The sequence below is a fragment of the Ursus americanus genome, chromosome X (assembly GCF_024610735.1).
Source record: "Ursus americanus isolate L20-20 chromosome X, mUrsAme1.1.p, whole genome shotgun sequence".
Lineage (NCBI taxonomy): Eukaryota > Metazoa > Chordata > Mammalia > Carnivora > Ursidae > Ursus > Ursus americanus.
The window spans coordinates 51,218,521-52,371,953 of NC_142164.1; the positions used below are offsets into that span (position 1 = coordinate 51,218,521).

Genomic DNA, 1,153,433 nt, shown 5'->3' on the forward strand with positions numbered 1-1,153,433 from the left:
GCCCCACATCAGGCTCCTCCACTGTGAGCCTGCTTCTTCCTCTCCCACTCCCCCTGCTTGTGTTCCCTCTCTCGCTGGCTGTCTCTATCTCTGTCGAATAAATAAATAAAATCTTTAAAAAAAAAAGAAAGAAAGAAAATAACTGGTACATAGCACCACCCCTAATTCAAAATTTCTGCTTTTCTATTTCAGCGTCTATCATGGAGTTATTTGCTTGCTTGGTGGAGAAAGTAAGAGACAGTTAATTATTAGTAATGTTTTCCCTAGTTGAATAATCTAAAATAAATTATTGAAACATTTGGCAAAGTTCTTAAATGAGTTTGCATATTATTGATTTGCTTTATCCTAATACTTTAATAGCACATACACAATTACTATTCAAAGTATGGTGAATTATAATTATACTTCACAGATGTTCAGGAAAAATTAACAACTGTAGTGATTTGGGGTTGAGTTGCCATGCAGAAATTCTAATCCCTTTGATTCTTTTCTTTTAAAAATAAATATTTAGTTTAGTATTTAGATGCCCAAATGCTTAGGCAACGCTAAATCTTGCCTAAATCCCAACTAAATAAATAGGATAGACAGACTTATTAAAATTAGACTGTAAATATGTAGAAAATGTAACATGTCAGAACACCATTTAATTAATTTCTACTGAATGACTATAGCAGTACTTCTTATACAGCAATGTACATATGAATCGACTGGATCTTACTAAATTGCAGATTCTGTTTCAGTCTGGGGTGGGGCCTGGGATTTTGCATTTCTAACAAATTCTTGAGTATGCTACTGATCCTGACAACTCTGACAATGGACTAGAAAGCAATATTAAGTGTTGTGAAGACAAATGTATGCCATCATACAAGCATCTGGACAAGAAGTGTGCAATCATCCATATACTCCCTAGTTTTCTCATCATACATAACATGCAGGTGGGCTTGCTTCCAAGTGGATTGGATGTTTTGGTTTCATGCATTTCCTCTAGGAAAATAATGAAATTCAATCTCAAAACCAAAATGCATGAACCAAGCCTTCTCAAGAGGAGATGCAGGTCTAGAAAACGGTGGTAGCTTTGGAACTCAAGGGTTCTGGGTTAGAATTTTGGTTCTAGTTACTACCCAGTGGCCTTGGGCTAGCCACATATGTTTTCTGAATAGCTGATTTTTATCCCTAAAGAAGAGATAATAATAGCAGCTGAGTACTTTAAGTTTCCAGATACAGATCTAAGTATTTTAAATGTATTACCTCATTTCATCTTTATTTTTTTAATAATAATATTTTTATTATATTATGTTAGTCACCATGCTGTACATCTCTAGTTTCTGATGTAAAGTTCCATGATTCATTACTTGCATATAACACCCAGTGCACCATGCAATACATGCCCTCCTTAATACCTATCACCAGCCTATCCCATTCCCCCACCCCCCTCCCCTCTGAAGCCCTCAGTTTGTTTCCCAGAGTCCATAGTCTCTCATGTTTCATTCCCCCTTCTGTTTACCCCCCTTTCTTTTCATCTTTATAACTGTATGATATATGTACTATTATAATCTTCATTTCATAGAGTAGGAAATTAAAGATGGGAAGTGAAAGTAAAATGCTCAAAATCACAATGCTAGTATATAGTATAAGTGGCATTCAAAGTCTAGCAGTTTAACTCCACATCCCACTCTTAACCACTATGCCATGTTGCCATTACAGGGCTACTGTCAGCATCAAAGCTAATTAAGAAACAGAGGTAGTCAGGTGGAGCAGATGGACATCAAAAGATCTCCTTTAGAAGCTAAGAAGCATAGTAGAAGGACCCTAGGCTTGCTTGGTTCCTGGAGCACAACTAGATAACTATCAAATTATTTTGAATACCCAAGAAATTGACCTGAGGACTGGTAGAACAAACTGCACAACTAGAGGGAGAGAAGAGGTCACATAGAGGAATGTAGGAAGTGGGGAGACATGGTTTGGGGGAGAAATGGATTGTGGAGACAACTGAGGGGAAAAGCCCTGGTCATGGAGAAAGACAAGAGACAGAGGAGTGCACAAGTAAACACACAAAGACAACTAAAGTCATTGGCTGGGGAAATGACAGGGGCTGATTTTTGTGAGTTTTTGCAACCAGCGGGGCTCAAATACTGGAATTTTAGAAGTCCCTTGGCTTGGCTGGGATGGAGACCTAGGGTCGCTGCCTTATTCCTGTAGAGGAGGCAGGCATGCAACTCTGGGGCAGTCTGCACAATCTGTGGATCACCAAAGGTGCACAGTAGGAGATTTCTCATACTTTTTGGAGCCCATCTGTAAGAGATGGCATTGCCTCTCTAGGGACAAAAGAATCATTTCCCTCCCTGGAATGGAGGCACCTGCTGAGGGCAGCTAACCCAGATAGTGGCTGTTTAGATTGATTTGGCCCAAACCCTACACCTCTGCTTTCTGGCACACCTGTCCTTCTAGGTCAAACATGCATCAGTCCCATTTAAGCAAGACCTTTTCCCAGAGGACCAGCGTAGGTTCCCACCACATGAGGTCCCTGGAGTTTGGAATTTGTAAAAGTCAGCAGGCATGGATGGGATAGACCCCAAGGTGTGCTGCACTGCTGTAGGCAGGCAAGTGACACAGAGACAGACAGTGTGAAATCAGCAATCTGAAAAACACCTGGAACACATGAGGAAAAATTATTCCCTCCTCTAAATGTGCTTCCCTGAGAGCAGCAAACACGGTCTCCCCTCTCAGGACAAAAGGTACCATTTCCTTCCCCTACTCTTCAGCATAAACCAACTTCAGTAAACAGCACAATCCCAACATTGGGAGACTAACCTGTTTACACCAAGTCCCATGCCCCTGTGCTCTGCTGGTTCTGCTATTCTTGGAAAAGTGTGCCTAAAGACTAGTGCAATGGGCCCCTTCACCAGAAGACCAGCACAAACCTCTACACACACCATGTCCACTGAACATAGAGTTCTGCAAAGCTTTAGTTCTAGCGGAAATAGCATCAGGTCTCTTTTAACAATCCAACCAGGCCACACATAGTTTAAATTCACCACACTCTGGCCAAGGTCCAAATACTGCCCACTGCAGGGAAGGAAAATCTCTGCAGATTAGTGCCCTGAAGGACAGAGCAGCCAAAACATAGCAGCAGAGTACACTCAGCACACCCTAGAGACACTTCCTGAGGGCCAGGCCCTGGTTATATGATCCCTTCTTCATAAAACCACTACTCTCAGAAGCAAGAAACATAACAGGCTTTTCTAATACACAGAAGATAGAGACCTAGACAAAATGCCAAGATGGAGGAATTCATCCCAAAAGAAAGAAGGAGAAAAGGTCATGGCCAGCTATCTAATCAAAACAGATATAAGTAATATGACTGATGAAATCAAAGGATACTAGCTGGGCTTGAGAAAAGCGTGGAAGACACCAGGAAGATCCTCATAGCAGAGATGAAAGAGCTAAACAAACAGGCCAAAATGAAAAAATGCAAAAACTAACATTCAAAACCAAGTGGATATAGCAACCACAAGGATGGAAGAAGCAGAGGAACAAATAAGTGATATAGAAAATAGAATCGTGGAAAATACTGAAGCTGAACAAAAGAGAGAAAGAAAAATTGGGGATCATGAGAGTGGATTTAGGGAACTCAGTGACTCCATCAAATGTAGTAACATTCATGTCATACGAGTCCCAGAAGAACAAGAGAGACAAAAGGGGGTAGAAGGTTTATTTAAGAAAATTATAGATAAAAACTTGCATAATCTGGGGAAGGAAACAGACATCAAATCCAGGAGGATATAGAACTCCCAACAAAATCAATAAAAGAAGACCAACAAAAGACATATTATAGTTAAATCTTCAAAATATAGTGATAAAGAAAAAAAAATCCTAAAACCAGCAAGACAAAAGAAGTCCCTAACTTACAAAGGAAGGCCAGTAAGGGTAGCAGCAGATCTTTCCACAAAAACTTGGCTGCCCAGAAGAGAGTGGCATGATATGTATGAAGTGCTGGATGGGAAAAATCAACAGCCAAGAATACTCTATCCAGTATGCTCTCATTCAGAAGAGAGGAGAGATAAAGAGTTTCCCAGACAAACAAAAACTGAAGGAGCTTGTGACCACTAAACCAGCCCTGCAAGAAATAGTAAAGGGGACTCTTTGAGTGCTAAAGAAAGACCAAAATAACAAAGACTAGAAAGGAACAGATAAAATTTCCAAAAACGAGGACAAACCAAGAAATAAAATGACACTAAGTACATATCTATCAATAACTACTCTGAATGTAAATGGACTAAATGTTCCAATCAAAAGACAAGGGTGTCAGAATGGATTAAAAAAAGGAAAAAAGCAACACCCATCTAAATGCTGCCTAGAAGAGACTCATTTTAGACCTAAAGACACCTGCCGATTGAAAGTGAGGAGATGGAGAAATAAATACCATGCAAATGGATGTCAAAAGAAAGCCAGAGTAGCTAGCAATACTTCTATTAGACAAAGTAGACCTTATTATTTTTAATTTTTTTAAATGATTTTTTATTATATTATGTTAGTCACCATACAGTACATCCCTGGTTTCTGATGTAAGGCTCGATGATTCATTAGTTGCATATAACACCCAGTGCACCATGCAATACAAGCCCTCCTTACTACCCATCACCAGTCTATCCCATTCCCCCACCCTCCTCCCCTCTGAGGCCCTCAGTTTGTTTCTCATAGTCCATATTCTCTCATGTTTCATTTCCCCTTCTGATTACCCTCCCTTTCTTTTTCCCTTTCTTCCCCTACTGATCATTCTAGTTCTTATGTTCCATAGATGAGAGAAATCATATGATAGTTGTCTTTCTCTGCTTGACTTATTTCACTTAGCATTATCTCTTCCAGTGCCGTCCATGTTGCAGCAAATGTTGAGAACTCATTCGTTCTGATAGCTGAGTAATATTCCATTGTATATATGGACCACAACTTCTTAATCCAGTCATCTGTTGAAGGGCATCTCGGGTCCTTCCACGATTTAGCTATTGTGGACATTGCTGCTATGAACACTGGGGTGCATATGGCCCTTCTCTTCACTACGTCTGTATCTTTGGGGTAAATATCCAGTAGTGCAATGGCTGGATCATAGGGTAGCTCAATTTTTAACTTTTTAAGGGACCTCCACACTGTTTTCCAGAGTGGCTGTACCAACTTGCATTCCCACCAACAATGTAGGAGGGATCCCCTTTCTCCACATCCTCTCCAACAATTGTTGTTTCTTGCCTTGTCTATTTTTGCCATTCTAACTGGTGTAAGGTGGTATCTCAGTGTGGTTTTGATTTGAATTTCCTTGATGGCTAACAATTTTGAACATTTTTTCATGTGTCTGTTAGCCATTTGTATGTCTTCATTGGAAAAGAGTCTGTTCATATCTTCTGCCCATTTTTTGATTTGTTTATTTGTTTCTCGTGTATTGAGTTTGAGAAGTTCTTTGTAGATCTTGGATACCAGTCCTTTATCTGTAGTGTCATTTGCAAATATATTCTCCCATTCCGTGGGCTGCCTCTTACTTTTTTTGACTGTTTCCTTGGTTGTGCAGAAACTTTTAATCTTGATGAAGTCCCATAAATTCATTTTATCTTTTGTTTCTCTTGCCTTTGGGGATGTATCATGAAAAAGTTTGCTTTGGCCGATGTCGTAGAGGTTGCTGCCTATGTTCTCCTCTAGAATTTTGATGGATTCCTGCCTCACATCGAGGTCTTTCATCCATTTGGAGTTTATTTTTCTGTATGGTGTGAGATAGTGGTCAAGTTTCATTCTTTTGCATGTAGCTGTCCAATTTTCCCAGCACCATTTATTGAAGAGACTGTCTTTTTCCCACCGGATGTTTTTTCCTGCTTTATCAAATATTAGTTGCCCAAAGAGCCAAGGGTCCATTTCTGGGTTCTCTATTCTGTTCCATTGGTCTATGTGTCTGTTTTTGTGCCAGTGCCATGCTGTCTTTGTGATCACAGCTTTGTAGTACAGCTCAAAATCCGGCATTGTGATGCCCCCAGCTTTGTTTTTCCTTTTCAACAGTTCCTTGGAGATTCGGGGCCTTTTCTGTTTCCATACAAATTTAAGGACTATTTGTTCCAGTTCTTTGAAAAATGTCCTCGGTATTTTGATCGGGATAGCATTGAAAGTGTAGATTGCTCTGGGTAGCATGGACATTTTAACTATGTTAATTCTTCTGATCCATGAGCATGGAATATTTTTCCATCTTTTTATGTCTTCCTCAATGTCTTTCAAGAGTGATTTATAGTTTCTAGAATATAGGTCCTTTATGTCTCTGGTTAAGTTAATTCCAAGGTAACGTATGGTTTTTGGTGCTATTGTAAATGGGATGAATTCCCTAATTTCTATTTCTTCGGTCTCGTTATTCATGTATAGAAATGCAACTGATTTCTGAGCATTGATTTTGTATCCCGCCACGTTACTGAATTGCTCTATAACTTCTAATAGTTTGGGAGTGGCTTCTTTTGGGTTTTCCATATAGAGTATTATGTCATCTGCGAAGAGAGACATTTTGACTTCTTCTTTGCTGATTTGGATACCTTTTATCCCTTTTTGTCATCTGATTGCTGTTGCAAGGACTTCTAGTACTATGTTGAATAGTAGTGGCGAGAGTGGGCATCTTGTGTTCCTGATCTTAAGGGAAAGGCTTCCAGCTTTTCCCCATTGAGAATAATATTTGCAGTAGGCTTTTCATAGATGGCTTTTATGAGATTGAGAAATGTACCCTCTATTCCTACACTCTGAAGGGTTTTAATCAGGAAAGGATGCTGTATTTTGTCAAATGCTTGACAAAGTAGACTTTAAAACAAAGACTGTAACAAGAAATGAAGAAGGGTACAATATCATAATAAAGGGGACTATCCAACAAGAAGATCTAACAATTATAAATATTTATGCCCCCAATTTGGGAGCACCCAAATACATAAACAACTAATAACAAACATAAACGCATTGATAAAAACACGGTAATAGTACTTACATCAATGGATAGGTCATCTAAGCAGAAAATCAACAAGGAAACGATGGCTTAAATGATGCACTGGACCAGAGGGACTTAACAGATATATTCAGAGTATTTCATCCTAAAGCAGCAGAATACACATTCTTTTCAAGTGTGTATTGGACATTCTCCAGAATATATCACATACATTAATAAAAGAAAGGATAAGAATCATATGATCCTTTCAGTAGATGAAGAAAAAAGGTTTGACAAAGTAAAACATCCATTCATTATAAAAACCCTCAACAAAGTAGGGATAGATGGAACATATCTCAACATATGCAAGAGCATATATGAAAAACCCACAGCTAATATAATCCTCAATGTGGAAAAACTAAGAGCTTTTCCCCTACAGTCAGGAAAAAGACAGAGATGTACACTCTTGTGACTGTTGTTTAACATAGTACTGAAATCTTATCCTCAGCAATCACACAACAAAAAGAAATAAAAAGCATCCAATTGGCAAGGAAGAGGTCAAACTTGCACTCTTTGCAGAAGCCATGTTAGTCTACGTCAGTCAGTCAGAGAAAGACAACTACCATATGATTTCACTCATATGTGGAATTTAAGAAACAAAACAGATGAGCATAGGGGGAAAAAACAAGAGAGTCAAACCAGAAAACAAACTCTTAACGGTAAAGAGCAAACAGCTGGTTACTGGAGGGGAGATGTGCTGGGGGATGGGTTAAGCAGGTGGTGCGTTAAAGAGGGCACTAGTAGTGATGAGCACAGGGTGTTGTATGTAAGTGATGAGTCAGTAAATTCTACACTCTAAATTAATATATACTGTATGTTAACCAACTATAATTTAAATTTTAAAAAATTGAAGGATAAAAGGTTCCTTTTGTAACTTATAAAACTGATAGTGAAGACTATGGCCTCTATGAGAGGAAAAGTATGGTTCTTAGCACTGAACCCCTAATTCATCAGACTCATATATCCACGTAACAAGCAGCCATGGAACATCTAGGCCTTGCACCGAGGGGCTTGGCCTTACTGCAAAATAGATGCAGACAGAACCCAAAGAGTATAGGTGAGGTAATCACTGAACTATACACATACTCTGTTCCTTCTCCAATGTAGTTCCCTTCACATGGAAGAAAGCAAAAGGGGTAGAGAATAAATGTTCTTGCCCAACATCAAGATTCTGTCTTTAATCTCTAGCTAAAAATTACATAAATGACAATTATTACACATCTATCTTATTATTTGAAAATCTCAAATCGGACTTGCTACACTCCTTTCTGCCACCAATCAGTCAGTTCATTAATCATGAACAATCAAGAGAGATAACTGATCCTTGACAATCAATCCAATACAAAATGTTAGCAGGAAAAGAAACTTGTCTAATATTATATATAATAAAATAATCTGCTCAATTTTAAAATTGAGAAAGGAAGATCTAATAGTAAAATCTTTTGCATTTAGGGACTATTACAAGCAGCATTTGATATCATTAATTAACATTCCTACAACAGATTTCTAAGCTTTTATAAATACTCTGAATTTGAGGGGAAAAATCTTGTTAAGAGAATCATATAAATATTTTCCAATTAGAAAATAATAAAAATATATGAATTGATAAATAGAAATATCAGAACAATATGAAGAAACCAAGAAAGTATAAGCTAACATAATACTAAATTGTATGTTTTATAAATCAAGTTCATTTACATATTGGTTGCCATACCTTGGACCTTATTGTTCAGGGCTGCCTCACTGAAAATGAACCTACCAACATTGCTTTGGGTGTTTTTATTTCCTTATTCCTACTATAGTTGTTCTTTGAGCTTATCTAGCTCTCTGGTCCCTTCATCCTTTCGTTTTTCCTCAAGCCATCAGCCGCCTTCCAATCTCACTTTCCTCCCTATTTAACTCTGACCCTATGATCCATCTCTTTACTCTCATATTAGCATCCTCTGCTCCCTTGTTTCTGTGTATTTGCACTGATACTGACCTTCAAATTCCAAAACCTGGATCAATCCAATCTAATAACTCCCTCAATCCTACCTTAGGTCACTGAGATTGGCTCTCTCACCATAAATATTAATACTGGTACAACTACAAATTTATGGATTCCAACCACAGTTGAGTTCTCAGCAAAGCAGGTTAATTTGTTCAAGTGTCCCTGGGAAGATCCTTCTTCCATTCCCCACATGATCTATTATTTGCAGTTCTCTTTTCATTTCAGAGAAGAATAGAAATCATCACAATTCTCTATTCATTTCAGAAAATAGATGTCTTCAACAAAAACTACTACAATTTCCTGTTTCTGACCTGCAAACTTATCTGTTCCTATGTATAACCTTATTTCTATTGGTTCAGTCTTTTTCTTTCCAAGATGAATGTTTCTGCCCATGCTCTGGGTTTTATTCTTTCTTGTCTCCTCTGAAATCTTGCTTTAACTACTTTTTTTCATTTACTGTATTTTCAATCTATCCTCTATTTTCTGGCTGGTTAGCTTTGGCCTATAAATATTTTAAAGTCTCTGTACACCAAAAATATTAAGCGCTTGACCCTTCTATGCCCTTTTCTAGTTACTAGTTCCTCTCCACTTTCCTTAACTATTAATCTTAAAAGGTGATATATATATATATATATATATATATATATATATATATATATATACTGACAATTTACATTTCTTCACCTTTCATTTGGTTTACAAATGCTAGTCTAGCTTTTGTACCCACTACTACATCAAATCTGCACCATCCATTTCCAATATATCAGTCAGGACCCCAGCAGGAAAGAGATGGCATCTTAAAATTTGATAATTTAATGATAATGCAATTAAGCGATTATTTATAAAGATGTGGGCTGGGTGCAAGGAGACAACTGTGCTAGAAACAGTGGGATCACTTTACTGCCCTTCAGCCTAAAGGAGCAAGAGAAGGAAGCAGCTCCTAAAACCTGGAAATGGAGAAGACTGTCTAGAGGTAGATACTGGGTAGAAGCTGTGACTTTCCATCATTTTTCTGTCATGGAAAAATCTAGTATATGAGGACTACAGGGAGGAAGTAAGGTGAATAAATATCCAAACCTCACTCTCTTACTTCCTTCAGATCTCCTGCAACCACTCCCTAATATTTGAACCTAAATCAAAGTCCATTAATGAGGTTCATACACATCAATTTCCCAGGCACAGATTAGAGTGCAGTGGAGAAGGGTGAATCGTGGCTCCAGAGAGGTCTACAGAAGATATTTAGCACATCCATGTTCCCAGATCCAATGACCACCTTATAATTCTTATTTTAAAACTGCAACATTTGGGGCGCCTGGGTGGCTCAGTCGTTAAGCGTCTGCCTTTGGCTCAGGGCGTGATCCCGAAGTTCTGGGATCGAGCCCCACGTCAGGCTCTTCTGCTGGGAGCCTGCTTCTTCCTCTCCCATTCCCCCTGCTTGTGTTCCCTCTCTCGCTGGCTGTCTCTATCTCTGTCAAATAAATAAATAAAATATTAAAAAAAAAAACTGCAACATTTGACACTGTGGTTTTCTCTGACCATTTTAAAATTCTCCCTTCCAACGATTTATGCATTTTCGTCCTTTAATATCTCTGACCTCCCTGATTGTTTTTTGGTATTTTTGTCACCTTCTCTTCCTTTCCCTTCCTACCTCTTACCTATGGGTGTATTCCAGGATTTTGCCTTCAGCCTACTTGTCTAAAAATGTGGTCCTTAGTTTGGTTCCAGTCACATCTAATATTTCAACCTGTGTGCTGACAAATCCCAAATCTATTTCTCTAGGCCATAATTTTTTCCAGAGCAACAAACTATTTTTAATTTTCAATTGTCTAATTTTAATTTTCAATTTTCAACAATTTTCGATTCTTCATTGGACATTGTTTTCCAGATGTCCCACAAATAACTCCATTTCAACATGTCCAAAATATAACTTTCATGTTTACCCAAGTAAAGCTATTCCTTTACAAACCTACTCCTCTTCCTGTGTTCCCTACTTCAGTCAATGAAAACAATTATTCCACTATCTGTTCAAGCCAGAAATCTGGATGATATCCTTGTCAGTTCCATCTCTCTTACCCCACATATCTAAGCAATTCTTAAGTCATTTCGGCACTATCAGTTTTAAAAATTCATATCTATTTTCTCATCTCTATCATATTGCTACTCTCTTACATTAAGTCCTTATTTCTCCCCTGGACTATTGCTGCAGTATTCTGATTTTCTTGACTTCAAAGGTCAGTCTCTATGTAGTGTGCTACAGAATTATCCTTTAAGAAAGTAAATATATTCATGAGATTCTCCTTTGAGAGAAAAATGGACAAGGCCTTTTCTGATTTGGCCTATCAATACGACCGTATCACCATTCTCTATGCAGATGTTCAATAAATATTTGTGTAATAAATATATAATCAGTATCATTCAGTTACTTATAATTGTTACCATGTGTAGAGGTACTACTAGGTGTTAGACACTGTGCAAAATGCAAGGCGTGAGGCTTATTTCACTTAAACCTTATGACGATTCTGCGATCCACGCATTGTTTGCCTTCTTTTACAGATGAGGAAATGCAGCTCAATAAAATTATGCACCTAGAATAACAAGGCTGGGAATTGACAAAGGTTGCAGTTTAATCCAGAGCTGTCTGAACCCAAGGCTTATATATCTGGCAGTATACACAGGGCTTTAGACCCAGAGCTTTGGAGTCAAATTACCTAAATTTTGTTGTCTGTTTAGAAACTTACTGATAGTTATGATGATTTAAAGAAACTATGTTGAACCCTTTCAAAAGTGCCTGCCACTTCATTAGTATGCCAAAAATATTACCACTATTGTTACATACTAGGCTTTAAGGCTTTCTGGGACCTGAAAGAGTTAATTGATTTCTAAAGCATCTACATTGACTGTTTTTTTTCCCCTCACCTTCAATGGCTTTTCTGTAGGAAACTTGAACAAAAAATGGTGCTGATCTTCTATTCTGTATGGATAGATGATTTTGTGGTTTGTCCCGCATAACTGACCACCCAGAACTGCATGTACACAGGCAGGCTAAGGAATATTGTTTGTGAGCCTTGTGCTGTGTGAATAACCTTGGGAGTCTCTTTGTCTGAAATATATTATCTGGCCTCCAGATCAGAACTGGCCCTTCTGTTCTGGACACAAGAGCTACAAATCTTGTCTCATATTGCCTCCTGCTCCAGGCTGGGCTGTCCCCCAGAAGAGAATCCAGGAGGGGAGGAGGGCACATATAGCCCAGGCTCCTTGAAAATATAGAAACATGATAACATGGAACTGCAGCTCTCTCCAAACTGCACATCGATGAACAAATGTTTAATTTGAAACCTTGCTATTTGGCCCTTATGGGGATGGTCAGTGGGAAGTCTCACCTGAGGGGAGGACGCTCCCCCCAGGCCTCTCAATTGGGACTCCAGCCTGGCTCTCCCCACGGGGCTTCCCCAGCTGATGAGGTCTGATGTTGTAAGTACTCGCCCAATTTGATGTAACTTTGCTTTATTCTCATTTATTGCCTACTATTACCTTCATCTATGGGTAGATTCCTTTCCTCTTCTGTTTCTGTTAGGATTCTGTAATAATAATAGTTTTCTTTCCTTTTTGAAACCAAAATACAACTGTTGTGAATCTTTTGTTCAGAAGATCCTCATTCTGCGTACATGGCAGGTTTTGCCTGAAAAGCGACTGCAGTGTAGTCTCATTAGGAATTCAAGACCACATTCGCCTGCAGCCTCACAGTGAGAATTCATCTTTTTGAGCAATCACTTTGCAAAACAACTCGAAAGCCTCAAGTCCAGGCATAGTTACTCATTTTGTAGGTTATGGGGGAAACTGTTGCAAATTTTGTCTATTTGTTTATCTTTGAAGGAAAGGTAAAGGAACCAAGCTGCCTTTATGAATGTTTGGAGAAAAGTATTACACATCAATATTAAATCAGTTTGTGGATGGTCTTGGCTTTATGCTAAACACACACACACACACACACACACACACACACACACACACATACCTCCTTTCTCCTAGCCCGCTTTCTGCATTTACAGCATGAATGAATCATCCAGCATCACAATAAAGAAACAACAGTAGCCTGTGTCCCTTCTGTCACTGCCAGCAGTCCTCAACCCCAGTGCTCTCTGGCCCTGCCACCTGATGAGGGGGCAGCTCATTTCAATGACCCTGGCATTTGCTTTATACTGCAAGTGCATTTTCCTTTTCAACGTCTTGTTCCAGAGCCTCCTGAAAAACAGCACACTTCAGTTGGTACTGATGAAATAAATTAACCATTCATACTCCTCCTTCTCTCTCTCTTTTCTGTTTTTGTTTTCGTTGTTTGTTTGTTTGTTTGTTTGTTTGTTTGTTTGTTTTGGCTTAAGAATTAAAACAGTCCTCTTTTCCCTAACAGTTTTTCACTAAAATCTACTCTAGACATAACTCATTTTTTAGATATTATTATTCCCTTTTATCCCTCTTTATTCTCTGTAAGCTCACATAAAACAGTTAAAACAGTTAGTTCAAAAACATTTCTTGCTCCCTTCCATTGTGCCAGACACTACACTGGGCACTGAGCATTCAGAAAGGAATTAGATCTACTTCTTGCCCTAAAGGAGCTTACACTTCAGGAAAACCAATTGCTGTCTCTTAGGTAGCTTAATACCATGGGGTCAGTGAAATTGGTCATCTTGAAGTCATTTAGAGATAGGTGCACCCAGAAGAACACATTATCAAAATGCTTTACTTATAATACAGGAGATGAGCATCAACCCAGTGCAATAATATAAAGTTTCATAAATTGAATCAGTGTCATTATAATAAGATAAGCTAGAAATAGTCAAGGTTTTTGTTTGTTAGATCTTTCTTTCTTTCTTTCTTTCTTTCTTTCTTTCTTTCTTTCTTTCTTTCTTTCTTTTTTGAATAAACAGTCAATTTTATCAGGCTCAGACCAGGAGTCCATGGGTCTTGAGGACTTCTGTACTTCTCAATTTTCTTCACATTCTTTTTGGACTGTTTCCATAGCCTCATGAGCTGCTTTTTCTTCTAGTAATGGCTCTTGGCCTTCTCTTTCCTCTTCTCCTCCAGAGTGGCTATTACTGCCTGGTGCTTCCAGGCAACCTCATGAGCCAGGTGGCACAGATAAGCAAACTTTTCTGTAGGTTTCAGACACACAACCTTGAGGGCAGCAGGAACCACTATCCACTTTTTATTGTCATAGAGTGGCAGTATCCCAGCAAACACCTTGAGGTGGTTCAGGGCAGCCTGGATTTTCTTGGTCTTGTGGGGCAGCATGCTTCCCACTGTCTGCCAAAAGATGTGGCTGGATGCTTTGAAGTTTAAACAATTCTTATTCCATGCCAGTGTAATGGTTTCACTTATCTCAAAGAAGAGCGTGAAAGAGCATGATGTGCTAATACATATTGTGGTGTCCACCAGACAATTTTGACCCAACTCAGTGTTTAACCATTAGAAAGTCCATCCTTCTCCTATGATGAGAATGTGTTCCTTTTCCTACACACACACACACACACACACATCTTTATGTTATAGGTGGTTCAGAGTGATTCGCAGGTGAATGAGTGAGATGGAGGTTGGATGGAGGTGCATGGGTACTCTACTCTTGCCCCATTCCTCATAGAATTCAAAGCAGATATTTTTGTTTTAATATAGCTAGTTAGTATGACTATGAGCCAAAGCAAAAGTCACTAGGTCATCAGGAAAATAAATTGAACAACCTCTACAACTGGCTCTGGATAAAAATATAAATTATGTCATACTGACTTTTTTTTTAAAGATTTTATTTATTTATTTGACAGAGACAGCCAGCGAGAGAGGGAACACAGGCAGGGGGAGTGGGAGAGGAAGAAGCAGGCTCCCAGCGGAGGAGCCTAATGTGGGGCTCGATCCCAGAGCGCCGGGATCACGCCTTGAGCCGAATGCAGACGCTTAACGACTGAGCCACCCAGGCACCCCCATACTGACTTTTGACACAGCCTATCTTGTCATTTTTTTTTGAAAGAAGGGTAGGAAAATTTTATTTTATATATCTTATTAGCCATACTGCCTGATTTTCAATAACCTTTTATGCCTTAATTTTTAAGTTTTTATTTAAAGTCCATGTAGTTAACATATAGTATAATATTAGTTTCAGGTGTACAATATAGTGATTCAACATGTACATACATTCCCTGGTGCTCATCACAAGTGCTCTCCTTAATCCCTATCACCTATTGAACCCATCCACCACCCACCTCTTACCTTTTAAAATATTTGTTAGACTTTTTATTTCTCTTTTCTTTTGGCTATCAAGTGCCTTCCTCCTACACTTACTGCTCTTCTATTCCAGAAAAAGAAAGCATCATATATACTAATGATTATCAATAAAGAAGTACTATATATCAAGTACTCTGAGTATTCTCCAAGAAATAATTGGATTTCCAAAGAAGACTTTTGAGAGGGTATAATGTTTAACCTGGTGTTTTTCATACCATATCATCAGTTGGCCATTTTCTCCTTAAGTTAGTCCTGTAATCTTATTAGCTCTGGGTTCTGACCAACACTTGTTTAGGAAGAAAATCTCTGGGCTGCTGGAGTACAAAGCACTTACTGGATCCTAGTGAGCTAGGCTCAACTAGGATACAAATGAGTTGGTGGATACAAGTCTCCCTTTCCTTACTACTGCTTCATAGAAGCACACCATATATATGATGGTCATGCAGAATAAGGACCTGGCCACATCAGAGGAGTCTGAAACACAGACTCTGCCTTTCATCCCATTACATTTGGGAGCGACCATATCAAAACTAAAAGATCTATTGACATATAACTTACTGGAATTCAAACTTGCAAGTTTTTTATTGAAATCTATAATAATAAATATATGTTATATCTCGAATCATTAAATACAAACACACATTCACACAAACTTAGAGTTCCACAAAGGAATACTTACCATTATTGGGGCACTTGGGTGGCTCAGTGGTTAAGCGTCTGCCTTCGGCTCAGGACGTGATCCCAGGGTCCTGGAATTGAGCCCCGCATCGGGCTCCTCTGGTGGGAGCCTGCTTCTTCCTCACCCGCTCCCCCTGCTTGTGTTCCCTCTCTCACTGGCTGTCTCTCTCTCTGTCAAATAAATAAATGAAATCTTTAAAAAAAAAGGGATACTTACCATTATTACTTGAGATATACACCTATATTTTATATTTTTTAAATGTTATTTAAAAATAAAAAAAGATCTACTAAATTGATTTATAATCTACTCATAACCTCAACCCACATTTGTAAGAAACACTGATATTACTGATACAAGTTAATTTCATTCCACCCAAGAACTACAAGTTTCCTTGCTCTCTTTCTTACTGGGTCATGAAGCCTGCAGTGGACCTGCTCATTGCTTACCAAATATCCTGACTAGAAACTGGAGGTGCCTCCTTGATTACCTGACTTATTACTAGGTAATGAGAGGAATAAAAGTCTCTTAATTACAAGGCTAATTGTCACAGACCTATTCCACTGCACATTCTTTAGCATTATAAGGACTATGATTCTAATTTTTTTAAACAAATTATTTCAGATAGCAAGAGAATAGATACTTCAAAGTTGTTTTTTTTTTAGTTTTTGAGGCATAACTTTTATAAAATTAAATTGCCCTTTTTAAGTATACAGTTCGATGAGTTTTGATAAATGCATATAGTCAATGATGTAATCAACATCCTACTCAAATTATAGACTATTTCCATCATTCCAGAAAGTTCCCTTATGCTCCATTGTAGTAAATTCACTCTATGAATGCCCAGACCATGGAAACTATGGTCTGTTTTTTGTCCCTATAATTTTGCCTTTTTTAGAATCTCATATAAATGGAATCATACAGTATGCAGTCTTTTGTGTCTGGTTTTTGTCACTTAGCTTAATACTTTTAAGATTCGTTTGTGTTACTGCATGTTACCACTGACATTGTATGGACGTAACTCAGCTTTTTATCCATTATTCATTTCCTATCGATGGACGCTAGGCTGCTTCCATTATGTTGATATTATTAATAATGTTGTTATGGATATTCACATAAGGTCTCAATATGGACATGTGTTTCTTCTTCTCTTGTGCAATTACCTAGAAGTACAATGTCTGGATCATATGATAAGCATATGCTTAACAATTTAAGAAGCTACCAAAGTGTTTATCAGGGTGGACGTACCATTTCTCATTCCCACTAGTAATGAATGAGAATTCTAAGTTTCTAGGTTTCCTTCACTGTGCAAAGCTATTTATTTATTTATTTAGTCCCAATAGTTTAATTTTGCTTTTGTTTTCCTTGCCAAGTGGATGTATCTAGAAAAGTGTTTCTACAGATGATGTCAAAGAGATTACTGTATGTCTTTTCTTCTAGAGTTTTAGGGTTTCAGGTCTTATATTTAGGTCTTTAATTCACTTTGAGTTTTTTTTTTCTATATGGTGTAAGAAAGTGATCCAGTTTCATTCTTTTGCATTTAGCTGTTCAAATTTCCCGACACCATTTATTGAAAAAACTCTCTTTCCCATTGTATATTCTTGCCTACTTTGTCATAGACTCATTGACCATATAACTGTGGGTTTGTTTCTGGGCTCTCTATTCTGTTCCATTGACTTCTGTGTCTATTTTTGTGCCAGGACCATACTGTTTTGATTATTACAGCTTTGTAGTATATCTTGAAATCTGTGATTGTGTTACCTTCAGCTTTGTTCTTTTCCAAGATTACTTTCCCTATTGGGGTCTTTTGTGGTTCCATACAAATTTTGGCATTATTTGTTCTAGTTCTGAGAAAACTGTTACTGGTATTTTAATAGAGAAAGCAGTGACTCTGTAGATTGCTTTGAGTAGTATGGACATTTTACCGATATTGGTTTTCCTAATGAATGATCATGGAATATCTTTCCATTTGTTTGTGTCATCTTCAATTTCTTTCATCAGTGTTTTATAAATTTTGGATTTCAGATCCATCACCTCTTTGGTTATTTATTCCTAGGTATTATATTATTTTTTGTGCAATTGGAAATGGGGTTGGTTTCTTAATTTCTCTTTCTGCTCCTTCATTATTAGTGAACATAAATACATGTTTCTGTACATTGATTTTGTATCATGACAAAATCATGAATTCATTTATCGGTTCTAGTAGTTCAGTGGAATCCTTAGGGTTTGTTATATATAGTACCATGATATCTGCAAATTGTGAAACTTGTCTCATTGCTGTGGCTAGCACCCCCAGTACTATGTTGAAAAAAGTGATGATACTGGACATCTCTGTCTTCTTCTCATCTTAGAGGAAAGGCTCTCAGTTTTTCACCATTGAATATGATGTTAGCTGTGATTTTTTCATATATGGCCTTTATTATGTTGAGGTGTGTTCCCTCTAAACCTAATTTGTTGAGAGTTTTTATCATGAATGGATGTTGCGCTTTGTCAAAAGTTTTTAATGCATCTATTGAAATGGTCATATTGGCTTTATCCTTTCTCTTGTTAATGAGATATGTCACATTGACTTGCTAATATTAAACCACCCTTGCATCCCTGGAATATATCCCACTTGACTGAATGATTTTTGTAATGTATTGTTGGATTCAGTTTGCTAATATTTTGTTGAGGATTTTTCCATCTATGTTCATCAGAGATATTGCCTTGTAGTTCTCTTTTTTTTTCTTCTTTCTTCTTTTTTTTGTAGTGTCTTTATCTGGTTTGGGTAGCAGGGTAATGCTGGCTGGCTTTGTAGAATCAATTTGAAAACTTTCCTTCCTCTTCTATCTTTTGGACTATTTTGAGAACAGGTATTCACTTCTCTTTAAATGTTTGGTAGAATTCATCCGTGAAGCCATCTGGCCCTGGACTTTCATTTTTTGGGAGTTTTTGATTACTGATTTGATTTTGTTGCTAGTAATTATTCTGGGCAAACTATCGATATCTTCCTGAATCAGTTTTGGAGTGTCATATGTTTCTAGGAATTTATCCATTTCTTCTATGTTGTCAATTTTTTGGCATATAATTATCCCTAATATTCTATTATACCCCTTTGTATTTATGTGGTGTTGATTGTTATTTCTCCTCTTTCATTTCTGGTTTTATTTATTTGAGTCCTTTTTGATTACTTTTTTTTATGAGTCTGACTAAGGGTTATAAATTTGTTTGATGTTTTCTTTTCAAAGAACCAGCTGCTGGTTTCATTGATCTGTTATATTGTCTTTTTAGTCTCTATTTCATTTATTTCTGTTCTCATCTTTATTATTTCCCTTCTTCTGTTGGATTAAGTCTTCATTTGTTGTTCTTTTTCCAGCTCCTTTAGGTGTAAGGTTAGGGTGTTTATTTGAGATTTTTTCTTGCTTCTTGAAGTAGGCCTGTATGGCTATAATCTTTCCTCTTAGAACAGCTTTTTCTGCATTGCCAGGATTTTGTACCATTTTATTTCCATTTTCATTTGTCTCCATTTTTAAAAAAATTCCTTTTTGATTTCCTCATTGACCTACTCACTGTTTAGTAGCATGTTATTTAACCTCCGTATATTTGCGTTTTTTCCAGATACTTTCTTGTGATTGATTTCTGGTTTTATACTGTTGTGGTCTGAAAAGATGCATGATATCATTTCATTTTTTTTAAATTTGTTGAGACTTGTTTTGTGGCCTAACATGTGGTTCATTCTGGAGAATATTCCATGTGCACTTAAAAAAAAATTCATTCTGCTGTTTCAAGTGGAATGTTCTGAATATATCTGTTAGATCTCTGGTCCAATGTGTCATTAAAAGCCATTGTTTCCTTCTTGATTTTGTGTCTGGATGATCTATCCATTGATGTAAGTGGGTGTTAGAACTTCCTACTATTTTTGTATTATTAATAGTTTCTTCCTTTAAGTTATTTTAATAGTTGCTTTATGTATTTGGGTACTCCCATGATGGGTGCATAAATATTTACAATTGTTATATCTTCATGTTGGACTGTTCCCTTTATCACTATGTAGTGTCTTCTTTGTCCCTTATTACAATCTCTGTTTTAAAGTCTATTTTGTCAGATGTAACTATTGCTACCTCCACTTTACTTTGGCTTTCATTTGCATGGTAAATTTTTTTTTTAATCCCTTCACTTTCAATCTGAGGGTCTCTTTAGGTCTGAAGTGAGTCTATTGTAAGCAGCATATAGATGGGTCCTGCTGTTTTATCCATTCAGTCACCCTCTGTGTTTTGATTGGAGCACATTTACATTGAAAGTGTAATGAACACATTTACATAGAAAGTGATTATTGATAAGTATGTACTTATTGCCATTTCGTTACTTGTTTTATTTCTTTATTTTTAAAATTCTTCTCTTCCTTCTCTTCCCCTTTTCCCTTGAGGTTTGATGGCTTTATTTAGTGATGCACTTGGGTTCTGTTTTATTCATTTTTTTGTGGATATATTACAGGTTTTTGATTTGTGGTTACCATTAGGTTTATATATAACATTCTATGCAATAGCAGTCTTTATTAGGTTGTTGGTCACTTAAGTTTGAACCCATTCTAAAAGCAATAAATTTTTACTCCTCTCCCCATGTTTTATGTATATGATGTCATGCTTTACATCCTTTTATTTTGTGAATACTTTGATGTTTATAGATATAATTGATTTTATTGTGCTTTTATTTCTTGCTGGTTTTAAACGTGATTATTACTTGTATTGTATTTGGTGTACCTGTGAATTTTTTTTCCCCTTCCTAATTGTTTTTACTACTGATTAGGGCCTTTTCTCTCAATTCAAGGAATTCCCTTTAACATTTCTTCTAAGGCTGATTTAGTGGTGATGAGTCCTTTAAATTTCATTGGTCTGGGAAACTCTCTCTCTCCTATTCTGACTGATAGCCTTGCTGGATAAAGGACTCTTGGCTGTAGTTTGTTTGTTTGTTTGTTTGTTTGTTTTTTCCCTTTGAGCACTTTTAATATATCATGCCACTTCCTCTGTCTTGCAAAGTTTCTGCTGAAAAAACAGCTGTTAACTTTATGGGGTTTCCCTTGTGTAACTTTTTCTTTTCTTGCTTTTAAAATTCTCTCTTTATCGCTGTTTTTTGCCACTTAAGTTATTATGTATCTTTCCGTGGACCTCCTTGATTTGATTTTGTTGGGGGCTCTCTGCCTTCCAGATCTGGGTACCTGTCTCCTACCCTAGATTAGGGAAGTTTTTAGCTATTATTTCTTCAAATAAATTTTCTGCCCACCTTTCTCTCTCTTTTCCTTCTGGGATCCCTAAAATGTGAATATTATTATGCTCAAAGATGTTGCTGTTCTGCTTGGTTGCTTTTCATTACCCTGTCTTCCACACTGCTGATCCATTCTTCTGCTTCCTCTAGTCTACTATTTATTCCCTCTAGTGTATTTTTAATTTCAGTTATTTTGGTCTTCATTTCTGATTGGTTCTTTTTAAAAATTTTCTATATCTTTGTTGAATGTCTCACTGAGATCCTCCACTCTTTTCTCAAGTCCAGTAAATATCTTCATGATCATTATTTGAAATTATCTATCAGGTATATTTTTATTGTTTAGCCTCTTTGCTATGATTTTGTCCTGTTCTTTTATTTGAAACATATTCCTCTGTCTCCTCATTTTGTCTAAATCTCTGTGTTTATTTCTATGTATTCAGAAAGTCAGCTATTTTTCTTGCTCTTAAAGTAGTGGCCTTGTGAAGAGGAGGTCCTGTGGCGCTTTGTAGTATAATGCTTCCTGTTCATCACAACCTGGTGCTTCAAGAGTGTCTCCTATGTGTGTTATGTGCACCTTATGGTTGTGGCTGAGCCGTATTTGCTTCTAGACCAGTTGGCTAAAATGGTCCTCTTTGACTTTTGTGGGCAGAGTTTGGTCCCTGTGCTGTTAAAGGGCCATTCTGGGCCTCCTTGGTCTTATAGTTGGGTCAGACTAGATGCCTGTCCTCAGCCCATTTGCTGGGGCTGTGGTTGCACCATATTACAGGGTGCTTTCCCTGCATTGTCCCCTGAGAGGTTTTCATTGGTGGTCAGGGACTACATTCAGAGCAGATGTCTGCCCCCAGTCTATCTGTTGTAGTTGCAGTGACCCCAAACTACAGGACACTCTCCTTGTGCTGTCCCCTATCATATTTTTTGTTGGTGGGCAGGACTGGCAGCCAGAGCAGATGTCTGCCTCCAGCCCCATGCTTGGATGTAGTGGAACTGTTATGTGTGGTTATCTTCCCCTCCTTGTAGGGCAGGAGTCTCTTTGGAGTGGTGCTTGTCACTATTGGGGCCGCTTGCAGAATAAAATGTGCCAGGAACCACTTTGGTGGGATTCTTGCCAAGTGGGGCAGATAAGATGGGGCAGTCCACAAGAAAATGCAGGGCTAGGGTGTGCAGTGCTATCACCACTAGCTTACAAGTGGCTGCTTGCAAGACGAAGCTTGGCTGGAGCTGCTTTGGAGAGAGTCCTGGGCAGGTTGGATGGGGCAAGTCCACAGGAGAACATTGGGATGGGGCACACAGTGTTAGCAAGTTCTGTTGAGAGTGTTCCTGGTGGTTCCCACAGGTTTCTGGCTATCTAGTCTGAAGGGGGAATGGAATGGCACCAGCCAGCTTTTTTGTTCTTGGAGAAGTCTCTTGAAGATTCCTACCATTTTCATATACATTCTTAGATTAGTAAATAAATCTTTTGTATACCACAGGAAATTATCAAACTGCTGCTTCTATGCTGTATCTTGGTGGGGTTGTTTTTTAATGCTGGCTCCTTAAGAGCAAAGACTGTTTCCAGTTATCTTCCAGCTCTCCCATAGCTGAGACATTGATTTTTAAAGTTCTCAGTGTTAAGCCCCACAGAATGTAAAAACTCACTACGGTAAGCCCCTCTGGTTTTCAAAGCCAAATGTCACGAGAACTCGTGTTTCCAGTGCACATCCCCCTGTCTGGGGTGCATGTGTGGGGTCTATTCCTTTCCCTTCTCTGTATTTGTGGAGTCCCTCCCATTTGTGATTAGCCTCACTGGTTAGTTTGGTTCTAGACTGGGACTCTGCACTTCCTACCATTTTTGGTGTGGCCTCCTCTCTACAATTAACTGTGAAAAGTCTGTTCTGCTAGTGTTCCATTCATTTTCTGGGTTAGTGACACTCATGCGGCTATTATCTAGGTGTATCCATGGAATTAGGTGATCTTAGGATCCTCCTACTTGGCCATCTTCCCAGGTTCCATTAATCCCTTTATAATTGCAGCCTGGTTGGCTTTTCTACAAAGACTTATATAAGTCTGTGGAAGTATCCACACAGTTCAGCACATATTTGTGCCCTTTTGATACTGGCAATGGGCCTGTGTAATGTTTTCCAACAAGAAACAGTATGTATGTAGTCTGCCCAATATGTCCTAAGGTATGGTGTAATGGCCATTGCCTGAGGTGGCATTGTAGGCAGTCCTTGTCAGTGTTTGTAGATTGGAGTAGTTTATTTTATTTTATTTTTTATTATTTTTATTTTTTCAAAGATTTATTTATTTATTTTAGATGGGGGAGGGGCAGAATGAGGGAGAGAGAGAATCCCAAGCAGACTTCCCACTGAGCATGGAGACTGACATGGGGCTCGACATGACCTGAGCCGAAATCAAGAGTTGGATGCTTAACTGACTGAGCCACCCAGGCGCCCTTGTTTTTAATTTTTTTATATCAGACTATTTCAAAGGGTGATGTCATCTTTTTATTATTTCCCAAGTAGTTTTGGGACCTTGGTGTCCTGATTTACAGTGGACCCAAATTGCTACATAGGACAAGCACAGCAGAAGGGCTCATGCCTGGGCTAGAGATCCTGCCTCATGATTGCCTGGTATATGGATGTGAAGTTGAGCAGACACATGCCAGAATCAGATGCTTACATCTTTTAGTGCATACTTCCCAAATATCTTTCCATAGTTCCACTCCCCACAGGGGTCTACTTAATATAGCCAAGCATTCTTTGTGCCATTGGAACAGCCACGTTGTTAACCCTTTCTTTTTTTTTTTTTTTTTAAAGATTTTATTTATTTACTTGACAGAGATAGAGACAGCCAGTGAGAGAGGGAACACAAGCAGGGGGAGTGGGAGAGGAAGAAGCAGGCTCATAGCGGAAGAGCCTGATGTGGGGCTCGATCCCATAACGCCGGGATCACGCCCTGAGCTGAAGGCAGACGCCCAACCGCTGTGCCACCCAGGCGCCCCCGTTGTTAACCCTTTCTATACTGCCCAGCTGTCAATGGCCAAATCAATGAGCATGGGTTCTTGCATCAACAAAATGCATACTGCTCTTAGTTCTGCCTACTCAAACCAAAGTTTGGATAGCAGAGGAATGCCAAATAGGTGGTTTTCCTTGCAACTGCCATCAGTGTACCATGCTTCTGCTAGAGGTTAGACTACCCCTTTCTTTACTTGGGGGAGGGAGGCATAATGTTGGCAACTTCTGGAAGTTAGGCTGGGTCAACATAGGTGGCTTGCCCCAGTAATGAGTGTAGTTCATGAAATAGTAGGCTGATACTGTAACTGGTCCTTTGCTGTAGGTAAGCATGCCATCTGTATAAGGTGCTTACCTGGGCACAGGCTCTCTTTGCTTGCTGAATATGTCCTTAATCCATCCGCCAACCAGTAGAGTTGTTCATATCATCACAGGCAGGTCAGCAGTCAGTCTTTCCATCTGTTGCAGTGCAAGATATGTAGCGAATGGTTGTTTCTCGATTGGACTATACCTGGCTTCCATTCTCTTCCATAATTGAAACCAGAGTCCTAATGAGATTTGTTTCCAGTTATGTCATTACCACAACACCCAGCCAAACCCTTCTCAATATGAACTTATATTTAATTCACAACTTCCATCTGGCATTAATACCCCCAGGGCCTGTACTTGTTTTACTACCATTTTTACCTTTTAAAAAGCTTCTTGTTGGTTAGCACCCCGATCCCATTGGCTTCTCTTTTTTAGTCAAGGCATATAAAGATCTTAATATCTGTGCTAGAAGGAGAATAAAAGGTCTCCAATAACCCAATAAACAAACAAAAGCCTGTAATCCCTTTACCATTTCAGGGATTGGGAAAGCCTTGTATTTTAGCAATGACTGTCTCCGGCATTATTTTTGTTTTACCTGACTAGATGATGTCCTGGAACTTTACTGATTGACCCAAAGCTTGGATCTTGCCGGTGTTTACCTCCCATCCTTCTGTCTTTAAGTAGGCCTGACTGTAAAGACATGGCTGCTTGAGACAGGGAGGATAAATCATCACGGGTTAACATAACATCATTTATATAATGGTAAAGCACCATTTCCTCTGGCAATACCCATTTTTTTAAATCTCTGGCTACCATTCTGTGACAAATTGTGGGGTTATGGACATACCCTTAGGGCAATGCCTGGAAGGTCCATTGTCTCCCATTCCATATGAAGGCAAATTGGTCTTTGGATTCAAGTCCTAATGGAATGCTAAAAAAGGCATTAGATAGGCGCAGTACATAATGATATGTCTTAATGGATGTCCTGATTTTTTCTAACAATAAGGCTATATTAAGCACCCCTGGGGCATTATTATATTATATTATATTATTATTATTATAGGAAAATAATTCTTTCTCTGGGTCTCCAAAATGCTGGGTGTAAATAATATGTTTCATCCCAAATTCACATTATAATTTCTTGTAGTTCTTCCATAGAGATTCAGGATAATAGAGGGAGGGAGGGAACATCCCCTTTGTTAGGCCAAGTTATCTTAACGTTAGGATTTATCCAGTCAATCAAATGAGCTGAGCACCTGAGATTCTTGCCCATGCCTGTGGCACATAATCTCAGCTTCAAGGCAGATTGAGTAGTGACTGAAGCCATTTATAACATCCCAAACCCATATATCATAATACCATTTCTCCCAGTATTCCATAGTAGCAACACCCAAGCTGTCACCACCTCTCAGCCCCCCTGCCCAAAACGGCTAGCCAGCTCCACCAATTCAGTGACAGAACATTCCCTCATAGTCATCTTCTGAACAGAGGGAACTTCCTCTTGGCCATCTCTAAGCTCCCAAGTGGCCTTGGCCTTTGAATCAAAGGGTGTGCCTGCAAATCATTTTCCTCCTATGTGATAATGTCCTCCTCATCAGAGGAGTTATTATTCCAGGGATCCTATGCCTCAGGGACCCAACTGTCCTATGATAATAGTTTTCACTTCAATGTGAAGCAATTCACACCCATGCATCCCTGCTATCCGACATGACACAATTTCCAAGCTTTCCTCCCTCATCTGTTCCAATTCTCTCCTTACTCATAATTCCCTTTCCATGGTGTCTCATAATGCTTAGATCAATGGCCAAGCTATTGCCATAATAGCATGTTCACTTTCCCTTTTCCATTTCCCCCCACCTTTTTGGATCGGATATCTAACAAACCCTTGGGTGTTTTCAGGGTATCCCCTTAATCATGCAGTGGTCCAAAATGCTCAAAGGACCTGGCCAAATCTCCCCACATAGTGGTGGCTAGCCAGTTTGGGAATTCCCCCATGGGCAACAGGCTTTCCCCCAGCATGCCCAATAGGCTTTCACCTGTATGGACAATAGGTTTTCCTTCAGCACAGCCCCCTTACCTTTGCTTGTTTCATTTTTGGTCTCCTGGCAGGCTCACCAACTGTTAGAAGGTGGAGGAGAGTTAATAATGTACCCTCTAGACTGAGAAGGCACTTTAAGACTGAAAAATGAAGCAAGTCACTCCCATACCATTTACACAGTTTTATTCAGGATACGCTACCAACAGGATGGATCTGGCAGCAAGACAGATGATCCAGGAGGTACACAGCCATTCTCTGCCAAGTCTGGACCTTAAACCCAGCTTTTATGGAGGGAGGGGCATGATGGTGTGGTCACAGGGTAGTTACCTAAAGTGGTGCCATCTGTGCACCAGAGGATGTCTAGTAGTTATATAAAGGGGAGCTTTCCATGTGCTAGTCATCTCTACTAGTTATCTGAAGTGGGGCTTTTTAGGGATTAGAACAAGGCTTCGTGCATTCCAGTCAAGGCATACATTAACCTCCATGGGGCCTGGAACACATATCCCTAAAGGAGGTCATTGCACAGGCATGAACAAGAAGGAGGGCCAAAGATGGAGTCAGTGTTGTCAGCACTCCTACAATGAGTATATAAAACAAACTTAGAGAAATCTGGAGTCCAACAGAATAAATAACTTATGCGTGCATGTGCATGAGTGCATGCATTGTGTGTGTGTGTGTGTGTGTGTGTGTGTGTGTAGACAATTGAGAACAAGAAAAGAAGAAAAGTTAAATAAAAACCCACAGGTTTATGTTAAGAAAAAATGGTCTAAAGAGCAGTATGTTGGAAGGGGGATTCAAGGAACAAAGCTTGGATTGAATAATCCATTAACTCCCCTATTATTATCAAGGTAAAAGGTAATATTTTTTTAATGTTTTTTAATTCTATTATGTTAGTCACCATACAGTACATCCCTGGTTTTTGATGTAAAGTTCAATGATTCATTAGTTGCATATAACACCCAGTGCACCATGCAATACGTGCCCTCCCCACCACCCATCACCAGCCTATCCTATTCCCCCTCCCCTCCCCTCTGAAACCCTCAGTTTGTTTCTCAGAGCCCACAGTCTCTCATGCTTCATTCCTCCTTCTGATTACCCCCCCTTTCTTTATCCCTTTCTTCCGCTACCGATCTTCCTAGTTCTTATGTTCCATAGATGAGAGAAATCGTATAATTGTCTTTCTCTGCTTGACTTATTTCATTTAGCATTATCTCCTCCAGTGCCGTCCATGTTGCAGCAAATGTTGAGAACTTGTTCTTTCTTTCTTTTTTTTTTAAAGATTTTATTTATTTATTTATTCGACAAAGATAGAGACAGCCAGCGAGAGAGGAAACACAAGCAGGGGGAGTGGGAGAGGAAGAAGCAGGCTCATAGCGGAGGAGCCTGATGTGGGGCTCAATCCCATAATGCCGGGATCACACCCTGAGCCGAAGGCAGATGCTTAACCGCTGTGCCACCCAGGCGCCCCATGAGAACTTGTTCTTTCTGATAGCTGAGTGATATTCCATTGTATATATGGACCACAACTTCTTAATCCAGTCATCTCTTGAAGGGCATCTCGGTTCCTTCCACAATTTAGCTATTGTGGACAAAGCTGCTATGAACATTGGGGTGCATATGGCCCTTCTCTTCACTACGTCTGTATCTTTGGGGTAAGTACCTAGTAGTGCAATGGCTGGATCATAGGGTAGCTCAATTTTTAACTTTTTTTTTAAGATTTTATTTATTTATTCGACAGGATAGAGACAGCCAGTGAGAGAGGGAACACAAGCATGGGGAGTGGGAGAGGAAGAAGCAGGCTTATAGCGGAAGAGCCTGATGTGGGGCTGATCCTATAACGCCGGGATCATGCCCTGAGCCGAAGGCAGATGCTTAACTGCTGTGCCACCCAGGCACCCCCAATTTTTAACTTTTTAAGGGACTGTTTTCCAGAGTGGTTGTACCAGCTTGCATTCCCACCAACAATGTAGGAGGGATCCTATCAAGGTAAAAGGTAATATTTAAGTAAAGGTTTGTGGAGGAAAAATCATTAAGAAGGCCCCTCTTACTTTATCTAGATGTAAATGTGAGGTATTCCAACATATAGAAGTTAAATCCAGGAGAAAACCACAATACAGTGGGAGAGGGAGTAAACACTCGGAACTTCTTATCCAAAAGAAGAAATAAAATTTTAAAGAATGTCTTCTAACTTTTCACCCTTGCTTCAGAAATTATGAAATAGGCTCAGATAGAAAAATAATTTGCAAAAGACAACAGTGAGATAACTGGGATTCTCCAAGGCTGACATAGTGGCTTTGGTTGAATCAATGGTATAAAGGAGATAGTCCTAGTTATTGGATTATAGTTCATGCAAGACATTTGCCATTCTATTCTCATTGTAAAAGAAAACTGCCACTGTTTCTAATGAGTGTTTTAAGAACATCTCTGGTATTGTGTTCTTAGGTAATAATGTTCGTTGATATGACAAAGAAGCACTAGTGCACTGGTTAAGAGCCCATTTCCTGGAGACAGGTGATCTAGATTTGAATCCTGGTTCCAAACCATCTGTGAATACCTGAGCAATTAACTAAACCTCTCTCTGCCTCAGTGTCCTGATCTGTAGAATGAGAAGGTTAATAATAGTACCTGAATCACTAGGTTATTATGAGTATTAAGTATAAAAACTTAGAATTGTATCTAGCACACAGTAAGCACTATGCTAGTTATTATTAACTACTGCAGCCAGCAACAACAAGCAGGAAGTTAAATCTGATTATGTGTCTTTAGGGCAGAGGCTGTTGCTAAAGCAGACTTACCTGGCATGTAGGGGACAATGTACAGTCAGCAGGACCTATCCTCCACCTCAGTAATGACCTTTTGGAGCTTTGTAGGTAACTTAAACAAAGACAAAGACTCTTGGCAAACAGAATGTTGCAATATTTTCCTGATTTCATAGTGTCTTCAGTGCCATAGACTGTGAGGCAAAGTCCTAGTTTAAGTCTGACTAATAGAAAGAAGTTGCTATGGCCAATGTCAAAGAAGCACTGCCTGTGTTCTTCTCTAGGGTTTTTATGGTTTCAGGTCTCACGTTTAGATCTTTAATCTATTTTGAATTTATATTTTGTGTATGGTGTAAGAAAGTGGTTCAGTTTCATTCTTTTTCATGTTGCTGTCCCGTTTTCCCAACACCATTTGTTGAAGACACTGTCTCCCCTCCGCCCCATTGGATATTCTTTTCTACACTGTTGAAGATTAATTGACCATATAGTTGTGGGTTCATTTCTGGGTTTTCTATTCTGTTTCATTGATATATTTGATTTTTATGCCAGTACCATTCTGTCTTGATCACTACAGCTTTGTAATATAACCTGAAGTCCAGAATTGTGATGCCTCCAGTTTTGCTTTTCTTTTTCAGGATTTCTTTGGCTATTCAGGGTCTTTTGAGGTTCCATACAAATTTTAAGATTGCTTGTTCTAGGTCTGTGAAAAATGCTGGTGGTATTTTGATAGGAATTGCATTAAATGTGTAGATTGCTTTGGGTAGTACAAACATTTTAACAATATTTGTTCTTCCAATCCATAAGCATGGGATATGTTTCCATTTCTTTGTGTCCTCTTCAATTTCTTTCATCAGTGTTTTATAGTTTTCAGAGTATTGGTCTTTCACATCTTTGATTAGGTTTATTCCTAGGTACATTATGCTTTTTTGGTGTAATTGTAAAGGGGATTAATTCTTTAATTTCTCTTTCTGATACTTCATTATTGGTGTGGAGAAGTGCAACATATTTCTGTGCACTGATTTTTTATCCTACATATTTACTGAATTGGTGTATCATTTCTAGCATTTTTTGTGGATTTTTAATGGATTTTCTATATAGAGTACCATGTCATCTGCAAACAGTGAAAGTTTTGCTTCTTCCTTCCTAATTTGGATGACTTTTATTTCTTTTTGGTGTGTTATTGTTGTGGCTAGGACTTCCAGTACTATGTAAAATAACAGTAATGAGAGTGGACATCCCTGTCTTGTTCCTGACCTTACAGGAAAAACTCTCAGTTTTTCACCACTGAGGATAATATTACCTGCAGGTTTTCCATATATAGTCTTTATTATGTTGAGTTATGTTCCATCTGTCCCTACTTTGTTAAGGGTTTTTAACAACAATGGATTTTGTACTTTGTCAAATGTTTTTCTGCATCTATTGAAGGGATCATATGGTTCCTATCCTTTCCTTTATTAATGTGGTATATCACATTGATTTATTTGCAAATATCGAACCACCCTTTCAACCAAGGAATAAATCCCACTTGATAATTGTAAATGATTCTTTTAATGTACTGTTAGATTTGGTTTGCTAGTATTTTATTGAGAATTTTTACATCGATGTTCCTCAGGGATATTGGCCTGTACTTCTCTTTTTTAGTGGAGTCTTTATCTGCTTTTGGTTTCTGGATAATTATGGTCCCATAGAATGAATTTGGAAGTTTTCTTTCTTTTCCACTGTTTGGAATTATTTGAGAAGAATAGGCCTTAACTCTTCTTTAAATGTTTGGTAAAATTCATCTATGATGCCATCTGACCCTAGACAATTTTTTTTTCTGGTTATCAGTCTGTTCAAGTTTTAGATTTTTTCCTCTTTCAGTTTTGGTAGTTTATATGTTTCTAGGATTCATCCATTTCTTCCAGGCTATCCAATTTGTTGTCATATAGTTTTTAATGCTACTGTAATTGTTTGTATTTCTGTGGTGTTGGTGGTTGTTTCTCCTCTCTCATTTGTTATTTTATTTTAACGGGTTCTGTCTCTTTTCTTTTTGTTAAGTCCGGTCGGGGTTTATCAATTTTATTAATTTTCTCAAAGAATGAGCTCCTGGTGTTGTTGATCTGTTCTATTGTTACATAGGTTTTGATAGAATTTATTTCTGCTCTAATCTTTCTTATTGCCTTCTTTCTACTGGCTTTAGGCTTCATTTATTATTCTTTCTGTAGCTCCTTTACATGTAACATTAGGTTGTTTATTTGAGATTTTTCTTGCTAGTTACGAGGCCTATATTGTTATGCATTTCCCTTTTAAGATCCCTTTTGCTGCATCCCAAATGTTTTGGACCATTGTGATTTCATTCTCATTTGTTTCCATGTATTTTTCATTTCTTCTTTGATTTCCTGGGTGATCATTCATTGTTTAGTAGCATATTGTTTAACCTCTATGTATTTGTGGTCTTTCCAATTTTTTTTTTAATTTGTGGTTGACTTCAAGTTTTCTAGCACTGTGGTCTGAAAATATGCATGGTATGATCTCAGTCTTTTTGTATTTGTTGAGACCTGATTTGTGACCCAGTGTATGATCTATTCTGGAGACTGTACCATGTGCACATAAAAAGAATGTGTATACTGCTGCTTTAGGGTGGAATGTTTTGAGTATATTTGTTAAGTATATCTGGTCCACTGTGTCATTCAAAGCCATATTTCCCTGTTGATTTTCTGTATAGATCATCTGTTCGTTGCTATAAGTGGGGTGTTAAAGTAGCCCACTATTATTGTATTATTGTCAATGAGTTCCTTCATGTTTGTTATTAATTGTTTTATAGATTTGGGTGCTCCCATGATAGGTGCATAAATATTTACAGTTGTTAGATCTTGTTCGTTAGTCCCCTTTATTATGATATAGTGACCTTCTTCATCTCTTGTTACAGTCTTTGGTTGAAAATCTAGTTTGTGTGATATAAGTACTGCTATGTGGGTTTTCTTTTGATGTGCATTTGCTTGATAGATGTTTCTCCATCACCTCACTTTCAATCAGCAGGTGTCTTTAGGTCTGAAATGAGTCTCTTGTAGGCAGCATATAGATGTAGATGGGTCTTATTTTCTTATTCATTCTGACAACCTATGTCATTGATTGGAGACTTTAGTCCATTTACATTCAAACTGATTATTGATAAATATGTATTTAGTGTCATTTTATTATTTGTTTTGTTGTTGTTGTTGTCAGAGATTTTCTCTGCTCCTTTCGATTCTTTGTCACTTTTGGTCTTTACTTTCCAGTCAAAAAGTCCCCTTTAGTATTTCTTGCAGGGCTGTTTTAGTAGTCACAAATTCCTTTAGTTTTACTTTGTCTGCCAAACTCTATCTCTTCTGTTCTGAGTGATAGCTTGCTGGATAGAGTATTCTTGCTGTAGATTTTTCTCATTCATCACTTTGAATATATCATGCTACTCATTTCTGGATTGCAAGCTTCTGTTGAGATATCTCCAGCTAGCCTTATGGGTCTTTCCTTGTAAGCTAAAGATTTCTTTTGTCTTTATGCTTTTAGGATTTTTTTCATTATCATTATATCTTGCAAATGTAATTACAATGTATATTGGTGTTGGCCTACTTCTGTTGATTTTGATGGGAGTTGTCTTTGCTTTCTGGATCTGAATGTCTGTTTCCTTCCCTATATTAGGGAAGTTTTTGGCTATTATTTCCTCAAATAATTTTTATACCCTCTCTTTTATCATCTTCTTGTTGGACTCCTATAAGACAAATGTTATTACGTTTGATGGAGTCACTGAGTTCCTTAAGTCTATTCTTGTGTTCCATAATTCTTCTTTCTCTCTTTTGTTTAGTTTATTTTCCATTATTTTGTCTTCTAGGTCACTAATTCGTTCCTCTACTTCTTCAAGCCTGCTGTTTGTTGCATCAAGCCTGTTTCTGTTATTGCATTCTTCATTTCTGACTGATATTTTTTTAACTCCTTCATTTCTGTGTTAAAGGTCTTACTGAAGTCTTCCATTCTTTCCTCAAGCTCAGCAAGTATCCTCCTGAGTATTGCTTTAAATTCTCCATCAGTGTTTTACTTATATCTTTTGTGCTTAGGTTTCTGGCCATGGCCTTACCTGGTTCTTTCATTTTGGATAAACTCCTCCATCATGGCGTTTTGTCTCTTTCTCTGCCTTCTTCTCTGTGTTAGAAAAGCCTGTTATGTCTCCTGCTCTTGAGAGTAATGGCTTTATGAAGAAGAGGTCATGTAGTGTCCAGGGCCTGGCACTTATGGGAATGTCTCTGGTGTGTGATGTGTGCTCCCTGCTCTTGTGTTTTGGCTACTCTATCCTTCAGGCCAGTTGTCTGCAGAGGCTCTTTGCCTGCTGTGGGCGGTGTTTGATCCTTGGCCAGAATGTGGTGAGTTAACAAGGTTTACCCTGATCTGTTTGTTAAATGCGACCTGATGCTACTTCCACTAGAACTGAAGCCCTGCAGAACTCTCTGGTCAGGGGACATGGTGTTGCCAGGGGTTTCTGCTGGTCTTCTGGGGAGAAGGCCCACTGTGCTGGGACTGAGACAAGCTTTACTGAGAAGGGAAGTCCTGCCAGAGTACAGGGTTCTGGGACTCTGTGTAAGCAAGTTAGGCAGCCACTGTTGGAGCTGTGCTGCTTCCCACATGTGGCCCTGTGTTTATGCTGAGGGGCAGGGGAGGGAAATGGTGCTGGCCAGTTCCTTTTCCCTGGAGCAGCATCTTCATGAATGCTCCTCTCAGAGAAGTGCTTCAAAAGGAGAAAATAATCTTCCTACTCTGTGCCCCAGGCATTCTTCAAATGCTACTTCCAGGCTGTCTGCCCCTGGGTTGTTTGCCTGCCTTCTCTTCAGGAGCAGGGCAGTGCCCTCAGGGCTCTATCCCAGCTAATCCCCCTGACCTTTAATACACCAGTCTTTAAGCCCAACTGAGCTATATTTTGCCTGGGCTTCTGACCCACAGAACTGTGAGATAATAAATGACTGTTGGTTTAAGATGCTAAATTTGTGGTAATTCGTTATAGCAGCAGTGGAAAAATAATGCATATTTTGGTATCAGAAGTGGGGTTGTTATATAACAAATACCAAAAATGTGCAAGTGTGTAGTAGGTGGTAGTTAGAAAAATTTTAAGGAGCATGATACAAAAGGCCTATGTTGCCTTGAGTCTTTGTCTCTACACTGTCAGGAGAAATATGGATGCCATTTATGAAGTCCAAAAGGAAGAAAGAAGAATTTAAGAGAAATCCTAAATCACTTTTACTTTCTTAAGTTTTCATTTAAATTCCAGTTGGTTAACATACAGTATAATATTAGTTTATGGTATAGAATTTAGTGATTCAACACTTACATACAACACCTAGTGCTTATCACAATAAGTACACTCCTTTATCCCCATCGTGTATTCAACACATCCCCCCACCCACCTCCATTCTGGTAACCATCAGTTTGTTCTTTATAGTTAAGAGTCTGTTTCTTGGTTTGCCTCTTTTTTTTTTTTAATTTCCTTCCCTTATATTCATTTGTTTTGTTTCTTAAATTCCACATATGAGTGAAATCATATGGCATTTGTGGGAAATCATATGGTATTTGTTTTTCTCTGACTGAGTTATTTCACTTAGCATGATACTCTCTAGCTCCATCCACCTTTTTGCAAATGGCAAGATTTCATTTTTTATGGCTGAGTAGTATTCCGTTGTGTGTGTGTGTGTGTGTGTGTGTGTGTGTGTGTGTGTGTGTATCAATTCTTCTTTATCCACTCATCAGTTGATGGACATTTGGGCTCTCTCTATAGGTTAGCCATTGTTTATAATGCTGCTATAAACATCTGGGTGCATGTACCCCTTCAAATTTGTATTTTTTTATTCTTTGGGTAAATACCTAGTAGTTCAATTGCTGGATTGTAGGGTAGTTCTATTTTTAACCTTCCGAGGAACATTCATACCATTTTCCAGAGTGGGTGCACTAGTTTACATTCTCACCAGCAGTATAAGATGGTTCCCCTTTCCCTGCATCCTCACCAATATCTGTGGTTCACTGTGTTAATTTTAGCCACACTGACAGGTATGAGGTGGTATCTCATCATGGTTTTCATTTGTATTTCCCTGATGATGAGTGATGAGCATCTTTTCATGTGTCTGTTAGCCATATGGATGTAATCTTTGAAAAAGTGTCTATTCATGTCTTCTACCCATTCATTAACTGGATTATTTGTTTTTTGGGGGTGTTGAGTTTGGTAGATACTTTATAGATTTTGGATACTAACCCTTTATCAGATATGTCATTTGTAAATATATTCTCCCATTCCATAGGCTGCCTTTTTGTCTTCCCTGTGCAGACTCTTTTGATCTTGATAAAGGCCCAATAGTTCATTTCTGCTTTTGTTTCCCTTGCCTCCGGAGATGTGTCTAGTAAAAAGTTGTTATGGCCAAGGTCAAAAAGTTGCTGCCTATGTCATCCTCTAGGATTTTGATGGTTCCCTATCTCTTATATCCTGAGACTTTGATGAATTCATGTATTAATTCTAGCAATTTTTTGGTGGAGTCTCTCAGTTTTTCTACATATAGTATTAAGTCTTGCTGATTTGGATGCCTTTTATTTCTTTTTATTTTCCGATTGCTGAGGCTAAGGCTTCCTGTATTATGTTAAATAGTAATGGTGAGAGGGGACATCCCTGTCTTGTTTCTGAATTTAGAGGAAAATCTCTTAGTTTTTCCCCATTAGGATGATATTAGCTGTGGGTCTTTCTTTTTTCTTTCTTTCTTTCTTTCTTTCTTTCTTTCTTTCTTTCTTTCTTTCTTTCTTCTTTCTTGATTTTATTTATTTATTTAACAGAGAAATAGACAGCCAGTGAGGGAGGGAACACAAGCAAGGGGAGTGGGAGAGGAAGAAGCAGGCTCCCAGAAGAGCATGGAGCCCGATGTGGGGCTCGATCCCAGAACCCTGGGATCATGCCCCGAGCCGAAGGCAGACACTTAACGACTGAGCCACCCAGGCGCTCCAGCTGTGGGTCTTTCTTATACGACCTTTATAATGTTATGTTCCATCTATACCTACATTGTTGAGGGTTTCTATCATGAATGGATGCTGTACTTTGTCAAATGATTTTTATGCATCTATTGAGAGGATCATAAGGTTCTTATCCTTTATTTTATAAATATAGTGTATCACATTGATTGATTTGCAAATATTGAACCAACCCTGCAGCCCAGGAATAAATCCCACTTGATTGTGGTGAATAATTCTTTTTATGTATTGTTGGATTCAATTTGCCAGTATATAGTTGATAATTTTTGCATGCACATTCATCAGAGATATTGGCCTTTAATTCTTCTTTTTACTCAGGTCCTTGTCTGCTTTTGGAATGAAGGTAATTCTGGTCTTGTAAAAGAAGTTTGGAAGTTTTCCTTCCATTTCTATTTTTTCTAACATTTTGAGAAGAATAAGTATTAACTCTTCTTTAAATGTCTGGTAGATTTCCCCTGGTGTCATATAGATAGGATTGGGTCCCTCCTCTTTTGGAGGAGGAGACACTTTGTCCTTGATGGTATAGACACATATTCTGGATATGGATTTCCTTTTTCTGCCTGGAAAGATTGTGCCAGCACCACTGTTGATGGACTTATAGTATGCCTTTATCAATTGTCATGGTGTCCCACATGATATTATCTCTAACCAGGGAATACATTTTATAGCAATGAGTTTATACCCACAGAATTCACTGGTTTTATTATGGGCCTAATGTGGTCTGCTGAAGATTCATTTGTTATGACAAATAGGAGAAAACAATATGCAAGTTTAGGATGTTGTCCGAAAGGGTGCAATGTGTGCCTTAAATCAGTAGCCAGTAAATAGTGCAACTTCTCCCATAGCCAGGAACTATTTATGGGTGGGAATGGACCTTCTTGCTATTACAGCTCATAATATGCTTGAGGAATTTTTGCTTCCATTCCCATAATCTTGGGCATGGTAGGTTTGGAAATCCTAGTGTACAAGGGAAGAATACTCCCACTAGGAAACAAGGTCATGGGTATGATGAATGGGAAGTAGAGACTACTTCATGGCCTTTTTTGACTTCTTCATGACACTAAACCAGTAGGCAAAGAAGGAAATCACTGTATTGGACTAGGTAGTTGAGTCTAATTTTAGGGGGGAATTGGGTTGTTGTTACAAAATGGAACTGAGAGGATTATGCTTACAGTCCAGGGGCATCACAGTTTGGCAAGGGAGTAACAAGAGGCACTCTCTATTATTACTCTCTTGCCCAATTGTTCTCATCAACTGAAAACTGTAACAACCCAATGAAGAACCACAGGACTCAGATTCTTCAGGAATAAAGAAAGGTTTGTTACACCCAACCAGGTAAAGAATCTCATCCATCCAGGTGTTGGCAGTTGGTAAGGGAAGCACAGAATAAGAGAGAAAAGGCAGCCATTGTTAACAATTTACTTTCATTAATAGTTACACAGGAGAAAAATATAATGCTGTGTTTTATGTTCCTCCCCCCCAACTCCACCACATTTTAATGAATAATATCAGTAGTGGCTAATATTTTAGGTGGAATATAATCAAAATGACATCACCCCGCAAGGATGGAGACATGGAATTTTCATTCAGAAGGACAAACACGGATGCTGAGGTGCAAAAGAGGTGGGCAGTAAGGTATCTTTTATTGGTCCCTGCAGCTCTACTCTCCACCCTTCTTTAACTGGCTCTGTGCTCCAGGAGGCTGACTTACACGGGCTATATCAATGAGATCCCATGACTTCTGATTTCCAGTTGGGTTCAGCTAATGAGGAACCAGGATAGGTGATCAGAAGAAAGGAGGGAAGTAAGATCTAGGTATGTGTTCCCTGAAATGTCAACTCAGGCTGACTGTGACCATGCTCAGCTCAAGGTGGCTTTCTCTACACAATTTTCACCTTCATAGTCCCTTCAGACCTAGAAGTGGCTAATTGTTACTAGCTCTGATTTATTGCAGTATCCCCTGTGGTTCTCCTACACTCGGCCAACACCTTTGTAAGTAGCCCTTTTGTAAATAGACCCCTAAAATTATTTTCATTTGTGAGTGACATCTGTTAAATGAGTGGATCTCTGATAACATCTTCTAAGGCAGTATAGCCTACTATTTATGGCTGAGTGGGTATGTGCCAGATATCTACAGGCAGGTTTCTAAGTTTGTCATGTGCATATATGGACATATATTGGGGGTAATCAAACTTTGTGCTGTTAGTTGATTGCACTCATCTTTAGAATTTGATTGATAAAGATTTGTGCAATATTATAAAGAACAATTGGGCTTATAGAAGCCATTCATATTGGATTCTTAGTTAAGCCTAGAAATTTTGGCCATCAGGCAGGAGCAGTAACTAATGGCCATAAAATGTCTTTTTAAAAGTTTCAAAATTTGGGTTGATATTTATTCTATTTTTGTCTTGTTTTGTTTACTGAAATATTGAGATTATTTTGAATTATACTAGGTCATGAATTTTATTCACTGGTTTCCCTCCTGTTCATTTGTGATAGATGTAATGGGGTTTTAACTATGGTTCTTCACTTTCTTTTAAGTTTGTTGCACTGGTAAAATCTTTATCCTAGTGAAAAGTCTATAATGAAGGAAAACATGTTCTTGTGGATTATATCTGAAGATCTAGATAAATTAATCCTGTGAAGTTTGAGATAGGGAGAAAATGGGATACATCTTAAAAACAAAATTGGGTAAACTAATTGACTAGAGATTAGGATGTGGAGTAGATTGGTTGAAAATGAGGTATACTGATAACTAAATACTTAAGTTAGTGTCCATTTTTGTAACTTTACAGTACTGTTTTGATCACTAGAGCTTTGTAATATAACTTGAAGTCTGGAGTTGTGATGCCCCCCACCCCCCCAGCCTTGCTTTGCTTTTTCATCATTGCTTTGGCTATTCAGGGTTTTTTTGTGCTTCCACTACAAATTTTAGGATGGTTTGTTCAAGCTCTGTGAAAAACGCTATTGGTATTTTGATAGGGGTTGCATTAAATGTGTAGATTGCGTTGGGTATTATAGATATTTTAACAATATTTGTTCTTCTGATGCATTAGCATGGAATGTCTTTCCATTTCTTTGTGTCCTTTTCAATTTCTTTCATCAGTGTTTTACAGTATTCAAAATACAGGTATTTTACTTCTTTGGTTAGGTTTATTCCTAGGTATCTTATGGGTTTTGGTGCAATAGTAACTGAGATTGATTCCTTAATTTCTCTTTCTGCTGTTTCATTATTGATGTGTAGAAATGCAACAGATGTCTGTACATTGATTTTGTGTCCTGCAACTTAGCTGAATTCATATATCAGTTCTAGCAGTTTTTTGGTGGAGTCTTTCAGGTTTTCTATATATAGCATTAGGTCATCTGCAAACAGTGTAAGTTTTACTTCTTCCTCACCAATTTGGATGCCATTTTTTTTCTTTTAGTTATCTGATTGCTGAGCATATGGCTTCCTGTACTATGTTACATAACAGCAGCAAGAGTGGACATCCCTGTCTTGTTCCTGACCTTAGAGGAAAAGCTTTTATTTTTTCCCATTTAGGGTGATATTAGTTATAGGTTTTTTCCTATATGGTCTTTATTATGTTGAGGTATGCTCCCTCTAACTGTACTTTGTTGAGGGTTTTTATCATGAATGGATGCTGTATTTTGTCAAATTCTTTTTCTGCACCTGTTGAAAGGATCACATGGTTCTTATCCTTTATTAATTTGATGTATCACATTGTTTTGTGAATATTGAACCACCCTTGCAACCCAGGAATAAAACCTACCTAATCATGATGAATGATTTTTTAAATGTATTGTTGGATTCGGTTTATTAGCATTTTATTGAGAATTTTTGTATTCATGTTCATCAGGAATATTGGCCTGTAGTTCTCTTTATTAGTGGAGATTTTATCTGGTTTTGCTCTCAGGGTAGTGCTGTCCTTATAGAATGGATTTGGACGTTTTCCTTCTCTTGCTATTTTTTTTTTTTGAATAGTTTGAGAAGAATAAGTAGTAACTTTTCTTTAAATGTTTGGTAGAATTTGCCTGTGAAGCCATCTGGTCCTGGACTTTTGTTTGTTGGGAGACTTTTGATCACTGATTCAATTTCTTTGCTGGTTATGGGTCTCTCAGATTTTCTATTTCTTCCTGTTTCAGTGTTGGTCATTTAGATATTTCTAGGAATTTATCCATTTCTTCTAGGTTGTCCAATTTGCTGGCACATAATTTTCATAATATTCTCTCACAATTGTTTGTATTTTTGTAGTCTTGGTTGTTATTCCTTTCTCATTTGTGATTTTATTTATTCGAGTCTTTTTTTTTCTTGATAAGTGTGGCTAGAGGTTTATCAATTTTATTGACTTTTTTAAAGAGCCAACTCCAAGTTTCATTGATATGTTCTATTTTTTTTCTTTTAAATTTCTATATTATGTCCTTCTTTCTGTTCAAGTTTTGTTTCTTGTTATTTTTCTAGCTCTTTTAGGTATATAATCTCTTCTGTTTATAGCAGTCTATATTAAGTTGATGATCATTTATGTTTGAACCCATTATTTTCTCATCTCCTCCCCCACATTCTAGATATATACTTTTGGTGAGTTCCTTTACTGATTTTTTACAGAAATCTTCATCTTACTGCTTTTGTGTTTCTTACCGTCATGCCATCAATTTTGTCTCTCCTTCCCACTCAAAGTATCCCTTTTAATATTTCTTGCAGGACTGATTTAGTGGTCGTGATCTCCTTTAGTTTTTGTGCTTAGGAAATTCTTTCTTTCTCCTGCTATTCTAAATGATAACTTTGCTGGATAGAGTATTCTTGGCTGCAGATTTTTTCCATTCAGCACTTTGAATATATAATGCCCTTCCCTTCTGGCTTACAATGTTTCTGTTGAGAAATCTCTCACTAGCCCTATGGGCTTTCCCTTGTAATTTACTGACTTCTTTTGTCTCATTGCTTTTAAGATTTTTTTTTCTGTGTCACTGAATTTTGCAAATTTAATTATAGTATGTATTGGTGTTGGCCTGCTTTTGTTGATTTTGATAGTTCTCTGTGACTAGTGGATGTGTTTCATTCCTTATATTAGGTAAGTTTTCAGCTATTATTTCTTAAAATATTTATCTGCTCTCTTTTCCTTCTTTTCTTCTGGTACTCCTATAATATGAATGTTATCACATTAGATGGAGTCACTAAGTTCCCTAAGTCTATTCTTGTTCTGCATAATTTTTCTCTCTTTTGTTCAAATTCATTACTTTCCATTTCTTTGTCTTCCAGGTCATTAATTCATTCCTCTGGTTTTTCCACTCTTTTGTCCATTGCATCAATTGTGTTTCTGATCTCATTTATTGCACTCTTTATCTCTGATGCTTTTTAACTTTTTTATCTCTGTGGTAAGGCTATCCCTGATGTCTTCCATTCTTTTCCAAAGTCCAGTGAATATTCTTATGATCATTGCTTTAATCCTCCATCAGTCATGTTACTTACATCTGTTGCCCTTAGATCTCTGGCTGTGGCCATCTCTCGTTCTTTCATTTGGGGTAAATATCTCCATCGTGGCATTTTGTCTAAATGTCTGCCTTCTTCTGTGTTAGAAAAGCCACTTACGTCTCTTGCTCCTGGAAGTAATGGCCTTATGAAGAAGAGGTCATGTACTGCCCAGGGCCTGGTGCTTCAGGGAGTGTCTCTGGTGTGCGCTATGTGTGCTCTGCTGTTATGTTCTAGCTGCTTTATCCTGCAGGCCAGTGTACTTCAGGAGCTCTTCTTGCCTGCTGTGGGCAGTGTTTGGTCCCTGGCCTGAATGTGGTGAGCTTTAACTAGGTGTGTTTTGATCTGCTTGTGAAATGAAACCTGTCACCACCACCACCACCTGAACTGAAGCCCTGCAAAATTCTCTGGTCATGAGATGTGGTTTGGGCAGAGGTTTGTGCTAGTCTCCTGGGGGAGGGGCCTGGCACACTGGCACTGTGGTAAGTTTGACTGAGAAGGGAAGTTCTACTACAGCACAGGGTATGGAGCTTAGTAATCAATTTAGGCAGCCATTGTCCAAGCTGCACAGCTTTCTGTAGGTGGCATTGTGTTTATGTTGTGGGGTGGGAGAAAGAAATGGTGCTGGCCAGCTCCTTTGTTGCTGGAGAGGTGTCTCCCTGAAAGCTGCCTCTCAGTGATAGTCTCTGACAAGACCAAATAATCTCCCCACTGTGTGCCCAAGGCACTCTTCTCCTCGCTTTTTCCATGCTGTATGCCCCCATTTTTGGCCTGCCTTCTCTTCAAGAACAGCACAGCGCCCTCTAGGCACTATCCCAGCCAAGCCCTCTGACTTTTAAAACAGGCTTTAAGCCCCAGTGGTTGTAAGCACTCACAAAATTCATCCCCTCTTGTTTTTTCGAGCCAATGGCTATGAGGAAATGGCTGTGTGCTCCTCTCTCTCCCTCTCTTTCTCTTTCTCTCTCATCCTTCTCTGTGACCATGGCTTCCTCCCCTGCACAGTAGCCAGGATCCCTTTATCGCATAAAGCATGTCTCTGCACTTACTACCTTCTTCAATAATGCCTCTTCTCTCCCTTTGGTTTTGTAATTTGTTCTGTCAGTCTTCAGGTTGATTTCTGGGATATTTAGGATGATTTCATAGTTATCTAGTTGTATTTGTGGGACGAGGTGAGCCGAGGTTCCTCCTACTTCACTGCCATCTTCCTGTCCCTAAGCTTATTTTAAATGTATGCAACAACAGTCCTGACATAAAGTTGGGGATGAGATCATATACAAAGTTCCTTTTTTTAGTGTGAGACTTGATTGCCTATGGTAGTCCTTCAGAGAATAAGTGGGGATCTTTGGTCACATTATGTATTTAAATCCTCAAAGGAAAGGGTATGGCAACAGGTAGAAACCTTTAATTTTTAGTATAAACAAAACTTCTAGAGATATCCTTTAGAGTTGTTTCTGTGAAACAGGATTTTTGTAAAAGTACTACATACTCTGACTCCTTTAGTAAAAATAAATAAGTAAATAAAAGCTTTCCTGAGTTGTCAGCATTATTGTTTCATGTTCTTTGATGCAATTCCACAAGAGTCTAAAACTATCAGGGGATAGTCTGAATGACAGTAACACTAACTTCATAGTCTGTGGGCCTGTCACTCAGCAGGATGTACAAACTAAATGCAGAGACTCAAACTATCCAGGATTTTCTCCTTGCATGGATTAAACCTGGCTTTTACAAAGTCATATTTTCATTAGCTATTCTTAGATAGTATTATTACTAAAATTATCTGATCAAGATTTTTTGAAAAATGAAATCTGTAAATATTTGATGACTTACTATAACCATTTCAAGTGATACAAGTGGTTGTTTTAATGGTTAATAAGTTGATTTCTATTTTGTAAATTTCCATAGAGCTATAGCGTTCTAAATTCTCAGTAAGATAGGAGAGTGCGTGATCATTTCACAGTATGTAAGGTAATTTCATAAACTTCATTACAGCTCAAATGCGAGGAAAAAATGATTTACTTTCTTCCCATGAGCAACAAGTTGCTAAAAATAACCAGCAATTAGATCATTTATAATGGCAACTTTACTAATAATGATAATCATTTAATTTTAGTAAACAGTTTCTGGGAAAAGACATCTGAAAAATACTATGTAGAATTCTTGATTATACCGTTCAAAGTAGTAGCTTATTGGGGCACCTGGGTGGCACAGCGGTTAAGCGTCTGCCTTCGGCTCAGGGCGTGATCCCGGCGTTATGGGATCGAGCCCCACATCAGGTTCCTGGCTGTCTCTATCTCTGTCAAATAAATAAATAAAATCTTTAAAAAAAAACACACAAAGTAGTAGCTTATTGGAGGGAATATTACCATATCCAAGCTCTCCTTAAAATTCTATTCTTGCCAAGTTTCTGAGCACAAAGTCATACTCATATTGTATCATTGTTATCAGCCTCCATCACAAAAACTTATCCAACTTCCTCTTGTGAATCCTTATTTGAACATTTTTACATCCAGCAAATATTTATTTATTTATTTTTAAAGCAGTGCAAGTCATATTAATGATGTCGGGCATATCTATGAAATGTGGTGTTTCTCTGGTTCTAGCAGAGACTTGGTATGATGTGCCAGATTTTCTTTCACTTTACCTTGGTGTAAATGTTCTTGATACATGCTACAAAATGGATGGACCTTGAAAATACTGTTACATTAATGAAACCAGACACAAAAGACCATAAATTGTAAACTTTCGTTTATATGATATTTCCACAACAGGATTATCTATAGAGACAGAAATAAGAAGTTGAATTATATGGTATGTGAATTATATCTCAAAAAACTGTTTAAAAAGTGAGACAGTTGGGGCACCTGGGTGGCACAGCGGTTAAGCGTCTGCCTTCCGCTCAGGGCGTGATCCCGGCATTATGGGATCTAGCCCCACATCGGGCTCCTCCGCTATGAGCCTGCTTCTTCCTCTCCCACTCCCCCTGCTTGTGTTCCTTCTCTCGCTGGCTGTCTCTCTCTGTCAAATAAATAAATAAAATCTAAAAAAAAAGAAATACTGGTGAGTAGTACTAATGACTTCGCTGGCTGTCTCTATCTCTGTCTAATAAATAAAAATAAAATCTTTAAAAAGAAAAGTGAGACAGTTGACCCTTGCACAGCATGGGTTTGAACTGTAAATGTCTGCTTATACACAGACTTTCCTTGGTAAATACAGTGCAGTACTGTAAATGTATTTTCTCTTCCTTATGCTTTTCTTAATAACATCTTCTTTTACTTTATTGTAAGAATACAGTATAAAATACATATGAGATAAAAAATATGTTAATCGACTATTCATGTTATGAGTAAGGCTTCTGGTCAACAGTAGGTTATTACTAGTTAAGTTTTGGGGGAGTCAAAAGTAAAAAGTTATACACAAATTTTTGACTGCACAGTGGTTGGTGCCACTAACCCCAGGTTGTTCAAGGTCAACTGTACATAGTGTTGCATTGCATTCACTCACATTCTCCAATCTCCAAGGGCCTGACCAATTAACTCAATTCAATGAAAGTCATGAGGCATCTGCCATATGCAATACACTGCATACCATCATTGCAAGAAATAAAAGATGAAACAGCCTCTACCTTTAAGGAGATTACAACACAGTAGGGGGTTGGTGATATAGTAATAACTATAGTGATGATGGTAATGATGATGATGATGATGATGATGGTGATGGTAGGAGGAGGAAGAAAAAGGAGAAATAATATTCACTAAGCATTTACTATATGCCAGGAATTGTGTTAAATGCTTTGAATGTTATTATGTCTTACTCTCATAACAATCCTAGAGATATACACTATTATTTTTCTGACTTTGTATCTAAGGAAATTGAGGCACAAAGATGTGAACTAAGGGTCATGTATCAAGAAATGGAAGAGTGAGAATTTCGACGTAGTGCTTAATCAAAAGTCAGTGCTTTAAACAACTAGAGTCCATAAATACCTAAATTATATAATACAAGATAGATTGAGGTGTTATGAAAGAATCAAGTAAAAGTGATTGAGCCGTTTGAAGTACACATCCTGTTTGCAGCTCAAGAAAGATTAGGAAAGTCAGTCCAGTTCTAAAATACATAGGTATTTTTGAATGTCTGACTACAATTTTCATAACTTATAAAGTAGCTACAAACCTACAATTTTTTTGTAAAATAATTATGATCAAACAGAAAATGACTACAGTTATAATGTGCAACTTTCAAAGGTGCAACTTTCTTCTCAGATAAAGTTATAATAAACAAAGAAATTATTACAAGATACAAAAGATACCCACATTTTATTCCCTCTTCTTAATTCCAATCTAATCCCTTGTCTTCAGCCTGAGATCTTTCAAATTTTTTTTGTGCTCACAATTACATTCCTAAACTAGATTGTATTGATTTTCCCCCTCTCCTATCTACTTTCTTATTGATTTTCCCACTGTTTCTCTTCCCATAGTCAAAATTAGTTGAATATCATGGCTAAAGCTATTCCTTTTTTTTTTTTTGAAGTTTTTATTTTAAATCCAAATCCAGTTAGTTAACATACAGTGTTATATTAGTTTCAGGTATACAACATAGTAATTAAAAACTTCCATACATCACCCTGTGCTCATCACAAGTATACTCCTTAATCCCCATAACTTATTTAAACATTCCCCCCACCCACCTCCCTTCCAGTAGCCATCAATTTGTTCTCTGTAATTAAGAGGCTACTTCTTGGTTTGCCTCTTCACCCCCCCCCCCTTTGCTCATTTGCTTTGTTTCTCAAATTCCACATATGAGTGAAGTCATATGGGTGTCTTTCTCTGACCAACTTATGTCACTTAGCATAATACTCTCCAGCTCCATCCATGTCATTGCAAATGGCAAGATCTCATTCTTTTTTGTGGCTGAGTAATATTCCATTATATATACTATATATGGAATATTATGGAGTAATTATATATAATATATGGCACACACACACACTCACACCACGTCTTCTTTATCCATTCATCAGTTGATGGACACTTGGGCGTTTAGCATAATACTCTCCAGCTCCATCCATGTCATTGCAAATGGCAAGATCTCATTCTTTTTTGTGGCTGAGTAATATTCCATTATATATACTATATATGGAATATTATGGAGTAATTATATATAATATATGGCACACACACACACTCACACCACGTCTTCTTTATCCATTCATCAGTTGATGGACACTTGGGCGTTTCCATAATTTAGCTACTACAGATAATGCTGCTATAAACATTTGGGTACATATGTCCCTTTGAATTAGTATTTTTGTATCCTTTGGTTAAATATGTAGTACAGCCATTGCTGGATCATAAGGTGGTTCTATTTTTAACTTTCTTATGAATCATATAAGCAAGTCATTAATAACAACTTCAGCGCTTTTCACAGAAGGGATAAATTATTTTGTTTTCAATCTGGAGGCTACATATTAAATGTTCACCCAAATCTATTTAATCTATTGTCTTCTACATATTTCCATATCACTTTACCATATCATCTCTACTTATATCTAAAAAAAATAGCATTCCTCTTCCTTATCAAGTCCCCAAGAGTGTTTTTAAAAGTTCCTTCCTGAACCTTTACTGGAATGTTATTTTGGTTATAATCAGAGAAATAAATAGTTTTACTTTCCAGACAGTCAGCATTGCTGATAAGCATAAAATGTTATGCTAGACCACCCTCTTCCTCTATTGTTACATAAAAACCAATGCAAACAAAATAACATTTCCTTCTACTATGCCATAAATGATCACCTCTGAAACAATCTGAAGAAAGATGTGATAGAAGATACATGAGTTATTTTATGTAAATAACAAAATAGACATTCTAGAATTCTATGGTATTAAGTTAGGTGATGCTGTGGTAATAAAAAAGACCCAAAACCTCAGTGGCTTAACATATAACAGTTTATTTCTTACTCTCAAAAAGTTCACTGCAAGTCCATCAGCTCTCCAGAACAGGTCCCTTATAAACAGTAACTTAGAAATACAGGCTGCATCCATCTTGTAGGTACGCCATTTGGAGTACATTGAGAGAGCTGGAAGGTCATGCAGGACATTTTGCTGCTCCAGTATTGAAATGACACATCATTTCTGTTTACAATTTCTGCCCCTCTGCTAGAAGTAGTCGAATGGCATTGCCTAACTACAAGGGGCTAGGAAGTAAATGGGAGCGCACAGATATTTGGTAAGCTGTTAATGTTTTTGCCATATTCTACAAATAATATAAGCTTTTTAAAATATTTTAATGAAAAACAATTTTGGAAAACTATGTGGATATAAAATATCCCTTAAATATATTTTTATCAGCATATATAATTTTTTTGTTTTTGTTGTTTTTTTTTTTTTTTTAGCAAACAACTAAAGTTATGAAGCTTTAAGGTGATCTAACATGACATTACATTTATAATGTTCCAAGAGCCTTTCTGAGAGATTCTGGTACTTCAGCTGCAAAAATTTAGAGAGCCAATATTTATTTACTTGTTGTTTTCTATCTTTATAATAACTTTACCTGTGATTCAAGGAAGCTGATATGAAATCACTATTAAATAGCTATTGATTCTCTCATCATGCCAAAATACTTTGTAAATATGAATTACAATTAGCACATCCTCTGTAACAGGTGTTTTTTTTTCAGGTGGTTCTTTTTGAGACATCAATTGATGACTCATATTACTCCAACATATCAATACATAAAATAAAAATAATTCTCAACTCATTTCAGCATTAGTGGTAAACAAACATGAGGCACTGAATCTTAGTAAAATATGACACAGGAAGATCAATGATGTCATTATGTCCTAAACTGAATTCCTATTTTAATTCAATACTAATGCTTAACACACTGAACTTTTAAACAGCATACTAACTAAGATTTTGGCAGTAGTTTTATGTAACAAGACACAGAGCATACAAGAGGTCTGGCACTTAACTTGCTTACAGTAAACAAGCTTCAATATGAAGGCATTAAATATTTTTTTAAAAAAAAACCTTTTTACATGCTAAATATTTTGTCAAGTGTGCAATTAAACCTAGTAATGAAATATAGTAAGATTAAGAAATTACAAACTTGCATCCTAACCATAAATCATATAAAAAGGATTACTAGTTGTATAGAATATCCCTGGATAATCAAAAATTAACAGTATAAAACATGCAAAATATTTCAGAATCTTTATTAATCAAAAAAATACCAGGGTTTATTTAAAATGATTCCCCTCCAAAGGGTATCAAAGTTAATTCAAATCATGTAACACTCTACTGCTAAATATTATTCAGTACTGTTGAAGTGGAGGTAAATTTCATAGAACTGGGGGCTTACTTATACCTTCTGTCTTCTTGTTCACTTGAAGCAGCATACAACATCCCAAAATTTCACTAAATAAGAAAAGAATGGCCGCTACACTGGCAAAAATAGAATGTGTAAAGATCAAAGGCACACTATTCAGCTAGCCAAAGTGATAGCAAACTCTTTTTCCCCCACAAGCCCTTTTCCCATGTAAACTAAAGTTTATTAAGAAGTAAAATAAACTAATCTCTAAAAGTAAGGATTCTGAGACATCATTAAGTCCATGCTTCAAAAGTGTCAACTACAGTTGTCTAGATATTTCTGATTATATTTTAAAGATGTGTCCAAATTAGATACTTTTAAATTAGATAATTTGGGGGGGTGGTCAAAATTATTATTTAAAACTTTTTAATTCAATTCCAAATGTTTTAACCACTAGTATGAACAACAGGGTTTTAGCTCTCAGAAGAATTAACCACTGGAAGGGAAAACACACAAACAAAATTATATATTTATGCTGCAGGCAACGATTATGGCCCTTTCTGGCACAGTGGCATATGACTGGCACTCAGTTCAGGAATAATTCTACAAACACAGGGAAATTCATGCATTTTGGTAAATATGCCCTAACATTCGCAGTTGAAATTTCCCTAAATCCTTGCTTTTTAAACTAGGAAAATCTTAATTTTTTTCTTGTTATCCTGACTTGTGACTTGAACCTGACTTCTTTTTCTTCTTCTTACTATGTTTCTTGCGCTGTTTCTTCTTCTTTTTCTTTGCTTTTTCTCGCTCTTCATGTCTTCTCTTCTTTTTTGCTTGCACTTCCTCTTCATAATCTGATTCTGATGGGGACTCTGATGATGAGGGTTTATCTTCAGGATAAGTCTTCTTTCTTTTTTTGCTGAGACTTCTAATATACTTTTCTTTCTCTGTTTCATCCTTTGACTTCTTTTTCTTTTTCACAGATTCCTTGCTTTCTGATTCAGATTCATATGTAGAGCTTTCTGATGATTTGTATGAATCGTTCTTTTTTTTCTTTCTCTTTTTTCCTTGTTTCTTTTCCTCATTCTCAGAATCTGAACTGCTTGAAGAATCAGAGCTTGATGAAGAAGAAGATGAGGACCTTGGACAAGATTTCTTCTTTTTCTTTTTCTTTTTTTCTTTTTTTTTAGAAGAGCTCTCATTTCCACTCAATAATTTCTCCCTACTTTTTTCTAATTCTTTTTTCCAATTCTCATTCATTTTTTCTTCAAATTCAGCTAATGCCTTGGAGCCTTTCTTTTTATTTTCTAATTGTTTCTTCACTTCTTCCCAGGTGGGCCTTGGTCGATTCAGATAATCTTGTATTGTTGGGCCTGTAGATTGAGTTGGGCCCCTCCATCTGGCCATTGCTATAGGATTCATATAGGCCACTCGATTATCCCGCTTCCCCATGGTGCCTGATGGTTCCAAGAACAGACTCTCAATGCTAAGAAGAATAAAGATAAACCCTCCTTTGGTTCTTCACCTGCTGGTAAATCAAGCAGGTTCCATTCTGTTAGAGAAGCAGAAGGAATGGTTACAAAACGCCTTTAATATAAGACAAAATAAACACATACACTTAATTGCTCACCATCTATCAGATAGTACAGTAGAAATTTTCCAAATCTTAGACCTTGGAAACAAAGAATAGACACATTTAAGACTTTTGCATACTTAAGATATTGTGGTATGAATATAACAAAGTATTTTATATACCTCATGTAAGGTTCAGACTTACCTAAATCTTTTAAACAAATATTTCCTTTTATATTATATGATACTGTTTTTCTTTCATTCGGCCTTATATAGTATAAAAAGAGAGAAATTTCTATAGCTAAATTCTGTATGAGGCAGATCTCCTCCAACTTAAGAAAGTGCAGCACAACCCACTCCACTCTGACAGTAACCTAGGAGTTGTACCTGAAAAATCCTCTCCCTCAAGTCTCACATCTAATCCATTACTATAACCTGCTGTTTAAGCCTTGACAATAGGACTCATATCCATTCACTTTTCTGCAAATATACTGTCACCAATTCAGTACAGGCACTATCAACTCTCACTTAGACTATTAATCTCTAGTATCAAATAAGTGTTATCTGCCAGGGACTGCTTAGTGTTTTGTAACAGATGATGTCATTCAATCTCTAGACTAATTCTATGAGGATGATTCTATTATTATCCCTATTTCACAGATGAAGAAACTGAGTTTTACAGAATTTGAGTAACTTGCCTAAATTAACAGCTAATAAATGTCCAAACTAGGATTTAAACCAAGGCAGCCTGATTCCAAACGCTGAACACCTAACATAACACTATATTGCCTCTTTACATCAACCTCTTAATTGATACCCTTATTTCTACCCTTACTCTCTTCCATTCCAGCTCCACACTACAACCAATAGGTGTTAAAATACTACAGTGGCTTTATATTTTAATGAGAGTCATTTCCAGGCTCCTATAAAGGACCTATACCATCTGTCCTGCTTCCTTCTCTTACTTTTTTTTTCATTGTTAAAAGAGTATTTATTTAACAGAGAGAGAGAGCAAGAGCACATAAGTAGGTAGGGCAGCAGGCAGAGCGCTAGACAGAGTGGTAGGCAGAGGGAAAGGGAGAAGCAGACACCCCACTGAGCAGAGAGCCTGATGTGTGGCTCAATCCCAGGACCCTGGGATCATGACCTGAGCCAAAGGCAGACACTTAACCGACTGAGCCACCCACGTGCCTCTCTCTCTTACTTTCATCACCCCTTTTCTCAATTCTATCTTTTCTTATCTTTTCTTGGTTCTGGAACATGATAAGCTCCAAGCTTAGCCATCCTGGCCCGTGCTACACCATTCCTCAGGTCACAGTTTGTTTGTTTGTTTGTATTTATTTATTGATGCAATTAATTAATTAACTTATTTTTAGAGAGGGGGAGGGCCAGAGGGAGAGAGAGAATCTTTTTTTTTTTATTATGTTATGTTGTTCACTACACAGCACATCCCTAGTTTTTGATGTAAAGTTCCATGATTCATTACTTGCATATAACACCCAGTGCACTGAGCAATACGTGCCCTCCTTACTACCCACCACCAGCCTATCCCATTCCCCCACCCCCCTACCCTCTGAAGCCCTCAGTTTGTTTCCCAGAGTCCACAGTCTTTCATGGATCATTTTGCCTTCTGTTAACCGCCCCCATTCTTCTTCCCTTTCTTCTCCTACCAATCTTCCTACTTCTGTTCCATAAAATGAGTGAAACCATATGATAATTGTCTTTCTCTGCTTGACTTATTTCGCTTAGTGTTATCTCCTCCAGTCCCATCCATGTTGCAGCAAATGTTGAGAAATTGTTCTTTTTGGTGCCTGAGTAATATTCTATTGTATATGTGGACCACATCTTCTTAATCCAGTCATCTGTTGAAGGGCATCTTGGCTCCTTCCACGATTTAGCTATTGTGGACAATGCTGCTATGAACATTGGGGTGCATAAGGCCCTTCTCTTCACTACGTCTGTATCTTTGGGGTAAATACCCAGTAGTGCAATGGCTGGGTCATAGGGTAGCTCAATTTTTAACTTTTTAAGGGACCTCCACACTGTTTTCCAGAGTGGCTGTACCAACTTGCATTCCCACCAACAATGTAGGAGTGATCCCCTTTCTCCACATCCTCTCCAACAATTGTTGTTTCTTGCCTTGTCAATTTTTGCCATTCTAACTGCCATGAGGTGGTATCTCAGTGTGGTTTTGATTTGAATTTCTCTGATGGCTAATGATTTTGAACACTTTCTCATGTGTCTGTTAGCCATTTGTATGTCTTCATTGGAAAAGAGTCTGTTCATATCTTCTGCCCATTTTATGATTTGTTTATTTGTTCCTTGTGTACTGAGTTTGATAAATTCTTTGTAGATCTTGTGTACCAGTCTTTTATATGTAGTGTCATTCACAAATATCTTTTCCCATTCTGTGGGCTGCCTCTTAGTTTTTTTGACTGTTTCCTTGGCTGTGCAGAAGATTTTTATCTTGAGGAAGTCCGAAAAGTTCATTTTTTCTTTTCTTTCTCTTGCCTTTGGAGATGTGTCGTGAAAAAAGTTGCTGTGGCCGATGTCGTAGAGTTGCTGCCTATGTTCTCCTCTAGGATTTTGATGGATTCCTGTCTCACATCTAGGTCTTTCATCCATTTGGAGTTTATCTTTGTGTATGGTGTGAGAGAGTGGTCAAGTTTCATTCTTATGCATGTAGCTGTCCAATTCTCAAAGCACCATTTATTGAAGAGACTGTCTTTTTTCCACTGGATGTTTTTTCCTGTTTTGTCAAAGATTAGTTGCCCAAAGAGCCGAGGGTCCATTTCTGGGTTCTCTATTCTGTTCCGTTGGTCTATGTGTCTGTTTTTGTGCCAGTACCATGCTGTCTTTGTGATCACAGCTTTGTAGTACAACTTGCAATCCAGCATTGTGATGCCCCCAGCTTTGTTTTTCCTTTTCAACACTTCCTTGGTGATTCAGGGCCTTTTCTGGTTCCACACAAATTTAAGGGCTGTTTGTTCCAGTTCTTTGAAAAATGTCATAGGTATTTTGATCGGGATAGTATTGAAAGTGCAGATTGCTCTGGGTAGCATAGACATTTTAACTATGTTAATTCTTCCGATCCATGAGCATGGAATATTTTTCCATCTTTTTGTGTCTTCTTAAATGTCTTTCAAGAGTGATTTGTAGTTTCTAGAATATAGATCCCTTATGTGTCTGGTTAAGTTAATTCCGATATAACGTATGATTTCTGGTGCTATTGTAAATGGAATGGATTCCCTAATTTCTCTTTCTTCAGGCTCATTGTTTGTGTATAGAAATGCAACTGATTTCTGAGCATTGATTTTGTATCCCGCCACGTTACTGAATTGCTCTATAAGTTCAAGTAGTTTGGGGTGGATTCTTTTGGGTTTTCCATATAGAGTTTCATGTCATCTGTGAAGAGAGACAGTTTGATTTCTTCTTTGCTGATTTGGATACCTTTTTTCCCTTTTTTTTTTTTTGTCTGATTGCTTTTGCAAGGACTTCTAGTACTATGTTGAATAATAATGGCGAGAGTGGGCATCCTTGTCGTGTTCCTGACCTTAAGGGAAAGGCTTCCAGTTTTTCCCCATTGAGAATAATATTTGCTGTAGGCTTTTCATAGATGATTTTTATGAAATTGAGGAATGTGCCCTCTATCCCTACACTCTAAAGTGTTTTAATCAGGAAAGGATGCTGTATTTTGTCAAATGCTTTTTCTGCATCAATTGAGAGGCTCATATGGTTCTTGACTCTTTTCTTGTTGATATGATGTATCATACTGATAGATTTGCAAATGTTGAACCATGCTTGCATCCCAGGGATGAATCCCACTTGGTCTTGTTGGATAATCCTTTTAATGTACTATTGGATCCTATTAGCTAGGATCTTGTTGAGAATCTTGGCATCCATATTCATCAGGGTATCGGTCTGTAATTCTTTTTCATGTGGTCTTTCCCTCGTTTGGGGATCAAGGTAATACTGGCCTCATAGAATGAATTTGGTAGTTTTCCTTCCGTTTCTATTTTTTGAAACAGTTTCAGGAGAATAGGTATTATTTCTTCTTTGAATGTTTGGTAGAATTCCTGGAGGAATACATCAGGCCCTGGAGTCTTGTATTTCGGGAAGTTTTTGATCACTGCTTCAGTCTCTTCATAATTAATCGGTCTGTTTAAAAAATCAATTTCTTACTGTTTCAGTCTTGGTAGTTTATAGGTTTCCAGTAAGTCATCCATTTCTTCCAGATTATTTAATTTATTGGCATAAAGCTGTTGATAGTTTTTAAAGATCCTTCCTATTTCATTGGTGTTGGTTGTGACCTCTCCCTTTTCATTCATAATTTTGTTAATTTGGGTCTTTTCTCTATTCTTTTGAATAAGTCTTGCCAGTGGCTTATCGATTTTATTTATTCTTCCAAAGAACCAACTTCTAGTTCAGTTGATCTGCTCTCCTGTGCTCCTGGTTCCTAATTCATTGATCTCTGCTCTTCTTGATCAACTCCTTTCTCGTACATAGATTAGCTTTATTCATCTGTTCCTGTTCCAGCTTCTTGAGGTGAGAATATAAAAACTGCATTTTAGATTTTTCTATTCTTTTGAGTGAGGCTTGGATGGCTATGTACTTTCCCCTTAGGACTGCCTTTGCAGTGTCCCATAGGTTTTGGACCGTTGTGTTTTCATTCTCGTTGGTCTCCATAAATTGTTTAAATTGATTTTTTATTTCCTGATGTAGCAAATCATACTTCAGCAGGATGGTTCTTAGTTTCCAAGTGTTTGAGTTTCTTCCAAATTTTTCCTTGTGGTTGAGTTCCAATTTCAAAGCGTTGTGGTCGGAGAATATGCAGGGAATAATTTCAGTTTCTTGGTATCGGTTGAGACCTGCTTTGTGACCCAGAACATGATCTATTCTGGAGAATGTTCCATCTGCATTAGAATAGAATGAGTATTCTTTTGTTATGGGGTGTAGTGTTCTATATATATCTATGAGATCCATCTGGTCTAGTATGGCATTCAAAGGTCTTTCTTTGTTGATGTTCTGCTTAGGTGATCTGTCTATTGCTAAGAGTGGAGTGTTGAGGTCTCCTACTATTAATGTATTTTTATCTATATGTCTCTTTATTCTGTTTAAGAGTTGGCTTGTGTATCTTGCTGCTCCCCTGTTGGGGGCATAGATATTTATAATTGTCATATCCACTTGTTGGATACATCCTTTAAGAATAATATAGTGTCCTTCTGTAGCTCTAACTACAGTCTTTAGTTTAAAATCCAATCTGTCTGATATGAGAATTGCTACTCCAGCTTTCTTTTGAGGTCCATTGGCATGAAAGATGGTATTCCATCCCTTTACTTTCACTCTGGATGTATCTTTAGGTTCAAAAAGAGTCTCTGTAGACAGCAAATGGATGGGTCATGTCTTTTTCTCCAATCTGCAATCCCGTTGTGTTTTATGGGAGCATTTAGGCCATTCACATTGAGAGGGATTATTGAGTAATACGATTTTAATGATGTCATGTTGCCTGTAAAGTCTTTGTTTCTATAGATTGTAAATTTCTGTTCTGTATCACTCTTGGGGCCTTTTTACTTTTATAGAACCCCCCTTAATATCTCCTGTAGGGCTGGTTTCGTGGTTTCAAAATTGGTCAATGACTGTCGATTCTTGAAGGTCCTTATCTCTCCATCCATTCTGAATGACAGCCTTGCTGGATAAAGGATCCTTGGCTGCATGTTTTTCTATGAAAGAGCTTTAAATATGTCCCCCCAACCCTTTCTCTCCTTCCAGGTCTGTGTAGACAGGTCTGATGTAATTCTGATACATTTGCCTTGGTACGTGAGAAATTTCTTTGCCCTGGCTGCTTTCCATACTGTATCCTTGGATCTAATATTTGCAAATTGCACTATGATGTGGCGTGGCATAGGTTTGTCGTGGTTGAGCTTGGGAGGGGTCCTCCACCTCTGTTTTTCTCCACCCCCTCGGGGATGCTGATGATTCTGACATTGGAGCGTTTCATTGAGTCAGTAATCTCCCGTGACGTACATTCTTGAGATTGGATTTTTTTAGCCACGTTTCTGTTTTAGCTTTCTCTTCTATCATCCCATCCTCCAATTCACTAATTCGTTCTTCTGCCTCATTTACGCTGGCTGTCAGAGCATCTAGTTTTGACTGCATTTGATTCATAGCATTTTTAATTTCTGCCAAGTTCGCTCTCATTTCTGCCCTTAGAGATTCTATATTCTTGTTAATATTTTCATTAAGTTTTTTCAAGCCTACACATCCTCTTGACCATTGTTAGTCTGAACTCCATTTCTGATAATTTGGTTATATCCATATCCATCAGTTCTCTGGCAGAGGCCACAGACTCATTGTCTTTTCTTTGCTGGGGGGGGATTTCTCCTTCTCGTCATTCTGATGAGGAGAGGTTGCAGGGTTGTCCAGAGCCCAAATTATTGACCAGGGCCCAGGCAGTGCACACTTGTTTTATAGGGACCTTAGGGATGTGGGCTTCTTGATTTTTCAGCCTGCCTTCTGGGGGAGGGGCCTGCCGCGCCAATACTCAGGCAACCCTGTTTGTGTAGAGTCTCCCTGTCCCCTGCGAGGGGGAATGGAGATGAGCACAATTCAAGCCGGTATTTCCGGGCTTTTGTTCTCTGGCAGCTTTCCTTGGCGGTTTTCTGTGACTCTTCTGAGAGTCAGAGCAGCAGTGGCCGTATCCTAGCCTCTGTCTCAGAACAGAGATAGCAGTCCGCTCTCCACTGAGCTCTCCTGACCTCTTTAACTCTGTTTGTGTTGGTGCTGCTAAAAGCCCTCAGTGTCCCGGGTTGTGCGCCCCACAGCCGCCTGCCAGCCCTCACTTCCAGGGCCGGCCTATCTCTGTCCTTTTTGTTTCTAACACCTCCAGCTGCCAGCTGCCCCCGCGCTGGAGCTCCTGAGCTCCCTGTTTCAGTGAGGTTCGGGAGCACTCCGGAGCGCAGATTTTCAGTTTGGTCGCGTGCGCGCTCCTGATCTCCCGGTCTCAGTTTGGTTCCAGGGAGTGCACCGGAGCGCCGTTTTTCAGTTTGGACGCGCACGCATTCCAATGCTCATAGTCTCAGTCTGTTCTCTCGTGGGTGCCTGTCCGATTCTGGCCCGCTCCCCAAGCAGGTGAGTACCACTTTCCAGCGCCCGAGGTGGAGGCTCCCTCCCCCTTCCGTTTCTCTTCCGATATCTGCGCGGATTCACGGCTCCCCGCTTCATACCTCAATACTCAGTCTTGGAGATGTTCATTTGTAGAGATCCAGATGTATCTTCCGGCCTCTCAGGCTGCTTCCGTGGGTTTTCCGGATGGTCTGGTACCTCTCCAGCTCGGCTCAGGGGACCAGCTGAAAAAGGGGACCCCTACTACTCCAACATCTTAACTCCTCTCTCCGAGAGAGAATCTTAAGCAGGCTCCACGCCCAGAGCAGAGTCCAATGTGGGGTTTGATCTCATGACCCTGAGATCATGACCTGAGCTGAAATCAAGAGTCAATCGCTTTCCAGAGTGGCTTCACCAGCCTGCATGACCCAGCAATTGCACTACTGGGTATTTTCCCAAGGTATAGATGCAGTGAAAAGAAAGGGCACATGCACAAACTGTGGAAGGAGCCTAGATGTCCTTCAACAGATGAATGGATAAAGAAGATGTGGTTCATATATACAATGGAATATTACTCAGCCATCAGAAAGGATGAATACCTACCATTTGTACTGATATGGACAGGATGGTATTATGCTAAGTGAAATAAATCAAGCACAGAAAGACAATTATCATGCTGTTTCACTCATATGTGGAACATAAAAGAATAGCACAGAGGACCACAATGGAAGGGAGGGAAAACTGAATGGGAAGAAGTCAGAAAGGGAGACAAACCATGAGATACTCTGGACTCTAGGAAACAAACTGAGGGTTACAGATGGGAGGGGTGTGGGAGGATGGGGTAACTGGGTGATGGGTATTAAGGACGGCACTCGATGTGATGAGCACTGGGTGTTATATGCAATTAATGAATCGTTGAATACTACACCAAAAACCAATGATGTACTATATGTTGGCTAACTAAACATAATAAAAATAAATAAATAAATAAATATGGAGAATGCTTAAAAAAAAAAAAGTCAGACACTTAACTGACTGAGCCATCCACGGGCCCAGGTCTCAGCTTAAATGTCAATCCCTCCGAAAGGAAACTATTAGGTTGAACTATATAATATTGCCAATTATATGGGACAGAAAGTCAAATACCAGCAATTTCATATGTATCAACTTTATATTAAAGCATGCTGCCTTTGCATCTACCCCTCATACACATTATTCTGTATCACAGATCCTTGCATCTTTTATGCACAACACTTAGCAAACTGGTGATAAAATATTTTATTTGTCTGGTTACTTAGGTGTGTGTGTGTGTGTGTGTGTGTGTGTGTGTGTGTGTGTGTGTATCCACCACTAAATATAAGGTGAAGAAGAGTAAAGGCCATATTTAATCTTTCTTATTCACCATGGTGTTTCTAGTACCTAATATGCCATGTGGCTCACATTAAGTACTCAATAAATATTGGTTCAGTAATAAACAAATGAATGGATAGATGCATGTATGGCTCTGGGAGAAAGGGGAATTTAGAGAAGCTTCCTAGAATTGGTGATGTCTATACAGGATTTTAAAGAATAAAAGTTCACCCTGGAAATGACGACATGAAGGACATTCCAGGCAGAAAAAACAAAATGTGAAAAAGAACCCAGAAATACGAAAGAGCACCATGTGTTTAGTGTTGATGGAGCCTAAATGTCAAGAAAGCAGTGGCTGGATGTGAGGCTGCATAGACAGGAAATAGCCTGATCACAGAGCCCCTCTAAAATATATAGTTGTTAGGAAGGCAACAAAGTCCTTTAAAGAGAAGAAAAAGATGATCAGGTATATCATAGATTTTCCTGTCAGTCTCTATCCTGACTCTGACCATTTAAATCAACCAAACATACCTACTCACCATAAGCTCAATGTACAGAGATGTCTTGGTTTTGATACTTTCCTGCATTTGATTTGATGTGTTCAGGATATTATTCTCATTCCCTTTCAGTTCTGTCTAGCTCTTCTTAGGTCTTTCTGTCATATTCATTCTGACTGATACTCTATATATCTATCAGATATTATTGTTTTCCTGACCTTATCATCAAAAGCCCTTAAAAACTTAAGTTCATATTCAACTTGCTGTTTCTCTCTGCTACTGGACATTTAGAATAGCATAATCCACTCTAACTTCAGTTCCTTGAGAGCTAGTCCTGACATCATCTAGAAAGATAGGCAAAGACCAGTTCATAAAAACTTCGGGTGTGATGCTAATGATGTTGGAATTCATTCTATGAGACTTAAAGTGAAGTTAACGGAGATAATGACTGTCTTATTTATTTTTTTATAATAATTTTTTATTATATTATGTCACCATACAGTACATCCCTAGTTTTTGATGTAAAGTTCCATGATTCATTACTTGCGTATAACACCCAGTGCACCATGAAATACATGCCCTCCTTAATACCCATCACCAGCCTATCCCATTCCCCCACCCCCCTCCCCTCTGAAGCCCTCAGTTTGTATCCCAGAGTACACAGTCTCTCATGCTTCATTCCCCCTTCTGTTTACCCCCCTTCTTCTTCCCTTTCTTCTCCTACCAATCTTCCTACTTCTTATGTTCCATAAATGAGTGAAACCATATGCTAATTGTCTTTCTCTGCTTGACTTATTTTGCTTAGGAGATAATGATAATGACTGTTTTCAACAGGAGAATGATATGGCAATGTTTGAGTGTTTATGAAACAATTTTTTATACCATGGAAGCCTGATTGGCTGCAACTAAGAATGAAGGCATTGAGATCACTGATTGCATACAAAGGCTGAGAGCAAGAAAGGACAAGACTCTGGCTTGTGAGACCAGATAAAAGGCATGCCAATGACTGAGTAATATAGGAAATGGCACAGACTTAAAGGAAAGGTCTACATTCAGTATTGGATTCATAAAGTTTGAGGTGCCTATGAGACATCTGAATGAAGCTGCACGTAGAAAATTAGATATACGGATGTTGGCATTCTTGAATGTGACCTGAGTTAGAGATGTAGGACTGGCAGTCACTGAGTGAAGGCTAAAGACATGAGAGAAAATTGAATTAGTTCGGGGAGATTTCAAATGAGAAAAGTAATTAAGTATCAGATCCAATTTAACAAGATGCAAGAGTTTTCCAGAGAGAGTGAAGCCTATAAATAAGACTTCAGAAAATTAGCTAGAATGTTAAGAGCTGGATTGCTATCAGAAAAAAAAGTAGAGGGAGGAGTTAAGATGGCGGAGGAGTAGGGGACCCCTTTTTCAGCTGGTCCCCTGAGTCGAGTTAGATAGGTACCAGACCAGCCTGAACATCCACGGAATCAGCATGAGATGCAGGAAGATACATCTGGATCTCTAAAAATGAACATCTCCAGCGCTGAGTATTGAGGTACAAAGCGGGGAGCCGTGAAACCGTGCACAGATATCGGAAGATAAACGGAAGGGGGAGGGCGCCGCCGTGTTAGGGCGCCGGGAGGCGGTAGCCACCTGCACAGGGGAGCGGGTGGACTTGTGGACCAGCAACCGCGAGAGAGCAGATTGAGACCGTGAGCCGGAGAACATGTGCAACCAGACTGAAACGGAGCTCTGGTGTGCTCACTGGAACCAGACTGAGACCGGAAGCTCCGGAGTGCGCAGGGGTGGCTGGCGGCTGGCAGTGTTAGAAACACAAAGGACAGGGGTGTGCCGGCCCTGGAAGTGAAGGCTGGGATGCTGGGTGTGGGGCGCACATCCCAGGATGTTGCAGGGTTCAGCAACATCAATAGAGTTAAAGTGGCCAGAACCTCAGTGGAGAACGGTCCGCGATCCCTCTGTTCTGAGACAGAGGCTGAGATTCAGCTACTGCTGCTCTGACTCTCAGAAGAGGCACAGCAAACCGCCAGGGAATGCCGCCAGAGAACAAAAGCCCGGAAATACCGGCTCACAGTGTGCCCACCCCCATCCCCCCACCCAGGGGACACGGAGACTCTATCCAAACAGGGTTGCCTGAGTATCCGCACGACAGGCCCCTCCCCCAGAAGGCAGGCTGAAAAATCAAGAAGCCCACATCCCTAAGGTCCCTATAAAACAAGTGTGCACTGCCTGGGTCCCGGTCAATACTTTGGGCTATGGACAACCCCGCAACCTCTCCTCATCAGAATGATGAGAAGGAGAAATCCCCCCCAGCAAAGAAAAGACAATGAGTCTGTGGCCTCTGCCACAGAACTAATGGATATGGATATAACCAAATTATCAGAAATGGAATTCAGAGTAACAATGGTCAAGATAATGTGTAGACTTGAAAAAGTATTAACAAAAATGTTAATGAGAATATAGAATCTCTAAGGGCAGAAATGAAAACTAATGTGGCAGAAAGTAAAAATTCTATGAACCAAATGCAGTCAAAACTAGAGGCTCTGACGGCCAGGGTGAATGAGGCAGAAGAATGTATCTGCGAATTGGAGGATGGGTTTAGAAGAAAAAGCTAAAATAGAAACTGGGCTCAAAAAAATCCAATCTCACCAATGTAGGATACGGGAGATTACTGACTCAATCAAACGTTTCAATGTCAGAATCATCGGCATCCCCGAGGGGGTGGAGAAGAACAGAGGTCTAGAAGAGATATTTGAACAAATTGTAGCTGAAAACTTCCCTAATCTAGCAAAGGAAACAAACATTCGTGTCCAAGAGGCAGAGAGGACCCCCTCCCAAGCTCAACCACGACAAACCTAAGCCACGTCACATCATAGTGCAATTCGCAAATATTAGATCCAAGGATACAGTATTGAAAGCGGCCAGGGCAAAGAAATTTCTTACGTACCAAGGCAAAGGTATCAGAATTACATCAGACCTGTCTACACAGACCTGGAATGAGAGAAAGCATTGGGGGGGGCGGCATTTTTAAAGCTCTTTCAGAGAAACATGCAGCCAAGGATCCTTTATCCAGCAAGGCTGTCATTCAGAATTGATGGAGAAATAATGACCTTCCAGAATCGCCAGTCATTGACCAATTTCGTAACCATGAAACCAGCCCTACAGGAGATATTAAGGGGGGTTCTATAAAAGTAAAAAGGCCCCAAGAGTGATACAGAACAGAAAGTCACAATCTCTAGAAACAAAGACTTTACAGGCAACATGGCATCATTAAAATCATATCTCTCAATAATCAGTCTCAATATAAATGGCCTAAATGCTCCCATAAAACACCACAGTGTTGCTGATTGGAGAAAAAGACATGACCCATCCATTTGCTGTCTACAAGAGACTCATTTTGAACCTAAAGTTACATTCAGACTGAAAGTAAAGGGATGGAATACCACCTTTCATGCCAATGGACCTCAAAAGAAAGCTGGGGTAGCAATTCTCATATCAGACAGATTGGATTTTAAACTAAAGACTGTAATTAGAGATATAGAAGGACACTATATTATTCTTAAAGGATGTATCCAACAAGTGGATATGATAATTATAAATATATATGCCCCCAACAGGGGAGCAGCAAGATACACAAGCCAACTCTTAACCAGAATAAAGAGACATATAGATAAAAATACACTAATAGTAGGAGACCTCAACACTCCACTATTGGCAATAGACAGATCACCTAAGCAAGAAATCAGCAAAGAAACAAGAGCTTTAAATGCCATAACTGATGAGTTGGACCTCATAGATATATATAGAACACTACACCCCAGAACCAAACAATACTCATTCTATTCTAATGCGCATGGAACATTCTCAAGAATAGACCATGTTCTGGGTCACAAAATGGGTCTCAACCGATACCAAAAGACTGAAATTATTCCCTGCATATTCTCAGACCACAACGCTTTGAAATTGGAACTCATCCACAAGGAAAAATTTGGAAGAAACTCAAACACTTGGAGACTAAGAACCATCCTGCTCAAGAATGATTCGATAAACCAGGAAATCAAAAATCAATTTAAACAATTTATGGAGACCAACGAGAATGAGAGAAGAAAGTAAGAGTTACAAAAACACAGGGAAAGAGAATAAAGTTTCAAAATGAGGACAACAATCCTCAAAGGTGTGTGCTCATGAATTTAATTTGAGCAATTTTTAAATATCAAAAATTTTGGAAAAAACCTAAATGTCCATCAATGACAAACAGTTTTGGGGTTCCTGGGTGGCTCCGTCATTTAAGTCTCTGACTATTTTGGCTCAGGTCATGATCTCAAGGTCAAGGGATTGAGCCCCCATCAGGCTCTGTGCTGAGTGTGGAGTCTGCTTGAGATTCTCTCTCCCTCTTCCTCTGACCTCCTTCTGCTCACATGTACTCTCTAAATACATAAATGAATAAAATCATTAAAAAATTAAAAAAAATAAAAACTAGGTTCTGTGAATTATAGTATACATATACAATGGAACACTATATCCACAACATATTGTTGAGTGAATAGTTCATCACATGTAAACATCAGTTATCTCTGTATATTGAGGAAGCATCATTTCCTTTTGCATGTTTTTCTATAATGTTTACATTTTCTACAATAAGCAGGTGTCATCTTTACCTTTAAAAATCCAGAAAAGAAAATATATCATGGACAATATTAAATACAGCAGATGGATCAGTAAGATTAAAATCTGAAAATATCCATTACAGTTTAGCTATGAAGAAATCATTAGTAAACTTTGCTAATGCAATTTCAATTAAACAGTGAGGGAAGAATCCAGAAGATCACAGGTTAAAGACTTTAAAGACTAAAGGGGAGGGGAGAAGGTAGAGATATAGGGTATAAAGATTCATTTGAGAAGAAAAATAAAGAGATAAGATGGTAACTATCATGAAGGATGCAGAATTAAAGAAAATTATTTTTTTGTTTTTGTTTTTGTTACCGAAGAAACTTGAACATATTCACAGGATGATAAGAAGAATGAAGTATAATGAGAGAGTTTTAAGAAGATAGAAAAGAGAGGGAATACCTAATGTGGCAAAACCATAGAGAAAGCAGAGATGACTCAAAGTCACGGGTAGGGGATACCTCTTCTTGCAAGAACAGAGGCAAAGAATAAAGAAATGATATGGGTGCAGGTTTTTTTTTCTTCCTTTCTTTCTTTTTTTCTTATGGAGGGAGAAATGAAAGGGAAAAAGTTGAAGTATTTCTCACATAATGGCCTTCATTTTCACTTAGTGGTAGGTGCCAAGGTTATCTACCAAAATTAAGGTAGGTTGAGGTAAGTTTTGAGACAAGTAACTAAAATTTGGAAAAACTGCAGAGGGGAATGAGAGAGTATGCTGACACCAGATAAGTGTGGGAGGCCTTCAAAACCGCAGTGTGTGTGTATGGTCTTTTCTCACAAGATTAAGCACACTGAGAAAAAAGAAAAAGTAACACTCTGGCTCAAATAATCTTTGCTTTAGAATTTAAAATACTTTGTTTCTATTCCAGAAGAGAAACTTGATTCTCTGTATCTCTATTTATTTGTATGAAGTATGCTAATTTTGTATAGAGATTAGAAAAAAATTGTGTTAGTCTTGCTGATAATTTGAGTATTATAATAATTAAATGTTCATTCATTGTCAAAATAATTCCCTTTTGATCTGGGTAGGAGTTAAGATAGCATAGTAGTAGGAGGACCTTATGCTTGCCTCATTTGGAACACAGCTAGATAAACATCAAATCATTCTGAACACCCAGGGAATTGATCTGAGGTGCGAGAACAAAATACACAACTAGAGGGAGGAGAAAGGCCACATTGTGGAAGGTAGGTGATGTGGAGATGGGATTTGGGGGAGAAAAGAATTGCTGGTGCTTCAGAAGGGAGGGATCCCTGATCAGGGAGAAAGGAGAGAGAGAGAGAGAGGCAGGCACAAGGCATTGTACATGTAAAACACTTCCCCAAAATCACTGATGGGGAAAACGAGAGGGGTTGATAATAATAATTTTTTAGAAGCAGCAGAGGTCAAAGTCTGAAGTTTTAGAAGTCCGTGCCATCACCAGGGTGGAGCCTGGCAGATGTAGGTGCTCCAGTGGAGGAGGGAAGAGGCCTAGGAATGGAAAGCATGGTCCGAGGATCACCTGGGATGCACTGGGAGAGAGAGTTCCCCTTCTTAGATGTGGCATTGCCTCTCTGGGGACAAGATAGCTGATGGGCACCACTGAGTTGCCCCATTCATTAGCATAAGAGCAGAGGCAGCTGCTGAGGGCAGCTAATCTAGACACCAGATCTTTGCTGCACTTTACCATAAACTCCAAGGCCCTATATATATGTTCATGCAACTGCCCTTTAGGGACAAATCAACAACATCCACAATGCAGCGAGACCCTCCCCCAGAGGATCAGCATGGGTCTGTGAGATGCCAGGTCCTTAAAGTTTGGAGTTTTGAAACTGAGCTAGCATGCCTTACATAAAATATAGGAGCACTGAGGTGCTCTGTGGGCAGATGGCTTGGATACAAATAGGGAAAAGACAGGGATCTGAGGGATGCTTGGGACATGTGAGGGGAGATTTTTTCACTCTTTTTCAATGGCTTCCTGAAGAGTGGCAGGCATGAACTCCCCTGTCTGGGCATGAGATACGTGGCTGATGCCATTTTTACCCCTGCCCATCAGCAAGGAAGGACTTCAGTGAGCAGCACAGTGCCCACAGCTGAGACTTGAACTGCTTACACCAAGCTCCACCTCCCTGCATTCTGCAGGTGCTTTTTCACTAGGGCAGGTGTGCCTGAGAGTCAGAGTAGCAGAAGTCCCCTCCCCCAGAAGAACAGCAAAAGCCCCCATACCCATCGAGTCTGCTGACCATAAAGTACTGCAAAACTTCAGCTTTAGGCAAAATATGATCTAGCCTCTTTTAACAAGCAAACCAAAACACACCTAGGAAAACTCACAACACAATGGATAAGGTTCAAACACTCCCCACTGTAGGCAAGGAGAAACTCTGCAGAGGACAGACATGAGGGAAACAGTAGCCAAAACATAAGAGCAGAGTATATACCACATACCCCAGAAACACTTCCTGAAGCATCAGGCCCTGGACCGTATATGACCCTTTCTTAATATAGCCATTACTCTCAGGAGCAGTACACATAACAGGCTTTCTTAAGAAGAAAGAAGACAGAGACTTAGACAAAATGCCAAGATGGAGGAATTCATCCCAGAAGAAAGAACAAGAGGTTATGGCCAGGGATCTATCAAAACAGATATAAATAATATGTCTGAACCAGAATTTAAAACAACAATCATGAGGATACTAGCTAGGCTTGAAAAAAGCATAAAAGACACCAGGGAGCCCATTACCACAGAGATAAAAGACCTAAAAATTAGTCAAGCTGAAACAAAAAATACTATAACTGAGATGCAAAACAGACTGGATGTAATGACCACAAGGACAGAAGAAGCAGAGAAATGAATAAGTGATATAGAAGATAAAATTGCGGGGAAAAATGAAGCTGAAAAGAAGAGGGAAAGAAAAATATTGGATCATGAATGTAGACTTAGGGGACTCAGTGATGACATGAAGCATAATAACATTTGTATCATAGGAGTCCCAGAAAAGGAAGAAAGGGAAAAAGGGGTACAAGGTTTATTTGAGCAAATATAGCTGAAAATGTTCCTAATATGGGAAAGGAAGAGAATGCCCATCAAAATCAACAAAAGTAGGCCAACACCAAGACATATTGTAATAAAATTTGCAAAATATAGAGATCAGAAAAGAATCCCAAAAGCACAAGGGAAAAGAAATCCCTACTCTATAGGAAAGAAAATAAGTTTAGCAGATCCCTGTACAGAAACTATGTAGGCCAGAAGAGAGTGGCATGATATATTCAACGTGTTGAATAGGGAAAATATACAGCCAAGAATACTTTCTACTGCAAGACTGTGATTCAGAACAGAAAGAGAGATAGAGTTTCCCAAACAAAAACTAAAGGAAGCTGTGACATTAAACCAGCCCTGCAAGAAATATTAAAGGGAACTCTTTGAGTGCAAAAGAAAGGCCAAAAGGAACAAAGACTTCAAAGGAACAGAGAAAATCTCCAGAAACAATGACTTTACAGGTAATACAATGACAGTAAATTCATATCAGTAATCACTCTGAATATAAATGGACTAAATGTTCCAAACAAATGACATAGGGCATTAATATGGATAAAACAAAAACAACAACAAAAAAACAAAAACAAAAACAAAAAACAAGACCCATCTACCTTCTACCTGCAAGTGATTCATTTCAGACTGACAGCCACCTGCAGATAGAAAAGGAGGGAACAGAGAACCATTTATCACGCTAATGGAGACCAAAAGAAAGCTGGAGTAGCCATCATTATATCAGAAAAAGTAGATTTTAAAACAAAGACTGTAACAAGAGATGGAGAAGGGCACTATATCAAAATAAAAGTTTTTATCCAACAAAAAGATCTAATAATTGTAAATATTTATGCCCACAACTTGAGAGCACCCAAATATATAAATCATTAAATAACAAACATAAAGAAAGTAACTGATAATGCAATAATAGCAGGGGACTTTAACATCCCACTTATAGCAATGGACAGATCATCTAAGGAGAATATCAAAAAAGAAACAATGGCTTTGAATGACATACTGGACCAGAGGGACTTAACGGACATATTCAGAACATCTTATCCTAAAGAAGCAGAATACACATTCTTTTGGACTGCACATGGAACATTCTCCAGAATAGATCATGTGCTGGGTCACAAATTAGGCCTAAACAAGTACAAAAAGATTGAGATCATACCATGCATATATTTGGACAACAATGCTATGAAACTTAAATTCAACAAGAAAAAATTTGGAAAGACCACAAATACATGGAGGTTGCAGAACATCCTACTAAAGAACAAATGGGTTAACCAGGAAAGTAAAGAATAAATAAAAAAAATACAGGGAAGCAAACAAAAGTGAAAACACAACAGTCCAAAACCTTTGGGATGCAGCAACAATGGTCCTCAGAGGGAAGTATATTGCAATACAGGCCTGCCTCAAGAATCAAGAAAAGTCTCAAATGCACAACCTAATCATACATCTAAAGGAGCCAAAAAAGGAAGAACAAGTTAAGCCTAAAGTAAGCAGAAGAAGGGAAATAATAAAGAGTAGAGTAGAAATAAATAATATAGAAACAAAACAACCCTGGTAGAACAGATCAATGAAACTAGAGCTGGTTCTCTGAAAGAATTAACAAAATTGATAAACCACTAACCTGACTTATCAAAAAGAAAAGAGGAAGGACCCAAATAAATAAAATCACGAACAAAAGAGGAGAGATCACAACCAACACTGAAGAAATACAAACAATTATAAGATAATATTATGAAAAAACTATGTGTCAATGAATTGGGCAATGTGGGAGAAATGGATAAATTCTTAAAAACATATAAACCACCAAAACTGAGAGAAATACAAAATTTTAACAGAGCCCTAACCAGCCAAAAAGTGAATCAGTAGTCAAAAATCTCCCAACAAATTAAAGTCCAGGGCCAGATGGCTTTCCAGGGGAATTCTACCAAACATTTAAAGAAGAGTTAATACCTATTCTTCTGAAACTGTTCCAAAAAATAGAAATGGAAGGAAAACTTCCAAACTCATTCTATACCTTGATCCCAAAACCAGACAAAGACCCCACTAAAAAGAAGAATTACAGGCCAATATCCCTGATGAACATGGATGCAAAAAGCCTCAAGATACTAACAGATCAAATTCAACAGTACATTAAAAAAGTCATTCACCACGATCAGGTGGGATTTACTCGTGGGCTGCAGGGTTGGTTCAATATTCACAAATCAATCAACATGATACACCATATTAATATAAGAAAGGATAAGAACCATGTGATACTCTCAATGGTTGCAGAAAAAGCATCTGACAAAACACAGCATCCATTTTGATTAAAACCCCCAAGAAAGTAGGGCAAGAGGGAACATACCTCAACATCATAAAGGCCATATAAAAAAGACCCACAAGTAATATAATCCTAAATGAGGTAAAACTGAGAGCTTTTCCTCTGTGGTCAGGAACGATACAGGGATGTCCACTCTCACCATTGTTATTTAACATAGTACTGGAAGTCATAGTCTCAGCAATCAGACAACAAAAAGAAATAAAATGCATCCAAATCGGTAAGGGAGAAGTCGAACATTCACTATTTGCAGATGACATGATACTCTATGTAGAAAACCTGAAAGATTCCTCCAAAAAATTGCTAGAACTCATACACCAATTCAGCAAAGTCACAGGATAAAAAATCAATGTACAGAAATCTGTTGCATTTCTATACACCAATAATAAAGCAGCAGAAATAGAACTCAAGGAATCAATTCAATTTCCAATTGCACCAAAAACCGTAAGATCACTAAGAGTAAACCTAACCAAGGAGGTAAAATATCAGTACTCTGAAAACTATCAAACACTTATGAAAGAAATTGAAGAGGACACAAAGAAATGGAAAAACGTTCCATGCTCATGGATTAGAACAAACATTATTAAAATGACTATACTACCAAAAGCGATCTACACATTTAATGCAATCCCTATCAAAATACCACCAGCATTTTTCGTAGAGCTAAAACAAACGATCTTAAAAATTTGTATGGAACCACAACAGGCTCCAAATAGCCAAAGCAATCTTAAAAAAGAAAAGCAAAGCTGGAGGCATCACGAATCTGGATTTCAAGCTGTAGTCATCAGGACAGTATGGTACTGGCATAAAAACAGACACATGGATAAATATAACTGAATAGAAAACCCAGAAATGGATGCACAACTATATGGTCAACCAATCTTTGACAAAGCAGGAAAGAATATCCAATGGGGAAAAGTCTCGTCAACAAATGGTGTTGGAAAAACATGAAAAAGACTGAAACTGAATCACTTTCTTACACCATACACAAAAATAAATTCAAAATGAATTTAAGACCTAAATACGAGACAGGAAATCATCAAAATCCTAGAGGAGAACACAGGCAGCCACCTTTTTGACATCAGCCATAGCAACTTCTTACTAGCCATGTCTTCAGAGGCAAGGGAAACAAAAGCAAAAACGAATGACTCAGACTTCATCAAGATAAAAAGCTTCTGCACAGCAAAGGAGACGAACAACAAAACTAAAAGGCAACCTTCAGAATGGGAGAAGAGATTTGCAAATGACCTGATAAAGGGTTAGTATCCAAAATCTATAAAGAACTTATCAAACTCAATACCCAAAAAACTCATAATCCAATTAGGAAATGGGCAAAAGACATGAGTAGGCATTTTTCCAAAGAAGACGTCCAGATGTTTAACAGACACATGAAAAGATGCTCAACATCACTGATCATCAGGAAAATACAAATCAAAACTACAATGAGTTATCACCTCACACCTATCAGAATGGCTAAAATTAACAACTCAGGAAGCCACAGATGTTGGCAAGGATGCAGAGAAAAGGGAATCCTCTTACACTGTTGGTGGGAACGTAAACTGGTGCAGCCACTCTGGAAAACAATATTAAGGTTCCTCAAAAACTTAAAAACAGAACTATCCTACAACCCAGCAACTGCACTACTATGTAGTTACCCAAAGGATACAAACATGTTAATTAGAAGGAGCACATGCACCCAGATGTTTATAGCAGCCATTATCAACAATAGCCAAATTATGGAAAGAGCCCAAATGTCCATCAACTGAGGAATGGATAAAGGAATATTATAATGGAATATTACTCAGCCATCAAAAAAAATGAAATCTTGCCATTTGCAATGACAGGGATGGAGCTACAGTGTATTGTGCTAAGTGAAATAGGTCAGATAAAGGAAATACCATATGATTTCACTCATATGTGGAATTTACGAAACAAACAGATAAACATAGGGAAGGGAAAAAAGATAAAGAGAGAGGGAAGCAAACCATAAGAGACTCAACTATAGAGAACAAACTGAGGGTTGGTGGAGGGAGGTGGGTGAGGGATGGTTTAAATGGATGATGGGTATTAAGGAGGGCACTTGTGATGAGCAGTGGGTGTTATGATCCTACTATGAGATAGGCACTAATGTTAAACAAGACAGATCAAATCCATGATTTCATGGGACATACATTTTAGAAGAGGAAGATAATTAGAAATTTGGGCTTTATTCTAAATATGTCATAATGCATCTAATTGAGACTTTAATAGAAGATACTGGGTGGGGGATATAAAGGAACAAGTTAAATGGCACAATGAAAAAGCACACAGATAAATAAAAAATGTGGGACATTCTATAAAAAAAAGCTGGTCTTTTCTAGAAATTACAGGGGGGGAAATGAAGATATTCTAAAAAAAAGAAAGAAAGAAGGAGGAGGAGGAGAAGGAGAAGAAGAAGTAGTGGACAAGGAAGAGGACGAAAGAGGAGGAGGAGAAGATTAAAGGAGACATAATTAAATGTCATGTGTGAACTTTGATTTTATCCTGGTTCAATAAAAAACAGGTATATGAGGTTTCTTTTTGGGGTAGAGAAAATGTTCTAAAATTAAATTGTGGTGCTGACTACACAACTTTTGCAAATTTGCAGTAAATCATTGACACAGTCAAAATGAATGATTTTCATGGCATGAAAAATATACCCCAATAAAACTGTTAAAAAAAGATTTTGAGGGGACATTGAAGGTATCGAATAATGGTGGGTATTAGATAATATCAGAAAATTATTTTTAATTAAGTATTATAACATTGACAGTATAGAAGAAAATATCCTTATTTTTAGGTGATGCATACTGAAAAATCTGCATCTGAAGCATGATGAGGTCTGTAACTTACTTTCAAATTGCGCAGCAAAACAGAGAAAGCAAATACAGCAAAATGATAAAAGTTCTTGACTCTAGGTTGTGGGTATATAGGTATTCACAACAAAAGTCTTTCAAGTTTTCTACATTCTTGAAAATTTCACAACAAGTTGTATATTAATTTTTAAGAGAAAAAGAAAAAAGAGAAATTGGAAGACATTAAATAAGGAATGATATGATCAGTTGTTTTTAGGCACCTTAACAAATTTGACCTGCTTACTGTATGATTTGATAAGTTAGATAAAAATCCCCCAGTTGCTGAAAACCAAATAAACTGAATATATTGGGAAATAACTGATTATGAAGCTACAAATAGACTTGGCCTAGCATTCTGTCTACAGTGGTATAAATAGTGAACATGCAATTCACCTTTCCATTTTGCTTCTTATCTGTTCCCCCTTTAACTTTTCAATTTTGCCTGGTTCACTTTTGTTGTGGCCAAAGCATAAAGTCAAGGGTCTTCAATGCCCTTAACATAAAAACCAAAGAACTTATGCAAGGCTTTAGGCTCCAATTTAAATAACCTCCTCACTGCTTATCTCTTCCTCCTTACCTTCTGCCTCACTCATCTTCCTCCCTCTCTGCACCTCAAAATCAATGGCCTTTTTAAATATCTCGGATATGCCATACACCCTCACTCAGGGCCTTTGCATGTACTATTTCCCCTCCCAAAGTAGAACTTGAATATCACTTATTTAGAGAAGCTTGTCTTGATTTTCTTGAAAAAGCTAGGTCTGACAATTATACTCTGATAGAACTCTGTACTGTTTCTTTTAATACTCATTGCAATGATAATTATCTAATTATTTATGTAATCATTTAATACCATTTTCTCCACTAGATTCTGAGTTCTATAAGGAAAGGATTCTATGTGTATTGTGCTCACTAGGGAAGCTTTCAAGAAAACATTAGCGTATAACATGCTAATTGTTTCATTTAAAAACCAACAGCAAAACCACCTCTTTCAACCCCATTTCTCCTATTATGACTGCTTCATTTCTCTATTGCCCTTTTTTAGCAAAACCTCTGGAAAGGGCTGTTTATACATTGTTTTCAACTCCTCTCCTCCCATTCTCTCTTGAATGCACACCAGTTTGGGGCTTTTATCTCAACCGCTCCGTGAGGACTTTCATTGTCCAGGTCACTAATGACCCCCATGTCACTAAAACTAATGATCAATTTTCATTTTTTATCTTAATTTCATCAATCAACATCAATCGACAGAGTGGATTACTCCCTTCTCCTTGAAACATTTTGACTTTAGTTGGCTTCCAGGATTACACAGGTTTTTCTCTCACATTTCCAGCTGTCCCTTTCTGGTTTCCTTTTCAGATTCTTTCACACTGACCAAAAATAAATGAAAAATAGTATTTGTTAAAGTTCTTGCACTAAACTGGTGGTTAGTTTTAGGTTACCTAACTAAAACTTAAAGTAACAACAAAAAAATGCAATAACCAAATTTGAAAAGGTATGCTGACCAGAACAAAGGTTCTTTTATTCAGGTAAAGTAATAATCCTCCTTAAAAGGTTATGATTAGCACTTTCTCGCCATTATAATTATGTACTCAATTGTAAATAACTACTATAAGTAACTACAAATTGATTCCTGTCATCACACTTTTCTTACTTATAACTGGTCATCTAATGTATTCTTCCCTATTGCTGAAATTCCTCTACCCTCAATGGAATCATTGTTCTGAAACCCAATTTCCTTAAACAAATTCTGTTCCAACATCTGGACTTCTAATTTTATATTTCTATAGTGCTTTCAAATTTACAGAGTAAATTAATAAAAGAAATATTAGAGTAAATTTTATGAAATAATTTAACAATCTAAAACAATCTTTGGAATAAATTAATTTTCTACCTTCCTTGATATCTCTAAACATTTATGACCAAAATGGACTGACCAATATAAACATTTCTGATAGCAACAAATAGATATTACTTTAAGACTATAACTCAAAATGGGATACCAGGGCCCATGGGGTTCTCCAACATACTCCTAGGCGGTCTGCAAGGTTCTCATATTTCCAACTACGTTATTTGTATGAGGCCTTATTTTCTTCATATACTTCAACCAAAACATCATATCACAATAGATTAAATGGAGAAACATATATTAGAATTATTAAATCAACATTAAAGAGATTTAAAAATGTAAAATAATACATCCTGCTCACTAAATACTTTTAATTTGGAAGATATAATTACTTTTCATAAAATGTTATCCAGTTAAAATGCAATGTCCTTATTAACTGGTATTTTCAAACGAGTTAATAAACATTTTAAACATTTCTCAGTTTTCACTTTTAATACCTTAAGGATCAATAGCTATTATGTATCAGGTATTATTTACCGCATAAATAAATGCTCTTTGGCGTCCTCAGTAATTTGTAATGAAGCAAAGGAATCCTGAAACAAAAAACTTCAAGAACCATTGCTGTGAGAAAATGTTTCTCAGAGTATGTGCACTGACTATTTGTATCATAGCAATCTAGGATACTAGTTAAAAATATAGATTTCTGGACTTCAGAAATCCAGGGGTCATGAATTTATATTTTTAACATAGCTCTCAGGTGATTCTTATGCATATTAATATTAGAAAATTCTAATAAAGAGGTATATTGACTTTGGAGTCTGATGGATCCAAACCCTAGTTGTGCGGCTTCCTTGTTATAACCCTAGCGTATATCGCTCTTCACTAATTACCTAATCTTAGTTTCTCCTTCCTCCATCTCCTGAATCCTCTTCCAACTGCACATCCTCAATTAAATAGTTCATTTTCAGAGGAAGCTCGAAAATTTCTATGTAACAGGAGTTTAGAAGCAGCAATCATCTGGATCTTAGAGAAAGACAGGGGCTTAAAGTTGCACTTCCACAGGAAGCACATTCCTTTTACATAGGTTGTTTTATTTGGGGTAACTAAGGGAGAGATCTAGTAGAGAGAAAAGATCCCCTAGGCTACTCACTGGCATAACCACTTACTTATTTGCTTCTGCTCCTGAACAAGAAAGGCCTCCTCAAAGGATTTTATTTTCTGTTTTCACCTTGGAGCACCTGGCACGGTGAAGCTGGCGACCATTTTGTCTTTCCTTAGCCCCACCCCAAATCAGTTATCCTCTTAAAGCTCATCTTCTACTTCCTCAATGTTTGCTGTGATTTGCATACACAGTTCTGACCAATCAGAGACCTGGAACTGGTTATGACGTTAGTGATTTAACCAATTAACAGAAACCTAACAAAAACCAATGAAATTCTGCCCAGCAGTGAGCAATGCTTTAAGCACCACGGGGTTATTTAAAGATAGAAGATTCTCTGTAGAACAGTGTTGCTCAAGGTATAGTCTACTAACCTTCAAGATCAGAATCATACAGGATTTTTTTTAATGCAGATTCCTGTGCTCTATCCCAGATTACGTGTATCAAAATCTCTGGCAGTGAGTGAAATCTAGGAATTTGTAATTTTAATAATTTCCTTAGGTTATTACGCTATAGGTTAAAGTCTGAAAAACACCGCCATAAGGGAAATTTCAATAAGAAACAGTAAAAATAGGAAAAAATAGGCACATTCTTTATCACTACCTAGTTGTTTTATTGACTGTAAATGGATGTCACCCATGTGCCCTCCCACATAATATTTGCTTCCTTCTGTTAGACACTATTTACTATTTGATCAGTGTTCTAGTAGTACCAGAATTAGAGGTTAATTCAAACTATCAACAGTTACAAGATAACATGTAAAACAAAATGTCCATCTATCTGTTTATAACGGGAAATACTGTAAACACAGGGATATTCAGCTTGATAACTAGCATATTCTGAATTTATCAGATAACACACAAACACACAAATTATAATAAGAATTACCATGGTGGGGCGCCTGGGCGGCTCAGTCGTTCAGCGTCTGCCTTCGGCTGAGGTCATGATCCCCACGTCCTGGGATAGAGTCTCACATCGGGCTCCCTGCTCAGCGGGGAGCCTGCTTCTCCCTCTCCCCCCGCCCCTGTTTGTGTTCCCTCTCTAGCTGTCTCTCTGTGTCAAATAGATAAAATCTTAAAAAGAAAAAAAAAAAAGAAATTACCATGGTGAGCCAGGAATCATTAAAAAAGTAGTCAGTAGATTTCTTAATGACTACTGCTTCAAGATTTAATTTTATCTGCCTACCCATCTCCACCATTGAGTTGGGGACTAGAGAATTCCAATCTGATAAGTAGGACATTTCCTTTCCTAGACATTGCTGAAAACTCACAGCTAGCTCTCCAATTTTTCCTAATATAGTAATTTTCTTGCTGGTAATTCAGTTTCCTGTTAAATGATTAGATTTTACCTTTTCAATTTATCACCACATTCTATGCATGCCTTCCTGAAACTCAACCAAAACTTTTGGCATTTCCAAATCAAAATATTTACTCACAAGCAGTCCCATTGGTTAATTTTGAAGTGGCTTATCTTACTGTGGCTTTTCATTTTTCTTAATTTCACCTTGAAATCTTAACACCATTGTACTAATTTTATAAGACACTTGGAATTTTGAAAATATAAACAATAAATTTGTAAAGAGCTCTTAAGAATAATCAGTATGCAATCTATACTATATTCTAATGTTAAAAGTGTCGGGGCAGAAGTTTTACATTATAACACTTATATCATGGTAATTGGAGAATATTTTTCAAACTTTCTCCTGTGTTAAAAGGCATTGTGCAAAGAAGGCAAATAAGCCTATGAAAAGATGTCCAACAACATTTGCCATCAGAGAAATGTAAATTAAAACAGCAATGAGATATCACTATACATCTATTAGAATGCCCCAAATCTAGAACACTGACAACACCAAACATTGGCAAGGATGTGGATCAACAAGAACTCACATACTTTGCTGGTAGAAATGCAAAATGGTAAGCTACTTGGGAATACAGTTTGGCAATTTCTTACAAAACTAAATATACTCTTACCATATGATTTAACAACTGTGCTCCTTGGTATATATCTTTAAAAAGTTGAAAATTTATGTCTGCACAGATACCTGCACACAGATGTTTACAGCAGCTTTATTCATAACTTGCAAAACTTGGAAGCAACAAAGATATCCTTCAGTATGTGAATGAATAAATAAAGTGTGGTACATCCAGATATTGGAATACTACTCAGCACTAAAAAGAAATAAGCTATCTGGTGATGGGTAGTAGGGAGGGCACGTATTGCATGGTGCACTGGGTGTTATACACAACTAATGAATCATGGAACTTTACATCAGAAACCAGGGATGTACTGTATGGTGACTAATATAATAAAAAAATATTATAAAAAAATAATAAAACAAACACACACACACAAAGAAATAAGCTATTAAGGCATGAAAAGACATGAAGGAAATGTAAACATATATTACTAAGGGAAATAAGCCAATCTGAAGAGGCCATATGCTGTATAATTCTAACTATATGACATTCTGAAAAAAGTAAAACTACGGAGACAATAAAAATATCAGTGGTTTCCAGTGGTGGGGAGATGAAAAGGCAGAGCACACAGGATTTTTAGGGCAGTGAAAATACAGTCGCAGTGGATACATGTCATTATATATTTATCCAAACCCATAAACATCAAGAGAAAACCCTAAGGTAAACTATAGACTTCGGATAATTATGATTTGTCAGTATAGGTTCATCCTTGGTAAAAAAAAAAAATTAATTAAGTAAGTAATCAAATAAAAACTCTGGTGAGTGATGTAGATAATAGGGGAGGCTATGCAGGTGTAAAGGGCAGAGAATATATGTGAAATCTCTGTACTTCCCTCTTGATTTTGTTGTAAAGCTAAAATTGCTCTAAAAAATTAGTCTTAAAAAGACATTCCAAACAAAATTACTATAAATTATAAACATGTTGTATTATTTTTCTCAAAAGATGTTCAACCATATTGGCATTTCCATATTTTTACATTTCTACTCCAGTTTCTTCCCATCTTTTCTTCACCTTCTAAAGATAATGAGATAATCCCTGTTCTGCCAACCCAATGCAATTATTTTACATGGACACTCATTCTTCTCCTCTTAAAATAACCCCTAGATTTTTTAAAAGGTCTAAAATATATGTATTATTTTTAATAAATAACCAATATTGAATTTAAATGAAGATTAAATTTATAATCCATTTATCTATGTAATTATTTGTTCAGTCTTTGTTCAGGCCTTATAGATTGTGGAAATATTTCAAAAGAGCAACTTAAAGGTAGCAAATGTTAACTTTGTTGTTACTTCAAAGTTATAAGAACTTATTACGAAACCTTTATAAAAAGTGTTAGTTATAAAAAGTAATGACAGTAAAAATTGGTGCTAAAATGTATGGATATGTGCTGAATTAAGAAGGGCCTTCGACTTAGAATAAGCTCTAATGCTACATCTCACATATACTAATTATATAAACAGGATGGTCTTTTAGCCTCTGTGAGTTCAGCTTTCACTTGAATAAAATGAGAAAACCTATTTTATGAGTTTTGGTTAAAATCAGATAAGATATTATATGTGAACATACTTCAAAAAGGTAAATGTGTCAGGGTGCCTGGGTGGCTCATATGGTTAAGCGTCTGCCTTCAGCTCAGTTCATGATCTCAGGGTCCTGGGATCGAGCCTCACATCAGGTCCCCTGCTCAGTGGGGAGCCTGCTTCTCCCTCTCCCTGTACTGTTCTCCCTGTTCCCCCTGCTTGTCCTCTCTCGCTTTCTCTGTCAAATAAATAAATAAAATCTTTAAAAAAAAAAAAGGTAAATGTGTCAGGATGATATAATTTCATATTGTCAGAATTGTTAGTATTAAGAATTATTATGATATCATAAGGGCATAATGGGAGGACCTATATCCATACTTAACAAAAATTTCAAAGAAAATTTTGAAATTAAATAATACATATCTGAGTGACATTACACACACACAGTCATAAGCTTTTAGGAGGGTCCTATAAATAATACAGTTTGCTTTGCAAATGCTGTGCACCAAGTATGCCCTACTTGCATACATATTACTCTTTTCTCTGTCCAGTCTATCTTCCACACTGCCAATTCTAGTTAATGTCCCTAAAAAATATCTAATTCAGTCACTCCCTAATATTTATTTAATTACATTTGAATTCCCTAGTTTGGCAGAAAGATCCTGGCCTTGATCTGCTTCTCTAACCTCATCTCCCCTTAACCCCCTTCCTCTTATTCTCTCCTCTTCCCCCATATATCACTGAGATCCTTATGCTTCAGTCACAAAAGGTAGCTTACTATTCTTCAAATATTCCAAGAGCTTTCCTAACTCTTTGACTTTAAACAAACATGTTTCCTTTGCCTAGATTACTTTTCCTTTGATTCCTGACTTTCCAGATCCTTCTAGAAGGAAATAATTTCTTTCTCTCTTATATTCTTATGGCATGTTCATTCATTCATTCACTCATTCATTCATTCTCAGCATCATTCAGCATCAGGGAAATACAAATCAAAACCACAATTAGAAACCACCTCACACCAGTCAGAATGGCTCAAATTAACAGGTCAGGAAACAACATGTTGGGGAGGATGTAGAGAAAGGGGAACCCTCATACACTGCTGGTAGGAATGCAAGCTGGTAGAGCCACTCTGGAAAACAGTGTGGAGGTTCCACAAAAAGTTAAAAATAGAGCTACCCTATGACACAGCACCTGCACTACTAGGTATTGACCAAAAAGATACAAATGTAGTGATCTGAAAGGGCACCTACATCCCAATGTTAATAGCAGCAATGTCCCTAATACCCAAACTATGAAAAGAGCCCAGATGTCTATTGATAGACAAATGGATAAAGAACAGTTGGTATACACACACACACACACACACACACACACACACAATGGAATATTACTCGGCCATCAAAAATGAAATATTGCTATTTGCAATGATGTGGATGGAACTAGAGTGTATTATGCTAAATGACAATTATCATATGATTCCCCTCATATGTGAAATTTAAGAAACAAAACAGAGGAGCATAGAGGAAGGGAGGGGAAAAATAAAACAAGACAACATCAGAGAGGGAGACAAACCAAGAGACTCTTAACCAGAGGAAAGAAACTGAGGATTGCTGGAGGGGAGGGAGGTGGGAGGATGGGGAAAATGGATGATGGGCATTAAGGAGGGCACGTGATGTAATGAGCACTGGGTGTTATATACAACTGATCAATCACTGAATTCTACCTCTGAAACCAATAATACACTATATGTTAATTAACTCTATGTAAATAATAAAAAAAAAGACAGCCTATACATAAAACGTGGAGGAGGGAGTAAAAAAAAACTTTTTCTAATGTGTTTGAAGTTAAATGACCATCAAATTAATAAAGACCGTTATATACTTAGGATGTTATTATGAACCTCATGGAAACAACAAACCCAAAACCTATAATAGATACACAAAAAAATAAAGAGAAAAAAGCCAAACATAACACTACAGAAACTCATTAATCACAAAGAGAGCAAGAGAAGAAAATGAATACAGAAGAACTACAAAACAACCAGAAAACAAATAACAAATTAATAATTACTAAATGTAAATATCTCAAATGCTCCAATCAAAAGACATAGGATGACAAAGTGAATAAAAAAGCAAGACCCATCTATGTACCGCCTATAAGAGACTCACCTCAGACCTAAAGACACAGACAGACTGAAAATGAAAGGATGGACAGATATTTACCATGTGAATGGAAGCCAAAAATAAAAATAAAAATAAAGCTGGAGCAGCAATACTTAGATTAAACAAAACAGACTTTAAAATAACACTAAGAGAGAAAGAAGGATAGTATATAAATAAAGGAATCAATCGAAAAAGTGGATAGAACAATTGTAAATATTGGAGCACCTATATACACAAAACAAATACTAGCAAACAGATAAATTGATGGTAATACAATAATAGCAGGGGACTTTAACACCCTACTTATATCAATGGATAGATCATCCAAGCAGAAAATCAAAAAGTAAGCAGTAGCTTTGAATGAAACATTAGACCAGATGTACATAACAGATATATACAGAACATTCCATCCCAATACAACAAACCACACATTCTTTTCAAATGCACAGGGAATATTTTCCAGAATAGATCACATGTTAGCCACAAGACAAGCCTCAATAAAATTAAGAATATTGAAATCATATCATGCATGTTTTCTAACCACAATGGTATGAAGCTAAAAATCAATCACAAGAAAAAATAAAGGAAAAAACACACAAACATGTGGAGGCTAAACATGATACTAAACAACCAATGGGTCAAAAAACAAAGAAGAAATTTAAAAAAATACGTGGAGACAAATGAAAACACAATGTTCTAAAAACTCTGGGACACAGGGGTGCCTGGGTAGCGCAATCGTTAAGCGTCTGCCTTCGGCTCAGGGCATGATCCTGGTGTTCTGGGATCCAGCCCTACATTGGCTCCACTGCTGGAAGCCTGCTTCTTCCTCTCCCACTCCCCTGCTTTGTTCCCTCTCTCGCTGGCCATCTCTCTCTCTCAAATAAATAAATAAAATCTTTAAAAAAATAAAATAAAATAAAAACTCTGGGACACAAGAAAAAGCAGTTCTAATAGGGAAATAAATAGGGATACAGCCCTACATCAAGAAGTAAAATAAAGCTCAAATAAACAATCTAAACTTACACCCAAAGAAGAACAATCAAAGTCCAAGGTGAATACAAGGGAGAAAAAAAAATCAATGAAATCAAGAGCTGGTTCTTTGAAAAGATAAGTAAAATTGAAAAATCAATAAACCTTTAGCCAGACTCAGCAACAAAAAAGAGAAAGGACCCAAATAAATAAAATCAGAAATGAGAGAAAAGAAGTAACAACTGACATCACAAAAATGAAAAGGATAAAAGAATACTACAAAATATTTTATGCCAACAAATTGGACAACCTGGGAGAAATGGATAAATTCCTTGTAAAATATAAATTACCAAAACTGAAACAGGAATAGAAAACCTGAACAGACTGATAACCAAGAAAGAAATTGAATCAGTAATTAAAAATCCCCCAACAAACAAAACTCCAGGGCCAGATGGCTTCACAGAGAAATTCTACCAAACATTAAGAAGAGTTAATAACTACCCTCCTTAAACTATTCCAAAAAATGGAAGAGGAAGGAAAGCTTCCAAATACATTCTATGAGGCCAGCACTACCCTGATATCAATACCAGGCATAGACCACAAAAAAGAAAATTAAGGCCAATATGCCTGATAAACATACACACAAAAATCCTCAAAAAAAGTTGGCAAATCAAATCCAACAATACATTAAAAGGATTATTCACCATGATCAAGTGATATTTAGTCGGGGTATGGAAGGATGGTTTAATATGCACAAATCAATCAACATGACATACCACTTCAACAAAACAAAGGATAAAATCATAGGTCGGCTAAATAGATGCAGAAAAAGCATTTGACAAAATATCACACCCATTCATGATAAAAACTCTCAACAAAGTGGGTTCAGAGGGAACACACCTCAACATAACAAAGCTGTATATAAAAAATTCACAGCTAATATCAATGATGATACTGAGAGCTTTTCCTTTAGGATCAAGAACTAGACAAGGATGTCCAGTTTTGCCACTTTATTCACCCAAGTACTGGAAATCTTAGTCACAGCAATCATACAAGAAAAAGAAATAAGAGGCATTCATATCAGGAAAGGAGAAGTTAAAGCGTCACTATTTGTGGATGACATAGAACATCCTACAGACTCTATCAAAAAACTATGAGAAGTAATAAACAAATCAGTAAAGTTGTAGGATACAAAGTTAATACCCAGAAATTAGTAGGGTTTTATAGAGTAATAATGAAGTAGCTGAAAGAGAAATTAAGGAAATAACTCCATTTTCAATTGCACCAAAAAGAAATTCCTAGGAACAAACTTGTTCAAGGAGGTGAAAGACCTGTAATCTGAAAAATATAAAGCACTGATGAAAGAAATTCAGGACAATACAAACAAATGGAAAGATACTCCATGCTCATGGTTTGGAAGCATTAATATTGTTAAAATGTCCCTACTACCAAAAGAAATCTACAGTCTCAATGCAATCCCTATCGGAACACCAACAGCATCTTTCGCAAAACAAGAACAAATAATACTAAAATTTGTATGAAACCACAAAAGACCCTAAATTGCCAAAGAAATCTTGAGAAAGAAAAACAAAGTTGGAGGCATCACAATTTCAGATTTCAAGAAAAACTAAAAGCTGTAATAATCAAAACAATATGGCATCGGTATAAAACTAGACACACAGATCAACGGAACAGGATGGAGAACCCAGAAATAAACCCACACTTCTATGGCCAATTAATGTATGACAAAGGAGGCAAGAATATACAATGAGGAAAAGACGGTCTCTTCAATAAATTGTGTTGGGAAATCCGGACAGTTACATGCAAAAGAATAAAACTGGATCACTTTCTTACACCATACACAAAAATAAACTCAAAAGGGATCAAAGACCTAAATATGAGACCTGAAACCATAAAACTCTGAAGAGAAAATATTTGCAGTAATCTATTGGATGTCAGCCCTGGCAACATATTTATGGATATGTCTCCTCAGACAAGGGAAACAAAAGCAAAAATAAACTATTGGGACTACATCAAAATAAAAAGCTTTTGCACAGGGGTACCTGGGTGGCTCGGTCCATTAAGCATCTGCCTTTGGCTTAGGTCATGATCTCGGGGTCCTGGGATTGAGGCACACGTTAGGGTCTTTGCTCAGTGGGGAGTCTGCTTCGCCCTCTCCCTCTGCCCCTCCCATGGCTCGTGCTCTCTCTCTTCCTCTCTCACTCTCTCTCTCTCAAATAAATAAAATAATTAAAAATTTTAAAAAGCTTTTTCATAGCAAAGGAAATCATCAACAAAACAAAAAGTAACCTACTGAATGGGAGAACATATTTTCAAATAGTATATCTGATATCCAAAATACATAAAGAATTTACACAACTCAAAACAAAAAATATTGAACAATTCCATTAAAACAATGGGCAGAAAACCTGAATAGACATTTTTTTTTCCAAAGAAGACACACAGATGGCCAACAGACACATGAAAAGATGCTTAACCATAACTAATCATCAGGGAAATGAAAACCAAAGCCAAAATGAGAGATCATCTCACACCTGCCAAAATGGCTAAAATAAGAAAGACAAGAAATAACAAGCATTGACAAGGCTGTAGAGCAAAAGAAATCCACATACACTGTTGGCAGGAATGCAAATTGGTACAGTCATTGTAGAAAACAGTATGGAGGTTCCTCAAAAAACTAAAAAGAGAAATATCATACGATCCAGTAATTGCACTGCTGGGTATTTACCCAAAGGAAACAAAAAACACTAAATTGAAAAGATATATGCACCCTTATGTTTATTGCAGCATTATTTATAACAGCCAAGATATAGAAGCAACCTATATGTCAACAGACACATGGATAAGGAAGATGCTATATGTATATACACATACACAATGGAATATTACAGTCATAAAAGTGTGAAATCCTGCCGTTTGTGACAACACAGACAGACCTAGTGGGTAGTATGCTAAGTGAAATTTGTTAGACTGAGAAAGTCAAATAGCATATGATTTACTCATTTGTGATATCTAAAGAAACAAACGAATAAACAAAATGCAGAATCAGAGAACTGATGTTTGCCAGAATAGAGGGGCATGGGAGCACGGGCAGAATGGATGAAAGGAAGTGGGATATACACACATGCTTCTAGTTATGTAATGAATTAGTCATGGCAATAAAAAGGCATAGCATAAGGAATATAGTCAATGATATTGTAATAGCATTTTATGGTAAATAATGGTAGCTATACTTGTGGTGAGCATAAAATATATAAACTTGTTGAATCACTGTTATACACCTAAAACTAATGTAATTGTGTGTCAACTATACTCAAATAAAAATAAACTACAGTAAAATAAAATAAAATATTTAGATTATGAGCATAATGGAGAGGAGGGCAATGCTGCCTCTGGTATTGTTATAGTTGTCCTAACAACATACCATGTTTGGGAAGAAAAACAATTATGTATAAAGGCTTCAAATGCCAGTCAGAATGAAGCATGAACTAGGGGACAAATAGTGCATTTTGTAAGGCACCCATTTATGATGATACCTCAGATCAGGCTGTACAAGTGCAAGTGCTGTTCAAGCAAGAGATAGTTCCTACTTTGCAAAAGTGGTTATTAAGACAGTACTCTAGCTCTCTACATAAACCTTACTTGAGTAAATAACAACCAAAATTTTGTTGAAAATATGTTAAGTCTTGGGGTGCCTGGGTGGCTCAGTCAGTTAAGCGTCCAACTCTTGATTTCAGCTCAGGTCATGATTTCTGGGTCATGAGATCAAGCCCCAGCTGGGGCTCTGCGCTCAGTAGGGAGTCTGCTTGAAATTCTCTCTCCCTCTTCCTCTGCCCTTCTCCTCCTCTAAAATAAATAAATAAATAAAATAAATAAATTAATAAATAAAATAAATTTTTAAAAATATGTTAAGCCTTGTTGCCTTACATTTTTCCGTTTTTAGTTACAAAAATAATATATTCTCATTGTTTAAAAATTCAAAACGTGCTTAAGAATAGAAAATAAAAAGTTAAAAGTTTTGGTTCCACCTAATTGCATTAATTTGTTGCATGTATTTTCAGACATTTTTCTATGAACATGATGAAATCATAGACACATGCACACTCCCTAAATACATCTTTTTATATGTACTTTTTTATATAGATGAGATCATACTGAAGATATTGTTTTGCAGTTTGCCTTTTTTTGTCACCCTATTGTAGACATCTTTTATACATATCGAGAACCAGCTCTTTTGGCAGATGTGTTCTCAAGCTCTGGTTTCTGGAATTTTCCCAGCCACTTAAATGCCTCAATAAATGCTTTTTGTATAAAAAAAAAACCAAACAAATAAAACAAACAAAAAACAAAACAAAAAGAAACCCAAAATAAAAAATAAATAAAAAATTTTACTTCCCAAGGAAAAGTATCTTTCAAATAACAAAGAAATTAAGAAATTTGTTTTTTAAAATATACTACGAGAGGAAAATTCAATGTGACATGCAGATGATGCTTAATTTCGATAACAAGGCTCTGATAACAAAAACAAAAATTAATCTGGTTCTCTGAGTAGCCTTTTTGTTTTTTTTATTTAAATTCAATTAGCCAACATATAGTACATCATTAGTTTCAGATGTAGTGTTCAATAATTCTGCAGTTGCATATAGCACTCTATTTTATTGTGGTAAAAACTCAACATGAGATCTAGCCTCTTAAATTTTAAGAGTACAATACATTATTGTTGACTATAGGTACAATGTACAATGGATCTTTAGAGCTTATTCATCTTACTTAACTGAAATTTTTGAGTAGCCAATTTTATGATATTCACTATATGATTTATTGAAAGGCAATGCCCTGATACTTTGATATATATTTACCTTTAAATGCCTATTATTTATAAGGCAATTTTCAGATAATTATTTTCTAGAAATCTCATGAAATAAAATACTAATTAAAGAAGGGGTTAAATAAACACTTTAATTTAATATTAAATATAGATCTTCATTAGCGTCTAGAATTTTTCTTCTGAAGACTCTGCATGGTCTCCTAGCTATTAATAGAGTATGTGACATTTAGAAATTGATTGCAAATACACTAATTCTTTAAATCCTGAAAATTTAGTCAAACTAATGTGATTTGGTTATACTAGTTTATTGGGCACATTTAGGGGACAATTGTTATATCAGAGTAGGATGTAATCAAAGGTTAAAAATTATTTCTACTTCAGCAGCAAGTGGGAACACTTCTACTACCAGGAAGCCAGTTCATTAGTTCAAAAAACATACAAAATGTAAGGTAGGCTGAATAAATAGCCCTAAAGGAAGTGAAGAGTTAAAGAACTATATTGCATTGTGTAAGCGTTCCTGGAGAAGGTAAGTTTAGTAAGAAAGTTAGAATTTGCTGAGACTCGCCATGGTCTAAGCTGTGTTATATTATTTAAAGCTCACCATGGCTCTAGGAGGTAGGTACTACTATCTTTATTTTACAGATGAGGAACCTCAGGCAAAGGGAGTTGATAAATTTACCCAAGGTCACCAGAAGGTAAAAATACCGCTTATAATTATATGCACAGGTCTGATTCCAAATACTGGAGTATTACTAAAATGTAGATTATAGAAGGGATATGATAAGTATTTTCAGGAAGATTTTTCAAACTACGTATAGCATATATTAGAAGCTGGGAACAGCTTGGAGGTTGCTGCCAGTAGACTGAGCATATAGTCTAATAATTTATATAATTCTGTCTTTATGTCATTTTAAACCTTTTTTCCAGAGAAGGCTAGACACATTTTAATGATGTCAGATAAAAAAAAAATTGTGTTAATTAGAGCATTTGGCTACCTCTAAACAGAGAATGCTTAGTTTTTTAGATAGATAAACACTGGTTATAAAAGAGAACAGACAAACCTGCTCAATATTATGATTTTGAATTACTGGTTGCATTTGTTTTAAAAGAGTCACTAAAACAAAGTAATGAATCTGGAGAATTTATGGCTCCATTTTTGTTCCTTTCTCTGTATTAATCAGATTTTTTGATGATAACTAAAAGCAAAAATGATTTAATTAGATACCCTGTTTATTTATTCCCTTGTAGTCAGTCATAATGCAATTTTCTTGCTTCTCTTTCATTGCTGAGTTAAAGAACAGTGAAGTGTTTGTTATCATCGTCTTGAAAGTGAAACATTAGGCTTTACTACATGCTTACCATATAATTTAATTGAAAACCCTGCCACAGTGGAAAATAACTAAACCAAGGATATTAGATCTTACCTTAACAATAAAATGTAACTTTGGGTCACAAGGCAAATTCAACTTCTTTTCTAAGTTGAAGGGAGTTGTGTACATATAAAATACAGCAATTCAAGCTGATTAAATTCATTAGCCTTGCCTGTGGATCATACTTACTTAACTGGGATAGAAATCCCTATGTGGCTCTGTGAATTATATAATAATAATAGATAACACTTACTGAGCCTTTATGCATCTGCTAAACAATTTATATAGATAATTCCCTTAATTCTTATATAACAAACAATGGGGCAGTTCATATCATTATCCTCTTTTTATAGATAAAGAAACTGAGAATTAGAGATCTGTGACTTGTCCAGAGTCATACAGTCAGTAAGTGAAAGAATTTAAAGGCAGTCAGGCCCCAGAGCCTGTGGTGTTGCCTGAAACTCAAAGGAAAATGGATTGTTTCATCATAACATATCTTACTGGTTGTCAATTTTACTCAAAGACAGGAAATCTTGTCTTACATAAAAACTAATGTCAATAAATTGTAGATTATACATCAAATATTGAAAATAAATTTATAGTTAAAATGTATAGATTTCAAGAGATTTTCCAGCTTTCAAAGGGTAGCTTCAGGTCATACCTTCATGCTCCTCAAAGTACAGGGTCCTCTGCCATAAGGGATACTTAAATGGAAAAATTCCTAGGGTGTTTTTCATTTAATTATGGATTGGATACATTGGCATTTATTTTAAGCTCTGACCTCCCAGTGTTTGGTTGTTAACCAAATAAAGCTATTAGGCATGTTAGAATTAACGAAAACCATCTTGTTTGTTAGATTAGCTTGTTCCAGTATACTTTGTCAGTTTAAGCCAACACTCATGTATAAATCAGAGGAACTTGAGGACTAGTGCCCCTAAAGGTACTCACATCATAAAAACATAACTACTACCAGAGGAATGGAAGATTGGCCATAGCTGTCACTTAAATAAAACCAGATCGAGCACCTCTGTTCACGAGTTCATTAATTTTTGTTCACTAAAGGTGGCAGAGTAAGAATTTAACACCTGGAATCAAACCATCTGGTTTTACATGTGACCTTGGGCAAGTTATTCACTTAAAATCTAGTGCTCTCATTGAGGACACTAAGGATGATGTGAAGGTAATATTATGTGAGGATAGTATGAGGATGATAATGAACCCCTCAATGGGCTCATTAAAATGAAATAGTACTAGGGATCTACTGTATGGTGACTAACATACTATAATAAAAAAATATTAAAAAAATAAATAAAATGAAATAGTAAAAGTAAAGTACTTGGTTCAGTGTCTGATACATTGAAAATGGTAAAGTTAGTTATTATCCAGTGACAACTATGAGCACTACTATATAATGCTTAGGATAATGATCCATTATTAGAGGACCTTTCTTTACTCTAATCTGCCCCTAAACCAAAATCATTAACATTGGTGAAAATGACTTTTTGAATACAAAATAATGTTTGTAAAAATGTTGCTTGTAGTGACAAATACTTGAAAACACACAGAATGTCCATCTAATAGGGAAGGCCTCAGTTTCCCAGTCTGTATAAGGATATTGGACTAATGGATCTCTAAAATCCCTTCCACCTCCAACAAGGACAATACTTTCACACAGCTATTAGGTAGGCTTGAGACCACTACTCTAAGCAAAAAAGGAAAGAAAAAAGGAAAATCTAAGGCATTTGGTGGGTATATAAAATTAAATCACAATGCATAATACCCTAAATTTAACCAACACATTAAAAGTAAAAAAAAAAAAGTGTTATTAATATCAAGAACAGAAGTCACTAATTAACACATTGGGAATTATTTTATTATATTTTTAGATATATGTTGTATGCAAATTTTATACTCTTAACCTTTATAATAGAATAAAAACTAAATGGCATCAAAAATAAACATGAGATATAAGGTTGAGGTTGAGATAAAGAAGATTACATAATTTAGGACTGTCAGGAAGTTTAAAAGCTCTCAAGAAAGAAAGGAGGCTATGTGTGGTGTAAAAATTAAAACAATACTTGGTTTGGAATTTTATTTGTGTTGTGCTGATTTTTTTTTCCCCTTTGAAATAACAGGAGACATTCTGTAGGCAGATAATGCCAACCAGGATAAGTGGCTATTTGACCTTAGAACTATCAAGATCTAGTACTATTAGTAATATGAAAAGTAGCAAACAATATTGAATTTTAGTTCTATGTGCCATTCTTAGCCCCATTTTAGAGAGGGAGAACAGAGGTAAGAAAAGTGAGGTAGCTTGCCCAATATCTAATGCAACTAGCAAGACTAAAAAATAGGATTCAAGCCCAGCAATTCTGACTCTAGAACCTACACTAAAAATCAGGTCATAATGTCTCAGTAAGGAAATCAAATGCTAAGACTTGATAATTATTGGGATTCTCCTCTTTTATACGCTAAGAAAGGGTTCTGTGAATTGTGTGCATGTTGTTTGATATAAAAATGGCCATCACCTCTGAAGAGCTGTGGAACTTGTATTTGTTCCCACCAGGAGGAAAATATTTGCAGTACCATAAGATTCATTTTCCCCAGAGGATGCACTAAATCAAATTAATTAAATATGTATTGGTATTCTGGATAAAATTTGGCAGAGAATGTCCATTTGGGCTTTTTCTACATTGTCCAAATATAATGCAAAATTTAGAAATAGTTACTGTAGTCATATACACATGCATGGACACTGCTCGCTTAGAAGAGTTAAATAAAATGTTTCCACACTTCTAATAAAGTTTGCTTTATTTGAGTTTTGATGTAAGAATTCCTCAAATGAGTACCATGGGCAAAAAGATTTTTGAACGCCCTCGTAAAAGTGTCCCTCTGCAATGTGGATTTACATTTTTGAACATGTATGATATTTTTAAGTTGAAAACTAGCATTAGAACAAACTGAGGTCTTCAGAGGGGAAGGGAGTGGGGGAATGGGATAGACTGGTGATGGGAAGTAAGGAGGGCACGTATTGCATGGTGCACTGGGTGTTATATGCAACTAATGAATCATCGAACTTTACATCAGAAACCAGGGATGTACTGTATGGTGACTAACGTATATAATAAAAAAACATTAAAAAAAAAAGATGCTCAACATCACTAATCATCAATAGTAAGCAGGTAAATGCAAATCAAAACCACAATGAGATATCGCCTCATACCTGTGTTAGAAAAGCTACTTTCAAAAAGATAAAAAATAAAAAATTTTGATAAGAATATGGAGAAAAAAAAAGAACAAATATCCAAATTAATAACTGATTTTTCTTCTCTGCCATTGCATTAATTGTAACTGCCCTTTTAAACACCATGAAGTAAAGGCTATAATGCCAGAAATATAAATCACAAATATTTCCTTTAAAAATTAAATATTATAGCTACATACTATATTCTATTCATTTGTGTATATACTTACTTTAGGCATGAGTATGGAATGAGATAATGTTGCTCTGAAACCCATATTATGAAATAATAACCAATCATATATAACATTAATCATAATTTATTAACAACTTGAAAATACTTTCTATTTACATTTTAGCAAACTGGTCTCTCTTATCAAAGGTGAGAAAAACAAAGGCATTATTTGTGCTCCTGCATAATGCTAGCTACCATTCCTGTGGCTGGGCTGTAGACAGCCACACACTGGCAACTCCACAAAAATAGAAAGCATTTATACTTCTTGTTTTGATTTGTTTTCTAGGTTACCAGTGCTGTTATTTTCCTTTTCTCTCAGGTATTTGAGAACAGAAGTGAAAGGACAAGGATGAAGATCCAGCTACTGTAACTGTCTCCACTATAATTAAATTCTGTTATCCCACAATTTGTTTCTCATTACCTCCCAAAAATATCTAAGACATGTTTACAAATTAGGCAATTAAAATAAGTACACCATGGAACAGAATAGAGAGGCCAACATACACCCACACACATATGGACAACTAATTTTTGATGAAGGTACAAAGGTAATTCAGTAGAGAAAGTATAATTTTTCAACAAATTATGCTGGGACAATTAGATACCTAATTTCAATGTATATTTTGTACCACATATACATAGGTCAGATCTAAATGTGAAATCTCAAAGTATAAAACTTCTAAAAAAGCATAGAAGAATATCTTCGTGATCTTGGGCTAGCCAAAGATTTCTTAGAGATGACACCAAAAACATGGTTCATAAAAGAAACAAAGATGATAAACTGGACTGCATCAAAATTACAAACTTCTGTCCTCTGAAAAACTGTGAAAGGCACTGTTAAGAGGATAAAAAGAAAATCCTTGGATTGGGAGAAAATACTTGCAGAACTTATATCTGCTAAGGACTTATATCCACAGTACATAACAAATTCTCAAAACTCAATAGTAAGACCAAAACCCAATAGGAAAATGGGCAAAATATGAACAGACAGTTCACCAAAGAAGATATGTGGATGGTAAATCACTACAAAAAAGATGTTTAACATCCTTAGTCATTAGGGAAATGCAAAGTAAAACCACAATGAGATACTACTGCAAACCTACCAAAATGGCTGAATTTAAAAAGAATGACCATACCAAGTGTTGGTGCTCCTAGTAGAAATGCAACATTGCACAACCACTTTGGAAAACAGTTAATTCTTAAAAAGTTAAACATACACATAGCATGTGACTCATCAGTTTATTTATATAACATTCCAGAAAATGCAAACTAGTCTATAGAAACAGAGAGCAGATCAGTAGTTGCCTAGGTAGGGACAAGGATAGGCATAACGAAACTTTTGGGGGTGAAAAAATTTTTCATTATCTTGACTGTTGGTGATGACTTCACAGGTATAAAAATTTATTAAAATATCACATTGTGTACTTTATGTACAGTTGAATCTACTGTACTTTAATAAAATTGTTTTTAAAAAGAATTGTGTATTCAGATAAAACCTGTCTAGATGAATAATGACAAAAAAAGAAAAACATAAGTCCACAGATAAATGAAATTGCAATGTTTGGCTTAAATATCTACAACAAAGATAATGCTATAGCACTTATTGCATATTACGTGTATGTGTTTGTGTGACAGAGGGGGTAGTTGGGATCGTGTATATGTTCATAATAGGGAAGGTATAAACAGCTGTCAAAGAGCCATGTTCAGCCTGAATATAACAATAGATTCTGTGTTAAGCATCATCTCATGTAGAAGTATGGACATTTGACTCTAAAGAATATCATAAAATATTGAAACAGAGAACATATCACTATGCAAGTAATTTAAAGATGGCCTTATAAAGAAAAATAAGCATATTATATACTAGAACTAATACTTACAAAAATATTCACAGTAGAAAATATATGATATAACACATAAATTAAATGCATTACATAAAGGAAATACTTATTTTCTTTTAGGAAACTGCCATAATAAAATTAAGCTAACTAATAGACCAAGAAAAGCTACAAAAATGAAATTACATTATAAGATAACTAAGGTAGTACATACACAACAAAAGTAGAGCACTATAGTTAGAAGTCATCTATAGTCTGGCTTGGAAAAAAAGATGAACCAAAAAATCAAAATAGTTCATTAATATCTCTGTATGAGGTTTTTTTTACAAGTTTTTCTCTTTTTATTCTCCTTGTTTCATTCCAAACTTTTGTTTCAGTGTGATTAAGTACAAGTCCTTGAAAAACATTGTTTAGATGACAATTTAAATTGAAATTAGGTAATTTAAAATGAAAGCTGTAGTTAAGATGAATTTGTCCAATGTTATAAGTCAGAACAGATGTATTTTCTAAAGGAGTCACAGTTGCTCTAAATCAAGGCCAAAATTATTTTACCTGTAGGATTTCATCACCGATCAATTTCTTTCTTAATTCAGTGGAAAAGCAAGCAAAGGATATAAATAGGCAAATCTCAAATGGACAATAAAAATATGAAAGGACATTCAATCTTACTGCTAACCTAAGAAATACAAATACATAATGATAAGAAATTAATTTGGGGACGGTCATTAAAGATGTGAATAGTGATTATCTCTCAGTGTGTTTTTAGTTACTTTTCTTGTTTGGATTTCAATATATATAATATATTTTTAAAGAATTTTTATTTATTTATTTGACGGAGAGAGAGACAGCCAGCGAGAGAGGGAACACAACCAGGGGGAGTGGGAGAGGAAGAAGCACGCTCTCAGCAGAGGAGCCTGATGCGGGGCTCGATCCCAGAACGCCGGGATCACGCCCTGAGCCAAAAGCAGATGCTTAACAGCTGAGCCACCCAGGCGCCCCTGGATTTCAATATATTATTTAACTTTTTTCAATGCATATCATTTTCACAAAATATAATGTTATTAAAAAAACAGCCACTACCTCATTAGTTGTCAGCAGAAAAATTAAGGCCAATGGATCAGAAAACAGAATTCAGAAACAGAACCAAGCAGTTTAGTTAATACGGTAAAAGTGGCATCTTGAGTAAGTGTGAGACAGAGAGATTATCAAATAAACAATACAAAAAAAATTAGCTAGCTAATAAAAATATATTTTAAAAAATATCTGAATCCCTAACTCTTTGCTTACTCCAAAATACTAATTCCTGATGGTACAAAATTTAACATGTAAATGAAACCACTATAGTACTATCAAAATATAAGAGCACTCATTACAAAAAGGATATCTATCATTTTAAATGAAAATAATAATTTGCAGAACAATATTTATGGCATAACCCCACTGATTTAAATCATTGTTTCCATAGTATATGTTTTGATTAAAATTATGAAATGAAAGAATATACACTCAGTTAAGTTTTATTCACCATTATATTACCATCCTCTACCACAAGTGCCCGGCACATGGCAGGCATGAAAACATCAGTTGAATGATTAAATAAATGAATTCTTATGCATTGTTGGTGGAATTGTAAATTGTGATAACTTTTCTGAGGAGAAGTTTGGCAATATGTGTCAAAAAATAAAATGAACACACAATTTTTTCCAGCACTCCCGTTTCTAGGAATTCATCTTATGATTAATTTTCACAAATCCATATAGTAGGTATCCAGGGCTAATTTTTTTTATAACAGGAAAAAAGTGTATGCTAGTGGAGAGATGGTGTGACAAGGAGGTGCTCTACAACAGGAATCTGGTTAAATAAGTTAAGTCAAATATTTCCATGGAATATGCACCTATTTTAAAATTAGATGTTGATCATTTACCATGCAAATATATCCACAACTGATAAATTAAATGAGCAGATTACAAAACAATATGTTTTATATTGAGAACAGTTTATATAAACAGGCAGGTATGTAGATGTACAAAGAAATTTCTGGAAGGAAATGCATCAAAATGCTAACAATGGTTATCATTTGGTTAAGATTATGTATTTTTACCATCATCAGAATTTCCTATATTTTTTCTTTACAATGCTTATATACCTTGAAATTCATTTTGAATAATAAATTTATTTATTTGTAAATTTATTTACAAAATAGAAAAGTGTTCCCTAACTTTTAAAAAATATATGACTAAATGACAAAGCATAAATTCTATAATAAAAAGGTAACACAAAGATTAATCTAACTTCAATATTTTTCCTCATTTGAAGTGATAATTCATCATGTCTTACATTTTAATTTGCTACTTGTATTCTATGAGCAAGTTTAGACACTGACTGTGATTAATGAGGTTATTTTCTACATTAGTATATCAAATTACCTCTATGGGGTTTTTTGCTTCCACAGAAATATCAAGATATCTTCCAACTACGTCTTTAAAAGACTTTAATATATTCTGTGAATTTTTATCCAAATACAGATAGGTAATTCCTGTCATTCATAAAAATGGGCTAAATATGTTTCTTACCTTTAATGAAAAGTAAACACTGGTCTTTTGGGTTGTACCAAGGGAGGTGTTCTGTAGCAGATATGAATCCTGTAAATAAAAATAACAGATACCTGTTTTTAAACTTCATTTTACAAAAGTTTATTCACATATTACTGGATTTGTAAATCATACTTTAGTGTGGCTGGAATATTACAATGTTAGAAGTAATTGGTGGCAGATGGCATTGTAAGATATACCCTGACAGAGGATGCACTTTTCGTCAGCACAAATTCCCCCTCCCATCCTGCTGTTCATGGGATTCAAAACTGCTGCACAAAAGTATAGAGCAAACCGTCTGCTTTTAAATAATACTACCTAACGTTTGAATGTCCTTGTATTTCGTCTACAAAGTTGTTGCAAGCACTGAGAACAGCTGTCAGAAGCAAGGCTGGGGTATATTATATGCCAGTTTAAAAAGAGAAATATAGTAAAAATGGTGTAACGGACTCACGGCAACATGGGTCACAACCCTTGTAGATGGATATAAACCAGGCTTGCCAAACACTACAGATAGTACTTATTAAAACTGTTACGTGGACGCATTATGCCTGCTTTTTTAGCCCCTTCCTCCTTTGCCAATAAACGACTCTCCTTTTTCCCCAGTGTAAAAATACACGCCCAAGGATATTTAGATAAAGAGAATTTTTAAAAAATCATCCATAATCACACTACCCAATGATGCCATTTGGAGTACTTTCATCCAATTTTTTAAAAACAGATTTTTGTCAAGAGGCTCCTGACAAACCAAACGGGAATTCGGGATGAGATGATTGGAGAAAGATACCCCTCTTCCCTTGTTAGGAACCATGGCTAGTATTTTTACCTCATATCTAAGCTTGTTTTTGAATTATATAACTATAAAGATAGAATTTTGAGGGGAAATTAACGTCTTCCAAGGGTGTGTGCCTCAGCTATCAAGGAGCATCTGGGAAGGTGGGCGGAGCTTGAAGGGCGGCGGGTGCGTTTGGTCTTTCATTAGGCTTAGAGCTTGTCAATCAAGCTTGCCCAGCAAATGAGGCACGAGCTAAGGGCACCCTGGGAACTAAATTAACGGCCGTTTTGACTGCAAGGGGTGGGGGTTTGCGATCTAAACCCTGAAGACATCTTGGGGTCTTACACTGCGCCATTAGGCTGCGGCACGCTTCAGACCGCGGCAGCTACGGTGAGAGGTTTTGCTACCGCCGTTCTCGCCCAGGCCTGTATTGCCGCTTCCACCTCTGCGCGATCACGGCCGCCCAGCCCCGCCCTGCGCTACTGCTACCTTCGCCGCTGCAACCTCCTCAGCACCGGCCTCCGCCGCTACCCAAGCATCCGTGAGTCATTTTCTGCCCGTCTCCGAGCGCGCGGTCTCAGTGGTAGTCACCACATTAAGAGGTTTGCAGGGTTGCAAAATGGCAGAAGCGGATCTTAGCATGGTCTCGGAACCTGCCGCCCAAGGGGTTGCTGAAGAGAAGATGGCTAGCTCGTCTAGTGATTCTGGGGAAGAATCTGACAGCAGTAGCTCTAGCCGCAGCACTAGTTGCAGCAGCAGCAGCAGTAGCCGCAGCCGCTTATATAGAAAGAAGAGGGTATCTGGGCCTTCCAGAAGAGCACGGCGGGCTCCGCTGGGTAAAAGTTTCGTGGATCGGCTGCCTCAGGCAGTTAGAAATCGTGTGCAGGCGCTCAGAAATATTCAAGATGAATGTGACAAGGTAGACATCCTGTTTTTAAAGGCAATTCACGATCTCGAAAGAAAATATGCCGAACTCAATAAGCCTCTGTATGATCGGCGATTTCAAATAATCAATGCAGAATATGAACCTGCAGAAGAAGAATATGAATGGAATTCAGAGGATGAGGTGTTCAGCAGTGATGAGGAGGTGCAGGAAGACACTCCTAGTGAAATGCCTGCTTTAGAGGGTGAGGGAGAAGACGATGACGATGACCCCAAAGAAAAACCTGAGGTAAAGGCTGAAGAAAATGAGGTTCAAAAAGAAATTCCTGAGGCAAAGGCTGAAGAAAACGCAGAGTCTAAAGATTTTCTGGGGGTTAAGCCTGAAATGAAAGAAGAGCCTAAAGTAGTCCCCCAGGCAAAGGCAGAAGATAAAGAACAGCCTAAGGCAGCAGAGGCTAAGGCAAAGGCTGCTGTAATAGAGGCTCCTAAAAGAATTCCTGAGGTCAGGCCTAAAGAAAGAGTGAATCTTAAAAGAGCTCGTAAGGGAAAGCCTAAAAAAGAAGATCCTAAAGGCATTCCTGACTACTGGCTGACTGTTTTAAAGAATGTTGACAAGCTCGGGCCCATGATTCAGAAGTATGATGCCCCCATTTTGAAATTCTTGTCAGATATTAGCCTGAAGTTCTCAAAACCTGGCCAACCTATAAGCTACACGTTTGAATTTTATTTTCTACCCAATCCATACTTCAGAAATGAGATGCTGACCAAGACATATATAATAAAGTCAAAACCAGATCACAATGATCCCTTCTTCTCTTGGGGATGGGAAATCCAAGATTGCAAAGGCTGTAAGATAGATTGGAAAAGAGGAAAGGATGTTACCGTGACAACCACCCAGAGTCGCACAACTGCTACTGGAGAAATTGAAATTCAGCCAAGAGTGGTTCCTAATGCATCATTCTTCAATTTCTTTAGCCCTCCTGAGATTCCTAAGATTGGAAAGCTGGAACCACGAGAAGATGCTATCCTGGATGAGGACTTTGAAATTGGTCAAATTTTACATGATAACGTCATCCTGAAATCAATCTATTATTATACAGGAGAAGTCAAAGGTACCTATGATGATGGTAAAGATTATGGAAACAGGAAATATCGAAAATAAAAAAGGCTGCCTGGAGGAATTTTCAAGCATCTCAAAACTTCAAGAATGAAGCAGGTTTATACAGCCTCAGGCGAGATGGGGGCTGCTCTATAACCTCAAGGCTAGCATTCCTTACAATCTTGTGTTTTCATATTTTCTTGATAGTCTAAAAAAATTGTCTTACAGTGTCTAAGTATCAGTATCTAGCCTGTTGTAGTGTAATAGTCTTCAAAATATGTAAATGCTGTCAGTTATCTAAAGCATGCTCCTTTGGTGCTAGAGTTTTGATTTTTGTGAAGTCCTTTTGTCATGTTCCTATTAGAATATAGCTGTGAAAACTGTCATAATTGTCAATTGAGACAAATATTTGCTTGAAAAAAAGAGTTCCTGAAATACCAATGCAAGTGGTTTTTCTTTTCCAGCCCAGAAAACTAAATGTTTAAGTCTGCTTGCCCTAGCTGTGCCTTCATTACTTTGCTATAGAAATACAGTACTTAAATTAACTAGAAACAGCTAAACAGTGAAATTTGCTTGAAAAAAGATTAGCATAAATTTAAGAATGTCCGTCAAGACCATATATGATATGACTGAACTTATTTATGTGACATAGTGTTCTATAAATTAATAATAATGAAGTTATTGTTTACCACTGAAGTGTTAATATGGCAGTACTTTTTAAAAGTTTCCTCATACTGTGTAATTGTAAACTAAAGTTACTAACCACATTTTCTTTGTAATATGTTATATTTTGTCTTTCACAGAGATGATCACTTTATATCATTTGATATTTTTTTCATGTTCTATTGCATCCTAAAATAAATGTCAAATAAAGTGTATCATGCTGTAAAAATCTAACATTTTTTCCTAATTATAAAAAAGTGGGTCTTCTAGAAAAAGTAGAAAATACTGAGGAAAAGGGAAATTTAAAAAGAATATATAACTATTAATAACATTCTGTTTCCCAGATCTTAGCTCTTCTTTGGAGGATACACATTCAAGTGATTGGAGAGAAATGGAACAGGGGAGGAAGGCTAAGGGAGAGGAGAAGGTGAGGAGAGAGAGGGAAGGAAAAGGAGAAGGAAGAGGGAGAAGGAGGAGGGTGAGAAGGAGGGTGGAAGGAGAGTAGGGAAGGAAGGAAAAGGGGTGGAGGGGAAAGGGAGGAGGGTGGGGAGTGGAAGGGATGGGAGGGCGTGGGGTTGGGGCAGAAGGGGGAAGAGGGAGAGAGTGCCTCTGCCAGAAAGGACATCTATATAAGTTGTTGCTTTCACTTCCAAGAGTAGGATGGGTTAATGACCTAGAATGAGTAAGTGACCCAGGCCCACCCCTCACCTGACTTGGGAGGTCACACTCCCAGGTGTGGCATTTTTTTTAAATAGGTGGCAACAAACTTTACCTCTTCAGCACCATGCAGCTGGTTACAGGGTAATGAGATCCTGAGATTTTTGGGTTGAAATTGGTGTGAAGAGGAGGCCCCATAAAACTCAGCTTACCAGAGAGTTTTGCACAGGGGACAAAGGCACAAGCACAACAAATAGTAAAGTAGTATTTTATTTCACGTTTGCCATTTCCCCATGCACATATATCTTCCTTCAAAACCTGAAGGAAAGCTGTGGCAGGAGGATTTGGGGATTTCTGGGTCTCTAGGAATAAAATTACTTAATAGTCTTTCCAAATCCCATCAGATAGTTTAATATCTTGCTTTTTTCCATGTTTAACAATAGCCCAGCCCCATATCTATAAATGTAAAAATATTACAATCCATGACACTATATTTAGCCAATCATGTATGTTTAAATATTTAGATTGTTAGGATTTGTACAAAATCAGGAAGCAGATTATTGCTTTTAGAAACACCACTGCAATTTTGAGAGTGCCTTTGTTTTATATCTGAGATATTTGCATCCATCAAGAAAGGGTATGGGAGCAGATTTACTTATATGCCAGGGCCAAAGCAAAGACTAAAATATGGTGTACCTGGATCACTGCTGCAGAGGTTCCCAAATTGGGCATATATTGTGCTTGCCAGACAACACAGCAGAGCCCTTAAAACTTCTACATGGAATGCAAAACTCTTATTGCATCTTAAAACACTTACTGAAGTATTTAGCCTCTTCCCACTCTGTATTTTCCAATATTAAAGGAACGCATCTCAGAATATTTGCAAAAAAGAAGTAGAAATGCAGAATATAAAAATCATTCAGAAGCATGCTACAGAAAGATATCCTGTTTGTAGATTGGTGTATTTCCTCCCAGTCTGTCACTCGATTAGGTTTTATCACAACTTCTTGGCTCAAATCTAAAGGTTAATTCAAGCTGGGTGAGTGTAAAGTGAAGTGGAAAGGAAGTTTATTGGTATATTTACCTTTCCTGTTTAGGGCACAGGTGGCAGGGTAGGGGAAAGGGAAGGGCAGGGTAGGTGCCAAAGATTTTTCCATCAGTAAAGCTAGAATTCCGGAAATGCAAGCTGTCTGTGGTTGGTGCTTCTGCCACCTTGGCTAGTGAAGGTGGCTAGAGCAGAGAAACCTTTGGGCTTGCACATTCGCTGGGCTGCAGGTTTGTCCATCAGACTTACCCAGCCAATGACTAATGGCAGAAGGAGGAGCTGACTGGACTTGAAACTCATGAACAGGGGGAAGAAGCCAGAGAAGAGCTTTTACTCAGTCTTTTGTGACTTCTTTGTGGCACACTATTTTTCTTTTGCCATGACTCAAGGCCGAGGCAAGCTACCTCCTTTCCTGCTCCAACTGGACCAAGGAGGACTCCTCCCCCTCCACCTTCCCTCCTCCTCCTGACTAAGCAGCAGTTAAGGGCTGCTCCATCCACTCTCCATCTAAGTGGACAAAGTGACAGTACAGATAGTCAAATGATGCAAATTACCCATTATGTCTGAATCTAATGATACTGGTGACCCTGCCCTCAAAAACTTCAGGGACCAGGTGATAAGATAGAAGCCAAATTTAAAGTGGACTGCAGGCTCTTAAAAAAAAGTATAAACCCTCACTTGATGAGATAGGTGTTTGTGCCCACCACCGCATGTATTGATTAGGACAACGGTCAGTGTAATAATTTCAATACACTTATGGATTACTTCAAATATTGTTTTGTGGTTTTTGCAGAGTACATTTTTTAATTAAAATGAAATATTTAAGTATTAAAATACATAGCATTTAGAAGTATACTTTTCTTCAAGAGATGCAGAACACAACAGATTCTCTAGAGCATTGTTGCTTATTATGTAGTTCAGTCCTTACAATTTTTTTTGTGTGTGATATAGCTTTTAGAGAGTGGGAAAATTATTAGAACTCTTCACTGAAGCTAATATTTACTTGGAGGGAAAAAAGCATACTTGGAGAGCCAATCTAAGTGTGTGTTTTGCCTCCAGCTCAGAAGTAGAAGAGTTTAAGTCAACTTGCACCAGGTGTGCCTTCATTATTGTGCTGTAAAAATGTGATTTGTTGTGATATGGTACCTTACAAAATTTTATCACTTGAATAAAGTAGCATAGAGTTAAGAATTTTCAAGAACACATTAATATCAAGTCTCCTAGATTAATTTTTTAAAATTTTTGTGTGACATATAGATTTATAAAGAAAAAAAATAAACATAATGAAGCTGTTTTTCCCTTGTAGTGCCGATAAAAGTTAGTGTTTGCAAGTGTTTCATTCACCTGTACTCATGAGTTATGTACGCTAAGGTAATGGAGTGTGTATGTAAGGTGATGGAGTGTGTGTGTGTGTGTGTGTGTGTGTGTGTGTGTATTTTAGTGTTCCATGATTCATTGTTTGCGTATAACTCCCAGTGCTTGATGGAGTATATTTTCTTTCTACTACGCTTCACTGAAAGTTGTCACGTTATCAGTTTTATTACATTTTCTGATTATGAAATATGTTCATTATAGAAAATTTGGAAACTATACTGAAAAGCATAAAAATTATTTTAAACAATTCTGCCTTCAAAGATAACCACAGTTTACATGAAAATGTCTATAGCTTTATTAATATAACTACTATCACTATAACTTTTCATTTAATATATTTTGTCTTAACATATATGAAATGGATATGCCATAATTTATTGCATCAGCTTCTTATCATGTGCATTTAGGTTAGGAGCATCTTTTTTCTAATTGATTAGTAATTGTAAACACTGTCTTTGAATTAAGGAAAAATGTTTCATATGTGGAAACATTTTTAATTTTGTTCGTTTTTTTCCCTGCAGAAGAGTTTAAATGTTAATACAGTCACATTTTTCCTCCCCCCCTCCCCATAATACATTTTGGGTATTTGGCTTAGAAAGACCTTTCCACGTCAAGATCATGTTTTTTGTTGGTCATGTTTTCTTACAGTACTCTTATAATTTCATTTAATGCTTTAATCCTTCTGGAATAATTTTGATGTAAAGATTGAGGCAGCTGTACCACTTTTTTTTTTCTCTCAACACAATTCGCCAGTTGTTTCAATACCATTTATTGAATATCAAATATCCAGTGTAATTAATTGCCACCTTTATTATATAATCCATTACTTCACGTGTTTGGGTCTACTCCTGGTCTGTTCTGTTCAAAATAGTTATTCCTGTGCCAGTATAAATCCTTTCAAAAAAATCTCTGATATACATTTTATTATCTGTTAAGGAAAGTTCCTTAAAATACTTGTTTTTAAGATTTTTTTTGGATATTTTCACCTATTTATTTTTCCCGATGAGCTTCAGCATTGCTTTTCTTTTTCAGGCACCCTCCCCAAAGCCTATGGATTATTTTGATTAGAGTTTGTTTGAATTTATAGAAAAATTTACAGAGAATCAAGAATTGCATATTATTCAGTCTTTTTATCCAATGACAAGATGTGTCTTTCCATTTAATCAAGTCTTTCTTACATCCTTCAATAGAATTTTAAAATTAACCTGTTAAAATAGGCTTTTCGAAAATATTCAGAACTTGTTCTTTAGTTTCTTCTTCCTTAGTCTGCCTTTTGGTTATGCTGTTTTGCTTCTTATTTTTAAATCATCTACACTTTGGTATTGTCCCTTTCTTTCAGCTTTGAATGGGGGCAATTGTTTCCTGAAATGTGATGTGTGAAGAGGTAGGAAGAAATGAGCTTGAGCATCTCAGGAGCTTCAATTCAGGTTTGTCTCATATCATTCTCTCTCTAAATTGCTATATCTTCTGCCTGAGGCCATTTCTCTCAATCTATGTTTTTCTCTCCATTACCAGCTTTGCGATGAACAGTAGGTCAGCATGACTCAGTGAAATGTCTTGAGTTAGAGGTGTTCTGTGGTGATGTAATAGTTAATTTCTGATCAACTCACTGGCCAGCACCTGTAGTTACTTGTTGCTTGTCTTTCTTATATTGAAGCAATCTCCAAAATAAAGATGATATGCTGGTATACTTTTCTTCTTTACCTCAGCTCCCCTTTTGTTCTGTATTATGGAGCTGTTTCCAAAAAGGGTTATTTTTGGCTGCTTTCACCATCTGATCTAAATTCAGGGCTTGACCCCTTAAGGGAATCTACACATTGCCGGAGACCTGTGAAAGGAAGCATTAACTCATAGCTGTGCATTTTTTTTTTAAAAGATTTTATTTATTTATTTGACAGAGAGAGAGAGAGCCAATGAGAGAGGGAACACAAGCAGAGGGAGTGGGAGAGGAAGAAGCAGGCTCATAGCAGAGGAGCCTGATGTGGGGCTCGATCCCAGGACTCCGGGATCACGCCCTGAGCCAGAGGCAGACGCTTAACGACTGAGCCACCCAGGCGCCCCCATAGCTGTGCATTTTAAAAAAAATTTTGGTTAAAATTTCATTGAAACTCAAAGATATTCTTTCCAGTGTGTGTCACTTGTGATTGTGTCTGTTTCTTTGATTTGAAGATCATTTCTGCCTTTATTTTTATTCAGATGATTCTGTTGCACATGCAGAATTGAGAACCACAGAGCAATGTAGAGAAGAATCACCAAGAGGGGCATAATGTATTGACCTCAGAAAACCTTTTCTGCAGCACAGCTATTAACTTTCCTAATTGAATAGTGTACCTTAAATACCGGTTTGGTGAATCTGGCTTTGGCTAAAAATGTAAATTAGCCCATCTTCATTTATTGGTAAAAACATCTCTTGACACTCAAAAAAAAAAGCTTCTGTTAAAAAGAAACTTTTTTTGAGACAATTAAAGAACTCATAGAAAGTTGCAAATATAGTACAGAAAGGACTTCTACAGCCTACACCCAGCTGTCCCAAATGGTAACACCTTAAATGACTATATATAGTACAGTACCCAAACCAGGAAATTAACATTGGTACAATCTATGGGCCTCATTCAGATTTTGTCACATTTTACATGCATTCCTGTATGTGTTTGCACGAATGTGTGTATGCGTGTGTATGTGTGTGCGTAGTTCTTTTTTTTTAATTATGTTATATTAGTCACCATACAGTACATCATTAGTTTTTGATGTAGCGTTCCATGACACATTGTTTGCATATAACACCCAGTGCTCCATGCAATGCGTGCCCTCCTTAATCCTCATCACCGGGCTACCCCATCCCCCCACACCCCTCCCTCTAAAACACTCAGTTTCTTTCCCAGAGTCCATAGTCTCTTGTGCTTCATAGTTCTTTTTTTTATAATATTTTTTTATTATATTATGTTAGTCACCATACAGTACATTCCTGGTTTTTGATGCAAAGTTCGATGATTCATTAGTTGTGTATAACACCCAGTGCACCATGCAATATGTGACCTCCTTACTACCCATCACCAGCCTATCCCATTGCCCCACCACCCTCCCCTATGAAGCCCTAAGTTTGTTTCCCAGAGTCCATACTCTTTCGTGAATCATTCCCCCTTCTGATTACCCCACCTTTCTTTATCCCTTTCTTCTCCTACCGATCTTCCTAGTTCTTACGTTCCATAGATGAGAGAAACCATATGATAGTTGTCTTTCTCGGCTTGACTTATTTCACTTAGCATTATCTCCTCCAGTGCCGTCCATGTTGCAGCAAATGTTGAGAAATCGTTCTTTTTGATAGCTGAGTAATATTTCATTGTATATATGGACCACATCTTCTTAATCCAGTCATCTGTTGAAGGGCATCTCGGCTGCCTCCATGATTTAGCTATTGTGGACAATGCTGCTATGAACATTGGGGTGCATATGGCCCTTCTCTTCACTACATCTGTATCTTTGGGGTAGATACCCAGTAGTGCAATGGCTAGATCATAGGGTAGCTCAATTTCTAACATTTTAAGGGACCTCCACACTGTTTTCCAGAGTGGCTGTACCAACTTGCATTCCCACCAACAATGTAGGAGGGATCCCCTTTCTCCACATCCTCTCCAACAATTGTTGTTCCTTGCCTTCTCAATTTTTGCCATTCTAGCTGGCGTAAGGTGGTATCTCAACATGGTTTTGATTTGAATTTCCCTGATGGCTAATGATTTTGAACATTTTTTCATGTGTCTGTTAGCCAATTGTATGTCTTCATTGGCAAAATGGCTGTTCATATCTTCTGCCCATTTTATGATTTGTTTATTTTTTTCTTGTGTATTGAGTTTGAGAAGTACTTTGTAGATCATGGATACCAGTCTTTTATCTGTAGTGTCATTTGCAAATATCTTCTCCCATTCCGTGGGCTGCCTCTTCGTTTTTTTGACTGTAACCTTGGCTGTGCAGAAGCTTTTTACCTTGAAGAAGTCCCACAAGTTCATTTTTTGTTTTGTTTCTTTTGCCTTTGGAGATGTGTCATGAAAAAGGTTGCTGTGGCCAATGTTGTAGAGGTTGCTGCCTATACTCTCCTCTAGGATTTTGATGGATTCCTGTCTCACATCGAGGTCTTTCATCCATTTGGAGTTTATTTTTGTGTATGGTGTGAGAGAGTGGTCAAGTTTCATTCTTCTGCATATAACTGTCCAATTTTCCCAGCACCATTTATTGAAGAGACTGCCTTTTTTCCACCGAATGTTTTTTCTTGCTTTCTCAAAGATTAGTTGAGCATAGAGCTGAGGGTCCATTTCTGGGTTCTCTATTCTGTTCCATTGGTCTATGTGTCTGTTTTTGTGCCAGTACCATGCTGTCTTTGTGATCACAGCTTTGTAGTACAACTTGCAATCCAGCATTGTGATGCCCCCAGCTTTGTTTTTCCTTTTCAACAGTTCCTTGGCGATTCGGGGCATTTTCTGGGTCCACACAAATTTAAGGGCTGTTTGTTCCAGTACCTTGAAAAATGTCATTGGTATTTTGATCAGGATAGCATTGAAAGTATAGATTGCTCTGAGTAGCATGGACATTTTAACTATGTTAATTCTTCCGATCCATGAGCATGGAATATTTTTCCATCTTTTTGTGTCTTCCTCGATGTCTTTCAAGAGTGATTTATAGTTTCTAGAATATAGATCCTTTACATCTCTGGTTAAGGTAATTTCAAGATAACATATGATTTTTGGTGCTCTTGTAAATGGGATGGATTCCCTAATTTCTCTTTCTTCAGTCTCATTGTTCGGGTATAGAAATGCAACTGATTTCTGAGCATTGATTTTGTGACCCGCCACATTACTGAATTGCTCTATAAGTTCTAGTAGTTTGGGGTGGATTCTTCTGGGTTTTCCATATAGAGTATCATGTCATCTGCAAAGAGAGACAGTTTGACTTCTTCTTGGCTGATTTGGATACGTTTTATCCCTTTTTGTTGTCTGATTGCTGTTGCAAGGACTTCTAGTACCATGTTGAATAATAATGGTGAGAGTGGGCATCCTTGTCGTGTTCCTGATCTTAAGGGAAAGGCTTCCAGCTTTTCCTCATTGAGAATGATATTTGCTGTAGGCTTTTCATAGATGGTTTTTATGAGGTTGAGGAATGTACCTTCTATTCCTACACTCTGAAGTGTTTTAATCAGGAAAGGATGCTGTACTTTGTGAAATGCTTTTTCTGCATCAATTGAGAGAATCATATGATTTTTGGCTTTTTTCTTGTTGATATAATCTATCACATTGATAGATTTGCGAATGTTGAACCACGCTTGCATCCCAGTGATGAATCCCACTTGCTCATGATGGATAATCCTTTTAATGTACTGTTGGATCCTAATAGCAGGATCTTGTTGAGAATTTTGGCGTCCATGTTCATCAGGGAAATCGGTCTGTAATTCTCCTTTTTGATGGGGTCTTTGCCTGCTTTGGGGATCAAGGTAATATTGGCCTCATAAAATGAGTTTGGTAGCTTTCCCTCTGTTTCTGTTTTTTGAAATAGCTTTAGGAGAATAGGTCTTATTTCTTCTTTCAATGTTTGGTAGAATTCCCCGGGGAAACCATCAGGCCCTGGTGTTTTGGTTTTTTTGGAAGGTTTTTAATCACTGTTTCAATCTCTTCATAATTAATTGGTCTGTTTAAAAAATCAATTTCTTCCTGTTTCAGTCTGGTAGTTTATAGGTTTCCAGGAAGGCCTCCATATCTTCCAGATTGCTTAATTTCTTGGCATAAAGCTGTTGATAAACGTTTCTAATAATCCTTCCTATTTCATTGGTATTGGTAGTGTCCTCTACCTTTTCATTCATAATTTTATTAATTTGGGTTCTTTCTCTATCCTTTTGGATAAGTCTTGCCAGTGGTTTGTCTATTTTATTTATTCTTTCAAAGAACCACCTTCTAGTTCTGTTGATCTGCTCTAGTGTGCTCCTGGTTTCTACTTCATTTATCTCTGCTCTAATCTTGATCAACTGCTTTCTCGTGCGTGGATTAGGCCTGTTCTTCTGTTGCTGTTCCAGCTTCTAGAGGTGAGATTATAAAAACTACATTTTGGATTTTTCTATTCTTTCAGGGAGGTTTGGATGGCTATGTATTTTCACCTTAGGACTGCCTTTGCAGTGTCCCATAGGTTTTGGACCGTTGTGTTTTCATTCTCGTTGGTCTCCATAAATTGTTTAAATTGATTTTGATTTCCTGGTTTATCAAATCATTCTTGAGCAGGATGTTTCTTAGTCTGCAAGTGCTTGAGTTTCTTCCAAATTTTTCCTTGTGGTTGAGTTCCAATTTCAAAGCATCGTGGTCTGAGAATATGCAGGGAATAATTTCAATCTTTTGGTATCGGTTGAGACCTGTTTTGTGACCCAGAACATGGTCTATTCTTGAGAATGTTCCATCTGCTTTGAATAGAATGAGTATTCTTTTGTTCTGGGGTATAGTGTTCTATATATATCTATGAGGTCCAACTGGTCTAGTATGTTATTCAAAGCTCTTGTTTCTTTGTTGATTTTTTGCTTAGGTGATCTACCTATTGCTGATAGTGGAGTGTTGAGGTCTCCTACTATTAACGTATTATTATCTATATGTCTCTTTATTCTGGTTAAGAGTTGGCTTGCGTACCTTCCTGCTCCCCTGTTGTGCGCATATATATTTCTAATTGTCATATCCACTTGTTGGATACATCCTTTAAGAATAATATAGTGCCCTTCTGTATCTCTAACTATACTCTTTAGTTTAAATCCAATCTGTCTGATATGAGAATTGCTACCGCAGCTTTCTTTTGAGGTCCATTGGCATGAAAGATGGTATTCCATCCCTTTACTTTCAGTCTGGGTGTATGTTTAATTTCAAAATGAGTCTCTTGTAGACAGCAAATGGATGGGTCATGTCTTTTTATCCAATCTGCAACCCTGTGGTGTTTTATGGGAGCATTTAGGCAATTTACATTGAGACTGATTATTGAGAGATATGATTTTAATGATGCCATGTTGTCAGTAAAGTTTTTGTTTCTATAGATTGTGACTTACTGTTCTGTATCACTCTTGGGGCCTTTTTACTTTTATAGAACCCCCCTTAATATCTCCTGTAGGGCTGGTTTCATGGTTATGAAATTGTTGAGTGACTGGCAATTCTGGAAGGTCCTTATCTCTCCATCAATTCTGAATGACAGCCTTGCTGGATAAAGGATCCTTGGCTGCATGTTTTTTTCTATGAAAGAGCTTTAAAAATACCCCACCAACCCTTTCTCTCATTCCAGGTCTGTGTAGACAGGTCTGACGTAATTCTGATACCTTTGCCTTGGTACGTGAGAAATTCCTTTCCCCTGGCTGCTTTCAATATTGTATCCTTGGATCTAATATTTGTGAATTGCTCTATGACGTGCCATGGCGTAGGTTAGTCATCGTTGAGCTTGGGAGGGGTCCTCTCTGCCTCTTGGACACGAATGCTTGTTTCCTTTGCTAGATTAGGGAAGTTTTCATCTACAATTTGTTCAAATATCTCTTCTAGACCTCTGTTTTTCTCCACCCTCTCGGGGATGCTGATGATTCTGACATTGGAACGTTTCATTGAGTCAGTAATCTCCCGGAACCTATATTCTTGAGATTGGATATTTTTGAGCCAAGTTTCTGTCTTAGCTTTCTCTTCTACTAACCCATCCTCCAATTCGCTGATTCATTCTTCAGCCTCATTCACCCTGGCCTTCAGAGCATCTAGTTTTGACTGCATTTGATTCATAGCATTTTTAATTTCTGCCAGACTGTCTCTCATTTCCGCCCTTAGAGATTCTATATTGTCATTAATATTTTCATTAATAGTTTTTTCAAGCCTACACATCATCTTGACCATTGTTTCTCTGAACTCCATTTCTGACAATTGGGTTATGTCCATATCCATCAGTTCTGTGGCAGAGGCCACAGACTCATTATCTTTTCTTTGCTTGGGGGGGATTTCTCCTTCTCGGCATTCTGATGAGGAGAGGTTGCAGGGTTGCCAGCCCCCAAATTATTGACCAGAACCCAGGCAGTGTGCAGTTGTTTTATAGGGACCTTAGGGATGTGGGCTTCTTGATTTTTCAGCCTGCTTTCTGAGAGGGGCCTGCCGTGCCGATACTCAGGCAACCCTGTTTGGGTAGAGTCTCTCTCTCCCCTGTGAGGGGGGATGGGGATGGGCACACTGTGAGCTGGTATTTCCAGGCTTTTGTTTTCTGGCGGCTTTCCCTGGCGGTTTGCTGTGCCTCTTCTGAGAGTCAGGGCAGCAGTAGCCGAATCCCAGCCTCTGTCTCAGAACAGAGGGATTGCGGACCCTTCTCCCCTGGGCCCCTATGGCCACTTTAACTCTGTTTCTGTTGGTGCTGCTAAACCCTACTTCCAGGGCTGGCATGTCTCTGTCCTTTGTGTTTCTAACACTGCCAGCTGCCAGCCCCGCCCCCCCCGCCGCGCCTTCCGGAGCTCCATTTCAGTGTGGTTCATGTGCGCTCAGGAGCTCTGCTTTTCAGTCCGGTCGCGCCCATTCCCGCAGATTCACGGTTCCCCGCTTCATACCTCAATACTCAGTGCTGGAGATGTTCATTTGTAGAGATCCAGATGTATCTTCCTGCATCTCAGGCTGATTCCGTGGGTGTTCAGGATGGTCTGGTACTTATCCAGCTCGACTTAGGGGACCAGATGAAAAATGGGACCCCTACTCCTCCACCATCTTAACTCCTCTCTCTTTTTATCCATTTCTTTAGAGCTAGTACTCTACCCAGTGTGTTTCCTTACCAAAAGTCTATGACATAAACTCTTTCTTTAGTAATGTTGAATAGAACTGGATCACTAACAGACCCCAGTTGCCTATTTCTATGTAAAATAGGGATTTACAAAATATTTCTAGGTGAAATGCTTTCTATTCGACCTTTTTCAGTTTTGCCTTGGTTTCTAAAAATGTACTTTTGGTGAGGAAGTTTATTTTTAGGAATTGCTTGCAAAAGTTTAAGAGAACACAAAAGGTGAGAAGTGAAAGGTAATGAATAGCATATTGGATGGCATCTACTTAAAAAAATGCACCACCCCCCCCCAAAAAAATGAATCCTGAGGAATGTAAAAATATTTCATGTAATATTTTCCTTTAATTATAACCACTAATTACAAATTCAGGTAAAATATCATGATTTTAGATCTGCTGAATTTAGTATTAACTCACACCAGCCTGTCTTGCTTTAAGGAAAAAAGTCTCTTTAAATACCTTCAGAAAAGAATTATGGGAATAAGATGCATTATATATAATTAATTACGTAGAATTCAACTTTTAATAGAGTTCTTCAGTTTCTTTAAAATTTATTATGTTAGTCACCATACAGTACATCATTAGTTTTTGAAGTAGTGTTCCATGATTCATTGTTTGCATATAACACCCAGTGTTCCATGCAATACATGCTCTCCTTAATACCCATCACTGGGCTAACCCATCCCCCACCCTCATCCCCTCTAAAACCCTCAGTTTGTTCCCCAGAGTCCCCACTCTCATGGTGCTTCTCCCCCTCTGATTTCCACCCCCTTCATTTTTCCCTTCTTTCTCCTAATGTCCTCCATGCTATTCCTTATGTTCCACATATAAGTGAAACCATATGATAATTGTCTTTCCTGCTTGACTTATTTCACTTAGCATAATCTCCTCCAGTTCTATCCATGTTAATGCAAATGGTGGGTATTCATCCTTTCTGATGGCTGAGTAATATTCCACTGTATATATGGACCACATCTTCTTTATCCATTCGTCTGATGATGGGCATGTCGGCTCCTTCCACAGTTTGGCTATTGTCGACATTGCTGCTATAAACATTGGAGTGCATGTGCCCCTTCTTCTCACTACATTTGTATCTTAGGGGTAAATACCTAGTAGTGCAATTGCTGGATCATAGGGTAGCTCTATTTTTTTTTAAGGGACCTCCACACTGTTTTCCAAAGTGGCTGTACCAACTTGCATTCCCACCAACAGTGTAAGAGGGATCCCCTTTCTTCACATCCTCTCCAACATTTGTTGTTTCTTGCCTTGTCAATTTTTGCCATTATAACTGGCGTAAGGTGGTTCTCAGTGTGGTTTTGATTTAAATTCCCCTGGTGGCTAATGATGTTGAATATTTTATCATGTGTCTGTTAGCTATTTGAATGTCTTCTTTGGAGAAGTGTCTGTTCATATCTTCTGCCCATTTTTTTTACTTGATTATTTGTTTTTTGGGTGTTGAGTTTGAGAAATTCTTTATAGATCTTGGAAACCAGCCCTTTATCTGTAGTGTCATTTGCAAATATCTTCTCCCATTCCATGGGGTACCTCTTTGTTTTGCTGACTGTTTCCTTTGCTATGCAGAAGGTTTTTATCTTGTTGAAGTCCCAAAAGTTCATTTTTTCTTTTCTTTCCCTTGTCTTTGGAGACATGTTTTGAATGAAGTTGCTGTGGCCGTTGTTGAAGAGGTTACTGCCTATGTTCTCCTCTATGATTTTGATGGTTCCTGTCTCACGTTGAAGTCTTTCATCCATTTAGTTTATCTTTGTATATGGTGTAAGAGAATGATCGAGTTTAATTCTTCTGTGTACAGCTGTCCAATTTTCCAAGCACTATTTATTGAAGAGACTGTCTTTTTTTCCATTGGGTATTTTTTCCTGCTTTGTCGAAGATTAGTTGACCATAGAATTGAGGGTCCATTTCTGGGCTCTCTATTCTGTTCCACTGATCTATGTGCCTGTATTTGTGCCAGTACCATGGTGTCTTGGTGATCGCCGCTTTGTAATAAAGCTTGAAGTTAGGCAACTTGATGCCCCCAGATTTGTTTTTCTTTTTCACCATTTCCTTAGTGATTTGGGGTCTTTTCTTGTTCCATACAAATTTTAGGATTGTTTGTTCCAGCTCTTTGAAAAATGCCATTGGTATTTTGATCAGGATGGCATTGAAAGTAAAGATTGCTCTGGACAGCATAGATATTTTAACAATATTTATTCTTCCAAACCATGAGCATGGAATGTTTTTCCATCTTTTGTGTCTTCTTCAATGTCTTTCATACATATTTTCTAGTTACTAGATTATAGATACTTTGGTTAAGTTTATTCCAAGGTATCTTATGTTTTCGGTGCTATTTAAATGGAATCAATTCCCTAATTTCTCTTTCTACAGTTACATTGTTAGTGTAGAGAAAAGCAATTGGTTTCTGTGAATTGATTTTGTATCCTGCCACATTGCTGAATCGCTGTATGATTTCTAGCAATTTTTTTTGGTGGACCTATTGAGTTTTCCAGTTAAAGCATCATGGCATCTGTGAAGAGAAAGAGTTTGACTTCTTCTTTGCCAATTTGAATACCTTTTATTTCTTTTTGTCATCTGATTGCTGATGCTAGTACTTCTAGTGCTATGTTGAACAATAGTGGTGAGAGTGGGCATCCTTGTCATGTTTCTGATCTTAAGGGAAAGGCTCTCAGCTTTTCCCCTTTGAGAATGATATTTACTGTGGGCTTTTCTTAGATGGTTTTTATGAAATTGAGGAATATTCCCTCTATCCTTATACTCCGAAGAGTTTTAATCAGGAAAGGATGCTGTATTTTGTCAAATGTTTTTTTGGCACCAATTGAGAGGAACATATGGTTCTTGTCTCTTCACTTATTAATGTATTCTCTATCACACTGATTGAATTGCAAATGTTGAACCACCCTTGCATCCCAGGGATGAATCCCACGCGGTCGTGATGGATCATCCTTTTAATGTACTGTTAGATCCTATTAGCTAGGATCTTGTTGAGAATGTTGGCATCCATATTCATCAGGGATATTGATCTGTAATTCTCCTTCTGATGGGGTTTCGCCTGGTTTTGGGATCAAGGTAATGCTGCCTCATAGAACGGGTTTGGAAGTTTTCCTTCTGTTTCTATTTTTGGAACAGCTTCAGGAGAATAGGTATTATTTCTTGTTTGAATGTTTGGTAGAGTTCCTCTGGGAATTCATCTGGCCCTGGACTCTTGTTTTTTGGGATGTTTTTGATGACTGCTTCAATTTCATTACCTGTTATTGGTCTATTCAGATTATCAGTTTCTTCCTGTTTCAGTCTTGGTAGTTTATAGGTTTCCAGTAAGGCATCCAGTTCTTCCACGTTGCTTAATTTATTGGCATATAGTTGTTGATAATAATTTCTAATAATTGTTTCTATTTCCTTGATGGCAGTCATGATCTTTCCCCTTTCATTCATAATTATATTAATTTGGGTCCATTCTCTTTTATTTTGGATAAGTCTGGCCAGGGGTTTATCGATCTTATTAATTCCTTCAAAGAACCAGCTTCCAGTTTCTTTGATTGGCTCTACTGTATTTCTGGTTTCTAATTCATTGATCTTTGTTCTAATCTTAACTATTTCTCTTCTTGTGTGTGGCTTAGGCTTTATTTGTTGTTCTTTCTCCAGTTCTTTAACGTGTAAAGTTAGTTTGTGTATTCAGGATTTTTCTTTTTTTTTTTTTTTTTTTTTTTTGAGTGAGGCTTGGATGGCTATGTATTTCCCCCTTAGGACTGCCTTTGCAGTATGCCATAGGTTTTGGACCGATGTGTTTTCATTCTCATTGGTTTCCATGAATTGTTTAAGTTCTTCTTTGATTTCCTGGTTGACCCAAATTTTCTTAAGCAAGATGGGCTTTAGCTTCCATGTGTTTGAATTTCTTCCAAATTTATTCTTATGATTGAGTTCCAGTTTCAAAGTATTGTGGTCTGAGAATAGACAGCGAATAATCTCAACCTTTTGGTATCAATTGAGACCTGATTTGTGACCCTGTATGTGGTCTATTCTGGAGAAAGTTCCATGTGCATTTGAGAAGAATAAGTATTCTCTTGTTTTAGGGTGGAAGCTTCTGTATATATCTATGAGACCCATCTGGTCCAGTGTGCCATACAAAGCTCTTATTTCTTTGTTGATTTTCTGCTTAGATGATCTGTCTATTGCTGAGAGTGGAGTGTTGAGGTACTGTACTATTAATGTATTATTAGCACTTTGTCTCTTTATTTTGGTTAACAGTTGGCTTATGTAGTTGGCTGCTCCCATGTTGGGGGCATAGATATTTACAATTGTTAGATCCTCTTGTTGGATAGACCCTTTAAGAATGATATAGTGTCCTTCTGGATCTTTTAATACAGTCTTTAGCTTAAAATCTAATTTGTTTGATATGAGAATTGCTACCCCAGCTTTCTTTTGAGGTCCATTGGCATGAAAAATATTTATCTATCCCTTCACTTTCAGTCTGAAAGTATCTTTAGGCTCAAAATTAGTCTCTTGTAGACAGCATATGGTGGGGTCATGTCTTTTTATCCAATCTGCAACCCTGTGCCCTTTCATAGTAGCATTTAGGCCATTCATGTTGAGAGCGATTATTGAAAAATACGATTTTATTGCCATCATATTGCCTGTGAAGTCCTTGTTTCTATAGATTGTCTCTATAAATTTCTGTTCTATATCACTCTTGAGTTCTTTCTTCTTTTATAGAACCCCCCTTAATATTTCTTGCAGGGCCACCTTGGTGGTCACATATTCTTTCAAGTTTCTGCCTGTCTTGGAAGCTCCTTGTCTCTCCATCCATTCTGAATGACAGCCTTGCTGGATAAAATATCCTTGGCTGCATGATCTTCTCATTTAGTACCCTGAATATGTCTTGCCAGCCCTTTCTGGCTTGCCAGGACTCTGCGGACAGGTCTGACATTATTTTGATGTTTCTCCCTCCTGAAGTAAGAAATCTCTTCCTAGCCATTTTCAAGACTAAGTTTCCTTGGATATAAGATTTGCAAATTGTACTATTATATGTCGTGTCATTGGTCTGTTCTCATCGATCTTGGGAGGGGTCTTCTCCACCTCTTCGACACAAGTGCTTGTTTCCTTCCCCCAGATTAGGGAAGTTCTCAGCTACGATTTGCTCAAATATATCTTCTAGACCTCTCTCTCTCCACCCCCTCAGGGATCCCAATAATTCTGATATTGGAACATTTCATTAAGTCGTTAATCTCTCTCAGTTTGATCCCTTGGGCTTTAATCTGTTTTTCCTATGCTGCCTTGGTTTCCTTCTTTTCTATCATCTTATCCTCTAGCTCACTATTTCGTTCTTCTGCCTCGTTTACCCTGGCAGTCAGAGTATCCAGTTTAGACTGCATTTCATTCATAGCCTTTTTAAAGTTTGGCCTGATTAGATCTCATTTCTGCCCTTAGAGATTCTATATTATTGCTAATATTTTTCTCAAGCCTAGATATCACCTTGATAATTGTTACTCTGAAGTCATTTCTGACATGTTGGTTATATCTATATCCATTAGTTCTGCAGCAGAGGCCACAGTCTGATTCTTTTCTTTTTGCGGGTTCCTCCTCTTAATCGTTCTGTTCAGGGGTGGTTGAGGGAATGTGTAGAGTCCAAAGTATTAACCATGACCCAAGCAACATGCACCTGTTTTATAGGGACCTTATGGTTGTCCTCCTCTTGTTCTTCCAGCCTGTCTTCTGGGGGAGGGGCCTGCTGTGCTGTGTCTCAGGCAAACCTGTTTGGGCAGAGCTGCCCTGCCCCCTGTGGGGGGCAAGTGGACTCAGTGAAAAACATTTTTGGGGGGCTTTTGTTCTCTGGTGGCTTTCCCTGGTGGCTTTCTGCATCTTTTCCAAGAGTCAGAGCAGAAGTGACCACATCCAAACCTCTGTTTCAGAACAGAGAAATTGCAGTCTGCTCTTCAATGAGCTCTCCAGGCCACACTGTCTCCGTTTCTGTCTGTGCTGCTAAAAGCACACAGCATCCTGGGTTGTACGCCCCACAGCAGCACTCCCAGCTGTCACTCCCGGGGCCGCACATGTCTCTGCCATTTGTACTTCTGAACCTGCAAGCTGCCCCCGGTTCGCATGCATGCCCCCATAGATCCAGGTTTCAGTCTGGGAGGCTGTCCTAAATTCCTTTCCCCACCGCTACTGGTCTGTGCATCTGTGCCTGGTCTGCAAGTTCATGGAGGCTCCCTCCCCCTTCTGTTTATCTTCTGATATCTGCCCCCAGAATCATGGCTCCCCACTTCATACCTTGAGACCAACTTCCGGAGATATTCTGTTTGTAGAGATCCAGATATATCTTCTTACATCTCAGGCTGATATCGTCCGTGTTCAGAACGGTCTGGTAGATATCCAGCTTAATTCAGGGGACTGGTTGAAATAGGGTCCCCTACTCCTCCACCATCTTTTTTCTCCCTCCAAGTTCTTCAATTTTTGGATTGAAAAACAAAACAAGGAGAAGCACCAGGACAAATAAGTCACTTAAGAAAAAATTTTGTTGTTACTTTTAGCTGGGTTCAGGGTGCAAGGAAAACATTTCAACAAATGTAATATACTTTTAAATATTGGAGGAATTGGATTTTCACAGCCTATTTACCATGTCAGCAGGTTGCCAATTAATTGTTTTTAAATTCCTTTATGCCAAGCCTGCAGCTGTATTTAATTAGGCTCACGGGTTAGAGAAAGAGCATAGCTATTTTTAAAAATCTGTATAAATGATGAGGCTTTAGGAAAATGAATCCTGACTGTTTGCAACTGAATCTATACTAAAGCAAGAATCCCTAAGCAGCAAAATCCCTGGTTGATTTTCTAGACAACAGTTTTAGAAATAAGTTAGGTCTTTTCAAATGTGTTTAGGTTTGTTTAGCTTGTGTTATTAAATATTCTCACAAGTATAATAGAGAAAAAAAATCTTTACAAGACTCAACAAAACAAATGCTATGCCTTAAACAACATGTTTGAAGTATTATCTCAGTAGTTTGATTTTCATTTTAATATATTTTCATGAGGAAGCAAGAGATCACAAATGGTAATCCATGCCTCAATTACTATAATATTTATATGTGAAAAGAGAATATTTAGTTGTTTTATTTAATGCAGAAACTTATTTGATATTAAATATGGCTTAAACCTCTATATTTTCTTAATATTTTTAGTAAATAAAAAGTGTTTGTGCCTAGGAGAGTGCAGTTGAGTCAAAGTTTGTTACTCAGGATAGATTAACAAATCGTCATCCACCAAAAATGTATTATGTGATATTTTAAATAATACCAGAATTTGTTGATGTTTAAGATCCTTTAGTTGGCCTCTCTTCTCTATCCAGCAACCTGCTTTGTGAGAGTTGTCCTATGGACACTTTGTGTCTAAGGAAAGGTAGAAGAGAGAATACTGGTGACATTCCTCATTTAATTTTAGGATCTGTCTTGATATTCTCAACTTAAACCATACTAACACCTTTTATATATGTATATGTATATATTATATATGAGATAAATATAGATATATCTATATATATATATGATAAATGAACAAACTGAGGAGAAAACTACTTGTAAAAGAGATAAATAGGTAATTCAGAAAAGTATTTTTATATGTATATTAGCCTTTTGGCTAATAAATATGAAAAATCTCACATGCACTACTAATAAAAAAGATGACAATTAAAATAACAATGAGATACTGCTATTTATCTGTTTCATTTAAATTAAAATTTAAAAGTTCCCACCATTGTTCTATAATGTGAAGAAATTCCATGTCACATGCACAAGTAGAAAGTTTAGTACATATTTTCTAGAGTATTATTTGGCAATACTTAATAAAAACCTGAAAGATGTGCCTACTCCTTCACCTAGCAAATATTCAAGGAATTTATCTTAATTTGAAAATAATCACAAAACCAATTGTAAGAATGTTCATTTCAGTGTTGCTTATAATACTGAAATCTCAGAAACAAGTTAAATATCCAAAAAGAGGGGATTCAATTTATAAGTTATTATTTATTCCTATAGTTGAATAATATAAAGGTATTTAAGGTAATGATGTAGATAGATCTATACTGACCTTGAATGATAGCTAAGATAAATTGTTTAATGAAAATGATCTCAAAAATATGGAAATGAATGCATATATATGCAAATTATGTATAGTACACAAAAAATGTTGATACTAGTTATCTATATGTAATGGAGTTTTAGGTAATTTATAGTCACAATTTTTGGGATTTTAAATTTTATATAATGGCCAGAACTTAACTGTTGTGATCAGAAAAAGTATAGTGGGAGAAACGAATATGTTAGAATTAATAGGCAATTATGTGGAACTGTAGAGTCAGAAAACATAAAGAATTATGAAGGCGCTACATAGGCACATATTTGAGCTACACAGTATTGGCGACTAATTTTTTAAATAATGTATTAAAATCATTCAAGCAATGTATGACCCTTCACAGTGGTCTCCTTAAGACCAAACACAAATTCCAGTAATGTTGACACTAGCAGAACATTAAAGATGATCTACTTTCTCATTTCGTAGATAAGAAATCTTGGGCTCATTGTATCTAAGTACTATCCAAGGTCACACAACAGGTAGTAATGGAAAGAACCATGCTGCTTTCCCTTTCAATTTTTTGGATAATTAACAATTACTATAAAACAGAGTTTTTTTTCTAACCTCTTTGACCTTCAGTGGTTACTTTTCTTGTTAATACCCAAATAACCTAACCTCAGCCTTCATTCTCTCAAGTAATGTCAGTATTCTCTGCCTAGTTTCCTTTTCCAAGTATTTCTGAGAAAACTAAAGAATGCTTGGTTATATGTTCCAAAAGTGTGTCTGCTTGTCCTTCATTAGTGTTTTCTTAGGGCAAGTGCTTCAGACTTTTCCCTTGGTCATATTGTGCTGTCTCACAACCACTTCTCTATGTTGCTGCTACTTACCCAAATCCACATTACACTAAAAATTAACACATCACACCAAAAAGTAAACCCCTAAAACACAGCTAATATCTCACTCTTGTGCTTAACAAAATTTTACTGATGATTTGGGAATAGGAGAAGGAAATTATCAGATAGAAAAAGGAAATTTTAAAGCTAGCTATCAGAGATCCATCATCTATGCCTCTGCACAGGGATCTCTTAATGACAGCCCTTCCTGGTGTCATATATGTTGTGTCAACTTATTTCCCACTTGAAGAGTCCCCTTGACCCCTTTTCTTCTTTACAGGTGACTAGAGCTCCCATTTTTCTTGGGGATTAAAGAAAAAAGGAGTATCTTCCTTTCTTCTTATCAAAGGCCTATTATTTTCCCAATGAGGAAGTTGAAAAACTCAGTTCCTTCAAGAGATATTCCACAGTTGCCACAACTGGTCTAGTCACTATATACCAGATAAGACAATTATAATAGCACATTTCTCAGTCCAGATTATTCATATATGTGTGGAGTATGTGAATTTCCTTCTGTGAACAAACAAAATAATTTATTTTAAAGATTTTATTTATTTATTTGACAGAGAGACAGCCAGAGAGGGAACACAGCCGGGGAGTGGGAGAGGAAGAAGCAGGCTCCCAGTGGAGGAGCCTGATGTGGGACTCGATCCCAGAACGCTGGGATCACGCCCTGAGCCGAAGGCAGACGCTTAACGACTGAACCACCCAGGCGCCCCCAACAAAATAATTTTTAACTGCAGGTCCTGAACCATCTTTTCAACTGCCTCCCCTTCTTTCTTTCTCTTTGCTTCAGCTTGTCTTTCACTTTTTCCTAGTGATCTACTTTCTCTCTAGCTTTGTCTACTTTCAATCCCCCTTCTCTTTTTACATATTTGCTTGCTTTTGGCTTCCTGGACTGATGATTAAGTCAATTTTGGCTTTGCTACTTCTTTTCTATTACCTTTTGTTGTTGTTGTTGCATGGTTAAGTGCACTGTAATCTGTAAAGGTGAATTGGAAGTCTCAGGAAGATTATTTTTAATTTTAAATTGTTTAAGATAAATTTACCAATTAACCTAGTTCTAAAAATCCCAGCTGAGAAAATGACTATCCAACAGAGGTTACTGTTTTCATAGAGATACAAAATACGTTAACAGTGACACCCTCGGTGGAAGACAATGCCTGAAAAATTTCAAACAACCCCAGTACAGACATCAGAATAAAGTTTAATGTCGAACATAGTTATACCTTTTTAGCATTCTTTACTTTAAGATTTCAAGTTTTCTTGTTAGTAATTGACAAGGTATGTTTTCTGTAGTTGCTAAATCCTTGAGACAAGTCTATAACATTCTATTTTAAATAATACTGAAGTAAAAGGAACCCTATATTTCTCCTGTCTATTATTACTCATTCCCCTCCACAAGATCACAGAGAAAAAAAATCAAGAACATTTCTCCCTTCTCCAACCCTCAAAATAAATTTTGTTTTTCTATGCTTTTGAAAATAGCAGGTTTATTGAAATACAATACAAAAACATTATAATTTACTTTTAGGGTATACAGTTCAATGGGTTTTGGTATATTTAGAGTTGTACAACTACCACTACAACCAACGTTTTCATCACCACATAAATTTTATATCCATTAACACTCACTCATTATTTCCCAGAGCTCCCCTTTCCTTCAGTCCTAGGCAACCACTAATCCACTACTATCCCTCTCTATAGATTTGCCTATTCTATAAGTTTTATATAAATGGAATCATATGAAATGTGGCCTTTTATGATTGATTCATTTTACTTAACATATTTCCAATGTTCATCCATATTGTAGTATGTATCAATACTTCACTCATTGAAATGGCCAAATAATATTCCATTGTATGGATATACCACTTTGTGTATGTATTCACCCACTGATGATATTTAGCTTGTTTCCACTTTTTGCCTATGATGAATAATGCTACTATGAACTTCATGTGGACATATTTTCATTTCTTTGGAGCAAATACCCAGGAGTAGAATTGCAGGGTCATGTGATAACTGTGTTTAACGTTTTTAGAAAGTGCCAAAGTGGCTGAACCACTTTATATTCCCACAAGCAAAATAGGAGGGCTTCATTTCTCTATGCATTCCCAGTACTTATTATCTCTTTTCCTGATTCTAACCATTCTAGAGGGGGTGAAATGCTATTTCAGTATAGTTTTTATTTGAATTTCCTTGATTTTGATTTTCAATGATATTCTGCCAGATCTAAAAGAAGACATAGAATTATTGATTATTGATTAGTTTCTCAGGATAAAGAAAAGAGTAGAAAATCTGCTCCCTTTTAATAATAATCAACATCAATTACAAAGCCAAATATAAATGATTTGAATACCCTCCCCCCCCTTTTAAAAATACTGCCTCACTACTGTTTACATGGCTAATTAAAAGTTGGGCATAACCAAGAGTCTGCAGTCAGGACAAGTCAAATTATGTTTATTTTCTTTGCCTCAGCACCATTTACATTTTTTCCTTAAGTTGAAGGATTTGCTGCTTAGAAATCTCCTTAGACAAAAGGGAGCTGAGTAACATATCCCACCTCTTTCTTCCTCGACTTTCTACACATCACTGGTGTGCATTAGTTTTTTCTTGCTGCTGTAACAAATCACTACACGTTTAGCAGCTTAAAATAACATAAATTTATTATCTTACATTTCTGTAGGTCAGAAGTCCAGCATGGGTCTTGTTAGGCTAAACTCAAGGTGTCGGCAGAGCTGGGTTCCCTTCTTTTTTTTTTTTTTTTTACTTCTATTTTTATTTAAAGATCTCTTTCCTCTTTTTAGATTTTAAGTTTTTTTTTTTTTAAAGATTTTATTTATTTATTTGACAGAGATAGAGACAGCCAGCGAGAGAGGGAACACAAGCAGGGAGAGTGGGAGAGGAAGAGCAGGCTCCCAGCAGAGGAGCCCGATGTGGGGCTCGATCCCATAACGCCGGGATCACGCCCTGAGCCGAAGGCAGGCACCCAACCGCTGTGCCACCCAGGCGCCCCAGATTTTAAGTTTTTACTGAAGTATAGTTGACATACAATATTCTATTAGTTTCAGGTGGTACAACATAGTGATTTAACAATCTTCTACATTCTTAAATGTTCACCACAAATGTAGTTACTATCTGTCATCATGCAAGGTTATTACAATTTGATTTTTTCCTTTTTTCTTTTTTTTTAAATTTTTTATTATGTTATGTTGGTCACCATACAGTACATTATTAGTTTTTGATGTAGTGTTCCATGATTCATTAACTAATCTTTTTTTTTTTAAAGATTTTATTTATTTATTCGACAGAGAGAGAGACAGCCAGAGAGAGAGGGAACACAAGCAGGGGGAGTGGGAGAGGAAGAAGCAGGCTCATAGCGGAGGAGCCTGATGTGGGGCTCGATCCCAGATCGCCGGGATCACACCCTGAGCTGAAGGCAGACGCTTAACCGCTGTGCCACCCAGGCACCCCTCATTAACTAATCTTTGACAAAGCAGGAAAAAAACATCCAATGGAAAAAAGACAGTCTCTTCAATAAATGGTGCTGGGAAAATTGGACAGCCACATGCAGAAGAATGAAACTTGACCACTCTCTCACGCCATACACAAAGATAAACTCCAAATGGATGAAAGAACTTGATGTGAGACAGGAATCCATCAAAATCCTAGAGGAGAACATAGGCTGTAACCTCTTTGACATCAGCCACAGCAACACTTTTCATGACACATCTCCAAAGGCAAGGGAAACAAAAGAAAAAATGAACTTTCGGGACTTCATCAAGATAAAAAGTCTCTGCACAACAAAGGAAACAGTCATCAAAACAAAGAGGCAACCCATGGAATGGGAGCTGGGTTCCCTTATGGAAGTGCTACAAGAACATTGTTTCCTTGCCCATTTAAGTTGTTGGCAGAACGTAGTTAGTCATGGTTGTAGGATGATGTCTCCATTTCCTTGGGTGGCTGTCAGCTTACCCAGTTCCTAGAGCCACTCATATGTCTTGGTTCATGAACCCCTTCTTTCTTCTTTAAAGCCAGCAACTCCTCTGCCTTCCTTTTCCACTTTTAATTCTTTTTTTAGCTTTATTAAAGTTTAATTGACAAAATTCTAAAATGTTTGTATTGTACATTGTGGTGATTTTATATATATATATATATATATATATATATATATATATATATATATATATATATATATAGTGAAAAGATTTCCACTTTCTAGTAATTAATATATCCATTTACGTAACACAGTTATTTACTTATGGTTTGGTGAAAACATTTAGGTTCTCTACCCTCAGCAAATTTCATTTCTATAGTACAGTGTTATCAATACTTTTCTTTTTTCTTGAAATTTTTTTTCTCTTTTTGTATAGGTCTCCGATTTAAATCTATCTTTTGTTTCTCTGTCTACCTTCTGGTATTCCATAGGCTTTATTTGTTTTCTGTCTTGTGTAAGGATCTGTATTTCTCCCTTAAAAAGTTATTTATTATATGCTTCCTCTTGGAGAGTGGTAGAAAGGAGAATGGGCTAAGCATTTGCATTGTGGTTAGTGATAATTCTTTCAATAAAGAGTTCCCATTTTCATACAGGCCTTTAATTTAGGTCCATCGCAGAGCTTCCTGACTTCCATGCTACTTTAGGTGATTCCGCCCCCCCCCCCCGTCAGTTGCTTACGTAGTTCTGTGCTATACGAGAGGGAGATCAGAGATCTACTATTTTGTTGGTTAGTATCTTTCTACTATACAGTGTGAGGACAAGACTCATTCTTAGAAGCAGTATTTAAGGAGTATTTACCCATAAAACTCTACTGGATCTACTGCTCAGTTGGTTACTATAAGGAGCTCTGCTTCAGCAGTTCTTTATGGGGAAATATTCAATGTCAGAGCCTTAATGATCTTGTAGCCATGAGCCCATTATATTACTGTTCTATCAATTAGCTGTTGTAATTTTTCCACATAACCATTTCCTGCCTGCCCCAGGAGTGTTGTGTGAGGAGGATTAGATGTAGCAACCACCACTTTAATGACATAACTTAATTGAGTTATGAGGTGCCCAGATATTTGGTCAAACTTTATTCTGGGTGTGCCAGTGAGGGTGATTTGAAATGAGATTCACATTTGAATTGGTAGACTGAGCAGAGTAGATTGACCTCTCTAATGTGGGTGGGCCTCACCCAGTAAGTTAAAGGATGAGAACAGAACAAAAAGGCCAACTGTCTCGCAAGTAAGAGGGAACTCCTTCTGTCTCACTGCCCTGAAGCTAGGACATTGTTTTTCTCTTGCCTTTGGACTTCAAACCAAAATATAGGCTCCACCTGGTATACCATCAGTTCTCCCAGTTCTCAGGCCTTTGGACTTGGACTGAAACAATGATATTGGCTCTTCTGGGTCTTCAGCTTGCTGACTGCAGGCCTTGGGACTTGTCAGCCTCTAAATTGTATAAGACAATTCCTTATAATAAATCTCTTTGTATATACATGTGTATATAATACATACACACATATATATACATATACAACTATAAAATCTATTGGTTCTATTTCTCTGGAGAACCCTGACTACTACATCCAGTATATTCATTTTTATACTTATTTTTCTCTACAGTAACTCCTCTCCCCACTTCCACCTTGGAAAAACTTTTTTTTTTCCTCTCATAACTCTTATGCAACCTCTAACTACCCTTCTGATAGAGGCTAATTTCAGTGAGTCATGGAGGTCTAATATCCCCCACCCTTCTAAGGAAGGTTTTACTTTATATATATTTTAAGTTCTAGTCTCTCTACCACTACATAAGGAGTAGCCCTCCACTCACAAATTATTTTGTATTTTCCAGGCAATTCCAATTGTTAAAGCAATAATTGGTCCTCTTTTATATCTCCTGGCATCATAACTGGAAGTCAACTCTGTTAGTTGGCAATTTTTCTCACTGAAAAAGGATAAATAAACCACAAGTTTCATCATTACCATGCTTTCTTCTCTGGCAGTGCCTCTGCTACACATATATGTGAGAGAACTGGTTTTGGAGTTCAACAGAACTAAATTCAAAACCAAAATATGTGAAGCAGTGTAGTTTAATTTCTTCCAAGTCAGTTTATTCATCAGTAAATGGGAATAATCATAGCATCTACCTCATAAATTTCTACTAAAAAAATAAGATATTGTGTATAACTCTTAGCGCAGTGTCTCTGCCACATAGTAAATAATAGGTAAATTCTAACTATAATCAGTGCTAATAGTATTACTATTCAATAGACTTAGGAGATCAATGAAATTCTATCCCTATTCTTTATAGCTTGTTTCTCTACCTCTAAGATATATATTTTTAGTCCTATATATGAGATGATTCTCTGGAAAATTTAGCTCATTTTTCCTGCTCTACAGAGAATACATATGCTGATTGACAAGATTTGGAGTAGGTTTTCAGTAAACGAAATTAATCTCAGAACCTGTGATGAATCTCATTAAAAAAACAGGAAGAGTTATTTACCGTGCTAGAAGAAGCAATATTTAAAGTGCACGCCTAAGATTTTCTACATGAAAATTTGGATAAAATATGAGGAAATTGCAAATGAATTTTTCCAAAATTGACTGTATTACTACCTATCATAAAACAACCCCTGTCTTTGAGGAGTTTCTAAAGAAAAGAGAAAGTTATTAATGATGTTACATTCCAGTTGTTCAGGTATATCATTGCTTGCATTTTGAAAAAAACCAACACTTATGCATGGATAAGTTTTAATTTTTTTTCTATACATACACACATATGTTCATAGTATTGACTAGAAATCAAAATAGAACAAATTTTGATGTTGATCATAGTTCAGATTATATTTATTTTTATTCATTTATTTGAGAGAAAGAGAGAGAGAAAGTGAGAGCATGAGTGGGGTGGAGGAGTAGAGGGAGAGGGAGAAACAGGCTCCCCCCTGAGCAGGGAGCCAGATGTGATGTGAGGCTAGATCCCAGGACCCTGGGATCATGACCTGAGCAGAAGGCAGGTGCTTACTGACTGAGCCACCCAGGTGCCCCTGTTGATCATAGTTCATACTTTTTTTACATTCTTCATGCTAAGGTGACCCAGACCTGAAGAAGGATTCAAATACTGCTTCTCTAGTTATCAATTATGTCATCTTGGGCAAGGGAATCACTTTTAAAATAAGAGCATATATAGAGTTATGGATCATGTCTGCATGTCCATACTCTTTATATTATTTATTCACATTTGTAGTTAAATTGTGCTATGTACATAGAGTAAAAGAGTCATATTTTTAAATTGAGTCTACTATGGGCCACTTGTTAGAAGGCAGGGAATTTGCACCTTAGCAAAAAAAAAAAACCCAAAAAACAAAAAAAACAGGGAATTAGGAATTAGCAGCTCACTTATCTCTAGACTTTTGGGTTCAAACATGTTTCCAATTGTTATTTGGGGAAAAAAAATCAATTTGACTGTAACAGCCCCAAACCACGATTTTGTCCACTTATGTGAAAATACAGAAATGTTGTGATGAGAAATCTTCCTCAACCAAGTAACATACCTGTTGAGCAAAACACGTTCATGAATATTTCACAAGATATATGTTTTTCAATGACTTTTTAAATGATATTTTAAATATACACATACATTAACATTCACTCTTTGTATTGCAAATTTCTATGGGTTTTGGCAAATGGATAGTGTTATGTATCTACTCCTACAATATCATACAAAATAGTTTCGTTCTTTGGTTTCTGATTTTAAATAAGTTATAAACCAATATCATTCTTCTTTCTTAAAAAGAGGAGCATTATGGAATCTAATACTTAGTGTCTCAAGTGTTTTTTGAGGGATGATCTTATATAACTAATAATAATAGTATGACAGTTATGTTTCACAGTTTCAAAACTTCCTTCATACATAGTCTCAAATGAGTCTCTAAAGAATCCTAGGAATAAGATGGAACAAGTATTAATTTCCCCATTTCACAAAAGAGAAAACAGGCTTTGAAAGTTTCAGGAAGGTTGGGATGCCTGGGTGGTTCAGTTGGTTATGTGTCTGCCTGTGGCACAGGGTCCTGAGATTGAGTTCTGCATCGGGCTTCTTGATCAGAAGGGAGCCTGCTTCTCCCTCTGCCTGCCACTCCCCCTGCTTGTGCCCTCTCTCTCTCTGACAAATAGATAATAAAATATCTTAAAGAAAGTTTGAAGTTTCAGAATCATACAGCTGATAATCAGAGGTGCTGAGACTAAAATCAGGTCTTCTCGATCTAACATTAGGGCTCTTCCCACTGCATCATACCACGTATTGCTTTATCATATTTGTAAAATTATTTTTAAGAAGTGTTTTCCCTCTCTTCTCTACATTATTGGATATGATACTACTAGTTCAGGGAAGATGTAGAAATTGTGTTCTTTGGGATTTGCTTTCTGTGATCTTATCTACTAATCCTTGTTACCCAGGTTAACAGTTTTATATACAAAGCCTATATAAGTACGTCGGACTCTAACAGCTTTATGAAAATCAGCCCCCAAACAACTAATTTAGAACACTTAAAATGAGTGTCTGATGAAAAGGGGTCTAGGTTAACTACTTGTTAGAGCAGTGTCAAATTATAATATTAGTGTTTTGCCCTTGCTTTGTGATACTCCCACTACAATATTTTTGTAATATTTAGCTATAGCTGAAAATTCTAGCAATATTAGTGGCCAAAAAATTGACATAAACTGGTATAGAATGAATGAGACTTTTTAAAAAGATAATGATGAAAATTAGACAATATTAAAATATTACTTTATAGTGCTATAGTAAAAATAGGGCTTTTATACTGAATTTATGTGTCCCATGGTTAATTTTTGTTCTACAATTTCTCTTATAACTTTTAAGCATATGTCTTCTAGTGATACAAAAGATTGCTTTCTTTTTTTTAAATGTTTCATCTTTATTCACAAAAGTATATATATATTTTTAATGTTTTTTTATTATATTATGTTAGTCATCATACAGTACATCCCTGGTTTTTGATGTAAAGTTCAATGATTCATTAGTTGCATATAACACCCAGTGCACCATGCAAAAGATTGCTTTCTTAACTAAAGAAAGTGTAGCAGAAATTAATGCTGTTTACTGGTCCTTTCCTCACAGGCAAGTGGTAGGATTGCTTCTTCTTGGCAATCTTTTCTTTTTCCTTTATAATTGGGTGTAACCTGAAGACCAGCTTTGCCTATGGATTGTGAGTAAATATAACCAGACTCCCTTCTAATCCCAACATTTAACTTCTGTGTACAATCCTTTAAATGTTTCTTTTCCTTTTGGCTGGTGGCTAGCAAAATTCAAGACAGTGGATGCCTGTAAACTCTGATTATGATGAAATGATCCTCTCTGTGGATCCATGATAGATCATGTAGTGTACAGTATAAATAAACCTTTGTTGTTTTATACCTATGTTCCTACAACATAACCCAATTGATTCTGACTGATAAACATTGCAAACATCCAAGCAACATTCTGTTCAATTACAGGACATGCTGATTTGTTTATTCATGCAATCATTTATTTATTCAATATACTTCTTATGTATCAACAGATTCTATGCTGGGCTTTAATTTGCAAAGCTCAAAAAGACATTGTTGCTATTCCCAAGCAGCTCATAGTTTGGTGGGGGAGACATATGAGTAAGCAAGTCACTTAAATCTAACATGAAAAGAAATAAAAACCTGTGTATGCAAAGTGCTATGGAAACACAGATTAAGGAACAATTAACTGCCTGAGAGGGATAAAGGAAATGTTTCCAGAGAATGTGACACTGTGAATGTGAACTCTGTCTTGAAAGATGAGTAGAATTTTTCCAGGTGAACATAAATAGAAAAAAAAAGTATTCTAGACAAAGGGAATATTCTATGTGAAAGATAATGAAAGATCACATAATTAAAAGAAAGTTTTTTTTCCCTCCCAGTTTTGTGAACAGTATTATTATACAAAGCTAGAGTTTATATTGATACCTTGACTGACTTGCAAGGTAAAATACTTGGGGGCATATATTTTATATGCATATTATTTATATCTATGCACAAACTTACACACATATACATGAAAGTAAGCTGTTTAATTTTTTGTGGCACTCAAGTGATGTGGAGTTATGTGATACACTCATGTCTCTCTCCCTGCTATTACTGTTACCTCTATAATATCAGGGAAGAGTGTTCATTTTGTTCAACCTTATATGAATTGCCATTGTTTTGCAGTGTCAGCCCATATTAAACACACATTAACTATTGAATGTATAAGCATTCCTGATACTTAATGAAATAGATCGTCTGATGTTACTACTAGTTTATGGGATCTTTGCAAGCCTTTGAGCCTTCTACTTTTTAAAAAAATATATTTTATTTATTTTAGAGAGAGAGAGAGAGCATGAGTGGGAGGAGGGGTAAAGGCAGACAGAGAGGGTTAAGCAGACTCTGGGCTGAGCGTGGAGCACCATGTGGGTCTCCATCTCAGGACCCTGAGATCAAGACCTGAGGCAAAATCAAGACTCCGATGCTTAACTGACTGAGGCAACCAGGTGCCCCAAGCCTTTTACTTTTGATTGAATTTTTGAAATATCTACTTTGAATAATTTTAATAATATCTACTGTTTTAATTTCTTTACCTAACCTACCGAAATATCTTCTTTTCAAAATAGTTCCTCAATGAACCCTTCCAATGCTCTTATCTCATTTAATATATCAGGGGATGAAGTTAAAGTGTTAATTCTGATAGGAAACATAGGGTACTTTCTCTTTTTTAAAGATTTTATTTATTTGAGAGAGAGTGCATAAGAGAGAGCATGGGGAGGTGGGGGGCGGGGCAGAAGGAGAGGGAGAAGCAGTATCCCTGCTGAGCAGGGAGCCCAATGTGGGGCTCGATCCCAGGACTCGATCCCAGGATCCCAGCAGATGCTTAACCGACTGAGCTACCCAGGTGCTCCAACATGTGGTATTGTCAACTACTTACTTAGTTTGTGTTGGATCTGACAAATATGTACAGGAAACTAAAGTTTGAAGGAAAACAAGTGACCAAGTGCTCACAATTGTGCATTTCTTATTCTTTGCTTTATCTTGACTAAATTTTAATCAGGCTTATTTCCTCTCAATGGACTCCTGGACTGTGGCTTCCCCCAGGTCTGAATAAGCACTAAAATATATAACATATCCTTTTTAAAACAGGTAATGCATAAATCTATTTATCAACTTGCCTGGGCAGTAATACCCAGATAATTGGTTAAACATTTTTCTGGATATTTCTGTGAAGGTGTTTTTTTGGATGAGAATAACATTTAAACTGGTAGACTGAATAAAGCAGATAATCCTTCATATTGTGAGTGGACCTCATCCAATTATTATGGTCGAAGCCATAATAGAACAAAGACTGACCTCCCCAAGGCAAGAAGGAATTTTGCCAGAAATCTACCTTTGGACTTGAATTGCAACTCATCCCTGGGTCTCCATTGTGCTGGGCTCACCTTGAAGATTTTAGACTTACCAAATCTCTACAATCATGTGAGGCAATTCCATAAAATAAATGTCTCTCTCTATACACATGCCCTTTTGGTTTTGTTTCTCTGGAGAACAATGACTAATGCATAGCACATCCATAGAATTGAAATGGGTCAACTACAGTGAGAAACATTTTTCTCAGACTCCCCTGAATATGCCATCTATTCAGTCTTACTCCTTTGACTAATTTCCTCTCAAAATTTCCCATTAACCTTATTATACCTCCCTATTAAAAATAAACCTTTCTTCTTTTTGATTTTGAGACACTTAAAGATCCTGAGGTTGAAGTGTTCTTTCTTTTGCAGTAGTCTTTTGAAAAAAGAAAAATTCTTACCCAAGTCTGGATTTGTTTTTATTTGACACAATAAATTATTCAAAAAGAATGGGAAGATTAAAATATAAAAATATAAACATATTTAGGAGAAATTAGGGATAAACACAATTGGACAACACCAACAACAAAAGGTCAGAAAAAATAATTGAAGATGTGACTACAAATAAATTTAATATATACCCAAGAAGAAGAGAATAGATACAATGCTGAAAACCACTAAGATAAAGAAATTAAAATACTTGTTTCTTGATTGCTAAGGTGTGCTTTTTTTCCCCCCTAAATAAGCATGATATATGTTTAGTGAGGACTGGCCCAAAAGGAATGTGTTTAGATTATACTTAGGTAATTTGTTTTTGAGATTATTAACTGAATGTATTCATAACTCTCTTTATAATAGAAACATATCATAATGGGATTGTCAACCTTTTGTTGGATACCTTAATTTTAGTATCTTCAGTGGAATTAAAGTGTAATTCTCTTAATAATCATGACAGAAATAATATTTTTTTCTATTTTATACCTAAAATAGAAAAAAGACTAGAAAAAAATTCTTTTCTGGTTCATTCAGAAAAATATCTTGAATTTCTTTAAACAATTTTTTTCAAAAAACCCACATTTTTGTATATGTCCAGTTTGCTATCTTGTAGCTTGTAAGTGGAATGGAGGAAAAGATGACAATAATGATGCAGAAGACAGAGAGATTTTATATAGTGTATAGACAGAATGACTTTCTAGGCCATAACTATCCTATTACACATGTGTCCCCACCCCTCAATGGGTATTACTCAGGTGGGAATGGATGCCTCCAAGATAGGAATTCCATGCTGAAAACTGCCTTCAAGAGAATGTTTCATTTGGACTTGCTGACAGTCTTTGCTAAATCCATTTCAAGGAATTAGGAAAAGAAAAGTGCAGCATTAAATTTATTAATTAGTTAAATTTCAGTGCAGGCAAGATGTCAGACACACATAGTAATTAGAAGAGAGTTTTAATTTTTTATGAACTCTAATTAATGTTGACTCTTTGTGTTCCATTAACATTACTTAGGCTAAGAATTTATCAAAAGTACAGAAAGGATATTCAGTGTACACTAGATCATGCAATCTGGGTGTGGAAGGGGAGATGGTACTTTGAAATATATGAATCTAGTGAAATTCAATCACCTCAACCACAGGAAAATTGCAACTGTCAGGAAAAAACTTGAGAAACAATTGTCTTATGGTCTTAATGTTGGGGAGTCATCTCTCATTTTATTTATTATCTAGTTAACGCCTTGCTCTTATTGAAAAATCCACCATTCCTTATCTTGAAAGCAACAGTTGTAGGACAACATAGTTGCTTAATGGAAATCTCTATGGTCATGGTCATGTCCTCTTCATCAATTATGAGTAAATGTTCCTAGTGTACGTCCCTCAACACAGAAGCCAAAGCTGATCCTTCATTCTCCTTTAGTTGCTACTGCATTTACATGGGGCTGCATGGTTCCTAGGAAGGTTAAAGGACAGAAGACCAAGGCGATGGAAAGATCCACAATATAGGGGGACAAAGAACGTCTTTTGAATAAGTTAATATTAGCTAAAATTTAATGAGCTCTCACAAAATGCCAGGCACTGTGTTACGTGAATAGCTCATTTAATCACAACACCCAATCCAGTGATGTAGGTGCTACTGTTAAGCTCATTTTACAGACGGTGAAATCAACAGATAGTTTTAAGTAACTCACCCAAAGGTTACAAAGGTATTGATTGGGAGAATCAAGATTCAAATCCTGATGGCTGAGCTCCAGAGCTCATCTTCATAACCACCATACTGTTTAATAAATGTAAAATCTGGGTGAATGCTTGAGTGTAGGGTAGTGCTGGCAGAATGGAATGATCTGTTTAACAAAATCTTTTTTGGAGATTTGAAGGTTTCACTAAGGTACAGCATGGAGAGGGGGAAAAGGCATGGTTTGCTGGGCCAGGGAAGGAGAAATTTTCCACTCATGTGAAAATATTAGTTAAAATCAGTAAAAGAGAAGCAAAAGAGTTAAATACAAGAGACAATAAGAAGGTTTTTTGGACCTGTGTAAAGCACACCTTTATAATGAAAATAGAACTAGTTACTTTGCTAAAATGCATTGTTTCCTAATACAGGAAAAGTAATGGCTAAAAACATTCATTTTTGAAGCCAGTTAGCCTGTGATTGATTCTGTGTTTCATAACTTATCAGCTGTGTGAATTTAGGCAATGAAGTGAATTATACCTCCTCAGTAAAATGGTGATAATAATAGTACCTATAATGGGAAGTTGTAGAATAAGATGATATGTTTTTATAGACCCAGCAAGCACTTCATAAATGGCCATTATTGTGAATACAGAAAAAGAAGAGGAGAAAGTGAAAAATGAAGAGGAGGAGGACTTCCACTATTAAGACTATCTTAATTTAGGTTGTGGAGTGACATGGCTATAGATAAATAACTCTTTCTAAAAAAAGAAATGTTTAAAGAATTTTAAAGGCTATACTTTTCAAAGGGTATACATGTACTCTTTGTAATGTAAGATAACTTCCAAATATTTTTCATTTTCAGTTAATTATATTCAAATATAAATTGAAATATATTTCTTTCAGTTGAAGTTGTATCCCATTTAATTTTGTACCATGAATAAAGAATTATCATCTTTGTAATCATGCAGGTTTTTTTTAAACTGAAGTATAATTAACATGCAATGTTTTATTAGTTTCAGGTGTACAACATATTGATTCAACAATTCTATACATTATTCAATGTTCACCACAATAAGTGTAGTCACCATCTTCACCAATGTTATTACAATATTATTGACTGTATTCCCTATGCTGTACTCTTCATCTCTGTGACCTATTATTTTATAACTAGAAGATTGTACCTCTTAATTCCCTTTATCTATTTCACCCATCCCTCCACCCACCTCCCCTATGGCAACCACCAGTTTTTTCTGTATTTAAGAGTCTGTTTTTTTGTTTGTTTCTAACTCAGCCATAAAAAAAAAACTAGATCTCGCCATGCAGTTTTTCTTTTCTCTAAAAATTAGCATGTCACTTAGTATTTAGTTGTACTATGCTTTATTGTGATAACAGACAAGCCAATTAAATATGATTAATAATATGAGATTTTTTAAAAAATTAAGCTCAGTTTCCATTTATTTAAAGATTAAGTGACCAACAAAAGTGAGAAGTAAAGAAAAGTTTAAGGTGTTTCCACTTTTATTCTTTTCTTTTTCACAGCTTTGAGATGTATTTAACATACCATAAAATTCACCCATCTACAGTGAGAATTTCAGTGGCTTTTAATATATTCACAGAACTGCAACCATCACCACAATTTAATCTTAGAACATTTTCATACTCCTTAGCCATCACCCACCAACTCCCATCCATTGAATTTACCTACTCTGGACATTTCATATAAATGTTATCATATACCATCCTTTGTCACTGGCTTCTTTCTGTTAGCATCTTTTCAAAGTTAATCAATGTTGTAGCATGTAGCAGTACTTCATTTCTTCTTACTGATGAATAATAGTCCTTTGTATGGATATACCACTTTTTATATATTCGTTCATCAATTGGTGGATGTTTGTATTATTTCCACATTTTGACCATTATTAATGCTGCTATGAACATTTTTATACAAGTTTTTGAGTTTATATATGTTTTCACTTCTCTTGGGTATATACTTAGGAGACAGATTGCTGGGTCATATGGTAAGTCTGTGTTTGTTATTTTGAGGAAGTATCAAACATTTTCCCAAAATGAATGTACTGTTTTACATTCCCACCAGGAATATATGAAGGATCCATTTCTTCATATCTTTGCCAATACTTGTTATTTTCTGTGTTCTTGATTTCAGCCATTCTAGAGGGTGTGACATGGTATCTCAATATGGTTTTGATTTGATATTTCTTGATGACTAATGATGTTGAGCATCTTTTCACATGCTTGTTGGCCATTTTTTGTCCTTTTGGAGACATGCCTATTCAAATATCTTGATCGTATTTTTACTTGGGTTATTTGTCTTCTAATTGTTGAGTAGCAAGAATTCTTATATATTCTGAATAGAAGTCCCTTATTAGAAATATGATTTGCAAATACTATCTCCCATTTTGTTGCTTGTCTTTTCATATGTTTGATGATGTCTTTTGAAGCACAAAAGGTTTTAGTTTTGGTGAAGTCCAATTAATCTAATTTTTCTTTTTTTAAGGTTTTTTTTAAAAGATTTTATTTATTTATTTGGCAGAGAGAGAGAGAGTACAAGCAGGGGGAGCATCAGAGAGAGGGAGAAACAGGCTCCCACTGAGCAGAGAACCCAGCGTGGGGCTCTCTCACAGGACCCTGGGATCATGACCCGAGCTGAAGGCAGATGCTTAGTGAACTGAACCCACCCAGGGGCCCCTCTAATTTTTTCTTTTGTCACTTAAACTTTGTGGTGTTCTATAACAAAACCATTACATAACCCAAGATCGTGAAGATTTACTCTTTTGTTTTCTTCTAGGAATTTTATAGTTTTACCTCATACATGTAGATTTATGGTCTATTTTGAGTTAATGTTTGTGTATGGTATGAGATTGGGGTCTAATGTCATTCTTTTGCATGAGATATTCAGTTGTCCAAGCACCATTTAAGCAGCTGCCTTAGGCTCAGGTCATGATCCCAAGATCAGCACATTGGGCTTCCTGCTCAGCAGGGAATCTGCTTGTCCCTCTCCCTCTGTCCCTCTTCACCCACTCATGCTCTCCCTCTCTCACTCTCTCTCTCTTTCTCTCTCTCTCTCGCTCTCTTTCATATAAATAAATAAAATCTTTAAAGAAATAAAAAATAGAAGAAGTGTGATTAATGGCATTGGAAAAGGATGAAGTGATAAAAAAAAGAGAAAGGTTGTAAATAAGTGGCATGTTCTTAGAGTTCTGGGAGTTAGGAATTTCTTCTATATCCAATACATCCTCTTTCCTGATTTATACTCAATTTGGATATAATGACTCGCATAAATATAAAGAATCCTGATGCAGTTCCCTCCCTCCCTTTCTCTCCCTCCCTGCTCTCTACCCTCTCTCAGTTTCTCTCTTACAACAGGCAATTCAGGCTTTATTGACTGCTTTGAAATAATCAGAGGGCTAGCAGTGAACCCCATACTCCCTTCCAGGGAGAGAAAGTAGTTCTCTAAATTATTCCTATTCAATCCTTTGTCTTGCAATCCTAGTGAGAGGGAATGAATTAGAGATCCGCTTCAAATTACCCAGCTGCTAGGAGTGGGTCCCAGCTCTACACTTAGAGAAAGAGTAAAAGAGTTATCCCTACAGAGATTAAGGTTACAGATAGTTCTAATACAAAATATTTATAATTGCCACCTGGCATCCCCTCCATCAACTCCTTTAGTTTTACCCCAGGCTCTAATGCAAAACTTATCAAATGTAGGCCTTCAAAAACATTTGCTAATTTTCTATTTCCTTGGGAAGGGTATAGTTGCCCTTTAGAAGCTTTCCCTTTATGTACAGAGAAGAAGGAAGTAGCTCTAATAGAGAAGCCCAAATCATCCACTTTTATTTTTATTGTGGTTCTCCAGATGTAGGGAAATGGACTCACTAAATAACTGCTACCAAGAACACCTGAATCAAATACTCAGCATGAAAAAATAGTGAAAATGATTAAATATTGTTTTTTTTCTAGGGATAAGTAATTCTAAGGGCAAAAGCATGGTTCCCTCTCTGCTCTCTGTCAAACTTTACTCCCGAGTGAAATGAGCTTTAGGCATATTTCTCTTTGAAGTTCAAAAATTTGCAATACTTCTTGATTACCAGTAGGTGGCACGATACGATAAGGACCATGAATTAGTTGCTGAAGAACAAAAAAAATGATAGGGAAGATAATACAAGTAAAGAAATTCAGAAATAAAAAAGTGATTTTTGTATTTAAATCTTCTTATTCTCTTAGATACACAAGGCAAAGCATTTTTTTCCAGAGAAACATTCTAAGATATGAGGAAATATGCATTTCCTTTCAGAAATAAACTGTAGTATTTGCTGGAACAGAAATTCCCTATACAGTGGGTGATTTAACTTTGTATCCAGGACTATATTATTTATACGTATCCAGGATGATATGTATATATATATTATATATATATATATATATATATATGGAATTTCAGCGATTTGGAACATGTTGGGCTTTTGAAAATGTGGGACGCACAGAGAGACATACACAAACACACACTGCCAAAGATGACCTTGGCAGCTTTGACATTCAAAATGACCTACAAGCTAAGAGGTCAAGGCAGGAAAATGTGTTACTTTAGTCATACATTTCAGTAGAACATCTTTTCTTCCATTTGTAAGAATTCCATTTAGACAAGAGTTTTTCTAGAGTCAGATTTGTCCCTGTTTATATTCTACATTCTCCTTCCTCTCTACAAGTTTATTTACTTGTAATTCTTTAACTAGTCAGCTTTGTTGATTAGGTTCAAGTTATTTTACAGAAATATGTAATCAATGGGATGGAATGGACTATGCAGTTTTAAAATTTGTTTCTTGCACATATTCTTAGCAATAATGCCATTTAACTGAAATGAATCTAAACAAAACATGCTTCATGCTATAGATGTAGGCAGGTAGCTTCTAAATAAACCAGCATTGAAAAAAATATATTCAAAACTCATTCATGAGGAATACTGTTGGAAGAGTGAGGTAGTCTTAGGTTAAAAACACTTCGTGATTTTGATACCATGATCTCTTGGCTATAAGAAAGATCCTTTTAAAAATTTTTATGGTATGGCTTTTTGTTTGTTTGTTTCGCTGTTTTTTTTTTATGCAATGTTCCATGATTCATTATTTGCATATAACACCCAGTGCCCCATGTAATATGTGCCTTCCTTAATACCCATGACCGGCCTATCCCAGTCCTCCACCCCTCTTCCCTCTGAAGCCCTCAGTTTGTTATGGTATGGCTTTTGAAATAACTTTTCTTTCTTTTATCCTTTGAATTTAGGAAAATTGGCATGAGTGAACAAGTTAAGACTTAAATAATTAAGTGTTTAAGCTTCTTAAACTCTTAAAAATGCATACAGTCTATTTATATGAAGACACTGTTAAAGAGAGAAAATTTCATCCAGTTTAAATTGACAGAATGTTAAAATCTCATATGGTTTTATATTTCCAATCCTTCAGGCACTGTGTCTTGGGAGATTACGCCCTTGAAAGTTTGAATTGAGGTGAATTAGGTTGACTATTTTAGCTGGTTCCTTTTATCTTATGGCATCAATCCTTGAAGGTAACATTCTGCTCTGAGAATCCAGAAAGAAGAAGAAGTGTCTTGTGTATAAAAGGCTTCCCTTTATACTCCTGCCTCACATTCACTAATGCAAGTAGCTGTTTGAGGGCAGGTACTTTTAATTTATTTCCTTTTTTAAGAGAGCTGCTTTTTTTTTTAACTATTTGTACCCTTGGCATTTAACACAGTGCATAGCACGTAGAAGTGGCTAAATACATGTATGCTAAATAAAAGTTTAAATTAATGAATAAATGTCTACTCAACCATGAGATCAATATTTTGTTGCAAAGAGCTGATGTTATAAAAATGATCCATTGATAGCTGGAGCACACAAGAAAATAAACTTAATCCACGCACACTGAATATTTACTTTATGCACATTGCCCTAAAACACATCCAGAAATAGAAATGAAAACAGGACCAGTCATCAGCAAAATTGTGAATTCTGTCAAATTGGTCTTTGCCACTCCATCTTCCTTCTTGATACCCATTTCTTTCTACCTAAGAAATAAAGTGATAGGGTGGAAAGATGTGTTGGCTTTGTAACCAAACAGGTCTGGGTTGGATTCCAGTGTCAGATTTGCCACTTACTGCCCTATAGCCTTGAATGAGTCAATTCTCTCTGAATGTCAGTTTTCTCATTTTTAAAACTAGGGAGATGGAAACCTATCTTATAATTTTAATTTTTTATTGAGATAAAATTAGCATGTAACATTATATTAATTTCAGGTATACAATATAATAATTAAATCTTTGTTTACATTACCAGGTGATCACCACAATAAGTCTGCAATTGACTCTTACACTACAATACAATTGTCTCTCTTACAGTACAATTGACTCTCTTCACCCTTTTTTACCCACCCTTCAACTCCCATCCCCTCTGATAATAACCATTCTATTCTCTGTATCTATGGCTTTTGTCATTTTTTAAAAAAAATTCCACATAAGTGAAATCACATGGTATTTGTCTTTCTTTTTCTGACTTATTTCACTTAGGGTAAGACCTTCAAGGTCCATCTGTGTTGCCACAAATGGCTACATCTCATTCTCTTTTATGGCTGACTGGTATTCCATCGTGTGTGTGTGTGTGTGTGTGTGTGTGTGTGTGTGTGTGTGTGTATGTAGATAGATAGATAGATAGATAGATAGATAGATAGATAGATATGGAATAACTGGATCCTTTGGTAGTTATATTTTTAATTTTTTAATTTGCTGAGATACCTCCATACTATTTCCCATAGAGGCTACACCAGTTTATATTCTTATCAAAAGAGTATGAGGGATGCCTTTTCTCCACAACCTCTATAAAACTTGTTATTTCTTGTCACTTTCATAATAGCCATTCTGACAGGTGTGAAATGATATCTCATAGTATTCTTTTTATTTTTTAACTTTTTATTTTAATCCCACTTAGTTAAAATGCAGTGTTGTATTAGTTTCAGGTAGACAATGTAGTGATCGACAATTCCATACATCACCAGGTGCTCATCACAATAAGTGCACTCCTTAATCTCCAACATCCTTATAATCATCCCTCCACCCTCTCCCCTCCAGAAACCATCAAGTTTTTCCCTATAACTAAGAGTCTGTTTCTTGGTTTGTCTCTCTCACTTTCCTTTTTTTTTGCACTTCATTCCACAAATGACGGAAATCAAATAGTATTTGTTTTTCCCTGACTGACTTCTTTTGCTTAACAAGACACTCTCTAGCTCCAGCAATGTTGTAGCAAGGGCAGGATTTCATTCGTTTTTATGGCTGAATAATATCCCATTGTGTGTGTGTGTGTGTGTGTGTGTATACCATGTCTTTATCCATTCATCAATCTATGGACACTTGGGCTGCTTCCGTATCTTGGCTATTATAAATAACACTGCTATAAACACAGGGGTGCATGTATCCCTTTTAATTAGTGTTTTTGTTTTCTATGGGTAAATACCTAGTAGTGTGACTGCTGGATCATAGGGTAGTTATATTTTTAACTTTTGAGGAAACACCATACTCTTTTCCAGAGTGGCTGCACCAGTTTCCATTCCCATGAACAGTGCAAGAGCGTTCCTTTTTCTCCTCACCCTTGCAAACACCTGTTGATTCTTGTTTTGTTGATTTTAGACATTCTGACAGATGTGAGGTGATATGTCCTTGTAGTTTTGATTTGCATTTCCCTGATGGTAAGTGATGATAAACATATTTTCATGTATCTGTTAGCTATCTGGGTGTCTTCTTTGGAGAAATGTCTGTTCATGTGGCCTGCCCATTTTTTTTAATTAATTAATTAATTAATTTATTTATTTATTTATTTATTTTTGGTGTTGAATGGTATCATTTGTTCACATATTTTGGATCTAAACCCTTCATCAGATGTGTTATTTGCAAATATCTTCTCCTATTCAGTAGGTTGCCTTTTAGTTTTATTGATTGTTTCCTTTGCTGTGTAGAAACTTTTAATTTGGTGTAGTCCCAATAGTTTATTTTTGCTTTTGTTTCCCTTGCCTCATGAGACATAGCTAGAAAAAAAGTTGCTACCACTGATGTCAAAGAAGTTACTGCCTGTGTTCTCCTCTAGGACTTTTATGGTGTCAGGTACCACATTTAGGGCTTCAATCCATTTTGTATTTCTTTTTCTGTATGGTGTAAGAAAGTGGTCCAGATTCATTCTTTTGCCAGTCAGCTAACCAGTGTTCCCAACACCATTTATTGAAGAGACTGACATTGTTCTATTGGATATTCTTTCCTGCTTTGTTGAAGATTAATTGACCATGTAGTTGTGGGTTCATTTCTGGGTTTTCCATTCTGTTCCATTGATCTATGTATCTATTTTTGTGCCAGTACCATGGTGTTTTGATCACTACAGCTTTGTAATGTAACACTAAGTCTGGAATTGTGATGTCTCCAGCTTTGCCTTTCTTTTTCAAGATTGCTTTGTCTTGGGGAGGAGTCAAAATGACAGAGGAGTAAGGGACCCCAATTTTCTTTGGTTCCTGGAATTCAACTAGGTAGACATAAAATCATTCTGAACACCTGCAACATAAATCAGAGATCTGAGAAAAGAATTGCTGCAATTCTGAAATAGAAAAGTGACCACCTTTTGGAAGGTAGGAGGTGCAGACATATGAATCCTGCACAATACATCTGAAGATAGGGCCGAGGAGCAGGACCTTGCTTAAGGAAGCTGCAACAAAGTATTATAAGCAGTGGAGCACAAAAAACTTTATGTCAGCTACGGGGGGGGGGGGGCTGGCGTCCCTGGCTTAAATGTGCTTAGGTGGTGAAGCAGGGCAGAATCCCAGGTGAGAGAGCATGGCCTTAGGATACCCGGGGTCACAAGAAGAATAGGATTGCCTGGGTGTGGCAAAGTTTCCAGGTATCAGAGCAGGGAAGCTGGCTGAAAACAGCAAGTCTAGGCTCTGGCTTTCTTCTCGGTATTGCCATGAACTGTGAACTGCTGCACAGGCAGAAGCACAGTAAGACACCCCTCCCTCCACTGGGAGAAATGGCATAGGTCTGTGCTGCAGGAGTCCCTATGTTTAGAGACTCCAAACTGGATTGTGTGCCTGACATTAAACTGCTCTGTCATAGCCTGGGTAAACACAGAGTTTGGATAGAAACCAGGGAGATAAGAGTGATTGAGTACTTTTCTGTGAGGGCTCACTGAAGAGTCTGGAGTGTGAACTTTCACCTCTAGGGCTAGAGATTGGGGCAGTGCCATTTTCATCCCCCCATCAGTGCTGAAAGCCTTCAGGGAGCAAAAAACACCACATAGTGCTATCCTGAGCTGCTTATACTGGGGCCAGGCCTCTGGCAAGGGAGACACAATTTCACCCAGGCAAGGACAACTGAGAATCAGTGCAACAGGGCCCTCTGCCAGAAGACCAGCAGGGACAACTTACTAGAACCAAGTATACCCATCATAGAGAATTGGAAAACATCAGCTCTTGGGGAAACATAGCATTTGAAGGGTTTTTTTTAAATTACTCTTTAAACTTTCAGTTTTATATGTTTTAATTATTTTCAGCTATTTTATCATTGTTTCAACTTTTTATTTCGTACATATATATTTTTCTTTCTTTCTTTCCTATTATGAGATCTATTTTCTTTTATCAAAAAAACCAACCAACCAAAATACACCCAGGATCTAATTTATTATTTTGCTCTGGTTTCCTTCTTGTTTGAGTCTTATTTTGTTTCGCTTCCATTTTCTTCTGGTTTGTTTTTTGTTTTGCTGTTTGTTTGTTTTTGTACTTTTCTAGTCTTGTTATTTTTTCTCTTTTCTCTCTTTCTTCTATTATTTTTTCTGGACATAATGAAAAGATGGAGAAACTCATCCCAAAAGAGAAAAAAAAAAAAAAGAAGGAAGAACTCACAGCCAGTGATTTAATCAATACTGATATAAGTAAGATGTCACAACTAGAATTCAAAACAACAATTATAAATATACTAGCTGGGCTTGAGAAAAGCATAAAGACACTAAACAATCACTACTGAAGAAATAAAATAAATAAAATCTAGTCAGGCCAATATTAAAAATGCTATTCCTGAGATGCAGTAAAAAAATGGAGGCTCTAACAGCTAGGGTAAATGAGGCAGAAGAGTGAGTCAGTCATATAAAAGACAAATGATGGAAAACAAGGAAGCTGAGAAAAGACAGAAAAACAACTACTGGATCATGAAGGGAGAATTTGAGAAATCAGCAATATCATAAAGTGAAATAATATTTGAATAATAGGCATCCTAGAAGATGAAGAGAGAGAAAGATATGAAGAAGGTGTATTTGAATAAATTATAGCTGATAACTTCCTGAATCTGGGGAAGGAAACAGGCATTCAAGTCCAGAAGGCACAGAGAACCCCCCCAAAATCAATAAAAATAGGTCTACACCTCAACATATAATAGTGAGTCTTGCAAATTTCAGAGATAAAGAGAAAATCCTGAAAGCAGGTCAGGACAATAGGTCCTTAACCAACAAGGGTAGAAACATAAAGCTGGCAGCAGACTTATCCAGAGATACAGGCAAGGCCAGAAAGGACTGGAATGATATATGTTCAATGTGCTAAATGGGAAAAATATGCAGCCAAGAATATTTTAACCAGCAAGACTGTCATTCAGAAAAGAAGGAGAAAGAGGTTCCAGGGCAAACAAAAACTAAAGGAATTCATGAACACTAAACCAGCACTGCAGGAAATATTGAAGTAGATTCTTTGAGATGGAAAGAGCCCAAAAGTAAAATGATCAGAAAGGAACAGAGACAATCTACAGAAACAGCAACTTTACAGGTAATACAATGGCATGAAATTCAGATCTTTCAATAGTTACTCTGAATGTAAATGGACTAAATCCTCCAATCAAAGACACAGGACATCAGATTGGATTAAAAAAAAAGTAGGCCCATCAATATGCTGTCTACAAGAGACTCATTTTAGACACAAAGACACCTTGAGGTTGAAAGTGAGGGGATGGAGAACCATTTATCATGCTAATGGACATCAAAAGAAAGCTGGAAGAGTAATCCTTATATCAGACAAAGTAAATTTTAAACCAATGACTATAAAAAGACATGAAGAAGGACACTATATCATAATAAAAGGGTCTATCCAACAAGAAGATCTATCAGTTATAAGTATTTATGACCCTAACTTGGGAGCAGCCAATTATATAAACCAATTAATAACAAAATTAAAGAAACACATTGATAATAGTACAATAATAGTAGGGGCTTTAACACCTCACTGATGGCAATGGACAGATCATCTAAGCAGAAGATCAACAAGGAAACAAGGGCTTTGAATGATGCACTGGACCAGATGGACTTCACAGATATATTCAGAATGTTTCATCTAAAGCAACAGAATACACATTCTTCTCGAGTGCACATAGAACCTTCTCCAGAATAGATCAGATACTAGGTACAAATCATGTCCCAACAGGAACCAAAAGATTGAGATAATTCAGACCACAATGCTTTAAAACTTGAACTCAATCATGGGAGAAAATCTGGAAGGAACACAAATACATGGAGGTTAAAGAGCATTCTACTAAAGAATGATAGGTCAACCAGGAAATTAAAGAATTAAAAAAATAATCATGGGAAAAAATGAAAATAAGACATTTCAGAACCTTTGCAAAGCAGCAAAGGCAGTCCTAAGAGGGTAGTATATAATACAGGCCTTCCTCAAGAAACAATAAAAGTCTCAAATACACAATCTAACCTTACATCTAAAGGACCTGGAAAAAGAAGAGCAAATAAAGCCTATATCCAGCAGAAGAAGAGAAATAATAAAGATTAGAGCAGAAATCAATGATATAGAAATAAAAAAGGAAAAAAAAACCAGTAGAACACATCAATGAAATTAGGAGTTGGTTCTTTGAAAGAATTAATAAGATTGATAAACTCCTAGCCAGACTTATGAAAAAGAAAAGAGAAAAGACCCAAATAAATAAAATCATGAATGAAAGAGGAGAAATTGCCGCCAACACTGGAGAAATACAAACAATTATAAGGGAATATTATGAGCAATTTTATGCCAAGAAATTAAGCAATCTGGAAGAAATGGAGGCATTCCTAGAAACATATAAACTACCAAAACTGAAACAGAAAGAAATAGAAAACCTGAACAGACCCATAAACAGTGAAGAAAATGAAGCAGTAATTAAAAATCTCCCAACAAACAAAAGTCCAGGGCCAGACTACCTCCCAGCAGAATTCTACAAAATATTTAAAGAAGAATTAATACCTACTCTTTTGATGCTGTTTCAAAAAATAGAAATGGAAGGACAACTTTCAAACTTGTTTGATGAGGCCAGCATTACCTTGATCCTAAAACCAGAAAAAGACCCCACCAAAAAAGAAAATTACAGGACAATAATGTTGTCCTGATGAACATGGATACAAACATTCTCAACAAGATACTAGCTAATGGATCCAACAGTACATTAAAAGGATTATTCACCATGACCATGTGGGATTTATTCCTGGGCTTCAAGGTGGTTCAACATCCACAAATCAACCAATGTGATACAGTACATTAACAAAAGAAGGGACAAGAACCCTATGATCCTCTAAATAGATGCAGAAATAGCATTTAATGAAATATAGCATCCTTTCTTGATTAAAAATCTGTGCGATGCAGAGATGGAAGGAGTATATTTCAATATCATAACAGCCATATACAAAGGAAAAAAAAAAACACAGCGAATGTCATCCTCAATAGGGAAAAACTGAGAACTTTCCCCCTAAGGTCAAGAACATGACAGGGTGCCCACTCTTACCACTGTTGTTCAGCATAGTACTAGAAGTGCTACCCTCAGCAGTCAGACAACAAAAAGAAACAAACAAACAAAAATTGGCAAAAAAATCAAATTTTCACTCTTTACAAATGACATGATCCTTTATGTGGAAAGCCCAAAGGACTCCAGTCAAAAACTGCTAGAACTCATACAGCAATGCGGCCAAGTGGCAGGATATAAAATCAATGCCCAGAAGTCAGTTGCATTTCTATACACTAACAATGAAGCAGAAGAAAGAGAAATCGATGAACTGGTCCCATTTACAATGCACCAAAAACCATAAGATACCTAGGAATAAACCTAAACAAGGAGGTAAAGGATCTGTACTATTAAAACTGTAGAACACTTATGAACGAAATTGAGGAAGGAACAAAGAAATGGAAAAATATTCCATGTTCATGGATTGGAAGAATAAATATTGTTAAAATGTCTATGCTTCCCAGAGCAATCTATACACTCAATGCAATCCATATGAAATTACCATCAACATTTAGCAGAGTTGGAAGAATCCTAAAATGTGTGGAACCATAAGAAAACCTCAACAGCCAAAGGAATGTTGAAAAAGAATACCAAGGCAAGAGGTATCAGAATTCTTCAAGCAGTATTACAAAGCTTTAATCATCAAGACCATATGGTATTGGCACAAAAACAGATACATAGATCAATGGAACAGAGTAGAGAACCCAGAAATGGAACCACAACTATATGGTCAACTAATCTTCGACAAAGCAGGAAAGAATATCCAATGGAAAAAAGATAATTTCTTCAACAAGCATTATTGGGAAAATTGGACAGCCACATGCTTGCAGAAGAATGCAACTGGACTACTTTCTTACACTATACACAAAAATAAATTCAAAGTGGATGAAAGACCTAAATTTGAGACAAGAATCCATCAAAATCCTGGAGAACACAGGCAGCAAACTCTAACCTTGGCAGCAGCAACTTCTTGCTAGACACGTCTTCAAAGGCAAGGGAAACAAAAGCAAAAATGAACTATTGGGACTTCCTCAAGATATAAAGCTTTTTCCACAGCAAAATAAACAGTTGACAAAAATAAAAGGCAACCTACAAAACGGGACAAGATATTTGCAAATGCCTTATCAGATAAAGAGCTACCATCCAAAATCTCTAAAGAACTTATGAAACTCAACACCTGAAAAACAAAAAACCCAGTCAAGAAATGGGCAAATGACAGGAACAGACATTTCTCCAACGAAGACATACAAATAACTAACAGATACATGAAAAAATGCTCAACATCACTCAGCATTAGGGAAATACAAATCAAAACCACAATGAGATACCACCTCACACCAGTCAGAATGGCTAAAATTAACAAGTCAGGAAATGGCAAATGTTGGCAAGGAAGTGGAGAAAGGGTAACCCTCTTACACTGTTGGTGAGAATGCAAACTGGTGCAGCCACTCTGGAAAATAGTATGTAAGTTCCTCAAAAATCAAAAATAGAACTACCCTAGAACCCAACAATTGCACTACTAGGTATTTATCTGAAGGATACAAACATAATGATTCAAAGAGGCACATGCATCCCAATGTTTTTGACAGCAATAGCCAACTATAGCCAAAATATGACAAGACCCCAGATGTCCACTGACAGAGGAATGAATAAAGAAGAGGATATATATCCTCTATGTATCCATACATCTATATCTGTCTATTATCTATCTAGCTAGCTATCATCTATCTATCTATCTATCTATCTATCTATCTATCTATCTATCTATCTAATCTATCATCTATCTATCTATCATCTATCTATCTATATCATGGACTATTACTCAGCTTTCAAAAAGAATGAAATCTTGTTATTTGCAAAGATGAGGATAGAACCAGAGGGTATTATGCTAAGTGAAATAAGTCAGTCAGAGAAAGACAAATACCATAAGATTTCACTTATATGTGGAATTTAAGAAACAAAACTGATGAACATAGGGGAAGGGAAGGAAAACTAAGATGAAAATTAAGAGGGAGACAAACATAAGAGACACTGAACTCTAGGAAATGAACTGAGGGCTGCTGGAAGGGAGGTGGGGGGGTGGGATAATTGAGTGATGGGACTTAAGGAGAGCACTTGATGTAATGAGCACTGGGTGTTACATGCAACTGATGAATCACTACATTCTGCCTCTGAAACTAAACAACAACAACAACAAAAACAACTTTTCACTCGTGTCTTCCACTCTTTTCTCAAGTCCAGAGAGTATCCTTTTGGTCATTACTTTAAATTCTTTTTCAGGCATCTTACTTACATCAGTTTTGCTGAGATCTCTGGCCATGGCCTTTTCACGTTCTTTAATTTGGGATAATTTTCTGTCTTCTCATTTTGTCTAAATCTCTGTGCCTGCTTCTGTATGATAGGAAAGTCAGCTACGTCTCTTGTTATTGATGATAATGACCTTTTAAAAAGAGGTCCTGTAGTGTTCTGGCATGTACTGTCTCCTGTTCCCCAGTGCCTCATGCTTCCAGGATTGTGTCCAATCTGTGCTATGTGTGATCTGCTATTTTGTCCTGGCCAAATTTATCCATCAGGCTTGTCATCTGCAGAGGCTCTCTTTGCCTGTTTTGGTCAATGTTTGTTTCCTGGCATGAATGTGGTGCATTTTAACTATGTTTGCTATGGCCTGTTTGTGAAATGGGACCTGTCACCACCACCACCAGAACAGAGGCTCCACAAAACTCCCATGTCAAGAGAGTTGTGAGCTAGGGTTTGGGCTAGTCTTCTGGGGGATGGAGCCCACTGCACTGGGACTTAAGCAACAGTGACTGAGAGAGGCTTTTCCACCAGAGCATGGAAGGGTGAGGCTTGGTGTAAGCAAGTTAGGCAGGAGAGTCAGCACTGTGCTGGTTCCCGCAGGTGGTCCTGTGCTTACACTGAGAGGCAGGGGATGGAAATGGCTCCAGCCTGTTCCTCTGTTCCCAGAGGGGTCTCTCTGTCAATACTGCCTCTCTAGGGTGCACTCCAAGATGAACAAATAACCTCCCCACTGTGTGCCCCAGGAGCTCTTCAGATCTGTTTCCATGCTGTGTGTCTGCAGATTGTTAGTTGTTTGCCTGCCTTCTCTCCAGGAGCAGCACAATGCCTTCTGGGCTGTATCCCAGCCAACTCCAATGACCTTTAAAACACCAGGCTTTAAGCCCCTCTGATTGAAAAACTCATGAAATTCAGCTCCTCTCGCTTTCTAAGCCAATTGCTATGAAGATTTGTTTTTCGTGTGTTGTTCCCCTGTGTGCTAGTTTGTCTTTCACCCTTCTCTGCAACCATAGCTCCCTCCCTATTGCAGTCGCCAGGATTTGTCTCTCTCCCAAACCACATCTCTGCACTTTCTAGCTTCTTTGATGTGGCCTCCTCTCTCCCTTTAGTTGTAGAGTTTGTTTTGCCAGTCTTCAATTCAATTTCTGGAGTATTTAGGATGATTTGATTGTTATCCATTTGTATTCATGGGAGGATGTGAGCTTATGGTCCTCCTACTCCACTGCCATCTTCCAATCTCTCATTCCTGGATTAGAGGACTAAACACAGCAAAGATGTCAATTCTCCCCAAATTGATATACAGGTTTGTTGCAGTTCCATCCATATCACAGCGAGGAGCCAGTTTGAGAAGGGGGGAAGGTGGGCCCTCTAATTGTGGTTTTGATTTGCATTTCATTGATTAGTGATGTTGAGCATCTTTTCATGTGTCTATTGGCCATCTGTATGTCTTTTTTGAAAAATGTCTTTTCAGATCCTCTGCCCATTTTTTAGTGAGATTGTTTGTTTTTTGTTATTGAGTTGTATGAGTTCTTTATATATTTTTATTAGCCCCTTACTAGGTCTATGATTTGCAAATATCTTCCCTCATTCAGAAAGTTACCTATAGATTTGTTGATTTTTTCCTTTGCTGTGCAGAAGCTTTTAGTTTGATATAGTCCTATTTGTTAATTTTTGTTTTTGTCACCATTGCCTTGAAGTCACTTTCAAATACATATATATATATATATGTATATATTTTGCCAAGAGTGATGTCAAGGAACTTAGCAACTACATTTTCTTCTAGGAGTCTTATGGTTTCCAGTCTTAAATTCAAGTCTTTTATCCATTTCTAGTTTATTTTTGTTTATGGTGTGAGAGAGGGATTCAATGTCATTCTTTTGTATGTGCCTGTCCAGTCTTCCCAACTCCTTTTATTGAAGAGACTGTCTTTTCCCCCACTGTTTATTCCTGCCTACTTTGTCATAAATTAATTGACCATATATGTGTGGGTTTATTTCTGGGCTCTGTGTTGTATTACGTTGATCTATGTATCTGTTTTTATGACAAGCCATACTTTTTTTTTTCTTACTATATTTTTATAGCATAGTTTGAAATCAGAGAACACTACACCTTCAGCTTTGTACTTTTTTTCCCTCAAGATAGCACTGGCTATTTGGAATCTTTTGTGGTTCCATACAAATTTTAAGATTATGTTTTCTACTCCTTTTGAAATATGTCAGTGGAATTTTGATAGAGAATATACCAAGACTATGGATGACTTTGGGTAGCATGGTCACTTTACAACATAATTCTTCCAATTAGCATAAAATATATTCCATTTCTTTGTACCTTCAATTTCCTTCATCAGTGTTTTTATAATTTTCAGTATACAGGTCTTTCATTTCCTTGGTTAAATTCATTCCTAGGTATTTTATGTTTTTGATGCAATTACAAATTGGATTTCTTTCTTAGTATCTCTTTCTGGTAGTTCATTATTAGTGTATGGAAACGATCAAGGTATGTATATTGATTTTGTATCCTTCAACTTTATTGAAGTCATTTATTAGTTCTAAGAGTATTTTTGTAGACTCTTTGGGGATTTCTATATATAGAATCATTTCATCTGCAAATAGTAATGTTTGTACCTCTTCCTTTTCCAAATGAATGTATTTTACTTCTTTTTCTTGCCTAATTGCTGTGGCTAGGACTTCCAATACTATGTGGAATAAAAGTAAAAATGGGCATAGATGATCATGTGATTGTTTTATCCTTCATTTTGTTAATGTGTATCAGGTTCACTGATTTGCAGAGGTTAAGAAATTCTTGCATTCCTGGAATACACCCCACTTGATTAAGGTGTATGATTCTTTGAATGTATTGTTGAATTAAGTTTGCCAATATTTTATTGGGGATTTTTGCATCTATGTTCATTAGGGATATTGGCCTGTGATCTTCTTTTATGGTAATGTCCTTATCTGATTTTGGTTTCAGGATAATGCTGGATTTATAAAATGAGTGTTCTCCACTCTTCAGTTATCTGGAAGAGCTTGAGATGATAGGTTTTAAATCTTCATTGAATTTTTGGTAGAATTAACCACTGAAGCTTTTCAGTTCTGGAGTTTTGTTTGTTTGGAGGTTTTTGATTTCTGAGTCTATCTCCTTACTAGTAATCAGTCTATTTAGATTTTCTATTTCTTCCTGATACAGTCTTGGAAGATTGTATGTTTCTAGGAATTTATGCATTTTTCTATGTTGTGCAGGTTGTTGGTATGTAACTGTTCATAATGGTCTCTTATGATAACTTGTATTTGAGTCTTCTCTTTCCTTTTCTTCCCCCCTTTTTTATTGTGGTAAAATATACATAACATAAAATTTACTATCCTAACCATTTTTAAGTGTACAGTTCAGTGCCATTACTACATTCACATTGTTGTGGAACCATCACCATCATCATTTTCAGGACTTATTAAACTTCCCCATCTGTACACAGCTCTCCATTCTCCCCTCCCCCAGCCCCTGACAACCACCACTCTACTTTCCATCCCTATGAATTTGACTACTCCAGAACTCTCAAGTAAGTGGAATCATAGAATATTTGTCTTGTTTGACATAGCATAATATCCTCAAGGTTCATCCCTATAGCAGGTGTCAGAATTCCTTTTTTTTTTTCTTTTGTTGGTGGGTCTAGCTAAAGGTGTGTCAATTTTGTTATCATTTCAAAGGAACAGGTATTAGTTTTATTAATATTTTCTATTGTTTCCAAGTCTTTATTTTATTTATTTCCTTCTTTTTTTTTTTTTTTTTTACATTTTGGCATCCTTTATTTTTTTTCTTAGAAAAATTTTCATTTTATTTTGATAAGTTTTGTAGGAGATATAACTATATCTTTAATAAATATACATAGAATAGGAAAAATTTCGTGTTTTTTAAATTATGTTATGTTAGTCACCATACAGTACATCATTAATTTTTGATGTAGTGTTCCATGATTAATTATTTGCATAGAGCACCCAGTGCTCATTACAACACATGCCCTCTTTAGTACCCATCACTGGACTATCCCATGACCCTAACCCCCTTCCCTCTGTAACCCTCGGATTACTTCCTGGAGTCCACAGTCTCTCACGCTTATCTCCCACTCTCATTTCCTCCCCCCTTCAGTTTTCTCTTCCTTCCCCTATTGTCCTCCGTGCTAATTGTATATCTCTGCTTGACTTATTTCACTTAGCATAATCCCATCCAGGTCCATCCATGTCAATGCAAATGATGGGAATTCATCTTTTCCGATGGCTGAGTAATATTCCATTGTATATATGAACTACATCTTCTTTATCCATTCATCTTTTGATGGGCATCTTGGCTCCTTCCACAGTTTTTGTATTGTGGACATTGCTGCTATGAACTTTGGGGTGCATGTGGCCCTTCTTTTTACTTCACTGTATCGTTGGGGTAAATATCCAGCAGTACAATTGCTCGGTCATAAGGTAGCTCCATTTTTAACTTTTTGAGGAACCTTCATACTATTTTCGAAAGTCCCTGTACCAACTTGCATTTCTACCAACAGTGTAAGAGGGTTCCCCTATCTCCACATTTTTGCCAAGATTTGTTGTTTCCTTCCTTGTTAACTTTTGCCATTCTAACTGGTGTAATGTGGTAGGTATCTCAATGTGTTGTTTTTTTTAATACGATTTTTATTTTGTTATGTTAGTCACTATACAGTACATCCCCAGTTTTTGATGCAATGTTCCATGATTCATTATTTGCGTATAACACCCAGTGCACCATGCAATATGTGCCCTCCTTAATACCCATCACCGGCCTATCCCATTCCCCCACCTGCCACCCCTCTGAAGCCCTCAGTTTGTTTCCCAGAGTCCATAGTCTCTCATGGTTCATTCCCCCTTCTCTTTACCCCCCCTTCATTCTTCCCTTCCTTCTCCTACCGATCTTCCTATTTCTTATGTTCCATAAATGAGTGAAACCATATGATAATTGTCTTTCTCTGCTTGACTTATTTCACTTAGCATAATCTCCTCCAGTCCCGTCCATGTTGCTGCAAATGTTGTGTAATCGTTCTTTCTGATGGCTGAGTGCTATTCCATTGTATATATGGACCACATCTTCTTAATCCAGTCATCTGTTGAAGGGCATCTCGATTCCTTCCACAATTTAGCTATTGTGGACAGTGCTGCTATGAACATTGGGGTCCATATGGTCCCTCTCTTCACTACATCTGTATCTTTGGGGTAAATACCCAGTAGTGCAATTGCTGGATCATAGGTTAGTCTTATTTTTAACTTTTTAAGGGACCCGCACACTATTTTACAAAGTGGCTGTACCAACTTGCATTCCCACCAAGAGTGTAAGAGGGATCCCCTTTCTCCACATCCTCTCCAACATTTGTTGTTTCCTGCCTTGTCAATTTTTGCCTTTCTAACTGGTGTAAGGTGGTATCTCAAGGTAGTTTTGATTTGAATTTCCCTGATGGCTAATGATGTTGAACATTTTATCGTATGTCTGTTAGCCATTTGTATGTCTTCTTTGGAGAAGTGTCTGTTCATGTCTTCTGCCCATTTTTTTGACCAGATTATTTGTTTTGGGGCGTTGAGTTTCAGAATTCCTTATAAATCTTGGATACCAGCCCTTTATCTGTAATGTCATTTGCAAATATCTTCTCCCATTCTGTGGGTTGCCTTTTAGTTTTGTCGACAGTTTACTTTTCTGTACAGAAGCGTTTTATCTTGACGAAGTCCCAAAAGTTCATTTTTGCTTTTGTTTCTCTTGCCTTTGGAGATGTGTCCTGAAAGAAGTTGCTGTGGCCAATGTCAAAGAGGTAACTGCCTATGTTCTCTAGGATTTTGATGGATTCCTGTCTCACATTGAGGTCTTTCATCCATTTAGAGTTTATCTTTGTGTATGGTGTAAGAGAATGGTAGAGTTTCATTCTTCTGTATATAGCTGTCCAATTTTCCCAGTATCATATATTAAAGAGACTGTCTTTTTTCCATTGGATATTTATTCCTGATTTCTCAAAGATTAGTTGACAGTCCATTTCTGGGCTCTCTATTCTGATCCATTCATCTATGTATCTGTTTTTATGCCAATACCATGCTGTCTTGGTGATCACAGCTTTGTAATATAGCATGAAATCAGGCAATGTGATGCCCCCAGCTTTGTTTTTCTTTTTCAACATTCCCTTGGAGATTTGGGATGTTTTCTGATCCATACAAATTTTAGGATTGTTTGTTCCAGCTTCTTGAAAAATGACAATGGCATTTTAATAGGGATGGCATTGAAAGTATAGATTGCTCTGGGCAGCATAGACATTTTATCAATGTTTATTCTTCCAATCCATGAGTATGGAATGTTTTTCCATCTTTTTGTGTATTCCTCAATTTCTTTCATAAGTGTTCTGTAGTTTCTAGAGTATAGATCCTTTACATCTTAGTTTAGGCTTTTTCCTAGGTATCTTATCATTTTTGTTGTGATTGTAAATGCAATTGATTCCCCAATTTCTCTTCATTAGTGTATAGGAAAGCAACTGATTCCTGTGCATTGATTTTGTATCCTGCCACATTCCTGAATTGTCGTATGAGCTCAAGAAATTTGGGAGTGGAGTCTTTTGGATTTTCCACATAAAGTATCGGGTCATCTGCAAAGAGAGAGAGTTTGACTTCTTTGCCCATTTGGATGCCTTTTAGTTCTTTTTGTTGTCTGATTGCTGTTGCTAGGACTTTGTAGTGCTATGCTGAACAATAGTAGTGAGAGTGGGCATCCTTGTCATGTTCCTGATCTTAAGGGAAAAGCTCTCATATTTTCTCAGTTGAGAAGGATATTCACTGTGGGCTTTTCATAGATGCTTTTTATGAAATTGAGTAATGTTTGCTCTATCCATACATTCTGAAGAGTTTTAATCAGGAAAAGATGCTTTATTTTGTCAAATGCTTTTTCTGCATCAATTGAAAGGATCATATGGCTCTTGTCGTTTCTTTTATTAATGGCTCTATCACGTTGATTCTTGTGTGAATATTGAACCACCCTTGCATCCCTGGTATAATACCCACTCGGTCATGATGGATAATCCTTTTAATGTACTGTTGCATCCTGTTTCTAGGATCTTGGTGAGTGTTTTGGCATCCATGTTCATCAGGGATATTTGTCTGTAATTCTCCTTTTTGATGGGATCTTTGCCAGTTTTGGGGATCAAGGTAAATCTGGCCTCATGAAATGAATTTGGAAGTTTTCCTTCTGTTTCTATTTTTTGAAACAGATCCGAAGAATAGATATTATTTCTTCTTTAAATGTTTGGTAGAATTCCCCTGGAAATCCATCTGGCCCTGGACTCTTGTTTTTTGGGAAGATTTTGATCACTGCTTCAATTTTGTTACTGGTTATTGGTCTATTCAGATTATCTATTTCTTCCTCTTTCAGTCTTGATAGTTTAGACATTTCCAGGAATACATCCATTTCTTCCAGGTTGCTTAATTTCTTGACATATAGTTGTTGATAATAATTTCTAATAATTGTTTCTACTTCCTTGGTGTTAGTTGCGATCACTCCCCTTCATTCATCATTTTATTAATTTGGGTCCTTTCTCTTTTCTTTTGGATAAGTCTGGGCAGAGGCTTATTGATCTTATCAATTCCTTCAAAGAACCAGCTTCTTGTTTTGTTGATCTGTTCTACTGCATTTCTGGTTTCTGTCTCATTGATCTCTGCTCTAATCATATTATTTCTCTTCTCCTGCTTGGTTTGGGTTTTATTTGCTGTTCTTTCTCCAGCTCCTTTAGGTGTAAGATTACCTTGTGCATTCGAGATTTTTTTGAGTGAGGCTTGGATGGCTATGTATTTCCCCTTTAGGACTGCCTTTGCAGTATCCTATAGGTTTTGGACCAATGTGTTTTGTTCTCATTGGTTTTTCATGAATTGTTTAAGGTCTTCTTTAATTTCCTGGTTGACCCAAACATTCTTTAGCAGGATGCTTTTTAACTTCCAAGTGTTTGAATTCCTTCCCATTGTTTTCTTGTGATTGAGGTCCAGTTTCAAAGCATTGTGGTCTGAAAATAAACAAGGAAAATCTCAACCTTTTGGTATCAGTTGAGACCTGATTTGTGACCCAGTATGTGCTCTATTCTGGAGAACATTCCATGTGCATTCGAGATTAATGAGTGTTCTGTTGATTTAGGGTGGAATTTTTCATATATATCTACGAAGTCCATCTGGTCCAATGTGTTATTTAAAGCTCCTGTTTCTTCGTTGATCTTCTGCTTAGATGATCTGTCCATTGCTGAGAGTGGAGTGTTGAGGTCGCCTACTATTAAAGTATTATCAATATGATTATTTTGGTTAATAGTTGGCTTATGTAGTTGGCTGCTCCCATGTTGAGGCATATATTTTTACAATTGTTAGATCCTCTTGTTGGATAAACCTGTTAAGTATGATATAGTATCCTCTGCATCTCTTACTACAGTCTTCAGCTTAAAATCTAATTTGTCTGATATGAGAATTGCTACCTCAGCTTTCTTTAGAGGTTCGTTGGCATAATAAGTGGTTTTCTATCCCCTCCTTTTCAATGTGGATGTATTTTTAGGTTCAAAATGAGTCTCTTGTAGACAACATATGGAGGGGCCATGTTTTTTTATCCAACCTGCAACCCTGTTCCATTTTTTCGGGAACATTTAGGCCATTCACATTGAGAGGGATGATTGAGAGCTACAATTTTAATGCTGTCATGTTGCCTGTGAAGTCCTTGTTTCTATAGATTGTCTCTGTAAATTTCTGGTTTTTATTACTCTTGGGGTCTTTCTACTTTTATACAACTCCCCTTAATATTTCTTGCAGGTCAGGCTTGGTGGTCACGCATTTTTTCAATTTTGCCGGTCTTGAAAGCTCCTTGTCTCTCCATCCATTCTGAATGACAGCCTTGCTGGATAAAGCGTCCTTGGCTGCATGTCCTTCTCATTTAGTACCCTGAATATGTCTTGCCAGACCTTTCTGGTTTGCCAGGTCTCTGTGGACAGGTCTGATGTTATTCTGATGTTCCTCCCTCCTGAAGTAAGAAATATCTTCCCCCTAGCTGCTTTCATGATTGTTTCCTTGGATCTAAGATTTGTTAGTTTTACTATTATTTGTCAAGGCATTGTTCTGTTCTCTTTGATCTTGGAGGGGTCCTTTCTGTTTCTTGGACATGAATGCTTGTTTCCTTCCCCCAGATTAGGGAAGTTCTCAGCTACAATTTGCTCAAGTATATCTTCTAGATCTCTCTCTCTCCATCCCCTCAGGGATCCCAATTATTCTGACATTGGAATGTTTCATGGCTTCATTAATTTCTCTCAGTCTGATCTCTTGGGCTTTAATCTGTTTGTCCCAGGCCTCTCGGTTTCCTTCTTTTCTATCATCTTATCTTCTAGCTCACTAATTCATTCTTCTGCCTTGTTTACCCTGGCAGTCAGAGTATCCAGTTTAGACTGCATTTCATTCATAGCATTTTAGGTTCGGCCTGATTAGATCTTATTTCTGCCCTTAGAGATTCTATATTGTTGCTAATATTTTTCTCAAGCCTACATATCAACTTCATATTTGTTACTCGGAAGTCTATCTCTGACATCATGCTTATGTCCATATCCATTAGGTCTGTGGCAGAGGCCATAGTCTCCTATTCTTTTTGTTTGTTTGTTTGGAGTTCCTCCTCTTAGTCATTATGTTGGGGGGTGGTTGAGGGAATGTATAGAGTCCAAAGTATTAACCACGACCCAAGCAAGAAGCACCTGTTTTATAGGGACCCTAGGGTTGTCATCCTCTTGTTCTTCTATCCTGTCTTCTGGGGACGGGGCCTGCTGTGCTGTTACTCAGGCAACCTGGCTTGGGCAGTGTTGCCTTGCGCCCTGTCGGGGGGAGGTGTGGGCTCAGTGAAAATCAGCTTTTTGAGCTTTTGTTATCTGATAGCTTTCACTGGCAGCTTTCTCTGTCTTCTGAGAGTCAGAGCAGATGTGACCACTCTGAAACCTCTGTCTCAGAACAGAGAAATCACAGTCTGCTCTTCACTGAGCTCTCCAGGACACACAGTCTTTATTTCTGTCTATGCTGCTAAAAACCACTGCCTCCTTAGTTGTGCACCCCACAGCAGTTCTCCCAGAAGTTGCTCCCAGGGGCCAGGACAGTCTGTGCCCTTTGCTCTTCTAAAAATGCAAGCCACCCCCAGTTTGTGCATGTGCACCCGCAGCTCTTGAATCCTGTCTGGGGGCTGGACTAAAGTCCTTTCCCCACTGCTACCATTCTGCAAGTCTGTGCCTGATCCCCAGGTCAGGACTCTTTTGCACTCCAATGTTATATCACCTTCCCGTTGCCAGCTTATGAGAGTTCCCTTCCCCTTCTGTTTATCTTCTGTTATCTGCCCACAGAATCACAGCTCCGCCCTTCATACCTCAAGACCACTAGAGATTTTCTGCTTGTAGAAATTCTTACATCTCAGGCGGATTTCATGGGTGTTCAGAATGGTTTGGCAGATATCCAGGAAAATTCAGGGGACAGGTTGAAATAGGGTCCCCTGCTCCTCCACCATACTTCCACCTATTCTTTATTATTTACTTCCTTTTAGTAACTTTGCCTTTATTTTCTTTTCTTTTTCTAGTTCCTTTAAGTGTAAACTTAAATTACTTATTTGAGAGTGTTCTTGTTACTTGATGTAGGCTTGTATTCCTATGAACTTCCCTCTTAGAACTGCTTTTGTTGCATCCCATAGATTTTGGTTTGTTGTATTTCCACTTTTATCTGTTTCTATGTAGTTTTTAAATTTCCTCTTTAATTTTTTCGTTGATCCATTGGCTGTTCAGTAACATTCTATTTAATCTCCACTTATTTGTGATTCACTTTCATTCTGTGTGTGTCCTTAGATCTGAAGTGAGTCTCTTGTGGAAGCCTATAAATGGGTCTCATTTTTACATCCATTCTGTCACTCTGTGTCTTTTGACTGGAGATTTTAGTCCATTTGCATTTAAAGTAACTTTTGATAGAGTATGTACTTTTGCCATTTTGTTAATTTTTTTATGTTTGAATAGTTCCTCTGTTCCTTTCTTCTTCTCTTGCTCTCTTTGTGGTTTGATGAATTTCTTCTATTCCTTTTTCATCATTTTTGTGCATTTACTGTAGGTTTTTGTTTTGTGGTTACCATGAGGTTAATATAAAACAGTCTATACATACAGTAGTCTATTTAAGTTGGTAGGAACTTGAATTAGAGTGCATTCTGGAAACTACATTTTTAGTTCCCCCACTATGTTTTCTGTTTTTGATGTCATAATTTATGTATCCCTTTTCATTTTCTGTGTCCCTTGATTAGTGATTGTAGATATAGTTAGTTTTATAACTTTTGTTTTCCAAACTGCATACTAGCTTTATAATTAGTTATTTCACTAACTACTAAAACTTTACCTTCAACAGTGAGATTTTTACTTTCATGTTTTCTCATGATTATTTAGTGCCTTTTCTTTTCAGTTTAAGGAAGACCTTTCACATTTCTTTCTTTTTAAATTTCAGAATATTTTACAGCTTTATATTAGTATCAGGTGTACAATATAGTGATTTAACAATTCTATACATTACTCAGTACTTATCATGATAAATGGACTCTTAATCTCCTTCACATATTTCACTTATTCCCCACCAACTCCTCTCTGGTAACCAACAGTTCTCTATAGTTAGGAGTCTGTTTTTTTGGTTTGTCTTCCTCACCCCGCCCCCATTTGTTCATTTGATTTGTTTCTTAAATTCCACATATGAGTAAAATCATATCGTATTTGTCTTTCTCTGACAGACTGATTTCACTTACCATTATACTCTCTAGATCCAACCATGTTGTGGCAAATGGGAAAGTTTCTTTTTTCTTATGGCTAAGTAAAATTCCACTCATCTGTTGATGGACACTTGGGCTGTTTCTATAATTTGGCTGTTGTAAATAATGCTGCAATAAGCAGGGGATGCATATAACTTTTTGAATTAGTGTTTTTGTGTTCTTTGTTTAAATACCCGGTAATGGAATTGCTGGGTCATATGGTAATTCTATTTGTAATTTTTTGAGGAACCTCCATACAATTTTCCAGAATGGCTGCACCAGTGCACAAGTGTTCCTTTTTTTCCACATCCTCACCAATACTTGTTTCTTGTGTTTTGATTTTAGCCATCTGGCAAGTGTGAAGTGAAATCTCATTGTAGTTTTGATTTGCATTTCCCTGATGATGAAAATTTTAGATTTTAATAATATTATATTTCTCACCTCTTTTTGTGACCTTACTCTTTTGTTTCTATGACTGTTTGGTTAAGGACCGGGCAATCTCTATGAGTTCACCTAAGGTTCTCTGTTAAGTGCCTTCCATCACCTTATCCACTTGAGCCAAAGAAGGGCAGATCCCTATTCACCCTAGTGGTAAATAGAGTGAGAACATGAGGAAGTGATAAAACAGCAGAAGTGAGGGATGACAGTGAAGTCACAGAGACTGAAGTACGGAGAGAGACAAAGCATCATTAACAAGAATTGGATGGGGCACCTGCATGTCTCAGGTGGTTAAGTCTGTCTTCAGCTCAGCTCATGATCCCAGGACCCTGGGATCCAGCCCTACTTCGGGCTCCCTGCTCAGTGAGGAGTCTTCTTCTCCCTCTACCTCTTTCCCTCCCCCAGCTTGTGCTCACATGCATATGCATGTGCATGCACATGCACTCCTTATCAAATAAATTAATAAATTTAAAAAAACAAGAATTGGATCAAATCTTCCATAATTTCTATTAGACTGGAATGACACCTTCCAATTTCTCTGGATTCCATGAGGAGAGAATTTTCTAAACACATTCCTGACAGCTCTGCACTCCTTTAAATCACTCTGCCCCAGGTGAGTTGGAATGACTTATATAATTGGTGAACAAATGGTGTGCTTGGCTAAGTTCCTTTCTCCTTTTTGAGAATGGGCTTGCCTGCAAGGAGACATATTGTGCTCTTGCCTCTACCAGGAAGAAGGCCTGTCCTGGTTCCACTCTGCTATGAATCAGTGAATTCACTCGTCTGATTCCAGGGTTTATTATTAATAAGTCCACTTGATTAACAGAATTGAAGCTGCATCCTTCAACTTATAGTTTATCAATAATAAAGGTGATATTTTGGTTCTCTACCTCCCTCCTCTGTGTTTTATAAAATTTTGTTTAGAAGCTGGACAGGTAGCTTCTCAGAGATCTCAAGAGTATAGGAGGAGGAGTTAAGATGGCGGAGGAGTAGGAAACACCTATTTCAGCCGGTCCCCCGAGTTGAGCTGGATAGGTACCAGACCAGCCTAAACAACCACAGAACCAGCCTGAGATGCAGGAAGATGCATCTGGATCTCTACAAATGAACATCCCCAGTGCTGAGTATTGAGGTACGAAGCGGGGAGCCATGAAACCGTGCACAGATATCGGAAAATAAACAGAAGGGGGAGGGAGCCGCCGCGTTTGGGCGCCCGGAAGAAGTAGCCACTTGTACGGGAGAGCGGGGCGGGCTCGCGGTCGGCACCCGCAAAACAGCAGACTGAGACTGTGAGCCCGGTGCGCTTGCCACCAGACATCTCGGAGCCCGCGCGGGGCGGCTGATGGCTGGTGGCGTTAGAAACACAAAGGACAGAGACGCACCGGCCCTGGAAGTGAGGGCTGGGATGCCAGGTGTGGTGCGCACATCCCGGGATGCTGCAGGGTTGAGCAGCACCAACAGTAACAGAGTTAAAGTGGCCAGATCATCAGTGGAGAATGGGCCGCAATCCCTCTGTTCTGTGACAGAGGCTGAAATTCGGCCGCTGCTGCTCTGACTCTCAGAAGAGGCACAGCAAACCACCAGGGAAAGCTTCCAGAGAACAAAAACCTGGAAATACCGGCTCACAGCGTACCTATCCCCATCTCCCCTCGCAGGGGACATGGAGACTCTACCCAAACAGGGTTGCCTGAGTATCGGTGTGGCAGGCCCCTCCCCCAGAACACAGAACGCAGGCTGAGAAATCAAGAAGCCCACAACCCGGGCGCCTGGGTAGCGCAGTCATTGAGCGCCTGTCTTCGGCTTAGGGCGTGATCTCAGCGTTCAGGAAAGGAGTCCTTCATCGGGCTCCTCTGCTGGGAGCCTGCTTCTTCCTCTCCCACTCCCCTGCTTCTGTTCCCTCTCTCGCTGGTTGGCTGCCACATAAATAAATAAATAAAATCTTTAAAGAAGAAGCCCACATCCCTAAGATCCCTATAAAACAAGGGGCACGGCCTAGGACCCAGTCAATAATTTGGGCTCTGGACAACCCCACAACCTCTCCTCATCAGAATGACAAGAAGAAGCCCCCATCCCCCAGCAAAGAAAAGACAGTGAGTCTGTGGCCTCTGCCACAGAAATAATGGATATGGATGTAACCAAAGTATCAGAAATGGAATTCAGAGTAACGATGGTCAAAACGATGAGTAGAATTGAAAAAACTATTAACGAAAAGGTTACTGAGAATATAGAATCCCTAAGGACAGAAATGAGAGCGAATCTGACAGAAATTAAAAATTCTATGAGCCAAATGCAGGCAAAACTAGAGGCTCTGACGGCCAGGGTCACCAAAGCGGAGGAAAAGGTTAGTGAATTGGAGGATGGGTTAATAGAGGAAAAAACGAAAATAGAAGATGGTCTTAAAAAAATCCACGCCCACGAATGTTGGCTATGGGAGATTACTGACTCAACGAAACGATCCAATGTTAGAATCATTGGCATCCCTGAGGGGGTGGAGAAAAACAGAGGTCTAGAAGAGATATTTGAACAAATTGTAGCTGAAAACTTCCCTAATCTAGTGAGGTAAACAAACATTCGTGTCCAAGAGGCAGAGAGGACCCCTCCCAAGCTCAACCACGACAAACCTATGCCACGTCACGTCATAGTGCATTTCGCAAATATTAGATCCAAGGATAAAGTATTGAAAGCGGCCAGGTCAAAGAAATTTCTCACGTACCAAGGCAAAGGCATCAGAATTACGTCAGACCTGTCTACACAGACCTGGAATGAGAGAAAGGGTTGGGGGAGCATTTTTAAAGCTCTTTCAGAGAAAAACATGCAGCCAAGGATCCTTTATCCAGCAAGGCTGTCATTCAGAATTGATGGAGAAATAAAAACATTTCAGAATCGCCAGTCACTAACCAATTTAGTAACCACGAAACCAGCCCTACAGGAGATATTACAGGGGGTTCTATAAAAGAAAAAAGGCCCCAAGAGTGATACAGAACAGAAAGTCACAGCCAATACAAACAAAGACTTTACTGGCAACATGGCATCATTAAAATCATATCTCTCAGTACTCAGTCTTAATGTTAATGGCTTAAATTCTCCCATAAAGTGCCACAGGGTTGCAGATTGGATAAAAAGAAATGACCCATCCATTTGCTGTCTACAAGAGACTCATTTTGAACCCAAAGATGCATTCAGACTTCGAGTAAGGGGTTGGAGTACCATCTTTCACACAAATGGACCTCAAAAGAAAACTGGGGTAGCAATTCTCATATCAGATAAATTGGATTTTAAACTACAGACTATAGTTAGAGACGCAGAAGGGCACTATATTATTCTTAAGAGAAATATTCAACAAGTGGATATGACAATTATAAATATCTATGCCCCCAACAGGGGAGCAGCAAGATACACAAGCCAACTCTTAACCAGAATAAAGAGACATATAGATAAAAATACATTAATAGAAGGGGACCTCAACACTCCACTGTCAGAAATAGACAGAACACCCTGGCAAAAACTAAGCAAAGAATCAAAGGCTTTGAATGCCATACTCGACGAGTTGGACCTCTTAGATATATATAGAACACTACACCCCAGAACCAAAGAATACTCATTCTATTCTAATGCCCATGGAACATTCTCAAGAATAGATCATGTTCTGGGACACAAAGCAGGTCTCAACCGATACCAAAAGATTGAAATTATCCCCTGCATATTCTCAGACCACAACGCTCTGAAATTGGAACTCAACCACAAGGAAAAATTTGGAAGAAACTCAAACACTTGGAGACTAAGAACCATCCTGCTCAGGAATGACTCGATAAGCCAGGAAGTCAAAAATCAAATTAAACAATTTATGGAGACCAATGAGAATGAAAATACAACAGTCCAAAACCTATGGGATACTGCAAAGGCAGTCCTAAGGGGGAAATACATAGCCATCCAAGCCTTACTCAAAAGAATAGAAAAATCTAAAATGCAATTTTTATATTCTCACCTCAAGAAGCTGGAACAGCAACAGAGGGACAGGCCTAATCCACGCATGAGGAAGCAGTTGACCAAAATTAGAGCTGAAATCAATCAATCAGAAACCAGAAGTACAGTAGAGCAGATCAACAGGAATAGAAGCTGGTTCTTTGAGAGTATCAATAAAATTGACAGACCACTGGCAACACTTATCCAAAAGAAAAGAGAAAGGACCCAGATTATTAAAATTATGAATGAAAAAGGAGAGGTCACGACGAACACCATTGAAATTGGAAGAATTATTAGAAATTTTTATCAATAGCTATATGCCAATAAACTAAGCAATCTGGAAGAGATGGAATCCTTCCTGGAAACCTATAAACTACCAAGATTGAAACAGGAAGAAATTGATTCCTAAAACAGGTCAATTAATTATGAAGAAATTGAGTCAGTGATAAACAACCTTCCAAATAACAAAACTCCAGGTCCGGATGGTTTTCCTGGGGAATTCTACCAAACATTCAAAGAAGAAATAATACCTATTCTCCTAAAGCTATTTCAAGAAACAGAAACAGAAGGAAAGCTACCAAACTCATTCTATGAGGCCAATATTACCTTGATCCCCAAACCAGGCAAAGACCCCCTCAAAAAGGAGAATTACAGACCGATTTCCCTAATGAATATGGATGCCAAAATCCTCAACAAGATACTTGCTAATAGAATCCAACAGTTCATTAAAAGGATTATCCTTCACGATCAAGTGGGATTCATACCTGGGATGCAAGCGTGGTTCAATATTCGCAAATCAATCAGCGTGATACATCATATCAACAAGAAAAGACTCAGGAACCATATGATCCTCTCAATCGATGCCGAAAAAGCATTTGACAAAATACAGCATCCTTTCCTGATTAAAACCCTTCAGAGTGTAGGAATAGAAGGTACATTTCTCAATCTCATAAAAGCCATCTGTGAAAAGCCTACTGCAAATATTATTCTCAATGAGGAAAAGCTGAAAGCCTTTCCCTTAAGATCAGGAACTCGACAAGGATGCCCACTCTCACCACTACTATTCAACGTAGTACTAGAAGTCCTTGCAACAGCAATCAGACGACAAAAAGGGATCTAAGGTATTCAAATCGGCACAGTAGAAGTCAAAATGTCTCTCTTCGCAGATGACATGATACTCTATATGGAAAACCCAAAAGAAGCCACTCCCAAACTATTAGAAGTTATAGAGCAATTCAGTAATGTGGCGGGATACAAAATCAATGCTCAGAAATCAGTTGCATTTCTATACACGAATAACGAGACTGAAGAAAGAGAAATTAGGGAATCCATCCCATTTACAATAGCACCAAAAACCATAAGTTACCTTGGAATGAACTTAACCAGAGACGTAAAGGACCTATATTCTAGAAACTATAAATCACTCTTGAAAGACATTGAGGAAGACATAAAAAGATGGAAAGATATGCCATGCTCATGGATCGGAAGATTTAACATAGTTAAAATGTCCATGCTACCCAGAGCAATCTACACTTTCAATGCTATCCCGATCAAAATACCGAAGACATTTTTCAAAGAACTGGAACAAATAGTCCTTAAATTTGTATGGAAACAGAAAAGGCCCTGAATCTCCAAGGATCTGTTGAATAGGAAAAACAAAGCTGGGGCATCACAATGCCAGATTTCGAGCTGTACTACAAAGCTGTGATCACAAAGACAGCATGGTACTGGCACAAAAACAGACACATAGACCAATGGAACAGAATAGAGAGCCCAGAAACGGACCCTCGGCTCTTTGGGCAACTAATGTTTGAAAAAGCAGGAAAAAACATCCATTGGAAAAAAGACAGTCTCTTCAATAAATGGTGCTGGGAAAATTGGACAGCTACATGCAAAAGAATTAAACTTGACCACTATCTCACACCATACACAAAAATAAACTCCAAATGGATGAAAGACCTCGATGTGAGGCAGGAATCCATCAAAATTCTAGAGGAGAACATAGGCAGCAACCCCTTCGACATCTGCCAAAGCAACCTTTTTCATGACACATCCCCAAAGGCAAGAGAAACAAAAGATAAAATGAATTTATGGGACTTCATCAAGATTAAAAGTTTCTGCACAGCCAAGGAAACAGTCAAAAAAACTAAGAGGCAGGGGCGCCTGGGTGGCACAGCGGTTAGGCGTCTGCCTCGGCTCAGGGCGTGATCCCGGCGTTATGGGATCGAGCCCCACATCAGGCTCCTATGCTATGGGCCTGCTTCTTCCTCTCCCACTCCCCTTGCTTGTGTTCCCTCTCTTGCTGGCTGTCTCTATCTCTGTCAAATAAATAAATAAAATCTTTAAAAAAAAAAAAACTAAGAGGCAGCCCACGGAATGGGAGAATATATTTGCAAATGACACTACAGATAAAGGACTGGTATCCAAGATCTACAAAGAACTTCTCAAACTCAATACACGAGAAACAAATAAACAAATCAAAAAATGGGCAGAAGATATGAACAGACAATTTTCCAATGAAGACATACAAATGGCTAACAGACACATGAAAAAATGTTTAAAATCATTAGCCATCAAAGAAAATCAAATCAAAACCACATTGAGATACCACCTTACGCCATTTAGAATGGCAAAAATAGACAAGGCAAGAGACAACAATTGTTGGGGAGGATGTGGAGAAAGGGGATCCCTCCTACATTGTTGGTGGGAATGCAAGTTGGTACAGCCACTCTGGAAAACAGTGTGGAGGTCCCTTAAAAAGTTAAAAATTGAGCTACCCTATGATCCAGCCATTGCACTACTGAGTGTTTACCCCAAAGATACAGACGTGGTGAAGAGAAGGGCCATATGCACCCCAGTGTTCATAGCAGCAATGTCCACAATAGCTAAATCGTGGAATGAGCCAACATGTCCTTCAACAGATGACTGGATTAAGAAGTTGTGGTCCATATATACACTGGAATATTACTCAGCTATCAGAAAGAACGAGTTCTCAACATTTGCTACAACATGGACGGCACTGGAGGAGATAATGCTAAGTGAAATAAGTCAAGCAGAGAAAGACAACTATCATATGATTTCTCTCATCTATGGAACATAAGAACTAGGATGATCAGTAGGGAAAAAAGGGATAAAGAAAGGGGGGTAATCAGAAGGGGGAATGAAACATGAGAGACTATGGAATATGAGAAACAAACTGAGGACCTCAGAGGGGTGGGGGGTGGGGGAATGGGATAGACTGGTGATGGGTAGTAAGGAGGGCACGTATTTCATGGTGCACTGGGTGTTATACACAACTAATGAATCATCGAGCCTTACATCGGAAACCAGGGATGTACTGTATGGTGACTAATATAATATAATAAAAAATCATTTAAAAAAAAGAGTATAAAGAGGGTGCAATAAAAATTTCAAATGAATAACAAATTTTATGATTGCCTTTACAATAACTTCAAAAATATAAAAACCTAAAGAATAGATACAAACTTTAACATACATTCTGCAGAAGATATCAAAAAAGTAGCATCTCCTACATATAATGTAATTGGAGAGTTCAAATAATTGCTGATTCTGGAATTCAGATCACTCTATCATTTGAACTTCGACTTGTTGAAATTTCACATATTTCATGGTTAAATCAAGTATACAGTAAGGATATATTTGGCTGAAAGTATGCTATTGTTTATTAATATTTTCAAAATTAAGGGAGAATAATTAAAATATTAAAGAGATATTTGGTTCTTTTTTGAAGATTTTATTTATTTATTTGAGATAGAAAGAGTGAGCGAAAGAGAGAGAAGGAGCAGAGGGAATGGCAGAGGGAAAGGGGGAAGCACACTACACGCTGGGCATGAAGCTTGATGTGGGGCTCGATCCCAGGACCTCAAGATCATGACCTGAGCCAAAGGCAGACACTTAACCAGCTGAGCCACCCAGGTATCCCAAGATATTTGGTTCTTAATGGAGATAACCTTAAATAATGATTTTACAGTGCTCTAGAATATGAACAAATATAGCTTCCCAAATTACATAAATTTAAATTAAACAATAAACATATGAAGACAGGAAGATGGTAGCAGAGGAGAAGGACGCTTGGTTCACCACATCCTGAGTACAAATAAGTAAACATTAAATCATCCTAAATACCCCCAGAAATTGACTTGAAGACTGCAAGAAGCAATTTCACAACTAAAGGTAGAGAAGTGGCCACACCAAAGAATGTAGGAAATGTTTCAATATAGGGAAAGCCCATAAGGCTGCCAAGAGATTTTCCAATAGAAACTTGCAAGCTAGAATAATGTCGTGATATATTCAAAGTGCTAAATGGGAAAAATCTAGGTAACTGTATTTATTATTTATTTATTTATTTATACAAGGGAGAGATGGGGAGGGGCAGTTGGAGAGGGAGAGCTAAAATCCCAAGCAGGCTAAATGCCCAGCATGGAGCCTGACATGGGGCTTAATCCCACAATCCTGAGATCATGACACAGGCTGAAATAGAGTCAGATGCTTAGCTGACTGAGCCACTTGAGTTCCCCTAAAATTTTGATATTTTGTTCATCACAGAATTTTTTTTATAATAATATTTTTTTATTTTATTATGTTAGTCACCATACAGTACATCCCTGGTTTTTGATGTAAAGTTCCATGATTCATTAGTTGCATATAACACCCAGTGCACCATGCGATATGTGTCCTCCTTACTACCCATCACCAGCCTATCCCATTCCCCCACCCCCTCCCCTCTGCCTTCTAATTACCCCCCTTTCTTTATCCCTTCTTTCTCCTACTGATCTTCCTACTTCTTATGTTCCATAGATGAGAGAAACCATATGATAATTGTCTTTCTCTGCTTGACTTATTATACTTAGCATTATCTCCTTCAGTGCTGTCCATGTTGCAGCAAATGTTGAGAAATCATTCTTTTTGATAGCTGAGTAATATTCCATTGTATATATGGACCACATCTTCTTATACCAGTCATCTGTTGAAGGGCATCTTGGCTCCTTCCACAATTTAGCTATCACTGAATTTTTTGATCAATTTTGATGATTTATAATATTGCATAAAATATTTTTATCTTGACTTCTGAGCTTTTTGGAAATTTGTGCCTGAGGTGAATGCTTCACTCACTTTTCCCTAGTCCCTGTAAAGATATCAATAATCGTGATGCTAAAGAAAGCAGAATTGCGTGATATATTCAAATACTTGAATGGAAAAAATCTGTAGCCAAGAATATTCTATCCAGCAAGACTATCATTCAGAGTAAAGGGAAAGATAAAGAGATTCCCAGACAAATAAAAACTAAAGGAGCTCATGACCAATAAACCAGGCTTGCAAGAAATCTTAAAAGGGACTCTTTAAGTGGAAAGTAGAGACACAAAGTGACAGCACAGAGGTAAGGAAAACAAAAGCAATTAAAAATGAATATTACTGGGGTGCCTGGGTGGCACAGCGGTTAAGTGTCTGCCTTTAGCTCAGGGCATGATCCCGGCGTTATGGGATCGAGCCCCACATCAGGCTCCTCCGCTATGAGCCTGCTTCTTCCTCTCCCACTCCCACTGCTTGTGTTCCCTCTCTCGCTGGCTGTCTCTATCTCTGTCGAATAAATAAATAAAATCTTTTAAAAAAATGAATATTACTGTAAACATTTCAGTCAAGGAACTCACAAAAATTATTTAAAATATAATAACATGTACCAAAATTATGGGGAGGAGGAGAGAAAAGAGTGGATTCATATGTAAATGACCATTAGCTTAATAGACTGCTATATGAAGAAGAGGTGATATACAAATCTATCAGTAAACAAATATCAAAAGCCAAAAATCAAAAGCCAAATATCAAAAGCCTAGTAAGCATGCAAAGAATGAAGAATAAAGAAAAAAGAAACCCAAATATATCACCAGGGAATATCACCACAAAATGAAAGAGGGAAAGACAAGAAAGGATCTGAGAAAATCTCCAAAAACAACCATGAATCAAGTAATAAAATGGCAATAAATATTATCTATTAATAACTACTTTAAATGTAAATGGACTAAATGCCCCAATCAAAAGATGTAGGCTGTCAGGATGGGGGGAAAAAACAAAAACAAAACAAAACAATGAAAAAAGAAACAAACAAACAATCAAAAACAGGACCCATCTATATGCTGCCTACAAGAGACTCATTTTAGACCTAAAGACACCTTCAGATTTAAAGTGTTGGAATGGAGAAACACTTATGCAAATGGATGCGAAAAGAAACTTGGAGTAGCAATACTTATATTGGACAAAATAGACATGAAAACAAAGATTGTAAGAAGTGACAATGAAGGAAAGTTTATAATAGTAAAAGGGATAATCCAACAAGAAGATATAACAGTTGTGAATATTTATGCCCCCAACATGAGAGCACCCAAATACATAAAATAACTAATAACAAACATAAAGGAACTAATCGATAATAATACATTCATAGTAGGGATCTTTAACACCTCACTTACATCAATGGACAGATAGTCTAAACACAAAATCAACAAGTAAACAGTGGTTTTGAATGACACCCTGGACCTGATAGACTTAAGAGGTATATTCAGAACATTCTGCTAAAACAGCAGAATACACATTTTTTTCAAGTGCACATGGGACATTCTACAGAATAGATCACAATTAGGCTACAATATTAGGCCACAAAACAGGCCTCAACAAATTCAAGAAAATCAAAGTTATACCATGCACCCTTTCTGATCACAATGCTATGAAACTAGAAGTCAACCACAGGAAAAAAATCTGGAAAGATCACAAATACATGGATGTTAAATAACATGCTAATAAAAGTGAATGAAAACCAGGAAATTTAAAAAATGAAAAAATATGGTAGGAAATGAAAATAAAAACACAAAGGTCCAATACCTTTGGGATGCAGGAAAAGCAGTTCTAGGAGGGAATTTAAAAGCAATACAGGCCTACCCCAAGAAGCAAGAAAAATCTCAACTATCAACCTAACCTTATACCTAGAGGAGCTAGAAACAGAACAAGAAACAAAGCCTAAAGATAGCAGAAGGAAGGAAATAGCAGAAATAAATGACATAGAAACTAAAGAATAAAAACAAAACCAAAAAATCTCAATAGAGCTGATAAATGAAGCCAGCAGGTGGTTCTTTGAAATAATTAATGAAATTGATAAAACTGTAGTCAGACTTATCTAAGTAAAGACAGAAAGGACCCAAATAAATAAAATCACAAATGAGAGAGGAAAAACAAGCCATAGAAGTACAAACAATGAGAATATTATGAAAAAAATATATGCCAACCAATTGGACAACCTAAAAGAATGAATAAATTCCTAGAAACATGCAAACTACAAAAACTGAACCAGAACAAATATAAAATTTGAACAGACCTATAGCCAGCAAAGAAATTGAATCAGTAATCAAAAGGCTCCCAACAAACAATAGTCCAGGAGCAGAAGGCTACACAGGTGAATTCTACCAAACATTTAAAGAAAACTTAATACCTATTATTCTCAAACTATTCCAAAAAATAAAAAAGGAAGGAAAACTTCCAAATTCATTCTATGAGGCCAACATTAGCCTCATTACAAAACCAGATAAAGACACCACCAAAAAGAGAACTAGAGGCCAATATCTCTGATGAACATAGATGCAAAAATTCTCAATACAATACTAGCAAACCAAATCCCACAATATGTTAAAAAATAATCATTCACCATGATCAAGTGAGATTAATTTCTGGGTCACAAGGGTACTTCAGGATTCACAAATCAATCAAGGTGATGTATCACATCGATAATAGAAAAGATAAAAATCATATGATCATCTCAATAGACTCAGAGGAAGTATTTGACAAAGTACAACATCCATTCACAAAAAAAAAAAAAACCCTCAACAAAGTAGGGTTAGAGGAAATATAAATCAACAAAATAAAGGTCTTTTATGAAAAACCCACAGCTAATATCATCCTCAATCAGGAAAAAATCGAGAGCTTTTCCTCCATGGTCAGGAACAAGACAGGGAGGTCCACTCTCACCACTGTTATTCAACACATTACTAGAAGTCCTAGCCACAGCAATCAGACAACAAAAAGATATAACAGGTATCTACATCTACAAAGAAGAAGTAAAATTTTCACTATTTGCCAATGACATGATACTCTATATAGAAAACCCAAAAGACTCCACCAAAACACTGCTAGAACTGATAAATGAATTCAGTAAATTGACAGAATACAAAATCAATGTATGGAAATCTTTTGAATTTCTATACACCAATAATGAAGCAGCAGAAAGAGAAATTAAGGAACCAATCCCCTTCACCATTGCACCAAAAATAATAAGATACTTACGAATAAAACTATCCAAAGAGTTGAAAAACCTGTACTCTGCAAACTATAAATCAATGATGAAAGGAATTTCAGATGACAGAAAGCAGTCGAAAGATATTCCATACTCATGGATTGGAAGAACACATATTGTTAAAAATGTCTATACTACCCAAAGTAATCTACATATTTAATACAATCCCTATCAAAATACCAACAGCATTTTTCACAGAGCTAGAAAAAAAAATCCTAAAATTTGTATAGAAAAAGCTGCAAAAGACCCCAAATAGCCAAAGCATTCTTGAAAAACCAAATCAAAGCTGGAGGCATCACAATTCTGGACTCCAAGTTGTATTACAAAGCTGTAGTGATCAAAACAGCATGGTACTGGCACAAAAACAGACACATAGATCAATAGAACAGAATAGAATACCTAGAAATGAACCCACAGTTATATGGTCAATCTTCAGTAAAGTGGAAAGAATACCCAAAGGGAGGGTGGGGAGACAGTCTCTTCAACAAATGGTGCTGGGAAACCTGGACAGCAACATACAAAATAAAGAAACTGGACCACTTTCTTATGCCATACACAAAAATAAATTCAGAATGGATTAAAGTCCTAAATGTGAGACCTGAAACCGTGAAAATCCTAGAGAAGAATACAGGCAATAACCTCTTTGACATCGGCCTTAGCAACTTATTTCTAGATGTCTCCTAAGGCAAGGGGAACAAAAGCAAAAATAAAGTATTGAGACTACATCGAAATAACAAGCATCTGCCCAGTGAAGGAAACAATCAACAAAACTAAAAGGCAACCTATGGAATGGCAGGAGATATTTGCAAATGACATACCCGATAAAGGATTAATATCCAAAATATATAAAGAATATATAAAACTCAACACCCCGAAACCAAATAATCTAGTTAAAAAATAGGCAGAAGATATGAATAGACATTTCTCCAAAGAAGACATCCAGATGGCCAGGAGGCACATAAAAAGATGATGAACATCACTGATCATCAGGGAAATGCAACTACAATGAGAGATCACCTCACACCTGTCAGAGTGGCTAAAATTAAGGACACATGAAACAACAGGTGTTGATGTGGATGTGGAGAAAGGGGAACCCTCTTGTACTGTTTGTGGGAATGGAAACTGGTGCAGACTCCCTGGAAAATAATTGCACTACTAGGTATTTACTGAAAGAATACAAAAATATTAATTTGAAGTGATACATGCACCCAGATGTTTACAGCAGCATTATCTACAACAGCCGAATTATGGAAATAGTCCAAGTGTCCATCTACTGATGAATGGATAAAGATTTTATTTATATACAATGGAATATTACTCAGCCATAAAAAAGAATGAAATCTTGCCGTTTGTGATGACAAGGAATGAATTAGACAGTTTTATGCTAAGCAAAATAAGCCAAAGAAAGACAAATACCATATGATTTTACTTATATATGGAGTCTAAGAAACACATGGGCAAAGGGGAAAAAAGAGAATGAGGCAAACCAAGAAACAGAGTCTTAACTATAGATAACAATCTGACGGTTACCAGAGGTAATTGGAGTGGGGGGGGGCATGGGCTAAATAGGTGATGGAGATTAAGAAGCATCACTTGTTGTGATGAGCACCAGGTGTTGTATGGAAGTGTTGAATCACTATATTGTACACCTGAAACTAATATTACACTGTATGTTAACTAACTGAAATTTAAATAAAAACTTTAAAAAGTAAATTTCTAATCCGTGCCACTGTAATAAACCTTGCCTGGGTTTTAAATTTAAGTTCCAGGCCTCTAAAGTGGGTTCCTGAGGAACAACAGCCCTGTTTGCTTTCCCATGGTCCTTCCTGAGGTTATTCTTTTTGTTAAATGCAGTGGTCAAGTCTTTACCCCCATAATTTGCTGATAGACTTGTATGAAGCTGAAGGTTTGCTTCCTTGAATCTTTGACTACTGCCCATTTCAATAGCACTCCAGATCCCCTAGCACCATATTACAAATGATTTTTGCTAGGGATTCTCCATATCTCCAAGCAGGTCTGTGTGATCTCCAACCCAGATCACTTCCTGCCAAACCCTGGTTCAGACCGGTACATGGAAGAATTGATAGTCTATCCTTATTGTACTTAAAGTTCCATTGTACTCTATATGTGCATGCACATGTGTGTCTCTGTGTATTTATTTACTTACTTAAAGACTTTATTTATGTATTTTAGAGAAAAAGGAAGAGAGTGCTTGAGAGAGAGGCACGAGCGTGGTGAGGGGCAGAGGAAGAAACAGGCTCTCTGCCCAGGAGGGCACAGGTCTGGGGCTCCATACCGGGACTGTGGAATCATGACATGAACTGAAGGCAGACCTTTAAACAACTGAGCCACCCAGGTGTGTCTGTGTTTAGAGAGGATTGTTGATGTGTGTGGGAATAATTTTTTGACAGGCACTTTAAAAAAATCAAGGTTATCAATTATTGCCAAATGTGTTCAGTTTTCCTTTTCTGTGCTCCCGCTTGTGACAGTGGCAGCAGGTGCACCCTCCACGTGCAGAAAGATGCCGGGGAGTTTGTGGACCTGTACATGCTGTGGAGATGCTCCACCAGCAGCTTCATCATGGGCTCCAATGGCCATGTGTCTATCCAGATGAACATGGCTGAAGTTGACAAGGTGACAGGTAGGTTTAATGGCCAGTTTAAAATTTACACTATCTGTGGAGTCATTTGTAGGTTGCATGAGTCAGATGACTCCATCCTCCACCTGGCCAAGGCCAACATCATCATTTCAAAGAACTTCTGACTGGAGAGGATCATGGATGTGGAATATTTGTCCTAAATAAATAGCAACCCCCCCCAAAAAAAAGGGGTTCAGTATTAGTATTACAAATATATAATATGTCCAGGTAACTTTCGGGATATATTTTTTTTTCCTGGAAAAAAATTGCATTCTCTTCCAGCATCATAAATTGCTGTCTTTTTTTTTTAATACCAACTATATGTAGCTGTCTAATGCTCCATCTCACTTTGAAATGCCAAAGCCATCCTTCTGAAAAGTCACACAATTAGGTCAAATATATTGCCTAATAAAAATCTTTCACCTACTCAGTGAGCACTGGGACAAAGATAAGAGGACTTTAAAAACCATTCACACAGGACATGGCCTGGGTCTTCTAATTTGATTATCCAGAGTTTTAATGATTGGAAATCTATTTTAAAAATCAAGCACTAGTTTTTTGGGGGAAGACACGGAGAAGGGACAACATAACGTTTAAGATTGTAAACTCTGACATCAGATAGAGCTAAGTCTAATTTACTTAACTTTTTTACTATTCAGCTTCTTCATCCGTAAAATGGATGTAATAGTAGTACTTCACTTTCAGGGTTGCTGCATTAAATAGTATAGTGCAATAAAACATTTAATTGTGTATCTGACACCTAGGAAACAATCAATATATGTTACCTATCCCTATAAATATCATTTAGATCTGTAATCCTTTTTTTTTCTTTTAGTTCTTGGTTGCTTTTCCTTTTCCATTTTCCATTTCTGCTCCTTTCTCTCCTTGAAGGGAGATAGTTTGATGATTTTCACACTGCACCCATTTCTGCTGTGTTGCTTGTGCACATGTTATCAGTTGAGATTTATTGCTTATTCTAATATAGGTCACCTTGTGTCCATAGAGATATCTGGTCTTCAGAGGCACTTTATTGAGGCCCTATTATGCATTTACTAGCTTCTCATACCTACTATGATATTAATGTAGTCAATAGACTCTCAATCATTATCCCACCCTTAACTACACTAGCAAGCAGGTTTGTCTTTTGTCTCTTCATTGTTAACTATCTTCTTCTTAATATACGCTGCCTTTTGCTACTCCTGTCTCCCAACTTCTTCAAGTCACTGCTGATATATCCTTTTCTTTTTTCTTCCTTACTTATTTAATATTTTCTTTATTTATTTTTGCATGATATATCTTTGGTTGATTTTTTATATAAATCACCAGTCAACAGAAAACTCCTTTCACACTGCATAGTGAATTGACCAATTGTAATATACTAGTTGAAATAGTTGGGTCTCCAGAACTTCTTTCCTTTGTCCATTTATTGAGAGCATTTTAAAGGCTATGCCTTTGATCATAAACACAGTTTTGTTTTGTTTGGATAACTTTTAAGATATGTGGTATTATATTAGACTGAGGCTTTTAAACAGGTACTGTTTGGGGCGGTGAGGTCTTACCATGTTTTGAACCTAGAAAATCTTTCCTACATATATATATGTTTTTTTAAACCAGAAGTTGTTCTTTCTAGGAAGATGCCAGGAAGAGGCAATATAGAATTTAAGAGTGTAGCCTCTAGAGTCAGGCAGAGTTGTCCTTGGAAAGACACAGATAACATCTTTTTTTTTATCTCTATCCTTAATTTTTAATCTATCAAAAAATTACTTCTGAAATCATGTGGGGCCATAGCATCTTTATTTTCCTGTTCCTAAAAGAGCACAGAAATCTTTTTGAAGTAAGGGCATCATATTGGGTACAGGCACTGATTTCTACTTTTGAGAGCTGAGCTATATAACTAGGTTTGCACAGAGCATCAGGCATGTTCCTTAGTCATGGAGGGGAACATGAGAATTTACAGAAGGCTTCCTATAAAATAATGATTTTGATGGTGATAAAAAATAATAATGTTCCTAGAAAAGCAGCATTTATTGAGAGTTTACCATGTAACAAATATTCATAAGCGCATCTAGTTTTACAAAAACTTTGTTATTATTATTGTCCTCATTTTTACAAATGAGCAAACTGACGCCCAGATTGGTTAACATGTCCCAAGTCACAAAGGTAGAAAGTAGCAAAGCAGGATTCATATTTACTGTTGTCTTACTCTAAAGCTTATGCTTTTTATCATACTAGGCTGCTACGTGAGTCTTCCATACTCTGCCCCACCCTAGACTCATACATGGAGAAGGAATCAGATTGGATCTCATTGCAGAAACAAGGTTCCAGATGTCTAGCTAAAAAAAAAAAAAAAAAAAAAAAGACATATGTAGTATTCACCCACACTCAGAACCAATTGAACAATGAACATAATGGCCTGAAGATAGAGAGCATAACATCACATTTATTATTAAGTTATATTTGAGGCAGTGGCACCATACCCCATCTTGGAATCTTGAAATTGCCCACCTGTGGGTAAATTTGATTCTGAGAGTATACCACTTATGTAGAGTTGCTGCTTTACACAGGTCTGATGTGAAGAAGGAAGGGGAATTCTTACAGATTTAGATTATTGGCCAACTAGTATAATTCTAGACCAACGACTATAACCTACCCAACAGGTAACTCACTGTGTCTCATTGTTGAGGGGTTAGGGGTGGAGCAAGAGGCCTAGAGTTTTAATTCCTCCTCAGGGAAGCCAAATTATTGAAGAATAAACATTCACCCTGATATCCCCCTAATATCCCTAAAGTTTAGAAATTTTACCCAGTGATTCATATGTTACAAAGACCAAGGCTATAGTCAAACTGCAGTTTTGTTTGAAAAGAAAAATAAAGGCTAGATGAAAAGGAGCTAAAGAATTTCTTCTTGCTCGAACTATAACACTTTCTGTGGCCCATGCAGACATAGCTGTGAGGTCATTTCAAATCAATGAAACCTATATAAGCACTTCTTTGCTGAATCCTTTTGGTGTTAATATTTCATGAATAATCCATTTTTTTCCCAAGGAAGGCATAGCACAGAAATGCATTCTCTTGGTCTTCCAAAAGCATTTATGACCAAGCCCATGGGACTGTGGAGGATGAACAGGGCAAACAGCAGAAGAGAAACTATGTGAATATGAATATGTGTATACCTCTTTTGTCCATCACAGAAGTGAATGGATGCATCTGTACAAATAAATGAATGCTGACCTCGATCAGTTTTAATGAATGATAATTTTTATAAAATTGAAAAATAATGGCAAATTTTATCTTATCTTAACAGTTTTTAAAGGATTTTTATAACTGTGCCATTTGCATACTAGATCAGATGTTGACACCAGAACAATAGTAATAATGATTATATTAATAATGCTGCTAACAGTTACTGTGTGCTTTCTTCTATCAGGAATGATGCCAAAATTTTTACATATATTATTTAACACAACATCTCTATCACATATATACTACTGTTATTCTTATCGTACATAAAAAACTAAGGGTCAGGAAGTTTCAGTGGCTTACCTAAGTTTACTAGTCTAGGTGACTTAGTAGTAAGTCATTCAAATATTTCTCACTTTAAGGCCTGTACTGTAAATCACTGTACCATGTCTTCATATGTTAAGATACATAATTCTGATCTTCTAATGTTTCCATGCTTTACAAACCTGGAGGGTTTAGGTATAATTTGTTCATGTATTTATTTATTATAGAGCTTTATTCATATTTACCTAGAGCTTACTATTGAAGTCCCCAGCAAATTTAGCACAGTCCTTGCTTTCATGCACCTCACTGTCCAGTGCACTGTTGAGACTCATCTCATCCTGTTAGGACATCCTAGTGTACCTCCGGATTGTGGGGAGAAAGGGGTTTTGTAAATTACTACAAACTAATTCTTTAAGAGACACATATTCCCCTTATTATTTGCTCAAATTTATATAAATTAGCTAGATTCTATGATTTTAAAGCAAATGAGTCTGTATAGGAAAGTCATTCCTAGGCAATGTTGTGGGTGCAGTGGATGATTAATTCTGAGAGAAGAATGCCTGCTAATTCTGGTGTAGAAATGGAGGGAAAGGCAAAGCGTGTGGAGACTTGATGCTGTGTTTTGTCAGGGGCACAGCCAGATTACTGGCTACATCCCCAGGAATTTCCTTAGACTGGTAGATGCTACATAGCAACGGTGTTCTTCAATGCTGGCTTGGAGAAGCATCTGAACCAGCCCAACAATGAGAGAGAATGGAGGGGAGGACAGTATTTGGTTGTTGGGTGCTGTTGTTTGCTTGTTTGTTTTGTTTTAAGATTTTATTTATTTATTTATTTATGAAAGAGGGAGAGCGAAGGGGAGAGGTGGGTTAGAGGGAAAGAGAGAATCTCAAGCAGACGATCAGCTGAGTGCAGAGCCCAACACGGGACTCAATCCCAAGACCCTGAGATCATGATCTGAGCCAAAATCAAGAGTCAGCTGCTTAACTGAGTCACCCAGGTGCCCCCAAATCTTGTGTATTTATATACACCAATAATGAAGCATCAGAAGGAGAAATCAAGGAGTTAATACCATTTACAATTGCACTAAATACATAAGATACCTCAAAATGCACCTTACCAAAGAGGTAAAATATCTGCACTCTGACAACCACAGAAGACTGATGAAAGAAATTGAAGATGTCATACGGAAATGGAAAAACAATCCAACCCCCTTGATTGAAAGAACAAATGTTGTTAAAATGTCTGTACTACCCCAAACAATCTACACATTTTTAATTTTTTTTAATTTAAATTCAATTTAGCTATCATATAGTGTACTATTAGTTTCAGGGGTAGAATTTAATGATTCATTAGTTGCATTTAACACCCAGTGCTCATTACATCAAGTGCACTCCTTAATGCCCATCACCCAGTTACCCCATCCCCTACCCACCTCCCTTCCAGTAACCCTGTTTGTTTCCTATAGTTAAGAGTCTCTTATGATTTGCCACCCTCTCCGTTTTTATCTTATTTTTCCTTCCCTTTCCCTATGTTCATCAATTTTTTCTTAAATTCTATGTATCAGTGAAATCATATGGCATTTGTCTTTCTCTGACTGACTCTCTTCTTTATCCACTCATCTCACCATGGACATCTGGCCTCTTTCCATATTTTGACTATTGTGGACATTGCTGCTATAAACTTTGGGATTCATGTGCTCCCTCAAATCACTATGTTTTTAACCTTTGGATAAATACCTAATAGTGCAATTGCTGGGCCATACGGTAGTTCCATTCTTAACTTTTTGAGGAACCTCCATTCTGTTTTGCAGAGAGGCTGCGCCAGTTTGAATTTCCTACCAACAGTGTAATAGGATTCCCCTTTCTCCATATCCTCAATGATATCTGTAGTTTCCTGGCTTGTTAATTTTAGCCGTTCTGACTGGTGTGAGGTGGTATATCATTGTGGTTTTGATTTGTACTTCCCAGTGTTGTTGCTAGCCATTTATATATCTTCTTTGGAGAAAAATGTTTGTTCATGTCTTCTGCTCATTTCTATAGAGAGCAAACTATGTGTTGATGGAGGGAAGGTGGGTGGGAGATGGGCTAAATGGGTGATGGGTATTAAAGAGGGCATTTGTTGTGGTGAACACTAGGTGTTATATGTAAGAGATGAATCACTAAATTCTACTCCTGAAACCAATATTACTGTATATGTTAACTAACTAGAATTTGAATAAAAAATTTTAGAAGATAGGAATTGTAGATGACACAAACGGAAAGACATTGCATGCTCATGGATTAGAAGAATAGTGTTAAAATGTCCATACTACCCAAAGTGATCAACATATTCACTGAAATCCCTATTAAAATATCAATAGTATTTTTCAAAGGACTAGAATGAGTTATTGTAAAATTTGTATGGAACCACAAAAGACACAGGGTACCCAAACCAATTTTGCAAAATAACAAAACTGGAGGTATTACAATCTCAGATTTCAAGGTATACAACAAAGCTGCTGTAATCAAAGCAGTACAGAAGTGGTACCAAAAAAAGAAACATACATCAAAGGGACAGAATAGAGTCATGAAATAAACCCACATTTATATGGTCAATTGATTTAAGACAAAGGGAGAAAAATATAACATTGGGAATGGACAGTCTCTTCAACAAATGGAACTGGACACCTACATGCAAAAGAATGGAAATGGACCAGTTTCTGACACAACATACAAAAAATAAACTCAAATTGATTAAAGATCTAGGGCTTGAGGGGGAAAGATGGCAGAGGAGTAAGGGACCCTATTTCAAATGGTCCCCTGAATTGAGCTGGATATCTACCAGACCATCCTGAACACCCATGAAACCAGCCTGAGACGTAAGAAGATACACCTGGATCTCTACAAACAGAACATCTCCAGCACTTGGTCTTGAGGTATGAAGCATGGAGCCTGAGTCTGCCCACAGATATCAGAAATAAACGGAAGGGGGAGGGAGCCACCTTGCTCATGCACAGGGACAGCAGAAGCCTCCCACACTAGGGAGTGGCCACACAAGCAGACTGGTAGCAGCGGGGAAACCAGACTGAAACCTGCAGCTCGGGAGCTCATGTGCATACCAGGGGTGGCTGGCAGCTTTAGAAGCTCAAAGGGCAGAGACGTGCTGGCCATGGGAAGGAGGACTGGGAGAGTGGATGTGGGGTGCACAACCCGGGACGCTGCAGGTTTTTAACAGGACCAACAGAAATGGAGTCAGTGTGGCCTGGAAAGCTCAGTGAAGAACAGACTGAAATCTCTCTGTTCTGAGACACAGGTTTGGATACGGTCACTGCTGCTCTGACCCTCTGAAGAGTCACAGAAAGCTGCCAAGGAAAGCCACCAGAGAACAAAAGCCCAGAAAAACCGGTTCTCACTGTGCCTTTTCCCACCGCTCCCCCCCTTCCCCCGACAAGGGGCAGGGCAATCCTGCCCAAACAGGGTTGCTGGAGTATAGGCACAGCAGACCCCTCCCCCAGAAGGCAGGCTGAAAGAACAAGAAGCCTACATCCCTAAGGTCCCTATAAAACAGGTGCATCTTGCTTCAGTCCTGGTCAATAATATGGGCTTTGTACATTATTGCAACCTAACCTCATCAGAATGACAAAAGGAGGAACCCCAACAAAGAAAAGAAACAGAGACTGTGGCCTCTGCCACACAAAAATGGATATGGATATAACCAACTTGTCAGTAATTGATTTCAGAATAACAATTGCCAAGATGATGTACAGAATTGAGAAAAATATTAACAAAAATATAGAATCTCTAAGGGCTGAAATGAGAACAAATCTAGGAGAAATTTAGAATTCTATGAATCAAATGCAGTCTAAACTGGATGCTCTGACTGCCAGGGTAAATGAGGCAGAAGAATGAATTAGTGAGTTAGAGGATGAGATGATAGAAAAGAATAAAAGAGAAGGAACATGGGAAAGGAAACTCCATTTTCATGAAAAAAAGGTACGGGAGATTACTGATTCAATGAAACGTTTCAATGTCAGAATTATTGGCATCCCTGAGGGAGTGGAGAAAGAGAGAGCTCTAAAAGAGATATTTGAACAAATTGTAGCTGAAAACTTCCTTAATCTGGTGAAGCAAAGAAGGATTTGTGTCCAAGAGGCAGAGAGTACCCCTCCCAAAATCAGTGAGAACAGACCAACACCACGACAAATCTTAGATCCAAAGAAACAATCTTGAAAGGAGTGAGGGGGATGAGATTCCTTACATACAGAGGGAGGAATATCAGAATAATGTCAGATCTATCTACAGAGACCTGGCACACCAGAAATGGCTGGCAAGACATATTCAGAGAACTAAGTGAGAAGAACACGGAGCCAAGGATACTTTATCCAGCAAGGCTGACATTCAGAATGGATGGAGAGACAAGAAACTTCCAAGACCAACAGAAACTGAAAGAATATGTGACTACCAAGTCATCCCTACAAGAAATATTAAGGGGGGTTCTTTAAAAGTCAAAAGACTCCAAGAGTGACAGAGAACAGAAATTAACAGAGACAATCTATAGAAACAAAGACTTCACAGGCAACATGACAGGATTGCAGATTGGATAAAAAGACATGACCCCTCCATATGCTGTCTACAAGAGACTCATTTTGAACCTAAAGGTACATTCAGACTGAAGTGAAGGGATGGAGAACAATTCTTCATGCCAATGGACCTCAAAAGAAAGCTGGGGTAGCAAGTCTCATATCAGACAGATTAGATTTTGAACTACAGACTGTAGTTAGAGATACAGAAGGACACTATATTATTCATAAAGAGTGTACCCAACAAGAGGATCTAACAATTATAAATATCTATGCCCCCAACATGTGACCAGCCAACTATATAAGCTAACTCTTAACCAGAATAAAGAGACATATAGATAATAATACGTTAATAGTAGGGGACCTCAACACTCCACTCTCAACAAGAAACAGATCATCTAAGCAGAAAATCAACAAAGAAACAAGAGCTTTGAATGACACACTGGACCAGATGGACCTCATAGATATATACAGAACACTCCACCCCAGAACAACAGAATACTCATTCTTTTTGAATGCACATGGAACTTTCTCCAGAATAGACCATATACTGGGTCACAAAACAGGGCTCAACCAATACCAAAAGACTGAGATTATTCCCTGCATATTCTCAGACCACAATGCTTTGAAACTGGAACTCAACCACAAGAAAAAATTTGGAAGAAACTCAAACACTTGGAAACTAAGAACCATCCTGCTTAAGAATGATTGAGTAAACCAGGAAATTAAAGAAGAAGTTAACAATTTATGGAAACCAATGAGAATGAAAACACATTGGTCCCAAACCTATGGGACACTGCAAAGGAGGTCCTCAGGGGGGAATTACATAGCTCTCCAAGCCTCACTCAAAAGAATAGAAGAATATAAAATGCAGTCCTTATACTCACACCTAAAACAGCTGGAGATGGAACAAAATAACAGGTCTAATCCACACACAAAAAGAAAAATTGATTAAGATTAGAGCTGAGATCAATGAATTAGAAACCAGAAATACAGTAGAGTGGATCAACAAAACTAGAAGATGGTTCTTTGATAGAATTAATAAAATCAATAAGCCCCTGGCCAAACTTATTCAAAAGAATAGAGAAAGGACCCAAATTAATAAAATTGAGTGAAAAGGGAGAGATCACAACTGACACCAAGGAAATCAAAACAATCATTAGAAGCTATTATCAACAACTATGTGCCAATAAATTAAACAACCTCAAAGAAATGGATTCCTTCCTGGAAACCCATAAACTACTAAGATGGAAACAGGAAGAAATTGATTGTCTCAATAGACCAATTAACAGTGAAGAGATTAAAGTAGTGATCAAAACCCCCCCAAAAAACAAGAGTCCAGGGCCTGATGGATTCCCTGGGAAATTCTACCAAACATTCAAAGAAAAAATATGCTTATTTTATTGAAGCTGTTTCAAAGAATAGAAAGAGAAGGAAAACTACCAAACTCATTCTAAGAGGCCAGTATTAGCTTGATGCCCAAACCAGGCAAAGACCCCATCAAAAAGGAGAATTACACACCGATTTCCCTGATGAATATGAATGCCAAAATTCTCAAAAGATCCTAGCTAATAGGATCAAACAGTACATTAAAAGGATGATCCATCAAGACCAAATGGGATTCATCCCTGGGATGCAAGGGTGGTTCAACATTCACAAATCGATCAGTGTGATAGATCATATCAACAAGAAAAGAGTCAAGAACCATATGAACCTCTCAAATGATGCAGAAAAAGCATTTGACAAAATACAGCATCCTTTCCTAAAACCCTTCAGAGTGTAGGGATAGAGGGTACATTCCTCAATTTCATAAAAACCATCTATGAAAAGCTCACAGCGAATATCATTCTAAATGGGGAAAAGCTGAGAGCCTTTCCCTTAAGATCAGGAACATGACAAGGATGCGCATCTCACCATTATTGTTTAAAATAGTACTAGAAGTCCTACCAACAGCAATCAGACAACAAAAAAGAATAAAATTTATTCAAATTGGCAAAGAAGTCAAACTCTCTTTCTTCGCAGATGACATGATGCTTTATATGGAAAACATAACAGACACCACCCCCCAATTACTAGAACTCATACTAAAGTTCAGTAATGTGACAGGATACCAATCAATGCTCAGAAATCAGTTGGATTTCTAAACAGTAACAATGAGACTGAAAGAAGAGAAATTAGGGAATCCATTCCATTTATAATAGCACTAAAAACCATAAGATATCTCGGAATAAACTTAACCAGAGAGGTAAAGGGTCTACAATGTAGAAACTATAGAACACTGATGAAAGAAATTGAAGAAGACACAAAAAGATGGAAAAACATTCCATGCTCATGGATCAGAAGAATAAACATAATTAAAATGTCAATGTTACCCAGAGCAATCTACACTTTCAACACCATCCCGATCAAAATACCAATGACATTTTTCAAAGTGCTGGAACAAACAATCCTAAAATATGTGTGGAACCAGAAAAGGCCCCGAATCACCAAGGAAATGTTGAAAAAGATAAACAAAGCTGGTGGCATCATGTTGCCTGACTTCGAGCTATACTACAAAGCCATGATCACAAAGACAGCATGGTACTGGCACAAAAACAGACACATAGACCAATGGTACAGAATAGACTCCAGAAATGGACCCTCAACTCTATGGTCAACTAATCTTTGACAAAGCAGGAAAAAACATCCAGTGGAAAAAAGACAGTCTCTTCAATAAATGGTGCTGGGAAATTGGACAGTCATATACTGAAGAATGAAACCTGACCACTCTCTTGCACCATACACAAAGATAAACTCCAAATGGATGAAAGACCTCGATGTGAGACAGGAATCCATCAAAATCCTAGAGGAGAACATAGGCTGTAACCTCTTTGACATCAGTCACAGCAACATTTTTCATAACACATCTCCAAAGGCAAGGGAAACAAATGAAAAAATGAACTTGTGGGACTTCATTAAGATAAAAAGCTTCTGCACAACAAAGAAAACAGTCATCAAAACTAAGAGGCAACCCACAGAATGGGAGAAGATATTTGCAAATGACACTACAGTTAGAAGGCTGGTATCCAAGATCTATAAAGAACTTCTCAAACTCAATACCCAAGAAACAAATAATCACATCAAAAATTGGCAGAATATATGAACAGACACTTTTCAAATGAAGACATACAAAGGCTAACAGGCACATGATAAAATGTTCAACATCATTGGCCATCAGGGAAATTCAAATCAAAACCACATTGAGATAGCTCCTTACACCAGTTAGAATGGCAAAAATTGACAAGGCAAGGAACAACAAATGTTGGAGAAGATGTGGAGAAAGGGGTACCTCTTATACTGTTGGTGGGAAAGCAAGTTGGTACAGCTACTTTGGAAAACAGTGTGGAGGTTCCTCAAAAAGTTAAAAATAGAGCTACCCTATGACCCAGCAATTGCACTACTGGGTATTTACGCCAAAGATACAGACGTAGTGAAGAGAAGGGCCATATGCTCCCCAAAGTTCATACTAGCCTTGTCCACAATAGCCAAACTGTGGAAGGAGCTGAGATGCCCATCAACAGGCGAATGGATAAAGAAGATGTGGTCCATATATACAATGGAATATTACTCAGCCATCAGAAATAATGGTCACCCAACATTTGCATCAACATGGATGGGACTGGAGATGATTATGCTAAGTGAAATAAGTCAAGCAGAGAAAGACAATTATCATATGTTTCCACTCATTTGTGGAACTTAAAGAATAGCAGGGAGATCGTTAGGAGAAGGAAGAGAAAAATGAGGGGGGGCGGGGAAACAGAGGTTGAAATGAACCACGAGAGACTATGGACTCAGGAAAACAAACTGAAGGTTTTAGAGGCAAGGGGTGGGGGACGGGCTAGCCCAGTGACGGGTATTAAGGAGGGCGCGTATTGCATGGAGCCCTGGGTGTTATACACAAACAATGAGTCATGGAACACTACATCAAAACTAAGGACGTACTATATGGTGACTAACGTATGATTTAAAAAGAAAGATCTTAATGTGAGACCTGAAATCATAAAATTCATAGAAGAAATTATACGCAGTAATTTCTTTGACATCAACCATAGAAACATTTTTTTCTAGCTATGTATCCTCATGCAAGGGATACAAAAGCAAAATTGAACAATTGGCACTGCACCAACATAAAAGACATAGCAAAGGAAACCATCAACAAAGTAAAAAAGTGACCTACTGAATGGGAGAAGATATTTGTAAATTATGTATCTTATAGGATGTTAATATCCAAAATATATTTAAACATATAATTCAACACCAAAAAAGAGGAAATGAATAATCTGATTAAAAATAGGCAGAAGATCTGAATAGTAATTTTTCCAAAGGAAATATACATATAGCCAATAGACACATGGAAGGATGCTCGACATTACTAATTATCAGAAAAACCACAATGACATAGCAAGTTACACCTGCCAAAATCACTAAAATTAAAAAGGCAAGAAATAACAAGTATTGGTAAGGATGTGGAGAAAACGAAACCCTCCTGCACTGTTGGTAGGAATGTAAATTCATCCAGCCTCTGTGCAAATCTTTACAAACATTCCTTCGAATTTTAAAAATAGATTACCATATGATCCAGTAATTCTACTACTGGGTATTTATCACACAAAGAAAATGAAAACACTAATTTGAAAATACATATGCACCACTATGTTTATTCCAGTGTTATTTATAATAGCCAAGGTATGAAAATAACCCCAAGTGTCCATCAATAAATGAATGGATAAAGAGTGATTATCCATTCACACACACATACACACAATGGAATATTACTCTATCTTAAAGAAGAATGGAATCTTGCCATTTTTAACCACATGGATAAAACTAGAAGTCCTCGTGCTAAGTGAAATTAGTCAGTCTGAAGAAGACAAATATGACTTTATTAATATGTGTATGTGTGATTTAACAAACAATACAAACAAAGAAAGAAAGAGATAAACAAACAAAAACAAGACAAAACAAAATAAAAAACAGGTCCGTAAATACAGAGAGCAAACTTGTGGTTGGTGGTAGGGAGGTGAGTGGGAGGAATGTGTGAAATAGATAAAGGGGATTAAGAATACACTTATCTTGATGATAGATGTACAGAATTGTTGAATGATTATATCGCATGCGTGAAACTAATATAACACTCTATATTAATTATACTTGAATAATCAAATAAAAAGTAGAGATACTGAATGTCGATTACCCTTTCAAAAATTTCAGAGATAAAACTGAATTATACCTACAGTGATCAAAGAAGTGTTGAGTAATACTCTTTGGCAGAGTATATTTATAGAATAAGAGAAGAAAACCCATAGAGAGGGAGGAGATTGTGAAGATGCAGAGGATGTAGGGAGGAGTGAATAGTTAAAAGTGGAATGAATTGCCTTGCAAGAAATTTTCATTGAGACTACAGGAAAGGATATGAAGAACAATGTAAGTATAGATGAGTTTGTAGATAAAAGGATTAGAAACTGAAGGAGGATATCTCGATTCCCTCTGCCATCTGTTGAAAAGGTATGTGTCAAACTTTGAATAGGGGATTGAGAAAAGTTACAATATTTAGAATATTCATGGAGATAACTAGAAAGAGTTGAATCAAATCAAGTAAAGGAAGTGAAAGATAACATTGAAGGCCCAGATGAAGGGGATTATTGCATATTTGCAATGAACCCTGTATACACTTGTAAGGTGATTTTTTGGTTTATTTCAGCAGTGCTCTATTTTCCCATGTATATGTATGGATGAAAGGTATTTTAGAATTAATTCATTATTGGGGTTTTGATGAATAGATCCACATAAACATAAGAGAAGAAATTTGACTGTATTTTTAAGAGAAAAATTTTAGCATTGGGTCCAAGTTTGTAATGCAAGAAAAAATAATAAAACAAAAAGATGGAGAAGGTGTAGGGGTCCCCTTTTTCAGCTGGTCCCCTGAGTCTAGCTGAATATGTACCAGACCATCCTGAAAACCCACGGAATCAGCCTGAGATGCAGGAACATACATCTGGATCTCTACAAATGAGCATCTTCAGCACTGAGTATTGAGGTACAAAGCAAGGAGCCATGAATCAGCACACAGATATCGGAAGATAAATGGAAGGGGGAGGGAGCCGTCACACTCAGGCACCGGGAAGCAGTAGCCTCCTGCTCTGGGAGCGGGCTGGACTCCTGGACCAGCACCCGCGAGAAAACAGACTGAGACCTTGAGCCCCGGAACGCGTGCGACAAGACTGAAAACCGGCACTCCAGAGTGCACACAAACCACACTGAAACAGAGAGCTGGGGAGAGTGCATGGGAACTGGGGGCAGCTGGTGGTGTTAGAAACACAAAGGACAGAGACTTGCCGGCCCTGGAAGTGAGGGCTTGGAGAGCAGCTGTGGGGCGCACAACCCAGGATGCTGCAGTTTTTGGCAGCACCGACAGAAACAGAGTTAAAGAGGCCAAGAGAGCTCAGTGGAGAGTGGACTGCATTCTCTCTGTTCTGAGACAGAGGCTAGGATAAGGCCACTGCTGCTCTGACTCTCTGAGGAGCCACAGAAAACCTCCAGGGAAAGCTGCCAGAAACAAAAGCCTGGAAATACTGGCTCACAGTGTGTCAATCCTCATCCCCCCTCGCAGGGGACAGGGAGACTCTACCCAAACAGGGTGGCTTGAGTATCAGCACAGCAGGCCCCTCCCCCAGAAGGCAGACTGAAAAATCAAGAGGCCCTCATCCCTAAGGTCCCTAAAAAACAAGTGCACACTGCCTGGGTCCTGGTCAATAATTTGGGCTCTGGGCAACCCCTCAACCTCTCCTCATCAGAATGAGGAGGAGGAGAAATCCCCCCCCAGCAAAGAAAAGAGAATGAGTCTGTGGCCTCTGCCACAGAACTAATGGATATGGATGTTAAAAATGCTATGAATCAAATGCAGTCAAAACTAGATGCTCTCACAGCCAGGGTAAATGAGGCAGAAGAACGAACTAGTGAATTGGAGGATGGGAATGTAGAGGAGAAAGTTAAAACAGAAATTTGGCTGAAAAAAATCCAATCTGAAGAATGTAGATTACGGGAGATTACTGACTCAATGAAACGTTCCAATGTCAAAATCATCAGCATCCCCGAGGGGGTGAGAAAAACAGAGGTCTAGAAAAGATATTTGAACAAATTGTAGCTGAAAACGTCCCTAATCTAGCAAAGGAAAAAAAGCATTCTTGTCCAAGAGGCAGAGAGGACCCCTCCCAAGGTCAACCATGGCAAACCTATGCCACATCACATCATAGTGCAATTCGCAAATATTAGATCCAAGGATACAGTATTAAAAGTGGCCAGGGTGAAGAAATTTCTTACGTACAGAGGCAAAAGTATCAGAATAACGTCAGACCTGTCTACACAGACCTGGAATGAGAGGAAGGGTTGGCAGGATATTTTTAAAGCTCTATCCAAGAAAAACATGCAGCCAAGGATCATTTATCCAGCAAGGCTGTCATTCAGAATTGATGGAGAGATAAGGACCTTCCAGGATCGACAGAAACTTAGTAAATTCGAAACCACGAGATCAGCTCTACAGGAGATATTAAGTGGGGTTCTATAATAGTAAAAAGGCCCCATGAGTGATACAGAACAGAAAGTTACAGTCTATAGAAACAAAGACTTTACAGGCAACATGACATCATTAAAATCATATCTCTCAATAATCATTCTCAATGTAAATGGCCTAAATGCTCCCATAAATGACACAGGGTTGCAGATTGGATCAAAAGAGAGGACTCATCCATTTGCTGTCTACAAGAGACTCATTTTGAACCTAAAGTTACATCCAGATGGAAAGTGAAGGGATGGAGGACCATTTTCCATGCCAATGGACCTCAAAAGAAAGCTGGGGTAGCAATTATCATATCAGACAGATTGGATTTTAAACTAAAGACTGTAGTTAGAGATACAGAAGGACACTATAGTATTCATAAAGGATGTATCCAACAAGTGGATATGACAATTATAAATATCTATGACCCCAGCAGGGGAGCAGCTAGATACACTCTTAACCAGAATGAAAAGACATATAGATAAAAATACCATAATAGTAGGGCACCTCAGCACTCCACTATCAGCAGTAGACAGATCACCTAAGCAGAAAATCAACAAAGAAATAAGAACTTTGAATGATATACTAGACCAGACAGACCTTATAGATATATACAGAACACTACACCCCAGAACAACAGAATACTCATTCTTTTTGAATGCACATGGACCTTTCTCCAGAATAGACCATATACTGTGTCACAAATACTGAGATTATTCCCTGCATTTTCTCAGACCACACTGCTTTGAAAATGGAACTCAATTACAAGGAAAAATTTGGAAGAAACTCAAACACTTGGAAACTAAGAACCATCCTGCTCAGGAATGACTTGATAAACCAGGAAATCAAAAATCAATTTAAACAATTGATGGAGACCAACAAGAATGAAAACACAATGGTCCAAAACCTATGGGACAGTGCAAAGGCAGTCCTAAAGGGAAATACCCCTGAAAGACATTGAGGAAGACACAAAAAGATAAAAATATTCCATGCTCATGGATCGGAAGAATTAACATAGTTTAAATGTCCATGCCACCCAGAGCAATCTATACTTTCAATGCTATCCCGATCAAAATACCAATGATATTTTTCAAGGTACTGGAACAAATATTCCTTAAATTTGTGTGGAACCGAAAAAGGCCCTGAATCGCCAAGGAACTGTTGAAAAGGAAAAACAAAGCTGGGGGCATCACAATTCCAGATTTCGAGCTGTACTACAAAGCTGTGATCACAAAGACAGCATGGTACTGGCACAAAAACAGACACATAGACCAATGGAACAGAATAGAGAACCCAGAAATGGACCCTCGGCTCTTTGGGCAACTAATCTTTGATAAAGCAGGAAAAACATCCAGTGGAAAAAAAACAGTCTCTTCAATAAATGGTGCTTTGAGAATTGGACAGCTATATGCAAAAGAATGAAACTTGACCACTCTCTCACACCATACACAAAAATAAACTCCAAATGGATGAAAGACCTCGATGTGAGACAGGAATCCATCAAAATCCTGGAGGACAACATAGGCAACAACCTCTATGAAATCGGCCAAAGCAACCTTTTTTATGACACATCTCGAAAGGCAAGGGAAACAAAAGAAAAAATGAACTTGTGGGACTTCATCGAGATAAAAAGCTTCTGCACAGCCAAGGAAACAGTCAAAAAAACTAAGAGGCAGCCCACGGAATGGGAGAAGATATTTGCAAATGATGCTACAGATAAAAGACTGGCATCCAAGATCTACAAAGAACTTCTCAAACTCAATACGCGAGAAAGAAATAAACAAATCATAAAGTGGGCAGAAGCTATGAACAGACACTTTTCCAATGATGACATACAAATGGCTAACAGACACATGAAAAAATGTTCAAAATCATTAGCCATCAGGGAATTTCAAATCAAAACCACACTGAGATACCACCTTATGCCAGTTAGAATGGCAAAAATCAACAAGGCAGGAAACAGCAATTGCTGGAGAGGATGTGGGGAAAGGGGATCCCTCCTACATTGTTGGTGGGAATGCAGGTTTGTGCAGCCACTCTGGAAAACAGTGTGGAGGTCCCTTAAAAAGTTAAAAATTCAGCTACCCTATGACCCAGCCATTGCACTACTGGGTATTCACCCCAACAATACAGACGTAGTGAAGAGAAGGGCCATATGCGCCCCAATGTTCATAGCAGCATTATCCACAATAGCTAAATCGTGGAAGGAACCAAGATGCCCTTCAACAGATGACTGGATTAAGAAGCTGTGGTCCATATATACAATGGAATATTACTCAGCTATTGGAAAGAATGAGTTCTCAACATTTGCTGCAACATGGATGGCACTGGAGGAGATAATGCTAAGTGAAATAAGTCAAGCAGAGAAAGACAATTATCATATGATTTCTCTCATCTATGGAACATAAGAACTAGGAAGATCGGTAGGGGAAGAAAGGGATAAAGAAAGGGGGGTAATCAGAAGGGGGAGTGAAGCATGGCAGGCTATGGACTCTGAGAAACAAACTGAGGGCTTCAGAGGGGAGGGGGGTGGGGGAATGGGATAGACTGGTGATGGGTAGTAAGGAGGGCACATATTGCATGGTGCACTGGGTGTTATACGCAGCTAATGAATCATCGTACCTTGCATCAGAAACCAGGGATGTACTGTATGGTGTCTAACATAATGTAATAAAAAAACATTTAAAAAAAAAGAAGCAGATCTCTATTTCTGTCATATTTGTTTCTTATCAGACAAACACTATCCATTTACTCTGAAAGTTGTACAAAGACCTCAATTCTATTTAAAAATAAAACTTCCACAGCAGAGAGTTACATATACTTTCAACATTCTTAGGTCTTTGTGTTAGCTATCATTTAATATATTATTCAAGAATGTAGGCTTTGGATAGGTTACTTTGTATGAACCATGAATCTTTGCAATAAATATTAGAGGGAAGTAAATCAGGAAATAGAATCATTTTTCTAGAATTATGATTTAGTACAAACTCAATTTAGTCCACAATCTTAATAATTCTAAAAATTCAATTGCTTTGTGTACATTTCCTAGAAAAACTAATTTCTCAAGTATGACTTTTAAAAGAAGGTACATTTTATTTCTTGGGTAAATTAAGATCCTAGAATTTTCAGTTTTGAACCTTTGAGAATTTTTAGTTGAGCAGAGTAACCTTATTTTTGATATTGGGAACTGAGGCTCTGGTTGATAAAAATGACTTGTCCAAGATTACACGGCTATATCGTTGCAAAGCTGAGACTAGAATCTATGTGTTTTCATGCCTTTTCTCATGCTTCCTCTACTACATACCATAGGGAAATCAAATTGAAGTAATTTAAAGCCCTTATTGTTAATAACTCTCATGATAATCTTATTTTTGCTCTTCTTCCCCATGAAATTGTTATAACTCTCCTGACAATCCTATTTTTGATCTTCTTCCCCATGAAATTGCTCATACAGCTAAAAATTAATGGTATGTTCTTTTTTCCTTTGTTTTCTCTAAAAATCTCATCTCCATGATCACTATCTTCTCAACAATCTCTGATTTGGGAAAATCTATCCCAAGCTAAACACACATAAACAGATGTGGTATGGACCTGAACCTTCTTAATTTCTCCCCATGCTTAGATTGCTCTTTACCCTACAATAACATTTTTAAATAGGCATTATTATTATCATCTCCATTTTATGTATGAGGAGAATAGAGATTCAGGGATGTTAGGAAACTTGTCTACAGTCATGTTCCTTTTAAGCATGCGTGATCATTCTATATTGTTCTAATATATCACCACAAATCCCTAAAAATCAATTAACAAACTTTAATTTATCAGGCTCCTACTATATAATAGATACAACTATACCTACAAAGAAGTATAAGCTGCCCCCTACCTCTTGCTTTCAGTGACATTACAATCTAAGTGAAGTTTTATGAAATATACAGATACAGAAAGATCCCTTAGCATGCAGTGTAGTATAAATAGCAAAAAATTATGATAGAAGTTTAGAGAAAGGAAGAAAACATAAAAGAAAAAAGAACACTAGCATTTAAGTTATAATTGTATATATATCATGTACCATGTTTTGTGTCATCTATTTTCCCATAGAAAATAAAAATCCTTACAAAACCCTGGGGATAAAAGCACTACTGTCTCATTTTTAAAAAGGAAATTGACACTGAACTTAGAGGGAGACTGGAAGAAGAAAGGCAAGAAACGTTTGTTAGGCACAGAAATAATATAACTGGAGAGAGTTCATATTGGGAAATAGCAGGAGATAAAATGTAATCCATAGTAAGTAAATATGTTGAATTTCAAAGTTGTCATTCCAATAGCACTGGAAAAAATTACTTTCAATGCCATATGCTCTAGGACTCCAGTAAATCTTAGTCAAATAAAGATAAGAATTTTGCATCCCTGCTCTGAGTAAAATTAACTTTTGGTGGTGAAGGAAATGGAGAAGAGTATAGAAATGTCAAAAAAGAGAATTGCTTAACGCGAACAACTAGTGTACTGGGGCTCTTTCTCCATAAGTTCACCTTCCTCCCAAGATTGTTACTTATTAACCTTCACAAACTGGAGATCTCAGATCACATGCATTTTTTAAATATAGTGTAATGGCAAGTAACAGATTTCTGGCTTGGAAATCAGATGGTAATATAAAATATGTTGATTGTATACATCTGGGAGGTAAGAATTCTGACTTTTTAATAAGTTGAGGCTTTAACAAGTCAACCTATACTATAAGGTTAGTCTTACATGCAAGCATAATAGACTTCACTATGTAGTGGAATTTTCTGGCCACCATGTAAAAATCTATATCCCAAAAAGTTCCTGCTGTGTTAACTTGTCAAATTTCTTCTCATTGTATCATTATAGAATCATTTCCTGGTGTTAAAGCATGGTACCTACAATGTACCCTAAAAAACTGCCTTGAAACTCAGTCATCTTGAATGGGCACACTGGAGATCAGCCATTAACTTGTTGGCATGAATTATGTTTTTAGATTATCTAACAAGCTCTAGATTAGATTTCCTTAAACCTAAATTAAATTTTTAGTCAAAGCAAATTTAAAATTCAGTCCCTTGGTCACATTAGCCCCATTTCTAGTGCTTAATTGGCAAATGTGGCTAGCAACTACCATACCAAACAGTGCACCTGTAGAATGTTTACATAATTGGGGGGGAATTCTATTAGACAGTGCTGATATATTGGTAATGTTTTGTGAGCAACCAACATGAGCAAGCTGGAAAGGATCAGAACCTGGGGATGTATCCTGAGAATAACAGACTTGGGTAGAGTTTTGCTACAGAGAATCCTGGGTTAAAATAATGTGGTTTAATGCACTGGTTATAATTACACTCCTTAGCTTAAGTCAACTACCCAGGAACATCACTCTGCTGCTTAATATGAACATCTTACATGTGCAAGTTATGGTGAATCCATAGGATCACCTTCACATGTAAAGTATACTAATTAATATCATGAATGTGGCAATTTTAAGGGATATTAGAAACCGATCTTTAAAAAAAATGATTTTTACTCCATTGCAGAGCATACTTCATGTTGTATAATTATTATGAAATATGAACTTAAACATCTCAATGAGTTTCATTAATAAGACTTTGCTAGTTGAGACAAATTTACAATTAGTAGACTGGAGTCACATTTTGTCTGGTGTTAACCTGAAAGTAGGTGATAACTAAAAACACCACATACATACTTAAATTTAATATTTGTTTTCATGTTGTTATGTTTACCAGGCATTAAATATTATTTCTTGGAAGTACATGCATAATTTAACACTGCCATATATATATCTATATCTATATGTACCTAGATACAGATATAGACATATATAAATAGATATGACATAGATATATAAATATGACTATATATATGCATATATATATACACATATATATGACATAATAAGGTTTTATTTACAACATAAATACAATAGATAATATAATTACTCCTCCACCTGTAGTTGAAAATTCCTTCTCCTTTAAGTCCTGCAGTTTCCATCTATATTACCATCATCTTCTATCTTGCCTTGTCCTCTTCATCCAACTAATCTTTTAGCTACTTTTGAAAATCTAGTATCTAGATCACAGTCTTCCTCTTTATCCCAAATACTGATATCACCATTGGTAACTTTAAAGTTTATGTGGATACAATAGCTAAATCGTGGAAGGAGCCGAGATGCCCTTCAACAGATGACTGGATTAAGAAGATGTGGTCCATATATACAATGGAATATAACTCAGCCATCAAAAAGAACGATTTCTCAACATTTGCTGCAACATGGATGGGACTGGAGGAGATAATGCTAAGCAAAATAAGACAATTATCATATGGTTTCACTCATTTATGGAACATAAGAAGTAGGAAGATCAGTAGGAGAAGAAAGGGAAGAAGAAACGGGGGGTAAACAGAAGGGGGAATGAACCATGAGAGACTATGGACTCTGGGAAACAAACTGAGGGCTACAGAGGGGAGGGGGGGAAATGGGATATGCTGGTGATGGGTATTAAGAAGGGCACGTATTGCATGGTGCACTGGGTGTTATACACAAGTAATAAATCATGGAACTTAAAAAAATAAATTAAAAAAAAATAAAAAAAAATAAAGTTTATGTGGATAATTTATCTATCACCCTAACATCACAGTGTTCACCTCAACTCCAATAAATTTTATATCTCAGTCATTTATCTATGCCCAGAACTGCTCCAGACTTTAAATTTTAAACTGAAAAATGTCACTATCTAATCCAGAACTGCTATTCTTCTAGTTTACTTCCTTTCTTATCTCATTGAGGACATTAGCTCTTTAATCTGTCCATTTTCTCTGAACATATCAAAACTTTACAGTCCTTTGCTATCCATTACTATTTCACTTGCCATGTTCTATTGTTCTATTGCCCTCACCAGTCATGCCCTAAAATCCACAACCAGTTCATTTATCTACTTCTCCCCATTTACCTCCAGGTTTATGAACATTACAAGAGAACATAGCAGTGCACATAGGTATCACTCACTATAAGCCCACACCTGCTCATCTTAGCTGTGTTTCCAATACTGCCTGATAATAAATTTGTAATATCACCTGTCAGCTTTGTACCTTATTCTTCAGAAAAGCTAGTTCAAATCATCATTTTTATCTATCCCTCTACATACTCATTTTAATAGACTATTTCACATATTATTCTACAAAAACAGTCAGCCATGGACTCTTTTATCTTCCTTCTTGCCAGTGAGTCTTATCTGCATCTGCTCTCAACTTGTCCTCCTTTACTCCAATTTCAGTAGAGTCTGCTTAGTTTGATAGGGAAGTCATAACAGGCTGTTACAAACCGGGTGGCTTAAGCAACAAAAATTTGTTGCTCAGAGTTCTGGAGGCCAGAAGTCCAAAATCAAGGTGATGGTCATGTTGATTCCTTCTGAGTCCAGTGAGTGATTTGTTCCAGGCCTCTCTCCTTGATTTGTGTATGGTTGTCTTCTCCCTAATCTTCTCCCTATGTCTTTACATTGTCTTCCTTTTATACACATCTCTGCAAAACTCCCCTTTTATAAGAACAGGAAGAATATATCACAGAGTTTCTAGGGGATTACAGACATTGCTCTGATTTTACAATCTAAACAATGCTGTATTCAAAGATTAGGTCTTCTGCAGAAAAGATGGAAAATTAAATGTAAAAAAAAACACTATTCAAAGACATTCCAATTCATTACATAATTACCATCAAAATTTCACAGTACCTCATAAAATAGGAGTTTTGCTACTAATAGTTTACAGAGAATGCAAGTATATGTACAAATTAAGCATTTTTATGGTGTTCCTAGAAATTTTGTTTTTTTGTTTTTGTTTTGTTTTTGTTTTCATTTTTTTTGCAAAAGCTTACATCAAGGAGACAAATTCTTATGACTGTGTTACACCCAATCTTTAAATTTACAAAATATCACATCCAACCCACTTCTTCTAAAAAAATTATTATTAACTGTTAACTATTATTAACTATTATTATTATTAACTATTTTTTCATGTACTTTATATCTTGCTGATAATAAGGCAGATTTTTTTAAAGTGTAAACACATTTATAAAATGTAATTTTAGGACTGCCATTAACTTATTTCAGATGATCATCATTACAGTTTGAATTTTATATTGTTAGCAATAGGGAATCATTGAAAGATGGAGGCTTAAACTAAGGCAAAGGTTCTTTGGACAGAAAGGAGTAGACATATTTGATATGCATTGAGAGATAGAGCTGATAAGACCTAGGACACAGAGGAGAGAATATTGAGTTGAAGGAGGATGGAAAAATTGGCAGAGTATGTGTTCCAGCCAGGCATAATAAACCTGAACAGAATACCATTATGGAGATCTTGAAGCAACCAAAGAATAACGTGAGAACATCTGGTACATAGAGGCACAGGATAGTGTATACATAAAGGAGCTGGGGCTGATTACATATGGTAGGAGTACAGTGCTAAAAGGGAAATTGGAGGTTGTTTTCACAGAACCAGCTTTATTGTTAGATCTCTGTACAGAAACTTGGTTGTTAGCAGGTTTTACTACACAAGAGGTTGCACAATTCATGTTAAACAGGAGTTTCTTCTCAATTTCTTGTTCTTGTCCGTCGTTAAATATCCTATCACTGATTGTTCATCTTAGTTTACCATTCCTTTGGCTTCTTTGTCAATCTCAGTCATATGTCTTCCTGGTTGAACATCATTATGTTTACCATCTATCCAGTCACCCAATTTCCTTCACATACGTCTACTCTCTACCCCATTCCCTGTTTGCTGCTATGGTGAAACAAGCTAGTTGGGTTAATTCATGCTGGCATCATGACCCAAATAGTGTCTGGGCAACCCAAATCTGACAATAATTTTTATCTTTATCATATAAAATGTGTATTCAAAACACAATAAGTTACATTGTCTCCATAAAACCAATCATGCTTTTTAATGCCTTCTTTCTAATGTTAGTGCTATTTTCTCTGCTGTAAAATTCCTTCTCCTTATCTCCCTATAGAACTCCCACTCATCTTTCAATGGCCAATTCTACCTCTTCCATGAAACTTTCGTTGGCTTCCATTAGGAAGAATGAGTTGTTCTTTATATGAGCTTATACCAAACTGTACATTTTTCTGAAAAACTTAGGGTCCAGAAAACTGCCTGCAACATGCTCAATTAGTCTGTCCATCTTTTTTTCTCTCTCTGTTTCATCAAATACACACAGAATTATGTGCCCATTTCAACGGTGCACAGCACAGAAAGGAAGAAAAGAATAACTCATATATGGAACATAAGAAATAGGAAGATCGGGGGGAGGAGTTAAGATGGCAGAGGAGTAGGGGTCTCCTGAAAAAGGGTCAGCTGGTCCCCTGAGTTGAGCTGGATAGGTACCAGACCATCCTAAACACCCACGGAATCAGCCTGAGACACAGGAAGATACATCTGGATCTCTAAAAATGAACATCTCCAACACCGAGTATTGAGGTACAAAGCAGGGAGCCGTGAATCCACGCACACATATCGGAAGATAAACAGAAGGGGGAGGGAGCCTCTGCACTTGGGCTCCGGGAAGCGGTAGCCACTTGCACTGGGGAGTGGGCTGACTCTCGGACTGGCACGCGCCAGAAAGCAGACTTAGAAGTGAGCCTGGGAATGTGCATGACCAGTCTGAAAACCGGAGCTCCAGAGTGTGCACAAACCACATTGAAACGGAGCCCCGGAGCCCAGGGGTGGCTGGCGGCTGGCGGTGTTAGAAACACAAAGGACAGAGATGTGCTTGCCCTGGAAGTGAGGCCTGGGATGCCGGCTCTGGGGCGCACATCCCAGAAAGCTGTAGGGTCTAGCAGCACAAACAGAAACAGTGTTAAAGTGGGCAGAAGAGGGGCGTGTGGGTAGCGCAGATATTAAGCATCTGCCTTCGGTTCAGGACGTGATCCCAGCATTATGGGATCGAGCCCCACATCAGGCTCCTCTGCTGGGAGCCTGCTTCTTCCTCTCCCGCTCCCCCTGCTTGTGTTCCCTATCTGGCTGGCTGTTGTTCTGTCAAATAAATAAATAAAATCTTTAAAAAAAAAGTGGCCAGAAGAACTCAGTGGAGAGTGGACTGCGATCTCTCTGTTCTGAAACAGATGCTGGGATTCAGCCACTGCTCCTCTGACTCTCAGAAGAGGCACAGCAAACCGCCAGGGGAAGCCGCCAGAGAACAAAAGCCTGGAAATACTGTCTCACGGTGTGCCCATCCCCATCCACCCTCGCAGGGGACAGGGAGACTCTACCCAAACAGGGTGGCCTGAGTATCAGCACGGCAGGCCCCTCCCCCAGAAGGCAGGTTGAAAAATCAAGAAGCCCACATCCCTAAGGTCCCTATAAAACAAGCACATGCTGCATGGATCCTGGTCAATAATTTGGGCTCTGGACAACCCCACAACCTCTCCTCATCAGAATGATGAGAAGGAGAAATCCCCCCCAGCAAAGAAAAGACAATGAGTCTGTGGCCTCTGCCACGGAACTGATGGATATGGATATAACCAATTTATCAGAAATGGAGTTCAGAGTAACAATGGTCGAGATGATGAGTAGACTTGAAAAAAATATTAACGAAAATATTAATGAGAATATAGAATCTCTAAGGGTGGAAATGAGAGCGAATATGGCAGAAATTAAAAATGCTATGAATCAAAGGCAGTCAAAACTAGATGTTCTGACGGTCAGGGTAAATGAGGCAGAAGAAAAAATCAGCGAATTGGAGGATGGGTTGGTAGAAGAGAAAGTTAAAACAGAAATTGCCTCAAAAATATCCAATCTCAAGAATGTAGGTTACGGAAGATTGCTGACTAAATGAAAAGATCCAATGTCAGAATCATCGGCATCCCCGAGGGGGTGGAGAAAAACAGAGGACTAGGAGAGATATTTGAACAAATTGTAGCTGAAAACTTCCCTAATCTAGCAAAGGAAAAAAGCATTCGTGTCCAAGAGGCAGAGAGGACCCCTCCCAAGGTCAACCACGATAAACCTAAGCCACGTCATGTCATAGTGCAATTTGCAAATATTAGATCCAAGGATACAGTATTGAAAGCAGCCAGGGCAAAGAAATTTATCACATACCAAGGCAAAAGTATCAGGATTACATCAGACCTTTCTACACAGACCTGGAATGAGAGAAAGGGTTGGGGGGGGCATTTTTAAAGCTCCTTAAGAGAAAATCATGCAGCCAAGGATCCTTTATTCAGCAAGGCTGTCATTCAGAATTGATGGAGAGATAAGGACCTTCCAGAATCGCCAGTCACTGACCAATTTTGTAACCATGAAACCAGCCCTACAAGAGATATTCAAGGGGGTTCTATAAAAGTAAAAAGCCCCCAAGAGTGATACAGAACAGAAAGTTACAATCTATAGAAAAAGACTTTACTGGCAATTTGGCATCATTAAAATCATATCTCTCAATAATCACTCCCAATATAATATCACTGTATTTTGCACAATATAATATCACTGTATTTTGCACATTTAATTACAATATGTCCTTTTGTTGGCCTGTTTTTGTTGATTTTGATGGGCATTGTTTGTGCCTCCTGGATCTTGATGTCTGTTCCCTTCCCCAGATTAGGGGAGTTTTCAGCTATTATTTCTTCAAATAAATTGTCAGCCCCCGGTTCTCTCTCTTCTTCTGGTCCTTCTATAATACAAATGTTATTAGGTTTGATGGAGTCACAAAGGTCCCTAAGTCTATTCTTGTGTTGCATAATTCTTCTGTCTCTTTTTTTGTTCAGCATTGTTTCAATTACTTTGTTTTCTAGGTCATTATTTCCTTTCTCTGCTTCCTCCAGCCTGCTGATAATTGAATGCAACGTATTTCTAATCTCATTCATTGAATTTTTCATCTCTGACCAATTGTTTTTTAACACTATTATCTCTGTGGTAAGGGTCTTACTGATGTCTACCATTATTTTCTGAATCTGAGTGATTATTCTTATGATTGTTGTTTTAAATTTTCCATCAGACATGTTACTTATATCTGTTTCACTTAGAACTCTCACTGTGGCCTTGTCCTGTTCTTTCATCCAGGATAAATTTTATTGTCTTCTCATTTTGTCTATGTCCCTGACTTCTTCTCTGTGTTAGAAAAGCCAGTGATGTCTTCTGCTCCTGATGATAATGGCCTTGTGAAGAAGAGGTTTTGTAGTGCCCAGGGCCTCATGCTTCAGGAAATGCCTCTGGTGTGCATTGCATGTGCTCTATTTTTGTGTTTTGGCTGTTCTATCCTTTAGGCCAGTGATCTGCAGAGGCTCTCCTTGCCTGCTGTGGGCAGTGTTTGGCCCCTGGCCTGACTATGGAGACTTGTTATTATCTCCATCAGAACTGTGGTCTTGTAAAACTCTCTGGTCAGAAGATATGTTATTGGTAGGTGTTTGTACTGGTTTTGTGGGCTAGTGGCCCACTGCACTGGGACTGAGGTAAGCATGACTGGGTGGGGAAGTTCTTTCAGAATGCAGGGAGGTGGGGATTAATGCAAGCAAGTTAAGAAGCCAGTGTCTGTGCTGGGCTGTTTTCCCTAGGTACCTCTGTGGTTATGCTGAGGAGCAGCAAACGGAAATGTCACCAGTCAACTCCCTTGTTCTCAGAGGACTTTCTGTGAACACTGCCTCTCAGGGGCATGCTTCGAGAAAAGCAAATGACCTTCCCACTTTGGGCCCCAGGCACACTTCTGATCACTGTTTCCACATTGTATGTCCCTCGGTGTTTGTCTGACTCCACTCCAAGAGGAGGGAGTGCCTTCTGTGCTCTATCCCAGCCAAGCCCACTGACTTTTAAGACTCCAGGCTTTAAGTCCTGCTGGTTGCAAAAAACTTAAAAAAGTCAACTCTTCTCATTTTCCCAGCCAATGGCTGTGTGGAAACATTCTTTTTGTGTTTTCCCCTGTGTGATCCTCTCTCTCTTACCCTTCTCTGCAACCAGGGCTTTCTCCCCCTACAGTAGCCAGGATCCTTTTCTCCCCTAAACCACATCTCTGCACTTCCCACATTCTTCAATATGGGTTCTTCTCTCCCTTTAGTTTTTGAGTTTGTTCTGTCAGTCTTCTGGTCAATTTCTGGGTTATTTGGATGAATTGATTGTTATCTATTTGTATTTGTGAGATGAGGCAATTTTAGGGTGCTCCCACTGAGCCACCATCTTCCTGTCTCTTCTTCCATCTCTATTATCTCTACCTCCCTGTCTTCATTCATCATATTTTGCATATTTTTTGTTTTATTTATTTGCTTATTTATTTAATAAATAAAACAATTAAAAATAGTTTAGGCTATTTCTTGATACTTCTATAATTAAGTACTTTTCCATGAGATTTTAACTGGAAGGGGTGGTGGAGAGCTCACATCATTTGAAGTTTTCTGCATAAAGTGATCCCAGTTATTATTTTATTTGATTGACTTCAAAATAACAATTAGATTTTGAACAAAACTTGACCTCACTGTAGTTGGTGATAAGCATTTAGTAAATGGAAAATAAACAATGAAATAGCTTATTCCTTAATAGAAAGGCCCCGATCAAAGTTAAAACAGCAAACACCATCAGAGCAAAGTTCCAGATTGCAAAAATCTAGCAAAAAAAAAAAATATATATATATATATATATCTTCTGATGACGGGGAATTAAAAATTTTTTTTTCAAATTTCTTTTAATTCCAGTTATTTAACAGACATTGCTATATTAGTTTCAGGTGTACCATATAGTAATTCAACATTTCTATCAATCATCCTGTTTTCATCACAAGTGAACTCCTTAATTCCCATCAGCTATTTAGCTTGTCTCCCACCCCCTGCCCTCTGGTAAAAATCAGTTCTCTATAATTAAGAGTCTGTTTCTTGATCTCTCTTTCTCTCTCTCTCCCCACTTTGTTCTTTTGTTTCTTAAATTTCACATATGAGTTAAATCATATGGTATTTGTCTTTCTCTGACTGGTTTATTTTGCTTAACATTATACTCTCTAGCTCTATCCATGTTGCTGTAAATGGCAAGATTTCATTCTTTTTACTTATATATATAATTATATATTAATTCATATATTAATAAATATATGATTATATATTAATTCATTAAATTATCGTAATTATCATTTATTGATTGTTCATTAATATATAATTACATTAATTTAAATATATATCAGGGGCGCCTGGGTGGCACAGCGGTTAAGCGTCTGCCTTCAGCTCAGGGCGTGATCCCGGCATTATGGGATCGAGCCCCACATCAGGCTCTTCCACTATGAGTCTGTTTCTTCCTCTCCCACTCCCCCTGCTTGTCTTCCCTCTCTCGCTGGCTGTCTCTATCTCTGTCAAATAAATAAATAAAATCTTTAAAAAATATATATATATATCAATTAATATATAATTAAGATACAAAATTTATATGTAATTAATTTATTGTATATGTAATTTATACTATATATAACTTATATTACACACGATTAAATATGTATTTCATACACATAATTAATATACACATAATTGATATATAATACATATATATTATTTATGTATTTATATTTTATGCATATATACATAAATATTTATGTAACTAATTTAATTATATGTATCACATTTTTTTGTACATTCATTCATCAATTGATGAACATTTAGACTGCTTCCATATCTTGACTATTGTATTATAAATAATGTTTCCATAAACATTAGGGTGCATTTATCCCTTTGAATAAGTGTACTTTTATTCTTTGGGTAAATACCAATAGTGCAATTGCTGGATCATAAGGTAGTTCTATTTTTAATTTTTTGAGGAACCTCCATACTGTTTTCCAGAGTAGCTGCACAAGTTTACATTTCCACCAACAGTACACAAGGATTTCCTTTTCTCCACATCCTCGCCAGCCTGTTGTTTCTTATGTTGTTGATTCTAGCCATTCTGATGGGTATGAGGTGATATCTCATTGTGTTTTTGATTTGGATTTTCCTGATGATCAGTGATGATGAGCATCTTCATGTGTCTGTTGTCCATACATATGTCTTCTTTGGAGAACTGTATGTTCATGTCTCTTAACCCTTCTAAAGTTGTTGAGAGTTGGCTAAACTACTCCATAATATTGCAGCTCTTGCATCCCTTTTGTGTGGCTATGTGACCTACAGTGTCCTTGAACTGACACTAGTCTCACCCATAGGTGTATGCTCTAGATAATAGCCCTCAGTATCACAACTTAGTGTAAATTCCTGATATGACTTCCCCAACACCCCAGGTGGAAAAACAACGTCTCCTGATTCCCACTTCCTTCCCCTTATCCACCCCTTAAATAAGATCTCTGTGGAGTTTACCGATCCCCACTCTTTTTTTGCTTTGTATTGACAATCTGTCCTTAACCTTAGAACCCCAAAAGCCCTGCACCCATGCATGGACCCTAATAAAAAGAGAGGAGAAGAGAGGGGGAGAATTGCACTACTGGGTGTTTACCCCAAAGATACAGACGTAGTAAAGAGAAGGGCCATATGCACCCCAATGTTCATAGTAGCAATGTCCACAATAGCCAAATCGTGGAAGGAGCCGAGATGCCCTTCAACAGATGACTGGATTAAGAAGTTGTGGTCCATATATACAATGGAATATTACTCAGCTATCAGAAAGAACGAGTTCTCAACATTTGCTGCAACATGGACGGCACTGGAGGAGATAATGCTAAGTGAAATAAGTCAAGCAGAGAAAGACAACTATCATATGATTTCTCTCATCTATGGAACATAAGAACTAGGATGATCAGTAGGGGAAGAAAGGGATAAAGAAAGGGGGGGTAATCAGAAGGGGGAACGAAACATGAGAGACTATGGACTATGAGAAACAAACTGAGGGCCTCAGAGGGGAGGGGGGTGGGGGAATGGGATAGACCGGTGATGGGTAGTAAGGAGGGCACATATTGCATGGTGCACTGGGTGTTATATGCAACTAATGAATCATCAAGCCTTACATCGGAAACCAGGGATGTACTGTATGGTGACTAACATAATATAATAAAAAATCATTAAAAAATAAAAAAAAAAGAAGAGAGGGGGAGAGGGAGAGAGGGAGATATGGATTTATGAATTAGTGTATCCTGAATTGAGCCAGGGACTTCTAGTCTAGGGAGGGCACATTGTGGATATACCTTGATCTGAGTACACACACTTGAAAAACTGTGGGTCTTTTATTCAATGGTGAAGAATGAAACCCAAACACAGTGAGATGATGCCAAACACTAACTCTACAGGTTAAATAATGAAATATCATGTACACCTGATTAGATGTGATGAAACAAGCACTTTATCTCTGTGGTCTTCCACCTAGAAACCCATAAATGCAGTCTAATCAAGAGAAATTTTAAAAAGTCCTAATTGAGGGACACTCTACAAACCTCACCATTATTTCTCAAAACTGTCAATTCCATCATTAACAGAAAATGTTTGAGAAATTGTCACAGTCTATAGGAGCCAAAGGAGCCATGACCACAAAGTGTAATGTAGAATCCTTGCTGGGATCCTAAAACAGGAAAAGGACGCTAGGAAAAAACTAAGGAAACCTGAATAAACTATGAACTTCAATTGATAGCAATGTATCAGCATTGGTTCATTAATTGTGACAAATATTCCATGTTAATAATAGAGGAAATTGGGAATGCGGTATTCAGAAACTGTATTATATTTGCAATTTTTCTATAAATCTAAAACTTTTCAAAAACGTTTATGAAGAAAATGTAACACAAGCAGATCTCTGAATTACTTATGTTGCTGACAGGTTTAAACTTCCATTTGTGGTTTTCTTTATTTTTGTCTTTTGCTTCTGTTTTTCCCAATTAACTTTAGAATACTTTGATAGGCAAAACATGAATTAAGACTGTGCACAAATTAAACTTCAGTTGTTCTTATGCAGCTATAGGTCCTCAAATACTTAAAATTGCAATGGAATTTATAATTCAAATTACAGAGATTACACTATGAACCAGCTTGCCCATTTCACTTTTGTTGTTTTTTTGTTTTTGCTTTGATTTGTTTGAAGCAATTTCCTTACACCATTAATATTTAATTTTATAAATCAGTGTGACCAGTTCTGGCAATAAAAGTAGCATATTCCATGTTTTTAATGAAACTAAATATTAGCTTACTAACTTTTCCACTTGAAATACTACAAATTTTTAACATTCTTTTCCAATAGGGCACTTTTTCTCCATTCACGAAGTATATATTCATCATATTCACTTTTTCAAGCTTTTAGAGTTCTTGCCAAGGTTATTATGGATATAGTTATTATGCATATAATGTCTGTATGCAACCTGGTGATTCCTAATCTATGCATTATTATTCACTAAAGCTTGTGTCTTTCCCCAAAGGGTTGGAGTCAGGCTGAGAAATAACACAAATTAACCTACACATGTATTATACTTCTTTCAAAATTCCAATCTCTCTCTCTCTCTCTTTTTTAATTCCAATCTCTTTTTGCCAAAAGCAAATGTTTCGCTTAATTTAAAATTTGTTTCTTTCCTTCCTTCATCAGTTAATCCTTGGGGAGAATGAGTAAATTAATATTACAATAATGGAAAGATAAGTGAAAAAAAGACAAAATTCACCAGATTATGTCCTCTATAACTTAATCAAATGTGAGGACTAATAAAAATGCCAAATGCAAATGAGTATTTACTGACCCTATGCAGCTTGAGAGGTTTCAGTGTACTAGGATTCTCTCCATTTAGTCAAAGTAAGAGTGAAGCCAGGAGTGAAGTTATTTTTTTAAAGATTTTATTTACTTGACAGAGAGAGAGAATGAGCAGGGGGAGAGGAGCAGAGGGAGAGAGAGAAGCAGGCATCCCACTGAGCAGGAAGCCCAATGTGGGGTTCTATCCCAGGACCCCTGGATCACGACCTGGACCGAAGGCAGACACTTAATCAACTGAGCCACCAAATGGTCCCAGGAATGAAGTTATTTTATTACACAAATATTAACTTTTTCCAGAAATGTATTTCATTTGCATGCTCAAGGCTTGTACAGAGAAATCCGTAGGTAGTTTTTTGCTTGAAATCAGACAATAAGCCTATTCAGGAGTAAATAAATATCTCTTGGAAGATGCAAAATAAATGTTCTAAAATACTACAATGTTGGTCAATAACTCTAAAAAGTGAATAAAATGACATTTAATTCAAAGAATTGTATTGAAGAGAGTATCAGAGTAAACAAAAAAATAAGCTAATTCACAGAAGTATTCCACAAAAAAGTGTATTTTACTTTATGTAAATAAAAAATGAAATTAAAACATATGAATTTTGAATTAAAAAACACACAATAAAATCCATTTCTATTTCTCATAATTTTATTAATACTTATATCAATGACTAAGAAAACATGCAATACAGAACCTGAAATAGAACAATTAATACTCATTTGCTGCTGGACTGCATACTACCATCCTTGGTCACACACTATCCAGTGTTCTCACTTCCAAAGCAGGGCTAGAGCTGCTTTAGGATATTATTCACTTTCAGATTATGTATGATGTCACAGAAGAGGAATCTTTCCAAAATATGAAGATTAATACATATTTCATAAAATTCTAAGTATTTTAAGCAGGGGTAGCATAAATTTCACACATTTTATCCTATGTGTCACATACAATTGCTAAACAAGTGACTTCATTTTTTTTTTCATTTGTGCACACACATTTTTCTGAGCAGACTTTTCATAAATACTTTTGTTATTTTCAATTTACACTGATTTGAAAAATCACATTTACAAAAATCACATGACTAGTTAGTATAAGAAAGCTACTATGAATAACTATCTTAAGGCCTCTGCATAAAATCTCTCTGGTTTGGTAATTGGTACATAATGTGAAAAGGTTCCTGTCCAAATATAGTTCAGCTTCTCTTGCTTCCATGTTTTCCAGGGCAATCATGCCAGTTGGAAATAGCCAAAATAATGTCTAATGATTGTGATAAAAAGTTTATCTAGGATGCAGAGAAAGGGGAATCCTCTTACACTATTGGTGGGAATGCAAACTGGTTCAGCCACTCTGGAAAACAGTACGGAGTTTCCTCAAAAAGTTAAAAATATCCTGCCACATTACTGAATTGCTCTGTAAGTTCTAGTAGTTTGAGAGTGGAGTCTTTTGGGTTTTCCATATAAAGTATCATGTCATCTGTGAAGAGAGACAGTTTGACTTCTTCTTTGCCAATTTGAATACCTTTTTTCCCTTTTTGTTGTCTGATTACAGTTATAAGGACTTCTAGTACTATGTTGAATAATAATGGCGAGAGTGGGCATCATTGTCGTGTTCCTGATCTTAAGGGAAAGGCTTTCAGCTTTTCCCCATTGAGAATGATATTCACAGTAGGCTTTTCATAGATGGTTTTTATCCCAAAGATACATAACGTAGTGAAGAGAAGGGCCATATGCACTCCAATGTTCATAGCAGCTTCATCCACAATAACTAAATTGTGGAAGGAGGTGAGATGCCCTTCAACAGATGACTGGATTAAGAAGATGTGGTCCATATATGCAATGGAATATTACTCAGCCATCAGAAAGAATGATTACCCAACATTTGCAGGAACATGGACAGTACTGGAGTATAGTATGCTAATGTCCATTGACAGATGAATGGATAAAGATGTGAATATATATATATATATATATATATATATATATATATATATATATGTGTGTGTGTGTGTGTGTGTGTGTGTGTTATTCAGCCATGAAAAAGAATGAAATCTTGCCATTTGCAATGACATGGATGGAACTAGAGTGTATTATGCTAAGTGAAAGAAGTCAGTCAGAGAAAGATAAATACCATATGATTTCATTCATATGTGGAATTTCAGAAACAAAACAGGTGCACATAGGGGAAGGGAAGGAAAATAAAATGAGATAAAAATGAAGAGGGAGGCAAACCATAAAAAACTCTTAACTCTTAAGAAACAAACTGAGGGTTGTTGGAGGAGAGGGGTTTGGGGGGAAGGGATAATTGGGTGATAGGCAATAAGGAGGGCACTTGATGTAATGAGCACTGGGTGTTATATGCAACTGATGAATCACTAAACTCTGCCTCTGAAACTAATAAAAGTAAATGCAAAATTAAAAAAAAATAAAACATGTCATTATCTTAAAAAAAGTTTGTCTAAATGTAAGTTTATCCAAACATAACTATAAATTTGGTTTGGAACAAATATGAAAGAAGAAAGACAAAAAATGATAACCATATGGAAAATGTATATGTAAAGAGTGTAAAATGTAAATCTGAAGAGGGTAAAAAAAGAATATAACCAAATAAATGCTTATAAATGTATATTAAGAGATATATGAACATTCAGTCTTAATATAAACAAAAAAACTAATGTTGAAATATACATGTCGATAAAATGTACATAATTTTCCATTGAATGAAAGTTTTTTTTCATTTTAAAGATTTTATTTATTTATTTATTTATTTATTTATTTATTTATTTTGAGAGAGAGAGAGAGAGAGAGAGAATGAGTGGTGGGGCCAAACCCAAGCTGAAACCAAGAGTCAGATGCTTAACAGACTGAGCCACCCAGGCGCTCTGAATGAAAGGATATTTTTGGCCTGTGACATGATGTATTTTAAGGACTATACATTTTACTTATTCTTTTAGTTATGCTTTTTTCTCATTTTAATGAAAGGGTCTGACAAATATTAGTTTGGGAAAGCAGAGAAGCTCTTTGTTACTGTTACCAGTACACCATAGCACTAGTCATTTAACAACCACGTTTTCTAGCCAATTTACATTAACAAAAAAAATTAAATAACTAAATTAGACTACGCAAAATATAGTCTCTAAATTTATTACACTTTGTATAATATTTGCTTGTTTTTAAAATACTAGCACTGTATTAGCTGAAACTTGAAAATGTTCAAGAAAAAAATGTGTATGCACTTAGCATATAAGATAAAGTGTTTAAATACATACTTACAAATGTAGGATATTAACTCTATAGCTAGTAAATTAATAATCACATATAACTGAATATGGCCACAAAACAGAATAACCAATCTGGCTGAACATATTATTATCATACTGTCATTCAATTTGAAACCCTAATTTCAAACTAAATCATTTCAAGAGAAATGTTTTTGACTGACGGTAAAATAAGACTTTTTGTAGTTCTGAGACTAAACATTTTGCACATCAAAAGAGTCACCTGTGAATTTTGTCAACATGTAGCTCTGTCCATTCAAAGAAAGAATTTGCAATGTGATAAGAAAGATGTCATCAGATCCGAAGCCTTGAAGTTATAGGTTGTCAAGGACAGACCCAGTGGAAGCTTAGAAAGAGAATGCATAGGAAAAAATAACTGGGCTCACACCCCTTGCCTCTTTGGCTACTCTAACCTGCTTCCATTCAAAGCCTCTCTGGTACAAACCCAGAAGAGGGTGCCCAGTCATTTAATATTCAAAACATAATCTAAGTCTGACTATATACTCAGAGTTAGAAAGGTGATAAGAACATATAAGATGTATAGTTTTCTGAATGTTTCCAAATATATGTTGCAGAGCAGTGCTTTAAATATATGCTTTCTGATTTTTAAAAAAAAGAGCATATTTGTTCATTCCTATATTTTTAGGAAAGGTACCAAAACTTCAAAAAATTTTAGATATTAGAATTTAAGAGCCACCCTTTATAACTCAATAAATCACACTATATGAAAATATTCACAAACATCTAACTTTTGTTCTTCTGATTTTCATTCACATGGATAATAACCATTCATATTCTTGGCATGTTATTTATGATCTTTTAGTTTCTCCTTTTTATCTAATATTTATTTATTTATTTGTTTATTTTTGTGTGGGTAGATCTTCCCAAAGATATGGAAAGAAAAATTGTGGAAATAACCACAATAGAAGATAAAATTTTCATTCATATTATCTTTGCAAGTTTTTAGAGAAAAAACATTCTAGAATCTACTGGAAGCTCTGATTTTGTCATTCTGGATTTCTTTATCTTCCTCAAGTTTAAAATTACCATCACCAATAGCAACAGCAATATCAATACAAATACACAGTCTTATTTCAATAAAGTTTCAAAAATCATTAGTCCTTCAGGGTTCACATGCACCTGGGATATAATTCATTCTAAATTCCTTTGAACATTAACAAACACAAAGGAGAAAAAATCTATAATAATCAATTTGAAATTTCACTAATTAAAATCTAGTTAAAAGATAAATTATTCTACACACCAAATCAAGGATGATTTAAAGAGCATCACAGTGGGAACAATATATTCTCAAACACTACATAAACTGCTGGGCACATGAAAAGTAGCATTCTCAACATTCATTTGAAATCTTCACCAAAGAAATAATAAATTTACTATAGTTTGTTACAACATTTACACAGTTTAGTCATAAATTAAATATCTTCAAGTTACATTACAAATTCTACATCTAATTTAACCAACAAGAAACATTCACTCCCCCAACTGAAACATTAATGGTTTCTTGTTTACTGTAATACTGAAACGAACATTTTCTTGATTTTGCTATGGAAGAAAATTAAATTGGTGGTGTTTCTGTACATTGATGAAATATGCACATAGAAGATCATGGCCAAGTAAGAAGACAAAAAGAATATAAATTACAGACAATAGAAGCAAACCGGCATTCCCTAGGAATATTACTATATTCTATGTTAAGAAGGACATATTTTGTTTCATACATGAGATTTTGTGGGGTTTTCTTTTTTTGAATGTGTTATTGAGGTATTTCTTATCCATTCCAAGAAGCAATCATGAACCTCATTTTTCCCTCTGCACATCTCCTGAAAATTCTATATTGTAACACATTTGATATAGATTTATAATTACATCCCTTGAAAAGTTCCTTCCTAACTTCCATCTTGTTATCTGTGGTTTTCCTCAGTAAGTTGAGCTAGAATGAAAAAAAAAAATTCCCTTAGTTTTACAGGTTTAGAATATAGTTTTATCTACACTTACTTTTATTTCTTTATTTTTTTACTGAACATATTTCTGTATCAGCCTATTCCCCTGTCAAATCAACATTTAAATCTTCCTGATATTCTCTAAGAACATAGCAGTTTATGTCATAGCTGTAAAAGAATCATGCATTAAATGCGTCTACATTCCTTGTGACTTTCTAGGCTGTTATATACAAACTCCAGAAGCTAAAGATCCAATTAATGGAATATAGGCTTAAAATGGCAGATATAATGTGGTTTGTGATGCATTTTACCCTAAACTACAAAAATAAGTTTAAAAAAGAGATCCTTTTTAGTGAATAGTTGCCTTTTCAGGTAGTTATTGCACTTCACTGTCTCGAACTCTACTGAAGAGTAGAGAATTAGGTTATAGACATAAATCTGTACAGTTCATATATGTTACTGAAAATGTATATACATTTTACGAAAATGTACATATTTTCTGAAATAAAAGTAGAAAACATAAGAAACAGAGACAAAAAATGTTCTAAGAAATATTTACACTCCCTACTATGCATTTTTGTAAAAACACGAATAGCAAAATGCTGGAGACAAATAACAAATATCAAACAAAAAGACAAAAATTCTACCATCCTAGTACCTTCTAATGTTATCTGAACAAAAATTTATATAAACTAAGGATACTCTTGGAAAATCAGATATCACTATTAGTCTACTTGCTATGTACTTAGTCCATAAAAAATCAAAATGGGACAAATCAGTAAGGTTGCACATGGTACAAATAAACAAAAATACAGTGCATCAGGAATTATATACACTACATGTTAATATCTGTCATAATAAACCTTTCTGTACAAGTGGATGTGAATTTTTCAATTTCTTTTTCATATACATTCTGAATTAAGAAAATTGTAAATTTATTTTTAGCTTTTTTTTTTAAAGATTTTATTTATTTGACAGAGAGAGACAGCCAGCAAGAGAGGGAACACAAGCAGGGGGAGTGGGAGAGGAAGGAGCAGGCTCCCAGCAGAGGGGCCCGATGTGGGGCTCGATCCCAGAACGCCGGGATCATGCCCTGAGCCGAAGGCAGACGCTTAACGACTGTGCCACCCAGGCGCCCCTATTTTTAGCTTTTGACTAAGTGACTCGCTCTAGACTTCATTCTGGTATCTGCTTCTATTTACATAGCTATTTACAAACCTAACAATTTGAAATATTCATTGAAATTGGATCTTCAATTTTTGTTGTATACATCCTATTGGAAAATGTGAAGTAGCCATTTTAGCTTTATAAAGGATGTTCTTCCATAATGGGGAATCACCCCTACAGGGTCTGGCCTGTTGGGCTAGATTGAATGTTGTCAAGAGAATAGCTTTACTTGACTAATCACTAGGATGAAGTCCTTCAGACATGGTGTAAAACTGAGATCTTGCACTACCTTGCACTCCCTGATCAATAGAAAGTAGTATATCAGCTCCAGAACCTTGCCCCGACCTTGCTGCAAAGCCTTTGGTGTCTTCCTAGGGCTGTGATGGAAGACAGCAGCCTGTGGCAAAGGAAGGCTGAAGTGGATTGCAGCAGCCTGTGCCTGGAGGGGGGCTGTATTGGAGGACTGAGGCCTGTGCTGGTGGAGGGCTGTGGTGCAGTGTAATAGCCTGAGTCACTGGAAGGCTGTGGCTGAGACAAATGGTCTGTGTCACTGGAGGGCTACAGCAGCAAGCAGAGGTCTTTGACAGGGATGGGCTGTGGCATAGAGCAGGGACTTCTGCCTGTGAAGGGCTGGAATGAGTCAGAGAAGCTGGCATCCAGCAGGTATCAGAATGGCCCAAGATGAGACATTCTTGAGTGCAGTTGTCAGAGGCCTCTTCCACAGTTGGTTGAACAGTTATTTCTGTAGCTGTTGGGATGGAAAACAAATAAAATTTATATTTCCAAAGCATATTTTTTTCAGACAAACTAGATTTTATTTAAAAAAAAAATTTATTATGTTATGTTAGTCACCATACATCCAAGGCATATTTTTATTAGCTACTTAAAGCAAATCATATTGTTATAGGAATAGCGAATTACATATAAATACATCAAAGACTTACAGTATTTTCACAATTGGTACTTGATTTGTCAAGAGGTAATTCCTAGGAAAACATAAATAATCAGGAGTGGGTGGATGGGCGTCTCATTTTTATAATTAGAATACTTTGACCTAGTCTCCCAAATGTAGGTATTTTTCACTGTGTTTGACTATAAATAGAATCTAGGGTCATTGACCTATATATATAAGTCAGTTGTAATGTGGTTCCTAACTAACACGAAGAGAGGACATAAAAATAAAATGAATGAGGGGCGCCTGGGTGACACAGCGGTTAAGCATCTGTCTTCGGCTCAGGGTGTGATCCCAGCATTACGGGATCGAGCCCCACATCAGGCTCCTCCGCTATGAGCCTGCTTCTTCCTTTCCCACTCCCCCTGCTTGTGTTCCCTCTCTTGCTGGCTGTCTCTATCTCTGTCGAATAAATAAGTAAAATCTTTAAAAAAAAATGAATAAATAAATAAAATGAATGAGAAAACCAGGCATAGAAATATATAATGAATTAACCAATTACAGCTCACAATTTGGTTAATAATATAATTAATTAATGAGAATAAACCTAAGAATAAATTAAGTTAATTTGGAAAAATAGTTTATTTAACTCTAAGATACAGCTTTTAGTTTCAAGAATGAAATATAGCTATAATTATCTCAAAGATAAATGATTCCTATATTCCTCATTTTCTGAAATCCTGATAAACTACAGATCTAAATTACTTAGCTTTAAACCATAAAACTTTCTAAAACTCTTTTATAAGGTTTCTGTAGGGGTGCCTGGGTGGCACAGCCGTTAAGCGTCTGCCTTCGGCTCAGAGCGTGATCCCGGCATTGTGGGATCGAGCCCCACATCAGGCTCCTCTGCTACGAGCCTGCTTCTTCCTCTCCCACTCCCCCTGCTTGTGTTCCCTCTCTCGCTGGCTGTCTCTATCTCTGTCAAATAAAATAAATAAAATCTTAAAAAAAAAGGTTTCTGTAAAGTTTTCAAATGCCAATGGGTATGAAATATCAATAAGCATACCATAGAAAGACTAGCAAAATGAAGGTAGAGAAGATATATAAATATAAAACTTGACTTTAGAGTAAGGAATGCTACCAGGTACAATGAAGGAAATTACCTCATGACAAAAAAGCCGGTTTTCTGAGAAGAAATAACAATCCTAAAAATTAAAAATAGAAATACAGCTTCCTACAAATCCTCAACAGGATAAAAGATCCAGGTACTGTCATTATCTCATCACATTTAAAACCAAAGAATATAGCATGAAATAACAAAATCATTAAAGATTAATTCACTCCATTAGATAATCACTTATCTTTATTTACAGGACACTTAAAAATTGTCACTATCACATTGACATTTAAGATAGCCTATATTTTTTGCATAGTTATATTTGAGAAGTAGTTGGGAAGATAGAATTTTATGTATATTGGGTGATATTCAATAATAAAAGCAAACACGGAAATATTTGAACACACATAACTACACATTAAAACAAAATTTACAGTACGGGTCATCAAAAACTACTCATCCAGCAGCCTTAAATTTTGCAACAAAATAAGACATAGTTTCAATATTTGCCTATATATGATTAGGAAATTTATACAAAATCATTTTCACAGAAAGAAGCTATGATTTATGGGCATTCTTTTTTAAAAGTTTTTATTTAAATTCCAGTTAACATACAATGTAATGTTAATTTCAGGTGTACTTTATCACGTTCAACACTTTCATACAACACCTATTGCACATCTCAAGTGCACTCCTTAATTCCCAACACTTATTTAACCCACATCTCACCCACCACCCTTCGGGTAACCATCAGTTTGTAATCTACAATTAAGAGTCTGTTTCTTGGTTTGCCAGTCTCTCTTTCCCTTTGCTTCTTTTTCTTAAATTCCACTAATGAGTGAAATCATACGGTATTTATCTTACTCTGCCTGACATATTTCACTTAGCATAATACTCTCTAGCTCAATCTATGTCATTATAAAAGCAAGATTTCATTCTGTTTAATGGCTGAGTAATATTCCATTTCATATAAATACCATATATTCTTTATCCATTCATTGGTCCATGGACATTTGGGCTGTTTCCATAATTTGGCTATTGCAGATAATGCTGTTATAAATATTGGGGTGCATGTGTACCTTTAAATTAGTATTTTTGAATTCTTTGGGTAATTATCTAGTATTGCAATTGCTGGATCATGCAGTAATTCAATTTTTAACTTTCTGAGGAACCGCCACACTGTTTTCCACAGTGGCTGTGTCAGTTTGCATTCCCATCAAAGGTGCAAGGGTATTACCCAATCTCCGCACCCTCACCAACACCTGTTGTTTCTTGTATTGTTGATTTTAGCCATTCTAACATGTGTTATGTGATATCACCTGGTAGTTTTGATTTGCATTTTCCAGATGATCAGTGATGTTTAACACCTTCTCATGTGTCTGTTGGCCATCTTTTTATCTTCTTAGGAAAAATGTATACTCATATCTTCTGCCAATGTTTAATTTGGATTATCTGATTTGGGGTTGTTTAGTTTTAAGTTTTTTATATATTTTGGTTACTAACCCTTTATCAGATACATCATTTGTAACTATATTCTCCTATTCTGTAGGTTTTCTTTTAGTTTTGATTGTTTCCTTTACTAAGCAGAAGCTTTTTATCATGATTAAGTCCCAATAGTTTATTTTTGCTTTTGTTTCCTTTGTCTCAAGAGACTATCTAGAAAGAAGTTGCTACATCTGATGTCAAAGAGGTTACTGCCTCTTTTTTCCTCTAGAATTTTATTGTTTCAGGTCTCACATTTAGTTCTTTGATCCATTTTGAATTTACTATTTTGTATGGTGTAAAAAAAAGTGGTATAGTTTCATTATTTTGCATGTAGCTAACCAGTTTTCCCAACACCATTTGTTGAAGAGATTATCTTTTTCCCCTTGGATATCCTTTCCTGCTTTGAAGATCAGTTGTCTTATAATTGTGGGTTCATTTCTGAGATTTATCTTCTGTTCCACTGATCTACGTATCTACTTTTGTGCCGGTACCATATTGTTTTGATTACTGTAACATTGGAATATAGCTTAAAGTGTGAAATTGGGATGCTTCCGGCTGTTTTTTTCTTTTTCAAGGTTTCTTTGTGTATTCAGGGTCTTTTGTGGTTCCACACAAATTTCAGGATGGGTTGTTCTAGCTATGTGAAAAATGCTGTTGGTATTTTGATAGGGATTGCATTAAATGTGCAGGTTGCTTTGAGTAGTATAGACATTTCAAAAATATTTGTTCTTCCAATCCATGAGCATGGGATGTTTTATTTTTCCATTTCTTTGTGTCATCTTCAATTTCTTTCACCAGTGTCTTATAGCTTTCACAGTATGGGTCTTTCACCTCTTTTGTTAGGTTTATTCCTAGATATCTTACAGTTTTTGCTGCAATTGTAAATGAGATTGATTAATTAATTTCTCTTTCTGAAGCTTCATTATTGGTGTATAGCAATGCATCAGATTTCTGTATGTTCATTTTGTATCCTGTTACTTTACTGAATTCCTTTATCAATCTAGGAGTTTTTGGGTGGAGTCTTGGGGGTTTACTATATACGGTATGTCATGTGCAAATACTGAAAGTTTGACTTTTTCCTTGCCAATCTGGATGACTTTAATTTCTTTTTTGTTTTATGAATGCTGAGACTAGGACTTCTAGTACTATGTTAACACCGGTAAGAGTGGCTATCACTGTCTTTTTCCTGACCATAGGGGGAAAGCTCTGAGTTTTTCACCATTGGGGATGATATTAGCTATGGGGTTTTCATATATGGGTTTATTATGTTGAGATGTGTTCCCTCTAAACCTACTTTGTTGAGGGTTTTTTTTTTTTTATCATGGATGGATGTTGTACCTTGTCAAATGATTTTTCTGCATCTATTGAAATGATCATATGGCTCTTCTCCTTTCTTTTATTAATGTGGTATATCATGTTGATTGAGTTTGAATATTGAACCAACCTGAAACCTAGGAATAAATCTCACTTGATCATGTGAATGGTGTTTTCATTGTATGGTTGGATTTAATTTGCTAATATTTTATTGAGAATTTTTGCATCCATGTTCATCAGGGATCATGGCCCCTAGTTCTTTTTTAAGGGGGACTTTATCTGATTTGCAGTAATGCTAGCCTCATAAAATGAATTTGGAAAATTTCCTTCCTTTTCCATTTTTTTTGAATAGTTGAAAATAATAGGTATTAACTTTTCTTTAAATTTTTGGTAGAATTCTCCTGTGAAGCCATCTGGCCCTGAACATTTGTTTCTTGGGAGATTTTTTTTAATACTAATTCAATTTCCTTGCTGGTTACTGGTCTGTTCAAGATTTCTATTTCTTTCCTGTTTCAGTTTTTGTAGTTTACGTTTCTAGGAATGTATCCATTTCTTCTAGGTTGTCCAATTTGTTGGCATATGGTTTTCCATAATATTCTCTTACAACTATTTATATTTCTGTGGTATTGGTTATTATTTCTCCACTTTCATTTATGATTTTATTATTTGGGTCCTTTCTTTTTTCTTTTTGATATGTCTGGATAGAGGTTTACCAATTTTATTATTTTTCACAAAGAAATAGCTCTTCGTTTCATTGATGTGTTGTTTTGTTTCTTTAGTTTCTACATCATTTATTTATGCTCTAATTTTTATTAATGTACTTCCTTCTTACCACTTTAGGCTTCATTTATTGTACATTTTGTAGGTTCCTTAGTTGTAAGGTTAGGTTGTCTATAAGAGATTTTTCTTGCTTCCTGAGGTAGGCTTGCATTGCTATGTAATTCCTTCTTAGGACAACTTACGCTGTATAGCAAAGGTTTTGGAACATTGTGTTTATTTTTCATTTGTCTCCATGTATTTTTTAATTTTTCCATTGATTTTCTGGTTGACCCAGTCATTGCTTAATAGCATATTGTTTACACTCCACGTATTTATTGTTCTTCCTGATTTTTTCTTGTGATCAAATTCTAGCTTCAAAGCACTGGGCTCAGAAATATTGCATGGTATGATTTCAGTCTTTTTGTGTTTGTTCCAGCCTGGTATGAGATCTAACATGTGATCTACTCTGGAGAATATCACATGTTCACATGAAAAGAATGTGTATTCTGCTGTGTTAGGATGGAATTTTCTGAAGATATCTGTTAAGTCATTCTGGACCAGTGTGCCATTCAAAGCGATTGCTTCCTTGTTTATATTCTGTTTAAACAATCAATCCAGTTCGAGGAGTTAAGATGGTGGAGGAGTAGCGGTCCCCTTTTTCAGCTGGTCCCCTGAATCAAGTTGGATAGGTAGCAGACCAGCCTGAACATCCATGGAATCAACCTGAGATGCAGGAAGATACATCAGGATCTCTACAAATGAATGTCTCCAGTGCTGAGTATTGATGTACAAAGCAGGGAGCCATGAATCTGCGCACAGATATCAGAAGATAAACAGAAGGGGAAGGGAGCTGCCATGTTGGAGTGCCAGGAAGCAGTAGTCACCTGCACTGGGGAGCGGGCTGACTCGTGGACCGTCACCCGTGAGACAGGGGACTGAGACCGTGAGCCAGGGAACACGCGCGACCAGTCTGAAAACCAGAGCTCTGGAGTGCACGTGAACCACACTGAAACAAAGTTTCAGAGCGTGCAGGGGCGGCTGGTGGTTGGCGGTGTTAGAAACACAAAGGACAGAGACGAGCTTGCCCTGAAAGTGAGGGCTGACACACCAGCTGTGCAGTACACAACCTGGAACACTGCAGGGTTTTTAGAAGCACCAATAGAAACAGAGTTAAAGAGGCCAGAAGAGATCAGTGGAGAGCGGACTGTGATCCCTCTGTTCTGAGACAGAAGCTGAGATTCTGCCACTGCTGCTCTGACTCTCAGAAGAGGCACAGCAAACCACCAGGGAGAGCCGCCAGAGAACAAAAGTCTGGAAATACCGGCTCACAGTGTGCCCATCCCCATCCCCCCTCGCAGGGGACAGGGAGACTCTACCCAAACAGGGTGGCATGAGTATCAGCACAGCAGGCCCCTCCCCCAGAAGGCAGGCTGAAAAATCAAGAAGCCCACATCCCTAAGATCCCTAAAAAACACGTGCACACTGACTGGGTCCTGGTCAATAATTTGGGCTATGGACAACCCTGCAACCTCTCCTCATCAGAATGAGGAGAAGGAGAAATCCCGCCCAGCAAAAAAAAGACAATGTGTCTGTGGCCTCTGCCACAGAACTGATGGATATGGATATAAGCAAATTATCAAAAATGGAGTTCAGAGTAACAATGGTCGAGATGACATGTACACTTGAAAAAAATATTAACGAAAATATTAATGATAATATAGAATCTCTAAGGGCGGAAATGTGAGCAAATCTGGCAGAAATTAAAAATGCTATAAATCAAATGCAGTCAAAACTAGATGCTCTGACGGCCACGGTAAATGAGGCAGAAGAACAAATCAGCAAATAGGAGGTTGGATTCGTAGAAGAGAAAGCTAAAATAGAAACTTGGCTCAAAAATATCCAATCTCAAGAATGTAGGTTATGGGAGATAACTGACTCAATGAAACATTCCAATGTCAGAATCATCGGCATCCCCGAGGGGGTGGAGAAAAACAGAGGCCTAGAAGAGATATTTGAACAAATTGTAGCTGAAAGCTTCCCTAATCTAGCAAAGGAAATAAGCATTCATGTCCAAGAGGCAGAGAGGACCCCTCCCAAGCTCAACCATGACAAACCTACACCACGTCACATCACAGTGCAATTCGCAAATATTAGATCCAAGGATACAGTATTGAAAGCAGCCAGGGCAAAGAAAGTTATCACGTACAAAGGCAAAAATATTAGGATTATGTCAGACCTGTCTACACAGACCTGAAATGAGAGAAAGGGTTGGGGGGGGGGCATTTTTAAATCTCTTTCAGGGAAAAACATGCAGTCAAGTTTCCTTTATCCACCAAGGCTGTCAGTCAGAATTGATGGAGACATAAGGACTTTCCATAATTGCCAGTCACTGACCAATTTCGTAACCACCAAACCAGCCCTACAGGAGACATTAAGGGGGGTTCTATAAAAGTAAAAAGGCCTGAAATGTGATACAAAACAGAAAGTTAAAAACTACAGAAACAAAGAATTTACAGGCAACATACATCATTAAAATCTTATTTCTCGGGAGGGAGTTAAGATGGCGGAGGAGTAAGGGACCCCTTTTACAACCGGTCCCCTGAGTCGAGCTGGATAGGTACCAGACCAGCCTGAATATCCACGGAATCAGCCTGAGACGAAGGAAGATACATCTGGATCTCTACAAATGAACATCTCCAGTGCTGAGTATTGAGGTATGAAGCGGGGAGATGTGAAACCACGCAGACATCAGAAGATAAACAGAAGGGGGAGGGAGCCGCCACGTTCGGGTGCCGGGAAGCGGTAGCCACCTGTACTAGGGAGGAGGTGGACTTGCGGACAGCACCCTTAAGAGAACAGACTGAGACTGTGAGCCGTGAGCGCTCACCACCAGACTTCTCACGGAACTTCAGTGTGCTCACTGGAACCAGACTGAGACTGGGAGCTCCGGGAGTGTGCAGGGCAACTGGAGGCTGGCAGCTGGCGGTGTTAGAAACACAAAGGACAGAGACGCAACAGCCCTGGAAGAGAGGGCTGGGACTCCGGGTGTGGGGCACACATCCCGGGACGCTGCAGGGTTGAGCAACACCAACAGTAACGGAGTTAAAGTGGCCAGAACATCAGTGGAGAATGGTCTGCAATCCCTCTGTTCTGAGACAGTGGCTGAGAGTCAGCCACTGCTGCTCTGACTCTTCAGAAAAGGCACATCAAACAGGCAGAGAAAGCCGCCAGAGAACAAAAGCCTGGAAATACCGGCTCACAGTGTGCCCATCCCCATCCCACCTCGCAGGGGACAAGAGACTCTACCCAAACAGGGCTGCCTGAGTACCAGCACGGCAGGCCCCTCCCCCAGAAGACAGGCTGAAAAATCAAGAAACCCACATCCCTGGGCGCCTGGGTGGTGCAGACCTTAAGCGTCTGTCTTCGGCTCAGGGCGTGATCATGGCATTCCGGTATCAAGGTCCTCATCGTCCTCCTCTGCTGGGAGCCTGCTTCTTCCTCTCCCACTCCCCTGCTTGTGTTCCCTCTCTTGCTGGCTGTATCTCTGTCACATAAATAAATAAAAACCTTAAAAAAAAAAAAAAGAAACCCACATCCCTAAGATCCCTATAAAACAAGTGCACACTGCCTGGGTCCCAGTCAATAATTTGGAATCTGGACAACCCCACAACCTCTCCTCATCAGAATGACGAGAAGGAGAAGTCCCCCCCAGCAAAGAAAAGACAATGAGACTGTGGCCTCTGCCACAGAACTAATGGATATGGATATAACAATATTATCAGAAATGGAATTCAGAGTAACAATGCTCGTTTTTTGAAGCAGAAGATGGCGGAGGAGTAGGGGACCCCTTTTTCAGCCAGTCCCCTGAGTCGAGCTGCATAGGTACCAGACCAGCCTAAATAACCACGGAATCAGCCTGAGACGCAGGATGATGCATCTGGATCTCTACAAATGAACATCTCCAGCGCTGAGTATTGAGGTACGAAGAGGGGAGCTCTAAACCGTGCACGGATATCGGAAGATAAACGGAAGGGGGAGGGAGCCGCCGCGTTTGGGCGCCGGGAAGCGGCAGCCACCTGCACGGGGGAGCGGGTGGACTCACAGAGGGCACCCCCGAGAAAGCAGACTGAGACCGGTGAGCCGTGAACGCGCGCGCCACCAGGCATCTCCCGGAATCCCGGAATCCCGGTGTGCTCACGGGATCCAGACTGAGACCGGGAACTCCCGGAGCGCGCGCGGGGCAGCTGGCGGCTGGCGGGCCACCTGCACGGGGGAGCGGGCGGACTCGCGGTCGGCACCCGCGAAACAGCAGACTGAGACCCTGAACCGGGTGCGCGCGCCACCAGGCTTCTCCCGAAACTCCGGAATCGAGGTGTGCTCACCGGGCATAGACTGAGACCAGGAGACCCGGGAGCGCGCGGGGCAGCTGGTGGCTGGCTGGCGGCATTAGAAACACAAAGGACAGAGACGCGCCGGCCCTGGAAGTGAGGGCAGGGTCGCCGAGTTGGTGCGCACATCCCGGGACGCTGCAGGGTTGAGCAGCACCAACAGTAATAGAGTTAAAGTGGCCAGAACATCAGTGGAGAACGGGCCGCAATCCCTCTGTTCTGAGACAATGCAGCCTCTGCTGCTAAGACCCTCAGAAGAGGCATAGCCGGCCGCCAGGGAAAGCCGCCAGAGAACAAATGCCTGGAAATACCGGCTCAGAGAGTGCCCATCCCCATCCTCCCTCGCAGGGGACACGGAGACTGTAACCAAACAGGGATGCCTGAGTATCGGCGTGGCAGGCCCCTCCCCCAGAACACAGAAGGCAGGCTGAAAAATCAAGAAGCCCACAACCTGAGGCGCCTGGGTGGCACAGTCATTGAGCGCCTGTCTCCGGCTTAGGGCGTGATCCCAGCGTTCTGGAAAGGAGTCCCTCATTGGGCTCTTCCGCTGGGAGCCTGCTTCTTCCTCTCTCACTCCCCTGCTTCTGTTCCGTTCTTGCTGACTGTCTGTCTCCCTCTCTCAGATAAGTAAATAAATAAAATCTTTAAAGAAGAAGCCCACATCTCTAAGATCCCTATAAAACAAGGGGCACGGCCTGGGACCCAGTCAATAATATTGGGCTCTGGACAACCCCGCAACCTCCCCTCATTAAAATGACAAGAAGGAGAAGCCCCCCCCAGCAAAGAAAAGACAGTGAGTCAGTGGCCTCTGCCACAGAAGTAACGGATATGGATGTAACCAAATTATCAGAAATGGAATTCAGAGTAACAATGGTCAAGATAATGAGTAGACTTGAAAAAAGTATTCAGGAAAATATTACTGAGAATATAGAATCCCTAAGGGCGGAAATGAGAGCGAATTTGACAGAAATTAAAAATTCTATGAGCCAAATGCAGGCAAAACTAGAGGCTCTGACGGCCAGGGTCACCGAAGCGGAGGAAAGGGTTAGTGAATTGGAGGATGGGTTAATAGAGGAAAAAATAAAAATAGAAGATGGTCTTAAAAAAATCCACGCCCACGAATGTTGGCTATGGGAGATTACTGACTCAACGAAACTATCCAATGTTAGAATCATCGGCATTCCCGAGGGGGTGGAGAAAAACAGAGGTCTAGAAGAGATATTTGAACAAATTGTAGCTGAAAACTTCCCTAATCTAGCAAGGGAAACAAAAATTCGTGTCCAAGAGGCAGAGAGGACCCCTCCCAAGCTCAACCATGACAGACCTACACCACGTCACGTCATAGTGCATTTCGCAAATATGAGATCCAAGGATACAGTATTGAAAGCGGCCAGGGAAAAGAAATTTCTCACGTACCAAGGCAAAGGCATCAGAATTACGTCAGACCTGTCTACACAGACCTGGAATGAGAGAAAGGGTTGGGGGAGCATTTTTAAAGCTCTTTCAGAGAAAAACATGCAGCCAAGGATCCTTTATCCAGCAAGGCTGTCATTCAGAATTGATGGAGAAATAAAGACATTTCAGAATTGACAGTCACTAGCCAATTTCGTAACCACGAAACCAGCCCTACAGGAGGTATTACGGGGGTTCTATAAAAGTAAAAAGGCCCCAAGAGTGATACAAAACAGAAAGTCACAGCCAATACAAACAAAGACTTTACTGACAACATGGCAGAATTAAAAGCATATCTCTCAGTACTCAGTCTTAACATTAATGGTTTAAATTCTTGCTTTAAACGCCACAGGGTTGCAGATTGGATAAAAAGAAATGACCCATCCATTTGCTGTCTACAAGAGACTCATTTCGAACCCAAAGATGCATTCAGACTGAGAGTAAGGGGATGGAGTACCATCTTTCACGCAAATGGACCTCAAAAGAAAGCTGGGGTAGCAATTCTCATATCAGATAAATTGGATTTTAAACTACAGACTATAGTTAGAGACGCAGAAGGGCACTATATTATTCTGAAAGGGTGTATCCAACAAGTGGATATGACAATTATAAATATCTATGCCCCCAACAGGGGAGCAGCAAGATACACAAGCCAACTCTTAACCAGAATAAAGAGACATATACATAAAAATACATTAATAGTAGGGGACCTCAACACTCCACTCTCAGAAATAGACAGAACACCCTGGCAAAAACTAAGCAAAGAATCAAAGGCTTTGAATGCCATACTCGACGAGTTGGACCTCTTAGATATATATAGAACACTACACCCCAGAACCAAAGAATACTCATTCTATTCTAATGCCCATGGAACATTCTCAAGAATAGACCATGTTCTGGGACACAAAACAGGTCTCAGCCGATACCAAAAGATTGAAATTATCCCCTGCATATTCTCAGACCACAACGCTCTGAAATTGGAACTCAACCACAAGGAAAAATTTGGAAGAAACTCAAACACTTGGAGACTAAGAACCATCCTGCTCAGGAATGACTCGATAAACAAGGAAATCAAAAATCAAATTAAACAATTTATGGAGACCAATGAGAATGAAAATACAACAGTCCAAAACCTATGGGATACTGCAAAGGCAGTCCTAAGGGGGAAATACATAGCCATCCAAGCCTCACTCAAAAGAACAGAAAAATCTAAAATGCAGTTTTTATATTCTCACCTCAAGAAGCTGGAACAGCAACAGAGGGACAGGCCTAATCCACGCACAAGGAAGCAGTTGACCAAAATTAAAGCTGAAATCAATCAATCAGAAACCAGAAGTACAGTAGAGCAGATCAACAGGACTAGAAGCTGGTTCTTGGAGAGAATCAATAAAATTGACAGACCACTGGCAACACTTATCCAAAAGAAAAGAGAAAAGACCCAGATTATTAAAATTATGAATGAAAAAGGAGAGGTCACGACGAACACCATTGAAATTGGAAGGATTATTAGAAATTTTTATCAATAGCTATATGCCAATAAACTAAGCAATCTGGAAGAGATGGAATCCTTCCTGGAAACCTATAAACTACCAAGATTGAAACAGGAAGAAATTGATTTCTTAAACAGGCCAATTAATTATGAAGAAATTGAGTCAGTGATAAACAACCTTCCAAATAACAAAACTCCAGGCCCGGACGGTTTTCCTGGGGAATTCTACCAAACATTCAAAGAAGAAATAATACCTATTCTCCTAAAGCTATTTAAAAAAAATAGAAACAGAAGGAAAGCTACCAAACTCATTCTATGAGGCCAATATTACCTTGATCCCCAAACCAGGCAAAGACCCCCTCAAAAAGGAGAATTACAGACCGATTTCCCTAATGAATATGGACGCCAAAATCCTCAACAAGATACTTGCTAATAGAATCCAACAGTTCATTAAAAGGATTATCCACCACGATCAAGTGGGATTCATACCTGGGATGCAAGCGTGGTTCAATATTTGCAAATCAATCAGCGTGATACATCATATCAACAAGAAAAGACTCAAGAACCATATGATACTCTCAATCGATGCCGAAAAAGCATTTGACAAAATACAGCATCCTTTCCTGATTAAAACCCTTCAGAGTGTAGGAATAGAAGGTACATTTCTCAATCTCATAAAAGCCATCTATGAAAAGCCTACTGCAAATATTATTCTCAATGGGGAAAAGCTGGATGCCTTTCCCTTAAGATCAGCAACACGACAAGGATGCCCACTCTCGCCACTATTATTCAACATAGTACTAGAAGTCCTTGCAACAGCAATCAGACGACAAAAAGGGATCAAAGGTATTCAAATCGGCAAAGAAGAAGTCAAAATGTCTCTCTTCGCAGACGACATGATACTCTATATGGAAAACCCAAAAGAAGCCACTCCCAAACTATTAGAAGTTATAGAGCAATTCAGTAACGTGGCGGGATACAAAATCAATGCTCAGAAATCAGTTGCATTTCTGTACACGAATAACGAGAACGAAGAAAGAGAAATCAGGGAATCCATCCCATTTACAATAGCACCAAAAACCATACGTTACCTTGGAATGAACTTAACCAGAGACGTAAAGGACCTTTATTCTAGAAACTATAAATCACTCTTAAAAGACATTGAGGAAGACATAAAAAGATGGAAAGATATTCCATGCTCATGGATCGGAAGAATTAACATAGTTAAAATGTCCATGCTACCCAGAGCAATCTACACTTTCAATGCTATCCCGATCAAAATACCGAGAACGTTTTTCAAAGAACTGGAACAAATAGTCCTTAAATTTGTATGGAACCAGAAAAGACCCCGAATCTCCAAGGAACTGTTGAAAAGGAAAAACAAAGCTGGGGGCATCACAATGCCGGATTTCGAGCTGTACTACAAAGCTGTGATCACAAAGACAGCATGGTACTGGCACAAAAACAGACACATAGACCAATGGAACAGAATAGAGAGCCCAGAAATGGACCCTCAGCTCTTTGGGCAACTAATATTTGATAAAGCAGGAAAAAACATCCGGTTGGAAAAAGACAGTCTCTTCAATAAATGGTGCTGGGAAAATTGGACAGCTACATGCAAAAGAATGAAACTTGACCACTATCTCACACCATACACAAAAATAAACTCCAAATGGATGAAAGACCTCGAGGTGAGACAGGAATACATCAAAATCCTAGAGGAGAACAAAGGAGCAACCTCTACGACATCGGCCAAAGCAACCTTTTTCATGATACATCCCCAAAGGCAACAGAAACAAAAGACAAAATGAAATTATGGGACTTCATCAAGATTAAAAGTTTCTGCACAGCCAAGGAAACAGTCAGAAAAACTAAGAGGCAGCCCACGGAATGGGAGAAGATATTTGCAAATGACACTACAGATAAAGGACTGGTATCCAAGATCTACAAAGAACTTCTCAAACTCAATACACGAGAAACAAATAAACAAATCAAAAAATGGGCAGAAGATATGAACAGACAATTTTCCAATGAAGACATACAAATGGCTAACAGACACATGAAAAAATGTTCAAAATCATTAGCCATCAAGGAAATTCAAATCAAAACCACACTGAGATATCACCTTACGCCAGTTAGAATGGCAAAAATAGACAAGGCAAGAAACAACAATTGTTGCAGAGGATGTGGAGAAAGGGGAACCCTCCTACATTGTTGGTGGGAATGCAAGTTGGTACAGCCACTCTGGAAAACAGTGTGGAGGTCCCTTAAAAAGTTAAAAATTGAGCTACTCTATGACCCAGCCATTGCACTACTGGGTATTTACCCCAAAGATACAGATGTAGTAAAGAGAAGGCCCATATGCACCCCAATGTTCATAGCAGCATTGTCCACAACAGCTAAATCATGGAAGGAACCGAGATGCCCTTCAACAGATGACTGGATTAAGAAGTTGTGTTCCATATATACAATGGAATATTACTCAGCTATCAGAAAGAATGAATTCTCAACATTTGCTGCAACATGGACGGCACTGGAAGAGATAATGCTAAGTGGAATAAGTCAAGCAGAGAAAGACAATTATCATATGATTTCTCTCATCTATGGAACATAAGAACTAGGAAGATCGGTAGGGGAAGAAAGGGATAAGGAAAGGGGGGTAATCAGAAGGGGGGAATGAAGCATGAGAGACTATGGATTATGAGAAACAAACTGAGGGCCTCAGAGGAAGGGGGGTGGGGGAATGGGATAGACCGGTGATGGGTAGTAAAGAGGGCACATATTGCATGGTGCACTGGGTGTTATATGCAACTAATGAATCATCAAACTTTACATCGGAAACCGGGAATGTACTGTATGGTGACTAACATAATATATATATATATATTAAAAAAAAAGAAACCAAAAAAAGAAGAAAATCTTATTTCTGAATAATCACGCTCAATGTGAATGGCCTAAATGGCTCCATAAACGCCACAGTGTTGCAGATTGGATAAAAAGACATGACCCATCCATTTGCTGTCTACAAGAGGCTCATTTTGAACCTAAAGGTATATCCAGACTGAAAGTAAAGTGATGGAACACAGTCTTTCATCCCAATAGACCTCAAAAGAAAGCTGGAGTAGCATTTCTCATATCAGACAGGTTAGATATTAAACTAAAGACTATAGTTAGAGATACAGAAGGGCACTATATTATTCTGAAAGGGTGTATCCAACAAGTGGATATGACCATTATAAATATCTATGCCCCCAACAAGCCAACTCTTAACCAAAATAAAGAGACAAATAAATAAAAATATGTTAATAATAGGGGAACTCAATACTCCACTATCAGCAATAGATAGATCACCAAAGCAGAAAATCTACAGAGAAACAAGAGCTTTGAATGCCATACTAGACGAGTTGTACCTCATAGATATATATATATAGAACACTACACCCCAGAACAACAGAATACTCATTCTATTCTAATGTACATGGAACATCTCAAGAAAGATCATCCTCTGGATCACAAAGCAGGTCTCAACCAATCCCAAAGACAGAAATTATTCCCTGCATATTCTCAGACCACAATGCTTTGAAATTGGAAATCAATCAAAGGGAAATTTGGACGACACTCAAACACTTGGAAACTAAGAACCATCCTGCTCAAGAATGATTCGATAAATCAAGAAATCAAAAATCAATTGAAACAATTTATGGAGATCGATGTGAATGAAAACACAACAGTCCAATACCTGTGGGACAATGCAAAGGCAATCCCAAGGGACAAATACATAGTCATCCAAGCAACACTCAAAAGATTAGAAAAATCAAAAATGCAGTTTTTATATTCTCACCTCAAGAAGCTGGAACAGCAACAGAACAATAGGCCGAATCCACGCACAAAAAAGCAGCTGATCAAGATTAGAGCAGATATCAATGAATTAGAAACCAAGAGCACAGTAGAGCAGATCAACAGAACCAGAAGCTGGTTCTTTGAAAGAATAAATAAAATTGGCAAACCACTGGCAAGACTTATCCAAAAAAATAGAGAAAGGACCCAAATTAACAAAATTATGAATGAAAAGGGAGAGGTCACAACCAACACCAATGAAATAGGAAGGATTATTAGAAACTTTTATCAACAGCTTTATGCCAATAAATTAAGCAATCTGGAAGAGATGGAGGCCTTCCTGGAAACCTATAAACTACCAAGACTGAAACAGGAAGAAATTGATTTTTTAAACAGACCAATTAATTATGAAGATATTGAAACAGTGATTAAAAACCTTCCAAAAAACAAAATGCCAGGGCCTGACGGATTCCCTGGGGAATTCTACCAAACATTGACAGAAGAAATAAGACCTATTCTCCTAAAGCTATTTCAAAAAATAGAAACAGAAGGAAAGCTACCAAACTCATTCTATGAGGACAATATTACCTTGATCCCCAAACCAGGCAAAGACCCCATCAAAAAGGAGAATTATAGACAGATTTCCCTCATGAATATGGACGTCAAAATTCTCAACAAGATCTTAGCTAATAGGATCCAAAAGTACATTAAAAGGATTATCCATCATGAGCAAGTGGGATTCATCCCTGGGATGCAAGTGTGGTTCCATATTCGCAAATGAATCAGTTTGATAAATCATATAAACAAGAAAAGAGTCAGAACCATATGATCCTCTCAAAGATGCAGAAAAAGCATTTGACAAAATACAGCATCCTTTCCTGATTAAAACACTTCAAAGTGTAGGGATAGAGGGTACATTCCTCAATCTCATAAAAACCATCTATGAAAAGCCTACAGCAAATATCATTCTCAATGGGGAAAAGCTGAAAGCCTTTCCCTTAAGATGAGGAACACGACAAGGATGCCCACTCTCGCCACTATTATTCAACATAGTACTAGAAGTCCTTGCAACAGCAATCAGGCAACGAAAAGGGATAAAATGTATCCAAATCGGCAAAGAAGTCAAACTGTCTCTCTTCACAGATGATATGATACTCTATATGGACAACCCTAAAGAATCCACTCCCAAACTATTAGAAGTTATAGAGCAATTCAATAATGTGGCAGGATACAAAATCAATGCTTAGAAATCAGTTGCATATCTTTTTTTAAAAAATATTTTATTTATTTATTTGACAGAGTGAAAGACAGCCAGGGAGAGAGGGAACACAAGCAGGGGGAGTGGGAGAGGAAGAAGCAGGCTCCCAGCCCAGGAGCCCGATGTGGGGCTTGATCCCAGAAGGCCAGGATCACCCCCAGAGCCAAAGGCAGACGCTCAAACACTAAGTCACCCAGGCGCCCCATCAGTTGCATTTCTATACAAGAACAATGAGAAATTAGGGAACCCATCCCATTTACAATAGCACCAAAAATCATACGTTCTTTTAGAATTAGTTTAACCAGAGACGTAAAGGTTCAATATTCTAGAAACTACAAATCACTCTTGAAAGACATTGAGGAAGACACAAAAAGATGGAAAAATATTCCATGCTCATGGATCGGAAGAAGAAACATAGTTAGAATGTCCATGCTACTCAGAGCAATCTACACTTTCAACGCTATCCTGATCAAAATACCAATGATTTTTCAAAGAGCTGGAACAAACAGCCCTTAAATTTGTGTGGAACCAGAAAAGGCCCCCGAATCGCCAAGGAATTGTTGAAAAGGAAAAACAAAGCTGGGGCATCACAATGCCGGATTTCAAGCTGTACTACAAAGCTGTGATCACAAAGACAGCATGGTACTGGCACAAAAACAGACACATAGACCAATGGCACAGAATAGAGAACCCAGAAATGGACCCTCAGCTCTTTGGGCAACTAATCTTTGATAAAGTGGGAAAAAATATCCAGTGGAAAAAAGACAGCCTCTTCGAAAAATGGTGCTGGGAAAATTGGACAGCTACATGTAAAAGAATGAAACTTGACCACTCTCTCAGACCATGCACAAAGATAAACTCCAAATGGATGAAAGACCTTGATGTGAGACAAGAATCCCTCAAAATCCTAGAGGAGAGCATAGGCAGCAACCTCTACGACATCGGCCAAAGCAAACTTTCTCATGACACATGTCCAAAGGCAAGAGAAACAAAAGATAAAATGAACATGTGGGACTTCATCAAGATAAAAAGTTTCTGCACAGCCAAGGAAACAGCCAAAAAAACTAAGAGGCAGCCCATGGAATGGGAGAATATATTTGCAAATGATGCTACAGATAAAAGACTGGTATCCAAGATCTACAAAGAACTTCTCAAGCTCTATAGACAAGAAACAAATAAACAAATCATAAAATGGGCAGAAGATATGAACAGACCTTTTCCAATGAAGACATACAAATGGCTAACAGACACATGAAAAAATGTTCAAAATCGTTAGCCATAAGGAATATCAAATCAAAACTACACTAAGATACCACCTTACGCAGTTAGAATGGCAAAAATTGACAAGGCAAGAAACAACGATTGTTGGAGAGGGTGTGGAGAAAGGGGATCCCTCCTACATTGTTGGTGGGAATGCAAGTTGGAACAGCCACTCTGGAAAACAGTGTGGAGGTCCCTTAAAAAGTTAAAAATTGGGTTACCCTATGATCCAGCCATTGCACTGCTGGGTATTTATCCCTTGGATACAGACGTAGTGAAGAGAAGGGCCATATGCACCCCAATGTTCATAGCAGCATTGTCCACAATAGCTAAATCATGGAAGGAGCCGAGATGCCCTTCTACAGATGACTCGATTAAGAAGATGTGGTCCATATATACAATGGAATATTACTCAGCTATCAAAAGGAAAAATTTCTCAACATTTGCTGCAACATGGATGGCACTGGAGGAGATAATGCTAAGTGAAATAAGTCAAGCAGAGAAAGACAATTATCATATGGTTTCTCTCATCTATTGACCATAAGAACTAGGGAGATCGGTAGGAGAATAAAAGGATAAAAAAAGGGGGGTAATCAGAAGGGGGAATGAACCATGAGAGACTATGGACTCTGAGAAACAAACTGAGGGCTTCAGAGGGGAGGGGTGTGCAGTGGAGGAAACGGGATAGGCTGGCGATGGGTAGTAAGAAGGGCACGTATTGCATGGTGCACTGGGTGTTATATGCAACTAATGAATCATGGAGCTTTACATCAAAAACCAGGATTGTAATGCATGGTGACTAACATAATATAATAAAAAATATTATAATTTAAAAAATTAAACTATCAATCCATTGATGAGAGTGGGGTGTTGAGGTTCTGTAACATTATTGTATTATTATCAATGAGTTCCTTTATGTTTGTTATTAATTGTTATATATATTTTGCTGCTTCCGTGTTTGGTGCATTAATTTTAGTCTTGTTACATCTTCTTATTGGATTCTCTCCTTTATGATTATATAGTGCCTTCTTTGTCTCTTTTTATAGTCTCTGTCCTAAAGTCAATTTTGTTCAATATAATTGCTGTTACTCAGGCTTACTTTTGACATCCATTTGCAAGATAAATGCTTCCTCATTCCCTAACTTTTATTCTGCAGGTGTCTTTAGGTCTAAAATTAGTCTGGTAGACAGCACATAGATGAGTCTTTTGGGTTTTTTGTTTGTTTGTTTGTTTTTCCCATTCTGACACCCTATGTCTTTTGATTGTACCATTTAGTCCATTTACATTCATAGTAATTATTGATAGCTATGTATTTATTGCCATTTTACTACTTGTTTTGTCATTGTTTCTGGTGATTTTCTCTGACCCTTTCTTGTCTTTGTCACCTTTGGACTTTCCCTTCCACTCAAAGAAACCCCTTTAATATTTCTTACAGAGATGGCTTAGTGGCTATGAACTTCTTTAGTCTTTGTTTCTCAGGGAAACACTTTATCTCTCTTTCTATTCTGAATGATAGCCTTGCGGAATAGAGTACTCATGGCTGCAGAATTTTCCCATTCAGTACTTTGAATATGTTATGCCACACCCTTCTGGCTTACCAAGTTTCCATTGGGAAATCTCCAGCTGGCCTTAAGGGTCTTCCTCTGTAAGTTAAGGACTTCATTTGTCTTGTTGTTTTTAAGAATTTTTTCTTTATCACTACATTTTGCAAATTTAATTACAATATGTTTGGTGTTGCCCTGCTTTTGTTGATTTTGATGGGTTTTCTCTGTGCCTCTTGGATCTGGATGATTGTTTCCTTTCCCAGATTAAGGAAGTTTTCAGCTATTATTTCTTCAAATAAATTTTCTGCCCCCTTCTCTCTTTCTTCTTCTTCTGACTCCTATAATACAAATTGTATTATGTTTGATGGACTCATTGTGGTCCCTAATTCTATTCTCATGTTCCATAATTCTTCTCTCTCTTGTTCAGCATCATTATGTTCCATTATTTTGTCTTCTATGTGACTAAGTTGTTCCTTTACTTCTTCCAGCATGCAGTTCATTGTATCAAGCCTGTTTCAAATCTTGTTTATTGCATTTACATTTTTCATCTCTGACTGATATTTTTGAGCACTTTTCTCTGTGGTGAGGTCTCACTGATACCTTCTATTCTTTTCCCAAGCCCAGTGAGTATCCTTGTGATTATTGCTTTAAATTTTCCATCAGAAGAGGAGTTAAAATGATGGAAGAGTAGGGAAACCTAAGGTTGTCTCATCCCTTGAATACAACTAGATAGTTATCAAATCATTCTGAACATCTGAGAAATCAATCAGAGGTCTGAGAAAACAAATGCTGCAATTCTACAAGTAGAAAAGCAACCAACATTTGGTAGGTAGGATGTGTGGAGACTTGAATCCAGTGTGATTTAGCTGAGGATACGGTTGTGGGGAGGGACCCTGCTTAAGGAGGCCACCACAAAATATTATAAACAGCCGAGTGCAAAATTGGGACTTTTAGACGTCTGCTACAGTGAAGGTTATGCCTGGCTTAAAGGTGCTCAGGTGGCAAAGTGGAACAGAATCCCACGTGTGACAGACAGCATATCTGAGGATCCCCTGGGTCGCAAGAAGAAAGTGTGGCACCTAGGTGCAGCATGGTCCCAGTCATAGGAGCATGGAAGCTGGCTAAGAACAGCAAGTCTAGGTGCTGGTGTTCTGCTTTGTGTTGCCATTAACTGTGAACTGCTACATAGTCGTGCAACTGCTTTCCTGGGACGGGTCCAGCAAAAGGCAGAAGCTTGGTGAGACTCTTCCTTGGAGGAAGAGCATGTATCTGTGCTGCAAGAGTCCTTAAATTTGGAGTTTTGAAACTCAGTCACATGTCTGAGATAAAAAAGCTCAGACAAAGGCAGGATGAACAGAGTTCTGACAGAAACCGGGGAGACAACAGTGATTGATTGCTCTTCTGTGAAGCCTCATGGCGGGGGAGAGAATTTTCAGCTCCAGGGCTAGGGAGCAGGGCACTGTACCCATTAATGTTGAAAACATTCAGGGAGCAAAACAGCACCACCTGGTGGAGTCCAGAGCCACTTAAATCAAGCCCTGCTTTCCTGTACACTGGAGGCACATTTCCATTAGGGCAAGTCCACCTGAGAATCAGCCCAACAGGCCCCTCCTGCAGAAGACCAGCACAAACAACTCACTCATACCAAGTTTGCTGATCATGGAGGTCTGCAAAGCTTCAGCTCTAGGGGAAAACATATCTAGAATTCTTTCTATTTTTATTCTTTAGTCTTTTATTATTATTTTTGAGTTATTTTCTTTCAATTCTTTTCTTTTGTTCTTTTTTAATTTTTATTTTTATATATACTTTCTCCAAATATTTTGTTGTTTGTTTCCTTTCTTTGTATTTTATAATCTTCTTCTTTCTTTCTTTCCTCCTTTCTTATTTTGGGAACTAGTTTCTTTTAACAAGCAGACCAAAACACACCCAAGATCTAGTTTTGTTTTTGTTGTTGTTGTTGTTATTGGTTTTTTTTTGTTGTTGTTTTGTTTTCTTTTTCTTTCTTCTTTTCTTTTCTGGACAATATGATGAGATCGAGAAATTTACCCCAAAAGAAAGAACAGGAGGTAGTACTCACAGCCAAAGATTAAATCAATACAGATATAAGTAAGATGTCTGAACTAGAATTTAAAACAATAATTATAAAGATACTAGCTGGGCTTGAAAACAGCATAGAACACACTGGGGAATCCCTTACTGTAGAGATATAAAAACTAAAACTGAGATAGGCCAAAATTAAAAATGACATAACCGAGATGTAGTCCCAAGTGGAGACCATAAAAACAAGGGTGAATGAAGCAGAAGATCAAATCAGTAATACAGAAGATAAAATTATGTAAAATAATGAAGCTGAAAAAAAGAGGGAAAGAAAACTATTAGATTAGGAAGGTAGACTTATGGAACACAGTGATCCAATAATGTGAAATAATATCCATACTATCGGAGTACCAGAAGAAGAAGAGTGGGAACAAGGGCAGAAAGTTTCTTTGAAGAAATTATTGCCAAGAACTTCCCTAATCTAGAGAAGGATACAAGCATTCAAGTCCAGGAGGCACAGCGAACTTTCCTCAAAATCAACAAAAATAGCCCAACCCCACAAAATATTATAGTGAAACTTGCAATTTACAAAGATAAACATAAAATCCTGAAAGCAGCTCAAGACAAGAGGTCCTTAATCTACAAAGGTAGACACATAACACTGGCAGCAGACCTGTCCACAGAAATATGGCAGGCCAGTAAGGAGTGGCATGATATATTCAATGTGCTAAATGGGGAAAATATGCAGCCAAGAATACTTTATCCAGCAAAGCTGTCATTCAGAATAGAAGGAGAGATAAAACGTTTCCAGGACACACAACACTAAGGGAGTTTGTGAACACTAATCTAGCCCTACAAGAAATATTAAAGGGGACCCTTTGTGTGGAAAGAGGGACCAAAAGTAACAAAGACTGGGAGGGAACAGAGGCAGTCTACAGGAACAGTAAATTTACAGGAAATACAATGGAACTGCATTCATATCTTTCAATAATTACTCTGAATGTAAAAGGACTAAATGCTCCAATCAAAAGACATAAAGTATCAGAATGGATAAAAAACTAAGGCCGGTTGATATGCTGCTTACAAGAGATTCATTTGAAACCCAAAAACACCTCCAGATTGAAAGTGAGCAGGTGGAGAACCATCCGTCATGCTAAGGGACGTGAAGAAAGCTGGGGGAGCCATATTTATATGGACAAAGTAGATTTGAAATAAAAGACTGTAGTAAGAGATGAAGAAGGACACTATATCATAATAAAGGAGTCTATCCAACAAGAAGATCTAACAATGGTAAGTATTTATGTCACCAATATGGGAGCAGTCAAATATAAAAATCAATTAATAACAAAATTAAAGAAACTCATTGATAATAATATTATAGTATTAGAAGACTTTAATACCTCACTCACAGTAATGGACAGATGATCAAAGCAGAAGATCAACAAGGACACAAGAGCTTTGAATGCCACATTGGACCAGATGGACTTAAAAGACATATTCAGAGCATTTCATCCTACAACAGTAGAATACACATGCTTTTTGAGTTCCCATGAAACATTCTCCAAAACAGATCACATACAGGGTCACATATCAGGATTCAGCATGTTCAAAAAGATTGAGATCATAACATGGATATTTTCAGACCACAATGCTATGAAACTTGAAGTCAACCACAAGAAAAAAAAATTGGAAGGAACACAAATACATGGAGGTTAAAGAACATCTTAATAAAGAATAAATGGATGAACCAGGAAATTAAAGAAGTAAAGAAAATACATGGAAGTAAATGAAAATGAAAACATGATAGTTCAAGATCTTTGGGATACAGCAAAAGCAGTCCTAAAAGGTAAGTATATAGCAATACAGGCCTTCCTCAAGAAGCAAGAAAATACACAACCTAACCTTACACCTAAAGAAACTGGACAAAAAACAGCATATAAAGCCTAAATCCAACAGAAGAGAAATAATAAAGATAAGAACAGAAATCAATGATATAGAAATTAAAAAAAGAAAAGAAAAGAAACAGAACAGATGAATGGAAGTAGGAGCTCATTATTTGAAAGAATTAACAAGATTGATAAACCCCTAACTAGACTTATCAAAAAGAAAAGAGAAAGGACCCAAATTATAAAATCATGCATGAAAGAGGAGAGATCATAAGCAACACCAAAGAAAAACAATTATGTGACTATTATGAGAAATTATATACCAAAAAAATTAGACAATTTGGAAGAAGTGGATACATTTCTAAAAACATATAAGCTACTGAAACTTAGGAAGCAATAGAAAACCTGAACAGACCCATAACCAGCAAATAAATTGAATCAGTAATCAAAAATTTCCCAACAAACAAGAGTCCAGGACCAGATGGCTTCCCAGAAGAATTCTACTAAACATTTAAAGAAGAATTAATACCTATTCTTCTTAACTATTCCAAAAAATAAATATGGAAGGAAAACAACCGAACTCATTCTATGGGGTTAGCATTATCTTGATCCCCAAACCAGACAAAGACCCCACTGAAAAGGAGAATTACGGTCCAATATCCCTGATGAACACAGATGCCAAAATTCTCAACAAGATGCTAGCTAATAGGATCCAACAGTACATTCAAAGGATTATTCACCACAACCAAATTTGTTCCTGAGATGCAGGGGTGGTTCAACATCTGGAAATCAATCAACATGATACACCACATTAATAAAAGAAAGGAGAAGAATCATATGATCCTCTCAATGGGTGCAGAAAAAGCATTTGACAAAATACAGCATCCTATCTTGATTAAAACTGTCCACAATGTAGGGATAGAGGGAACATACCTCAACATCATAAAGGGCATATACAAAAGTTCCATAGCGAATATCATCCTCAGTGGGGAAAAACTGAAATCCTTTCTCCTAATGTCAGAAACATGACAGGGATGTCCACTATCACCACTGTTGTTGAACATAGTACTGGAAGTCCTAGCCTCAGCACTCAAACAACAAAAAGAAATGAAAGGCATTCAAATCAACAAAGAAGTTAAACTTCCACTCTTTGCAGACAACATGATAATCTATGCAGAAAACCCAAAAGATTCCACCCCAAAATTGCTAGAATCGATACAGGAATTCAGCAAAGTCACAGGATACAAAATCAACACACAGAAGTCTGTTACATTTCTATACACTAACAATGTAGCAGCAGAAAGAGAAAATAAGGAATCGATCCTGTTTACAATTACATCAAAACCCATAAGATACCTAGGAATAAACCTAACCAGAGATATGAAAAATCTGTATGCTGAAAACTATAGAACCTTAATGAAAGAAATTGAGGATGACAGAAAGAAATGACAAAGCATTCCATGCTCACGGACTGGAAGAACAAATAGTGTTAAAATGTCTGTGCTACCCAGAGGAATCTACACATCCAATGCAATTCCTATCAAAATAACATCAGCATTTTTTCACAGAGATGAAACAAACAATCCTAAAATTTATATGGAACCAGAAATGACCCAGAATAACCAAAGTAATGTTCAAAAAGAAAACCAAAGCTGGAGGCATCATAATTCTGGACTTCAAGCTGATTAAAAAGCTGTAATTATCAAGACAGTATGTTACTGGCACAAAAACGGACACATAGATCAATGGATTAGAATAGAGACCCCAGAAATGGACCCTTAACTCTATGCCAACTAATATTCAACAAAGCAGGAATGAATATCTAATGGGAAAAAGATAGTCTTTTCAACAAATGGTGTTGAAAATCTTGGACAGCCATACTCAGAAAAATGAAACTGGACCTCTTTCTTACACTGTACAAAAAATGAATTCAAAATGGATGAAAGAGGGGCGCCTGGGTGGCACAGCAGTTAAGCGTCTGCCTTCAGCTCAGGGCGTGATCCTGGCATTATGGGATCAAGCCCCACATCAGGCTCCTCTGCTATGAGCCTGCTTCTTCCTCTCACACTCCCCCTGCTTGTGTTCCCTCTCTCGTTGGCTGTCTCTATCTCTGTCGAATAAATAAATAAAATCTTTAAAAGAAAATGGATGAAAGACCTAAATGTGGGACAAGAATCCATCAAAATCCTGGAGAACACTGGCAGCAATCTCTTTCACCTCAACCACAGCAACATCTTGATAGACACGTCTCCATAGACACGTCTCCAGAAGCAAGGGAAACAAAATTTAAAAATGGTCTTTTGGAAGTTAAAAATTGAGCTACCCTATGATCCAGCCATTGCACTACTGGGTGTTTACCCCAAAGATACAGACGTAGTAAAGAGAAGGGCCATATGCACCCCAATGTTCATAGTAGCAATGTACACAATAGCTAAATCGTGGAAGGAGCCGAGATGCCCTTCAACAGATGACTGGATTAAGAAGTTGTGGTCCATATATACAATGGAATATTACTCAGCTATCAAAAAAATAAATAAAAATAAAAATGGTCTTTTGGGACTTGATCAGGATAAAAAGCTTAAAGAATCATATACATATGCATTTGTTTAAGCATATTTAGATTAATTAAATCCAACTTGTTTAAATAACATTTAGTTTGTAACTATATTTTACATTTATTTGTAACTGCATTTTATATTTGTCTGCAGAGACTCTCCTTGCCTGCTGTGATCTTGTTTGTTCCCTGGCCTTAAGGTGGTTTCAACTAGGTTTTAACTAGGCGTGCTCTGGTCTGTTTCTGAAATTAGACCTCACAGGACTTCTACCAATACTGAAGCCCTACAAAACTCTGATTGGGAGATGTGGTGGGAAGAGGGTTTGTACTGGTCTTCTAGGGTTGGGGCCTGTAGTGCTGGGACTGAGGCAAGCTTGACTGAGAAGGGCAGTCCTGCCAAAGCATGGGGGGTGGGGCTTGGTGTAAACAAGTTAGGCAGCCAGTGTCCCTGCAGAGTTGCTTCCTGCAAATAACTCTGTTTATGTTGAGGTGTGTGTGTGGGGGGGGGGGGGGATGGAAGTGTCATCAGCCAACTCCTTTGTTGCAGGAGAGGTATTTCCTTGAACACTACTTCTCAGGGTCAAGATCTGAGAAGGGTGAATAATTTCCCCTCTGTGTGCCCCAGACACTCTTCAGATTGTTATTTTCATGCTGTTTCCACCTTACTTATTGCAAGAACTCACCAAATTCAGCCCCTCTCATTTTCCAAGCCAATGGCTCAGGGGTAACATTCTCTTTGCATGTTCCCCTGTGTGCTCCCCTCTCTCTGGCCCTTCTGCATGACAATGGCTCCCTACCCTCCATAGCACCCATGACCCATTTCTCCCCTAAACCAGGTCTCCACATTTCCTACCTTCTTCGGTGTGGTTTTTTTTGTTTGCTTGTTTTTCCTTTTTAAGATTTTATTTATTTGTCAGAGAGAACAAACGCACAAGCAGGGGGAGAAGCAGGTCCCCCACTGAGCAAGGAGCCCAATGCAGGACCTGATCCCAGGACTCTGGGATCCTGACCTGAGCTGAAGGCAGATGCTTAACCAACTGAGCCACCCAGTTGTCCCTCCTACCTTCTTTGATGTGACCTCTTCTTTCCCTTTAGTTGTGGAATTTGTTCTCTCAGTCTTTGGGTCAATAACTAGCGTATTTAGGATGATTTGCCAGTTATCTAGTTGTGTTCATTGGATAAGATGAGCCTAGGGTCCTCCTAATCCACCATCATCTTCCTCTCTCCTATGTCATTCTTTTTTAAAACAGGTTTATTTATTCATTCCATAATTCACATACCATAAAATTCACCCAAAATGAACAGTAAAATAGTTTTTATTATATTCACAGAGTTTTGCAACTATCACCACAGCCAATTTTGAGACATCCTTTTCACCCCAAAACAAAACCTGGTCTCTATCAGAAGTCACTGTCCATTTCTCCCCCCAAATTCACATCTCTAAGCAACCATTAATCTATGTTTTTCTTCTATAGATTTGCCTATTCTGGACATGTAGTATAAATGGAATTCTTTAAATTCTTCAATGAAGTCTTTTGTAATTTCTCTTTCCATTTAGCATAATGTTTTGAGTCATATATATGGTAGCATCTATTAATACTTATTTTTATTGCCCAAGATTATACTTTGTAGGGATATATCACATTTTATTTATTCATTCATCAGTCAATGGACATTTGGGTTGTTTCCACATTTTAGATAACATGAGTAATACTGTTATAAACATCTGTGTAAAAGTTTTTATGTTATTCATTTCTCTTGGGAATATACATACACAATTGGAGTTGCTGGGTCATATGACAATTCTATGTTTAACTTTTGAGAACTGCCAAACTGTTTTTCAAATAGGTTGCACAGTTTTACATTACCACCAGCAATATATGAATATTCCAGTTGCTCTACTCTCTTTCTGCAAAATTTCAGCATGGATTTCAATAGGGATTGTGTCTAATCTGAAGATCAATGTCTGAATTATTGCACTTAAACAATATTAAATCTTCCAATCTCTGAACATGAGATGTCTTTCCATTTATTTATATTTTTAATTTTTAAAGAATTTTATTAAATTTTTAATTTTTAAAATATTTTATTTATTTATTTGAGAGAGAGCAAGCTAGAGAGAGTACAAGCAGGAGGAGTGACAGGCAGAAGAAGCAGTCTCCCCACTGAGCAGGGAGCCCAATGTGGGGCTCAATCCCAGAACCCTGAGATCATGACCTGAGCCAAAGACAGACACTTTACTGACTGAGCCACCCAGGCATCCCTAAATTTTTTATTTTAATATCAGTATACTTAACATGTAATGTTATAGTCATTTCAGGTGTACAATATAGTGATTCAACAATTCTATACATTCCTCAGTGCCCTTCATGATAAGTATACTCTTATCATGTATATCAAGTATAATCTCCATCACTTACTTTACCCATCCCCCCACTCACCTCCCCCCTGGTAACCACCAATTTGCTCTCTATAGTTAAGCGTCTGTTTCTTGGTTTGCCTCTCTCTCTTTTTTTCCCTCTTTGCTCATTTGTTTTGTTTTTTTAAATTCTGCATATGTGGTGAAATCATATGGTATTTATCTTTCTCTGACTAAATTTTTTCACTCAGCATTATACTATCTAGCTCCATCCATGTTGTTGTAAATGAGAAGATTTCATTCCTTTTTTTAAAAAAAAATTATTTATTTTAGAGAGAGAGACCGGAGGGAGGGGCAGATGGAGAGAGAGAAGGAAAGAAGCAGACTCCAGGATGAGCATGGAGCTTGAGGTGGGGCTCTGTATCATGCCCCTGAGATCATGACTTAAGCTGAAATCAACAGTCAGACACTCAATCAACTAAGCCACCCAGGCACCCAGTACGGTGATTACTGGGTTATAGGTAGTTGTATTTTCACTTTATTGAGGATACTCCATACTGTTTTCCACAGTGGCTGTACGATTGCATTCCTATCAACAGTACACAAGGTTTCCTAATTCTCCACATCCTCACCAATATTTGTTGTTTCTTCTGTTTTTGATTTTAGCCATTCTGACAGATGGCAAGTGGTATCTCATTGTGGTTTTGATTTGTATTTCCCTGATGAAGAGTGATGTTGAGCATCTTTGAATGTGTGTATTGGCCATCTCTATGTCTTCTTTGGAAAAATGTCTATTCAGATCCTCTGTCCATTTTTAAATCAGATTGTTATTTGGTGTGAGACTGGGGAAGATGGCAGAGGAGTAGGGGACCCCTTTATCAGCCGGTCCCCTGAGTCGAGTTGGATAGGTACCAGACCAGCCTGAACATCCACGGAATCAGCCTGAGATGCAGGAAGATACATCTGGATCTCTACAAATGAACATATCCAGCACTGAGTATTGAGGTACGAAGCAGGGAGCCATGAAACCCCGCACAGATATCGGAAGATAAATGGAAGGGGAAGGGAGCCGCTGCGTTCGGGCACTGGGAAGCAGTAGCCACCTGCACGGTGGAGCGGGCGGACTCATGGACAGACACCTGTGAGAGAACAGACGGAGACCGTGAGCGGGGAGTGCACGCCACCAGACTTTTCACAGAGCTCTGGTGTGCTCACTAGAAACAGACTGAGACCGGGAGCTCAGGGAGCGCGCGGGGGCAGCTGGTGGCTGGCGGTGTTAGAAACACAAAGGACAGAGACGTGCTGGCCCTGGAAGAGAGGGCTGGGATGCCAGGTGTGGAGCACACATCCCAGGACGCTGCAGGGTTGAGCAGCACCAACAGAAACAGAATTGAAGTGGCCAGAACATCAGTGGAGAACGGTCCGTGATCTCTCTGTTCTGAGACAGAGGCTGAGATTGGGCCACTGCTGCTCTGACTCTCAGAAGAGGCACAGCAAACCACCAGGGAGAGCCGCCAGAGAACAAAAGTCTGGAAATACCGGCTCACAGTGTGCCCATCCCCATCCCCCCTCGCAGGGGACAGGGAGACTCTACCTAAAGAGGGTTGCCTGAGTATTGGCGTGGCAGGCTCCTCCCCCAGAGGGCAGGCTGAAAAATCAAAGCCCACATCCCTAAGATCCCTATAAAACAAGAGCACACGGCCTGGGTACCGGTCAATAATTTGGGCTTTGGAAAACCCTGCAACCTCTCCTCATCAGAATGAGGAGAAGGAGAAATCCCCCCCAGCAAAGAAAAGACAATGAGTCTGTGGCCTCTGCCACAGAACAAATGGATATGGATATAACCAAATTATCAGAAATGGAATTCAGAGTAATAATGGTCAAGATGATGTGAAGACTTGAAAAAAGTATTAACGAAAATGTTAATGAGAATATAGAATCTCTAAGTGTGGAAATGAGAGGGAATCTGGCAGAAATTAAAAATTCTATGAGCCAAATGCAGTCAAAACTAGAGGCTCTGACAGCCAAGGTCACTGAGGCAGAACGTATTAGCGAATTGGAGGATGGGTTAGTAGAAGAAAAAGCGAAAATAGAAGCTGGACTTAAAAAAATCCACGCCCACGAATGCAGGTTACGGGAGATCACTGACTCAATGAAATGATCCAATGTCAGAATCATTGGCATCCCCGAGGGGGTGGGGAAAAACAGAAGTCTAGAAGAGATACTTGAACAAATTGTAGCTGAAAACTTCCCAAATCAAGCAAGGGAAATAAACATTCGAGTCCAAGAGGCAGAGAGGACACCTCCCAAGCTCAACCACAACAAACCTACGCCACGTCACGTCATAGAGCAATTTGCAAATATTAGATCCAAGGATACAGTATTAAAAGCAGCCAGGGCAAAGAAATCTCTCATGTACCAAGACAAAGGTATCAGAATTACGTGAGACCTGTCTACACAGAACTGGAATGAGAGAAAGGGTTGGGGGGGGCATTTTTAAAGCTCTTTCAGAGAAAAACATGCAGCTAAGGATCCTTTATCCAGCAAGGCTGTCATTCAGAATTAATGGAGAAATAAAGACCTTCCAGAATCGCCAGTCATTGATCAATTTCGTATCCACAAAACCAGCCCTACAGGAGATATTAAGGGGGGTTCTATAAAGGTAAAAAGGCCCCAAGAGTGATACAGAACAGATAGTCACAATCTATAGAAACAAAGACTTTACTGGCAACATGTCATCATTAAAATCATATCTCTCAATACTCAGTCTCATTGAAAATGGCTTAAATGCTCCCATAAAGCACCACAGGGTTGCATATTCGATAAAAAGAAATGACCCATCCATTTGCTGTCTACAAGAGACTCATTTTGAACCTAAAGATACATTCAGACTGAAAGTAAAGGGATGGAATACCATCTTTCACGCAAATGGACCTCAAAAGAAAGCTGGGGTAGCAATTCTTATATCAGATAGATTGGATTTTAAACTAAAGACTATAGTTAGAGACACAGAAGGGCACTATATTATTCTTAAAGGATGTATCCAACAAGTGGATATGACAATTATAAATATATATGCCCCCAACAGGGGAGCAGCAAGATACACAAGCCAACTCTTAACCAGAATAAAGAGACATATAGGTAAAAATACATTAATAGTAGGGGACCTCAACACCCCATTATCAGAAATAGACAGAACATCCTTGCAAAAACTCAGTAAAGGAACAAAAGCTTTGAATGCCATACTCAAAGAGTTGGACCTCATAGATATATATAGAACACTACACCCCAGAACCAAAGAATACTCATTCTATTCTAATGCCCATGGAACATTCTCAAGAATAGACCATGTTCTGGGACACAAAACAGGTCTCAACCGATACCAAAAGATTGAAATTATTCCCTGCAAAATATTCTCAGACCACAACAATCTGAAATTAGAACTCAACCACAAGGAAAAATTTGGAAGAAAATCAAACACTTGGAGACTAAGAACCATCTTGCTCAGGAATGATTCGATAAACTAGAAAATAAAAAATCAATTGAAACAATTTATGGAGACCAACGAGAATGAAAACACAATGGTCCAAAATCTATGGGATACTGCAAAGGCAGTCCTAAGGAGGAAATACATAGCCATGCAAGCCTCACTCAAAAGAATAGAAAAATCTAAAATGCAGTTTTTATATTCTCACCTCAAGAAGCTGGAACAGCAACAGAGGGACAGGCCTAATGCAGTCACGAGGAAGCAGTTGACCAAGATTAGAGCAGAAATCAATGAATTAGAAACCAGGAGTAGAGCAGATCAACAGAAGTAGAAGCTGGTTCTTTGAGAGAATTAGTAACATTGACAGACCCCTGGCTAGACTTATCCAAAAGAATAGAGAAAGGACCCAAATGAACAAAATTATGAATGAAAAAGGAGAGGTCACAACCAACACCAATGAAATTGGAAGGATTATTAAACTTTTATCAACAGCTTTATGCCAATAAATTAAGCAATCTGGAAGAGATGGAGGCCTTCCTGAAAACCCATAAACTACCAAGACTGAAACAGGAAGAAATTGATTTTTTAAACAGGCCAATTAATTATGAAGTGATTGAGTCAGTGATAAACTGTTTTCCAAAACATAAAACTCCAGGCCCGGATGGTTTTCCTGGAGAAATCTAGCAAACATTCAAATAAGAAATAATACCTATTCTCCTAAAGCTATTTAAAAAAATAGAAACAGAAGGAAAGCTACCAAACTCATTCTATGAGGTCAGTATTACCTTGATCCCCAAACCGGGCAAAGACTCCAACAAAAAGGAGAATTATAGACCGATTTCCCTAATGAATAAGGACGCCAAAATCCTCAACAAGATCCTGGCTCATGGAATCCAACTGTACATTAAAAGGATTATCCATAATGACCAAGTGTGATTCATCCCTGGGATGCAGGGGTGGTACAACATTCGCAAATCTATCAGTTTCTTAGATTTTATCCAGAAACAAAAATTCAGAAATCATAATATTCTTTCAATAGATGCAGAAAAAGCATTTGACAAAATACAGCATCCTTTCCTGGTTAAAACCCTTCAGAGTGTAGGAATAGATGGTACATTTCTCAAGATCATAAAAGCCATCTATGAAAAACCTACAGCAAATATTCTTCTCAACTGGGAAAAGCTGGAAGCCTTTCCCCTAAGATCAGGAACATGACAAGGATGCCCACTCTCGCCACTATTATTCAACATAGTACTAGAAGTCCTTGGAACAGCAATCAGACAACAAAAAGGGATAAAAGGTATCCAAATTGGCAAAGAAGAGGTCAAAATGTCTCTCTTCGCAGATGACATGATACTCTATATGGAAAATCCAAAAGAATCAACTCCCAAACTATTAAAAGTTATAGAGCAATTCAGTGATGTGGCAGGATACAAAATCAATGCTCAGAAATCAGTTGCATTTTTATAGATAAACAATGACACTGAAGAAAGAGAAATTAGGGAATCCATTCCATTTACAATAGCACCAAAAATCATACGTTATCTCAGAATTAACTTAACCAGAGACGTAAAGTACCTATATTCTAGAAACTTCAAATCACTCTTGAAAGACATTGAAGAAGACACAAAAAGATGGAAAAATATTCCATGGTCATGGATCGAAGAATTAACATAGTTACAATGTCTATGCTACCCAGAGCAATCTACACTTTCAATGCCATCACGATCAAAATACCAATGAGATTTTTCAATGAAATGGAACAAACAATCCTAAAATTTGTATGAAAACAGAAAAGGCCCTGAATCTCCAAGGAACTGTTGAAAAGGAAAAACAAAGCTGGTGACATCACAATGTCAGATTCGAGCTGTACTACAAAGCTGTGATCACAAAGACAGCATGGTACTGGCACAAAAACAGACACATAGACCAATGGAACAGAATAGAGAACCCAGAAATGGACCTTCAGCTCTTTGGGCAACTAATCTTTGATAAAGCGGGAAAAAACATCCAGTAGAAAAAAGACAGCCTCTTCAATAAATGGTGCTGGGAAAATTGGACAGCTACATGCAAAAGAATGAAACTTGACCACTCTCTCACACCATACACAAAAATAAACTCCAAATGGATGAAAGACCTCGATGTGAGACAGGAAACCATCAAAATTCTAGAGGAGAACATAGGCAACAACCTCTACGACTTCGGGCACAGCAACCTTTTTCATGACACATGTCCAAAGGCAAGAGAAACAAAAGATAAAATGAACATGTGGGACTACATCAAGATAAAAAGCTTCTGCACAGCCAAAGAAACAATCAAAAAAACTAGGAGGCAGCCCACGGAATGGGAGAATATATTTGCAAATGATGCTACAGATAAAAGACTGGTATCCAAGATCTACAAAGAACTTCTCAAACTCAATGCACGAGAAACAAATAAACAAATCATAAAATGGGCAGAAGATATGAACAGGCACTTTTCCAATGACGACATACAAATGGCCAACAGACACCTGAAAAAATGTTCAAAATCATTAGCCATCAGGGAAATTCAAATCAAAACCACACTAAGATACCACCTTACACCAGTTACAATGACAAAAATTAACAAGGCAGGAAACAGCAATTGCTGGAGAGGATATGGAGAAAGGGGATCCCTCCTACATTGTTGGTGGGAATGCAGGTTGGTGCAACCACTCCGGAAAACAGTGTGGAGGTCCCTTAAAAAATTAAAAAGTGAGCTACCCCATACCCAGCCATTGCACTACTGGGTATTTACCCCAAAGAAACAGACGTAGTGAAGAGAAGGGCCATATGCACCCCAATGTTCATAGCAGCAATGTCCACAACAGCTAAATCGTGGAAGGAGCAGAGATGCCCTTCAACAGATGAAAGGATTAAGAAGCTGTGGTCCATATATACAATGGAATATTACTCAGCTATCAGAAAGAACGAGTTCTCAACATTTGCTGCAACATGGACGGCACTAGAGGAGTTAATACTAAGTGAAATAAGTCAAGCAGAGAAAGACAACTATCATATGATTTCTCTCATCTATGGAACATAAGAACTAGGAAGATCGATAGGGGAAGAAAGGGATAAAGAAAGGGGGGGTAATCAGAAGGGGGGATGAAGTATGAGAGAGTATGGACTCTGGGAAACAAAATAAGGGCCTCAGAGGGGAGGGGGTTGGGGGAATGGAATAGACTGGTGATGGGTAGTGAGGAGGGCACGTGTTGCATGGTGCACTGGGTGTTATACGCAACTAATGAATCATCGAACTTTACTTCGGAAACTGGGTATGTACTGTATGGTGACTAACATAATAAAAAAATATTTTAAAAGAAGATTGTTATTTGGTGTTGATTTTTTTAAGTTCTTTATGTATTTTGGATATTAACCCCTTATGGGATATACCATTTACAAATACCTTCCCCATTCAGTAGGTTGCCCTTTTGTTTTGGTCATGGTTTCCTTGCACAAAGGCTTTTTATTTTAGTATAGTCCCAAAAGTTTATTTTTGCTTTCATTCCCCTTGTCTTAGAAGACATATGTAAAAAAATATTGCTAAGGTTGATTCACATAAATTACTGCTTCTGTCCTTTTCTAAGATTGTTATGGTTTTAGGTCTCACATTTAGGTCTTTAATCCATTTTGAATATATTATTTTGTATGGTGTTAAAAAGCGGTTCTGTTCCATTATTTATATGTAGTTGTCCAGTTTTCCCAGTACCATTTATTGAAGAGACTATCTTTTCCCCATTGTGCATTTTTGCCCCTTTTGTCATAGATTAATTGATCATTTACATATGGGTTTATTTCTCAGCTTTCTGTTCTGTTCCTTTGATCTATGTGTCTATTTTTCTGCCAGTACCATACTGTTTTGATTACTACAGCTTTGTAGTTTATCTTGAAATCTCAAATTGTGATATCTTGAGCTTTGATTTTTCTCTCTCCACACTGCTTTGGCTCTTTAGGTTCTTTTGTGGTTACATGCAAAATTTAGGATTCTTTGTTTTAGTCATGTGAAAAATGCTGTTGTTATTTTGATAAGAAACGCAGTGAATCTCTATATGGCTTTGGATAATATAGACATTTTAACAATATTATTTCTTCCAATCCATGAGCATGGGATATCTTTGCATTTGTTTGTATTGTCTTCAAATAATTTCATCAATGTGTTATAGTTTTCAGAGTACAGGGCTTTCACCTCTTTGGCTAAGTTTATTCCTAGGTAGGGGCACCTGGTTGACTCAGTTAAGCATCTGCCTTCAGCTCAGATCATGATCTCAGGGCTCTGGGATTGAGCCCCATGTTGGGCTCCCTGCTCAGTGGGGAGCCTTCTTCTCCCTTTCCCTCTGCATCTCCCCTTGCTTGTGATCTCTCTCATTATCTCTCGCTTGCTCTTTCTCTCTCTCTCAAATAAATAATAAATAAAAATCTTTAAACAAGTTTTATTCCTAGGTATTTCACCTCTTTGGTATCCTTGTAAATGAAGTTGTTTTCTTAATTTTTTCTCTGCTAATGTCATTAGGGTTTAGAAAAACTACTGGTTTCTGTGTATTCACTTTGTTTCCTGCAAATTTACTCTATTCATTTATTACTTCTGGTAGGTTTTTATTATGGAGTGTTTAGAATTTTCTATGTATAGTATCATGACATAATCATTTAGATGGACAGATAATATTTCACATAAAATGCTTCCCCCAAAATCTGGTAGAACAATGTAATACTGTTGTTCAAATGATAGTTTACTATAGAATATGGATAATTCAATTCAACTTTAGAGCTTCTCTCCAAAATTCACCTAAACAATAATCTGCAACTTCTTTTGCATTTTATCACTTACCTAGTTGATTCATGATGAATAAAAGAAAACACAAGTACTCATTGAATACAGCCTTTATCAAATAGGTATGAAGTTTTGATAATAAATAACCAGAAACTCATCAATATTATTTGCCTTAAAAAACTATTTTTTCTTTAAGTAATGATTATTGCTACAGTTAGTAACACTTGTGATTTAAAAAAAAAAAGTATTTACCAGCTACAATAAGATGAAATCATATATCCAGAGCTACTAAATGTAATTATTTTACCCAATTTGGTGGACAGGAGAGTGTCCACAATATGTACATTTGTGTACAATTTATTAATAAATAATGTGTTTAGCTAAATGTTTCTAAACTTAGTAATTCAGAATACTTTGGTGAAAATCCTTGTTTTTTTAACCTAGTTTTAATTAAAACAATTTTTAATAAACTTCGCTGTTGCATATCTATGTACATAAAAATCCACAAACTACTAGTGAATATTAAATAAATTCACAGAAAACTGAAGTGTAATTAATATTCTAAGGGTTTCTATTTAATAAATGCTGTTAAAATATTGCTTTAAACATATTTTCTTTAGTGGACTGTACAGTCTCCCTTAATATTATCAACACCGTTGAATTAACTTACCTATTTTCCAAAGAAACAGTATGAAACAAGCACAGATTAAATCAGTGAAAGTTCATAACAGCATGTGTTGTGAACTACCTGAGTTCAAATTAATTACACTTAAAGTAACATTTTCTGTAGTCTTCTGTAAGACATTAATGACATAACTTTGAAGAAATTAATATTTTTCCCAGGGAATTATATTATCGTTGCACAGCACCAAATAACCCTGTTGATATCACAGTAGTCATCTATAGGAAAAATGTGATATAATCATAGAGTTGATCAATTTATCAAGTTGAAAATGTAAATCAAAGTTATGATTTAAATGATGGCCAAAAATATCATTAATATGGGTATTACTCAAGTATGCTGGGAAAATGGAATATAAACAAGGAAATAAAATTACCTACTAGCAAATAAAATATTGCCGAGACAACTCCCTCCATATCTCTCTTTGGAAATCACAAGAGAACTATTACTATCTGAAGTTGTTGAGGAGTAAGGAAAAATGACAGAATATTGAAATATATTTTCAGTCAATGAAATGAAGTTAGAGTGCAATTTATCTATTTTGTCTCAGAGAGAAAATATGCTCTTATGAGGTTAAACAAATTCATTTAGACTTCTATTCCTTTATTCCAAGTGCTTACATTTTCTGACCTTTAAATTGCTCCTGATAATTAACCCATTTATTTAATTGGCTGATACAGAAAATGTGTTTCAAGAAATAGAGGAGCAAATCCCAGTCGTTTAAAATTCAGATGTCAGGTTCACAGATATGATTAAATGTGCTCTGGCAATACTCCCTATCATTCTTTAACCTTTATCAATTTGAAGAAAAATGCATATTTCATTGACATTTTCCTTAGTGCTCTCTCAAATCTGAATTAAATGTTCATTATATAGAAATCTCCAAACTACTCCATTCAATAGATCTGTTAATCTCTAATAGCAAATTTCACATACAGAGATCTTATATAGATTATTTGATTAGTGTGTAAAGATGAACTCTCATGGGAAAGAATGAGATATTACTGTCAATTTGTTTTGATATTTCTTTCTTTTGTCCTTTCAGTAGCTTTCCAATTGCACCATTGAAGATATTCAATATTGCATCTTATGGAAATATCAGGCTGTAACTGATGCATTCATTTCAGAAACTTACTGTTCTGAGTAATTTATCATTTGGTTTTCCCAAGCCAATAACTGGGAAATATACAACTTGCCTAATGGGTTGACACTTTAAAGTTCGATTTAATATAGTCCAAATGCATAGTAAAATAATTTGAAATGTTTAGTCTAGATCTTAATTTTTTATTTACTGTTTTTTATTGACTTAAAGTTCTACTAATATTTTTTGAAGATAATCTGTTGCAAATTGATTGCTTCAATCTATTCATGTAAGTAAACTAGCTAGAGCAGCAAAAAGATACTCTAGAAACAAATATCATAAGTGATCCTATTTACAACTAACATCTTTTCAATATCCACTGGAATTTTTTGAGAATAAACTAAGTGAAGTGATTGTTGGGGTTAACATAGAGCATGAAATCAGCCGTAATACCTGGCTTGCTAAAATGTAACACGGAAGCCACTGAAGGCAGGGAATATTTCAGAGAAGGGCATAGGCCTTTGGAATACTGAGGCCTGTGTGACCACTCTACCCTTGGAATGCTGCAGGGAGTTGCCTTCCAAAACTTTCCTAGCCCAAACAGCTGCCCTGTGATCTAAGAGATGTAGGCATTGTCCCTTAGGCTGTGTTTAGGAGAACTCATAGAACATGCAAATAAGCATATTGTATCTTTCCCGTAACCAAATCCTCCCAGTTTTAGCAAGACCCCTTGTCACACATCATGTGCTTGAGAAACAGTGGTAAGAATTTGTGATTATCCTGAAGGACCAATAAAAGTGGGAGCAAAGAAGAGCAAAGGGTCTTCGCCTCTGAGCATTTACCCCCTTGCCTTCTCCTCTCTTTCTTGGCAAAGTTTGGGGTAGTCTTTCATTTGTTGGTACAGGGATTGCAGGCCATTCCTGGCAAGTGATCATCCTTGAAATAGTAATTTGGGGCCTACAGGGGTAGGCAAACATCTGGAAATTGTTGTGGTGGGAGAGCTTACTATGAAAGTATCATTAGAGTTGGATATTTTATAGCTATAAGTATAGCTGTACTTTATGTCAATAAATTATATTTATTCTACACCAGACCTTTAATTAATCCATGGTTCCATAACCATATAATTTTTAATTTTTAGCTTCTCAAAGTTTTATTCCTATATAGCCTAAAACCTAAATTAAATAACTTACCTTGCTTAATAAAGAGCTGGGTTTAAATTTGAACCTTACACTGGTTCAGTTAACAATCTCCACTAAGAAAAGTCTTTCTTTCCCCATAAAAGTCTTTATTTCTGCTTTAAAAGAAAATTTTTTCTTTCCTCTTTAAAAGCGCTATTTATGAAAATAGGAATTTGGGCATGATATAAGAAAAAATAACCCTCTGAATTACCTCAGAAAACAAAGATAATCCCATGGATAATATCAAATAAATTTTGTTTTATGTCTATTTGAAATACTTTGAATAATTAAAACTGATGTGTTAATATGAATTGATATGCTTTAATAAAATAAGTTATGATAGCTTTAATTTCAAAATTCCACAACATATTTTTCTGCATCATGTAATTGTAAAATATATTTAAATACCTAAATCTACCCCAAATTAGAGGATCATGGACCTACATGCCAACCTTTTAATCATGCTATCCTTTTACATTTTATCATATTACTGGAATGGTTGAGATAATGGACACATCTTTGATGAAGATACAATGACAATTTGGTGCAAAACATTATCATGCTAGGAATGTTGTGATGCAAAGTATACTCCAAAAGCATTATTTGTATTTGGCTTTAGAAATCGGAAAGCCAATATTTTGCTGTATTTTCTGGGGGATATTTTTTTTATTATGCTTTTGAAGTTTGATAGCCTGAACATAGCATTTACCAAAGTCCACAGCAGAACAAGGCCATTGCCTTTGGTATGACTTTCAACTTTTTTTAGTTTAATGGAATATTTTTCAGACATACAGATTCTCCTTTGGCAATACGGAGAAAGTACTTTTTGGTCTATGGCCATAGACACTATGAAAAACATACAAAATTATTAATGATTAATAAATGTCACCAATCTATTCATCCAATAATTTTGGCCCATTTGTGCTAATGAAGTGGGCTTGATAATAACTATAGCTATTCTATAAAGGAGAAGCCTGTTTTTGTTTAAACTAGGAAAACTGGAACATGGGTGTCTTGTGCTAGGACTCATTTGGGTAAATATTCAGATGTTAATTTTAGCCCATTCTGGTCTTTTATCTTACAAGAAATATAAATTGTTCTCTCCACTTAAAAATAATGCTACCATTATAAACTTCAACTTTTATATGTTCTGGGTTTCTTGCCAGCATGTTAGGCTCTTCAAATAAGTTGTTTTAGAATCATGAATCATTAATAATTATTATCCATTTTATTTATTAGCAAAGCCTATTCTAGTTAAACATGTTAAAACATATTATTTTGGAAACATATAGGTGTTGATTGAAGTAATATCATGATATTTTAGTGATTCTTTTGGGAAAATATTAGTTCATAAATTACTATCAGTTACTTATTCAATAATTGTATTTGGCAAAAGCAAGAGTTAATGTTAATGAATACAGAGATATATAATCAATTAATTATAATGATAATTTTAAAAATATGCCATTTAAATATGTCTTACAACACATTCTACACTGTGGATATCTTTGACTTTGACATACAGAATAGGAAATACAAGAATAAAATATATTCAAAGATCCTGAAAAGCACCATTTCATGCTTATTAAAAAACAAACTTAAATGCTAAGTCTATTATATATAATTCTATGGAACATTTATAAAAGATGTACATAGAAAAAAGATATTCAAATTACATTGAACTCATTTAAATAATCTCACTTACATAAAATTGATTTTTTTTGAAGATTTTATTTATTTGACAGTGATAGAGACAGCCAGCGAGAGAGGGAACACAAGCAGGGGGAGTGGGAGAGGAAGAAACAGGCTTCCAGTGAAGGAGCCTGATGTGGGGCTCGATCCCGTAATGCTGGGATCATGCCCTGAGCCGAAGGCAGACGCTTAATGACTGAGCCACCCAGGCGCCCCCTAAAATTGATTTTCATACTCAAGATATATGTGACACAAACAGCAGAGGAAGTGTGAGCTATCACTACTATCACTGCTACTACTTATGACTTGGAAAAGAGAAAGGGATTCTTCCTCTAATGAAGCTCTCTGAATAGGATATGAAAAAGAACAAGGGTATACAGCAGGGTCACCAGACATTCCCACTGCTGGGATCATCTCTAGGTTATTCTAGGCTAGGGTTTGGAAATGTCAAAGTACATAATGAAACAAATGTGAAAACATTTATTCTAAAGTAATTTAGTATGAACTGGTCCAAATATGAGAGAATTAATGAAAACTTTCTCCAGGGGGACTATTCTTACTCCTGTTGTTTATTAACAATGTTCCATAATATTAGTGTATAGGAATTAACCATAAAGTAGTACATTTTATTTGAATGAAATATTTAATATGTGAGCATTTAATTCAGTATTTTGTGTTTTAATTAGTCAAATTTATTATGTTCCTGGTGTTAATATGTTCATTGCCTTTGACCAAGAGAGGAAAAAAGAATTGCTTTGCATTTTTAAACAAGAATGCCTGATATTTGCTTTCCTAGTTGCAATTGTATTGATTGTTCATTTGCATGCATGTTAGTAGATCATTGAGAACAATAATGCTTCATGTAATTTTATATTACTAATGTAATTGGTGTTCCAAATGCATTAAGCATATTGTGGATATATTATGCTATCTGAAGTTTTGTAATGAGGAAGCATTAGAATGTACAGATGTATGGTGGGCAAGTAATGAATCAAATTTACTCTAATAAACCATAACTTTAATATTGGCACTACAGAAAACTTGTATTTGAATTACTGTGTAGAAGATTTCAAAGGCAAGTGTGTGTGCCAGAAAAGCACAGAGAATTATACAGTATAATCTTAATATAAACAATGATTTTTCTTCACAGTAAACAAAAGTTTCAATTAATGACATAGATAAATAAACTTTCATAAAGTAGTAGACAAATCATATGTTATTTATGAGAAATGCCTGAAGGAAGAAAGAAAAAGTGAGAATTCTTAAAATGTATTTGATCCAAACCTCTGTATGTAATTTTTTTTAATTTAAATTCAAGTTAGTTAACATATAACATCATACTGGCTTCAGGAGTAGAATTTACTGATTCATCACTTACACATAACACCCAGGCCTCATCACGACAAGTGTCTTCTATAATACTCATCAACCCTTTAGCCCATCCCCTCAACCCACCTTCCTTCCAGTAACCATCAGTTTATTCTCTGACTGTAGAGTCTTTTATGGTTTGCCTCTGTCTCTCTGTTTTTATCTTATTTTATTTTTCCTTCCCTTCCCCTGTGATCATCCATTTTATTTCTTAAATTCCATATATGAGTGAAATCCTATGATAATTGTTTTTCTCTGACTGACTTATTTCACCTAGCATAATACACACTAGTTCCATCCATGTCGTTGCAAATGACAATGTTTCATTCTTTCTTTTGACTGAATAATATTTCATTGTATATATATATATATATATATATATATATATATATATACATTGTGTGTATATACATTGTATGTATATACATTGTATGTATATACATTGTATATATATATATATATATATAAAATATCTTCTTTATCCACTCATCACTCAATGGACATTAGGATTTTTTTCCATACTTTGGCTATTGTGGACAGTGTTGATATAAACACCAGGGTGCATGTGCACCTTAAATTAGAACTTTTGTATCCTTTGGATAAATACCTACTAGTACACTTGCTGGGTTGCAAGGTATTTCTTTTTTTTTTTTTAAAGCTTTTATTTATTTATTTGACAGAGATAGAGACAGCCAGCTAGAGAGGGAACACAAGCAGGGCGAGTGGGAGATGAAGAAGCAGGCTCATAGCAGAGAAGCCTGATGTGGGGCTCGATCCCATAACTCCAGGATCACGCCCTGAGCCGAAGGCAGACGCTTAACTGCTGTGCCACCCAGGCGCCCCTGCAAGGTATTTCTATTTTTAACTTTTTGAGAAACATCCATAAGGTTTTCCAGAGTGGCTGCACCAGTTAGCACTTCTAACAACAGTGCAAACAGGTTCTGCTTTGTCCACATCCATGCCAACATCTGTTTTTTTCCTGAGTTCTTAATTTTAGCCATTCTGACAGGTGTGAAGTGATATCTCATTGTGGTTTTGATTCGTATTTCCCTGATGTGTGATTTGAGCATTTTTTCATGTGTCTCTTAGCCATTTGTATGTCTTCCTTGGAGAAATGTCTGTTCATGTCTTCTGCACATTGACTGGATTATTCATTTTTTGGGTGTTGATTTTATTGAGATTTTATGGATTCTGGATACTAACCCTTTATCTGATATGTCATTTCCAAATATCTTCTCCCATTCTGTCGATTGCCTTTTAGTTTGACTGTTCCCTTCGCTGTGCATAAGCTTTTTATCCTGATGAAGTCCCAATAGGTCATTTTTCCTTTTGTATCCCTTGCCTCTGGAAGTGTGTTAGCAAGAAGTTGCTGTGGCTAAGGTCAAAGAGATTGCTGCTGTATTTCTCCTCTAGGATTTTGATGGCTTCCTGTTTTACATTAAGGTCTTTCATCCATTTTGGATTTATTTTTGTGTATGGTGTAAGAAAGTGCTCCAGTTTCATTCTTCTGCATGTAGCTGTCCAATATTCCCAACGCCATTTGTTGAAGAGACTATCTTTTTTTTCCATCGGATATTCTTTCCTGCTTTTTCAAAGATTAGTTGACCATGTAGTTGTTGGTCCATTTCAGGGTTCTCTTTTTTGTTCCACTAGTCTATGTCTCTATTTATGTGCCAGTTCCATACTCTCTTGATGATTACAGCGTTGTAATACAGCTTGAAGTCTGGGATTGTGAAGCCACCAACTTTGCTCTTCATTTTCAACATTACTTTGGCTAGTCAGGATCTCTTCTGGTTGCATAGAAATTTTAGGATTGTTTGTTCCAGCTCTGTGAAAAATGATGGGGGTATTTTGATAGGGATTCCATTAAATGTGTAGATTGTTTCAGGTAGTATAGACATTTGAGCAATATCTGTTCTTCCGTACCATGAGCATGGGATGTTTTTCCATTTCTTTGTGTCTCCTTCAATTTCTTTCATAAGTGTTCTATAGTTTTCAACATACAGATCTTTTATGTCTTTAGTTAGATTTATTCCTAGGTATCTTATGTTTTTAGGTACAATTTTAAATGGAATCAGTTCTTTGATTTCTCCTTCTGCTGCTTCCTTATTGCAAAAGATTTCTGTGCCCTGATTTTATATCCTCTGAGTTTGCTAAATTCATGAAATAGTTCTAGCAATTATTTGGTGGAGTCTTTCAGATTTTCTTTTTTTTTTGTTTTAATGTTTTTGTATTATATTATGTTAGTCACCACACAGTACATCCCTGGTTTCTGATGCAAAGTTTGATGATTCATTAGTTGCGTATAACACCCAGTGCACCATGCAATACGTGCCCTCCTTACTAACCATCACCAGTCTATCCCATTCCCCCACCACCCTCCCCTCTGAAGCCCTCATTTGTTTCCCAGAGTCCATACTCTCTCATACTTCATTCCCCCTTCTGATTACCCCCCTTTCTTTATCCCTTTCTTCCCCTACCGATCTTCCTAGTTCTTATGTTCCATAGATGAGAGAAATCATATGATAGTTGTATTTCTCTGCTTGACTTATTTCACTTAGCATTATCTCCTCCAGTGCCGTCCATGTTGCAGCAAATGTTGAAAACTCATTCTTTCTGATAGCTGAGTAATATTCCATTGTATATATGGGACACAACTTCTTAATCCATTCATCTGTTGAAGGGCATCTCAGTTCCTTCCACGATTTAGCTGTTGTGGACATTGCTGCTATGAACATTGGGGTGCATATGGCCCTTCTCTTCACTACGTCTGTATCTTTGGGGTAAATACCCAGTAGTGCAATGGCTGGGTCATAAGGTAGCTCAATTTTTAACTTTTTAACAGACCTCCACACTGTTTTCCAGAGTGGTTGTACCAACTTGCATTCCCACCAACAATGTAGGAGGGATCCCCTTTCTCCACATCCTCTCCAGGAATTGTTGTTTCTTGCCTTGTCAATTTTTGCCGTTCTAACTGGTGTAAGGTGGTATCTTAGTGTGGTTTTGATTTGAATTTCCCTGATGGCTAATGATTTTGAACATTTTTTCATGTGTCTGTTAGCCATTTGTATGTCATCATTGGAAAAGTGTCTGTTCATATCTTCTGCCCATTTTATGATTTGTTTGTTTCTCACGTATTGAGTTTGAGAAGTTCTTTGTAGATCTTGGATACCAGTCTTTTATCTGTAGCATCATTTGCAAATATATTCTCCCATTCCGTGGGCTGCCTCCTAGTTTTTTTGATTGTTTCTTTGGCTGTGCAGAAGCTTTTTATCTTGATGTAGTCCCACATGTTCATTTTATCAGTTGTTTCTCTTGCCTTTGGAGATACATCATGAAAAAGGTTGCTTTGGCCTATGTCCTATAGGTTGCTGCCTATGTTCTCCTCTAGGATTTTGATGGATTCCTGTCTCACATCGACGTCTTTCATCCATTTGGAGTTTATTTTTGTGTATGGTGTGAGAGAGTGGTCAAGTTTCATTCTTTTGCATGTAGCTATCCAATTTTCCCAGCACCATTTATTGAAGAGGCTCTTTTTTCCAACAGATGTTTTTTCCCGCTTTATCAAAGATTAGTTGCCCAAAGAGCCGAGGGTCCATTTCTGGGTTCTCTATTCTGTTCCATTGGTCTATGTGTCTGTTTTTGTGCCAGTACCATGCTGTCTTTGTGCTCATAGCTTTGTAGTACAACTTGAAATCAGGCATTGTGATGCCCCCAGCTTTCTTTTTCCTTTTCAACAGTTCCTTGGAGATTCGGGGCCTTTTCTGGTTCCATACAAATTTAAGGGCTGTTTGTTCCAGTTCTTTGAAAAATGTCATTGGTATTTTGATCAGGTTAGCATTGAAAGTGTAGATTGCTCTGGGTAGCATGGACATTTTAACTTTGTTAGTTCTTCCGATCCATGAGCATGGAATATTTTTCCATCTTTTTGTGTCTTCCTCAATGTCTTTCAAGAGTGATTTATAGTTTCTAGAATATAGGTCCTGGTTAAGTTAATTCCAAGGTAACGTATAGTTTTTGGTGCTATTGTAAATGGGATGGATTCCCTAATTTCTCTTTCTTCAGTCTCATTATTTGTGTATAGAAATGCAACTGATTTCTGAACATTGATTTTGTATCCTGCCACATTACTGAATTGCTCTATAACTTCTAATTGTATGGGAGTAGATTTTTTTGGGTTTTCCATATAGAGTATCTTGTCGTCTGTGAATAATGAGAGTTTGACTTCTTCCTTGCCAATTTGATGTCATTTATTTCTTTTTGTTGTCTAATTGCTGGGGCTAGGACTTCCAGTACTATGCTGAAAAACAGTTGTGAGAGTGGGTATCCCTGTCATGCTCCTGACCTTAAGGTAAAAGCTCTCAGCTTTCCCCATTGAGGATATTAGCTGTGGATCTTTTGTACATGGCCTTTATGAGTTGAGGTATTTTTCCTCTATTCTTACATGGTGGAGGGTTTGTATCAAGAACACATGCTGTATTTTTTCAAATGCTTTTTTCTGCATCTATTGAGAAGATTATATGATTCTTATACTTTATTGTACTAATGTGATGTATCACATTGTTTGTAGACTTTGAACCATCCCCAAAGTACAGAAATAAATCACATTTGATATTTATGTACTGTTGGATCCTATTACCTAGTATCTTGTTGAGAATTTTGGCATCCATGTGTTTTTTTGCAATAGCTTCAGAAGAATAGGTATTGATTCTTTAAATGTTGGGTAGAAGCCCCCTGGGAAGCCATCCAGCTCTGGACTCTTGTTTGCTGGGAGATTTTTGATTATTAATTCACTTTCTATGCTGGTTATGGGTTTCTTCAGGTTTTCTATTTCTTCCTGTTTCCGTTTTGGTAGTTTATGTTTCTAGAAATTTATACATTTCTTCCAGATTGTCCAATTGGTTGGCATATAATTGCTCATAATATTCTCTTATAATTGTTTGCATTTCTTCTGTATTGGTTGTGATCTTTTTTGTTTCATTCATGATTTTATTTATTTGGGTCCTTTCTCTTTTCTTTTTGATAATTCTGGCTAGGGGTTTGTCAATCTTGTTAATTTTTTCCATGAACCAGCTCCTAGTTTCATTGATCTGTTCTACTGTTTTTTTAAAAAATTTCTCTATCATCTATTTCTGCTTTTATCTTAATTATTTCCCCCTTTCTGCTGGATTTAGGATTTGTTTTTTTTTTTTCCAGCTTCTTTAGGTGTCGGCTTAGGTTGTTTATTGGAGACTCTTCTTGCTCCTTGAGGAAGCCCTTTATTGCTATGTACTTCCCTCTTTGGACTGCCTTTGCTGCATCCCAAAGGCTTTGGGCTGTCGTGTTTTCATATTCATTTGCTTCTATGCATTTTTTTATTTCTTCTTTAATTTCCTCATTAACTCAATCATTATTTTGTGGGGTGTTCTTTAACCTCCATGTATGTGCAGTCTTTCCAAATTTCTTGTGGTTGATTTATAGTTCCATAGCATTGTGATCTGAAAACATGCGTGTTATGATCTCAATCTTTTTGTATTGGTTGAGGCCTGATTTCTGACCCAGTATATTATCTATTCTGGAGAATATTCCATGTGCACTTGAAAAGAATGGGTATTCTGCTGTTTTAGAATGAATTGCTTTGAGTATATCCGTTAAGCCCATCTGATCCAATTTATCTTTCAAAGCACATGTTTTCTTGTTGATCTGCTTTGATAATCTGTGCATTGCTGTGAATGGGGTGTTCAAGTCTCCTATTTTTGTACTATAATTGATGAGTTTCTTTAAGTTTACTAATTGATTTATATATTTGTTTACTCCCAAGTTGGTGATATAAATATTTGCAATTGTTAGATCTTGTTGGAAAACACCTTAATTATGACATAGTGCTTTTCCTCACCTGTTAATTATAGTCTTTGGTTTAAAATTTAGATTTTTTGATATAAGTATGGCTCCTCCAGGTCTTTTGATGTCCAATAGCATGATGGATGGTTCTCTACCCCTCACTTTCTATCTAGGGGTGTTTCGGGGTCTAAAATGAGTCTCTTGTGAGCCTCATATCAATGGATCTTGTTTTTTATTTTAAATGCATTCTGATACTCTATGTCTTTTGATTGGAGCATTTAGTCAATTTACATTCAGAGTTATTACTGAATGATATGAATTTAGTGCCATCGCATTACCTATAAATTTGTTGTTCCTATAAATTGTCTTTTCCTTTTTTTTTTTTTTAAGATTTTATTTATTTATTCGACAGAGATAGAGACAGCCAGCGAGAGAGGGAACACAAGCAGGGGGAGTGGGAGAGGAAGAAGCAGGCTCATAGCAGAAGAGCCTGATGTGGGGCTCGATCCCAGATCGCCAGGATCATGCCCTGAGCCGAAGGCAGACGCTTAACCGCTGTGCCACCCAGGCGCCCCGTCTCTTTTCCTTTTTAGTCTTTGTTGACTTTGGTTTCTCTTTCTGGCTCAGAGAGTCCCCTTTAATATTTTTGCAGAGCTGGTTTAGTGTTCATGAACTCCTTTAGTTTTTGCTTTTCTTTGAAACTCTTTTATCTCTCCTATTCTGAATGACAGCTTTGCTGGATCAATTATTCTTGGCTGCATATTTTTCCATTTAGCACATTGAATATATCATGCCATTTCTTTCTGGCTTGCACAGTTCCTGCGCACGGGTCAACTACTAGCCTTATGCATCTACCTTTATAGATTAAGGACCCATTTTTTTTCCCCAGCTGCTTTCAGAATTCTCTCTTTATCTTTGTATTTTCCAAGTTTCACAATGATATGTCTTGGTGTTGACCTGTTTTTGTTGATTTTGAGGGGCATTTTCTGTACCTCCTAGACTTGAATGCCTGTTCATATCCCCAGATTAGGGAAGTTTTCAGCTATAATTTGTTCAAATAGACCCTCTGCCCCCTTTTCCCCTCTCTTCTTCTGAGACTCCTATGAAACAGATATCATTTTGTTTTATGGAATCACTGAGTTCCCTAAGTCTATATTTATGATCTAATGGTTTTCTTTTCCTCTTCTTTCAGCTTCATTATTTTCCATAATTTTATCTTCTGTGTCACCTATTCATTCCTCTGCTTCTTTTATTCTCATTGTGATTACAGCCAATCTATTTTGCATGTCAATTACAGCATTCTTTATTTTAGCCTTACTAGTTTTTACATCTGTTATCTCTCCAGCTCGGGTTTCTCTGCTGTCTTCTTTGTTTTTTTCAAGCCCAGCTAGTATTTTTATGACTGTTGTTCTAAATTCTTCTTCAGATATATTGATTATATTTGTTTTGAGCAAATCCCTGGCTGTGATTTCTTCTTGATTTTCCTTTATGGGAGAATTCCTCTGCTCTTCTTATTAGGTCTAGATTTCTGTCTTTTGCATGTTGTGAAACTTAAGTATTATGCTCCTGAGAGTAATACTATATATTAAGAATGGGTCCTACACTGTCCAGGGCCTGGTGCTTCAGGAAATATTTCTGGTGTATTCTGTGTGTACACTGCTGTTGTGTTTTGGTTGCTCTTTCACACAGGTCAGTCCTCTACAGAGTTCCTCCTTGCTTGCAGTGGGGAATGTTTGGAATTTAACTATGCACATTGATTTGTTTGTTTTGATAAGCCTGATTTAAAGAAAGAAAGCTTGATCCAATAAAAGAGAAAAAGGAAATGAACAATAAAGCAAACAATGAAGTATAACCCTGATTACAAAGAAAAAGAAATAAAGAAGGAAAAAATAAAAAGGAAAAAAAAGTCTGATCCAAAAAACGAGAAAAGGAAACAAACAAGCCAAATGAACAAAAAACTATGAGCCTGATGCCAAAGAAAATTATTTAGAAATTTTAAAAATAATATAAATATAAAAATTTAAAAATAAAAAGTAAAAAAAATAAAATTGAAAGAAAGAAAGAAAGAAAGAAAGAAAGAAAGAAAGAAAGAAAGAAAGAAAGAAAAGCCTGGCTCTATTTCCACCAGAACAGATGTGGGTGCTTTGGAGCACTCTACGATCAGTAGCTTTGATGCATACAGAGGGTCTGTGTTGGTTTTCTGAGGGAGAGGTCCACTGGTTGGCTCACAGTCAGACCCACCCTAATAAAGAAGTCTCTTCCAGGTGTAGGTGGGCAGGTTTTGTTACATGCAACTGTAACCTCCCATGGAGGCATTGTGTTTCTCTCCGAAAGTCTAAACATGCTGGGAATGATGGGGAGGAGTGAAGATGGCATCAACCCACACTTTCATCACCAGGAGGGGAACTCATGGCATCAGTTGTTCAGGAAGCCCTCAGAGAAAAGTGAACAATATTTTCCTGTGTCCCAGGCTTTCATCAGATCCCTGCCCTCAACCTGTCTGTGCCCAAGCAGCAGTATACCCCATGCCACAGTTCTCCTGTGTTTTATCTCTGCCTGGCAACCGGGATTCAAAACAAAAAATCTCAAAGTACCTGGCAGCACAAGGACGTGCTCCTTTCCCCAGAGGAGAGCTTTGCAGTGCTGTGCCTGGCACCTTTCTGTCCCAGAAAAGCAGTTGCATGCCTGTACAAGTGCCTGGAGCCTTGAAACACAGCAAAAAGCCGTGACCAGTTTATCTGTCATCTGCTCGGGTCTCTGTCCCCTGTTGTTGAATGGCTTCTCAATACCGCCTGGTGGGTTATTGTCCTTGGAGAGACAAAATACCCTCTTCCAAATGCATTTCAGGAAGGGGAACATTCTCTTCCCTTACAATCCAGGGGATACCCACACCAGAACACTGTGGGTGAACCCTATGCACCGCTTTCTGTCCCACTCTCTCCCTCTATCCCTGAATTTGCTCTATGAAAATGTTCCCACCCTTCTGCAGCACCACTACTCTTGTCTCTCCGAACTCACATCTACAAACCATGCACCTGCCATGTTCTCTCCCTCTAATTGTGCAGATTATTTTCTTAACCATCAGATCAACTTTCTAGTTGTTCAAAATGATTTAATATTGATCTAGCTGTGTTTGAGGGATAAGGCAAGCCCAGCATTGCCCTACTAATCTACCATCTTAACTCCTCTCCCTGTATGCAATTTTTTGAATGACAGCCAATTTATTCCATTTAAGAGAAAGTTGGTAAATAAAGTATGGGTTGTGTTAAAAAAGTGAAAGATTTGTCTGTGTGTACATGTAAAGATAGGACATAATTGCAGTGGGCATGGTGGAGAGAGTACAAAATCCATAGAGGAGTGGGGATGACAGAAATATATGAAAGAAATAGGTATGGAGAGCTATTCAGTAAGCTAGTGTGAACAGTCTTTTGGACAGCTAATTGTGACCTTAAGTGAAGAGAAAGTCTTTTTCAAAAGGCACTACTTCTTTTGAAATGAGGGAAATAAACCAAAAATGATTCCTAATAAATGGGCACAGAAATAAATGAAACAAACAAAAGAAATAGGTCAGATGTATGAATTTTGTGTAGGCTGCCAGATTAAGATAAAATATAAGGAAACATTCCCTGAATTAACCAGAATACTTACTTCAATAAATTTTTTTCTTGAAATTATTTTTCTTCACTATTAAAATGTATTTTCCTTCTCAAAAGTGGATTTTATTGTGTATACATACGTTCACAATTTAAGTGCAATTCAGTACATATACATGGAGGGGCGTAGGAGTGATCTCAAATTTTTATTCTCTCATTAACTCATTAAGTTTCATAGTGTCTCAGTTACATGTAGGCTGTAACAGTGAACCTGCATTTACACACTATTGCAACAAAACTTCGGTTTCAAAATAATTATGAAGGAGCCAAGCCCATGATGCTGCTTACACTCTTACCATCATAAGTTAAGGTACTATATTTGCTATGTTACTGGGGTGAATTACATAGACAAATTTCTGGAATATTAAACAAACCATGGATTCCTGGAATATACTTTATTCCCTAATATATACCTCATTGTTTTAGATTGTTAGATTTGATTTGCTAATATTTTAAAAGGGCTTTTGTGTATTGATGAGGAATATTGCCTGTAGTTCTTTTATTCTTTCCTTTTTCTCTTTTATAATATATTTTCCTGGTTTTTGGTGTCAAAATAATGTTGTCACCTTAAATGAGTTGTAAAGCATCCCTCACTCATATTTTTTTAAAAAGTTTGTGTAGGATTATTACCCTTTTTCCTTATGTATTTGCTAAAGTTTACATTTGATGCCATATGGGCCTTATGTTTTCCTTGTGGGAAGATTTGTAGTAAAAAATTTAATATCTATAATGGATACAAAACTATTCAGATTGTTTATTTCCTTCTTGATAGAGTTTTGGTAGCTTGTGTCTTTCAGGGAATTTGTCAATTTCTTCTAAATTGTCCAATTTGTTGGAAAAAAGTTCTTTAAAATTATTCAAATTATTTTTTACTGTCTGTAGGATCTGAGGAGATGGATACTCTTTTGTTCCTGATACTGACAATTTTTGTTCCCTGTGTTTTTTCTTAGTAGGTCTAGCTAAGGCTATATGAAATTTATTCGTGATTTCAATGGACAAGTTCTTGGTTTATTGATTCTCTTGAATGTTTTCTATTTTGTTGAGCTGTGTGGCTGTGTTTATTATTATTATTAATTATTATTTCCTTCTACATGCTTTGGGTTTACTTTGTATTTATTTTTCTAACTTCTTAAGGTGGTATCTCGGGCCATTAAGTGTAGTCCTCTCTTCTTTTCTAATACAATCATTTAAAGTTATACCTTTTCCTCTGAGTATACTTTTAGTTAATTGAATTTTCTTAATTTTGATATATTGCATTTTTATTACAATTCAGTTTAAAATACTTGCTGATTTGCTTTTTTATTTCCTCTTTGTCTGATTGAAGTTATTATTTTCCCAATATTGTGTTTTTTTCTACATCTCTTAATGCTAAATATTTAATTCCATTAACATCAACAAACATATTCCATGTGTTTTTAATTATTTTAAATATATTAAGATTTACATATGGTCCCAAATGGGGAAAATTACAGCAGAGTAGGAGGACCGACCCTAAGCTCAACTCTTCCCATGAACACAACTAGATAAATATCTAATCATTCTAAATACCCCCAAAAATCAACTTGAAGGCTGACAGAACAAACTCCAAAACTAAAGGGAGAGAAGAGATCACATCAAAAGGGTAAGAAATACAGAGATATGGTTTAGGGGAGAAACAGATCACAGGTTCTGTGAAGTTAAGGGAGTTGCGGCCACAGAAAAGGGCAAAAGAGAGTAGAGCACACAGAGAAATGCATAAGGAGAACATTTCCCTGAAGCCATTGGCCAAAACAAGAGGGATTGATTTTTGTGAGTTCTTGAAAAAGTGAGGGGCTTGGTGCCTAGTGTTTTAAATGTAAGCAGGTTTAGCTGGGATAGAGCCCTGAGGGCACTGCCCTGCTCCTGAAGAGAAGGCAGGCAAACAACCCAGAGGCAGTGTGGAAATAGGGATCTGAAAAATGTTGGACACAGGGGGGAGGGGGGAATTATTTATTCTTCTTGGAGTGCTTCTCTGAGAGGTAGCATGGACAAAGGAGCCAGCCTGCTCCATATCCCTCTCCTACCCCTAGTCATAAAAAGAGGACCACCTGTTGAAAGCAGCACAGCACCTGCATAGGCTATCTAACTTACACCAAATCCCACAACCTTGCATGCTGGTGGGATTGCCCTTCTCAGTCAAGCTTGCCTCAGTTCCAGTGCAACAGACTCCTTCCCAGAAGACCAACACAAACCCATCCCCACACCACATCTCCCAGCCAGTTTGGCAGGGATTTCAGTTCCAGTGGAAATAGTATCAGGTCTAATTTGAGAAGCAGACAAGAATACACCTAGCTAAAAGAACCACATTCTGACCAAGAATAAAACACTGCTCACTGCAGGCAAGGAGGGCCTCAGCACATGACTGGCTTGAAGGATAGAGTAGCCAAAACACAACAGCAGAGCACATGCAGCACACACCAGAGAAACTCCCTGAAGCAGCAAGTCCTGGAAACTATAGGACCTCTTCTTCATAAAGCCATTGCTCTCAGTCAAGACACTTAACTGGCTTTTCTAACACAGAGAGGAAGGCAGAGAATTAGAAAAAATGCCAAAATGGAGGAATTCATGTTAAATGAAAAAGCAAGGTAATTTCATGGCCAGAGATCTGAGCAAAACTGATATAAGTAACATACCTGATGGAGAATTTGAATTTAAATCATAAAGATACTCACTGGGCTTGAGGAAAGAATGGAAGACATCAGGGAGACCCTTACCACAAACATAAATAAATTAAAAAACATTGAGAAATGAAGAATGCAGGGGCGCCTGGGTGGCTTAGTCATTAAGCATCTGCCTTTGGCTCAGGTCATGATCCCAGCATTCTGGGATCGAGCCCCACATCGGGCTCCCTGCTCAAGCCTGCTTCTTCCTCTCCCACTCTCCATGCTTTGTTTCCTCTTTCACTGCCTCTCTCTCTGTCAAATAAATAAACAAAATTTTTTAAAAAAAGAAAAGAAAGAAATGAAGAATGCAAAAAGAAAAGAAAGAAAGAAGGAATGAAAGAAAGAGAAGAAAAAAGAAAGAAATGAAGAAGGCATTAACTGAAATTGGAAACAGGCTTCATGCAATGAACACAGGCTGGAAGAAGCAGAGGAATGAAAAAGTGATATAGAAGGCAAAACAATGGAAAATAATGAAGCTGAATAAATGAGAGACAGAAGAATTATAGAACATGAGAATGGAATTAGGGAAATCAGAGACTCAATCAAATGTAATAAAAATCATATTATAAGAATCACTGAAGAAGAAGAAGAGAGAAAAGGGGGCAGAAAATGTATTTGAGGAAATTATAGCTAAAAACTTCCCTAATCTAGAGAAGGAAACAGACATCCAGATCCATGAGGCACAGAAAACTCCCATCAAAATAAACAAAAGCAGGCTGATAAAAAGACATATTGTAATTAAATTTGCAAAATATATTGATGAAAAAAATCTTAAAAAACAAGACAAAAGACGTCCTTAACTTACAAAGGAAGAGCCATAAGGCTTCATGCAGATTTCTCAACAGAAACTTGGCAGGCCAGAAGTGAGGAGAATGATATATTCAAAGTGCTGAATGGGAAAAAACCTGCAGCTAGGAGTACTCTATCCAAGAAGCCTAGCATTCAGAATAAAAGGAGAGAAAAAGAGTCTCCCAGACAAACAAAAACTAAAAGAGTTCATGGCCACCAAGGCAGCCTGCAAGAAATATTAAAGGGGACACATTGAGTGTGGAAGAAAGATAAAAAGCAACAAAGACTAGAAAGGTACAGAGAAATTTTTTAGAAACAACAGCAAAACAAGTAATAAAATGGCAATAAGTGCGTATCTATCAATAATTACTTTGAAAATAGACTAAACACTCCAATCAAAAGACATAGGTGTCACAATGGATTAAAAAAGAAAAAGTTATCTATATGCTGCTTATAAGAGACTCATTTTAGTCCTAAAGACACCTGAACACTGAAAGTGAGAGGATGAAGAAACATCACTTATAAGGATATCAAAACAAAACTGGAGTATAAAATGTCAGACAAACTAGACAAATGAAGGAAGTAACTTGCAATACAAGCCTACCTCAAGAAGCAAGAAAATCTCAAATAAACTACCTAACATTGCACCTAAAGGAACTAGAAAAAGAGCAACAAACAAAGCTTAAAGCCAGCAGAAGGAAGGGAATAATAAAGATTAGATCACAAAAAATGATACAGAAAATAAAAAGAACAATAGAACAGATCAATGAAACCAGGAGCTGGTTCTTTGAAAAAAATAATGAAAATTGATAAATCTCTGGCCAGACTTATAAATAGAAAAGAGAAATGGTGCGCCTGGGTGGCTCAGTCGTTAAGCGTCCGCCTTCGGTTCAGGGCATGATCCCAGGGTCCTGGGATCGAGGACAGCATCAGGCTCCTCTGCTGGGAGCCTGCTTCTTCCTTTCCCACTCCCCCTGCTTGTGTTCCCTCTCTCACTGGCTGTCTCTCTCTCTGTCAAATATACAAATAAAATCTTAAAAAAAGAGAGAGAAAGGACTCAAATAAATGAAATCACAAATAAGAGAGGAGAAATAGCAACCAACACCATAGATATACAAACAATTCTAAGAGAATATTATGAGTACTATAAGCCAACAAATTGGACCGACTAGAAGAAATGGATAAATTCCTAGAAACATATAAACTACCAAAACTGAAACAGGAAGAAATAGAAAAATTGAACAGATAACCAGCAAAGAAATTGAATCATTAATCAAAAACTTCCAAAGAAAAAGTATTCCAGGGCCGGATGCCTGGGCTGGAAGTGTTGTTCAATATTTGCAAATTACTCAGTGTGATATATCACATTAATAAAAGAAAGGTTAAAACCATCTGATCCTTTAAATAGATGCAGAAAAATCATTTGACAAAGTACAACATCCTGTGATAACGACCCTCAACAAAGTAGGGTTAGAGGGAAAATATCTCAACATAATAAAGGCCATATACAAAAATCCACAGGTAATATAATCCTTGGTGGGGAAAAAATGAGAGCTTTTCCTCTATGGTCAGTAACAAGACAGGGATGTCCACTCTCACCACTGTTAATTAACATAGTTATTCAAAATAGTCCTAGCCACAGCAATGACACAACAAAAAGAAGTAAAAGGCATCCAAATACTCAAAAAAGAATTAAAACTTTCACTATTTTCAGATGACATGATACTCTATGTAGAAAGTCCAAAAAACACCAAAAACTGGTAGAACTGATAAAGGAATTCAAAAATGTCACAGGATACAAAATCAATGTAAAGAAATCTGTTGCATTTCTATACACCAATAATGAAGCACAGGAAAGAGAAACTAAGACATCAATCCCATTTACAATTGCACCAAGTCAATAAAGTACTTAGGAATAAAGCTAACCAAAGAGGTGAAAGACCTGTACTGTGAAAGCCATAAAACACCAATGAAAGAAATTGAAGATGATACAAAGAAATGGAAAGAAATTCCATGCTCATGGATTGGAAGAACAAATATTTTTGAAATGTCTATACTACCCAAAGTAATCTACATATTTAATGCTATCCCTATGAAAATACCATCAGCATTTTTCACAGAGCTAGAACAAAAAATCTAAAATTTGTATGGAATATGAAAGACCCTGAATAGCCAAAACAATCTTGAAAATAAAATCAAAACTGGACACATCACAATTCTGGGCTTCAAGTTTTACTACAAAACTTTAGTATCAAAACAGTATGATTCTGGCACAAAAACAAATACATAGATCAATGGAACAGAATAGAAAACACAGAATGGAACTGACAACTATATGGTCAATTAATGCTTGAAATAGCAGGAAAGAATATCTAATATGGGGGAAAACAGTCTTTTCAACAAATGGTGTTGGGAAAACTGGACAACAACGTGCAAAAGAATGAAACTGGACCACTTTTTTACATCATATGCAAAAATATATTCAAAATGGATTAAAGACATGAATGTGAGACCTGAAACCAATAAAATCCTAGAAGAGAACACAGGCAGTAACCTCTTTGACATCGGCTTTAGAAACTTCTTTCTATATATGTCTTTTGAGGCAAGGGAAAGAAAAGCAAAAATAAATTATTGGGACTTCATTAAAATAAAAAGCTTCCACATAGCAAAGAAAACAATCAACAAAACTAAAAGGCAATCTGCAAAATGGGAGGAGATAAAGTATTAAAAATAGAGTTTCTTCATCCTCTCACTTTCAGTGTTCAGGTGTCTTTAGGACTAAAATGAGTCTCTTATAAGCAGCATATAGATAACTTTTTCTTTTTTAATCCATTGTGACACCTATGTCTTTTGATTCGAGTGTTTAGTCTATTATATATATATATATATATATATATATATATATATATATATATATAAAACTAACCCATCATCAGATACATCATTAGCAAGTATCAACAACCAATAAATAAATTATCCAATTCCAAATGGGCAGAAGACATGAATAGACATTTTTCCAAAAAAGATATACAGATGGCCAACAGCCACATGAAAAGATGCTTGACATCACTGATCATTAGGGAAATGAAAATCAGTCCTGCAATGTGATATCACCTCACCCCTGTCAGAATGGCTAAAATCAATGACACAAGAAACAACAGGTGTTGGCATGGATATGGAGAAAGGGGAACCCTCTTACACTGTTGGTGGGAATGCAAACTGGTGCAGCCACTCTGGAAAATAGTATGGAGATTCCTCAAAGTATTAAAAATAGAACTATCCCATGATCAAGCAATTGCACTACTACTTGATATTTACCCAAAGAATAAAAATACTACCTCAAAGGGATACATCCACCCCAATGTTTATAGCAGCATTATCTACAATAGCCAAAATGTGGAAACAGCCCAAGTGTCTATCCACTGACAAATCAATAAAGACATTATAAATATATAATATATATAAGTTATTATATTATATATCATTACAATATATAATTAATAATTATATTAATACTTTATATTAATAATTATATTTTATAATATAATTATAATCATAAATATATAATATATAATTATATTTTATAATATAATTATATTTTATATTTATATTAATTATAATTATATTATATGATTATATAATAATTATATATAATTACTTACATAATATAATTATATATGATTATAATTATAATAAAAGTATATTAATATTTTATATTAATAACTTAATATATATGTATATATGTGTGTGTGTATATATATCTATATACATATATATATATATGCATGCAATGGGATATTACTCGGCCTTAAAAAAGAATGAAATTCTAAGGTTGATGGAGTTAGAGAGTATTAGGGTAAGTAAAATAAGTCAGTCAGAGAAAGGCAGGTACCATATGATTTCACCATGTGTGGAATTTAAACTACAGAACAAACCAGCAAAGGGAAGAGAGAGAGAGGGAAACCAAGAAACAGACTCTTAACTTTAGAGAGCTGATGGTTACCAGAACAGATGTGGGTGGGATTATGGGTTAAATAGGTGATGGGGATTAAAGATGGCACTTGTGATGAGCCCTGAGTGATGTATGGAAATGTTGATTCACTATATTGTACAACTGAAACTAATATTACAGTTGTGTTAACTAACTGGAATTAAAAAAAAAATGTTAAAAGAGAAATAACTATCAACTAAATACTGGATAACCTTATAATAATCTTTAAATACAGAAAATCTGCTTATCAGTGTATCTAATATTAAAATACTACCTTTCAAAATATAAACTTTTGTAAATGTATAATTAGTCACTGGAATCATATAAACAACTATTTAGTTCAGTATTTAGTAGATCTTATCACTTCATGTCTATGCACCAGGTCTGCAGGAAAAACAAACTAAGTCAATTATTTCCATCAGATGATGATATTAAAACACTTGGGCATTTTAATAATTGACAGATAACTGCAAAGTTTACTATATTAGTTTAAGAGAAAGAATTAATGATCTCCTTTATTCTATATACTCTATTCATGAGTCGAGGAGAGTATAAAAGCATCTCAAAAGCATAATTTGAATTTTGGCTAAGGATTTTCATGAAACCCCGTATATTTACCTTAATCATCTCAACACTTGGATATTATCAGGCTGAGTTAATGCATCATGATGAAGCCATTTCACACTTGTCGGTCTTGATAAATTGTATGTAAATCATCATAGTGAACATCTTCTACTCTTTTATAAATAAAATGTAACTATTGCTCTCCAAAATAACTTGGAGGTGAATTAGTCAGATCACTACTTACTAATTTCACTTAAACTTTCAGTACTGAATTTAAGATAAAACACCCTCTCCATTTTGAATATAACAGCACAGTTGATAGCATAGAAAATTTTCTTGTAGGGCACGGCAAGAATACTTTGCACTCAAAAGTGAACCTTTTTTTCAAAGGGGAAGGGGAACTAGTTATCTTAACTCTTCATACTATGATGAAAATAATTTAGATGTTTTTCCTGTCCAACAACATTAGTATGATTGCATTTATGCATTCTGAATACTATAATTATACTGGAAGAAAACATTCTAAGTCTTAAATGGGACACATGAATTACACCTACCAGCATTAAAAACTACCCTACTTTTCATGAACATGCATTAAACTGTAGTTTTTTTTTTCCTTCGGAAATGAAATGTTTGATTTTAACTAAGATAATCTGTATAAAAGAGGACTAATTTGTATCCTCGTGACAATTTTTATTATTCTCTTTAAGCATGTATTTATAATCATGGAAACCCTACCCAATTTTCTTCATATTAGAATCATACAAAACTTTACCTTATTCCCTTATTATATCTATTATTTTTATTTTCAAGAAAATGACAGGGACACTTTGGTGGCTCAGTCGGTTAAACACCCAGCTGTCGGTTTTGGCTCAGGTCATGATCTCATGGATTGTGAGACTGACTGTCAAGTCAGCCTCTGCACTCAGCGGGGAGTCTGAAAATTTCTCCCTCTGTGCCTCCATCCACTTGTTCTGTCTCTCTAAAATAAATAAATAAATCTTAAAAAAAAAGAAATTGACAAAATTTAAAGATATAATGGTATGCATGAAAAAATATGGTTTTTTTTGCATGTAACTGAATTTATTTAAATGATTTTGATGCAAATATCTTGACTTCTTTACAAACATTAACAAAAACTTCACTTTCATTTCCATTGGACTGTGGTAAAAATTGTATCACCATTATATCATAAATGCTGCATTAGGTTCAGTACATGTTGAATGAATGCCCTTCCAGAGCTCAAGGATAAACTTGACATTTTTTAGTAGAGCCTATACAGGGAGTGAGACTGAATAATGACTCTTTTCTTGGTATTGTTTATTTTATTATGGATTGTTCAAAAAAATGGCAGGACAATTCTCTTACTCCAATCTAATTCCCTTAAATTGAAAGGGTGTTTTTTGTTTGTTTGTTTTTGTTTTTTCATTTTTTTGTAAAAGGAGATACCTTGAAAGGAGAAGTAGTTAAGGATTCCCAGAAAAAGAGAAGACATAGCTTTGGAGACATAGAGAAGTCATTTTATTTACTTATTTTTTTTATTATAATAATATTTTTTATTATATTATGTTAGTCACCATACAGTACATCCCTGGTTTTTGATGTAAAGTTTGATGATTCATTAGAGAAGTCATTTTAAACCCCCAGTTATTTTCAGTGATCTATGCCTTACCAGCTCTACTTGCCCTAGCACACATTACAAAGAAATGCAAAAACCTCAATAATTAAGGATTTCAAGGGAACAAAGGGAATGCAAAAACTAACAGCCTCTGCCAGGCCAGGAAATAGCCTAACCATATCAGAGAGAGTAAATTGATGGTAAAACTCCCAGGATGGTTTCAAAAGACTGATCTAGTGCACATTCTTGAGTTGTTTTTGCAAGATTGAAACCATATGCCATAGGGTTAATAAGATTGAAACAAGCAGAAAATTTAAAACTTGTTTTTCAGAGAACTGTTTTTCCCTATTCAGCTATTGTTTCTTTTCAGACCTCACTAACAAATACATTGGCTTTCTCTGCAGAAGTCTGCACTCAGGTCAACTGACACCATTTCAGCCTATGAACAAGTGAGGCCCCACATTTCCTACCTGAGATAAGGAGCCCAAGACCCCATCCAGTTCATACTGGCTTTTGGAGCTTGTCCATAGTCCCTTCTCTCTGTCTGACAGTTACTGGTTGCTTCATTATAATTTTAAAGTCTCTGCTGTGGGAGGCACAGAAGCTTTATTAACATAAGATGCACATATAGGCATGTTTTCTAAGTAGGCCTGTGCAAAATTAGGTACACCTTTACCTGCAATAACAAAGCTCCCCTTTCTGAATATTCATCCTAAACTGAAAATAAAAAGAATCTGCTCGCCCCTGCTTGGAGAGTCATGGCTTTGGAAGTTATTCCTCATCATCTCCTTATCTGCCCTAAATAAAGTTTCTTTTGTGTGACAACTGCACCTGGTATAGTTTCTATCTGTAACTCACCAAGAAACAAACTCAAGTTAGTTTGGTAACAACCTGAGAGATCATGTACTCATACTGCAGAATAAGAAACTAAGGCAAAGGGAAGTTAAGTGAACTACCCAAAGGCACAGGACTCCTTAGCAATAGAGGCAGGCCTATAATTCTATTCTCCTTACTCTCAACTACTTGTTTTTTAAATTACTCTTTGCTTGAGTGGCTGAGTCAGTTAAGCATCTGCCTTTGGCTCAGGTCATGATCCCAGGGTCCTGGGATTGAGTCCCACACTGGGCTCCCTGCTCAGCAGGGAGTTTGCTTCTCCCTCCGCTTCCCCCACCCCAACCAGTCACTCACATTCTCTCTCGCTAACTCTCTCTCTCTAATAAATAAAATCTTAAAAAAATAAATTACTCTTTGCTCTTGTGGGATAATGAGCAAAACATGCAATGTGCTATATTCTCCATTCGAAAGCATTTGATTCATATCTGAAAAGATACAATGATTTTTAGGATTTATGTTAGAACACAATATTTCAGAAGTGCATCACAGTTTGTGTTCTGATTCTTCTGGAAAATAAGATTCAGTCTTTAAATTCCGTTAGTTCTTGCTTTTAAAAAAAATACATTCTACTTTACTAATTTACTTGTCACTCTGCTAAGAGATTACATAACTAAGATACAAATAATATAGTAATAATATTTAAGCTGCTGAATAAAAGCATTCCTATGTTTTATTTTTTGTTTTTATTTTTTATGTTAGTCACCATACAGTACATCCCTAGTTTTTTATGTAAAGTTCCATGATTCACTACTTGCATATAACACCCAGTACACCATGCAATATGTGCCTTCCTTAATACCCATCACCAGCCTATCCCATTCCCCAACCCTCCTCCCCTCTGAAGCCCTCAGTTTGTTTCTCAGAGTCCATAGTCTCTCATGGTTCATTCCCCCTTCTGTTCACCCCCTCTTTCTTCTTCCCTTTCTTCTCCTACCGATCTTCCTACTTCTTATGTTCCATAAATAAGTGAAACCATATGATAACTGTCTTTCTCTGCTTGACTTATTTCACTTAGCATTATCTCCTCCAGTGCCGTCCATGTTGCAACAAATGTTGAGAAATCCTTCCTTGATGGCTGAGTAATATTCAATTGTATATATGGACCACATCTTCTTCATCCAGTCATCTGTTGTGGGGCATCACGGCTCCCTCCACGATTTAGCTATTCTGGACAATGCTGCTATGAACATTGAGGTTCATAAGGCCCTTCTCTTCACTACGTCTGTATCTTTGGGGTAAATACACAGAAGTGCAATGGCTGGTCATAGGGTAGCTCAATTTTTAACTTTTTAAGGGACCTCCACACTGTTTTCCAGATTGGCTGCACCAATTTGCATTCCCACCAACAATGTAAGAGGGATCCCCTTTCTCCACATCCACTCCAAAAATTGTTGTTTCCTGCCTTGTCAATTTTTGCCATTCTAGCTGGCATAAGTTGGTATTTCAGTGTGGTTTTGATTTGAATTTCGCTGATGGCTAATGATTTTGAACATTTTTTCATGTGTCTGTTAGCCATTTGTATGTCTTCACTAGAAAAGTGTCTGTTCATAGCTTCTGTCCATTTTATGATTTGTTTATTTATTTCTTGTGTATTGAGTTTGAGAAGTTCTTTGTAGATCTTAGATACCAATCTTCTATCTGTAGTGTCATTTGCAAATATCTTCTCCCATTCCGTGGGCTGCCTCTTAGTTTTTTTGACTGTTTCCTAAGCTGCGCAGAAGCTTTTTATTTTGATGAAGTCCCACAAGTTCATTTTTTCTTTTCTTTCTCTTGCCTTTGGAGATGCGTCATGAAAAAAGTTACTGTGGCCGATGTCATAGAGGTTGCAGCTGATGGATTCCTGTCTCACATCAAGGTCTCTCATCCATTTGGAGTTTATCTTGGTGTATGGTGTGAGAGTGGTCAGGTTTAATTCTTTTGTATATGAATATCCAATTACCCAGCACCATTTATTGAAGAGACTACCTTTTTTCCAATGGATGTTTTTTCCTGTTTTGTCAAAGATTAGTTGCCCAAAGAGCTGAGGGTCCATTTCTGGGTTCTCCTTTCTGTTCCATTGGTCTATGTGTCTGCTTTTGTGCCAGTACCATGCTGTCTTTGTGATCACAGCTTTGTAGTAAAGCTTGAAATCCAGCAATGTGATGCCCCAACCTTTGTTTTTCCTTTTCAACAATTCCTTGGCGATACGGGGACTTTACTGGTTCCATACAAATTTTAGGATTGTTTGTTCCATTTCATTGAAAAATGTCATTGGTATTTTGATAGTGATGGCATTGAAAGTGTAGATTGCTCTGGGTAGCATAGACATTTTAACTATGTTAGTTCTTCCCCTTCATGACCATGGATTTTTCCATCTTTTTGTGTCTTCTTCATTGTCTTTCAAGAGTGATTTGTAGTTTCTAGAATATAGAACCTTTACGTCTCCGGTTAAGTTAACTCCGAGATAACGTATGATTTTTGGTGCTATTATAAATGGAATGGATTCCCTAATTTCTCTTTCTTCAGTCTCATTGTTCGTGTATAGAAATGCAACTGACTTCTGAGCATTGATTTTGTATCCCACCACATTACTGAATTGCTCTATAACTTCTAGTAATTTGGGGGTGGATTCTTTTGGGTTTTCCGTATAGATTATCATGTCATCTGTGAAGACAGTTTGACTTCTTCTTTGCCAATTTGTATACCTTTTACCCTTTTTGTTTTCTGATTGCTGTTGCAAGGACGTCTAGTACTATGTTGAATAATAATGGTGAGAGTGGACATCCTTGTCGTGTTCTTGATCTTAAAGGAAAGGCTTCCAGCTTTTCCCCATTGAGAATGATATTCGCTGTAGTCTTTTCATAGATGGCTTTTATGAAATTGAGGAATGTGTCCTCTATCCCTACACTCTGAAGGGTTTTACTAATGAAAGGATGCTGTATTTCGTCAAATGCTTTTTCTGCATCTATTGAGAGGATCATATGATTCTTGGCTTTTTTCTTGTTGATATGATGTATCACACTGATAGATTTGTGAATGTTGAACCACCCTTGCATCCCAGGGATGAATTCCACTTGGTCATGATGGATATCCTTTTAATGTACTGTTGGATCCTATTAGCTAAGATCATGATGAGAATTTTGGCATCCATATTCATCAGGAATATTGGTCTGTAATTCTCCTTTTTGATGGTGGCTTTCCCTTGTTTGGGGATCAAGGTAATATTGGCCTCATAGAATGAGTTTGGTAGTTTTCCTTCTGTTTCTATTTTTTGAAACAGCTTCAGGAGAATAGGTATTATTTCTACTTTGCATGTTTGGTAGACTTCCCCGGGGAATCCATCTGTCCCTGGAGTCTTGTTTTTCGGGAGATTTTGATAACTGCTTCAATTTCCTCATAATTAATCAGCCTGTTTAAAAAATCAATTTCTTCCTCTTTCAGTCTTGGTAGTTTATAGGTTTCCAGGAAGGCCTCCATCTCTTCCAGATTATATAATTTATTGGCATAAAGCTGTTGATAGAAGCTTCTAATAATCCTTCCTATTTCTATTGGGTTTCTATTGGGGCTTTTCTCTATTCTTTTGAATAAGTCTTGCCAGTGGCTTATCTATTTTATTTATTCTTTCAAAAAACCAGCTTCTAGTTCTGTTGATCTGCTCTAGTGTGCTCCTGGTTTCTGATTCATTGATCTCTGCTCTGATCTTGATCAACTGCTTTCTCGTGCGTAGATTAGGCCTATTCATCTGTTACTGTTCCAGCTTCTTCAGTTGAGAATATAAAAACTGCATTTTAGATTTTTCTATTCATTTGAGTGAGGCTTGGATGGCTATGTATTTTCCCCTTAGGACTGCCTTTGCAGTGTCCCATAGGTTTTGGACTGTTGTGTTTTCATTCTCGTTGGTCTCCATACATTGTTTAAATTGATTTTTGATTTCCTGGTTATTCGATTCATTCTTGAGCAGGATGGTTCTTAGTCTCCATGTGTTTGAGTTTCTTCCAAGTTTTTCCTTGTGTTTGAATTCCAGTTTCAAAACACTGTGGTCTGAGAAAATGCAGGGAATAATTTCAATCTTTTGGTATCAGTTGAGACCTGTTTTGTAACCCAGCATATGGTCTATTCTGGAGAATGTTCCATGTGCATTCAAAAAGAATGAGTATTCCTTTGTTCTGGGGTGTGTTCTATATATATATATATATATATATATATATATATATATATATATATATATATATATATATATATGAGGTCCGTCTGGTCTAGTATGGCATTCAAAGCTCTTGTTTCTTTGTTGATTTTCTGCTTAAGTGATCTGTCTATTGCTGAGATGGAGTGTTGAAGTCCCCTACTATTAACGTATTTTTATCTGTATGTCTCTTTATTCTGGTTAAGAGTTGGCTTGTGTATCTTGCTGCTCCCCTGTTGGGGGTGTAGATATTTATAATTGTCATATCCACTTCTTGGATACATTCTTTAAGAATAATATAGTGCCCTTCTGTATCTCTAACTATAGACTTTAGTTTAAAATCTAATCTGTCTGATATGAGAATTGCTACTCCAGCTTTCTTTTGAGGTCCATTGGCATGAAAAATGGTTTTCCATCCCTTCACTTTCAGGCTGGATGTACCTTTAGGGTCAAAATGAGTCTCTTGTAGACAGCAAATGGATGGGTCATGTCTTTTTATCCAGTCTGCAACCCTGCGGTGTATTATGGGACCATTTAGGCCATTCACATTGAGAGTGATTATTGAGAAATCTGATTTTAATGATGTTATGTTGCCTGTAAAGTCTTTGTTTCTAAAGATTGTAACTTTCTGTTCTGTATCACTCTTCAGGCCTTTTTACTTTTATAGAACCCCCATTAATATCTCCTGTAGGGCTGGTTTCGTGGTTACAAAATTGGTCAGTGACTGGCGAGTCTGGAAGGTCCTTATCACTCCATCAATTCTGAATGACACCCTTACTGGATAAAGGATCCTTGGCTGCATGTTTTTCTCTGAAAGAGCTTTAAAAATGCCCCCCAACCCTTTCTCTCATTCCAGGTCTGTGTAGACAGGTCTGATTAATCCTAATATTTTTGCCTTTATACATGACAACTTTCTTTGCCCTCGCCCTTTCAATACTGTATCCTTGGATCTAATATTTGCGAATTCCACTATGATGTGACGTGGTGTAGGTTTGCTGTGATTGACCTTGGAGAGGTCCTCTCTGCCTCTGCTTGTTTCCTTTGCTAGATTAGGGAAGTTTTCAGCTACAAATTGTTCAAATATCTCTTCTAGACCTCTCTCTTTCTCCACCCCCTTGGGGATGCCAATGATTCTGACATTGGAGCGTTTCATTGAGTCAGTAATATCCCATAACCTACATTCTCAAGATTGGATTTTTTTGAGCCAAGTTTCTGTTTTAGCTTTCTCTTCTACCATCCCATCCTCCAATTCATTAATTCGTTCTTCTGTCTCATTTACCCTGGCTGCCAGAGCATCTAGTTTTGACTGCATTTGATTCATCACGTTTTTAATTTCTGCCAGACTCGCTCTCATTTCTGCCCTTAGAGATTCTATATTCTCATTAATATTTTCATTAATGTTTTTTCAAGCCTACACATCATCTTGACCATTGTTACTCTGGACTCCATTTTTGATAATTTGGTTATACCCATATTCATCAGTTCTGTGGCGGAGGCCACAGACTCATTATCTTTTATTTGCTGTGGGGTGATTTCTCCTTCTTGTCATTCTGATGAGGAGACGTTGCAGGGTGGTCCAGAGCCCAAATTATTGACCAGGACCCAGGCACAGTTCTCCTTTTATAGGGACCTTAGGGATGTGGGCTTCTTGATTTTTCAGCCTGTGTTCTTGGAGTGGGGCCTGCCACGCTGATATTCAGGTAACCCTGTTTGGGTATAGTCTCCCTTTCCCCTGCGAGGGGGATGGAGATGGGCACACTGTGAGGCGGTATTTCTGGGCTTTTGTTCTCTGGCGGCTTTCCTTGGTGGTTTTCTGTGACTCTTCTGAGAGTCAGAGCAGCAGTGGCCATATCCCAGCCTCTCTCTCAGAACAGAGAGATCGCAGTCCACTCTCCACTGAGCTCTCCTGGCCTCTTTAACTCTGTTTGTGTTGGTGCTGCTAAAAACCCTGCAGCGACCCGGGATGTGCGCCCCACAACCTGTATGCCAGCCCTCACTTCCAGGGCCGGCACGTCTCTGTCCTTTGTGTTTCTAACACTACCAGCCCCCCCTGTTCCCGCACACGCTCCTGAGCTGTCTGTTTCAGTGTGCTACCTCGCACTCCGGAGCGCAGGTTTTTAGTCTGGTCGCATGTGCGCTCCTGAGCTCCCGGTCTCAGTCCAGTTTCAGTGAGCACACCGGAGCGCAGATTTTCAGTTTGGACGTGCACACATTCCCAGGCTCACGGTCTCAGTCTGTTCTCTCGTGGGTGCCCATCCACGAGTCCGGCCACTCCCCAGTGCAGGTGGCTACTGCTTCCCAGCGCCCAAGCGTGGAGGCTCTCTCCCCCTTCCATTTCTCTTCTGATGTATGTAAGCAGATTCACGGCTCCCTGCTTCGTACCTCAATACTCAGTTTTGGAGATGTTCATTTGTAGAGACCCAGATGTATCTTCCTGCATCTCAGGCTGCTTCCGTGGGTTTTCCAGATGGTCTGGTACGTATCCAGCTTGACTCAGGGGACCAGCTGAAAAAGGGGACCCCTACTCCTCCACCATCTTAACTCTCTGCCAAGCATTCCTATGCTTTAGACATAAACTCATAAAATTCAACCAGTCTTGAAGTTGGTAATCAGCTTTCAAATAGACAAGGTATTTATCATTTCTCTTTCTTCTCTTTAGACTATAAGCCAATGTGAATTGTCAACTGAACTTTATAGTTCTCTGCTGCTCAAATCTATGATATAATACATGCCTATTGAGAACTGCTCTTATCCAAAAATCAAAGAAAATGGCAAATATTCTATTGATTTATAATTTGCAATAGGACGTTTAATAGGACGTTTAATCATGAATAGAATTAGTTTTTAAGTTTTATCTCTGGTACCAATACACAGTGAACATAATCTACTTATTTCCATTAAAATGTTGAGGATGATTTTTAAGTCAAATTTCAAAGACTTATTTACATATTAATTCTAAAATTTATCTACAATTGCATAGTTTTTTTTTAATTTATAATGATTTTTTATTTTATTATGTTAGTCACCATACAGTACATCCCCGGTTTCCGATGTAAGGCTCGATGATTCATTAGTTGTGTATAATACCCAGTGCACCATGCAATACGTGCCCTCCTTACCACCCATCACCAGCCTATCCCATTCACTCACACCCCTCCCCTCTGAGGCCCTCAGTTTGTTTCTCATAGTCCATAGTCTCTCATGTTTCATTCCCCCTTCTGATTACTCCCCCTTTCTTTATCCCTTTCTTCCACTACCGATCATCCTAGTTCTTATGTTCCATAGATGAGAGAAATCATATGATAGTTGTCTTTCTCTGCTTGACTTATTTCACTTAGCATTATCTCCTCCAGTGCTGTCCATGTTGTAGCAAATGTTGAGAACTCGTTCTTTCTGATAGCTGAGTAATACAATTGCATAGTTTTAATCTGAAGTTGTAATTTAATCTTTCACATTATATCAAATCCCATTTCACTGAGAATTTTTTTATTTCAAATGTTCATTTGGTTGATATCATAGTTTTCAAATACTATTTTTATTTATTTATTTTTTCATAATAATTTTTATTATGTTATGTTAGTCACCATATGGTATATCCTTAGTTTTTGATGTAATATTCCATGATTCATTCTTTGCGTATAACACCCAGTGCACCATGCAATACGTGCCCTCCTTACTACCCATCACCAGCCTATCCCAGTCCCCCACCCCCTCCCCACTGAAGCCCTCAGTTTGTTTCCCAGAGTCCATAGTCTCTCATGGTTCATTCCTCTTCTGTTTAACCCCCTTCTTTCTTCCCTTTCTTCTATACTGATCTTCCTGCTATTTCTTATGTTCCATAAATGAGTGAAACCATATGATAATTGTCTTTCTCTGCTGGGCTTATTTCACTTAGCATACTCTCCTCCAGTCCCATCCATGTTGCTGCAAATGTTGGGTAATAGTTCTTTCTGATGTCTCAGTAATACTCCATTGTATATACGGACCACATCTTCTTAATCCAGTCATCTGTTGAAGGGCATCTTGGCTTCTTCCACAATTAAGCTATTATGGACAATGCTTCTATGAACATTTGGGTGCATATGGCCTTTCTCTTCACTATGTCTGTATCTTTGGGGTAAATACACAGTAGTGCAATTGCTGGATCATAGGGTAGCTCTATTTTTAAGACTGGTATCCAAGATCTATAAAGAACTTCTCAAACTCAACACCCAAAAAACAAATAATCAAGTCAAAAAATGGGCAGAAGACATGAAGAGACACTTTCCAAAGAAGACACACAAATGGCTAACAGACACATGAAAAAATGTTAAACATCACTAGCCATCAGGGAAATTCAAATCAAGACCACCTTGAGATACCACCTTACGCCAGTTAGAATGGCAAAAATTGACAAGGCAGGAAACAACAAATGTTGGAGAGGATGTGGAGAAAGGGGATCCCTCTTACACTGTTGATGTTAATGCAAGTTGGTACAGCCACTTTGGAAAACAGTGTGGAAGTCCCTTAAAAAGTCAAATACTATTTTTAGCCCACCAAATTTATATTGATCTCATCCCACATTTTCTCCTTTCTTTCCATTGAACCTAGTGATACTTAAAACATGGATTAGGTAGTAGGTGGTGGTGAATAAGAATTTAAGCCTGCAATGAATACAGATAATTTCTCAGTAGGAATTCCTATTAAAACCTGCCTTAAATCAAATGAAACTACCAGATCATATATAGAGTATAATTTTTCTTCAATGATAGCCATTGTTGTGACCTATCACCACAATTCTTATATCTAGAGCTTTTTGTAAACCAACAATATTTAAAATGCCAAGCAGTTAATTAAGAACACAGATTGCTTTCCTTTCATAAGTTTTTGAGTTATAGTCCAGGAGATTTTAAGCAATTGTACTGCATCTTATTATAATACCAAATATCAGTTCCATGGTTTTCCAACAAATAATTTCCTTTAGCACTAATTGAATATTTATATATTTATTTAATTTGTTTTTTAAAGATTTTCTTTATTTATTTGACACAGAGAGAGAGAGAGCACAAGCAGGGGGAGTGGCAGGCAGAGGGAGAGGGAGAAGCAGGCTCCCTGCTCAGCAAGGAGCCCAATGTGGGGCTCAATCCCAGATCCCCAGGATCATGACCTGACCAAAAGACAAGTGCTTAACCAACTGAGCCACCCAGGCACCCCAACACTGATTTAATATTTAATAACTACTTTTTTCCTTTTCCCCTTTTTTCATTTAAATTCAATTAGCCAACATATATTACATCATTAGTTTCAGATGTAGAGTTCAAAAATTCATCAGTTGTGTATAACACCCAGTGCTCATCCTATTTTAAATTTTCATTTACTTTTATGAATTAAATTTACTAAAATATTAATTTAACAATATTAAATATTTAACAGAGAATAATAACTAAGTTTGTGTATTCTAACCAGAAGACTAAAGAGACCAGCCACATATTTTTCCTTATAATACATAAATCAAAACTGTAAGCATCTGAGCAGACTCTTCCCAGAAAGAACAGCCATGGGTGTGAATGGAAGCTAATGCACTTATCCTGTGCATCACTCACTACATGTGTCTGTGAATAAAAATAAGGATGAGTTCTGGTTTTACAAAACCTGTGAATTAACTCTGACATTAATTTGGAAAAAAAAGTGAGGTAATATATTTAAGTTCTGAAAATTGGCCAAAAATCATTTACTATCTTTACTATTCAGTTAATATATGTAAATTAAGAGGTCTTGTAAAGGTTGTTAAATATCTACCTGTTTATTATTTTTCCTACTCTTATTTATTTTCTAACCTGCCTTCCCAAGAAAATGCCATTTATATTTCTATAGTTAATTTATTATAGCTCACTGTTGGTTTTTTTTTAAAGATTTTATTTATTTATTCGACAGAGATAGAGACAGCCAGCGAGTGAAGGGAACACAAGCAGGGGGAGTGGGAGAGGAAGAAGCAGGCTCATAACGGAGGAGCCTGATGTGAGGCTCGATCCCATAACACCGGGATCACGCCCTGAGCCAAAGGCAAACGCTTAACCGCTGTGCCACCCAGGCGCCCCTATAGCTCACTGTTTTTACTGAAGCTAATGTTAAGAGAATATATTCATCAAAGTGATCATACTTGAAAACAATTTAAATATAGATTCTGACAGAAAATAATTTATTATGGCTATGAATAAGCTTCCTACCAACGGGAATGTTTGAGAGTTGGAAGATAAAAATGTAATGTTAGAGTATTCTGTGGTAGGGGTGATTAGAAAATGGTGAAAAATGAAGTTAAATTTTGCAGGTTTCCCAATAGTGAATTTGATTACATTTTTAAATCCCCCCCTCCTTTTGGGGTGCCTAGGTGGTTCAGTCAGTTGTATATCTGCCTTTAGCTTGGGTCATGATCCCAGGGTCCTGGGATCAAGCCCCACATGGGGGTCCCTGCTTGGTGGGGAGTCTGCTTCTCCCTCTCCCTCTGACTGCCACTGCCCCTGCTTGTGCTCTCTCTCTCTCAGTTAAATAACTAAATAAAATATTTTTTAAAATAAAATAAAACAAAATAAAATAAAATCCCCCCTTTACTCCCTGCTACCACAAACCTATAATGATCAGTAAGGTCACTGAATTCATTTCACAAACAGCAAAGAATTGTAGTTTTGTTACAACACCTCAAAGGAGTAACTTGATTGACAATGAGTCATTTAGGTTTTCAGAAACACATTGATTCACAGAAAATTGCAAGCCATTAATCAATAGACTAACAGAGTCAAGTGATTCAAGTTAGACAATACATTTTTATTCTTGATATAGTATCTATAATTGCATTTCATAAAATATGAATTAATACAGTTCTAAAATATGACAATGATAACTATTGATTAAGTTTTTCTAGCAAGGTAGCAGATAAAAATGTACATGTGCACTTCAGTAGAGAAAACATTTTTATTGCATATGGTAAAACAAACTTATTTAAAAATAGCAGGTATGTAATATAAGTTCACTGATATATTATAGTTCTTTAAAAACTTAGATGATTACTACTAGAGTTAAATTGATGATGAACATATAAAAATAGCATAACATATTGGATATACTTCAATGAATATATAATTTTAAATGTTAATTGATCAAAAAGGAATAAAAATGCAATAGAGGGCATACAATAAAATGCACCACTAAAACCGAAATTTTAAACCATAGTTAATGACATTAGAAGAGCTAATGGAATAATGTTAAGTTAAAAACAAATGAAGAAATCAAATAATTTATGAACACAATGTTTTAAAACCAAACCATGAAAGCATATGTGTATTTTTTTAATGTAAAAAGTATAATTTATTGCCATTTTTATTTGGTCTCCAAATATAAAAAGTCAAGAGTCTTCCACCAATTATTTCAAAAGAGACCAGGGAAAGCAATTTACAGTGTATACAACAATCATCCCCCCCCCCTTCAGTTTTGCTGCTTTATACAACAGTGTCATGGACAGAAAATTGAATGGTATGTGCCTGGTTGGAAATTTTCACCTGTTTACACACACACACACACACACACACACACACAACTTCCCAGTATGCAGGATAGTTCCTACGTTATGCCTGCAAGTCAACTTATAACCTACTTATTTCTTTCACTTACAAAGCACCTGGGATTGAAAAATCTAGCTGCCTAATTTTATCCAACTACCCCACAAGAGAGTCACAACAAAGAAATGTTTGAAATAAACCATGGAATCACACCAACATTTTAACAGTAATTATGCCTAAGAATTTATTCTTAATGTTTTAATGTTTTCTACATGTTTGGTATTCCTTACAAATTTATACACATGCATTAATACATGGAGAAAATAAATACAATTTAAATATATACATATGCTTTGTGTGTGTGAGTGTGTGTGTTGCTTTGTGACATACTACTGAACATACAGTCTGACCTTTCAATAAACGATTAATAACATTTATTAAGAAAAAACTACATGCCAAAATTCAGTGTCTGGCATATTTTATGTGATATTTTATTTAATTATTACAGCAACTCTGTGAAGTATGTATTTTTTTTTCTAATGTAATGGATGAGGAAACTGAAAGTCAGGAGGTTAAATAAATAAATTCTGGGAGAAGCATGCAACCCAAAACATTAGAACTGTACAAAATATTTTATAATAAAAGTGAAAAAGGGTAAAAAAAAAACCCAAAGCATTCAAAGAAAACTGGCCAGTTTTTAATTTCTAATTACGTGAATAAGACAAGATTTAAAAACACATTGGCCTTGACTCAAAGTCTTGTACTGTTTCTACTTCAGCACAATGGATCCCCAATAACTACTGCATATTTTTTAGCAGTATGTAACATTTCATCACTTCTTTCCTTTAAACTAAGGATCAATATGAACCAGAAAGAGAGATTTTAACTATTTAAGATTTCATAAGAAAAAAGTTGAAGACTAGGTTAATACACTCTATTTTCATTATCTTCTAGGATGAGAAAATGTGTAATCAAATCACTGAATATTGAATTCAATTTTAAAACTTTTTTGATAAACTTATATAGTCATTTAATATAAATAATTTTATAAATTTTACTTAGTTTCAGATTGGGAATTTAGAAATTGGTAATCAGCCAACATATTTAAAAGACATGTAAATAACCCACCTTGTAACTCGCAGATTTCTTTGCATCATTTTTTTATCCTATCTCACTTTTATTGTAAAATACTCTGTACAATTATAATGCTTTAGGTTGTATCCTTCTTCCAGAATTCATAATAAAATGGTGCTAGTCATGATGAAATTTTATCTTAAGATTCTGGGTATTTAAATATAACTTTTAAAGAGTTTCAGAGAGGGAGGAGTTAAGATGGCAGAGTAGTAGGGGGACCTTGAGCTTGCCTCATTCCTTGAACAAAGCTAGATTGACATCCAGCTATTTTGAACAACTAGAAATACAATCTGAGGATTAAGAAAACAATACGCACAGATGGAGGGAGAGAACTTGGCAGGTTCGAGGTTTGGAGCTGCGCATCAGGGAAGAGGAGAGCTGAGGGTCCAGGAAGGGAGGGACCACTTTTTGTGGAGTAAAGTCAAGGAGAGGAAGAGAGTGGGAGAGAGCACGGGGGCTAGGGATTACACTATAAGCCATGGTGAGGAGATCCCCTGGGTTGCATTGAGAGAGATTGGTCCCCTTCCTGGGGTACTTGTGGAAGAGCATATTTTGCCTCTCCAAGGACAAGAGGTTAGCTGGGAGTCAGTGAGTGGCACTCAACAGTGGGGACAGAGGTGTAGGCAAAGGGCAGATGCCCTTGTAGCACCTTTTTGCTGTGAACCACAACAGGCTTAAACTGCAGAGACATGGGCAGACTGCAGATAACCTGTCTGCCACTATAGATTCAAGACTGTGTGACTCCTTTTCTGAGACAGAACATCATAGGGGACTGAGTTGCCCACAGAGGGCAGATAACCTTGTTGCAGCTTTTGGCTGTGCCTCAAAATAAACTCTAGCCTCCATGCTCACACCATCCTATTGCTTTTCTGGGACAATATGGTGCTGGGCTTGCTATGAGCCTCTCCTCTGGGGAAGGCAAGTGGGTTCCCACCTTGCCAGGCCCTTTAAATATTAGAGTTTGGAACCCCAGCCACTGGCCAGAGATAAAATAACAAGAGATCTGTAGTGCTGGGCACACCAACAGCCTGGGAACAGACACGTTAAGGGCAGGGATCTGATGAAAGCCTGGGACACAGATTGATTGCCTTTCTGAGAGGGCCTCCTGAACAGCTTTGTCTAGGAATTCCCCTCTCTGGGGACCAGAGGGCAGGTTGATGTCAAATTCCTCCTCCAACACCCTTCCTCCCCCACCATCAGCACAATCTGACTTCAGAGAGAAACACAGCACCTCCTGTGAAGGCTGGAAACACTTACATTAAACCCCACCCCCTGCACCTGGGAGAGACATCTTTACAAGGGCAAGGTAGCTTGTGAGCCAGGCCAGCAGGTCTCTCTCTCAGAGGACTAACACAGGCCCCCCACAAGTACAATGTCTACTGATTAAAGAGTGCTCCAAAACATCAGCTTATGGTGCAAATAGGGCCAGGCTTGATTATTTTTTTTCTTAATTGTTTAATTTTTAATTTTTTAATTTTTCTTTTTCTTATATTTCATATTTCATTTTTCTTTTATATTATATATATATATTTCTCTTTAACTTTTTTTTTGGTATCAGGCTTATAAATTTTTGTTCATATGTTGGTTAGCTTGTTTCTTTCCTTCTCTTATTTTTTGGTTCAGACTTCTTTTTTTCTTTTCTTCTTTCCTTATTCTTTTTTCCTTCTTTCTTTCTTATTCTTTGGAATCAAGTTTATAATTTTTGTTTGTTTGCTTGCATATTTTCCCTTTTCCTCTTCTCTTGTCTTGGATTAGGAGGTTTTTTTCTTTTCCAGGATTATTTTAACAAACAAATCAAAACACACCTAGTTAAAGGTCCAAACACCCCACTACAAGCAAGGAGAAACTCTGCATAGGACAAACCAGTGTGAAAAAGCAACCAAAACACAACAGCAGAGTACATAACATAGAAACACTTCCTGAAGTTGTTCTTGTTGTTATTGTTTTTGCTGTGTGTGTGTGTGTGTGTGTGTGTGTGTGTTTAATGTCTTCTTTTCTTTTCTGGACAAAATGATGAAATGGAGAAATTCATCCCTAAAGAAAGAACAGGAAGTAGTACTCACAGCAGGGGATTTAATCAACAAGGATATAAGTAAGATGTCTGAACTAGAATTTTAAAAATTATTATAAAGATACTAGCTGGGCTTGAAAGGAACATAGAAGACACTAGAGAATCTCTTACAGTAGAGATAAAAGAACTAAAATCTAGTCAGGCAGAAATTTAAAATGCCAAAGCTGAAATGCAGTTCCAAGTGGAGGTCATAAACACAAGGATGAACAAAGCAGAAGAGGAGTCATTGATCTAGAAGATAAACTTATGGAAAACAATGAAGCAGAAAGAGGAGGGAAAGAAAACTATTAGATCATGAAGGTAGACTGAGGGAACTCAACAATCACATAAAATGAAATAATATCTCTATTATAGGAGTCCCAGAAGAAGTAGAGCAGGAGCAAGGGGTAGAAGGTTTACCTGAACAAATTATAGATGCAAACTTCCTTAATCTGAGGAAGCAAACAGGCTTTCAAGTTCAAGAGGAACAGAGAACTCCTCTCAAAATGAACAAACATAGTTCAACACCACGACATATTACAGGGAAATCTGCAAATTACAAAGATAAAGAGAAAATCCTGAAAGCAGCTCAGAACAAGAGGTCCTTAACCTACAGGGGTAGACACATAAGGCTGGTAGCAGACCTGTCCACAGAAACATGGCAGGCCAGAGAGGAGTGGCAAGATATATTCAATGTGCTAAATAGGAAAAAATATGCAGGGAAGAATACTTTATCCAGTAAGGCTGTCATTCAGAACAGAAGGAGAGAAAAGAGTTTCCAAGACAAAAACAAAACAAAACAAACAAACAAAAAAACTAAAGGCATTTGTGAACACTAAACCAGCCCTGCAACAAATATTAAAGCAGATCCTTTGAGCAGAGAGAGAGACCAAAAGAAACAAACACCAGAAAGGAACAGAGACAATCCATAGGAACAGTAACTTTACAGTGGCACTTAATTAATATCATTCAATAATTACTCTGAATGTAAATGAACCAAATGCTCTAATTAAAAGACGTAAGGTATCAGAATGGATAAAAAAAATAAGACCCATAGATATGCTGCTTACAAGGGACACATTTTTAACCAAAGACACCTCCAGATTGAAACTAAGGAAGTGGAGAACCACTTATCATGCTAATGGACATCAAAAGAAAGATGGAGAAGCCATTCTTAAATTAAAAAAAAAAAATTTTAAACCAAAAGCTGTAAGAGGTGAAGGAAAACACTATATCATGTAAAGGGGTCTATCCAACAAAAAGATCTAACAACTGTAATTATTTATGCCCCTAACTTGGGAGCAGCCAAATATATAAATCAATTAATAATGAACTTAAAGAAACTCATTGATAATAATACAATAATAGTAGAGAAATTCAACATCCCACTCTCAGCAATGCACAGATCATCAAAGCAGAAGATCAACAAGGAAACAAGGGCCTTCCAGATGGACTTCACAGATATATTCAGAGCATTTCATCCTAGAGCAGAAAATACACATTCTTCTTGAATGTGCATGAAATATTCTCCAGAATAGACCACATACTAGGTCACAAATCATGCTTCAACCAATACAAAACTATTGATATAATACCATACATATTTTTAGACCACAACGCTATGAAACTTGAAGTCAACCACAAGAAGAAATTTAGAAGGACCACAAATACTTGGAGGTTAAAGAACATCTTACTAAAGAATGAATGGGTCAACCAGGAAATTTTAACATAATTTTTAAAAGTACACAGAAGCAAATGAAAACAAAAACATGATAGTGCAAAACCTTTGGGATGCAGCAAAGGCAGTCCTAAGAGGGAAGTATATAGCAATATAGACGTTCCTCAAGAAGCAAGAGAAGTCTCAAATACACAACCTTAACTTACACCTAAAGGAGCTCAAAAAATAACAGCAAATAATGCCTACCTCCAGCAAGAGATATAATAAAGATTACAGCAGAAATCAATGATGTAGAAATAAAAAAAAAACACAGTAGAACAAATCAACAAATGCAGGAGCTGTTTCCTTGAAAGAATTAATAACATTAATAAATCCTTAACCAGACTTATCAAAAAGAAAAGAGAAAAAATCAAAATTAAGAAATCATGAATGAAAAAGGAGAGATCACAACCGACAGAACTGAAATACTAACAATTGTAAGAGAATATTATGAGCAATTATATGCTACAAATTCAGCAATCTGGAAGATATGGATAAATTTCTAGAAACATATAAACTACCAAAACTGAAACAGGAAGAAATAGAAAACCTGAACAGACCCATAAACAGCAAAGAAATTGAATCAGTAATCAAAAATCTCACAACAAACAAGAGTCCAGGGCTGCATGGCTTCCCAGGGGAATTCTACCAAACATTTAAAGAATTAATACCTATTCTTCTGAAGCTATTGCAAAAAACAGAAATGGAAGGAAAACTTCCAAACTCATTCTATGAGGCCAACATCACCTTGATTCCAAAACCAGACAAAAACCCCATCAAAAAGGAACAATGAACGTGGATGCCAAAATTCTCTACAAGATACTAGCTAATAGGATCCAACAGTACATAAAAACCAAATGGGATTTATTCCTGTACTTTAGGGGTGGTTCGATATCTGTGGAACAATCAATGTAATATATCACATTAGTAAAATAAAGTATAAGAAACATATGATCCTCTCAATAGATGGGAAAAAAAGAATTCAACAAAAACAACATGTTTTCTTCATAAAAACCCTCCACCATGTAGGGATAGAGGGAAAATACTTCAACATTATAAAGGCCATATATGAAATACCCATAGATAATATCCTCAATGGGGAAAAACTGAGAGCTTTTCCCCCAAAATCAGGAACATGACAGCAATGCCCTCTCATATTGTTCAACATAGTGCTGGAAGTCCTATCCTCAGCAATTAGACAACAAAAAGAAATAAATGACATCCAAATTAGGAAGGAAGAAGACAAACCTTTACTCTTCACAGATGACATGATACCCTAAAAAATCCAAAGGATTCCACCAAAAAAAATGTTAGAACTGATTCAAGAATTTAGCAAAGTCATAGGATATAAAACAAGGGTACAGAAATGTTTTGCATTTCTATACAGCAATAATGAAGCAGCCGAAAGAGAAATCAAGGAATCAATCCCATTTAAAATTGCATCTAAAAACATAAGATACCTAGGAATAAACCTAACCAAAGAGATAAAAGATCTGTATGCTGAAAACTATAGAACACTTATGAAAGAAGTTGAAGATGACACAAAGAAATGGAAAAACATTCCATGCTCATGGGATGGAAGAACAAATGTTCAAATGTCTATATTACCCAAAGCAATCTACACATTCAATGCAATCCCAGCATTTTTCACAGCAGTAGAACAAACAATCCTAAAATTAGTGTGGAACCAGAAAAGTTCCTGAATAGCCAAAGTACTCTTAAAAAGGAAAAGTAAAGTCAGAAGTATCACAATCCCAGACTTCAATCTGTATTACAAAGCTGTAATCATAAGACAGTATAGTACTGGTACAAAAACAGACACATAGATCAATGGGGCAAAACAGAAAACTCAGAAATGGACTCTCAACCCTATAGTCAACTAACCTTTGATAAGCAGGAAAGAATATCCAATGGAAAAAAGAGAGTCTCCTCACCAAATGGTGTTAGGAAAATTGGGCAGTCACATGCAGAAGAATGAAACTGGGCCACTTTCTTATAACATATACAAAAGTAAACTCAAAATGGATGAAAAACCTAAATGTGAGACAGGAACCCATCAGAATAATAGAGGAGAAATCTAGCAGCAATCTCTTTGACCTCAGCCACAGCAACTTCTTGCTGGACACATCTTCAGAGGCAACGGAAACAAAAGCAAAAATGAACTATTTGGATTTCATCAGGATAAAAGGTTTTGAATAGCAAAGGAAAGAATCAACAAAAGTAAAAGACAACCTATGGAATGGGTGAAGGTATTCACAAATGGCATATTGGATAAAGGGCTAGTATCAAAAGTCTATCAAGAGCTTATCAAACTCAACACCCCAAAACCATAAAATCCAGTCAAGAAATGGGCAGAAGACGTGGAACAGACTTTTCTCCAAAGAAGACATACAAACAGCCAACAGACAAATGAAAAAATTCTCGACACCACATGTCATCAGAGAAATACAAACCAAATCCACAATGAGATACCACCTCACACTGGTCAAAATGGCTAAAATTAACAACTCAGTAAACAACAGATTCTGGCAAAGAGGTGGAGAAAAGGGAGTCCTCTTACACTGCTTATAGTAATGCAAACTAGTGCAGCCACTGTGGAAAATTGTATGGAAGTTCTTAAAAAAGTTAAAAATAGAACTACCTTACAACCCAGCAACTGCATTATTAGGTATTTATCCAAACGATACAAATGTAGTGATTTGAAGGGACACCTGCACCACAATGTTTATAACAGCAATGTCCACGATAGCCAAACTATGGAAAGAGCCCAGATATCCATCAACAGACAAATGGATAGAGAAGATGTGACTATATATATATATATATATATATATTCCTCAGTCATCAAAAATATTATCATTTGCAATGTCGTGGATGGAACTAGCAGGTATTATGCCAAGTGAAATTGGTCAGTTAGAGAATGACAAATACCATGGGATTTCAGTCCTACATGGAATTTAAGAAACAAAACAGATGAACATAGGGAAAGGGAAGGAAAAACAAAATAAGATTTAAAAAAAAAGAGGAAGGCAAACCATGAGACTCTTATCTGTAGGGAACAAACAGGGTTGCTGGAGGGGAGGTGGTTGGGGGATGCAGATGAGGTAATTTGAGTAATGGGCATTAAGGAGGTTACTTGATGTAATGAGCACTGGGTGTTATATACAACTGATGAATCACTAAATTCTATCCCCGAAACTAGTAATATAGTATATGTGATCTAAATTGTATTTAAATGTAAAATAAATAAATAAAAGGACATTCAAGAAAAAAATTAAAGAGTTTCAGAGATTTTTTAAGTATTAATATCATTCAAAAAGACACACTTCTTGGATCTGATCTATGGGTTATTATTACTCATGGGTATTTATTAGCTCAGGTTAATGTTGATTTCTTGTCTGGCTTAAGGATATCATAAAATAATTCCAAAAATTCTTGAAACAATTAAAATGTATAAAATACACAGTATTTGGAGAAACACCAGAGAATCCAATATCAGTGAGGTACAATAACTCAATAAAAAGTTTAAATCATTTTAAAATGGTAAAATAAATGTTTAAAGTACAATGAAAATAATGCTCAGTTACCTAAAATATTTTCTTTTAATATATGAAACAATAAAGTGAAAGTAGTTGTTTTAAATTTTTATACAGTTGAAATGTAGGGACATATTGAAAGAAAGAAGTAAAGTATCATCAAACATTAGTGTTACCATATTTCTCTGGGTAACAATGTGTATTTTAAAGTGTAGGGAAACATTCAGGTTGTTCTTTAGAGCCTGTGTTTCTAAATTTGGATTTAATTAATCTAAATATGGTTAAACAAATGCATATGTATATGATTGTTTAAATAACTCAACATGTTTATATAGCTCAACATTTATTTGTAACTGTATTTTACATTTCTTTCTACATCAATTAAAATACTCAAAGAGGTCAAGTTTTTTTTTCTTAAGATTTTATTTATGTTGGAGAGAGAAAGCACAATTGGGGGAGCGGCAGGCAGGACAGACACTAGACAGAGCAGGCAGAAGGAGAAGCAGGGTCCCTGCTGAGCAAAAAGCCCAACACAGAACTCGATCCCAGGATCCTGAGATCATGACCTGAGCTGAAGGCAGACACTTAACCGACTGAGCTACCTAGGCGTCCCAAAGAGGTCAAGTTAACTCAAACTTTTTAATGAACTGTTCTTAGAATTATTTTTCATGTTTTTATATCGATTTTTGGCCCTTGCATATTCTCTAATATATTTCACATCATTATCTAATGCTTAAATAATATGGAAATACAATAAATAACTCCATGTTCTACTTTCTTGTATCGCCTAGAGTTTTGATAAATTTCTTGAATTAATATGGCCCAGTGAATTAGTTTGGATTTTGTGTAGCTGATTACTTGGTAATATTTAGATCAAAACAATGAAAAGCCATTTTTTTAACATTTCCTGTTGATATCATTTGGATATAGATGTCGTGTACAAAATCACATTCACCAAAATAACTTTTCTGAACATCTCTAGTATATCTTAAATGTAAATACATCCTTGGTTAAGATGAACCAACCATATTATTTGTATTTTTAAAAAATGGCACATTTAACAAACAGCAATATTGGTTAGCCATAAGCATTTAAGAACATAGATCGTAATATAGTATTTAAATTATTTTTTTCTTAATCCTGCAAATGATTCTTTTCTTATAGATTTTGCAAACTACTCATAATAAATGAGTATAATTTTCAGCTGTTTATTGACATCTCTTTTTTCATGAAAAACTTCTGAATTATTTGCAAAATATCCAGTGTCATCACACACATCTCTAAGTGCCTGCTGGTTACTTTGGATTACTGACAAGTAAAATAAACTGCATCCCCAAAGGAAAATTCAGCAAGGAGTATTCAATTTAGATCTTAGTGTTACCAATGACAATGTGTTTACATAGTATATATTTTTGAAAAAATATATGACCCATAATTTCTTAAAAATTTAATGCTAGAAATAAGCTTAAAAACCTAGCAAAGATAATTATATTTGATTGTTATTTGACACGTCAATTAATTGAAAGTGTATGTGACTAATCATTAATTAATCAAATTATGATATCACCAACTTTTCCTGAAGCTATCTATACTTCTTTAATCATGAAACAAGTACATTTAAAACACAGATCTATAGGATGGCAAACATTTTTGTAGGACGTTATTTCAACTCAGTTCTCACCTTTTTCACATTCCATTTAAAACAATATTTCTTCATGAGGGTTAGTGTGTTTTCTGATACTTTAAAGTGCTTTATTTTATTCCCTTAGTCCAGTAAAGCATGCCAACTCACTGATAAATTGAGTGCAATGGCGGAGAGTTTTAATTAGTTTTCTTATTTCCACATAGTACTTCAAGTGCTTACTTAAGTTTTGATCTATTTTTTTTCTTAACTGGCCCCTTCCCCATGAACTCTATATTTTCAGATACTTTGAAAAATATTTGGTATATTCTCCTATATTATGATATTAGTAACCATGTATCAATTCATCTAAGAGTTTCTTAAAGATGTATTTTAAAAGATGATTTATTCATCTTTTCACTCAGCAAATTTATTTATTTTCTACAAAATGTCCAAGGAACAGAACACAGAATTCCTGAGGAAATAGTAAGGTAAGAAAAGACCTAATGAATGTTGTGATACAAGCATGTACAAGGAAAAAGTATTGACAAGATTTAATTGTGACATTTTGAGCGGTGTATATTTGAATACTGAGTCACCTAGGAAACATATATGTATTTGACAAAGGGACTTTCTAGGACCTTTATCATAATAGTTTATGAATTAAGACTCCTTACTAATAATTATTTTAACTATGACAAAGACAGAACCTTGCCAAAATTGATTAAAAGCTACAGTAGTGAAAATGTTTTACAAATAGTTAACAACTATTTGTAACTTTTGAAAATAAAATTATGGCTATGGAAATGCAGTAGTGCTCTTTATCCAAAGTATGAAGCATTCTAGTTTAAGAACTCACTTTTCCAAATGTCAAGCACTGTCTAGATTGAATTTTAAAATATTCTATTGAAATCTTTAGTCTATATGATTCATATTTCTTTTGGTTATATCAAAATCATAGTACTGTCATACACAAGAAAATACTGGATATTCTTTGGCCAAAATTTTAAGTCAATTGGGAAATAAGTAAAGTTAAAAAATAATTTTCTCCCCATCATAAACCTTATTTTTTTATCTGAGTGCTTAGAGATTATCATGATAAATCCTACATAAATATCTAAAAGAGTTGCTAATGGTCAACTATTTCTTCCACTTTCTATACTTTACATTTGAATTAAAGAATACTTTCCACCCCAAAGTCCCAGCCTTATAAATTTGACAAATCCCTACTCCTGTATGGGACAAAATTTTCCTTTCTTTAAAAATGTAGTCAGCAACCAAAAAAAAAAAAAGAAAAGAAAAGAAAAGAAAAAGATAAAAAAAGAAAGAAAAGAAAAAGAAAAAGAAAACGAAATCTGGCCATTTGCAAAGACATGGATGGAGCCAGAGTGTATTATGCCAAGTGAAATAAGTCAGTCAGAGAAAGCCATATAGCATATGATCTCACTCATATGTGGAATTTAAGAAAAAAAACAGATGAACATATTGGAAGGGGATAAATGAAAATGAGAGAGAGAGAGAGAGAGAGAAACAAAGTATAAGAGACTCTTAATGATAAAGAAAAACAGGGTTGATAGAGGAAGGTGGGTGTGGGACGGGCTAGATGGATGATGGATATTAAAGAGGGCATTTTTGGGGATGAGCACTGGGTGTTGTATGTAAGTGATGGATCACTGAATTCTACTCCAGAAACCAATATTGCACTGTCTGTACGCTAACTAAAATTTATATGTATTAAAGTAGTTGTAAAACTAGATAATCTCTAAGTTCCTTTCTAATATTAATATTATCTAAAGCCATTTAGCATGGCTTTTAAAAAATAATGAGGCTTCTACATTGTATAATGCTAAGCATTGCAGAAACAAAGATAAATGTCACAAAAACCCTGCCATTAAGACTGCTATTCAAGTGGAGAACACACATAGGTAAACAAATAATTACACTAGAATGTGCAAATTAAAGAATGGACATATTTCTGAAGGCTAAAGAAATAAAGGAAAGTCTAATACAGTACAGAATGTTTAGTTGAAAGTGGGATATTGACAGTAGGAAGGGCTACGCTACAGAAAAGTGCTAGGGCAAGAAAGTATGACTCCCTTGCTGGACTATCTGTAGACTTATACTTGGGGAATAGGGCACATTAGAAGAAACAGAGAGATGACTCTCACAGAATGCAGGGGACAGATTAAAGACATATGAAAGGATTCAGGTGCCGGGAAGCAGTAGCCACCTGCACTGGGGCACGGGCTGACTCGCGGACCAGCACCCCCGAGAGAGCAGACTGAGACCGTGAGCCAAGGAATGGGCGCGACCAGTCTGAAAACAGGAGCTCCGGAGCGCCCACGAACCACACTGAAATGGAACTCCGGAGCTCACAGGGGCAGCTGGCAGCTGGCGGCTGGCAGTGTTAGAAACACAAAGGACAGAGACCTGCCAGCCCTGGAAGTGAGGGCTGGGATGCCGGCTGTGGGGCGCACATCCCGGGATGCTGCAGGGTTTAGCAGCACCAACAGAAAGAGAGTTAAAGTCTCCAGAAGAACCCAGTGGAGAGTGGTCTGTGATCCCTCTGTTCTGAGACAGAGGCTGGGATTCGGCTACTGCTGCTCTGACTCTTAGAAGAGGCACAGCAAACTGCCAGGGAAAGCCGCCAGAGAACAAAAGCCTGGAAACTGGCTCATAGTGTGCCCATCCCAATCCCCCCTCGTAGGGGACAGGGAGACTTACCCAAAGAGGGTTGCCTGAGTATCAGCGCGGCAGGCCCCTGCCCCAGAAGGCAGGCTGAAAAATCAAAAAGCCCACATCCCTAAGGTTCCTATAAAACAAGTACACACTGCCTGGGTCCTAGTCAATAATTTGGGCTATGGACAACCCCGCAACCTCTCCTCATCAGAATGACGAGAAGGAGAAATCCCAACAGCAAAGAAAAGATGAGTGTGTGGCCTCTGCCACAGAACTGATGAATATGGATATAACCAAATTGTCAGAAATGGAGTTCAGAGTAACAATGGTCAAGATATGTGTAGGCTTGAAAAAACATTAATGAAAATATTAATGAGAATATAGAATCTCTAAGGGCAGAAATGAGAGCGAGTCTGGCAGAAATTAAAAACGCTATGAATCATATGCAGTCAAAACTAGATGCTCTGATGGCCAGGGTGAAAGAGGCAGAAGAACAAATTGGCGAATTGGAGGATGGGATAGTAGAAGAGAAAGCTAAGACAGAAACTTGGCTAAAAAAAAAAAAAAAAAAAACTCAGGAATGTAGGTTACGGGAGATTACTGACTCAATGAAATGTTCCAATGTCAGAATCATCGGCATCCCCGAGGGGGTGGAGAAAGAGAGAGGTCTAGAACAGATATTTGAACAAATTGTAGCTGAAAACATCCCTAATCTAGCAAAAGAAACAAGCATTCATGTCCAAGAGGCACAGGGGACCCCTCCCAAGCTCAACCACGACAAACCTAAGGCACGTCACATCATAGTGCATTTCGCAAATATTAGATCCAAGGATACAGTATTGAAAGTGGCCAGGGCAAAGAAATTTCTCACGTACCAAGGCAAAGGTATCAGAATTATGTCAGACCTGTCTACACAGACCTGGAATGAGAGAAAGGGTTGGGGGGGGCATTTTTAAAGCTCTTTCAGAGAAAAACATGCAGCCAAGGATCCTTTATCCAGCAAAGCTGTCATTCAGAATTGATGGAGAGATAAAGACCTTCCAGAATCGCCAGTCACTCACCAATTTCATAACCATGAAACCAACCCTACAGGAGATATTAAGGGGGGTTCTATAAAAGTAAAAGGTCCCAAGGGTGATATAGAACAGTAAGTCACAATCTATAGAAACAAAGACCTTACAGGCAACATGGCATCATTAAAATCATATCTCTCAATGATCAGTCTCAATGTAAATAGCCTAAATGCTCCCATAAACACCACAGGTTTGCAGATTGGATAAAAAGACAGGACCCATCCATATGCTGTCTACAATAGACTCATTTTGAACCTAAAGATACATCCAGACTGAAAGTGAAGGGATGGAATACCATCTTTCATGCCAATGGACCTCAAAACAAAGCTGGGGTAGCAATTCTCATATCAGACATATTGGATTTTAAACTAAAGAGTATAGTTAGAGATACAGAAGGGCACAATATTATTCTATATTACACACTATAATATACAGAAGGGTATTATATTATTATTTATGTGGATATGGCAATTTTAAATATATATGCCCCCAACAGGGGAGCACCAAGATACACAAGCCAACTCTTAACCAGAATAAAGAGACATATACCCAGAGCAATCTACACTTTCAATGCTATCCTGATCAAAATACCAATGACATTTTTCAAAGAACTGGAACAAACAGCCCTTAAATTTGTATGGAACCAGAAAAGGCCCCGAATCGCCAAGGAACTGTTGAAAAGGAAAAACAAAGCTGGCAGCATCACAATACCGGATTTCAAGCTGTACTATAAAGCTGTGATCACAAAGACAGCATGGTACTGGCACAAAAACAGACACATAGACCAATGGCACAGAATAGAGTACCCAGAAATGGACCCTCGGCTTTTTGGGCAACTAATCTTTGATAAAGCAGGAAAAAACATCCGGTGGAAAAAAGACAGTCTCTTCAATAAATGGTGCTGGGAAAATTGGATAGCTACATGCGAAAGAATGAAACTTGACCACTCTCTCACACCATACACAAAGATAAACTCCAAATGGATGAAAGACCTTGATGTGAGACAGGAATCCGTCAAAATCCAAGAGGAGAGTATAGGCAGCAACCTCTACAACATCGGCCAAAGCAACCTTTTTCATGATGTATCTCCAAAGGCAAGAGAAACAAAAGAAAAAATGAACTTGTGGGACTTCATCAAGATAAAAAGCTTCTGCACAGCCAAGGAAGCAGTCAAAAAAACTAAGAAGCAGCCCACGGAATGGGAGAATATATTTGCAAATGACACTACAGATAAAGGACTGGTATCCAAGATCTACAAAGAACTTCTCAAACTCAATACACAAGAAACAAATAAATCATAAAATGGGCAGAAGATATGAACAGACACTTTTCCAATGAAGACATACAAATGGCTAACAGACACATGAAAAAATGTTCAAAATCATTAGCCATCAGGGAAATTCAAATAAAAACCACACTGAGTTACCATCTTAAGCCAGTTAGAATGGCAAAAATTTACAAGGCAGGAAACAACAATTGTTGGAGAGGATGTGGAGAAAGGGTATTCCTCCTCCATTGTTAGTGGGAATGCAAGTGGGTACAGCCACTCTGGAAAACAGTGTGGAGGTCCCTTAAAAAGTTAAAAATTGAGGTACCCTATGATCCAGCCATTGCACTACTGGGTTTTTATCCCAAAGATACAGACGTAGTGAAGAGAAGGGCCATATGCACCCCAATGTTCACAGCAGCATTGTCCACAATAGCTTAATTGTGGATAGAGCAGAGATGCCCTTCATCAGATGACTGGATTAAGAAGATGTGGTCCAGGGGCACCTGGGTGGCACAGCAGTTAAGCGTCTGCCTTCGGCTCAGGGCGTGATCCCGGCGTTGTGGGATCAAGCCCCACATCAGGCTCCTCCGCTGTGAGCCTGCTTCTTCCTCTCCCACTCCCCCTGCTTGTGTTCCCTCTCTTGCTGGCTGTCTCTATCTCTGTCAAATAAATAAATAAAATCTTTAAAAAAAAAAAAGAAGATGTGGTCCATATGTACAATGGAATATTATTCAGCTATCAAAAAGAATGATTTCTCAACATTTGCTGCAACATGGATGGCACTGGAGGAGATAATGCTAAGTGAAATAAGTCAAACAGAGAAAGACAATTATCATATGGTTTCTCTCATCTATGGAACATAAGAACTAGGAAGATCGGTAGGAGAAGAAAGGGATAAAGAAAGGGGGGGTAATCAGAAGGGGGAATGAAACATGAGAGACTATGGACTCTGAAAAAGAAACTGAGGGCTTCAGACGGGAGGGGGGTGGGGGAATGGGATAGGCTGGTGATGGGTAGTAAGGAGGGCACGTATTGCATGGTGCACTGGGTGTTATACGCAACTAATGAATCATCGAACTTTACATAAAAAATAAAATTAAATTAAATTGAATTTAAAAAAAGACATATGAAGGTAGTTCAATCATTCTTTGTTGGCATTAATGAATTATTGAAAAATTAACAACAGAGAAGTGCTTTAGGATAAAGAATAGCCAGTTTATCTGAAATGGCGGATTATTGAAGGCGTGATAGTTGGATATTCATGTTTGAACTGTGTAATTGATATAGACATTTCTGTTTCTAAATTTTATAAGTTTTTAACTAGACTAAATCCAGATACTAGAGCATATTGAATGCCAGGCTGAATTTACATATTTAGATATAGACAATGCAAGAACTTTAGCTGATTCTAATTCAAGGGCAGTAACATGAATAAAATCATATGACATAAAAATGTTTTTAATTGTCTAAGTACAAAACAGTGAAGAGTGGAATTCAAAATGTCCTTATTTTTCAATAATAAACGTGTAATACTTAAAAGTAATACTAAATTTTGATGAATTCCCAGGTCACTGAAGTGGCCAGTTCACTTTCTTTCACTGCTGGGGGCACCTTTGTGGAAAATGCTAAGAAGAATCAGGGTAGCTCATCTTTAAGGTATATTCCACCTCTAAAATAAATTGTTCGGAGATAGGGAAGCTGAAGAGACTCCATTTTAGAAAAGTTCTATTTTTGCTAGGCCCCATTTAATCATGTTATATTATTTTGCATCTGAGTAAAAAGCAAAGAAGCTATGTTCCCACTCTAAGGGGGAAGCAAGAAAATTCTTTCTCTGAGTTTTGTCCTAGGCCCCCAACACCTGATAACATCCAATAAGAACCAGATCCCAAACATGTCCCAGGACATTAACTTTGAACAAACCTTGGCTGACACTGGCATCAATACCCCCGTCTTTGATGATTTATAAAATAACATCTTGGACCCTTTTCCAATATAAACACATAAACCCAAGCAATGACAAGACCCATTCTCCTTTCCCTTCTGAGTCTCCCCAACACTGTCTGTTATTCTTTTCTTTCTTTTTTAAGTTTTTATTTATTTATTTGACAGAGAGAGAGACAGCCAGTGAGAGAGGGAACACAGGCAGGGGGAGCAGGAGAGGAAGAAGTAGGCTCCCAGTGGATGAGCCCAATGTGGGGCTCGATCCCAGGACTCTGGGATCATGCCCTGAGCCAAAGGTAGACACCTAATGACTGAGCCACCCAGGCATCCCCACTGTCTGTTATTCTATACCTCTCACACTATTCAATAAACTCTGCTTTTACTTTCTCCAGCTTGTGTTTGGCTTCTATCCTGCATGTAGCTAAAGACCCTCTTGGTTGATCCTGCAGGATCCCCTTCCCCCTGGGTCCTCTGACCTTCTGCTTGCACCAGTTCTATGGTTGCAGGACTCTTCCTTGGCTGTCTAACAGTGATGACCTAGTGCTCATCCCACTGGGATAAAATTGACTCTGGATCAAAAAAGAAATCTCTCTAATAATGATAGAGTGAGATATTGAATTTATCAAACTTTTACTCCTCATTCTTTGTCACTTCTGCAACTCATAAATATTCTCAATTCTACATAATGTAAAAGGTGGTTTTGGCTATTTATCTAGAATTCTAGAAAATTGTACTAAAGTGGGCATACTTTCTCTGTAACTATATGATTGAAAAAGAATCTAGATATTTGAAGAGAGTATTTAGCATATAACAACAGAAAATCTATTAATCTTATATTTAATAGCATATTTAATTCTTTTAAAAATTATATGCTGCACTGTTAGTGTTATGCATGTTTTTCTTTTCACTGATATTTTAGTGACATGATTTTGTTTAATTTATTCTGCAGCATAGATGTTGTAGGAGTTCAAAATATATTGTCCCAAGATGTGCTAGGTTAGCATGCAGATTTTTTTGAGCTGAAAACAATCAAGGCCTGGGAACCTCAGAAAGAGTCTTTGACTTGCCCCCTAACTGCCTATATAATTTAGATAGAAGACCTGTACCAGAAAGGGAGCTATCGCCATAGATAACTACAGCATAATATGAACTAGGTGTGGTAGACAGGGAGGAAACTAGCAATGTCTGTTATTGAAATTCCTTTCTGTGTCTCATTGTTTCTGTATAGCCCAGCCGACGTTTTTTTTTTTTCCAAATATTTAATCTTTTTCATCTTCCTATGAATTTTTTTTCTTCCCTTTGTAAACCCAGACCCCTACCCCCTTGTTAGGATAGCATATAAGCCTCAATTACCTGACTGGATGTGGGCTTCATATTCTTATGTATCCTCCATACATACATGATTAAATTAGATTTTCTCCTATTAACTCATGTCAATTTAATTCTTAACTAGGCAAAATAATCTTGAAGGGTAGAGAAAATTTCTTCCTAACACTGTCTTAGTAAGCAACAAATTAAATGAAATAAAAATCCACTTCATGTTAAAAATAAAATAAGATAATGTGCATGAAAGTCTATATAAACTATAAATGACTGCTCTAAATAAGGCAATGTCAGGTATCAAACTAAAATTTAAATTAAACAAATAAAGTCAAATGTGTGTGTGTGTATGATTTCTGAATTGAACTTTACTGTGAGATTTACTAATTACAATTTTTCATTCTTCATTAAGTAGTGAGAACATATGAGAATTTTAAAATAATGTTTAGTTCTATTGTGGTCAGATATACCTGGTATATGTTTTAAAATATTGAGTAGTAAATTTTAAACCTGATTTTAGTTAATTAATTAATTATAATTACACTCTTTCCCTACACATTAAAGATATGGGTTATGGAGTTGGGATAAGATGACATCAGAGTAGGAGGACCCTAGACTCACTTTGTCCCACAAACACAATTAAATAACTATCAAATCATCCTAAATACCCAGGAAATAGATCTGAAGACTGACAGAACAAACTCCACAACTAAAGGTAGAGATGTCACATCAAAGAAGGTAGGAAATGCAGAGACATGATTTGGGAGAGAAATGGATCATGGCCGCTGAGCTTAGAGGAAGCTGCAGTCACAGAGAAGGGCTAGAGATAGACTAACACACAGGAGAATGCACAGGGAAAACAAATCCTTATAGCAATTGGCTTGGAAAGTAAGAGGAGATGAATTTCATGAGTTCTGACAACCAGCAGGGCTTAAAGCCTAGAGTTTTAAAAGTCAGCAGGCTTGGCAGGGATGGAGCCCATAGGCATTGTGCTGCTCTTGGAGAGGAAACAGGCAAACAGCCCACAAATATACAGCACAGAAACGACAATCTGAAGAGCACCTGGGGCACACAGTGGGGAGGTTATTTGTTCACCTAAGAACCTGTCTGAGAGGTGCACCATTCACGGAAGAGACCCATCTGGGAACAAAGAAACTGGAAGGTGCCATTTCCCTCCCCAGCACCTCAGCATAAACACAAAGCCACCTGCAGGCATTAGGACAGCAGCAACACTCAATACCTAACTTGCTTACACCAAACCCCACCTCCTATGATCTGCTTAAACTACCCTTCCCAGTCACACTTGCCTCCGTCCCAGTGCACCAGGCTCCAGCCCAAACCCATGCTCACACCTCGTCTTCCAAATGGGAGTTTTGCATGGCTTTGATTTTGGTGGTGGAGACAGCACTCATTTCAAAAGCAGACCAGAGCACACTTAGTTACCATGGGTCACATCAAGGGACCAAACACTGCCCACAACAGAGAAAGAGAACTTCTGCAGATAACTGGCCTGAAAGGTTAAAGTAGCCAGGACAAAGCAGCAGAACACACACAGAACACATTGGAGACACTCTTGGAAGTGCCCAAACTTGGGGAACAGTGAACACTATACACCAGGGCACTAAAGGTCCTCTTCTTCATAAGGCCATTACCCTCAAGAACAGGAAATATAGCTGACTTTCTTAACACACATAAACAGGCACAGAAACTTAGAGAAAATGGGAAGATGGAAGAATTTCCCCAAATGAATTAACAGAACAAGACCACAGCCAGAGATCTAAGTGAAACAAATATAAGTATCATGTCTGATAGAATATTTAAAGCAATGATCATAAGGATAGTCACTAGTCTTCAGAAAAGAATGGAAAAGATCAGTGAGAACCTTAACACAAATTTTAAAAAAAAGGAAACAGAGTTGAAGAGAGCAAATGAGATTAGAAACAGGCTCAATGCAATGAAAATCAAGCTGGAAGAAGCAGAAGAATGAATTAACTACCTACGAGACAGAGTAATGGAAAGTAATCAAGCTGAACAAAAGAGAGAAAAAACAATTATGCAAAATGAGAAGAGACTTTGTTAAATCAGTGACATCATCAAATGAAATAACATTCATATTATAAGAGACACAAAAGAAAGAGAGAAAAAAGGAGCAGAACATTTATTTGATGAAATAATAGTTGAAAACTTCCCTGATCTGGGGAAGGAAACAGATATGCATATCCAGAAGGTACAGAGAATCCCCAACAAAATCAACAAAAGCATATCCACAAAAAGATACATCGTAATTAAATTGGCAAAATATAGTGATAAAGAAAAAATATTGAAAATCAACAAGGGAAATCCCATAAAGCTAACGGGATTTTTCAGCACATACTTTTCAAGTCAGAAAGGAGTGGATATATATTTGTATCAGTGATATAAATAGGTAGGTAGCAATGTGCTAGGATGTGTGCATAGATAGGTCTTGTTTTTTAATCCATTATTTCACTCTGTTTTTTAATGGTATATATCTATATATCTAGATAGATAGATGATAGATAGATAGATAGATAGATAGATAGATAGATAGATAGATAGATGATATATCAGTGCTGAATGGGGAAAATCTGTAGCCAAGAATACTCTATGCAGCAGAACATAAGTGACAGTATGTAAGTAGGAAAAACAGTAAAAAATAAATATTTTTGGTAAACTATCAGCCAAGAAACTCACAAAATAAGGGGATGTAAAATATGACAGCATGTACCTAAAAGGTGGGGAATAGAGGAGTAAAGAATGGGTTCAAGCTTAAACAACCATCAACATAATATAGACTATTGTATGTAGATGATGTTATATACAAACCTAATTGTAACCACAAATCAGAAACCACTAAAAAATATACAAAATATAAAGAGAAAGAAATCAAATATATCACTACAGAAAACCAGCAAACCATAAAAGAGAGAAAGACAAGAAAGGATCAGGGAAAATCTTCAGAAATAATCACAAAACATAAAATAAAATGATAATAAATACATTATCTGTCACTAATTACTATAAATGTAAATGGATTAAAAACTCCCATTAAAAAAACATAAAGTGAAAGAATGGATTAAAAAACAAGACCTATCTATGCACACATCCTAGCACATGGCTACCTACGAAAGACTCATTTTAGACCAAAATACACCTGCAGATGGAAAGTGAGGGGATGAAGAAATGTTTATCATGCAACTGGATGTCAAAAGAAAGCCAGAGTAACAATACTTATATAGACAAAATTGGCATTAAAGCAAAGATGGTAACTAGAGACAAAGTAGGACACTATATAATAAGGGGGACAAGCCAACAAGAAAACATAACAAATGTAAACATTTACACACCCAACATAGACACACCCAAGTACATGAAACAGTTAATATAACAGTTAATATAAAGGAACTAATCAATAAAGGTACAATAATAATAGAGGACATTAACACAACACTTACATCGATGGATAGATCATCTAAACAGAAAATAAACAAGAAACAATGGCTTTGAATGATACACTGGACCAGAGGGATTTAACAGATATATTCAGAACATTCCATCCTAAAACAACAGAATACACATTCTTTTCAAGTGCATGTTGAACATCCTCCATAACAGATCACATATTAGACCACAAAACAAGTCTCAACAAATTCAAGAAGCTCAAAGTCACACCATGCATCTTTTCTGACCACAATCCTAGGAAACTAGAAGTCAACAAGAAAAAAATCTGGAAGGACCACAAATACAAGGAGGTTAAATAACATGCTACCAAAAATTGAAGAGATCAAAAGGAAATAAAAGAAGAAATAAAAAATACATGGAAACAAATGAAAATGAAAATGAAAACACAATGTTCAAACATCTTTGAAAGGTAGCAAAAGTGATTCTAATAAGAAAGTTTATGCCAATGCATCCCTATACCAAGAAGCAAGATGAATCACAAATAACAACCTACCCTTACACCTAAAGGAGCTAGAACAGGGACAGCAACAAAAACTTAAAACCAGCAGAAGGAAGGAAATAAAGATTATAGCAGAAATAAATGATATAGAAACTAACCCCCCCACACACACACACACACAAAACCAAAAACAACCAACAGAACAGATCAATGAAACCATGAAACTGGGAGCTGGTTCTTTGAAATTAAAAAAAAAATGATAAACTTCTAGCCAGATGTCTCAAGAGAAAAAGTGAAAGGACTCAAATAAATAAAATCACAAGTGAGAGAGGAGAAATAACAACCAACACCACAGAAATGTAAATATAAGAGAATATTTTGAGACAATGTATGCCAACAAACTGGACAACCTAGAAGAAAAGGATAAATTCCTAGAAACATATAAACTACCAAAACAGAAACAGGAAGAAATAGAAAATTTGAACAGACCAATAACCAGCAAAGAAATCAAATCAGTAAGAAAGAAATTCCCAATAAATAAAAGTCCAGGACCAGATGGCTTCACAGATGAATTTTACCAAACATTTAAAGAAGAGTTAATACCCAGTCTTTTAAAAATATTCCAAAAATTAGAAGAGGAAGGAAAACTTCCAAATTCATTTTATGAGGCCAGCATTACCATGATACCAAAACCAGATTAAGTTACCACCCAAAAGGGGGGGGGGGGGAATACAGGCCAGTACAAAATACTAGCAAACCAAATCCAACAGTACAGCAAAAAATTTAAAAAAATAAAAAATCAGTCACCATGATCAAGTGGGATAGTGAGATTTATTTCTGGGTTATGAATGTGGTTCAATATTCACAAATCAATCAACTTAATACATCACATCAATAAAATAAAGGATAAGAACCATATGGTCATGTCAATAGGTGCAGAAAAATCATTTGACAAAGTATAACATCCATTGATCATAAAAACCCCCAACAAAGTGGGTTAGAGGTAACATGCCTCAACATAATAAAGGCCATATATGAAAAAACCCACAGTTAACATCATTTTTAATATGCAAAACCTGAGACCTCTCTCTCTAAGGTCAGGAACAAGATAGGGATATCCACTGTCACCACAGTTATTTTTTTTTTTATAGAGACAGCCAGCTAGAGAGGGAACACAAGCAGGGGGAGTGGGAGAGGAAGAAGCAGGCTCATAGAGGAGGAGCCTGATGTGGGGCTCGATCCCACAACGCCGGGATCACGCCCTGAGCCGAAGGCAGACGCTTAACCACTGTGCCACCCAGGCACCCCCACCACAGTTATTTAACAAACTACTGGAAGTCCTATCCACAGCAATCAGACAACAAAAACAACAAAGGGCATCCAATTTGGTAAGGAAGAAATAAAACTTTTACTATCAGCAAATGATATATTATATATGCAAAACACAAAATAATAAAAAACTGCTAGAACTGATACACAAATTCAGTAAAGTGGTAGGATATAAAATAAACAGAAATTTGTTGCATTTCTATATACCAACTATGAAACAGCAGAAATTGAAATTATGAAAACAATCCCTTATACAATTGTTCCAAAAATATTAAAATACCTAGGAATAAACTTATTAAAGAGGTGAAGAACTGTAATTGGAAAACTATAAAACACTACTGAAATAAATAGATGACACGAAGAAATGGAAAGGCATTCCATGTTCATGGATTGGAAGAACAAATAGTGTTAAAATGTCTATGATATCCGAGGCAATCTACACACTTAATGCAATCCCTACCAAATTACCAACAGCATTTTTCTCAGAGCTAGAACAAATAATTCTAAAATTTGTATGGGACCATAAAAGACCCCAAAGCAATCCTGAAAAAGAAAAGCAAAGCTGGAGACATCACAATTCTGGACTTCATGTTATATCACAAAGTTACATTACAAAGTTATATTACAAAGGTGTAGTGATCAAGATAGTATGGTACGGGCACATAGAACAGAATAGGAAACCCAGAAATAAACCCACAACTATATGATCAATTAATCTTTGACAAAGCAAGAAAGAATATCCAATGAGAAAAATACAGGTTCTTCAACAAATAGTGTTGGGAAAACTGAACAGCAACATGTCAATATCTGAAACTGGACCACTTTCTTTTACCATATACATGCAAAAATTCAAAATGGAGTAAAGACCATAAAAACCCTTGAAGAGCACATAGGCAGCAACTTCTTTGACATGGGCTCTAACATCTTTCTACATATATCTCCTGAGGCAAGGGAAACAAAAGCAAAAATGAACTATTGGAAATACAACAAAATTAAAACTTCCACACTGTGAAGGAAACAGTTAACACAACTGGAAGGCAACATACTGAATGGGAGATATTTGCAAAGGACATATTCAATAAAGGGTTACTATCCAAAATATATAATTTATACAACTCAACACCCTAAAACTGAATAATCCATTAAAATATGGGCAGAACACACGAATAGACATTTCTCCAAAGATATACAGATGGCCAAAAGACACGTGAAAAGATGCTCATGCTCAATATCACTTATCATTAAGGAAATGCAAATCAATACTACAATGGAATATCACTTCACACCTGTCAGAATGGCTAAAATCATCAACACAAGAAACAACGGGTTTTGGCAAGGATGTAGAAAAAGGGGAACCCTCCTACACTGTTGGTGAAAATGCAAACTGGTGCAACCACCGTGGAAAACAGTATGGAGGTTCCTCAAAAAGTTAAAAATAGAACTACTCTACAATCCAATGATTACACTATTAGCTGTTTACGCAAAGAATACAAAAATATTAATTCAAAGGTATATATATACCTCAATGTTATAGCAGCATTATCTACAATAGCCAAATTATAGAAACAGCCCAAGTGACCATCAACTGAAGAATGAATAAGGAGGGTGTGACACACATACACACACACACACACACACACACAATGAAGAATTTAAGTCTAAAGTTAGTGAAAAAATGCAGTTTTACAAGTCTCCTTATCTCACAGAGTAAATATATCTTCTGTGTCAAGATATTACTCATCTTTGGAACCAATAAATTGGTTCTGATAAAAGTGGAACAATGTACTCAATACTCATATGCTCCCCTGGGGGCCATACAACTCACAAAACTCATATGCTTATCATTATGACTTTTCTCTCCACTCTCTCCCTTGGAGTATATCAAAAGATTAGTGGCCTTTTTATTCCAGGCTACAACAATGAAGCATGCTTTTAGACAACAGCATGTCCAACGATGTTCTTATAATTGCTATACTATGCACTAAATTTTCTGTCCATTTCTGGGAGTCATGAAACATGGGTGCAAGTAGTAGGAAAAGATAGGTGACAGTATATTCTGTCTGGATTTTGAGGGGTATGAGTCTGGATATATAAATTATAGTTTTAAACTATAAATTATAGTATTATATATATGTGTGTATATATATCAGATATATAAATTATATATAAAATAATATAAAAATATAACATAAATATTTTATATTTAATATAATTAATATATAATAATTACAATTATATATGTATAATTATAATATTTAATATAATTAATACACATTAATTCACACCAAGAAATTTTCCTCATTAAAGGCATTTGTGGAACTTGATTTTCAGGAGAGATTTGACTAAATTAGGCCTTTAAGATGAGATTACGAAAATCTATTCATTTTAACTAAATGTATTCAACCCTTTGAACTAAATAAGACATATGATGGGGTTAAATGTCAAGATATCTCCAATGGTAACTGTTTACATAAGGCAATTGTAAAATGGGTAAGAAAAAATAAAACAAAAGAAAAAAAAAGCAAAATCACAGTGCCGAATTCTCAGTGTACTTCTTTGCCTAACTAAATACAACATAGCTTAAACAGTTTTTCTAGTCCACTATTTAGAGAAAATAAATCAAGGGCAAAGTATTTTGCTGTACTTTTGGTTAAACATAGCCAATCATTTTTCTTTTGTTCTCCAAGACCTGTGTTCTTCATAGAAATTATTTTGGAGGGAATATAGTTATATTTTCTCCAAGGGTAACTTATGCACCTAAGAAAAAAGCTAATGCCTTTAACTGATACACTTTTAAGACATTTTGCTATCCTAATTAACCAATTTATTTAAAAACATGAAATTTATGAAATTGATGAGGACACGGAATACTCACGAGGTTCAGTGGGGTGGGGTCCGGAGCCGACGACCAAGAAAGAATTCTTGAGGCGTCTTTGGTGCAAAAATGGTGGTTTATTAAAGCATGGGGACAGGACCCGTGGGCAGAAAGAGCTGAGATGCAGTTGTGAGGAGTGGCTGATTATATACCATGGGGTTGAGGAGATAAGGAAAAAGGGAGACTTCAAGAGGATTTTTTCATATGTTAAAGAAGACTCACAAGACAGGAGAGGCCCTGCCATTTTCGAGTTAAGTTGTTTTTTCCTCTAGCAAGGCATTAACATCAAGATAGTTGGGAACTTCCTGGATTCCTAAAAGTATCTGTCTATAGTTTGCAGGCTGTAAGACATTAGCTGCATTTACATATCCTTCTGGAAACTAGGTTAGTGATAGAAATGCTTTGTCCTTGTAAACTGCTAAGACATTTGCAAACTGAGGGAGACTTAGTTTTGCAAAATTGACATATCTATAGGTTAACTGTTTCTTTGTCCTTTGGGGCAGCCAGGAGTGCCCAAGGAATGCCGCATACATGGGGGGGGGGTTGCAGGGTGTCAGCTTCTGCTTTGCCCTCAGCCTGCCTTCCTTTCCCTCATCAAAATCACGCCATAAAAGGAATTTATACCTGATGAGGTTGGAAATATAGGTGAGGCTCAGTGGGGTGGAGTCCAGAGCGGATGACCAAGAAATAATTCTTGAGACGCCTTTGGTGCAAAATTGGTGGTTTATTAAAGCATGGGGACAGGACCCGTGGGCAGAAAAGAGCTGCTGCCTAGGGTTGTGAGAGGTGGCTAATTATATACCATGGGGTTGGGGGAGGTGAGGAAAAAGGGAGGTTGAGAAAACACTTTCATATGTTAAAGAAGATTCACAGGATATTGGAGGCCTTGCTATTGTCAAGCCAAGGCTGTCCCTCCCTCTAATGAGGCACTAACATGAAGACGTTGGGAGTCTCCCGGAGGAATGATCACAAGTCCTTGTCAATGGGCTTCAGGTTTAAAAGAAATTCCATTTTATTTACATTTCCTTATGCCTCAGTCTCCTGCAATTTTATGGAGGGGGTGGTAATGTTAGGGCTCCAGGAAACTGAATTATGGGTCTCTGGAAGTTAGGTTATTGATAAGAAAGCTTCTTCCTTGTAAATCACTAGGACATGTGTAAACTGAGGGAGACTCAGGTCTTTCAGGACTGTGATCTCTGTTAGTTAACCATTCGTTTTTCTTTTCCTTAGCTTTTGGGCAGCCAGGGGTGCCTGAGGAATGTCATGTACATCCCATGGGGGGGGGTGCAGGGCGTCAATTTCTGCTTTGTCCTCAGCTTCCTTTTTGTTCCCTCATCAATACCTGCTTGAAATTTAAGGTTTTATTTCAAATACTTATGGAGGCCATAGTAAAGAAAGTGTTCCCCTAAATCTACGAGTTTTATCCAAGAGGGAAATAAAATTATCAGAAGACTGTTGCTTTTTAATTTTCCTTATTTGTTTTCCTCTTTTATTCAATTTTCTGTCATCTATGCTACTTACAAGATTTTCTTTTCTTTTTTTTAACCTTAGCATCTTTTTATTCTTATTTATCTTTTACATATTTGGAAAACAAAATTGGCTTTTGATGACTTCCTTTAGATGATTTGAGTATAGCATATCCTTCTGTTCTCCCAACCTAGATACTATGATAAAACTGATTTTCCATGTAACGACTTGATCCTGATTCAAGAATTTATATGACAGCTTCCAGTTTATTTAGAAAGTTTTAAAAAAATGAGTTAGGGGTGCCTGGGTGGCTCAGTCAGTCTGCCTCTGGCTTAGGTCATGATTCCAGGGTCCTGGGATCGGGCTCAGAAGGGATCCCTGCTCAGTGGGGAACCTTCTTCTCCTTCTCCCTGTGCCCCTCCCCCCCACACCACCCCCACTTGTGCTCTTTCTCTCTATCTCTCAAATAATATCTCTCTCAAATAAATAAATAAAATCTTTTAAAAAATGAGTTACTAGAGATTTCATTCTACTTTTTAATTAATAGAGATTATTGGGGTGGTAAAGATTGAAAATAAAGTCTATTACCTTGTATAGTCTTAACACACCTATACGTTCAGAATAAGCAGGACAGAAATGTTAATTTGAATAAAAATTTAATGCTGTCTTGATAAATGAAAATCATCTTAATAGTATGAAAGTCAATTTTTTATAATGATTTTTTATTATGTTATGTTAGTCACCATATAGTACACCCTAGTTTTTGTTGTAATGTTCCATGATTCATTACTTGCATATAAATGAAAGTCAATTTTATGCAATAATTGCTTTTAAGCAGGAATTTAAAATCTTACATATATCTACAGCAAATTGTGACAATGTTTAAAAATAAAATTTCAGAAGTTATTAAGGATCAACTTTTCAAAGGTTGTATAATTAGTATTGTATGATCAAGGACTGCAGTGTCCTAACATTCAGAAGATTTTAAACTGAATAGTGATTTTAGATTTTTTAAATAAACATAACTCTTTTGAATATTTGCAGAAATCAGATACTCTTACCAGTTCATATTCTAAATGAAAAAAGAAAGTATGCTTTTATAATTTAGATTTAAAAGATGCTTTTTTTTATAAGATGAAATTATGTGTTAAGGAATTTTGATCTCTTATGAATAATCCTCTTGAGGATCATTAGTAACAGAATTGGCTGAAATACTTCATCTTTTTTCTGTGTTGTCAAGTATTTAGAAATTTGGCTCTCCACAGAATAAAATGATATTCTTTTTTTTGTTTTATATTTATTTATTTTATTAATTAATTTATTTATTTATGTGCAAAAAATGTGGTTTTATTAAAGCTCAGGTACAAGACCTGTGGGAATAAAGAGCTTCACTGGGATTGTGAGGAGTGATTGGTTAATTAGTTATATACTTTTAAGCTGGGGGGTTGGAGACAAAGAAGTTTCCAAAATTAATTTCTTGTGTTAAGAAAGATTACAGGATCCTGGGGGTCTGACTATTGTCAAGGTTGCTTTTTGCCTTTAGCAAAGCATTAACATTAAGACAGTGGGAGTTCTTGTCTCAAGTATTTGTCAACGGGCTATAAGTTGTAAGGAAATTTAATTTTATCTACATTTCCTTTTGCTTTTATTCTCCAGGTCATTACCCACCCCCTCCAACCCCTAACAATTTTGACCCTTTAGTCGTTAAGGTTGTTGAGGGTGGAAGTTCTTATCTTGTGTAACTTCTTCCTGCTGAATAGGGGCATAGAGATGTCCCTACCTATGGGTCAACACTGGTCAGTTTGTGAACTTACATAGAGGAGTTAACAAAGATGGAGGCAGCTGAATCCAAAATAGACAACATAAATGAACTTCTTTGAGTAGAAAGGATTATCTGTCAGCTTGAAGTTATGGCAGTGAAGGAATCTTGGCACCAGGCAGGGAGACCACACACACACACACAAACGTAAGGTTAATATTATTATGAGAAAAAGAAGCCCAATAAAATGGCCTTTGATGGTTGACTAAACTTTTCTTCCAGTCCTTCATTGTCATTTGAAAGGTTTGAGGTCTTGCACAGGTTTGCAGGAATAAGAAGTCACATTAGCTGCCACGCTGGATTCCTGTGGGGAAGGTATAGTTTAATTCTTGACATGAGTCCATGAGGAATGTCCTCTTAGTTTTGTGGCAGTGGGAATACATAATATGACCTGGTAGGTGCCCTTCCATTTTGGAGTTAAATCCCCTGTTGTGTTAGACTTTCAATCCTTTAAATAAACCATATATCCTTGGTTTATATGGGGTGGGTTTTTAGTAACTGTCAGATCAGGATTAGGGAGGATATGACCTGCATATTCATTTAGAGATTTATTAATTAACCCAGCCTAATTTTTATCAAAGATAACCAAATCATGACTAATTCATTTGAAAAATAAGTACAGATTGAATAAACTTGGCCTAATTATTTACATAAGCTCCGCAAGAATAGCGGTTGATCATATAGATCTTTTAAAATCTGCTTTGCTGGAACTTTTTATGAGGAATCTCTAGATTGAACTTCTAGTAGCTTCTCTAGGCCAGAAACCAAGCCAAATACTTTCCACCAGACATTCCTGTAATACCTGTAGATTTGGGTGAATTCCTCTTTCTGAGGTTCCTTCGCCTGCCAGGAAATGAAATTTTTATTCACCTGGTAAGTCTGCTGGGAACTCTGTAAGCAAGGTATCGGGTGAAACTTTCCAAGGGGCTCTATTCGCTTCACGCCTCATAAAGTCAACCTTAGTTCCTTAAAGCTGTCTGGTCATCTTGGAGTCTATGCATGTCTCTCAAATATGACATTCCATTCAAAAGCCTTGGTAAAATAACCAATGTTTCCAAAGGTGTCCTGTTTACAAGGAAAACAGATTCTTATTGAACTTATGCAAATAATCGTAATTGGCAGGGAAGAAAGAACACTGAGGCTTTTTGTTTTTGTTTTTGTTTTTAATTTAAGAGGATTTAAGTAGAGAGAAAAGTTAAATGCTTCAATTTGGTCACAAAGGAATATTTTATCATATTTCTGTATATCATGGATATCTTAAGAGAAAGTTTCCTTAATCTAGAAGAGGAAACATTAGAGAAACAGCAATGTTTCAAACATGACTCCCAAAAACTATACTCATCTTCCTCAGTTCATTTAGTTCCATAGTACTATGTCTTGCTCATCTTGAACATAGCTTTTTTTAGTTAGTTCTGGAAATTCTTACCAATTTTAGTTTTATGATTTTAAAGATATCAAAAATCTGTATTTGTCAAAAGCTCTCTTTATAAATCTCCTTGAAAATGAAATATGTTTTTCAAGAGAATAAGAAAAATAACTATAAATGACAAAACACTTAAAAATGGACATGGTTCAAGATTTGACATGAGATTTCATTATAATATAGCTAGCAAGGAAATCCAGTTGTTTCTGTGACATGTAACACTTCAATAATCAGAATATCAAGTGATGGCCTTATACCAAAACATAGCATACCAAATAAGCCAAATTAGTCAAAGAGACTTCATTTACAATTCAAATCTTGGGGAAGTTTGTTAAAAACCTCAGAAAACCTTAGAAATCACATGCCTAAATCATATTACAGATCATACAAACCCTAAAACTTAATTATTTATTTAACCAACGTGGCAGTAAGAGATTCCAAAGGCAAATAGGTAGGGTTATACAGTCATTAGCAAAACTTAGTTCCTTTAATATTGAGAAGTTTTACTACCTTCAGCAATCAAGGACCTGATAAAGACAAAACTAAGTTTTGGTTTTCCCGGCAGACATAAGAGAAAAACAAAACAAAACAAACTTGCTTACATTTTCTTATCAAGAGCAGACCAACAATCCAAGAAAACTTTATCTTTTTTTAACAGAGAGAAAAAGAAGAATTTCCATCTTATACCAGTGTACTTTCAGAATCCATTCATTTCAATCTTAGTCCTGACCACATATAAAATTCCATTCCAAAGACCTCCATTCATAAACCTACAACTTTTTCATTCAGTTACTTCCCTTATTTCCATCCGTCTTGATTACATCTAGCAGATGAATTCTAACTCTTAGAAACCTTAATCCCCAGTGAAAACTAAGTAATAACCAACTGTGAACTGTTATACCAGAATTATTTAGATCTGAAATTTATAAATACATTTCACAATTTAAGGAAAATATATGTTTTCCTGTAGTACGATCATTCAGTGAAGCACAGAGCATGTCTACTAACAGACCCAAGTATCCCCAGCTTCTCTGCAATATGAAGCCAAAAGCACAAACCTACATTCAGATCAATGCTTCAGTATCATTTGGAAAAGACTTATATATCCAATGAATGCAACCCAATTTATTATCCAAGCAAAACTTTAAAGTTTCAGGCTAGCAAAGACTTTGAAAACTGTCTTAACAACTACCCATGAAAACTTTGAGACAGACAAAATTTACCATCAATTTAAGTCATTTTGCTAACAAATTGTAACAGAGATAACATGAACTTATTTGACCTTTAGTAAACCTTGATAGAATAAAAGTTTCATATTTAATGCTGATAACACTAAAGACATTTCTATCTTAATAAAACCAACAAACAAATTAATTTAAATACCAAATATGTTTCACCTGGGTCCACTTAAGAGTCATTTTGCTCCCCATTGTTAAGTTTTACCTGGAACACTGAAGGGGAAACCTGAAGTGAGTGGTGTAAATCCAAGGGGGTGCTCTTCACTCCATGACAGCAAGCATAGGAGCCATTGGAGGAGCACCCAGGATGGTATAGGAGCCAGTTATGCAGGCCATACCCAAGGTTATGCTGAAACAGGAGGAGGGGGTGGGGAAGGCAGAAGAGGAGAGTTGCCACCAGCAAGGCTGGAGGTAGATAAAAGCTCAGAAGGCAGAGAAAGAGAACTCCTCATCCTAAAGGTTTTCATCTCAGACAGATGGAAAGACACATTTTTTTCCACCAACAAGTGAAAATAGGCAGTCCATATTGAGAAAGAGAAGACAGGGAACTTCCTAAAACAAAAGGAGTTTTCACAGCTGCTTGGGAATATTCCCTAAAGTCCCTGTCCCAAGGGAGACTAAACAGAGACAGTTGACTTCAATTATCATTGCTAATAACCCTGAGGGATTCTGGCTATGAGGGAAAAGTCCCCACATACAGCAAGAATAACCTGGATTTATTAGGAGGAGGAAGAGTGAGAGAGGGTCAGCATCCCCTTTGTTAGGGATAGCCTGTGTTTCCTCCGGCAACCTGGTTTATTAGGAGGAGGCCTATTTAGACAATTATCATCCAATATATCAGGAGGGGGGTTATTAGCCTGATTAGCAGCCAAACACATTCTGCAAGAAGCCCCTAGGTCAGAGTCCTGATTTAGGGCCATGCAGGACTGGACATGCGGTACCTCCATCCATTTGCCCAGTTTTCTGCAGAAGTGATCAAACAGATAGATCATATTGAAGTTTAATGTCCCATTAATGGGCCATTTTTCCTCATCTTCTAAGGATTACTGAGACCATACAGTTCTCTTTTTAAATCTTGCAATCTGAATTGTTTCCAGTGGGTTAAAAGTCATCCCAAGGGAGAGTCCTTAGGAACCAAAGAAGCCCAGAGAAGGTCCATTTTCAAGAAAACCTACCCCCCAACCAAAGGTCCTGAGTGGCACCCCACACAGAATATACCAGAGTTTCCTGGTGTCAAAGCAACAGGAGATGTCCCTCAAACAAAATCCCCATGATAACCATCGTGCCCTGTAGGAGGGATGCTGGTCTCCCCTAGCTTCCTCATTGCATTCTAGACTACAAATGGGTGCTGGTGATTGGACAAAAGTACCATGTTGTGCTATGGTGTGCCATGAAGAACCCACTGTTTTAACCTATGGAAAACACTAGAATAGTTTTATAAGGGGAAATTACCCAATTTTGTAATTTAAGTAGTTAGTAGGGGACATTGGGGACATTGCCAAAGCAGTTAAGATAGAAATCCGTAATGGTCTAAGTGATGTTCTAACACACCTACTCCTTACAGCCAACTTCCCTAGGAAATTATCCCTGGTTGGGTTTTAATTCAATTGGGTACCGGTTTCAGCCAGCTCTGAGTGGAGGTCTTGTGGCCAGAAGTGGTTAGACCAGAGATTTGAAGGTGACCACATTAGACCAATGAGGAGGAAAATTCACATAGGGGTCTTAAGACTGGCAGCCATCCTAGTGGCTTAGGTAGCTGTCCTGTGCCTAGGAAAGACAACTTTGTATAAGACTATGAATAAAAAGAAGACATCAAGTTTCTGGGTCTTATTACCATTCTGGCCAGGGTAATAGCTTCCAGCCAAAAGACAGCCTTTTTATTCCTTTCCATAGAGTAGCCAGCGGCTACAGGATTGCAGCCTGAGCAATTGACATGGGAGCGTTCCAGTACAACTGTATTCCTTGAAAAGCCCATGAAATGAAAGTAAAGGAAGAAAAGAGGAAGTACTCACCAAGTTTGCACCAAGGCTCTGAGTCCAGATGAGAAGACTTAGGCCCCACTTTGTACACAAAAATGATGTGATTTGATGTGAGGTCCAGGAGCAAATGGGTAAGAAAGAATTCTTGAGATGTTTTAGTGCAAAAAAGGTGGCTTTATTAAAGCACAGTGACAGAAGCCATGGGCAGAAAGAGCTGCCTTTATTTCATTTTTTTAAAAGATGATGTATTCTTTTTATTAGAACCTCACTGAACTTTGTAGATTTCTGCCTCTTGTGAGGTTTTAGATTTTTCATAGTGTATACTAGTCACCAGAAAATAAATGATAAATATTTTAATGGTACAAAAATTCCACATGTTGATGTTATTTTTTTTCTATTTTCACAGAAAACAATGTTTTATTATTTTATCTAAAAGGAGAATATTATGTATTTCATGTATAGGTTGGCTTCAAATCATTTCTTATAATTTTTTTTTCTAAAACATGTGGAGCCACAAAATTTTGGCTCTGTTGAGCTCTTTTTTTTTTTAAAGATTTTATTTATTTATTTGACAGAGAGAGACAGCCAGCGAGAGAGGGAACACAAGCAGGGGGAGTGGGAGAGGAAGAAGCAGGCTCCTAGCGGAGGAGCCTGATGTGGGGCTCGATCCCAGAACGCTGGGATCACGCCCTGAGCTGAAGGCAGACGCTTAACGACTGAGCCATCCAGGCACCCCCTGTTGAGCTCTTAAAATATATAAAAACAATGTTTTTTTTACTGTAATCTTGTAATTCACTGGACACTTTCAAAGGTGCTAATAGTTCTTTTAGCCAAACAATGAAATACAGAGTAAGGCATTATGGAACACTTTTAAAGGCAAAGTACTTTGGGAATCATCTGAATTAAGACTTATTTATAGCAGAATCACAAGCAGCACACAGAGCTTATGCATTTCCTCATGAATCATTACTTCTCAGGATTTCCTAATATTAATGCAAAAATAATATTTAATGAGTTCACTTTTTTTGTTTTTATTTAAATTCCAGGTAGTTAACAAACAGAGTAATATTTATTTCAGGTATATAATATAGTAAATCAACAATTCTATACAACACCTGGTGTTCACCACAAGTGAACTCCTTAATCCCCATCACCTGTCTCATCCATCCACCCACACACCTCTCTTCTGGTAACCATTAGTTTGTTCTACGTAGTTGAGAGTTTGTCTCTTAGATTGCCTATCTCTATTTTATTCCCTTGTTCATTTGTTTTCTTTATTAAATTCCACATGTGGGTGAAAATATATGGTGTTTGACTTTCTCAGACTGACTTATTTCACTTAGCATAATACACTTTGTCCATCATGTATTTACAAATGGAAAGATCTCATTATTTTTTATGGCTGTGTACTATTCCATTGTATGTATATACCACTGCTTCTTTGTCTGTTCATAAAACAATGAACATTTAGGCTGTTTAGATAATTTAGCTATTGGAGATAATGCTGCTATAAACATTAGGATATGTGTATCCCTTTGAATTAGTATTTTTGTATTCTTTGGGTAAATACCTAATCATGCAATTGCTAGATCATAGGGTACTTCTGTACTTAATTTTTAAGGAACTTCTAAACTGTTTTCCACAGTGGATGCACCAGTTTGCATTTTCACCAACAATGTAAGAGGGTTCCCCTTTCTCCACATCCTTGCCAACACCTGTTGTTTCCTGTGTTGTTGATTTTAGCCATTCTGACAAGTGTGAGGTGATACCTCATTGTAGTTTTGATTTGTATTTCATTGATGAATGAGTGATGTTGAACATATTTGCATGTGCTGTTGGTCATTGGGATGTCTTCTCTGGAAAAATGTCTACTTATATCTTCTGCCCATTTTTTAAAAAATTTGATTCTTTGTTTTTTGTGTGTTGAGCTTGATAAGGTTTTTATAGATTTTGGATACTAACCCTTCATCAGAGATGTCATTTGAAAATATCGTCTCCAATTCCATAGTTTGCCTTTTAGCTTTGCTTTTTTTTCCTTTGCTATACAGAAGTTGTTTTTTTTTTTACTTTTATTTGATTGTATTATTTAAAGATATATTTATTTATTTTAGAGATCAAGAGTCAGGGGAGGGGCTCAGAGAAAGAATCTCAAGCAGACTCCCTGCTGAGTGTGGAGCCCGACTTCGGGCTCAATCTCGCAACACTAAGATCATGACCTGAGCCAAAATCTAGAGTCAGACACTTAACCAACTGAGCCACCCAGGCACCCCAGAAGTTTTTATTTTGATGAAGTCCTAATAGTTTATTCTTGCTTTTGTTTCCCTTGCCTATGGAGATATATCTAAAAGAAGTAGTTATGGCCAATGTCAAATAGGTTACAGGCTGTGTTCTCCTCTAGGATTTTGATAGTTTCCTGTCTCACATTTAGGTCTTTAACCTGTTTGAATTTATTTTTGCATATGGTGTAAGAAAGTGGTCCAGTTTTATTTTTTGCATGTTGCTGTCCTGTTTTCCCAACACAATTTGTTGAAAAGACTGTATTTTTTTTCCCATTGGAAATGTTCCATGAATTAAATGTGTAGATTATGTTGGGTAGTATAGACTTTTTTTTAATATTTTGGACAGTATAAGCATTTTAACAATATTTGTTCTTCTAATCCATGAGTATGGAATATTTTTGCATTTCTTTGTGTAATTTTCAAATTCCTTCATCAGAGTTTTATAACTTTCAGAGTATAGTTCTTTTCACCACTTTGGTTAGCTTTATTCCTAGGATATATTTTAAAAAGATTTTATTTATTTATTTGTCAGAGGAAGAGAGAGAGAGTGCGCACAGGCAGTGGGAACAGAGGCAGAGGGAGAAACAGGCTCCCTGCTGAGCAAGGAGCTCAATGCCAGATTCGATCCCAGGACCCTGGGATCATGACCTGAGCTGAAGGCAGACACTTAACTGACTGAGCCATCCAGACACCCCTAGGAGATGATGATAGATAGATAGATAGATAGATAGATAGATAGATAGATAGATAATTGTAAATGGGATTGACTCCTTAATTCCCATTTCTGCTTCTTAATTATTGCTGTATAGTAATGCAATGGATTTCTGTGCATTGTGTATCCTGTAACATTATTGAAATTGTATATCGGTTCTAGCAGTTTTTGGTGTAGTCTTTCAGATTTTTCTTTTTTTAAGATTTTATTTATTTATTTGAGAGAGAAAGACAGAGATAGTGACAGAGATAGTGAGAGAGCATGAGTGGGAAGGAAACAGAGAAGCAGGCTCTCCGCTGAGTCGGGAGCCTGACATGGGGCTCAATCCCAGAACCCTGGAATCATGACCTGAGCTGAAGGCAGATGTTTAACCAACTGAGCTACCCAGGCACCCCAGGTTTTCCTATAGAGTATCACGTCATCTGCATATAGTAAAAGTGTGACCTCTTCATTGCTGATTTGGATGTCTTCTCTTTCTTTTTTGTCTGATTGCTATGGCTAGGACTTCTAGTACTATGTTAAATAACAGTAGTGAGTATGTACATCCTTGTCTTGTTCCTGACTGAAGAGAAAAAGGTCTCAGTTTTCCCCCATGCTGGATAATATTAGCTCTGAGTTTTTCATATATGGACTTTATTATATTGAAACATGTTCCCTCTAAAACTACTTTGCTGAGGGCTTTTATCATGAATGGATGCTTTACTTTTTCCAATGCTTTTCTGCATCTATTGAAGTTATCACATGGTTCTTATCCTTTCTTTTATTAATGTGGTGTATCATGTTGATCGTTTCGCAAATATTGAACCACACTTGCAGCCCAGAAATAAATCCCACTTGATCGTGGTGTATTATATTTTTAATTCATTGTTGAATTCTGTTTGCTAGTAATTTTATTGAGAATTTTTGCATTCATGTTCACCAGAGAATTTGGCCTGTAGTTCATTTTTTAGTGGAGTCTTCATCTGGTTTTGGTATCAGGGAAATGCTGGCCTCATAGAATGACTTTGGAAGATTTTTTTCTTTCTTTCTTTTTCTTTTTTTTTTTTTTGGAATAGCTATTAACACTTCTTCCACAGGTAGAATTCACCTGTGAAGCCATCTGGCCCTACATTTGTGTTTGTTGGGATTTTTTGACTACTGATTCCATTTAATTGTTGGTTATTGGTCTGTTCAAGTTTCTATTTCTTCCTGCTTCAGTTTTGGTAGTTTATATGCTTATAGAAATTTGTGCATTTCACCTAAGTTGTCCAAGTTGTCAGTGTATAGTTTTTCATAGTGTTATTGAATGTATTTCTGTGGTGTTGATTGTTATTTCTCCTCTCTCATTTTTTGAATTGTATTTGTTTGGTTCTTTCCATTTTCTTTTTAATACATCTGGCTAGAGGTTTATTAAATTTATTAGTTTTTTTTTTCAAAAAAAATAGCTCCTGGTTTCATTGATCTTTTCTAGTGTTTTGTTTTGTTTTATTTCTATATCATTTATTTCTGCTGTAATTTTTATTATTTCCTTCCTTCTGCTGTTCTGGCTTAGGTTTTTTTTTTCTTTTTTTTCTTTTTTAGGCTCTTTTACATGTAAGGATAGGATGTTTATTTGAGATGTTTCTTGCTTCTTGAGGTTGGCCTGTATTGCTTTATACTTCCCTCTTTGGACCCATCTTGCTACATCCCAAAGGTTTTGGACTGCCATGTGTCTATTTTCATTTTTTTAAAGATTCTATTTATTTATTTATTTGAGAGAGAGAGAGAGCATGAGCAGGGGGAGGGACAGAGAGAGAAGCAGACTCCCTGCTGAGCAAGGAGCCCAATGAAGGGCTCCATCCCAGGACCCCAAGATCATGACCTGAACCAAAGGCAGATGTTTAAATGACTGAGCCACCCAGATGCCCCCCCATGTCCATTTTAATTTATTTGTATGTATTTTTTAAAATTTATTCTTTGATTTCCTGGTTGATCTGTTCATTGTTTAGTAGCATGATCCTTAGCCTTCGTGTATTTGTGCTCTTTCTAATTTTTTTTCTTGTGATTGACTTCTAGTTTCATACTCTTGTGGTCAGAAAAGGTGCAAGATGTGATTTCAAACTTTTGTGTTTGTTCAAGTTTGTTTTGTGACCAAATATGTGATCTCTTTTGGAGAACGTCCTGTTTGTAATTGAAAAAAAAATGTGTATTCTGCTGTGTTAGGTTTGAATGTTCTGAATATATCTGTTAAGACCATCTGTGCCAATACGTCATCGAAAGCCAGGTTTCCTTGTTGATTTTCTGTTTACATGATCTGTCCCTTGATGTAAATGGGTTATTAAAGTCCCCTACTATTATTGTCTTATTATCAATTAATTCCTTTGTGTTTGTTTTTAATTATTTCATATATATGGGTGCTCCAGCGTGAGTGCATAACATTTACAGTTGTTTTATCTTCTTGTTGAATTGTCCCCTTTATGTTTATATAATACCCTTCTTTGTCTCTTTTTAAGTGTTTGTTTTAAGGTCTTTTCTAACACAGAGAATAAACCAGTGACTTAGACAAAATGCCAAGATGGAGAAATGTATCCTAAATGAAAGAAGAGTGTATACATTTCTTCCAAATTGCCCAATTTGTTTGCATACAGTTTTTCCATAATATTCTTATTTGTATTTCTGTGGCATTGATTGTGATTTCTCCACTGTCATTACTGATTTCGTTTATTTGGGTCCTTTCTCTTTCTTTTGACAAGTCTGGATAAGGGTTTATCAATTTTATTAATTCTTTCAATGGATCACCTCCTACTTTCTTTTATCTGTTCTACTGTTTTTTATTGTTGTTACTGTTGTTTCTATATCATTTATTTTTGCCCTAATCTTTATTTTTCCCTTCATCTGCTGGCTTTAGGCTTCATTTGCTGCTCTTTTTCTAGCTTTTTTAGGTGTAAAGACAGGTTGCGTATTTGAGCCTTTTTTGCTTCTTGAGGTAGGCCTGTATTACAATATACTTCCCTCTTAGGGCTGCCTTTGCTGCATCCAAAAGATTTTGGACTGGCATGTTTCCATTTTCATTTGCTTTCATGCATATTTTTATTTCCTCTTTAATTTCCTGGTGAACCAATTCATTCTTTAGAAAGATCTTCTTAAACATCCATGTATTTGCAGTCATTCCAGAGTTTTTCTTTGGGTTGAACTCAAATTTCATAATGTTTTGATCAGAAAATATGCATGATATGATCTCAAACCTTTTGTATTTGTTGAGGCTTGATTTGTGATGCAGTATGTGACCTATTCTGGAGAACGTTCCATGTGCACTCAAAAACAACATTCATTCTGCAGCTTTAGGATGAAATGTTCTGAATATATAGGTTAAGTCCATTTGGTGCAAGTGTCATTCAAAGCCATTGTTTCCTTGTTCATATTCTAGTTAGATGAACTGTCCCATTGATGCTAAGTGGGGTGTTAAAGGCTCCTATTATTTTTGTATTATTATCAAAGAGTTTATTTCCATTTATTTATATATGTGGGTGCTCCCAAGTTGGGCACATAAATATGTACAATATTTAGGTCTTCTTGTTGGATAGACCCCTTTATTATGATATAGTGTTCTTGTTAATCACTTGTTAAAGTCTTTCATTTTTATTACTTTCTTTATTATGTTCAGTTAGCCATCATATAGTAAATCATTAGTTTTTGATGAAGTGTTGAATGATTCAATAGCTGCATACAACATCCAGTGCTCATCACAACAAGTGACCACCCCCCAATACCCATAACCAGGCTACCCAGTTCCCCCAACCCTCTCCACTCTGAAACCCTCAGTTTGTTTCCCAGACCCCATAATCTCTCATGGTTTGTCTCCCCCTCTGATTTCCCCCTCTTCAGTTTTTCCTCCATTCCCTTACGGTCCTCCGTGCTCTTCCTTATGTTCCACACAGGAGTAAAACCATATGATAATTGTCGTTCTCTGCTTGACTTATTTCATTTAGCCTAATCCCTTCTAGTTAAATCCATGTGGATGCAAATGGTGGGCATTCATCTTTTCTGATGGCTGAGTAATATCCCATTGTATATATGGACCACATCTTCTTTATTGATTCATTCGTTGAAGGGTATCTTGGCTCCTTCCACAGTTTGGCTATTGTAGAGATTGCTGCTATAAATATTGGGGTGCATGTGCCCCCTTTTTTCACTACATCTGTATCTTTGGGGTAAATACCTAGTAGTGCACTTGCTGGGTCATAGGATAGCTCTATTCTTAACATCTTGAGGAACCTCTATGCTGGTTTCCAAAGTGTCTGTACCAACTTGCGTTCCTACCAACAATATAAGAGGGATTCCCTTTCTCCACATCTTCACCAACATTTGTTGTTTCCTGCCTTGTTAATTTTTGCCATTCTAACTGGTGTAATGTAGTATCTCAGTGTGGTTTTCCCGATGGCTAATGATGTTGAACATTTTTTTCATATGTCTCTTAGCCATTTGTATATCTTCTTTGGAGAAGTGTCTGTTCATGTCTGTAGGTCACCTCTTGTTTTGTTAACTGTTTCCTTTGCTGTGCAGACACTTTTTATCTTGATGAAGTCCCAAAAGTTCATTTTTGTTTTTGTTTCCCTTGCCTTTGGGGATGTGTTTTGAAAGAAGTTACTGTGGCCAGTGTGGAAGATGTGACTGCCTATGCTCTCCTCTAGGATTTTGATGGTTTCCTGTATCACATTCAGGTCTTTCATCCATTTTGAGTTTATCTTTGTGTATGCTGTACAAGAATGGTCCAATTTCATTCTTATGTATGTAGCTGTCCAATTTTCCAAGCACCATTTTTTAAAAAGACTGTCTTCTTTCCATTGGAATTTTTTTTTTTTTTGTAATTTGTCAAAGATTACTTGACCATAGAGTTGAGGATCCTTTTGTGGAGTCTCTATTCTGTTCCATTGATCTATGTGTCTGTTTTTGTGCCAATACCATGCTGTCTTGGTGATCACAGCTTTGTAATATAGCATGAAGTCAGGCAATGTGATGCCTCAGGCTTTGTTTTTCTTTTTTAACATTCCCTTGGTGATTTGGGGTCTTTTATAGTTTCATACAGATTTTAGGATTGTTTGTTCCATCTCTTTGAAGAATGCCAATGGTATTTTAATAGGGATGGAATTGAAAGTGTAGATTGCTCTAAGAAGCATAGACATTTTAACAATGTTCATTCTTCCAATACATGAGGAAGGAACATTTTTCCAACCTTTTGTGTCTTCATAAATTTCTTTCATAAGTGTTCTGGAGTTTCTAGAGCATAGATCCTTTACCTCTTTGGTCAGGTTTATTCCTGGGTATCTTATTGTTTTTGGTGGTATTGTAAATGGAATTGATTTCTTAATTTCTCTTTCTACAGCTACATTGTTACTGTATAGAAAAGCAAATGATTTCTGTGCATTGATTTTGTATCCTGCCACGTTGCTGAATTGCTGTGGTAGTTTTAGTATTCTGGGGGTGGAGCCTTTTGGGTTTTCCGCATAAAGTATCGTGTCATCTGCAAAGAGAGAAAGTTTGACTTCTTTGCCAATTTGAATGCCTTTTATTTCTTTTTGTTGTCTGATTGCTGATGCTAGAACATCTACTACTATGTTGAACAATAGCGGTGAGAGTGGGCATCCTTGTCATGTTCCTGACCTCAAGGAAAAAGCTCTCAGCTTTTCTCCATTGAGAAGGATATTTGCTGTGGGCTTTTCATAGATCGTTTATGATATTGAGAAATGTTCCCTCTATCCCTACACCCTAAGGAATTTTAATCGGGAAAGTATGCTGTATCTTGTCAAATGCTTTTTCTGCATCAATTGAGAGAATCATATAATTCTTGTCTTTTCCTTTATTAATGTGCTTTATTATGTTGATTGATTTGCTAATGTTGAACCACCCTTGCATCCCAGGAATAAATCCTACCTGGTTGTGATGGAAAATCCTTTTAATATACTGGTGGATCCTATTGGCTCGGATCTTGTTGAGTATTTTGGCATTCAGTGTTCATCATGGATATTGGTCTGTAATTCTCCTTTTTGGTGGAGTCTTTGCCTGGTTTTGGGATCTAGATAATGCTGGCCTCATAGAACGAGTTTGGAAATTTTCCTTCTGTTTCTATTTTTTTGAAACAGCATCAGTAGAACAGTTATTATTTCTTCCTTAAGCGTTTGGTAGAATTCCCCTGGGAAGCCACCTGGCCCTGGACTCTTGGTTTTGGGGAGACTTTTTACTGCTGCTTCAATTTTCTTACTGGTTATTGGTATATTCAGATCTATTTCTTCCTGTTTCAGTCTTGGTAGTTTATAAGTTCCAAGAATTCATCCTTTCCTTACAGGTTGCTTAATTTGTTGGCATATAGTTACTGGTAATAATTTTTAATGATTGTTTCTATTTCCTTGCTATTAGTCCTAATCTCTCCTCTTTTATTCATGATTTTATTAATTTGGGTCCTTTCTCTTTTCTTTTGAATAATGCTGGCCACAGGTTTATCTATCTTATTAATTCCTTCAAAGAACCAGCTTCTAGTTTCATTTATCTGTTCTACTATATTTCTGGTTTCTATTTCATTGATCTCTGCTCTAATCTTTATTATTTCTCTTCTCCTGCTTGGTTTAGGTTTTATTTGCTGTTCTTTCTCCAGCTCCTTTAGGTGTAAGGTTAGCTTGTTCATTTGGGATTTTTCTACTTTACTGAGAGAGGTTTGGATGGCTATGTATTTCCCCCTTAGGATTGCCTTTACAGTATCCCAGAGGTTTTAGACCAATGTGCTTTCATTCTCATTGGTTTCCATGAATTGTTTAAGTTTTTCTTAAATTTCTTAGTTGACCCAATCGTTCTTTAGCAGGATGCCCCTTAACTTCCAAGTGTTTGAATTCTATCCAATTTTTTTTATTTGAGTTCCAGTTTCAAATGCTGTGGTCTGATAACATGCAGGAAATAATCTCAATATTTTACCATCAGCTGAGACATGATTTGTGACCCAGTATGTGGTCTATTCTGGCAAAAGTTCTGTGTGCATTTGAGAAGAATGAGGTTTTTGTTTTGTTTTGTTTTGTTTTATTTTGTTTTGTTTTGTTTTGTTTTAGGGTGGAATGTTCTGAATGTATTTACAAAGTCCATCTGGTGCAATGTATCATTCAAAGCTCTTGTTTCTTTGTTGATCTTCTGCTTAGATGATCTGTCTATTGCTCAGAGTTGAGTGTTGAGGTCTCCTACTATTAATCTATTATTATCAGTATGATTCTTTATTTTGGTTAACAGTTGGCTTGTGTAGTTGGCTGCTCCCATGTTGGGTGCATAGATATTTACAATTGTTAGATTTTGTTGTTGGATAGTCCCTTCAAATATGATATAGTGTCCCTCTACGTCTCTTACTACAGTCCTTGGTTTAAAATCTAATTTGTCTGATATGAGAAACTGCTACCCGTGCTGTCTTTTGAGATCCACTGGCATGATAGATGGTTCTTCATCCCCTCACTTTCAATCTGGATGTATTTTTAGGTTCAAAATGAGTCTCTTGTAGACAGCATATGGATGGGTCCTGTCTTTTTATCCAATCTGCAACCCTCTGCCATTTCACTAGAGCATTTAGGCCATTCACATTGAGAATAAGTATTGAAAGATATGAATTTAATTCCATCATATTGTCTACAAAGTCCTGTTTCTATAGATTGTCTCTCTAAATTTCTGGTCTGTGTTACTCTTGGGGTCTTTCTTCTTTTAGAAAATCCCCCTTAAAATTTCTCACAAGGCTGGCTTGTTGGGCACATATTCTTTCAGTTTCTGCTGGTCTTGGAAGCTACTTGTCTCCCTATCCATTCTGAATGATAACCTTTCTGGATAAGTATTCTTGGATGCTTGTTCTTCTCATTTAGCACCCTGAATATGTCTTGCCATCCCTTTCTGGCTTGCCAGGTCTCTGTGGACAGGTCTGACATATTCTGATGTTCCTCCCTCCTTATGTAAGAAATCTCTTCCCCCAGCTGCTCTCACAATAGCTTCCTTGGCTCTAAGATTTGAAAGATTTACTATTATATCCTGGGGTACTTGTCTGTTCTCATTGATCTTGGGAGGGGTCTTCTATGCCTCTTGGACACAAATGCTTGTTCCTTTCCCCAGATTAGGGAAGTTCTCAGCTATGATTTGCTCCAATATACCTTCCAGTCCTCTCTCTCTCTCCAGTAACTCAGGGATCTCAATAATTCTTACATTAGAACTTTTCATGGCATGATTGATCTCTCTAAGTCTGATCCCATGGGCTTTTAGGTGTTTATCCCTATCCTCCTCAGCTTCCTTCCTTTCTCTCAGCTTATCTTCTAGATCACTAATTCATTCTTCTGCCTCATTTACTCTGGCTCTTACAGCATCCAGTTTAGATGGCATCTCATTCATAGCATTTGAAATCTGGCCTGATGAGATCTCATGTCTGCCCTTAGAGATTCTATATTGTCACTAATGGTTTTCTCAAACCTTGCTATTGACTTCATAATTGCTACCCTGAAATCTATCTCTGAATCTTGTTTATAGTTATATCCATTAGATCTGTGGCAGAGGCCATTGTCTCTGGATCTTTTCTTTGTTGGGAATCCTTCTCCTAGTCATTCTGTTCAGGGAGGTTTGAAGGAATGTACAGAGTCCAAAATATCAACCACTACCCTAACAAGATGCACCCTAGGACAATCCGGAGTGGTTGGAAGCCACCACCGAAAAGACAAAGCCAAAATGAAACACAAGCTTAAAATATATAAAAATTTTAAAAAAATTAGAAATAATTAAAACTTTAAAATAAAAGTGTGGGAGTTGAGGGGAATGGGGGATATAATCTCTCTGTGTGGATGAAGTAGGGTGTTTCGGTTGTTCCTGGGTGTATTGTGTTCTGTTTGGAACACAGTTAGAGGACACTACTTTCGAAAATTACAGGAAAAGTAAAACATGTATATATATAAAGGTAATATTGAATAGGGAAAAAAGGACTACATTGAAGCATATGTCTATAGAAAAAATACAGGTGTGAAAAAGTACAAGTTAAAACGCTACTATGAAATATAGGTTGCTGTATTAAATATCTAGTTGACATGAGAAAATGGTAAAAAGAAAAAAACAGAAGAAGCATAAGAGAAAGAATAAAAGGAAAAAGAGAGTGGTATCTGAAAAATAAACAAGTTGTGAAGCAACAACTGGAGCTCAGTATACTATTTTCCACCGTGAAGCAACAACTGGGGCTCAGTATACTATTTGCCCCAGTGTTGGGATTTTACAGTTTTATGGGGACCATAGGGTTGTTGTCTTCTTGTTTTTCCAGGCTGTCTTCTGGACGAGAGGCCTGCCGTGCTGTTTCTCAGGCAACTCTGCTTGGGCAGAGTTGCCTTGCCCCCTGTCAGGAGGATGGGCTGCATGGAAACTGGTTTTTTGAGTTATTGTTCTCTGGTGGCTTTCTGTGCCCCTTTAGAGGGTCAGAGGAAAAATGGCTTCACCCAAACCTCTGTCCCATAGCAGAGAAATTGCCGTCTGTTCTGTTCACTAAACCCTCCAGAATATACAGTCTTCATTTCTGTAGGCACCATTGAAAACTGCTGCCTCCTGCAGTGTGCACCCACAGTGACTCTCTCAGAGGTTGTGGCATGAACCTGGGCATGTCCCTGCCCTTTGTGCTTCTAAAACCACGAGCAGCTACAGCTCTTGGATCCTGCCTGACCACTGCTCTAAAGCCCTTTCCCAGCCGCTACCACTCTACGAGTTTTTGCCTGGTACTTGGTGTAGGACACTTTTGTGCTCCAGTGTTATATCACTTTCCAGATCCAGCTTATGGATGCTCCCTCCCCCTTCTGTTTACCTTCCAATATCTTCCTGCAGCTACACTACTCTGCCCTTCCTTTCTCTCGACAGGCAGTGTTTTTCTGCTTGTAGAGATCCAGATATATATATATTTACATCTCAGGCTGTTCAGAATGATTTGGTAGATATCCAACTAAATTCAGGGGACCAGTTGAAATGGAGTCCCCTACTCTTCTGCCATCTTGCCTCTTCTCCTCTAAAGTCTTTTGTTTAAAATCTAGTTTTTCTGATGTAAATATAGCTACTTTGGCTTTTTTTTGACATCCATTAGCATAATTAATATTTCTCCACCCTCTCACTTTCAATCTGCAGGTTACTTAGGGTCTAAAATGAGTCTCTCATAGTAGCATATCAATGGGTGAATATCATTCTCAATGGGGAAAAACTGAGAGCTTTTCCCCTAAGGTCAGAAACATGACAGGAATGTAAACACACCACTGTTGTTCAACACAGTACTAGAAGTCTTAGCCTCAGACAACAAAAAGAAATAAAATGAATCTAAATTTGCAAAGAAGAAGTCAAACTCTCACTCTTCTCAGATGACATGATACTTTATGTGGAAAACCCAAAGAACTCCACCCCCAAATTGCTAGAACTCATACAGGAATTCAGCAACATGGTGGGATATAAAATCAATGGACAGAATTCATTTGCATTTCTATACACTAACAATGAGACAGAAGAAAGAGAAATTAAGGAATTGATCCCATTTACAATTGTACCAAAAACCATAAGATACATAGGAATAACCCTAACAAAAGAGGTAATGATCTGTACTCTAGAAACTACAGAACACTTACAAAAGAAATTTAGGAAGACAAAAAAAAAAATGGAAAAACATCCCATGCTCATGGATTGGAAGAACAAATATTGTTAAAATATCTATGGTACCCAGAGCAATCTACACATTCAATGCCATCCCAATCAAAATACCAATGGCATTTTTCAAAGAGCTGGAACAAACAATCCTAAAATTTGTATGGAACCAGAAAAGACCCTGAATAGCCAGAGGAGTATTGAAAAAGAAAACCAAAGTTGGTGGCATAACTATTACTGAAGAACAATCATGCTCTTTTTTAATAATGAAGGTTTTAAAATACCATTTACAACTACAAATATTTGAAAATGTTAACTTTTTCCTGTTATTTCTTTTCTGTGATGCAGAAGTAATGAATAATTGAGTACTGAAATATTTAATATGTTATAAAAGTGTTAGAAAACTGCATTCTATCTTGTATTAGCTCAAATAAAAGATGAAAGGACATTTGATCAGTGATCTCAACGGAAAGTAACTTTGCCCCCAGGGGAACATGTGGTAATGTGTAGATACATTTTTGTTTTTCACAACTAAGGAAGTGGGTGTGTTTACTACTGTCATCACTTGATAGGAAATAGAGGCTGGGGATGCTGCTTAACATCCCACAATGTACAGGAAAGCCCCACAAAACAAATGATTTTTCAGCTCAAAATATTAATAGTGTCAAAGAAGAAAACCCAGCATTAGATAAATGCATTAGAATAGCTGTGGTAAGTAAACATTCCAGTGAATATCACTACTGAAAAAAATGGTTTGATATGGTGAAAGCTTTATTTTATTTATTTTTTGAAGTATTTCTGTTTGTTTGTTTGTTTGTTTCAAGTAAATTCTAGTTAGTTAACATATAGGATAATATTGGTGTCAGGTGTAGTGTGCCTGGGTGGCTCAGTGGTTAAGTGTCTGCTTTCGGCTCAGGTCCTGAGGAGCCTTCTGAGCCTTCCTCTCCCTCTTTCTCTGTCCCTCTCTCCTCTCACTCTCTCTCTTTCTCTCAAATAAATAAATAAATAAAAATCTTTAAAAAAATATTGGTTTCAGGTGTAGAATTTACTGATTCATCATTTACATACAACAACCAGTGCTTATTTAAATTCCAGTTAGTTTAGATACAGTGGTAATATTAGTTTCAGATGTATAATTTTGTGACTCAATACTTACATACAATACTCTGTGCTCATCACAAGTGTACTCCTTAATCCCCATCACCTATTTAACCCATCCACCCACCCACCTCCCCTCTAGTAACAGTTTGTTCTCTATAGATAAGAGTCTGTTTCTTGGTTTGCCTGTCTCTTTTTTCCTCTATGATCATTTGTTTTGTTTCTTAAATTCCACATATGAGTGAAGTCATATGGTATTTGATTTTCTCTGACTCTAGCTCCATCCATGTCATTGCAAATGGGGAGATTGCATTCTTTTTTTATGGCTGAGTAATATTCCATGATATATATTCCATGATTTGGCTACTGTACATTATGGTGCTATAAACATTGAGGTGCATGTATCCCTTTGAATCGGTATTTTTGTATACTTGGTTTAATATCTAGTATTGCAATTGCCGGATTTTAAGGTAGTATTATTTTTAAATTTTTGAGGAATAACCATACTGTTTTTCCAGAGTAGCTGCATTTCCACCAACAGTGTGAGAGGGTTCCCCTTTCTCCACATCCTCGTCAACACTTAGTGTTTTCTTGTATTGCTAATTTTAGACATTCTGCCAGGAGTGAGGGCATATCTCATTGTTGTTTTGTATTTCCCTGATGATGAGTGATATCGAATTTCTATTCCTATGACTATTGGCCATCTGTATGTCTTTTTGGAAAATTATCTATTCATTTCTTCTACCCATTTTTAATTGGATTATTTGTTTTGGAGGCTGTTGAGTTTGAAAAATTCTTTATAGGTTTTGAATACTAAGACTTTATCAGATAGGTCACTTGCAAATATCTTCTCCCATTCTGTAGATTTCCTTTTTAGTTTTGTTGATTGTTTCCTTTCATGTGCAGACACTTTTTATTTTGATGAAGTTCAATAGTTTATTTTTGTTATGGTTTCCTTTGCCTCAGGAGACATATCAAAAAGAAGTTGCTATGGCCAGTGTCAAAGAGGTTACTGCTTGTGTTCTCCTCTAGGACTTTCATGGGTTTCTGTCTCACATTTAGATCTTTCATCCATATTAAGTTTATTTTTGTGTATGGTATAAGAAAGTGGTCCAGTTTCATTCTTTTGTATGTTGCTGTCCAATTTTCCCAACACCAATTGTTGAAGAGACTATCTTTTTTTTCCCATTGGATATTCTTTCCTGCTTTATCAAAGATTAACTAAACATATTGGGGCACTTGTGTGGCTCAGTCAGTTAAGCATCTGCCTTTGGCTCAGGTCATGATCTTGAGGTCCTGGGATTGATCTCCACATTGGACTCCCTGCTCAGCAGGGAATCTGCTTCACCCTCTCTCTTTGCCCATCCTCCTGCTCGTACTCTCTCTCTCAAATAAATAAATATTTTTTAAAAAAGATTAATTAACCATATAATTGTGGGTTCGTTTCTGGGTTTTCTATTCTGTTAGAATGACCTACAAATCTATTTTTGTGCCAGTACCATATTGTTTTGATCACTACAGCTTTGTAATACAACTTGAAGTCCGGAATTGTGATGCCTCCAGCTTTGCTTTTCTTTTTCAACATTGCTTTGACTATTTGGGGTCTTTTATGGTTCTATACAAATGTTAGGATTGTTTGTTCTAACTCTGAAAAATGCTCTTGGTATGTTTATTGGAACTGCACTATATGTGTAGATTGTTTTGGGTAGTACAGACATTTTAACAATATTTGCTTTTCCACTCCAAGAGCATGGATTTTTTTTTTCATTCCTTTCATAAGTGGTCTATAGTTCTCAAAGTACAGAACTTTTCCCTCTTTGGTTAGGTTTATTCCTAAGTATCTTATGGTTTTTGGTGCAATTGTAAATGGGATTGATTCCTTGATATCTCTTTTTGCTGCTTCATTGCTGGTGTACGAAAAGACACCAGATTTCTGTAAATTAATTTTTTATTCTGTGACTCTACTGAATTCATGCATCATTTCTAGCAATTTCTTGGTGGAGTCTTTTGGGTTTTCTACATAAAATATCATGTCCTCTGCTAGTAGTGAAAGTTTGACTTCTTCCTTGCTGATTTGGATGCCTTTTATTTCTTTTTGTTGTCTGATTTCTAAGGCTAAGACTATGTTAAATAAAAATGATGAGAGTGGACATCCCTGTTTTCTCCCTGACCACAGAGAAAAAAGTTTGCATCTTTTCCCCATTGAGGATTATATTACCTGTGGGACTTTCATATATGACCTTTATGATGTTTAGGTAGGTTCCCTTAGCCCTCCTTCATTAAGGAGTTTTATCATGAATGTATGCTGTAGTTCGTCAAATGCTTTTTCTGCAACTATTGAAAGAATCATAAGGTTCATATCCTTTCTTTTATTAAAGTAGTATATCACATTGATTGATTCGTGAATATTGTACCACCCTTGCATCCCAGGAGTAAATCCCACTTGATCATCATGAATGATTCTTTTAATGCACTTTTGGATTCAGTTAGTTGTTTTTTTTTTTTTAATTTGTTATTTTGTTGAGAATTTTTGCATCATGTTCATCAGGGATATTGGACTGTAATTCTCTTTTTTATTGGGGTCTTTTCTGCTTTTAGGATCAAGGTAATGCTGGCCTCATGGAATGAGTTTGGAAATTTTCCTTCCATTCCTATTTTTGGGAATAGTTTGAGAAGAATAGGTATTAATTCTTCTTTAAATGTTTGGTAGAATTCTGTGAAACCATATGGCTCTGGACTTGTTTTGGGGGAAATTTTTGATTACTGGTTCAATTACTTTCTGGCTTTGGGTCTGTTCAAATTATCTATTTCTTCCTGTTTCAGTTTTGGTTTATAGGTTTCTAGGAATTTGTATATGAAAAATGTTTTTGAACTATTTTTTTTAACACAGTACTCTCCCACATTTTCTGAGGAAGAAATCAAAGCTATTAGAGTTTCAAGCTATAAACATTAATGGGAGATAAATAAGATTCATAAATGTCCTGCTTATTATTTAATACATTTATACAGGATTCTTTTCATGAAAGCTTTGCAGAGATTTATTAAAAAGATTTTAATAAATTTACAATATTTGCCATGTTAAATATAATGGTTTCTATATCATTCAGTCATTGAATTTTGCCCACTTCCACATTCCATTTAACAGTTAAAATAGGTAATTTATATTTTCCTAAACCTTGAATACTTGGGAGAATTAATGTCACTTTATTTAGTAATAGTAACAATTGCAATACTTTATTTTCCTTTCTGTTAAACTGGTGAAAGTGCACCTAGATAGTTAGCACTTGGTTCTATAATAAATTCTGTATTCTGACAGTACTTTTCAATTTGTTAATCTAATGCAAAGAAAAAGAAGTCTTGGAAGACAAGCTTTTGTTAACTAAGTTGAATTTAAATAATTTTTTTAAAGCAGGTTTTGACCTTGTGTTCTACTACATAAAAAAAAAATAGCGTTCAGCGTCTGCATCCAACCCAGTTTTAACAAAACTACCCAAACCATTTGGCTGAATCTTTGGCAGGGTGGTACATCAATCAAAGTACTTGATTTTTTTACCTGCTAATTCAATAGGCAGCCTGAAAAGACTTTCAGCTGTACATTTAATGGATTAATAAGGCAATATACATATTTTCGATTTTTGCTTTGTTGACAGAAAAATATTTTGAGAACTACAGCAAGACTTTTTTCTTTCATAATAAATGTTTCTTCTAAGTTTAACACTGCTGACCATTTTGTCCATCTTTTTAGTATTATGTGAGTTTATATATTGGGGGATTATAATGTCAACTTTATTATCACAAGTAATTGAAACTTTATTGATTATTAAAAATAATAAATTAACTCATGCTTTTAAGCCTTAAAAATAGCTCCATATTTTATTGCCTTTATAGATATAATTTATATTTAAATAGATTATGTCATCTTGGTACATTATTAACCCTTTCCTTTTTTTAAAAGATTTTATTTATCCAGGAGAAAGCAAAAGAGCACAAGCAGAGAGAACAGCAGAGGGAGAGGGAGAAGCAGGATCCCTGCTCAGCAGGGATCCTGATGCAGGACTCAATCCCGGGACCCTGGGATCATGACCTGAGCCAAAGGCAGATGCTTAATCATTTGAACCACCCAGGCTTCCCTAATCCTTTCCTTATTAAAGATAGAATTATTCTTCATAGCAAATGTACTTTTTATGGTATGTAAAAAATATATAGTTTTTGGCATAATAGGTGAAGACTTCCTGAACTTTTCCTATGTTATTATCATCAGTTACTTTTTTCTGGGATAAATATATGTTTATGTCAGTTATTTTTTTTAAGATTGGACAATTTTAAGAATATGACCAATGAAAAAATGCTAAAAAATGAATGCCTACAATATTTATGATTTTTACTATTATAATAATTATAAAATAACTCTAAAACTTATTTTATTAAGAAATTTCTGTCTAATTTTACAAATAAATATTCATCAACCAATTTTTTTGGTTGAAAATTTATATTGGTCTTTGATGAAAATCACACAGTTTTAATATAATTCAAAGATACTCATCTAAAGTATGTCTTAAATTATACACATGTTTTTTATATACAATGTCTCTTCTTCATTTTATACAGCAATCTCTTTTTAAAGTACTAGTTTATTAAAATATGGAATTTCTCTCATATTTTTTATTTAAATTCAATTAGCCACCATATAGCACATCATTAGTTTCAGATGTAGAGTTCAATAATTCATCAGTTGCATATAACACCCACTGCTCATCACATCATGTGCTTTCCTTAATGCCCATCATGCAGTTGGCCCATCCCTCCACCCACCTCCCCTTGAACAGCCCTCAATTTGTTTCCCAGAGTTAAGGGTCTCTCATGGTTTGTCTCTCTCTCTGATTTCTTCCCATTGAGTTTTCCCTCCCTTCCCCTGAGGTCCTCTGTGCTATTCCTTATGTTCCACATATGAGTGAAACTGTATGATAATTGTCTTTCTCTACCTGACTTATTTCACTTAGCACAATACCCTCCAGTTCCATCCATGTTGATTTAAATCGTAGGTACTCATCCTTTCTGATGGTTGAGTAATATTCCATTGTCTATATGGACCACATCTTCTTTATCCATTAATCTGTTGACAGACATCTAGGCTCCTTCTATAGTTTGACTATTGTGGACATTGCTGCTATGAACATTGGGGTGCAGGTGCCCCTTCATTTCACTACATCTGCATCTTTGGTTTAAATACCCAGTAGTGCAATTGCTGGGTTGTAGGGTAGTTCTATTTTTAACTTTTTGAGGAACCTCCACACTGTTTTCCAGATTGGCTGTACCAACTTGCATTCCCACCAATGGTGTAAGAGGGTTCCCCTTTTTCTACATCCTCACCAACATTTGTTGTTTCCTATCTTGTTAAGTTTTGCCATTCTAACTAGTGTAAGGTGGTATCTCATTGTGGTTTTAATTTCTATTTACCTGAGGACAAGTGATTTGAACATTTTTTCATGTGTCTGTTGGCCATTTGTATGTCTTCTTTGGAGAAATGTCTGTTCATGTCTTCTGCCCATTTCTTGACTGGATTCTTTGTTTTTTTGGGTGTTGAGTTTGTTAAGTTCTTTATAGATCTTTGATACCAGTCCTTTATCTGATATGTCATTTGCAAATATCTTCTCTCATTCCATAGGTTGCCTTTTAGTTTTGTTGACTGTTTCCTTTGCTGTGCAGAAGCTTTTTATCTTGATGAAGTCATTTTTTTATATGTATCAGCACAAAACATTCCAAGTTTTGATCTTTATTAGTCAATGAGAAAAGAAAGTGTACAGAAACTGTACAAAATTATTATAACTAAACAACTCTCTGAACTTAACTGTTATGACCAACATAAGGGAAAAGCCAACTAAATTAAGATTCATCACTTTAACTTTAGTTGTTGACAATCTGAAGTACTAATTTGGTAGAAATAATCTATATATGAATGAAGATAAACTTTCTCAACATAGATTATCACCCCAGTATTTCTCATCTTAAGGAAATCTGAATATCAACATGCAGGGCATGGAAAACAAAACAAAACAAAAACATATTAATATCACGATAACTTTTAATATCTGGGCACAGCAGAAACTTGTCTAACAAATGATTGATACTTTTAAATCAGTCATCTCTGATTCCTTATATTTCAATGGTACTTTGTGGCTTATACATTACTTTTTACAAGCATCAAAACTGGCTCAGGTAATTCAAATATTTTCTTAATTTTGCGTATAGCCATTATCTCTCAAATCTACTTTAGTGTTCTTTCCACAGAACTATTCTCCTTCCCTAACCAGTAATATTCAGGGGAGTGAAGTTACATATAACATTGCTATACCACTGCTTCCTCAGCAATTCACATTCTTTAGCAGAAATGATATAAACTCAGAAATGACCTCACATTGGGATAGAGACTTTGATTTGTAGGTAACATGTCAAATGTAAAATATTGCTTAAATGTTCAAAACTAACTATCCATAAAGAAGTCATTTGTCTTATGAAATGGATTATGAAAGAATAAAATAAAAGATAAATTTTTTCTTTCTGAAGTTAGGGATTTTACTAACACTTATATGCACACAGGGCTGAGGATATTACAACGAAGGGTTTGAATTTCCAATGAATTTCAAGTTGCCTAGATTTTACCTACTTTGTCTATTGCCTTTTTACAAGAATACCTGGAGTCAACAGCAATGCAGACTGAATTTACATATATATATATATATATATATATATATATATATATATATATATATATATATATATATTGACGGATATATCCTTCAATTTCCCTGGCAGATCTAATATATAAACAGAAAGTTTATAAATGAAATTAGCATTATATTGAATGAAAATCTCAAGTTAAATGCTTTGTTTCTCCATCTAAGCAAAATCTCAAAATAAAACAAATAAAATTTACAGGGGTATTCTTTAAAGTTTATATTACCGAGGGAAAACAGAATGAATAAAAATATGTATATAAATATGCACTGAATCATATTTGATAAAATAGAAGTGGGGTACTTAAATATTTTGTGATAAATCCTTTTTGTAAAATATGCTGTTATAAAATGCAAGTAGCATTTAACTTATAAACAATTCTGAATCTTCACCTAAATCATCTATAAGTGAGTTTCTCATGTAATCATGAACACATTCCTTTTTAAACCATTAAATGCAATTTTTAATGTTAGGGATAACCTCTGATGACAAAAAATACCTACTTTTAATTGTGTATCAACTTCCCTACTGTATGTCTTCACATCTCTTTTTCCTTCAATCCACCCATTAATTTGAATTGTAGTTCCTCAAAGATACTTGTTTCAGATACTCTCATTATATGTCCAAAGTACTGTGGAGCTACTTTCAGCTAGGAACATATTCCAAATTGACACCCACTTGTGATATGGCTTCATGCAGTGTAGAGTCATTTGATCTACCCTTCTAACTCTGACTCAGAGTTTCCATAGATACTTGGCATATGAGTTTAGAGGAAACCATAAAATGAAAACACTCAAGACAATGCAGTCCGTTGTTTCTCAAGCTATAGACAATAATAAAATGCTAGTATTAAATTTATTTGTAACATTGCTTATGTAAAGTTTATTTATTCAAAGGTAGTTATTCTGTTTGATATGACATGGAATCCAGAATTTCTTAATTTCTAAATAATCAAAATTATGTGAAATAATTTGAAAACCAGACATGCTTTTGTTTTTAAAGAAGATGACATTGCAAATTATTATATTATTTACATTTGTTGTATCATTTATTATGTCTTTTGGAAAGGGTATAGTAGAATGAGAAAGGGATTTGTAGTAAAGTTGACTGAGTTTAAACTGTGAGACTGCTATGTAAAGCCTGGAGGCAGATAAATTAAGTGACTTGTCCCAATGATAAACAGTAAGTACCATTACCTATCAAATATCATTCCCAAAAATGTCCACAAGTCATAGAATGACTAATATATGTTGATATAGTGAAAAACAATAGATATTCTTTATCTTTATGGTAAATGTTCCATACCTAGTACTTCACACTTTAAAAACTATTATATTCATGTATTCAGAACATGGAATTATGCAAATTATATGGCAAAGTACCTGACAGGTACAGAGAGTTAAAAAATACTAGATACTGTAGTACTTTATAGAAAGTTGGAATATGTTATAGAGTTCTAGTTAGAAAGTGAAGAACAGAGCAAAAGAAAATACAATTCTTGATTTTGAGGTTGACTTGAGATTGAGGTAAAATCCATTTCTCTGTATGTTCCTATAGGTTACCAAATGAATATCTCACTGAAAATCACTGTCCTCTCCATACTACCCCAGAGCACCAAACAGGGTAATTGTTCAGTCCTGATCGTTTTTACAGCAAGCCCCCTCTTTTTTGTGTGCATATTTTGATGTACCTTTCTAACTCACTGTTCAAGTCCAATATTTTAAGCCTCAAATGTGTACAGCTGACCAATCAAAAAATTGTAATAGAATGCAGATTTTAGAGGGATTTAATCTTTTGATATGGTTTAAAGTATAATGTTATGTCAATCAATTCAGTGGGAGAAAAGAATAGTCTTTTTGACAAATTCTGCTAGATATCCACAAGCAGAAGGTTGAAAACTGAACCCTACCTTACATCATTTACAATTAGTTCAAACTACATTATAGATTTAAACATGAGATCTAAACCTATATAGGCACACCTTATTTTATATGCTTCACTCTATTATTATTCACAGATATTGTATTTTTTACATATTGAAGAATTGTGGCAACCTGCATTGAGCAAGTCTATTGGTATTATTTTCCGACAGCATTTCTATCTTGTTTCTGTGCCACATTTTGTTAATTCTCACAATATTTTAAACATTTTCATAATTATTATATTTGTTATGATGATGTGATTAGTGATCTTTGTTGTTACTATTGTAATTGGTGGCACAACAAACCATGCCCATATGTGATAGCAAACTTAATTAATGTTGTGTGTGTTCTGACTGCTCCACCTACTGGCTGTTCCCTTGTCTCTCTTCCTCTCGTTGAGCATCCCTATTCCCTAAAACACATCAATATTGAATTTAGGCCAATTAATAACCTTACAATGACTTCTAAGTGTTCAAGTTAGAGTCACACATCTTTCACTTTAAATCAAAAGCTAAAAATGATCAATCTTAGTGTGAAAGGCATGTTGAAAACCAAGATATGCTGAAAGCTAGCATCTTCTGCCAAGCAGTTAGCCAAGCTGTGAATACAAAGGAAAAGTTCTTGAAGGAAATTAAAAGTACTACTCCAGTATATACATGGATAATAAAAGAGTAAAACAGCATTTTTGCTAATATGAAGAATGTTTTAGTGGTCTGGATAGAAGATCAAACCACCCACAATATTCCCTTAAGCTAAAACGTAACCCAGAACAATGCCCTAACTCTCTTCAATTCTGTGAAAGCTGAGAGAGGTAAGAAAGCTACAGAATAAAAGTTTGAAACTAGCAGAGGTTGGTTCATAAGGTTTAAGGATAGAAGCCATTTCCATAACACAAAAGAGTAAGGTAAGGCGACAAGTGCTGATGTAGAAACTGCAACAAGTTATCTAGAAGATCTAGCTAAGATAATTAGTGAAGGTGGCTATACTAAATAATAGATTTCCAATATAGATGAAACAGCCTGCTATTGGAAGAAGATGCTATTTCGGACTTTCACAGCTAGAGAAAAGAAGTGAATGCCTGACTTCAAAACTTCAAAGGATAGGTTGACTATATTGTTAGGGGCTAATACAGCTGGTGACTTTAAGTTGAAACCAATTCTCATTTACCATTTCAGAAATCCTAGGACCCTTAAGAATTATGCTATTTCTACTCTGCCTGTCTTCTATAAATGGAAAAACAAAGCCTAGATGACAGCACATCTGTTTATAACATGGTTTACTAAATATTTAAGCCCAGTGTTGAGACCTACTGCTCAGAAAAATATTTATTTCAAAATATTACTGGTTAATGACAATGCACCTGGTCACCCAAAAGCTCTGATGGAGATGTACAATGAAATTAATGTTGTTTGTATGCCAGCTAACACAACATTCATTCTTCAGCCTATGGATCAAGGAGCCATTTTGACTTTAAAATTTTATTATTTAAAAATACATTTTGTAAAGCTAGAGCTGCCATAGTGATTCCAATGATGGATCTGGGCAAAATAAATTGAAAATCTTGTGCAAAGGATTCACCATTCTAGATGTTATTAAGAACATTCATTATTCATAGGAAGAGTTGAAAATATCAATATTAACAGGAGTTGGAAGAAGTTGATTCCAAATCTCTTGGATGACTTTGAGGGATTCAAGACTTCCATGGGGGAAGTAATTGCAGATGTGATGGAAATTACAGGAAAACTATAATTAGAAGCAGAGCCTAAAATGGTAACTGAATTGCTGTAATCTCATGATAAAACTTTAATTGATGAGGAGTTGCTTCTTATGGATTAGCAAAGAAAATAGTTTCCTAAGATGGAACTTACTCCTGGTGAACATGCTCTGAAGATTGTTGAAATGACATCAAAGAATTTAGAATATTACATTGATATTGATAAAGTTGATAAAACAACAACAGGGTTTGAGATTATTGACTTCCATTTTGAAAGAAGTTCCACTTCGGGAAAATGCTACCAAAAAGCATTGCACGTTACACAGAAATGGTTTGTGAAAGGAAAGGTCAATGTGGCAAACTTCACTGTTGTCTACTTTAAAGAAATTGCCATAGCCACACTAACCTTCAACAACCACCATCCTGAGCAGTCAGCCGCCATCAACATTGAAGAAAGACATCCACTAGAAAAGATTATGACCAACTGAATGCTGAGAAAATGTTTAACATTTTTAGCAACAAAATATTTTTAAATTAAGGTATGTACATTGTTTTCTGGGACATAATGCTATTGCATACTTAACAAACTACAATTTAGTGCAAACATTACATTTATATGTAGTAGGAAAACAAAAAGAATGAATTGTTTTGTTGTAATACTCACTTTATTGCAGTTGGGACCAAACCTGAAAAATCTTCAAGGTATGCCTGTATATCACTTAGAAGAAAACAATGGAACAAACTGTGATCTTGTGTTTGGCAATGGTTTCTTAGAAATGCCAATGAAAATACAAACAACAAAATTGGATTTTATCAAATTAAAAAATTTTTGCTTTGAGAGAAGGCCTATTCAAAGAATGAAAGAAATAAGCAAAATACTACTGGGTCACAAAACAAGTCTCAATTGATACCAAAAGACTAAGAGTTTTCCCTGCATATTCTCAGACCACAATGCTTTGAAACCAGAACTCAATCATAAGGAAAAATTTGGAAGAAATTCAAACACTTGGTAACTAAGAACCACCCTGCTCAAGAATGATTGGGTAAACCAGATAATTAAGAAGGAGATCAAACAATTTTTGGAGACCAATGAAAATGAAAACACATCAGTCCAAAACCTATGGTACACTGCAAAGGCAGTCCTAAGGGGAAAATACATAGCCACCCAATCCTCACTCAAAGGAATAGAGAAATCTAAAATGCAGTCCTTATATTCTCACCTCAAGAAGCTGGAGCTAGAACAGAAGAACAGGCCTAACCTATGCATGAGAAGAAAATTGATCAAGATTAGAGCGGAGATCAATGAATTAGAAACCAGGAGCACAGTAGAGGAGATCAACAGAACTAGAGGCTGTTTCTTTGAAAGAATAAATAAAAAAGATAAGCCACTGGCAAGACTTATTCAAAAGAATAGAGAAAGGACCCAAGTAATAAAATTATGATTGAAAGGGGAGAGATCATGACCAACACCAATGAAATAGGAAGGATCATTAGAAACTTTTATCAACAATTTATGCCAATAAATTAAATAACCTGGAAGAAATGGATGCCTTCCTGGAAACCTATAAACTACCAAGACTGAAACAGGAAGAAATTGATTATTTAAACAGACCGATTAATTATGAAGAGATTGAAACAGTGATCAAAAACCTCCCGAAAAACAAGACTCCAGGGCCTGATGGATTCCCTGGGGAATTCTACCAAACATTCAAAGAAGAAATAATACCTATTCTCCTGAAGCTGTTTCAAAAATTAGAAACAGAAGGAAAACTACCAAACTCATTCTATGAGGCCAGTATTACCTTGATCCCCAAAACAGGCAAAGACCCCATCAAAAAGAATTAGAGACCGATTTCCCTGATGAATATGGACGCCAAAATTCTCAACAAGATCCTAGCTAATAGGATCCAACAGTACATTAAACGGATTATCCATCATGACCAAATGGGATTCATCCCTGGGATGCAAGGGTGGTTCAGCATTCGCAAATTGATCAGTGTGATAGATCATATCAACAAGAAAAGAGTCGGGGCGCCTGGGTGGCTCATTGGTTGGGGATCTGCCTTTGGCTCAGGGCGTGATCCCAGCATTCTGGGATCAAGCCCCACATCGGGCCCCCTGCTCAGCGAGAAGCCTGCTTCTCCCTCTCCTACACCCCCTGCTTGTGTTCCCTCTCTTGCTGCCTCTCTCTCTGTCAAATAAATAAATAAAATCTTAAAAAAAAACAAGAAAAGAGTCAAGAACCGTATGACCCTCTCAATTGATGCAGAAAAAGCTTTCAAAAAATTAAAGGATCCTCTCCCGATTAAAACCCTTCAGAGTGCAGGGATAGAGGGTACATTCCTCAATTTCATAAAAAACCATCTATGAGAAGCCTACAGCGAATATCATTCTCAATGGGGAAAAGCTGAAAGCTTTTCCCTTAAGATCAGGAACAGAACAAGGATGCCCACTCTCACCATTATTATTCAACATAGTACTAGAAGTCCTTGCAACAGCAATCAGACAAAAAAAAAAGGGATAAAAAGTATCCAAATCAGCAAGGAAGAAGTCAAACTGTCTCTCTTCGCAGATGACATGATACTCTATATGGAAAACCCAAAAGAATCCACCCTCAAATTACTAGAACTTACAGAGCAATTGAGTAATGTGGCGGGATAAAAAATCAATGCTCAGAAATCAGTTGCACTTCTATAGATGAACAATGAGACTGAAGAAAGAGAAATTAGGGAATCCATTCCATTTACAATAGAACCAAAAGTCATACTTTATCTCTGAATTAACTTAACCAGAGAGGTAAAGGATCTATATTCTAGAAACTACAGATCACTCATGAAAAACATTGAAGAAGACACAAAAAGATGGAAAAATATTCTATGCTCATGGATCAGAAAAAGAAACGTAGTTAAACTGTCTATGCTACCCAGAGCAATCTACACTTCCAATGCCATCCCAATCAAAACACCAATTTTGACATTTTTCAAAGAGCTGGAACAAAGAGCCCTTAAATTTGTGTGGAACCAGAAAAGGCCCAGAATTGCCAAGGAATTTTTGAAAAGGAAAATCAAAGCTGGCGGCATCACTTTGCCAGATTTCAAGCTATACTACAAAGCTGTGATTACCAAGACAGCATGGTACTGGCACAAAAACAGACACATAGACCAATGGAACAGAATAGAGAACCCAGAAATGGACCTTCGGCTCTTTGGGCAACTAATCTTTGACAAAGCAGGAAAAAACATCCAGTGGAAAAAAGATGGTCTTTCCAATAAATGGTGCTGGGAAAATTGGACAGCTATATGCAAAAGAATGAAACTTGAGCACTCTCTCACAACATACACAATGATAAACTCCAAATGAATGAAAGACCTCGATGTGAGACGGGAATCCATCAGAATCTTAGAGGAAAGCATAGGCAGCAACCTCTATGACATTGGCCAAAGCAACCTTTTTCATGACACATATCCAAAAGCAAGAGAAACAAAAGCAAAAGTGAACTTGTGGGAATTCATCAAGATAAAAAGCTTCTGCACAGCCAAGGAAACAGTCAAAAAAACTAAGAGGCAGCCCACAGAATGGGAGAAGATATTTGCAAATGACAGTACAGATAAAAGACTGGTATCTAAGATCTGCAAAGAACTTCTCAAACTCAATACGGGAGAAACAAATAATCACATCATAAAATGGGCAGAAGATATGAACAGACACTTTTCCAATGAGGACATACAAATGGCTTACAGACACATGAAAAAATGTTCAAAATCATTAGCCATCAGCGAAATTCAAATCAAAACCACTTTGAGATACTACCTTATGCCAGTTAGAATGGCAAAAATGGACAAGGAAGGAAACAACAAATGTTGGAGAGGATGTGGAGAAAGAGCATCCCTCTTACATTGTTGGTGGGAATGCAAGTTGTTACAGCCAGTTTGGAAAACAGTGTGGAGGTCCCTCAAAAAGCTAAAAATAGGACTAACCTATGATCCAGCCATTGCTCTTCTAGGTATTTACCCCTAAGATACAGACATAGTGAAGAGAAGGGCCATATGCACCCCAATGTTCATAGCAGCGTTGTCCACAATAGCTAAATCATTGAAGGAGCCGAGATGCCCTTCAACAGATGACTGGATTAAGAAGTTGTGGTCCAGGGGCACCTGGGTGGCACAGTGGTTGAGCGTCTGCCTTCAGCTCAGGGCGTGATCCCGGTGTTATGGGATCGAGCCCCACATCAGGCTCTTCCGCTATGAGCCTGCTTCTTCCTCTCCCACTCCCCCTGCTTGTGTTCCCTCTCTCGCTGGCTGTCTCTATCTCTGTCGAATAAATAAATAAAATCTTTAAAAAAAAAAAGAAGAAGTTGTGGTCCATATATACAATGGAATATTACTCAGCCATCAGAAAGGACAATTACCTAACATTTGCAGCAACATGGACGGGACTGGAGGAGATTATGATAAGTGAAATAAGTCAAGCAGAGAAAGACAATTATCATATGGTTTCTCTCATCTATGGAACAAAAGAAATAGCAGGAAGATCCATAGGAGAAGGAAGGGAAGAATGAAGGGGGGGTAAAGAGAAGGGGAATGAAGTATGAGAATCTATGGACTCTGGGAAACAAACTGAGGGCTTCAGAGGGGAGGGGTGTGCAGGACTGGGATAGGCCAGTGATGGGTGTTAAGGAGGGCACATATTTCATGGTGTACTGGGTGTTATACTCAAAGAATGAATCATCATCATCAAAAACTAAGGATCTACTGCATGGTGACTAGCATAACATAATAAAAAATTATTATTAAAAAAAAGTTATAAGCTTCTTGGTAAACTCACCAAAAAGTATCTCTCATGTTTTTTAACTTTTGTATGCCTTAAGATACTGACAATCATAACAGAACAGAATTACACCTGTACCTTTATTTTTTGATTTCATAGAAAATTTCATAGATTAATGGAAACAAGGGACAACTCTTATTTATTTCAATTTGGAATGAAAATGATTTTGTCTAAAGGCTAAGAAGGCCTCCAGTAAAATTTGCATCTAAAAAATAATAAAAATGGGAAAATAATAATGCTATTATATCAGCATAATATTAAACATCTATGATGTCCAAAGGACAGTGCTAAATTCTTTGTATACATTAATTTATTAAATCCTCACCACACTATGAGGTAGTTGCTTTTGATATTTATATCTTGCAAATGAGAAACTGAGATTGTAAGAGCATAAGTGGGTCTTTACTAAGAAGATGAGTCTTTATAAATTGAAATGAGAAAACAAGAAATGTTTTTATATCAAGTCAGATTCTAACTTGTGGAATGAGTCACTTAACATAGACCAGAAGTTAGTATCCTAACAACCTGAATGAACCTAGTATGTCAGAAATTACCTTAATTTCCAAGATAGTTCTTGACTTTCTTGGATAAATCTCAAAGGTCAAAGTTGTTGGAACCACTTTAATAAAAATGTTTAGAGACTTTTAAGCATAGTTATAGTATTAAACTTTGCTTTTCAAAAAGCAAAATATTGTGTGGTAAGCAGAATACCCCAAAATGTCTAAATCCTAATCCTTGAAATGTTTATATATGTTATGTTATATAGCAAGAGGTAAATACATTTAAGGGTGGAATTAAGATGCCTAATCACATGATATTAAGATAAGGAAACTATCTGGATGTTCCTAGTGGACACAATGTAGTCATAAGGTCCTTAATTGGGGAAGAAGGAAAAAGTAGAGTAAAAACTAGAAAGATTACATTGTAAAAACTCAACCAGCCCTTTCTGGCTTTAAAATGGAGAGGGATAATGAAGCAAGGAATTCTGGCAGGCTCTAGTAACTGGCAAAAAGCAAGAAAATGGATTCTCCTCTAAAGCTTCCAGAATGCAACACAGTCCCACCAATGCCTTGATTTTATTCAGACATCTGCTCTCAGAACTGTAAAACAACAAATTTATGCTGTTTTAAGGGACTAAACTTCTGGTAATTTGTCACAGGATAAGTAAGACTCTAATACAAGAGGAAAATTCTTCTAAACTGCTTGATTATTATACTAGTATTCTAGGTGCTATCCAAAATGCTGGTTACAAAAATTTCTTAAGAGTACGTTAACAAATTAACTTTGAAAACAGAAGATATGCAATACTTGAAAAGATTGAGAAAATTTATACCCATCTATCTATATCTATACCCTTTATATCTATATGTCCAAGTGTACAGGCATACGTGGTCACTTTATTGCACTTCATAGGTATTGTATTTTTTACAAAATGAGGATTTGTGGCAACCTTGTGTCGAGCAAGTCTATCGGTGTCATTTTTCCAATAAAATTTACTCACTTTCTGTTTCTGTGTCAGATTTTGGTGATTCTCAAAATATTTGAAAATTTTTCATTATTATTCTATTTGTTATAGTGATCTGTGATCAGTGATATTTCCCCATGACCCTCCCTCTCCTTGGGTCTTCCTATTCCCTGAGACACAGCAATACTATACTTAGGTCAATCAACTGTACGCGGTCTTCTACATGTTCAAGTAAAAGGAAGAGTCAATCGATGAGGCAAACTTCATTGTTATTTTAAGAAATTACCACAGCCACCCTAACCTTCAGCAACCACCATCTTTTTTTTTTATTAATAATGATTTTTTATTATATTATGTTAGTCACCATACAGTACATCCCCGGTTTTCGATGTAAGGCTCGATGATTCATTGGTTGTGTATAACACCCAGTGCACCATGCAATATGTGCCCTCCTTACTACCCATCACCGGTCTATCCCATTCCCCCACCCCCCTCCCCTCTGTAGCCCTCAGTTTGTTTCTCGTAGTCCATAGTCTCTCATGTTTCATTCCCCCTTCTGATTACCCCCCCTTTCTTTATCCCTTTCTTCCCCTACTGATCATTCTAGTTCTTATGTTCCATAGATGAGAGAAATCATATGATAGTTGTCTTTCTCTGCTTAACTTATTTCACTAAGCATTATCTCCTCCAGTGCCGTCCATCAGCAACCACCATCTTGATCAATCAGTGTTCAAACTTAGGTGACCATCAACATAATATAGACTCATATATACAGAAGAGGTTATATACAAGCCTAATGATAAAAATAATGAAAACCACTAATATGCAAAGAATAAAGAGAAAGAAATCTAAATATATCACTAAAGAAAACCAGAAAGCCATGAAAGAAAGAAAAAGAAAACAAGGATCAGAGAAAAACTTCAGGAAACAATAACGAAAAAACAACTATTAAAATGGCAATAAAAGCATATCTTTCAATAATTACATTGAATATAAATGCACAAATGCTCCATTCAAAAGACATAGGGTGACAGAATGTATGTATTTAGACCTAAAGACACCTGCATATTGAAAGTGAGGGGATGGAGAAATATTTATCATGCAAATGGATGTAAAAAGAAAGTCAAAGGAGCAATAAATATACAGGACAAAATATACTGTATTTATTATTATTTTTTATTATGTTATGTTAGTCACCATACAGTAGTACATCATTAGTATTTGATGTACTGTTCCAAGATTCATTGTTTGCATATAATACCCAGTGCTCATTGCAATACATACCCTCCGTAATGCCCATCACCTGGCTAACCCATCCCCCACGCCCTCCTCTCTGAAACTCTCAGTTTCCTGGAGTCCAGAACCTCTCATGGTTTGGCTCCTCCTCTGATTCCCCCCCTTCATTTTTCCCTTCCTTCTTCTAATGCCCTGTGCTATTCCTTATGTTCCAAATATAAGTGGAAAAATATGATAATAGTCTTTCTCTGCTTGACTTATTTCACTTAACATAATTATCTCCAGTTCCATCCATGTTGATGCAAATGGTGGGCATTCATCCTTTCTGAAGGCTAAGTAATATTCCATTGTATATATGGATCACATCTTCTTATTCCATTAATCTCTTGAAGGGCATCTCAGCTCCTTCCACAGTTTGGCTATTGTGAACAATGCTGCTATGAACATTGGGGTGCATGAGCCCCTTCTTTTCACTAGATCTGTATCGTTGGGGTAAATACCTAGCAGTGTAATTGCTAGGTCATAGGGTAGCTCTATTTTTAACTTTTTGAGGAACCTCCATATTGTTTTCCAAAGTAGCTGTGCCAGCTTGCATTCCCATCCACAGTATAAGAGGGTTCCCCTTTCTCCACATCCTCACCAACATTTGTTGTTTCCTGCCTTGTTAATGTTTGCTATTCTAACTGGTATGTGGTTTTAATTTGAATTTCCCTGATGGCTAATGATATTGAACATTTTTTCATGTGTCTGTTAGCCATTTGTATGTCTTCTTTGGAGAAGTGTCTGTTCATGTCTTCTGCCCATTTTTTACTTGATTATTTGTTTTTTGGTGTTGAGTTTGAGAAGTTCTTTATAGATCTTGGATATCAGCCATTTATCTATAATTTCATTTGCAAATATCTTCTCCCATTCTGTGGGTTGCTTCTTAGTTTTGATGACTGTTTGCTTTGCTGTTTAGAAGCTTTTTATCTTGATGAAGTCCCAAAAGTTCATTTTTGCTTTTGTTTCACTCGCCTATGGAGACGTGTCTTGAAAGAAGTTGCTGTAGCCGATGCTGAAGAGGTCACTGCCCATGTTCTCTTCTAGGATTTTGATGGATTCCTGCCTCACATTGAGGTCTTTCATCCATTTAGAATTTATCTTTGTGTATGATGTAAGAGAATGGTCAAGTTTCATTCTTCTGTATATAGCTGTCCAATTTTCCCAGCACCATTTATTGAAGAGACTGTCTTTTTTCCATGGGATGCTTTTTCCTGATTTGTTTAACATTAGTTGACCATTGAGTGAGGGTTCATATCTGGACTCTCTATTCTGTTCCATTGATCTATGTGTTCGTTTTTGTGCCAGTATCATGCTGTATTGGTGATCACAGCTTTGTAATATAGCTTAAAATCAGGCAACGTGATGCCCCCAGCTTTGTTTCTCTTTTTAAACATTCCTTTGATGATTCAGAGCCTTTTATACTTCCGTACGGATTTTAGGATTGTTTGTTCCATCTCTTTGAAGAATGCCAATGGTATTTTAATAGGGATGGAATTGAAAGTGTAGATTGCTCTAAGAAGCATAGACATTTTAACAATGTTCATTCTTCCAATACATGAGCAAGGAACATTTTCCAACTTTTTGTGTCTTCATAAATTTCTTTCATAAGTGTTCTGGAGTTTCTAGATTATAGATACTTTACCTCTTTGGTTGGGTTTATTCCTACATATCTTATTGTTTTGGGTGATATTGTAAATGGAATTGATTCCTTAATTTCTCTTTCTACAGTTACATTGTTACTGTATAGAAAAGCAAATGATTTCTGTGCATTGATTTTGTATCCTGCCACATTGCTGAATTGCTGTGTGAGTTCTAGTGTTCTGGGGCTGGAGCCTTTTGGGTTTTCCGCATAAAGTATCGTGTCATCTGCAAAGAGAGAGAGTTTGACTTCTTTGCCAATTTGAATGCCTTTTATTTCTTTTTGTTGTCTGATTGCTGATGCTAGAACATCTAGTACTATGTTGAACAATAGTGGTGAGAGTGGGCATCCTTGTCGTGTTCCTGACCTTAAGGAAAAAGCTCTCAGATTTTCTTCATTGAGAAGGATATTTGCTGTGGGCTTATCATAGATCATTTTTATGATATTGAGAAATGTTCCCTCTATCCCTACACTCTAAGAAATTTTAATTGGGAAAGTACGCTGTATTTTGTCAAATGCTTTTTCTGCATCAATTGAGAGAATCATATAATTCTTGTCTTTTCCTTTATTAATGTGCTCTATTATGTTGATTGATTTGCTAATGTTGAACCACCTTTGCATCCCAGGAATAAATCCTACCTGGTTGTGATGGATAATCCTCTTAATGTACTGGTGGATCCTATTGGCTTGGATATTGTTGAGTATTTTGGCATCCAATGTTCTTCAGGGATACTGGTCTGTAATTATCCTTTTTTGATGGGGTCTTTTCCTGGTTTGGGGATCAGGTTAATGCTGGCCTCATAGAACAAGTTTGGAAGTTTTCCTTCTATTTCTATTTTTTGATACAGTTTCAGGAGAAGAGGTATTATTTCTTCTTTAAGTGTTTGTTAGAATTCCTCTGGAAAGGGGTGCCTGGGTAGCGCAGTCGTTAAGCGTCTGCCTTCGGCTCAGGGCGTGATCCTGGCGTTATGGGATCAAGCCCCACATCAGGCTCCTCTGCTATGAGCCTGCTTCTTCCTCTCCCACTCCCCTGATGTGTTCCCTCTCTCACTGGCTGTTTCTCTGTCACATAAATAAAAAAATCGTAAAAAAAAAAAATTCCTCTGGAAAGCTATCATGGCCTGGACTCTTGTTTTTTGGGAGGTTTTTGACCACTGCTTCAACTGCATTACAGTTATTGATCTATTCTGATTACCAATTCTTCTTGTTTCAGTCTTGCTAGTTTATAGGTTTCTGGGAATGCATCCATTTCTTCCAGGTTGCTTAATTTATTGGCAATAGTTGTTGATAATAGTTTCTAATAATTGTTTCTATTTCCTTGGTGAAAGTTGTGATCTCTCCCCTTTCAGTCATAATTTTATTAATTTGGGACCTTTCTCTCTCTCTCTCTCTCTCTCTCTGTCTCTTTTTTTTCTTTTATAAATCTGAGAAGTTTATCAATCTTATTATTTATTTCAAAGACCCAGCTTCTAGTTTCATTGATCTGCTCTACTATATTTCTGGTTTCTATTCCTTGATCTCTGCTCTAATCATTATTATTTCTCTTCTCATGCTTGGTTTAGGATTTATTTGCTGTTTTTTTTCCAGTTCCTTAAGTTGTAAGCTTAGCTTGTATTTTCAGAATCTCTGTTTTTGAGTAAGTCTTGGATGTCTATGTATTTCCCCTTTAGGACCACTTTTGCAGTATCCTAGAGGTTTTGGACTGATGTGTTTTTGTTCTCATTGGTTTCTATGAATTGTTTAAGTTCTTCTTTAATTTCCTGGTTGACCCAATCATTCTTTAGCAGAATGCTCTTTATCTTCCAAATGTTTGAATTCCTTCCAATTGTTTTCTTGTGATTGAGTTCCAGTTTCAAAGCACTGTGGTCTGAGAATATGCAGGGGATAATTTCAGTCTTTTGGTACTGGTTGAGACCTGATTAGTGACCCAGTATTTGGTCCATTATGGAAAAAGTTCCATGTGCTTTCAAGAAGAATGAGTATTCTACTGTTTTAGGGTGGAATGTTCCATATATATTTATGAAGTCCATCTGGACCAGTGTGTCATTTAAAGCTCTTGTTTCTTTATTGATCTTCTGCTTAGATGATCTGTCTATTGCTATGAGTGGAGTATTGATCTTTTCTACTATTAAAGTATTATTATCAATATGATTCTTTGTTTGGTTAACAACAATTGGCTTGTGTAGTTGGCTGCTTCCATGTTAGGGGCATATGTGAAGAGCATAGGACGAAGTAAAGAAGTGTTAAATTATTATATTGTGCACCTGAAACTAATATAATACTGTACATTATGTAACTGGGATTAAAATAAAAACAAAAAAAGGTGAAGAGTTTCAGAGACCTGTGGCACACCACCAGATGGAACACTATATGAATAATGGGAGTCTTAAATCCAGAGGAAAGAGCAAAAGGGGAAAAATAGTATTTAAAGAAATAATCACCAAACTCACCCCCAAATTTGGTAAAATACATTAATGCACACATTTTAGAATCTCAATAAACTCTGATAAACACCCAGACACAACATAATCAAACTCTTGAAACACAAAAGCGGAGATAACTTGAAAGTAGCAAAAAAATTTTTGTAAATTTTTTACAAAAAAAATTTAATAAGATTTACAGCTGACTTCCCATCAGAAGCTGTGAAGTCCAGAGGGCAGTGGGATGATATACTCAAATTATTAAAAGAAAAAACACTTTAAGAATTATTTATCCCATAAAACTAACATTTAACAATGAAAAAGAAATTAAGACATTCCCAGATTTTTTAAACAAAATGAGAAATTCCATTGCTAGAAAATCTGCCCTACAAAAAATAATAAAGGGATGTCTTTGGACTGAAATAAGTGGACATTAGAGAGTAACACAAATCCATATTTTTTAAAAAACTAGTAAAATAAATTTATAGATAAACATAAAAGATAATAGTTTTCATTTGTAATTTTTTCTCTTATCTGATTTGAAATAAAGCTTCATAAAACAATAATTATAAATCTTTTCATTGAGACACAATGCATAAAGACATAATTTCTATGACATAATAGCAAAATGGAAGGGAGAGAGAATAGAATTATCTAGAAACAAAGTTTTTGTGTACTATTGAAATTATGCTTGTATTAATCAGAACTAGATTTTAAAAGTTAAATTGCTAATTGTAATCTCCTGGTTAACCATTAAGAAAATGACTCAAAAATATAATAAAAGAAATAACAAAATAATTAAAATGATGCACTGGAAAATATTTACTTAACAAAAATGAGGGCAGCAATGGAGGAATAAAGGAGGAAAAAAGACATAAGACAAGTAGAAAACAAATAGAAAAATGAAAAAATGTAGACCCTAACTCAGTAATTAATTAAAAATAAAGACATTAAATGCCTCAATCAAAAGGTATAGATTGACAGAATAAATTCAAAAATGATTCAACTATGTGCTGTCCAAAAGAGAAAAAATTTAGATTCAAAAACACAAACAGGTTGAAAGTAAAAAGATAAAAAAATAGATATTATGCAAACAGTAATCAAAAGAGAGTTGGAGCACTGTGTGTATTGAAGTAATTAAGCACTAAATTCTACACATGAAACTAATATTGTACTATATGTTAACTAACTGGAATTTAAATAAAAAATTAAAAAAAAACCTACACTGGGTATACTCTGCCCTTCAAAAAAAAAAAAAAGAGGAATGGTGGAGTAATTATACTAACATGAGACAAAAAAACCCAAAAAACAAAAGCAAAACATTAAGACAAACAATGTTACTAGAGAAAAGGAAGAATATTAGGCAAGAAAAAGAGATAAAATACATCCATACTGAAGGGTAAGAAGTAAAACTATCTCTATTCACAGATGAGATTACCTTGTATACAGAAAATCTAAAGAAATACACTTAAAAGCTATAAAAGTTGATAAACAGTTTAGTAAGATTGCAGGAGAAAAATCAATATAGAAAAATTAATTTTTTAATTCACTAGCCATGATTAATTTGAAAATTCATGTTAAAAATACTATTCACATTGTTTAAATATTTTAAAATATATTTAGCAAAAGAAGTGCAAAATTTGTTCACTAAAACTATGAAACAATTGTGTAAATCAAGAAATTAAAGAAAATCTAAATAAATTGAAAGACATTTGTGTTCATGTATTGGAACAGTTATTATTAAGATGGCAATACTCCCCAAAACGTTCTACAGTTCAAAGATAATTGTTATTAAAATCTGAGGTTATTCTTTTAAGAAATTGACTAGTTGCTCCTAATATTCTTATGAAAATTTAAAAGATCCAGATTAGCCAAAACTATCTTGAAGAGGAAGAAGAAATTTGGAGGAATCAGGATTTCTGATTTCAAAACTTACCACAAAATTACAATAACCAAGACTATGGTACAATCATGAGGATAGGCATAAATTAATGGACAACAATTGATAGTCCAGTAATAAATCCATTCATTTTGATCAATTTTTGACATGGGTGCCAAGACAGTTCAGGGATAAGGGCTAGTCTTTTTGACAAATGCTGTTGAAACAACTTAATTTCCACATGCAGAAAAATAGAGTTGGATCCTTATTTCATACCATATACAAACATTAGCTCAAAATGGATCAAAGATCTAAATCTAAGAGCTAAGACTATAAAATTAGTACAAGAAAACTAGGATGCAAATCTTGAAGACCATGTGTTGGACAGTTATTTCTTTTTTCTTTTTTTTAATGTTTTTTTTTTTTTTATTACATTATGTTAGTCACCATACAGTGCATCCCTGGTTTCTGATGCAAGGTTCGATGATTCATTAGTTGCGTATAACACCCAGTGCACCATGCAATATGTGCCCTCCTTATTACCCATCACCAGTCTATCCCATTCCCCCACCCCCCTCCCCTCTGAAGCCCTCAGTTTGTTTCTTAGAGTCCATAGTCTCCCATGCTTGGACAGTTATTTCTTGATAAAAGACATAAAGTACAAACAACCAAATTAAAAATAGCCAAGTAAGACTTTATCAAAATAAAAACTTTTGTGCTTCAAAGGTGACTATCAAGAAAATGAAAAGACAATCTATAAAATGAGAAGAATTATTTAAAACTTAATAATAAAAAACAAAAATACCAATGAAAAATGACCAAAAGAGTCAAACTTTTCTCCAAAGAAGATATAAAATGGCCAGTAAACACATGTAAAGCTTTTTACCGTCATTAATCATTAGAGAAATGTAAATCGAAAGCACAATAAGATAACACTTCATACCCACTCTTATGGTTACAATTAAAATAACAGATATTAACAAATGTTGCTGAAAATTTGAAAAACTGGAACCCTTGAGCAGGGAGGACCCAAGGTGGTGGATTAGTAGGAGGACCCTAGGCTTGCCTCCTCCCTAGAAAACAACTATATAAATATCAAATATGTCTGAATACCAAAGAAATCGATCCAAGGACTGACAGAACAAAGTACACAACTAGAAGGAAAGAAGAAACCACATTGTAGAAGGTAGGAGGTATAGAGATGTAGTTTAGGGGAGAAATGAATCTCAAGGGCTGCCAGGGGGAATAAGCCCTGGTCATGGAGAGAGGCAAGACAGAGAGAGAAGCGCATAGGGATCTCATAAGGAAAATACTTCCCTAAGGTCATTGACTTGGAAAATGAGAGAGGCTGATTTTCATGAGATTTTACAACCAGTGGGGCTCAAAGAGTGAAGTTTTAGAGGTCTGTGGTGTGGATGGTCTGGAGCCCTAAGGGTGCTACAGTGCTCCTATGGAGAAAGAGATCAGATAGCCTGGGGGCAGAGGACAAGCAATCTGACGATCTACTGGGACACACTGGGAGAGACAGTCCCTGCTTCTTGGAATGCATCTCGGAGAGATGGCATTACCTCTCTGGAGGCAAAAGAGCCAGTGAGCATTTTTTTCCTCTCACACCCCTCACCATAGCTGCAGGGATAGCTGCTGAGGGTGGCCAACTTGGACACTTGTCCTCTGCTATTCTTTACTCCAAATACCACACTCTGGTGCTTTGGTGCAACCATCCTTCTGGGAAAAACCTGCATCAGTCCAGTATGGCAAAACCCTCCCCCAGAGGACCAGCATGGGTATCTTCCACACCATGTCCCAAAAGTCTAGAGTTTTAAAACTCAGCCATCCTGCCTGGGATAGAGTCCAAGGTGCAAAGTGTTGTTAGGCAGGCAGGTGTCTGGGACACAGGGTGAAGGCAGCAATCTGAAGGATGCCTGGGATGCACAAGGGAAAATTGTTTGCTCTTCTGGGAGCACTTCCTGGACAATGGCAGGCTCAAACTCCCCTCTCCAGGGTCCTGGGTGCAAGCTGGTCCCATTTCCCTTCCCTGTCCCTCATGCTTCTTTCCACAGGCAAGTGTGCCTGAGAATGAAGAAAATGTCCCCTCCCCCGGAAGACAGCACAAATCCCTGCAGGCACCATGTCCACTGACCATAGAGTTCTGCAAAGTTTCAGCTCTAGTGGAAATAGGATCTGACCAATTTAACAATCAGACCAGAGCCCACTTAATTAAAACTCACCAAACTTTGGCAACAGTTCAAACAACTCCCCACTGCAGGCAAGGAGAACCTCTGGAGAGGACTGACCTGAAGGAAAAAGCAGGCAAAACACAGCATCAGAGTGCACATGGTATACACCAGAGACAGTTTCTGAAAGATGAGGCCCTGCATATTATATGATCTCTTCTTCATAAAGCCCTTAATCTCAGGATCAGGAAATATAACAGGCTTTCCTAACACAGAGAAGGAGACAGAAACCTAGACAAAATGCCAAGATGGAGGAATTCATCCAAAAGAAAGCACAAGAAAAGGTCATGGACAAGGATCTGATTGAAACAGATTTAAGTAATATGCCTGATTCAGAATTTAAAGCAACGATGATAAGGATACTAGCTGGTCTTGCAAAAAAAGCAAAGAAGACACCAGGAAGTCCCTTACCACATAGATAAAAGACTTAAAAACTAGTCAGGCTGAAATGAAAAATGTAATAACCAAGATTTGAAACTGTCACATGTAATTACCACAATGATGGAAGAAGCAGAGGAATAAATCAGTGATAGGGAAGATAATTATGGAAAATAATGAAGATGAAAAAAAGAGGGAAAGGAAAAAAATTGGTTTATGAATATAGACTTGTGGATTTCTGTGATTCCATAAGTCATAATAACATTCATATCATAGGACTCCCAGGAGAAGAAGAGAGAGGGAAATGGGCAGAAGGTTTATTTGAGAAAATTATAGCTTAAAACTTCCCTAATCTGGGGAAGGAAACAGACTTGCAAATCCAGGAGGCACAGAGAACTCTCACTGAACTCAATAAAAGCAGGCCAACACCAAGATATATCATAGTTAAGTTTGAAAAATATAAAGTTAAAGAAAAAAATTCTAAAAGGACAAAGAGTAAAGGGTCCCTAACTTACAAGGGAAGACCAATAAGATTAGCAGCAGATCTCCCCACAGAAACTTGACAGGCAAGAAGACAGTGCATGATATATTCAACATGCTGAATAGGAAAAATATGCCACCAAGAATACTCTATTCCGCAAGACTATCATTCAGAATAGAAGGAGCGATAAAGAGTTCCCCAGACAAACACAAACTAAAGTTTTATGATCACTAAACCAGCCCTTCAAGAAATATTAGTGGGGACTGTTTGAGTGCGAAAGAAAACCCTAAAGCAACAAACACGAGAAAGGAGCAGAGAAAAATCTCCAATCTCCAGAAACAATGCCAAAACAAGTAATAAAATTGTACTAAATTCATATCTATCAATAATCATTCTGAATGTAAATAGACTAAATGCCCCAATCAAAAGATATAGGGTGTCAGAATAGATAAATAAACAAGACCCATCTATATGCTGCCTACCAGAGACTCATTTTAGACCTCAAGACACGTGCAGATTGAAAGTTAGGGGATGGAAAAAACATTTATCATGCAAATGGAGGTCAGAAGAACACTGGAGTAGAAATACTTAAATCAGAGAAACCAAGCCAAATATTGTAACAAGAGATGAAGAAGGTAATACATCATAATAAAGGGGTCTATTCATCAAGAAGATATGACAAACTTAAATATTTATGCCACCAGCATGCAAGCACACAACTATATAAAACAATTAAGAGCAAACATAAAGGAACTCATTGATAATAATACAATTATAGTAAGGAACTGTAACAACCCACTTACATCAATGGAGAGATCATCTAAGCAGAAAATCAACCAGGAGGCAATGGCTTTAAATGAAACACTGAGACAGATGGACTTAACATATATATTCAGAACATTTTATCATAAAGCAGCACAATACACATTCTTTTCAAGTGCTCATGGGGCATTCTCCAGAATACATAACATCATAGGTCACAAATCAGATCTCAAAAAGTACAAAAAGATGGAAATCATACCATGCATATTTTCCAATCACAATACTATGAAACTTGAAATCAATCACACACACACACACACACACACACAACACAAAGATTGGGAGAAGACTACAAATATATGGAAGTTAAAGATCTTACTAGGGGTGCCTGGGTGGCTCAGTTGGTTAAGCATCTTTCTTTGGCTCAGGTCATGATCTTAGAGTCCTGGGATGGAGGCCCATGTCAGGTTCCCTGCTCAGTGGGGAGTCTTCTCCCTCTCCCTCTGCCCCTCCTCCTTGCTCATGCTCACTCTCTCTCTCCAATAAATAAAATCTTAAAAAAAAAAAAAAGAACACCCAATAAAGAAAGAATGGTCAATCAGGAAATGAAAGAAAAACAAAAGAAATAAATGGAAACAAATGAAAATGAAAGCAAGATGGTCCAAAACCTTTGGGCTACAACAAAAGTGGTCCTAAGAGAGAAGTATATAGCAATACAAGCCTACCTCAAGAAGCAAGAAAAATATCAAATACACAACCTAACCTTATATCTAAAGGAGCTAAAAGAAGTACAACAAATGAAGTCTAAAGCCAGCAGAATAAAGGAAATAATAAAGATTAGAACAGAAATAAATTGTAAAGAAACAACAACGAAGAAACTCCCACTAAAACAGATCAATAAAAGGAGCTGCTTCTTTGAAAAAATTAAATAAATTGATAATCGCCTAGCCAAACTAATCAAAAAGAAAAGAGAATGGACCCAAATAAATAAAATCACTAATGAGAGAGGATAAATCACAACCAACACCACAATAATACAAACAATTACAAAAGAATATTATGAAAAATTACACGCCAACAAATTGGACAACCTGGAATAAATGGATAAATTCCTAGAATCACACAAATTACAAAAACTGAAAAAGGAAGAAATAGAAATCATGAACAGATTGACAACCAGCAAAGGAACTGCATTATTAATCAAAAATCTGAAAAAGAAAGTCTAGATCTAGATGGTTTCACAGGAGAATGCTAGCAAATGCTGAAAGACCTATTCTTCTCAAAATATTCCCCAAAATCAAAATGGAAGGAAAACTTCCAAACTCATTCTAGAAGGCCATCATTACTTTGATTCTAAACCCAGAAAAAGACCCCACCAAAAAAGAGACTACAGGCCAATATCCCTGATGAACATGGGTGCAAAATTTTCAGCAAAATACTAGCAAATCAAATACAGCAGTACATTAAAAGAATCATTTACCACAATCAAGTGGGATTTATTCTTTGGTTGGAATGGTAGTTTAATAGTCACAAATCAATCAATGTGACAAACCACATTGATAAAACAAAGAATAAGAACAATATGATCCTCTCAATAGAAGCAGAGAAACCATTTGACAAAGTAGAGCATCCATTATTGATAAAAAAACCTCAACAAATTAGGGATAGAGGGAACATAACTCAACATCATAAGGATCATATATGAAATCCCAGCAGTTAATATCAACCTCAATGGGGAAAAACTCAGAGTTTTTCCTCTATGGTCAGGAGCAAGACAGGGATGACCATTCTCACCATTGTTGTTTAACATAGTACTGGAAGTCCTACCCTCATCAATCAGACAACAAAAAGATATAAAAGATATCCAAATTGGCAAGGAAGAAATCAAACTGTTACTATTTGCAGATGACATGAGACTATATGTAGAAAACCTGAAAGACTCCACAAAAACTTGCTAGAACTGATACATGGAGGAGTTAAGATGGCGGAGGAGTAGGGGACCCCTTTTTCAGCTGGTCTTCTGAGTCGAGCTGGATAGGTACCAGACCATCCTGAACATCCACGGAATCAGCCTTAGATGCAGGAAGATACATCTGGATCTCTACAAATGAACATCTCCAGCGCTGAGTATTGAGGTATGAGGCAGGGAGCTGTGAAACCACGCACAGATATCGGAAGATAAATGGAAGGGGGAGGGAGCCACCGAGTTCGGGCACCGGGAAGCAGTAGCCATATGCACGGGGGAGCGGGCGGACTCACGGACCAGCACCCGCGAAAGAGCAAGCGGACTGGGACTGTGAGCCGGGGAACGGGCGCGACCAGACTGAAATGGAACTCCAGTGTGCTCACTGGAACCAGACTGAGACCGGGAGCTCCGGAGCACGCGGGGGCGGCTGGTGGCTGGTGGTGTTAGAAACACAAAGGACAGAGACGTACCAGCTCTGGAAGTGAGGGCTGGGAGGCCAGCTGTGGGGCGCACATCCAGGGACGCTGCAGCGTTGAGCAGCACCAACAGAAACAGAGTTAAAGTGGCCAGAACATCAGTGGAGAAAGGTCCGCAATCCCTCTATTCTGAGACAGAGGCTGAGATTGGGCCACTGCTGCTCTGACTCTCAGAAGAGGCACAGCAAACCGCCAGGGGAAGCCACCAGAGAACAAAAGCCTGGAAATACTGGCTCGCAGTGTGCCCATCCCCACCCCCCCCGGCAGGGGACACGGAGACTCTACCCAAACAGGATTGCCTGAGTATTAGAGCTGCTGGCCCCTCCCCCAGAAGGCAGGCTAAAAAATCAAGAAGCCCACATCCCTAAGGTCCCTATAAAACAAGTGCACACTGTCTGGGTCCTGGTCAATAATTTGGGTTCTGGACAACCCTGCAACCTCTCCTCATTAGAATGATGAGAAGGAGAAATCCACCCCAAAAAGAAAAGACAATGAATCTGTGGCCTCTGCCACAGAACTAATGGATATGGATAAAACCAAATTATCAGAAATGGAGTTCAGAGTAACAATGGTCAAGATGATGTGTAGACTTGAAAAAAGTATTAACAAAAATGTTAATGAGAATATAGAATCTCTAAGAGTGGAAACGAGAGCGAACCTGGTAGAAATTAAAAATCATATGAATCAAATGAAGTCAAAACTGGAAGCTCTGACGGCCAGGGTAAATGAGGCAGAAGAACATATCGGCAAATTGGAGGATGGGTTAGTAGAAGAGAAAGCTGAAATAGAAACTTGGCTCAAAAAAATCCAATCTCAAGAATGTAGGTTACGGGAGATTACTGACTCAATGAAACGTTCCAATGTCAGAATCATCGGCATCCCTGAGGGGTTGGAGAAAAACAGAGGTCTAGAAGAGATATTTGAACAAATTGTAGCTGAAAACATCCCTAATCAAGCAAAGGAAACAAGCATTCATGTCCAAGAGGCACAGAGGACCCCTCCCAAGCTCAACCATGACAAATCTATGCCATCTCACCTCATAGTGCAATTCGCAAATATTAGATCCAAGGATACAGTATTGAAAGCGGCCAGGGCAAAGAAATTTCTCACGTACCAGGGCAAAGGTATCAGAATTATGTCAGACCTGTCTACACAGACCTGGAATGAGAAAGGGTTGGGGGGGCTTTTTTAAAGCTCTTTCAGAGAAAAACATGCAGCCAAGGATACATTATCCAGCAAGGCTGCCATTCAGAATTGATGGAGAGATAAAGACCTTCCAAAATCGCCAGTCATTGACCGATACTACCAAACTCATTCTATGAGGCCAATATTACCTTGATCCCCAAACCAGGCAAAGACCCCATCAAAAAGGAGAATTACAGACCAATTTCCCTAATGAATATGGACGCCAAAATTCTCAACAAGATCCTTGCTAATAGAATCCAAAAGTACATTAAAAGGATTATCCATCATGACCACCTGGAATTCATCCCTGGGATGCAATGGTGGTTCAACATTCGAAAATCTATCAGTCTCATAGATTTTATCTAGAAGAAAAATGCCAAAAAACCATATGATTCTCTCAACTGATGCAGAAAAAGCATTTGACAAAATATAGCATCCCTTCCTGATTAAAACCCTTCAGAGTGGAGAGATAGAGGGTACATTCTTCAATCTCATAAAAACCATCTATGAAAAGCCTACTGCAAATATCATTCTCAATGGGGAAAAGCTGGAAGCCTTTCCCTTAAGATCAGGAACACGACAAGGATGCCCACTCTCACCATTATTATTCAACATAGTACCAGAAGTCCTTGCAACAGCAATCAGATGACAAAAAGGGATCAAAGGTATCCAAATTGGCAAAGAAGAAGTCAAAATGTCTCTCTTCGCAGATGACATGATACTCTATATGGAAAACCCAAAAGAATCCACTCCCAAACTATTAGAAGTTACAGAGCAATTCAATAATGTGGCGGGATACAAAATCAATGCTCAGAAATCAGTTGCATTTCTATACACGAATAACGAGATGGAAGAAAGAGAAATTAGGGAATCCATCCCATTTACAATAGCACCAAAAACCATACGTTACCTTGGAATTAACTTAACCAGAGACGTAAAGGACCTATATTCTAGAAACTATAAATCACTCTTGAAAGACATTGAGGAAGACATAAAAAGATGGAAAGATATTCTATGCTCATGGATCGGAGGAATTAACATAGTTAAAATGTCTATGCTACTCAGAGCAATCTACACTTTCAATGCTATCCCGATCAAAATACCAACGACATTTTTCAAAGAACTGAAAGAAACAGCCCTTAAAATTTTATGGAACCAGAAAAGGCCCCGAATTGCCAAGGAATTGTTGAAAAGGATAAACAAAACTGGGGGCATCACAATGCCGGATTTTGAGCTGTACTACAAAGCTGTGATCACAAAGACAGCATGGTACTGACACAAAAACAGACACATAGACCAATGGAACAGAATAGAGAACCCAGAAATGGACCCTCGGCTCCTTGGGCAACTAGTTTTTGATGAAACAGGAAAAAAACATTCAGTGGAAAAAAAGACAGTCTTTTCAATAAATGGTGCTGCGATAATTGGACAGCTACATGCAAAAGAATGAAACTTGACCACTCTCTCACACCATACACAGAAATAAACTCCAAATGGATGAAAGACCTCGATGTGAGACAGGAATCCATCAAAATCCTAGAGGAGAGTATAGGCAGCAACCTCTACGACATCGACCACAGCAACGTTTTTCATGCCACATCTCCAAAGGCAAGAGAAACACAATAAAAAATGAACTTGTGGGACTTCATTAAGATAAAAAGCTTCTGCACAGCCAAGGAAACAGTCAAAAAAACTAAGAGGCAGCCCATGGAATGGGAGAATATATTTGCAAATGATACTACAGATAAAAGACTGGTATGCAAGATCTACAAAGAACTTCTCAAACTCAATACACGGGAAACAAATAATCAAGTCAATAATAGGGCAGAAGATATGAACAGACACTTTTCCAATGAAGACATACAAATAGCTAACAGACACATGAAAAAATGTTCAAAATCATTAGCCATCAGGGAAATTCAAATCAAAACCACACTAAGATACCACCTTACGCCAGAGGATGTGGAGAAAGGGGGTCCCTCCTCCATTTTTCGTGGGAATGCAAGTTGGTACAGCCACTCTGGAAAACAGTGTGGAGGTCCCTCCAAAAGTTAAAAATTGAGCTACCCTATAATCCAGCCATTACACTACTGGGTATTTACCCCAAAGGTACAGACGTAGTGAAGAGAAGGGCCATATGCACCCCAATGTTCATAGCAGTATTGTCCACAATAGCTTAATCATGTAAGGAGCCGAGATGCCCTTCAACAGATGACTGGATTAAGAAGTTGTGGTCCATATATACAATGGAATATTACTCAGCTATCAAAAAGAACGATTTCTAACATTTGCTGCAACATGGACAGCACTGGAGGAGATAATGTTAAGTAAAATAAGTGAAGCCGAGAAAGACAATTATCATATGGTTTCAGTCATCTATGGAACATAAGAACTAGGAAGATCGGTAGGAGAAGAAAAGGATAAAGAAAGGGGGGGTAATCAGAAGGGGGAATGAAGCATGAGAGACTATGGACTCTGAGAAACAAACTGAGGGCTTCAGAGGGGAGGGGGTGGGAGAATGGGATAGACTGGTGATGCGTAGTAAGGAGGGCACGTATTGCATGGTGCACTGGGTGTTATACGCAACTAATGAATCATCAAACTTTACATTAAAAACCAGGGATGTACTGTGTGGTGACTAACACAATATAATAAAAAAGTATTTTTAAAAAAATGCAATAAGAAAAATAGAACTGATACATGGGAGATTGGAAAATAAGATGGCAGAGGAGTAGAAAACCTTATTTTAAAAGGTCCCCTGAATTGAGCTGGGTATCTACCAGACCATTCTGAATATCCAGGAAATCAGCGTGAGATGTAAGAAGATATATCTGGATCTCTACAAACAGAATACCTTTGGCAGTTGGTTTTAAGGTATGAAGTGGGGAGCCTTGATTTTGTGGGCACATACTGGAAGATAAATGGAAGGGGAGGGAGCCTCTGTGAACTTGCCCTGGGAAGGCAAAAACCTCCCGTCCTGGGGACATGGCACAGACTTTCAGACCTGTAGCAACTTGGAAAGGACTTTAGGACAGCCCCCAGACTGAAACCTGGAACTACAGGGGCACACGTGTGAGTACGGGAAGCTGGTGGATTTAGAAGCACAAAGAGCAGATACGTGCTTGGCCCTTGAAGCAAGGATTGGGAGACCTGCTGTGGGGCCCACAACCCAGGACACTGTGGGTTTTTAGCAGCACAGAAAGAAATGGAGACAGTGTGGGCTGGAGAGCTCAGTGAAGAACAGACTGTGATCTCTCTGTCCTGAGACAGAGGTTTGGATATGGTCACTTCTGCTCTGACTCTCAGAAGATATGCTGAAAACTGCCAGGGAAAGCCACCAGAGAACAAAAGCGCCCCCAAAATGCTTCTGATTGACCCCATCCCTCCCCCACAGGGGGCAGGGAAACTCTGCCCAAACAGTTTGCCTAAGTAACAGTGTGGCAGGCCACTCCTCCAGAAGACAGACTAGAAGAGCAAGAGGCCAAGAACCCTGAAGTCCCTGTAAAACAGGTGCATCTTGCTTGGGTCCTGGTCAATAATTTGGACCCTGCACATTCCCTCAACCACCCCTCAACAGAATGACTAAGAGGAGGAACCACCCAAAAAGAAAGAATCACAGACTGTGGTCTCTGCCACAGAACTAATGGATATGGATAGAAGCAAGATGTCAGAAATAGACATCAGAGAAACAGTTTTCAAGGTGATATCTGGGCTCGAGAAAGTATTAAAATGACAATACAGAATCTCTAAGGGCAGAAATGAGATCTAATCAGGCTGAGCTTAAAAGTGCTATCAATGAAACACAGTCTAAACTGGATACTCTGCTTACCAGGTTAAACGAGGGAGAAGAAGAAGTTAAGGAGTTAGAGGATGAGATGATAGAAAAGAAGGAAACCGAGGTGGCATGGGAAAAACAAATTAAAAGCCAAGGAATCAAAGTGAGAAAGATAAGTGACTCAATGAAATGTTCCATATCAGAATTAATAGGATCCCCGAGGGGGTGGAGAAAAAGAGAGATCTAGAAGGTATATTTGAGCAAAGCATAGCTGAGAACTTTCATAATCTGGGGAAGGAAACAAGCATTCGTGTCCAAGAGGCAGAGAGGACCCCTCCCAAAACCAATGAGAATAGACCGACAACATGACAGCCAAGGATACTTTATCCAGCAAGGCTGTCATTCAGAATGGATGGAGAGACAAGGAATTTCCAAGACTGACAGAAACTGAAAGAATATGTGAGCACCAAGTTGGCCCTACAAGAAATATTTAGGGGGGTTCTATAAAAGTTAAAAGACCCCAAGAGTGACACAGAACAGAAATTTACAGAGACTATCTATACAAACAAGGACTTCACAAGCTACATGACAACATTAAAATCATATCTCTCAATAATCACTCTCAATGTGAATTGCCAAAATGCTCCTATAAAACGCCACAGAGTTGCAGATTGGATAAAAAGACATGACTTATCCATGTGCTGTCTACAGGAGACTCAATTTGAACCTAAAGATACATCCAGACTGAAAGTGAAGGGATGGAGAAAAATTTTCATGCCAACAGACCTCAAAAGAAAGCTGGGTAGCAACTCTTATATCAGACAAATTAGATTTTAAGCTAAATACTGTAGTTAGAGATACAGAAGGACACTATACCATTCATAAAGGGTCTATCCAACAAGAGGATCTAACAATTATAAATATCTATACCCCCAACATGGGAGCAGCCAACTACATAAGCCAACTGTTAACCGAAAATAAAGAAACATCTAGATAATAATATGTTAATAGTAGGGGACCTCAACACTCCACTCTCAGCAATAGACAGGTGATCTAAGCAGAAAATCAACAAAGAAACAAGAGCGTTGAATGACACACTGGACCAGATGGACCTCATAGATATATACAGAACATTCCACCCTAAACCAACAGAACACTTATTCTCAAATGCACATGGATACCAATTGATTGAGATTATTGCCTGCATATTCTCAGACCACAACACTCTGAAATTGGAACTCAACCACAAGGAAAAATTTGGAAGAAACTCAAACACTTGGAGACTAAGAATCATCCTGCTCAGGAATGACTTGATAAACCAGTAAATCAAAAATCAACTTAAACAATTTATGGAGACCAATGAGAATGAAAACACAACGGTCCAAAACCTATGGGATACTGCAAAGGCAGTCGTAAGGGGGAAATACGTAGCCATCCAAGGCTCACTCAAAAGAATAGAACAATCTAAAATGCAGTTTTTATATTCTCACCTCAAGAAGCTGGAACAGCAACAGATGGACAGGCCTAATGCACTCACGAGGAAGCAGTTGACCAAAATTAGAGCAGAAATCAATGAATCAGAAACCAGAAGTACAGTAGAGCAGATCAACAGGACTAGAAGCTGGTTCTTTGAGAAAATCAAGAAAATTGACATACAACTGGCAACACTTATCCAAAAAAAAAGAGAAAGGACACAAATTATTAAAATTATGAATGAAAAAGGAGAGGTCATGACCAACACCATTGAAATTGGAAGGATTATTAGAAATTTTTATTAACAGCTATATGCCAATAAATTAAGCAATCTGGAAGAGATGGAATCCTTCCTGGAAACCTATAAACTACCAAGACTGAAACAGGAAGAAATTGATTTCTTAAACAGGCCAATTAATTATGAAGAAATTGAGTCAGTGATAAACAACCTTCCAAACAACAAAACTCCAGGCCCGGACGGTTTTCCTGGGGAATTCTACCAAACATTCAAAGAAGAAATAATACCTATTCTCCTAAAGCTATTTCAAAAAATAAAAACAGAAGGAAAGCTACCAAACTCATTCTATGAGGCCAATATTACCTTGATCCCCAAACCAGGCAAAGACCCCCTCAAAAAGGAGAATTACAGACCAATTTCCCTAATGAATACGGATGCCAAAATCCTCAACAAGATACTTGCCAATAGAATCCAACAGTACATTAAAAGGATTATCCATCATGATCAAGTGGGATTCATACCTGGGATGCAATGTGGTTCAATATTCACAAATCAATCAGTGTGATACATCATATCAACAAGAAAAGACTCAGGAACCATATGATCCTCTCAATTGATGCCGAAAGAGCATTTGACAAAATACAGCATCCTTTCCTGATTAAAACCCTCCAGAGTGTAGGAATAGAGGGTACATTTCTCAATCTCATAAAAGCCATCTATGAAAAGCCTACTGCAAATATCATTCTCAATGGGGAAAAGCTGGAAGCCTTTCCCTTAAGACCAGGAACACGACAAGGATGCCCATTCTCGCCACTATTATTCAACATAGTACTAGAAGTTCTTGCAACAGCAATCAGATGACAAAAAGGGATCAAAGGTATCCAAATTGGCAAAGAAGAAGTCAAAATGTCTCTCTTCACAGATGACGTGATACTGTATATGGAAAACCCAAAAGAATCCACTCCCAAACTATTAGAAGTTACAGAGCAATTCAATAATGTGGCGGGATACAAAATCAATGCTCAGAAATCAGTTGCATTTCTATACACGAATAACGAGATGGAAGAAAGAGAAATTAGGGAATCCATCCCATTTACAATAGCACCAAAAACCATATGCTACCTTGGAATTAACTTAACCAGAGATGTAAAGGACCTATATTCTAGAAACTATAAATCACTCCTGAAAGACGTTGAGGAAGATATATAAGATGGAAAAATATTCCATGCTCATGGATTGGTAGAATTAACATAGTTAAAATGTCCATGCTACCCAGAGCAATCTACACTTTCAATGCTATCCTGATTAAAATACCGAGGACATTTTTCAAAGAACTGGAACAGAGAGTCCTTAAATTTGTATAGAACCAGAAAAGGCCCCGAATTTCCAAGGAACTGTTGAAAAGGAAAAACAAAGCTGGGGGCATCACAATGTCAGATTTCAAGCTGTACTACAAAGCTGTGATCACAAAGACAGCATGGTACTGGCACAAAAACAGACACATAGACCAATGGAACAGAATAGAGAGCCCAGAAATGGACCTTCGGCTCTTTGGGCAACTAATGTTTGATAAAGCAGGAAAAAACATCCGGTGGGAAAAAGACAGTCTCTTCAATAAATGGTGCTGGGAAAATTGGACAGCTACATGCAAAGAATGAAACTTGACCACTCTCTCACATCATACAGAAAAATAAACTCCAAATGGATGAAAGACCTCGATGTGAGACAGGAATCCATCAAAATCCTAGAGGAGAACATAGGCAGCAACCTCTACGACATCGGCCAAAGCAACCTTTTTCATGCACATCCCCAAAGGCAAGAGAAACAAAAGATAAAATGAACTCATGGGACTTCATCAAGATAAAAAGCTTCTGCACAGCCAAGGAAACAATTAAAAAAACTAAGAGGCAGCCCACGGAATGGGAGAATATATTTGCAAATGACACTACAGATAAAGGACTGGTATCCAAGATCTACAAAGAACTTCTCAAACTCAATACACGAGAAACAAATAAACAAATCAAAAAATGGGCAGAAGATATGAACAGACACTTTTCTAATGAAGACATACAAATGGCTAACAGACACATGAAAAAATGTTCAAAATCATTAGCCATCAGGGAAATTCAAATCAAAACCACACTGAGATACCACCTTACGCCAGTTAGAATGGCAAAAATAGACAAGGCACCAAACAACAATTGTTGGAGAGGATGTGGAGAAAGGGGATCCCTCCTACATTGTTGGTGGGAATGCAAGTTGGTACAGCCACTCTGGAAAACAGTGTGGAGGTCCCTTAAAATTTTAAAAATTGAGCTACCGTATGATCCAGCCATTGAACTACTGGGTGTTTACCCCAAAGATACAGACGTAGTGAAGAGAAGGCCCATATGCACTCCAATGTTCATAGCAGCATTATCCACAATAGCTAAATCGTGGAAGGTGCTGAGATGCCCTTCAACAGATGAATGGATTAAGAAGCTGTGGTCCATATATACAATGGAATATTACTCAGCTATCAGAAAGAACGAATTCTCAACATTTGCAGCAACATGGACGGCACTGGAGAAGATAATGCTAAGCGAAATAAGTCAAGCAGAGAAAGACAATTATCATATGATTTCTCTCATCTATGGAACATAAGGATGAGGAGGATCGGTAGGGGAAGAAAGTGATAAAGAATGGGGGTAATCAAAAGGGGGAATGAAACATGAGAGACTATGGACTATGAGAAACAAACTGAGGGCCTCAGAGGGGAGGGGGTGGGGGAATGGGATAGGCTGGTGATGGGTAGTAAGGAGGGCACGTATTGCATGGTGCAGTGGGTGTTAATACGCAACTAATGAAGCATCGAACTTTACATCGGAATCCGGGGATGTACTGTATGGTGAGTAACACAATATAATCAAAAATCATTAAAAAAAAAACAAAAAAAAAACAAAGAACAAAAAACTAACCTAAGAGGTAAAAGAGCTATACTCTAGAAACTACAGAACACTTATGAAAGAAATTGAAAAAGACACAAAAAGATGGGAAAGCATTCCATGCTTATGGATTGGAAGAATAATCACTGTTAAAATGTCTATGCTGCCTAGAGCAATCTATACTTTCAACACCATATCAATCAAAATACCAATGCCATTTTTCAAAGTGCTGGAACAAACTATCGTAAAATTCGTGTGGAATCAGAAAAGACCCCGAATCGCCAAGGGAATGTTGAAAAAGAAAAACAATGCTGGGGGCATCACGTTGCCTGATTTCAAGCTGTATTACAAAGCTGTGATCACCAGTACAGCATGGCACTGGCAGAAAAATAGACACATAGGTCAGTGGAACAGACTACAGACTCCAGAAATGGACCCTGAACTCTATGGTCAACTAATCTTTGAGAAATCAGGAAAAAATATCCAACGGAAAAAAGACAGTCTCTTCAATAAATGGTGCTGGGAAAATTGGACAGCTACATGCAAAAGAATGAAACTTGACCACTATCTCACACCATACACAAAAATAAACTCCAAATGGATGAAAGACGTCGATGTGAGACAGGAATCCATCAAAATCCTAGAGGAGAACATAGGCAGCAACCTCTACGACATCGGCCAAAGCAACCTTTTTCATGACACATCCCCAAAGGCAAGAGAACAAAAGATAAAATGAATTTATGTGACTTCATCAAGATTAAAAGTTTCTGCACAGCCAAGGAAACTCTCAGAAAAACTAAGAGGCAGCCCACAGAATGGGAGAATATATTTGCAAATGACACTACAGATAAAGGACTGGTATCCAAGATCTACAAAGAACTTCTCAAACTCAATACATGAGAAACAAATAAACAAATCAAAAAATGGGCAGAAGATATGAACAGACACTTTTCCAATGAAGACATACAAATGGCTAACAGACACATGAAAAATGTTCAAAATCATTAGCCATCAAGGAAATTCAAATCAAAACCACACTGAGATACCACCTTACGCGTTAGAATGGCAAAAATAGACAAGGCAAGAAACAACAATTGTTGGAGAGGATGTGGAGAAAGGGGATCCCTCCTACATTGTTGGTGGGAATGCAAGTTGGTACAGCCACTCTGGAAAACAGTGTGGAGGTCCCTTAAAAAGTTAAAAATTGAGCTACCCTATGATCCAGCCATTGCACTACTGGGTGTTTACCCCAAAGATACAGACGTAGTAAAGGGAAGGGCCATATTCACCCCAATGTTCATAGCAGCAATGTCCACAATAGCTAAATCGTGGAAGGAGCCAACATGTCCTTCAACAGATGACTGGATTAAGAAGTTGTGGTCCATATATACAATGGAATATTACTCAGCAATCAGAAAGAATGAGTTCTCAACATTTGCTACAACATGGACAGCACTGGAGGAGATAATGCTAAGTGAAATAAGTCAAGCAGAGAAAGACAACTATCATATGATTTCTCTCATCTATGGAACATAAGAACTAGGATGATCGGTAGTGGAAGAAAGGGATAAAGAATGGGGGGGGGTAATCAAAAGGGGGAATGAAACATGAGAGACTATGGACTATGAGAAACAAACTGAGGGCCTCAGGGGGGAGGTGGGTGGGGGAATGGGATAGGCTGGTGATGGGTAGTAAGGAGGGCATGTATTGCATGGTGCACTGGGTGTTATACACAACTAATGAATCATCGAGCCTTACATCGGAAACCGGGGATGTACTGTATGGTGACTTACATAATATAATAAAAAATCATTTAAAAAAAAAAAGATTCTCTCTCCCTCTCCCTCTGCCCCTCCCTCTTGTGCTATCTCTCTCTCTCTCTTTCTCTCATATAAATAAATATTTTAAAAAACTGAAATGCAATCGTATAGCAGGCATGCAAAAATACATTCTCAAGTGATCCAGTCAGGCAGACACTTTGGCTTATACTTTCTGCTTCTGAATATTTTGGGAAAGTGTTAAAAATTATGATATAGTTTTTTTTTAGAAATCCCATTCAAGATTTATCTCTATGCTTTACTGAAACAAGGTTAGAGTATATCAAATCTTCTTACCTAAAATATCATGAAACATTAATATTAAAAATCTTATTTTTAGCTATTTATTAATAAATAGCTTAAGTCTATCTCCTTCTTACTTCCACCTAGAACTATGTATATACTACTAATTTTCTCTCCTGTTATCCCTTGCCTATTGGACAGTAATTAGAGCATGAAGGACGAGAACTTAGTATAGTATCTGGCACATTCCATGTACCCAAAAAAGATTATTGAATAAAATGAAGCTAAAGGGAAAGAGAGTTGCCAAGAGGTCTTTATAAGGAAATGTTAGAGAGGAAAAGAGGATTGTACAAGGCTTTTAGAAAACTCCACACTCAAGCTATATTAGCATTAAAGAAACAAGAGTTCCATGTACAAATGCAAGCTAATTTGATCAAATATTATTAAAAGAAATTATGCAACCACTATTTAAAAATAATCCATCATTTGAAAGTGACTCACTTCATTTGTTGTTTTCAAATATGAATAATGAATAATGTTTTACACCTGCTCATTAAAAAGTTGGTGATTATTGTTATCATTATCATCAATATTAAAAAGCAAAATAACTTACTTAATGCTATATACCTTGCCTTCTATAATCATCCTTCCTTTCAAGAGCTGTCTAAATGACAACAGAATGATTCTAGAGTTGAAACTTTTGGTAAAACTAACCAGAAGTAACAATAATTTCCATAGCCTACTATACAAATTAATTTCAGTAATTCAATCCAAATAAATATTTTTATTAGAACTGTTTGGGACTAGCTTTGCAACTAATTATACAGATGTTAAAGAATAAAAATGTAAATGAGGCATATTTCTTTGGTTAATATCCACTTATATTTTCTTCTAAATTGTATGGTTTCAGGTTTATAGTCATATCTTTGATCTACTATAATTTTCTTGAATCTGTAGTTTGGAGCAAAGATCATTTTCCAAATACTTTGAAAGCTTTCCCAGCACTGAAACTTCATTGCTCATTTTGATTATTTTTGGACCATTTATTAACTTCAGATATGCATTATGTTCAGTTTCAGTATTATTTTACTACATTGATCTGTCAATTTCTGCACAGCTACCACCTTTTATTGTTAAAGCTTTACATATTCTGACATTTGCTGACAGGAATTTCTCTTCTCTTTGTGTTACTTTCCAAAATACTCTTATTCTTTATATTTTATTTTATTTCTTAAAATTTATTTGTTTGAGAGAGAGAAGAGAGATAAAGGGAAAGAGAGAGAAAGGGAGAAAGAGAGTGTGGAAAGGGGTAGAGGGAGAGAATATGCAAGCAGACTTCCACTGAGTGTGGAGCCCAACGTGGGGCTTGGTCTCAGGAACCATGAGATCAGGATCTGAGGTGAAACCAAGAATCATATGCTTAACCAACTGAGCCACCCAGTCACCCCCTTTATATTTTAAATACATTAGAAAAAGCTTAAAATGGCCCCAGAGAATATATTTGGAAAATTTTTAATGTGGTTCTCTAAAGTTCCCTAGTTTCTTCCCTCTAATCTTCTAGAATATTATTACATTTGGAGAATAGCAACAAATAATCACAGCAAAGAAAATATAACTTTGTTAATCTGGCATAAATTCAAACTGTGTAAAGCATCCAATACTTACTTTCTCCAAGCTGCAAACCGTTGAAATATATTTCCAAATCTCATTTGGATTCTGAATAATAGCTAAATACTCTATTCCACATATTTACCAGTGAGCAATGATATAACTCGATATGATTTTAGTTAAGAATATAAAACATTTATCAATTTAATTGAATGTTGCTCTCTTAAATGAGCATTGTATATCATCGCTTTGTAAGGTGTTTTCTATTTTTAGTTTGGTGATATTTTGGATCACTAAAAAGTGATTATCAAGTGAAGAAATCAATGCTTTGAATTGTATGTGATATACAGCATTTTAAAAAATTTTGTTATACCTTAATTCTAAGAAATATACCCAGTAAGCAAAAGGACCATGGATTCCATGTATGCACATCTATTACATAAGTATTTCAGATTTAAGATATTAGGGGGTTAAGACGGCGGAGGAGTAGGGGACATCTTTTTCAGCCAGTTCCCTGAGTCGAGTTGGATGGTACCAGACCAGCCTGAACATCCACGGAATCAGTCTGAGATGCAGGAAGATACATCTGGATCTCTACAAATGAACATCTCCAGTGCTGAGTATTGAGGTACGAAGCGGAGAGCCGTGAAACCTCGCACAGATATCAGAAGATAAGTAGAAGGAGGAGGGAGCCACCATGTTCGGGTGCCAGGAAGCGGTAGCCACCCGCACGGGGGAGTGGGTAGACTTGTGGATGGCACCCGCGAGACAGCAGACTGAGAACGTGAGCCAGAAGCGTGCGCCACCAGACTTCTCACGGAACTCCGGAACTCCAGTGTGCTCACTGGAAACAGACTGAGACTAGGAGCTCCGGGCAGGAGCGCGCAAGGGGGGTGTCGGCTGGTGGCTGGCGGTATTAGAAACACAAAGGACAGAGATGCGAAGGCCATGGAAGTGAGGGCTGGGACACCGGGTGTGGGGCACACATCCCAGGACGCTGCAGGGTTGAGCAACACCAACAGTAACAGAGTTAAAGTGGCCAGAACATCACTAGAGAACGGTTCGCGATCCCTCTGTTCTGAGACAGAGGCTGAGATTGGGCCACTGCTGCTCTGACTCTCAGAAGAGGCACAGCAAACCACCAGGGAAAGCCACCAGAGAACAAAAGCCTGGAAATACCGGCTCACAGTGTGCCCATCCCCATCCCCCCTCGCAGGGGACACGGAGACTCTACCCAAACAGGGTTGCCCGAGTATTGGCGTGACAGGCCCTTCCCCCAGAAGGCAGGCTGAAAAATCAAGAAGCCCACATCCCGGGGCGCCTGGGTGGCGCAGTCATTAAGGGCCTGTCTTCAGCTCAGGGCGTGATCCCGGCGTTCCGGAAAGGAATCCCTCATTGGGCTCCTCCACTGGGAGCCTGCTTCTTCCTCTCCCACTCCCCTGCTTGTGTTCCCTCTCTCACTGGCTGTCTCTCTGCCACATAAATAAATAAAATCTTTAAAGAAGAAGCCCAAATCCCTAAGATCCCTATAAAACAAGGGCACACGGCCTGGGTACCGGGCAATAATTTGGGATCTGGACAACCCCGCAACCTCTCCTCATCAAATGACGAGAAGGAGAAGTCCCCCCCAGCAAAAAAAAGACAATGAGTCTGTGGCCTCTGCCACAGAACTAGTGGATATGGATGTAACCAAATTATCAGAAATGGAATTCAGAGTAACAATGGACAAGATGATGTGTAGACTTAAAGAAAGTATTCACGAAAATGTTAATGAGCATATAGAATCTCTAAGGGCAGAAATGTGAGTGAATCTGGCAGAAATTAAAAATTCTATGTGCCAGGGCACCTGGGTGGCTCAGTCGTTAAGCGTCTGCCTTGGGCTCAGGGCGTGATCCCGGAGTCCTGGGATCGAGCCCCACATCAGGCTCCTCCGCTGGGAGCCTGCTTCTTCCTCTCCCACTCCCCCAGCTTGTGTTCCCTCTCTCACTGGCTGTCTCTCTCTCTCTGTCGATAAATAAATAAAATCTTTAAAAAAAAATTTCATGTGCCAAATGAAGTCAAAACTAGAGGCTCTGATGGTCAGGGTGAATGAGGCAGAGGAACGTATTAGCGAATTGGAGGATGGGTTAGTAGAAGAAAAAGCGAAAATAGAAGCTGGACTTAAAAACATACACGCCCACGAATGTAGGTTACGGGAGATTACTGACTCAATGAAACGATCCAATGTCAGAATCATCGGCATCCCCGAGGGGGTGGAGAAAAACAGAAGTCTAGAAGAGATATTTGAACAAATTGTAGCTGAAAACTTCCCTAATCTAGCGAGGGAAACAAACATTCGTGTCCAAGAGGCAGAGAGGACCCCTCCCAAACTCAACCACGACAAACCTATGTCACGTCACGTTATAGTGCAATTTGCAAATATTAGATCCAAAGATACAGTATTGAAAGCGGCCAGGGCAAAGAAATTTCTCACATACAAAGGCAAAGGTATCAGAATTATGTCAGACCTGTCTACACAGACCTGGAATGAGAGAAAGTGTTGGGGGGACATTTTTAAAGCTCTTTCAGAGAAAAACATGCAGCCAAGGGTCCTTTATCCAGCAAGGCTGTCCTTCAGAATTGATGGAGAAATAAAGACCTTCCAGAATCGCCAGTCACTAACCAATTTCGTAACCATGAAACCAGCCCTACAAGAGATATTAAGGAGGTTCTATAAAGGTAAAAAGGCCCCAAGAGTGATACAGAACAGGAAGTCACAACCGATACAAACAAAGACTTTATTGGCAACATGGCATCATTAAAATCATATCTCTCAGTATTCAGTCTCAATGTGAATGGCTTGAATGCTCCCATAAAGGCCACAGGGTTGCAGATTGGATAAAAAGAAATGACCCATCCATTTGCTGTCTACAAGACACTCATTTTGAACCCAAAGATACATTCAGACTGACAGTAAAGGGATGGAGTACCATCTTTCACGCAAATGGAACTCAAAAGAAAGCTGGGGTAGCAATTCTCATATCAGATAGATTGGATTTTAAACTAAAGACTATAGTTAGAGACACAGAAGGGCACTATATTATTCTTAAAGGATGTATCCAACAAGTGGATATGACAATTATAAATATATATGCCCCCAACAGGGGAGCAGCAAGATACACAAGCCAACTCTTAACCAGAATAAAGAGACATATAGATAAAAATACATTAATAGTAGGGGACCTCAAAACCCCACTATCAGAAATAGACAGAACACCCTGGCAAAAACTAAGCAAAGAATCAAAGGCTTTGAATGCCATAATTGATGAGTTGGACCTCATAGCTATATATAGAACACTTCACCCCAGAACCAAAGAATACTCATTCTATTCTAATGCCCATGGAACATTCTCAAGAATAGACCATGTTCTGGGACACAAAACAGGTCTCAACCGATACCAAAAGACTGAAATTATTCCCTGCATATTCTCAGACCACAACACTTTGAAAGTGGAACTCAGCCACAAGGAAAAATTTGGAATAAACTCAAACATTTGGAGACTAAGAACCATCCTGCTCAGGAATGACTCGATAAACCAGGAAATCAAAAATCAATTTAAACAATTTATGGAGACCAACGAGAATGAAAACACAACGGTCCTAAACCTATGGGATACTGCAAAGGCAGTCCTAAGGGGGAAATACATAGCCATCCAAGCCTCACTCAAAAGAATAGAAAAATCTAAAATGCAGTTTTTATATTCTCACCTCAGGAAGCAGGAACAGCAACAGAGGGACAGGCCTAATCCACGCATGGGGAAGCAGTTGACCAAGTATTAGAAACCAGGAATACAGTAGAGCAGATCAACACAGCTAGAAGCTGGTTCTTTGAGAGAATTAATAACATTGACAGACTACTGGCAAGACTTATCCGAAAGAATAGAGAAAGGACCCAAATTAATAAAATTATGAATGAAAAAGTAGAGGGCACGACCAACAACAATGAAATTGGAAGGATAATTAGAAACTTTTATCAACAGCTGTATGCCAATAAATTAAGCAATCTGGAAGAGATGGAGGCCTTCCTGGAAACCCATAAACTACCAAGACTGAAACAGGAAGAAATTGATTTCTTAAACAGGCCAATTAATTATGAAGAGATTGAGTCAGTGATAAACAGCCTTCCAAAAATTAAAACTCCAGGCCCGGACGGTTTTCCTGGGCAGTTCTACCAAACATTCAAAGAAAAAATAATACCTATTCTCTGAAAGCTGTTTCAAAAAATAGAAACAGAAGGAAAGCTACCAAACTCATTCTATGAGGCCAATATTACGTTGATCCCCAAACCACGCAAAGACCCCAACAAAAAGGAGAATAATAGACCGGATTTCCCTAATGAATATGGACACCAAAATCCTCAACAAGATCCTGGCAAATAGAATCCAACTGTACATTAAAAGGAGTATCCATCATGACCAAGTGGCATTCATCCCTGGGATGCAGCATTGGTACAACATTCGCAAATCTATCAGTGTCTTAGATTTTATTCAGAAAGAAAATTTCAGAAATTGTATGATTCTCTCAATAGATGCAGAAAAAGCATTTGACAAAATACAGCATCCTTTTCTGATTAAAAACCTTCAGAGTGTAAGAATAGAGGGTTCATTTCTCAAGATCATCAAAGCCATCTATGAAAAGCCTACTGCAAATATTATTCTCAACGGGGAAAACAGGAAGCCTTTGCCTTAAGATTAGGAAAACAACGAGGATGCCCACTCTCGCCACTATTATTTGACATTGTACTAGAAGTCCTTTCAACAGCAATCAGACAACAAAAAGGGATCAAAGTTATACAAATCGGCAAAGAAAAGGTCAAAATGTCTCTCTTCGCAGATGACATGATACTGTATATGGAAAACCCAAAAGAATCCACTCCCAAACTACTAGAAGTTATAGAGCAATTCAGTAATGTGGCGGGATACAAAATCAATGCTCAGAAATCAGTTGCATTTCTATACAAGAACAATGAGACTGAAGAAAGAGAAATTAGGGAATCCATCCCATTTACAATAGCACCAAAAACCATACGTTACCTTGGAATTAACCAGAGACGTAAAGGACCTATATTCTAGAAACTATAAATCACTCTTGAAAGACATTGAGGAAGACACAAAAAGATGGAAAAATATTCCATGCTCATGGATCGGAAGAACTAACATAGTTAAAATGTCCATGCTACCCAGAGCAATCTACACTTTCAATGCTATCCCAATCAAAATACCGATGACATTTTTCAAGGAACTGGAAGAAATAGTCCTTAAATTTATGTGGAACCGGAAAAGACCCCGAATCGCCAAGGAACTGTTGAAAAGGAAAAACAAAGCTGGGGGCATCACAATGCCGGATTTCGAGCTATACTACAAAGCTGTGATCACAAAGACAGCATGGTACTGACACAAAAACAGACACATAGACCAATGGAACAGAATAGAGAACCCAGAAATGGACCCTCGGCTCTATGGGCAACTAATCTTTGATAAAGCAGGAAAAAACATCCGGTGGGAAAAAAACAGTCTCTTCAATAAATGGTGCTGGGAAAATTGGACAGCTACATGCAAAAGAATGATACTTGACCAATCTCTCACACCATACACAAAAATAAACTCCAAAATGGATGAAAGACCTCGATATGAGACAGGAATCCATCAAAATCCTGGAGGACAACATAGGCAACAACCTCTACGACATCAGCCAAAGCAACCTTTTTCATGACGCATCTCCAAAGGCAAGAGAAACAAAAGATAAAATGAATTTATGGGACTTCATCAAGATAAAAAGCTTCTGCACAGCCAAGGAAACAATCAAAAAAGCTAAGAAGCAGCCCACGGAATGGGAGAATATATTTGCAAATGACACTACAGATAAAGGACTGGTATCCAAGATCTACAAAGAACTTCTCAAACTCAAGACACGAGAAACAAATAAACAAATCAAAAAATGGGCAGAAGATATGAACAGACACTTTTCCAATGAAGACATACAAATGGCTAACAGACACATGAAAAAATGTTCAAAATCATTAGCCATCAAGGAAATTCAAATCAAAACCACACTGAAATACCACCTTACGCCAGTTAGAATGGCAAAAATAGACAAGGCAAGAAACAACAATTGTTGGAGAGGATGTGGAGAAAGGGGATCCCTCCTACATTGTTGGTGGGAATGCAAGTTGGTACAGCCACTCTGGAAAACAGTGTGGAGGTCCCTTAAAAAGTTAAAAATTGAGCTACCCTATGATCCAGCCATTGCACTACTGGGTGTTTACCCCTAAGATACAGACGTAGTGAAGAGAAGGGCCATATGCACCCCAATGTTCATAGCAGCAATGTCCACAATAGCTCAATTGTGGAAGGAGCCGAGATGCCCTGCAACAGATGACTGGATTAAGAAGTTGTGGTCCATATATACAATGGAATATTACTCAGCAATCAGAAAGAATGAGTTCTCAACATTTGCTACAACATGGACGGCACTGGAGGAGATAATGCTTAGTGAAATAAGTCAAGCAGAGAAAGACAACTCTCATATGATTTCTCTCATCTATGGAACATAAGAACTAGAATGATCAGTAGGGGAAGAAAGGGATAAAGAAAGGGGGGGTAATCAGAAGGGGGAATGAAACATGAGAGACTATGGACTATGAGAAACAAACTGAGGGCTACAGAGGGGAGGGGGGTGGGGGAATGGGATAGACCGGTGATGGGTAGTAAGGAGGGCACATATTGCATGGTGCACTGGGTGTTATACACAACCAATGAATCATCGAGCCTTACATCGAAAACCGGGGATGTACTGTATGGTGACTAACATAATATAATAAAAAATCATTATTAAAATAAAAAAAAAATCATTAGCCATCAGGGAAATTCAAATCAAAACCACACTAAGATACCACCTTACACCAGTTAGAATGGCAAAAATCAACAAGGCAGGAAACAGCAATTGCTGGAGAGGATGTGGAGAAAGGGGATCCCTCCTACATTGTTGGTGGGAATGCAGGTTAGTACAGCCACTCTGGAAAACAGTGTGGAGGTCCCTTAAAAAGTTAAAAATTGAGCTACCCTATGACCCAGGTATTGCACTACTGGGTATTTACCCCAACGATACAGACGTAGTGAAGAGAAGGCCCATATGCACCGCAATGTTCATAGCAGCATTGTCCCCAATAGCCAAAGCATGGAAGTAACCGAGATGCCCTTCAACAAATGAATGGATTAAGAAGCTGTGGTCCATATATACAATGAAATATTACTCAGCTATCAGAAAGATTTGCTGCAACATGGACGGCACTGGCAGAGATAATGTTAAGTGAAATAAGTCAAACAGAGAAAGACAACTATCATATGATTTCTCTCATCTATGGAACATAAGAACTAGGAAGATCAGTAGGGGAAGAAAGGGATAAAGAAAGGGGGGTAATCAGAAGGGGGAGTGAAGCATGGGAGACTATGGACTCTGAGAAGCAAACTGAGGGCTTCAGAGGGGAGGGGGGTGGGGGAATGGGATAGACTGGTGATGGGTAGTAAGGAGGGCACCTATTGCATGGTGCACTGGGTGTTATATGCAACTAATGAGTCATCGAGCCTTGCATCAGAAACCAGGGATGTACTGTATGGTGCCTAACATAATGTAATAAAAAAACATTTTAAAAAAGATTTAAGATATTATATGCTTTTGGAAATTCACATTTTTACATTCACATTAACATAATAAATTATATTACTAATCTTTTAAAATTGAAGTACTTTATTTTATATGAACTGAAGAACAGAAACTTTTTAGCTTATTGGCTCCAATTCTGGTAGAATTACATATTGACTAGAATAAAACACTATACAATACACTTTCTAAAATTATCTATTCCTGTATAGCCTACAGATTAACGAGTGCCTATCAGTGTTCTCTATTGGTGTGTGCTTTTGAAACTACTCAAGAATTTCAAAGAAATCAAACTGCAATGAATTGTGGTTTTTAGGAGCCTCAAAGATAGGACACAAAGTCTGCAATTAAAAGTGTTGACTTTGGGGGCGCCTGGGTGGCACAGCGGTTAAGCGTCTGCATTCGGCTCAGGGTGTGATCCCGGCGTTATGGGATCAAGCCCCACATCAGGCTCCTCCGCTATGAGCCTGCTTCTTCCTCTCCCACTCCCCCTGCTTGTGTTCCTTCTCTCGCTGGCTGTCTCTCTCTGTCAAATAAATAAATACAATCTTTAAAAAAAAAGTGTTGACTTTGATCTATACAGCCCTTTTCTGTTTCACATTTGACATTTTTTTTCATTGCTAATGGCAGTAAAAATCAACCAGAGTATGTTTTCCAAATGTTTTCTTTTTTCCTTGAAGTTTGGTCAGCCAGGAAGAAAATGTTCTCAGATGAGCAAGTATAAATTCAAGGGGTTCAGAAGATTTTTTGTTTGTTTTTCTTCAGGGTTATAATATCAAACCAATGTACATCAAAACCTTTTTTCTCTGCAGCCTGTTGAATTTCTCTGTACCCTGAAGAATTAAACCCAGCACTAATTCTTCTTTGAAAAGGACCTAAAACTGTGCTGATACAATAGCCACCAGCCACACATAGTTACTGAACATATGAAATATGGCTAGTTAGAATTGAGATAGATGTACTGTACCTGTAAAATACATATCAAATTTCAAGGCTCAATATGAAAAAGAATGCAAAATATATTAATTTTTATATTGATTACATGTTGGAATGATGATGTTTTGGATACACTGCATTAAATGAAACATATCAATAAAATTAATTTCACCTGTTCCTTTTGCTTTTTTTAAATGTGTCCTGGACAACTTATAATTACATATTATATTATATTTCCATTTGACAATGCTGATTATATTCAATTATAATAAATCACTTGAAATTTAAGACTTCTGGGCTATGTTCTCAGATTGACAATTTACCTAATGAGAAAGTTGCTGTTTCAATAATCAACTTTTGTGTATATCCTGAAATATTTTCAATAGCATATTTTCAAAGTTTATTTCAACCAAAAAATTTCCCTCATTATCAACCCAGATTTTGGTGTGGTATCTATAAGTGGAAGTAAAAAAATATAAAATTTTATTTTTGTTACATCATTCAAATAGAATCAAATTCAAGAGAAACATATTATTAATCATGTTAACATTATACTTTATGAAATAAAGATTACTATTCTAATTAGTTGTAGCAGAGATAAGTATTCAGAATCTTTTCAATGTTTGTGGCTCATTTAAACAAGTAAACCATGTTTTACCAACAAGCAACGAATATGTCACTTAGTAATGTCATTTATTTCACCTACATGGATTTTTAAAAAGGCAAGTAGTATAAAACCAGAACATAAACTGAAAAGAATACATTTTTTATTCACAGATTAGACACTGTTTCAAAGCTGTGCCAAGTTTTTATCACAATGAGAACACTGCAGTGCCACACCCATTTTCTAACTTTAATAATACTGCATAGCCTCAGAGAGATACAGAGAGATTTTTCTTTCCTAATTTAGTTTTGTGTGAGAAATAATATAGTTTGTTTCTTTTCCCCCCTTCATTATGGAAAAAAAACATTAAAAAGCAATACAATTTTATCATAAAACACCTTTTTCTAGTTCCATGTGTCAGTATATAATATATAATGAATATGGTGACATGAAATTGGTAAATATTACCTGAAGAAGGCAATTTTCAATGTTAAAATAACCAAATGCTCTAATACAACTTAATTCCTTTCACAAATATTGTTCTATGTCATTCTAGAGTGTACTATTAGTAATCTAACACAAAACTAACAAAACTGCATTTTGATTTTGTCCTTTGGTCTGGGAATTTAGGTAGCTATTAGATTAACATAAAGCGATTAATATTATGGCCTGTGGAATAAATTTGTCATTTGGAAAGTTGTACATGCATTTTCATTAACTCCTGGCCATGGGGAAAAAAAAGTGTGAAAAGACATTATTTTTTCTACTAATTGACATATGAAAAGCTCCATATCTATCTTGCGTAAGAATGAATTATGTTTTATGTTCACAAACTCTTATTAACTAGGTACTCAGATGAAGATAGGTGAGGTGATTAATTTGACTGAGACATAATCAACTTTTTTAGTCTCTCTTAGGAACTTCTACCACACACTACTTTCCCATCTCCCACATTTATCCCTAAACAGTTCTTGTTTCAAATTCAACATCTCAAGTATAAAGTAACGAATTCCTAAATTACAACTGATTATTTAGTACTAAAAATAGGTATGGTAAAGTAGCTCAAGAACAGATCCTTGAGAGTTATCTGAGAGCCAGAAAGGTAAGAGTTGTCTAATAAAACACTGTGAGATTAAAATCAGCTTGGGTAGCTGAGAATTATTGTGGAAAGCAGACAAATGACTGCAGGTAAACAAACCAGTTGACATTCTACTGCTCAAATTATAAACCTCAATGAAAAGAGAAAAGGTAATTAATATATTATACCTGAAACTCAGTCTTGAATTAAAACACATCCAAAAAAAGGAAAGTATCCTTGCAAACAAATATAATAAAACAAATTGGGGTGCCTGGGTGACTAAGTCAGTTAAGCTTCTGCCTTCGGCTCAGGTCATGATCCCAGGGTCCTGGGATTGAGCCCCGCAGCAGACTTCCTGCTCAGCGGGGAACCTGCTTCTCCTTCTCCCTCTGCTATTCCCCCTGCTTTTGCTCTCTGGCTCTCTCTCTCTCTGTCAAATAAGTAAATAAATAAACAAAATCTTAAAAAAACAAGTTAATTTATAAATGTTTATTAATATATATTTTCCTAGGAGGAGGTACGAAAGAATTTGCTCTGATTGAATTGACAAGTATATATTTGCAATTTGTTCCTTGAAGACAAGTAAAGCACTGCCAGGAGTAGAAGTGTTTCTTTTACTACTAAGAACTTGCACATATATATCTAATTTACTACGAGGGGAAAAAGCCTACCTATTTTTGTATTTAAGAAAATAACTCAATTTCATCCCTGGTAAACAGTCAGCCTTCAATAGACCAGTTGAATGGATAAAATAATCTTAGTCTCATAAATTTATGGTTAGGGTCATAGAGAATGTACTACATACATAACTATGTACTACATATATAACTATATTATTTCTCACACATAGGTCATCCTCTTACGTGCTAGCATTTAATTACACAAAACATGCTTAAGAAATTGTATTAAGTGAGATAAATAGTATAAGTCTATTTGAATAAGCTGATAATGGAAAGTGGATATATAAGATATGGTATGAAAATTATAAAATATAACCATAAAAGGTACTATGGTGTTTCAATGCAGCTTGGAGTAAGAACCCAACTGCATTATGAATATACTAAATAAATATGCAATTAGAGCAAAATTTAAAATAGAAGTTTAATTGCAATGATCATTGGTGTACTGATGAAAGCTCAAAAATCTAAATAATAGTAATGTCTTACACGGGTATAGTGCTTTAGAAATTACCAAACAAATTCCTATTTTATTTAACCTAACTTTGCCTCAGTTTCCTCCTTCTCAAAAATAAGGAAAATAATAGAATTTACACATAGAAGTATTATAAGTATTGAAATGAAAACATTTGCAGATTATTAGGGAGAGTATCTAGAACATAGTGCACACTTAAATACTAACTAATGTGTTTTTGTTCACTGTTATATTATCATGGTTCAGCAGCATGACTTCTCTGTGAGGGTTAAGTATAAATATGATCACTACAATTTTTTTAAATGTGAGAAAAAATATAGATTCTGAGTTTAAGTAACTTGGCCAAATGTACACATCTAGTCAGGTGTAGAGCTGTCATTAGAACTCAAGGTGATCTGGTTCACATTCAAATGATCTTTTCACCATACCTCGGAATTTTATAATCAAAACATCTGGACTTGTGAGGAGGGAAGATGACAGAGTTGGAGTTTCCTGAGCTCACAGCATCCCAAGGACACATCAAGGAGAAGAGAGAGAAGGGGGTAGAAAACTTATTTCAAGAAATAATAACTGAAAACCTCTCTAAACTGGGGAAGAAAACAGACATCCAGGTCCAAGAAGCAAAGAGAAAATCTAGTACTGTAAACCCAAGGAAGTACACACCAAGACACGTAATGATTCGAATAGCAAAAAGTAATGATAAAGAGAATTTTAAAAGCTGCAAGAGAAAGGAAAACATTTACTTAAAATGATAAGGCTATCAGCTAATTTTTCAGCAGAAACTGCAGAACAGAAGGAAGTGGTATGGTACATTCAAAGTTCTGTAAGAAAAAAAATGCGACCAAGAATGATCTACCCAGCAAAGTTATCATTCAGAATAGAAGAAGAAACAAAAAGGTTCCCAAAGAAGAGTTAATTTTCACCTTTAAACAAGCCTTAGAAGAAATTTTAAAGGGAATTTTTTAAGTGGAAAGAAAAAGCCACAACTAGAAATAAATTATAAATGGAAAAAAATCACAGGTAAAAGCAAGCATATAGAAAAGGTAGTAGATTAATCACTTACAAGCCAGTATAAAGGTTAAAACACAAAAGTAGTTAAAATCAATTACCAGTATAGAGGTTAAAACAGAAAAGTAGTTAAAAACAATTATATCTACCAAATTAGGCAAGGGATGCACAAAATTTTTTTAAAATGTAAAATAAGACATCACATACATAAAACAGAGGGAATAAAAATTTAATGCTTTTAGAATGCATTTGAAATTGAGTGAACATCAACTTAATATGGACTGCTATATGTTTAAGATGTTATATATGGCCCTGATGGTAACCAGAAGTCAAAAAGTTATAGTAGATCCAAAAACAATAAAGAAAAAGAAATCCAAGCATAACACTAAAGAAAGCCATCCAACCACATCAAAGACAGCAAGAGAAGAAAGAAACAACAGAACTACAAAAAACAACCAGAAAGCAATGAACAAAATGGCAATAAGTACATACCTATCAATAATTAATTTTAATGTAAATGCACTAAAAACACCAATCAAAAGACATAAGTTGACTGAATGGATAAAAATTTAATTAATTAATTTTAAAAATTAAAAAAAATACTTATTTAAATGTTGCAAGATACTTACTTCAGCCCTAATCCTTACTGACTGAAAGCAAAAGGATAGAAAATGTTGTACCATGCAGATGGAAGGGAAAAACAAAAAAGCTGGGTAGCAATACTTATATCAAACAAAATGGATATTAAAACAAAAACTATAGCAAGACAGAGTACTACATAATATTAAAGAAATCAATTATAAATATTTATGCACCCAAAATTGGAGCACCTGAACACATAAAGCAAATATTAGCAGACATAAAGAAGGAATTTGACAGTGATATAATAATAATAAGGGACTTGAAGACCCCACTCACATCAAAGGATAGGTCATCCAGACAGAAAATCAACAAGGAAACAGTGGCTTTGAATGACTCATTAGACCAGGTCAACCTAACAGATTTATACAGAACATTCCATGTAAAACCAGAAGAATACACATTCTATTCAAGTGTACATGGAACATTCTTTAGGATAGGTTACATATTAAGTCACAAACAAGTCTTGACATTTAAGATTAAAATTATATCAAGCATTTATTTTTCCAACCACAACAGTATAAAACCCGAAATCAATTACAAAAAAAAAATCAAGAAAAAAGCATACACATGAAGGCTAGACAGTGTACTACTAAACAACCAATGGCTTAATAAAAAAAAATCAAAGAGGAAATAAAAAAATACATGGACAAGTGAAAAAGGAAACATAACAGTACAAAATCTTTGGGACGCAGCAAATACATTTCTAAGAAGGAAGTTTATAACAATACATTTCTAACTCAAGAAACAAGAAAAATATCAAATAACTTTACACCTAAAAAGGGCCAGAAAAAGAACAAACCCCAAATCTCCTAGAAGTGAGAAAATTATAGATTAGAGACAATAAATGAAACACACACACACACACACACACACACACACACACACACACACCACTAGAAAAGGTCAATGAAACCAAGAGCTGGCTCTTTGAAAAGATAAACAAATTGATAAATCTTTAGTCAGATTCATCAGGAAAAAGATAGAAGCCTCAAATAAATCAATCAGCAATCAAGGAGGAGAAATAACAAGTGACACCATAGAAATATAAGGGATTATAAGAGAATATTATAAAAAATTATATGCCAATAAATTGGACAACCTAGATGAAATGGATAAATTCCTAGAAACACAATCTTCCAAAACTGAATCAGGAAGAAGTATAAAATTTGGACAGACTGATTCTGAGTAATGAAATTGAATGAGTAATCAAAAAACTCCAAACAAACAAAAGTCCAGGATGAGATGGCTTCACGGGTAAATTCTACCAAACATTTAAAGAAGAGTTAATGCTTTTCTCTTGTCAAACTATTCCAATAAATAGAAGAAGAAAAACTTCCAAATTAATTCTATGAAGCCATTACCCTGATGCCAAAACCAGATAAAGACATGCCTAAGAAAGAGAACTACAGGCTAATATCTCTGATGAACATAGATGCAAAAAACCCTTACAAAGGTATTAGGAAACCAAATTTAACAATACATTAAAATGATCATTTACCATGATCAAGTGGAATTGATTCCAGAGATGAAAAGTAGTTCAATGTTGACACATAAGTTAATAGGATACACCACATTAATGAGAGGAAAGATAAAAACCATATGATCATTTCAATAGATGTAGAGAACACACTTAACAAAATATATTTGTGCAACAAATTAGATTCAGAGGGAGCACATATCAATATTAAAAAGGTCATAACTTAAAAACCCACAGCTAACATCATACTCAATGGTGAAATACTAAAAGCTTTTCTTCTAAGATCTGGAACAAGACAAGGATGTCCACTCTCAGCACTCTATTCAACATAGTACTGAAAGTCATAGCTACAGTGATCAGACAAGAAAAAGAAATTAAAAAGCATCCAAACTGGCAAGGAAAAAGTAAAACTGCTGCTATTTGCAGATGACATGATACATGATATAAGGTGTTATAAATAGATATAAAAGAGGTTATATCTATCTATCTATCTATCTATCTATCTATCTATCTATCTATCTATCTATATCTCACCAGATTCCACCAAAAAATGATTAGAACTAATAAATGAATTCAGTAAAGTTGTAGGATATAAAATTAATATACAGAAATATTTTGCATTTCCATACACTAATAATGAAGTAGCACAATGAGAAATTAAGAAAATAATCACATTTGTAATTTCACCAAAAAATGACTAGAATAAATTCAATCAAGGAAGTTAAAGACTTAGTCTCTGAAAACTATAAGATATTGATGAAAGAAATTGAAGACAACACAAACAAATGGAAAGTCATACCATGCTCATGGTTTAGAAAAATTAATATTGTCAAAATGTCCATACTACCAAGAGCAATTTACAGATTCATTGTAATCACTATCATAGTACCAAAAATATTTTTTGCAATGCTAGTACAAATAATCCTAAAATTTGTATAAAACCACAAAAGTAATCTTGAACAAAAAAGAACAAGGTTGGAGTTATCACAGTCCCAGATTTCAAGATACACTACAAAGCTATAGTAATCAAATAGTAGGGCACTACTACCAAAATAGACACACAGATCAATAAAACAGGATAGAAATCCCAGAAATAAACCCACCTATATATGGTCATTCAATCTATGACAAAGCAGGGAAGAAGATTCAATGGGTAAAAGACAGTCTTTTCAAAAAACGGTTTGGGAGAATGGGACAGCTACACACAAAAGAATGAAAATGGACCACTTTCTTACACCATACACAAAAATAAATTCAAACTAGATTAAAGGCCTAAATATGAGACCTGATACCATAAAACTCCTAAAAGAAAATGTAGGCAATAATCTTTTGGAAATATACCCCAGCAACATTTTTATGGATATATCTCCTCAGGTTAAGAAAACAAAGCAAAAATTAAGTATTGGGACAACACCAAAACAAAAAAGCCTTGCAGAGCAAAGGAAACTAGCCACAAAATGAAAAGGCAACCTGCTGAATGGAAGATATTTGTAAATGATGTATCTGATAAAGGGTTAACATTCAAAATCTATAAAGAATCTATACAACTTAACACCAAAACCAAACAACCAGATTAAAAAATGAGCAGAGGACCTGAATAGATGTATTTTCAAAGAAGACATACAGATTACCAACAGATACATGAAAAGATGCCCCACATCACTAATAATCAGGAAAATTCCAATCAAAACTACAATGAGATATCACCTCATGCCAGTCAGAAAGGCTAGTATGAAAAAGACAGGAAATAATAGGTGTTGATAAGGATGCAGAGAAAAGTGAACCCTTGTGCACTGTTGGTAGGAATGTAAATTGGTACACAATGAGATATCACTTCACCCCTGTCAGAATGGATAGAATAGGAAACACAAGAAACAACAAGTGTTGGCGAGGATGTGGAGAAAAGGAAACCTTTGTGCCCTGTTGGTGGGAATGTATGCTGGTGCAACCACTGTGGCAAACACTATGTAGTTCTTCACCCTTCTGTTTATTTTAACATTATTTATAATAGCTATGATATGTTAGCAACCTAAGTGTCCATCGATAGACAAAAAGATAAAGATGTGGTATGTATACAATCAAATATTACTTAACCATAAAAAGGAATGAGATGTAATTCACAACAACATGGATGGACCTAGAAAGTATTATGCTAAGGAACTAAGTCAGCAGAGAATGAGAAATACCATACGATTTCACTTATATGTGAAATCTAAAAACAAAACAAATGAACAACAAAAAATCACAAAAACGTATTCTTAAATATGGAAGACAAATTGGTCATTGCCAGAGGCGAAGTGAGTGGGGGGATGGGAATAATAGATAACTGGGATTAAGAGATACAAACTTCTAATTATAAAATTAATATGTCACAAAGATGAATAGTACAACATAGAGAATATAGTCAATAATATTGTATGAGAACAGATGGTGGCTATACTTAAGTGCTGAGTATTATATAGAATTATTGAATCACTATGTTGTATGCCTCAAAATAATATACTATTGTATCTCAATTATACTTCCATAATAATAATAATAATAACACCTTCACTTTGTTTCACAACCACAAACACATTCCCACGACCATTAGATAACTGTAATTCCTGAACAGTACTTATCAGGGGATTCCTAAAAACTAATGAGAAGGGAAGAGACAAAATGAAACACATGCAATGCATCCACTTTCACCTGAATTACCCTATGAACATTGCATATTCAAGCTCGCACAAGAACTTCTGCAGCACAATGTAAAAAGGCCAAAACATTAAAAATACAAAAAATTAAATAAATAAAGCATGCTGCTAGTATAGATATGTCAAAATTAAAGATGAATGGTGAGGTTCTTTACGTAACAATTTAGATTTTTATGACTCATTTCAAGAAGATTTATTTTTTGAGTATGATTTCCACTTGGTCAAAATTTCAAAGGACTGTAAATTACATTTTAAAATAAAAGCATAAGGAGTGAAATAAATTATTGTTTTAAATAACAATGGAACAAAATCCTCAAATATGAAGTAGACAATAAAAAATTGGTGTCTATAAGCAGAGTGTAAATACTTTTGGAGCATTCAAAATATCCTGGAGCATTTTAAAACTTTATCAGCACAATAAAACGATATGCATTTGAACTGATTGCTTAAACTCCATAATTAAAGAAATTTGTTTTCTGTCAACCTTAACTTATATAGATTCACATGTAATCACACATTATAATTTGGCAAAGAAAATTCATATTATTTACAAGTTCACAAAGCATATAAACGATTATTTTGTCAGGCATGTAAATAACAATTTATGCAATTTATAATCTAATTTGAATAAAAGTATAGAAAAGTAGAATTATATTTTGAATGCTTCCTCAGACAAAATGTTGAATATGCTTAAACTGTAAGAGAAGAAAAATGAATAATTAAATCTGGAGGTAATTTAAAAGTAATTACGTAAGTCAAAAAACGACTATAAGGTCATGTTAATTTTGCTATCTAAATAGGAATCACACATAACTTGGAAAAAACATCCAGTTTCAGTTATACGAGATACCAAACTGACTGAATACCCTTTTTAGATATCAGTTCATGTTAAACATACTAAAAATGTGTTTGAAACAGTTGAAATTGCAATGTTTTTGATAACTGAAAAGGCCAAAACTTCTTAAAACAAACACAAATTAGCAATTCATTTTAAAATGAAATATACATCATGATAATGGTTTATGTTGATTTCTACTGTACCTTTCTTTAGTCCAGGGATGAAAGCTAGAAAGAGAGTTTCATAAAGTTAAATACAATAAATATTTTCTCTTATTCCCAACATGTAATATTAATTTAACTAAAGAAATGTAAACTGTAATATATTGCAGTATACTTTCAACTTCATTTTTCAGAGAATGTGACAACTGACATAGATAAGGTAGAAGACTGATAACCCATAAAATCTTTCTCTTATAAATATTTTTTTTTCTAAAATCAGATCAAGCCTATGCTGTATGTTAGCCTCCTCTTGAGTAGTGATTTGTCCTTTCCTTATAGGGAATGTATTGTTGAACTCAACATTTTGCAAGATCTCAGTAGATTTTCTAGTTTTCTTGCCTATGATAGCAAAGTAGAGTCCTCTATTGAAACTTTCTCATGGAACCTCCTACAGGAAATGGAGTATAAAGAAAAACATTGTTTTTGACTTAACAACTTGCTCTGCCTCCAAATCTGAGGTGGAAAAAAATAATGGGAAAAAACCATAAAACAGACACTAACATGAGGATGACCCAATAGAAGTATTCTTATCTTGGTTAAGACACTTTATCTATAATACAGCTATTTTCACAGCTAAAATTCATTTCTCACAATTATAGTGTTGGGCATTAGAGATCATTATCATTATTTCCCAGGAAAATAAATTCAGGCATTGCATTATGGACTTCCTTGCAAAACACTAAGATCATGCTTTACCTGGGATAATTTTAAAAAGTCTATTTTAAAACAAAATAATTACATGTTTACAAATACTTGGATATATGTTGATCTAGACAATTACCAAAATTATTCTTTCTTAAAATTTTAAGATCAACAGTAGAAATTATTTCCTGATACATTTAATAATAAGCATGTAAGTATAAAAACGTTTAAGAAAAACATTTTGAACCTGTTTAAAAATCGGTTTTAAATAAAATTAGAACATTATTGAGTAAGGAAAGGGTTAAGGTATAGGCAGGAAAAGATAGGAGGCCCCTGACTCTCACGACTAGGCTCACACAGGGGGCTACGTGACCAGACTCACAGAAACCCCAAATGCTGAGGCTACAAAACCAGAGATAAGGGAACAAACCAGAATACCTGGCCCTGAATGTTAGGGACTTTTTTGTTTGTTTGTTTGTTTGTTTGTTTGTTTGGCAGCTACACTGTAATCAGAGGAAATGACCAGACCTCAAAGAAATAAGCCTTTAAGGATGTTATCAATAGTCCCTGTTCAAACCAAAATGGCACAAGAATCTCAAAGCCACAAGCTTCCCAGTCAGTTCTCAATAAAAGACTGCCACTAAAAGCCCACAGTGGCAACTCATTCAGGGCATCTTTCACTCTAAAGAGCTCTTTTCTTTCCTTTCTGTTCTCACCTTCACTTAATAAACTTTCACTTCACTTCACCCTTTTGTGTCCATGAGATTCATTCTTTGACACCATGAGACAAGAACCCTGCAACCCTGCAACATTATGAAACCAAAGACATATGAAATGCTTAGAGAGAAGGAATAGGTCAGAGATAGAAAAAGGGAAGGTGAAAGCAATATCTCTATGCAGTCATAATGATTGATGAAAAAGCATTGCCTATTTTAAGTTTCATTGATATAACACAGCACATTTATTTTTTTAATATAAGGTGTTTTATCTATAAGCAGTGCAACTGAATGGTAGTACTAGCTGAAGTATAAAAACAAAACAAAACAACAACAACAACAAAACACAAAAAACACAATGCTTTCACAGGACACTTCAGGTCGAATCAATCTTCTAAATAAAATTCCATAACACTCCACTCTTCATAAAATGGTTATACTTCAGTGATAATTATCACACACACACACACACACACACGCACACACACACACGCGTGCAGAATATTCTAACTTATTGTTGGAATTAACGGTCAACTCTAGTAATACTTAAATGTAGAATTTTCAAGTAAAATTGTGTGAAAAAAAGGCAGCTTTATGCAGAGAGGTAAATTACTTATTTTCATTTTAAGACTACAATTTTAATGTGGTATAAACCTTAGTTATCAAAATCTTTTCTAATTTGGTAACTGAAAATAACAGAAAAAAAAGATCTAGACTTATTTCTTTTTTTTAATTCTTTTTTTCATAATAATATTTTTATTATATTTGTTATTCACCATACAGTACATCCCTGGTTTTTTATGTAAAGTTCGATGATTCATTAGTTGCGTATAACACCCAGTGCACCATGCAATACGTGCCCTCCTTACTACCCATCACCAGTCTATCCCATTCCCCCAGCCCCCTCCCCTCTGAAGCCCTCAGTTTGTTTTTCAGACTCCATAGTCTCTCATGCTTCATTCCCCCTTCTGATTACCCCCCCCTTCTTTATCCCTTTCTTCTCCTACCAATCTTCCTAGTTTTTATGTTCCATAGATGAGAGAAACCATATGATAATTTAGACTTATTTCTAAGGGTAAAAGGTATGAATAAAAGAAGCAAAACAGACGACATGACAACTATGGAAAAGAAAACAAGCACATTTAAAAAACATATCCTAGGAGGTTTTTAGCTCTTAAGCTGAAAAATGAAAATTGTTTTACAAATTATTAAAGTCAAATATTGATAAATTTTCTTTATAATTCAGGACAATAAGCAGACTCTGTATAAAATTTTCAATACTAATTCTGAAGAGACACAAATGCGTGACATGAAATGGTCAAAAAATGAAACCATTTTCCCTCTCTAAAGTTATCTAGGTAGGAGGAGGAGTTAAGATGGCACAGTACTAGGAGGACCTTATGCTTGCCTTGTCCCTCCAACACAACTAAATAATTACCAAATCATTCTGAACACCCATGAAATTAATCTGAGGACTGAGAGACCAAACTGCATAACTAGAGGGAGAAAAGAGGAAACATCATGAAAGGTAAGAGGTACAGTGATGTGATTTGGAGGAGAAAAAAATCCCACATGTTGCACAGAGGAGGGAGCCCTGATCATGGAGAGAGGAGAGAGAGAGAAAGGAGGGGGGGAGAGAGAGAGAGACAGAGAGATGAGGGGAGATAAAGCAGCGTACAGGGGATTGCACAAGAAAAACACTTCCCCAAAACCACTGACTGGGAAAACAGGAGGGGATTATTATTGCGAGATTTTATAAGCAGCAGAACTGAAAATCTGAAGTTTTAGAAGTCAGCACCATCACCAGTGTGGAGTCTGGTGGGTATGGTATTGATCCAGTGAAGAAGGAGGGCAGAGGCACAGGAACAGACAGTGTGCTCTGAGGATCCCCTGGATCATTCTGGGAGACACAGTTCCCCTTCTTGGAGTGCAGTTGGGAGAAGGAGCATTGCCTCTCAGGGAATAAAAGAACCAGCCAGCACCATTAAATTGCCCCATTCATTAGCATACAAGCAGAGGAAAGTGCTGAGAACAGCTAGCATGGAGGATGGCTTTTTGCTCTGCTTTGCCATGAACTCCAAACCCCTGTGCAGTTATATGACTGCTTTTCTGGGACAAACAAGTATCAGCCACAGCATGGGGAGGCCCTACCCCAGAGGATCAGTGCAAGTCCATGCCAGGCCAGGTCCCTAAAATTTTGAGCTGTAAAATCCAGCCATAAGCATGAGATAAAACACAGGAGTGCTACACCACTGCCAGGAGAAGAAGGGATCTGACAGAACCTGGGACATAAGAAGGGAGATAGTTCTTTCTTTTGTGAGGGTTTCCTGAACAGCAGTGGGTGTGGACTCCCCTATTCAGGGAAGAGAGGGGGCTGAAGATATTTTTCACCCCTCCTATCAGCACTGATGGACTTCAGTAAGTGGCATAGCACACACAGTGGAAGCCTGAGACACTTACACCAGTCCCACCCCCATACACTGTGCAGGTGCCTTTTTTACTAAGGCAAGTGTGATTGAGAGCCAGAGCGGCAGCAGTTCCCTCCCTCAGAACCAGCACAAATCTCCCTACACTCACCACATCTACTGGTCATAGAGTGCTACAAAGTTTCAGCTCTAGCACAAATAGAACCAGGCACAGGCTTTCTTAACACATGAAAGACAGAGACAAAGACAAAATGACAAGATGGAGGAGTTCATCCTAAAAGAAAGAACAAGATGTCATGGCCAGGGATCTAATCAAAATAGATATAATATGCGTGAACCAGAATTTAAAACAAGCTGAGCCTGAAAAAAAGCATGGAGGAATCAGAGACCCTTACCATAGAGATAAAGACCTAAAAACTAGTCAGGCTGAATTAAAAATGCTATAACTGAGATGCAAAACCAAATGGATGTAGCCCCACAATATGGAAGAAGCAGGGAATGAGTAAGTGATATAGAAGATAAAATTATGGAACATAATGAAGCTGAAAAGAAGAGAAAAAGAAAAATATTAGACCAAGAATGTAAACATAGGGAACTCAGTGACTGCATAAAACATAATAACATTCATATCATAGAAGTCCAAGAAAGAAAGAAAGAAAAAAGACAGGGAAAAAGGCGTGGAAGGTTTATAGGATGAACTTATAGCTGAAAATTTCCTAGTCTGGGGAAAGAAACAGACATCCAAATTCAGAAGGCACAGAGAACTCCCATCAAAATCAACAAAAGCCATCCAACATCAAGACATATCAAATTTAAATTTGCAAAATACAAAGATAAGAATCATGAAAGAAGCAAAGGAAAAGAAATCCTCAACTTACAAGGGGAAGGAAATAAGGATCACAGAAGCTCTCTGCACAGAAACCTGTCAGGGCAGAAGAGAGTGGCATGATATATTCAACATATTGAATGGGAAAAATCTGCAGCCAAGGATACTTTATCCATCAAGGCTGCCACTCAGAATAAAAGAAGAGATAGAGTCTCCTAGACCAAAACAAACAAAAGAAAACAACAACAACAAAACTTCTAATCAAACAAACTAGATTTTAAACCAAAGACTGTAACAAGAAATGAAAGGCACAATATCATAATTAAGGGGTCTATCCAACAAGAACATCTAACAATTGTAAATCTTTATGCTCCCAATGTGGGAGCACGGAAATATGTAAATCAATTAATAACAAACAGAAACTCATTGATAATAATAAAATAATGGTAGGACACTTAACAACTAACTTACAGCAATGGATAAATCATCTGGCAGAAAATCAAGGAAACAATGGCTTTGAATGACAAACTGGACCACATGGACTTAACAGATATGTTCAGAATGTTTCATCCTAAAGCAGCAGAATACACATTGTTCAGAATGCACATGGAACATTCCCCAGAATAGATCACATACTGGGTTACAAATCAGGCATCAACAAGTACAAAAAGATTGTGATTATATCATACCATGCATATTTTCAGAGCACAACACTATGAAACTTGAATTCAACCACAAAAAAACATTTGGAAAGACCACAAATGTATGGAGGTTAAGGAACATCTTAATAAAGAGTGACTAGGTTAACCAGGAAATTAAAGAAGAGATTAAAAAATATATGGAAGCAAATGAAAATGAAAACACAATAGTCCAGAACTTTGGAATATGCCAAAGACAGTCATGAGAGGCAAGTATATAGTGAAGTATATAGCTATATAGGCCTACCTCAAGAGGCAAGAAAAGTCTCAAATGCACAACCTAAAATTACACCTAAAGGAGTTAGAAAAGGAACAGCAAACAAAGCCTAAAGCCAACAAAAGAAAGGAATTAATAAAGATCAAGAAGAAATAAATGATATACGCAAATAATGAATCATGAAGCACTACAGCAAAAACTAAGGATGTACTGTATGGTGACTAACATAACATAATAAAAAATTATTATAAAAATATAAAAAAAAAATAAATGATATAGAAACAAACAAACAACAACAAATGCAGTAGAACAGATCAATGAAACTAAGAGCTGATTCTTTGAAAGAATTGATAAAATTGACAAACCCTTAGCCAGACATATCAAAATGAAAAGAGAAAGGACCCAAATAAATAAATCAAGAATGAAAAAGGAGAGATTGCAACCCACAACAAAGAAATACAATTATGATAATAGTATAAAAAATTATAAGCCAACAAATTGGGCTATCTGGAAGAAATGGATAAATTCCCAGAAACATACAAACTACCAAAACTGAAACACAAAAAAATAGAAATTTGAACAGATGAATAACCAGCAAAGAAATTGAATCAATAATCAAAAATTTCCCAAAAAACAAAAGTCCAGGCAGATGGCTTCCCAGAGGAATTCTATCAGACATTTAAGGAAGAGTTAATGCCTGTTCTTCTCAAACTGTTCCAAAAACTAGAATGGAAGGAAAACTTCCAAACTCATTCTATGAGGCCAGTATTACCTTGATTCCAAAACCAGACAAAGATCCCCCTAAAAGGAAGAATTATAGGCCAACATCACTGTTTAACATAGATGCAAAAATTCTCAACAAGATACAAAGCAAATAAAATCCAACAGTATATTAATATTAAACAAACTATTCAACATGATCAAGTAGGATTTATTCCTGAGCTGCAGGGGTGGTTCTATATTTGCAAACCAATCAATATGATACACAACATTAATAAATGTAAAAATAAGAACCATATGATCCCCTCAATAGATGCAGAAAAAGCATTTGACAAAATACAGCATGCATTCTTGATAAAAACCCTCAACAAAGTAGGGATGGGGGAACATACCACAACATTATAAAGGTCATATATGAAAGACCCGCTGCTAACATCATCCTCAATGGGGGAAAAACAGAGTTCTTCCTCTACAGTCAGGAACAAGATAAGGCTGTCCTCTCTCACCATTATTATGTAACATATTACTTGAAGTCCTAACCACAGGAATCAGAAAACAAATACAAATAAAAGACATCCAAGTCAGCAAGGAAAAATCAAACTGTCAGTATTCCCAGGCAACAAGATACTCTATATAGAAAACTTGAAAGACTCCACCAATATATTGCTAAAACTGATACATGAATTCAGCAGTTGCAGGATATAGATCAACGTACAGAAATCTGTTGCATTTCTATACACGAATAATGAAGAAGGAAAGATAAATCAAGGAATTGATCTCATTTACAATTGCACCAAAAATGATTAGATACCTAGGAATAAACCAGACCAGAGGTAAAAGATTTATACTCTGAAACTATAGAATACTCATGAAAGAAATTGAAGAGGACACAAAGAGATGGAAAAACATTTCACGCTCATGGATCGAAGAAACACATAATGTTAAAATGTGTATACTACACAAGTAATCTACACATTTATTGTAATCCCTATGAAAATACCACCAGCATTTTTCACAAAGAACAAACCATCCTAAAATTTATGTGGAACCCTGAGAGACCCCAGAGAGCCAAGTTAAACTTGAAAAATAAAAAAAAAAGCTGGGGGCATCACTCTGGATGTCAAGCTATAATACAAAGCTGTGGTCTTGAAGATAGTATGGTACTGACACAAAGATATACATATAGATCAATGGAACAGAAAGGAGAATGCAGAAATGGACCCACAATTATATGGCCAATTAATTTTTGACAAAGCAGTAAAGAATATCCAATGGAAAAAAGACAGTCTCTTCAACAAATGGTGTTGGGAAAACTGGATAGCCACATGCAGAAGAATGAAACTGGATTAGTTTCTTACACCATACACAAAAATAAATTCAAAATGGATGAAAGACCTAAATGTGAGACAGAAAACCATCAAAATCCAAGAGGATAACTCAGGCAGCAACCTCTTTGTTCTGAACTATAGCAACTTCTTACTAGACATGTCTCTGTAGGCAGAAGACATAGACATTTTTCCTAAAAAGACATCCAGATGGCCACCAGACACAAGACAAGATGCTCAAAAGCATTCATCATCAGGGAAATAGAAATCAAAATCCCAATGAGATATGACCTCACACTGGTCAGAATGGTTAAAATTAACAACACAAGGAGCAATAGATATTAGTGATTATGTGGAGAAAGGGGAACCCTCTTACACTGTGTGTGGGAATGCAAATTGGTGCAGCCACTTTGAACAACAGTGTCGAATTTCCTCAAAAAGTTAAAAATAGAACTACCCTATGACCTAGCAATTACACTACAAGGTATTTACCCACAGGATACAAAAATATTGATTTAAAGGAACACATGCACCCCAATGTTTATAGCAGCATTATCAATGATAGCCAAATTTTGGATAGAGCCCAAATATCCACTGACTGATCAATGGATAAAGAATTTGTGAAATAGATATATATAATGTATTATTACTCAGCTATCAAAAAGAATGAAATCTTGATATTTGCAAGGATGCAGATGGAGCTAGGATATATTATGCTAAGTGAAACAAGTCAGTCAGTAAAAGACAGATACCATATGATTTCAGTCATATGTGGAATATAGAAACAATACAGATAAACATAGAGGAAGGGGGAAAAAAGAGAGGGGAACAAACCATAAGAAACTTTTAACTATATAGGACAAACTGAGGTTGATGGAGGGGAGGTGGGCAGGCGATGGGCTAAATGGGTGATGGATATTAAGGAGGGCACTTGTTTTCTTGAATACAGGGGCGATATATGTAAGTGATTAATCACTATATTCTACTCCTGAAACCAATGTTATACTCCAGGATTTAAATAAAAGTTTAAAAACTTAGATATATTCATTATAATTACACAGGGTTTTTTTTTTTTTGCATAAAATAAGGTCCATCTCCAAATATATCCCTAAATTTCAATTGCTTCTTAAAGTTTAAAGGCTTTTATCATTAATATTTTGGAAGCATGCACACTGCTCTAGATTTTTGCAATATCAAGAAAAGCACAGTACTATTCCTTTGAGTTTCTATGGTGGATGTGAATCAGTATAATGAAAATGAATTTCTTTTACTAATACAACCAAATATTATAAACAACTATGTATATCATTTATGTATAACTTAAAATGTATTATTACTAATATACAAAGTGAGTTTATAAGTTAAATTTGCTTTTACCAATAAAATTAGTTTTACATTACTAAGTATTCTGAAATCAAATGTATTAATTTCTACATTTAAACACAAAGTTCAGGTACCATTATTTGTATTTACATAAATTCAATAACAATATAAAATCTAAGTTTACATAAGTGCTTACTTCGAAATATAATTGCGTTTTTAATTTTTTTTGTATTTTGACCCAAACAAATCTTTTTTTTTTTTAGTATTGCAGATATTTTATTTTATTTATTTATTTTTTAAATGATTTTTTATTATATTATGTTAGTCACCATACAGTACATCCCCGGTTTCCGATGTAAGGCTCGATGATTCATTAGTTGTGTATAACACCCAGTGCACCATGCAATACGTGCCCTCCTTACTACCCATCGCCAGCCTATCCCATTCCCCCACCCCCTCCCCTCTGAGGCCCTCAGTTTGTTTCTCATAGTCCATAGTCTCTCATGATTCATTCCCCCTTCTGATTACCCCCCCCCTTTATCCCTTTCTTCCACTACCGATCATCCTAGTTCTTATGTTCCATAGATGAGAGAAATCATATGATAGTTGTCTTTCTCTGCTTGACTTATTTCACTTAGCATTATCTCCTCCAGTGCCGTCCATGTTGTAGCAAATGTTGAGAACTCGTTCTTTCTGATAGCTGAGTACTATTCCATTGTATATATGGACCACAACTTCTTAATCCAGTCATCTGTTGAAGGGCATCTCGGCTCCTTCCACGATTTAGCTATTGTGGACATTGCTGCTATGAACATTGGGGTGTATATGGCCCTTCTCTTTACTACGTCTGTATCTTTGGGGTAAACACCCAGTAGTGCAATGGCTGGATCATAGGGTAGCTCAATTTTTAACTTTTTAAGGGACCTCCACACTGTTTTCCAGAGTGGCTGTACCAACTTGCATTCCCACCAACAATGTAGGAGGGTTCCCCTTTCTCCACATCCTCTCCAACAATTGTTGTTTCTTGCCTTGTCTATTTTTGCCATTCTAACTGGCATAAGGTGGTATCTCAGTGTGGTTTTGATTTGAATTTCCCTGATGGCTAATGATTTTGAACATTTTTTCATGTGTCTGTTAGCCATTTGTATGTCTTCATTGGAAAAGTGTCTGTTCATATCTTCTGCCCATTTTTTGATTTGTTTATTTGTTTCTCGTGTCTTGAGTTTGAGAAGTTCTTTGTAGATCTTGGATATCAGTCCTTTATCTGTAGTGTCATTTGCAAATATATTCTCCCATTCCGTGGGCTGCCTCTTAGTTTTTCTGAGTGTTTCCTTGGCTGTGCAGAAACTTTTAATCTTGATGAAGTCCCATAAATTCATTTTATCTTTTGTTTCTCTTGCCTTTGGGGATGTATCATGAAAAAGGTTGCTTTGGCCGATGTCGTAGAGGTTGCTGCCTATGTTCTCCTCTAGAATTTTGATGGATTCCTGTCTCACATTGAGGCCTTTCATCCATTTGGAGTTTATTTTTGTGTATGGTGTGAGAGAGTGGTCAAGTTTCATTCTTTTGCATGTAGCTGTCCAATTTTCCCAGCACCATTTATTGAAGAGACTGTCTTTTTCCCACCGGATGTTTTTTCCTGCTTTATCAAAGATTAGTTGCCCAAAGAGCCAAGGGTCCATTTCTGGGCTCTCTATTCTGTTCCATTGGTCTATGTGTCTGTTTTTGTGCCAGTGCCATGCTGTCTTTGTGATCACAGCTTTGTAGTATAGCTCGAAATCCGGCATTGTGATGCCCCCAGCTTTGTTTTTCCTTTTCAACAGTTCCTTGGAGATTTGGGGCCTTTTCTGTTTCCATACAAATTTAAGGACTATTTGTTCCAGTTCTTTGAAAAATGTCATCGGTATTCTGATCGGGATAGCATTGAAAGTGTAGATTGCTCTGGGTAGCATGGACATTTGAACTATGTTAATTCTTCCGATCCATGAGCATGGAATATCTTTCCATCTTTTTATGTCTTCCTCAATGTCTTTCACGAGTGATTTATAATTTCTAGAATATAGGTCCTTTACATCTCTGGTTAAGTTAATTCCAAGATAACGTATGGTTTTTGGTGCTATTGTAAATGGGATGGATTCCCTAATTTCTCTTTCTTCATTCTTGTTATTCGTGTATAGAAATGCAACTGATTTCTGAGCATTGATTTTGTATCCCGCCACGTTACTGAATTGCTCTATAACTTCTAATAGTTTGGGAGTGGCTTCTTTTGTGACCCAAACAAATCTTAATTAGTTATTTAGAACAATAGAAATTCTGGGATTCTTGAGACACCCGGGTGGCTCTGTCAGTTAAGCATCTGACTATTGATTTCAGCTCAGGTCATGATCTCAGGGTCATGAGGTCGAGCCCACATCAGGCTCTGTGCTGGGTTTGGAGCCTGCTTGGGATTCTCTCCCTCTCTCTCTGTCCCTACCCTCCTCCAACTCATGCATGCATGCTCGCTCTCTCTCTAAAAAATAAATGAATAAGAAATTACTGTGATTCCTATACTATAAAGTTTAAATTAAGGAAACACATTTGATAGTAAAAAATGCAGCTCCTACTTAAATCACATAAAAATTACTAAAATTTATCATGAAAACAGTATCAAAACATGCTGTATTATTCAATACAGGCGTACTTTAATATTTCCTTTGTAATCCTAACACAAATATTCAAGAACGTAACATTCTCTAGAAACATCTGACTGCGTGTGAAAGAATTACTGATAAATAGATAATGCTCAAATCACTAAAATGTCAACAGAGCTCACCACAAAATTGATAGTGTTAGTGTAATATTTGTTTATCAAGAATCATGCATAGACCTATAATTGCCATTTACTTCAATAAGGTAGTAACACTTGCAATTGTTTTCTCATGTATTTTTTTAATTTTTTTAATTTTTAAAAAACATTTATCTATTTGACACACAGAGAGAGAGAGAGAGAGGAAGTAGGGGGAGATGCAGAGGGGGGGAGAGAGAGAAGCAGGCTCCCCACTGAGCAGGGAGCTCGACATGGGGCTCAATCCCAGAACCCTTAGATCATGACCTGAGCCAAAGGCAGATGCTTAATCAACTGAGATGCCCAGGTTCCCCTCATGTATAATTTTAAAATTCACATGATCTTCTTTAATAAAATTGTAAAAGGCCATTATTTGGGAGGTAAATAAGATTTGAAAACATTTTTAAAGGTACTGAATTGAAAATAAATATCTTTGCCACCAGAGTCAATTGAAAGATAATGCTTTATATAACATTCATCTATTTCTCCTCCTTAACTTAGTGCATTATAATATTTATTGTGCTTTCTAATACAGAGAAAAAAAATGGTAAATCAAGATTCAATTTACCTAAAACCGAACACATGTTCTAAGTTACTATGGGCTAACTCTTGAGAGCAAATTCTTTATTTATTTCCTTATGCTAAGCTACATAAGTACTGAAGGTTGCAGAATATAACAGAATCAGTATTAAAACAAAATTACATACTTTAAGTTTGTAATAACAAGTTAACAGGCCAATACTTAGTTTCCTTTGAATAATGCTAATTTGAAATCATTCTGCAAGATATGATTTAAAAAATCCAAATATTTTGATGTATAATTCAAGTTACCCAAGTGTATCTCCAGTTGATTGAAAAATAAGCTGTGACATTATTGTACTTATGTAGATTGCATATTCTGAACCACAAAAATGGTGGAGTTCAAATCAAATTTTCTGTTCAAATTGTGTGAAAGGTTAAGAATACAAAATGCGGGGCACCTGGGTGGCACAGCGGTTGAGCGTCTGCCTTCAGCTCAGGGCATGATCCCAGCGTTGTGGGATCGAGCCCCACATCAGGCTCCTCCGCTATGAGCCTGCTTCTTCTTCTCCCACTCCCCCTGCTTGTGTTCCCTCTCTCGCTGGCTGTCTCTATCTCTGTCAAATAAATAAATAAAATCTTAAAAAAAAAAAGAATACAAAATGCAAAACTTGTGAGGTGATTAATATAATAAGCATCGTATTTACAGTGAAAGCAATGTTGCAAATATAAAATACATTTCTCATATCTGTATATTAATATTTCTACCCATATCCCTCTGGGTCCTGAATTTCCCTAAGTTAGTTTACTACTGGATCAAAGAAATATTCACTTCAAAATTGACAATGACTGACGTTATAGTATTGGCTTTATTATAGAGGTAACTAGAACCTTAAAAATTGAAAGGAGGCATTTTCATTAAATACGCAATTACCATTTTCTATGTTAATAGAATTTTATTTGACCAAACATGCTGTACCATGCCAAATAGTTCCTTTTCTTTATAACTTCGAGTTATACATGTCTTTTTTTTACTGTGAATATTCTTTTTAATTTTTTTTAAATTTGAGTATAGTTGACACACAATGTTATATTAGTTTCAGGTATATAGCATAGGGATTTGACAACTCTATATATTATACTATGCTCACCACAAATGAAGCTACCATCTGTCACCATACAACACAATTACAATGTTTCTGACCATATTTCCTATGCTATGTCCTTTATTCCTGTGACTTATTCATCCTATAACTGAAGGCCTTTATGTATGTCTTTTTAAATTTCTGAACTCATTTTTCTTAGTCATCACAAAATCTTTCTAATCCATAAACTACTTGCTATATTTTTTGCTCTTTTATGTAGGGGATATCTTTGGAACCACTATAACACATAGTACTTCAAATGTCACTTTTTTTTAATGTTGACACTACCTAAGCACTTCAAAGGGCACAAAGATACAACCTAAATTTTATCTAGAATAAAATAAGTTCACAGACTAAAAAACAGAGCCGTTAAAAAGTCCTCGAATTCAACATGTTCAGTATACATATGAGGAAACAGGGTCAAGAGAGATAAAATGACCCAAAGGATATGAATTTGCAACTAGAGGATGGAGATCTGAGGCACAGCCTGGTGATTATAGTCAGCAACACTACATTTTATACTTTAAAACTGCTATGAGACTATATCTTAATGTTATCACCTCAAAAAAATAATTATGTGACATCATACAGGTATTAACTAAAGCTGTTGTAGTAATCATATTGTAATAGATAAATGCATCAAATCAACACATTGTATACCATAAAATTACATACTGTTCTATCTCAATTGTATCTCGATGAAAAATAAAAATAAATTTTAAAAACAGGAAATTAATTACCTAAAAACCACATAACTAATTAGAAAAATGAGTAGTATTAGAGTTCATGTTTTTTTGTCTACCAAAAACCTCACACTAAAAAATGCGACTTTATATTGATCATTTCCAAGAGATAGAAACTGTGTGTATCCAAAACTATTTGCCCAAGGCAAACATTTATTGCAAGGAGTATCTAAAGATCACTGCTTTTAGAATATGTTTTTGGGAAATTCCAACTTAGATAAACATTAATTGTAATTTATCTTTTCGTGTATACACCAATTGGCAAGGGCAGAGCAAGAGAAACTTGCATCTTAAGAATGAAAACGTTTATTTGGAAAATTAAAAAAAATAATGCTTATTAAAATAGTAATTTATAATTTAGCTTGGCCCTGAAAAGAAATTAAATGTGATGCCTCCATTCCCTAATGACATAAGGAAAAAGTTTTTAAATTTTTTTTAATAATTTTTTAAAAATTTTATTTATTTATTTGACAGAGAGAGAGACAGCCAGCGAGAGAGGGAGCAAGCACAAGCAGGGGGAGTGGGAGAGGAAGAAGCAGGCTCCCAGCGGATGAGCCTGATGTGGGGCTCAATCCCAGAATGCTGGGATCACGCCCTGAGCCGAAGGCAGATGCCCAATGACTGCGCCACCCAGGCACCTCAAAATTTTTAAATAATTTTTATTTTGTTATATTAGTCACCATACAGTACATCCCCAGTTTTTGATGTGATGTTCCATGATTCATAATTTGCATATAATACCTGGTGCACCATGCAATATGTGCCCTCCTTAATACCTATCATCAGCCTATCTGAATCCTCCACGCCCCTCACCTCAGAAGCCCTCAGTGTGTTTCCCAGAGTCCACAGTCTCTCATGGTTCATTCCCCCTTCTGTTTATCCCCCCTTCATTCTTCCCTTCCTTCTCCTACTGAACTTCTTATTTCTTATGTTCCATAAATGAGTGAAACCATATGATAATTGTCTTTCTCTGCTTGACTTATTTCACTTAGCATAGTCTCCTCCATTCCTGTCCATCTTGCTGCAAATGTTGTGTAATCATTCTTTTTGATGGCTGAGTAATATTCCATTGTATATATGGACCACATCTTTTTAATCCAGTCATCTGTTGGAGGGCATCTCGGCTCCTTCCACGATTTAGCTATTGTGAACAATGCTGCTATGAACATTGGGGTGCATATGACCCTTCTCTTCACTACGTCTGTACCTTTGGGGTAAATACCCAGTAGTGTAATGGCTGGATTATAGGGTACCTCAATTTTCAACTTTTGGAGGGACCTCCACACTGTTTTCCAAAGTGGCTGTACCAACTTCTATTCCCACAAACAATGTAGGAGGGTTCCCCTTTCTCTACATCCTCTCCAACATTTGTTGTTTCCTGCCTTGTCTATTTTTGCCATTCTAACTGGCATAAGGTGGTATCTCAGTGTGGTTTTGATTTGAATTTCCCTGATGGCTAATGATTTTGAACATTTTTTCATGTGTCTGTTAGCCATTTGTATGTCTTCATTGGAAAAGTGTCTGTTCATATCTTCTGCCCATTTTTTGATTTGATTATTTGTTTCCCATGTACTGAGTTTGAGAAGTTCTTTGTAGATCTTGGATACCAGTCTTTTATCTGTAGTGTCATTTGCAAATATATTCTCCCATTCCGTGGGCTGCCTCTTAGTTTTTTTGACTGTTTCCTTGGCTGTGCAGAAGATTTTGATCTTGATGAAGTCCCACAAGTTCATTTTTTCCTTTGTTTCTCTTGCCTTTGGAGATATGTCATGAAAATATTGCTGTGGCTAATGTCATAGAGGTTGCTGCTTATGCTCTCCTCTAGGATTTTGATGGAATCCTCTGTCATCATAGAGGTCCTTCATTCATTTCGAGTTTATCTTTGTGTATGGTGTGAGAAAGTGGTCAAGTATCATTCTTTTGCACGTAGCTGTCCAATTTTCCCAGCACCGTTTATTGAAGAGGCTGTCTTTTTTCCACTGGATGTTTTTTCCTGCTTTATCAAAGATTAGTTGCCCAAAGAGCTGAGGGTCCATTTCTGGGTTCTCTATTCTGTTCCATTGGTCTATGTGTCTGTTTTTGTGCCAGTGCCATGCTGTCTTTGTGATCACAGCTTTGTAGTACAGCTAAAAATCCGGCATTGTGATGCCCCCAGCTTTGTTTTCTCTTTTCAACAATGCCTTGGTGATTCGGGGCCTTTTCTGGTTCCACACAAATTTAAGGGCTGTTTCTTCCAGTTCTTTGAAAAATGTCATTGGTATTTTGATCGGGATAGCATTGAAAGTGTAGATTGCTCTGGTAGCATGGACATTTTAACTATGTTAATTTTTCCGATCCATGAGCATGGAATATTTTCCCATCTTTTTGTGTCTTCTTCAATGTCTTTCAAGAGTGATTTGTAGTTTCTAGAATATAGATCCTTTATGTCTCCGGTTAAGTAAATTCCAATATAACGTATGATTTTTGGAGCTATTGTAAATGGAATGGATTCCCTAATTTCTCTTTCTTCAGTCTCATTGTTCGTGTATAGAAATGCAACCGATTTCTGAGCATTGATACGTATCCTGCCACATTACTGACTTGTTCTATAACTTCTAGTAGTTTGGAGATGGCTTCTTTTGGGTTTTCCATATAGAGTATCATGTCATCTGTGAAGAGAGACAGTTTGACTTCTTCTTTGCCGATTTGGATACCTTTTTGTTGTCTGACTGCTGTTGCAAGGACTTCTAGTACTATGTTGAATAATAATGGCAAGAGTGGGCTTCCTTGTCGTGTTTCTGATCTTAAGGGAAAGGCTTCCAGCTTTTCCTTATTGAGAGTGATATTTGCTGTAGTCTTTTTATAGATCGTTTTTATGAGATTGAGGTATGTACCCTCTATCCCTACACTCTGAAGTGTTTTAATCGAGGATACTGTATTTTGTTAAATGCTTTTTCTGCATCGATTGAGAGGGTCATATGATTCTTGACATTTTTCTTGTTGATATAATCTATCACACTGGTATATTTGCGAATGTTGAACTGCCCTTGCATCCCAGGGATGAATCCCACTTGGTCATGATGGATAGTCCATTTAATGTACTGTTGAATCCTATTAGTTACGATCTTGTTGAGAATGATGGCGTCCATATGCATCAGGGATATAGGTCTGTAATTCTCCTTTTTGATGGGGTCTTTGCCTGGTTTGGGGATCAAGGTAATATTGGCCTAATAGAATGAGTTTGCTAGATTTACTTCTGTTTCTGTTTTTTGAAACAGCTTTAGGAGAATAGGTATTATTTCTTCTTTGAATGTTTGGTAGAATTCCCCAGGGAATCCATCAGGCCCTGCAGTTTTGTTTTTTAGAAGGTTTTTAGTCACTGCTTCGATCTTCATAATTAATTGGTTTGTTTAAAAAATCAATTTTGTCCTGTTTCAGTCTTGGTAGTTTATAGGTTTCCAGGAAGGCGTCCATCTCTTCCAGCTTGTTTAAATTATTGGCATAAAGCTGTTGATAAAAGTTTCTAATGATCCTTCTTATTTCATTGGTGTTGGTTGTGACCTCTCCCTTTTCATTCATAATTGTATTAATTTGGGTCTTTTCTCTATTCTTTTAGATAAGTCTGCCAGTGGCTTATCTATTTTATTTATTCTTTCAAAGAACCAGCTTTTACTTCTGTTGATCTGCTCTACTGTGTTCCTGGTTTCTAATTCATTGATCTCTGCTCTAATCTTGATCAACTGCTTTTTCCTACATGGGTTAGGCCTGTTCTTCTGTTGCTGTTCCAGCTTCTTGAAGTGAGAATATAAAAACTGGATTCTAGATTTTTCTATTTTTTTGAATGAGGCTTGGATGGCTATGTATTTTCCCCTTAGGACTGCCTTTGCAGTGTCCCATAGGTTTTGGACCATTGTGTTTTCATTCTCACTGGTCTCCATAAATTATTTAAATTGATTTTTAATTTCCTGGTTAAATGAATCATTCTTGCACAGGATGGTTCTTAGTTTCCAAGTGTTTGAGTTTCTTCCAAATTTTTCCTTGTGGCGAGTTCCAATTTCAGAGCGTTGTGGTCTGAGAATATGCAGGGAATAATTTCAGTCTTTTGGTATCAGTTGAGACCTGTTTTGTGACCCAGCACATGATCTATTCTGGAGAATGTTCTGTGTGCATTTTAGTACAAGGAGTATTCTGTTGTTCTGGGGTGTAGTGTTCTATAAATATCTATGAGGTCCATCTGGTCTAGTATGGCATTCAAAGCTCTTGTTTCTTTGTTGATTTTCTGCTTAGGTGATCTGTCTATTGCTGATAGTGGAGTGTTGAGGTCCCCTACTATTAACATATTTTTATCTATATGTCTCTTTATTCTGGTTAAGAGTTGGCTTGTGTATCTTGCTGCTCCCCTCTTGGGGACATAGATATTTATACTTGTCATATCCACTTGTTGGATACATCCTTTAAGAATAATATAGTGTCCTTCTGTATCTCTAACTACAGTCTTTAGTTTAAAATCCAATCTGTCTGATATGAGAATTGCTACCCCAGCTTTCTTTTGAGGTCCATTGGCATGAAAAATGGTTTTCTATTCCTCTACTTTCATTCTGGATGTATCTTTAGTTTCAAAATGAGTCTCTTGTAGACAGCAAATGGATGGGTCATGTCTTTTTATCCAATCTGCAACCTTGTGGTGCTTTATGGGAGCATTTAGGCCATTCACATTGGAGTGATTATTGAGAGATATGATTTTAATGATGTCATGTTTCCTGTAAAGACTTTGTTTCTATAGATTGTAATTTTCTGTTCTGTATCACTCTTGGGGCCTTCTTACTTTTATAAAACCCCCCTTAATATCTCCTTTAGGGCTGGTTTCATGGTTACCAATTGGTCAGTGACTGGCGATTCTAGAAGGCCCTTATCTCTCCATCAATTCTGAATGACGGCCTTCTGGTTAAAGGATCCTTGGCTGCATGTTTTTCTCTGAAAGAGCTTTAAAAATGCCCCCCCCCCCCCGCAACCCTTTCTCTCATTCCAGGTCTGTGTAGACAGGTCTGACATAATTCTGATAACTTTGCCTTGGTAAGTGAGAAATTTCTTTGCCCTGGCCCCTTTCAATACTGTATCCTTGGATCTAATATTTGCGAATTGCTCTATGAGGTGATGTGGCATAGGTTTGTAGTGGTTGAGCTTGGGAGGGGTCCTCTTTGCCTCTTGGACATGAATTCTTGTTTCCTTTGCTAGATTAGGGAAGTTTTCAGCTACAATTTGTTCAAATATCTCTTCTAGACCTCTGTTATTCTCCACCCCCTCAGGGATGCCAATGATTCTGACATTGGAACATTTCACTGAGTCAGTAATCTTCTGTAACCTACATTCTTGAGATTGGATTTTTTTGACCCAAGATTCTGTTTTAGCTTTCTCTTCTACCAACCCATCTTCCAATTCACTGATTCGTTCTTCTGCCTCATTTACCCTGCCATCAGAGCATCTAGTTTTGACTGCATTTGATTCATAGCATTTTTATTTTCTGCCATATTCACTCTCATTTCCACCCTTAGAGATTCTATATTCTCGTTAATATTTTTGTTAATATTTTTTTCAAGCCTAGACATCATCTTGACCATTGTTACTCTGAACTCCATTTCTGATAATTTGGTCATATCCATAACCATCAGTTCCGTGGTAGAGGCCACAGATTCATTGTCTTTTCTTTGCTGGGGGGGATTTCTCCTTCTCGTCATTCTAATGAGGAGAGGTTGCGGGGTTGTCCAGAGCCCAAATTATTGACCAGGACCCATACAGAGTGCACTTGTTTTATAGGGACCTTAGGGATGTGCGCTTCTTGATTTTTCAGACTGCCTTCTGGGGGAGGGGCCTGCCACTCCGATACTCAGGCAACCCTGTTTGGGTAGAGTCTCCCTGTCCCCTGCGAGGGGGGATGGGGATTGGCACACTGTTAGCTGGTATTTCCAGGCTTTTGTTCTCTGGCTGCTTTCCCTGGTGGTTTGCTGTGCCTTTTCTGAGAGTCAGAGCAGAAGTAGCCGAATCCCAGCCTCTGTCTCAGAACAGAGGAATTGCAGACCGTTCTCCATTGGGCCCCTCTGGTCACTTTAACTCGGTTTCTGTTGGTGCTGCTAAACCCTGCTGCATCCCGGGTTGTGCACCCCACAGCTGGCGTCCCAGCCCTCACTTCCATGGCCAGCACATCTCTGTCCTTTGTGTTTCTAACACTGTCAGCCGCCCCCATGCACGCTCCGGAGCTCCTTTTCAGTGCCCTTTGCGCACTCCGGAGGTCAGGTTTTCAGACTGGTCATGCGCGTTCCTGGCTCATGGTCTCAGTCTGCTCTTTCCCGGGCACAGGTCTGCGAGTCAGCCGGCTCCCCAGTGCAGGTGACTACGGCTTCCTGGCACCCGAATGTGACGACTCCCTCCCCCTTCCGTTTATCTTCTGATATCTGTGTGCAGCTTCACGGCTTCCCGCTTCGTACCTCAATACTCAGCGCTGGAGATGTTCATTTGTAGAGATCCAGATGTATCTTCCTGCATCTCAGGCTGATTCCGTGGGTTTTCAGGATGGTCTGGTACCTATCCAACTCGACACAGGGGACCAGCTGAAAAAGGGGACCCCTGCCCCTCCGCCATCTTAACTCCTCAATTTCTGCAAGCTATACTTTAAACAAGGTTTATAACAGGATTTTTTTCCTACTTTTCAGTGCTTTCAGATTAATTCTAATTTACAATTTCTATCTTACAGATGTAGCTTATGCATACAACAATCACGTATATTACATACCACCTAAGAAAACTTTTGCACCTCTTGCAGGATTTCTAGTTTGATTTAAAACTGTGTACCATTTCATGTGAGAAATCTTCTGTTTCGTTAAAACCCTCAATGTCAATAATAACACATTGCCAGAGCACATGATACAATTAACAAAGTCAGTGAAATTAATTAATGAGCAGACACTAAGCTTAAAGAGCGAAGGGAGGGCACACAAGAACAATTAGCAAATTAATTATACTCATACTTAAACCTCTATTATTAAGGTCAATTATGAAATGAAGTAAGGTGATTTTTTTTAAATGATTTTTTATTATATTATGTTAGTCACCATACAGTACATCCCCTGTTTCCGATGTAAGGCTCGATGATTCATTAGTTGCGTATAACACCCAGTGCACCATGCAATACGTGCCCTCCTTACTACCCATCACCGGTCTATCCCATTCTCCCACCCCCCTCCCCTCTGAGGCCCTCAGTTTTTTTCTCATAGTCCATAGTCTTTCATGTTTCATTCCCCCTTCTAATTACCCCCCCTTTCCTGATGCCTTTCTTCCCCTACTGATCATCCTAGTTCTTATGTTCCATAGATAAGAGAAATCATATGATAGTTGTCTTTCTCTGCTTGACTTATTTCACTAAGATTTATCTCCTTGAGTGCCGTTCATGTTGCAGCAAATGTTGAGAACTCGTTCTTTCTGATAGCTGAGTACTATTCCATTGTATATATGGACCACAACTTCTTAATCCAGTCATCTGTTGAAGGGCATCTCGGCTCCTTCCACAATTGAGCTATTGTGGACATTGCTGCTATGAACATTGGGGTGCATATGGCCCTTCTCTTTACTACGTCTGTATCTTTGGGGTAAACACCCAGTAGTGCAATGGCTGGATTATAGGGTAGCTCAATTTTTAACTTTTTAAGGGACCTCCACACTGTTTTCCAGAGTGGCTGTACCAACTTGCATTCCCACCAACAATGTAGGAGGGTTCCCCTTTCTCCACATCCTCTCCAACAATTGTTGTTTCTTGCCTTGTCTATCTTTGCCATTCTAACTGGCATAAGGTGGTATCTCAGTGTGGTTTTGATTTGAATTTCCCTGATGGCTAATGATTTTGAACATTTTTTCATGTGTCTGTTAGCCATTTGTATGTCTTCATTGGAAAAGTGTCTGTTCATATCTTCTGCCCATTTTTTGATTTGTTTATTTGTTTCTCGTGTCTTGAGTTTGAGAAGTTCTTTGTAGATCTTGGATACCAGTCCTTTATCTGTAGTGTCATTTGCAAATATATTCTCCCATTCCGTGGGCTGCCTCTTAGTTTTCCTGTTTCCTTGGCTGTGCAGAAACTTTTAATCTTGATGAAGTCCCATAAATTCATTTTATCTTTTGTTTCTCTTGCCTTTGGGGATGTATCATGAAAAAGGTTGCTTTGGCCGATGTCGCAGAGGTTGCTGCGTATGTTCTCCTCTAGAATTTTGATGGATTCCTGTCTCACATTGAGGTCTTTCATCCATTTGGAGTTTATTTTTGTGTATGGTGTGAGATAGTGGTCAAGTTTCATTCTTTTGCATGTAGCTGTCCAATTTTCCCAGCACCATTTATTGAAGAGACTGTCTTTTTCCCACCGGATGTTTTTTCCTGCTTTATCAAACATTAGTTGCCCAAAGAGCCGAGGGTCCATTTCTGGGTACTCTATTCTGTTCCATTGGTCTATGTGTCTGTTTTTGAGCCAGTACCATACTCTCTTTGTGATCACAGCTTTGTAGTACAGCTCGAAATCCGGCATTGTGATGCCCCCAGCTTTGTTTTTCCTTTTCAACAGTTCTTTGGAGATTCGGGGCCTTTTCTGTTTCCATACAAATTTAAGGACTATTTGTTCCAGTTCTTTGAAGAATGTCCTCAGTATTTTGATCGGGATAGCATTGAAAGTGTAGATTGTTCTGGGTACCATGGACATTTTAACTAAGTTAATTCTTCCGATCCATGAGCATGGAATATCTTTCCATCTTTTTATGTCTTCCTCAATGTCTTTCAAGAGTGATTTATAGTTTCTAGAATATAGGTCCTTTACGTCTCTGGTTAAGTTAATTCCAAGGTAACGTATGGTTTTTGGTGCTATTGTAAATGGGATGGATTCCCTAATTTCTCTTTCTTCATTCTCGTTATTCGTGTATAGAAATGCAACTGATTTCTGAGCATTGATTTTGTATCCCGCCACGACACTGAATTGCTCTATAACCTCTAATAGCTTGGGAGTGTCTTCTATTGGGGTTCCATATAGAGTATCATGTCATCTGCGAAGAGAGACATTTTGACTCCTTCTTTGCCGATTTGAATACCTTTGATACCTTTTTGTTGTGTGATTGCTGTTGCAAGGACTTCTAGTACTATGTTGAATAATAGTGGCGAGAGTGGGCATCCTTGTCGTGTTCCTGATCTTAAGGGAAAGGCTTCCAGCTTTTCCCCATTGAGAATAATATTTGCAGTAGGCTTTTCACAGATGGCTTTTATGAGATTGAGAAATGTACCCTCTATTCCTACACTCCGGAGGGTTTTAATCAGGAAAGGATGCTGTATTTTGTCAAATGCTTTTTCGGCATCGATTGAGAGGATCATATGGTTCTTGAGTCTTTTCTTGTTGATATGATGTATCACGCTGATTGATTTGCGAATATTGAACCACGCTTGCATCCCAGGTATGAATGCCACTTGATCGTGATGGATAATCCTTTTAATGTACTGTTGGATTCTATTGGCAAGTATCTTGTTGAGGATTTTGGCGTCCATATTCATTAGGGAAATTGGTCTGTAATTCTCCTTTTTGAGCGGGTCTTTGCCTGGTTTGGGGATCAAGGTAATATTGGCCTCATGGAATGAGTTTGGTAGCTTTCCTTCTGTTTCTATTTTTTGAAATAGCTTTAGGAGAATAGGTATTATTTCTTCTTTGAATGTTTGGTAGAATTCCCCAGGAAAACCGCCCGGGCCTGGAGTTTTGTTATTTGGAAGGCTGTTTATCACTGACTCAATTTCCTCATAATTAATTGGCCTGTTTAAGAAATCAATTTCTTCCTTTTTCAATCTTGGTAGTTTATAGGTTTCCAGGAAGGATTCCATCTCTTCCAGATTGCTTTGTTTATTGGCATATAGCTATTGATAAAAATTTCTAATAATCCTTCCAATTTCAATGGTGTTCGTCGTGACCTCTCCTTTTTCGTTAATAATTTTATAATCTGGGTCCTTTCTCTTTTCTTTTGGATAAGTCTTGCCAGTGGTCTGTCAGTTTTATTGATTCTCTCAAGGAACCAGCTTCTAGTCCTGTTGATGTGCTCTACTGTACTTCTGGTTTCTGATTGATTGATTTCTGCTCTAATTTTGGTCAACTGCTTCCTTGTGCGTGGATTAGGCCTGTCCCTCTGTTGCTGTTCCAGCTTCTTGAGGTGAGAATATAAAAACTGCATTTTAGATTTTTCTATTCTTTTGAGTGAGGCTTGGATGGCTATGTATTTCCCCCTTAGGACTGCCTTTGCGGTATCCCATAGGTTTTGGACTGTTGTATTTTCATTCTCATTGGTCTCCATAAATTGTTTGAATTGATTTTTGATTTCCTGGTTTATCGAGTCATTCCTGAGCAGGATGGTTCTTAGTCTCCAAGTGTTTGAGTTTCTTCCAAATTTTTCCTTGTGGTTGAGTACCATTTTCAGAGCGTTGAGGTCTGAGAATATGCAGGGGATAATTTCAATCTTTCGGTATCGGTTGAGACCTGTTTTGTGTCCCAGAACATGGTCTATTCTTGAGAATGTTCCATGGGCATTAGAATAGAATGCGTATCCTTTGGTTCTGGGATGAAGTGTTCTATACATATCTATGAGGTCCAACTCGTCAAGTATGGCATTCAAAGCTTTTTATTCTTTGCTTTGTTTTTGCCAGGGTGTTCTGCCTATTTCTGATAGTGGAGTGTTGAGGTCCCCTACTATTAATGTATTTTTATTTATATGTCTCTTTATTCTGGTTAAGAGTTGGCTTGTGTATCTTGCTCCTCCCCTGTTGGGGGCATATATATTTATAATTGTCATATCCACTTGTTGAATACTTCCTTTAAGAATAATATAGTGCCCTTGTGCATCTCTAACTATAGTCTTTAGTTTAAAATCCAATCTATCTGATATGAGAATTGCTACCCCAGCTTTCTTTTGAGGTTTATTTGTGTGAAAGACGGTACTTCATCCCCTTACCCTCAGTCTGAATGCATCTTTGGGTTCGAAATGAGTCTCTTGTAGACAGCAAATGGTTGGGTTATTTCTTTTTATCCAATCTGCAACCCTGTGGTTTTTTATGGGAGCGTTCAAACCATTCACATTGGCACTAAGAACTGAGAGATATGATTTTAATGATGCCATGTTGCCAGTAAAGTCTTTGTTTGTATTGGTTGTGACTTTCTTTTGTGTATCACTCTTAGGGCCTTTTTACCTTTATAGAACCCCCCTTAATATCTCCTGTAGGGCTGGTTTCATGGTTATGAAATTGGTTAATGACTGGCGATTCTGAAATGTCTTTATTTCTCCATCAATTATGAAGGACAACCTTGCTGGATAAAGGATCCTTGGCTGCATGTTTTTCTCTGAAAGAGCTTTATAAATGCTCCCCCAACCCTTTCTCTCATTCCAGGTCTGTGTAGACAGGTCTGACATCATTCTGATGCCTTTGCCTTGGTACGTGAGAAATTTCTTTGCCCTGGCCGCTTTCAATACTGTATCCTTGGATCCAGTATTTGCGAATTGCACTATGACGTGACGTGGCGTAGGTTTGTTGTGGTTGAGTTTGGGAGGGGTCCTCTCTGCCTCTTGGACACGAATGTTTGTTTCCCTCGCTAGATTAGGGAAGTTTTCAGCTACAATTTGTTCAAATATCTCTTCTAGACCTCTGTTTTTCTCCACCCCCTCAGGGATGCCAATGATTCTAACATTGGATCGTTTCATTGAGTCAGTAATCTCCCATAACCTTCATTCGTGGGCGTGCATTTTTTTATGACCAGCTTCTATATTCGTTTTTTCCTCTATTAACGCATCCTCCAATTCACTAACACTTTCCTCTGCTTTGGTGACCCTGGCCATCAGAGCCTCTAGTTTTGCCTGCATTTGGCTCATAGAATTTTTAATTTCTGTCTTATTCCTCTCATTTCTGTCCTTAGGGATTCTATATTCTCAGTAACCTTTTCGTTAATACTTTTTTCAATTCTACTCATCATTTTGACCATCGTTATTCTGAATTCCATTTCTGATAATTTGGTTACATCCATATCCATTATTTCTGTGGCAGAGGCCACAGACTCATTGTGTTTTCTTTGCTGCCGGGGGGGGGGGCTTCTCCTTCTTGTCATTCTGATGAGAGGTTGCAGGGTTGTCCAGAGCCCAAATTCTTGACTGGGTCCCAGGCCGTGCCCCTTGTTTTATAGGGATCTTAGGGTGTGGGCTTCTTCTTTAAAGATTTTATTTATTTATTTATTTATCTGAGAGAGAGAGACAGACAGTCAGCAAGAACGGGAACAGAAGCAGGGGAGTGGGAGAGGTAGAAGCAGGCTCCCAGCGGAGGAGCCCGATGAGGGACTCCTCCGGAATGCCGGGATCACTCCCTAAGCCGAAGACAGGCGCTCAATGACTGCGCCACCCAGGTGCCCCAGGATGTGGGCTTCTTGATTTTTCATCCTGCCTTCTGTGTTCTGGGGGAGGGGCCTGCCGCTCTGATACTCAGGCAACCCTGTTTGGGTAGAGTCTCCGTGTCCCCTGCGAGGGGGGATGGGGATGGGCACGCTGTGAGCCGGTATTTCCAGGCTTTTGTTCTCTGGCGGCTTTCCCTGGCAGTCTGCTGTGCCTCTTCTGAGATTCAGAGCAGCAGAGGCTGCATTGTCACAGAACAGAGGGATTGCGGCCCATTCTCCACTGATGTTCTGGCCACTTTATCTCCGTTACTATTGGTGCTGCTCAACCCTGCAGTGTCCCGGGATGTGCGCCCCACACCCGGCGTCCCTGCCCTCACTTCCAGGGCCAGCGCGTCTCTGTCCTTTGTGTTTCTAAGGCCTCTAGCCGCCAGCCACCCCGCGCGCGCTTTGGGAGCTCCCGGTCTCAGTCTGGATCCAGTGAGCACACCGGGATTCCGGAGTTCCCGCGAGATGCCTGGTGGCACGCGCTCCCGGCTCACCGGTCTCAGTCCGCTCTCTCACGGGTGCCGTCCGTGAGTCCACCCGTTCCCCTGTGCAGGTGGCTACAGCTTCCCGGCGCCCAAATGCGGCGGCTCCCTCCCCTTTCCATTTATCTTCCGATATCTGTGCACGGTTTCACGGATCCCCGCTTCGTACCTCAATACTCAGCGCTGGAGATGTTCATTTGTAGGGATCCAGATGTATCTTCCTGCGTCTCAGGCTGATTCCATGGTTGTTTAGGCTGGTCTGGTACCTATCCAGCTTGACTCAGGGGACCAGCTGAAAAAAGGGTCCCCTACTCCTCCGCCATCTTAACTCTCCTCCAAGTAAGGTGATTTATCTTTCATTATCAGTATATGACTTTTCAACTTACATTCACCTTTCAAAGATGCTGATTTCCTTAGTAGAGATCCACCAAAGCTTAGACTATAAAATTTTACTGATATTTGTAGAAAAGATATGGAATTTTACTGAAATAATTATATGATTATCTTTAATTAGAGCTATAAATATAATTTTGACTTACTATTTTGCCAGCCACCATTCCTATTATTGTTGTGTGATGTTGATCTTGATCCATAATGTTAAACATACATACATCCACTATATCCCTCTATTTTTGTAAAAGTGATGTGTGGATTTTCAGTTATTTAGTGTCTTATTATTAAGAAGACAATGAATTTTTCAATGTCTGTCTTTGAAAATTCTCACCTAAAACTTCCATATTTATAACCCATGTTGTTTCAGCCATACTGTTACCCATTTTTCTTGATAACAGGTTAAAGTTTTTATTTTATTCAACACTTATTTTGGGTTTTGGGGCTGGCTTTGCACTAAATCTAATATTCATACCCTTTATTAAAGTTAAATATAATTATAGATTCTAAATGGTAGTATATTAGCAACCTGGATAAAACTCTTGCTATAACACACACTCAAATTTGATGATTACCCTCTCCTTGATGAGGTGATACACTCAGACACAAATTATTTCAGAACGAAAAGTAAAAGATATAAAGTTTTACATCTCAGGCATTTTAACCAGATTAAATGTTAATAATATTATTGTTTATAGGTTGACAGTTGAGGCTTATATCAAACAGAGAAATTTTAGTATTTGGGTTTTCCTTATTAAATATACCTACACACAGCTATTTTGTACTCACAGGAAGACAACAATAAATTTGCTGACTTGGCTCAGAACAAGTCTCTCCATAATGTGACAGTTTGGCATGAGAATGATTTTGAAATGAAGGGAATTGAGACTCTGTGGGCTCAAGAGAAACTTTTGTACCTCCCTTAACTACCTGGAAGAATATAAATTGAGGGTCTTTTCTGCAATTAAATTTATTACCTGATTTATTACCTAAAATAAATTTTATCTGAGTGACTCATCTCTATGACAAAACAAACATCTAATTACCAAATATTTGTTCTGCTTATTGTCCTGTTAATTGTCCTCCTCCCCTTTGAAGCCCCAGGCTTTAATACCATTACTTAGCTCAGAATGATATATATACCTCATTTAGCTTTGTCTTTGAACCTCTCATATATGAGGGGTTCCTTTATGTATGAAATTAAATTTATTTTCTCCTGTTAATCTGTTTTAGGTCAATTTAATTATTGGACCAGACAGAAGAACATTTGAAGGATTAAATGAAAAATTTTTCTTCCCAGTAGTACTGGAATGCAATATTGAAAAAATCACCATGTATATACCCAGCTATTGTCTCTGGAGTTGCCCTGTACTGAGATACAGCTATTAAGGATGACAGTGAACCCATTATCACTGTTGACTTCAAAGTTAGTTGACATTGATACACTGTTGATTTTTTTATAGTTAGAGAAAACAATGAAATATCAGACTTAATGCTTACTTTAATTCCCTGAATAGCATACCCACAAATCTATGGAAGCAAGGGAATTGACTGTAAGATATAACCATGTAGAAATACTTGTTTTAATCAGGAGAATTCAGGATCTTATGTATATTTCTAGCTTCCAGAATTATTGATTTTTCCCCAGTTCTTTTTAAAACTTACATTAAATCCATGTCTTGTAGAGGAATTTTTCTACTACATTTATTGCCATAATGAAAATATAAGTCAGCTATTATAGTTTCTATTATTATTTTGTTTATCCATTTAGAATTTACTCTTTTCTGTCATTCTGTTTTGTCCATGGAAGCTTTATATGAATTAAAATAAGAGATTTTTGTTTGCAGTATTTAAAATTACCTAAAATTTATTTTTTTCTTAATTTTTTATTTTATTTTTTATTATGTTCAGTTAGCCAACATATAGTACATCATTAGTTTTTGATGTAGTGTTAAACAATTCATTAGTTGTGTATAACACCCAGTGCTCAAAATTTAAAATTTCAAACAGTTTTACTTTTTTTGAACAAAAGATGCTATTGTTTATTTTCAAATGTTGAAGATTATTTAATTTGTTTTAGCCTCCAAGTTATTTTATTATGAAGTAATGTATTTTTTAAAGATTATATTTATTTATTTGAGAGAGAGAGAGAACAAGAGGAGGGGAGGGGCAGAGGGAGAGGGAGAAGCAGATTGACCATGAGCATGTAGTTCAATGCAGGACTCGATCCCAAGACCTTGGGATCATTACCTGAGCTTAAGGCAGATGCTTGACTGACTGAGCCACCCAGGAGCCCCAATTAATGGATTTTAATGTGAGTCTTGCCTTATGGCAATTTTTTCCTAAGTTGGTAGTGGACAGCCTGTCCAAAAAATGAGGGCATTTAAATTTTGGATATGGCCATACACCATTATTTAAGTTATTCATTACTTGAATATATGCTTTTAAAAATTCAGTCTACATTTTTTGCCATTTAAATTTTATTTAATACACTCTGCCAAAGACTGACACTTACATTTTGTCTTTTTTCCCCTTTAAACTATGGCAATGAAAAAAAATAGTGTTGTCTAATTATGAAATCTGGATATGATTTTTGAAACATATGTGTGGTAGCTATGAAAGATGGTCATTCATGTTCTTTTCATTCAGCTTCTTTTTGTTGAACCAAATGTTAAGCAACTGGAAAACAGCAAAAGTTTATCTGCACATCATAGCATGAATGTATAAATAGAAACATAGGTAAAAGATAGATTATGGATAGATAGATGATAGATAGATAGATAGATAGATAGATGATAGAATTTAGGTTAAACTATATCTAAAAGAATCCTGTGTTTATACCTTATGATCTTAGAAGAGAAAAAAATGATATAACAGATTTTCCTTACATCTAGAGTATGAAGCTAACATACTCAAAGTAAGTTTGTTTTTGGTATTCTGCTTCCATGAGACTACTGTGTGTTCAGAGCCATTTCTCACTGTTTTACCATTATTCACATCACTAACCATCTGATCACAAAAAGATATGTACATGTCAAGTTGCACCTCTATTCCTAAATCTCCACATATCAACAAAAACAATGACAAAAACAATAATGTGTCATAATTTACAGCTAGTAAGTATAAACCTTACACTATGAGCTTAACATACATATGTCATTTGATCTTCACATCTAACCACTGAAGTAAATATTATTATATCCATTTTACAGCAAAGTTGATAATTCACTTTCAGGATTGATTCTAAAACTCATGTTCCCTTTACTATTTTATTCTGAGAATCATTTTTGAAATCAATTGCAAATTTTCATAACGCTGACATTTTGGCAACACAGCAAGGACTCCTATCACAGATGTTCTCAGAACATAAAATGTAAGAAAAAGAAATAAAGCTTATGGGACATCTTCCAGCTGCCTTGCACTGCCTTCATATATTCATAAGAGTTTATGTTAATAATGACAAAAAATGTGAGTAGTCCACAGTGTGAAAGTAGGCCTCTACAAAATATCTCCAAAATGTATGTTACCCTCTGGCACCAACCAAGAAATAAAGTTGAATTTTATTTATTTATTATAATTACTGCAAATAATCTCTTATTTCTATGTTCACTATTCATTTTGTCACTATTTTTTGTTGCTTGGTAAGGTCAAAGGACAAAGGAAATATTGAAGCTTTAAAGCACTAAATGGTTTATAAACCTTTTTTATGAATAAGTTTATTGTTGGTTTATATTCCCTAACAGCAATAACAATAACAGCTTCTAAATATATATATATATATATAATATATAACATATATTACATATATTATATATATATTTACACATATATATGCATGTACAATATATTACATATATTATGTATATTTGTATACTTAATATGTAATATATTTACATAAATATTTATATACTTAATATATAATATATGTTTATATATTAAATATATATTTTACATATAGATATATTTTGTATATATATGCTACAAAAAACACCACTACAAAAACCTCTCCCCTGTCATTTTCTACTGCAAACATAAATATAGTTCATTTCTTATCTATTCCTTATTAAGCCAAACTATATTTTGCTATGTCTAAATACATAGTAATACATTTACAGCATGCTTTGGAGTAATATAACGACTTAGTGTGTCTCAACTGAAACTGTGTTGCAGATGACCTATTTCAAAATTATGTCTTAATTGACATGAAGTATGAAAAATATAAATCTTGAAAACTTACGAAAGTTTGCTCAGATTTTCCTGTTGATTTTCCTAATGATTCAGAACTCTAAGTATAAAACTTCATAGCCAGTAGTCATAAAACTATAATTGTGCCACCAATATACGGAGTAGATACTTATTAAATAATTACATTTTGACTTTTTTGGAAATCATATTTCTGGATAAATAAATGCCTACCCTTCAGTTTAACAAGGAGTTTCCATAGAAGCTACAGTTGCATTCTGGCAGAATTTCTTTAGCAACTCTTCCTCATGCACATCCTACAAATATTTATTCATCTCCCACTAGATATCAAGCACTGAACTACAAAAGGAAATGCAGCAAAATAAAATTTAAAAAAACAGAAGTATTTGGGGTTATATTGCATTTATTTTTTAAAATATTTTATTTATTTATTTGACAGAGAGAAAGAGAGCACAAGCAGGGGGAGCAGCAGGCAGAGGGAGAGGGAGAAGCAGGCTCCCTACTGAGTAAGGAGTCCGATGTGGGGCTCGATCCCAGGACCCCAGGATCATGACCTGAGCTGAAGGCAGACACTTAACTGACTGAGCCACACAGGTGCCCCTATATTGTATTTATAAATCCACGTGATGGTAATTTTCAATTCTTGAAGAGGTGGTTTTGATGTTACTTATATCTAAGAACATCACATTCTGGGGAATACAACTTTAAAATAGATTATCGTTAAATATCCTGTTTAAAGTAGAGCTGATGACTGGATTAAGAAGTTGTGGTCCATATATACAATGGAATATTATTCAGCTATCAAAAAGAATGATTTCTCAACATTTGCTGCAACATGGACGGCACTGGAGGAGATAATGCTAAGTGAAATAAGTCAAGCAAAGAAAGACAATTATTATATGGTTTCACTCATTTATGGAACACAAGAAGTTGGAAGTTCGGTAGGAGAAGAAAGGGAAGAAGGAAGGGGGGATAAACAGAAGGGGGAATGAACCATGATGGACTGTGGAGTCTGGGAAACAAACTGAGGGATTTAAAGTGGAGGGGGTGGGGGATTGGGATAGGCCGGTGATGGGTATTAAGGAGGGCACATATTGCACGGTGCACTGGGTGTTACACGCAAGTAATGAATCATGGAACTTTACATCAAAAACTTGGAATGCACTGTATGGTGAGTAACATAACATAATAAAAAATTATTATAAAAATAAATAAATAAAGTAGAGCTAAATGTGCAAAATCTAATCTATGAAATCTTTTGAACCAGTCTAAATGATATTTCTGTTGAAAGCTACTGATACAAAAATACAGCTGGTTATAGGAGAAACTGGTCATAAAATCTTCAAAAGAATGGTGTTGCATTACTTGTAATCAATTAAAAATACAAAAATGACAATAAAATTTTAAAAATCACTCTGAAATAAGAATGGCAAGAAAAATAAAAAGAAATGGAAACAAAAACAACAACAAAAATCCTGGTATAAAAATTCAAAGGGATCATTAACTGTGATAAAACAGTCAATTCATTATTACTATTTGAAAGATGCTTTTATTCATATCTGTTGGGTGGTGCATTTCTGAGTCAATAATGTTAACAAAATGTATTTCCCAAACATTTCTTAACTGCTACTAAAATATTTTTAAAAATTCTAGTTAATTACTAGTTTAATACAAATCAAATTGAAGAATTAGAAGGAGTGTTTCCTTTATAGTGTTTTTTAAAGGAAATTTAAAAATATATATTTAGGTTTCTAACCTTAGTTATTTTTCAGAGGAACAAGAAACAGATAGACCCGTAGACATAAGTTAATTAATTTTCATATAGTTGATACACAGTGAGATAAATCAGTTCTTAAATAATATGCATCCTCTCAAATGATTAGCTTGATTCTCTGTTCTAAGTTCGTGATTTGTCAGGCAGAAAAGGATATAAGCAGACTGAGAGTTTGTTCTCACAGCATTTGAAGATAATGTAATTAAGATGGTTATGTGTTGAATTAATAAACATATCAGACACGAGAGACAATAAAAGCTCCATGGTAATGACCCCTCATCTTCCAAAATAATTATCTTTAATTTCTATATGCTTACAAATGTTTTGATTACTTGTAACCACATTTTCCCTTACAGATGTTAGTAAGCCTGTCAAAAATGGAGGTTTTTTTTTAAGTCTTAAACTCAGATGAAATTCTGTTAAATCCTGTATGTTTCCCTTTTATCATAGTGCTAATTCAATGATAGTATTATCATCTAGGAAAAAATCATCCCCTTTTATAGTACAATTATCTAAAGGTCAGATATCTTTAATGGGAAGTGTCTATCTACAAACAAATTTTATAAATGCATTGCTTCTACCACACAAAACATCAGCAAAGCCTTTTCTTCACAAATATGAGGACGTACAGCTATATGTATTAAAGAAATGTGATGAAAATTCACTTTTTTCCAGTTATATTCTGAGGGACAGTGTTAGGAATTTTTTACTTTTATTTCCAAAAGATAATATTATTATATAGTACAAGGTGAAATTGGCTTTTTTTTCACATTTTCATCTTTAAAAGAAAGAAGGAAAGAAAAAAGTAAACAAAAAAATTGAAAAGAAAAGGGAAGGAAAGGAAAGGAAAAGAAAGAAAAGAAAAACAAAAATAAAAGTAAAGGATAGAAAAAGTCTCCATCAGGTAAACCTGCATTTTGTAAACTCAGTAGAAGACTAAGCACAATGGGATTCATTTATCTTTTAATTCTCAAGCATTAATTTCTTATCAGCAAAGAAATTTCAAAGTCAAGGTTATGAGAATAAAAGATATATTGTCTTAACAGTCAGCACTATAAAACACATGTTATTATGAATTAGAAATGGATACATTTTGTTTTCTATACTACATATATAGTGTTGCCTCTGATTAATGACAATGAACCACATATGACAAACTGCAATTTTATTATGTTGTATTTTCAGAATATTTGGATCAACTATTTTAAACCAGTCTTCCACAACAAAAATAACACTAAAGGAAATAAAGAAGGACACCAGAAAAGGGAGACTATGATAACTGGTACATTTGCTTACACGTGGTCCTGCCTTCCTCCATTATCTACAGACAGTAAAGTTGAGAAGAGAAAACTTCACTCTCACTTGGGTGAGCTGAATAAGAGAATAATACTTAGCAGGGCAAACTCACAGGTATGTGTACAAAGTAATCCACTGCCACATCAAAGTTATGGACACAGATGCACACTTCAATTCATGCTAATAAGGGCTATCAGTTCCCAGAGAAAAATCATTGTTACTTCCTTTACAATACATGTTCTGCAAGACTTTTGTTATGACTCTGAAGGTAGCACCTCTAAGAGATGTTCCTATACAATTTTCATAATTGTATAAGAAATTACAATGTCATTAGTGAATGCTTGAGGCTCATAAATAATATCCTCCATATCACTTTTGGGCTAAAAAACACATTTCAATAATATAGTTAAACACTCTAATAACAAGCTCAATTTGATTACAATTATTGAAAGAATTGATTTCTTAGGATAGAAACAGACAAATGACAAAAATCCCAGAACAAAGATAACATTACTTTAGATTATCTATTTTTATGTCTCCATTATTTCATTAACTGAATTTTATCATTAACTGAATTTTAAGTAGATCAGCTCCATAATAGTTCACAGATTCTACTTATGGCTATTCTTTGAAATAAGGACTATTAATATGTCCATGAGTTTTCAGGCAGTTATTTCCCATTTGAAAGTTGTTGGTAATGATAACAATATTGATAATAATGATAAAATAATTAACACTTATGAATACTTATGCTGTTCAAGGTTTACCCTTTAAAGCTGGTAATAGCTTTATAAGGTAGGCTTATTATCATCTTTATTTTCTAGATTAGCAAACTAAAGTTCTCAGGTGTTAAATTATTTGCAAATTTTAAAAGACTGATATCTATGAGAAGTGGGATTCAAAACCATGGCTGTCTGCACTCTTAAACCACTAAATTTTAGGTATACTGGTCAATAGCCAAGAGAAAACAGGAACATTAGAATATGATTGATTTGGGAAATTCATGAAATAAATTTCTAGGGTTACTGTTATTTCTTTCTGTCCCAGGATATGTGGAACATTTTGTTCTCTGAAATAGAGGTGTTTTTTTTTTTAAATTAAAAATAAATTAGAGGGGCACCTGGGTGGTTCAGATGGTTAAGTGTCTGCCTTCAGCTCAGGTCGTGATCCCAGGGTCCTGGAATCCCACATTGGGCTTCCTACTCAGTGGGGAACTTGCTTCTCCCTCTCCCTCTACTGCTCCCCCTTCTTGCGCTCTCTGCTCTCTCTGTCAAAAAAATAAATAAAATCTTAATAAAATAAATAAATTAGAATATTAGATCTCTTTGCATTATGTTTTCCAAATGGTTGTGTTTGTGTGTGTGTGAAGGTAAAGAATTGTAAGGGAAAGCTTTAGGGTAATTATTTTCCTCTTCCAACGTTCTCTCACTTGGTTACCAATTAAATCTCACTTTCTTAAAAGAGAGGAATAAGAAAAAAAAAAGCCAAAAGGGAGTAGAGACAAAAGAAAGAAGAGAGGAAAAGGAAAAGGGGAGATAGTGAAGGCTGAGAAGAGAGGAAAGAAGAAAAACATTTTCTTAATATGTTTAATTTTCCTCTGTAATGTAATTCTGAATAGTAAAGGCAAGAATTCTGAAAACCATCCAATACCAAACTTTGACAAAATTGGTCATGTTACATTGTGCTAATAATTATATACACTGATTTTATATTTCTACATTTATAAATACAGAAACTTAGACTAGATCTCCTCTAGGGTCCCTTCCAAATAAAATTATATTATCTTCTCTAGTATTTCCACCTTACATTGTAAGATAAAATGCCATTTGAAAAGAGCATGTTAAAAATAAATGCCCAGTTTTCACCATTTCAACACATTTTCAACTTCATGAATATAAAAAATGAAATTTCCTGAAATAGTATTATTTTATATAACAATATTCAAGAATTGATATTAGCTATGATCTTGTAAAAACTGAGCCTTCATATTGTCCCTTATACTTGTTTTTAACATCTACATGAAATTATAGTTTAATACAAATTTTTCCTTATTTTGAAATATATGTATCAGTCTTAAATATGTAATCCAAAAGTAATGGAGGTAAAATTATTTTTATAATATTCATGAAATTAATGAAAATACATTGCTTAAAAATTTTAGGTTTCCCTCTTTCTTTACCTTGTATTGTTCTCTTAAAACAGAATGCTTAGTGATGCTTCAAATTTCTTGCTCCAGTGCCTGAAGTCTAGAACTATTGAAATGTCCTTATGGAATGTCCTAATATGAAAATATTATTTATGCTCTATTTATTAGGAGTAGAGTATTTTGATCAATTCCATTATACTTTAAGGTTAATAGGTATCTATCAATTGCTAAATAGCATAATTACAAAATAGAAAAATGAATGCAACAATTGAAAGAAGGAACATATTAATAAAATCCTAATCTTTTATCAAAATACAAACATTCTAGATTTTTTCCTTTGGAAAATCCTTCCTTGAACTCACACAATTTCTCTTCTTCCCTTTTAGTAAACTCCTTAAAATAATTGTCCATGCCAGATGTATCCAATTTTTCTATTTCCATTTTGTCTTGAGCCCACTTGATCCAGACATTCATTTTCAGTACTACTCTGAAAATTCTCTTACCAAGGTACAAATAACTTCCATGGTACTAAAATCAAATAGTTAATTCTCAAATTTAATTTAAATAGACAGATCTCATTTTCTTGACTTTCCATTTGATATCGTTGATTATTATTCCCCTTCCTTGAAATTCTTCTTGTGGCTTGCAGTTTCCCACTGAATTTTTCTCTAACATCATACTGTTCTCAGTCTACTTTGCTTATTTCTTATCACTTCTTCCACCTCTAAAGTTTGAAATGTCCTAGGAATCAGACCTTTATCTTCTCCTTCTATACTCATTCCCTAGGTGAATTTATCCAGTTCAGTTCCATGGCTTTAAAATCCAACTATCAATCTAAACTTCAAGTAAAGATATCTTGCCTAAAATCCAGCACCTACTTCATACCTTTATTTTCATGAAAAGGTATCAAAAAGCTAAGTGCCCCTCCCTCCATCATTTTTTTATAATGATTTTTTATTATATTATGTTAGTCACCATACAGTACATCCCCAGTTTCCGATTTAAGGCTCGATGATTCATTAGCTGTGTATAACACCCAGTTCACCATGCAATGTGTGCCCTCCTTACTACCCATCACCGGTCTATCCCATTCCCCGACCCCCTCCCCTCTGAGGCCCTCAGTTTGTTTCTCATAGTCCATAGTCTCTCATGTTTCATTCCCCCTTCTGATTACCCCCCTTTCTTTATCCCTTTCTTCCCATACTGATCATTCTAGTTCTTATGTTCCATAGATGAGAGAAATCATATGATAGTTGTCTTTCTCTGCTTGACTTATTTCACTTAGCATTATCTCCTCCAGTGCCATCCATGTTGTGGCAAATGTTGAGAACTCGTTCTTTCTGATAGCTGAGTACTATTCCATTGTATATATGGACCACAACTTCTTAATCCAGTCATCTGTTGAAGGGCATCTCGGCTCCTTCCACGATTTAGCTATTGTGGACATTGCTGCTATGAACATTGGGGTGCATATGGCCCTTCTCTTTACTACGTCTGTATCTTTGGGGTAAACACCCAGTAGTGCAATGGCTGGATCATAGGGCAGCTCAATTTTTAACTTTTTAAGGGACCTCCACACTGTTTTCCAGAGTGGCTGTACCAACTTGCATTCCCACCAACAATGTAGGAGGGATCCCCTTTCTCCACATCCTCTCCAACAATTGTTGTTTCTTGCCTTGTCTATTTGTGCCATTCTAACTGGCGTAAGGTGGTATCTCAGTGTGGTTTTGATTTGAATTTCCTTGATGGCTAATGATTTTGAACATTTTTTCATGTGTCTGTTAGCCATTTGTATGTCTTCATTGGAAAAGTGTCTGTTCATATCTTCTGCCCATTTTTTGATTTGTTTGTTTCTCGTGTATTGAGTTTGAGAAGTTCTTTGTAGATCTTGGATACCAGTCCTTTATCTGTAGTGTCATTTGCAAATATCTTCTCCCATTCCTTGGGCTGCCTCTTAGTTTTTCTGACTGTTTCCTTGGCTGTGCAGAAACTTTTAATCTTGATGAAGTCCCATAAATTCATTTTATCTTTTGTTTCTCTTGCCTTTGGGGATGTATCATGAAAAAGGTTGCTTTGGCCGATGTCGTAGAGGTTGCTGCCTATGTTCTCCTCTAGGATTTTGATGGATTCCTGTCTCACATCGACGTCTTTCATCCATTTGGAGTTTATTTTTGTGTATGGTGTGAGATAGTGGTCAAGTTTCATTCTTTTGCATGTAGCTGTCCAATTTTCCCAGCACCATTTATTGAAGAGACTGTCTTTTTCCCACCGGATGTTTTTTCCTGCATTATCAAATATTAGCTGCCCCAAGAGCTGAGGGTCCATTTCTGGGCTCTCTATTCTGTTCCATTGGTCTATGTGTCTGTTTTTGTGCCAGTACCATGCTGTCTTTGTGATCACAGCTTTGTAGTATAGCTCGAAATCCGGCATTGTGATGCCCCCAGCTTTGTTTTTCCTTTTCAACAGTTCCTTGGAGATTCGGGGTCTTTTCTGGTTCCATACAAATTTAAGGACTATTTGTTCCAGTTCTTTGAAAAATGTCATCGGTATTTTGATCGGGATAGCATTGAAAGTGTAGATTGCTCTGGGTAGCATGAACATTTTAACTATGTTAATTCTTCCGATCCATGAGCATGGAATATCTTTCCATCTTTTTATGTCTTCCTCAATGTCTTTTAAGAGTGATTTATAGTTTCTAGAATATAGGTCCTTTACGTCTCTGGTTAAGTTCATTCCAAGGTAACGTATGGTTTTTGGTGCTATTGTAAATGGGATGGATTCCCTAATTTCTCTTTCTTCGTTCTCGTTATTCGTGTATAGAAATGCAACTGATTTCTGAGCATTGATTTTGTATCCCGCCACGTTACTGAATTGCTCTATAACTTCTAATAGTTTGGGAGTGGCTTCTTTTGGGTTTTCCATATAGAGTATCATGTCATCTGCGAAGAGAGACATTTTGACTTCTTCTTTGCCGATTTGAATACTTTTTTTTTAAAGATTTTATTTATTTATGTGACAGAGAGACAGCCAGCGAGAGAGGGAACACAGCAGGGGAGTGGGAGAGGAAGAAGCAGGCTCCTAGCGGAGGAGCCCTATGTGGGACTCGATCCGGGAACGCCGGGATCACGCCCTGAGCCTAAGGCAGACGCTTTAACGACTGCGCTACCCAGGCGCCCCCGATTTGAATACTTTTGATCCCTTTTTGTTGTCTGATTGCTGTTGCAAGGACTTCTAGTACAATGTTGAATAATAGTGGCGTCCATATTCATTAGGGAAATCGGTCTGTAATTCTCCTTTTTGAGGGGGTCGTTGCCTGGTTTGAGGATCAAGGTAATATTGGCCTCATAGAATGAGTTTGGTAGGTTTCCTTCTGTTTCTATTTTTTGAAATAGCTTTAGGAGAATTGGTATTATTTCTTCTTTGAATGTTTGGTAGAATTCCCCAGGAAAACCGTCCGGGCCTGGAGTTTTGTTATTTGGAAGGTTGTTTATCACTGACTCAATTTCTTCATAATTAATTGGCCTGTTTAAGAAATCAATTTCTTCCAGTTTCAATCTTGGTAGTTTATAGGTTTCCAGGAAGGATTCCATCTCTTCCAGATTGCTTAGTTTATTGGCATATAGCTGTTGATAAAAATTTCTAATAATCCTTCCAATTTCAATGGTGCTCGTCGTGACCTCTCCTTTTTCATTCATAATTTTAATAATCTGGGTCCTTTCTCTTTTCTTTTGGATAAGTGTTGCCAGTGGTCTGTCAATTTTATTGATTCTCTCAAAGAACCAGCTTCTAGTCCTGTTGATCTGCTCTACTGTACTTCTGGTTTCTAATTCATTGATTTCTGCTCTAATTTTGGTCAACTGCTTCCTCGTGAGTGCATTAGGCCAGTCCCTCTGTTGCTGTTCCAGCTTCTTGAGGTGAGAATATAAAAACTGCATTTTAGATTTTTCTATTCTTTTGAGTGAGGCTTGGATGGCTATGTATTTCCCCCTTAGGACTGCCTTTGCAGTATCCCATAGGTTTTGGACTGTTGTATTTTCATTCTCATTGGTCTCCATAAATTGTTTGAATTGATTTTTGATTTCCTGGTTTATTGAGTCATTCCTGAGCAGGATGGTTCTTAGTCTCCAAGTGTTTGAGTTTCTTCCAAATTTTTCCTTGTGGTTGAGTTCCAATTTCAGAGCGTTGTGGTCTGAGAATATGCAGCGGAGAATTTCAATCTTTCGGTGTCGGCTGAGACCTGTTTTGTGTCCCAGAACATGGTCTATTCTTGAGAATGTTCCATGGGCATTGGAATAGAATGAGTATTGTTTGGTTCTGGGGTGTAGTGTTCTATATATATCTATGAGGTCCAACTCATCGAGTATGGCATTCAAAGCCTTTGATTCTTTGCTTAGTTTTTGCCAGGGTGTTCTGTCTATTTCTGAAAGTGGAGTGTTGAGGTCCCCTACTATTAATGTATTTTTATTTATATGTCTCTTTATTCTGGTTAAGAGTTGGCTTGTGTATCTTGCTGCTCCCCTGTTGGGGGCATATATATTTATAATTGTCATATCCACTTGTTGAATACTTCCTTTAAGAATAATATAGTGCCCTTCTGCGTCTCTAACTATAGTCTGTAGTTTAAAATCCAATTTATCTGATATGAGAATTGCTACCCCAGCTTTCTTTTGAGGTCCATTTGCATGAAAGATGGTACTCCATCCCCTTACTCTCAGTCTGAATGCATCTTTGGGTTCGAAATGAGTCTCTTGTAGACAGCAAATGGATGGGTCATTTCTTTTTATCCAATCTGCAACCCTGTGTCAATAAAGGAAGAATTTAAGCCATTAATATTAAGACTGAGTACTGAGAGATATGCTTTTAATGATGCCATGTTGTGGGTAAAGTCTTTGTTTGTATTGGCTGTGACTTTCTGTTCTGTATCACTCTTGGGGCCTTTTTACTTTTATAGAACCCCCCGTAATACCTCCTGTAGGACTGGTTTCGTGGTTACGAAATTGGTTAGTGACTGTCGATTCTGAAATGTCTTTATTTCTCCATCAATTCTGAATGACAGCCTTGCTGGATAAAGGATCCTTGGCTGCATGTTTTTCTCTGAAAGAGCTTTAAAAATGCTCCCCCAACCCTTTCTCTCATTCCAGGTCTGTGTAGACAGGTCTGACGTAATTCTGATGCCTTTGCCTTGGTATGTGAGAAATTTCTTTGCCCTAGCCGCTTTCAATACTTTATCCTTGGATCTAATATTTGCGAAATGCAATATGACGTGACGTGGCATAGGTTTCTCGTGGTTGAGCTTGGGAGGGGTCCTCTCTGCCTCTTGGACGCGAATGTTTGTTTCCCTCACTAGATTAGGGAAGTTTTCAGCTACAATTTGTTCAAATATCTCTTCTAGACCTCTGTTTTTCTCCACCCCCTCGGGGATGCCGATGATTCTAACATTGGATCGTTTCGTTGAGTCAGTAATCTCCCGTAGCCAACATTCGTGGGCGTGGATTTTTTTAAGACCATCTTCTATTTTCATTTTTTCCTCTATTAACCCATCCTCCAATTCACTAACCCGTTCCTCTGCTTCGGTGACCCTGGCCGTCAGAGCCTCTAGTTTTGCCTGCATTTGGCTCATAGAATTTTTAATTTCTGTCAAATTCGCTCTCATTTCCGCCCTTAGGGATTCTATATTCTCAGTAACATTTTCCTGAATACTTTTTTGAAGTCTAATCATCTTGACCATTGTTACTCTGAATTCCATTTCTGATAATTTGGTTACATCCATATCTGTTACTTCTGTGGCAGAGGCCACAGACTCACTGTCTTTTCTTTGCTGGGGGGGGGCTTCTCCTTCTTGTCATTCTGATGAGGAGAGGTTGCGGGGTTGTCCAGAGCCCAAATTATTGACTGGGTCCCAGGCCGTGCCCCTTGTTTTATAGGGATCTTAGAGATGTGGGCTTCTTTTTAAAGATTTTATTTATTTATTTATCTGAGAGAGGGAGACAGACAGTCAGCAAGAATGGGAACAGAAGCAGGGGAGTGAGAGAGGAAGAAGCAGGCTCCCAGCAGAGGAGCCCGATGAGGGACTCCTTTCCAGAACGCTGGGATCACGCCGAAGACAGGTGCTCAATGAATGCACCACCCAGGCGCCCCGGGTTGTGGGCTTCGTGATTTTTCAGCCTGCCTTCCGTGTTCTGGGGGAGGGGCCTGCCACGCCGATACTCAGGCAACCCTGTTTGGGTAGAGTCTCCGTGTCCCCTGCGAGGGGGGATGGGGATGGGCACTCTCTGAGCCGGTATTTCCAGGCTTTTGTTCTCTGGCGGCTTTCCGTGGTGGTTGGCTATGCCTCTTCTGAGAGTCAGAGCAGCAGAGGCTGCATTGTCACAGAACAGAGGTATTGCGGCCCGTTCTCCACTGATGTTCTGGCCACTTTAACTCTGTTACTGTTGGTGCTGCTCAACCCTGCAGCGTCCCGGGATGTGCACCCCACACCCGGCGTCCCTGCCCTCACTTCCAGGGCTGGCGCGTCTCTGTCCTTTGTGTTTCTAATGCCGCCAGCCACCGGCCGCCCCGCGCTCCCAGGTCTCCCGGTCTCAGTCTATGCCTGGTGAGCACACCGCGATTCCGGAGTTCCGTGAGAAGCCTGGTGGCACGCGTACCCGGTTCAGGGTCTCAGTCTGCTGTTTCATGGGTGCCGACCGCGAGTCCGCCTGTTCCCCCGTGCAGGTGGCCCACCAGCCTCCAGCCGCCCCGCGCGTGCTCCGGGAGCTCCCGGTCTCAGTCTGGATCCCGTGAGCACACCGGGATTCTGGGATTCCGGTGTTCCAGGAGATGCCTGGTGGCGCGCTCCCGGCTCACGGTCTCAGTCTGCTCTCTCCCGGGTGCCCTCCGTGAGTCCGCCTGCTCCCCCGTGCAGGTGGCTGCCACTTCCCAGCACCCAAACGCGGCAGCTCCCTCCCCCTTCCGTTTATCTTCCGATATCTGTGCACGGTTTTACGGCTCCCCTCTTGGTACCTCAATACTCAGCGCTGGAGATGTTCATTTGTAGAGATCCAGATGTATCTTCCTGCGTCTCAGGCTGATTCCGTGGTTATTTAGGCTGGTCTGTTACCTATCCAGCTCGACTCAGGGGACCGGCTGAAAAAGGGGTCCCCTACTCCTCTGCCATCTTAACTCCCCTCCTCCCTCCATCATTTTTTTTAACCACAAACTTGTTTCTCCCATTGGCTTCACTGTTTCAATTTTTAAAAATTCAAATTTTGGATATGAGATGAAGATGGCAGCAGAGTAGGAGGATGCTGTCCCACGAACACAACTATGTAACTGTAAAATCATCCTAAATAGCCCAGAAATTGACCTGAAGACTGACCAAAAAAACCAACCAACCAACCAACCAAACAAACAAAAAAACCTCCATAAATAAATAGAGAGACGAGGTCACATAAAAGATGGTAGGAAGTACAGAGACATAGTTTAGGGGAGAAATAGATCATGACTGTTGTGGAGGGGAGGTAGCCATGGATGCAAAGAAGGGTGAGAGAGAGAGGAGCTCACAGGAGAATGCACAAGGAGAACATTTCTCCCAAGCCATTGGCTTAGAAAATGAGAGGGGCTAGATTTCATAAGTTTTTGCAATCAGTGGGGCTTAAAGCCTGGTTTTAAAGGTCATCAGTCTTGGCTGGGGTAGAACCCAGAGAGCACTGTGCTGTTTCTGAAAGAAGGTAGGCAAAAAATCCAGGATAGACAGTGAAGAAACAGCGAACTAAAGAACACCTGGGGCATACAGGGGGAGTTTATTTTATCTTTTAGACTGCATCCCTGAGAGGCAGTGATCACAGATACGCCTCTCCAGGAACAAAGGAGCTGGCCTATACCATTTCCTTTTCCTGCCCCTCAGCATAAAAACAGAGCCATCTGCAGGAAGCAGCACAGTGTCACCACTGGCTGTGGAACTAGCCTACACCAACCTCCACACCCTAGCACTCTAGCAAGACTGCCCTTCTCAGTCAGGTTTGTCTCAGTTCCAGTGCCATAGACCCCATCCCCAGGAGACCAGCACAAACCCCTGCCCACACTGGTCTTCCACCAGAGTTCTGTAGGGTCTCAGTTCTCATAGAAGTAGTGTCATGTCTCATTCTACAAGCAGACCAGAAGACACCTAGTTAAAACACCACATTCAGACCAGGGACCAAACACTTTCCACAGCAAGAAAGGAGAAGTTCTGCAGATGAATGGCCTGAAGGATAGAACAGCCAAAACACAACAGCAGATTGCAAGCAGCACACACTGCAGACACTACCTGAAGTGCCAGGCCCTGACCACTATATAACCTCTTCTTCATAAGGCCATTACTTTCAAGAGCAGGAGACATAACTGTCTTTTCTAATGCAGAGAAAAAGGCAGAGACTTAGACAAAATACCAAGATGGAGGAATTTAACCAAAAAGAAAGAACAAGATAACATCACAGCCAGAGAGCTAATCAAAACAGTATCAGTAAGATCCCTGAGGGAGAATTTAAAGCAACAATCAAGGATACTCACTGGGCTTGAGGAAAGAATAGAAAACATCAGTGAGACCCTTACCACAGAGATAAAAGGGTTAAAAAAGAATCAAACAGAGATGAAGAATAAGATCAATGAGATTGGAAGCAAGCTTGATGCAATGACCAGCAGACTGGAAGAAGCAGAGGAACAAATTAGTGACTTAGAAGCCAAGTAATGGAAATAAATGAAGTTGTGAGAATGAGAATGAAGAATTATGGAACACAACAATAGACCATATATACATATATCAATAATTACTTTCAATGTAAATGGACTAAATGCTCCAATCAAAAGGCATACAGTGTCAGTTTGGATAAAACAAAACAAAACAAAATCCACCTATATACTGCCTACAGAAGACACATTTCAAACCTAAAGATATTGAAGATTGAAAGTGAGAGGATACAGACACATTTAACACGCAAATGGATGTAAAAAGAAAGTGGAGTTGTACTGTTTATATCACAAAAACTAGACTTTAAAACAGAGTATAACAAGAGATAAAGAAGGGTTCTATATAATAAAGAGGGCAATCCAACAAGAAGATACGATTGTAAATATTTATACACCTAATATGGGTGTATATTATGCACCCCATATAGGTGAACCCAAATTTATAAAACAATTAATAGCAAAGAATGGAATTGATTGATTAAAATACAGTATTAGTAGGGTACTTTAACACCCCACTTATATGAATGGACAGATCATTCAAACAGAAAATAAGCAGGGAAACAATGGCTTTGAATGACACACTGCACCAGATGGACTTAACAGATGTATTCAGAACATTTCATCCTAAAAAGATGAAATGAATACACATTCTTTTCAAGTGAACATGAGACATTCTCCAGAATGGATCAAATATAAGGTCACAAAAAAGGCCTTATCAAACACTAAAAGATTGAAATACTACCATGCACGTTTTCTGACCACAACGCTAAGAAACTAGATGTCAAGCATAAGAAAATATTTGGAAAAACAGAAATACATGGATGCTAAACAACACGCTAGTAAATAATGAATGGGTGAAATAGAAAATCAAAGTAGACATTTAAAAAATACAAGGATGTTGTACCTGACTGACTCAGTTGGTAGAGCATGTGACTCTGGATATTGGGGTTGTGAGTTCAAGTCCCATAGTGGGTGTAGAGATTACTTAGAAAAAATAAATAAATAAATAAATAAGTTTTTTAAATATTTAAAAATGCAAGGAAACAAATGGAAATGGAAACACAATGGTCTAATCTTTAGGATGCAGCAAAAGCAGTCCTTAAAGGGAACTATTTAGTAATACAAGCCTATCACAAGAAGCAAAAAAGACCTCAAATAAACAACCTAACATTATGCATAAAGGAGCTAGAAAAAGAACAACAAAGCCTAAAGTAAACAGAAGGAAGTAAATAATAAAGTTTAGAGAAGAGATAAGTGAACTAGAAACTAAAAAAACTAAGAACAGTAGAACAGATCAATGAAACCAGGAGATGGTCCTTCAAAAAAGTTAATGAAATTGATAAACTTCTAGCCAGACTTATCAAAAAGAAAAGAGAAAGAAACCAATTAAGTAAAATCACAAATGAGAGAGGATATATAACAACCACAGAAATACAATTATAAGAGATTATGAAAAAAACTGTATGTCAACAAAATAAATAACCTAGAGGAAATGAATAAATTCCTAGAAACATATAAATAAACCAAAACTGAAACAGGAAGAAATAGCAAACTTGAACAGATCAATAACCAGCAAAGAAATTGAATCAGTTTTCAAAAAGAACTGCTGACAAACAAAAGTCCAGGGCCAGGTGCCTTCACAGAATTCTCCCAAACATTTAAAGAACAGTTAATACCTATTATTTACTAATTATTCCAAAATAGAAAAGAAAGGTAAACTTCAAAATTCATTCTGAGGCTAGCATTACCTTGGTACCAAAACCAGATAAAGACTTCCCTGAAAATAAGAACTACAGTCCAATATCCTTGATGAACATGGATGCAAAAATTAATAAAATATTAGCAAACTGAATCCAACAATACATCGAAAAAATCATTCACCACGATCAAGCGGGTTTTATTCCTGGGTGACAAGTGTGGCTCAATATTCACAAATTAATGTGATACAACACATCAATAAAAGAAATAAGAAATATATGATCCTTTTCAATAGACACAGATAAAGCATTTGACAAAGTACGACATCCATTCATGATAACAACCCTTAACAAAGGAGGTATAGAGGGAACATACATAAACATAATAAAGGCCATATATGAAAAACCCACCACTAATACCATCCTCAATGGGGAAAAACAGAGAGCTCTTCCTCTACAGTCAGGAAAAAAATAGGGAAGTCTACTCTCACCAATGTTATTTAACAAGTACAGAAAGATTGAGATCAGGGGCACCTGGATGGTGAAGTTGGTTAAGAATCAGACTTGGTTTTGGTTCAGGTCATGATCTCAGGGTTCTGGGACTGAGCTTCATATCTAGCTCTGTGCAGGGCATGGAATCTGCTTGAGATTCTCTCTCCTTCCCCCTCTGCCCCTCCTGCTCATGCTCTCTCTCTAATATAAAAAAAGAAATCTAAAAAAAAAAAAGTAGATTCTTCCAATCCATGAGCATGGAATATTTTTCCATCCTTTTGTGTCTTCCTCAATTTCTTTCATAAGTGTTCTGTATTTTCTAGAGTATAGATCCTTTACCTCTTTAGTTTGGTTTTTTCCTAGGTATCTTATCGTTTTTGTTGTTATTGTGAATGGAATAGATTCCTTAATTTCTCTTTCTACAGTTACATTGTTACTGTATAGAAAAGCAACTGATTTCTGTGCATTGATTTTGTATCCCGCCACATTGCTGAATTGCTGTATGAGTTCTAGTAATTTGGGGGTGAAGTCTTTTGGACTGTTAAAAATGTCTATCCTGCCTGGAGCAATTAACACTTTCAATGCCATTCCTATTAAAATACCATTGGCATTTTTCAAAGAGCTAGAACAAAAAATCCTAAAATTTGTATGTAATCAGAAAAGATGCTGAATTACCAAGGGAATGTTGAAAAAGAAAAACAAAGCTGAGGGCATCACTTTACCTGACTTCAAGCTATATTGCATAGCTGTGATCACCAAGACAGTGTGGTACAAAAACAGACACATAGACCAATGGAACAGAATAAAGACTCCAGAAATGGACCCTCATTTCTTTTTTCTTTTTTTTTTTTTTAAAGATTTTATTTATTTATTTGACAGAGAGAGAGACAGCCAGAGAGAGAGGGAACACAAGCAGGGGGAGTGGGAGAGGAAGAAGCAGGCTCCCAGTGGAGGTGCCTGATGTGGGGCTCGATCCCATAACGCCAGGATCACGCCCTGAGCCGAAGGCAGACACTCAACGACTGAGCCACCCAGGCGCCCCTGGACCCTCATTTCTATGATCAACTAATTTTTGACAAAGAAGGAAAAAACATCAAATAGAAAAAGACAGCATCTTCAATAAATGATTCTGGGAAAATTGGACAGCTATATTAAAAGAATGAAACTTGTCCACTGTCTCACACCATACACAAAGATAAACTCCAAATGGATGAAAGACCTCAATGTGAGACAGGAATCCATCAAAATCATAGAGAAGAACATAGGCTGCAACCTCTTTGACATCGGCCACAGCAGCTTATTTCATGACACATCTCCAAAGGCAAGAGAAACAAAAGATAAAATGAACTTGTGGGACTTCATCAAGATAAAAAGCTTCTGCACAGCCAAGGAAGTAGTCAAAAAAACTAAGAGGCAGCCCACGGAATGGGAAAAGATATTTGCAAATGACAGTATAGATAAAAGACTGGTATCCAAGATCTACAAAAACTTCTCAAACTCAATACACATGAAACAAATAATCAAATCAAAAAATGGGCAGAAGATATGAACAGACACTTTTCCAATGAAGATATACAAATGGCTAACAGACACATGAAAAAATGTTCAACATCATTAGCCATCAGGGAAATTCAAATCAAAACCACACTGAGATACCACCTTACACCAGTTAGAATGTTAAAAATTGACAAGGCAGGAAACAACAAATGTTGGAGAGGATGTGGAGAAAGGGAATCCCTCTTACACTGTTGGTGGGAATGCAAGTTGGTACAGCCACTTTGGAAAACAGTGTGGAGGTCCCTTAAAAAGTTAAAAATAGAGTTACCCTATGATCCAGCCATTGCACTACTGAGTATTTACCCCAAAGATACAGATGTAGTGAAGAGAAGGGCCATATGCACCCCAATGTTCATAGCAGCATTGTCCACAATACCTAAATTGTGGAAGGAGCTGAGATGCCCTTCAACAGACAACCGGATTAAGAAGATGTGGTCCATATATGTACAATGGAATATTACTCAACCATCAAAAAGAACTATTACCAACATTTGCAGCAACATGGACAGGACTGGAGGAGATTATGCTAAGTGAAATAAGTCAAGCAGAGAAAGACAATTATCATATGGTTTTACTCATTTATGGAACATAAGAAAAAGGAAGAACGGTAGGAGAAGAAAGGGAAGAATGAAGTGGGGGTAAACAGAAGGGGAATGAACCATGAGAGACTGTGGACTCTGGGAAACAAACTGAGGGCTTCAGAAGGGAGGGGGGGATTGAGATAGGCCAGTGATGGGTATTAAGGAGGGCATGTATTGCATGGTGCACTGGGTGTTATACGCAAGTAATGAATCATGGAATATTACATCAAAAACTAGGGATGTACTGTATGGTGACTAATGTAACATAATAAAAAATTATTTGAAAAAAAATGTCCAAGTCTTGGTTTTGGCTCAGGTCATGATCTCAGGGTTGTGAGATTAAGCCCCACACTGTGTGAGGCTCCATGCTCAGCATGGAGTCTGCTTAAGACTCTCACCCTGTCCCTCTGCCCTACCCCCAGCACGCTCACGTGCTTTCCTTCTCTTTCTCTCTCTCTCTCAAATAAGTAAATAAATCTTTTTTAAAAAAGAAAGAAAATGTACAAATATCACATGACATTTTAAAATTTCTTTTTATCGAAAAGAATTATGCTTTTAATATTAAACATGAAACTTTGGTGGGCTTCTTAGTTAAATTCTGTCAGTATCTCCATTGTGCAGAATCAATTCCAATCACCATCTTAAAATGGGTTAGTGATTCAAATCAAATTAATTACTCAGTCCTATTTACCTTCTTTGAAAAAAATATGGCTCAAACTAGAAAAATTAAATCTTACCAAAAAAAGGTGAAAATGTGAGTCACTTTGATTTTTCATTAGATTTTATCTATGAGACAAATTTTGCTTATCATGAGTATTCTATTTTCATGATTGCAATATCATTTCCCTTGCCCTTGATTAAGACATGTTTGCAGTGACTTCCAGCTTGTTAAATATTCAGCAGAAAATTTGTAGATTTCCCATAATCTTGATTAAAAGCCTTTTGGGAAACTAAATGCTGAAACAAGAACTTTATTTGAAAAGCAACTTGAGTGCTCCATATTGATTTCTGTTTCATCAATAGTACTTATAATCAACAGTCACTGGCATAAGATGAGGCCAGAGGTAAAATATGTAAAAACAACCATTCCCTTGTTATGAGTTACTGTAGTAGCAGACTAAATAAGGTATTTACAACTTGATTTAGCAACCAGGAGAGATTTGTTTTTAAATTCATGGGAGAAATGCATGAATTGGTTTCAAATTCACAATCTACAAAATAAGTAGCAAGTATATATCTGACACACACCTCTGAGCAAACATATAGGCAGATACTCAGGTACTCGAGTACATATAACAACAATATTGTATATTGTACATATACAATATAACATTTTTTTAAACTAAAATAAATAGGATTCTATGGATTTTAAAGTCGACAATGTGGGTGGAAATTGATAATTTAGACTGATCTGAGCTCATATAATACCCAGGAAAATATCTAAGATATGAAGAAGCTTCATTACCTCAAGACAAACAGTAATCTTCAGACTGTCTCTTCTCAGTAAGTCATCTTTATCCTTTTTTATTAAAGATAGTATTTATTTGATAGAAAGAGAGATCAGGAGGAGAAGCAGAGGTAGAGGGAAAAGCAGACTCCATGCTGAGCTCAGAGCCTGATGCAGAACTCAATCCCAGGACACTGAGATCATGACCTGAGTCAAAATCAAGAGTCAGAAGCTTAACTGGCTGAGCCAACCAGGAGCCCCAAGTCATCTTTATCTTAAGTTGAATAAAAATGGACTTGTTATATTGTACTAATGATTTATGGTTTATCATTTTTTTTCAATGTATTAGTTTGTTCTGGAAGCTCTCTATTATTAGTAACTGAGAAATTCTAGTAAAATTCCCTGGAATTTCACTACTCATCTCTAATTAAAATCTATGAAAATCTAGTACATTTAATTTTCAAACCAAAATTAATTGAGTCTTTTTTGTTTTGTCATTATATGCATAAAATAAGTCACTAAAGTCATTCATCATCACTAGATCTTTGCCTTTGATACATACTGACGTTGGAAAAGGTAATCTAGCTGAGAAGGAAATTTAGTTCTTACATAATGTTTAGAAAATACAAGTCAATACCATAGCTTGATCATCTTAAGGTATATTTTAGCTATGACTTTTTTTATTTTTATTTTTTTAAATAAGCTTTCTATCCAAGGCATTTATTTCTAACATATTTTATGAATGATCTTTGTCGAGTCAGGTTTTTAATAAAAAATCTGTCACTAATTTTTGATTGAGTTATAAAATAAGCAAAGAAGAGAAGCAAAATTTACAGATGATAGGATTTAGGGCATTTTTTTTAAAAGTCCAATAAAATATCACTTATTGGTGATCCTTACAAGTAAAGTTAACATCAGAAGTAAGTAATAATCTCAGAAAAAGTGGCTGTTGTTTAATATTGAATTGTAAGGAAATTGTGATGATCTAGCCATAATTCTATAGTGCAAATTTTAAAAATGGAGATATCATATCAAGTTAAAATTTCTTTACAGACAAAAAAAAACCCTACTGTCATATAAAGGCCATGATCATTTCTATAGAGAACTTCAAATTGCCTTGGAGTTTAAACATGATGAATAGCTTAACTTGGATTAAATTCCCAAGATATTTAAGTACATAAATTACAAATAATCCATTAAACCAAAATGATGACAATGGGAGTGGCCTCTGTAGTATTGTCTTTGTATGGTAGGCAGTAAAGGTATCAGAAATTGTGTCTGAAACTGTCAAGAATTCACTGTATCTATTTACACAAAGGATACAAAAATACACATTTGAAGGAGTACATGCACCATGATGTTTATAGCAGCACTGTCAGCAATAACTAAACTATAGAAAGAGCCCAAATGTCCATCAACTGATGAATGGATAAAGAAGATATGGTGTACATATACAAAGGAATACTACACAACCATAAAAAAGAATGAAATCTTGACATTTGCAATGATGTGGATGGAGCTGGAGTGTATGATGCTAAGAAAAATAAGTCAATCGGAGAAAATAAAATACCATATGATTTCACTCATACATGGAATTTAAGAAACAAAACAGATTAACATATGGGAGGGAGGCAAAAGAGAGAGAGAGGGAAACAAATCATGAGAGACTCTTAGCTGTAGAGAACAAACTGAGGATTGATGAAAGGAGGTGGATGGGGGATGGGATAGATGGATGATGGGCATTAAGAAGGGCACTTGTTATGATGAGCACAGGGTGTTATATGTAAATGATGAACCACTGAACTCTACTCCTGAAACCAATATTGAACTGTATGTCAATTAACTAGAATTTAAATTTAAAAAAATTCACCATTTCAACATATTAATGGCCTGATGACAAAATATGAGTTCTTAAGAATGTACTGCACTATGTTACATTTCTTAGAAACTATTTTTTAGTGGATTTATATATATATATATATATATATATATATATATATATATATATATATATATATATATTAAAGTGATTTGGTTTCAGGGATATGTCAGGTATGTAATATAAGACTTTAATGTAATATTTCCATGAGCTTAAGAACTTTATAGATCATTTCAGAAATAACACAAAAGATGCACATTATTGAAAAAAATGTTTGTGTATTTGTATTGTATAAATACTTAATTGCTCCCAATGTGAGACTTTGTTCACATAAGAGTATTCATTGCTTTATCTTAACTGTATTATAGCTTCTAACAAATACAAAATAATTAAACATCATTACTTGGTCTGTGCTTAATGAAGCAATTTTTTTCACATTATATTAAAAAATAAAATTTGGGGTACCTGGGTTGCTCAGTCAGTTAGATTTCAGCTCAGGTCATGATCTCAGGATCCCAAGATAAAGTCCCACATTGGGCTCCATGTTCAGCAGGGAGTCTGCTTGAGATTCTTTCCCTTTTACCCTCCCCTCACTGCCTCTCTCTCTCTCAAATAAATAAATAAATAAATCTTTAAAGAAAAGAACACAGTATATAATTAACTTTGCCTTTAATTGCATACACTCTCCTTTCCCACCACCAATGCAATCTAATGAAATAATAATTTCTACTCACCAACTCACAAGTGGGAGGTAAGGCTTATCATTAATCCATAAAAAGCTCTCATCAGGTTTACACAGAGAAAAAGTATATATTTTTATTCTAACATCTGGCTAGTCAGTGTTTTCTTCAACTAATAAAAGCAACTCATGATTATATATTTAACTCTTCTTTATATATAAAATATTCTCCTAGGAATTTAGCCAATGAGTTTTTGAGACATTCTAAGGTTTTAAACTTCATTTTGAAATTATTGTGTTTTTACACTGCATACCATTTTGTTAGCTCAAAAAGAAACATCAGATTAAACAGAAGGGGGAATGAACCATGAGAGACTATGGACTCTGGGAAACAAACTGAGGGCTTCAGAGGGGAGGGGGTGGGGGATTGGGATAGGCCGGTGATGGGTATTAAGGAGGGCACGTATTGCATGGTGCACTGGGTGTTATATCATGGAACTTTACATCAAAAACTAGGGATGTACTGTAAGGTGACTAACGTAATATGATAAAAAAAATTATTAATAAAAAAAGAAATAAAACATACAATATATTTATAAAAAATAAAAATGAAATACATATAGGGGGCAAAAAAATCTGTAAAGCATCTGTCTACTTATAAAGAATGACTATAGAACATTAGTGATAATAAAATGTTTCATATTTAAAAAAAAAGAAACATCAGATTAAGTCCTTTGGGATGAGAAACAGATATTAGTATAGCTATTACTCAACATTAACAAAGTAAGGTAGTATAACAGAAAAAAAGTAAAGAATGTTAAAATTGCCACTTAGATGGGATACAATATTATGTAGGGGAAACTTGAACCACAAAATTCTGGAGCTATTCTAAGCTTGTTATTTTAAAAATATGTGGCATAGACCTAAAGAGAGTAACTGACTTCTTCAAGGTTACAAAGAATTATAGACAAAATCTAGACTATATCTGGTCCTTTTATCCCTAATCATATTCTTTCACTGAATATGCAATACCAAGTAGATGCGTGCCTATTATTTGAATACAAAACTATTCTTTCCTTCAAAAACAGGAAGAGGTAACTTAAGAGGACACTAAGAATTAGATCATGTATCCATCTAAGGACAATTTACTTTTCCATACAAATGAATATTTCTCTTAAAAGTCATTTCTGTATTTGCTTAAAACCGTAGATTCAAGAAAGAGAAGAGAGAATACCAATAAGACATCACTATTTGATCTACATTAATTTATCAAAACTGCAAATTATTGTTTCAAGAACTTGCATATGTGCCTAACACTATCTTTATTAGATAACTACTCATTATAAATCAGCACAGGCTGAAGACTGATGGGACATTCAGCATTCTGGATGTATAGCAGTTTCTTTACTAAGATTAAGATAAAACACTTTAAAACAAATTTCATTGATTAAAAACATATTTTTGTGCTTACTTATGATTTTTTTTAGAAAAATGGGATTCTGCCATGGAGTTCTTTGCAATAAATCACCTGAAAATATTACAATAAAATGGCTTGATCCCATATAATATAATAATTGTGCAGAACATTTAAAATATATAATCTACAATGAAATACTCTTGTAACATAGCAAAAAATGGGTTGCTATGTTTATACAACAAAAACCTAATGTTGAAGATGATTTATGTCTCTAAAAATTGTTGAAAATTATAAAAATGGCAAGTGTTCTTTTTTATTATTTCCTGCTGAGAGTAAGTTAGTTTGCTTTACTTTCAGTATGTTCAGTTCTCACTTTGGAAATGAATATTTATTTGCACTCATACCCACAATATGAGGATAAGCCTGATTTACAAATTAGCAGCAACATTCTCAATCTACTCCTTCTAACGTATCAATCCATCTACTTACAAGGAAAATTATATAGTCTGTAAATTTAAACATGAACATTTTACTTTTACTTATATGATTATTATTGCTGTTGCTGCTGCTGCTGCTTCTACTGTTGTTATAATCCTAAATGTTTAATCTTTGGGAAAAGTTCTGATGGTTACTTTGAGAATTCTAAAATAATTTGGAAAATAGAATAATTAATACATTTCAAACTGTGTGAAGTTTTAATTCAAATAAACCATAATGTTGAGTAGAATTTGGTTAATTTTGATTCCTACCATGGAATAAAAAGAGCCATATACCATGAGAGATGAAACACATCTGTTTACCATTTCCTTAAGCATCTATAATCAATAAGCATTATGCATACTAACAGCAGAGATTCCCTTCATTTTATGTCCATTAGACTCAAGGCATAGAGCCTCCAAAACATACTGGGAGGAGAGTAAGGGGAAATATTGCAAAGAAAACAAATGATGATAATAAAACAAAATGCAAGAACAAATAGTAATTTCTCACTCTTTAGAACTAAACTAGGATATATTAGTAAGCAAAGAAATAAAGAAATAAAAATCACACATAATTAGCAGTTACTCAATTAAACTTCCTATCATAGAATACAACCATATTGAATTGCTAAGCAAATTGCTTTCTCAAAATTATTAGGACTTTAACAGCAGGACATTTCTTTTTTATGATTCAATAGACATACACAAAAAGCAGATTCTTCTGGATACATGCAAAATTAGTCAAATGAAACAGTTCAACACCCCACATTCAACGGGAAGTGATCTCTTTGCATTTACTTTCTGTGACTTTCTCAGCTTCTTTTATTCACCTTCCCCACCTTCCCCATTCTGACAATAGTTAAGAGAAATCAGAACATCAACATTAAGAAAGATCCAGAAAGATTCTTAATCAGCTTGTGTGTAATGGGACGCATAATGACTTCATGTGCATATAAGTTGTTTGCTGACTAAATTAATTATGCCGCTAGTACAATACTTTGCTAATTAGTTTCCTAGAAATCAAGAGCCTGTATATAGTACACACCAAGAATAAAAATAGCATTTATCTTCACTTGGATGACATGGTGACATAAATGGAACGCATTGTTTTTTAAGTCAGAATTTTCAATAGGATGTGTGCACTGTGTGTGTACATATGTATACATCAAGAGACAATAAGGGAAGAAAATCTTTTCTGTTGAAGAATCAAATGAGTACACATTAACACTTCGAAACTATATGGAATGGTTTTCTACACTTCAGTACAAGACTTAGTCCAAAGTGTCTATAGTATAACCTCCAGTACAGTAAATTTATATATATATCTTTAAATATAATACAAGGGTGCCTGGGTGGCTCAGTCAGTTAAGCATCTGACTCTTGGTTTTGGCTCAGGTCATGATCTTACAGTTGTGGGATTGAGTCCCACGTCCAGTTCTGAGCTCAGTATGGAGTCTGCTTCAGATTCTTTCTCCCTCTCCCTCATGCTTAATCTGTCTCTCACTCAAATAAATAAATAAAATCTTTAAAAATATATATAATATAATGTTTTTTGAGAATTTATCACAGATCATCAGTAGTTATTTGAATGCCTTCATTTTTTATAACCAATTGTTTCACTGCTCTCCCTCACCTTTATTTTGGCTTTTAGAATTTTTAGAATTTGGCTATTCAAAGTGTTCTCAGAATAGCAGCATCAACTTTGCCTGGGGGTTTGTTAGAAAGGTAGAATCTCAGGTTCCCACACCACACTACGGAGTCTGAATTTTACCAAGACTTCCAAGCGGTGTGTGTACACATGAAACTCTGAAAAGTACCACATGTACCATGTGAAAAATATGTGTTATCCCCCCAAAAATATTGTTAAGTGCTATAAGTATATGCATATACTGAGATACATATACACACACTCATTTAATACAACAATGTCATGAGGCAGCTGTTATTATTTCCACTTATACGATGAGGGAAACTGAAGCACAAGGAAGTTAAATGTTTTACCAAATGTCATATCAGTAGTAAGTGGCGTACTGAGTTTAACCATGCAGTCTGACCCCATACCATTAGAATGCTTCTTTTCATATCTAATTATTTAATCATACATATTACACTAACAACTAGGTTCACTTTTTTAGATGAGACACTAAAACAGCAATGGGAGGGGATAAAACAAATTTACACCTCTTACATCTTAATGCATTTTTTAATCTTATGAGAGTTAAAGTATTAATATCTAAAAAAATATCTACTGGGAATGGGAAAATAAAGAACATCAATGGTTTTTAAAATTAAGTTTTCTTAAGCTTACCTTGAATTTCCCACTTTTTTCCTTTTGCAAAAATAGTATTGCTTAAACAGCTGAAAAAACTGTCTAAAATATATGATTAATTTCATCTATGCAGTGGTCTATCACTCTGTGCCCTGAAAACAGTCTGCTTTTACCCTATGTTGAGTGATAATGTATAGATATATTAACTTCAGACTGTTGGGTATTATGGGATATTTCTAGATAAAAGATGGTGCTTCTTTGCTTGCCTTTTACTTAGCCACAGGTCATATCTTTTGAAACCCAGAGGTGATATTTCAAAGAGTTACATGGGTATTGAATTGGGTTTAGTGTGTTTAAAATATTTTCCCATGATATTTGGATTTAAGATATTATATTTTAGAAGTTAAGCTGTTCTCCAAAAAGGTAATGGCTAGATCTTTCAGAAGGGAAGAATTAATAGTTCAATATGATGGCACTTTAATTAGAATTTCAGTAGTTTAACTTAATTCTGATTGAATCCTGAAACTCCAATTTTCTACTTGAATAAAAAAAGATATTTTCATGACATTTTCCAATATATTCTGTTCTTCTGTCCAATTCAATTCAGAATCAATGCTGGGAGGAGGGAAAAAAAACAGAAAACTTCAGTATTGTAATGTTTGTAATAGTTCTTTTTTTTTTATGTTTGTAATAGTTCTAAACTAACAAAACTAGCTTTTACAGAAAATTCTCTCTGAAAAGAAAAACAAAAAGAAATAGTTGAGGGACTTCCAGGGCAGATGGTAGAGTAAGAGGATGCTAGGTTCACCAAGTCCCATGGATATAACTAGATAACATTCGCATGAGTATAAATAACCCAGAAAATGACCCAAAGACTGGCAGAATAAACTCCATAATTAAATGTAGAGAAAAGACAACATCGAAGAGGGTAGGAAGGGCAGAGATGTAGTCAGGAACTAAAGGGACCCATGGGGCTGTCCACAGGAGGGAGGGATGCCATGTTGTGAGAGGGGATAGAAATAGACCCAAACACTGGGAAGTCTGTATGGGGAAGACAATACTCCATAACATTTGGCTTTGAAAACCTGAAGGCCAAATTTCATGAGTTCTTACAACCAGTGGTACTTAAAACCTGGAATTTAAAAAAAAATCAGTAGGCTTGGCTCTGGGGGAGCCAGGGGTTAAGAGGAAACTGAGGAGCGCCTGGGTGGCTCAGTCGTTAAGCATCTGCCTTCAGCTCGGGGTGTGATCCCAGAGTCCTGGGATCGAGCCCCACATCAGGCTCCTCTGCTGGGAACCTGCTTCTTCCTCTCCCATTCCCCTGCTTGTCTCTCTCTCACTGGCTGTCTCTCTCCCTGGCTGTCTCTGTGTCAAATAAATAAATAAAATCTTTTTTAAAAAAAGAGGAAACTGAGTCCCTGCCCTTAAAGAGACAGAATGACAAACAGCCCACAGAAATACAGCATAAAAACAGCAGTTTGAAAGGTGGAGGGTATACAAAAAGAAGAGTTATTTGCTAATCTCAGAGCATGACCCAGAGGAACAGAAATCATTGGGGAACTCCTCCAGGAACAAAGTAACTGGTAGTGCCATTACCTTCCTCCACAACCCAGTGTAAACACATGGCAGCCAGCTGAACTCCCTACCTAACTTTCAAGCACTGCCTCCCACACCCCATGTTATGCCAATCCACCCCTCTGGACAATCCAACTCAGTCCAGACACTGCAGGGCTCCTCCTGCAGAGAGGAATTGCAGCACACAAAGCTTGATAGCACTCCCACCCCACTGCTCTATTCTCCAGTGTTGTGCTTCAGCAGATCTGTCCTCTCTAATACCCTCTTGGCCAGAGGTTATACACGGTGGTGCCACAGGCCTAAGGTCTGACTGTGCATACAGCCCCTACAGTGGCCAACATCACTCCAAAGTTACTCCTGCCCTGCAGGTAGGGGAAGATAACCACACACACCAGTCAGACAGAGGACCCAGCAGTGGGATGGAAGCAGAGAAGACTGGAGGTGGGCCACACTAAGACATATAGTAATTAAGATAGCAAAAAGTGGTGATAAAGAGTTAATTTTAAAAGCACGAAGATAAAAGAAAGCAGTTACATACAAGGGAAACCCCATAAGGCTATGAGCTGATTTTTCAACAGAAATTTTGCAGGCCATACAAAAGTGGCATGATATATTCAATGTGTTCAAAGGGAAAAACCTGCAACCAAGAATACTTTATCCAGCAAGGCTATTACTCAGAATAGAAAGGGAGATAATTTCCCAGAAAAATAAAAACTAAAGGAGTCATGACCACTTAACTAGCCCTACAAAAAATGTTAAAGGGAACTCTCTGAGTGCAAAGAAAAAGAAACCTTAAGCAAGAGGAAGGGAAGTAGGAAGCACAAATCGGTAAAAAATAAGTATATCTGCAAAAGTCAGTGAAAAGACTCCATATACCTAAAATATGGGGAGGAGAGGAGTAAAGAATTGGTTCAAACGTAAGTGACCATCAACTTAATATACAATGCTATATATAGAAGATGTTATATACAAACCAAATGGTAACCACAAATTAAGAAAAAAAACCAGTAATAGATATGCAAAAAGAGACAGGAATCCAAGTATATCACTAAAGAAAGCCAACTCATTGTGAGAGAAGAGAGCAAGAGAAGAAAGGAACAGAGAAAAACTATAAAAACAACCATGAAATAAGTAACAAAATGGCAATAAATGCATACCTATTAATAATTACTTTGAATGTAAAAGGACTAAAAGCTCCAATCAAAAGGCATAGTGTGAGTAAATAGATAAAAATCAAGTCCCATCTATATGTCGCCTACAAGAGAGTAATTTCAGACCTAAGGATACCTGTAGATTGAAAGTAAAGGCATGGAGAAGCATTTATGATGCAAATGGATGTGAAAAAGAGCTGGGGTAGCAATATTTATATTGAACAAAATAGATTTTTATTCTTTTAAGATTTATTTATTTTTTTTGTGAGAGAGAGAGAGAGAGAGAGAACCAGTGGAAGAGGAAGAGAGAATTTCAAGTAGATATTGCCCTGAGGGGCATTGTCCTCACAACCCTGAGATCACGACCTGAGCTGAAAACAAGATTCAGATGCTTAACCTGCAGAACCCAGGCACCCCTATATCAGACAAAATAGACTTTAAAACAAAGACTGTAGCAAGACACAAAGAAGTACAATATATAATAATAATAATGCAGGGACCAATCCAACAGTAAGGTATCACAATGGTAAATTTGTATGCACCCAACATGGAAGCACCCAAACACGTGGGGCACTTAATAACAAGCATAAAAGAAGTAGTTGAAAGTAATATAATAATAGTAGGAGACTTTAACACCCCACTTACATCAATGGACAGATCATCCAAACAGAAAATCAACAAGGAAATGATGATGTTGAAGGATATATTGGACCAGATTTATCTAAAAGCTATATTCAGAACATACCATCTTAAATCAGGTATATGCACAGTCTTTTCAAGTACACATGGAACATTCTCCAGAGTAGATCACATAATAGGTCACAAAACAAGTCTAAACGAATTCAAAAAGATCAAAGTCAGTCATGCATCTTTTCTGATCCCAACACTATTAAACCAGAAATCAACCACAAGAAAAAAATCTGGAAATAGCACAAATACATAGAGGCTAAAAACATGCTACTAAACAATGAATGGGTCAACCAAGATCAAAGGTGAAAAAAAAAATACGTGGAAACAAATGAAAATGAAAACACAGCCACCCAAAATATTGGGATGTCTCAGAACCTGTTCTAAGAGGGAAGTTTATTACAATATCAGTCCAACTCAAGACACAATTTTAAAAAAAACCTTATATAAACAATCTAACCTTACATTTAAAGAATGTAGAAAAAGGAGGAAAAAAACCCAAACCCCAAACTGGTAGAAGGAAGAAAATAATAAAGATCAGACCAGCTATAAATGATATAGAAACTTAAACAAAGAAACAAACAATAAAACAGATCAATGAAACCAGGAGTTGGTTCTATTTTTTCCTTTTTTTAATTTTATTTTTTTATTATACTCAGTTAGCCACTATATAGTAAATCATTAGTTTTTGATGTAGTGCTCAATGATTCATTAGTTGTGTATAACACCCAGTGCTCATCACAACACATGCCCTCCTTAATACCCATCACCCTGTTACCCCATCTCTCCCTCCCCTCTGAAACCCTCAGTTTGTTTCCCAGGGTCCATAGTATCTCATGGTTCATCAATCAACAAAATTGATAAACTTTTTGCCAGACTCATGAAAAAAAAAGAGAACGTTCAAATAAACATCAGAAAGGAAAGACAATAAATAACACCTGAAACCACAGAAATACACTGAATTATAAGAGAAGATTATGAAAAATTATATCCCAATGATTTGGACATCCTAGAAGAAATGGATAAATTCCTAGAAATGTGTAATTTTCACAAACAGAATCAAGAAGAAATAGAAAATTTGAACAGACTGACTACGAACAATAAAATTGAATCAGTAATCAAGAAACTCCTAACAAATGTTAAGTCCAGGATCAGATGGCTTCACAGATTAATTCTATCAACCATTTAAAGAAGAGTTAATACATATTGCTCTCAAACTTTCAAAAATAGAAGAGAATGGAAAACTTCTAAATTCATTCTACAAGTCTGTCTTTACCCTGATACCAAAACCAGATAAAGACACCACCAAAAAACAAAAGAGAGAGAGAAGTATAGGCCAATATCTCCAATGAACATGGACCCAAAAATCCTCAATAAAATATATCAAACCAAATCCAGCAATATATTTATTTAAAAAATCATTCATCACTATGAAGTGGGATTTACTCCAAGGATGCAAGGGTGGGTCAATATTAATAAATCAATCACTGTGATACATCACATCAATAAAAGAAAGGATAATGCCATATGGTCATTTCAATAAACACAGAAAAAGCATTTGACAAAATAAAACACCCATTCTTGATAAAAACCCTTAACAAAGTAGGTATAGATGAAACATACCTCCACATAATGAAGGCCACATATGAAAAACCCAAAAATAACATCATACTCGATAGTGAAAAAGTGAGTGTTTCCCCTAATGTCAGGAACAAGACAGGGGTGTCCACTCTCACTACTATTATTTAACATAGTACTGGAAGCCCTAGTCATAGCAATCAGACAAGAGAAAGAATAAGACATTGAAATTGGTAAGGAAGAAGTAAATCTCTCACTATTTGCAGATGGCATGATACTCCATAGAAAATACTAAACATGACACCAAAATACTACTAGAACTGATAAACGAATCCAGTAACTTTGCAGGATACAAAATTAATGTACAGAAATCCATGCACATCTATGTACTAATAATGGAGTAATGAAAAGAGAAATTAAGAAAGCCATCCCATTTACAATTACACCATAGATAATAAAATACCTGGAAATAAATTAACGAAGGAAGTGAAAGACCAGCAATTTGAAATATAGAAAACATTGATAAAAGAAACTGAAAACAACACAAACAAATGGAAAGATACCCCATGTTCAAATATTGAAAGAACAAATATTGTTAAAATGTCTATAATACCCAAAGCGATCTATAGATTTAATGCAACCCCTACCAAAATACCAACAACATTTTTCACAGAATGAGAACAAATAATCCTAAAATATGTATGGAACCAGAGAAGACCCAGAATAGCCAAAACAATCTTAAAAAAAAAAAAAACCTGGAGGTATCACAATTCCAGATTTCAAGTTATAATACAAAGTCATAGTAGCTAAAACAGTGTGGTGTTAGTACAAGAATAGGCACATAGACCAAAGGAATAGAATAGAAAACCCAGAAATAAACTCAACTTACATGGTCAATCAATCTTTGACAAAGGAAGAATGAATATGCAATAGGGAAAAGACTGTATTTCCAAAAAATGGTGTTGGGAGAACCTGAGAGCTACATGCAAAAAATGAAACTGGACCACTGGATTAAACCTTATACAAAGATAAATTAAAAATGGATTAAGGACCTAAATGTAAGAGCTGAAACTACAAAAATCCCAGAAGACAGCACAGATAGTAATTTCTCTGACACTGAACTTAGCAACTTTTTTCTAGATGTGTCTCTTGAGGCAAGGGAAACAGAAGTAAAAATAAACTTTTGGGACTACATTAAAATAAAAATCTTCTACACAGCAAAAGAAACAACACTAAAAAACAACATACAGAATGGGAGAAGATATTTGCAAATGACATATCTGATAAAGGGTTAGTATACAAAATATATAAAGATCTTATAAAACTTAACACCCCCCAAAAAAACCCAAAAAATTCAAATTAAAGGTGGGCAGAAGAAATGAACAGACATATCTTCAAAGAAGAAATATAGATGGCCAATAAACATGTGCAAATATGTTCAACATCACTCATCATCAGGGAAACACAAATCAAACACACAATGAGGGGAGCCTGGGTGGCTCAGTCAATTAAGCATCTGCCTTCAGTTCAGGTCATGATCCTAGGGCCCTGGGATTGAGTCCCACATAGGGCTCCCTGCTCAGCATGGAGTCTGCTTCTCCCTCTCCCTCTGCTCTCTCCCTCTTTCTGTCAAATAAATAAATAAAATCTTTAAAAAAAACACAACGAGGTATCACTTCACACCTGTCAGAATGGCTAAAATAAAAAACACAAGAAACAACAACTTTTGGAGAGGATATGAAAAATAGGACCCCCTGTGCACTCTTAGTGTGAATGCAAACTGGTGCAACCACTTTGGAAAACAGCATAGAGGTTCCTCCAAAAGTTAAAAATTGAAGTACCTTATAATTCAGTAATGGCACTACTGGGTATTTATTTACCCCAAAAATATAAATACACTAAGTCAAAGTGACATATCTACCCCTATGTTTGTTGTGGCATTATTTATAACAAGTTATGGAAGCAACCCAAGTGTCCATCAATAGTTGAATAGATAAAAAGTTCTGGTATATATATATTTGAATATTCTTCAGTCATAAAAAGGAAAGAGATTTTGCCATTTGCAAGGACATGGATGGAGCTAGAGTGTATAATGCTAAGTGAATTAAATCAGCCAGAGAAAGACAAATACCTTATGATTTCTCTCATATGAGTAATTAAGAAGCAAAACAAATAAACAAAGGGGAAAAAAGGAGAAAGATAAACCAAGAAACAGATGCTTAACTATAAAGAACAAACTGATGGTTACCAGAGGGAAGGTGTGTGGGAGGATGGGTGAAATAGGTGATGGGGATTAAAGAGTACACTTATCATGATAAGCACTGAGTAATATATAGAATTGTTGAATCACTATTTTGTACACCTGAAACTTATCTAACACTGTATGTTAACTATACTAGAATTAAAATAAAATCTTAATAAAAAAAAGAGTTGATTTAAAAGCATGAAGATTCAACAACCTAGAAGGCCTTCGGTGCATTCATATTTCAAAAATATCTCTGATGAGTATTGCATCCTTGTAACTACAGTCTGAATTAAGCAAAGAATCCCTTAGTTCCTTTATACTCAACTTAGTTTCAAATAATCAATTAATTTGTTATAGTCTTTAAAAAGACCATAAAATTGGCTCTTCCTTCAAATCAAAGCCAAGAAGCATTTATACATTCTGGGGACACACATTTTGCAAAGAGGTAAGCCGGGTACAGTTAAATAGAAATATCTATCTATTTATTTAAAAATTTAAAAAAAATTTCCCAGTCCACTTTTGGATTAAGTTACATGCACAGGTATAAAGGAAATACAATCTGGTCACAATGTTGGGAAATAAAAACTATATTGTGCCAATACAATATCAATAAGCCAAAGAATAGGAGTAGAATGTTCTAAAATTCAATTAGAAGTTATGATATTTTACATGTTAAGATAATTTTGTGCTACAAAATAATGCTATTTTTGAGACCAAAGGTATTTTTTTCAAATTACTTTTAAATTTTAGTATGACTTTCTCAATCCAGAGATTTACATCGCATGTTATCAATTTGGTATAAATAAAATCTAACACACTTCCTATATAAGACAGATAGCTTCATATAATTTCTTAGTTTGAATAGAGTTCAGTTCCCTTTTAGCTCCTGAAGTTATTCTGCTTTCATTTCCATTTCTAATCATTGTCCATAAAAGACTATTACAATGTTTACTCCACTCATTTTTACTCTACAGCACACTATTAACTCAGTAGACTTGAGTCAATCAAAATCACTTTCCTTTTAATTATAACTTTTCTGCTTGAATGAAGTTTCATAGAATTATAGGAATTTCAGAATAGACGAGTTGAATTTTCAGCAGAATGAATGAGGAATATATTTACATATTCATTCTGTGTTTTACCCCCTTAAGATACTTTCTATGTACTTTTCACCATATTCATGGGAAATTTACTTTCTACTATTCATTTTTTTAAAGATTTTATTTATTTGAGAGAGAGACAGAGCATGGGAGGGAGGGGCAGAGGGAAAAGAAGACTCCCCGCTGAGTAGGGAGCCCAATGTGGGACTTGATCCCAGAACCCTGGGATCATGACCTGAGCTGAAGGCAGATGCTCAACCAACTGAGCCACCCAGGCGCCCCTCTACTATTCATTTTTAATACCAATTTTCTTTTTAAGTAGTACACATGAACACACAGACAATAAAAAATTTATCTATGTTATTAGATAATGATAGTAAAGATTAACTGGGTTTTGTGATTTTGTGATCATTAACATTTAGCATGTTTGTAATTTTCCTTAGAAAACTCTCACTGGTTAGTACTAATAGTGATTTTAGAAATCAGCAGTCCATATTGATCAAATTGCCTTTACAGTTGTAGAAGATGCTAAGTTAGAAACTTTTAAAAAAATTTTAATACAAGGCCTCATTACCTAGATTAAAAAAATATTTTTGTATAGATATAATACAATAACATTCCCCTTAAGGGATAGTAAATACCTAACTTTTGTACTCATTTATTCTCAACAAGTTACTTCATTTAAATTACAAAAGATGGCTGCTTACCAACAATAGTGACTCTTCTAGTTTAGAACATGATAAACAACTTATTGGTTTAGGACATCTTTAGTCTGTTGCTTAAAAGGGCACAAATTTCAGTTCTTTCATTTGCGTAATGAGGTAATTGGACTAGATGGCATTAAGGTCCCTTAAAACCCTAAAATTAAAAGACTATATAAAAGGCAACACCTGAACATGTACATTGGGGATTTTAGTAGTTAGAAAATTATGACCCTAGAGAGGGCTTTAGAGATAAGTATAATTCCCTCATTTCCTAGCTAAAGGAAAGAAGACACAGTGAGGTTAAAAGGCCTATCCAAGGCCACATAGCTAGTTAATTGCAGTGTCATGAATAATGGTTATAGAATGAAGTATTATTAGTCAACATCCAAATTTTTAGAAAGTATTGTTTAAAGAGATGTCTCAAAATATTACTTAAAACTACCTGATTTCTCATTGCCTTTGAGATCTATACAAATTACAGGAGAAGACATTTCCAAGAAAAAAAAAAACTTTTAAAGGCTAATTTCATATATACTATTTAGAAGGACTTCATTAAGTAGCCTACAAATTTTTCCAATTTAAGATTGATAAAAATAAACTTTCAGTTGAAGATTATGTTTTATTTTAGTGGAACTCAGACAATTACTAAGATTATTGATTAAAATGGGGAAAAATTGGTTCAACAAACACTGTCACTTCTATTCTCTATTGGGGATTTTCAATATTCAATAACAATGTAAATGAACAAATTGCAGAACTCATAGTAAGACAGATTGTCTATAGTTATTCATTGTTTAATGAATTATTTGTTATGCTTCCTAGTTGTTGAGTATTCTGTTAATGAAACCAATTATGATGGCTGCTAGTTACTGCACAATTTAAGTGTCATAGGGACAAAATATACTCCTATAATGCCCTTCATTCATTAAAATTTACAAATTACTTTAAAACAAGTAATTGATGTGTGGGTAATGTTACTAAATATAGCAAGTCACTCAAAAGTTGCATGTTGCATTACTGATTATATTATCTTTTAAACAACTACAAATAGAACAAATGGCAAACAGTCTTGTCTTATAGGCAAAGGAAAATGAGGATTGAGAGTAAGATAAAAGAAGCTGAAGGAAGACAAAAGAAGGTCACACAATGAACTGCCTCATTGCTCATAAATAATAGAAATATAAATGTCAAATGGACTTTATTATATGGTGTGGGTAGCCTAATAAAAATTGGAAAGCAAAGGAAGGCTTATCGTGAAGAGAATGCCACCTATACTCTATCATTGAAGGCAGTTATCCAAGCTTATTTACATTCTAGACCTCCTGGCATTGGCTTTCAATTGACAACCTTGTGCCAGGCTCTTAGTGTTTGTCTTTTTCAAATAGAAGATTGCTTCACTTAGAGTGGCCTGCTGTTAAGAGATAAACCTCTATCTAATCCATATTAGATTTAAGATACTAAACATATACTGTTGTCAGAAGCTGTCACCCAAATGGAATCCTGTAAATGTCTTCTAGTTTCCAACTTTAAAGATACACTTTTCATTTTCATTCACGACTTTTGTGACTTTTTAAATGATTATTTGTAGTATAAATCCTTCATTGCCCTTACAAAACCTAGATCCTCCAAAGAAGTCATTTTTCAATTGTTCTGTATTGTGATTGCATTACCTGTATAGCAAAGTTGGATGTGATAGGATGGTATAGTAAGGTTTGTTTCACCCATTGTATTATGATAACTTTTAAAACTCTCATAAGTTTGAATAGAGAAAAAAAACAACTTTACAAAAGCATATCTGTTTAAATGATACAATTAATACATACTGCAAAGCACCTCCTGCTAGATCACTATTTATATCTGCCTAAGCTCATTTCGTATATAAGGTATTATCAAGTGTGCCTTATTATTTCCCAAGAAATGACAAGCAGCTGACCTTTTGGGTGGAACCGTTTCTAGTATGTTTATATACACTATTATTCATGTAACACACCAGAGACTAAATAACCTGGTTGTCATAAATAGCATAAATGCAATGATTTCCCTTTGAGAAAAAGTAAAAGTGATTTTGATACTATCGTTAGCTTTAAGAATATTACCATATATGAAGGGAAATTTTTAAATTTCAAAGAAGAATAAAGGTATATGTCATTTCTATTGGCAAGTCAATGTGAGTTACCAAGCATTTGTCTTATATCTCCAGAATCCAAGGACACTGAGTTCAGTCCCTCCTCCAAGTGGGATATAACTAATAGAATTGACAATTGATGACAGCACTCCTTAGAAATACTGATGAATTTATCATTCAAAATACGTGACTTCAGGTTTGCTGAACTGATTAAATAATTTATTAAACTATCTTTGAAATACATAGCCAGTCAAGACAGAAATTGCCTGAGTGGATAATTAATCTGGAAAAGGAACATAACTTCTTACATTGAATAAATTTCTTGCTTTTTTTCACATAATGATAATAACAAAATGATGGCATTCATCTTTTTTTTTTACTGTAATATAGGAACTAATGTGTGGTTTCCCTCAAAAATCATTTTAAAGAAATATTAGTGGGCTTATGAAATCAAATTTCCTGAGTATTTGGCAAAAACCAAAAATACCTAATTAAGTTATATGGGTAAACACTTGGTAAACTGGAATTAGGTACTTTTCTGTGATACTCTTTTTGTTTGTTTCTTTTGGTTTTCTTTTTTTTCAAATTTTTATTTAAATTTTACTTAGTTAATGTACATTGTAAAATGGTTTTCAGAAGTAGAATTTAGTGATTTGTCACCAACATATAACACCCAGGGCTCAACAGAATCAGTGCCCTCCTTAATACTCATCATCCATTTACCCATCTTCCACTCACCTCCCTCCTTCAACCCTCAGTTTGTTCTCTATAGTTAAAGAGATTCTTGTGGTTAGTTTTCCCCTCTCTTTTTATTCCTTTTCCCATATGATCATCTATTTTGTTTCCAAAATTCCACACATGAGTGAAATCATATAGTATTTGTCTTTGCCTGATTTATTTTGCTTAGCATAATAAACTCCAGCTCCATCCATGTCCTTGCAAGGCAGGTTTTTTTTCCACTTGATGGTTGAGAAATATTCCATTGCATACAGATACCACATCCTCTTTATCCATTCATCAGTCTGAGCATTTGGGCTCTATCCATAGTTTGGTTATTGTTGATAATGTTGCCATAAACATCGGGTGCATGTACACATTTGAATCTGTATTTTTGTACCCTATTGGTAAATACCTATTAGTGCAACTTCTGGATTATAGGGTAGGTCTATTTTTAACATTTTGAGGAACCTAGATACTGTTTTCCCAGAGTTGCTGCACCAGTTTGCAACCCCACCAACAGTGCAAGGGGGTTCCTTTTCTCCACATCCTCATCAACAACTGTTATTTCTTATGTTGTTAATTTTAGCCATTCTGGCAGGTGTGAGGTCATATCTCATTGTGGTTTTGATTTGTATTTCCCTGATGTTATGTGATGTTAAGCATCTTTTCATGTGTCTGTTAGCTATCTGGATGTCCTCCTTGGAAAATGTCTGTTCATGTCTTCTGCCCATTTCTTAACTGGATTATTTGTGTTTTGGATGTGGAGATGGACAAATCTTTATAGATTTTGGATACTAACCTTGTATCTGATATGTCATTTGCAAATATCTTCTCTTGTTCTGTAGGCTGCTTTTAATTTTGTTGATTGTTTCCTTTGCTGGTCAGAAGCTTTTTATCTTGATGACGTCCCAATAGTTCCTTTTTGCTTTTGTTTCCTTTGTCTCTGGTGATGTATCTACTAAGAAGTAGCTATGGCCGAGGTCAAAGAGGTTGCTGCCTCTGTTCTCCTCTAGGACTTTGATGGTTTCCTATCTCACATTTAGGTCTTGCATCCATTTTGAATTTATTTTTGGGTATGTTGTAAGAAAGCAGTCCAGTTTCATTCTTCTGCATGTTCCTGTCCAGTTTTCCCAGCACCATTTTTGAAGAGACTTTTTTCCATTGGATATTTTTTTCCTGCTTTGTTGAAGATTCGTTGACCATAGAGTTGTGAGTCAATTTCTGGGTTTTCTATTTTGTTTCATTGATCTATGTGTCTGTCCTTGTGCCAGTACCATACTGTGTCAATGACTTCCGCTTGGTAATATAGCTTGAAGTCTGGAATTGTGATGCCTCCACCTTTGCTTTTCTTTTTCAGGATTGCTTTGGCTATTCAGGATCTTTTGTGGTTCCATACAAATTCTAGCTCTGCGAAAAATGCTGGTGGTATTTTGATAGGGATTGCGTTAAAGGTGTAGATAACTTTGGGTGGGATAGACATTTTAACATCTTCCAATCCATGAACATTGAACATTTTCAACTTCTTTCTATCCTCTCAATCTCTTTCAGAAGTGTTCTATAGTTTTCAGACCACAGGTCTTTTACTACCTTGGATAGGTTTATGTCTTGGTATCTTATGTAGGTTTTGGTACAATTGTAAATGGATAGATTCTTTGATTTCTTTTTCTGCTGCTTCACTATTGGTATATAGAAATCAAGAAATTTTTGTACATTGGTTTTATATCTTGAAACTTTACTGAATTCATATATTAGTTCCAGCATTTTTTTTTTTTTGGTGGAGTCTGTTGGGTTTTCTAAATAGAGTATCATGTCCTCTGCAAATAGTGAAAGTTTGACTTCATCCTTGCTAATTTGGATACCTTTTGCTTCTTTTTGTTGTCTGATTGCTTAGGTTAAGACTTCTAGTACTATGTTAAATAGTAATAGTGAGAGTGGACATCCCTGTTGTTCCTGGCTGTAGAGGAAAAGCTCTCAGATTTTCCCCATTGAGGATGATATTAGCTGTGAGTCTTTCATATATGACTTTTATGATTTTGAGGTATATTCCATCTAACCCTACTTTGTTGAGAGTTTTATCAAGAATAGATGCTTTACTTTGCCAAATACTTTTTTCTGCATTTTTTGAGAGGATCATGTATTTCTTATCCTTTCTGTTATTAATGTGATGTATTACATTGTTTGATTTTCAAATATTGAACAACCCCTGCAGTCCAGAAATAAATCTCACTTGATCATGATGAATAATTGTTTTAGTGTACTGTTGGATTCAATTTGCTAGTATCCTTGAGAATTTCTGCACCCGTGTTCATCGGGGATATTGGACTGTAATTCTCTTTTGAAGTGGGGTCTTTCTCTGGTTTTGGAATCAAGGTAATGCTGGCCTTGTAGAATGGGTTTGGAAGTTTTCCTTCCATTTCTAGTTATTGGAACATTTTGAGAAGAATAGATATTAACTCTTCTTTAAATGTTTGGTAGAATTCACATGGGCAGCCATCTGGCCCTGGATTTTTATCTGTTGGGAGCTTTTTGATTACTGATTCTTTTTTTTTTTAAAGATCATACTTTCTTTTTTTGGTTTTGTTTTTTTTTTTTTTTTTTTAAAGATTTATCTATTTATTCGACAGAGATAGAGACAGCCAGCGAGAGAGAACACAAGCAGGGGGAGTGGGAGAGGAAGAAACAGGCTCATAGCGGAGGAGCCTGATGTGGGGCTCGATCCCATTACGCCGGGATCACGCCCTGAGCGGAAGGCAGACGCTTAACCACTGTGCCACCCAGGCGCCCCTGATTACTTATTCTTTTCTTTGATGTTATCATTCTGTTTAAATTATCTATTTTTTCCTGTTTCAGTTTTGGTAGTTTGTATGATTCTAGGAATTCATTTATTTCTTCCAGATTGCCCAGCTTTTTGTTCTATAATTTTTCATAATATTCTCTTACAATTGGTTGTATTTCTGTTCTGTTTGTTGTGATTTCTCCTTTCATTTTTTATTTTATTTGGGTTCTTTCTCTTTTCTTTTCGATAAGTCTGGCCGGAAGATTATCAATTTTATAAATTCTTTCAATGAACCAGTTCTTAGCTTTGTTGATCTTTTCTACTCTGTGTGTGTGTGTGTGTGTGTGTGTGTGTGTGTATGTGTGTGTGTGTGTGCGTGTGCATGTGCATGTGCGCACACATGTGATTCATCCACTTTAATCTTTATTATTTCCCTTCTAATAAATTTAGGCTTTATTTGCTACTCCTTTTCTAGCTCCTTTAGCTGTAAGGTTAGGTTGTGTATTTGAGACTTTCCTTGCTTCTTGAGGTAGGCCTGTATTGTAATATACTTCCCTCTTAGGACTGCCTTTGCTGCAACCAAAAGGTTTTGGACTGTCATGGTTTCATTTTCATTTGCTTCTGTGTGCTTTTTTATTTCTTCTTTAATTTCCTGGTTAACCCATTCATTCTTTAGTAGAATGTTCTTTCACCTCCGTGTATTTGTGGTTTTTCCTAATTTTTTTCTTGTGGTTGACTTCAAGTTTCATAGCATTGTGGTCTGAACATAAGCATGGTATGATCTCAATCTTTTTTACCTGTTGAGGGCTGATTTATGACCAGTATGTGATTTATTTTGGAGAATGTTCTGTATGTACTCAAGAAGAATGTGTATTCTACTTTAGAATGAAATTTTCTGAATATGACTTTTAAGTCCATCTGGTCCATTGTGTCATTCAAAACCATTGTTTCCTTGTGATTTTCTGCTTAGATGTCCTGTCTGTTGCTGCAGTTGGGGTATTAAAATCCCCTGATATTATTGTATTGTTATAAATGAGCTTTTTATAGCAATGTCCACAATAGCTAAATCGTGGAAGGAGCTGAGATGCCCTTCAACAGATGACTGGATTAAGAAGTTGTGGTCCATATATACAATGGAATATTACTCAGCTATCAGAAAGAACGAGTTCTCAACATTTGCTGCAACATGGACGGCACTGGAGGAGATAATGCTAAGTGAAATAAGTCAAGCAGAGAAAGACAACTATCATATGATTTCTCTCATCTATGGAACATAAGAACTAGGAAGATCAGTAGGGGAAGAAAGGGATAAAGAAAGGGGAGGTAATCAGAAGGGGGAATGAAACATGAGAGACTATGGACTATGAGAAACAAACTGAGGGCCTCAGAGGGGAGGGGGTGGGGGAATGGGATAGACTGGTGATGGGTAGTAAGGAGGGCATGTATTGCATGCTGCACTGGGTGTTATACGCAACTAATGAATCATCGAGCCTTACATCAGAAACCGGGGATGTACTGTATGGTGACTAACATAATATAATAAAAAATCATTTAAAAAAAAAGAACTTTGCTGTAAAATAAAATGCAATTGATGGACAAAAAAAAGTAAATGAGCTTTTTAATGTTTGTTATTAATTGACTTAAATATGTGGGAGTTCCCATGTTGTGGGAATAAATATTGACACTTGTTAGATCTTCTTGATTAGATCCCTTAGTCATGAATTAATGCCCTTCTTCATATCTTGTTACAACCTTTGGTTTAAATCTAATTTGTCTGATAAGAGTATGGCTACTTAGGCTTTCTTTTCCTGTCCATCGAAATGATAGGTGATTTTCCAGCCCCTCACTTTCAATCTTCAGGTGTCTTTATGTCTAAAATGAGTCTCCTATAGGCAGTATATAGATGGGTCTTTTTTTTATTCATTCTGATACTCTGTGGCTTTTGATTAGAGCATTTAGTCCATTTCCATTTAGAATGATTATTGATAGATATGAATTTAGTGACTTTGTGTTACCTTTAAAGTTGGTGTTACTGGTGATGTTCTCTTTTCCTTTCTAGACTTTGTTACTTTGGGTCCTTTTTTCCCACTCAAAGAGCTCCCTTTAATAATTCTTGCAGGGCTAGTTTAATGGTCATGAACTCCTTTAGTTTTTGTTTGTCTGGGAAACTTTTTATTTCTCCTTCTACTGTGAATGACAGACTTGCTGGATAAAGTATTTTTGGCTGCATATTTTTTTCCCATTCAACACATTGATTATATCATACCACACTTTCTGGCCTGCTAAGTTTCTATGGACAGATCTGCTATGAACCTGATCCGTCTTTATTGTAGGTTAAGGATTTATTTTCCCCTGCTGCTTTCAGGATTCTTTCCTTGTCTGTGTATTTTGTGAATTTGACTATGATATATTTTGGTGATGGCTGCCTTTTGAGTTTTCTGTGCTTGGAGTTTGATGTCTGTTTCCTTTCCCAGGCTAAGGAAGTTTTCATCTATAATTTGCTTAAATAAACCTTCTGCCCTTTTTTCTCTATATATATTCTGGGACTCAGTGACATAGAAGATAAAATTATGGATAACAATGAAGCAGAGAAGAAGAGAGAGAGAAAGGTATTGGATCACAAATTCAAACTTAAGGAACTCAATGACTTATTAAAGCATAATATTTGTATCATAGGAGTCCCAGAATTTATATATATATATATATATATATATATATATATATATATATATGATTAAAAAATAAAAATTGCTTTTTCTGTGTCTTAAGGAAAAAAATTACAAAAGTAGTTAGATTCTATTTCCACTAGAGCTGAAGCTTTGTAGCATTCTATGATCAGTAGACTTGGTGTGTGGAAGGGGTTTGTATTGGTCTTCTGGGAATGAGGCCTGTTGAGCTGATTCTCAGACAGACTCACCCTGGTGGAGATGCACCTGCTGGGCACACATGGGCACTGCTTGGTGAAAGCAGCTCTGTCCTCCACTTGGTACTGTTTTCCTTATTGAAGTCTGTCAGTGCTGATGGATGGTGTGAAAATGTCATCATACCCTTCTCTAGTCCCTGGAGTGGAGAATTTTTGCCTGCCATTCTTCATGAAGCCCTCACGGAAGAGCAACCTATCACCTCTCCTGTGTCTGTGGCTTCCGTCACATCCCCGCCTTTACCCTACCTGCATCTGAACTGTGAACTTGCCAGGCAGCACAAGACTCTAGTGTTTTATCTCAGGGACATGGGTGGGTTTCATATATCCAAATTTTAGAAAGCAGGTCAGTGTGGACCTGAACTGATCCTCTGGGGGAGGGTCTCACCACATTGTAGATTATGTCAGCTTGTCCAGAAATTGGTTGCATGCCTGCACAGCAGTTCGGAGTTTATGGTAAAGCACAGCAAAAAGGCAGCACCCATTGATATGCAATTTGCTGACTTCAGCCAGCATTCCTGTTCCTAAGTTAGTCAAAGAGGCAGCTCAATGTGCCCACCATGTCTTTTGCCCCCAGAGAGGTCATGCCACCTGTTCCAAATGCACTCCAAGGAGGGGAACTGCTTCTCCCTGTGCAACCCAGGTAATCCTCAGACCACCCTGCCTGCTCCTGGGTCTCCTCTCTCCTTCCCCACCAGAGTACTGCTAAGCCCACTAGGTGCAACCCAGGCAATGGTGCAGACCTCTGAAACTTCAGACTCTGCTCTCCACTGTTTATAAAACCTTGCAGTAGTCAGCCCCTCTCCTTTTCTCAGTCAATGGTTTTGTGAAGAGTTTTCCTTGTGCAACTCCCTGTGCTTACTCGCTCTCAATCCCTCTCTCTCTCTCTTTCTCCCTCTCTCTCTCTTGTTACTCTCTCCAGTCAAGGCTCCCTCCCCATCGTAGTACCAGCAGCCCTTCTCTCTTCCAAATCAACTCTCCACAGCTTCTACTACAATGTGGCAGTTTTTCAACTGTAGTTGTGCCTTTTTTCTCTCTCAGTCCTCAGAATGATTTCTTGGGTGTTCAAAATGATTTGATTTTTATCTAACTATGTTCAAGGGATAAGGCAAGCCTGGGTCTACCTACTCCTCTGCCATCTTCACTCCTCTCTTCTGTGACATCCTGTAGAAGACTAATGTTTATTGTCCCCTTTATATTTTATTTATTCCTAACAATTCCATACATCACCTGGTGCTCGTCATGACAAGCACACTTCTTAATCCCTGTTACATATTTAACCCATCCACCCACTCCCCTCTGGTAACTATCAGGTTTTTTTTTCTTTATAATTAAGAGTCTATTTCTGGATTTGTCTACCTCTCTCTCTTTTTTTATTCCTTTGCTCATTTGCTTTGTTTCTTAAATTCCACATATGAGTGAAATCATTTGGTATTTGTCTTTCTCTGAATGACTTATTTCATTTAGCAATATATTTACTAGCTCCATTCACATAATTTCAAATAGCAAGATTTCATTCTTTTTTATGGCTGCCTAATATTCCACATATATACACATATACATATGCATATACATGGAATATATATATCCATTCATCAGTTTCTCCATTTATCCATTCATCAATCAATGGACACAATGGACACTTGGGCTGCTTCCATGTCTAAGCACTAGTAAATAAACACAGGAATGCATGTATCCCTTTAAATTAGTGTTTTTGTATTCTTTGGGTAAATACGCAGTAGTGCCATTGTTTAATCATAGGGTAGTTCTATTTTTAAATTTTGAAACTCCATACCGTTTTCTAGAGTGAATGCACAAGTTTGCATTCCCACCAATAGTGCACTAGGGTTCCTTTTTATCCACATCCTTGCCAACACCTGTTGTTTCTTGTGTTGTTGATTTTAACCATTTTGACAGGTGTGAGGTGATATCTCATTGTAGTTTTGATTTGCATTTCCTGGTGATAAGTGATGATGAACATCTTTTCATGTGCCTGTTGGCCGTCTGTATGTCTTCTTTGGAGAAAAGTCTGTACTTGTCTTCTGACCATTTTTTAATTGGATTTTTGGATTTGGGGTATGGAGTTCTATACATTCTTTATATATTTTGGAATAGTAACCATTTATCTGATATGCAATTTGCAAATAACTTCTCCAATTCCATAAGTTGCCTTTTAGTTTTGTTGATTGTTTCCTTCACTGTGCAGACTCTTTTAAATTTTGATGTACTCCCAATATTTTATTTTTGATATTGTTTCCCTTGCCTCAGGAGACGTATCTAGAAAAATGTTGCTGGAGCTGATGTCAAAGAACTTACTGCCTGTGTTCTCTTCTAGGGTTTTTACGGTTTTAGGTCTCACATTAAGGTCTTTAACACATTTTTAATTCATTTTTGTGCATGGTATAATAAAGTGGACTAGTTTTTTTTTTCTTTTGCATGTTGCTGTCCAGTTTTCCCAACACCCTTTGTTAAAAAAAAATATTTTTCCCATTGGATGCTCTTTCCTACTTTGTTGAATATTAATTGATCATAGAGTTGTGGGTTCATTTCTAAGTTTTCTATTCTGTTCTATCTATGTGTCTTTTTTGTGCCAGTATTATACTATTTTTATTACTACAGCTGTGCAATATAACTTGAAATCTAGACTTGTGATGCCTCCATCTTTGCTTTTCTTTTTCAAGGTTGCTTTGGGTATTCTGGTTCCATCGTGATTCCATACAAATATTAGGATTTTTTGTTCTAGGTCTGTGAAAAATGCTGGTGGTATTTTGATAGGGATTGCATAAAATGTGTAGATTGCTTTGGGTAGTAAAGACATTTTAACAATTTCTATTCTTCCAACCCAAGGGCATGGAATGTCTTTCCATTTCTTTGTGTCATCTTCAATGTCTTTCAACAATGTTCTATAGTTCTCAGAGTACAGTTTTTTCACATCTTCAGTTAGATTTCCTCCTACATATCTCATTATTTTGGTGCAATTGGAGATGGGATTGTTTCCTTAATTTCTCTTTCTGCAGCTTCATTACTAGTATATGGAAATGCATCAGATTTCTGTACGTTGATTTTGTATTCTGCAACTTTACTGAATTCATTTATGAGTTCTAGCAGTTTTTTGGTGGAATCTATCAGGTTTTCTATGTATAGTAGCATATCATCTGCAGATAGTCAATGTTTTATTCTTCCCTTACCTTTGGATACCTTTTATTTCTTTTTGTTGTCTGCTGAGTCTAGGCCTTCCAATACTATGTTGAATAAAAGTGATAAGGGTGGGCATCCCTCTCTTGCCATGACCTTATGGGGAAAAATAAGTTTTTCCCCGTTAAAGATGTTAGCTGCAGGTTTTTCATATATGTCCTTTAATATGTTGAGGTATGTTCACTGTATCACTACTTTTTCGAGGGTTTTTATCATGAATGGATGTTGAAATTTGTCAAATGCTTTTTTTTTGTATCTGTTGAAATAGAGTTTTCATCCTTTCTCTTATTTATGTGATGTCTCACATTGATTGATTTGTGAATATTGAACCACCCTTGCACCCCAGGAAAAATTCCCACTTGATCATGGTGAATGCTTTTTAATGTATTTTTGGATTCAGTTTGCTAGCATTTTGTTGAGGATTTTTGCATCTATGTTCATTAGAGATATTGGCCTGTATTCTCTCTTTATATGGTGTCTTTATCTGTTTTTGGTATCAGGGTAATCTTAACCTCATAGAAAGAATTTGGTAGTTTTTCTTCTTTTTCTATTTTTTGGAATAGTTTGAGAAGAATACGTATTAACTTTTATTTATACGTTTGGTATAATTTGCCTGTGAATCCATCTGGTCCTGGACTTTTGTTTGTTGGGAGTTTTTTATTACTGATTCAATTTCTTTGATGGTAATTGGTCTGTTCAAGTTTTCTCTTTCTTCCTGTTTCATTTTCAGTAGTTTATATGTTTCTAGAAATTTATCTGTTTCTTCTAGGTTGTCCAGTTTGTTGGCATTTAGTTTTTATTAATATTCTTTTTTCATTGTTTGTATATGTGTGGTGTTGGTTGTTATTTCTCCTAATTTGTGATTTTATTTATTTCAATCTTTTCTCTTTTTTGCTTGATAATTCTATCTATAGGTTTATCTTTTTTTTTTTTGTCCAAAGAATCAGCTCCTGGTTTGATTGATCTGTTCTATTTTTTTTTAGATTCCAAATATTTTTTTTTGCTCTAATCTTTATTATTTCCTTCCTTCTTCTGGTTTTAGGTTTTGTTTGTTGTTCTTTTTATAGCTCCTTTACTTGTAATCTTAAGTTGTTTATTTGAGACTTTTCTTGCTTATAGAAGTAAACCTCTATTGCAATAAACTCACCTCTTAGAACTGCTTTTACTGTATCCCAAATTTTTGGACAATTGTGTTTTCATTTTTATTTGTTTCCATATAATTTTTTATTACTCCTTTTTATTTCCTGGTTGACCTAAGCTATTGTTTCTTAGCTTGTTATTTAACCTCCATGTGTTTGTGGTCTTTCCAGTTTTTTTTCTTGTGGTGGACTTCTAGTTCCGTAACATTGTGGTCAGAAAAGTTGCATGGTGTAACTTTGATCTTCTTGAATTTATTGAGGATTATTTTGTGGCCTATTATGTGAACTATTTTGCAGAATGTTCCATGTGCACTTGAAAAGAATGTGTATTCTGCTGTTTTAGGATGCAATGTTCTGAGTATATTGATTAGATACATCTTGTCCAATATGTCATTCAAAGTCATTATTTTCTTTTTGTAAATTTTTATTTAAATTCTAGTTAGTTAACATATAGTGTAATATTATTTTCAGGAGTAAATTTTAATGACTCATCAGTTACATCTAATACCCAGTACTCAACACATATGCCCTCCTTAATACCCATCACACATTTAGCCCATCTCCAGCCCACCTCCCCTCCATCAACCCTCAGTTTGTTCTCTATATTTAAGGGTCTGATATGGTTTGCTTTCCTCTTTTTTTCCCCCTTCTCCTAAGTTCATCTGTTCTGTTTCTCAAATTCCACATATGCCTGAAATCATATGATTTGTCTTTCTCTGACTTATTTCACTTAGCATAATACACTCTAGCTTCATCTACATCATTGCTGGTGGCAAGATTTCATTCTTTTTGATGGCTGAGTAATATTCCATTGTATACATATACCACATATTCTTTATCAATTCATCAGTCAATGGGCATTTGGGCTCTATCCATAATTTGGCTATTGTTGATAATGCCTCTATGAACATTGGGGTACATGTGGTAGTACGATTCCTGGGTCATAAGGTAGTTCTATTTTTAACTTTTTGAGGAAACCCCATATTGTTTTGCAGAGTGGAAAGCCATTCTTTTCTAATCATCTGTTTGGATGATCTGTTCATTGATGTAAGTGGGGTGTCATAGTCCCCTACTGTTATTGTATGACTATCACTTACCTCCTTTATGATTATATATTAGGTGCTTCAAGTATTTAGGTGCTTCCATTTAGGGTGCATTAATATTTATAATTTTTATCTTCTTGTTGAATTGTCCCTTAATGATTATGTAGTGTCTTTCTTTGTCTCTTCTTACAGTCATTGTTTTAAAGTTAATTTTGTCCGATGAAACTATTGCTACTACAGGATTCTGTTGGCATCCATTCATATGACAGATGTTTCTCCATTCTCTCACTTTCAATAATCATGCATCTTAAAGTCTAAAATGAATCTCTTGTAGACAGTATATAGATTTTTTTTAATCCACTCTGTCACCCTATGTCTTTTGATTGGAGCATTTAATCTATTTACATTCAAAGTAATTATTGGTAAATATGTACTTATTGTCATTTTAGTATTTGTTTTGTGGTTGTTTCTGACATTTTGCTCTGATCCTTTCTTTTCTTTCTTTCAAGTTTTGCTGATTTGTTTAAAGATTTATTTATTTATTTGAGAGAGAGAGTGAAAGAGTGTGAGATCACACACAAGTTGGGGAGGGGCAAAGGGAAAGAACCCTCAATGAGACTCCCTGCTGAGTGTGGAGCCCAACATAGGGCTTAATCTCACAACACATGAGATCATGACCTTAGCTGAAACCAAGAGTTGGACGCTTGACCAACTGAGCCACCTAGGCTTCCCTTGCTGATTTTCTTTAGGGAGATATTCAGATTTATTTCTTTTTCTTATTTGCATATTTATTAGTGGTTTCAATATATAGTTGTCATTGGGTTGGTATATAACCTCTTCTGCATGTAGTAGTTTATATTAAATTGATGGGCTTTTAAATGTGTATCCATTCTTACTCTTATCTTCCTAACATTTTAGATATTTGGTGACTTTTTTTACATACTTTTATCTTGTAAATTCCTTGACTGATTTTTTTTAAGAAAGGGGGAGGGGTAGAGGATGAGAGAGAGAGAGAATCTTAAGCAGGCTCCACACTCAGTGTGGAACCCAATGTGGGGTTCAATCTCCTGACCCTAAGATCATGACCTGAGCTAAAATCAAGAGTCGGACACTTAAACCACTGAACCACCCAGACGCCACAACTTGAATGATTTTTTTACATAAATATTCATTTTTACTGCTTTTGTGTTTCCTACCCTCATACAGTCACTTTTGGTCTCTGCTTTCACAGAGTCTCCTTTAATATTTCTTGTGGGGCTGGTTCAGTGGTTAAAAAACTCCTTTAGCTTTTGTTTGGGAAGCTCTTTATCTTTCCTTCAATTCTGAATGATAGCCTTGCTGAATAAAGTATTCTTGGCTGCAAATTTTTATCATTCAGTGCTTTGACTATATTGTGTCACTTTCCTCTGGCTTAGAAAGCTTCTGCTGAATAATCCCCTGCTAGCTGTATGGGTCTTCCCTTGTATATTATTGTCTTCTTTTGTCTTTCTGCTTTAAAAATTGTCTCTTTAACACTGTATTTTTCTAATTTAATTACAATATGTTTTGCTCTTGCCTGCTTCTGTTGATTTTGATGGAGGTTCTCTGCTCCTCCTGGATATATATATATATATATATATATATATATATATATATATATATATATATCCTTCCCCAGATTAGGGAATTTTTCAGCTATTATCTCTTCAAATACATTCTCTGCCTCCTTTTCTGTCATTTCTTCTGGGACTCCTTTAATATGATTGTTATTACATTTGATGGAGTCACTGAGTTCCCTAAGTCTATTCCCTTTTGGCATAGTTTTCTTTTCTCTTTTGTCCAGTTTGATTACTTCCCATCACTCTGTCTTCTAGGTCACTAATTTGTTCTTCTACTTCTTTTAGCCTGCTGTTCAGTCCATCAGGCATGTTTCTGATTTAGTTTATTGAGCCCTGATCTCTGCTATGTTGTTGCTTATCTCTGTGTTAAAATTCTCATTCATGTTTTCCATTCTTTCCTCATCCAGAAAGTACCCTTATGATTATTGCTTTAAATTCTCTATCAGGAATGTTATTAATATCTGTTTCACTTAGCTCTCTGGTCATGCCATCCTGTCCTTTCATTTGGGATATATTTATTTCTCTGTGTCCTTATTTTGTCTGCCTGTCTGTCTGTTTCTATATGTTAGGAAACTCAGCTATGTCTTCTGCTCTTGAAAGTAAAGATGTTATGAATAAGAGGTCCTGTATTGCCCTGCAGTGCAGTGTCCCTTGTCCACCAGAACATAGCCTTTTAGGAGAGTATCCTAAATGTGTTGCTTACACCCTACTGTTTTGTATAAGTGAGTTTTCCTTTTGGTGTATTCATCTGCACTGACTATCTGCCTGTTGTGGGCTATGCTTGCTTTCTGTGTTATTAGTGGGAACAAGTCAGGCCAGCTCTGAGGGATTGTGTTCACTGAGGAATTTGGCAGCAGTGTTAGCAAAATCTGTACTAGGCCAGCAGGCCTATACCAGATCCCCTGATGCATTGAAGCAGCTGGGCACTGTGTACCAGGGAAGTCAGAGTAACAAGGTTGGGTACAGCAGTTGTCAATGGCTGGACAAGGCCAGGCACAATGGTGACTGTGGGCACATGGTTGGACACAGTGCAGCAGATGGGTGCTTCGCGATGTTTGAGTAAAGTGCATAGCAGCAGCAATGCACCCAGTGGCTGGGTATGGCATGCAGCAGCATATTTCTATTTTAACTGTTCAAGTTTTTTAGCCCTAAATGTTCTTAGAACTCTATTTTTTTTTTGTATGACAGAAATGAGTAAAGTAAAAGAAAAACTTTAACAAACACTTTAAAGGTTGATGAAATTTTAGACATATTTTGTTACTTTAAGCTCAAATTTTAGAAGAGTTTATTTATTTATTTTCTTAAGGAATCTCTACATCCAGTGTGGGTCTTGAACTCATAACCTCAAGATCAAGAGTTGCATATTCTACTGACTAAGCCAGCCAGGCAACCCCTAAGCTCAAATTTTAGACACTAAAACAACTGTAACATTTTCAGATAGATGGACTTCATATATGAAATGACTATATCCAATGAAGAAGTTTTAAAAAACACAAATGACATAACTATTGCAGTTGAAGATGATTATAACAATGATTAAACTAAGTTTGTTTCCCCCTTCGTTTAGGATATTCTCTGAAAATTAATTGATTTATGGCTGGTAAACTGAAGATTGATTTGAATCTCTTTAGAAATATTCAGTTTACCATTCCTATTCCAAAGAAACATAGATGTTATCTATGACATGTCAAATTATAATATGTCAGCAGATCACTGGAAATTTAGTAGTTACTCTTTTCTCTCCAACTTACAAATAGTGTGAGATAGCAATGCATTCTCTATTTAAGGGGGAAAAACACAGACATTCTGACTTCATATGTATGGACTATTCAGACATCTCTGAAGTTTAATATGGTAGACCTTTGATAATATTTCCATGTGTCTCAGAACTTAGTCTGAATTATAATATCAGAGCAATGTTTTACAAAGGAAAGTTAAAAAGCATTTTTTAACTCTCCACAAATTATGTCTTACCTTATGGTACTTGTAAATAAGTGGATATGAACATAGGGCCATATATAGATTACTGTATTTAGAATAGTCCCAAGGGGATTACATGGTCTCCAGACCTCTCAGTTAATACTATATCATGATATATGAAATTCCAAGCAGTACAAGTCTCATTCTGTTCTCTACCAGGGCTACACTCTTCTGTGTCTCCATAAAATCCTTTGAGAAGTCAAAGATTTACCTGTTATAGTATCCACAGAAACCCAGCACCAAACAATAGTGATGTTTATGATTTAGATTTCTGTTTATATTTTTATCAAATTAGCTAGCTTTAAAGAGCAGAGTCCATTGAAAATGATACACATAACTTGTTGGCGTTATGATTAGGGAAAGCTCTAGGAGATAGGCTTTGGCTCTCATACCAAAGGCTAACGTCAGGAGATTGCAACTGTGAAATTGAAAACTTCAAAAAGCTTTCAAATGGAATAAGACAAGATGTTTTATTAAACTTGCCTTCTGAAAGAGAAATAATTGGATTCAGTCTATTTGCTTCTTCTTTAACGTAAGGACATTTAATATTCCTGGCAAAAGACTCAAGAGTATAAGTACCATAATTTTATTATCTAATCAGCAGATTTTTATCAACCTGGGAACTGTATTTTATTATTTATTTATTTATTTTTAAAGATTTTATTTCTTTATTTGACAGAGATAGAGACAGCCAGCGAGAGAGGGAACACAAGCAGGGGGAGTGGGAGAGGAAGAAGCAGGCTCATAGCAGAGGAGCTTGATGTGGAGCTCAATCCCGTAACGCCAGGATCACGCCCTGAGCCGAAGGCAGACGCTTAACCGCTGTGCGCCCCAATGGGAACTGTATTTTAAAATAACATTAACATGCCCCTTCTTTTCACTACAGCTGTATCTTTAGGGTAAATACCTAGTAGTGCAATTGCTGGGTCATAGGGTAGCTCTATTTTTAATGTCTACAGGAACTTCCATACTGTTTTCCAAAGTGGCTTTACCAGCATGCATTCCCACCAACAGTGTAAGAGGGGGACATGCACCCCAGTGTTCATAGCAACAATGTCCATAAGAGCCAAACTGTAGAAGGAGCTGAGATGTACTTCAACAGATGAATGGATAAAAAAGATGTGGTACATATATACAATGGAATATTACTCAACCATCAGAAAGGATGAATACCCATTTGCATCGACATGGATAGAGCTGGAGAGGATTATGCTAAGTGAAATAAGTCAAGCAGAGAAAGACAATTATCATACAGTTTCACTTATAAGTGGAGCATAAAGAATAGCACAGAAGACCATAGGGGAAGGGAGGGAAAACTGAGGGGGAAGAAGTCAGAGGGAGACAAAGCATGAGAGACTCTGGACTCCAGGAAACAAACTGAGGGTTTCAGAAGAGAGGGGGATGGGTGGATGGGATAGCCAGGTAATGGGTATAAAGGAGGGCACGTGTTGTGATGAGCACTGGGTGTTATATGCAACTAATGAATCATTAAACACTACATCAAAAACTAATGATGTACTATATGTTGGCTAACTGAAAAATAAATAGACAAATAAATAAATAAAATAAACTTAAAATAAAAAAGTAAAGGAGCATTAATAAATATCTCTAGTAAATTTTGGGGAAAATCTTATTCATAGATGTATTTCTACATTTTTGTGAACTTACAAGGAATTTTAAAGACTGCACTATTTTGGACAATTCAGTAGCAGAAAAGAAAGCAGATTCAGGATGAAATGAATTTCAAAATATGAAATGGGAACTGTGTAAAATAATTTGATTACTTAAGGACAGCATTTATTTCCTCTAACAGCTTACATTCTTGTTTGTGGTGTTATGGACTAAAACTGCTTAGTTTATTACCATCTACTCCATATCATAAAATCCATAATTATCCACTGTTTCAGAGTTATAGAGTTTCTTCTTGAACAATCAAAGTATGTTATCATCTCTGTTAGTCAGAAAAGATTACTTTGCTATGGAAAATTTTGATCTGATATTTTTTGTTTGTTTTTAATCAAAGCACACACATGTGCTATGTTAAAAATATCATTAGTATGCCATGTTAAAGTAAGAGAAATTCATTTAAAGTGAAATAGTGTGCTTCTTGCACTTTTAATAAGTTTCTTTGTTATATAACATAATAAAGGCCATATATGAAAAACCCACAGTATTATCATCCTCAATATTGAAAAAATGAGTTTAATTTTAAAAAATGCCTATGGTTATTAACTCTACTAAAAATGAAAAATAAAATCTAGAAAATAATTCATATAAATTACAAAAATAATTTATATGTACTCAAATTAAATAAATAACAAAATAAAGTGGCTAGTTATGTACATATATATACATACCTATATGTATATAAAAATAAAAAATCTTATCTATGCCTAAAGAAAATGACTATTTTCAATCACATAATAACTTTCATATTAGATATGATCACAGAGTTCATATATTATAAACTGCTGTATTTATACTTTCCACTTAATTCTGTATTTTTACTTTTTAAAAATCTGTTACTACTCATATTAACATTAAATGACCAGTGTCATATAGCTACAATTATTTGACTAACAAATACAACAAGTGCATTTATCCTGCAGGACTAGACAGGTATCACTTACAGGATTCAGGATCAGAGTTGCCGTCCCCTTCAGTGCGGTTACTGGGTGCAGTATGATCAAAGTACTGCTCTTGAGGATAGCCAAGGGGCAGGGCATGGGATGTGCTGGGAATCCCCACATCATGGTCTCCCAGTCCACCATCACTGCTGCTTTCCTGAGAGCTTTCTGGTAAATGAAATGTGACACGCCGCTGGGACTGAAAGGAAGAAAGAAAATTATAAGGTTTCAGTTATGATCTGAATAACTACCTAATCCATCCGGTATTATTTCTGATATCTAGTGAAGTAACATTAACACGATCTTGAGTTGTAAAAACTGTCAGGCTTTTGTGAAGTCAGCCTTGTGTTCAAATCTGCTTCACCTGGCAGTAGAGTCACTTTTCTTATTTTCTTAAACAAGGTACATCTAGATGCACAAAAGTCAACTTGTTCTAAAGTAAGCTATTAATCTTTCTAGACATTTGAACACATTGGAGATTTTGATCAGTATTCAAACAAAGATTTATTTAAATATAATTTGACAATAATCCATTTTTTTGAAAATAAGTAAGGATAAATATAACAAAATTTTATTGCTATAAGATTCTGGTGGGCTGAAACAGTAAATAATAGCACAGGTGTATTCAATCAAGTAGGTTTAGAAAATTAAAAGTGCAAATCATCTTTTTCAAGAATTTTAGAGGCAAAAATCTGTATTGGAATTAAGTTATTAATTTCTTTGAAGATTTTATTTTATTTTAGAGAGAGAGAGCATGAGTTGGAGGGACAGAGGGAGAGAGAATCTCAAGCAGACTCCATACTGAGCATGGAGCTCAACATGGGGTTCAATTACATGACCCTGAGATCATTACCTGAGCCAAAACCAAGAGTTGGATGCTTAACTGATTGTGCCACCCAGGCGCCCCTGTATTAGAATTAACTTAAATAGATTCTACCTTCTACAAAATAAAATTAGTTACATGGTATGGATAACAGTTGATGGTAACTATAAAAACAAACTATCAGTATTTTATGGTAATTACAGTAGAATACAAAAAATACATACGTGCCAAAATATGAAGATGAAGCATTTGCTTCCAAAACAAAAGATTCATGACATCCAGTGAGGTGTTAACTCCACTCAACCAGATGTAGTGTTATTTTTGTTTGCAACATTACCTTATGTAGTAGCTGATCTCCTAAAATATCCATCTCAATGGACCTCATCTCTTAGTATTAAGACTCTTATGTAGTTCTCTACCATACTGAATACAGTTAGGCCCTGGGTAACCAACCCTTGACGTTTTTGGCTTGTTCCATTGGAATACTCACTCTGGAGAAAAGCAACTGCATTGAAAGAAGTATGACTACTGGGAGACTTCCATACTGTGAAGAAGCTCAAGTTGGCCATGTGGAAAGACTGCATAGAAAGAAAATACAATACCCAGGAAAGCCTAAGTGTTCCAACCACTCTAGATCAGGTGCCAGAGATGCAATGTGAAGAATTCATTCTGGACATTACAGTTTATGGCCTTATATGAGCCATCTTAGCAATCTGAAGACATTTGAACCACCCCAGAGGCACCAGTCATTGTGGAGCAGAGATAATCTTTTCTGTAAATGATCCAAATTCCTGACCTAGAAAATGTAAAGTATAATTGGTTTTTGCTTTATGCTCCAAAGATTAGGGATAGTTTGCTACATAACAATAGATCAATCCAAATAACTACTTACAGTGTGAAAGATACAATTTAGAGGTAATTATTTAAGAAATTTATACATACCAAAATCACATGCAATTAGATACTAAGAATTTTTATGACAGAATGAGTATACTTTCACAAATTAGGCTTGGTCGTCAGTCTTTTTTCTTTTTTTTTCAAATGGAGATAATGAAAACGTCTGAAGACCATTACTATAGAATTAATGTTTGTGTACCCTCAAAATTCATATATTAAAACCTAATCCCCAACATGATTGTATTTGGAGGTGGGGCTTTTAGGAAATGAGTAGATCATGAGGGTGGGGCCCTCATATATGAGATTCGTGTCCTTATAAAAGCAGCCCCAGGGGAGTTCCAAGATGGCAGAGTAGTAGGGGAACTCTGAACTTGCTTCATCCTTCAAATACAACTAGATCAACCCTCAAGTATTTTGAACAACTTGGAAGATGATTGGAGAAGAACAGAAGCAATCTGCATGGTTGGAACGAGAGAATTTAGCAGAGACAAGGTATAGAACCCTTAACTGGGGGACAGGGAAGCCACTTGGCAGGGAAGGGGAGGAAGCCTGATTCCCCAAGTAAAGTCAGGAAGAGGGAAAAAGTTTGAAACAGTGCAGTGGGTTGTGACCGTACAATAAGCCATGTGAGGAGATTCCCTGGGTCAGGGAGAGATTGCTCCTAATCCTGGAGGGCATTTGGAAGAGCATATTCATCCTCTTCAAAGACAAAAGGACAGCCAGGGAGCCATTGAGTGGAGCCCAGTAGCAGGGTCAAAGGGGCTTGCAGGGGACAGAAAACCTCTTCACTTTTCAGTGTGAGCCACAATAGGCTTACACCTCTGTGCATGTGCCGATTGGCCACTTTCCTGGGATTGACTGAGCAGGGCACGGAGACTGGAGCAGATTGCAAAGAACCTGGCTGCTGATTTTTGCTATGAGCCACAATAGGCTTAAACCTCTATGTGTATCCCAAGTAGCCAATTTTCTAGGGCTGAGCGGAGTTGAGCACAGAGACTGGAGCAGATTGCAGATAACCTGGCCAGTGTTTTTTGGTGTCTGCCACAATAGATTCAAACCTCTTCAGCAGCTTTTCTGGAACAAATGGGAGTAGGGAACTGAGTTGAGGGTAGATGGCTGATAATCTAGCTCCAGCTTTTCACTGAGCATTACAATAAGCTCTAGTCTCTGTTTGTGCACTGAGCAATGACTTTTCAGGATGGGGTGGTGCTAGGCATGCCCCCAGTCTCCCTGCCAGGGGACCAGAGTGGGAGCATACATTACCAGGCCCTTTAAAACTTGGAATTTTGAATCCTAGCCACTGGTCAGAGATAAAATACAGGAGATCTGTGGCTCTGGACATATGGATGACCTGGGCACAGAGAGGTTATGGCAGGGAAATGATGAGGGCCTGGGTCAAAGGACATTCCCAGCTTTTTTAAGAGGGCCTCCTGAGCAGCAGATGATGGGAGTTCTGATCACCAGGGACAAGAGAGCGAGGTGACACCATATTCTACTTCTTCTACCACCCCTCTCTTCTCCCACCTACCAGCACAGTCAGACTACAGAGAGAAACACAGCACCTCGAGTGGAACCTGTAATCTCCTACACTAAACGGCACCCCCTGACCTGGAAGGAACATCATTACAAGAGCAAGTCAGCTTTTAAGCCAGTGCAGCAAACCTCTCCCTCAGAAGATCAACACAAACCCCTGCATATACCAAGTCTACTGATCAAAGAAAGCTGCAAAACATCAGTTTCTGGCTCAACTTCACAAACAAATCAAAGCATACTTACTAAAAGGACCAAACACCCCCAATACAAGCAAGGAGGAACTCTGTAGAGTAAGGACCAATGGGAAAGGGTAGCCAAAACACAACAGCAGAATGTACACAACATATACCAGAATCACTTCCTGAATTATCATTGTTGCTGTTGATATTATGATTGCTGTTTTTGTTATTTTTCTTTTTTATTATTTTTTTCTTTATCTTTCTTTCCTCCTTTCTTTTTGGACAAAATGACTAGAAGGAGAAATTCACAACAAAAGAAAGAAACAGGTAGTACTCTCTGCCATAGATTGAACAATATAGGTATAGGCAAGATATCAGGACTAGAATTCAAAACACCAATTCTAAAGATACTAGGTAGGTGTGAAAAAAGCATACAAGACACTAGAGAATGCCTTAATGTAGAAATAAAAGAACTAAAATCTAATCAGGTTGAAATTAAAAATGCAATTACTGAGATGCAGTAAAAAATGGAGGTTATAACAGCGAGGATAAATGAGGCAGAAGCATCACCAATATAGAAGACAAAATGATGGAAAGTAAGAAAGCTGAGAAAAGGAGAGAAAAACAACTGCTGGATCATGAGGGGGAGACTTTGAGAAATCAGTGATACCATAAAGTGCAACAATATTTGAATAATAGGAGTTCCAGAAGATGAAGAAAACAGAGAAGGTCAGAAGGTATATTTGAACAAATTATAGCTGAGAGTGTCCCTAATCTGTGGAAAGAAATAAGCATTCAAGTTCAGGAGGCACAGAGAACCCCCTTTAAAAAAACCATAAAATAAGGTCAAGACCCCGACATAATAGTGAAGGTTGCAAATTGCAAAGACAAAGAGAAAATCCTGAAAGCAGCTAAGGAAAAGAGGCCCTTAACCTACAAGGGTAGAAACATAAGGCTGACAACAGACCTGTCCACAGAGACCCAGAAGGCCAGAAAGGACTGAAATGACACATTCAAGGTACTAAATGAGAAAAAAAAATATGCAGGCCAGAATACTTTATCCAGCAAGACTGTCTTTCAAAATGGAAGGAGAGATGAAGAGTTTGCAGGGCAAAGAGAAACTAAAAGAATTTGTGATCACTAAACCATCCTTGCAAAAAATATTAAAGTGGATCCTTTGAGCAAAGAGAGACAAAAAGTAATGAAGACCACAAAGGAATAGAGGCAATCTACAGAAACAGACATTACAGGTAATGCAATGGCACAAAATTCATATCTTTCAGTAGTTACTCTGAATGTAAATGGGCTAAAAGCTCTAATCAAAAGACACAGGTATCAGACTGGATAAAACAACAAGACCCACCAATATGCTGTCTACCAGAGATTCATTTTAGATCCAAAGACAACTCCAGATTGAAAGTGAGGGGATGGAGAACAATTTATCATGCAAAGGGACATCAAAAGAAAGCTAAGGTAGCAATCCTTGTATCAGATAACTTAGATTTTAAGCCAAAGACTAATAAAAGATGAAGAGGGGCACTATATCATAATTAAAGGGTCAATCCAGCAAGAGGAACTAACAGTTATAAATGTTTATGCCCCCAACATGGGAGCAGCCAGTTAAGTAAACCAGTTAATAACAAAAATTAAAGAAATGCATTGATAATGATATAATAGGGGACTTTAACACCCCACTCAGAGCATTGAACAGATCATATAAGCAGAAGATCAATAAGAAATCAAGTACTTTCCATGACACACTGGACCACATGGACTTCACAGATAATATTCAGAACATTTCATCTTAAGCAACAGAATACACTTTCTTCTCAAGTGAACATGAAACATTCTCCAGAATAGATCACATACTGGATCACAAATCAGGTCTCAACCAGTACCACAAGATTGGGATTACACTCTACATATTTTCAGACCACAATGCTTTAAAACTTGAACTCAATAACAAAAGAAAATTTGGGGGGAACAAAAATTCATGGAAGTTAAAGAACATCCCACTAAAGAATGAGTAGATCAACCAGGAAACTAAAACATTAAAAAAAAAGTCACAGAAGCAAATGAAAATGAAAACAGAACAGTTCAGAACCTTTGGGATGAGGGGAGTTAAGATGGCGGAGGAGTAGGGGAACCCTTTTTCAGCCGGTCCCCTGAGTCAAGCTGGATAGGTACCAGACCAGCCTAAATAACCACGGAATCAGCCTGAGACTCAGGATGATGCATCTGGATCTCTACAAATGAACATCTCCAGCGCTGAGTATTGAGGTACGAAGAGGGGAGCTGTAAACCGGGCACGGATATCGGAAGATAAACAGAAGGGGGAGGGAGCCGCCGCGTTTGGGCTCCGGGAAGCGGCAGCCACCTGCACGGGGGAGCGGGCGGACTCACAGAGGGCACCCGCGAGAGAGCGGACTGAGACCGGTGAGCCGTGAACGCGCGCGCCACCAGGCATCTCCCGGAACACCGGAATCCCGGTGTGCTCACGGGATCCAGACTGAGGCCGGGAACTCCCGGAGAGCGCGCGCGGGGCGGCTGGTGGCTGGCGGGCCACCTGCACGGGGGAGCGGGCGGACTCGCGGTCGGCACCCGCGAAACAGCAGACTGAGACCCTGAACCGGGTGCGCGCGCCACCAGGCTTCTCACGGAACTCCGGAATCGAGGTGTGCTCACCGGGCATAGACTGAGACCGGGAGACCCGGGAGCCTGCGGGGCGGCCGGTGGCTGGCGGCATTAGAAACACAAAGTACAGAGACGGGGCGGCCGGTGGCTGGCGGCATTAGAAACACAAAGGACAGAGACGCGCCAGCCCTGGAAGTGAGGGCAGGGACTCCGGGTGTGGGGCGCACATCCCGGGACACTGCAGGGTTGAGCAGCACCAACAGTAATAGAGTTAAAGTGGCCAGAACATCAGTGGAGAACGGGCTGCAATCCCTCTGTTCTGCGACAATGCAGCCTCTGCTGCTCTGACCCTCAGAAGATGCAAGCCGGCCGCCAGGGAAAGCCGCCAGAGAACAAAAGCCTGGAAATACCGGCTCAGAGAGTGCCCATCCCCATCCTCCCTCGCAGGGGACACGGAGACTCTAACCAAACAGGGTTGCCTGAGTATCGGCGCGGCAGGCCCCTCCCCCAGAACACAGAAGGCAGGCTGAAAAATCAAGAAGCCCACAACCCAGGCGCCTGGGTGGCGCAGTCATTGAGCGCCTGTCTCCGGCTTAGGGCGTGATCCCAGCGTTCCGGAAAGGAGTCCCTCATCGGGCTCCTCCGCTGGGAGCCTGCTTCTTCCTCTCTCACTCCCCTGCTTCTGTTTCGTTCTTGCTGACTGTAAGCCTCCCTCTCTCAGATAAGTAAATAAATAAAATCTTTAGAGAAGAAGCCCACATCTCTAAGATCCCTATAAAACAAGGGGCACGGCCTGGGACCCAGTCAATAATTTTGGGCTCTGGAAACCCCGCAACCTCTCTTCATCAGAATGACAAGAAGGAGAAGCCCCCCCCCAGCAAAGAAAAGACAGTGAGTCAGTGGCCTCTGCCACAGAAGTAACAGATATGGATGTAACCAAATTATCAGAAATGGAATTCAGAGTAACAATGGTCAAGATAATGTGTAGACTTGAAAAAAGTATTCAGGAAAATATTACTGAGAATATAGAATCCCTAAGGGCGGAAATGAGAGCGAATTTGACAGAAATTAAAAATTCTATGAGCCAAATGCAGGCAAAACTAGAGGCTCTGACGGCCAGGGTCACGGAAGCGGAGGAAAGGGTTAGTGAATTGGAGGATGGGTTAATAGAGGAAAAAATAAAAATAGAAGATGGTCTTAAAAAAATCCACGCCCACGAATGTTGGCTACGGGAGATTACTGACTCAATGAAACGATCCAATGTTAGAATCATCGGCATCCCCGAGGGGGTGGAGAAAAACAGAGGCCTAGAAGAGATATTTGAACAAATTGTAGCTGAAAACTTCCCTAATCTAGCAAGGGAAACAAAAAATCGTGTCCAAGAGGCAGAGAGGACCCCTCCCAAGCTCAACCATGACAGACCTACACCACGTCACGTCATAGTGCAATTTGCAAATATGAGATCCAAGGATACAGTATTGAAAGCGGCCAGGGCAAAGAAATTTCTCACGTACCAAGGCAAAGGCATCAGAATTACGTCAGACCTGTCTACACAGACCTGGAATGAGAGAAAGGGTTGGGGGAGCATTTTTAAAGCTCTTTCAGAGAAAAACATGCAGCCAAGGATCCTTTATCCAACAAGGCTGTCATTCAGAATTGATGGAGAAATAAAGACATTTCAGAATCGACAGTCACTAGCCAATTTCGTAACCACGAAACCAGCCCTACAGGAGGTATTACGGGGGTTCTATAAAAGTAAAAAGGCCCCAAGAGTGATACAAAACAGAAAGTCACAGCCAATACAAACAAAGACTTTACTGACAACATGGCAGAATTAAAAGCATATCTCTCAGTACTCAGCCTGAACATTAATGGTTTAAATTCTTGCTTTAACGCCACAGGGTTGCAGATTGGATAAAAAGAAATGACCCATCCATTTGCTGTCTACAAGAGACTCATTTCGAACCCAAAGATGCATTCAGACTGAGAGTAAGGGGATGGAGTACCATCTTTCACGCAAATGGACCTCAAAAGAAAGCTGGGGTAGCAATTCTCATATCAGATAAATTGGATTTTAAACTACAGACTATAGTTAGAGATACAGAAGGGCACTATATTATTCTGAAAGGAGTATTCAACAAGTGGATATGACAATTATAAATATATATGCCCCCAACAGGGGAGCAGCAAGATACACAAGCCAACTCTTAACCAGAATAAAGAGACATATAGATAAAAATACATTAATAGTAGGGGACCTCAACACTCCACTCTCAGAAATAGACAGAACACCCTGGCAAAAACTAAGCAAAGAATCAAAGGCTTTGAATGCCATACTCGACGAGTTGGACCTCATAGATATATATAGAACACTACACCCCAGAACCAAAGAATACTCATTCTATTCTAATGCCCATGGAACATTTTCAAGATTAGACCATGTTCTGGGACACAAAACAGGTCTCAGCCGATACCAAAAGATTGAAATGATCCCCTGCATATTCTCAGACCACAACGCTCTGAAATTGGAACTCAACCACAAGGAAAAATTTGGAAGAAACTCAAACACTTGGAGACTAAGAACCATCCTGCTCAGGAATGACTCGATAAACCAGGAAATCAAAAATCAAATTAAACAATTTATGGAGACCAATGAGAATGAAAATACAACAGTCCAAAACCTATGGGATACTGCAAAGGCAGTCCTAAGGGGGAAATACATAGCCATCCAAGCCTCACTCAAAAGAATAGAAAAATCTAAAATGCAGTTTTTATATTCTCACCTCAAGAAGCTGGAACAGCAACAGAGGGACAGGCCTAATCCACGCACAAGGAAGCAGTTGACCAAAATTAAAGCTGAAATCAATCAATCAGAAACCAGAAGTACAGTAGAGCAGATCAACAGGACTAGAAGCTGGTTCTTGGAGAGAATCAATAAAATTGACAGACCACTGGCAAGACTTATCCAAAAGAAAAGAGAAAGGACCCAGATTATTAAAATTATGAATGAAAAAGGAGAGGTCACGACGAACACCATTGAAATTGGAAGGATTATTAGAAATTTTTATCAACAGCTATATGCCAATAAACTAAGCAATCTGGAAGAGATGGAATCCTTCCTGGAAACCTATAAACTACCAAGATTGAAAAAGGAAGAAATTGATTTCTTAAACAGGCCAATTAATTATGAAGAAATTGAGTCAGTGATAAACAACCTTCCAAATAACAAAACTCCAGGCCCGGACGGTTTTCCTGGGGAATTCTACCAAACATTCAAAGAAGAAATAATACCTATTCTCCTAAAGCTATTTCAAAAAATAGAAACAGAAGGAAAGCTACCAAACTCATTCTATGAGGCCAATATTACCTTGATCCCCAAACCAGGCAAAGACCCCCTCAAAAAGGAGAATTACAGACCGATTTCCCTAATGAATATGGACGCCAAAATCCTCAACAAGATACTTGCTAATAGAATCCAACAGTTCATTAAAAGGATTATCCACCACGATCAAGTGGGATTCATACCTGGGATGCAAGCGTGGTTCAATATTCGCAAATCAATCAGCGTGATTCATCATATCAACAAGAAAAGACTCAATCGATGCCGAAAAAGCATATGACAAAATACAGCATCCTTTCCTGATTAAAACCCTTCAGAGTGTAGGAATAGAAGGTACATTTCTCAATCTCATAAAAGCCATCTATGAAAAGCCTACTGCAAATATTATTCTCAATGGGGAAAAGCTGGAAGCCTTTCCCTTAAGATCAGGAACACGACAAGGATGCCCACTCTCGCCACTATTATTCAACATAGTACTAGAAGTCCTTGCAACAGCAATCAGACAACAAAAAGGGATCAAAGGTATTCAAATCGGCAAAGAAGAAGTCAAAATGTCTCTCTTCGCAGACGACATGATACTCTATATGGAAAACCCAAAAGAAGCCACTCCCAAACTATTAGAAGTTATAGAGCAATTCAGTAACATGGCGGGATACAAAATCAATGCTCAGAAATCAGTTGCATTTCTGTACACGAATAACGAGAACGAAGAAAGAGAAATCAGGGAATCCATCCCATTTACAATAGCACCAAAAACCATACGTTACCTTGGAATGAACTTAACCAGAGACGTAAAGGACCTTTATTCTAGAAACTATAAATCACTCTTAAAAGACATTGAGGAAGACATAAAAAGATGGAAAGATATTCCATGCTCATGGATCGGAAGAATTAACATAGTTAAAATGTCCATGCTACCCAGAGCAATCTACACTTTCAATGCTATCCCGATCAAAATAGCGAGAACGTTTTTCAAAGAACTGGAACAAATAGTCCTTAAATTTGTATGGAACCAGAAAAGACCCCGAATCTCCAGGGAACTGTTGAAAAGGAAAAACAAAGCTGGGGGCATCACAATGCCGGATTTCGAGCTGTACTACAAAGCTGTGATCACAAAGACAGCATGGTACTGGCACAAAAACAGACACATAGACCAATGGAACAGAATAGAGAGCCCAGAAATGGACCTTCAGCTCTTTGGGCAACTAATCTTTGATAAAGCAGGAAAAAACATCCGGTGGGAAAAAGACAGTCTCTTCAATAAATGGTGCTGGGAAAATTGGACAGCTACATGCAAAAGAATGAAACTTGACCACTATCTCACACCATACACAAAAATAAACTCCAAAATGGATGAAAGACCTCGATATGAGACAGGAATCCATCAAAATTCTAGAGGAGAACATAGGCAGCAACCTCTACGACATCGGCCAAAGCAACCTTTTTCATGACACATCCCCAAAGGCAAGAGAAACAAAAGATAAAATGAATTTATGGGACTTCATCAAGATTAAAAGTTTCTGCACAGCCAAGGAAACAGTCAGAAAAACTAAGAGGCAGCCCACGGAATGGGAGAATATATTTGCAAATGACACTACAGATAAAGGACTGGTATCCAAGATCTACAAAGAACTTCTCAAACTCAAACACGAGAAACAAATAAACAAATCAAAAAATGGGCAGAAGATATGAACAGACACTTTTCCAATGAAGACATACAAATGGCTAACAGACACATGAAAAAATGTTCAAAATCATTAGCCATCAAGGAAATTCAAATCAAAACCACACTGAGATACCACCTTACGCCAGTTAGAATGGCAAAAATAGACAAGGCAAGAAACAACAATTGTTGGAGAGGATGTGGAGAAAGGGGATCCCTCCTACATTGTTGGTGGGAATGCAAGTTGGTACAGCCACTCTGGAAAACCGTGTGGAGGTCCCTTAAAAAGTTAAAAATTGAGCTACCCTATGATCCAGCCATTGCACTACTGGGTGTTTACCCCTAAGATACAGACGTAGTGAAGAGAAGGGCCATATGCACCCCAATGTTCATAGCAGCAATGTCCACAATAGCTAAATCGTGGAAGGAGCCGAGATGCCCTTCAACAGATGACTGGATTAAGAAGTTGTGGTCCATATATACAATGGAATATTACTCAGCAATCAGAAAGAATGAGTTCTCAACATTTGCTACAACATGGATGGCACTGGAGGAGATAATGCTTAGTGAAATAAGTCAAGCAGAGAAAGACAACTCTCATATGATTTCTCTCATCTATGGAACATAAGAACTAGAATGATCAGTAGGGGAAGAAAGGGATAAAGAAAGGGGGGGTAATCAGAAGGGGGAATGAAACATGAGAGACTATGGACTATGAGAAACAAACTGAGGGCTACAGAGGGGAGGGGGGTGGGGGAATGGGATAGACCGGTGATGGGTAGTAAGGAGGGCACATATTGCATGGTGCACTGGGTGTTATACACAACTAATGAATCATCGAGCCTTACATCGAAAACCGGGGATGTACTGTATGGTGACTAACATAATATAATAAAAAATCATTATTAAAAAAAAAAAAGAACTTTTGGGATGAAGCAAAGGGGGTCCTAAGAGGGAAGTATATAGCCATTATCATGAAACAAGAAAGGTCTCAAATATATAAGCTAACCTTACACCTAAAGGAGCTAGAGAAAGTATAGCAAATAAAGCCTAAATCCAGCAGCAGAAGAGAAATAATAAAGACTAAAACAGAAAACAATGAAATAGAAACCAAAAGAACAGTAGAACAGATCAATGAAACAAGAAGCTGGGTCTTTGAACGAATTAATAAGATCAATAAACTCTTAGTCAGACTTATCAAAAAGAGAAAGGACCCAAATAAAATCATGAATGAAAGAGGAGAAATCACAACCAACACTGAAGAAATGGAGACACTTAAAAGAACATTATTATGAGCAATTATATGCCACGAAGTTTGGCAATCTGAAAGAAATGGATGCACTCCTAGGAACATATAAAATACCAAACTGAAACGGGAAGAAATAGAAAACCTGAACAGACCTATAACCAGCAAGGAAATTGAAGCAGTAATAAAAAACCTCCCAACAAACAAGAATCCAGGCTTTCATGGCCTCACAGCAGAATTCTACCAAACATCTAAGGAAGAATTAGTACCTATACTTCTGAAACTATTTCAAAAAATAGAAATGGAAGGAAAACTTTTAAGCCCATTTTATGAGGCCAGGATTACCTTGATGCCAACACCAGACAAAGACCCCCACAAAAAGGAGAATTACAGACCAATATCCTTGATGAACATGGATTCAAAATTCTCACCAAGATACTAGCCAAAAAGATCCAACAGTATATTAAGAGGATTATTCACCACAACCAAGTGGGATTTATTCCTGGGCTGCAAGGGTGGTTCAACATTTGTGAATCAATCAATGTAATACACTATATTAAATTTAAAAAAAGAACCATATGATCCTTTCATTTGGTGCAGAAGAAGCATTTGACAAAATGCAGCATCCTTTCCTGATTAAAACTCTTCACAGTGTAGGGATAGAGGAAACATACTTCAATATCATAAATGCCATATACAAAAGGCCCATAGCAAATATCAGTCTTGATGGGGAAAAACTGAGAGCTTTTCCCCTAAAGTCAAGAACATGACAAGGATGTTCAATCTCACCACTGTTGTCCAACATATTACTAGAAGTCCAAGACTCAACCATCAGATAACAAAAAGAAATAAAAAGCATTCATTCAGACTGGCAAAGAAGAACTCAAACTCTCACTCTTCACAGATGACATGATACTTTATGTGGAAAACCCAAAAGACTCCACTCCAAAATTTCTAGATCTCATATAGGAATTCAGCAATGTAACAGGATATAAAATCAGTGCACAGAAATCAGTTGCATTTCTATACACTAAACAATGAGACAGAAGAAAGAGAAATTAAAGAATCAATCCCCTTTACAATTGGACAAATAACCATAGGATACCTAGGAATAAACCTAACCAAAGAGGTAAAGTATCTGTACTCTGAAAACTATCAAATACTTATGAGAGACATTTAGGATGACACAATAAAATGGAAAAGCATTTCATGGATTGGAAGAACAAATACTGTTACAGTGTCTATGCTACCCAGAACAATCCACACGTTCAGTGCAATCACTATCAAAATCGCATCAACATTTTTCACAGAGCTGGAATAAATAATCCTAATATTTGCATGGAACCAGAAAAGATCCCAATAGCCAGAGGAATGTTGAAAAAGAAAACCAAAGCTGGTGACATCACACTGCCAGACTTTAAGCTATATTACAAAGCTGTAATCATCAGGCCAGTATGGTACTGGCACAAAAGGAGACATAGGTCAATGGAGTAGAATAGAGAATCCAGAGATTGACCTTCAACTCCTCGGTCAACTAATCTTGGAGAAAGCAGGAAAGAATACCCAATGGGTAAAAGAGAGACTCATCAACAAACGGTGTTGGGAAAATTGGACAGCAACATGCAAAAGAATGAAATTGGACCATTTCCTTACACCATACACAAAAATAGACTCAAAATGGATGAAAGACCTAAATGTGAGACAGGAATCCATCAAAATCCTAGAGAACACACACAGCAACCTCTTTAACCTCGGCCATGGCAAAGTCTTGCTATGCGCATCTCCAAAGGCAAGGGAATTAAAAGCAAATGAACTATTTGGACTTCATCAAGATAAAAAGCTTTTGCACAGCAAAGGATACAGTTGACAAAGCAAAAAACAGCCTAAAGAATGGTAGAAGATATTTGCAAATGTCTTATTAGATAAAGGGCTAGTATCCAAGATCTATAAAGAATTTATCAAGCACAACATCCAAAAAACAAATAATCCAGTCAAGAAATAGGCAGAAGATATAAACAGATATTTCTCCAAAGAAGACATACAAATGGCCAGCAGACACATGAAAAAAATGTTCAATATCACTTGGTACCAGGGAAATACAAATCAAAACCACAATGAAATACCACCTCACAGCAGTCAGAATGACTAAAATTAACAAGTCAGGAAACAACAAATGTTGGTGAGGATGCAGAGAAATGGGAACCCTACTACGCTTGGTGGGAATGCAAGCTGGTGCAGCCACTGTGGAAAACAGTATGGAGTTTCCTCAAGACATTGAAAATATTACTACACAATGACCCAGCAGTTGCAGTACTAGGTAATTTACACAATGGATACAAACGTAGTGATCTGAAGGGACACTTGCATCCCAATGTTTATAGAAGCAATATCCACAGTAGCCAAACTGTGGAAAAAGCCCAGATGTCCATCGATAGATGAATGGATAAAGATGTGATATATATACAATGGAATAGTACTCAGCCATCAGAAATTGAAATCTTCCCATTTGCAATGACATGGATGGAACTCGAGGGTACTATGCTAAGCAAAAGAAGTCAATCAGAGAAAGACAATTATATAATTTCACTCATATGTGAAGTTTAAGAAACAAAACAGAGGATCACAGGGGAAGGGAGAGAAAAATAAAATAAGATGAAAGCAGAGAGGAAAACAAACCATTAGAGACTCTTAACTATAGGAAACGACCTGAGGTTTGCTGGAGGGGAGCTGGGTGGGGGGATGGGGTAACTGGGTAATGGGCTTTGGGGAGGGCACATGATGTGATGAGCACTGGCTATTGTGTGCAACTGATGAATCCCTGAACTCTACCTCTGAAACTAATAATACAGTGTATGCAAATTAATTGAATTTAGATAAAATTAAATTAAATAAAAAGTAGTCCCAAAGAGCTCCCTGTCCCCTCTTCTAAATTGAGCACACAGTGAGCAAATTTTTTCAGTCTGGCAATGCTGAATTTGACTGTTGTCTCTCAAAGAAACCATAGGCTCACAATGATAGGTTAAATCTCATTTAATTCCAAAATTATTTATTGTTGTTCATATAAATCATTGTATATAAATTAAAATATAAACATTTATATACACAAAACTTTTGGAAATGCAAGGTCTGTAACATTAACATTTTTAAATGCCTGAAAAATTATATTGTAGACATTTGTCTGTAATTAGCTGTTGTATATAACTTAAAGTCAGAATAATACTAATGCATTGATAGAAAAAATCGTTGTATATAAAATAAGCCAGTTTAGCGTAAGATTATAAGTGCTCCACAATAATGGATAATGGTTAAAAATATTTCTATTTTCTATTAAGACCAAGTAATATATTTCACATATATAATGTGCATACATTTTTATATATATGATGTGCCTATACTATATGTATATGATGTGTCTAGCATGTGTGTGTGTATATATATGTATATATATACATATGTATATATTTATCATTTAATTTTTTAAAGTGTTAGACCTAAATAATGGAATCTATGACTAAGAAAACAACTACTTACGAAAGTAAAGGAATCTAGGATTTAACATGTGCTGGTTAAACATGGAATCATACACATACCAACAGAATGAAAATTGCCAGTGAATAGAAGGTAAATTTTGTCAAATGACAGAAGTAGCATCTATCTATCATCTATCTATCATCTATATATTACTTTTGATATAAGAGAAAGAGTTTTGTATTCAGTTGCTTATCTGCACAGAGGAGTATAAGGCAATTTAACTTAAAAAGATATTACCCCACCCTAGGAAACCTGTACTAGTAACAACTAAAAACCTTTCCAAAGAAATGCCCTAGAATGAATCTGTAATTGGCCTGAACGTGTACTCACTTAACCCTCTCGACACTCGTACGTCAAATCCTCTTAGGGATAAATAAGAGACACTCGTAAGTCGAATACTCTTAAGGATAAATAAAAGAGAATGAATGGGTTTGTAAGGACTGCTTTTAGTGAATACAATTGCTTTTTGTTCTTTCTTCAAAGCACAAAAATACACCACTAGAAACAGCACTCTGTTCCTGAAAGACAGTTCTATTTGACATTATCACATACACTCCTTTGAGGTTTCAAAAGTCGAACAGTAATATTAATAAACTCCACTGTTAATATTAGCTTAAACAAATATCAGAATGGCTCAAGTGGAGATTAGGATATGTTGTTTTGGTCATGAAATTTTCTATATCATTTAAAAATGGTCATTAATGGCTCTATGTCACTTAAAATATTCTAAAATTTAACAGCATAGTGGGGATTTGATTTCTTTCTCAACTCACAGTTTCAAAGTTTACAGTCTGAAACAGTGTTTTACCTATTTTTATAATTCGTAGAAAACAGTCAAACTTAAAATATAGTAGTATGTTTATTCAGTGAATTCACAAGAGGCTTTATATTTGTACATATGTGATTAACTAGGTTGTCTTTTTATTAAATCTCCATGCAATATATTTAAGTGGAACTGTTAGCATTTAATTTTTAAGGAATTTTTTAAAAGCCTTCTGAAACTTTAACTTTTAATGGAAAAAAACAGTTATCTATTTTTCTTGTGGTTACTTTAATGATTCTTACTTATGTTTGCATTTTTCAATTTGTGTCACTTCCAGACAGAACAGAACATGAAATAATTATACAAAATTAACAGTTATGGATTCTTTGTAGGAAATTTTGAAAATTGGGTTTAACTCATTTGTCTTTTATTTTTTAATGGATGAGTCTTCTGATGGCACTTTTCTGCTCCGATTCATAACATAGAAATATTCAAAATAGATATTTTTTCTTATCTTATATTTAGAAAATTAACTATTTCATGAAAATTATTTCCTAAGTCTCTAAAAGAGAAGAATAATTTCATTTTTCATGTTGTAGATGATTACTGTGAGATATAAAAGAGCTATTACATTAATGACCATGTCATAACTTGTTCATCTGCAGCCCTTCAAGGAAACTATGGAATACAAATTAAAACAATCTAGTGACTGTAATGGTGACTTTATGGGGTGGAAATAAATCCTGGATTGTTCATGAATAAATGTATGCACTGAATGGCTGATTATTTTCGTACCAGTAAGAGAAAAATTCACAAGATGCCTTTCCCTATAATCTACATGCCTTGTTTTTAAAACAAATCAATCGAAATAACAGAATGTATGAATGCTCAGAAATAATACTGGTGTCACCTAGATGAATCATTTATAGGCAAACTATCAAATTCCCAATGAATACCTAATGAAGGTGTAATTCCATATCAAACATCAGATGAATATTATTACATTTTTATTACATGATATAAGTAGCATTTTATAAAGGTTAATCTGGCATTTGAGTATCGTGTTCTAGAAGGCTCATTAGAATTACCTGTCAAAGTTTTTAAACTAATCATATAACCTTACACTTACCTAGACTTTAATTCTAATACACCCTAACCCAGTCTATCCTAGATTCACTGCCATTGCCAGCAACACTGCTTAGAAAGAATAATCATAGATAGGGTTATTTTTCAGGATTACTATACGGAGGGTTGTTTTTAATTCACATATAAAATATTATTGTTATCATACTATCAAGCATATTTTAAACTTCTGAGTTAACATATTTTATAATAATCAGTGGCTTCATGCTGGATTTCAGAGGTTATCTGCATTTTCACATGGTTACTGTCTTTTAGAAAAATAATTTATGAGTTTCTTAATCTTAGGAAACAAACTGAGGGTTGCTGGAGGAGGGTATGGTGTGGCTGGGTGATGGACACTGGGGAAGGTATGTGTTGTGGTGAGCACTGGGTGTTGTGTAAGACTGATGAATCATAAACCTGTGCTCCTGAAACAAATAATACATCATATGTTAATTTAAAAAATAAATTAAAAATTTTATAATTATTCAGTATATCATAAAACAAAATGTGAACATATTTTAGTTAGAAACTCAATTTGAAATTTTCATGTGCATTATGTGGCCAGCATACATATCCCACTTGTAACTTTTAATTCCCAATGTAAAAACTCCCAGATGACACATTTTACAGTAGGCTTTTAGTAGTTGAACCTATACTTTGTAGTCATATAGACTTCAACTTTTCCAATTCAAGTAATCTTGCAGGATAGATCAGTTCATCTAATTGTACTTTCATTGGTCCATTTCAAAAAATTTGAATAGTTTGTCTCATTTTTCATTTTCCAGTTTGTCTCATTTTTCATTTTCCATTTCACATTCTGTTCTTACAGTTTTATGCTTCAAGTCTTTAATTATTTTAATATCATAAATTATTATTAGCATGTACAGGAAGTTCATGATGCTCAATTGTAACACAATCAAATCAAATCTTAGCTCTATTTTGCCACCACATGTTTCCATGACACTTGGTGATTTTTTAAATTTAATTTTATTTATTTAATTTTTGGCAAATAAGTCAGACTTACTCCCTTGAGGGTTAGAAGACTATGTGGCACTACATAAGGGCATCTTTCCTTCAGTCATGATTCATTTCAGCTCAATCTAAATGGAAATAATCTATTCGAAGATAAACATAATGACTCTTCTTTCCAGAGTGTTGTCTATAAATTCTTAAATTGACATATTGCCAGAGTTTTCTGAACTTTGCAAATTAAAGAGAATTATTGCAAATGTTTGAGAAAATATAATTTTCTGACCAAGGATTAAAACAGGACAAAATTGTGTTGGCCAGCTAAGATGGCAGTGTAGTAGGAGAACCCTAGACTTGCCTCATCCCTAGAACACAGCTAAATAACTATCATATAATTCCAAATACCCAAAAAATTGACTTGACTGATAAAACACACTGCGCCAATAGAGGAAGAGAAGAGGCCACATCAAGGAAGGTAGAAAGTGCAGAGACATGGTTTTTGGGGAGGAAAGGATTATGGGTTCTGCACAGGGAAGAGAGCTCTGGTTGTGGAGGAAGGAGAAAGAAAGAGAGAGTGGAGTGGACAGGATTTATTTCTGGGTTGCAAGTTGGTTCAATATTCAAAATCAATCAACATGATACACCACACCAATAAAAGAAAGGATAAGAACTGTATGATCATTTTAATACAGAAAAAGCATTTGACAGAGTACAACATCCATTCATGATAAAAACTCCCAACAAAGTCAGTTTAGAAGTAACATACCTCAACCATATATGAAAAACCCACAGCTAACATCATCCTCAATAGGATGGACAGTTTTCCAAAGAAGGCATACAGATGGAGAACAGACAAATGAAAAGATATTCAACATCACTAATCATCAGGGAAATGCAAATCAAAACCACAATGAGTTATCGCCTCATGCCTGTTAGAATGGCTAAAATTGAGGGGACAAGAAACAACAAGTGTAGTGAGGATGTGGAGAGAAATAAAGCTTTATGCATTGTTTGTGTGAATGTAAGTTGGTACAGCCACTGTAAAAATACTATGGTGATTCCTTGAAAAATTAAAAATGAAGCTACCATATGAACCAGTAATTCTACTATTGGGTATTTACCCAGGGAAAAGTAAAGCACTAACTTAAAAAGATATATGCACCCTTATGTTTACTGCAATGTTATTTACCATAGCCCCCAAGACATAGAAACAACCTAAGTGTCCCTCAATAGACAAATGGATAAGGAAAATATGGTACACATATATATACAATGGAAAATTGAAGTCATAAAAAAGGATGAGATCTTACCATTTGAGATAACATGGATGGGCCTAGAGGGTGTTATGCTAAGTGAGGTAAGTCAGACTGAGAAAGACAAATACCATATCATTCCACCTGTAAATGGAATTTAAAAAAATAGACAAACAAGGAATAGAACTATAAATATAGATAACAAAATGATGGTTGTGAGAGGGAAAGGGGATTGAGGATTGGGGAAAAAATAGGTGAAGGGAAGAGGGAGATACAGGCCTTCAGTTTGTAATGAATAAGTTGCAAGAATAAAAAGCAGAGCATAGGAATATATCAAAGATATTGTAATAGTGATGTATTGGGACAAATGGTAGCTATACTTATGGTGAACACAGCATAAGGTATAAACTTGTCAAATCACTAAGTTGTACACCTGAAAAAAGTTGATATGAAAAATAAATAACTTAATTAAATTTAAAAAATTTTAGTAAGCATTCAATGTTAGTGGCACATATTGCATTCATTGAGAAGATAACAGATACATGATTGTATATGTGATTTTAAGTATATAGACTTAAATTCAGATAAAGACATTGTGATTACTAATAATATAGATGTAATAATAATTTGTATTTTAATATAAATTTTAGTTACATGAATCAAATACCAGTAAAACACCTTGAGGGACTTTCAGCAAATAGAACTGAATTATGCAGTGAATAAAAAGCAGCTATAAAAATTGAACCAGGTTAAGATTAAGTGGAACTCTATTTGATATTGTCAGTACTAAATTCACTAAAAGAGAAAATAGGCAGTTTATTATTAATACAAATATTTTCAGTATTTCAGTTGATGATGCGTAGTTCTTTTTTTTTAAAGATTTTATTTATTTATTAGAGAGAGAGAGAGACAGCCAGTGAGAGAGGGAACACAAGCAGGGGGAGTGGGAGAGGAAGAAGCAGGCTCCCAGTGGAGGAGCCTGATGTGGGGCTCGATCCCATAACGCCAGGATCACGCCCTGAGCCGAAGGCAGATGCTTAATGACTGAGCCACCCAGGCGCCCCGATGATGCATAGTTCTTAAGTAAATAGAAACTATAGAGGGATCAATTGCAGAATAGCATTTATTAATTTCTCCTTTACATTCAGAAATATTGATCATTTATTTGATAGTTTATAAAATGAAGAAAAATATTCATGTTCATGATATTCTCTTAAAAACATTTTTAATTTAGACTGGAATTATTTGCTGGAATGATATTCTGTTTAGATAATTGGTCCATAGATGCAAGTGGGGCATTAAAGTCCCCCATTATTGTATTATTATCACTTAGTTTCTTTATGTTTGTTATTAATTGTTTTATGTATTTGGGTGCTCTCATGTTGGGTGTAAAACTAATTACAATTGTTACATCTTCTTATTGGATTGTTCCCCTTATGATATAGGGGCCTTCTTTATCTCTGATTACAGTCTTTGTTATGATCCAGCAATTGCACTACTGGGTATTTACCCCAAAGATACAGATGTAGTGAAGAGAAGGGCCAAATGCATCCCAATGTTCATAGCAGCATTGTCCACAATAGCTAAATTGTGGAAGGAGCCGAGATGCCCTTCAACAGATGACTGGATTAAGAAGTTGTGGTCCATATATACAATGGAATATTACTCAGCTATCAGAAAGAACGAGTTCTCAACATTTGCTACAACATGGATGGCACTGGAGGAGATAATGCTAAGTGAAATAAGTCAAGCAGAGAAAGACAATTATCGTATGGTTTCACTCATTTATGGAACATAAGAAATAGGAAGATCAGTAGGAGAAGGAAGGGAAGAGTGAAGGGGAGGTAAACAGAAGGGGGAATGAACCGTGAGAGACTGTGGACTCTGGGAAACAAACTGAGGGCTTCAGAGGGGAGGGGGTGGGGGATTGGGATAGGCCGGTGATGGGTATTAAGGAGGGCACATATTGCGTGGTGCACTGGGTATTATATGCAAATAATGAATCATGGAACATTGCATCAAAAACTGGGGATGTACTGTATGGTGACTAATATAACAAAATAAAAATCATTAAAAAAAGGAAAAAAATAAATAAATATTTCACATTAAAAAAAAGGAAACTAACTGAAATGTAACAGTGGTTCTTTTTAATTTGTAGTCTATGAGAAATTAATCATTTTCTTCTTCTCTGTTTTTCCAAATTGTATTTAATTTACTGAATATGTATTAATTTATAATTGTAGCTACATATAATTTTTGTAATTAAAAAGTCAGACCATGATTTCTAAAAATAAATAATAAAAAAATAAAGTCTCATTTGTCTGATGTAATTAGTGCTACTCCAGCTTTCTTTGCAATCCACTTGAGTGATAAATATTTCTCCATCCCCTCACTTTCAATCTGCACATATCTTTATGTCTAAAATGAGTCTATTGTAGGCAGCATACAGATAGTTCGTGTTTTGTTTTGTTTTTTATCTATTATGACTCCTCATATCTGTTGACTGGAGCATTTAGTCCATTTACTTTCAAAGTAATTGTTAAAGATATGTATTTAATGGCATTTTATTACTTGTTTTGTCATTGCTTCTAGAGATTTCCTCTGTTCCTTTCTTGTCTTTGTCACTTTTTGTCCTTTCCACTCAAAGTTTCCCCTTAGTATTTCTTGCAGGGCTAGTTTAATCGTCACAAACTCCTTTAGGTTTTATTTGTTTGGGAAACTCTATCTTTCCTTCTGTTCTGGATCATAGCCTTTCTGGATAGATTACTCTGGCTGCAGATTTTTCCCATTCAACACTTTGAATAGATCATGCCACTCCCATCTGGCTTGCCATGTTTCTGTTGAGAGATCTGCTAGCCTTATGGGTTTTCCCTTCAAGTTAAGGACTTCTTTTCTCTTACTGCTTTCAAGATTTTTTCTTTATCACAATATTATGAAAATGTAATTACAATATGTTTTGGTGTTGGTCTTCTTTTGTTGATTTTGATGGGAGTTTTCTTTGTTTCCTGGATCTGGATGTCTGTTTCCTTCTCTCAATTAGGGAAATTTTCAGCTATTATTTTTTCAAATATATTTTCTACCCCCTCTCCTCTCTCTTCTTCTTCTGGGACTCCTATAATAAGAATGTTGTAACGTTTGATGGAGACACTGAGTTCCTTAAGTCTATTCTTGTGTTCCATAATTCTCTTTTGTTCAGCTTCGTTGCTTTCCATAACTTTGACTTTTCCACCATTAATTCATTCCTCTGGTTCTTCCAGCCTGCTCTTCATTGCATCAAGCATTTTTCTAATCTCATTTATTGAACTTTTTCAGCTCTGAGTGATTTTTTTTCAAACCTTTTTTTTTCTCTGTTGTAAGGGTCTCATTGATATTTTCTATTATTTTTCAAACCCAGTGAGTTTTCTTATGATAGTTGTTTTAAATTATCCATCAGGCATGTTACTTGTATCTTTTCTGCTTACATCTCTGGCTGTGACCTTATCTTTTTCTTCCGTTTTGGATTAATTTCTCTGTGTTCACATTATGTCTAAGTTTTTGCCTTTTTTCTGTGCTAGAAAAGCCAGTATGTCACCTGCTCCTGAAAGTAATTGTCTTATAAAGTAGAGATCCTATAGTGACCACAGACAAGTGCTTCAGTAATTGTCTCCATTGTATGCTGTGTGCAGTCAGCTATTGTGCTCTGGCTGTTCCATCTTTCAAGTTAGTTGTCTACAGAGGCTCTCCTTGCCTGTATTGGGCAGTGTTTGGTCCCCGACCTGAATGTGGCAAGTTTTAGCTAAGTATGCTCTGGTCTGTTTGTGAAATGAGACCTGTCACCACCTGCACCAGAACTGAAGCCCTGTAAAACACTCTGGGTAGAAGATGTGCTATGTTTAGTGGTTTGTGGTAGACTGGGTGAGGGGCCTGATACACTGTGACTGAGGTAAGCTTGGCTGAGAAGGACAGTTCCAAGTGAGAACAGGGGTGAGGGGCTTAGTGTAACCAAGTTGGCAGACAGTGTTGGCACTGTGCTGTTTCCTGCAGGTGGCTCAATGTTTATACTGAGGGATGGAAAAGGGAAATGATGCCATCCAGCTCCTTTGTTCCCAGGGATGCATTCTGTGAATACTGCCTCTCAGGGACCACTCCTAAAAGAGCCAATATTCTCCCCACTCTGGGCCCAAGGCACTCTTCAGATTGCTGTTTACATGCTATCTTTCCCCAGTTTGTTTACCTACATTCTCTCCAGGAGCAGCACAATGCCCCCTAGGCTATCTCAGGCAAGTCCACTGACCTGTAAAACTACAGTCTTTGGGGTAACTGGCTGACTCAGTGGAGCACGTGACTTTTGATCTCGGGTTTGTGGGTTCAAGTCCCATGTTGGGTATAGAGCTTACTTAAAAATAATGATAAATATTAAAAAAAAAATAACCAATAAATCTAGTTTAAATAAATAAATAAAATAAAATAAAATAAATTAAAACTCCAGATGTTAAGCCCTGCTGATTGCATGAACTCACAAAATTCAGCCCCTCTCATTTTCCAAACCAATGGCTCTGGGAAAATGTTCTTGTCTATTCCCCTGCGTGCTCTTCTCTCTCTTTTACCCTTCTCTGCAAGCAGGGCTCCCTCCCCTCTATAGCAGCCTTGATCTGTTTCTCACCTAAACCATGACTCTACACTCCCTACCCTCTTCAGTGTGACCTCTTCTTTCCTTTTATTTGTGGAGTTTGTTCTGTCAGTCTTCAGGTCAGTTTCTAGGGTATTTAGAATGATTTGATAGTGATCTAGTTGAGTTTGTGGGACAAGGCAAAGCTAGGCTCCTCCTACTCTTCCGCCACCTTCCTGCCTCCCTTGAAATTTTTTAATGTGTTGTTGTAATTTTTTGTTAATATTTTGTTAATTACTTTTACATCTATATTCATGAGAGATATTGGCTTGTATTTCTTTTTTCTGGTGTCTTTGTCTGGTTTTGGTATAAGGGTGATACTGGCCTCATAGGACAAATTTGGAAATTTTTTTCCTCTTCTTTTTTTAGGAATAGTTTGAGAAGAATAGGTGTTAACTTGTCTTTAAATATTTGGTAGAATTTGCCTGTATAGCTTTCTGGGCCTGGACTTCTGTTTTTTGGGAGTTTTAATTACTGATTCAATTTCATTGTTGGTAATCAGTCTGTTCTTATTTTCTATTTCTTTCTGCTTCAGTTTGGTAGGTTATATATTTCTCAGAATTTATCCATTTATTCCAGGGTGTTCAATTTCTTGGCGTATGGATTTTCTTAATATTCTGATGTAATTGTTTATATTTCTGTGGTGTTGGTTATTTCTCCTATTTAATTAGTGATTTTATTTGGGTCCTCTCTCTCTTCTCTGTCTCTCTGTCTATCTGTCTCTCTCTTAATAAGTTTAGCTAGAGATTTATCTTTTTTTTTCTTTTTCTTTTTTCTTTTTTTTACCTTTTCAATATTCTGCTCCTGGTTTCCTGGATCTATTCTTTTGTTTGTTTGTTTGTTTTTTCTTTTTTTTGTTTTATCTACTCTGTCACCCTATTACTTTTGATTGGAGTATTTAGCCTATTTACATTCAAAGTCATTATCACAAGGGGAGGAAAAAAGATGGCAGAGGAGTAGGGGACCTTTTTACAGCTGGTCCCCTGAATTGAGCTGGGTGTCTACCAGGCCATCCTGAACACAAATGAAATCATCCTGAGACATAGGAAGATACATCTGGATCTCTACAAACGAACATCTCCAGTGCTGGGTATCGAGGTATGAAGCAGGGAGCCATGAATCTGTGAACAGATATCAGAAGATAAATGGAAGGGGGAGGGAGTCACCACGTTTGGGCACTGGGAAGCAGTAGCCACCTGCACTGGTGAGCAGGCTGGATTCTCAGACCTGTAGCTGCAGGGAAACCAGACCAAAACTGGGAGCTCAGGAGTATGAGAAACAGACTGAAACTGGGAGCTCCAAGGCATGCAATTGAACCAGACTGAAAACAGGAGCTTGGGAGTGTGTGCATAAACAAGATTGAACCCAGGAGACCAGGAGTATGTGCGTGACAAAACTGAAAACTGGAGCTCCAGAGCATGCACGTGAACCAGGCTGAAACTGGGAGCTCAGGGGACGCTGGCAGTCTTAGAAGCACAAAGGCCAGAGATGTGCTGGCCCTGGGAGTGATGACTGGGAGAATGGCTGGGGACACACAACCCAGGATGCTGTGGGGTTTTTAGCACCACTGACAGAAACGGAGTTAAAGAGGCCAGGAGAGCTCACTGAAGAGCAGACTGCAATCTCTATATTCTGAGACAGAGCTTTGGATATGGTCACTGCTGCTCTGACCCTCTGAAGAGTCACAGAAAGCCACCAGGGAAAGCCACCATAGAATAAAAGTCTGGAAAAACCAGTTCTCACTGTGCCCATTCCCCCCAACAGGGGACAGGGCAACTCTACCAAAACAGGGTTGCCTGAGTATCAGCATGGCAAGCCCCTCTCCCAGAAGACAGGCTGAAAAAAGAAGAAGCCCACATCCCTAAGGTCCCTATAAAACAAGTGCATCTTGCTTGGTCCTGGTCAATAATTTGGGCTCTGTGCGTCCCCACAATGACACCTTATCAGAATGTCAAGGAGGAGGAACCCCCAATACAGGAAGGAAATAGAGACTGTGGCCTCTGCCACAGAACAAATGGATATGGATATAACCAAATTGTCAGAAATGGAGTTCAGAGTAACAATGGTCAAGATGATGTATAGGATTGGAAAAAATACTAATGAAAATATTAAGGAGAATATAAAATCTCTAAGGGCTGACATAAGACAGAATCTGGTGGAAATTAAGAATGCAGTCTAAATTGGATGCTCTGACTGCCAGGGTAAACAAAGCAGAAGAATAAATTAGTGAGTTAGATGATAAGATGATAGAAAAGAAAGAAAGAGAAGAAACATGGCTTAAAAAACTCCACTCTCAAGAAATAAGAATACAGGAGAATAATGACTCAATGAAACATTCCAATGTCAGAATCATTGGCATCCCTGAAGGAGTGGAGAAAAAGAGAGGTTTAGAAGAAATATTTGAACAAATTGTAGCTGAGAACTTCCTTAATCTGGTGAAGGAAACAAGCATTCGTGTCCAAGAGGCAGAGAGGACCCCTCCCAAGATCAATGAGAACAGACTGACACCACATCACGTAATAGTACAATTTGCAAATCTTAGATACGAGGAAACAATCGTGAAAGCAGCGATGGGGAAAAGAGTCCCCATGTACAGAGGGAGGAAGATCTGAATAATGTCAGACCTGTCTACAGAGACCTGGGAAGCCAGAAAAGGTTGGCAAGACATAGTCAGAGCACTAAGTGAGAAGAACATTCAGCCAAGGATTCTTTATCCAGCAAGGCTGTCATTCAGAATGGATGGAAAGATGAGCTTACAAGACTGTCAGAAACTGAAAGAATATGTGACCATCAAGCCAGCCTTACAAGAAATATCAAGGAGGATTCTATAAAAGTAAAAAGACCGTAAGAGTGATACAGAACAAAATATACAATCTATAGAAACACAGAATTCACAGGCAGCATGACATCATTAAAATCATATTTCTCAATAATCACTCTCAATGTGAATGGCCTAAATGCTCCCATGAAACACCACAGGGTTGCAGATTAGATAAAAAGAAATGACCCATCCATATGCTGTCTACAAGAGACTCATTTTGAACCTAAAGATACATCCAGACTGACAGTGAAGGGATAGAGAACCATTTTTCATGTCAACAAAACTCTAAAGAAAGCTGGGGTGGCAATTCTCATATCAGACAGATTAGATTTTAAGCTAAAGACTGTAGTTAGAGATAGAGAAGGGCACTATATTATTCTTAAAGAATGTATCCAACAAGTGGATATGACAATTATAAATATCTATGCCCCCAACAGGGGAGCAGCAAGATACACAAGCCAACCCTTAAACAGAATAAAGACACATATAGATAATAATACGTTAATAGTAGGGGACCTCAACACTCCACTCTCGGCAAGAGACAGATCAACTAAGCTGAAAATCAACAAAGAAACAAGAGCTTTGAATGACACACTTGACCAGATGGACCTCATAGATAAATACAGAACACTGCAAACTAAAACAACAGAATACACATTCTTTTCAAATGCACATGGAACTTTCTCCAGAATAGACCATATACTGGGTCACAAAACAAGTTTCAATTGATACCAAAAGACTGAGATTATTCCCTGCATATTCTCAGACCACAATGCTTTGAAACTAGAACTCAATCACAAGGAAAAATTTGGAAGAAACTCAAACACTTGGAAACCAAGAACCATCCTGCTTAAGAATGATAGAGTAAACCAGGAAATTAAAGAAGAACTTAAACAATTTATGGAAACCAACGAGAATGAAAACACATTGGTCCAAAACCTTTGGGATGCTGCAAAGGCAGTCCTAAGGGGAAAATACATAGCCATCCAAGCGTCGCTCAAAAGAATAGAACAATCTAAAATGCAGTCCTTATATTCTCAGTTTAAGAAGCTGGAGATGGAACAGAAGAACAGGCCTAACCCATGAAGGAGAAAGCAGTTGATCAAGATTAGAGCAGAGATCAGCGAATTAGAAACCAGGACCACAGTAGAGCACATCAACAAAACTAGAAGCTGATTCTTTGAATGATTTAATAAGATCAATAAGCCACTGGCCACAATTATTCAAAAGAATAGAAAAAGACTAAAATTAATAAAATTATGAATGAAAGGGAAGAGATCACACCAACCTCAAGGAAATAGAGACAATCATTAGAAACTATTATCAACAACTATATGCAAATTGAACAACCTGGAAGAAATGGATGCCTTCCTGGAAACCTATAAACACCAAGACTGAAACAGGAAGAAATTGATTATCTAAAAAGACCAATTAATTATGAAGAGATTGAAGCAGTGATCAAAAACTTTCCAAAAAACAAGAGTCCAAGGCCTGGCAGATTCCCTGGGGAATTCTACCAAACATTCAAAGAAGAAATAATATCTCTTCTCCTGAAGCTGTTTCAAAAAATAGAAACAGAAGGAAAGCTACCAAACTCAATCTATGAGGCCAGTATTACCTTGATCCCCAAACCAGGTAAAGACCCCATCAAAAAAGAGAATTACAGACCAATATCCCTGATGAATATGGATGCCAAAATTGTCAACAAGATCCTAGCTAATAGGACCCAACAGTACATTAAAAGGAGGATCCATCACAACCCAGTGGGATTCATTTCTCAGATGCAAGCATGGTTCAACATTCACAAATCAATCAGTGTGATAGATCACATTAATAAGACAAGAGACAAGAACCATATGATCCTCTCAATTGATGCAGAAAAAGCATTTGACAAAATACAGCACCCTTTCCTGATTAAAACCCTTCAGAGTATAGGGATACAGGGTACATTACTCAATTTCATAAAAACCATCTATGAAAAGCCTACAGCGAATAACATTCTCAATGGGGAAAAGCTGAAAGCCTTTCCCTTAAGATCAGGAACACAAGGATGCCCACTCTCACCATTATTGCTCAACATAGTACTAGAAGTCCTAGCAACAGCATTCAGAAAGCAAAAAAGAATAAAAGGTATTCGAATTGGCAAAGAAGTCATACTCTCTCTCTTCACAGATGACATGATACTTGGTATGGAAAACCCAAAAGAATCCACCCCCAATTTACTAGAACTTATCCAACAATTCAGGAATGTGGCAGAATACAAAATCAATGCTCAGAAATCAGTTGCATTTCTATACACGAACAATGAGACTTAAGAAAGAGAAATTAGGGAATCAATTCCATTTACAATAGCACTAAAAACCATAAGATATCTTGGAATAAACTTTACCAGAGAGGTAAAGGATCTATACTCTAGAAACTACAGAATACTTATGAAAGACATTGAAGAAGTCACAAAATGATGGAAAAACATTCCATGCTCATGGATTGGAAGAAGAAACATAGTTTAAATGTCTATGCTACCCAGAGCAATCTGCACTTTCAACGCCATGCAGATCAAAATACCAATGACATTTTTCAAAGAGCTGGAACAAACACTCCTAAAATTTGTGTGGAACCAGAAAAACTCTGAATCACCAAGGAAATGTTGAAAAATTAAAATAAAGCTGGGGACATCACATTGCCTGATTTCAAGCTAAACTAAAAAGCGGTGATCACCAAGACAGAATGGTACTGCCACAAAAACAGACACATAGACCAATGGAACAGAATAGAGAACCCAGAAATGGACCCTCGACTTTATGGTCAACTAATATTTGACAAAGCAGGAAAACACATCCAGTGGAAAAAAAGACAGTCTCTTCAATAAATGGTGCTGGGAAAATTGGACAGCTACATGCAAAAGAATGAAACTTGACCACTATCTCACACCATACACAAAGATAAATTCCAAATGGATGAAAGAGCTTGATGTGAGACAGGCATCCATCAAAATCATAGAGGAGAACATAGGCTGCAACCTCTTCGACATCGGCCACAGCAACTTCTTTAATGACACGTCTCCAAAGGCAAGGGAAACAAAAGAAGAAATGAACTTTTGGGACTTCAACAAGAAAAAAGTTTCTGAACAGCAAAGGAAACAGTCAACAAAACAAAGAGGCAACCTACAGAGTGGGAGAAGATATTTGCAAATGAAACTACACACAAAAAGCTGGTATCCAAGATTTATAAAGAACTTGTCAAACTCAATACACGAGAAACAAATAATCAAATCAAAAAATGGGCAGAAGATATGAACAGACACTTTTCCAATGAAGACATACAAATGGCTAACAGACACATGAAAAAGTGTTCAAAATCATTAGCCATCAGGGAAATTCAAATCAAAACCACACTGAGATACCAACTTACACCAGTGAGAATGGCAAAATTTGACAAGGCACAAAACAACAAATGTTGGAGAGGATGTGGAGAAAGGGGAACCCTCTCACACTCTTCGTGGGAATGCAAGTTGGTACAGCCACTTTGGAAAACAGCGTGGAGGTCCCTTAAAAAGTTAAAAATAGAGCTATCCTATAATCCAGCAATTGCACTACTGGGTATTTACCCCAAAGACACAGATGTAGTGAAGAGAAGGGCCTATGCACCCCAATGTTCATAGCAGCATTGTCCACAATAGCTCAATTGTGGAAGGAGCCAAGATTCCCTTCAACAGACAAATGTTTAAAGAAATGTGGTCCATATATACAATGGAATATTACTCAGCCATCAGAAAGAACGATTACCAACATTTGCAGCAACATGGACAGGACTGGAGAGATTATGCTAAGTGAAATAAGTCAAGCAGAGAAAGACAATTATCATATGGTTTCACTCATTTGTGGAACATAAGGAATTGCTGGGAGATTGGTAGAAGAAGGAAGGAAAGAATGAAGGGGGGTGAACAGAAGGGGGAATATAATATGAGAGACTATGGACTCTGGGAAACAAACTGAGGGTTTCGGAAGTGAGGGGGGTGGGTGATTTGGCTAGGCCATTGATGGGTCTTAAGGATGGCACGTATTGCATGGAGCACTGGGAGTTATAGGCAAACTGAATCATGGAACACTACATGAAAAACTAATGAAGTACTGTATGGTGACTAACATAACATAATAAAATTTTTTTAAAAAAAGTAATTATCTCTACTTTACTAGAATTAACTCTACAACAATGATAATTAGCTTTGAGTGCTGAAATATTTGCATATGTGTGTATGTTGTGTACATGCAGGCATGTTTATGCATTTGTGTGGATGCATGTTATTTTTGCTTTATAGCTACCATAGTTAAATGGTGTTGGTAAGGGACTTAATGCATTAACTGCATTACAGATGCAGTGTGCATATGCCTCAAGCTCCATTACAGAACAGATGGTTGTGAGATCAGGTGAGGTAAAGTCTATCCAATTGGACCAGGAAACTGATTATAAGGATTAATGGTGGCCAGGTGATGGTTTGATAGGGGCCAAGGTGGGCAGTTATCATTTGGGGTACTTAAAGTCAAAAATAAAAAGTTCCAGGCAAGCCGTAAGGCAGGTGGGCTCTTGAAATTGGAGTAAGAGAACACTTCAAGCAGACTCTAATGTCTGGGAAGCTCCCTGAAGTGGCTTTAACACATTCAATGGTCCCTGGAGGACTCTTACCCTCAAAATCCTAGACTTTTAAGGCTGTCTTTCTAGACAGTAGAAGTTCAGTTAGCATTGTTAATTCAAACCCTTGTTCCATGCATAGATTCTCCCTTAGTCTATATAAACACATATCCATAATCTAAAGAGCTGCTGATCTCCATGAAAGGCAAAAATACTTTTTGTTTTTTTTCCTGCCTTGAGCTGGGCTATTCAGAGATGTCAAAGACTGAAATGTTTAACAAGATGAGGAGAGGGAAACCTTTACTCTCCATAAATAGATGATATGTATTTCAGGGCATCAAAAAAAGAAAAAAAGAAAGAGCTGGATATTTTCATAATTAAGAGAGAATAAATGGGACTAGAAAGGAATGGAACTATATTGTGGTTACAAAGATGGTTTCTATTTTAGGAAAGTAAAAGTTAAGGTAATTTGCTAATTCAGGGTTGGAAATTGTGAAAAGAATTTGAAGATGATTGAAAAGATCTGGGACAATCATTCAATGTCTGGGATAGAAAGTTAATGAGAAGAGAATAAAAACAAAGAAACAAACAAAAAAACTGAATACTTACAGCCACATTGAAAGCATAATACCACAAATGTGTAGTAAGTTTAATCTTCTGTACAATTTTGTACTCCCCCCCCAAACAGTGTTCAATGGCCTGTGGAGAAAACAGTCTGTAAGGGGACTGTAGTTGGAAATTGGCACTATAAACGGATTGAGAAGCCAAGAATGAAAAGCCAATGATGGCAATGATGAAATAGGGATATAAATGTAACCAGGAACAAATTTCATAAAGTGGGTAAAATGGAGAAGGACAGAGCAACTAGGGGATCTAATGAGGGGAAAGCTCAAGTTACCCAGATAGAATAACACAATGCAGATAATAAAGTTGTAATCATAAAAAAGGAAGACAATGTTCAATATGATGGAGTCCTTATAATCATATGAAAAGAAGATCCAGGGAATGCATATCTATACATAATAAGGGCTATAGGAGCAATAAAAACAGCATAAAAAAATCTTCAAAAACAAAAACATGTAAGACAAAGCAGATATTTATCTGTGGTAGTAGCTACATTGACAGTTGTAACACCGAATGTCAGGTGCCAGCAGAAGTCTTGAATAAGGGTGGGAAGGAACATCCAAAAAGATCAAAGGACAGGTGTCCTTCAAATTACCTGTGACTTTCTACCATTGACCAAATTTTCTGTCACTACCCAATGAGTTCAATAATCTATTCCAAAGCAAAATAAGAAGCTGTTAAGACATGAGAAAAGTTGGGGCGCCTGGGTTGGTTCATTCATTAAGCATCTGCCTTCGGCCCAGGGCATGATCCCAGGGTCCTGGGATCGAGCCCCGCATCAGGCTACCTGCTCCACTGGGAAGCCTGCTTCTTCCTCTCCCACTCCCCCTGCTTGTGTTCCCTCTCTCGCTGGCTGTCTCTCTTTGTCCAATAAATAAATAAAAAATCTTTAAAAAAAAAAAGATATGAGAAAAGTCCTCACCGTGTATCTGTAGGACCAGTCCCTGAAGGATATCTATGGAACAGATGTAGGAGGAAGATAAATGTGTTTCCTTGTAGGTGGTAATGCTGAATTAGAGTTCTTAGTGTGGGGGTGCCTGGGTGGCTCAGTCATTGAGTGTCTGCCTTCCACTTGGGGCATGATCCCCGGGTCCTGGAATCGAGCCCCACATCGGACCCCTCTGCTGGGAACCTGCTTCTTCCTTTCCCACTCGCCCTGCCTGTGTTCCCTGTCTCGCTGGCTGTCTCTGTCAAATAAATAAATAAAATCTTAAAAAGAAAAAAAAGAGTTCTTAGTGTGACTTAATTTTCTCATAGCCTTACTAACATTAAACTGAATGTTTTATAAGGAAAACTAGTTAGTATAAAAGAAATGACATTCACAATTGCTGTAGGTCTACCCTCATGAATTTACTAAATCATAATGCTCCCAAAAGTAATGTATGAAAACAATTCTTCCTTAAAGACTAGATGTGAATACATCTCTTCGGAAACATTTCCTTCAAATTAGTTTCGTTTGGACATAACCTTTTAAAAATATCTCAAAATTTTTGAGAGTTTGAGAAATTCCATATTCAAACTCCTAATTTATACATTTAGGAGAATTTTTGATGAAAAAACTTCCAAACATTTCTGCATTATTGAATAGGATAAAGGATGCAGAAGTACCTTGGATACACAAGTAAAATGGGCACTTTAACTTATGTTCACTCAAATAGTCTCATTGCCTCCCTCTTCATGTAGCTTTGGAGCAAATGATCACACAAATGACAGGAGTGTGGATGAAGATAGGCCAATGACAGAAAATGGCCTTTACTTCCTTGGCTACTATAGCTACTCTTTCTGATACCCACTTGCTTGGTCTGAAAGAAACCACTTTATAAATTCACCTCAGGCAAATAAAAAGAAATAAAAATATATTCCTTTGAGAATCTCAGTCAGTTCTGTTTCTGCCATCTTCAGTTTAGCACTTTGGTGAGCATACTCATTAATAAGCATAGCCATTTGTGCAAACCCTGAGGGTAATTTAGATACAAGCTTAGACAAAAGGTGAGGGAATTTGAAGAAAGATATCTCCGTGGAAATTTTCAGGTTAGAGGTAAGGGAATCAGCTTGTGCTTAAACAAGATTTTTAAAAATATTTACCAGGTTTAATAAATTGTACTTCTCTCTTTTAGTTGAATATAAACATTACTTACACTAATTCAATCACAGGTGGCTTTGTGTTGAAATGTGTTTTCCCCTTAATTAACTAGCCAGCTGAATACCAACTGGTTAAAGAATGAATGAACCATGGAGTGTGGCATTTGCTTTTGTTCTGCTCTTTTAATGTCACTAGCTTCTCTTTGAAATATAATCTTTTAGGAGGGAGGTAGAAAAAAGTGTCTATAACTTAAACCTCTGATGTGGAAGCTGAAAATAGATCCTGTTTGGTTAGGCCACTGAAGTCATTTAAATCAAATAGATAGGGAAGTCATTGAGAAAGTCTAGGTAGGTCCTTTGAAGGTTTAGAATCTAAAAAACATTAAAGCATTAATTTAGTCTAGATAAGATATTCATTTGTAGGTAAGATAACATTTTGCCCTATTTCTTTTCTTTCCTTTCCTTTTTTTTTTTTTTTACAAATGCAGTATCCTTATATTTTTCACTTACTCTGAATTAAACTAAACATGAATGCCATATTTTATAATTTATATTTTAAAAACCTAAATAGGTGAGGTTCAGGAGTTCAAGAGATAAATTTAACTTTTTATGTAAACATTTGCAATAAATGTTTGAAGAATATTCTGACACTGAATATATTTAAGGTTTAAAGCTTCTTACATTTAGTATCCAAAATAACCCTCAAACATATATATAAATGCAATGAGCCAAAAATAAAGGGCATCAGAGGACAGACCTAATCTCCATGGTTATGTTAACTATATTATATCAGATTAGGTATACAATGTGTATAGGCCTGTGAAAACTGCTTGATGATAGGTCTGGAGCATCATCATATTTGACGGAAGTAAATTTTTTATTCTTCCAGAAACATGACATTAAATATATTCAATGTAACTACTGAAGTAAAATAAAACAAGTATTCTGAGATAAAAGAAGTATTTGTTTTATGATTTAAATTTTATTTATTTTTTCTTTTTTAAGAGAGGTATTCTGAACATGTTTGCCTGGGTTCAAACCATGGGTCTTCTACTTGGGAGTTCTGTAAACCTAGGCGAGTCACTTACGCTCTGTACTATGTTTTGCTTGTTTGTTTTGTTTTTTTAACTGTAAAAGAGCTTATAGGGTCATTGTTAGGACCAAATGTGTACATAGATATACATATTATGCATATACACACAGTGCTTGAAACAGAGTAAGCACATTATTAGTAAGTTATTTTTATCGTACCTACTTTGGTATACAAAGGTAATGAAAAAAATAACCAAGTGTTCACAGTTGTCCCTTTCTTAGTCTCTGCTTTGTTTGACCAAACTTTAGTCAGGTATCTCTCCTTCTTAAAAGACCCTGACCCCTGCTTGCCCCTAAGCAATAAGCAAGCACTAATAAAGTGGAATGTGTCTCCTTTTCAGGGTCTCCTAGGAATCATCTGACTACAGTGAGACCTCCCCCCTTTTTTTGGGGTAGACCCCACAGTTCATTTATCTTGCTTGTCCAGTTTCTTCTTAAAATATTCTGCTTAGGTCTGTTTGCCCTTAACAACAACAGAACACTAATTTTTCTGTTGGATTTTATGAACCTTGTAGATTTCTGAGATCAGAATCTTCTCCCTATTCTGAAAAAAGTGTCTCCCTAAGTCCAGATTTGCTTTCATTTGACAAAAAGAAATATCTTTCAATGAAAATCACACTTTCCATTGCTCCTTATATTGTGATTATATTATGTTTTATTATCTACTATTGAAGTGTTTTATGTTAAAATTAAATCACCAAGTTGTCTTCTAAACAGGAAAATGAGTTCACCCCTGAGTTCTGCATGCAGAGTTCTAATTTTTTAAAACCAAGACATTTTCCTATTTGTAGGATAGCTACACTAGATAAAACTTACCAATATTTCTGTTCTTCGAAATTTAAACTTTTAAATAACTGAACAGGTCCATTTCTAAAGTTACAGAATGGTTGAGAATGATAGAATACTTAAAATCTGTACAGCTTCTCTCTCTCTCTCCCTTTCTCTTATTCACTTTATATAGCTAGTGACATTTACTACCCTTGCTTCCTTCCTTTTAATTTGAGAACTCTTCTATGATAGTTTGCCTCCTGGGAGGAGCTGACTCTCAAAAACAAATCACTCAATAGCCACAGTGATAATTAGTTTAGACAGGCATTTGAAAATTGTCAGATATGTATATTCATTGAAAATTCTCTAGTGCTATTATTTTAGTTTATCTCTCAAACATTAGTAAAATTTATTTTGACATTCTAGAGAGGATTTATTTTCAGGCAATTCTCACACTTGATAAAGACATCCAAGGCTAACGTTATTTCTGACATAGCCTAGACCACCCTTTGGCAAGTTCCTTTTCAAACATAAAATTTGATCCCTTAAACTAGAATAAGATAAATTCATCTTAAAGATTATACTCCCATTTAACCTAGCATACAGTTATGGTAACATTTTGGTTCTAATATGGACAGCTTTTAAGACTTGCTGAATTTAATTTCCAAAATATCTTCCATCAGAAGCTTAAGGGAGGGGTGCCTGGGTGGCTCAGCTGGTTAAGCATTTACCTTTGGCTTAGGTCATGATTATGGGGTCCTGGGATCAAGCCTCACTTTGGACTCCCTGCTGAGGGAGCTTCACCATCTCCTCCCTGCTTGTGCTCTCTCTCGCTATCTCTATGTCTCTCTCAAATAAATAACTAAAATCTTAAAAAAAGAAGAAGAAGAAGAAGCTCAAGGGAAACCCATTTCTTTCAACCCCAAAACATGGTGAGGAAACCATTGTATAAATTCTAGGAAAGAAATGTCAGTGAACAGCTGAAAAACTTCATTTTAGTGGTGGTGTAGCTTAACTAATGAAGTAATTAAAATTTAACAATATGTATGAGTTTATTTTTTAATAACAGAAAATAATTTTTTTCTAGAAAAACGATTCATATATATATATATAATATATTATATATATATTTATATATATATGAGCAGAACTTAAAATTTTCACCTTGAAACATGACATCCTAAAACTCTGAAAATCAATTTCCTGATTAACCATGTTTAGTTTAATTATGGTACTTTCCTTGTGATCCTATCAAACATCATCATGCCTCATACTCACTAACTTTTGCTGTGAAAGCCGAAATTTTAATTGACACCAAATTTGTCCCTTTTATTGGTAAAATTAATCATAAAATAACTGTATTAACAGAACATTCACAAAGTGATGCTTTCAGCAGTATGTTGTTTTGGCACAGTGGGAAAAGAAAAGTGTTGGTGAAAAATAAAATAAAATAAAATAAAATAAAATAAAATAAAGTAAAAATAAAATAATTTGAAAATTGCATCCAAGACTGTGCAAGTGATACAAAATGTGGAGACAGCTCAGCTTGAAACTCTCTTAAGGCAGAATCACAATATATGTTATCTTAAGTACTTACAGTTTTAAGGCCCTTTAAGAGTAAATACCATGGCTTCAAAAATTTAAGAAAAAAATTAGTACGATATATTTTGAAATCAATTTTCTTTGACATTTACAATCTTACCTTTCCTGCTTTTTTCCCCTCAGATTTCCACTGATTTAAGATAAAATGGAGGCAAAGGAAGCAAAGAAAAACAAAACAAAAGCAAAAACAAAAATCAGCTCTAATTTGTTATTGCAAATACATTTTTTAATGTCAATATTGAGTCCAATAGTAAACAATTTTGTTCCACTGAAACTATTTTTAACTGCTGTATTCTTCAGTGGTTTTGCAAAGGGATATAATAGCATTGTAAATCTCCCTTACCAATATGAAAAGCCACATAAAAAATCTAGGATCAGCATAAAAAATTTCAGTTGTATGCTTAGCCCACATAGGCTTTGGCCAAGAAAAGGCATTCTTCCAATTTGATGTTCATATTTATATTACTTATTTTTCATTCATTTTTAATGAATAAGCTTTTGTCTCAAGCATGAATGCATTTCTTAAAGAAAGTAGAGCTAGTTTGGTTGGAATTCATGAATTAATAAACATAAGAAATATCTAAACGACGTTGTGTACTATCTCTGAATGTTAATTTTGGAGCACCTTAATTCGATTCTATTCAACTGAGTCATATTCTTTTCTTTCTCATTATACCTACTGTGTTTTGGTATTTTGTTCACTTTTACCTAAAACTTCTCTTTTTTTATTATTCCTATTCAACCTCAAGAGACAGGTTAAATCAATTTTCAGGACTCCAAAAACATTTAGGACATTAGTCCTTTAGATTCATTCTTTGTAGAGGATGAATATACCATATCATAAATGGGTCAAATGCCTACATTTCTAGCTAATTTTGCTCCCCAAAGTCCTTTCTCCTAAAATTTTATCTCAGTTTCCTGTCTTCTTAACAGTTACGCAAAAGTTTCTTTGAAAGCCTTCTTGAATACAAAGACTCACACAAAAATTGGGGTAAAGGTAGGTTTGATTTTGAAATAAGGGTGACAACAAGACAGATACAATTAACATAAAAGATAATCTATATCTTTAATCCAATAACTTATTCTCAGACCAAGAAAGTATATTTTTGTCATTTTAATATAACTTGATTTTCCAAAAATTTTAATATAACTTGAGTTTCCAAAATGGGCATTGAGGCAAGTGTCCACGCATAGGCAAAATAGTATTTTTGGAAACTCAAGTTATATTAAAATCAGTGTGCTTTTTTTTTTCCCCTTCCATTTTGGGTATTTATGTTTACCCTAAGATATTCATACTATTGTGTTGATCAAATTCAGCCTTCAAAGGCTCATTGCCTTAGAATAATGACTTCAGTAATCTCTTTCAAGAAAATGTCCTTGGACTTAAATGCCTTTAAATAATTGGTATTTACATCTCTCTTCATTATGAATGGTAATTCTTAATAATATTCATTATGAATGATAATTCAACTTTCCAACAGAAATAATCTCATGGACAAAAACAAAAAGCAAAACAAAACAACAACAACAACAAACTTTATCCATATCTAAGTATATAACATTAAAATACTATTCTCTAATTTGCAACATCACAATAGATCTTTTTGTGTTTGCTCCATTAAAATTTACTTGCAATAACACAACAGATTTTAGTTAGATGTTTATCATTCATCAATCACTGAACAATCCAAAAGCATTAAAATCCTTAGGGAGCCAAATGAAGATATGAAAATGTTAATTACATCTATCTTTGTAAATTAGTGAATTGTTGAAATGTTAATGACTTAATCAATGTTTAAAACTAGTCATCATTTTGAGGAGAGCTCCTCCTCACCACTGCAATGAAAAAAGACAACTTCAGAATGTGATTATTTCCTTATCAGGAAATGTTTCTGAAAACAGTTTCTAGAAAACAGACCCTTTACCTCTTTGGTTAGGTTTATTCCTAGGAGTAAATTTTATATTTTAATTAAAAGCATTGCCTGCGCTGTGCTATTTTGCCTTCATTTCAGAATTTCTATTAAGAAAAGCTTAAAATAGATCAACTGGGGAATATTAAAAAGGATAGTCTTTGCATTAATCCACACTCATGTGGGATACAAGGCAGAAGAAAAATTATTAAATTTCCTTACTACCTAGAACTCACTGACAAGTCCTTGAAATGGGCAGAGTGACATTCCTCTAGGAACTCAACTGCCTAGATGTTAATACTATGTTAAGGGCAAAAGGCCATCCCAGCCTGAACCCCCTCCCCAATCCTGTAAGTCTATTTTAAAATATAACAATTCCTTTGGACACTTCTTACATCTGTACCCCCAATGATACATGTTGGTAATCATCCCCCAAGCATATGGCCCATCGATACACATTTGAAGGATCTCATGTTTAAGGTTATATTAGACGGTAATAAATGACTTTTTCCCAACAATAGCTAGTCCCCTCAAGGTCCTGGAAACCTTGCTTCCAAAATTCCTTAGAGATTTACACTATCCTTAACCCCCTCCCCACTTGAAAGTGTATAATGGGCCACTTCTCATGACCTCGGTATAGCTCTTTCTGCCCACCGGTCCTGTCCCCATGCTTTAATAAAATCACCTTTTTGCACCAAAGACATTTCAAGAATTCTTTGCTGGCTGTTGGCTCTGGACTTCACCCCACCAAACTTCACCTACATTCAAAACTACAACTCTCTCACTCCTGAGAGCTTTTTCTGTATCCTTGCTTGATAAAACTCTATGGCTTGCTCTCCTTTGTCTGGGAGACTCATTCTTTGACTCAAGAGACAAGAACCTCACTCTCCCACTTCAATTTCAGGGGAAAAAAGTGCACTAAAATATAAAATGGGTTGTTTTATTTTATAACTTCTTAAACCTAAATACACTGAAAGATTATTGACCACAAATCAATGCATTTTGTGTAATATGTAAGTTTCTGGAAGACTGGGGTGATTATAAGTAAATGCGTTACAATGGAAAGACATCTGATTTTGAATAGGCTCAAGATAAAGGTTCCAGTCCCAGATTACTCATTCAATTTTAAAACATTCAGCAAAAGCTTATTTGGTACTATGTGATGTAGGAAAAATGTTGGGGCTCGGAGGACAATGGCCAAGAAAGAATTCTTAAGATGTCTTTGTTAAAGTAGACTTACAGGACCCTGGGGGAGGGGGGGGTTCAGGCTGGGATGGCCTTTGCCCTTAACATAGTATTAACACTAGGCAGTTGAATCCCTAGAGGAATGTCACTCTGCCTGTTTCAAGGACTTGTCAATGGGCTGTAAGAGTCCTATAAATCAGACACTTTCTTAGGTATTTAACATACATTTTCTGAATAAATCCTTGAAATATTTCATCATTCTAAATACAATTATTCTAATCTTATATGTACGGAAATTGAGTTACAAAGATTTATACTATGTGCCAAAATTGCATAGACTGTAAATCAGGAAGTAAATAGTATTTTAAATGGGGATTGTATATCTTAGATATGTACAAAAAGTAAATATATTATTATGAGATAATGAGTATGTGCTCTGATATCTAGCAATAAATAAATTAGGTACAGGTGGGGCTAGGTAGGGAGAGATAGACAGGGGCCTACGTGATCATGCTCACAGAAATCCCAAAAATGTGGAGGTGTGGGGAAACCAGAGATAAGGGAATGAACCAAAGGGGACCATCCTGCCCTAGGCATGCGGGGTATGTGGCTTGTGTCTTTTTTATGATAATCACCTGTGACCAACAAAGAATAACCAGAAAAGGAAGTAAGCCATTGAAGGTGTTATCACTAGTCCTTGCTCCATGGTGATATCAATAGAAATGTTAAAAGGATTTAAGTTCCCTGGTTAGCTTTCTATAAAAGACCAACCTTAAACACCCTCAGTGGCAACCCTGTCAGGACCCTTCTCACTCCTGAAAGCTTTTTCTGTATCCTTGCTTAGTAAACTTCTGTCACTGTACTCACTCTCCTTTGTCCAGGAGATAACATTCTTCAACTCCATGAGACAAAACTTAGCTTTCCTGCATAAAATAGATAAATATTATATATCCCCTATAGTACTCATTTCCTAATGATTATCTATGCTAGAGAAAAAGCATCCAGATAGTATTTCTACAAAGTAGTCATTTGCATCAATTTTACTATTAGGCAATTGTGTTTTTATTTACCAACTAGATCTCTCTAATTTTCTCTCAAAAATTTTCAAGTACATGTATAGTAACTATTAGAATATTCATTGTTTTTACATATGCAAGTAACATGGCTAGCTCCAGAATCTGGAGCCTTTAATACTAGTTTATTTTTAATAATGTAGGAGAACTATTACATTTAAATATTGAGCAATTTTCCTATTCAACCACTTTAGTTCTCTGTCCAGTATCCATCTGGTTAATTCAGATGTATTGCATGTAAAGAAAGCATTTTATGTGTGGAGAAAAGACCAAGGATTCATAATCTAGTTCCCCTTCAGAGTAAGCAGTACCCAGTATGACAATGCTGGGAAAATACAGCCTAGAGTAAATCTTTGTTTCCACACCATTTCTAACTTAATACATTCATTCATTCACCAAGCTAGTTACTAAGGATAAACTGATTGCCAAGATAGAAATAGTTATCTTGGCACCTGGGTGGCTCAGTTGGTTAAGCATCTGTCTTTGGCTCAGGTCATGGTCCCAGGGTCCTGGTGATGAGGTTGGGGAATATACGTGAGGTTCAGTGGGGTGGAGTCTGGAGCCGACAACCAAGAAAGAATTCTTGAGGTGTCTTTGGTGCAAAATGGTGGTTTATTAAAGCACGGAGATAGGACCTGCAGGCAGAAAGAGCTGCTGCACTGGGGTTGTGAGGAATGGCCCATTATACACCCTCAAGTTGGGAGGGGGTTAGGGATAGCATAAGTCTCTAAGGAATTTTGGAAGCAAGGTTTCCAGGACCTTGAGGGGGCTAGCTGTTGTTGGGAAAAGGTCATTTATTACTGTCTAATAAAACCTGAGTTATGAGACTCTTCAGATGTATATCGGTGGGCCATATGCTTGGGGGATGATTGTCAACACGTATCTTGTGTGGGGGGGGGGCGCTGGTTAGAGATAAAGGAAGTTTCCAAAGGAATTTTTATATGTTAAAGTAGACTTACAGGATCTTGGTGGAGGGGAGGGGGTCAGGCTAGGACTGCCTTTTGCCCTTAGCAAAGTATTAACATCGAGGCAGCTGAATTTCTAGAGGAATGTCACTGTGCCTGTTTCAAGGACTTGTCAATGGGCTGTAGGTAGTAAGGACTGTTTCTTTGTCCTTTAGCACAGCCAGGAGTGCCTGAGGAATGTCACATACATCCCATGGGGGGGAGGGGTTTGCAAGGTGTCAGCTTCTGCTTTGTCCTCAGCTTGCCTTCCGTTCCCTCATCATTTCCCCCCTGAAAAATTTTGACCCTGAAATCTTTAAGGTTGTTGAAGGTGGAAGGTCTCATCTTCTGTAACTTCTTCCTCCCGGATAGGGACGTAGAGATGTCCCTACCTATGGGTCAGTATTGTTCAGTTGGGAATGTATTGTGGAGTTATGAAAGGGGAGGCAGCTGAATCCAACACGGACAACATCTCCTTGAGTAGAAGGAAGAAGGAGTTAGCTGGAAGTTGTGGCGGTAAAGGAGTCTTGGCACTAGGCAGGGAGACATCAGATAGGACAAAAAAATGTTAATGTTATAAGAAGAAAGAGATATCTGAATAAAAAACCTATGATAGTTGACCTTTGATAATTTTCCTCCAGTCCAGGAGTTTAAAACAATCCCTAAAGGAAAGAGATCCTTTAAAGTGCCAATTTAAGTATTTATGTCAGTTAGAAACCCAGAAGTATTTTGTGGTAATCTGGACTGTATACACAGCATTGTTTTTATGCTACCACATATTTCACCTTGTATAGCAGTTAAAAACATCTAACATCACTCTATTCTGTAGAGTATCACTTAGGGCTTTGACCATGTATTCAAGAGTTTCCATGTGCCAAACAACATTCTCCAGTCTCAAAGAGGTAACAAAGATAGATACTAGGTGGTCATACCAGTGAGACACAGAATATGTCCACCATGGTTTTAAATTTGGAAGGTTGGCTGGGCTGGTAATGGTTTTAATAATGCATCCATGCATCCAGGCAAAACCAAGAGTACAGTGGCTTATCCAGCGAGGAGGAAGCTATAGACACAGGTTAAGTTGCAGAGCCATTGGGTCCCAGCCAGGAGCCAGTCATATAATACTGGGCCTCCTTGGAACTACAGTCAGGATTTCAAGGGCTACTTGGTTTTGGAGTGTCATACATGCAATGATTTCAGGGCCATATTTGATTGGGGAGTTATGGCTTGATGATAATTCCCCCTTTTTTTTCCAAATTGCATCATGAGCATGGAGGACCAGGGAAATATATTTGAAGTCAGTATAAATATTTTTAAGGCTTTTGCCAATTGCAAAGCACAGGTGGGCGCTATTAATTCTGTTTTGGGGGCAGACATGTTTGCTGACAGGGCTTTGACCTCAACAGTCTTGTGTTAGACTTGACTATAGCATACCCAGTTTTTCTTACCCCTCTTTTCCATGAAACTATTACCATTGATGAACCAATTGCCTCCGTATTTTCAATAGGGACATCTTAAATCTGGTTGACTAGAATAGACAAGATCAATAACCTCTGAACAGTTATATTCTATAGAAGTACAATGGTCAGGTCCAGGCTTAAGGGTAGCTCAGTTTAAAGTTTGATAGGTTTTAAGCATTATTTTAGGCATACCTATAAGCATAGTCTGGTATTTAATAAGTCGGCTTCCCATCACCCATTGGTGGCTTTTGTTCTTGGAACTGATGTGAAGTCATTACAGTAAGGGACTGCCCCATAGTGAGCTTTGAGGCTCCTTTTACCAGGAGGGCTGTTGTATGCTTGGCTAAAGCCTCTCCTTATAATTGTACATCCATAGAGGTGGCTTCTAGGATTATATGTAACTATGCAGGATGAAAGCATTAAGAAGCCTTCTTTGTTTGAGGTCTAGCCTTAATATCTTAACAAGGAATCACTGGCAAGTGGGGGTGGGGGGGGAAGACTTGCCAAGAGATAAAGGCATCCCCAAGTCATCATCCAATCCAGTCACAAGGAAAGTGGGGTCATCCATTATCTCCACAAGCCCATAGTTAACCCTGTGGAGTGGGGTATGCTCTGGCTTTTAGGGAATGATTTCATCATCCCAGCCACATTGGTCAAGGTGATAGCCGAGTTATACAATCATTGGGGAATCAATCCCATTTCCCAGTTGTTCAAATAATTAATTATATGCCCATGGGGCCCTGTTATTAGCCCCATAGAATAAAAAGCATGAAGATTACCTATACATGAGTTATTGTATAGGAATAGAAAAAAAGCTACTTCTCTTAAGTTTACCTCAAGTTGTCTAGCTTAAGCAAACATTTAAGGACAATCAGATCTAGAATTTAACATCCACAGATGTGGTTATTGAAACATAATTTTTCTCTCTAAAATAACCCTCATTTCCAGAGATAGCCAAATCAGGACTAATTTGTTTGCAAAACAAGTCCAGTTTTAACAAACTTGGCCTAATTATTTACATAAATTCAGCAAGAATAGTGATTGATTGTATAGATCTTTTAGAATCTGCTTTGCTGGAACTTTTATAAGGAATCTCCAGGTTGAACTTTTAGTAGCCTCTCCAGGCCAGAAGCCAAGCCAAGTACTTGTCATCAGTCATGCCTGTAATACCTGTAGATTTGGGCACATTCCTCTCCACGAGGTCCCCAAAGTAGCCTGAGGTTCCTTCACCTGCCAGGAAGTGACATTCTTTACTCACCTGGGGAGGCTGCTGGGAACTCTGTAGGCAAAGTATCAGGCCATTTCCAGGGGGCTTTATGGCTCCAGGTTTCATAAAGTCAACCATAGTTCCTTAAAGCTATTTGGTCATATCTGAGTCTATGCATGTCTCTCAAATATGACATTCCAGTCAAAGCCTTGGTAAAATAACCAGTGTTTCCAATGGTGTTCTGTTACAAGAAGAACAATACTTATTGAACTTATGCAAATGATTATGATTGCCATGGAAGAAAGAATACTTACTGAGACCTTTTCAATTTCAGAGGGTTCAGGTAGAGCGAAAAGTTAAATGCTTTAATTTGCTTTATTATCATTTCTGTAACACATAACACTTCAATAGCCAGAATAGAGTGATGATGACCTTATATTAAAACATTAAAACTTTAGGAATTGTATATTATCTCTAGAATAGTTACAGCATTTACCCAAATGTAACCTAAGGCTTATCATTTGTTTAATAGTTCTTCCAGAGTAACTCAGCATACCAAAAAAAAGGCCTAATGAGTTAAAGAGACTTCATTTACAATTTAAATCATGGTAAAATTTGTTAAAACCTTAAAATTATAGCACAAACCTGAATAGGATTACAGATCACTACAAAACTCTATTTTTATTTAACCAAGGTGACAATACGAGATTTGAAGGCAAATATGTAGGGTTCTATAGTTGTCAGCAAAACTTAGCTTAATACGGAGAAGTTTTAACTAAGTAATTAAAGACCTGTTAATGACAAAACATAGAAACTTTGTTTTCTGGGCAAAGAGAAAACTGTTTACATTTTCTTATCCAGAGCAGATGAACAATTCAAGAAAACTTTGTCTTTCTAAACAGAGAGAAAGCAGACATAGATCTTATACCATTGTATCTTAAAAATCCATTCATTTCACTCTTAGTCGGTTCTGAGCACACCTAAAATTCCTTCTACAACTTTCTTTTGTATTAAGATTTTATTCCACGCCATCTTTCCAAACAACCATCTTATTTAGGACAAAATTACCTTCTTTTACCTTCAGCAAAAATGCATTCCCATTCCTTATCCTTCTTTTTTGTTTTTTTTTTTAAAGATTTTATTTATTTATTTTACAGCCAGAGAGAGAGAACACAAGCAGGGGGAGTGGGAGAGGAGGAAGAAGCAGGCTTCTAGCAGAGGAGCCTGATGTGGGGCTCGATCCCAGAACGCTGGGATCATGCCCTGAGCTGAAGGCAGACACTTAACGACTGCGCCACCCAGGCGCCCCGCATTCCTTATCCTTCTTAAGTATCTCCTACTTTTCTACATACAGAGTTGCTTCCCTTATTTCCATCAGCCTTCATTACATTTAGTAGAGTTTCACATTTTTTTTAGAAATCTTAGTCTCCAGTGAAAACTAAGTAGTAATCAACTGTGAACTGTTACACCAGAATTCTTTAGATGGCAAATTTATGAATCAGTTAAGCACAAAACATGTTAATCAACAGATTTAAATATCCTTAGTTTTTTGCAATAAGTAGTCAAAAGCACAAACCTACATCCAGTAATCAATGCTTCAGCACAGTATCCTATTTGGAAAAAGACCTAGATATCCAACGAATTCAATCCCATTTACCATCCAAGCAATAAAGATTCAGGTTACCAAAGACTTTGAAAACTATTTTAACAATTACCCATGAAAACTTTAAGACAGACAATAAACCATCATTTTAGTCATATTTTTACTAACAACTCACAACAGAGGTAACACAAGTTTGTTTGACCTTCTGTAAACCTAGACAGAATAAAAGTTTTACATTTAGTGCTGATAACTTTAAAGACAGGTCTATCTTAATTAAACCAACAAACTTGACTTAGTTTAAATACTGAATTATGTTCCACCCGGGCCCACCCCATTTTCAGTTTTTACCTGGGACACTGGTGGGGAAATCTGGAGTGGATAACGTTAGGTCCAGGGGGTGCTTTTCTTTGCTCCTTGATGGTGAGGGGAGGAGGAGCAGCCATGGTGCCAGAGGCACCAAGGATGGCACAGAAGCCAGTTGTGCAGGCCGCACCCCAGGTGGTACAGAAAGAAGGGGGAGACATTAGGGGCAGAGTGCTGCCAGAAGGCAGCAAAAGCGTTCCTAGTTTTCGAGCTCACCAGCTGCAACAGGAGCAGAGGCCATGTTTTCCCACCAACAAGGGGGAATAGGGAGTCCATGTCGGGCCAGAGAAGACAGGGAATTTCCCCGAAACAAAGGGAGTTTGAATAGCTGCTTGGGAATATTCCTTAAAGTCCCCGTCCTGAGGTAGACTAACCACAGATGGCTCCAGTTATAGCCATTAACCCAGGAAATGAGTGAGGGAGACGCCCCCACATCTGTTAGAAGGAACAGTTAGAGAGAAGAGAGTCAAGAGTCCCCTTTGTGTGGGATGGCCTGTGTTTCTTCCAGCAGCCTGGGTTTACTAGGAGGAGGCCTATTTAAATAATTATCATCCAATATGTGAGGAGAGTTTACTAGCTGACCCATTCGGGCAAACACATTCTGCAAGAGGCCCTTATGTCGGGGTCCTGGTATAGAGCAATGAAGGCCTAGGTATGAGCAATGAAGGTACCCTAGGTCCATATGCCCTGTTCCTTCTGATAGATCCCACTGAGGCCATGCAGTGTTACAGGATATCAGTGCTTTTCTAAATTTTGGAATCCGAATTGTTTCCAATGGGTTAGAATGCACCCCAAGGGAAGTCCTTGGGAACTGACGAAGCAGCTTACTGAGGCCATGCTCAGAAAAGTAAAGAAGGTCCATTACCAAATCCCCCCCAACTCCCAGGTGGCATCCCACGCAGGATATGTCAGAGGTTCCCGTGTGTCAAAAGCGACTGGAGGCATCCCTCAACAAAAATCGCTATTGATCACAATCCTGCCTTCCCGCGAAGGCATTCCTGCTGAAAAAGGCCCGTAGGAAGGATGCCGGCATCCCTCCCCTACCCCATCACATCCTAGGCTGCCAATGGGTGCCCGGCGAGTGGACTGAAAATACCATGCCTTGAAGGTCGTGCCATGAAGGTCACGCCTTATTTTGTCTTGCTTTGAAAGTATTTTACCTTGCCTTGAAGAACCAGCTGTTCTTAACCCATGGAGAAAACTAGAAAAGTTTAACAAGGGGAAATTACCAAATTTTGTAGCTTAAGTAATTAGTAGAGGACATTGATGGAAACAGTAAAGACAGAAGTCTATCATGTTCTAAGTGACATTCCAACACAGGTGGTCCTTACAGCCAACTTCCCTAGGAAACAGTCCCCGGTTGGGTTTTAGTTCAATCAGGTACTGGTTTCAGCCGGCTCCGACTTGAGGTCCTGCGGCCAGAAGCGGCTAGACCAGGGATGTGGAGGGGATCGCATTAGATCCATCAGGAGGAAACCTCACACGGGAGTCTTAAGATTGGCAGCCGTGCTAGTCACTTAGGTGGCTGTCCCATGCCCAAGATAGATGACTTTGTATAAGGACAGCAGTAAAGAGGGGGCATCAAGTTTTGGGTCTTATTACCATCCTGGCCAAGGTACTAACTTCCAGCCAAAAGGCAGGCTTTTTCCTCCCCATAGAGTAGCCATGGGCTAGAGGATTACAGCCAAACCTAGTGACATGAAAGTGTTCCAATAAGGTCGTACTTCTTGAAGAGTCCCCAGAAAGGAGAGGAAAGGAAGAGAAGAGAAAGTACTCACCAATTTTGCACCAAAGCCCAAAGCCCCACGTTCAGATACCATATGATGAGGTTGGGGAATATACATGAGGTTCAGTGGGGTGGAGTCCGGAGCCGACAACCAAGAAAGAATTCTTGAGGTGTCTTTGGTGCAAAATGGTGGTTTATTAAAGCACGGAGATAGGACCTGCAGGCAGAAAGAGCTGCTGCACTGGGGTTGTGAGGAATGGCCCATTATACACCCTCAAGTTGGGAGGGGGTTAGGGATAGCATAAGTCTCTAAGGAATTTTGGAAGCAAGGTTTCCAGGACCTTGAGGGGGCTAGCTGTTGTTGGGAAAAGGTCATTTATTACTGTCTAATAAAACCTGAGTTATGAGACTCTTCAGATGTATATCGGTGGGCCATATGCTTGGGGGATGATTGCCAACACGTATCTTGTGGGGGGGGGCAGTGGTTAGAGATAAAGGAAGTTTCCAAAGGAATTTTTATATGTTAAAGTAGACTTACAGGATCTTGGTGGAGGGGAGGGGGTCAGGCTAGGACTGCCTTTTGCCCTTAGCAAAGTATTAACATCGAGGCAGCTGAATTCCTAGAGGAATGTCACTGTGCCTGTTTCAAGGACTTGTCAATAGGCTGTAGGTAGTAAGTACTGTTTCTTTGTCCTTTAGCACAGCCAGGAGTGCCTGAGGAATGTCACATAGATCCCATGGGGGGGGAGGGTTGCAGAGTGTCAGCTTCTGCTTTGTCCTCAGCTTGCCTTCTGTTCCCTTATCACTGGGATAGTAACCTGCATCAAGCTCCTTGCTGAGCAGGGAGCCTACTTGTCATTCTGCCTGTTTCTCCCTTTGCTTGTGCTCTCTCTCTGTCCAATAAATAAATAAAATCTTAAAAAAAAGAAATAGTTATCTTTGCCCTGAGAGATTATAGTCTTCATAAAAGACAAGAATATAGATAATTACAATACTTTTGATATCAAAATAGTTTGGCAGCTTTATTTTTCATTAATAGAATTAATGTGGGAAACAAAGGCAAAAAGAGTGTAAATAAAATTAAACGTCCTTATAAGCTGCAGCCCATTGACAAATACTTGAAATAGGCAGAGTATAAAGTTTCCTCCAGGAAACTCTCAACTATTTTATTGTTAGTGCTTTGCTGGAGTGAAAACAACCTTAGCTTGACAATAGCAAGGCCTCCAGTGTCCTGTGAGTCTTTAATATAAGAAAATCCTTCTGGACACCTCTCTTAATCAGTCATTCCTCATGATCCCAGTGAAGCAGATCTTTCTGTCCACAGGTCCTGTCCCCATGTTTTAATAAAACCACCTTTTTGCACCAACGCCATCTCAAGAATTTCCTGGCCATCAGCTCTGGACCCAAACAATACACTGCTCCAAAACTCCATCAGAAGAGTCCTTAGGGGCACCTGGGTTGCTTAGTTGGTTAACCCTCTGCCTTTAGCTCAGTTCATGATCCCAGGGCTCTCTTTCTCTCTCAAATAAATAAAATCTTTTTAAAAAAGAAGTATCCTTGTATAATTTTATCTCCCAGAGAATAATTTCTTATCATTTAGCTATAGGTGTGGCAGATATATAGTGATTGTTAATAAAAGGCACAATTTAATATTTACCACAGTTCAATTGTAATATCTACAATGCTGCTAGGTTTCTATAACACAGAAATAAAAGCTTTCTTCCTGAGTGATCCATGAAGTCTTGAATTATGAAAGACTTACATTAAAACTGTGTAATATAGGGTCTGAGCTTCATTTTAAAAGATATTTCATTCCCCAGAGGCTCATTCACCTCCAGAGTCTTCCCAGTATTTACCTCTTAAAATAGCTAAAATATTTTAAGCATGTACATTTTTTACTACTTTGTGAATCTATCATGTAGATTTTTTTTTCAATTTACCACATTGACATTATTTTCAGCTTCCAATTCAACATAAAATGGCAGATGGTTCCATTTATCTCTGGCTGAGTTTATTCTCAGCAGAGGTCTGTATTCAGGACATTTTTATTTTTATTATTGGATATTTATTAGTAGTATTTTTAGAAGAATGAGGGAGTTGTAATTCTTTGGGAGCTTTATAGAATTTTATCATTCAACAAATACTCATTGAACATGTACTATGTGACAACCATAATACTTAAAATTATGGGCTCTGAACGTAGACTGCCTGACTCAAAACTCAGCTCCACCACTTATTGTTTAACCTTGGGCAAGTTGCTTAACTATTTTACCTATTCAGTCTGTCTATTTGTAAAATATTGATTATAAAAATAGAAGCTATATAATAAGGTGTCTGTGAGGGCTAATTGATTTCATACAGTAAAGCACTTAATACACTGTCTATATACTAAGCTGTCAACATATACTATTATTGTTATTAGTATCATCATTATTTTAACCACACACTGTGTGAAACCTTGAAAACACTATGATAACCAAGGAAGAATCTTACTTTCTACTGACAAAATCAGCTACTACAAAATAGAGAGGATGAATTAATTGCTGGTATATAACAAGAGAGCCTTGAGGGGGTAGTAAAAGATTGTGAGAGGAAAAACTTTGGCTTTGGGTCCCACGTGAATCACTACCTCATGAAAATGAATTATAAGCACTGTGTAATTCTGATCTAGTTTGCCTGAATCATATGAAGTCCTAAGTTTTAAAAAAATAAATTCAAAAATTTAATCAGCTAATGAGTATGATCCAAAAGTAAAAAGCTAATTTTATTAAGGGCTTTACACATTTATAAATCTCCAGAGCCACATGACTTAATGCATGGCCCTTAATGTTAAATCAGTAATGAAACAGGTTTCTATCTTGGGCTCGTGGGATCAGAATCTTGGCCTAAATGATGAGCTCTTAATCATATTAATCAAATTGTGGCTCATCTTAAAATGATTAGATCTATTGTTAGAGAACGTGTCAGCAATAAGGATGCAGTGATTAATAGAAAATTTGGTATAATTCCTTTAGATCTATGCCTGAAGTCTCAATTGAGGCACAGACCCATATTAATAAGTGATTAAAAAATTGTAATAGCCACCTTTTATTCACATTCATCACTTAGGAATTAATAATTGAAAGCTAAGAACAGAAAGCAAAACATTTTATAACTGGTACTGTACAGATAAATAGAAAACTAAAAAAGGGCTACAGGAACAAAGCTTGATAAAATAACTGAATAAAAATAAATCATTAGAAATTATCAAACAAAATCTAGTTTAAATTCAGATGAAGGTCAAATTTACCCTTGGGGGCAGCAAGACTTTTTTTTTCTCACTGTTACAGTAACTTTAGTAATTTCCTTTTACTCCAAGAAAGGGCAAAAAATGGACTTCAGTCAGCCCTCTTTGATAATCTACAAAAGTTTTATCTTAATGGCATGGTATTCCTAAGTGAGTTATCATTCTGAATTTTTTGTTCACTACAAAGATATGTTTCCAAGTGGTAACATATCAACTTTGAAATATCAGAGCTGTCCCACTGTTTCTCTAATAAGGTCATGGCTAAAATAAGCAGAATCTAATGTAGGTACATTTCATTGGAATGAATGAATATATCAAAACAAGAGTCAAGAGAAGAAGGAAAATTATAGTAGAATGATTAGAATTCTAGACAATTCTACCAAGCACTTAAATAAGAGTTGATTCCAATTATATGTCAAGAGAAAGAAGAAGTATGCTTCCCAATTTATTTATAAAGTTATTATTATCCAGATACTAACACTAGGCAAAGACAGTATAAAAAAGAAAACTGGTAACCAGTATCTCCTATGACTGTAAAAGCAAAAATCACAAACAAAATATTAGCAAATCAAATTCAACAATGTATAGAAATAATTATAAACCATGATCAAAAACATTCCAAGTATGCAGGACTTATTCAATATTGGAGAAACAATGTAATTCACCATATAAACAGATTAAAGAGAAAGATCATATGATCCTGTCAACTGATTCAGAAAATGCATTTGAAAGAAAAATCAAGCATCTAAAAAAAAAATGCCTAACATATTTAACTGGGAAAGACTGAATGTTATTCTCCAAAAATAGGTTATAAGATAAAGGTGACCACTCTCAGCATTCTCACTCAATAGTACTGGAAGTTCTAGCCCTGTAATAAGGCAAGAAAATAAAATAAAAGTATACTAATTAGAAAAAAAGCAATAAAACTACCTTTATTTGTAGAGCACATGATTGTCTACTTAGAAATTCCCAAGAAGTATACCAAAAGAAAAAAGCAAACTCCCAGAACAAGTAAGTGAATTTAGCAATATCACCAGTAATAAGATGATACACAAAATCAGTTGCATTTCTATATACCCAGATGAGCATGAGTAAACAAATATTGAAAATAAAATATCATAGTTTCTCTAAAGATAAGGAAATAATTATATATACAGCAGCCAAAAGACATCTGTATGCTTAAACATACAAACGACCTGTGAAATAAACATAGAAGACCTAAGTGGAGAAGCATACTGTGCTCATCGATTAGCAAACTCAGACATAATAAATCTGTGAACTCCCCCTAAACTGATCTAAAGGTTTAATGAATCTCCCAGAAAGCCTTTTGGAGACATAGATAAAATGGAATAAAATCAGAAGAATCATTCTACCTGATATTAAGGCCTACCACATAGCTGCAGTAATCAAGACAGTGATGCATTGACAAAGGATTAGAAACAGAGATCACTGGAACAGAGTAGATAGCCTACAATAGACTCACATGAATAAGGTACAAAAGTAAGTCAGTGAAGGTATCCTTTTTGATAAACGTTTCTGAAGCAATTGGATATCTGTTGTTAAAATAATAAATATTGGGGTGCCTGGGTTTCTCAGTTGGTTAACCACCAGCCTTTGGCTCAGGTCATGATCCCAGGGTCATGGGATCAAGCCCTGCTTCAGGCTCCCTGCTCAGTGGGTAGTCTGCTTCTCCCTCTCCCTCTGCCCTTCTCCCTGCTCATGCTCTCTCTCTGCCAAATAAATAAATAAAATCTTAAAAAGAAGATGAAATAATAAATATTGACCTAAACTTCACATCCTATTCAAAAACTAATTCAAAATAGATCATGAATTTAAATGCCAGATATAAAATTATTTAAAAATATAGAAAACATATAAAAGAAAAAATTTGGGATTTAAGTCTAGGTAAAGTGCTCTTAGACTTCACACCAAAAGCATAATCCCCAATGGCTAACTTGAGTAATTAGATTTCATCAAAATTAAAAATATTTGCTTTAAATGACCATGTGAAGGGATAAAAATACAAATACAGTTTGGGAAAATATATTTACAATTCATGTATCTGAAAAAGGAATCTATCTACAATATCCATAGAATTCTTTAAACACAACAGTAAAAATAGCGCAAACATTTCTTTTAGGACATGAACAAAAGATATGAACAACCATTTCACTGAAGAAGATACACAGATGGCAAATGAAAAGATGTTTCAACATTATGTGGTCAGTACATTTGGGCTGCAATAAATAAATACCACTAACTAAGGCTTATAAACAACAAAAGTTTATTTCTCACAGTTCTGGAGGCTGGGGAATCCAAAATCAAGGCCCTGGCTGATTCAATAGGTGATGAGAGACTACTCCCTGGTCCACAGAAGGTGCCTTCTTGCTGTGTCATCACATGATGAAAAGGGAAAGTGAGCTTTCTTGCGACTCTTTTTTAAGGATACTGATTCCATTTATGAGGGCTCTACCCTTGTGACTTTTCACTTCCCACAGGTCTCGCCTCCTAATATCATCACCTTGAGGGGTAGAAATTCAGTATATGGATTTTGGGGAGACACAAATATTCAGACCATAGCAATTAACCATCCAGGAAATAAAGATTTAAACCACAATGAGATATCACCATGCATCTGTCAGAATGGCTACAATAAAAATAAATAAATAAATAAATAAATAAATAAATAAATAAATAAGCACAACACCAAATATAGGAGAAATTTCAGGGAAACCAAATCACTCATTCATTGTTAATAAGAATAAAAATAATATAGACACTGTGGAAAACAGTTTGGCAGTTTCTTATAAAACTAAACATGTGACCTAACAATTACACTTTTGGACATTTATTTCAGAGATGTTAAAGCTCTTCCACGCCAGAACTTGAACACTAATATTCATAGCATGTTTATTTGTAATAGCCCCAAATTGTAAATAACTCAGGTGCACCTTTAACAAGTGAATGGTTTAGAAAAAATGTGGTATATCCATACCATGGGACACTATTTGGCAATAACAAGGAACAATCAGTTGATACATGTGACAACTTGGGTGAACCTGCAGTGAATTATGCTGAGTGAAAAAGCCAATTCCAAAAGGTTACAAACTAAGACTTGATTTATATATATTCTTAAAAACACAAAATTGTAAAAGTTAGGACAGATTAGTGGTTGCCAGACAATAAGCATGGGGAGAAGTGGTGTCATGGAGATGAGTATGCTTATGAAAAGGCAATAGGAGGGAAGGTTTTGGTGATGGAACTGTTTGGTATCTTGACTGTTGGTGGATACATAAATATATGCACATGATAAGGTTGTACAGAGGTAAATACACACACCAAAATGAGTGTATTTAAATCGAGTAATATCTAAATGAAGTTGGTGGATTGTATCAATATTGATATCCTGGTTTTAATATTATATTATAGTGTTGCAAGATTAGGAGAAAACAAGTAAAGGATACAGGAATCTCTCTGTATTATTACTTGCAACTTCATGTAAATTTAGAATTATCTCAATAAAAGTTACAATTTATTTTATTTTTTTAATAATATTTATTTTGTTATATTAATCACCATACAGTACTACCTTAGTTCTTGATGCAATGTTCCATGATTCATTACTTGCATATAACACCCAGTACACCATGCAATATGTGCCTTCCTTAATACCCATCACTGGACTATCCCATTCCCCCTCCCCCTCCCCTCTGAGGCCCTCAGTTTGTTTCTCAAGTCCACAGTCTCTCATGGTTCATTCCCACTTCTGTTACCACCCCCTTTCTTCTTCCATTCCTTCTCCTACCAATCTTCCTATTTCTCATATTCCATAAATGAGTGAAATCATATGATAGTTGTCTTTCTCTGCTTGACTAATTTCACTTAGCATAATCTCCTCCAGTCCCATCCATGTTGCTGTAGATGTTGTGTAATTGTTCTTTCTGATGGCTGAGTAATATTCCATTATATATATGGACTACAACTTCTTAATCCAGTCATCTGTTGAATGGCATCTTGGCTCCTTCAACGATTTAGCTATTGTGGACAATGCTGCTATGAACATTCGGGTGCATATGGCCCTTCTCCTCACTACGTCTGTACCTTTGGGGTAAATACCCAGTAGTGCAATTGCTGGATCATAGGGTATCTCAATCTTTAACTTTTTAAGGGAGCTCCACACTGTTTTCCAAAGTGGCTGTACCAACTTGTATTCCCACCAACAGTGTAAAAGGGATCCCCTTTCTCCACATCCTTTCCAACATTTGTTGTTTCCTGCCTTGTCAATTTTGGCCATTCTAACTGCTGTAAGATGGTATCTCAAGGTGGTTTTGATTTGAATTTCCCTGATGGCTAATGATTTTGAACATTTTTTCATGTGTCTGTTAGCCATTTGTATGTCTTCATTGGAAAAGTGTCTATTCATATCTTCTGCCCATTTATTGATTTGATTATTTGTTTCACATGTATTGAGTTTGAGAAGTTCTTTGTAGATCTTGGATACAAGTCTTTAATTTGTAGTGTCATTTGCAAATATCTTCTCCCATTCTGCGGGTTGCCTCTTAGTTTTTTTGACTGTATACTTGTCTGTGCAGTAGCTTTTTATCTTGATGAGGTCCCACACGTTCATTTTTTCTTTTGTTTCTCTTGCCTTTGGAAATGTGTCCTGAAATAAATTACTGTGCCCGATGTCAAAGAGGTTGCAGCCTATGTTCTCCTCTATGATTTTGATGGATTCCTGTATCACATCGAGGTCTTTCAAACATTTGGAGTTTATCTTTGTGTATGGTGTAAGAGAGTGGTCAAGTATCATTCTTTTGCATGTAGCTGTCCAATTTTCCCAGGACCATTTATTGAAGAGACTGTCTTTTTTCCACTGAATGTGTTTTCCTGCCTTGTCAAATATTAGTTGCCCAAAGAGCCGAGGGTCCATTTCTGGGTTTTCTATTCTGTTCCGTTGGTCTATGTGTCTGTTTTTGTGCCAGTACCATGCTGTCTTTGTGATCACAGCTTTGTAGTATAGCTTGAAATCCGGCAACATGATGACCCCAGCTTTGTTTTTCCTTTTCAACAATTCCTTGGCGATTCAGGGCCTTTTCTGGTACCACACAAATTTAAGGGCTGTTTGTTCCAGTTCATTGAAAAATATCACTGGTATTTTGATCGGGATAACATTGAAAGTGTAGATTGCTCTGGGTAGCATAGACATTTTAACTATGTTTATTCTTCCGATCCATGAGCATGGAATATTTTTCCATCTTTTTGTGTCTTCTTCAATGTCTTTCAGGAGTCATTTGCAGTTTCTAGAATATAGATCCTTTATGTCTCTGGTTAAGTTAATACCGAGATAACGTATGATTTTTGGTGCTATTGTAAATGGAATGGATTCCCTAATTTCTCTTTCTTCAGTCTCATTGTTCGTGTATAGAAATGCAACTGATTTCTGAGCATTGATTTTGTATACCGCCACATTACTGAATTGTTCTGTAAGTTCTAGTAGATTGGGGGTGGAGTCTTTTGGGTTTTCCATATAGAGTATCATGTCATCTTCGAAGAGAGACAGTTTGACTTCTTCTTTGCCTATTTGGATACCTTTTATCCCTTTTTGTTGTCTGATTGCAGTTGCAAGGACTTCTAGTACTATGTTGAATAATAATGGCGAGAGTGGGCATCCTTGCCCAGTTCCTGATTTTAAGGGAAAGTCTTTCAGCTTTTCCCCATTGGGAATGATATTCGCTGTAGGCTTTTCATAGATGATTTTTATGAGATTGAGGAATGTACCCTCCATCCCTACACTCTGAAGTGTTTTAATCAGGAAAGGATGCTGTATTTTGTCAAATGCTTTTTCTGCATCAATTGAGAGGATCATATGGTTCTTGACACTTTTCTTGTTGATATGATCTATCACACTGATAGATTTGTGAATGTTGAACCACCCTTGCATCCCAGGGATGAATCCCACTTGGTCTTGATGGATAATCCTTTTAATGTACTTTTGGATCCTATTAGCTAGGATCTTGTTGAGAATTTTGGCGTCCATATTCATCAGGGAAATTGGTCTGTAATTCTCCTTTTTGATGGGGTCTTGCCTGGTTTGGGGATCAAGGTAATATTGGCCTCATAGAATGAGTTTGGTAGTTTTCCTTCTGCTTCTATTTTTTGAAACAGCTTCAGGAGAATAGGTATTATTTCTTCTTTGAATGTTTGGTAAAATTCCCTGGGGACTCCATCAGGCCCTTGACTCTTGTTTTTGGGGAGGTTTTTGGTCACTGCTTCAATCTCTTCATAATTAGTTTGTTTAAATAATCAATTTCTTCCTGTTTCAGTCTTGGTAGTTTATAGGTTTCCAGGAAGGCATCCGTTTCTTCCAGGTTGTTTAATTTATTGGCATAAAGCTGTTGATAAACGTTTCTAATGATCCTTCCTATTTCACTGGTGTTGGTTGTGATCTCTCCCCTATAATTCATAATTTTATTAATTTGGGTCCTTTCTCTATGCCTTTGAATGAGTCTGGCCAGTGGCTTATCGATCTTATTTATTCTTTCAAAGAACCAGCTTCTAGTTCTGTTGATCTGTTCTACTGTGCTCCTGTTTTCTAATTCATTGATCTCTGCTCTAATCTTGATCAACTGCCTTCTTGTGCGTGGGTTAGGCCTATTCTTCGGTTCCAGCTCCAGCATCTTCAGGTGAGAGTATAAAAACTGCATTTTAGATATTTCTGTTCTCTTGAGTGAGGCTTGGATGGCTATGTATTTTCCTTTTAGGACTGCCTTTGCTGTGTCCCACAGGTTTTGGACCAATGTTTTCTTTCTCATTGGTCTCCAAAAATTGTTTAAAATGATTTTTAATTTCCTGGTTTACCCAATCATTTTTGAGCAGGATGGTTCTTAGTTTCCAAGTGTTTGTGTTTCTTCCAAATTTTTCCTTGTGATTGAGTTCCAGTTTCAAAGCATTGTGGTCTGAGAATATGCAGGGAATAATCTCAGTCTTTTGATATTGGTTAAGACCTGTTTTGTGACCCAATATATGGTCTATTCTGGAAAAGTTCCATGTGCATTCAAAAGGAAGGAGTATTCTCTTGTTCTGGGGTGTAGTGTTTTATATATATCTATGAGGTCCATCTGTTCCAGTATGTCATTCAAAGCTCTTGTTTCTTTTTTGATTTTCTGCTTAGGTGATCTGTCTGTTGCTGATAGTGGAGTGTTGAGGTCCCCTACTATTAATGTATTATTATCTATGTGTCTCTTTATTCTGGTTAAGAGTTGGCTCATGTATCTAGCTGCTCCCCTGTTGGGTGCATAGATATTTATAATTGTCATATCCAGTTGTTGGATACATCATTTAAGAATAATATAGTGTCCTTCTGTATCTCTAACTATGGTCTTTAGTTTAAAATCCAATCTGTCTGATATGAGAATTGCTACCCCAGCTTTCTTTTGAGGTCCGTTGGCATGAAAAATGGTTTTCCATCCCTTCACTTTCAGTCTGGATGTATTTTAGGCTCAAAATGAGTCTCTTGCAGACAGCAAATGGATGGGTCATGTCTTTTTATCCAATCTGCAACCCTGTGGCGCTTTATGGGAGCATTTAGGCCATTCACATTGAGAGGGATTATTGAGAGACATGATTTTAATGATGTCATGTTTCCTGTGAAGTCTTTGTTTCTGTAGATTGTAAATTTCTGTTCTGTATCACTCTTGGGACCTTTTTACTTTTATAGAACCCCCCTTAATATCTCCTGTAAGGCTGGTTTCTTGTTTACGAAATTGGTCAGTGACTGGCTATTCTGGAAGGTCCTTATCTCTCCATCGATTCTGAATGACAGCCTTGCTGGATAAAGGATCCTTGGCTGCATGTTCTTCTCAGATAGAGCTTTGAAAATACCCTGCCTACCCTTCCTAGCCTGCCAGGTCTCTGTAGACAGGTCTGACGTTATTCTGATATTTTTCCCTCTGTACGTAAGGATTTTCTTCCCCCTGGCCACTTTCAATACTGTATCCTTGGATCCAATATTTGTGAATTTCACTATGACGTGACATGGTGTGGGTCTGTTCTCATTGACCTTGGGAGGGGTCCTCTCTGCTTCCTGGACACGAATGCATGTTTCTTTTGCCAGATTAGGGAAGTTCTCAGCTACGATTTTTTCAAATATCTCTTCTAGACCTCTCTCTTTCTCCACCCCCTCCGGGATGCCGATGATTCAGACATGGGAACGTTTCACTGAGTCAGTAATCTCCCGTAATCTACATTCTTGAGATTTTATTTTTTTGAGGCAAGTTTCTGTTTTAACTTTCTCTTTTACCATCCCATCCTCTAATTCACTAATTCATTCTTCTGCCTCATTTACCCTGGCTGTCAGAGCGTCTAGTTTAGACTGCTTTTGATTCATAGCATTTTTAATTTCTGCCAGACTTGCTCTCATTTCTGCCCTTAGAGAGTCTATATTCTCATTAATATTTTCATTAATGGTTTTTTCAAGCCTACACATCATTTTGACCATTGTTACTCTGAACTCCATTTCTGACAATTTGGTTATATCCATATCCACCAGCTCTGTGGCAGAGGCCACAGACTCATTATCTTTTCTTTGCTGGGGGGGATTTCTCCTTTTCGTCATTCTGATGAGGAGAGGTTGTGGGGATGCCCAGAGCCCAAGTTATTGACCAGGACACAGGCAGTGTCATTTGTTTTATAGGGACCTTAGGGATGTCGGCTTCCTGGTTTTTCAGCCTGCCTTCTGGGAGAGGGGCCTGACACACTGATATTCAGGAAACCCTGTTTGGGTAGACTTGCCCCATTCCCTGCGAGGGGTATGGGGCTGGGCACACTGTGAGCCATTATTTCTGGACTTTTGTTCTGGTGGCTTTCCCTGGCAGTTTTCTGTGCCTCTTTTGAGAGTCAGAGCAGCTGGCCGTATCCTAGCCTCTGTCTCAGAACAGAGAGATCGCAGTCCACTCTCCACTGAGCTCTCTTGGTCACTTTAACTCTATTTCTATCGGTGCTGCCAAAAACCCTTCAGCGACCTGGGATGTGTGTCCCTCAGCCTGTGTTGCAGCCCACACTTCCAGGGCCGGCACATCACTGTCCTTTGTGTTTCTAACACCGCAGCTGCCCCTAGTTCCCACACGTGCTCCTGGGATCCCGAGATCCTGAGCTCCCTGTTTCAGTATGGTTCGCGTGCACTCTGGAGCGCCGGTTTTCAATCTGGTAGCGCACACTCCCAAGCTCTCGGTTTCAGTCTAGTTTGAGTGTACAATCCAGAGCTCCAGTTTTCAGTTTGTCCACGTGCACGCTCCCAAGCTTCCAGATTTAATCCAGTTCCAGTGAGTGCTCCGGAGCTCCGGTTTTCTTTTGCCAGATTAGGGAAGCGCGGTTGCGCGGTTCCCGAGCTCAGTCTGCTCTCTCATGGGTGCCAGTCCACGAGTCAGCCCGCTCCCCAGCACAACTGGCTACTGCTTTCGGGCGCCCGAGAGCGGAGACTCCCTCCCCCTTCCATTTATCTTCCTATATCTGTGCGCAGATTCACAGCTCCCCGTTTCGTACCTCAATACTCAGCGCTGGAGATGTTCGTTTGTAGAGATCCAGGTATATCTTCCTGCGTCTCAGGCTGAGTCCGTGGGTTTTCAGGATGGTATGGTAGATATCCAGCTCGACGCGGGACCAGCTGAGAAAGGGTCACCTACTCCTCTGCCATCTTTTCTCCTCCTTGCAGAAAGTTGTCACTTTTCTGTTCATAGAGTTTCTGCTACTCTTTTCTTCGTTCTCCAGTTGCATTCATAGGTATTCAGAATGGTTTGGTAGCTGTCTTGCTGAATTCCTGGGACCAGATGAACTTTAGGTCTCCTGCTCCTCCGCCATCTTGGAACGCTGAGCTGGAGCTCAACTTCTGTTTTAAACTGGGTTCCTTGCAGAAAGTGGTCACTTTTCTGTTCATAGAGTTGCTGCCATTCTTTTCTTTATTCTCCAGTTGAGTTTGTAGGTGTTCAGAATGGTCTCTAAAATTACACTTATAAGAACGCAGCCGCACAGCCTCCGAACAACAGCCACGTACTGACTCCTCTTGCACGCAATAGGCTTCCCAGACTGCAGTCCACAGCTTGCAGCCCAAAAGTTACAATTTAAAATGCAAAACCTTGGGGCACCTGGGTGGCTCAGTCGTTAAGCATCTGCCTTCAGCTCAAATTATTTATAAAATCTTTTTAAAAAAGAAAGTATATTAAATATTTAATAATAATTAAATTATTATTTATTTATTTAATAATTTAATATTTATTTATTTAAATTATTTATAATAAAATATTGTTTATAATATTATTAAATATTATTAAATAATAAATTATTATTTATTTAAATTATTAAATATTATTTATAATAAAATCTTTTAAAAAATAAAATAAAAAAATAAAAAGCAAATCCTTCTTTACTTCAAAAGAAAGTAACAAAGGAAAAGCAAACTTTTTAGGAACCATTAAGTTGCCATGTCTGGGATAAAATATATTATCTATGAATATTTTCTCTGATGCAACAGACTTTCACCAACAGATATATCCACTTTTTATAGTTTTAACAAATTTTTAGTTCTTAGTTACTGGATTTTTTAAATGCTCAGTTGTTTTAGAGAAGTGATGAAAGAAAATAAAAAGTGGAAAATGAAATAAGATCTCACCAAAAAAAGAGAAAAGTCTCATCATGGGAAGATGGGAGAAGAATATATTGCCTTTCATAAGTTATTGCATATCATTTCTTTGTTGATGTATTCATTCTATTCTAGTTTTATTTAGTAGTTTGTTTAAAAATAGTGATATGTGATATGTCTTTCCTCTGTTTTTTTTTTTTTTAGAGCTATACTCATTTGTGTCGTGCCTCAATAAACATCGGAGCCAACAAGTCTTCTATATTACTTTTTTGCAAGTTGACCCTAACTTATAACTCTGTTCAAAATATGGAATTTATTTGGACCACTATTTCCTTTTATATTTGCATGAATACAATTAAATTCAGTGCAACTTTGTCATTAATATTTCAATATCAGCTCCTGTGTATCATCACATGAATAGATACTAAAAAGCATTCTTCCTAGGCAGAGAAACCTACATTAAAAATGTACACACAGGGGCACCTGTGGCTCAGTTGGTTGAGTGTCCAACTCTTGATTTCAGCTCAGGTCATGATCTTAGGGTGGTGAGATCAAGCCCTGTGCCAGCTTTGTGCTGGGTATGGAGCCTGCTGAAGATTCTCTCTCTCTCTCTCCTCTCTCTGTCTCTCTCCCTCTCTGAAAAAAAATTCTTAAAAAAATGACAATTTCAGGGGCGCCTGGGTGGCACAGCGGTTAAGCGTCTGCCTTTAGCTCAGGGCGTGATCCTGGCATTATGGGATCGAGCCCCACATCAGGCTCCTCTGCTATGAGCCTGCTTCTTCCTCTCCCACTCCTCCTACTTGTGTTCCCTCTCTCTCTGGCTGTCTCTATCTCTGTCGAATAAATAAATAAAATCTTTAAAAAAAATGACAATTTCAATTTAAAAATGTACACACAAACTAACTTTTTATTCATAATTAAAGGTTTTTGCTGACATTAATAAAAAATGAAAAGCCCTAGGCCAGCATTAAATTGGTTATTTGACATGGAAACATTTTTAGCCTGCTTCTATTCTAGTCGAATGTCAAACTTTAAGTGATCGAAAAAAAATTAACTCTTTTTTTATAATAATATTTTTTATTATATTATGTTAGTCACCATAGAGTAATTAACTCTTAAAAATAGCATTTAAAGGGAACCTGGGAGCCTCAGTCATTAAGAGTCTGCCTTCGGCTCAGGGCATGATCCCAGGGTTCTGGGATTGAGCCCCATATCAGGCTCCCTGCTCCACTGGAAGCCTGCTTCTTCCTTTCCCACTCCCCCTGCTTGTGTACCTATCTCGCTGGCTGTCACTGTCTGTCAAATAAATAAATAAAATCTTAAAAAAAAAACAGTGATTAATTCTATGGCAACTTCTAAAACCAGACTTGTGTAATTTTCTATTAGCAGAGCCATATATTTGATTATTATACCAATACTATGATTGGGAAAATTGACCAAATGATTATTAAAAATGTAAAAATTTAATTGAAAATGTAAGTTTTAAATTTAAGAGATAGTGGTGAATTTTATTCACTTTAATGAATTTACTTCAATGAAGCTATAAAGATGTTAATTACAGGAGGTGGGTTGTAGTAACCAGAATTTGAAGCTGACATTCAATGATCCCCACCCTTGTATAACACCTTGTACTTTGAGTGTGAGTAGAACCTATGAATATATGATGAGATATTACACTCGTGATTATGTTAAATTATATGACAAAAAAAGGGGATTAATCTGGTTGGGTCTCCTAATCTTGTGAGCACTTTAAAAGCAGAACATTTTTCAGCTGGTCAAAGAAAAGAAGTCAGAGAGATGCAGACCAGGTGTTCTGGATGAAAACAAGCATTCATGTTGTGAACTGCCTATGTTGAAGGCCACATATCAAGGAATTGTGAGTGAATTCTACAGTCGTCCCCAGCCAACAGCTAGCAGGTAAACGGGACCCTCAATCCCACAACTGAAAACAAGGAATTTTGAAAACAACCAGTGTGCTTGTAGGAGGACTTTGACCCCCAGATGACAACTGCAAGCCCTGGTCAATGCCAGGGAGAACCTGAATAAAGAATCTAGTCATACTGTACCTGGACTTATGACCTAAAGAAACTGTCAGATAATAAATTTGTGTGTTTTTTTAATGCCACTAAGTAATCTGTTAGCTAGCAATAGAAAACTAATAAGTGCATATACAAGTATTCATTGTAACATTATTTCAACTTTGTTGATTATCTGAACATTCTATTAATTAAATGTTGAGAAAAGAAGAAAAAAATCTTAAAGGATGAGCAATATTAGAGAAGTGGCTTCTTAATATTTCAACAATCAGCTTTGGTCTCAGTGAAAAAATAAAGTGTGCTGCTTACTAATCTTAGGCATAGCTCTACTGGACATGAGCCAAAGGGTACAGAAACAGGTAATGGGGTATAACAAATAAGTACAGTTATGGTACATAATGAAGTAGAAAAAAGTGTTTTGAGTTACATTATAATGTTCAATCAGTTGGCTCAGTGAAAGTTAAGCTAAAGGTGGACATATCAATCTCCCTAGTTTTCTGGAAAGAGAGTAATGTATACACTCAGTAATACAGAACTGCATGATTCAGTGAAGATGTTTTAATGTATCACAGACAGGGGTGCCTGGGTGGCGCTGTCGTTAAGCATCTGCCTTCGGCTCAGGGCATGATCCTGGTGTTCTGGGATCGAGCCCCACATCAGGCTCCTCCACTAGGGGCCTGCTTCTTCCTCTCGCACTCACCCTGCTTGTGTTCCCTCTCTCACTGTCTGTCTCTCTCTGTCAAATTAATAAATAAAATCTTTTTTTAAAAAAGTATCACAGACAAAAAATATCATTTCTTTTTTTTTAAGTTTTGTTTTGTTTTTTGGTCAGAGAGAGAGAGAGCACAAGCAGGGGAAGCAGTAGGCAAAGGGAGAAGCAGGCTCCCCATTGAGCAAGAGCCTGATGTGGGGGACTAGATCCCAGGACCTGGGATCATGACCTGAGCTGAAGGCTTAACCGACTGAGCCACCCAAGCACCCCAAAAAGTATCATTTCAATTGCAGTTCCTCTGTATCAGTACCCCTAAGTTAATTTTCATGCCTAGGTATATTAAAATTAAAAGTGGAATTTACCATGGATATAGCAAAACATATATGATTTCCATTTGAAACAAGTGCATGGCTCTGAAAGTTTTTTCTTTTCTTTTCTTTTTCTTTTTCTTTTTTTTTTTTTAGGGATTTAAGAGGATAACTTTATTTCTTCCTTTGAGAGTCTGATTGCTTTCCTTTAAGTTTTTAATTTAAAGTCCAGATAGCTAACATATAGTGTAATGTTGGTTTCAGGTGTACAAGAGTGTTTCAACACTTCCATACAACACCTAGTACTCATCGCAAGTGCCCTCCTCCTTAATCCCCATCACCTCTTTAACCCATCCCCCCACCCACCTATCTTCTGGTAACCATCAATTTGTTCTTTACAGTTCAGAGACTGTTTCATCAATTGCCTCTCTCTCTCCTTTTTTTCCTCCTTTGCTCATTTGTTTTGTTTCTTAAATTCCACATATGACTGAAATTGTATGGTATTTGCCTTTCTCTGGCTGACGTATTTCACTTAGCATAACTCTCTCTAGCTCCATCCACATCATTGCAAATGGCAAGATTTCATTCTTTTTTGTGGCTGAGTAATATTCTGGTAAATGTATGTATATATGTGTTCATATGTGTATACATATTAATGTATATATATGTGTATACATATATATGTGTGTATATATGTGTATACATATATATACATACATTTATAGTTATTGAATATATATATGGTTATTGAACAATATAAACTGCCATATATATATATATATGTCACCCCTTCTTATCCATTCATCAATGGACACTTGTGCTATTTCCATAATTTGCCTATTGTATATAATGATGCTATGAATATCAGCGTACATGTATCCCACTGAACTACTATTTTTGTATTCCTTAGCTAGATACCTAGTAAAACAATAGCTGGATTGTAGGGTAGTTCTATTTTTGACATTGTGAGCAACCTCCTACTGTTTTCCAGAGTGGTTATACCAGTTTGTATTCCCACCAGCAGAGCAAGAGGTTTCCCCTTTCTCCACATCCTTGCCAACACCTGTTGTTTCTTGTGTTGTTGATTTTAGCCTTTCTGACATGTGTGAGGTGATATCTCATTGCAGTTTTGATTTGCATTTCTCTGATGATAAGTGATGTTGAGCATCTTCTCCTGTGTCTGTTTAGCCCATCTGTATTTCTTCCTTGGAAAACTATCTATTCATGTTCTGTCCATTTTTTAATTGAATTATTTGTTTTTTGGGTGTTGAGTATTAGAAGTTTTACAGATTTTGGATATTAATCCTTTATCAGATATGTCACTTGCAAATATCTTCTCTCATTCCAAAGGTTGCCTTTAGTTTTGTTGATCATTTTCTTCACTGTAAAGAAGCTTTTTATTTTTAAGCAGTCCCAACAGGTTGTTTATACTTTTATTTCCTTTGCCTCAGGGGACATAACTAGTAAGAAGCTTCTACAACAGCTGTCAAAGAGCTTTCTGTCTGTGTTCTCCTCCAGGATTTTTATGGTTTCCTGCCTCACAGTTAGGTCTTTCATTCATTTTGAATTTATTTTTGTGTATGGTGTAACAAAGTGGTCCAGTTTCATTCCTGTAATGTTGCTGTCCAGTTTTCCCAACACTATTTGTTGAATAGACTGCATTTTTCCCATTGGATATTCTTTCCTGCTTTGTCAAAGATTAATTGGCCATATAGTTGTGGGACTATTTCTGGGTTTTCTGTTTGGTTCCATTGATCTATGTGTCTGTTTTTGTGCCAGTACCATACTGTCTTGTTCAATACAGGTTTGTAATACAACTTGAAGTTGGGAATTGTGATGTCTCCACGTTTGCTTTTCTTTTTCAAGATTGTTTTGGCTATTTGGGGTTATTATTTTTCCATACAAATTTTAGGATTGTTTGTTCTAGCTCTAGGAAAGTGCTGGTGGTATTTTGATAGAGATTGCATTAAATGCGTAGAGTGTTTTGGATAATATAGACATTTTAACAATATTTGTTCTTCTAGGACAAGAATATGGAATAGTTTTCCATTTGCTTGTGCCATCTTCAATTTCTTTGATCAGCGTTTTATAGTTTCAGAATACAGACCTTTTACCTCTTTGGTGAGGTTTATTCCTTGTGTTGATTTCGTGATTTATCTTTCTGCTACATTTTTGATGTGTAGAATGAAACATATTTCTGTATTTTGATTTTGTATCCTGCAACTTTACTGAATTTGTTTATCAGTTCTAGCAATTTTTTGGTGAAGTCTCTCAGGTTTTCTGTATAGAGTATTATGTCACCAGCAAATAGCGAAAGTTTGACTTCTTTGCTGATTTGAATGCCCTTTATTTCTTTGTGTTGTCTGGTTGCTGTGGCAAGGCCTTCCAATACTGTATTAAGTAACATAGTGGTGAGAGTGGACATCCCTGTCTTGCTCATGACCTTAGAGGAAAAGCTGTCAATTTTTCCCTATTGGTGGTAATATTAGCTGAGAATTTTTGCATTTGGCCTTTACTATTTTGAAGTATGTTTCCTCTGACCTTACTTTGTTGAGGGTCTTTATTATGACTGGATGTTTTATTTTGTCAAATGCTTTTTCTGCAATATTTGAACAATCATATGACTCATCCTCTCTTTTATCAATGTGGTTTATCACACTGATTGATTTGTGACAATTGAACCAAACTTGCAGCACAGAAATAAATCCCACTTGATCGTGGTGAATGATTTTTGTTAATGTGCTGGTGGATTTGATTTGCTAGTATTGAGAATTTTTGCATGCATGTGCATCAAGGGTATTGACCTGTAGTTCTTTTTTTTTGGTGGAGTCTTTGTCTGGTTTTGGTATCAGGGTATTGCTGGCTTCAGAATGAATTAGGGAGTTTTCCTTTCTTTTCTATTTTTTGGAATATTTTGAGAATAGGTATTATCTTTTCTTGAAATATTTGGTAGAATTCACATGTGAAGCCATCTGATCCCCTGGACTTTTGTTTGTTGTTAGATATTTGATTATTGATTCAGTTGCTGGTTATCAGTCTGTTCAAGTTTTCTTTTTCTTTATGTTTCAGTTTTGGTAGTTTATATGTTTATATTAATTTTATCTATTTGTTCCCAGTTGTGCGATTTGTTGGCATATAGTTGTTCATAACATTCTTTTATAATTGCTTGTATTTCAGTGGTCTTGGTTGTTATTTCTCCTTTCTCATTTGTGATTAAATTTTTGGGGTCCTTTTATTTTTCTTTTTATAAGTCTGGCTAGTGGTTTATCAATTTTAAAACTTTTGTGAAAGAACCAGCTCCTGGTCTGTGATCTGTTCTAATGTGTTTTTTTGTTTGTTTGTTTATAGTTTCTATATAATTTATTTCTCCTCTAGTGTTGATTATTTCCCTTCTGTTAGAGTTAGGCTTCATTTGTTGTTCTTTTCCTACCTCCTTTAGGTGTTAGGTTACGTTGTTTATTTGAGATTTTTCTTGTTTCTTAAGGTAGGCCTATATTGCTAAATACCTCTTAAGACAGCTTCTGCTACATCCCAAGTTTTGGACCACTGTATTTTCATTTTCATTTGTTCCCATGTATGTTTGTTTGTTTGTTAATTTCTTTGACTTCCTTGTTGACTCATTCATACTTTAGTAGCAAGCTTCTTAGCCTTCATTTATTTGTGGTCTTTCCAAACTTTTTCTTGTGGTTGACTTCTAGTTTCAGAATGTTGTGGTCAGAAAAGATGCAGGGTATGATTTCAATCTTTGTGTACTTGTTGAAGCCTGATTTGTGACCAAGTATGTGATGTATTCTGGAGAATGTCCCACGTGCTCTTGAAAAGAATGTGTATTCTGCTGCTTTAGGATGCAATGTTCTGAATGTATCTGTTAAGTCAATCTGCTGCAGTGTGTTGTTCAAAGTGATTATTTCCTTGTTGATTTCTGCTTAGATGATCTGTCCATTGATGTAAGTGAGGAGTTAAAGTCCCTATTAGTGTATTATCATTGAGTCCTTAATGTTTATTTTTTAAAAGACTTTATTTACTTATTTGAAAGAGAGAGGGTGAGAGAGCACAAGTAGGGGGAGTGGCAGAAGGAGAGGGAGAAACAACCTCCCTGCTGAGCAGGGAACCGGAGGCAGGGCTCAATACCAGGAGCCTGAGATTATGACCTGATCCAAAGGCAGGTGCTCAACTGACTGAGCCTTCCAGGCGGCCATGTTATTAATTGTTTTATATATTTGGGTGTTCTCATGTTCAGGGCATAAATACATATAATTGTTAGATCTTGTTGTTAGTCCCCTTCATTATGATATAGTTCCCTTCTTCGTCTCTTGTTACAGTCATTGATTTAAAATCTAGTTTATCTGCTATAAGTATTAGTACTCCAGCTTTCTTTTGATGTCCATTTGCATTATAGATTTTTCTCCATTTCTTCGCTTTCAACCTGCAGGTGTCTCTGGGTCTAAAATGAGTCTCTGGTAGGCAGCATATAGATGGGTCTTGTTTTTTGTTTTTGTTTTTCTTTTTCTTTTGCTAATACATCCTGACACCATGTTTCTTTTGATTGCAGCATTTAGTACATTTACATTCAGAGAAATTATTGAGATTTGTATTTAGTGCCATTTTATTAGTTGTTGTGTCAATGTTTCTGGAGATTTTCTCTGTTCCTTTTTTTCCTTGTCACTTTTGGTTTCTTCTTTCCACCCAAAGAGTACACTTTAATATTTCTTGTAGGTCTGGTTTCATGGTCATGAATTCCTTTAGTTTTTGTTTGTCTGGGAAACTCTTTACCTCTCTTTCTATTCTGAATGATAGCCTTACTGGATAGAGTATTCTTGTTTGCATGTTTTTCCCATTCAGCACATTGAATGTATCATGCCACTCTTTTCTGACTTGACAAGTTTCTGTTGAAAAAACTCCAGATTGCCTTATGGGTCTCCTTTGTTGGTTAAGGACTTCTTTTGTCTCATTGCTTTTTAGATTTTTTCTTTATCACTATGTTTTGCAATGTAATTACAGTATGTCTTATTGTTGGTGTGCCTGAGTGACTCGGTTAAACATCCAACTCTTGGTTTTGGCTTAGGTCGTGATCTAATGGATCATGAGATTGAGTCCCCATCAGGCTCTGTGCTCAGGGGGGAGGCTGTTTGACGATTCTCTCCCTCTGCCCTTCTCCATTCACTCTCTCTCTCTTTCAAATAAATTAAAAAAAAATTTTTAAATATGTCTTTTTGTTGGCCTGGTATTATTGACTTTGATGGAAATTCTCTGTGCCTCCTAGATCTGGATGTCAGTATCTTTTCCAGATTAGCATAGTTTTCAGGTATTATTCTAAATAATTTTTTTTGCCCCATTTCTCTCTCTTCTTATAATGCAAATGTTATTATGAATGATGGAGTCACTTGATTCCCTATGTCTTCTCATGTTGCATAATTCTTTCTCTCATTTGTTCAGAATCATTACTTACCATTACTGGTCTTCTAGGTCATTAATTCATTCCTCTGCTTCTTCCAGCCTGCTGTTCATTGCATGAGGTGTGTTTCTAATCTCAGTTATGGCACTCTTCATCTCTGACACTTACTTAACTCTTTTACCTCTGTGGTAAGGGTCTCACTGATAGCAACAATTCTTTTCTCAAGACCAGTGAGTATACTTCTGCTAGTTGCCTTATATTCTTCATTACACATATTACTTGTATTTGTTTGTCTTAGATCTGTGGCAATGGACTTATAATATTCTCTCATTTGGGATAAATTCCTTAGTCTTGGCATTTTTTTCTAAGTTTCTGTCTTCTTCTCTGTGTTAGAAAAAGTAATAATGTTCCCTGCTCCTGAAAGAAACGGCTTTTGAAGAAGTGATTATGTAGTGCCCAGAGCCTGGGGCTTTGAATGTAAATGGGTTAAATGTTCCAATCAAAAGACATAGGGTGTTCGATTGGATACAAAAACAACACCCTTCTATATGCTGCCTACAAGAGACTCATTTGAGATCTAAATACACCTGCAGATTGATAGTAAAGGGATGGAGAAATGTCTGTCTTATATATGTACATCAAAAGAAAGAGTAGCAATACTTATATCAGACAAACTACACTTTAAAGAAAATATGTAAAAAGAAACAAAGGACACTATATAAAAATAAAAGGGATAATCCAAGAAGACACAACAATGGGAAATATTTATGTACTCAACATGGGAGAACCAAATTAAAAAAAAAAACAATAACAGACATAAAGGAAATGTTAGATAATAATACAGTAATAGTGTGGGACCTTAACACCACACTTACATCAACACACAGATCATCTAAACATAAAATCAAGAAGGAAGCAATGGCTTTGAATGCTCAGATCTACTGGATCAGATCTACTTAACACATATATTCAGAACAGTCCATCCTAAAACAGCAGAATACACATACTTTTCAAGACCACATGGCACATTCTTCAGAATAGATCATATATTAGGTCATGAATCAGGTATCAACAAATATTAAAAGATTGAAGTCATACCATGCACCTTTTCTGAATACAACATTCTGAAACTAGAAGTCAACCACAAGAAAAAAATTTGGAAAGACTGGAGGTACATGGATGCTAAACAGTGTGCTACTAAATAATGAATGGGTCGACCAGGAAATTGAAGAAGAAATTTAAAAAAAAAATATGTGGAAACAAATGAAAGTGAAAACATGACTGTCCAAAACCTTTGGGATGTAGCAAAAGAGGTCCTAAGAAGGAAGTATATAGCAATACAGGCCTACCTCATGAAGAAAGAAAAATCTCAAACAACTTAACTTTACACTGAAAGGAACTAGAAAAAGAATAACAAATGAAACCTAAAGCCAGCAGAAAGAAGGAAATAATAAATATTTGAGCAGAAATAAATGATATATAACTTAAAAGAACTAATCAATAAAACCAGGAGCTGGTTCTTTGAAAAAAATCAATAAATTGAAAAACCTGTAGTCGGACTTACCAAAAAGAGAAGAGAAAGGACCCAAATAAATAAAATCACAAATGAGAGAGGATAAATGACAACCAACACCACGGAAATACAAACAACTATAAAAGAATGTTATGAACAACTATATGCCAACAAATTGCAGAACCAGGAAGAAATGGATAAATTCCTAGAAACATATAAACTGAAACAAAAAGAAATAGAAAACTTAAACAGACTGATAAACAACAAAGATATTGCATCAGTAATTAAAAACAAACAGATAGGGGGTGCCTGGGTGGCACAGTGGTTAAGCGTCTACCTTCAGCTCAGGGCATGATCCCGGCGTTATGGGATCGAGCCCCACATCAGGCTCTTCCACTATGAGCTTGCTTCTTCCTCTCCCACTCCCCCTGCTTGTGTTCCCTCTCTCGCTGGCTGTCTCTCTCTCTATTGAATAAATAAATAAAATCTTTAAAAAAAAACAGACAGACTAACTAACTAACAACAACAACAACAATAAGAAAACCTCCCAACAAACAAAATTTCAGGTCCAGATAGCTTCACAGACAAATTCTACTAAACATTTAAAAAAGAGATTATACGTATTCTACTCAAAATATTCCAAAGGAAGAGAAATGGAAGGAAAACTTCCAAACTCATTCTGTGATGCTAAAACCAAAAACCTAAAACCAAAAACCAGCTAAAGACTCCTTTAAAAGCCATAACTACCTGCCAATATCCCTGATGAACATAGATATAAAAATTCTCATTAAAATAGTAGCTAACCAAATTCAACAATACATTAAAAAAATAATTCACCAGGGCTGTCTGGGTGTCTCAGTCAGTTAACAGTCTGACTTTGGCTTGGGTCATGATCTCTGAGTCCTGGGATCAAGCCCCATGTCAAGTTCCATGTTCAGCAGAGAGTCTGCTTGAGATTATCTCTCCCTCTTCCTCTGCTTCTCTCCCCACTTGTGTACTCTCTCTCTCATGAATAAATAAAATCTTAAAAAAAATCACTCACCATAGTCAGTGGGATTTATTCCTGAGCTGCAAGGGTGGTTCAATATAAATCAATCAATGTGAAAAACCCCATTAATAAAAGAAAGGATAAGAACCATATGATCATTTCAATAGATGCAGAAAAGGCATTTGACAAGGTACAACACCCATTCATGATAAAAATCCTCAAGAAAGTAGAGATGGAGGGAATTTACCTCAACATTATAAAGGCCATATATGGAAAACCCACAGCTAATATCATCTAAATGGGTAAAAACTGAAAGCTTTTCCTCTATGGTCAGGTAAAAGATATGGATGTTCTCCCTCATCACTGTTGTTTAACACAGTACTAGAAGTGTTAGCCACAGCAGTCAGACAACACAAAAATAAATAAATAAATAAATAAATAGGTATCAAAATCACCAAGGAAGAAGTCAAACTTTCACTATTTACATTTGACATCATACTCTATGTAGAAGACCCAAAAGACTCCACTAAAAAACTTCTAAAACTGTTACACAAATTCAGTAGAGTTGCAGGCACAGAATCAATGTACAGAAATCTGTTGCATTTTTATATACCAATATTGAAGAAGCAGAAGAATATATTAAGGAGTCAATCCCATTTACAATTGCACCAAAAACAATGAGATACCTAGGAGTAAACCTAACCAAAAAGGTGTAAGACCTGTACTCTCTAAACTATAAAACACTGATGATGGAAATTGAAGATGACAGAAAGAAATGGAAAGACTTGCCATGCTCATGGTTTGAAAGAAAAAATATTGTAAAATATCTATACTTCATAATGCAGTCTAAACATGTAATGTAATTCCTATCAAAATACCAACAGCCTTTTTCATAGAATTAAAACAAACAACCTTAAAATTTACATGGCACCACAAAACGCCCTGAATACCCAAAGCAACCTTGAAAAAGAAAAGGAAACCTGGAGGCATCATAATTCCAGACTTCACATTATATTAACACATTGTAATCATCAAAATATCATGATGCTTGCACAAAAATAGACACATAGATCAATGGATAGGAATACAAAACCCAGAAATGGTCCCACAACTATATGGTCAGTTAATCTTCAACAAAGCAGAAAAGTATATCCGATGGGAAAAAGGCTGTCTCTTCCACAAATAGTGCTGAAAAAACTGGAAAGACACATGGGAAAGAATGGAACTGAATCAGTTTCTTACACCAGGCACAAAAATAAATTCAAAGTGTCTTAAAGACCTAAGTGTGAGACCTGAAACCATAGAAATTCCGGAAGAGAACATAGGCAGTAACCTCTTTGACATTGGCTGTTGCAAATTCTTACTAGATATAACTCCAGAGGCAAGCAAAAAATAAACTATTGAGACTTCATCAAAATAAAAATCTGCCTAGTGAAGAAAACAATCAGCAAAACGAAGACAACCTACAGAATGGGAGAAGAAATTTGCAAATGACAAGTGCAAAAAAGGTTAGTAACTGAAATATATTAAAAAAACCCAAACAACTGATGCAAGTAAACACCCCCCTAAAAAATAATGCAATTATAAATGGGCAGAAGACATGAATAGACATTTTTTCCATAGAAGATATACAGATGGCTAACAGAAACATGAAAAGATGCTCAACATTATTCATAATCAGGAAAATGCAAATCAAAAATACAATGAGATATTCCCTCACACCTGTCAGAATGGGTAAAATCAACAACACAAGAAATAACAAGTGTTAATGAGGATGTGGGGAAAGGGGAACAGTCTTGCAGTGTTTTTGGGAATATAAACTGGTGCAGCCACACTGGAACACAGAATGGAAGTTCCTCAAAAAGTTAAAAATAGAACTACCCTATGATCCATCAATTGCACTACTAAGTATTTACTGAAAGGTTACATAAGTATTAATTCAAAGATTAATTCTCGATGTTTATAGCAGCATGATCTACATTAGCCAAATTATGGAATCATCGACTAATGAATGGATAAGGAAGATGTGGTATATATTTAAAATGGGATATTATTCAGCCATAAAAAATGAAATCTTGCCATTTGCAATGACATGGATGGAGCTGGAGTATTACGTTAAGTGAAATAAGTCAGTCAGAGAAAGACAAATGCCATATGATTTCACTCATATGTGAAATTTAAGGAACAAAACAAATGAGCAAAGGGGAAAAAGAGAATCAAACAAGAAACAGGCTTAACTATAGAGAAGAAACTGATGGTTATCAGAGGGGAGGTGGTTGGGGGGTGGGTTAAATAGGTGATGAGGATTAAAGAGTGCACTTGTTGCGATGAGCACTGGGTGTTGTATGGAAGTGTTGAATCACTAAATTGTACACCTGGAACTAATATTGCACTCTATGTTAGCTAACTGGAATTTGAATAAAATCTTTAAAAAGTAGTAAAATACAGTGAGTGGTTTATGTTATACTATTCTTTTTATTTTAATTCCATTAAAAATCTACTCAAGTATGATTGCCTATAAAAGAACTCTAAACTATAGGTTCCCAAAATCATCCTGAGTAAATTTATTCCTAGTGTTAATATTGAGTAGTACACTCTTTGTGAAAGTTACCTATTCACTACTGATAGAAGTGAAATGAAGCTGTGGAGTATTGGCTGATGCCTACATATAAAATTCCGATTTTTTGAATCAATTAAAAATGAAATTAGGGTGTCCTTTCCCACGGATTCCAATCTCATAGATAGATCTATCACGTTAAGTCTTTTTTTTTTTTTAAAGATTTTATTTATTTATTTGAGAGAGAGAAGGCAGAGTAAGAGAGAGAGAGTGCATGAGCAGGGGTGAGGGGCAGAGGGAGAGGGACAAACAGACTCCCCACTGAGCAGAAAGCCCAATGTGGGACTTGATCCCAGGACGCCAAGATCATGACCTGAGCTGAAGGCAGATGCTTAACTGACTGAGCCACCCAGATGCCCTCCCCTCCCTTTTTTTAAACTTGTATGGAAATTAATCCCACAGTCTCTATTTTGTATTTAAAATTGTCATTTATTTGGAAAAAAAAAATTCAACCAACCCAAATTGTTTTCAGCAGAGAAGATAAAAATAGATTCTTTTACTGATAATCTCAGTATTAAGCTGTCTAATCAATATTTCATTTGGAAATTATAGACAATTCCTAATAAAACTATTTTATGGAAATTGATCTTCTCTTTATGGGTGTATTAAGCAGTACCAACATTTTAACCAAATAAAATAATTTATCTTAGCTATGATACTTCCATTATAAATAAAAAAATGTCTTTCTAGACCTTTACTTACAGCAACATAATATGGGTGGCCAGTATCACCAACATCATTCTGCCAATATGGTTCAGGTTTCTCTTCTTTGTTGCTCAAATTTTAAAAGCTCCTTAGGAAATTACTTTTAACCTTAAAAAAATGTTTCTTCTATATCTAGTATATGCCTTTCCTATCACTAACCCATTCTTCCATCATTTTAGTAGGATATCAGAGCAGTCAAATGAAATTTTAGGAACTGGAAAATATGTTAATGAGTCAGGAGAGGAACTTGTGAGGGAAGTAACACAAGATCTACTTTTCATGGAAATATCAGTATATGGTAATGCAGTGGAATTTGGTTAGGTCATCTAAGCCAATACTGTCTGTTTTTCTTAAAAAAAATTCCTTCCTTGAGTTGACAAACTTTTTTGATGAAGAAAAACAAAATCTTGCACATAGCTGTACATGAAGGATAACAGCCAATTCTGGGATTCATTGCAAGATATTGTTTGATCAATAATCATTTTATTTTGAGATGTAGCTCAAGGAGGTTGAAGGCTGATTTCTCTCAACATGATCCCATACATAGGCTTCCAAATTGGTTCTTTAACTTTTTTTCTCCCTGTTACAGAAGAAGGAATATAAATACCACTTTGAATGGTGGAAGGTTTCCCTGCTGGCTTTATCTAAGCTCTAGAGTTGCAAACAAATGTTGTCATTTTCTGCAATAATGTTAATAAAATAACCACGTCCTTCTGCAGAAAATTTTGAGGGGTCACACCAGCTACAAAAGCAAAATTAGAACACTTTATTGCAAGGGAAAAATACTTTTGAATTTATTTTATTTATATTCTGCTTCATATTATCATTTACACTATACTATATTTATTAGAAAAGATTAGTATTAAGATTAAGCAGTTCTATTTTGTCAAAACCCTTAACATAATTGGTTAGAATTACATTATCACTGCAATCATAACTTGGACCTCAGCTGGAATTAAAACTAACACAAACCATGCAAAGCCTGAGGAAGTCTCAGAGCTCCTTTGAAAATCGAAGAATACAACCAAGAATCATCTATATAAGGAAGCTACTGGATTCATGGAATGTAATATGGGTATACAAAAAGAACAGAACACATTCTGTGCTTCTATTTCTTTTTTGTTCTAATTGTATTCCTGTGGACTTTCAAAAAAAAAAAGTCATGCTTCTGAAGCTTCTTCCCTGATGAATTAAAATACATTTTGAAGATACATAATTTATAAGGAAAATTTGCTATTTACAATTAAAACAACACATGACAGAATAAATTCTTTATTGTCTTTTAATGAACCAATTATTTTTTAATTGAATTTTTAATTCCAGGATTATTAATATATAGTTTTGGATGTACACTATAGTGAGTCAACAATTCTATACATTACTCAGTGCTCATCATGGTAAGAGTAATCTTTTGATGAGAGCATTTAGTCCATTTACATTCAATGTAATTATTGATAGATATGTTTTTATTGCCATTTTGTTACTTGTTTTGTGGTTGTTTTTGTCTCTGATACTTTCTTCTCTTGCTCTCTTTCATGGTTTGCTGGCTTTCTTTAGTGATATAATTGGATTCCTTTCCCTTCATTCTTTACATATCTATTACTAGTTTTTGATTTGTGCTTACCATTAGGTTGGTATATAACATCTTCTGCATATAGTAGTCTATATAAAGTTGATAATCACTTAAGTTTGAACCCATTCTTTAATCCTTTCCACCCTCCATGTTTTTTTTTTAAAGATTTTATTTATTTATTTGACAGAGATAGAGACAGCCAGCGAGAGAGGGAACACAAGCAGGGGGAGTGGGAGAGGAAGAAGCAGGCTCCCAGCGGAGGAGCCCGATGTGGGACTCGATCCCAGATCGCCGGGATCACGCCCTGAGCCAAAGGCAGACGCTTAACGACTGCGCCACCCAGGCGCCCCCACCCTCCATGTTTTAAGTATATGGTGCCATGTTTTATGTCCTTTTAGTTTGTGAATCCCTTGACCGATTTTACAGAAATACTTATTTTTACTATTTATGTGTTTTTCACTTTTCATAATCTCGCTTATGGTCTTTCCTTTCCACTCAAGAAGTCCCCTTTTTTGTAGGACTGGTTTGGTGGTCATGAACTCCTTTAGTTTTGTTTATCTGAGAAACTCTTTATCGCTTCTTCTATTATGAATGATAGCCTTGCTGTATAGAGTATTCTTGGCTGCCGATTTTTCCCTTTCAGCACTTTGAATATATCATTCCACTTTCTTCTGGTCTGCACAGTTTCTGCTTCAAAATCAGCTGATAACCTTGTGGGATTTCCCTTGTAAGTTACTGTCTTCTTTTGTCTTATCGCTTTAAAATTTTTTTTCTTCATCACTATATCTTAGCAATTTAATAACAATGCCTTGATGTGGGTCATCTTCTGTTGATTTTCATGGGAGTTCTCTGTGCCTCCTGGTTATGGATATCCATTTCCTTCCCTAACAATGAACTCAGGAGATTGTCCATGTTCCCCCATAAGCCTTTGCACAATAATACAACATTATGGATTGTGACTTACCATGGCCAAGTGGCATCCTTGTGGAGAAGTGTATCTTGCTAGTCTGTGTCAATAAGAACTAAAAATTGATATATGCCTAGTTATCATTTATTTTACATAAACATTCATATACCAGATGATTCTTTTTATATTTGTAAGATTCTCATTGAACTTACTGTTAATGACTGAAGAACGCAAATCACATTGAACAGTATCAGTATATCATTATATCAACACAGCTGCAAAAGATAAATACAAACATATGAAAGGCCCTGGAGGCCTAATAAACACAATAATTTTCCTAGCCCTTCATTTTCCTGTGCCAGAATGGAATTTCTTCAATTCACTGTAGCCTCCTACTGACATTTTAAATTGCTTAAAATAATTTTTAAAAAATAACGGAAATTTTCAGGGATGCCCTTTCTTTTAGGTAATCTGGCAATTATTCCTTAGATCTTCCACTATATATTAGCAAACATTATAAAGTAATTATAATTTTTTTATTTTAAAGATTTTATTTATTTATTCGACAGAGATAGAGACAGCCAGCGAAAGAGGGACACAAGCAGGAGGAGTGGAAGAGGAAGAAGCAGGCTCATAGCAGAGGAGCCTGATGTGGGGCTCGATCCCATAACGCCAGGATCACGCCCTGAGCCAAAGGCAGACGCTTAACCATTGTGCCACCCAGGCGCCCCAATAATTTTTAAAGTGACTGAAGATTTTCCAAAGTAGTTTATTTTTCAGTTAGTAATCAATGAAAAATATATTATTTCTAATTCTCTTCTGGTACTTCAAAATGGGTACATTTTGGAAAACAAAATGAAAAAATAAAATGCAATTTTTTATTAGGACAGACAACTTCATCCCAAGTAGAAATAGAAAAAGGATTCTAATTATCTTCATTAAGTCTGTCCTAATAAAAGATTGAAGAAATTCCATGCCGGTACAGACAAATTCTCTACTAGAAGTGAAATATTTATTGAAAACTGCTAAAAAAGCTATCTTTAGTTTTCATACTTGCAGATGTTCATGAAGAATTGCAATGATTTTACTGCTATTCCTTGTTGCCACCTCCTGAACCTCCAGACTATATTCTATAGTTTTGGCAGATTGAAAATAAATCTCTGAAAGTCTAAATAATGTATTTCATGGACTTTCTACCTAGCCATATTCTCTTGTGGTAAAATTAGCAAAAAAGAATCACATTGGAATGTCCCTGCAGTGTATGCCTTCTCTGGAATATTTGCTGATAGAGGCAGAACATTTGTAAACATCTCAGGTAAGTTGTACAGCAACTTCCTGTTGTGTCTTCATTACTGAGAAGAAAAGGAATAATTTCCCTGGACATAATTGAATTGGTCACTCTAGAAACACCCATATTTTTCAAAGCAAGAGGATTTGGGGGCAGGGAAATGCATCTGCATTACAACAGGAGAGACATGTATGTTCATATGCATAAATGCATAAATTCTTTAGGACTGGGGCGCCTGGGTGGCTCAGTTGTTAAGCATCTGCCTTTGGCTTGGGGTGTGATCCCAGTGTTCTGGGATCGGGCCCTACATCGGGCTCCTCCGCTGGGAGCCTGCTTCTTCCTCTCCCACTCCCCCTGCTTGTGTTCCCTCTCTCGCTGGCTCTCTCTCTGTCAAATAGATAAATAAAATAAAAAAAATTCTTTAGGACAAAATTGAGATATATGAAACAATAATAAAACAATAAGAACAGCTCGAGTTTCAGCAGCCACTGTAAGTATACATATTCAAACAGTCTTAACGTTATGTTTTTACTATATCTGGTATACAAATTACAAGAAAAAAAAGTGCTCATGTTTTCTGTGCATGGATAATCTTCTAAAACAATTTTCATTATACTTAAAAGTGGTTTTCAAATATTTTTAGCATAACTATATTTCAGGATATGACCAGGATTTTTGCCATACAAAGATGAGATGTTATCTCATTTCAAGATTATCCAAATCTCTAGTGATTGTCCTACATGGACTTTAATTACCCAGTGTACTTCACAGTACATTAGTTTAAAGCAATAAAGTCATCAACATTTCTGGATTTTTAAATTTGAAATTTGCTTTTTTAAAGATTTCTTTCTTTATTTGACAGAGGGGGAGGGGCAGAGGGAGAGAGAGTCTCAAGTAAAACATCACGCTGAGTGCAGAGCCCTGTGCGGGCTTTATCGCATGACCCTGAGATCATGACTTGAGCTGAAACCGAGTTGGTCACTTAACCAACTGAGTCACCAGAGGCCCCAACTTGAAAGTTGTTTTAATGCATTTTATAAGGTGTTATAAGTTGTATCTAGTTAGGCATTTGGGGTTTTTAGAATTCCTTTCTTAGGGTGGCCAGAAACCCATTTTTCAATACAGTGAGATTGTAAACCTAAAACACATAATTTTAGTCACTGACTGTATCAGGGCCTAGGTTACACAGTAACTGAGGTCATGTTCTAAGAAATAAATAAGCTTACTTACAGTCTTCCTTCTTTTTCTATTTCAATTTATCCAGAATAAATATTAAAATTTTATTTTAGACTTGCCAATGGCCTGAATGGCTAACAACTTAATAAAATTAGAAAAGTTATGATATAATTATACCCAGGGAAAACTCATGTCAACTCTGCCCCTCCTCTGATATTAGCTAACAATTTATTTCAGGTCCTGTTTTGAAAGTTTCAAGTCTAGAGTTTTTCTCCTCTCTAGGCTGTTAATGCATTCTGACATTATTAATGGCTCCCTTATGTATCACACAGTGAGCTGAAAGCACAAATCTGTAGGCATTAGTATTTATATTTCAGAATCACTTAGCAGGAACAAAAACAAATTTAAACTCTTCCGTGCCAAACAATCCCATCACTTAGTCATCTTTGGGAATTGTCTGAGAAGAAAAATGAGACCCTGACAAAATGAGGGAAGACCTGAGAGAGAGAAATTGAACATGAGTGGGAGGATGGGCAGAAGGACAAGCAGACTTCCCATTGAGTGGGGAGCCCAACATGGGGCTTGAACCCAGAACCCTGAAATCATGACCTGAGCTGATGTTTAACTAACTGACCCCCCAGGCGCCACCAAGGCTCCTCAGATTTGTGATTTTTAAGTGACTCTTCTCGCCATTCAAGGCATAAGTTTGTTGGGAGAAAGAATAAGTCACCAAGATGAAAAGTACACCTTGGGGAATATAGCCAATAATATTGTAACAACACTGTATGGTGACAGATGGTGACTACACTTATGACGAGCACTGAGTAATGTATAGAGTTATTGAATCAGTATGCTTGTACAACTAAAACTAATATAACACTATATTATATGTCAATTACACTTAAATATTTTTAAAAGTGGTCTTTGAATAGTGATACAACCCTTAACTTATACAATGCATACCTAAATATTTTATTAATTTCTGTAATGAGATGTCTACAAGGATTGATAAGGTCTCACATAGTGAAGGAGTTAATCACCATTTTTTAAAAAGATTTATTTATTTTAGAAAGAGAGTGTAAGCATGGGGTGGGTAGGGGCAGAAGGGGAGGGAGAGAGAGAATCTCAAGTAGACTTCCCTCTGAGTGCAGAGCCCAAAGGGGGGCTTTCATTTGACAACCCTGAGATTATGACCTGAGCCAAAATCAAAAGTTGGGTGCTTAACCGTCTGTGCCATCCAGGTGCCCAGTTTTTGTTTTTTAAGTAGGTTCTATGCCCAGTGTGGAGCCCAACACAGGGCTTGAACTCACAACGTGAGTTCAAGACCTGAACTGATATCAAGAGTTAGATGCTTAACTCACTCTTCCACCCAGGTACCCTCACCATTTCTCAGTGAGAAAAAAAGGGGAGGGTGGGCTATTGCCAGTCCTCAAATATAAAGAGGGCAAACAGTTCAGATAATGTGCCTTCCTATGTGTCAAAGAAAAAAAAATTCAAGGAATAATAAGTGCTGTTTTAGAGCTTTGCTAATGTCCTGATACTGGCCCAATTGTTTGACATACATTATTGAATTTAATCCTTCCAACAGCCCTAAGCAGCAGGTACAGTAGTATCATCTCCATTTTACTGATGAGAAAACCAAAACTTAGAGAAATTAACTAGTTTGTCCATTTTTCTATAATTAGTAAGAACTGAACTAAGATTCAAACTTGGGTATGCATATTTACAAAGCTCATGTTTTTAGGCACTGAGTATGTTTACTTCCTCCTAAAAGTGAAACTGAATTAAATGGAGAGGGAGCAAATGCAAAATAAATTCTTTCAAATTCATATATAGATGGGATTAGATTGTCAGAATTTAGAGATACTCTGTGGTCTCCCTGACTCAGCCCCAGTTTTTGTTTTGTTTTGTTTTTCTTTTTCTTTTTGTTAGTTCAAAAGCAGTCTCTGAATCTCCTATTTGAGCATGACTTAAACCATTAGCTTCTCATTTTGAAATATTTAGAAAGGAGGAAAGAGAAACTGAGGGAAGTCCTTTCTGATAAATCCTTGTGTCATACTTAAAATAACCTTCAAAATTATTTGCTTTGAGGCTTAATATGCGCAAGGTTAGCTGACTGTACCAAGGATGCTGAAACCCAAAAGAAACAAGTAAGGCTTGAAATTTCTTAAGTATTGTGTAAGATGCCAAATGACTGAATAGAAGTGTCAATTAAGGGTGTTTCCAAACATTGTCTAGATATAAAAGGTTTTAATTTATGTTAGAAATCTTAGATTCTATGTCTACTTCTCTGATTTTTATATTGTCCTTTGAAGCTCTGTGCCTCTAGCAGGTGTGTGTGTGTGTGTGTGTGTGTGTGTGTGTGTGTGTGTGTGTGTGTGTTTGTGTGTGTGTATGTGTGTGATATTCCCAAAAGGTTATTTTGAGTTTTGAGTTTGGGGTTCAACTAACCTTTTAGTACCTGAAAATCAAAAATGGTTTTTGATCTTCCATCTGTGTCTCTTATATACCTATTCCTTCAAATGAGTGTTCTCAAGGTAATCTAGTTCAACATAAAATGTTTTTCTGTTGATATTAAGACAACTCTCTTACTACCTTTAGGGAGAGAAAAATGCTGAAAGAAACTGTTATGTAAAATAGGCAACCTGTTTTCCAACTCTGCCACCTACTACATGTATGAACTTGGAAAATAAATACTATTATAGCTGACTGAAGGTCTGCTGAATACAAAGATCTGTGCTTTTTAAAAATATTATATTTATTTATTTGAGGGAGAAAGGGATAAAAAGCAAGTATGTACAAGTGGGGTGAGACTGTGAAGCAGACTCCCCTCTGAGCAAAGAGCCCAATGCAGAGCTCCGCCTCAGAACCCTTAGATCATGACATGAACCAAAGGCAGCCACTTAACTGATTGAGTCACCCAGGCACCCCAATACCCTGTGCTTTTTTTTCCTTTTTCAATTTTAACAAATAAATCACTGATCATAAGCCCACTCTCACCATTCTAATCTTTGAATTTCAGCTCTAGTGCCATGACCAACCAGAAATCTTTCCTAATTTCCATTCCAGTTATGAAATTATTATTATTTTTATTTTATTTTATTTTTTCATAATAATATTTTTATTATATTATGTTACTCACCATACAGAACATCCCTGGTTTTTTATGTAAAGTTCGATGATTTATTAGTTGCGTATAACACCCAGTGCACCATGCAATACGTGCCCTCCTTATTACCCATCACCAGCCTATCCCATTCCCCGACCCTCCTGCCCTCTGAAGCCCTCAGTTTGTTTCTCAGAGTCCATAGTCTCTCATGCTTCATTCCCCCTTCTGATTACCTCCCCTTTCTTCTCCTATTGATCTTCCTAGTTCTTATGTTCCATAGATGAGAGAAACCATATGATAATTGTCTTTCTCTGCTTGACTTATTTCACTTAGCATTATCTCCTCCAGTGCCGTCCATGTTGCTGCAAATGTTGAGAAATCTTTCTTTTCGATGGCTGGGTAATATTCCCTTGTATATATGGACCACATCTTCGTAATCAGTCATCTGTTGAAGGGCATCTCAGCTCCTTCCACGATTTAGCTATTGTGGACAATTCTGCTATGAACATTGGGGTGCATATGGCCCTTCTCTTCACTACGTCTGTATCTTTGGGATAAATACCCAGTAGTGCAATGGCTGGGTCATAGGGCAGCTCAATTTTTAACTTTTTAAAAGACCTCCACACTGTTTTCCAGAGTGGCTGTACCAACTTGCATTCCCAACAACAATGTAATAGGGATCCCCTTTCTCCACATGCTCTTCAACAATTGTTGTTTCTTGCCTTGTCAATTTTTGCCATTCTAACTGGCGTAAGGTGGTATCTTAGTGTGGTTTTGATTTGAATTTCCCTGATGGCTAAGGATTTTTAACATTTTTTCATGTGTTAGACATTTGTATGTCTTCATTGGAAAATTGTCTGTTCATATATTCTGCCCATTTTATGATTTGTTTATTTGTTTCTTGCATATTGAGTCTGAGAAGTTCTTTGTAGATATTGGATACCAGTTTTTTATCTGTAGTATCATTTGCAAATATATTCTCCCATTCTGTGGGCTGCCTCTTCGTTTTTGGACTGTTTCCTTGGCTGTGCAGAAGATTTTTATCTTGATGAAGTCCCACAAGCTCATTTTTTCTTTTGTTTCTCTTGCCTTTGGAGATGTGTCATGAAAAAGGTTGCTGTGGCTGATGTCGTAGAGGTTGCTGCCTATGCTCTCCTCTAAGATTTTGATGGATTCTTGTCTCACATTGAGGTCTTTCATCCATTTAGAGTTTATCTTTGTGTATGGTGTGAGAGAGTGGTCAAGTTTCATTCTTTTGCATGTAGCTGTCCAATTTTCCCAGCACCATTTATTGAAGAGACTGTCTTTTTTTCCACTGGATGTGTTTTCCTGCTTTATCAAAGATTAGTTGCCCAAAGAGCCGAGGGTCCATTTCTGGGTTCTCTATTCTGTTCCATTGGTCTATGAGTCTGTTTTTGTGCCAGTACCATGCTGTCTTTGTGATCACAGCTTTGTAGTACAGCTTAAAATCCGGCATTGTAATGCCCCCAGCTTTGTTTTTTCTTTTCAACAATTCCTTGGCGATTCGGGGCCTTTTCTGGTCCCACAGAAATTTAAGGGCTGTTTGTTCCAGTTCTTTGAAAAATGTCATTGGTATTTTGATTGGGATAGCATTGAAGGTGTAGATTGCTCTGGATAGCATGGATATTTTAACTATGTTAATTCTTCCGATCCATGATCATGGGATATTTTTCCATCTTTTTGTGTCTTCTTCAATGTCTTTCAAGAGTGATTTGTAGTTTCTAGAATATAGATTCTTTATGTCTCTGGTTAAGTTAATTCCAAGATAAATTATGATTTTTGGTGCTATTATAAATGGAATGGATTCCCTAATTTCTTTTTCTTCAGTCTCATTGTTTGTGTATAGAAATGCAACTGATTTCTGAGCATTGATTTTGTATCCTGTCACATTACTAAATTGCTCTATAACTTCTAGTAGTTTGGGAGTGGATTCTCTTGGGTTTTCCATATAGAATATCATGTCATCTTCGAAGAGAGACAGTTTGACTTCTTCTTTGCCGAACTGGATACCTTTTATCCCTTTTTGTGGTCTGATTGCAGTTGCAAGGACTTCTAGTATTATGTTGAATAATAATGGCGAGACTGGGCATCCTTGTCGTGTTCCTGATCTTAAGGGAAAGGCTTCCAGCTTTTCCGCATTGTGAAGGATATTTGCTGTAGGCTTTTCATAGATGGTTTTTATGAGATTGAGGAATTACCCTCTATTCCTACACTCTGAATGGCTTTAATCAGGAAAGGATGCTGTATTTTGTCAAATGCTTATTTTGCATCTATTGAGAGGATCATATGATTTTTGGCTTTTTTCTTGTTGATATAATCTATCAAACTGATAGATTTGTCAATGTTGAATCACCCTTGCATTGCAGGAATGAATCCCACTTGGTCATGATGGATAATCCTTTCAATGTATTTTCGATTCTATTATCAAGGATCTTGTTGAGAATTTTGGTGTCTGTATTTATCAGGGAAATTGGTCTGTAATTCTTTTTGATGGGGTCTTTGTCTGGTTTGGGGATCAAGGTAATATTGGCCTCATAGAATGAGTTTGGTAGCTTTCCTTCTGTTTCTATTTTTTGAAATGGTTTCAGGAGAATAGGTATTATTTCTTCTTTGAATGTTTGGTAGAATTCCCCAGGAAATCCATCAGGCCCTGGCGTTTTGTTTTTTGGAAGGTTTTTAATCACTGTTTCAATCTCTTCATAATTAATTTGCCTGTTTAAAAAATCAATTTCTTCCTGTTTCAGTCTTGGTAGTTTATAGGTTTCCAGGAAGGCCTCCATCTCTTCCAGATTGCTTAATTTATTGGCATAAATCTGTTGATAAAGTTTCTAATAATCCTTCCAATTTCATTGGTGTTGGTTGTGACCTCTCCCTTTTCATTCATAATTTTATTAATTTGGGTCCTTTAGAGATAAGTCTTGGATAAGTCTTGCCAGTGGATTGTCAATTTTGTTTATTCTTTGAAAGAACCAGCTTCTAGTTCTGTTGATCTGCTCTACTGTACTCCTGGTTTCTAATTCATTGATTTCTGCTCTAATCTTGATCAACTGCTCTCTCGTGCATGAATTAGGCCTATTCCTCTCTTGCTGTTCCAGCTTCTTGAGGTGGGAATATAAAAACTGCATTTTAGATTTTTCTATTCTTTTGAGTGAGGCTTGGATGGCTATGTATTTTCCCCTTAGGACTGCCTTTGCAGTGTCCCATAGGTTTTGGACTGTTGTGTTTTCATTCTCGTTGGTCTCCATCAATTGTTTAAAATGATTTTTGATTTCCTCATTTATTGAATCATTCTTGAGCAGGATGGTTCTTAGTCTCCAAATGTTTGAGTTGCTTCCACTCCCCAGTGCAGGTGGCTACTGCTTCCCAGCACCCGAATCTTCCGATATCTGTGTGCAGATTCATGGATCCCGCTTCATATCTCAATACTCAGTGCTGGAGATGTTCATTTGTAGAGGTCCAGATGTATCTTCCTGCATCTCAGGCTGATTCCGTGGGTGTTCAGGATGTTCTGGTAGCTATCCAACTTGACTCAGGGGACCAGATGAAAAAGGGGACCCCTACTCCTCCACAATCTTTACCTCATTCACAGCATTTTGAAGTTCAGTCTGATTTGATCTCATTTCTGCCCTTAGAGTTTCTATATTGTCACTAATGCTTTTTTCAAACTTATCTATTAACTTTATGACTGCTATCTTCAATTCTGTCTCTCACTCTTACTTATATTTATGTTGATTATCTCTATGGCAGAGAACACTGCCTCTGATTCTTTGTGTGAGTTCCTCCTTCTTGTCATTCTGTCTAGAGAATGATGGGTGTACAATGAGCAGAGTCCAACATTTCAACCACAACCCAATCAAGAGGTACCCTAGCAAAATCCGGAGTGGTCATAAGTCACACAGGAAAACAAAGCTAAAATGAAATACAAAAATAAAATTAAAAAAAAAGGGTTGGGGGAGGAGTAGAGGGACTATAATCTCTATGTGGACAAAGCAAGGTGTTCCACCTCTTCTTGGGTTAATTTTTGTCTTTGTATTAGAAGACACTACATCCCATAATTGCAAGGAAAGCAATATATATAGATATAGATAAATAGATGATAGATAGATAGATAGATAGATAGATAGATGATAGATAGATAAAATTGAAGAGAATGAAAAAAGGGATAAAATGAAGCACATATCTGTTAAAAATTAGATGTGAAAAAATGCAAGTTAAAAATAACTATGAAATATAAGTTGGTATAATAAGCATCTAGTTGAAATGAGAAAAAGGTAAAAGAAAAAAAACACAAAGCAGAAGAAAAAGAAAAAAAAGAAAAGGAGAATTTTATCTACAAAATAAATGAGTTGTGAGGCAATACCTGGAGCTCAATGTACTATTTTCCCCTGGTGTTGGAATTTTAGAGTCTTGTGGAATCCATAGGCTTGTCATCCACCTGTTCTTCCAGGCTGTTTTCTGGGGGAGGGGCCTGATGTGCTGCTTCTCAGGTATCCTTGCCTGGGCAGAGTTGCCCCACCCCCTGTCAGGGAAATGGACTCAGTGGAAACTGGTCCTCTGTGTGGCTTTTGTTCCATGGAGGCTTTCTGCCCCTCTTCAGAGGATCAGAACAAAAATGGCTGTGTCCAAACCTCTGGCCCAGAGCAGAAAGATCACAGTCTTTTCTCTTTAGTGAAACCTCTGGGATAAACATTTCATTCTATATGCAATGAAAACTGCAGCCTCCCAAGGTATGGACCCAATGCAACTCTCTCAGAGGTAGTTCCAGGAGCCTGAGAGTGCCATTGTCCTTTGTGACTCTAAAACCTTGAGCTGCCACAGGCTCTCACATACACTCAAAGCTCCTGGATCATGTCTGGGTGCTACCCTAATGTCCTTTCTGGGCCGCTACAGCCCTGTGAGTTTTTACCTGGTCACAGGCACAGTTTCCAGGCTTTTTCAGGCTGCTTAGGAAAAGAGCAATTACTGACCAGCTGGCTTGTGGTTTATGGCGATCTGAGCTGAGTCTGTACCTGGGCTCGCTCACCATAACCTGCTTCACTGCTCCACTGCTCGAGCACTCTATGGTTCAGTCACCCCCGTTTGCTCTGTGGCTCTTCAGATATAAGACCACAATGCCCTACCTGGAATTCTGCTTTTTATTTCCAGAACCGCTTTCAGAGAAGGATGTCTCTCACTAGAGCAGATTTCTAAGAGTTCTGAGGTTGCACTCTGGTGCTCTATCGTGTTCCAACAACCAGCTTATGGAGGCTCCCTCCCCCTTCTGTTTATCTTCAAATACCTCCCCACAGGTTCATGACTCCGCACATCCTACCTTGCAAAATGCAGTTGCTTTTCTGCTTGTAGAGATCCAGATCTATATCCTTACATCTCAGGCTGATTTTGTGGGTGTTTAACGGTTTGATAGATATCCATCTAAATTCAGGGGACTAGTTGAAACAGGGTCCCCTACTCCTCCGCCATTTTGCCTCCTCTGTCTATTCTGCCCATTTTTTAACTGGATTATTTGTTTTCTGGATCTTGAGTTTGATAAGTTCTTTATAGATTTTGGATACTAACCCTTTATTAGATATGTTATTTTCAAATATCTTTTCCCATTCTGAAAATTGCCTTTTAGTTTTATTGATTGTTTCCTTTGCTATGCAGAAACTTTTTATCTTGATGAAGTTCCAATAGTTTATTTTTGCTTTGGGTTCCCTTGCCTCAGGAGATGTATCTAGTAAGAAGTTGCTAAGGCTGATGTCAAAGAGGTTAATGCCTGTGTTCTCCTCTAGGATTTTAATGGCTTCCTGTCTCCCATTTAGGTCTTTCATCCGTTTTGAATTTATTTTTGTGTATGGTTTAATAAAATAGTCCAGTTTCATTCTTCTGCATGTTCCTGTCCAGTTTTCCCAGTAGCATTTGTTGAAGAGACTGTCTTTTTACCATTGAATATTCTTTCCTTGATTATTGCTTTTTAAATATTGCAAATAAATATCTTGTTAAATGAGATACTTCATAAAGAATCATAAAAGCTTACTCATAACACAAATATTTTCTTCAAACTTTATAAAGACAAGCACAATGTTTGTCAAAAATAATGTTGAAAAGTCCCTATCTGTATCAATTACATAATAATACTATACAATTTAATCCTATACTTTATGACATATTTCAATTTTTAATTGAAGTCTCAGAGTGTAAGGATACTCAAGGCTTTCAGATACTTAGAAGGCTTACCTACCTAAAACAGCCTTAAGCAAAAAGCACCACCTATATAAGGAATGATTGTGTCTCTAAAAAGATTTTAAGTTCCACATGAAATCATCAGTAATTGGCCAGAAATTAGCAAATTAGCACAGTTAATTACATTGCATTGCATTTAGTAGAATACAATAAAAAATAATTGCTTTATATATATATATATATATATATATATATATATACACATTGCTGAGAGAGCATCTTCTTTTTTTTTTTTTGAGAGAGCATCTTCTTATTCATAGATAAAGAGTGTTACATAGTAATGTCTAATTCCCTCTGACTTCTGGTTATCTGTGTCACACCCTATATCATGCTGGTTGATCAGATTTTTGGAACTTAAAGTACATTTTTAAAAATTGTGTACTTTTCCTCAAAACTGTTTTTCTGAAAATTGCAATAGATTCTTTTTTTTAACTTCCTGAAAACACTTTCTAATAATGCAGAACAATTATATATAGCAAATGCCTTCAAAATTTAAAAGACTGCAATAGATTCTTCATTGAGGGTATAAATATAGATCATATTACCTATACTCCACATCCTTATCAATTTTCTTGAGACTGAAACAGAAATGCAAGGCTTGAAAATCAGTTTGAAATTTGATAAAAGTTCACTAAGTCAGACTTGAGTAATTTAAAACTTGCAGTAATTTGGACAGTACCCAGCTTTTAATGTTCCTTTATTTGATCAATCAATTTTTTCCCACAGCGAATATATTAACTCTGTAACTCTTTCCCAAGAACATAAATTAACTTGGCAAAATATTGTAGAATGTTATTTTTTACAGAACACATGAATTTCATAATTTCAGAAGCACACATGAAATAATAAATAATAAACAAATGTTATTTTCTTTTCATTACGATGGGGATAGAAGCAGAAAAATGTTCACTTTAGCCCAGAAGGCTGACCTACATAGTTTTGGTAAGGATTAAGTAAGTGCAGGGTGATACCTTCTTAAAGGGTCTTATGACGGTCCATATATCTCATTAATAGTTAATATTGGACTGAATGATAAACACCAGAGAAATTTTGGAAAAGTAGTTTTATGAGTAGATATTTGAAGAAGACATTTATGATCTAATACTCCCTGCATGTCCCCTCCCACTCAAGCATTATGCATATAGCCACTAGCTTCATACAGCAAAAGTTCAGCTCTTTCTGCCTGTGGGTCCTGTCCCTATGCTACTTGAATAAGCTTACTAAGTTGCATTGTAAAAAGTCTCAAGAATTCTTTCTTGACTGTAATGCTCAATGATTCTGCAACAATTACATTGTTTGTTTGTTTTTAACATTGTACTTAAGCATTATTTTTCTACATTTTCTAAATTTATATGTTTGTAAAAAATGAAAGGCATATGAAAATAACTGGGAAGTGTTCAATTTTTGGTTATTAATTTGGCACCCCAAGGGTCAGATTCAGAACCTTTACTTTATTAAAAACAATAAGTTAACCAGTGACAAAATAACAAATAGTGTAAAAATATTTAGATATTGGTCTGCTCACTCCATTTTTGAAGCCCCCTTAAGGGTCTCTATTTAACAAAAAAGTGGGATTGGATTTGTTAGTCAAATTTTGAGTTGTTATGATTGAAATGAGTAGAAGTGTTTTTTCTTTTTTTTTTAAAGTACCTTATAACTTAATTTAAAAAAATCAAACTGGCTTCCACCTGAACTGATTTAAGCGAGGTTTCACTAAAATTTGCCTAATTGGCATACAAACAAATTTCCCTATATTAAATCATACTATAAAAGAGCAGTTGTCATTTCTTAATCCATAATTTCAGAAGTAGACTTAAAAATCAATGGTATAGGCAATCATTTAGAAGATACTTTTTGAGGAATGTTTGTACCTTATTCAACAGATAAATTAACTCCACTATTATTAGCAAACAACGTTAGGAAGAAACATGTATTTACTGTCATATTTTTACACTAGAGTCTGGCACCATCTAAAGAGACTTCATGGAACACACATTGAGAAACACAACTTAGGAATATTTCTTATACATTCATAAAAATCAAATTAAAGGGGATAGAAAAATATCAAGTGTTTCCTTTCATACCTGTGGTTGGGGATGAATCCAGATCTCCACAGTTGTTGACTCTTTCATTGGGGTGTGAGATCCTATAACCTCCTTCATTGGCTTTAGAAGGAGAAAAAAAAATACAAGTTATTTTTTCAGTGGTTTGTTAAAAGTGAAAAATGTAGTGCATTGCACACATGCATGAAATATGGGTAAGTAAAATAGTGCCTGGGTAAATCTCTGTTCACATCGTAGTCATTGAGGAGTTGTAATATGACAGGCAAAACTCTAGGCACTAGGAATAGAAAGAGAAAAAAAAACTTTCTCATGGAGCTTAAATTTCACTGTTACTTTTAAACTCATTAAACATGTGAATGGAAATATAGAGGACAATTTAAAATATTTAAATAGATGAAATTTTAGCTGGAGAGATTTTCACTCCAGTGCTGTTATAACTCAATGTTTTCAACAGCTTGTATTTATGAATTCACCATGGTCTGAAATTAAAACCTATCCTGTTTGCCAGCACATCACAAATTTGCTGCCTAACATAAAGATATATTTAATAAGTGACAAGAAATTTCTGAACACAGATACTAACCTACCAACCCAGAATAATTATCAAGGTCTTGAAAAGATAATGTTTTTATCCATTGAATATTCTTCAGGACATAGAGAGAGTATGTTCTCTGTTTTTAAAATAATGAATGCATACTATACACATTTTCTGTATATTTGGTTTTAGTATATGGGGTAAAGGATTTGGTAAAAAGTAATGATTTGATCTATGAAAGAGAAAGATTTTTCAAGAAGATGAGAAAACTCAATGAATGTTGATAGCTTTCATGCTATAATAGCAGAGTTGAATAGTGTAACTGAGATTTTATGTCATACTTTCAGAACTTCGTACTGTTGTTTGGTGCTACAAATTACAGTGATGCAAGTATTACTTAACAGTGTTTTGAAGGAGAGCAGATTTTGTCACCCCAAAATGTGTCTCTTTGACATAAAGGTTATTTCAGGCTGATCATTTTTAAGAAAAAGCAGACATAAAAAAGCTCTGAAAACTGAGTAGTTACCCTTTCATAAGAAACACTATATTTATAAGGGAAATATCCTTTTGTAAAGATGTTTCCTTCTCTGTACCTGCAAGAGAAGGGTGACCAAATTTTTAGCAACTCATCAATGGAGAAGGCAACAAAATTAAACCTGCATAACAGATTATTTACTTGTTTACTGTGCTCTTCCTGGTAACCTTCCTTAACTGTTTCACCCACACCCCAATATATTTTGTCTTTAGCTGAAGATGGATTTAGGGTAATGTCTTGGGCCACTTCAGAAAGTTACTCAGTTTTTCTGGGTATCCTCCATGTATACAGGAAGCGTACATGTTATTAAAATTCTGTTTGTTTTTCTCCTGTTAATCTGTCTTTTACTACAGGAGGTCTCAGCTGAGAACCTACAAGGGTAGAGGGAAAATTATTTTTCCTCCCCCACAGTTTCAAGCATCCCACACATATCACCTTAATGTGACTATTTATTTATTTATATTACTTGTGCATGACCATCATGTCAAATCAAGAAAAGAAGAGACAATCAGACTTGGAACATATACTTTTAAGGCCCAGTTGAGCAAGAATTATTTTGTTATCAAATTAAATGGCAGATCAGTTTTGTTACACAATGACACTATGGTTATGACAAAAAGAATACAATACACACTAATATTATCAGACTGATCACTCATCACAATATTCCAACTCACAGGAAAGCAACAGTCAAAAGAATTAAAGATTAAAATGGAGCATCTCATCACAGCAAAATTTCTTCACAAAATTAAAAAAAAAAGAAAAAAGAAAAAAGGAAAATTAAACTGTGACCAAAGTAAGTTTCTGGAAGTCTCATTTGTTAGCCAAGCAGAGAAAAACACTAATGGTGAGCTAATTAAGTTGTGTTTGTTTACAACAGCCAAATCGATTTATCTGGAGAAAGTAAACTTAAGACTGTTAGCTTTTCAAGAAGTACAGTTACTCAAAAAGTTGAGAACATTAAAAACAACATCAGTACTGAATTTTAAAAAGTAAAGGTAGGTAATTCAAGCGGTCTTTCTTATCTTCTTAAGGAGTTAACGTGTTACCAACAATGTTTGGTTGTTATTTACTTGGGGAAGCAATGCCAAGTTTGAAGTGACTGAAGAATTAACCTCTATCAATGAATAGTCTTTGTGGAACAGAACAGGCAAAAATACTTCCAATGAAACTGAGAAAACAATAATTCAGTAAAACTTGAAGCAGGATCTGCTAAGAAGTGTTATAACTAATGGTGAGTAAGATATATGTGGCACAGAAAAAAGTTTATTTGTGCAAATTTATAAGGCTTGGGAAAATATAAGGCATCCAAAGCCTATAGGTATTTATTGTATTACACATCAGGAGGTACTTCATAGAAAATGTTCGTCTATCATGTGTAGGGTCAATGTAAGTTTCATTTACTGTTGTTAATGGAACCATTTTTATTCTGTGAAATTTTGTTAAAAACACAATTTGAGTATCCTGACTTACCCTACCACACAAGCTGTTGGATGGTTTGGCAGTGGCAAAGTTTTACTGAGTTTTTTGTCTTTTTGTTTTTGTTTTTGTTTTGAGCTCAAAGCCAACACTGAAATTTTGCCAAATGAGAAGCACCTGTGACCACTATTATAAAACACTGAATTACTTTGAAAAATATTTTTTGCTGCAAACTTGATGTCTTTTAATAAGTCTAGCTAAAACGATAAGATAATACAGTGCTTATATGCAAGACTTATACTGCAGTAAAGTCATTTTGATGACAACTGAAATTGTTTGAACAAGTAATGTCAAGTTATGTTATATACACCAGCATTGTAGAACAAATATGAAATTGAGGAGCTTTTACTTAACCTTCAATTAGAAATTATTAATCTTTGGGATGCCTGGGTGGCTCAGTCAGTTAAGTGTCTGCCTTCAGTTCAGGTCATGATCCCAAGGTCCCTGGATCGAGTCCTGTATCAGGCTCCTTGCTCAGCAGGGAGTCTGCTTCTCCCTCTGCCTGCCACTCCTCCTGCTTGTGCTCTCTCTCTCTCTGACAAATAAATAAATAAAATCTTAAAAAATTATTAATTTTCAATGTAATGGCATGCTAAATGGAAAGTATGAAGAAAAGAATCTAATAGAATACTCTACATGCCTTCTAAGAAATAGATATGTTGAAATAAAAATACATGCTTATGGATTGATATCAGTATTTGGCAGTAACTATCTATATGGAAACACATTTCCAGATACACAAGCCCATTTATCTCATTAGGAGGTCTATATTACATAACAAATTATACATAATTGACATTCAAATATCATCAATTGAAATTTTGTGGAAATTTGTTTTCTCATGTAATACAAATATCTATTCTGGCCCTTTACAGAAAAAGTTTGCTGACCCCCGATCTAGGGGAAAAGGAAAGACAGACTAATAACTGTGATTAATGGACAAGTCTATAAAATAATTCTAGTAGATGTTAGATGCAGAGAGTGAAGAAGAGTTTTGTTGTTGGTTGCATAAAAAGCAATATGTCCCAAGGCAGGAAACCCCAGGATGTAGTTAGTATGACTGGAATGTCATAGAGATATAGCTGCATTGTGGGACAAATGTGTAAGAAAGTGAATTAATCACATACTCTTGATGGACTTGCAAAGTTCGCTGGTGATTTTATAGCCATACGGTAAGCAAAGTAGAAACACTCAAATGTGTTTGAGCCAATTATTGGGTGCTACAGGACCTTCTAAGAAGATTTGTGCTAAAATCTCAGATTTAAATTTTTAAACTGAGTCTCTTAGAGTTGCATTTCCCATGCACATTTTAAACATCTGGTTTAAACATTTTCTGTCAGTTGTGAGCAGTGTTATGTCTGTCTGATCTGCCCTCAAATGTATAATGCCATATTCAAATGCGCACTGAATTAAGTAAAGATGGTATTTTATTTTTTTAATTTTTTTATTTTTTGTGTTCACAGATCTTTTTTATTTTATTTTTTCTTTTCATTCTTTAAAAAAAATTTTTTATTATGTTATGTTAGTCACCATACAGTACATCCTTAGTTTTTGATGTAGTGTTCCATGATTCATTATTTGCATATAATACCCAGTGCACCATGCAATATGTGCCCTCCTTAATACCCATCACCGGACTATCCCAATCCCTCACCCCCTTCCCCTCTGAAGCCCTCAGTTTGTTTCCCAGAGTCCATAGTCTCTCGTGGTTCATTCCCCCTTCTGTTTACACCCCTTCATTCTTCCCTTCCTTCTCCTACCAATCTCCCTGCTATTTCTTATGTTCCATAAATGAGCGAAACCATATGATAATTGTCTTTCTCTGCTTGACTTATTTCACTTAGCATACTCTCCTCCAGTCCCATCCATGTTGCAGCAAATGTTGGGTAATCGTTCTCTCTGATGGCTGAGTAATATTCCATTGTATATATGGACCACATATTCTTAATCCAGTCATCTGTTGAAGGGCATCTCAGCTCCTTCCATGATTTAGCTATTGTGGACAAAGCTGCTATGAACATTGGGGTGCATATGGCCCTTCTCTTCACTATGTCTGTACCTTTGGGGTAAATACCCAGTGGTGCAATTGCTGGATCATAGGGTAGCCCTATTTTTAACTTTTTCAGGAACATCCAAAATGTTTATAGCTATGTGGATATATCTGGTCCATTTAAATTTGGCAACTAAACATCTTTACTGTATAATACATTTCAATATTCAAATATTAGGAAAGTTCATTGAATTTTGTTTTGCACAAAAATGACAACTTAAGAGTAAAATAATACTCCCATCCCGGGGTGCCTGAGTAGCGCAGTCGTTAAAGCGTCTGCCTTCGGCTCAGGGCGTGATCCCAGCATACCAGGATCGAGTCCCACATCGGGCTCCTCCACTATGAGCCTGCTTCTTCCTCTCCCACTCCCCCTGCTGTGTTCCCTCTCTCGCTGGCTGTCTCTCTGTCACTCTGTCACATAAATAAATAAAATCTTTAAAAAATAAATAAATAAATAATAATAATACTCCCATCCCTGACAATGTTTTCCCATTACTCCTCCCCCTCCACCAAATCCCAGAGTTATAAAACTAATAATGAGGAAATCATCTAATAAAATAGCTGCAGTATAAAGAACTGCTGAGGATTAACTACAATGCAAATAGAAGAAATGGCAATTCTAGGAAATATTAGTGCTCAAATACATTTATGCTTGACTTTTTTTTAATTTTTAAATTTAAATTCAATTTAGTTAACATATGCTGTATTATTAGTTTCAGAGGTAGAGTGTACTTATTCATCTGTTGCATATAATACCCAGTGCTCATTACTTCAAGTGCCCTCCTTAGTGCTCATCACCCATTTAGTCCATCCCCCCAACCACCTCCCCTCCAAAACCCCTGTTTGTTTCCTTTAGTCAAGAGTCTCTTATGGTTTGCCTCCTTCTCTGTTCTCATCTTATTTTATTTTTTTCCCTCCCTTCCCCTATGTTCATCTGTTTTTGCTTCTTAAGTTCCATATATGCTTGAAATCATATGGTATTTGTCTTTCTTTGACTGACATTTCATTTAGTATAATACCCTCTAGTTCCATCCATGTTGCTGCAAGTGGCAAGATTTTACTCTTTTTGATATGCTTGACTTCTTAAAAAAAATGAAATATAGTTCATTGATGATACCTCAGAAATAAAATGCACATCTGCATTTCTGTTTCCTTACATGCATCACATACTGAACCAAACTGTATTTTCCCTTTTTTTTCTTCTTTTGGAATCAGATGTCAAGCTGTCAAGAAAAGGGTAAGGTGCTTTATAATTACTCTTTACAGATTTATGTCTCGTTTTAACCCAGTTCATATTAAGACAGTGCTCAAATAGTGAAAAGTGAGAAATACATCTTACCACTAATCTTAAAGAGTTTTGAGAAGTGTCACTGGCATTTTTGCTTATAATAAAATAAAAATAATACTTCTAAGATAAGCATGGATAGATATCGAATCCTATTATTCCTGAGTCAAATATTGCTAGTTGATAGTTTAGACATTGGAAGGGAATTTGATGTAGTTTAAAATGTATTCAATCCTTTAATCAATAATACATTATTTCACCAGTGATGACTTGTTGGCCTAAAGAAATAGACATATATGAAAAAAGGTGTTCATTTATATTATTTCACCTTTCAGAATCCAGTAATTTCATGGCTTAAAAATTGTCTATATTCTGTTTGAATGATTTTATTTATGAATGTAAGAAGAGACTGGCTCATAAGGAGCATTAATTCAAAGTGAATGCCCCAAATTCTATGAAATCTCCTTCAATTTTTTTGTTTGAGGCAAGAAGTAAGGAAATTTTCAGCCAAATTTCCATTCACAGAAATATGAATTATAGCTCAAAATATGTACAGTGATATATCTTTTGTGATAAATGGGAACATATTTTCAACTTCCAAAATATTTAGCCTTTTAGGAAAATAATAAGAAACTGTTACAGATGATGTAAGAAAAAAGTAAAATTTACTTCCCAAAATATAACTGCCTTGGGAAAAAAAAAGCAACATAATGTCATTGAAACTTCTAAATTGGCAGGACCTTCTAACTGTTCTCAAATATTTTCCTGACTGTATCACACACAGAATCTGAGCTTAATGACAATGTGTTAACTGCATTGCTTAACTTGACTAATGCTGAAACTACTGGATGAGGTTAACTCAGACTGATTCAGTGATCATTTTAAGGATAAATGTGAGTTATATCCTTTATTCTCTCACTTGGAACTTTTATTGTCACTCAAACCTAATGGTGAGAAAATCATAGAATAAGATCATGATACTTCTGACCACAGTCTCAATATTACATTATTGTCTCAAAATACGGCAAAAAGTGAATCTAGAAGAAATTCATTGTATTCAGCAATTACATTTCTTTCTCAAATGTAACATGTTTTCTACTAGAAATATTAAGTATGCTTCCATTTTCACAGTAATCATTCACACCCCAGGAATGTCAGATATTGCAGGAATGTGACATTCTAAATTGTCACAGTCATCATTTAATTGCAGCTGCCAAAGACTACAAGTGAGTTTAATTGACAGATTATTTTTATTTTATTGCCATATAGTTGACATATTGACATGTTAGGGGGAAAAAAGATCTTTTCAAAGCATCATATGAAACATTTTTTTTTTAGATTTTATTTATTTATTTGACAGAGATAGAGACAGCCAGTGAGAGAGGGAACACAAGCAGGGGGAGTGGGAGAGGAAGAAGCAGGCTCATAGCAGAGGAGCCTGATGTGGGGCTCGATCCCACAACGCCAGGATCACGCCCTGAGCCGAAGGCAGACGCTTAACCGCTGTGCCACCCAGGCGCCCCCATGTGAAACATTTTTTGGAGAGTCCTATTTGATACTTACCAAAATTACATGTGCCTAAAGACATATAAGTATGTTGGTAGTCCTTCTAATGAGTACTTTTATAAAAATAACCTCATTCTCAATTACTTCCTTGTAAGAAATCAAAATTCTTACTATGGAAATAATATCCATCAAAACTATGGAAAAGTTCACAAATATGAAGTATAATTTGATGCTTATTTTTGACCACTATATACTTAGTTAAAGGATTGCACATTAAAAGTCTTGGGGAAAAAACCCTTTAATTTTTATAATAAATTACAAGGCACATATTTCAATTACAATGAATACACTCCAGAGATTTCCTGAAATAGGAAAAACCCTTAGTTGATTCTTACTCTCCTTAATGTTTCTTAAGGTCCTTCTGTCAAGCAGGTGTGATAATACTAAGGAGGAAAGATAGGTTTAAAAGAGATTAAAATCTACTCAGCAATGTGGTGCACAGCAGAAAGGCAGGGCCTTGGAATCTGCACCTGTCTCTACATATTACTTGTTTTATGAACTCTGCCAAGTTAAAGATGACTCTCAGTTTCACCATCTGTGAAATGAATATAAAATAAAAGCCTCTTAGAACCATTGTATCATACTGAGTTATTATGGTAAAGTGCCTGACACTTTATAATTATTCTCTTCACTTGAAATACTATGGATGTATCTTCCTTAATAACATGAAGTGGAAGCCATTCAGAGCCATCCACTACATGGTCCCCCCCACCTCCATATTTTTGAAACTATAAATTCCAATTACTTACAAAAAGCGTTTGTATATCTGAAAAATAAAAATTACCAACTGTTGCAATAAATAGCACAATAATATGATGGTTGAGGGTGGAGGGAATACGGAAGGCAGACATTAATTATTCTTTACTTTTACAATTCTTACATAACCTCTAATTAAGAGAAACCTCTTTCAATTATACATAAACTCCTTTAGTTACATAAAAATAACTTATTTGTGAATTTAGTTGGCATATATATATATAAACCAAAAACTGTTGGTTTATAAAAGTGGAGAATTACTGATATCATCAAAATTTGAGAACCAATATTAATAATTTTTATGAATGCATAAAGATAAATGAAATAGATTTAAAGCCAAGTAACTATTGGAAGTTTTAAAATGAACTGACCAATTAAATGTTATAGAATGCATCTAAATTTGCTTACAAATAAGTGGGTTTTTTTGGATGAAGGCAAGAAGGAGAAGGGTTGGATCAAATAAATTTAAACATAGAATTTGATATTCAGTATTCATTTATAATTTTCAAATATTCTTAAAAGAATTTTCTAAAAGTATTATACAGATTACATGCTTGAAGAAATATGACAAATTTAACATTTCCTAAATTATACAGAGTAAAGTGTTCCCATATAAACTAACAAACTGAATGTAAACCATGTTTTTTTGGAGATAAGATCATGCCAGAAAATACACAATTTACTTAACATTTCCTGTTCACAGGATAATTGGGTCACATTTGTTAGAATTAAAGGGACATGCAAACCTATGTTTATCAGCATTCTGGCACAGACAGGACATTGCGAATCTGGAACACTTAATGTCTTATAGACAATTCTCCTTTATTGTTTGTATGTTTTTTGCTTGTGTTTTTGCTTTCAAATTGGTGTCAAGAGACATGGACTTCTAAAAGCAAAGCACAAATTTGATAGTGGTAGATGGAATGGTGCAGAAATTATTTAACACTAGGTTAATCTAAGCTAAAATTTATTTTAAGACTACATATTTTTTTTCTAGGATAACTGCCATCATTAAAACTAAAATGATGAGGTCTTAGGAAAACAGAGTTGAGTTATCCCATAGGCTTGTCTAAAATTTTCCAGATTGGTCTGAGTCTCTCTGAAATGGTTTAACATCATAAGAATATCCCGTCCCTTCTTCTGGATGTAGTAAGACATAAGATGACAAAAATAGGGGATTTATACTCTGCCTATCTGCCTTTCTGCCTCTGCCTTCTAATGATTATGTCAAATGAAAAATCTCTCTTTTAGTTAATATGATTATGTTCATTTGATTAGGTCAAATGAAAACTCTTTTAGTTGAATATTAAAGAACAGGATTGGCAATAGGGGATTAATTTGGCAAAACGTATGCATTTATCCATAAAGATTCCAAGGCTTCTGCCAAAAGCAATGACTATTTTTAAATTGTCTTCAAGGGTAATAAATCACCAGGTGGAAATATCAACAATATCGGGCACTTAATTAGACCTCTATCTTAATCATCAACAAGTCAAGTGTATGCATGTGTGTTTAAAGAAGGAGGAATGCTATAGAAAGGGATAAATTAACACTTAGGAAACTCAGAAATTTAACAAAACCTGACATGAGATTTGCCAGATGGTTTGGTACTGGATTATAAAACTTGAAACTAATCTTCATTTAAAAGTTTTAATGGTTGTATCTCTCTTATAAAGCCTCTTGCTCTTCTGCTAGTGTGATTCTACAAAATTATAGATCAGCCTTTAAAGAACAGCGTGTATGAACAGAGTCTCCCTAAATCTCAGCTAAACCAAGCAAGAAGATTACATGTTATTATGATGTAGCACAGCAGGATATTCCTCCAGCAAACATAATGATGTGAAAAAGGATAAAGCTATCACTCTGTGCAAAGAGGTTATCCATAGAAGAACAATGATTTTCACATAGATTATCTGTACATGTTGAAATGTTCACATTGAAAAAGCTTTTTCTTAATGCTTCTGTGATGTTCTGATCTTGACAAGTATTCAGATCTAGATAGCAAGATCCAGTGATCATATGTCTCTATAAGGGGGCCTGCCTCAGGGCACTTAGGAGAGATCGAATCTGTCACAGACATCACTAGAAAAAAAAAGTATAATATATATTTCTCAAGTAATTTATATTTAGTTTTAGCTTATCAATTTTGTTTAAAGGAGTAGACATCTCTTTTTTTTATAACTTAAGCTTACTAAACTTTAAAATACATATTCTAACTAGCACAGGAAAGACCAAAAAGTAACTAAACAGAACTATAATTCTATATATATCTTCATATTTCAATGTTTCTAACTGAAAGCCAATTAAGGTATGTGCCATAATAATGAGCCTCAAATATTCAGTAAGACTTATGCAGTCATCAGATTATATAACACCAGATTACCACAACTTTCACATGTGACATATCAAACCCTGTCAGAAAATAACAGTAAATTGTGTTTAACACCTTAAAAGAATAATTTATATTTGGTTATTAATTAGATTATTTCTTGATTTCACCTCTCTGAGATTGGCTGGAAATTGCCCCTCAAAGTAGATGCAGATATTTCAAACAAATGACTGCTGATTATTTTTTCATGAACTAGACCCAAATAAAGACAAATGTATGCATGTGCACACACATGCACATGCACACACTACTACAAACTTCATTTAGTCTTCATTTTCAAAGTAATCATTGTCATTGCTGTTACCATAAATTCCTAAGAATACACCATGTATGCAGCATATGGGCTAATCTCTTAAATGGCTTTTAATTCCTTAAAGATGACTATGAAAGCATTAAAAACTATTCTAAACATATAATTCAGAAATAGTAGTAATACACTTTCAAAGATTTTTTAAATTGTTAGAGCATGGTTAAGGGGTGGTGGTAAGCCTTTCCTTTAAAATACCCTTTTCCAATGGGAATTGAATGAGCTAAAAAAAACCCTGAGAACAATTGATTATTCAGCAGCTTGATATAGGGTGATTTGTTTAAAAAGATTTTATTTATTTATATGAGAGAGAGAGAGAGAGAGAGAGAGAGAGAGAGAGAGAACAAGCAGGGAGAGGGAGAAGCAGACTCCCTGCTGATCAGGGAATCAGATGCAGGGCTCAATCCCAGAACCCTGAGATCATGATCTGAACTGAAGGCAACCGCTTAACTGACTAAGACACCCAGGTGCCCCAGATTTTTATATAACCATTTATTTTCAAATTTTTCTAAGAAGTGTGAAAATAGAAATAATTCATATGTTTACCACACATTTTAAAAGTGTGTCTTTCACTTGGAAGCCTTTCCATGCATAAATCTCTTTGATGGAGAAATATACAATAATTTATTATGTGTTGCAGCAGTGTTTAAAATATAAAAGTATTATTTTGAAATCGGAAAGAAAAATACAGCAATAGTATAGGGCAAATCTGTGCTCAAAGTAGTAAATTTGATTGCAATTAATCAAAAATTATAATGTCCCCATTATTCAGAGAAATAAATATGGTATAGATGAAGCTAAACTACCGAAGATTTAACTATTTCCTGTAATGAAAAACATACTACAGTGAGGACAGCTTAGGTTATTGGCATCATTCTTGTCTCCACTTAAAAAAAAATCATAAAGGAAATCTACTTTATATAAACTACTGTATATAAACTGTATATAAACTATATACTTGCACCAAGAAGAGGATCTCTGAATATCAATAAGTACTAATAATATTCACACCCCCAATCTTTGGTTAAGATTAATTAACCTTTCCCCAGAAAAAAACACAGAAAAATAAGGTCTTTATCACTACCATCAGTCTATAATCTTGCTAGAAGGAAGTCTTCTAATGATTATGTCAAATGAAAAATCTCTCTTTTAGTTAATATGATTATGTTCATTTGATTAGGTCAAATGAAAACTCTTTTAGTTGAATATTAAAGAACAGGATTGGCAATTTCTAAGTGTTAAACAGGTCTGTCAAATATAGATGAATTGTAATTGTATAATCTGAGTCTAACATCATCATTCAGATATCAAAATGATGATACCAATTATTTAAATAGAGAATGGAAATATGGATTTATAGTTTATCTTCTATGGTTTCCAATATGAATGTAAAAATTTTGAATATATTGTAGAAATACTGCAGTCAAAATTATTTAAAATAAATTTTGTTAATTCATTTGACTAAAACACATGGATTTATTTTAAGTAAAAAACGGTAGGGCAGTTTTGGTGAGAAGAAAATGGCATTTGAAAACCAACATTGGGGTGCAGGGGCGCATGGGTGGCTCAGTCTGTTGAGTGTCCAACTCCTAATTTTGGCTTGGGTCATGATCTCAGAGTCCTGAAATTGAGCCCCGCATTTGACTATGAGATGGGTGTGGAGCCTGCTTAATATTTTCTCTTTTTCCCTCTCCCTTTGCCTCTCCCCCAATAAACAAACAAACAAACAAATAAATAAATACATAAATAAAATCAACATTGGGTTTAAATGGTCCTTTTTTGCATCAAGCATCTTATAAACAGCACAGAATTTTAAATGGGAAAAGAAAACCATCTTTATTGTAACCTATAGTTTTGCTTTTCAAAATTAAAGCACTGTCTTTGCCTGGCTCAAATTAATATGTGGTAATCTCTTTAACAGTATTCCATTAATTTGCTTTTGTTTTTTTTAAATAAACCAACTAATTTATCATGTTCCAATTTGATCTAGCAATCAGTCAAGCTGTGGCTCCATATTAATATGGCCTACAATTTCCAATGTTAACACTTTGGTAAATTGCATAAACAATGAAAAATGGGATCTAGGATAAAAAAAAATCTAGGTAATATTTAAATTACAGATTACCAATGAAATGCTGCATGCCATTCATATCAAATTTCTATTAATTCAATTCAGTTGTTTGAGAAGAGTGTCATGAAAATTGGACTAAGTCAAGTCAGTGTAGTTTTCTAATATCCACCTATTTCTCCTTCTTTGAATAATAACTGTAACAATTCTATACAGCATGGCAATGATGCACCATCCCCAGGTAAAATTAATGATAGAGTAATAATGAATAAAAATGTATATTATGTATGTAGACCATTCTTATATCTTTATTTATATACCCTTCAACCTTTTCTCTGTAGTATAGAAACAAAATACGTATTTATTAATATATCTTCATTTCATGTAAATCTTCTTAGGTATCTCTTAAACTGAATGTTAAGAGAGTAGATGAATCACAAGTGACATATATCTTTTTTTTTAATTTTTTTATTATGTTATGTTAGTCACCATACAGTACATCATTAGTTTTTGAGGTAGTATTCCATGATTCATTGTTTGTGTATAACACCCAGTGCTCCATACAATATGTGCCCTCCTTAATACCCATTACCGGGCTAGCCCATCCTTCCACCCCCCTCCCCTCTGAACCCCTCATTTTGTTTCTCAGACAAGTGACCTATATACTAACACTAAATAAACATTTTTGGGAAACCAGACTTGACAGCGCAGAGCTGATTGCTTTTATAAACCTTGTTCGTGAGGGAGATAGGCAGAGTATAAATTCACAGGAAAAACTACTTGAAAAAAGTGCATTTGTTCTGTAAATTTATATCTAAGTTTTTTTTTATCTTCTGAAGATTCTTTTTTTATTGTCATGAGTGGGTGTTTTTAACACAAGGGGAAAAAAAAGTATGAAAGGACCTTCTCTTAAAGGTTAGGGAAAAAACAAAATAAAGATTAGGAAAAAGTGATAAAAAGGCACCATCATAATTTTTATTTTTATATACTGCTTATTTTACTTACTGTTCTTGGATAAATCATGTAAAAGCGTTGAAAAATATCTCTTTTAGTGTGACATTCTTAAATATTATCTACAACTAGTAAAGTGCAATACAAATAGCCTCACTTAAAGATAAGCATACTCTATATAATACAGCATAGCTTTAAAAAAGTTGTAAAAGGAAAACATTTAAATATGTATTTGAACAGAGATTAAATTTAAAATCTAATAATGATAAAACATCTTTTGGAAAAATATTAAACTCATTAACTCCTCCTGTTTATTAGATGCATATATACAATAAGTATATAAATGTATATATATACACACCACTCACACACACATGCATGCACACTTACATAGTTTTTTCTATATGCACATATACATTATCCTATACATTTTGAAATTCTATTTTTGAAGACATATTTAGAAATGTTGAAAATAGTATGTATTTATATCTATATTTTAAAAGTTCTTCTCTTTTCAATACATATTAGGTCAATATGTATTAATCCTGGATATTACTTTTATTCATATTTTTCTCTCCAAAGTCAATGAAAAAATGAAAGGAGTAGAAGGGCATCGATAGTAGGTAATTTTAATCCTTTCTTAAAAAGTGATCCTATAAATGCAGTAGGTATCAATAAATATGAATAGCTATAGCTACGAATAATATAGATAAATTGTCCTACTTCATTAATAGATCATAGACACGTTAATAGTATTTTATTTTATTTTTAAAGATTTATTTATTTGAGAGAGTGCCTGAGTGGGGGGAGGGGTCTGCTGGAGAGCAGACTCCCTGGTGAGCAAGGAGCCCAATGTGGGCTCCATCTCATGACCCAGAGATCATGACCTGAACGAAAATCAATACTCAAATGCTTAACTGACTGAGCCACCCAGGCACCCCAATACTCAATAAAAGTATATATCATATTCCTTGCTGAGTCATGCCACAATAAATGCTAGTTTGTACATTGTGTTAATTATTATATATCAATTATCAATTTGTTTGTGAAATGGTCCTCACAGCCGCAGTGCTCAGATTACCTTTCTGATACAGTTTTCTTATTCTTATCTCATAGATAAAGAGTTCATAGGAACAACTACAGGTTTTATTTGACTAAGGTACATGTACCTGCAACTAGTGTCATTCTGTGAATGACAGTAGTACCTATTTTTTTAAAGTAAAATTGACTTTCTTTTCAAAAAGTACCAGATATTATCTGTAGATGATCTTGATGTCACTAATTTACAAAGGAGAAAAAAAAACAGCTGAATTTTCATGAAAAACAAATATTTTATTTGGTATATCTACATTACCAATCAAAGAGGAAAAGTGAAAAAATCATTTTTTATAATAATTTTTATTTTGTTATGTTAGTCACCATACAGTATATCCTTAATTTTTGATGTAATGTTCCATGATTCATTATTTGCAGATAACACCCAGTGCACCACGCAATATGTGCCCTCCTTAATACCCATCACCGGCCTATCCCAATCTCCCACCCCCTCCCCTCTGAAGCCCTCAGTTTGTTTCCCAGAGTCCATAGTCTCTCATGGTTCATTCCCCCTTCTGTTTACCCCCCCTTCATTCTTCCCTTCTTTCTCCTACCGATCGTCCTATTTCTTATGTTCCATAAATGAGTGAAACCATATGATAATTGTCTTTCTCTGCTTGACTTATTTCACTTAGCATAATCTCCTCCAGTCCCGTCCATGTTGCTGCAAATGTTGAGTAATCATTCTTTCTGATGGCTGACTAATATTCCATTGTATATATGGACCACATCTTCTTAATCCAGTCATCTGTTGAAGGGCATCTCAGCTCCTTCCACAATTTAGCTATTGTGGACAATGCTGCTATGAACATTGGGGTGCATATGGCCCTTCTCTTCACTACATCTGTATCTTTGGGGTAAATACCCAGTAGTGCAATTGCTGGATCATAGGGTAGCTCAATTGGACAGCTATATGCAAAAGAATGGAACTTGACCAGTCTCTCACACCATACACAAAGATAAACTCCAAATGGATGAAAGACCTCAATGTGAGACAGGAATCCATCAAAATCCTAGAGGATAACATAGGCTGCAACCTTTTTGACATCAGCCACAGCAGCTTATTTCATGACACATCTCCAAAGGCAAGAGAAACAAAAGGAAAAATGAACTTGTGGGACTTCATCAAGATAAAAAGCTTCTGCACAGCCAAGGAAACAGTCAAAAAAACTAAGAGGCAGCCCACGGAATGGGAGAAGATATTTGCAAATGACACTACAGATAAAAGACTAGTGTCCAAGATCTACAAAGAACTTCTCAAACTCAATACATGAGAAACAAATAATCAAATCAAAAAATGGGCAGAAGATATGAACAGACACTTTTCCAATGAAGACATACAAATGGCTAACAGACACATGAAAAAATGTTCAAAATCATTAGCCATCAGGGAAATTCAAATCAAAACCACCTTGAAATACCACCTTACACCGTTAGAATGGCAAAAATTGACAAGGCAGGAAACATCAAATGTTGGAGAAGATGTGGAGAAAGGGGATCCCTCTTACACTGTTGTTGGGAATGCAAGTTGGTACAGCCACTTTGGAAAACAGCGTGGAGGTCCCTTAAAAAGGTGAAAATAATCTTTATGTAAATTCATTTTCAAGGGCATATGCCCTGCTACTGCCATTAAAAATTAGCCAAAACATTTGCATCCAGATTGAACATTCTCCTCTGTCCAGTGAAGAAATTAATGTTGATGATAACCCTTACCCTAAGATTTCTTTTTGTACACTGTCCTAATTGTGTTAGAAAATTAGAATCTCAGAATAATTATTTTTGTATATAAATGGTGTTAAATACACTATACACACGATTAAAGACACTAATTAGATTAATATCAAACTAGATATTTGCATCTGAGTATAATACTAAAAATATTTGCCCATTACATATTATAATTAAAGTGAGTGCTCATTTAATTTCAGAGTTTTGATACATTGGACACTTCCTTAAGCCAAACTAGTGTAAGAATTAACAATTACAGTGTGCTTTGATATTCTAGACTCTTTCAATATTCAGAGTATATTATATGTCACATTTGATACTATATTTCCAATGCACATTTTGAGGAATATTTCCCAAGTGCTTATAGTGCAACAATTTATGGAAATGTAAATAGATTCTGATGCTAAAATAAAACTGAAGGCATGTCAGTTTTTATAACATGGCTTGCCTAAAAAGGCATCCCAAATCATTACACTAAGTGAAAGAAGTCATTAACAAAAGATCACTACATATATGAATTCATTTATATGAAATTTAAATATAAGAAAATTTATAGAGACATAAAGTAAATTAGTGGTGGCCTGTAGATGAATGAGGGAATGGAAGGGTTACTGCTAATTGTTATTCTGTTTCTTTTGGAGTGAAGAACACATTCTAAAATTGTGATGATGGTTGCACAACTCTATGAATATAACCATTGGATTGTATACTAAATGGGTAAATTGTGTGGTATCTGATTTATATCTCAATAAATCTGTAACTAAAAAAGACTTCATATACTCAAGCATATATGGAAATATTTTATGAGATGACTGTATGCTTCATTGCCTGCTGGAACTAAGGACTACATAATTTGCAAACATGAAAATCACTTGAAGTTGATGTTTGCTGCAGCAGACATTCTTCGACCTGAATTGCAAACTCTCCGAAGTGAGTTTTTAAAAGAACCAAGAAATAAAGAAAATGTTTCCTTCATTCTACAGTTTAACAAAAGTCAATTTGTTATTGTATAATTCCACTTTATACACACACACGTGTACCAATATTGTGTGTGTATGCATAGATGTCGATGTATGTATTTGCTTATCGTGTAAGAAAATAGACCAGTACAAGGAAGAGAAAAACCTATTAGAAGATCTGTTTTTCTGTTATGAGGATAAACATTTTTAGGAAAAATGAAAATAGAAAGCTACTCCTCCCACCCCCAAGTTGTTAACATAGCAGGTAGCAGATAAAAGGGATCTTGGTTTAACAAGGAAATGAATTGATAGCATTCCTCTGTTCGAAAACCATCCACAGGTTTCTCCCTTCACTCTGTTTAAAAATTGGAGTCTCTAAAATGACCTGCAAAGCTCTACAACAGGGGTAGGCTAGCAAACAGTTCTTGTAAAGGGGCAGACTAAATATTTCAGGCTTACCAGGGCCCTAAGGTGCATGTTACAACTGCTCAATTTTGCCCCTATGGAACAAAAGCAGCCACAGGCAGTACATAAATGAATGAACATGACTGTATGCCATACAAGTTTATTTATGGAACTGAAATTTGAATCTCATAAGGTTTTCACATGTGAAGTAATGTTAGTCTTTCTTTCTTTCTTTCTTTCTTTCTTTCTTTCTTTCTTTCTTTCTTTCTTTCTTTTTCTTCTTTTTCTAACCATTTGAAAGCATAAAAGCCATTTTTAGCTCTTGGACTGTCCAAAAGCAGTTTGCTGACTCCTGCTGTCTCTCTGCCCTTATCTCCTACTCCTCTTCTCCTCGCTAGGACCCGTTGAGAAGAAACCCACAAGCATTGACAAATGGAGTCACTTACGCTAGGCCACATTACCAAACTAGGGTTTACTACCTAACCTAACTGCATGTTCAACCTCCTCCAGAAATGTAGTCTTGACTGGTCATTAAGGAATTTTCTGATCAGCAACAACAAGATAACCTGTCACATGGGCTTTCTCCATCCCCCAGAGGAAGATGAAGTACTCCACCTAACAAGACCCTTGCCCGCATAAGGTGATCTCAACCAAAATAATTCTTTTTTTCTGTTTATGACTTCCTTGTCTTGTCTTTAAAAACCTTGTGCTTTTTGTGGCCCTTTGGAATTCCCCTCTACTTTCCAGATGAGATGTTGCCTGATTCATGAATCATTAATTAGGGATTCAAATCTACTCAGTTGAATTTTGTTTTTTCACACTTGGTTCCGAACATGCTGATCTTGCTGTCTACATCAGGCATACATCTGGTGACTTTATAAATTTGTTCCTTCTGTATGGAATCAGTTTAACCCAGATAGTCACACGGTTTTACTCCATCTTTTTCAAATCTTGTACAGATGTCACCTACAATATCCACAACAAATTTATTTTATTTTATTTCTTTGCTTTGCTATTGAATAGCACTTAAGAGCAAATGTGGTACTAACTAGCATGCCAGTGTCTTAATTTGAACATATAAGACTTCTTTGCCATATGCTTATAATTTGTAAATGAAAATCATTATTGACTGAATAATTACAAGTGAGCAACCTGTCACATGCCCCCAAATAATTGTTTATAGCTAATGACATTTTTTGCATATGTCATCTTCAAATTGCAGTTATGTATGTTCTTGACTAGTATTCCTTCCTTATTACCAAAGATTGACATCCCAGATTTTCTTCACCAAGATTATAATTCTTATTTAAATTCCTGTACTCAAAAGACCAATCCTCCAATGCATTTCATGTATTCCACTATACACATACACACACAAACACACACACACATATGTATATCATGAATACAGAAATAAAATCTGAAGTATGGAGTAAGTACAATTTGTTTTTTTATGAAGTTTTTTTTTTTTAAATTTTAATTCCAGTATAGTTAACATAGAGTGTTATATTATTTTCAGGTACAATATGTGTTCCAACAATTCTATATATTACCCAGTGCTTATCATGATAAGTGAACTCTTTAATCCCTATCACCTATTTCACCCATCCCCCCAACTCCCCTCTCATAACCATCAGTTTGTTCTCTATAGTTAAGAGTCTGTTTCTTGGTTTCTCTCTCCCTTTTTCTTCCTTTGCTCATTTGTTTTGTTTCTTAAATTCCATATAGGAGTGAAATCATACAGTATTTATCTTTCTCTGACTGATTTATTTCACTTAGCTTTATACACTCTAGCTCCATTTTGTTGTTGCAAAAGGCAAGATTTCATTCTTTTTTATGGCTGAATGATATTCCAGTATATACTGTAGTAAATATATATCTATATATCTATATATCAAGATATAGATATATATACTATATCTTCTTTATCCACTCATCTGTTTATGGACACTTGGGCTGCTTCCATAATTTGGTTGTTGTAAGCGATGCTGCTGTAAGCATAGGGACATAAGTATTCTTTTGAATTATTTTTTTGTGTTCTATGGGTAAATACCCAGTAGGGTGATCATAGGGCAGTTCTATTTTTAATTTTTTGAGGAACCTCCTTACTGTTTTTCACAGTGGCTGCACCAGTTTGCATTCCACCAATAGGGCATGGGGGTTCCATTTTCTTCACATTCTCACCAACATTTGTTGTTTCCTGTGTTTTTGATTTTAGCTATTCTGACAGGTGTGAAGTGGCATCTCACTGTAGTTTTGATTTGCATTTCCCTGATAATGAGTGATGTTGAGCATCTTTTCATGTCTTTGTTGGCCATCTGTATGTCTTCTTTGGAGAAATGTCTATTCCTGTCTTCTGCCCATTTCTAAGTAGATTATTTATTATTTGGATGTTAAGTTATATCAGTTCTTTATATATTCTCTATGTTAACCCTTTATCAGATATGTCATTTGCAAATATCTTCTCCCATTCAGTAGGTTGTCTTTAGTTTCGTTGATCATTTCCTTTGCTGTGCAGAAGTGTTTTATTTCAATGTATGCCCAATAGTTTATTTTTGCTTTTGTTTCCCTTGCCTCAGGATACATACTTAGAAAAATATTGCTATAGCTGATGTAGAGGAAACTACTGCCTGTGCTCTCTTTTGTGATTTTTATGGTTTTGGGTCTGACATATAGGCCTGTAGTTTATTTTTATTTCATTTCTGTGCAGGGTGTAAGAAGGTGGTCCAGGTTCATTCATTGGCATGTAGCTGTCTACTTTTCCCAACACTGTTTGTTGAAGAGACTTTTTCCCATTGCATATTCTTGCCTGTTTTGTAGAAGATTAGTTGACGATATGATTGTGGATTTCTTTCTAGGCTTTCTATCCTGTTCCATTGATTTACGTGTCTATGTGTGTGCCAGTATCATACCTTTTTTTAATAATAATTTTTTATTATATTATGTTTGTCACCATACAGTACATCACTAGATTTTGTTGTAAAGTTCCATGATTCATTACCAGTGTATAACTCCCAGTGCACCATGCAAAAGTGCCCTCTGTAATACCCTCACCTATCCCAGCCTATCCCATTCCCTCACCCCCTCCCCTCTGAAGTCCTCATTTTCTTCCCCAGAGTCCATAGTCGCTCATGGTCCATTCCCCCTTCTGTTTATCCCCTGTTCTTCTTTCCCTTTCTTCTCCTACTGATATTCCTACTTCTTATGTTCCATAAATAAGTGAAACCATATGATAATTGTCTTTCTCTGCTTGACTTATTTCACTTAGCACAATCTCCTCCAGTCCCATCCATGTTGCTACAAATGTTGTGAAATTGTTCTTTTTGATTGCTGAGTAGTATTCCATTGTATATATGGACCACATCTTCTAAATCCAGTCATCTGTTGAAGGGCATCTTGGCTCCTTCCACAATTTAGCTATTGTTGACAATGCTGCTATGAACATTGGGGTGCATATAGCCATTCTCTTCACTACGTCTGTATATTTGGGGTAAATGCCCAGTAGTGCAATTACTGGATCATAGGGTAGCTCTATTTTTAACATTTTGAGGGACCTCCATACTGTTTTCCAAACTGGCTATATCAACTTGCATTCCCAACAACAATGTAAGAGGGATCCCTTTTCTCCACATCCTCTCCAACATTTGTTGTTTCCTGCCTTGTCAATTTTTGCCATTCTAACTGGCTTAAGATGGTAACTCAGTGTGGTTTTTATTTGAATTTCCCTGATGGCTAATGATTTTGAACATTTTTTCATGTGTCTCTTAGCCCTTTGTGTGTCTTCATTGGAAAAGTGTCTGTTCATATCTTCTGCCCATTTTTTGATTTGTTTGTTTCTTGTGTATTGAGTTTGAGAAGTTCTTTGTAGATCTTGGATACCAGTCTTTTATCTGTAGTGTCATTTGCAAATATCTTCCCCCATTCCATGGGCTGCCTCTCAGTTTTTTTGACTGTTTCCTTGGCTTTGCAGAAGTTTTTATCTTAATGAAGTGCCACAAGTTCATTTTTCCTTTTGTTTCTCTTGCCTTTGGAGATGTGTCATGAAAAAAGTTTGCTGTGGCTAATGTCAAAGAGTTTGCAGCCTATGTTGTCCTCTAGGATTTTGATGGATTCCTGTCTCACATGGAGGTCTTTCATCCATTTGGAGTTTATCTTTGTGTATGGTGTGAGAGAGTGGTCAAGTTTCATTCTTTTGCATGTAGCTGTCCAATTTTCCCAGCACCATTTATTGAAGAGACTGTCTTTTTTCCACTGGATGTGTTTTCCTGCTTTGTCAAAGATTAGTTGCCCAAAGAGCCGAGGGTCCATTTCTGGGTTCTCTATACTGTTCCATTGGTCTATGTGTCTGTTTTTGTGCCAGTACCATGCTGTCTTTGTGATCACAGCTTTGTAGTATAGCTTGAAATCCGGCAACGTGACGTCCCCAGCTTCGTTTTTCCTTTTCAACACTTCCTTGGTGATTCGGGGCCTTTTCTGGTTCCACACAAATTTAAGGGCTGTTTGTTCCAGTTCTTTGAAAAATGTCATTGGTATTTTGATCAGGTTGGCACTGAAAGTGTAGATTGCTTTGAGTGTAGATTGGCATTGAAAGTGTAGATATTTCAACTACCTTTCTTCTTCCAATCTATGAGCATGGAATATTTTACCATCTTTTTGTGTCTTCTTCAATGTCTTTCAAGAGTGGCTTGTAGTTTCTAGAATATAATCCTCTACGTCTCTGGTTTAGTTAATTCTGAAATAACGTATGATTTTTGGTGCTATTGTAAATGGAATGGCTTCCCTAATTTCTCTTTCCTCAGTTTCATTGTTCCTGTATAAAAATGCAACTGATTTCTGAGCATTGATTTTGTATCCCGTCACATTACTGAATTGATCTATAACTTCTAGTAGTTTGGGAGTGGATTCTTTTGGGTTTTCCAAATAGAGTATCATGCCATCTATGAAGAGAGAGAGTTTGACTTCTTCTTTGCTGATTGGAATACCTTTTATCACTTTTTGTTGTCTGATTGCTGTTGCAAGGACTTCTAGTATTATGTTGAATAATAATGGTGAAAGTGGGCATCCTTGTCGTGTTCCTGATCTTAAGGGAAAGGCTTCCAGCTTTTATCCCTATACTCTGAAGTGTTTTAATCAGGAAAGGATGCTGTATTTTGTCAAATGCTTTTTCTGCATCAATTGAGAGCATCATATGGTTGATATGATCTTTTCTTGTTGATACGATCTATCAATTTGATCGATTTGTGAATGTTGAACCACCTTGCATCCCAGGGATGAATCCCACTTGGTCATGATGGATAATCCTTTTAATGTACTATTGGATCCTATTTGCTAGGATCTTGTTGAGAATTTTGGCATCCATATTCATCAGGGATATTGGTCTGTAATTCTCCCTTTTGATGGGGTCTTTGCCTGGTTTGGGGAACAAGGTAATACTGGCTTTATGGAATGTTTGATAGTTTCCCTTCTGTTTCAATTTTTTGAAACAGCTTCAGGAGAATCGGTATTATTTCTTCTTTGAATGTTTTGTAGAATTCCCCAGGGAATCCGTCAGGCCCTGGACTCTTGTTTTTGGGGAGGTTTGTGATCACTGCTTCAATCTCTTCATAATTAATTGGTCTGTTTAAATAATCAATTTCTTCCTGTTTCAGATTGGGTAAACCAGGAGATTAAAAATCAATGTAAACAATTTATGGAGACCAACAAGAATGAAAACACAACAGTCCAAAACCTATGGGACACTGCAAAGGCAGTCCTAAGGGGAAAATACATAGCCATCCAAGCCTCACTCAAAAGAATAGAGAAATCTAAAATGCAATTTTTATATTCTCACCTCAGGAAGCTAGAGCTGGAACAGAAGAACAGGCCTAACCCATGATCTCAATTACTCCAGCCCCAAAACTACTTCCAGATTTACATACGATACTTTTGAAACCACATTTATTTTCCCAAATCTCTACAGAAACCATACAATCATCCATTCATTCAACAAATGTCAGGAATACCTATCATGTATCAGGTATTCTGCTTGCCCTTACAGATTTAGGGGTAAACCAGGTAGTTATTGTTCTGGTCTTAATGAACTATTTTTTTATTGTTTTTAATAAAACAAGGAAAGTTATTCACATTAGGGTAGGAGAATGAATTCCAACATACAATTCAAATAAGCAGATGTATGTTTCTTCTACATGTTTCCACAGATAATTATACTCTCAGATAATTATACTCTACAAGTAGTAGCAGGGAATCTGTGTACTAAATGATGTAACATCATTTCTCTAGGTCATTGCACCCACTGTACCACAAAAAGATGTTGACTATATTAAACAAAAATGATGTAATATAGTTTTGATCAACATAAAAATACATATTCTGATCACAGAGCCTTGAATGTGCTAATCATAATTAATGTGATACAGATTTGAAAGCTAAGTATCCCAATAAAAATGATTATATTTTTCTTTAATAATATAAAAGCTGATTTGATAATACAGATTCTTAAAGGATGTAAACTGATAACAATTTGTCCACTGATCTAGTAGGAAGATACTAAAATGTGGCTCAGACTAGATGTGTAGTCAAGGGATTTTTTTTAAAGAAATAAAAATAGAAGTAAATATGTGAAACGGTTTGTCATAATAATACAAAGGAAGAATCTAGGCAATATGTATAACATTTTTGTTTAATGAATAGATTACCTATGTTTAAAATTTTGTTATAATTTTCCTAATATTATATCACATACATATTTTTCTAGAGATGCAGACAAGGTTAGGAAAATCAGATCTTAAATTTGAAAATGTTGATAAATGTATATGGAGTATATTACTCATAAAATAGTTACATTCTAACAGTACAAAATTATCTTAAAGAATGATGTTAAGTGATTAAGTAGAAAACTGCACTATTTAGGGTATTAATTTCTACATAAGAACTGAATAGGTTGGATGGGAAAGATGGCAGAGGAGTAGGGGACACTATTTCAACCGGTCCCCTGAATTAAGCTGGATATCTACCAGACCATCATGAACACCCATGAAATCAGCCTGAGATGTAAGAAGATGCATCTGGATCCCTACAAACAGAACATCTCTGGTGCTGGGTATCGAGGTATGAAGCAGGCAGCCCAGAGTCTGCGGGCCGATATCAGAAGATAAACGGAAGGGAGAGGGAGCCGCCCTCCTTGTGTGCTGAGAAGGCAGAAGCCTCCCCCTCTTGGGAGTGGGCCAGACTTGCAGACCAGTAGCCGCGTGGAAACCAGACTGAAACCTGGAGCTCAGAAGCATGTGCATGAACTGGGAGCAGCTGGAAGTTTTAGAAATACAAAAGGGCAGAGATGTGCTGGCCCTGGGAGCGAGGACTGGGAGAGCGGCTCTGGGGTGCACAACCCAGGACGCTGTGGGTTTTTAGCAACACTGACAGAAACGGAGTCAGTGTGGCCTGGAGAGCTCAGTGAAGACCAGACTGAGATCTCTCTCTTCAGAGACAGAGGTTTGGTTATGGTCCCTGCTGTTCTGACACTCAGAAGAGTCACAGAAAGCTGCTAGGGAAAACCGCCAGAGAACAAAATCCCAGAAAAACCTGTTCTCACTGTGCCCATCCACCCCACAGGGGGCAGGGCAACCCTACCCAAACAAGGTTGCCTGAGTATCAGTGCAGCAGGCCCCTCCACAGGAAGGCAGGCTGAAAGAACAAGAAGTCCATATCCCTAATGTCCCTTTAAAACAGGTGCATCTTGCTTGGGTCCTGGTCAATAATTTGGACTCTGTACATCCCCACAACAACACCTCATCAGAATGAGAAGAAAGAGGAACCCCCAACAAAGGAAAGAAACAAAGACTGTGGCCTCTGCCACAGAATTAATGGTTAGGAATATAAGCAAGTTGTCAGAAATGGAGTTCAGAGAAACAATTATCAAGATGATGTATAAGCTTGAGAAAAATATTAATGAGAATATAGAATCTCTAGGGGTGAAATGAGAATGAATCTGGGAGAAATTAAGAATTCTATTAATAAAATGCAGTCCAAACTGGATACTCTGACTGCCAGGGTAAACAAGGCAGAAGAACGAATTAGTGAGTTAGAGGATGAGAGGATAGAAAAGAAGGAAAGACAGGTAACATGGGAAAAAAACCCCTCCATTTTCATGAAAAAAAAAGCTACAGGAGATTACTGACTCAATGAAATGTACCAATGTCAGAATCAACGGCATCCCCGAGGAGGTGGAGAAAGAGAGAGGTCTAGAACAGATATTTGAATAAATTGTAGCTGAGAACTTCCCTAATCTGGTGATGGAAACAGGCATTTGTGTCCAAGAGGCAGAGAGGACCCCCTCAAGATCAAAGAGAACAGACCAACACCACGACATATAATAGTACAATTCACAAACTTTAAAACCAAGGAAACAATCTTGAAAGTGGCGAGGGGGAAGATATTCCTCACGTACAGAGGGAGGAACATTAGAATAACATCAGACCTGTCTACAGAGACCTGGCAAGCCAGAAAGGGCTGGCAAGACATAGTCAGAGCACTAAGTGAGAAGAACATGCAGGCAAGGATACTTTATCCAGCAAGGCTGTCATTCAGAATGGATGTAGAGACAAGGACTTCCAAGACTGGCAGAAACTGAAAAAATATGTGACCACCAAGCCAGCCCTGTAAGAAATATTAAGGGGGGTGCTACAAAAGTAAAAGACTCCAAGAGTGATACAGAACAGAAATTTACAGAGACTATCTATACAAACAAGGACTTCACAGGCAATATAACATTAAAATCATATCTCTCAATAATCACTCTCAATGTGAATGGCCTAAATGCTCCCATGAAATGCCATAGGGTGGCAGATTGGATAAAAAGACATTACCCATCCATATGCTGTCTACAAGAAACTCATTTTGAGCCTAAAGATACATCAAGACTGAAAGTGAAGGGATGGAGAATCATTTTTCATGCCAACGGACCTAAAAATAAAGCTGAAGTAGCAATTCTCATATCAGACAAATTAGATTTTAAGCTAAAAACTGTAGTTAGAGATACAGAAGGACACTATATTATTCTTAAAGGGTGTATCCAACAAGATGCTCTAACAATTATAAATATCTATGACCCTAACAGGGGAGCAGCTGCCTACATAAGCCAACTCTTAACCAGAATAAAGAGACATTTAGATAATAATATGTTAATAGTAGGGGACCTCAATGCTCCACTCTCAGCAATAGACAGACCATCTAAGCAGAAAATGGAGAAAGAAATAAGAGCTTTGAATGACACACTGGACCAGATGGACCTCATAGATATATATAGAACACTACACCCTAGAACAAGAGTATACTCATTCTTTTCAAACGCACATGGAACTTTCTCCAGAATAGACCATATACTGGGTCACACAACAGGTCTCAGCCGAAACCAAAAGACTGAAATTATTCCCTGCATATTCTCAGACCACAATGCTTTGAAACTGGAACTCAATAACAAGGAAAAATTTGGAAGAAACTCAAACACTTGGAAACTAAGGATCATCCTGCTTAAGAATAATTTGGTAAACCAGGGAATTAATGAAGAACTGAAGCAATGTATGAAAACCAATGAGAATGAAAACACATCAGTCCAAAACCTATGGGACACTGCAAAGGCGGTCCTAAGGCGGAAACACATAGCCATCCAAGCCTCACTCCAAAGAAGAGAAAAAAATTAAAATGGAGTCCATATACTCACACCATAAACAGCTGGAGAAGGAAAAAAGAACAGGCCTAAGCCATACACAAAAAGACAACTGATTAAGATTAGAGCAGAGATAAATGAATTAGAAACTGGAAATGCAATAGAGATAAAAAAAACTAGAAGCTGGTTCTTTGATAGAATTAATAAAATTGATAAGCCACTGGCCAAACTTATTCAAAAGAATAGAGAAAGGACCCAAGTTAATAAAATTATGAATGAATGGGGAGAGATCGCGACTAACACCAAGGAAGTAGAAAAAATCATTAGAAGCTATTATCAACAACTATATGCCAATACATTAAGCAACCTGGAAGAAATGGATGCCTATAAACTACCAAGTCTGAAACAGGAAGAAATTGATCATTTAAACAGACCAATCAATTATGAAGAGATCGAAGCAGTGATCAAAAACCTCCACCAAAACAAGAGTCCAGGTCCTGACGGATTCCCAGGGGAATTCTTCCAAGCATTCAAAGAAGAAATAATACCTATTCTCCTGAAGCTGTTTCAAAAAATAGAAACAGAAGGAAACTACCATATTCATTCTATGAGGCCAGTATTACCTTGATCCCAAAACCAGGCAAGACCCCATCAACAAGGAGATTTACAGACCGATATCCCTGATGAATAATGATGCCAAAATTCTCGACAAGATCCTAGCTAATAGGATCCAACATTACATTAAAAGGATGATCCATCACGACCAAGTGGGTTTCATCCCTTGGATGCAAGGATGGTTCAACATTCACAAATTGATCAGTGTGATAGATCATATTAACAAGTGAAGAGATAAGAACCATATGATCCTTTCAATTGATGCAGAAAAAGCTTTTGACAAAATACAGCATCCTTTCCTGATTAAAACCCTTCAAAGTCTAGGGACAGAGGGTACATTCCTCAATTTCATAAAAACCATCTAAGAAAAGCCCACAGAGAATACCATTCTCAATGGGGAAAAGCTGAGAGCCTTTCCCTTAAGATCAGGGACACAACAAGGATGCCCACTCTCACCATTATTGCTCAACATAGTACTAGAAGTCCTAGCAACAGCAATCAGAAAACAAAAAAGAATAAAAGGTATTCAAATTGGCAAAGAAATCGAACTCTCAATCTTCACAAATGACATTATACTTTGTACGGAAAACCCAAAAGATTCCACTCCCAAATTACTAGAACTCGTACAATGCAGTAATGTGGCAGGATACAAAATCAATGCTCAGAAATCAGTTGCATTTCTGTACACGAACAATGAGAGTGAAGAAAGAGAAATTAGGGAATTGATTCCATGTACATTGGCACCAAAAACCGTAAGATAAATCAGAATAAACTTAACCAGAGAGGTAAAGGATTTGTACTCTAGAAACTAAAGAACACTGATGAAAGACTTTGTAGAAGACAGAAAAACATGGAAAAATATTCCTTGCTCATGCATCACAAGAATAAACATAGTTAAATTGTCTATGCTACTGAGAGCAATCTATACTTTCACTGCCATCCCAATCAAAATGACAATGATGTTTTTCAAAGAACTGGAACAAACTACCCTAAAATTTTCGTGGAACCAGAAAGGACCCTGAATCGCCAAGGAAATTTTGAAGAAGAAAAAAAAAAAAAGCTGGAGACATCACTATGTCTGATTTCAAGCTGTACTCCAAAGCTCTGATCACCAAGACAGAATGGTACTGACACAAAAACAGACACACAGACCAGCAGAACAGAGTACAGCCTCCAGAAATAGACCCTCGACTCTATGGGCAATTAATCTTTGAAAAAGCAGGGGGAAAAAAAACAGTAGAAAAAAGACAGTCTCTTCAATAAATGGTCCTGGGAAAATTGGACAGCTATATACTGAACAATGAAACTTGACCACTCTCTCACACCATACACAAAGATAAACTCCAAATGGGTGAGAGACCTCGATGTAAGACAGGAATCCATCAAAATCCTAGAGGACAACATAGGCTGCAAACTCTTTGATATCAGCCACAGCAGCTTTTTTCATGACACATCTCCAAAGGCAAGAGAAACAAAAGAAAAAATGAACTTGTGGGACTTCATCAAGATAAAAAGCTTCTGCACAGCCAAGGAAACAGTCGAAAAATTAAGAGGCAGCCCACGGAATAGGGGAAGATATTTGCAAATGACACTACAGATAAAAGACTGGTATCCAAGATCTACAAAGAACTTCTCAAACTCAAGACACGAGAAACAAATAATCACATCAAAAAATGGGCAGAAGATATGAACAGACACTTTTCCAATGAAGACATACAAATGGCTAACAGACACATGAAAAAATGTTCAAAATCATTAGCCATCAGGGAAATTCAAATCAAAACCACATTGAGATACCACCTTACACTGTTAGAATGGCAAAAATTGACAAGGCAGGAAACAACAAATGTTGGAGAGAATGTGGAGAGGGGTGATCCCTCTTACATTGTTGTTGGGAATGCAAATTGGTACAGCCACTTTGGAAAACAATGTGGAGGTCCCTTAAAAAGTTAAAAATTGAACTACCCTGTGATCCAGCAATTACACTATTGGGCATTTACCCCAAAAATACAGACGTAGTGAAGAGAAGGGCCATATGTACCCGAATGTTCATAGCAGCATTGTCAACAATAGCTAAATTGTGGAAGGAGCCCAGAGGCCCTTGAACAGATGACTGGATTAAGAAGACGTGGTCCATATATACAATGGAATATTACTCAGCTATCAAAAAGAAAAATTTCTCAACATTTGCTACAAATGGACAGGACTGGAGGAGATAATGCTAAGCGAAACAAGTCAAGCAGAGAAAGACAATTATCATATGGTTTCACTCATTTATGGAACATAAGAAGTAGGAAGATCAGTAGGAGAAGAAAGGGAAGAATGAAGGGGGAGTAAACAGAAGGGGAATGAACCATGAAAGACCATGGACTCTGGGAAACAAACTGAGGGCTTCAGAATGGAGGGGTGTGGGGGAATGGGATAGGCTCGTGATGGGTATTAAGGAGGGCACGTATTGCATGGTGCATTGGGTGTTATACGGAAATAATGAATCATGGAACTTCACATCAAAAACTAAGGATGTACTGTATGGTGACTAACATAATATAATAAAAAATTTTCCTTAAAAAAAAGAAAGATTAGATTTTAAACTAAAGACTGTAGGTAGAGATACAGAAGGACACTATATTATTCTTAAAGGATTTATCCAACAAGTGGATATGACAATTATAAATATCTATGTCCCCAACAGGGGAACAACTAGATATACAAGCCAACTCTTAACCAGAATAAAGAGGCATATAGATAATAATACGTTAACAGTACGGGACCTCAACACTCTGCTCTCAGCAATAGACAGATCACCTAAGCAGAAAATCAACATAGAAAAAAGAGCTTTGAATGACATACTGGACCAGATGGATCTCATAGATATATACAGAACACTACACCCCGGAACAACAGAATACTCATTCTTTTCGAATGCACATGGAACTTTCTCCAGAAGAGACCATATACTGTGTCACAAAACAGGTCTCAACTGATACCAGAAGACTGAGATTATTCCCTGCATATCCTCAGACCACAATGCTTTGAAACTGGAACTCAATCACAAGGAAATATTTGGAAGAAATTCAAACACTTGGAAACGAAGAACCATCCTGTTCAAGAATAATTTGGTAAACCAGGTAATTTAGAAGGAGATTAAACAATTTTTGGAGACCAATGAAAATGAAAACACATCGGGCCAAATCCTATGGGACACTGCAAAGGCAGTCCTAAGGGGAAAATACATAGCCATCCAAGCCTCACTCAGAAGAATAGAAAAATCTGAAATGCAGTTTTTATATTCTCAACTCCAGAAGCTGGAGTTGGAACAGAAGAACAGATCTAACCCATGCATGAGAAGGCATTTGATCAAGATTAGAGCAGAGATCAATGAATTAGAAACCAGAAACACAGTAGAGTATGTCAACAGAACTAGAAGCTGGTTCTTTGAAAGAATAAATCAGATCGATAAGCCTCTGGCCAGACTTATTCAAAGGAATAGAGAAAGGATCCAAATTAATGAAATTATGAATGAAAAGGGAGAGATCACGACCAACACCAATGAAATAGGAAGGATCATTAGAAACATTTATCAACAGCTTTATGCCAATAAATTAAACAACCTGGAAGAAATGGATGCCTTCCTAGAAACCTATAAACTATCAAGAGTGAAAGAGGAAGAAATTGACTATTTCAACAGACCAATTATTTATGAAGAAATTGAAGCAGTGATCAAAAACCTCCCCCAAAACAAGAGTCCAGGGCCTGAGAGATTCCCAGGGGAATTCTTCCAAACATTCAAAGAAGAAATAATACCTATTCTCCTGAAACTGTTTCAAAAAATAGAAACAGAAGGAAAACTACCAAACCCATTCTATGAGGCTAACATTACCTTGATCCCAGAACCAGGCAAAGACCCCATCAAAAAGGAGAATTACAGACAGATAGGATGCCAAAATTCTCAACAAGATCCTAGCTAATAAATCCAACAGTACATTAGAAGGATTATGTATCATGACCAAGTGGGATTCATCCCTGGGTTGTAAGGGTGGTTCAACATTCGCAAATGAATCAGTATGATAAATCATATCAACAAGAAAAGAGTCAAGAACCATATGATCCTCTCAATTGATGCAGAAAAAGCATTTGACAAAATACAGCATCCTTTACTGATTAAAACCCTTCAGAGACTAGGGATAGTGGGTACATTCCGCAATTTCATAAAAACGATGTATGAAAAGCCTACAGTGAATATCATTCTTATTGGGGAAAAGCTGAGAGCCTTTCCCTTAAGATCAGGAACATGACAAATAATCAAATCAAAAAATAGGCAGAAGATATTAACAGACACTTTTCCAATGAAGACATACAAATGGCTAATAGACACACAAAACAATATTCAGCATCACTAGCCATTAGGGAATTACAAATCAAAACCACAAAGAGATACCACCTTACACCAGTTAGAATGGCAAAATTTAACAAGGAGGAAACAAGTGTTGGCAAGAATTTGTAGAAAGGGGAACCCTCTTACCCTGTTGGTGGGAATGCAAGCTGGTACAGCCACTTTGGAAAACAATATGGAGGTTCCTCAAGATGTTAAAAATAGAGGTACCCAATGAGCTAGCAATTGCGCTACTAGGTATTTACCCCAAGGATACAGATGTAGTGAAAAGAAGGGGCACATGCATCCCAAAGTTCATAGCAGCAATGTCCACAATAGCCAAACTGTGGAAGGGGTCGAGATGTCCTTCAACAGGTGAATGGATAAAGAAGATGCCCTTCATATATAGAATGGAATAGTACTCAGCCATTAGAAAAGCCACCATTTTCATTGACATGGATGTAAATGGAGTGGATTATGCTAAGTGAAATAAGTCAAGCAGAGAAAGACAATTATTTTATGGTTTCACTCATATGTGCAACATAAGAAAGATCACAGAGGACCACAGGGGAAGGAAGGGAGAACTGAATGAGGAAAAATCAGAAAGGAAGACAAACCATGAGATTCTGGAGCCTGGGAAACAAACTGAGTGTTACAGATGGGAGAGGGGTTGGGGGATTAGGTGGCCATATGATGGGTATTTAGGAAGGCATGTGTGGTGACGAGCACTGGGTGTTATATGCAACTAATGAATCACTGAACACTACATCAAAAACTAATGATGTACTATACATTGCCTAATTGAACATAATAAATAAATAAAGTAACATTTCTTTTTTTTTAACTTAAAAATATAGTAGAATCTATTGATTAAAATAGAATCATTGCAACAAACATGCCAGACTAACCCTGACTACAGATTTATACCAAATCTTTGGGAAACACTTCTTGGCAAAGATTTGTGATCATCAAAATCCCTTCATCCTCGTAACAATGAATACAAGTAAGTTTCGAATCATCTTCCCAAAATTTCAACTCTCTCAGTTCTGTATAAACCACCACAGAACTGGTGTAGTACCCGTTAATTAACAAGTATTAATCTGAATAAAAACACATCCTTTTTAATAAGTACATGATTACCAAACTCTCTGTTTGGAAATCATTTGAAAATACAGATATAAAATACAAAAAGTTGCAAACTAAAGTAGGAATAGTACAAAGAATACTCTTTACTCAAATTTGCCATTGTTAACATTTTATTCCTTTGCTTTAACATTTGCACTGTTTGTGTGTGTGTGTATGATTCTTCTACAATCTAACCCTACTTCCAGGTACTGCCTGCTTGTCAGGCCTCTTCCAACCCTGTAAGCCCACCATGATCTACCTGTCTTCTGGACAAAGAACACATATCTTGTCTGTCTTGATCATGTGCAGTTATCATCTTGTATTTATCTCTTCTAGTAAATTATAAATTATTTAAGAGTAAGGATTATTATGTTTTCTTTTGCATTCTACAAAATAACTGGTTGAATAATAATCAGTGCAGTTTAGTTAAATGAGCATTAGGGTGTGGGTTGAAAGATTGGTATTAACCCCAGTTCTGTCACTAAGTATGTGATTTAGAAAAACTATTTTATCTTTCAAGATTTCATTTTTTCCTTTTGTAAAATGATGGCATTGGACTACATATTCTAAAGCTCCTTCAACTTGGTGATTCTATGAGTAAAGGACACTGGAGAAGTATCTGATGGTTGTTTTATTTTCTTTCTTATGTATTTTCCTCCTTACGTGCTACCTTAAAATTACATATATATATATATATATATATATTATTGATTTTAACTTGATAACTTGAGCAATTTGCTTTCATCAAGTGGCATTTCATTTTTTGATACTATTAGAGCTCATTTGAGCAAAGTTTCTAATAGAGGGGCAACTAAAATTTTATGAAAAATTCCTCTTATCAATAGCTAGAAACATTAAGATAGGAAATTTCTAGGTAGATGCATTTTCTAAAATTATTGTTACTCTGAATACTCAGCTGTCTCAGGAAAAGACATGCTAACCTTCTAAGTATTTAAAGCAGGGAGAAAATTTGTCTTTTAATTCAGTCTTAAGTGATTCAACTCCAGCTCAGAAAGTTTAAAGCTAATACAGAGTTTACTTTCATATCCTACAAACCTACAGGGAGAATGCTAGTAATAGTATGTCGTTAACCTAATCAGACTCATTTTAATTTTTCTTTTGCCAAAACACCTAGGGATTTGGGCACTCTCTTCAAGAGAGAATATTTGCTGTCTGTGGTGCTACCAAAGTCCCAGAGCACCCCAGATGCTGACTGAATTTATAGATTAACCTACCTTAGTAAAGGTTATCTGGATGCCCTGGTCCAACTAAGAAAACAAAGCAGAATGTGACAGGGATATTTGGAGCTTTAGGAAATGTCATCTTCTGAAATTCAAAATGTTTCCTTTGGTTTTTTAGATGTCTAGTCTGTATTGGCACTTGTACTGTGAATTCTTTTTTTTTTTTAATGTTATGTTAGTCACCATACAGTACATCATTAGTTTTTGATGTAGTGTTCCATGATTGATTGCTTATGTACTGTGAATTCTTAATCTAGGATTTTATTTTTCTCTTTCTTTGAAAGTTTCTAGGATTTCTTATTCCAACTGGATTACTTAAGGTACATAAAAGATTCTCTTCATTTTCAATTAACTGGAACTTCTAATTTGTTTTATCCACAAGCTTTCAAGTATAAGTTTAAAATTAAAAACTTTTTAGGGGTACCTGGGTGGTTCAGTCGGTTAAGTGGCCAACTCTTGGTTTCAGCTCAGGCCATGATCTCAAGGTCCTGGGATCAAACCCTGAGTGGGGTTCTACATTCAATGCAGAGTCTGCTTCAGATTCTCTCTCCCTCCAACACATGCTCTCTCTCTCTCAAATAAATAAAAAATAAAATCTTTAAAAACATTAAAAACTTTTAAAACATGTGATTGATTTATAATTAGGGACAAATCAATATTAAATATAGGTGTTTCAATTATGAAGTAATCTTTAGAAAAGATGAACTTCTCAGAAGAATTTCAACTCCATTAGTCAATAGCTGAATTATATAGTGTCTTCTTTAATAAGTGGACTTTCAAAGGTAACTTCATACTATTATAAAAGTCATGATGATAATAAAATATTTTATATAGCATCATTCAATACTTAGAAATACACTTTTTAGATTAATCATAGGTAATTCTGGCTATAATTATCTTTTCATTTTAATCCTATGTCCTTACCTCTTATAGCATAGTCAAAAATGAAAGGAATGACATATTTATAGGGAAGTTACACTTAGTAGATCAAAGGATAGAGATTATGTTTAAAAATGCATTATTGGATTTCTTTTTACAAAGTATGTCTCCCTTAGTCTGCTATTTAAAAAAAACCCACAGTTTTGCATAAAGTTAACAATGAGAAAAATAACACTCTGCATTATATTCATACCATTAATATTGAAACATTTTATCATTGAGGGACAGTTTTTATCAGATTAAAGTATGGAAGGTAAAACTCAGTGCAGCAGAAAACTAATGTCAAGATAATAGTGTTTTGTGTTTTTTTATAATATGTGATGTATTCTGGAGAATGTCCCATGTGCACTTGAAAAGAATGTGTATTCTGCTGTTTTAAGATGAAATGTTCTGAATATATCTGTCCAGTCCATCTAGTTTAGTGTATCATTCAAAGCCATTGTTTCATTGTTGAATTTCTGTTTAAATGATCTGTCCATTGATGTAAATGGGGAGCTAAAGTCCCTTACTACTAATGTATTATTATCAATGAGTCCCTTTAAGTTTGTTATTAATTGTTTTATATACTTGGATCCTCCCATGTTGGGGGCATAAATATTTACAATTATTAGTTCTTCTTGTTGGATAGTCCACTTTATTATGATATGGTCTAAAATGAATCTCCTGTAGGCAGCATATAGATGGGTCTTGTTTTGTTTGTTTGTTTGCTTGTTTGTTTTAATCCATTCCTAAACTCTATGTCTTTTCATTGGAGTATTTAGTCTATTTACATTCAGAGTAACCAGTGATGGATATGTATTTAGTGCCATTTTGTTACTTGGTTTGTTATTATTTCTGCAGATTTCCTCTGCTCCTTTCTTGTCTTTGTCACTTCTGGCCTTTCCTTTCCACTCAAACCATCCCCTTTCTTGCAGGGCTGGTTCAGTGTTCACAAACTCCTTTAGCTTTTTTGTCTGAAAAATTCTATCTCTCCTTCTATTCTGAATGATAGCCTTGTTGGGTAGAATACTTTTGGCTGCAGATTTTTCCCATTCAGCACTTTGATCACTTCCTTATACCATACATGAAAATAAATTCAAACTGGATTAAAGGCCTAAACGTGAGAGAGGAAACCACTAAAATCCTAAAGGAGAACACAGCCACCCCTTTGAAATCACCCATAGTAACTTCTTTCTAGATACATCTCTGGAGGCAAGGGAAATTAAAGCAAAAATAAACTATTGGGACTTCATCAAAATAAAAAGCTTCTGCACAGTGAAGGGAACAATCAACAAAAAGAAAAGACAATCTATGAAATAAGAAAAGATATTTGCAAATGACATATCTGATAAAGGGTTAGTATCCAAAATATATAGAGAACTTATAAAAGTCCACACCCCAAAAATAAATAATCTCATTAAATATGGGCAAAAGACATGAATAGACGTTTTTCCAAAGAAGGCATACAGATGGCCAACAGACACATGAAAAGATGCTCAACATCACTCATCATCAGGGAAATACAAATCAAAACTACAATGAGATATCCTCTCAGCCCTGTCAGAATTGCTAAAATCAACAACACAAGAGACAACAATTGTTGGCAAGGATGTGGAGAAAGGGGAACCCTCTTACACTGTTGGTGGGAATGCAAACTAGTGTAGCCACTTTGGAAAACAGTATGGAAGTTCCTCAAAAAGTTAAAAATGGAACTACCCTAAGATCCAACAATTGCGCTATAGAGAATTTACCCAACGAATACAACAATACTAATTTGAAGGGATACATGCACCCTGATGTTTATAGCAGCATTATCTACAATATCCAAATTATGGAAAGAGCCCAAATGTCCATTGATTGATGAATGAATAAAGAGGAAGTGGTTTATATACAATAGAATATTACTCTATGATAAAAATGAATGAAATCTTGTCATTTGCAATGATGTGGATGGAGCTAGAGAATATCATGCCAAGTGAAATAAGTCCATTACAGAAAGACAAAAACCATATAATTTCACTCACATGTGGAATTTAAGAAACAAAACAAATGATCACAGGGTAAAAAAAGAGAGGTAAACTATGAAACTTTTAACTATAGACAACAAACTCATGGTTGCCAGCAGGGAGGTGCATTGGAGGTGGGTTAAACAGGTGATCAGGATTAAGGTGTGCATTTGTGATGAGCACCAAGTGTTGTATATGTAAGTGTTGAATCACTGAAATGTACTCCTGAAATTGATATTATACTGTATGTTAACTAACTGGAATTTAAACAAAAACTTTTAAAAATAAATACTAAATTCCTTTTTATTTTTTTTTCTTACCACAATGTTAAATTCCCCTAAGTGAATCACAAGTCCAAAGTTGCTGAATATACTTGCCAATATACTGTCATTGAAGCACCTTAATGAAAAAATGAAGAAAGAACTAGTGAGCTAAACTATGTCATATATTTCCTTTGATATTACAAGAAAAATCTATGTTTTGAACATGCTATATTTCCAGGGGCAGATTTCAGACTGCATGATGTTTGCAAAGTAAATGAAATCCAGAACTCCTTCATTTTTAAGTATATTTTATGCACTGGGCTTGTCAAGAACTTTGTTTTTTAATATCAGAATTATATTTTCTGTTATTAATTCTTCTGGTTTACACACAAAGACATCTTACAAAATATCAAATAATACTGATAAATTAATTTGACTAGTAATTTTCTATGCATATTATAATCATTACCAGCTCAAGGGAGTTATACATTTTAAATCTGGTAATATGAAATTCTTCCTCTCTATGTAAATATTAGACTTTAGTTATTCCATATCCTAATTAGCTTTGCATTTTTATGTCACTTCATTTGGCTACCATCCTCTACCTTCTCTTAAAAATGTTATATTGTTAAGGCTACCCCTGCTTCCAATTTTTGTGGAAAAAGATTTGATATGAACAAATAAAATTGTGGTTTATAATATTAAATGACATTCTTTCAGTCAAATAACTGGAGAGGATTGGAAATATTCTACAGAAAGAGCTGGGAAAAATTTTTTTAGCAGTGACAAGTTAAGGAAAGTATATAAAAGAATATCCAGGCTATCTTGTGGACTAGGCAGTTGAGAGCAAGTATTGCTACTACACTACAAGGTTCTTGCAGTAGTTTTCTGCTTCAAGTTTTTACTTCTGACCTGCTCTGTGCCTATATCCAATAGCAATTTAATTCAAATAGCCACTTTTTAAGAAATATTGTGAATTTGGGGTGCCTGGTTGGCTCATTTAGTTAAGCATGTGCCTTTAGCTCAGGTCATGATCCCAGGGTCCTGGGATCAACCTTCCATCAGGCTCTCTGCTCAGTGCAGATCCTTCTTCTCCCTCTTCCTCCACTGCTCTCCCTGCTTGTGCTCTCTCTCTCTCTCTTTCCCTCTCTCAAATAAATAAATATCTAAAAAATATTGTGAATTATTTGGCTTCAGTATTTTACTGTCCTTCTGGTAAATGAAGGAAAATTATTTACTTATTTTCTTCCCTTATAAAGGTGTTAGATTTCATGAGTTAGTGGTACTTTAAAGATGAAAAGTGTTTAATATTGTATACATATTAATATTATATAATTAATTATATATAATATATAATTATATAATTATTAATAAATAATAAATATATTAATAATATATGTTATTAATATAATTATATATAGTATTAATATTATATATATAATTTTTTGTAGAAAAATCGATGCTGATAATTGTTCTTAATTTAATATTAAACTTGGTGTAATCTCAAAAACAATAGTAACGTTTTTCTAGAACTAGATAAATTGATTCTAAAGTTTATTTGACCCAAATTGATTCCCAAAGTTCATTTGATCACACTTCTAGGAATATGTATGAATGACATCTTGCAATGTTATTCTTTATGGCGCTATTTATCATTTTAAAATTGCAGATGAATCTAAGTATTCATCTATAAGAAAATATTCATAACAAAGAGGATTCATCCTATGAATATTTGCTTACATGTACATGAAATAAATTCTGGAATAATACATATGAAACTAGTGAAAGTGATTATCTACAGAGGTGAGGATAGGTGGGATAGACAGGGAGTGGTGTGGAAGTAAGTCTTCTAGATGTGTACCTTGTTACATGGTTTTGAATTTTGACCATTTAAATGAATTACTTATTCAAACTCCAAAAACTAAACCAAAAAAATTAAATCTGAAGAAAAGGGAAAGTACACAGAATATATATCCTATTAAATGCTGTAAATGGTAGTCATGTCAATATGGCAGAAAATCTTTTAAAACATATTTGTTTCAACCAGAATTTGGATTAATCTATTGTGTGAATCCATCATTTGTCCTTGGCTACTTGTAACTTGGAAATTTTTTGGAGAAATTGGAGAGAAGATTATTTCTTTTCACCTAAACATCATACCATAGTATATATTACAATTGGTTTTGATGACTATTAAAGGTAGTATAAATCCCTGGACAATTTTTAATACATAAATATATATAACAGTGGACTAAATGTTTGAGTTTTATATAAAAGTATGGCTCTGACCACTGCTCTCAATGTGTTATCAGTCTAAATTTACTCACGACACTTATTGCCTGCCTTCTATGGGCCTTTTACTTTCCCTATAGTTATTCCAGGCAAAAAAAGGAACAGAATTCAGGAGTGGGAGAATAAAGAACGTGTTAGCAACCACAGTTTCATTGAGGTTAAGGTTACTCAATTTGGGGAAATTTTATTCAAAAGATTAAAATGATTAGTATAGCTCAGAATATGACCTTTAGTTAAAGCTACCTGGCTCACAGATTGCTCTAAGTTTGATACATGAGGTTCTTTGGCATTTACAGCCATGAAGTTTGAAGGGAGCCTACTGGAAAGAAGATACGGCAATAAACTTTAGCAATCATTTTTCTCACAGTTTCCACCAAGCTGGAAAAAAAATGTCATTTATATATCTTAATTTGATTCATTCCCAAACATTTTCAGAAAAAGTTTCTAAACAGCTGTATACATGGAATTAACAACAACACAAAGCACTTATTGAGCCAAGTTATGAACAAACAATTCTAACAGAGAAGTGACAAAGAAAGCCAAGAACAAAGAAATGGTTAAGGTAAGAGACTATAAAGAGAAGAGATTATAGAGATGATTTTATAAAATAGATATGAATTACCAGATCGTTTCCTTGATGTAGCTGATATGGCATGGCATTACAATTTTAGAAACACAAAGATCTACATGCATTTGCAATGGCTAAACAAAAAAGTGCTTGGAAATTCACTGGACAAGGATATCCTGCTGAGTTGATTTCTGGCAATCTTAAGAGCAATTCTAGAATTGTATCTGTGCTTTAACCATAGATGAAATTTTAGCTAGTGGCCCAAGGTTAGAAAAATATGATGAGCTGATTCAAACATGATGTTTCAGTTTAGTCTTTTGGTTTAAATGGCCAATCACATATTTGTTTAAATAAGAATTTATAATATTTAATGAAAACAAAAGAGAAATGAAGAAGTATGCTAATTATTCATCATATTAATTCTACATGTCTGCCTTAGAAACACATTTATTGAAAACTACTTATTGTTGGAATTTAATCAAAATCTACCTCAATTTGCTCCTGTGCTCAAGCTCTGATCATAACCTCATACCATAAAATTTAGTTTTTCACTACTTTGATTAGTGTACATCAGAAAATGGCTGGTGCAAGAGGGAAAAAATTAATCCTTAAGATCAATGAGACATCATCAGCTACATTATTTTTTTTCTTAAATATTCTTGCTTTAGAGTAGATTTAATTGAATATATGTAATATACATATAAATTTAGAAACATATGAGTAAGTATATAAATAAATTATATAAAATAAATTATTAAATATTCATGTATAAATATATTTGAATATATATTATATATGGAAGGAGAAAGAGCACATACACAAATGAAATGAAGATTGAAGTCTTAAAATTCTGTGCAGTTCTGCTTAACTCATTTTAGCTATATATTTATAATCTTTAGCTTCGTGTATTAATTGAGCATGAATTCTGCTAACTAATGAATTTTTCACATGAATATACACCATTATTAGAGATGTTAAAAGAAATTTAAAAATTTGTTGTTGTGGGGGGAATTGTGCAGTGAAATTGCTTCTGCCTTGCTTCTGCCCCAAGGACTTTTTAAATTTTGCTTTTTAGAGTGAGAGGAGAAAATAATTAAAATTAAAGAAAGATGGTAGTGACATCATCAATATTTTACACATTCATATTAAAATTTTATCAAAAGATAAATATCTTTGTCTCATAATAATTCACTTGTGTTTGGCAGATCTATTAAGTCCAGTTTCCATATTAATTCCAACATCTCCCAGATATTCTTCCAATACACACACACACACACACACACACACACACACACACACACACACAAACACAAACACCAGACATTACTCTGAGTCTTCTAAACTGAATAAGCTTACTGGCTCATTCAGTCCTCTCATATAGTGTCTGTAAGAGCAAGTGGATATAATGTCCCATAATGTCCCATGTGTTCAAATTACCTTTGCCTTGTGTATTATCTCATAATGGTCAAGTATATGTGTGTGTGTATACAATTTAGAATGGATTTCCATTTCTTCGGTTCATGAATGAGGTGACAATCTTTTGGTTATTTTAAGTTTGAAAGAAGATCAACCTTCTAGCAAGTGACTTACATTATAGAATATATTAAATAACATTTCAATTTTAACTTACTCTTCTTTAAAATTAATGTAAGGAAAATACTTTGTCCTTGATGACTTCTGGGATACCATGTTACTAACTAATCCTATTATTTACAATTTTATAGTTTTTTATTGTAACATTGTTTTCAAGAATTTGTCAAAAAAATTTTTTTTGAAAAGAGATACACATAACGGTCAGCCTAAAAGCACTCAATAATCTTCTTTGTCCAGAAAATTGAATAACAAAAGTAATACTGAGTCAAATCTATGGCCATTTAAAAAATATTTCAAAGATTGTCTGGGGGAGCAGAGTTAAGATGGCAGAGGAGTAGGGATCCCCTTTTTCAGCTGGTCCCCTGAGTCAAGGTGGATAGGTACCAGACCATCCTGAAAACCCACGGAATCAGCATGAGATGCAGGAAGATACATCTGGATCTCTACAAAGGAACATCTCCAGCACTGAGTATTGAGGTACGAAGTGGGAAGCCATGAATCACGCACAGATATTAGAAGAGAAACAGAAGGGGGAGGGAGCATCCATGCTCGAGCGCTGGGAAGCGGTAGCCACCTGCACTGGGGAGAGGGCCAGACTCTCAGACCGGAACCCATGAGAGAGCAGACTGAGACTGTGAGCCTGGGAACGCGTGTGTGAACAGTCCGAAAACCGGAGCTCCAGAGCGCTCACTGGAACTGGACAGATATCAGGAGCTCAGGAGTGCGCGCTCAACCAGACTGAAAACTGGTGCTCCAGAGCTCACGAGAACCACACTGAAACAGAGAGCTTGGGAGCTCGTGCACAGTGTTAGAAACACAAAGGACAGAGACATGCTGGCCCTGGAAGTGAGAGCTGGGACCGGCTGTGGGGTGCACAACCCGGGACACTGCAGGGTTTTTAGCAGCACCAACAAAAACAGAGTTAAAGGGGCCAGGAGAGCTCAGTGGAGAATGGACTGCCATCTCTCTGTTCTGACACAGAGGCTAGGATACGGCCACTGCTGCTCTGACTCTCAGAAGAGCCACAGAAAACCGCCAGGGAAAGCCATCAGAGAAGAAATGCCCAGAAATAGCAGCTCACATTGTGCCAATCCCCATCCCCTCTCGCAGGGAACAGGGAGACTACCCTAACAGGGGTGCCTGAATATCAGCGTGGCAGGGCCCTCCTCCAGAAGGCAGGCTGAAAAATCAAGAAGCCCACATCCCTAAGGTCCCTATAAAACAAGTGCACACTGCCTGGGTCCCAGTCAATAATTTGGGCTCTGGGCAACCCTGCAACCTCTCCTCATCAAAATGATGACAAGGAAAAATCCCCCGTAGCAAAGAAAAGATAATGAGTCTGTGGCCTCTGCCACAGAACAGATGGGTATGGATATAACCAAACTGTCAGAAATGGAGTTCATAGTAACAATGGTCAAGATTATGCATAGACTTGAAAAAAATAGTAATGAAAATATTAATGAGAATATAGAATCTCTAACGGTGGAAATGAGAGTGAATCTGGCAGAAATTAAAAATGCTATGAATCAAATGCAGTCAAAACTAGATGCTCTGATGGCCAGGGTAAATGAGGCGGAAGAATAAATTGGTGAATTGGAGGATGGGATGGTAGAGGAGAAAGTTAAAACAGAAACTTGGCTCAAAAAAATCCAATCTCAAGAATGTAGGTTACGGGAGATTACTGACTCAATGAAATGTTCCAATGTCAGAATCATCGGCATCCCCGAGGGGGGGGAGAAAAACAGAGGTCTAGAAGAGATATTTGAACAAATTGTAGCTGAAAACTTCCCTAATCTAGCAAGGGAAACAAACATTCATGTCCAAGAGGCAGAGAGGACCCCTCCCAAGCTCGACCATGACACACTACGCCACGTCACATCATAGTGCAATTCACAAATATTAGATCCAAGGATAGAGTATTGAAAGCGGCCAAGGTGAGAAATTTCTCATGTACAGAGGCAAAAATATCAGAATTACATCAGACCTGCCTACATAGACCTGCAATGAGAAAAAGGGTGGGGGGGGGCATTTTTAAAGCTCTTTCAGAGAAAAACATGCAGCCAAGGATCCTTTATCCAGCAAGGCTGTCATTCAGAATTGATGGAGAGATAAGGACCTTCCAGAATCGCCAGACAATGAACAATTTTGTAACCATGAAACCAGCCCTACAGGAGATATTAAGGGGGATTCTATAAAAGTAAAAAGGCCCCAAGAGTGATATAGAACAGAAATTTACAATCTATAGAAACAAAGACTTTACAGACAACATGACATCATTAATATCATATCTCTCAATAATCACTCCCAATGTGAATGGCCTAAATGCTCCCATAAAACACCACAGGGTTGCAGATTGGATAAAAAGACATGACCCATCAATTTGCTGTCTACAAGAGAACATTTTGAATCTAAAGATACATCCAGACTGAAAGTGAAGGGATAGAAAAACATCTTTCATGCCAATGGACCTCAAAAGAAAGCTGGAGTAGCAATTCTCATATCAGACAGATTAGATTTTAAACTAAAGGCTGTAGTTAGAGATACATAAGAGCACTATATTATTCTTAAAGGATGTATCCAACAAGTGGATATGACAATTATAAATATCTATGCCCCCAACAGGGGAGCAGCAAGATAACAAGCCAACTCTTAACCAGAATAAATAGACATATAGATAAAAATACGTTAATAGTAGGGGACCTCAACATTCCACTCTCAGCAATAGACAGATCACCTAAGCAGAAAATCAACAAAGAAACAAGAGCTTTGAATGACATACTAGTCCAGATGGACCTCAAAAATATATATAGAACACTACACCCCAGAACAACAGAATACTTATTCTTTTTGAATGCGTATGGAATGTTCTCCAGAATAGATCATATACTGGGTCACAAAACAGGTCTCAACCGATATGAAAAGACTGAAATTATTCCCTGCATATTCTCAGACCACAATGCTTTGAAATTGGAACTCAATCACAAGAAAAAATTTGGAAGAAACTCAAACACTTGGAAATTAAGAACCATCCTGCTCAAGAATGATTGGATAAACTGGAAATCAAAAATCAATTTAAACAATTTATGGAGACCAATGAGAATGAAAAGAGAATGGTCCAAAAATCTATGGGACACTGCAAAGGCAGTCCTAAGTGGAAAATACGTAGCCATCCAAGCCTCACTCAAAAGAATAGAACAATCTAAAATGCAGTTTTTATATTCTCACCTCAAGAACTGGAGCAGGAACAGAAGAACAGGCCTAACCCATGCACGAGAGAGCAGTTGATCAAGATTAGAGCAGAGATCAATGAATTAGAAACCAGGAGCACAGTAGAGCAACTCAACAGAACTAGAAGGTGGTTCTTTGTTTTATTTTATTTTATTTTTTTTTTGTTTTTTTTAAAAGATTTATTTATTTATTAGAAAAAGAGTATGCATGCGCACACAGAGAGGGAGAAGCAGACTCCCCACTGAGCTGGGAGCCTGATACTGATTTTGATCCTAGGACCTGGGATCGAGAACTGAGCCAAAGGCAGATGCTTAACTGACTGAGTCACCCAGGCACCCCAAGAAGATTCAGATCTTTAAAAAAGATTTATTTATTTATTTATTTATTTATTTATTTATTTATTTATTTATTTAGGAGAGAGAGAGAGAGAGAGAGCATACATGCACACACTCGGGGGGGGGGGGCAAGGCAAGGAGGGGGAGGGAGAGAATCTCAAGAAGAGATTCCCTGCTGAGTGTGAAGCCCATTGCTGGGCTCAGTGTCATAACCCTGAGATCGTGTCCAGAGCCAAAATCAAGAGTCAGACTCTTGACCAACTGAGCCACGCATGTGCCCCAAAAAAGATTCAGATTTAACATAATCACTGTGTTTTCTCTTTGGCTTGGATTTTGAAAAGTCAGAGATATCGTTGCAGACTGTGTAACAAGTTTGTTCAGATGAAGAATAATACAAGAAGCTAATGAATCATCTTCAAATATATCTACAGAACTTTTTTATACTGTTATATATTTGTTCCAATATTAATAATGTACTTTGTGTTTTGTTTTTGATCAATAATCTGTTATAATATCAGTAAAACAATCTAGAATAGGAATAAAAACAATTTAAAACTATATATGGTACAGTTGCCGTGGTAGCTAATTGTGGTAGCTGAATTATAAACTGAGTGAATGACTAGTTAACGACTGTGTATGTGCTCTTTCCGCATATATACACAGCATTCTGTGGTCCACATTCTTAATAGTTCTCAAGCTGTTCTGCTAAAAGAGGAAAAGTTACTGCATTTAATATAGAAATTTAAATCATTTTTTAATGTTTTTTTATTATATTATGTTAGTCACCATACATTACATCCCTGGTTTCTGATGAAAAGTTCGATGATTCATTAGTTGCATATAACACCCAGTGCACCATGCAATACGTGCCCTCCTTACTACCCATCGCCAGCCTATCACATTCCCCCACCCCCCTCCCCTCTGAAGCTCACAGTTTGTTTCTCAGAGTCCATAGTCTCTCATGCCTCATTCCCCCTTCTGATTACCCCCCCTTTCTTTATCCCTTTCTTCCCCTACAGATCTTCCTAGTTCTTATGTTCCATAGATGAGAAAATCATATGATAATTGTCTTTCTCTGCTTGACTTATTTCACTTAGCATTATCTCCTCCAGTGCAATCCATGTTGCAGCAAATGTTGAGAAATCGTTCTTTCTGACAGCTGAGTAATATTCCATTGCATATATGGACCATAACTTCTTAATCCAGTCATCCGTTGAAGGGCATCTCGGTTTCTTCCACGATTTAGCTATTGTGGACAATGCTGTTATGAACATTGGGGTGCATATGGCCCTTCTCTTCACTACGTCTCTATCTTTGGGGTAAATACCCAGTAGTGCAATGGCTGGATCATAGGGTAGCTCAATTTTTAACTTTTTAAGGGACCTCCACACTGTTTTCCAGAGTGGCTGTACTCACTTGCATTCCTACCAACAATGTAGGAGGGATCCCCTTTCTCCACATCCTCTCCAACAATTGTTGTTTCTTGCCTTGTCAATTTTTGCCATTCTAAGTGGCATAAGGCGGTATCTTAGTGTGGTTTTGATTTGAATTTCCCTGATGGCTAATGATTTTAAACATTTTTTCATGTGTCTGTTAGCAGTGTGTATGTCATCATTGGAGAACTGTCTGTTCATATCTTCTTCCCATTTTATGATTTGTTTATTTGTTTCTCACATATTGAGTTTGAGATGTTCTTTGTATATCTTGGATATCAGTCTTTTATCTGTAGTATCATTTGCAAATATATTGTCCAATTCCGTGGGCTGCATCTTAGTTTTTTTTACTGTTTCCTTGGCTGTGCAGAAGCTTTTAATCTTGATGAAGTCCCACAAGTTCATTTTTTCTTTTGTTTCTCTTGCCTTTGGAGATGTGTCATTAAAAAGGTTGCTTTGGCCGATGTCATAGAGGTTGTTGCCTATGTTCTCCTCTAGGATTTTGATGGATTCCTGTCTCACATCGACGTCTTTCACCCATTTGGAGTTTATCTTTGTGCATGGTGTGAGAGAGTGGTCAAGTTTCATTCTTTTGCATGTAGCTGTCCAATTTTGCCAGCACCATTTATTGAAGAGAATGTCTTTTTTTCCACCAGATGTTTTTTCCTGCTTTATCAAAGATTAGTTGCCCAAAGAGCCGAGGGTCCATTTCTGGGTACTCTATTCTGTTCCATTGGTCTATGTGTCTGTTTTTGTGCCAGTACCATGCTGTCTTTGTGATCACAGCTTTGTAGTACAGCTTGAAATCTGACATTGTGATGCCCCCAGCTTTGTTTTTCCTTTTCAACAGTTCCTTGGAGATTCGGGGCCTTTTCTGATTCCATACAAACTTAAGTACTATTTGTTCCAGTTCCTTAAAAAATGTCCTCGGTATTTTGATTGGGATAGCATTGAAGGTGTAGATTGCTCTGGGTAGCATGGACATTTTAGCTATGTTAATTCTTCTGATCCATGAGCATGGAATATTTTTCCAACTTTTTGTGTCTTCCTCAATGTCTTTCAAGAGTGATTTATAGTTTCTAGAATATAGGTCCTTTACGTCTCTGGTTAAGTTAATTCCAAGGTAACGTATGGTTTTTGGTGCTGTTGTAAATGGGATGGATTCCCTAATTTCTCTTTCTTCAGTCTCCTTATTTGTGTATAGAAATGCAACTGATTTCTGAGCATTGATTTTGTATCCCGCCACATTACTGAATTGCTCTATAACTTCTAATAGTTTGGGAGTGGATTCTTTTGGGTTTTCCATATAGAGTATCATGTCATCTGCGAAGAGAGACATTTAGACTTCTTCTTTGCCAATTTGGATACCTTTTATCCCTTTTTGTTGTCTGATTGCTGTAGCAAGGACTTCTAGTACTATGTTGAATAATAGTGGCGAGAGTGGGCATCCTTGTTGTGTTCCTGATCTTAAGGGAAAGGCTTCCAGCTTTTCCCCATTGAGAATGATATTTGCTGTAGGCTTTTCATAGGTGGTTTTTATGAGATTGAGGAATGTACCCTCTCTCCCTACACTCTGAAGATTTTAATCAGGAAAGGATGCTGTGTTTTGCAAATGCTGTCTCTGCATCTATTGAGAGAATCATATGATTTTTGAATTTTTCTTTCTGGATAAAATCTATGATGGTGATTGATTTGGGAATGTTGAACCACCCTTGCATCCCAGGGATGAATCCCACTTGGTCATGATGCATAATCCTTTTAATGTACTGTTGGATTCTATTAGCCAATATCTTGTTGAGGATTTTGGTGTCCATATTTATCAGGGAAATTGGTCTGTAATTCTCCTTTTTGATGGGGTCTTTGCCTGGTTTGGGGATCAAGGTAATATTGGCCTCATAGAATGAGTTTCATAGCTTTCCTTCTGTTTCTATTTTTTGAAATAGCTTTAGGAGAATAGGTATTATTTCTTCTTTGAATGTTTGGTAGAATTCCCCAGGAAAACCGTCCAGGCCTGGAGTTTTATTTTTTGGAAGTTTGTTTATCACTGACTCAATCACTTCATAATTAATTGGCCTGTTTAAAAAATCAATTTCTTCCTGTTTCAGTCTTGGTAGTTTATGGGTTTCCAGGAAGGCCTCCATCTCCTCCAGATTGCTTAATTTATTGGCATAAAGCTGTTGATAAAAGTGTTCTAATAATCCTTCCAATTTCATTGTTGTTGGTTGTGACCTCTCCTTTTTCATTCATAATTTTATTAATTTGGGCCCTTTCTCTATTCTTTTGGATAAGTCTTGCCAGAGGTCTGTCAATGTTATTAATTCTTTCATAGAAGCAGCTTCTAGTTCTGTTGATCTGCTCTACTGTACTCCTGGTTTCTAATTCGTTGATTTCTGCTCTAATCTTGGTCAACTGCTTCCTCGTGTGTGGATTAAGCCTGTCCCTCTGTTGCTGTTCCAGCTTCTTGAGGTGAGAATATAAAAACTGCATTTTAGATTTTTCTATTCTTTCGAGTGAGGCTTGGATGGCTATGTATTTCCCCCTTAGGACTGCCTTTGCAGTATCCCAAGGGTTTTGGACCATTGTGTTTTCATTCTCGTTGGTCTCCATAAATTGTTTAATTTGATTTTTGATTTCCTGGTTTATCAAATCATTCCTGAGCAGGATGGTTCTTAGTCTCCAAGTGTTTGAGTTTCTTCCAAATTTTTCCTTGTGGTTGAGTTCCAATTTCAGAGCGTTGTGGTCTGAGAGTATGCAGGGAATAATTTCAATCTTTTGGTATCGGTTGAGACCTGTTTTGTGTCCCAGAACATGGTCTATTCTTGAGAACGTTCCATGGGCATTAGAATAGAATGAGTATTCTTTGGTTCTGGGGTGTAGTGTTCTATATATATCTATGAGGTCCAACTCATCAAGTATGGCATTCAAAGCCTTTGTTTCTTTATTGAGTTTTTGCCAGGGTGTTCTGTCTATTTCTGATAGTGGGGTTTTGAGGTCCCCTACTATTAATGTATTTTTGTCTATATGTCTCTTTATTCTGGTTAAGAGTTGGCTTGTGTATCTTGCTGCTCCCCTGTTGGGGGCATATATATTTGTAATTGTCATCTCCACTTGTTGGATACGTCCTTTGAGAATAATATAGTGCCCTTCCGTGTCTTTACCTATAGTCTTTATTTAAAAATCCTATCTATCTGATATAAGAATTGCTCCCCAGCTTTCTCTTGAGGTCCATTTGCGTGAATGGTATTCCATCCCTTTTCTGTTGTCTGAATGTATCTTTGGGTTCAAAATGAGTCTCTTGTAGACAGCAAATGGATGGGTCATTTCTTTTTATCCAATCTGCAACCCTATGATGTTTTATGGGAGCATTCAGGCCATTTACTTTGAGACTGAGTATTGAGAGATATCATTTTAATGATGCCATGTTGCCTGTAAAGTCTTTGTTTCTATAGATTGTGACTTTCTGTTCTGTATCACTTTTGGGGCCTTTTTACCTTTATAGAACCCCCCTTAATATCTCCTGTAGGGCTGGTTTTGTGGTTATGAAATTCTGGAAGGTCTTTATTTCTCCGTCAATTCTGAAGGACAGCCTTGCTGGATAAAGGACCCTTGGCTGCATGTTTTTCTCTGAAAGAGCTTTAATAATGCCCCCCCCAACCCTTTCTCTCATTCCAGGTTTGTGTAGACAGGCCTGACGTAATTCTGATAGCTTTGCCTTGATACGTGAGAAATTTCTTTGCCCTGGCTGCTTTCAATACTGTATCCTTGGATCTAATATTTGCAAATTGCACTATGACGTGATGTGGCGTAGGTTTGTCATGGTCGAGCTTGGGAGGGGTCCTCTCTGCCTCTTAGACATGAATGTTTGTTTCCCTTGCTAGATTAGGGAAGTTTTCAGCTACAATTTGTTCAAATATCTCTTCTAGACCTCTGTTTCTCTCCACCCCCTCGGGGATGCCGATGATTCTGACATTGGATCGTTTCATTGAGTCAGTAATCTCCCGTAACCTACGTTCGTGGGCGTCGATTTTTTTTAAGTCCAGATTCTATTTTTGCTTTTTCTTCTACTAACCCATCCTCCAATTCGCCGATTTGTTCTTCTGCCTCATTCACCCTGGCCGTCAGAGCCTCTAGTTTTGACTGTATTTGGCACATAGAATTTTTAATTTCTGCCAGATTCGCTCTCATTTCCGCCCTTAGAGATTCTATATTCTCATTAACATTTTCGCTAATACTTTTTTCAAGTCTACACATCATCTTGACCATTGTTACTCTGAATTCCATTTATGATAATTTGGTTATATTCATATCCATCAGTTCTGTGGCAGAGGCCACAGACTCATTGTCTTTTCTTTGCTGGGGGGGATTTATCCTTCTCGTCATTCTAATGAGGAGAGGTTGCGGGGTTGTCCAGAGCCCAAATTATTGACTGGGACCCAGGCAGTGCGCACTTGTTTTATAGGGATCTTGTGGATGTGGGCTTCTTGATTTTTCAGCCTGCCTTCTGGGGGAGTAGCCTGCTGTGCAAATACTCAGGCAACCCTGTTTGGGTAGAGTCTCTGTTTCCCCTGCGAGGGGGGATGGGGATGGGCACTCTGTGAGCCGGTCTTTCCAGGCTTTTGTTTTCCCTGGTGTTTTGCTGTGCCTCTTCTGAGAGACAGAGCAGCAGTGGCTGAATCTCAGCCTCTGTCACAGAACAGAGGGGTTCGCGGGCCGTTCTCCACTGATGAACTGGCCACTTTAACTCTGTTTCTGTTGGTGCTGCTCAACCCTGCAGCATCCCGGGATGTGTGCCCCACATCCGGCCTCCCAGCCCTCACTTCCAGGGCCGGCGTGTCTCAGTCCTTTGTGTTTCTAACACCGCTAGCCGCCAACTGCCAGCAGTGAGCTGCCCCTGCGCTCCCGGAGCTCCCGGTCTCAGTCTGGTTCCAGTGAGCCCACTGGAGCTCCGTGAGAAGTGTGGTGGCACGTGCTCCCTGCTCACGGTCCCAGTTTGTTCTCTCACAGGTGCTGGTCCATGAGTCCGCCCACTCCCCCGTAAAGATGGTTACTGCTTCACGGTGCTGGAACGCGGCACCTCCCTCCCCCTTCCATTTATCTTCCAATATCTGTGCACGGTTTCAGGGCTTCCCGCTTCATACCTCAATACTCAGTGCTGGAGATGTTCATTTGTAGAGATCCAGATGTATCTTCCTGCATCTCATGCTGATTCTGTGGATGTTCAGGATGGTCTGGTACCTATCCAACTCGACTCAGGGGACCGGCTGAAAAAGGGGTCCCGTATTCCTCCACCATCTTCCCCAAGTCTGTTGATAACATCTTCTTTATCGATTCATCAGTTGATGGACTTTTGGCCTCTCTCCATAGTTTGGCTATTGTTGATAATGCTGCTATAAACATCAGGGTGCATGTATTCCTTCAAATCTGTATTTTCATGTCCTTTGGGTAAATACCTAATAGTTCACCTGGTGGATCATAGGGTAGTACTATTTTTAACATTTTGGGGCACCTCCATACTGTTCTCCAGAGTGGCTACACCAGTTTGCATTCCTACCAACAGTGCAAGAGGGTTTCATTTTCTCTGCATCCTTGCCAACACCTGTTGTTTCTTGTGTTGTTTATTTTAACCATCCTGACACGTGTGAGATGGTATCTCATGTGGTCTAATTGCTGTATCTAGGACTTCCAGCATTAGGTTGAATACTAGAGGTGAAAGTGGACATCCTTGTCTTGCTCCTGACCTTAGGGAAAAAGCTTTCAGATTCCCAACATTAAATATGATTTGGTTGTGGATTGCACATATAAGGCCTCTATCATTTTGAGGTATGGTCCCTCTAAACCTATTTTGCTGAGGGTTTTTATCACAAATAGATGTTGAACTTTGTCAAATGCATTTTCTGCATCTATTGAAATGATCATATGGCTGGGTATACCTCTGTTATTGATGTGATGTATCACATTGTTTTGTGACTATTAACCTACCCTTGCATGCTGGGAATAAATCACACTTGATCATGGTGAATTATTTTTTAATGTATTGCTGGAATCAGTTTGATAATATTTTCTTGAGGACTTTTGCATCTATATTCATGAGAGATATTGGCATGCAGTTCCCTTTCCTTCTGGTGTCTTTGTCTGCTGTGGGTCTAAGAGTGATACTGGTTTCATAGGATGAATTTGGAAGTTTTCTTTCCTCTTCTATTTTTTGGAATTATTTCACAAGAGCGGTATTAACTATTCTTTACATGTTAAGTAGAATTCACCTGTGATGCTGTCTGGTCCTGGACTTTTGTTTATTGAGAGTTTTTTGATTACTGATTCAATTTCTTTGCTGGTGATTGGTCTGTTCCAATTTTCTATGGCTTCCTGCTTTAGTTTTGGTAGGTTATATATAACTAGTAATTTATCAATTTCTTCCAAATTTGTAAGGATGAATGAAAACTTTTACTATTTGGAGATGATATGATACTATAGATAGAAAACCTGAAAGACTCCACCAAAAAAACCACAGAACTGATAAATGGATTCAGTAGAGTTGCAGGGAACACAATCAATGTGTAAACATCTGTTGCATTCTTATACACTAATAATAAAGCAGTGAAAAGAGATATCAAGAAAACAATCCCATTCACAACTGCTCTAACACTAATAATATATTTAGTAATAAACTTAACAACAGAGGTGAAAGCCTATACTCTGAAAACTATAAACGTTGATGAGAGAAATTGAAGATGAAACAAAGAAATGGAAAAACTTTCCATACTCATGGATTGGAAGAACGAATAAGGTAAAAATGTCTATAATATGCAAAGCAATCTACACACTTAATGCAATCTCTATCAAAATATCAACAACATCTTTTACAGAACTGGAACAAACAATCCTAAAATTTGTACGGAACCACAAAAGACCCTAAAGAACCAATGCAACTTTAAAAGAATAAAAGCTAGAAGCATCACAATATCAAAATTCTGGAATTCAAATTATATTGCAAAACTTTTGTATTGAAACAGTATGGCTCTGGCACAAAAACATACACATAGATCAATGGAACAGAATAGAAAACCCAGATAGCCACAATTATGTGGTCAACTAATCTTCCACAAAGCAGGAAAGAATATGCAGTGAGAAAAAAAACAGTCCCTTCAACAAGCGGTGTTGGGGAAATTGGACAGCTACATGCAAAAGAATGAAACTGGACCACTTTCTTATACCATACACAAAAATAAACTCAGAATGGATTAAAGACCATGTGGGCACTGAAACCATAAAAATATTTGAAGAGACCACAGGCAGTAATGTCTCTGACATTGGCCATAACATTTTTCTAGATATGTCTCCTTAGGCGAGGGAAATAAAAGCATAAATAAACAAATGAAACTACATCAAAATAGTCTCTGCATAGCAAAGGGAACAATCAACCAAATGAAAAGACAACCTACAGAATGGGGGAAATTATTTGCAAATGATATATCTGATAGAAGTCTAGAATACAAAATATATAAAGAATTTATACAACTCAACACCCAAAAAACAAATAATCACATTAAAAACGGGAAGAAGACATGAACAGACAGTTCTCCAAGAAGACATCTAGATGGCCAAAAGACACATGAAAAGACACTGAACATAACTCATCATCAGGGAAATGCGAATTAAAACTACAATGCAAAATAAGTCAGTCAGAGAAAGACAAATACCATATGATTTCACTCATGTGTGGAATTTAAGAAACAAAACAAAATAACATTAGTTTTTGATGTAGTGTTCCATGATTCATTGTTTGTGTATAACACCCAGTGCCCATTACAATATGTGCCCTCCTTAATACCCGTCACCAGGCTAAACCATCCCCTTAACCCCCTCCCCTCTAAAACCCTCAGTTTGTATCCCATAGTCCATAGTCTCTCATGGTTCATCTCCCTCTCTGATTTCTTCCCATTCAGTTTTCCCTCCCTTCCCTATGGTCCTCCACACTATTCCTTATGTTCCACATATGAGTGAAGCCACATGATAGCTGTCTTCTTTGCTTGACTTATGTCACTTAGCATAATCCCCTCCAGTTCATGTCGAAGCAAATGATGGGTATTCACGCTTTCTGATGGCTGAGTAATAATCCATTGTATATATGAACCGCATCTTCTTTATCCATTTCTCTGTTGGAGGACATCTTGGCTCCTTCCACAGTTTGGCTATTGTGGACATTGCTGCTATGAATGTTGGGGTGCACATGGCCCTTCTTTTCACTACATCTGTATCCTTGGGGTAAATACCCAGTAGTGCGATTGCTGGGCCATAGGGTAGCCTATTTTTAACTTTTTGAGGCACCTCCACACTGTTTTCCAAAGTGGTTGTACCAACTTGCATTCCCACTAACAATATAAGAGAGTTCCTCTTCCTCCACATCCTCACCAACACTTGTTGTTTCCTGCCTTGTTAATATTTGCCATTTTAACTGGTGTAAGGTGGTATCTCATTGTGGTTTTGATTTTAATTTCCCTGATGGCTAACAGTGTTGCACATTTTTTCATGTGTCTATTAACTATCTGTATGCCTTCTTTGGAGAAGTGTCTGTTCATGTCTTCTGCCCATTTTTTTTGACTTATGTGTTTTTTGGGTGTTGAGTTTGAGAAGTGCTTTATAGATCTTGTATACCAGCCCTTTATCTATAATGTCATTTCCAAATATCTTCTCCCATTCCATGGGTTGTCTGCAGAACAGGAATAAATCCCATTCAGTAGCAGTGAATAATCCTTTTAATGTACTGTTGGATCCCATTAACTAGTATCTTGTTGAGAACTTTTGCATCATGTACATCAGGGATATTGGTCTGTAATTCTCCTTTTTAGTGGGGTCTTTGGTTTGGGGATCAAGGTAAGGCTGGCCTCATAAAATGAGTTGGAAAGCTTTCCTTCCATTTCAATTTTTTTGAATAGTTTGGGAAGATTTAGGTATTAAGTCTTCTTTCAATGTTTGGTAGAATTCCTCTGTGATGCCACCTGGCCCTGAATTTTTTTGGAAGGGGAGGGGTATTTGATGACTGATTCAATTTCTTTTCTCATTTTTGGTCTGATAAAGTTTTCTATTTCTTCTTGTTTCAGTTTTGATTGTTTTTATGTTTCTAGTAACTCATCCATTTTTTTTTCAGATTGTCCAATTTGTGGCCATATAATTTTCATAATATTCTTTTACAATTGTTTGTATTTCTGTGGTGTTGGTTATTATTTCTCCTCTCTCATTTGTGATTTGTTGGTGTCCTTTGTCCTTTTTTTTGATAAGTATGTCTAGTAGTTTATCAATTTTATTAATTTTTTCAAAGAACTAGCTCCCGGTTTTATTGATCTGTTGTACTGGTTTTTGTTTTCTTTTGTTTTTAGTTTCTGTATCATTCATTTCTGATCTATCTTTATTATTTGTATTCTGCTGCCTTTAGGCTTTGTTTGTTGTTCTTTTTCTATCCTTTAGGTATAAGGTTAGGTTGTTTACTTGAGATTTTTCTTGCCTCTTGACATAGGCTTGTACTGCTATATACTTCCCTCTTTTAACCACTTTTTCTGCATCCAAATGTTTTGTGCCATTTTGTTTTCATTTTCATTTGTTCCCATGTCCTTTTTAAAAATTTCTTTTTGATTTCCTGGCTGAATCATTCATTGTTTAGTAGCAGGTTGTTTAACTTCCATGTATTTGTGCTGTTTCTATTTTTTTGTGTGTGTGGTTGACTTCAAATTTCATAGTGTTGTGGTCTGAAAATATGCATGGTATGATCTCAGTCTTTTTGTACCTCTTGAGGCCTGATTTGTGACCTAGTATGTGATGTATTCTGGAGAATGTCCCATGTGCACCTGAAAAGAATGTGTGTTCTGCTGCTTTATGATGAAATGTTCTGAATACATCTTTAAAGTCCAACTGGTTTAGTGTGTCATTCAAAGCCATTGTTTCCTTGTTGATTTTCTGCTTAGGTGTTCTGTCCATTGATGTAAATGGGGTGTTAAAGTCCCACTATTATTGTATTATTATCAATGAGTTCCTTTTTGTTTGTTTATTTATTGTTTTGTTATATATTTGTTTTCTTCCATGTTGGGGGCATAAATATTTACAATTGTTAGATCTTCTTATTGGATAGTCCCTTTTATTATGATATGGTGCCCTCTTCATCTCTTGTTACCCTCTTTGTTTTAAAGTCTAGTATGTCTGATATAAGTATTGCTACTCTGGCTTTATTTTGACCTCCATTTGCATGATAAATATTTTTCCATTCCCTTACTTTTAATCTGCAGGTGTCTAGAGGTCTAAAATGAGTCTCTGGTAGGCAGTATATAGGTGGGTCTTATTTTTTATCCATTCTGACACCCTGTATCTTTTCATTGGGGCATTTAGTCCATTTACATTCACAGTAATTATTGATGGATATGTATTTAGTGCCATTTTATTACTTGTTTTGTCATTGTTTCTGCAGATTTTCTCTGTTCCTTTCTCATCTTTGCCCCTTTTGGTCTTTCTTTCCCACTCAAAAAGTTCCTTTTCATATTTCTTGTAGGGCTGGCTTAGCCATCATTAACTCCCTTAGTTTTTGTTTATCTGGGAAACTCTTTTTCTCTCCTTCTATTCTGAATGATAGCATTGCAGATAGAGTACTCTTGGTTATAGATTTTTTTTTTCTACTCATCACATTGAATATATCAGGCCAATCCCCTCTGGCTTTTTAATTTTCTGTGGAGAGATCTGCATCTGGCCTATGGATCTTCCCTTGTAAGTTAGGGACTTGTTTTGTCTTGCCACTTTTAGGAATTTTTTCTTTATCACCATATTTTACAAATTTAACTACAATATATAATTTTTTTTGGCATGTTTTTGTTGATTTTGATGGGAGTTCTCTGTGCCACCTGAATTTGGATGCTATTTCCTTCCCCAGATTAGGAAAGTTTTCATCTATTATTTCCTCAAATACACCTTCTACCACCTTTTCTCTCTTTTCTTCTTCTGTAACTCATATGTTATTACATTTCATGGAGTCACTGATTTCCTGAAGTCTACTCTTGTGATCCATAAGTCTTCTTTTCCTCTTTTGTTCACTTTCCTTATTTTTCATTATTCTATCTTCTATATCACTTGCTCATTCTTCTGCTTCTTTCATCTTTGTGGTTATTATATCCAATCTGTTTTGAATCTTATTTATTTGATTTTTTATCTCTGCCTGATTGTTTTTTAACTCTTTTATCTCTGTGGTAAGGTTAATTTAATTCCTGAACAGCCTATCTGGGCAGATGTTGAGTCATTTTTGCATCATATGGTTATATACAAAAATATATGGTAGTGTAATTACATTGTTTAATATTTTATGTTCTTTTGACTTTAGCTTATGGGGAACATCTAAAATAAAATAAAAGCTCACATTCTACATTCCTTTGGGATAATGAAGTAATACCTACCCTATGTAGTTTTCCCAAGTTTTTTCCTTCTCGTTTAGAAAAAGATGTAGCATAAACATGTTGCAGTAGGCAACTTGAAGTTTTATTAAATGAACTGACAGACCGCTCAAGCCTGATTCAGCATTTTAATGTTATTGTTATAAGTCTTTTCCAATTCGTTTCCATTTTTCAAGATCAGCATCTCCACTATAATGCTGGTGATGTCACATAGGTACTTCATTTATTTTTCATAGTCTCTATTTTGAACCACGTTTTGAAAGAATTGACTCTATTCATAAGGGATTATGATTGTATGGCATCCGTATGAGCCACAGACGTTAGAAATGCCAAGATTTACCTTGCCTGTATAAAGAGGTATATGGAGAACTGAATACTTGCAGATATAGTTTAGATACATTGCCACTTTTTATTGAGAACATAAGCTAATGACAACACAATTTTCAAAGAATTATGAATAACGTGAATATTTTTAATAAGAAGGGGTGTATAAAAACTCCTTGAAAAAACTTGTTTCTAAAGTCTTAGAGTTTTAAGTTTCTAACCTCATCAGTAGTGTAGGCAGCTTTTACAAACACCTAGAAAAATGCCTGTTTTGATATTGATACTCCCACTTCAGCTTCAAAGGTAATTGTCCTCGATTTTAAAACAGTGGGGTAAAAGGATACTGACATGAATATTAATAAAAATGAAAATTGAAAAATAGTTACTTGAATGAGTCAGACATAAGAAAGTGGAGGCTAGCACTTCAACTTTTTCAAAAGTTAGCATTACTGAAAAATGGAGACAGACTTGAGACACATTAGAAAACCCTGAAGTAGGAAATACAAAACAAGTTGTTTTAATTGCTAATGCATTTGTATTAACAGGGCAAACTATGACATTTGTGCTGTCAATAATTACCAAGACATGGGTAAGGAATAGACAAAGCAACCAGAAATGATACTGTCAGGCAAATAGAGGTCTGGTCATTGTTTGCAGCATCTAACTCGCATGTATAATGATTGTTGAAGGTTGGGGTTTATAAGAACAGCTCATTATGTATTTCAAACAAAGCTCTTTTTTGCTATTGTTCCTCAGTTGACTGGAGTAGTAAGTACTGAAGCTAAAATCATGCCCAAGGGAATCCATGTCTACCAGTTGGTTAACCTTGTGACATTTCACTAAAAAGCACAGTTTCTTTCAAAATGCATAATTCATGACCTTCTGCTTGTTTAGTGTTGATCAGCACTATTCTTGAATAAATTGAGTTGCTATCATATTAACATAAATGCTAATGTTTTACTGAGATTTTTGCTCTTTCTTTCTTTCTTTTCCTCAGTCAATCAAGTGGTTAAGGGATTTCTAGTTCTTAAAACAGGAAGTCAATTTAGAAGACTGTAGAGTTATGAATCTAACTACAATAATAACAGAAGGCTGCGAAATTCATCCTTAACAACTGTTTGCATATTCCATTTAAACTCCTAGGATAGGCTCTAGTATAGACTTGTTTTCTGACTTCTGTCTTCTCTGCTGTCAGATATATCTATCTTTGCATTTTTCAACTCTATACATAATTATTCTCAAATATAAGTAGATTGATGTGATTATATAATTGCCTAATATGTCAACAGACCAGAAAATGCAATTTAAATTATCCAAGACCTGAGAAGATGATGCAGTGAAGACACTAGTCTTTCTCTAAGGGGTACAAATGTATATAGTAGTGATCTCCATTAACTGGAGAAATGTGAACGTTGTGTATCAAGCAGATAGGTTTTCACCTTCAGGTGTTGAAGAGCATATGCTGAAAGAGCATAATTTGCAGCTTTGAAACCAGGTAACAATTTTATCAAGAGGAAAGCATTATTAATTATGAGATAACATGGGGCACCTGGGTGGCTCAGTCAATTAAGTGTCTGCCTTTGGCTCAAGTCATGGTCTCAGGGTCCTGGGATCAAGCCCCATGTTGGGCTCCCTCCTCAGCAGGGAGTCTGCTTCTCCTTCTGCTCATCTCACCACTCGTGCTCTCTCTCTCTCTGTCAAATAAATAAATAAATAAATAAATCCTTAAAAATTATGAGATACTGTTATGTACAGTTTGAACTATAAAAGAAATTTATTACTATGTCAGTGTGAACTGGATCATCTTTGAATAGATTTTTTTTTGATAAATCAGTAAATGCTCTGCTTTATTAGCAATAACACCTAACATTTCATCTGTAGGGCTACCAAGAAGCTATTTGATGTGATATGCATGTACCCTCAAATATGAGAGTTGCTTGTTCTTTCCTACTTTCTTTCTTTCTTTTTCTTTTTTTATTATGTTAAGTTAGTCACCATATAGTACATCATTAATTTTTGATGAAGTGTTCAATGATTCGTTAGTTGCATCTAACACCCAGGACTCATCACAACACATGCTCTCCTTAATACCCATCACCCACCTACCCCCATCTCCCCACCTCCCCTCCCTTATGTAACCCTCAGTTTGTTTCCCAGAGTCCAGAGTCTCTCATGGTTTGTCTCCTTCTCTGATTTCCAACCCCCTTCAATAGGGGGAGGAAGAGAAAACTGAATAGATCATTTAAGTTACAGACAAGGGTGTTCTGCAGTGGTAGTAAGAATCCCTCCAGTGAAGCTATCCTTATTCTTGGGACAAGATCCCCTGGTGAGAAACGAATAAGCATAAATATCTCATGATTTCATACCTAATCCTTTCATACCTTCTAGAGACTCATACATGTGTACTCTGATCTACTATAAATTCTTCAATAATGCATTTATGTGAAAGCAGTAGCTCTGGCATATTAGTCATAGATTTGCCACCAAGAATTGTGAGTATCTAGTGAAGCAAAAAGGAGTCATAGGACATCCTCAGATTCAGCAGAGAAAGTGACTTAATTTTCCAGTGTATCAATATCCATAGGATATATATTTAGAGATATGCAAGAGATTAACTTTCTAAAAATTTTAAAATGTTATTTTAGCCCATTATGTTAGCATGTCCACATTCTTCATTTGGTTTTTAGTTGGTATAAATAATTTCATACACATTTGCTTAAACTCATGACTTCATTTTGTTCTAAATCTACCTCTGTTGATTAAACATAAATTATATATGATTTTTTATTTATAAAGCTTTGTTCCTTTCCACTTATTTACATCTTGCTATTCAAAAATATTCAGCATAGCTATTTGGTTAAACATCTCACACTTTAGCTTAAATAACTGTTAAAATAGATAATATTTTATCAAAACTTTCCTTTAATAAATGTTTTAAATCTATACCTAAAATAAGTAGTGATGAATTTAACCATTATTACAGAATATATTTCTAATTGATATTTGAAATAAAAATTTGATTTTGAACCATCATCTCTTAAAAAATCCTCTGATACCCTACAATATGCATGTGTTACTTAGATTTAATTGCTTATATATAACTTTGAGGATATTTAGCTACATTGGAGTACTTGCCCACTTTTATTTTCTTTACAAAGAAATATACAAAAGATAAGGGTGTGGAAATATGTCTTAGGTCTCCCTTATTTTATACATTCAGATTTTTTTTTTTTAGGAATTTGAGATTCCTAAATTCCAACTGCTCTATCATCCCCATTACTAGATTGTCTGCCAATTGGATGATCACACTTTCCAATTTTCCTAGCCCCTAGTAGTTCAGGACTTAAGACAGTTTGATTTTGTCAACAAAATTCACCAGGACAATATGCTGTGGCATCACAAATACTCTGTGGGTTTGGAAAGAAAAAGTTTAATGTTTTTAAAAATATATTTGGAGAGCATTTTGAAGTAAGTATCATAGCAATTTCTAAAATCTAGAGATTACAAATATTAAAACGCTCCTTTGATTTGTTTGCTTACACTGCCACACACACATGCATACGCATTATTATCAACACTTAAATACATTAAAGATAATATATCTAAGAGTGTTTTTTTCATTGAGTATATATCGTTACATTTTCAATATCACCTAATGAACATAGAGTGACAAGAATTTGTGAGGATTTCGTTCTAGTGAAAATGCAAGGTCAAATCCTAAATGTGTACTTAAAAGTCACTTTACATAAAAGTTGGTATCTTTTCAATTCCTTCCTCACCCCCATGGCATTCTCACCACAGAAATAAACAGGTTGTCATTAGTGTTTTGGTAAAAGCTAATGATTTTGCTTTTCCATTGCCTGCCATTTTTTTTCAGGCCTTTCCTCCATTTCATATTCTCTCTTTGCCTCTTTCCCTGCCCTCTTCTCTGGTTATTTTCATAAAAGCTTGTACTGTATGTCTATAGAACTCTACTCCTAGTACAAAATATGTTTTTATTCTCTAATAATAGTTTATTTACTTCAGAATATTCTAAGTTGTTGTTTAAAAGTATATACCTCTAAATAAGTTGTGCCTTTTAATTTATATTTAATGAAATTAAAATATTTCATTATGGCTTTAGTGTGGCATATTCCAAGGGATAAAATTTACATTTCACCTTCACACTGTAACTTTTGTAGGATTTCACATCTAGAAGTAAACTCTTTTTCATGTAATGATCTCTATAGTCCTAAACTAAGTCTAATTCAAAGTTTAAAACAATTAGAAATCTTAGCCAATTCATCATTTGGAAGTTCCTCATATTTCAGTTTGAAATTTAAATGATACTTAATATAAAAAATTGTGCTTTTTAAACCTTGTGCCCTACACATCAATGATAGTGACTTTGTGTTTTTAAATAATTAAGTTTGTACACATTGTGAAATTGTTTATACATATTGAAAACCAGGAACCTTTATATTGGGAAATCTTTTCTCTTCCTGGACAATCTTTTTTTTTTATATATTATGTTATTCACCATGCAGTACATCCCTAGTTTTCGATGTAAAGTTCCATGATTCATTACATGCATATAACACTCAGTGCACCATCCAATACCTGCCCTACTTAATACCGATCACCAGCCTATCCCATTACCCCACCCCCCTCGCCTCTGAAGCACGCAGCTTGCTTCCCAGAGTCCATAGTCTCCCATGGTTCATTTCCCCTTCTATTTATCCCACCTTTCTTCTTCCCCTTCTTCTCCTACAAATATTCAGACGTCTTATGTTCCATAAATGAGTGAAACTCTATGATAATTGTCTTACTTTGCTTGACTTATTTCGCTTAGCATTATCTCCTCCAGACCCATCCATGTTGCAGCAAATGTTGAGAAATCATTCTTTTTGATGGCTGAGTAATATTCCATTGTATATATGGACCACATCTTCTTAATCCAGTCATCTGTTAAAGGGCATCTTGGCTCCATTCACGATTTAGCTATTGTGGACAATTCTGCTTTGCACATTGGGGTGCATAAGGCCCTTCTCTTCACTACGTCTGTATCTTCAGGGTAAATACCCAGTGGTGCAATTGCTGGATCATAGGGTAGCTCTATATTTAAGCTATTGAGGGACCTCCACACTGTTTTCCAAAGTGGCTGTACCAACTTGCATTCCCACCAACAATGTAAGAGGGATCCCCTTTCTCCACATCCTCTCCAACATTTGTTGTTTCCTGCCCTGTCCATTTTTGCCATTCTACCTGGTGTAAGGTGCTATCTCAGTGTGGTTTTGATTTGAATTACCCTGATGGCTAATGATTTTGAACATTTTTTCATGTGTCTGTTAGCCATTTGTATGTCTTCATTGGAAAAATATTTGTTCATATCTTCTGCCCATTTTTTGATTTGTTTATTTGTTTCTTGTGTATTGAGTTTGAGAAGTTCTTTGTAGATCTTGGATGCCACTCTTTTATCTGTAGTGTGATTTGCAAATATATTCTCCCATTCCGTGGGCTGCCTCTTAGTTTTTTGACTGTTTCCTTGGCTGTGCAGAAGCTTTTTATCTTGATGAAGTCCCACAAGTTCATTTTATCTTTTGTTTCTCTTGCCTTTCGAGATGTGTCATGAAAAAGGTTGCTTTGGCCGATGTCGTAGAGGTTGCCGCCTATGCTCTCCTCTAGGATTTTGATGGATTCCTGTCTCACATCAAGGTCTTTCATCCATTTAGAGTTTATCTGTGTATGGTGTGAGAGAGTGGTCAAGTTTCATTCTTTTGCATGTAGCTGTCCAATTTTCCCAGCACCATTTATTGAAGAGACTGTGTTTTTTTCACTGGATGTGTTTTCCTGCTTTGTCAAAGATTAGTTGCCCAAAGAGCTGAGGGTCCATTTCTGGGTTCTCTATTCTGTTCCATTGGTCTATGTGTCTGTTTTTGTGCCAGTACCATGCTGTCTTTGTGATCACAGCTTTGTAGTACAGCTTGAAATCCGGCAATGCCCCCAGCTTTGTTTTTCCTTTTCAACACTTCCTTGGAGATTTGGGGCCTTTTCTGGTTCCACACAAATTTAAGGGCTGTTTGTTCCAGTTCTTTGAAAAATGTCATTGGTATTTTGATCAGGATGGCATTGAAAGTGTAGATTGCTCTGGGTAGCATAGACATTTTAACTATGTTAATTCTTCTAATCAATGAGCATGGAATATTTTTCCATCTTTTTGTGTCTTCTTCAATGTCTTTCAAGTCTGATCTGTAGTTTCTAGAGTATAGATCTTTTACCTCTCTGGTTAATTCCGAGATAACATATGATTTTTGGTGCTATTGTAAATGGAATGGATTCCCAAATTTCTCTTTCTTCAGACTCATTGTTCACGTGTAGAAATACAAAATGCATTGATTTTCTATCCTGCTACATTACTGAATTGCTTTATAACTTCTAATAGTTTGGGGGTGGATTCTTTTGGGTTTTCCATATAGAGTATCATGTCATCTGCGAAGAAAGACATTTTGACTTCTTCTTTGGCGATTTGCATACCTTTTATCCCTTTTTGTTGTCTGATTGCTGTTGCAAGGACTTCTAGTACTATGGTGAATAATAATGGCGAGATTGGGCATCCTTGTCATGTTCCTGATCTTAAGGGAAAGGCTTTCAGCTTTTCCCCATTGACAATGATATTCACTGTAGGCTTTTCATACATGGTTTTTTATGAAATTGAAGAATGTACCCTCTATCCCTACACTCTGAAGGGTTTTAATCAGGAAAGGATGCTGTATTTTGTCAAATGCTTTTTCTGCATCAATTGGGAGGATCATGTAGTTCTTGAATCTTTTTTTGTTGATGTGATCTATCACACTGATCCATTTGTGAATGTTGAACCAGCCTTCCATTCCAGGGATGAATCCCACTTGGTCATGATGTATAATCCTTTTAATGTACTGTTGGATCCTATTAGGTAAGATCTTGTTGAGAATTATGGTGTCCATGTTCATCAAGGATATCGGTCTGTAATTCTCCTTTTTGATGGGGTCTTTGCCTGGTTTGGGGATCAAGGTAATACCGGCCTCGTAGAATGAGCTTGGTAGTTTTTCTTCAGTTTCTATTTTTTGAAACAGCTTCAGGAGAATAGGTATTATTTCTTCTTTTAATGTTTGGTAGAATTCCCTGGGGAATCCATCAGGCCCTGGACTCTTGTTTTTTGGGAATTTTTGATCACTGTTTCAATCTCTTCATAATAATTGGTCTGTTTAAAAAATCAATTTCTTCTTCGTGGTTTTTAGGTTTCCAGGAAGGCATCCATTTCTTCCAAGTGTTTAATTTATTGGCATAAAGATGTTGATAAAAATTTCTAATGATCCTTTCTATTTCATTGGTGTTGGTTGTGACCACTCCCTTTTTATTCATAATTTTATTAATTTGGATCCTTTTGCTATTCCTTTAAATAAGTCTGACCAGTGGCCTATCGATCTGATTTATTCTTTCAAAGAACCACCTTCTGGAGTTAAGATGGTGGAGGAGTAGGGGACCGTTTTTCAGCCGGTCCCCTGAGTCGAGTTGGATAGGTACCAGACCATCCTGAACATCCACAGAATCAGCATGAGATGCAGGAAGATACATCTGGATCTCTACAAATGAATATCTCCAGCGCTGAGTATTGAGGTACGAATTGGGGAGCTGTGAAACCGCGCAGATATTGGAAGATAAACGGAAGGGGGAGGGAGCCCCCACATTTGGGGGCCAGGTAGCGGTAGCCACCTGCACGGGGGAGTGGGAGGACTCACAGACCGGCACCCTCGAGAAATCAGACTGAGACCATGAGCCAGGGAACGCGCACGACCTGAAACGGAGCTCTGGTGTGCTCAGTGGAAACAGAGTGAGACTGGGAGCTGCAGAGAGCGTGGGGTGGCTGGCGGCTGGTGGCTGGTGGTGTTAGAAACACAAAGGACAGAGACGTGCAGGCCCTGGAAGTGAGGGTTGGGATGCCGGGTGTAGGGCGCACTTCCAGGACGCTGCAGGGTTGAGTACCACCAACAGTAACAGAATTAAAGTGGCCAGAACATCAGTAGAGAACGGTCTGCAATCCCTCTATTCTGAGACAGAGGCTGAGATTTAGGCTACTGCTGCTCTGACTCTCAGAAGAGGCACAGCAAAACACCAGGGAAAGCCACCAGGGAACAAAAGCATGGAAATACCAGCTCACAGTGTGCCCATTCCCATCAACCCTCGCAGGGGACACGGAGACTGAGTATTTGCACGGCAGGCTACTCCCCCAGAAGGCAGGCTGAAAAAAAACAAGAAGCCCACAATCATAAGAGCCCTATAAAACAAGTGCGCACTGCCTGGGTCCCAGCCAATAATTTAGGATCTGGACAACCCTGCAAGCTCTCATCAGAATGACGAGAAGGAGAAGTCCCCCCCCAGCAAAGAAAAGACAATGAGTCTGTGGCCTCTGCCACAGAACTATTGGATAGGGATATAACCAAATTATCATAAATGGAATTCAGAGTAACAATGGTCAAGATGATGTGTAGACTTGAAAAAAGTATTAACAAAAATGTTAATGAGAATATAGAATCTCTAAGGGCGGAAATGAGAGCGAATCTGGCAGAAATTAAAAATTCTATGTGCCAAATACAGTCAAAACTAGAGGCTCTGACGGCCAGGGTGAATGAGGCAGAAGAACAAATCGGCAAATTGGAGGATGGGTTAGTAGAAGAAAAAGCAAAAATAGAATCTGGACTTAAAAAAAATCGACGCCCACGAACGTAGGTTACGGGAGATTACTGACTCAATGAAACGATCCAATGTCAGAATCATCGGCATCCCTGAGGGGGTGGAGAGAAACAGAGGTCTAGAAGAGATATTTGAACAAATTGTAGCTGAAAACTTCCCTAATCTAGCAAGGGAAACAAACATTCATGTCTAAGAGGCAGAGAGGACCCCTCCCAAGCTCGACCATGACAAACCTACGCCACATCACGTCATAGTGCAATTTGCAAATATTAGATCCAAGGATACAGTATTGAAAGCAGCCAGGGCAAAGAAATTTCTCACGTATCAAGGCAAAGCTATCAGAATTACGTCAGGCCTGTCTACACAAACCTGGAATGAGAGAAAGGGTTGGGGGGGGGCATTATTAAAGCTCTTTCAGAGAAAAACATGCAGCCAAGGGTCCTTTATCCAGCAAGGCTGTCCTTCAGAATTGACGGAGAAATAAAGACCTTCCAGAATTTCATAACCACGAAACCAGCCCTACAGGAGATATTAAGGGGGGTTCTATAAAGGTAAAAAGGCCCCAAAAGTGATACAGAACAGAAAGTCACAATCTATAGAAACAAAGACTTTACAGGCAACATGGCATCATTAAAATGATATCTCTCAATACTCAGTCTCAAAGTAAATGGCCTGAATGCTCCCATAAAACATCATAGGGTTGCAGATTGGATAAAAAGAAATAACCCATCCATTTGCTGTCTACAAGAGACTCATTTTGAACCCAAAGATACATTCAGACAACAGAAAAGGGATGGAATACCATTCACGCAAATGGACCTCAAGAGAAAGCTGGGGAGCAATTCTTATATCAGATAGATAGGATTTTTAAATAAAGACTATAGGTAAAGACACGGAAGGGCACTATATTATTCTCAAAGGACGTATCCAACAAGTGGAGATGACAATTACAAATATATATGCCCCCAACAGGGGAGCAGCAAGATACACAAGCCAACTCTTAACCAGAATAAAGAGACATATAGACAAAAATACATTAATAGTAGGGGACCTCAAAACCCCACTATCAGAAATAGACAGAACACCCTGGCAAAAACTCAATAAAGAAACAAAGGCTTTGAATGCCATACTTGATGAGTTGGACCTCATAGATATATATAGAACACTACACCCCAGAACCAAAGAATACTCATTCTATTCTAATGCCCATGGAACGTTCTCAAGAATAGACCATGTTCTGGGACACAAAACAGGTCTCAACCGATACCAAAAGATTGAAATTATTCCCTGCATACTCTCAGACCACAACGCTCTGAAATTGGAACTCAACCACAAGGAAAAATTTGGAAGAAACTCAAACACTTGGAGACTAAGAACCATCCTGCTCAGGAATGATTTGATAAACCAGGAAATCAAAAATCAAATTAAACAATTTATGGAGACCAACGAGAATGAAAACACAATGGTCCAAAACCCTTGGGATACTGCAAAGGCAGTCCTAAGGGGGAAATACATAGCCATCCAAGCCTCACTCGAAAGAATAGAAAAATCTAAAATGCAGTTTTTATATTCTCACCTCAAGAAGCTGGAACAGCAACAGAGGGACAGGCTTAATCCACACACGAGGAAGCAGTTGACCAAGATTAGAGCAGAAATCAACGAATTAGAAACCAGGAGTACAGTAGAGCAGATCAACAGAACTAGAAGCTGCTTCTATGAAAGAATTAATAACATTGACAGACCTCTGGCAAGACTTATCCAAAAGAATAGAGAAAGGGCCCAAATTAATAAAATTATGAATGAAAAAGGAGAGGTCACAACCAACAACAATGAAATTGGAAGGATTATTAGAACACTTTTATCAACAGCTTTATGCCAATAAATTAAGCAATCTGGAGGAGATGGAGGCCTTCCTGGAAACCCATAAACTACCAAGACTGAAACAGGAAGAAATTGATTTTTTAAACAGGCCAATTAATTATGAAGTGATTGAGTCAGTGATAAACAAACTTCCAAAAAATAAAACTCCAGGCCCGGACGGTTTTCCTGGGGAATTCTACCAAACATTCAAAGAAGAAATAATACCTATTCTCCTAAAGCTATTTCAAAAAATAGAAACAGAAGGAAAGCTATGAAACTCATTCTATGAGGCCAATATTACCTTGATCCCCAAACCAGGCAAAGACCCCATCAAAAAGGAGAATTACAGACCAATTTCCCTGATAAATATGGACACCAAAATCCTCAACAAGATATTGGCTAATAGAATCCAACAGTACATTAAAAGGATTATGCATCATGACCAAGTGGGATTCATCCCTGGGATGCAAGGGTGGTTCAACATTCCCAAATCAATCACCATCATAGATTTTATCCAGAAAGAAAAATTCAAAAATCATATGATTCTCTCAATAGATGCAGAGACAGCATTTGCAAAACACAGCATCCTTTCCTGATTAAAATCTTCAGAGTGTAGGGAGAGAGGGTACATTCCTCAATCTCATAAAAACCACCTATGAAAAGCCTACAGCAAATATCATTCTCAATGGGGAAAAGCTGGAAGCCTTTCCCTTAAGATCAGGAACACAACAAGGATGCCCACTCTCGCCACTATTATTCAACATAGTACTAGAAGTCCTTGCTACAGCAATCAGACAACAAAAAGGGATAAAAGGTATCCAAATTGGCAAAGAAGAAGTCTAAATGTCTCTCTTCGCAGATGACATGATACTCTATATGGAAAACCCAAAAGAATCCACTCCCAAACTATTAGAAGTTATAGAGCAATTCAGTAATGTGGCGGGATACAAAATCAATGCTCAGAAATCAGTTGCATTTCTATACACAAATAAGGAGACTGAAGAAAGAGAAATTAGGGAATCCATCCCATTTACAACAGCACCAAAAACCATACGTTACCTTGGAATTAACTTAACCAGAGACGTAAAGGACCTATATTCTAGAAACTATAAATCACTCTTGAAAGACATTGAGGAAGACACAAAAAGATGGAAAAATATTCCATGCTCATGGATCAGAAGAATTAACATAGCTAAAATGTCCATGCTACCCAGAGCAATCTACACCTTCAATGCTATCCCAATCAAAATACCGAGGACATTTTTTAAGGAACTGGAACAAATAGTACTTAAGTTTGTATGGAATCAGAAAAGGCCCCGAATCTCCAAGGAACTGTTGAAAAGGAAAAACAAAGCTGGGGGCATCACAATGTCAGATTTCAAGCTGTACTACAAAGCTGTGATCACAAAGACAGCATGGTACTGGCACAAAAACAGACACATAGACCAATGCAACAGAATAGAGAGCCCAGAAATGGACCCTCGGCTCTTTGGGCAACTAATCTTTGATAAAGCAGGAAAAAACATCTGGTGGAAAAAAAGACATTCTCTTCAATAAATGGTGCTGGCAAAATTGGACAGCTACATGCAAAAGAATGAAACTTGACCACTCTCTCACACCATGCACAAAGATAAACTCCAAATGGGTGAAAGACGTCGATGTGAGACAGGAATCCATCAAAATCCTAGAGGAGAACATAGGCAACAACCTCTATGATATCAGCCAAAGCAACCTTTTTAATGACACATGTCCAAAGGCAAGAGAAACAAAAGATAAAATGAACTTGTGGGACTTCATCAAGATAAGAAGCTTCTGCACAGCCAAGGAAAGAATAAAAAAAACTAAGATGCAGCCCACGGAATGGGAAAAGATATTTGCAATTGATGCTACAGATAAAAGACTAGTATCCAAATCTACAAAGAACTTCTCAAACTCAATATGCGAGAAACAAATAAACAAATCATAAAATGGGCAGAAGATATGAACAGACACTTCTCCAGTGATGACATACACATGGCCAACAGACACATGAAAAAATATTCAAAATCATTATCCATCAGGGAAATTCAAATCAAAACCACACTAAGATACCACCTTATGCCAGTTAGAATGGCAAAAATTAACAAGGCAAGAAACAGCAATTGCTGGAGAGGATGTGGAGAAAGGGGATCCCTCCTACATTGTTGGTGGGAATGCAGGTTGGTACAGCCACTCTGGAAAATAGTGTGGAGGTCCCTTAAAAAGTTAAAAATTGAGCTACCCTACGACCCAGCCATTGCACTACTGGTTATTTACCCCAAAGATACAGACGTAGTGAAGAGAAGGCCCATATGCACTCCAATGTTCATAGCAGCATTGTCCACAATAGCTAAATTGTGGAAGGAACCAAGATGTCCTTCAACAGATGACTGGATTAAGAAGCTGTGGTTCATATGTACAATGGAATATTACTCAGCTGTCAGAAAGAACGAGTTCTCAACATTTGCTTCAACATGGACTGCAGTGGAGGAGATAATGCTAAGTGAAATAAGTGAAGCAGAGAAAGACAACTATCATATGATTTCTCTCATCTATGGAATATAAGAACTAGGAAGATCTGTAGGGGAAGAAAGGGATAAAGAAAGGTGGGGTTAATCAGAAGGGGAATGACACATGAGAGAGTATGGACTCTGAGAAAAAAATGAGGGCTTCAGAGGGGAGGGGGGCGAGGGAATGGGATAGACTGGTGATGGGTAGTAAGGAGGGCACGTATTGCATGGTGCATTGGGTGTTATATGCAACTAATAAATCATCGAACTTTGCATCAGAAACCAGGGATGTACTGTATGGTGACTAACATAATATAATAAAAAAACATTAAAAAAAAGAAGATGTTATCAACAATAAGGAAATCTTGCCATTTGCAATAACATGGATGGAGCTAGAATGGATTATGCTGAGTGAAATAAGTCAGTCAGACAAAGACAAATACCATATGATCTCACTTATATGTGGAATTTATGAAAGAAAACAGATGAACATATGGGAAGGGGGAAAAGAAAAAAACGAGAAAAGGAAACAAGTCATAAAAGACTATTAATGATAAAGAGGAAACTGGGGGTTGATGGAGGGAGTTGGATTTGGGATGGGCTATATGGGTGATGGGTGTTAAGGAAGGCACTTGTGATGAGCACTGGGTATTGCATGTAAGTGATCAATCACGAATTCTATTCCAGAAACTAATATTTTACTGTATGTTAACTACCTAAAATTTAAATTTAAAAATATAATAAATTTTTAAAAATTAAAAAGAAGTAAAATAAAAAGGAAATTCCTTACATCCATACTTGTAAGGAAGAAATAAAACTCTATTTGCAGATGACACGATACTATATATAGAAAACCTGAAAGACTACCAAAAAAAAAAAACAAAACAACTACTAGAACTGATAAATGAATCTAGTAAAACTGCAGGACTCAAATCAACATACAGAAATCTGTTGTATTCCTATACACTAATAATGAAGCAGCAGGAGGAGAAATTAAGAAAAGAATCCCACTTACAATTGCACCAAAATCAATGAAATATCAAAGAATACACTTAGTGAAAGATCTGTACTCTGAAATTTACAAAATACTGATAAATAAATTCAAGCAACACAAAGAAATATAAAGATATTCCATGCTCATGATTTGGAAGGACAAATAGTAAAACATCTACACCCAAAGCAATCTACAGATTTAATGTAATTCCTATCAAAATACCAACAGCATTTTTCACAGAACAACAACAACAACAAAAAATCCTAAAATTTACTTGGAACCACAAAGACCTCAATAGCCAAAGTAATACTGAATATGAAAAACAAAAATGGAGGTACAAGAACTCCAGATTTCAAATTATATTACCAAGAAGTAACATTAAAACATTATGATACTGCCATAAAAATGGACACAAATGTTAATGGAATAGAACAGAAATCCCAGAAATAATTCCACAATTATATAGTCAATTAATCTTTGACAAAGGAGAAATGGATATGCAATGGAAAAAAAGATAGTCTCTTCAACAAATGATGTTGGGAAAACTGGATAGTTACAAGCACAAAAATGAAAGTGGACCGTATTCTTTCACCATACACAAAAACAAATTCAAAATGGGGAAAATCAACAACACAAGAAATAAGAGGTGTTGGTGAGGATGTGGAGAAAGGGGAAACCTCTTGCACGGTTGGTGGGAATGAAGCTGCCACTCTGGAAAACATCATGGAGATTCCTCCAAAAGTTAAAAAATCAAAGTACCCTATAATCCAGCAATTGCATTACTAGATATTTACCTAAAGAATAGAAAAATACTAGTTCTAAGGGATACATGCATCCCAAGCTTTATAGTAGCATTATCTATAATAACCTAATCATGGAAACAGCCCAAGTGTCCATTGACAGATGAATGGATAAAGAAGATATGGAGTGTGTGTATATGTATACACACATATATATATATATATATATGTATGTATATATATATATATACATACACATATACAGGTGAATATTACTCAGCTATAAAAAGAATGAAATCTTGTCATTTGCAACCACAGGGATGGAGCTAGAGAGTATTATGATAAGTGAAACAAGTCAGTCAGAAAAAGACAAACACCATATGATTTCATGCATTTGTGGAATTCAAGAAACAAAATAAATGAGCACAGGGAAAAAGAGAGAGAGAGGCAACCCAAGAAACACACTCTTAACTGTAGAAAACAAGTTGATGGTTACCAGATAAGACATGGGTGGGGCAATGGATTAAATAGGTGATGGGATTCAGGAGGCCACTTGTGATGAGCACTGGGTATTCTATGTAAGTGTTGAATCACTAAATTGTACAGCTGAAACTACTATTACATTGTACGTTAAATAACGTGAATTTAAATAAAATTTAAAAAATCAAAATCAAAAGGCTAACAACAAAAATGTTCTAATAAACAATATTTAAAATTCAGCTATTCAAATGGTAGCTTTCTGCCAAATGCTCCTTTGCTCTCCAAGATGCCTTTTATAAAGTAGTCATTATCATATACTCAGATTTTGAAATTATTCATCAAATAAAACAAAATTTAATTTGAGGTTGAGAAGGAGGACTTATGAATTTAAAAGGAATGTAATGCCTAGCAGCTCAAGATGATAGTCCACCTTTGTTAATACAGATATATATATAGTACTGTGTATGACAACTGTTCTTAAAATTTATACTTTTCCTGGTTTGTAGTTTACATGAATATATACTCTAAAATTATTCTCATATTTAAAAGATACAAAGTGCTATATTTTTTTCCTTGAAGTCTAAAATAATGCAGAGAAAATATTATTTAGAGTCACTTTCAAAGCCAAAAAATTCCTTCAAATATCTATTCTGTAACTTTTCTTCAAATTATTTCTTAGGTTTATTCTATACTGTTCTTAAAAGAACACACCGTATAAGTTAGGCACAGCTTTTAAGGTAAGAATGCACTTCTCTTAACAGGTAGGGTGAGCCAAATTATGATAATCATATCGTTTTCATTAGACATAGTGTCAGAACTAAGTAAATTTAAAAATTAAAAAATAGGGATGTACAAAGATGGTGGCATAGTAAGAGGACACTAGCCTCCTCCCATCCCTCAAACACAACTAGAGAATTATCAAATTATTCTGAATACCCAAGAAATCAACCTGAGGACTGACAGAACAAACTCAATAGCTAGAGGGAAAGAATAGGCCTCATCAAGGAAGGTAGGAAGTACGGAGACATGGTTTGGGGGAGAAACAGATCACAAGAGCTAGAGAGGGGTGGAAGCCCTGGTCATGGAGAAAGGCAAGAAGGAGGGAAGTACACAGGGGAATGCACAAGGAGAACATATCCCCAAAGCCATCGGCTGGGAAAAGGATAGGGTTTTTGCAACCAGTGGGGAGTGAAGACTGGAGTTTTAAAGGCCAGCAAGCTCGTCTGAGATAGAGCCTTGACGGTGCTGCCCTACTCCTGGAGAGAAGGCAAGCAAACAACCCCGAGGGGCAGACAATGTGGAAACAGCCATCTGAAAAACACCTGGTTCACACAGTGGGGAGATTGTTCGCTCTTCTTAGAGAATGCCCCTGAGAGGTAGCATTCAGTGATACCTCTCCAGGCACAAAGGAGCCAGTGGATGCCATTTCCCTCTTTTGCCCCCAGAATAAACTCAGAGCCACCTGCCAAAAGCAGCTCAGCCCCAACACTGGCTATCTAACCTGTTTACAACAAGTCCCATACCTCTGCACTTTGGAACAACTGCCTTTCTCCATCAAGTTTGCCTCAGTCCCAGCATGGTGGGACCCTCCCCCAGAAAACAAGCACAGGCTCCTGCCCAAAACACATCTCTAAAGTCTGGAGTTTTAAAAGTCAGCTGTTTTGTTTCTTAAATTCCACATATGAGTGAAATCTTATGGTATTTGTCTTTCTCTGACTGACTTATTTCACTTAGCATAATACACTCCAGCTCCAGCTATGTCCTTGCAAATGGCAAGATTTCATTCCTTTTTATGGTTGAGTCAGTTATGCACTGTTATGCACTGTTAAGAGAAGTGCATTCTTACCTTAAAAGCTGTGCCTAACTTATACTGTGTGTTCTTTTAAGAACAGTATAGAATAAACCTAAGAAATAATTTGAAAAAAAGTTACAGAATAGATATTTGAAGGAATTTTTGGCTTTGAAAATGACTCTAAATATTTTCTCTGCATATTCCCAGACACACACACACACACACACACACCCCACATCTTCTTTATCCATTCATCAGTCCATGGACATTTGGGCTCTTTCCATAAATTGAATGTTGTTGATAATGCTGCTATAAACATCAGAGTTCATGTGCTCCTTTGAATCAACAAAAGAGAGGGCAGCAAACCATAAAAGAGACTCTTAAGTATAAAGAACAAAATGAGGGTTGCTGGAGGGAAGGTGGGTGGCAGATGGGCTAAATGGGTGATGGATATTAAGGAAGGCACGAGTTGTGATGAGTACTGGGTGTTATATGTAAGTGACAAATTACTAAGCCCTACTTCTGAAAATAATATTACACTGTATGTTAACTAACAAGAATTTCAATAAAAACTTGAAACATTAAAAAAAAAGTCAGCAGACTTGGCTGGTATAGATCATGGAGGCACTGAGCTTGTCGTGGAGAGAAGGGTGGCAAACAACCCAGGGCAGACAGCATGCAAACAGCAATCTGAAAAATGCCTAGGACACATGGGGGGGGGGTTCTTCACCCTTATCAGAGTGCTTCCCTGAGAGCAGCAAGCATGGAGACCTCTCTCTGGGACAAAGGAGCTGGCTGGCACCATTTGCTTTCCCCACTACTCAGTATAAAAACAGAGCCACTTACCTGATGCAAACAGCACAGCATAGACACTGGCTGCATTACCTCTTTACACAAGTACACACACCCCCTGTGCTTTGTCAGTACTGCCCTTCTTGGTCACATTTGCCTCAGTCCCAGCATAGCAGCCCCTTTCTAGAACACCAGCAGAAACCCCTGATCACATGATATCTCCAGACCAGAAAGTTCTGCAAGGATTCAGTTCTAGTGCAATTAGTATCAGGTATCATATAATAAGCAGACCAGAACACACCTAGTAAAATCTCTCCCCGCTCTGGCCATTGACCAGACACTGCACACAGCAAAGAAACCTCTGCAGATGACTGGCCTGAAGGATAGAGCAACCAAAACACAGCAGAAGAGTGCAAGCAGCACACATCAGTGACAGTCCCCAAAGCACCAGGCCCTGGACACTATATGACCTCTTCTACGTAACGTCATTCCTCTCAGGAGCACCAATCATAAAAGCCTTTTATAACACAGAGAAGAAGACAGAGACCTAGATAAAATGCTAAGACAGAGAAATTCATCTCAAATGAAACAATAAGATGAGGTGAAAGCCAGAGATCTAATCTAAACAAACGTAAGTAATACACCTGACGGAGAATTTAAAGCAAGAATCATAAGAATAATTGCTGGGCTTGAGGAAAGAAGGAAGAATTCAAGAAGGTCCTTACAGCAGAGATTAAATAATTTAAAAACTATCAGTCAAAAATGAAAAATGCAATAACTGAGATTTGAAACAGACTGGATACAATGAACACAAGGATGGGAGGACCAGAGGAATGAATAGTGATATATAAAATAAAATAATGGAAAATAATGAAGCTGAACAAAAGACAAAAAATTATGGAACATGGGAATAGACTGAGGGAACACAAGGCCTCCATCAAACATAATATTCGGATTATAGTAGTGACAGAAGAAGGGAGAGAAAAGGAGGCAGAAAAATTCATTTAAAGAAATAATAGCTAAAAAATTCCCTAATTTGGGAAAGGAAACAGACATACAAATCCAGGAAGCACAGAGAACTCCCATCAAAATCAACACAAGCAGGCCAATACCAAAACATATTATAATCAAATTTACAAAATATAGCAATAAAGAAAAAAAATCCTAAAAGCAGCAAGGCAGAAGAAGTCCCTAACTTACAAGTGAAGCCCCATAAGGCTAGCAGGTCTCTCAAAAGAAACACGGCAAGCCAGAAGGGAGTGGCACGATATATTCAACGTGCTGAATAGGAAAAATGTGCAGCAAAGAATACTCTTATCTAGCAAGGCTATCATGCAGAATAGAATGAGAGAAAATGAGTTTCCCAGAAAACACAAATTAAAGGAGTTCATGACCACTAAACCAGTACTACAAGAAATATTAAAGGGGACTCTTAGAGTGGAAAGGAAAGATCAACATTGACTATGACAAGAAAGGAACAGAGAAAATCTCCAGAAACAACAAATCAAATAATAAAATGACACTAAATATATATCATTCAATAACTGTTCTGAATGTAAACGGACTAAATCTTCCAGTCAAAAGACATAGGGTGTCAAAATGGATTTTAAAAATATGACCCATCTATCTGCTGCCTGCAGGAGACTCATTTTAGACCTCAAGACACCTGCAGATTGAAGGTGAGAAGATGGAGAAACATTTATCATGTAAGTGAAAGTCAAAATAAAGCCAGAGTGGCAATACTTATACCAGACATACTAGACTTTAAAACAAAGACTATAATAGGAGATGAAGAAGAGCACTACATCATGAGAAAGGGCACTATGTAACAAGAAGATGTAACATAGGAGAACACAAATATATAAAACAATAATAAACATAAAAGATGTCATTGATAATAACACAATAATAATAGGGTACTTTAACACCCCACTTACATCAATGGACAGATCATCTAAGCAGAAAATCAACAAGGAAACAGTGGTTTTGAATGACACACAGGACCAGATGGACATAACAGACATATGCAGAACATTTCATCCTAAAGCAGAAGAATACACATTCTTTTCAAGGGCACATTGGACATTCTCCAGAATACATCACATACTAGGTCACAAATCAGGGCTCAACAAGTACAAAAAGACTGAGATCATACCATACAACTTTTCTGACCACAACACTATGAAACTTGAAGTCAACCACAAGAAGATATTTGGAAAGACAACAAATACATGGTGGTTAAACAACATGTTCCTAAACAATGAATGGGTCAATCAGGAAGTCAAAGATGAAATAGAAAAAACATACATAGAAACAAACAAAAATGAAAACATGATGGTCCAAAACCTTTGGGATGCAGCAAAAGCCATCACAGAGGGAAGTATAATGGCAAAACAGGCCTACCTTAAGAAGCAAAAAAAAACTAAACAACCTGATGTTACACCTAAAGGAGTTAGAAAAAGACCAACAAATGAGGCCTAAAGTCAGGGAGAAGGGAAATAATAAAAATAAAAAATAAAAATAAAAAAATAAAAATAGAAATAGAAATAAATGGTATAGAGACTAACAAAACAAAATGAAATGAAATGAAACAAAGCAGTAGAACTGATCAATGAAACAGGACCTGTTTTTTTAAAAAAATTAATAAAATTGATAAACTGCTAACCAGACTTATCAAAAAGAAAAGAGAAAGGACCCCAATAAATAAGATCACAAATAAGAGGATAAATAACAACTGATGCCACAGAAATACAAATGATTATAAGAGAATATTATGAAAAAAAAGTATATGCCAACAAACTGGGCAATCTGGAAGAAATGGATAAATATCTAAACACGTATAAACTACCAAAACTGAAATAGGTAACATAGTAAACTTGAATAGACCAATAACAGCATTTGAGTCAGTAATCAAAAATCTCCCAACAAACCAAAAGCTAGGGCCAGACAGCTTAACAGAGGCATTCTACCAAACATTGAAATAAGAGTTAATATCTCTTCTTTTCAAAGTATTCCAAAAAATAAAGTGGAAGGAAAACTTCCAAATTCATTCTATAATCTTAACATTACCCTGATACCAAAACCAGATAGACTCCGCTGAAAAGGAGAACTATAGTTCAACAACCCTCATGACTGTGGATGCAAAAATCTTCAATAAAATACTAGCAAATAGAATCCAACATTACATTAAAAAAATCATTCACTATGATCATGAAGGATTTATGGGTTGCAGGGCTGGTTCAATAATCACAAATCAATCAACATGCTACATTAATAAATGAAAGGTTAGAAACCATATTATCCTTTCAATAAATGCAGAAAAAAACATTTGACAAAGTACAACTTCCAGTCATGATAAAGACCCTCCACAAAGTAGGGTTAGCAGGAACATACCTCAACATAATAAAGGGCATATGTGAAAAACCCACAGATAATATCATCCTCAATGGGGAAAACTTGACAGCTTTTCCACTATGCTTAGGAACAAGAAAGGAATGTCCACTCTCATCCCTGTTATTTAACACAGTGCTGGGAGTCCTAGACACAGAAATTAGAAAACACAGAGAAATAAAAGGCACACAAATTGACAAGGAAGAAGTCAAACTTCCATTATTTGTGGATGATATGATACTCTAGATAGAAAATTCAAAAGTCTCCACCAAAAAGTTGTTAGAAGTGATACACAAATTCAGTAAACTCTCAGGATACAAAACCAACATGCAGAATCTGTTGAATTTCTAAACACTATAATGAAGCAACAGAAAGAGAAATCAAGAAATCAATACCATTTGCAATTGCACCAAAATCCATAAGATATCTAAGAATAAACCTAACCAAAGAGGTAAAAGATCTGTACTCTGAAAACTATAAAACACTGATGAAAGAAATTGTAGATGACACAAAGAAATGGAAAAACATTCCATGTTCATGGATTAGAAAAACAAATGTTAAAATGTCTATATCACCCAAAGCAATGTATACATTTAATGCATTCACTATCAAAATACCACCAGCATTTTTCACAGAGGTAGAACAAACAATCCTAAAATTTGTATGGAACAACAAAAGACCACAAATAGCCATAGCAATCTTGAAAAAGAAAAGAAAAACGGGAGGCATCACAATTCCAGACTTTAAATTATATTACAAAGCTGTAGTGATCAAGAGAGTATGGTACTGGTGCAAAAATAGACACATAGATGAATAGAACAGAGTAGAAAATCCAGAAATGAACCCACAACTGTATGATCAATTCATCTTCCACGAAGCAGGAAAGAATATCCAATGGGAAAAAGACAGTCTTTTCAACAAATGGTGCTGGTAAAACTAGACAGTAACTTGCAAAAGAATGAAACTGGGCCACTTTTTTACACCATACATAAAAGTAAATTCAAAATGGATGAAAAACTTAAATGTGACATAGGAAACCATCAAAATCCTAAGGGAGAACACAGGCAATAACCTCTTCGAAATTGGCCATAGCAATTTCATTTAGATATGTCTCTGGTGGCAAGGGGGAAAAAGCAACAAAAAACTATTGGTATTTAATCAAACTAAAAACTTCTGTACAGCAAAGCAAACAATCAACAAAACTAAAAGGCAACCTATGGAATGAGAGGAGATATTTGCAAATGACCTATCTGACAAAGGGTTAGTATCCAAAATACCTGGAAAACTCATAAAACTCAACTTCCCAATAGCTAGTTAAAGGGAAAGAATCATTCACTTACCTTGTTTTTATTATATGAATTGTACCACTGGGCAACCAAATAACAGGTAAGGAGAAACACATCTTTATAAAAGTGTTCCCAGTAATAAATGAAAAGCAATGATAGAGTTAGAATATCACCATGTTCAAATCACCAGTATATTAGTGGATCTGGACACTGAGCATCAAAATTACTCATATCACAAAAACAGATACAAAAAATGGAGTAGATGTACCTTTCCTTATTGCTTCTGCTAAATACAACAAAAAACTCTTGGCATTATATATAAACCAAACATAAAGAATCTGAAAAGTGGACAGAAGGCAGACTAGTGGCTAGGGAACTCAGAACCCAAGGCAATATGTAGCGGTGAGATCCCTGTTTTTTTTGTTTTGTTTTTTTCCTCCTCATATATGCAGTTGGTGACATGGAAATGCCAACAGACACTGACCAAAAAAGTCCCATCAAAAACCTACTATCAGCAACCAAATGTACTGGAAAGGAATGGCCTAACGAGGAAGACAGCATTACACAATAACCTCTTGATTCCACCTTACACTACAGAAAAAAAAAATTGGTCCCATCCCAAGCATACCAACCTAGTGGAGATCCTAGAGTTCCACCTTTGCCAGTCTGTAACAAGTTGCTTTAACTACTCCCTCCCCACCCTCACACAACAAACTGTCATCCTCCCAGAGTAATGTCAGAGAATGCTGTGTGGGGAGCAGTAATCAGTCACCCCTACCCCTCCCAGTTAAGGAGGTATCAGTGGAAGAACTAGTGAACAGCCAGAACTCCCACCTCAACCTAAAAGTAACAAAAAATCACATCCCTAGCCTCCCATGCCTTCCCCTCAGGTGTCAACAGAGGCATAGTGGGGAGCTCAGACTTTTTCCCTCCACATCGGAAAATAATAGATGTCTCTCTCTCACTACTGTGGTAGGTGGTGTCAAAGAAGACCTAGTGAAAAGTCTGATCTCTCAGCACTGCATAACATCCATGAGGCCAGCCTCCTTCAGTTTTAATGAAGACCACGTATGGAGTAGTAACAAGGCAACTCTGCCTATCTTAACTAGGGTGGTATCAGCTGAAGCCTACTGGGAAAAAGGGACTCCTAGCCTAATCCAGTAGTAAGCCCTTGAACCTACTGGATGTCAATGGAAACTGAGAGGGGAACTAGGACTTACACCATTACCTGGCAGTAATGAAGCAGTGCCCCCTTTCCCATTGAAGTCATATAAAGGTGTCATATGAGGCTTGCTAAAACAGGAAGTTTAAATAAAATCTAGAATCTCATAACATAATATTCAAAATGTCCAGATTTCAACTGAAAAACTGAAAATCACTCATCATGCTAAGAAGCACGAAAATCTCCACTTGAATGAGAAGACAGTCAACAGATACCAACATCAGGATGACAGAATTGTTAGAAGTATCTGAAAAGAATTGCCAAACAGTCATCATAAAAACCCTTTAATAAGCAATAACAAACACACTTGAAACATTGATAAATAAGACCTCTTTGCAAAGATATAGAAAGCCTCAGGCAAAAACAAACAAACAAAAAACAATGAAAAGGAAGATATTAAGAGTCAAATGGAAATTTTAGAACTGAAAAATACAATAACCACAATAAAAAACCTCAGTGAATGGGTTCAACATCAGAATGGAAGGGACAGAAGAAAAAATCAGAGAACTTGAGGAAAGATAAGTCAAATTTATTCAGTTTGAACAACAGTGAGAAAATAGATGGCAAAAAAATGAACAGAGCCTCAGGGACTTGTAGGACTATAAAAAATATCTAGTATTAATGTCATTAGAATTCTGCATGGAAAGAAGAGACCTAAAAAGTTATCTGAATAAATACTTTTATAAAATTTTCCAAATTTACTGAAAACAATTTTACAGATTCAAGAAGCTGAGTAAACACATTTAAATCTATTTCTTTAGACTTTCTCAGAACTTTGACTATGTTAATATGCATTACGAAAATCAGAATTTCACAAACTGATTAGATATGCAACCACTTTTTTCATAACTGTAGTTTGGGGTTATGCCTCCACCTCCCACCTGGGATTGATTAAATAAAGTGTGCATTGATAGCTTTTTTTTTCTTTTACAAGGTATGTTGGGAAATCAATGAGAGTAACTTTTTTTTTTGAGAAGAGTAAGCAATATTGGAATCAAGAAGGATGGACTTTTTTTGGGACCTCCTAGCATCATAAAGGGCAGTCTCCCTTTGAAGGATGTGCGAGAAAGAGTATTATCTAATGAAACGGAATAAATAAGCTTCTCTGAGTTTTGAAAAGCTGTCTAAACCTTAGTAGCAGATTTTTCCCCTGTGTTTTAAAATTTTAATTTCTAAAAAGATGGCTTTGATATTTCACAGATCATAAATTAAACAATAGAATCCCATCAAACTGTGGGGGACACAAAGATGAATAAGACATGGTTTCTCTCCAAAGGAAATCATCTTTTCCATTGTAAGAGTTTTAGTATAGACCATAAGGGTGTTTCAATGCTTCATTTCTTAAACCTCAGTGAAATGCAAGCTACTTAATTCTTAAGTGGGTTTATTAAATTAATGAAACTTACATAAAGGAAAACCAAAATGACTTATTGATTGAGTACTATAATTTATTTCAGTATGAAATGTCCAGTTATGAATAAAAAATGATTTACTCAGTTAAGTCATAAAATTGGCTTTTATCACAAACCATCTGCATTTTTGAAATGCAAATAAAAAACCACTTTATGGTAATATTTAATTTTCTTCAAATGGTTTCTCTTTTTTTCTTGTTGATCTCTCAGTATTTTATTTCTTTTTTAAAAAGCTTTTATTTATTTATTTGACAGAGAGGGAGAGCAAGTGGGGGAGCAGTAGGCAGAGGGAGAGGGAGAAGCAGGCTACCCACTGAGCAGAGAGCCCGACATGGGGTCATTCCAGGACCCTGGAATCATGACCTGAGCTGAAGGCAGATGCTTAACTGACTGAGCTTCCCAGGTGCCCCTCAGTGTTTTATTTCTTAAAACGAAGATTGTTTTTACCATAAAATTCTTAATATTTAGTAAAAAGTAGCTATGAAGCCTTTTTCTTTTTCAATTATACAATGTAAAATATTCATATTGAATGGTATGACTAATATACAACAATATTTTAATAAATATAAACTTAAAAACATACCAATCTGTGAGGTTTTAAACCTTTTACATATGGGGCGCCTGGGTGGCTCAGTCGTTAAGCATCTGCCTTAGGCTCAGGGTGTGATCCCGGTGTTCTGGGATCAAGCCCCGCATCAGGCTCCTCCACTAGGAGCCTGATTCTTCCTCTCCCACTCCCCCTGCTTGTGTTCCCTCTCTCACTGGCTGTCTCTCTGTCAAATAAATAAATAAAATCTTTAAAAAGAAAGCTTTTACATAAATAATCTCTTAGACGTATTCATTGTAACCTACATATATGGTGAATAGTAGACACTCTTCAAGTCTAATGATGTTGAACCCAATTTAATGTTATTTGATAAAGAACCAAAGTGTTTGGAACATAATAAGTGCTCAAAAAATACTTGTTGAATATAAACTCTTTCTTTTTTGCATGACATAGATTTCATTTTTAAGTCTGGCTCTATATAAAGTATTTCAGTTACATTATTTTATGATGCTATTATTGACTGAACTGGATTGATTACATTGCCAATTCATTTGCTTAGGCAAACATTCAATAGCTGAGAGAAAGGCTTTAATTACACACATTGAAATAGGACAGTATGATGGCCCCCAATGATGTCCATTCCCTCAATCCCAGAACATGTGATAATGTTACCTAACATGAGCAAAGGAACTTGGCAGATACAATTCAGATTAAGTTCCTTGATGTGAGGAGACTACTTTGGATTATGCAAGTGGGCCCAGTCTAATCAGATGAGTTCTTAAAAGAAGAAAACCTTTCCAAATTTTCCTGAATGCAGCCAAAGGGAGATATGAGGAAAATAAGGGTGAAAGAGATGCAATGTTTTTGCTTTGAAGTTAGAGGAAGGGACCATGAACCAAGGAATGTGGGTGGTCACTAGAAGTTGGTAAAAGCAAAGAAACAGATTCTCCCCTACAGCCTCCAGAAAGGAATATGGATCTGTTGCCACCATGATTTTAGTCCACTGAAACCTTTGTTGGGTTTCTCATCTTCAGAATTGTAAGATAATATATTTGAGTTGCTTTAATCCACTAAACTTGTGCTAATCTGTCATGGCAGCAATAGAAAACTAATACACGTACATATAATTTCAGTTGCCACATACTGACATTAGCATAATATCAATAACATGTTATAAAATGGTTGAGTCATACATAATTTAACATAAAGTTGGCACATTTATGATTCAACTAATTTAAATCTATATTAACCTTATTTCCTTAAAATAATTTGAATTCTTAGATTTTTTGGGTAGTGGACAAAATTTAAAATGAAAAAGTGGCATTTGGAGCTGCCAATACTTTCAGATAAGTTGGTTTACTTCTTGCTTACCTCATCCAATCAAATTAATTTTCATGAAGAGGCTAAGGTTAACTCTGCTGAAATAAGCTTATTTGAGCTAATCATGGAAAGAAATAGATTCCTAAGGAATGGAGCCAAATAAGAAAGTACGGGAAGAAGCATATGCTATTCTCACTGTGGTGGGATATTTCCCTGTGGGAGGCTGAAAACATCTGTGCTTCATGAAACCATTTGGTGAAAGACTTATGCTTTTCCACCAGACATTTCTTCAAGTTCTTAAAAAAAAAGATGCGTTTTAAAAAAAGCAATTTTTATACTAGCATTTAACTTAGCCTTTAGCTTATTTTTTATTCTGAATTAATTTATATTTTCCTATAAAATAGATTTCAAGTTAGATGTGGTTTTTTTTTCTATTTTTATGAGTACCCTTTACTTCTGAAATTGTAATTATGTAAACTTACAAAACAAGAAAGAAGTCAAGAAAAATGTATTTAAAAGTTAACTACAGGGGAGAAGAGGAGTTAAGATGGCAGAGCAGTAGGAGGACCTTATGTTTGCCTCATTGCTCAAACACAGCTTGATAAATATGAAATCATTCTGAACACCCAGGAAATCGATCTGAGGACTAAGTGAACAAGTTGCCAAACTACAGAGAGATATGAGGCCACATCATGGAAGGTAGGAGGTGCAGAACTGTGATTTGGGAGAGAAAAGTATTGCCTATGCTGCAGAGGAGAGGGAGCCCTGATCAGGGAGAGAGGAGAGAACGAGAGAGAGAGACAGAGAGAGAGCAGGACACAGGGCATTGAGCAAGAAAAACACTTTCCCCAAACCATTGACTGGGAAAATGAGAAAGGTTGATAATGGCAAGTTTTTACAGGCAGCAGAGCTCAGAAAGTCTGAAGTTGCTCCATCGTCAAAATAGAGCCTGGTGGGTATAGAGGTGCTCTTGTGGAGAAGGAAGGCAAAGACCCGGGAGTGGGAGTGGACAGCATGCCCCGAGGATCCCCAGGCACATGCTGGGAGAGATAGTTTCCCTTCCTGGAGTGCATTTGAGAGAGGTACCACTGCCTCTCAGGGGACAAAAGAGCCAGTGGGCACCCTTGAGCTGCTCTGTTCATTAGCACAGGAGCAGAAGCAGATGCTGAGTGCACCTAACCTGGATGCGAGCTTTTTGCTGCACTTTACCATAAACTCCAAGCCCCTGCATGTACGTGTGACTGTGCTTTTGGGACAAATCAGTACCAACCACAGTATGGTGAGACCCTCTCCCAGAGGCTCAGCATGGGTCCTTGTCACACCAGGTCCATAAAATTTGGAATTCTGAAACCCAGCCAGCATGCCTGAGATTAAACACAGGAGCACTCTGCTGTCAGGTGCGCAGACAGTTCAGACACAGATAGGGTGAAGGCAGGGATCGGAGGGAAGCCTGGGACAAATGAGGGGAGATTGTTAGCTCTTCTGTGAAGACTTCTTGAAGAGCAGCATGTGTGAACTCCCCTCTCCAGCTGGCTAGCACCACTTTTACCCCCACCCACCAGCACAGACATACTTCATTGAGCAGCACAATGCCCACAGTGGAAGCTTGTGCTGCCCACAGTGGAAGCTTGTGCTGCCTACAGCAAGCCCACCCACTTGTGCTCTGCAGGTGCTTTTTTCCTACCACAAGTGTGCCTGAACAGCAGTGGGTCCCTCTCCCAGTAGACCAGCACAAACCACCTGCACCCACCAAGTCTACTGACCATAGAGTGTTGCAAAGGTCCAGCTCTAGGGGAAGTAGGATCTAGCCCCTTTTAACAAGCAGAGCAAAACACACTTAGTTAAAACTCACCACGTAGTGGGCAAGGTCCAAACACTCCCCAGTGAAGGCAAGGAGAAACTCTACAGAGGACTGACCTGAGGGAAAGAGCAGCCAAAACACAGCAGCAGAGTGCACAGAGCATACACCAGAAATACTTCTCCTGAAGCATCAAGACCTGGACTGTATATGATCTCTTCTTAACATAGCCATTACTTTCCCCAGCAGGAAACATAAAAGGCTTTCCTAACACAGAGAAGACAGAGACCCAGACAAATGCCAAGATGGAGTAATTCATCCCAAAAGAAAGAATAAGAAATGGTCATGGCCAGGGATCTAATCAAAACAGATATAAGTAATATGCCTGAATTAGAGTTTAAAACAACAGTCATAGGGATACCTGCTGGGCTTGAGAAAAGTGTAGAAGACACCAGGTAGTCCCTTACCACAGAGATAAAATACCTGAAAACTAGGCCAGGCTGAAATAAAAAAATGCTATAACCAAGTTGCAAAACTGACTGGTGTAATGACCACAAGGATGGAATAAATAGAGGAATGAGTAAGTGATACTAGAAGCTAAAATTATGGAAAATAATGAAGCTGAAGAAGGAAAGAAAAATACTGGGTCACAAATGCACTTAGGGAACTCAGCAACTCCATAAAGTGTAGTAATATTCATATCATAGAAGTCCCAGTAGAGGAAGAGAGGGAAAAGGGGGCAGAAGGTTTAATTTGGGGAAATTATGGCTGAAGACTTCCTGAAAATCAGACATCCAAATCCAGGATGTATAGAGAACTCCCATCAAAATTAACTAAAGCAGGGGCACTTGGGTGGCTGTTGGTTAAGCATTTGCCTTCAGCTCAGGTCATGATCCTGGGGTACTGGGATGGGGCCCCACATTGGGTTCCCTGCTCAGCAGGGAATCTGCTTCTCTCTCTGCCTGTTGCTCCCCCTGCTTGTGCTCTCTCTCTCTGTGTCAAATAAATAAATAAAATCTTCTTTAAAAAAGTATTTGTTTATTTGACAGAGAGAGACACAGCCATCAAGAGAGGGAACACAAGCAGGGGGAGTGGGAGAGGAAGAAGCAGGGTCCCGGTGGAGCAGGGAGCCTGATGCAGGGCTCAATCCCAGGACCCTGGGACCATGCCCTGGGCCAAAGGCAGACGTTTAACTACTGAGCCACCCAGGCGCCCCTAAATAAATACTTTTTTTTAATCAAGAAAGCAGGCCAACACCAAGACATGTAGTAAAATTTGCAAAATACAGAGATAAGGAAGAAGTCCTGAATGCAACAAGAAAAAAGAAATCCCTAACCTACAAGGGAAGACAAATAATGTTAGCCGCAGATCTCTCCACAGAAACTTGGCAGGCCACAAGAAACTGGCAGGGTATATTCAACAAGCTGAATGTGAAAAATATGCAGTCAAGAATACTTTAACCAGAAAGGCTGTCATTCAGAATAGAAGGAAAGAAAAAGAGTTTCCTAGGAGAAAAAAAAAAAAAAAGCTAAACCAATATTACACTATATGTTAACTAACTAGAATTTAAATAAATACTTGAAACAAACAAACAAAAAGTTCAGTTGGGGAGGTGATTTCTGAAAAAGAAAGAAAGAAAAAGAAGGAAGGAAAGAAAAAGAAAGAAAGAAAGAAAGAAAGAAAGAAAGAAAGAAAGAAAGAAAAAAAGAAAGAAAGAAAGAAGGAAAGAAGAAAGAAAAAAGTAAATTTATGTACAGATATAAGAAAAAAAACAAAAATCTCAGAAAAATCCTTGAGTTTCTTTTGGAATATGGCAATATTCTTTGAAGAAAGAAAGCACCATAAAGGAAAAATAGATTTTGAGCATGTTTTCCCCTGCATATCACAGATGGAACTTTCAAGTGTATAAACCCAGTAGACTTCCATTTCTAGTGATAATAGCAGAATAAATAATGTGAAAATTCCCATTACAAAATTCACAGAGCTATAGGATAAAATATAACAACATCCCTTTAAGTGTAATACTGAGAGCACAAGAAAAGAAAAGCAATCCTTAGGTGATAAAAAAAAAAAAAAGAAACAAATGAGGGGGCGCCTGGGTAGCACAGTGGTTGGGCGTCTGCCTTTGGCTCAGGGCCTGATCCCAGCGTTGTGGGATCGAGCCCCACATCAGGCTCCTCCACTAAGAGCCTGCTTCTTCCTCTCGCACTCCCCCTGCTTGTGTTCCCTCTCTCACTGGCTGTCTCTCTCTGTCAGATAAATAAATAAAATCTTTAAAAAAAAAAGAAACAAATGAACAACCAACCACAGCAACAACAACAACAAAAGCACTGGTGATGATCTGCTGGGGAAGGAGGGATTTATAAGTCCTCAAACTAAGGGGCTTGTGATTCAATTGCAAGGAAAAGGCATGAACTTAAGTCTTAGGTTCACATGATGTGGGAAGTTGTAAAGGAGATCTCCAATTAAAGCTAAAACCTTTGAAGAACTATATCTATCTATCTATCTATCTATCTATCTATCTATCTATCTATCTATATATATATCTCCTAGATCCCATTGTTCTGAAGGGTAAATTAAAAAATATATATATATGTAAAAATTTAAAATTTATTTTTTATTTAATTAAAAATTATTAAAATTTAAATTTTATATATATTATATATTAAAATTTTGTAAAAATTTATATATATAAATATATAAAGTTTATATATATTTAAATTACCCTTCATCACAGTGAAATTCCAAGAATCTGTCCTTACCTTAGTCTGATATCTAGGTAAGAAAAAAAATCTGTCTTGAGAATTTATAAACTCAGGTCTGTATTTTAACAGGTTGTGGTCTAAATTTATACTACTTATATGGTCTAGGAATGCCAAAAGTAAAAAGTTAAGCAGTGGTCCCCAGCAATTAATACTCCTGGGTTGACTGGTAACAGTGAACTCAAAGCTTGTCTAAAGAATGCAGGTTCAATCCATGCAGAATAGGATCCTTACTGACAAATCATCTTTGGGGATAATCTCTAAATTCAAAATTTACCATACAAAAGAGTCAGTAGCAACAGCAATAATCCTGTCACTATGTCCAGGTACTTTTGAGACTCATTAGCTAGATCAAAAGAAAATATCTTTAAATAAATTAAAGAAATAAAAAAAAATTAAAAAGCATAAACAAATAGTAAGACATTATCACAACACACATTTTTTTTAAGATTTTTATTTATTCATTCGACAGAGAGAGAGACAACCAGTGAGAGAGGGAACACAAGCAGGGGGAGTGGGAGAGGAAGAAGCAGGCTCCCAGCAGAAGAGACTGACATGGGGCTCGATCCCAGAACGCCAGGATCATGCCCTGAGCCGAAGGCAGATGCTTAATGACTGAGCCACCCAGACGCCCCTCAACACACATATTTTAAAAGAGATTAAACTAGTAAAAAGGAGTAAATATATAGGTATTGAAGTTAAAATGTAGCAGAATATTCAAAAAGTGAAAATCTCCATATTGATATGATTCTAATGAGTAAAAAAACTATTAAAACCTTTTTAGGGGAGCCTGGGTGGCTGAGTTGGTTGAGCATCTGCCTCTGGCTTGGGTCACGATCACAGGGTCCGGGAGGGACCCCACATCAAGCTCCCTGCTTGGCAGGGGCCTGCTTCTCCCTCTCCTCCCAACTCATGCTCTCTCTTGCTGTCTCTCTTTCTTTCAAATAAATAATCTTTTTTAAAAAACCTTTTTAATAAGGTAATATAGTAAAAATAGGATAGTTATGCCACGGGATTTGACCTGTTATTAGATTTCCCCCTGATTTAAAAATAATAACAGCATCAAAGTTAAAATACATCACTAACTTATAGAAGTCTGATGTATATTTGTATGCTCCCTCCCCAAATAGAAAAACAACTTCCATATGAAGTATGCAGTAATAAGCCAGAAAGATTTTCAATATTCAACTCAAATTGAAGACTTTGTATGTAGTATTAAATGTTAATACTGCCAAAAGAATGCAGTCCATTTCTTTTTTTTAAATTTTTTTATTACGTTATGTTAGTTAGTGTTCCATGATTCATTGTTTGCCTATAACACCCAGTGCTCCATACAATACGTGCCCTCCTTATTACCCATCACTCTCCTATCTCAATCCCCCACGCCCTCCCCTCTGAAGCCCTCAGTTTGTTTCCCAGAGTCCATAGTCTCTCATGGTTCATCCCCCCTTCTATTTACCCCCACTTCATTCTTCACTTCCTTCTCCTACCGATCTCCCTGATATTTCTTATGTTCCATAAATGAGTGAAACCATATGATAAATGTCTTTCTCTGCTTGAGTTATTTCACTTAGCATAATCTCCTCCAGTCCTGTCCATGTTGCTGCAAATGTTGGGTAATCATTCTTTCTGATGGCTGAGTAATATTCCATTGTATATATGGACCACATCTTCTTAATCCAGTCATCTGTTGAAGGGCATCTCGGCTCCTTCCACAATTTAGCTATTGTGGACAATGCTGCTATGAACTTTGGGGTGCATATGGCCCTTCTCTTCACTACGTCTGTATCTTGGGGTAAATACCCAGTAGTGCAATGGCTGGATCATAGGGTAGCTCTATTTTTAACTTTTTGAGGGACCACCACACTGTTTTCCAAAGTGGCTGTACTAACTTGCATTCCCACCAACAGTGTAAGAGGGATCCCCTTTCTCCACATCCTCTCCAACATTTGTTGTTTCTTGTCTTGTCAATTTTAGCCATTCTAGCTGGCGTAAGGTGGTATCTCAATGTGGTTTTGATTTGAATTTCCCTAATGCATAATGATTTTGAACATTTTTCATGTGTCTGTTAACCATTTGTATATCTTCATTGGAAAAGTGTCTATTCATATCTTCTGCCCATTTTTTTATTTGATTATTTGTTTCTTGTCTATTGAGTTTGAGAAGATCTTTATAGATCTTGGATACCAGCCTTTTATCCATAGTTTCATTTGCAAATAACTTCTCCCATTCTGTGGGTTGCCTCTTTGTTTTGATGGCTGTTTCCTTTGCTGTGCAGAAACTTTTTATATTGATGAAGTCCCAAAAGTTCATTTTTGCATTTGTTTTTCTTGCCTTTGGAGATGTGTCATGACAGAAAGTGTTGTGGTTGATGTCAAAGAGGTTACAGCCTAAGTTCTCCTCTATGATTTTGATGGATTCCAGTCTCACGTCGAGGTCTTTCACCCATTTGGAGGTTATCTTTGTGTATGGTGTGAGAGAATGGTCAAGTTTCATTCTTTTCCATATAGCTGTCCAATTTTCCCAGCACCATTTATTGAAGAGACTGTCTCTTTTCCACTGGATGTTTTTTTCCTGCTTTGTCAAAGATTATTTGACCCTAGAGTTGAGGGTCCATTTCTGGAGTCTCTATTCTGCTCCATTGGTCTATTTGTCTGTTTTTGTGCCAGTACTATGCTGTTTTGGTGAAATCAGGCAACGTGATGCCCCCAGCTTTGTTTTTCCTTTCCAACATTTCCTTGGCGATTTGGGGTCTTTTCTGGTTCCAAACAAATTTTAGGCTTCTTTGTTCCAGCTCCTTGAAAAATGTCATTGGTATTTTGATCAGGATGGTGTTGAAAGTGTAGATTGCTCTGGGTAGCACAGACATTTTTACAGTGTTTATTCTTCCAATCCATGAGCATGGAATGTTTTCCCATCTTTTTATGTCTTCTTCAATATCTTTCATCAGTGTTCTGTAGTGTCTAGAATATAGACCTTTACCCCTCTAGTTAAGTTAATTCTGAGCTATTGTATGGGTTTTGGTGCTATTGTAAATGGAATGGATTCCCTAATTTCTCTTTCTTCAGTCTCATTGTTCGTGTATAGAAATGCAACTGATTTCTGAGCATTGATTTTGTATCCTGCCACATTACTGAATTGTTGTATGAGTTCTAGTAATTTGGGGGTGGAGTCTTGGGTTTTCCATATAAAGTATCATATCATCTGTGAAGAGAGAGAGCTTGACTTCTTCTTTGCCAATTTGAATACCTTTTATCCCTTTTTGTTCTCTGATTGTTGTTGCAAGGACTTCTAGTACTATGTTGAACAATAAAGGTGAGAGTGGGCATCCTTGTCATGTTCCTGATCTTAAGGGAAAGGCTTGCAGCTTTTCCCCATTGACAATGATATTCACTGTCGGCTTTTCATAGATGGCTTCTATGGAATTGAGGAATGTACCCACTATCCCAACATTATGAAGTGTTTTAATCAGGAAAGGATGCTGTATTTTGTCAAATGCTTTTTCTGCATCAATTGAAAGGATCATATGGTTCTTGTCTCTTCTCTTATTAACGTGATTTATCACACTGATAGATTTGCAAATGTTGAAACACCCTTGCATCCCTGGGATGAATCTGACTTGGTCTTGATGGATAATCCTTTTAATGTACTGTTGGAACCTATTAGCTAGGATCTTGTTGAGAATTTTGGCATCCATATTCATCAGGAATATCGGTCTGTAATTCTCCTTTTCGATGGGGTCTTTGCTTGGTTTGGGGGTCAAAGTAATACTGGCCTCATAGAATGAATTTGGTAGTTTTCCTTCTGTTTCTATTTTTTGAAACAGCTTCAGGAGAGTAGGTATTATTTCTTCTTTGAGTGTTTGGTAGAATTCCCCAGGGAATCCGTCAGGGCCTGGACTCTTGTTTTGAGGGAGGTTTTTGATCACTGCTTCGATCTCTTCATAATTAATTGGGCTGTTTAAATAATCAATTTCTTCCTGTTTCAAACTTGGTATTTTATAGGTTTCCAGGAAGGCACCGTTTTCTTCCAGGTTGTTTAATTTATTGGCATAAAGTTGTTGATAATAGTTTCTAATGATTGTTTCTATTTCCTTGCAGTTGATCACGATCTCTCTCCTTTCATTCATAATTTTATTATTTGGGTCCATTCTCTATTCTTTTGAATAAGTCTGGCTAGTGGCTTATCAATCTTATTTATTCTTTCAAAAAAACAGCTTCTAGTTTTGTTGATCTGCTCTACTGTGCTCCTGAGTTATAATTCATTGATCTCCGCTCTAATCTTGATCAACTGCCTTCTCATGCATGGGTTGGGCCTGTTCTGTTCCAGCTCCAGCTTCTTAAGGTGAGAATATAAAAACTGTATTTTAGAATTTTCTATTCCTTTGAGTGAGGCTTGGATGGCTACGTATTTTCCCCTTAGGACCACCTTTGCAGTGTCCTATAGGTTTTGGACCAATGTGTTTTTGTTCTCATTGGTTTTCATACATTGCTTAAGTTCTTCTTTACTTTCTTGGTTTACCCAATCATTCTTGAGCAGGATGGTTCTTCGTTTCCAAGTGTTTGAATTTCTTCCAAATTTTTCCTTGTGATTGAGTTCCAGTTTCAAAGCATTGTGGTCTGAGAATATGCAGGGAATAATCTCAGTATTTTGGTATCAGTTGAGACCTGTTTTGTGACCCAGTATATAGTCTATTCTGGAGAAAGATCCATGTGCATTCGAAAAGAATGAGTATTCTGTTGTTCTGGGATGTAGTGTTCTATATATATCTATGAGGTCCATCTGATCCAGTATGTTATTCAAAGCTCTTGTTTCTTTGTTGATTTTCTGTTCAGGTGGTCTCTCTATCACTGAGAGTGGAGTGTTGAGGTCTCCTACTATTAACGTATTATTATCTATTTGTCTCTCTATTCTGGTTAAGTGTTGGCTTGTGTATCTAGCTGCTCCCCTGTTGGGGACATAGATATTTATAATCATCATATCCACTTGTTGGATATACCTTCAGGAATAGTATAGTATCTTTCTAACTACAGTCTTTAGTTTAAAATCTAATCTGATATGAGCATTGTTACCTTAGCTTTCTTTTGAGGTCCATTGGCATAGAAAATGGCTTTCCATCCCTTCACTTTCAGTCTGGATGTATCTTTAGGTTCAAAATGAGCCTCTTGTAGACAAATAATGGATGGGTCATGTCTTTTTATCCAATCTGCAACTGTGTTGTGTTTCATGGGAGCATTTAGGCCATTCACATTGAGAGTGATTATTGAGAGATGGTTTAATGATGTCATGCTGCCTGTGAAGACTTGTTTCTATAGATTGTAAATTTCTGTTCTTTATCACTCTTGGGGTCATTTACTTTTATAGAACCCCCCCTTAATATTTCTTGTAGGGTTGGCATGGTGGTCATATATTCTTTCAGTTTCTGCCGGTCTTGGAAGGTCCTTGTCTCTCCATCGATTCTTTTATTATTATTATTATTATTATTATTATTATTATTATTATTATTATTATTATTATATTTTTTATCGTATTATGTTAGTCACCATACAGTACATCCCTGGTTTTTGATGTAAAGTTCGATGATTCATTAATTGCTTATTACACCCAGTGCACCATGCAATACATGCCCAGCCTTGCTGGATAAAGGATCCTTGGCTGCATGTTCTTCTCACTTAGTGCTCTGAATATGTCTTGCCAGCTTTTTCTGGCTTGCCAGGTCTCTGTAAACAGGTCTGACGTTATTCTGATGTTCCTCCCTCTGTAGGTGAGGATGCTCTTCCCCCCGGCTCCTTTCAAGATTGTTTCCTTGGATCTAAGATTTGGGAATTGTACTATTATGTGACGTGGTGTTGGTCAGTTCTCATTGATCTTGGGAGGGGTCCTCTCTGCCTCTTGGACATGAATGCTTGTTTCCTTTGCCAGATAAGGGAAGTTCTCAGCTACAATTTGTTCAAATATCTCTTCTAGACCTCTCTCTTTCTTGACCCCCTCAGGGATGCCGATAATTCTGACATTGGAACTTTTGACTGAGTCAGTAGTCTGCCATACTCTACATTCTTGAGATTGGATTTTTTAAGCCAATTCCCACTTTTTCCTTCTTTTCTATCATCTCATCTTCCAATTCACTAATTCTTTCTTCTGCCTCATTTACCCTGGCCTTCAGAGCATCCAATTTAGACTGCATTTGATTCATAGCATTTTGTATTTCTGCCAGATTCATTCTCATTTCTGCCCTTAGAGATTCTATATTCTCGTTAATATTTTTTTCAAGCCTAAACATCATCTCGACCATTGTTACTCTGAACTCCATTTCTGACAATTTCGTTATATCCATATCCATTAGTTCTGTGGCAGAGGCCAGTCTCTGTTTCTTTCCTTTGTTGGGGTTCCTCCTCCTTGTCATTCTGATGAAGAGTGGTTGAGGGGATGTACAGAGCCCAAATTATTGACCAGGACCCAAGGAATGTGTACTGGTTTCATACGAACCTTAGGGATGTGGGCTTCTTGTTTTTTCAGCCTGCCTTCTGGGGGAGAGGCCTGCTGTGCTGATAATCAGGCAACCCTGCTTGGGTAGAGTTGCCCTGTTCCCTGTGTGTGGGGGGATAGGCACAATGCCAACTGGTTTTTGTGGGCTTTTGTTCTCTGGTGGCTTTCCCTGGCGGTTTTCTGTGACTCTACTGAGAGAGCAGCAGTGGTCGTATCCAAGCGTCTGTCTCAGAACAGAGAGATCACAGTCTGCTCTCCCCTGAGCTCTCCTGGCCACTTTAACTCTGTTTATGTTGGTCTTGCTAAAAACCCCACAGTGTCCCCTTTTGTGCGCCCCACAGCACTCTCTCAGTCCTTGCTCCCAGGGCCAGCACGTCTCTGTCCTTTGCTCTTCTAACACTGCCAGCTGCGCCGGTTCCCACGTGTGCACCCAAGCTCCCTGTTTCTGTGTTGTTCACATGCGCTCCGGAGCTCGGGTTTTCAGTCTGGTCACGTGTGCGCTCCCGAGCTTCCAGTTTCAGTCTGTTTTCTCAGCAGCTACCAGTCCCTGAGTCTGGCCTGCTCCCCAGTGCAGGAGGCTACTGCTTCCTGGCACCCAAGCATGGGGGCTCCCTCCCTGTTCTGTTTATCTTCCAATATCTGTGGCACAGATACATGCCTCCCTAGTTAGTACCTCAATACTCAGTGCCAGAGATGTTCGTTTGTAGAGATCCAGATGTATCTTCCTATATCTCAGGCTGATTTTGTGGGTGTTCAGGATGATCTGGTAGATATCCAGCTTGATTCAGGGGACCAGCTGAAAAAGGTCCCCTGCTCCTCCACCATCTTTTCTCCTCTCAGTCCATGATATTTCTATGACAAATATTTTCTATAAATATGTCATAATTTTCTAAGATACTAAGATACTTTTTTTGTCTACAGTTGACGTCTTTTTATGTATCTTCATTTTTATGCATTCTTGTTTTATTAAGTTGGCTTTATTGGTGGTATAAATGGTTAAATGATAGATCAAGAAATATAATTTCTGATTTGAATTTTTAAAAATTATTTTATAATCTTCTGCAAGAATAGCAGTCAGTGGAGGACTCAGCAATAACCACTTACTATTTTTACCAGATCTTGCATTATCATAGACTTCTAGATGACCCTAGAAACCACAAGTATAAATCTCTGTTGAATATTTGATTTTTACAAGTTCAAGTCAAATTGGATTAAAAAGAAAAGGATTAGCTTAGATATTGATCACTTTGGTGGAACTTGATTCTCCTTCATTTTTCCCTTATTCAGTTACTCATTCAGTGATTGAATGGGGAGAGTAATAAAATAATAAAAATTAATAATAATAATAATAAAACAACTAAGCTGTTGGTTATAATAATGGAGAGTTCATTATTACATATTTATTAATTGTAAGATTTTTCACTATACTATATATTTCCTGAGGACATGGAACAAATCTTGCTCGCTATATATACTCAGAGCCTAGCACAGAATTTCAAAAATAGTGGACACTTAATGGTATTTACTAAATTAATAATATATCCAATCTCAACGGGTCTTCCTCAGTCCTTCCTTTTTAATATAAAGTAAGAAGTAATGCAGTTTTATCATTTTTACACATATCAAGGCAACACAAAATAAACTATAAAATCCCTACCTTTTGCTACTTGTCACTTTCAAAATTAGTTTTCCTAAGGTATCCATAAAAATATAAAGCTAGAACAAACATTGAATACTGTTGAGATATGATTTAAATGTGGTGTGATTGTTCAAAAAAGCATTTTTTATTATGTTAGTCACCATACAGTATATCATTAGTTTTTGATGTAGTGTTCCATGATTCATTGTTTGCGTATAACACCCAGTGCTCCATACGATACATGCTCTCCTTAATATCCATCACCAGGTTAGCCCATCCCCCCTCCTCCCTCCCCTCTAAGACCCTCAATTTGTTTACCAGAGTCCATAGTCTCTCATGATTCTTCTCCCCCTCTATTTTCCCCCACTTCATTTTTCCCTTCCTTCTCCTAATGTCCTCTTTGCTATTCCTTATGTTCCATAAATGAATGAAATCATATGATAATTATCTTTCTCTGCTTGACTTATTTCACTTAGCATAGTGTCTTCCAGTTTCAACCATGCTGATGCAAATGTTGGGTAATCATCCTTTCTGATGGCTGAGTAATATTCCATTGTATATGTGGACCACATCTTATTTATCCATTCATCTGTTGAAGGACATCTCTGGCTCCTTCCATAGCTTGGCTATTGTGGAGATTGCTGCTATGAACATTGGGGTGCATGTGCCCCTTCTTTTTACTATATCTCTATGTTTGGGGTAAATACCCAGTAGTGCAATTGCTGGATCATAGGGTAGCTCTTTTTTTACCTTTTTGAGAAACCTCAACACTGTTTTCCAAAGTGGCTGCACCAACTTGCATTTGCACCAACAGGGAAGAGGGTTCCCCTTTCTCCACATCCTCTCCAACACTTGCTATTTCTTGCCTTGTCAATTTTTGCCATTCTAATTGGTGTTAAGGTGGTATCTAATGTGGTTTTGATTTTAATTTCCCTGATGGCTAGTGATTCTGAACATTTTTTCATGCGTCTGTTAGCCATTCATATGTGTTCACTGGAAAAGTGTCTCTTCATATCTTCTGCCCACTGAGGGCTTCAGAGGGGAGGGGGGTGGGGGAATGGGATAGGCTGGTGATGGGTGGTAGGGAGGGCACGTATTGCATGGTGCACTGGGTGTTATACGCAACTAATGAATCATCGAACTTTACATCAAAAACCAAGGATGTACTGTACGGTGACTAAGATAATATAATAAAAAATATTTTTAAAAAATGTTTACCCAGGCAATCAGATAGATAAAACAAAGTGCATATATACTATTGAATAATAAAAATGTTGATGCAGATCTATATTTATTGACAAAGAGAGATGCCCGCAGCATTTATTGCAAGAAAATAGCAGATTATAAAACCATATGCATATCTGTGTGTGTTCCCACACAGTACCCCTAGGTGGTAGGTTTTGGAGTATATGCCAGTTATCAATTTATTGCTTTTCAGCTTCAAATTCATACTTCATTCTCCATTCTACAAAAATGGAGATGAGCCCATAAATATTTTCCTTTTGCCAGCTGATACGTATGCTAAACTTTACCAGTACAGGGAGCTTTCGTTGTAGATGGAAAGGAGTTTCCTCCCTTGTTCCAGTGTATTGCTTTGGCAGGCTCCTGTCGCCAGAAACTTCCCCCAACAGACATACCCAACCTCTGCAGTGGTTTTGCAATAAAATGCTTCCGATGAGACAGCTCCCTGTGATTAGCTTTCCCCAGCACCCTACAGAGCAGATTTTGAGCAAGTTTTGACCACACAGCGGACAGTAACTTCCTTGCCAACCCGTGGCCACCCCCTGCCCAACAAACTCCTCAGGCCTTGGTGGGGAGGAGGGTCCTTGCCCTCTATCTCAGACCTCAGGGTTGTGGCTGTCCCTCATATCAGCCCTTCTTATATTCTTTAGAGCTCTCTTTGTTTCCTATCAGCTGACTCCTTGTTACTCCAAACCCTGCCATAGTTAGTAATTCTTCACATTAAACTTTCCCTGCTCAAGAAAAACAAAAACAAAAATGCACAAAGCAAACCCTAGATAAAATTACCTATAACTGTACTCTCTTTGTGATAACTACCATTTATATCTTGATGGATACACTCTAAAACTTTCTCTTGTATGAATGTGTATGCGTATATTATATGTGTATGTATATACATATAAAATACATAGTTTGTCCATATATAGTTTTTAAAACAAAAGGTAAAGCACATTATACAGGTTATTTTGTGAACTTTTCTGTATCAATATTGACAATGGTTATATTGGGGGTATATATATACCTTGAGTTGTTAAAATTTTCCCCTAATCTGGGACATTTAGGCTCCATTCCATCTTTTGTTATTATGAACAATGCTTCAATGGAAAAAAAATAATTACTTGTTTTTGGTGTTGGACTTGAGAAGTCCTTTATAGATCTTGGATACCAGTGCTTTATCTATAATGTCATTTGCAAATATCTTCTCCATTTCCATGGTTTGCCTTTTAGTTTTGTTGACTGTTTCCTTTGCTGTGCAGAAGCTTTTATCTTGATGAAGTTCATTTTTGCTTTTGTTTCCCTTGCCTTTGGAGACGTGTCCTGAAAGAAGTTGCTGTGGCCAAAGGTAAAGAGGTTACTGCTTATGTTCTCCTCTATGATTTTGATGAATTCCTGTCTCACATCGAGGTCTTTCATCCATTTAGAGTTTATCTTTGTGTACACTGTGAGAGAATGGTCGAGTTTCATTCTTTTGTATATAGCTGTCCAATTTCCCCCACAACTTTTATTGAAGAAACTGTCTTTGTTCCATTGGATGATTTGTCCTGCTTTGTCAAAGATTAGTTGACCATAGAGTTCAGGGTCCATTTCTGGAGTCTCTAGTCTGTTCCATTGATCTATGTGTCTGTTTTTGTGCCAGTACCATGCTTTCTTGGTGATTACAGGTTTGTAATGTAGCTTGAAATCAGGCAACATGAATCCCCCAGCTTTGTTTTTCTTTTTCAACATTTCCTCAGTGATTTGGGATCTTTTCTGGTTCCACACGAAATTTAAGATTTTTTTGTTCCAGCACTTTGAAAAATGACATTGGTATTTTGATCAGGATGGCATTGAAAGTATAGATTGCTCTGGGTAGCACAGACATTTTAACAGTGTTTATTCTTCTGATCCATGAGCATGGAATGTTTTTGGTCAGGAAAAAGACTATTATAGAGGCTGAGAGCAGGTGCCCTAAAATGGGCCACTTTGGCATGCAGATTATTCTGAGATGAAAGCAATCAAGTCCTTATGGGCTCAAGAGAAACTTTTGCCTCTCTGATAACTACATAGAAGAATGTAAATTGGGGGTCTTTCCCAGAATAAGGGTATTAACAGAGATAAGCTTTATCTGAGTGACCTATCTGTATGGCAGGGAAAACATCTAATTACTGAACATCTGTTCTCCTTTTTGCCCTGTAAATTATATTTCTTTCCTCTGAAGTCCCAGATGCCTACCCACTTCTTACTTCAGTATGATGCGTGTATACTTCATTTTGCCTGACTGCCTTTGGAATTTCTGTGTGTGTGGATTCCTCATAGGTATGCTGTTAAATTAGATTTTCTCCTGTTAATCTCTCTCATGTCAATTTGATTCTTAGTCCAGCTAGAAAGATTTTGAAGAACACAGGGCATTCTTACTCCCTAACACCATAAAGCAATAAAATGACATATTTTCCTATTGAGTGGAGGATCTTTAACTACCTAAAATATATCTTCTGTGTTAGATTCAATTGCATTCATCAACCAAGGTAAAATATTCTAACATCTTTTGCTGAATCCAACCATTTAGTCAAGACTGGATAATTCATGTCTAAAATGTTTTGTTTCAAGGGAGGAGTTAAGATGGTACAATAGTAGGGGAACTCTGAGCTTGCCTCATTCTTCAAACACAGCTAGATCAAATCAAACTATTTTGAACAACCAGGAATATGATCTGAAGATTAAGAAAACAATCTGCATAATTGGAGGGAGATAACATCACAGATGCAAGGTTCAGAGCTATGAATTGGGGGGGGGGGACACGCAAAGGGAGGGAACCCTTTTCATAGAGCAAAGTCAGGGAGAGGGAGAGAGCAGGAGAGACCACAGCAAATAGGGTTCACACAATAAGCCATGGTGAGGGGGTCCCTGGTTGCACTGGGAGAGATTGCTCCCCTTTCTGGAGTATGTTTGGAAAAGGACATTTTGCCTCTCTAAGGACAAAAGGCCAACTGGGAGCCCTTGAACAGCATGTAGCAGCAGGGACAGAGGTGTGAACAGAGAGCAGATAACCTGGTAGCAGCTTTTCACTGTGAGGTACAATAGACTCAAACCACAGTGTGTGTTCTGGGTGGCTGCTTTTCTGAGACAGAACTGAGCAGAAAGCAGAGACATACAGACTGCAGATAACCTGGTCACAGCTTTTTATTGTGTGCCACAATAGACTCTAGCCACTGTGTGCACAGTGTGCAACTGTTTTTCTGGACAGCACAGTGCTGGACACACCACAAGGCTCTCCTCTGGGGGAAGGGAGCAGGTCTGCACCTTGCCAGGGTCTTTAAAATTTGGAGTTTTGAATCCCAGCCACCAACCAGAGATAAAATGAAGGAGATCTGTGGTACTGGGTGTGCCAATGGCCTGGACACAGACAGGTTAAGGGCAGGGATCTGACAAAATCCCAGGACACAGGAGATTGTTTGCTTTTCTATGCGAGCTTCCTGAACATCAGTAGCCACAAGTTCCCTTCCGGGGGGACAAGAGGGCAGGATGATACCATCTTCGTCTTCTACCACCCCTCCCTCAATGCCCCCCGACACCCCAGCCCACCAGCACAGTCAGACTTCAGAGAGAATCACAGCACCTCCAGTGGAAGCTGGAGTCCCTTATACCAAACCCCATGCTCTGTGCTTGGCAGAGGCATCTTTACAAGTGCAAATCTGTGAGCCAGCCTAGCAGGCCTCTCCCCCAGAAAACCAACACAGGCCCCTCACATGAACCAACTGTAGTGATTAAAGAGTGTTCCAAAATGTCAGCTTCACTTCTGGTGGAAATAGGACCAAGCTTTCCTTTTTTTTTTTTAATTTTTGAAATTTTTAATTTTTTAATTTCTATTTCTTCTTTTTTTTTTTTTACTTTTTTACCTTTTATTTTAAATATATATTTCTTCTTTTTTTTCCTTTATCTTTTTTCCTTTATCCTGATACCTTGGTATCAGGCTTATAATTTTTTGTTCATTTATTGGTTTGGTTATTTGTTTCCTTCTATTATATTTCAGATCAGGCTTTTTCTTTTTTTGCTTTCTTTCCTTCTTATTCTTTGGAATCAGGCTTATACTTTTTTTGTTTGTTTGTTTTATTTCTTTGTTCCTACTCCTATTCCCTTATCTTAGATAAAGATTTTTTTCTTTTCTTTTTCAAAAACAGATCAATATCACGACATATTATAATGAAACCTGCAAAATACAAAGATAAAGAGAGAATCCTGAAAATAGCTCAGGAGAAAAAGTCATGAACCTATAAGGGTAGACACATAAGGCTGGCAGCAGACTGATTCACAGAAACCAGGCAGGCCTGAAAGAACTGGCATGATATATCAATGTGATAAATGGGAAAAATATGCAGCCAAGAATACTTTATGGAGCAAGGTTGTCATTCAGAATAGAAGGAGAGATAGAGTTTCCAAGAAAAGCAAAAAATAAAGGAGCTCATGAACACTAAACCAGCCCTTCAAGAAATATTAAAGGAAATCCTTTGAGTGGGGAGAAAGCCCAAAAGTAACAAAGACCAGAAAAGAACAGAGACAATCTACAGGAACAGTTACTAGAGGTAATGCAATGACACTAAATCCTTTTTTTTTCAATAATTACTCTGAATGTAAATGGACTAAATGCTCCAATCAAAAGACATAGGATATCAGAATGGATTTAAAAAAAAAGAAGACCTATTGATATGTTGCCTACAAGAGACTCATTTTAGGCCCAAAGACACCTTCAGATTGAAAGTGAGAGGGTGGAGAACAATTGATCATGCTACTGGACTTCAAAAGAAAGCTGAAGTAGCCATCCTTATATCAGACAAATTTGATTTTATTTATTTATTTGTTTATTTATTTATTTTAAAGATTTATTTATTTATTTATTTATTTATTTATTTATTTATTTATTTATTGAGAGAGAGAAGGAAAGGGGGGAAGGGGCAGAAGGAGACAGAGAGAAATCCTCATGCAGACTCCCTGGCAAGCCTAGAGCCCAATGTGAGGCTGGAGTCAAATGCTCAACCAATTGGGCCACCCAGGCACCACAACAGACAAACAAGATTTTAAAGCAAAGACTGTAATAAAAGATGAAGGACACTGTATCATGATAAAGGAGTTTACCCAACAGGAAGATCAAACAATTGTAAATATTTATTCCCCTAATTTGGGAGCAGCCAAATACATAAATCAATTAATAACAAACTTTGAGAAACTTACTGATAATAATACAACAATAGTAGTTTCTTTAGCACCCTACTCACAACAATGGGCAGATCACCTAAGCAGAAGATCAACAAGGAAACAAGGGCTTTGAATGACACACTGGACCAGATGGACTTCACAGATACATTCAGAGGATTTCATTGTAAAGCAGCAGAATACATTCTTTTTGAGTGCACATAGAACATTCTACAGAATAGATCACATACTGGGTCACAGATCAGCCCTCTACCCATACAAAAAGACTGAGATCATACTGCATATTTTCAGACCACAATGCTATGAAACCTGAAGTCAACCACAAAAAAAAATTTGGAAGGACCACAAATACATGGAGGTTAAAGAACATCTTACTAAAGAATGAATGGATTAACCAGGAAATTAAAGAGGAATTTAAAAATTTAAATGGAAGCAAATGAAAATGAAAACATGACTGTTCAAAACCTTCAGGATGCTGCAAAGGCAATCCTAAGTGTGAAGTACGTTGCAATACAGACCTATCTCAAGAAACAAAAACAGTCTCAAATATAGAACCTAACCTTACTCTTATAGGATTATTCACCACCACTAAGTGGAATTTCTTCCTGGGCTGAAAGGGTGGACCAACACCCACAAATACAATGTGATATACCAAGTTGATAAAAGAAATGATAAGAACCATGTGGTCTTCTCAATAGATGCAGAAAAAGCATTTGACAAGATAAAGCATCCTTTCTTGATAAAAAAAAAAAGAGCTTTCAAAAAAGTAGGGATAGAGGGAACACACTTTAACATCATAAAGGCTATATAGACCCACAGCTAATATCATCCTCAATGGGGAAAAACTGAGAGCTTTCCCTCTAAGGTCAGGAACACGACAGGGATGCCCACTCTCATAAGTGTTGTTCAACATACTCCTGGAAGTCCTAGCCTCAGCAATCAAACAATCAAAAGAAGTAAATATCATCCAAATCCTCAAAGAAGAAGTCAAACTTTCACTCTTTGCAGATGACATGATACACTACATAGAAAACACAAAAGACTCCACCAAAAATTGCTAGAACTGATAATATGAATTCAGCAAAGTTGTAGGATATAAAATCAATGCACAGAAATCTGTTGCATTTCTATACACCAACGACAAAGCAGCAGAGAGAAATCAAGAAATTGATCCTGTTTACAACTGCACCCAAAACCATAATTTACCAAGGAATAAACCTAACCAAAGAGGTAACTCTTTTCTGTACTCTGAAAACTATGGAACATTAATGAAAGAAATTGAGGAAGATACAGAGAAATGGACAAATATTCCATACTCATGGATTAGAAGAACAAATATTGTTAAAATCTCTATACTATCCAAAGCAATCTACACATTCAACGCAATCCCTATCAAGATACCACTGATATTTTTCAAAGAGCTGGAACAAACAATTCTAAAATTTGTATAGAACCAGAAAAAACCCTGGAGGGCCAAAGTATTGTTGAAAAAGAAAACAAACCCAGGGGTGCCTGGGTGGTTCATTTGGTTAAGCATCTGCCTTCAGCTCAGGTCATGATCCCAGGGTCCTGGGATCGGGTCCTGCATGGGGGGGGGGGGTCCCTGTTCAACAGGGAGTCTGCTTCAGCCTCTCTCTTTGCCCCTCATCCTGCTCATTCTCTCTCTCTCTCAAAAATAACTAACTAAATAAATAAATCTTAAAAAAAAGAAAAGAAAAAAAACTGAACCTGGAGGCATCACAATTTCGGACATCAAGTGGAATTACAAAGCTGTAATCATCAAGACAGTATGGTACTGGCACAAATACAGACACTTTGATTAATGGAACAGAATGGAGAGCCTGAAAATGGACCCACAACTCTATGGTCAACTTATCATCAATAAAGCAGGAAAGAATATTCAATGGAAAAAAGACTCTTCAACAAATGGTGCTGGGAAAATTGGACAATCACATATAGAAGTATGGAACTGAACCATTTTCTTACACCATACACAAATATAAACTCAAAATGCTGAGCAAAATAAGACAATCAGAGAAAGACAATGATCATACATTTCATTCCTATGTGGAATATAAGAGAAACTGCAGAGGATCTTAGGGGAAGAGAGGGAAAACAGAATGGGAAGTCATCAGAGAGGAAGAAAAACCATGAGAGACTCTTAACTGTAGGAAACAAACTGAAGATTGCTGGAGGGGAGGTGGGTGAGAGGATGGGGTAATTGGGTGATGGGCATTACAGAGGGCACATGATATGATTGGCACTGGGTGTTATATGCAACTGATGAATTATGGAACACTACATCTGAAACTAATGATGTACTATATGTTGGCTAATTGAATTTAAATTAAAAAAAAAGAACTTATCAAGCAACACCCAAAATACAAAAATTCCGGTCAAGAAATGGGCAGAAGACATGAGCAGACATTTCCCCAAAGAAGATATACAAATGGCCAACAGACACATGAAAAATGCTCAACATCATTCATCATCAGAGAAATACAAAACAAAACCACAATGGGATCTCACCTCACACCTGTCAGAATGGCTAAAATGAACTGAGGAAACAACAGATGTTGTTGAGGATGCAGAGAAAGGGGAACATCTTACACTTTTGGTGGGAATTAAAATGTTGTGGCCATTCTCAAAAACAGTATGGAGATTCCTCAAAAGGTTAAAAATAGAACTACCCCATGACCCAGCAATTGCACTACTAGGTATTCATCCAAAGGATACAATAATAGTGATTCAAAGGGACACATGTGCACCAATGTTTATACCAGCCATGTCCACAATAGCCAAGGTATGGAAAGAGCCCAGACATCCGTCCACGGATGAATGGATAAAGAAGATATGGTGTATATGGAGTGGAATACTACTCAGCCATCAAAAAGAATAAAATCTTGCCATTTACAATGATGTGGATGGAACTAGTGTATTATGCTAAAAGAAATAATTCAGTCACAGAACAACAAATGCCATATGATTTCACTCATAAGTGGAATTTAAAAAACATAACTGATGAACATATGGGAAGGGAAAGAAAAATAAAATAGGATAAAAACATAAAAGAATACAAACCATAAAAGACTCTTAACTATGGAAAACAAACTGAGGGTTCCTGGAAGGGAAATGGGTGGGGGGATTTGGCAATTGTTTGATGGACATTAAGGAGGGCACTTGATGTAATGAGCACTGGGTGTTATATGCAGCTGATGAATCATTAAATTCTACCCTGAAATTAATAATAGTCAATATGTTAACTAACCTGAATTTAAATAAACCCCAAAATAGGGGAAAAAACGCTCTCTTTAGCACCTGGAAATGTTTAAATAAATCATAAACTTTAAAAACACAAGTAAAAGTAACCTTAGAATTAATACAGTACATTCCACTATGTATGTGAACTCCTTCAACCGATTCCTCTGTAAATGGCTATGAATCCTTTGCTTTTTAAAGTCCAGTGTTGAAGATTTCACTATCTTTTTAGATAGTTCATTCCATTTTATTAGAAAATTCTGCTTTCAAATGAAAGAAAATCTATGTAAACTCCACTCAGAGTTACTACTAATTACTCCAGTACATTAGCAGACTCCTTTCAACATAATTAATTCTGTCTTTCTTATTTTTGTTCTGGTAGCCCAACATACATATAGTTTTACAGCATCTTATTATATAAAAGTTAATTGGAACAAGCTGAAAAGTTTTGAAAAGGTTTTCTTTCATGCTAGTTTATGTTGACAGTTAATTGAAGATTAATGATCACATACACACACACACACACACACACACACACACACTTACACATACACAATTTTGTGGGAAGAAGAAAATGAAAATCTTACCTACATGAACCCCAAAGTCTAAGTTCACCTGAGCTCCCTTCCTGAACATTGTTTCTGAATATTCTTTTTAGAACTACTTGGACTAAATGTTATATGTTAGACATCTAAGTCTATTTAAGACTAACCATAGGAATGGCCACACAGGTTTCCCTATCATCTATATCTATATATCTATATCTGTAATCTATATCTATACTTGTATCTTTATCTAGTTTCTTTCTAGAAAGGAAATGGATGAAAGAGAGAGAATATGTTGTCTTCAAAACCTATCCAAAATGCCCTCTGGTGTCAGCATCAAGGAACAAATTAAAGTCATCAAGTCAAAGGGAATAGATATCATTATGTTGGGAATTCTATGAAAAACTAAAGCCCTTAATGGGCCAGAGATCGTGGCGGGAACACCAGGTCTGTTACATCTGGTAGGTAAGGGCTACTGACCCTACTTCTCACTTTCAGCAACCACAAGTTGAACCCTAAAGTTTCCTTTTCTTCTGATCAAGGTAGAAAAAAGCTCTTTGAAAATTTTTTTCTGCCCCCACTCTTTATTCCCAAATTCTATTTCTCCCCTGAAATATCTAATCTGTCATTTTATAGAAATACATGTCTCCCAATAGTGCATCAGAGAAAATTATTTTCTTTTATTCTTTTACAAACTTCCCTTTTTCTCTCTCTCTCTCTCTCTCTCTTTCTCTCTCTCTCTCTCTCACACACACACACACACACACACAGCAATTCAACACTACTATCAGATATGATTCTGGCTTTTGGTCATTTTTTAATATTTTAAAGGGCTTTCTCCCTATATCTACCAATTTTTTTTTGAGCCTGGGTGGCTCAGTCAGTTAAGTGTTGTCTGACTCTTGATTTCAGCTCAGGTCATGAACTCAGGGTCGTGAGATGAGCCTCACATTGGGCTCCACACTCAACATGAAGTCTGCTTGTCCTTCTCCCTCTGCTCCTCCCCCTGCTTGCTCTCTCTATCTCAAATTAATTAATTAATTAATTAATTAAATTTTGTAAAAGAGTGTTTTGACTGGAAGAAATTACTCTTGTCTATTTTCTTTCATTGTTTTTATAATTTCTGCATGTATTCCAAGAGATCATGTGTATGTATTAATCCATTTTTATTTTTAAAAGATTTTATTGATTTATTTGAGAGAGAGAGAAAGTGAGTGCACAGAAGGAGAAGGAGAAGTAGACTCCCTTCTGAGCAGAGAGCCTGATGTGGGATCCATCCCAGCACCTTGAGATCATGACCCGAGCCAAACGCAGATGCTTAACCAACTGAGCCACCCAGGCACCCCTGTATTAATATGTTATTAATCAGTTTTACTGCTACCTTATGCATTTCAACTTCCCTTCTGTCATTTCTAACATCTTGTTATTAAATAAATCACTCCAGAGTTCCTTGTGGAGACAATTTCTGAGCCTGTCAAATATCTGAAAAACACATAATCACCAACATATTATGAATTTGCATAGTGCTAGAGGTAGTACTAAAAACTAACCGAATTTCTGGGAATCAAACTCTCTAGAACTAATTAAATCTTTATGATACATCTTTCCATATAAACTCAGAATTTCAGTTTCAACAACTGAAGTTATTAAACAAAGTAATTACGATTTTACTTCCTTTGCAAGTCCTCTACTATGAAGTTAAGTTATAATTCCTCTGGATTTCTATTTTTTTTAATAACAATTTTTTCTTACGTTATGTGGTCACCATACAGTATATCCTTAGTTTTTGATGTAGTGTTCCATGATTCATTACTTGCGTATAACACCCAGTACACCATGCAATATGTGCCCTCCTTAATACCCATCTCCAGCCTATCCCAGTCTCCCACCCCCCCTCCCCTCTGAAGCCTCTGTTTGTTTCACAGAGTCCATAGTCTCTCATGTTTCATTCTCCCTTCTCTTTACTCCCCCTTCATTCTTCCCTTCTTTCTCCTACCGATCTCCCACCTATTCCTCATGTTCCATAAATGAGCGGAACCATATGATAATTGTCTTTCTCCGCTTGACTTATTTCACTTAGCATAATCTCCTCCAGTCCTGTCCATGTTGCTGCAAATGTTGGGTAATCATTCTTTCTGATGGCTGAGTAATATTCCATTCTATATATGGAACACATCTTCTTAATCCAATCATCTGTTGAAGGGCATCTCAGTTCCTTCCACAATTTAGCTATTGTGGACAATGCTGCTATGAATCTTGAGGTGCATATGGTCCTTCTCTTCACTATGTCTGTATCTTTGAGTAAATACCCAGTAGTGCAGTTGCTGGGTCAGGGGGTAGCTCTATTTTTAACATTTTGAGGGACCTCCACACTGTTTTCCAAAGTGCCTGAACCAACTTGTATTCACACCAACACTGTAAGAGGGTTCCCCTTTCTCCACATCCTCTCCGCCATCTGTTGTTACTTGCTTTCTCAATTTTTGCCATTCTAACTGGTGTAAGGTGGTATCTCAATGTGATTTTGATTTGAAATTCCCTGATGCCTAATGATGCTGAACATTTTTTCATGTGTCTGTTAACCATTGGTATGTTATCATTGGAAAAGAGTCTGTTCATATCTTCTGCCCATTTTTTGATTTGATTATTTGTTTCTCATGTATTGAGTTTGAGAAGTTCTTTGTAGATCTTGGATACCAGGCTTTTTTTTTTTAAAGATTTTATTTATTTATTTGACAGAGATATAGCCAGCGAGAGAGGGAACACAAGCAGGGGGAGTGGGAGAGGAAGAAGCAGGCTCATAGCGGAGGAGCCTGATGTGGGGCTCGATCCCATAACGCCGGGATCACGCACTGAGCCGAAGGCAGACACCTAACCACTGTGCCACCCAGGCATTCCGGATACCAGTCTTTTATCTGTAGTGTCATTTGCAAATATCTTCTCCCATTCCATGGGCTGTCTCTTAGTTTTTTTGGCTGTCTCTTTGGCTGTGCAGATGCTTTTTAACTTGATGAAGTCCCACAAGTTCATTTTTCTTTTGTTTCTCTTGCCTTTGGACATGTGTCATGAAAAAGGTTCCTTTGGCCGATGTCGTAGAGGTTGTTGCCTATACTCTCCTCTAGGATTTTGATGGATTCCTGTCTCACATCGAGTACTTTCATCCATTTGGAGTTTATCTTTGTGTATGGTGTGAGAGAGTGGTCAAGTTTCATTCTTTCGCATATAGCTGTTCAATTTTCCCAGCACCATTTGTTGAAGAGACTGTCTTTTTTCCACTGGATGTTTTTTCCTGCTTTGTCAAAGATTAGTTGCCCAAAGAGCCGAGGGTCCATTTCTGGGTTCTCTATTCTGTTCCACTGGTCGATGTGTCTGTTTTTGTGCCAGTACCATGCTGTCTTGGTGATCACAGTTTTGTAGTACAGCTTGAAAGCCAGCAACGTGATGCCCCCAGCTTTGTTTTTCCTTTTCAACAATTCCTTTGCGATTCAGGGCCTTTTTTGATTCCACAGAAAATGAAGGGCTGTTTGTTCCAGTTCTTTGAAAAATGTCATTGATATTTTGATTGGGATGGCATTGAAAGTGTAGATTGCTCTGGGTAGCATAGACATTTCAACTATGTTTCTTCTTCAGATCCATGAGCATGGAATATTTTTCCATCTTTTTGTGTCTTCTTCAATGTCTTTCAAGAGCGATTTGTAGTTTCTAGAATATAGATCTTTTATGTCTCTGGTTAATACCGAGATAACGTATGATTTTTGGTGCTATTGTAAATGGAATGGATTCCCTAATTCTTCTTCAGTCTCATTGTTCGTGTATAGAAATGCAACTGATTTCTGAGCATTGATTTTGTATCCCGCCACATTACTGAATTGCTCTATAAGTTCTAGTAATTTGTGGGTGGAGCCGTTTGGGTTTTCCATATAGAGTATCATGTCAACTGCAGAGAGAGACAGTTTGACTTCTTCTTTGCCGATTTGGATACCACTTATCACTTTTTGTTGTCTGATAGCTATTGCAAGGACTTCTAGTACTATGTTGAATAATAATGGCAAGAGTGGACATCCTTGTTGTGTTCCTGATCTTAAGGGAAAGGCTTTCAGCTTTTCTCCATTGAGAAAGACATTCGCTGTAGGCTTTCATAGATGGTTTTTATGAAATTGTGGAATGTATCCACTATCCCTACACTCTGAAGAGTTTTAAATAGGAAAGGATGCTGTATTTTGTCAAATGCTTTTCCTGTATCAATTGAGAGAATCATATGGTTCTTGACTCTTTTCCTGTTGATATGATCTATCACACAGATCGATTTGCAAATGTTGAGCCACCCTTGCATCCCTGGGATGAATCTGACTTGGTCATGATGGATAATCCTTTTAATGTGTTTTGGATCCTATTAGCTAGGATCTTGTTGAGAATTTTGGTGTCCATATTCATCAGGGATAATGGTCTGGAATTCTCCTTTTTAATGGGGTCTTTGCCTGGTTTGGGGGTCAAGGTAATATTGGCCTCATAGAATGAGTTTGGTAGTTTTCCTTCTGTTTCTATTTTTTGAAACAGCTTCAGGAGAATAGGTATTATTTCTTCCTTGAATGTTTGGTAGAATTACCCTGGGAATCCGTCAGGCCCTGGACCCTTGTTTTGGGGGAGGTTTTTGATCACTGCTTTGATCTCTTCATATTTAATTTGTCCGTTTAAATGATCAATTTCTTCCTGTTTCAGACTTGATATTTTATAGGTTTCCAGGAAGGCATCCATTACTTCTAGGTTGTTTAATTTATTGGCATAAAGTTGTTGATTATAGTTTCTAACGATTGTTTCTATTTCCTTGAGGTTGATCGTGATCTCTCTGTTTCCATTCATAATTTTATTATTTTGGTCCTTTCTCTTCTTTTGAATAAGTCTGGCTAGTGGCTTATCGATCTTATTTATTCTTTCAAGGAACCAGCTTCTAGTTTTGTTTATCTGCCCTACTGTGCTCCTGAGTTATAATTCATTGATCTCCGCTCTAATCTTGATCAACTGCCTTCTCGTGCATGGGTTGGGCCCGTTTTGTTCCAGCTTCAGCTTCTTAAGGTGAGAATATAAAAACTGTATTTTAGAATTTTCTATTCCTTTGAGTGAGGCTTGGATGGCTATGTATTTTCCCCTTAGGACCGCCTTTGCAGTGTCCTATAGGTTTTGGACCAATGTGTTTTCGTTCTCATTGGTTTTCATACATTGCTTAAGTTCTTCTTTAATTTCCTGGTTTACCCAATCATTCTTGAGCAGGATGGTTCTTCGTTTCCAAGTGTTTGAATTTCTTCCAAATTTTTCCTTGTGATTGAGTTCCAGTTTCAAAGCATTGTGGTCTGAGAATATGCAGGGAATAATCTCAGTATTTTGGTATCAGTTGAGACCTGTTTTGTGACCCAGTATATAGTCTATTCTGGAGAAAGATCCATGTGCATTCGAAAAGAATGAGTATTCTGTTGTTCTGGAATGTAGTGTTCTATATATATCTATGAGGTCCAACAGATCCAGTATGTTATTCAAAGCTCTTGTTTCTTTGTTGATTTTCTGTTCAGGTGATCTGTCTATCACTGAGAGTGGAGTGTTGAGGTCTCCTACTATTAACGCATTATTATCTATATGCCCCTTTATTCTGGTTAAGAGTTGGCTTGTGTATCTATCTGCTCCCCTGTTGGGGGCATAGATATTTATAATTGTCATATCCACTTGATGGATACATCCTTTAAGAATAATATAGTGTCCTTCTGTATCTCTAACTATAGTCTGTAGTTTAAAATCCAATCTGTCTTATATGAGAATTGCTACCCCAGCTTTCTTTTGAGGTCCATTGGTGTGGAAAATGGCGTTCCATCTCTTCACTTTCAGTCTGGATGTATTTTTAGGTACAAAATGAGTCTCTGGTAGACAAAAAATAGATGGGTCATGTCTTTTTATCCAATCTGCAACCGTGTTGTGTTTTATGGGAGCTTTTAGGCCATTCACATTGAGAGTAATTAGTGAGAGATATGATTTTAATGATGTTATGTTTCCTGTGAAATCTTTGTTTCTGTAGAATGTAAATTTCTGTTCTGTATCACTCTTGGGTACTCTTTACTTTTATAGAACCCCTCCTTAATATCTCATGTAGGGCTGGTTTGGTGGTTACGAATTCCTTCAGTTTCTGTCAATCTTGGAATGTCCTTATCTCTCCATCAATTCTGAATGACAACCTTGCTGGATAAAGGATCTTTGGCTGCATGTTCTTCTCAGAGAGTGCTTTGAAAATACCCTGCCAACCCTTCCTGGCCTTCCAGGTCTCTGTAGTCAGGTCTGATTTATTCTAATATTTTCCCCTTTTTTCATAAGGATTTTCTTCCCCCTGACCGTTTTCAATACTGTATCTTTGCATCTAATATTTGCAAATTGCACTATGATGTAACGTGGTGTAGGCTTGTTCTCATTGATCTTGTGTGGGGTTCTCTCTGCCTCTTGGACACTAATGCTTGTTTCCTTTGCCGGATTAGGGAAGTTTTCAGCTACAATTTGTTCAAATATCTCTTCTAGACCTCTCGCTTTCTCCACCCCCTTGGGGATGCCAATGATTCTGATATTGGAACTTTTCATTGAGTCAGTAATTTCCTGTAATCTACATTCTTGAGATTGGATTTTTTTGAGCCAAATTTCCGTTTTATCTGTCTCTTCTACCATCTCATCTTCCAATTGACTAATTTGTTCTTCTGCCACATTTACCCTGGCTGTCAAAGTGTCTAGTTTAGATTGCATTTGATTCATAGCATTTTTAATTTCTGCCAGATTCACTCTCATTTCCACCCTTAGAGATTCTATATTCTCATTAATATTTTCATTAATATTTTTTCAAGCTTACACATCATCTTGACCATTATTACTCTGAACTTCATTTCTGAAAATTTGGTTATATCCATATCCATCATTTCTGTGGCAGAGGCCACAGTCTCTGCCTCCTTTCTTTGCTGAGGGTTTCTCCTCGTCTCTCTGATGAGGAGAGGTTGAGGGGAAGCACAGAACCAAATTATTGACCAGGACACAGGCAGTGTGCACTTTTTTATAGGGACTTTAGGAATGTGGGCTTCTTGATTTTTCAGCCTACCTTCTGGGGGAGGGGACTGGTGCACTGATACTCAGGAAACTCTGTTTGGGTAGATTTGCCCCGTCCCCTGCGAGGGGGAATGGGGATGGGCACAATGTGAGCTGGTATTTCTGGGCTTTTCTTCTCTGGAGGTTTTCCTTGGAAGTTTTCTGTGGCTCTTCTGAGAGTCAGAGCAGCAGTGGCCATATCCTAGCCTCTGTCTCAGAACAGAGAGATTGCAGTCTGCTCTCCACTGAGCTCTCCTGGCCACTTTAACTCTGTTTCCATATATGCTGCTAAAAACCCCCTCAGCGTCCCAGGATGTGTGCCCCACAGCCATTCTCCCAGCCCTCGCTTCCAGGGCTGGCACATCTCTGTCCTTTTTGCTTCTAACACCACCAGCTGCCCCCAGTTCCTGCGTGTGCTCCTGAGCTCCCTGTTTCAGTGTGGTTCAAGCGTGCTCTGGAGCGCCAGTTTTCCACCTGGTTGCACGCCTGCTCCCAAGCTCCCAGTTTCAGTCTAGTTCTTGTGCACTCCAGTGCTCTGGTTTTCAGTCTGGTTGTGCACATTCCTGGGCTCACGGTCTCAGTCTGCTTTCTCGCAGGTGCTGGTCTGCAAGTCTGGCCAGCTCTCCAGTGCAGGTGGCTACTGCTTCCCAGTGCCCGCGTGCAGCAGTTCCTTCCCCCTTCCACTTATCTTTCAATATCTGTGTGTGAATTCATGGCTCCCCACTTCATACCTCAATATTCAGTGCTGGAGATGTTCGTTTGTAGAGATCCAGATGTATCTTCCTGTGTGATTTTGTGGGTGTTCAGGATGGTCTGGTAGATATCCAGCTCTATTCAGGGGACCAGCTGAAGAAGGGGTCCCCTACTCCTCCACCGTCTTTTTTCCTTCTCCTTTAGTTTAAATTTTTAATGTATATTCATTGTTACTGAATTGGTGGTCATTCAGAAAAGAGGGACATTTTATGAAGGCAAGTACTACAGATATATTAGAGGCAAAACAGTTTGATTAAAAGTAAAAAACACATGAGTGCATATTCAGAATACACTGAATATGACGAGATTTATTAAATAAAAGGTGTTGTGTACCATGATAGAAGGGATACAGGATGACTATAGTTTGGAAGTGAGATAAAAGAGTTTAAAGAGAGAAAGTGGCATTTGTAAATATAGATTTATAATCATCGAACAAGTTGTCTTTAGGTTGAAGATTATCACCCTTTTTTCTGTTAGAAATTTGAGGAATATAAATGTATAGCAGAGTAGAAGTTAGGATGGGGGAGTAGTAGGGGGACCCTGAGCTCACCTCATCCCTGGAACACAGCTAGATCAACATCAAACTATTTTGAACAACAAAGAATACAATCTGTGGATTAAGAAAACAATCTGCACAGGGAGGGAGAGATTGTGGCAGATGTGAGGTTTATCATAACAAAAAAATAAAAGCACACCTAATGAAATCTCTGAACACTCCCCACGACCAGCAAGGAGGAACTCTGTAGAGGATGGACCATTGGGAAAGAGCAGCCAAAACACAATAAAAAGTGCATGCAGCACAAACCAGAAATACCTCTGGAAGTGCCAGGCTCTGGACAGTGGATGACTTCTTTTTAACATAACATCACTCTGAGGTGCAGGAAATATAAGAAGCTTTCATAACACACAAAACATAGAAACTTAGCCAAAATGACAAGATGGAGGAGTTCTCCCCCCAAAAAAGGTGACAAAGATATCACAGTCAGGGACTTGCTCAAAGTAGATATAAGCAATATATTTGAACAAGAATCTAGATAAACATGTATAAGACTATTAAATGGGGTTGAAAAAGGATAGAAGACAGCAGAGAAAACTTTGCTGCAGAGATAAAAGATCTAAAAACTAGTCAGGCTGAAAAAAATGCTATAACTGAGATGCAAAACAGATAGGATATAATCACTATAAGGATTGGAAGAAGGAGAGGAAAGGATAGATGATATAGAGGATAAAATTATGAAAGTAATGAAACTGAAAAGAAGAAGGAAAGAATACTATTAGATCACAAAGGGTAGACTTAGAGAACTAAGCAATTCCATAAAGCAAAATAATATCCATGTCATGGGAGTCCCAGAGAGGAAGAGAAGGAAAGAGTAGCAGAAGGTTTATTTGAACAAATTATAGCTGAGAACTTCCTTAATCTGAGGAAGGAAACAAGCATTCAAGTTCAAGAGGCTCAGAGAACCCCCTCAAAATCAACAAAAACAGGTCAACAAATTTGTAAAATACAAAGATAAAGAGAAAAAGTAGCTTGGGAGAAAAAGTCCTTAACCTACAAGAATAGACACAAAAGGCTGACAAAACACCTGGCCACAGAGACAAGGCAGGCCAGAAAAGACTGGTATGATGTGTTCAACATGCTAAATGGGAAAAATATGCAGCCAAGAATACTTTATCCAGCAAGGCTGCATTCAGAATAGAAGGAGAGATAAAGAGTTTCCAAAATAAACAAAAACTAAAGGAATTCCTGAACACTGAATCAGCCCTGGAAGAAATAATAAAGGGAACCCTTTGAGCAGTAAAGAGAGACCAAAAGTAACAAAGACCAGAAAGGAACAGAGACCATCTACAAGAACAATGAATCTATAGTCACTAATACAATGGCATTAAATTTATATCTTTTAGTAATTACTTTGAGTGTAAATGGACTAAATGCTCCAATCAAAAGACATAGGGTATCAGAATGCACAGAAAAAAAAAAAAACAGACCCATCGATGTGTTGCCTAAAAGAGACTCATTTTAGACACAAAGTCACCTCCAGATTGAAAGTGAGGGGGTGGAGAACTATTTATCATGCTAATGGACATCAAAAGGCAGCTGGAGTAGCCATCCTTATGTAAGACAAACTAGATTTTAAAACAAAGATTGTAATAAGAGATGAAGAAGGACATTATATGATAATAAAGGGGTCTGTCCAACAAGAAGGTCTAACAATTATAAACATTTATGTCCCTAACTTGGGAGCAGAAAAATATACAAATTAATTAGTAACAAACATAAAGAAACCCATTGATAATAATACAATAATAATAGGGGACTTTAGCAGCCCACTTACAGCAATGGACAGATCATCTAAGCAAAAGATCAACAAGGAAACAAAGACTTTGAATGAAACAGTGGACCAAATTAAGTTAACAGATATATTCAGAGCATTTCATCCTAAAGCAGCAGAATACACATTCTTTTTGAATGTACATGAACATTCTCCAGAATTGATCCCATCCTGGGTCACAAATCAGGCCTCAACTTGTACAAAAAGATTGAGATCATACCATGCATAGTTTCAGACCATAATACTATGAAACCTGAAGTCAACCACAAGAAAAAATTTGAAAGGACCAGAAAAACATAGAGGTTAAAGAACATCCTACTAAATAATGAGTGGGTCAACAAGGAAATTAAAGAAGAATTTTAAAAATTACACGGAAGCAAATGAAAATTAAAACACGACATTTGAGAACCTTTGGGATGCAACAAAGTCAGTCTTAAGAGAGACATATATAAAAAGAATGGATCATTTGTACTAGGAGCTGGTTCTTTGAAGGAATTAACAAGATTGATAAATCCTTAGCCAGACTTACCAAAAAGAAAAGAGAAAGGACACAAACAAAATCATACATGAAAGAGGAGAAATCACAACCAACACCAAAGAAATACAATTATAGGAGAATATTACAAGCAATTCTATGCCAACAAATTAGGCAATCTAGAAGAAATGGACAAATTCCTAGAAACATCTGAAGTACGAAAACTGAAACAGGAAGAAATAGAAAACCTGAACAGACCCATAACCAGCAAAGATTTTGAATCAGTAATAAAAAATTTCCCAAGAAACAGGTGCCCAGGTGTTCAGGGCCAGATGGCCTCCCAGGGGGATTCTACCAACCATTTAAAGAAGAATTAATACCTATTCTTTTGAAACTGCTTCAAAAAATAAAAATGAAAGGAAAATTTGCAAACTCATACTATGATACCAGCATCACCTTGATTCCCAAACCAGACAAAGACCATGCTAAAAAGAAGAATTAGAGACCAATATCCCTGATGAACATGGATGCAAAAATTCTCAACAAGAAACCAGCTAATCAGATCCAATAGCACATTAAAAGGAATATTCACCACAACCAAGTGGGATTTATTCTTGGGCTGCAGGGGTGGTTCAACATCTGCAAATCAATCAATGTGATACACTACATTAATAAAAGAAAGGACAAGAACCATATGATCATCTCAATAGATTCAGAAAAAGCATTTGACAAAACACAGCATCTTTTCTTGATAAAAACACTAAATTAATTAGAGATAGAGGGAACATACCTTATCATCATAAAGGCCACATATAAAAGACCCACAGCAAATACCATCCTCAATGGGGAGAAACTGAGAGTGCTTCCCCTAAGGTCAGGAACATGACAGTGGTAACAATTCTCACCACTGTTGTTCAATGTAGTACTGGAAATCCTAGTCTCAACAATCAGACAACATAAAGAAATGTAAGGAATCAAAATTGACAAAGAAGTCCAACTTTCACTCTTTGCAGATGACTTGATGCTCTATATAGAACACCCAAAAGACTCCACCAAAAAATTGCTAGAACTAATACAGGAATTCATCAAAGTCATAGATTATAAAACCAACACACAGAAGTCTGTTACATGTCTATACACCAACAACAAAAAAGCAGAAAGAGAAATCAATGAATTGATCCCATTTATAATTGCACCAAAATCCATAAGATACCTAGGAGTAGTCCTAACCAATGAGGTTTAAAGCTTGATTCCCTGAAAACTACAGAACTCTTATGAAAGAAATTGAGGAAGACACAAAGAAATGGAAGAATATTCTGTGCTCATGGATTGGAAGAAAAAATACTGTTTAAATGTCTATAGTACCCAAAGCTATCTAAACATTTAATGCAATCCCTTTCAAAACACCACCAGTATTTTTCACAGAGCTGGAACAAACATTCCTAAAATTTGTATGGAACCAGAAAAAACCCAGAATAGCCAAAGTAACGTGGAAAAAGAAAACCAAACCTGGAGACATCAAAATTCCGGACTTCAAGCTATATTACAAAGCTGTAATCATCAAGACAGTATGGTACTTGCACAAAAACAGACACATTGATCAATGGAACTGAATACAGAATGCAGAAATTGACCCTCAACTCTATGGTGAACTAATGTTCAGAAAAGTAGGAAAGAATATCCAGTGGAAAAAAAGACAGTCTCTTCAACAAACGGTGTTGGGAAAATTGAACAGCCACCTGGAGAAGAATGGAAATGGACCACTTTCTTACACCATACACAAAAATAAACTCAAAATGGATGAAAGACCTAAATGTGAGACAGGACTCCATCAAAATCCTAGAGTAGAACACAGGCAGCAAACTCTGACATTGGCCACACCAATTTCTTGCTAGATATGTTTCCAAAGGCAAGGGAAACAAAAGCAAAAATGAACTATTGGGACTTCATCAGGATAAAAAGCTTTTGCACAGCAAAGGAAACAATCAGCAAAACTAAAAATCAACCTACTGAAAGGGAGAAGATATTTGAAAAGGACATATCAACTAAAGGGTTAGTATCCAAAATCTATAAAGAACTTATCAGAGGGAGGGGCAGGATGGCAGAAGAGTAGGGAACTCCGTTTCAAATGGTCCCCTAAATTTAGCTGCATATCTACCAAACTGTTCTGAACACCCACAAAATCATCCTGAGATGTAAGAATATATATCTGGATTTCTACAAGCAGAAAATCTCTGGCAGTTATGAGGTATGAAGGGCAGAGTCATGATTCTGCAGGCAGATATCAGAAAATAAACAGAAGGGGGAGGGAGCCGCCATAAGCTGGCCCCTGGAAAGTGACATAACACCAGAGCGCAAAAGCTTTCTGAGCCAGGGGACCAGAAATAAGTTGCCAAGAAGTAAAGGCAGGCCAGGAAGGGCTTGATAACAGCACTCAAACAAGATCAGGAGCTGCAGGGGTGTGTGTGCAAACCCAGGGCGCTCACAGGAACCCAGGTTGCTCATGGGAACCCAGGACTTCTCCTGCCAACCCGGGACTGATCACAGTTTTACAAGCACGAAGGGCAGAGACAGGCAGGGCTCCTGAGTCCACTGGTGAGAGGGTTGCTAGGGGCATGCACCACCCATGGGAGACTGTGGTTTTCAGCTGCGCTTATAGAAATGGAAATTGTGTGTTCTGGAGGGTTCAGAGAAGAGCAGACTGATTTCTCTGCTCTGGGTCAGAGGTCTTTGTGGGGACATTTTCCTTTACTTTGACCCTCAGAATAGGCACAGAAAGCCTCCGGAGAACAAAAACTCAAAAAACTGGTTTCCACAGAGCCCAGCCCCCTCATAGGGGGCAGGGCAACTCTGCCTAAGCAGGGTTGCCTGAGAAACAATGTGGTAGGAACACCCCCAGAAGACAAGCTGGAAAAACAAAAGGAAAACAACCCTAGGTTCCCCATAAAACTGTAAAACCTCAACACCAGGGGAAAATAGTATATTGATTTCCAGGCGTTGCCTCATGGCTTATGTATTTTTCAGATACATTTTTTCTTTCTTTTTATTCTTTCTCATGTTTCTTCTCTGTTCTTTCTTTTTACATTTTTCTCATTTCAACCAGAAGTTTAATATAACACATTTCATAGTAGCTTTTTAATTTGCACTTTTTCACACCTATATTTTTAATATAGATATAAACTTCAATACAGTCCTTTTCTCCCTATTTAATATTACCTTTTTATATACACCAGTTTTATTTTCCCTGTATCTCTGGGAAGAAGTATCCTCTAACAAAAAAAACAAAATACACCCAAGAAGAAATCAAACACTTGCCCACACTGAAAGATTATACCACCCCACCTCCTTATCTTAATTTTTAATTTTTAGTTTTTTTAAAAAAATAATTTTATAAATTTTATTCCTGGGTATCATTTTAGCTGTTTTTTCATTGGTGGCTTCCCAGGGTGAATCTTGCCTGGATTGTGGTTGATATTTTGGACTCTGTATATTCCCTCAACCATCCCTCAACAGAATGATTAGGGGGAGGAACTCCCAACAAAGAAAAGAACCAGAGACAATGGACCCTGCCACAGACCTAATGGATAAGAATATAAGTAAGATGTCAGAGATAGACATCAGGGTAACAATTATGAAGTCAATAGCTAGGCTTGAGAAAACCATTAGTGCCAACGGACCTCAAAAGAAAGCTGGGGTAGCAATTCTTATATCAGACAAATTAGAATTTAAAACAAAGACTGTATTGAGAGATCCAGAGGGGCACTACATCATTCTAAAAGGGTCTATCCAGCAAGAAAATTTAATGACTGTAAATATCTATGCCCCCAACATGGGAGCAGCCAACTATATAAGCAAACTGTTAACCAAAATAAAGAATCAGATAGAAAATAATACATTAGTAGTAGGCGATTTTAACACTCAACTCAGCATTGGACAGATCACCTAAGCAGAAGATCAACAAAGGAACAAAAACTTTGAATGACACATTGGACCAGAAGGACTCCGTAGATATATACAAAACATTCCACCCTACAACAACAGAATACTCATTATTCTCAAGTGCACACGGAACATTCTCCACAATAGACTACATACTGGATCACAAATTGGGTGTCCACCAATATCAAAAGATTGAGATTATTTCCTGCAAGTTTTCAGACCACAATGCCTTGAAACTGGAACTCGATCACAAGAAAAAAATTGGAAGGAATTCAAATAACTTGAAGATAAAGAGCTTCCTGCTAAAGAATGATTGGTTAAACCAAGAAATTAAAGAACTTAAACAATTCATGGAAACTACTGAGAATGAAAACACTTCAGTCCAAATCCTATGGGATACTGCAAAGGTGGTCCTAAGAGGGAAATACACAGCCATCCAAGCATCTCTCAGAAAATTAGAAAAATCCCAAATGCACCTAAAGGTGCTGGAGAAAGAACAGCAAATACAACATAAATCAACCAGGAGAAGAGAAACAGTAAAGATTATGGCAGAGATCAATGAAATAGAAACCAGAAAAACAGTAGAGCAAATCAACAAAACTAGAAGCTGGTTCTTTGAAGAATTAAGAAGATTGATAAACCACTGGCCAAACTTATCTAAAAGAAAAGAGAAAGGACCCAAATTAATAAAATCATGGATGAAAGGGGAGATATCATGACTAACACCAAGGAAATAGAAACAATTATTAGAAATTATTACCAGCAACTATATGCCAACAAATTAAGAAACATGGAATAAATGTATGTCTTCCTGGAAACTTACAAATCACCAAGACTGAAACAGGATGAAATAGACAATCTGAATAGACCAATAACCAGTAACAAAATTGAAGCAGTAATCAAAAACCTCTCAAAAAACGAGTCCAGGGCCAGATGGATTCACAAGGGAATTCTACTAAACACTTAAAAAGAAATAATACTAATTCTACTAAACCTGTTTCAAAAAATAAAAACAGAAGGAAAACTTCCAAACTCCTTCTATGAGGCCAGCATTACTCTGATCCCAAAACCAGGCAAAGATCACGTCAAAAAGGAAAATTACAGATCAATATCTCCATAAACATGGATGCCAAAATACTCAACAAGAACCAAGTCAATAGGATCCAACAGTACATTACAAGGATTATTCACCATGACCAAGTGGGATTTCTTCCTGAGATGCAAGCGTGGTTCGACAAGAACCATATGATCCTTGCAATTGATGCAGAAAAAGCATTTGATGAAATACAACCCGTTCCTGAATAAAATGCTTCAGAGTATAGAACTAGAACATACCTAAATAAAAAAAAACATCTATGAAAAGCCCACAGTGAATATCATTATTAATGGAGAAAAGCTGAGAGCTTTTCCCTTCAGGTCAGGAACACGACAGGGATGCCCACTCTCACCACTATTGTTCAACATAATGCTAGAAGTCCTAGCCTCGGCAATCAGAAAATAAAAAAATAATAGGCATACAAATGGACAAAGAAGAAGTCAAACTCTCTCTCTTCGAAGATGACATGATACTTTATGTGCAAAACCCAAAAGATTCCACCCGCAAATTACAAGAACTCATACAGCAATTCAGCAATGTGGCAGGATACAAAATCAAGGCACAAAAATCAGTTGCTTTCCTATACACTAACAATGTAACCGTAGAAAGAGAAATCAGGGAATCGATTCCATTTACAATAGCACCAAAAACCATAAGATATCTTGGAATAAACCTAACCAAAGAATTAAAGGATCTATACTCTAGAAACTACAGAATACTTATGAATGAAATTGAAGAAGACACAAAGAGATGGAAAAACATTCCATGCTCATGGATCGGAAGAATAAACATTGATAAATGTCTATGATGCCCAGAGTAATCTACACTTTCAATGCCATCCCTATTAAAATACCATTGGCATTTTTTAAGGAGGTGGAGAAAATAATCCTCAGATTTGTATGGAACAGGAAAAGACCCTGAATCCCCAAGAGAATGATGAAAAAGAAAAATAAAGCTGGCAGCATCACGTTGCCTGACTTCAAGCTATATTACAAAGCTGTAATCACCAAGACAGTACGGTATTGGCACAAAAATAGACACATAGATCAAGTGAACAGAATAGAGGCTCCAGAAATGGACCCTCAACCCTATGGTCAACTAATTGTTGGCAAATCAGAAAAAAAAAAACAATGAAAAAAAGACAGTCTCTTAAAGAGGTGGTGCTAGGAAAATTGATCAGCTACATACAGAAAAATGAAACTGGATCATTTCCTTACACCATACACAAAGGTAAACTCAAAATGGATGAAAGACCTCATTGTGAGCCAGGAATCCATCAAAATTCTAGAGGAGAACATAGGCAGTAACCTCTTTACCATCGGCCACAGCAACTTCTTTCAAGACACGTCTCCAAAGGGAAGGGAAACAAAAGCAAAAATGAACTTTTGGGACTTCATCAAGATAAAAAGCTTTTGCACAGCAATGGAAATAGTCAACAAAACTAAGAGGCAGCCCATAGAATGGGAGAAGATACTTGCAAATGATATTATGGATAAAGGGCTGGTATACAAGATCTATAAAGAACTTCTCAAACTCAACACTCAAAAAACAAATAACCCAGTCAAAAAATGGGCATAAGACATGAACAGACATATCTCCAAAGAAGACATATGAATGTCTAACAGATACATGAAAAAATGTTCAACATCATTAGCTCTCAGAGAAATACAAATCAAAACCACAATGAGAGACCACTTTATACCAGTTAGAATGGCAAAAATTAGCAATGCAAGAAACAACAAATGTTGAAGAGGATGTGGACAAAGGGGAACCCTCTTACACTGTTGGTGGGAATGCAAGCTGGTACAACCACTCTGGAAACAGTATGGCTGTTCCTGAAGATGTAAAAATAGAGCTACCCTATGATCCAGCAATTGCACTACTAGGTATTTACCCCAAAGTTACAGATGTAGTGAGAAGAAGGGCACATGCACCCCAATGTTCATAGCAGCATTGTCCACAATAGCCAAACTGTGGAAAGAGCCTAGATGTCCTTCAACAGATGAATGGATAAAAAAGATGTGATCCGTACATACAATGGAATATCACTCAGCCATCAGAAAGGATGAATACCCACAATTTGCACTGACTTGGATGGTACTGGAAGTTATTATACTAAGAAATAAGTCAATCAGAGAAAGCCAATTATCATATGGTTTTACTCATATGTGGAACATAAGCAATAGCACAGAGTACCATAGGGGAAGGGAGGGAAATCTGAGGGTGGAAAAATCAGAGAGGGAGGTGAACCATGAGAGACTATGGACCCCAGGAAACAACCTGAGTGTTTCAGAGGGGAGGGCGGTGGAGGGAGGGGGTAACAGGGTGATGGGTATTAAGGAGGGCATGTGTTGTGATGAGAGTGGGTGTGATACATAACTAATGAATCATTGAACACTACATCGAAAACTAATGATGTACCATACGTGGCTAACTGAACATAAAAAAAAAGAACATCAAACTCAACACCAAAAAATCCCCCCAAAACCCAATCAAGCAATGGATAGAATACATGAACAGATATTTCTTGAAAGAAGACATAGAAATGACTAACAGACAAATGAACAAAATGCTCAACATCACTTGGCATCAAAGAAATACAAATCAAAATCACAATGAGATACCATCTCATACCAGTCAGAATGGTTAAAATGAACAACTTATGAGACAACAGATGCTGAAGAAGATGTGGAAAAAGGGTAACCTTCTTACACTGTTGGTGGGAATGCAAGCTGGTACAACCACTCTGGAAAACAGTATGGAGGTTGCTCAAAAAGTTAAAAATATAACTGCCATATGACCCAACAATTACACTACTAGTATTTATCCAAAGGATACAAACATAGTGATTCGATGGGGCACATGCATCCCAATGTTTATAGCAGGAATGTCCACAATAGTCAAACTACAGAAAGAGCCCAGATGTCCATCAATGGATGAATGGATAAAGAAGATGTGGTATTTATATACAATTGAATATTACTCAGCCATGAATAAGATTTAAATCTTTCCATTGGCTACAATGTGGATGGAACTAGAGTGCATCATGCTAAGCGAAATAAGTCAGTCAGAGCAAGACAAATACCATATGATTTCACTCATATGTGGAATTTAAGAAACAAAACTGATAAGCATAGGGGAAGGGAATGAAAAATAAAATAGGTCAAAGTTAGGGAGGGAAACCATGAGAGACTCTTAACTATAAAGCACAAACTGATGTTTTCTGGAGGGGGGTGTGGGTTGGTGGATGGGATAATTGTGTGATAACCATTAAAGAGGGTACTTGGGCATTATATGCAACTGATGAATCAATAAATTCTACCCTGAAATTAATAATACACTATAAGTTAACTAACTTGAATTTAAATAAAACAAAATGACACATAAATGTATACACATAAATGCAAACATATCTGTGTTTATCATACATTAACCCATTTTAATCCCACTCTGTTGGAATAACTTAAAAATCAAATTAAAATAAATTTTTCTCTAGACACACAATTAGGTATATTAATTTCTACACTTTGATGTGTCTGTCATTCAATTATCACACTTAAAAGTCAATTTTATGTTCCTCATTATTTCTATAAATCATGGGATTTTTGAAATAAATGTGTGTATAGCTCCACAGACATCTAAAATTTATATATATAAAGTTGAATTGTAGTTCCATGTGGATATTTATTGTTAAATGTTATCAATTACTCTGAGTCCATATAATGATAAGTATGTATCAAGTCAAATTATTTGTTTCTATGTAAAATGAAACAATTATGTTTTTCTGTATTATAGGATAAAGTCTTTGTCTTTATGAATTCAAACAATTTTGCCAGGTAGACAAAATATCCCCATGTTTAAATTCTATTTTGCATCCAGTTGTTTTGGTATATTTTCAAAGCCATCATATGTACCTGGAAGAGAACCCTGTACCCTCTCTTGAATAACTGTATTTGTGTGAAAAAAATTATTAGGCATTCTGAACAGTATAAAAAATGCATACAGTTTTCTGCAAAATGCACCCAATACATAGTTTTGAATGGTGTGATCAAAAGGATAAAATCATTAATGAAATATCATCTCTAGTTTAGGAACTCATAAATTGATTTTCCAGAGTCCATGTAATTCTAGTTTTCTGTGTCCCCCCTCCCACTTTCAATATGGGACTAGGGGCGCCTGGTTGACTCAGTAGGTTAAGAGTCCAACTCTCGGTTTTGGCTCAGGTCATGGTCTGAGGGTCGTGGGACTGGCCCCAGGATGGGCTCTGTGCTCAGCGTGGATTCTGCTGGAGATTATCTCCCTCTCCTTTTTCTCCTTCCCCTGTTTGTGTGCTCTTTCTCTCTCTCTCTCTCTAAAATAAATACATAATATCTTTAAAAAAATAAATATGACACTAAGACTGTGTTTACATACCTAAAGAGCTGGTCAGATTTTATTTTTACATTTTGAGTTACTTCAAGTTTGTGACACTGAACAGCTATTTGTGCTGTGACACTGAGAAGCTATTTGTGCTTCAATTACTGGAAATATTTTTGTGTAAGGCGACAGTTTTTCTGATTAATTGTGTTTAGTTTTAATGTATCATTAAAATGATCATCTCCATTAATTTTGAAATTAAAGCTAAAAGTGATATGTAATAAAACAAGGAAATACATTTTAAAGTTCATTTTACGGACTGTGGAAAATGACATTTTTTCACCAAAGTTGCATATTCATTTACTTCTGACTATCATGAAATAAAGTAAAAGTTGTAGTATGACTTTTATTTTTCTAATAGCATATCTAATGAAAGCATTGTTTTGTTGTCTCATGATTTGACAAGTATTAAGACAAAAAGTGGAAGTCCTTCTTATTAACTGTATTTCAAAAAGAATAACATTTCTATGAAGTACATCAACAAATAATTAATAAATGTAATACTCCAGAACAAGGGAAAAAGTGCAAATGTCTCTAGAATTCCATTGAAATACTTCTTTTTCACTATTATATCGTTTTGACTACCTGAAACCTAATGCAATGTGATTTTTTTACTTGACGAAAAAATTTTACTCCTACATGAATAGTATCTGTGTATGTGAATAATCAAATATATTTAATCACTTAAAAAAGAGACAGTTTAGGGGCGCCTGGGTAGCGCAGTCGTTAAGGCGTCTGCCTTCGGCTCAGGGCGTGAACCCGGCGTACCGGGATCGAGTCCCACATCAGGCTCCTCTGCTGTGAGCCTGCTTCTTCCTCTCCCACTCCCCCTGCTGTGTTCCCTCTCTTGCTGCCTGTCTCTCTGTCACATAAATAAATAAATAAATAAATAAATAAATAAATAAATAATCTTTAAAAAAAAGAGACAGTTTAAAGCAATTTGGATTGAGATTAGCTAGAATATGAAAAAGGTAAGAGTTGATTCTAATTCCTGGAAATGATTAAATAACTTGGTTGTTCTAAGGGAACTTTTGGCAGAAATTTAGATGGCATTCTTTTTAACTTAAAACATTTGGCGGGGGCATCTGGGTTGCACAGTTGGTTAATTGTCTGACTCTTGATTTCAGCTCAGGTTGTGATCTCAGTGCTCATGAGATCATGCCCTGCATTGGACTCCACTCTCAGCATGGAATCTGCTTCAGACTCTCTCTCCCTCTCCCTCTGCCCCTCTCCCCTGTTCTATCTAAAATAAATAAATCATTAAAAATTTTTTTTTCATCAAACTTGGTATTTTCAGTGAAGGAGGTTAGTCTTGTGCTGGTGATATATAGTATGCCTCTGTATCACACTACCAACTAAACAAACTATACTATTACATCAATTTGTCCAATAATGCACCTATAGAAATAATAATATACATAATAAATCAGCAAATAACCACTATATGTAAAAAAATCCTGCATATATAGTTTATAATATTAAAAGAACAAAATAACTCTGTAATTTAATTAATTTTTATTTTTTATTATGTTCAGTTAGCCACTGTATAGTAGTACATCATTAGTTTTTGATGTAGTGTTCAATGATTCATTAGTTATGTATAATGCCTAGTAAATCTGTAATTTTAAAGTGCAACACTTCCAAAAGTTATAGAAACTTTAAACAAAATTACTGTTGTAAGGAAAAACTTACTAATATAGCTTCAAATAACAAAACAAATAATTAAAAAACTCCACTTAAATATATCTACAATTTTCCTTATTTTTTATATTGAAGGTATATTCATGTGCAATAAAAATAAAACCTTATGACTAACCTAGAATTTTATGTTAATTTTAAATATCACATAAAACCACAGAAATAATGTAGGAACAACCATAATACATGAAGAAATAAATTGCTCAATAGTTCTCTTTTAAAATAGTACTTATACACAATACACAAAGCTTTATATCATCACAGGAGCTTTGAATATGCTAGAAACTTAAATCTATGTAATATTTAAGGTAGACAAAAAATAAGCTACAAAAAAATCTAAAACAACTTGTCTATTACATAAGAGCACATATAGGAAGCATTTACAGGGTGTGGATTAATTTCATATATGGTTTCTTAAGATCTGCTTGTCCTGTATCATTTCTTTTGAGATCAAGCTTCATATCACGCCTATGTAGATACACAATTACAACATCTAATTGAACAGTGATGAGTGCAGGCAATAAAATAATAAAATGAGGCAGTATTGTTTTGTGTTGAAACATATTAGTAAATATTGTACAAAATAGTGGTTACTGGTTGACTGAATCTAAATTCAATTTTTAAGAAGTATTCTGAAGTATATGCATTCTCATTGATAATATGCACAGAACAATCAACAAAGAAAACAGAAGATGTGTACATAAAAGATTAATTAGGGCATCTGGGTGGTTCAGTCCATTAAGTGTCTGACTCTTGATTTTAGCTCAGGTCATGATCTCAGGGTTGTTACATAGAGCCCCACATGAGGCTCCATGCTGGGTGTGCAGTCTGCTCAAGATTCTCTATCTACCCCTCTCCCGATCTCAAGACCCTGAGATCATGACCTGAGCCAAAATCATGCTGGATGCTTAACTGAGCCACCCAGGCACCCCCAACAAAACAGACTTTAAAAGACAGACTGCAATAAGAGACAAAGAAGGGACCCAACATAGAAGCACCCAAATATATAAACCATTTAATAACAAACACAAAGAAACATATTGAAAAGAATACAATAATAGTAGGGAACTTTAATACCCCAGTTACATTAAGGGAGAGATCATCTAAGAAGAAACTCAAGAAGGAAACACTGACTTTGAATGACACTGGACCAGATGGATTTAACAGATATATTCAGAATATTCTATCCTAACATAACAGAATACAAATTCTTTCCAAGTGCACATAGGATCATCTCCATAATAGATCACAGACTAGGTTACAAACCAGGCCTCATCAAATACAAAATGATTGAAGTCATGCCATGCAGTTTTGTAACCACAACACTATGAAACTAGAAGTCAGCCACAAGAAAACATCTGGAAAGACTACTCATATAAGGAAGTTATACAATATGCTACTGGACAATGAATGGGTCAACCAGGAAATCAAAGAAGAAATAAAAAATACATGGGGAAAAACAAAAATGAAAGCATAACAGTCCAAAGACTGGGATGTAGCAAAAGTGGTCATAAAATGGATGATTATACCAGTACAGGCCTCTCTCAAGAAGCAAGAAAAATCTCAAGTAAACAACCTAAATTTACATATAAAGGAGCTAAAAAAGAACAACAAACAAAACCTAAAACCAGCAGAAGGAAGTGAATAAAAAATATTAGATTAGAAATAAATGATATATTAACTAAAAATCAATAGAACAGATCAATGAAACTGGGAGTTGCTTCTTTGACAAAATTAATAAAATTGATAAACCCTTAGCCAGACTTATCAAAAGAAAGAAAGAAAGAAAGAAAAAGGACCCAAATAAATAAAATCACAAATGTGAGAGGAGAAATAACCAACCACAGAAATACAAACAATTACAAGAGGGTAATATGAAAAACCACATGCCAACAAATTGGATAACCTTGAAGAAATGGATACATTCCTAGAAACATTACCAAAACTTCCTGATACATGAAGAAATAGAAAACTCGAACAGTCTTATAATGAGCGAAGAAATTGAATCAGTAATTAAAAAAAAAACTCTCAAGAAACAGAAGTCCAAGGCTAGATGACTTCACAAGCAAAGGCTGCCAAACATTTAAAGAAGAGGTAATGCCTATTCTTCTCTATTTCAAAAGTAGAAAAGGAAAGAAGACTTCCAAATTCATTCTATGAGGCCAGCATTACCATGATACCAAAACCAGATAAAGTCTCCCCTAATAAAGAAAACTATAGGCATCCATAATGAACATGGATGCAAAAGTTCTCAGTAAAATATTAGCAAACTAAATCCAACAATACATTTTTAAAAAGTGTTCACCATGATCAAGTGGGATTTAGTCCTGGTTTGTAGGGGTGGTTCAATATTCCCAAATCAATCAACATGATACACTATATTAATAAAAGAAATGATTAGAACCATATGAGAACTTCAACAGATGCAGAAAAAGCATTTGACAAAACACAATATCCATTCATGATAAAAACACTTAACAAAGTAGGTCTAGAGGGAACAAACTTCAACATAATAAAAGCCATATATGAAAAACCCATATTTAATATCATCCTGAATGGGGAGAATCTGAGAACTTTTCCACTACAGTCAAGAACAAGAGAGGAATGTCCATCCTCAGCATTGTTATTTAACAAGGTACTGGAATTCCTAGATACAGCAATTAGACAACAGAAAGAAAAGGCATCCAAATTGGTAAGGAAGAAGTAAAACTTTCACTATTTGCAGATGACATGATACTATCCATACAAAACCCAAAAGATTCCACCAACAAAATGCTAGAACTCATAAATGAATTCAGTTAAGTCTCAGGATACAAAATCAATGTACAGAAATCTGTTACATTTCTATACACCAACAATGAAGCAGCAGGAGAAACTAAAGAATCAATCCCATTTATAATTGTACTCAAAGCAATAAAATACCTAGGAATAAGCCTACCCAAAGAGGTGAAAGGCCTGTACTCTGGAAAGTATAAAACAATGATGAAAGAAATTGAAGATGATACAAAGAAATGGAAAGATATTCCATGCTCATGGATTGGTGGAAAAAGTATGGTTAAAATGTCCATACTACCAAAGGAAATCTACACATTTAATGCAATCCCTATCAAAATACCGGCAGCACTTTTCAGAGAACTAGAAAAAGCAACCCTAAAATGTGGATGGAACCACAAAAGATTCTGCATAGCCAAAGCAACCTTGAAAATGAAAATTGAAGCTGATTTTTGAACTCTGCATCTGAAACTAATGATGTACTATTTGTTGGTTAATTTAATTTAAATAAAAAAATAAAGTCTTCGGTAAATCTAAAAGAAAGAGAGAAAAGAAAAGCTGGAGGCATCACAAATCTGGACTTTAAGTTATATTACAAAGATGTAGTGATTGAAAGAGTATTGTACTGGTAAAAAATGGACACATAGATCAATCAAACAGAATAGAAAACCCAGAAATGAACCTACAATTATGTGGTCAACTAATCTCCAATGAAGCAGGAAAGAGTATCTGAAGGGAAAAGACAGTTTCTTCAACGAATGGTGTTGGGAAAACTGGGCAGCAATATGCAAAAGAATGAAATTGGGCCACTTTCTTTCCCCATACACAAAAATAAATTCAAAATGGATGAAAGACCTAAATGTGTGACCTAAAACCATAAAAATCCTGGAGGAGAACACAGGCAGTAACCTCTTTCACTCTGGCCATAGGAAATTCTTTCTAGATATGTGTCCTGAGGCAAGAGAAACAAAAGCAAAATTAAATTGTTGGGACTTCATAAAAATAAAAACTTCTGCATAGTGAACAAAAACTAAAAAGCAACCTACAGAATGGGAGAAGATATTTGCAAACAACAGATCTGATAAAGGGTTAGTATCCAAAAACATATAAAACTTATAAAACTCAACACTCAAAAACCAAAGAATCCAATTAAAAGACATGCATAGACATTTTTTTTCAAAGAAGACACACACATGGTCAATAGATACATGAAAAGATGGTGAACATCACTGATCATCAGGGAAATACAAATCAAAACTACAATGAGATATCACTTCACACCTGTCGGAATGTCTAAAATTAACAAGAGAAGAATCAACAGTTGTTAGCAAGGTTGGAGAAAAGGGGACCCTCTTGCACTGTTGGTGGGAATGCAAACTGGTGCAACCACTCTGGAAACAGTAGGGAGATTCCTCAAAAACTTAAAAATAGAACTGCCCTATGATCCAGCAATTGCAGTACTAGGTATTTACCCAAAGAATACAAAAATATGAATCTGAAAGGATATATACACCCCAATGTTTATAGCAGCATTACCTACAGTAGTCAAACTGTGGAAACAAGATTCCTCAAAAAGTTAAAAATAGAACTGCCCTATGATCCAGCGATTGTACTACTAGGTATTTACCCAAAGAATACAAAAATACAAATCTGAAAGGATATACGCACCCCAATGTTTATAGCAGCATTACCTACAGTAGTCAAACTATGGAAACAGTCCAAGCATCCATTGACGGATGAATGGATAAAGAAGAGGCAGAGATATACATACACATATATATGTATGTATATGGAGAAAAAGCATTTTGAAATCCCTATCAAAAAAGTATTTTGTTAGGGATTGCATTAATGTGTAGATTGCTTTGGGTAGTATGGATATTTTAACAATATTTGTTCTACCAATCCATGAGCATGGAATGTCTTTCCATTTCTTTGTATCATCTTCAATTTCTTTCATCATTGTTTTATACTTTCCAGAGTACAGGCCTTTCACTTCTTTGGGTGGGGTTATTCCTAGGTATTTTATTGTTTGGGGTACAATTATAAATGGGATTGATTCTTTAGTTTCTCCTTCAGCTGCTTCATGTATATGTATATACATATATCTCTATCTATATATATGAGTATTACTCATCTTTAAAGAAAGAATGTGATCTTGCCATTTGCACCAACATAGATGGAGCTACAGAACTATCTGGAATTTGAATAAAAATATTAAAAATGTTTTATTGTGAGAGAGAAAGTCGCAGCTTTAAAAATACAGTTTCTATTTTTATCATCTGCAAAGATGACACCCATAAAGCTATTGAATTTTTTTAAAGATTCTGGATAACTATTTCAAGACATTTTCATCTTCAAATATACAAAGGAGTGATTAGGAGTGTTTCTTATTGCAGTAACAAGGAAAAGGAACCCTGTAGCTGAAGAAAAATGAAGTATTTTCCTTAGCTCAAAGACTGTGCAAAAAAGGAGAGACCAGGATGGTCTTGATATAAGCATTTAAAATGTATATACATGATAATTACATGTACGAATGGTCATGAAGCCACAGTCATTTATTGTGGGACATTTGAAGTACTGTCATTTGGGGAGGGGACCATCATTTTATTCACAGTTAAATCAAGACTATGGATTTTGGAAACTCCTACCTTTAGTACACCTTGGTACCTGCAGGGCAGCGACACTAGGGGTATAAGTTGGTTCAATTTTGACATCTTTGGAATGATTTGAATTAAACACTTAATTTATCAGAAAGAAATGGGAGGGGAATTATAAAGTTATTATATATGAATATCTTTCACAAAGGTAAATTTTAATTTTAAATATATTTTACAACAGTTGTTTATAAGTATGTAATACAATATTGTAACTTACATGACAGTTTCATCACTAGTAAAATAGTTACAGTCACAGTCATTATAATTAACTAAGTAATTTTTTAAAAGTCAGATAGCAAGTATGTCAAGGAACTTAACATCATTGTGTATATAGATAATAAAACAAATTCTACTCGTACTTTGTAAGGTAAAATCACACACAATGAAGCATTTGAATGAAAATCCAGGAAACATATGTTATGTCATAATTATAAAGGTCTGTTATACTCCCTTTTGTCCCAAGAAATCACATAAAAAATTATGCTAGTAGTATCAGTAAGTCATAAGCAGTTTAAAGAATATCACATAAAATTGGGACATGTTGTTCTTTCCTCAATAAAATATAATATACACTCAAGTTGAGGCATTTAGTCATTTGTGTAGGAAATTAATTGACATACTGGGAAAAATGAGTTAATTTGAAAGCAAAGTATTCAAAGCAATGATATATATTCAGTAATTTAGTGTCAGAGAAATAAAATTAGATGTGTCACTATTTAGATATGACTCTAGTGCCTTATATTTTCCTAAGTAGTTCACAATTAAGATAAAATCTTTTTAGCTATGCTATCTAAATCCTTGTTTCTCTTCTCGTATGACTGGAGCTATTTCAGGGAATATAAATAACTTTACATTATCCTTTTAATAGATAAATATAGGAAGAACTTATTTTTTCACTATTTATAGAAAAAGGAAACATGATTACAACAAAAATAATTTTGTAATAATTAAAGCAATGGAACAACATGATTGTCATCAATATAAAAACCAATAAGAACATTTTATATCATCCAACTTTTAAGCATTAATGATAGGTAATTATAATTATTTTCTCAAAATCACTTTGTTAGTGAATCTTTTCAGGAAAAAAAATAAAGTGTTCTTTTGTCCTTTGTTTTTGGTCTTAAAAAATTCTCTTGCCCTGGATATCTTTCAGAGGGTAGCTTGGATAGTTCAGCTTCACTTCCAAACTCCCAGAGATGTTATTTAAACTTTTCAGCAATCAGGGCAAGTAATTCCATGCTGAATGATTGATATAGTAATCATAAATTTGTACAATAAGACAGTATTGCATTACATTACAGTTGTTGACATTTAGAGTAAGTAAATGGAGAAGCAGCATAACAAAAATATTTTATTACACTGCACTGTTTCTTCCACAAATTTTAAATTTTGATGGCAAGATTATAGCTAAAGTAAGCATTAAGTTCATTGGGACATCCTTTTTAAGGTTTTTTTTGTTGTTGTTGTTTTGTTTCGTTTTTTGTTTTTTGCTTTCCTTTATAATAGGAAATCCAGGTTATAAAATCAATGATCTCAGCCAAATTTTGAAATCACAAATTGTTGGAATTTTTGTAAGATGAATGGAATTATGTTGTTTCTGTAAAGTTATATCTCACTGCAGATTTCAATAGTTGATGCCCTGGAATCAGTCTAGGACAAGAAAAATAACAGGTTATCAAAATCAGATGGTTATGTTCTAGGAGTCTGAGTTGCCAAGCAATATAGATGCACAAAATCAAAGTTATTGAATTTAATAGTTAGTTCCAATCCTATTCCAAGCTAACTCAGACTCCTGTTATCATTTTGAATCCATGTATAATACCTACACATGGTTACATCCATGAATTAGTTTACAAACCTTCCACTATTGGTTTTACATCATTTCTGAAACTGCAAAACTACTCAAACTCCAATCACAGAAATTGGTTAGAATGTTTTTAAATAAAGCACCTCAAATACATGTCTAAGACAGTGACTAGTACATAAAAGACTCTCACGAAATGGTACTTTCATTTTTATTCTCCTCTATTTTTCAAGTGTATAGTCTTCACAATATTTTAATGGAAGAAGTAGTCTAAGCTAGACTTGATTTTGGTAGTATTTCTTTTACATGGCAGCTATCAAAATTGATTCTAAAATGGTTATACTTATTGTTTTTCTAGTTGTACCAAGCAGATGTTATCTGTATGCTCTGAAATGTGTTAATTGAAGGTAAACTGTAGAATGATCTTTTAAATTTCATGTTTTTCCCTTTTTCTGCAATATATGCCCTCCAGAATACTTAAAAAAATTATACCAAAGAAGAGCATCATATTTCCAAGGTATAAATGGTTTTGTGAAACAGATACATTTCTCTTTTTTTAAGATTTTATTTATTTATTAGAGAGAGCGAGTGCAAGGGGCAGAGGGAGAGGGAGAAGCAGACTCCCCACTGAGCAGGGAGCCCAATGTGGGGCTTAATCCCAGAACTCTGGGATCATGACCTGAGCCGAGGGCAGACACTTAACCAACTGAGCCACCGGGGTGCCCCAAAACAGATATATTTTTAATGAATGTTCCATCATTTTTCAGAACATCTGAGTCAAAATAATTATACAAAATTTGATTGCTGTTGAAAACATGAAATTTCTGATAAATCTCCTTATATATTATAGCCTACTACAACCATTTCATTTTTTTCCTTTCATTTTCTATTTAGGCGAGCAATGAGCTAAATGTAAATATCACCCCAAAGTCTCCTTTTGAAAATGTATTTCACACTTTGTTCAAAATCAGTTGGAACATTTTTGCCTTCTGCTAACAATAGTATTTTATTTCATTGTCAGAATTTCCTTAAGGAACAATTTTTGTTGTGTTGGTTGACACTTTTCCCCATTTTGTGTGATCTTTCTTTAAAAAGAAGGCACCTTCTATATTGAAAGTTTTAAATACATGTATTCTTCTTTAGTGCTCACTTACCTTAGCATTCTTCAACATCAGTAAATATAAGATGCCTCTCCTGGCATTAATCAGAAATTGAAGAATATGTAGAAAGGGTGAAGAATATTACAAATGTAGCACAAAATATAAGAATCAAATTATTTTTAATATCACATTAATTTGCCTAAGTTCAACAATTCATGTCCAGCAGATATTTAGTAATTTAGTAATGTGAACCAATGACAGAAAATATATAATTTATCTATTTTTTAAGATGTGAAAAAATAAAATAAGTCATCTGAAAATTAATTGACTGTAAAATGGTCCTTTCACCTAATAAAAACCTAGTGATAACCAAGAACTTATTCTAATTAGCATTTACTTTTCATATTTTGCCTATCTCATGAAGTTATTTGTCCTGTGTTTAGGAAAAGATCTCTTAGCTAAATAAAAGAAAATGTCATTGTGGAAAAAGTTATTAATTTATTTGACATTTTAAGAATTACAAAATATCAAAAAATAAAAATAAAAAGAGGAGAATGTTTGGAAAATATTTCAATTTTCTCTTCATTTACACCTTGCTTACTGTACATTCATATTCTCAAGTAAAATAAATCTAGCCCATAAAACATCTCCATGCCTTCAAAAACTGTTGAAACCAGAATTTACTCTTTTAACAAACTTCATGAGCCAGTCTAGCACAAATGATAATCTGCTAATGTAATTCACAAGCCACACCCCCTTTATATACATTTTAAAGTGAGCCACAAATTTAGTCCAGGGAAAAGTGTTATTAAAATACAACACACACACACACACACACACACACACACACATACACAAAGTACTCAATACACAGAAATTTTTATTCATAAAGGATAATTTCCTGTTGAGAAATGTTTATAATAAATAGACTAATAGCAGTAAAAATTAGAAAATTATAGCACCTTAATGAATGATTACATATAAACAGAAACAAACGTTGAGGAGATGTTAGGCATCTAACACCTTTTACCTTGTAACTCATTCAAAGCATAACAGAACTCTGTATACAGAGAATAGGGTTCTATTTTACTATCTGCAATAGCATAATTGTGGACATATTGTAACAAAAATGCACCCACAACTGGAGTTTTTATCTTCCACTGTGTGATTAAGAATGGTTAAGGTTACTGTATAATTTAAATATGCATATTCTTGAATGACCTCAATTCTTAAAACCATTTCTTAAATTATGGTAAATTATTATTTTCATAGTTATTTTGAATTCTGATAGATTTTTTTTATTATTTCTAACTTTGGTGAAAAGATACCCAGTTTGACTTTAACATTACAATCATTTTATTAAGTCTGAATAGGTTTTCAAAAGTCTTTATTCACTGAAACTGAGATGAAGATTTTTTTTTAAAGATTTTATTTATTTATTTGAGAGAGACAGCCAGCGAAAGAGGGAACACAAGCAGGGGGAGTGGGAGAGGAAGAAGCAGGCTTCCAGCCGAGGAGCCTGATGTGGGGCTTGATCCCATAACGCCGGGATCACGCCCTGAGCTGAAGGCAGACGCTTAACGACTGCACTACCCAGGCACCCCCTGAAGATCTTTTTTAAAAGTAACACAGACAAAACAATAAAATCAACATGTGATATAATTTCAAACAGAGAAAAGATGTAGATAAATTCTATTGCTTGACTTTATTAAATAAGTAACCATACTTAAATCATTTAATTTATTTACGAATTTCTAGATAAATTTGTAATCATTTCTCAACAGAATATAGATAAAAATCACTGTATAAGCTCTTGTTTTCATAAGTTTACTGGGTTTTAAATTATTATACATAGATTTCTTGGGTCTTAATATGCCCATATTTTCCTTCACTTCCATTAAAAAAACAAACATATTTCATTAGCCAAAAGTCATTATCTTTTAAAAATGTCTCCTGGAGGGCTTTCAATATCTTGCACAAATATGCAAATACTTAAATGGATGTCCCAAATAGAGATCTAATATATTTTTCATGTTCTGGCTTGAAGATGAGAATGAGTAACATGCCTTTATTTTTATTTTTTTTTAGAGATTCTTTTTTTTTTAAAGATTTTATTTATTTATTCGACAGAGATAGAGACAGCCAGCGAGAGAGGGAACACAAGCAGGGGGGAGTGGGAGAGGAAGAAGCAGGCTCATAGCGGAGGAGCTTGATGGGGGACTCGATCCCCTAACGCTGGGATCACGCCCTGAGCCAAAGGCAGACGCTTAACCGCTGTGCCATCCAGGCGCCCCATGCCTTTATTTTTCTAATCCCATTCTTGTTACATTGTGTAAATAAAGATTTTTATGAACAGAATAATGGTGGGTTCCTAATCTAAAAATAACATTCTCTTTTCATTGTGGCAGTTTGGGAGTAGAGTAGGTAGGGAGGATATATTGATGCTATTTTATTTTCTTGAGCAGACACAGATTTTCCCAAGTGAAGCTGGGATTCTCAACACCATTAAGCATCAAGACCTTACCAGATTCTAAAAAGCTTTACTGTGATGTATCTGGCCCTGACTGTTTTGAATCTCATGCAAATAATGATCCTGAGGACAGTGCCAGGACCTTTGTTTTAGGGTTTTTCCAGTATATTCTCTAACAAGAAGTGTCATACTTCCATTTGCAAACAACATTGCCCCTATTATAGTCATCATTCGGCACCCAATTTTCCTACCATCAGCAGTCATTTTACCCTGATTTTCTACCAAATTTAAAATGAAACCATATATTTATTTTGATACTTCTACAGAATATAATCATTTTGATTGTTGAAGTCAATACAATAGATTCTGTAAAGTTCTACTTCAACTGAAAATAATTTTAAGAAATAAAAGTTAGAAAGCTTAGTTAGAAACTTGGATTACCTACCGGTCTAGTGTGTACAGACACAGGAGTTTTGAATGTTGTCACTGAATAGCTGCACTCAGAAACACTGTAAGGATCAGAACTGCTGGAGGAACACTTAGAGATGGAATCACAGGCCACAAAGGTGTTATCAAGTGGCAGTTCCTGGATGATGTGGTGCTTTGAATTCAGGGGAGTTTCAGGCTGGATCTGGAAGGCAGGCTGTGGAGAGACAGATTTGTAGTGCCTGGCCAAATCAGGGCTGTCAAGCTTGAAGGTAGTAGGTATAGTGCCCCACTTGTACTTGCCCATGGTTTGTTCTTCCAGCTCAATGGGAAGGTCTAATGTGACACTGTTTCCATCATTGTCAGCACCATCTGCCTTAGTTTCTTCAATAGTGACAAAGTTAAGCAGCAAGTTCTTAGGGGCATGCTTCTTCTTTTTCTTCTTCTTCTTCTTTTTCTTCTTCTTCTTCATCATCATCATTATCATCTGCCTGTTTTCTGTTTTTGGAGTAACCCATTCAGAATTAGCCTTGTTTTTCTGAGCAGCCTTAAGGTGTGGTGATTGGCAGCATCTTACTACAGCAGTAATGAAAATAACAAGGATGACAGTTATGGTGCCAGCAATAATAGCAGCCATGATCTTGACATAGTCACTGGTTGGTGAGGATGCATCAGTTGTCTCAATATTTGGGGTCACTGGTGTTTCAATGCTTTTGTGCACCAGTTCATGAATCCATGTAGCATTGGTCACTGATTCATTCACAAATAGATTAACAATAACAACATTGAAGAGAGATTCAGGTTGTCCTAAGTCCTTCGCTTTAACTATCAGTCTGTGTAAACCAAGGTCTGTAACAACACATTTCTCCTTTAGTGTGATGTTGCCTGTTGTTTGGTCAATAATAAACAGACCTTTTGTGTTTCCTTCTACAATGCTGTAACGAAGCTCTGCATTCATGCCAGTGTCATTGTCAACAGCAAGTACTGTAAAGACCACTGTGCCTGGATTAGTGGATGGTAGAACCAATTCATAGGAGTTGTTGGAAGAAGGGGCAATGAAAACTGGTTTGTTGTCATTGACATCAACCACATTTATGGTCACTTTGGCAGTTGAAGAATGTGATACCTTACCACCATCCTCAGCCTTTACATAGAAAGTATAAGATTCTTGTTTTTCTCTGTCAAATGAAATATTTGGTCGGATGACACCAGTCTGTGGATCAATGGTGAAGTCATCATTCACATCGAAAATGGAGAGAGTGACTGCAGAATTTTCTCCATAATCCGGATCAGTTACAGTGATTAGTCCTACTGTGCCATGTCTTGGAAGGTTTTCTGGGACATAGAAGTTGTACTCATTGTGAGTAAAAATTGGACTATTATCATTCTGATCAAGAATGGTCACTAAAACCGTGGCATTGGTCATTAAGGATGGCATCCCATTATCTTTTGCCAGAACTGTGAAGGAATATTTTTCCCGTTTTTCTCTATCTAGTTTCTTCACTGCAGTCAGAATGCCTGTATGCTGATCCAGGTTGAATTCAGATGGAGCATCAACACCTAGCAGATAATTGATCTCAGCATTGTGCCCACTGTCTGAATCCGTTGCACTTATTTTTGTCAACTTGGTGCCAGGAGAGTTATTCTCAGGAAGAGAAAGACTTATGAAAGGCTGGGTGAAAACAGGAGCATTGTCATTTTCATCTTTCACTTTGACAAGGAGCATGGATGATTGATTCAAAGGAGGTTTGCCAGCATCCGCAGCTAGTAATTTAATGGCATATTCTCTCGTGGACTCATAGTCAAGATATGCAGCAGTCTCCAGGAGGAACTGATTACTGAATACTGGCCTTAATCTGAAAGGGACTTCATGATCTGTGAAGCATGTCACCATGCCATTATTGTTAGCATCTTTATCTGTCACAGTTACAAGAGCAATTTTGGTGTTGAGTGGAGCATTTTCTGAAAGAACCACAGTGCCATTGATTGGATTAATAATGTATCTTATGTCAATTGATGGGGCATTATCATTGATATCTGTAACATTTACTAGAACCATTGCTCTTGCTGGCATCAATCCACCATCACTTGCCAAAACCAGTAACTTGTGGTTTGGTGATTCCTCCCTATCCAGTGGTTGTTTGATTGTGATAAGTCCAGTGGTAGTGTTAAGGTGAAATAGCCTTTTGGCGATGTTGGAGACTAGATTGCTGAAATAGAAGTGAATCTTGGCATTTTCACCTATGTCGGCATCTGTGGCATGGAGTTGTGTCACTGAAGTACCTACAGGAGCATTTTCTGGTATATTGACTTCAATCCCATCCTCCTTGAAGACTGGGCTGTTGTCATTTGTATCAGCAACACTTATTTGCAAAATAGCGGTACTGGATCTTTGAGGAAAGCCACCATCTTCAACCTTTACTTTCATTATATATGTATCCTTCTCTTCCCTATCTAACTCCTTTTGAACAATCAGCTGTGGCATCTTGTCTCCTTCTGGTGTTTCAATGACATCAAGCCCAAAAGTACTTTGACCCTAGAAAATATATAATGAAACATATTTTAACTTATGTAATGAGGCCAGTGTTCAAACTATTGAAGCCACATGACATAGGATCAGCTAAGAAATAGATGTCAGAAGACTTAAATTCTAAGTCCCAAATCTGTCTGTAACTAGTACTGTGACCACAAGTAAGTTGCTTAACATCTTCATGCATTTGTAAAATTAGAGAGTTGTGCTATAAGAGGGTCTGAGAGCTTTTCAGTTCATGGCATTTTATGGCAATTAGTGTAACTCACGTACATAAAGTATTAAAGTCTACAAAAGGAAAAAGTATAAAGAGTTGTCAGTGTCTCACATGGTGAATTAAGTTATGAGTGAATGAACTGAGGCAAGATGGCAGGAGAGTAGGGGACCTCATTTCATCTAGACCCTTGAATTTAGCTAGATAACTATCAAACTATTCTGAACACCCGTGAACTCAGTCTGAGATGTAAGAAAAAAAAATTGGAACTCTACAAGTAGAAAATCCACTGCTTTTTTGCAAGGTAGGAGGTGTGAAGACATGAATCTGAGGGGAGATATTGAGAGATAAATGGAGGGGGGAAGGAGCCTCCATAAGTTGGCTACCAGAAAGTGATATAGCCCTGGAGGGCAAACTCAGAACCCTTAGAAATCTGCTCCAATGAGAGATATCCCTGTCTGAAAGTGGCTCAGGGGATGAAAAGGGTAGAATTCTACATGGCTCAGTGTGGTCTCAGGATCCCAGGACTCACAGAACTAACAAAGGTGCCTGAACTGGTAGAGTGCCCAAGCAGTGGAGTGGTTATGGTCAGTGAGCATGAGAGGGGACTCTCAGCTTAGGTGACCATAAACTGCCAGCCAGCTGTCTGGGTGACCTCTCTCCACCTGGACACCCAGCAGCAGACTGGAATGGGTGGACCATCTGTCATCCCCCAGGAGGGGCAGAATGGGTGTACCCATGATCTGGCAAAAGCTCTCAGGTTGGTGGCCCCATAAAGGACAGTAAGGATACATTCAGCCATTCCTCAGGAGTGGCAGAGTGGGTACACGCATGAGTCTGCAATCACTCTCAGGGTCAGAGCAATGCAAAGGGCTGTAATGTGGGACCCTCGGACTCCCCCCAGGAGGATTGCTGTGAGCATACATCATGGGAGTATGTGGAGTTTGACACACACAATAGTGAAGACCGTTTGTCCTAGAGGGTTTACTGAAGAGGGGGGACAGCAGTCTTTCATCTCTGAGGCTGGAGATCAGGGCAGAGACATTTTTATATTGATCCCCTAAGGAGGTATGGAAAGCCTTCAGGGAACAAAAGCCACACAGAGGACCAGCTTACACCGAGCCCAGCCCCCTGGCAAGGGGCGGTGCAACTCCACCCAGGCAAAGACACCAAGAAGCAACACAGCAGGCCCCTCACCCAGAAGACCAACTGGAAGAACAGGTGTACAACTAGTTTACAGATCCCACAAGAATGTAAAACTCCAGTGCTAGGGGAAAATAGTATATAGAACTTGAGGTTTTTTCTCATGATTCATTTATCTTTCAGGCTAAAATTTTCCTTTTCTCTTTTTTCTTTTTTCCCATTTCAACTAGTTTCTTATTTTATCAACTTTTTGTTTTTAAGTCACTTTTTAACTTTGATTTTTTTTACATCTACATTTTATAGATATATGCTCCATTTTTAGCCTTTTTTCACTCAATTCAATTTTATTTGTATATATATATATATATTTGCAGTTTTGGGATTCGGTGTCTCTAACACACTGACCAAAATTCACCCAGGAACAAGTGGATCACCCTGCTTTGTTCACCCTGTGAGATTATATTCTCTCTACCACCCCCCTTTTTTTGTTTTTTTTTTGTTTGTTTTTGTTTGTTTTTCTGTTTTGGTTACTGACCTCCTTGGATTTGTCTAGTGTGTATTTTGCTTGGTTTGTGGTTCATAGTTTGATCCTGGGATCAAGGCCCACATCAGGCTCATCCACTGGGAGCCTGCTTCTTCCTCTCCTGCTCCCCCTGCCTGTGTTCCCTCTCTCACTGGCTGTCTCTCTCTCTGTCAAATAAATAAATAAAATCTTAAAAAAAAAAAAAAAGAAAGCGGGGCGCCTGGGTGGCACAGTGGTTAAGCATCTGCCTTTGGCTCAGGGCATGATCCCGGCATTATGGGATCAAGCCCCACATCAGGCTCTTCTGCTATGAGCCTGCTTCTTCCTCTCCCACTCCCCCTGCTGGCTGTCTCTATCTCTGTCAAATAAATAAATAAAATCTTAAAAAAAAAAAAAGAAAGAAAGAACCAGAGGTAATGTTCCCTGTCACAGATCTAATTGATATAAGTAAGATGTCAGAGAAGGAATTCAAGATAACAATTATAAAGTTAATAGCTGGGTTTGAACAAAGCATAAAAGACACCAGAGAGACTCTAAGTGCAGAAATGAAATCTAATCATGCCAAACTTAAAAATGCAATAACTGAGAGGCAGTCAAAATCAGGTGCTCTAAAAGCTAGGGTGAATGAGACAGAAGAGAGAGTAAGTGATCTAGAAGATAGGCTGATGAAAAGGAAGGAAGTTGAGGAAAAGACAGATAAACAACTAAGAGCCCATGAAGAAATGCTTTGAGAAATTAATGATGCCAGGAAACGTACTGTCAGAATTACTGTGGTACCTGAGGGTGAAGAGAGAGAGAGAAAGAGAAAGGGCCAGAAGGTATATTTGAGCAAATCATGGCTGAGAACTTCCCTAATCTGGGGAAAGAAACAAGCATTCAAGTCCAAGAGGTAGAGAGGAGGCCTCCCAAAATCAATAAAAATAGATCAACACCCTGACATATAATAGTGAAGCTTACAAATTTTAGAGAAAAAGAGAAAATCCTGAAAGTAACTTCAGACAAGAGGTTCCTTGCCTACAGAGGGAAGGATATCAGACTAACATGAGACCTAGCCACAGAAACCTGGTAAGCCAGAAAGGGCTGACATGATGTATTCAGGGTACTAAATGAGAAGAACATGAAGCCAAGAATACTTTATCCAGTAAGGCTGTAATTCAGAATGGAAAGAGAGATAAAGAGCCTGTAGTACAGACATAAACTGAAAGAATATGTGACCACTAAGCCAGCCCAGCAAGAAATATTAAGGGGGATCCTTTAAGCAAAGGGAGAGCCCAAGAGTAGCATAGACCAAAGAGAAACAGAGACAATCTACAGAAAGAAGAACATTACAGGCAATACAATAGCACTAAATTCATATCTTCCAATAGTTACTCTGAATGTAAATGGGCCGAATGCTCCCATTAAAAGACACAGGGTATCAGATTGGATTTAAAAAAGCAAGACTCATCATTAAGTTGTCTACAAGAGACTCATTTTATACCTAGACACTTCCAGACTGAAAGTGAGGGACTGGAGAACAATTTAACACACTAATGGACCTCAAAAGAAAGCTGAGATAGAAAACTTCATATCAGACAAACCAGATTTTTAACCCAAAGACTGGAGTAAGAGATGGAGAGGGACACTATATCATACTTAAAGGGTGTATCCAACAAGAAGATCTAACAACTGTAAATATTTATGCCCCCAGCATTGGAGCAGCCAATTATATCAACCAATTAATAACCAAAGTAAAGAAACACATTAATAATAATACATTCATAGGAGGGGACTTCAACACCCCACTCACAGCAATGCACAGATCATCTAAGCAGAAGATCAACAAGGAAACAAGGGCTTTCAATGACACACTGGACCAGATGGACTTCAAGATATATACAGAACATTCCCTCTTTAAACAACAGAATACTCATTCTTCTCCAGTGCATATGGAGCTTTCTCCAGAATAGACCACATACTGGGTCACAAATCAGGTCTCAACCAGTACCAAAAGATTGGGATTATTCCCTGCATATGTTCAGACAACAATGCTTTGAAGCTGGAACTCAACCACAAGGAAAAATTTGGAAGGAACACAAACACTCATAAATTAAAAAGCATCCTGTTAAAGAATGAATTGGTCAACCAGGAAATTAAAGAGGAACTTAAACAATTCATGCAAAAACAATACAAATGACAACACATTGGTTCAGAACCTATAGGATATGGTAAAAACAGTCCTTAGAAGGAAGTATGTAGCCAACCAAGCCACTCTCAAAAAATTAGAAAGAATCCCAAATGCATAAGCTAACCTTACACATAAAGGAGCTGGAGAAAGAACAGCAAATAAATCCTAAAACAATCAGGAGAAAAGAAATAATAAAGATTAGAGCAGAAATCCATGAAATAGGTACCAGAAGAACAGTAGAACAGATCAATGAAACTAGAAATTAGTTTGATGAAAGAATTAAGAAGATAGATAAACCTTTGGCCACACTTATTCAAAAGCAAAGAGAAAGGACCCAAATTAATAAAATCATGAATGAAAGGGGAGAAATCATGACCAATACCAAGGAAATAGAGACAATTATTAGAACTTAATACCAGCAGCTATATGCCAACAAACTGGGCAACCTGGAAGAAATGGATGCATTCTTGGACACTTATAAACTACCAAAACTGAAACAGGAAAAAATAGACAATCTGAACAGACTAATAACCAACAAGAAAATTGAAACAGTAATCTAAAACCTCCCAAAAAACAAAAGTCCAGAACCAGACAGTTTCCCAGGGGAATTCTACCAAACATTCAAAGAAGAAATCATTCCTATTCTCCTAAAGCTGTTCCAAAAAATAAAAAAGGAAGGAAAACTTCCAAACTCCTTCTTTGAGGCCAGCATTACCCTGATCCCAAAACCAGACAAAGACCCCATCAAAAAGGAGAATTACAGACCATTATCCCTGAAGAACATGGATGCCAAAATACTCAACAAGATCCTAGCCAATAGAATTCAACAGTACATTAAAAGGATTATTCACACAACCAGGTGGGGTTTATTCCTGGGATACAAGGTGGTTCAACTTTCATAAATCAATGAATGTGATAGATCACATTATCAAAAGGAGACACAAGAACCATATGATCCTCTCAACTGTTGCAGGAAAAGCATTTGACAAAATACAACATTCTTTCCTGACTAAAACTCTTCAGAGGAGGAGTTAAGATGGTGGAAGAGTAGAGGTCCCCTTTTTCAGGTGGTCGCCGGAGTCGAGCTGGATAGGAACCACACCATCCTGAAAACCCATGGAATCAGCCTGAGATGTAGGAAGATACATCTGGATCTCTACAAATGAACATCTCCAGCGCTGAGTATTGAGGTACGAAGTGGAGTGCCGTGAATCAGCGCACAGATATCGGAAGATAAATGGAAGGGGGAGGGATCCTCTGCGCTCGGGCTCCGGGAAGCGTAGCCACCTGCACTGGGGAGTGGGCGGATTCGTGGACCGGCACCCGCGAGAGAGCAAACTGAGACTGTGAGCCTGGGAACGTGCACAACCAGACTGAAAACTGGAGCTTGGGAGTGCCCCCTAACCATACTGAAACAGGGAGCTCAAGAGTGCGCGTGGGGGCGGCTGGCAACTGGCAGTGTTAGAAGCACAAAGGACAGAGATGTGCGGGCCCTGGAAGTGAGGGCTGGGACGCCAGCTGTGGGGTGAACAACCAGGGACGTTGCAGGGTTTTTAGCAGCACCAACAGAAACAGAGTTAAAGAGGCCAGGAGAGCTCAGTGGAGAGCGGACTGCGATCTCTCCGTTCTGAGACAGAGGCTGGGAGTCGACCACTGCTCCTCTGACTCTCAGAAGAGCCAAAGAAAACCACCAGGGAAAGCCGCCAGAGAACAAAAGCCCAGAAATAGGAGTTCACATTGTCCCAATTCCCATCCCCCCTCGCAGGGGACAGGGAGACTCTACCCAAACAGGGTTGCCTGAGTATCAGAGCGGCAGGCCCCTCCCCCTGAAGGCAGGCTGAAAAATCAAGAAGCCCACATCCTTAAGGTCCCTATAAAACAAGATAACACTGCCTGGGTCCTGGTCACTAATTTGGGCTCTGGGCAACCCTGCAACCTCTCTTCATCAGAATGACAAGAAGGAGAAATCCCCCCCAGCAAAGAAAAGATAATGAGTCTGTGGCCTCTGCCACAGAACTGATGGATATGGATATAACCAAATTATCAGAAATGGAGTTCAGAGTAACAATGGTCATGTTGATGTGTAGACTTGAAGAAAATATTAAAGAAAATATTAATGAGAATATAAAATCTCTAAGGGCAGAAATGAGAGTGAATCTCACAGAAATTAAAAATGCTATGAATCAAATGCAGTCAAAACTAGATGCTCTGATGGCCAGGGTAAATGAGGCAGAAGAACGAATTAGTGAATTGGAGGATGGGATAGTAGAAGAGAAAGCTAAAACAGAAACTAGGCTCAAAAAAATCCGATTTCAAGAATGTAGGTTACGGAAGATTACTGACTCAGTGAAATGTTCCAATGTCAGAATCATTGGCATCCCTGAGGGGGTGGAGAATAACAGAGATCTAGAAGAGATATTTGAACAAATTGTAGCTGAAAACTTGCCTAATCTAGCAAAGGAAACAAGCATTCATGTTCAAGAGGCAAAGAGGACCCCTCCCAAAGTCAACATGACAACCTATGCCACGTCATGTCATACTGCAATTTGCAAATATTAGATCCAAGGATACAGTATTGAAAGTGGACAGGGCAAAGAAATTTCTCATGTACAAAGGTAAAAATATTTGGATTACGTCAGACTTGTCTACACAGACCTGGAATGAGAGAAAGGCTTGGGGGAGCATTTTTAAAGCTCTTTCAGAGAAAAACATGCAGCCAAGGATCCTTTATCCAGCAAGGCTGTCATTCAGAATTAATGGAGAGATAAGGACTTTCCAGAATCGCCAGTCACTGACCAATATTGTAACCATGAAACCAGCCCTACAGGAGATATTAAGGGGGGTTCTATAAAAGTAAAAGGCCCCAGAGTGATCAATGGCCTAAATGCTCCCATAAAATAACACATGGTGGCAGATTGGATAAAAAGACATGACCCATCCATTTGCTGTCTACAAGAGACTCATTTTGAACCTAAAGATACATCCAGACTGAATGGAAAGGGATGGAAAACCATTTTTCATGCCAATGGAACTCAAAAGAAAGCTGGGGTAGCAATTCTCATGTCAGACAGGTTGGATTTTAAACTAAAGACTGTAGTTAGAGATACAGAAGGACACTATATTATTCTTAAAGGATGTATCCAACAAGTGGATATGACACTTATAAATATCTATGCCCCAACAGGGGAGCAGCTAGATACACAAGCTAACTCTTAACCAGAATAAAGAGACATATAGATAAAAATACGTTAATAGTAGGGGACCTCAACACTCCACTATCAACAATAAATAGATAACCTAAGCAGAAAATCATCAAAGAAACAAGAGCTTTGAATGCCATACTAGACCAGATGGACCTCATAGATATATATAGAACACTACACTCCAGAACTAAATAATACTCCTTTTTTTTCGAATGCACGTGGAATGTTCTCCAGAATAAATCATGTGCTGGGTCACAAAACAGGTCTCAAACGATACCAAAAGATGGAAATTATTCCCTGCATATTCTCAGACCACAATGCTTTGAAATTGGTACTCAATCACAAGGAAAAATTTGGAAGAAACTCAAACACTTGGAAACTAAGAACCATCCTGCTCAAGAATGATTTGATTAACCAGGAAATCAAAAATCAATTTAAACAATTTATGGAGACCAGCAAAAATGAAAACACCATGGTCCAAAACAAATGGGACACTGCAAAGGCAGTCCTAAGGGGAAAATACATAGCCATCCAAGCCTCCCTCAAAGAATAGAAAAAATTAAAATGTAGTTTTTATATTCTCACCTCAAGAAGCTGGAAAGGCAACAGAAGAACAGGCCTAATCCATGCACGAGAAAGCAGTTGATCAAGATTAGAACAGAGATCAATGAATTAGAAACCAGGAGCACAGTAGAGCAGATCAACAGAACTAGAAGCTGGTTCTATCAAAGAATAAATAAGATTGCTAATCCACTGGCAAGACTTATTCAAAAGAATAGAGAAAGGACCCTCATTAACAAAATTATGAATGAAAAGGGAGATGTCACAACCAACACCAATGAAATTGGAAGGATTGTTAGAAACTTTTATCAACAGCTTTATGCCAACAAATTAAACAATGTTGAAGAAATGAATGCCTTCCTGGAAACCTATAAACCACCAAGTCTGAAACAGGAAGAAATTGATTTTTTATGCAGACCAATTAATTATGAAGAGATTGAAGCAGTGATTAAAAACCTTCAGGAAAAAAAGAATGCCAGGGCCTGATGGATTCCTGGGGAATTCTACCAAACATTAAAAGAAGAAATAATACCTATTCTCCTGAAGCTGTTTCAAAAAATAGAAACAGAAGGAAAACTACCAAAGTCATTCTATGAGGCCAATGTAACCTTGATCCCCAAACCAGGCAAACATTCCATCAAAAAGGAGAATTACAGACCTATAATCCCTGATGAATATGGATGCCAAAATTCTCAACAAGATCCTAGCTAATAGGATCCAACCGTACATTAAACGGATTATCCATCATGACCAAGTGGGATTCATCCCTGGGATGCAAAAGTGGTTCCACATTCCCAAATCTATCAGTGTGATAGATTATATCAGCAAGAAAAGAGTCAAGAACCATATGAACCTCTCCACAGATGCCAAAAAAGCATTTGGCAAAATACAGCATCCTTTGCTGATTAAAACCCTTCAGAGTGTAGGGATAGAGGGCACATTCCTCAATTTCATAAAAACCAGGTATGAAAAGCTTACAGCAAATATCATTCTCAATGGGGAAAAGCTGGAAGCCTTTCCCTTAAGATCAGGGACACGACAAGGATGCCCACTCTCGCCATTATTATTGAACATAGTACTAGAAGTCCTTGCAACAGCAACCAGACAACAAAAAGAGATAAAAGGTATCCAAATTGGCAAAGAAGAAGTCAAACGGTCTCTCTTCACAGATGACATGATACTCTATATGGAAAACCCAAAAGAATCCACTCCCAAACTATTAGAAGTTATAGAGCAATTGAGTAATGTGACAGGATACAAAATCAATGCTCAGAAATCAGTTGCATTGCTATACATGAACAATGAGACTGAAGAAAGAGAAATTAGGGAATCCATTCCATTTACAATAGCACCAAAAATCATACGTTATCTCGGAATTAACTTAACCAGAGAGATAAAGGGTCTATATTCTAGAAACTACAAATCACTCTTGAAAGACATTGAAGAAGACACAAAACGATGGAAAAATATTCCATGCTCATGGATCGGAAGAAGAAACATAGTTGAAATGTCTATGCTACCCAGAGCAATGTACATTTTCAATGCCATCCCGATCAAAATATCAATGACATTTTTCAAAGAACTGGAACAAACAGCCCTTAAATTTGTGTGGAACCAGAAAAGGCCCCGAATTGCCAAGGAATTGTTGAAAAGGAAAAACAAAGCTGGGGGCATCACATTGCCGGATTTCAAGCTATACTACAAAGATGTGATCACAAAGACAGCATGGTACTGGCACAAAAACAGACGCATAGACCAATGGAACAGAATGGAGAACCCAGAAGTGGACTCTCAGCTCTTCCGGCACCTGATCTTTGACAAAGCAGGAAAAAACATCCAGTGGAAAAAAGACAATCTCTTCAATAAATGGTACTGGGAAAATTGGACAGCTACATGCAAAAGAATGAAACTTGACCACTCACTCACACCGTACACAAAGATAAACTCAAAATGGATGAAAGACCTCTATGTGAGACAGGAATCCATCAAAATCCTAGAGGAGAACATAGGCAGCAACCTCTACGACATCAGCCACAGCAGCCTTTTTCATGACACCTCTCCAAAGGCAAGAGAAACAAAAGAAAAAATGAACTTTTGAGACTTCATCAAGATAAAAAGCTTCTGTACAGCCAAGGAAACAGTCAAAAAAAAAAAAAAAAAACTAAGAGTCAGCCCACGGAATGGGAGAAGATATCTGAAAATGACACTATTGATAAAAGACTGGTATCCAAGATCCGCAAAGAACTTCTCAAACTCAATACACAAGAAACAAATCAAAAAATGGGAGGATATATGAACAGACACTCTTCCAATGAAGACATACAAATGGCTAACAGACACATGAAAAAATGTTCAGAATCATTAGCCATCATGGAATTTAAAATCAAAACCACACTAAGATACCACCTTGTGCCAGTTAGAATGGCAAAAATTGACAAGGCAGGAAACAACTATTGTTGGAGAGGATGTGGAGAAAGGGGATCCCTCCTACATTGTTGGTGGCAATGCAAGGTGTTACAGCCACTCTGGAAAACAGTGTGGAGGTCCCTTAAAAAGTTAAAAATTGAGCTACCCTATGACCCAGCCATTGCACTACTGGGTATTTACCTCAAAGATACAGACATAATTAAGAGAAGGGCCATATGCACCCAATGATCATAGCAGCTCTGTCCACAATAGCTAAATCGTGGAGGGAGCAGAGATGCCATTGAACAGATGACTGGATTAAGAAGCTGTGGTCCATTTATACAATGGAATATTACTCAGCTATCAGAAAGAACGATTTCTCAACATTTGCAGCAACATGGATGGGACTGGCAGAGATAATGCTAAGCAAAATAAGTCAAGTAGAGAAAAACAATTATCATATGGTTTCACTCATTTATGGAATATAATATCTAGGAAGATCGATAGGAGAAGAAAGTGAAGAAGAAAGGGGGGTAAACAGAAGGGGGAATGAACCATGAGAGACTATGGGCTCTGGGAAACAAACTGAGGGCTTCAGAGGGGACGTGGAGGGAATGGGATAGGCTGGTGATGGGTATTAAGGAGGGCACATATTGCATGGTGCACTGGGTGTTATATACAAGAAATGAATCACGGAACTTTACACAAAAACTAGGTATGTACTGTATGGTGACTAACATAATATAATAAAAAATATTATTATATAAAAAAATTAAAAAATAAAAGTCTTCAAATTATAAAGATAGAGGGAACATAACTCAACATCACAAAAGCCATCTATGAAAAGCCCACCGTGAATATCATTCTCAATGTGGAAAAACTGAGAGCTTTTCCCTTAAGGTCAGGAACATGACAGGGATGCTCACTCTCTACACTTTTGTTCACCATAGTAGTAGAAGTTCTAGCCTCAGCAATCAGACAACAAAAAGAAATAAAAGGCATTCAAGTTGGCAAAGAAGTAGTCAAACTCTCACTCTTTGCAGATGACATGATATTTTATGTGGAAAACCAAAAAGACTTCACCCCAAAGTTGCTAGAACTCATACAGCAATTCAGCAATGTGTCAGGATAAAAAATCAATGCACAGAAATCAGTTGAATTTCTATGCAGTAGCAATGACACTGAAGAAAGAGAAATTAAGAAATCAATCCCATTTACAATTGCACCAAAAACTTTAAGATACCTAGAAATAAACCTAACCAAAGGGGTAAAGTATCCATACTTTAAAAACTATAGAACACTTATGAAATAAATTGAGGAAGACACAAAGAGATGGAAAATTATTCCATGTTCATGGATTGGAAGAATAAATATTGTGAAAATATCTATGCTACCCAGAGCAATCTACACATTCAATACAATCCCTATCAAAATACCATCAATACTTTTCACAGAGCTGGAACAAATAATCCTAAAATTTGTATGGAACAAGAAAAGACCCTGAATAACCATAGGAATGTTGAAGAAGAAAACCAAAGCTGAGGTCATCACAATGCCTGACTTCAAGCTACATTACAAAGGTGTGATCATCAAGACAGCATATACTGGCACAAAAACAGACACATAGGCCAACAGAACAGAATAGAGAACCCAGAAATCAACCTTCAACTCTATTGTCAACTAATGTTTGACAAAGCCAGAAAGAATATCCAATGGAGAAAGAACAGTCTCTTCAATAAATGGTGCTGGGAAAATTGGACAGACACATGCAAAAGAATGAAACTGGACCATTCTCTTACCCCATACACAATGATAAACTCAAAATGGAAGAAAGACCTAAATATAGACAGGAATCCATCAAAATCCTAGAGGACAACAAAGGCAGCAACCTCTTCGACCTTCACCACAGCAACTTCTTGCAAGACACATCTCTAAAGGCAAGGGAAACAAAAGCAAAAATTAACTTTTGGGACTTCATCAAGATAAAATCTTCTGCACAGCACAGGAAACAGTCAACAAAACTAAAAGGCAACCTACTGAATAGGAGAAGATATTTGCAAATGATGTATGATATAAAGGGTGAGCATCCAAGATCTATAAAGAGCCTATCAAACTCAAAACCAAAATACCAAATAATCCAGTCAAGTATTGGGCAGAAGACATGAACAGACATTTCTCCAAAGAAGACATACAAATGGACAAGAGACACATGAAAAAATGCTCAACATCACCTGGCATCAGGGAAATACAAATTAAAACTCCAATGAGATACCACCTTACACCAGTTAGAATGGCTAAAATTAACAAGACAGGGAACAACAAATGTTGGTGAGGATGTGCAGAAAGGGCACCTTCCCATACTGTTGGTGGGAATGCAAGCTGGTACAACCAGTCTGGAAAACAGTATGCATGGTCCTCAAGAAGTTAAATATAGAGTTACCCTATGACCCAGCAATTGCACTACTAGATATTTACCCCAAAGATACAGATGTAGTGAAACGAAGGGGCACCTGCACCCCAATGTTCATAGCAGCAATGTCCACAATACCCAAACTGTAGAAGGAGCTGAGATGTACTTCAACAGATGAATGGATAAAGAATATGTGGTTTATATATACAATGGAATATCACTGCCATCAGAAAGGATGGATACTTATCATTTACATTGATGTGTATGGAACTGGTAGGGGATTATGCTAAGTGAAATATGTCAGTAAGGGAAAGACAATTATCATATGGTTTCATTCATGTGTGGAATATAAGAAATAATTCAGAGGATCATAGGGGAAGGGAGGGAAAACTGAATGGGAAGAAATCAGGGAGGAAGACTCTTGACTCTAGGAAACAAACAAGGTTGCAAAAGGGTAGGTGGGTAGAGGGATGGGGTAACTGAGTGGTGGCATTAAGGAGGGCACACGATGGGAGGAGCACTAGGTGATATACACTACTGATTAATCATTGAACATTGCATCTGAAACTAGTGACGTACTATATGTTGGCTAATTGAATTTAAATAAAAAATAATCATGGTTACTCCAAATGAATTAAAATATTTTACTGTAGAGTTCAGTTGTCTACGATGCTTTTTCACCTCCCAAAATAATGACCAAGTATAAAATATCCATCCAAGACAAGAGCATACATCTGAAAATACATCTAAAACCTCTGGTAGAGGGAGAAAATACACAAACTCTGATAAGAAAAATACACAGAATTTCCTTTTATTTTCCCTTGTAGAGGCAGGTGTTAAAAATTCAATTTTCTTGGAAATTAACAACACAATGTTATTTAATAACTTTATTATTATTTTTTTTAATGAGTAAGCATAATTGGACTGAAAATCACATGTCAAAATGTCAAATTGGAAAACATAGCTTGGAACAGCACTGATTTTCTCTTCATGTCTATGGAGTCAGAGTATAGGAATTTCTAAAAATGTCTTCTCTGGTTCTGGCTTCCTCCTAAGCCTCCAAGGGGGAAGATCAATTAATGTAAAATTGTAAAGTATTTAACATGCATTCACTAGACTATGTGGTGAGATTATATGGTTATATTTTTAATTACCAAAGTGTTATAATTGTCTATATATGATTTTGTATAATACTCAAATACATTTATCTTTTTCCTCTTGAACTGCTTGAAGATAATTCTGCAAAGTTTTGGATTTTTTTATGCTCAGATTCACTTACCTTTTTATTCAAATCTGGAACCATAATATATCTCAGTAGAAGAATTAGACATTTATTATTAAATTTAAGGTGGCATTTCAGAAATAGTATCAGTTTGGGTCCTCCTACTCTGCTGCCATATTCCTCTTTCCTCGATCTGCTTCAATGAGAATTTTTTTAAAAATCAAATTCCATAATCCACGTGTATTGGTAATCTTATTTTAAATTCACATAACTATGATGAGCATTTTATTAATATTTTATTCATGTAAGCCAATAAATAATTTGCCTTTCTTTTGAATGAAGTGTTTAGCAAAGGAAACATTTTCCATGTCATATCTATTTACAAGTGCAAAAGTTATCAACTATTCTTCAATTGCATAGTTTAAGAAAAAATATAATTTTATGACCATAAGGTCAAATACAAAATTTCATATTATAATTTGATCTAAATAAACTCAGCTGATGTTTGAGTGATAATTTTGTTTTTGTAAAGATATTTCAAAAGACTTTTAGTAAGGCTCAAACCTAAAATGTCTCATCTATGGGTAGAAAAAATAGTTTCTAAATTGCACTTTATAAAACTCCATGGCACTTAATAGTATTTTGCGGATTTTTGGCAAACACAATATTTAGTGGTTAATACAGTCACAACATTCTTATAGGCATTGGGAATATGGTACTGAGTAAACATATTTTACAAATGTAATAAAAATTAAATTTTGGCTAAGATGAGAAAAAAATTGATGGCAATCTAAGCATTTAATCATGTTATTGATACTAACATTTATATTAATTAGAGAATAATTACACTTTTAACAAGAGCAATAGAGGAAGAATATAAAGTATTATTAGAAGTTATATAAGGAAAAACTAGCATATATATTATAGTGTAAAAAGAACAAGTAAATACTCTTAAGCTTTTAGTTTCACACCCAATTATGTAATTCATGACTATAATACATCTGAGAAAAATAATTTGCTAGTTTTAATTTTTAAGTTTATGTATTTATGTTTGTATAGTTTTTATTTGTTCAGTTTAGTCTTATGCATTGGCGTGAATTTTGAATTGGCCTTTGCTTTCTCAAGCAGATGAAGGCAAGTTTGTACAGCTGAAAAATCCAAGAAGAGCATCTTCATTGTCTTTTAATTATTTTATGTGAGGTGACATGATTCTTAAAATATTTTTCAAATTTTAAGATGATAATAGGATATACATACCAGATAATAGGTAACGTCCATATTGCCCTCTGTCTTCTACAATTGTTCTGTCCAATATGGCAGTGAGTAGGTGCAAGTATTTAAATATAAATTTTAATTAATTAAAATTAGATAAAATCTAAATATTACTTCCTTAGTCTCACTAGCCACATTTTAAGTTTTCATACCTGTATGTGTGTAGTGGCTAGTGCATTGGACAGCACAAGTATACATTTCCATTACTGTATGAAATTCTCTTGGACTATACTGTTCTAAGATATTATAATATTTTTCTTTAACAAAAATTTATGTTCAATTAGGTGATTACATGTGAACCTCCCCTAGATATTTACAACTCTATGAATGATTTTCTGATTTATATATTTAAATTTCATACTGTCCAAGGAATTGAAGAAGAGTTGCCCATATGCAAGGCATAATTTTCAACAAGGTTCTGGCCAGATATCTAAGTTTAATGCCCAAGTGTGGTGCCAACATGAGCTCATTATCATTATTGGATGATTATTCCAAGGTGGTTCCTCTGTCTTCTCTCCTTTAGGAATAAAAAAATGATTAACATATGGATCCATCATTAGTGCTACCCTGATGGCAGTTATTCAATTGACATTCAAACCCATGTGAGAAATGAAAACAAACTGAAGCTTTCTGCCATATGTTAGACCATGACTTGAGAATAGTGGGAAAAGTGAAAAGGCAAATAAAGACACAAGGCTCCTTAATTCATCACCTCACAAACGTTAACAGAAAAAAGTAAAAAGTTTGCAATACTTAACTTGTAGTATCCTAAATTCTAAACCTATATAAAATTATTTACCCTTGTTTACAGGGACAAACTTTCCCTGAGAAAAACCTCAGGTAACTTTCCTAAGTGTTCATCTTTTGCTGAGGACACTAAATATCATTCATATGTGTTTCTCTCATTAATTTACTTAAGCCTTAATACACTATAAAAGAAAAAAATGAAGTCAACAATAAAATTCTGCAGAAAACAACTTCAAAATTATTTTATAAAACAGAGATGGAGAGAGAGTGGGGGGAGGGGCAAAAGGAGAGGGAGAAAGACAATCCTCAAGGAGACTCCTCACTGAGCACAGAGCCTGACTCGGGGCTCAGTTCCAAGACCCTGAGATCATGACCTGAGCCAAAATCCAGAGTCTGCTGATTAACCGACCAAGCCACCCAGGTACGCCTAAAACAACTTTTTTTTTTCCTATTATGGATATAGCAAGCTAAAGTGTCAATCTCTGGTAAAAATTTACAATCTACTAGTAAATATTTATTTTCAGAAGAAATGATGATAAATACTGTGTTGTAAGTGGCCAGTGCATTATTTATAAAATTCAAAACTGTACATCTTTTAAACATACATATGTACAAATAAAAAATAGAAAACAAAATCTCAAAGGAAAACAACATATTATATGAATTGGATGAAACACATTTTGTGTTGATTTTGGATTCTGATATCTTTTTTTTTTAAAGATTTTATTTATTTATTTGACAGAGATAGAGACAGCCAGCGAGAGAGGGAACACAAGCAGGGGGAGTGGAAGAGGAAGAAGCAGGCTCATAGCGGAGGAGCCTGATGTGGGGCTCGATCCCATAATGCCAGGATCACGCCCTGAGCTGAAGGCAGACGCTTAACCGCTGTGCCACTCAGGCACCCCCTGGATTCTGATATCTTAAATGACATTGATCTCAAGTACAAAAAATAGCACATTCCAGTTCAAGTTAAAAAAAAAATTGTGAGGGTGACTAGGTAGCTCAGTTAGTTAAGCATCCAACTAGATTTTGGCTCAGATCATGCCCCTCTCCCCCACTGTCTCTCTCTCTCTCTCTCTCTCTCTCTAAAATAAATAAATAAATAAATAAATAAATAAATAAATAAATAAATAAATAAATCTTTCCAAAATTGTGGGCTTTTTAATAACCTCATGTAATGCAAAAAACATAATTTCACTTGTTAAAAATATTTCTTCTTAATTCAAGAATAAGCTTAGTGTTTCCAAACAGGATGAAAACTGCTGAAATAAGCAAGATGTCAATTTCATCTGAGACTTTAATTCTTAGCAGGGATTTATAAAGTCAAAGAAGAAAAGGTTGGTGTTGGATATGAAACTTCAAAGAGAAGTATACTTGCTTTTGAAAAAAAATGAGTGAAGTATAGTCTTTGCCAAATCAAAAGTTATTTTTTGTCTATTGTCCCAGAAAACAAACTATTGAACGAAATTTTAACATTTTTGACTTATTCATGTGCAGGTCACCCCTTCATCGCACATTGGAAGGTAATAAATAACAGCACTTCCAGAGTTATAAATCTGGTGTACTTGCCCAGAAAATGCATACAGTGCCAGTAAGTACTAAAAATAGTTGCAAAGACACTCCTGCACTGTTGGTAGGAATGCAAACTGGTGCAGCCACTCTGGAAAACAGTATGGAGTTTCCTAAAAAAGTTAAAAATAGAACAATCTTATTATCCAGAAATCACATTACCAGGTATTTACCCAAGGAATAAATAATATAATAATAATAATAATAATAATAATAATAATAATAATAATAATTCAAAGGGATACATGCACCCCAACATTTACAGCAGCACTATCTACAATAGTCAAATTATGGAAACAGCCCAAATGTCCATTGACTGATGAATGGATAAAGAAGATGAGGTATATATAATGGATTATTACTCAGCCATAACAAAGAATGAAATCTTGTTATTTGCAATGACATGGGTGGAGCTACAGAGTATTATGCTAAGCAAAATAAGTCACCCAGAGAAAGATAAATACCATATAATTTCACTCATATGTAGAATTTAAGAAACAGAACAATCATAGTGAAAAAAAGAGGGGGGACAAACCAAGAAAAGACTTTAACTATAGAGAACAAACTGATGATTACCAGAGGGGAGGTGGGTGGGGAGAGGGGTTAAATAGGTTATGGGGATTAGGGAGTGCACTTGTGATGAGCACTGGGTACTGTATGTGTTGAATCACTAAATTGTATACCTAAAACTAATATTATACTGTTATGTTAACTAACTGGAATTTAAATGAAAACTTAAAAGAAACTAAAAAATAAATAAAAATAGTTTCAAAGAGATTGTATTCTAAAACTGACTTTAAAAAGTTATTTACTGTGTAGATCAAGGACTGCAGGGGAAAAGACTAAAATTTTATTTCTGAGCTTTACCCATACTTGATTTATCCAAACCAACTTAATAAGAAAAATCAGCTTTTTCTTACTCTTACTGTTACAACTTTGAGCAAGAGAAATACAAAAACATAGTTTCAAACGGACAAAACTGCAGAGTTATGGCTATTTTAGAAAACAGTAGGGAAAGAAATCTAATATTCTCAATACAAATACAATGGGAACTATAATAATTGTACTTTAATTCCAATAAACTACTGGAGAGACCACTAACTGTTTCCTAAATATTCAATATTGTAGTAACATTTAGATTGTATGCACTATTTCTAGAACATTGCTTTCAGGTTTCATCTGTAGCACTGTCAAGGGAAAACAATAGAAAATGTATTCCATGTAAAATGACCTGAGCTGTTAGTCATATATTTCACAATAACCTTCAAGTCACTATGTTCCTCCTTACTTTAAAACTATATTAGGGAAAGGAGAGTCATGTGTTTAAGAAAACATTAGCTCTCTTATGAAAAAATAAACATACATTAAAACATTAATAGTGGTGCTATGCACAGGGTTTAAGATATCACACTTTTTTTAACATTATCTATTGAAATTTAGCAAAGCCTTATTAGTAGAACAATGGTATTTGTCCATAGGGTTCTTCTTCTTATTTAAATTTCTTTTTCCCTACTTCATTGGATTACAACGCTAGGAACAATTTGTTTCTTTTTCCTCTGACAAAACGCAGGCAGTCAGGGAAGGGAAAAATATAATCAACAGTATGAAAAATAAGATTATCTATAAAAATCAGTCAAAGGATTCACAGAATAAAAGAATGTAAAACATGATATTATCTACTTAAAACATGGGGAGGAGAGGAGTAAAGAATGGGTTCAAAGTTAATCAACCATAAACGTAAAATAGACTATGATATGCAGTAGATGTTATATACAAACATAAGGGTAACCACAAATCGAAACCATTAAGAGATAAGCAAAGAATAAAGAGAAAGGAATCCAAGTATATCACTAAAGAAAACAAGCAAAACATGAGAGAGAGCAAGAGAAAAAAGGATCAGAGAAATATTATAGAAACAATCACAAAACAAGTAATAAATTGTCAATAAATACATACCTATCAATAGTGACTTTGGATGCAATGGACTAAATGCTCCAATCAAAAGACATACAGTGATGGACGGGTTAAAAAAAAACAAGAACCATCTATATGCTGCTTACAAGAGACTCACTTCTGACTTAAAGATACCTAAAGATTGAAAGGGAAGGGATAGAGAAACATTTTTTAAAGATTTTTATTTATTAATTTGACAGAGAGAGAGACAGCCAACGAGAGAGGGAACACAAGCAGGGGGAATGGGAGAGGAAGAAGCAGTCTCCCAGTGGAGAAGCCTGATGTGGGGCTTGATCCCAGGACTCTGGGATCACACCCTGAGCCAAATGCAGACGCTTAACGACTGAGCAACAAAGGTGCCCCGGGATGGAGAAACATTTATCATGAAAATGGATGTTAAAAGTAATCCAAATGGATGAAAGACCTCGATGTGAGACAGAAATCCATCAAAATCCTAGAGGAGAACATAGGCAGTAACCTCTACGACATTGGCCAAAGCAACCTTTTTCATGACACATCTCCAAAGGCAAGAGAAACAAAAGATAAAATGAATTTATGGGACTTCATCAAGATCAAAAGCTTCTGCACAGCCAAGGAAACAGTCAAAAAAACTAAGAGGCAGCCCACGGAATGGGAGAAGATATTTGAAAACGACACTACAGATAAAAGACTTGTATCCAAGATCTACAAAGAACTTCTCAAACTCAATATGTGAGAAACAAATAAACAAATCATAAAATGGGCAGAAGATATGAACAGACTCCTTTCCAATGATGACATACAAATGGTTAACAGACACATGAAAAAATGTTCAAAATCATTAGCCATCAGGGAAATTCAAATCAAAACCACACTAAGATACCACCTTACGCCAGTTAGAATGGCAAAAATTGACAAGGCAAGAAACAACAATTGCTGGAGAGTATGTGGAGAAAGGGGATCCCTCCTACATTGTTGGTGGGAATGCAAGTTGGTACAGCCACTCTGGGAAACAGTGTGGAGGTCCCTTAAAAAGTTAAAAATTGAGCTACCCTATGATCCAGCCATTGCACTACTGAGTGTTTACCCCAAAGATACAGACGTAGTGAAGAGAAGGGCCATATGCACCCCAATGTTCATAGCAGCATTGTCCACAATAGCTAAATCATGGAAGGAGACAAGATGCCCTTCAACAGATGACTGGATTAAGAAGATGTGGTCCGTATATACAATGGAATATTGCCTAGCCATCAAGAAACGATTTCTCAACATTTGCTGCAACATGGATGGGACTGGAGGAGATAATGCTAAGTGAAATAAGTCAAGCAGAGAAAGACAATTATCATATGGTTTCTCTCATCTATGGAACATAAGAACTAGGAAGATTGGTAGGAGAAGATAGGGATAAAGAAGGGGGGTAATCAGAAGGGGGAATGAAGCATGAGAGACTATGGACTCTGGGAAACAGAGGGCTTCAGAGGGGAGGGGGTTGGGAGAATGGGATAGGCTGGTGATGGGTATTAAGGAGAGCACATATTGCATGGTGCACTGGGTGTTATACGCAACTAATGAATCATCGAGCTTTACATCAGAAACCAGGGATGTACTGTATGGTCACTAACATAATATAATAAAAAAAAATCATTTAAAAAAAAACAGGGATGTACTGTATGGTGACTAACATAATATAATAAAAAAACATTATAAGAAAAAGGTAATCCAAAATAGAAATACAAAATAGACTTTAAAACAAAGACTATTAAAAAAAGACAAAGAAGGTTATATACAGTACTACTACTACTAATAATAATAAAGGGGGAAAATCCAAAAATAAAATATAAAATTGTAAATACTTATGTACCCAACAAGGGAGAACCCAAATACATGAAACAGTTAATAACAAACATAAAGGAGCTAATCTATAATAATACAATTATAATAGGGGAGATTAACACCCCACTTACATCAATGTACAATTCATCCAAACAGAAAATCAATAAGGAAATAGTGGCATTGTGCACTGGGTGTTATACGCAACTAATGAATCATTGAACTTTACATCAAAAACCAGGGATGTACTGTATGGTGACTTACATAATATAATAAAAATATATTATTATAAAAAAAAAGGAAATAGTGGCATTGAATGATATGCAGGACCAGATGGATTTAACATATATATTCAGGACATTCAATCATAACAAAACAGAATACATATTCTTTTCAAGTGCATATGGAACGTTCTTTAGAATGGTTGACACATTAGACCACAAAACAAGTCTCAATGAATTCAAAAAGACTGAAGTCAAACCTTGCATCTTTTCTCACCACAACGCTATGAAACTAGAAATCAACCACAAGAAAAAAAATACGAAAGGAACACAAATACATGAAAGTTAAATAGCATGCCACTGAACACTGAATGCACCAATGAGAAATAAAAGAAAAAGTAAAACAGTACACGGCAACAACTGAAAATGAGTACACAAGGGTCTAAGACCTCTGGGGTGTAACAAAAGCAGTTCTAAGAGTGAAGTTTATAGCACTACAAGCCTACCTGAAGATGCAAGAAAAATCTCAAATAAACAACCTAACCTTACACCTAAAGGAGCTAGAAAAACATCAAGGAACAAAACCTAAATCCAGCAGAAAGAAGAAAATAATAAAGGTTAAAGCAGAGATAGAGGGGGAAGGAGTTAAGATGGCAGAGTATGAGGAGGACCTTATGCTTACGTCCTCCCTGGAACACAGCTGGATAAATATCAAGTCATTCTGAACACCCAGGAAATCGATCTGAGGACTGAGAAAACAAATAGCCAAGCTAAAGGGAGAAAAGAGGCCACATGGTGCAAGATAGGAGTTGCAGAGATGTAATTTGGGGGATAAAAGAAACACCAGTGCTGGTGGGAGAAGGAGCCCTGATCAGTGAAAGAAGAGAGAGAGAGCAAGCCATGGTTCATTGCACAAGAAAAGCACTTCCCCAAAACCGTTGACGGGAAAAATGGGGGGTTGACAATTGCAAGTTTTTACAAGCAGCGGAGCTCAAAGTCTGAAGTTTTAGAAGTCTGCACCATAACTGGGGTGGAGCTTGGTGGGCATAGAGGTGTTCCTGTGGAGAAGGAGGGCAGAGACCTGGGAGTGGACAGCATGGACTGAGAATCCCCTGGGTCACAATGGGTGAGACATTTCCCATTGGAGTGAGTTTGAGACAGGTGTCACTGCCTCTCAGGGGACAAGAGAGCCAGCAGGCACTGTTGAACTGCCCTGTTTATTAACACAGGAGTAGAGGTAGCTGCTGAAGGCACCTAACCTGGATGCCAGCTTTTTACTGCATTTTACCATAAATTCCAAGCCCCTGTGTGTATGTGCATCTGTGCTTCTGGAACAAATCAGTATCAACCACTTCATGATGAGACCCTCCCCCAGAGGATCAGCGTGCATCCTTGATACACGGGGTCCATAAAATTTGGAGTTTTGAAACCCAACCAGCAGGTCTGAGATAAAACACAGGTGCACTATTCAGCCAGATGGGCAGATGGTCCAGACACAGACAGGGTGAAAGCAGAGATCTGAGGAAAGCCTGGAATAAATGACAGGAGATTGTGCAATCTTCTATGAGGGCTTCCTGAACAGTAGCAGGTGCCAACTTGCCTCTGCAAGGATAAGAGAGCAGGCTGACACCATTTTTACCCCTGTCCATCAGCACAGGCATATATCAGTGAGCAGCACAGCACCCACAGTGGAGGCTTGAGCCACGTACAGCAAGCCCAATCCCATGCTCAGCAGGTTATTTTTTACAAGGGCAAGTGTGCCTGAGAGTCAGAGCAGCAGTCTGCTGCTCCCCCAGATCAGCAGAATCCACCTGCACATTTATGTCTACTGACCACAGAGTGCTGCAAAGATTAAGCTCTATGGGAAATAAGATCTAGCCTCTTTTAACAAGAAAACCAGAGCACACCCATTTAAAATTCACCACACAATGGACAAGGTCCAAACACTCCCCACTGCAGGCAAGGAGAAACTGCTGAGGACTGACCTGAGGGAAGGAGCAGCCAAAACACAACAACAGAGTGCATGCAGCATACCAGAAACTCTTCCTGAAGTGCCAGGCCCTAGACAGTATATGAGCACTTCTTAAAATAATAGCCATTATACTCAGGAGCAAGAAACATAACAGGCTTTCCTAACACATAGAAGACAGAGACCTAGACAAAATACCAAGATGGAGTAATTCATCTCAAAAGAAAGAACAAGGAAAGGTCACAGCCAGGGACCTAATCAAAACAGATATAAGTACAATGCTAGAATTAGAATTTTTTAATAAAGATTCTATTTAATTATTTGTCAGAGAGAGAGAGAGGGAGCACAAGCAAAGGGAGCAGCAGGCAGAAGGAGAAGCATGCTCCCCGCTGAGCAAGGAACCTGATGCAGGACTTGATCCAAGGACCCTGGGATCATGACCTGAGCCAAAGGCAGACACTTAACTGACTGAGCCACCCAGATGCCCCCTGAATTAGAATTTAATACAACAATCATAGGGATACTCTCTGGGCTTGAGAAAAGCATAGGAAAAAACAAGGAGTCCTTTAACACAGAGATAAAATACCTAAAATCCAAGCCAGCTGAAATAAAAAATGCTATAACCATGAAGCAAAACTGACTGAATGTAATGATCAGAAGGATGGAAGAGGCAGAGGAACAAATAATTGATATAGAGGATAAAATTTCGGAAAGTAATGGAAAAAAAGGGGAAAGCAAAATAATGGAACAGAATGTATATTTAGGGAACTCAGTGACTACATAAAGTGTAATAATATTTGTATCATAGGAGCCCCAGAGGAATAATAGGGAAAAAGGGGCAGAAGGTTTATTTCAGGAAATTATAGCTGAAAACTTCCCTAATCAGGGGAAGGAAACAAACATCCAAATCTAGGAAGCATGGAGAATGCCCATCAAAATCAACAAGAGCAGACCAATATCAAGACATACCTCAGTAAAATTTGTGAATTACAGAGATAAGGAAAGAATCCTGAATGGAACAAAGGAAAGAAATTCCTAACCTATAAGAGAAGACAAATTAGGTTAGCAGCAGATATCTCCACAGAAACTTGGTAGTCCAGAAGAAAGTGGCATGATATATTCAGCGTGCTGAATGGAAAAAAAAAATGCAGCAAAGAATACATTATCAAGAAAGGTTAGAAGGGGAGATAAAGCATTTCCCAAATAAACAAAAACTAAAGGACTTTGTGATCACTAAACCAGCCCTGAAAGAAATTTTAAAGGGGACTCTTGAGTGGGGAAAAAAAGACCAAAAGTAACAAAGAATAGAAAGGACCAGAGAACATCAACAGAAGCACCAAATCTATAGGTAATGCAATGGCATTAAGTTAATACCTATCAAAAAAATTACTCTGAATGCAAATGGATTAAATGGTCCAATCAAAAGATATAGGGTACCAGAATGGATAAAAAACAAGAAGCATATGTATGTTACCTACAGAGATTCATTTTAGACCTAAAGTCACCTGCAGATTGAAATTAAGGGGATGGTGAACCATCTATCATGTTAATGGGCATCAAAAGAAAGCCAGAATAGCCATACTTATCAGAAAAAACTAAAGTTTGAACCAAAGACTGTAACAAGAGATAAATGACACTATATCATAACAAAGGGTTCTGTCCAACAAGAAGATCTAACAATTATTAATATTTATGTCCCCAATGTGGTAGCATCCAAATATGCAAATCACTTAATAGCTAACATAAAGTAAATCACAGATAACAATACAATAGTAGTAGGGACGTTTAACCCCACATGTACATAAAATGGACAGACCATCTAAGCAGAAAATCAACAAGGGAACAATGGCTTTGAATGGCACACTGGACCAGATGAACTTCACAGATATATTTAGAACATTTTATCCTAAAGCAGCAAAACAGACACTTTCCTAGTGCAAATGGAACATTCTCCAGAATAGATTGCATACAGGGTCACAAATCAGGCCTTAACAAGTATAAAAAGATTGAAATCATACCATGCATCCTTTCTGACCACAATGTTATGAAACTTGAAACTTGAACCAATAACAAGAAAAAATTTGGAAAGACCACAAATATGTGGAGGTTAAAGAACATCCTACTAAAGAATGAATCGGTTAACCAGGAAATTAAAGAAGAAATTTATGAAAATACATGGAAGCAAATGAAAATAAAAACACAACATTCCAAAACCTTTGGAATGTAGCAAAAGCAGTCATAAGAAGAAAATATATAGCAATACAGGCCTACCTCAAGAAACAAGAAAATTCTCAAATACACAACTTAATCTTATACCTAAAGGATCTAGAAAAGAAACAGCAAATAAGCCTAAAGCCAGCAGAAGAAGATAAATAATAAAGAACAGAAATAAACGATATAGAAAAAAAAGAAAAACCAAAAGAAACAAAAATAAACAGTAGAACAGATCAATGAAACCAGGAGCTGGTTCTTTGAAAGAATCAATAAAATTGGTAAACCCCTAGCCATATATATGAAAATAAAAAGAGAAAGACCCAAATAAATAAAATCATTAATGAAAGAGGAGAGGTTGCAACCAAAAACCAAAATACAATTATAACAGAATATTATTAAGGATTATATGCCAACAAATTGGGCAATCTGGAAGAAATGGATAAATTCCCAAAAACATACAAACTACCAAAACTGAAACAGGAAGAAACAGAAAACCTGAACAGATCCATAACTAGAAAAGAAATTGAATCAGTAATCAACAATCTGCCAACAAACAAAACTCGAGGGCCAGATGGCTTCCCAAGGGAATTCTACCAAACATTTAATAAAGAGCTAATAGCTGGAGTGCCTGGTTAACTCAGTGAGTTAAATGTCTGTCTTCAGCTCAGGTCATGATCTCAGGGTCCTGGGATCACACCCCATGTCAGGCTCCATGCTCAGCAGGAAGTCTGCTTGTCTCTCTGCCCCTCCGCCCACTCATGCTCGCTCTCTATCAAATAAATAGAATCTTTTTTTAAAAGAGTTAATACTTATTCTTCTGAAACTGTTCTAAAAATATAAATGGAAGAAAAACTTCCAAACTCATTCTATGAGGCCAGCATTACCTTGATTCCAGACAAAGACCCCACTAAATAGGAGAATTGCAGGACAATAACCCTGATGAATGTGGATGCAAATATTCTCAACAAAATATTAGCAAATCGAATCCAACAGTACATTAAAAGAATTATGAATCATGATCAAGTTGGATTTATTCCTGGGCGGTAAGGGAGGTTCAATACTCACAAATCAATCAATGTCATACACCACATTAAAAAATGAAAGTATAAGAACCATAGGATCCTCTCAATAGATGCAGAAATAACATTTGACAAAGTATAGTATCCATTCTTGATAAAAATTCCTCAACAGAGTAGAGATAGCAGGAACATACCTCAACATCATAAAGGCCATATTTGAATTACTTACAGCTAATATCATCCTCAACGGGGAAAAACTGAGATCTTTTTCTCTAAGGTTAGGAATAAGACAGGGAAGTTCACTCTCAACATTGTTATTTAACATAGTACAGGAAGTCCTAACTTCAGCAATCAGACCAAGAAAGAAAGAAAGAAAGAAAGAAAGAAAGAAAGAAAGAAAGAAAGAAAGAAAGAAAGAAAGAAAGAAAGAAAAGAAAAAAGGAAGGAAGGAAAGAAAGAAAGAAAGAAAGAAAGAAAGAAAGAAAGAAAGAAAGAAAGAAAAGAAAATGCATCCAAATCAGTAATGAGGATGTCAAACTTTCACTATTTGTAGATGACACAATACTCTATGTAGAACACCTGAAAGACTCTACCAAAAAAAAAAAAATGGTAGAACAGATACAGGATTTCAGTAAAGTCACAAGATAAAAATCCAACCTATAGAAATCTGTTGCATTTATTTTTTTAAAGATTTAATTACTTATTTTAGAGAGAGAGAGAGTATAGGGAGGGGGGCAGAGGGAGAGAAACTTCAAGCAGACTCCCTGCTGAGCACAGAGCCTGACCAGGGCTCTATTCCACATCCCATGAGAACATGATCTGGGCAAAAACCAAGAGCTGGATGCTCACCTGACTGAGCCATCCAGGTGCCCCTAGAAATCTGTTGAATTTCTATACACCAGTAATGAAGTAGCAGGAAGAAAGAAAGAAAGAAAGAAAGAAAGAAAGAAAGAAAGAAAGAAAGAAGAAAAGAAAAAGAAAAGAAAAGGAATTGATCTCATTTACAATTGCACCAAACCATGATACCTAGGAATAAACATTACCAAAGAGATAAAAGATCTATATTCTGAAAACTATAGAATACTTATGAAAGAAATTGAAGATGACACGAAGAAATGAAAAAAAGAAAAACATTCCATGCTCATGGACTGGAAGAACAAATATTGTTAAAATGTCTATACTATCCAATACAATCCCTATCAACACTTCACATTTGATGGAGTCTTTTGGGTGTTCTACAGAGTATCATGTAATCTGTGAATAGGGAAAGTTTGACTTCTTTGTTGCTGATTTGTATGCCTATTTATTTCATCCCAAATATCCAAAGCAGTCTTGAAAAAGAAAAGCAAAGTTGAAGGAATCAAAATTCTTGACTTCAAGGTATATTACAAAGCTGTAGTGATCAAGACAGTATGGTACTGGCACAAAAACATACACATAGATCAATGAAAAAGAAGAGAAAATGCAGAAATGGATCCACAACTATGTAGTCAACTAATCTTCAACAAAGCAGGAAAAACATCCAATGGAATAAAAAAGATACTCTCTTCATCACATGGTGCTGGGAAAACTGGACAACAGCATGCAGAAGAATGAAACTGGACCATCTCTTAAACCATACATAAAAATAGATTCAAAATGGATGAAAGACCTAAATGTGAGACAGGAGCCATCAAAGTCCTAGATGAGAACACAGGCAGCAATCTTCTTGAACTCAGTCCTTGATAGGTTCCTATTAGAAATCTCGCCAGAGACGAGGGCAACAAAAGCAAAAATGAACTCTTTGGACTTCATCAAGATAAAAAGCTTCCTCACAGTGAGGGAAACAATCAACAAACCTAAAAGACAACCTACAGAATGGGAGAAGATATTTGCAAGTGACATATCTGATAAAGGGTTGGTATCCAAAATCTATAAAGAACTTATCAAACTCAACACTCCAAAAAACTCCAATAACCTAGTTAAGAAAAGGGCATAAGACATGAATAGTTCCCCACTCAGCAGGGACACTGCTTGAATTTCTGTCCCTCTGCCCCTCCCCCTGCTTATGCTCTCTCTCTCTGTCTCTCTCTCTCCTAAATAAATAAATCTTTATTTTTTTAATTAAAAAAAAAAGAGGATGCTGCCTGTGTTCTCCTCTAGAATTTTGATGGTTTCCTGTCTCACATTTAGGTCTTTCATCCATTTTGAATTTATTTTTGTGTATGGTGTAAGAAAGTGGTCCAGTTTCATTCTTCTGCATGTTGCTGTCCAGTTTTCCCAGCACCATTTGTTGAAGAGACTGTCATTTTTCCATTGGACAGTCTTTCTTGCTTTGTTGATGATTAGTTGACTATATAGTTGTGGGTTCATTTCTGAATTTTCTATTCTGTTCCACCAATCTCTGTCTGTCTATGTGCCAACACCATACCGTCTTGATGACTACAGCTTTGTAATATAGCTTTAAGGCTGGAATTGTGATGCCTCCAACTTTGCTTTCTTTTTTCAAGATTGCTTTGACTATTTGGGGTCTTTTGTGAAAAATGCTGTTGGTATTTTGATAGAGATTGTATTAAGTGAGTAGATTGCTTTGGGTATTATAGACATTTTCACAATGTCTATATTGTCTATAAGGTCTATAATTTTGATGGGCATTCTCTGTGCCTCCTGGATTTAGATGTTTGTTTTCTTCCCCAGATTCGGGAAGTTTTCAGCTATAATTACTCTAATAAACCTCCTGCCCCCTTTTCCCTCTCTTCTTCTGGGACTTCTATGATATGAATGTTATTATGCTTTATGGAGTTGATGAATTCCCTAAGTCTACATTTGTGATCTCACATTTTTCTTTCCTTCTTTTCAGCTTCATTGTTTTCCAAAATTTTATCTCCCATATCACTTATTCATTCCTCTGCTTCTTCCATCCTTGTATTCATTACACCAGTTGGTTTTGCATCTCAGTTTTAGCAATTTTCATTTCAGCCTGACTAGTTTTTACATTTATCTCTTTGTTAAGGGACTGACTCCCTGGTGTATTTTATGTTTTTCTCAAGCCCAACTAGGAACCTTATTACTGTTGTTTTATATCTGGATCAGGCACATTACTTATATCTGCTTTGATTAGGCCCCTGGCTGTGACTTTTGTTTGTTCTTTCTTTTGGGATGAATTACTCAATCTTGGTATTTTGTCTAGGTCTCTGTATTTTTCTCTGGGCTATGAAAATGGCTAATGGCTTTATTGAGAAGAGGTTGTATATTATCCAGGGTCTGACATTTTAGAAAGTGTTTCTGGTGTATGGTATGTGCATTCTGCTGTTGTGTTTTGGCTGCACTTTCCCTCAGTTCAGTCCTCTTCAGAGGTTTGCCTTGCCTGCAGTGGGGAGTGTATTGACCTTGGCCAGAGTGTAGCCAGTTTTAGAAAGGTATGCTCTGGTCTGCCTGTTAAAAGAGGCCAAATCCTATTACCTCTAAAGCTGAAGTTTTGCAATACTCTATGGTCAGTATACTCAGTGTGTGTGGGGGGGTTTGTTCTGGTCTTCTTGGGGAGAGAACCACTGTTCTGTGTCTCGGGCACACTTTCCCTAGTAAAGAAGCACCTGCAGATTTCAGGGGCTTGGGGTTGATGTGAGCTGCTGAGGCCCCCACTATTGGCACTGTTCTACCTACTGAAGATGGTACATGCTGATGTACAGGGGAGAAAAATGGTGCCAGCCCTTTTCCTCATCCCCAGAGAGGGGAATTCATGCCTGATGTTGTCCTAGGAGCCCTCACTGAAGACTGAAGAATCCCCTCATGTGTCTCAGGCATCCCTCAGACCCCTGCCTTCACCCCATCAGTGTCCAGCCGTCTACCTACCCAGCAGTGCAGTGTACCTGTGTTTTATCTCAGACATGCTGACTGAGTTTCAAAACTCCCAACTTTAGGGACCTGAAGCAGCACAGACCAATTCTGGTCTTCTGGGGGAGGATGTTGCCATGCTGGTGCTGGTTTGTCAAGAAGGTCATCATACCAAATGCACAGGGGGTTGGAGTTTAGAAAATGCACAGCAAAAGGCAGCATCCAGGTTAGCTGCTCTCAGCAGGTATCTCTGCCCCCATGCTAAGGAGCAGGGCAATGGTATGCCACCCACCAGCTCTTCAGCTCTTTGGTCCCCTGTGAGGCATGCCACCTCTCCCAGATGCAGTCCAAGAAGAGGAAAATGTCCCCCTTTGCTTCCCAGGGGATCCTCAGATGGTGCCATTGGTTCCGTAACCTCTGCCCTCCTTCTCCACAGGAGCGTCACTCTGCCCACCATTCTCCATACTGACCATGGTGCAGATTTCTAAAACTCATATTTGAGCTCCACTGGCTGTAAAAACTCATGAAAATAAGCCCATCTCTTTTTCCCAGTCAATAGTTTTGAGGAAATGTTTCTCTTGTACAATCCCCTGTATGCTGCTCTCTCCCCTCTTCTCTCCATTATCAGGAACCCCATCCCTTTGCAGGACCCACAATACTTTTTTCCTCTAAATCATGTCTCCACACCTACTACCTTCCATGATGTGTCCTTTTGTCTCCCTCTATTTGGGCAGTTTGTTCTCTCCGTCCTCAGATCAATTTCTTGGGTGTTCAGAATGATTTGATACTTTTTTAGCTGTGTTAAGGGATGAGGCAAACATAAGACCCTCTTACTACTCTACCATTCTCAATTCCAAGAATCTAGACTTTGAAGTTATGTTTTGACTGTTGAATTATAATTCTAATAATTCTAATAAAATCATAATTTCTCAAAGATTGGACAACACTAAGGTATATATTTTTTAAATATAGTAAAACCCTATCAATGATAGTAGACTGGTAAACATCTAGTAAGTACTGATTTTAACTTCTTTTTTGTTTTTTAAAGATTTTATTTATTTATTTGACAGAGATAGAGACAGCCAGCGAGAGAGGGAACGCAAGCAGGGGGAGTGGGAGAGGAAGAAGCAGGCTCATAGCGGGGGAGCCTGATGTGGGCCTCGATCCCATAATGCCGGGATCATGCCCTGAGCCGAAGGCAGACGCTTAACTGCTGTGCCACCCAGGCACCCCTGATTTTAACTTCTGAAAAAGACATTTTTCTCTGATCAAAATTGTTTGTGATTTTGGCAAACTGCCAAGAAGTGGAAGCACACTTAACTAATATAAAATTAAGAAACCTAATATTGAGCAAGTTGCATTTCATAGCATAATTATTCTAAACTCAACCGCTGGATTATTAAACTAACTGAATGCTCTACCACATTTTGTATTTAACTTGATTTGTATTATCACCAGAATTATTTAGGAATTGTAGCAGCAATTGCTATCAACCCTATTAACTAGAGACTTTAATCTAATTCACTTATTTTTATTAGGAACCACGCTAAAGTATTTAAGCCATCTCTAAGAATGAAGCGCAAATTTCAACATAAATATACCTGAAATGTGTTTACTAACTCATTGAATTGCTTCACTTTTTTAAAAAGTTTATTTATTTAGTAAGTTTTAAGTAATCTCTATACCCAATGTGGAGCCCAAACTCATGATCCTGAGATCAAGAGTTGCATGCTTTTCCAAATGAACCAGCCAGGCACCCCTACTTTACTTTTCATGAATAATGTGACATAAAAGATAAGGAATCTTGATATGCACAAGTGACTTTTAAAATAGAATTCTGCATCATATCTGGTTCAAGTCAATCCATATAGAACATTTTGGGGGGAAATATTTAAATTTATCTTTAGAAAAATGATCAGCTCCTCTAGAACAGGACACAGGCACTCAAGTTGCCATGAGAATATACATTATTTATATACATATTAGATAAATAGACATGTAGGCATAGATATATAGGTATATCTTCTGATGTTGACTTAAGTGCTCATATTTATACTATTTTTTACAAGTTTTATGTTTTTATTATCACTTATCATAATCAAAGGGAATAGCTTGAAAACAAAATGGATTCCCATATGAATCAACCATCAGTCTGTCACTAGATACCTAGGTTGGCACAACTAATTGAAAAATATACATGATGCATAAGGGTCCCTTTTCTCTGTAACCATGCCAGCATTTGTTATTTCTTGACATTTTTTGATAATGGTCATTCTAACAGGTATGAAGTTGTATCTCATTGTGGTTTTAATTTGTGTTTCCCTAGTGACTAATGATATTGAACCTTTTTCCATGTACCTGTCAGTGCTTTTGTATATATTCTTTGGGAAAATGTCTATTCAGGTCCTGCACCCATTTTTTAATCAGGCTATTTGTTTTCTTGTTATTGGGTTATACGAGTTCTCTTATATACTTTGACTATTAACATTTTATCATATATATGGCTTGCAAATACTTTTTCAATTCCATAGGTCATCTTTTCACTTTGTTGATGGTTTATTTGTTGTGCAGAAGCTTTTTTAGTTTGATGTAGTCCCATTTGTTTATTTTTGATTTTGTTGCCTGTGCTTTTTGTGTCATATCCAAAAAATCATTACCAAGACCAATGTCAAGGAAACTTGTTCCTATGTTGTTTTCTAGGAGTTTCATGGTTCAGGTCTTACATACAACTCTTGAGTCTATTTTGAGTTAATTGTTGAGAGTGGTGTAAGATATGGGTCCAGTTTAATTCTTTTATATGTCAACATACAGTTATTAGAGCACCATTTATTGAAGAGGCCGTCTTTTCACCATTGACAAAACAGGCGATATCACATTTCCTGATTTCAAGCTATATTATAAAGCCATCATCATCACAACACTATGGAACTGGCATAATCACAGACAAATAGAACAATAAAACAGAATCAAGAGTCCAGAAATAAACCCAAACATATATGGTCAACTAATATTTGACAAAGGAGTCAAGAACAGTCATATTTATACTTTTGAAAAATATTTCTATGTGTATGTATATATTTATATATATGGGTGTGTGTATGTATTCAAATATATATATACAACTGTCAGGTTGAGTTAGCTTAACTGGCAAAAGATTAGTTTGTGAAGAACTATCTGACAGTAGACATGCTAACATCAAATTCATATAGGGTGAATCCTTTTCTGAGCTGGCATTGGTCATCTAATGTAGTGTTTATTAAGGTTAAACATGCCAGATGATGACATGGAAATATGTAATTTCAATAAAATTGTTTTATTTTGGACATAACATTTCCTTAATTATTATTCAATTTATTCAATTTTGGTTTTTTTGTTTTGTTTTTGTTTTGTTTTTTTTAATGATTTTTTATTATATTATGTTAGTCACCATACAGTACATCCCCGGTTTCCTATGTAAAGTTCCATGATTCATTAGTTGCATATAACACCCAGTGCACCATGCAATACGTGCCCTCCTTACTACCCATCACCGGTGTATCCCATTTCCCCACCGCCCTCCCCTCTGAGGCCCTCAGTTTGTTTCTCATAGTCCATAGTCTCTTATGTTTCACTCCCCCTTCTGATTATCCCCCTTTCTTTATCCCTTTCTTCCCCTACCAATCATCCTAGTTCTTATGTTCCATTGATGAGAGAAATCATATGATAATTGTATTTCTCTTCTTGACTTATTTCACTTAGCATTATCTCCTCCAGTGCCGTCCATGTTGCAGCAAATGTTGAGAACTCGTTCTTTCTGATAGCTGAGTAATATTCCACTGTACATATGGACCACAACTTCTTAATCCAGTCATCTGTTGAAGGGCATCTTGGCTCCTTCCACGATTTAGCTATTGTGGACAATGCTGCTATGAACATTGGGGTGCATATGGCCCTTCTCTTCACTACGTCTGTATCTTTGGGACAAACACCCAGTAGTGCAATGGCTGGGTCATAGGGTAGCTCAATTTTTAACTTTTTAAGGGACCTCCACACTGTTTTCCAGAGTGGCTGTACCAACTTGCATTCCCACCAACAATGTAGGAGGGATCCCCTTTCTCCACATCCTCTCCAAAAATTGTTGTTTCTTGCCTTGTCTATTTTTGCCATTCTAACTGGCGTAAAGTGGTATCTCAGTGTGGTTTTGATTTGAATTTCCTTGATGGCTAATGATTTTGAACATTTTTTCATGTGTCTGTTAGCCATTTGTATGTCTTCATTGGAAAAGTGTCTGTTCATATCTTCTGCCCATTTTTTGATTTGTTTATTTGTTTCTTGTGTGTTGAGTTTGAGAAGTTCTTTGTAGATCTTGGATACCAGTCTTTTATCTGTAGCAACATTTTCAAATATCTTCTCCCATTCCGTGGGCTGCCTCTCAGTTTTTTTGACTGTTTCCTTGGCTGTGCAGAAGCTTTTAATCTTGATGAAGTCCCACAAGTTCATTTTATCTTTTGTTTCTCTTGCCTTTCGAGATGTGTCATGAAAAAGGTTGCTTTGGCCGATGTCGTAGAGGTTGCTGCCTATGTTCTCCTTTAGAATTTTGATGGATTCCTGTCTCACATCGAGGTCTTTCATCCTTTTGGAGTTTATTTTTGTGTATGGTTAGAGAGATGGGTCAAGTTTCATTCTTTTGCATGTAGCTGTCCAATTTTCCCAGCACCATTTATTGAAGTGACTGTCTTTTTTTTCCACCGGATGTTTTTTCCTGCCTTATCAAAGATTAGTTGCCCAAAGAGCCGAGGGTCCATTTCTGGATTCTCTATTCTGTTCCATTGGTCTATGCGTCTGTTTTTGTGCCAGTACCATGCTGTCTTTGTGATCACAGCTTTGTAGTACAGCTTGAAATCCAGCATTGTGATGTCCCCAGCTTTGTTTTTCCTTTTCAACAGTTCCTTGGAGATTCAGGGACTTTTCTGTTTCCATACAAATTTAAGGACTATTTATTCCACTTCTTTGAAAAATGTCCTCAGTATTTTGATTGGGAGAGCATTGAAAGTGTAGATTGCTCTGGGTAGCATGATCCATGAGCATGGAATATTTTTCCATCTTTTTATGTCTTCTTCAATGTCTTTCAAGAGTGATTTATAGTTTCTAGAATATAGGTCCTTTATGTCTCCGGTTAAGTTAATTCCAAGGTAACATATAGTTTTTGGTGCTATTGTAAATGGGATGGATTCCCTAATTTCTCTTTCTTCAGTCTCATTATTTGTGTATAGAAATGCAACTGATTTCTGAGCATTGATTTTGTATCCTGTCACATTACTGAATTGCTCTATAACTTCTAATAGTTTGGGAGTGGATTCTTTTGGGTTTTCCATATAGAGTATCATGTCATCTGCGAAGAGACAGTTTAACTTCTTCTTTGCCGATTTGGATACCTTTTATCCCTTTTTGTGGTCTGATTGCTGTTGCAAGGACTTCTAGTACTATGTTGAATAATATTGGCAAGAGTGGGCATCCTTGTCGTGCTCCTGATCTTAAGGGAAAGGCTTCCAGCTTTTCCCCATTGATAATATTATTTGCTGTAGATTTTTCAAAGATGGCTTTTATGAGATTGAGAAATGTACCCTCTATTCCTACACTCTGAAGGGTTTTAATCAGGAAAGGATGCTTTATTTTGTCAAATGCTTTTTCTGCATCAATTGAGAGGATCATATGGTTCCTGAGACTTTTCTTGTTGATATGATGTATCACGCTGATCAATTTGGAATGTTGAACCACGCTTGCATCCCAGGTATGAGTCCCACTTGGTCATGATGGATAATCCTTTTAATGTACTGTTGGATTCTACTAGCCAAGATCTTGTTGAGGATTTTGGTGTCCATATTCATTAGGGAAATCGGTCTGTAATTCTCCTTTTTGATGGGGTCTTTGCTTGGTTTGGGAATCAAGGAAATATTGGCCTCATAGAATGAGTTTCGTAGCTTTCCTTCTGTTTCTATTTTTTGAAATAGCTTTAGGAGAATAGGTATTATTTCTTCTTTGAATGTTTGGTAGAATTACCGAGGAAAACCATCCGGGCCTGGAGTTTTGTTATTTGGAAGGTTGTTTATCACTGATTCAATCTCTTCATAATTAATTGGCCTGTTTAAGAAATCAATTTCTTCCTGTATCAGTCTTGGTAGTTTATAGGTTTCCAGGAAGGCCTCCATCTCCTCCAGATTGCTTAATTTATTGGCATATAGCTATTGATAAAAGTTTCTAATAATCCTTCCAATTTCATTGGTGTTGGTTGTGACCTCTCCTTTTTCATTCATAATTTTATTAATTTGGGTGCTTTCTCTTTTCTCTTGGATAAGTCTTGCCAGTGGTCTGTCAATTTTATTGATTCTCTCAAAGAACCAGCTTCTAGTTCTGTTGATCTGTTCTACTGTACTTCTGGTTTCTAATTCATTGATTACTGCTCTCATCTTGGTCAACTGCTTCCTCGTGCATGGATTAGGTCTGTCCCTCTGTTGCTGTTCCAGCTTCTTGAGGTGAGAATATAAAAACTGCATTTTAGATTTTTCTATTCTTTTGATTGAGGCTTGGATGGCTATGTATTTCCCCCTTAGGACTGCCTTTGCAGTATCCCATAGGTTTTGGACCATTGTGTTTTCATTCTCATTGGTCTCCATAAATTGTTTAAATTGATTTTTGATTTCCTGGTTTATCAAGTCATTCCTGAGCAGGATGGTTCTTAGTCTCCAAGTGTTTGAGTTTCTTCCAAATTTTTCCTTGTGGTTGAGTTCCAATTTCAGAGCATTGTGGTCTGAGACTATGCAGGGTATAATTTCAATCTTTTGGTATCGGTTGAGACCTGTTTTGTGTCCCAGAACATGGTCTATTCTTGAGAATGTTCCATGGACATTAGAATAGAATGCGTATTCTTTGGTTCTGGGGTGTAGTGTTCTATATATATCTATGAGGTCCAACTCGTTGAGTATGGTATTCAAAGCCTTTGATTCTTTGCTTAGTTTTTGCCAGGGTGTTCTGTCTATTTCTGATAGTGGAGTGTTGAGGTCCCTTACTATAAATGTATTTTTATCTATATGTCTCTTTATTCTGGTTAAGAGTTGGCTTGTGTATCTTGCTGCTCCCATGTTGGGGGCATATATATTTGTAATCGTCGTATCCACTTGTTGGATACGTCCTTTAAGAATAATATAGTGCCCTTCTGTGTCTTTAGTTTAAAATCCAATCTATCTGATATAAGAATTGCTACCCCAGCTTTCTTTTCAGGTCCATTTGGTGAAAGATGGTACTCCATCCCTTTACTGTCAGTCTGAATGTATCTTTGGGTTCAAAATGAGTCTCTTGTAGACAGCAAATGGATAGGTCATTTCTTTTTATCCAATCTGGAACCCTGTGGCCTTTTATGGGAGCATTCAAGCCATTTACATTGAGACTGCATACTGAGAGATATGATTTTAATGATGCCATGTTGCCAGTAAAGTCGTTGTTTGCATCGGTTGTGACTTTCTGTTCTGTATCACTCTTGGGGCCTTTTTACCTTTATAGAACCCCCCTTAATATCTCCTGTAGGGCTGGTTTCGTGGTTATGAAATTGGTTAATGACTGGCGATTCTGGAAGGTTTTTACTTCTCCATCAATTCTGAATGACAGCCTTGCTGGATAAAGGATCCTTGGCTGCATGTTTTTCTCTGAAAGAGCTTTAAAAATGCCCCCCCAACCCTTTCTTTCATTCCAGATCTGTGTAGACAGGTCTGATGTAATTCTGATAACTTTGCCTTGGTACGTGAGAAATTTCTTTGCCCTGGCCACTCTCAATACTGTATCCTTGGATCTAATATTTGCGAATTGCACTATGACGTGACGTGGCGTAGGTTTGTCGTGGTTGAGCTTGGGAGGGGTCCTCTCTGCCTCTTGGACACGAATGTTTGTTTCCTTCGCTAGATTAGGGAAGTTTTCAGCTACAATTTGTTCAAATATCTCTTCTAGACCTCTGTTTTTCTCCACCCCCTTGGGGATGCCGATGATTCTGACATTGGATCATTTCATTGAGTCAGTAATCTCCCGTAACCTACATTTGTGGGTGTGGATTTTTTTAAGTCCAGCTTCTATTTTCGTTTTATCTTCTACTAACCCATCCTCCAATTTGCTAATATGTTCCTCTGCCTCAGTGACCCTGTATGTCAGAGCCTCTAGTTTTGCCTGCATTTGGCTCATAGAATTTTTAATTTCTGCCAGATTCGCTCACATCTCCGCCCTTAGAGATTCTATATTCTCATTAACATTTTCGCTAATACTTTTTTCAAGTCTACACATCATCTTGACCATTGTTACTCTGAAATCCATTTCTGATAATTTGGTTACATCCATATCCATTAGTTCTGTGGCAGAGGCCACAGACTCATTGTCTTTTCTTTGTGGGGGGCACTTTTCCTTCTCATCATTCTGATGAGGAGAGGTTGCAGGGTTGTCCAGAGCCCAAATTATTGACTGGGACACAGGCCGTGCGCCCTTGTTTTATAGGGATCTTAGGGATGTGGGCTTCTTCTTTAAAGATTTTATTTATTTATGTGGCAGAGAGACAACTATCGAGAGCGGGAACACATGCAGGGGAGTGGGAGAGGAAGAAGCAGGCTCCCAGCGGAGGAGCCCGATGAGGGACTCCTTTCCGGAACGCCGGGAACGCCGGGATCACGCCCTGCGCCGAAGACAGGCGCTTAATGACTGCACCACCCAGGCGCCCCGGGATGTGTGCTCCTTGATTTTTCAGCCTGCCTTCTGGGGGAGGGGCCTGCCGCGCCAATACTCAGGCAACCCATTTGGGTAGAGTCTCCATGTCCCCTGTGAGGGGGGATGGTGATGGGCACGCTGTGAGCTGGTATTTCCAGGCTTTTGTTCTCTGGCGGTTTTCCCTGGTGGTTTGCAGTGCCTCTTCTGAGAACAGAGCAGCAGCGGCCGAATCTCAGCCTCTCTCAGAACAGAGGGTTTGTGGACCGTTCTCCACTGATCTTCTGGCCACTTTAACTCTGTTACTGTTGGTGCTGCTCAACCCTGCAGCGTCCCGGGATGTACGCCCCACACCCGGCGTCCCAGCCCTCACTTCCAGGGCCGCGTGTCTCTGTCCTTCGTGTTTCTAACACTGCCAGCTGCCCCCCGCGTGCTCCTGGAGCTCCCGGTCTCAGTCTGTTTCCAGTGAGCACACCGGCATTCCGGAGTTCCATGAGAAGTCTGGTGGCGCGCGCTCCCGGCTCACGGTCTCAGTCTGCTCTCTCCCGGGTGCCGGTCCGTGAGTCTGCCTGCTCCCCCATGCAGGTGGCTACCGCTTCCCGGCTCCCGAATGCGGCAGCTCCCTTCTCCTTCCATTTATCTTCCGATATCTGTGCGCGGTTTCATGGCTCCCTGCTTCGTACCTCAATACTCAGCACTGGAGATGTTCATTTGTAGAGATCCAGATGTATCTTCCTTCATCTCAGACTGATTCCGTGGATGTTCAGGCTGGTGTGGTACCTATCCAGCTCGTCTCAGGGGACCGAATGAAAAAGGGGTCCCCTACTCCTCCGCCATCTTAACTCCTCCTCCCTCAAATTATTCAAATTTGAATTCAAATTATTGTCCAAATTATTCAAATTGTTATTCAAATATGTGAAGATGTATATATATTATATATATATTATATATATAAGTATATTTATATTTATACATGTATATATGTATATATACATAGATACATAGATATATGTGTATATATATACACACATGTATATATATGTATACATATATATGCATACATATATATACACATGTATATATATGCATACATATATATACATGTGTATGTGTATATATATATATATATACACATGTATATATATTTGTATGTATACACACTCACACACAGACAAAGTCTCTAAAATCCTGAGTGAAAAATCCAGGCAAATTCATGAAGAAAGCCAAAACATATGATGGAAAATAATTAATTGATTATTGGTGACATAATATTTAACGTTAGTGAATGGAGAAACAAGAACAGAGTACAATTTGATACTGCATTGATGGCATCAATTATTCTTAAGCTACTATAATGAAGGAAAATATAAATTGTTAAAAGTATTTTTGAAGAATATTTCTATACAGATAGAGCTACTATTCTTCTACAGAAACCACTGAAGTCTCTTGATCTACAACCTAATTCTTTTCTTTTGAAAGATGCTCAAGAGGTTCTGTAGCTCATCCTCTCTTTAGGCTACACACAAGTGACCTAGCTATTTAGGGAAAACTGTAGAAAAGGAGACACTGGGTAACACATTTAGTTTCTTGACACCTTTGTTTTTTAGAACCTTAGCCAAATGTCTAATCCCTCCTAATTTTTGTGAGTCAGTGCATGGAATCAATGGATAGATGGTCTTCACATATTTGAATAATGTTTAAGGAAATGTTATGTCCAAAATAAAATAATTTTAATGAAATTACATGTTTATTTAGCCTTAATAAGTGGCTTATTATGGCTGAGCTTTAGCCAGCTCAGAAAAGGATTCACCTATATGAATTTGATGTTAGCATGTCTACTCTCAGGTAATTCTTCACAAACTAACCTTTTGCCAGTTGAGCTAACTCAACCTGAGAGTTGTTCAGCTAAAATAAATGGAGAATGCAGCTTGAGTTTGTGCAAACTCTGTGGCTCAAGATAGTCCAAACCTTCAGGAAGAAGAGAAATTGTAAAATAACAAAGAAGGAGCTAGTTTAGATATTTTGGTTTTTATAAATTGTGACTATATATTTTATTTGTCCCTGTTTAATTACTAAGAGGGATCCTTTTCACTTTCAAAGTTGTCCTTATTTGGAGGGTAAATTATGCGGTCACACTTGTTTAGTACAACATAAACAGAAAACCACATGAGGATAAAATAGCGGTAAAAATATACACAAAGTTACATACACGCACACAAGGATAATTATTTCTTTAATTAAAAATTGTATCTGAACTCTACAGGTCAAACCCTTTGTCACCTTCCCCTGTGGAAATCATTAGAGAAAGCAACATTTAAAATAACTACAAATGTTGGCTAAGCGATCATTAAAATAAGCAGTAACCTTTTTAAAGATTTTTATTTATTTATTTGAGAGAGAAACCAAGCAAGCACAAGCAGAAGGGAGAGGCACAGGAAGAAGCAGACTCCCCACTGAGCAGGGAGCCCAATGCAGGGCTCTATCCCAGGACCCTGAGATCATGACCTGAGCCAAAGGCAGATGATTAACCCACTGAGCTCCCCAGGCACCCCGAGGTTATCTTTTTTTTAAGTTTTTATTTAAATTCCAGTGAGTTAACATACTGTGCAATATTAGTTTCAGGTGTACAATATACTAATTCAACACTTTCATATAACACCCAGTGCTCATTACAAGTGTACTTCTTAATCCCCATCACCTATTTAACCCATCCCCCGACGCATGTCCCCTCTGGTAACCATCAGTTTGTTCTCTATATTAAGATTCTGTTTCTTGGTTTAAGCAGGTATCTTTTAAGGTAGCACTGATAACTGCAACTAGGAGAGCAAATCCAGCTATTTGTGAAATAGAAATTTCTAAACATGTGTGAAAACATAGATTTATGCATTCAGTTGTTTGTGATTAAAAAAAAACTTAAAAAATCTTCCAATATCAGAGTAACCCACAAAAGCTGTTGTCAGTAAAAATAATTCTCAATAATTCATTATGGCAATGCATGGCAAATATGAATGAATCAACAATCACTAACCCATTGAAGCAATCACAAGTTTATGAAGCTTAACAGCCACATCAGATGAAACAATTGCCAATGAAATGTGTAGCAAACAAAGCATGGAGATACTTTGGAATAACTCCTGAAGTTATACAAGGCAAAAATTTATGTTTACTTACAGCTTTATCTAATCTAAGACATGATGCCCTAAGATGGAAAAAGACACATATCCAAGTAATTGCTTCACCAAATCCACAGTTGTCTGGCAATATCAATAGGCTTTTTGGTAAAATGCTATTTTTACAGCTATCAATACCCAAATAAGGCCAGCCACTATTTTGTGAGGTGTTAAAACATTATCTCAGACAGGAGTCAGTTTCTTGCCTCAAACCTTTACTAACTGAGATTATAGAAGATCATACATAGTTGAAATGATATTACTATTTACATAACATCCACAAAACAAGTGGAGAACAATTATAAATTACTCTAAATTGATTAAATTTGCCATAGTATAATTATATTTGTATAGACAAATTTAGCTCCGGAAATCATATCTATTAGATAAATAATAATAAGTCAGATTTCTAAGAGTTAGAGTAATTAAAACCTCAGTTTTATTAATCTGGCTATTTTGTATGTAAACTGGGTTTCTACATGAGATATCTAGCTTTATAAAAATCCATACATTATATCATTAGTTATTTGATCTTAAGCATTGTTTGAAGGACCAAAGAAAAACTCCAGGCACCTGAATTTGCCTGAAAATTCATGATGTGATTTCTGGAAAAAACTGACTTCAGAGAAATGGTAAGAATCATAAAAGTTGCAGATGGATATGCTAGGCAAGCCTATGTACAAGCTGGCCTACAATGTTCCAGTTAGGTGCCATATATATTATCCCCAATGAAGAAATTTTCATTTTCCCCAGTACATGAATACTTATAGTTAAAAAATGCATTTCTATATTATAATGGTTTTCCTTAAAAGGCTTACAAATGATAGAATGGTCATCACTACTTTTTCAATTTAGAGAGTTCTATATTGGGTTTGGAATCTAGAATATTGATGTATTTGAGAAGTGAAGGAAATGATATGGCTTTCAGTCGCTGATCCATTAGGAATCACTTTTTTCACAGTAAAATGAAAAGGTTGAAATGACTACTGAAACAAACAAAATCTGTTAAATACTAAATCCTCAGAGAAAAAGCAGTGTGACTCCAGTAAATTAAGTAGAGAATGTAATAATCATCATCAGAATTTTAAATTTTTTGTGTATGCAATCAACATCGGTAGCCTTCATTTTATATTTATCAAATGATACTTAAATTTACTTGAATAAATTAATAATAATGAGGATGAATACTGAATATTTGGTAGTTTGTAACAATAATGATTCTATTTTCCAACTTTTTGATAGCTATATGCTGTATCATATTCATCCATATAATCATTCATTGATTTAAATAAAACACTATGTTCAAATAAAAGCAATCAATAAAATTCTACACTTCTTAATTTATATATAATCCATTACACTGTTTTTATTTTTAATTTATGTATCCCTGAATTGTTTAGAGCATCAATTTATTCTTCAGTTAATCATTTACTTAATTATTTTCATTACTGACAGGTAAGTTCTCCTTTTCTCTGGCCACACTATTTTAAATGGATGCTTCTAAGCAAACTCCTGTCCTCAAAGAATATCTTGACCCCCTCATAAGCTAGAAAAACATACTAACATCAATGAAAGGATTGTTCTAGCAAATATCCTGTTTGAAAAATAGTATTTAAGACCTATTTAATTTAGAAAAATTAAAAATAAGAAATTCAAATTTGCCATTACATATCTCTCCAACAGAATCCACTACAAAAAGAATCATGATTGACGTACAAGAAAAAGAAATAAGAAAATAGAAAAAAAATTTTCATCATGAAGAAAGAAAAGACAGGACAAGACATTTTATTTTTTTTAATGGCATATGAATGAGATGTAAATAACGAAATCCCAGATGGTAGAAGTTGTATATGAGAAAATATTCACATTAGCAATATAACAGTCATATAGAGAGCCAGGAGGAGGCCAAGACAAATGAAAAGAGAGACATTTGACTCAAGAGATGAGCTAAAGAAGGTAAATGGAAGTTTGTTTTAAATTGAACTAGAATGGATAAAGAAGATGTGGTTCATATATACGATGGAATATTACTCAGACATCAGAAAGGATGAATCCACCCATTTGCATTGACATGGATGGAACTGGAAGGGATTACATTAAGTGAAATAAGTCAAGCAGAGAAAGGCAATTATCATATGGTTTCTCTCATATGTGGAACATAAGTGATAGCGCAGAGGACCATAGAGGAAGGAAGGGAAAATTGAAGGTGGGGAAATCAGAGGGGGAGACAAACCATGAGAGACTGTGGACTCTGGGAAACAAACTGAGGGCTTCAGAGGGGAGAGGGGTGGGGGATTGGGATAGGCCAGTGATGGGTATTAAGGAGGGCACATATTTAAAACAATAGAAACAGAAGGAAAGCTACCAAACTCATTCTATTAGGCCAATATTACCTTGATCCCCAAACCAGGCAAAGACCCCCTCAAAAAGGAGAATTACAGACCGATTTCCCTAATGAATATGGACGCCAAAATCCTCAACAAAATACTTGCTAATAGAATCCAACACTTCATTAAAAGGATTATCCACCACGATCAAGTGGGATTCATACCTGGGATGCAAGCGTGGTTCAATATTCGCAAATCAATCAGCGTGATACATCATATCAACAAGAAAAGACTCAGGAACCATATGATCCTCTCAATCGATGCCGAAAAAGCATTTGACAAAATACAGCATCCTTTCCTGATTAAAACGCTTCAGAGTGTAGGAATAGACGGTACATTTCTCAATCTCATAAAAGCCATCTATGAAAAGCCCACTGCAAATATTATTCTCAATGGGGAAAAGCTGGAAGCCTTTCCCTTAAGATCAGGAACACGACAAGGATGCCCACTCTCGCCACTATTATTCAACATAGTACTAGAAGTCCTTGCAACAGCAATCACACAACAAAAAGGGATCAAAGGTATTCAAATTGGCAAAGAAGAAGTCAAAATGTCTCTCTTCGCAGATGACATGATACTCTATATGGAAAACCCAAAAGAAGCCACTCCCAAACTATTAGAAGTTATAGAGCAATTCAGTAACGTGGCGGGATACAAAATCAATGCTCAGAAATCAGTTGCATTTCTGTACATGAATAATGAGAACGAAGAAAGAGAAATTAGGGAATCCATCCCATTTACAATAGCACCAAAAAACATACGTTACCTTGGAATTAACTGAACCAGAGACGTAAAGGACCTATATTCTAGAAACCATAAATCACTCTTGAAAGACATTGAGGAAGACATAAAAAGATGGAAAGATATTCCATGCTCATGGATCGGAAGAATTAACATAGTTAAAATGTCCATGCTACCCAGAGCAATCTACACTTTCAATGCTATCCCGATCAAAATACCGATGACATTTTTCAAAGAACTGGAACAAATAGTCCTTAAATTTGTATGGAACCAGAAAAGACCCCGAATCTCCAAGGAACTGTTGAAAAGGAAAAACAAAGCTGGAGGCATCACAATGCCGGATTTCGAGCTGTACTACAAAGCTGTGATCACAAAGACAGCATGGTACTGGCACAAAAACAGACACATAGACCAATGGAACAGAATAGAGAGCCCAGAAATGGACCCTCAGCTCTTTGGGCAACTAATATTTGATAAAGCAGGAAAAAACATCTGGTGGGAAAAAGACAGTCTCTTCAATAAATGGTGCTGGGAAAATTGGACAGCCTCATGCAAAAGAATGAAACTTGACCACTATCTCACACCATACACAAAAATAAACTGCAAATGGATGAAAGACCTCGAGGTGAGACAGGAATCCATCAAAATTCTAGAGGAGAACATAGGCAGCAACCTCTACGACATCGGCCAAAGCAACCTTTTTCATGATACATCCCCAAAGGCAAGAGAAACAAAAGATAAAATGAATTTATGGGACTTCATCAAGATTAAAAGTTTCTGCAAAGCCAAGGAAACAGTCAGAAAAACTAAGAGGTAGCCTATGGAATGGGAGAAGATATTTGCAAATGACACTACAGATAAAGGACTGGTATCCAAGATCTACAAAGAACTTCTCAAACTCAATACACGAGAAACAAATAAACAAATCATAAAATGGGCAGAAGATATGAACAGACACTTTTCCAAAGAAGACATACAAATGGCTAACAGACACATGAAAAAATGTTCAAAATCATTAGCCATCAAGGACATTCAAATCAAAACCACACTGAGATACCACCTTACGCCAGTTAGAATGGCAAAAATAGACAAGGCAAGAAACAACAATTGTTGGAGAGGATGTGGAGAAAGGGGATCCCTCCTACATTGTTGGTGGGAATGCAAGTTGGTACAGCCACTCTGGAAAACAGTGTGGAGGTCCCTTAAAAAGTTAAAAATTGAGCTACCCTATGATCCAGCCATTGCACTACTGGGTGTTTACCCCAAAGATACAGACGTAGTGAAGAGAAGGGCCATATGCACCCCAATGTTCATAGCAGCAATGTCCACAATAGCTAAATCGTGGAAGGAGCCGAGATGCCCTTCAACAGATGACTGGATTAAGAAGTTGTGGTCCATATATACAATGGAATATTACTCAGCTGTCAGAAAGAACGAGTTCTCAACATTTGCTACAACATGGACGGCACTGGAGGAGATAATGCTAAGTGAAATAAGTCAAGCAGAGAAAGACAACTATCATATGATTTCTCTCATCTATGGAACATAAGAACTGGAATGATCAGTAGGGGAAGAAAGGGATAAAGAAAGGGGGGGTAATCAGAAGGGGGAATGAAGCATGAGAGACTATGGACTATGAGAAACAAACTGAGGGCCTCAGAGGGGAGGGGGGTGGGGGAATGGGATAGGCAAGTGATGGGTAGTAAGGAGGGCACATATTGCATGGTGCACTGGGTGTTATACACAACTAATGAATCATCGAGCCTTATATCAAAAACCGGGGATGTACTGTATGGTGACTAACATAATATAATAAAAAATCATTATAAAAAAAATAAATAAATAAATAAAAAAAGGAGGGCACATATTGCATGGTGCACTGGGTGTTATATGCAAATAATGAATCATGGAACATTGCATCATAAACTGGGGATGTACTGTATGGTGACTAATGTAACAAAATAAAAATTATTAAAAAACAAAACAAAAGAAGACTAATGATGTACTGTATGGTGACATAACATAATAAAAAAATAAAAAATAAAAAATAAAATAAATAAATTGAACTAGATCCAAAAATAAATGTGAAGCCATGACATTGATTCAGGAGAATGATGTTAACATGTTTTTATCTGTATATATGTAAAATATGTATGAAAAATAAGTTCAAATTATAAAATAAGCTTTTTAAAGAAGGTGAGTCATAAATTCAGAAAAATTGGGGAAGACTACAATTAATCTTAAATTATAGATCAAAACTAATAACTGTTGTTTATGGAATACTTTTCTTTAAGGCACAGTAAATTTTATATATTTTTCTTATTTCATTACTTTTTTTAATATCTCTCAGTGTTTGAAAAGGAGAATTTTAATTTTCTCCATTATATTGGAGAGGAACTGGAGGAATAGATAAGTTTGAAAATGAAGATTATAGAAAGACTTGTGTAATTACCACTTCTAGCACAGGAATTACCATTTCATCACAAGGGTTTTAGCTCCAGCCTCACAAATGTTTCACAGATAAATTAAGGCAAAAAGTATTACTGCCATAATTGCAGACTTAGTAAAAAATTAAAAAATAATAAATTAATAAAGGTACTGAGGGAAAATCTACTAAAAGTAGATATGGAAATTGTAATTATTCTGAAACTATGACAATTTAAAATAATTCCATGTTTATAATGAATGACCAATTCACGATAAAATTTTTAGAAGATAATGTTTCTTTCCACCTTACTATCATTAGTGTAAAAATATATTCCTTATAATGCTTGTTATTAAGCTCTTTGGGCATTTTGTCTATTTTTCAAACATATTTTTATCTCTTGAGACTTTGTGCACTGGGAAATGATTAAGTACATGTTGCCTGGTTGGCTCGGTTGGTTAAGCATCTGCCTTTAGCTCAGGTCATGATCCCGGAGTCAGGGAGTCTGCTTCTCCCTCTGTCCCTCACCCCGCTCATTCTCTCCCTTCCTCTTTCTCTCTCTTTCTCTCTCTCTCTCTCTTTCTCTCAAATCAATAAATAAAAAATGTTAAAAAATTAATCTCTTTGGAGAAATGTCTGTTCATGTCTTCTGCCCATTTTTTGACCGGATTATTTGTTCTTTGGGTGTTGATTTGGTAAGTTCTTTATAGATTTTGGATACTAGCCCTTTATCTGATATGTCATTTGCAACTATCTTCTCCCATTCTATCTGTTGTCTTATGGTTTTGTTGCCTGTTTCCTCTGCTGTGCAAAAGCTTTTTATCTTGATGAAGTTCCAGTAGTTCAATTTGCCTTTGTTTCCCTTGACTTTGGAGACCTGTCTAGCAAGAATTTGCTGTGGCCAAGGTTGAAGAGGTTACTGCCTGTGTTCTCCTCTAGGATTTTGATGGATTCCTGTCTCACATTTAAAAGACATATGGATGGCCAACAGGCACATGGAAAAATGCTCTACATCACTCAGCATCAGGGAACTACAAATCAAAACCACAATGAGATACCACCTCTCACCAGTCGGAATGGCTGACATTAACAAGTCAGGAAACGACACATTTTGGCAAGAATTTAGAGAAAGGAGAACCCTCCTATACTGATGTTGGGAATACAAGCTGGTACAGCTACTCTAGAAAACAGTATGGAGGTTCCTCAAAAAGTTGAAAATAGAGCTACCCTATGACTGAGAAATTTTACCCCAAAGATACAAATGTAGTGATACAAAAGGGCACCTGCACCCCAATGTTTATCACAGCAATGTTCACAATAGCCAAACTATGGAAAAAGCCCAGATGTCCATCAACAGATGAACGGATAAAGAAGATGTGATACACACACACACACACACACACACACACACACACTGGAATACTCAGCCATCAAAAAACATGAAATCTTGCCATTTTCAATGATGTGGATGGAACCACAGGGTATTATGCTAAGTGAAATAAACCAATCAGAGAAAGACAATTATCATATGATCTCACTGATATGTGGAATTTAAGAAACAAAACAGAGGATCATAGGGGAAAGGAGGGAAAAAATTAAACAAGATGAAACCAGAGAGGTAGACAAGCCATAAGGGACTCTTAATCATAGGAAACAAACTGAGGATTGCTGGAAGGGAGGGGGGATGGGGATGTGTAACTAGGTGATGGACATTAAGGAGGGTATTGATGTCATGAGCACTGGGTACCTCTGAAACCAATAATACGTTATATGTTAATTGAATTTAAGTTTAAAAAATGTTTAAAAAAGAATCTCTTATGGTTTGTTTCCCTCTCTCCTTTTTTTTCTATTCCCCTTTCTCTCTTTTTTTTTCTATTCCCCTTTCCCATATATTCATTTGTTTTCTTTCTTAAATTCAACATATGAGTGAGACCATATGATATTTGTCTTTCACTGAGTGACTTATTTCACTTAGCATACTACATTCTAGTTCCATGCACATCATTGACAATGGCAAGATTTTTTAAAATTTTTTATTTATTAATTTGAGAGAGAGTGCACAAGTGGGGGGTGCAGAAGGAGAGGGAGAAGCAGACTCACTGCTGAACAGGGAACCCAACACAGGGCTTGATCCCGGGATCCTGAGATCATGACTTGAGCCAAAGGTCACTTAACCAACTGAGTCACCAAGGCCTCCCAAGATTTCATTTTTTGATGGATGAGTAAAATTCCATTGTGTGTGTGTGTGTGTGTGTGTGTGTGTGTGTGTGTATCACATCTCTTTTATCCATTCATCAGTCCATGGACATGTGGGCTCTCTCCATAGTTTGGCTATTGTTGATAATGCTATTAAAACCAGGGTGCATGTATCCCTCAAATATTTGTTTTTGTGTCCTTTGGGTAAATACCTAGTCATGAAATTGCTGGATCATAGGGTAGTTCTATTTTTAAATTTTTGAGGAATCTCCATACTGTTCTCCAGAGTGGCTGCACCAATTTGCATTCCCACCAACAGTGCCAGAGGGTTACCTTTCTCCACATCCTTGCCAATATCTGCTGTTTCTTCTGTTGTTAATTTTAGCCATTCTGACAGGTGTGAGATGGTGTATCATTGTGGTTTTGATTTGTATTTCCCTCATGATGAGTGATGCTGAGCATCTTTTTGTAAGTCTGTTAGCCACCTGAATATCTTCTTTGGAAGTGTCTATTCATGTCTTCTGCCCATTTCCTAATGGATTATTTGGTTTTTGGGTGTTGAGTTTGATAAGTTTTTATAGATTTTGGATACTAACTTTTCATCAGATACATCATTTGCAAATATCTTCTCCCATTGTGTAAGCTGCCTTTTAGTTTTCCCGATTGTTTCCTTCCCTGTGCTGAAGCTTTTAAATTTGATAGTCCAAATAGTTCATTTTTGCTTTTGTTTCCCTCGCCTCCAGTGACATGTCTAGTAGGAAGATGCTACGGCCAAGATCAAAGAGACTGATGCCTGTCTTCTCTAGGATTTTGATGATTTCCTGTATCACATTTAGGTATTTCATCCATTTTGAAATTATTTTCATGTATGGTGTAAGAAAGTGGTCTAATTACATTCTTCTGCATTTTGCTGTCCAGTTTTCCCAACACAATTTGTTGACGACACTGTCTTTTTCGATTGGATATTCTTTCCTGCTTTGTTGAAGTTTAGTTGACCATATACTTGTGGGTCCATTTCTGGGTTCTCTATTATGCTCCATTGATTGATGTGTCTATTTTTGTGCCAGTACCATACTCTTTTGATGACTACAGCTTTGTAATATACCTTGAAATCCAGAATTGTGACGCCTCCAGTTTTTTCTTTTTCAGAATCACTTTGGCTATTCAGAGTCTTTTGTGGTTCCGTACAAATTGTTGGATTGTTTGTTCTAGCTCTGTGAAAAACGCTGTTGGTATTTTGATAAGGATTTCACTAATGTAGAAAAATTGTTTGTTCTTCCAATCCATGAACATGGCACATTTTTTCCATTTCTTTTGTCTTCTTCAATTTCTTTTATAATCATTCTATAGTTTTAAGAGTACAGATCTTTTACCTCTTTAGTTAGGTTTATTCCTAGGTATCTTATTGCTTTGTTGCAACTGCAAATGGGATCGATTGCTTGATTTGTTTTTCTGCTGCTTCATTTTTGAGGTATAGAAATGCAACAGATTTCTGCACATTGATTTTGTATCCTGCAACTTTGTTGAATACATGTATTAGTTATACCAATTTTTTGGTGGAGTCTATCAGGTTTTCTACATAGAATATCATGTAATTTGAGAAGAGTGAAAGGTTGATTTATTCTTTGCCTATTTGGTTGCCCTTTATTTCTTTCTGTTGTTTGATTGTGGACAGTAAAACTTCCATTACTATGTTAAATAGTAATGGTAAGAGTGGACATCCTTGTCTTGTTCCTGACAAAAGGGAAAAGGCTCTCAGTTTTTCCCTATTGAGTATGACATTAGCTGTGTGTACTTCAACATGGCTTTTATGATATTTAGGTATGCCCTACCTATCCCTGCTTTGTCCAGGGTTTTAATCAAGAAAGGATGCTGTATTTTGGCAAATGCTTTTTCTGCATCTATTGACAGGATCATATGTTTCTTATCCTTTCTTTTACTAATCTGGTGTATCATGATGATTGATTTGTGAATATTGAACCACTGTGCAGTTCAGGAATGAATCCCGCTTGATTGTGGTGAATAATTATTTTAATATACTGCTGAATGTGATTTTCTAGTATTTCATTGAGATTTTTTACATCCATGTTCATCAGGGATATTGGACTGTAATTCTTTTAGTGGGGTCTTTGTCTTGTTTTGGAATCAAGATAATGCTGGCCTCATAGAGTGAAATTGGAAGTTTTCCTTCCATTTCTCTTTTTTAAAACAGTTTGAGAAGAAAGGTATTAATTCTAAGTGTCTGGTAAAATTCCTCTGTGAAGCCATGTGGTCCTGGTCTTCCGTTTGTTGGGAGATTTTTGACTACTGAGTCAATTTCGTTGCTGGTGTGGGTCTGTTCAAATTTTCTATTTCTTCCTATTTCCGTTTTGGTAGCTTGTACGTGTCTGTCAATTTTTCTACTTCTTCCATATTGCCCAGTTTGTTGGCATATGGTTTTTCATAGTGTTGCAATTGCTTGTATTTTTTAATTAATAATTATTGTTTTTTTTAAAGATGTTATTTATTTATTTGACAGAGAGAGACAGCGCAAGAGAGAGAACACAAGCAGGGGGAGTGGGAGAGGAAGAAGCAGGCTCTCAGTGGAGGAGCCTGATGGGGGGCTCGATCCCAGAATGCTGGTATCATGCCCTGGGCCAAAGGCAGACACTTTACAGCTGAGCCACCCAGGCACCCCTTAATTAATAATGATTAATAATTGTGGTGTTGTTTGTGATCCCTCCTCTTCATTCTTGATTTTATCTATTTGGGTCCTTTCTCTTTTCTTTTTGATAAGTCAGTCTAGGGGTTTATCACTTTTATTAATTCTTTTGATGAACTAGCACTTACTTTGGTTAATCTGTTCTACTGGGGTTTTTTGTTTGTTTCTATATGGTTTGTTTATTCTCTAATCTTTAATATTTTACTTCTGCTGGCTTTAGGTTTTATTTGCTGCTCCTTTTCTAGCTCCTTTAAGTGCAAGGTTAGGCTGTGTATTTGAGACTTTTTTTCCTTCTTTTTTTTTTTAAGATAGAGGGAGGAGAGTGAGAGACAGAGAGCATGAGTTGGGGGCAGGGCAGAGGGAGAGAGAGAAGCAGATTACCTGCTAAGCAGGGAAGCCTATGCAGGCTCAATCCCAGGACCCTGAGATCATGACCCAAGCCAAAGGCAGACACTTAACCAACTGAGCCACCCAGGCACCCCAGAGACTTCTTTTTCCTTCTTGAGGTAGGCCTGTATTGCAATATACTTCCCTTGTAGGACTGCCTTTGATGCATCTCAAAGGTTTTGGACTGTCGCATTTTCATTTTCATTTGCTTCCATGAATTTTTTCTTTATTTTTTCTTTCATTTCCTAGTTAACTTATTCATTATTTAGTAGGATGTACTTTACCCTCCATATATTTGTGGTCTTTCCAAATTTTCTCTTGTGATTGACTTCAAGCTTCATTGCATAGTGGTCTGAAAATATGCATGGTGTGATCTTGATCTTTTTGTACTAGTTAAGTGCAATTTGTGACCAGTGTGTGATAAATTCTGGAGAATGCCCCATGTGCACTTGAAAAGAATGTGTATTTTGCTGCTCTAGGATGAAACGTTCTGAATATATCTGTGAAGTACATCTGGTCCAGTGTGTCATTCAAAGTTGTTGTTTCCATTTTGATCTGCTTAGATGATCTATCAATTGCTGTGATTGGGGTGTTAAAGCCCTCTACTATTATTGTGTTTATATTAATGAGTTTATTCATATTTATTATTAGTTGCTTTATATATTTGGGTACTCCCACGTTGGGGGCATCAATATTTATAAGTGTTATATCTTCTTGATGAATAGACCCCTTCATTATGATATAATTCCCTTTTTCATCTCCTGTTACAGTGTTCAGTTTAAAATTTAGTTTGTCTGGTATACATATGGCTACTCCAGGTTTTTTTGACATCCATTAGCATGATAGATGGTTCTTCATCCCCTCACTTTCAATCTGCAGGTGACTTTAGGTCTAAAATGAATCTCTTGTAGTCAGCATACAGATGTTTCCTTTGTTAAAATTCATTCTGATATCCTATGTCTTTGGATTGGAGCACTTAGTCTATTTACATTCAGAGTGATTATTTAAAGATATGAATTTAGTGCCATTGTATTACCTGTAGAGTTGGTGTTTCTGGTGATGTTCTCTTGTCCTTTCTAGTCTTTGTTGATTTTGGTCTTTTTTCTCCACTCAAAGGGTCCTCCTTAAAATTTCTTGCAGGGCTGGTTTAGTGGTCATGAACTCCTTCAGTTTCTTTCTGGGATACTCTTAATCTCTCCTTCTCTTCTCCATGACAGCCTTGCTGGATAAAGATTTCTTGGCTGCATATTTTTCCAGTTCAGCACATTGAACATTTCCTGCCACTGTTCTCTGGCCTGCCATGTTTCTGTGGACAGATCTGCTGCAAACAGGATATGCCTTCCCTTGTAGGTTAAGGGCTTTTTTTTCCCTCTTGCTGTTTTCAGAATTCTTTTCTTGTCTGTGTTTTGTGAATTTGACTGTGATATGCTTTGGCAATGGTCAGCTTTTGTTGAATTTAATGGGAGTTCTTTGTGCTTCTTAGGTTTTGACGTCTGTGTCCTTCCCTAGATTAAGGAACTTTTCAGCTATAATTTGTTCAAATAAACCTTCTGCCATTTTTTCTCTCTCCTCATCTTCTGGGTCTCCTATGATACAAATGTTATTACATTTACTAAATCTCTGAGTTCCACAAGTCTACCTTTCTGATTCATAACCTTTCTGTTTCTTTTCTTTTCAGCTTTATTTTCCATAATTTTATCTTCTATATCACTGTTTTGCTCCTCTGTTTCATCCATCCTTGTTTTTATGGCCTCCGCTTGGTTTTGCATCTCAGTTGTAGGATTTTTAATTTTAGCCTGACTGGATTTTAGTTCTTTTATTGCTGCAGTCAGGGATTCTCTGGTGTCTTCTATGGTTTTTTTGAAGGCCAGCTAGTATCCTTATAACTGTTGTTTTAAAATCTAGTTCTGACATCTTACTTATATCTGTATTGATTAAATTCCTGGATGTGAATTTTACTTCCTGTTCTTTCTTCAGGTGTAAACTTCTCCATCTCACCATTTCATCCAGAAAAGAAAGGAAGAAAAAAAAAAAACAAGAAAAATAACAAAACAAAACAACAACAACAAAAACAAAAACCTAGATCCTTGGTTTGTTTGGGTCTTCCTGTTAAAAGAATCTAGATCCAAAATAAAATGAAAACTACATAAAATTAAAATAAACATATATATATAATAAAAAATTTTAAAAAGTAAATGAAAAAAATAAGAAAATAAAAAATAATAATAATAATACAAAAATAAAGAATAAAAGTAAAAAAGGTAGATCTTATTTCCCCTAGAGCTGGAGCTTTGTCTCACTCTGTGATCAGTAGACTTAGACTTGTGTAAGGGAGTTGTTTGTGCTGGTCTTCTGGGGGAGGGGCCTGCTGTGCAGATTCTCAGGTCAGCTTCTTTGAGTGGAAACATGCCTCCAGAACGCAGGGGGTTGGAGCTTCGTGCAACTGGCTCTGACCATCACTAGGTGGTGCTGTTTTGCTCCCTGAAGACTTTCAGGGATGGGTGAGATGAATATATTGGTGCCTTGCTCTCTAGTCCTGGAGTGGGAAGTCTGCACTCCCCACTCTTCAGTGAACTCTCACAGAAGAACGATCACCCTTCTTGTGTCCCCAGTTTCCATCTGAACCCTATGTTCACCCTGCCTGTGTCTGAGGGATTTGTTTTCTTGTTGTTGTATGTTTGCTTGTTTTGTTTTTTCTCAGGTGTGCAACTGAGTTTCAAAACTCCAAATTTCAGGGACTCCCATGGCATAGACCCGAATTCTTCTTCTGGAGGAGGGTCTTGCCATGTTTTTGCCATTTGCTAGCCAGTCCCAGGAAAGCAGTTGTACAACCATACAGTGGTTTTCAGTTTATGGCAAAACAGCAGAAAGCCAGCACCAAGACCCACTGTTCTCACCTGGCTTCCTCATTCCTCTGCCTGGGAAAAGTGCTGGAATTAATGCCACCCATTGTTCTTGTGATCCAGTGACCACACTGTCACTCCTGGGATTCTGTCTTGCTTCACACCTGAGCACCTTTAAGCCAGCAATGTCCCCCACCTCAGTGGACTTCTAAAAGTTCAGATTTTGTACTCTGCTGCTTATAATATTTTGTGGTAGCTTCTGTAAGCAAGCTCCCTCCCTGCCACTGTATCCACAGCAATATCTTCCCCATGTTAATACTCTGTATCTCCTACCTTCCAAAAGGTGGTTGTTTTTCTACTTGTAGACAGGCAGGTTTTGTTCTTTCCAAATTCCAATTGATTTCTTGGCTGTTTAGAATGATTTGATAACTATCTAGCTGTGTTCAAGGAATGAGGCAAGCTTAAGGTCCCCCTACTCCTCTGCCATCTTAACTCCTCCCCTTGTACTTCTTATTACATTATTTTGTACTATTTGTCTTAGTTTACCTACAAGTATAGAGATATCTACATATGGCAATTAAAATATACCACTAAAAATTCTTTCAATGTATTAAATAAAGCAATAGGTTTCTTATAACTCGTCACCTAGAATTACATCTTATATTTCACAGCAAATAAAAAATATATGGGCAGCTATAGTTTTATCATTTTAGTTTCTAAAAGCCACATATTTGTGTGTGAACACATGTGGACATTCTATTGTGATGCACTGAGCTATCTGGAAATGAATATTTAACATTTTGTAGATAAAACACATTATCACATATTTGCATAATAATAATGATGGAAATGAAATAATTTCTGCAAGCAAAAGACCAATGTATAAAGAACATTTTAAAAACAGTTAGGAAAATTAAGTTTCTGTGTTTTATAACTAAACTGAATTTGATACTTTCCTTCCTCTGCTAGCTTCTACCTGCATGCAGAAACTAAAATTTTCTTCAAGAAAGACATACTAAAATTTATTTTGTGGTTAAAGCAATTTCTTTAATCCATTATGCTACCGAATTACTTAATTATTCAGTTTTTTCATTGATTTTATGAAGATACTATAAACTGATAAATGCAAAGGAAAATTAGTTTATTTAGTATTTAATTTTTGAAATGAGAACTATTTTTCATATGCATTTTATATTTTTTGCTAAAGAATAATTTCTTCAATAACTGGCCAAAACTCACATAAAAGCATAAAGCCTGATAGAAGCATAAAACTATAATAAACTATTATAAAATCATAAAACTATCATTTTATAGATAAAACTAAAAATCAGGACATTTCCCACAAAATGACCTAATTGCTTCTGTCATCATTTCTAATACAAAAACTTCATGAATCCATCAACTTTTTTGGTCTAAGATTGAATGAAATCTCATACTACAGTTCACTAAAAGGAAGACTTCATTATACAAAGAGTTGTTACACAGTCAATATAAAGCAGTGGAGAAAAATAATAATTTATGCCAAACAATCCACACTAGAATATTTATTATCATAGAATATTAGCACTAATTAGAAGAATGCAAGTCAAGCATATCCATGTAACCAAAACTTGTGCTTTCATTAAAGAGTTACGTGCCATGTTTTGTCTTGTATAAATATATATTTATATTAACTTTCATGTCATTCCCTTTGTGAGGAACAAAATTAAGTATCAAATTGGATTTTATGTAGATCCAGTGAAAAATGAAATAACGGATCAGTAAGTAGGCACCTAAGAATAATCAACATAAAATTTAGCAGTACTTCTTATGGTTAGTTGGCATTAAAAAGTGAAGGGGCATGATGTGAGTAAATTAATCAGACTTGGAAACACATTTTCTCTTCAGTCTCAATTTATAAATTCTAGAATGTAGCTATCTCAAATATCCTATGTATATGTGTGTTCCATCCTGGACTATCAATAACAAGAGTACATAATGAGAGGCATTAATGGACTATGAATATTAACCATGACTCTGATAACAGTAAATGAAGTCAAAATTTACTTAATCCTTGGTGAATCAGAAAAATCTGCAGCCAAGAATACTCTATCCAATAAGGCTATCTCTCAGAATAGAAGGAGAGAAAAAGAGTTTCCTGGACAAACAAAAGTTAAAAGAATTCACGACCACTAAACCAGCCCTGCAACAAATCACAGAGGACTCTGTGAGTGGAAAACAAAAAACATGAGTTAGAGTAAGAAAAATAGGAAGCATAAAAGCAAAAAACAAAAAACAAAAACAAAGCTAAGTATACCTGTAAAAATCAATCAAGAACAGCACAAAATAAAATATTTTAAAATATGATACCAAATATCAGAAATGTGAAGGGAAGAAAAGTGAAGAATGGTTTCATACATCAGTGGTCATCAGCTTAATAAAGAGTATTGTATGCAGAAGATGTTATATAGAATTCTAATGATCACCACAAATCAAAAAGCAGTAATAGATAAGCAAAGTATAAAGAGAAAGGAATCCAAGTATATCACTAAAGATAACCAGCAAACAATGAAAGAGAGCAAAGGGAGAAAAGATCAGAGAAAATCTATAGAAATAGCCACAAAACAAGTAAAATGGCAAGAAATACATACCTATCAATAATGACTGAATATAAAGGAAAAAACACATCAATCAAAAGACATAGAGTGACACAGTGGATAAAAAAAAAAACCAACAAGACCCATCTATATGATGCCTACAAGAGACTCATTTCAGACCTAAAGACACCTTCAGATTGACAGTGAGGGGATGGAGAAATGTTTATCACGCAAATGTTGTTAAAAGAAAGCCAGAGTGGAGGAGGAGTTAAGATGGTGAAGTAGTAAGAGGACCTTGTGCTTGCCTCATCCCTCAAACACAGCTAGATAATTATCAAATCATTCTGAACACCCATAAAATTGTCTGAGGACTGAGAGAAGAAAAGGCACAGCTAGAGAGAGAAAGAGGCCACATCGTGTAAGGCAAGAGGTGTGGAGATGTGATTTGGGGGAAAAAAGAATTGCAGGTGCAGCAGAGGTGGGGAGCTCTGATTGCAGACAGGGGAGAGAAAGAGAGAGGAGATAGATAAAGCAATATGCAGGGGATTGTGCAAGAAACGCACTTTCCTAAAACCATTGACTGGGAAAACAAGAGGGGATGATAATCGCAAGATTTTATAAGCAGTGGAGCTGAAAGTCTGAAGTATCAGAAGTCCACACCATCACCAGATGGAGTCTGGCAGGCAGAGAGATGCTCCTGTAGAGAGGGAGGGCAGAGGCCAAAGAGCAGACAGCGTACTCTAAGGATCCCCTGGGTCACACTGGGAGACACAGTTCCCCTTCTTGAAGTACATTTGGGAGAGGTGCCACTGCCTCTCAGGGGACAAAAGAGCTGGTGGGTGACATTGAGCTTTCCCATTCATTAGCATACAAGTAGAGATGCCTCCTGAGGGCAGCTGATGTGGATGCCAGGTTTTTGCTACGCTTACCACAAAATCCTTCGTGGTCATGCAACTGATTTTCTGGGACAAACCAGTAAAAGCCACAATGCAGTGAAACCTCCCCCCAACCCCGAGGATTAGCACAGGTCTGCACCACATCTGATCCCTAAAACATGGAGTTTTGAAACCCAGCCAGCATGCCTAAAACACAGGAGCACTGCACCACTGCCAGGTGGTTGGATGCTGTGGACACAAACAGAGTGAGGGCAGGGATCTGAGGGAAGACTGGGACACAAGAGGGGAGATTGCTGCTCTTCTGTGAGGGGCTCCTGAACAGTGGAGAGTGCAAATTCCCCTCTCCAGGAAAAAGAGCATGCCAAGGTCATTTTTCACTCCTCCCATCAGCAAGGACAGACTTCAGCAAGCAACACAATGCACGGTGGAGACTTGAGCCACTTACATCAAGCCCTGTCCCATTGTGCTCAGCAGGCACCTTTTTTTTTTTTTTTTTTTTTTACTAGGGCAAGTGTGACTGAGAGCCAGAGCAGCAATGGGACCCTCACCCAGAAGACCAGCACAAACCATTCACGTGCAACAGGTGTACTGATCAGAGAGTGTTTCAAAGTTTCAGCTCTGAAGAAATATGACCAGGCACAGGCTTCCATAGCACACAAAAGACAGACTCCTGGACAAAATATCAAGATGGAGGAATTCATCCCAAAAGAAAGAACAAAGGGTCATGGCCAGGGAGCTAATCAAAATAGATATAAGTAATATGCCTGAACCAGAATTTAAAACAACAATCATAAGGATACTTGCTGGGCTCAAGAAAAGTGTAGGCGAAACCAGACACACCCTACCATAGAGATAAAAGACCTGAAAACTAATCAGGCCGAAATAAAAAAAAAATGCTATAACCAAGATGCTAAACTGACTAGAACTGACCACAAGGATGGAAGCACAGAGGAATGAATAAGTGATATAGAAAATAAAATTATGGAAAATAATGAAGCTGAAAAGAAGAGGGAAATAAAAATGTTGGATCATGAAAGTAGAATTAGGGAATTCAGCGACTCAATAAAGCATAATAACATTCACCTCATAGGAATCCCAGAAGAAGAAGCGAGGGAAAAGGGGGCAGAAGGTTGATTTAAGCAAGTTTTAGCTAAAAACTTCCCTAATCTGAGGAAATAAACAGACACCTAAATCCAGGAGGCACAGATAACTCCCATCAAAATTAACATAAGCAGGCCAACACCAAGAAGTATCACAGTAAAATTTGGAAAATACAGACATAAGGAAAGAATCCTGGAAGAAGCAAGGGAAAAGAAAACTCTAACCTACAAGACAAGACAAATAATGTTAGCAGCAGATCTGTCCACAGAAATCTGACAGGCCTGGAAGAGAGGGGAGTGAAATATTCAAGGTACTGAATGGGAAAGATATGCAGCCAAGAACACTTTATCCAGAAAGGCTATCATTCAGAAGAGAAGGAGAGATAGTTTTCCAGACAAACAAAACTAAAGGAGTTCATGACCACTAAACCAGCCCTGCAGGAAATAATAAAGGGGGCTATTTGAGTGGGAAAGTAAGACTAAAATCAGCAAAGACTAGAAAGGAACAGAAAATCTCCAGAAATAACAACTTTACAGATAATACAATGGCACTAAATTCATATCTATCAATAATCACTCTAAATATAAATGATCCAATCAAAAGACAGAGGGTATCAGACTAGATTTTAAAAACCAAGAAGTATCTGTATGCTGCTTACCAGAGACTCATTTTAGACCTGGAGACACTTGCAGATTGAAAGTGAGGGAATGGAGAACCATCAAGCATGCTAACAGATATCAAAAGAAAGTCAGAATAGCCATACTTGTATCAGAAAAACTAAAATTAAAAGAAAACACATTGATAATAATACAATCATAAGAGGAGACTTCAACACCCCACTTACATGAATGGACAGATCATCTAAGCAGAAAATCAACAAGGAAACAATGGCTTCGAACGACACACTGGACCAAATGGACTTCACAGATATATTCAGAACACTTCATCCTGAAGCAGCAGGATACACTTCCTTTTTGAGTGCACCTGGGTATTCTTCAGAATACATCACATACTAGGTTACAAATCATGCCTCAACAAGAACAACAAGACTGAGATCATACCATGCGTCTTTTCTGACTACAATGCTATGAAACTTGAAGTCAATCATAAGAAAATTTTGGAAAGACCACAAATACATGGAGGTTAAAAAAAGATCCTATTAAAGAATGAATGGGTCAATCAGGAAATTAAAGAAATAAAAAACACAGGGAATCAAATGAAGATAAAAACACAACAGTCCAAAACCCTTGGGATGCAGCAAAAGTGGTCATAAGAGAAAAGTATATAGCAATACAAGCCTACCTCAAGAAACAAGAAAAATCTCAAATACCCAAGATAACCATACACCTAAAGGAGCTAGAAAAAGAACAAATAAAGCCTAAAGGAATTTACTGTTTCTTAGTCTTACTGCTTTGGGAAGACCCTGTACTTTAAATCAGCATGTATCAAGTTTGAATATTAAGGAGAGAACTGAAACATTTTTTTCCCAGAGGCTCAGAAAAGCACAAAAAACTGTCATCTTGACCTTACTTTTCTGCTGCACTGAGTTTTACAATCTGTATTTTAATGCGACACATAGCTAATATCATCTTCAATGGGGAATAACTGAGAACTTTTCCTCCAAGGTCAGGAACAAGACAGGGATGTCCACTTTCACCACTGTTATTTAACATACTAGTGGAAGTCACAGCCTCAGCCATAAGACAACAAAAAGAAATAAAAAGCATCCTGGGGCACCTGGGTGGCTCACTTGGTTAAAAGAGTCAACTCTTGATTTCAGCTCAGGTCACAATCTCAGGGTCCTGGAATCAGGCCCCTCATTAAGCTCTGTGCTCAGTGTGAAGTCTGCTTGAAATTCTATCCCTCTGCCCCTTCCCCCACCTCATGTTCTCTCTCTCAAATAAATAAAATCTTAAAAAAAAGAAATAAAAAGTATCCAAATTAGCAAAGAAGTCAAACTTTCACTCTTTGCAGATGACATGATACTCTATGTAGAAAACCTGATAGACTCCACAAAAAAATATTGGTAGAACTGATACATGAATACATAATACAAGGTTGCAAGATAGAAATCAATGTACAGAAATCTGTTTAATTTCTATACACCAATAATGAAGCAGCAGAAAGAGAAATCAAGGAATTAATCCCATTTACAATTGTACCAGCAACAATAAGATACCTAGGAATAAATCTATCCAAAGAGGTGAAAGGTCTGTACACTGAAAACTATAAAACACTGATGAAAGGAATTGAAGAGGACACAAAGAAATGGAAACACATTCCATGTTCATGAAGTGGAATATCAAATATTGCTAAAATGTCTATACTACCCAAACAAATCTACCTATTTAATGCAATCCCTATCAAAATACCATCAGCATTTTTCACAGAACTAGAACGAGCAATGCTAAAATTTGTATGGAACCACAGAACACTCCGAATAGCCAAAGCAATCTTGAAATAGAAAAATAAAGCTGGAGGCACCATGATTCTGTACTTCAAGTGCTATTACAAAGCTGTAGTCATCAAATATGGTAGTGGAGCAAAAAAAGACACATAGATCAATGGAACAGAAGAGAAAACCAAGAAATGGAGCCACAACTATGTGGTCAACTAATCTTCAATAAAGCAAGAAAGAATATCCAATGGAAAAAAAACAAAAACAAAACAGTCTCTTCAACAAATGGTGTTGGGAAAACAGCAACATGCAAAAAAATGGAACTGGACCACTTTCTTACACCAACTATAAAAATAAATTCAAAATGGATGAAAGACCTAAAGGTGAGACAGGAATCCATCAAAATCTTAGAGAAGAAAGCAGGCAGCAACTTCTTTGACCTTAGCTATAGCAACTTCTTACTAGACACATTGCTTGAGGTTAGGAAAACAAAACCAAAAATGAACTACTGGGACTTGATCAAGATAAAAAGCTTCTTCACAGCAAAGGAAATAATCAACAAAACTAAAAGGCAGTATAAGGAATGGAATAGATATTCACAAAGGACGTATCTGATAAAGGGTTAGTATCTGAAATCTATAAAGAACTTATCCAACTCAACATCCAAAAAACAGATAACCTAGTTAAGAAATGGGCAGAAGACATGAATAGACACTTTTCCAAAGAAAACATCCAGAGGGCTAACAGACACATGAAAAGATGCTCAACATCAGGGAAATACAAATCAAAATAGTGATGAGACACCACCTCAAATCTGTCAGTATGGCTAAAATTAACAACACAGGAAACCATAGATGTTGGTGAGGATGTGGAGAAAGGGCAACCCTCTTGTACTGTTGGTGGGAATGCAAAGTGGTTCAGCCACTCTGGGAGACAATATGGAGCTTCCACAGAAAGTTAAAAATAGAGCCACCTTATGACCCAGCAATTGCACTACTAGGTATTTACATAAAGGATACAAAAATACTGATTCCAAGGGGCACATGCACCCCAATGTTTATAGCAGCATTTTCAACAATAGCTAAATTATGGAAAGAGCCAAAATATGTCCATCAAGTTATCAATGGATACAGGTGTGGTATGTGTGTCTGTGTGTGTACGTACAATTTACTCAGCCATCAAAAAGAATGAAATCTTGTAATTTGCAATGACACAGATAGCTAGATTGTATTATCCTAAGTGAAACAAGTCAGAGAAAGTCAAATGCCATGTTATTTCACACACATGTGGAAGAAAGAAAACAGATTAACATAAGGGAAGGGAAAAAAAGAGAGGAAAACAAAGCATAAAAAACTCTTAACTATAGAGAACAAACTGAGTGTTGATGGAAGGGAGGTGGGAGGCAGATGGGATAAATTGGTGATGGGTATTAAGGAGGGCACTTGTGTTGAGTACTGGCTGGTATATGTAAGTGATGAATCACTGAATTCTACTCTTAAAACCAATATTACCCTATATGTTTACTATCTAGAATTTAAATAAAAATTTGAAGAAGATGCATATAATAAAATAATAAAGTAATATAAAATAAAATAAAATTACTATGAATAAAATTAAATGCTATAGACATTAAAAAGGGAATAAAGCATATACTATTAACAAAAGAATGATAAATACATATAGGAAATGGAAGAAGATTTCTAAAATAGAAAGCACCATTAACAAAATTACACATAAAATGAAAAATTGGAAAAGATAAATAAATAAAAGAAAGCCAGAATAGCATTACTTATATTGGACAAAATGTACTTTAAAACAAAGAACGCAAAAGAGGCACCTGGGTGGCACACTCAGTTAAGTGTCCAACTCTTGGTTTCGGCTCAAGTCATGATCTTAAGGATCTGAGATCAAGCCGTGTGCTCGGCATGTTGCCTGTTTTGGATTCTGTCCCTCTCCCTTGGCCCCTCCCTCCACTCATGAGTGCGTGTGCTCTCTCTCTCTCAATAAATAACTAAATCTTTAAAAAAACACAAAAATGTATAAAGGGTCGAAAAGGGCAAAATAATAATTAAGGGGACAATAGAAAAAAGAGAATATAAGAATTGTAAACATTTATGCACCCAACATGGGAGCATCCACATACATAAACAATTAATGGCAAACATAAAGGAACTAATAGATACGAATACAATAATAGTAGTGGACTTTAACACCCCAGTTACAGGGATGGACAGATCACCCAAACAAATAATCAAAAAGGAACAGAGGCTTTGAATTACACACTGGACCAGATGGATTTAACAGATATATTCAGAACATTCCATCTGAAAACAGCAGAATACACATTCTTTTCAAGTACGCGTGAAACTCTCTCCAAAACAAATCACATATTGGGCCACAAAACCAGCCTCAACAAATTCAAAATGATCAAAACCATACCATCCATCTTTTCTGACCAGAACATTATGAAACTTGAAGTTAACGACAAGAAAAAATCTGGAAAGACAAAAATACATGGGGGTTAAATGACATACTACATAAAACAATGAATGGGTAAACCAACAAATCAAAGAAAAATAAAACAATAACATGGCAATAATCAAAAATGAAAACACAAAGGTCCAAAATCTTTGGGATGCAGCAAAAATGGTTCTAAGAGGGATGTATATAGCAATAGGAGCCTACCTCAAAAAAGCAAGAAAAATATCAAATAAACAACATAATCTTAAAACTAAAGTAGCTAGAAAAAGAACAACAACAACAACAACAAAACCAAACCAGCAGAAAGAAGGAAATAATAAAAATTAGAACAGAAATAAGTGATATAGAAACTAAAAACAAAAACAAAACAAAGAAACAAAAACAATGGAACAGATCAATGAAACCAGGAGCTGGTTCTTTGAAAACACCTAATAAAATTGATAAACCTCTACCCAGACTTCTCAAAAAGAAAAAAGAAAGGACCCAAATAAAACCACAAATTAGAGAGGAGAAACAAGCAATACCATAGAAACACAAGAAGTTGTAAGAGCATATTATGAAAAATTATATGCCAACAAATTAGACAAACTAGAAGAAATGGATAAATTCCTAGAAACTTATAACCTCACAAAACTGAAGTTGGAAGAAATAGAAAATTTGAACAGACTGATTACTAGGAAGGAAATTGAATCAATAATCAAAAAAATTCCAACAAACTAAAGTCCAGGTCCAGACTGCTTCACGGGTGAATTCTACCAAACATTTGAAGAGTTAATACCACCTCTCTGGGCTCAGACCTAGCTTGTGGCAACAAGCTAAACGTGCCATAAAAGTCGGAATCATGGCTAAATATGGGACCCGTTATGGTGCTTCCCGCAGGAAAACAGTGAAGAAGATTGAAATAAGCCAGCACGCCAAGTACACTTGCTCCTTCTGTGGCAAAACTAAGATGAAAAGACGAGCTGTGGGGATCTGGCATTGTGGCTCCTGCATCAAAACTATCGCCAGTGGCATCTGGACCTACAACAATGTTGCTGTCACAGTAAAGTCTGCCATTAGAAGACTGAAGAAATTGAAAGACCAATAGAAGCTCCACAATTGGAAACACTGCTAGACTATAATCAATGGCTTAATTTATGTAACAAAAATAAATAAACAATAAATAAATAAATAAATAAATAAATAAATAAATAAATAAGTTAATACCTATTCTTCTTGAACTATTACTTTTTTAATTATGTTAGTCACCATACAGTACATCCCTGGTTTTTGATGTAAAGTTCCAAGATTCATTACTTGCGTATAGCACCCAGTGCACCATGCAATAAGTGCCCTCCTTAATACCCATCACCAGCCTATCCCATTCCCCCCCACTAAGCCCTCAGTTTGTTTCCCAGAGTCCATAGTCCCTCATGGTTCATCCCCCCTTCTGTTTACCCACCGTTTCTTCTTCCCTTTCTTCTCCTACCAATCTTCCTACTGCTTATGTTCCATAAATGAGTGAAACTATATAATTGTCCTTCTCTGCTTGACTTATTTCACGTAGCATTATCTCCCCCAGTCCCGTCCATATTGCAGCAAATGTTGAGAAGTCATTCTTTTTGATGGCTGAGTAATAGTCCATTGTATATATGCACCACATCTTCTTAATCCAGTCATCTGTTGAAGGGCATCTTGGCTCCTTCCATGATTGAGCTATTGTGGACAATGCTGCTATGAACATTGGGGTGAATAAGGCCCTTCTCTCCACTATGTCTATATCTTTGAGGGTAAATACACAGTAGGGCAATTGCTGGATCATAGGGTAGCTCAATTTTTAACCTTTTAAGGGACATCCACACTGTTTTTCAGAGTGTCTGTACCAATTTGCATTCCCACCAACAATGTAACAGGGATCCCCTTTCTCTACATCCTCTCCAACAATTGTTGTTTCCTGCCTTGTCAATTTTTGCCATTCTAACTGGCATAAGGTGGTATCTCAGTGTGGTTTTGATTTGAATTTCCCTGAGGGCTAATGATTTTGAACATTTTTTCATGTGTCTGTTAGCCATTTGTATGTCTTCATTAGATAATTGTCTGTTCATATCTTCTGCCCATTTTTTGATTTGTTTGTTTCCTGTGTATTGAGTTTGAGAAGTTCTTTGTAGATCTTGGATACCAGTCTTTTATCTGTAGTGTCATTTGCAAATATCTTCTCCCATTCCGTGGGCTGCCTCTTAGTTTTTTTGACTGTTTCCTTGGCTGTGCAGAAGCTTTTAATCTTGATGAAGTCCCACAAGTTCATTTTTTCTTTTGTTTCTCTTGCCTTTGGAGATGTGTCATGAAAAAAGTTGCTCTGGCCGATGTCATAGAAGTTGCTGCCTAAGTTCTCTAGGATTTTGATGGATTCCTGTCTCACATCGAGGTCTTTCATCCATTTCGAGTTTACCTTTGTGTACAGTGTGAGAGAGTGGTCAAGTTTCATTCTTTTGCATGTAGCTGTCCAATTTTCCCAGTACCATTTATTGAAGAGACTGTCTTTTTTCCACTGGATATTTTATCCTGCTTTGTCAAAGATTAGTTGCCCAAAGATCCGAGGGTCCATTTCTGGGTTCTCTATTCTGCTCCATTGGTCTATGTGTCTGTTTTTGCACCAGTACCATGCTGTCTTTGTGATCACAGCTTTGTAGTATAGCTTGAAATCTGGCAATGTGATGCCCCCAGCTTTGTTTTTCCTTTTCAACAATTCCTTGGTGATTCGTGGCCTCTTCTGGTTCCACACAAATTTAAGGGCTGTTTGTTCCAGTTCTTTGAAGAATGTCATTGGTATTTTGATCGAGATGGCATTGAAAGTGTAGATTGCTCTGGGTAGCATAGACATTTTAACTATGTTAATTCTTCCAATCCATGAGCATGGAATATTTTTCCATCTTTTTGTGTCTTCTTCAATGTCTTTCAAGAGTGATTTGTAGTTTCTAGAATATAGATCCTTTACATCTCTGGTGTACTTAATTCTACGATAATGTATGATTTTTGGTGCTATTGTAAATGGAATGGATTCCTTAAATTCTCATTCTTCAGTCTCATTGTTCATGTATAGAAATGCAACTGGGGGGCGCCTGGGTAGTGCAGCCATTAAAGCATCTTCCCTCGGCTCAGGGCGTGATCCTGGCATTCTGGGATCGAGTCCCACATCGGGCTCCTCTCCTGGGAGCCTGCTTCTTCCTCTCCCACTCTCCCTGCTGTGTTCCCTCTCTCGCTTGCTGTCTCTCTGTCATATAAATAAATAAAATCTAAAAAAAAAATAAAAAGAAATGCAACTGATTTCTGAGCATTGATTTTCTATCCTGCCACATTACTGAATTGCTCTATAACTTCTACTAATTCGGGGGTGGATTCTTTTGGGTTTTCCATGTAGAGTATCATGTCATTTGTGAAGAGAGACAGTTTGACTTCTTCTTTGCCAATTTGGATTCCTTTTATCCCCCCCCCCCCTTTTTTTTGTCTGATTGCTGTTGCAAGGACTTCTAGTACTATGTTGAATAATAATGGTGAGAGCGGACATCCTTGTCGTGTTCCTGATCTTAAGGGAAAGGCTTCCAGCTTTTCCCCATTGAGAATGATATTCGCTGTAGGCTTTTCATAGATGGTTTTTATGAAATTGAGGAATGTGCCCTTTATCACTACACTCTGAAGGGTTTTAATCAGGAAAGGATGCTATATTTTGTCCAATGCTTTTTTGGCATCTATTGAGCAGATCATATGGTTCTTGACTCTTTTCTTGTTGACATGATGTATCACACTGATAGATTTGCGAATGTTGAGCCACCTTTGCATCGCAGGGATGAATCCCACTTGGTCATGATGGATAATCCTTTTAATGCTGTTGGATCCTATTAACTGGGATGTTGTTCAGAATTTTGGCATCCATATTCATCAGGGATATTGGTCTGTAATTTTCCTTTTTGATGGGTCTTTGCCTGGTTTGGGGATCAAGGTAATACTGGCCTCATAGAATGAGTTTGGTAGTTTTCCTTCTGTTACTATTTTTTGAAACAGCTTCAGGAGACTAGGTATTATTTCTTTTTTGAATGTTTGATAGAATTCCCCTGGGAATCCATTAGGCCCTGGAGTCTTGTTTTTCAGGAGGTTTTTGATAAGTGCTTCAATCTCTTCATAATTAATCGGTGTGTTTAAAAAATCAATTTCTTCCTTTTTCTCTCTTGGTAGTTTATAGGTTTCCAGGAAGGCATCCATTTCTTCCAGATTATTTAATTTATTGGCATAAAGCTGTTGATAAAAGTTTCTAATGATCCTTCCTATTTCATTGTTGTTGGTTGTGACCTTTCCATTTTCATTCATAATTTTGTTAATTTGGGGCATTTCTCTATTCTTTTGAATAAGTCTGGCCAGTGGCTTATCGATCTTATTTATTCCTTTAAAGAACCAGCTTCTAGTTCTGTTGATCTGCTCTACTGTGCTCCTGGTTTCTAATTCATTGATCTCTGCTCTAATCTTGATCAACTGCTTTCCCGTGCGTGGCTTAGGCCTGTTCTTCTGTTCCTGTTCCAGCTTCTTGAGGTGAGAATATAAAAACTGCATATTAGATTTTTCTATTCTTTCGAGTGAGGCTTGGACGGCTATGTATTTTCCCCTTTGGACTGCCTTTGCAGTGTCCCATAGATTTTAGACCGTTGTGTTTTCATTCTCATTGGTCTCCATAAATTGTTTAAATTGATTTTTCTTTTCCTGGTTTATCCAATCATTCTTGAGCAGGATGGTACTTAATCTCCAAGTGTTTGAGTTTCTTCCAAATTTTTCCTTGTGATTGAGTTCCAATTACAAAGCATTGTGGTCTGAGAATATACAGGGAAAAATTTCCATCGTTTGGTATCAGTTGAGACCTGTTTTGTGACCCAGCGTATGGTCTATTCTGGAAAACGTTCCATGTGCATTCGAAAAGAATGAGTATTCTTTTGTTCTGGGGTGTAGTGTTCTATATATATCTATGAGGTCCATCTGGTCTAGTATGGCATTCAAAGGTCTTGTTTCTTAATTGATTTTCTGCTTAGGTGATCTGTCTATTGCTGATAGTGGAGTGTTGGTGTCCCCTACTATTAACGTATTTTTATCTATATGTCCCTTTATTCTGGTTAAGAGTTGGTTTGTGTATCTTGCTGCTCCCCTGTTGGGCGTGTAGATATTTATAATTGTCATATCCACTTGTTGGATACATCCTTTAAGAATAATAAGTGTCCTTCTTTATCTCTAACTACAGTCTTAAGTTTAACATCCAATCTGTCTGATATGAGAATTGCTACTCCAGCTTTCTTTTGATGTCCATTGGCATGAAAAATGGTTTTCTATCCCTTTACATTCAGTCTGAATGTATCTTTAGGTTCAAAATGAGTCTGTTGTAGACAGCAAATGGATGGGTCATGTCTTTTTAGCCAATCTGCAACCCTTTGGTCTTTCATGGGAGCATTTAGGCCATTCACATTGAGAAATTTGATTTTAATGATGTCATGTTGCCTGTAAAGTCTTTGTTTCTATAGATTGTAAATTCTGTTCTATATCACTCTTGGGGCCTTTTTACTTTTATAGAACCCCCCTTAATATCTCCTGCAGGGCTGGTTTCATGGTTATGAAATTGGTCAGTGACTGGCAATTCTGGAAGGTCCTTATCTCTCCATCAATTCTGAATGACAGCCTTGCTGGATAAAGGATCCTTGGCTGCATGTTTTTCTCTGAAAGAGCTTTACAAATGCCCCCCCAACCCTTTCTCTCATTCTAGGTCTGTGTAGACAGGTCTGACATAATCCTAATATTTTTGCCTTTGTACATGAGAAATTTCCTTGCCCTGGCCGCTCTCAATACTGTATCCTTGGATATAATATTTGTGAATTGCACTATGATGTGACCTCGTGTAGGTTTGTCATGGTTGAATTTGGGAGGGGTCCTCTCTGCCTTTTGGACACAAATGCTTGTTTCCTTTGCCAGATTAGGGAAGTTCTCAGCTACAATTTGTTCAAATATCTCTTCTAGACCTCTGTTTTTCTCCACCTCCTCAGGGATGCAGATGATTCTGACATTGGAACTTTTCATTGAGTCAGTAATCTCCCATAACCTACATTCTTGGGATTGGATTTTCTTGAGCCATGTTTCTGTTTTAGCTTTCTCTTCTACCAGCCCATCCTCCAATTCACTAATTCGTTCTTCTGCCTCATTTACCCTGGCCATCAGAGCATCTAGTTTTGAGTGCATTTGATTCACAGCATTTTTAATTTCTGCCAGATTCACTCTGATTTCTGCCCTTAGAGATTCTATATTCTCATTAATATTTTCGTTACTATTTTTTTAAGTCTACACATCATCTTGACCATTGTTACTCTGAACTCCATTTCTGATAATTTGGTTATATCCATATCCATCAATTCTGTGGCAGAGGCCACAGACTCATTATGTTTTCTTTGCTGAGGGGGATTGCTCCTTTTCGTCATTCTGATGAGGAGAGGTTGCGGGGTTGCCCAGAGCCCAAATTATTGACCAGGACCAGGCAGTGTGCTCTTGTTTTATAGGGACTTTAGGGATATGGTCTTCTTGATTTTTCAGCCTGCCTTCTGGGCGAGGGCCCTGCTGCGCTGATATTCAGGCAACCCTGTTTGGGTAGAGTCTCCCTGTCCCCTGCGAGGGGTGATGGGGATTGGCACAATGTGAGCTGCTATTTCTGGGCTTTTGTTCTCTGGTGGCTTTCCCTGGCAGTTTTCTGTGGCTCTTCTGAGAGTCAGAGCAGCCCTGGCCATATCCTAGCCTCTGTCTCAGAACAGAGAGATCACAGTCTGCTCTCCACTGAGCTATTCTGGGCTCTTTAACTCTGTTTCTGTTGGTGCTGTTGAAAACCCTGCTGCCGGCGTCCCAGTCCTCACTTCCAGGGCTGGCACGTCTCTGTCCTTTGTGTTTCTATCACCACCAGCCGCCAGCCACTCCCGCGCGTGCTCCTGAGCTCCCTGTTTCATTATGGTTCGCGCGCCCTCCGGAGTGCGGGTTTTCAGTCTGGTCACGTGCGTGCTCCTGGGCTCCCGGTCTCAGTCCGGTTCCAGTGAGCGCTCTGTAGCTCCCGTTTTCAGTTTGGATGTGCATGCCTTCCCAGGCTCATTGTCTCTGTCTGTTCTCTTGCGGGTGCCAGTCCACGAGTCTGGCCTGCTCCCCATTGCAGGTGGCTACTGCTTCCCGGCTCCTGAGTGCAGAGGGTCCCTCTCCCTTTCGTTTCTCTTCCAATATCTGTGCGCGGATTCATGGCTCCCCGCTTCCTACCTCAATACTCAGTGCTGGAGATGTTCATTTGTAGAGATCCAGATGTATCTTCCTGTGTCTCAGCCTGATTCCGAGGGTGTTCAGGATGGTCTGGTACCTATCCAGCTAGACTCAGGGCACCAGCTGAAAAAGGGGACCCCTACTCCTCCGCCATCTTAACTGTCTTCTCAAACTATTCTAAGAAAAAGAAGAAGGAAAACATCCAAATTCATTTTATGAAGCCAGTATCACCCTGACAGCAAAAACAGACACCACACAAAAAGAGAAGTGCAGGTTAATATCTCTGAAGAATAAAAATGCTAAACTTATCAAGAAAATACTAGCATAACAAATCCAACAATATATTAAAACAATGATTCATCACAATCAAGTGAGATTTATTCCCAGGATTCAAGAGTAATTCAATATTTCCATATTAATCCATGTAATACATGATGTCAATAACAGAAAGGATAAAAACCATATGATCATTTCAATAGACACAGAAAAGCATTTAAAAAATTACAACATCCATTCATGATAAACATCTTCAACAAAGTAGTTTTAGAGGAAACATACCTTAACATAATAAGGGCCATATATGAAAAACCCATAGCCAGTATCATATTTAATGGGGAAAAACTGACAACTTTCCCCTTAAGGTCAGGAAAAAGACAAGGAAGTACACTCACACCACTTTTGTTCAACATATTACTGGAAGTCCTAACCACATTAATCAGACAACAAAAATAAGTAAAACACATCCAAATTGGTAAGGATGGACTGAAACTTTCACTATTTGCCGATGACATACTACTATATATAGAAAACCCAAGACCATAGAAAAACTACTATGAGTGATAAATGAATTCAGTAACATCACAGGATACAAAATCAATTTTCCAGAAATCTGTTGCATTTCTGTACACAAATAATGAAGCAGCAGAGGGAGAAATTAAGAAAACATTCCCATCTACAATTTTACCAAAAATAATAAGATACCTAGAAATAAAACTAACCAAAGAAGTGAATGACCTGTACTCTGAAAACTACAAAATACTGATGAAAGGAATTCAAAATGATACAAAGAAATGGAAAGACATTCCATGACCATGGATTGGAAGAACAATTATTGTTAAAATGCCTATACTACCCAAAGCAATATACAGATTTAATGCAGTCCTTATGTAGAATTTAAGAAACAAAACAAAGGAACATAGGGTGAAAAAAAAGAGGAAAATCAAGAAACAGACTCTTAACTACAGAGGACAAACTGATGGTTACCAGAGAGAAGGAGAATGGGGGAATAGGTTAAACAGGCGATTGGGATTAAGGAGGGCATTTGTTGTGATGAGCACCAGGTTTTCTATGTATGTGTAGAATCACTAAATTCTCTACCTGAAACTAATACTACACAGTATGTGAACTATTTGGAATTTAAATAAAACTTGAGAAAAAAAATAATGCAACCCCTATCAAAATACCAACAGTATTTTTTCACAGAGCTAGAACAAAAAATCTTAAAATGTCTTTGGAACTATGAAAGAGACCAAATAGCCAAAGCAACCTTAAAAAGAAAAACAAAGCTGTAGGTATCACAATTACAGACCAAGTTATCCTACAAAGCTGTAGTAATCAAAACTGTGTGGTACTTGCACTAAAATAGACACACAGATCAAAAGAACAGAATAGAAAACCCAGAAATAAACCCACAATTATATGCTCAATTCATCACTGACAAAGCAGGAAGTAATATCCAATGGGAAAACGTCTCTTCGACAAATGGTGTTGGGAAAATTGGTCTGCTACATGCAAAAGAATGAAACTGGACCATTTTCTTACACTATACACAAAGATAAATTCAAAATGAATTAAAGACCTAAATGTGAGCACTGAAACCATAAAAATTCTTAAAGAAAGCATAGGCAGTATTGTCTTTGACATCAGCCGTGGCAACATTTTTCTAGATATATCTCCTGAGGCAAGGGGAAAGAAACACAAAAAATTAACTATTGGGACTATACCAAAATAAAAAGCTTCCTCATAGAAGAGGAAACAACAAAACTAAAAGGCAATCTACTGAATAGGAGAAGATGTTTTGTAAATGATATATCCAATAAAGTATTAGTATTAAAAAATATGCAAAAAACTTATAAAACTTAACACCAAAAAAACAAGTAATCCAACTAAAAAATGTGCAGAAGACATGAGCAGACATTTCTCCAAAGGCACACAGATGGCCAACAGACATATGAAAAGATGCTCAACATCACTCATCATCAGGGAAATGCAAAGCAAAACTACAGTGAGGTATCACTTCACACTTATCAGTATGGCTAAAATGAAAAGCACAAGAAACAACAAGTGTTGACAAGGATGTAGATAAAAAGAAATTCCCTTGCACTGTTGGTGGGAATGCAAACTGATGGAGCCATTGTAACATTATGGAGGTTCCTCAAAAAGTTGGAAATAGAACTATCCAATGATCCAGTAATTGCACTACTGGGTATTTACCTCTAAAATGCAAACAAACAAATAAACAAACAAACAACACTAATTCAAAGTCATACATGAACCCAATGCTTATAGCAGTATTACTTACAATAGCCAAATTATGCAAGCAGCCCACGTGTCCCTGGAGAGATGAATGGATAAAGAAGAAGTGGTATAAATACAGAAAGGAATACTATTCAGCCATAAAAAATGAAATTGTGCCATTTGCAACAACACGGATGGAGCCAAAGAGTATAATGTTAAGCAAAATATGTCAGAGAAAGACAAATACCTTATGACTTCAGTCATGTGTGTAATTTAAAAAGCAAAACAAACAAGCAAAGGAAATAGAGTGAGAGAGAAACCAAGAAACAGATTCTTAACTATAGAGAACAAACTCATGGTTACCAGAGGGGGTGTAGGTGTAAGTATAGGTAAAATAGGTGGTGGGGATTAATGAATACACTTATCATGATGAGCACTAAGTGATAAATTGTTGAATCACTATATTGTACACCTGAAACTAATATAACACTGTATATTAACTATACTGGAATCAAAATGAAATTTAAAAATTTAAAAATATATATATTTAATGAATGTCACTTAATCCTATTAGTGCCAAACTCTCATTTTAATAAGAACTGAGAACATTAATAAAGATCCATTTATGAAGAAAATGAGTTTTATATTTTCATTATTCCCACTGAAGGTTCAGTTTGATAATAACCCTCAGTTTTCAGGAACATAATAGTCATTAGCATTAGATTTGTCATCTCTTTTGCTTTTTAGCACAGACCAAAAATGTTTATCTGCCCTTTATATAAATCAGAGAATAGAGAATTGGGTTATTTTAGCTTTGAAAGGGTAAACTTCTAGTTAAAATTTCATTTTATAGTTGAAAAATGAGGAAATCACTATATTCAAACTCCTTTCATCCTCTTAGAAGTAACTATGCTTTTTAGGGGCACCTGGGTGGTGCAGTCGTTAAGCATCTGCCTTCGGCTCTGGGCGTGATCCCAGCGTTCTGGGATCGAGCCCCACATCAGGCTCCTCCACTATGAGCCTGCTTCTTCCTCTCCCACTCCCCGTGCTTGTGTTCCCTCTCTCCCTGGCTGTCTCTATCTTTGTCAAATAAATAAATAAAATCTTTTTTTTTTTTAAAGAAGTAACTATGCTTTCTAAGACAAACACATTGTTATAGTCTGCATGTTCTGCCTGGAATAACATTGGTGAATCTTTATTCATTGCTCCTGCTAACTTACTTCACACCACTTTGAGCTATGGTTACATAAGATAAAGAAATAACAGTTCCTTCAGAATAATAAAGTTTGACATATCATAATAAAAAAATTAAAAAAAGAATAATAAAGTTTGCTTGCTTTTTGTCTCCAGGATATATTATTGGATGCCTCTTTCTTGGCAATTTAATTCAATATTACTAAATCTAATTGTAGATGATATTTCCACAATTTGGATTTTCTAATCCCAGACTTAAAAACAAATCTCACTTTAACCTTAGTTTCATAAGTCCAAACTCTTGATCAAGAGGAAAGATACTTACCTTGTCAATTTTAGGTTTTTTTGACTGTTGGAGAGGATGTGGAGAAAGGGGATCCCTCTTACACTGTTGGTGGGAATGCAAGTTGGTACAGCCACTTTGGAAAACAGCGTGGAGGTCCCTCAGAAAGTTAAAATGAGCCACCCTATGATCCAGCAATTGCACTACTGGATATTTACCCCAAAGATACAGATGTAGTGAAGAGAAGGGCCATATGCACCCCAATGTTCATAGCAGCATTGTCCACAATAGCTAAATTGTGGAAGGAGTTGAGATGCCCTTCAACAGATGACTGGATTAAGAAGATGTGGTCCATATATACAATAGCCATCAGAAAGAACGATTTCTCAACATTTGCAGCAACATGAACGGGACTGGAGGAGATTATGCTAAGTGAAATAAGTCAAGCAGAGAAAGACAATTATCATATGGTTTCACTCATTTATGGAACATAAGAAATAGCAGGGAGATTGGTAGAAGAAAAGGAAGAGTGAAGGGGAGGTAAACAGAAGGGGGAATGAACCATGAGAGACTATGGACTCTGGGAAACAAACTGAGGGCTTCAGAGGGGAGGGGTTGGGGGATTGGGATAGGCTGGTGATGGGTAGTAAGGAGGGCACGTATGGAGCACTGGGTGTTATACGCAAATAATGAATCATGGAACACTACATCAAAAACTAAGGATGTACTGTATGGTGACTAACATACATAATAAAAACGCATTATTAAAAGCAAAGAGGAAAGATATTTAGTTCTCATTTAGCTTTAAATGTAAAGACCAAATATTTATATCTATTTTAAATAAAATAGAAATAAGTGCCCAAATCTTGATTATGTGAAAAGACTCTGCCCAAGATTAAATTTTCTTTTATGGTTGGTTGAAAAGATAAAGATGCTTTATGGAATGGGCAAAATGGGTGAGGGTTTCAAGTAGGATCACTAATCTGAGAAAAACTTGATCTTCATGCTCTGTCAGCATAAACTGTCAACGTTTGAAACATTGTCATGCCTGCTTCAAGGGAACTGATCAACAAATGTCACTGGACTAGTATAGAAATATTATTGATATATGTGAGGGAAGATGGAAATAAGCAGAAAATGAAGACATATGTAATATTACTACACAAACTAATTTACCCTCAGTTCCAACCATAGGAAGAAGTAGGTCTTTGTGGTTTATATCCATATCCTGAATCAGATTGAGTACTTGAAGTTTATTTCTATTTGTGAAAATATTGGCTTCCCTGTCAACAAGACTTAGAATGTGAAAAAAAGCTTTATAAATAACAGGCCATCACAATAACAAGGTGAAAGTTAAAGAGATACTGTAATATCCTACTCCTGGCTAACAGTTTCCATACTGCAAAGTCTCAATTACTAATTGCAAAATTAGATGCAGATATTTATATATCTGTATATACCATATATAATATAAAATAAAATATTTTAAAAATATATTATTTAATAACATTTAATAAAACAATATAATTACTATATATAATAATGTATATTTATAATATATAACTATATAACATACATGTACATATATGTGTATATATATGTATTTATATACACGTATGTATGTATAGATATATATAGTTATAAATATTTAATATAGGTAGTTCAAATTAAGGGAAATTATATCAAAATATCATGGGGAATTCTCATCATAGCATGACTTTACTTGAAACATAGGGAAAAGTGAAGATTTTTGCTTCTAGGTATTTTTTTTAAGTGGCAACCAACATTAGAAACTTTCAATGAATCTTTTTTTTTTTTCTTTAGTAAGTATCCTAATCTTGGGGCACCTGGGTGGCTCAGTTGGTTAAGCATTTAACTGTTGAGTTGGGCTCAGGTCATGATCTCAGGGTCATGAGATGGAGCCCCATGTGGGCTCCATGCCCATCATGGAGACTGCTTAAAATTCTCTCTCCTTCTCTTTCTGCCCCTCCCCCTCCTCCCACCCACAGGTGCACTCTCTCTCTCTCTTTCTCAAAAAAAAGTATCCTAGTTTCCTAAAAAGTTGAATATTAACCTTGCCAAGGCCACATAGATACGTTTTAACATAATTTTCTTTGCACTAAGCAGAATCATTTGGTAATCACTTCATTCTTTCATTTCTCACTTTCTCCTTTAACTTCTTTGCCTCTTTTTTCTTTTTCCTTCCTCTTGTATCATGAACTTGTTGTGATCCCCATCCTCGAGGTTACCTATCTGTCTGTCAGTTAAATCTAAGAGTCAGAAGACCTTATTCTGGTCCCCAACTTTATCACTTACTAGTCATATGACCATAAGCAAAATAAATTATTACTCTGAAACACATTTTCAAAGTATTCAAAATGTGGAATAATAATGCTTGCCTTGTTTATGTCAAAGCACATGTAATATCACAAAAAAGGAAAAATTAAGTTAAAATATTTATATATTAAATTTTTGAAGATAAATATTCTAAGTTTTATGTTACTTATATTATATACATTTTTGATACATTTAATACATCTTTTTCACCACTGCATTTTCAGTTAATTAATACAGAATTATCAGTAGCAAGACCCCTTCATGTGTAAATTGACCTATTTTTCCCTAAAAATTTTCCCTATATCTCCCCCTTCTCTCCCTTTACTATCTGAACTTTACATATACATTTTATATATCCCTAGTTAGGATAAACTGTGATTTTGCTGGTCTTGTCTATTCAACAAAAATAGAACAAAGTAATATTAATGAAATTTTCATCCTATTCTGCAGGACAAATGTTATTATTATGGTTGGCCTACTTGTAACACTTATTAAAGTTAATGGATAAATCATAACATGTTTATTTTCTTTCTATTTAATCTTCCCATCCCTTCAGCATACATACCACTTTCATGACAAGACGTTTTTGTAAGTCAAACGATATTCAGTTAATGTCATCCATGTCATAACCCTCTGTGTGCCTGGGGCTATGTTTTACCTTCCATACTCATTATTTTTTTTTTTGTCATACTCATTATTTTAACAAGCAGTTAGGTCAGTTATCTGTACATGGAGCCAACAAATGCCTCAATACTTTAAGTAGATCATGTAGTCCGCTTTTACCTTATCACACATTCTAAAGAGGAACCAAATTTTAGAGCACGTCTACTTCTTTTTTTTATAATAATATTTTTTATTATATTATGTTAGTCACCATACAGTATATCCCTGGTTTTTGATGTAAAGTTCCATGATTCATTAGTTGCGTATAACACCCAGTGCACCATGCAATATGTAGAGCACGTCTACTTCTAAAACACATCTAATAACCTCTAGTGAGTGTGTCTTTTTATTATTTGCTGATAATATCTCAAAGAAATTAAAAAGAAAACAGATTTTAACAAAGTTAAAATTATGCCAATAAGTTTATTTGTTTTATTTAAATTTCTTAAGCAGCTTTCCAGACAAATCAGAAATATATTATAAATTTGTTATGCTATCCTGAGGGAGTATGACAAAATTATTCTTACAAGTAGTTTCTTTGAAATAACAAAACACTGCATTTTAAAACAATACATTTGTCTTGATGGTTGGTGGGGAAACTGTATTACTAATACCTGATTTAAATTTGGTAAGGCCCCATTTTGATTTTATCTGTTATTTTTTATTTTCCAAATAAACTTTTTCTTTGTTTTGACTCTGTTATCTAATATAGTAGCCACTAATCACTTGTGGCTATTAAAATTAAGATTAAATAAAATAAAAATTCAGTTACTTGGTAGCACTAACCTCATCTTAAGTACTCAATAGGCACATATAGCCAATAGCTACATATTGGCTATCACAGATTATAGAATTTATGTCACTGCAGAACGTTACATTGGACAGTGTTGTTTTAGAGATAGTATCTACTCTGCTATACAACTTACAATTTAAAGTGATAAATCTCACCTATCCATAAACAGTCAAATGCTTTAAAGCATCTCCAAAAATCATCAGCAGTTCTATCTACTTTCTACTGAGTGCTTATTGCCCCAATTCTGCCTTTGTGACATGTACATCAACATCCTCATATTATGATGGAAGAAACTAAAGGTCAGAAAAATTAAGCTGGAGGTGACATATCTAGTCAGCAGTAAGCACAAAATTGTGATCCATATCTTTCTGACTCCTGCATATTTTCCCATTTCATCAGATAAGGAGGTCTTACCTAAAAAATGCTCATTTATAAATCTTTTATTCCTTCTCTTTCTGTTCTTATACACTTCTTCTTATACACTTGTGTGCATTTCACTTGAATTTGCTCAAGAAATCTATAACCTTCTATTACTGAATGTATTTATAAGCAAATATGTCTTTACAACTTAACAGCATTAGCTGAGCAGTTTTCCAATGTTATACATCTTCCAAGCCAAAACCATCAGATGATATATATCAAAATATTTATGTGTTCTTAGGATATTTTGCAACATTGACCATTATGTTCATCATAATAATCTGGTAGTGAATAGTCAGAAAATGTTTATAAAACTTTAAAAATTCCTTAACTAATCTATATTAAGTCTGAACATTTGTTCTTTCACACATTTTCCAGGATCATTCAAGAGCATTGAACTATTTCACATATTCAAATCTGAGTTTCCTATTATCCGAAATACTATATAGGTAATTTAAAGGAATCACCCATTCACTCAATAAACAAGATCCCTCTGTACATATTTCAAATACAATTGTTCCACCTATTCTTCCTTCTGCCTTCCCTATGCCAAGACTCAAGTCAGATCAAAATAGGTTCTTCAGATAAACTGAAACTTTTTGGCTAAAAATCCTACATACCCTTTATAGGAAGTGAGTGTTTTGTGTTTTCAAAGAATTAGAAAAAATGAAAATATTTAACATTAGCAGCACATTGGCTAAAACTTAATCTCATTCTGTTGACTCAAGAGATGCTTAAAGATCTTGCCTTGACTTGAAATTACCATGAAAAATATTTATTATTCTACATATGTATAGAAACATTAGTAATAAAAATGTTCTATTCACCACTCAAATAAGTTTCTTTGGCATTTTTTCAACTGCCAAGAGAAAACTTCCTATCTAAAATGATCACTGAGTAAAACTGATAGATTTGTGCATTCATTCTTAATGTTTACATTGCTTATTTAGGTCCACCGCTTATTTAGGTCCACCTTGTGGCAGAGTCACAACTAGACAAATTAAAAGTAAGGTATTGGGTAGGTTATTTATTGTAAGTAGCAGGGCTGAGCTCCTTGTCTGACCCCTATAATAGATTAAGAGAAACATAATCAACTGCTTGAAAATAAATATACATAAAAAAATTCATAAACTTCATGCAATCACAAGAATTGCATTGCCGAGTTTCCTTCACTATGCTTAAACTTTTTTAAAAAATTAGGGTGATGGCTTACTCAAAATTTGAAGTACACAAAGATCCTTTTATTTTTTTGCCTTTTAAAAATGAATTATCTTGAACAAGGTGTTTTTAAAACATACCTTAATTAATTGGTAGTTTTGAACTCCGTTTATTCCTATGTCAGGATCAATGGCTGCTGGGAGAGCATATCGAGAGTTTATAGCTGAGTTCTCCGGAATTGATATGTTGATAACTGTTGCTGGGAATAACGGTGCATTATCATTTATGTCTTCTATTAGAAAACGTATCTTAACCAGTCTAAATATTTCATCTGGCAAAACGGCAACCTCCACTTCATAAAAGCAACGGGTTTCTACCAGGATACCAGCACACAATTTCTCACGATCAATGCGAGTTCCAGCAGTGAAGATCTCACCAGTACCTTCTTCAATTCGAATCAGTGGCACATCACCAGTCTTATATACTAGCTTAAACTGCATAGGAGATGTTAAGGACTTGTCTGGGATCAGTGACAAGTTGAGGTCTTTCAGCAAGTCGCCTATCAGAACGTTTTCTGGCATTTCTTCTCGGACTGTGTAGTTTTTCTCCTGGGCGCCAGACTGAAATACGACACATGCTAAAAGGACTGCAAATATGTATGTTCCAGACAACAAGTCCATACCAGGCACAATAGTGATGGTTCTCTGTATCAACCCACAGAAAACTGTCAAAGAGAAACAGAAAAGAAAGAGAGAGAGAGAGAGAAAGAGAGAAGAAATTATTAAAGCCAACCAACCATTAAATGTATGTTAACTAAATGCTCAGTTTTAAAATCATTAAATTAAAATATTAGCACAATTGACTCTTAAATAATATTATGGATTTTTCATTAAGATAAAAGGTAAATTATACAACATACCTACAGTAATTAAAAGACTCAGTATTTGTGAAAGTGGTCACCATTGATAAAATATATAAAAGATATAATATACCAAGGTAGATAAAGTTAATAAAAATAATTAAAAACACTTAATTCAATACTTAAGGTAAAGTAACGTATATTTGTTATTAATAAAAAATATAATCATTATTCATTATTATAATATGGCTTTCAAATATAATTCTTCTATTGGTAATAAATGTTTTATACAATAGTCCCTGTGTTCAGTTCTGTGCTTCAAAGGATACAAAGAATCATGACACATGAGGGATTCAGAAAGTTTGGATTAAAGAAGAAGAGTCCTTTGAGAAAGGAAGGGGTTGATGACACATGCCTAAACATGAGAAGGACTACCATGTGAAAAGTTCAACATTTTCTTTCTTTGGATGAGAGGAATAGGGATAGGTAAAAATTACAGGGAGGCAACTTTCAGATCAACATAAACAACTGCCTATTAAAGCATTCTTTGGGGGAAAAATAGTTTTCAGGAGATAGTAAGAAGCTAGATAACCAACTTAGATCTACATATCTATGATTAGGTAGATAACATCCAAAACATTCCATGGGAGAGCTGGACTAGAAGACATTCCAACTTTGGGAATTTATGTCTATACATTGAAAGTAGATCATATTAAAATGGGTTTCATATCTACAAACTGACACCCAAAAAACAAATAATCCAGTTAAGAAATGGGCAGAAGACATGAATAGACACTTTTCCAAAGAAGATATCCAGATGGCTGACAGACACATGAAAAGGTGCTCAGCATCATTCATCATCAGAAATAATGAATCAAAACCACAATGAGATACCACCTCACACCAGTCAGAATGGCTAAAATCAACAACACAATAAAGAATAGGTATTGGCAAAGATGCAAAGAAAGGGAATCCTCTTACACTGTTGGTGGGAATACAAACTGGTGCAGCCACTCTGGAAAACAGTATGGAGGTTCCTCAAAAAGTTAAAAACAGAATGACCTTACGACTCAGCAACTGATCTATTACGTATTTATCTAAAGGATACAAAAATAGTGATTTGAAGGGGCACATGCACCCCAATGTTTATAACAGTATCATCAACAATAGCCAAATTATGGAAAGAGCTCAAATGTCCACCGACTGATGAATGAATAAAGAAGAGGTGGTATATATATATGCAATCGAATATCACTCAGCCATCAAAAAGAACAAAATCTTCCATTTGCAATGACACGGATGGAACTAGAGTGTATTATTCTAAGTGAAATAAGTCAGCCAGAGAAAGACATACACCATACAATTTCACTCATATGTGGAACATAAGAAACCAAACAGATGAACATAGGGGAAGGAAAGGAAAAATAAGATAAGAACAGAGAGGGAGGCAAACCATCAGAGACTCTTAACTATAGAGAACAAACTCAGGGTTTTTGTGGGGAAGGTGGGTGGGAGGATGGACTAAATGGGTGATGGGTATTAATGAAGGCACTCGTTGTGATGAGCATTGGGTATTATATGTAAGTAATGAATCACTAAATTCTGTTCCTGAAACCAATATTACACTAAATGTTAACTAACGTGAATTTAAATTTAAAAAAGGAATTAATGCAGCTATCAATGCATTCAAAACTTTTAAAGGATCAGCCAACATATGGTCATTAAAAATCCATTACAGAAAAAAAAATTTATTACAAAAAATTATTAATGCATGTAGATATCTAATTAAGGAAATTTTCAATATTTACAGGTAATTGATAGCATTAACAAAATTCTAGTAATAGCTTTAAAAGCAGGAAGACTCATGAAATGATGTAAATAACTTTCTTTTTTTTATGTTTTTGTATTATATTATGTTAGTCACCATACAGTACATCCCTGGTTTCTGATGTAAAGTTCGATGATTCATTAGTTGCGTATAAAACACCCAGTGCACCATGCAATACGTGCCCTCCTTACTACCCATCACCAGTCTATCCCATTCCCCCACACCCCTCCCCTCTGAAGCCCTCAGTTTGTTTCTCAGTAAATAACTTTCTATAAATATTATGGTCTGATTATGGCAGAGAATGTATTACATTAAATAATTTTCCCATTATATAACTGTGCATCTGCATTTTAAAAAATATGCATATGGAGAGGTCATAAGACACAAAAGTGAGAAAAAAGAAACCTTCTTATTTGAAATCAGTGATAGAATAAACGTATTTTTTACAATAATTGAAATAGCTTAGGTCATGAATAGAACCAAGAAATGAACCAGGTAAACTTGAAACATCTCATTTTAAGGAATTACGATCACCCGAGTAAAAAGTATATATATGAGTCCACCCAATTTCCTGTGTTGAGCAGTTTGTGCCATTTCTAAAATATTTTAATATTAATTCTAATACTGAGTAATTCTAATACTGAAGACATTCTCAATCCTAGCAAACAACACAAAATGACTATTGCCTGTGGTATTTTTTAGCCCATTTGCTCAATGATAAACATTGGGATTACATAATATAAAACTTTTCTCAAGATTTATTCTCTTATGAATTATTGGCCCTATATAAAAAAAACCCATTTATACTTACTGTGTTAATATGCAAAAATATACTTGTGTCCTATATAATATGAATTAGGACATCTAAAATAATTCAGTGTCTGTGTGATTTTGTAAGTACTATGCAAACATGAGCAAAAATAAAAATGGGATAGTGACAATTGGAATTAAAACTACTACTCTCTTCTTATCTTACCCTTAAGCATAGACACATTATTACAACTGGCAGAAGAATGTTACAGACCATTTTTCAAACACTACATGCATGTTGCAATATCTCTACACAAGAAGAATTAAGAAAGTGACCTAATTCTAGCCAGTACCCCTCTACCAATCCATTCTAAATCTGTTCTACTATTTCTTTAATAAAATCATCAAATAAAACTTTTTAAAATGTGTTTTATCACTTGAAATTCTTTCAGAGGTTTTAAAAACTAGAAAGTATTGGAAAAAAGGACAATGACATTTCTAAAACTTAAGGAAATATCTATATTGCAAACCTAGAAGGAATATTTAACCTCTAGTTAGTAATTAGTTTCATAAAGGTTTAGTCACTTAGTCAACAAATATTTTAAACTTTTTTTTATATGCCAGACATTGTTCTAGGCACTGAGAATAAATCAGTGAACAAAGCAGACAAAAATCTCTGCCCTCACAGAGTTTATATTTCATAACATAAATATTCCAGAATGTCTTTAATTCAGGGTTCAATCAATGCATAACAAACTCAACTTTGCCTCTATCAAGATGTAAACCTGCATGATTAAATAACCTCAGTCTCTATATTTTGATTCCAACCCCTTACATCTACCACTTGAAAATGTATTTTAATCTTTAAAATTAGAAAGGTTTTCCTTTAAAATGCTGAGTGTGCTTCTTTGACTGACCAATAGAGAAATTTAGTTCCCAAACACAGATATATATATAAAAAAATCACTGCTTAGTTTTATGTTAGCGTGATGAATTTAACTCAGATATTCAGGAAAGATATTTCTATACACATATCTTTACCTGGCTCTAATTTTCTCTTTCATAAACAAATGATAGGATAACCTTAAATTTCTTTACCATTCTCCCACATCCCATTCCTACTACAGTTTAAGGTTAGTTTGGAAACTAGTAGGGGAACCACAATGAAAACAGATAGAATTAAAATTTTCTAAAAGCTTCAGCAGTGCCAATGCTATTTGTGTGATGTTTTTTACAGGCAATACCCAGTGGTTGCATAGGCAACAAGCATAGAGGGACAAAATTACAACAATCAGAGAAAGCAAAAGCAGAAACAAAATAAGCAACTCTGAAATTTTAGATGAAAAACAAAAATGCAAATTCATTTTATAGTCTCTGTTCAATTTCATTCTAAAAAGGTAAGTAGGTAGAGGAACTAAGTTTCTACCCAATTCTAGAGATTTCAAACCATAAAAGTAATGTTCAAATTGTTTGTCAGAAGAATTTCAAGGCATAATTTCCTTCACATACTTGTTACATTTTCCTTTATTATAGCACTATGTTTAATTTGTGAAAAACTAATTCTTTTGTTTTTTTTCAAGAGAGAGAGTGTGTGCGTGCACAAATGTGGGAGGAGGGGCAGAGGAAGAAGCAGACTCCCTGTTAAGCAGGGTCTCTATCCCAGGAACCTGAGATCATGACCTGAGCTGAAGGCAGATGCTTAACCAACTGAGTCACCAGGAGCCCTGTGAAAAACTAATTCTATATGAATGCGTGGCTTACAGTCTATAATAACAAATTGTTAAAAATAGTACAAATTTAGGTATTGCATGAAAATATGAAATTTTGCCTATGATCTTAATTTCACTTGGCTCCTGTCACTCTAATTACTTTAATGTCTCATGAAGTAAAAAATACACCATTGAACAACCATGAGGTATTATACAGTTACTTCTCTGTTCTCGTTCTTATGCAGTCAAAGCTTCTTTCACAGATTGGGAAAATAAGGTAGATTTTAAAGTTGATAGGAAGCAATCTAAGACATTGCAAGAGAAGTGGTATTAAGGAGGGCACATGTTGTAATGAGCACTGGATGTTATACACAACTAATGAATCATTGAACACTACATCAAAAATTAATGATGTACTGTATGGTGGCTAACTTAACATAATATAAAAAAAAAAGAAGTAACCACATCTGGAGGAAGAAAGGAGCAACTCATAAACTCAACAATTTCAAAGGGACTGACCACAAATAGAGTGGAATATTTGCTTTGGTTGTCCTGCTTGACATGACTATTTTCTATGTATTCTGAAACCTGAAATGCCAAAACAAAAGATTTAATAAGATATGGTAATTCTATCAAATTAGTATTTTTATTAAATGTTATTCCAGAAAGGACTTATTTATTGTATTTCTTTTTGTACAGGTCTAATTTTCACATTTGTGTCTAATCTTCTCCAAGGAGTGGATTCCATCAATATTGCTTCCTTCTTAACAATGTTTATGTTTTGTTGATTCACTCTAACTCTTCACAACAGGTGTTGAAGTATTCTCTATGAGGGATTTAAATGTGTTAATACTCAATGCTTAAACAGCACTTATAAGAAAATTTATGATGGTTGCTTTTCCATATTATTTTTTCTGGATTTTTTATATATGATTTAGGAAGTGAAAGGGTTCTATTCAAAGCCCCCTCCCCAACCAAGCTTACAGACAAAACTCACAGGTGTCTGTACTTGGCCTTAACTCTTTGTTTTTCCAGGTCATGGTGCCACTCATTCTCAGAAAATAGACCACTACTACAAAACATATTCTTCTCTAGTCAGACCAAAACCCACATCCCAGACCAATCCTGGACAGAGCCCCCCAAGAAACTGACACCACCTGCTCTACCTGGCCAAGAGTTGACCCCCCTCCCCACACATCCTCCCCCATGTGCACAGCTGCAACCCTCTCACATCCTTTAAACCCCTTGAAAGGCAGTTTTCCTAAGTATAAACAAAATATTTAAATTAATTAACTAATCCAACCTTTCCAAATTTTTTGTAGATTCCTTTTATTTAAAATAGATTTTTCTTTTTATCATGTTTCCCACTTTGGATTACCACAAATCCCACTCAGGATCATAAAAGAATTAAAAATGATTCCTTTCATTATTTGCCTTCATTCACTATATTCTATGCTTTCTCACCACAAGCAAAGAGAGAAACCTCTCCATACAGTAACAAAGCATATTGGAAGAAGAAATTTATGTTACCATTTTATAAACCAAGCAGTGTATTAACCTCAAAATGACTTTCAGTAACTGTCAGATGAGAAATCAAGAATATACGAGTTCCATCTCCACAGAGTTGGATACAGTTTTGTTTTTTGGACTAGCAAACACTAGCCAAACCCTAACTGTGGAATACTCATGAGATATTTTATTTTTATGTTTTATATTTGTGTTTCACTGTGAGTGTATGTCCTGGTGTGTGTGTGTGTGTGTGTGTGTGCACATACAGACAGATTGTTTCAATGAAAATTGCCAGCTGAAATGCCAATACATCAAACAATGGTTGAAATGGAAGTGACGTGGTCAGGGTTACTCTCATATTAAGGTACTACCAATAAGCACTACTTTCACCATGTCCCCACAGTAATGCATATGGAGACCAAAAATATATTTTTATTTAGGCATTTATTGTCATTGTTATTTTTATTAGTCATTGCACTGCTTATGGAAAACATACTTGAGTTTTGTTTATTTATGAAAGCTTGCAAAAGAACCCACTTAAATTTATCTTCTGAAAATTAGATTTCACATTGGATTTGAAAAATAGTTTGCCAAAGAAAAGGAACAGGCATTCTTCCTATTAGGTACTAGAAGCTCAAATTATATTCTTACTTTACGTCCCAAAATGTTTTTGGTTTTCAGAATACCAAATTGTGATGATTTCAATTTGAAATAGCGTATGAAATAAGTGAAAAATGGTCATTGTCTCATTTTAGGCAACTTACATTTTCTATATGGGTGATAAATGTGTAATATTGTCCTCAAATGTTCTTGTTATTCCAAGAAATATTAGAAATACTGAAAGATTCTATTTTTTTTCCTTTTCAAAGACATTCAAATCTTTAACAGAGGTCATAGAAATTAGCTGTCACAACTAGAACTATTTCACACTTGCTATAACTGGCACTCTAAGAAATTATGATCACATGCTGTGTTAATTCTTCCCATGAACTGACAACCCTGAAAACTTAAGCCCTAAAAAATAAAGTGCTATTCATGATAAAATTACTTTGTATCAGGACTTGATATTATAGATAGCACAAAAATTTAGAAGCAGCAAAGAGGATTATGCCCTGGAAGGTTGGTTGGCAACATGGGTTAATGAGAATGGAGATACAGGCTTTCAGTTACGGAATGAACACGTCAGGAGAATAAAAGTCCCAGTATAAGGAATATAATCAACGATATTGTAATAGCAATGTAATGGGACAGATGGTAGTTACACTTGTTGTGAACATGGCATAATGTATAAACTTGTCAAATCACTAAGTTGCATACCTGAAACTAAAGTAGCATTGTGTGTCAACTATGCTCAAATTAAAAAAAAAAAAAGAAACATTTTATTCAAGATTTTGTAGCATGAGCTATGGAGACATTGCCTGGTTTTGAATCCATGATCCATGATCCACCACGTATTAACCGTGTAACTTTTTCCAAGTTCTTAAAATTTTCTGTGTCTCAGTATAAAATATAGATCATAATAGTATCTACCTCAACAGTAGATAACCACAATACTGTTACTGTGAAGACTAAATAAATTAACATCTGTAAATCACTTAGAGCAGTTCCTGGAACAACACACAATAAGTGCCCTATGTGTTTGTAATTGTTGCTGTTGTTATTATTAGACTAAAGAAAATAAACAAAAGTGGTTATATATCCTGCACTCACACAGACAAGTTAAGTCTAATACTGTAAGAAAATAAAATTAGACTTGAACTGTAGTATTAACTGTCTTTAAGTAGCTATGACTTTGGACAAGTAAGTTAATCATTCTGTGCCTCATTTTCCTCATTCAGGTGAGTATGGTTAGGGTTTATCTCTAAGATCCATTCTTCTAGCATTCTATGATTGAAATAATAGGCTTTAATCATAAATATGTAATCATTTGTGTAATGGATCTCAATTATGTGCAATGCTACAGCTTTAAGGAGTTTTACACCACAACTCCATATGTAAAGGTAAACTCTCTATTGTCATCAACTGTGTATTTCATATGATTTTAACTGAGTTAAAATTATGTTTATAAGGTTTAAAGACTATATGCTTTTTTACTTTTTTATTTAAATTCCAGTTAACATACAGTGTAATATTAGTTTCAGGTGTACAATTTAATGATTCAACACTTTTTTAAAAAAGATTTTATTTATCCATTTGACAGAGAGAGAGACAGCCAGCGAGAGAGGGAACACAAGCAGGGGGAGTGGGAGAGGAAGAGGCAGGCTCCCAGCAGAGGAGCCTGATGTGGGGCTCAATCCCAGAACGCCAGGATCATGCCCTGAGCTGAAGGCAGACGCTTAAGGACTGAACCACCCAGGCGCCCCTGATTCAACACTTTCATACAACACCCAGTGTCCATCACAAATGCACTCCTTAATCCGCATCACCTATTGTTTTTGGTAGGTAGTGATTTCATGGTTGTCTCCAGTTCGGCACAAATATTTTTTTCCATATAATTTAGAAGGGAACTTTGTTTTAAGAGAGTATTTTAGTGATCATTTTCCATTTTCCAGGGTTTTTTTAGTAATAAAATTTCTCCTCAAAATTTTATAACTCTTGATAACATTTTCAAGAAGGATATATTCCAATGACACTTATCTTTAGATATTATTATGATTAATTTTGAAATGTTTAAATTGACCAATTTATTCCTTTGATGAAATAGGAAACATACATTGACTCATTGGTATATTTTAATTGATATTTGAATTTTTAAGAACCATTATAAGTTAGAAAAAGCAGGGGAATTAAGTGGATAACTGTAATATATCTTAAAGTCCTGTAATCCAAACACATCTTACAAAATCAAGTAGTTTTTAAAATAGTGTTTCCAACTAAAATACATCAAGATTTTGTATTGAAAATGATAAAGAATTAATTTCTGTAAAGTTGATCACTTTAAAATTAAAAAGAAAACTAAAACCTACTATAGCTGACAACTACAATATTGCACCTTCAAAAATTTCCACTAATTACTGCTAATTTTCAAAAGGAACTGTTAAAGTGAGCCAGATTTGACATAAGGACAGATTCTTCACCTCTTTATTCAGAAGAAAAGTTTTTAACTAAAAAAATTTCCAAATATGTTGTCTATTTAACCAGACATTTTTATGGATTTTTACTTTTTTATTTTAGAAAATAAATAATTATTTTATAAAATATTATATACAACCAAAACAAAACAATAACAAAAACTGAAAACAAAACAAAACTACATGTGTTGCCAATTAAAATCTTTAGCATCTAAACTCTGAAACCTAGCATTCAAGGTTCTTAATTAGTTACTTCCAACATAGGTCTTTTTCATTAATTTGTAATTCATGACCTCCCCTCTTCAGCCAAACCAACACCCACTCTCTAGCCATAAAATTTTCCGCATGTTCTCTGGTCATCCAAGGTCATCATCTGCTTCAGGGTATTTCACAACTCATTTCCTAGTTTCTTAGAAGATAAGAGTGAAGATGATGTTAAAGTGCCTAAGGGACTCAGTTAAAATATGAGAACTACGGAAAAGGCAGTCAGCAGAGTCATGAAGCAATGAGTTTTGATTTTTTTAACTTCGATTTGGAAAAAAATCTCATTAGTAGTTATTATGTGTCATGTGCAAATAGCCCATTCCCTTACTCATTTATTCTTTCTCCTTTACTCCTTAAAAGGTGTACAGAATGTTTTTCTGAACTGTGTATCTTGTTTAATAAAAATTGTTTACCTTGGTTTAATCTTGATTTGCTACCTTAATGGTAAAGTACCAGTAAGAAAACAGGGAAGTGCCTCCTAAGTATTTATTTATTTATTTATTTATTTATTTATTTGTAATTCTGCTCTACTATCTCAAGTTCTTTTGAAAGCTAGCTTGCTACAAATATCAGGTATTTAAAATGTTGCGTGCATGTTAAGGGGAAAGAAAAAAGAATAAGATTAAATCAACCTGCCAATGATTAAACTACAAACTGTCTTATTTATGGCAGTTTGTAAACTCAAGCTGTTCGTAAATGTAGTATTATTATGATGAGTTGTGCTCCAACTACCTATAAAGGACTTGAATAATTTGGAAGAACTGTGAGGCAGTAGGAAAACTGGGAGGAGCACAGGATTTGGAAGGGGCTGTGGAGGAAACTTGAAAAGAATGAGAGTGCTGAGGAGAGTAAAGGAATAAATTTGACAATTGAGATGGGCTAGGGGAATAAGAAGCATCCTATAGAATCAAACCAGGACAAGGATGGAAGAAAACTAACTGGGAGAAATTGGAGTGATAAAGATGGGGAACTTAAGGAATGGGGAGAGACTTAGAAGAATTGTAGAAACTCAAAAGTAATGGAACTGAGGAAGACTTCAATGAATAAGAGGACTGAAAAGTACAGGGAAGACATGAAGAGATTTGATGGATTTGGGAAGTCTTGGGTAGCATTGACAGTAGATTTGAATATCTGAAGAGAATGATGGGAAGAGATAGAAGAGTAATGGAGATAATAAAAGGGAAAAATGAAAATAATGATGTAAAAAGTAAAAGAAGTTCCTTAAATCTTTTCTTCCCTAAGATTAAAGGGCCTGAGAAATTTTACAATGACCAGAACTTTTTTTTTAAAGATCTTATTTATTTATTTGAGGGAGTGAGAGAAAGCATGAGCTGAGAGGATGAGCAGAGGGAGAGGGACAAGCAGACTCCCCACTGAGCAGGGAGCCCAACTCCTCTGGATCCCAGGACTCTGGGATCAAGACCTGAGCCAAAGGCAGAGGCTTAACCAACTGAGCCACCCAGGCACCCCTGCGATAACTAGAACTTTAAAGATCCTCTTTCAGCAATGCCAGAGCTGGGGGGCATGTTTCACTCTTTTCTTCTGCCACATAGAAGAGAGAACCTGAGAATGGAAATTTGTGGCAACTTAAATACATTATAACATTATTTTAAAATATAAAATACATTAGTATATTAAGGCACTGTGAGAATGTTGAGGAGGTGCACTGGAGGACACATTAATCAAGAAGATTACAAACTTATTTGAAAAAATTAAAAATCCCCATGACATTTGAACATTATTTCAAATTTTAAGTAGAATCTTAAATAACTTTGGGGTGCCTGGGTGGCACAGCGGTTAAGCGTCTGCCTTCGGCTCAGGGCGTGATCCCGGCGTTATGGGATCGAGCCCCACATCAGGCTCCTCCGCTAGGAGCCTGCTTCTTCCTCTCTCACTCCCCCTGCTTGTGTTCCCTCTCTCGCTGGCTGTCTCTATCTCTGTCAAATAAATAAATAAAAAATCTTTAAAAAAAAAAGAATCTTAAATAACTTTTATTCACTTTAGTGGAGATTGGAGGGATGGAATATTAGCTCATTTAATCATCATCCTACCAGTGCAAGAAATTCCATATATTTATATTCATTAGGACAATCTCTTGTTTACTAGTTTGGTATATGTTTGTTGAGTACCTTCTACGTACAATGCATAGGAAATGCAAAAATATGGAAAAACAGTCCCTCTGCCCAGAGTGTTCATAGTCCACAGAGCAGGTATTTGTTCTGAAAATAGGTACTTTCGTAATTCATCAGTACTTGGATAACTAACGATCCTAATGGCATCTCTGCAGGATCCAAAAAGGCATTTAAGTCTTAATAGATTGCCACCAGTAGAGCTGTAGCGTTGTATCTTTTCTTTTAATTGATTCTTAGACATTGACAATACACTGATGACATATATGGTCATCCAACCCAATAAAAATATTTTCTGTAATTTGCGGGATTTTTTGTTATTTTACATCTCTCTTCACATGATATCAATCAGTATATTAGAATACAGCTTTCTTTTTCCCCTAATTTATTCTCACTTAACATTTTTATTTTGATTTTTTTAAAGATTTTATTTATTTATTTGACAGACAGAGACAGCCAGTGAGAGAGGGAACACAAGCAGGGGGAGTGGGAGAGGAAGAAGCAGGCTCCTAGCGGAGGAGCCTGATGTGGGGCTCAATCCCAGAGCACCGGGGTCACGCCCTGAACCGAAGGCAGACGCTTAACGACTGCACCACCCAGGCGCCCCTCACTTAACATTTTTAAACTTGGCACAAATTTTGAAGAAAAAAACAGTTCAAACACTGAATATAAGAGTTCAGATAAAATCTGTACTGAAAAGATGCAGAGGAAATGGGACTTATATGGTATTTAATATACATAAAGCTCACATTGAAATATCTGAATTAAAACCCACTTTCATACAGTGCTCATGGTTTTCTGCAATCGGCTGTGGGGTGGAGGATGAAAAGAGGCAGGGGAAGAAAAAAGATCTTTGCCTCCAGTACAATTTAATCAGTTGCAACATAAATAAAATAAATGCACTAAAAAAAGATAGGGCTTCCATAACCCTAATGCTACAGTAGATGGGAGGTTCCATAGTAGAACCTCCAAGATCCTTTTAGTTTCAGTGACGCAATGATTCTATATTCCCTGATGGATAAAGTGCTTTTAGCAGCAAATCATTCGCTACTCTGAAATGCAGGCACAAAATATTCTAGGAATTCAAAATAAGTCAAAGTCTCTGCAACCTTTGTCAGGCTGGGGAAGTTTAAATAAAAATGTCATATCCACTAATTGGGCTTTCTCCTTTGGACTGTCTTAAGTTTTATAAACCTAACACATAGACTTGAGAATTTACAGTAGGTTTATGAAACAGTAGAATGCATAGATTCAAGGTAGTACATACATGGACTAGGTGTGATCCTAGCTCCTTTGGCTAGTAGTAATTTATTTCCTGACACTGAGAAAAATGGTCATGCTTTGAATATTAGTCACATATTATGTTCCTAAGAATTCATAATTACCTGCATATTAATTTCAATTTTCTTTAGTTATGAAATTGATCTTAATTATAATGCTTCTCAATATTAATTCATACTATCTTAAAGGGGAATTTCTAATTCTGTAAGGAGGACAGAAAAATTTTGTCTCACCTAAGCTTGTCAGCTTCTTCACAAGACTACAAAGTTGAGAGCAGCTAAGGCAAAACATCTCTGGCATGTGATGTGTGGAATCCTTCTTACTCACAAAAGGGTTTTCCTGTGGTAGGTCAAACACTTTGAGTTCAATTTCAACAAGTAGACAACAGATGACAGAGGTCTATCATTATATGGAAGATCCTCCAATTTGCTGAAATGGCTACAAATCAAGAAAAAAGTTGATTTTGTATAATTTTAGATTTTGGAAAAGGAGAAGTAAGGCATATAAAGTTTGTGTTTCCAATATGATCTTATGGCTCTCTCTTTGATCAAACAACAACAGTCCACAATACTTTTAGAGATATGGTATGCTAGAAAGGTATTTCCAGGCTTTACAATAGAAGAAGCTTTTAAAATTTTGAAAATCCAGCCTACACTGTTGCAATCTGACTAATTAAGTCAGATCTATTAAAACATTCACTGCATATTTACACAGAAATTACAGCAACTTAGTACCTATTCATATTATATTTGAATTTTATGAGCACTGGGTGTTATATGCAACTAATGAATCATTGAACACTACATCAAAAACTAATGATGTACTATATGTTGGCTAATTGAACATAATAAAGAAAGAAAAAATATAGATTAAATGAAAATGTGATTAAAATGATACTGATATAAATGTTACTCTTTCAAGAATAATTACATTGTAAATGGCTGTAAGTTACACTTTTAATATGGGAAATGGAAATCCTATGCCTTATTACTTTATGATTATGACCTTCCTAGAATTCCAGAGACGTGTTTCTCACATCCATTTCTCCAACAAAACTTTCTAGAACAGCTCTATCCATTGGAACTTTTTGTGATCATAGAAATATTCTATTTCAGAACAGTCCAGTATGCTAGCCATATGTGGATATTAGCTACTTGGAGTGTGGTTACTGTATCTGAGAAAATGAATTATTTATTTTATTTAATTCGAACTGATTTTAATTTAAAAAGCCACATGTAGCTAGTAGCTACCATATTGAATAGCACAGTTCAGAGGTACTTCATATTCTATATTTATTAAGGATTGCATGAATTTACCTAAGGAAAATGTGTTTTGTTAGGATACTCCATCTTCTTCCTTCCATCCATTCATCCACCCATCCACCCATCCAGCTGATCTTTAACTTTTAAGCAGCCTAAGCTTGTACACCACTATGTTAAGTTTATATAATAGGGACTTGTATAAGATAAATAACTCACTGAATAAGCTAACTGACAAAGGAAAGAGCAAAGTACTATGGGAGTACCAAAGAACAAGAACACTTTTGGATAATGGAATTAAGAAAAAGTTCATGAAGGAAGTAGTTCTTTAAATGTTTTTGATAAATAGTGGCAAAAAGGAAGGAAGAATGATTATAGGGAAAGAGTTTGCAAGATAGAAAAGCCTGAAGTGTAGACTGGAATTGGGGACAGGGAAAAGGCTTTTATGTCTTTTTAATTTTTTGTCTGAGTGACTAAAAATGTTACCAAGAACAGATAAGGTAAAGTCAGGAAAATGAACAAGCTTTGTAAGAAAATGTTGAGGCTAAATCAGATTACATATTTTAATCTAAGGTCTTCATAAAAGTTACCTAATTATAAAAAAATATTTGCTATAAAAGATCATTAAAAGTGAGTTAAAATTTTAGCCATCAAACTAAATTTATACGTTAATTGTGCTAATAACAAAAAATAAATATAAAGCTCAGATATGTTTAAAGAGACCTCTAGAAGAGGGGAGTTAAGATGGTGGAGGAGTAGGGGACCCCTTTTTCAGCCGGTCCCCTGCGTCGAGCTGGATAGGTACCAGACCAGCCTAAACAACCACGGAACCAGCCTGAGACGCAGGAAGATGCACCTGGATCTCTACAAATGAACATCTCCAGCGCTGAGTATTGAGGTACGAAGAGGGGAGGCTTAAAACCGCGCACAGATATCGGAAGATAAATGGAGGGGGGAGGGAGCCGCCGCGTTTGGGCACCGGGAAGCGGCAGCCACCTGCACGGGGGAGCGGGCGGACTCGCGGTCGGCACCCGCGAAACAGCAGACTGAGACCCTGAACCGGGTGCGCGCGCCACCAGGCTTCTCACGGAACTCCGGAATCGCGGTGTGCTCACCGGGCATAGACTGAGACCGGGAGACCCGGGAGCGTGCGGGGCGGCTGGTGGCTGGCGGGGTTAGAAACACAAAGGACAGAGACACGCCGGCCCTGGAAGTGAGGGCAGGGACGCCAGGTGTGGGGCGCACATCCCGGGACGCTGCAGGGTTGAGCAGCACCAACAGTAACAGAGTTAAAGTGGCCAGAACATCAGTGGAGAACGGGCCACAATCCCTCTGTTCTGTGACAATGCAGCCTCTGCTGCTCTGACTCTCAGAAGAGGCATAGCCAGCTGCCAGGGAAAGCCGCCAGAGAACAAAAGCCTGGAAATACCTGCTCAGAGAGTGCCCATCCCCATCCCCCCTCGCAGGGGACACGGAGACTCTACCCAAACAGGGTTGCCTGAGTATCCGTGCGGCAGGCCCCTCCCCCAGAACACAGAAGGCAGGCTGAAAAATCAAGAAGCCCACAACCCGGGTGCCTGGATGGAGCAGTCATTGAGCGCCTGTCTCCGGCTTAGGGAGTGATCCCGGCATTCCGGAAAGGAGTCCCTCATCGGGCTCCTCTACTGGGAGCCTGCTTCTTCCTATCCCACTCCCCTGCTTCTGTTCCCATTCTTGCTGACTGTCTGTTTATCTCTCTCAGATAAATAAATAAATAAATAAATAAATAAATAAATAAATAAAATCTTTAAAGAAGAAGCCCACATCCCTAAGATCCCTATAAAACAAGGGGCACGGCCTGCTGAACCACGACAAACCTATGCCACGTCACGTCATAGTGCATTTCGCAAATATTAGATCCAAGGATACAGTATTGAAAGCGGCCAGGGCAAAGAAATTTCTCACGTACCAAGGCAAGGGATCAGAATTAGGTCAGACCTGTCTACACAGACCTGGAATGAGAGAAAGGGTTGGGGGAGCATATTTAAAACTCTTTCAGAGAAAAACATGCAGCCAAGGATCCTTTATCCAGCAAGGCTGTCATTCAGAATTGATGGAGACATAAAGATATTTCAGAATCGCCAGTCACTAACCAATTTCGTAATCACGAAACCAGCCCTACAAGAGATATTACGGTGGGTTCTATAAACATAAAAAGGCCCCAAGAGTGATACAGAACAGAAAGTCACAGCCAATACAAACAAAGACTTTACTGGCAACATGGCATCATTAAAAGCATATCTCTCAATACTCAGTCTTAATATTAATGGCTTAAATTCTCCCATAAGAAGCCACAGGGTTGCAGATTGGATAAAAAGAAATGACCTATCCATTTGCTGTCTACAAGAGACTCATTTCGAACCCAAAGATGCATTCAGACTGAGAGTAAGGGGATGGAGTACCATCTTTCACGCAAACGGACCTCAAAAGAAAGCTGGGGTAGCAATTCTCATATCAGATAAATTGGATTTTAAACTACAGACTGTAGTTAGAGATGCAGAAGGGCACTATATTGTTCTTAAAGGAAGTATTCAACAAGTGGATATGACAATTATAAATATATATGCCCCCAACAGGGGAGCAGCAAGATACACAAGCCAACTCTTAACCAGAATAAAGAGACATATAAATAAAAATACATTAATAGTAGGGGACCTCAACACCCCACTATCAGAAATAGACAGAACACCCTAGCAAAAACTAAGCAAAGAATCAAAGGCTTTGAATGCCATACTCGACGAGTTGGACCTCATAGATATATATAGAACACTACACCCCAGAACCAAAGAATACTCATTCTATTCTAGTGCCCATGGAACATTCTCAAGAATAGACCATGTTCTGGGACACAAAACAGGTCTCAACCGATACCAAAAGATTGAAATTATACCCTGCATTTTCTCAGGCCACATTGCTCTGAAATTGGAACTCAACCACAGGGAAAAATTTGGAAGAAACTCAAACACTTGGAGACTAAGAACCATCCTGCTCAGGAATGACTCAATAAACCAGGAAATCAAAAATCAAATTAAACAATTTATGGAGACCAATGAGAATGAAAATACAACAATCCAAAACCTATGGGATACTGCAAAGGCAGTCCTAAGGGGGAAATACATAGCCATCCAAGCCTCACTCAAAAGAATAGAAAAATCTAAAATGCAGTTTTTATATTCTCACCTCAAGAAGCTGGAACAGCAACAGAGGGACAGGCCTAATCCACGAACGTGGAAGCAGTTGACCAAAATTAGAGCTGAAATCAATCAAGCAGAAACCAGAAGTACAGTAGAGCAGATCAACAGGACTAGAAGCTGGTTCTTTGAGAGAATCAATAAAATTGACAGACCACTGGCAACACTTATCCAAAAGAAAAGAGAAAGGACCCAGATTATTAAAATTATGAATGAAAAAGGAGAGGTCACGATGAACACCATTGAAATTTGAAGGATTATTAGAAATTTTTATCAACAGCTATATGCCAATAAACTAAGCAATCTGGAAGAGATGGAATCCTTCCTGGAAACCTATAAACTACCAAGATTGAAACTGGAAGAAATTGATTTCTTAAACAGGCCAATTAATTATGAAGAAATTGAATCAGTGATAAACAACCTTCCAAATAACAAATCTCCAGGCCCGGACGGTTTTCCTGGGGAATTCTACCAAACATTCAAAGAAGAAATAATACCTATTCTCCTAAAGCTATTTCAAAAAATAGAAACAGAAGGAAAGCTACCAAACTCATTTTATGAGGCCAATATTACCTTGATCCCCAAACCAGGCAAAGACCCCCTCAAAAAGGAGAATTACAGACCGATTTCCCTAATGAATATGGATGCCAAAATCCTCAACAAGATACTTGCTAATAGAATCCAACAGTTCATTAAAAGGATTATCCATCACGATCAAGTGGGATTCATACCTGGGATGCAAGCGTGGTTCAATATTCGCAAATCAATCAGCGTGATACATCATATCAACAAGAAAAGACTCAGGAACCATATGATCCTCTCAATCGATGCCGAAAAAGCATTTGACAAAATACAGCATCCTTTCCTGATTAAAACCCTTCAGAGTGTAGGAATAGAAGGTACATTTCTCAATCTCATAAAAGCCATCGATGAAAAGCCTACTGCAAATATTATTCTCAATGGGGAAAAGCTGGAAGCCTTTCCCTTAAGATCAGGAACACGACAAGGATGCCCACTCTCGCCACTATTATTCAACATAGTACTAGAAGTCCTTGCAACAGCAATCAGGTGATGAAAAGGGATCAAAGGTATTCAAATCAGCAAAGAAGAAGTCAAAATGTCTCTCTTCGCAGATGACATGATACTCTATATGGAAAACCCAAAAGAAGCCACTCCCAAACTATTAGAAGTTATAGAGCAATTCAGTAACGTGGCGGGATACAAAATCAATGCTCAGATCAGTTGCATTTCTGTACACGAATAACGAGACCGAAGAAAGAGAAATTAGGAAATCCATCCCATTTACAATAGCACCAAAAACCATACGTTACCTTGGAATTAACTTAACCAGAGACGTAAAGGACCTATATTCTAGAAACTATAAACACTCTTGAAAGACACTGAGGAAGACATAAAAAGATGGAAAGATATTCCATGCTCATGGATCGGAAGAATTAACATAGTTAAAATGTCCATGCTACCCAGAGCAATCTACACTTTCAATGCTATCCCGATCAAAATATCGAGGACATTTTTCAAAGAACTGGAACAAACCGTCCTTAAATTTGTATGGAAACAGAAAAGGCCCCGAATCTCCAAGGAACTGTTGAAAAGGAAAAACAAAGCTGGGGGCATCACAATGCCGGATTTCGAGCTGTACTACAAAGCTGTGATCACAAAGACAGCATGGTACTGGCACAAAAACAGACACATAGACCAATGGAACAGAATAGAGAGCCCAGAAATGGACCCTCGGCTCTTTGGGCAACTAATCTTTGATAAAGCAGGAAAAAACATCCGGTAGGAAAAAGACAGTCTCTTCAATAAATGGTGCTGGGAAAATTGGACAGCTATATGCAAAAGAATGAAACCTGACCACTATCTCACACCATACACAAAAATAAACTCCAAATGGATGAAAGACCTTGATGTGAGACAGGAATCCATCAAAATTCTAGAGGAGAACATAGGCAGCAACCTCTACGACATCGGCCAAAGCAACCTTTTTCATGATACATCCCCAAAGGCAAGAGAAACAAAAGATAAAATGAATTTATGGGACTTCATCAAGATTAAAAGTTTCTGCACAGCCAAGGAAACAGTCAGAAAAACTAAGAGGTAGCCTACGGAATGGGAGAATATATTTGCAAATGACACTACAGATAAAGGACTGGTATCCAAGATCTACAAAGAAGTTCTTAAACTCAATACATAAGAAACAAATAAACAAATCAAAAAATGGGCAGAAGATATGAACAGACACTTTTCCAATGAAGACATACAAATGGCTAACAGGCACATGAAAAAATGTTCAAAATCATTAGCCATCAAGGAAATTCAAATCAAAACCACACTGAGATTCCACCTTACGCCAGTTAGAATGGCAAAAATAGACAAGGCAAGAGACAACAATTGTTGGAGAGGATGTGGAGAAAGGGGATCCCTCCTACATTGTTGGTGGGAATGCAAGTTGGTACAGCCACTCTGGAAAACAGTGTGGAGGTCCCTTAAAAAGTTAAAAATTGAGCTACCCTATGATCCAGCAAATGCACTACTGGGTGTTTACCCCAAAGATACAGACGTAGTAAAGAGAAGGGCCATATGCACCCCAATGTTCATAGCAGCAATGTCCACAATAGCTAAATCGTGGAAGGAGCCGAGATGCCCTTCAACAGATGACTGGATTAAGAAGTTGTGGTCCATATATACAATGGAATATTACTCAGCTGTCAGAAAGAACGAGTTCTCAACATTTGCTACAACATGGACGGCACTGGAGGAGATAATGCTAAGTGAAATAAGTCAAGCAGAGAAAGACAACTATCATATGATTTCTCTCATCTATGGAACATAAGAACTAGGATGATCAGTAGGGGAAGAAAGGGATAAAGAAAGGGGGGGTAATCAGAAGGGGGAATGAAGCATGAGAAACTATGGACTATGAGAAACAAACTGAGGGCCTCAGAGGGGAGGGGGGTGGGGGAATGGGATAGGCTGGTGATGGGTAGTAAGGAGGGCACGTATTGCATGGTGCACTCGGTGTTTTACACAACTAATGAATCATCGAGCCTTACATCGGAAACCGGGGATGTACTGTATGGTGACTAACATAATAAAATAAAAAATCATTATTAAAAAAAATAAATAAATAAAGAGACTTCTAGTATAGTGTGATCATCAATCATCTATATCAACTTCCATTTTGACCTCTATATTTAAAGACTAAAGATTCAGATGTCTGCCATAAGGGTGGCTAAACACAAACATATGTGAATTTTCTCTTACTTCCCATATAGAATTCCTCTTTAATAGTGCCAGATAACTTAAGATATATCAAATACTTTTCATGTCCTAGGAGATTGCCTTAAACTCCTGAGCAAATATTGCATTCTGTACTAATCTAAAAGCAAAGATCAAAATATTTTTGGGAAGTAGACATCCTTATAATATGATGTAGGTAGCAAATCAAATGCCATAAATATAGAACCTGAGTGATTTACTGATGCCCAAATTCATCACATGTTCCTTTTGAATATCAATTTATTAACATATATTAAATTTGAATAAAGTTAACATTTATCCATGGAGATCCTTGTTCTTTTTGTTTTTCCTCTCTGAATTAATGCTATTTTGACCAGAAAGTACTTTTTGCTTTCTTTACAAATGAAGAAAGAATTGATGATTTTCATAGTTTAATATGATTTTAAATAATCAGGTATTTAATATAAATACCCGATTAATTTGAATGTATGTGGAAGTGTGGCAGATATTCAGGGTTGTATCTCTGCCTTTAATAAAGACCAGGCCGGTAACAGGCTAAAGTTATTTTCATAGTTGAATTTTCATCTCTGGGTCCATAGTGCTAACATACATAGGTGCTATTTCTTTTGAGGCAAATATGACTTCCAGGAATCTAATTAACATGTGTTCATATTTTTCATTAATAAGACATTTGGAAGTTGTAGCCCTTTATGCTTAATATATTTTTTCAAATTTGTCGGGTGCACCTTATGACTTAGGGGCTATGCCTACATAGGTAATTTTCTTTCTGCTAGAATGATATGTAAGAATCAAGAGGTTGTGACTGTATAGTTTGACAACACATAGATTCTTAACTCTTGTAATTCCTGTCCCATAATAAAAAATGTCTCTATTAGCTTGTCCAACCTATCATATGTTGGTGGCTGAATTAGAATACTACTTTTCTGATCCCCCCCCCACACACATACACACACACCTTTAAAAAAATAAGTAAACTCTACCCCACTGTGGGGCTCAAATTCAAGACCCCAAAATCAAGAATCACATGCTTTACTGACTGAACCAGCCAGGTGCCCCCAAACCATTTTTATTATTAAGAACATAAATGGCAAATGTCTGAGGACTAGATCATTTATCTCCTGAAATTACTCTTGGTTCTTGGTAATGCAACATGTCAATGTGCTTAATTCATTCCAAACAAAATGCTGAAGGTATAATTGTCTAAGAGAGAAACTTTAATTAGTAATAGACATGATGGTGCATTTAGGATATGTGTGTTTTAAGGGTAGTTGCTCTGAAATGTAAGATGAAGTTGCTCTACACCATGGAAGCCAAAATATAGCTAACTGCAATTGATCTCCTTCCAGAGAATCATTTCCTCTTTGATAACATTCTTACAGTAAACCTGAGATGACTAATATTTAATGTTTTGGGTTCTTCTATTTTAACCCTGCTAACTGGATGACTTATTAGTACATTTGTATAATTACAAAGTGAGACAAAAATTATTTCAAAGCCTGGAGTGCCTGGGTGGTACAGTCAGTTAAGCATCTGATTCTTGGTTTCAGTTCAGGTCATGATCTCAGGGTCCTAGGATTGAGCCCTGCATCAGGCTCCATGTTCAGTGTGCAGTCTGCTTTAGATTCCCTCTCTCTCCCTCTCCCTCTGCCCTTCCCACTCATGCTCTCTCTCTCTCTCTCTCTAAAATAAATAAATTAAAAAAAATATTTGAAAGCCTGATCACATTAATTATAGGAAAATTGAATATTGGATAAAATACCAAATTTAAGGTACAATTTTACTATGATGAACTACCTGCCAAGTATTGAGACTAGAAATACTAACCTTAGTATGTATTGTACAGAATAACAAGAGATTATGCAAATTTTCAGGTGTAGAAAAAAATAGAGACTGAAGTAGGATGTTTGAAGGTTAATAGGAAGCAATATGCAACTTTCATAAGTTACTTTCTTCTGGTTAGCCAAAAAGATTTTCACCAGTTCAGACAATGAAATTCCATGATTTTTGTCCATAAAGCTCTGAGAACTTACTAAAGAATTGCTTAAGCTGTCAAAAAATAATATTTTTTTGTGCTGACTACTATTACCAGCACTGCTGCCAATTTAAGAAGTGTAAAATTTTCACTATTTAGCAAAGGGTAGACTTTATAATAACCTCGCTATCAATATGTGATTGAAGAAAATCAAGGAAATTGGGTAGTTCTCCACTCAGGCTATTTGAACTTCTGCTTCTAAGATTATCTATGCCTTGTTAAATTCCTGCAAATCATAATCTTTTTAAAATATGAAGGAAATAAAGATCCATGTTTCTGCAAGTTACTATGGTGACAAATACCTTGAGACATCTAGCACTTAGATTCATCCGAATACAACTTCTAAAGTATATAATCAATTATTAAAATAATACTAGTCACCATTTTATTGAGTTTATTGTATGTCAAACACTGTACTAAGTATATTTAATACAACAGCCCTATAATATGTGTACTGTTACTGTCACTTCCATATACACATGAGGACATGAGGCTCTAAGAGTTTAATTAATTTGCCCAAGGTCTCAGAGCTATTAAAATATGCAGCTAGAATTTTGAAAGCAGATTTATCTGGCTTCAAAGCTTAAGCTCTTAACTACTACACAGACTTTATACAAGACAAAATATGTTTATGTGTTCACTTACAGTAAAAGACAAACAAAACCTAGCAAATCTGTTAATTTAACTTTTTCTTAGGAATCAAATTTTCTCAATTTTCTGATAATGGAATAAACAATTATATGGAGGTCTCATTCCATATGTTTTTATAACCTGTATTAAAGTACAAAAACTATGTTCTATAGAAAGAAGTAAAGACTATCTTCTGATTCAAATGCTTATCTTCTTATTAGAAAATGTCTTGTAATTCAATAAGTAATTCAATTGGAAAATAGATTTGCTTGAAGCTACATCTCATTGAATCTCACTTTCTCCTGAAATATGCATTCTTTATAAAGATTTCCCCAACATCAATTTTTACTTAAGCCTATGCAAATCTTGACAAATCTACATATGTGAGGAGTACATTCAGGAAATATCTCCATGAATAACATTATAATTTGGGAGTTATTAACAATAAAACGATGTTATCTCCTTTCAGGAAATCTTATGGTCTAAGACCTTTGATTATTAAGTTGAACCGTATGAAATTGCTGATACTGAATAAATTTTGACTTGAAAAATAGCAATTTCATATGGTCCCACTTTATATGTTCTGCCTAGGTATTTAGTCAGACTTTCTACTAATATTCATTTCTCTATATAAATTACTATATCAATAAGAAAAAAATTAATTCCAAATATCTGGGGAATTTGCAAACTGGGTGTGCAGAAGAACTTACTTCATACAGGTAGACATTATTAAATAAATAGAAATTATCAAAATTCATGGGACTCTTAATGCAACCTTGATGTGAAGCCCAATGCAACCTTGATGTGAAGTGAGCAGCAGGATGCTTAAATAAGTAAAGAGAAAATACTTACTTGAGAGCTGATAAAGGCACAGCAAACAATATAAAAGGTGTGGCAGTGAAAAGCAGGAAATAAAGGTGATCAAAATAGATGAGTTTTAGTCAACAGAATTAACTGAACCTTAACTATGTGCAGTACACTGTACTAACATAGGTAACTGTAAAGAAAGAACAACAAAAGCAATATAAAGACAAGCTGAAAGAAAATAAAGAAAATCACCTTTATTTAATCTGAGGTGGAATACAGACTCTCAGTAACAACTTAGACAGACACGCTATTCCCCAACTCTTCTCATTTATGCATGTATAATATTTGCATGTGTATGACTGTCCTTTAATCATTACAACATTATAAAGGACATGAAGAATATCTGCCCCCACTTGAATGAAGACCAGTTCCCTCAGTTAAATATTTTCTCTAGTAACAACTTCTTCAAGAAAGGACACTGTTAATGTGTCAGTGTTTTCAGATTAGTCAGAATATTATTGTTTCATTTAAATAGAATTATTTTACATATTTTGGCCACTCAGATTATTAAATCTGATAAACATCTTTCATTTATATTGCAGTCTAAGCATAACTGTAAGTCATATGTAACACGTGGAGAACTCATAATAACCGCCATTTTTATTAAAGTCTGAAGTTGATACTTAAAGAGTCTATTATGAATCTATTTCCATGATGAACATCTTGTTTCTAAACAAATAATTGATATTTAATGTTATATATTAATATGTATAATTTTGGCCTTATTTTATGTCAAAACATTTCTAGTTTTTAATTTTTAATTTTATTTTTTTAAAGATTTTATTTATTTGTCAGAGAGAGAGAGAGCACAAGCAGGGGGAGAAGCAGGCAGAGTGAGAGGCAGGCTCCCTGCAGAGCAAGGAGCCCAATGCAGGACTCTATCCCAGGACCCTGGGATCATGACCTGAGCCAAAGGCAGATGCTTAACCAATTGAGCTACCCAGGCATCCTCATTTCTAGTTTTTAAATATGTACCTTTTTCTATATGAATTTACTTGGTAGATAAAGTTTTAAAGTATTTATGTACCACAAAGAAAAGTAAAATGTGATTTTCACTAATGAAAGGAAAGTATATTTATTTCACTCTGCACAATCATGTTTGGCTAATTCCTTCCTCCCCCTTTTTTTAAATAAGATTTTATTTATTTATTTGACAGAGAGAGAGAGAGACAGCCAGTGAGAGAGGGAATGCAAGCAGGGGGAGTGGGAGAGGATGAAGCAGCCTTCCCACTGAGCAAGGAACCCAACGTGGGGCTTGATCCCAGGACCTGGGATCACGCCCTGAGCCGATGGCAGATGCTTAATGACAAAGCCACCCAGGCAACCTTAATTCCTTCCCTTTGAAAATAATCAAGATTAATCTACCATTTCTATGCAAATGTCTTAAATCTGTTCATATTGAAAAAACTTCTGTCATTCTGGTACAATATGCAGCCCATCTTACCTTTTGTTAATAATTTAAAAATGAAGAAACCGTCATTGCCATCCAAGAAGCTCTTTTATATCGACTAACATAAAATAAACGTGTCTCTTAAAACCCTATAACTATTATCTGTTTTAAATTCTGAGTTGAATAACCATCCTACTTAATAAGATCAAATTAATTGAAACCCAGACAAGATAATTAACTTTTTAAAAAAGAATTTGTTTTTTTAAATAAAACCTTTTAATTTAAACTAAATATGTACAGAAGTTAAACAATGAATCATGGAACACTACATCAAAAACTAATTGTGTACTGTATGGTGACTAACATATCATAATTAAAAAAGTTAAATGAATGTTATCACATGATTTCAATTGAATAATCAGCTGAATGTTTTAACAATAGGATTAGTTTGGTTTCGGTTTTACATTGTTCAAGAGTCAATGATATTCTCACCTCAAGAAGCTGGAACAGCAACAGAAGAACAGGCCTAATCCATGCACAAGAAAGCAGTTGATCAAGATTAGGGCAGAGATCAATGAATTAGAAACCAGGAGCACAGTAGAGCAGATCAACAGAACTAGAAGCTGGTTCTTTGAAAGAATAAATAAAATAGATAAACCACTGGCAAGACTTATCCAAAAGAATAGAGAATGGACCCAAATTAATAAAATTATGAATGAAAAGGGAGAGGTCACAACCAAAATCAATGACATAGGAAGGATTATTAGAAACTTTTATCAACAGCTTTATGCCAATAAATTAAGCAACATGGGAGAGATGGAGGCCTTCCTGGAAACCTATAAACTACCAAGACTGAAACAGGAAGAAATTGATTTTTTAAACAGACCGATTAATAATGAAGAGATTGAAAAAGTGATTAAAAACCTTCCAAAAAACAAAACTCCAGGGCCTGAAGGATTCCCCAGGGACTTCTACCAAACATTCAAAGAAGAAATAATACCTATTCTCCTACAGCTATTTCAAAAAATAGAAACAGAAGGAAAGCTACGAAACTCATTCTATGAGGCCAATATTACCTTGATCCCCAAACTAGGCAAAGACCCATCAAAAAGGAGAATTACAGACTGATATCCCTCATGAATATGGACGCCAAAATTCTCAACAAGATCCTAGCTAATAGGATCCAACAGTACATTAAAAGGATTATCCATCATGACCAAGTGGGATTCATCACTGGGATGCAAGAGTGGTTCAACATTCGCAAATCTATCAGTGTGATAGATTACATCAACAAGAAAAAAGCCAAGAATCATATGATCCTCTCAATTGATTCAGAAAAAGCATTTGACAAAATACAACATCCTGTCCTGATTAAAACACTTCAGAGTGTAGTGAAGAGGGTACATTCCTCAATCTCATAAAAACCATCTATGAAAAGCCTACAGCAAATATAATTCTCAACAGGGAAAAGTTGGAAGCTTTTCCCTTAAGATCAGGAACACGACAAGGATGTCCACTCTCGACATTATTATTCAACATAGTACTAGAAGTCGTTCAAACAGCAATCAGACAACAGAAAGAGATAAAAGGTATCCAAATCAGCAAAGAAGAAGTCAAACTGTCTCTCTTCGCAGATGACATGATACTCTATATGGAAAACCCAAAAGAATCCACTCCCAAACTATTAGAAGTTATAGAGCAATTCAGTAATGTTGCGGGATACAAAATCAATGCTCAGAAATCAGTTGCATTTCTATACACAAACAATGAGACTGAAGATAGAGAAATTAGGGAATCCATCCCATTTACAATAGCACCAAAAATCATATGTTTTCTTGGAATTAACTTAACCAGAGACGTAAAGGACCTATATTCTAGAAACTACAAATCGCTCTTGAAAGACATTGAAGAAGACACGAAAAGATGGGAAAATATTCCATGCTCATGGATCAGAAGAATTAACATAGTTAAAATGTCCATGCTACCCAGAGCAATCTACACTTTCAATGCTATCCCAATCAAAATACCAATGACATTTTTGAAAGAACTGGAAAAAACAGCCCTTAAATTTGTGTGGAACCAGAAAAGGCCCCGAATCACCAAGGAAGTGTTGAAAAGGAAAAACAAAGCTGGGGGCATCACAATGCCGAATTTCAAGTTGTACTACAAAGCTGTGATCACAAGGACAGCATGGTACTGGCACAAAAACAGACACATAGACCAATGGAACAGAATAGAGAACCCAGCAATGGATCCTCAGCTCTTTGGGCAACTAATTTTTGACAAAGCAGGAAAAAACATCCAATGGAGAAAAGGCAGTAATGGTGCTGGGAAAATTGGACAGCTACATGCAAAAGAATGAAACTTGACCACTCTTTCACACCATACACCAAGAAAAACTCCAAATGGATGAAAGGCCTCGATGTGAGACAGGAATCCATCAAAATCCTAGAGGAGAACATAGGCAGCAACCTCTACGACATCAGCCACAATAAACTTTTTCATGACACATCTCCAAAGGCAAGAGAAACAAAAGATAAAATGAACTTGTGGGACTTCATCAAGATTAAAAGCTTCTGCACAGCCAAGGAAACAGTCAAAAAAACTAAGAGGCAGCCCATGGAATGGGAGAATATATTTGCAAATCATGCTACAGATAAAAGACTGATATCGAAGATCTACAAAGAACTTCTCAAACTCAATACACAAGAAACAAATAAACAAATCATAAAATGGGCAGAAGATATGAATAGACACTTTTCCAATGAAGACATACAAATGGCTAACAGACACATGAAAAAATGTTCAAAATCATTAGCCATAAGGGAAATTCAAATCACAACCACATTGAGATACCACCATACGCCAGTTAGAATGGCAAAAATTGACAAGGCAAGAAACAATTGTTGGAGAGGGTGTGGAGAAAGGGGATCCCTCCTACTATGTTGGTAGGAATGCAAGTTGGTACAGCCACTCTGGAAAACAGTGTGGAGGTCCCTTAAAAAGTTAAAAATTGAGCTACCCTATGACCCAGCCATTGCACTACTGGGTATTTACCCCAAAGATACAGACGTAGTGAAGAAAGGGCCATATGCACCCCAATGTTCATAGCAGCATTGTCCACAATAGCTAAATTGTGGAAGGAGCCAAGATGCCCTTCAAGAGATGACTGGATTAAGAAGATGTGGTCCATATATACAATGGAATAATACTCAGCCATCAAAAAGAATGATTTCTCAATATTTGCTGCAACATGGACGGCACTGGAGGAATAATGCTAAGTGAAATAAGCAAAGCAGAGAAAGACAATTATCATATGATTTCTCTCATCTATGGAACATAAGAACTAGGAAGATCGGTAGGAGAAGAAAGGGATAAAGAAGGGGGGGTAATCAGAAGGGGGAATGGAGCATGAGAGACTATGGACTCTGAGAAACAAACTGAGGGCTTCAGAGGGGAGGGTGGTGGGGGAATTGCATAGGCTGGTGATGGTTAGTAAGGAGAGCACGTATTGAATGGTGCACTGGGTATTATATGCAACTAATGAATCATGGAACTTTACATCAAAAACCAGGGATGTACTGTATGGTGACTAACATAATATAATAAAAAATATTATTATAATAAAAAAAGAGTCAATGATAGCAGAAAGGGACTTACATTTTATTTTAAGATTCTATTTATTTATTTTAGATAGTGTGGTGAGTAGGGGGAGGGGCAGGGGGAAAGGTAGAGGGGCAAGGGGAGTGGGAGGGAGAGGGACAAGATGATTCCTCACTGAGCTGAGTGGGGAGCCCGACTTGAGGCTGGATCTCAGGACCCTGAGATCATGACTTGGGCAGAAATCAAGAGTCAGATGCTCAACCAACTGAGTCATGAAGGTGGCCCTGATTTTAGATTTTTTTTAAAAGCTATTGCTCACTCATATGCAAGATGAAAAATAAATGAGTACAGAAAGAAAATGTTACATAGAAAATCATTTAAATTACAGCAAAATTATATAACTCTTATCACCTTTATACAAAATGCTAGTAAAAAATTCTATGTTTGTATGTTTGTTTTATCAGGCATCATTTAGATATATAAATCAAAGCCTGGGCATATACTCTTTTACTGTGCATCTCCAAGACAACCAAAAGGAAGAAGAAGTCAAATTCACAATATAGGGCAGATATTTGCCTTGAAGAGACCAAGAATATATTCCTAATTGTACATTTTGCTTTTACTTTTAGAAAAAAAAAGAGTTACTTTAAAAACAGAATAATAAAAGGGATTTTCAATCTTTCTTTCTTTCTTTCTTTTTTGGTATAATGCACATATGTGGACCTGAAATAGAAGAGAGTGACCTGTAGTAAAATAGTTAATCTTTCAACAGTTCACTTTTTGAAGGAAGAAGGGTGAAAATTCAATGAAAGTAGGAAAAAATACAGTAGAAAGAAAGGATGAGGGATGGGAGGTGGAAAAGTGTTGGGCAAAAACCCTAATGAAATATCAGGTCAATTTCCCTACTGTGTGAATTTGGCAACTTTCTCTGATTGGAATGTGGTGGTACCTGTTTCTAAGGGGTCAATGTGCTGGTAGTGTGGGGGCAAAAAGATACTTGGAATTGCTTTTACATGAAAACTTAAAAGATCTAGTTTGTTTTTGCATGACTTATATATATGATAATTTCAAATTTTTATTTAGGAACATGTCTCTAATCATTATACTGCCATTTGTCTAAGCAGGCGTATATGGGCATATGTATCCACATACGCCTCTCCATAAATGCTAAGGTCTAATAAATGAGTAATACACATATATCATACTTCTACAAATACATTTGAAATAATGTTTAGAAAAATATACATCTTAGTTATGTACCATTTCACCTGGTTTTATAATGTTATGTTCAATATCTAATTTTAAAAACTTATTTATGAAAAAAATTTAACTTATTTGTGAACATATCACTGTTCAGCATTTGTGATCATTTATGAATATAAGTGTATAATATTTAAAATATTTAAAGCTTTATATCTTTCAATTCTATTCTTCTGAGTAATATAGTTTTCATGTCTGATCATTTATTTGAATACTGTCTCAGAAAAAAAATTTCAATGGCCATTATTATTTTACAACCAGGAAACTGTTTGGGTAGTTATGCAGAAATTCATAGTAAATTGTAAGTATTTTGACTCCTCATAACATATAGTCTCTTAGTGACTATTTTACATTCACTCTTGTCAGCCTAGAGCAACGCTTCAGTAGAAATGGAGCCACTTACTCAGCAGAATTACCTGTATGTATGATTACTTAACTGAAATAGTAGAAATTTAAGTTGCAGATATGGCTTTTTAAAATCAATCAGAAGATACAATAAGTTGTGTCTAAGAGGTCATGAATTTAGTTCAAACCTCTATTCAACTCTGTGGAATATTCTTCTAAAATTTCTATTTTAAATTCCCATGGATGCATGATTTTTTTCAAAAGAAAATAATTCAGGACAAAATTACAAAAATGGAGCAAGTCATAAATAAGCTAATCAAAGTCTGTGGAAAAGAGTAGTGTTTGAATTAGTATTAATTGGATATAGATGATAAGGAAAATATAATGTTTAGCTTAAATATTTATTTTTAAAAATGTTTTGAATATATAATTATGATTATATAATTTCAGATATCATATATTTACTAAAAAAAAAGAAAGAATCCATATCTGAGTAAAACACATACCAGCAAAACTGAATTCTTACAGCACCATTGCTATCTGCTGGTAATATATCCTAATATCAGGAAGACAGCTTAAGTTCCATAAAATAGGTTCTTTTCTATGAACACTAGAATTCTCCAGAAACAAAATGGCATTGCATATTAGTAAGAGAAATACAATTTTTAAGCATTATTAAAGATAAATTTATATTTGTCTACATCTAATTTGAAGGCTATTATGTACCATAAATGTTAAAAGATGTGTATGTGCGCATGCACTTATATTTTAGAAAAGTGGTTATATTTTTTCAAGATTTTAAAACATCACTATAATTTTAAAAAGATGCATGTCATTTACCTGCTAGAATGGGAGTCTACTTGGGCAAAATTCTATCATGCTAAGCTTCCCTGTTTGTACTTACCAAGCAGTGGCATCTGTGTTCATCTATGTTCTATATTTGTGCTGTATTTGCATGATTATTGAATAATAATAATTTTAATTATTTAAAAAAATCCAAGAGAAGATACTTTAACTTTTGTCTAATCCTTGATCAACATCCTTGACTCACAGTTTTCTATCCTGGCTGATAAACCCTAAAGACATGATGAAAGAATAAGGAATTACCATACTTTATTTGTTTGAAGTAAAAATACAAAGAGTAATTTGGACTATAGGAATAATGTCCACATAAAAATAAAATCAGAAGTTAATTGAAAAAATCAGTTAAAATAATTGATTGATTCAAATGCATGTGATACAATGCAGGTGGATTGTAACTAAATTCAATTCCTCCCTTTGTAGTGAAGAGAAATTTAATGATTTAGTTGTTTAATGCTGTGAGACATTTTATCCCTCTAGTATTTATCCCAGCATTATATATCAGGATTTCTAAACAGAAGGTAGAAATGAGAACTATTATTTTAAATAGGGACTGTCCAAGCAAATCTATAAAAAATCAAAATTGTTACATGCCTCTAGACCAAACCTATCAAATTTCTAATACAAATGAACAAATAATGTAACAATCTTTGATAAGAAATATAAGCCACCTACAACTTAAATTTGCTTAAATTAATTATATAATGTACAACAAAAAGATGGAATTACCAAAGGAGAAAGTCTAGGTTTTAAATTAGACCAGCAAAGTGTATGTGTTCACATTTTCCTGGCTGTAACTGAATTATTAGTGACTGATGATTTTATAGATTGAATGTTTCTCCTACAATTAAGATGTCTACAAATAAAACAAACAAACAAACAAACAAACAAAACCCCACCTTAATATTTAGTTTAACCGATGTGTTTTTTGTTTCATCAAGGCATGGTATTCTACAACTTTAATATAGTTATTGTGGGTAAATGTGCATTTTATTTTTATTTTATATGCTTCATAATTATATTTTAACCATTATCTTTGGTTAAATAATTGACTGAATTTTTTTGATTAAAAGGAAGTCTTTTCTAGAAAAAGAGCTAAGAAAATGCTATTGACAATTTTGTCCCCTTTTAGTCATTTAACAGCTTCCAATTTTACCTGTCATCAGTAGCTTCTGAATAGAGGAGATTCTATGTTGACTTTTTCACCACATAGCTAACACTTCAAAATTTATCTGTATAATAGTTCCAAAATAGTAAAGTTATAAAACAAAAACAAAAATAAACAAAAAACTGACACTTAGGAATTTTCTCTGGAAATCAAGTTAAAGACATTCAAATTATTTCTTAAAAAGATTTAAGAATTTCTGCAACGCAGAAGGAATATATGGCTCTGGTAAAAAGCAAAAAAAAAAAAGTGGACCAATAACTATGGAAGACAAAATGCTGTCTGTTCATTATGAAAACTCTTTAAATTAAATAAAAAGGTATAATCTGAAGTAAAATAAACTTTCATTCAAACAAATACAACCAGAGCAAAATATAACTGATGTCACTGGTTTTTACTCTCTCCTTGCATTTAACCAAAAGTTGTTAATTTATATTTTGAAAAACAGCATGACCTTTGAAGGTGTGTTTTCTAAGTAGTAATTTGCAACTCCATTTTATTTATTTATGAAAAGCCTAATGTGTTAGGCATTTTTAGCAAGAGAGAAAAAAACTCTAAACATGGAAACATTTAATTTTCTGTAAGTAAGCAAAACAGTTTCATAAATTGGATCATTTATAGTGTTTACAAAATATTAAAATTTAATGTATTTTGGAGTCCTAAGTTGCAGGGGCAAGCTATTAAAGTTAAAATGACTGTAAAACTGTTCTTAGAGTATTTCTTCAAAACAAAATTTTTGGGAGGGAGGAGTTAAGATGGCAGAGTAGCAGGGGAATCCTGGGCTTCCCTCCTCCCTTGAACACAGCTAGGTCAACATCAAAGCATTTTAAACAACTAGGAAATCAATCGGAGGATTAAGAAAACTATCTGTACAATTGGAGGGAGAGAACATGGCAGATGTGAGGTTCTGAGACATGAATTGGGAGAGACAAAAGCCATGCTGTGGAGGGGTGGGAGACTTTTCATGGAAAGAGGTAAAAAATGGAGGGAGAAAGTAGGAGAGAGGGTGGCACATAGAGTTCCCACAAGGTGCCGTGGTGTGGTGATCCCCTAGGTCACACGGGGAGAGAATATTCCCCTTCCCGGAGTGCATTTGGAAAAGGTTATTTTTTGCCTCTCGGAGGACAGAAGACCTGTCAGACGGTATTGAGCAGGGTCAAGAGCAGGGTACAGAGGCATGCACAGAGGGTGGAAACCTGGTCCCAGCTATTTGCTGTGTTTCAACGTAGACTCCAGGCACTCATGCAGAGGCATGGAACTTCTTTCTGGGACAGAAAAGTGTCAGGCACAGTGCTGCGAGGCTCTCTTCCAGGGAAGGGAGTGGGTCTGCATGATGCTGGGTACCTTAATATTTGTGGGATTTTTTCTTTTCTTCTTTTTTAAAATTTAAATTCAATTAGCCAACATATAGTACATCTTTAATCTCAGATGTAGATGTTCAGATGTAGAGTTCAATAATTCATCACTTGCATATAAAACCAGATGTAGAGTTCAATAATTCATCACTTGCATATAAAACCCAGTGCTCATCACATTACATGACCTCCTTAATACCCACCACACAATTAACCCACCACCCACTCACTTCCCCTCCAGCAACCCTGTTTGTTTCATACTTAAGAGTCCCTCATGGTTTATCTACCTCTCTGATTTCTTTTTATTTTGTTTTCCCTCTCTTCCCCTATGATCCTCTGTGCTGTTTCTTATATCCTGCTTATAAGTGAAACAAGTAATTGTCTTTCTCTGATTGACTTATTTTGCTCAGCATAATATCCTTCAGCTCCAACCACATTGATATAAATGGTAAGTATTCATCCTTTCTGATGGCTGAGTAATATTCCATTGTATATATATACCACATCTTCTTTATCCATTCATCTGTTGAAGGACATCTGGGCTCTCTCCATAGTTTGGCTATTGTGGACATTGCTGCTATGAACATTGGAGTTCATGTGCCCCTTCTTTTCACTACATCTGTATCTTTGGGGTAAATAGCTAGTAGTGCAATCACTGGGTCATAGGGTAGCTCTATTTTTAATGTCTTGAGGAATCTCCATACTGTTTTCCAGAGTGGCTGTACCAGCTTGCATTTCCACCAACAGTGTAAGAGTGTTCCCCTTTCTCCACATCCTCTCCAACATTTGTTTCCTGCCTTGTTAATTTTTGCCATTCTAACTGGTGTAAGGTGGTATCTCATTGTGGTTTTGATTTGTATTTCCCTGATGGCTAGTGATGTTGAGCATTTTTTCATGTGTCTGCTCGCTATTTGTATATCTTCTTTGGAAAAAATCTCTGTTCATGTCTTCTGTCCATTTCTTGACTGGATTATTTGTTTTATGAGTATTGAATTTGAAAAGTTCTTTATAGATCTTGGATACTAGCCCTTTATCTGCTGTGTCATTTGCAAATAATTTCTCCCGTTCAGTAGGTTGCCCTTTAGTTTTGTTGACTGTTTCCTTTGCTGTGCATACGTTTTTATCTTGATGATGACCTAGTAGTTCATTTTTGCTTTTGTTTCTTGGGCCTTTGGAGACATATCTAGCAAGACGTTGCAGTGGATGAGGTCGAAGAGGATGCTCCTGTATTCTCTAGGATTTTGATGGATTCCTGTCTCACATTTAGCCCTTCCATCCATTTCGAGTTTATCTTTATGGTATAAGAAAATAGTCCAGTTTTGTTCTTCTACATGTGGGTGTCCAATTTTCCCAGCATCATTTTCTGAAGAGACTGTCCTTTTTCCATTGGATAGTCTTTCCTGCTTTCTCAAAGATTAGTTCCCATAGAGTTTAGGGTCCATTGCTGTGTTCACTATTCTGTTCCATTGATCTATGTGTCTGTTTTTGTGCTAGTACCGTAATGTTTTGATGATTACAGCTTTGTTATATAGCTTGAAATCTGGCATTGTGATGCCACCAGCTTTGGTTTTCTTTTTCAAGATTCCTCTGGCTATTTGGGGTCTTTTCTTGTTCCATACAAATTTTAGGATTCTTTGTTCCAGCTGTGTGAAAAATATTGATGGTATTTTGATAGGGATTGCATTGAACATGTAGATTTCTCTGGGTGGCATAGACATTTTAACAATATTTATTCTTCCAATCCATGAGCATGGAATGTTTTTCCCTTCTTTGTGCCTTTCTCAATTTCTTTCATAAGTGTTCTGTCATTTTTAGAGTATAGAACCTTTACCTCTTTGGTTACAGTTATTCCTAGGTATCTTATGGTTTTGGGTGCAATTAAAAACGGGATTGATTCCTTAATTTCTCTTTCTTCAGTCACATTGTTAATGTATAGAAATGCAACAGATTTCTGTGCATTGATTTTTTATTCTGACATGTTGCTGAATTGCTGCATGAGTTCTAGCAATTTTGGGGTGGAGTCTTCTGGGTTTTCCACATAGAGTATCATGTCACCTGCAAAAAGTGAGAGCTTGACTTCTTCTTTGCCAATTTGAATATCTTTTATATATTTTTGTTGTCTGATTCCTGAGGCTAGGACTTCCAGTACGATGTTGAACAATAGTGCTGAGAGGGGGCATCCCTGTCATGTTCCTGACCTTAGGGGAAATGCTCTCAGTTTTTCCCCATTGATAATGATATTTGCTGTGGGCTTTTCATAGATGGCTTTTATGATATTGAGGTATAGTCCCTATTTGCCTATACTGTGGAGAGTTTTAATCAGGAAAGGATGCTGTGTTTTGTCAAATGCTTTTTCTGCATCAGTTAAGAGGATCCTATGGTTCTTGTCTTGTCTTTTCTTTTATTAATGTGATCTATCACACTGATTGATTTGCAGGTGTTGAACCACCCTTGCAGCCCAGGAATAAATCCCACTTGGTCATGGGGAACAATTCTTCTAATGTACTATGGGTCCTATTGGCTAGTATCTTGTTGAGAATTTTGGCATCCATATTCATCAGAGATATTGGCCTCTAATTCTCCTTCTTGGTGGAGTCTTTGTCTGGTTTTGAGAACAAGGTAATGCTGGCCTCATAGAACAGGTTTGGAAGTTTTCCTTCTATTTCTATTTTTGAAACAGCTGCAGAAGAGTAGGTGTTAGTTCTTCTTTAAATGTTTGATAGCATTCCCCTGGGAAGCCATGTGGCCCTGGACTCATGTTTGCTGGGAGATTATTGACTAATGGTTCAATTCTCTTACTGGTTATGGGTCTGTTCAGGTTTTCTATTTCTTCCTATTTCAGTTTTGGTACTTTATAAGTTTCCAAGAATGCATCTATTTCTTCCAGATTGCCTAAGTTGTTGGCATATCGTTGCTCATAATATGTTGTTAAAATTCTTTGTACTTCCTTGGTGTTGGTCGAGATCTCTCCTCTTTCATTCAGGATTTTATTAATTTGGGTCCTTTCTCCTTTCCTTTTGATTTACCCCAAAGATACAGACGTAGTGAAGAGAAGGGCCATATGCACCCCAATGTTCATAGCAGCATTGTCCACAATAGCCAAAGCGTGGAAGGAACCGAGATGCCCTTCAACAGATGACTGGATTAAGAAGTTGTGGTCCATATATACAATGGAATAATACTCAGTTATCAGAAAGAACGAATTCTCAACATTTGCTGCAACATGGACGGTACTGGAGGAGATAATGCTAAGTGAAATAAGTCAAGCAGAGAAAGACAATTATCATATGATTTCTCTCATCTATGGAACATAAGAACTAGGAATATCAGTAGGGGAAGAAAGGGATAAAGAAAGGGGGGGTAATCAGAAGGGGGAATGAAACATAAGAGACTATGGACTCTGAGAAACAAACTGAGGGCCTCAGAGGGGAGAGGGGTGGGGGAATGGGATAGTCCGGTGATGGGTAGTAAGGAGGGCACGTATTGCATGGTGCACTGGGTGTTATATGCAACTAATGAATCTTCGAACTTTACATCGGAAACCGGGGATGTACTGTATGGTGACTAACATAATATAATAAAAAAACATAAAAAAAAAGACTGGCTAAGGGTTTATCCATCTTCTTAATTCCTTCAAAGAACCAGCTTCCAGCTTCGTTGATATATTCTACTGTTCTTTTGGTTTCTGTTTCATTGGTTTCTGCTCTAGTCTTTATTATTTCTCATCTTGTGCTTGGTTTAGGCTTTATTTGCTGTTCTTTCTCCAGGTCCTTTAAGTTTTATGGTAAGCTTGTGTATTTGAGGCTTTTCTAGTCTCTTGAGATCGGCTTGTATTGCTCTGTACTTCCCTCTTAAGACTGTTTTTGCTGCATCCCAAAAGTTTTGAACAGTTTGTTTTCATGTTCATTTGTTTCCATGAATTTTTAAAATTCTTCTTTAATTTTTTGGTCAACCGATTCATTCTTTAGTAGGATGCTCTTTAATCTCCAATTAATTGAGTGCCTTCCAAATTTCATCCTGTGATTGAGTTCAAGTTTCAAAGAATTGTGGTCTGAAAATATGCATGGCAATCCCAATCTTCTGGTACCTGTTGAGACCTGATTTGTGACCCAGTATGTGATCTATTCTGGAGAATGTCCCACATGCACTTGAGAAGAATATGTATTCCATTGCTTTAGGATGGAATACTCTGTATATGTCTGTGAAGTCCATCTAGTCCAGTGTGTCATTCAAACTTGTTGATCTTCTACTTTAGATGATCTGTCCATTGCAGTGAGTGAGGTGTTAAAGTCTTCTACTATTCTTGTATTATTATCATCAACGTGTTTCTTTAATTTTGTTATTAATTGGTTTGTATAATTGGGTGCTCCCGTTAGGAGTATAAATATTTACAATCGTTAGTTCCTCTTGTTGAATATACCCTTTAAGTATGATATAGGGTCCCTCTTCATCCCTCACTACAGTCTTTGTTTTAAAATCAAATTTGTCTGATATAAGGATTGGTACTCCACCTTTCTTTTGATGTCCATTAGCATGACAGATGGTTCTTCACCCCCTCACTTTCAATCTGGAGGTGTCTTTGGATCTAAAATGAGTCTCTTGTAGACAGCCTATCAATGTATCTTGGTTTTTTATCCAATATGATACCCTGTGTCTTCTGATTGGAGCATTTAGCCCATTTATATCCAGATAAACTATTTAAAGATATGAATTTAGCTCCATTCTATAAGTATAAAGCCACTTACTGTACATTGTCTCTTTTCCTTTTTGGTCTATGTTACTTTTGCAGTCTCTCTTCTCTTACAAGATCCCCTTTAGTATTTCTTACAGGGCTGGTTTAGTGATCACAACTTCTTTTAGTTTTTGTTTGTCCTGGAAGCTCTTTATCTCTTCATCCATTCTGATTGACAGCTTTGTTGGATTAAGTATTCTTGTGTGAATGTTTTTCTCATTTAGTATCCTGAATACATCATGCCAGCCCTTTCTGGACCGCCACATCTATATGGATAGGTCTGCTGCCATTCTAATGTTCTTACCTTTGTAGGTTAAGGACCTCTTGTCTCGAGCTGCTTTCAGGATTTTCTCTTTATGTCTGAAATTTGCAAGATTCGCTATTATATGTTGGAGCATTGATCTATTTTTAGTGATTTTGAGGGGTGTTCTCTCTACCTACTGGACTTGAATGCCTGTTTCCTTCCCCAGAATGTGGCAGTCTTCAGCTATAAATGGCTCAAATATACCTTATGTATCTCTTTCCTCTTCCTCTTGGACCACAATAATTCTGATATTGTTCCATATTATGGTATCTCTGATCTTGCAAATCCTCCCCTCATGGTCCAGTAATTGTTTATTTCTCTTTAGCTCAGTTTCTGCATTCTCCAAAATTTTCCTTTTATATTACTTATTCTCTCTTCCGGCTTATTTATCCTAGCAGTAAGAGACTCCATTGTTGATTTCATCTCAGCAATACCCTTTTTTATTTCAACCCAATTAGATCTTAGTTCTTTCCTTTCTCTAGAAATGTTTTCTCTAGTGTCTTGTATGCTTTTTCCAAGTCCAATTAGTATCTTTATAATCATTTTTCTGAATTCTAGCTCTGACATTGTACCGTATCCATATTTATTGAGTCTCTGGCAGTGAGTACTGCCTCTTGTTCTTTATTCTGGGAATTTTTCCTTCTGGTCATTTTGTTCAGAGAAGAATTGATGAATGAGAGGGAAAAAGACAGAAATTAAAAAATTAAAAAACGAAGAATAAAAATATCAACCTCAACCCCACCAAAATATACACTAGGTAAATCAGAAGCCAACAGAAACCAAAAAAGAAAAAGAAAAAAAAAGGAAAAAAGAGAGAATATAATCAAACAGGTAGATAGAACAGGGTAATACACTTGGTCTTGGGTATCTTTTCATCTGTTTGTTAGAAGACACTTGATATAAACTGTAAAGAAAGAAAAATGTATATATATATTTGAATGCAGTGAAAGGAAGCCAAAAAATGAAGAATATATCTATAAAACATAAATATGAAAATTTTAAAATGGCTTTAAAAAGGGTTGTTAAAATAAGAAACTAGTTGAAAAGGAAAAAAAAAGAGAGTTTAAACTGAAAAATGAAAGAATCGTGAGAAAAAAAAAACCCTTAAATTCTATACACTATTTTCCCTTAGCACTGGAGTTTTTCAATTCTCTGTGACAGGTAAACTTGTTATTAGCCTGAGGTTCCTGCTGGTCTTCTGGGGGAGGGGCCTGCTCTGCTGATTCTCAGGTGTCTTTGCCTGGGCAGAGTTTCACCACCCTAGGCCAGGTGCCAGGCTCAGGGTAAGTTGCTTCGGGTTGCTCTGTGTGGCTTTTGTTCCCTGAAGGCTTTCCGCACTGCCTAGGGTATGAAAATAAAATGGTAAAAATGGTGGCACCCTGATCTCCAGCCTTATTTTTGAAAGATTTTGGCCCCCAGTCTTCAATGAACCCTCAGGAAAAAGTAGTTAATTACTTTTGTGTACATCAAATTCTGCAGACTCCTGTGGTGAGAACCCACGCTGCTCCTCCTGGGGGAAGGAGGAGGGTTGCTAAGTATCTGCAGTTTGCAGGGTCCTTGCTCAGGGAACGGTCCCCTTATTGTTTCGCAGTTCACATTTTAGGTGAAAGTTCACATTTAAGCTGAAAGCCCACTCTGAGGCTCTCTGATTGTAGCCGGTTTCCCTGCTCCACTGCTTGGGAACTCTGCCAACTGAGGAACCCCCTTTCTGTCTGTGAGCCCAGGGATCCTGAGACCACATTGTCCCACCCAGGATTCTGTCATGACTGGCCACCTGAGCACCTCTCAGTCAGGGACATTGCTCATGTGAGCAGACTTCTAAAAGTTCTGATTTTGCACTCCATGGCTATATCATTTTCCAGTAGCGGGCTTACGGAGGTTCCCTCACCCCCTCTGTTTACCTTCTGATATATGCTCTCAGATTCACTTCTCTGCACCTCCTACCTTGCAAAAAGTGGTCGCTTTTCTATTTGTAGAATTCCAGCAATTCTTTTCTTAGTTCTCAGGTTGAATTCACAGGTGTTCATAATGATTTGATAGATATCTAGCTGAATTCAAGGGACCAGATGAAATGAGGTCCTGTACTCTTCTGCCATCTTCCCTCCTCCCCCTAAGGTTTGTTGTTTTGAATCCCAGCTGCCAGCCAGAGATAAAACTCAGAACTATGGCACTGGGTGTGCCGATGGCTGGGCACAGACAGGTTGAAGGCAGGGATCTCATGAAAGCCTGGGACATAGAAGAGAAGGGTGTTCACTTTTCTGTGAGGGCCTCCTGAATAGCAGATGCCACGAGTTCCCCTCCCCAGGGACAAGAGGGTGGGGTGACACCATTTTCCACCCTCCTCCTAAGGCCCACCAACACAACTAGTCTTCAGAGAAAAACAAAGTGCCTCCAGTAGAGGCTGGAGTCAATTACACCAAACCCTGCTCCCCAGGGCTCAGGAAGGAACATCTTTATTAGGGCAGGTCTGACTTCAAGCCAGCACAGCAGGCTTCTCCCTCAGAGGACCAACACAGGCCCTCCACATGGATCAAGGCTACTGATCATGCAGTGGCTCCAAAGTGTCAGCTTCAGCTCCAGTGGAAATAGGACTAGGATTCTTTTTCTTTTTTAAAAAATATTATTTTTTATTATTTTTATTTTTATTCATTTTAATTTTTAATATTATTTTATTTCATTTTTTATATTTTAATTATTTTTTCCCTTTGGCATCAGGCTTATACTTTTTTGTTCATTTGTTCACTTGTTTGTTTTTCTTGATTTTTGGATTAGGCTTTTTTTTCCTCTTTCTTTTTTCTTTCTTTCTTCTTTGGAATCAGGCTTACACTTTTATTGTTTGTTCATTTGCTTTCTTGTTCCTTTTCCTTTTCTCTTTTCTTGGATCAGATTTTTTTTTTAAATCAGGCTTATCTTAACAAACAAATCAAACCACACTTAGTTAAAGGTCCAAACACTCCCCACTGCAAGCAAAGAGGAACTCTGCAGAGGACTGACCTGTGGGAAAGAACAGCCAAAACACAATAGCAGATTGCACACAGCGTATGCCAGAACACTTCCAGGATCTGGAGCCAGGCCCTGGAGCCAGGCCTTGGAGAGTACAGGACCCCTTCTTAATAAAGTATTAGTCTTAGGACTAGGAAACATAACAAGCTTTCATAACATGCAAAAGACAGAAACCTAGACATAATGATAAGATGGAGGAATTCTCCCCAAAAGAAAGATCAAGAAGAAATCACAGCAAGGGCTTTGCTCAAAAAAGACAAAACAATATATTTGAACAAGAATTTAGAACAACACTTATATGAATACAAGCTGGGCTTGAAAGAAACATAGAAGACAGCAAAGAAACCTTTGCTGCAGAGATAAAAGATATAAAAACTAGTCAAGCCGAAATAAAAAATGCTATAACTGAGATGCAAAATCGCTGGATGTAATCACAATGAGGATGGAAGAAGCAGAGGAACAAATAGGTGAAATAGAAGATAAAATTATAGAAAATAATGAAGCTGGAAAGAAGAGGGAATGAAAACTATTAGATCACGAGTATAGACCTAAGGAACTCAGCAATGCTAGAAAGCACAGTAATATCTGTATCATAGGAGTCCCATAGGAAGAGCAGGAAAAAAGGCAGATGGTCTATTTGAAAGCTAAGAACTCCCCTAATTTGGGGAGGAAACAGGCATTCATGTCCAAGAGGCATAGAGACCTGCCTTCAGAATCAACAAAAACAGGTCAACACCAAAACATATTACAATGAAACATGAAACTTGAAAAATACAAAGAAAAAGAGAGAATCCTGAAGGCAGCTAGGGACAAAAGGTCCTTAACCTTTAAGGGTAGACACAAAAGGTTAGCCACAGACCTGTGCACAGAAATGTAACAGGTCAGAAGAAAGTGGCATATACTCAAAATGCTGAATGGGAAAAATACACAGAAAAGAATACTATATCCAGTAAGGCTGTCATTCAGAAGAGGAGAGATAAAGAGTTTCCAAGACAGTCAAGGAGTAAAGGAGTTTGTGAACACTAAATTAGCTAAGCAAGAAATATTAAAGGGGATCCTTTGAGCAGAGAGACCAAAAGTAACAAAGATTAGAAAGGCTGAGAGACAATCTATAGGAACAGCGACTTTACAGGTAACAGAATGGCACTAAATTCATATCTTTCAATAATTACTCTGAATGAAGATGGACTCAATGTTCCAATCAAAAGACATAGGGTATCAGAATGGATAAAAAATCAAGACCTATTGATATGTTGCCTACAAGAGACTCACTTTAGACCTAAAAACACCTCCAAATTAAAAATGAGGGGCTGGAGAACCATTTATCATACTAATGGACACCAAAAGAAAGGTGGAGTAGCAATCCTTAAATCAGACAAACTAGATTTTAAACCAAAGACTATAATAAGAGATGAAGAAAGGCACTATATTGCAATAAAGGGATCTATTCAACAAGAAGATCTAACAATTGTAAATATTCATGCCTCCAACTTGGGATCAGCCACACATATAAAATAATTAATTGCAAACTTAAAGAAACTCATTGATAATACAATAATAGTATGGGATTTCAACACCCCATTCACAAAAATGGACAGATCATCTAAGCAGATCAGCAAGGAAACAAAGGCTGGGAATGACATACTGGACCAAACTGACTTAACAGATATATTTAGAGCATTTCATCCTAAAGCAGAAAATACACATTCTTTTCAAGTGCACACGGAATATTCTCCAGAATAGATTACACAGTAGGTCACAAATCAGGCCTCAACTGGTACAAAAAGATTGAGATCATACCATGCATATTTTCAGATCACAACGCTATGAAACTTGAATCACAAGAAAAAATTTGGAAAGACCACAAATACATGGAGGTGAATGATCATCCATCTAAAGAAGGAATGGGTTAACCAGGAATTAAAGAAGAATTTAAAAAATGAAGAAGAATTTAAAAAATGGATAAAAATGAAAATGAAAACACAACAGCCCAAAACCTTTGGGAAGCAGCAAAGGCTGTCCTAAGAGGGAAATATATAGCAATACAGGCCTTCCTAAAGAAGAAAGAAAAGTCTCAATCACAACCTAAACTTACACCTAATGGAGCTAAAGCCAACAGAAAAAGGGAAATAATTAAGATCAGAGCAGAAATAAATGATATAGAAATTAAAACAAACAATGGAACATATCAATGAACCTAGGAGCTGGTTCTTTGAAAGGATTAACAAAATACATAAATCCCTAGCCAGACTTATAAAAAAGAAAAGAGAAAGGACCCAAATAATTAAAATCATGAATGAGAGGAGAGATCACAACCAACATTGCAGAAATACAATTATAAGAGAATATTATGAGCAATTATATGCCAACAAATTGGCTAATCGGGAAGAAATTGATACATTTCTAGAAACGTATAAACAACGCAAACTGAAACAGGGAGAAATAGAAAACCTGAACAGATCCATAACCAGCAAAGAAATTGAATTAGTAATAAAAAATCTCCCAACAAACATTGAGTCCAGGGCCAGATGGTTTCCCAGGGGAATTCTCACAGACATTTGAATAACATTTAATGCCTATTCTTCTCAAAATATAGAAATAGGAAAAATAGAAATGGAAAGAAAAGTTTCAAACTCTTTCTATGAGGACAGCATTACCTTGATTCCAAAACCAGATAAGGACCCTACAAAAAAGGAGAATTATAGAGTAATATCCCTATGAACATGGATGCAAAAATTCTCAACAAGATACTAGCTAATCAGATCCAACAGTACATTAAAAGGATTATTCACCATGATCAACTGAGATTTATTCCTGGGCTTCAGGGGTGGTTCAATATCCACAAAGCAATCATCAGATACATCACATTAATAAATGGAAAGATAAGAACCATATAATCCTCTCAATAGATTCAGAAAAAGCATTTGACAAAAGACAGCCTGCTTTCTTTTTAAAAAATATTTTATTTATTTGTTTGAGAGAGAGAGCATGAGAGAGAGACAGATCACGAGCAATGGGGAGGGGTAGAGGGAGAAGCAGACTCCCTGCTAAGCAGGGAGCCCGATGCAGGACTCAATCCCAGGACCCTGGGATTACGACCTGAGCCAAAGGCAGAAGCTTAACCAACTGAGCCACCCAGGTGCCCTATAGCATCCTTTCTTGATGAAAACCTTCAAGAAAGTAGGGATAAAAGGAACATACCTTGACATCATAAAGGCCATATTTGAATGAATCACAGCTAATATCATCTTCAATGGGGACAAACTGAGTGTTTTTCTCCTAAATTTGGGAACATGACATGGATGTCCACTCACCACTGTTGTTCAATATAGTACTGAAGTCCTAGCCTCAGCAATCACACAACAAAAGGAAATAAAAGGCATCCAAATTGGCAAGGAAGAAGTTAAACTTTCAATCTTCACAGAGGACATGATACTCTACGTAGAAAACCTGAAAGACTCCACCAAAATATTGTCAGAGCTGATTCATGAATTCAGCAAAGTTGCAGGATATAATATCAACATACAGAAATCTGTTACATTTCTATATAAAATAATGAAGCAACAGAAAGAGAAATCAATGAATTGATCCCATTTTCAATTATACTTAAAACCATAAGATACCTAGGAATAAAACTAAACAGAGACAAAATATCTGTACTCTAAAAACTGTAGCACACTTATGAAGGAAATTGAGGAAGACACAAAGAAATGGAAAAACATTCCATGCTCATGGACTAGAAGAACAAATATTGTTAAAATGTCTATATTACCCACAGCAATCTACACATTCAATGCAATCCTCATCAAAATAACACCAGCATTTTTCACAGAGCTAGAACAATCCTAAAATCTGGATGGAACCAGAAAAGACCCTGAATAGCCAAAGGAATGTTGAAAAAGAAAAGCAAAGTGAGAGGCATCACAATCCTAGACTTCAAGCTGTATTAGAAAGTTGTAATCATCAAGAAAGTATGGTACTGGCACAAAAACAGACACATATATCAATGGAACAGAGAACCCAGTGGGAATAGAGAACCCAGAAATAGACCACAGTTATATGGTCAACTAATCTTCAACATAGCAGGAAGGAATATCCAATGGAAAAAAGACAATCTCTTCAACATATGGCATTGGGAAAACTGTGCAGGGACATATAGAAGAAGGAAACTGGACCACTTTCTTATATCACACATAAAAATAAACTCAAAATGGATGAAAGACCTAAATGTAAGAGAGGAAACCATCAAAATCCCAGAAGAGAAAACAAGCAGTAACCTTTTGACCTTGGCTGCAGGAACCTCTTACTAGACAGGTCTGTGGAGTCAAGGGAAACAAAAGCTTTATCTCGTGAAGATAAAAAGCTTCTGAAGTGTGAAAGAGACAATCAATAAAACTAAAAAGCAACTGATGGAATGGGAGAAGATATTTACAAATGACATATCAGAAAATGGGCTAGTATCCAGAATCTATAAAGAGCACATCAAAATCAACACCCCCAAAATAAATAACCCAGTTAAAAAATGGGCAGAAGATATGAATAGACATTTATCCAAAGAAGACATAATATGACTAACAGACACATTAAAAGAAATACTCAACATCACTCACCATCAGGGAGATACAAATCAAAACCACAGAGATAACACCTCACACTAGTCAAAATGGCTAAAATTAACAACTTAGGAAACAATAGATATTGGTGAGGACGTGGAGAAAGGGGAACCCTTTTGCACAGTTGGTGGGAATGCAAACTGGTACAGCCACTCTGGAAAACAGTTTGGAGGTTCCTTAGAAAGTTAAAAATAGAACTATCCCATGACCCAGCAATTGCACAACTAGGTATTTATCCAAAGGATACAAAAGTGTTGATTTGAAGGGTCACATGCACTCCAATGTATAAACATTGAACTTTTCAGCCTATATGATCATTACACATCTAATTTTGTGTTATTTGCAGCATTATCAACAGTAGCCAAGTTATGGAAAGAGCCCAAATATCCTTTCACTGATGAATGGATAAAGAAGTGATTATATATATATATATATATATATATATATATATATATATATATATAAATTACTCAGCCATCAAAAAGAGTGAAATCTTGCTATTTGCAATGGATGTAGCTAGTGTGTATTACGCTAAATGAAATAAGTCAGAAAAAGACAAATACCATATGATTTCACTCATATATGGAACTTAAGAAACTAAACTGATGCACATCGGGGAAGGGAAGAAAAAATAAAATAAGATAAAAACAGAGAGTGAGGCAGACCATAAAAGACTCTTAACTACAGAGAACAAACTGAGGGTTACTGGAAGGGAGGTAGGTGGGAGAATGGGCTAAATGGGTGATGGACATAAGAAGGACACTTGTGATACACCTGGGTGTTATATGTAAGTAATGAATCACTAAATTGTACCCCCAAAGCCATTTCTACACTCTATTTTAACTAACTTGAATTAAAAAAAACCATAAAAATCTTGGATTCAAGACATAAATCTATGTTGGAATATAGCAGAGTATTACAGTGAAATTTCAGTAAAGTTTAAATTACAACATGAAAACCTCATGTAGAAGATGTATCTAATTTTGACGATAGCAAGTTACTTAAAATACATAATTTTGACTTATAAAATTTAGTTTTTACTTACAAAAATTGGCTAATGAGTTAACAAATCTTTAATTTGTTCAAAAAGTCACCATTGGGGTACCTCAGTAAGGTAAGCGTCTGCCTTCGGCTCAGGTCATGATCCCAGGGTCCTGGGATCAAGCCCCTCATCGTGCTCTCTGCTCAGCAGGGGAGTCTGCTTCTCCCTCTCCCCCTGCCTCTGCTCCTGTTCTCTCTCTCTCTCTGACTCACTCTCTCTCTCAAATAAATAAATAAAATCTTTAAAATGTCACCATTTTTGCTACTTACACTTTTCTTTGGTATTTAATATCTAAATTTATAACCAAAATTATTTGCGGCACTTTGGAACTTTTCAGCCTATATGATCATTACACATCTAATTTTGTGTTATTTGTATAATCTTCACTATTGTAAAAGACAGTATGGTACAGTGAAAAGCACACTGGCCAGAGAAACCTACATTTTATTCCCTATTGTCATTAACTAGCTTTTGTGACCTTGACTGAACAAGTCACTTCAAAAGGAATGGAACTTTCTGGTGAACAACAAAACTTAGGTGTAACTGATCACGGTTCACACTTATACAGTATTTGTGTTTCATTAAGTTATTTCAGAAGAAGTGCAAATTATGCACCATCCCAAAAAAATCCTGAAAGATGACCTTAAGTAAAAACAAAAAACCAAAACAAAACAAAAACTGAATAAACTAGAGATTCAAGGATACCACATAATGTCTAAGAACAAGCATTTTACACTTTCAGTGCCTCTCTATTTGGAGGCATATAAGAACAGAAGAGAAATCCTAACAGTAAATAAAGTGTATTTTCACCAAAACATTACTAATATGAGTTACCTCAGCATATCGCTAGTTCCATCAAGCCTGGGAATCTCATCACAACTTGCATTTTTTTTAGAGAAATGTCAAACCTAACCTAGATTCCATATCTAGGAAATACCTCCTTTCTCTTTCTTCCTTTATTAAAAATTTCAAATCACTGCATAATTCCCAGGATAGTTATCTACCACCTATGTCCCAATCTATATAGTATATTGAAAAGCTCATGGAATTTAAAGTTACTGCTAACTAACATGATGACCTTAAGCAGGCCATTTAGCACATTCTGGACAAGTTTGGTTCTTCATTTGGAAAAGGAAAAATGGAAAAAGAGAAAGGGGATAAAATGCTCCATATAACAGGTTTGTTTGGAGTGTTAGATTATTATATGTTATGTCTTTTGCCAAGTGCAAATCCACAAACAAATATCAATTTTATGTAGAACTGTAATTTTAAGGAAACTTTAAAATAGGGATAGTGTTTGTCTTTTATATTCAGTGGCACTTTGGCAGACTATGTGTCATCCATTCTACTTTCGTTTACTAATTATCTCATGAGATTCATTAAAGAACCTAAATAGCATTTGTCTCTCTGACAACCAAAGATATTTTTGTAATACCTTCTAATAATCTAGCTCTTCCAAGGGAAAACAAAGTGTGATCTCCCAGTGGGCAAAATTATTCACCCCACATGGTTGACTACTATTATAAAAATCTCTTATGGAAATGCTTGAATGTAATTCAGATAAAATGAGAAACCTGAAACCTCCCACAATTCTGGGTTTCAAGCATGGCCAGAACTTAGCCAGAGCAATACACTTTAGTTTATTATTTAATTTTCTATATCTAATCCAATCCATAGCCTTAATAGATTTTCCTTTATTCTCCCAAATACTCTCCTGCCAGACCTATTCTCTCAAATATTTTTATCTTCACAAAGAAAGAAAACTGCAACACAGCTTTGGTTTCTGAGCCTGTTTTAGATTAGAATCAAATCCTCATTTAAAAGGGCTTATCATATTTATCCATCTTACTACTCCTCTCTTGTTGGATTTTATCACACCCTTATTTTTTAGTCCATTATGACAATTGTTATCATTGTATATTTATGTTATCATATGTGTTAAATTACTAAGGACAGGGATATTATCCTAATTGTGTCTAATGAGATTCAATGAATGCTCACCAAAAATTTCTCAAATTCAAAACTTCTAAAAGATTAAATATAATAAATACATTGTTAATATTTTCCATATGTGTGTGTGTGTGTGTGTGTGTGTGTGTGTGTGTATACCCTTAATCATATTTGGACCTAAAATTTTAGTACACATTGGCCGATGTTATGAATATTGTTCCAGGTATCATGAGAACAATGATGTAATGCCTCTGACACTTAAGAGGTAATGTGATCTTAAGGAAAAAAAAAGAGACAGTTCTGTGTCTCTTTCCTTGTATGTCAAAATGGTATAGTATCTGTTTCACAGGACTTTTGTGAGATTTGGATGAGATAAAATTTATAATACTTTAAAATGCAATGAAAACAATTTTTAAAATGATAATGTAATCATTCACATAGTTACAACAGTGTGGTAGTGCCTGTCACGGTTACTGAGAAATGCAACTTCAGGCAATTTCTTTTATTTTTTTTTTTCAGGTAATTTACTTAGATATAATACAAATACTCATGATAAATTTACTTTTTTTTAAATTAATTGTCTGTTTGGTTTTTCTGCAGAAACTCAGTTGTTTCAGTTAACACCAAAGCATGTTCCTTGGTGATTTATTTAGTTGCTATCATTAGTGTATGAAATAAGGAAAATATAAAGCATGATATTTTCTTCTTTTTTTAATTAATAGACTTTATTTTTTATTTATTTATTTTTAGAGAGGGAGAGAGGGGACAGGGGCAGAGGGAGAAGGAGAGAGAGAATCTTGAACAGTCTCCATGATCATCACAGAGCCTGACATGGGCCTCAATCTCACAATACTTACATCATGACCTGAGCAGAAATCAAGAGTTGGACACTTAACTGACTGAGCCACCCAGGCGCCCCAACTTTTTTTTTTGAGGAGTGTTGGGATTACAGAAAAATTGACTAGAATATACAGGATCATTTTTCATCCCCACTACCAACAAATGACAGTTCCTGTGGCTCCACGTCCTTGGCAGCATTTGGTATGGTCAGTGTTTCAGATTTTAGGTGGCCTAATATATGTGTAGTAGTATCTTACTTCTTTAATTTGCATTTCACTGATAACATAAACATATGATGTGGAGCATCTTTCCAAATGCTTATTTGTCATCTTTAAATCTTTTTTTTTTTTTTGGAAAGATATCTGTTGAAATACTTTGCCCATTTTTAAATTGGGTTGTTTGTTTTCACATTTTCAAAGGAAATATCAAACATTATGTTCTCAGAGTGTCTTCTATTTCTTTGAATGATAGCATTTACTTGAGTTGTCAATCTTCAACTTCGAACCCAATCTTAACCTTGAATTCTAATTTTTTTAATAATATAATCGCTTCTTCAGTTCTTCAGTGATACTATCATCCATTTTTGTCATCCTTTCATATTATTGGCAATTTTAAGTACTTCGACATTTGATGTACATTGTATGGCTTTATCTACTGGCTAATTGTGCTCAACTTTCACTGATTTCTCTTTAAGATCTTTATTAAAATTACATGATTTATTAAAATTTTATACATTTAAACAGTATTTTTCTCTATTTATTATTTTCAATATTTAAATCTTATTCTATTAAGAAGTATTCTTATTATTTCTAAAACAAGAAAACAAAGACTGACTTAGTTATCTAGCTAGAACTGATTACCCTAATTCTCAGAATTTTAATAATTTTAGCATTTGTAACACTTGTTAGTCAAAAAATTATCTCATATTTTTCTTCCAGTTCTTATGACCCAAACACAATCCAACTTTTTTTTAAAGATTTTATTTATTTGACAGAGAGAGAGCACAAGCAAGGGGAGCAGGAGGCAGAGAGAGAGGGAGAGAGGGAGAAGCAGGCTCACCAAGCAGAGAGCCTGATGCGGGGCTCGATCCCAGGGCCCTGGAATCATGACCTGAGCCGAAGGCAGATGCTTAACGACTGAGCCACTCAGGTGCCCCATGACCTAACTTTTTACATTGTATTCAATTTTATGTATTTTTGAGTTTTTAACTTTTTTTTTAAATGTAAGCTCTACACCCAACGTGGGGTTTGAACTCATGACCCTGAAATCAAGAGTCACATGCTCTAAGGACTGAGCCAGCTAGGCTCCCCTAATTTTTGAGTTTTAATGCTATTGTAAATTGACTCAATTTGTTCTCATTCTGTCTTAAGGCATGAACAGCATATTTTCATAGAACCGATATTTTTACTTTCTTTATAGTGAATTTTTATCTCCACTTTGAAAATAGAATTTGAAGAGGTCTGTTATTTTTCACCTGTTTTTGTTTTGTTTTGCTTTTCCTATTTCTTTCTTTTTTGTGTATTTTGGAATTTCCCCCTCAAAAAAAAAAGATATATGATATTCAGCTGCTATACTTACTTTCTCAGGCATATGGAAACAGTCTATGATTAACATTATTAGATAATGTTAAGGATAAAAAAAAATCCAAGGCAATTTTGACAGATGCCCAAGTTTATTTAAAACTTGCAAAAAACACTTTAATCCAACTGGCCCTTTAGTTCATTGGAATCCTCAAGCTGCCCTCAAACAAGTTCTCCTGTTGCTATTAAAGTATCAGACCAGCATATAATACATCATTCGTTTTTGATGTAGTGTTCAATGATTCATTAGTTGTGTATAACACCCAATGCTCATCACCACACATGCCCCTCCTTAATACTACATGCTGGCTAACTGAACATAGTAATAATAATAATAAAGATACATTAAGTACCAAAAAAATAAATAAATAAAAAATAAAGTGTCAGACCTTAGAAAAGATTAATAGTTTCACTGGGAAGGCAGTGGGTTCTGAGCCCCAATGCCACAATTACAAGTGACAACTTTTTCAATTGTTTTCCTGAATCTGCTGGAACCACACTGTGCCTCCTAACAATAGTTTAAACACTTATACTTGACTTTTTTCAATAGCTGTTTTCAATGTTGTTTGTTTTAATTTGACACTGGTTCCATACCAAGATTAACTGTACATTAAAAAAATGGAATTATGAAGATTTCCTAGAATGATTATTAATGAAAAGTTCACTTATACTAAATGACTATTTTGCTGTAGTCTCAGATGAAAGTCTGGGTGTGAAGAAAGTTAGCACAGTGTCTAATTTACCATTTGTTCCTTCCTTAAGGGGAGTTTTGAAAGATAGCAGATATAAAATAAACTCTACCAAGTCGTTTTTGCTATTGCTGTTGTTGTCCTTAAAAATATCAGATACTACCTGAAACTAATATTACACTGCATGTTACCCAACTGGAACTTAAATAAAAACTTGAAACAAACAAATAAAAAAGAAGTACTAATTTGCCCTGGATGCTTTGGTTATGAAGATGTTTTAGAGACTGAAAATTTTAAAAAGTCAGCAAAGGTTTAGATCCATTCACTGATGCAAGATGTAAAATAGTTGAATAAGGAGATTAAAAATCAATTCCTAACCTTATGAGTGCAACTTGCATTTTCTTCACAGACCAAATCTTTTTGCTATCAGCATAGTCAGACGGACAACTGAGCAGGCCTATTACCTCATATACTTTATTACTTCCTGAAGTTGGAAATTGGCTGCAAGTGCTGAATACAGATGGAATCTGGCATTCATTCTAAACCTGTACGTCAAGTATAACTTATTAAAATAGATTTACAGAAAAAAATCAGACACTAAAAGGAAAATAAAAATAATGTCTTTGAATTAGGTAAATGAAAATTTACAATTTACAATTTTACAAAATACATTCCAAATTTACAATGACCAAACTATAATTGGTCATTTTATTCTGAAGTCTGAACAATTAATTGATATGTTCATGTTCAACATTTCACAAACTAATATCACCAATGATCTATGTTATATTAAACTGCTCAGAATTTTTGGATCTCTTTGGGAAATTAGAAAAATTTAAAAAATATTGGTAAGCTGTTGACAGTCTGTGGCCAATGGTTTTCTTTTTAAAATGTTATAAATGTTGCACATAGTGCTTGTAAAAATAAATTTGACTATACAATGAGCAAGCAACTGGTTTTTCTTCTGAACTAGTTTCAATTGATCTAGTTATACCAAAGGTTAAAATCAATTTTAATACCCCAAAGCAATAATTCATATCATTTTAATTTTTAAAAACTTAGTCCTTTGCTGTTACCTTTGCTTACTTCACCATTTTCATGTTGTTTACCAGACTAAGAATTAGCCTTTTGTTGCTCAGTGTGGTTTGCAGGGGGCAGCAGCATCTACATCCCTAGTAAACATGCTAGAAATGCAAAATTTCAGGTCCTACCTAGACTGTACTGAATCAGAACCTGCATTTTAACAAGATTCCCAGATGACTGGAATGCACATATAAGTCTGAGACACACAGGAATAGAATGTAACTTCCTAGAAACTGGAGTTTGAAATAACAAGTCTTGGCAGTAATGGTGATTGATTACAAATTGTGTATTTGGCTCTATTTCTTTCTAAAATGCTTTGATTCTGTTATAGCTAACCAGCTATTGTTTTTAGCAGTGACCTTATATTCCCATATTTATTTACTCTTGTATGCAATTCTAAGGCATTCAGAAGCCATATGATATGTAATGGATTCAAATTCCCTTCCTCAAACAATCCTGCTTTGCACCCCCCAATTATGAAATGGCTAGCATATATTGAAACTGCTTTATATCACAGATTTTGTTAAAAGAGAGTTCATGGGCTAAAAAAAGTTGCAAGACAAAGGATGCTATAAGAACTGTGGAGCCTGACTGAAGGCTAAAATATCAGTGTTAAGCTGCACAATTTTTTTTTTCCTGATGTAAAGAGAAAGACAATGGAAATCTTGCCTGATGACCATAAAGCAAGCTCCCACGTGAAGTTTTATCCTGTTAGTTTGTGTGTGTTGGTGTGTGTTTATTACCCATTGTTAAGCCTTTCTTCTAAAATTTTAATGTATTCACATGTTTTTGAGGTTTCATGATCCAAGTAAAACTAGCAAAAAAAAAAAAAAAAAAAAACCCTAGCAAGTAACAGTTTAGTCTAAATATATAATACTAGAACTGAGAAAGAGAAGCAAGCCTAGGCAGTTTCAAAAAGGTTGCATGTTTACACTAAACTGAAAAACAGTCCCATGCCTTCCCTCTGCCACAAAGTAAAATAAACCACTCTAAGTTTATTCAGGGAAGAAATCAAAGCTTTGCTTTGGTATATTTTGCCAGACTACCTCTACCTGACCTTTATTCCCTAACATACAGACATGGGCAATAAGATCATGCAGCAAGCAGACCAAAGTTAAAATCTTTCCCAAATTATATTTAAACCTTCAGAAAATGTACTTCTAAGTCTTTAGGTAAATATGAATTTATAAAAATAAAATCATCCTTTGAGGAATGTATATTGCTTGCCATTTTAAGTAAATGGGTTTTCAAGTCATTTTGAAATAGTTAAAATATTTATATAATTTAATGCCTTGGTACTTTATTTATTTAGCCTTCATGGCAAAACTTCATTTTTTATGTTTTATAACATAATATGCACAATAAAGACATTTTAATAATGTAAATTCAAAAGAAAATGTGTAAAGCAGTATTTTCCATATCTGAGTCAAATTGGGAAATTGTTGAGCTTAATAAAGCCAAAGAAATAAACAAATCTTGGATATATTTAACTTTTTGATAAGGTACAAAACTATTTCTGCATTCAAGCAAAGCGGGGAACAGGTAAGGTTGCAGAGTATATTATTTAATGCTATTACCCAATGCCTTACATGAACTCCTATACCCTTAGTTTACTTACGGTAAAATGAAGAGGTTGGACCAAATGATCTTTCTGGTCCCCTTTAATTCCACAGTTTATAAAACCTGGACCATACTTGGCATATTTGCAACATACCACCTGGCACTCAGTGTATGCTGAATTTAATTTAATGTCACTATACATTACTTTGCTATTTTTGTTGTTCATTGGTTTTGCCCAATCAGAATGTAAGCTTCTCAAAGCAGGTACTACTTTAAATTCTTTAAGGATCACCCTTCACAGTCCAACCCCTACATCTAAAGAAATATAATGCTGGGCAAGCAATACATTTTTTGTTATTAATGGTTAATGGATCAATGCAGTAAAACTGGTAATACCTGCAGTACCATGGGACAAAGAAATAATGCTTTATATGACTACTGATTTTTGTAAAACATCCTATTTTTTTCACTGGAAATGGACTTGAAATAATTTACACTTTCTTCATTTTACTTTTGGGAAAACTGTACTCCAGGGGGATTAAATTATTTGCCCAAGATCACTCTCTAGATGCTAATAAAATATAAATCATAAAATACCTTGTGTTACTTTTATTATTGTCATGCTAAAAGGTATATTATATTAATTAAAATAGTTTTTATTAAAGAGAGAAAAATTATCTTGGAGGAGTTAGTCTCTTCTTTCTTTTCCCTTTCCTTTTTTTTGTCTTCCCAAATCTACACATTTGAGTTGAGAAGATTAGGTAGGAAAAAAAAATCACTCTTTCAGATCTGAGCTGGAAATGACAACTATAGCCATCATCACTCTTACTTTCAAAATCTATTATACTGATTTGATGATTAACACATTAAAGATAATTAAAAGGACACTTAAACTCCTTGATCAGTTAAGAATTTTTGAAGTGCAAAATAGAAGCATTTATGATTTCTGCCAAGCCACTCTTAACTCGAAAATCGTGATTGAAAAACTCTTTATCCAATTTTTTACCGTTTGATAATGAGAATGTAGTCTTTCCACAGATGTCACGAAATCTCAAAAGGTACTCTTCACCCTAAAATAGGTTTCTCCATATAATAAACCTGTACTTTACAATTAATGTTGCACAGGGTGTAAACCTTGAGGGACCATGGCATATAGGTCATTTGATGTTTTCTCCTAAAAAAAGATAACCACATTTTAGGGATGATGCCTTCATGATAAACTTCTATTGAAAAATAACGCTATTTCAGAAAGGATTAGATTAATGTGAACATCACAAGCTAATCTGGAATATCAAGGCATCTTACCTAGTTTTCTTCATTCTGGATACTGAATGATCAAGAATGTCTTCAGATAATAGAACTCTGCTCAATGACATGCTAATTTGGAGTGTTATAATATAAAGTCAATCTAATTAAATGTAGTTATATGTTTTATTTTTCCCAAAGGTAGAAATTACATATGTCATTGATGAAAGAATGAATCATCTATTTTTACTGCATACTCTTTCTTCCCTCCCCAATTCCCAGTAAAAGGTTCAGCCAACCTTACTGCATGTGGAAATATGGACCATCTAAGAATTGTCCCTTTTCCACATACACCAAAATAACTCTCAGAATGTAGTAAAAAAACAAAAAACAAAAAACAAGGGTTCCTTTGTCTCTGAAGATTGACATGTAACTGTATATGTTTGTATGAATGTGCTTTGACAAAGGCCTTAAAATCCTGAGTGTCTGTGTTTGGGGGGGACTGTCTAAGGGGAATACCCTCTCAAAATATATAAATTTGAGCCATAAGGCAAAAAGGGGAGGGAAAGAAAAATATGAAAGAAACATTTACTGAAAACATAAAAGAAGGGGAAGAGAATATACCAGAAAGGATGGGATGCAAAGAAACAATTTCAGGAGAGTGTAGTGAGAAATTCAGAAAACTTGGATTCCCCAATGTACAATATTTGAAACCCTAGTTGTAACCAAAGGAAAACAGATATTTTGAGGCATAACAAAAAATATAACAAATCTAAGGAATTGCATCATAAATTTTGTTTGAAATAAAATAGCAAAAGACACAGACAGATAACAAGAAATCTCCTTGGTGAGGAAAATTTCACAAATCTCTGAGTTGGAAGTAGATGTTCCTTGGTTGTTGTTGTTGTTGTTGTTGTTGTTGTTTTAACTTCTTTGAGGTCACTGAATGAGAAGAGAGTGCAAGGTAGCTAGTGGGAAGGAGGAAGTAAAATGGGGATGAGTGGAGAAATAACTTAGGTAGGTAATGTAGAGAAGTAGCAGGGAGGGAAGACAGAGAAGCAGAGGAAAAAGAATAGAAATAGAGGTGTTTGTTGGGCTTAAAGGAAGGAAAAAGCCAAGATTAAGGGACTCACTGTAGGTAGAGAGAAAGCTGAAATGGGAAGGGTGGGAGAGATGATGTAGAGACGTGTGTGAAAAATGGAGTGCGATGAAGGTAAGTGTGCTTGCAAGTGGCTCAAGTTTACTCTCATGGTGGAAGACGGGGAACTTGGATGCCTGGGAGAGGAAGATGAGATGAGTATCAAGATATAGTGGATAGATGATTATGACTAAAGATAAATTTTCTTCCCCAAATTAGCATTCCTTTCTTTCTCAGTTATACTAATTTATTTTAGGCCCTCTTCATTAATTCCTCCTCTTTTCTGGATGTTGCAGTATATTTTTAACTTACTCCTTCCACTCTCTTTTCCGAATGCATTAATTTATTCAAATATTCATTTAAAGACAAACAACAAAAATGTTTCTATTGTGTTCCACACACTACCCAATTTCCTCATCCTTCTTGTTGTTTTTAACATATTTGCTTGAAAAAAAATTTAAAGGTGGCCTGAATCTACAAAATACACACATACCTCCTAACTGCACAGTGGGACATCAGCCCCTCCCAGCTTTCCTTAGGTAGTCTGTGTGAGGCTCTTCCAAGTCTACTTCCTGGCTAGCCACTGCCTAGGAATATCCATTTCTCAAAGCCAGAGAAACACCTTCTTTATGAATCTCTTCTCAATCTCTTAGCAAAAATTAATTTCTCCTTCCACTATGCTCAATTAGAACATTTATCACATTGTATCATAAATTTATAAGAATGTCCTGGCTCACAGAGGCATCAAGCCACCTTTTCATATTCTCTTTTGTATTCCTGGAGCCTAGCACATGTCTGGCACACTAGATGACTAATTAATGTTTGTGGATACTTTCGTTAATAAATACACAGATGGAACCTCCTTTAAAATATGTGAAGCAAGATTCCTGGAGACAATTAGATTTCAAAATTTCATCCCCTGAATAATTTCTCTTTCTACTAATAGAAAATGTAGCAGCCAAACATATTTTGTCAAAGCAGGTTAAATCCAGTGGTTATGTAAAGTCTCCTTGTAGGTGTGGCTCTCCTCCTGCCCCAGGAAACTTATAAATCCTGGATAAAGGCTGTTGTGGACTGATTGCACAGAGAAAAGGAGCATTTTCTGTTTTCTAAGTTTCTACCAGATTTCTCCTGCCACCAGCATTCTGGAAGCTATCAGGAATTTCTATCTTGCAAAAAACAAAGTTTTGGATACTAAGAGAATAAATAGTGTGAAACCTGGAATCCATTCTGCCAGGGATTCCAGCTGTCCAAACCAACACTACTTGTGTGTCCAGCTGAATTGCATTCAGGTTATTTGGGAAAAAAAACAAAAACAAACAAACAAACAAACTCCTTTCAACCCTCAGCAAATAATTGAACTTTAGAAAATGGATGTGTTTTTATGCTTGGTCTGTGTTTCTTTCCCATTTCTGTATTCCAAACACACAGCAAGTTTAAGTTTGCTGCCTTTTCCGATACACCACATTAGGGAAGCCTTCTATCAAAGGTTAGAAGAAAACAAAATCCTAGATTTACAAAACATAACAATTCTTTTCTACTGCTCCCTTTCCCCCAAATTTCCCACCTGCCACCAATCCAACATACAGTAAGTAAGCAGTTTGTTGTGATCCTCTCTGAATGTAATTTCCTTGGGAAGGTTAACGGGTTCGGAGGCCCAGTTGCCTACATCCTGCCTTCGTCCCCTCCCTCTTGCCCTGTGCAACCTTCTCCAACTGCACGCTGAGGTCCTTCTTCCAAAACTAAAGAAAGGATTGTCAACAATCAGGGGTAAAGGATTAGCCTCAAATTCAGGAAAGCAGGAGGGTTACTCCTTAAAACGAGACAAGCAAACTCAGAGAGGAAGCCTAAATGGCCTTCTGTCTTGAAAAAATCCTATTCCTTAATCTTTCCGATTTGGCGCGCTGGTCTCCAGTGACAGTGCATCTTCATCATAAAGAGCACTGTAGCCTCTCCTCTGAAGCAGCAGTAACTAGAACCTTTCTTCCCACAACTCCGGAACTCCAGTCCCCTCTTTCAATGAAAGTGCCTCCTCACACAGTGCCACCGCCTCTGACTGACCCCTCCCCCACCGCACCATTTCTTTTCCAAGAAGACCCTCTTCGCTTACTAGGGAGAAAAGATGGCCACGGGATTTGAGAGACGCCGGTTTTCACACCCCCCTTCCTTATCACCCAGAAAGGAGAGAAAACAGCGGAAATGTAACACTGGTAACTATTATTATTTTATCCGAAGAACGTGCCCTCTAAAACGCAGCTAAATAAGTAAATTCAGTTAATAGTGAAGGTGTAAACTGAAAGGGGGCGAGAACGGGGGGGGGGAGAGTGAGGGGAGATCCTCAATCTGTATTTGATCCCGAGGTTCAAAACCGGCTGACGCCGAGCCCTCACAAGTCTCCACCGCCTCCCAGGTCTCCACGCGCCTCTTGGGAGCTGAAAGGAGGGGCCGAGACCTACAGCGCGGGAAGGAGGCCCAAAGGAAGCGGGGGCGGCTACGCACCGGGAGCGCGCGGGGCAGGGCTGATCGCGCTCCCGACACGGACTACTTACTCTCTGGGCTTCCGCTCGGCCTTGCCGCTCAAGGGCTGACATCATTGCCAGAGCGAGGGGCTGCCCAGGCGAAGGCGACTGGAGAAAAAGGTTTTTGGGCCTCGCTGGTGGAGGCGCTCCCTTACCTCTTGGCAGAAGCACCGAGGTGGAGGTGGTGGCTGGACTCAGCCCTTGCGAGCTGCGCGAGGGAATTCTTAATTTAGCAGAGGGAGAAAGGTATCTTTAGACCTTAGCGCGTCTGTCTCTTGGTTCATTCCTTAATACCGCCCGCATATCGTCCGCACTTCCTCGGATGAACCAAAGGCAGGAAAGGGGGAAACCTCTACAAATTCTGTTACTTCTACTTGCTTTTAAATGCCCACCCCCACCCCGAAAATGCAGGCTAAAGGACAGCCCTGAGGCTTAGATTTCCAGCCATGATTGTGCGAGTTTGTTTCAAATGAGAGTGGAATTCCATTTAGTCTTTACCCAGAAGGTGCGGGCAAGTAACCTTTTTTTTTTTTTTTTTGAGTCAGACCTCTTTTAACCTTTTATGGGAGGAGGAAGAGTCGCTTTCATTATGAAGCACCACTACCTCCTCAGATGTTGCGCTGTGTTCAGAATTCTCTGCACTGTCCGCAGGTGGTTTTCTCGTTGCTGCGCTTAAGAGCACGCAAGCGGCTCCTCCAAAACCATCGCCCCTCCGCATATTTTCTACCCGGTTCCCGGCCTATCTCGTTTTTTAAGCACTTCCTTCCACATACTTTTCTTAGTACAACAGCTCCTGTGCTAGGTTTAAATGCCATCACGAGATACTTGCAAACAAGGACTTGCTTTCGTTTTGTTCTTGCTATTTAATTAATTAATTAATTAATTTTTGCTAGCCACTCTCTTCTTAGGTCTTTGTTTTGTGGGTGTGTGCCGCAGTGGCGCAAGTTTCGATTCCCAGCCCCCAGCCAACATTTTGGAAGGGCATCCCACTCGGAGAAGCGAGGAACCTCCTACAGATGCGTGTACATACTCATTCCCTACAGGTACCTGGGCGCCCCCACCCAAAACCGCAGGGCGGCCAAAGTGGCAAAACCTGGAATAATTCACCTGGAAATGAAGAGGCCCTCTTCATTGAATTCTAAGTCTTTCCTTGGGGGAGGAAAGACGTGGTTCCCCTTGTACCTCTAAGAAATGGACCTCCTCGCTTTTTTTGCAAGGAAAGGAAGTCAATTTGTGGCTAATCGCTCATATGTTAGTTCTGTCTCCAACCGAGGGCAGCTTGCCTCTCTGCTTTTCTAAAGTCTCTAAGGAAAAGCACCCATTTGCGACTACGCGCTTTTAAACAGTCACCTTTTCTGATGATGTGCTTATTGAGGCATTCATTTTCGAGGAAAGGGGCTGTTTTATGGCTACGCGCTTAAAAAAATAATTCCTTTGTGGAGAGAGGAACTGTTTTTAGGTTCTATCTTAATAAACGCCATTCATTTATGGGCTTGGTAGGCGGTTTTGTTTTTGTTGTTGTTTTGTGGGATTTTTTTGTTTGTTTGGCTAAGGGGTTAAAAGTCATTTCTCTAGTGAAAGAGGTACACTTTTATGTTCCGCTACGCTCTTAGAAAAAGTCTCTCTCTCTCTCTTTTTTTTTAATGAGGAAAGTATGTTTTTCAGCTACGTGATTATAAGAAATTTCTTTTTTTAAAGCTAGACAGAATTTTCCACACTTACCATCTCCGCATTCAGCAGGTGCTGCTGGCTGAGCATAGTAGGGCGGGAAGGAAAGGCCGGGAGGCCAGCACCAGGCAGAACGGCCCAGGGAACCTGCGCGCTCCATGGCGCGCTGCGCTCTTCTTCATTCCGTGCCAAGGGTCGGGCACCCAAAGGTTAAAGCCAGCCTGGCTGGGATCCAAAATCCCTAGCCCCCCGAGATAGAAGCACACAGCTTCCTCCGGTCTGCCAGGCTGGCCAGAGTACCGGGTATGATCTTTTCTCAGAACCTGCCCCAATCTTGAGTTTCCCTCAGCCCGGCTGAAGCCAAAAGTGAAAGACCTTTTTGCAGGGCCAATGTCGGGGAAATTCATGAGTGGACACTTTTCTGACAGAAGTGAGAGTTTTCGCAAAGTAACCGGGCCAAGCCAAGCGGTGGCAGTGCCTGAAAAATATTCTATCTGCGCTCACCTCTGGGGTTTGCTCTTTCTCTTACCTCCAGGGAACATATGGGGGAAGAGGAAAAAGGACACCAGAAGCGTCTCTAAAATCATTCTTGTCATAGTCAAGAATCCAGGAGTGGGCAGCGGGAAGCCTCCGCGTACTAAGTCCTGTACTCACGCCTCACTGGCCACACTCTATTCTGGCACCCGGACCGGATACTTACTCAGTGAACGAAGCCTCTACAGCAGAATGAGGTGGTAAGTAAAAAAGAGAAAAGGCTTTCTCTAGCTCCACCGAGACTGAGATTGCTGTAGTGGGCTCTACCGCCACAGCTCAGTCCCTGAAGCAGCTGGAGTCGTGGAGGCTGCCTCCGAGGCTGTTCAGAACGCCGGGGCTGCCTGGGCTGCCTGTGTCGCCGCTGCTAATGTCACCCGGCGCATTCAGTTCAGCTTGCTTTCTGCTTTGCCACGCGGGCCGCTGCGTGTAGCTCCGGCTCGATCGGGCTCACGAATCCTCCAGCCCTGAAGATTAACCGACTGCACCGAGCCAGTGCCGAGCCAGCCCTTTTCAAAGGCGAGGGGGAGGGACTAGACAGAGGAGAAGACGGGGGAAAGGAGGGGGGTAGAGCGAGAGGAGGGCGGGGGTGAGGGGAGAAGTAAACCAGTGTCCGGGCCGCCTGCTGGGAGGGAATGGCGCAGTACCTACCTACAGCTGGGTAACCCCTTTGGTCCCCGCTCCCTGCACCCCACATCTCCCACCGCTCCGGGAGCACCCCTCCCGGTTGACAGGAAATCGGTGGAGAAGGGCGGGGGCGAGACGGCGGTAAGCTTAGGGACTACTGTTTGCCTCCCCGGGAAGGCGGCAGAATATGTGCCGGCTGCTTGCTCAGGTGCGGGACCGGCTGCTGCGGAAAATGCGCCGCTCTCTGGCTGCGGGTTTTGCAGAGTAAAAACTAGGACATGCGTTGCTCCTCTCGGTCCTCCACTCGCTGCTGTCTTGGCTTCCTTTTAACTCATTCACATTATCTTACAGAAGTTTTATTTCATTTTTGTTATGTGTGCTTTTCTCCTGATCCCCCTGAGGGCCCTGACTCCAACTAGAAAACAAGCATTCAGAAGCACCATTTTTTCATACAAAGGATACCGAAGGCAAACTGGTGGAAGTAGGGGCAGGAGCTGGGCGAAACCGTGGTTGGAGCCAAGAGACTGTGTCTGCATATGTCGTACTCATCTGTGAGCCAGGTCTGGTACCTCGCTTGCATTTCAGATTGATGCCCGGGGGATGGCAGAAAAGGGGGATAAGAGGGAGATCAAGCATTTGGCCACCCCAGACAACAAGTACATAGGAAAGTAAGCAGGTCGATGGCTTCCGGCTGCTTTAGCGAGGTCCAGCGCTTCGATGCCTGGCATTGCGGGTGTGGACAGCACCATTTCTAAGGTAGGAAAGGATGCAAGAGAGGGAGGAACCCAGCTCTGAGCCCGCAAGACTGGTGTTTGCCAGAGCGCTCCAGCTGCCTAGTTAGTGACGCCAGGTAGGGCAAAGGCGTGCCAGGTCTCTCTAGAACACTAAAGCAAGGAGGGGCCGTGTGGCTGGTTTATGGCTCTGATGGGTCATGGGTATCTAGAAACAGGGCTAATTTCCCCGTCCCAGTCATGGGATGAAAAGCAGAGCAACACCAAAACCTTCCTAGCCGGTCTACTCTGATTTTTACTCCAAAGAGTGAGTCCTTAAATTTACCCAGAGGCCAGAGAACGAACCAGTAAATTCCTCTTCAGAAACGTGTAGGGTTTTAGGGGAAAAATCCATTTTCCATGCTTAACCAAGAGAAAAAAATTTCTTTCTAGTGCTCTGCTTTGTTTTGAGGAAGGGGCTCTCTTTCCTGAAATAAAAAGAGAAAAAGTAGATAGTGTTTTTGGGTGCCAAGAGCACAGTACTCACTTTTATTTTTTGTCTATTGAATGAAAGAGGGAAGGCATCTGCATAGGGTAGAACATCAAGAAGGGGAAAATGCTAATTATCATGAGTTGATTTTCTCTAATAGCTTCTTCATGGAAAGTTTTTGGTGGTTGTTTTTGTTTTGAGCTTATTTTTTTAATTGAAGGGCAAATCCTTATGACTTATTTCCCTAGTACGTTCACTTCCATCTTCATAACTGCCTTCTTTCCAATTTCTGATATTTTTTAAAGGTTAAAACCTTAGTTCAAATAATCCTCACATTGCTTTCCTTTTCCTTTTGCTATTTATTTATTTGTATATTTATTTATTTATTTTGTATGTAAAGCTACTATTGAGAGTGTCATTAGCACCGAATTTCAGTGTGATCTTTGTGAAAGAGGACACACCGATGAGGACACACTGAAGTATTTACTATTACATTTTACTCCTCCTGTGACTCTCCCTTCATTATTCATAGTATCCAGCACATGCATTGTCCTCTTCTTGGGAATTAGGAAAATGTCTTGGAGATGAAATCAGAAGCTGTCAAGTGGTTACAGTTCTGACTCTTGCTTGGGGTTTGCACTTCTGGATAATACTCTGCCATAGAGGATGGCAGGAACTCATCGAAAATAAAATCACTGACTGATCCAAGACAGTGTGGAGACAATGCCATGGAAACACTCTTAGAGCACTAATAATCATTTATAAATCCACTTTATTTTTTTTTACAACTTAACTGATGTTTTAAATTTTTATTACAATTCCTTATTTACAAAAAAAAAGTTAATAGCAATTGTGAACATGGAATACTGAGACCATAGATTTAAAATATAACAACCACTTTAGATACCAATTATTAACTAATTTCTTAAAATTTCCATCTATATTCAATGCAGGAGGAGAGAACTAATCAGTGATTGTTATGAAGCATTTAGTTATCATCCTGACAGACTCAAGAGGTTAATATTATTATCCACATTTTACAGTTCCTGAAACTGAAATTGATAGAGGACAGATAATTTGCACAAGACCATGGAGCTGAAGAGTAACAGACTCTGGATTTCCATTCAGAGTGTATAACTCCAAAAGTCAGCTACATGGTTGCTTTATTGTTTATCTGGATTATTCTATAATGTATAGCACAATATTTAGTTTTAAGTGTACAGTCCAGTAGAAAATTATCTCTGTAGAGTAGAAACATTACTTACAGACTAAGGAGACTACCAGTTGAACTAAGTAAATCAGAAAATCATCTGAGAAATGCAGTCTGTTGATTAAACTGACAGAAATCCACATCTGAAAATAGTGATAACGTTTCCCATTTTCTCTTCTGTGTTCTGTCTGTTGATGGCTTCAATGAGCAATGGCATAACCAAAAGCCAGGGCATGTGGCAAAAGCTCTTCTCTTGGTGTTTTAATTCTAAAAGGACTGATGGGGACTCAACTCTTTTTACATACAAAGAGAAGGAATCCTTGATTGCATAAAAGGAATGCCTTTTATGCACCATCAATATTATATACATTGGCCTATTAATCCTCAAAACCATTCTGTGAAATAGCTATTATTAGCTTCATTTTCTTTTTTTAACAAATGAGAAAACAGAGATCCACAGAGACTAGATAAAATGCCCAATGTTCTACAGGTATAAAATATAGAGAGTTGGGAAATTCAAACCCATGTCATTTCCAGTCCACCATGCTGACCCCTCAGCATATGGTCCTCCAGTTGTGTGGCTACACATTTTCAGAATTTGCTTTACATTAAAAACTATACAGTTAACAAAAGCCAGCCCTCAAAAGTTAAAAGGATACTGTAGGAACTTGGTTTTTGGAGGAAATACCATGTAGGAGCGGTGACATTTATTGCATTTTGTTTGTTCAGTGATCCAACTTGGAACTTGACCCAGGGTTCTGCTAAAATCAGAAAAGGGAAATTATGGTATTATGTGCCCTAGAAGCATGGAAATCTGCCTGATTTGTGAAGATTAAACTATGGAGCCATTATATAATTATAGAATGGATCAGAGAAAAGATTTAAAGTACTTCAATGAGTAAGAATGTTTCTCAGACTGCTAAGAATTGATTAAAACTAAGAAATAATGTGTTAATGTGAAAATGGCCGAGCTGGTCTACTCTAATTTTTACTCCAAAGAGTGAGTCCTTAAATCAGCCATGGAGACCTAGGTAAAAAAGAGTCAGAGAAATGAGCGTTGGTAGCTTCTGTTCATGTTCATTTTCATCTCACTAGCAAAACCACCATTGATATGAGATTGATGAAGCAAATCAAATATTCTGAGGTTTCAGTTGCCCTTGCATTGAAATACCCCTTATCAAGCAATGTGATTGTAATTTGACTTCCCATGTACTCTGTTTGCACAGAGAATGCACAGGCCATGCAGATAGATGAGAATGGTACTTTATATCATGTGATAGTTATTTTGCATAAAATCCCATTCATCTTTGTGTTGTCCACAACAACTTGCATTGTACATTGTGCATAAATGTTACAATCTATGAATAATCATTGTTATTGAAAAAGTAGCTGGGCCTGTGGCCATAAAACTGTAATACTGGATGAATTACATTCTGTATATTTTTCATATTTAACATTAACCATCTGCAACAATTGCAATTAGTAGGAGGCAGTGATGCCCAGTGGTTCAGAAAAGAACTGTGATTTTAGGCCAGATTTGGCTCTGGCATTTTTTAGCCCTGTGGCTGTGGGCAAATTAATCTCTAGGCCTGTACTGTATAAGATAGACACTAGCCACATGAGACTATGAGCACTTGCGATGTGACTAATCCAAATTGGGATGTGCTGTAAGTATAAAATACATACCCTATTTTGAAGATTTACCACATGCACATACACACGTATATAAAGTGTATCATTAATATTTTATATAAATTGTATAATGAAGTAGTAGTTTGACTAATTGGTTAAACATATTATTAAAAATAATTTCACCTTTTTGTTTTCAATATTTTAAATGTAGCTGCTAGAAAGTTTTAAATTACATATGTGGCTTGAATTATGCATGTTTTTCTTTTTGTAAGATTTATTTATTTTTTTTGAGAGAGAGAGAGAGTGCATGGGAGAGAGGGGCAGAAGGAGAAAGAGAGAGAAACTTAAGCAGATTCCATGCTGAGTGCAGAGCCCAACACAGGGCTCAATCTCACCACCCTGAGATCATGATTTCAGTGGAAACCAAGAGTCGGGAGCTTAACTGACTGTGCCACCCAGGTGCCTCTATACATATTTTTCAATGAGCTATCCTAAAAAGCTTCAATTTCTTTACCCCCCCAAAAATGTAGATAATAACCTTACTTACTTCAAATTATTATGTGATATTTAAATAAAATAATGCACCTAAAATTCTTAGCACAGTATCTCACATTAAGCTAAAAAGTTGTCACGCTCTAAGAGTTCGGAAATAAAGAAGTTAAGTAAATTTTTTTTTTTTTTTAAAGAAACGGGCGCCTGGGTGGTGCATTCAGTTAAGGCTCTGCCTCTTGGTTCCGGTTCAGGTCATGACCTCAGGGTTGTGATATCAGAGTTGTGATCTCAGGGTGGTGAGAAGGAGCCCCACATTGGGCTCCCTGCTCAGTGTGGAGTCTGCTTAAGACTCTCTCTCCCTCTCCCTCTACCCCCCCTTTCTCTTTCTAAAATAAATAAATAAATTAATTAATTAATTAATAAGAAACTTAAACTCTAATGGATTAGGGACTACCTAAGGGGAAAACTTTAGTTAAGAATTCATTTTTATTTATTTTTTAAGTTATTATTTAAATTCCAATTAGTTAACATATAGTGTAAATTAGTTTCAGGTGTACAATATAGTGATTCTACACTTCCATACAAAACCAGGTGTTCATCCAGCAAGTATTTTTATTTATTTTTCTCTCAAGTGAAATCATTCTACTCCTCTCTCTAAAAACAAAAAACATACATATGTGCTGCAGGGGGAAGGAACACTATTGTGACATATAAAAATGATAATGTGTATGATAGTGCTTTGAAGAGTTAGAAATACTTTCTCAATTCCAAACATTTTTACTATCATAATTTATATGGACACTTTTACATTTAATTGGTGGATATTTCTAGTGTTGAGGCGTTCAAGTCATAAATGAAAATGAGGCTGAAACTGGTACAGGTACACAGTGGGCAAATTAATTTCTGTAGAAGCTAAAGATACAGGAATGGGAGAAAACCTGGTAGTTACAGAATTCCAATATCTTCAGCAGTTTAACTGTCTACCTGATATTTTCAGCAGTTTAACTGAGATACCATACCTAACTGATGACAAAAAGAGTTGCTCAACTAGAGACACTAGAGGGTGGTGGTAGTGAGAGTGTAGAAGGATGAATAAAGTCTTCCAACACCCTTCCCCCTCTCCATCACTATAGGTGATAAGAATTTGTAAAAGGCATACCTGTGAAATGCAACTAACATTTCTCCATTCCCTCTACTTTGGAAGGTTTTGTTTTTGTTGTTGTTGTTGTTTTCTTTTTGTTTTGTTTTGTTTTGTTTTTAGTCCTGGGACTAGCATTACAACATTATCAAAATGGTAAAGTATTAGAAGTTTGTTATAATGCTTGGGCAAATAATTGAGAAAAGTTTGAAATGATTCCCTACTCTGAGAAAAACTATCAAAGCCCAACAAGGGGATGGTGAGAAACAAAAATACCCAAGTAAGCGCTTTCAATGAAGGAAAGATTTCAACAGGAATTCCTGACTATTCCAACAACCTCTGTAATTAAATACAGGTGGGACAATTGCTTGGTAATCATGCCATATTACATTTCTCTCTCTCTCTCTCTAGGCTTGAATAGCTATACACACTTGCTGTGGACAGAAACTGCGGCTGAATTTCTCTCATAGGAGCCTGGGAATTATGGCCTCATGTGTATAGCTGAACTTCGCTGAAGCACTGAGCTCTGATTAATGCAATTAAAGAAGTAAAGGTATGTGGTGTTGTCCTCAAGATTGCTGTTCCTACTGAAGAATCTGTTTCTTCTACTGAACTCTCATTTTTCTACAGATGAGTAGTTGCAAACTGTACTGGATGTGGCTTTTCATCTGTGTGTTATTTGTCTATATTGTGATGGAAGCACAGGAGCAGGGAAAAATGTGTCTTGAAAAGCACAGAAGGATCATAATGCTGTTATTGGTCTTGGTCCTCTTCCATAGGACAGGCTTTGGCTTGAGTTATTCAGATGTTGCTTGGTGAGGTGAAAGAGCCAAAAAGGTTTTATTTCCTGAGGAAAGCAGAATTCTTTTTTGTTGTTTCTTTTCTTTTTTTTTTTTTTTTTTAAGATTTTATTTATTTATTTGACAGAGAGAGACAGCCAGTGAGAGAGGGATCACAAGCAGGGGGAGTGGGAGAGGAAGAAGCAGGCTCCCGGTGGAGGAGCCTGATGTGGGGCTCGATCCCAGAACACCGGGATCACGCCCAGAGCTGAAGGCAGACGCTTAACGACTGTGCCACCCAGGCGCCCCCTTTTTTGTTGTTTCTTTTAACACAGAGATTCAGTTTAGTTTTTTCCCCATTCTACCGAAAGTCCTATGTGGTCATCTCCTCAGGAAATAGGTGTCAGATACTGCTTTAAATTTAGGAAATACACACACATAAGAAACTAATCATATAATTTTTCCAAAGCAACATACTGGCATTGATAAAAATATACATTTTTATAAGAGTTCTGGGCTAATATCATACCACTCTGAGCCTTCTTTATTTATTTTTTATTTTTTTAATGTTTTTTTTACTATATTATGTTAGTCACCATACAGTACATCCCTGGTTTCTGAGGCAAAGTTCGATGATTCATTAGTTGCGTATAACACCCAGCGCACCATGCAATACGTGCCCTCCTCACTACCCATCACCAGTCTATCCCATTCCCCCACCCCCTCCCCTCTGAAGCCCTCAGTTTGTTTCTCATAGTTCATAGTCTCTCATGCTTCATTCCCCCTTCTGATTACTCCCTTTCTTTATCCCTTTCTTCCCCTACTGATCTTCCTAGTTCTTATGTTCCATAGATGAGAGAAATCCTATGATAATTGTCTTTCTCTGCTTGACTTATTTCACTTAGCATTGTCTCCTCCAGTGCCGTCCGTGTTGCAGCAAATGTTGAGAACTCGTTCTTTCTGATAGCTGAGTAATATTCCATTGTATATATGGACCACATCTTCTTAATCCATTCATCTGTTGAAGGGCACCTTGGTTCCCTCCACGCTTTGGCTATTGTGGACAACGCTGCTATGAACATTGGGGTACATATGGCCTTTCTCTTCACTACATCTGTACCTTTGGGGTAAACACCCAGTAGTGCAATGGCTGGGTCATAGGGTAGCTCCATTTTTAACTTTTTAAGGGACCTCCACACTGTTTTCCAGAGTGGCTGTGCCAACTTGCATTCCCACCAACAATGTAGGAGGGATCCCCTTTCTCCACATCCTCTCCAGCAATTGTTGTTTCTTGCCTTGTCAATTTTTGCCATTCTAACTGGTGTAAGGTGGTATCTTAGTGTGGTTTTGATTTGAATTACCCTGATGGCTAATGATTTTTAACATTTTTTCATGTGTCTGTTAGCCATTTGTATGTCATCATTGGAAAAGTGTCTGTTCATATCTTCTGCCCATTTTATGATTTGTTTATTTGTTTCTTGTGTATTGAGTTTGAGAAGTTCTTTGTAGATCTTGGATACCAGTCTTTTATCTGTAGCATGATTTGCAAATATATTCTCCCATTCCATGGGCTGCCTCTTAGTTTTTTTGACTGTTTCCTTGGCTGTGCAGAAGCTTTTTATCTTGATGAAGTCCCACAAGTTCATTTTATCTTTTGTTTCTCTTCCCTTTGGAGATGTGTCATGAAAAAGGTTGCTTTGGCCGATGTCGTAGAGGTTGCTGCTTATGTTCTCCTCTAGGATTTTGATGGATTCCTGTCTCACATCTAGGTCTTTCATCCATTTGGAGTTTATCTTTGTGTGTGGTGTGAGAGAGTGGTCAAGTTTCATTCTTTTGCATGTTAGCTGTCCAGTTTTCCCAGCAACATTTATTGAAGAGACTGTCTTTTTTCCACTGTATGTTTTTTCCTGCTTTATCAAAGATTAGTTGCCCAAAGAGCCGAGGGTCCATTTCTGGGTTCTCTCTTCTGTTCCATTGGTCTATGTGTCTGTTTTTGTGGCAGTACCATGCTGTCTTTGTGATCATAGTTTTGTAGTATAGCTTGAAATCCAGCAACGTGATGCCCCCAGCTTTGTTTTTCCTTTTCAACAGTTCCTTGGCGATTCGGGGCCTCTTCTGGTTCCACACAAATTTAAGGGCTGTTTGTCCCAGTTCTTTGAAAAATGTCATTGGTATTTTGATCGGGATGGCATTGAAAGTGTAGATTGCTCTGGGTAGCATGGACATTTTAACTATGTTAATTCTTCCGATCCATGAGCATGAAATATTTTTCCATCTCTTTGTGTCTTCTTCAATGTCTTTCAAGAGTGATTTGTGGTTTCTAGAATATAGATCCTTTACGTCTCTGGTTAAGTTAATTCCAAGGTAACGTATGGTTTTTGGTGCTATTGTAAATGAGATGGATTCCCTAATTTCTCTTTCTTCAGTCTCATTGTTTGTGTATAGAAATGCAACTGATTTCTGAGCATTGATTTTGTATCCTGCCACATTACTGAATTGCTCTATAACTTCTAGTAGTTTTGGGGGGGATTCTTCTGGGTTTTCCATATAAAGTATCATGTCATCTGCGAAGAGAGACAGTTTGACTTCCTCTTTGCTGATTTGGATACCTTTTATCCCTTTTTGTTGTCTGATTGTTGTTCCAAGGACTTCTAGTACTATGTTGAATAATAGTGGCGAGAGTGGGCATCCTTGTCATGTTCCTGATCTTAAGGGAAAGGCTTCCAGCTTTTCCCCATTGAGAATGATATTTGCTATAGGCTTTTCATAGATGGCTTTTATGAGATTGAGAAATGTACCCATTATTTCTACACTCTGAAGGGTTTAAATCAGGAAAGGACGCTGTATTTTGTCGAATGCTTTTTCAGCATCAATGGAGAGGTTCATATGGTTCCTGATTCTTTTCTTGTTGATATGATGTGTCATGCTGATCGATTTGCAAATGTTGAACCACGCTTGCATCCCAGGGATGAATCCCACTTGGTCATGATGGATAATCCTTTTAATGTACTGTTGGATTTGATTAGCCAGGATCTTGTTGAGAATTTTGGCGTCCATATTCATTAGGGAAATCGGTCTGTAATTCTCCTTTTTGATGGGGTCTTTGCCTGGTTTGGGGATCAAGGTAATATTGGCCTCATAGAATGAGTTTGGTAGCTTTCCTTCTGTTTCTATTTTTGAAATAGCTTTAGGAGAATAGGTATTATTTCTTCTTTGAATGTTTGGTAGAATTCCCCAGGAAAACCATCTGGGCCTGGAGTTCTGTTATTTGGAAGGTTGTTTATCACTGATTCAATCTCTTCATAATTAATTGGCCTGTTTAAAAAGTCAATTTCTTCCTGTTTCAGTCTTGGTAGTTTATGGGTTTCCAGGAAGGCCTCCATCTCTTCCAGATTGCTTAATTTATTGGCATAAAGCTGTTGATAAAAGTTTCTAATAATCCTTCCAATTTCATTGGTGTTGGTTGTGACCTCTCCTTTTTCATTCATAATTTTATTAATTTGGGTCCTTTCTCTATTCTTTTGGATAAGTCTTGCCAGCGGTTTGTCAATTTTATTGATCTCTCAAAGAACCAGCTTCTAGTTTTGTTGATCTGCTCTACTGTACTCCTGGTTTCTAATTCGTTGATTTCTGCTCTAATCTTGGTCAACTGTTTCCTCCTGCATGGATTAGGCCTGTCCCTCTGTTGCTGTTCCAGCTTCTTGAGGTGAGAATATAAAAACTGTATTTTAGATTTTTCTATTCTTTTGAGTGAGGCTTCGATGGCTATGTATTTCCCCCTTAGGACTGCCTTTGCAGTGTCCCATAGGTTTTGGACCATTGTGTTTTCATTCTCATTGGTCTCCATAAATTGTTTAAATTGATTTTTGATTTCCTGGTTTATCGAGTCATTCCAGAGCAGGATGGTTCTTAGTCTCCAAGTGTTTGAGTTTCTTCCAAATTTTTCCTTGTGGTTGAGTTCCAATTTCAGAGCATTGTGGTCTGAGAATATGCAGGGAATAATTTCAGTCTTTTGGTATCGGTTGAGACCTGTTTTATGACCCAGAACATGGTCTATTCTTGAGAATGTTCCATGGGCATTAGAATAGAATGAGTATTCTTTGGTCCAGGGTGTAGTGTTCTATATATATCTATGAGGTCCAACTCATCGAGTATGGCATTCAAAGCCCTTGTTTCTTTATCAATTTTCTGCATGGGTGCTCTGTCTATTTCTGATAGTGGAGTTTTGAGGTCTCCTACTATTAGTGTATTTTTATCTATATGTCTCTTTATTGTGGTTAAGAGTTGGCTTGTGTATCTTGCTGCTCCCCTGTTGGGGGCATATATACTTATAATTGTCATATCCACTTCTTGGATACATCCTTTAAGAATAATATAGTGCCCTTCTGTGTCTCTAACTATAGTCTTTAGTTTAAAATCCAATCTGTCTGATATGAGAATTTTTACCCCACCTTCCTTTGAGGTCCATTGGCGTGAAAGATGGTATTCCATCCCTTTACTTTCAGTCTGGATGTATCTTTAGGGTCAAAATGAGTCTCTTGTAGACAGCAAATGGATGGGTCATGTCTTTTTATCCAGTCTGCAACCCTGTGGCCTTTTATGGGAGCATTTAGGCCATTTACATTGAGACTGATTATTGAGAGATATGATTTTAATGATGCCATGTTGCCAATAAAGTCTTTGTTTCTATAGATTGTGACTTTCTGTTCTGTATCACTCTTGGGGCCTTCTTACTTTTATAAAACCCCCCTTAATATCTCCTGTAGGGCTGGTTTCATGGTTACCAAATTGGTCAGTGACTGGCGATTCTAGAAGGTCCTTATCTCTCCATCAATTCTGAATGACAGCCTTGCTAGATAAAGGATCCTTGGCTGCATGTTTTTCTCTGAAAGAGCTTTAAAAATGCCCCCCAAGCCTTTCTCTCATTCCAGGTCTGTGTAGACAGGTCTGACGTAATTCTGATACCTTTGCCTTGGTACGTGAGAAATTTCTTTGCCCTGGGCGCTTTCAATACTGTATCCTTGGATTTAATATTTGCGAACTGCACTATGATGTGACGTGGCGTAGGTTTGTCGTGGTTGAGCTTGGGAGGTGTCCTCTCTGCTGCTTGGACACAAATGTTTGTTTCCCTTGCTAGATTAGGGAAGTTTTCAGCTACAATTTGTTCAAATATCTCTTCTAGACCTCTGTTTTTCTCCACCCCCTCGGGGATGCCGATGATTCTGACATCGGAACGTTTCATCGAGTCAGTAATCTCCTGTAACCTACATTCTTGCGTGTGGATTTTTTTAAGTCCAGATTCTATTTTAGCTTTCTCTTCTACTAACCCATCCTCCAATTCACTGATATGTTCTTCTGCCTCATTGGCCCTGTCTGTCAGAGCTTCTAGTTTTGACTGCATTTGGCTCATAGAATTTTTAATTTCTGTCAGATTTGCTCTCATTTCCGCCCTTTGAGATTCTATATTCTCATTAAGCTTTTCGTTAATACTTTTTTCAAGTCTACACATCATCTTGACCATTGTTACTCTGAATTCCATTTCTGATAATTTGGTTATATCCATATCCATTAGTTCTGTGGCAGAGGCCACAGACTCATTGTCTTTTCTTTGCTGGGGGGGATTTCTCCTTCTCGTCATTCTGATGAGGAGAGGTTGCAGATTATTGACCGGGACCCAGGCCGTGCACCCTTGTTTTATAGGGATCTTAGGGATGTGGGCTTCTTGATTTTTCAGCCTGCCTTCTGGGGAAGGGGCCTGCCGCTCCGATACTCAGGCAACCCTGTTTGGGTAGAGTCTCCGTGTCCCCTGCAAGGGGGATTGGGGATGGGCACACTGTGAGCCGGTCTTTCCAGGCTTTTGTTCTCTGGCGGCTTTCCCTGGCGGTTTGCTGTGCTTCTTCTGAGAGTCAGAGCAGCAGTGGCTGAATCTCAGCCTCTGTCTCAGAACAGAGGGATTGGGGACCATTCTCCACTGATGTTCTGGCCACTTTAACTCTGTTACTGTTGGTGATTCTCAACCCTGCAGCATCCAGGGATGTGTGCCCCATACCCGGCATCCCAACCCCCACTTCCAGGGCCGGGCGCGTCTCTGTCCTTTGTGTTTCTAACACCGCCAGCCGCCAACTGCTCCTGCGCGCTCCGGAGCTCCTGGTCTCAGTCTGTTTCCAGTGGCACACTGGAGTTTCGTGAGAAGTCTGGTGGTGGGCGCTCCTGGCTCATGGTCTCATTGTGCTGTCTTGAGGGTGCCCATCCACGATTCCGCCCACTCCCCTGTGCAGGTGGCTACCGCTTCCCGGTGCCCGAACACGGCGGCTCCCTCCCCCTTCTGTTTATCTTCCGATATCTGTGCGTGGTGTCACGGCTCCCCGCTTCGTACCTCAATACTCAGCGCTGGAGATGTTCATTTGTAGAGATCCAGATGTATCTTCCTGCGTCTCAGGCTGATTCCGTGGATGTTCAGGCTGGTCTGGTACCTATCCAACTTGACTCAGGGGACTGGCTGAAAAAGGGGTTCCCTACTCCTCCGCCATCTTAACTCGATCCCCAGCCTTCTTTATTTTTAAGCCTCTTTATTTCTATTATAAGGTATGACTATGAACTAAGTAAATTGAACTTTTGTAGTTGTGAAATCAGTTATATTTTCTGATATAAGATAACAAATATACTGTGTATTTGTGTATTTGACTGAAACATGTAGAAAAGTGCTTTACTTTTTTTTTTCTTTTTTAACAACCATAGTTGTGGTTTAATTAACATCGTATTTAGTAGGTTGCTACTTTGAGCCAGTATTTTTGACTAGGGTACTGCAGATATATCATTTTAAATGATTAGACATGTGTTTAGGTAATCAACGTAGAGTGTCTCTTTTCTTTTAAGATTGGAGAGTTTTTATTTTGTCATTACTGAAATTTAGCTGAATGTCGGTTTCTGTGTTTGGATAGAATATAAAAACCAAGAATTCTTCTCATTTGCCAAAGCACAGCTGGTCTCCACTATTCCTTTTAGATTTCCTTTCACATAAGGTGAAGAGCAGTGGCTCATTTTACTTTCATAAAGAAAAAAGTGCCTTGAATTTTTCAATTAATTGTTCTTTGTTGACTAAGTTTCAAAGAGAGTGAAACCACAGATGCAATTTGGCACATGAATGATTCTGTTGTGCTTGTCTGACAGGCTACATAGTGAAGGAAAAGTATTTGGAGCATAGAGGGTTCTCATTTTAAGGGAAAAGTGCAACAAAATTGGCAATGAAAATAAAATATTTTTCCTGGATTCCTTCTATTGTGAATGTTGTTATTATCAGTAGGCTCCATCTTCTCTAGTGTTGTTACTAGAGTTCAAAATACTAAAGGAGCTTTACCTTCAGACTGAACCTAATCCTGTCATATCAAAGAATCCTTTAAAAATCTAATGGGTTTTCAAATTCAATGTCTTTTCAGACCTAGTATTCAGTGTTTTGAGGTGAATCCAACAAATACAAGTTTTACTCCAAGTCCAATTCTAGTGATCTAATTTGTACAATTAGCCATCTGCTTCAGTTATTCTGAGTGGCACTCTAGTACCCACTGCAAGTACCAGTATGAAGACTCTGATACTTGATTGGAGCATTGCCTAGTTTACCTGGTCCATTTCTCTGGTGCCCTAGGTTCAGTATTAATGAAATATTACCTGCTTTGCTGTCATGATCCCAACAGGACAGCCTTTTTAGAACTGTCCTGTAAATACCAAAATAACTTATGACTCTACCCTTGCATATTATGTATTACATTCTTAGACCATGTATTCTATGGAAGATGCTGAAGTGGGTAGGCTATGTTGGTAAGCCTTTTGTAATTCATCATAACAAGTAATTATATGTTATTCAAAAATGTTTATAATTTTTGGATAGTGCAACTGAATTACTTAACACCTATACTTCCACTCCCATCAATTATAAATTAGTCTCCAAAAGCAACCATAGGGATGTAACAATCATAGAAGAATTTCAATAAAATATAAAAAAATGTGAAATTAACTTTGTCATAAACTTGTTAAATGACAGAGGTTTCTAAATGTTCTATGAATTATTAAAATTGCCCCTTTTTAAAATAAGGATCACTTGGGGTGGGGTGCTTAAGTGGATTTCTGAAAAAGCAATAATATTTTTTTAAATGCATTTACAAGGATGCCTGGATGGCTCAGTGGGTTAAGTCTCTGCCTTCAGCTCAGGTCATGATCCCAGGGTCCTGGTATCAAGTCCTGCATTGGGCTCCCTGCTCAGCAGGGAGTCTGCTTCTCCCTCTCTCTCCCTCTCTCCCCTGCTCATGCTCTCTCTCTCTCTCGCCCTCTCTCAAATAAATAAAATCTTTTAAAAAATCCATTTACAAGAAAAGTTGCACAGTAACTTCAAAATGTATATCAATTAGTGACATAGACAGTGGAATATATATCTTCAAATTTAGTTGAGGACCTCAATAATTATATATTTATATTAAAAGTACTAAACTGTATTTGTCAGTATTTTTATAAACTAACATTTATGGAGAATTAAATGCTACTATAGTTTGTACTAAACTTATTTTTAACTCTGTGTCATTCTAGTCTCTTTTTCTTCAAAAGTCTTTCTGGGTTAACAATACATAAAAATTTGGGACGCCTGGGTGGCTCAGTCATTAAGCGTCTGCCTTCAGCTCAGGGTGTGATCCCAGAGTCCTGGGATGGAGCCCCGCATTGGGCTCCTCTGCTGGGAGCCTGCTTTTTCCTCTCCCACTCCCCCTGCTTGTGTTCCCTCTCTCACTGGCTGTCTCTCTGCATCAAATAAATAAATAAAATCTTTAAAAAATGCATAAAATTAAATAAATTAAAATTTCCTCTGAAATATAGTTCCTGGTTCTTATCCTTTACAGAACAACTATGGCATGAGGTGCAATCTGGACTGGTAAAATTGTCAGATAAACAATATCTTTATTCTTACACTAGATTTGCTCTACCAAGAAGCTCTATATTATAGTTCAGTAAGCTCTTAACAAAATTAACTTGGCTTATTCAACTAATAATAAATTAAAAGAAATCCAAAAACTAGAAGATAAGTCTTTTGTTTCCAAGGCATGTGTGGATTGGGCCTCCAGGAGGAGAAGAAGGAGAAGGGGTATGAAGAAGGGGCAACCTGAGGATCCTGAGGGAGGGAAGGCAGTACTGTAGCAAAACAACTCAGAGGGGAGAGGGCAGAGATGGTGTGTGTGCTGAGGCTGAAGCCCTCTAAGGGGCAGCAGAGGAACATGTTGGAGTTGGGGGAGGTAGGGGTTCTGTTAGAGGTGAAACAGGTTTATTTAGAGAAGGACCACCTTCAATATGCAATATATATGGTTAGTCTCCAGCAGGGGCTTATGGATAGTTTATTCAACCAGGGAACCCTTTCAAAATAGTATAAAATATTCTGTTAAACAGTTTTAAGATCACTTTACTGGACTCTTCAAATCTGTCTGTCCATAGTAATGAGGTTAATCCTACTGCATATAGCTATGTTATGCTATTAACATTCATATTACCCTTGATGTGCTGCTGCCCAAAGCAGACCAGACTCCATTTCAAAACTGTGGAAAGGAAGAGCAATTTATGGACATAAGAATGAAAGAGAAACAGTCATTGAGGGAAAAGAAAGTGGGAGGTAGCATTAGTTGTATTATTTACCCACACGTTTGTTAGTTCATTTACTTATTAATAAACAAATATTTAATGAAGAACCATATATTAAAGGCACATTTTAGGCAAATTCCTTCCTTAAATAGCCTTTCCATCTCACTTGTATTTTATAGATCTAGATAGTGAGTTATATAATGCTGAGTACAACCCCATTAATTGAGAGAGGCAGGGAGGAGGGATTTGTAATCTCAATTTATTTGCAGAATATAAATATCCCTTTCCACCCCACCTCCTACCATATAACTTACATCTTCCCTGAGGAGCCATTTGTCCTCACATATATTCCAAAATTAAAATGAATGCCATATATATAATTTTTGGACAGTGCAACCATATATATATGGCATTCATTTTAATTTTGGAATATATATATTTTACAGAACAACTATAGCATGAGATGTAGTGTGTGTGTGTGTGTATGTGTGTATGCATAGATAGATAAAATGATAGATTTGTAGATATCTATATATATAGATATGTAGTTTTGAAACAGCAGGCTGTCACTAGTTTAGGTCATCTGAACAGCCACACATTGATCAAATGACTGATATAAATAGAGGCAGATTTACTATGAAGTTAATGAAATTTTAGCTTAAGGCCCCTCACTTGTATAGGACTCAGAAGAGGCCTGAGATTAGAAAATCATTGTCATATGAAGGGATAATCAAATGATATACAGCCAAAAATGTTTGAAAAAAAGCATTGTAGACATACGTAAAGCAGTTTGTTAACACACATATGCTATTCTCTGCTATTCTCTTGGATTTTTTGATGTTTGTGATGTCAGCTTTTGTAAATTTGTCCTTTGTTGTGATTATTTTTCTCTATAAATTAATATTTTATTTAAACCAAATCTTGTATTAGTAGTTTTGTATCCTTTTGTTAAAGAGAGCCCCTGTGTATAAGCTTCAGATTCCTCAATACCATGATTCACCTCCTATTTATCCATGCCAAATAAAAGACCTCCCTTTTATTTTTCCAGAGTAAATTAAAAATATCCTTAAAAGTGAAATATAGGGGCACCTGGGTGGCACAGCGGTTAAGCGTCTGCCTTCGGCTCAGGGCGTGATCCCGGCGATCTGGGATCGAGCCCCACATCAGGCTCCTCCGCTAGGAGCCTGCTTCTTCCTCTCCCCACTCCCCTGCTTGTGTTCCCTCTCTCACTGGCTGTCTCTATCTCTGTTAAATAAATGAAATCTTTAAAAAAAAAAAAAGTGAAATATAAGCTATAGGCTTGGGTCTTTACTGAGTGCATTAATTTAGGCCTACAAAATAACTTCAATTTTTAATTCTGAAAAAAAATTGTAATCATTTCTTTTTTTTTAAAGATTTTATTTATTTATTTGAGAGGGAGAGAGAGATTGCAACAGAGAGCACAAGCAGGGAAGAGAGGAAGAAGAAGACTCCCTCCTGACACAGGGTTCTATCCTAGGACCTGAGCCTAAGGCAGACGCTTAATGGACTGAGCCACCCAGGCGCCCCTGTAATCATTTCTGTAGCCTTCTAGAATATTATTCTTGACCACATATGCAACTCAGGGGAAAATTAAGACAAAACATTTATACACATGAAGAAGAGATTTTAGTCTTTTAATTAAGGGACAAAAGGCATGCAATCTGTACAATATGGAGTTCAGTAAACTAGGAATGCTCCTTATCATCTTGGAAATTCTAGAATTTGTTTAAGTTTTAGGTTTCTGGTCATAAGACATCTTTCTTCTAACATAATCATCTTTCGTGTTTAAGGGATATATGAAATTCCTGAGAAATCAAATGAAATGGAATTTTGTATTGAGCATAAAATAGGAAACTATCAAGTCAGTATTTCTTTCAAGTTCTATGATGACAATCCTCCCCAGGATTATTTTTTCCACTTTGGACTGCTAAGTGTATTTCACACTGCTAAGTGTATTTCACACAAAAGAAACGTTAGTCAAACTTTTAATTAATCAAACATTTTTTTCTACTCCAATTGAAATTCAGTGCTATTATTTACAATCTGCTCTGAGAAAAAAATTGAATCATAATTTAAATTCGCTTAATTAAAGTGAATGAGATTATTTTATGAAATAAAGAGTAATTAGATTTTAGCAGATAATAATAACCCATGAATCTCTGAATTGTTTTTATGTTTGTTGTAATACTGCAAATAGTATTTTTCAATTAAAAAATGTTGTTGATACCTGTGAGAGAGAGCAACTTGAAATCGATTTGTTAAAATGGAGCTTTTGTTAGTTAAAATAGATTAGATCTCGAGTTTTCCCCCTGAGAAGGTTCTTTCAAGTAAATTATGTGTTTAGAAGTATGGCTAAAGATGTTAGTTAATAATGATAAACACGCATGCTGCCCACATATGCATATGATCATGCTTGCTTCTTTTTTAAAAAAGAAATGCGGCAGTGGTGGATTTCCTTTATGATAAAAAGAATAGACATTCATTAGAGGGTTGGTTAATGACAAAGGGCATAGTGTGGGTGGAAACAAAATATGATTTCTGTACAAAATTAACTGGCCAATATGTGACTCAAATCCATGGCCTTGGACTCATTAGGTGTTTTCTAAATTGACAATCCTCTAATTATATTAATGAATCTCAAAATAATGACAAATCCTGTTTAAAAGAATAAAGTTCTTCAACTTCACTTGTTAAAACAGATGCAGACTATTAAACAAGGGTGCCAAAAATGTTCTAACATTTCCTGGAATCACGGTGACAATAGGGAGAAAAAATTGTCTTTCTCTCTCTTCGTCCTGGTATTTGTTCACACATGTAGAGAATGCCATAATTAGCATTTGGCAGTCTACTGGCCAAGTATTGATAACACTAATAAGTATAAAAGATGATAGAGGGAACTCAAAAAAATAAAGAAGATAGAGATCAGAAATGCTGGATATTGCTAATATACTATGTATGCATGTTCACACACACACACAAAATGGAAACCTAAGAAGTCTAGTAAGTTTTCTATTCTGAAACATTTAGTGCTGGGTCAGAGGCCATGCACCACCAAATCTAGTATTGGAGAATCAACAAATCTAAACTGGGCAATTAATTTGGGTCATTGATCATTTCAGCGATCTTTAGACCCAGTGCAATAGGACTAAACAGATCCATCAGTTTGCATACTAAGCTGCCTTAAGAATTCATTCAGACAACTATTTGATCCTTGCCAAATACTTAATAGCTAACTGATACCTTTACTTAGCATGATATTTTCTAAATTTTGTTCCTTGGATTTGTAATTAATATTAGTTTTAAAGTCTCTGAGATGTATTGCAGCAAAGAAGTAGGTTCAACATGTTCTAAACCAGAATTTCCCCAAATTAATTGCCTGTGGAGTCTTCTTTTTCTTTTCTTTTTGTCAGTGACATCTATTATTGTTCAGTTGAGCCCACTTTGAGAAATGGTGACTTACAAGGAACTTATTATTTACTGAGAAAGCATATGAAAGAATAGATGAAAATTACTTGTATATTGAAGAACTATCACATGAGAGAAACTGAGACCCAGGTTTAGAATTACTTCTTTACGTTTCTTAATTTTACATTTTTATATTTTAATGTATAAAATTATACAATATTATATTTAAAATGATTAAAATCAAATTAATAGATTTAAGTAGCAATTCTTTAAGTTCTAGACATTTGGACTAAAGTGGCTTTACTATGCATCAAAACATGAATACAAGAGAAGCAATATCAATTACTTGGCCAAAGTACAATTTCTACTATATTACATTCTGCTTAATTAAAAGTCCCCTTAATAACATCCATTACATGTAGTTTTCTTTCACTTCCTGCCTCAAATCTCTGTTATGTTGTCTTATGTTATTTTGTTGCTAAGTAGCACCCTTGAGATGACTGATACATTGGTTTGAAAAGGGGCTTTAGATGATACTCATACCATAAATGAAACTCACTTTACTTGATCATTATTTCTTTGTTAATTGTCCATGTTTTGCTAAGAGATTAATACTTCTTACAGACATGAAAGAGAACTCTCATGTATTCCAATGTATGTAATTCATCAGATCAACTCAATGATCTCTCATAGACTAATTTCATATTATAGATTATTGACATGCTTGGCCATTATGGTGTGACATATCAATTTTGTCTGTTGACAGTCAACTATGGACACTAAAGCCACATATTTAAATCACTGTTTCCCTTGGTTAAGATTAAAAATTATGTTCAACATAGTAGATGTTGAAAATAAAACACTTATTTTTAGTATTTTATTAAGCTCTCCACAGGAAATAATATGCTTCATAGATCAATGACATTTGCAATTTCATTCTGTTTACCAAAGTCTGCTTACCAAAGTGAAGGGATTTATAGTACTAACTTTGTCATTTCTATTTGTATTCTTGTTTAAACCATCAGAAAAATTATTTTCTAAAATTAATCCGACTCAGATATACATACAGTATTCAAATTAGTTTTAAAATTATGTTTCTAATTGCATAACATAGTGTTCCCTCACACCTGTAAATGGTTGCTCCTGCAGTAAGCTGTAGCATAAGTTTAAGATAAAATTACGTCTTCTTTCAAGTGGAATTCTGCATTCATGAGGTATATGTGCTGGGAGCACTGGTAATTACATACCTTGTTGGAATAGTGGCAATCCCTATTTTTAGCTTACTAATAACTATTTTTGATACACTATTTAGAAGAGCACCACAATACCATATAACTCCATGGTCAGAAACTTATTTTTTTATCATTTGGAAAGAAATAAAATACTATGTCCTGAAACACATCAGTTTAATGGGATCTGGTCTTTCTATGGGTCTAATAATATCAGTAGAGAACTGACTTTTCTTGGTGAGTGTTTATTATGGAATACATACATCAGTACTGCTATACAAATTTCACAATCATGTTTAATGCTGGTAATAACTACTTTGTATAATGAGAACACTAGAAGTAGTTATTTTATAATGATGTTTTAAATGAAAAATTAATCTTTAATCTAACCAATGAAGTAGAAATAATAAATACATTTTATGACAAGAAGCTTCATTTCATAATTGGCAAGACATTGTGGTCTTTTAAAGAATGAAAATCAAAGAACAAACAACACAAATAAAAAAGTTGCTATAAAAGTGTTGAACATATTTCCTATTCTTTTCTTACATAATACAAATTTTCTGTAGAAAAACCAGCGAATAGATATTTTCAGTTGTCATAATTTTGAACATATATTTGAAAGCGGAAGACATATTAAAGATCATCTGCTCCAGATGTTTTCACATTGTCTTCCTCAGAGTCCTAGCGTTTCATGGAGATGCCTTAGAAGCTAAGGTATGGGGTACAGTGAAAAGGAAACAAGGTAGGTAAATCTCTGAGTCATCCTCAGTATTACTCTTTTTTTTCTTCCTGATTTATATGTGAGGTTCCACTTAACATTTTGCATGAAGTCAGAGTTCTTTTGCTAAAAAAAAATGAAAAATACCTTTAAAAAATCATTGATATAGGCCATCCTCCTCATTTTAATGTTGAAAAAATTGAGACCGAGTAGATTTAAATGACTTATTCGTGAGCATACCCATTTACTGAGTGGCAAGATGAATTACTCATCAAAATAACTTGCCAGGATATGTTTATTATTCCTTATATATGATTTCAAACTCTTCAAAGCAGCTTCATATCTGTTATTTGATTTGATCCTCAGAAAATAACACTATTAAGTGGTTATATAAAGTCTTAGCTCAATTTTAGAGACGAAGAGATGAAGCTGAAAGAGATAAAGCCACTAGGGTTATACCACATTATTGGTAGAGTCTGGATGAAAACTAAGTTCTCTTGGCTCTCAAGGGCTTGCTCTGGATCATAATAATTTGTTCTAATAACAGCTTGTCTAGAAAGTGGCAGTTCACACATATGCTGCACATGTGCTTGTCGAAATGCTTATCAGAAGTCCGTGATGCTGTCACTATAGACTCTCAGAACTCACTTAGATCTTAAGAAACATCGAGGCCTGCATTTCCATTTTATTGATGAAGAAACAAATTCAGGCTAAATAAAAGGACATATAGTTAGAGGCAGGACTCATATTAAAACCCATATATTCTAAATTCAAGTCAGTGTTTTTCCTAACAAGAAGCATTGCATTTTAATTTGTAAGTATATGCTAACTAGTGGAAATACACATTCTTGCCAGAGTTCCAGCACCTTTGTTTTTAATCATCTAGCTCTTCTGTCTTAGAATGCCAAAAAACCTTGCTGAGGTATACCTACAAACTGTTTAAGATGGCTATGATAAGCCCTTTTGCGATTTGCAATGACTCTAGGAAAAAAAGGCACGTTCACACACATGAGGAGAGATTATGGACATCTAAAATTTACATGGAAATAGAAGGTTTTTTGGTGGATTACTGTGAGAGTTTGCAAGTGAAGAAGTTCATACCCACTTTTCTGTCCAGTGAAGAGATTCAATCTCTATTTTCTGAATGGAGTCTCAATCCACTAAAAGTTTAACACCCCTTGAAAGGTAAATAGAATTCTTTTTAGTTTCCAGGCAATTGAGAGTCAAAGAATGTGCTTATTGTTTTTCTAAATCTCCACTAGATCTATTAAAAGCATTTTTTCAGTTACTTTTCTGTATGCACTTCATTTCTACTATTGTCACCTCAAATGCCTTCTCAATGGTAGAACTTCTTTCCCAAATAACACTTGCAAAATGAAACATGATTTAGTACACCTCAGGTAATAACCTTAGCAGCACAATTATATACTCCTCAATTGACCATTATCTATATTATAATTTAGCAACTACCTTTTTGCCAGTAAAAACTGAAGATGAAAGATATGGGCTACTGTCAGGGGCTTATAGCTTTTCTTTTAGTGAAATTAAAATAAGAAATTATTGGGGTGCCTGGGTGGCTCAGTGAATTAAGCATCTGACTCTTGATTTCAGCTCAGGTCTTGATCTCAGGGACATGAGTTCAAACCCTGTGTTGGGCTCTGCACTGGGCATGGAGCCCACTTACAAAATTACATATATTGAAGGAGATCCATTTGAATGACTCAGTTCATTGGGGAAAAACATGCCCCCAGTGGCAGAAATAAATTAGGCATAGAAATGTATTCCAGATCAACAAATATGTATAAGTTATTATCAAATACACAAAAATTTCAAATATAGGAAAAGAAAGATCAGAGTTTAGGAGAAGGTGAATAAATATATTATGAAGATAAAATATTTTGAATGAATAGAGTTGGGCAAGATAAGAAAGGTTCTAAGGACAGAAAGAAGTCAAAAGGTAAGGCCAAGGAAACCTGACCCCTAGAAGCTATAGCTCAAGACTGCTATTTATGGTAGTACAATTGTCCACAACACAAGGGATTTACATGTGGGACAAGTGGTGGTTTAAATCCAAGCTGTGCATCCTGGAAGTTTTTTTTCTATTAGAGGAAGGGATTCTATGGCAGGCAGAATTTTAAAGATCGCTCCATCTCTGAACCCCACTCAAGATTTCCATGCCCCAGTCATTCAAACATTTATCTAGACTCTATTATGAAAGATTTTGTAGTTGTAATTAATGTCCCATGTCAGTTGACCATAAAATACAGATACCATCTATGTGGGCCTGACTTAATCATGTGACCCCTTTAAAAGCAAAGAGTCTTCTCCTGCAGGTCACAGAAGGGAAAGTGAAAAAAACTGAAGAACTTGACGGCTTCAACATGCATTTGCTGACTTAGAATATGGAGGGGATCATGTGAGAAGGGATGTGGATAGCCATTTGAAGCTAAGAGCAGCTCTCAGCCATTAGCCAGCAAGGAAGCGGGAACTTCAGTCTTAACCATAAGGAAATGGATTCTGCCAACAACCTGAATGAGCTTGGAAGCAGATTCTTCTCTAAAACCTACACTAAAGGAACACATAGATCTGCCAACACTTTGATTTCAGCCTTGTGAGACCCTGAGCAGAGAACCTAGTAAAGTCTACCTGGACTTTAAAGACCTATAGAACTATGAAATAAAAATGGGTTTGTTTTAAGCCTCTACATTTGTGGCAATTTGTTGTGATAGCAATAGAAAATCTGTACAGGTGCCTTTAAAAAATCAGAGGAAGATGGTCTATGAGCTAATGTCAGCTCCCCCATAATTTTATATGCCCAAGTTCTTCAGAAAAACAGAGAAAACTCTTAGGGGTGACCAATCATATGTTTTCCCTTTTGATTCTTAGTCCAGGTATCATTCTCAGGGGCAATTTTGACAATTGTCGATGCAAATACTGACCTGAAAAACTCAGTCAAAGGTGGAAGGTTGTTTGTTCTTGTGCTTGGTTTCTTTTTCAGTTACACTTCCCTTTTCACTTTTAATTTCTTCCACGGAACATTTTTTAAAAAATTTTATTTATTTTCCTTTTTTTTATTATGTTCGGTAGTTGTGTATAACACCCAGTGCTCATTTTTTTTAAAGATTTTATTTTTAAGTAACCTCTAAACCCAACTTGAGACTTGAACTCACAACCCTGATATCAAGAGTTGCACACTCTCCTGACTGAGCCCACCAGGCACCCCTCTCTTCCACAGAAAATTTTTAAGAGTGACTGTGGCCAACCTGTAATGAGGCTAATTTTTCCATAAATAGAATTTTAAGTAAGACTTTTAATTGTGAATGCCTTTAAGTGCTTCTTAGAACTAGCATCCTGTTTATCAGAAAGAGATGATGATTCATTAGGATTTTGGTTGGGCAGTGCAATGTGTTTAGGGTGTTCAGAGAGAGTAAGATTTGATACCTAACCTTATAAACTAAAAGTCCATGCCTTGTAACTAAATAACACCTCTGAAAGAAGAGAGGGCAGAACTCTTGTGACCCATCCCACAGATGCTTCTAAGAAGAAAGAAAGAAAAAAAAGAAAGAAAACAGAAACATGGCTGAGAGAATACTGCTGAAATGTTTTCAATTATAATAAAAATGCAACTTTTCATCCTATTACAGACTTAATTCATGGGCGAGGCTTTCTAGTTTTCCTAATCAAAGTGACACAATAGTTCAAAATGTGAGAAGAAAATTTGGGAAGAGTTTCAATTAACTTTATTAACTGGAAAGTTAACTAGAGGTCCTAGTTAACTCTTAGCATCGTTTGGATGCAAAACATAAATCTAATAAACCAAATGAAAACAGTAATATTACACAAAATCTTATAAACAGAATTTGTTTGCCTTTTTAGTGTACTTTATCATATTTATATTTTGTCAGATTTAGAGATTTAGAAATGCCACTACAAGGGTGCCTGAGTGGCTCAGTCAGTTAAGTGTCTGAGGGTCCTTGGATGGAGCCCACATCGGGCTCTGTGCTTAGCAGTGAGTCTGTTTGTCCTTCTTCCTCTCCCTCTGCTCCTCCCTCTCCCCTCCCCCTGCTCATGCTCTCTCTCTCTCTTTTTCAAATAAATAAATGAAATCTTTTTTAAAAATGCCACTACAATATAAACTCCTAAAATACAAACTCCTGTGACTATAAATATGTTTATGAACAGTTCGTTTATTATTTTAGAATAAAATAGAGTACAGGTCTAACAGTAGCCTGCAGACTTTTATAACCTAATGCACTCTAAAGAGAAAAAAAAACAATTTTGTCACATAAGGCTATAATCTCTAATTAAATGGATGGAAATGAAAGTTTCATATACTATCACTAGATGAGGATAAATTTTTATCATAAAGCGTTATTATGGAAAAGGCAACAGTAGTTCTGTTATGTAGTGATCACTAGTCACTATATCTAAGTTATAATACATCCTAAAATAGGGGGTGACAATACATTAAATATTGCACTCAAGCTGGATGGACTCAAGCAGGGTTTAAAATAACACATTCATATATACTGGCATGTAAAGGGCTTGCCGTGAAACTTTTACCATTCATGAACTGCTGTTTAAACATCATTCCTTATTCCTGGGATTTAATGACTAGCTTGTTTTCTGAATCAGTCTCATTTATCTATGTCATGTGTCTCCATTTCATTTCATCTAAACTACTGTTTAGATATGGAGAGTGTAAAAACATTTATGAGAAGATGCTTTATCTCTTTAATAAGAGCTCTCTAAAAAATGTGATTTTGGATTATGGTTGGTTTGGCCTATAAATATTGATAATTAATATATGCCATGGTGAAGAAAATGATAATACTTCCTCTTTGTCTCTATGAACAAAAAATGAAAAATTCTAAAGTCTTATTCTTTTATGTTTGGATATGCCACTGATGGACAGTCAGAACAGCTAAAATAGTAAACTGCTTTAAACAAGCTATTTGTGACTTTCAAACAAAACTACACATGCTTGAATTTAAAGAAAATATACATACATTTTTTTTCTGAGATTGTGAAAATTTTGTAGCTCTTTTTGCTAATGGATTTTTAGGGGATTGATTTATTACCCTTTGGTTTATTTTTGGTTATGTTTACCATTTCTTCTTTCTAAAATTACATTTCAGTTACAACTGAATTAAAATACCAAAGTAATTATTTGTCATTATTTTTTTTTAAACTGAAATGCTGATCCTGAAAATGTCAGATTGTGAATGGAAACCAATCTACATTTTCTAAGTGCTGCATTTACTTTCTTCTGCATCATTTAAGGAAGAAGCTGAGATGTTAATAAAGATGCTACAATTATGGTCATCAAATTTATCATATATTTGGGCTAAAGAAGATTTGTAATACTATGTTACCACAGTATTTATGTCAGACAGTTATTCCCAAGAGTAAAGCTGGCAGGATTTTTATGATGAATGCTTACTTTGAATGGGTTTTCCAATATAATGACAACCTCAACCCCAGAGATAAGCAGATAACTCTACAGACAAGTGGAGAATAAAATTGGAAAATCCAAAAGCAGGCAATAGTAAGGGAAGTTTTATAGCTAATATAGAGTCCAGTCATGGGATATTAGGGAGCAAGGCTTTTTCTTAGGAAGACAACTAGCAAGAGTAACATAAACTCTAGCTCTTAATTTACTGGAGTATTTAAGAATACAAGACAAAATATAAAGTCATTTATCAAAATTATATTAGCCTCAATTTTCAAAATAAAGTAAAAACTCACTTATCAAGGCATCACGTCAACATTGGATCCCTCCTAGTTAAATATGAGATTTATTTATTAACTAGGGCAAGTAGAAGACAAATAGATAAATCTGAGGAGGAAAAAGGACATATAAAGCTTTAAGAATAAGGAAAGGACTAAATTTCAGGGTCAGTGGGTCTAGACAAGGGTTTCTCAACCTTGGCACTATTGATATTTTGGCCTGGATAATTCGTTTTTGTTGTTGGTGGTGGGGACTGTCCTGGACAGAGTACTATATTTAGCAGTATCCCTGACCTTTACTCCATTAAATACCAGTAGCAGTCCCCCCTCCTGCCTCAGTTATGATAACTAAACACATCTCCACACATTGCAAAATGTGCCCTGAAGGGTAAAATTTCCCCGGGTTGAAAATCGTTTGTTTAGAGTATAAGAAAGGCTCAGTCTGCTGTAGAGATAAGCCTAACCATATCATTGAGGAGTTTGAAGTGGAGAGCAAGAGAGAGTTTCTGACCACAAATGAAAGACAGTCCACTGAAAATGACTTTAAAATGGTCTAGTATTTGCCCTTGAATGAATATTAGCATAAATATAAGTGACCAGAATGATTGTGTCTTACCACAATGTATTTGTTTGTTAGGTAAGACATTCTTTATAAGGTCAAGGGTAGAGGTACAGTTACCAATGAATTTGATTATTTGGAATGGTATATCAACTTCAGACTACAAACACACAAGTTATAATATAAAATAAAATAGGTTAATATTTATTGTGCATAATGTAAGTTACTATAGGAGAAAAAAATGTATAATATTTTATAATCATCCACAAGAGGCTTACAATTTTATAGGGACAATTAAGATGTGACCACATAAATTTTAAATACTAGTTTGAGATTCACAAGATAAAACAACTGATTAATTACAAAATTAATGGTCAATAAAAGTTATAAATTCACAAGAGTTGGGATTCAGAGAAAGTAGAGGGCAAATTTTAGAGGGTTTTGGATGCAGACTGTAAAGATTTATTGAAGAATATTGAGTATAAGAATGATTTTATGAAACTACTCTTCAGGAGACTAGTTTAATAATGATTAGTATAATGAATTAGAAGTGGGGTGGGAGAGGCTATAGAAATAAAGTCTTCTTAGAGGGTTACTGTGATAATCCAATAGTGAGAAGAATCTGAGCTAGTATGATAACAGTGGGCAATAAAAGGAGGTAACTAATGAAAGAGACAATCATAGAGAAGAATTGATAGGACTTGAGTCAGGGAGGATAGAAAGTACAGAAGTGACTGAAACTTTTAGTTCAGATATCTAGTTAATGATGATGACATTAATACAAAAGGAAAACTTGGGGATAGAGAGCTGGATTTCTGGGAAAGGCTGACATCTCTGTTCAATTAGTGGAGTATGAAAGAAAGCAGGACATTTTTAAAAAAGATTTTATTTATTTGACAGAGAGAGATACAGCGAGAGAGGGAACCCAAGCAGGCAGAGTGAGAGAGGGAGAAGCAGGCTTCCCGCTGAGCAGGGAGCCGGATGGATGTGGTGCTAAATCCCAGGACCCTGGGATCGGGACCGGAGCCGAAGGCAGACGCCTAACGACTGAGCCACCCAGGCGCCCCAGAAAGCAGGACATTTTATGAGATTGTGTCCAATAAAAATTGTATATGTTAGCTTAGAGCTTGGAAAAATCTCCGGAAAAGCTGAAGATATAGATTTGGAAATCATTCATATGCTTTCTATGTGCAGGCACTGTTCAAAGTACTTTATATGTATTAACTAATTAAAATCTTTTTAATAAGCTTATAGGGTAATTAAGTTATTGTCCTTATTTTGTATATGAGGAAACTTAAGCACCGAGATGTTAGGTTATTTGTCCAAGTTCACATAGCAGATGAGTTCTGTGAGAGGAAACATGGAAAGAAGGAAAAGCAGAACTTGAGAATACCTATTGCTATAGATTGGATGTTTGTGTCCATGCAAAACTTATACGTTAAAATGCTACACCTGCCCAATGTGATTGTATTAAAAAGTCGAGCCCTAAGTGATTAGGTTCTAAGTGCAGAGCCTTCATGAATGAGATCAGTGCCTTTTCAAAAGACACCCCAGAGAGCTCCTTTTCCACCATGTGAGGATGCAATGTGAAGACAGTCATCTATGAGCAAGGAATCTAACCTCACCAGACAGTGAAATCTGTCAGCACTTTAATTATGAACTTCCCAGCCTTCAGAACAGAGTAATAAATTTTTATTGTGTATAAGCCAACCAGTCTATGGCATTTTTGTTATAAAAGTCCAAATGGATTAAGACACCCATTTATTTAACTTTAGGGGTTGAAGGAAGAAGGTGTGCCTAAAGAGGAGTCAGTGAAAGACTAGTCCATATGGTAGGAAAGATACTAAGATAGAGTAGTATCATGTAAGCCAAAAGGATGTCAAGAAAGAGTTGGAAGGTAATGTGAACTGCTTTCGCAAGGCCAAAAGGACCTGTTTTCAAAAACCTGTTGGATAATACAAGGTGTTTAACTTTAAATATTTGCTTTAGTTTGAACTTTTCCCTCTTTTAGTTTGCTCAACTATTTAGTTTGAATTTGTGAGGTATTAATAATAATAGTAATGAGTCAATAGTAATGATGAACTCAGTCATTCTATTATACATCATGGTTTGTGAATTAGAGAGAGAGAGATAGAGACAGAGACAGAGAGAGGGAGAGAAAGAAACTGAAAAAGAAGGTACAATCACAAGTATTTGGGTACATTATGACAGTAAATAATCAAATAAATTATATATTTTACATCATTTTATTTTTCATATAATCACTTTCCCTTAATTGTTGGGCAAAAAGGAATGCTAAAATAGCACAGGGAAGAGAGCATCACAGAGAAGAGTGAAGGGCAAGGACAGGAATTAAAGGTTTTTCTCAAAGGGCCAAGAGAACATTGCCAGTCATGCCTAGTTTGTGGGATTCTTTGCTTTGGTGTTTCTCCCTGTGGTTATTGTACATTGACAGGAGATAAATTTCATGATATAAATCTTCCTTCTGTTAGCTGGCTTACCCATTATAAAACCAGACATTGTATTACTATTAAGTAGTTCAGAACTACTGCTACCACATCCTTCCAAATAATGGCTATAGAAATCTTGGAGTAACAAACATGATTTATCTGCTTATGTAAAAATATTGGTGCCATCATCCTGCTTTGGCGAAACAGGTGCAGGTTATTTCATCATCCACTTTATCACATTCACATATTCATATTACAAAGTCTGAATTAGATGATGGGAACCCATTATTTTCAGTGATTTTCTTGTTATTGTTGATATTGTTCGTCTGTGTTCTTCCTGATTGCACTGGCTTACCTAACTGGACAGCTAGAATAGCTTAGAGAGCAGAGCGGTGAGAGAAAAAAAATTTTTTTCCTTTTGAAAAATTTCCAGGAGTGATTAGATGATCCCCAAAGGCCCTGTCAGTTCAGTTTTCATTTTTTATAATAATTTTTAATTATGTTATGTTAGTCACCATACAGTACATCCCTAGTTTTTGATATAATGTTCCATGACTCATTATCTGCGTATAACACCCAGTGCACAATGCAATATATGCCCTCCTTAATACCCATCACCGGCCTATCCCAATCCCCCACCCCCCTCCCCTCTGAAGCCCTCAGTTTGTTTCCCAGAGTCCACAGTCTCTCATGGTTCATTCCCCCTTCTGTTTACTCCCGCTTCATTCTTCCCTTTCTTCTCCTACCGATCTTCCTATTACTTATGTTCTATAAATGAGTGAAACCATATGATAATTGTCTTTCTCTGCTTGACTTATTTCACTTAGCATAATCTCCTCCAGGCCAGTCCATGTTGCTGCAAAGGTTGGGTAATCATCTTTCTGATGGCGGAGTAATATTCCATTGTATATATGGACCACATCTTCTTAATCCAGTCATCTGTTGAAGGGCAACTCGGCTCCTCCCACAATTTGGCTATTGTGGACAATGCTGTTATGAACATTGGGGTGCATATGGCCCTTCTCTTCACTACGTCTGTATCTTTGGGGTAAACACCCAGTAGTGCAATGGCTGGATCATAGGGTAGCTCAATCTTTAACTTTTTGAGGGATCTCCACACTGTTTTCCAAAGTGGCTGTACCAACTTGCATTCCCACCAACAGTGTAGGAGGGATCCCCTTTCTCCACATCCTCTCCAACATTTGTGGTTTCCTGCCTTCTCAATTTTTGCCATTCTAACTGGCGTAAGGTGCTATCTCAATGTGGTTTTGATTTGAATTTCCCTGATGGCTAATGATTTTGAACATTTTTTCATGTGTCTGTTAGCCATTTGTACGTCTTCATTGGAAAAGTGTCTGTTTATATTTTCTGCCCGTTTTTTGATTTGATTATTTGTTTCCCGTGTATTGAGTTTGAGAAGTTCTTTGTAGATCTTGGATACCAGTCTTTTATCTGTAGTATCATTTGCAAATATCTTCTCCCATTCCGTGGGCTGCCTCTTAGTTTTTTTGACTGTTTCCTTCACTGTGCAGAAGCTTTTTATCTTGATGAAGCCCCACAGGTTCATTTTTTCTTTTGTTTCTCTTGCCTTTGGAGATGTGCCATGAAAAAAGTTGCTGTGGCCAATGTCAAAGAGGTTGCTGCTTGTGTTCTCCTCTAGGATTTTGTTGGATTCCTGTCTCACATTGAGGTCTTTCATCCATTTGGAGTTTATCTTTGTGTATGGTGTGAGAGAGTGGTCAAGTTTCATTCGTTTGCATGTAGCTGTCCAGTTTTCCCAGCAACATTTATTGAAGAGACTGTCTTTTTTCCACTGTATGTTTTTTCCTGCTTTATCAAAGATTAGTTGCCCAAAGAGCCGAGGGTCCATTTCTGGGTTCTCTCTTCTGTTCCATTGGTCTATGTGTCTGTTTTTGTGGCAGTACCATGCTGTCTTTGTGATCATAGTTTTGTAGTATAGCTTGAAATCCAGCAACGTGATGCCCCCAGCTTTGTTTTTCCTTTTCAACAGTTCCTTGGCGATTCGGGACCTCTTCTGGTTCCACACAAATTTAAGGGCTGTTTGTCCCAGTTCTTTGAAAAATGTCATTGGTATTTTGATCGGGATGGCATTGAAAGTGTAGATTGCTCTGGGTAGCATAGACATTTTAACTATGTTTCTCCTTCCGATCCATGAGCATGGAATATTTTTCCATTTTTTTGTGTCTTCTTCAATGTCTTTCAAGAGTGATTTGTAGTTTCTAGAATATAGATTCTTTATGTCTCTTGTTAAGTTAATTCTGAGATAACGTATGATTTTTGGTGCTATTGTAAATGGAATGAATTCCCTAATTTCTCTTTCTTCAGTCTCATTGTTTGTGTATAGAAATGCAACTGATTTCTGAGCATTGATTTTGTATCCTGCCACATTACTGAATTGCTCTATAACTTCTAGTAGTTTGGGAGTGGATTCTTTTGGGTTTTTCATATAGAGTATCATGTCGTCTGCGAAGAGAGACAGTTTGACTTCTTTACCGATTTGGATACCCTTTATCCCTTTCTGTTGTCTGAGTGCTGTTGCAAGGACTTCTAGTAGTATGCTGAATAATAATGGCAAGAGTGGGCATCCTTGTCGTGTCCCTGATCTTAAGGGAAAGGCTTTCAGCTTTTCCCCATTGAGAATGATATTTGCTGTAGGCTTTTCATAGATGGTTTTTATGAATTGAGGAATGTACCCTCTATCCCCACACTCTGAAGGGTTTTAATCAGGAAAGAATGCTGTATTTTGTCAAATGCTTTTTCTGCATCAATTGAGAGGATCATATGGTTCTTGACTCTTTTCTTGTTCATATGATCTATCACACTGATAGATTTGTGAATGTTGAACCACCATTGCATCCCAGGGATGAATCCCACTTGGTCGTGATGGATAATCCTTTTAATGTACTGTTGGATCCTATTAGCTAGGATCTTGTTGAGAATTTTGGCATCCATATTCATCAGGGATATCGTCTGTGATTCTCCTTTTTGATGGGGTCTTTGCCTGTTTTGGGGATCAAGGTACTACTGGCCTCATTGCTAGGATTCCTCATCTAATGTGGTATGTCTTTTATTTAAATCGATTTTCCTTCATCAAGAAGACTGCTTACTGTTATTTTCAGTGTTTCTGCTAAGCTTCCTGTAGAATGCATCTATTTAGTATGAATACTTAAAACAACAATATTATTTGTATATAAAAGTCACTTTCTTAATGTTTCCCCCCCCTTTTTTTAAAAAGGCACTATAATTAGAAAACACTTATTACCATGAATATTGCTTTGGAAAATCTGAAACTCCAAATCAATGTTCTCCATCAACCAAAAAAAGGTCTAAGCAGCCCAAACTGAAGAGAACACAAAATGTAAAAAGCTGACAAATTTAAAGAGAATAAAATTCATTTATTGTAAAAGCAATTCAAGAATACCCAGTTAAGGGGCACCTGGGTGGCACAGCAGTTAAGCGTCTGCCTTCGGCTCAGGGCGTGATCCTGGCGTTACGGGATCGAGCCCCACATCAGGCTCCTCTGCTAGAAGCCTGCTTCTTCCTCTCCCACTCCCCCTGCTTGTGTTCCCTCTCTCGCTGGCTGTCTCTCTCTCTCTGTCAAATAAATAAATAAAATCTTTAAAAAAAATACCTAGTTAAAATAACAGTAATTAATTATAATTCATAAGTCATACTAATCAGTGTTGAAACTCACGGTGCAAAAGCGGGAGGCAGCATCCAGTGTTTTAACTTCACAGTTTTTGCACATCTGAGAAATGAGTTCTCAGATGAATTTTATCTTTGGCAGGCATATTTTTATAAGAATTTGGGTGTGCCTATTTTAATAATTGTTTTCTGTATCATGAAAAGAGTTCTCCACAATTTGAATGTTTTATATTAGAGAATTCTTTAATGCACGCTTGTCAAACGTATATATTTTATATTAGAGAATTCTTTAATGGACCCTTGTCAAATATATATACTATATAGGTGTATATACTAGATATATACACATACATAATATACTATATATATATACATACATATATATACACAATATATAGAAATAAGTATAATACCTGTATTACCTTTTTATTTTTTGTTTTAGATATAAGAGCTTGCTAATATGTTAGGTACTTATATAAATTGTTACATTATTTTTTCTCATGGAATAATTTTTTGTTTGTTTATGTGGTTCAAATATATTCTTTTAAAAAAGTGCTTTCTGGAAGCAGATTGATAAATTGGTATTTTTTCTGTAAATGCCTTTGGTGACTACTGAGACCATGGGAAATAAAAATAGTGTAATAAAGAAATTAGATTTTTCAGAATGTCTTTTTGCAACTGCTTAGGTCTGTTAACCCAGAACTCTTTGTTTTTTCCCACCCCTGACCTATATAGTGGATGGTAAGTTCCCCAATAGCATTATCAAGACATTTTTTATAAGGCCATGACTTTGCTGGTTACAAGACCTTTAACTAAGAAGAGAGATATGTTTTATACTTCAGAGAAATACTAAAAGTCAATGTTAATGGAATTTTTTCTTATTAAAAATAAAGCATATAACTGTGATACCTTATTTAGTTTCATATTTTACCATGATAATATTTTGGTGTATTCGCTTCCATCTTGCTAGAACTAACTATAAATGCTTAGTAAATTTGATGCTTCCTGAGTTTATGGTATAACTGACTTATTTGTACTCATGAACATTAATTAAAACTGCACTTCCCTGTAAGAAGCTCTAAAAACAGACTGTTTTGTCCCTTTATTTTTTTTTCTATTATCTTCTTACCTCAGGAAGTAGGTAAGCTGCTCTTTACTTATTTTGTAATTCTGTTGAAATGTGATATTTATTATTATTTTACACAATGCTCAAAAAGGAAGAACAAATCTTATAGGCTGACTTCCTAGGGAGATTTTATCCTGGCCTCATCAGTTCTGTACACAAGGTCTATGAAAACAATTTATCAGATGTGTGGCTTGTAACTACTTGGATAGCTCTTTCTGCCAGCAGGTGCTTTGAGTCTTAGTTTACACTCTGTATAAACCATGATTTTTGGTGCCAGATAGCTATTATGCATCCTTGTCACTGGTGCCAGGGATTCTTTGTACCTGGATTCTGTAGTGTAATATCTCATTGCTGACTGGCAGTTGAGTCATAACATATCGACTTTGAAAAGTTCCTCTTAATAAGTGCCATGTATTATTCAATTAACACTGCTTCATAATTAAGACTGTGAACGCTATCTACTGGTATCATGATGGTAATTTCCTGCTCACACATGGACATAATATAGATATTTTCAAAGGAATTTCTATGCAGTGGTATGATTTTTGTTTTAAAGATTTTATTTATTTGAGCACGAGAGAGCAAACGAGCACCGGCAGAGGGAGAGGCAGAGGGAGAGGGAGAAGCAGACTTCCCGCTGAGCAGGGAGCCAGACACAGAACTTAATCCTAGGACCTTGAGATCATGACCTGAGCTGAAGGCAGATGCTTAACCAACTGAGCCACTCAGGTGCCCCAATGCTATGATTTTTAGAAACAGGCATCCTCTTACTACTCAAATCTGTGATAAAATCTAAATAATGTTCATGTTTTAATTCTGTATGTCTAACCAAAAGGGAAAAAAAAGAGCCACCAATTATTAATTTTGTCAAGCTCCCTGGAAAAAAAAGTTATTATGAAATAATTGCACTGCATTTTGTGAGTGGTTAGTGGCTTCACAGAATCAAGTATTCAGAATTATAAAGAGCTTCCATATACCCATGTCCACCATGCTAATTTCACAGATGCAAAACCTGAGGACCAGGGAAGTTACATTCTTCAGTTAGTGTCAGAGTGGGAATGGAAGCCAGCACTTTTAACTATCAAGATTCTTTCAATATGAAACTAAATTTTCATCATTACATCTTATAGAACTACACTGAAGCATCACACATGGTGTACCTGAATATAAAAAGACAATGAAACACTCATTGTGGTGCTTAAAAGGCTGCTTTGGAAGTTGTTATCTTATATCCTGTAGTAGACTTAAATTTGGCACAATTTCATACACCATCATGTTTACAATGTTAAATGAAACTAGTAAGTAATATTGCTAATGTTATTATTTTAAATTATTGGACCCCAGAGCAAAAAGAGGTCACCTTATGTGTGCAAGTGCTTTGATTACAATTGCTTCACAAATGTGAACTGATAGCTTTGCCTTTTATTAGATAAATAATAAATAGTTCCCAAGGAGAAAGAAATCTCCTTTCATGCCTTCCCCCCAAATTTTAGCAATGCAGGGACTACTAGTGCTAGTTACGCTTATGTCGTTCAGTTGTTGGATGATTGTTTTGAGATTAAATGGATCAATATATCTTATGAGTTAGAACAGTGTTGTTGTGTGATAAATTCTGTCACTGTTAGCTGTTATGTTTTTCAAATAATGCCTGAGAATTTGGACTCAGTTGAGATTGCATGGATGTAAATTCTAGTTCCACCATTTACTTCCTGTGTTACTTTGCCCTCAATTTATTCTTTGTCTCAATTTTCTGGTCTATAAAGTGGGAACCATAAATAGTACATACCATAGGTTTTTTGGTAAGGATATGAGTTATTATTTGTAAAAATGCTTAGAGCAGTGTCTGGTAAATAGAAAGCACTAAGTGTTAGATGTTACCATTATTTATTTTATGCTTAGTATTTTTCAATGCTATTTATGTATTAATATATTCTTTCATGCTAAAATATCATATGTACCTCTACTATGTTCTACACATGATGAGGATGCAGCCTAATGTGGGAAGTAGGCAAGTAAATAGGCATTCTACAGTGTCACTAATGATGTACTGTGGGGAAAAAATGATAACACTGTGGGGAATAGAGTGTGTCCAGGAAGCACATTTAAAGCCACCTATCCTGTTGGTATATGTATATGGGTGGGAGGGGGACTGAAAAGTGGGGTTGGTAAGCATAGTGGATATAAGACAATGGCTCGCTCAAAGAAGATTTCCTGGATAAAATTTCATTTGGCTTAAAACAAGAAAGTATGAGTAAGAGTTAGGATGGTGTGAGAGGGATGGCAGGAAGAGAGAATTCATGAGAGTCTAGGGAAAACAAAGTAAAATAAAATGAATGAAATATTTTCAGAATGGCTAGGACATAGTATATGGTGGAAATTGAAGATAAATAAGACTGGAGTACTAGATAAGGATGGGATTAGATGACAGCAAAGCCCCCAAAACCATGATAATCTGTTGAGGGGGAGAGATTGGAAAGTAAATTAACTGTTTTAAGGAGAAGTGAAATGATAAGATTTGTATTTTTAATATGTCATTTTTCATCATAGAAAATATCATTAACTTGGGTAAGGTTGGAGATGGAGAGACCACTTAGAATGCAGTTGTGGTAGTTAAGGTGAGAGGTGAAGATAGCCCATACAAGGGAAGAAGAAATAGTATTGGATTTGGGATTGGGAAGAGTTAGAGATGACTCTCAAGTTCGTGGCTTGGGCAACCGGACAGGTGGTTGTATCATCTACTGACATAAGGAAGGCAAAAAAAGGAACAAGTTTTGGGAAGAATGGAGGTTATCATTTTAGGTTTAGGCATGCTTTGAGATATCTAAATGGAGATGTGGGTCCAGAATTTAGAGGAGAGCTTAGCACTGCAGATTTGGGAATAATCTGTGCAGAGAGGGCAGCTGAAGTGATGGAAGAACAATGAGATGACACAGAGGAAATGCATAAACCTATAAGAGAAAATGACCTGTGGTAGAGCAAAGTGTTCTTAACCTTTCTTGTCCCATTAACCCCTTTAGCAGTCTGGTAAAGCTTAAGGATCCCTTCTTGGAATTATGTCTTCCTAATTATATAGTTGTGTGTGTAGGTGAGTATGTGTGTGTTTATGTGTGTATATATGTATATATAATGTGTATATGTTATATGTCTATATGTATACATATAAAATACTACATAGTTATATATATTTAGTATATAAAATTTAGTATATGATAATAAATTACAGAAAACAAATATATTAAAATAAAGTTGCCAAAATATTTAAAAACACATTTATTATAAACAAATATATGTGCTTTTTTATTACTACATTAAATAAGAAGATCTAGTGGGCCTGATAAACACCTTAATTTCAAAGTAATGAGGATTCTAAATAACATTTTGAGATAACTTTGACAACTGACATGCTATATGAAATTATCTGTTGGTGACAAAGTTATAGGTAATATTCAATCCTGTTTTGATTTTTTGAAGATAATGCTAACTTTCATTTAAACTCTAAGAGATTAGTAAAAATAAAGATGTAATTAATTTCCCCCATCCAAATCACAGCCCCCTGAATACTATCCATGGGCTCTTGGAGGTCTGTGGACTTCAGGTTAACAGTGGATTAGTGCCTTGATAAACAGTTACAGCTACAGGAGATGCAGAGTAAGAGGAGCTTAAAAAGAAAGCCAAACAAGAGTTATGAGAGAAGTCAAAGAAAAAACAGATGACTATAATAATGCAATGGAAAGCAAGGAAAGAGGGTGTTTCCAGAAGAAGTAACACTAGTAATCTAGTGTTTGAATGTAACTAGTGTTTACTAGTGAATCTAATGTTTGAATGTAACTAGTACTAGTGTTGAATTTAACAGAGTGGTCAAGTGAAATAAGGACTGAGAAATGTTCTTCAGATTTAGCAAAAAGAATGTTACTGTAAGATGATTTGACAAGAGCAGTTTCAGTGATGGTAGTAGGTATTTAATTGGTGGTTGTGATGGGTTAGCTAAATTACAATAGGTTACAAAGTGACTGGTAGGTGATGAAAGGCAGATGTTAAATGAAAATGTTTTTTCTGGAAAAGTGGCAATATAAAGGGCAGTACTTGGAAACATGAGCTCAAAAGAAAAGTGTGTGTGTGTTTAATTTTTAAAATAGGAGACAGTTGGAGTTAAGATGGCGGAGCAGTAGGAGACACCATTTTCAGCCGGTCCCCCGAGTCGAGCTGGATAGGTACCAGACCAGCCTAAACAACCACGGAACCAGCCTGAGACGCAGGAAGACGCATCTGGATCTCTACAAATGAACATCTCCAGCGCTGAGTATTGAGGTACGAAGCGGGGAGCCATGAAACCGTGCACAGATATCGGAAGATAAACGGAAGGGGGAGGGAGCCGCCGCGTTCTGGCGCCGGGAAGCGGCAGCCACTTGCACGGGGGAGCGGGCGGGCTCGAGGTCGGCACCCACAAAACAGCAGACTGAGACCGTGAGCCGGGTGCACGCGCCACCAGGCATCTCGCGGATCACCGGAATCCCGGTGCCCTCACTGGATCCAGACTGAGACCGGGAGCTTCCGGAGCGAGCGCGCGCCGGGCGGCTGGCAGCTGGCGGCATTAGAAACACAAAGGACAGAGACGCCGGCCCTGGAAGTGACGGCTGGGACGCCGGGTGTGGGGCGCACATCCCGGGACGCTGCAGGGTTGAGCAGCACCAACAGAAACAGAGTTAAACTGGCCAGAACATTAGTAGAGAACGGGCCGCAATCCCTCTGTTCTGTGACAGAGGCTGAAATTCGGCCGCTGCTGCTCTGACTCTCAGAAGAGGCACAGCAAACCGCCAGGGAAAGCCGCCAGAGAACAAAAGCCTGGAAATACCGGCTCAGGGAGTGCCCAACCCCATCCCCCCTCGCAGGGGACTCCGAGACTCTACCCAAACAGGGTTGCCTGAGTATCGGCGCGGCAGGCCCCTCCCCCAGAAGGCAGGCTGAAAAATCAAGAAGCCCACAACCCGGGCGCCTGGGTGGTGCAGTCATTGAGCGCCTGCCTTCGGCTTAGGGCGTGATCCTGGTGTTCCGGAAAGGAGTCCCTCATCGGGCTCCTCCGCTGGGAGCCTGCTTCTTCCTCTCCCACTCCCCTGCTTCTATTCCCGCTCTCGCTGGTTGGCTGCCACATAAATAAATAAATAAAATCTTTAAAGAAGAAGCCCACATCCCTAAGATCCCTATAAAACAAGGGGCACGGCCTGGGACCCAGTCAATAATTTGGGCTCTGGAAACCCCGCAACCTCTCTTCATCAGAATGACAAGAAGGAGAAGCCCCCCCCAGCAAAGAAAAGACAGTGAGTCTGTGGCCTCTGCCACAGAAATAATGGATATGGATGTAACCAAATTATCAGAAATGGAATTCAGAGTAACGATGGTCAAAATGATGAGTAGAATTGAAAAAACTATTAACGAAAAGGTTACTGAGAATATAGAATCCTTAAGGACAGAAATGAGAGCGAATCTGACAGAAATTAAAAATTCTATGAGCCAAATGCAGGCAAAACTAGAGGCTCTGACGGCCAGGGTCGCAGAAGCAGAGGAACGGGTTAGTGAATTGGAGGATGGGTTAATAGAGGAAAGAATGAAAATAGAAGATGGTCTTAAAAAAATCCACGCCCACGAATGTAGGTTACGGGAGATTACTGACTCAATGAAACGATCCAATGTTAGAATCATCGGCATCCCCGAGGGGGTGGAGAAAAACAGAGGTCTAGAAGAGATATTTGAACAAATTGTAGCTGAAAACTTCCCTAATCTAGCAAGGGAAACAAACATTCGTGTCCAAGAGGCAGAGAGGACCCCTCCCAAGCTCAACCATGACAAACCTACGCCACGTCACGTCATAGTGAAATTCGCAAATATTAGATGCAAGGATACAGTATTGAAAGCGGCCAGGGCAAAGAAATTTCTCACGTACCAAGGCAAAAGCATCAGAATTACCTCAGACCTGTCTACACAGACCTGGAATGAGAGAAAGGGTTGGGGGAGCATTTTTAAAGCTCTTTCAGAGAAAAACATGCAGCCAAGGATCCTTTATCCAGCAAGGCTGTCATTCAGAATTGATGGAGAAATAAAGACATTTCAGAATCGCCAGTCACTAACCAATTTTGTAACCACGAAACCAGCCCTACAGGAGATATTACGGGGGGTTCTATAAAAGTAAAAAGGCCCCAAGAGTGATACAGAACAGAAAGTCACAGCCAATACAAACAAAGACTTTACTGGCAACATGGCAACATTAAAATCATATCTCTCAGTAATCAGTCTTAATGTAAATGGTTTGAACCATCCCATAAAACACCACAGGGTTGCAGATCGGATAAAAAGAAATGACCCATCCATTTGCTGTCTACAAGAGACTCATTTCAAACCCAAAGATGCATTCAGACTGAGAGTAAGGGGATGGAGTACCATCTTTCACGCAAATGGACCTCAAAAGAAAGCTGGGGTAGCAATTCTCATATCAGATAAATTGGATTTTAAACTACAGACTATAGTTAGAGATGCAGAAGGGCACTATATTATTCTTAAGGGAAGTATTCAACAAGTGGATATGACAATTATAAATATATATGCCCCCAACAGGGGAGCAGCAAGATACACAAGCCAACTCTTAACCAGAATAAAGAGACACATAGATAAAAATACATTAATAGTAGGGGACCTCAACACTCCACTATCAGAAATAGACAGAACACCCTGGCAAAAACTAAGCAAAGAATCAAAGGCTTTGAATGCCATACTCGACGAGTTGGACCTCATAGATATATATAGAACACTACACCCCAGAACCAAAGAATACTCATTCTATTCTAGTGCCCATGGAACATTCTCAAGAATAGACCATGTTCTGGGACACAAAACAGGTCTCAACCGATACCAAAAGATTGAAATTATACCCTGCATATTCTCAGACCACAACGCTCTGAAATTGGAACTCAACCACAAGGAAAAATTTGGAAGAAACTCAAACACTTGGAGACTAAGAACCTTATCGAATGACTCGATAAACCAGGAAATCAAAAATCAAATTAAACAATTTATGGAGACCAATGAGAATGAAAATACAACAGTCCAAAACCTATGGGATACTGCAAAGGCAGTCCTAAGGGGGAAATACATAGCCATCCAAGCCTCACTCAAAAGAATAGAAAAATCTAAAATGCAGTTTTTATATTCTCACCTCAAGAAGCTGGAACAGCAACAGAGGGACAGGCCTAATCCACGCACGAGGAAGCAGTTGACCAAAATTAGAGCTGAAATCAATCAAGCAGAAACCAGAAGTACAGTAGAGCAGATCAACAGGACTAGAAGCTGGTTCTTTGAGAGAATCAATAAAATTGACAGACCACTGGCAACACTTATCCAAAAGAAAAGAGAAAGGACCCAGATTATTAAAATTATGAATGAAAAAGGAGAGGTCACGACGAGCACCACTGAAATTGGAAGGATTATTAGAAATTTTTATCAACAGCTATATACCAATAAACTAAGCAATCTGGAAGAGATGGAATCCTTCCTGGAAACCTATAAACTACCAAGATTGAAACCGGAAGAAATTGATTCCTTAAACAGGCCAATTAATTATGAAGAAATTGAGTCAGTGATAAACAACCTTCCAAATAACAAAACTCCAGGCCCGGACGGTTTTCCTGGGGAATTCTACCAAACATTCAAAGAAGAAATAATACCTATTCTCCTAAAGCTATTTCAAAAAATAGAAACAGAAGGAAAGCTACCAAACTCATTCTATGAGGCCAATATTACCTTGATCCCCAAACCAGGCAAAGACCCCCTCAAAAAGGAGAATTACAGACCGATTTCCCTAATGAATATGGACGCCAAAATCCTCAACAAGATACTTGCTAATAGAATCCAACAGTACATTAAAAAGATTATCCATCACGATCAAGTGGGATTCATACCTGGGATGCAAGCGTGGTTCAATATTCGCAAATCAATCAGCGTGATTCATCATATCAACAAGAAAAGACTCAGGAACCATATGATCCTCTCAATCGATGCCGAAAAAGCATTTGACAAAATACAGCATCCTTTCCTGATTAAAACCCTTCAGAGTGTAGGAATAGAAGGTACATTTCTCAATCTCATAAAAGCCATCGATGAAAAGCCTACTGCAAATATTATTCTCAATGGGGAAAAGCTGGAAGCCTTTCCCTTAAGATCAGGAACACGACAAGGATGCCCACTCTCGCCACTATTATTCAACATAGTACTAGAAGTCCTTGCAACAGCAATCAGACGACAAAAAGGGATCAAAGGTATCCAAATCGGCAAAGAAGAAGTCAAAATGTCTCTCTTCGCAGATGACATGATACTCTATATGGAAAACCCAAAAGAAGCCACTCCCAAACTATTAGAAGTTATAGAGCAATTCAGTAACGTGGCAGGATACAAAATAAATGCTCAGAAATCAGTTGCATTTCTATACACGAATAACGAGACCGAAGAAAGAGAAATTAGGGAATCCATCCCATTTACAATAGCACCAAAAACCATACGTTACCTTGGAATTAACTTAACCAGAGACGTAAAGGACCTATATTCTAGAAACTATAAATCACTCTTGAAAGACATTGAGGAAGACATAAAAAGATGGAAAGATATTCCATGCTCATGGATCGGAAGAATTAACATAGTTAAAATGTCCATGCTACCCAGAGCAATCTACACTTTCAATGCTATCCCGATCAAAATACCAAGGACATTTTTCAAAGAACTGGAACAAACAGTCCTTAAATTTGTATGGAAACAGAAAAGGCCCCGAATCTCCAAGGAACTGTTGAAAAGGAAAAACAAAGCTGGGGGCATCACAATGCCGGATTTCGAGCTGTACTACAAAGCTGTGATCACAAAGACAGCATGGTACTGGCACAAAAACAGACACATAGACCAATGGAACAGAATAGAGAGCCCAGAAATGGACCCTCGGCTCTTTAGGCAACTAATATTTGATAAAGCAGGAAAAAACATCCAGTGGGAAAAAGACAGTCTCTTCAATAAATGGTGCTGGGAAAATTGGACAGCTACATGCAAGAGAATGAAACTTGACCACTATCTCACACCATACACAAAAATAAACTCCAAATGGATGAAAGACCTCGATGTGAGACAGGAATCCATCAAAATTCTAGAGGAGAACATAGGCAACAACCTCTACGACATCGGCCAAAGCAACCTTTTTCATGACACATCCCCAAAGGCAAGAGAAACAAAAGATAAAATGAATTTTTGGGACTTCATCAAGATTAAAAGTTTCTGCACAGCCAAGGACACAGTCAGAAAAACTAAGAGGCAGCCCACGGAATGGGAGAATATATTTGCAAATGACACTACAGATAAAGGACTGGTATCCAAGATCTACAAAGAACTTCTCAGACTCAATACACGAGAAACAAATAAACAAATCAAAAAATGGGCAGAAGATATGAACAGACACTTTTCCAATGAAGACATACAAATGGCTAACAGACACATGAAAAAATGTTCAAAATCATTAGCCATCAAGGAAATTCAAATCAAAACCACACTGAGATACCACCTTACGCCAGTTAGAATGGCAAAAATAGACAAGGCAAGAAACAACAATTGTTGGAGAGGATGTGGAGAAAGGGGATCCCTCCTACATTGTTGGTGGGAATGCAAGTTGGTACAGCCACTCTGGAAAACAGTGTGGAGGTCCCTTAAAAAGTTAAAAATTGAGCTACCCTATGATCCAGCCATTGCACTACTGGGTATTTACCCCAAAGATACAGACGTAGTGAAGAGAAGGGCCATATGCGCCCCAATGTTCATAGCAGCAATGTCCACAATAGCTAAATCGTGGAAGGAGCCGAGATGCCCTTCAACAGATGACTGGATTAAGAAGTTGTGGTCCATATATACGATGGAATATTACTCAGCTATCAGAAAGAACGAGTTCTCAACATTTGCTACAACATGGACGGCACTGGAGGAGATAATGCTAAGTGAAATAAGTCAAGCAGAGAAAGACAACTATCATATGATTTCTCTCATCTATGGAACATAAGAACTAGGATGATCAGTAGGGGAAGAAAGGGATAAAGAAAGGGGGGGTAATCAGAAGGGGGAATGAAACATGAGAGACTATGGACTCTGAGAAACAAACTGAGGACTTCAGAGGGGAGGGGGGTGGGGGAATGGGATAGACCGGTGATGGGTAGTAAAGAGGGCACGTATTGCATGGTGCACTGGGTGTTATACAGAACTAATGAATCATTGAGCCTTACATCGGAAACCAGGGATGTACTGTATGGTGACTAACATAATATAATAAAAAATCATTTAAAAATAAATAAATAAATAAATAAATAAATAAATAAATAAATAAATAAAAGTGAAAAAAAATAAATAAAATAGGAGACAGTTGTTCATACATAAATGCTTACAGGACAGTGTCTATAGTTTTTACAGGACAGTGTCTATAGTTTTTAAAGGAATATGAATACATTGAGTGGTGTCCTTGAGAAAGAGCAGAGGAGCCAGGCATTGAGCCGTGGCATTGGGAGTCCTTGCTCAGTGGGGAGACTGTTTCTCCCTCTCTTTGCTCCTCCTCCTACTTCTGCTTTCTCTCTCTCTCTCTCCCTCTCTCAAATAAATAAATACAATTTAAAAATTACTAAAAAGTCCTTTGAACTTTCCCAAAGTAAAGTACTATCCAGAACAAAGAATGATAATATCTATTTAAAGACCAAGAAGTCTGTAATAGTACATCTCTTCCTAGGTCAGTTATGTGCCTCATCTAGCCTTTTTTCTGCTTTTCTGCTCTATCTTCTCTGCTTTATTCTCTCTTGTTCGAGATACATTCCATGAAGGTGAACATAAACCTCCAGAAATATTTTTTCTTGTAATCTTGATATGATCTCTATAAGTTTTAGTTTTTGATTAAGCCACCACAGTCTAAAAATGCAATGCTTTACCCCAGGATTTACCTTTCTATAACCTCCTCATCTGCAGTTTTCTTCTATTTACAATTTTTTCTCCATATTATTGAATTCTTCTGCATTAGAGGAAAGTTCAAGTTAAAACAAGTAAGAAATATGTAAGACTTTACTTTCTTAATTGTTCTTAAAGCGCGTCACTATTACTAAGAGTATGTTGGTATGTAAACCATTTTTAGATAAATCCTATATTTTTCCACATTCAAATCTAACACACATAATCTATCAAGTACATTTAACAGTATGCTAAAAACACACTGGAATTTTCAAGAACTGTTTGCAGATATTTTGCCCTTTCTCCTCTTACTTGTAAACCATCTTCTATATTTTTGCCTTTGACCAATAAATTTAACAAAATACTTGTGAGCAAATGTAACTTCCATGGATGCAAATCTAAATTATATGGATGTAGGTCATTCTGATTAAAAATGCAGGCTCTGGAGCCAGACTTTCTGCCTGTGAATCTTGCCTCCATCTCTAACTATCTATCTTGGGCAAGTTATTTAACCTCTTTATGACTCAGTTTTCACATCTGTAAATGGGAATCATAATGGTACCTATTTCAGAAAGTTGCTGGGAAGATAAAATGAGTCTGTAGATATAAGTTTAAAATCGTGCCTGGCACATAAATATTTACTATTAGCATAGGCCAAAATATGCTTCAGTTTATTGAACATGAATCTGCTGGATGTAAACCACTGTGCTAACTGGGTGTTGTGGGCTATATAGTGGCACCCAAAAAGATACATCCACTTCCTAATCCCTAGAATTTGTGACTATTACCTTATATAGCAAAAGATGTGATTAAGGATTTTGAGAGGAGGAGATTATCCTGGATTATCTCAGTGGCCCTAAACCCAATGACAAGTATCCTTATTAGAGTGAGGCAGAGGGACCTTACACAGAAGAGAAAAAGAGAAATGTGACAATGAAGGCAACAGATAGGAGTATCGTGGCCACAAGTAAAGGAAAGCCTGGAACCCCTAGAAGCTGAAAATGGCAAGGAATGAATTCTCCCTTAGAGCTATGTGAGGAAGCACAGCCCTAATGGTACCTTGATTTCAGAATTATGGCTTCCAGAACTGAGAAAACAAATCTGTTGTCTTAAGCCACCAAGTTTGTGGTAATTTGTTAAGGCAGTCCTAGGAAATTAATACACTGTAACAAGTTGTTTAGTTTACTTGTGTTTGTTTGGCCTGCTTTTTTTTTTTTAACCTGTTACTAAAAATCTTTGCTTTCACTTGACTGCCTTTCAGCATTTTTATATTGGGTACAGGGAACTAGCTTCAGTGTAAATTTATCAACCCACAAAGAAAAAAAATTAAATCTGTTACCAGTAGATACTTGTGTTGTGTCAATGGAGGTATTGGTTCTTGAATTCCCCATGAAAGACTTTTGTGAGGATCCATGCTTGACTAAAGATAACAGTTTATTAAGGACAGTACACTCTAAAGATGGGAGAGCAGTCAGGCCCAGAGGTGGCAACTGCACCAGGGTTAGGGGAGTCTTTTCTTTTTATGTCTGCAGAGGTTATGGGTCATAGCTAGGGCAGTCTCAAAACTGAGGTTGTTTCCAATCATGTAAGAGACTCCTCCTATCTGTTGGGAGGGAAAGTTTTTGATTCTACAAGATTCTTGTTGGAATCGTCATGGCCACCTACCTCCAGGTCGGAGGGGATTTTGAAACCACAGCGTACTGCAATGTAAGCGTATCATAATGAAGCTATAGGTTATTGTAGGACACAGGCTGGAAAGGAGAGTGCATTATCTGCATCTCCTGCTCTTGGTCTGGTAGTCCCTAGATGTCAGAAGCCACAAGGCCAGGATGTTGAAAGCCATGAGATCAGGATATTTTGCCCTCGGGTTCCTAATGTGCAACCTATTTATCACTCTGCTTGCCTCTATCTGACTTCTAACAGCCTACTCTATCAGGTCCTGCTATGACGGTGATGATGGTGATGATGATGATGATGATGATGATGATGATGATGATGATGATGATGATCACCACTACCATCGCCACCATTGTCTTTTAGTGGACTAGAAGCTGCCATTTGTTTGGAAAGTGTGCATAATGTTAGCTCACACTTTATTCCGTGACATAATTGCTTGTCTTATTTTTTCTCCCTTTTTTAGCGTTTTGGTATATGTTGACTTAATTATTCACCATCCCCATCTGGTTTTTTCTCTGGTTTTTTCCTCTACCCTTGAATCTTTTCCTAAGGAGATAAGTCACCATATTGTTTTAATCTACTTTAATGTCTTACATTTCATAATATTGTCACATAAATGGTAATTTGATCCATACCTTAACTCTGAGGTAATCTGTCAGAATTATCATTACTATTTGTAGATGAGGAAACTGAGGTTTAGAAAAGCAAAAGAAGTAGAAATAACTTTGAACCACATTCATTGTTCTTTCTATTATATCAAACTTGCTGCTCTTATTGGGCACATAAGTCACCAATAGACCTTGTAGAAATATAGATTATGAGCCTACTCATCTGTGATGGGACCTGAGATTCTGCACTTCTAATAATTTCCAAGGTGATGCCAATGCTAGTAGTCTGTGGAACACACTCTGAGTAATAGGGAGGCTTTAGATGATGGATTTATAATAGAAACTAGAAACCAAAACTGAAAATTATAAGTAACTATAGCTTTAAACCTTATGTGACTAGGTCATGGGCACATGTTTACGAAACAAAACAAAATTACAGATATTTGGACGTCGAAAATTCAATTCTAAGCATTTTTGTAAGTGCTCCAAACTTTTCCCTCATAAGTTTTTTCAGTTATTTGTGAAAGATGTCCTGTAAAAATAAGACATTTGTCATTTGTTTGTTTATAAAGAGCATATTATTATTATATAAAACTAATTATGTGTACTATGAATAAAAATAGATGTGGCATTTAGAGTTACACGGAACAAATCAATGACAGGGTGTTTTTTAATTCGAAAAGTTAGCTGTTCATCACATTGATTTACCATTTATGAAGTTTTGCTTAGCATTACATTAGTTTACATATTGTTTTACTATGACATGGAACAATAGGATATATAATTGTTTGAGTTTTTCTCTCTACTGAATGCACAGCATTGCTTCTTCCTGTACCTGAGAAAGTATTTTCTTCTTCCTGACACTCAAAGAGAAAATTTCTAGTCATTTGGCAACAAATGCATACAATTTAGAATACGTCTCATTCATATAATTAGGATTTAAAATGAAGCAGATTGCCAAATAGTATTAAGACATCAGTTTGTTCTATATAATTAAAAGTCTGTATCTTGGTTTGCCTCTCTTTCTCTCTCTCTCTCTCATTTTTTCCCTTTGCTTGTTTGGTTTCCTAAATTCCACATATCAGTGAAATCATATGGTATTTATCTTTGACTTATTTTGCTTAGCATTATATACTCTTTAGCTCCATCCATGTCATTACAAATGGAAAGATTTTATTCTTTTTTATGACTGAGTAATATTCCATTGTATATATATGCCACATCTTCTTTATCCATTTATCAGACTGTGGGTAATCGGCTGCTTCCGTATCTTGGCTATTGTAACTAATGCCTATAAACATAGGGGTGCATGTATCTCTTTGGATTATTGTTTTGGTATTTTTTGAGTAAATACCCAGTAGTGTGATTACTTGATCATAGGATAGTTCCATTTTTAACTTTTTGAGGAAATTTCTTGTTGTTTTCCTGCATGGCCACACCAGTTTACTTTCCCACCAACAGTGCAGGAGCATTCTCCTTTCCCCACATCCTCGCCAACACCTGTTGTTTCTTTCATTGTTGATTTTAGCCATTCAGACAGGTGTGAGGTGATATCTCACTGTAGTTTTGCATTTCCCTGATGATAAGTGATGATGAGCATCTTTTCAGGTGTCCACTGACCATTTGGATGTCATTTTTGGAGAAATGTCTGTTCCTGTCTTCTGCCCATTTTTTAATTGGGTTATTTGCTTTTTAGGTGTTGAGTTTTGTAAGTTCTTTATATATTTTGGGTACTAACCCTTTATTGGATATATCATATCCAAATATCATCTCCCATTCCATAGGTTGCCCTTTAGGTTTGTTGATTGTTCCCTTCACTGTGCAGAAGCTTTTTATTTTGATGTATTCCTAATAGTTTTTTTTCCCCTTGCCTCAGAAGGCATATATAAAAAAACTTACTATGGTTAATGTCAAAGAAGTTGCTGCCTGTACTCTCTTCTATGATTTTTACGGTTTCAGGTCTTACATTTAGCTCTTTCATCTATTTTGAGTTCATTTTTGTGTGCATATGGCTATATACACTTTCTTGGAAGTGCTTATTACATGTATTTTCCACAGTTTTGTGCATTTCAGTCTTGTTTCAATAACTCAAAATACTAAACTTCCCTCACAACTCTTCCATCAAGCTATCATTGCATTTTTTTCTTAAGATAAAATCTTATATTTAGTGTTGTAGTTCTTCACTTATTAGGAGTTTGCATATCCCTTTATAATCAGTGCTATTATTATTATTGTTATTGTTATTATTATTATTATTATTATTATTATTATTATTATTATTTGGTTTCCACAATTTGAATAGGGTTTCAGTGGTCTGCTCAAACCTATTTTTCCCCTAGCATCTTTTCTTTTTGTGAGTGATTTTGCAGACTGTGAGTTTACTTAGTAATTCACATACTGCTTATAACAGAAATGCTTGTTTTGCAGTCGGTGTTGTACCAGTACTAGGGAAGTAGATCTAGTCAGCATGAGGATATAGAAGGGGTTTTACTCTAGCAATTATTTCATCTCAGGTTTGAGGAGCACATGCTAGGTCACCATATAAATCAAAGAGTCCTCAGGGACTTTGAATAACACAATAGTCCAGAACTGTGTTTAATAGTCAATCATTTCAAAATCTTTTTGACACACATTTCATTATTTCACTGTGTTACTCTATATGGCAATGATCTGCCTGCTGCAAAGTACTGGGGAATTATTACTTTCATTTTAATAAAATATCCTTTTGTCACATTAAGACAGGAGTCCTTATAAACTGAGAATTGTGCACCTTTTATTAGGCTGTCCAGTAGAGAGAGGTCCCACCCTTATTGCATGGCAGACTACTCCAATGAGAGATGACAACTTAAAATTAATGTGTAAACTCTTTGTGACATCTATGTTTCTGATCCAGTCATTATACGTATAACTCCACTGGTTAGAGAAGCTACCCCTCAGCTAAATAAGTAAATAAATAAATAAATAAATAAATAAATAAATAAATAGAATTTAAGTGTGAGACTATTATACCAATCAGATTCTAATAATATAATAATAGTTAAATTCAAGTAGTGTTCATAGAAGCTAACGAGGTTCTTTACGATATTGAATCCTCCCTTAAATGAAAGAAAATTAACTTCACCATAAGAAAATGAGAATAAGTTAAGTGATTGAGAATAAGTGATCATTTGTAACCTTCATAGGAAATATTAATAAGTCACCTTTTAAAAATTTTTAAAAGCATTTATTTTTTTTATTTAGAATCATTTAATTAACATACAGTGTATTATTATGTTCAGTGATAGAGTTTAGTGATTCATCAGTTGCGTATAAGACCCAGTGCTCATTACATCACGTGCCCTCCTTAATGTCCATCACCTAGCTACCCCCTCCCCCCACCCATCTCCCCTCCAGCAACCCTCAGTGTGTTTCCTGTAGTTAAGAGTCTCTTATGGTTTTTCTCCCTCTCTGATTTCATCTTATTTTCTTTTTCCCTCCCTTCCCCTATGTTAATCTGTTTTGTTTCTTTAAATTCCACATATGAGTGAAATCATATGATATTTGTCTTTCTCTGACTCATTTCGCTTAGTGTAATACCCTCTAGTTCCACCTACGTTTATGCAAATGGTAAGGATTCATTTTATGATGGATGAGTAGTATTCCATTGTATATATACACCATATCCTCTTTATCCCTTCATCTATTGATAGGTATCTGAGCTCTCTCCATATTTTGGCTATTGTGGACATCGCTGCTATAAACACTGGGGTACAGGTGCCCCTTTGAATCACTATGTTTGTATCCTTTGGATAAATACCCAGCAATTGCTGGGTCATAGGGTAGCTCTATCTTTAACTTTTTCAGGAACCTCCATGCTGTTTTCGAGTGGCTGCACAAAATTGCATTCCTATCAACAGTGTAAGAGGGTTCCCCTTTCTCCACATCCTCTCCAACATCTGTTGTTTCCTGACTTGTTGGTTTTAGCCATTCTGACTGGTGTGAGGTGGTATCAACTTGTGGTTTTGATTTGTATTTCCTTGATTCCAAGTGATGTGGAGCATTTTATCATGTATCTGTTACCATTTGTATGTCTTTGGAGAAATGTCTGTTCATGTCTTCTGCCCATTTCTTGACTGGATTATTTGGTTTTTGGGTGTTGAGTTTTTGAAGTTCTTTATAGATTTTGGATACTAGCCCTTTATCTGATAAGAATTTTGCAAACATCTTCCATTCTGTAGGTTGTCCTTTAGTTTTGTTGACTGTTTCCTTTGCTGTGCAAAAGCTTGTCATCTTGATGAAGTTCCAAGAGTTCATTTTTCCTTTTGTTTCCCTTTCCTTTGAAGACGCGTTTAGCAAGAAGTTGCTGCAACTGAGGTCAGAGTGGTTGTTGCCTGTGTTCTCCTCTAGGATTTTGATGGATTCCTTTCTCACATTTAGGTCTTTAATCCATTTTGAGTTTATCTTTGTGAATGGTGTAGGAAAATGCTCCAGTTTCATTCTTCTGCATGTGGCTGTCCGGTTTTCCCAACACCATTTTTTGAAGAGACTGTATTTTTTCCATTGAATATTCTTTCCTGCTTTGTTGAAGACTATTTGACCATAGAGTTGAAGATCCATTTCTGAGTTCTCTATTCTGTTCCGTTGATCTGTTTTTGTGTCAGTACCATACCATCTTGATGATTACAGCCTTGTAATACAGCTTGAAGTCTGGAATTGTAATGCCACCAGCTTTGGTTTTCTTTTTCAACATTCCTTTGGATATTCGGGGTCTTTTTTATGGCTCCATACAAATTTTAGGATTGTTTGTTCCAGCTCTATGAAAAATGTTGATGTTGTTTTGATAGGAACTGCTTTGAATGTATAGATTGTTTTGGGTAGCATAGACATTTTAACACTATTTTTTCTTCCAATCCATGAGTATTGGAATATTTTTCATTTCTTTGTGTCTTCCTCAATTTTTTTTCATAAATGTTCTATAGTTTACAAAGTACAGATCCTTTACCTCTTTGGTTAGGTCTATTCTTAGGTATCTTATGGTTTTCGGTGAAGAGTCACTTTTATTCTCTCTCCTCTCAGTAAAAGTGTGTGAATACATTTGTACAGTCACTGGACATTTTATGAGGGTTGTTACTGTTTATAAAGAAGCTTTTGCAAATCCCATCACATCAATGTTGGATCATGTTCTCAGTAGTTATGGCATAAATTTTCTGGTAGTGAAATTAGAGGATGGTGAAATAGGATGTATTTTCTTATTTAAAATTGCTTTTGTTGTATAAAAAGGCTTGAAATTAAAAGCATGAAATATGCTTAAATATCCTATTTCATCTCTCTCTAAATGCTTTTTGTTGAAAGAAAGAAGTGCACTAAAGTAGGGTACGGTTAGAATTATTACACTGAGTAGAATTCTTGTAACCTGCATTCTCTATGCCAGATATACTGCAGCTGTACAATGCAAAACCTTCTCAGAGAGATTCATTCTATTTTGCTCTTTCAGGATTCCTTTGCTGAGGCAAAGGGAGGGATATCAAAAGGGGCTTGAAAATGATTTATTGTCAAACATAGCCCTTGACTACTAAACTAGGTAGTAGCACTAAGAAAGCTGCCACAATTTTATAAAATGAACATAAAATAAGAGGTGAACGAGCTTTGGCATTCTCAAAGATTCCTTCATCAGTTATCACCTTTATCCTGGAGAAAGGGGCTCTTATTCCTCCAAAGCAGTGTACTCAATATTTTTCTATTTGACTAATAAAAGACATTTTATTGTTAATATTAGATCCTCACTGGAAAATTCTTTGCAGGATACTTCGATTTTAAAGAAACATTTGAGAAAATAGTGTATGTGAAGAGCCATGTATTTGTGGTTCTTGCCTCACAGGATAATTTATTTCCTATTAGAAGTTACAAACTGGTGTTTTAAATGGAAAATAGTATCAGAAATAACAACAATATTTGAATAGTAGATTCTGTGCCAATATACATTTAATATACTAATATTAATAATCAAATATTAATGAACTAATAAAATTATTAATAACAAAATTAAATAATACTATCTAATATACAGCATTGCAAATGTTCTGGTACCCATCATATAGTAAATCAAATTGCTGCAGGAAAAAAATTTCAGGCATAGAAGGCAAGACTTCTGAGACTTACTTGTTTTTTTTTTTTTAAAGATTTTATTTATTTATTTGACAGAGAGACAGCCAGTGAGAGAGGGAACACAGCAGGGGAGTGGGAGAGGAAGAAGCAGGCTCCCAGCAGAGGAGCCCGATGTGGGACTCGATCCCGGAACGCCGGGATCACGCCCTGAGCCGAAGGCAGACGCTTAACGACTGCGCCACCCAGGCACCCTGAGACTTACTTGTTAAATGAAAATAATACCTATTTCCTCCCAGTTTTGCTGGGAAACCAAATAGGATAATATATATGAACATGCTTTGTGAATTGTAAAATGCTCTGAAGATTTTAATCCTAATTTCATTGCCACATAAACTAAGGATTATTATTCTTTCTAATTCTAGTAAATGTTCTTTGTTCCAGGGTGGGAGAATAGTACCTTTTCTTTTCCACCAGTTGCCTGGATTTTCTGGTGAAATTAGGTTTGTATGTATGCCATGTGATCACTGATAGAGAAAAACATATATTAACTATCTCTAATAGAATATCTATTCTGTGAAGAGGAAAGGGAATAAAATTGGATTTAGTCTCAGCCATCTCAGGCATTTTTCAAGAGATGGCTCCATTTTTACTTATAACTAGAATTCTATTTATGTTTTTATGTATTTCTGAACAAATATAAAGGATCAAAACAATAATTTTGTTCTCTGGCTTTACTTTAGTCCTTCTATTTGGCTTTCTGGGTCATTCTTCCCTAGGGAAAATTTCAAAGAAATATGTAATCACTGTGGTCATATTCATTCTCTGGGGTAATGTGCAAGAATCTTTTAAGGTATGAACAAGAAAAATAGCACTGGACAATTTTTAAATTAATGTGTCTTTCAAGTATATAATATTGTCTTAATCAACTATGATTTAGACCTTTCTGTTTAATTAATATTCATGTTAATATATGTATATAAAATACAGGTGTCTAAATACAAAAATATCTTTATCTGGATTATGTGACTTCAAAGCAGTAGTAGACAACCACTAATATAGACTTGTAGGGAATGATGGGTCTGTGGTAAGTTGTGTACTAGAATGAATGATATGTTTGAGTACTGTAAAAAGAAGAGATAATTTCAGCACCTCATATCAGTGTGAAGCTCACTGCTGTGGGAGCCAAGCAAAAGCTGTGCAGGAAGTGGAAGAGCAGGAGAATCAAATAGGAAAAAAGCCTGCTGCAAATAATCATGTCTGACTTTTGTAGCTACACTGAAATAAAAATTAAAGATATATTTTATCTAGGACATTTAAAACAATTTGATATCATTACCATTGTTTCACTGACCCTTGCCCATGAGTTTATTTTTAATTTAAAATACAAATAATAAGTTTATATACAGTGACTGAAATCAGATCTTATACAGGCTTCCCAAACAAATAATTCAGTTAAGATCATGGTATCTTTTTTTTTTAAGATTTTTTTATTATTATATGTTAGTCACCGTACAGCACATCATTAGCTTTTGATGTAACATTCCATGATTCATTGTTTGTGTATAACACCCAGTGCTCCATGCAAATACGTGCCCTCCTTAATACCCATCACCAGTCTATCCCATTCCCCCACCCCCTCCCCTCTGAAGCCCTCAGTTTGTTTCCCAGAGTCCATAGTCCCTCATGCTTCATTCCCCCCTCTGATTACCCCCCTTTCTTTATCCCTTTCTTCCCCTACCGATCTTCCTAGTTCTTATGTTCCATAGATGAGAGAAATCATATGATAATTGTCTTTCTCTGCTTGACTTATTTCACTTAGCATTATTTCCTCTAGTGCTGTCCATGTTGATGTAAATGTTGTGTATGTTTATTTATTTTAGAGAGAGAGAGTGCATGCGAGTGGGGGGAGGGGAGGAGGAAGAGGAAGAGAGAGTCTCAAGCAGACTCCTAGCTAATAGTGGAGCCCAATGCATGGCTCAGTCTCATGACCCTGAGATCATGACCTGAGCCAAAACCTAGAGTCAGATGCTTAACCTACTGAGCCATCCAGGTGCCCCAGATCATTTCTTTTAATATATTTTGTCTCGACCATAACAATAGAGGAGGTTCATATTTATGTAGCTGTCACTGATTACACAATGTATTTCTATTTTTCTCATATGTAAATTAGATCTTAAAATAACCTTCTTCATGTAGTAAAGTTGAGGTAAGATAATATACATACAGTGCTTGGTGCTCACTAAATTGTAGCTGCCATCATAGTCGTCATCATCATTTCATCATCTCTTTCTAAGGTCAAAGAATATGCTTTCATTCTATTTTATTCTTGGTCCTTTCTGAAGTCTGAATATATATGTATATATATATATATTTCCTTCTTGACATATCCTTTTAACCTTTTCCTTCTCTGTTTCTATTTCTCCAAAAGAAGCTGCCAAATTTAGTGTAGTTTAAATGCAACTAAACCCCAATGTAGGGATACTGGGTGAGTAACATTCTTTGTTTTAGCTATTTTCTGAAGTAATTCACAATCAACAATGGCCTAAGTCCTGTTGCTAAGCCTTAAGTGACAGCATAGGTAAAACAGTTTAGTTAATTTTTTCCAAAGTGACTTGCCTCACATTTACTTATTTTAAAATTTTTCCTGAAGTTTATCTGATGCTTTTTTTGTCAACTCATATGCCCATATAAATTGGTGGGTTTTTTTTTCTTGTTCCACTTGACTCTGTGCCCTCTAAATTATTTGAGGAGTAAGGAACAAAGCCAAACAGCAATGCACTCTGTTACACAGGCTTCCTGAAGGTGTGTCCTAAAATAACTAAGGAAAGGAGTATATTCAAGCAAGCAGAATGAAAGACCACACTGTGCTATCATTTGAGGAGTTCTAGAACTCCTCCCTGTTGTCACCCACTCTCTGTCACACTTTAAAAAATGGCGTCATCATCAACTTTCTGTATGGTGAATGTGTTAAGCAAAATTTATTTATTTATTTATTTATTTATTTATTTATTTATTTATTTATTTATTTATTTATTTATATGTTAGTCACCATACAGTACATCATTAGCTTTTGATGTAGTGTTATGCAAATTTTAGAATGCCTTAGGTCCTAATGGCTTTCCTGGGTTCAGGAGCATTTTAATAATTATGGAAGACCCAGTTTACATTCCATTTTCTCTGAGAATGCCTTCTTGATTCCTCTAGGCAATTAGACTTCACCTCATCGTCCCTCACTCCCTGCCTACACTTTAATTGTAGCATCAGATTAATGTACTTATCTTCACTATAGTTAACACAGTGCCTAGAAGAGAAATGCTCAATATATTGTGTGAACAATTTGTTTTATAAAAATGAATGAGCCAAATGATTAGAGGAACGATTTTATCTTAAGCCTAGAATATCTCAGAAGGAATATTTAATAAGATCTGAGTGTGTGTGTTGGTTTGTTAAGAATGGGAGGTTGTGAAGGAACTGGAAAGATGCTTCTCATCCAAATGGGAGTTTCCTGTTGGAGAGAAGTGGAGAAAGGACAGTAGATAGTTCTTAGTTTTACTTATAGCCTTCCTGGACTAAACCAAACCTCTGTATACCTAACCATGTCCTTTTCTCCATTACACAATATCTTCCCATCTTCTTACACTCTCTTCCAACACTTTCTGTTCATACTCTTATCTTTATGTAGCAAATTTACCTAACTTGTAGAGAATCCAATGTAAACTAGAAATTACTATTGATCTGGGGAAAGTTTAAAAACAAAGAAACAAACATTAAGGAAAAAAAGTAACAAAATTTAAAGATGCAATATTCTGATTTGTAAATATCCATTTATTAAGATTCATTTCTTTGACAAAAGTTTTTTTAATTTTTTCATAAAGTATAATATAAAATATTAAAAATTTTGAGTGTAAATGCTACAAAAACAAAATTAAAAGTCATAGTATTGCTCTTGGATAAATGCCTGTCATTCAGATACATGTTTTTCTGCTTATCCACCCATAGTGGGGATTTTGATGGAGTGTTACTTGTCTTTTTCTTTCTTTCTCTCTTTCTTTCGTAGCAGTTTTTCAGAACAGAAGTGTCCTTGTGGGTTAATATCACTGTGAGTGACAAATGCCTATGACTTTATTGCTATCTGCCCACTACTGTTTTGTTCATAGAACAATCCTATGAGATTTTAATTCAATTTTTATGTGCTATACTTTATTAGAAATAAAATAAATAGAACATTTTTCCATTTAGGGAATATTTTAAGAAATGGTGTTCAGTTATAGAACTAGAACTTTATTGTAAAATAAGACTGATATAGATGCAAATAGATGTAATATTGATTGCATATAGAAATAAAGAAATAGGAAGATCGGTAGGAGAAGGAAAGGAAGAATGAAGCAGGGGTTAAACAGAAGGGGGAATGAACCATGAGAGACTGTGGACTCTGGGAAACCAACTGAGGGCTTCAGAGGGGAGGGAGGTGAGGGATTGGAATAGGCCAGTGATGGGTATTAAGGAGGGCACATATTGCATGGTGCACTGGGTGTTATTCGCAAATAATGACTCATGGAGCATTACATAAAAAACTAAGGATATACGGTATGGTGACTAACATAACAAAATAAAAATTATTATAAGAAAAAAAAGAAATAAAGAAAAACACATTTAGGATTGTGGGTGGGAAACACTGAAGCATAATTAACATAACTTCTAATATTTCAGAGAAAATATCAATTCTTGATACTAAACCACTCAGGTATATTTTGAGGATTTTGATAATAATGTTGCCCTGAGGGATGTCAAGGCTAACTGTCCTCATCTTAACTAAATTTCTAGTTCCATCAACCTTTTCAAAACCATTTCTAGTCACTAGTGGCATTTTTCAAAACTAACATTTGGAAGGTGGTATATACTTAGTAAAGAGGGTGTGCTTCCTCCCTTAGCTGTACTTCTGAAACATTTTAAATGCTTCTGGCTTCAGTCTACCTCATGCCACCAGCAACAAACAGCTCATTTTATTATCTTTCTTTTTTTTAATATTTTTTTATTATATTATGTTAGTCACCATACAGTACATCCCTGGTTTTTTATGTAAAGTTCCATGATTCATTAGTTGCGTATAACACCCAGTGCACCATGCAATACATGCCCTCCTTAATACCCATCACCAGCCTATCCCATTCCCCCACTCTCTCCCCTCTGTGGCCCACAGTTTGTTTCTCAGAGTCCATAGTCTCTCATGCTTCATTCCCCCTTCTGATTACCCCCCTTTCTTTATCCCTTTCTTTTCCTACCAATCTTCCTAGTTCTTATGTTCCATAGATGAGAGAAACCATATGATAATTGTCTTTCTCTGCTTGACTTATTTCACTTAGCATTATTTCCTCTAGTGCCATCCATGTTGCTGCAAATGTTGAGAAATCGTTCTTTTTGATAGCTGAGTAATATTCCATTGTATATATGAACCACAACTTCTCAATCCAGTCATCTGTTGAAGGGCATCTCAGCTCCATCCACGATTTAGCTATTGTGGACAGAGCTGCTATGAAGATTAGGGTGCATATGGCCCTTCTCTTCACTACGTCTGTATCTTTGGGGTAAACACCCAGTAGTGCAATGGCTGGATCATAGGGTAGCTCAATTTTTAACTTTTTAAGGGACCTCCACACTGTTTTCCAGAGTGGCTGTACCAACTTGCATTCCTATCAACAATGTAGGAGGGATCCCCTTTCTCCACATCCTCTCCAACAATTGTTGTTTCTTGCCTTGTCTATTTTTGCCATTCTAACTGCGTAAGGTGGTATCTTAGTGTGGTTTTGATTTGAATTTCCCTGAAGGCTAATGATTTTGAACATTTTTTCATGTGTCTGTTAGCCATTTGTATGTCTTCATTGGAAAAGTGTCTGTTCATATCTTCTGCCCATTTTATGATTTGTTTATTTGTTTCTCATGTATTGAGTTTGAGAACTTCTTTGTAGATCTTGGATACCAGTCTTTTATCTGTAGTATCATTTGCAAATATCTTCTCCCATTCCGTGGGCTTCCTCTTAGTTTTTCTGAGTGTTTCCTTGGCTGTGCAGAAGCTTTTTATCTTGATGAAGTCCCACAAGTTCATTTTATCTTTTGTTTCTCTTCCCTTTGGAGATGTGTCATGAAAAAGGATGCTGTGGCTGATGTCATAGAGGTTGCTGCCTATGCTCTCCTCTAGGATTTTGATGGATTCCTGTCTCACATCGAGGTATTTCATCCATTTAGAGTTTATCTTTGTGTATGGTGTGAGAGAGTGGTCAAGTTTCATTCTTTTGCATGTAGCTGTCCAGTTTTCCCAGCACCATTTATTGAAGTGACTGTCTTTTTTCCACTGGATGTTTTTTCCTGCTTTGTCAAAAATTAGTTGCCCAAAGAGCCGAGGGTCCATTTCTGGGTTCTCTCTTCTGTTCCATTGGTCTATGTGTCTGTTTTTAGGCCAGTACCATGCTGTCTTTCTTGATCACAGCTTTGTAGTACAGCTTGAAATCCAGCATTGTGATGCCTCCAGCTTTGTTTTTCCTTTTCAACAGTTCATTGGAGATTCGGGGCCTTTTCTGGTTCCATGCAAATTTAAGGGCTATTTGTTCCAGTTCTTTGAAAAATGTCATCGGTATTTTGATCGGGAAAGCATTGAAAGTGTAGATTGCTCTGGGTAGCATGGACATTTTAACTATGTTAATTCTTCCAATCCATGAGCATGGAATATTTTCCCATCTTTTTGTGTCTTCTTCAATGTCGTTCAAGAGTGCTTTGTAGTTTCTAGAATATAGGTCCTTTACGTCTCTGGTTAAGTTAATTCCAAGGTAACGTATGGTTTTTGGTGCTATTGTAAATGGGATGGATTCCCTAATTTCTCTTTCTTCAGTCCCATTGTTCGTGTATAGAAATGTAACTGATTTCTCAGCATTGATTTTGTATCCCGCCACGTTACTGAATTGCTCTATAACTTCTAATAGTTTGGGAGTGGCTTCTTTTGGGTTTTCCATATAGAGTATCATGTCTTCTGCGAAGAGAGACAGTTTGACTTCTTCTTTGCCGATTTGGATACCTTTGATCCCTTTTTGTTGTCTGATTGCTGTTGCAAGGACTTCTAGTACTATGTTGAATAACAATGACGAGAGTGGGCATCCTTGTCGTGTTCCTGATCTTAAGGGAAAGGCTTTCAGCTTTTCCCCATTGAGAATGATATTTGCTGTAGGCTTTTCATAGATGGTTTTTATGAGATTGAGGATTGTACCCTCTATCCTTACTCTCTGAAGGGTTTTAATCTGGAAACGATGCTGAATTTGTCAAATGCTTTTTCTGCATCTATTGAGAGAATCATATGATTTTTGGCTTTTTTCTTCTGGATAAAATCTATGACACTGATAGATTTGCTAATGTTGAACCACCATTGCATCCCAGGGATGAATCCCACTTGGTCATGATGGATAATCCTTTTAATGTACTGTTGGATTTGATTAGCCAGGATCTTGTTGAGAATTTTGGCGTCCATATTCATTAGGAAAATCGGTCTGTAATTCTCCTTTTTGATGGGGTCTTTGCCTGGTTTGGGGATCAAGGTAATATTGGCCTCATAGAATGAGTTTGGTAGCTTTCCTTCTGTTTCTATTTTTTGAAATAGCTTTAGGAGAATAGGTATTATTTCTTCTTTGAATGTTTGGTAGAATTCCCCAGGAAAACTGTCCGGGCCTGGAGTTTTGTTTTTTGGAAGGTTTTTTATCACTGTTTCAATCTCTTCATAATTAATTGGCCTGTTTAAAAAATCAGTTTCTTCCTGTTTCAATCTTGGTAGTTTATAGGTTTCCAGGAAGGCCTCCATCTCTTCCAGATTGCTTATTTTATTGGCATAAAGCTGTTGATAAAAGTTTCTAATAATCCTTCCAATTTCATTGGTGTTGGTTGTGACCTCTCCCTTTTCATTCATTATTTTATTAATTTGGGTCCTTTCTGTATTCTTTTGGATAAGTCTTGCCAGTGGTCTGTCAATTTTATTTATTCTTTCAAAGAACCAGCTTCTAGTTCTGTTGATATGCTCTACTGTACTCCTGGTTTATAATTCATTGATTTCTGCTCTAATCTTTTTTTTTTTTTAAAGATTTTATTTATTTATGTGACAGAGAGACAGCCAGCGAGAGAGGGAACACAGCAGGGGGAGTGGGAGAGGAAGAAGCAGGCTCATAGCGGAGGAGCCCGATGTGGGACTCGATCCCAGTACGCCGGGATCACGCCCTGAGCCGAAGGCAGACGCTTTAATGACTGCGCTACCCAGGCGCCCCTCTGCTCTAATCTTGATCAAGTGCTTTCTCGTGCATGGATTCGGCCTGCTCCTCTGTTGGTGTTCCAGCTTCTTGAGGTGAGAATATAAAACCTGCATTTTAGATTGTTCTATTCTTTTGAGTGAGGCTTGGATGGCTATGTATTTTCCCCTTAGGACTGCCTTTGCAGTATCCCATAGGTTTTGGACCGTTGTGTTTTCATTCTCGTTGGTCTCCATAAATTGTTTAAATTGATTTTTGATTTCCTGGTTTATCGAGTCATTCGATAAGGTTCTTAGTCTCCAAGTGTTTGAGTTTCTTCCAAATTTTTCCTTGTGGTTGAGTTCCAATTTCAGAGCGTTGTGGTCTGAGAATATGCAGGGGATCATTTCAATCTTTTGGTATCGGTTGAGACCTGTTTTGTGTCCCAGAACATGGTCTATTCTTGAGAATGTTCCATGGGCATTAGAATAGAATGAGTATTCTTTGGTTCTGGGGTGTAGTGTTCTGTATATGTCTATGAGTTTCAACTCGTCAAGTATGGCATTCAAAACTCTTGTTTGTCGATTTTCTGCTTATGTGCTCTGTCTATTTATGATAGTGGAGTGTTGAGGTCCCCTACTATTAACGTATTTTTATCTATATGTCTCTTTATTGTGGTTAAGAGTTGGATTGTGTATCTTGCTGCTCCCCTGTTGGGTGCATATATATTTATATTTGTCATATCCACTTGTTGGATAAATCCTTTAAGGATAACATTTTATTATCTCTTGATTTGAATCATGTGTCCCATCCTTATGAGTGAATGGCTACCTATGTGGCATGATGTAAAAACTACTGGTGTGCCCCTTAGTTTCTTAATATCTCCCCTGGGCATGCTGCCAGTATTTTTGACAGACTCCTTTATTATCATTCCTATAGTAATTTTATGGGGTTTTTGTTTGCTTGTTTTTAAAGATTTTTTTAATTTTTAATTTATTTTTAACTTATTTTATTTAAATTAAATTAGTCAACATATGGTGTATCATTAGTTTCGATGTAGAGTTCCATTATTCATCCATTGCATAAAACACCCAGTGCTCATTACATCACGTGTCCTCCTTAATGCACATCACCCCGTTACTTCATCTCCCCTACCCACTTCCCCTCCAGCAACCCTCAGTTTGTTTCCTATAGTTAAGAGTCTCTTATGGTTTGTCTCCCTCTCTGATTTTGTCTTATTTTCTTTTTCCCTCCCTTCCCCTATGATCCTCTGTTTTGTTTCTTAAATTCCACGTATGACTGAAAGCATATGATAATTGTCTTTCTCTTATTGACTTATTTCATTTAGCATAATACCCTCCAATTCCATATGCATCATTCTATATGGTAAGAGTCCATACTTCTTGATGGCTGAGTAGTATTCCTCTGTGTGTGTGTGTGTGTGTGTGTGTGTGTGTGTGTGTGTGTGTGTACACACCACATCTTCTCTATCCATTCATCTGTAAGTGGACATCTGGGCTCTTTCCATAGTTTGGCTATTGTGGACATAAAGATTTTATTTTTTTAAAGTAATCTCCACACCCAAAATGAGGCTCAAATTTGCAACCCAGAGATCAGGAGTTGCAGGCTTCACCAACTAAGCCATCCAGGTACCCACCTCTTGTAATTTTGAAACAACATTTTAACTTTTATTAGTCACAGTATATCAAGAGGTTGATATATATGCATGTCAAGAGGAATAACAGTATTCTTAGGTTTGAGATTATTTGTATGAAATGCTTGGAAAACCATAAAGCACTATATGGAGTAAATGTGGTAATAATAACAATAATTATAGTTCAGCAATTGTGAGGATGATTCTATTTTGTTTTTATGGAAGTCATTAGTACTACTCACCAGTATTTCTTTTTTTTTTTTTTTAGATTTTATTTATTTATTTGAGAGAGAGACAGTCAGCAAGAGAGGGAACACAAGCTGGGGGAGTGGGAGAGGACGAAGCAGGCTCCCAGCGGAGGATCCTGATATGGGGCTCGATCCCAGAATGCTGGGATCACACCCTGAGCCAAAGGCAGATGCGTAACGACTGCGCTACCCAGGCGCCCCTCTCACCAGTATTTCTGATTCTTCTCGTTTTCAAGGTATAATGGACCATTGAACTTCCCTTCCCCTTTCAAAATAGGTATAGCCATAAGAATTATCTTGAACAGACAATAAAATGTGAGCAGGTCATAAGTGTTACTTCTAGGCAGAGCTCTTAAAAACAGGTGTCTTGTTCTCCTTCATAATTCCCTGTGCCAGTGAAAGTAAATGGCAGTCATCTAGACATTGGACGATGTGAAGCAGAATGGCCCTCCCCAATCTATACAATGGATATGTAGTACAGGTAGTATGAGGGAAAAACAAACTTAACTGTTTTTAAGCCAGTGAGATTTTGGTGTTGTCTTTTACCATAGCATATATTATTCTATCCTGATCAGTGTAACTTTATTAATTTTAGTCTTTCATTGTATTATTTTTTTTTATTGTGGAAAAATATTTATGAACATAGGATGTCTTTCCACTTATGTCTTCTTTAATTTCTTTCAGCTACATTTTGTTGTTTTCAGTGTACAACTGTTTCATCTACATAGTTAAGTTTATTCCTAAGCACCATATATATTTTTCAATATGTTACTTTTTATTGTAGTAAAATATACATGAGATAAAGTTTACCATTTTAACCATTTTTAAATGTTTAGTTCTGTGGCATTAATTATTTTCACATTGTTGTGCAATCATCACCACTATCCATCTCCAGAGCTTTTTCATCACCACAAACTGAAACTCTGTGCCAATTAAGTAATAATTCTTCATTTTCCTTACCCTAACTTCTTGGTAACCACTATTCTACTTTTTGTCTGTATGAATTTGACTACTCTGGGAAGTTTATATAAGAGGAATCGTATATATTTGTCTTTTGCAACTGGCTTATTTCACTTTGCATGTCTTCAAGTTTCCTTCATGTTGTGACGTGTCAGAATTTCATTTGTTTTCAAGGTTAAAGAATAGTCCATTGTATGTATATACCACATTTGTATATCTATTCAACTGTTGATGGACATCTGGGATGTTTCTGCTTTTGACTATTGTCAATAATGATACTATGAACACAGATGTACATTCTTTAACTTCTTTTAGATATATACCACCCAGAAATGTAATTGTTGGATCATATAATTCTATGTTTAAATTTTGAGTAATTGTCCTACCATTTTTTATAGTATCTTGCAACCATTTTACATTCCCACTATCAATGCAAAAGAGTTGCAATTTCCCCACATCCTTGCTGTTTTCTTTCTTTTTTCTTTTCCTTTCCTTTCCTTTCCTTTCCTTTCCTTTCCTTTCCTTTCCTTTCCTTCCTCTTCCCCTCCTCCTCCTCCCCTTTCCTCTTCTTCTTCTTCTTCTTCTTCTTCTTCTTCTTCTTCTTCTTCTTTTCTTCTTCCTCTTCCTCTTCCTCTTTTAATAATAGGTGTTAGGAGACAAACTGAACAGAGAGAGAGAGAGAGAGTGAGCACTGAGCTATTAGGTGTCACAGTAGCAAATGAAAGCAACAAACCAAAAATGAGAGTTAAACCTTTAATAACTTACTGTGATAGTATAAACAAGAGGCCAAAACCAGAAAAAGAGCCACCTCCTCCTGTTGCATTTTCTCCCATGGAACAGTACAAAGATGAAAGGTCAGGTAGATCAATGCAGAAGTGGGGTTTATCTCACTATTGAGAGAACACAAACAAAAGTTTCCAACAGTTTTATGGATTCTGGTGTTGGAGGTTAAAATGTGGGAAGCGTTAGAAGTGGAAAAGTACTAGGTACTGAGTCAGAATGGGGAAAATTGTCTTTAAGTTTTTCTCTTTCTTCCTCCATAGGGAGGTCTTGGTAGAAGTGCCTGAAGAGGACCTCAGGGAAGTCCCCAGATTAAGAGACTTGGAAATCCAGGTATCAGGACTAAGGATGTAAATATGTAAAGAGCATGATCACCTAGGGGAGATTGAAACCTTGAATGCAACTCTATCAGAGATTGTGATGCACTGGCTATGCCTCAAGTCTGATGTGAGGATAGTAGCTTTCCCTGTGAGGCCTGTCAGGTAAAGACTTTCTAATTGCCTGTGGTCAAGCCTGAAAAATCACACATTGGTTTTTAACCAGGAATGGGACACCTCAATAGACATCCTAATGTGTATGAGTGGTGGTAGCTCACTGTGACTGATTTGTACTTCCCTAATGACTACTGATGGTGAACATCTTGCTTTTATGTGCTTATTGATCATTTAGATATCATTTTTTAAAAGTATCTATCCAAGGCCTTTGCCCATTTTTTTAAAAAAATCAATCTGGGTTTTGTTGTTCTTGTTGCTGTTATTGCTGCTGTCGTTGTTGCTGTTGTTGAGTTGTAGGAGTTCTTCATATATTCTGGAGAACAATCTTTTATCACATATAAGATTTGCAAATAATTTTCTTATTCCATGGATTACCTTTTCACACTGTTAATAGTGTCCTTTAATGCACAATAGCTTTAAATTCTGATGATGTTTTGACTTTTCTAGTTTTTCTTTGTTCTTTGTCTTTTTAGTGTCCTATCCAAGAAATCATTGCTAAATCCAATGTCATGAAGATTTTCTCTTAGATTTTCTTCTTTTATCACTGTAGCTCTTACATTTACATTTTTAATGTGGTATAAGATAAGGGCCTAAATTCATTTATTTTTGTATGTGGATATACAGTTTTCTCAGCACCATTTGTTGAAGAGACTATTGCTTTCCCTTTGCATGATCTTGGCATCCTTGTCAAAAATCATTTGGCCATTTGTTGTTTTGATTACCATGACTTTGTAGTAAGTTTTGAAATCAGGAAATGTGAAATCTTCATTTTTTTTTCTTTTGCAAGCTTATTTTGGCTATTTGGAGTCCCTTGAGATTCCATATAAACTTTAGGATGGATTTTTGTATATCTACAAAAAAAAACCAGCATTGGGATTTTAATAGAGATTGCATTAAATTTATACATCAGTTTGGGTAGTACTGGAATTTTCACATTAGTTCTCCATTCGATAAACATGGGATTTATTTCCATTTATTTGTGTCTTCTTTAATTTCTTTCAATCACGTTTTGTAATTTTTTAGTTTATAATTCTTTCACTTCCTTACTTAAGTTCAAGTATTTTTTTGATGCTATTGTAACAATTTTTTTAATTTCTTTTTTGGATTATTTCTTATTACTGCATATAAATACAACTGAATTTTGTGTGCTGATTTGTATCATACAAGTTTGCCAAATTTATTTTTCAGTTCTGTTTTTGGTGTGTGTGTAACCTTTAGGCTTTTCAAAGTAAAAGGACACGTGGCCTTCAAACAGCTAATTTTACTTCTTCCTTTCCAATTTGGATGACTTTTATATCTTTTTCTTGCCTAATTGCTCTGGAGGGAAATTCCAATACTACAGATTGCAAGCACAGCCTGTATTATTCTTTCTTCATCTCCTTTTCACAGAACAAATTGTCTATAAAGATTTGGGTCTTCCCACTAGAGCATGGGATGAAGAAGTAACTTGGATTTCTTTTTGATACATACAAAATAGGCATCGAGGAAAGTTTAAAAATTATGAAAGTATAGGGGCGCCTGAGTGGCTCAGTCGTTAAGCTTCTGCCTTCGGCTCAGGGCGTGATCCCAGAGTCCTGGGATTGAGCCCCACATCAGGCTCCTCTGCTGGGAGCCTGCTTTTTCCTCTCCCACTCACCCTGCCTGTGTTCCCTCTCTCGCTGGCTGTCTCTCTCTCTGTCAAATAAATAAATAAAGTCTTTAAAAATAAAAAATTTAAAAATAAAAATTATTAAAGTATAACTAAAATTATTAAAGTATAACTCCCGCCTTTTCAGTCTTTTACAAATCTTAGACCAAATGAAGTGGAGACCACTGAAGAAGGGAATGCTTAAAAATATAAAATTGAAAAGTAATTGGTCAAATAGTTTTATGACTGTTAACTGACTCAGGTATAATAGGATTTCTTGCTCAGGTACAGCGCATACTTGCAAAAAACAAAGAATAGAGAAGGAGCCCAAATATGTGTATCTTTTTCTTCCTGTGTGTGTTAAAGTTTGTGAGGGTCTTTTAAAAAATATTTCCTCAAGACTTTTAAAAAAGTAGAGACAAATAACTTGAGTCCTTTGGAGGAAAGACATTGTTTAATCTAAAATAATAATATAGAATCCTAGAACTGAAATTTATCTTTGTTTCTAGAAAGTAGGATTATTTTATTACATCAGAATATAATTTCTTTTAAAGACAACAAAGGAAGAAAGACTGCATATCATTTTACACATGTGTTGGTGCTCTTGTGATTTTTTCCAAAATATTTTATCTTTCATAACATTTGTGTTGCTGTCAAGACTCCTCCCTTTGCGTAATTAATGCCTTGTAGTTACTAGAGAAACATAATAATATTATAAAGATGTTTAAGATCAGTGCAAGTCTTTATATTCTTATAGACTCCTTCCCTGATTATGTAGTAAGCCGCTCACAGTCTTATCTTGTAATATCAACTACATCTTTACAAACATCTTCAACTGTCTCATAATATCCTGAGACAACATTGGAGACCAGGGAGAAAAGCTTCCTAAATAAGTAGACATTAAAATAGCATTGACTACCATAAAAAATTAGATGGTTAATTTATGAATACTTTCTGCTCATTTATCTCCTATTCTTTTTTGTTATTTACTCTGATCATTTCATATGTATTTTGATTTAAAATAAGTAAATAATAATAAATAATAACAAATAAATAATGTTTTTAAATAATAAGGCAGACATTCTTACCTTATCTGTACAGCCATTGGCTTTTTTTCTTTGCCTAGTACAAATTATTAACCCCATAGACTAGCCATCAACACTTTAAACTGTATCACAACCCAGGGAAATGAGAAGCTAATAGTGCCATTTTTACTGATGAAACCATTGAAACACAAAGATTTTTTTTAAAGATTTTATTTATTTATTTAACAGAGATAGATACAGCCAGTGAGAGAGGGAACACAAGCAGGGGGAGTGGGAGAGGAAGAAGCAGGCTCATAGCGGAGGAGCCTGATGTGGGGCTCGATCCCATAACGCCGGGATCACGCCCTGAGCTGAAGGCAGATGCTTAACAACTGCACCACCCAGGCTCCCCTGAAACACAAAGATTTGATTATATACCTGTGGTCACAGAACTGGCTAATAGTAAAGTAGGAAAAAAAAAAAGCTCTTAATCTCTCAACTTCTATCTTATTCTTTGATGCTATCTCATTTTATTTAATATCAGGAAATATGACTCAAACTTTAGAATATTTATTCTGTCATTTAACCCTCCAACCTTTTTTTTTCTTGAATAGATATCAGGATAAATGATAATAAAAGGACTAAGTACAATAAATATAATATTGAATGTCATTTCTGACTTAGATATTCAATGGAGCAAAAACATAGAAAGTGAATAGATAAGAAAGTGCATAAATGCATGGAAATTTAAAACATTAAATTGAGAAAACCTTAATGATAAAGTTTAAATAGCATTTGAAGAACCATTGTCTATTTCTTATTTTCTGAAATAGCTTGTTCTGACTTCAGTATATAAATATTTTTAAAATAAAAAAAAGTGGTAAGATGATGGAGATATGATTAACAACTGTTACCCTAATTACCAATACATGTGATTCTCACTTGCACTTATGAGATGTGCTGTTAAAAGCTTGGAATGTATAAGATTGTTGAATCTCAATATTTTAAAATGTACAGATATTATCATTATTTTATATAATTGAAAAGATAATATTGAATGTGGCTTTTTTTGGCAGGTTTAATAGTGGATGATTGATAAAAGGAATGTGGCAGCATGAATATTCTAAAAACCTTGGGTTTTTGGAAATCTTATAAGTGAATAATCTTTTTCTAAAAAGTGGCTTATAAGCCCAGCTACAATAATTATTACATCTATGTGCATGACAGAGATTATATGGCAGTTAGCCTAAATTCAGAAAGTGTTTTTTTCTTAAAAAAAAAAAAAACAGGCAAATGCCTACATTGACCCTTTTACTGAGGTGTGGGAGGCACATGAAGTTGGTAAAGCATTGCAGAAATTTGTGTAAAAGAAATATGTCACCACTGGGAGCCATTGGGGGAATAGTTGGGTGTGGATTTTGGGAGCAATTTATTCAAGACCTTACTCTTATTCACAAAAGACTGCTCAACAGGGCAACTTTCATTCTCTGTAATCAAAAGGTGAGCAGCATGTGAATGGCATGTAGTATGTAGGCATTCTGTTCCCTTGAAATCTCCTATATCTTAGTATTTGATTAATATGGGAAAAGACCATAAAAAAGCTTATGCATAAACAGTGAATATTTTTTATTTAAATTCAATTAGCCAACTTATAGTACATCATTAGTTTCACATACAGTGTTCAGTAATATATCAGTTGCGTATAACACCCAGTGCTCATCACATCATGTGCTTTTCTTAATGCCCATCACCCAATTACCCCATCCCCCCACACACCTCACCTCCAGCAACCCTCAGTATGTTTCCTGTAGTTAAAAGTCTCTCATGTTTTTTCTCCCTCTCTGATGACTTCCCATTCTGTTTTCCCTCCCTTCCCCTATGGTCCTCTGCCCAGTTTCTTATGTTCCACATATGAGTGAAACCATATGAAAATTGTCTTTCTCTGATTGACTTATTTTGCTCAGCATAATATACTCCAGTTCCATCCTCGTCTCTGTAAATGGAAGTTTTCATCATTTCTGATGGCTGAGTAATATTCCATTGTGTGTGTGAGTGTGTGTGTGTGTGTGTATTTACCACATCTTCTTTATCCATTCATCTGTCAATGGACATCTTGGCTCTTTCCACAGTTTAGCTATTGTGAACATTGCTTCTATGAACATTTGGGGTGCAGGTGCCCCTTTGGATCATTACATTTGTATCGCTGGGATAAATACCTAGTAGTGTAATTGCTGGGTCATAGGATAGCTCTATTTTTAACTTCTTGAGGACCCTCCATACCATTTTCCAGAGTGGCTGTACCAGCTTGCAATCCCACCAACTGTTTAAGAGGGTTCCTTTTTCTCTGCATCCTCTCCAAAATCTGTTGTTTCCTGTCTTGTTAATTTTAGCCATTCTGAACTGGTGTGAGGTGGTATCTCATTGTGCTTTTGATTTGCACTTGCTTGATGGTAAGTGATGTGGAGCATTTGTATGTCTTCTTGGGAGAAATGTCTGTTCATGTCTTCTGCCCATTTCTTTACTGAATTCTTCATTTTTTGGGGCTTGAGTTTGATAAGTTCTTTATAGATCTTGGATACTAGCCTTTTATCTGATATGTCATTTGCAAATATCTTTTCCCATTCAGTAGGTTGCCTTTTAGTTTTGTTGACTGTTTCCTTCACTGTGCAGAAGCTTTTTATCTTGATGAAGTCTCAATAGTTCACTTTTGCTTTTGTTTCCCTTGCCTTTGGAGATGTGTCTAGCAAGAAGTTGTGTGGCCGAGGTTGAAGAGGTTCCTGCCTATGTTCTCCTCTAGGATTTTGATGGATTCCTGTCTCACATTGAGGTATTTCATCCATTTTGAGTTTATCTTTGTGTATGATGTAAGAGAATGGTCGAGTTTCATTCTTCTGTATGTAGCTGTCCAATTTTCCTAGCACCATTTATTGAAGAGACTGTTCATTTCCATTGGATATTCTTTCCTGCTTTGTCCAAGATTAGTTGGCCATAGAATTGAGAGTCCATTTCTGGGTTCTCTATTCTGTTCCATTGATCTGTGTGTCTGTGTGCCAGTACCATACTGTCTTGATGATTACAGCTTTGTAATATAGCTTGAAGTCTGGCATTGTGATGCTACCAGCTTTGGTTTTCTTTTTCAACATTCCTTTGGCTATTTGGGGTCTTTTCTGGTTCTATACAAATTTTAGGATTATTTGTTCCAGCTCTGTGAAAACTGTTAAGTGTTTTGATAGGGATTGCATTGAATATGTAGGTTGCTCTTGGTAGCATAGACATTTTAACAATATTTATTCTTCCAACTCAGGAGCATGGAATGTTTTTAAAGAGTGGAGGAAACTGAGTCACTCCTGGTCTAAATTAACTCATTCATTTTACAAATTATTTTTCATCATCTTTAAGTTTTTGATAAAGCCACCAGTGGTTTACATTTTAAAGATACTAAAGGTCAAACTACAAAATTATAAATTTTTTAATAGAAAGAAATCCACTTTTGGATGGCTTAACGGTATCATTTCTATATTATAATAGGTTACACTGTTCCCTGCATCCTTTTGTTAACTAATCATAGCCATGTTCCCAAGATCTGAATCTTATTCCTTTCCTACATTAGTATGAAAGTAGTACTCTGTCTTGAGCTCATGTTCATTTTTTTGTTTCCCGCTTACTTGTATCATATTAATAATCAGAATTTTATTTTATAATAATTTAATCTTCACCTACTCTATTTTGGCCACTCTACTATGAACTGGAGCTCTCAAGATGAATCAAGTATCATCATTGCTTTCAAAACTCTCAAAGTCTAACAGGAGAAAAACACATAGAAAATTGAAATACAGTGTGATAAAATTGATATGGAAAAGGCTTAGAGGGCACAAAAGATAATATCTGTATGTATGTTTGAATGAAAGCAGTACCTGGGTAACCTCTATATAAAAGGAAATACTTAAGCCCTGAAATAAAACAATTAGTAGTCATGAGAATAAAAGGAAAATCATTCTTGATAGGGAGAATAGTGTACAAGAGAGATATAAAAAAGAGATTTAAAAAAGATGTTGGTGTTAGGTGACAGTTAACAGTTCAGTACAAGATTCATGAGAAAAGTGGTGTAAAAAGATACTACAAATTAGTCAGGGTCTTGTCTGTCTCTCTAAATGACTTTGTATACCACTCTAAGTATTTTATAATTTATCTTATAGGCAATAATTTGAATAATTTTGACAGAGAACTGACATAGGCTTCTGAATTTTAAAAAAAGGTTTTTGTTAGCAATGAGCAGGGTAAAAGCATGGGAGAGGTGAGGGTTGGAGGGTTGTGTGGGAAGGCAGTAAAACTGGTTTAGGAGGCTGTTGACATTGTTCAGTAGATATTTATCAATGTAGAGGCAGAGGGATGAAAAATAAGACAAAACTGAAAATTATTTTATTATAATTAACCCATTTTTTTGTTTATTTGCATGATAAGGTCTGGCCTACGGTGATTTAAAAGTATCTTTGTGTTTTTTTAGGATTTATTTATTTATTTATTTATTAGAGAGAGAGAACAGGAGCAGGGGCAGAGGGAGAGGGAGAAGCAGACTTCCTGCTGAGCAGGGAGCTCAATGTGGGGCTCAATCCCAAGACCCTGGGATCATGACCTGAGCCGAAGGCAGACACTTAACCGACTGAGCCACCTAGGCACCCTAAAAGTATCTTCGAATGGGAATTCTAGAGTTTCAAGCAGTAGGTACATGTCTAAATTCCCATTTCACAGCTCTCTCTTACTGCCAACCAATGCCAGTATATCAGTAAGGTTGCAAATATTAACTATTTTTTCTATTACTGTCACTAGGACAATGCACTAATATTAGACAAATGGGTTTGCATGCCCCTACTTGACTCCATTAAGATATCAAATATTTTAAACTTGTTTACAACTATAAACATGAAATATTCCTCTGATATTTTTCTTTTCTACCAATTCATGCACATCACCTTCTTAAACACTTGGCTTAAGATCCACTTCTGTGTTAAATTTGTCTCTTCTTCTAGATGCCCTTTACCTTGCATTTCTCAGTATTGTAGTATCAAAGTTATACTAATTTTGTGGTTATTGATTTGTTCCTTTTTGTTTCTTACTATGCTTAAGACCACAGAATCTAATAATTTACTCATCACTAATCATCATTTAGGAGACCCCCACATAATGAATTGAATAATTATCTAGACTAAGCTAGACTTATTTTTAATTACTTTTTTTTTCTGTACCTTGGATTGATAAAAAGGCAAAGTCTTGTTTGTACACCTTCGTATTATGGAAAGAACTCCCAGAGTTCTGATTTATGGAGATCTTGAAGTACATGGGTTATTTCTGCTTGCAAACTGGACAATTCTTCACTCAGCTTATCTCTTTTAATACTTCCTTAAGGAGGAAAATTTTGAAAAGGCATACTGTGACTCTGATTCAAACTCTTTAGAACAAGAGGCTCAGTGGCATATGGTTTGCTTTCCAAGTTATAGCAGGCAACAGATTTAGCAAATGTTTTCCCACTGCATAACAGGATTTTTCATCTCTTCAGTCTTCAAATCACTTACATTACTGCTCACTGTCTGACTCTTAAACTAATGTATTTTAGGATTTTGTTGTGGCAGCTCCCAACCACAAATAACTAATTTTTGTTAAATAAGGCTAAGATAGCTATGATAACAGATAAATCCTCAACTATATGTGGCTCAAGAGCTACATAAAGTGAAAAACAGAGGTTTTAGATGAGCTGACAGCTTTCATCCAAGTGCTGATTCAGGAATATAGGCTCCATCTTGTAGCTTCTCTACCTTCAACACACAACATCTGAAGTCACTGCAGAAAACAGCATGGGTGATCGCAGTAGAAGGTTTTTATACGATAGCTTTGGAATTAGTGCCCAACACTCCTACCCTCATTCTATTACATAGAAATCAGACATAAGATAACATTTAGCAAAAGCCAGAAAGGCTGAGAAGTTTAGTTGAGATGTGTGACAGAAAAAGGCAATGAGTTTGGTCAGCATATATTAGAATCTGTTACATTGGGAGAACTGCTTTTTTTTATGACTTAATAATATCAAATTTGGGGGGACCTAAGATAGTGGTGTAGTAGGAGGACCCTAGGCTTGCCTTGTTCCTTGAACACAGTGAGATAACTATCAAATCATTCTGAATATCCAAGAAATTAACCTGAGCACTGACAGAACAAAAGCACAACTAAAAGGAGAGAAGAGGCCACATCACGGAAGGTAAGAAGTGCAGAGACATGCTTTGGGGGAGAAATAGATAATAGGAGCTGTGGAGGGGAGGGAACCCTGGTTGCAGAGAGAGGCAAAAGAAAGTGGAGTGCACAAGGGGAACACTTCCCCAAAGCCATTGGCTAGGAAAATGAGAGGGGCTGAAATTCCTGAGTTTTTGCAACCAGTGGGGGCTCAAAGCATGGAGTTTTAGAGGTTAGCAGGCTTGGCTGGGATAGACCCTTGAGGGTGCTGCTCTACTCCTAGAAGGAAAGCAGGCAAGCAACCCCAATCGAGGGCAGGGATCATGATCTGAGAATTGCCTAAGGCACACAGGGAGAGACTGTTTGCTCTTCTTGGAGTACCTCTGTGAAAAGTGGCATTTGTGGAGACACCTCTCAGTGGACAAAAAAATCAGTGGGCACCATTTCCCTCCCCTGCCCCTAAGCATAGGCACTGAGAAACATGCTACGGGTGGCTAACCAGGACACTGGCTGCCTAGTCTGCTTTGCTCTGAATCCCATGCCTTTGTGCTCTGAAAAACTGTCTTTCCTGGTCAAATATGCATTTGCCCCAGTGCAGCAACACCCTCCCCCAGAAAAGCGCAGACCCCAGCCACAGTATAACCTTAAAGTTTGGAGTTTTAAAAGTCAGAAGACTTGGCTGGGATAGGGCACAAAGTGCACTGTGTTGCTCCAGACAGGCAAGCAACCCAGAGACAGATAGCATGAAAACAGTGATCTGAAAACTTCCTGGGGCACAAAAGGGGAAATTATTTATTCTTCTGGGAATGCTTCCCTGAGAGCAGCAAGAATGAAGAACCCTCTCCTGGGACAAAGGAGTTGGCTGGCACCATTTCCCTCCCCCACCCCCCAACAAAATCCAACTTCAGTAAACAGCACAGCAACAATGCTGGCTGCTTAATCTGCTTACATCAATTCCTACCCCCTTGGGCTCTGCTATTACTACTTTACTTGGGCAGGTGTGCCCAAGGAAAAGCACAGCAGACCTGTTCTCCAAAAGACCAGCAGAAAGGCTCACAAGCACCACAACCACTGGCCAGAGTTCAGCAAGGCATCAGTTCTAGTGGAAGTAGCATCAGGTCTTATTTAAAAAGCAGAAAAGACCACACTTAGTTAAAACTCACCACACTCTAAGGTCCAAACACTGCCCACCGCAGGCAAGGAAAGCCTCTGCAGACATCTGACCTGAGGGATAGAGCAGCCAAAACACAGCAGCAGACTGCACACAACACACACCAGAGATACACTGAAGCCCCAGTCTCTGGACACTATACAACTTCTTCATAAAGCCATTACTCTCAGGAGGTTTGGCTTTTCTAACACACAGAAGAAGGCAGAGCTGTAGACAAAATACCAAGAGAGAGGAATTCACACCCCCCCAAAAAAGAAGGAGATAAAGTCACAGCCAGAGATCTAATCAAAACAGATATAAGTAACATGCCTGATGGACAATTTAAAGCAATAATAATAATGATACTAGATGGGCTTGAAAAAAGCATGGAAGACATCAGGGAGAACTTTTTTTTAAATATTTATTTTTTTTATTATAATAATATTTTTTTACTATATTATGTTAGTCACCATACAGTATATCCCTGGTTTTTGATGTAAAGTTCGATGATTCATTAGTTGCGTATAACACCCATGCAATACATGCCCTCCTTACTACCCATCACCAGCCTATCCCATTCCCCCACCTCCCTCACCTCTGAAGCCCTCGGTTTGTTTCTCAGAGTCCATAGTCTCTCATGCTTCATTCCCCATTCTGATTACCCTCCCTTCCTTTATCCCTTTCTTCCCCTACCGATCTCCCTAGTTCTTATGTTCCATAGATGAGAGAAATCATATGATAATTGTCTTTCTCTGCTTGACTTATTTCACCTAGCATTATCTCCTCCAGTGCCGTCCATGTTGCAGCAAATGTTGAGAATTCGTTCTTTCTGATAGCTGAGTAATATTCCACTGTACATATGGACCACAACTTCTTAATCCAGTCATCTGTTGAAGGGCATCTCAGCTCCTTCCACACTTTGGCTATTGTGGACCATGCTGTTATGAACATTGGGGTGCATATGGCCCTTCTCTTCACTACGTCTGTATCTTTGGGGTAGATACCCAGTAGTGCAATGGTTGGATAATACGGTAGCTCAATTTTTAACTTTTTAAGGGACCTCCACACTGTTTTCCAGAGTGGCTGTACCAACTTGCATTCCCACCAATAATGTAGGAGGGATCCCCTTTCTCCACATCCTCTTCAACAATTGTTGTTTCTTGCCTTGTTCATTTCTGCCATTCTAACTGGCGTAAGGTGGTATCTCAAGGTGGTTTTGATTTGAATTTCCCTGATGGCTAATCATGTTGAACATTTTTTCATGTATCTGTTAGCCATTTGTATGTCTTCTTTGGAGAAGTGTCTCCTCATGTCTTCTGCCAATTTTTGAACTGGATTATTTGGGTTTTGGGTATTGAGTTTGAGAAGTTCTTTATAGATCTTGGATACCAGCCCTTTATCTGTAATGTCATTTGCAAATATCTTCTCCCATTCCATGGGCTGCCTCTTAGTTTTGTTTACTATTTCCTTGGCTGTGCAGAAGGTTGTTTCTTGATGACGTCCCCAAAGTTCATTTTTTCTTTTGTTTCCCTTGCCTTTGGGGACGTGTCATGAAAGAAGTTGCTGTGGCTGATGTTGAAGAGGTTAGTGCCTATGTTCTCCTCTAGGATTTTGATGGATTTTTGTCTCACATTGAGGTCTTTCATCCACTTTGAGTTTATCTTTGTGTATCTTTGAGTGTATCTTTGTGTATGTATGTATCAATGTATCCATTGATCTATGTGTCTGTTTTTGTGCCAATACCATGCTCTCTTCGATATCACTGCTTTGTAATCTAGCATGAAATCAGGCAATGTGATGCCCCCAACTTTGTTTTTCTTTTTCAACATTTCCTTGGTGATTCGGGGTCTTTTGTGGCCCCATACAAATTTTAGGATTCTTTGTTCCAGATCTGCAAAAGATGCCAATGATATTTTAATTGGGATGGTTTTGAAAGTATAGATTGCTCTGGGCAGGATAGACATTTTAACAATGATTATTCTTCTGATCCATGAGCATGGAATGTTTTTCCATCTTTTTGTGTCTTCTTCAAGTTCTTTCATCAGTGTTCTGTAGTTTCTAGAGTATAGATCCTTTACCTCTTTGGGTAGGTTTATTCCTAGGTATTTTATGGTTTCTGATGCTATTGTAAATGGAACTGATTCCGTAATTTCTCTTTCTACAATTACATTGTTAGTGTGTAGAAAAGCAACTGATTTCTGTGCATTGATTTTGTATCCTGCCACATTACTGAATTGTTGTATGAGTTCTAGTAATTTTGGGGTGGAGTCTGTTGGGTTTACACATAAAGTGTCATGTCATCTGAGAAGAGAGAGATTTTGACTTCTACTTTGCCAATTTGAATACCTTTTATTTCTTTTTGTTGTCTGATTGCTGATGCTAGGACTTCCAGTACTATGTTGAACAATAGTGGTGAGATTGGGCATCCTGTGTTCCTGATCTGAAAAGCTGAAAGCTTTTCCCCATTGAGAATGATATTCGCTGTGGGCTATTCATACATGGTTTTTATGAAATTGAGGAATGTTCCTTCTATCCCTACACTCTGAAGAGTTTTAATCAGGAAAGAATGCTGTATTTTGTCAAATGCTTTTCTGCATCAAATGAAAGGACCATATGATTCTTGTCTCTTCTCTTATTAATGTGTTTTATCACACTGATTGATTTGCACCCTTGCATCCCAGGAATAAATCCCACCTGGATGGGGTGGATAATCCTTTTAATGTACTGTTGAATCCTATTGGCTAAGATCTTGTTGAGAATTTTGGCATCCATATTCACCAGGGATATTGGTCTGTAATTCCCCTTTTTGATGGGGTCTTTGCCTGGTTTTGGGATCAAGGTAATGCTGGCCTCACAGAACGAGTTTGGAAATTTTCCTTCTGTTTCTATTTTTTGAAACAGATTTGGGAGCATAGGTATTATTTCTTCTTTAAATGTTTGGTAGAATTCCCCTGGGAATCCATGTGGCCCTGGACTCTTGTTTTTTTGGGAGGTTTTTGATTACTGCTTCAAATTCATTATTGGTTATTGGTCTGTTCAGATTGTCTATGTCTTCCTGTTTTGTTCTTGGTAGTTTATAGGTTTCCAGGAAGGCATCTGTTTCTTCCAGGTTGCTTAATTAATTGGCATATAGTTGCTGATAATAATTTCTAATAATTGTTTCTATTTCCTTAGTATTAGTCGTGATCTTTCCCCTTTCATTCATAATTTTATTGATTTGGGTCCTTTTCCTCTTCTTTTGGATAAGTCTGGCCAGAGGTTTATCGATCTTATTAATTCTTTCAAAGAAACAGCTTCTAGTTTCGTTGATCTGCTCTCCTGTTTTTCTGGTTTCTATTTCATTGATCTCTGCCCTAATCTTTATTATTTCTCTTCTCCTGTTTGGTTTAGGTTTTATTTGCTGTTCTTTCTCCAGTTCCCTAGGTGTAAGGTTATCTTGTGCATTTGGGATTTTTCTACTTTTTTTGAGTGAGGCATGGATGGTTATGCGTTTTCCCCTGAGGACCTCCTTTGCAGTATCCCATATGTTTTGGAGTTATGTGTTTTCGTTCTCATTGGTTTCCATGAATTGTTTAAACTCTTTTTAAATTTCCTGGTTGACCCAAACATTCTTTAGCAGGTTAGTTCTTAGCTTCCAAGTGTTTGAATTCCTTCCATTTTTTTCTTGTGATTGAGTTCCAGTTTCAAACATTGTGGTCTGAAAATATGCAGGGAATAATCTCAATCTTTTGGTATCATTTGAGACCTGATTTCTGACCCAGTATGTAGTCTATTCTGGAGAAAGTTCCATGTGCATTCAAGAAGAATGAATATTGTGTTGTTTTAGGGTGGAATGTTCTGTATATATCTACAAATCCATCTGGTCCAATGTGTCATTCAAAGCTCTTGTTTCTTTGTTGGTCTTCTGCTTAGATGATCTGTCCATTGCTGAGAGTGGAGCGTTGAGATCTCCTACTACTAAAGTATTTTTATCAATGTGATTCTTTATTTTGGATAACAATTGTCTTATGTAGTTGGCTGCTCCCCTGTTGTGGGCATGGATATTTACAATTGTTAGATCTTCTTGTTGGAGAGACCCTTTAGGAATGGTATAGTGTCCTTCTGTACCTCTTACTACAGTCTTTAGCTTAAAATCTAATTTGTCTGATATGAGAATTGCTACCCCAGCTTTCTTTTGAGGTCCATTGGCATGAAAAATTGTTCTCCATCCCCTCACTTTCCATCTGGTTGTATCTTTAGGTTCAAACTGAGTCTCTTGTAGACAGCATATGAATGGGTCCTGTCTTTTTATCCAATATTCAACCCTGTGCTATTTCATGGGAGCATTTAGGATGTTCACGTTGAGGGTGACTATTGAAATATATGATTTTGGTGACATCATGATGCCTGTGAAGCCCCTGTTTCTGTAGATTGTCTCTGTAAATTTCTGGTCTATATTACTTTTGGGATCTTTATTTATAGACCACCCCTCTTCATATATCTTGCAGGGCTGGCTTGGTGGTCACATATTCCTTCAGTTTCTGCCAGTCTTGGAAAATCCTTCTCTCTCCATCCATTCTGAATGAGAGCCTTGCTGGATAAAGTATCCTTGTTGGCATGTTCTTCTCATTTAATACCCTGAATATGTTTCGCCAGTCCTTTCTGGCTTGCCAGGTCTCTGTGGACAGGTCTGAGATTATTCTGATGTTTATGTAAGAAATCTCTGTACGTAAGAAATCTCTTCCCTCTAGGTATTTTCAGGATTGTTTCCTTGAATGTAAGATTTGCAAGTTGTACTGTTATTTTTCAGGGCATTGACCTGTTCACATTGATCTTGGGAGGGGTCCTCTCTGCCTCTTGGACAGGAATGCTTGTTTCCTTCCCCAGATTATGGAAGTTCTCAGCTACAATTTGCTCATGTATATCTTCTAGACCTCTCACCCCATCCTCTCAGGGATCACAATAATTCTGACATTGGAACATTCCATGGCATCATTAATCTCTCTCAGTCTGATCTCTTGGGCTTTAAAATGTTTTTCCCAGGCCTCCTCAGTTTCTTTCTTTTCTATCATCTTATCTTCTAGCTCACTAATTCGTTCTTCTGCCTCATTTACCCTGGCAGTCAGAGTATCCATTTTAGACTACATTTCATTCATAGCATTTTTAAGTTCGGCCTGATTAGATCTCATTTCTGCCCTTAGAGATTCTATATTGTCATTAATATTTTTCTCAAGCCTAGATATTACCTTTATAATTTTTACTCTGAAGTCTATCTCCAACATCTTGCTTATATCCATATCTGTTAAGTCTGTGGCAGAGGCCATAGTCTCTGATTCTTTTCTTTGTTGGGGGTTCCTCATCTTAGTCATTCTGTTGGGGGTAGTGGTTGAGGGAATATACAGAGTCCAAAGTATTAACCACAACCCAAACAAGATGCACCTGTTTGTAGGGACCCTATGGTTGTTGTGCTCTTGTTCTTCCAGCCTGTCTTCTGGTGGAGGGGCCTGCCTCGCTGTTATTCAGGAACCCTGCTTGGTAGAGTTGCCCTGCCCCCTGTTGGGGGGTTGTGAGCTCAGTCAAAACTGGTTTTTTGAGCTTTTGTTCTCTGGTGGCTTTCCCTGTCTGCTCTCCATGTCTCTTACAAGAGTCAGAGCATAAGTAACCGCAACCAAACCTCTGTACCAGAGCAGAGAAATCACAGTTTGCTCTTCACTGAGCTTTCTAGGACACAAAGTCTCAGTTTCTGTCTGTGCTGCTAGAAACTGCAGCCTCCCTGGTTGTGCGCCCCACAGCAACTCTCCCAGAGGTCGATTCCAGGGCCAGGCAGGTCTCTGCCCTTTGTGCTTCTGAAATGGTGAGCTGCCCTTGGTTTGCATGTGCCCACCCGCAGCTCTTGGACCCTGTCTGGGGGCTGGAATAAAGTCCTTTCCCCCCCACTACCAGTCTACAAGTCTGTGCCCGGTCCCCAGAGCAGGACTCTTTTATCCTCTGGTGTTAATCACCTTCCTGGCACCAGCTTATGGCGGCTCCCTCCCCCTTCTGTTTATCTTCTGATATCTGCCCACAGAATCATGGCTTCATCCTTCATACCTCGCTACCGCCGGAGACTTTCTGCTCGTAGAGATCCAGATATATATTCTTACATCTTAGGCTGATTTTGTGGGTGTTCAAAATGCTTTGGTAGATATCCAGCTGAATTCAGGGGACCAGTTGAAATAGAGTCCCCTACTCCTCTGCCATCTTCCCTCCTCCATATTGTTTTCCATAGTGGCTGCACCACTTTACATTCCCACCAACAATGTTTGAGTGCTTCCTTTTCTTCACATCTTCTCCAACACGTCCTATTTTTTTGTCTTTTGATAATAACCATTCTAACAGGTGTGATGTGATAACTCTATCTGGTTTTGATTTGCATTTCTCTGATAACTAGTGATGTTGAGCATCCTTTTGTATGACTGTTCATCATTTGTCTTCTTTAAAAACAAGAAAAACAAAACATCTAGATCTTCTGGCCATTTTTCAAATTTGTTTTTTTTTTCCGTTTTTAAGTTGTGTGATTTTTTAAATATATTTTGGATACATATCAGATATATGATTTGCAGATATCTTCTCCCATTAAGTAAGTTGCCTTTTCATCCTGTTGATAGTTTCCTTCACTGTGCAGAAACATTTTAATTGGATATAGTTCCATTTATTTATTTATTTATTTTTTAAAAATGTTGTTTCCCTTGTCTTTGAAGTCATGACTATAGCCATCGTCATTCACTTCTGGCTTTCGAGCCCTTTAAGGTGTGGAATGGAGGGCAGGTTGACATACTGTCTCTGTGGATGCTGGGGGCTCTTTGGATTCTACTCCCTGAGACTCCATGTGCACAGTTGCTGAGGTGGATCCTCAAACAAACCTCAAGGGCTTCAAGAAGCCTGCACACTTCTCCCAATCCACATGTGGTTCAGTTTTTCCCGTCTCAGGACCCCAAATTATCTGGGACTAGGGTCACAACTGCTAGCCAATGGTTGCTCAGCCACCACTCCAGAAATCTCCATTTGATGTACCTCTTCTGAGCCACTGAAAATGAGTAGGAATCTAGGAGACTGCCATTTCCTTGAGCTATTTAGTCACTTCCTCTGAAGGAGAGGGAAGGGTCATAATTAGCCACTTCCCAGCAGCACTTGGACTCCTAAACCAGCCACTTCTCCCAGAGATCCCCAAACTAGCTACTCTTCTCCCCGGGATCCTTAGCCCAGCCAACTCTCACGAGACCCACAAACCAGCCACCTCTCCTAGTTGTTGTATTAATATTTTCTGTTTCTTCATGAGTCAGTCTTATTGTATGTTTCTATTTATCCATTTCTTTTAGGTTGTTCAGTTTGTCAGCATATAATTGTTTGTAGTATTCTCTTTATTTGTATTTCTGTGGTATCATTGGTAGCTTCTCTTTACTGATTTTATTTATCTGAACTCTCACTATTTTTTTTTTTTTTTGGTGAGTCTAGCTAAGGTTTGTGAGTTTTGTTTATCTTTTGAATAACCAGCTCTTAGTTTCATTAATCTTTTCTATTGTTTTTGTAGTCTCTATCTTTATTTTCACTCTGATCCTTATCATTTCCTTCCTTTAATTAACTTCGGCCTTCATTTCTTCTTTTTCTTTTCTTTTTTTTATTATATTATGTTAGTCACCATACAGTACATCCCTAGTTTTTGATGTAAAGTTCCATGATTCATTACTTGCATTTAACACCCAGTGCACCGTGCAATACGTGCCCTCCTTAATACCCATCACCAGCCTATCCCATTCTCCCACCCCCTCCCCTCTGAAGCCCTCAGTTTGTTTCTCAGAGTCCATAGTCTCTCATGCTTCATTCCCCCTTCTGATTACTCCCCTTTATTTATCCCTTTCTTCTGCCTCTTAGTTTTTTTGTATATTTTCTATACAAGTCTTCTATCAGATAAGTCCTTTGCAAATATTTTCTTCTGGTCTGTGACTTTTCTTGTCGTTCTCTTTGCATTTTTTTTTTGCAAAGTCGAAATTTTAAATTTTAGTGAAGACCAGTTTATCAAATTTTTCTTTCATAAATGGAGTTCTTGGTGTTCTGTCCAAATAAGTCATCATCATACCCAAGGTCATCTAGATTTTCTCTTATGTTCTAGGAGTTTTATTATTTCATGTTTTACATTTACGTCTATGATCCACTTTAATCTTTGTGAAGTGTGTAAAATTTGTGTCTAGATTTTTTTTTTTTTTGGCTTCTGAATGTCCAGTTGTTTTAGCACCATTTGTTGAAAAGACTATCTGTTCTCCTTTGTATTGCCTTTGCTCCTTTGTCTGAGGTCAGTTGACTGTATTTATGTGGCTCTATTTCTGGGCTGTGTATTCTGTTCTATTGATCTTTTGTCTATTCTTTCCAGCATCACACAGTCTTGATTATTATAGCTTTATAGTAAGTCTTGAAGTCATGTAGTGTCAGTCCTCAAACTTTGTTCTTATCATTCCATATTTAGTTGGCTATTCTGGGTATTTCACTTATAAATTTTAGAATTAGTCAATATCTACAAAATAACTTGCTGAGATTTTGTTTGGAATTATACTTAATCTGTAATTCAAATTGTGAAGAACTGACGTCATGATAATATTGAGTCCTCCTATCCATGAACATGAAATGTTTCACCATTTGTTTTGTTTTTGATTTATCAGAGTTTCGTAGGTTTTTTCATATAGATCTGATACATATTTTGTTAGATTTATATCTAGCTATTTTATATTTGTTGATATTTCAAAGAAACAGCTTTGGGGTTTGTTGATTTTCTCTATTGATTTTTTGTTTTTAATCTCATTTATTTCTGCTCTTATTTTTAATATTTGTTTTGTACTGTTTGCTTTGAATTTAATTTGCTCTCTGTTACTAGTTTTCTAAGGTTGAAGCTTAGGTTGTTAATTTTAAGTATTTTTCTTTTCTAAATATACATTCAAAGCTATAAAATTTGCTCTAAGCCTTGCTTCTTCTTTATATATTTTGATAAGTTGTGTTTTCATTTTAATTTAGTTCAAAATATTTGTTTTAATTTCTCTTGAGACTTCTTTAACACTGTTACTTATAAATTTATTGTTTTATCTCCACGTAGTTTGTGGTTTTCCAGCTATCTTTCTGTTGATTTCTAGTTCAATCCTGTCATAGTCTGAGAGCAGACATTGTATGTATTCTATTCTTTAAAATTTGTTAAGGTGTGTTTTATGGCCCAAATGTTTTCTATCTTGGTGAATGGTTCATGTGAGCTTGAGAATAATGTGTATTCTGCTTTTGTTGAGTTAAGTAATCAATAGTTGTCAATTATATCAAGTTGGTTGATGGTGTTATTGAGTTCAACTATGTCCTTACTGATGTTCTTTCTGTTTGATATGTACATTTATGATAGAAAGGAGATCAAGTCTTTACCTACAACAGTGTAGATATATCAATTTTTCCTTGCAGTTCTATCAGTTTTTGTCTCACATATTTTGATGTTGTGTTGTTAAGTGCATACATATTAAGGATTGTCATGTAATTTTGGAATACTGACTCCTTTATAATTATGTATTGCCCTTCTTTATCCCTGGTAGCTTTCCTTTCCCTGAAGTGTACTTTGTGTGTGATAGTAATACAGCTACTCTTGCTTTCTTTTAATTAGTGTTAGCCTGGATTATCTCTCTCCATTCTTTTAGTCTATTTTTTTTCTTTTTTAAAAATTGTGAAGTTTTAAAAGTTGTAAAGTTACATTATTTCAAAGGCACAACATAGTTATTTGACAAGTCTATATGTTATGCAATGCTCACCACAATTACACTACCCTCTGCCACCATATAATGCTATTACAATAACATTGACTATATTCTCTATACTATGCCTTTTATCCCCATGACTTATTCCATAACTGGATGCCTGTATGTCTTATTCTCCCTCACTCATCTTGCCCATCCTCCCACTCCATTCCCTTTGGGAATCAATGGTTTATTTTCCATATTTATGGGTGGGCCTGTTTCTGCTTTTTGGTTAGTTGTCCATTTATTCATTTTTTTACATTCCACATATAAGTGAAATCATACTGTATTTGTCATTCACTGTCTGCCTTATTAGCATAATATAGTCTAGGTTGATCCATGTTGTTACAAATGGCAAAATCTCATTTTTTTATGGCTAAGTAAGATTCCATTGTATATATATCATATCTTCTTTATCCACTCATCTGTTGATGGACACATTGGTTACTTCCCCATCTTGGCTATTGTAAATAATGCTGCAAACATAAGGGTTTATATACCTTTTTGAATTAGTGTTTTTGTTTTCTTTAGGTAAATACACAGTAGTGGAATTACTGGATCATATGATATATATACATATATATTTGAGGAACCTCCACACTGTCTCCCACAGTGACATCACTGATATACATTTCCACCAACAGTGCATGAGGGTTCCCTTTTATTCACATCCTCTCCAACACTTACTATTTCTTTTTTTTTATTCTAGTCATTCTGACAACTGTAAAGTGATATATCATTGTGGTTTTGATTTACATTTCCCTGATGTTTAGCAATGTTGATTTTCTTATATGCCTGTTACCCATCTGTATATCTCTTTTAGAAAAAAAGTACTCAGGTCTTCTGCCCATTTTAAAATCATAAGAATAATAATTATTATTTTGGTGTTGAGTTATATAAGTTCTTTATCTACTTCAAATATTAACCCCTTATCAGATCTATCATTTGTGAATATCTTCTCCCATTCAGTAGGTTGCCTTTTTGTTTTGTTGATGGTGTCCTTTGTTGTGGAATAGTTTATTTTTGCCTTTGTTTCATTGGATTAAGGAGACATAAACAGAAAAATGTTGGTAAGGCCAATGTCAAATAAAGTATTGCTTATGGTTTTTGCTAGGAGCTTTATTATTTCAGGTCTCACATTTAAGTCTTTAACCCATTTTGGGTCTATTTTTGTGTATGGTATAAGAATGTGGTCCAGTTTCATTTATTTACATGCAGCTGTCTAGTTTTCCCAGAACCATTTACTGAAGAGAATGTCTTTCTCCCATTGTATATCCTTGCCTGCTTTTTCATGGATAATTAACCATGTAAGCATGGGTTTATTTCTGGGCTCTTCATTCTGTTCCATTGATCTATTTTTGTGCCAATACAATACTGTTTTGATTTCTACAGCTTTGTAGTGTATCTTGAAATCTGACATTGTAATACCTCCACATTTGTTTATTTTTTTATTTTTTTTTAGTTTCAGAGGTAGAATTTAGTGATTCATCAGTTGGATATAATACCCAGTGCCCATTACATCAAGTATCTTCCTTAATGCCCTTCACCCAATTATCCCTTCCACCTACCCACCACCCCTCCAGCAGCCCTCAGTTTGTTTCCTAGAGTTCAGCATCTCTTATGGCTTGCCTCCCTCTCAATTTTCATTTTATTTTATTTGTCCTTCCCTTCCCCTATGTTCATTTGTTTTGTTTCTTAAATTCCACATGAGTGAAATAATATGGTATTTGCCTTCTCTGACTGACTTATTGCACTTAGCATAATGCCCTCTAGTTCCATCCATATCATTGCAAATGACAATATTTCACTCTTTTTGATGGCTGAATAACATTCCTCTGTGTGTGTGTGTGTGTGCATGCGTGTGTGTGTATACCACATCTTCTTTATCGATTCATCTCTTGATGGACATCTGGGCTCTTTCTATATTTTGGCTACTGTGGACTCTGCTGCTATAAACATTGGGGTGCATGTGCCCCTTTGAAACACTGTTTTTGTATCCTTTGGATAAATACTGAGTAGAGCAATTGCTAGGTCATAGGGTAGCTCTATTTTAAAATTTTTGAAGAACCTCCATTCTGTTTCCAGAGTGTCTGTACCAATTTGCATTCCCACCAACAGTGTAAGAGCATTCCCCTTTCTCCACATCCTCGCCAACATCTGTTGTTTCCTGAGTTGTTAATTTTTAGTCATTCTGACTGGTGTGAGGTGGTATCTCATCGTGGTTTTGATTTGTTATTTCCCGATGCCAAATGATGTTGAGTGTTTTTTTCAATTGTCCGTTGGCCATCTGTATGTCTTCTTTGGAGAAGTGACTGTTCATGTCTTCTGCCCATTTTTTGACTGGGTTATTTGTTTTTTGGGTGGTGGGTTTGATAAATTCTTTAGAGATTTTGGATACTAGCCCTTTATCTGATATATCATTTGCAAATATCCATGCTCATGGATTGGAAGAACAAATCATGTTAAAATATCAATCTTATAAATTCTTTCACAGAATCAGCTCTTAGTTCATTGATCTGTTCTACTGTTTTTTGATTTCTATATCATTGATTTCTGCTCTGTTATTTATTATTTCTCTTCTTCTGTTGGATTTAGGCTTTATTTGCTGTTCTTTTTTCCAGCTCCTTTAAGTGCAAGGTTAGGTTGTGCATTTGAGACTTTTCTTGCTTCTTGAGGAAGGCCTGTATTGCTATATACTTCCCTCTTAAGACCTCCTTTGCTGCATCCCAAAGCTTTTGAACTGTGGTGTTTTCATTTTCATTTGCTTCCATTTATTATTTTTAACTTTTTCCTTAATTTCCTGGTTGACCCATTCATTCTTTAGTGTGATGCTCTTTAACATCCGTATATTTGTGGTCCTTCCGATTTTTTTTTCTTGTGGTTGAGTTCAAGTTTCAAAGCACTGTGGTCTTAAAATTTGCATGCTATAATCTCGATATTTTGTACCTTTTGAGAACTGATTTATGACCCAGTATGCAATCTATTCTGGAGATTATTCCATGTATATTCGAGAAGAATGTGTATTCTGTTGCTTTAGGATGAAATGCTCTGAATATATCTGTTAAGTGCATCTGGTCCAGTGTTCTTCTTTTCAAGATCACTTTGCCAATTCATTCTTTTGTGGCTTTTAGTGTTACTTATTCTATTTCTGTGAAAAATGCTATTGATATATATATTTTAGTAATTGCACTGAATCTGGAGATTGCTTTGGGTAGTTGAGACATTTTAACATGATTCGTTCTTCCAATCCATGAGCATGCTATGTTTCTACATTTGTTTGTGTCATTTTCAATTTCTCTCATTCATGTTTTATAGTTTTCAGAGGACAGGTCTTTCACTTCCTTGGTTAGGTTTATTCATAGGTATTCTATTCCTTTTGATGCATTGTAAATGGAATTTTTAAAAAATTTCTCTTTCTGCTACTTTGTTATTAGTGTATAAAATGCAACAGGTTCCTGTGTATTGATTTTGTATCCTCCAACTTTACTGAATTCCTTTATTACTTCTAATAGTTTTTTTTTTAAGTGAGGTCTTTAGAGTTTCCTACAATATAGTGTCATGTCATCTGCGAATAGTGACAGTTTAACTTTTTTCTTACCAATTTGGATGCCTCATATATATATTTTTTTCTTTTCTGATTGCTCTGGCTAGGTTTGCCCATGCTATGTCGAATAAAAGTGGTGAGAGTGGACATCCCTGTCTTATTACTGACCATGGAGGAAAAGTTCTCAGTTTCTCACCACTGAATATAATGTTAATTATAGGTTTTTCATATATATGACCCTTATTATGTCTTATATGGCCCTTATTATGTTTTTTAAGATTTATTTATTTATTTGAGAGACAGAGAGAGAAAGAGTAAGCATCAGTTTTGGAAGGGACAGAGGGAAAGAGTCTTCAAGCAGACTCCACACTCAGTACAGAGCCTGATGTTTGGCCCAATCGCATGACCCATGAAATCATGACCTGAGCAGAAACCAAGAGTCAGATGCTTAAGTGACTGAGCCACCCAGGCACCTCTGGCCCTTATTATGTTGAATGGTCAAGTTTCATTCTTCTGTATATAGCCATCCAATTTTTATGTCTTTATATTTAATGTTGTTTTTTTTGCAGCCAGCAAAAAGTTGGGTCTTGTCTTATGATCCACTCTGACATCTTATGTGTTTTAACTGATGTATTTAAGCCTTTTATTATTGATGTATTTGGACTAATATCTACCATATTTGTCACTCTTTTCTATTTGTTGCCCTTTTTGTCCTCCACACTTTTGTGGTTTTAATTGGGCATTTCCTATGATTTCATTTTTTCTCCTTTCTTGGCTTGTCAACCATACTTATTTTGTTATATGTTTTTAGTGATTTCTCTAAAGTTTACAATGTATATTTGTAAGTAATCCATGTCCACTTCCAAATAACACTATAACACTTTATAGGTAATGCAAGTACCTTATAATAACAAAATATTCTTAATCCTTCCTGTTCTTTTTATTGTTGATGACATTTCATATATGTATATATATATGTGTATATATATATATATATATATATATACATAAAATTTAATACATTGTTGCTGTAATTATTTTGAACAAACTGTTTTCTGTTAGATTTTTAAAAAGACTTTATTTATATGACAGAGAGAGTGAGAGAACATAAGCAGGGGAAGTAGCAGAGGGAGATGGAGAAGCAGGATTCCCACTGAGCAGGGAGCCCAATGCAGGGCTCAATTCCAGGACCCTGGGATCATGACCTGAGCCTAAGGCAGATGCTTAACCAACTGAGCCACCCAGGCACCCCTGTTTTCTGTTAGATTAAGAAAAATAATAAATATTGTATTTCAATTATTCATTGTCCAATGATTTTTCTGTTTTTTTAAAAATCTAGATTCAAGTTTTTAACCTGTATCATTTTACTTCTCTGAAGAACTTCTTTTAATATTTCCTGCAATGCATGTATATGGCAACACATTTTCTCAATTTTTGTTTGATTAATCATTTACTTATTCAGCTCTTAGCTTATTAATAGTTTTTTTAAAATCCTGGTCTGATAATTCTAACATTTCTGTCATATTTCTGCCTCTGATGCTTTTTCAGTCACTTCTCTCTCTCTCAATCTCTCTCCCTCTCTCTCTTTTATTATGCCTTGCATTTTTTAAAAAGGGAAACATGATATACTGAGTAAAAAGCATTCATTAATGTAGTGGAAAGGTTTTTATCTCTTAGGATCATCCATACTGACCCTCCAGCAATTTATTAATTACAATTTAGGGTTTTTTTTTATCTTGGTGCCAGTTCCTGCAGAGATTTTTGCTTGTGGGTTTCTGTTCAGGTAAGTTGTGATTCCCTGTATTTACTTGTCTATCTCCAAAGTTGGGGCAGTGGTTTGCCCTGTAACTTCACTTTTCTGACAGACTTAAGAAGAGTTATCAATTTTTCAGTTTGTTCATCTTTTTACTGAGTGAATACTTTTAAGAACCTTAATAAAAAACTGGAAACCAGAAGTTTTACTTTCTTTAAATCTTGTGTGTGTGTGTGTGTGTGTGTGTGTTTTGAGAACTGAATTTATTTTTTTATTTTTATTTTTCTATAATAATATTTTTTATTATATTATGTTAGTCACCATACAGTACATCCCTAGTTTTTGATGTAAAGTTCCATGATTCATTAGTTGTGTATAACACCCAGTGTACCATGCAATATGTGCCCTTCTTACTACCCATCACCAGACTATCCCATTCCCACATGCCCCTCCCCTCTGAAGCCCTCAGTTTAGTTTCTTTAAATGTTTAGTTGATAGTAGTACTATTAGTATTCTCAAAGTAATATTAAAGAAATTGCGGGAACACAAATGAAGAATTGAATATTACTTCTTCAATTTAATTATTTTCTATTTTCTATGATTGATGCTCTATGCTTAGCATTGCATACTGAAGTAATTAAACAGGCCTGTTTTGTTAATATCTTTCATGTATTTTACCATTATAGTAGTTGAATATAGCCTTATTAGCAACAAATAGTATATATACAGAATAATTTGAAATAAATATTTCTAGACTGTGCTTTTATAATAATATACAAATCTTGCACTAAAATAGCAATGACATTGTTTTCTAACACACTATACATGTACTTTCTAGTCTACTCTGGATTTTATATGTCCAAATAGGCAAATACATAGAAATACTAAGTCTGAGGTATGGGTATTCATTTATAAGATGATTCAGGAAGCACAAAGGAGAGTGGAGAAAGTGAGAGATGGAAGAAAGAAAAGTCAATTAATGGTTGTGTTGATGTGAAGTTTGCTAATGTGGGCAATTGATGCTCAGTCCTGTTGGTAATTCTCTGAGACATTGTGCTGAATATGCCTCTGAAATGTCCCACCGAGGGAAAGAAACACTGGGGCATTTATTTACCTATTCCCATCCCTCATTGTTGGAGATTATTTTGTGAGAATTATATCCCTTGCCCTTCGTCTTGCCCTGCCGTCCTGCTGAGAAAACTCATGACCTATAGGAGAAAGGTCTCAGGCAGAGAAGCAGATGGCATCGTGTATTTGAGGGAAAAAAAATGCCACTACTGTTGCCAGTAAGCTTAGTGATGAATAGAGTGGATATGGGATAGGACTCCAATTTTTACTATTTTATGTAAAAATTATAAGATAATCTGTCACTTAATAGACATTACATAAATGTAGCATTATTTGTTTTTATTATTAATGAACTCAGAAAACTACTGAGAAGGTGTAATACATACATCAAAGGTCATTTATGAAATTGAATGTTATGGAATATTTTAAATAGTACTATTTTTCTTCCAAGCTCAATAAACTTATCTGCTGATTCCTTTGTGAAAGAGAAGATGGCAGCTATATACCTAGGGAAAAGAAAAAAAAAAGCAGCTTTACTCAATTCTTGTGAAATCAGATTAGACTGTCCTGACTTTGCAAATATTGGTTCCCTTTCTCCCTTTTATCATGTTACCAGCAATACTCATTGTACATTTTTGGTAGATTTAGAGTTAAAAATGACATTAGAGACATATTCTGTCTTAATTTTATTTTACTCAGGCCCAATAGAGGAGAAATCTAAACTGATAGTAACATTAAGATTACTTTCATGAGCATAAGAAATTACAGCTAAATTCTCTGTCTCTTTGACAGTACAGTGTATTTTGCAGGATTCTATATCTGATTCTTTTATCTATTTTTTAAGTGAATTAGGCACTCAATTGACATTAATGGGAATTGAAATTCTCTGTGCTATTCTAGGTATCATGAATTCTGCCATGTAAATTTTATAAAGGTATTCTACAACCTTAATCAGAATAATCTTTTCTGACAGTGGTGCTACATTGTCCTTCACTGGTCCTTTCTAACACTAAGCATCCGTTTTTTAAAACTGATGACAGGCAAAGATATACTGCCAGTTATTCAAGGCCTGTGTGAGTTTCAGTGAAATATATACTAATAATATAAGCTGAAGCATGGAAGTTAAAATGTACTACATACATTCAAATTTTTTAATGCTACCCCTATATAATTGCTTTGAACTTGAACATAGATATAAACTAATGGCTTCCATATTACTATGGGGAATTCAGATGACTTCATTAGGAAATTTTTTTAAAAAGTGACAATCAGTGTTCTCTGTTATCAGTACTAGGCATCTAATTTTCCTTTTCTGTTACAAAAATATTCTCTAACATTGTCTTTTTTTGAGAGAGAGAGAGAGAGAGCGCACAAGCAGGATGGGAGGGGAAGAGGGAGGAGAAAGAGAATTAAGCAGGCTCCATGCCCAGCACAGAGCCCAACATGGGGCTCAATCTCATGACCCTAAGATCATGACCCTGAGATCATGACCCGAGTGGAAACCAAGAGTGGGACGCTCAATCGACTGAGCCACTCAGGAACCCCTAACGTTTTCTTTTAAAAGGCTTTGCTGTCTTGCCTTACAAATGGAGGTGTTTTATTTACCTGTAATTGATGTTTGGGTATGGTATACAGTGCCTAATTATTTTCCCACATGTGTATTTTTCCAGCACCACTTGTGTAATAAACATATATGATAAATAAGTAGGTAAAGATGTCTTACATATTTTCATCAGTGTAACTTCTCTTCCTAAATCAAATCATTCCATAAGTGTGTGAAAGTAACAGCCCGGACTTTCTGTTCTATTAATCTATTAGTCTCAATACTTAATTCACCATTTTAATTATTATAACTTTATTATAGTCTTGATTACAAGTTTATGTAGTTTTGATATCTGACAAAACTATTTCTCCCACCATATTTTTTTTCAAATTTATCATGACTATTCCTGACCCTTTGAATTTCCATACAAATTTTTGTAGTTGTTGTTAGAATTTTTTTTTATTCTGAGAAAGAACCCCCCGACACAAAGAGTTTTCCAACCACACACAGGAGGGTATGTGTAGGGGCAGGTGTCCATCCAGCCAGCCCCAGCCCCTAGTCCATGTGGTTTTGGCACCTATAAGGGGTGTGGGGTAATGACCCAAGCAATAAAAAAATGGTGTGTGCGTGTGTGTGTGTGTGTGTGTATGGGAACGACAGGGGTGCAAAAGCAGTGGGGAGTGGTGGGAGAAAAGAAGAGATGAGGTCAATACTGGGAATGCCACAGGTGGGAGGACATTTCATAACATTTCTTGTTGATCACACCACCGTGGAACCTTCTTTGCCCAACAGCAGGACTAGCATCTTGGCAGTCGTGGTGACAGTGATGTTGAATGTGGGAGTTCTACCGGTGCTTGGTATGAAGATCCATGGTGAATACCCCATCGTGTAGCAGTAAGTCCCAGATAACAGAACACTTCTGGCCTCCAAGTGTCAGTCCATTCATTAAAAAACTTGACCAGTCTTTGCCAGCCAGGACACCAACCTATGTTGGTGTGATGTTGACGAAGGTTTTCCCAGGGACTGCGGCCCAGACCAAGGTCCAGTCCTTATAGCCGACAATGGTCATTTCCTGACAGGTCCCACCAGGAGGCTGTCTGTGTAGGCTTTTCGTGGGCCATGGTGTTGCTACTGGGGCTGGTCTCAGTGATGTTGCTGAGGCTGTCATGGCCTGGCCTGGGCTGGGGGCCTCAGACTGGGAAGGCAGAGAGCTCAGGACACATCCTGCTACCCTTGGGACAAAGGCTCTGCTAGCTGTACAATAGCTCTTGCACATCCACTTCTCCCATACAAATTTTAAAATCAGCTCAACCAGTTCCACATAAGAAAAAAATGTTGGGAATTTGACTGTGATTGCATTTAACTTAGAAATCAATTTTGTATAATTTCTTTGACTATTAGGCCTTCTAATTTGTGAACATTGTACATCTTTATGTTTTAATAATGCAAATTGAAGTGTTCAATTTTTCTAATTTTCTGTTGGTTATTTTATACTTAGATACTTTTTAGACTATATAAAAGGGTATACTTTTAAATTTATATTTTTTGTTTGCATATAGAAAGGCAATAATTTTATATTAAAGCTGAGAGCTTTTCCCTTAAGGTTAGCAACACAACTGGGACACCCACTCTCACCACTGTTGTTCAACATAGTACTAGAAGTCCTAGCATCAGCAATCAGACAACAAAAAGAAATAAAAGGCATCCAAATGGGCAAAGAAGAAGTCAAACTCTCTCTCTTCACAGATTACATGATACTTTATGTGGAAAACCCAAAATAATCCACCCCCAAATTACTAGAATTCATACAGCAATTCAGTAATGTGGCAGGATACAAAATCAATGCACAGAAATCAGTTGCTTTTCTATACATTAACAATGTAACTGTTGAAAAAGAAATTAAGGAATCAATTCCATTTACAACTGCACCAAAACCCATAAGATATCTTGGAATAAACCTAACCACAGAGGTAAAGGATCTATACTCTAGAAACTACAGAACACTGATGAAAGAAATTGAAGAAGACACAAAAAGATGGAAAAACATTCCATGCTCATGGATCGGAAGAATAAACATTGTTAAAATGTCTATCCTACCCAGAGCAATCTATACTTTCAATGCCATCCTTATTGAAATACCATTGACATTTTTCAAGGAGCTGGAACAAACAATCCTAAAATTTGTACGGAACTAGAAAAGACCCTAAATCATGAAGGAAATTTTGAAAAAGAAAAACAAAGCTAGGGGCATCATGTTGCCTCACTTCAAGCTATATTACAAAGCTGTAATCACCAAGACAGCATGGTATTGGCATAAAAATAGACACATAGACCAATTGAACAGAACAGAGACTCCAGAAATTGACCCTCAACTCTATGGTCAACTAATATTTCACAAAGCAGGAAAAAGCATCCAGTGGAAAAAAGACAGTCTCTTCAGTAAATGGTGTTGGGAAAATTGGACAGCTATATACAAAAGAATGAAACTTGACCACTCTCTCACACCATACACAAATATAAACTCTAAATGGATAAAAGACCTTGATGTGAGACAGGAATCCATCAAAATCCTAGAGGAGAACATAGGCAGTAACCTCTTCGACATTGGCCACAGCAACTTCTTTCATGACACGTCTCCAAAGGCAAGGAAAACAAAAGCAAAGATGAACTTTTAGGACTTCATCAAGATAAAAAGCTTCTGCACAGCAAAGGAAACAGTGGACAAAACTAAGAGGCAGCCCACGGAATGGGAGAAGATATTTGCAAATGACATTACAGATAAATGGCTGGTATCCAAGATCTATAAAGAACTTCTCAAACTCGACACTCAAAAAACAAAGCCCAGTCAAAAAATGGGCAGAAGACATGAACAGTCACTTCTCCAAAGAAGACATACAAATGACCAACAGACACATGAAAAAATGTTCAAAATCATTAGCCATCAGGGAAATTCACATCAAAAACTTGGGATGTACTGTATGGTGACTAACATAACATAATAAAAATTATTATTAAAAAAAGAAAAAAAGGAAATTCAAATCAAAACCACATTGAGATACCTCCTTACACCCATTAGAATGGCAAAAATTAACAAGACAGGAAACAACAAATATTGGAGAGGATGTGGAGAAAGGGGAATGCAAGTTGGTACAGCCACTTTGGAAAACAGTGTGGAGGTCCCTCAAAAAGTTAAAAAATAGAGCTACCCATGACCCAGCAATGCACTACTGGGTATTTATCCCAAAGATACGGACATAGTGAAGAGAAGGGCCATATGCACCCCAATGTTCATAGCAGCAATGTCCACAATAGCCAAATTGTGGAAGGAGCCAAGATGCCCTTCAACAGACGAATGGATAAAGAAGATGCGGTCCATATATACAATGGAATATTAGCCATCAGAAAGAATGATTACCCAACATTTGCAGCAATATGGACGGGACTGGAGGAGATTATACTAAGTGAAATAAGCCAAGCAGAGAAAGACAATTATCATATGGAACATAGGAAATAGCAGGAAGATCGGTAGGAGAAGGAAGGGAAGAATGAAGGGTGGGTAAACAGAGGGGGAAATGAACCACAAGAGACTATGGACTCCGGGAAACAAAATGAGGGTTTTAGAGGGGAGGGGGTGGGAGGATGGGATAGGCAGGTGATGGGTATTAGGGAGGGCATGTATTGCATGGAGCACTGGGTGTTATATGCAAACAATGAATTATGGAACACTACATCAAAAACTAATGATGTACTGTATGGTCAGTAACATATCATAATAAATAAAAAAAAACAAAAAAACAAAAACAAAACAAAACAAAAAAAAGACATATACAGATGAAGAAAAAGAAACATGAAGTGTCATTTTAATTAACTACTAAAATTTCTTTAGATAGGTAAAAATAATTACCAAAGTATTCTGCTTAATTTGCAGCAAATGCTTTTGTCTCTGTTCTTGTCATTCTATAAATAGATTCATGAGATGCTTGTTTTGTTTATCTATCAATAGTTGCTCTGTTGGTTAAACAATTCATTTTAAAAATGACTACAGATACCTATTGAGGCTAACATCTACATTATCCTCATTCCCAAGTATCTTTACACTATTTGTGTTTTTTTGGACAGATTATATAAAATATGTTTCCTTCCATATTGGGTGAAAACACAAACTATTTCTTTCAATAATGATTTTTCCTTAACACTTTTATTCTATTCCAGATATACTTCATTTGGTAAAACCTTTAAATTTTCATTTCTTTCCTTGCAGTTCTGAGTTAGTAAATGCTGAAGTCATATTGGCCATTATCTCTACTCCTGTTAAGTGTTTCAAGTATTGTAATTACTTTGACCAGACAACTGTGATAATCCTCCCTCTCCCCAAACACACAAACACATATAAACAAACAAACCCACACACCCATACACACACCCACATGCATGTGTGCACAAACATGCTTATTTGGCCTAAATGATCAAATAGATTTTTGGTGTAATTTGGATGCCAAAGTAGAAGAAAGTTTAAGATCAAGGTAAAGCTATGAATTCTGGGTTGGCAGATGATAATTTCATTTGAGTCTCTCCCTTCTTTCTGGATTCTAACAATAGAAAACCAACAATCAGAAGAGAAACAGGATATGTGTTTTCAATAACTCAATTAACCAAATAGGTACTGCACGCCTTCTATGATCTCAGCTCTGTGGTAGATGTAACTCCTTGAGAAAAGCAGATAAGAGATAAAGAGAAGGCCATATTTGAAGAAAGTGAGTTTTTCTAGCATGCAATAGTTAAACTTGCCGACATAAAGCACCTTTTTTTTTTCTTGGAGATACGTTGTGGTAAAAGAGTGGGATGTTCTCATGGCCCTAGGAGAGTGATGAGGCATGGGAATTGCTCCAGAGATCTTTAATGAGGGTTTGAAAATGAAATATTCCAGCCTAATGGGGAACTGTATATATGCAGGTTTTAGGATGGTAATCACTTGTTCAAACACTATGAATAACTTTAAGGATATGAAAGCAAATTGCCAATAGTTTTTTAAAAGCTTCAGAAAGTTAAACCTTGATTAGCAATAGTTGAGAGTGCTTGTTTTAACTACAACCTCACCAACATTGACTTGTTTTTTCAGTATTACTAATTTGGTAAGTGAAAATGGTATCTCAGTAAATTTGCATTTCTTAATAGTTACCTTGGATATTGTCATATGTTTGCTATACAGTTATTATTTGCCTCTTTTTCTTTTGAAGTTGTCTGTATATTTCCCCCACAAACTTTTGCTCATGTGCTCTTGTATTGATTTATGAGATTTCTTTATACAAAATTAAAAATTGTAACCATTGATCTGGCATAATTGGTATGAATATTTCCCTGTTTCTAGTTGCCTTTCAATTTTCATCCAGTTAAGAGAAATATAAGAATAAAATATTAATCTAGAAAAACTTATTGAGCTTTAATTTTTTATTTATTCTATTATATTTTAAGAATCTTTAAAGTTCTTCAATTTTATCCATTATAAAACCATATCTAGCCATTAAATAAAATTTGGAATATCCAAAAAATAGAAAAGTAAAAAAATACACATTATTCCAATTTTCAGACAGCCTCATATGCATTATAAATATTTTGTTGAATTTCTTTTCATTGCTTTTTTGTTCTCTGTGGAAAGGTTTTCATGTTGCTGTTGCTTGATTATTAGCAAAATTCATTCTGCCATATTCTATGATATAATCACCACTCTTTCCTGTCATGTTACATTCTATTAAGTCGTGCAGTTCATTTGTTAAATTTCATTTACTATCATTACGTATCAGTCACTCTTTTAGGCATTGGAATACAGTTTGGTGGTAGTGGGGTGAGGAACAACAATGGCAATAAACAAAATATATCACATATTTTTACATGCTGTGAAGAAAAATCAAGTAGGTTAAGTAAGAGGAATAAAGAGTTCAGGAAGGGAGTGGGGTTTGCAATTACATATAGAGGGGTGAGAAAAATCCTTTCTTATTTGGTGTTATTTTAGTTGAGACCGAGTAAATTGATAGAATAAGCTGTGCAAATATCTGGATAAAGACAGCTCCAGGTGAAGGGACACAGCTGGAACAAATGAACTGACATAGGAATGAACTTGATATTTCTGAGAATATTGAAGTGACAGTGTGGTGGTAGTGATGTGAGTGAGGGGAAGAAGAGTAAGATATTTAATCAGCAAGGTAAGGTCTTGGTAAGGAGTTTGAACTTCACTGAGTGTGAGAGGGACCATCATTGGACATTGAGAGCAGGGGGAGGTTATATAATCCAACTTATAAGGAATCACTCCATCAGTTTTGTGGAGAATAGAGTGTAGTAAGAAAAGGGTGAGAACAGGAAGATCTGTTGGGAGACTGATGAAATAATCTAGGTGAGGGATGATGGTGGTTAGGACTAAGCTATTGGCAATAAAAAGTGATAATAAGTCATAAGATTTTGAGTATATTTTCAAGACTTAGACATCATAATTTCCTGACAGACTGGATATGGGATGTGAGAAAAGAAAAGAGTTAATAATTACTCCAAGATATTTGGCCCCAAAACACCAAGAAAGGAGCTGCATTTACTGAGATGAAGATACAAGGAGGAGCAGACTTAGAGGGTGAGGACACTAAGAGTTTAGTTATTATAAAATCTTTGTAATAATATTTTAAATAGTTATCTTTATTAAAGACATTCTACATTTCAGTTATAAACTATTTAGAAAGTATAAATAATGAAGAAGAAAAAATACACAAAAATCACCTATAATTTTATAACCAAAGAAAATTACTCAATGTCTTGATGTAACTGTATAGTCTTTACACACACACACACACACACACACACAGTATACACATGCATACTTTGTTTATGTATATAACATTTTTCTTACTAAAATGAGATGCTTTTCATGAGCTGATCATTTCAGATACTTAACATTTAGAATTTGTTTAGATTTTTTTTTCCTACCCAGAAATTTGGGAAAAAAATGAGCCATCTGTATTATGTTCTAGCACATATATGGTTTGACTATTATCATTATTATTTTACTTGGCATAATTTGTAACTTATTTTACTGATTTATTTAATAAGGTTTTTTAATATTATTATTACTTATTTACTCTAAGTAGCTAACCTTGGGAAATACTTTCTAGGCCAATGTATCTAGAGCAGTGATTCTAGATCAGGGGTTGAAAAACTATAACTTGCCAAAACTGTAACAGGCCAAATCTGAGCTGCCACTTTTTTTCATATGGCCTACAAGCTCAAAAAGGCTTTTGATAGATGAACACATTTACAATTGATTTGATGATTGAAAAAACCAACTTTGAACCTTAATTAAGCCAAATGTATCCCCCAAATTATTTTAATTAGAATTATATTACCAAAAAATACTCTTATCATTGTAATTATACTTTGAATTATGCCAATTTTAAAATTTGTGGAAATTTTTTTCTTGTTATATAAGTATCCACATAATATCTTTGATGTTACTTCTTTTTGTCCTCCAAAGGCTAAAATAATTACTATCTGGCCTTAACAGAAAAAAGTTTGCTGATTCCTGTTCTGGATCGTTAAAAGTGTGCTTAAGAATTACCCAGAGACTATGAGAAAAATGTAGATTTATGTTGTTCACCATACCTTCACCACTGCTACATCAATTTTGATTCAGTAAGCCAAGGGTGAGTACTAGGAGTCTCAAATTTAACAGACACCCTAGGTAATTCTGATACACTCTGAACCAAATTTTTAAAAAAACAACAACACAGAATGCCAACTTGCACTGAGCAAATTTCAGTACTGCCTTTGAGCTACATTTGGGCCTGTACTTCACCACTGGCATGCTGGTAAATATCACTTCATTATAAAGATCTTCATTGGGATGAACTGCCACAGGGACCACACCTGCTTATGATTCTTTCCACCTGTCACCATTTGTGCAGTCATCTTTCCTTGGAACACAGCACTGTTGGGGAACCAAAACAATGTTTTTGGTCTAGGAAGTCTGTAATTTTTAATTTGAACCTCTATGATAGGGATAGACAGATGCATCATTATTCCTGGGTTCCATACATCTGTTCTTATCTCCTTTTTTATTCCCTCTTTATTATTATGTATATATGTATGTATGCACATATCCACCATCCATCCAATTTCCCTATAAACCCAAGATTAAAAAAAAAATAAATACAGGATTTTAATTTTGCTAGAATTAGTACCACCTCCCACCCCGATCACCATGCTAACCTTGAATTTTTGAGAGGAATGATATACTCTTTGTGTCATAGTCAATTTAGAAATTTACCAATGCACCTGGGAAAGACAAAATGTTGTGACATTGGAGTACAAACAACAAAACATAAGGAGCTTTAAAAAATCAAAACACTACAATATATTCCAGAGTCATTGTTAGAAGTTAGAATTTATTGCTGAAATACCTTAATGAGAATTCTGAGAAGTCCTGGGATGCCTGGGTGGCTCAGTCAGGTAAGCGTCTGCCTTCAGCTCAGGTCATGATCCTGGGGTCCTGGGATGGAATCCTGCATTGGACTCCTTGCTCAGCGGGGAACCTCCTTCTCCCTCTGCCTGTTGCTCCCCCTGCTTGTGCTCTCTCTCTCTCTCTCTGACAAATAAATAAATAAAATCTTTAAAAGAGAAGAAGAATTCTGAGAAGTCCTGAAGCTTTTAGGTAGTACATGTGAAAATAAGAAAGGAAGAAATAATTTATCTTCTGAGACAACTTGAAGCATTAATTCTGGACTCTTCTTAATGAAGTTTATACAGGTTGCCTCAAGTTCATATTTCTAAGAACCAAACCTTTCCTCTTTTCTCTACTTTCTTGACATTTGCATTGCTTTTTTTGTTTATACTAATGGTGCATCAGAGAAATATGGCTTCCCTCTCTGAGTAGATGTGAAGGATTTCCATGACTTTTTTGCCCTCCTGTGTCCAATACTCACTTCTACATATTTTTTGTGAGAGTTCTCTCTCTGGAGACAATATATTAATTAGTATTAATTTATTTCTTGTGTTTCAAAACATGTATATTCAATTCATCTGAAATTATTCTATTTTAATTCAATTCTAATACTGACTAAAATTATTTAATATAGTGCTCTTAGTTATTCAATGAGCTTTAATTTTGTTTTTTAGGGACATCAAGTACTTAATTACATTTTCAGTTTCATTCAGAAACCTGATAGACTGCCTTTGCACATTAAGCAAGATAAACAGTTCTACCAGACAATATTCTAAAAATGTATGATCCCATAGCGTGCCTGGCTGACTCAGTTGGTGGAGTGTGCAACTCTTGATCTCAGGGCTGTGAGTTCAAGCCTTATGTTGGGGGAAAAACCTAAAAAAAATAATAATAAAAATGTATGATCCCAGTGAATTAAAACATAATTCTTATAGCCCTAAATTCTTGCACCCAGATTAGAGATCAATTTCAAACATGCAATTACTTATATGAGAAACCCAGCTTAAATGATTTCTGTAGATGAAACTTGCTGTTGAGGCAAAGTTGTGACACTGTTTTACAGTTTATATTTCACCTTATAAATAGATTATTTGAGGAGACACATTTATCTTTGAGCATTAAAATAGATTACATATATGCATCTCTCACAATCTAAATTTTTTTAAAAATGCAAATGACTCAGTGGTCTACGAAAATCAGTCTAAGTAAAACTGTTTTTCTTTTGGAAACTAAAGTGGGAGACATATTTAGTTCATACTTGCTTTTCAATCATCACAGTTTTTTTCACTTATATCAAAATATAATAGAAGTTGCAGAAAACTATCTTCTTATATATTTTTACTCTTTAACTGAGAGAGTTTACATTATTGTGGTATATCCCCCATAAAACAACTAAGGGCTACATATAGTTCATTTTAATTGCCTAAGTTGCCACTTCAGAAAAGTTGGTTAGTGTCTCTTAGCATTATTTCTTGTTATGCTTGGGATGTTGCTTTCACATCTCAAAATTTTTATCACATTAGCAATGTACAGTTCTAGTTGTATTACCCAGTCTTTGGTACTCAGATGCTCTGGAGCATGTATACATTATGAAACCACAATTCCAAACAGAGCCCATAGCTTTGTTGTTGGCTTAATTGCATCATTTTGATATTTACATTTTTAAGAAGAATATCTTCAGCTAGCTACATTCATCCATATATAAACAGTACATGTCCTACCATCTACTGTGGCTTAACATGCAAGTCCTGAAATTTTATTTCAACAAGTTGGTACAAAATCACATACACACACATCTACTAGAAATGTTTGAGGTAATGTTTAAACAAACTATGTAAACTAAAAATGCGTTGTAAAAACTTCTGTGTTCAGCAAAAGATGGAGTTGAGATTAAGAGAGAAGCAGATTAGCACTGATGATTTTTTTTAAGAAATTCATTTACAAATGAAAGGTTCCTGAGGGTTACTATTACTGTAGTAGTCAAATCAATGTTAAGCATAATCATACAGGGGCGCCTGGGTGGCACAATTGGTTAAGCACCTGACTCTTGATTTTGGCTCAGGTCATGATCTCAGGGCTGTGAGATAGAGCCCACGTGGGGCTCCACACTAAGTTCAGAGTCTGCTTGAGATTGTTTCCCTCTCCCTCTGCCCCCCTCATTGTGTTCTGTCTCCCTCCCTCTCTCTAAAATAAATAAATAAATCTTTAAAAAAAAGAAGAACCATGCAAACTAAATGAAAACTATTCATTATGCTTCACCTTAAAGTAGATATCAAGCCAGGCAGACATTTACTGCCTTTACTCTTTAATGTTTATAACATTCAAATTACTATTTATTTATCTGTGTCCCTTTTTAAATTATCCTTTGTTTAATTCATAAATCCCATATATTTAAAAAAATTCTTTAATGAATAGAGAAAAAATATTCTCCATCTTGACTTTCATTACTTTGTCACCATTCCTACCATATTGCAATAAATCTTCCCTTTATCACAAAAAGTATGATTTTTACTCCTTTTTTAAGGAAATTAACATATAATAAATTTCTCTGCAATAAAATAAATTAGGGATATATTTTGTGTTTCCTAAATCACTGGAAAAGAAAAGCTTGCAAATTCTTCTCTGTGTTTGTTCTGCTCAGGGATGTAGTCTGCCCAAAATCCTCAGAAAGGTGATTTAAAACACAGGAATCAATAGATGTTGATGAGAATGTGGAGAAAGGAGAACCCTCTTACACTATTGGTGGGAATGCAAACTGGTGCATAAACTCCAGAAAACAGTATGGTGTTCCCTAAAAAAGTTAGAAATAGAACTACCCTATGATCCAGCAATTGCTCTACTAGGTATTTATCCAAGGATACAAAAATACTGATTCACAGAGACACATCCACCTAATGTTTATAGGAGCATTATCAGCAAGAGCCAAATCATGGAAAGAGCCCAAATGTCCATCAAGTGATGAACGGATAAAGAAGTGTTATATATGTACAATGGAATATTATTCAGCCATAAAAAAGAATAAAATCTTGCCATTTGCAATGACATGTATAGAGCTAGAGAGTTTTACGCTAAGTGAAATAAGTCAGTCAGAGAAAGACAAATACCATACGACTTCACTCATACGTGGGATTTAAGAAACAAAACAGATGAACATAAGGGAAAAAAGGAGAAGCAAACCATACAACAGACTCTTAACTATAGAGAACAAACTGAGGGTTGCTGGAGGGGAGGTGAGCAGGGGGATGGGTTAAATGGGTGTTGGGTATTAAGGAAGGCACTTGTGATGAGCACTGGGTGTTATATGTAAGTGATGAATCACCAAATTCTCCTGGAAACTAATACTGCACTATTTATTAACTAACTGGAATTCAAAAAAAACTTGAAACAGGGGTGCTTGGGTGGCTCAGTCAGTTAAGTGTCCGCCTTCTGCTCAGGTCGTGATCCTGGAGTCCCAGGATTGAGGCCCAAATCGAGCTCCCCACTCAGCAGGGAGTCTGCTTCTCCCTCTGCCCTTCATCCCACTCATGCTGTCTATCACCCTCACACTCTCAAATAAATAAACTCTTAAAAAAACCTTGAAACAAAAATAAATAAATAAAGAGCTGTTGGCACCCAAAGAAAGTGAAAATGCTAATTCCAAAAGATAAATGCTCCCTATGTTTATTGCAGCATTATTTATAATAGCCAAGATATGGAAGCAGCCCAGGTGTCCATCCATAGAGGAATGGATAAAGAAGATGTGGTGGTATATATACACAATGGAATATTACTCAGCCATAAAAAGAATGAGACCTTGCCATCTGCAACAGCATGCATGGACCTACAGAGTATTATACTAAATGAAGTAAATCAAAGACAAATACCATATGATTTCATTTATATGTAGAATCTATAAAACAAATGAATGAACAAATAAACAAATAGATTGTCAAATACAGAGAACAAAGTGGTGGTTGCCAGAGGGGAGATGGGTAAAATAGATGAAGGGGATTAAAAGGTACAAACTTCCAGTTATAAAGTAAGTCCTGGAGATGAAGAGTACAGCATAGGGAATGTAGTTGATAATATTGTAATAACATTGTTCAGTGACAGATGGTAACTACACTTACCATGGTGAGCACTGAGTAATGTACAGAATTGTTGAATCAATAGGTTGTGCACCTGAAACTAATATAATTAGTATGTCAATTTTGCTTAAAAAAAGGAGTCATTTGCAATCCTGTGTAATTTTGCTTAAAATTACTTTTTAAATGCTCCTAAATATCGATTTAAAAAGTCCTTGATTTCCCAAGAATATAATTTACCCTTTTGGAAGTTTTAAATCAATCTCAAAACTTGTAAAATTATTTATTCCACATTACAGAAGGCTTATTTTTTATACAACAGATGCCAACATCTGGTATTTCCCTTACTAGTTCTAAAACAAAGAAACTAATTTACTCTGATAAATGAGACAGTCATAACATATATCATCATTCATCTCTTTTCTTGCAAGTGTCTCTAAAGAATTAAATATTTTCTTAATTAAATAAAATACAAAGTCTCCAAACTTTCGTTGAGAAATTTAATGAGAACACTGATCATTTTTGGTTGCCAAATGGGAAATCTTTTAAAATTGGCTTTGACTTTTGAAGGTGAAAGTACTTGGAGTTTTGTTTTTTTTTCAAGTTTCATAGTAATTTTATCCTCAATATTTGTACATTGAATTAGGTCTTCTCAGATTTACAATGGAAGCTAGGTTATCTAACTACTGATCATGGTCCTTTGGAGCCAAGTAGGATACATTAACTCTCTTCAGGCTCCAAGAAACCGTGTTAGGTCATACTTCATGGGAAGTAACACCCTAAAATATGTAAGAAACAATTAATTTCACATGCATAATCATTAGTCTTTCAGGGATTATTGCAATCATTTGATTTAATGTTGGAGGAGGGCCTTGTATGATAGTCTTGGTCTTGAAGCAACATCCCATTAATTTATTTAAAAAATGTATCTATACAAAGAGAGTTTCATTTGAGTTATGCCAATTATTAGAAGCTTTGTCTAAGATAAACTCATCAATTAATTGTTGAACAATAACAAAAAAGCAAGCATGGGAAGTATAAAAGTATTGGTAACACCTTACCGGTATAAGCACTAGTCTATGTCACCAGTAACACTACATTAGAAGCACCAATCTATGTAACTAATCAGTTCTCAATTATTTCTTCATGGGATGAAATTTAATAAAAATGTCTTAATCTGTAATTCTTATCTTGTGAAATTCTGAGAAGAGAATTGAAAAGCAAACAAATGGAGGGATAATTCAACAAGTAATCATGTAATGCTAACTAAACTCTGGGTATTACTGTAGGTGCTGGGAACACATATATCATCTATAATCAGTCATTTATTAATACATTTCTAACTATTCCCTTAAATTAGGCCATTTATAGGTAAGATGGTATTCGCACCATTCTTAAATATTCCCTTAAAGACACAGTATTCTTATTTTCCCCCTGTGCTGAAAATATCTTACACATGTAACATTTTATTTTTCCTCTTAACCAGATACAACCAGAAAGGCACCAGTATGTATGAAATTTTCTGTACAGAAAAGACTCACCAAAATAACCTTTAATATGATTGTTTACAATCACAAACCAACATTTTTTTGAAGATTTATTTATTTATTTTAGAGAGAGAGAGCGCGAGAGCAGAGGGGAGGGGCAAAAAGAAAGGGTGAGAGAAACTTAAGCAGATTCTGCACTGAGGGCAGAGCCCAACGCAGGGCTCTAGCCCAGGATCCTGAGATCATGATCTGAGCTGAAACCGCGAGTTGGACACTCAACCTACTGCACCACCCAGGCGCCCCACAAAGCAATGTTCTTAATTTTCTTCTCCCTGGGCACATTTGAAGTTTGTACAATGACTTTTTGAAAAGCTAAAAAAAAAAAAAAAAAGGAAGAAAAACAAACAAAACCTGTGTTAAACAGTCCATTCTTAAGTTTACCATGACAATTGATAGTATTGTTTTACTAATTTTTACTAATTATCTTGTGCTAGAAAATGTTTTTAATGCCTTTTCACCAATTCAAGCGGTTCGGTTGTTTTGCTCCCCCTTGGAAGCCTTAATTATTAGTCTATTAAATGCAGTTAAAAATGAAAAGTACAAGACTGGAAAACTACCCAGGTGTTTGTATTCAAATAGAGATTATCTTTGCTTTATCTTTTCCTCCTTTTTAGCAACTAAATTTAGAGAGTTTTTGACTATTTTACAGTGTCCTAACATGTATGTTTTATCTGTCCTTGGGCATATTTTAATTAGACCTTTATTTATACTGGCTGACTTCTTGAAAATAGTAATTATTTAAATACTTGACTAATTTCCCAAAATGTATTAAATGCTTATACTTGAAGATTTTTACCTACTAGAAATCTTTCGTGATTTATACTGAATCAAAGCATTTGTCAAGGTTTTAAGTTAACACTACCACTTCAAGTTCATAAATTTAAATGAAAACTGGTAATGGGTAAAAAGGAGTAGAGAGTACATATGGTAAATAATTACCAAAGTAACTATTTTAAAATTTGTTTGCATTGTTTTCATATATTTTAATGATCACAATGGTATAAAACAAGTGGGCTCAGAAAATATGAAAACTTATATCCCATTAGTTTTTAGTTTTACTTTTGTCAACTTAAGAATATATCTTGAATGTTTTTTCAGAATTTTGATACATATATCAATATAATGTGCATTTAAATTTTTCTGGCAGACTTAAGATTTTATGTGCTATACTTTTTCTCAAGTTCATATAACTCATACTGTTTTAAGCAAGGAAGTTAATCACAACATTGTTTACAAATGTAGAGAACATTGGGGCGCCTGGGTGGCTCAGTCCTTAAGCTTCTGCCTTTGGCTCAGGGCCTGATTCGGGCATTCTGGGATCGAGCCCCACATCAGGCTCCTACGCTGGGAGCTGCTTCTTCCTCTCCCACTCCCCTGCTTGTGTCCCCTCTCTTGCTGGCTGTCTCTGTCTCTGTCAAATAAATAAAATCTTTAAAAAAAAAAAACAAATGTAGAGAACATTGAAAAGCATATAAATCTTATTCAATAATGTGTTACTTAGATAATCTATAGTACATCCACACAATGGAATCTGTGCAGTCACTAAGATGATGATACAGATCAATATTTATTGACATAAAAAGATTATGTTTTAGTTTAAAATTTAACAAAACACAGTACATATAGTATGTTTTTTTTTGTTTGTTTGTAAAATTGTGTATACATAGGAGAAAAAGCATGGAAGTATATGTATGCATTGAAAACACGAATAGTGGTTATCTCTGAACTGTGGAAATCTTACTTCTTTATAAATGTCTGCATTGTGTACATTTTTTAAACAAGCATGTATTATGTATATGATCAACAAAAAGTGATTTCCATTTGAAAATACCTGATAATGAATAAAAATGTAATTTGTAGATAACAATTACACAGAACCAGCTTTTTTCTCATTATTTTATGGGCACATAGCTAGCAAAAGTGTTAACAAAATTATATATTTATATTGCACTGTGTATTTAACCTAAAATATCTATATAACATAATAAAAGCCAATTAAGAATAGAGACAAAACATTTTCTTATGGTTGGGTCTGTGATTTGAGTGAATCCTATTTTTAAAAAGTAATTATTTAAATTTTACATAAATTAATAACTTTGCTCCTTCCAAAATGGATTTGAACACCCACATATTAAATGAAAGGCAATCTAAAGAAAATATAAAAGTAAGTATAATATGGATGGAAGGTAGATGGGTGGGGAAAAGAGGGGACTACAAGTAAAACATGGAAAATCTGTAATCAAGAAATTACAGGCTAAATAACGTAATGCAATATAGAACAGAACATTTTGTCACAGCTTCCAAGCAGCCAGACACAAAGAGAACCATACTGGCTTAATAGCTCTCATATAATAGATGGAGGCATAGGATTTAACCAAGAGAGACAAGCTTTTCCTTACTTTTGATACATATGTGAATATCATCACATGGATGTATTCAAAAATTTACAAGAGATAATGACATGTTTAATAGAAGATATTCTTCAATGTAGTTTTTCAACATCACTATATGGATTATTTATCTTATACTGACACATTATAGAGGCAGAGATAAAATTTTAAAATTATCTATAGGTAAAGGCAATTCAGTGCAGTTATTCATCTTTTTCATTATTTTAACATGACCCATCTATACTACTAAGGAGTTTTAAAAAATGAGTGGCAAGAATGCTCCTTAAATTGTCCTCATATGTTAAATCTCTCAGGAAAGATTTTTAAGGTGAAACTCATCATTTTAAGAATGCTTAAAGTGTTAATAATTTCCTAACGTACTGATTGAGAAAACACCAATATGTTTATTTCTCTGGGCATGAAGTTAAAGAAAACTCCCAACACTTAGTCAAAGCCACTATCAACTCTGTGATGCCCACAATATATTAGAAAAGGGGGGAAAAAGTATAAAGAAACTCACATCTCTTTAAAATAACATTCATTTTAAATAAGGTAAAATTATGCACAAATGTTAAGTGGATCACATACATTTTCCCCTGCTCTACTGATTTCTCAAAAAGCAAGTTAGAGGTTTTCTGTGTGATAGATTCAGAAATAATGTCCATTTTGAGAATATTTTCACAGAAGCAATTATATTTAGTATTATAACCAGAATAAGGAAGGAACAATACTCAAGCAATTACCTTACCTGGACTGGTTTAGGAAAAAAACAGTATGTGGAGGGATGAATTTTATTCTACATATTCCTAAGGATATTTTATCAAAAAATAGTACAAAATGACAGTTTTACAATTAGAAATTATGTTCTTCACTAAAATGAACAGGTTTTCTAGTTTTACTTTTTTTTTTTTCCAAAAGAAAGTATTCACTTAAAAAAAAAAAAAACCAACCTGGAATAAAATAACCTCTTATCACAAAGTAGCCCAAACTAAGTAGGCACCAGCTTAAGGCTGAAACAAACTGAGCATTCTAATTCTCACCACCTGCGCCTGGACTGGCCCAGGGTTACATGCAGGGGCTTGGAGCCCACTGTGCGACCATTCATCTCATCCACTGCTTTGGTAGCATCTTCAAAAGAGGAGAAGCAAACAACACCAAACCCTTTGCCTTGCCCTACTTCCACCATCACTTTGGCCCGGCTAATTGATCCAAAGGAAGAAAATTCCTCCTTCAGTTTCTCATCATCGATGGTCTCATCCAGGTTCTTAATATAGATAGGCACCCCCGGAGGCCGACTTTTTTCTTTTAATCTCAGCCGTTCAAATCTTCGTCTTAACTCAGCCAATCGTTCAATTTTCTTCTGTGCTCGCCCTACATATAGAACTTTCCCATTGATGGACTTTCCATGCAGGTCTAATACAGCCTTTTGGGCAGCCTCGTGTGTCTCATACCTCACAAATCCAAAGCCCTTAGATTTCCCACTGGCATCTCTTATTACCTTAACACTCTCAGTTGGCCCATATCCACTAAAGATTTCCTTCAGTTTTTCATCATCCATGTCATCTCCAAAGTTTTTAACAAAGACATTGGTGAAAGTTGCTCTATCCCTGGTTCTGACTTCAGCTGCCCGCTCTTCTGGGAATTTGAATCTGCCAACATACACCTGGCGGTTGTTAAGCCGCACTCCATTCATGTGCCAGATGGCTCTATTGGCAGCGGCCAGGCTGTCAAAGTGCACATAGGCATAACCCTTAGAGCCATTGTCATCACATACGACCTTGCAGGAGAGAATGTTCCCAAAAGCAGAAAATAAATAAAAAAGGGCCCTATTGTCTATGCATTTGTCCAGGTTTTTGATGAATATATTTCCAACTCCAGACTTTCTTAAGCGGTCATCTGGCTGAGACCACATGAGGCGGAAAGGTTTGCCATTAATCAAATCAAAATTCATGGTATTCAGGGCCCACTCAGCATCTGCAGGAAAGCGGAAGTTAACATAGCCATAGCCCAGGGGGCTGCGGGTCACGGGGTCACGGCAGATTCGGGTGAAGCGCAGAGGGCCAGCAGGCCTGAACTTTTTATATAGCATGTCCTCCGTGACATCTGGGTCCAAGTCACCCACGTACAGGGCAGCCTTTAGGTACTTCTTTTTCTTGCCAGCAGGATTAGGCTCTCCACTCCCCATCTTTCTGAGTACAGGGAGTGGCTCTCTTGGGAGAGAAAAAAAGGCTGGTTTCTCTAAGCTATGGGCCAAGCAGCTGTTCACAAACAGAAGAAAGCCAAGGAGAAGGAAGCTAAAAGCAGACTCAGAATCACTGTTGAGGCTGAGAAAATGAAGTTCAGAAACAGCTGGTCAGCAGGCTCAGAACAAACACATCAGACAAAAATGCATCCCAATAACGAATCTGTTCTACCTAAGGGGACGTATAATTTCCACCCATTAAGATTTAAAATCTGTTTCAAAGGCCAGTAGTAAGAAAGAAATTTCCTGTTTCCCATTTAATTGTAAGAAATCATCAAGCAGCTGGCTGTCACCCCACATCCAGCATTGCAGGCAGAGGCCTCGAGACCTGTTTTCTGCATAAAAATAGGCCTCGAGCTCCTGTTGGCTTAAAATTCTATTAACATGGGCAGGGGCCAAACGTGTATTCCTCCGCCGGCTGCCTGGCCGGTCTCAGGCGGGCTCTCAGCTAACTAAGGCCGCTAAACACACTCAGCGTCAGCAAAAGGGCAGACTAAACACTTGGTGCGCTGGGGCCGGAAGGCAGGCTGCAGAAGGCGGATCGGATCGGACAGAAAGACAGACAGACACACACACGCGCTGGAGACGGGAGACCGCCCAGATACCCCAGATGCCCACCGGGTACGGACCGAGTGACGCGCGGTAATTTCGGCAGTCTGAGACTCGCGGCAGGTCCGGAGGGACGGACTGGCAGACACGCACTAGGTCAGCTCAGGCGGGAGGCGGTTCCGGACAGATGCGGGGCGGAGTCAGAGGAGAAGGGCAGATGCGCAGCGGGCGGGCAGAGCCGGGACCGTGGCCGTGGATTGCTCTCCGCAGGACAGACCGATCCAAGGACGAAAACCATTTAGCTGTGGTAGGGCGGGCGGGGCGTGAGGAAACCCGGAACCCTGCTAAGTAACTTCCCGCTTCCTCTGTGCCAAGATTAAAAAAAAAAAAAAAACAAAAAAAAAACAAAGTTTTTTTAAATATTTTTCTTTATTTTAAAATTTTATGTTTTTATTTATTATCTTAAAATATTAATTTTAGTCTGCTGATCCCAAAATCAAAGCAGGAGGTGATCACCTAGGCAGAACTCTCATACTTTTTTTTAATAAAAAAATAATTCCCAATACTATTTCTGCTTAGGATATAAGATATAGGGTTGCATACTTTTCTGAGTTAATTGGAAAGTCAGAATTGACAGCTGTACTGGATTCCCATTACAGTGCTAAATGATCACAGCGTCAAATAAAACACAGGGCCATGTTGTGTTTGGCCTTTATCCTTACTCCATTAAACTCCAACATAATGATCACATTATCCCCAGGTAGTAGGCAGAATTCTTTTCACTGCTCCAGTAATACTAAGATTTTAACGACTGGAGAACCATAAAATGGCTTTTTATGATACCTTGTGCCACAAAACGTTGAAAATGTGCCGCTCCATAATCACAAATTACAAAATCTTACTGAAAGAGATAAAAGCTGCAGAATCAACACAAAATGTATGATTAATGTTCACAGATGAAATAAACATGTAAAGATATAGGCACTTTATGTATTAATTACTAATTATTTTTTTAAGTTTTTATTTAAATTCCAGTTGGTTAACATACAGTGTAATATTAGTTTCAGGTGTGCAATATAGTGATTCAACACTTCCATATAACACCTGGTGCTCATCCGCAAGTGCACTCTTTAATCCCCATCACCAATTTTACCCATCCCCCACCCACCTCCCCTTTGGTAATCATCAATTCTCTATAGTTAAGAATCTGTTTCTTGGGGGCGTCTGGGTGGCTCAGATGTTTAAGCGGCTGCCTTTGGCTCAGGTCCTGATCCCAGCCCCACGTGGGGCTCCTGGCTCAGTGGGGAGTCTGCTTCTCCCTCTGATCCTCCCCTTGCTCATGCTGTCTCTCTGTATCTGTCTCAAATAAATAAAATCCTTTTTAAAAAAATCTGTTTCTGGGGCGCCTGGGTGGCACAGTGGTTAAGCATCTGCCTTCGGCTCAGGGCATGATCCCGGCGTTGTGGGATCGAGCCCCACATCAGGCTCCTCCGCTATGAGCCTGCTTCTTCCTCTCCCACTCCCCCTACTTGTGTTCCCTCTCTCGCTGGCTGTCTCTATCTCTGTCGAATAAATAAATAAAATCTTTTAAAAAAAAATCTGTTTCTTGGTTTGCCTCCCACTCTTTCTTTTCCCCTTTGCTCATTTGTTTTGTTTCTTAAATTCCACATATGAGTGAAATCATATGGTATTTCTCTTTTTCTGACTTATTTCCCTTAGCATAATATTCTCTAGCACCATCCATGTCTTGCAAATGGCAAGATTTCATTCTTCCTTATGGCTGAGTTATAGTCCCTTGTATATATACAATGTTGTATACAATATATGTAATATTCATATATAGACATACCACCTCTTCTTTATCCATTCATCAATTGATGGACACTTGGGCTATTTTCATAATTTGGCTATTGTAGATAATGCTGCTATAAACTTCGGGGTGCATGTATCTGTTTGAATCACTATTTTTGTATTTTTTGGGTAAATACCTAGTAGTACAATTGCTGGATCATAGGGTAGTTCTATATTTAATTTTTTGAGAATCCTGCATACTGTTTTCCAGAGTTTCTGTGCCAGTCTGCATTTCCACCAACAGTGCAAGAGGGTTCCCCTTTCTCCACATTTTCACCAATACCTGTTCTTTCCTGTATTGTTGGTTTTAGCCATTCTGACAAGTGTGAGTTGATATATCATTGTAGTTTTGACTTTTATTTCCCTGATGATCAAGGATGTGAGCATTTTCTCATGTGTCTGTTGGCCATCTGTATGCCTTCTTTGGAAAAATGTCTATTCATGTCTTCTGCCCATTTTTAAATTTGATTATTTGTTTTTGGGGTTTTGAGCTGTATAAGTTCTTTATATATTTCAGATACTAACCCTTTATCAGATATGTCATTTGCAAATATCTTCTCACATTCTGAAGGTTGCCTTTCAGTTTTGTTGATTGTTTCCTTCACTGTACAGAATCTTTTTATCTTGATGAAGTCCCAATAGCTTATTTTTGCTTTATTTCCTTTGTCTCAGGAGACATATCTAAAATGAATTTGCTATGGCTGATGTCAAAGAGGTTACTGCCTGTGTTCTCCTTTAGGACTTTAATGATTTCAGGTCTCACATTTCATTTTGAATTTATTTTTGTGTATGGTGTAAGCAAATGGTCCAATTTCATTCTTTGGCTATGTTGCTGTCTAGTTTTCCTACTGTCATTTGTTGAAGAGACTGTCTTTTTTCTTTTGGATACTCTTTCCTGCTTTGTTGAAAATTAATTGGCTATGCAGTTGTGGGTTCATTTCTGGGTTTTCTATCCTATTCCACGGATCTATGTGTCTGTTTTTGTGTCAGTACCATTCTGTTCTGATCACTATAGCTTTGTAATATAACTTGAAGTCCAGAATTGTGATGCCTCCAGACTTGCTTTTCTTTTTCAAGATTGCTTTGGCTATTTGGGGTCTTTTATGGTTCCATACAAATTTGAGGATTGCTTATTCTAGCACTGTGAAAAATGCTGATGGTATTTTGATAGGGATTTCATTAAATGTGTAGATTGCTTTGGATAGTATAGACATTTTAACAATATCTGTTCTTCCAATCCATGAGCATGGAATGTCTTTAATTATGAATTTCAATATGAGTTTTCAACTTTAAACCATGGCAAGAAACAATGTTATAAGTTTAGACTCAACTCAGGTTTCCCACTATATCTCTCCTTAAAGTTTGTGAGAAACTATTTTGGAGAGGAGTGTTTCCCTCTTTTTGGAAAATCATCAATGTCTATAACACACAGCTCCTCATCCAGTCCCTTCCACCACCCCTTACCTGTAAAAGAAAATCCAAACAAAACTTATCTCACTATTATGCTGGAAAAGATCCTGGCAATAACAAAGAATGCAAGTGAAGGACATCACCCCAGAGGATGTCGTTTAAGAAGAAATTATTATAATAACAAGCTAAATTCATGTGGTGCTTCATTTTTTACATCTTATATTTTCTATTAGACCGTGTAGTTAACTAAAGATAACAATTTACCCTCATTATTTACTCAAATATTTAGTAATATTCTTTATTGGGCTCTTGTGCTTGCTTTATAGGATTCTTGCTTTGGTGGGACATGGAGACCATGTGAGAAAAGGCAAATACAAACAAAAAATATAATAGAGATAGACTAATAAAAACTAGTATTGCAATATAACCATAGTGACCAATATGTAGAAACACTTGTGAACACCTGCTTAGCTTATTGTATTTTGAAAAAAAATAAACATCTTTCCTTATAACTTTAGTTAACAATGGGCTAGAATTTTGGACAGTTTTTGTTTTTCTTACTTAAAAATATTACTTTACTGCAAATATTATATTAAAATAACATAAATCCAAGAGAATAATTCCTACAATATTATCATTGAGTCAAATCAATATTTAATTTTTATGGAACCATCTAAATGTTTTCCATATTCCAATTCATTTTTACATATTTTCTCTAAGATTATAGATGTATTTGGGTTGTTAAAATATTTATTTTCAAAATAAACACCTTTGTACACTTATTTGCTATTTTGGAGTCATTGAAGTATAGACATTCTAAACTAAAGTGAACTTTTGATCAGGTCAAAAATCAGAAATTTAGAACTGTTTTGAAATGAGTAAATTTTAGTAGAGTTCCCTCCACTAAGCAGAAGTTTATGGGGAAAAAACATTTTTACCTATAATTTGTTTAATCCTTTTAAAATTTAAATTGAGTAGAATCTATAAAACAAAAATTAGATATAGAACATTTCTCTGTCATTATTATTATATATTAAAGGTAAGTTTATAGCCTATTGTAAATATGATTCACATATTAAATCCCTTAAAAATCCCCACCCAGATTCCTAAGGCACTTGGTTGAAGCACATCTGAGTCTTTCCAAGTTTGAGAAATGTTTTGCATTAGGAAAGAATCCTGAACAACTGGCATTCTAAGTGCATCCCATCACATGTTGTTATTTACAGTTAATAGCAATGTGTCAGCATGAGTGGAAGAAGAGGGAGAGCTGGGAATTTATTTTTCAGCTTTGTCTTAACAGGCACTTGATTCTATGTTTCCAATTAAAAGTACCAACAGTACAAATTGCTGAGACCTCACAATGAAACTAAATTTGCTGCTCTCTTGAGTCTGGGATGACTGAAAAAAATATTATAAAGTTAAAACTTCATTACCTAGTTCTTGACTCATATTTTTTTAGATACAGGAAAATTGCAAGAAAACAGTTTGTCGTTGAGAATGTGGTATGAACAGGTATTTTTATAGTAGATTTTGGAGACAGTAGCGATTCTTTTTTTCTATTACCAAAAATTTTATCCTGAACCATGAGTACTTATGCTCTGAATGATAATCCAGAAGGTACCTTGATAATATTATCAAAAGACTATTAATTTGTGTTTATTAGAATATACTTACTAAAGTGAGATAGTGGCCCAAACTAGAAATATTTCAAAAGAGTTTACAATGGAACAGAATTAATTATTCATCCATCAAAAATAATGAAATTTTGCCATTTGCAGTGATGTGAATGGAGCTAGAATGTATTATGCTAAGCGAAATAAGTCAGATAAAGACAAATACCATGTTATTTCACTCATATGTGGAATTTAAGAAACAAAGCAGATGAACATATGGGAGGGGAAAAAGACAGAGTTTAACTAACCATAAAAGACTGTAATGATGGAGAAGAAACTCAGGGTTGCTGAAGGGAAGTAGGTGGGGGTGGGCTAGATGAATGATGGTTTTTTTGTTTTTGTTTTTGTTTTTTTAAGATTTTATTTATTTATTCGACAGAGATAGAGACAGCCAGCGAGAGAGGGAACACAAGCAGGGGGAGTGGGAGAGGAAGAAGCAGGCTCATAGCAGAAGAGCCTGATGTGGGGCTTGATCCCATAACGCCGGGATCACGCCCTGAGCCGAAGGCAAACGCTTAACCGCTGTGCCACCCAGGCACCCCATGAATGATGGGTTTTGAGGGCACTTGTTATGATGAGCGCTCGGGGTTGTATTTAAGTGATGAATCACTGAATTCTACTCCTGAAACCAGTATTGCATTGTATGTTAACTAACTAGAATGTAAATAAAAATTTGAAGAAGAAAGAATGAGGCATATTTGTATGTACTGTATAGAAAGTTTTTGAGAATATTTTATTTAATAAAAAAATGCAAAGTACTGAAAAAATAATTAATGTTAAATTGTTAATAAATCAGAATGTCTTATTCTTCAATACTTAACCAAAATTTCAGTATTTTTAAATTATAGAACTATATTTTAGATATTCAAGGCAGTAACTATACTTCATACATTTATAACCCTAGGGGACTTGTTGAAAATTAAGACAAATGTGTTAGTTTAGTATATTTTCTTTTTTCATTTGTATCATGAACTAAATCTCTGTTGAATAAAAAGTCATATCCTTTTGATTCTAGTCATTTTGAAAAGTGTAAGGTAATATCGCATTGTGGTTTTGATTTGCATCTTCCTAATGGTTAGTGAAGTTGAGCATCTTTTCATGTGCCTGTTGACCATCTGTATGTCTTCTTTGGAAAAAAAATGTATGTTCAGGACTTCTGCCCATTTTTAATGGTATTATTTATATTTTTTGGTGTTGAGTTGTGTTTTTTATATATTTTGGATATTAACCCTTTAGCAGATATATCATTTTCAAATATCTTCTCCTATTCAGTAGGTTACACTTTTATTTTGTTGGTGGTTTCCTTTGCAGTGCAAAAGCTTTTTGTTTTGGTGCAGTTCCATTAGTTTTTTTTTTTTTTTTTTTGCTTTTGTTTCCATTGCCTGAGGAAACATATATAGAAAAATGTTGCTAAGGACAATGTCAAAGAAGTTACTGCTTATGTTTTCTCCCAGGAGTTTTATGGTTTACATGTCACATTTAGGTCTTTAATCCATTTTGGGTTTATTTAATTGTGTTTGGTGTAAGAAAGAGGTCCAGTTTCATTCTTTTGCATATAGCTATCCAGTTTTGCCAAAAACATTTATTGAAGAGACTATGTTTTCCTCATTGTATATTATTGCCTCTGTCAAAGATTATTTGACCATGTAAGTGTGGATTTATTTATGAGCCTTCTATTCTGTTCTGTTGATCTATGTGTCTATTTTTGTACCAGTACCATACTGTTTAGATTACCATAGCTCTGTATTATATCTGGAAATATGGAATTGAAATAACAAGTGTTGACAAAAATATGGAGGAAAAAGAATGCTTGTGTACTGTTGATGGGAATGTAAATTGATGCTGCCAATGTGAAAACAGTATGGGGGTTCCTCAAAAAGTTAAAAATGGAAATAGCATATGATCCAGTAATTCCACTCCTGGGTATTTACCCAAAGAAAACAAAATAATCTAATTCCAAAAGATATATGAACCTTATTTTTTTGTAGCATTATGTACAATTGCCAAGATATGGAAGGAACCCAAGTGTCCATCAATAGATGAATGAATAAAGAAGTTGTGGTATGTATACACAAGGTATGTATACACACAGAATATTTCTTAGTCATAAAAATGAATGAGATCGTGCCATTTGCAATAATATGAATGGACTTAGAGGATATATTGATAAGTGAAATAAATCAGACAGAGAAAGACATATACTTTATGATTTTACCTATATGTGTAATCTAAAAAACAAAACAAGCAGATAAACACTTTACAATACAGAGAACAAACTGAAAGTTGCCAAAAGGAATGTGAGTAGATGTATGGGTGAAATAGATAAGGGAGATTAAGAAGTACAAACTTCCAGTTATAAAATAGATAAATCATGTAGGTGAAAAGCATAACTAATAGGGAATATAGTCAATAATATTTTTATAATACTGTTTGTTAACAAGTGGTGACTACAGTTATTGTGGTGAGCACTGAGTAATATATAGAATTGCTGAATCAATATGTTATACACTTGAAAGTAATGTAACATTACATGTTAATTATACTTCAATAAAAATAATAAAAATAAAATTGAAAAAAAAATGCTGCAAAAATGTCATGCATTCTACTGTGAAGAAATCTGAGTATTAATAAACATAATACAACATTATATAACAACTTTATATATATTTAGGTTTTATTAGCACCCCTTAGGTGCTTAGATCCTCTAAGTTTAAAATAAATGTAAAGAATACTACTTGTGAATTTATGCAATTGAGACGTAGTCACAATCTAGTCTATCTAAAAGTTTATATAGCATATATCATGTAGAATCAAAGTATTTTATGTTATGATGCACTAAAATAAGGTATGAGTATCACCCACTTGGCAGATAGTCTTAAACAAATTTCTTTCTCCTCACTAGGGTCTGTTTACTGAACATATGTCTCATACAGGAAAATACACACACACACACACACACACACACACACACCACATACTCTGATTAAAACATTGAGTTATAGTCATTTTACTTGACTTATAACAAGAAATAAATATTTTTTAAACATAAACTTTGCACTATATTTTTAATTTTTTTAAATTATTGTTAAAACGCACAAAATTTACCATCTTAATGATTTTAAGTGTACCATTCAATGGCATTAACTATACTCACATTGTTGTGCTAACAACACCACTATCTATCTCCAGAACTCTTCATCTTGCTGAACTGAAACTCTCTACCCTTTAATCTATGCTTTAAATGACACTTAACATATGTTACACCATTTCTTTATTGGGCATTACAGCTTTTAATTATTTTATTATCATGATACACAATGTTTAATAAACATCCTTATTCACATACAATATATTCACATTGCAATATATTATTGCTCCTATTTCTATTAGCTAGATTTTCAGAAGTGGGGATTGCACAATTAAATGGTATATGTATTATTATTTGGTTATATATACTGTCAAATTTCTTTCAAACATGCTATAGTAATTTGCTTATTTTACCAACAACATGAAAATTTGGATGAAATGGCCAATTCCTAACAAAATAAGAATTACCAAATTTGATTCAAAGGAAAAATAGAAGAACAATTGCTAATGGCCAGATTAGATAATTATTTTACATATGCTATTAAAAAAACAGGCACAAGTGATTTTATAATTGAGTACTATTCTATAGTCTTTAAGAAAATACAAGTAGGGTCAGTGCTATTCAAACTATTTCCAACTATATTAAGTCACTTTTATAAAATTAAGAGGGAATTCTCATAAACCCAGCTCCTCTTTTCAAGCCAGAATAAAGTTATAGACTGGTAGTTAGCCCATTTAGTGATGTAACTTGAATACATATTGACTCAGTTGTGTGTTATGTGTGAGTGTGGCTGTAGGCAGATTGCTGGAGCAAGGTTAAGTTTTACATAATAAGGATTTAGAAGGGGATATGTGATGGGAAGATAATTAAATACTTCTGGTTTAGAATGTCAAAACAAAGTAAAACATTCCAGACATTGACCATCATATCTTATACTTTTTTCCTTCCTTCTGGACTATCTATCCAGAAATGTAAAACATGAGAAACAGTTCTCCACAGATAAGGAAAATTGAACATTTAAATATATAGACAGAAAATTTCTCTGCTTGTCTTTCTGACATAGAAGTTCAGGTGTAAAACAATACATTATTGTTTAATCTTTATCAATGGGAGGATCATAGTTTCTTTCTCTTAAAACATCCCACATCCCCAAACCCCTGTCTTGTGGCTATCGGCACACTGAATACTCAGAAAATTCCTGAGAAGGTTGTTGGGACTCTTCTTGTATAGTTCTTGGTCATCCATATTAATCCTCATAACAGATGACAGGAATTGTATGCTCATTTTGTTCTGAAATAATATAATAATAATTATCTTCATGCTTTCATACATATAGCAGTAGTTATATTAAGTGGACATTAGATTCACAGGGTGAAAATCCTACATTTTCAATTCGGTCTTTGAATGAATTCCTTTGCCATGTTTCTATTTATTTTTTTTAAAGATTTTATTTATTTATTTGAGAGAGAGAGCGTGCATGAGAGAGAACTCAAAAATGGGGGAGAGGGAGAAGCAGGCTCCCCACTGAGCAGGGAGCCTGACATGGCTCTCGATCCCAGGACCCTGGGATCATGACCTGAGCTGAAGGCAGACGCTTAACCGACTGAGCCACCCAGGCACCCCTCTTTGCCATGTTTCTAAATACACTCTTAAAAATAAAAGTCTTCATAAAATACTTTTTTGGGGTGTGTTGGCACAATAGAAATACTAATACCTTTATAAAAAGTTGTGATAATTTCTACAATAATTTAATTAAAATTATAATTTAATTTCTTACTTAAAAAAATAGTTCCTGGGCAATATTGGAGAGCCTAAATGGCAAACTAGATTTTGACAACATAAAATTTTGCAGAAACTTCAAAGTTTAAAGTAAACTAATTCATCTGATCTGGAAAGGAGATACAAATTCTAATTACTTAGATGTTCTTCAGTAAAGAGTCACCAGCAGTGCTTACGTTTTGATTTGTAGTATAATCAAAATAATTATTTATTGACTTGGAACAATGCCTAAGCTCTAGCACATTTCCAGTGGAAATGCAGTCCTCTTGTAGATACTTAAATAAATATAGATAGAGGGGATAAATCTACCACAAAATTTCAAAGGATATAAGGAGTACTGGGATTGTTACTATTAACTAAAATATTTTGCTTGTGGCTAGTTATTTCCTCTTATTTTCTTCATAACATATTTAAGAGTTACTACTAAATTTTGACTGCTGAAAAATTCTTTTTGTTTGTTTACTTCAAGTATAATTAACAGTGCTATATTAGTGTCAGGTGTACCATGTAATGATCTAGCAATTCTATACATCTCAGCGTTCATCAAGACATCAAGATAAGCATACTCTGAATCCCCTCTATTTTACCCATTGCCCCAACAACTTCCCCTCTGGTAACCACCATTTCCTTCACTGTATTTAAAGAGTCTGTTTTCTGGAGCGCCTGGGTGGCTCAGTCATTAAGCGCCTGCCTTCTGCTTGGGCCCTGATCCCAGGATGCTGGGAGGGAGCCCCACATCGAGCCCCGCATTGGGCTCCCTGCTCAGTGGGAAGCCTGCTTCTCTCTCTCCCATTCCCTCTGCTTGTGTTGCCTCTCTCACTGTCTCTCTCTCTCTGTCAAATAAATAAATAAAATCTTAAAAAAAAAATAGTCTGTTTTCATCTCTTTTTTCTTTGTTTGTTTTGCTTCCTAAATTCCACATCTGAGTGAAATTATATGATATTTTTCTTTCTCTGACCAACTTATTTCACTTAGCGTTATACCCTCTAGGTCCATTCATATTGTTGCAAATGGCAAGACTCCACTCTTTTTCTGAGTGATATTCTAAAAAAATGATATTATATATCTTTCTTTATCCATTCATCTATCAAAGAACACTTGGGTTGCTTCCATATTTGGCTCTTATAAATAATGCTGCAATAAAAATAGGGTGCATATATATTTCAGAATTAGTGTTTTTGTTTTCTTTTGGTAAATACCCAGTAGTAGAATGAATGGATCCTATGATAATTTTGTTTTTAATTATTTAAGGAACCTCCAATTATTTTCCACAGTGGTGCACCAATTTGCATTCCCATCAACAGTGCATGAGAGTTCCTTTTTCTCCACATCCTTGCCAACACTTGTTACTTCTTGTGTGTGTGTGTGTGTGTGTGTGTGTGTGTGTGTGTTTAATTTAAACCATTCTGACAGGTGTAAAATGAAATCTCATTGTATTTTTAACTTACATTTTCCTTATGATTGGTGATGTTGAGCATCTTTTCATGTGTCTATGGGCCATCTGTATATCTTCTTTGGAAAAATATCTATTTGGGTCCTTTGCTCATTTTTATTTGGATTTTTTTTCCCTGTTGAGTTGTATAAGTTCTTTAAATGTTTTAGATGTTAACCCTTTATCAGATATATAATTTCCCAGTATCTTCCCCCATTCCATAGGTTGCATTTTTTTGATGATGGTTTCATTCTCTGTGCAAAAGCTTTTAATTTTGGTGTAGTCCCAATAGTTTATTTTTGTATTTGTTTCCCTTGCCAGAAAAGACATATCTAGAAAAATGTTTCTACATTTGATGCCACAGAAATCATTGCCTATGTTTTCTTCTATGAATTTTATGGTTTCATGTCTCATGTTTAGGTATTTAATCCGTATTGAATTTATTTTTGTATATGGTATAACAAGATGGTCCAGTTTCATTGTTTTGCATGTAGTTGCCCAGTTTTCCGAACACTGTTTTTTGAAGAGAATGTCTTTTTCCCATTGTATATTCTTGCCTCCTTTGTTATAGATTAAGCCTATAAAACCATGGGTTTATTTCTCTCTTCTCCACTCTGTTCCATTGATCTATGTCTATTTTTGTGTCAGTACCATACTGTTTGGATTACTATAGATTTGTAGTTTATCTTGAAATCTGGGATTGTGATACCTTCAGCTTTGCTCTTCTTTTTGAAGATTGCCTTGGGTATTCAGGGTCTTTTTTGGTTCCATACAAATTTTAGTATTTTTTCTAGTTCTTTAAAACATGTTGTTGGTATTTTGATAGGGATTGCATTAAATGTGTAGAGCACTTTGGGTAGTATGGGCATTTTAATAATATTGGTTCTTCAAATCCATGAACATGGAATATCTTTCAATTTGTTTGTGTCATCTTCAATTTCTTTCACCAGTATTTTATAGTTCTTAAAGTACAGGTATTTTACCTCCTTGCTTATTAAGTTTATTCTTAGGTATCTTTTTGTTTGGGGGAAATAGTAAATGAGGTTGATTTCTTAATTTTCCTTTCTGCTACTTCATTATTAGTGCATAGAAATGGAACTGATTTCTGTATATTAATTTTGTATCCTCCAACTTTCCCAAATTCATTTATCATTTCTAGTTTTTTGTGGATTCTTTAGGGTTTTCTATATAAGTATCATGTCTTCTGCAAATAGTGACAGTTTAACTTTCTTCTTCTTCTTCTTCTTCTTCTTCTTCTTCTTCTTCTTCTTCTTCTTCTTCAGCTAATTTGGGTATCTTTTATTTCTTTTTTTTTTCTTTGATTGCTGTTGCTAGGATTTCAGTACTATGTTTAATAAAAGTAGTGAGAGTGGACATAACTGTCTTGTTCCTAATCTTAGAGGAAAAACTCTCAATTTTTCACCATTGAGTATTTTTGTTGTGGATTTTTCATATAAGGCCTTTATTTTGTTAAGGTAAGTTTCCCTAAATTTACTTTGTTGAGAGTTTTTATAATGAATGGAATTTGCAATTTGTCAAATGTTTTTTTCTGTATATATTGAGATGATCATATGTTTTGTATCATTTCTCTAGTTTATGTGATGTATCATGTTTATTGATTTGCAAATATTTTCATCCCTGGAATAAATCTCACTAATGGTGGTGAATGATTTTTTTCTTGTATGTATCATTGACTTGATTTGTTAAAATTTTGTCAAAGATTTTTGCATGTATGCTCATCAGAGATATTGGCCTGTAGGTTTTTTTTTCCTTGTTGTTGTGGATGTTGTTGTGTCCTTATCTGGTTTTGGTAAAAGGGTAATGCCCATCTGGTAGAATAAATTTGGAAGCTTTTCTTCCTCTTCTATTTTTTTTTTTTGGAATAGTTTAAGAAGAGCAGTTATTAACTCTTCTTTAAATGTTTGATATAATGCCCCCGTGAAGACATGTGGTGCTGCAGTTTTATTTGTTGAGGTTTTTTTTATTACTGATTCAATTTCATTGCTAGTAATTGGTCTGTTCAAATTTTCTATTTCTTCCTGATTCAATTTTTGAAGGTTATGTTTCTAGAAATTTATCTATTTCTTCTAGGTTGTCTAATTTGCTGTCATACAATTTTTCATAATATTCTTTTATAATCTTTTGTATTTCTGTGTTGTTTGTTGTTTTTTCTCCTCCTTAATTTCTGATTTCATTTATTTGAGTCCCCTCCCCCCACTCTCTTTTTCATGAGTCTGGCTAAAGTTTGATCAATTTTGTTATCTTTTCAAAGAACCAGCTTCTGGTTTCATTGATCTGTTCTGGTTTTTTACTCCCTCTTGTATTTATGTCTGCTCTAATCTTTATTATTTTCTTCCTTCTACTGGCTTTAGGCTTTTTTTTTCTTTTTTTAATTTAAATTCAACTAGCCAACATACAGTACTTCATTAGTTTTTGATGTAATGTTCAATGACATTTGTTCTTATTCTTTCTAACTTCTTTAGGTGTAAGGTTAGGCTGCTTATTTGAGATTTTTCTTGTTTTTTGAGGTGGGTCTGTATTGCTATAATCTTCCCTCTTAAAAGAGCATTTGCTGTATCCCAAAGATTTTGAACCATTGTATGTCACTTTCATTTGTCTCCATGTATTTTTTAATTTACTTTTTTATTTCTTGGTTGATCAAATTGTTTAGTACCATGTTATTTAGCCTCTGTATATTTGTGTCTTTTCCAGATCTTTTCTGGTGATTGACTTCTAGTTTCATACTTTTGTGGTTGGGAAAAGATTCATGATATGACTTAAGTCTTTTTTAAATTTATTGAGACTTGTTTTGTGATCTAAAACATGATCTATTTTGGAAAATGTTCCATATGTACTTGAAATTGATGTGTATTCTGTTTATTTTGGATGAAACATTCTTAATATATCTGTTAGGCCTAACTGGTCCAATGTATCATTCAAAGGCACTGTTTCCTTGTTGATTTCTGTCTGGATGATCTATCCATTGATGTAAGTGCGGTGTTAAAGTTCCCTACTATTGGTGTATCACTGTCATTTTCTTTTTCCCTTATGTCTGTTAATAGGTGCTTTATGTATTTAGGTGCTTCCATGTTTGGTGTATAAATATTTACAATTGTTCTGTCCTCTTCTTGGATTTTTCCCTTTATCATTATGAAGTGGGTGTTTTTTGTTTTTGTTGTTGTCTAACAATCTTTATTTTAAAGTGTATTTTGTCTGATATAAGTATTGCTACTCCAGCTTTCTTTTTGCTTCCATTTGCATCGTAAATAGTTTTCCATCTCTTCACTTTCAATCTGCATGTGCCATTAGGTCTGAAGTGAGTCTTTTGTAGGCAGCATATAGATGGGTCTTGCATTTTTTATCCATTCAGTCACCATAAGTATTTTGATTGGATCACTTAGACTATTTTCATTTGAAGTAATTATTGATAGGCATGTACTTATTGCCATTTTGTTACCTACTTTATGGTTGTTTCTTTAGTTCTTCTCTGTTCCTTTCTTCTCTTGCTCTCTTCCCTTGTGGTTTGGTGGCTTTCTTTAGTGATATGTGTGGATCCCTCTCTCCATGTTTTTTTTTTGTGTGTGTGTGTATCTATTAGAGGTTTTTGACTTGTGGTTACCATTAGGTTCACATATAACATCTTTTGCGTGTAGCAAACTATATTGAATTGATGGTCACTTCAGTTTGAACACACTCTAAAAGCAGTAGTTTTTACTTCCCCACTGTATTTATGTATTTACGTATATGATGCCATATTTTACATTCTTTTATTTTGTGATTTCCTTGACTGGTTTTTATAGATATAATTGATTTTAATGCATTTGTGCTTTGACCTCTGTGCTGGTTTTGTAAGTGATTAATCTACTACTTATATTTGTATTGCTGAAACATTCTTGAAACTGATTTACTACTAAAACTGAAAAACAATAATTAATAATGAGGGGACATTTCTTTTGGTTAGTTATTTATCTATTTGTGGCTTCAATAATATTGAAATGACCCTTAGAATGTTTAGATACATTGTTCATCAAGTAAAGTGATCTCTCTGTTTCAATTTGAGTGCTAGATGTTTTGTGTTTACTTCATCTCTCTTCTTTGCCCAGCATGACGTTCATTTTTCTTCACATAACTGTTTTAAGAAGTTATTAATTTTTTGTGACATTTGATATATGATGATATGAAGATAGATTTTAAGGTCTATCTGTGGTTCATCTATTTACTTATATAAAATGCATTTATTGAGAATCCCTTACATGCCAGGCACTTTGCTGGGCACTGGGAATAGAATTTTGAACAAGACAGACTTGGTTCCTGCTATACATAATAGTTCTCATATTCTAAGGGGGGTATTATAGACAAAAAATAAAGAAAAAAACTTAATTCTAATTTGTGACACAATCCATATAGGAAAAAAAATGGGCGATGTAATAGCAGTTAATAGTGGAGATAGAATGGCCTATCTTAAAATAATATGGACCTTAATAAACATTTTCAAATGGCATATATTTTACAAACTTATAAAATATTTAAATGAAATTTATGTTGATTGATGTAATAAAAAAAATATTACACTGGGATCTATAGGTCCCAGAAAGGAAGCCATTTCCACTTCCCAGAATAGCAGCTGCATGACAAAGGATATGGTCATATTGAAAGTATGTTCAGAATTTGTTATGTTAGTATAATTCAGAATTTGCTATGTTACTATAGTTTACTACCCCTGGGAAATATAGGTCAAGCCCTAAAAATAGTATTTCTACTAGACTTCTCCACAAACTGAGTTCTTCAAAAGGTTGTAGAGAAAATATTGTGGATTACTGCCAAAAGGAAATATGAATAAAATGTTTAAAATAATTTTGTCATGTCTACTTATTATATTTGTAGATGCTCTTTTTGAAAAAAAATTCTATATATTTTGTATAAGACTCCTGTTGCTCTCCCTGTCCTCCCTACTCCCTGTCTCCTTTCTCTCCTCTTTTCCTTTTCCATCACTTTGTTGGTCATATTAGAGTGTTGTTTTGTGTGTGTGTGGGGGGGGGGTGTTCCTCCTTTTATTTTTATTTATTTATTTTAATTTTTTTTCTTTTCCAAATTTTTATTTAAATTCTTTTTGGTTAACATATACTACAATATTGGTTTCATGAGTAGAATTTAGTGATTGATCACTTACATATAAGACCCAGTGCTAATCACAAATGCCCTCCTTAATACCCATCACACATTTAGACTACCCCTGCCTACCAACCCTCAATCAGCACTCAGTTTGTTCTCTACAGTTTAGAGTCTCTCATGGTTCAACTCCCTCTCTTTTTCCCCCTTTCCCCTATGTTCATCTGTTTTGTTTCTTAAATTCCACATATGAGTAAAATCATATGGTATTTATCATTCTCTGACTGACTTCATTTGCTTAGCATAATGCATTCTAGCTCCATTCACGTCAGGGCAAATGGCAAGATTTCATTTTTTATGGCTAAGTAATATTCCGTTGTAGATAAATACCAACTCTTCTTTATCCATTCATCATTCGATGGAATTTTGGGCTCTTTCCAAAATTTGGCTATGGTTCATAATGCTGCTGTAACAACAGGATGCCTATGTTCCACTGAATCAGTATTTTTGTATCCTATGGGCAAATACCTAGTAGTACAATTGTTGGGACATAGGGTAGTTTTATTTTTAACTTTTTGAGGAACCTCCATACTGTTCTCCAGAGAGTCGATACCAATTTGCATTCCCACTAATGGTGTAGCAGGCTTCCCCTTTCCCTGAACCCTCACCAATATCTGTTGTTTCCTTTGTTGTTAATTTTAGCTACTCTGACAGGGGTGAGGTGATATCACAAGGTAGATTTGATTTGTATTTCACTGATGATTAGTGATGCTGAGCACCTTTTCATGGGTCTGTTACCCATCTGGATGTTTTCTTTGGGAAAAAAGTCTATTCATGTCTTCTGCCCACTTCTTAACTGGATTATTTGTTTTTTTTTGGGTGTTGACTTTGGTAAGTTCTTTATAGATTTTGGATACTAACCCTTTATCAGATATGTCATTTGCAAATATCTTCTCCCATTCCACAGGTTGCTTTTTAGCTTTGTTGATTGTTACCTTCGCTGTATGGAAGCTTTTTTATTTTGATGAAGTCCCAGTTTACTTTTGCTTTTCTTTATCTTAGTCAGGAGACATATCTACTAACAAGTTGCTATGGCCAATGGCCAAGAGGATACCGCCTATTCTCTCCTCCAGGATTTTGATGGTTTCCTGTCTCATATTTAGGTCTGCCATCTATTTTGAATTTATTTTTGTGTATGGTGTAAGAAAGTGGTCTGGTTTCATTCTTTTACATGTTTGTATCCAGTTTTCCCAGCACCATTTGTTGAAGAGACTCATTTTTTTTCCATTGGGTCTTTTCTTTCCTGTTTTGTCAAAGATTAGTTGACCATATAGTTGTGGATCTATATCTCAGTTGTCTATTCTGCTTCATTGATCTATGTGTCTGTTTTTTGTGCCAGTACCATACTGTCTTGATGACTAGCACATTGTAATATAACTTGAAGTCTGGAATTGTGATGCCTCCAGCTTCGCTTTCCTTCTTTTTTTTTTCTTTTTGTGGATTTTTAAAAAATAATTTTTATTTTGTTATATTAGTCCCCATATAGTACACCTCCAGTTTTTGATGAAATGTTCCATGATTCATTATTTGTGTATAGCACCCAGTGCACCATGTAATATGTGCCCTCCTTATACCCATCTGCTTTTCTTTTTCAGGATTGATTTGGCTATTCAGGATCTATTATGGTTCCATATAAATTTTAGGATTCTTTATTTTAGCTCTGTGAAAAATGCTGGTAGTATTTTGATAGGGATTTCATTAAATGTGTAGATTGCTTTGGGAAGCATAGACATTTTTTATTATGATATTTTAGTCACCATACAGTACATCATTAGTTTTTGATGTAGTGGTCCATGATTCATTGTTTGTGTATAACACCCAGTGCTCCATGCAATATGTGCCCTCCTTAATACCCTTCACTGGGCTAGCCCATCCCCCCGCCCCCTCCCCTCTAAAACCCTTAGTTTGTTTCCCAGAGTCCATAATCTCTCGTGGTTCATTCCCCCTTCTGTTTACCCCCTCTTCATTATTCCCTTCCTTCTCCTACCAATCTCCCTGCTATTCCTTATATTCCACAAATGAGTGAAACCATATGATAATTATCTTTCTCTGCTTGACTTATTTCTTTTAGCATAATCTCCTCCAGTCCCATCCATGTTGATGCAAATGGTGGGTAATCATCCTTTCTGATGGCTGAGTAATATTCCATTGTATACATGGACCACATCTTCTTTATCCATTTGTCTGTTGAAGGGCATCTTGGCTCCTTCCACAGTTTGGCTATTGTGGACAATGCTGCTATGAACATTGGGGTGCATATGGCCCTTCTCTTCACTACGTCTGTATCCTTGGGGTAAATACCCAGTAGTACAATTGCTGGGTCATGGGTAGCTCTATTTTTAACTTTTTGAGGGACCTCCACACTCTTTTCCAAAGTGGCTGCACCAACATGCATTCCCACCAACAGTGTAAGAGGGTTCCCTTTCTCCACATGCTCTCCAACATTTGTTGTTTCTTGCCTTGTCAATTTTTGTCATTCTAACTGGTGTAAGATGGTATATCAATGTGGTTTTGATTTGAATTTCCCTGATGGCTAATGATGTTGAACATTTTTTCATGTGTCTGTTAGCCATTTGTATGTCTTCATTGGAAAAGTGTCTGTTCATATCTTCTGCCCATTTTTTGATTTGATTATTTGTTTCTTGGGTATTGAGTTTGAGAAGTTATTTATAGATCTTGGATACCAGCCCTTTATCTGTAATGTCATTTGCAAATACCTTCTCCCATTCCGTGGGTTGCCTCTTCATTTTGTTGTCTGTTTCCTTTGCTGTACAGAAGCTTTTTATCTTAATGAAGTCCCAAAAGTTAATTTTTGTTTTTGTTTCCCTTGCCTTTGGAGACGTGTCATGAAAGAAGTTGCTGTAGCTGATGTCGAAGAGGATACAGCCTATGTTCTCCTCTAGGATTTTGATGGATTCCTGTCTCACATTGAGGTCTTTCACCCATTTGGAGTTTATCTTCGTGTATGGTGTGAGAGAGTGGTCAAGTTTCATTCTTCTGTATATAGCTGTCCAATTTTCCCAGCACCATTTTTTGAAGAGATTGTCTTTTTTCCACTGGATCTTTTTTTCCTGCTTTGTCAAAGATTAGTTGACCATAGAGTCAAAGGTCCATTTCTGGAGTCTGTATTCTGTTCCATTGGTCTACGTGTCTGTTTTTGTGCCAGTACCATACTGTCTTGGTGATCACAGCTTTTTAGTATAGCTTGAAATCAGGCAATGTGATGCCTCCAGCTTTGTTTTTCTTTTTCAACATTTCCTTGTTGATTCAGGATCTTTTCTAATTCCACATAAATTTTAGGATTGTTTGTTCCAGCACTTTGAAAAATGTCATTGGTATTTTGATCGAGATGGCGTTGCAAGTGTAGATTGCTCTGGGTAGCATAGACATTTTAACTATGTTTATTCTTCTGATCCATGAACATAGAATGTTTTTCCATCTTTTTGTCTTTTTCAGTGTCTTTCATCAGTGTTCTGTAGTTTCTAGAGCATAGATCCTTTACCTCTCTGGTTAAGTTTATTCCGAGATATCTTATGGTTTTTGGTGTTATTGTAAATGGAATCAATTCCCTAATTTCTCTTTCTTCAGTCTCATTGTTAGTGTATAGAAATGCAACTGATTTCTGAGCATTGATTTTGTATCCTGCTATATTACTGAATTGTTGTATGAGTTCTAGTAATATAGACATTCTAACAATATTTGTTCTTCCAATCCATGAGCATGGAGTGTCTCCATTTTATTTGTTTTCAACAATTTCTTTCATAAATGTTCTATACTTCTCAAAGTACAGACCTTTTATGTCTTTGGTTAGGTTTATTTCTAGGTATTTTAGGGTTTTTGGTGTAATTGTAAATGGAATTGATCCCTTGATTTTTCTTTCTGCTCCTTTGTTGTTAGTATATAGAAATGCAACAGACTTCTGTGCATTGATTTTATACCCTGTGACTTTGCTGAATTCCTGTATCACTTCTAGCAATTTTTTGGTGGAGTCTTTCGGGTTTTCTACATAGAGTATCATGTTCTCCACGAAGAGTGAAAAATTTGACTTCTTTGGCAATTTGGATACATTTATTTCTTTTTGTTTTCTGATTGCTTCCAGTACTATGTTAAACAACAGTGGTGAGAGTGGACATCTCTGTTGTGTTCCTGACTTTAGGTGAAAAGCTATAAGTTTTCCCACTGAGATTGATATTAGCCGTGGGGCTTTCATATATGACCTTCATGGTCTTGAGGTATGTTCCCTCTATCCCTACATTATGGAGGGTTTTAATCAAGAAAGGATGCTGTATTTTGTCAAATGCTGTTTATGCATCTATTGAGAGGATCATATGTTTCTTATCCTTTCTTTGATTAATGTGGTGTATTACATTGATAATCAATCATCAAATCATGTGGATTTTGAATCACCCCCACAGCCCAGGAATACAACCCACTTTGTAGTGGTGAATAATCCTTTTAATGTACTGTTGGATTCAATTATCTAGTATCTTGTTGAGAATTTTTGCATCCATGTTCATCAGGGTTATTAATCTATAATTCTCCTTTTTAGTGGGTTCTTTGTCTGGTTTTGGGATCAAGGTAATTCGTAGAATGTGTTTGGAAGTTTTCCTTCCATTTCTATGTTTTGGAATAGTTTCAGAAGAATAGGTGTTAATTCTTTAAATGTTTGGTAGAATTCCCCTGGGAAGCCATCTGGCCCTGGAGTCTTGTTGGTTTTTTTTTTTGTTTTTTGTTTTTTTTGAGATTTTTGATTACAGATTCAGTTTCTTTGCTGGTTATGGGTCTGTTCTGATTTTGTATTTCTTCCTTTTTCAGTTTTGGTAGTGTATATGTTTGTAGGAATTTTTCCATTTCTTCCAGATTACCTCATTTGTTGGCCTACAATTGCTCATAATATTCTTTTACAATTGTTTGTGTTTAAGTGGTGTTGGTTGTGATCTCTCATCTTGCATTCATGATTTTATTTATTTGGGTTCTTTCTCTTCTCTTTTTGATAAGTCTAGTTAGTGATTTATCAGTTTTGTTATTTTTTTTTTCAAAGAAGCAGCTCCCAGTCTCATTGATCTGTTCTATTGGTTTTTTTTTTTCTTTTTTCATTTCTGTATCATTTATTTCTTCTCCAATCTTTATTATTTCCTTTCATTCTTCTGGTTTTAGTCTTCGTTTTTTTTTTTTCTTTTCCTATGTATCTTAAATGTAATGGTAGGTTGTATATTTGAGGTTTTTCTTGCTTCTTGGGGTAGGCTTGCATTGCTATATATTTCCTTCGCAGGACCCCTTTTGCTACATCCCAAAGTGTTAGACCATTGCTTTTTCATTTTCATTTGTCTCCATGTATTTTTTAATTTTCTTCTTTGATTTCCTGGTTGAGACATTCATTCTTTCATAGCATGTTGTTTAACCTCCATGTATTTGTGGTCTTTCCAAATTTTTCTTGTGGTTGGCTTCCAGTTTCATAACATTGTGGTTAGAAAAGATGCATGGTATGACTTCAATCATTTTGTATTTGTTGAAATCTGATTTGTGACCTAATATGTGATCTATTCTAGAGATTGTCCCATGTGCACTTGAAAAGAATGTGTATTCTGCTGTTTTAGGATGGAATGTTCTGAATATATCTTTTAAGTCCATCTGGTCCAATGTGTCATTCAAAGCCATTGTTTCCTTGTTTTCTGTTTAGATTATCTGTCCACTGATATAAGTGAGGTGTTAAAGTCTCCAACAATATTGTCTTTTTATCAATTTGTTACTTTATATTTGTTATTAAATTTTATATATTTGGGTTCTCCTATGTTGATTGTATAAATATTTACAATTATTAAATCTTCTTGTTTTATTGTCTCCTTTATGATTATGAAATGCCCTTCTTTATCTTTTGTTACAGGCTTTGTTTAATGTCTAGTTAGTGCAATATAAGCATTGCTACTCCAGCTTTGTTTTGCCGTCCATTTCCATGATGATTCTCTATCCCCTATTCTTAATCTCCAGGTACCTTTAAGTCTAAAGTGAGTCTCTTATAATAAGCATATAGATGGGTCTTGTTTTTTTTTTATTTTTAATCCATTCTGACACCCTGTGTCTTTTGATTGGACCCTTTAGTCCATTTAGTCAAAGGAGTTATTGATAGGTATATATTTATTGCCACTTTATTACATGTTTTATTTGTTTCTGGAGATTTTCTCTGATCCTTTCTTGTCTTTTTCACTTTTGGTCTCCCCTTTGCACTCCAAGAGTCCTCTTTAATATTTCTTGCAGGGCAGGATTAGTGGTCACAAACTCCTTAAGTATTGTATGTCTGGGAAACTCTTTGTCTCCCTCTATTCTCAATGATAGTCTTGCTGGATAGAGTATTCTTGGCTACAGATTTTTCTCATTCAGCCCTTCGAATATATGATGCCACTCCTTTTTGTCTTGACAAGTTTCTGTAGAGAAATATGCAGCTAGACTTATGGGGTTTTCTGTGTAATTTAAGGACTTCTTTTATCTTGCTATTTTCAAGATCTTTTTTCTTCAATGCTATATTTTGAAAAAAAATATTTACAATATATCTTGCTGTTAGCCTGCTATTTTTGATGTTGATGGGAATTCTCTGTGCCTCCTGGGTCTGGATGTCTGTTTCCTTCCCCAGACTAAGAAGTTTTCTGCTATTATTTCTTGAAACAAATTTTCTGTCCCTTTTTCTCCCTTTTTCTAGGACTCCGATAATACAGTTGTTACTATGATTGGTGGAATCACTGAATTCACAACACATATGCTCTGCTGTTGTGTTTTTTGGCTGCCCTATCCTTCTGGCCAGTGGTCTGCAAAGGCTCTCCTTGCCTGCTGTGAGCAGTGTTTGGTCTCTAGTCTGAATGTGGTGAGTTTTAACTTGGTGTGCTGTGGTCTGCTTGTGAAATGAGGCCTGACACCAACTCCCCCAGAACTGAGGACCTGCAGCACTCTCTAGTTGGGAGACATGGCATGGGCAGGGTTTTGTGATGGTTTTGTGTGTGTAGGGACCTCTGTGGAGGGACTAAGGCAAGGTTCACTGAGAAGGGCAGTCCCACCAGAGCACAGGGTGGTGGTGCTTTGTGAAAACAAGTTAGGCTGACAGTGTGGGTTCTGTGCTGCTTCTTGCTGGTGGTTCTGTGTTTATGCTCAGCGGTGGCAGAGGGAAATGTTGCCAGCCAGCGCCTTTGTTCTGGAGAGTCATCTCCATGAATGCTGTTTCTCAGGGACATGCTCCAAGAAGAGCAAATAATCTCCCATCTGTGTGCCTCAGATGTTGTTCAGATTGCTGTTTCCAGGCTGTCTGCCCTTGGGTTGTTTGTCTGCCTTTTCTTCAGGAGCAGCACAGTGCCCTCCATGCTTTATACCAGCCAAGTCTGCTGACTTTTAAAACTCTAAGCTTTAATTCCTGCTGATTACAAGAACTCATGTAATTCAACCCCTCTTCTTTTCCAAGCCAATGACTTTGGGGGAATGGTTTCTTTGTGCATTCCCCTGTGTGGTCTTCTCTCTCTTGTACTTCTGTGTGACCACAACTCCCTCCCCTCTGCAGCACCTGTGATCCATGATCCATTTCTCCCCTAAACCCTGTCTCTACATTTCCTACCTTCTTTAATGTGGCCTCTTCTCTCCCTTTAGTTGTGGAATTTGTTCTGTCAGTTAGCAGATCAATTTCTGGGGTATTTAGGATGATTTGATAGTTATCTAGTTGTGTTTGGGGGAGGGGACAAGCCTAGTGTCCTCTTACTCCACTGCCATCTTCTCTCTAGCTGTATTTTTAAGGAAACTATAATTTCCAGTTTTTGCTATTGTACTGTTAGGAAACAAGAAGTCTAATCATCCTCTTTTGACCCAAAAGAAAGTTTTGTGCCTGATGTAATACAAAGATCATTATAAAGCCTGAATATATATTTTCTTGAAGAAACATTTTCAACTCTGAGTATTTTAACTTCATCTAATTATTTTTATCTTAGTATCTTACTTCATTCTTTTGATTGCCAGAAGCATTTGACATACAACTCTGAACTTATAGTTAGTATGCTGAAAATATACAGCATACTAAATGTATTTCTTTTAACATGTTATACCTTTACACTAGAAGACATTAGGTAGAAAAGGGTGATCATTTACAAAATAAACTGAAATGCTAATTTTAATAAAAGTGTAAGTTCCATTTTTGAGGACTGAGAGAGGAAGGAAGACAAACCAACAACATAGTCACAACTTCTGTTACTCTAAGAGACATATATTCTTTTGGTTGAAAATACAAAGAAAATAGTAACACTTTTTTTTCTTTCTGTAAAGAAAACATACACCCATTTCTCTTGGTAATAACAGGTTGTGGGTGAATTAATATTAATGAAAACTCTTGTATGAAAAAAATTTTAATTAAACAATTTTATTTTTGTTTTTTCAACTTAAGTAATGAACTCCAAAATTGAATTGCATTCCAAAGAAGGCTTCTAGCAAACAAATATTGTGTATATTTAAGGAAACTATGAGGTAAGGAAACTTGATTTTAGTAGCTAACTATATACTATCCCACCATTACAAGTGAAATCAGGGACTTTCTGAAGACATCGTCATTGTTCCCCTGCCTGACACTTAAGGACTTAACCAAAACATTAATTTTTCCAATTTATTGAAACTTGCTTGTTGCCTTGGCAATTTATCATGACACAAAATAGCAGCTAGTTACCGTTACATGATTTTATCAAAATATTAATAAATGGTTGTTAGAGAAGTTTTAGACTCACAGAAAAAAATTAGTGGAAAAAGCAGTACACACACATAAATTCTCGGTCACCCCCAAAATAGCCTCCCACTGTCAATATCCTGCACCAGTGTGGTACATTTGTAACAATTGCTGAACCATTATTGACACATCATTATCCACCAAAGTCCATGGTTTATATTAGGGTTCACCCTTGATAGTGTACACTGTATGGGTTTGGCAAATGTATAGTGTTATGTATCTACTATTACAATATCATACGACATAGTTTCATTGTCCTAAAACTTCTCTGTGATTTGCTTATTTATCCCTTCCTTTTCCCTATACCCTGATAGTTACTCATCTTTTTAATGTCTCCAAACTTTTTTGCCTTTTCTAGAATGTAATATAAACAAAATCATACAGTATGTAGCTTTTTCAGATAATCTTCCTTTACTTAGTAATGTACACTTAAGATTCTCCCATGTCTTTCCATGTCCTGATAGCTCATTTCTTTTATAGCTTTGACAATAATATTCCATTGTCTAGATGTATCAATTTGTTTATCAACTTACCTACTGAAAAACATCTTGAAGGTTCCAAGTTTGGGTAATTATGAATGAAACTGCTATAAATATTAGTGAGCAGGTTTTAGTGTGGACATAAATTTTCACTTCATTTGGGTGTATACTAAGGAGCACAATTGCTGTATTATATATGAAGAATATGTTCCAGTTTGTAAAAACCTGCCAAACTATTTTCCAAAGTGGCTTTAACATTATTCCCATGAGCCATGAATGAGAGTTCTTGTTACTATAAATCCTTCTCAGCATTTGGTATAGTCCATGCTTTAGGTTTTTGCTATTCTAAAGGTGTATAGTGGTATCTCACTGTCATTTTAATTTTCAATTCCCTAATGACATATTATGGTGATTGCCTTTTTAAAAATACTTTTTAGTTTCTTTAAGTTTTTATTTAAATTCCAGTTAGGTAACATACAGTATACTATTAGTTTCAGGCATACAATACAGTGATTCAACACTTCCATACAGCACCCGGTGCTCATCACAAGTGCACTCCTTAATCCCCACCACCTATTTAACCCATCTTCCCACCCACCTCCCCTCTGGTAACCATCAGTTTGTTCTCTATAGTTAAGAGTCTGTTTCTTGGTTTGCCTCTCTCACTCTTTTTTTTTCATTTTGCTCATTTGTTTTATTTCTTAAATTCCACATATGAATGAAATCATATGGTGTTATTCTTTCTCTGACTGATTTATTTTGCTTAGCACAATACTTTCTATTTTCCATCTGTATATCATCTTTAGTGAGTTGTCTGTTCAAAACTTTTATCCATTTTTTTCTTTTTAAAATTTTATTTTACCATGAAAAGTACACTTAGTATGAGATCTGTCCTCTTAATAAACTTTTAAGTATACAGTATATTATTATTGACTGTAAGTACAAGGTTATACAGCAGATCTCTAGAGCTTATTCATCTTGCTTGACTAAACTTTATGCCTGTTGATAAGTAACTCCCCATACTCTCCCAGTCCCCAGAAACCATTATTCCACTCTTCAATTCTATGACAGTTTAGTTCTCTTTAATTCTTCTCTTTAATTCTATTCTATTTTTAGATACTTCATAAAAGTAGAATCATACACTATTTACCTTGTGTAATGGGCTTATTTCACTTAGCATAATATCCTCAAGTTTCATTAGTGTTGTCACATATTGCATTTTTTAAAGGGCGAGTATTATTCCATTACATGTATATATTTTATTTATCTACTCATCTGTTGATGGACTAGGTTTTATTATGAATAATGCTGCAATGAACATGGGAGTGCTAATATTTTTTCCAAATGGGAGAAAATATATGCAAACCATATTTCTGATGAGAGGTTAATTTCCAAAATATATAAGAAACTTCCACTGGGTGTTATACACAACTAATGAATCACTGAACACTACATCAAAGACTAATGATGTATTATATATTGGCTAGTTGACTTAATAAAAAAAAAAGAAGAAACTCCCACAACTCAATAGTAAAAACAAAACAAATAACCTGACTTTAAAATTTGTGAAGAACTTGAATAGATATTTCTCCAAAGAAGACATACAAGTGGCCAGCAGGTATATGAAAAAATGTACACCACAAGTTATTAGAGAAATGCAAATCAAAACCATAATGAGATACCACCTCGCACTTGTCAGAATGGCTGTTATACAAAGAACAAAACACAAGTGTTAGTAAGAATGTAGAGAAATTAGAACCCTTACACGCTGTTGGTGGGAATGCAAAATGTACAATATAGTAGTTCCTCAAAAAATTAAAAATAGGGATGCCTGTGTGGCTCAGTGGATTAAGCGTCTGCCTTTGGCTCAGGTCATGATCCCAGGGTCCTGGGATTGAGTCCTGCATTGGACTCCTTGCTCAGCAGAGAGCCTGCTTCTCCCTCTGCCTGCCACTCCCCCTGCTTGGCTCTCTCTCTCTGTCTCTCTAACAAATAAATAAATAAAATCTTAAAAAAATAAAAAATAGAGCTACCATATGATCCAGTAATCCCACTTCTGGGTATTTATCCAAAATAATTTAAATCTTTTCCTCATTTTTAACTGGGTTGTTAATTTTAACAAAATGAGATTTATGGGTTCTTTGTGTATTTGGGATAATACTCCTTTATATATACATCTTTTGCAGATATTTTCTTTCAATCTGTGTCTTGTCTTTTCATTCTTTTTACAGTGTGTTTTGGAGAAAAGAAGTTTTTGGTTTATTTTTTTAAGAATTCCAACTTAATCTTTTTTTTTTCTTAACAAAATCATATGTTTGTCATTGCCAGTCCCAAGGTTATCTAGATATCCTCTTATGCCATCTCTAAGAGTTTTATAGTGATGCATTTTAACATTCATGTCTATGACCCATTATGAATTAATTTTTGTGAGGGATATAAGGTCTGTGTCTAGATTTATTATTATTTTGTGCATGGGTATGTCCAGTTGTTCCAGTACTGTTTGTTGAAAAAAAAAAAACCTCTTTTCTTTATTGAATTGTCTGTAATATTTTGTCAAAGATCATTGACTATATCTGTGTGGATCTATGTCTGAGCTCTCTATTTTGTTCCATTGATCAACTCATCTATTTTTTTTGCCAATATGATGCTGTCTTGATTACTATAGCTTTGGAGTAAGTCTTGAAGTTGGGGTAGTGTCAGTCCTCTCTCTGACTTTGTTCTCCTTCAATATTATGCTGGTAATACTGGTCTTTTGCCTCTCTATATAAACTTAAATTTATTGATATCCACAAAATAACTTGCTGGGATTTTTTATTTGGATTGTGTTGAATCTATATATTAATTTGGAAAGAACTGACATCTTACAATACTGAGTCTTCCTATCCATTAACATGGGATATCTCTTCATTTATTTAGTTCTTTAATTACTTTCATCAAGGTTTTGTAGATTTCTTCATATCACATATATCTCGTACATACTTTGTCAGATTTATACCTAAGCATTTTATTTGTTTGGTGATTATATAAATGGTACTGCATTTTTAATCTTGAATTCTAAGTATTTCTTGTATATAAGAAGCAATTGACTTTTGTATACTAACCTTGCATCTTGCGAACATGCTATAATTGCTTATCAGATGCACAAGGGATATTTTTGTGGGAGGAGTTCTTTGGGATTTTCTACATTAACATGTCATCTGTGAACATAGTTTAATTTCTTCCTCCACAATTTATACACAATCTTTCCTTTTCTTATATTATTGCATTAGATAGGACTTTCAGTATAATAATGAGTCATGAGAGTGATGGTATTGGACATTCTTGTTTTTGTGAAAAGTGAGGAAACATTAAGTTTTTCATTTGTAATTATGAAGTTAGCTGTTGGCTTTTGTAGATATTTTTTAATGAGGTTGAGTAAGTTCCCCTCTATTCTTAGTTTGTTGAGAGTTTTTATGATAAATGGGTTTTGGATTTTATCAAAGTCTTTGTATCTATTGATATAATCATGGAATTTTTCTTCTTTACTCAGTTGATGTGATGGATTATATTATTGATTTTCAAATGTTGCAGATGTGAAACTGTATAATTCCTTTTATACAATCTTGGATTGGATTTGCTAATATTTTGTGGAGGATTTTGCTTCTATGTGTATGAGATATATTGGTTTGTAGTTTTCCTACAAACAAAGACATTGTTTCAATGTCTTTATCTGGTTCTTGGTATTAAGATAATGCTGGCCTTATATTATGAGTTAGGATGTGATTCCTTTGTTTCTATTTTATGAAAGCAGTTGCAGAGAATTGAGGTAATTTCTTTAAATGTTTGGTAGAATTCACAAGTGAACCTATCTGGGACTGGTGCTTTTTGTTTTGGGAGGTTATTAATTATTGATTCAATGTTCTTAATAGATACAGATCTATTCAGATTGTCTATTTTTTCTTGTATGACTTTCTATAAATTGTGTCTTTCATGAGTTGATTTATTTATAATATCTAGATTGTCAAATTTGTAAGCATAGAGATGTTCATATTATTCTTTTATTCTTTTTAATATCTATGATATCTGTAGTGATACAGATACAGATATTTTTTACATTTCTGATATTAGTAATTTGGTTCTCTTTTTTAAAAAATTTTCTTAGTTACTAACCATGGTTAGAGCCTAATGAATTTTACTGATCCTTTTTAAGAACAAGATTTTCATTTCCTTGACTTTGTCTATTGATTTTCTGGTTTCAATTTTATTTATTTCTACACTAATCTCTATTTTTTCTTCTGCTTACTTTGGATTTAATTTTCTCTCTCTTCCCCCGCCCTGGTCTCCCTTTAGTTTCCTATAGGGGAAACTTAGATTATTGATAATATATCTTTCTTCTTTTCTCATATATGCATTCAATTCTATACATTTCCTTATACACATTGTTTTTACTGATTTCCACAAATTTTGATAAGTTGTAGTTTATTGTAACATGGTTCAAATATTGTTTGATTTCTCCTGAGACTTTTTTGGCCAATTTGTTATTTATTGTGTTGTTTAATCTCTCAGCATTTTGTGGTTTTCTACTTATCTTTCTATTGTTGATTTCTACTTCAATTCCATTGTTGTATGAACATATATAATTTCTACTCTTTTAAATTTGATAAGGTGTGTTTTGTGAACTAAATTATGATCTATTTTTGTAAATGTTCCAAGTGAGCTTGAAGAATATTTTCATTTTGCTGTTGCTGGGTGAAGTATTTTATAAATGTCAATCAGATTCAATTGACTGATCATTCTGTTTAGCTCAACTATGTCTGTACTGATGTTCTTTCTGCTGGATCTGCCCATTACTGACAGAGGGATATTGATGTCGCCAAACATAATAATAGATTTGTCTATTTCTCCTTGAAGTTCTACCAGATTTTTTCTCACATATTTTGACACTCAGTTTTTAGACACATATATATTAAGAATTCTTAAGTATTCTTCAATAATTGATCATTTTATCATTATGTAATAGCTCTCTTTATTCCTGATAATATTTTTTTTTGCTCTGATGTCAACTTTGTCTGAAATTAGTATGGCTACCATTGCTTTCTTTGCTTAGTGTTAGCGTGGTATACCTTTCTCTAACCTTTTCCTTTTAATCTATTTGTGCCTTTATATTTAATGTGGATTTCAAAGATATAGTAATTAGAACAGTACTTTACTGGCAAAAAAGTAGACATATAAATCAATGAAAGAGAATAATGAACCCAGACATAAATCCAGACTTATCTGATCAATTAGTCTATGACAAAGGAGGCAACAATATTCAATGGGAAAAAGACAGTCTTTTTAATCAATAGTGTTGGGGAAATTGGACAGCTTCATGCAAAAGAATGAAACTGGACCACATTCTTCACTGTATACAAACGTACACTCAAAATGGATTAAAGACCTAAATGTAAGACCCAAAATAATTAAACTCCTAAAAGAAAATATAGGCAATAAACTCTCAGCTATACTATTGCTAGAAATACATAGCAATAGTCAACAATACTATTTTTGGATCTGTCTTCTCAGGTAAGGATAACAAAACAACAACAACAACAACAACAGCAACAAGAACAACAGACTACATCAAACTAAATTTTTTTTACACAGCAAATGAAGCCATCAACAAAATGAAAAGGGAATCTACTGAATGGGTAAAGCTATTTGCAAATGATATATCCTACAAGGAGTTAATAGCCAAGATATATAAAGAACTCATACAACTCAACACTTTTTAAAAAATCTGATTTTTAAAGCAGGCAGAGAATCTGAAGATATTTTTCCAATGAAGATATGCAGTCAGTCAACAGACACAGAAAAAGATACCCAGCATCACTAATCATCAGGGAAATGCAATTCAAAACCAGAATGAGATATCACCTCACATGTGTCAGGAGGACTAATACCCAAAACAAATAACAACTGTTGGCTAAGATGTGGAGAAAAGGGAACCCTCACACACTGTTGGTGGGAATGTAAATTCATGCAACCACTGTGGAAAACAGTATGGGAGTTCCTCAAATAATTAAAAATAGTAATACCACTTGATCCAGCAATTCTACTTCTAGGTATTTACATAAAGAAAATGAACATTAATTCAAAAAGATATATGCATCCTTATGTTTATCACAACATTACTTACAATAACCAAGGTATGGAAGCAACCTAAGTGTCCATTTACGGGTGAATGAATAAAGAGGTTGTGAGATATATATGTAAGCATCTCTATAACTCTCTATATAGTTTAGTCATATGATATATGTACACACACATATATAATATAACCTACATAAGTATACTATAACATAAATATAACATAACCATAAAAAATTAAGTCTTGCCATTTGTGACAACACAGATAGACCTAGATGGTATTATGCTGAGTTAAAAGTCAGACAGACATCATAAAAAAGTAAATACAAAGTAGATTAAAGACCTAAATGAGATATTTGAAACCATAAAAGTCTTAGAAATCAGCTGTAGCAACTTTTTTTCTAGTTATGTCTCCTGAGGCAAGGGAAACAAAAGCAAAAATAAATTATTGGGACTACATCAAAATAAAGGCCTGTGCACAGCAAAGGAAACAATCAACAAAACTAAAGGCAATATATGGCATGGGAGAAGATATTTGCAAATAACATATCCAATAAAGGGTTAGTATCCAAATTGTATAAAGAACTTATAAAACTTAATACTCAAAAAAATAAATAATCCAATTAAAAAATAGGCAGAAGACATGAACAGACACTTCTCCAAAGAAGATATCCAGGTGGCCAAAGGACACATGAAAAGATGTTCATCATCACTTACCCTCAGAGAAATTAAAATCAAAACTACAATGAGATATCACCTCATACCTGTCAGAATGGCTAAAATCAACAACACAAGACCTAACACAACAACACAGCAACATAAGAAACAGCAGGTGTTCCTGAGGATGTGAAGAAAAAGGGACACTTGTGCACCGTTGATGAGAATGCAAACTGGTGCAGCTACTGTGGAAAATAATATGTAGTTTCCTCAAAAAGTATAAAATAGAACTACCAAAAAAAAAAAAAAAAAAAGAACTACCCTACAATCCATCAATCCATCAATTGCACTACTGGGTATTTATCCAAAGAACACGACAGTAATTCAAAGGGATACATGCACCCTGATGTTTATAGGAGCATTATTTACAATAGCCAAAATATGGAAGCAGTCCAAGTGTCCATCAATTGACAGATGGATAAAGAAGATATGAAGAAGATGTGAAGTGAAATATATATTATTCAGCCATAAAAAGATTGAAATCTTACCATTTGCAATGACATGGGTGGAGGTAGAAAGTATAATGCTAAGTGAAATAAGTAATCAGAGAAAGATTTCACTCATACGTGGAATTTAAGAAATAAGACAAACAAGCAAAGGGAAAATAAAAGAGAGAGTAAGAGAGACAAATCAAGAAATAGACTCAATTATAGAGACAAACTGATAGTTACCAGAGGGAAGGAATGTGGGGCATTGGGTTAAATAAGTGATGAGGATTAAGGAATGTGCTTGTGATGAGCACCGGGTGATGCATGGGACTTCTGAATTACTATATTGTACACCTGAAACTAATATAACACTTACTGTGTGTTAACTAACTGGAGTTAAAATAAGAACTTAAAAAAAAAAGTCAGACAGAGAAAGTCAAAGACCATATGATTTCCCTTATATGTGGAATCTAAAAAACAAAACAAAGAAACAAACAAAAAATTTTTTTAAAAACTCATAAATACGGAGAACACATTGGTGTGCCAAGGGGAGGGGAGAGGGTGATAGGTAAAATAGGTGAAGGGTATTAAGAGGTATAAACTTCCACTTATAAAATAAATAAGTCATGGTAATGATTAAGTAAAGCATAGGTAATATAGTCAATAACATTGTAATAACTTTGTAAGGTGACAGATGGTAACCACACTTATTGTGGTGAGCATGTTCTAACCTGTATAATTTTTGAATCACTATGTTGTACACCTGAAACTAATATAATATTGTATGTCAATTATACATCAATTAAAAATTAAAGAAAACATAATAACATTTACTTAGCACCAAAAAAATGAAATACTTAGGAATAAATCTAAGAAAATATGTATAGGAGACTGTATGAGGGGAAACTATAAATTTCTATGAAAAAAAATCGAAGGTCATCTAAAGAGTGGAGAGGTGGTTCATATTCACGAAGAAGATTCAATATTGTTAAGAATGTATTTCTTCCTAAGTTGGTCTAGAGATTAAATGCAATTAAGAATGAATAGACATCCTTTTAAAAATTGTGGGATGAAGTTAAAACAATGTTAAGAGGCAATTTTATAAGTATAAATGCCTTTATTAAAAATAATAAGTATCTCAAACTAACAACCTAAACTTTTACCCTAAAACACTTAAGGAAAGCAAATAAAATTAAACTCAAAGGAAGAAGACAGAAGGAAATGATAATTATTAGAGTGGGAATTAAATAGAAAATAGAAAAAATTAAAAAATTTTGGTTCTTCGAAAAGATCAACAAAATTGATAAATCTTCACATAAACTTGAAAAACGAAAGAGAGAAGATCAAATTACCAAAATTAGAATGAAAGAAAAGATATTATTACTGACCCTATAGCAATAAAAGGAATCATAAGGGACTACTATGAACTACTGTATGCCAACAAATTAGATAACCTACATGAAATGCACATGTTCTTAGAAATACATACCTGCCAGGAGTGAATCAGGAAGAAATAGAAAATCAAAATACATCTATAAAATATAAAGTGATTAAATTAGTCATCAAAAACATCTCCACTACCAAACCGAAGTACAGATAGCTTCACTGGTGAATTCTCTCTCACATTTAAAGAAGAATCAATCAATACCATTTTTTTTCTTCACAAACTCTTCCAAATATAAAAGAGAAGGAATTCTTCTTAATTAAATCAATGAGGCCAATATAATCCTGATGCAAAAACAAGAAAAAGACGTAAGAAGGAAATAAAACTACAGACAAATATCTCTTATAATTATAGATACAAAAATTCTCAAGAAAATATTGTCAAAATAAGCCTAAGAATATATAAATAAAATTTTATGTCAAGACCAAGGAGGATTTCTCCCAGGAATGCAAAGTGGTGTTAACATGCAAAAACAAAAACAAAAAAAAGAAAGAAAAAGAAAGAAAGAAGAAAGAAAGAAAGAAAGAAAGAAAGAAAGAAAGAAAGAAAGAAGAAAGAAAGAAAAGGAAAGGAAAAAGAAACACAAAACCCCAACCATATGATTATTTTGATAAATGTAGCAAAAACATTAGATACAATTCAATGCCCCATCATGATAAAACCATTCAACACATTAGGAACAAATGAGAACTTCTTCAACCTGGTAAAGGACATCTATGAAAATAACCTACAGCTAACATCACAGTTAATGGGCAAAGACACAATGTTTCCCTTGCAATCAGAAACAAGAATTTTTTTTTCAAGGGACAAGAAAATGATATCCACTTATACTGCTTCTATTCAACATTGTCCTGGAGATTCTAACAAGGACAATTATGAAAAAAAATTAGATTAGGAAGAAAGAAGTAAAATTATACCTGTTCATAGAGGACATGATCTAAAAATAGAAAACCGTAAAGATTCCACAAAAACCCCTATTAGAACTAATAAACAAGTCAAGCAAATTTGCAGGATATAAATCAACTTGCAAAATTAATTGTATTTAAATATACTGGTAAAGGGGGGAAATAAATAAATATACTAGCAAAGAAAAATCTAAAATAAATTAAGAAAACAATTATATTTGCAATAGCATAAAAAGATTAAATACTAAGGAATGAATTTATCAAAAGTGCAAAACTCATAATATGAGAAATATAAAACACCATTGAAGAAATTTAAAAAGATCTAGAGTGACATCATCATTATGGTAGAATAGTTTTACCATTTTCCCTTTAAGCAATACTCAACCACTGGTGAAGGAGCCTTTTGTAGAAGTCCAGTTCAGCAGAGAAGTTCCATTGAAGAACAAAAAAGAGTTTTCATGCACTAAAGAATGTAAAAGGAATGGTTTCACTATTCAGCACAATTAAGTACCAAGGCAGAATTTTTCAGCTCATGATTTTTCCCACAGTAAAAAAAAAAAAAAAAAAAAAAAAAAAAAAAAAAAAGGCATTTGAGTACCTGCCTTCACCAGCTGTTTGAAATGCAGCCTAAAAGACCCGCTTCTTTCTCACCTCAGCCAAAATACTGACATGTGCTAGGTGACTGGGAGAAAGGAGAAAGGGATCAGCTGGGAGAACAGTAGGGAGGGCTCTTGGTGGGAATCAAAAAGATGTGGATCTTACCAAGCAAGTATGTCATTTACTGGTTCAGAAAGCCTGCCCACATGCTAGTGGTGATGCCTTGCCTGTGGATCCCTCCCAACTGGCCCATGGACACCTGAAATGCTTTATGTGCCTTACCACACACACATCTCCTAACCCATGGCTGGCTCCTTGTCACACTCCCAATGGCAGGGAGAACAAACTTTTACAGATAGCTAGAGAGGTGTGCAGAATGCTTGTCTGAATCCGTGGAATTGGGAGAAACCTCACAAACTTGAGCATTCAGCATCACCATAGGGAAAATCCCTAGCTTTGCAGGATTGAAAGAAGGCATACAATCTTGAGAATCTTTCCCCCAGAGGGAATAAGAAGTGTGTGATAGGTATACTCATAGAAAAGTTCTGACAAAGCCTTAGAATCCCTACATGGGTATTTTTCTCTCAATACCAGTCAGTAAGACCTGAGGATGTGACTGATTCTTCAAATATAAAGACAGCAGCACAAGACATCAAGGAAACAAGACAGCACCAAAAGAACACAATAATTTTTCAGTAACCAACTCCAAGGAAATGGATATATGTGATTTTATCAGTAAAGATTTCAAAATAGTTGTTTTAAGGAAGTTCAGTGAGCTACAAGCATACACAGAAAGACAATTTAATGAAATAAAAAAATACATGAACAAAATGAGAAGCTCAACAGAGAGATATAAATCATAAACACAACCACACATAAATTCTGGAGCTGAAGAATATGATAAATGTCTAAAAAATGCAATAAAAATCATGAACATCAACTTGAATCAAGCAAAAGAGTCAGTGAAGAAGAATACAGACCTTTTGGCATTATCCAGTTAAAGGAGAATATAGAAAGAAGAAAGAAAAAAGAGTAAACAAAGCGTGTACTAACCATAGGGTACCACTAACAGAAAAAAAGAAATCCATGAATTATTAGAGAACCAGAAGAGAGGAGATGGAGAAAAGACAGAAAGCTTTTTTTTTTTAAAGAAATAGTGGCTAAGAACTTCCCAAATCCAGGGAGATATTTGGATATTCAAATTTATGAAGCTCACAGGTCACCCCAAAACTATAACCCCAAATTATCTTCACTAAGATAATTTATAATAAAACTCTTTAAAATTAAAGACTAAGAAATAATGTTAAAACAGCAAAAGAAAAGAAAATCCTCATATACAAGGAAACCCCCATAAAATTGTCAGTGGATTTCTCAGCAGAAAACTTACAGGCCAGGACAGGATGAGATGACATATTCCAAGTGTTGTGAAAAAAAAAAACTGCCAAAGAATACCCAACAAAGTTGTCTTTCAAAAATGAGGGAGAGATAAAGACTCTCAAAGGCTATGGGAGTTCATCACCACCAGACCTGCCTGAGAAGAAAACAAGGAGGTACTCAAGCTGAAACAAAAGGATACTAATAGCTAACATGAAAATATGACATACTGGAAAAGATAAGTATATAGTTAAATTCAGAATAGTACTGTAATGTGTGGTAACATCATAACGCTAATATAGAAATTAGACAGAAGTATTAAAAATAACTAAAGCTATGATAATTTGTTAATGGATATGAAATATAAAGATGTAAATTGTGACATTAAAAACATAAAATTGTGGAGGGAGAAGTAGAAGTGTAGACTATTTGTATGTGATTGAAGTTAAGTTGTTATCAGCATAAAATAGACATATCTATAAGATGTTTTATGTAAATCTCAAGGAAACCAAAAACCTACGATAGATTGCAAAACTTTACAGCTCAGGGAACTGGCAAAAGAAGAACACACTAAGCCCAAAGTAGCAGAAGAAAGGAAATAACAAAGATCAGAGCAAAAATAAATGAAATAGAAACACAAATGAAATAGAAAGATAATAGAAAAGATCAATGAAACTAAGAACTATTTTTAAATAATAAACAAAATTGAAAAAACTTTATCTAGATTAACCAAGAAACAAAGAGAAAAGACTCAAATAAAATCTGAAATGAAAGAGAAGACACAACTGCTGCCATAGAAATACAAATCATCTTAAGAGACTACTATAAACATTTATATGCCAACAAGTTGGAAAACCTAGAAGTAATGGGTAAATTCCTAGAAACATATAACCTACCAAGGCTAAATCATGAAAAAAAAAAAAAAGAAAGAAAATCTGAAAAGACCAATAGTGAATAAGGAGATGGAACCAGTAATCAAAAACCCCCAACAAAGAAAGCTCAGAATCAAATGATTCACTGGAGAATTCTACCAAACATTTAAAGAACTAATGTCAATCATTCTCAAACACTTCCAAAAATAGAAAAGTATAAAACAGTCTCAAATTAATTTTATGAGACCAGCATGACTTTGATATCAAAACTACATATGAATGTACAAGAAAAGAAAACTACATTCTTGTATCCTTGGTGAGAATAGATGTGAATCTTCTGAACAAAATACTAGCAAACTGAATTCAACAGCACGTTAAAAGGATCACGCAAACAGTCAAGTGCGATTTGTATCTGGAATGGAAGGACGATTCAATATATGCTTATTAATAAATGTGATACACCTCATTAAAGGATGAAGGATAAATCATATGATCATCTGTATAGATACAGAAAAATCATTCAACAAATTTCAGCATCTTTTAAGGGTAAAAACTATAAACAAGGTGGGTATATAAGGAATGTAGCTAAACACAAAGGCCACATATGATAACACCACACCTAACATCATATTCAGTGATGAAATGTTGCCAGAGTTTTATCTGAGATAAAGACAAGGGTATGTATATGTATATATATATATATTTGGAATGTATATATATAATTGGAAATGAAGAAGTAAAATTATCTCTGCTTGCAGATGACATGATCTTATATATAAAAATCTTTAATTATTTTAATTATTTACCAAGAAACTGTTAGATCTAATCAATAAATTTAGTACATATTCAGGATACAAAATCAATAAACAAATAACCAAGGAGATTAAAGAGATTTTGTTGATAAAATAAGTGGAAAAAGACACAAATAAATGGAAAGATTTCCAGTGTTTATGTAGTAGAAGAATATATATTGAAGTAATGTCAATAATAACCAAAACAATCTACAGAGTCAATGCAATCCTTATCAATATTTTAATGGTATTTTTCACATAAATAAAAAAGGCAGTCCTAAAATTTTTAAAGAATTACAAAAAGTCCCAGTAGCCAAGACAATTTTGAGAAAGAACAAAGCTGGAGACAATATACTTTTTATTTCAAAGCATATTTCAAAGCTATATTAATCAAACAGAATGATACTGACATAAAAAGATATATATAAGCCAATGGAACAGAAACAAGGGCTCAGAAATAAACCTATACATATACATTGACTGTATATTTTACAAGGCAGCCAAAAATACTCAACTGAAAAGACAATTCTTCAGTAAATAGTGCTGAGGAAACTGAAAAATCACATGAAAAAAAAATTGGATGCCCATCCTACAACACTGGCAAACAATAACATGGAATAGATTAAATACTTAAATGTAAGATCTGAAACCATAAACCCCCTATAAGAAAACATAGGAGAAAATCTCCTTGACTTATGTCTTCATAGTAGTTTTTTGGACATAAAACCAAAGCACAAGCAACAAAGCAAAATAAATAAGTGGGACTACTTCAAACTAAAACATTTCCACATGACAAAATAAATAATTTACAGAAAAGGCAACCTACAGAATGAGAGAATATATTGGCAACCCATATATCAAATATGGGGTTAATATTCAAAATATGTAAGAAGCTCATACAACTGTACAGTAACAGAACAAATAATATGATTATAAAATGGTTGGAGGGCCTCAACAGATTTTTTTCCAAAGAAGATATACAAATGGTCAATGGGTACATGTAGGATGCTCAATATAACCAATCATCAAAGAAGTATAAATGAAAACCACAATGAGATACTTCACACCTATTAGAATGGCTGTTATCAAAAAAGACAAGAGATAACAAGAGTTAATGAGGATGTGAATAAAATGAAACACGTAAATTGGTATATCCATTATGGAAAACAAAATGAAGTTCTTCAAAAGTTAAAAATAAAAGTATCATGTGTTTCAGCAATCCCACTTCTTTGTATATATCCAAAGAAATTGAAATCAGTATCTCAGAGATATCTGCACTACCATGTTCATTGTAACATTATTCACGAAGCCAAGATATGAAAACAACTTAATTATGCATTGACAAATGAATGGATAAAGAAGATGTGAAAACAAATATACATTAATACATATTATATATGTGTATATATATATACATATCTTTATTTTCAAAACTTACTGCATTATATATAATTATATATAAACATATATATTTTTATAATAATTTTTTATTATGTTATGTTAGTCACCATACAGTACATCCCTAGTTTTTGATGTAATGTTCCATGATTCATTACCTGCGTATAACACCCAGTGCACCATGCAATACATGCCCTCCTTAATACCCATCACCGGCCTATCTCAGTCCCCCACCACCCTCCCCTCTGAAGCCCTCAGTTTGTTTCCCAGAGTCCATAATCTCTAAAGAAGGGGGAATGAACCATGAGAGACTATATATAAATATATTCAAATGTAATTATATATAAATTTAATATTATACCTAAAAAAATCCTGCCATTTGCAATGACATGAATGAATCTGAGGGCATTATGCTAAGTAAAATAAGTCATAGAGAGAAAGACAAATACTGTATGATCTCACTTATTTGTGGGATCTGGAAAAATATGAACTCATAAAAACAGAGGGTAAAATGGTGATTTTGAGGGGCCAGAGGGTGGGGGAAATGGACAAATATTGGTCAAAGTGTGCAAACTTCCAAGTATAAAATAAATAAGCTCTGGAAATCTAATGTACATCCTGGTGAGTATAACTAACAACACTGTATTGTATATTTGAAAGTTGCTGAGATGGTGGATTTTAAATCTTCTCAACACACACACAGACACACACATGCACACACACACAGTAATTCTGTAAGGTGATGGAGGCATTAACTAACCTTATTGTGGTAATCATTTTGCAATATATATGTGCATCAAATAATGACATTATATACTTTAAATGTACACAATGTTATATGTAAATTATATGTCAATAAATCTGGGGGGAAACACATCATTACTGCTAATAATTCTGCTAATCTCCATCCACCAGATTAGTACTGGAGGATGGGAACACCAACCTAAATCCAAGTTGGGTTTGCCATGAGTCTACGAGCATTATGATTAATGATTAGGTGCTCTTGCAAAGGACAGGTCAACTGCTGAGACATCCCCCAAGCTTGACCTCATTCCTATATTATAAGTAGAAATTTAAAAATCAAACAGAGAGGCTCCATGTTAACAAGTTCACAGTAAATATTTCAGTCTGGATAATGGGATTGTTGATGGTTTTATTTTTTTCTTCTTGCTTGTCCATGTTTTCTAAATTTTTATAATAAATGTAAATTACTTTAAAAGAGAAAAATAGCATTCTATAAAACTCAATAATCATTTTTGATAAATCAAAAATGTTAGCAGTATGGGGCAAAATGTGGCCTTAATTTCATAAAAGACATCTACACAAAACCTACACCTCATATATTTAATCATCCCACCTGAGATTTGGAGTGAGAGATGGATACACACTATTTCTACCTACGTTCAATGTTGTACTGAAAATCCTAAATAGTACACCATGACAAGGAAAAAGGTAATGCAATAAATTTTGAAGATAAATATCTTCATATTTTATTTATAAACACATAGAAAGTCTGAAAGAATCTCCACACAAAATGTTAGGATTAATTAGGAAATATGTTTTGTATACAAGGTAAATAGAAAAAAAACCTAATTTTATTTCTATAAGCATAAGAAAAAAATAGAAAATGAAGTTTAAAAATTGATAGTAATTACATCATCAAAAACATAAAATAACCATTGGAGTGAATCTAATGATATGCAAAACCTCTAGAAGAAAACAAAAATATACTGTAAAAACCATATTACTGTATGTGATTTGTATCTCAATAAAGCTGTTTCAAAAAGTAGTGCAGCCAAAATATTATGGACATAGTTTTATCAAGAGTAATTACACTACACCTCTAAGTACAGAGGGGAATTCCTTTTCCTTGAAACTTATTTCCCTGAGAAGACTTTTTTACTACATTTATTCATACGCTCTTTCAGTCTGTTTATCCATTCCACCTTTAGGAAAATGTAGTGACTCTTTTGATTAGTAAATTTGAGAATAATAATTAAGCATACTAGCTGAGGTTAGATTTATGTGAACCTAATCATGGACAGTACTAGTTCTCTATTACTCCATGCCATCATAATTAAAAGCAACTGTTTTAGTGGATAAGTCTTTCTAATATGGGATTCCATATTAGTAGTCACACTTGCCCACAGGTATAATGAATCTGCAAACCTAACTTCTATCAGTAATAAGTGCTGCATTTTTATCTCTGTTTATCCTTTTTTAAATGTCTTATTTTTTTCAGACCTATGCAAGAAATAGAGTTGTTACTAATTGTTTTTTCCCCCTCAGGGAAATAAACATATGCTGTCATAATTGTGGTTCTACATATACAAATCATTTGTATTATTAAAAAATCAGTAAATTTAAAGTTATGTCCTACTCTAGTGATAAATGCAAAAAAAAAGATGCTTAACATATGATAGTATTGCTAAAATAGCCAGAACAGAATTAATTACTTATTTATATATAAAACTTTGAAACATATTTTACCTTTTATCAACATCTAGAATTTCAAACTCAGTATTTATAGCATTAACACTTATAACTGACCAGCATTTCAAAAACGTTTTCTAATATTTTATGGAAATGGATAACTTTTACAAATTATCAACTTTATCTGACATACGATTCCTTGGCCAAATGCCAAAACGAAACAAAAACAACACAACAAAACAAAAAACCACACATTTGTCTTCAGTTGATCTGGGCTGAAGGAAGAAAGTTAAGCACGAAGGTAAGGAAGAGATACAAATTGTTAAAAATACAAAACAACAAAAATCCAATAGGCTAATGAGAGTGTTTCTTAAGCACAGAGTTAAACAAAACTGGAGGTCGATAAATGTATGACCTCAAGGAATGTATTACAGATGATTTCTTTTTTTTAGGCACTTTAACAAGTATCTTTATTATGCACTGATGTAAATAAAAGTCACATACTCAAATACTATCAGTGTGTAGTTGGTGCTATGATTGACTTATTCAAAAGGAGTTAATGCTTGAAGGAGAGCTAAGAGCTACATAGTAGGAGGAGCCTAGGCTCATCTCATCCCTCAAACACAGCTAGATAACTATCAAATCATTCTGAATACCCAAGAAATTGACCTAAGATCTGACAGACCAAACTGCACAACTAGAGGAGAGAAGAGGCTGCATTGAGGAAGGTAGGAAGTGCAGAGACATGGTTTGCAATAGAAGTGGATCATGGGTGCTGCAGAGGGGAAGGAGCCCTGGTCCTGGAGAAAGGCAAGAGTGCACAGGGATGAACACAAGAACACAACCCCAAAGTCATTGGCTGAGAAAATGAGAGGGGCTGATTTTTGTGAGTTTTTGCAATCAGCCATCAGTGCTCAAAGACTGGAGTTTTAGAGGTCAGTGGGCTTGGCTGTGATAGAATCATGAGGGCACTGCCCTATTCCTGGAGAGAAGGCAGGCAAACAACCCTGGAGCACACTGCATGATCTGAGGATCTCCTAAGGCACACTGAGAGAGACTGTTTATTCTTCCTGGAGGGCATCTGTGAGAGGTAGCTTTCACAGAAATGCCTCTCCAGCGACAAAAGAGCTGATGGGCACTTGTTTCTTCCCTCATCCTTCAGCATAGGCACAAAGACACTTGAGGGCAGCTAACCCAGATACTGACTGTTTAACCTGCTTAGCTCCAAATCCCACACTCCTGAGCTCTGGCGTGACTGCCTTGCTTGGGTCAAATCTGCATCTATCCCGGCATGGTGAGACCCTCCCCCAGAAGACTGGCACAACCCATTGCCACACCATGACCCTAAAATTTGGAGTTTGGAAGTCAGAAGGCTTGGCTGGGATACAGTGCAAAGTGCACTGTGCTGCTCCAGGCAGGCAAGCAACCCAGAGACAGGCAGCATGAGAACAGCAATCTAAAAACTGTCTGGGATGCACTAGGGGAAATTATTCACTCTTCTGGGAGGACTTCCCTGAGAGCAATAAATAAAGAGGCCCCTCTCCAGGGACAAAGGAGCTGACTGTTGTCATTTCCCATCCCCACCCCTTAACATAAAGCAACTTCAGTAAACAGCATAGTAACAACACTGGTTGCCTAACCTGCTTACACCAAGTCCCACCCCTCTGTGCTCTGCTAGTACTGCTTTTTTTGGGCAAGTGTGCCTAAAGCCCAACACAGAGGGCCCCTTACCCAGAAGATCAGCAATCACCCCCACACACAACACATTTACTGACCAGAGAGTTCTGCAAGACTTTAGTTCTAGTGGAAGTAGTAAAGGTCTCATTTAACAAGCAGACCAGAGCACACTTAGGTAAAACTTGCCACACTCTGGCCAAGGTTCAAACACTGCCCAAAGCAGGCAGGGAGAGCCCATGCAGATAAATGGCCTGAAAGATAAGGCAGACAAAACACAGCGACAGAGTGCATGCAGCACACATCAGAGACAGTTCCTGAAGCATCAGGCCCTGGACACTACGTGACCTCTTCTTCAAAAACTATTATTTCAGAAGCAGGAAACAAAACTTTTCTAAAACACAGAAGAAGACAGAGACTTAGGGAGAAAAAATGCCAAGACAGATGAATTTATCCCAAATGAAAGAACAGGAAAAGGTCAGAGCCAGAGATCTAAATGAAACAGATATAAGTAATATGACTGATGGAGAATTTAAAGCAACAATCATAAGGATACTTGTTGGGTTTGAGAAAAGCATGAAAGCCATCAGGACACCTTTACAACGGAGATGAAAGAGTTAAAAACAGTCAGAAATGAAAAATGCAATAACTGAGATTTGAAACAGTCTGGATGTAATGACCACTGGGATAGAAGAAACAGAGGAATGAATAAGTTGTATAGAAGATAGAATGAAAGTAATGAAGCTGAACAAAAGAAAGAACTATGTACCATGAGAACACACTTAGGGAACTCAGTGGCTCCATCAAATGTAATAACATTTGTATCAGAGGAGTCCCAGAAGAAGAGAGAGAAAAGGGTGCAGATGGTTTATTTGAGGGAATAATAGCTGAAAACTTCCCTAATCTGGGGAAGGAAACAGACATTCAAATCCAGGAGTTACAGAGAACTCCCATCAAACAACAAAAGCAGGCCGACACAAAGACATATTGTAGTTAAATTTGCAAGATATAGTGATAAACCCTAAAAGCAGCCAGACAAAAGAATCCCTAACTTACACGGAAGACCCATAAAGCTAGCAGCAGATTTCTGCACAGAGATGTGGCAAGTCATAAGAGACAGGCATAATATAATCAATATGCTGAAAAGAAAAATCTGTAGCCAAGAATATTCTATACAACAAGGCTATCATTGAGTATAGAAGGGGAGATAAAGTTTCACAGACAGACAAAAACTAAAGGAGTTTGTGACCACTAAAACAGTCTTGCAAAAAATATTGAAGGGGACTCTTTGAAAGTGGGGAGGAAAGACCAACAGTGACAAAGACGAGGAAGGAACAGAGAAAATCTCTAGAGACAATGACAAAACAAGTAATAAAATGGCATTAAATACATATCTATCAATAATTACTCTGAAGGTAAATCTACTAAATGCTACAATCAAAAGATATAAGGAGTCAGAATGGATAAAAAACAAGACTCATCTTTATGCTGCCTATAGGAGACCATAGACCTCAAGATAGCTGCAGATTGAAAGTAAGGGAATGGAGAACCATCTATCATGTTAATGGACATCCAAAGAAAAACTGGAATAGCCATACTTATATCAGAAAAATTAGATTTAAACCAAAGGCTGTAACAAGAGATGAAAAAGGGCACTATATCATAATAAAGGGGACTATCCAACAAGCACACCTAACAATTGTCAATATTTATGCTCCCAACATGGGAGCACCTAAACATATAAAACAATAATAAAAATAAGGTATTCATTGATAATAATAGAATAAAAGTAGGGGACTTTAACACCCTACTTACATCAATGGACAGATCATCTAAGTGGAAATCCAACAAAGAAACAATGGCTTTGAGTGACACACTGGACAACGTGGAGTAACAGATATACTCAGAACATTTCATCCTAGAGCAGCAGAATAAACATTCTTTTCAGGTGCATATGGGACATTCTCTGGAATAAATCACATACTAAGTCACAAATCAGACCTCAGTAAGTATAAGAAGACTGAGATCATCCAATGCATATATTCTGAACACAATGCTATGAAACTAGAAGACAAACACAAGAAAAAATTTGTAAAGACCATAAATATATGGATGATAAACAACATCTAGTAATGAATGAATAGGTCTACCAGGAAATCAAAGATGAAATAAAAAAATATACATGGAAATAAAAGAAAATGAAAATAGGATGATCCAAAACCTTTGGGATACAGCCAAAGTGGTCATAAGAAGGAAGTATATACCAATACAGGCCTACCTCAAGAAGCAAAAAAACCATAAATAAACAGCCTAATCTTACTCATAATTGAGGTAGGAAAAAAAAAGTGAAGTCTTATAGCCAGTGAAAGAAGGGAAATTATAAAAATTAAAGGAGAAATAAATGATATAGAAAGAAACAAACAAAAAATCCAGTAGAACAGATCAATGAAACCAGGAGCTGGTTCTTTGAAAAAAATAATAAAATCGATAAACCCCTAGCCAGACTTATCAAAAAGAAAGGAGAATGGACCCAAATAAATAAAATCACAAATGGGAGAGGAGAAATAACAAGCAACACCAAAGAAATAAAAAAAATTATAAGAGAACATTATAAAAAATATATGCCAAAAATTAAAATAAAAAAAGAAGAATTATAAGTGATTACATTATACACCAACATATTAAAACTTTAGGAATTTATAAACTGTTATAGCGCTTTACCCACATAATATAACCAAAGAAGGATTATCATCGCTTCATTGATAATAGTTCCCATGCTATTTAACATAGCAAATTAATATATCCAATTAGTCAAAATACTTCATTTAGAATTTGAATTTTGGGGAAGTTTGTTAAAATCTTCAGAAGGTTTTAAAGCACATGTCTAAGTAGGATTACAGATCACTTAAAATTTAATACTTAATTATCTCTTTAAGATGGCAATAAGAGATTCTACAGAAGGTTACATAGTTGTTAGCAAGATTTAGTTCTTTTAATATTGAGAAGATTTAATTTTTTTTAAGTAATTGAAGACCTGATAAAGATAAAACATAGAAGCCTTTTTTTTTTTGGAGACAAAGAGAAAAAAATCATTTAAAATATTTAAAGTATACCAATAACTAAGAATATCATGTTATCTTTCAACAGAGAAAAAAAAAAGTTTAATCTTAGACCAGTGTATTCATTCCTTTTAATCTTAGTCCTGACCATACATAAAATGTTTTAAAGATTCTTTTTTACAACTTCAAAAAAAGTTACATTTTGATTTTGTCCTAAGGTTTTCATCTTTAGACAACCAGTCTTATTTTAGGACAAGATTACTTTTTTTTCTTAACAAAAATGTATTCCCATTCTTCATAACATTTTTACCAAAAACAACTACCTCATTTTCTTCACATACAGAGTTGTTTTCCTTATTATTTCCAGTAGTCTTAATTACATTTGTTAGAATTTTTAATGTTTTGAAGCCTTAATTTCTAGTAAAAACTACATAGTAATTGTGACCTGTTATACCAGAAATTTTTTAGATCAACAACTTTATGACTATATATTATAATTTTCAGAAACAGGTATTTTCGATAGTGCAATTTTTTAATGAAACTTGTTTACTAACAGACCCAAATTTATCTTTAGTTTTTTCTGTAATAATAAGATAAATGTAGACAAACCTATGTTTAGCAATCAGTGTTTTGATATTTTATCACATTTGGAAAAGACTTAGTTGTTCAATTAATTTAACTCAATTTATCATTTATCCTAACAAAACTTTAAAGTTGCAGGTTCTCAAAGATTTTGGAAGGTATTTAAAAGTATGCCTACAGAGTTAAGATGGCAGAGTAGTAAGTAGAATGACCCTATGCTTCCCTCATCCCTCAAACACAGCCAGATAAATATCAAATCATTCTGAACACTGAAGAAATTGATCTGAGAACTGAGAGAACAAACTTCACATCGAGAGGTAGATAAATAGCCACATCGTGGAAGGTAGGAGATTCAGAGAGTTGATTTGGGGGAGAAAATAATTTCTTGTACTATGGAACAGAGGGAGTCCTGATCACAAACAGAGGAGTGAGAGACAGAGATAGAGAGAGATAAAGACAGAGACAGAGAGAGACAGAGAGAGAGAGCAGCATGCAGGGGATCACACAAGAAAAACTCTTCCCCAAAACCATGCACTAGGAAAAGGAGAGCTGACTACCATAAGTTTTTATAAGCATCAGAGCTCAAAGTCTGAAGTTTTGGAGGTGCACACCATCACCAGGGCCCTGCCTGGTGGGCTTAATTGTAATCTTGTGGGGAAGAAGGGCAGTGGGCAGTGTGGTCTGAGGATCCCTTGGGTCACATGGAAAGAAAAAGTTCCCCTACTTGTAGTGCATTTGGGAGAGGTGGAACAGCCATTCCAGGGAAAAAGAGAGCTGGTGAGCACCAATGTACTGCCCTGCTCATCGGCATAGGAATAGAGACACGTGCTGAGAGCAGCAAACCTTGCTGCCAGCTTTTTGCTGTGCTTTACCATAAACTCTGAACTGCTGCATGGCTATGCAACTGCTTTTCTGGGACAAACCAGTACCAGCCACAGTGTGCTGAGACCCTACCCCAGAGGATCAGTGTGGTCCTGTGCCATAACATGTCCCTAAAATTTGGAGTTTTGAAACCCAGCAACACCCTTGAAATAAAACACAAGAGTGCAGTGTGACCTGGGAGGCAGACAGTTTAGACACAGACAGGGTGAAGGCAAGGATCTGCCAGAGGCCAGGGACACAAGAGAGCAGTTTAGTTTTCTGTAAGGGCTTCCTGAAGAGTGGCAGTTATGAACTCCCCACTCTGGGAATGAGAGAGAGGCAGACATCACACCATTCCCCTCACTCACCCATCAGCAATGACAGACTTCAGTGAGCAACACAGAGCCCCCAGTGGAGGCTGGAGCTGCTTACACCAAGCCCCAGCCCCCTGCACCCTGCAGGTGCATCTTCACAAGGGCAAATACACCTGAGAAACAGTGCCGCAGGCCTATCCCCCAGAAAACCAGCACAAACCCCTCACATGCACCAAGTCTACTGATCATAGAGTGCTGTAAGCTTTCAGCTGTAGGTGAAACAGGATCTAACTTCTTTTATTTTCTTTTAGACAGGTAGCATAAGCAGGGGTGTGCAGAGTACAGGGAGAGAGAGAATCTTAAGTAGGCTCCATGCCCAGCCTGAAGCCAGACACAGGGCTTGATCTTATGACATTGAGATCATGACCTGAGCTGAAGTCAAGAGTTAGGGGGGAGTTAAGATGGCGGAGGAGTAGGGGACCCCTTTTTCAGCCGGTCCCCTGAGTCGAGCTGGATAGGTACCAGACCAGCCTAAATAACCACGGAATCAGCCTGAGACGCAGGATGATGCATCTGGATCTCTACAAATGAACATCTCCAGCACTGAGTATTGAGGTACGAAGAGGGGAGCTGTAAACCGTGCACAGATATCGGAAGATAAACGGAAGGGGGAGGGAGCCGCCGCGTTTGGGCGCAGGGAAGCGGCAGCCACCTGCACGGGGGAGCGGGCGGACTCACAGAGGGCACCCGCGAGAGAGCGGACTGAGGACTGAGACCGGTGAGCCGTGAAAGCGCGCCACCAGGCATCTCCCAGAACACCAGAATCCCGGTGTGCTCACGGGATCCAGACTGAGACCGGGAACTCCCGGAGCGCGCGAGCGCGCGCGGGGCGGCTGGCGGCTGGCGGGCCACCTGCACGGGGGAGCGGGCGGACTCGCGGTCGGGCACCCGTGAAACAGCAGACTGAGACCCTGAACCGGGTGCGCGCGCCACCAGGCTTCTCCCGAAACTCCGGAATCGAGGTGTGCTCACCGGGCATAGACTGAGACCGGGAGACCCGGGAGCGTGCGGGGCGGCTGGTGGCTGGCGGGGTTAGAAACACAAAGGACAGAGACACGCCGGCCCTGGAAGTGAGGGCAGGGACGCCGAGTTGGTGCGCACATCCCGGGACGCTGCAGGGTTGAGCAGCACCAACAGTAACAGAGTTAAAGTGGCCAGAACATCAGTGGAGAACGGGCCGCAATCCCTCTGTTCTGTGACAATGCAGGCTCTGCTGCTCTGACCCTCAGAAGAGGCATAGCCGGCCGCCAGGGAAAGCCGCCAGAGAACAAAAGCCTGGAAATACCGGCTCAGAGAGTGCCCATCCCCATCCTCCCTCGCAGGGGACACGGAGACTCTAACCAAACAGGGTTGCCTGAGTATCGGTGCGGCAGGCCCCTCCCCCAGAAGGCAGGCTGAAAAATCAAGAAGCCCACAACCGGAGGCGCCTGGGTGGTGCAGTCATTGAGCGCCTGTCTCCAGCTTAGGGCGTGATCCCAGCGTTCCGGAAAGGAGTCCCTCATCGGGCTCCTCCGCTGGGAGCCTGCTTCTTCCTCTCCCACTCCCCTGCTTCTGTTCCGTTCTTGCTGACTGTCTGTCTCCCTCTCTCAGATAAGTAAATAAATAAAATCTTTAAAGAAGAAGCCCACATCTCTAAGATCCCTATAAAACAAGGGGCACGGCCTGGGACCCAGTCAATAATTTTGGGCTCCGGACAACCCCACAACCTCCCCTCATTAGAATGACAAGAAGGAGAAGCCCCCCCCCCCCAGCAAAGAAAAGACAGTGAGTCAGTGGCCTCTGCCACAGAAGCAACGGATATGGATGTAACCAAATTATCAGAAATGGAATTCAGAGTAACAATGGTCAAGATAATGAGTAGACTTGAAAAAAGTATTCAGGAAAATGTTACTGAGAATATAGAATCCCTAAGGGCGGAAATGAGAGCAAATTTGACAGAAATTAAAAATTCTATGAGCCAAATGCAGGCAAAACTAGAGGCTCTGACGGCCAGGGTCACCGAAGCGGAGGAAAGGGCTAGTGAATTGGAGGATGGGTTAATAGAGGAAAAAATAAAAATAGAAGATGGTCTTAAAAAAATCCACGCCCACGAATGTAGGTTACGGGAGATTACTGACTCAACGAAACGATCCAATGTTAGAATCATCGGCATCCCCGAGGGGGTGGAGAAAAACAGAGGTCTAGAAGAGATATTTGAACAAATTGTAGCTGAAAACTTCCCTAATCTAGCAAGGGAAACAAACATTCGTGTCCAAGAGGCAGAGAGGACCCCTCCCAAGCTCAACCATGACAGACCTACACCACGTCACGTCATAGTGCAATTCGCAAATATGAGATCCAAGGATACAGTATTGAAAGCGGCCAGGGCAAAGAAATTTCTCACGTACCAAGGCAAAGGCATCAGAATTACGTCAGACCTGTCTACACAGACCTGGAATGAGAGAAAGGGTTAGGGGAGCATTTTTAAAGCTCTTTCAGAGAAAAACATGCAGCCAAGGATCCTTTATCCAGCAAGGCTGTCATTCAGAATTGATGGAGAAATAAAGACATTTCAGAATCGACAGTCACTAGCCAATTTCATAACCATGAAACCAGCCCTACAGGAGATATTACGGGGGGTTCTATAAAAGTAAAAAGGCCCCAAGAGTGATAGAGAACAGAAAGTCACAGCCAATACAAACAAAGACTTTACTGACAACATGGCAGAATTAAAAGCATATCTCTCAGTACTCAGCCTTAACATTAATGGTTTAAATTCTTGCTTTAAACACCACAGGGTTGCAGATTGGATAAAAAGAAATGACCCATCCATTTGCTGTCTACAAGAGACTCATTTCGAACCCAAAGATGCATTCAGACTGAGAGTAAGGGGATGGAGTACCATCTTTCATGCCAATGGACCTCAAAAGAAAGCTGGGGTAGCAATTCTCATATCAGATAAACTGGATTTTAAACTACAGACTATAGTTAGAGATGCAGAAGGGCACTATATTATTCTTAAAGGAAGTATTCAACAAGTGGATATGACAATTATAAATATCTATGCCCCCAACAGGGGAGCAGCAAGATACACAAGCCAACTCTTAACCAGAATAAAGAGACATATAGATAAAAATACATTAATAGTAGGGGACCTCAACACTCCACTCTCAGAAATAGACAGAACACCCTGGCAAAAACTAAGCAAAGAATCAAAGGCTTTGAATGCCATACTCGAAGAGTTGGACCTCTTAGATATATATAGAACACTACACCCCAGAACCAAAGAATACTCATTCTATTCTAATGCCCATGGAACATTTTCAAGAATAGACCATGTTCTGGGACACAAAACAGGTCTCAGCTGATACCAAAAGATTGAAATGATCCCCTGCATATTCTCAGACCACAACGCTCTGAATTTGGAACTCAACCACAAGGAAAAATTTGGAAGAAACTCAAACACTTGGAGACTAAGAACCATCCTGCTCAGGAATGACTCGATAAACCAGGAAATCAAAAATCAAATTAAACAATTTATGGAGACCAATGAGAATGAAAATACAACAGTCCAAAACCTATGGGATACTGCAAAGGCAGTCCTAAGGGGGAAATACATAGCCATCCAAGCCTCACTCAAAAGAATAGAAAAATCTAAAATGCAGTTTTTATATTCTCACCTCAAGAAGCTGGAACAGCAACAGAGGGACAGGCCTAATCCACGCACAAGGAAGCAGTTGACCAAAATTAAAGCTGAAATCAATCAAGCAGAAACCAGAAGTACAGTAGAGCAGATCAACAGGACTAGAAGCTGGTTCTTGGAGAGAATCAATAAAATTGACAAACCACTGGCAAGATTTATCCAAAAGAAAAGAGAACGGACCCAGATTATTAAAATTATGAATGAAAAAGGAGAGGTCACAACCAACACCAATGAAATTGGAAGGATTATTAGAAACTTTTATCAACAGCTATATGCCAATAAACTAAGCAATCTGGAAGAGATGGAATCCTTCCTGGAAACCTATAAACTACCAAGATTGAAACTGGAAGAAATTGATTTCTTAAACAGGCCAATTAATTATGAAGAAATTGAATCAGTGATAAACAACCTTCCAAATAACAAATCTCCAGGCCCCGACGGTTTTCCTGGGGAATTCTACCAAACATTCAAAGAAGAAATAATACCTATTCTCCTAAAGCTATTTCAAAAAATAGAAACAGAAGGAAAGCTACCAAACTCATTCTATGAGGCCAATATTACCTTGATCCCCAAACCAGGCAAAGACCCCCTCAAAAAGGAGAATTACAGACCGATTTCCCTAATGAATATGGATGCCAAAATCCTCAACAAGATACTTGCTAATAGAATCCAACAGTTCATTAAAAGGATTATCCACCACGATCAAGTGGGATTCATACCTGGGATGCAAGCGTGGTTCAATATTCGCAAATCAATCAGCGTGATACATCATATCAACAAGAAAAGACTCAAGAACCATATGATCCTCTCAATCGATGCCGAAAAAGCATTTGACAAAATACAGCATCCTTTCCTGATTAAAACCCTTCAGAGTGTAGGAATAGAAGGTACATTTCTCAATCTCATAAAAGCCATCTATGAAAAGCCCACTGCAAATATTATTCTCAATGGGGAAAAGCTGGAAGCCTTTCCCTTAAGATCAGGAACAAGACAAGGATGCCCACTCTCGCCACTATTATTCAACATAGTACTAGAAGTCCTTGCAACAGCAATCAGACAACAAAAAGGGATCAAAGGTATTCAAATCGGCAAAGAAGAAGTCAAAATGTCTCTCTTCGCAGATGACATGATACTCTATATGGAAAACACAAAAGAAGCCACTCCCAAACTATTAGAAGTTATAGAGCAATTCAGGACGTGGCGGGATACAAAATCAATGCTCAGAAATCAGTTGCATTTCTGTACACGAATAACGAGAACGAAGAAAGAGAAATCAGGGAATCCATCCCATTTACAATAGCACCAAAAACCATACGTTACCTTGGAATTAACTTAACCAGAGACGTAAAGGTCCTTTATTCTAGAAACTATAAATCACTCTTAAAAGACATTGAGGAAGACATAAAAAGATGGAAAGATATTCCATGCTCATGGATTGGAAGAATTAACATAGTTAAAATGTCCATGCTACCCAGAGCAATCTACACTTTCAATGCTATCCCGATCAAAATAGCGAGAACGTTTTTCAAAGAACTGGAACAAATAGTCCTTAAATTTGTATGGAAACAGAAAAGGCCCCGAATCTCCAAGGAACTGTTGAAAAGGAAAAACAAAGCTGGGGGCATCACAATGCCAGATTTCGAGCTGTACTACAAAGCTGTGATCACAAAGATAGCATGGTACTGGCACAAAAACAGACACATAGACCAATGGAACAGAATAGAGAGCCCAGAAATGGACCCTCAGCTAATCTTTGGGCAACTAATCTTTGATAAAGCAGGAAAAAACATCCGGTGGGAAAAAGACAGTCTCTTCAATAAATGGTGCTGGGAAAATTGGACAGCTACATGCAAAAGAATGAAACTTGACCACTATCTCACACCATACACAAAAATAAACTCCAAATGGATGAAAGACCTCGATGTGAGACAGGAATCCATCAAAATTCTAGAGGAGAACATAGGCAGCAACCTCTACGAATTTGGCCAAAGCAACCTTTTTCATGATACATCCCCAAAGGCAAGAGAAACAAAAGATAAAATGAATTTATGGGACTTCATCAAGATTAAAAGTTTCTGCACAGCCAAGGAAACAGTCAGAAAAACTAAGAGGCAGCCCACGGAATGGGAGAAGATATTTGCAAATGACACTACAGATAAAGGACTGGTATCCAAGATCTACAAAGAACTTCTCCAACTCAATACACAAGAAACAAATAAACAAATCAAAAAATGGGCAGAAGATATGAACAGGCACTTTTCCAATGAAGACATACAAATGGCTAACAGACACATGAAAAAATGTTCGAAATCATTAGCCATCAAGGAAATTCAAATCAAAACCACACTGAGATACCACCTTACGCCAGTTAGAATGGCAAAAATAGACAAGGAAAGAAACAACAAATGTTGGAGAGGATGTGGAGAAAGGGGATCCCTCCTACATTGTTGGTGGGAATGCAAGTTGGTACAGCCAATCTGGAAAACCGTGTGGAGGTCCCTTAAAAAGTTAAAAATTGAGCTGCCCTATGATCCAGCCATTGCACTACTGGGTGTTTACCCCAAAGATACAGACGTAGTGAAGAGAAGGGCCATATGCACCCCAATGTTCATAGCAGCAATGTCCACAATAGCTAAATCGTGGAAGGAGCCGAGATGCCCTTCAACAGATGACTGGATTAAGAAGTTGTGGTCCATATATACAATGGAATATTACTCAGCAATCAGAAAGAATGAGTTCTCAACATTTGCTACAACATGGACGGCACTGGAGGAGATAATGCTTAGTGAAATAAGTCAAGCAGAGAAAGACAACTATCATATGATTTCTCTCATCTATGGAACATAAGAACTAGAATGATCAGTAGGGGAAGAAAGGGATAAAGAAAGGGGGGGTAATCAGAAGGGGGAATGAAACATGAGAGACTATGGACTATGAGAAACAAACTGAGGGCTACAGAGGGGAGGGGGGTGGGGGAATGGGATAGACCGGTGATGGGTAGTAAGGAGGGCACATACTGCATGGTGCACTGGGTGTTATACACAACTAATGAATCATCGAGCCTTACATCGAAAACCGGGGATGTACTGTATGGTGACTAACATAATATAATAAAAAATCATTATTAAAAAAAAAAAGAGTTAGATACTTAACTGACTGAGCCACCCAGGCCCCCTGAGAATGTAGCTTCTTTTAATAAGCAGACAAAAACACACCTAATTAAAACTTGTCACACAGTGGACAAAGCCCAACACTCCCAACTGCAAGCAAGGAGAGACTCTTCAGAGGACCGATCTGAGGGAAGGAGTAGCCAAAACACAATAGCAGGGTGCACACTCTGAAATACTTACTGAAGCACCAGGGCCAAGACAGTATAGGGCCTCTTCTTAATATAGCCATTACTGTCAGAAGCAGGAATATAGCAGGCTTTCCTAACACACACACACACACACACACACACACACACACACACACACACACACGTGACCTAGACAAAATGACAAGATGGAGGAATTCACCTAAAAAGAAAGAACAGGAAGAAGTCATGACCAGGGTTTTTATAAAAACAGATATAATTAAAGTACCTGAACCAGAATTTAAAACAACAGTCATAAGAATAATAACTGGGCTTGAGAAAAGCATAGAAGACACTAGAGAATCCCTTACATCAGAGATAAAAGAAATAAAACTAGGCAGGCTAAAATAAAAAAAATACTATAACCAAGATGGAGAACTTAGTGGATGCAATGGCAATGAGGATGGACAAATTAGAACAAATCAGTGATATAGAAGATGAAATTATGGAGTATGATGAAGCTGAAAAGAAAAGAGAAAGAAAAGTATTGCATCATGAATGTAGACTTAGGGAATTCAGTGACTCCTTAAAGCATAATAATATTTGTATCATAGGAGTCCCAGAAGAAGAGAGGGGAAAAGGGACAGAGGGTTGAACAAATTATAGCTGAAAACTTTCCTAATCTGGGGAAGGAAACAGACATTGAAATCCAAAAGGCACAGAGAAATCCCATCAAATTCAACAAAAGCCAGAAAACACAAAAACACATCATAGTCAAATCACAAAATACACAGACAAGGAAAGAATCCTGAAAGGAACAAGGGGAAAAAAGTCCTTAATCTACAAGGGAAGACAAATCAGATTCACAGAAGATCTGTCCACAGAAAAATGGCAGGCCAGAAGGCAGTGGCATGGTATATTGAATGTGCTGAGTGGGAAAAATATGCAGCCAATAATATTTTATCCAGCAAGGGTGTCATTCAGAATAGAAGGTAAACAGCTTCCCAGACAAACAAAAACTAAAGCAGATCATGACCACCAAACCAACCCTGCAAGAGATAATAAAGGGGACTCTTTGAGTAGGAAGGAAAGAACAAAAATGACAAAGACTAGAAAGGAAAAGAGAACATCACCAGAAACACCAACTTTCAGGAAACACAATGGCACTAAATTCATATCTATCAATAAGCACTCTGAATGTAAATGGGCTAAATGCTCCAATCAAAAGACATAGGGTATCAGAAGGGATTAAAAAACAAGATCCATCTATATGCTGCCTACAAGAAATTCATTTTAGACCTAAAGACACCTACAGATTAAAGTGAGGGGTTTGAGAACCATCTATCATGCTAATGGAACATCAAAAGAAAGATGGAGTAGCCATACTTATATCAGACAAACTAGATTTTAAACCAAAGACTATAACAAGAGATAAGGAAGAGAACTCTATCATAATTAAGGGGCCTATCCATCAAGAAGATCTAACAAATGTTAAGTGTTTATGCCTCAAATTTAGGAGCACACAAATATATAAATCAATTAATAACAAACATGAAGAAACTAATTGATAGTAATACAATAATAGTGGGGGACTTTAACACACCACATACAGCAATGGACAGATCAACTAAGCATAAAATCAACAAGAAAACAACAGCTTTGAAAGACATACTGGACCAGATGGACTGAACAGATATATTCAGAACATTTCATCCTAAAGCAGTAGAATACACATTGTTTCCAAGTACCTATGGAATATTTCCAAAAGGGATCAGTTACTGGGTCATAAATCAGGTCTCACCAAATACAAAAAGATTGAGATCATACCATGCATATTTTCAGACCACAACACTGTGAAACTTGAAGTAAACCACAAGATAAAATTTGGAAAGACCACAAACACATGGAGGTCAAAGAACATCCTACTAAAAATGAATGGGTTAACCAGGAAATTAAAGAAGAAATAAAAAGAAAATACACTGAAGCAAATGAAAATGACAACACAACAGTCCAAAACTTTTTGGGATACAGCAAAGGTGGTCCTAAGAGGGAAATGCATTGCAATAAGACTATCTCAAGAATCAAGAAAGCCTCAAATACACAACTGAAACTTTCACCTAAAGAAGATAAAAAAGGAAGAGGAAATAAAACCTAAACCAATAGAAGAAGGGAAATAATAAAGGTTAGAGCAGAATAAATGATAGAGAAACAAAAAACCAGTAGACCAAATAAATAAAACCAAAGAGCTAGTTCTTTGAAAGAATTAATAAAATTGATAAACACTAAGCCAAACTTATCAAAAAGGAAAGAGAAAGGACTCAAATAAATAAAATCATGAATGAAAGATGAGAGATCAAAATCAACACCACAGAAATACAAACAATCATTAGAGAATATTATGAAAAATAATCCATCAAGAAACTGGACAATCTGGAAAAAATAGATAAATTCCTAGAAACATACTAATTATCAAAACTGAAACAGGAAGAAATAAAAAATTTGAACAGGCCCACAACCAGCAAAGAAATTGAATCAGTAATCAAAAATCTCCCAAAAAACAAGAGTCCGAAGCTGGATGGATTCCCAGGGGACAAATCGTTGGGATACCGACGACTTAAAGAAGAATTGATATCTATTCTTCTGAAACTGTGCCAAAAAACAGAAATGGAGGGAAAACTGCCAAACTCATTCTATGAGGCCAGCATTACATTGGTTCTAAACCACACAAAGACCCCACTAAAAAGGAGAATTACAGACCAATAGCTCTGATGAACATAGATGGAAAAATTCTCAACAAGATAAACAAACTGAGGGCTTCAGAGGGAAGGGGGATAGGGGAATGGGATAGACTGGTGATGGGTAGTAAGTAGGGCACGTATTGCATGGTGCACTGGGTGTTATACACAACTAATGAATCATGGAACTTTACATAAAAAAAACAGGGATGTACTTACTGTATGGTGACTAACATAATAAAAAATATTATTATATAAAAAAAGATACTAGCTAATTGAATCCCACAGTACATTAAAAGGTTTATTCACTATGATCAAGTGGGATTTATTCCTGGCCTGCAGGAGTGGTTCAATATCCACAAATCAATCAATGTGATACATCATGTTAATAAAAGAAAAGATAAGAACCATATGATCCACTCAATAGATGCAGAAAAAGCATTTGACAAAACACAGCATCCTTTCTTGATAAGAACCCTCAAGAAAGTAAGGATAGAAGGAACCCAACATCATAAAGGCCATACATGAAAGACCCACAGCTAATATCATCCTCAATGGAGAAAAAACTGAAAGATTTTCCTCTATAGTCAGGAACATGACTGGGATGTCCATTTTCACATGAGTTGTAGCAACTTCTTACTAGATATGTCTTCAGAGGCAAGGGAAACAAAAGCAAAAAAAAAAAACCCACAAAAAACCAACAACAACCAAAAACAACAACAACAACAAAACCCCAAAACTACTGGGACTTCATCAAGATAAAATACTTCTTCACAGTGAAGGAAATAATCAACAAAACTAAAAGTTGACCTACAGAATGGGAGAAGATATTTTCAAATGACATATCATATAAAGGGCTAGTATCCAAAACTATAAAAAAAAACTTATCAAACCCACACCCAAAAAAATAAATAATCCAGTTAAGAAATGGGCAGAAAACATGAACAGACATTTCTCCAAAGAAGACATACAGATGCCCAACAGATACATGAAAACAATACTCAACATCACTCATCATCAGGGAAATACAAATCAAAACCACCATGAGATACCACCTCACACTTGTCAGAATGGCTAAAATTAACAGCTCAGGAAATAACAGATGTTGATGAGGATGCAGATAAAGGGGAACCGTCTTACACTGTTGGTGAGAATGCAAACTAGTGTAACTACTCAGGAAAACATTATGGAGGTTCCTCAAAAAGTTAAAAATAGAACTACCCTACTACCCATCAATCACACTACTAGGTATTTATCCAAAGGTTACAAAAATGCTGATTTGAAGGGGCACATGTACCCTGATGTTTATAGCAGCACCATCAACTATAGCCAAATTATGGAAAGAGCCCAAATATCCATCAACTGATAAATGGATACAGCAAATGTGGCATGTGTGTGTATATATATAGTGTGTTTGTGCGTATATATGTATATATACTGAAGATGTGGTGTGTGTGTGTATATACATGTATATATGCACAATGGAATATTACTTAGCCATCAAAAAGAATGAAATCTTGCCATTTACAATGATGTGGATGGAGCTACAGTATATTATGCTAAGTGAAATATGCAGAGAAAGACAAATATATGCTTTCACTCATATGCGGAATTTAAGAAACAAAACAAATGAATATAGGGAAGGGAAGGAAAAATAAGATAAAAACAGAGAGGGAGGCAAACCAAAAACAGACTTTTAAAAAAAATGATTTTATTTATTTATTTGAGAGACAGAGACAGAGGTAGTGAGAGAGTATGAACAGGGAGAAGAGGGAGAGGCAGGCTCCCTGCTCAGCAGGAAGCCCTATGAGGGGCTCAATCCCAGGACCCTGGGATCATGACCTGAGCTGAAGACAGACACTTAAACGACTGAGCCACCCAGGCACCCCTAAAAAAGAGACTCTGAATTATAGAGAACAAACTGAGGGTTGCTGGAGGGGAGGAGGTAGGGGGATGGGTTAATGGGTGATGGGCATTGAGAAGGTCACTTTTTGTCATGAGCACTGGGTGTTATATGTAAGTGATGAATCACTAAATTCTACTCCTGAAACTAATACTACACTATATGTTAACTAACTTAAATTTAAATAAAATCTTGGAAGAAAAAATATATGAAGAATGTATACAACTAAACACCCCCAAAACAGAGTCCAATTAAGAATGGGCAGAGACGTGGATAGACATTTCTCTAAATGAGACATCCATGTGACCAACAGACACATGAAAAGATGCTCAACATCATTCATTATCATGGAAATGCAAATCAACCTACTATGAAATATCACCTGACACCTGTCAGAAGGGCTAAAATAAAAAACACAAGAATCAACTCTTGTTTAATAGGATGTAGAGAAATAGGAACCCTTGCACACTGTTGGTAGGAGTACAAACTGGTAAAGTCACTAGGATAACAGTATGGAGTTTCCTCAAAAAGCTAAAAATGGAACTACCATATGATCCAGTAATTGCACTACTGGGTATTTACCACAAAAACACAAAACCACTAATTGAAAGATATTAACACACCCTGATGTTTATAGCAGCATTATCTATAACAGCCGAATTATGGAAGCATCTCAAATGTTCACTGATAAATGAATGGATAAAGTAGATGTAATATGTATGTATATATATATAACATATATTATTCAGCCATAAAAAAGAATGAAATCTTTCCATTTGCAACATGGATGGAGCTAGAGAGTATAATGATAAGTGAAGTAATTCAATCAGAGAAAGAGAAGTACCATATGATTTCACTCACATATGGATTTTTAGAAACAAAACAAATGAGCAAAGAGAATAAAAGGAGAGAATCAAACCAAGAAACAGACTCTCAACTATAAAGAACAAACTGATCATTACTAGAGGGTAAATGGATGGGGGATGGGGGATGGGTGAAATAGTTGATGGGGATTAAAGAGTACACTTATCATTGATGAGCAATGAGTAATGTATAGAATTGTTGAATCACTATATTGTACACCTGAAACAAATGTAACACTGTGTTTTAATTATACTGAAATTAAAATAAAAACTTGGAAGCTTGGGAAGATGGTGGAGTAGGAGGACACTGAGCTTACTCTGTCCCACGTTTACAACTACATATCATCCACATTGAATTCAATAAACCAGAGAGTGATTCAAAGACTGCTAGGACAAACTCCATAAGTAAATACAGAGAAGAAGCTTCATCTTAAAGGTTTGGGAGGTCGGAAAGGCAGGGGGAGGCTGCCTGCAGGTGGGAGGGAATTGCAATCTGGAGAGGGCAGAGAAATGGGCCTTCCCACCAGGAAGCACATAAGAGGAAGGTTACTCTCCATAATATTTGACCCTGAAAACCAAAGAGACTGAATTCTCTTTGTATAACCAGTGTGACTTGGAGTCTGGAATGTTAAAAGACACTTGTCTCAGCACTGTGCCAGCCAGGAAGGAGAGCGAGTAAAAGCTGGGTTGCTGCCCTTAAACAGACAGAGGCTCACGAAGAGGGGCAACATAAAAACTGAAGTTTACACAATGTCACAAGAGGGCAAACAGGAGACAGATCTGTTCATAGTGATTTTGGAGCATGTTGTGGGACTTCTCCAAAAATGAGGGAGCTGGCAGGTGCCAATTTCCTCCCCCAGGCCCCAGTATAAACCCAGAAACACCTGGAGGGCTGCAAAGACACTTGCTAACTAACCTGCTAGCAGTGTGCCATGCCCATCGGTTCTCCTGAGGATTCACCAACTCCAAGCCTGCTAGCCCTGGCCCTGGGCTCAGAGCAAATTTTGTTAAGGGTACAGAGCAAATTTTGTTAAAGCCGCATGCTCACCCTGCCCAGCAACCTGATTCACACTGCTGCCCTGTACCACAACCAGCCATTACACAGTGCCCTGCCACTCTGCTGTGCCAAGCTATGTGCCCTGAGCTACCATCCCATATAGGGCCCAGCTGTACCTGGCCATCACCACATGCTGTGACCAGTCTTATACACCTGGCTGCTCCAGCCTATGGCCCCAAGCTACCACAGTGCTTTGTATATCTGGCATAGTTTTAGTGGCCCAGTGTACATTTTGCTAATACCACTGCTCTGCTCCCAAGTTCCCCAGTGGGCACACCCCCTCAGAGCTGGCCTGCCTGGGTCCCACTAACACCACAAAGAGCTAGAAAAGCCCACAACAGGCAGAGAGTCAATGAAGATGATTGCACTGAAATAAAAATTGATTCAGACACAACAGCGGGAATTAGCAACACATAGGACACTCCTGCAGTGCCACATTCTGGCAAAAAGGGATGCTGTACTCCAGGGCACTCTAGGACCTCATCATCATAAACTCATTACTTTCAAGACCCAAAGACATAGCTGAATTCCTTAACAAACAGAAACAGATGCAGAGCAACAGACAAAATGAGGAGACAGAGAAATTTTTCCCAAATGAAAGAATAAGACAAGGCCATGGACAGAGATCTAAGTGAAACAGATATCAGTAACATGCCTGGTAGAGAATTTAAAGCAATAATCATAAAGATACTCACTGGACTTGAGCAAAGAGTAGAAGACATGAATGAGACTCTTAACACAGAGATAAGGAATAACATAGCAGAAATAAAGGGCACAAAAAATGAAATGAGAAGCACACTTGATGGAATGATGGAATGAATATCAGGATGAAAGAAGCAGAAGAACAAATTAGTGACCTAGAAGACAAAGTAAAGGAAAGTAAGCTGAAGAAAAGAGAAAAGAATTATGCAAAATGAGAATAGACTTAGGGAACTCAGTGACTCCATCAAACATTACAACATTCATATTACAGGAGCCACAGTAGAATAAGAACGATAAAAGGGGGTAGAAAATATATTTGAAGAAATAATAGATGAAAACTTCCCTACTCTGGGGAAGGAAACAGATATCTGGATCCAGAAGACACAGAGAACTTTCATCAAAATCAACAAAAGCAGTACCCTACCAAGACACATTTTAGTTAAATTTGAAAAATCTAATTATAAAGAAAAAATTAAAAGGAGAAAGATAAAAGACAGCAGTAAGTTACAAGGGTAAACCAAAAAGGCTAGCAGGAGATTTTTCAACAGAAATTGCAAGGCAGAAGGAAGTGGCATGATATATTCAAAGTGTTGAATGGGAAAAATCTGCAGCCAAGAATACTCTTTCTGGCAAGGCTATCATTCAGAATAGAAAGACAGAATTTCTGAAACAAAATCTTTAGAATTCATGACCACTAAACTAGCGCTGTAAGAAATATTAAAGGGGACTGTTTGAGTGGAAAGGAGAGACCAAGTGATATTATAAAGGTAGGAAACACAGTAGCAATTAAAATGAATACTTCTATAAAAATCAATAAAGGAATTCACAAGCAAAGTATATAAAATATAATAACATACACCTAAGACACAGGGAGGAGAGGGGATAAGAACGGGTTCAATCATAAATGACCATCAACTTAATATAGACAGCGATATGCAGACGAGGCTATATACAAACCTAATGGTAATCATGTATCAAAACTCACTAATAATTATGCAAACCACAAAGACAAAGAAATCCAAATATATCACTAAAAAAACCCAGCAAAACATGAAAGAGAGAAAGGAAAGATCAGAGAAAATCTTCAGAAACAACCACAAAACAAGTAATAAAATGGTAATAAACATGTATCTATCAATTATTCCCTCGAATGTAAATGGACTAAATGCTCTAATACAAAGACATAGGGTGACAGAATGGATGAGAAAACAAGACTCATCTATATGCTGCCTACAAGAGACTCATTTTAGACCTAAAGTCACCTGCATATTGAAAGTTAGAGAATGGAGAAATATCTAGCATACAAGTGGATGTCACAAGAAAACCAGAGTAGCAATACTTATATTGGACAAATTAGATTTCAGAGCAAAGAATGTAACAACAGACAAAAAAGGATACTATGTAAAAATGAAGGGGACTTCCAACAAGAATATATCATTATAAATATTTATGCACCCAACATAGGAGCACCCATATACACAAAACATTTAATACAAACATAATGGAACAAATTGACATTAATACATTAATAGCAGGGGACTTTAACAACCACTTAAATCAATGAGCATATCATCCAAACAAAAATTCAATAAACAATTGCTTTTAATGACACACTGCAACATATGGATTTAACAGATATATTCAGAATATTCCATACTAAAACAGCAGAATACACATTGTTATCCCCTACACATGGAACAATCTCCAGAATAGATCACAAAACAATCCTTAACAAATTCAAGAAGATCAAAGTCATACCATGCATATTTTCTGACCACAACACTATGAAACTAGAAGTCAAGCACCCCCCGACACACACACAATGTGTGGAAAGACCAGAAACACATGGAGTTTAAATAACATGCTACTAAACAATGAATGGGTCAACCACAAAATTAAAGAATAAATTAAAAAGTACATGGAAACAAATTAAAATGAAAACACCACAGCCCAAAACCTTAGGAATGGAGCAAAAGTGGTCAAAAGAGGGAAGTATATAGTAATGCAGGCCTACCTCAAGAAGCAAAAAAAATCTCAAATAAACAACCTAATCTTAAACCTAAAGAGGCTAGAAAAAGAAAAATAAACTAAACCTAAAAGCAGCAGAAGGAAGGACACAATAAAAATTAAAGCAGAAGTAAGTCATATAGAAACCAAAAAAAAAAAAAAAGACTGGCTGATGGGCACTATGGAGGGCATGTGATGTGATGAGCACTGGGTGTTACATGCAACTAATGAATCATTGAACACTACACCAAAAACTAATGATGCAGTATAAGTATATGCTGGCTAATTTAATTTAAATTAAAAAGAACCCCACACAATGAAACAGATCGTGCACCCCAATGTTCACAGCAGCAATATCTACAATAGCTAAACTGTGGAAGGAGCTGAGATGCCCATCAACAGACGAATGGATAAAGAAATGTGGTCCATATATACAATGGAATATTACTCAGCCATCAGAAAGGATGATTACACATTTGCATCAACATGGATGGGACTGGAGGAGATTATGCTAAGTGAAATAAGTCAAGCAGAGAAAGACAATTAACATATGGTTTCACTCATTTGTGGAACATAAGGAATAGCAGGGAGATGGGTAGAAGTAAGGGAAAAATGAAGGGGCGGTAAACAGAGGTGGAAATGAACCACGAGAGACTATGGACTCTGGGAAACAAACTGAGGGTTTTAGAGGGGAGGGGTGTGGGGGGATGGGCTAGCCCGGTGAAGGGTATTAAGGAGGGCACATATTGCATGGAGTACTGGGTGTTATACACAAACAATGAATCATGGAACACTACATCAAAAACTAATGATGTACTGTATGATGACTAACATAACATAATAAAATTTTTTAAATAAATAAATAAATAAATAATAGAAAAGGAGGGAAAACTTTCAAATTCATTCTGGGAGGCCAGCATTACCCTTATACCAAAACCAGATAAAGACACCACAAAAACAAAACAAAACAAAACAAAACAAAAAACTATAAGACAATAACCTTGATGAACACCGATGCAAAAATCCTCAACTAAATATTAGCAAACTGAATTTAACAATATGTTAAAAAAAAAACATTCAAGTGAGATTTATTCCCAAGTTGCAAGCCTGGTTCAAAATTCACAAATCAATCAACATGATACATCACTTCAATAAAAGAAAATACAAGAACCATATGATCATTTGAATAGATGTACAAAAAGCATTTGACAAAGTACAACATCCATTCATGATAAAAACATTTAACAAAGGAAGAATAGAGGAAACATACCTCAACATGATGAAGGCCATATATATGAAAAACCCACAGTAAACATCATCCTCAATGGGGAAAAACATAGCTTTTCCCCTAAGGTAAGAACAACATAAGGGTGCCCACTCTCACCACTTTTATTTGACATTGTACAAGAAGCCCTAGCCACAGCAATCAAAAATAAATAAAAGGCATCCAAATTGGCAAAGAAGAAGTCAAATTTTCACTATTTGCAGATGGCATGATAGTATATAAAGAGAACCACAAAGACTAAAACAAAAACCAGCCAGAACCGATAAATGAATTCAATAAAATTGCAGGATACAAAATCAATGTACAGAAATGTGTTGCATTTCTATACACCAATACTGAAGCAGCAGAACAAGAAATTAAGAAAATAATCCCATTAATAATTACACCAATAAGAATAAATACCTACGAATAAACCTAACCAAAGTGGTGAAAGACCTACAATCTGAAAGTTATAAAAAACTGATGGAAGAAACTGAAGAGGACACAAAGAAATGGAAGTACATTCCAGAGTCATGGATTTGGAGAACAGATATTGTTAAAATGTCTATACAACTCAAAGCAATCCACACATTTAATGAAATCCATATCAAAATACCACCAGCATTTTTCACAGAGCTAGTACAAACAATCCTAAAATTTATATGGAACCACAAAAGACCCCAAATAGCCAAAGCAATCTTGAAAAAGAAAAGCAAGTCTGGAGGCATCACAATCCTGGACTTCAAGTTGTATTACAAAGCTATAGTGATCAAAACAGTATGATATTGGCACAAAAACAGACACATAGATCCATGGAACAGAATAGAAAACCCAGAAATGGACCCATAATTATGTGGTCAATTAATCTTCAACAAAGCAGGAAAGAGTATCCAGTGTGAAAGACAGTCTCTTCAACAAATGGTGTTGGGAAAACTGGACAGAATCATACAAAAGAATGAAACTGGACCATGTTCTTACACCACACACAAAAATAAACTTGAAGTAGATTGAAGACCTAGATGAGACCTGAACCCATAAAAATCCTAGAACAGAACATACGCAGTAACCTCTCTGACATCAGCCATAGCAATTTCTCTCTAGATATGTCTCCTGAGGCAAGGAAGCAAAAGCAAAAACAAACAAACAAACAAACAAACAAAAAAACTATTGGGACTTCATCAACATAAAAAGGTTCTGCACAGTGAAGGAATCAATAAAACTAAAAGCCAACCTACAGAATGGGAGAAGATATTTGCAAATGACATTATAGATAAAGGCTGGTATCCAAGATCTATAAAGAACTTCTCAAACTCAATACCCAAAAAACAAATAATCCAGTCAAAAAATGGGCAGAAGACATGAACAGATACTTCTCCAAAGAAGACGTACCAATGGCTAACAGACACATGAAAAATGTTCAATATCACTAGCTATCAGAGAAATACAAATCAAAACCACAATGAGATACCACCTTACACCAGCTAGAATGGCCAAAATTAACAAGACAGGAAACAACAAGTGTTGGCAAGGTTGTAGTGAAGGGGGAACCCTCTTGCACTCTTGGTGGGAATGCAAGTTGGTACAGCCACTCTGGAAAACAGTATGGAGGTTCCTCAAGATGTTAAAAATAGAGCTACCCTACAACCCAGTGATTGCACTACTAGGCATCTACCCCAAAGATACAGATTTAGTGAAAAGAAGGGACACATGCACCCCAATGTTCATAGCAGCAATGTCCACAATAGCCAAACTGTGGAAGTAGCTGAGATGCCCTTCAACAGATGAATGGATAAAGAAGATGTGGTTCGTATATACAATGGAATATTATTCAGCCATCAGGAAGGATGAATACCCACCGTTTGCATCAACATGGATGGAACTAGAGGGGATTATGCTAAGTGAAAGAAGCCAAGAAGAGAAAGACAATTACCATATGCGGAATATAAGGAATAGAGCAGAGGACCACAGGGGCAGGGAGGGAAAACTGAATGGGAAGAAATCAGAGAGGGAGACAAATCGTGAGAGACTCTGGGCTCCAGGAAACAAACTAAGGGTTGAAGAAGGGAGGGGGTGGGGGATGTGGTGACCAGGTGGTGGGTATTAAGGAGAGCACATGTTGGGATGAGCAATGGGTGTTATGAGCAACTAATGAATCATTGAACACTAGAACAAAAACTTAGTAAGTACTATATGTTGGCTAACTGAACATAATGCAAAAAAAAAAAAAAAAAAAGAAAAGAAAAAGAAACAAGATACACCATCACTTAGAATCTTCAAACATTATTGCACTTCAACTTCCATAATCTGACATTGCATTCATGGAACAATCTGCAGACAACTGATTTTTATTTTTATTTTTTTTAAAGTAGTCTCCATGCACAGGCTGGAACCCAATGCAGGTCTTGAACTCACAACCCTGAGGTCAAGACCTGAGCTGAATTCTGTACTAGGTGCTTAACCAACTGAGCTACCCAGGCACCCTGCAGACAACTAATTTTAACAGACAAATTAAAGAACCTTTCAAGCAGGCATGCCTGTCCTGAATTGTTTATTAGGTAAGAATTTTAAAAACATTAATTATATTAGTGATAACGGCAGAGCTGTAGAGTATGTGTCTTCTCTATGCCATAGCAAGAACCACCAATAGTGTGGTGGAATTTGTGACCCTTTACAAGGCCACATCTCTTGTGGCCTGCAGATGTCAGCTCTCCCATCTCCCAGTGTCTGGACTGGTTTGGTGATCCACTGGGTGTGAGGATACCCTCTGATAGCTTTATAGAATGGATCAATAAAGATAACATCAGAAAATTTGTACGTGGAATCTTTGCCAACTCAGTAAGAATTCGGTATACTCAGAGCCCCATCATGGTGTCCAGCTCATTCCTCTACAACAGCCTGAAGGCTTCAGGCAAACTCTAGCTGGTTGACACCATGATGGACAGACAAGCTTGAGGTAGGTTGCACCCTTAGGAACTGGGCGTTTGTGACCACCATAGCACATGAATCCTATATATGGCATAGTGTTGCTTGGCCCTGTACCCCAGTACACGTGCTTTATTAGGAAGAGTTGGGCAGGGAGCCCTGTGGAATGCAAAGAGCTGGTGGTACTGCCTGCAGTATACCCTGAGAAGAAAGTGCATTATGTTGAACTGCTTCTTCCTCCATAGCTCCTGTATGTACTTGTAAGTGCCCATCTTGGCTTACCTTTGAGCTGATGGCTACCTCCAGATGGAAAGGAAAGAACCTTTCTCCCCTATCACATGTTATTTGCAAAGATATAACGTTTATTACCCTGACCAGAATAATTTTTACCCTACTGAAGGCAATGTCCAATGCACTGTGAAAATGAGCACTCAACTTTTGACATCTAAAACTTGTCCATAAATAAAATAATTTTCCCAATTTAAACTGGGCTTTAAAACATGGATATGAACAATAAAATCAATCTTGTGCCAGGTTGCCTTAGTAGCCTCGTCCTTTGACATATGTAATGTCATTCTAAATAAAATCCTTAATAAACTCAAAAGTATCCAAAGTTTTGATAAATTCTTCAACAGTTACATTTCTATGCTACAATTGGCATGATGTATTTTCTTCAGCTCTGCTGCTCAGTTTGTTGTTATAGCCTAGATAAATTATGAAATGAGTATGATTGGAAATGTCTTTTTGAAAGTCATATATTTTATCTACTGAATTTTTTTTGCCATAAATCATGGAATACTTGTTGTCTAACAGTGTCTTCCTCCCTTCTCCATGAAATATAGTGGGGTCTCAGTAGGGAATTATTTTAATTGAAATGATGGACTTGGCTTTTAAGGATTTTTAGCTATTACTAGTGCACTTAAGTATTTTAATATTTTCTAAAATCACATATCATTTCCCTGCTTTTTCAGAGAGCAATGCCAATTTTATGAGGTCTTTAAAACCACTTTAAGATGTCTATATGAAACACTTAAATATATTTTCTTTTTAATAATACCTGTAGTCTTCCCCATGAAAAAATTGTTTAAATTTAGAGTCTGGATATTTTGTAAATAAATGACAGCACAAGTCAATATACTCAAATATAAGTATTTGAGTATAATCTCAGGGTAGTTTCACGTGAAAGTGATATACATATTTTTTATTGTGGCAAGAACACATAACATGAGATCTAGCATCTTGATGCATTTTTAAGTGCACAATACAGTATTCGTAATTATAGGCACAATGTTGTATAGCAAATCTCTAGAACTTATTTTTGTGTAACTTAAACAATATACTCAGGTAATAGTTGACTTGTAAAAGGTAAAGTTGTCTCATTATGCAGGATTCATTTGTCTCTCATCTGCTCAGATTGATGCTTTCATTACTCTATCCTTCAGGTCACTGATATATTCCTCTGCTTCCTCTTGCCTATTATGTTATGTCTAATGTATTTTTAAAATTTCATTTATTGAGTTCTTCATATCTGATATGCTATTTTTTATGTTTTTGTCAACAATCTTACTGATGTCTTTCATCATTTTCTCAAGTTCAGTGAGTATTGTTATGATCATTACTTTAAATTCTCTGTCAGGAATACTACTTACTTATTTTTTACTTAGATCCCCTGCTCTGATTTTGTCATGTTCTTTCATTTGAGACATAGTTTTCTGTCTCCTAGTTTTGTGTACATCCTTGTGTCTGTTTCCATATATTAGGAAAGTCAACTATGTTTTCTGCTCTTGAAAATAGGGGGTTTATAAAGAGGTCTTATAGGGACCTTCAGTGCAGTGTCCCCTGTTCACCAGAACCTGGGACTTCAAAGGTGTCTCCCATGTGCGTTGCTTTTGTCTTACTACATTGTCATTTATTTTTGGTCTTAATCCCTTTTCCTTTCAATCCAGACTTCTTCACTGACTGTTTGCCTGTTTTGGGTTTTGCCTATCCTCTGTGGTATTAGTGAAACCCAAGCAGCCTGGCTCTGTGGGGCCATGACCACAGAAGGGTTTAGAGGCAAGGCAGCAGTGTTAGTAATATTTGCACTGAGCCAATAGTTCTAGGCCAGATGCCCACTGCTATGGCTGTTGGGGGCATGGCACATAGAGGCAGCGGCTAGGTAGGGCATGTAGTGTTTAAAAAATTTGTGGTGAGCACAGGGCCAACGGCATCAGGCTTGGAGTGGGAGAGTCTTCAGGAGAACTTCTGGGTGGGGCACATTTCTATTAGGTCAGGTAGCAAGTGTCAGTGTCATGCTGCCTCCATAGGTGGTTTTGTGTTTATCCTGGGTGGCCAGGGAGGAAAATGTCCCCTGCCAACTCATTTGTTCCAGTAGAAGTCCCCCAATAGGCTCCAAAACCCTTATAAATAGATATCCCTCCCATTTGCTCTAGGTGTTGCACAAACTGTGAATTTTCTGTTGTCTCCCCAGTCTGTTTTCTCTTTAAGGGCAGGGACCCAGCTATCACTCTCCATCCCAGCCTCACCCAGGGCACCTGGGTGGCTCAGTCAGTTAAGTGTTTGCCTTTATCTCAGGTCATGATCCCAGGGTCCTGGGATCAAGCCCCACTTCTGGCTTCCTGTTCAGCAGAGAGTCTGCTTCTCTCTCTGCCTCTCTCTAGCAGCACCCACCCCACCCCACCCCCACCCCCTGGCTCAGGCTCTTCTCTTTCTTAAATAAATAAATAAATAAATAAATAAATAAATAAATAAATAATAAAGCTCCGGGCTATAAGTCCTGCCGGTCATGGAATTCAGCCCCTCTGGTTTTCAAGGCCAGACATTAGGGGGATTTGTTTTCCCTGTGTAGGGTCCCTGTTACTCTCCTTTTTCACAGCTCCCTCCCCACTATGGGCAGCACCCTACCACTGTTTCTGACTTTCTAACCTCTCTAATAGGGCTTCTTCTCTCCATTTAGTTGTTGGGTTTGTTTTGCCAGTCTTCAGATTGGTCCCCAGTTTATTGACTCAAATGTGAACGATATCTAGTTGTAAACATGGGACAGGGTGAACTTAAGGTCTTCCTACTCTGCCATCTTCCTGCTATTCACTCCCATTTATTTTTAAATATCAGTGTAATATCTCTTTAATAGATGTCTTATCATATGTATGTTTCATATAGTTTCAATGATTTTTAACCCATGAATGAAGTGAGTGCAAAACTTTTCAGTTACTTGACCTCACGTTATAAAAAAATGGAAGCATTTCAAATAAAGGGTGATAATGTATTTGTTACAGCCACATTATAAATGATACATTTCTTGGAGAAAAATGATATCTTCTATAGACACATTTAGGCTAAAAAAAGGTTAAAAGACCCTTGCTCCAAGTAATGCAAATAAGAGAAGATGAATATGTTATTATAAGGTAATTGTTTCATGCTGCCTCAATTGACTTTCCACAGCAAATTTTGTACCTACATGCATGCTGTTACATTTCCAAGACTTTCACTTTTTAGGGCTGTGGTAAATATAAAGTGAGAAATGCATATCAAGATATACATGATCCTATGATTCCAGTTGACTTGTAAATTGAAAGGTGAGTACTTTCTCTTCCTTAGAGCCAAAAAAGAATTTGATTCAAATTAGCTGATATCTGCTACATAATAAAATAAAATAAAATAAAAATGTCAGAGCTACTATAGTTTTATTAAAACAGGTCCTAAACAAAACTTGCAATAACAAGAGATGCTATTTTCTTATAAGGCATTGACTAGTCTAATTCTGTTTCTGAGTAATCTGAAGACAGACAGTGAAAAAGAAGATTAAATTAGACCATATTACTTATTCAAGAATGAACCTTTTTTCTTTTTCTTTTTTTAAAATAATAATATTTTTATTATATTATGTTAGTCGCCATACAGTACATCCCTAGTTTTTGATGTAAAGTTCCATGATTCATTACTTGCGTATAACACCCAGTGCACCATGAAATACGTGCCCTCCTTAATACCCATCACCAGCCTATCCCATTCCCCCCTCCCCTCTGAAGCCCCCAGTTTGTTTCCCAGAGTCCACAGTCTCTCATGGTTCAAGGAATGAACCTTTTTTCTGTGGTCAAGAGTAGATCTACATTTTAGTGGGTTCAGTAAGAAAATTATGATAAATATGTTTCTCTTTACCTTTGTAATATTATTTATATTTTATTATTAGAGAAACACCTCCTAGATTCAAAGTATCCAGGCTATTTTTGTTTCACTGAACATTTCACTAAGTTTACAATAGCATATGTAAAAGGATATATTATCAATAGGTCTTTAGTAAAGTCATCTTGATTGAAACCAAACATGTTTTCTTATGTTTTGCAAATGCACATTATTAGTATTGATAGTATAATTGAAATTTGTTTTATAAGAATGTCAAATGTGACTCTAAAACATGGGAGTTTGGGGAAGAAAGATAAGTAGGGAATTTGTTTTATATGAAAAACATTTTTGTGAAATGATTGTTAAGCTACCCTCATTGTTGATGGGTGGTAGGGTAATTTGTGAAACTTGCAGTATGATTGATGAAGAATTTTGCAGTATTTATTCCTAAATATCATTATGCTGCCAGGTTATCTCATTAGTGATATCTACCACATGGTAATGTTTATAAGGAATGTGTGGAATAATATGTAATGAATAATAATACTTATGAAATAGTTTTCATAACTTCAAAATATTTGTTTATTTAAAAAAGACAGAAGCAATGGAACATAAGCAATGTAATATATAAGTGGCTATAAGGGAGATCAGATTAACTGTTCATAGATTCACAAGCCAATTATCAACTGATCCGTTTAATCTGAGCATTATTTGGACCATCGATTAATCATAACCAGATTTCATCAAATATTTCATCCACTGCTTTCATGTTGACTAGTTTGATAGTTTAAAAATAATAGCCTTAGATCAATCATGTACAAACTATGAAGATATTGATAACTGTGATCCAGTAACTCTTTATGGATATGAATTCAATTGGTTTGTTTGCTTACTAACAACCCCTATGTAATCTCACTAATATTTTTTGGGAGGTGGAAGAAAATCTTGTACCCATTATATAATAAATGCACTATGAATGTTTATTTTATGGGCAGGATTTGTATTATTAGTTTCAAATAAAACTCAATTGAAGGGAGAAAGGAATTTGCTAAAAAACATGTAACTACGTAGAATCTCGAAGAAAACTATATAAGCATGTTCAGAGGCCATGCAGCCAAGGACAATCCTCAAAATGATACTTTTGAGCTGATCTGGTGGAAATAGTAATGCTACCATGTTGCTACAGAGACTAATGTCCTATGGATATTAGGGCTAGAACCTCTGAAGCTAGAAACTGGTTGTAGATGCCTTGTCGATGCCTTAAAGGAATCCATTTGCTGCCTGGTATTTCATGTTATTAGTTTGTTATGCAAATATGATGTAGTTTTAGATCTACGTATGTGCCATAACTGAAAAGAAGGCTCAAAAATCTAGGTTTTGTCTTCCATGGCAGGAGGTTTCTGCTTCATTAGGGAAGAAATTTCCAAAACATACAAAAGATATTTACAAGCGTCAGTAGCAAAAAATGAATTATACAAAACCAATACAAACATCAATTTGTTGTCTCTGAATTTTGTGGTCATCAGCATTGGGCACTGATCAGGATACACAAGATATCCAAAATGAACTATTGTTAATGACGCATTGTTGTCAATTTACCTGGGTAAAAGGATGTCATAAGAGGCACAATTCATAAGTTTAAGGGACATCTAGGAAGACTAAATTTTTTGAAACTGAGCTTTTAAGACATAATTTTTTCATAGTACATTTTATGGTATTGACACAAGAACAGACACATAAATCAATGGAACAGCATAGAGACTACAGAAATGGATCCTCAACTCTATGGTCAACTAATCTTCGACAAATAAGGAAAGAATATCCAATGGAAAAAAGACAGTCTCTTCAATAAATGGTGCTAGTAATATTGGACAGCCACACACAGAGAAGGAAACTGGACCATTCTCTTACACCATATACAAATATAAACTCAAAATGGATGAAAGACCTCGATGTGAAACAGGAATCCATCAAAATCCTTGAGGAGGACATAGACAGTAACCTCTTTGACATTGGACATAGCAACTTCTTTCAAGACACTTCTCTAAAAGGAAACAAAAGCAAAGATGAACTTTTGGGACTTCATCAAGATAAAAAGCTTCTGCACAGCAAAGGGAACAGTCCAAAAAACTAAGAGGCAACCCACGGAATGGGAGAAGATATTTGCAAATGACACTACAGATAAAGGGCTGGTATCCAAGATCTATAAAGACCTTCTCAAATTCAACACCCAAAAAATAAATAATCCAGCCAAGAAATGGGCAGAAGACATGAACAGACACTTCTCCAAAGAAGACATACAAATGGCTAATAGACACATGAAAAAATGTTCAACATCACTAGTCATCAGGGAAATACAAATAAAATCCACAATGAGATACCACCTTACACCAGTTAGAATGGCAAAAATTAATAAGACAGGAAACAACAAATGTTGGATAGGATGTGGAGAAAGGGGAACCCTCTTACACTGTTGTTGGGGATGCAAGCTGGTACAGCCACTCTGGAAAACAATATGGAGGTCCCTCAAGACGTTAAAAATAGAGCTACCCTATGACCCAGCAATTGCACTACTAGGTATTTACCCCAAAGTTACATATGTAGTGAAAAGAAGGGGCACGTGAACCCCAATATTCATAACAGCAATGTCCACAATGACCAACCTGTAGAAGGAACCAAGATGCTCTTCAACAGATGAATGAATAAAGAAGATGTACGTATGTACATCATACAATGTTATATTACTCAGCCATCAGAAAGGATGAATACCCACCATTTGCATTGACATGGATGGAACTGGAGAGGATTATGCTAAGTAAAATAAGTCAAGCAGAGAAAGACAATTATCATATGGTTTTACTCATATGTGGAACATAAGGAATAGCACAGAGGACCACAGGGGAGGGGAGGGAAAACTGAATGAGAAGAAATCAGAGAGGGAGATGAACCATGAGAGACTCCAGGAAACAAACTGAGGGTTATGGAAGGGAGGGGTATAGGGGGATGGGGTAACCAGGTGATGGGTATTAAGGAGGGTACATGTTATGATGAGCAGTGGGTGTTATACACACCTAATGAACACTACATCAAAAACTAATTATGGAGTATATGTTAGCTAACTGAACATAACAATATATTAAAAAGTACATTTCAAAGTCTAGTTGTTGCTGTTGTTGTTTTTTCCCTAGTGTTACCAGATATGAAGCATAATGGTTGAAGGAAGTCTCTAATAACTGAATTCTTGACTTTTTGTGAATGACATATTTTGAACTCATTTATCAAGCACTTTTTAATGCATTCTGGCTACTTGCCATAGACTAAGATAGGAAAGAAATTCATTACATGAAGATTATGAACAGCACATTTTAAAAACTATATTTTAATACTGTCATTGATATCCTTTTATCACTTATTATTATCATGCTTTTGTGTTTTTGTTCTATGCTACTGGTGCAGCATGCAAATTATTTGATGGTTGCTGTAGTTCCAATTCATCTTCTTCTGGAAATAGAAGAGGCCTCAGCCATTTCTTTTCTTTTTCTTTTTTTCCTATTTTTCTATTTGATGTGCTAAAACAAGTGAAATTAAGATCGTCTAATGTACCCACTGTCCATACCATTATCAGTATTTGAACATCTTTGAAGATGTGACCTCCTGATTGAGAAAGTGTGCAAACTTAGTTTTATTAATAGAATTAACACCTTTTTTACAGAATTCTTGGTCTGTTTCATTTTAATCTATTGACAGCATAAAAATTTATGAGTGTGTTAACCATGTTACTATGGTAACAGTAAGTAATGGCTCAACTATTTCTGCTCAGCTAAGCATGTAGAGAGGGAATAGCTGTCATAGTGTTAACACTACCCAGAATAGTCCATAAGGAGTTTTAATCTTTCTTTTATTATATAGTCTGTGGCATAATATCACAATGTCATAATCCTTTCTGACATCTAAAGAAAACTCTTTGGGGGTGCTTCGCTGGCTCAGTTGGTAGAGCACTCAACTGTTGACCTCAGGGTCATGAGTTCAAGCCCCACGGTGGACATGGAGTTGACTTCAAAAATAAATAAAGAGAACTTTTGCTTTACTTATTCTCCTTTAGTTTCTAAGGTGTCTCTTCCTGTCTGGGAAAATTTTGTGCCTCAAACAACTGTGATAAACAATGATTACATTTGAAACCTAACCAATTGAAGTAGATTTACAATAAAATAAACACACAGCGCACACACACACACCTTAATGTGCATAGGAAGAAGGGGAATAGTGAGGAAATGTAGCAGGAAATTTTTAAAAAGGAAGATATGAGAGTTTTAAGTAGTATAGATTTCTAATGTAGTCTGTCCAACCTAAGGCATTTCCCACACTTGTGTGTACCAGTAATAAAAAGTTGGTACAAAAAATAATAGAGCTGTAGTGGATTCAGGAATATGTCACCTCCATGGATAACACAAAATACTTTATCATTTGTATAAAAGAACATGTTGGTCACACCCAAAATATCTCTAGACACTTGTTACCCTATTCTTTTATTTTATGCCAAAGGGGCATTCATCATCCCTGGGTAGAAGGCATTTCAGTTACTGTCATCTCTGAAAGATTTCATGTTGAATAGTTGGCATCTTAATTAGTAGAGTACAAAAATACTCCGGATTTATAACAACTTTGTGTTGTTATATTCATATTGTTGTATAATTTAGCATTTGGTTAAATACAAAATAAATTACTTAGGCTTCATAAACCATGCACATAAATTTTAAAAATCCTTTTGTAACAAATAAGGAAAGAAAAAAATCTTATGAAAATTTTCAGTTTTGGTTTATTATACATTAATTATTTATAGCATTGCTTCTGCCAATATTTGATAATTAGAAATGACTTGAGTATATTTATATAAGAAATTTTCAATCATTGGGGTACCTGGGTGGCTCAGTAGGTTAAGCATCTGCCTTCAGCTCAGGTCACGATCCCATGGTCCTGGGATCAAGCTCCACATCAGGCTCCCTGCTTAGCAGAGAGTCCCTCCTCCCTTCCCCTGCTCATGTATGCACACACTCTCAGTCTCTCTCTTTCCCTCTAAAATAAATAAATAAATAAATAAATAAATAAATAAATAAATAAATCTTGAAAAAAAAGGGGAATGAGGGAAAAAAAGGCAGAGGAGTAGGGGGCCCTATATCAATCGGTCCCCTGAATTTAGCTGGATATCTACCAAACCATTCTGAACACCCACAAAATCAGCCTGAGATGTGAGAATTTATATCTGGATCTCTACAAGCAGAAAATCTCTGGCAGTCTTGAGTTATGAAGTGGGGAGATGACATTCTGCACACAGATATCAGGAGATAAACAGAAGGGGAGGGAGCCACCATAAGCACTTGCACTGGGAAGGTGAAATAACACAGAAGGGCAAAAGCTTCCTGTGCTGGGGATCCCGCACAGACTCTCAGACCCACAGTGGCAGGGAAAGGACTTTACTGCAGCCCTCAGATAGGATCCAGGAGCTGTGGGTGTGCACGCACCTGCGCAAACTGCAGGCAGCTTCTGGTTTTAGAAACACAAAGAGAAGTGATGGCCCGGTCCTGGGCTCCACCACCACCACAGGGAGTGTTGCTGTGGGGCACACAACTGGAAAGACTGTGGTTTTTAGCAGCGCAGACAGAAATGGAGGCAGTGTATCCTGGAGAGCTCAGTGAAGAGCAGACTGTGATTTCTGTTCTGAGACAAAGATTTGGATGAGGTCACTTCTGCTCTGACTCTTGGAAGAAACGTGGAAAGCCACCAGGGAAAGCCGCCATAGAACAAAAGCCCCCCCAAAAATGTATTTCACTGAGCCCACCGCCACAAGAGAGCAACCCAAGCAGAGTTGCCTAAGTAACAGTGCAGCAGGCTGCTCCCCCAGAAGACAGGCCTGAAGATCAAGAGGATAAGAACCCGAGGGTCCTTATAAAACAGAAACATCTTGCTTGGGTTGTGGTTAATACTTTGGACTCTGTACATTCCCTCAACTACCCCCCCCAACAGAACAACTAAGTGGAGGAACCCCCAACAAAGAAATGAATCAGAGACTGTGGACTCTGACACAGACCTACTGAATATGGATATAAACAAGATGTCAGAAATAGACTTCAGAGTAACAATGTGGAGAAAGGGGAACCCTCTTACACTGTTGGTGGGAATACAAGTTGGTACAGCCATTTTGGAAGAGTATGGAGGTTCCTCAAGATGTTAAAAATTGAGTTACCCTATGACCCAGCAACTGCACTACTGGGTATTTACCCCAAAGATACAGATGTAGTGAAAAGAAGGGGCAGATGCACCCTAATGTTCATAGCAGCAATATCCACAATAGCCTAACTGTGGAAGGAGCCAAGATGCCCTCCAACAGACAAATGGATAAAGAAAATGTGGTCCATATATACAATGGATTATTACTCAGCCATCAGAAAGGGTGAATACCCATCATTTGCTTCGACATGGAACTGGAGGGGATTATGCTAAGTGACATAAGTCAAGCAAAGAAGACAACTATCATATGGTTTCACTCATATGTGGAACATAAGGAATAGCATGGAGGACCACAGGGAAGGGAAGGAAAACTGAATGGGAAGAAATCAGAGAGGGAGATGAACCATGAGAGACTATGGGCTCCGGGAAACAGACTGAAGGTTTCAGAGGGGAGAGGGGTGGGGACGTGGGTTGGTCCAGTGATGGGTATTAAGGAGGGCATGTATTACAATGAGCACTTGGCTGTTATATGCAAACAATGAATCATGGAACACTACATCAAAAACTAATGAAGTAGTGTATGGTGACTAACATTACATAATAAAAAATAATAATAAATAAAAGCTAGAAAAAAATAAAAGATTATGAGCCATAAAAAGGAGCAGAAAAATACGGCTCATAATGAGGATAATAAATAATCAGAAGTGACTCAGAATTGACAAAAATGTTTAAATTAGCAGAAATGGGTGATAAAACCGTTATTATAACTGTATACTGTATGCTCAAAAGTTAAAGATATGGACAAAAAGACACCCCCCAAAAAAAGAAAAAAAAAGGAATTTTCAATTATTTATCCATTACACATGTAATAATCACACGTCCAGTTTGTAAAAAACATTATGGTAGACATCAGCATGGAAATAATACTTTGTTTTGAAAATAGACATATAGCAACATCCAAAATATGGCTTTAATCTTCCGCAAGTTAGAAGAAACAACTTTGGGAAAACATTTCAATGAAAGTGGTAGAAATAAAGTGACTAAAAACATTCTTTAACAATTTATTATAATCATTTTTGCATTATATTATCTTGTCTTTTTTCAAAATGTGTTATGAAATAGTCTAAATATATGACAGAAACTATAAATAATAATAATAATTAATAATAATAAGTAACAATATAAGGAACACCTTTGCATTGAAAATGCAGTTTAAGAAATTAAACTTTACAAAAAAAAAGACGTTACAATGTTGTTGAATTTCATAGTACAAATTTATTCGGTTTATTACCTTGCTTTCTCCCTAGAGATAATTGTTATCTTTATCATGCTTTTCTTCATATTTCATCACACTTAAATGTGTTCCTAAACAATAAGTAGCATGTTTTGCATGTTTTAAAAAGCATATGTATAAGATGGCATGTGTATTTTTCTGCAATACGCTTTTATTTTATTCTTTTTTTTAATAATATTTTTTATTATGTTAGTCACCATACATACAGTACATCCCTAGTTTTTGATGTAAAGTTTCATGATTCATTACTTGCATATAACACTCAGTGCACCATGCAATACGTGCCCTCCTTAATACCCATCACCAGCCTATTCCATTCCCCCACCCCCCTCCCCTCTGAAGCCCTCAGTTTGTTTCCCAGAGTCCACAGTCTCTCATGGTTTATTCCCCCTTCTGTTTACCCCCCCTTCTTCTTCCCTTTCTTCTCCTGCCGATCTTCCTACTTCTTATGTTCCATAAATGAATGCAATATGCTTTTAAACTCAGCAAACTCACAAAAATATTTATTGTAGTCATCTACATTTATAGGTAGAGCAATAGTTCATTCACTTTCACTGTTGAATATAATTCAATTTTTTAACTATTGGAATTTATTTTTTATTAATGTACATTCAGGTAATTTTCAACTATTTTAATTATAAAAATGCTGATAGTAACATTGTTGAATATATATTCTTGGACATGCATGTAAGAGTTCTTTAAGACTGGAATTGTAACAATATGTATATATCACACTTAACTAGAATTTGCCAAATTATTTTCAAAATTTTCAAAATTGATGTGCTTCCTTCAGGAATTTCTAAAAACTCTCTCAAGTCCACATTATAGCCAGGACTTGGATTTCAGACTTTCAAAAATAAATATGATGCTCATGTAGTTCAAAACTCCAAACAATATAAAAATGTATATATTGATGTATTAGTTGTTGTTTAAATGCAGAGTTGGAGACAAATCAATCACTGAAGTTTAAATGGGAGTTGATTTCTTTAAGTAAGAAAGAGGGGATAGTGATAACATTTTTCAGGGAAGGATGATAAAATAGTAAATGGTACATTATTGAGCTGGTTAATGCTATGGGCAACCAGGGCTCAATTCTGGAGCAAATCATATGAGGTGCCACATGGAATGTGCTTTAATATTTTTGAATGGATGGTTGAGAGTACCCCTGGGGATATTAATTGTTCTGACTCTGAGCTGAGGAATCTTAATGGGGTTTATAGAAAGTCTTCAGGGGAAAAAATGTTTTAGGTGGGACTCTACCAATGTACATAGGAACTATCCAACAGAGTTCATGCTAAATCCAATGTGGGTGAAGGTGATATGGCATAGGATACCAAAATGTCTATTAGCACACTACCACCTTTTCCATAGCTAAAGCATTTTCTAACCTCTACCAATAACCATCCTTAGTAGGTTTTTTATATCCTTATAAAATTGTTTATGTGTGGTCAAACAATATGAATATAAGGTTAGTTTCACCCCATTTTTCACATAAATCTTCCTATGAAACAACACATTTTGTATTTTTTTCCATTAGTACATGGAAAGGTTTTTTTATTTCATGTTTTTATTTAAGTTCCAGTTAGTTAACATATGGTATAATATTATTTTCAGGAGTAGAATGTAGTGATTCATCACTTATATACAAGATCCAGTGCTCATCACGAGAGCCCTCCTTAATGCTCATCACCCATTTAACCCATCCCCCTGCCTACCTCCCCTCCAGCATCCCTCAGTTTGTTTTTTATAGTTAAGAGTCTGTTTTATGGTTTGCTTCTCTCTTTCCCCCCATCTTTATCTGTTTCATTTCTTAAATTCTAATATATGGAAAGATGTCTTATTCTTGTTAGCAGATACATTGCATGAATGTAGTATAATTTTTAATCAGTGCATTACAGATGTCCATTTTTTAACAAATTTTTAGTATATTGTTGCAACAAATAATTTTTATAAGCCCTTTTATAGGCACAATTGTAGAATATATCCTTAGTAGTGAGATTGCTGGATATAAAGATAAATACTTTTGAAATTTTAAAAGTTATTTTGAAATTTACCTACTAGGGGATAGTGTCATTTCATGCCCCATAAGCAAAGTATGAAAGAACCTGTTTTCCTACAGCTTCACTAACATTCTATATTGTTAAATACGTATGTTTTTGCTAATCTCATAGATAAGAATGCTACTTCAATGAAGATTTAAACTGCTTATCTTTTGTTATGACAAAGTGAAAATTTACATCTGCTTTATATGTTTAAGGGACAATTGTGTTTATTCTCTTTCCCTATATTTTTATTGGTTTGTTTGTGGTTATTTATTTCTCTGATATATAGATGGAAAAATAGCTAAAGATAGGTAGGTAGGTAGGTAGGTAGGTAGGCAGGTAGGTAGGTAGGTAAGTAGATAAATAATCTCATACTTGTATGAGTTGCTATTTTGGGTTAGTCTCAGCCTATCAATTGTGATACTATCACCTGCAAATGCCTGGGGGCACTCATCTGGGCCCACACTACTGTGGCCAGCCTCCACAGACATTTCTTCTTTTGGAGCCAATGTTGTGGCTGGACAAGCACTTGCAGTTCTTATTATGATTGCAAGGCACACCTCAACAACAACCATCAGGGAACTTTAAAAAAAAATAAAAGTTTATTAGTTATATCTCCTGGAAGGTACACAGCACACCTGGGGCCACACAGTGAGATCACAGGTAGAGGGAGAGAGTGAGCAGGTAAACAGGGACCTGGGGTTCTGCCTTTATTTGGGTCTAGGATGTGGTGCCTAAGGTTTCACTGGTTCACTCTTTATTGGTGAATTTAAAACATTACTGCATGGATTAAAGCACAAGAAGGGAAAAGCAAGCAATTGATCAAATGGTCAGTTATCTAGATCACCCAGAACTGTCTAAAGAGGGAAACTTCATGGTTGAGCTGGCCTGGCTCTTCGTCTAGTTGCTTAACTGACAATGTGTTTATTTAAGATGGACATCTCTTTTTTTTTAATAGATAATATATACTTTATTACTTTTTTATGAAGTCTTTTTTATTTTAATTCCAGTGTAGTTAACATACAGTGTTATATTAATTTCAGCTATACACTATAGTGATTCAACAGTTCTATATGCCACCCAGTGTTCATCACAACAAGTGCACTCCTTAACCCTCACCTATTTAACCCATCCCCCACTCACTTCCCCTCTGGTAACCATCAGTTTTTTCTCCATAGTTAAGAATCTGTTTCTTAGTTTCTCTCTCTTTTTCCTTTGCTAATTTGTTTCTTAATTTCCACATGACTGAAATTATACGGTATTTGTCTTTCTCTGATTGATTTATTTCACTTAGGATTATATTCTCCAGCTCCATCCCTGTCATTGCAAAAGGCAAGATTTCATTCCTGTTTATGGCTGAATAATATTCCATTGTATATAGCTATAGCTATAGATAGCTATATATCACCTCTTCATTATCCATTCATCTATTGTTGAACATGGGCTGCTTCCATAATTTGGTTAATAGTAAATAATGTTGCTATAAACATAGGGGTGCATGTACCCCCTTGATTTTTTTTCAGGGGGGAGGTAAATGCCCAGTAGTGTGATTGCTAGAGTGCAGAGTTGTTCTATTTTTAACTTTTTGAGGAAACTCGGTATTGTCTTTTACAGGGGCTGCACCAGTTTGCATTCTCACCAACAGTGCAAGAGGGTTCCTTTTCCTCCACATCCTTGCTAACAGTTGTTGTTTCTTGTGTTTTTAATTTTAGTCATTCTGACAGATGTAAGGTGATATCTAATTGTAGTTTTGATTTGCATTTCTCTGATGGTAAGTGCTGCTGAGCATCTTTCCATGTGTCTGTTGTTCACCTGGTGTCTTCTTTGGAAATGTCTGTTCATGTCTTTTGCTCATTTTCCAATTGGATTATTTCTTTTTTGGGTGTTGAGTTTTATATGTTCTTTGTATATTTTGGATTCTGACCCTCTATAGGATATGTTATTTGCAAATATTTTCTTCCATTCAGTAGGTTGACTTTTAGTTTGGTGATTGCTTCCTTCACCATACAGAAGCTTTTTATTTGATGTAGTCCCAATGGTTTATTTTTGCTTTTATTTCCCTTGCCTCAGCAGACATATCTAAAAAAATGTTGCTATGGCCAATGTCAGAGAAATTACTCCCTGTAATTTTTTTTTAGGATTTTTATGGTTTTAGATTTCACATTTAGGTCTTTAATCCCAAGATGGACATCTTTGGAGTGGATTCCTCAGCAATCAAATACTTAATGCCAAAATGTACATCACGATAACCAAAAAACAAAACAAAACAAAACTAATTGTTAGGCATTTATGCTAAAATTGCACAAAATAATAATCGTCTTTTGATTTTGCTTTGGTGTTTTTCACCATGGAGAAATTTTAATTATTTTTTGTAGTTGAATTTATGAATTATTTTTCTTTTCTATACATTAAGTCATCATTAGAAACACCTTTTCCACACCAGAATTATAAGTTTGTCTTATGTTTATATAATACATTTATTAAAGTGTCCACTTTCCTTCTAGTAAAACACATAAATCACTCTTCTTTTACCTAAGGCAAGTAGGTATACTGGATTTATATCATTGTATAACAAATTACCACAATTTAGTGGTTTAAAACAAAACAGATTTGCTGTTTTATAGTTTTTTGTCATTCAAGAATCCAGCTTGTTTTCACTGGGTTCTCTTCTCCGAACCACATTGGACTGAAGTCAAAGTGCTGACTTGGCTATGTGCTAATCTAGAGGCTGAGTTAAGGAAATGTAGCTTGTAAACTCCATCAACTTTTTGGCAGAATTCATTTTCTTAGGGTAGTAGAACTGAAGTTTTCATTATTATGCTAGTTGTGGGTTGGGGACTGTCTTAGCAACTAGAGACCACTATCAGGTGCTTGTTACATTAGGCCCTCCATCTCAGCAATGAAGAACCTGTCATGAATCCAATCTTTTCCATGCCTTGAATTTCTCTGACCTCCCTTTCTAGGATCAGCTAGAGAAATGGATAATCTCCTTATCTTAAGCTCAGTTGATTTTTTAAAGCTTTATTTATTTATTTTAGAAAGAGAAAGAGCACAGGGAGGGAGGGGCAGAGGGAGAGGGAGAGGGAGAGAGAATCCTAAGTAGACTCCACACTGAGTGTGGAGCCCAATTCGGGGCTCAGTCTTGCAACCCTGAGATCATAACCTAGGCTGAAATCAAGATGCTTAACTGACAGTGCCACCCAGGTGCCCCAAGCTCAACTGATTATTAACCTTAATTTTATTTTGCAAAATTCCTATTACCATGTAGTATAACATAATCTTGGAAATAACATCAGAGAGTGGAGATCAGAGAGACACTTTAAGATTTTGCCTACCATAGTGATTTGAATTCTTTCATGAGATGATAAGTCAGGTGAAAAACAAGAGGGAGACACAGGAGAAGTGCAGAAAAATAAAGTTTATTATACTCAGAGATCTTAGGATAGAGCCATTGCATGTCATGAGAGTTCCACACATGCGGGATCAACATGAGAGTGAGTTCAACCAAGCAGATGGGGAGCTCAGAGAGAGGGTGGAGAAGAAGGAGAGGGAGAGAATCCTTTGGCAAGTGCCTTTATTTGGGGCCAGAGTGTAGTACACACATACAAAAAAAGGTGTAAGGGGATTTCACTGGTGCATTTGAATGTCACCAGATCATAGTCAGAAGAGGGCAAGAAAGAGAATTTGTGGCAGGGGTCAGCTTTTCATATTGGTGCACTTGGTCACCTGGGTGGTGTGCTCACAGCCTGTTTATGGGGATATTGAAACAGCATGAAAATATGAAGCATTAGAATTTACAAGACACACATTTATCTAGACTCTAGATAGATATAGGGAAGTTTTACTGAAGAATTTATTTGATGGTAAGCATACTACTCCTAGTTCACCATTTCATGAAGATAGAGGGCTTCAAAAGTGCTAGCTATGTGCAAGGTTGAGTTTTAGCTTCACATTTTTTTAGTTGTAAGTTCTTGTCTCATGACTCCTGTATCTATTGAAACACAATTGGTCTTAGTCACCCAGATCCACACATGACATCAAGAAAGATGAATCTGTGGGGATGTACTGTATGGTGACTAATATAACAAAATAAAAATTATAAAAAAAAGATGAGTCTGTCTCATTGCTCTGGTTCCATGATCCTCTTTATTTTTAGACCATAGGACTTCTTTCTTTCTTTCTTTTTTTAAATATAGCCATACATTTAATTATGATTGTTCTACTTTAGCTAAAATTCCTAGTTTTAGGAAACTTATGGTTATCCATTCTACTACAGGGTACAAAACAGGAGTCTCAACCATATTACTTTACTTCCATTGTTACTTAGATAATGTACGTTTCTGAGAGGATATGATGCTGCATTTATTAAAGAAAAATCTAGGCGAATGAACAGATAAAACTTATTCAAAAATAAACTATAGGGGCGCCTGGGTGGTGCAGTCGTTAAGTGTCTGCCTTTGGCTCAGGGCATGATCCTGGCGTTCTGGGATCGAGCCCCACATCAGGCTCCTCCGCTGGGAGCCTGCTTCTTCCTCTCCCACTCCCTGTTTGTGTTCCCTCTCTTGCTGGCTGTGTCTGTCAAATAAATAAATAAAATCTTTTAAAAAAAACTATAATAAGAGCAATTTTATGAAACCCACACTTGTAATAATACAAGATTCTGTTACTAACATTTCTAAATTTCCAATATAGATACTTGTATACTTGTTTTCCAGTCAGCATTCAAGTCAGCATTTTTTTTTTATGTAATACTGCAAAAACAAAATATCATTTCAGGTGAGTGAAATAACTATGTGTTATTGCAAACACATTCAGAGGCTCTGTGTCAGTTATATCATCTTGTAATATTTTCAGTTTAACAGCCCTTTGCAAACTATAGTATCTGCCACACAAGTACATACATGTTCACATATTTGCACACACACACACACACACACTAGTAATTACTATGGGACAAATTTTTTTCAAATTTTCTCCAATAGAAATACACAGCTGTGTCTACATGCAACTGGAACAAGTGGTAGAAAATGAAATGGTTATTTGCATAAAAATTGAAACTATTCTATAAAAAATGTACTCTTGTCTTGCATTATGTTGAGCCATATGAAATTGCTATTTTTATGGTTCAAAGGATGTCAAATACTCATAATCTCATATGGTTTAGTATATTTAATCTTACTATAATGTCCAGTAAACATTTACTGACAAAGCATACATCTCCTTTTAATAGAGTTTACAGTGTTTTAAAATCATACTATTTGATACTTGATGGTTGCATCTATATTATGATAAAATATTCATGTACAGTAAAATGTTAACAATTTTCTGGTTATCTTATCTATTTTACAAATAACGGTAATTTTGTGTTTTATCCAATATTTGAAAAATTATAGTTATGACATTAGGAAAAGTTTGACCAAATACTCTTTTGGGTTCTGATTTATTGTCTAAATAATTTCTGATCTATATTTTGTCTAACACAACTGCCAAGAATTCTTAACAGTCCTAACTCCAGGTTTTATACAAGTCTGGTCTATTGCTAATAGCCTTGTCCTGAAGCCCAAACTCACTAGGATTTTGTTTGTTTCTAGAGAATCATATTTTGCTCCAATATATTTTACTTTCTAATCACAGCCCTACAAAACTGTTATCTTTGGAAAGCCACAATTAATCTCAGGTTTTTATGTCATTAATAAAGTGAATTTCTTGGATGAGTTTATACTTAATATATGTTGGTTTTAATATTTTCGAGTGCTCTGCCATCTCCACTAGCCCTGGAAGATAAGTTGGATGATATATTTTAATGTATATCAAAGCCACGTATCCCTCAAATTCCAAAACATAACTAAGCATGCTTCATTCTTCCTATATCTATTACCTGCAAAATAAGTTGCTTCAGCTTCTGATTCAAAATAAAGCTTTCATACATATCAACTTATGAGGCTACTGATATGTAATTATTGTAGGCTTTTATAATAGGATCATATGGCACCTTCTATTTTTGTACTTAATACTTCAATGCTTATTGTAAAGTAATTATTTGATAGGTATGTTCCAAATGGCTATTCATATTTGAAATCATTATGTAAATTGAGAACTGCCTGAATAGGAATTGTATATTTGTAATTTGTGACATTAACTTACACAAATGTACTGCATAATAGAAAAGCATATTACCAAATAAATAAACCATGGATATGTGTTTATTTACTTTTGAGTGAAACATTTTCTTTTGTAAAACATTAATTGAAAATGTGCTTATTCAAAGTAGGTGGTTACAGTTTTTTTTAATTTAAATTTTATTTTAATTCCAGTATAGTTAACATAAAGTGTTATATTAGTTTCTGGTGTACAATATAGTAATTCAACAATTCCATACATCACCCAGTGCTCACCACAAAAAGTGCATTCCTTAATCCCCATCACCTATTTCATACATACTGCTACCCACCTACCCTCTGGTAACCATCAGTTTGTTCTCCAGAGTTAAGAGTCTGTTTCTGGGTTTGTCTACCTCTCTTTTTTTCCCCTTCCTCATTTCTTTTTTTTTTAATATTTTATTTATTTATTTGTCAGAGAGAGAGAGCACAAGCAGGGGGAGTGGCAGGTAGAGGGAGAAGCAGGCTCCCCACTGAGCAAGAAGCCTGATGCTGGACTTGATCCCAGGACCCTGGGTTCATGAACTGAGCCGAAGGCAGACACTTAACTGACAGAGCCACCCAGACGTCCCATTGCTTTGGTTTCTTAAATGCTACATATGAGCAAAATCATATGATATTTGTCTTTCTCTGACTGACTTATTTCACTTAGCATTATACTATCTAACTCCATCCATGTTATTGCAAATGGCAAGATTTCACTCCTGTTTTCAGCTGAATAATATTCCATTATCTAAATAACATCTCTTCTTTATCTATTCTTCTATCAGTGGACAGTTGGGCTGCTTCCATATTTTGGATATTGTAAATGATTCTGCTATAAACATAGGGGTGCATGTATCCCTTTGTATTCATGTTTTTGTATTTTGGGGGTAAATACCCAGTAGTGCAATTACTGGATCATAGAATGCTACTATTTTTCACTTTTTGAGGAATCTCAATACTGTCTTCTATAGTGCCTGCACCAGTTTATATTCCCAAAAACAGTACAAAGGTGTTTCCCCTTCTCCATATCCTTGCCAACACTTGTTTCTTGCGTTTTTGATGTTAGCCATTCTGACAAGTGTGAGGTGATATTGTAGTTTTGATTTACATTTCCCTGAAGAGGGGTGATGTTGAGCGTCTTTCCATGTATCTGTTGGCTGTCTGTATGTTTTCTTTGGAGAATTTATTTGCTTCATTTATTTGCCCATTTATTAATTGGATTGTTTGGTTTTTGGTGCTGAGGTGTGTGCATTTTTATATATTTTGGATACTAACAATTTATTGAATATATCATTTGCAAGTACTTTCTACCATTCAGTAGGTTACCTTTTAGTTTTGTTGATTGTTTCCCTCATTGTGCAGAACCTTTTTATTTTGTTTTAGTCCCAATAGTTCATTTTTACTTTAGTTTTTCTTGCCTCAGGATACCTACCTAGAAAAATGTTGCTACAGCCAATGTCAGAGTCATTACTACCTGTGCTCTCTTCTAGGATTTTTATGGTTTCATGTGACACATTTAAGTCTTTAATCCATTTGGAGTTTATTTTGGTGTATGATGTAAGAAAGTGGTTCAGTTTCATTCTTTTCATGTAGCTGTCCAGTTTTCCCCACACCCATTTTGCAGAGACTGTCTTTGTCCCATTGGATAACCCTTCCTCCTTTGTTGAAGATTAATGGACCATATAATGTGGATTTATTTCTGGGATTTCTAATCCGTTCCATTGATCTATGGGTCTATTTTTGTGCCCGTACCATAATGTTTTGATTACTGGAGCTTTGTAATATAACTTGATATTGGGAATTGTGATACCTCTGGCTTTGCTTTTCTTTTTCAAGATTGCTTTAGCTACTCAAGACCTCCTGTTCTCCTATACAAATTTTGGGATTATTTGTTCTAGTTCTGTGAAAAATGCTTTTGGTATTTTGGTAGGGATTGATTTGAATATGTAGATTGCTTTGGGTAGTATAAGCATTTTAACAATATTTATTCTTCTAACTCATGACCATTGAGTGTCTTCCTCTTTCTTTCTTTTCCTTCCTTTCTTTCTTTCTTTCTTTCTTTCTTTCTTTCTTTCTTTCTTTCTTCTTTCTTTCTTTTTTTTCTTTTTTTTCTTCAATCTCTTTATCAGTGTTTTATGGTTTCCAGAGTAAAGGTCTTTTACCTCTTTGGTTTAGTCATAGGTATTAGGTTTGTTTTTGGTGCGATTGTAAATGGGATTGTTTTCTTAATTTCTCTTTCAGCTGCTTCATTATTAGTATATAGAAATGGAAATTGCTTTTTTTTTAGTTAGTAGGGTTTTTTTATGTAGTATTTAATGATTCATTAGTTACGTATAACACCCAGTGCTCATAACAGCATGTGCCCTCCTCAATTATCATCAGCGTGTTATCCCCTCCCCTCACCCCCTCCCTTCTGAAACCCTCAGTTTGTTCCCGGGGTCCATACTCTCATGGATCATCTCCCTCTCTGATTTCTTCCCCTTTGGATTTCCCTCCCTTCCCTATGATCTTCTGTGCTATTGCTTATGTTCCACATATGAATGAAACCGTGTGGTAATTACCTTTCTCTGCTTGACATACACCACTTAGCATAATCCCCTCCAGTTCCATCCATGTCGATGCAAATGGTGAGTATTCATTGCTTCTGATGGCTGAATAATATTCCATTGTGTATATGTAACACATCTTCTTTATCCATTTGTCTATTGAAGGACATCTCAGCTCTTTCCACAGTTTGGCTATTGTGGACATTGCTGTTATGAACATTGGGGTGCATGTACCCCTTCTTTTCACTACATCTGTATCTTTGGGGTAAATACCTAGTAGTGCAATTGTTGTGTTGCAGGGTACTCTATTTTTAATGTCTTGAGTGGCTGCACCAACTTGCATTCCCACCAACAGTGTAAGAGGGATCCCCTTTCTCCACATCTTCTCCAATATTTGTTGTTTCCTGTTTTGTTAATTTTTGCATTCTAACTGGTGTAAGGTGGTATCTCATTGTGGATTTGATTTGTATTTCCCTGATGACTAGTGATGTTGAACATTTTTTCATGTGTCTGTTAGCCATTGGTATGTCTTCTCTGGAGAAGTGTCTGTTCATATCTTCTGCCCATTTCTTGACTGGATTATTTGTTTTTTGGATGTTGAGTTTGAGAAGTTCTTTATACCACTCAGATATCAGCCCTTTATCTGTAATGTCATTTGCAAATATCTTCTCCCATTCCGTGGGTTGCCTCTTAGTTTTGTTGACTGTTTCCTTTGCTGTGCAGAAATTTTTTATCTTGATGAAGTCCCTAAAATTCATTTTCGCTTTTGTTTTGCTTCAGACATGTGTCTTGAAAGAAGTTGCTGTGGCCAGTGTCAAAGAGGTTACTGCCTATGTTCTCCTCTAGGATTTTGATGGATTCATGTCTCACATTTAGGTCTTTCAACCAGTTTGAGTTTATCCTTGTGTATGTTGTGAGTTTCATTCTTCTATATGTAGCTGTCCAATTTTCCCAGCACCACTTATTAAAGAGACTTTTTTCCATTGAATATTTATTCCTGCTTTCTCAAAGATTAGTTGCCCAAAGAGCCGAGGGTCCATTTCTGGGTTCTCTATTCTGTTCCATTGATCTATGTGTCTGTTTTTGTGCCAATACCATGCTGTCTTGGTGATCACAGCTTTGTAATAAAGCTTGAAGTCAGGCAACGTGATGTCCACAGCTTTGTTTTTCTTTTTCATCATTCCCTCAGTGATTCAGGGTCTTTTCTGGTTCCATACAAATTTTAGGATTGTTTGTTCCATCTCTTTTAAAAATGCAAATGATATTTTAATAGGAATGGCATTGAAAGTATAGATTGCTCTGGGCAGCATAGACATTTTAACAATATTCTTCCAATCCATGAGCATGAATGTTTTTCCATCTTTTTGTGTCTTCTTCAATTTCTTTCATAAGTGTTCTGTAGTTTCTAGTTGGTTTATTCCTAGGTATTTTACGGTTTTGCTGCTATTGTGAATGGAATCGTCTCCTTAATTTCTCTTTCTACATTTACATTGTTAGTGTATGGAAAAGCAACTGATTTTTGTGCATTGATTTTGTATTTTGCCACATTGCTGAATTGCTGTATGAGTTCTAGTAATTTGGGGGTGGAGTCTTTTGGCTTTTCCACATAAAGTATCATGTCATCTGCAAAGAGAGATAGTTTGACTTCTTTGCTAAATTCAATACCTTTTATTTCTTTTTGTTGTCTGATTGCTGAGGCTAAGACTTCTAGCACTATGTTGAACAGTAGTGGTGAGAGTGGGCATCCATGTTGTATTCCTGATTTTAAGGAAAAGCTCTCAGCTTTTCCCCATTGAGAATGATATTCACTGTGGGCTTTTCATAGATGGTTTTTATGAATTTGAAGAATGTTCCCTCTATCCCTACACTCTGAAGAGTTTAAATCAGAAACGGAATTTGTATTTTTTCAAATGCTTTTTCTGCATCAATTGAGAGGTTCATATGGTTCTTGTCTTTTCTTTTATTGATGTGTTCTATCACGTTGATTGATTTGTGAATGTTGAACCACCCTTGCATCCCAGGCATAAAACCCACTTGATGCGCTCAATAATCCTTTTAATGTACTGTTGGATCCTATTAGCTAGGATCTTTTTGAGTATTTTGGCATCCATATTCATCAGGGATATTGGTCTGTAATTCTCCTTTTTGATGGATTCTTTGTCTAGTTTTGGGATCAAGGTAATGCTGGCCTCATAGAATGAGTTTGCAAGTTTTCCTTCTGTTTCTCTTTAAGAAACAGTTTCAGTAGAATAGGTATTATTTCTTCTTTAAATATTTGGTAGAATTACCCAGGGAAGCCATCTGGCCCTGGACTTTTGTTTTTGGGGAGGTTTTTGATCACTGCTTCAATTTCATTGCTAGTTATTGGTCTATTCAGATTGTCTATTTCTTCCTGTTTCAGTGTCAGCAGTTTGTAAGTTTCCAGGAAGGCATCATTTCTTCCAGGTTGCTTAATTTGTTGACATATAGTTGCTGGTAATAATTTCTAATAATTGTTTTGATTTCCTTGGTGTTAGTCGTGTTCTCTCCACTTTCATGCATGATTTTATTAATTTGGTTCCTTTCTCATTTCTTTTGGATAAGTTTGGGCAGTGGTATATCGATCTTATTAATTCATTCAAATAACCAGCTTCTAGTTTCGTTGTTCTGTCCTACTGTTCTTTTGGTTTCTATCTCATTGATTTCTGCTCTAATGTTTATTGTTTTTCTTCTTCTGCTTGGTTTAGGCTTTATTTGTTGTGCACTGTCCAACTCCTTTAGGTGTAATGTTAGCTTGTGTATTTGAGAGTTTTCTAATTTTTTTATAATTTTTTATTCTGTTATGTTAGTCACCATACAGTATATCCTTAGTTTTTGATGTAATGTTCCATGATTCATTACTTGCGTATAAAACCCAGTGCACCATGCAATACGTGCCATCCTTAATGCCCATCACTGGCCGATCCCAATCCCCCACCCCATCCCCTCTAAAGCCCCCAGTTTGTTTCCCAGAGTCCACAATCTCTGAAGGTCCATTCCCTCTTCTGTTTACCCCCTCTTCATTCTTCCCTTTCTTCTCCTACCAATCTTCCTATTTCTTATGTTCCATAAATGAGTGAAACCATATGATAATTGTGTTTCCCTGCTTGACTTATTTTACTTACCATAATCTCCTCCAGTACCATCTATGTTGCTGCAAATGTTGTGTAATCCTTCTTTCTGATGGCTGAGTAATATTCCATTGTATATATGGACCACATCTTCTTAATCCAGTTATCTTTTGAAGGACATCTTGGCTCCTTACACAATTTAACTATTGTGGACAATGCTGCTATGAACATTGAGGTGCATATGGCTCTTCTCTTCACTACGTCTGTATCTTTGGGGTAAATACACAGTAGTGCAATTGCTGGATCATTGGGTAGCTCAATTTTTAACTTTTTAAGGGACCTCCACAGTTTTCCAAAGTGGCTGAACCAACTTGCATTCCCACCAACACTGTAAGAGGGATCCCCTTTCTCCACATCCTCTCCAACATTTGTTGTTTCCTGCCTTTTCCATTTTTGCCATTCTAACAGGTATAAGGCGGTATCTCAAGGTGGTTTTGATTGGAATTTCCCTCATGGCTAATGATTTTGAACATTTTTTCATGTGTCTATTAGCCATTTGTATGTCTTCATTGGAAAAGTGTCTGTTCATATCATCTTCCCATTTATTGATTTGATTATTTGATTCCCATGTGTTGAGTTTGAGAAGTTCTTTAGAACTTGTATACTAGTCTTTTAACTGTAGTGTCATTTGAAAATATCATCTCCTACTCCGTGGGCTGCCTCTTAGTTTTTTGGACTGTTCCCTTGGATGTGAAGAAGATTTTTATCTTGATGAAGTCCCACAAGTTCATTTTATCTTATGTTTCTCTTGCCTTTGGAGATGTGTCATAAAAAAAGTTGCCATGCCTGATGTCAAAGAGGTTGCAGCCTCTGCTCTCCTCTAGGATTTTGATGGATTCCTGTCTCATATTGAGGTCCTTCATCCATTTGGAGTTTATCTTTGTGTATGGTGTTAGAGAGTGGTCAAGATTCATTCTTTTGCATGTAGCTGTCCAATTTTCCCAGCACCATTTATTGAAGAGGCCGTCTTTTATCCACTGTATGTTTTTTCCTGCTTTGTCAAAGATTAGTTGCCCAAAGATTAGCTGAGGGTCCATTTCTGGGTTCTCTATTCTATTCCACTGGTCTATGTGTCTGTTTTTGTGCCAGCACCATGCTGTATTGGTGATCACAGCTTTGTAGTATAGCTTGAAATTCGGCAACCTGAAAATCCGGTTTTCTGTTTTTCCTTTTCAGCAATTCCTTGGAGATTCGGGGCCTTTTCTGGTTCCACACAAATTTAAGGACTGTTTGTTCCAGTTCTTTGAAAACTGTCATTGGTATTTTGATCGGGATGGCATGGAAAGTGTAGATTGCTCTGGGTAGTATAGACATTTTAACTAAGTTTATTCTTCCAATCCATGAGCATGGAACATTTTTCCATCTTTTTGTGTCTTCTTCAATGTCTTCCAAGAGTGATCTGTAGTTTCTAGAATGTAGATCCTTTACATCTCTGGTTAAGTTAATTCTGAGTTAACATATGATTTTTCGTGCTATTGTAAATGGAATGGATTCCCTAATTTCTCTTTCTTCAGTCTCATTGTTCATGTATAGATGTGCAATTGATTTCTGAGCATTGATTTTGTATCCCACCACATTACTGAATTGCTCTATAAATTCTAGTAGTTTGGGGGTTGAGTCTCTTGGGTTTTCCATATAGAGTATCATGTCATCTGCGAAGAGAGATAGTTAGACTTCTTTGTCGATATGGATACCTTTTATCCCTTTTTGTTGTCTGATTGCTGTTGCAAGGACTTCTAGTATTATGTTGAATAATAATGGCGAGAGTGGGCATTCTTGTCGTGTTCCTGATCTTAAGGGAAAGGCTTTCAGCTTTTCCCCATTAAGAATGATATTCGCTGTAGGCTTTTTATAGATGCTTTTTATGAAATTGAGTAATGTACCCTCTATCCGTACACTCTGAATGGTTTTAATCAGGAAAGGATGCTGTATTTAGTCAAATGCTTTTTCTGCATCAATTGAGATGTTCATATGGTTATTGACTCTTTTCTTGTTGATATGATCTATCACACTGATTGATTTGCGAATGTTGAAGCACCCTTGCATCACAGGGATGAATCCCACTTTCTCATGATGGATAATCCTTTTAATGTACTGTTCGATCCTATTACCTAGGATCTTGTTAAGAATTTTGGCGTCTATATTCATCAGGGATATCAGTCTGTAATTCTCCTTTTTGATGGGGTCTTTACCTAGTTTGGGGATCAAGGTAATACTGGACTCATAGAATGAGTTTGGTAGTTTTCCTTCTGTTTTTATTTTTTGAAACTGCTTCAGGAGAATAGGTATTATTTCTTCTTTGAATGTTTGGTAAAATTTCCCAGGGAATCCATCAGGCCCTGGACTCCTGTTTTTGGGGAGGTTTCTGATCACTGCTTCAATCTCTTCATAATTAATCAGTCTGTTTAAATAATCAATTTCTTCCTCTTTCAGTCTTGGTAGTTTATAGGTTTCCAGGAAGGCATCCATTTCTTCCAGGTTGTTCAATTTCTTGGCATAAAGCTGTTGATAAAAGTTTCTAATGATCCTTACTATTTCATTGGTGTTGGTTGTGATCTCTCCCCTTTAATTCATAGTTTTATTAATTTGGGTGCTTTCTCTATTCTTTTGAATAAGTCTGGCCAGTGGCTTATCAATCTTATTTATGCTTTCAAAAAGCCAGCTTCTAGTTCTGTTGATCTGCTCTACTGTGCTCCTGGTTTCTAATTCATTGATCTCTTCTCTAATCTTGATCACCTGCTTTCTCTTGCATGGGTTAAGCCTGTTCTTCTGTTCCAGCTCCAGCTTCTTGAAGTGAGAATATAAAAACTGCATTTTAGATTTTTCTATTCTCTTGAGTGAGGCTTGGATGGCTATGTATTTTCCCCTTAAGACTGCCTTTGCAGTGTCCCATAGGTTTTGGACTGTTGTGTTTTTATTCTCGTTGGTCTCCATAAATTGTTTAAATTGATTTTTAATTTCCTGGTTTACCCAATCATTCTAGAGCAGGATGGTTCTTAGTTTCCACGTGTTTGAGTTTCTTCCAAATTTTTCCTTGTGGTTGAGTTCCAATTTCAAAGCATTGTGGTCTGAGAATATGCAGGGAATAATCTGAGTTTTTTTGTATCGGTTGAGACCTGTTTTGTGACCCAGTATATGGTGTATTCTGGAGAACATTCCATGTGCATTTGAAAACAATGAGTGTTCTGTTGTTCTAGGGTGCAGTGTTCTGTAAATATCTATGAGGTCCATCTGGTTCAATGTGTCATTCAAAGCTCTTTTTTCTTTGTTGATTTTCTGTTTAGATGATTTGTCTATTGCTGAGAGTGGAGTGTTGAGCTCCCCTATTTTTAATGTATAATATTGTCTATATGTCTCTTTATTCTGGTTGTGAGTTGGCTTGTGTATCTTGCTTCTCCCCTGTTGGGGGCGTAGATATTTATAATTGTCATATCCACTTGTTGGATACATCCTTTAAGAACAATATAGTGTCCTTGTATATCTCTAACTACAGTCTTTAGTTTAAAATCTAATCTGTCTGATATGAGAGTTGCTACCCCAGCTTTCTTTTGAGGTCCATTGGCATGAAAAATGGTTTTCCATCCCTTCACTTTCAGACTGGATATATCTTTAAGTTCAAGTTGAGTCTTTTGTAGACAGCAAATGGATGGGTCATGTCTTCTTATCCAATCTGCAACCCTGTGGTGTTTTATGGGAGAATTTAGGCTATTCACATTAAGAGTGATTATTGAGAGATATGATTTTAATGATGTCATGTTTCCTGTGAAGTCTTTGTTTCTATAGAATGTAAATTTCTGTTCTGTATCACTCTTGGGGCCTTTTTACTTGTATAGAACCCCCCCCCTTAGTATCTCATGTAGGGCTGGTTTTGTGGTTACGAATTCCTTCAGTTTCTGCCAATTCTGGAAGGTCCTTATCTCTCCATCAATTCTGAATGATAGCCTTGCTGGATAAAGGATCCTTGGCTGCATGTGCTTCTCAGATAGAGCTTTGAAAATACGCTGCCAAACCTTCTTAGCCTGTCATTTCTCTGTAGACAGGTCTGACGTTATTCTGATATTTTTCCCTCTGTACGTAAGGATTTTCTTTCCCCTGGCCACGTTCAATACTGTATCCTTGGATCTAGTATTTGCGAATTGCACTATGACCTGACGTGGTGTAGGTCTGCGGTCATTGACCTTGGGAGGGTACCTCTCTGCCTCTTGAACATGAATGCTTGTTTCCTTTGCCAGATTAGGGAAGTTCTCAGCTACTATTTGTTCAAATATCTCTTCTAGACCTCTCTTTCTCCACCCCCTAGGGAATGCCAATGATTCTGACATTGGAACGTTTCATCGAGTCAGTAATATCCTGTAATCTACATTCTTGAGATTGGATTTTTTTGAGCCATGTTTCTGTTTTAACTTTGTTTTCTACCATCCCATCCTCCAATTCACTAATTCGTTCTTCTGCCTCATTTACCCTGGATGTCAGAGCGTTTAGTTTAGACTGCATTTGGTTCATAGCAACTTTAATTTCTGCCAGATTCACTCTCATTTCCACCCTTAGAGATTCTATATTCTCATTAATATTTTCATTAATATTTTTTTCAAGCCTACACATCATGTTGACCATTGTTACTCTGAACTCCATTTCTGATAATTTGGTTATATCCATATCCATCAGTTCTGTGGCAGAGACCACAGTCTCTGTCTCCTTTCTTTTTGGGGGATTTCTCCTCCTTGTCATTCTGATGAGGAAAGGTTGTGGGGATGCCCAGAGCCCAAATTATTGACCAGGACCCAGGCAGTGTGCACTTGTTTTATAGGGACCTTAGGGATGTGGGCTTCTTGATTTTTCAGCCTGCCTTCTGGTGGAGGGGCCTGCCGCATTGATATTCAGGCAACCCTGTTTGGGTAGAGTCACTGTGTTCCCTTCAAGGGGGAATGGGGATGGGCACAATGTGAGCTGGTATTTCCAGGCTTTTGTTCTCTGGCGGCTTTCCCTGGCAGTTTTCTGTGACTTTACTGAGAGTCAGAGCAGCAGTGGCCATATCCTAGCCTCTGTCTCAGAACAAAGAGATCGCAGTCCACTCTCCACTGAGCTCTCCTAGCCACTTTAACTCTGTTTGTGTTGGTGCTGGTAAAAACCCTGCAGTGTCCCGGGTTGTGTGCCCCACAGCCACTCTCCCAGCCCTCACTTCCAGGGCTAGCACGTCTCTCTCCTTTGTGCTTCTAACACTGCCAGCCGCCCCCGGTTCCTGCGCGCTCCCGAGCTCCCTGTTCAAGTGTGGTTTGTGTGCGCTCTGGAATGCTGGTTTTCAGTCTGGTCGCGCGCACGTGTTCCCAAGCTCCAGTGTCAGTCCTGTTCCAGTGAGTGCTCTGGAGGTCCAGTTTTCAGTCTGGTTGCTTGTGCATTCCCAGGCTCAAGGTTTCAGTCTCCTTTCCTGTGGGTGCCTGTCCGGGAGTCCGGCCACCTCCCCAGTGCAGGTGCCTACTGCCTCCCGGTGCCCGAGCACAGTGGCTCCCTCCCCCTTCCATTTATCTTCCGATATCTGTGCATGGATTCACAGCTCCCCGCTTCGTACCTCAATACTCAGCACTGGAGATGTTCATTTGTGGAGATCCAGATTTATCTTCTTGCATCTCAGGCTCATTTCATGGGTGTTCAGGATGGTCTGGTAGATAGCCAGCTCGACTCAGGGGACCAGCTGAAAAAGTGGGCCCCTACTCCTCTGCCATCTTTTCTCCCTCTTTTCTAATTTTTTGAGGGATGTTTGTATTGCAATGTACTTCCCCCTTAGGACCACCTTTGCTGTATCCCAAATGTTTTGAACAGTTTTGTTTTCATTATCATTAGTTTCCATGGTTTTAAAAAATTCTTTAATTTCGTGATTGACACATTAATTCTTCAGTAGGATGCTCTTTAACCTCTATGTGTTGAGTTCATCCAAATTTTCTCTTGTGATTGAGTGCCAATTTCAAAGCATTGTGGTCCGAAAATATGCAGGGAGTGTTCCCAGTCTTTTGGTACTGGTTGAGTCCTTATTTGTGACCTAGTATGTGATTTATTCTGGAGAAAGATGCATGTGCATTGTAGAAGAATGTGTATTCTGTTGCTTTAGGATAGAATGCTCTGTATATATCCTTGAAGTCCATCTAGTCCAGTGTGTCATTCAAAGCCCTTGTTTCTTTGTTGATCTTCTGCTTAGATGGTCGTCCATTGCTGTGAATGGGGTGTTGAAGTCCTCTACTATTCATATATCATTATCAATGTTTTCATTTTCTTTGGTTATTGATTGGTTGATATAATTTGTTGCTCCCAAATTAGTAGCATAAATATTTAAAATTTTTGATCTTCTTGTTGGGTAGACCCTTTTAGTATGATATAGTGTTCTTCTTCACCTCTCACTACAGCCTTGTTTTAATACCTAATTTGTCTGATATGAGTATTGCTACCCCAGCTTTCTTTTGAGGTCCATTAACATTGTGGATAGTTCTTCACCCCCTTAGTTTCAATCTGGAGGTGTCCTTAAGTCTAAAATGAGTTTCTTGTGAATGGCATATGGCTGGGTCTTGCTTTCTTAACCAATCTGATACCCTGTGTCTTTTGATTGGAGTATTTAGCCCATTTACATTCAGAGTAACTACTGAAAGATATTAATTTTACTGCCTTTGCATTGCCTTTAAAGTCCCTGTTTCTGTAGATTGTCTCTGTTTCTTTCTGATCTATGTTACTCTTGGGCTTTCTCTTCATTTATAGGATCCTCCTTAATATTTCTTGCAGAGCTGACTTGGTGGTCACATATTCTTTCAATTTCTGTCTGTTCTGGAAACTCTTTATCTCTCCTTCCATTCTGAATGACAGCCTTGCTGGACAAAGTATTCTTGGCTGCATATTTTTCTCATTTAGTACCCTGAATATATCATGCCAGCCCTTTTTGCCCTGCCAAGTCTGTGTGGTAGGTCTTATGTCAGTCTAATGGTCCTACCTCTGTAGGTTAGGGACCTCTTTTCTTGATCTGCTTTTAGGATTTTCTCTTTATCTCTGAAGTTTTCAAGTTTCACTATTATATGGTGGGGTGTTGATCTATTTTTATTGATTTTGGGAGGGGTCCTCTCTAACTCTTGGACATAAATGTCTATTTCCTTTCCCAGATTACAGAAGTTCTCAGTAATGAGTTGCTCAAATATACCTTCTGGCCCTCTCTCTCTCCTTGCCCTCAGGCACCCCAATAATTCTGATGTTGATTCATTTTATGGCATCACTGATTTCTCAAAGCCTCTCATCATGGTCTGTTAGTGTTTTTTTTTTCTCTTTTCCTCAGTCTTTCTTTTCCATCAACTTGTCTTCTATGTCACCTACTCTCTTTTCTGCCTCATTTACACTAGCTGTTTGAGAATCCAATTTCAACTGCATCTCAGTTAAAGCATTTTTAATTTAAACCTGATTAGATCTCATTTCTGCACTAAGAGATTCACTAGTGTCTTTTATGCTTTTTCTAGCCCAGCTAGTAGCTTTATAATTGTTATCCTGAATTCCATCTGTGACATTTTACTTATATCAGTATTGATTAGATCTGTGGCAGAGAGCATTACCTCTGGTTCTTTCTTTTGTTGTGAATTCCTCCTTCTAGTCATTTTGCCTACAGATGACTGAACAAGTGAACAGAATCAAAAATATCAACGATGACCCAAGTTAAATACATACTAGACAAATCTGAAGAGGTCAGAAACCAAAACAGAAAAGCAAAAGAAAAAAAGGTGGGGGGGGGGGGCAAAGAGAGAATATAATTTCACCGGGCGGACAAATCTGGTGGTCCACTTATTCCTTAGTGTACTTTGGTCTCTGTGTTAGAAGACATTAAATCCCAATATTGTAAGGGAAGCAAAATGTGTGTGTATATATATATATATATATACACACACACACACACACACACACAAAGCATAAGGTCGAATAGAGCGTAAGTCAAAAATGAAGAATATATTTATAAAATATAAATGTAAAAATGAAAGTTAAAAAACACTTAATGAAAAGAATTGATAAAATAAGAAACTAGTTGTAAAGGGAAAAAAGAAAAAAAATCAATGGGAATTTTAAACTGAAAGATGAATGAATCATGAGAAAAAAACCTGGAGTTCTATATACTGTTTTCCCTTATAACTGGAAGTTTTTTTACTGTCTTGTGGGGTCCATTAACTTGCTGTGCTCCTGTTCTCCCAGCTTGTCTTCTGGAGAAGAGACCTGCTGTGCTGCTTCTGGGGTTTCTTTGCCTGTGTGGAGTTGTACCACACCTAGCCAGGGGGCCAGGCTCAGTGTAAGCTGGCCCTCTATGTGGCTTTTGTTCCCTGAATGCTTTCCAGGTCTCTTTAGAAGATCAAAATAAAAATGGCTGCACCCAAATCTCCAGACCCAGAGCCAAAAGATCTCGGTCCCTTCTATTCTGTAAACCCATAGGACTAAACAGTCTTCACTTTTGTGTGTGCCAAACTCTGAAGACTGCTGTTGGTGCATGCTCACACCGATCCCCCTGGGGAAGTCAGAAGGTCCTATGTTACTGCACTTCCTAGGGCCCTGTCCCTGACAGTGATCCCTGGATCGTGTGCACATCTGCTCTGCCTTTCCCAGGGGAAGGTGGAAGTTTGCGTGGTACTGGCCTTTATCAGGGCACCTGCCCTGAGAGCTCTTGCCAGTTCATGTCCACACCCCACTCCACCCCTCCTGGGGGATGGCAGAGATTCCCAGTGTTCCAGTCTTCTTCAGGGTCCCCAGGCAGAGAGCAGTCACCCCATTGGCCCCAGCTCATGCTTTATGGTGAACAAAGCTGAGAACTTCCTTCTGGGCTCCCTGATCCTGTTTTCTCCACTCCAATGCTTTGGAACTCTACTGGCTCAGGCAGCCCAGTTAATTCTGGCTCTAGGGATCCTGAGACCACACTGTCCCACCTATAATTCTGCCCGTTTCAATACCTGAGCACCTTTCAGGCAGAGATGTCTTACTACAGCAGATTTCTAAGGGTTCTGACTTTGCCCTCCTGGCCTATATCACTTTCTGGTAGCTGGCTTACAGAGGCTTTCTTACCCCCCACCATTTATCTTCCAAAATCTCCCCTCAGATTCACTTCTGCACACCTCCTACCTTGCAAAAAGAGGTCGCTTTTCTACTTATAGAATTCCAGATATTCTTTTCTTACATCTCAGGTTGAATTCATGGGTGTTCAGAATGATTTGATAGTTATCTAGCTATATTCAAGGGACCAGATGAAAATGAGGTCCTCTACTCTTCCACCATCTTGCTTTCTCCCTCTCCCCTTGCTTCATATCTAACTAGAAATAAAACACTAGCCTTTTAATATTGTATAGTATGATACTTATTTATTGTACTCTTCATTTATCTCCATAGAATTTCTTTTTAATGACTATGATTACTTCTGAGTGATATATAACCATATGTTATAGATTGAATTTTGTCTCCTCCAAATTCACATGTTAAAGTTCTTTTTTTTTTTTTTTTTTTTTTAAAGATTTTATTTATTTGACAGAGATAGAGACAGCCAGCGAGAGAGGGAACACAAGCAGGAGGAGTGGGAGAGGAAGAAGCAGGCTCATAGCGGAGGAGCCTGATGTGGGGCTCGATCCCGGAACGCCAGGATCACGCCCTGAGCCGAAGGCAGGTGCCTAACCGCTGTGCCACCCAGGCGCCCCACATGTTAAAGTTCTAACCGCTAATTGATTATATATGGAGATAAGACTCTTAAATAGGTGATTAAGATAAAATGAGTCACAAGTTTAGGGCTCTAATCCCTGATGTACTTATAAGTCCATAATTATCCCATAATAGGGAGTAGCTCAATATTCTTCATGCAGAGGCTAAAAGTAGAATAAATCAGAAAAAACAATCTGTTATTTAGAATTAAAGCCAAAAACAATGTTTTTTATTTCAAAAGATTTAAATTTCCTTTTGAACTTTTAATTGGATATACATGACACAGATGAAATATTTTATAACACCTTTTTCATTTATTTTTATTGATTTTTATTGATTTTATTTTATTATTAATCATTTGTCTTTGCTTTTTTAGTTTCTATTTAAATTCCAGTTAGTTAATGTACAGTGTAATATGAATTTCAGATGTACAGTATAGTGATTCAATGCTTCCATACAGTTGGTGCTTATCACAACAATTGCACTCCTTAATCCCCATCACCTATTTAACCCATCCTTGACCCACTTCTCATCTGTTAACCATCAGTTTTACAACACTTTTTAAGGGTATATAGTAGTTCCTTGGATAAATGTTTTGCTATTACTCCAATTCTATTAATAAGGCACTTAACAGAGTTATGTCTTTGTGTTGATAATGTTGTGTTTACCATTGTTAGCTGGCGCAATTTAGAATTTGACATAGTAATAGAAAATCAATATTACACACTGTATTAGATCAAATTGGCTATTTTAATCCTCTAGACATTTAACAGTGCTTTTTGATTCAAGGAATTCATACATATAAAGATTATTTAATGACTTGTATTAAACTCCACCTTCAGAAACAGTTGCACTGTAACACCTTATTTTAAATATATAACAAAGAGGAGGCCCTTAAACTGTTAGAATAGCTATAACATGATCACTTATGTTCTACATTTCTATCCTTAGATCAATGAAGGTTTATGTTAACTTTTTAATCATATAATTAGAAATAATTGTTACAATCAGCATTACCACTGGTCAGTTTAGCTGGTGCCAAGATTAGAAAAAACACCACCTATGATCCAGCAATTGCACTACTGGGTATTTACCCCAAAGATACAGACATAGTGAAGAGAAGGGCCATATGCACCCTAATGTTCATAGCAGCATTGTCCACAATAGCTAAATTGTGGAAGGAGTCGAGATGCCCTTCAACAGATGACTGGATTAAGAAGATGTGGTCCATATATACAATGGAATGTTACTCAGCCATCAAAAAGAACAATTTCACAACATTTGCAGCAACATGGATGGCACTGGAGGAGATAATGCTAAGTGAAATAAGTCAAGCAGAGAAACACAATTATCATATGGTTTCACTCATTTATGGAACATAAGAAGTAGGAAGATCAGTAGGAGAAGAAAGGGAAGAAGGAAGGGGGGGTAAACAGAAGGGGGAATGAACCATGAGAGACTATGGACTCTGGGAAACAAACTGAGGGCTTCAGAGCGGAGGGGGGTGGGGGTAGGCCGGTGATGGGTATTAAGGAGGGTACGTATTGCATGGTGCACTGGGTGTTGTACGCAAGTAATGAATCATGGAACTTTACATCAAAAACTAGGGATGTACTGTATGGTGACTAACATAATATAATAAAATATTATTATAAAAAACCCACCACCAAATTAGGTACACCAAGTTTATGGTGCTTATTTAAATATGTCCGTGTTTAGTTATCATAAAGAAATAAGGTACTTTAGAAATACCCCAAAGGTTATTAATATCACATTCATTTATTTTCATTTTTTGTTTTCCTTCTATTTATTTATTTTTTAAAAATACCAGTTCCTTTTTTATTCAAGTATAATTAACATAGAGTGTAATAGTTTTAGGTGTATAATATAATGTTTCAGCAATTCTGGACATTTCAGTGTTCATCCAGATAAGTGTACTCTCAATCCTCTTTATTTATTTATTTATTTATTTATTTATTTATTTATTTTTCATCTTTATAAATTTTTTAAATGATTTTTTATTATATTATGTTAGTCACCATACAGTACATCCCTGGTTTCCGATGTAAAGTTCAATGATTCATTAGTTGCATATAACACCCAGTGCACCATGCAATACATGCCCTCTTTACTACCCATCACCGGTCTATCCCATTCCCCCACCCCCCTCCCTTCTGAGGCCCTCAGTTTGTTTCTCATAGTCCATAGTCTCTCATGTTTCATTCCCCCTTCTGATTACCCCCCTTTCTTTATCCCTTTCTTCCCCTACCGATCACCCTAGTTCTTATGTTCCATAGATGAGAGAAATCATATGATAGTTGTCTTTCTCTGCTTGACTTATTTCACTTAGCATTATCTCCTCCAGTGCCGTCCATGTTGCAACAAATGTTGAGAATTCGTTCTTTCTGATAGCTGAGTAATATTCCATTGTATATATGGACCAAAACTTCTTAATCTAGTCATCTGTTGAAAGGCATCTCGGCTCCTTCCACGATTTAGCTATTGTGGACATTGCTGCTATGAACATTGGGGTGCATATGGCCCTTCTCTTCACTACGTCTGTATCTTTGGGGTAAACACCCAGTAGTGCAATGGCTGGATCATACGGTAGCTCAATTTTTAACTTTTTCAGGGACCTCCACACTGTTTTCCAGAGTGGCTGTACCAACTTGCATTCCCACCAACAATGTAGGAGGGATCCCCTTTCTCCACATCCTCTCCAACATTGTTGTTTCTTGCCTTGTCTATTTTTGCCATTCTAACTGGCATAAGGTGGTATCTCAGTGTGGTTTTGATTTGAATTTCCCTGATGGCTAATGATTCTGAACATTTTTTCATGTGTCTGTTAGCCATTTGTATGTCTTCATTGGAAAAGTGTCTGTTCATATCTTCTGCCCATTTTTTGATTTGTTTATTTGTTTCTCGTGTATTGAGTTTGAGAAGTTCTTTGTAGATCTTGGATACCAGTCCTTTATCTGTAGTGTCATTTGAAAATATATTCTCCCATTCCGTGGGCTGCCTCTTAGTTTTTTTGACTGTTTCCCTGGCTGTGCAGAAGCTTTTTATCTTGATGAAGTCCCATAAGTTCATTTTATCTTTTGTTTCTCTTGCCTTTGGGGATGTGTCATGAAAAAGGTTGCTTTGGCCAATGTCATAAAGGTTACTGCCTATGTTCTCCTCTAGAATTTTGATGGATTCCTGTCTCACATCGAGGTCTTTCATGCATTTGGAGTTTATTTTTATGTATGGTGTGAGAGAGTGGTCAATTTTCATTCTTTTGCATGTAGCTGTCCAGTTTTCCCAGCACCATTTATTGAAGAGATTGTCTTTTTTCCACTGGATGTTTTTTCCTGCTTTATCAAATATTAGTTGCCCAAAGAGCCGAGGGTCCATTTCTGGGTTCTCTATTCTGTTCCATTGGTCTAAGTGTCTGTTTTTGTGCCAGTACCATGCTATCTTTGTGATCACAGCTTTGTAGTACAGCTCGAAATCTGGCATTGTGATGCCCCCAGCTTTGTTTTTCCTTTTCAACAGTTCCTTGGAGATTCGGGGCCTTTTCTGTTTCCATACAAATTTAAGGACTATTTGTTCCAGTTCTTTGAAAAACGTTCTCGCTATTTTGATCGGGATAGCATTGAAAGTGTAGATTGCTCTGGGTAGCATGGACATTTTAACTATGTTAATTCTTCCAATCCATGAGCATGGAATATCTTTCCATTTTTTTATGTCTTCCTCAATGTCTTTCAAGAGTGATTTATAGTTTCTAGAATATAGGTCCTTTACGTCTCTCGTTAAGTTAATTCCAAGGTAACGTATGGTTTTTGTTGCTATTGTAAATGGGATGGATTTCCTAATTTCTTTCTTCGGTCTCATTATTCGTGTATAGAAATGCAACTGATTTCTGAGCATTGATTTTGTATCACGCCACATTACTGAATTGCTCTATAACTTCTAATAGATTGGGAGTGGATTCTTTTGTGTTTTCCATATAGAGTATCATGTCATCTGCAAAGAAGACATTTTGACTTCTTCTCTGCCGATGTGGATACCTTTGATCCCTTTTTGTTGTCTGATTGCTGTTCGAAGGACTTCTAGTACTATGATGAATAATAGTGGTGGGAGTGGGCATCCTTGTTATGTTCCTGATCTTAAGGGAAAGGCTTCCAGCTTTTCCCCATTGAGAATAATATTTGCAGTAGGCTTTTCATAGATGGCTTTTATGAGATTGAGAAATGTACCCTCTATTCCTACACTCTGAAGGGTTTTAATCAAGAAAGGATGCTGTATTATGTCAAATGCTTTTTCTGCATCAATTGAGAGGATCATATGATTCCTGAGTCTTTTCTTGTTGATGTGATGTATCACGCTGATCGATTTGCGAATGTTGAACCACGCTTGCATCCCAGGTATGAATCCCACTTGTTCATGATGGATAATCCTTTTAATGTACTGTTGGATTCTATTAGCGAGGATCTTGCTGAGGATTTTGGCGTCCATATTCATTAGGGAAATCGGTCTGTAATTCTCCTTTTTGATGGGGTCTTTGCCTGGTTTGGGGTTCAAGGTAATATTGGCCTCATAGAATGAGTTTGGTAGCTTTCTTTCTGTTTCTATTTTTTGAAATAGCTTTAGGAGAATAGGTATTATTTCTTCTTTGAATGTTTGGTAGAATTCCCCAGGAAAACCATCCGGGCCTGGAGTTTTGTTATTTGGAAGGTTGTTTATCACTGACTCAATCTCTTCATAATTAATTGGCCTGTTTAAGAAATCAATTTCTTCCTGTTTCAGTCTTGGTAGTTTATAGGTTTCCAGGAAGGCCTCCATCTCTTCCAGATTACTTCGTTTTTTGGCATATAGCTGTTGATAATAGTTTCTAATAATCCTTCCAATTTCATTGATGTTGGTTGTGACCTCTCCTTTTTCAATCATAATTTTAATAACTTGGGTCCTTTCTCTTTTCTCTTGGATAAGTCTTGCCAGTGGTCTGTCAATTTTATTGATTCTCTCAAGGAACCAGCTTCTAGTCCTGTTGATTTGCTCTACTGTACTTCTGGTTTCTATTTCATTGATTTCTGCTCTCATCTTGGTCAACTCCTTCCTCGTGAGTGGATTAGGCCTGTCCCTCTGTTGCTGTTCCAGCTTCTTGAGGTGAGAATATAAAAACTGCATTTTAGATTTTTCTATTCTTTTGAGTGAGGCTTGGATGGCTATGTATTTCCCCCTTAGGACTGCCTTTGCAGTATCCCATAGGTTTTGGACTGTTGTGTTTTCATTCTCATTGGTCTCCATAAATTGCTTAAATTGATTTTTGATTTCCTGGTTTATCGAGTCATTCCTGAGCAGGATGGTTCTTAGTCTCCAAGTGTTTGAGTTTCTTCCAAATTTTTCCTTGTGGTTGAGTTCCAATTTCAGAGCGTTGTGGTCTGAGAATATGCAGGGGATAATTTCAATCTTTTGGTATCGGCTGAGACCTGTTTTGTGTCCCAGAACATGGTCTATTCTTGAGAATGTTCCATGGGCATTAGAATAGAATGAGTATTCTTTGGTTCTGGGGTGTAGTGTTCTATATATATCTATGAGGTCCAACTGGTTGAGTATGGCATTCAAAGCCTTTGATTCTTTGCTTAGATTTTGCCAGGGTGTTCTGTCTATTTCTGATAGTGGAGTGTTGAGGTCCCCTACTATTAATGTATTTTTATCTATATGTCTCTTTATTCTGGTTAAGAGTTGGCTTGTGTATCTTGCTGCTCCCCTGTTGGGGGCATATATATTTATAATTGTCACATCCACTTGTTGAATACTTCTTTTAAGAATAATATAGTGCCCTTCTGCATCTCTAACTATAGTCTCTAGTTTAAAATCCAATCTATCTGATATGAGAATTGCTACCCCAGCTTTCTTTTGAGGTCCATTTGCGTGAAAGATGGTACTCCATCCCCTTACTCTCAGTCTGAATGCATCTTTGGGTTTGAAATGAGTCTCTTGTAGACAGCAAATGGATGGGTCATTTCTTTTTATCCAATCTGCAACCCTGTGGTGCTTTATGGGAGCGTTTAAACCATTTACATTGACACTAAGAACTGAGATAGAATTTTAATGATGCCATGTTGCCAGTAAAGTCTTTGTTTGTATTGGTTGTGACTTTCTGTTCTGTATCACTCTTGGGCCCTTTTTACCTTTATAGAACCCCCCTTAATATCTCCTGTAGGGCTGGTTTCGTGGTTACGAAATTGGTTAATGACTGGCGATTCTGGAATGTGTTTATTTCTCCATCAATTCTGAATGACAGCCTTGCTGGATAAAGGATCCTTGGCTGCATGTTTTTCTCTGAAAGAGCTTTAAAAATGCCCCCCAACCCTTTCTCTCATTCCAGGTCTGTGTAGACAGGTCTGACGTAATTCTGATACCTTTGCCTTGGTACGTGAGAAATTTCTTTGCCCTGGCCGCTTTCAATACTGTATCCTTGGATCTAATATTTGCCAAATGCACTATGACGTGGCGTAGGTTTGTCGTGGTTCAGCTTGGGAGGGGTCCTCTCTGCCTCTTGGAAACAAATGTTTGTTTCCCTTGCTAGATTAGGGAAGTTTTCAGCTACAATTTGTTCAAGTATCTCTTCTAGACCTCTGTTTTTCTCTACCCCCTCGGGGATGCCGATGATTCTGACATTGGATCGTTTCATTGAGTCAGTAATCTCCTCTAACCTACATTCGTTGGCGTGGATTTTTTAAGACCAGCTTCTATTTTCGTTTTTTCCTCTATTAACCCATCCTCCAATTCACTAATACGTTCCTTTGCTTCGGTGACCCTGGCCGTCAGAGCCTCTAGTTTTGCCTGCATTTGGCTCATAGAATTTTTATTTTCTGTCAAATTCACTCTCGTTTCTGCCCTTAGGGATTCTATATTCTCAGTAACCTTTTCGTTAATAGTTGTTTCAATTCTACTCATCATTTTGACCATTGTTACTCTGAATTCCATTTCTGATAATTTGGTTACATCGATATCCGTTATTTCTGCGGCAGAGGCCACAGACTCACTCTCCTTTCTTTGCTGGGGGGGCTTCTCCTTCTTGTCATTCTGATGAGGAGAGGTTGTGGGGTTGTCCAGAGCCCAAATTATTGACTGGGTCCCAGGCCGTGCCCCTTGTTTTATAGGGATCTTAGAGATATGGGCTTCTTCTTTAAAGATTTTATTTATTTATTTATCTGAGAGAGAGAGAGAGACAGTCAGCAAGAATGGGAACAGAAGCAGGGGAGTGGGAGAGGAAGAAGCAGGCTCCCAGCGAAGGAGCCCGATGAGGGACTCCTTTCCGGAACGCCGGGATCACGCCCTAAGCTGAAGACAGGAGCTCAATGACTGCGCCACCCAGGCGCCCCGGGTTGTGGGCTTCTTGATTTTTCAGCCTGCCTTCTGTGTTCTGGGGGAGGGGCCTGCCGCGCCGATACTCAGGCAACCCTGTTTGGGTAGAGTCTCCGTGTCCCCTGCGAGGGGGGATGGGGATGGGCACGCTGTGAGCCGGTATTTCCAGGCTTTTGTTCTCTGGCAGCTTTCCCTGTCGGTTTGCTGTGTCTCTTCTGAGAGTCAGAGCAGCAGCTGCGGAATCTCAGCCTCTGTCTCAGAACAGAGGGTCTGCGGCCCGTTCTCCACTGATGTTCTGGCCACTTTAACTCTCTTACTGTTGGTGCTGCTCAACCCTGCAGTGTCCCGGTATGTGCGCTCCACACCCAGCGTCCCAACGCTCACTTCCAAGGCCAGCGCATCTCTGTCCTTTGTGTTTCTAATGCCACCAGCCGCCCCCCGCGTGCTCCTAAAGCTCCCGGTCTCAGTCTGAATCTAGTGAGCACACCGGGATTCCGGAGTTCCGCGAGATGCCTAGTGGCACGCGCTCCCGGCTCACGGTCTCAGTCTGCTGTTTCACGGGTGCCGGTCCGTGAGCTTCCGGCGCGCGAACGCGGCGGCTCCCTCCCCCTTCCGTTTATCTTCCGATATCTGTGCGTGGTTTCACAGCTCCCCGCTTCGTACCTCAATACTCAGCACTGGAGATATTCATTTGTAGAGATCCGGATGTATCTTCCTGCGTCTCAGGCTGATTCCGTGGTTGTTTGGGCTGGTCAGGTACCTATCCAGCTCGACTCAGGAGACAGGCTGAAAAAGGTGTCCCCTACTCCTCCACCATCTTAACTCCTATCTCTCATCTTTATAAATTTTTACTTGAGTAAAGTAGAACATCTTTTCATTTTGAAAAAAAGTTCACTTGTGTTTCTTTTCTGTGAGGTAATGCTCTCCCAGTGTTTTACCAGGTTGTTAACTTTTTAAAAATTACTTGTTCAGGGGTGTCTGGGTGGCTCATTGGGTTGTGTGCAACTCTTGATGTTAGCTCAGGTCTTGATCTCAGGGTCATGAGTTCAAGCCCTGCATTGGGCTCCATGCCCAGCGTGGATCCTTGCACAAAAGAAATGTCAGACACTCTTTGGATTTGATTCAGATGATGAAAGTAAGTCTTCTATGTTCTCAATAGGTGTATGTGCACCTGCGCAGCCCTCCGAGGCGCATTTTTGGAGGCTGGACTCCTGAGACTTCAGGGCTTCGCTTCCGGAACCAGGTCCTTTATGAAGATCGCTGTTCTCGGTGCAAACGCGGTTACGTCCCTAAAGTGAGATCCGTTGGATTCCCCTCCGTCCTGTCCAGCCCAGCCCAGAATCTCAATTCCGTTTATTTATTTCACCCATCTCACAACCCACCTCCCCTCTGGTAACCACCAGTTTCTTGCCTGTATTTAAGAGACTTTTTTTTCCTTTTCTTCCTTTCTTCCTTTCTTTCTTCCTCCCTCCCTTTCTCTCTTCTTCCTTCCTTCCCTCCTCCCCTCCTCCCTTCCTTCCTTCCTTCCTTCCTTCCTTCCTTCCTTCCTTCCTTTCTTTCTTTCTTCCTTTCTTTTTCTTTTTCTTTCTTTCTTTTCTTTCTTTCTTTCTTTCTTTCTTTCTTTCTTTCTTTCTTTCTTTCTTTCTTTCTTTCTTTCTCTTTCTTTCTTTCTTTCTTTCTTTCTTTCTTTCTTTCTTTCTTCTCTTTTTTTCTTTCCTTCTTTCTTTCTTTCTTCCCATTGTTTTGTTTCTTAAATTCCACACATAAGTGAAATCATATGATACCTGTCTTTGTATGACTTACTCTACTTAATGACTTATTTTACCTTCCAGGTTCATCCATGTTGCTGCAAATGGCAATAATTCATTTTTTATGGCTGAGCAATATCCTATTGTGTGTGTGTCTCTGTGTGTATATACATTGTCTATCTATCTATCTATCTATCTATCTATCTATCTATCTATCATCTATCTATATCTATCTATATCTGTATCTATGTATGTATATACACACACACACACACACACAAATATACCACATCTTCTTTATCCATTCATCTATTGATTGGCACTTAGGTTGGTTACATCTTGCCTATTGTAAATATGGGTATAATAAACACAAAGATGCATATATCTTCTTAGATTAGTGTTTTTGTTTGTGGTAAATACCCACTAGTGGAATTACTGAGCCATATGGTATTTCTATTTGTAATTTTTTGAAGAACCTCAACACTGTTTTCTACAGTGGATGCATCAGTTTGCATTCCCCGCAACAGTACAAGAGGGTTTCTTTTTCTCCATATCCTTGCCAAAAGTTGTCATTTCTTCTGGTTTGATTTTAGCTGTCCTGACACGTGTGAGGTGATGTCTCATAGTTTTGATTTATATTTTCCTGGTAATGAGTGATATTGAGCATCTTTTCACATGTCTGTTGGCCATCTGGATGACTTTTTTGAAAAAAAAAATGTCTGTTCAGAATTTCTGCCCATTTTAAAAAAATATGTATGTATGTATGTATTTCAGAGAGAGAGAGAGAGCATGAGTGGGAGGAGGGAGAGAGGAAGAGAGAGAGAGAGAGAGAGAGAGAGAAGCAAACTCCCTGCTGAGTTTGAAGCTCAATGAGGGGCTTGATCCCATGACCATGAGACCATGGCCTGGGCAGAAATCAAGAGTCAGATGCTGAACCGACTGAGCCACCCGGATGCCCTGCCCATTTTTTAAATAGAATATTTATTTACATTTTTTGGTGTTGAGTTGTGGATGGTCTTTATATATTTTGGATATTCACTTATTGGATATATCATTTACAAACATAATTTCCTGTTTAGTAGGTTTCCTTTTTGTTTTGTTGATGGTTTACTTCAATATACAAAAGATTTTTTTTTATTTTGATGTAGTGTCAATAGTTTATTTTTGCTTTTGTTTTCCATGCATTAGGAGACACATCTAGAAAAATGCTGCTGTGGTTAATGTCAAATAAATTACAGCCTGTATTCTGTTCTAGGATTTTTATGGTTTCAGGTCTCACACTAAGGCCTTTAATCCATTTAGAGATATTTTTGTGTATGGTGTTAGAAAGTGCTCCAGAGGTGCCTGGGTGGCTCAGTTGGCTAAGCATTGGACATCTCAAGTTTGTGGGATTGAGCCCTGCACTGGGCTCCATGTTGGACATGGAGACTGCTTGGGATTCTCTTTCCCTCTCTCCCTCTGCCCCTCAACACCCTCTAAAAAATAATAATAAGAAGAGGTGCTTCATTTTCATTCTTTTGCATACAGCTATCCACATTACCCTGCACAATTTATTGAAAAGACTATCTTTTTTCCATTATAGATTTTTTCCTCCTTTGTCATAGATTAATTATTTAAGTGTGGGGTTAGTTCTAAACTCTCTTCTGTTCCATTGATGTATGTGTCTATTTATAGCTCAGTACCATACTTAATTTGATTACTACTGCTTTTTAGTTCATCTTGTAATGTGTGATTGTAATGCCTCAAGCTGTTTTCATTTTTTCTTGATTTCAAGTTTTTATTTAAATTCTAGTTAGTTAACATATATGGCAAATTGGTGTCAGGTGTAGAATCTGGTGATTCATCACTTATGTATAACACCCAGTGCTCATCACAACATGTGACCTCCTTAACATCCATCAACATTTAGCCCCTCCAATGCCCACCTCCTCCATCAACCTTCAGTTTGTTCTCTATAGTTAAGAGTTTCTAATGATTTGCTTCCCCCATCTATATTTCCCCTTCCCCTACATTGGGTTTCTTAAATTCCACATATGATTGAAATCATATGGTATTTGTCTTTCTGTGACTGACTTATTCCACTTAGCATAATACATTCTAGCTCCATCCATGTCATTCCAAATGGCAAGATTTCATTCTTTTTGATACATATATACCATATACATATATCTATGTGTGTGTGTGTGTGTGTGTGTGTGTGTGTGTGTGTGTATACACACAGTATATATATATATATATATATATATATATATATATATATATATATACACATATCTTTATTTATTTATCAATTCATTAGTTGATGGGTATTTGGGCTCTTTCCATAGTTTGGCTATTGTTGATAATGTTGCCATAAACATCAAGGTGCATGTGCCCCTTCAAATCAGTATTTTTGTATCCTTTTGGTAAACATCTAGTACTACAACTGCTGGATCATACATAGGCTATTTCTATTTTTCACTTTTTGAAGAACCTCCATACTGTTTTCCACAGTGGTTGCACCAGTTTGCATTACCACCAACACTGTAAGAGGGTTTCCCTTTCTCCACATCCTCACCAATGTCTATTGTTTCCTGTGTTGTTAATTGTAGCCATTCTTACAGGTGTGAGGTGGTATCTCATCGTGGTTTTGATATGTATTTTCCTGATGATGAGTGATATTGAGTATCTTTTCCTGTGACTGTTAGCCATCTGGATGTCTTCTTGGGAAAAATGTATATTCGTGTCTTCTGTTCATTTCTTAACTCTTTATTGGGTGTTGAGTTTGATAAGTTCTTCATAGATTTTGGATACTAACCCTTTATCAGGTATGTCATTTGCAAATATCTTCTCCCATTCTGTCAGTTGCCTTTTAGTTTTATTGTTTGCTTCCTTCACTGTGTAGAAACTAACTTGATGAAGTCCCAATAGTTCATTTTGCTTTGCTTTTGTTTCCCCTGCCTCTGGAGACGTGCCTAGTAAGAAGTTGCTATGGCTGATGTCAAAGTGGTTGCTGCCTCTGTTCTTCTCTAGGATTTTCATGGATTCCCATCTCACATTTAGGTCTCATCCATTTTGAATTCATTTTTGAGTATGGTGTAAGAAAGCGGCAGTTTCATTCTTTTGCATGTTGCTGTCCAGTTTTCCCAACACCATTTGTTGAAAAGACTGTGTTTTTTCTGTTGGATATTCTTCCTGCTTTGTTGAAGATCATTGACCATATAGTTGTAGCTCCATTTCTTAGTTGTCAGTTCTGATCCATTGATCAATGTGTCTGTTTTTGCCAGTGCCATACTGTCTTGATGACTACAGCTTGTAATATAGTTTGAAGTCCAGAATTGTGATGTCTCTAGCTTTGTTTTTCTTTCTCAAGGTTGTTTGAGTTATTCAGGGTCATTTCTGGTTCCACACAAATTTGAGGATTGTTTTGTTCTTCTGTGAAAATGCTGATAGTATTTTGATAGAGATTGCATTAAATGTGTAGATTGCTTTGGGTAGTATAGATATGTTAAAGGTATTTGTTCTTCAAATCAATCCCTGAACATGAAATATTTTTTTTCAATTTCATTGTGTCTTCTTCAGTTTCTTTCTTAGGTTTTCTATAGTTTTCAGGGTACAGCTCTTTTTCTCTTTGGTTAGATTTATTTCTAAGTATCTTATGGTTTTTAGTGCAATTGTAGTTGGGATTGACTCCTTGATTTATCTTCCTGCTGCTTCATTATTGTTGTAAGGAAATGCAATAGATTTCTCTACATTGATTTTTTTAAACTGTGACTTTACTGAATTTGTGTAGTTCTAGCAATTTGGGGGGGGGACTCTTTTGGGTATTCTACATTAGGTATCATATCTTCTGTGAAGAGTGAATGTTTGACTTCTTCCTTGCCAATTTGGATGCCTTTTGTTTCTTTCTGTTGTCTGATTGCTGAGGCTAAGATTTCCATTATGATGTTAAATAACAGTGGTGAAAGTGGACATCCCTGTCTTGTTCCTGACCATAGAGGAAAATCTCTTTTTCCCTCATTGAGGATGATATTAGCTGTGGGGTTTTCATATATGGTCTTTATGATATTGAGGTGTATTCCTTCTATCCTTATTTCTGCTACTATTGAGAGGATCATACATTTTTTTATCCTTTTTTTTAAATTAATGTGGTGTGTCAAGTTGGTTAATTTGCAAATATTGATCCACCCTTGCTGCCCAGGAATAAATCCCACTTTCTCATGGTGAATTATTCTTTTAATATACTGTACGATTTGATTTGCTAGTATCTTGTTGAGAATTTTTGGATCTGTGTTCATCAGGGATATTGGCCTGCAATTCTCCTTTTTATTGGGGTCTTTGTCTGGTTTTGTAATCAAGGTAATGTTGGCCTTGTAGAATGTAGTTGGAATTTTTCCTTCCTTTTTTATTTTTTTTGAAACAGTTTGAGAAGAATAGGTATTAACTCTTCTTTAAACATCTGGTAGAATTCACCTGGGAAGACATCAGATCTTGGATTTTTTGTGGGACTTTTTGTCTTAGACTTTGTTGTTATTGTTGGGAGATTTTAAATTACTGATTCAATATATTTTCTGGTTATGGGTCTGTTCAAATTTTCTATTTCTTCCTGTTTCACATTTGGTAGCTTGTATATATTTTTTTAATTTATCCATTTCTTCCAGATTGCCCAGTTTGTTGGAATTTATTTTTTCATAATATTCCTCTTATAATTGTTTCTATTTCTCTGGTGTTGGTTGTCATCTCTACTCTCTCATTCATGATTTTATCTATTTTGGTCTTTTCTCTTTTCTTTCTGATAAGTCTGGTTAGGGGTTTATCAATTTTATTAATTCTCTCAAAAAACCAGCTCTTAATTTTTTTATCTGTTCTACTCTTTTTTCCTTGTTTCTTTGTTTCTGTATCATTTATTTCTACTCTTATCTTTATTATTTCCCTTCTGCTGTTTTCAGTCTTTATTTGCTGATCCTTTTCTATCTCCTTTAGTTGTATGATTAGGTACTGTATTTGAGACTTTTCTTGCTTCTTGAGGTAGGCCTGTATTACTATATACTTCCCTCTTATAATGGCCTTGCTGGATCCCAAATGTTTTGGATTGTCATGTTTTCATTTTCATTTGCTTCCATGTATTTTTTTACTTCTTTAGTTTCCTGGTTAACCCATTCATTTTTAGTAGGATGTTCTTTATCTTCCATATTTGTGTTCTTTCCAAATTTTTTCTTGTGGTTGACTTCTTTTTATAGCATTGTGGTCTGAAAATATGTGTGGTATAATCACAATCACTTTGTACTTGTCAAGGCCTGATTTATGACACAGTATGTGATCTATTCCAGAGAATGTTCATGTGCACTCAAAAAGAATGTGTATTTTTCTGCTTTAGGATGAAATGTTCTGAATATATCTGTGAAGTTCATCTGGTCTACTGTATCATTCAAAGCCATTGTTTCCCTGTTGATTTTCTGCTTGGATGATCTGTCCATTGCTATAAGTGGGGTGTTAAAGTCCCTACTGTTATTGCAATATTGTAAATGAGTTTCTTTATTTTTGTTATTAATTGATACTCATATTTGGGTACTCCCAAATTTGGGGTATAAATATTTACAATTGTTAGATCTTGTTGGATAGTCCCATTTATTTTGATATAGTGACCTTCTTCACCTCTTGTTAAAGTCTTTGGTTTAAAATCTAGTTTGTCTGATATGAGGATGGCTACTCTGTCTTTCTTTAGATTTCCATTTGCATGATAAATGGTTCTACATCTCCTCACATTCAGTCTGCAGGTGTCTTTAAGTTTACAATGAGTCTGTGGCAGGCAGTGTATAGATGGGTCTTTTTTTTTTATCCATTCTGATACCCTATGTCTTTTGATGAGAGGATTTAGTCCATTTACATTCAGAGTGATTATTAATAGATATGAATTTATCACCATTATATTGCCTGTATAGTCCATGTTTTGAGTTTTTCTCTTCCTTTCTAGTCTTTGTCACTTTGGTCTTTCTTTCCCACCCAAAGAGCCCCCTTTAATATTTCTTGCAGGGCTGGTTTAGTGGTCATGAACTCTTTTAGTTTTTGTTTGTCTGGGAAACTCTATATCTCCTCTTCTGAATGAATGCCTTGCTTCATAAATTGTCTTGACTCTATATTTTCCCCAATCAGCTCTTTGAATATATCATGACACTCTCTTCTGACCTATCAAGTTTCTGTGGAGAGATATGGTGCAAACCTTTTTTGTCTTCCTTTGAAGGTTAAGGGCATTTCTCTCCCCTTGCTGTTTCAGGATTTTTTCCCTTACCTTTGTATTTTGCAAATTTTACTACAATATGTCTTGGTTGGCTGTCTTTATTGCTTTAATGTACATTCATACCTCCTTGGATCCTTGGATTTTGATTTTTTTTCCTTCCCCAAATTAAGGAAGTTTTCAGGTATAATTTGCTCAAATAAACCTTCTGACCCCATTTCCCCTAATCTTCTGGGACTCCTATGATGCAAATGTTATACTTTATGGAGTCATTGGAGTTCTGTAAGTCTACATTTGTGGTCCAACATTTTTCTTTCCCTCTTCTTGTCAGCCTCATTATTTTCCATATTTTTTCTTCTATATCACTCATTCATTCCTCTGCTTCACCCATCATTATTATTAGTACATCCTGTCTGTATTTTATCTCAGTTAAAGCAATTTTTATTTTGTTCTGACTAGTTTTTTGTTCTTTTATCTCTGCAGTAAGGACCTCCCTAGTGTTCTCTCTGCTTTTCTCAAGTCCAGCTAGTATCATTATATTTGTTGCTTTAAATTATGTATCAGGAATATTATTTATATCTGTTTTCATTATATCTCTAATTGTGATCACTTCCTATTCTTTCTTTTGGGATGAATTCCTCTGTCTTGGCATTTTGCCTAGATATCTTTCTTCTGTGTGTTAGGAAAGACTGTTATGTTTCCTGCTCCTGAAAATCATGTTTATATTAAGAAGATGTCATATACTGCCCAGGGCCTGATGATTCAGGAAATTTTTTTGGTGTATATTACATGCACTCTGCTGTTGTGTTTTGGCTGCTCTTTTCCTCAGATCAGTGCTTTGCAGTTCCTTCTTGCCTAAAGTGGGGAGTGTTTTGACTTTGTCCAGTGTGTGGCAAGTTTTAAATAGGTTTGTTTTTCATTTGCTTGTTAGGAAAGTATAGATCCTGTTTCCTCTAGAGCTGCAGCTTTGCAGCACTCTATGATCAGATTTGGTGTGTGGGGGGGAGGTACCTTCTGTGCTGGTTCTCAGGCCAACTTGCACTAGTAAAAATGCACCTGCATGGCACAGTGGGGTAGGACTTGGTGTATGTGGCTCCTGCCTTCACTGGGGGTGCTCTTTTCTTCTCTGAAATCTGTGGTGATGGGAATGGGGGGAATGGTGTCACTCTGCTCTTTCATCACTGGAGAGGGGAGTTCACACATACTATTTTGCAGGAAGTCCTCACAGAATGAACACACTTCCCCCTTTTGTCCCAGCCTGCCATCAGAACTTTGTCTTCACCTTGTCTGTGTCTGAACTGATTGCCTGCCTGGTGGCACAGTGCTCCTTTGTTTTTACCTAGGTGCACAGCTGAGATTCAAAACTCCAGATTTTAGGGACCCAGGATGGCACAGACTCACACTGATCCACACTGTCTGCTGCTAGGCCTCTGCCCTCCTTCTTCACAGGAGCAATGCTAAGCTTGTCAGGCATGACCCCAGAGATGGCATGGACTTCTAAAACTTTAGACTTTGAGCTCTGTTGCTTGTAAAAAGTTGTGATAATCAGCCCTCTCTTTTTCTCTGTCAGTGGTTTTGGGGAAGTATCTTTCTTGTGCAATCCCCTGCATGATTGTTTTTTCCTCTTTCTCTACTTTCCCCATGGTCAGGGCTTCTTCCCCTCCATAGTGTTCACAATTCTTTTCTCCCACAAATCAACTCTCTGAAGCTCCTACCTTCCATAATATGGCCATTTTTCAACTTCTAGATGTGCAGTTTGTTCTCTCAGTCATTAGAGTGATTTCTTGGGTGTTCAGAATGGTTTGATATTTGTGTAGCTGTATTTGAGGGGTGAGGCCAGCATAGGGTCCCCTACTACTCCACCATCTTAACACTTTTCTTCATTTTTTCAAGATTGATTTGGGTATTTGCAATTCTTTGTGGTCCAACACAGATGTTACTATCATTTGTCCTAGTTCTGTGAAAAATGTTGGCATTTTGATAGAGATGCATTAAACCTGTAGATTGCTTTGGGTAGTATGGACATTTTAACCATATCTGTCTTCCAGTACATGAGCATGTAATATCTTTCCATATTTGGTGTCATTTTTCTTTTCTTTTTTAAAGATTTTATTTATTTATTTGATGGAGAGAAAGACAGCCAGTGAGAGAGGGAACACAAACAGAGGAAGTGGGAGAGGAAGAAGCAGGCTCCCAGTGGAGGAGCCTGACATGGGGCTTGATCCCAGGAACCTGGGATCATGCCCTGAGCCAAAGGCAGACGCCTAATGACTGAGCCACCCAGGCACCCCAGCATTACAGTTTTTTGATTTATGGCTACCATAAAGTTCATATATAACATTTTACACATTTAACAGTCAACACGAAGTTGATGGTCCCTTAAATTTGAACCCATTCTAAAGGCACTAAATTTTTACTCTCCCTGTTTTATGTGTATGATGTCATATTTTACATCTTTTTATTACATGTTTCTCTTGACTGATTTTTATAGATATAATTTATTTTACTGCTTTTGTTTTAACTTCCATATTGGTTTATAAGTGATTAATCAACTACTTTTATTATGTTTGTATTTTTCTGTGAATCTTTTTTTCCTTTCATACTTTTCTTACTCCTGATTATATCCTTTTCTTTCCACTCAAAGAAGTCTCTTTAACATTTATTGTAAGACTGGATTAATGTGATTAACTCCTTTAACTTTTGTTTGTCTGAGAAATTCTTTTCTCTCCTATTCTGGTCGATAATATTTCCAGGCACAATATTCTTGGTTGCAGGTTTTTGTTTTGCTTTGTTTTGTTTTTTCCTTTCAGTACTTTGAATATAACCCTCTACTTTCTGCCCTGCAATATTTCTACTGAAAAAAAATGAGCTTATAGCACTCTGAGGTTTCCTTTGTATGTAACTGTTTTCTTTTTTTCTTACTGCCTTTAAAATTCTCTTTTTATCACTACTTTTTGCCATTTTAATTTTTGTGTTTTTTGGTGTGTAATTCTTGGGTTGATTTTGGCGGGGGGCTATCTGTGTCTCCTCAATCTGGATATCTGTTTCCTTTTTCAGATTAGGGACATTTTAAGCTATTATTTCTTCAAATAAATTCCCCACCTCCTTTTCTCTGTCATCTCCTTCTGGGATCCCTATGATGCAACTGCTATTATGGTTGATGGTCTCACTGAGTTCCCTTAACCTATTTTCATTTTTTTATCATTCTTTCTGCTGTTCAGCTTGGTTGTTTTCCATTACTCTGTCTTCTAGCCCACTGAACCATTCTTCTGCCTCCTCCAACCTCTCCTGATTCCCTCTCATTTATTTTTAATTTCAGTTACTGAGTTCTTCATCTCTGATTTTTTAAAATATTTTCTTTGTTGAAGGTCTCACTGAGATTATGACTACTATAAGTGATAAATTTGAATTCTTTATCAGATATATTGCTTATCTCCATTTCATTGAGCTCTTTTTGTGTGTGTGGGGGCATATTCCTCTGTTTCATTTTGGCTAAATTTCTGTGTTTGTGTCTATATATTAGGAAAGTCAGTAGCATCTCCTGATCTTGAAAGTAGTGGCTTTTTTATTAAAGTAGGCTCCACACCCATAATGGAGGCTACCATGTGATCTGAACTCACGACCTCAAGATCAAGACCTGAGCTGAGATCAAGGGCCAGATGTTCAACTGACTGAGCCACACTAGTTCCCCTTGAGAGTAGTGGCTTTATGAAGAAGAGGTCCTGTTGTGCTCTGTAGTGTAATGTCCCTTGTTCAAAAGGACCAGGCATTTCAGAGGTGTCTTCTATTTGGGTGTCATGCACCCTACTGTTGTTGCTGAGAAATGTTTGCCTTCAGTCCAGTTAGGTGCAATGTCCCATACTGTATGGTGTAGGCAGTGTTTAATTCTTGGGTTGTTAAGAGGCTAACGGAGCAACCCTGAACTTGTAGTTTGGTTGTGTCAGCAGTCGAGGCTTTTGTTGGTGGATAGGGCCATCTTTCAGATCAAATGCCTGCCCCCAGTCTTTCTGCTAGAGCTTCAGATGCACTGATTAGAAGGACACTCTCTCTTCACTGCCAGTTATAAGGTTTAGCTGTTGGGACTGTGAGTGCACTGGTGTGTGTGGTTATCTTACCTTCTCCCAGTCCAGGAGTCATTTTGGAGTGGTGCTGGTCCCTGCTGGGGATTCTTGCAAGATGTGTTGTAGCAGGAGCCACTTTGGAGAATACCAGCTAAATGCAGCATGTTAGAAGGGGGAATCTACAGGAAAATCTCTAGGCAGAATGAATGGTATTAGCAAGATAAGTGGATATTGTTCATGCTTGTTCCTGCAAATGTCTGGCTATCTAGGCTGGGGGAAGGAGGGAATGTTGCCTGCTAACTCTTTGGATTTGTCTCTTGTTGGAGTCTCCTAAAAGTCCCTGTCCTTCTAATTCACATGCTAAGATTAGTAAATAAACATTCATGTATACTCCAGGCACTTTTCAAACTGTTGCTTCTATACTGTATAGAATAGTGCTGAGTTATTTGTTACACTGTCTCATTAAAGGTGGGGACTCAATTTCCTATTCCCTCTGGCTCTTTCAGAGCTAAGCCTGTTGATTTTTTTTTCTCTAATTTTTTATTTGAATTCCTGTTAGTTAGCATACAGTTTAATATTAATTTCAGGTGTAGAATTTAGTGATTCATCACTTACGTACAACATCCAGTGCTCATCACAAATGCCCTCCTTAATACCCATCACCCATTTAACCCATCCCACCACCCACTTCCCCTGTAGTAAGTATCAGTTTGTTCTCTATAGTTTAGAGTCTGTTTGTTGGTTTGCCTCTTTTTTCCCACTACGTTCATTGTTTTGTTTCTGAAATTCCATTTATGAGTGAAATCATATGGTATTTGTCTTTCTTTTTTTAAGTTTTTATTTATTTGTCATAGAGAGAGAGCATAAGCAGGGGGAATGGCAGGAAGAGGGAGAAGCAGGCTCCTTTCTGAGCAAGGAACCCAATGTGGACTCATTCCCAGGATCTTGAGATCATGACCCGAGCCAAAGACAGACACTTAACTGACTGAGTTACCCAGTCATCCCAGTGTTTGTATTTTTCTGACTGAATTATTTCACATAGCATAATACTTTCTAACTTCATCCATGTTATCGCAAATCCAAGAGTTCATTCTTTTTATGACTATATAATATTCCATTATGTATAGCTATATATACACACCATATCTTCTCTATCCATTTATCAGTCAATGGACATTTGGGTTGTTTCCATAATTTGGCTATTGTTGATAATGCTGCTATAAACATTGAGGTGCATGTATCCCTTTGAGTCAGTATTTTAGTATCCTTTGCCTAAATACCTAGTACTGTAATTGTTGGATCATAGCATAGTTATACCTCCATATTTGTGTGGCCTAATATATAACCTAATGGCATTAAAGAATTATTTGGTAATTGTTTTTTCTTCTTTCTCCAGAAAATAGTTCACAGCAGAGCAATGCAATTTTTAAATTGTAGACCTTTAAAATGCAAGAAAAAAGTGAATTCTCAATATATTTATTCATTGACTAATATATTTAAAAAGTTTTTCCTAATCTTGAGACTTGAGGCTTTAAAAAAGTTTCTACTCCAAATTTTTGCATGGAGTAGTTATAAGGATTAGGGTACATTTATAAAAACTGACTCTAATGAGGGTGGTGGCATCCAACTGTAATCTGGAATTGTGCTTTTATTTGTACTGAAACTTCTACATCTGGCAAAGCCCTTATACTGGAATATCACAAACTTTGTAGGGTTGTAATTTCTGTAGATAAGAAAATGGGCATCATATAGACACACATTGTTGACAATGTACCCTGTCACAGCAGTAGCTCTTTGGCACAACAAATGGCAACAGAATTACCTTTGTACTACCCAACTGAGGGATATAATTTATCTAGCCTGAAAACTGTTGTGATAGGTAATACATTCAGTGCTGCACATGTTCTGTATTCAAACACAAGTTATATGTTCACTAAAGATAATTTTAACAATGAAACTCTGTTGTTACTTTGACAAATCATGAGGTTTTGTTTTGTGGCAAAATATCATTATGCACTACAATCACAATGACTAAAAAAAATTGGAATAGCATTAACTTGATGGATAGTAGAGGGGAAGAGCCTCAGCTTTGTTAGCTGAAAGCAGCTAAGTTAAACAATTTCCTTAAATTATTCTACACAATGTTTGATTTAATGTATTTGATACCTTGTTTATGATATGGCTAACATTTTAAGCAGTTTCTTGCATTCAGTTGATCAGTCACTTGATCAAATAAAATTATGACCAATTTCTTTTAATACCATGTAGTGTTTATACAGGAAAAGTAACTTTTAGATTATGTTCTGAGGTCCATATATGTTTATGACAGCTGCTTTTAGAGTTCCTTGGTACTTCGGAATCTAGACATATTTGGCTTGAATCCTTGCAGTCATTTTCCTTATTAATGATCAAGTTCTTCTGTAAGATTTTTATGAAATACCTAAGGGCTGTAAAAATCTATGAACACCTTATCAAATGAAATTATTTCATGGTGAAGTCTCTACTAATACTCTGTGTTAATTTGGAAGTAGAGCTTGTCCTCTTCTTGGATTCTCCTTCTCTCTCTTTCTCTAACACACACACACCTGACATCATTCAAACATGACATCATTGTCCTTTTGTTTAGTAAACTACTTAATATGTGGTTGTTAAAAAAGATTTAGAGGATTTTTAACATCACCTCAGATGTTTCTATTAGAAGTCTATCACTTCATAATTTTGTATGCTACTCTAATTTAATAAAATATTCTGGTTGTGTAATTTTAATTTTAGATTCTTATTAATATTCTCAATGTTTCATTAAGTATATTGCACAGAAGTTAATGATAAATTAATGATAATGAAAATTCAGAAAACAAAATATTTTTAAGGGAAGATAATTAAAGTTTCTATCATGACATATAATTAATAATAATGTTCATATAAGGGCTTTATATTTAATTTACATTAGCATGCACAAAGGATAGTTTTATTATTTGATATATTTAATAAAATTTATCATTGATTTTAATAAATTCATATTCTTTTTTTATATCACATCTTCAATAGCTAAGGGGAAAACTTTAGGATTATTTAGGCTAACTTTGTAATAAAAAGGGAAAAACATTTACATTTTCTAAAGGATAGTAATTATAACAACTAAAAACAATACATCGTAAAAATGTATCACACTACATTGTGAGCCAGAATTTTAGTATCTGAAATCTCCTTTATATACATATATGAGTAAATATCCCATAAAAAGCAGTCCCTCTAAAAGCAGCTGTCATAAACATATATGGACCTCATCAGTATAACAAGGAATTGTAGGTAAAAAAAACTTTATAATATCTAGTAGAAAAACATTGGTCACCCATCGTTATTGTCTTTTTCACATAATAGAGTAAAAACTTACAAGCTCCAACTGTCAACAGTATCATTGTTCTAAAATATGTTTATAACACTTCCAATTTGCATTTTATAGACAGCATTAAGAGCTATTCATAATTAGTCTTACAGACTCTCCAACTTGGCATTCTGCCTATACATGTGATAGCAAAAACTATATTGTGAAAGGGCATAGTTGGCCTCATGATTTCATCTTTAATGGTTTCTTCCAGTAAATGTTATCTTTCCTTTAAAATTGATCTTGGATTTGCTATTTATGATTTTTGAAGTCCTTTTAGATTATGTTTTAGGGTGTACCAATTCTTGAGGTTCGAAAACCACCAAGCAATCATCCATAACTAGTTTTAAAGTTGACTATAATTAAATTATATATCTTCTTATGTGAAAGACCACATTATTTGATCTAGCAATTTTTTTTTACTCACTCTAAAATATATGACTGTTTTCTAACATTCTGGGAGTCAGAGGCTAAATCCATACTTACCTTGTTCTTAATATCCTTATTTTAGCATAATGAACTAAAAAAACCAAAAGGTGTAGCACATATTTTTAATGATAAACACATAAATGAAGAAGCATTCTTCAGGAAAAAAAATGATACACGTGTCTGGGTCCTTAAAATATGACAGATAAAATATCCATAACAGGTAATATAAATCAACTGTAAGTATTAGGAAATATTTGAAAACCAAAAATAGATGCTTTAAGGAAGTGACTTAAAGGAAAATTACTGGAATTGTTTAACCATGGTATATAAAGTACACCTTTGCTGGCTGGAGAGATTAGTATATAGATTTAATATATTTGTCTTAGTCTTCACTGAATCAAATATCCAGGAGAATTTCACTCCCTTGTTATCTTTTCAAAGAGATGGACTACACATATTAGAACACATTCCTTCTATATCCCCCTGAATCCACATATACTTTAGAAATGTCAACAAACTTTAGTCTTTCAAAAATAGCAGTTTGGGAATATGGGCCTGTTTCTTTCATGGTAAAATGCAAAATTATAATATCCAGAGTAATAGCTGTGATTATCATTTTTTTAATTTTTTATGTTTTTTTTTAAAGATTTTATTTATTTATTCAACAGAGATAGAGACAGCCAGCGAGAGAAGGAACACAAGCAGGGAGAGTGGGAGAGGAAGAAGCAGGCTCATAGCAGAAGAGCCTGATGTGGGGCTCGATCCCGGATCGCCGGGATCACGCCCTGAGCTGAAGGCAGATGCTTAACCGCTGTGCCACCCAGGCGCCCCTAATTTTTTATGTTTTAATTTTTCATTATGTTAGTCACCATACAGTACATCCTTAGTTTTTGATGTAGTGTTCCATGATTCATTGTTTGCGTATAACACCCAGTGCTCCATGCAATATGTGCCTTCCTTAATACCCATCACACTGGCCTATCCCAATCACCCACCCCTCTCCCCTCTGAAGCCCTCAGTTTGTTTCCCAGAGTCCATAGTCTTTCGTGGTTCATCCCCTCTCCTGTTTACCCCCCTTCATTCTTCCCTTCCTTCTCCTACCGATCTCCCTGCTATTTCTTATGGTCCATAAATGAGTGAAACCATATGATAATTGTCTTTCATGAAGCTACCCTATGACCCAGCAATTGCACTACTGGGTATTTACCCCAAAGATACAGATGTAGTGAAGAGAAGGGCCATATGCACCCCAATGTTCATAGCAGCATTGTCCACAATAGCTAAATTGTGGAAGGAGCTGAGATGCCCTTCAACAGATGAATGGATAAAGAAGATGTGGTCCATATATAAAATGGAATATTACTCAGCCATCAGAAAGAACGATTACACAACATTTGCAGCAACATGGACGGGACTGAAGGAGATCATGCTAAGTGAAAAGAGTCAGCAGAGAAAGACAATTATCATATGGTTTCACTCATTTATAATTGTGATTATCATTTCTTAAAATATTTAAAGAAGGTAAAGTTTGTGTATTGAAAATTTCCAGTAGATAGCAATATAAAAAATCAGGCCAAGAAGTAGAACATGATCTATTTCACATCAGGGCAGGAGCAGTAACTGGAGCTAGAGTCTAATTTCTAACCTCATATTCCTCGTGTTTAGCTCCCTAAAATCAGAGAAGCTAAATTACAGCTTTCTGGAGAAATAGCCTTCTGTTCTTATTGAAATCTGCCTGTACTTGAGGCGTGGAAATATATATCTCTACAGGACAGTAGAATTATTTCCAAGTGGGAGCTGCCTGAGGTTTTTGTCATTCCCACCTCCACCTTTACCAATCCAAAAATTTAATAAACATAAATCTTTAAAAAAATTGATTGTTTTTCTTTTATTTTTTCCTTATTTTTAAAGTTATCTTTCTCTAGTTTTGTTTCTTCTGGGGAATTTTTGATCAGTTTTTCTGCCTTATTTTTATTATTTTTGCTTTTTTCTTCTGATGCTAAGAATTAAAAAGGATGAAAAAATTTTCTCAGTTCCCATCCAAGATGGTAACATAAGAAGACTCTGAACCCATTTCTCCCATGGAACACCCAAATCACACCTACTTATAGAGCAATTCCTCCTGAAGAAAAACTGGTTTTATTGAACATCTTCTCTGCAACAAAAGGGTGAACTTCAAAGAAAACAAGAAGATAGAGATGTGGTAACAAAGGGCTACTTCATTCCTGACACTGTGAACTACAGGGGGAGGGATAGTACTGAGGGACCCAGAGAAGATTCATCTGTCCCTGGGCACAGAAAAAAAATCATTTAAAAAAGCAACTAGTTTATAAAAGAGCCAGCCCCAGAAATTTACCAAATGGTGGAAGAGCTGCTGGAACTCTCTCTGGGTCAGAGGGAGTGGAAAGCCACATGATTTATACTTCCCCTCAATCTTGAAAGTGCAGACCAGAGCAAGGTCCAGTACCATAGTCACCTTGCTACTTCAGCAAGCCTCAGGTCCCCTAACCCACACCAATACCAGACATGCTGCAGCACAGAAAAAAAACAACAAAAAAAAATCCCTTGTCTAAAAGAGCAACTAGCATATAAAAGATCTAGTTTTAGAACTCCACAAAATGACAAGGGAACTACTGGAATGCTCTCTTGGAAGGAGGGAGTGATGGACATGGTTTATGCTCCCCTTCCGACTTAAAAATGTAGACCAGTGCACAGTCCTGGTGCCCTAACCGGTCTGCCACCTCAGTGAGCCCTGGATCCCTAGCCCACACTAGCCCCAGTGATCCCACCAAGGTGGCCACAGGGAGGTGCACACCAAGATACTTCTGGTTAACATTCATTATAGTTCCTGCCTTTGTACCTGAAAGTATGAAGCCCTCCAAAACATTCCACGCTTATACCCCTTTGGCATCAGGCTGGTTGCTAGAGCATCCCAGCACTAAATACTCTTGTACCTTCCAGGCTGATGTTTGCTTCAGACCCAGCTACCCCACCAGGGAGCGCCCTATGTAGAACTCCCCAGAACCACAGAGCCACAGATTCAGTCACCCAGCCAGGGGACCCACTATACTGAACACCCTGGGAGACCCTGGTTTGCAACCACGTCATCTTCAGCTGTCTTGCCAGGACATATTTGCACAGAGAACCCAGAGACCACACTGGCCCATGTCCACCTTATATTTAGCTGTCTTGCCAGGAATCCTCCTGCACAGAGTGCCTTAGGACCCCCTGGTCTGTAACCCACCTTGGCTCCAGTCACCCCTTTAGGTTACCTTCTATGTGGAGAGTCTTGGAACACTCCAGTTTATACACACTTCAGCTTTAGCTATCCTGCTCAGATTCCTTCTGTGTGTAGAGTCATGGGACATTTCAGCTTGCACCTATTTCAGTTTCGGTTATCCTTCTAGGGAGAGTCCAGGGATCTCCTGGCTCACACACTACCTCAGTGCCAGCTACCCCACTAGGGATCTCCCTCCATAGAGTGCCCTGGAGTAACCCAGCTTGTACCCACCTCAGCTTCAGCTATCCTGCCAGGGTGCCCTCAGCACATAGAACCCCAGGACATCTCAGTCTTTGTCCACTTCAGCTTTGGCTGTGATGCCAAGGTGTTCACTTCAAGAAAAGCCACAGGATCCCCCAGCTTGTACCCACATTAGCTTCAGTTGTCCTGCCAGGGTGTTCTCTGTGTGGAGAGACCCAGAACCCCCCAACCTGCACACCACCTTAGCTCCAGCTACTCTGCTAAGGCAACCCTATCAGGGAGCACCCTAAGATCCCCCAGCTTGCACTCAGTTGAACTTTAGCTGTCCTACTAGGGTACCCTTAGAATGAAGAACCACAGGCCCTCCTAGCCCGTCCTAGCCTGCACCTACTTTAATTTTAACTGTCCTGCCAGGGTGCCTTCTGCATGGAAAACACTGAGACCTTCAAACCCACTCCCTGCCTTAGTTCTAGCTGCCCTGCCAGGGTACACTCTCCATTATAGTGTCTGGAAAACCCAGCTTACACCCACTTCAGCTTTAACTGTTCTGTCAAGCCACTTAATGTATGAAGAACTACATCAACTATGATCATTTAAGTTTTAGCTCTCCTTCCAGGGTACCCACTGTGGAAAGCCCCAGGATACCCAGCTCATGCCAGCTACAGCTCCAGCCAGCAAAAGTCACCAAGCACACAGAGTGTGCTATGTAGATAGGGGATGACCATACACAAAACCATTCATTCAAGTTTAGAAGAAGTAGCTGTTCCACCTAACCCATAGAAACAAACACAGAAAGTCAAGCAAAATTAGGAGACAAAGGAATATGTACCAAAAAAGCACAAAACCTCCAAAATACCTAGATGAAATAGAGATAAGCAATATGCCTGGTAAAGAATTTGAAGTAATGATTGTAATTATGGTCACCATGCAGGAGAAAAGACAAGAACTCAGTAAGATATTCAATAAAGAGATAGAGAATATATTAGTAGTGTTTCTATACGATAATAAAAAGTAGCAGAAATGAAATTAAGAAAACAATTTTCTTTACAATTGCCTCAAAAGGAATAAAATACCTAGGAATAAACTTCATCTAGAAGCTGAAAGATTGTATTCTTAAAACTATAAAACATTAATGAAAGGAACTGAAGACAGCACAAATGGAAAGGTATTCAGTTTTTGAATTCAAAATTATGATAGGAAGAATATTGTAAAAAACGTCTATAATACCCAAAGCAATCTACAGATTCAAAGCAATCCCTATTAAATACCAACAGCAGTTTTCACAGAACTAGCTCAAGTAATACTGAAATTTGTATGGGGACACAAAAGACCTTGAATCACCAGAGCAATCTTGGGAAAGAAGAACAAGGGTGGAGGTATCACAATTCTAGGTTTCAAGCTATACAACAAAGCTGTAGTAACCAAAACAGTATGGTACTGGCACAAAAAATAGACACATAGATCAATAGAACAGAATAGAGAGTTGAGAAATAAACCTGCACATATACGGTTAATTAATCTATGACAAAGGACATAAGGCCATACAATATGGTAAAGACAGTCTCTTCAACAAATGGTGCTGGGAAACTGGAATGCTACATGCAAAATAATGAAACTGGATCACTTTGTAGCACCATACACAAAAATAATCTCCAAATGGATTAAAGACCTAAATGTAAGACCTTAAACCATGAAAATCCTAGAAAAGAACACAGGTAGTGATTTGTTTAGCATTAGCCGTAATAACATTTTTTTTTTTAGATGTGTCTCCTAGGGCAAGGGAAACAAAAACAAAAATATAGAGACTACATCAAAATAAAAATCTTTTGTACCATGAAGGAAACCATCAACAAAACAATAAGGCAACCTACAGAATGAGAGAAGATATTTGTGAATGATATATCCAATAAGGAGTTAATATCCAAAATATATAAAGAACATAACACAACTCAACATCAAAAAATACCCTGATTAAAAAATGGGCAGGGGATCTGAATAGACGTTATTTTTCTAAAGAATATAGATGGCTAACATATCATAATAATAATAAAAAAAGAGTGCACAATGATACTGGGGACCAAGCCATGAAAAAAAAAAAAAGAATATAGATGCCTAACAGAAACATGAAAAGTTGTTCAACATCACTAATTATCATGGAAATGCAGATGAAAACCACATCAAGACATCACACTACATCTGTCAGAATGACAACAAAAAAAAAGAAAAGAAATATAAAAACAAAAATAACAAGTGTTGGTGAGGATGTGGAGAAAAAGGAAGCCTCATGCACTCTTGGTGGGGATGTAAATGGGTACAACCACTCTGAAAAACAGTAACAAAAAATTACAAATAGAAATACCATATGATCCAGTAATTTTACTATTGGGTATATACCCAACAAACATGAAAACACTAATTCAAAAAGATATATGCACACCTAGGTTTATTTCAGCATTATTTACAATAGCCAAGCTATGGAAGCAACCTAAATGTCTTTCAATAGACAAAGGGATACCGTAACAAAGAATAAGATCTTGTCACTTGCAACACATGGACAAAGATGGTATTATGTTAAGTAAAGTAAGACTGAGAAAGATAAATACCACATGATTTCACTCATATCTGGACTCTAAAAAGCAAAACAAATGAATAAACAAGCAAAAAGCAGAATTAGGCCTATAAATACAGAAAACAAACTGATGGTTACCAGAGGTAAGGGGCAATGGGCAAAAGGAGTAAGGGGGAATGGGAGTACAGACTTCCAGTTATGAAATAAGTCATGAAATAAAAGGCACCATATTAGGAATGTAATCAATGATGTTGTAATAGTATTGCATGGTAAAGGTTGGTAACTACAATTGTGATGAACATAACATATAGAGAAATTGAAGCACTATATTGTACACCTGAAACTAATGTAACATTATGTGTCAACTGTACTCAAATTTAAAAAATGTTTAAAAAATAATTTTGTATTTTATTCTAAGGACAATAAGCAGCAATTGAAATGTTAAATACATATTGTACACCTGAAACTAATGTAACATTATGTGTCAACTGTACTCAAATTTAAAAAATGTTTAAAAAATAATTTTGTATTTTATTCTAAGGACAATAAGCAGCAATTGAAATGTTAAATACATAAATAAATGTAGATATTTAACATTTAACATATTTAAATGTTAACATGTTTTATATTTAACATATATATATTACAACTATTTCCTGTTATGTTTGGGCCCCCCCAAATTCATATGTTGAAATTCATGTGTTGAAATCATACCAAAGGTGATAGTATTAGAGCTAAGGCTTTGGAAGGAGCTTAGGTCATAAGGGTGGAGCCCTCACGAATGGGGTGAATGCCCTTATAAAAGATGCTCCAAGGAGGTCTAGTCTCTTTAATCATACAAGGATCCAAAGTGCTGGCTATGAACCAAGAGGAGAACCCTCATAATAATGTGATCAAGTTGGTGTGTTGATATTGGACTCCCAGGCTCCAGAACTGTGAAAAATAAAATTGATGTTTAAGCCCTTCAAAAAACTCCTACATTGTTGGTGGGAATGCAAGTTGGTACAGCCACTCTGGAAAACAGTGTGGAGGTCCCTTAAAAAGTTAACAATTGAGCTACCCTATGACCCAGCCATTGCACTACTGGGTATTTACCCCAAAGATACAGACGTAGTGAAGAGAAGGGCCATATACACCCCAATGTTCATAGCAGCATTGTCCACAATAGCCAAATGGTGGAAGGAAACGAGATGCCCTTCAACAGATGACTGGATTAAGAAGTTGTGGTCCATATATACAATGGAATATTACTCAGCTATCAGAAAGAACGAGTTCTCAACATTTGCTGCAACATGGACGGCACTGGAGGAGATAATGCTAAGTGAAATAAGTCAAGCAGAGAAAGACAATTATCATATGATTTTTCTCATCTACGGAACATAAGAACTAGGAAGATCGGTAGGGGAAGAAAGGGATAAAGAAAGGGGGGGTAATCAGAAGGGGGAATGAAGCATGAGAGACTATGGACTCTGAGAAACAAACTAGGGGCCTCAGAGGGGAGGGGTGTGGGGGAATGGGATAGACTGGTGATGGGTAGTAAGGAGGGCACGTATTGTATGGTGCACTGGGTGTTATACGCAACTAATGAATCATTGAGCTTTACATCGGAAACCAGGGATGTACTGTATGGTGACTAACATAATATAATAAAAAAACATTAAAATAAAAAAAAACAAAATAAAAATAAATAAAAAAGTATTCTCTAAAACTAACTATACCGCAACTAACAGCAGAAAATTACCATGTAGAATTTTCCTATCTCTACTGCATACTTTGCACTAGTACACCAAATAAAATCACACCCTTATCTGTAACATGTTTATGAATTCACTGTATTTTGACCCTCTTGCTTACTCCCTGCAGAAATTAGCTACTCCTTAAGATTGTCAATAAACTATACAAAAGAAAACATAAAGTTGATATTTTCACAAAAACACCAACATTAAAATGAGGCCAGTGCTGTTATAGTCATCTTTTATAGAGCCTTTCTTTTCCATTATTCATTCTAATCAACAAGGTAAGTTAGAGAGAGGGAGAAAGATTGGTGATTTGGTATCTGTAGCAGTCCTAGGACCAAAAAGTCCATTTAGAAAAGCCAAAGCAAGGCTTCTGAAGATGTGTTAGCGCCCTGTCTAGTCTCAGGTGTGTTGGATTGATTGTCTAACGCTTTTAAACCTAGCAGGAAGTAGAAGTAGAGAAGATATCTCTACTTTACTGTTAATCATGATGACAAGTCCATTTGGAAACACTGAAGCATCTAGCAGAATTGAGTCCCAATAGCTAGGGATGGTTCTCCTAAAACTCCTAGAAAGAAAAAATGTCTCTATAAAAGGTAAAACTATGAATTAGTTGGGGGAACATAAATGGATCTACCACTGTAGACAAGGGACTGACTACTTGAATTTTTGGGGGGATGTTGGATATCATGGATTGGGCTCTTGCTTCTTCTGTAGCTCCAGTTCTGTAGCCTTTTGCACTGCTGCATCAACCAGCAGCTGGAAGCTGCTGAAATCCTTGTACTCCTCTGTTAACACAGGTTGGGGAGATGTCATAAGCAAGGGTTCACTAGTGGAAAGCTTGACCTTTTTTTTCGGCTGGGCCTTTGGGGTGAGCTTCTGACCTGGAGACAACTCTGAATCTAGCAGCTTCTCCCCTGACTTCTGGCCCATTGGAAGAAGGCTAAAGGGCAGGCACTGCATTTTGACTGGATCTCTGGGCCCTGACCTGGCCTGTATAGATGAATCTGTGCTCTGCTCATGGGTCACATCAGCTGCCTTGCCTTTTTGGTGGTACATGGTGATCTGGTTGGGGTCATTTCCATCCTGTTGAAGCATTTCTGGAAGAACACGTCTGCGGGCATTGATAAACCAGTTAGAGATCTGCAAGAAAGACAAATTAGTCTGCTTGGACAGCATTCGTTTCTCTGCTTCTGAAGGGTAGGCCTTAAACCGGTGTTCATACAGCCAATCTCGGAGGATCTTCACTGACTCAGTTGGCAAGTACCCTTTCTGCTTCCTCTTACCCTTTAGTGAGGCAAGAACTTTATCTGCACCAGTGTCACTATTCAATGTGACTGAGGTGCCTGGAGCCAGGCTTTGGTTCTCTGTTGGGCTTTCTTCAGTGGCTTCCATATTCATGAAGCCTGTCTTCACTATTTTGGGAATCAGGAATGGCTGAGTTATGGCTAATGTGGATCTGGAAGAGCCAGTGAAGAAGGCATGGTCCAGTCTCTAAGGAGAAGTCTCACCTTTTGCTTCCCAAGCACATAAACAGTGCTGATAACTGCTTTGAGCCAGTGGGCTTTGTGATGTCACATCCTTTCTGCCCTGTGTGCTGCCCCTCCCCCCCATTTCCTGGTTCCTCCTTTACTTGCTTTTTTCTCATAGATTCAAACACACTTGTTTTTACCTCATCAATTTAAAGCTCTCCAGACTTTTCTCTGCTGCTATCACCAGTTTCTACTAACTAATGAATTCTAATTCTGTTGATTAAATCTGGCTTTGCATAAGCCTCATTTTCTTCCTTTATGACTTTACTCTGATATGTTCTTCCTTCTTTTTCCTTATAATTGCATTATTGGCTCATCTACATATATCTGAAGCAACTTATCTATTAAATATTAACCTCAACAAAAGTAGAGTTTAAGTGGTGTATCCTTCCATATTTAAAGCTGATTTAAGAGTAATTTTTAACTAGACAGTTATTTTTGACACCCTGCCCCTTCGATTTTTCTTCATGGCCTTGAAATTTTCAGCTTTGACATGACTTCACTGTGCCACCAGGATCTTTATGTCTGTACTTTGGGCTCCGACATCCAGTTGTGATCATTCTCTTCAAGGCTTCAGTCAGAATTCAGGGGTCTTTTAAAAACCTGGAACAAGATAGGACTCAAGAAATAATGATCACAGACTTAAATTACTTAAATCTTTCTTGATAGTGTAAGTACATAGAGATTACCCTGGAATCAGATGAAAATAATTTGTAAATTGTACATTTTAATTTCAGATAGCTGAAAAAAAGAGTTGGTTCTTTTAAGAACACTATGATCCACTTAGAGGACAATCATGGACTCTTGACTTCTTAAGGATACTGTATGGTATTACTGATTGCTAATTTCAGAGATTTTTCTGGAGGAAACTCCAGGTCATCATCTTAAGTATCATATATTATCTACAGTTTCTATTTGGAAGGGCAATGTCATTTTACCCTTAAGAATTCTTAATTGGTGTCACTGGTCTGGACTTCAGAATGTTATCTACTGATCCTTTGGTTGTTGGTAACCTTACCATGCTGACCTTCATAGCTTAAAACTTATTGTAAGGGGGGGGGTCAATTGAAATACACAATCAAATCTAATGGTCATTTTAGCAAAGCTCCCAACAACCAGAGAGTACATATGTTGGCTCAAATCAGAGGTCTAATACTCTGTGAGTGCTACTATTTCCATCAGTCTTTTGGGTGACTAGAACACAAAAGATAATGTTTTCTATTCATAGTGGAAACTCATTTCTTATAATTATTTCCCATTGATACATGCATGGCCCGTGCTCACTGAAACTACTCTTGTCTGTCAGTAAGGATTCTAGTAACATATCCTCCATCATTTGTTGCTTCTATAGTCTCTTTGTATTTCTGGGATTCAGATTTCTGCTGAAGGATTGACAGAATTGTACATATTTAAATCACTGATTTATTCTAAATAACATGATCTAGGTTCTTAATTTTTAATGACTCCTTTATTAATCCTCCTTGAAAAGGAATATCATGGTGGTTCAAAATCATTGCTGAGTAATTGGGAGAATTTTTTCCCTTTAATCCCAGCTATAGAGACATAGAAAAATCTGGCAAGTAGGTGAATTTAGTAAGAAATCCTTTAGTATTGATCCCATAAAACATGGTTTTGTTTCATGATGTAACAATAGAAACACTGCATAAAACCTGCTTTACCTTTCTTTAAGTTTTTGAGGATGCAAAATATGAATTAAAAAGACACTTAAGCAATGATGTATTCTTTCCATCCACTTCTTTAAAACTTCTAAAGAGCTCAAATTTTCTAAATAGTTTCTATCAGATTTCTTTTTCTTTCATTGTTTCTTCTAACATAAAATATCATGGGATCTTATTGAGAATAGTGTTGTATACTTACAAGCATTGATTTATTTACATATGACTCTGAAAAGTGTCTTATCATGATTGCATAATGAGTGAACATGGTATTATACTGTAATATGCACCTTAATTTTCAAATTTTGTAAAGCATGACAAGACTAAAGTCTTTTATACCTCGTTGCTTATCGTTTCTAGTAAGCTACTCACAATTGAATATCAGTTTGAGTATTATATTTTCCAAATTGCTAGTCTGTCTATAGAGTTAAAAAAAAGAAAAACTTAAATTTTGACTTCCAAGAAATGAAATAATACAAAAGAAAATTGAAAACAACAACAACAAAAAGCCAAAAACTAAAACTAAAGCAAAAAACATTTCCTCAAACAAAACACAGTGACTTAATACAGAAGCAAAATTGATGCTCTGGTATTGGAGCTTTGTCAAGTCTGAAAATAGAGAATATTAAGTGCATAGAGTTTATCATACTGTAAAGTACCTGGATAATTTCTGCCAGATACTTTACACTTTGAAATGAATTGAAGGAACATTCAGGAAGCCATCAAAAAACTCCCCAAATTGAAGGAGTGGTGACAAGTTAGGAAGAGAAAATGTAGAAAATTCTGGTAACTAATGCTTCCTTAACCTAACTCAGAGTCATAAGGAGATAAAATCACCAATACCCCAATTCATACATAATAGTAAAAAAAGAAAAAATGATTCTTTTTATTTCATGAGCAAGGCAAAGTTGTCTATATTCACTACAGAAACATTGTTTAGACACTTGAGACAATGGAATTAATAAAAAATATAAATGTATAAAGAAAAGGAGGTAAAATAGTATGATTTCTTGATGGAATGATTAGCCATTTAGGAAATATTCAATATTTAAAAATCAAGTGAGAAACTATTAGAAATAATGAGTTAAGTGATGTAGCCAGTTACAAACAAATACATGATAAACTTTAACATGCACCAATAATTATTGTTTAGAAAATATATTGGGGAAATTATCTAGTTCATAATCATAACAAAAATAAAGATATAAAATGTCTAGACATAAAATTAGAAAGTATTATGCAAGGATCATACTGAAACAAATTTTAAGTTCTATTTAAGAACATAAATGAGATTTTAATAAATGGCAAAATCATTTGTTTCTTGGATAGGAATTTTCAATATTGTAATGATGTCAATTTTCTTTGTGTCTTTTTTCTATCAAAATATAAGCATTGTCAACATCCTATATCCTCTAACCTTACAATACCTGTTGAAAAACATTTCTAAAATTAATATGGAGGGATAAATGTGTGATATACCGTGGCACTTTTTGGAAAAAAAAAAGAACTAATGTGGAAACATTTCTCCTACTAGATAGTATATTATATTTTAAAGTAGAAAGTAATTAAAACATCCTAATAAACAGGTAAGCATAAACAGATCAATGAAACAAATAGAATATGGAAACGGTCTCAGGGACTTAATGGTACTGTGTATATGATTGGTACGACTTTTCACAGTATTGATGAAAGACAAAGCTCCTATACCAGAGCAATACTGAAAATAAGGAATGTTGCCAAAAATATACCACAAACTTCGGATACTTTCTGGCAGACACATTAGTTTTAAATAAATTGAAGAAAAAAAAATAAAAAATAAAATTAAATAAATAAATTGAAGAAACACACAGGGAGCCATCCTTAAAGTCATTATATTGGAAGAAAGTGTGGAAAATCCTGGCAAATTAATTTAATACACTTTAATTAGGAGGAATGAAGATGAGGGTGACCAGACCATGGAAGAAAGGATAAGTTGGGACAAGTGACTGACCTGTGAAAAAAAGGAATAGTTTTGCTTTACCATAAAGTATGAAGTTGGGTATTGGGGATTTTATCTATTATGCACACACACGCGCACACACACATTCATGCACAATTGAGGAAAAGGTATCACAAGTGTAAAGACTATTGGATGAAATTACATAATAATATTAATTAGAAACTTCTGTATGAAAAATCCCAACCTGCAGGCAAATAAAAACTTTCATAAGCACACATCTTTTAAATGACAATTTTAAAAAATATATTTGCAATGTATATGGCAGGCAAGTTTTTAGTATATTCATCATTTTCATGTCCCCTACAAATCAATAAAGAGTGGGTCACTCAAATAGAAAAATGAACAAATAATATGGGAAATTTAACAAAGAATAAATACAAATGACCAATAAATAAATTAAATTTTGATTAACTTTCATAGGAATCAACAGTATGCATATAAAATAACATTTGGTGTGGTTTTCTCCCATCAAATAACCGAAGACCAAGTAGATTCTAATGAGCACATTGTTGAGAGTCTGTATGTTGTATAAGTATATTGATATACTTCTGGTAGGAGTATAAAAGGGTAGAGACTTTTTAAAGCTGTTTTGACAGGATGAATCAAAGAAAAAAAAGTGTACTGTTTAATCTAGGAATGTTACTTTAATAAACTGATCATAAGGAAATTATTTGATGAGATTATGGAGATTAAATATACAAAACAGTTTTTACAGAATTAAATACACTTGTGAAAAATTAAAAACAGATTTCCAACATTATGGGATTGGTTAAATAAAAAGATACTTCGTTACAATTGACAAGAATCTAAGCAATTAAGTTTTATTTCATAGACCTACATTAATGTGGATGAGTTTGAAATGTGAAAAGAACAATTAAAAATGGCATGCTAATTATTAGTCAATTTTTTGAAAAAGAAAAGGAAGAGAATCAAAAGAAAGGATATACGTACATATAAGCATGCAGCGTGCTTGTGTCTGCGTATGTGTGTTTTTGTGGGTATAGAAAAAAATAAAAGTTTAAATCCTCATTATCTTGGGAGATAAGAAGACCACACACTTCATATAAAATCAACCTTTTTGGGAAATCCTCAAATATATGATGAGGGATCAAGAAAGACTTTGCACACTTAAATGTTATATTCCCAAATAGGTATGAAGAGTGAAGTATTAAGAGACTAAAAGCATGAAATCCCTTAGTTTCCCAACACTTTGCATCAGGAAGAGTGGTCTGTACAGTGGGACTAAGAACTCTCTGAATCATTTTACTCCTATCAACAAAGGTGAAAAGGGTCTTGGGAAGTTACTGTGACTCTTGACTGACTCAGGAATCCTCAAGTGCATCAATAAGAACATGCACATGTGGAGTAAAATTGCCTATTTCTCAGCATTGTTCAAAATTTGGCTAGTGAAAGGAGGCTAATACCACTTCTGTCCTAGGATTCTACTCCAGTCTCAGAATAAAGAGAAAACACGAAGACAACTACCCCTCCCAAATATTCAACACAATCTTACCATCATTATCTGCTTTGAATATTTGGAATTAATTTTATTATGTCATCCACCCCTGTATACACAAGCAACTACAATAAATCGGTAAAATCTGAATAAAGTCTGTACTTCAGTTACTAGCATTATACAAATGTCAGTGTCTTCATTTTGATAATGTGCTATTATTTCTAAGATGTTATCATTAGGGAAAACTGAGTTAAATGCACACAGGAACTCTGTACAATTTCACAAATTTCTTTAAGCCTAAAGTTATTTAAAAATAAAGAAAAAGTGGGCTGTTTTCCAAAATAGTTGTACCATTTTACATTTCCATCAGCAGTTTTTGGTGGATCCATTTGCTCTATATCCTTGCCACCACATGGAATGGCCAGTTTCTTTAACTTTCATTATTTTATGGAGTATGAAGTGGTATCTAATTTTTAAAAAATGTGTTTACTTTCTGAGTAATGATGTAAACAAGGGTTGCCAAACATTTTCTGTAAATACCCAAATAGCACATATTTTTAGCTCCGGGAGTCATAAGGCCTCTTGGGCAATACTCAACTCTGTAATTGTAGTGCAAACCAGCCATCATTACTAAGTAAACAAATGAGCATTTCTATGTACCAATATAACCTTATTTATGAAAATAAGCTTTTTTTTTGGCCCAAAAGCCATAGTTTGCTCTCCTAGAAGTAAACCTTTGTTTCTTGTCCTTTGTTATCATCTGTATATATTTTAAATGTTTCTGTTCAAATATTTCATATACTCAAAAAATTCTACCTTTATTATCATTGAATTTTAATGTGTTTTTATTTCATTGAAATGTAAGTAGTTTAGCAGATATCTGATTTGCAAATAATTTGTTAAATATATTTTTGAAAATATTTGACTCAGTATCCATTTTTTAATGTTGTATTTACATAACATTGTCCTTTTAACTGCAAAAGTGTTCAATTTTTATGAAACCTAATTCATTGATTTTGTTTTTTATTTACTTCATGCTTTATATGTGTCACTTAAGAAATGTTTGCCTACAGGCACCCGGGTGGCCCAGTCGGTTAAGGGTCCAACTCGATTTCAGCTCAGGTCATGATTTCAACGTTGTGAGATTGAACCCTGAGTTGGTCTCCACACTGGGCATGGAGCCTGTAAGAGTCTGTCTCTCTCTCTCTTCCTCGGCCCCTCCCCCTCTCCTTTTCTCTCTCTTTCTCTCTCTCTCCCTCTCAAAAAAGAAGAAAGAAACTTTTGCCTAGGTTTAAATTTTTAGATATAGATTTAGGTACATTTGCCATTTAGAGTTATTTTTTGGTGCATGGTACATAATAATATTGAAGTTTTTTATTTATTATGGTGATTTATGATCAGTGACCTTCAGTGTTACTATTGTAATTGTTTCAGGGTGCCACCAACTGTGCCCATATAATGGTGAACTTAATTGGTAAATGTATGTATTCTGATTACTCCACTGACTGGTTATTCCCCAATCTCCCTCTCCCTGTGATTTCCTGTTCTCTCAGACACAGCAGTATCAAAATTTGGACAATTAATAACCTATAATGCCTGCTAAATGTACAAGTAAACATTTCACTTAAATGATTAAGTTTAATGAAGAAGGCATGAAAAAGCTGAGATGGTCTTCAAGCTAGACCTCCTATGCCAGTTAGCGAAGTTGTGAGTGCACAGAAGAATTTTTTAAAGGAAATTAGCAATGCTACTCTAGTGAACATATGAATGATAAGAAAGCAAAACAGATGTATTGTTGACATGGAGAAAGTTTTAGTGGTCTGCCTAGAAGATCAAACCAACCACAACATTCTATTCAGCCAAAGTTTAATCCAGAGCAAAGCCCTAACTCTTCAATTCTATGAAGGCTGAGAGAGATAAGGAAGAAAAGTTTAAAGCCAGCAGCAGTTGGTTCATGAAGTTTAAGGAGAGAAGCCATCTCCATAACTTAAAAAGTGCAAGGTAAGAGACATACAGTCTTCTAGTTATGAAAAAAATAAAGTGCAAATTGAAGCAGCAAGTTCTGATGTAGAATCTGTGGCAAGTTGTCCAGAAAATCTAGCTAAGATAATTAAAATGGTCATACTAAGGGTGCCTGGGTGGCTCAGTTAGTTAAGCATCTGACTCTTGATTTCAGCTCAGGTCGTGATCTCAGGGTCATGAGCCCCACATGGGGCTCTGTGCTCAGCGGGGAGTCTGCTTGAGATTCTCTCTCTCCCTCTCCCTCTGCCCCTCTTCCCTGCTCTCATTTTCTCTCTCTCTCTCCTCTCTCTCTCTCTATATATATATAAATTAATAAACATTATATTTTTAGGAAGGTGGTTACACTATTTTTAATGTTGATGAAGCAGCCTTCTGTTGGAAGAAGATGACATCTAGGATTCATAGCTAGAGAGGAAAAATCAATGCCTGGCTTCAAAATTTGAAAGAACAGCCTGACTCTCTTGTTAGGTGTTAATGAACTTGGTGCCTTTAAGTTGAAACAAATGTTTATTTACCATTCTGAAAACCCTAGGGACCTTAAGAATTGTACTAAATCTACTATACCTGTGTTCTATGAATGGAACAAAAAATTTGGATGAAAGCCCATCTGTTTACAACATGGTTTACTGAATAATTTAAGCCCACTGTTAAGGCCTACTGCTCCAAGATTCCTTTCAAAAATTACTGTTAATTAACAATGCATTTGGTCACTTAATGGCTCTGATGTAGATGCACAATAAGATTAATGTTGTTTTCATGCCTTCTAACACAATCTCCATTCTGCAGCCCATGGATCAAGCAGTAATTTTGAGTTTCAAATCTTTTTTATAAAATACATTTTGTAAGGCTATAGCTGCCATAGATAGTGAATCTTCTGATGGATTTTGGAAAGTAAAATGAAAACCTTCTGGAAAGGATTCACCATTCTAGATGCCATTAAGAACATTTGTGATTTAAGGGGTAAGGTAAAAATATTAATAATACAGGAGTTTGGAAGAAGTTGATTTTAACCCTCATAGATGACTCTGAGGGGGCCAAGACTACAGGAAGCAGCTGCAGATATGGTGGAACTAGGAAGAGAAGTAGAATTAGAAATGAAACCTAAAGATATGACTGAATTGCTTCCATCTTATGATAAAACTTTAATACATGAAGAGTTGCTTCTTATGGATGAGCAAAGAAAGTGTTTCTTTCTTTTTTTTTTTTAAAGATTTTATTTATTTATTTGACAGAGAGAGAGACAGCCAGCGAGAGAGGGAACATAAGCAGGGGGAGTGGGAGAGGAAGAAGCAGGCTTCCAGCTGAGCAGGGAGCCCGATGCAGGGCTCCATCTAAGGACCTGGGATCATGCCCTGAGCCGAAGGCAGATGCTTAACGACTGAGCCACCCAGGCGCCCCAAGAAAGTGGTTTCTTAAGACAGAATGTATTCCTGATAAAGATGGTATGAAAATGGTTGAAATGACATTGAAGGATTTGAAATATTACACAAACTTAGTTTATAAAGCAGCAGCAGGATTTGAGAGAATTGATTCCAACTTTGAAAGAAATTCTACTGTGGGGAAAATGCCACTAAACAGTACTGTATGTTACAGAGAAATCATTCATGAAAAGAAGCATCAATCAATATGGCTAATTTAATTGTTGTTTTATTCTAAGAAATTACCAGAGCCACTTCAACCTCCAACAACCATGCCTCTCAGTCAGTAACCAACTACATTCAAACAAGTCCCTCCAGCAGCAGAAAGGTTACAACTCCCTGAAAGCTCAGATGGTGATTAGCATTTTTTAGCCATAAAGTATTTTCAAATTAAGGTATGTACAGTTTTTAGACATAATGTTATTACACACGATAGATTACAGTATAGTGTAAACATAACTTTTATGTTCACTGGGAAATGAAAAGTTCATTTGACTCACTTATTGTAATATTTGCTTTATTGTGGTGGTCTGGAACTAAACCTACAATATTTCTAAAGTATGCCTGCAATTTCTAAAGTATGCTTGCAATTTATTAGAACAACCAGCTGCATTTTTATCAGGTAGCTGTACATTGAATACTGTACATTAAGTATTGAGTAAATGAAATAACTGATAGAAATATACTGCTCAGAAATATAATGGTTTCCATATAATACACAGTTTCATTTTTCAAAATCAGTGGCTAAAATGCCAGAAAATTAAAAAGCAGTTAATTCTCAGAGAATATAAAAAAATGCTAAAATTGTATTTCATGTATGCTGTTTTTTTCTTTCTTTTCCAAGAAAACTTCCAAGTACTGCATTAAGTCTCTTGAAACAACCCTTCATGTCAAGTTAACATTTTTCTGTTTTATAAGTTTACTAATTAAACTTTATTAAGTTTTCAAGGAAATCAAGTTATATTACCAGTTTATTTTTGTTTCAAGTAAGACCTTAAAACTCAAGTGTCTGAGTCAAATTATACTGAGCATGTGTTATCAAAGACATATACAAGAAGTCGAAATCCAGCAGTTATAACTTGTCATCACACCCTGTTCTAATTTTATAAAAATTAAAAATGATTTCAATTAATATTTGTACTCAGTACAATACTTACATCTCTAGGTTTCACTTAAAGATTTAAAATAAGTTAGAAAAAGACCTTTATTTTTCTTTTAAGATTTTACTTATTTATTTGTCAGAGAGAGAGAGAGAGCACAAGCAGGGGGAGAAGCAGGCAGAGGGAGAAGCAGGCTCCCCCTGAGCAAGGAGCCCAATGGGGCACTTGATCCCAGGACCCTGGGATCATGACCCAAGCTGAAGGCAAATGCTTAATGACTGAGCCACCCAGGCACCCAGAAAAAGATCTTTAATTATGATTTTGAACGCAGGGAACTGGTGATAACTTTAAAACATGAGAATATTTATTTTAAAATTAATATTTCAATTTATTTTGTAAATTTGAATTATATATCCAATTCCCCTTTTGTGGTTAGGTTGCTTCTTTGTCCCTGAGTTTTATAAATAATTGTTATAAGGGATATTAATAGTTTACAACAGAAAGCTTAGGTTATATGAATTTTAAATTTAAAATTCACAATAACAACTAAAGAAAATGATTAACCTTTTTTGGGGGGTGAGGGGGTGCCTGGGTGGCCCAGTCAGTTAAACATCTGCCTTCAGCTCAGGTCATGATCCCAGGGTCTGGGATCAAGCCCTACATCAGTTCCCTGCTCAGTGGGGAGCCTGCTTCTCCTCTCTCTCTGCTGCTCCCTGTGCTTATGCTCTCTTGCTCTCTCTGTCAAACAAATAAATAAAATATTTTTTTATTATTATATTATGTTAGTCATCATACAGTACATCATTAATGCTTGATGTTGTACACAAACAATGGATTGTGGAACACTAAATAAAATCTTTAAAAAAATAATCTTTTCTTCTTCACTGGATGAGGCCATATAAAATCAAGAAATTTGCTTAGTAATATCAATTTCAATGTATTAAATTTATATAATATGATTTTTCTGCCTTTCTACAAATCCCAAAGAAACCTTAATATAACTCTAAGAAAGAAATGTGAAGGCTCCCCCAAAAATGAACACAATTAAAATAAATTACAAATTCATTCTACATGTTTTGAAATACATCTAAAAACAGCAGTGGTAACATATTCAGTTGCTAGTTACAATGTCATTTGTGAAATACTGCAACTCCAAAGAATAGGATTGTTTTGTATCTGTTGATATCCAAAAATGTCTGTGAAATAATAAAACTAAAATTAGGATTTATATATGCCCGTTAATAATATTGCTTTGAATCTGAAGGCAATATATAATACATAAAATATTCTTAATTTTAAAAAAAGTTTGTATTTGCTTGTAGATCTCCCAACTTCTTTTAATGTCTGCTGTATTGTAAAAAAGTAATAATCACTATAGAAATTATTATTTGATCTCTTTACTCTAATGGAAAACAATATAAATTTAATTAATACAGAGGACACTTTTTTTTGGTATGGGCACATATTTAACACTAACTCAGCTCTAAGACAATATATTTCTTCTAAAATCATATTTGATAAATTGTGTAACTTGCATTGCTTGTTTATTTTTTATATCCTCGAAGCTATTTCTAGTCTCATTAAAAGCTTGTCAATGTTTTGTTTGGCAAAATTTTCATTTTGAAAGATTACACTTATGACTGGTGGTCAATCTTCCCTTTAATTTCTCCTTAGGATTTTAAAAGCTGGGTTTGAGCAAATTTGGCCATGTTTTTTCTGAACTTCTGCTGTGGCAAGACATAGCGTAAGGTTTAAATATTTTTTTCTCTGTATAAAAAGTTATTCTGAGGTTAGAGAGACAAAAATACTGGACATGTAGAGAGTTGAGACAAGTAATAAAGAGTATTGATAGAAAAAATGATAGCATACTGACCATTATTTGTTCTCCCCCTTGTCATATTTTGATTGGTTTCAAGGTTCCTGGGATATTTCCAATAAATTCGCTTTGTGCCTAAATTTTGTTTTCTGTCACTTGCAATCAAAAGTCCTTGAAAATAGGAGCACCTGGGCAGCTCAGTCACTCAAGTGTTGGACTCTTGGTTTTGGCTCAGGTCATGATCTCAGGATTGTCAGATTGAGCCCAAACTTGCACTCTGCACAGAGTCTACTTGAGATTCTTTCTCTCCTTTTCCCTCTGCCCCTCCCCCAATGTGCATGCATGTTTGCTCTCTCTAAATAAATAAATAAAATCTTAATTAAAAAAACTTAAAAATAGAACAGAAAAGCTAAGATGGCACTATACATAGTTCTGGTGTTTTCATTCTGAAAACATTTTTTTTAATTAAGCGATAGTAAAGTTTATTGAATGATAGAGTACAAAGCTCCCAAAGAGAGAGGGGACCAAAGAGGGTTGCCCTAGAAACAATTTTTGAAAAAATAAAACAGCTCTTATGACCAGCCCTTATCTTAAAACTTTATATTAGCATATTAATAGAGCTGTCATCACCACCATTAAAAATCCCTTAATAGGTTGGAAATCCCCATTCTTTCTTAGATAACTTAGCAACAAAAATGAGTGAATTGAAGGAAAGACTGACCCAGTTAAGGCAAGTTGCTCACAAGAAGGAACAACAGACCTCTAGTAAGGTTTCAGCTCAACACAAAACAATATGGATTGTCATAGGGAGATGGACAGTTCCCAGCAGAAAAAGATTTTGTTTCTTTTAAAGAAAACATTGGGGTAAGAGGTTAAGCAAGTAAAATCTCTGTCTATTAAAGTCACGTAATACTTTTGAATATAAAATATGAGATCTAATTGGTAGAATATTGTTAAAGAACAACCAGAGCTGGGCAGTAGTTTAAGTGATATAAACAAATATTATTCATGCCTATTATAATAAGGGAAAAGAGATTTCAGCACAGTAGTTTCCCCTTATCTGTAGGGGATATGTTCCAAGATCCACAGAGGATGCCTGAAACAGAGGATGATACTGAACCCTATATATACAGTTCTTTCATATGCAGATATTCCTATGATAAAATTTAATTTTTAAATGAGGCACAGTAAGAGATTAACAACAATAACTAATAATAAAATGAGAAAAATAGAACAATATTCTTTAATAAAAGTTATGTGAATATGGTCTCTCTCTCAACATATCTTATTTTACTGTACTCACCCTTATTCCCATGATAATGTAAAATAATAAAATGCCAATGTAATGAGATGATATGAGGTAAATGACATAGACATTGTGGCATAGTGTTAAGACTACTATTGACCTTCTGACAATATGTCAGAAAAAAGATCATCTGCTTCCAGACCAAAGTTGACTGTGGGTAACTGAAATGAAGGAAAGCAAAACCATGGCTAAAAGGGGACTAGTATATAGAACCAGGCTCAATTCAAGTAAAATATGGGCAAGTGGGAATTTATACCTAAGTAGCACAATGGGAATTGGTGGCTGGAAAATTATTAAAAGGAAACATCAGGGATAAGGGGGGATTCTGGCTAAACTGACCCAACAGGTTTCTTGCTGAAGGGTGATCAGAAATCAACTGAGGAAAGATAGAGAATGAGGAACCTGATTTGATATTGAGGGTGGTAAGATATGGAGGATGGGAGATACTGGCTAAAATGACTTAGCAGAATGCTTGCTAAAATTGGGCAATGCATAGATGAATGTGGAAGTCCAAAAGCCTAAAATGTGAGGCCTAGTTGAAAAAGAGTTCAGGGGACCCTCGGTAAAGTTTGGCTAAGAAGAGAAAATATACTTGGTCAGCTATATTTGTTTCAAAAGCATAAGAGTAAGAGATCAGGGAGTCTTCAACATAAGCATCTATGTTGCTTTGATAATTGTGTTTGTAAGTAATTCCTAAAAAAAACTATGAAGCTATTAAATAAATCTTTAGAAATTTATTTCTTCACCAGAGCAAATGAAGAAAACTAGTGAGCAAATGAAGATTCCATTTAACTTTAACAAAAAGAAAAAAAAGTTTTTAAAATTGGCTAATAATTAATAAATGCTCTATTGAGTTACAAAAAGAAAATAAATGAGTACATAGAGCAAATAGAATAGAACAAATGTTCCTACAAAATGCTTTTCAACTTTTATTCTAAAGAAATAACTCAAAAACAAATCAAAGGATGTAATTAGTCATACTCAAAGTTAACATAACTATAAGCTAAACCTATTTTGTTTTTTCTTTTTCCTCCCTGGTTTTAATTATGCCATGACAACTTCAAACAGGTAAAATAAATTGTTTTGGATATTGCTGCCATGCACACACATGCTTTAATTCTTTAAGTGAGTTTAAAAGATTTTTCATAAGAAATAAGAAAAAAAGTTACTTTTTATAGCTTTACATCTAAGAACAATGAGAAAGATAATGAGTTTTTTTGAAATTTATTTAAAAAAAATCAGTTTATTTTGACGTACTTTATGTTGGCTACTTGAACATAATAATAAAAAATAAATTAAAAAATAAAAAAGCCATTTAAAGCATAATATTCTTGATTTTAATAAATATAAAATTCATGTATCATAGATTTCTATTTTTAAAAAGTTTCGTAATTAGGAAAGCAGATCATTAATTTTTAGGCCTAATGACAAACTGTCCTATGTCTAACCCTGCCCATAACATTATATACAGAGTTAAAAAAAAAACACACTTGTGAATTAATTAATACATCACTACAATTATCTTTGTGAAGACAAAGTGAGGCATAATAAAACTTAACATACCTATCACATAAAACCTATCTGACTACAAGTCGCTCTTTAGTTGTAGGACAAATGACTGCAGAATGGCAGTGTCAAAGTATGACACACTTAGGCCATAAAATGCTAATGAAAAGTCATTCATTTACCTCTCAACAACATCTAAATGGTAATCTGATTTCACACCTTGAGTGCTTGCAGCCCATTTCCACCAGAGAAAGAAAAAAAAATTCAGTGAATTTTAAAAAATGAACCCAGCAGGGCTTTCAAATACATAATTTACTATTTTGAATGGTTATTAATGGATAATAATAAGCTCCTGGCTGAATGCAATCTCATAAATGCAGGATCAAAAATGGGAAGTACCCCATAAGATGATAAATAGGCAACTTTATGGTACTAATTTTCCTCTAAGTAATTACAGTGGAAAAAAAACACCTGTAGCTATAAGAATAGCAATTTTGACATTCTGCTCGTGCAGAGCAAGGTTTTTATAGAGAAGGAATCTTTGGAAATATAGTTGCCCATACTTCTGTAGCAATGCTATATCAGCAATACTTAAGTTGCTGCTTAGGTTGGATGGACTTCAATGGGTAATATATTTTCATAGTTACTTTCATTGTTATTTGCTTTCTTTATATATTTATAACCCTCAGGTAGGTATCTATTGACTTGCTATGTTGATCAAGTCATAAATATGGTTACTGGCCATATGAGGCTAGATATCATGGAAGAGGTTTGGAGATGAGAATGGCAAATGCAAAGGTAACTGTAAGCAATGTCTAAGGCCAGGACAAACCTCATATTTTTCAAAATGTTATTGATTTAGAACAAAACTTATTTCAAATTTTTATCCTTCATTATTTCTTTTAATGTAGAACTGGCAAATATTTCTTCATAATGAATTTATAAAAAATGGATATTCGTTCTGCTTTTGTTTCTTTCATTATAATAGTGTCAAAATGGAAATTTACTAAACTGAATAAAATATTCAGTTAACATCTTCAAATCTTTGTAATATTCATCTGCCCAGTTACCTAGTGAAAATCTGCATTTGGATGTGGAATGGACATCTCAAACTTAAGTGAAACTGAGCTCCTGTTTTCCTCCTTTATTTTTTCTTAATAATAATTTTTTATTATGTTATGTTAGTCACCATACAGTATAGCCTTAGTTTTTGATGTAGTGTTCCAGGATTCATTATCTGCGTATAACACCCAGTGCACCATGCAATATCTTCACAGATGACATGATACTCTATATGGAAAATCCAAAAGACTCCACCCCCAAACTACTAAAACTTATAGAGCAATTCAGTAATGTGGCGGGATACAAAATCAATGCTCAGAAATCAGTTGCACTTCTATACACGAACAATGAGACTGAAGGAAGAGAAATTAGGGAATCCATTCCATTTACAATAGCACCAAAAATCATATGTTATCTTGGAATTAACTTAACCAGAGAGGTAAAGGATCTATATTCTAGAAACTACAAATCACTCTTGAAAGACATTGAAGAAGAGACAAAAAGATGGAGAAATATTCCATGCTCATGGATCGGAAGAATTAACATAGTTAAAATGTCCATGCTACCCAGAGCAATCTGCACTTTCAATGCCATCCCAATCGAAATACCGATGACATTTTTCAAAGAACTAGAACAAAGAGCCCTTAAATTTGTGTGGAACCAGAAAAGGCCCCAAATCGCCAAGGAATTTCTGAAAAGGAAAAACAAAGCTGGGGGCATCACATTGCTGGATTTCAAGCTATACTACAAAGCTGTGATCACCAAGACAGCATGGTACTGGCACAAAAACAGACACATAGACCAATGGAACAGAATAGAGAACCCAGTAATGGACCCTTAGCTCTTTGGGCAACTAATCTTTGATAAAGCAGGAAAAAACATCCAGTGGAAAAAAGACAGTCTCTTCAATAAATGGTGCTGGGAAAATTGGACACTACATGCAAAAGAATGAAACTTGACCACTCTCTCACACCATACACAAAGATAAACTCCAAATGGATGAAAGACCTCAATGTGAGACAGGAATGCATCAAAATCATAGAGGAGAGCATAGGCAGGAACCTTTTCGACATTGCCCACAGCAACTTTTCTCATGACACATCTCCAGAGGCAAGAGAAACAAAAGAAAAAATGAACTTGTGGGACATCATCAAGATAAAAATCTTCTTCACAGCCAAGGAAACAGTCCAAAAAACTAAGAGGCAGCCCATGGAATGGGAGAAGATATTTGCAAATGACACTACAGATAAAAGACTGGTATCCAAGATCTACAAAGAACTTCTCAAACTCAATACACGGGAAACAAATAATCAAATCAAAAAATGGGCAGAAGATATGAACAGACACTTTTCCATTGAAGACATACAAATGGGTAACAGACACATGAAAAAATGTTCAAAATCATTAGCCATCAGGGAAATTCAAATCAAAACCACATTGAGATACCATCTTACACCAGTTAGAATGGCAAAAATTGACAAGGCAGGAAACAACAAATGTTGGAGAGGATGTGGAGAAAGGGGATCCCTCTTACACTGTTGGTAGGAATGCAAGTTGGTACAGGCACTTTGGAAAACAGTGTGGAGGTCCTTTAAAAAGTTAAAAATGGAGCTACCCTATGATCCAGCAATTGCACTACTGGGTATTTACCCCAGAGATACAGACGTAGTGAAGAGAAGGGCCATATGCACCCCAATGTTCATAGCAGTATTATCCACAATAGTCAAACCATGGAAGGAGCCAAGATGCCCTTCAACAGATGACTGGATTAAGAAGAAGTGGTCCCTATCCACAATGGAATATTACTCAGCCATCAAAAAGAACGATTTCACAACATTTGCAGCAACATGGATGGGACTGGAGGAGATAATGCTAAGTGAAATAAGTCAAGCAGAGAAACACAATTATCATATGGTTTCACTCATTTATGGAACATAAGAAGTAGGAAGATCGGTAGGAGAAGGAAGGAAAGAATGAAGGTGGGCAAACAGAAGGGGGAATGAACCATGAGAGACTATGAACTCTGGGAAACAAATTGAGGGCTTCAGAGGGGAGGGGGATGGGGGACTGGGATTGTTTTCCCCCTTTAAATCTGCCTCTTCTCACTGTTTGTTTTTCTCCTCAGTAAATGACAATGCCATTATTTAGCTGAGGCAAAAACTTGAAATTCATTTGTTTTAGTTAGAAACTGAGCTAAGACACAAGTAACTGAGTAAACTTAAGCATTATTTTTCTAAAATATTTTTAGATATGGGCAAGTCCTATGATTCATTAAAGGGCTTAAGATGTGTTTTTTACAAGCATCTTAGCCTTTTCTTCCCCCCAAATTCCAGTAGCAGAAAGAAGAAAAGGATGAGGTCAGTAAAGTATACTCTCAGTTGAGAGTTGAGCCTATTTCCTTTTAAAGTGCTTTTCTTGAAGATCCATTCAACATTTTTTTTAAAGATTATTTATTTATTTATTTGACAGGAAGAGACAGCCAGTGAGAGAGGGAACACAAGCAGGGGGAGTGGGAGAGGAAGAAGCAGGCTCCCAGCAGAAGAGCCTGATGTGGGGCTCAATCCCAGGACTCTGGGATCATGCCCTGAGTCGAAGGCAGATGCTTAACGACTGAGCAACCCGGGTGCCCCCCACCCAACAATTTTAATCTTGCAAGTTCTTGACCACTTCCATTTGAATGAGAAGATGGAAAATATAATTTCTCCTCTTCCTCCACTCTCCCCTCCTCATTCTCCTTTGATTAACCTTAACAAATTGCCACCTCCAATGAGATTTTGTTATTAAGGAAGAAGGGGGAAATGGTAAGCAGCCAGCAGTCTTTTCCTTACTATCTCTGATGTCTTTCTTTTTCTTATGCTGTACTTCCAGTCCATAAGAAAATCTTGTAATTTCTTCTATAAAAAATGCATCTAAAATATGACCACTTTTCACCACTTTATCTGCTACAGCCTTGCTGCAAGCCATTATCTCTCATCTGTATTATGCCAATAGCTTCTAATTAGTCTCTATATTGGCCACCAGCTGCACTTTCTTGGCACTGAAGCCATTTGATCATTCCAAAAGGCTTGACATAATTCTGCTCAAAATTTTCCAATGTGTTTCTATTCTACTCACAGTAAAATTAAAAGCATTTGCAATGGTTTAAAAGGACCTATTGTCAGACCCTCTATCTTTAGCACCTACTGTTTTCTCTGTTGATTACTTAGCTCTACCTTAACTTACCTTCTTCCTGTTTCTCTAACATGCCATGCATATCCCTGTTTTAAGAGCTTTGCGCTGGTTTTTCCCTTCTACCTACCCTGTACCTCTACCTTCCCTTTATTTATACCTACCTTCTACCTTTTCATCATAAGGTCTTTATGCTAGTTCTCCTGCTACCACTCTCCATCTTTTTCTTACCTTTCTTCTCTATATTTTCCCCTATGGCCTTTTTAGATGCTTTTGTTGATATTATTATCCTTACTCTCTATCTACTGTTCAACTCTTCTTCTAAACTTCCATATGGCTAACTCCACCTCTTTCAAACCGTTGAACATCCTATTGAAAATTGAACATTGCAAGACCCCCATTTCTGATACCCCTTACCTTGCTATGCCGTCATTTCCCCCATACTATTTATCACCTAACATTCTATATTGCTTACATATAACTTATGTTTATTATCCCTCCCCCTTTTAGAATGTGAGGACTATGAGGGCATTTTAAAAAATAATTCATACATAAACGTCTTAATATTTTGACAAAATTACCTTCTTTCAATTACTAAATTGACATGCAACATTAATCAAATTATCATAATTACCCCTTACAACAATATTACATCAACAATTTTCAGTCTCTCAATTCTAAATCGTATACACATAATTAGGAAGAATAAGAATTTGTCTATTTTAATATACAGTATATTTATAACCAGGAGAGACCAAGAAACCCACATCCATGGAACATGTAGCAGAATGACTTATTTGAAAGAGTTCTCATTTTTTAATATATGATTTTCTCCTTCCTCACATTAAGCCAGAGGCACCCACTGCATCAAAGAATATGAAGATGGTTCTAGAGACAATATTGAGAAAAAAATTTTTAAATACTCATTTCTGAACTCCAAAATAGACTATTTTTAAAACCAAAAAAATGGATACAATATTTATAAAAATCCTCACTCTTAATTTCAAGAGCTGGATAATTGAAAGAGAAAAAAATATGTTTTTTCAGAATTGTTCAACTATTGTGCTTCAAAATTTCTATGACTAAGGTTGGAAGACTAAAATATAAACTTTATGAAAGTTTACCATGAATTAAAGAAGGAAACTAAATGTGGTACAAGGACAATGTCTACCATGGAGGGAGGCAAGAAAAACACTATACAGGTATAAGAAGGAGATAGAAAATTTCAAAGCAGACAAGAGTAGGTCTCTGGTTATATGGAAAAACAGAATTCTAAGATTGGTGGTGTGAAGAACAGAATAGGTTTTTGCATCACTTCTTATTAAGAAGGGAACCAGACATTTCCACATGATCTAAAAATGTAAATTTTTTTAAATAGAGGAAATGTTTTTAAATGCCCCCAAATTATAAAAGTGTTGAGAGAGCTAATGGCTAAAACAGGTTGGGCCTAAGGCAAAGAGAGCTCAAAGTATATTGTCCTTAAGAATAGAGGACATGGCAAGGTCCAGAAATGCCAGCAGTCAATGTCAGCACATGATCAAGACAGGTGTGGTCAGTTGGAACAAAGTAGATAAGGCAGGGGTAGAGGTTGGCACTACAAACGAAATGTGGTAAGTTACTAGCAGAGATCAGTCATGTTCCAGAGGATAGTATATACACTCTTCCAGTGTCTCGAGATTTCTCCTGCATTCAAGCCAATCAGAAACCAGAATATAGGGCCATAATTTGATATATCTTATATATTATGCTGTATACACTTTGTAATTGTTCACTAAAAGTCAAAGGTGAAGAAATACAACTTCCTATATTTTCTTTACAAATAACCTCATAGATGGCCATGACAAAATAGAAAAGTGGAGAGAAGAGGAAGATTATATTCTGGAATCACATATCTTTCTGTATCATTTAAAGTTCTTTCAGAACTCAGGATTTCACTAGTAAAGGAGCAACACTTTTGGCTAAGGAAAGAAAAAAATATACATTGTTCTTTAAGGAACTAAATGTTAGGCCTCCAGGGGATGCCTGAATATTAATATGAGAAATTTTGAGCACGGTGATGGTTTTCTAAAAATGCTACCTGCTAATTTTAACATTTCTTTATACAAGTAAAATATATTTACAAGTTAAAAAAAAAGCTCTGTATTGATACAATTTACATCAAACTTTAAGGCTACCTCCCCTGGCTACTCTTTCTAGATAGAAAGCCTGTCCCTAAATGGCAAGATAATATATTTGGTACAATTTTCCCAGGAAACAGGAGACCCACTCAGCTGAGAATTTGAGATAACTCAATGAAGGAAGTATTCACAGTTTTGTGGCAACAAAAGACCGACAAGACAGATTGAAGAACCTGGAAATTAGAAACAGAAGGAAGTAATTGCCGCCATGAGATCTGAAGGTGCAAAAAAGAAGAAATGGTAATATTGAAAGAGAGCTGGAGCCATGGAAAGACTTCCAAACAGGAGCTATCATCATTTTTTTAAATTTTATTTTGACATAAACCCCTTTGTCAGTAAAAATATATGAATCCCATCTCAGAATGCTACTTTTTATTAAGAATATTTTATTATGGTAAAAGCATGAAACATACCCTTTTACCACATTTTAAGTGTACAATGCTGTTTTTGACTCTAGTTACGATGTTGTTCAGCAAATCTCTAGAACTTATCCACCTTGCTTAACTGAAACTTTGTGCCGATTGATTAGTAATTCTCTATTCTACACCCCACTGCAGCCACTGGCAACCACCATTCTACTCTTTCATGTTGTGAGTTTTACTCATTTAGATACTTCATATAAGGGTAGTCATGCAGCATTTGTCCTCCGTGACTGGTTTTTTCACTTACCATAATGTTCTCAGGTTTATCTATCTTATAGCATATTGCAGAATTTCCTTCTTTTTAAAGGCTGAATAGCATTACATTGCATGTGTGTAACACACTTTCTTTATCCATTCATCCAGAGATGAACATTTAAGTAGTTTCCATCTCTTGGCTATTGTGAATAATGACACAATGAACAGGGGAGGTCTAACATCGCTTCCAGATCCTGATTTCAATTCTTTAAAAAATCACAGAAGTGGGATTGCTGAACCATATAGTAGTTCTACTTTTAATTTTTTTGAGGAATCTCCAAACTGTTTTCCATAGAGGCTGTGAAGTGACATCTCAATGCAAGTTTTTGTTTTTGTTTTGTTTGTTTTGTTTCATTTTAGTAGACTCCACACCCAGCATGGAGCCCAATGTGAGGCTTGAACTCATGACCCTGAGATCAAGACCTGAGCTGAGATCAAGAGTTGAATGCTTAAAAGACTGAGCCACCCAAACGCCCCTCATTGTGGTTTTGATTTTTTTTTTTCTGGTGCTTAATGATACTGGATATTTTTATTTTTAGGTAGTCCCAAATGTCTTCTTACATGTACTTTTGGTGCCTTTTTAATGAAATCATTACCAAGACAAACACCATGTACCTTTACTTGTATGTTTTATTCTGGGAGTTTTATAGTTTCAGGTCATATGATTTCTTTTTAACTTATTTTGAGTTGTTTTTGTGTCATGTGTTGTAAACTATGGGTCTAATTTCACTCTTTTGCATGTGGAGATCTGGTTTTCATAGCACCATTTGTTGAAGAGATTATCCTTTTCCCATTGGCATTCTTGTCAAAGTCAGTTGACTATATGTACATGAATTTATTTGTGGACTATTTATTCTGATCCACTGGTTTCTTTTTTTTAAGATTTTATTTATTTGAGAGAGAGAGAGAGAGCATAAGCAGGGGGAGGGGCAGAGGGAGATGGAGAAGCAGAGTTCCCTGCTGATCAGGGAGCCTGATGTGGTGTTTGATCCCAGGACCCTGGGATCAGGACCTGAGCCAAAGACAGACACTTAACTGACTGAGCCACCCAGGTGCCCCTGATCCACTGTTTTCTATCATTTTTTAAAGTTCCATACCATTTTAATTACTGTGGCTTTATAATTTATTTCAAAACCAAGAAGTATATGACTCCAGTTTTGTTTTTCTTCCTGAAGATTGATTTGGCTATTCATGATGTTTTGTGCTTACATACAAAATTTATTTTTTTCTATTTTCATAAAAATGTAATTGGGATTTTGATAGGTATTGTATTGAATCTGTAGATAATTTTTGTTAGTATGAACATTTTAACAATTTTAAGTCATTCAATTCATAAACAGGATGTCTTTCCATTTGTTTGTGTCTTTAATTTTTCATCAGTGTTTTGTAGTTTTCAGTATACAAGTTTATTCCTAAATTGTTGTTTTCTTTTTTTTTTGGTATGGTTGTAAATGAAATTATTTTCTGAATTTCTTTTTCATATAGTTTACTATCACTTTATAGAGATGCATCTAATTTTTATGTTAGTTTTTGTATCCTGAAACTTTACTGAAATTACTTTTTAGTTCTAACAGTTTTCTTAATGGAATCATTAGGCATTGTTTAATATAAAATTATGTCATCTGAAAACAAGGACAGTTTTAGTTCTTCTTTCTGAAATTGATTTTTTTTTCTTGCCTATTGGCTGCAACTAGACTTCCAGTGTTATGTTGAACAGAACTGATGAGAGCAACGAACTTTGCTTTGTTCCTTATATTAGAGGAAAAGCAGTCAGTCTTTCACCATTTATTATGATGTCAGCCATGGGCTTTTTATATATGGTCCATGTTATACTGTGGTTAGTTACCTTGTATTCCTAGTTTGTTGAAAATTTTTATCACAAGAGGGTTTTAATTTTTGTCATTTTTTTCCTGAATCTATTGAGATTATTATGTGACTTTCATGCTTTATTCTTTCCATGTGGCATATCACATTATTATTTTTTAATGTTGAACCATCCTTGCATCCAAGTGATAAATCTCACTTGATCATTGTGTAAGACTCTTTTAATGTGTGAACAAATTAAGTTTACTAATTTTTGGTTGAGGATTTTTGCATTTATGTTCATTGAGTGTATTTGCCTATGGTTTTCTTTTTTTGTGGTGTTTCTGACTAGCTTTGTTATAAGGGTAATGCTAGTTTCATTTTTAAACAAAAGTTTGGAAATGTTCCTTCCACTTCAACATTTTTATAAAGTTTAAGGATTAGCCTTAATTCTTTAGATGTTTTGTAGAATTTACAAGGGAAATCATCTGGTCCTGGGCCCTTCGCTGTGTGAGATTTTAGATTATTAATTTAGTACCCTTACTAGTTATATATCTGTTCAGACATAATAACTTTTAATTATTCTGTCTTGGTATGTTGTATGTTTCTGTTAATTTATTAATTCCTTCATGAATATCCAGTTTCATGGCATACAATTATAATAGTTTCACATGATCCTTTTTATTTCTGTGTTTCTAAGTTAGTGTATCTAAAGGTTTGCCAATTTTGTTCATTTAAAAAACTCTTAGCTTAATTTTGTAATTATTTTTCTGTTTTATATTTCATTTATTTCTGCTCTAATATTTATTTCCTTCCTTCTAACTCAGAGCTTAGTTTGTTCATTTTTTAGCTCCTTGAGTTGTAAAATTAGGGTTTTCTGTTTGTTTGAAAGGTTTCTTCTTGGGGCACCTGGGTGGCATAATAAATTAAGCATCTGACTTTTGGTTTAAGTTCAGGTCATGATCTCGGGGTCCTGGGATCAAGCCCATGTGGGGCTTTGTGCCCAGCATGGAGTCTGCTTGGGATTCTCTCTTCCCACTCTCTCCGTAAAATAAATATTTTTTTTAAATGAAGCGTTCTTCTTTTTAATGTAGGTATCTGTTTCAGTACACTTCCATCTTAGTAGTATTAATGAAGAATTCCATAAGTTTTGGGATATTGTATTTTTTATTATTCTTTGGCCCAATGTTTGTTCAAGAATGTGTCATTTAATTTCCACACATTTGTGAATTTTCCACTTTTCTATTGATTTTTAGTTTCATTCAATTGTGGTATATTTTGATTTAATTTAAATCTTTCTTAAATTTGTTGATTAGTTTTGTCACCTAACATGATATATACAGAAATAAATTCCATGTGTACTTGAGCAGAATCTGTATTCTTCTGTTATTGGGTGGTATGTTCTGTGTATGTCTCTTAGGTCCATTTGGTCTATGGTGTTGTTCAAGTTCATTTCCTAATTGATCTTCTGTCTAGTTTTTCTACCCATTATTGGAAGTGGAGTATTGATGCCTTCTGCTATTACCATATTGTCCATTTCTACCTTCAGTGACTTCAATGTTTCCTTTATGGATTTAAGTATTCTGATGTTGTGAATATATATTAATAATTATTATATCTCCCTGATAGATTGACACTTTTATTATTACGTAAGATTCTTCTTTGTGTCTTAAGCCAGTTTTTGATTGAAAGTTTATTTTTTTCTGATATAAATATAGCCAGTTGTCCTCTCTTTTATTTATCACTGGTATAGAGTACCTTTCTCTATCCCTTCATATTCAGCTTATGTGTTTCTTTAAGTCTAAAATGAATTACTTTGGAGAAGATAGAGGAAGATGGCAGCAGAGTAAGAGGAGCCCAAGCTCCCTCTTCCCATGAACAGAGCTACATCATTTTAACTCATCCTAAATACCCCAGATGTAGACTTGAGAAGAGACAGAACAAACTCCACAACTAAAGGGAGACAATAGGCCACATTAAAGAAGGTATGAAGTTTGGAGATGAGGTTATGGAAGAAACAGACCACTTCAAGTTATATTACAAAGCAGTAGTGATCAAAACAGTATGATGCTGGCATAAAAATAGACACATGGGGCGCCTGGGTGGCACAGCGGTTAAGCGTCTGCCTTTGGCTCAGGGCGTGATCCCGGCGTTATGGGATCGAGCCCCACATCAGGATCCTCCACTATGAGCCTGCTTCTTCCTTTCCCACTCCCCCTGCTTGTGTTCCCTCTCTCGCTGGCTGTCTCTATCTCTGTTGAATAAATAAATAAAATCTTTAAAAAAATAGACACATAAATCAATGGAACAGAATATAATACCTAGAAATTAACCTATAACTATATGGACAATTAAACTTTGAAAAAGCAAGGAAGAATAATGTGAAAAAGGCTGTCCCTTTAACAAATGGTGTTGGGAAAACTGGACAGCCACATGCAAAAGAATGAAACTGGACCACTTTCTTACACTACACACAGAAATAAATTCATAATGGATTAATGACCTAAATGTGAGAATTGAAACCATAGAAATCCTAGAGGAGAACATAGGCCTAAACCTCTTGGACATTCGCTGTAGCAACTTCTTTCTAGATAGGTCTCCTGAAGCAAGGGAAATGAAAGCAAAAATAATTAGGACTTTGTTAAAATAAAAAGCTTCTGCAGAGAGAAGGAAGCAACTGACAAAACTAAATGGTGACTTACAGAATGGATGAAGATATTTGCAAATGACATATATGATAAAGGGTTAGTATCCAAATATATAAAGAACTTATAAAGCTCTACAATCAAAAACTGAAAAATCCAATTAAGAAATGAGCAGAAAGCATTAATAGATATTTTTCCAAAGAAGACATACAAGTGGCCAACAGACACATGAAAAGATGCTCAACATCACTCATCATCAGGGAAATGCAAATCAAAACTACAATGTGATATCACCTCATACCTGTGAGAATGGCTAAAATCAACAAGACAAGAAAACACAGGTGTTGGCAAGGATGTGGAGAAAGGGTAACCCTTTGGCACTATCGGAGGAAATTTGAACTGGTGCAGCCACTTTGGAAAATAGTATGGAGATTCCTCAAAAAGACAAAAATAGAACTACCCTATGATCCAGCAATTTCATTACTAGGTATTTACCCAAGGATACAAAAATATGAATTTGAAGAGGTACATGCACCCCAATTTTTATAGCAGCATTATCAACAATGGCCAAACTATGGAAACATCCTAAGTGTCTGTTGGTTGATGAATGGAGATAGATATAGATATAAAATATGTATAAGGCAATATTACTCAGCCATAAAAAAATGAAATCTTGTCATTTGCAACAACATGGATGTGGTTAGAGTATTATGCTGAACAAAATAAGACAGTGAGGAAAAGACAAATACCATATGATTTCACTGAAATGTGGAATTCAAAAACAAAACAAATGAGCAAAGGGGAAAAAAGATATAGGTAAACCAAGAAACAGACTCTTAACTATAGAGAAGCTGATGGTTACTAGAGGGGAAATGGGTAGCGGCATGGGTTAAACAGGGATGGGGGTTAAGCACTTGAGATGAGCACTGGTTGATGTATGGTCATGTTGAATCTCTATATTGAACAAGTGAAACTAATATTATATTGTATGTTAACTAACTCTAATTTAAATGGAAACTTAAAACTATATAAGTACTTGGAAAAAATAAGATGATTTTCTTTTAGAACATCCATATTGGGCCCATTTAGCTTTTTTAATCATTAAGTGATTCTTAGTCTTTTGATCGGGGAGTTTAATCTATTTACCCTTAAAGTAATTATTGATAGAGAAAAATGTATTATTGTTGTTTTGAATTGTTTTCTGTTTATTTTGTAGTTATGTAGCCCTTTTTATCTCTTTTGCTGATCCTTCATGTTTGGTTGACTTTTTTTGGTATTGATATTCTTTTTTTTAAAGATTTTATTTATTTAGTTGACAGAAAGAGAGAGCACAAGCAGGGGGAGAAGTAGAAGGAGAGGGAGAAGCAGGCTCTCTGCTGAGCAGGGAGCCCAATTTGGAGCTCAATCCCAGAACCCTGGGATCATGACCTGAGCCGAAGG

The 1,153,433-nt window shown here is 36.7% G+C and overlaps 5 protein-coding genes and 4 pseudogenes across 10 annotated transcripts; 2 read left to right on the plus strand and 7 right to left on the minus strand.

The window, feature by feature from the left end:
• Nucleotides 1–13,921: 13,921 nt before the first annotated feature.
• LOC123776763 (putative ribosomal protein uL13-like) lies at nucleotides 13,922–25,341 on the minus strand (annotated as a pseudogene).
• A 23,631-nt stretch (nucleotides 25,342–48,972) lies between these two features.
• On the minus strand, nucleotides 48,973–97,110 carry FAM133A (family with sequence similarity 133 member A). The gene is made up of 3 exons (XM_045773006.2): nucleotides 97,029–97,110; nucleotides 96,185–96,253; nucleotides 48,973–50,593 (listed from the first exon to the last, which is right to left on the minus strand). The coding sequence occupies exon 3, from the start codon at nucleotides 50,491–50,493 to the stop codon at nucleotides 49,756–49,758; it is 738 nt and encodes a 245-aa protein (XP_045628962.1). The 5' UTR covers nucleotides 50,494–50,593; nucleotides 96,185–96,253; nucleotides 97,029–97,110; the 3' UTR covers nucleotides 48,973–49,755.
• Nucleotides 97,111–97,279: 169 nt separating this feature from the next.
• Nucleotides 97,280–99,815, plus strand: NAP1L3 (nucleosome assembly protein 1 like 3). The gene has a single exon (XM_045773005.2). It carries the CDS (start codon nucleotides 97,597–97,599, stop codon nucleotides 99,019–99,021), a length of 1,425 nt encoding a protein of 474 aa, XP_045628961.2. The 5' UTR covers nucleotides 97,280–97,596; the 3' UTR covers nucleotides 99,022–99,815.
• Nucleotides 99,816–176,218: 76,403 nt separating this feature from the next.
• Nucleotides 176,219–176,473, plus strand: LOC123799990 (small ribosomal subunit protein eS21 pseudogene; annotated as a pseudogene).
• Nucleotides 176,474–215,796: 39,323 nt separating this feature from the next.
• On the minus strand, nucleotides 215,797–216,897 carry LOC148106909 (protocadherin-11 X-linked pseudogene; annotated as a pseudogene).
• A 148,520-nt stretch (nucleotides 216,898–365,417) lies between these two features.
• On the minus strand, nucleotides 365,418–874,951 carry LOC123787673 (protocadherin-11 X-linked). Of its 5 annotated transcripts, none has more exons than XM_087860051.1 (6): nucleotides 824,896–825,358; nucleotides 811,403–811,986; nucleotides 726,642–729,158; nucleotides 584,110–584,190; nucleotides 489,847–490,042; nucleotides 365,418–366,992 (listed from the first exon to the last, which is right to left on the minus strand). In XM_087860051.1, the coding sequence occupies exons 1-6, from the start codon at nucleotides 824,960–824,962 to the stop codon at nucleotides 366,916–366,918; spliced, it is 3,522 nt and encodes a 1,173-aa protein (XP_087716177.1). In that variant the 5' UTR covers nucleotides 824,963–825,358; the 3' UTR covers nucleotides 365,418–366,915. The 5 variants fall into 5 exon arrangements, with proteins under 5 accessions (XP_087716177.1, XP_087716179.1, XP_087716178.1 ...); XM_087860053.1 differs by lacking the exon at nucleotides 824,896–825,358 and adding an exon at nucleotides 874,608–874,951 and having other exon boundaries at nucleotides 365,419–366,992; XM_087860052.1 differs by lacking the exon at nucleotides 365,418–366,992 and having other exon boundaries at nucleotides 489,639–490,042.
• A 111,954-nt stretch (nucleotides 874,952–986,905) lies between these two features.
• PABPC5 (poly(A) binding protein cytoplasmic 5) lies at nucleotides 986,906–989,074 on the minus strand. 2 transcript variants are annotated; one of them, XM_045790489.2, is made up of 2 exons: nucleotides 988,853–989,074; nucleotides 986,906–988,191 (listed from the first exon to the last, which is right to left on the minus strand). In XM_045790489.2, exon 2 carries the CDS (start codon nucleotides 988,164–988,166, stop codon nucleotides 987,018–987,020), a length of 1,149 nt encoding a protein of 382 aa, XP_045646445.1. In that variant the 5' UTR covers nucleotides 988,167–988,191; nucleotides 988,853–989,074; the 3' UTR covers nucleotides 986,906–987,017. The 2 variants fall into 2 exon arrangements, with proteins under 2 accessions (XP_045646445.1, XP_045646443.1); XM_045790487.2 differs by having other exon boundaries at nucleotides 986,906–988,305.
• Nucleotides 989,075–1,058,103: 69,029 nt separating this feature from the next.
• LOC123787676 (large ribosomal subunit protein eL15 pseudogene) lies at nucleotides 1,058,104–1,058,715 on the minus strand (annotated as a pseudogene).
• Nucleotides 1,058,716–1,125,317: 66,602 nt separating this feature from the next.
• On the minus strand, nucleotides 1,125,318–1,126,031 carry TGIF2LX (TGFB induced factor homeobox 2 like X-linked). Its single transcript, XM_045805092.2, has one exon. It carries the CDS (start codon nucleotides 1,126,029–1,126,031, stop codon nucleotides 1,125,318–1,125,320), a length of 714 nt encoding a protein of 237 aa, XP_045661048.2.
• Nucleotides 1,126,032–1,153,433: the final 27,402 nt, after the last annotated feature.

What these genes read in the sequence shown, in the direction of transcription:
- FAM133A (XM_045773006.2), bottom strand. Translation starts at nt 50,493, where the DNA reads ATGGGGAAGCGGGATAATCGAGTGGCCTATATGAATCCTATAGCAATG.
- NAP1L3 (XM_045773005.2), top strand. Translation starts at nt 97,597, where the DNA reads ATGGCAGAAGCGGATCTTAGCATGGTCTCGGAACCTGCCGCCCAAGGG.
- LOC123787673 (XM_087860051.1), bottom strand. Translation starts at nt 824,962, where the DNA reads ATGCCAGAGATGTTTTGCCTTAGCTGCTCTCAACTTTGTAGTCTTGTG. An exon ending in GAAGAAGCTGACAAGCTTAG is followed by an intron (nt 811,987 to 824,895) that starts GTGAGACAAAAT and finishes TCTCTTTGACAG; the next exon opens with TTTTCTGTGGGTTGATACAG. An exon ending in TGTCTGTACACACTAGACCG is followed by an intron (nt 584,191 to 726,641) that starts GTAGGTAATCCA and finishes CTCCTTCTAAAG; the next exon opens with CCAATGAAGGAGGTTATAGG.
- PABPC5 (XM_045790489.2), bottom strand. Translation starts at nt 988,166, where the DNA reads ATGGGGAGTGGAGAGCCTAATCCTGCTGGCAAGAAAAAGAAGTACCTA.
- TGIF2LX (XM_045805092.2), bottom strand. Translation starts at nt 1,126,031, where the DNA reads ATGAATATGGAAGCCACTGAAGAAAGCCCAACAGAGAACCAAAGCCTG.